Here is a 919,241-nt window from a genome sequence, read left to right on the forward strand (position 1 = left end):
TAATGAATACAAGATGTTAAAGTAAGAGTATTTTGTGGATTTCACGTGAAATTCAAAACTCAGCGTGCCCGGACTGTTGTTCTGGCTCATGATGTATGATGATAGCTGTTTTGTTTGGTTCCTGAGACTAAGTGTTATCTGCCCTCCAGGTCCACACCACAGTGATCCTAACTCAGCACACTGTGCTGAATGGAAGTCAGGAAACAAATGTTTTGCTTCTTGCTAGTTTTGACATTGGACAACAGATTTATCTTTCTCAGGGCAGTGAAAGGCTCCAGCTTAGTCTCCCAAGAGAATGGAAAGCTGCAAATCTGATTAAGAAACGGAATATTAAGTTCCTCGTTTCCAGTCTAATACATTTGTCCATTAGTTGTGGCTTGACTCAGAGGATTGACTTTGGTTTTTAACAGTAAAATGCCTCTGGGAGTGGATTAGCTCAGTCTGGGATGAAGTACTGCAGCCAATGAAGAGTGTCCTTGTTTTATCACTGATACAATTTTCTCTGAGTTGCAAAAAGTTAGTGTGGGCCTGATTCTGCTTTCCCAGAGCTTTGCTTGGAAACAACATTCAGGTGCAAGTCAACCCTCTGCTGCTTAGGCCAGGGCTCTAAACTTTTATTTACATTGTGTCAGTTAGCAACTGGCCCCAAACGCTCCCGGAATTGCTTTTTAAGTATTTCAGAACCCCTTTTGAAGTAGCGTAACATAAGAACAGCCACAGTTAGACCAATGGTCCATCTTGTCCAGTTTCCAGTCTTCCCAGAGGGGCCGATGCCAGCTGCTTCCCAGAGAGTGATCCAGTCAGCTCGTCCCAGCTTCTAGCAGTCGGAGGTTTCAGGACACCTAGAGCAGGGGCTTGTGTATGTGACGAAGTAGCCACTGATAGACCCACCCTTGATATGCTTTGCTATGCGGTATGTAGTTTAATATTTAATATCTAATATACCATGAAACATTTTTACCATCTACATGAAAATCATTGGCTACCCAGTGATCTTGATGAACCTGCACTGTTACCAGTAATAATATAATAAAGCAGGTCCTACTTACTAGGTCACTGATTGTTCTTTAAACACATCTAGCTTGTTTTCAGTGTCTGCATTGCCTTTTGTGCACCAGACACCGTGACAAATTTCCAGCACAGCAATTAAACATGCAGATCACCAATTGCTTTCAAATATCTGCCCAATATTCAGAATTCAGACCCTGGTCCCAAACTGCCTGTTCAAAGACTTAGCCTCCTCTTTCACAAAAACAAAAGGCAGAATAATTCCACCAGGTTAAATGGTCATTCTCAACCCTTTGTATTCAAGCCTGTAGCAGCCTCTCACTCCCTCAGACAGGCCCACTGTCATCTGAGCACCACACTAGTTTTGTCACAATGGATCATTGGCAGAAGGGATCTTATCAATTTTCTCTGCAAGAGCCTGGCCCCAGCAGCCTTACGTTGACTTGTGCCTGGTCTCAAGGATGCGCACATGCAAAGGGTTAGGGTAAGCTCACAAGCTTCGCTCACCAACAGAGGTTGGTCCAAAGAAAGATAGATATTATCTCACCTACTGTGTCTCTAAGATCTGGCATTAACAGCGCTGCAATCAATAGTCTTTTCATGTGAGGACTAGGACATTTGTCCTAGCAGCAGTGTATTTTAAGGTGAAATATCACCACTTTGTGAAGTCAGTCAGTGGCCACGATATTTTCACATTCCTGGTTGAGTTTCACAATCAGGGTGGATTCCTTAGGAAAACTAAGATGCCCCTGGCCTCCTTATTGGTTTGGGGCAGTTCTAAAGACTTACATATATTTGGGCATAAACTTTTCTGGGTAAAAAACCCACTTCTTCAGATGCATGGAGTGAAACTGCCCACACTTCCACTACGTGTGTAGGCAGTGCCTGCATCCAACTAGATTTGGGTTTTTGACTTACCCTGTAGGTGGTGTTTAAACGATCAGGGCCCGAGTCTGGCACCAAGAGCTTTGCCATTGACTTCAGTAGGCACCTGGGGGCAAAACATGGAACTGCCCGTGTGCTGCTGCCCCTAGTTAGGGTAGACACACTGATGTCCACCAGGGGAGGTTCGCAGGGTAAACGGAGCCCTAGCCGTGATGATATTGCTGTAGTCAGCACAGCTGGTGTAAACTCTTCCGATAACTAATGAAACTACCATTCAAGTTGCATCAGTCCCTTGTGCTCAACTCTAGGCTATGGAATGCACAAACTCCTGCAGTTCTGTCAATTAATCACAGCTGTTCAATCAAAGACTCCATTAACTTTTCCTGCAGAAGTCCTGTCCTAGCACAGCTTGTGAAGAACATTTGGGGCCAGGGTTTCAAAAGCACAAAACATCAATGGGAGCAGAGTTAAGCTAGTTGTTGGAAAATGCCAGTTCCTCAAAACTTTTTTTTTTCCCTGAACGGAAAACTTCACTGAAACTGATCTGTTCCTGCAAGGCCTTTTTCAAAATGACACGAGTTTTTGGTTCAGAAAAGCAAGTTAAGAAAGAGAAGGAAAAAAATCTAAACAATTTTTGAAATGATCAAAATGAAGCATTTTGTTATTAATTTCAACGTTTTTGGCCTGATTTGGGATTGGAAAATGATTTCCCACCCATCTCTAATGCTTAGTACTGTTGAAAGTCCTGCCCTTATTATCAAAACCACCATTTATGGAAACATTTCACTACCTTTTGGGAGCTGTCGCAAGCCCACAACACACTTGGGTCATTTGGTGTCTGGCCCAGCTGCTCACATGATTCCTACAACACTGGCAATTAGGGTTTGTCAGACTATCACGTTCTATATTAAGACAACGTTTGTTTATATTGCCTCTAAAACTAGAGAGATGTGATTCCTAGTTACATGAAAGTGCTCAGTGCTGTTTAGTAGTAGCTTGTAAACCTGTCAAATAATTAAAACAAAACAAAAAAGGTGATTAATAAATGTAAACTATCTGTGATTGGTAAATACAAACATCAGAGCTATACTTAAGCCTGCTGCCTATGTGATGTGCTTTCTTAGTACTGACCTATTTTAAACCCCTTTTGCCAGTAATGCACAACCAGATTTGTTAGTCGGACGAAGGGTTCTTAGCTCAGTTGTATAAGTGTGTCTCCGTCACAGAATGTAGTGGCAGACAAGAAAGGTGGAACCCTCATCCTCGAGGATCTTGTTGTAGTTGGACAGTGTCATTTTTGAAGTTAATTTTCCTGCACTTACAGTGTTTCTGGCTAAGATTCCCAGGAAGAAAGTGAAGTTGGGACTGTGTGCTGACATCACCAAGAACAAACTGAACTGCAGATGGGTAGATGTGGTATGAATTGCACTACAGAGCACAGTGTTTCGTATTGCTTTTTCCTATGCATTCAATTAGGGACACAGCTTGGGCCTAAGTGTATTTTGGAGATATTGAGCAGTGAAATCATATTCCCTTTAGCTTTTATTATAATTCAAACCAGATACCACTTTATGTTGTTTTTGACATAATACTGTGTTCTAGCACTCATCAGTTCAAAAGGAGTACAGAATAGAACATATATAAATAAATAACTTTTCACCAAATGAGCAGCTAAGTTAATATTTCTTTTAAAGCAACAAAGTTTCTTGTACCCAGCTGTGGAGAGGGAGGGTGTACTCTATTAAGTTGGTGCAGTGGAACAGAGTGCAAAACACCTTAAACTTGCCTTTAAACATCTCAAGGATAAACAGGTTAGTAGCTCAGCTCCTTGGAAAGACGAGGTTACGAACACTGAGTCTGATCTACGATGCTACTCCAGCCCATTATTTTATATACAGACTACTACCAACCAGACGGTGTTTCCTGTGCTGCTGGAAGAAGCAGTCACATGTAAGTCAAGTCTCATTAGTTTAACAAAGTTTGCACAATCCCCGGAGTCCTTGTCACCCACGAGTATCAAATGCTCCTCTATGGAACCAGGACTTACAGTACATTTTGGAACTTAAATGTGAGTGCTCTTATGACCAACTTATTGAATGTTTATTTTATTACAGCACCGTGGCCAGTGGTAAACTACAAGGAAAGACTGTTCACAAGTTCAAAAATCAAGTGATGCAGCACCTCCACACCCTGGGGCTCGGGGTCTTTGGCTACCAAGCATGAAAACACATTTGTACATCTTCCCATAAATATCTTTACATAAATACGTATTTTGATTAAAATTCCACACAGACAATAAAAAAAAATTAGAGGATGAGGCGCAGAAGTCCACTAATTGCCCATTGGAGAAAAAACTGCTGCATCTCTCTGATAGAGTAAAAATAAAATGCTTCCCAAAGTTTGTTGAGCATGAAATTCCAACAGCATTTCTCCCAGGTGTGTGACTTTTTACACACTTGTTCACAGGCTCCTTGCTGAGTTGTGTGCAATAGCCTCAAACCTCTTAGGCTGAATTCCTGTGTGGTTAGTGTTAGCTAAGACAGGTTCAGCAGAAAGACCAGGGGCTTGTTTACAGGCTGACTCTTGTTTTCCTTGAACATGGTGGCTGCATGACCTAATGTTTCACAGGCTGGAAAACTTCCCTGGGAGAGAACAGGTAGGATATTCTAGCTGCCACAGCTACAAGAGAAGAGAGAACAATGTGAGATCTTATAGAAGGCTCAGGTGTGTAGGGCAGAATGCCCTCTCCACCACTGCCCTCTGTTGGACTGATTCATACCTACTCAAATGCCATTGGTTTTCTCTATGCTAGGCAGGGTAGAGACACCCAACCTAGCTTTAATGTATCTACTTGCCTGAGGAAGGCATGCCCCAGCTAGCCCCACACAGCTGCCGTGTCGCTGCTGTTGGTACCCACCCTAGTGTAGGGTATGGCTGCAGTCACACCCTCCGTGTCTGAAAGCTCAACCACTCTACCTGCCTAAGGGAAACCCCTTGGGTGAGAGCTTGTCAGGTCCAGGCCATAGGGCTGCTTTAGCTGAGGATTGTGTCTACACTAGGCTGTGTTAGTCCTGCAAAACCCCGAGGGCATAACAGTACTGGGGGGTGCCCTCATATTAAAAGCACTAAACCACAACCCTTTGCATCTTGCCCCAATCAGTTACTGGTGTGGGGTGACAGTGGGAACGATGGAAATACCAGAACTGCTGCCTGAGGTTACCTTCTTGACATGTAGGGCCTATGTACCCATTAACGCACGTGCACTGGCCATTCTGAGCATTGCAGAAAGAATTGACAGGGCCACAGTCACAGGTCAGGGCGCAATCTGGGCCAAATTTATCCGTGCGGCAGTCTGGAGAGGAAAAGGCAGAGACTGTTTGGAGGAGCTGGAATTATTTCAGCAGGTTAGCTTGCAGAACTAAGCACAGGGCTGGTGAAAGGTAAGGGAGCAGTTTGCCCCACGAGAGAGATGGGATGCTGTACCTTACCCTGGATTTGTTAGACCACCCCAAGGGTCCAGAGAGGAGTTCAAGTTCCATTCAGTTGTTGGCTTCTTGACTCCAGCTAACTATCGGGGCAGAGGAGTGTGCGGTCAGGGGGCCACCCATCTACTAAGCGTGAGATGGACCATGGCATTCAGTCACTGCTGGGAGACCTAGAGGTGAATAGTCTCGCATCCCATAGGAACACCTGGAGCCATCCAGTCCTCCATGTCAGTACTTGTGTTTTATGAATGTGACCTACAGAGCCAACGGGCACAATTCTCCTCTCGCATTAGTGTACGGCTGGTGCGAGAAGAACCAGGTCCCATGCCGTCTGGCTAGGCCACAAAAATGCCCCTCCCTTTAGTAGTCCCAGCCCCAGACAGGAAGTGATGAAAGCTCATCCGTCCTTAGATCACCCTCCCTCTTACGCGCTTGGACACCTGTTATGTTTGTTGCAAATAATCCACGCTCACCCAGCTCACACTTGGCACCAGTTTTTCCAGGCGGACACAGGCAGCGCCCAGTGACTGGATCACATGGTGCGTTTCCTTCACAGTCACACAACTGCTGGCAACCCTCTCCATACCGCTCCTCCTCGCAGCCTGTGAGCACAAGAGAAAGGGGGATGGGCAGCACAAGGATCTTCAGCCCTTCGACCAGTGCTTTTCCCCACACAGCCAGTCTTCCCATTTCTGAGCCAATCCTGTGGGACTCACCCCCCCAAGACAAGAGACAATCTTCTTTACGTGGAAATTATCTCAAGGTACCGGGAAACCCTGCATGCTTCTTCCCTCTGAGGGCAGGGCCAGGACTGCACCCCATTAGTAGGAGGCCTGTGTGACAGAAGCTGATTCGGCAATTGGCCCTGTGGGCTCAGTTTAGTAATTACCCCCACAGAGTGTTGTGCAAAACAGCAAATTTTGGAGGAGGGAGAAACAATTGTTTGATTATTGATGTATTTTTGTGCCTCTGCTTGCCTAAATTTGAGTCATTCCAACTGGCTCAAGATAGCAGAAAACTGGTGTCTAAGAAATCACTGGGAAGAAATGTTGTCGGGGATCAGAGCAGAACTCCAGGGTTCCATTGCTGTCTCCACCTTCCCTGGTGTCAGAACACCACAATGGGTCTGGCACTACTGAACGAACTCACTCAGTGGGTTTGATGTTTGAATACTACCTCATACTTACTGAGCCAGAGCCCTTTTAAGCTTATCTTAACACATGTCCTGTTTGCCAGCAGTACCTTCCCCCCCAATGCTGAGTGCCTTTGGTGCCAGCTGGAAGTAGATTTACACACTAGTATAAGAGATCAGCACTGGGCCCTGTGTATGCAGTGACAACACTTCACCTTTTGATGGGAAATACGCTGAAGTCATCTATACCTTTCTGACAGCGGTCTTTGTGGAAGCCAGCAGGACACAGACACTGACCGGTCACTGGGTCACAAGTTGCTCCATTTTGACAATCACACAACTCCTGACAATGAAGTCCATGGAAACCTGGAGGGCAGGCTGCGAAGGAAGCCAGTTGGAAAGTTCATTAGTAAGCACAGAGCACTTCAGTGGGGCCTTATTCGCTGGGGGTCCCAGCAGCTCACCCTCCTGCTAACTCATGGGAGGAAGCATGAGCCCTTTGCACTGGGAAGTTTTGAGATGCAGAGGGACAATCCTGCTCTGTGTTATGAAGGGGCAGGGAGGGATTAACCAGTGGTCTTTCTGACACTTATCCTTCTAGAGAGCAGGCTACTGCTCTCCGTCTGCCTTTTAGCTCCATGCTGTACACTAGATCCACAAATAATCATCATTTATTACAGTAGTGCCTGGGAGCCCCATTCATGGAGCAGGCCCCCATTGTACCAGGCGCTGTACAAACACAGAACAAAGGACCTGAAAACTATCCAGTCAGCTCCTGAAATTCAGGAAGATTGTTGAGTGTAAAGTTTTACTCTTTCCATGAATCTCAATAGCAAAAAAATGTAAGCTCAAAAAACTCTTCACCCATCTTCCATTTTAGTGAACAACAGGGGAAGATTTAAGGTGAAAAATGCAAAATGTCATGTGAGAGATGAGGTGGTATCTTTTATCGAACCAACTTCTGTTGGTGAGAGAGACAAGCTATTGAGCCACACAGAGGTTAGGGAATGGTACTCTGGGCTAAATGCAAGAGGGAACAGATTGTTTAGCATAAGTAGTAAGCACATGTTCTAAGGGACCATTCAAGGTAGCGTGGCCCATTAACACCTCTGCAGTTATAGGACAAAACAGGTGTGTTGGTGGGTTACAGATTGTTGTAATAAGCCATAAATTCAGGGTGTCTGTTCAGTCCATGAGTGTGTGAAACTAGCCAGTCTTTCCGTTTGATGCAGGTGTGTCGTAGCACTGCCTTTCCCACAAAACTGCTAAGGAATCTGAGGTCCTAAAAACAGATCTATTTGTCTGACCTGAGCACACTAAAGAAACACAGACATTCCAGTAGGGACCATGTTGCTGCTTTTTTGTACTCTGGATTGTTTTTAAGCAGTTGCTAATGTGGGTCAGCTTATGTGTGCACAATCCCAGCTCACACAAAGGACAGGACATTCAAACCAACAGCTTCTTTAACTTGACTGATAACCTGCCTAGTGACGTACAGGGCTGCCAGACAAACACTGCAAATGCAATTTCAACCGGGCTGTGCAATGTTATGACCAACACTAGGCTGACAAAGGCCACATGTCAGGGCTCAAGTGGATCACCCAGCTGCTTTGTCCACATGCCTCCTTTTTACCCCTCCCCAGGACAGCGCAGTAGTGAGCTGGCCCTGTGCATTACCAAGAATTCTTCCAGTGTGCTGATGCCTGTGGTTTTGGCCTCTGCCAGAGGCAGGATACTAGACTTGATGGACCTCCTGGGGGAGGGGGGAGGAGAGAGAGCGAGTGTGTGTGTGTGTGTGTGTGTGTGGGGCCGGCCACTGGGCCTCTCACTTGCTCTGATGTTCAAACTGCCCCTACGCGAGTCAGCTCGGCTCCTCTGCCTTATGTCTCCTGGTGCTCACATTAAACATCTTTACAACACAGCCTCGGAGGGCAGAAGGAGCAGCAGTTCTGCTGCCTGAACTTACTTTGCTCACATAAGTGCCCATAGTGCCCGCTGTGGCAGTGGCAGGCGCCCGTCACTTGGTCACAAATCCCATTATTCCGGCACGCACAGTTCAGCTGGCAGTTGGCGCCATACTTCCCCGGTGGGCAGTCTGCGGGGAACACATCCAGAGAGTAATTGGCACACGGCTCATAGGCGAGCATGTCCTGTGCTGCAGTGACCTGTGGCCAGGCCATGCCTCACAGGGCGCCCTGCGAGGGAGGGCGCAGCTACGCCTGTGGCTACGGCAAAGAGGGCATCAATTCTAAACACAAACTCTGTTAGTTTAACGATTGTCAGCCTGCTGCCAGGCCGGAGCACTCCGGGGGGTTTACCCAGTTCGCAGAATTTCCCGGTCCGCCCAAGCCCACACAAACAGGAGCCGTCGGCCGCATGGCAGATTCCTCCATTCTGACAGGCGCAGGTCTGCGTACAGCCTGCCCCATACTGGTTTTTCTGGCAGACTGAAAAAGACAAAGGAGGAGAGAGTGGGAACCCAAATCCGGGTGTGATCAGACACTACAGCAATGGGGGTGGGGTACCTTGCCTGTACCCAACCCTACAGCCCTCTCCAACCACGGTGGTGAAATACCCAGTCTTGGTTAAATGGCACCATGGTTAATGTTTACCGTGTTCACAGCTGGGACCAGTTCTTCCTGCTGGACAAATGCAGATGCCTGTCACATGGTGACAGGTGGCTCCTTCTCCACAGGAACACAGGTGCATGCAGTCCTTGCCATAGCGACCAACAGGGCAGCCTAAGAGAGGATTCACTTCCATAAGAGATGGTGACATTAGCATTCTTAGAAGCAGGCTGTGGGGCACAGGGCACTTGCTGGAGGATTCGCTGCACCTTGAAGTCTTTAAATCATGATTTGAGAACTTCAGTAGCTCATAGGTGAGAGGTTTATTGCAGGAGTGGGTGGGTGAGATTCTGTGGCCTGCGCTGTGTAGGAGGTCAGACTAGATGATCATAATGGTCCCTTCTGACCTTGAAGTCTATGAGTCTGAAAAGGAAGGGCTTCGGTTTGGCTTAGAGGGGAATGTGTCTGGTGGTTAGAGCTCTGAGACAAGGAGTCAGGACTCTTGGATTCTTTTCAAGGCTCTGCCACTAACTGTGTGATCTTAGGTCTGATTTGGTAGAGAAAAAACAAGAGCCATCTAGATCACTTCTGGTGGAGGAGGAAAGCATTTTAATGGAGGCTCCAGAGCCAATCAATGGGATGGTGCAAGGGTGAACTGCCAGATTAATACAGCACTTCCAGACCTGGGAGCAATTATGGTGCAGAAAAAACCCCAGCAAGAAAGTGATTCTATTTCAATAAAAGCAAGAAATTAAATCAGTTACTTGGGAGCTGTAATAGTGGACAGGCTCTTTCCTCTCCTGTGTGATTCAGAGGAAGAAAAAGTAGTGCACACAGCCAATGGTGTAGTGTTGTACCTGGGAGAAAGACTTCCTTCCTGACACTGCAGCTGAGCGATTCATGTCCTGAATTGGAGGACTGGAAAGGACCTTGAGAGGTCAGTCCTGCCATGAGTGCAGGGGACTGGACTAGATAAGTATTATCTAGACCATCTCTGACAGGTGTTTGTCCAACTGGCTCTTAAAAATCTCCCATGATGGAGATTCCACAACCTCCCTAGGCAATTTATTCCAGTGCTTAACCACCCTGACAGTTAGGAAGCATGAAATTATCTCTCTGGCTGCACATCATGATCATCTTAAACTTCTACCTGGTGCTGTAGCTCCCTCTGGTAAAATCCATTTTGGCAAGAGCTTGAATTTTTGCAGCAATTCACTTTCCCTTTGTTTAGCTGATGTATCATTAGAACCATAACAATGCTGGGAGAAAAAACACCCATCCCCCAATGAGTAATAAGAAAATTCCCTTCCACAAAGGTCTTTTTGGCAGGGTCACCATTGCTCCTGCAGGGGTTTTGACAGAAAACATTTTGCTGGAACCCAAGAGGAAAAAGCTTCATGAATCTGTTCTTAGAAGATGAACCAAAGCTGTCAAGATTGTGCCACGCTCAGGATATTATTAGTATTGTGTAGAGGGGGTATTATTCTGTTTTGTGGCACATTTACTGTGTGACTCCCTTCCGCTTTAATGTCTAAAACCTTTCAAGTGTAAGAAACACCCCGAACTTATGGATTTTTGCTTTTATTGTAGTTCTGGACAGTGAATCATCTAAAACAGGAGTCACTGGGAGTCAGAGGAAGAAAGAATGGTCCATGCATTTCAGTAGTAATTGAGAATTCACTCCCCGCACTTCCTCTGCTAACAGACATCTCTAAACTAGGCAGTGAAAGATACTCAGTGTAATGTTTTGCAAAGCTTGACTTGGAAGACAAATGTGCTGCTTCAAATCTACCTGCAATGTTCTTAGACTGTGGCCTGCATCACAACTGCTGCTCTCTCTTGAAGGGCAGCATCTCATTCATGTGCATGGCGGCAAAGGAAGCTGCACACTCACCAATACTGCAGTCAGCTCCGACGTACCCAGGGGGACACTGACATGTCCCTGTGGTGGTCTCACAGTGTCCTTGATTCTTGCACTTACACTGCTGCTCACAATTGGGGCCATACCAACCAGCTGAACATCCTGGGGGGAAATTTAAAAAAAACCCAACGCTTAGAAAAATGACAAAGCCCAGACACTGATCATGTGGCATATGCACGGACATTCACAATGCAAGTGTCTCCTCCCCAATCTTTATATTTAAACACTAGGTCGTGGATGACAAGGTAAGATGATTCGAAATAGTGTGTAGCATGATGGCAATCTAAGGGGTCCGCCGATTTACTCATCAACATAAACGTTTGTAGAGACGTTGTTAACCATGGTTTACTTGCTCATAAAACAACAATTGACATTGATGAGTAAATGGTGTTGGTATGAATATATGCCAGACAGTGACACCACCCAATTCACTTCACTCAGTGAGAGGAGGTGGGAGAAGGTCATTTCCTGTCTATTTTGAGTGAGATGCTGCTGATTTCCTGACTAATCTGAACAAAGATCTCATGGTGAGCCAGAGAAACCGGTCCAGCTGACATGACATGCACACCAGCAGGATGAAGATTCAGGAAGCCAGGTCTGTTCTTGCCTAATGGACTGCATGATGGAGTGGACTGTTTTGATTAGATACAACCCACATATTGTGACAGAAATAATCAAAGCGCAAGGCTATCCTTCATCCTCCCAGCACCTGCTGACACAAAGCACAGCATAAAACACAGGGAAGTGCTCACAGCTCCAAGGTACTGGCTTCTCAAAAGCAGGCCGAATTCCACATTTTATCTTGCATTAGCCAAATCTTATAGAACTATAAAAAATAATCAGCTAAGTCACTGGTTTTCAAGGAGGCTCCTAATGGAAAAGCTATTAGTGCAGTGAAAATACATTTTTAAAAAACACTGCATAGAAAACTTTGAGCAAAAATGAAATTGGGGGAAGATTATTTTAAGAGGGCTGCAATAAGGTGCCCATCAATCCCCGCCCTTCCTCCAGTTGCGCAGTCAAAAGGACGAGGGTGAAAGCATCTCTAAATAGCCCTCCTTGCTCTTGGCAGAGGGAAACTGATCCAAGGAGTTTTACACTTAGAGAAAAACAACAGTACAAAATTCTCTGTTGATCATACTATGTAGCCAACTTGCCCATGGGTTAGATGGGAAATGGCAGAATGTGGCACTTGTGTATATTAAATTGTTTTTCATGGCACAAACTCACTAATTAGTAAGAGGAAGTGTGTGTATGGGGGTGAGAAAGTGCATGTATGGGTGTGGGTTGATGGATGGATGTATGAGTATGCAGGGACAGATGGAGGAACAAAGGGAACAGAAAATGCCTGTGTGGGCAGAATCATTTTCCCCATTACCGGCAAGGTTCACAAAGACATAACCTGGGAAATGTTTTTTAAAATCTCAAGCTGCATGAGTGAGGGGAAAGGAAAGCACAGTGGGAACCTGGGATGACAGCCAATCCGAATGCAGGAGGTCCCATATTGGAGCTGTCCCAAGGCTCCTGGAGTTCAGTTCCTGGCCTTAACTAGTATCCAGTGCTGCAGAGGAAGGTGGAGTCCCCTCTTCTCTGATTAGGGAATTGTGAATGCTACCAGAAACTTCCTTCCTGACCCCACAAGATGATCAGTTTATGCCCTGATACATGACCATGGACTCTCCTTGGAACACTCAGCATGAAGAACACAGTCCCTGATTCGCTACCATGCAACAGAGAGGCTGTAGGTGAAGTCACATGAACCCTGACAATGCTGAAGACAAAGGTTAGAGCAAACTCACTTAGTTGGCAATTTCTTCCATGATAACCAGGCGCACAGATACACTCCCCAGTGACAGGATGACAGTCTTGGTTCACTTCTGGGCACTGGCAAGCCTGAGCGCAGTTCAGCCCAAAGGTGCCTGCCAGACAGGCTGTAGGAAGAGAGAAGATGAAGATACCACAGCATTATTGTGGGGGCTCATGGTCTCCCTCAAAACCCTACTCCCTAATTTATTGTCATTTTTAGAACTTCACTATAGAGCAGGACTTATTGGTATCAAAACCCAGAGCCATGATTTAGAATGGCCTTTAATGCGCATGGTCTTCATCCGCCACTCAAAGCAAGGGGAAATGGGAACCAGTCTCCCTGGTGTATCCTGTTGTGAGGAGCATGGGGGTAGCCGCTAGGATGCACAAAGGAGTGGGATTGAAGAGGACTGGAAGTATTTTCAGATACTAGATGCCCTCTGCAATCATGCATCCACACATGCACAGAGAGATCTGAAATACACACACTTACAGACTGAATAATGTGCTCACATGCCTCTGTCTCTCCCAGACTTGCTCATATCCACAGGAGCTCTGTCTTACTCTGATTTATTGCTAATCCTTTGGATGGAATATACTGCTCTGGTTTCCTACTTGGCTCCTTTTGCTCTGTTATGATTATGTGGGCATGCACTGCCTGCCAAAGTGTGAGCTGCTATTTGGCAACGCATTGATTTTTTTTTAGTAGTAATGGATTGAGCCGTCTAGTTCCCTGGACTCTGCTAGTAACCGTAGAAGGGCTGTTCCCTCCTCCGTACATTGTTCACATCCATGGCCCATAAATCCTGGAGGGCAGCCACACTGGCCAGTGACATGGTTGCAAGGCGTTCCTGGGGAACAGTCGCAGCGGCTGGCACACTCCTTCCCAAATGAACCAGGCAGGCAGGCTGTAGGAAGGAAACAAGGTGGGGAAAAGAAATCAAAACAAAAGGTTTGCGAATTCTTCCTAGTGCCCAGCACTAGCAGGAATTTTATGCCCCCAAAATAAAGTGTAATTAAAGGTTTAATGCAATATTGTTGTAGCCTTCCTGGAAACGTGAAAGAAATGCCCCATTGAACACTGATGTGAGCTGAAGACACGTCATGTCCCAACTGGGCACCTTCTGTCCAAGGAGTTGCTAAGAAGCCGATGTCTCCGTAAGTGAGCAAATCTCAAAGTCTGGCTGCTTCCCCCAATCATCCCAAGGCCCCCTTTCCTTGGCACACTTCTCTGTCTAGTGCATTGAGAGATGCCAGACTGACAAGCCAAGAAAACAGTCCTCTTAACTGAATAGGTACAGTGGGGCACCAGCCACACAAACTTCCCCAAAGCTGCCTTGGCCTGGAGAGACTGTGAGAGAGGTGAGTGGGAGTTCAGTTTCTGTGACCCACTTAGTCCTGGGCCTCTGCTGAGATGTCTTGGTGCCTAGCAGTGCCAATAATGCTGTGGCTATCTGTCTACTGGGGAGCGAGCTGGGCTCGAACTCTGACATCAGCCAGCCGGCAGCATTTGTTACAGCAACTGAGGTACAAGCCTCTTTCTATAGCCCACTGCCCATCCCCTGAGCCATCTAGTCCTACTTCGTCTGTTACTGTAGAGAAATCAGGCTCATTCCCAAAACGTCCAGGGCTCCGTGACTTCATCTGAGGCTGAAATGTAACGAGAACAGCCTGGATACCTGAGCAGCAGAGACGATGCAGAGGCGACGTGATTCTCTCACCTTTCTCACAGCGCTGGCCCCTCCAGCCTGTGGGGCAGTCACAGGTGCCAGTGATGTGGTGGCATGAGACTCCAGCCCCACAGGCACACTGCTCTGCACAGTCCTCTCCGAACGTACCCTCCGGGCAAGCTGCAGAGATTCAAACGTACAGAGAGGTGGGGGATAAAGGGGTGCTACAGAATGAATACAGGCATGGTCTGGTTTCATTACACAGGGCAATTCAAACTATGCTCTCCAGGCACAAAGAACTGCAAACGTTTATTTTATGTCCCTCTCGTGTTCTCATGTCAGGGGGTGAAGTTTTATGTTTCACTTCATGTTTGACAAGTCAGGGGGGATCTGTCAGCTGCAGAGCTGGGTCTAACGAGACTAGGAACAGGATCAAATAGATCAGACTAGTTTCCTTTCTTTGGTGGTGGCGATAGGTACCAGCCTGACAGCTCTGGAGAATGGAGCCCTTCGTTCATCCCCAGAGGAGGTACAGCATGGGCAGCAGCTGGGCAAGCTTCCCAACACTGCTTGGCTGGAGCACTTCAGCCCTGACCTGAAAGGATCCCTGTACCACGGCTGCTGAGGAGTGAGAGGAGAATTTAATCTCTGTAGCCCAGTCAGTCCTTGGCCTCTCGGCTGAGCCCACCAACAAGGGATCCAACTGTGCTGCTGCTTTACCTTTCAAAGGGGAAACTTGTTGACTGGGAATAAACTCATGTGACCCTGGCCACTGTACAGTCCCCAGACAATAACGTGTTCATCACCACTGCTCTGGGCAAGAGTGAACCAGTGAGCACCAGGGGAAAGGCTCCATCTCCCAAAATCGCCAGTCCGCTGGGCAATCCATTGACTCAGCATCTCCTTGCCACTCTCCCTAACAATCTTTGCTTGTTTCTAAGAGAGGGATTTTCTGATTCTTCTGTTCATAAAGCGAGGTCATAAGGTCAGTTGGGCCAAATTCAGCCTTGGCCTAAACAGTTCCAACTCCCATGGAAGTCCGCAGAGTAGCACACACCTACGTCAGGGCTGAACTTGGCACATGCGGTTGGATTTGTGACATCACCATTACCTTTGAGACAACAGACCATGAGGTCAGAAACTTTGGCAGAATCCGGGACAGGGAGAAAGTGCGTGCTGAGGCGGGGAGAATAGCTGAGCCAGGCAGGAAGAGGGGAAGAAAGAAAGTTGTGAGCCGACAAACTGCTCTTTGCACAAACATTCTCTTCTTCCTAATCTGGTGTGAAAGTCTCTCTCTCTCTCTAACAGCACCAAATGTTTTTGGAAGCATTATTCCTGGCACCATTTAGTGGGAGCTGGGGGGCCAGGATAGTATCACCATCAGGGCCATTTTCCTCCTGTCATCTATGAGGAAGTGAGAGGCTGGTTCTTAAGGCAGATGAAAACCAGATAAGAGAGTCATTGTCTGAATTATAGAGAAGTTAGTTGCATAAACGCACAAGCTACACACCTAACTGACAGCTAGTCAACTTGACTGAGTGCACAAATTCAGTAACTGCATGTGCAAATGACAAAATAGGTGCATTTGCCCACGCATTCACCCAATTTGCACATGCAATTGGGGTAACTGCAAGCATAGATTAGGGACATAGTTGTGCATATATTGTATGTGCACGTTTGCACACCTAACTTTTCTAACCAATTTATTTGAGCATAAGCTTTCGTGAGCTACAGCTCACTTCATCGGATGCATACTGTGGAAAGTGCATCCGATGAAGTGAGCTGTAGCTCATGAAAGCTTATGCTCAAATAAATTGGTTAGTCTCTAAGGTGCCACAAGTACTCCTTTTCTTTTTGCGAAAACAGACTAACACGGCTGTTACTCTGAAACCTAACTTTTCTAAAAAACAACCCCTAAAAAGAAGTCAAATAAAGGATTCTGACTTTTGGTGGCGATGGGGTAAGTTAGCAAGGCAAGTTAGCAAGTTAGATAGGCATTGCTGGGCTTTTTAAATCTTAATGTCAATATAGACAATGGTCTCAATGTAGTGAAATTCTGCCTACAGTGAGACAGAAAAAGTCCTGAATAGTTTCACTGCAAATCATCATTCTGGTTATGATGACCATTTGCTTCAAGCTGCCCTGTGAAAAGCAACAACTTGACTAGAGGAGGGTCATGCGCAAAGAGTTCTATATAACACAGTGACATGGACCTGTGATCTGGTAAAGTGCCTTGAGGCTGACTTGAATACCCAGCCAAAAGGATGGTGCCTGCCAGTCCCCAAAGATGGTGGACGGTTAAGTGAGATGTGTGTTTCACGTTACAGTACTCAAGGCTGTACTGAGGGTGCGCCAAGTCCAGTCAAACCTCTTCATGGCACGGATCTCATTCTCTGCTTTTCTCCTCAGACACAAGAACCAGATGGCTAAGGTCCAGTGCAAATAAGTGAGGGTAACAAGCAGGGAGGCTATGGAACTGAGCAGACATTTGGAATCTTCCACTGAGCATTTGCTTTTGTGGGTAATTCTCCCCTGCACTTTCTAATTGGAAGGCGAAGCAGAATCATATACCAGTGTTGCTGGTTGCAATTTGCATCATGACACCATATCCAGGTCTGGAAAACACTAAAATAAATTTCACTGGCACCATCAGAATTCTGCCCTGGCCCCTCACGCACACTGGCCCAAGAGGAGCTCAATGCCACATAGCAGAACACTCGATATTCTGCTTGGAGAAGGCTCAGAAGCTTCTGAAGGTTCCGTTCAGAGCAGAATCCAAAAATTCAGATACTTTTCTTCTAACCATGAGGTTGGATACCTCACAAGAGCACATCTTGCTTTCATCGGAGTCTGAAATCCCCCAGAGCTGCCTTATTCAGATCAATGGAATGCCCACAATGGGAGGTGAAAAATCAAGCAGATATAGAAGGGGTTCAGAGACAGATGACAAAAGCTACTAGAGCCCTGGAATGACCTGCTGTGTGAAGAGAGGCTGACAGGGAGCGGGACAATGCTACACATAATGTAACATACATTACTCAGCCAGAGAGTGCATCAGTGAAAGGGATACTCATGAAAGGGATACTCGGGAAGGAGAAGATTAGGATTTCTCAGCTTTGCAAAGCCTCAAACGGCTCTTGAAACTTGCCTGACCTTCGTCCCACATTAAGAAATGTTCCAGCAACATCATATTACAGGCCACAGTCTGCTTCCTGCTAATGATCCAGGGAACAAAGCAGCCACACCCCCACATTACCTACAAGAGCCTAGAACCAAAACAGTGACACAGTCAACACCTTGTAAATGTCAGGGCCTTTCCTAGCCATGCTGCTGAGGGTGGGAATGACTGCAGCAGACAAGTCACTCACGCCCACGGCTTCAGCTGATTACCAGCCTCAGTCTAATAACCCCCTTCACAGTGGGCTACATTTGCTGTGGCTGCTGGGACTTCTGGGAGGGGAGGGGCTCCCCTTTGCTGATCTTCTGGGACTTGATCCAGTCCCTGAGGCTCCCCTTTCAACACTAGCTAATAGCAAAGGGATTGCCAGGGTACTTAGTAAAGTCTGTAGATAAGCTGAATATGAGGCCTGCGGAAGGCAGACCTACGAGCTTGCTGGGGCTTAGGACAGAAGCCAGGCATTCTGGGTCTGCACAGCGGTTCCAGTAGCGAGTAAGCTCAGAAGCTGGAAAGGGGGAGGAGGGAAGGTGATCTGGAGCAGCATAAAGCTATTAAAGTCTTGGGTCAGGTGGAGGTTTTCTTATGACATTTCAGCTTCACCTTGCCTTCCATTGCCATCTGCTTCCATTGCCATCAGGGGCAGGCTGTGTATCAGTCTAATTCAGGGTCTGCTCCTGCAGGTTTGCTATTCACTTCACGGGGAGCAGGGTGACACTTTGGGATCTCTGGGAAGGGACGTGGCCTTTTCGTGATCGTACCGCACTAGGTACACGTAGGAAACGGCACCAACAACGTTTCTTTTGTTCAGACCTTGAGGGGAGCACAGCGCCCGGCAGAATGAGTTCGCAAAGCTAAAACCATGGCCTGTTTTCTCTTGAGCTGTGCAAGCCAAATGTTGGGCCCTGTCACCTACAACAGATGCACCAAGCAAACTATCAGCTACCTCCAGCAGAGAGGACTTGTGCTTTTCTCGTTGTATCAAAAGCAGCCTTTTAAAAAAAAAACCAAGGTAACTAGACTTCCCTGAACCTGAGAAAGGTTCCATCTGAGGGAGGGCTCAGGCCAGCCAAATCTGTTCCCTTGCCCTGGCAGGTAAGTAGAAGCTACAACCATTGGTAGGCTCCTGTGGCTTTCACTTACAGCTTTGGCACTGCGGCCCAGTCCAGCCAGCCCGGCAGATGCAGAGGCCTGTCTGACGGTCACACAGCCCCCTGTTGTGGCAGTCGCAGGCTTGCTGGCAATCCACACCATACAGTCCTTGCGCACATTCTAGGGGAAGCCAGAGAGTTGACTGAAGTGGTTTTAGAAATAGCACAATAGAATCTTAGTCCAGAAATACAAACCCACAACTCCCCCTTGGGGACAGAAAGTAAGGATATGTCTACACGAGAGCTGGGAGCAGCCCCCAGCCTGAGTAGACAGACTTGTGCTAGCTTTGCTCGAGCTAGCATGCTAAAAATAGCAGTGTGGACATTGGCGCTCCGGTGGAGACGTGGGCTAGCTGCCTGAGTTCGAGCCTGCCCAAATCCCTGTGTCTGAGCTTGGGCAGCTAGCCCTCACCTTCCTGGGAGCTCCAGTGTTCACACTGCTCTTTTTTAGCGCTCTATCTCAAGCAAAGCTAGTGCATGTCTGTCTGCCCATGCTGGGAGGCACATTCCCAGCTGCAGTGTAGACATACTCTAGAGGGAGAACGCTAATGACCCTGCTGTTATCACCAGATTGTTCTAAGACTGGGGACTGGAGTTATGGCTCCATTGACCACTGGTGTTCCTCCCCCGGGTGCAGTCTTGACTGAGCGTAGATTAGATTAGAGAGCACGGACACGTGCTGCGCCAGGCATCAAAACCATTAGGAACCAAACTCAAAATGTTCCGAAGCTGCATTGCTGCTTTTTGTTGGCAATGTGGTAGCCCCGTTTTCATTATATTTTAATACAAAAAATGGCTCGAACTGTGTTCCTTGAGCCCCAACAATGCTCCCCGCTATCCTTCTGCGGCCAAATTACCGTTTTCTTGCCATCCTGGGGCATGAAATGACTGAAGTGAAATCAGGGAAAACTTGTTGGGAGAGGGTTAAACGTGCAACAAACGTTCTGCAGGTTTCAACAGCCCGGGGTTAACAAGGCTGCTCCCACTCCTGTTGCTTACCCAGCTCACAAGCCAATCCAGTCCATCCTTCTAGGCATGTGCAGTGCCCCGTGACGGGGTCACACCTTCCGCCGTTCCGACAGAGGCAGTGCTGGTGGCAGTTCGTGCCATAGAAACCATATGGACACGCTTGGGGAAAAATCAGGACAAAGACCGAAGTCAGAAAGCAGCTCGACACTAGGTTTACAATGCAGAGATCAGGCCTGTCGTATCGTGGGAGGCAGTGGGGGTTAGGAGTAGACAGAAATGAAATGGAGCTGCTACCGCTAGAAATAAGTAACAAGAACACAATCCAATAATGCCTGAGGGCTGCCTAGCTGGGTCCACAGGAAGGTTCTGCATTTTTACTTGCATATAAGAGGTGTCAGGTCACAGGGGACTGGCCTGGGGTGGGGAAAGGGAGGGAGAGAAACAGCAGAGAGGTGAGGGAGTCACGTGCATGGAAAATCTTCTCAGTACCGTAAACTCTCTCTTCTCTCCCACGCTTTCCCCACCCTCTGCGAGCTTCTCCACAGCTCCCACTTTAGCCATTTGGTGGTGCCTTGACCTCCTGAGCCCTGCCTGAGGCTTCCTCCCATTCCGTGTGTGCGAAGTAGGGATCAGCTCCAGCTCCCACCAACTACAGACATGTAGACGCAAGCCTGGCTCCCTCTCTCTGTCCCAGTGCAGTGGTTCCAATGACACCAAGTGACCCCTCCGAAGCTCGCCAGGCAGGTGGGAACCTACCAACAGACACGGCAGGATCTGTGGGCAGGGGCGGTGATGGTGGCATGAGGTCTGCCAGAGGGCGTGAGGTGGTGGGGCCACCAGACCACTCAGCCCCGCCCCACCCTGCCTCAGCAGCAGCCTGCTGCTCTCCTCCCCTCTCTCACTGCTGGGGGCTCCCCTGCTGCCCTGGACACCTGGCCAGCTGCAATCCCGTGTATTTTAAACCCGCCAGAGCCTGCAGGAGCGAGAGGCTCCAGGAGGGCAAGGAACACTGGCCCACTCCATGCCACGCTGCCATGGACACCTCCAGGGATGGAGCCAACCGAATCCTGCCGCCAACCCAGGTATGAGCTGCACACTCCCCTGGTTGAGTGACTTTTTGCCCTGGAAGGCCCTGTAATGTGACTCTTATGGGGGGCAGCAAAAAAAGGTGTTGGGAACCTCAGCTCTAGTCTGGGAAATGGCACATGGAGCCCAAAACAGTGAGTTTGAGGGAATGTATTAGAATCCTGTGTCCCACTAGAGAAGGTCTCAATAAAACGTGGCACTGCAAGTGAGTTGGAAGACTGGAGGTTTATAGGAACAAGGAAGGTGGTTTTGGCTCACCATCTAAACACAGCTTGGCACAAGGCTGCTATAAACTTGGCTTTTCCAAAGGCCAGATGGGGGATGGGGGGTGTCTTTCATAACACAGTAAACTTGGAAGAAAAGAGCCTTGATGCTGAACTATGCTTGGCCTGTATTTTCATGCAAAAGCTTTGTTGCTAGTGAAGATATTTCTCTTCTCCTTCCTGCTCCTGCAGTGAGGTCCATAACCCCGTGCTTGCCACTTCACACGCTGCTGCCATAGAAACAAGCTGGGGTGTCACAAATAGAGCCTCCCAACATCACTGCAGGATCCAGTGGAACGTGCTCCTGTTTCTTGGGATGTCTGCGCCTTGCATAAGGAGGCTGTGGGATCAGTAACTTGATGACTTGAAATTTAAGCAACTCAATGGTCCACCAGATGCCTTTGGAGAGTGTTTAGTCCAGAACACACTGCATTACTTTTAAAGGGAGTTGTATGAATTTAGTGCCACAGGTTGGCAGCCAGTGACTTCAATCTTGACTTGCAGAACACCCTGCTCTTCCACATCTGGACAATGCTACCAAATTTCACTACCAAAGAACCATAGGATGAACGCAGTTGCCTTGGCAGAAGAACAACTTCTCTGTCGTTTACCGTAGTAGTCAAGTAAAACTGGTTATATCTGCATTATCTAAATTTCCTTTAGGGCTTGATTCTGCATGCTAAACCTCCAGCTGCCAGAAGCTGGGACTGGATGACAGAGGATGGATTATTCAAAATTGCCCTGTTCTGTTCCTTGCCTCTGAAGCATCTGGCACCGGCCACTGTCGGAAGACAGGATACTGGGCTAGATGGACCATTGGATTGACCCCGTATGGCTGTACTTATGTTCTTATATTATGTTAAGCTGCTGTAGGAACCCAGAAAAAGCACGTAATCACATGCTTAACTGTAAGCACATCTATAGTCCCACTGATTTGGGACTAAGTGCTTTGCTGGATCAAGGCCAGAATGCCCTTACTGAGAGTTAACATGTGCAGCACAAGTGGAGATGATTTGAACCATGTTCCAGGCTCATCACCATGCCACCAGAGCACTCCACACAGCCAGCTGCTAGGCTGATTCAAACTACAACTCACACAGACACTTGGAATTTTTTTTCCAATGGCTGATTTTTTCCCCACAACAAGGAAGAAGACAGTCTGGAATAGGACATGACCACATGTTGTATTACCCTGCTGGCAGGTAGCTCCTGTCCATCCAGCCGCACAGAGACACTGTCCACTAACATGGTCACAGGTGGCATCATTAAAGCAGCTGCATGCCTGACTGCAATTCTCTCCATACCAGTGATCCTTACAAGCTGCAGGGAAACAGAAGTAGGCACAACAACTAAGTAACAGGTATTAGTTACATAGACTTTTACTGCTGATTCAGAAATGCAGCTGTTTGGGAGAAGACAAAGGGGACGAACCCACAACCTCACCAACCAAAATGTTACAAGAAGGTCAGGTTAACTGCCAGCTATGCCTGCTCATGAAAAGTGTGTGTGTTGTGTGTGTGTGTGTGTTTAAAAAAAATTTTTTTTACACTATCATGAGAAAATAACAGTCAGATTGTATATATGGTTGTAGTTCACAAATATGGACGTTATTTTTCCATGATATTTTGAAGGTAATCCATTGGGAAGCTGTTTTCACAGATGCCCCAAACCTCATTACTATCTGCAGTTAGGGGCACAGAGACTGAGCCATTCAAAACTTTTGGAGGTAAACTGCAAAATAGACAAAATTTGCCCCCAAAATTTCCCTGAGATTGGGAGTCTGTTTCAGATAAATGCTGCACAATTCAGATCCAGGTCAAAAGTGTCTCTGAACTTCTTGCAAGATTTCTAGCCCACTTTTATAGACTGAAGAACAGGATTTCTCTGGGACTTTTGGGATTTCCTGATTACAGTCAGGCTAGATGCAGCACAAGAACTGCCCATTCTGGCACTTCCACATCTGGCCCTAGCTGAAATCTGGCAGTAATAGGCAGATGTAAAAATAAGAAAAGCTAACTCAGCATTTCCAAACCTTCCCATGGGCATGGGTTATAGAAAAGGGTTACGCTCTGGGGGGGCCATGGAGAGGGGGGCTTATTTTTTCTGAGTCAATTTACCCTCCCTGGCTGGCACAGCTGTTCTCAGCATCCAATAAAGAGCACAACTGAAATGAGAGAGAAGATGAAAAGTGGAAAAGATCTGTGGAAACAGCAGGCATCCCTTGAAGGTGAAAACCATCAATGTCGCAGGAGACCCTGGTGCTGAGACCGGCCTTCCAACTACGTCTGAAACCCCACCTTCCTACTACTGCAGCAGTGCTCTGAGAATGAAGGATTTCATCACTGCAAGACTGAAGCAGGGTCTTTGATTATTTTGGCACAAGCACTTGCGTTGACTCTTCATACCAATGTGAAGGCAACAGCAAAGCTGTGTGTGTCACGCAGGAAAGAAGCCTTTTTTCCCCCCTCCCTAATGTTTGTTTCACTCGCACAAGCTCCTAAAGAGCTGCTGGCACCTCATGAAAAGCTTTGATAAATATTCACTAGAGTGACAATTTCATCCTGGACAAAATCCAGGTGGAGTAATTACCTTTAGCCAATCTAAGCTTCCACAGCAGTTTCAACTGAATATGGGATTCCTATACATAGAGCCAGATCCTCAGCTGGTGCAAATCAGAGCAGGTTCACTGACTTCAGTAAAGCTATGCTGATATACACCACCTGAGATCTGGCCCATCGTCTGTAAATTACTTGGTGTTCTTCTGGATGGAAGGGCAAAACCCACCTTCAAAGCTGATCCATGTACCTGGTACGTCCCTTTTCAAGGGCTACTGTTCTCATGTAGTATCATCCAACAGGAGTGCCACCCAGGGTTTAACTCCTCAATCAGCATCCATCAACTCCTGCTGCTTACTCCCTCCCTGACATCACACTCCTTTCTGTGGCATGAAAGCAACAGAGGTGGGAATAAGCAGCAAAAGAAATGCAGACACCAATCTCTTTGGATCACGTGCCAGGACAAAGAAACAAGGATACTGTATGATTGACTGCAAGCTGTCTCTGACCAAGTTCATCTTCAAAGGCACTAGTGGTCTGCAAATGGGAATCCTCTATTGGGATAGATTTAATGGTATAACCTCGGCACCTACTCTGGTTACAGTTAAGGCCAATCCAGCCGGTGGGACACGTGCAGCGCCCTGTCACATGATCACAGCGGGCTCCGTTCAGACATGTGCAGGTTTTCTGACACTCCAGTCCATAAAATCCATCGGGACAGGCTGGGAAAACAGAAAAAGTCCAGAAATGTTTGTATAATCGTCGGGGTGTGCAGAAGGCTGGAAATCTCCCAAGGAGAGAGGGACATTACACAATAGCTCATTCTGCTAATAAAGTGCTTTGCAAATGGATTTGTAGCAACTTCATAAAAAATGTACACCCTCACACCATGACACGATTCAAACTTGGAACTGAAGGGTACTGCCATAAGAGAGCCATGTCCCACAGAAAGCAAGGGCTGGTTATTCGAGACACTTGTGTTAGTGCCCCAGATTATCCTATCAAACAAGTTTATTTTTCTATATTAATATAACTATATTAATCAACACAGTATCTGAGAATTAAGCTGTGTTGACTGGTTAAAGCAGAGGACTAGGAGTCCAGATTTCTGGGTTTTGTTCCCCACTCTAGCTCACTATCTGTGGGTGAGCCATGCAAAGACTATTTACCACTTAAGTCTTGTTGCAAGGACCTTGTGCTAGCTCTTTGTGCATGGGTGAATTTCACCCTCAGATCTTGAGAAGTCATTTATCCTCTCTGTGCCTCCATTTCCCTATTGATATAAGAACGATACTGTGGGCTTGTCTACACAAACACTTAATTCACAGCAAGCTGGGGTGTGAATCTACCATGCACTTGCCTGCGTGTGGACTCTGCTGATGGGCAAGAACAGTTCCCTAGTGTACTTTATCTACCCCTCTTTGCAATGGTGTAGATCAAAGCACAGGAAGGAACTATTAGTATGAGTCAGCATGGTCCACATGGGAATAATGTATGGCAGATTCACACTGCATGTATTGCAAACTAGAGTGTTTGTGTAGACAAGCCCTAAGTTGCAGGGGGTGAGGTTTCATTCATTCCTGTTTATAACCTGTTTGGAGATCCTTGGTTGGCAGCTGTTAACAATACTGTAAAACTCTTGTATTGACATATTACAAACTGGGCAGGAAGACTGGAGGAATGTTTGTTCCTGCATATTCAGTGCTATGGTTTATCCCACCTGTGTAGCGAGAACTCACTTCATGGTTCATTGGTGGGATACATTTCCTGTCCCATAAAAACTACAAATCCCCCTTCGACCTTTCTCTTGTGTATTTAGGGCTCCAATCGGAGTGAGAACATAGCCAAGCGCTCGTCTCAGGGCCTAATGGTCTCTTCCCTTTGGCTGTGAAATGGGCTCCCCTTCTGCCTTCCAGGGCTGCGTGGTTGCTGGCAGACTAAAACTCACCTCCTTCCCGTCTCGCACCCCCGACACAAAACTGTCGTCAAAGCAGCTGCCAGCTCTTGGTGTTCCCTTCGTAATGTGAGTGGGCTGTCCTCTAGCCATCACTAAGGGGGGGGGGGGGGTTGCAGTATCCACCGTAAAACCATGGGGCTCAAAGCTCTACAGCAAAATCCTGGTCTGAACTGAAATGGCCTCTTCAAGGTCTCACTCAACTCGGGAGGGAGTTTTTCAATTATTTGGTTTTCACTGTATAAAACCCACGTTACTGTGCTTATTGCAGGTGGCTGTTTGCAAGGCGTGGAACTAGGGACATGCTGGAAAAGCAAAACTGGCCCAGGTTTGTGACTAAGAGAAAAAGTGGTGCGTGGGGATTATCTGCTTCTTCAGTGATCTCCCTTGGGAGCAGACAAACATGTTAGTGTCAGTCTGAATCTTTGGCAAATCTCAGAGGATTGTTCAAAACTGCAGATGCTTTTGGTTAGTGAATTGTTTTACAAATACATTGATGGATGTTAAGGCTGTGGGGTTTAGCCACCATAATTAGAAGCTTTGGACCAGTAATGGGCTATTAGTATTGAGGTAGCCTAAAGACCCTAATCAAGGATGGGGAACTCATTGGACAAGCACATAATGACAAAGATGGTCCCTGCCCCAAGGCACTTACAGCTGAAGATGGGACTCTCCAAACGTTCATCAGCTTGATTTGGATAAATACCCCAAAAATGGGACCTTTGACAAAGTACCCAACCCGCGTGGAGTGGGATACCTTGCTGTGAGATTGGTGTTCCTTGCATCTGACCAGGTTGGAGATAAGGTGAGAGAAGACTTTTGTTGGCTCTTTCAATCTTAGTGGGAAACAGGAAGTGCAGAGCTACCCTTTTCAAATGCATGCACCATGCAAAAATCAGATAGCCTTCATGCTGCCAGAACATACCCACATGCATGTGCAAACAGGGAGGCTCCTTGTTTACATGCACCATCATTCACTTGTTTGTATGAACCTGTTATTTCCAGAATTAAACTTTGGGACCAGCCTGGGACAGTGCAATAGTCCCCACAGCTCTGCTGGGTGCTTCTTGCCAACACTTCCAGTAGGAGGTCCTGCACAATTCCCAGTGACATGGAGACTTCATTAGACATGACAGGTTCCTTAGCTCTCCTTAAGGAGCAAAACCAGCGTACTCACCACGCTCACAGAATGTCCCGCTCCAGCCAGGGCTGCAAGTGCACGCCCCACTGACGTGGTCACAGACAGCTCCGTTGTGACACTGACACCGGTGTCGGCAGCTTAGCCCAAACCATCCTTCAGGACACTCTAGCAAATACAAGGCAACCAACGTTGACAAGAGTGTCCTTCCAATCAGGGTCATTTACGAGGCTACATGAGGCCGCTGGTTCAGACCCTGCCGAGTGAGGGCAGCAGTGAATGAAAGCAGCGCTATCTGATGGCTGGTTGTTTGCAGTGGACTGGTGGTCTCTGCTCCAGGACTTAGGGAACAGATCCATGTCACCAAAACACCAATCACAGCTGGCACTCATTGGTAATACAGTAGAACCTCATACGAACGCCTCGGGAATGGAGGCTGTTCATAACTCTGAACAAAACGTTAGGGTTGTTCTTTCAAAAGTTCACAATTGAACATTGATTTAATACAGCTCTGAAACTTTACTATGCAGAAGAAAAATGCTGCTTTTAACCATCTTCATTTAAATGAAACAAGCCCAGAATCAGTTTCGTACCTTAGAGTCCTGACTGGCTTCGTATGGAGTAGCTCCAGAGCATCAGCCGGTGACTCCGTGACACCTTGTCAAATCTTTTTTTTTTAAACTTTCTCCCCCCGTTTTTTTGTAGCCGTTTACATTTAACAGAGCACTGTACAGTATTTGCTTTTTTCTTTTGGTCTCGGCTGCTGCCTGATCGCATACTTCTGGTTCCAAATGAGGGGAGTGGTTAACCGGTCAGTTCGTAACTCTCGTGTTCTACCGCATCAGCAAAGAGACCAGGCCTGGGAAAAGAACGAGCCCCACCCCAACAGATGTGCCATCATGGGGGAAGCTGGCCCTGCTTCTACCTGTGCTTTAACCGTTGTGGATAAGCAGAGGGCTTCACTCAGCAGGGCTGCCAGGCTAGCATCTTTTCCTACCATAAAAGCTAATAGAGTTCAGCTTGGCTGAGCGCTCCAGCCTGGAACCCAAGGGCTAGACCAGCCTGCCGACAACACTCACTCTGATCACAACGGAGTCCCGTAGAGCCGGCTTCACAAACGCACTGTCCTGTCCTCATATTGCAACTTCCGTCACTGTTGCTGCAGTTGCAAGTGTTAGCACAATCTGGGCCCCAGTGGCCAGCGTCACAGGCTGAAACAGAGGAGAGACCACGCCGTGAATGGCAGTGCCCTTTGCTCAGCTGGGCAAGGACATGGGGGAGAAGGGGCTTTTCTTCTCTCCTCTGGATGCATGTGGCTTCCATCAATGGGCACGGCTTATTTGGGCCTAAGCTTTCGTGGGTAAAAAACCCCCACTTCTTCAGATGCAACTCCTCGTTGTTTTTGTGGATACAGACGAACAAGGTTATCCCTCTGATACTAGGGGATAAGGTAACACAGGGTACCACTGCATTTTGTACAGGGTCCTTTGTGCAGCTTGAATCCCCACAAAGGACACGGAAGGAGAGAGGGAGGGCAGGTAGGCAGAGGGGCTGTGACAGACAGTTGCACAGACAGAACAGAGACACATGAAAGCGAACATACACTGAGAGGTGCCCTCCACACAGTGTCCATGGCACACGAAGAGTGCTGTACCTCTCCTGCAGTTATCCCCAGTCCAGCCAGGGGCACAGCTACATTTCCCTGTCACCGGGTGACAATATCCATCATTCCCACAGCTACATCTCATCTGGCAGCCTGGCCCAAACCAGCCAGCTGGACACACTGCAAGGGAAGAGAGATATTAAGAGCAAACTGCTGCAAACGGTGCAGTAGTTACATTTTTGACAGGCAGCGTGTGGTGTTACACACCCTGATTTCCAGCATGGCTCTAGTGCAGGGCCATCAAGATTGGCCCAGCCACATGCTTTAAAAACCCTGCTTGCCTGATGCTCCCGCCTGGGCTGACCAGGTCCAGGAACCTGCCCTGAGGAGCTGCATTCCTTCTGGCATTACTGCTTCCTTCCATACATCAGACAAGGAGGAGGATTAAGCCACTTACCTGCAAGCAGCTAGACTTTAGCTCCATACCACTGCCAGACCACAGAGGGATTGTCTGAGCAGAGCACCGGGCCCCAGGAACTGACTCACTGTGTGACTCTGGGCCAGCTGCACAACTTCTTGGTACCTTGGTTTCCCAGGCATAGGCTACGTTTAAAATTTAGGTCAACATAGTGACATCAGTCAGGCACAGGTGTTGGAACTAAGGGTGCGGTGGGGGAGGGTGCTGCTGCACCCCCAGCTTGAAATGGTTTCCATCGTATACGGGGTTTGCACTTTGGGTCAATGGCTCTCCGCTCCCCCACTGTAAAAATGGTTCCAGCACCCCTACAGTTAGGGGTGTGAGAAATGCACAGCCCTGGCTGACGTAGCTATGCCAACCTCACCCCCAACTCTGTCGACAGAAGCTACCATCACTTGGGGAGGCGGTGTTCCTACACCAACAGAAAAATCCCTTCTGTTGCTGTAGGCTGCACCTCCACTATGGGGTTACGGCACTGCAGCGACGCTGGTATAGTCCTCCTAGCGTAGACATAGTCCCTACAAAAGGGACCCGTGGTAGCTCGTAGGAGCTGCAAGGACACCAGCTAACGCCCGGCACTCCAGGATGTAAAATGCTAAGCGCTGTTTCTTCTTTAGCTCAGTGGTGACAGATAACCACAGGCTCAGATCAATAAGTAGGATAGTCCAGGCCACACCTGTAGGAATCCTAGTGATCACCACCCACGCGCATTCACTGAGATGGAACAAATCCAGCCTTAAATGTCCCCACTTACCCTCCTGGCAGCGACTGCCAATGTACCCAGGTGGACACAGGCAGGCACCCGTGGCCGGGTCACAGCTGGCGTCGTTCTCACACTCCAGGCAGATCTCCTGGCAGCCCACTCCCCAGCGGCCATCGGGGCAAGCTGAAGCACAGACAGAGATGGATGCCAGAGGAATCTCCACTCATTATTCCAAAAGGCAGCTAGTGCTGGGGAAAGACGCCAGCTCCAGAGCCCTGGAGGATAACACGCTCCCTTTCTCCACAGAGCTGGTGTAGTAAGGGCAGGGAGAGGGCAAGCTTCTGTGCAGCCAGTGCATGCAATCCCGCCTTGGAGAGGCCACCCCTGGGGATGGAACCCATTCTGCTGAGAATACTAATACGGTGGCAATTAGTACCAACCGCAATGCGGACACCCGTCCACTAGGAAATGGCTGAAGACCACCATGCTGCCCACTCTACACCTTTCTCACCCTTGCTGTTACTGCTGCTCCTCACATCAGGGCCTGGGGACAGGAAAAGCAAATGCCACGAACAAAAGATGCCCCAAAAACCACTAACGAGTTTTCAAATCTGTTTCCCCCCCACCCCCCGACCCCCATCTCTCATCCACCAGCCCACATTCCTGGACAGAACCCCACCCTCATTCAAATGCTTTCAGAGAGAGTATTCACCCGGTTTACATTCTCCAGGGAGTTTTATTGTTATTTACTTTAAATTAAGCTTTTTTCCTTACTACCTGGATCCCTGGGTCCTACTCCAGAAAAGGGAGGGAAGTTAATGACATTAGAAAGGCAGCACTGAAGTCACACAGTTAAACTTAACAAGCCTTTTCTTCGCCCACCAGGCAATCTTTCCAGGAGTTTGAACAACGTCAATGTAAATGGGAACGAGCTGGGAAATCTGTTTCTTTGATTCCAGAGCATTCTTTCAAATATTACAGCCCTGGGGTGCCTGCAAGCCCTGGGAACCATGCCACAAAGCTATTTAAAAAGAACTAAAGAGACAGGTTTATTTTATTGTTTCTTTATGACTTAAGTGAGGCTTGTGCTCTCGTGATCTGAATTTCCTTTCTTTCAGTGTGGAGCTGGGGGACAGACTACACGCATCCCAGCTCTTGGGGCCAGTTATCTTTATGACAACGGAGTCTCTACGAATGCCATCATCCTGCACTACTCCTGTCTGTCTGGAATCTTCTTCCCTTACCAGCCAAAACGTTCTCTCTGCTGCACCGTTCCATACCGGGAGTGGAATCAGGTACATTGTCTCTACAAACTCAGCAATGCTGCCTCCCCCACAGCAAATGCTATTAATTCCTGAGCTGGTTTTCTGAATCCACTTTGCTTGTTCCATGCATTAGCAGGCTCTGTTTGTTTTCTTCACCTGTTTTGCTTGTTTTTCTTCTGATATTCTAGATGAAAAATGACAGTTTGTGTGCACAAGCCCTAACCCACCAGTTCTTCATCAAAGCCACATTGCTGGGAATCTCAAATGCCACTGCTTCAGAAAGAACAATTCATCCAGTGCCAGGGGATTTACAGTGACACAGAATTCCAGCCAGAGTTACTGAGGTCGAATAGGCTGAACCAAGTTTTCCCTAGCACTTGGAGTCTCTAGGCATCCCAAAGCAGCTGCTGAGTAAGGAACTGAACATTCACAACGCACTGACTGCGTGCAGGCAGCTGGTGCACCTGAAGCCCAGCATCAACTATGTGAGGGACACACGGTAAAGCAGGCCAGCCGCTTACGGGCACTAAAAAAGGGCCTGATCCTGCATGCCTTCTGCATGATGCTGCTTTCCATCCATTCCCACTGGGTTCAATGGGAACTGATGGTGCTCAGCACTCCCCACAATGGCATCCTAAAATTGTAAGAGCTAACCACTTGCTTTTGCTGTGCATTGAGATAGGTTTGCTTTCTTGCCTGCTTTATGCAAGCACATAATTCTGCAACCTAGGCTAGCCCAAGCACTTTCCAATGTGTTTCTTGCTGCTTGATCTTACAATTAGTGAGTTCTGACCTGCTCCTCAGTAAGAAAATGTTTTAAGCAGGTGGTCAGCATTCAGGCAAGATGGTTTCTTCAGGTTGCTAGACAGAGATCTTGCTCAGCATTCCTAAGATTTGCATTTAGTTCCAAAAAGGAGCCAAGAAGCTGAGAAGTGCTAAAGCTGAGTCAAGCATCCTTCTTAAAGTGATAGCAAGACCCTCCAATGGCTGGGGGGAACTATTAAGTGCCGTACATGTGTGTCTTATATTGCTCAGTCAAGCTATTAGAACTAAGACATTTCAATATGACTAATATCTTCCAGCTGTTGTAGCTAACTTTTTTATTTAGGGATCTCTGGTCTTCCAGACATTAAAGGGACATGGTGAGGATGATAAAAAAAAGAAAATATCCATCTGTAAAGAAAAATTCCTTAGACTTCAACACTTGGAAACTCCAATTCACTTTTCATTCCTCACTTGCTTACACGTCATTCAGCTTGGACAATGAACCTCGACTAGCTTGTTTTATTGTCAGTGTCTTGGACACAAGAATAATGCTGCTTTTTTTTTTTTTTTTTTACACTTTCTCACAATCTATTTGCAGGAGGTTTGTAAAACCTCTTTAACAAAAGAAAAAGAACCCCCCAAATGGACAGTTTAACTCTCCCCCCACCACCCGCAGCCACACCTCTTGCCTTCTCACCTCGGCCACAGTCAAGTCCTGTTCTACCCGGCAAACAGATGCACTTCCCAGTGAGCCGGTCGCAGGGGGAGCTGCCACAGGAACAGGATTGTAAACAGTTAACCCCAAACTTCCCTTCTGGGCACTCTACAGTTAAAATAATGGAGGAGAAATCACACTTCACTATGACACATTTTCCAAGAGAAGACTTTCAGCCAATCACAGCTCAGATCCCTCACGTCATCACAAAAGAGATACCTCTTCCCTGACTCTGTGGGGTCACATTATGGCTGTTTCCCGGTGCATGTGTCAGAAGTGGAGAGGGGAAATGGCTCCCTCCACTGGAAAGGAGCATAACCACACTGCATATTGCTGAGGAGCTGGGGAGGGTGGCGTGAACACAGGACCAGACACAGCCGCTGATGCGCTCCATGCTGCAGAGGGAATATGTCTTAGTGGGGTGTGTGTGTGGCCACGCTGTCATTCACCCTAGCCATCATGCCCTCCTCCCCCCTCCAGACCTCACCCTACCCACCAGGCCCACAGTGAGAGGTCCCTGACAAGGAGGCAGCACAGAAATTTCACAGCACCACACAGTTTTTCTATTTGAAATGAGCTCCTCTATTGCTACCTGCCCTTTCACAGGAAAGCTCATGTGTTCAGTAACTACCATTTGAGGCCAAACCGCCCTCCCCTGCTGCCTATGGTTTGCTGCCTGCAAAGTGTCCTTATTAGAGGTACACCCAGAGCACAAACATTCATCCACAGGCAGGAGCTGCCAGATTTTAGCACCTTTAGTGTATTTCCACCAAGACTGGGCATTGTCTGTAAACCAGCCCACATTCCTTCCTGGCCTGGAACCACGGAGGACCTCATGTCAGTGGTTCCCTTGTACTGAAACACAACTGACCCATTTTCTGGCATCTTGTTTCTGTAATCCGACCAATGAAATGTCTGTCAAATTTACCTATGGCTAAATCTTAATGCTCAGGGAAGCTAAAGGAGAATTCCCCCCCAAAACCAAAAACACAGTAAACTAAGGGAGGACGGGAAGGATGTTCACATGGCTAGTTTTTCCTGTGTTCCCTTAGCAATTAAGGAGGATATTTCTGTTTGGGTCAGGGATTTCCTGCCTCAACTGTACAATATGTGGAGAAGTCGCAACCATTCATTTGTCAAATCAGTCTCTTGCCATCAAAATGATTGCGACGGCCTCAATTCAACATTATGATATCGCTGCAGGATACGATAGGAAGGCGAATGCCGTGCAAGAAGCCCCCAGGCTTATACTGAGTCACACGTAAAATGGACGCACACTGGCACACAAACAGACACCACTGACGTCAGTTAACCCCATGCAAGTGCCAAGAGGAATAGCCCTAAGACCCTCCATAACTGCATGCCTCACCCCTTGAGCTACAGAAGTGGCTTTCAACACCTCAGCACATCTGACCTCCCGTCCACTAGAGGGCAGATGTGCACACACTTGCACGCCAGAACACTATTTTCAAATGAGTCAAACCTCGACTCTCCCAAATCATTGCCTAACCCGAAGTCCAAAAAAAAAAACAAAACCACACCTCTAAGTCGAAGACCGAAGTTCTCAGACATTACAGAGTCCAATTTTTATGAGTCAGCACTGTCGACAATGGATAATGTAATGCAAAGCGAGCAAGAGAATTATCATGCACAAGAGGAACGCACATTTTCATTTCCTTTGCTCACTGTGCGAGGCTTGTTTGGGAAAGCCAGATTTTGGTTTTTTGCAGAATGATCTGCTTTAGTAATTAAGTCCCACATAGACCGAGTGCCTCAAAGTTAAAGATCCTTAAATCCTATTTGAATCTCTGAGGAGAGCTCCAGGCTTGGAATGTGTTTGTACACGTGCCCCAGCCTTTCATAAGACTAAGCATTGTAACACACTGACACTCACAAAAGATGGAGGGGGAAAAACCCCCGCACATGTTCAGAGATTTAAAGCAACACTGCAGAGTTTTCTAATGTTTCTCTTCTTTGCTAATGGGTGGCAGATGCTTGTCTTCGCTCTTTAATAGTTTCCAGATCCAAACAAGAGTCAAGAGCCTATTATTTCTATGAAAATATTTGTGTTATTTCCTAGGACTCTTCCCTGAGGACTTTAGCTCCATTCTTTATTCTTTCAAAAAGCATCTCCTGATTGACATTTCCAACCTCTGGACTAGCTCAGTGGCTCCAGAGGCAGCACAGTTCTCTGCCATATGGAAGATCTGAGACCACCAGTGACCTTAGGAAGGACCCCTGCTTCCCAGGTGATTGGAAGCTAGGAACCCTGTAGTGAAGCACAAACTTTGCAAAGGTTTTCTGCATCTCCTCTGGTAGATTCCTGAAACTCTCGTAGATTTGGCAAGGAGGGCAGAATATCAGAGAAAGAGGGCAAGAACTGCAGGAGAATAATGCCTGATTGGCATGGAAGAATCACTAAGAAAAATCAGTGGCATTAGCATTTGGTCAGTCCCATGGGCATAACATTGGCCATGATGGGAGACACAAGCATGAATCTAACTTTGAGACAGTGTTGGACAATCCTCACAGGGCTCAGCAGTCCAGCACAGATGCGCAACCCAAAGATCAGACTTTTACCACAAAAGGGTGCCAGCTACAAAGTTTGGATGCGACCATCCCAAAGTTTTGAGGTGTGCTCAGCTACAGGGTTTATCCCAAGTTTCTGGTCTAGAAAACTGACAAGAATGGGCTGACAAGATTTTGAGCACCTCCTGCCTACAGTCAGAGCTAAATTAACCTTACACAGACAACTTTTCTTGCTGTATTTTGGCAGAGCCACTTATACACCTGGATAGTACCAGGAAGCATATGACAATTAAAACATTTTTGGAGGGAAAAAAGGAGAAGCACTTTCACGAACCTCAAAGAAAAAAGAATCCGTTTGAGTTGGTTGAAGTGACAGGCAAAAGAGTGGTGGTGGGGGCCTCTGGGGTCTCTCTTATTTCCCCCCGTCGCTTTTTGCAGCACTATTATTCAAACACAAAATTAAGCCACAGAGCTTGTTGCTAAGAGGGTAGTCATGTCAGCAGAGAGCGTGGGTTGCAGGCACAGAGCCCAAGCTGATCGAGATAGATTATTTGCTGTCATTGGCTTTTCACAGGAATGTAGAATAGATATAAAAGCAATCCCTTTGACTTGCTCTACTGGAATATTTTGGTGAAAATCTACGGCTTTCACCTTCACTGATAAAATGAATGGGCTAAATTTTCTGTGCTGTTATTCAGCATAAGCACATGCTACTAAATTACACTAACATTTGGTAGTCACAGTCAGAATTTGGACAATGAGCAGCAGCGAGTGTTTTTATGCTGTGGGTTTTTTCCTTTCTATGTCTGAAGACGACAGCACTTGGATATTTCCTATCAGATCCAAGAAGTTGGCACTAAGGTTAGAGGAGACAAAAATGGGGCCCAGAGGGGGCCACTCCTCCCCCCGGCATCCCCATGGACCAAGAACTGATGAATGAACACGTGACATGCTGCAATCACACAGGTCACTCTGTTGGTGTGTTATAGCCCTTCCCCCACCTGTGTCTGTCTTGTCTACTCTGACCAAAGCTCTTCAGGGCAGGGTCTGTCTGCCACTCTGGGTTTGAACAGCGCCTAGTACAATGGGGCCCCTTCCTTGGCTGGCCCATAAGCAGCAATGTCAGAAACACGTAATAACAATAATTAAATGCGCCAAGAACAAAACAGCTACACAAAAGGGGATGATGCTTTTTGATCCGTGGGCCAAACTGGAGGCTGGACCAAAGTCCAATTTTCCAAGTTCTGTTGCAGTCATGTTTCCTGGTTAATCATCCCCTTACACCTCACAGCAACAGTTCTTCTACTGTCTTTTTACATTAATCTACGAGAATTCACTGCAAGAAAATCTAACATGCACCTCTGCCATGAACTAACAAAGCCAGGGAGCTCGTACAGTCTGAGCACTGCACCGCAGTTAGCCGGGAGGTTCAGTCATGTATTCCAGTTGCCAGGCTGCCTGGCAGGACATTGAGAAAAGGATCATATGGGGGCACCAGGTTAAATTTTAAGACCACTGAAATATAAGATTTTCTTCTCCTCTTTCAGATCAAAAAAAGCTTTAATATGGAATAAAACGCAGAAAGGAGACTCTGACTCCATTCTGCCAGGGATGGAATGCCTGAAAAAGAACAGATGTCAAAGGAAGAAGAAGAAAATGCTGCTAAATATCATCTTCATCTACAAAAGCCGAGGCACCCAAATGGCAGGATAAAGTGTTGCTTTTTCCTCCTGCTCTGATTAAGAATCATTATTAAAAAATGTTTCCCTCCACACTTTAAAAAACTGCAATGCTTTGATACAGCCCCTGGGTGTTCTTTTATCATCTAAAGCCATTTCAATTTCAGCTTATTTCTTCTGGCTTCACTCCTATAGGGAGAGGAAGCTTAAATTGACCCCTACAGATGTTCAGACTCTGCACAGGCAGCAGCTGGCACAGGACACTGCAGGCACCCTGGAAAGATGTTTGGCCTAACAAGGAGAAGTACACAAGAAGGTGGAATGTGTGAACTGGAAGTTGGGACATAGAAGAATTTTGTCCCAATTCATTTCTGAAATTCACAAGCCCTTCAGTGAACTTGAGAGGCAATAAATCAGGGCTCATCCTTGGAGAACTAACAGACAAACTCTAGCCACGTTACAGCGCCCAGTCACTGAACAGACATATAGAGGCAACATTTTCAAAGGGACTTGCGATTGTGGATGCCCAACTTGAAATATCTGAAAGAAGCCAAATCAGGTCCCTTTACAGTGTCCCACACTGGGGATCCAAAACTGGAAGTACCCAAAGACACCAGTAGTGGCTTTTGAGAATTTAGACCAGAAGCCACACAGGAACGGCTTTAATAATGCTTCATTTCAAAGAACTGCCTGCCTAGAAATAAACCATTCACACCAACCCTTGTACAGAGTCTGTGTCCTTTATTTGTCTAATAAGCATTTTACAATGAAATATGCCACCCTCAATGTAAAGTGCTGTAAATGCCTCTGTAAATATATCGATGTATTAAAAACTGGTGTTCTAAATAGTTTGGCACTGATTTGGAAGCCAGTTATATTGTACTTCCAATGAGACTTAGGTTTCCAAGTCACGTAGGCACTTGCGAAAAATCTACCCCGTATCTACAGCGTGCTTAAAAATTGTTACGTGTGTCATTAACGCCTTTGTAACCTTTGAGGCAAGTAACCTTTAGAACAGTAGAATAGAGAGGAACATATATTGACCCCAAGCACTGTAGTCATGCTATAGCGAGAGGAATCAGCCTTGCAAAGCATAAAGTATCTGGACTCCACCTGCCGAGTTATTCTCTCTCTCCGTTTTTAGAGCATGTTGGTTACTGCAGTACCTGGGAAATCTCCTCCCTAACCCCCTGTGGTTTTGATACACTATAACAAGCTGAACAGCGGCATTCAGAGGTAGCTGCCAGCGAAGCTCACTGAGCTTCTGAAAAGTAGAATATGATACATGCACAATCTGTGCTGGTGCAACACTTGTCCTTCCGCAACCCAGTTCCACATGCGGTTTTTACCTTGGTCGCAGTTCTCCCCATGGTAACCCTCGGGACACTCTTTCTGACACTCTCCGCTCACATGGTCACAGGAAACTCCCAAGGGGCAACTACATTTGTTCTTGCAGCCACCACCATAATAGCCAGAGTCACACTCTGTTAATGACAGACATTGAAAAGAAAAAGCATTCGGCATTAGCAGACAGACCTGGGAAGAACACGCTGCCCAAACTGAGTATCAGGGATTTGAGGTACCTGCAGCGGAACGCTAACAGACCCCTCACTGATCTAATATATCACACCTAGCTGGACTGTGGACACAAGTTCAGGGAGTTTCCACCGGCATCCAATGTGTGTGGAACTAGACACCCTAAGTTAGCTGACCAAGGCTGAAAATTGGGCTTGCTCCTGTTCTAATTCACAGGATGTCCTTGGGGAGGATCTTAGTGGTTCTTTGTTTTCCCAGTAAAATTAATGAGCGGGGGAAAAAAAGGAAAGCCCAGGGAAATACTCCCCTAAACAGCCCATGTCACCTGACCACTCACTTGTCTGACACCTTTTGCCATGATAACCAGGTTTGCATCTGCAGGAGCCATCCTTCTTGTCACACTCCTGGGTATTCTGCTGCACACACAGGCATTCTTCAGAGCACCCAGGCCCATAGGCCCACTTCGGGCAGGCTAGATGTGTTGGGAAAGCATCATTAAGTGCTTTGGGAAACCAAACAGCAGAGAACAACCAATAGCATCATTATCACCCTCCAAAGACCCTGCCCAAAGGGAACTCTTAGAAAGATCTGTCTGACAGTGTTAGAAGGTAACGGTGTTAGAAAGGGTTCATCCTGGTTTTGAAAAAGTTAATGTGGGCCTGAGAGGCTAACTAACTCACCTGGCTGCACCTAGAGGGTGGGAACCAGGCCTAACTACAGATGAAGCCAAGCTAGGTGATGACTATAAAGGAAGGAAGACCAGATTAGAAGGGGGCTGCAGGAAGAGAATGTTTCAGTCTGTCGTTGGCTGTAGAGAGTGGAGAGACTGGCAGGGTCAAGGAGGAGGCCCAGGGAGATAGCTGGCCTGGGGGATTCTCCCTGAAGTACAGAAGTCTGAAAGGATACCAAGAGAGACAAGGAGCAGCCATCAGGGTGGAGCAAGCTGCAGTGGTGAGCCCTGATAAAAGGGCAGGATCTGGACTTCCGAGGAGAGAGCCCTGGGAGGCATTCAACTGCGAAACAGAGAGGGATGAAAGGTCAAGCCCGAGAAGGGAAGAAGTTGGGTGTGTTTGTTGTACTTTTAGTTAGGGATTTTGTTGGGGGATTCCAGAGGAGAGCCCTGCTAGTCCCAGCCTTGAGAAAGGGTGAAGCTAGAGAGGTTGTGGGGAAATGGCCTGAAAAAGAAAGAGGAAGAAGTCCAGGCAGGCAGCAGCAAGGAGTCTGCATGAGGCCCCTGATAAGAGGATAAGAATAACTGAAAGCCCTGAGAGAAGGATATGAGGATCATGGGACCCAGAGATGGGGTAAGGACATTGTTACCCTGGAATGGTTGGGGACTAAAATGTGACCTGGCTGAAGGGCCAAGTCATGAGAAGAAGCAGACGATGGCATGGAAAAGGAAAGCTACCTACACCACACCCAGCCACCAGGGGGCACACCAGCAGTCAGCCAACCCTTCTATGGCTGGCCAGACTCACCTAAATGGCAGTATCGTCCGTAAAGTCCAGGGTCACACAAACAGGCCCCGTAAATTCGATGGCACCGACCTCTGTTGGCACAGTTGCATTTCTTCCTGCATTGTTTCCCAAAGAATCCTTTAGGGCAGCCTAGAAAGAGGAAAATGTACTCCGGTAAGAACACCCAGCACAGGAGTGTCACGTCACTTTCAAAGTGGGTGCTGATAATGGAACTTGGCAAGAACACCCCCATTGCAAAATCACTGCCTGTATAGGATAACAAATTATCACAGTCCTACAGGGCACCTGGATGTGAAAGACGGAATGGATCATTCTGTCATGAAGAATAATGTCTGCCTCTCTGTGAGATAAGATATCAATAAGGGGGTAATCAAATCATATGCTTCTGGGCATTATCCAATGGCTGCGGGGATCAGAAAGGATTTGCATCTCTCACCTCATGTACAGGGCTGTTTATTAGGTTAGATGCATTATGGAGTGTTGGGACTCTCTCTGAAGCATCAGGAATCAGCAAATACCACAGACGGGATACTGGACTTGATAGAGAGTGATTTGATCTAGTGTGACACATCCTATGCTACAGGATGATGACAAACCCATTCTACAGACAGACCTCTACAAACAACTAGAAAACACCAAATTACCATTGTCAGCTCCGGGACACCTTTCAGTGCAAAGGCTCCCAAAGTGCTTTACAACCAGAAATGCACAGAAGCACTGAAATGCAGCCGCATCCAGGGTACCAGATGGGAAGCACCAGGTTAGAAATAAAGGCCAGTGGGAAACAAATGCCCTGTGATTTCTGATGACCCCCTAGATTAAACAGAACCTCACCCAGCAAATCACATGGTACTTCCTCCCTTTATGCATCCAAGATACTCCCCAGTGCACCCAGCACCATTGTTTCCACATTGGAAGGACAAAGGGCTGAGTCAATCCTGCTGGCAGCCAAACATGGAGTTCCAGGAAGTCTAGCTTTTTCAGACCTGACACTTAGACCACTAAGCCACCCCCTGGGAAAACTGACAATCATATTTGAACTGTTAAAGGAATAGAACAGTTGCCAGGTTTTTATTAATGCTGAAGAATTTAATATTAGAAGCATATGCCAAATACACTGCATCCGCAGAACACTCCCACCATCAGAGGTACAGGTAGCACAAGCCTTCTCCCATCTGATAACAACATCATACAGTTTAGGAAGAAGGAAGGCTGTCTGGCCCAATTCGCCAGCTCTTTATTGTTTATCTTAACCCCACCTTCCTGCTTTTTCACTGTGCCCCTCAGCTGCCTCCTTCCTAAGGAAAAACGTCTGGGTGTGCCTCAAACTCAGATATACTCTGCTTCAATTGCCTTCTCCAGCAATGGATTCCGTCTGCTCCTAACCACTTGAATGAAGTCATTTTAATGGAATTTCTTACTGCCTCCTTGTTTTCACGTTTTTAGATTATATCTCCATGATTTTAACCCTTCAGGGTGAAAAATAAATCAATATCTACCCCAGTTCAACTGATCCCTTTTGTGCAAGAAGATGGGAAGCGACTATTCTCAAATGTCTCCAGTGTCTACCTCCACTTCAGCGACAACCATGACACCTTTCCACACCACTTCTACTTCTTATGACTTGGAACCTTTTTTCTTTTTTTTTTTTGGCTGCCTTCCACTGAACTTTCCCCAAGACAATCATCTGCTAAGAGGCAGTGCCCATTACTGCTCCCTGTGTCTCAAGGAGGACGTCACTGATCTGCTAAACTCGGGCTGCAAGGTGCGTGGGGCAGGAATTTGGGCGTGACCTAGAACACTGATTCCTGGCAAGTGGGTTTTTCAATCACCCTTTTCATATGGAAAAAAAAGTCTCTTTAAACACAAGACTACGTGACCCAGCAAGTGAGATGGAATCTAGGGATGTGTCAGAGTCTCACACACAGTGATGTTCCAAGCAAAGGGTTAAAAGATGCCAGGTGCCCTTAAAATACAGGTGTCAGGTAACAGATTAAAGAATATAAACTGAACAATAGAGCACATCCTATGTAAAGTGCTTCTAAGTTTTAACAGAACCACAAGTGGACAGTGAACCCCTGGGCATCACACTTGGCTATGATCTCCATTTATCACTAGAGCAAACACTCCACTATAAAGTATCAATTCAAATAGCAAATGAACTATCCTGTTAGCTCTGGGAATGGAGTTTGTAAGCAGTTAAGAAATATTGTTTTCCTCTTGCTCTGTCCCCAATTTCATTAAAACACATTCTACAGTAAAAAGAGGAGAGCAAGACAATTAGGAAGGTACAACCCCCAGCACCTTGTGCAAGAATTCAGGGCCCAGAATAGCAGAGAGACTGCACCTATCCTATGCACAGATCCCTCTGTCCTTCCTCCACATGTATTGCACTGATATCATTCTTTCCTTTTTCCAGTACTTTATTAGCATTAACTAATCATCACAACACATTGGTGAGGGCACAGAGATACTGATTGCCCATTTTACAAATGGGGAAGCTGAGGTGGAGAGGTTAAATGACTTGCCTGAGGTCACTGAAAGAGTCAGTGTCAGAGCTGATATTGATGCTCGGGAGTTCCTGGTCCGCTGTCCTGTGCTGATACTTTCTGCTCTGCCCACCCCAGCTCCCAAACTGCTTAATCTGTGCATGAAACATTACTCACAATGTGCGTGGCACAGTGAGTGCGGCCAGACTGTGCCTTCAGTTACAGAACCAGGAGCACAGGGTGGCCCAGTGTTTCTATCAGCCTGCTGTCTAACTGCTTAGAATGAAGCCTTCCCGCACAGAAGCACCTCCCTCACCATCATGTCACTGGGCTAAGGGGAGCGAAAAGGGGGAGTCTCATTACTGCATGAAGCAGGAGATTGGGAACTTGACCATACCATCCTCACACAGTTCTCCACTGACCCCAGGTGGGCAGCGGCACTTCCCAGTCACTGGATCACACGTGCCTCCATTCTTACAGTGGCAGGTGAAGCTGCAGTTCCTCCCAAAGGTGCCTTCGGGACAGGCTGTGAGGGGACAGAGAGACAGAGGTCAGAAAGGCGATTGTACTGTCACAGCTATTTGTTGATTTGTATTGCCCTAGATCAGAGGCTCTCAAACTTTTTTTTTCTGCGGACCACTTGAAAATTACGGAGGGTCTTGGCGGACCACCTCTTTCCAAATGTTGTTTGTACCATTAGCTATATAAAAAAAAAAACCCTTAATAATAAACTTTTTTTGTTCTATAAATAAAAGCACACGACTCATTTTAATAGTAGTAGTCTTAACCTTTCTAACGTGACGGATGTGCCCTCTCTCCCCCGCCACAGCAGCCCCCAAGTTGGGGCTGGGAAGGAGGGGGGTCTCCCCAGCAACCACAGCCCTGGAACTGGGGAAAGTCGTCTCTTTCTCTGGCCGTCGCAGCCCTGCAGGTCCCAAATTCCCCCCACCCCCTCTTCTCACCCCATTGCTCCCTCCCACCTACTCCCTATTCCCCCCAAGGCCACCACCTCACCTTACATGTGCATCTTCTCCAGAGTCCAGGCACCTAATTAGTGGAGCCACACCTGTGCGGCTCCACTAATTAGATGGGTGGCCCTTCATTTTGTCATGTGCAGCCGCCCAGGTGTGTACCTTAGAGGGAAATATCTGTGGACCACCTGAATGGAGCTGGCGAACCACTGCTGGTCCATCGACCACAGTTTGAGAACCACTGCCCTAGATTGACAGATTAATTACAATAAGGTCTGACACTCAGCCCAAAGGGTTTCCAGCAAACTCAGTGAGACCTTTCCCTGCTTGACTTGCAGCAAGCACGTCCTGACATCGTAGTAATTCAAATGGATGACAGTGAAGCAGAGAAAGGGACATGGGGATGTCTGAAACCAATACAGTGCAGTGGGACTATTCGCATGCCTGCTCTGCACCACTCTACTCCAATGCATCCTAGTGCTGGTGCAGGGCCATAGGAAAATCAGAGGATGAGCAGATAAGGTGTACTCTCAACTGGTGCTTCTGATCTCTGGTGCCAGCTAATACTCAACCTTCTGACTAAGACCTCACTGCCGACTATGTTCTTTTTTCCTTCTTGCATTTGGCCTGTTATCCTATGTATTGTATTTGTCTGAATTAGACTGTAAACTCTTCAGGATTGGAATCTTGCCTTCTATAGCTCTGTGTACATCATTAATGATGGTAGCAGTAAGAATGAGCCAAAAACCTCAATGGATAAAAACCTCACAGTGTACAGAAATTTAGAGAAAGCTGAACAAAATTTGGAGATACGGTTCAGTTTAGATACTTATTCAAGCCTCTGATGTTTTCTTCTCCTCTTTTCTACAACAACCCCACCTGTCATTATATCGTACACTATGGAAAACACCTGGAAAACAAACTTTTTCAGCTTTGCATTTATTTGCTGAAAGGTACATGCCAAAATATTTTTTTAGAAAATAAATCCTGAAACCCAGATGCCAATTTCATTACCATTTAGGCAATATATGTATTCATTTTTATGTACTCTCTTCTGAAATACACACCGTTAATTTTTCCTAAAGTTACTTACTTAAAAAATAGATTTGCCTCAGGCCATGGAGTTCCATTAATATTTACAAGCACGAACCCAGCCAGGGGGTAGGGAACCTTGCCTTTCCCTTTCAACTCATTGCAAATACAGTTCCAAATATTTAAAAAGCAAAATAAGGACTCCAGAAAGTACTGGTTGGACAAGCAAGATTTTGGGCATCAAATTCAAACTGAAATTGCAAATATCAGCTAACTGCAGCCCTTTCTCTGAAATGGGCATCAAATGCCAATAATGTTTAAATGGAAAGAGGCCCCAGGGGAAAATATTCCTTCATTTAAACTGCCAACAGCTTTGAAGCCAGAAGTTCAGTTGGAAGGAGGAATTAGGACGACTCCCATTAGTGCCTTAAACAGTTTCTTAGTCTTAAAGAATGTAATATGTCTAATTCACTGCCAATAGGTTTGTGTGCACAGTCTGAGAGCTAAGCTCAGATCCAACACTAAATACAAACATTTGCAGGTTTGAACTATAGATTCATACTCTCTGGGATCTATATGGTAACGAGAGGTAGAGAACTTTATTAGGGATTTTGTCTGGTGACTACAACCATGCTGTGCCAACACAAACATTGCAAATGCAGGCAATGGGGCAAAGAAAAGCCGGGGTTGTTAGTGCTATTTAGACCAGCTGGGGGGTTGTGCTTACCTCACTCTTCTTTTTGACTGGCTTTTGGAAGGAACACAAACACTATAAAACCAGCCTGCCCTTTGCTTACCCCTCTCGTCCTGCCCTTCTCCAACTTAACTCACTCTGATTGCATATGACTCCACTCCAGCCCTCCGGACAGTCACAACCAGTCTGGTTCTCATTGCACGTTCCACCATTTCTGCAATCATCGCATGTCAGGCTGCAGTCATGACCAAAGGTGTCCTCCAAGCAGACTGGAAGAAAAAGAAGCTGCAGATGAGTGGGCTTTCCAAAAGCTGCTTCATCGAGCTGAAGGGTTGAGCTGGGCAGCCAAACCCATACCACTCAGGAACACTGAATCTCCAGCAAACGCACCAGTAATGTGTAGAGCAGTGGTGTGTCTGGGACATGTGGGGAATGCATAAGAGTCTGGAAATGGTCTGCCCATTGTGACAGTTCATGTCATAAGCAGCAAGACCCTGGAATGTTTGGGGTGACGTCCTGGCTCGGTTGAAATCAATGACAAGACCCACGTTGACTTAAACAGAGCCAGGATTTCACACTTGGTGTTTAATGAGAGGTACAATATGAATCCGAACTCACAAGTGAAGAAAGGGTGTGTGTGTGGGGGAGTATTTTCTTCTGTTTTGGCAGCAAACTAGTTCTCCGAGACAAGATATTGCTTTTAAATAGGTTAAGACCTTAAGAGACAAGTTGTGAGCCCTGGTTTACAACTGTGAATGCTCAAGTTTGCATAATACAACTGAAGGTGTCTGTAAAACGAAGGGGCACCACTTTTCCATCCGCAAGCCACTACTTGCACGCGGAACCTGTAGCTGAGTGCTCAGCTACCCAACCTGAGTGTGCTCAATGGATGACAGCCCCCGCAACCTGTGCCGTAATGCAGGCTTCGTACATGACAAGCTCTGTGGGTGCACTGAGCTGCTTGTGCAAATTTGGACATGTACGTTTGCTCCAAATGTGTTGCTACTGCTAAAGACACCAGAGAATTTTCCACATGCCCTTGCTACAAAATGCCCACCAAATTTTTCCGAAAGCGTGTGCTCTCCTCTTGCTTCCACCTCTTCTTCCTCCTCCTCATACTCCTCATCGAAGAGCTGGGTGAACTCATCACGCAGGATGGCGACGTGAGGAATAGGGCGTATGATGGGGCGCTGGCCATCCAGGGCTTCCATGGGGTCATCCAGAGCTGGGAAAATCCATGGGGAAAGACCAAACGTTTCCATCCAAATCACCAATCCAAAGAGGAGAGATTCAAAGATGAGTGAAACGAGAGATGAACAAGAGATTAGCAAAGAGCAGAAAAATGTGCAATAAAAAGCAGGAAAAGAGAACAAGATCTGACAAAGTCAGTGGTTCTGTACTGATTTAGCGTTTTATAGAGTCTACTCCAGTGACCCATACATCTGTCCCTGGCCACTTTGGGGACTGTGATTCATTCCCTGTCTCTTTCCTTCTCCCACATTCCCATATTCTTTTATTTCTCTCAATCTAGAATTTTATACCATTCCCATCATGTGAGTATCTGACTGCCTCCAAAAAAAAAATCTACTTGAAAGGCTTATATTTTATATTTACAGAGAGATCTGATTTTCCAGGAAACTGTTCTGTCACACAAGCTAGGTCCTCAAGGCCTAGGTCCACAGCCGTCTCAAGCTGCCGCAAAGGGACTCTTATCTTGTTTGTTATTTTTGTTTTTATAACCTAAGTACGACAGAGCTACCTTGACATTTCCAATCCAAATATGCCTTTCAGAAGCTGAAGTGAAAACTGGTTACAATTTAAAACGAGAGCACATGCTAGGGGACACAGCACAGCTACGTTTGTTTGCCTGTTTCCCAGCCTTTCCTGGCTTCTCCACTGTGCTTCAGCTGCTCCCTTGAACTGCATCATCATAATTCATCAGAAAACCCGCTGCATCCTAGAACAAGCTTAATGGAAGATGTATGCCTAATGCCCCTAGACTGTTTGGAAAATCTCAACCCTGCCAGGAGCAAAGTCTCTGTGCAAGCAGGGAAATTGTTCTGTCTGTGTTGTTGTAAGCTGCAGAGGTTTTCCATACAGTTATGATAATACAGTTCATAGTAGCAGTTTGTGTCAATAATGGAGCTGTGAAGAAGCCAGCAAAGGTTCAGAAAGGGTTTAATAAATCATTGCTCTGCCACCCAGCATACTTTCAAAGCAGCCTGGAGGATTTAGACTCAAGCCTTCCATTCCTCAAAAGATGTACATCAAAACCCCCCATAGACTGCTCTGGAGATCTCAGATCTGGCCTCTCTACAGTGAAAATGATTGGATTATACACAAAGTTGCACAAGGAAATGACACCAAATGAAAACTGTGTAAGGGAAGGAAAAGGGTATATATAAATGAAACCCTTGTTTTCACTTGATATTGTTTCCTGTTGAAGATTTTATACATAAATATCTTCAACAGGAAATCATACACACACACAAAAAGATGTCTCTTACGAATACAGCTCCTCCGGTCTTCATCCAGTTTGTATCCAATCTGGCAGCTGCACTGGAAGGACCCCACCAGGTTCTGGCATGTGTGTTCACACTCACCGTTATTTGAGGAGCACTCATCCACATCTAAAAATATATACATGGGACTATATATACATATGCAGATAAGAGAAGTGTCCAGCATAGGTCAGGGACTCCAAGGCATACAGAGTATTCAGAGACTAACGAGTATTACTGTTTCTGCCTGACTTTCTAAAATTAAATCAATGTTGGGCCGAGGGACGCTGCAGGTCTGATAGAAGCCTTCAGGTTCCAGAACTCTTTTCACCACGTCGCAGAATGGATTAGAATCATTTCTCCTTCCCATTTGAAGTTTTTAATTTATCCTACCAATATCTCTGGATAAACAAACTTTGTCTCATTTTCTGTCCTGTTCAGCCATGCAAACCTACCAACATTTCTTTTACATAAAACAAAGATCACACATGCAAGTGAACCACAAATATTTGAAAATCAGTTTCCCCAGTTTTAAGAATCAGCCTATGTATGCTGGGCCAGTTGGACTAACTTAATCTTCCAGCTAATAACATCAAATGGGGCTGGATAGCTATGCTAGTGACAAAACAGATTATCATCGGGGAATGGAAACCCAAAATCCCACCCACTTATTATATTCTGACTGGCTAAATGAGCTACTCAGAACAGAACTGATGGAAAAACTGACATTCCCTGGGAGAAATAATTAGAAGAAATGGCCAGCTGTTTGGGGCCATATGGAAGTATTTCATGTCACCTCACTTCAGAGCTCGCATTAGTCATTATCTTCCTAGCTATATTTTTGTAAACAGATTGGCATTTGCGTGGGTCCCTCCAAAGCCAAAATTACATGCAATACAAAATGACATTTCCATGAATCGTTAGAAGAGATGGGACCAAACCAACTCTCTTCAACTTTGGGAAATTCTGGGTTGGATCCAAACTGTGCTCTTTAGCTGCTACTATCTTGAGCTAATCTCTGTCTTGCTTGCGTGTTTCTTTGCTTCTTTCGTCAAACTAAAAAACTTAAGAGAAATCACCAAAAATAAGCCTTTAAATCTGACTTAACATTTATAATAAGTTCAATGTAATTGTAAAACCAGGCATAACAGGACTAGTGGAAGGACCAACACAGCCATGCCTGTAGCTGTCACTAACACAATACTGTAATGCAAAGGGGCTGAGCCAATGTCTTTCGTCTTTCACCTACCACAGTCCAGCTAGGCATTGCTGCTTACCATCACACCCACAACCATCGGTGTTGAGCCTGTATCCAGCATAGCAAACACATTCATAGCCGCCAGGATAATTGTAACAGTCCTGCTGACAGCAATGAGAACGAGCGTCACAGTCATCGATATCTAAAGACGGAAAACAAAGAGCATCAGTTAGCACAAATCTGAGAGTTTCTGCTTTGCAGAAAGCGGACACATGCATCCATCCAGGCCTTTCCATTTCTTATTTGGCTGATGAGCTCCCTTCTCTGGCCTGTGATTTTGTTTAAAAGTAAAGTGCAAAGGTTACAGAAAAAGGTCTGCATCCCAAATCAGTAATAGAAACGATATGCCATTTTAGAAATCAGCAATAAATATGTTTTAACATATAATATCTGCACATCATTTTCCCTTCCTTTTGCAACAGCTGACAACTTCATACCAATCTAAAATAAAGCAGCACTGCTTTCTTAGGTGCAACAGCATGAGCTGCAGTGGGCCACACAGGGAAACCTGAACCCTGGATGCAACAGATAAGGATGAGAAAGACCGAGCCAACGTTTCTTCTAGAGATGTAGCTAGCCATCTGGATTATCTGTTGGAAATCTTCATGAACTTCATGTTACTCACATAGGTCCCTAAACAGTGTAGGATTTTTTTTTAAAAAAAGCATTGGTGTTTACCTTCAAAGACATGTGAATCTGACTGTACTTGGAAAGTGACGCAATATTCATAATTGTAAGTGAACTAGGGAAGGAGTGGGGTCTAGTGGGTCAAGTACAAGGGACAGGGAGTGAAAACTGCTCAGTTCTATTTCCAGCCCTGTCACTGACTCACTGTGACCTTGAGCAAGTTTATTAGATCATGATTTTCAGAAGCGATAAGCACTTGCAGCTCCGTCTAAAGGAAAATGTCTGGTTCTTAATCTCTATGGAACTCAGCTTACCCATCTGTGAAATGGGCTGAAAACCTCCGTATTTCCCGGGGGTTCCCTGGTAAAGGGCTTTGCTATCCCCAGATGAAACCTGGGAGTGCAGAAGATTATTATTTTGTGATTAAAACTTGCCAGGGAAGAACCAACACTACTCAGGCCTATGTCAAACAACTTGGGTGAGGCATTTATGAGCCTACTGTGCAAAGCCAAGTTTAACTGCCACATTACCTCTCTTTTATCTTGCACTGTAGTAAGAGAGGTGTTCCTTTCTCAAGAGGTTTCTGGAGACAATACTTTTACTTCTCCAGCTGCTCTTAGGAGAGCTTCCTCTTGCTCAGCTATGCGAGAGGCAGAGCTAGTACTCCTTTCAACTAAATCGGTGATGGCTTGTCCATTGTGCTTTATTTCAGAAAGAGAGTGAATCTGTTCATTACAGATGGTGTTGTGAAAGGGAAGGCGATCCCTGAGCCCAAATGAAAAGCAGCAGCACCAGAACCAGATTTGAACCAGATTTGTCTCCTGCGTCATGCGATAACTGGGACTTTCCAGTTCCACACAAATAAGTTTTATATGGAATCAGTCATAAATCATTTCCCTATCATCTGTCACCACCCTGTACTCTTCCATTTTTACAGACAGTAGATAACCTTCTTCCATTATCCCATACATTCTTGCACTATTCAGGACATACAGCACCATACGTATGATTGATTTGACAGAATACCTATAGGGTTTCTTAACCCTTCTCTGAAATTCATCTGAAAGATCTCTAGGCATTGACCCAGCCAAGTTCATACTCACCATACCTGAGAAACATCCAAGGTTATCTAAGTTTAAACACTGGACCCAGCCCCACAGGAAATACCTGTTTAAGTTTATTGACACAGGAAATGCCTGGCTACTGAGCATTACAATATGTTTCCATTAGGTTAATTGTCCAGTGGCACACGGAACTACATAGTCTAAAGTGAAATACACACATCAAGATTATGGCATTTATGTACAGAAAGCTCAAGTTGCATTTCCTTCTTACCCAGTGTGTTAATACATCCATCATACACCCAGATGCAGCTGAGTTATAGATTGCTGGCTGGTGGCCGATCTGTCTCACCCAGTGATACAGTCAGTCATTTCAGCAGTGTTGCCACTGAAGCAGGAGGAGAGAGGCTACATTTCCTAGTCCAGGGACAGGTTTAGGGGTATTCAAAATAAGCCACAAGGGGGCGCCAAGGAGGAAAGTGCATCCCCAGCCACAGGCTAACTTCTTCATTATTCACAAAGAAGGAACTAATCTTCTGTATCCTTCAGAAGGAAATGCTTTCCAAGGAGCACTAGTTTAGAATAAGTAGGGATTTAGCTACCCATAGGTGCTGCTCTCAGCCATATAGCCCAGTGGGTCTAACGCATTTTCATATGGCGGAGCACTCCTTAAAAATCAAGATCCTTTTGTGAGCACTTCCCCTCCTGCAATCCTGATCCTTCACCTTTCCTGCAACAACCGCTATAGTGCTAGGCTAGAGGGAATGGCAGCATTCAGAAAATGTAAAGGGATCAATATGAAAATAGATTCCCATTAATATGATGGGTGCAGCTGCTTGAGTACAGCCCTACATTGTATCTGTGCTGTTTATATCCCCTCCCTTGGTGCAGAACATATTAATATTAGATCTCCCTTTGCTGCCTGCAGCCCTCGCTGCTCAGATCTCTTCAGGTTACTCTGCTCTTTAGTTCTGCCCTCCATGGTGTTTGCCATTTCATCCACAAATTGGATTGCAACTGATTTTACATCAGAGATGCCCAGCAAAGACAGATACACAGGAACTATGCACAAGACAAAGTGCTTGGATTTGTTTGGCCAGAAAAGCCTCAGGAGATTATAACAACAACACATTAGGTTACTACTGCTTGAAGTTGGAGGTGCTTCACCATTGGAACAGAAGCAGATCCATGGACCACAATCTGAGATCAGTGCATCAGCAAGAGTCTCATCTGCTGAGAAAGCCATTATCATCCAGTTCCACTAGAGCAGGGGTTCTCAAACTGAGGGTCGGGATCCCTCAGGGGGTCACAAGGATCTTACTTGGGGGGTCGCGAGCTGTCAGCCTCCACCCTAAACCCCACTTTTCCTCCAGCATTTATAATGGTGTTATTAAGTTTTTAATTTACAAGGGGGGGGTCGCACTCAGAGGCTTGCTATGTGAAAGGGGTCCGTACAAAAGTTTGAGAACCGCTGCACTAGAGGCACTGTACTCTGTGTAGTACTTAAGGAGGACTGGCCATTCAGATCTGAACTGGCTGAAGAGTCTAGATTTTATAATCCCTCCTTGCAAATAAATAATAGAAGAATTTTTAAAAAACGATTAGATTATCAAGTCCGTTGTCCTGCAAGAGCAGGGCGCAGACCTCAGATTCAGGCAGTATCAGAGATTAACAGGAATGGATGGTTACACTGTGAAAGAGAAAGCATTCAGTATTTTACTAGAGTGCTCTTCACTGAACTGAGGGTTTTGGTTTTTTTTTTTACTATCAATATTTCAGTATTTTAATATAAATCCATATGGTGTCCAGAGGAAGGCACCATCCCTCTTTGCATAGATTGGAATCTTATTCATACTCAGCCAGCACAGACCCTCCCCAATTAAGAGTTGTCTAAAACACAGCAGGACCATATGGATATGCCAGCCCCTGTGGAGCACACGGAAGTTCTAATGTGAAGGACATAAATTTACACCATGTAGAGGTTAAGCACAGGAGTTTATTACGTACAGCGCTGACGGAGTGTCACCTTGCTTATTAGGCTCAGAGACACTGTTAATTAATTGATTACAATGGAATATATGGATTTTTCATGGGCGGGGGAAAGTGACAGGGTAGGCAGTCCCACACCCCCAGATAGGTTTAGCAGCAAGACATAATAGCACAGTAGCCAATGGTCAAAGGTTACATAATGTCTTTGCCCATGGTCTTATGTTGACAAATTAATATTTAACATTTAATTAGTGCTTTAATAAATGTATTAGTATAAAATATATATGTTGAATTTTGATTTGGGGTTCTTAGGAATGAAGTAGCTTCTTTGATTGTCCAACAGATACATATTTAGAGGTAAAAGCAAAGAAACAGTGAAAGTATATAGCAATAAAGATTGTCTTTTAAGTTGTTTATTTGTGTTTTAAGGCAGGCATTGGTTCCCGGGAAAGGGAGGTGGGAGGAGGCCATATCTTATACTGACGTGCTTGAACCTTTTATAAACTTCAGGTTGGATGTGTGGGAAGAACATCTCTCTACAGAAGAAACTAACACAACAGAAACAGGGCTTTTTTGTTCTATTTGCAACTTTGAATAAGCCACAATTATTGCCTCCAACATCTGGCGTTTTGCTGACCAGGCATATTTTAGCAAAAGCAATGTTATTTTTCGGTTATTTTGCTTTTACTTAGCTAATTACTATTTTCAAGGCCTCTGACTTCTTGACCAAACTTTGGACTTTGGGCCTGTACACAAATCCATATACTAGGGTATTACATCAGCAATGGATTTTAACCCTTCATAATGGAACAATGTATCACTCAGCACACAACGGGAGCCACCTCTGCAGGGCAGACTGCTTCCCTTACCAATGCAGGTTTTCTGGTCCTCATCAAGCTGGTAGCCAAAGTTACAGGAGCAGACAGGGCCGGAGCTAGTGTGACGGCATAGATGGGAACAGCCACCATTACTGGCCTCACAGCTATTCACAATCTCCATCTCTATCCCTGGAAAGCAAACAAGCATACCGTATGGATATCTATCGAGCATCTTGTAACATTTACACAGGATTTTTCCAGGGGATCATGGCCGACCCATCTCTGCCGTACCTGGATTTACAGAGCCACATTCTGGCAGGCACCCAGTATTTGGGATAACAGACTCCCAGAACAAGCAGGCTTCATTGTGTGCACATATTATGGCTGTCTATGCGCAGCCCTCGGAATAATAAGAGTAGGAACAATGTGCAGGAGAGAGGGGTTGGGGGTAGCTGTAGTGGGTAGAGGCCATTGATAGGAGAGGAAATGATGCACAAACAGATCACATGCAGTTCACAGCTACTGATCCCAGGCTATACCCCATAATATCCCTGCACAAATCCTGTTCTGGACAAACTGTGGGGCAGCCTCTCTACAACCTTTCAAATGGCCTTGAAAAGGGGCCACTCCTGCTGCTGACTGCTGATTTTGGACATGCTCCAGCACATGCTGCCAGCCCAAATCTGGCGCGTCACCTTTCCGCAGGTTCTGCACAGAGATTGAAGGACAGCTAGAAACTGGATCAGCAGCAGCACAGAGCTAATTACAGAAATATTCAGGTTCTGATAGCCGGGAGAGTTGGAGCCACTTCTTGTAATGCTGGAAGAAACGTGAGTAGCAAACAGACACATGAGTTTTTGCCAAATGATCTAAAAAAGGTTTTTAATTAAGCTGATTTATGGCCAATATGAAACTTATTAATTACATGTTTTAAAATCAGGCTAGCTAATTAAAAGCTTTGCAAACACAAAGGAACTTATCCCCAGAGAGGATTTTGGCTCAGTTCCATACATCGCTTTAAAAGAACAATTTCGATATTTTCATCACAAAATGACGTGATTTTTTTTTTCAGCTCTTGTAAAATCCTGGGATGGGCGCATGAAAGCCACGAATGCTGGCCCTGCCTCTCTCCTGACATCGGGCAGGGAGCCAGGCCCAGGTGTAGAGCAAGGGTTTGTCTTTCACTCAGATCTCAGAACAAAATGAAGAACATTTTATTCTTTCTCCTTTGTTGCCATTGTAAGAGCAGTTAGCAGGGTTATGAAAGGCAGAACTTCTGCTTAGAGATAAAAAAAATGTTAACCATGCACCCAGTGAGGACACTTGAAGGAAATTAACACCAGGAACAGCACTAAATTGAGCCCCTTGCTGGAAGCCTTAGCAGAGACGCCAAAGCCTCAAAGAGCTGCAGAGACTGAATTAATCTCTCACTTCTAGCAGTGGACATTTCAGAACCGGGCTGAAGCATGCCAGTAGGAGGCTACGTGCATGGGTGAAGCTTGCACTGCAATCGCCAACAGATGTACTGTTTCAGTCTCCAGGGCAGGCAGTCTGGCATCTTTTACCAGTAACATCTACTAACCAGAACCAATGTGAATAAGAAAGCAGCTAGGCATTGAGAGTGGTCCAGATCTTTACAAGTCACCTGTGTGCCAATTAGCAGCAGAAGCCATGGGAAGACTGGGTTCTTTGCTGGGACATTCACAACGCTAAGAGAAATTAACTGGGCAGATCCACTACTCCCAGACTCGCATTTACCTTTCTCATCTGACACTCCATAAACCTACCTGCTTTAATTTCTTAACCCCATCCAAGAAAGGGAAGGAACATTGCTAATTTAATATGAAACTCCTCTTTATATGATCTGCCTGTAGGCTGCAAGGAACTATACTAGTGGGGGAAAACCAGTGTTATTTTAATAGTTGAATAGAGTACAGCATCAGTCCAATTCTGCACGTCACTCTCAGACCCCATCAGTCAGATTCCTACTCTTGTAAGGACAATTTTAATGTCAACACCTAGATCACAGAGAAGTGCAGTAGCAGCAGGAATGAAGGGTTGAAAGGATGGATCTCATATCGTGTTGCTTCTTATAAGAAACAATAAGCCTGAGGGACCACTACTACCCCCCAGTCCAGTGTACTACATAACTGACTAGCAGAGTATAGCAGGGAACAGCTGGGGTAAGCAAGAACATAGGTAGTGACAAAACCCAACGTTAATTCATTTGCTAGGGGATTAATAACAACAAGGACAGCTATGGTGGTTCTTTACCACATCAGTAATGGACAGTAGAGCTTTACGTGCCAGTGACTTCACTTCGGGCAATTAGCTATCACTGCTGGTCTTCATTAGCCTGATAAAGAATTATGTGTTTTATCATTTCATAACCCTGAACGTCTCTTTTTCCCTGGGAGGGAATTGACGGGGACACATTAGATCAAGTTCTGCCTCAGTAACAATTCTGCAATTTCACAGACTTCAACTTGGGGAGGACAGAGAGCAGCAGAGTTAGGTCCATTGTTTTTAGACAGCTATTAATACATCACCAAAACCACTGCAGGCAGTTTCATGATCCCTTTAAAGACCCAGCACAGCTCTTGTCCTGGTGAGAGAATAAGCAGTCCCATAAACTTCCCTTGAAAGATGCCACTGAAAACGCCTAGGACTCTCATTGTATCAGCTCACTTAGAACAACAATGGACACAGGTTTTGTCAAGGATTACCTCACTGTTTACTTCCCTTCTTTTTCCCCCTGTCAAAACCATGTTCTCTCCTCTCGTTGTCTGTGGGTTAGTGAGCCCGGGCAAGGCGGTCAATACTTACTGTAGCACTGCTTGCCATCTTCCCCCAGCTCATACCCAGGGTTACAAGTGCATTTAAAGGAGCCGCGGGTGTTGAGACAGCTGTGTGCACACACGGCCAGCCCAGTTGCACATTCATCTACGTCTGCAAGAGAAAGACGGGCAATTACCAAAACCAAGCAGAGCGGCTCTGGCAGTGGAATGCCCTCCAGGAGCACAGCTCCCTGCTTTTCAGTGTGTTCAAGAGAGGGACGGTTTGGGGGGCTCCTTTCTGAACTGCACACACAGACTGGTCTCTGGTCCCTCCTAAGAGATAAAAGCTGGAAATAGCCATGTACAGCTGCATGATGGAACTAACTGGAACTTAACTAGAGTGGGGAGGTTGGGGAGAAATATGGCAAACATACATTGTTGAATCGGTTGCCACATGTCTTGTGCACAGCTAGGAAACACGTATGATTGTCTTTCCTTTGTATTGCACTACTGCATTTCTGGAAGCAGGGATCACTGGCTCAAAAGCCTACGTTGGTGGGAATAGTGGGTTGTACCCTCTTCTTTTCCAAAACCTCTGCCACAGACTCAAACCAGAGACCAAGCATTTCATTTTTGGTGTTTCTGACTTTTGGGGGGGGGGGGTGGCGATGAGGGGGGAGTGATTCCTTACATTCCACTGCACCTCCCCCCAGACTGGTGTCAGGACCATAAGCAGAGACACCAGCAAACAGAAGGACTGCAATCAGGAGCTATTCATCTGTTCACAGGAGACCTCCAGCCCCACTGCTAGATCAGTGAAGTATGGCTGCTGGACAGATTTAAACTAATCACAGGAAATCTTGGATGCTTTCCTGAGCTGAACCTCTGGAAAAGCATAAGGTTCATTTGTCACTATGTTAGCCACCAACATTAACAATACCAAGGGTTGTGTCTCTCTCCATGCACGCTGCATTGTGGGTACTGTACCTTCACAGGCCTGGCTGTCAGCTGCCAGCCGGTAGCCGGGGTGGCACTCGCAGCGCACTACTCCATGGCGATTTTGGCATTGGTGCATGCAGCCTCCATTCCTATTGGCACATGGGTTCCTCACTACAGAGACAGAGCAGGGAGCAAGTACACATCATTTCAAACAGATCCTCTCTCTTGCTGGCATTAGCCTAGTGGAAGAATAAAGCGCCGAGTGGTCATGGAGATCAAGGAGAGACTGTAGTTCATTTAATACAATCCATGAATACAAGACAGAAGCTCCATTCCTGGGAGAAAAGGTCCTCATTTGCATTAAGGACTGCCCTGGACATGGCCCAAAACTCAAAGTGAACCCTGAACTCTTTTGGGGACTCACCGGAAATGCATTTACCAAGCAGTCCCTGGCAGCGCATGCCTATCCCACAGGCTCTGTGCACAAACTGTCACAAAAAGAAAAGGAGTACTTGTGGCACCTTAGAGACTAACCAATTTATTTGAGCATGAGCTTTCGTGAGCTACAGCTCACTTCATTGGATGCATACCGTGGAAACTGCAGCAGACTTTATATACACACAGAGATCATAAAACAATACCTCCTCCCACCCCACTGTCCTGCTGGTAATAGCTTATCTAAAGTGATCAGCAAGTTGGGCCATTTCCAGCACAAATCCAGGTTTTCTCACCCTCCACCCCCCCACACACAAATTCACTCTCCTGCTGGTGATAGCCCATCCAAAGTGACTACTCTCTACACAATGTGCATGATAATCAAGGTGGGCCATTTCCTGCACAAATCCAGGTTCTCTCACCCCCTCACCCCCCTCCAAAAAACACACATACAAACTCACTATCCTGCTGGTAATAGCTCATCCAAAGTGACCACTCTCCCTACAATGTGCATGATGATCAAGGTGGGCCATTTCCAGCACAAATCCAGGTTTTCTCACCCCCCCACCCCCATACACACACAAACTCACTCTCCTGCTGGTAATAGCTCATCCAAAGTGACCACTCTCCCTACAATGTGCATGGTAATCAAGGTGGGCCATGTCCAGCACAAATCCAGGCTCTCTCACCCCACCCCCTTTTTTCTTTTTCCCCGGGGACACACACACACACACACAAACTCACTCTCCTGCTGGCAATAGCTCATCCAAACTGACCACTCTCCAAGTTTAAATCCAAGTTTAACCAGAACGTCGGGGGGGGGGGGGTTGGAAAAACAAGGGGAAATAGGCTACCTTGCATAATGACTTAGCCACTCCCAGTCTCTATTTAAGCCTAAATTAATAGTATCCAATTTGCAAATGAATTCCAATTCAAACTGGACAGTCTCTACGTAAAAGAATAAATGGACACAAATCAGATGTCAAGAATTATAACATTCATAAACCAGTCGGAGAACACTTCAATCTCTCTGGTCACGCAATCACAGACATGAAGGTCGCTATCTTAAAACAAAAAAACTTCAAATCCAGACTCCAGCGAGAAACTGCTGAATTGGAATTCATTTGCAAATTGGATACTATTAATTTAGGCTTAAATAGAGACTGGGAGTGGCTAAGTCATTATGCAAGGTAGCCTATTTCCCCTTGTTTTTTCCTACCCCCTCCCCCCGCCAGACGTTCTGGTTAAACTTAGATTTAAACTTGGAGAGTGGTCAGTTTGGATGAGCTATTGCCAGCAGGAGAGAGAGTGTGTGTGTGTGTGTGTGTGTGTGTGTGTCTCCCCGGGAGAAAAAAAGGGGGGGGGGGTGAGAAAGCCTGGATTTGTGCTGGACATAGCCCACCTTGATTACCATGCACATTGTAGGGAGAGTGGTCACTTTGGATGAGCTATTACCAGCAGGAGAGTGAGTTTGTGTGTGTGTTTTTTGGAGGGGGGTGAGGGGGTGAGAGAACCTGGATTTGTGCAGGAAATGGCCCACCTTGATTATCATGCACATTGTGAAGAGAGTTGTCACTTTGGATGGGCTATCACCAGCAGGAGAGTGAATTTGTGTGTGGGGGGGTGGAGGGTGAGAAAACCTGGATTTGTGCTGGAAATGGCCCAACTTGCTGATCACTTTAGATAAGCTATTACCAGCAGGACAGTGGGGTGGGAGGAGGTATTGTTTTATGATCTCTGTGTGTATATAAAGTCTGCTGCAGTTTCCACGGTATGCATCCAATGAAGTGAGCTGTAGCTCACGAAAGCTCATGCTCAAATAAATTGGTTAGTCTCTAAGGTGCCACAAGTACTCCTTTTCTTTTTGCGAATACAGACTAACACGGCTGTTACTCTGAAAACTGTCACAGCATCAGTTGCCCCCCAAGATCCCCAAGAACTTTACAAAGTTTGTAAACTCTAAGTACACCGAAGTCACTTCCCCGATAAAGCGCAGACTCTTCTGGGGTGAAGCATGGCAGCTATTCAACAGCTAACAAACACTACACAACATTTCAGGACAGGAAGTGAAAAACACCAACCTATCCACCTGAAATCACCAGGGGAGTTTTAGGTAGACGGAATGCAATTAAGTTGTGATTAAGCCAGGATAACCTGGAAGGTGATCTCTGGGGATCCTTACTTACTGTATATGAATATTCAGGACCTTGGTTTTATGCCTCACCTGAGAAGGAGGGTATACATAGAGTGAGGTCCTGGCAAAGCAATGGGCTGACCTTAATGAACCATTTCCTGCAGAACACTGTGCAGTCCCATCCCTGTGCAGCGATCAAGAAGGAAAAGCAGGGCCAATCTCTTCCAAGGACTTTTTACTAAGAGATATGCTAATTCCGACCTGTTCCAGGAGCCAGGCAGATATGCAATTGTGAAATCCCATCGGATGCTCCATTTATCAGATCCCAGATGGTCCTGTTCTCCCAGCAGCTCCACAACAAAGACCTCCCTTCTCAGCACTTATGCCAACTGCTATGCATGAGAAGCCTGAGCTTCTACTCCTTCCCTCTTCAAGCTTCCTCTCCTCCCCAGCAGGAGAGGCAGGACAGCCTTAAATCTGTCCTAGGGCAGGAGGAAAGTGCAGGGGTTTCTGTTCCACTGATATACTGCTGCTCCTTTACTTCCTCAGGAGAGCATGTCCCAATACGATTTCATTTGGGTTGCCCAGGCTCCTTTCTGCTCTTCCTCAGCTTCCAAAATAATTCCCAGAAGAAGTCCAAGGCAATATAATAAGCAGAATTGGCACCAGCTTCTACTACAGTGCAACATGCCAATCTGATCTGCTCCACATCGGAGCATGCAGTTGTGGCATCCCCCTGGTTTGTGTTCAGTTAGCACTACGAGCTGGTCTCTAAATTATTATTATTAACCGTTTCACATCTGGTTCCTCTCTAGGAATGTGAGTGGGAACATGGGAATAACCATCAACAATGTCGAACTCCTACAGCGCTGGACTTCCTTTTAAATAAATCTAGCTGTGGGTACAACCTGGGAACGCAAAGACAAAAGAGAAGGAGTGCCTCTGAATTCACAATTCATTCCATGTGCTCAGAGCAGACTCACGGACACAGTGCTTGCCGTCCTCCTTCAGGTGGTAATTGTACCAGCACTGGCATTGATGCTGTGTTAGGGTCAGCTGCACGCAATCGTGTTCGCATCCACCATTGCTGACGGCACAGGTGTTCACAGCTGGGAGGGCAAAGGGTAAAACCGATTAGAGCAGGCTGACAAACAGTATGCAAGAGTCTGCTTTGCGAGTAGCCAGGGCAAAATACAGGCACCAATATGCAGATTTACGAATACAGCAGGAATCAGACTGGCTAATAAGAATTCCGAACTCTGGAGCATATTCAGTCCTGGCATAAGTGGAGGCAGTTCCTGGTGAGTCTTTAAACTGTGCTATATAAACACAGATTATTGTTGTCATAAGCATCTATTCTGTAGTCAATACACAAGATATATGCGACAATATTGTGCTATGAAGATATTCTGGGCAGTACACCCAGACCCAGGGCACTGTTCTTCAATGATGAGAGCAGCTCTATTCCGCAGCGTGAGTCTGCATCTTTAAAACACTGTTTACTATAAATCTTTATTTCCCAGTACAGCTCCCAGCTGCTCCTCAGGGAAAGGAACGTAGGCCAGAACATTTCTGGCTTGGATTACATAATCTAAAGCTAAATTCAGAAAGCTACATGGGAGGGAAGTTAACAACAAGCATGTTTGCTTTATAAACGCTAATCCCTCCCTAGCAGGTGGCAGTGTCAGAGGGCAGGGACTGGGGACTGCTTGTTTATCACGGAAACTCTTGCAATTGTTCTCAAAGGCACTGACTGCAGGTTCAATAGCCCAGCTAGTTCAAGTCAATAATGATTGTTTAGTGAAGGGCCATCTCTGGCATATTCAAATGCGTCCTCATGACAAAATGATATAGAAAATTAACTTTCTGGACTGGACGCACACGAAAGACACTCTGATTACACAGGATGAGGCCATGAAGTTATGTCACAGACTCTGCTGGGAAGACCTAGGGAGATATGTTCTAAGCCACACCTACAGGCCAGTAGCGTAGCCGGGGGGGGGAGCCGGGGGAGCGCCTGCTCCCCCTCTGAGCACAAGTGGCGCCATTTTAAATGGTTACTCAGCGGCGGCGCTCCGGGCTTTCACGCGCTCCAGCTAGGCGGGGGCCTTCACTCGCTCCGGGTCCTCAGCGGCAGGGGCCTTCAGTGCCCCTGAGGACCCGGAGCGCTGCCCGGGGAGTACAAGTGGGTGGCACCTTTTTTTAGGTGCCCCTGTTCGTTCCACCTAGCTACGCCACTGCTGCAGGCTTGCACATAAATCCGGCATCTTAACCTCCAATTTGCTGCTTTGAAAAATGTGACCTCTACACAAAAGTTAGTGGGCTTGTTTCTCCATTCACCTTATAACTTGTGTTATAAATATCGAAGCCACTTAGTTGTCTTCTTGTTAACAAACAGATGTAGAGAGTTTAGAGAGAGAGGTGCTGACAGGGAGTACCATCTAGTGGTTAGCACAGGAGACTGGGAATCTGGATTCTTGAGTTCTGTTCTTGGCCATGGCATTAAGTTTCTATGTAGCCTTGAGCAGGTCACTTCAACTCTCTGTGCCAAGGAACTTTACATAAACAAAACAAACTGTTCTTATGACCTGGGATGGCAGGTTGCCTCCAGTGAGGTTCCTCAGTTAGCCTGCTCCCCACTATGGTAAATTACCCCTAAAGAGTAACATAAGAACATAAGCATGGCCATATTAGTCAGACCAATGATCCCAGTACAGATCCTTGGGCAACCCTGCTAGTTACCTCTCTCCACTGTGATCATTTATTCCTACCCTTTGTTTCCTATCTTTTAACCACTTACTGATCCATGAGAGGACCTTCCCTCTTATCCCATGACTGCCTGCTTTGCTTAAGAGCCTTTGGTGAGGGATCTTGTCAAAGGCTTTCTGAAAGTCCAACTACACTATATCCACTGGTTCCCCCTTGTCCACATATATGCTGACCCCCACAAAGAATTCTAATAGATTGGTGAGGCCTGATTTTTCTTCACAAAAGCTGAGCTGACTCTTTCCCAACATATTGTGTTCATCTACATATCTGATCATACTGTTCTTTACTATATTTTCAATCAATTTACCTGGTACTGAAATTGGACTTACTAGCCTGTAATTGCCAGGATCACTTCTGGAGCCTTTTCTAAAAATCGGCATTACCTTAGTTATCTTCCAGTCCTCTGGTACAGAGGCTAATTTAAGTGATAGGTTACACAGCAGATATGCAATTTCATATCTGAGTTCCTTCAAAATTCGTGGGTGAATACCATCTGGCCTGGTGACTTATTACTGTTTAATTTATTGATTTGTTCCAAACCCTCCTCTACTGACACCTCAATCAGGGATCAGTTCCTCAAATTTGTCACCTAAAAAGACTGACTCAGGTGTGGGAATCTTCCTCACATCCTGTGCAGTGAAGATTAATGCAAAGAATTCATTTAGTTTCTGCGCAACGGCCTTGACTTCCTGTGTGGCAGGCTTCCTGCTTCTGATGTACTTAAAAAAAATTGCTGTGAGTTTTTGTCTTTTGCTAGTTCTTCAGATTCTTTTTTGGCCTGCCTAATTATACTTTTGCACTTGACTTGTCAGACTTTCTATTTTACTCAGTAGGATTTGACATCCAATTTTTAAAGGACGTCTTTTTTGTGTCTGTCTCTTTTATTCTATTGTTTAGCCACGGTGGCAATTTTTTGGTCCTCTTATTGTTTATTTTTATTTGGGGGTACACATTTACTTTGAGCCTCTATTGTGTTGCTTTTAAAACGTTTCCATGCAGCTTCCAGGCATTTCACTCTTGTAACTGTTCTTTTTAAATTTCTGTTTAACTAGCTTCCTCATTTTTATATAGTTCCCCTTTTTGAAGCTAAATGCTACTATGGTGGGTTTCTTTGGGACTCCCCCCTCCCCCCACAAGGGCATTAAATTTAATTACATTATGGTCACTATTATTGAGCAGTTCAGCTATATTTACCTTTTGGACCAGACCCTGTGTGCCACTTAGGACTAAAGCAAGAATTGCCTCTACCCTTTTGGGTTCCAGGACTAGTTGCTGCAAGAAGCGGTCATTAATAGTGTCCAGAAATTTTATCTCTGTATCTCATCCTGAGGTGATTTACCCAGTCAATATGGGAAGAGTTGAAATCCCCCACTATTATTGGGTTTTCTGTTGTTGTTGTTGCCTCTCAAATCTCCCTGAGTATTTCACTATCATGGTCAACATCCTGGTCAGGTGGTCGGTAGTATATTCCTACTGCTATACTCTTATTATTCAAGCATGGAATTTCTATCTCTAGGCTTTCTTTCACATATAGTACCACTCCCCTACCACTCAATCCTTAGCCTCTCCACTAAGATGAACAAGTATACTAACAAAGGTTTGAATGGATATGTGAACATAGTATCTGTAATAACTGAACTGAGAAACCTGCTCATTTCATACAGGCCACCAAAAAACTATCCAACCGCACTGACTTTTGGTCACTACACACCCAGGAGAGATTAAAAACGTGTGTGTGTGGCATTACGCATCACATTTTAGAGTTGTGTGTGTGTGGCTGGTCTTGAAAATACAACCTATAATGGAAACACAGAAAGGGCTCCCATCACTCAGATTGCAGAAGAAATTGTTGTACCAATAGGGAAGAATCTTATGAGGGGACTACCACAGTCCCTAACTAAACGCAACTCTCCACAAACCAGCACTGCTCAGGTAATCACAATTCTTGAGCAGCCTCCAAAGTATCGCTAACCAGTCAACCCTGGAAAGCTAATGCTAATAAAACTCTGCCTATTTTCCACGGGATCCCTATGTTCCTATAAAGTTCTCTACTGTAAAATCATATGCTTCTCTGGCAAACACCGCAACGTTCCAGCTCACTCATTTTTAAATATTATTTTACAACATAATTGCAAGAGGACAACATGCAGTACCATTAGCACTTAGAATCCATAGCTCTTCTTATCCCGGGATCTCAGAGGGCTTTATAAACATGACTTACTGAAGCCTCTCTATCCCCAGGGTGGTGCACAGGAAAACAAACACATGACTAACCCCTGAATGGAGTGGGACTGAAATTCTGGCTAGAACTCCAAGTGAACTGAACCTTTGGGAGGTTCAGAAAGTTTGTCGTCTTGCCCTTATTAGGCTAGGGATACTGAACGCCTCATTTACTCGCCTTTGGGTGCTCTATACCAGTGGTTCTCAACCAGGGGTCTGGGGCTCCCTGAGGGGCGGTGAGCAGGCTTCAGGGGGTCCGCCGAACAGGGCCAGCATTAGACTCACTGCAGCCCAGGGCAGAAAGCCAAAGCCCCTCACGTGGAATTGAAACCCGGGGTCCCACCACTCGCGGCTGAAGCTGAACCCTAAGAAATGCAGCTTTGCAGGGGGCCCTGTAGCAAGGGGCCTCAGGCAATTGCCCTGCTTGCTACACCTAATGCCAGCCCTGGCTTTTATATGCAGAAAAACAGTTGTCGTGACACAGGTGGGCCATGGAGTTTTTACAGCATGTTGGGGGGGAAGGGGGGCTCCTTAGGGAAAAAAAGGTTAAGAACCCTAGCTCTATACCTCCTCCTTAGAAGGTATGCCGAGTGCCCCTCTTAGCCTGATTTGGGGTGTTGCAGGACACCTCCCTTATCAGACTGGGGTAGGAGTGCTAGAATGCCTCCCTTGGCCTCGTCAGTGGGGGAATTCAGCACATACTGCAGTTGTAAATTGATTTTTCATTTGTTTTTATAGCTCACTTTGAAACACAAAGACCTTCTCCTATAGAAAGGGTTATGAACAGCTGGAAAGAAGGTCCGAGGACTTTGCCCAGAAACAAAAGGCTAAGAAGTTATATCAAATGACAGCTCATGGTGTTTATAACTTGTAAGTCAAATACAGTACAGCTCCTTTGCTCATCTATGAAAAATGACCTGAGGCTGGATGTTTACAGTAAGGAAACCGACCTCTCAGGCTTGTTCAATGCCTTTAATTTTCCCTCCTAATTAAATCCATTTAACCTGCACCTTTTTAACAAACAGTTTCTACTGTAGCAAAGTAGACCAATGAAATACTGAAAGCTATTTGATTAAGCCAGTCTATTTTTACCAGAGCGTTAGCGAAACCCCAATATTCTTCACTATGGTTGTGCAGACATTTGATCCAGGGTACACATGGAAAAAACCACAAAAATGTTCTGATTTTTCTACAAACAATTCTCCAAACTGAATCTGTTCAAACCAGAGCTCAGGACCTCTATGATACAGAACAGTTTGAACTTCCATTTGCATCAAGGCAAACATGAGTCTCTGATTAACTAAACAACATTTTTGGGAATAAAACTAACTTAACTGGGTCAAAATGTTGAAGAATGCTGCTCGGCGCTGGAGCAAGAACTATCAGTCTGCGTTAATTTTCCTGATTTTTTAAAATTTGTTCTACTTTGACAGAGGCAATAGAAGTAGTTGGCATTACTGAAAAATTATAGGTACATTACTTGAGTTATAACGGAGCTGGCTGGTGGCAATTTTAAATGTTCTGGTATATTAAAATGTTTAATAAAAACATATTCAAAGCCTCTCTAAAGCAGTTATAGTTCTTGGGTTTTTTTTTAAAAAAAAAATCATTAAAATAATGCTAAACTCAGCCAGTAAATATCTCCATATGGGAGAAAAACAAGGCCAAAGTTTAAAATCCAACACATCTTAAATCCAGAATAAGCTCACAGTATGAAACTATTCATTAGAGTCTGGAGTCTAAGTTGCCTTCGTGACCCATCAATTCTATACATCAGATTTTTAAAGATTTAAAACCTGAAGTCAAAGTTCTTGTCTTTTTTCATTTGAAAGCCATCATCATGCTGTGCTGACAGCCCAGGAGAGGGAAGTCTTCGAAGACAGCCACACAGCAGTAATAGCGTGGGCAGCAGCAGTGCAGGCTCCCCAAAGCAGATTTGAAAGGACCACTTCTACAGCTAACAAAACCAGGTTTCATCTCCCACATCCATTTAGTCCCTAGCCTTTCCACTGAGACATGCCAACCAGATGCCACATGCTAACAATTGTGATCATGGATTTTTGAGATGGGGACAATCGTCCGTAATGAGGCAGAGTGACACTTCCAGGACATCACATGGACGCCATCCAAGCACTGTCAGACGGCAAATGACTATCAGTCACGATAAAGCTGGGTTGGACATAAGCAACTAGTGAAAGGATATACATCCCATTATCAAGCGACTGACCAGCAAGTCCTCCTTGACAAAGGTCTTTTAGAAGAAAGCCCTTGGAATGCTGTGACTGACTGCTACCATGTCTTCGCCATGACTTTTCAGCGGCACTGGAACCAAATATGGTGTGACGATGGGCTGTGAAGTGCCTTGACACCTTACTGCATAAGCCAACTCAAAATATTTGAGAACTAATAAACAGAAGCCAAGAGGTAAAGCAGCAGGAATGTTGGGCTCTTACAGGTATTTTATTTCCTCTCATTCTCCTCCCCACCTCCCAAAAGTGCCATACATTGTGTTAGCAAATTTATTGTTAAAGACTAATAATCCCATCTGGGCCTCATAAATTCTGACAGTGGACATGCTGACTAATGAACCCTAGTGTTCTATTTGTGTTAACCAGGCCGGGTACATTCCAGCCCGGTACAAGTAATAGGAGCCAGACGTCAGTCTCTGGCAAGAGGCATATGGACAAGAGAGTTCTGGTTGGCATCACTGGCTATTCAGCATGAAGTAGTTTATGGTGGAAAGGATCAAAGCAATAACATCATATTGCTTTTAATATACACCACCCACATTACACTGAATAGCAGCAATGCTCTTAGATGCAAGCACTAAGATGTGCTAGGAAAAGAAGCAGACTGGCTGAATTCAAACACAGGGAATGGCAAGACCTAAAGAGTAAACAGCTTCCTCTTTTTTTCTTCTTAAAGGAAGGGCCGCTTAGTCCTGGGCCTCCTTAGGATGCGGTCTCACAGAGCAGTGAGTGAAGGCTAATAAGACTCATTATTGGACTGATTTGAATTATTAATCCCTTTCTTTACAAAGCCACACTAAAACAAATGTCCATCCCCAGATGCTTTCCCTAGCTGACCCTTTCTGTGACAGTGCTGCCAAACCCAGTGTCATATTGTGTATCATGTGGATTTGTGAGAGAAAAATTAGACAGATTTTCCACAGACGATATTTCACAGCTTTAAAAGAGACCGAACTATTTCCATCCCCTCTGCTTCTAGAGTGAGTTTTGTGTTTGGGAAACGTTCTGGGCTGAGAGCCCTGGAGCCCGAGGTCCTCAGCTGACCCTGGCATAGACACACCATGGACAGTGCCAGGGTTTGCCACATACGGAAAGCCATGTCTAATCTGATAATAGAATAGACTGAACCAACTGACAAAGAAGCACACCTCAGGGTCACGTTTGGCAAATGCATGCATCTGGCTCATTCCTGCAGCTGAAAGTCAAACCGAACCCTTGTGGTTGCAGGCAGCAGTTCTCCTGCAGTCTCAGAAGAGCAGATGCCAGTAGTAGCTGTCAGAAGTACATTTCACTTGAAGGTCTCTCGTCCCTCTCTCCCAGGGACCAATTTCAGAATGTAGAGGGGTAAGTGCAACATCCACTCCCGTTCATTCACTCTCTAGATGACCTGCTTAGACTGCTCTGTATCCCATTTACCAATCCTGATTCAGCTTTGAATCAGCAAAGCACTTAAGCAAGTGCTTAATTTATATGCTTAAAGTTAAGCACATTGTAACAGGGTAGCTGGCCTCTTAAATGCAATCAGGCCCAGCGCTTCTGTTCCAATCCAGGTGCAACCTAGTTTGGTGCAATAAGCAGGGCAGGTCTACCTCCGGGCAGTAATAAATGAGGAACAGCCCAAAGGCATGTGACAATTCAGAGTCCAGAGAGGGAGACAGAAAAGCCAAGGGATCTAGAGAAGCAGAGAGCTCAGAAGAAAAGAGCAAAGCTGGGCTGATAGCTGCAGGGAGAGGATGCCACTGAAGGAGGGAGCGGTGAGAGTTCCCTAGTTGGGCTGTGGAGGCAGAGATCAAGCTGGTGAAAGCAGAAGGCAGAAAGAAAGTGTGCAGGGGTCACCTACAAACTTCCCCACGTCGGACAGCCATGGCCAGAGAGGGCTGAGAGCAGCAGAGGGAGATGCTTGCTGGCCCTCTGAGCCAGAGGGCTGAGACTGGAGGTTCAGACAGGGCTGTAGGCTGGGGAATGATAGAGGGGAGCCCAATGTCATCTCTGGGCAAGAGCGAGAACTAGATCCGAGACTGAAAACGGGAGGAGAAGCTCCCTTCCTAGAAGGGCTGGAGTGAGGCCTGGTGATATGACAGGCCCATACCTGACAGTATAAAGAGATGCCAGAGTCTAAAGCAAGACACGAGAGCTGCACCAGAGCAGCTGAGCGTGGTAAGAGACGCCATGGCAGTACCTGGTGTGCTGATGGTTTACTGAGACTTGAAAGAGTCCATGTACTATTGGGATTGAAGCAACACACAAAACATCAAAACACAGTCCTTCCATCCACTCCAATAAATCCCTGGTATACTTGAGATTTCTTCATCTAACATACTCTTAATGATATAAATAGGGATATATTGTGTAATCTGAGCTCCAACAATTTCCAGAAATACATTGTGTGCTAATAAGGACCATCTCTGTTTCCCAGGCCAAAGAAAGCAACTGGCTCACAGTAAATACCTCATTTTGCAATGGAGTCCAAAAAAAGAAGAAAAAAAGAAGAAAAAAATAAACACGCTCTGAAACCGTATAAAAAAACTGGAAGATGTTTGCCATCCCTCTCTTCCCATCCATTTCTGAGCACGGGACAGGAGGTAATTTCAGGATAGTGTGATGATGTTCTTTTCTTTAGTAGAAATCTCTTTTTGTTTTCCCTTCCTTCTGTACTGAAGCTGCGTCACACTGGGCTGTCATATTTCAGCAGCAGAAAATGTGGACAACGTACAAGAATTTCTTGCAGCCTTGGTACAGATCACACAATGAGTTGTTGGCAAGGGTGAGACTCTGTGCTTTCCTGTGCTGTTCTAAGCAGCACACACATATCACAGCCCCAGGAAAGTGTGTGTGTGTGTGTGTGTGTGTGGGGAGGCGGGGATTAACAACTTTTGCACCCTCCCAATTCTAGGGTGTTCCATGGCCTCAAGTGAGCCTGGCAGAATTTAGGCAGCCCTCCGGGGCTGTCTCTGGCTGCTTATGGGCAGCAATGCGGCACAGAATCGCCACAGCATTGTGCTGAGACTCGTTCTCTGCCACTCTCACCCGCACTTTAGCACAACACCTGAGCCAGGGCTTGCAAAGGTCCCTTCGGGGGACACGCTGCGGCTTTCTCTACCTCGGTTCCCGCACCAGGGGAATTGTCCCCAGGCTGTATCTGGAGCTTTTAGGGTCCCTTTGTCCAGTGTATATGGTGAGAGTGGGAGTTCGAAGCATTTTTCTAGGGGAGGGAGTCTGCCTAGTGCAGTGGTTCTCAAACATTTGTGCTGGTGACCCCTTTCACATAGCAAGCCTCTGAGTGCGACCCCCCCCCTTATAAATTAAAAAACACTTTTTTGTATACTTAACACCATTATAAATGCTGGAGGCAAAGTGGGGTTTGGGGTGGAGGCTGACAGCTCGTGACCCCCCATCTAATAACCCTGCAACCCCCTGAGGGGTCCTGACCCCCAGTTTGAAAACCCCTGGCCTAGTGGGTGGAGCAGGGGAGGGGGAGCCAGGAGTCCTGAGTGCCATTGACTCTGCTACTGTCTCACTGTGACACAAATTAATTAGAATCATAGAATATCAGGGTTGGAAGGGACCTCAGGAGGTCATCTAGTCCAACCTCCTGCTCAAAGCAGGACCAATCCCCAATATTTTCCCCAGATCCCTAAATGGCCCCCTCAAGGATTGAACTCACAACCCTGGGTTTAGCAGGCCAATGCTCAAACCACTGAGCTATCCCCCCGAATTCATTTACACTCCCGTGAGTCAATTTACCCATCCATAAAATAGGTTTAATAAGAGGTTGTGCTGAGAGGCACAAATTAAAGTGTTTAGAGAACCTTGAAGGAAAAGAGCTAAAAAGGCCAAAATATACATTTCAAAATGTGACAGGTGTAACTGTGTTACCTAGACCAGTGCTACTCAAAGTGGTGGTCCGGTCCGCGAGCCACCAGCTGCCGGTCTGCGCGCACACTGGAAAGAAAAATTACCGGTCCCCCCACATCAGACAGCTTGAGAAGCACTGGCCTAGACAGCTATAAATATTAAATTGCCGGGCATCTCATTATGTTATTTCCTTTCTTTCCCTTTGTAAAATCTTTTCAATACATTTTTACATGTACCAGGAACCTAAAAGACCCGATTCTCCTCTGCTTTGCAGCTTGCCTCATCATTTACACTTGTGCAAAGTACACAAGTGTAAACAGCCACAGGAGGCACAAGAGACAGGAAAGAAAGCAGCAAAACGTTTTACCTGGCTTCTAGTTCCTGAATATTTAAAAGAATGAGAGAGGATAGGAATATCCATCACAAACATGTAATAGTAACCCAAAGAAAGAGCTAGAAGAGTATTCATCCTCTCCCTGTGCAACTCTATTTGTGGTGTGAGTTCTTCAACAGGTTTTGAACCTTCAGGGTTAACAGCAAACCAGCCTCCTCTAGTGGGGTTTTGGAGACAGGATGTGCTTTAGTCAGTATCGTTGATGAATCAACAGCTTTGTGGGTTTTGTGGTGATAGGAAAACATTCAGAGAATTAGATTCATTGATTGACATATTTTAACTAGAAACTTCATAGCAAGATACTCTTTCTGTCTCTAAAATACTCTCTGGCACCGCATTTCTGCTCACTAGTATTGCCAACAGCTTCCTAAAGTTAATATCCATGCTTGATGGTGGCTCTGGACTGCAAGACTCCTGTGTACCTCGGCTCAGAGCTCCATTAGGAATTAATATATGTTCCGTGTTTCCTTCAGCAGAATGGAACATGAGGGAGTCCACTGCATTTATTATTCATTCTTTGTTTCATTACGATCCATTTTCTATAACTTCAGGAATTTTGTGCATTAGCTGCACTGAGACTTTTCTGTGCTGCAACTGAAAGATATCCCACACTGAAATGCAGCCCATGCACACAAAGAAGTGACCTGATCCTCCAGATTCTGCACAGATAAAAATCCCATGAACTCAAGGGGAGTTTTGCCCGGATTAGTACAACACTACTGGGCCCAGGTCATTCAGAATGTCACTGGGATGCAACCCAGATCCTCTTGCTCCAAAAGCACAAGCTCCTACATATCTGAAATAGGGGAGAACGTCCTTCAGCAACTAGGCAATACAAGATCTATGGCACACGATGAAAAGTTCTGATTCCATCCAGCAGAGTGCAGCGGTACAGAAAACATACCCACACATAGTAAGCAGTTCATTACAATAGGTTTTAACTGTGGTTATTATTATACAAGACACTGAATGTCTTGGCAGGCAGCAACTAATACAACAATTAGAAAACATTTTGTCACCGGTTAGATGCTCAATTTCCTAATTGCAATCTACAAATGTAGCTTGCTGTGCCCTTCTTTAAATGTGTGTCCACACGTAAGCATCCAATCTTGGGGTGCAGCTCTGAACCAAATTCCAAATCATGACGTTTGCCTGCCACTGGAAAGGATCAACCATATGTGACTAAAAGTGTATCTGCCGGTCTTTATCCTTGTCTCTTTCACTCAGTCACATATTTCCTCTACCTTCAGGTACCCCTGGCCTTGCAGACTTTCATTTATGCAAGAGAAATTTTCTCTTCCCATATGGTGCTAGAACTGGGGAAGGGTTTGTAAAAGAAGAAAACTGAAGAATAAATTAAGGTTATTGTTAAGTGAGGCCTCAGGTCTGTTCTGCTACAGGCTACACACTTTCCTACAGCCCTCAAAGAGCCAGCCCTGTAATACTTGTCAAGAATGTTGGTTTAATAAAAACCATGTGATTTCAAAGATCAAGTCATAGCAAAGCCTCTGACTTTGCAGGGTAAATATTTATCTAGACTAAGCACTGGCGGAGTGAACCACTTTCATGTACTTGCAAAAACACCACAAAAAGCAGGCACACGTTCAAGGAACAGGGATTATTGCAAAGTGACCCACTGAGTGAAGACTGGCTTGATTGCTTGCATTTTCCAGACTTCACTGTGTTATCAGTCTAAGTATCAGAGTGTGGTGAAGGAACAGGAAGCCTCTGCACAGTTCCCTGGAACATACTTTGCCTAATGAATAAATCTTAGGAGGAAGAGTGCCCCTTGGCTGCCTCATGTTCACAATGCGGGGTACTTTCTGTGGGTTGGTTTTTTTAATTGATGGCTTGGACTATCGTACGTTTAAGTAACTTCTACAAACTCAAAACACCTCTCAACACTGCAGCTCACTGGTTGTTCGTGACTATTAAAGTGCAGTCAGCAACTGGATAGGATATAGCTACTGGTACCAAAAAAAACCACAACACAAAGTTGATGGGGTAGAAACCATCCACCAAGAAACAAACATAGGAATAGAGACACTCATCTGGCATAAGCATTCATGGCAGGAGCCAAACGGAGGCCTAGGAGTGACGGGAAGGCAGAGTCACAAACACAACCCCATTTACTGCGCATGGAAATACACCCAACTTTTCTATTCCATTCTGAGCTTTGAAAAACTCCCCTCTTATCAACTTTGATCCTAGTGAACAAATGGTTTCAGATGTTATTATAGAGTTAGAATGAGAGTATTGTACTTTATTCTATCATGAAAGTGTGTAAGGACAAAAATCATCAATCCTAAAATGGGAATGCTGTACCTTTATAGTTGTTCCGGTGGTGGTATTTTTTAGAAACATTAATTTATGAATTATATAGTGTGGAGGTTCTACAAGCTGTCTATTCATATTATAGGTCATATTCTAGTTGTACTTTGTCACAGAGGTGCAGGCATGCTGGAATAATGCCAGGTCCTGCCAGCCCTGAGCTCCAGAGATTTTAGAAGCTGCCCCAATACCTCCCATAATGGGAGGTCAGGTTTAATGATTGGAGACACCTTAATTCTAGTAGATGAGCTCCAGTACCATGCATCTTACTGCTAATCCCTCCTGGGAAGTTTAATGCAGAACAGTTTTGCAGCCTGCATAGGCCTGATTGGATTCTCACTGGAATTTTTTTGCATAGATGTTCCATACAAGTAGTAAATATACAAAAAAAGCAAGAAGGTTCATGGAACTCCATGGAAAATCAGTTTTAGTTAACTGGATGTTCCAGTTAATGATGATCATCCCTCATGTTTTCTTTTGGTTTTGGGGGCCTTGGTGACTGACAGGTTAATACTTCCAAATGGGAGGGTTCACTTTTCACTCTGTAGTATGCTTCGTTCAATGAGTAAGAAGAAACAGCAACACTTTAGGCCACAGAATGGGAATTAAATCCTAACAAATTGCACATTTACACATGTAACAGCAGCATATACATACAAATGGATGGTTATTGGTTCAAGTGGTTACAGCAATGGACTGGGAGACACTGGCTTCTTGTCTCTGTCTGCCATTACTTTGCCACTGGATTTTTCCCATGCAACACGACACTCCATGAACTGCCAATTTAAATGGATGCGCCCCTGACAACATTAGAAATATCATGATGTGGTTGGTACATTTGCGGGTGGGGTTTTGGGGTGCACAGTTGTGGATACGGTGGTAGCATGGGAGGAAGAGTAAGTTAAAAAACGTTGTACATAGGATATATGTAATGGTGCAGTGTGGCATAAAAGATTTCTGGCCTGATTTGGGGTTGGCCACATCAATCATGACTGGCACACACACACACACACACGTTCTCTCTCTTAGACATTTTTTTAAGCAGTCTTTGGCCTGACAAGTCTCAGAATCCCCTACACCCAGGAATTTGTTCCACTTATGCAAATATTCACTCAAAGAATTTGCAAAAATGACAAATAAACAGCATCCCAAAGGAAAAGTGAATTCAAAACAGCAGCAGCAAGAGCAAGAAGGCTGACACCAACCTCGAGTATCAGGGGGTAGCCGTGTTAGTCTGTATCCACAAAAACAACAGGGAGTCCGGTGGCATCTTAAAGACTAACAGATTTATTTGGGCATAAGCTTTCCTGGGTAAAAAACCCACTTTTTCAGATGCAATCTTCAGATCCATGCAAGGCTGAGCTCACCAGCCAGCAGGGGGAGCCAAGGAGAGAACTGTTAGAAGAAACTGGCCTGGAAACCAACCATACGCCAGCTACCATGTCTGAAATACTACATATGCTCAGGTTTCAGAGTAGCAGCTGTGTTAGTCTGTATCTGCAAGAAGAAAAGGAGGACTTGTGGCACCTTAGAGACTAACCAATTTATTTGAGCTTAAGCTTTCGTGAGCTACAGCTCACTTCATCGGATGTGCTCAGAAGGTGATGCCTGGATCTGTAGCAGCCAAGTGGCTGCATGACTGGACTCAGAGGCAAAGGTGGATGGGGAACTTATTTCACAGCACAGTTCCACCGCTAGATTCCTAGTGCTGCAGATCCAGCATGGTGCCACTGTTTTAAACACTGTTCTTTGTAGCTGCTGGGACAAGAGTGACCCTTTTACTGTGTGCCTGAATATTACTGCAGTGGGTTTCTCAGAATCAAGTGCTGAATAAGGAGCCATTCTTAATGTGGTTTGAAGACTCTACTGGCCCTCCAGAGCAAAGCCGCTGCACACTTCCCTGCTTCAGGGAAAGGCTATTTTACCATAAGATTAATTATCTCTGAAAACTCCTCAGTACAAACCTTTACATCTTCTGTTTAAAACCAGTCTCCTCATTCCTAGTGCATTCCTGAGCTAGCAGCAGGCTGACCTTCAGTGCTGACCCTCCTTCCCCTATCCCATGAAATGAAAGTTGACCTCTGGCAGGGGGAAGTACTCAAAAAACCCAGGCATCAATAAAAACTGGGGTCCACCAGAAAAGCCCAACCCCTTTACTGCCCTTAAAAATGTGGCCTTTTGTGTTTCCAGGGTGTTGATTCTCTCCCCCACTGTCTCTTTAGTGGCGATATATGACACTGGGAGCACTTTATGTCGAGCAGGGAAAACCCTTGAGTGCTGTGCACATGCAGGGAAACTCAAGCTCTCCGCATTTAAATTACAGATACACATGTGTAAAGTCTCCTATAAAATAAAAGAATGACAGAATTACATGGGGTACAGTCTTGGGGCCTTTTTCATTTCTAAGAGATCATCCAAGATTTTTTAATTCACTGAGAATGTGGACTCAGCTCTTAGTCCCTGACTGGGCACCATGCTGCTCATGTTAACAGTCCACAGAAGAGAAGTCCCGCGTGTAGTTTATGCGCAGTTGGGAGCAATATATCCTGTTTACTGCAGAGTGTGCTCTGAAATGCAAAAAACAGGGATGAGAGAAAAGCCAGCACCAACAGCTAGGATCTAGGTTTGAAAACCATATTGAACTAGGAATTGGATTGGATTACTGAAGCCAAATATATGGCACCTTTTAAAGATTTCAGAGCATTAGGGAAGGAGAAACGTTTCTTTAACTTTTGAAGATCTCTTTAAAAATCTCTACAAATGTTTCACAAAACGTCTCAAACATTTTGGAAAAGATATAGCAAAAACTATGAAACTCCCTATTTCTCTGGCTCCTCTCATGCTACTGCAGATTTAATGCCATAACTCCAGTCTTCCAGCAAACCACACAATTAATTCCAGAATACGGATAGCAACTTTTGAGGTATTCCACGACTGTGGAACTCAGAGTGCATGCATGTTATATGAAACTAAAAATGCACCTTGTTCTCTGGGGTTCTTAACCAGAGGCTTGTCTTTCTTTGATTAAATCCTAGGACCATTAAACTAAGAAAAGGAAAAGACTGGAAAGACAGAAAGACAGAAAGAAAGAAAAGACCCAACTAGTTCTATCTGACCGAGAAATGGGTCCTCAATTTTTAAAAGTATAAACCAATTCAGAATAAACTAGGGATGCAATATAGAATGTTACAAAGCACTTCTTGTGCTAACTTCTTTTCCTATTTACCGTAGCAGGCGGATAAAGGCTGATCGCAGGATGCGATAAAGTCTTATTTTTCTTGAAGACCAACACAGAATTCCAACAGATGTTTCTGCTTTTAGATCAACTGTAGTTTTATGGAGAAGTTTTCTTTTCTCTCCCAAACAACAGACGGCACCAGAACCCAGGAGACCTGCTGCTGCTGCGAAATACGCTGGCTGGCTTAACTGCCACACGGACAGGAGCTAGCAGGGGAAAACGATCCAAAAGCAACTGATTTTCCCTTTTGCAAAGAGAATCAAAACAGAGTGAATGTTGTGCTTGTTTGTTTGACAGCCCTCCTGGATGCTGACGCGCCACACTTTCTGGGTCTGGGCTGCGTCTGGAAGCGGAAGAGCCAGATTACCGCAAAGCAGGTTGGTTTTGCAAAATTTCCAAACTGAAGGAAGTATCTGAAGTCTCACTAAAAAGCCTATTCTGTGGACATTGCCAACCCCGTTTTGTACTCCCGAGACATTCAGGAAAGAGTAGAACCTGCAAACTCTTTAAGGTTCTCCCCATCGCTTTTTTAGATCACATCAGATATGAAACCAATAAGACCCTCAGTAGCTGTATGTTAACTATATTCAGTTAAACTTTCACCGTTTTCACTATCTCTCATCTCTCTGATAAAAATTATGGTTTAATTGGTCCTATGTGTGTAGATAATTTGAGCCAAATCCCTCAAACCTGACTTCATCCTTAAGCAGGGAAAGCTCTCATTGACTTCAGTGGGAGCTTTGCCTGAGACAGTCAGAACTGCAGGATTTCATCCTATAATTTCCCCAAAAGATGGGATATGAATCAAATGCAGCCCAAAAGCCTCACCCGTGAATGGAGAAAGGCACCTCAGATTGTTTCCTTGGCACAACACTATCCCCTCATGTCCAGGAACTTACTCCTCCTTGCCAAGAACTCATTAATCCTTGGCTCAGGAAAACTTACCATAACAGGGAGCACAAAAGCTCCAATACTTCCCACATAGGCTAACTTGATAATATCAAGAGAGAAAATTAAGACCCTAAATCAAGGATGGATCTTCTTTGATGTGCTGCTGTATAATTAATTTGTTACTAGTTTAAAAAATCGATTCACCCACTCAAAGGAGATTTGCTTTTCTCAAAATATGACTAGTCCCTTTTTCACTTTTCAAAACTTTTTTGGTCCTAGGCTTCCTCCCATTAGCTACGAAGTACACTGATGCATGCTATGAACTCCATCTTCAAAATATTCATAACATATGCAAAATGCAGGAAGGTGGGCTTGTCTATACACAGTACAACGAGATAGTCACCTCCCTGCCATCAGTTCAAAGCCCATGTTGGACCAAAGTCGTTGCCATCTACAGTCTGATCTGCGGGTCTGATCCCTAGTGGTTTTGGATTAGACATCCTTCAGAACAGATTACTGTACATAATGACTGAGGTCAGCCTCAAACCCAAGAAGGGCACACATGGAGCTAATCTTGTTGGTTCTGAGGTTAATAGGGCCACAATGACAGCATTAATGAAAACCCTTGCTGTTTTTTGCCTTCCTCTGTACCATGGGGCATGGGTCACTTGCTGGAGGATTCGAAGTCTTTAAACCATGATTTAAGGATTCCAATAGCTCAGACATAGGTGAGAGGTTTATTGCAGGAGTGGGTGGGTGAGATTCTGTGGCCTGCATTGTGCAGGAGGTCAGACTAGATGATCAGAATGGTCCCTTTTGACCTTAGTATCTGTGAGTCTATGCTTATTAGCCTCATTCGACACATCTAGGCTACAACAGTGCATTCCATGAAGCAATAGGCAAATCAACTCAGATAAAATAAGGACTAACCTGAACCTTTTACCCAAATTAACTTAACAAGAAACCTTGATGTTTGGGGAGGGGGTGGTTTGAGATTCAAAACAGTAAATTTTTTGGTTGGTTGGTTTTGAAAATGTTATGCCTCATAGCCACTGGACCAGAAGCAGAAAAACCTATAAGAAACACTATAAGAAATCAACAATTGATTTCTGTCCTCTCAACATGTCACTGCCTTGCATAGACAATGGAAGCAAGAGGGGTGGGCAAAAGGAAACCATGTTTGTGTTCCATGCAATGCTGCACGGGGGGATAAAAGGGATAAGGAGAATTAGATGCTCTCAAAAGAACAAAAGCCTCAACTTACCAATGCAGGTCCTGCCATCAGTGTGCAGGCGAAAGCCTGGCTTGCACTCACAGTAATAGGATCCCAGGGTGTTCACACATCTGTGCTGGCAGCCCCCGTTGTGAATCTGGCACTCATCAACATCTGCAGATGGGAAGACGAACAGAAACATTCAGTAAAGTGGGCATGAAAGTAGCTAACCTTAGCATTTCTCCTGGTTGTTCACGGACTCCAGAGCTGAGGAATGGATGAAGGACAGGAGGGGAGAGCGCCATATCATCAGGTTTAACCATTCAGGACATTGTGAAAATCACAAGGACAGACATGCAAAGAGCATCAATGCAGATCACGAGTCATTCAAAGTAAACCACCCTTCAGACTTGACTCTGCAACAGTGCCGCCCCCACTTTGAGATCAGTTACTCTGTGCAACTTTCAGACATCTGAATGTACTCTCAGGATAAAGAGAGTAGAGATGGACTGAACTAAACTACTGGAATACTCCAGGGGGAAATCCCATTTCTGAGGCCTAAGATCTGTACATACTCTAAATCAGGGGTGGCTCTTCCGAGGTTAATATGCAGCTCCTTGCATAGGTACTGATTCTGAGGCTGGAACTACAGGTGCTAACTTTTCCGCGTGCTATGGGGTGCTCACTGCTCAACCCCTTGCTCTGCCCCAGGTCCTGCCACCACTCCAGCCCTTCCCCCAAGGACCCTGCCCCTTATCCCGAGCCTTCCATGACCTCGGTCCTCCCCCATCCCCACCAGAGCCTCCTGCGCACTGCAAAACAGCTGACTGCAGCGGGCGGGAGGCATGGGGAGGCACTGATTGGCGGGCTGCCGGTGGGTGGGAGGCGCTGGAGGCCGGTAGCAGATGCGGGGCCACTGACATATTACTGTGGCTCTTTGGCAATGTTCATTGGTAAATTCTGGCTCCTTCTCAGGTTCAGGTTGGCCACCCCTGCTCTAAATCATCCTTGTTCTCACTCTGAACAGGCTGGGCTGTCCCATTTGCTATATACATATTAAATTATTTATAATAATGACAAGAGTAAACATCTAACATTTAGAGACTATAGCCAAAAAGTATACCTTAAAGCAGCAAGTTTTAAATCCCTAGATTCCCTGCATTTATGGGTTGGGATCCTAGCAGGGTTCATAGAATATCAGGGTTGGAAGGGACCTCAAGAGGTCATCTAGTCCAACCCTCTGCTCAAAGCAGGACCAAGCCCCAATTTTTGCCCCAGATCCCTCAATGGCCCCCTCAAGGATTGAACTCACAACCCTGGGTTTAGCAGGCCAATGCTCAAACCACTGAGCTATCCCTCCCCCGAGGGCTGACTCAGCCCTTCATCTTTCTGTGCCAGAGAGACCAGATTCCATGCAATTTACTTTGTAATAAAGATAGGGTTCACTGAAGAACACCTTGAACAGAGGTCCTCCCTTCTCTGTATGAACACTAAAGCTCAACTTTGCCAAAGCCTGCATGCAACATCTGATGCACACACGCAAGTTGTAGATTTCCCAATACCAGCCTGACTTGCTTGTGTGCTTGGGTTGTCATGCAGATAAGTCAAGTGTGCACAAGCTAGGCATAAAAATTTTGAAAATTCAGGCCATCATAAAAGTAGGGATTTGTCCATATGATGTTGACCAACATTCCCTCTCCCTCCCTGCATTATCTACATGGCTGCAGCTCAGAGCTCAAGAGGTGTTGTATGTATATATTGTGGGAAATACTTTCACCCTGAAGCATACCAAAGAATGCATATGAATATTAAATGTTATTACTATTGAGCTCATTCATCCCAATTTTTTCCAAAGCACTTAAATTTCACAAACTACAGGTCTCACTTTACCTGTTGTTGCCATACAGCTAACCCTGGGGTGGAAGGTAACAGATATTTAACCTGTGCTCAGTAATTCTACATGATATTAAAGGCCAGAAAGTAAAGAAAACCATCCTATCCCACTGAAATTGTGAATAATGGACTTGTATGAGGATTTTTTCATAATACAATGACATCTGTTTAAGGTCAACTTCACCCCATATATGAAACTCTGAAATGTGTGTTGCAATTTTCTTGTCTGCCCTTTCTAGTTCCTTCTACTGCACAGGTATCCATGGTATCCTGGCTTTCACACCAAAACAAACTTGGACAAACTGAGGCAAAACTTTCTACAAAGAGAAACACATTTGGCCAGCATTCATCTGTGTTGCCATTTCCATAATTGAAGCTATCTGGGCTTGAATAAAAGCCATTCTCCTTGCCAGAACAATTTTATTTTTTTCCTCCAAACAATGAGCATTCTTTGAAGGGTTCAAATGTTAACCAATCCATTATTTCTTGGGCACACATCCTATCCCACCTCATATTTAAGGCTATGAAAAAGTAGACATTTTGTGTTTAAAAACAAGAAATTCACTCCTGTTCCACAATGACTAAGTCACACACAGTTGTCCTTAAATACTGTAGAAACAAGGAAGATAACCACCCCGGGAGCTTCATGCTATCCAATGCTATCTCAGCTAGACATACCCTGAAAGTAATTGCAGGATTCAGAGACACAGGATTCCTTAGGTGAAGAGCAGTTTGTGTTTGTGAAAGTTATATATTTGCTAATTAACTGATCTTCTCACACATACATATATACACATACTAAGCTATAGATCCATATAGAGAAATCACAAGTCTGGATTTCATTTTTCTTCTGTTTTTGATTCCCTCTTCCCTTCCTACTAAGAGGCTGAAAGTCATATTAGTCCAATGTAATTGGAATAGTATAGCAGGAACACCATTCTCTTCTGTAAAAGGAAAAGGAGGACTTGTGGCACCTTGGAGACTAACAAATTTATTTGAGCATAAGCTTTCGTGAGCTACAGCTCACGTCATCGGATGCATTCAGTGGAAAATACAGTGGGGAGATTTATATACACACAGAACATGAAAAAATGGGTGTTAAAATACACACTGTAACAAGAGTGATCAGGTAAGGTGAGCTATTACCAGCAGGAGGGAGGAGGAGACAGACCTTTTGTAGTGATAATCAAGGTGGGCCATTTCCAGCAGCTGAAAAGAACGTCTCAGGAACAGTGGGAGGGGGGGGAATAAACATGGGGAAATGGTTTTACTTTGTGTAATGACCCATCCACTCCCAGTCTTTATTTAAGCCTAAGTTAATTGTATCCAGTTTGCAAATTAATTCCAATTCAGCAGTCTCTTGTTGGAGTCTGTTTTTGAAGGGTTTTTTTTGTTGAAGAATTGCCACTTTTAGGTCTGTAATCAAGTGATCAAAGAGATTGAAGTGTTTTCTGACTGTTTTTTGAATGTTATAATTCTTGATGTCTGATTTGTGTCCATTTATTCCCCTCTTCCCTTCCTACTAAGAGGCTGAAAGTCATATTAGTCCAATGTAATTGGAATAGTATAGCAGGAACACCATTCTCTTCTGTGTTAGAAACAGTTGGCTTCTTGGCTGAGAGACTAAACCAGTATACATTGTTATCATTCAGTTTCTTTTCCATTGCTCCAACACTCCTTTTTCATGACTGTATCGAGGCCCTAAGAAATGAGCCCAAAAATGTTTCTATCAGATTGCAACTGAAATTTGAAAATGACAATGGAAAAGAAAGGCTAGTATAATTAAATGCTCTTCTCTCCTGTCTGTAACAGGAAACAACAATAATCCTAGGAGACTATTGAAAATGTGAGACCTTTTGTTAAATCACTTGTTATTCTAATCTGTAATAATAGATTCTCAAATCGAAACAAATTCTTCCTTTAGGTAGAGTGGCCTTTCTGTAGTGACACTATTGCATGGTATACGGGTGACCACAAAGAAGAGAATTACAACAGCCAAGAACTCAGGATGCAGGCAGGAGCAAGATTTTCAACAGAAGAGTGGTTAAGATAGTATCAGGTGACAGAACACAGGGAAAAGCCATTTGGAAATATACAGAAGAGCAGCAACTACAGTGTAGCTGGCAACACTGAACTGAACAACAAGGAAGAGGAGTTACTTTAGCATGGTGCATCACAAGACATGAGTTTCACAGCACAGAGTACAACTAAGGATAACTCTCCCCTGCAAGCACCTTCATTGCCCTCATGCCAGCAACACACACTGAACAACAGAGGTAACTTGATTCAGAGTAGCAGCCGTGTTAGTCTGTATCCGCAAAAAGAAAAGGAGGACTGGTGGCACCTTAGAGACTAACCAATTTATTGTTATACCAAATATGAGGCTGCACGTCCTCTTCTTCAGATCAGTTGAGTGGGAGGAGGAGGACAAACAACACTCCTACCATACAGAGTCTAAAATAAACAAACTTAAAAAAAAAGGTCAGATCTTGACAACTGACCAAAGCCAGGACCATGGCTCATAAACACTCGGTCCAAGGAGAGTCATGCTGGCTATTAGGAACACAGACATGTGTTGTTCTAGTTTACATAGGTGGCTTTGGGTTCATTTAGGGAGATAAACAGTAGTGGCGGCTTGCGTGTGTCGTTAAACCACAATTACAGTCCCTCTGTCGGGAAACATCATACTCAGAGCTTTGTAGTTCAATCTAATTTGAACATGGATTTGCTTCTAGCAGAGCCAACATGCTTTCCCTACTGCACAGACAGCTCACAGAGTACGGGCTCTTCAAAGCCTCTCTTCTTCCTGGCCTACGACACCCAGCCCTCCCTCTAGTAAGCCTGTCAAACCCACCCTCCTCCCCGTTCTTCGTCAGTCTCCCAGGAGCTTTTAAAACAATATGTGATGAAATAAACAAAACAGTTAAGGCAGGAATCGAATTTCTGTGCACCAGGCTTATGGACTTGGGAGGTTTCCAGGGTACAGGATTTACAGTACACAAGGGGGGGGAAGCATTCCTGAGTCCTGCTGTGCTGGCCAACGCACTGCCGTGGAGATCCCCTGCCGGATTTACTCAGCAACAGCTACCGTATCGTACCTCACGCTGCACAGCGAGCAGCAGCAGAGGGAGTGATTCATGGTGGATACATAAAAGTACAGTGGGGCAGACGTTACCAGTCCAGCACATAGGTCAAGCCGCCAGCAGAGCGATATGTCCTGGCTGCGTGATGAACAAATACATGTCAGCACTGATTGTTACTAACAACACTGAGAAACAACTCCTCCGTTAATCGTTCTAGGGTATTTCCCATAACTGCTTGTGCCTTTGCACATAAGCCATTTGCAGGAGCTTGTCCCAGCACACACTTGAATCGTATTTGGAATCCCCTCTACCTGCCTGCATTAGGAGCTGCCAGTCCTAACTGTTTTCATTCTTTTCTTGCCCTCTACTGATTGTTTCAACAGCTGTGACTGTGCAAGGGATCTCATAAGTCTTCATCCTTTCTTTGAAAAATGAGACAAAATAACCCTGGAAGGACAGCGTGCTTCCTAAAACCACAAAAAGAACCTGGTTTGTGCTCCTATGGCTCGGTTACAGAGTATAATAGAAACGCTGACATTTCCTTCCAGCACCTTTCACCCAGGGGCTTCAAAGCACCTGAAAAATGTTAATAAACTATGCAGCACCACACGTGGCCAAGGTCCCTGTCATTAGTCAGTGGTGGGACTAAGGCCCAGAGAGGTTGAGTGACTTGGCTAAAGTCACAGAGCCGTCAGTGACAATGCCATGGGTAAACATGAAGAGCCCTGACTGCCTAGCCCTGCTCCAACCTCTAAATCACACTCCCCTCCCAGAGTCAGGAAAAGAACCTGGGAGTCCTGACTTCTAGTCTCCAGCTCAAATGGCCAGATAACACTTTCCTCAAGGCTCCTACCACATACCGATTTTCTATTAATATCTTTATATGAACGAGACACACCATGCTGCAGGCTGTGGATAAAAAAAATCACTTTCTCTATTAAGAGCTAGTTATTCTCATTAACTCCCAGGAGAAACGTCCATTTCAACAGACACTGTTGACTGAGCGGTGCCGTCTTTCAGGGGGAAGGAGGCATTTTTAAAAAAATAAATAGAGTGGTACCTTTTAAAGTAAAAACAATTACAAAATTCTGATGTGAAATCTTAGCTCCAATTGGTACCCTGTGGTGAAAGCCTAACGTGCCTGCCAAGCCAACCTAGCTCCAGCTAAAACACCTTCCTTCCTAAGTCTTTGCGAGACTTAGCTTCTACAGGGTCCCAAAGCCTGTGATGTATTTACTCTATATGCAGGTTGGATAAATCAGTTTGTTATCTGGAAGGCCTAGCAACAAAACAAAACCATGCTTGCAGCATGGGATCCGAGAACGACACCTTACTCCCATAGTCCATAGTGGCCGAAGGCATTGCAGAGATAACACCAGGGAGGGATGGAGTACCTCGCCTTGATGTCAAAGTGACCTTTTGATGTAGAAGCTGTGCTGATGAGCTCCATAGAAGGCAGAGTCCAAACTCTTTGGCCAGAAGATCAAGTCCTTTGCATGGAGAATGAGGGGGAAAGGGAGAAACTCCCTGATCCCCAAAATGAATTAAATATAAATTACACAGAAAAACCTACAGAAAATCCAACAGCTGCCAACCTGTTATTTGTGCCTGTTTCCACTGGCTACAATGGCTGGAAGGAGAGGGATCTGGCAAACACATTCCTGCTCATGTGGTCCAGGGGCAATATGAGCACAGGCTGGAATTATTAATTAATTATTAATTAATTGATTATTAATTATTAATTATAAGAAAATTTTCTCCATCTGACCCATTATTTCAGTGCTTAGCTTGAAGGCCACTTTCCAACTAGCAGAGAGGAAACTAGCAAAGTAAAGAAACATTCTACAGTCACCAGCTTCAGTACAGACCCAGCTGGCACAGTTCAGAACTTGAAGCGTCTTATCCACCTCCAGTGAAAATCTAGAGGACACTTGAACACTTTCCCTGGTTCGAGGCAAAAGGGAAAAACTGTAGAGTCTCAGAAAACCATTAAGGTGGAATAAGCTCTCACTGATGAAGACAAGGCTGAGAAAAGAGAGGATCTGGTTGAAAGAAGTTTCGTTTACTTCTGGTTTTCTGTGTGCATCTTTATCATCACTGTTAATTATGAGTTATTTATGGGAGTTTCCCTTCCTTTTGAGCCCAGCTTCTGCCCGTGACACTGCATTTTGGGGACTGAGATGTCACAAAAGGAGTGAGATTACTTCACTGCAGTAACACATCGACATACAGGGGATAAGCTGAAGGAGGAAAAACAATTAACACACCAACAGTCAAATTTGGTGGCTCTTGGTCCAGCTGCTAATGGACAAGTGTTCTCAAAATAAAAACGACTGTCACAATGGGTACTAAACTCTCACCCTCACTAGCACTCTTAACAGCGGAACCAAAGACTAAGTGGTTTTGGATACTGATCTAATCTACGTACCCACAGGTGGTCCTGCCAGGTGTAGGGTGATGCCATGTTGGGGCATCTTGTCCTGAAGTTGGCCATGTCATTCCCGCTCTGTGGGCAAACGGCAGTTCTCAGCCCCCAGGCTGTCCATCCAGCGCCTGCCACCAGCACGGAATTGAACATCCTCTCGCTCTCTCACATACACAAGGAACTTCGATGATAAGCTCCAGTGGCAACAGGGATTGAAGGGAAAAACGCCATGGGGCCAGACTCTTTGTTCTGCGACAGGCTATTGGTGCTGCTCCACCAGAACCATGAACCCTGAAGAACCAGCCCCTGGGGAGTTAACAGGTGCACAGGAAATCCCTGGGTGGTACAGAGCTCACCTAGAGGCCCTACACCATGTCACTCCCACCCCCAAGCATAGGGGGTACGGTCAGAATGGCACTGTGACCCCTGGCTGCAAGGGGCCATAGACATCCGGGTGCAAGCTCCAATAATCTCAGGGCTAGTACCAAACCACCCCTCTTCCAACTCTTATCCTCACCAGCATAAAAGTGTCTTAAATCTACCTTGCTCTCCCTCCCTGTGCTGAGTTGGGCTGGAATGAAGGATCAGGCCCTTGGTGTTCTACTTCCCTTATTGCAACAATTTTACCCAATGAGCCCTGGTACCCCTATAGAGAGACAAGGTGGGTGAGGGAATATCTTTTATTGGACCAACTTCTGCTGTAAGAGAGACAAGCTAAAGAAGAGCTCTGTGTGGCTCGAAAGCTTCTCTCTCTCTCTCTCTCTCACCAACAGACGCTGGTCCAATAAAAGATATTCCCTCACCCAACCTGTCTCTCTAATACCCTGGGACCAGCACTGCTACAACAACACTACATACATTCCTATAACCTGTCCTTTAAGAAATGTTAGCAGGCTCTTTAAGCGCTGTCAAGGCAGCTCACTGTATTACTAAAGGGATCAGGTCAATATGGTTTGTGTCAAGCAACTGCCCATTTGTTTAGCATGCCCGAGAGCCTACATTTCTTTGTCAATATGTACACAGCCTTTGGGAGCTGCAGTTCTCCAGTGAGTCAATGTGTCTGAGATCTGCCTGTTCACGTTTGGCTCCCTTGAGTGGAGGTCTCAGTGTGGGAAGGAAGACCTACAAGTATTTGGGAATGTCGTGCCATCCACAGAATGGTCTAGGAATAAGCATCATGCTAGTGTCAGTTAAAAGGAACGATCCTTTAGTTCAAGCAGCGATGGTTTGCGTAGCTGGTTCACTGAGCACTCTCCCCGAACTATGTAAAATTCTCTGATTAACTGTTAATCCTTTACTGGTATAGACAGCTGTTTGTACATACCACACTTTCCAAAACGTATCTTCAAATACGGTTTGTAACCCAAAGAGGTTATAATCCAACACAGGCAAGACGAAACACAAGACAATAGCTGAAGTAATGGAGGACGTGAGAAGATGTTGGTGATTCATCGCATTACCCTGACGGAGAGCCATTTCCTGTTTGATTTAAACCAAAATGTTTCTCTAACAAGAATTCCCTATCAGAGAGTTTTACTGGAGAGAGGGCAGCAGCAGATTGCAAATTACTGAACAGTCTGCACAGAGGCAGCTTCTCTCCTATGAAAGGCTGAGGAGAAGGAGTGAGAGGAGAAGATGAATCCCAGCTGTAAGCACAGGCACTAGATATGCTTTTGCGGTTTGCTGTATTTGACTAAACATCCAGTGCCAGGTTTTAATCTCTGTGGCAATTAGCCTGGATTACAGAGCAGGGATGCAGGAGGAAAGGTTAATTAAAATCTCTAAAGAGGAGTGCATGTGGGATTGGGCTACTTTATCTTTTCAGTACCAGTTGGTTAAAGTTGATTACAGCAATTATAGGAAATCCTGAGGCTGAAAGGCGGTGGAATCAGCAAAGCAACAAGTTGCAGAATCAGACAGACTGCTAACAGTTCGGGGAGCAGTGAAAATATGCATACTGACCTGGATCGGTTGTCCCACTGTGCAGATTCCCCTTGGAAATCAGTGGCACAGAATGGGACCTGGAGACATTGGAAGAAAAAATAATTGGTCTGTGGTCACTTTTTTCTCCTTCTGTTCCCCTCCCACCCACTGGGCAATCTGGAGCTGTTAGGGCTCTGTCATGCCCCGCATCCATTGTGATAAAGTCCAGGAAAAACACAGCAACAGCAGGTTCCAACAGTGAGAGAATCACCCGGGGGCAGCAGGTTTTTCATCTCCTTTCTGTCTCCTCTCTGCAGGAGCTCCCCTCTGCTTACCCCCCTCCCCATTTGGCCCCCGTCACTCTCAGGTTTTCCATCTTCTTCCTGGTTAAGAATACCAAACCATACTTTGCTGCTCTCTCCGGTGCTTTGGTCACCAAGACGACACACAAGCAATGAGGGGAAAGGGGAAGGTGCTGATGGCATGTGCCTGGACAGTCTTAGGCTTTCAGTGTCAAGCTGCAGTGTCCACCCATTACAGCCTGAGGGCCTGAAGATGTTGATTAAGAAAGATCAAGGGATCCCAATTAATACGTTGGGGCAGATCATCCGTCCCACTTGCCTGAGGTGGGGCAAATGGAGGGGTAACCACTTGCAAGGCCCCTGCCCAGGATTCTCCCAGAGGGTGTGGAGTCCCCCCAGCCTTAGGGCACATAGCATAGAGAAGTGGCTGCACTTGGGCTGGGTCTGGGGGAGAGCATCAGGGAGCTGTAACCAGCTGTCAGCTTCTCCCTTCCATTTCTCCCGGCTGCACTGGGTGGCAGAGGGGCCTCGTCCTTCGCTAGCACTGCCCCAGGTTCAGGCAGGGCCAGCTAAGCTCCCGTCCTGGGAGGCTCCTGAAGTCCAGCAGGGAAGCAAGAAGTGGAGCAGCCGGAGTTACTCTCCCCTCCCTGCCCTGCAATGCAAGAAGCGACCGGTGGGGGAGCTGCTGAACAGCTGCTATTGGCAAGAGACAGCGGCTGCTCTAAAGGCCCCAGCTGCAGAGCAGTTCCTGGAGCCACAGGGGAGGCGAGGGGAAGCTGTGGGAGGCAGCAATGGGACTGATGCAGGCAGTTCCGTTTACCCTCTGCAGGGTGTTGCTCAGGGGCAACACTTCCAATTTGTAATCAAATACACATTTTCTTCTTAATACGGAGGCCCTTGAAGGCCACTGGTTGGACAACCCTGCTTTAGAGTCGCCCACCAGCCCAGATGATCTCTATCCTGCCTGTGCTGGGTGATCTCCTTCACCACACCTGTCCGATAGGTGGTGCTCTTGATGAGCATATTAAAATGAAACAATGCTTTCCACTTCTGGGGCACCTTTCACCCGAGGTTCTCGAAGCCCCTTACACAACTACAATACCCACCTGCTGAAGTGAAGAAACAAATTGACAGAGCCAGAAGAGTACCCAGAAGTCACCTACTACAGGACAGGCCCAACAAAGATAATAACAGAACGCCACTGGCCATCACCTTCAGCCCCCAACTAAAACCCCTCCAACGCATCATCAAGGATCTACCTAACCTATCCTGAAGGACAACCCATCGCTCTCACAAATCTTGGAAGACAGGCCAGTCCTATAGACAGCCCCCCAACCTGAAGCAAATACTCACCAGCAACCACACACCACACAACAGAACCACTAACCCAGGAACCTATCCTTGCAACAAAGCCCATTGCCAACTGTGCCCACATATCTATTCAGGGGACACCATCATAGGGCCTAATCACATCAGCCACACTATCAGAGGCTCGTTCACCTGCACATCTACCAATGTGATATATGCCATCATGTGCCAGCAATGCCCCTCTGCCATGTACATTGGGCAAACTGGACAGTCTCTATGTAAAAGAATAAATGGACACAAATCAGATGTCAAGAATTATAACATTCATAAACCAGTTGGAGAACACTTCAATCTCTCTGGTCACTCGATTACAGACCTAAAGGTCGCAATATTACAACAAGACGACTTAAAAAACAGACTCCAATGAGAGACTGCTGAATTGGAATTAATTTGCAAACTGGATACAATTAACTTAGGCTTGAATAGAGACTGGGAGTGGATGGGTCATTACACAAAGTAAAACTATTTCCCCATGTTTATTTCGGCCCCCCTTCCCACACCCTGCTCCTCCTCATGCTGGTAATGGCTCATCTTAAGTGATCACTCTCCTTACAATGTGTATGATAACACCCATTTTTTCATGTTCTGTGTGTATATAAATCTCCCCACTGTATTTTCCACTGAATGCATCCGATGAAGTGAGCTGTAGCTCACGAAAGCTTATGCTCAAATCAATTGGTTAGTCTCTAAGGTGCCACTAGTACTCCTTTTCTTTTTACACAGGTACTGCTATCCTCGGGTACAAAGGGATGCAATAACTTGAGAGGCGTTCAGAAGCATGCTGGTTACAGAGGAGAAATCAGTGGTATTACAACTGTGTTGTAAGAACCATTGCTCTCAAGCTCTTGCAGGAAGCTAATCCCATCCTGCATGGGCCTGGTCTTTACTCACGTGAGTAGATCTGTTGTAGCCAACGAGATTATGCACAGGAGTAAGGGCTGTAGAATGGGGCCCTACGTGCTTTCCAGAAATCTGTGCACTATACTGATCATTATCGTCTCACTGTTTCCTCATGCTCCTCTGTCTGACACTGCCTGGACTCTTGTCTTCAAATGTGACCGTAAGCTCTTAGGGGTAGAGACCGTCTTTTTGTTCTGTGTTTGTACAACACCTAGCACAATAGGCTCTTGGTCCATGACTAGAGCTTCTAGGCACTATTAAGGTACCAAAACCACAACAGTAGCCAACAGGAGATGCCCAGCCACCAGCATCCCACACAATACAGCCCCAGGCAGGCTCGCTTTTGGAACAGGATCTTATTTTTCCTCTTCATAACCCTCCTCCTTTAATTTGGCTCCAGGCCCAGGGAGAAACACCAACAAAACTGGCAGATCCATCAAGATGAGCGAGCGAGCAAGCAAGCAGTCTCAGCCCCCGGGGAAACGATGAGAGGGCATTTTACTTTTCAGCGGAAGCAATAAAACCACCACAGATGGGGTCACATTGAAGTCCAAACTATTCACGTGACTAAGAGGTCAAAACTGCTCTTCAATCTCCATCCCCAGCCTGCAAGAAAACAACCACACTCGCTATTGCTAATCGCTATTGCGATTTCACAATATTTAATCTGATTAAACAGAAGTGCAAAATGGAATTATTTAAACCAAAAGAGGCTCCCAAATTCAGAGTCAAGTCACTTGCTGTGTCCTTAACTCACCTTTGTTTTGCCTCAAAGCAGCGCAGTTGGGAGAGTCAACCCAGCTCTTCCCTTGCTCACATTTCAGTCTAATCAAGGGACTGATGATTATCATGCCTCACTGTGCTCTGTGCCATTTTGACTGTACAGCACGTTTATGCACGGAACTGGCCTGTAACGGGCCATGTACACTCCTGACACCGTATAAATGACAGTAATACACACAGCATTACAAACTGGTGGAAAAGCAGGACATTGCCCCAAGGAACTCACAGTCTCATTGAGATCAAATGGTATAAACAAAAACAATCAACGGTGTTATGTATTGTATTGCTTTTATGTCTGTGTTACATGCATTTATGTCAAGTCTATCCCTCCGCAAGATCACAGCATAGGTCCCCAAAAGAAAACACATTGGATATTAACATAAGAATAGATACTACAACTAATCTATTTTATCTAGTAATGAAAGGATCTCAGAGGGAGCCTTTGGCACTGGAAGGCATAACCCTTCACTAACACTTTACATAGAAGTAACTCAGTGTAGAGCCTGTGTCACGGAATACATTACAGAAGCATTACAGAATACGTTTGCCAGAAGCTGGGAATGGGCGACGGGATGGATCACTTGGTGATCACCTGTTCTGTTCATTCCCTTGGGGGCACCTGGCATTGGCCGCTGTCGGAAGACAGGACACTGGGCTAGATGGACCTTTGGTCTGACCTAGTATGGCCATTCTTCTGTTCACAACACACTGAGATTTGAAAAGATATGTATTACACTCACACAGCAAAACGCTTCCCCCTCACCTACTCTAATATATTAAGGTGCCAGCCATAGGCATGTACTATATTGAAATGCTGGCTTGCTGCCCTTCTCTAGCTGCATGACAACAGTTTGATATGTTTATGGAGATGTGCATTGCATGGAATCCTAGCACTGAAGCAGGCAAAAAGGTCAGTGTAGCCCAAGTTTAACCAATGCATGTGGCTGCAAAAAATATAGAGATCAAAGAGACAAAAGACAGACCCACGACCCATGCTCTGGTCTATGGATCAAAAGGAAGAAGTGCAGTCAGTGAAGCAGGATCACCAAAGAAAACTACCATGGTACTGTATCAAACATACCATTATCAATGGACTACTGACCACATGCTCTGCCCTACCATGTGGGAGGACTGGATTTGATTGTACTTCTAATTCTAGTGCTCTCCTGGAGCTGCAGTAACTCCCTAACAGGAACACTTGGCCCTGCTATAGTGCCTTTCATCCAACAATCTCAAGGTCCTTTGCACGTATTAAGCCAGCCTTGCATCTCCCAAAGGGGTCAATATCACACAGATTAGGACGTCCATTGGACAGGTCGGTACACGGAAGATGGGTGAGACATTTGGTGTTTGTACTTCGTGTGAACCTTCCTTTACATCATCTGGTTCAGTTCGCACCTTTTGAGATTTTATTTCCATTTTAGGTCCCCAAACTCAAAAACAAATTGAGCCGAAATGATCTGATTTCACAGGGTCTTCATAAATGAGTCCAAACACATTCAAAACTAGGCCCAAACATCACCTGTGCTGATGTAGGAAGAAAGCAGCAGCACTGGATGGTTTAACCAATGCATCTTGGAGGATTACAGTTCAGAAATCTAGCTCCTTTCCCAGATCCAGGGTCATCTCTTAGGCAGAAAAAGCCTCATCCCTGCCAACAAAAATCTGCAATATTCTTGAGTGATCTAGTCTTCACACCTTCACCAGTATTAAACTCACCACTTCGTCAGACATACCATTTGAATACTTCATGCTGGAGTAGACCAATAATTCACTTTTCTTTAGAAGGAGCTCAGGGAGAGAGATTTTTATTTTCTATTCACTACTTCTCTTCTTTCCCTCTTCTTGGAAATCTTTTCTCTTGGTTATTTCCCTACTACAAAAGGGTGCCAGACATAATTTCTTCAAAGAAAAAAATATTTGTCTTACCGGCTAAATTCTGTCCTAAAAGAGAATATGTCTGGCTCTCTGATCCTCCTTTTGCCTGGAAGACAAAAAAAAGAGCCGCACAAGAGGGATTTACGGTTACATAGATTACCATCTTTCAATTGGTTTGTTGTTACGTTGTTATATGAATGAGGCTTCTTCTGCAGCTGTGGAAGTCTTCATCTGGGGAACAGTAGCCAAAGGGACAGGGTTTGAGAGCTGCTTGGTATCTTGACTGCCAGCTTTGAACTACCTTCCTGAACCACAGGAGCAGCAGCTCTATTGTGGAGGACCATCAGAGATACTGGGCCAGATTCAGATCTTACACCAATGTAAATCAGAGTAGCTCCAAAGCCATAGGGTGACTTGTTTGTGAAACTGGTGTAAGTGGGATCAGAATCAGGTAAGTGATATAATAAAAAAGAAAGAAGCAGGTAAGCCAATTTTTATTGGGTTTTTAAGCTTCCTGTGAATCCCCGTTATGCTGGAGCCTTGGATTTGGGTGTGAAACTTGACCTCAGGTGCCGCAGACATAACCTTTATCTTTTGAAGGGAGAGTTTGAACTTGTGGAAGCTGATAAACTGATGGACACTCCAAATGATGTGAGTCTGAAAACAAACAGCTGGTCTATAAATAGAAAGAGTAACACACCCAATTTCCAAAGGTGTGTGGCATCTAGTAAACCCGCTAGTGTCACCTCCACAAACAGCAGCTTGTGGCCATAGGTTTTAGCTTGTGCAGAGATACTGCACTCTTTGCTATTTACATGACTCACAAATGTCAATGGTTACCAGCTTTTGGTGGACTGTGGGCTCCACATATTCGCCGTCATTTCCTGAATTTTCAGACAGTCTCAACCTTTATCGCCCAGGAAGTCAGCTGAACATACAGCCAGGGAGACACATGTGCAGGATTGTACACAACAAATCCCTGCACAAATCCAGTCACCCCGGCATGGGAAGCAAGAGTTCTCTAGCTGCTGCCCAATCATTTCACAATTAGAACCAGTACACAGAAACCAACAGGCATGAGGCCATTTCTGATTAGTGTCCAGTGGAGAATTTTTGAAGAACACAATCATTTCTTAATTATCTCAGCCAAGTGACTAGTCAAATTCAGCCCTGGTGTCAGAATGTGTACCTCTCACTGGCACCGATGTCAGGGCAGAATTTCTTGTTAGTCCAGGGGATGGAAACAGGCGGGGGCTATTAATTCGCTTTTGTGCACATCTGGATCTGTGCCCAACACCAGCTGTCACTCCTATTTTAGCACTTGCAGAATTCAGATCAGCAGAACAGATGACAAAATGTTACATTACAGCAGCAGAATGTTCTTAATGTTTATAATCACATAAGATGTGGTGTGACTCTTAATTGCAACTGCTTGGCTGTGCCAGAAAATATCCACACAGCAGCAGGCTCAAGACAAAGAGGTTAGGAATTTGTTTTTAACAAAGACACTAATAAGTCTGGACCCTTAAATTCAGAGATGTAGTCTGCTGTGCTTTCCAGTCTGTGGCTGTCCTCTCAGCACTCACGTGTGTGCAAATAGGAGCTATGCTCCTTACTTCTTGTCTCTAATTACTGCTAGAAAAATGAATACTAAGAGCGTTTCCCATTACACGTAATGACACTGAACAACACAGAGCCACACAACTGTATGTTCTCATCATGCACTGGTCAGACAACCCAGACATGCTTGATCAATCTATCAGTCAGAAAGCCATCATTTAACCATTTCATTTGCTGCCCTGAGTGATTTGCAAAACTCAAGATCAGCACAACCCATAACAAAATACTAATTTATTTTAACATGCTTGTTGCACAGCAGCTACATAACTTTATAGCAATTGAAGTAAATGAAATTCCATAAAGTAAGCCTCTCTGCCAAGAATGACTTTCAGAATAATAAATCCATTCAAGCAGGAATATGTCTATAACGCTTAAAATTTACACCAACACACAATCAGATGGGCAATCAGCTCCCTGATGTGTGATTTCAATAGTTGTCAGGATGGCAGTCACTCCTTATACTACAGTTACCTGTCTCCAAGCTATCAATAAAGAAAAAACATTTTCACCTCATATCGGTTCATTGTTCAAAAGTGAGCCTGTCAAGAGCATCCCTGTAGCTGTGAATATAGCAGGGATACATACCTGGCCTCATCTCAACTCCATACCCTGCACGCCCCATATAACAGGGGTGACAGCTTCTCCAGAGATAGCGGTAGTGAACACCAGCGGCACCTGGGATGCCACTAAAAAGGCTAATGCACCAGAGCACCGTCCAAAAAAGCCTCGGTTCCTCTCCCATGGTGAAAAGCCAACAAGAATAAAAAGCCAGAAAACAGGATTCCAGAGCAAATTAAAGAGAAAATAATGTTAAGCTACAAAATGGTAGAAAAACCCTTAAATTCAAATAAAACCACCCCAGAACATGTCTGTCACCTACAGGGCAAACTGCACACAGAGCCAAGCTGCCCTGCAAAGACTCACAGATGCACAATGTGCCATGGTAATAACAGCTACTGCTTCCTAACAACAGATGTAGTTTGGGACCAAGCTTTCTTAGGAGCCCTCCTACACCCCTTCCCTTTTATGTTCTCAACTTTCGACCCGCCCCCTGCAGGTAAAGGCCAAACCCAGCAGAAGTGTCTCCGCCCTTACATTCATTCACTTTCCTCCCTCCCCTGCTCTGCTTTTTCTTCTTCTGTGCTGAGCCAGAATTTGTGCGTGACATCACATTCCTCCAAAAACCACACAAACTGAAAGAAACCAAAAATTCCTGGCTAGCAGCTCCGGAGCTGGGTTTGGGCCAAGCCAGAGTTCTATAATTGGTCATGTTAGCAAAAAAAAGAAAATATGAGAGCTGGGGGGAAATGCGTAGGGGGGGGATGGGCTTTAAATCAACACCACATTTTGGAAAGTCCCGCCTAGACACTACTGGTGACGGTAGAGCAAAATATCCTGAGACACTCACCACACTGTGGAACAAGAAGAGCGGTGTCTCTTCTAGGAGCAAAAACCCTGACAAAACAGAACAACATGAGTTCGTTTGGATGCCTAAAAAGAGGCCATCAATTACTATATAATTATGTCCCTGTTGCTGTGGCTTTACAGCACAGCGTACGTTAAAATGAAACAGCAACGAGACTAGGTAACAGCTGCCTCTATCTACCAGCCCAACCCCATAGTCCTAGCCCAAATTCAAGCAAATGCTGGCCAAAAACAGGAGTCCTGCACATTGCACTGAACTCTGTTCTTGGCAGAAAGTGGGAGGGACTAAACTCCAGAGATGGGGACTCTTTACCCAGGTGTCTTTTCTCCAGTTCTCTAGTGTCCCGTTCTAGAGACTGGTGTTAACAGCACTTCAGCTGACATCATGCATCTGTACACCTAAAGCAGGAATTTGGGAACCATGTGCAAAATTCGGTGTCATAATTTAGATGTACCGATTACGATGATCATCTTCATATATTGTCCGGGCTTTTCTTAATAGACAGTAGGTTCATGACTAGAACTGTGTGAATAGTGCAAAATAATAGTCTGCCATCAGTGGTTCAAAAATGTTAATGAATTCACTTTAATTGTCTTTGCTTCTTTATGTTAGCTGTTTCCCAGCAGAAACATTCACTGAAAGAAAAGGAAAATTGCAGAATATTTGCAGGAAGTGAATTCTGAATTTGTATCCACAAATATTCCACCAGAAAACTGATGCTAAGAAATATAACACATCCAGTTAGGAAACAGAAACATATTAAGTGTCAAATCAAAACATTTTGGGTTAACTTGTTATTCAAACAGACTGCTTGCAAACAAGCTATAAACCTCATTATTCGAGGCAAGCATTCAGCAAATAATTTGGAATAATGAATATATTTGAAAAAATTACAATCTGCTTGCAGACAATTCCCAGCGAGGTAAAAATTAGTGAGTTAAATAAACAATTCCTTACAAGTTACTTGGCCAGCTCTATTCCTGACTGATGCCCAGGAATATATTTCCTGTTTTTCAAATGGAAAATAAAGAACCACACAATGCTGCCTGTGTGAGCAAGAAACACAATTATACACTGTTCAGTACTGGATAATGTTACAAATGAAACTTTGCATAAAATTAAGATTGAAAAGTATTTTAATGGCTAAGAGAATTAAGATTCTGGGACAGACAGAGTTTTTCAAAAGCAATTGCTTGTGTTTTGGTGCACATCACTTTTGCAGGCAACTATATAACTATGCATATAAATATGGTAAATGCTCATGCAATGGGTCAGTTAATTCAAATTATCATCTCTGTGTGTACAACTACTGTAATGGCATTTGTAATCCTGATACCATATTTGCACACATAGCTTGGGCACACAAATGGACAACTGTGTCTGCAATACTCAAAATTTGTCCATTAATATAGGTCACCAGCAATCAAAAATTACTATCTTACAACTGTTCCATCACCAGTATGAAATGAACTGGTGGTCTCAGACCAGCTCCTAAGCACCTCTAGATCATGACAGACACTATTTGGTTCTCTTGTCTGAGCAGAGAGGTCAGCAGTTAAATAGGTAATACAGACTTTACTCTTACCTCTAGAGGCCGTTCCTCCAGCTATGGGATGAAGCACATGGTTGGGGGAGTTGAGAAGTTGAAATTGCCACTATCTGTGCTGTACCCAAGGGTTACACAAACTGTCCCAAGTCGGTCACATGACTGGCAAACATGAGTTTTGGCTTTGCTAGCTTACGCTCCGTCACTCCTGTGAACAGTGCATTATATAGACCAGTCATATTAGGGGCTGGAGATCACGACATCATTCTGAATGCTTATTGAAAAAATGACTCTCACAAATGATTATTTATTTTACTCTCCACCTAGGAGCCTTAGTCATGGAACAGAATCTCATTGGGATAGGGTGCTGTACAAACGCAGCACAAACAGGTGCCCCTGCCCCTGCCCCAAGAGCTTACAATCTAAATATAAAACAAGAGATAACAGATGGATACAGACAGCCTGATGGGAGTACAAGTAACGAACGAGACAAGACTGGTCAACATGATTGGCAACCTAACCATTCTTAAGGTTTGTACAGGCCTCACTCAAAGGAGTGTTTTAAGGAGCGATTTGAAGGAGGATCATCAGGTAGCTTTGACGGTATTTACAGGTAGCTCCTCCCAGGCACGAGAGGCAGCATGGGAGAAAGCACAAAGATGCTTGTTTGAACAAACGCTAACATATTATGCACTACCCTTTATACAGAGTACCACACCATGAGCCATTTGTCATTCAAAGCTACTCCTGGTGCAAAAGGCATCCTTGGGCATTACTGGAAAGGGCTGTATGCAGACACTGATTAACTGAGTCTTGCCTTGGACTGGTACACGGGTATGTCTGTACACATGCTCACACGGGCATGTGTGTGGTAGGAGCCTGTGTGTATGTGCTTTGTGAGAGGCCATGTCTACCAATCTGTGTGCTATGATCAGCATGTGTTGTGCATGTGTGGCTGTGTGCATTATGAGTTGCGTGTACCTTGTGTGGATATGTAAATGTCTGCATGTGTGCATGTGGGAGAGAGAACACTACGTTCTCTTAAAAACAAATAAAGGTTAGTTCTGCACGAACCTATCTTTTGAATCTAGATGCCAGCTGAAGAATGAAAAAATTGCAAACTGTTCCCACATTATACAGTCTTGCTAATGAAATAATACAAATATAATCTCTCCTAGAATGCTTAAAAAGCATTAATAATACTTGCAATTCATTTCTGGAATCCTAGGAATCTGTGCTAATCTCTTCACAGATTTTTTTATTTTACAGCAAACAAAACCATTTTTTCCAAATGTTTGCATTGATTGCTTCTGAATAAAGATCACGAAGAAAAAAGATGATCAAAGCTAATACAAACAAACATTCTATTAATATTAAAAAGAAAATGAGCTTGCATTCGTTCATTATGTATTTCATTGGTCTGCTGTCCATGCACAATGCTAAAAGAAGCCCAGAAACTACACCCACAGGCATCTGAGCCAACAATTACAGCCCCAGCAAAACCCTTTTAACTGTATTCTTCTTTTTGTTCATGAAAAGGAATACAGCAAGACTTTGACATTAAGGTAATTCCTTAGAGCTTTGCACTGTCCTCTGGTATCCCACTGTTGCCAGTGGAAGCTGTATATCTGAATGTCCTTATGTGATCCTTAATTGCCGTAACGAACACAGCACATGTTGACAGGCAGGATTCTCTTTTCCAAGAGATGGCTGAATTGATCTGTTATTACTATTCTGTTATAGTTTTAAGTCAATCTCGTGCTGGTGAAAGGTACCACTATTTATTTAACTGCAGAATAGGTACAACACAGTCAGCCACAGAGCAAGCTTCCAATCCCTACCCGCACTCCCCCCTCCTGCCCCCCGCCCAAATGTGCCTCAGCACATACCTGGAGGGAACAGTTAGTGAGAGAAGAGTTCAGTCCCCGTGACCCATTAAATCTTTTCAGTTATTTGCAGGCTTTTCCATGGCACTCACTGCCATGGCACCTCAGCACCTGGCAAATGTGATTTACCCTCACACCGAGGTAGGGCATTATTACTATTCACGTTTTAGTAGTGGGGAACTCAGGGACTGAGGTAGTGAAGTGACCAACACAAGGTTACATGGGAAACCAGAAACGAAGACCCCCATCTCCTGAGTACCACGCCAGATAATTAACCACAAAACCATGCTTCTTTTCTTGGCCTCTCTGCTCACACTGACATGGAGGGTGCCCGTTAATGCCAATAGCGAGTGATTCATTTGTTTTGGGGTGTAGTTTGGACTTGCACGGCCAGCTCATTTCCTGCAGGCCAGCAGACAGTTCTCAAACCACATTTTATTTAAAGTGGATTAGAACAGGTGGCTGAGACTCCTAACCCCTGCCAAGATGTCTGCTGCACCCTAACTGGTACAGCCACAAATCCTCTCGGAGTGGCCTTAAAAGGCCAGCATGACATTGCAGGGTTTTAACTCTTGCTTTAAGACTACATAATCCCAAAGATTAAACAGCAAGAAAAGAACACAAGCCAAAGGATACCGACATACCACTCACCTATTACCCAGCTGAATTTACCACCACTACACATTACAATGTAACAGATCCCAGAAAACAGAGCTCCAAGGCAACGTGGACTGCAATCTTTAGTGATGAAGTACAAAGCCTCCCAGCCCATGACTGACATCAAATGAAGAACCCTCCCTTTCCCATCTGACTCCCAACCAGGATCCCTCCAACCCTGTCACCAATGAGTGGTGAAGCCTCCTACCATCTGACACCAGAATCATTGCCTTATCCCCCCGCAGGAATGACATCAAATCAACATCCTCTTCCTCCTCCCATGGGACTGATACTTAGCTAACCAACTGATGGCTCTCCCATTCTGCAAGTGACACCTGAGCAACAGCTCTCAAACCCTGCGACTGAAAACATGGTATGAAAAGGTTGGGGAGACATTCGCCATCCATTAAAAAAAAGAGAGTTCCATATTTTGGTTCTTTGCCCTACACAGACTGTCCTAGAGAGCAAAAGCTATGGGAGAACACCCTATATTTGGTGTCTCCAAAGCTTTCGGTCCTCCTGTGACCCGAACTGAGAACAAGAGAGCAGAGTGTGTGGCTAAGGCATGGTGTTTCTCTAGCAACCACTAAGGTAAAGAAACTTTACTGGGTCTTTCTTTTTATTAATCCGATGAAATATTTCTAAATTAAGGCACTGCGTTCAAGCCACACCAATTACCCTAAGAAAGTAATAATGTTATCAATTCCTGTGCTCTGGAAGATAGAATCTAAATTTAAAAAATAGAGGGGTAAGCATAGTTTATTGGATTTTCCAGAGACCAACTCATAAAACACAATTAGCTTTCTGGAATGTTTCGTAACATGGTGTTCATACGAGTGGTGGAGAATAGCAGCTCCTTTTAGTGGTATTATTTGGCCATAGCAAAATTCCAAATTAAAATTTGTGGTTTAGACTGTAATGAATATCACTCCGTGATGAATATGCAACACTGAAAGAGTCCAACCCAGGAGGAAAACAACAGCCTAATGTGATCACCGCATACTTTCCAAAGGAAGGTGGACTCTAGTCACTTGAGTAGACTGTTCCAAATGTCAGCAGCTACCTAACCTTCCATGAATCATTCAGCTCCTCATAATATTCATTCACTGTAACAAACTGCACACTTGTCATTAATATTCTGAGTTTAAAAGAAACATTCTAAACCAAGAACTTGGACAGTTACTCTATGGAAGAAGCATGATCTTTCCAGAAAAGACATTTTTTTATAACAGTCTGAACAAACAAAAGTCAGTTATAATTGCTGATGTGATGAAGCATGCTTTGTTACAGCACACCTTTCACTCACCCTCTGACCTCCATGAACACATCTGGAATGTCTATTAAAGTCCTAACTGTCCAACACAACTGGAAGAAGCTTACATGGATGCAATCAATGGAAGTTAGGAGCCCAAATACATTTGTGGATTTGGGCCTACATCTTTATCACCTTATGCAATGTACAGATAAACAAACACCTACCACCTTAATTGGAATACTTAGCATTTATATAATGCTTTTCACCTGCAAAGTGCTTTATAAACATTGATGAATTAATCCTCACAACACCCATCTGAGGGACTTTAATGGCCCATTTTATAGACAAGGAAAATGAGGCATATAGAGGTTAATAAACTTTCGTTAGAAGGGATCAGAATCAGAGCCAGGATTACAAGTTAGGAGGTCTTGACTCCCAGTCCTGTGCTCAGACTGTTCAGAGGGATAAACAAGACAGATGTGCACAGTACTTATAAGTGATGCAATAAATATTTTACTAGCTAAATGAATTAAAACCCCTGAAGAACCAACTACCTTGATAGTAAATCTCAACTAAGTAAATGTGAAAGGCAGGGAAGCTAGGACTGTTAACAGAAAATCTGTTCTTGGCACTGGGACGGTTAGTCGAATAGACATATCGCTGCAAAAATTTCTTTTTAATCTGCTTAATCACAGTTCCCAGTGGAAAGCGAAAACTTTCCTTTCCCTTCCTTGTTCAAATTCCATTGCACCTGGCCCTTTTCCCTGGACAAGTTAAAAATGAGGTAAAATAAAAGGCTCATTAATCAACCATACTGATGATAGCAAATTAAGGCAGCTTGTAAACACAGAGAAACTGTAGATCGAACTAGTGAGTTTCGAAGATTGGGCAGCATCCAATACCATGAAGTGAAAGGTGGATAAATGCGGGCAATAGATAAAACAATCTAACCAGCAATGCTAAATCAGAGCAGACTGGTTTGAGAGCAGCAGTCCAGAAAAAGACCTGGGGCGAGATTAGTTAGCGAATTTCATATGCAATCCCTGCAGAATGTTCTTGCAATATAAGCAAACATTATTCTAGGATGTAACATTGGAATACTGTGTATTTTGTAAATCCGGAGAGGTTTCTGAATTCCTCAGCCTCAGGAAGAGCACAGAGAGTTCTGAGTACAGTTTTGGGTGCCACAAAACAGAAAAAGACCTTGACAAACTGGAGTATCCAAAGAAAAGGTACAATAAAGACTAGAGGGCACGACATGTAAGGAGAGTCTGAGGGACTGTGCAAGGGAGAAGAGGCAGCCAAGCAGGGAGCATGCGAACAATCCAGAAATACCCAAGAGGTACTAACTAAAAGGAAGGGAAGCAAAGGGGCAGACAAGGGAAATTGATGCCTGATATATGGAGTAAGGTCTATCAAGCAATGAAGAAATCCACCGTGGAAGTCACAGATGCTCCTTGGCTATGTTCACTCAAAGAATACTGGGTGTGATGTTTAAAGGAGTGGAGAAGAGCTGCGCCTGCACTCATGAGTGTAGCAGGCATGCTGCATGCAGGCAGGACACAGAGCAACGGGGCCCTGTGGCTGAAAGTCTGCAGGGCTGAAGGCAGTGCTGTCCCCACCCAGTCTGAAGCCCCACCCCCGCTGGGCTCTGGAGTTTTTATACCATGTTGAGCAGGGCCTCAGCAAGGAAAAGGTTGAGAACCCCCAACACAGAGCTTACTAGCTTGGAGGCAACATGTTTGGGATCTTCCTTAAGCCTTTTAGCTGCTAGATGTCGGATAATCAGCCCCGGCTGTGTTATCGTCATGGCATTGTGTGTCATGATAAGCCTTCACAGGGTGATTACGAGAGCAAGAACATAGGATTTCCAATACGAGAGGTCAATCTAGACTAAGTGTCTTTTTTCCAACAGTGACCAATGCCTGATGCTTTAGAGGAAGGCGTAAAAGTCCCATAATAACCGAATTGTGCAATTCTCTAGTACAGGGGAACTTTTCTTTTTTGTTTCACCAGATGTTCAGTTTATTTCTTTTTGCAGATACAGACTAACACGGCTGTTACTTACTCCTTCAGTTTATTTTAAGCAAGTGGATTGAGAGTTCCGGGTCTGGGGAAGCAGGGGGTTGGCAACAGACTGGCCTTTAGCTACACACCGGCCTCCACTGAGACAGGAGGTCCCTTTCCAAGCCTTATCTGTAAAGCTAATAATCTCCATATGTCACAGGGAGCTTGGCTTGTAGTGCATACAGTAGGAAGTGACAGCAAAACCCTATACACATCTGATACTCTCCCCATAACCGCTGCTTCCTTCTCTTTCATGCTGCCTGTTCACATTTCAGCCTCCAGATTCTTCTGCAGCACAAACCCGTTATCGTCCCACCACTGGGTGCGCTCAGCCCCATGTGCTGCATTTCATCAGCACAGTAAGTTTGCACTCAGTACACTGGAGCTCAGGGACTCCTGTCTCCAGAGCTTCCCTTTTCACCTGCTGCTGTTCTTCCCCTTTCCAGGGGGCAGCCTTGCCTATTAATGCTTTTGGGCTAATGCTTTTGACCTTCAATTAACCAGCTGCCATTTTGTATATGATTTCCATTCTATTCCCTAGTTTTAAACAAAGACTATACCTGCCAGACTATCTTAGCTGAAGGAATAGGAATTGGCAAGCACTGGAAAGCCAACAATTTTTAACCCTTTCAGTCCAGCTCCGTTCAATGAAGGTTGTGTTTTCCTAGGTAGAACCATCACCTAAGGAGAGCAACTGAGCAGAGCGGGCCAGTGAAGTGAACAGGTCCTGTAGGAGGCTCAGAGGACTACATCGACCCATGACAGCATATAACAGCCCACGTCTTAGCTGGTGGAAACTGCCAACACAGCAAGAAGAGACCTTCGAGCACTATTTTCAAAGTAACTTCACACAGGAAAAAATGTGCGTGGACTCTGGTGTCAGAAATGCCAGCTGTGTAGCTGCACTTTGAACACAAGTTGGAAGCGTTTAGAAGTGCAGCGGTTTGAGTTTACAAGGAGAGAAGAGTGTACGCATGTGTGCACGCGAATGCACAGGAAGGTAATATTGCATCTCAATTTGCTGATACAAAGTAGGTGGATGATGGAGTCCTCTAGTTTGTCAGTGCTATTGACAGTGCATTCACAACACTTCCTCTTGACAAATCTCCCAGCGTGGTGTTGGCATTTGTGAACTATGGGAACACACCAGCTTTGGGCAGGTGCTTCTCCCGTTCAGTGGCGGTTTGGGTGGGACAGTTGGCATGTTTTCCCAAGTCCGTTTGGGTTCCCTGCATATCCAGCACGTCGTAGTTACATCTGCAACACTGCCTTGCATGCAGTGATGTAGCTTGAGGAACTGCTCCGGGTATTCCCGCCTGTGGGGAGGTATCTGACAAGCCAGGGAGAAGGACAAATGGTTTGCAGCTTTACTCCAGTCTCCTGGAAACAATGCCATGGCCCACGCTTCATTCTCCACAGCTAAGTGTTCACTTGAAACAAAACAATGGTACAAAAGGAACAAATTGTCACCCTTGAAGTCTCAGAGAGGGTAAAGCCCCCCCTGCCCTTTTGCCCCAGAGATGTTCCTTCCAGGTCAGATGGGGAGCACCTTGACTAGGTTGGGTGAGGGTAGCTTGCACTGATACCACCCCAACTGCATGCTTTCTGTGAATAAAACAGCAGACTCTGGTTCTCGGGGTTGTCAATCTTCAGCCTTTTACAAGTGTTACAGTCATTTCCAATGTGCATTCATGAGGGAACTGAGGCACATGTGTAAACAGGTAAACTGAGGCACAAGCTGACAGTAAGTTAGTTGCAGAGTCCGGACTAGAACCCCTAAATCCAGACTCGCAGCCTTCTGCCCACATTCCATTCCAGGTACTGAGCTAACTATGCTCAAACGAAACGTTCAAATTCTAGCCCCATCCCCAAACAGATAACACCTAGACCTAGAGCCACAGACAATTCATTTCAAACGGTATTAAAGAGAGGGGGAAATTCCTGTAGCTTAGCATCATCCGTGGATGAACTGAGGCATTTCACTGGTATGCATTAAATTCCTGAATTCAAAATCAAGATCAGGCTAGTCTAACATGGATTCCAGGATAATCTAGGGATTTAAAGGAGAAACAGAGGAAGCTTCTCCTGGATTTAAAGACTGCACAAAGCAGAAGACACAAACTACCAGGTGATTATGGTTTACAGCGTTCACTTGCCACTCTGGCCTTTGATTCCCTACTAACCTATGCTATGAAGAAGTTTGGTACCACTCAGATATGTCTGTCTACGCTGAGAGGAAGCGGACGTTCCAATCTGGTTAGCTACGGCATTCTGACAACGCAGATTAGCAGGTCAGCTGTTCTATCGTTGTGCCGTGCTGTAACATTGGCTTTGGAAGAGTCAGATAAATAAACAGAATGGGAAATTTAACATATCCCAGTCACAGGCTGAATGCCCAAAAGTATTCCAGACAGATATTTGAACCCCTCTAAATGTGCGTAAGAAAAATGTTAGTTGATAATTAAATAAATAGAGCCCCCTTTGTGCAGAATTACATTTGTTTCACAAAATACAGCGAAAACTTGAAATTTCATTTCAGTTGATGCCCTTGTCTTCAGAAGAGTTTCCAAAGTTCAAAGATGCTTCCTCCATGAATAAGAAGTGACATTTAGACAAATGACCTAAAAATAACAGTTTGTGAGGACCACACTTCAGAGTTTTGGGGACCACTTGCAAGTCATGCTCAGTTCACAATACCACATGCACTGCTGTTTGGAAGAGTTCTTAATTTTGTATTGAGTCACTGTCCTACAGCTGCCCACTCTCCTGACAGTAAAAAAGTCGCATCTCAGTCTGTTTAGGGTTGTGAAGCACAGGAAACCTTCCAAGATGGTGACAAACTTCCTGCACAAATTCTACAATGCAACAGCAGCTAACAACAAAACTAACGGCCAGAAACTGTGCAATGATTCTGAACCTGCTGACACTTTAGGACCTGCAGTTGAACAACAAATGGGTACCTTGTTTTATGACTCTTGGTCTAAATGTTGCAGGTTCTATTGTGATATGCTTTGACAATGCTAGCCCTAGTTGTGTTTGAGCCTTTACACTCTCCAGTTTTGCTGCTGAAATGGAGTTTCTCACTTGAGAATGTATCTAGAAAGCCAGTGCTACATTAGACCTTCGAGTCAGATTCTGCAGGCACACTTGCAAACCCTCTGCAGTCTCCTTATGGGGAACACTTCCGGTATCAACTGGGTCGGCACTTTGCAGATAGTACACTGCGAGACCGAGCAGCCTGGCAGGCGGATTTACTTCTTACTGAGGTGCAACAGCAGTTCCATAATTAGGGCTGAATCCAATTTTTGCCTTTGAGGAGACTTTAAAGCCTCTTATTCATAAGCGTATGTGCCCACTGCCTCTAGGCCTCTACGCAAAAGGTTCCATCAACTCCAAGCTCTAGTCCTCAATAGTCCCAGCCCTGAATCTTGAACTCCTGCCTGAATCTGTTTGAGATCCAAACACAACCCCCCTCAGCGCAGCTGTAGGGTTAAACAGATACTATGCTTGAAGTCAATAGGCAGCCTTTCAGTTCATAGGAGAATGGGGGGGAATAAAGAGCTAATAAGTTGCCCAAATAACTCAAAAAAAGAAAACGGAGTGAAAACATTTTTCTGTACCACCCACTCAGCCCTGGCTAAAGCGGTCTGTCTCTCTACCCTACCTCTGTCTGCACTTGTTGGGCAGTCATGGGAAAGATGCCAGGCAGATGGCTTAGATACCCCAATGTCATAAAACAGAAGAACAGGGTACATTAAAAGTATGACAATGAACCTATTGTTCTAGTTGCTCAGCCAATCCACAAGCCAGGAGCTGGTCTGCTGACTCTCAGGGCAGGTATGTAAGCTTCCAGGAGAGACAGCAGGTCAATCTGCCGGATGTCACTTCACAGCTTGAAACTCTCCCCTGCCTGACAGTGGTGGTGGATTCCATAGACCTTTGTCCAGCACAGCTCCCAAACCTACACCTGCCTTGTTCCAACCCCACTCTTCATGCCTGATTCTGGCTCCAGTTTCCAACCTGACTGCTGCCGCACAGACCACTAGGCCCAACTTCCACTGCTTCAACCACAAGGCATGATCAGGCACCTCTCGGTTTCTGCCACTACATGCAACATACTGACGACACTCCATACCACGTTTACAATACACACTTAAATAGGTTAGAAATTTTTGGTGGGGCGAGATCACTATGGGATTGCTATGAGATATAGTTACTCTCAGCATTAGGTCCCCAGTTCAAATTCAGTTCATGTCCATAGAGATGAAAGTTAGCACCATGAGTGGCTATTCAACACCAATAATGAAGTAAGTTTGGCAACCTCCGTCTAGTTCATAGTTGGGTACATCACAGCACTAAATGGCTCCATTGTTTCTAGTCTCAGCAGAGGCAGCCAGGACTGCCTAAGTTATGAACGCTCTTCTGTCTAGACATGCTCCCCCCAGCCCACAGGTGAAAACAGTCTGGGCAAATATGCACTGCTACCACTCGGGCTGTACCTGTTCCGCGGATAAGGGGACTTCAGTCCTAAGGGCTGTGAACCAGACCCAAACACCAGTGGTGAATTCATTTTAAACAGAGACTATTTCTTAACTGTGAAAAAGAAATGCTCTTTCTCATTCAGTCCTCTGATGGGAGTTACTAACATGCCAGATGGCAGGAGTTAATTGAAAGATCACCTATCCATGGAAGATGTTGCATGAGATCTTCTCAACTTGTCAATAAGTCAGTCAAACTCTGGGACAGCCAATCACTTCCCAGAAATTCTTACCACTCCCTTTGGGTCAAAGGAAAACCTGCACCCGTTTCCGAGATCCCACCCATTACCCAATCAATTTCCACCATGGGATGAGAGGAGTGACTTTTTTTTACGCTTTTTTTTTCTTTTAACTGCATTTCTCATTTTCTATATCTTTTACTGTGAGTGACTCAACATAACAAATCCCTCCAATGCTAGTTAGCATGAGGCACAGTGTTTCCCCAAGAATTAAATTACATCTGTCTCAGGGGCTGCCAAGCCCTCAGAGCAGGTTGTTGAGATTCAAGTGTTTTCCGTAAAGTTTCCTACCCTGAACACAAACATCAAGTCCTGGAGTTTTCACCTTTACCCCAAACCCCCGCTGATGTTATTGTGTGGCTGTTTGTCTAACAGATACATCAAAGGGGAAGACTCCAAAGGGGCTTGCAATTTGGTGTCACCAAAATATCACAAGACCCATCAATCAAGTCACATGATGAAGACAGTAAAACAGTGGCCTTTGCCCCCATGGCTCATGCTCTCAGGATATTCTCAACAAAGATGTGAATTCCATCTGAACTTTGGGAACCTCTGTGTCCAACGTGGAACCAAGGAGGAGGACAGGATGCTGAGCCCCTCACACTTTGGAGTCCAGATTGTTTTATTCAAAGTCCAACAGGATTTCCAGTAAGAAAAGCAAGTTTCAAACTTTAAATATCGATTTGTGTCTCTTGTGCCTTTACTTAAAAAAAAACCACTGTACAAAAATGGGTCTAGGCCTATTAACTCTTCTTTACATATCCCTTAACAAACAGGATATTTGAAGGTGATTTCCAGTTCTGATGTACACGTAAGAGTAAATTTAAACTGCTCCAGATGAAGCAGAGTACACCCTGCCACAGGAATAAGAATTTTTGCTGATGAGCTCAGCACAAGCACCATGATTTGTCACTATTTTGTCCCTCATATAATTATTTACTGTGACCCTCAGAGCCCCTCAATGCCAAGTGGCAAAGGGTTCACTGTTTTGTAATAGTGACTTCTATCAGGTCTGACAAACTCACTACACCTAACATACTGCTTTCATGGTATTTATCCATAAATAGTGTCTTGTAAGATGTCAAATGAAAGATAGTGATACACTGGTTATTAACATCATTGCAAAGGACATGTACAGACGTTGTATAAGGAGTTACGTATACACAATGAAAATTAAACAAAGCAGAGTTCAGAATTGGGTTTTCTGTCAGACAAAGCATGTCTGTTCACCTATCCCTTTCTGTGTCATAAATTAAGCACTGAAAGCCAAAGACGATGGGAGCTACATTTACATTTCAAGTCAACAGAAACCTGTGAAGTCAAAGAGCACACAGGAAAAAAAGCAAAGAGGGAGAAGAGTGTTATCTGGTGGTGCACTTCAAAAGGACACACTTCAAAGGTTTTCTGGACTATAGCTGTCGGGACAGGGACAGCATCCCGGTTATCTATCACTGAGGAAACAAGAAAGAGAACACTGTGCATCCAGGAATGGTGGATTACAACCATGCTGGTTGGTGATGCTGGGAAGTTGCTTGAGGTAAGAACTTACTTCAGACAAGGATTTTAGTGTGTTAAAGTTAAGTTTAGACTCCAAAAAGAGTGTTATCCTTTTGTTTCGTATGTAACCATGCTGTTTCCAATATTCTTACCCACTACTCATTTGAGTCTCTGATTCTCTGTTCTATGATATTAAACTTGTTTTTGTTTTTATTATAAATACATCTCAGTGCTGTGTTATTAAGCAACGTGTGACTCCACAGTTGAATCAAAGAAGCGAACTTGGTAATTATTGTGAGTGTCCAGCAACGGGAGCTGAACACTGCAGGGAATGCACTTAGATGGGCTCGGGGACCAGGGTGCACCTTTTGATACCTGCAAGGCAAAGTCAGGGCTAGCAGAATTCTGAGGCTAGTGCTTGAGTGGCAGAAAGGCTGGCAGTGTCCAGGAGCTGACATGCAGAAACTACAAGAAAGAGGCAATGAGGTGACTCTCCCTCCTGGGCACGCAGAGGAAGCATCACAATTACACCCAAGCAAAGTGAGTGCAAATTTTGTGTAAAACGCCATCCAAATCAGAACCCACTTTAAACAGATATAAGTGACCACACAAGGGTCAAAATCTTGGAGAGTCAGACCCAAAAGCTTTGGATGAGGTTATTCAAACCACGATAGAGTGGAAATTGGATTGGTAATATTAAAAGAGCCATATGAGATTTCCAGCACCTGTCAGTTTAGACAGGACTGGAAATGCCATAGGAATAGACTCACTCATGAAACGTCTGCCCTTTATGGTCCCAGCTATTTAAAAACAAAATAAAAAAAAGTTTAGTTGAGTCTATGTTTGGGGCAAAGGTTCATGTCAATTTTATTTTAGCCAAACCATTTTGCCCATATGTATTGTATAACAGCACCACATGATCTGTACTAGAGAGTATAATTGGGTGGTTCACTCCCACCAGTATCATGAACCTCTTAATCATCTGAGAAACTAATCCTTGTCCAGGGAATATTGGGGAAATTCAAAATGCCTTAACTTGGCTCAGATAAGGGCAAAGCTGTTTATTTCACACATCTTGCCAGTGTGTGTAACAAGCCAGGAAATACCTTTCAGCTATTTTAAACAAAACATGACAAATATACCAAACTGGCAAGGATGCAACATTTTTTCCTCAAAAATTCCTCGATGTCCAAATCAATGTTCATAAAAATGGCTCTCTCCCAGTATGTCAGTAATGTTTATTAATTACTTTGAATCGTTTCTGCTTTCTCCCACTAAGCAAATCAGTGTAGTAAACTGATAATTCTACTACAAAACATGTCACAATACTAATTACACTAATATCACATGCTGAGTTTGGTGCTTTAACTATTATTAAAGAAAATATGTTTTCTTTATATTTTTAATGCTGTAAGAACTTGGTAAAGGTGTCCTTTTCATACAGTTTCAGCTAGTGCTAGGATTGGCATATATTCAGAAAAAATACAACTAATTCTTGGCTCTGGTTAGCAAATAATTTCTTGCAACAGTCTGACACTGAGGTCCAGCCATCCCAAAACTGGTATAGCAGATAACAGCAGAACTCGTATAGCAGATAATTCCCAGGGAGTGGGGGGGAAAAGGGGGGAAGTTTAGCTCTAGTAGAAAACTACAGGCTGTATAACAATAATGAATTCAAGCTCTAGAGGGGGAAACGTCCATATGACTGAGGCTTACTTTGGGGCCTAGACTATTACATTTCACAGTCACCTTATTTTCACTTTACAAAACATACAAATGTGTACCTCTTTGCCTATTTTGTGGAAATAGCCATTTCAAAGTGGAAGATGGCGAACAATGTAAAGATAAAAGAAAAGGAGTACTTGTGGCACCTTAGAGACTAACCAATTTATTTGAGCATGAGCTTTCGTGAGCTACAGCTCACTTCATCCGATGCCACAAGTACTCCTTTTCTTTTTGCGAATACAGACTAACACGGCTGTTACTCTGAAATGTAAAGATAGACACTTTGGGTGAAATCCCGGCTCTGTTAAGACAATGGCAAAACTCCCGTTGACTTCAATAGGGCCAGGATTTACCCATAAAGCCTGGTTTTCATCCTAGCCTCAAACCAGACAGCCTTTTCCCACCTCTGTGGATACAACTGGTATCATTTTAGATATCCATGCTACTGACTGTGCCCAGAAACTGAGCACTTCTGCTGGATGACTGAATGACGTCAGGAGTGCATGAGTAGAGGAAAGAGAGCCTGTCCTTTAAAATCTAGTTGTTAGGACTCTAACTTCTAGGCTACTCTGTGGGTGAAGTCATGGACCTATAAAACCCTCCTTATAAACATAATGATTCATGCCTAAACCACAGCGTGGACTGGTACTAAGGTACGAACACGGCAGAAAATGAGAAGACTAATCCTCTTGGAAGTTGAGCGTTACCACCAGGCCTCTGTAGAATGATCTATTAATTCTTCCTAAGGACTAAGGAGCTATCCATTATATTCACATTCTGTAGTCTCTCAATCGCATGGTTAAACTACTATTGCAAAAGTAATTTAAACACAAAAATATAACGTTCCCCTCAGACATGATTTTAGAAGAGATGACAGTACTGATGCTAAACAGAAGGCTACGTGACTTTGGACAGACCCTGCCACTCTCTGAGGAGCATTAAAATGACATTCTGTGTCCAGCCAGTATGAAACGCTTATTAAGAAATGACATGAGACAAGAAATTCCCAGCAGGGGATGGCAAAAGGGGTGTCAGCTAGTAGTTTTTTTAATGGCTTGGACCCTTGCTGAAGGGCATTTGTTTATATCAACATAAAAACAAGAGCAAATATATATAGAAAACAGGGAGAAGGAGATGGGACAGCGACTTTGACTGAAGTAAGCAAGCAGCAAGTAAGATGAAACTGGATTTTCTATTCAAGCAAATGTCTGGGTCCATGCTCACATTTTCCTTCTAATTTTCTACTGCTGCACCAGTTCAAAGGAAGATACACTGGACACCTGGAAATTAAAAATGCCAATGTAGCTGGATATTTCCTTCTAGGAGCAGCTTTTACACATGAATCCACACCATCCCATATTGTGGATGCCCCTTCATTTGACATACTGCTCCAATTCCCATGACCATTGTAAAGGAGAGTTTCAGTTTTCAAAGAAGGCCAATGCAAGCTTGCCACCATTTAGATGGAGCCCAGTGACGTGTCAGTCCTGGGGGGGAAAGGAATAGGCGAGTACTTGTAAGAGGAACATTTTATGTGGAAGTGGGTAAAAGGAATGGATATTTCAATCCTGGCACAGAGAAGACTTTCTTTAGCATCACAAACTCTGTTCAGAGGCCTGTTAACTTACTCTAAAACCTCAAAAGTGCTGGCTCATTTAAAATTGTTTTATTCAAGTCTGGATTTGACGTCAGAAAACTCAAGGCAATTCTGCCTTTCCAGGATGTTTGTTTTAGGTTTCAGCCACCATGCTGTAAATTACTAGGAAATGGAAAGAAATGGAGAAATATTTCAACAGAGGCTTCTCTCTCACTGATCCCCATCCAACCACCCCAGAATGAGGTATCAAATTCTGCCAGATTTCCACTCAAAATCATAAATTTCTCCCCAAAATTAGAAACTCCACCAAAGTTCACTTGAAATCGTTCCAAATTCATATATTTTGCATTGCTCTATCTCTCACCTAGCTGAAGAGACTCAAGGAAATTGAACAAGCTAAAATAATTAGCAAGTCTGTCTGCCTTATTGCAATAAAAGAAAATGTTCTTTCAGCAATTGTCCCAACTGGTGGTGTTGTCAGTACTGAAATATAATTGATAAATTACATTACTAGTGCTAGCTTTCCTACTTGGAAGCATTAGTGCAGAATACTGCAGAGTATTGTTATTTAATAAGAGCAGGCTTCTTTAAACTACAAATATAAACAACCACCTGTTTTCCAAGCATACTTCCCCCTTTCCTTGAATAATCAGAACAAATCTGTCCACTTAAAACCAGCTCAGCCAAAAGTTTTCCAAGACATTGTCAAGAAGGCTAAAATGCTTTGAAACCACAAACCACCCTTCTCCTCTCACAGACAGGACACAGCTGGGAAAGGGCACAAACAGAACCGTTACATTCCTGAAGAGAGAGCATTCAGTGATTTCACGTCACAAAAGGAAGTTCTATTAGGAGTGAGATAATAACATGTTGTCCGACAGAGAGAGAAAGATACTAGATGGCCTCTCCCGACTAATGGCCTTTCATTGCCTTGGAAATCTGGCTGAAATTTAAGATACCATTGCTGCCTCCCGGTAGCCAGAAGAGGCTTTCAAATGGAAGGTACCCTGGGTGAAGGAATAAAAGACATACTGTAATTAAGTGCATACGTCAAACCAAGCAGCTAAGCTGCAATCAATCATCTATGGAGCATGTAGTTGGTGTATGTTTTGTATTTGCTCTCCTAGTTACAGTTGTTGTCATAAAGGAAAACAAAAGTCCCACACTTGGTCCCATCCAATATGCTAAAGCTAAACCTGATTTCCTCCTATTCCTTCTCATAAGGGGAGGGTGTTGGATGTCAATATAATTAAAATTTTATTTTGCATCCTGAAATTACAAAAAGAGGAAGAATTCTACCAGAGTGCGGCATGATCCCAGACTATACTGTTCCATGTGCAATCACATACACCACCCCCAAAATACGCCCAGTCTGTCCTATACACTCCACAGTACTACTCCAGACCATACAGACCTCCCTCACAAACCCCCATCCAACCTCCCCAAACCCTATTATTCCTACCCCCCCACCCCACCCCCACACACCCCATCTACACGATTATTTATCTTGCAAACCATCCTGAGATACAAGTTGTGTAGAAGACTGTATTTTAAATGCAGTTGGATTGTAAAGAAGAAGAGGGCTAAGGGTACTGAACAGCAGAAGGGCAAAGGGTCTCAACACTACAGACAGATACTGACAAGCACCCACTACAACAGCTGATTCTTACTCTTCAAATCACAGGGAGATCCAATCTGTTCTGTAGAAATCTCTACGCATCACTCTGCTATAAAATTTGGTAAGGCCTTGCTTTATAACTTCAGAATTTCTAAGGCTACAAAGCAATTCTTTGTAACATACATGCAGCTGTAGGAGCCAAGGGAATTCATCAAAGCCCCCAGTGGCTGGCCCATGCCAGTGGGCTGTCATCCCATTCCTACCTTCGCACGCCTTCCCGTCTCCCTTCAGCCTCAGCCCATCAGGGCACTTGCAATAGAAGCTCCCAATCGTATTGCAGCACTGGGACTCACAACCACTGTTCCCGGCTTCGCATTCATTGACATCTGAAAGAGATGAGAAATTGGGGCGGGGGGAAGAGAACGTGAGAGATTTCAGTGGAGAACCAAACCAGAAGGATGATTAATGTGATATAAAAGTGTGTCTATTTTCAGTACACTTCTCTCTTTTATTTTTTAATTAGATATCTAGTGCCAATAGTAAAAAAATAAAGGGTAAATTGTACAAAATAATTTGCATGCTAAGGGATATATTTTAAAGCTTAAAATGTAGCTACAAAATAGGTACTTACCCCACTGAACATGCAGTACATGTGCTTGCATGCACACAGATATTTACACTCAAATATATCCGGTTTCCCTCAATAATACCCATTTGTGCATGAAAAATTACAGACTGGGGTAACGGGTGCACCTTTGTATTATGCAGAAGCAATTTATGAGCCTAGGTTTGAAAATTTTACCCTAATAGCCTCGTACTTTGTTTTTAAAAAGGATCAGACATTTGCATGGGTAAGAAGAGATGCAGGATAAAAACCACAAGGATTCGCAATCCTCGTATTTCAGTTGGTCACCAGTTGAAAGAGCAAGAAACTTCCCACCATGTAATCAAATTTCACAGTTAGCTGCGAAGTAGTAGGAGGTTTAAGGCTTTCATTGCAACATTCAGAAATGGCCACAAACACCAGACCTGATGGACCATTAGTCTTATCCTCTGAAACAGTTTTCATGTTTATTGCAATATTAAGAAAATAAAGTGCTATTGTGATGTTGTAATTTATACTTGCACCTATGACATAACCTAAACAATCATGAATTCAAAGCAGAAAGCACTGTTAATAACAGAAAATATCAAAACTATAAGAATTGCAATCATTCCTTAACACCAAAATCCCCTAATCAAAGAAGTTTCAGTTTCCAGACCTGCCCAAAATGACTTATTTGCTGATACGCATAAAGAAAGGGAACATGTATGTAGAACAAAGGAAGGATGAGATGTAGCAAAGTAACTGGCTAGCAGGAGTTGGCTACTTCTCAGCCAAACTTGTTAAACACCCACTATCCTCTCATGGAGAAAACTGAATAATATTTTGTATTTTCTGTATTTCTATTTCAACTCCCTTCCCTCCCTCCCCCCCCCCTTGCTGCTCATTATTCATCTGAGGTTGCAATTTTCTACTTGTGACAGATGAATCACAGATAAATCCCTAAGTAACAATGATCTTTTTGCACACCCGTATCCAATGGGGCAACACTGACTCTTGGAAGGTCTCAATTTTTTTATGCACCACCCTTTGATGATCTGATGCAGAAATGGTGCTAGGCATAAGCAGACTAAGTCATTGCTTAGGGGCCTGAGCAGCTCAAAGGCACCCGCTATTCACTTTTTACTATGTGCTGGGGGAGGCAAAATATTCCTGCTTTGGGCCTCAATGGGCTAGCACCGCCTCTGATCTGATGACAACTTCTTCATGTGTATATTTCACCAGCACTTCACCATGATGCACTCTTTATGACCAGCAGCTCCCTAGGCCTTCAACAGGCACTCCCAGCTCTTAAAGTTCTAGTTCAAATAGGAATTAATTCCGGGACATCCTATGGCCTGTGTTATATGGGTGGGGTGGGGGAATGTCAGACCAGATGATCACAGTGGTCACTTCTGGCCTTATGAGCTATGCATCTATGAAAGGCCCAACAGAGCGAAAGACACAGGGTAGCATGTAAGCTGAGTCTTCCACATGGAAGAGGAGATCACAGCAGGTAGTCACATGGCTGACCCCACTGGAGTCTTTGAATAGTCTAATGAGCCCATTCAAAGGCTCATGCACAACACATCACAGATAATTATTAATGAGGGGACATGAAGGAAGCAGGAGAAATCCATCTTCAAATGACGCATAGCAGGAACTTTCAAAAAACACACATGACAAAGAGTAAAAAAGCAGAAATCTTTACTGACACGGGAAGCCCAAATGATAAAATGAATCCATCTCTCACCAACTACTATGAGTTCAGAGTTTAAAAAAGAGACTAATCATCCCAAATCAAAAGGCTGGTTTCCAAGATAATTTTGCACGTTTTGCCTGCATTATCAAAGAAAACTAGCAAAAAGCCCATCTCAGTCTCTCAGAATCTAAAACCCCCTTTCTACTTTTATACTCAAAACCAATTTTCAGACCTTTAATTCCAGATCAGTTCTGGATGCCATCAAGTTTCATGTGTAGCTTGTTTAATAAGACTCAGCAGTGTGTGGTAACTCTTACATTGCATTCTGCTCAATTATTTCTTGCTGGGGACCTATAGGGAATCCTTTTCACTCAATAGCTGGCAGCAGCTGGTCATTTCAGCAAATACTCCCACAGACAAGAGAGAGTGTCTTTCTGACACCAACTTTCATTACTTACCCAACATAGTTTAACTTGTGTCAGCTTTTAAAAGCAAAATCTTTAATCCTCTGTTGAAGAAAAGGCAGAACCATTATGATAAATTTGCACCCAGAATTCCTGAGAGATTACCAATTCAGAGTCGGGGAAAGCACCATTCTTCTTTTTGGTTCCTCTGTTATCTAATGACAATATGACACTATTCTTTAACTGAACTGTGTGGCATAGGCCAATGGCACAGAAGAAATTCTGTGGGCAGAAAGTAATGCCCAGCTGTCAGATTCAGAAAAAGATTTAAGAATCAGAGCCCCAAATCAGCTGAAGTTTATACATCCCTTTCCCCTAACCTTGAGGCGCCATCCTCCCCATAATCCCTCTGGAAGCCATTCTCTGGCTGCACGCCCCATCCTCTTAAGTACCGGTAGGTGCCGGAGTTGCTGTCTGTAGTGCAACATTTTCATGCCTCACTGAAATATGAGAAAGTTACTTTAAACTACTTCAAAACTAACAGACTATCTTCAGGAGCTGCCAATGTTGCAAATGTATAGCATATCAACTGCTATAGAACCTCATATTAAAAGCCATTTCATACTTCAATCTCTCTGCAACCTGCAGTCAACAACTAAGGGACCATCAAAAATCAACTGCCTAGCAGAGGTGAGAATTTAAGTGAAAAATCAAACAAACAATAGTGCAAACCTTGAAGATTATTGAATATGGTTGCTTAGATAGAGGGTTACCAAACAGCTGTGTGTTCCCTTGTACAGGTGTCACTGCATATAAACTGACCCTCCCATACTGTGGGTGTACCCAGGAATAATACTCCATACCAGTGCAGAGGCACCAAATTCTGCAGCAACCTCTAAAGTGGCTTGTGCAAATAGGCTGCAGGGGAGATTTTTAGGAGACTCCACATCATGGCTAAAAGAAAATGAATATTCTACCATGGCAAGACTGGGACATTTCATATTTTCAGCTACAGAATCCAAAACAAACCCAAATTTGGAGATGTTATGTTCTGATCAGACATCTGAAATGTGTGGGGAGGTTTTAAAGAGATTTATTGGTTCACTATGAAATTCTTGACATTTGGCACCTAACAAGACATTCAAAAAATGTATTTGGGTTCAAGCAGCTAGTTCTTTGCTTTGTAAAGAGCACGTGTTACTTAAACCGGACAGAAAAAAAGGAGACCAGTATGGTTTTTAAGGCATTTGGTCTGGAAGTCAGAATCATGAGCTGCAGACTGTACTGTACTCTGTACATTTCTTTCGGCTATGGTAGCTAATTCATTTTCCTTCACACACCCAGAGCTCACAGGGCATGCTCACCTGCCTGCAGAAGTGGGAATCCCATTTCTACACACACTGCAGTTAACTTTGATTAATCTGACTCCAAACTCATCATCTGTATCAAAAGCCAAAGTAAGGCATAGCTCTTTGACAAGTTACTGGATACAAGTTAAGGCCAGGACCGTTACTGCTGGTAGATCATACACAGCACCTTGGAAGGAAGTCACTCTGTTCTTGCTTTGTATTGTTAACTTAAAAGTAATGCACAGACAGCTGGATGTCCATTGTCAGAATATACCATTCAGACAATAAACGCTAATGAAATCTAGGCTGAGCTAATGATTATATATTATTTTAGACAAGTCACTAGCTCTAAAATAGACTCACCTGAAATCTTGCTAAAGTCAGCATGTGCCACAGGGAAAAGAAGATTAACTGAACTCAGAACCAAGACTTCTGGAAGACTCAGTGCAACCTTCCAATCTGAGGAATGGAGATGACAGGTGTATTTGCCAATTCAAGGACTTAATCAGTCAGCAGCTTCTCTCATCTAGTGGCAAGACCCAACTTGGCACCGCTCACATTTCTACAACTGAGTCTTAACTTGCAGACAGTTAAGTCCCGCAGACAGACCCTGCAGCAGCCAAAATCGAGCCTTCTTTTTGGCCAAGCTGGTAGGACTTTGCTGACACCGCCTCTTCTAAAAGATGTTCTTTGCCGATCTCAGAATAATCTTCATAAAAGGCCACAGTTTTGTTTTTCTAGACATACATCATGGTACCAGTATATAAGACACAAACTGAGATGCGTATAGTATCATCTTTACAGAGGTAACAGTGAATAATGAAAAACATTCTTGGTAAAACAGTTAGGTTTTCACTTCACCTCTGAACTTCGTTTCACTTTTAATTTTTTTAAGCAAGGGTCACTGTGACAGGCAGGTGCTTCAGGTCATTTGTCTTGATGGTCACAAGACGTGGGGTCCAGTGGGTTACCCAAGAAATAAGGAGTCCAGTAATTGGGGTCTTTGACTGAAGAAGCCTGGCTCCAGCCATAAAGTCTTCAAGATTAGAGCCTCCCAGCTGATCTTAACTTAAGGATTCAGAGCAAGGTGTAAGGTGTAATATAAAGAACAGTTGCAAATTATGGTAACTGGAATAAAATTCCTGCAGTAAGTGGCAGTGCATGAGATGTGATGATATTCATCATTCTGACATCCAGGATGATGCAGGTGTCCAAAAACTGATTCCTCATCAAGAGAGGTACCAGATGCAAAAGAGTTGCCAAGAAAGATTCCATGGCCAAAATACTGGGAAGCTGAGGGCTTGCACTTATCAGACAGATTACATTAGCCATCTACTGTACATCAGGAGCAAATCAGAATGTCACCAAATGAGAGCCACAACAAAATGCCAAAGAAAGAACAGTATAAATTTTGGGGTAATATTCAAACCAACTCCTCAGTAACCACATCAAGCACACAGATCATCCTGCAAAGTAAAGACACTTGCCTATAGCACCTTCAATTATTATTATATTTTTAACTTTACACCTCCGCTTAAGAAGATTCATGCTACTGTCATTATAGTTGGCTAACCTGTGAGGCATCGCAACCTACAATTCTTTGGGTTGTAGGCTGCAGTGCCTCTCCGGTTAGCAAACTATTGAGGACCAGCATTTTTAGGAAAATTAATAAACTGGCAAACCAAGAGCACTGAGCTCCTGTTGGTCACATTCAGAAAAAACCACAAATCACAGGGTCTCAGTGAAAAGCATTCAGAGAGACGCTTCCACACACAATCTTCAGCACCTCTGCAAACAGCCAGAGGCTCCAATCTCTCTCCCGTATCCCATCCCATGTTGCTTTTTGTTCTTGTAAAATGAATGCCTCCTGGTGGCAGCTTTAAAACAGTGCACAAGTTCTGTTCAGCGCTCATTTTAAACTGCTAGTTATTACTGCAATACGTGGACTCTCCAATGCTTTGGGGAAATTTCTTGGTGTTTGTTATGCACAAACTTCAGCATAAAGATGAAATTCTTAGGAACTAATTTAATTATTACTGTCTTTAATGTAGCCTGCAAATCTTCAAACACAGGCTTCTGTCGTATGCTTATATAGAGGGGACAAACCCACCACTTTCCACCTGAAACTCCCCTGTCCCCAAATTTGGATAGTTTGATGAACTGAAACCCATATTTCAACCACTGCTTCTTGGTTCTGCAAAAACAAAGCTTGAGTGATGAGGTTGTGCAGAACCAAAACCTGAACTAGGCCTTCTTGGCCCTTTTCCAGTTTAAGAACCAGAGGCTAGTCTGGACATTTTCAGCTGGTGGGTAAACTCCTTCCCTTTATCCATGAATTATACTGCAAGAGCTCTGTAAAAAGATACAATCCCAAAGAAAACCTCTGACTGCAGGAAGAAAGGAAGGCTCCGGGCAAAGCATGTCAGGAAGAATATGATCATTCTTCCAGCCAGAACACTTATCCCATCTTCTAGAATCAAACCAAATGCAATGTTCTTATAGCTCTGTCCTCCTCACATGTTTCATTCTTGCACTAGCTCTGCATTTCTAGATCTGTGACTAAAGCTGTACTTGCAGTATTTTTATAATGACAAGCAGTACCTTGCATCTTGGGAAGGATCCTATTCTTGTGAGATTTCCAACCCAAATATGCAGACCCAAGGAGACTGAATAATCTTCAACTGGAGCGTCTGCAGCTCTGAGAGCTTGCCCAAACTCACCACAATCCTCCTGAAGTTTAAGATCCCACATCACTAGAAGAAATTTCATGGCTCCTTCCACATGAATTCACTACATCAGAACAGTCCAACAGCTGTTAAAACAAAACAACTGCTCCTCCAAAGAATGCTGCTTATCCCTAGATGACAAAGTAAGAGCTAGACAAGATGCTCAGATACTGTGGTGATGTGAGCTGCACAGATAAAACAAATGAGACAGGTGACAGAGAGAAAGATGTAGAAACAATCACCAAGGAAATGAGACAATGAGCACTTTCAGGAAATGAAAGCATTGCATTCTCAAAATGACGACCACCAAGGAGCCAGGGTTATGCTGGAAAAGAACACCATTCTGCTGTGGAGCCAGACATTCCATGTCAACTGTATAAAATGTTTTGATGAAGGCCATCACGCAAGCTCTGGAAGGACTTTGCAGCAGGCAGGCCAAAGAACAGAAAAGAGCTAAAATAAATGGAAGGAAATGAATGTGAAAAGCTGAAAACGCATGCATAAATGTCAGCATGGAAACACATTCACTATTACAACATATACATTCCTGCAAAGAGAATTAACCTGGGGCCTGACATAGTATTTCTGGAAAGCTGCATCTGGACCATCCATGAAAAGCTATTCACAAAGATGTTCCTTTGGGTGGTGTTCTTTAGTCATTATAACATTGGCGGTGGATTGTTTTTATAACAGCAAGAGAAAACATTCAGATGTCTGTAGTGACCTGACCTGTCAAGTTTACCTCTTAAAACCAATGGAGAATTAAGTGTATTAAACATGAGGGCTGTGAAAGCCTATAATAAATTAGGTTTTGGGAGTGGGAAAATAGAAGAAAGAATAAACGAGAAAAGCTCCAAGTTGTACAGGAAGATTTTAGGGGGTGAACGGCTCTGAGTAATTTCTGTTTTTTATTATGATACTGTCCAATTATATTTAATAAATTATGTCTGCAGCTTATGTGGAATTGTTATTCTCATTTCAGACATTCACGATGCACTCTGAAACTTAGACAATTTACAAATTGTGAGACTTACAAATCACTTGGTGTGGGACAACTTGACATTTGTCTTTTGGCTGAAGCTGTGTTGAAATATGACAGTGTTGGAAAAGGAGACCAAATAAAGTAAAATAAGCATGCGATCAAAGAGGCCTTCATTTTACCTCCCTCAGACCCTTCTAATTCAGACCTCAGGAGATTACCAAATACCATTGGCTGAAAAAGAGAGAGAAAAAGTGCAGAACCTGCAGTTTTGTGATTCATTACCTCCCAACACTAGTGCATGCTACATTTCACTCTACACAGCTGCCAGATTCCAGAGTAGGTTTTCTGAATGTAATTCTATTTGCCCAAATCCTGCATCTACATGTTTGGGCAACATGAACCATTGTTCATGCAAAATGATTATAGCATTTATCAAAACAAGCCAGAAAAAGTGGAGACAATGGTTTCACCTTTGTTTACATATTGAAACTTTTCAAATATGCTATTGTGCACACCATAGCAAGTAAATAGTGCATTCCTTTCAGGAGGCGGCTAATACTTGGGATGCACAAAAGTTTGTAATGAAACCCCTAGACAAACAAATATTTTTTCCTGCTTTGGGAATTCAACCAAATTTCCAAACTCAGAGTATCACCATTAAAAGGTGCTGAGGATCCCAAACTTGGGCAGGTTGGATTGGCTATTGGAAGCAGGGAGGGCTGTTTTGTTCTGTTCCCCATCTGGTGGTTTGGGATGGTTGGTAGGAGAATGATTACTATTGTGCCTAATGTGTTCTGTAGAGGCATGTGTTTTATTCTGAATGCATGGAATGTGACCTGTGACCAGTTAGTGCAAAATAAATGTGGTAACACACATCATATTCCTTGTCACTTTGAGGGGTAGGGAGAAGGGAGGGTGTAACAGGGCGGGACTCACCCCTGCGGCGCCTCCTGCTGGTCGTCCAGGGAATTAGTGTTTCCAACCTCCGGAGCACCCTCTGCAGGCCGGTGTCCCGCTTGTCACTGGGTCCCGAGTCCCTCCCAGACCCTGGTGCCCCTTTCACGCCGGGGTGCTGCCCCCTGGCAGTACCCCCACAGATCTGGGTCTCTCCCCCACGGCCGGGGAAACCCCACCCTCTATCTCCACCTCACTTCAGTCTTTGGAACCAGTCCTCAGTTGTGGGGATGAATGGCCAAAGTATCAATACTGGCATAACTTCTTGTAGGCTCTGAGCCTCTAGAGCTTTGAAGTGCAGTTTGGACCTGCTTGTGTTGATCAGTTCTGTTGTGCCGCCGGCCACTGAAGCAGCAGCTGGGTATTTCCTTCCAGGTTACTTTCAAAAACATGAATATAAACTCTTTCAGAACTACCAGTGACATAAAGTTACTATCTGTATGCATTTAGCTAACGAGGAAGGGCATAAACAGTCTGTATTTTGGAGATGAGGAGGCAGTGAGAAGCCTCCTTCTCTTATTTTGGCCATTGTTTAGATCAAGCAGGGAGCTTAATCTCATTGGTCTCACAATGTTTAGTTTCCATTAATTCCATCACAAATAAATAATGACAGGAACAATATTTATGATGAATGTGTATTTAGGAAAACCAGACACCATCAGAACAGCACAACTAGTGTTCGTATAGTTAGAAAAATACCATGTGCACATTACATCCAAATTTCCAACAGAAACAAACAAGGCTGGCAAAGAACTTTGTTGGAATGGACTAAGAAGAAGATCCCACAGTTCCCAAGAAAAATTCAGTGAAGCAGGCAACAGCATCCTAAAATGGCAGTGATTTCTAGAGAGGAAATGCCATGCCAACCCTGGCGGGGCAATCAGGCCACCACCCTAGTTGGGAGAAGTCACATAATTCTGGAGGTCTCCAAGGAGCACTCTCCTTATTATTAGACATCTTTGGAGGTGTCTGAATGTGTACGTGTGAATGATGTGTAGGGGTATCTCTGAAGATGCATATGCAAGGGAAATCAGTTCACCTCTCTATTTTCTTAATGTACAAACCTAGAGTACCGACCAGATCAGGATTCAATTCACAGAGATGATATTCTGTTGGAAATTCTGAAGGAATTACCCTGGCTTGATTTTCTCCCGCATCCATGCTCAGTGGGAGCAATGGGAACAACTGGCACAGGACCAGGCTCTGCGGGCTTTACATGTATCCTTAGGCGTAGTTTGACTTCTATATTTAGGGGGGCAGCTCCCGCAGACCAATGGGTCCATATTGGGGGGGGGCAAATTCCATGCCTGCAAGAGGCTTGCCCAAACTATGCCCATAAGCTCCCAAGAGGAATTCTCAAATGGCTCGTTACAGCTAGAGGGGATTTAAGAATCTGGCCCACTGTATGTACGAAGAGCAGAGATGGTGAATGAGAAAGCTGTTGCATAAAGGTGACTTTGACCTGTGCTTCACACATGTTTCACACAAAGAGATGAGTGATTTTTCATCTCTCTTATTCCCTGAAGAACCAGATGATTAGCCTGTAATTAATAACTTTCATCCTCTTTATCCACTGGTCTGACAAATCTGTCTGGGCTCGAAGTGCCCTTTCTACTTCTGAAGCATGAGGCTGCACAAGTTTTGTTTTACTTTTTCAAAATCCTAAGGCCTCGTGAAGCTTAACAAAATCCTCCAGGGTTTACATTCCTTTAATCCTCTCATTCCAGCAACCTGCCAGGGTTAGGAGACCCCCAGAAGGACAGTTCATTCCAAACATATTGTGGAACAGAGAAAGGCTACTATGGGGTTATGAGGAGCGGTGCATAACTATCGCTCAGAGTTATCCCTACAAATGGATTTCCATTCCACTAGGTTAAAAAAGAGAAACAACCCACACGTTTTAATTAAACCTTCTACAGTTTAATCTCCTAATCACAGTATTGGTGGATGGAAAGACATGTTATTCTAGAAACTTTTCCAGGGATGTATTTAACCTGGCTCTGGGGAGTAAATATTCGTCAGTTAAAAATGTCTTCTTTGCATTTTTATCAAAGATCCAAGACACATATCACTGGGCCACTACAAATCTCTTTTGAGGCAAAGACCAACACTGGTGGATACAATAGTCAGACACATGGCAGATCGTGTTTTACATATGATCAGAAAATGGTTCTAAAATGCTGCGAACAGCACTTGCTCGCAAGCACAAGGAAGAATTATTTTCCCAACCTTGTCCACTATTAACATAGCCATAAAGATGCATTTGTTATTCAGTCCCAACAGCATTGACTGTGGATTGGTCAGATATATGCCACCTGGAGGATGAAGGTCTCTGTGAGGGATGTTGAGTTTCACTGTGCAACAAGAAGGGAGTTAAGAAATATAACCCTCTGGGATTTTGATACGCTTTGAAAACGCAACTGATGTTTTAGAAGTTAAAAGGGCATCTCAAGGCAATGAAGTATCTGTCAGGCTGAGTTAGATATGAAGAGTGTAGTAAAAATGAGTTCAGATTAAAGGAGGATTTTTCATGCTGGGGGTAGCCTGAATAAGTTTATTAAAATGTTTGATGGTTTAATAAGAAGTTTTCACCTCTTGCTTTCCCTCTTCTGCACAAAATCCTAATTCTATGCTTATTATATCAATCTGTTGTGGAAGAGACTGCAAGGCCACAAATCAGCATAGTGACATCCCTGCAGGATCAAATAGAAGCCCTAAAGGGAAAAAATCCTCATTTAACCCCCAAAATAACAAAAGTAATGGGCTCACACTGAACAAAGTCACACAGAATCTGGCAACTTCACTTTGCAGGAGATTGATTAAACTCTTTGTGTTTTAGTTATTTGTATGTTTTATCTCAGAGCTCCTGAGCATGGTCTTGGGTTTCAGAGTCAAATGAACCTAAAATCCCAAAGGGAGACTCAGTCAAAATTGCCATCTTTCACCATGGTTCACATCAGAAGTGAATTTCACATAATTGTGATGCAAAACCACAAATCAGTCCCAGGATTGCTAGAAAGGTTCATAATGAATCTTAGCAAATTCTGATGGATCTGGGTGGAGGTACAAATTTGTCAGTAAGCCTGAAACCACATGAATTTCATAAAGTTTGAGGGTTTGTTGTGCAGGTTTTGTACAGCTGAAGTCTAGTATATTTGAAACTAGCATAATTTTCTTCAATATGGAACTCTCTCTTTAAATCATGGATAGATAATCTAATTAACTTTCTGACAATTAATTACACAAACTCCCACAAGGATGGAGAGAAGCATTTTTTTTTTGCATGGATGTTTGATAAAATCCATAAAGCATTCAGATTCTACAGTGATGAGTGTGGTATAAATAGATTAACACAGATTCCTGGAGCTTGTAGATTTCAAAGAATATGACCAGAGGCTATAAAAGCTCATTACTCCATCACTGAAGCATACTATCCATCTAGAGAGTCAAGAGCGCTCAGTCACAAGATGTCACTGGATGATACATCACAATGCTTACAATATTCCTCAAAAGTATAACTGCCTTCTGTATATTTTTCTAATATTATGCTCCCTCCCTTCCCAGCAGTCATTGGTAGGGGAACTGGCTTTTGTTCTAGCTCCGTTTTGATTCTGTCCTAGTCTTTCCATTGTTTTACCCTGAATTTATTACTGAGGAACATTGTATTTAGCCTCCCAAATGAACTAATGGAATACCCAATGTCTGGTTCATTTAAAATTGAGCAACGCCCTAAGGAATACTGCACAGAACAATCCTGTAGTAGCAAGGGAACTGACTACATGACCCAACAGCCCTTTGGCATCTCTGTGAGCCTTTATTTTTTATCACAAATACATAGGAATTACCCCAATGTCAAAACCTGTAACTACCTTCCCAATGCTGTTCCAAAATTCACCCTATAAAAATACCATTTTTGTGACTGTGTAGTACCAATAAAAGAGTAGGAAATGACTCTCGAAAGGATACCAATGATCCATACTTAGTTAAAAAAAAAAAAGAAGGGACTGAAAGAGTTAAACATTTTACTATCACAAACTTGGGACCCTCTGGTCATCCTCATGGACCTACAGAGTTATAGGACTTCTAGGTAAAGAAGGTTACAGAATACTAATCAAGCCACAAAGTATGGCACTGAGATTTATTTTGCCTCTCCATGAATCAGCTGTCACCAGCAGCCAGGTGTCATGAACAAACAGTGCTAGAGGCTGGTCACTAAATCAAACCAGAATCTGCTGAAGTTGAACTAACTAGAAGCAGCTGGGCTGGAGTCAGTCCTAATAGACCCTTTGAGTGCTTGGTAAAGGAGATTGTGTATCATTCCCAGGAGGTTATCATGCACCTTTAAAACAATTCATTATGTTTTACAAAAGTGAGATTGTTGCTGGCATTCCCTCGTTAAATACGTTTGGTCTACATTAAAGATTTTACGTAAGCCATGTACCACCCAAAATTAAAAGCATACCCGACCCCCCCCCCAAAAAAAATCAGTGAATTAGGTGTCAAGAACTTAGTTATAGAAATCCTTTTGGATTTTGAGAAGTTTTCACTAAATACTTTGAGCTGACATTCCAAGTAGCTAATCAGTACACAGATCATGAGTCAGCCTCACTCTCAGTTATTCTACGCTGATGTAAATCCAGTGTAACTTCCCACTTCACATAAGTTAAACCATGTTTTCACGAACATAACTGAGAGCAGAATCTGGCCCTGCGACTGTACATTTGTGAAATATCAGAACTGCAGGAATTTTGGGGGGGCGGGGGAAGCTATAAAACCCAATTCTATTCAAAAGTCTCTTGTATTTGTATTTCCAAACAAATTCAAACTCAGTTCAGGTTCACTGAAAGCTCTGAAATCTTTTCAAGTAAACTAGGCCTACATTTGAGCAAACAAGGGCCAAGTTATCATTTCACAGAAAACGTGCAAATTCTTCATAGTTCTCATATGAAACCCAGTGAAAGAATGTGGTTTTAACTATGTTTCACACTGAATGTTTGGTCTTGTTCAAAATCCAGAACTTACCTCAAAACTCAGAGGGGGTGAATTCCATTTGAGTCTGAACAGTAGAAAATTTTTGCAAGAAATCCCTGAGAAAAAAACGACATCAAGTTTCATATGGCTCGACAGCTAAACATCAAATGCTTGTGAGCAAGATCAGTAATGTTTGTTTGGAACAGAAATACAACTAGTATCCAGTCATCCACGAATGAAAACAATAAAATATCTACTTTATGATTTTCACTGCAATTCAACAAGTAGCATGTAGCAAGTTAAAGAAAAGTTAAATATTTCAAAAGGCTAAAGTGATAGGGAAAAAAAGTTTGTTAACTGAGAGGCAATTAGTTATCTTGTGATGGCTTCTTAGCTAGCTAAATAATGAAGTCTGCTAAAAGGTTTGGGGGATTAGTAAATCTCCACTCAATAAATTGATTTATGATGTTGAATACTTGGCAGCTACAGTCATCTCCCGCAACAGAACTTAGTAAGTGAGACCATGGGCACTGGCAGGCATATGCCTTTCATACCACTGCACACAATTTTAATTTCCTGCAGGCAACATTTCTTGAGGTGCACTGGGGAGTTTTACAGGTTTTTCATCCGATCTCAGTAGCTAACTGCCATGGTAGTAATCATGTATGTGAGATCAAGAAGCTGGATACAGTCCATATATTCATTTCAGATTGCTGGGTACATGGTGGGCCTAGCCACTGACAGTGCTCTATGTTGCCAGGTGATTAGCTGTATTTAGGGCAGAGATTCAATTCCTCACAAAAAGTCGAAAAGCTCTGCACCGTGACTGTGGGGCAAACTGGCTGAAGCTATAAGCTGTGAGGTGCAACCCACTGCACCCACTTACTGCAGCAGTAGATCTATCCCAATACACATAAACCCAACAATTCAGAACATAGTGCAGGTCTAAGAAATCAAATTCTGAAAAATCTGTAGCCTGGAAACGAATTACAGAACCCTACATAATTTAAGAATTTGAGGGGGTGAGGGAAAAGAGTTTGAAAACAATGTTCAATTCCTATCTTTTTCTCCAATCCTAACAAACAGCATCTCCCCAGCATGAAGCACAGGGCTAAACTATCTCTAGAAGACCCACAGCTAGAAACTGAGATCCACACGCTAGGGGAAAGAGGACCGAGTACGCGTCCAATAGCAGAGCTATTTACAACGGTAAAGACTTCTGCATTCATATTTTGCCACAAACTTGAAACTTGGGTCAGCTGCATAAACAGATCTCTGAGGCTCACAGACTTTGTGGGGAACCTGGGCCAAGGTTTGCATGGCTCTGACCCATTTGTGGCTTTCGGTGGAAAACATTTGAAATTCAGAATTTTCCACTGTTTCCATCCAAAACGTGACCATTTCTGCTGAGATAGGCTTTGAGTGTTGGAGTTTCAATCCTCAGCCCCATCATTCCACATGACCAGTGACATTAACCTTGAAACAGTTTCTTTGCTTCTCCCACAACAGTGTCCCTGTCCTCGTCTGCACCATTCCCTATGCATGGAACATCCTTCACAAACCCGTCTGCATGGGGCACTATCCTCTCCACTTCCACAAGTCTTCTGACCTCTCATCCCTGCCCTAGTGCCTACGAGAAATTAGCTGACTGATAATGGCAAATCGGTGGGACAACAGAGAAAAGTCTATCTATCCTTCCAAAAATTTGTTTTAGCACAGCACCCTATTACTGTGGCAAGATCATGGACCCTACCAGAAATAAATAATAAATGTTAACAATAATAAAAACAACAAAGCCAGGCCTGGGAGTGGAGGTGGGGAGAACTGAATAAAAAATGAAAAGGGTTTATATTAACACCCTGCAAACCAAACCACTCAAGATCTGCTCAGGTCTACAGATCAGATAAGATTTGTTTGTTTGAGACTGTCTCTTCGCTATGAGCTAGGGTGATTCCCACTGAGCTAGTACGAGCATAAATAGTGTAGCCACAGAATAACGGATAGTGGCAAGTATGCATACCTGTTCAGGGGACTCATACCCCTAGCTTGCAGTGTAGATATAATCTTTACTATCTTTCTATCACCTAAACCCCTGCAAAATGATCTCCCCGCCCCCCCGACCACAGTAGGATTTCCTTTCACTGGATCTGCTCCAGCTAAAACCTTCTCAGTTTATAAATCAGGTTAAATTTCTGGATAACGGTATTTTCAAGGAACGATTCTGTCTCTAAGGAGCAAATGCCAGAGTCATTAAAAGCTGGTAATTTGATGCCTACGCTTAGTACAGTGTTTCTTAAACTTTTTAAAGGAATCTGGATTCCAAGAGGCAAAAGGGGGTTGTTCCAAATGGCCACAAATTCACTCTGCAAACAGTCATTTGCTGTGAAAATCATTCATATTGAACATGGTTATTTCCATTTTATGGTTGTCCATGATTTCATATATCAGAAGATATATCTGCACTACTCCACCATATCATTACATATATAAATTTATTGGAGTAATGTAGTGTTGATTAAAAGAGTTGGATTGACAGCTCTGGAATATGAAACCCTCTAGACACAAACAGAAACAGTACGGGAAGTGGCAGTGCAAGATACCCAATAATTTACTTCTAACATTCCCTGGAAGAATAATCTCTAAGCATGAGAGAAGAGTTCAGTCCCAGTGGCCCATCCATCTCCTGAGAAACCAAAGCCCAACTTGAAGTACTATTGTGGGTTATGAATTTAAGGGCACTATAGAAAATTTAACTGACCCAACTGCTAGTGAAATCAATGGGAGTCTGGATCGGGCCCAAGGGGAACAAGTAGAGATGGGAAAACTGGTTTGGTAAAATGAAACCCTTTTGAACCTGCACTGCAGAACTCCAACAATATTCTCTTTTGGGATTTAGAAACGTCCTTTTCTCATGCTCACTCACTCATGAATTTTCAGGTACTGGCTGGTACCATAAGCAGAAATGTCATGGAGAAAACACATATTTATGAGACTTCCAGAAGAATTTGGCAGACTCCAGCAAATCCAGTAAGATTCAGACCTCTATGTGGTTGTCTACCGTAGACCGCTTAAGGATCACTAAAGGCAGGCAACAGTTGACAGATTCATGCAAACCTGCACATGGGGCTCACAGCTCCTGAGTTTCATTTTAACTTTTGGGTTTGAATGAACCCAGCAACTCAAAAATTAACTCAGCCATAACTCAGGGTTGATTCAACTTTTGCTGAATCTAGTCTAACTTTGAGGTTTGTAAGGTGGGTGTTGCCTGGTTTGGGATTCAATTATCCAAATTGGTTTTGGTTGCTGTAGTGGGGCAGCTGCCCCCCTCCAGTAGGCAGGGGGTTAAAAACAGCTCTGGAGAGGGCCGCGGCTGGGAAAAGCTAGGTTGATTTGGGAAGCAGCCACAGCTGGGGCCAGCCCAATAAGGGCCCAGCTGACTCTCATAAAAGGGCTGTGGGCCAGAAGCTGAGGAGTCTCACTCTAGCCCTGGAGTGGGAAGGGCTAGCTGCCTGGGAGTAAGGTACCTGAGGTAGAGCAGTGCTGGGGAGCTCCAGCCTGGTAAACCTGCAAGCCTTGGCAAAGGCCCAGAAAGGTACTGGGGCTGCAGAGGGGCAGCCTGGGAATAGGCAGAGGAAGCTGGTCCTAACCCCTTGCCAATGATGAGTGGCCATTACACTGCAGTCTGCCCCAGTGAATGGGGGTTAGATGATGACTGGCAGTAGCCACTGAGGCAAGGTTAGTTTAGAGGGTTGGGGGTTCCCCAGGGAGGGGAGACCCAGAGTGGGGGGGTACTGCTGGAGCAGAACCCCAGGGTAAAGGGCACTGGGGTTCAAGAGGGATACGGATGCCAACAGCAGGCAAGACACCGGCCTGCGGAGGGTGCTCCGAAAGCTGGAAAGAGCTAATTCCCAAGACGACCAGCCGGAGGCACTGCAGCAGTGAGTCTCTACCTCGCTACAGTTGTAAATTACTCAATTTGTTCCGGGAATGAAGTTTTTCACTATGAATCAGAAAAATACACAAAGCCTTTTCAAAGGAAAAAGTGATTTATAAAAGAACTATAATGATTTTGGCTATAATGATTGTAAGAAAAAAACCCTGCATTTTTTAATTATTGTATATTAACAAAATTCACTCCTCCCCCTTTACATTTCAGTAATCAAGGGCAATTCTAACAGTACTTAATAGCAAATAAAATACTTCCTGTGTTTCTTCTGTAGATTCCCTGCTGACCCTTGAAACCAAGTATGGGTCGCCTAGAATTAATTCAACAGGCTCCACCCATTCTTGATTTCCAAGGTCATATACAGGAAGTATCCAGGAATTCCAGCAAACCTGTCCCTTAAAGAAGCTTCCCAGTGTTATTGGATAAATCAGCATACATCAAACCCACACAGAGTCAACCACATACACACACACAGTAATTAAAGTAATGTGAATGGTCTGATGTAAATCTAGACAAATCTAGTACAACAAGAATTACTGTACTTTCCTTAGTAAGACTTAAATGTACCTTGCATACTGTTCCTAATTATATTTAAAGGATCTCTTTAAAAAAATTCTTAAAGTTAGATTCTTATACCCATAATTGCCAATTAGTAGCACTTTACTCCATAAGTAATCCCACTGAGTCCAATAGGGCTACCTGTAGAGTAAGGTACTTTCAAAACAAGTAAAGGTAATAGAATCTGACTCTAAATTAGGTAATGCCAATTAACTTGGATCTCTCTTTTGGTGTTGGCGCTCACACAGAAAAGAAACTAGTCGTTTTTACACAACTTGAGCAGATGCTAGTCTAGGTTCCCTCACCCAGCTCTTTGAACATACTGAAACCTCAATCCTGGCCAGCAACACTCCTTCCATTCTAGTCAAACCCATCCACCTACACAACTCTGCCAATACACTTCAACCCTGATCTCAAGCACCTCCTGCTGTTCTAGGCCAGAGTCTACTCTGAGCCCAGGCCAACTGAGATTTTGAAGCATTTAACGGTTGTACTTTTTTATTTCATTTTCCAAGCAACTTTCTATATTCCTTTGACGTTTCCCAAGCGAGTTTAACATTATTGCAAGGTTCATACCACAAAACTACAATGAATCTGTTGGACGATAAAATGTAGCCCAGGTCTCTGAGGTTCAAACAAACCTGTGAAATGGCTGGAATGGGATTTGCAAAGAAATATATTACTACGGTTAAATTTCCAAAACAATGTGTACACTTTTAAGCAGCTTCAGGGACACGCACGGAGTAAGACTTTTTCTGAAGTTCAAACATATCCTGCTGAAAACCGTGTTTTATGTAAAACTGAATTCATCTGCTTTGGGAGATCTTCATAATTCTTTTCCACTTCCCTTTTATCCCTGCACCTGTGCAGGATTCCCTTGAAATTCATTCTCCATATGCAGTTGAATGCACATAAATTTCTCTGCCTCCTTCCAACCATTAGAACTGGCACCAGCTTACCCTCCCAGCCTCGGCTATAGGTCTCTCTTATAGGGCATGGTAACGAAATGCAGTCAGTGTGACATAAACACCACTTAGCTCAACTGCATATTTATTTCTTTTCTGGAGTTTTTGAGAAGTTTGAGACTTGCTCCTATGGTTACTCAAAAATGGCTATTTACATTTATCCACACTGCATATATCTTCTATAGAGTCACGTTATAGATAAAATATAGCTGAGGCCACAATGGATAAATGAAATGGCCCATTTAGTGTGATGCTTTCAGCAGTGTCCAACAGTCAGTGACAGGTTCAGAAGCCTAGTTCGAAGTAGCATCCAAAAGCTGTGCATCTTCTTCAAACATCTCCAAATTATTTCGGTCGCAGACATCAAGCTGTAATGCTGAACAAGTTCTCTCAACTCCTAATTATGTGCTCATCACAGCCTCACTTAAACTCTGTGAAGTTCTCATTACCCTCCATTTTTATAGGCTTGGAAGTAAGAACAGCTTTCCTCATATGGTAATATTTCCATTTCTTTACCTATTCAAAAGCAGGAAGTGGAAATGGATATGGAATTTAAAAACAAAATGTCAACTGAAGTTTTGTGAAACTCTAAACGCTTTCGAGAGAGAGATTTTGGTTTTGTCTACATTTGAGCTGGGAGGTGAGATTCCCAGCTCACATAGACATACCTGCGCTAGCTCTGCTCCACCTGTTGTTAAGCCCCCACCCATGCCGCCATGGACCTATTGCTATTTTTAGGTGCTAGCTTGGCACAGCTAGAGTGGGTACCTTTCCACAAGCTGGGAATCACGTCTCCTAGCTCAAATGTAAAAGTACCCTTTTAGCTGTGGGGTGAAATCTGGGGCTGGTTGTGTTTTATCTGAACAGGTCAACCCATCAATAATAAGAGGCCGATTGGTTCCCTATCTACTTGCTCTTGTAAGACTGAGACTCCCCCCACCCCCTGCACTGGGCCTAGTGATTTTTAATATATATCTGTTTGTTTAGAAAGTGATGAAATTTCACTTTGGTACAAATGACACACTGTCACCACCTCAACACATTTTATTTTCAGTGTTGAGGGAAGTGTTGCAAGATAATTTGGAGACAGTATTTGATTCAGTGCCATCATTTCATTACAGGTGCACAACCAGGATTCTGGCTCAGATGAATAATATGCTCTCTCAAAATCTTAATAGGAAAAACTTCTGAACAGCTATAACATTCTTCAGGACAAGTTTGATGGAGGCTTATTTTTAAATTTCTTTAAGATTTGCCTCCTTAATCTCTGTCAGAAAGTTGCTTGAGACAATGCCAGCTCCATTAATAAAAATTCCTATCACCCAAAAGAAAGAAAATTGGGGACAGAGAACACAAAGGGATCCAGATGGGTAGAGGATGAATATTGGGATATTGAGAACTTTCATCGCTCGGTCACTAGTCCGAACGAAGAAGTCACTAACGGCCAGATCAAATGTCATTAACAGTAGATAGCTGTTTGGATTCTCTGTGAAACCAATTGATTGTCTCAGTTTGGTTTCTAGCAGACAAGTGTCCAGATCCCAAAAAACACCTCCAGGATTAACACGAATAATTCCCTTTGTTAGCAGTCCCAGCAGAGAGGCCATAGAGGGAATGGACCATGAATACTGAACTGCCCAAGGATACTCTCTAGGATACCCTCTAGGTCGGGACACAGCAGTAGGGCGGTATGGCAAAGCTTTCCCTCTTGCTCATGCTGTACCCACATGGTGGACAGACTCCAGTCTCCAGCACTGTCAATCTGACACCTTTTCACCAGCAAACTCACTGAAAGGAAATAGCTAGCAACAAGAAAGATTGCTATTCTTTATGAAAATCTCCAAACTATTTTAAAAGAAAAACAATTCGAGCACATCTGGTACTTTATGTATGGAGAGTCAACATTCCCAGATGAAAGAAACCCACCAAGTTAAACTGATAACAAAAAATAGCCCAAAGGCAGATGGAAAGTAAGGGTAAGAGCCCATTAACATTTACCACCTATTGTCAAGTGACTTTATAGGATCTTGTGAAAAGGCCTGGAGGAAGCATTAAGAATGAAGGGTCCCAAGACCATGGCATCTGTCTGAGTCCTGAACAATGACTGCCCCTTATCAATGTACAGCCAGTTTCCCAATTCTAAAACACACACATCAAGCAAATTCTGGGTGACCCTAGGCACTGAGGTGGTAGAGATCAAGGAACTCGACCTTCAAGAAAGAGAGGAATGTCTTTGTACATTATTCTTACAGGGCAATAAAAAGCAAATGCAATGTGGACCACACATGTCAGGGCACCAACTGGGTTATTTGTGAGTATCCCAAAACATAACTCCTTAGAAAGGGGGAGTAGGGAGCAAACCTTGGGTTGCAATACTTGAACAATAACATTAGAAATGCTGCCTCTACTTTTCGCGAAAGTTTGTTAAAGGAAGCTGTATTCCCTTAGACCGCAAGTTAGTTGACGGGGTCCCCTCATGAAGGCAAAGGAAGGATGTTGCTGAATGAGATGGTTTATTCTTCAAATGCCTTACTAAACAAAGAACATGTATGGACTGAATTTAGTCACAGATAAGCAGGCTCGCGGTCACAGCCTGCAAATCTGCTGGACCGCTGCAGTGAGGTGTTTCAGGGTGCATGGCACTGTGCGCCAACTCCAAGCCCTTGTGTCGGTCATGACCATTTTTCTCCGCCACATGGCCTTCCTCGCATTAACTGAGTGAAACTCGTGTCTGTGCAGCCTAAACTGACATCAGCACTGATGGAGGCTGGATGGCTCAGTGGACGGGTTACAGAAATTTTCACACCTATGTTGCTGATTCCAAATTAGCTCAGGTTGGCAGTCCTTGAAAGTCCTTACTATCTGGGTAGCTGCTTGTGATATATATGAAATAGGCAACTGCTCACAGTCTAGCTGCCAGTGGACTGGTATTCACATCAAAAGTGCCACCCAATCGGTCCCTCAGCACAGAGACGAAGAATTGAAATGGCCCAGAGCTGCTGACCCCCTGGAGGTACTTTCTTTAGAAGAGAGTGAGGGACTGCCAGTGCTGGTTAGAGATAGGACTGCAGTATGTCCTGTTAATGGGATTCTGCTTCCCAACACCAAATTCTCCCCAAAAATTGGAAAAACCATCACATTTTAAACTGTGCATCAAAATCATGGATAGAAGAAGCTTTATATTTGTACCCAGATATTATGAGAACCTCATACACCTGCTAATCCCATTAGAATTAACAGCTGTCCAAAAAGATTTTCTGTCTAATGTGTTCGCATCATAATATGTGATATTCTTAAGATGAAGGACTACACTGAAAAATGTTTTTAAAAAACAGCAGAGCTTTTTCAATTGCATTTGGTCGATGTACCCAGTGAGCAAATAAAAATGTATGGCTTACATCACAGGGTAAAGGTTGTGGAAAACATTCCAGATACATGTGAAAGTCAAACTGGGTTTTGGGGACTCTCTCTTTTTCAATCACAAAAGGCCTGGTCTCTTCTTTCCCTCTGAAAAATGTTCATATGTCTGCCCGGGCTCATATTAACAATAGGGATGGGTGGGCTGTTTCAAATCAAATGAAAGGCAACCAGATTCCTGGAGCAAAACTCAAACAAAGCCCTTGTACGAGGCCTGAAAATGAGTAACTTTGCTGGTGGTGGTTTGCATTCTCATGCTCCTCAATGCTTCCTGGTCTAGCTGCAAAGGACAGAGGAAGCACCAAACTCCAAGAGAGAGAGCGTTCTTGCCTAGCCCAAACCAGCAAACATTGCCAAATGCCAGGAGCTAGTCCCGGTCACTAGTCCAGTTCCTACTCCACACTTTTAGATGCTTCTCTGAACCCACAGAGAATCTCACCCTTCGGTATTTAATATAGTTCAACATTTCCACTTGGCATTGGTTCAAATTAGCAACAAAATAGTAGCAAAAAAGAGAATTTACAACATCCTCCCACACACATCAGCTGCACTCCATGCCAAGAGTGAAGCGCTGACAAGAGGAGAGACTACATCTATCGTGAACCAGTTAAATCATGATGTTTGTTGTTCAACATACCCAGAATCTGTGGCAAAACGCACATGCAGGGCTGCCTCACATATCTGGGCCCTCCCCACAGAGATGCCCAAGTTCACGTTCCACTGATGTGCAAAGGTTGCTTGACTGCTGCTCCCTCTCCTATGCATGTACTAGCAATTGGAGTGACACATCTTTGCATTCCCAGAAACACAACCTTTAAAGGGAGAACCTCCCTGTCTCTTGATTTCAACAGAAGTGTGATGGGGTGACAGGACAAAGAAGAGAGGTGCCCCTGTACGGAACACATTCCCTGTCCATGTGGCACCAATGTACTAAAACCTCAAAGAGCAATGTCTCAAAACACATCATTCTCCAGTTGGCTTGGATATCACTGCATCTCTCCTGAACTAAGACAGGTTTTAGAGTAACAGCCGTGTTAGTCTGTATTCGCAAAAAGAAAAGGAGTACTTGTGGCACCTTAGAGACTAACCAATTTATTTGAGCATAAGCTTTCGTGAGCTACAGCTCACTTCATCGGATGCATACTGTGGAAACTGCAGAAGAATTATGTCTTCTGCAGTTTCCACAGTATGCATCCGATGAAGTGAGCTGTAGCTCACAAAAGCTTATGCTCAAATAAATTGGTTAGTCTCTAAGGTGCCACAAGTACTCCTTTTCTTTTTCCTGAACTAAGAGGCATTCTCACATGAACAATGTTTGCTATAGCCCAGCCAAAGCACTAACACGCATACTTCTGGCCACTGAACAGCTAACAACCACCTGCCACATGTCACTCTTCCAGCCGGGATCTCCAGCACCATGCGCTACGTTAGGGGACCTTGAAATCTGACTCCATTAAGTAGGCCAAAGTTTTTATATCTTTTCAATATAAAGTAACTTCACAAAGTGCTAACTGATCAGCAAACGAACTTCCATGGACACTTGCTATCCAGTCACTGGGCACTGCTCTCATTAGCAGCTATTCTGTTAGACAGCCTGGCTGACGAGATAGCTGGTAGCTGTATTTGGATGACTGCCTAATTCTTACACTCCTGACTGAGCAGGAACCGTTTTGAGGCAGCCCAGAGGTTGGAAAGTACTTACTGTCTCTTGCCACATCGTTGCCTTGTGTGGGCCATACTGTATCTTGAAAAGTCTAGAGGGGGGGCAACCTGTTCCAGCCCCTTTGAGTAGAGCCAAATATAAAAATAAAGGGCCTGGGGAGGGAGTGCAGCTCATCCTCTTTTGCGGAAAGCAGACTCCTGCATTCTCTGAACTCAATCCAATTTATCAACATCCTTCTCGAATTGTGGACATCAAACTGGACACAGTATTCCAATACCAGTCACACCAGTACCAAATACCAAGGTAATATAACCTACCTACTCCTACCCGAGATTCAAGAGGATATTTCCCCATCCCCACTACTGTATGGAATCTGCTATTAGCCCATGATAGCAGTCATTCATACTCCTTGCTTGGTATTGTACCAATCTTGTTCCAATTAAGCAGTAAGTCACTCCAGATTCATGTATGAGCCTAATCCAACCTGGAGCCTACCTGCAATAAGGAGACCAGAGGGATAAACAGCACAAGGAAAGAGGAGTCATTTAAGTTAAAGGCCAATGTTGGCACAAGAACTAATGGATATAAACTGCCCATCAACAAGTTTAGGCTTGAAATTAGATGAAGGTTTCTAACCATCAGAGGAGTGAAGTTCTCAAACAGCCTTCCAAGAGGAGCAGTGCAGGCAAACAAAACAAAAGTAACTTGTCTTAAGACTGAGCTTGATAAGTTTATGGAGGGGATTGTATGATGAGACTGCCTACAATGGCATATGGCACATCCATGACTGCTACTAGCAACTATCTCCAATGGCTGGAGATGGGACACTAGGCAGAGAGGGCTCTGAGTTACTACAGAGAATTCTTTCCCAGGTGTCTATCTGGTGGGTCTTTCCCACATGCTCAGAGTCTAACTGATCACCATATTTGGGGTCGGGAAGGAATTTCCCCCCAGGTCAGATTAGCAGAGATCCTGGGATTTGTCACCTTCCTCTGCAGCATGGGGCATGGATCACTTGTTGGTTTGAACTAGAGTAAATGGTGGATTCTCTGTGACTCAAAGTCTTTAAATAAAGACTTGAGCACTTCAGTAACTCCGCCAGAGGTTATGGGCCTACTACAGGAGTGGGTGGGTAAGGTCCTGTGGCCTGCAATGTGCAGGAGGTCAGACTAGATGATCATGATGGTCCCTTCAGGCTTTAAAGGCTATTAGTCCATGAGACACGAGGCAGCAGAGCTCCTATAGAAGGTGACCAGTGTTGGATTTACTGCCACAGTTTTAATTTCACTTATGGAGGGAAAGATGTAAGGTGAATTGGACACCAGATGCCTTCTTTAAATTGACAGAAAGCTGTTCCTAAAGTTTTCAATCCCCTACTGACTGCTCCCTTCTGCCTTGTCAAAGCCCTCTCCTGCTTCTTCTGAATCTCACAATCAGCTCTGGGTAAACTCCAAAGGCTGAGCAATTTGGTTGAGATACTAGGAGTCTGAATACCTATATGCAGCTACTCTGCATTATCTGAATCACTAATAGTGGGGGCGTCACTATTTCACTCCCTCACTCAGACTGAAACCAGCTGGATTCTTCCTTGAGTTAGAGTCCCATCACAGGCCTTTCCCTCAAGGTCTCCATTCACCAAACAAGAAGCAAAGTAAGAAGCTTGCTTGTCAAATTCTGTTAGGAGCAACATTTCCTTTGCACACTGGGAAAAAACCCAACCTAGACAGACATAGGTACAGTTCATTGTCATTCACACTGTCAGCAGTGAAGACAGACACATCAGTGATTTCATAACGAGAGCTTGTGAATATAATCTGGACATTTTTATGGGCTGCTTTTCCCCAGCCAGCTGAAGCAGAAGCGCTAAATAAATCACAGTACCAGCCAGCCCCAAAAGCTTCCTCCCAGTTCGTGGGACAGATCTGTAAAACAAGCATCAACACCACTGACCATGATTACCATAAAAAGATGTGCTGGCATTGAAGATTATTATTAAAGGGACCCTGCCACCAACATCACTTCTCTGGAATTCTGTTCCAATTCAGACAGCATTGGCTTGTTTTCAGGCCTGCTGCTTTATAGTCTGGCCAGTTACCCTGTAAGACAGAATATCCATCAGCCCCCCTCCATTCATCTCAGAGCACATCATGACTTGCAGCAAATATATTAATTCACCTTTGGCTAAAGGGCTGTGCTAAGACACATGTAAGCCAAGTACTGACATGAAACCCCAGCAACACGAAAGGCATAAGATGGAGAACTGTGAATTCCAACCTGAGCTGATAGTTTTGTTGTTTGTTTTACCAGTGCACAATCTGAATTCCCAGCTCCAGGGCGCTGGGCTTCTTCACTGCTGGCACATGCTGCACATCACTGCAGGCAAGACTCCAGCAGAGATTCTCACAGTCCAGAGACAGCAGCTGTACTGAGTAGAGAGCCTTTGGGCTCGGCTAGGCCTGTCTCTGGAGAAATTTAAACTCACCTGTCATACAGAAGCACCTATGCTGAAACGTTTTGGCCCTTCGCTGCAAGGAAAAGCAAGCTGAGCCTGCTTATGAAAGATCCTACTAAGAATTCCTGAAGGGTTGGGGCTGCACGTGTCCTTCCAATAAAACAAAAGAGTTTTACGCTTCTATGGGCAAAGAGTCCTACCAGACTACGGCCCACATGGGCATATATGGGTGACATCCAATTATTTCCTGGGTAACAAATTGCCAACACCTGGTTCAGCTGTACCTTGAAAGGAAGCTTTTGTTTTCTGGAATGTGAAACATTGCAATTTCCCTAGGCTGTCTTCAGTAAAAAGAATGACTCCTGGACTGCCTTTTGTCCACAAATAGAAAGCAAGAGACGATGATTCCACAAAGCCCAATGTTTTAAGCGTTCTCCCTCTCTCTTTCACTCTTTGTATCTGTCTCTTTCTTTTTTCCTTTTCTCGCACTGCTTCACTTGATGTGTACAAGCCAAGTATCCATTCACTATCAAAGGCATTAATTTGTGAAACATACTTTTAAAGTTACTGCAATTTTAAGGCGAACCACCAGGGGGAACCAACTGCTCCCATTCCCTCTGACAACAGCAAAAAAGTTGAATTCTTTTATCTGGCTGCACAATGAACATCAAGTGGCTCAGGACTAAACACTTAAACTGTTTTTTTTTTTAAATATACCACAGTATAAAGCTTCACATTAAATATTTACAAGAATAGAGTAAAAACAGTTAGCATAGTAGCTTGTATCAAAACTCCAAGGAGGTCAATATGAAGATACCAGACACAGTTAAATTTTGATGCTGGCGTTGAAATTTTTCCTAGTGCTGTTCAGCCACTAACAGCATTGACCAAGGCAAAGAGGATTGGTACATTTCCAGTTCATACTGAGTGTCTGTCTGTCTAGGTGTAGAATACCACGCTCATCACTAGAAAACCAGGAGAGAGTTTGGTTTCAGAACTGTTGCTGGCCCCCAAAGAATTGCATCTTTCAGCACAGTCAGAAACATCACAAATACAAGCTGTTCAAGTACAGGGCTGTCAAAACCCTGATGCAGAGTACATAAAAATCAGGAGAGAGGAAGACGAATGGCAGCATAATAGAATGGACCAACAAAGAAATGCTCTGTGCTAGGTAACAATTACTGAGAATAGCTTGGGTTCAGAGTATATACTCCTCCAAAAGTGCGACTTCTCCAAACTACACAAACCTCTCGAGCCTGCAAAACTGGGTAGGAAATTTCAAAAGAATAATTTTTTCTCTGGAGATTTCTTGCACTTCTGATCCAAACTGAGAAGATGTAACAGGTCCTTTAAAAGTGTGGTCCTAGAGAAGAGGTGAAAGTTCCAGTCAGTTCAGAATTTCCTGAACTGGTTCACTGCTCCCTAATACTTACTTATAATGTTTAAGTCTACTTTAATGTGTAGGATTTACATAATCCTGTTGGATGGAGTGCTGCTAAGTTAACCCTTTCAAATGCCCCAAAAGTCAGTGGGTTTTAGCCCACGAAAGCAGATGCCCAAATAAATTTGTTAGTCTCTAAGGTGCCACAGGGACTCCTTGTTGTTTTAGTAGAAAAGGAGAGCATTGTAATATGGGGGAGGGACGGACAAGTATGAAAGGCTGCGTTCTTAATATGAGGGAGGAATGGGAGGCCAGGGGAGGAAGGAGATAAATTGACACCTCCTGTCAGGTGGAGATGGCCACAGTCAGTGATTCAGCATCATTCTATTGTTCTTTTTTCAGGTCTAACACACAATACAGAAAACAACAGAATATGGAGGAGATCTGACTGCATCTTGGTAAGACACTGAACCAAGAACCCTGGGTCACTAGTGGCAGGTCGAGTCAAAATTTCTTACATAACTAAGTAAAACAGACATCACCGTAGCAGCAATAGGTATTTTCCGTTTACATTCATGGGACTCCCTGGGTTCTGTTACTCTTACTTGAGAGTTAGGACCTGGGTCTCCAAGTCATTAATTCCAGAGATGCACCAAATACCTACAATAGCTGGCACGTCATATACCACTGATTAAAATGTTAATTGTTTCTTCCTACTGGCTTTGGCTCTGATGTGCAACCTGACATAGGATTAATCAGTGAACTTCTGATGTGTGTGAATATTCATTGGGTTTAAAGACATCTGCAGACAGTGCCTGCAAACTGTTGTGCGAGGGAGCTTCCCTTGCCCTACCTAGCACAAATATGAAAAGAAGCTTCAGGTTTGCTCTGGATGGGGTGGGGGGAGAGACTGCAGTGCTGCTCCTAGCATTCCCAGACCAGGGTGGGACTGCACCGAGACTCTCCTGAGAGAGCCTCAGGACCTCAGATATCCAGTCCTGGAGGGCCAAGACGATCAGAGAAGAAATTGAACTTCTGCACTCTCATCAGAACTGAATCACTGAGGTTCTCCCTTGCCGTGCTTAAATATGGCACTTGATTGCCTCTTCTTGCAATCAAATTCTATCACACCCTTCCCAACTCTAATGCAAAAGGTCATTAATGCACGACGCTCAACAGATAAAGCTTTGCCCTTACAGAGCCTCATTTAGCCAAGAAAACCGAAGTGCTTAAAAACAGACAGTTCCCTCTCCTCCTCCACCACCACCAAGCATTATGCCCATTTTACAGAAGGTGAGAGTAAGGAAACAAAGATAAAGTGGCTGGCCCAACATCACACAGGGACTGTCTTTTGTTCTGTGTTTGTACAGTGCTTGGCACAATGGGGTCCAAGTCCATAACCAGGGCTCCTAGGCACTATGATTATACAAAGAAATAACAGCAAAAACATCAAAAGCAAGTCAATGGAAGAGCTGGAAATAGAACCCAGAAGTCCTGACTGCCAGTCTCCTGCTCTAACCATTAGACAACACTACCATTCTTACACAGACAACTTACTGTCTAACTCCTGTTTGACTGTGCTAATCAATTTGGATTCTTTTTAGCTGTAGTGAGAAAAAGCATGGTGACATCTGATCATTTGGACCCATTGTTTCCATTGATCTATGAGAAGGCAAACTGCATTTTTCAGCAATGTTGCCAAAATTTATGGAGATCCCTCTCGCTGCTGAGATTCCTTTTCCTCCATAACCCACAGAACGCTATTTCACTGACTCTCCTCTCCTGTCACTACCAACTGCACCATCCCTGCTGTACATCACAGCATCCAACCCACTAACCACAAAGCCACTGTGTATGCTGAATGCTAATTACTGTCAGCTCTGATCTATGTCTTTCTATGTGTCTAGCTATATAAATATAGATTTAAACACATCCTTTATCATAACACTAGAAAGTATATTTCTGAGATACGCTGCAGTTGCTGACGAAGTCAGCTGAATACCATTCAGAAAGAAGAATGAAAAACAATCTTTCCTGGGAAAACTGGACACTTAAACATAGCACGTAAAGTGCCCATCAACAGCTGACTCAGTCCCAGCAGCTTCCCGAAGACAATGTACCAATATTGGCAAAGCAAATCATCTGGCAAGACATTAGACAAAACTACCACAGCTGCTGGCCATCTCTGCCCTGTACACAAAACTTCCCTGTGGTTCAGGACTCATGTTTGTTGTAAGTGACTTTTGTTTTAGAAGAGATGGCACTTTCTGTCCTTGTCCCATAAACACAAAATCAAGATGGTCATTCTGATCAAAGTAATGGCTGGTAACATTTAGAATCAAAGGAAATATAAATATTACTTCACACGACAGAGTCAGCCTGAGGATTCTTGGTCACAAAGAATCTTGGTCTAGATTTTTATAAAGGGGGGATTAATTGTCATGGTTACAGGACGAGCTATGCCCCAGTCCCCTTTTCAGGCCCTCTTCAGTGCCCCCCTTCGGTGACAGTCTTGGCTTCCTTCGCCTGCCTCAACTTCAACCATTCTTAGACTGGATCTCTGGGTTGCAGCCCCCCGTTTCCCAACCATGTTAACATGAGAAGCCCAACTGGATTTGGCTCCTGCCAGAAACTTCCCTTTGGAAGCCTGTGACCATCTGCTGATCAAGGTGACTCAGAACAGCTTCTTCAAAACAAACATATGGTTTATTCACCCAGGGGTACACAGCAATCACAGAATAGGGTTAAAACATCAAAAGGCCTACATGCCTGGGCCTTACCTAAAGCTGATCATTTCCCTCAAAGCTTGGGCAAGCTTAGCTAATTCACACTCCTCCTGCATGGCCTCTGACATAGTCCGTCTGCTTGTCGCAAACAGCCTCTGATGACTGAACTCCCCCTCCTTCTCTACAAGAAGAATTTTCAGCTGTTTTGTGTCCCTTTGATCTCAAGCCCTTAGCCTTGGCAAACCAGGCTTTTGTCTGTGTAGCTTTGTTTCATGCCAGAAAGAAGCATCTTCTGAATTAAAGGCCCAGCGTTGTCCACACAGGCACTGCATCTGGTGGGACAGGCACAGGCCCCACAGATCATCCCTGAACATGTTCTGACTGGGGGAGATGAAGTGTTTGCCAAACATGAGGGAGGCTGAAGCTTGGAGCTTGGTTTCTGACCCTGAAGAGAAGCTGATAAGGAGAAGGAGCTTGGCAGATAAACAGCTAGAGTGCCTCAGTTGTGGTCTCTATCTCCTGTTTTGATTTAATAGCGAAGGTTTACAGTTGGTGGCAAAAACAGACAGCTCAGTCGCCGGATCCGGGAAGAACATCCACCTTCTTTAGTTTCCAGAGTAACAGCAGTGTTAGTCTGTATTCGCAAAAAGAAAAGGAGTACTTGTGGCATCTTAGAGACTAACCAATTTATTTGAGCATAAGCTTTCGTGAGCTACAGCTCACTCCATCGGATGTGACAAGGGGAAATCGGTTACTTTTTATAATGAATCAACCATTCCCAGTCTCTATTCAAGCCTAAGTTAATTGTATCCAATTTGCAAATTAATTCTTTCTGGATGAAGCTCCCCTCCCTTCCCAGTCTCCATGAGGCCTGCTACTCTCATTTCTAGTTAAATCCTTAGTCTTTCTTAAATAAACCTACTTTGGATTTATAAGTGCTCACAAGTGCTGTGTGGTTTACAGGAGTGGTGGCTTAATGTAAAACTGGTAAATTGGGATACACTGCACCTTTGGGGACAGAGAATCCGGAATTTCTGTGAGTGCCCTGTGTCAGGGGCTGGATATTACAGAGGAACAATTCTAAGGGACTCATGGGTTGGGGTGCATGTACTGCTAACCTGCAAGGTGAAGTTAGGGCCGCCATAGCCCAGAGGAGAGCGCCCAAGTGGCTGAAAGGCTGGCGGTGTTACGGAGCAAACCCCCAGGTACCACAAGAGAGGCTTCTTCTTGCTGGAGGCAGAGGGTAAAAAGGACCCACAGTCCTATGTGCCCGAGAACCATCACACAGGGTGAAAGATTTTACCTATGGATCTTAGACAAAATGGTGGACAAATGTCAAGATAAGGGCAACTACAGTCAAGTCAGTTCTCCTGCAGACCTCTTTAACACACCGTAACACCAAGAGTTACCTTCCCTTGAGAAGCATGCTGAGGTCTGTGGATGAAAAGTACCTATATAAAAGCTAGGTGCCCAGCTACCATCAAGATGGAAGTGGTATAAGCAGCTCAACACAACAGAGACTGGAACAAACAGTAATGTAATGTCTGTTTTTAATAATAAACGAGAGTGCAATAAGCTGCAAAATAGATCAGCTTCCTGCTCACCAAGGGTGAAATCTTGGCCCCATTAAGTTAATGGGAGTTTTCTGTAGACTTCAATGGAGCCAGGATTTCACCCCTAGCAATCATCCCACACACACACAAACACACGCTGCACCTCACACACACTCAGCTTGAATATGTGAAGATGTCTATAAATACGGGCTCATCTGCAAAGGTGATAAATCTTCAGCTGCAGCTATCTAGCTTCATAGGACAGACCTGGGTCTAGCACAAAACATTTTTCTGCTTTAGGAAACAAGAGTCCAGAGATAGGATCACCTCCATAACTAGGTATGAGATTTGGAATGAATTATTCCCCACATATTTCTGTGATCCATATCCCTGGAGAGGTTCAGCAAGTAACTCCAACCACTAACTTTCAAATCAATGCTTGTAACTCACGGGCAAAGTAGAGAGCAGAGTGAACCAAACAGAGCAGGGGCAGCTTGCTGGGAAAGAGCCAGGAAACCTGCCTAAAAAAGGCACAGCCTGCAAAAGAGATGACTGGTTAATTAACCTTTACACTGCATACACCAACATACATGTTATTTCTAAGTTTCCCAAAAAGGCTTTAAAATGGTATTTTTTTCACGTTAGTAATCTTTAGTAAAGAGTAGCTACTTTATTACATTAGAAAAAGATGTTGAAAAAGCAAACAGTTACAGGCCATTAAAAATGTATTTTAACACACACACGCTAAGTAATAGCTAGTACGGCTTTTGTTATGTTATTGTCAGCAAAGCTGAGCTGGAGATTGGAAACCGCATAAAACAAAACAGAAGGAAGTTTCACACAAACCTCTTGGAAGTCAGATAGGAAATAAGGCATACATTTTTGATAGTGAGGGTAATTAACTTTTCAAACAATTTACCAAGGGTCATGGTGGAATCTCTATCACTAATAACTTTTAAATGAAGGTTGGATGTTTTTCTAAAAGATCTGTTCCAGGAATTATTCTGGGAAGTTCTATGGCCTGTGTTACACAGGCGGTCAGACTAGATCATCACAATGGTCCCTTCTGACCTTAGAATCTATGAACGCAAATCACCAAGTTTTTTTATTACCCTAGTTACTCTACTTCATAGCGTTTCCATGATAGTCACACAAAATAACTATAAAATAAAAGGCCCCAGGGTCCAGTTTTGGTGTTTTTTCCAGGTCTCTCTGGAAACTTGCCAGAGCTGGCTCTCTCATAGGATACTAATTCTTCACTGCTAGTTGTAGCCAGAACCAGGAAGTGCAGAGATGTGTGAACACTTACATTAAAGAATTTTATGCTATTAACTCTTGTGGCCTCCTCTACGTGTTCATGTATAAAACTGATCTCTGGATGTTTCTGGGGCAGGAGTCAAAGTTTCAGACTGCGTTAATGGAGAAGCTATTTTCCCTCCATTTTTCTGGACTGCAGGCCTGGTCCAAATTATTAATTTCATTACAGTAGTGCCTAGAGACCCCAACTGAGATCAGGGCCTGATTGTGCTAGGGGTTCTACATATCAGAGTAAAAGGCAGTACCTGCCTCAAAGAGCTTACCATTTAAACAGACAAGAGAGTCAAAAAATGGGAGAAAGGAAGTATTAATATCCCCATTTCATAGATGAGGAACTGAGATCTTACCCTCATTCAAGTACAGTGCCTCTATCCTTCCACTTCTTCATCCCAACTCACTCATCCTCAGTGTTACATAGGAGTAACTTCACTAACTAATTACGTTGCTCTTGATTTATACTGTTATAAGTGAGGAAAACTGGACCCTACATGTGTACTCAGTACCAGAGATAACGCTCCTGCCAAATCCTACTGAATTATGCAGCATCCCATGGCATGCCCTAAACAGAGAATGCAATGATAATCAACGTACCAGTGCTTTGTATTCCTATAAAATAGTCCCTTTACTTATTTATAAGTGTTTGCATTACATGACAACATGATAAAGGGAGACAGAGAGAACACATTCATCTAAGACTGTCATTTCTAGATAGCCCAGACAGTTTCTGCGGAGAAAATAATCCTACAATATCTCTTTGCATTTAATGAGATGCTGGCCTGAGACCAGGTACGGTGAGGAAATGGCAGAGACCTGCCTGCAGCTTCCTGCTGAAGCTACTAAACCCAACTGAAAAGCATAGCACATCACTGAGACACGCTCAAGGTGCTACCAGGCACAGAGGTCCCAATTAACCTGTGTGACGCGGGTGCAGCCATGTGCCAGATTAACCCTACAGACAGGAGATTCTTAGGAGCATGAGCCTGGCCGCAATGGAAAAGGCCATCATTCAGTCACAGTTCCATCATCTCCAGTATCTTCTTCTGAGGGTGGCCATGGTCACAAGAAGTTAAACTCCTCCATAATGCATCTAGTAGTACAACACAATAATATGGGACTTTTATGGCCTAGAATATATGAATTGGTAGCCCTCATAATATCTAACTTATGCTACTTTATCTGTAGCTGCTATTGTTACTCATACTATGAATTTAAAAGGATGAGATGTTTGAAAGTGAACTGCCACCCTAAGATCTTTCATTACCACCTGCAGTAGGTTAATTATTTGCAGCATACAAACTACTTTCTATACCTACTGTAAAGATCTGACCTTATAATTTCTCAGTAGGAATCATTTGCTGCTAGTGGTAATATTCAGACCTGCTAGGCCTAGACACACGGCTCACAAAGTATAAGGAAAAAACAGTTATGCAAGTTTGGTAACACTTCTATTTACAGGCTAGAAATACAGAAAACTTACATTTAATAGAGCACTGTAACAGTTCCACTGCTAATTAAAAAAAACCCCATGATTATTTAACATACTCAAGTCAATTTAATCAATGTAGTAACTATAAACATGCAAGAATGTCTAAAACATAGTAGTCCAACCCCAATTAACTTTTTAGTGCTCAATCGCTGTGTAATTAATAACATTGCTGAATGACACCTCTGTGTTATGGCAACCTGTAGGAAGAGATCATATCTTGCTGAATGACAGTTTCAGGAAACAGAGTACTGGTTTTTGGAAATTTATGATGTAACAGGATTAATGTGACCAAATGCTGATTCGAAATCTATGTTCATGTGAATGGGGTAGAGAGTCCCACAACACAATCCCCCCCTTCCCCCTTCACAGGCTTTGCCTTTATTGTTAATTTAATTAACAAAAACCTCAGCCTAAGTTTTCTCTGAACACAGCTTGTTCCTTAGATTTCTCCTTACAGAACCCCTTGCCCCATGGGCATGGCAACTCAAGCCTTTTTATCGTCCTGAGTAAGACCTAATAGGACACACCTGCTCTGGTGAGTCAGCAGAAATAACTCTGCATTTTTGTGCATCATTTTAGCAGGGCAGTTACCCCACTCCTGAGATAAGAGGAGTGAGAACAGCTGAGGGAAACTGACTAAGTAGCTGACCACAGGTGTGGCCAGCTCAATCAGGGCCCAGCTGGCCCTGATAAGAGGGCTGTGAGGAAGGAGCTGGTTAGAGTCTCACTCCAGAGCTAGAGTGAGGTGGACTTAAATACCTAGGAGCAAGGTACCTGAAGTGAAGCAGAGCACTGTTGGAGAAGGGCAAGAGGAGCTCCAGCCTGGTAACTCCCCAGGCTGAAGGCCTATGGAGGTACTGGGCTACAGGGATAGGCAAAGGCAGCTGGTCCTATCCCCTTGCCAGTGATGAGTAGCCATTACAGACTGCAGTCTGCCCCAGAGAAAGAGGGCTAGATAATGACTAGCAGTAGCTGGTGAGGTGGGTATAGAGAATGGGGGGGGGGGGTCTCCTGGGAGGGGAGACCCAGAGTGTGGGGGTACTGCTGGGGCAGAACCCTGAGATAAAGGGCACCAGGGTCTGGGAGGGACCCAGGGACCGGAGGCAGGCAAGACACCAGCCACCAGAGGATGCTCTGAGGCTGGAAAAGAGCTAATTCCCAGATGACCAGCAGGAGGTGCCATGCCAGTGAATGCTCAACCTTGTTACAATCATACTATAACTTGACTCTTATTACAGTTTGGATAAATAATGCACTTTGCTTTAGTTCAATAGCTCTGATCCTGCAGCCTACTGCCAATGGGTATTTTGCCAGCCCAGGAACACTAGTGTTCTGTCGCATATGATTGCGTGCTATGATATTCTAGGGTCTGCTGAAGTATCCACCCCTTGTTATTTTCTCTTTAAAGAAATAATTTATAAATCAAACTTAGTTGTGGTATGTGCTTTAAAGTGGGAATCAACCCTCAAGGGCTAGGTTCTCAAGCGGAACAGAGAGTGATTGCCCTCAGCCTTTAAATAATAATGAATTAAATAGTGATTATCCTGTTTTAGTGCAACTGAACTGAATTAATTCTAAGATGAAACACTACATAAATTTTCTAAAATTCAAATTACTACAGCATCTCTCTATGGAAACAGATGCACTGGAGAGACTCTGCAGTGTCTTGAGAATTAGAGCTACTATCCTTCACTCTAGATCTAGTGTGTATATTTAAGCACTTTATCTTTTTATAATATGATTCCAATGAAAAGACAACTGGGAGGATTGGGTCAAAAGAAATCTGATGGGGTTCAAGAAGGACAAGTCCAGAGTCCTGCACTCAGGAAGGAGGAATCCCATGCACCACTACGGACCGAATGACTAGGCAGCAGTCCTGCAGAAAAGGACTTAGGGGTTACAGGGGACGAGAAGCTGGATATGAGTCAACAGTGTGCCCTTGTTGCCAAGATAGCTAACAGCATTTTGGGCTGTATAAGTAGGAGCACTGCCAGCAGATCGAGGGACGTGATTGTTCCCCTCTATTCGACATTGGTGAGTCCTCATCTGGCGTAGTGTCCAGTTTTGGCCCCACACTACAACAGGGATGTAGAAAAATTGGAAAGCGTCCAGTGGAGGGCAACAAAAATGATTAGGGGTCTGGAACACAACTTATGAGGAGAGGCTGAGGGAACTGAGATTTAGTCTGCAGAAGAGAAAAATAAGGGGGGATTTGATAGCTGCTTCCAAAGAGGATGGATCTAGACTGTTCTCGGTGGTAACAGATGACAGAATGAGGAGTAATGGTCTCAAGTTGCAATGGGGAAGGCTTAGGTTGGATATTGTGAAACATTATTTCACTAGGAGGGTGGTGAAGTACTAGAATGCGTTACCTAGGGAGGTGGTGGAATCTCCTTCCTTTGAGGTTTTTAAGGCCCGGCTTGACAAAGCCCTGTCTGGGATGATTTAGTTGGGGATTGGTTCTGCTTTGAGCAGGGGGTTGGACTAGATGACCTCCTGAGGTCCCTTCCAACCCTGATATTCTATGAAAAGCAGTTGTGGTGTGTCACGGTTCCTCCCCCACTCTGAACTCTAGGGTACAGATGTGGGGACCTGCATGAAAAACCTCCTAAGCTTATCTTTACCAGCTTAGGTCAAAACTTCCCCAAGGTACAAAATATTACCCCCGTTATCCTTGGAATGGCCGCTACCACCACCAAACTAATACTGGTTACTGGGGAAGAGCTGTTTGGACGCGTCCTTCCCCCCAAAATACTTCCCAAAACCTTGCACCCCACTTCCTGGACAATGTTTGGTAAAAAGCCTCACCAATTTGCCTAGGTGACTACAGACCCAGACCCTTGGATCTTAAGAACAATGAACAATCCTCCCAACACTTGCACCCCCCCTTTCCTGGGAAATGTTGGATAAAAAGCCTCACCAATTTGCATAGGTGACCACAGACCCAAACCCTTGGATCTGAGAACAATGAAAAAGCATTCAGTGGTTTACAAGAAGACTTTTAATAACAATAGAAGTAAATAGAAATAAAGAAATCCCCCCTGTAAAATCAGGATGGTAGATATCTTACAGGGTAATTAGATTCAAAAACATAGAGAACCCCTCTAGGCAAAACCTTAAGTTACAAAAAAGAGACACAGACAGAAATAGTTATTCTATTCAGCACAATTCTTTTCTCAGCCATTTAAAGAAATCATAATCTAACACATACCTAGCTAGATTACTTACTAAAAGTTCTAAGACTCCATTCCTGTTCTGTCCCTGGCCAAGACGACTACAGACAGACCCAGACCCTTTGTTTCTCTCCCTCCTCCCAGCTTTTGAAAGTATCTTGTCTCCTCATTGGTCATTTTGGTCAGGTGCCAGCGAGGTTACCTTTAGCTTCTTAACCCTTTACAGGTGAGAGGAGCTTTCCCCTGGCCAGGAGGGATTTCAAAGGGGTTTACCCTTCCCTTTATATTTATGACATGGTGATATTTAAAAAATAAGAGCTGATGCATTTTATACTAAAATGCCTGGGGTTAACTTTTGCCCTAATGCAATAGCATTGGTGCTGGAGGCATTTACACAGGGTTGGATTTGGTGCATGCACTCTGAGACAGGAAGAGGGAAGATATTTTACAGTCCCTGAAAACGTGACTAAACTGATCAGTCAAGGGTGTGCTGCTCCACAGTATTGAAGTTCTGCTGATTCTTCGCTTGACCTGAATGAAAAGTTTGCCACCCAACTAGAAACTACAGAAATGCCTCCATTAAGGGTTTATTTACCAATTTGACTCTTAGGCTGATTTGATAGGTATTCCTAATATTCAAAAACAGTTTATCCTGAGTGATCCCAGGGACAATTGACTGGCTGCCATAGACACCAGGCAATGATTGTGGTTTTACCTAGACTGACATTTAAACAAGATAAAACAGAGTGGGTTTGAAAACTTGGGTGTCAAGCCATAGGATTTTCTCCTCCACTATTACGGCCTTTTTACGCTATTGCAAAATAACATGTCCACTAGTGCCTTGGATCTAGCCATGACAGAATTCCCTGTGGCGCAACCTTTTTGTAAGGTAGCGTATGCTTCCCTCTGAGGCCCCTGGTACAAGCCCCATGACAGGGGGTGCCCTGCTGGGAGGAGTGGATCAAAGGTAAGAAGGGCAGGGACACAGTGCATGCAGAACACTGAAGCTACTGCCCACAGACAGCTGGGGCCAGGCTGTGGTAACTAGAGGGGTGTCTGGCCTCCTCCGGAGGCTGCAGCAGCCCAGAATCAAGAGGGTGCTTCGCTCCTGTCTTCCTGGGCTGAGAGTTTGGTGCTACCCCATTTAGAAGCAGAGCAAAAGAAATCTCTCTCTCTTTCTCTGAGGTGGGGGGAGTTTTGCACTCACATGGTTCCTTTTTTTGCTCTCATAAACAAGCTTTAAAAGGATGGCAGCAACCGGACTATTTTTTTGAAGTGCATAACTTCAAAATATTCCAGTTTGTAATCAAGAGCCCTTGAAATGGCATGTCTGGAAAGGGATTCATTTTTATAATTCTGTTCTTAAAAATGGTAAGGGTTTATTCTACATCCTCACAGATGTTTAAAATGGACTCTTCCTTGCTAAATGTCTATATACAAAGTTTCAGAGTAACAGCCGTGTTCGTCTGTATTCGCAAAAAGAAAAGGAGTACTTGTGGCACCTTAGAGACTAACCAATTTATTTGAGCATGAACTTTCGTGAGCTACAGCTCACTTCATCGGATGCATACCGTGGAAACTGCAGCAGACTTTATATATATACACAGAGACCATGAAACAATACCTCCTCCCACCCCACTGTCCTGCTGGTAATAGCTTATCTAAAGTGATCATGATGATGATCACTTTAGATAAGCTATTACCAGCAGGACAGTGGGGTGGGAGGAGGTATTGTTTCATATTCTCTGTGTATATATATATAAAGTCTGCTGCAGTTTCCACGGTATGCATCCGATGAAGTGAGCTGTAGCTCACGAAAGCTCATGCTCAAATAAATTGGTTAGTTTCTAAGGTGCCACAAGTACTCCTTTTCTTTTTGTATATACAAAGTGTAAACACTGGGGCGGGGGAAGTGTCTTACTATTCCCACCCTCTGTTTAGGGATTCTGGATAACAATTGTAAATATAACAGATCCTTGTTTATTTCCTATTCACAGTACTTGGTGGGTGGGGTTGTGTTTTTTTTTTTTTTTTTTTTTTTTATAAATGGAGATGGGATGAGACAACTGCTTTTAGGGTAAAGTGTATTCTAAAAAGAACTCATTGTAGTATGAATGCACCAGACAACTATTGTGCAGTTCAGCTCTCTCTGGGTAACTTCATCAGGATATGACCAGATCTGTTTACATGACAAATGTAGTATGATTTTTTTTTTGTCTTTTTACCCTTTCAAGCTTACCATCTCTCTGACTCCCTCTAACCTGCAAACAATATAGTCAACAAAACATCCATCATAGGCAGCACCTCCCGGAAGTCTCTAAGAAAAATTATGGGCCTTGATGAGAAGATACTTAGATGAGATCTATCATGGGCTGGGGGGGTACAGAATGCCATTTAAATGCTGCATCTTCCAGGTATGGTCCAACAGTGTATCCAATGAGTGCTGACATGGTAAAAGATTGCATCTAATGTTGACCTTATTTCATAAAATCCCTCTCTGTTCTGTTGTCCTGTTTCTATGCCATCCTATTTCTATGGCAGACAAAGACTGAAATAGCCCACAGCAAAGTCTTTTGAGAGCATCTTGCATCTTCAGGTTGTCTTTGCCAAAGGAAATCAAAATATGTTATAGATAAAATGGTCCCACAGCTGCTGCACTGAAAGACTAAACATTTTCAGGCCAAAACTACTTTTTACCTCTCTGTGGGCAGTGACCCTATATAACTGGTATACAGTAGTAACACCTAGAGGCCTGCATTGAGACTGGTGAGTCATTATGCTAGGAACTGTAGAGACACAGAATAAAGGTAGTCTGTGCCCTGAGAAGCCTACAGTCTAAACAGATGAGACAGAGAAAGGGCCAGACAAAAGTAACAGCCAAACATCATAGACAAACTCTGAAAATGCTTTCAACTCCCACCTCAGCCCCTGTTGTAAGTGACCTTAAGCAGCATAGTCACTGGCAGAGACTCAATACAAATGTATCTCTTAACCTCAACAGCAACCACAGTTAAAGAAAACTGCTTTAAAGGGGGCACCAGCTTGGCTTCTAGGCCAAGCAACACTTGTGTATACTACAGTGTCTTTCCACCAACCCCATCTGCTCTTGTGATATAGCAGGGTATTGGCATATTCAAGAGTTTTGAACAGCATGACCTAGATTTCCTTTCTTAAAAGTTATGGAAATAGTCAATTTTGTTGAGAATGAGCACAAAAGGAATACCCAGAATGGGGGAAGGATGGTCTTGTGGTTAAGGCAAAAGAATAGGAGCCAGCAGATGTGAATTCTAGTCTTGCCTCTGCTCTACATGTGATGGGACTTTACTGTGTCACTGATCTGTGCCTCAGTTCACCCCCCCAACACCCACTGCAAAATGGGGGTGATAGCACTTCACAGGCTGTTGGCAGGTTTTATTATTTTAAATTTTAAACACTTGAGCATTCTTGGGTAGAAAGCAAAGTATTAGTGGTGCTTGGACACTAGAGTGATGGTCACTTTAGAAATGTGACAGACCTAAATTAGGCTGAAAATATCTCCAAAGACCTCAACAGCAATAACTCCAGCTTCAAGAGTCAGTGTCACAAAAGGGAATGAAATTCACCCTGGGAAACACATTAGAAGTCCATGGCTTACAAAATACCATCCCCATGTTCTTAGAGATCCTGCAGATCCTCTCACCCTAATCCCCACATCTAATCCTTAATGGGGCGGGGGGGCGTTCTAGCAGACACATCATTGGGCTTGTGGTAGCCAGCTGCTATTTACCAAAAATGGATCAAAGGGATTATGATGGAGAAATGAGAAGGCCAAATATCTCGGAGGTGTTTGAAAAGCTATTCAAACGTGACCTGGAAAGGTAAAGTTTGATGTCAGACTGGAAGGAAACTGATGACAGAAATTAGAGATACACAAATAGTCTTGAAAGAAAAATTAACAGACCTGAACTTCTGCCCAAAACCTAACTTTTCCAGCATTGGGAAAGATTTAAACATCATTTAGGGTTAACTTTTCAGCCGTAAATGTTCCAAATGTCACAATTCAGACTAGGACCAAGGGTACAAATGCTATGAAGTTTATCCTCTTGGCATTTCCAATGTGTCTGAACATGGGAAGTACTAGCGCAATATTTCTAGGCCAAAGATCTTCAGATGAAGATCTGAAGTTTTTGGATAGAATCCAAACAGGGCCAAAACATTCAGCATTTTAGATCCCTTATCTTGGATGGAAAAGATGACTGTTTCCAGAGTGCATGGATTGAGTTTGCTGCCTTGTTCCTCAGGCTAGTGGGGACTTTGGAGCATCTGATATCAGCAGTAGTAAGTAAGTTTAGCAGACAATTTTTAAAAGAGGTTTCAAATTTTCAGAGGATGTGAAAAGACAGATTGAATTCCACCCTTTTGGGGCATAACAAGTGAATATGCTGTTATGCCGGTGCCAGAGACAGGAATGATAAATTACCATTTACTCCTGTAAAGCAGCAATCAGGGACGATGTGAAGGTTTTGGGAGGAGAGAGGCAGAAATCATGATTAAAAATAGTTATCAAAATAGACATGTTTTTCCCCCTCTCCTTTTTAGCCCAACATTCAGGAGTAACTAAAACACCCAACATCATTGGGTTTGTGCCTGATGTTATTCCCTAGTGATCAGTTCATCCAAGCTTAACTAATTAAGTATATAAACAACATTGCAGATTTAAGATATACTGGTGACGTCTGCAAAGAGAGGAAGAGAGACAGAATGAATACCCAGGCAGTATGCCAGGCTGTGCTGATTAAAAAGCAGCAGGATAAACTAGCTTCACAACCCGAATGCCAGCAGACATTCCCAGCGCCAAACTCTGTTCTCAAAACCTCCATGCAGAGCTTTCTCCCTGACTGTAGAAGCTGTGACTGTTACTAACTACACTAATTGTAACCCTTTCACTGTCACTTTGTGCTCCCCATCTGTTGTCTCTTATAACCTCTCTGAAAGCTGGGAGCATCAATTCATTGTGTGTACAGCACCTAGCACAAAGGGGCCTTGATCTCCAGGTGGATCCTCTGTGCTACTACAATACAAATATGAATACGCTGTAACTATAAATAGGACAAACCTTACAGTTGTTACTCAGGCAATCTTCCATTGAATCTACTGAGTCTGACTGAGATCTAAGGAATTTTGCCTCAGTCAGGATTACAGTATTTGGCCCGATAAAGACTGAATAAGCATTAGGTACACCAGTAGTTTAGCATCCAAACTACTGTGCAGTAAGGGTTTTTCCCCCATTTCCCTGCTTGCTGTTGGAATTTTGAATCAGATTCCAAGAGATTATTCATCTTTGATTCCTAGTCTGACAAACATCATCTTTTAAAGGTGGGGAAAAAATGGAGTGGGCATAAACAGAGGGGGGGAGGGCAGATGCAGTGTGACCTCATCAATTTACCTGGAATTTGACTGACAACATAGACTCATAGACATTACGGTCAGAAGAGACCATTATGATCATCTAGTCTGACCTCCTGCACAATACAGACCAGAGAATCTCACCCACCCACTCCTGCAATAAATCTCTCACCTATGTCTGAGCTAGTGAAGTCCTCAAATCATGGTTTAAAGACTTCAAGGTGCAGAGAATCCTCCAGCAAGTGACCCGAGCCCCATGCTACAGAGGATGGTGAAAAATCCCCAGGGCCTCTTCCAATCTGCCCTGGAGGAAAATTCCTTCCTGACCCCAAATATGGAGATCAGCTGAACCCTGAGCATGTGGGTAAGATTCACCAGCCAGATACCCAGGAAAGAATTCTCTGTAGTAACTCAGATCCCACCCCATCTAACATCCCATCACAGGCCATTGGGCCTATTTACCATGAATAGTTAAAGAACAATTAATTGACATCCTCTCAACTTCATTGTCCCTGTGCTTGAAGAAATAGCGGCCAGGGGATCAACTCTACTCAAATTGCAACTGCTATGGGCCCTATTGATTCATATAATCAATTTACACACACACTTTATATGCATTTCTAAATCTCATAGCAGTTAAGGTTAGTTCACTAATTATTCTAACCTCCCTCCCCCCCCAAAAAGTGAGGACGGAAAGTTAATGGCCTGAATCTCAGGGATGCTGTGCACCCACAGCTATAACTGGAGTCAATCAGAGCTTTTGGTGCTAAGCACCTCTGAATATCAAGCCTCTTCATTTTCAGAAGTGACCCCTGACCTTGAGTGTCCAACTTAAGGCAGCCTGAGACTGATTTTCAGAGATGCTGATTACCTAGAGCTCCCACTGTCGTCAGCTGACATCATGGGTGCTCAGTACTTCTGAAAAATCAAGCCCAAATTCAGCCCTTCCTCCCCCCGAAAATGAGACACGTAAAGTCAGTGGCCGCGTTTGAAAATTTTGGCTTCAGTGTATGGCAGAGATGGAACAGAATCCAGATCACCTGTGCCTTGTATAATCATCCTACTTCCTCTGTTATTCTGCTCAGAGAAAAAAAGTGTAACTGTGTGTATACACACATACACAGCTATTATAGTCACACACACTAACATACAATTGTACATACAGAAAAATGCTCAGAGAAAAAAATTATAACTAGATCATTGTAGAAATTTCTTATGCTAATTAAATAATGTTGGGATTTTATGGTCCAATATCTCAAACTTTCCTGATTAAGTAAGTATTGTATATCTCATTGGAAAGGAAGATTCCTGACTTTCTAATGGGTAAAAAAAATCCCATTTTTAGCCTGCAGGGGAAAAAATATTGGTTTTAAATATTTAACTGGTGCAGGACTGAATGCTGCTCATCCTAAGAGCCACACCAAAGTAGCGTTTCAGAGGGAGGGGAAATTCTATACTTAGGAGGGGGAAAGCAGCATTTTTCTGGCAGGCTGATTTAAAAAAAAAAAAGTACAGCATCTGTTTGAATCTGCTCAGAGTTTTGGAATGTTAGAAAAAGTCCCAGTGGAGCTGGATTAGTGTGCAGAGTTCAGGTATGGTGGCCAAAGTTGAGTAATAAATTCAATTTATCACATGGATATCATCTCCACACATACTGAATATATATCCTGGAGATTGATTAGACAGGCTTTAAACAGCTTTTCTGAAAAGAATAAATTACCATTTTTGGCTTCTGTTAAAATTTTCTACAAATGTAAATATTCAGTACAGCCAAATTATACTTAAGCAGTATCACAGAACAAGTTTATATGGATTACAGGGATTACGGTTTCTGAATTTACTAGACTGATTCAGGAAAATTGTAGGTTTTTAAGGAAAAGTATATACGGTGGTATCAGCTCTCAAATTAACCTTCAATTTGTATGATTCGAGTCTCACAAAGAAGTGACTTGCCTCATACTGGCCATAAGCCTCCCAGGTCTCCTTAACTCAGCTCCTGGAGGTTGCACACCATACTGTGAAGACAGAAATTTTAAAGAGGCCAAACATTCTCTTCTAAATGCTCTGGGGGAGAGTGTGAAGTCTGAGTCTTTTTTTAAGGTAGATAGTCAGGTGACCCAAATAAACTCCACTATCCTGTTACTGACGTGCGTTTCTCTTCCACTGCCCTCCCAAAGGAGACATTTATGGGTCTGAAATAATATAAAATCTAGAAATTCCATATTCTCTACTGAAGAGAATAATATCACCAGATCAGATCCCCTGTTTTGGAACCACAAATGGCTCCCTGAAAAGCTCAGAACACACATACAAAGAGTGGAAATGCAAATACAAATATGGGAATCTGAGCACATCCCAAAGGTAGGCCCTTCCCAGCACTATTCTCAAGAGCCTATTAATTGTTTACCCTCTGCCTGGGAAGCCTACTACTTGAATGTTTCAACAGACCTCTTTAGTGCTGCAACATTTCACATTAGATATTGTCTCTATTTTCACCATTCATGTGAGTGACTCAAGGATCATTTTGGTCCTCAAGTTCCCCAGCTGGACTGTTTCTTCCATGACAATACAATTATGGTTTCAAGGAGGCTGTGGCCAGGTGCTTCGCAGAGGCTTCCTGGCTTAGCAGAGATTCAAAATAATGTCTGTGACCTCTTCTTAAATCCTAAAATCAGGCTCATCTCATCTGGCTCTTTCCTTGAGCCTCAGAGCATGAAGAACCCTTCACTGCTTCCAGCAACATCTGCTCAAGGGAGGAAATAATTAACAGAGGAACAACAACAACAACAAAAAGTCCTCCTAATCAAGAAACTGAGAAACCCATCTCCCAGTGACAGGGAGCAGCAGTTTTACTAGTCCCTAAGAAAGAGAAAGGCAAAGGAAGAAGCTAAAGGCTGGTTTGGAATCCCTCCTTCACCACTGGGATGTATGTAAGTACCTGTCCGGACTAGCATGAGTTATTTGGTTTAGGTTGTGCAAAGGCTCTGGGAGAAGGCACATCTATCAGAGAGAAAGTAGTTACACAGAGCTTGAAAAATGCTTCCATACAAATAACTCTAGGCTGCTGCTGATCTTCTACTAAGGGATGAGAGAATGGGGTTGACAAAGATGCTCATGAAATAGTCTTGCTCTATGCAGGACAAATGTACTCATAACATCTGCAATTTATGGATGTTCTGTCACCCTCCAGTTGCTTAGCTTCCAATCAGTCACCAGCACCATCCATGGCTTCCTATTCGTCCCTTCTCTACCCTACATAATTCCTACTGACTTTCTATTTCTGTCACAGTTTTCCTACCCATATTCTGTCACTGACCTCCTATTCATGCCCCCATCACTATGACAGGTGCACTATCCATCTACAACTTAAATCTGAAAACTGGCTTCCTGATTTCCATGGACTTGCTCCAGTTTCTCATTCTCTCATATTTCTCCTTCTTGTCCCACAAACCTGCTTCCCTCCCCCCATTATGGCACCCTCCCACCTCCAAAGATTCTGAGCTGGCATCCACAAGGGGCATAGAATCATAGAATATCAGGGTTGGAAGGAACCTCAGGAGGTCAGAGTCCAAACCCCTGCTCAAAGCAGTGCCAATCTGCAACTAAATCATCCCAGCCAGGCCTTTGTCAAGCCTGACCTTAAAAACCTCTAAGGAAGGAGATTCCACCACCTGCTCTCCCAGAGTGGGATCCATACAGAAACATACTTGAAAAAGAACCTTGGTTACAAGTTCAAAATTTGTTCTTTATACAAGAGACATTTGAAGTATTTAATCCAGAAATCTATCTGCAAATGGTGCCCAAATTGTCTCACAAACCTCCAATTTGTTCAAGTCACCAAAAAGCAACTTTCCCATTCTTTGCTTGTCTGACATAAAGCCATGACCTGGAGGTTGGCCACTCACTTAACAATTCCAATTCATAATCTAATTGGCAATCGCAGCAAATGGAACATAGTCCTACATGAGCACTCTGATGCATTAACAAGCCTCTTGGATGAGTACAGTGCAGTACTCTGCCAAGAAAGGGGAAGGATTTTCAATGCACTAGACAGTGCTGCTTTGCTCAGAGTGGATTCATACATTGTACCACATGTTCAGAGGCAAGCACCATCAGCACTAGATCCCTCAGGCCCATATCTTCCCATTTATCCTTCTCCAGGTTTTGCTGAATACTTTCCAATTCTAAGGAAAATACTGGAAGGCAGAATCGGACTTCACACACAGGAATATAAGTAGCACCTCAGGACTCAGGCTCACCTGGTGAACCATGCTTCTTCCCTTTTTGACTAGCTGTAAACAAGCCACCCTTAAATAAAATTCCTCCTAGGGTCATCCTTAAATTTGGGACATGTAAAGTGTCTTTCTCCATCAGGCAATTCCTACCTAGATATTAACTGGCTGCTTCTCAGCTCCCCCTTCATGGCCTATCACACACAAAGCTGGCAAACGTTCCACAGTGAGATGCTGTAGAAATAGCACATTTCTTCAGTGCAGTGAAAACAGCCCATTATGCTATTTATAACTCCTTAAAAAAATACAGCTAATCTGCCCTGTAGATGAAACATAAATCTGAGACTCTGACTATTCATGGTCATTCTAGACTATGGGGCACATGAAAGCAGAGGGGTGATGATCACTGTGAACTGACCAATTTCCAACTTGGGTACTTACCTAAATTCCATCTCTGAGTACAGCCTGTTGCATCAATGGTTGCATTTCAATGGTGAATGAAGTGAAAACTTCAGATGTAAAATTTCCAATGTACTTTGGGATATGGGGCAATAAGAAGCACTTTGCAAGATGTAAGATATCATTAACAGTACATCCGATGAAGTGAGCTGTAGCTCACGAAAGCTTATTCTCAAATAAATTTGTTAGTCTAAGGTGCCACAAATCCTCTTCTTTTTGCAAATACAGACTAACACAGCTGCTACTCTGAACCTGTCATTGACAGTACTACAGACCATCAGAGTCAGTTAGATTTATTCATCATGAGCAGTTATGCTCTTACACCCTCATTCCTTACCATGCATCGAGCTGCACTATGGTTTTTACACCATATATGCTTTTCAAGATACAACTGTGGAAAGCTTGCCCCATTCAACTGTAAACAGGGTCTGAATGAATTCTTCCCTGACAGCTAGATGGGAGGCGGGGAGAGACTGGGTTTATGTAAATACATTTTGCTCCTGCTTTGCTTAGATATCAAGCAGATAAAGCAGTGTTTTGCTCAAAGTAATCAACTTTGGCTGGTGTTGAGTTACAAATCACTTTAATACTGAATGCAGGGGTAGTGAAATGCTGTTACCGACATTTAATTATTGTAGGAATACAAAGAAGCAGGACTGTGCTTTGCCTCGTTTGAGACAGGTTATCACCCTCAGCTGAAAGAACCTTGTTAAGCCAGGGGCTCGAATGCCAGAGCTCTGTGAAAGAAAGGGGGTGGGAACAGGTGTCCCAGCCAGAAGGTGTGGACCCGCCCCCCACAGGTCCTCCCTGGACCGGTTTAACCTGTCTTCCACACACACTCTCTCTCTGTGTTCAAAGAAAGACTGAAATAGGCTTCTTTAGGAACCACTTTGTTATTTTAAATGTTCAATCAGGGCAGAAACCAGTTGTGGTAGGACTGTTTCTGTCCTGCCTGTTAAGACCTAAAAAATCACTGAGAGCTGAAATCACTTGAGATGGGGTAGTATTTCTGCCCAGCCTGCAAAGTGCTGAAAATTAAGAGACTGATGTGGTGTGGTCACAGCAGAGAGGCAGGTGGCAACTGACAGTCAGCTGGTGAACAAGTGGCTGGTGAAGTGGAGATTCGTGGCAAGTGGCCAGCAGGGTAGCTGGTGGAGAGGCGTGGTGCAAGTGGCCAGCAGGGCAGCCAGCAGGAGTGGCTGGCAGAGAGCCGTGGCGATCAGCTGGCAGGGCGGCTGGCAGAGGGGGCAGCAAGCGAGTGCCTGAGCAGTGGAGAGACTAAGGTGCCTCTTTACCCTTCTCCCTCCATCTGGGGTGAGAAGTGAACTCTGCAGATGTACCTTTGAACCCTAGGTCTGCACTGACCAAGGACAGCAACCGTGAGTGGGGTGCAGGGAAGGGACGGGCATGTGAAAGGGACTTTTGGGTTGCTGGGCTTAAGAACCTGAGGGGAAAAGGACACTGCCCAAATTACAGGGGGGTGGGTCTTTTGCTCATGGTTTATGTTTTTGAACCCTGTTTGGGTTCAAATTAACACCAAGCTACTTCCCTCCTTTTATTAAAAGTTTATTTTCTACACTCAGACTCTGTGCTTGCACATGGGGAAGTATTGCCTCTCAGAGGCACCCAGAGGTGGAGTGTAATTTTCCCAGGTTACTGGGTGGGGGCTCAAGCCGGTTCTGTGTTGTATCAATGGAAAGGAACTTCTAGATATTGAACCTGGCCCTGGTTGCTGCCGGCTCCATTTGGCAGAAAGGTTACACAACCTTCAGGCCCAGAAGTTTGGTGTTCAACTTCCTCAAAAAAGCAAATCACTCTGGTTTTCACAAGGAATTGCAGGGAAGTTTCACAGGTAATTTCAACTACCACCAGGAAGGAATATAAAAAAAGCTACTTCTGCAAATCTATTCAAACTGGGCAGGAGAGCCTTTCTAAAACAGCAACAATGCCACAAACTTGGTGACACTAAACATTGCTGCAGAAGTCATATATAGTAGGCAACTCCCTCTCCACCTCCCTTTAAGCTTCATGAATCCAAACAGACAGAGGGACATTTCTTTTACACTTTGAAAAACTGGTTCACTCACCCAAAGCCCTTGTAAAGAAGTCTGCAGTGCACACATAGCATGTTCTGAACTATGTGATTACAGAAAGAATCACAATACCTGCCCTAAACAGCTAGTGGAATGGAAGTGACAGCCTCAACGTTACCTCGGGCCAGACTGTTTTTTCCACAGACTACAGAGGAGGGCCCTATTTGGTTTAATTGGCAGTGTCTGCCAGTAACAAAGACTTTATAGGCCCTCCTAGGCCTGCCTAAGTTTTGTTCATCCTTTTCCCTCTAATAAGATCTAACCATTCAATTAGCCCTCACTTCAAAAGGCTATTCTGCTGGCTTCAACAAAGATAAAGGCTCATCAGAGAAGGAAACAGAGGCAGCAAAACGGGCTGCTCAGGTCTAGGCGGTTGCTTCATGCCTGTATTGAAAATTTGCCCTGGATGTCCAGAGAACCTGGGGAGCGATAAAGATAATGAGGCACTGAATTAAACAGCAAAGAATTAGTACATTTTGGTCAGGTAAGGGGTGGGACTATTGTTTCAAATAAAACCATCCTTCAGACTTCTTTGCTTCACAGTTCAAAGTGCTCCTGTGGCATTTCTGGCACAACTAAAAGTAGTCAACGCTGGAAATCTAATGAGAGAACAAGTTCTTGTGAGATTTCCAGTGCAATTTTTCAATCCCAAGGCTTTGGGAGAAGCATCTAAACCTACAAGTTCTTATCCAAATTGAAGAGGACCTCTCAATTTTGAGATTCACTTGTCATAACAAAACCCCCAGAAGTTTCAGAAAGAACTAACTCATTGTAGATGTTTGTTCCCTATCTAGGGGCTTATCCAGTTTAATTTTAAAATTCTTGAAATATGGTGCTTCCTCTGCTTCTCTTCATGGATTATCCTGGGTCTTAACAGGGCACGGTCTCAGGAAGGTATTGCCAATATCCTGCCAAAATTTTCCTTCTTAACTACGTCTAATTTTGAGTTAAACATGCTCCTGCAGAAGAGGCTCCTGTTACATTAAATCCCCCACAATGTTTTCAGAATCATTGCTCCATCTTTCCTCTCCTTGTTCTGAAGCTAGATGTGCTACTGACTGACCAAACTATATGGTTAATAACAAAGAGAAAAGTAGTAAAAACAACTAAGAAGAAGATAAAAACAGCTGACACTCTCTGGTCCAAGCTGACTTACCCATTTTAACTCAAGTGATACTTTTAAAGCTGAATTAAAGTTGCAGCTCTACAAAGCAGCCAAACCAGGAAATTCTGGTGCCAGGCTCAGAGCTCTTTGCATTTATCTGCCCATTTTTTAAATGAAGATTCTTCAGCCACATTTCGCCATCAAAATGTAATACAATAAATAGAGCTGGTCAGAGGACAACAATTCTATTTTCTGACAACTTTCACAATTTGTTTTTGAGTTTGTTTTAAACTCTGAGCCCTTGGAATGTGTTCACAAAATAGATGTGTGTTGAAATGTCCATTTTTAAGTTCTCTCTCTGGACCTCAGAAACCTTCCCATTGTAATCTCCGCAAAGATGATATTTTGTTGAAAATGTTCTGACAGCTCAAAAAATAAACTACTTGTCAATGGGACCCTGTTGGGCCCCCTGTTTGGAAAGAAGACAAACCAGTTAAGTGAGGGTCAGCATTATCATTATTTATATAGTCTGCACCGACAAAAGCAAAGCAGAGAATTGTGCCAATTCCAGCAGCGCAGCCCTGATCCTGCACCAATGAAGGCAATGGGAGTTTTCCCATTGATGTCAGGGAGAGCAGGACGAGAACCCAAATGAATCTAGATAGCAGGTTCATGGAGAAATATTAAAAACAAACACTGTCATAGGATGCCAATCTTCAGGGTTCAAATAGTACTTTGCAAAAAGTTTTAGCTGAGTTATTTCATCTGAACCAATTCACTCATTCACAATATCACAGTAACAGCATCAAATGGCTAAAACCCAAGACTGTGATGCAGAAGATCTGGATTCCAGCTTCGCCAAAGATTTGTTGTGCTATTTGGGCAAATCATTTAACCTCTCTGCTTCAATTTCTCCATTTGCAAAATGATATCAAAAGACTTGCCTGCTTCACAGCTTAAGGGCCTTTAGGTTGTGAGGTTCAATTCATTAGCATTTGTAAACTGTTTTGAGATCTTCAGATTGTTGCTATACAAGTGCAAAGCATTATTATTACTGATCTGTGAAAAGCACTGTTACAGAATATTAGGCACCAATTCTTGCTTTGTCAAGATAATTTCAGTTAAACAAATTGAAGTCAACCCAAGATAAAAGAACCAAAGTGCCTGATTCTCCTCTCACTTACACCCAGGTAACTTAATTGACTCCACAGTAATTAGTGCTAAGTGTGAGAGTGGAACGAGTTGCAAAATATCCAGAAGAAAAAAAAAATACAGGTTTACCAATAAACAGACACACACACACCCCTCAGAGAGAAGGGGGCAGATTTTTTTTTAATTGCCGTTTTCCATGCAAGTTGCTGAAATACATCGATCAAACAATACTGAAGATTTTTTTTTAAAGTGACATACTTTTCATTCTACACATTTTGAAAAAGAATGTTTTTCCTAAAAGTTTAGTGACTGGGTTTTTTTCCCCACTCTCTTTTGTCACTCTGGAGGGAGGAGACAAAGTAGGGGACGGGGAGAAGGAAAAAATGAAAAGCCAGAAACCTTTTGCCTTCAGTTTTTAATTAAAGGAAAAAAAATTAAAAATCACCAAAAAAAAGAATTTAAAAATATCCCAGTATAAGGCAGGGAACTGTGCAGCCTTACTAGCCCTAGGCAGGAGGGAGTGGAACAAGGGTCCCTGCCCAGAGTGAGGTGACGGCTGGAGATTTGAGACCGGACTGGGCACTCTAGGAGTGGAGTGGGGTGGGGGACATGCAGGCAGACCTTGTCCGCCACCCCACCCCCATGATTTACTGCTTGGCTTGTACTGGCCATGCTCACACAGACAGAGCATGCTCAGTAATACTGCTGAAGCCCCTGCCCTCACTCCGACCCCCCCCTTCCAACCTCACTATCAGCAGGCACGGGTCACCTTTTAGTACAAGATGGTTGTCATCCTCCCACCCCCAGGCAGCATGAACTTACAACATGTCATTTGCAAAGACTCCAGTGAGTTCAATTTGCAAACATTCTGATAGGCGCCTGCTGAAACCTCAGACCAGGGTACGGCGACCTTACTCTGGAGCGCCATGGTCAAAAAGAGAAGGGACTGTCTGGTCAAATCATTATCAAGAAGGCTCCCTAGAAAGATCCTAGTGCACAGCACTCGCCTTTCATTAAAGAATGAGTCTATGGGTATGTCCACACAGTAGCTGGGAGGTGATATTCCCAGTGCGGGTAGACAGCCACGCGCTAGCTCTGCTCGAGCTCGTATGCGAAAAGTAGCAGTGTAGCCATGGTGGGAAGGGCGGTGGCTGGGGCTAGCCACCTGACCCCATCGGTACCTACTGACACAGGTAGCCAGAGCCACTGCCCACATTGCTGCAGCCACACTGTTATTTTTAGTGCACTAGCTCGAGTAGATGGCTACCCTCGCTGTTAATCATTCCTCCCAGCTTCTGTGTAGACATAGGCTACAACTGTATCTCAGTCATGGGGTTTGGATTTCCCCTCAAGAGAAGGCACTTACACATATTTTGTTTAAATATCCATGAATCTCCACTTACCTCTAAGAATGTGAACAGCAAAAACTTTTTGCTTTTTGTTAAAAAACAAAAGCAAACTCACAACCACAACCCTCCAGGGAATGTTTGTTACAGAAATATATCTTGTGGTTGGGGTTTTTAATGGATTATTTCTACATAAACATTGCAAATAAATTGTGAAGGGCAGTGGAGTTTTGGACAAGCAAGCTAACTGCTGGCCTCCCTTTTTAAAATGATGGATGTATTTTTCTGCATCCCTGCACAATATAAACTTGTGGTCTTGTACCTGTGGGAGCCAGCAAACCATTTTGCTTCTCGGAGTGACAGACAAGATCAACAGAAGAGTACACCAGAGCAGAACTGACTGGCCATAATAAAGCCCTTCACTTGTTTATTTTTTCTTTTGATCCTGTACATAAACACCCATTAAAAGCCCATTCCCCAAACCTTTTTTCCCTAGATAATTAACAGCTGCTTCTTGCCCAATCCCTCTCAACCCCAAATCAATGAGCTGCCAGATTTCCTGATAGCAGTTTACAGTGACTAAACAATGTATTCTCAAGAATTAGATACATTAAGCTTCTCCAGGTATACATGTTTGAGTTTCTAGATTGGGACTTTCAAAAGGGGTCTATGGAAGTTAAACACCCTACTCCCGTGCCAGTGAGAACATGATATTTTCTCAGCTATGAGCTTTAATGGAGGCTCTAGTGCGTGGCCCTGGGTAATGCACAGCCAGTGTGTTTAACTAGGAAGCAAAGACCTGACAACATATTCGCAAGTAATCACAACAAAAATGAGGCACAAATGGGACCTGACTTCTTTTAGTAGTAATCTTCCTGTGATACTTACCTAAAAAAATAAGAATATACTGTCTGAAAAAATAAGATTGATAGTGTGAAAGTTTATCTGGGATGGGTCAAAACTCATACATAAGAAACGACATGAACAACGCCCATTTTTTGAAGGGAACTTACCAAAGCCATTTTAAGGTTCTGAAATCTTTGGTTATAGGCTGTTTCCCCACCCCTACCCACAACAAACCTATACTTCTTTTTCCAACTGGGAATAGAACCAGAAGTGCTGAAATATCAAGAGAAAGACTAACTAAAACTTACAAGTGGCAAGGAAAGGGCCAGACAGCTCAAGGATGCCTGATTTCCAATCCAGGAAGTCTAGAAAGTCTAGAAGTCTGGAAAGTTTGGAGAAGTAGCGTAACTTTAGGGTGTTTATTCAAAGTAAATCCAAACACTGCATCTTTTGAAGTTTGCATGCCACTGCGAGGAGCACACCGTTCATTTGAATGATCGATATGTTCCTAGATAATCATGGTTTCCTTCCAGTCTCTTTGTCTACGATATAACTGAGCTCAACATTACCGAAACCCCAAAAGGGGGCATATCCGGTGAGACGCTGAGTAAAACAAAAAAAAAATCCCTGAAAATAAATTGGAACAGTTGCAAAAGCAAATGACTTGTCTGTACAATAACTTGTATTAGGCAATTAACAGTGGGATGAAACATTGCATTGCTACTTAAAAAAAAGCAATGTTGTTTAAAGAACATTTTATGAGTGCGTTTTATGTTGTCCTCAGCAAATTTATTGCCAAGCTACAAAAGGCATTTATACACCCTTCCTTTTCCCTCTGATGAAAGGGTCATTGCTACTTAAAAAAAAAAAAAGTGAAAAAACAAAGTTCAGTCCTGCTGAATGCACTTTAAACTTCAGATTCTCCAATTCAAATTGTGAAAGAAACTTAAACAGCTCAAATTCAGTGCAAATATATTAGTTACGTGGAGGGAGCTCACAGCACTTTACAAGTGACTGTAATACCACAAAAAGAAAAGGAGTACTTGTGGCACCTTAGAAACTAACAAATTTATTTGAGCATAAGCTTTCGTGAGCTACAGCTCACTTCATCGGATGCATTCAGTGGAAAAATACCACAGGGATGACTAAAACACATCCTTGCAAGGTAACTAATCACTTTCTGATAACAGTCAGTCACGGAGTGCCACTAGGATCTATTGCACAGGCTTCAATGTGCAGACTGCTGTGTATACTTGACATGTCAAGTCCCTGAATATTAAAACAAAGTTACATATCAAAGCAACTGGAAAAGATGAAGGAAACACTCGCTTTTCTTTCTAGAGCAGTTCCTATACTGTGCGGTGCAAGGGCAGCTCCCCAAAGCTGATGAGAGGGACAGAGGAGGAGGTGGACAGTGCCCACTTTGCTGTAAAATCAGATACATTATCATCTTCACCCACTGGCTCTGAGGAGCAGTTATAGGTCAGTTTTGCCACCCACTTTAAATGTCACCATCCGCAACTGGGGTTCTTTTACTAGTAAGGTCCTCTGTCATTTACTGCTCTACACAGCAGACATGAAACAGCTACCATTGCAGAGCTGCTTGCCACGTGCTATTCCTTTTATTTATGTGCCAATCGTTGGTGCCAGAGAGCAAGGAATGAACAAACTGTTCCCATATAGTGCAGCTGGAAGATAGAACAATCCATTCCCCCCTTAGATGCTATATATTTACCATGGTAACAGAGACCTCAGCTATCACACACTAGGACCAGCTTTACAAAGCCAGATGCCGAACTGAAAATCTGGTCCTGGTCCATCTCCCTTTTGTTCTCTGCCTTGCAGGAATTCTTAAAGGGAACACTGGCTGAGTGCACTCCTAAAACTAGGGATGGGCAAACTCCATCAGAGAAAATGGTAAGCTCTGCAAACTTTCTCCCAGCTCTCAAATGGATCCAAAACCAGATCTTCTTGGGAGTATTTAAAAAGGTACGTATCTTAACAATTATTTTTTGCATCACCCCACACAGAAACCAAAATTACAGAGCCAAAATACTGTGAGAAAAGGTGTTTGTACCCTGAAAGAATACAAGCAGTACCCACCCTCTCCCTTGAAAGCCCATCCTTCGGAATTACAGCATCCATTCTGGAGCCACAAGAGGTTTGGGTAATTTGGACAAGCATACATGGCTAGATTCTCCGATATTGTAAATCTGCATAGCTCCACTTAGTTAGTGAGGCCACTTTACACCAGCTGAGGATTTGTCCTACAAGCTGTCCCAAAGTAACTCAAACTCCACTTTTTTTTTGGGGGGGGGGAAGGTTTCACAACCCTAAAAAATACTGGGAAGAGAAAGAGGTCTCTTAGCTGACTACCTGGGGCAAATGGGTCTGGAGTTGGTGCCTATGTGATATTAGCTTGAACAGACATACATTTATGCATAGGAAGACTATAATGTAGTCTTGTGGAGCATGCCAGTAACGCGTTCAAATGTTAGAAACCTCGTTCCAGTGCAGCTGTTTCAGGACCTGCCAAAACTGCAATATCTGTGGAGTGACAGATGATATGCTTTATTGTGTATTTCTATCGTGCACTTTGCTATATATTTTTATGTTGTATATAAGCTGTAATAATCAAAAGCTGAAGCAACGAAGCTTGAGTGACTAAGTGATGTTGCAAGGTGTATTTCTGAGCAGACTGATCTCTGGGAAACTATTCCAGATTTGTTTCAGGGATGGTCCCTAAACCAGGATAAGGAAATTGCTGCAATGAGTTACAGGAAATCAGTTACACCACATCAGCACAGCAATCTGCAGCCTAAGAGGTCCCACCCTCAGTCTCTGGGGAAAAGGAAAAAACTGGCATCACAGACTAACTCCATGTTCAGAGGGACAGACTACAATACTGCTCTTGCTGCTATCAGGGCCACTCAGTGCTGGAAGGGAATTTTGTTTCTGCCCTCTGCCATGGACTCTGTCACTGTCCACTGCGTAAGTGAGGCTGGTGAAAGAACAAATGCTGTGGCTGTGCTGAAAAGACAGTGTCACAAGTGGCAAGGGATTAGCAAGCTTGATAGTGCCGTCACTTGCATACATGAGACATGACCCAGAGGCTGATCTGTGGTTGCTAAATTTTCTTATGAGCTCGTCATCTTTGTGGCATAAGCTAAACACACAAGTGACTTTTACCATTTTAGCCCTTCTAGTGTATTAACTGGAAGTCAGCTGGTCATGTGAATGTTGTTACATTTAGTCCACATGGAAGCTAAAGAAGGGGACAAACCTGATAAGCGAAGTGGCCATTTCCTGTCCAGCAATTCCATGTGTCCTTTTGGAAAAGCATTTCAACACACTTGAAACTCAAGCCTTTAAATTGAACGTTAAATAAAGATCGCTCTCAACAGACCTGCAGTACTTGAACCTTGGGTGCAAAAGAACAGTAAGAATGGGTGCAGCAAGATAACTGGCTCTGTGGATGAGGGGAAAGCAATGGATGTGTTATTCCTTGACTTGAGCAAAGCTTTTGACACAGTCTCCCACAGTATTCTTGCCAGCAAGTTAAAGAAATATGAGCTGGATGAATGGACTATAAGGTGGATAGAAAGCAGGCTAGATTGTCGAGCTCAAAGGGTAGTGATCAATGGCTCCATGTCTAGTTGGCAGCCGGTATCAAGTGGAGTGCCCCAAGGGTCAGTCCTGGGGCCGGTTTTGTTCAATATCTTCATTAATGATCTGGAGGATGGTGTGGATTGCACCCTCAGCAAGTTTGCAGATGACACTAAACTGGGAGGAGAGGTAGATACGCTGGAGGGTAGGGATAGGATACAGAGGGACCTAGACAAATTAGAGGATTGGGCCAAAAGAAATCTGATGAGGTTCAACAAGGACAAGTGCAGAGTCCTGCACTTAGGAAGGAAGAATCCCATGCACCGCTACAGACTACGGACCAAATGGCTAGGCAGCAGTTCTGCAGAAAAGGACCTAGGGGCTACAGGGGACGAGAAGCTGGATATGAGTCAACAGTAAGCCCTTGTTGCCAAGAAGGCCAATGGCATTTTGGGATGTATAAGTAGGAGCATTGCCAGCTGATCGAGGGATGTGATCGTTCCCCTCGATTCGACATTGGTGAGTCCTCATCTGGAGTACTGTGTCCAGTTTTGGGCCCCACACTACAAGAAGGATGTGGAAAAATTGGAAAATGTCCAGCGGAGGGCAATAAAAATGATTAGGGGACTGGGACACATGACTTATGAGGAGAGGCTGAGGGAACTGGGATTGTTTAGTCTGCGGAAGAGAAGAATGAGGGGGGATTTGATAGCTACTTTCAACTACCTGAAAGGGGGTTCCAAAGAGGATGGATCTAGACTGTTCTCAGTGGTAGCAGATGATAGAGCAAGGAGTAATGGTCTCAAGTTGAAGTGGGGGAGATTTAGGTTGGATATTAGGAAAAACTTTTTCCCTAGGAGGGTGGTGAAGAACTGGCATGCGTTACCTAGGGAGGTGGTAGAATCTCCTTCCTTTGGGGTTTTTAAGGTCAGGCTTGACAAAGCCCTGGCTGGGATGATTTAGTTGGGGTTGGTCCTGCTTTGAGCAGGGGGTTGGACTAGATGACCTCCTGAGGTCCCTTCCAACCCTGATATTCTATGAGTCTATGAGATAACTAGAGCAATGACATAAACAAGATAGATATAAAAACAATGAGGAGTCCTTGTGGCACCTTAGAGACTAATAAATTTATTTGCGCCTAAGCTTTCGTGGGCTAAAACCCGCCCACAAAAGCTTATGCCCAAATAAATGTATTAGTCTCTAAGATGCCACAAGGACTCCTTGTTTTTGCTGATACAGACTAACAGAGCTACCACTCTGAAGAAAGATATACTCTTCCACTTAACGTTAGCATGAATGGAATCCTAGGAATCCTTCCCGTTCTTAGGAGACCATCTGAGAGAGCAGAAGTGATGGTACCAGCACATACCTTATGTGCATGACAAGACTGACTTTTCTCACAATGCACCTTAAAAGATTTCCAATGTCGTTTTACAGTAAATGAGAACCAGTGGCATAACCATGGTCATGTTGCTGTAGGCATCCCAGCAAAGGAGTATTTCAAGGAGGGATTTGAAGGAGGATAAGGAGGTAGTTTTGCAGATGTTTATGGAGAGCTCCTCCTATGTGTGGGGGCAGCACAGGAGAATGCGCAAAGGGGCATGTTTGAACATTTAAGAAGTGGGAGGTGGAAGCTGGCATCATGGCCTGATCAGAAGTAGGCGCTGACCTCTCAAGAGAGAAAACAGGTAGGGCAGGGATAGTTCATGAAGGGCCTTGAAAGTGGAGACAAGCAGCGTGTGTGCGATGCGATAGAGAAGGGGGAACCAATAGAGGGATGAAAAGAGAGGGTTGCCATGGTAAAATGACAGGCTCAGGAAATGATTTTTGCAGTAGCATTCCGAATGGACCTGAGCAGGGCAAGATTGCATTTGTCAAGGCCAGAGAAAAGGATGTCGTTGTAATCATGAGACAAGATGAGAGCCTGGAAGAGAGTTTTAGCTGGGTGGATTGATAGGAAAAGCCACATCTTAGAAAGGTTATGCAGAAAGAATCTACAAGGACTTAGACAGAGCACAGATCTGAGGACCTAGAAGGAGTTGAAGATGACATCCAGGTTACAGGCCTGAGCAACAGGCAGCTACACAGGAGAACTGACAGGCAAAGCCAGCCACTATCGAAGCCTTGATTTGTTCCAAAATAAAAGGGATGTAAAGCAAAAATGTATTTTTAAGGCAATTACTGAAGGAGAGCAGCACAGGAATCTAATCCATAGGTCTGTTGAAGAGTCAGAAGAGGGACTTATTTTGATTTCTTGGCATTCATGTACAACACAGCTTGCTGTTCTGGTGCCGAGTTTCCAGATCCCAGTTGTATTTTTATTTGCCCCAGAGATAGAAAGAAAGTCAGTTTCTGAGCATTCCCATAAACGAGAAACACCTGTTGGCATTCAAAACAGTTTCTTGGCTGGCTTTTGCCAACTGAGAGCCTAGCAGGTGTCACTGCAGCCCATGGGAATAACTAAAGTGGGTTCAGAGGCCCCACAGACGTTAAGCTATGCAAAGAAAAAATGTCTGCATAATTGCATGCAGCTCATGTGCACGTCTGTGTACGTTAGACCACGAGAAACAGTGGTCCCATAAAGTTAAGCATGCAGTTGAGTGTCTGGGAGGAAATTAATGCAGCCGAGACTGGAAAACCTCACCCCATAAATAGCAAATGCTGATTGGATACTCCATTCAATCTAACTGTTTCTGCTGGCAAAAATGCTGTGTGCACCTCCTTCTGGCTTGCAAGCATTCTGACTCCACACCTCAGCCAGGTGAAAAAAAACCCCACTACTCCAGCCACCCTACCATATAGCCTATTGCAGAGATTTGACATAGTTTCCTAAGGATTCTATTATTCTTTGAGGCACAGGCACTCATGGCCAGCATTACAAAGACGAATTAACAAACCCACCTGAAATTAGCTCCACAAAGCACTAATTCTGCGAGGCGGTGCGGGATAGTGTTAACTCCACGGGATGGGGATCTAGATTCCTGATGTTCTGCCATTAACTCATTGTCCAATTTGGGGCCTGAGCTTTGTCTATTGTCATCATGTGCACTTCTAGGGCTAGACAGATAAATCATATGAAATTATATAGGCCCTTGTAATGGGGAGACTGACTGAACCGCAATTAATTTTCACAGTTCCACTGAGGTAAAATCTTGAAATGTGGTACACACTTTCTCTAAGGCTAGGTATGACCTTTGGCCAATCCATCCAGGGTCATCAAAAGGGCATCAGTCTTTCTCATCCAATGTCAAACATTCCAGTCCCATTTGCAACAGGAAACCTGACCTTTGGTAGACTTACTCATTACAGACCACTGGCTACCGCAAAAGAAATCCAAAATCCCACGTATCAATCAAATCACCAAAGCATTCTCAATCTAATAACATACAGAATGTCTTACTATTTTCTGCGACCTGGTTGGGTTGGGTTGGGTTGGAGGTCTCCAGTTTTGGGGAAATTAAGTTTGCCTGGGGTCAGCAGTTCTATTTAATTAATTTTAGCCAGGCTAATTGGCGAAGATGAGTGCATGCTCCACAGTTACTGATGCTTACAGGCAGGTCCTGCCTCAGAATGGACTGCTGTCAACTAATCAGCAACACTCACCGTGCATCACTTTAGCCATCTGTAATACTGATATAATGATGTCCCCCTTTAAGAGGTGCTGTTAATAGTGTTGGGTAAATCTCAAAAGATTCAGTTTCAGTAATTCCCATCTGAATCTCCTCTGACTCCAGAATTGGCCAGGCACCCCCCTAGAACTTCTGGTTGGGTCAGCTTTCAGACCCAAGCGGAGATCCTGCAAGAACAGTCTTGGGGGGGATATTTTAACACTTTCAGCTCCTGTCTCAGCATAAAACTGGAAGTGAAAATACAACTACTGGAACACTGCAGAACTTCAATCAAGTTTGATTTTGAGTTTGGTTCTAAAAAAAAAAAAAAAAAAGGCAAAGGCATGGATTAAAAGGGCGAGTCTATGGTGGTTGTTTTTTTTTTAACCCAAACTGATTCACCCATTTATTCCTGTGAGGCTTTAAATTAATTAACTAATGTTGTGAAACCAACAGGTGTTGGAAAGCCCCAAAAGAAAAGAGACATACAAGGGCAAATTCATAATACTAGCTTGAACCTCACATTTGAACTTGATATAATGATACCAGAATAAGCAGGATTCCTGTTTCCTGAGATATCATTTTTCATTAGCATTTGGTAACAGATGTTACGCAATAAAAAAATGATTGCAACAAATTGTTTTTCTCTCTGGCTGGTGCCAGCTGTTGATCTGGTTACGATGGTTGCCAGAGAAAGCTTCTGCTCCTTCTCTGAAGAACCCTGTTATCAAACAACTCAGTCTGGCTTGATATTGCACAGAATAGCAAGGCTCCTCTGCAGTGAAGGAATTCCAGAGAGCCTCTGGAATGCACAGAGCTGCCAAGCACTTGAATTCGATTCAAGGATATGGAGAAATTGTCCGATTTTCTCACATGCCCCTCATTAATTATACCACTGGAAGCTGGAATCTTCAATGTCCCTTCCCGGAACACACAGCATCTCAAAGATATTTTGACATTCCAAATTATTAGTTTCTTAAATTATTATATTAGTTGCTTTAAAATAAATGTTAAATTATTCTATTCATTCGATGCTTCTTTAATACTGGGAGTGTGGTGGGGAGAGAAGAAAATGTGTTTGGATTCAACACAATGAAAAATGAAGATTAAGGTGAAACCTTCAGCTGAGCTGATTGTTTGTTTCAGAAACAGAATTCAAAGGTGATATGAATTGGCACAAAATGACCTTCTAATTGGCTGCCTTAAAAACCGCAACACGTTCCTAAGAAAAAAAAACAGCGTAAGGCTATCCACCTCTGCAAAAACATTAGCTGTAAAAGCACTATCTTTTGTGACATTTGGACCTGTGCATAAATCATCCTTAAACATAACAATTCTAACCATTTTCACAAAGTGTGTGCTTACATTTACCCTTTTCTCCTTCAATCTTCATTCCTAATTTCACTAAGAAAAAGGGTCTATTTTCATGGGAATTGGTCACATTTTTCAATTTGAATCAAAAGGCCAAAAAAAAAAAAAGCCATTGAATTTTGAGTAGTTTTGCATTTTGCTATGTTTTGCTGACCTATGAATCCTAATGAAACATCATCACAACTTTGACCAAGCGCCGCTATAGGGTTAATACTAATTTGAGTTTGAGATGATCTGGGGCTTTTCATAAGTCTCCTGAAGATAACTCCTAATTAAAGGTCATGAGAAATAAACTCTCTCAAGACACTTTTTTTCTATAATGTAAAAAGGCTGAGAGACTTGAAAATTCTCAGCAGGGTACAGAACAGAAACAATTCAACAACAACAGGGATCAATCAGAAAGCAGGGGAACTGTTAGGGACGGACATCTGAAGGCGGAATTTGCTTGACATTCCCAAAGCAACTAGATAAGCTCTTCTAGGAAACTGAAGTGAAAAGTCTGCTCTGGTTTATTATTTCATCCCCAGCCTGCACAATGGTCCCAGAATACCTCAGAAGACACAAAAGACATCAGTTAAGCATTCTGAGTAACATTATCTATCTAGTTTGTGTATCTGCTGCCAAAACAAATATATGTTCACCTGTCCACTACGAACTGGAATCTGAGGCTAAAGCCTCATTTCAGAGCTCCCAGTGAAAATCTTTTTAGAACATATATCTTATATTTGTTTTGGCAGCAGATACATGAATTAGATAAATAACCGTCACCACCATAAATGACACTAATTGGTCTCCTTGTTGTGAAGATCTGCTAAAGACAAAGTGGGAATGGAGTCTAAGCTACACTGCAGGTCAGAGATGAAGGGATTCTCTGGAGAAAGGGCTAGTCTGGGATAACTGGTAGGGGATGCTCTGGAGAAAGGGCTGGTCTTTGGTCTGGAGAAAGCTTACATTGCCACTGCCCATGCTGTACCTGCTCTAGGGCCGGTGGGTTTCTGTCTCAAGGCTGTCAGTCCAATACCATTTCTGAGCATTAAATAGGTATTTTTTTAAAAAATGAAAGAATTGCATTTTATTTTATCTACGTAATCCACAGAGACCAGAAATGTTGAAGACCAAAACCATTCCAACTCTTGCATGCTAGAAACAAATACAATGCACTTATGGTTAGTATTATTTCAAGAGAGGATAAACAGACTCGTCCACAAAGCTAACATACTTTGCAGTCTTGTGAGGTTAAATCAAGGAATGTATTAAGTGTCCTGACTCCTGACAATAGAACCAAGTACTAGCAGTACCCCACTTGTATCTCTGGAGGGTGACAGAAACACTAAAGTTAGAAATTTTTAAATCAATAGGTCCTGATAACTTGCGTCCAAGAGTATTCAACGAGCTGGCTGATGAGCTCATTGGACTATTAATATTGATTTTCAATAAGTTTCAAAAGACTAAAAGAAAGCTAATGTTGCCCAACTTTTTAAAAGGAGAAACTGGATGACAGGTAATTATAGGCCTGTCAGCCTGACATCCATCCTGGCCAAGGTAACAGAGCAGCTGATACAGAACTCGATTAATAAAGAATTAAAGGAGGGTAGTGAAATTAATGCAAATCTATTTATGGAAAACAGATCCTGTCAAACTAACCTAATATCTTTTTTGAGGAGATTACAAGTTTGGTTGATAAAGGTAATAGTGTTGATGTGATATAATTAGACTTCTGTGAGGCATTTGACTCGGCACTGCATGACATTTTGATTAAAAAACTAGAATGGTATAAAATTAATACGGAACAAATTAAATGGATTAAAACTGGCTAACTGATAGGACTCAAACTGTAATTGTAAAACAAGGAAACATCATCAAGTGGATGCGCCTTTCCAGTAGGGTCCCACAGGTATTGATTCTTGTCCCATGCTACATAACATTTTTATCAATGACCTGGAAAAAAGATAAAAACCATCACTTATAAAGTTCGCAGATGATACCTAAATTAGGGGAGGGTTAAATAACTAAGACAAGTCATTGATTCAGAGTGATCTAGATCTTGTTGGTAAACCAGACACCAGTGAACAATATGTGCTTTAATATTTAAATTTAAATTTAAATCTGGGAACAAAGAATGTAGGCCACACTTATAGGGTGGGGGACTATATCCTCGGAAGCAGTGACTCTGAAAAAGATTTGGAGGTCGCGGTGGATAATCGGCTGAATGTGAGCTCCCAATAAGATGCTGTGGTCAAAAAAGCTAACGAAATCCTGGAATGTAATAACTGCTGGAGTGCTGTGTCCAGTTCTGGTGCCCACAATTCAAGAAGGATGCTGATAAATTGCAGAGAATTCAGAGAAGAACCATGACAATGATTAAAGGATTAGAAAACATGCCTTGTAGTGATAAACTCAAAGAGCTCAATCCATTTAGCTTAACAAAGAGAGATTAAGGGGTGACTTGATTATAGTCTGTAAGTATCTACATGGGGAACAAATATTTAACAATGGGCTTTTCAATCTAGCAGAGAAAGATCTAACACGATCTAGTGGCTGGAAGTTGAAGCTAAACAAATTCAAGACTGGAAATAAGGTGTAAATTTTTGACAGTGAGGGTAATTAGCCATTGGAAGTTTACCAAGGATCATGGTGGATTCTCCACCCAACAATAGATGTTTTTCTAAAAGATCTGCTCTAGGAATTATTTTGGGAAGTTTTATGATCACAATGGTCCCTTCTGGCCTTTGTATTTATGAATATATGAAACCACAAAGGGCTGCACAATGCTACAGCTGGCAGATTCACCTCTGGAGATTAGAGCCTTTAACTGGCCTGGTCTAAGCCCACTTACATTAGTGGAAAGGCTCCCACTGATCTCAGTGGGCTTTAGAGTATGCTTTTTGCCTATACTGCAACAACACCTGACGGACCTTTTGCTGTCCCCAATTTTAAATCTCAGATTTGTCACAGACAAATTCCTTCCTCTGTTTTGCAACAAACACTCTGTTCTCATGAAAAGATCTGCTCTCTAAAGAGAAGCGGAAGCAAGTCCCAAAATTCCTCTTAGCTTTAAAAAAAAAAAAAAAAAAAAAAAAAAACCAACCTCACAGACACAACCTAGCTGCTCAAGTCATCCTGGCCTGACTATTTTGTGCCCGTGCTGCTCATTTTGATCAAGAGTGGTGGAATCTCCTTCCTTAGAGATTTTTAAGGCCCAGCTTGACAAAGCCCTGGCTGGGATGACTTAGTTGGGGATTGGTCCTGCTTTGAGCAGGGGGTTGGACTAGATGACCTCCTGAGGTCCCTTCCAACCCTGATAGTCTATGATTCTAAGAGGAGATTATTACAGAATGTTTCAGGAAACATGAAGGTCAAACTCTCAGCTCCCAAAGCATCAGAATCCTTATGAGCCTGGGTACCGCACTCCCCCAACCCTAATTATCATCACTGTCCAGCCATTGGTGAATCTCAATAGATTCAGAGTTTGGGTTCAAATCTCATAAGCACCCAGAAGTTTGGATACTCACCCAACCTACCTGAACCGCTAGAAGCTGAAAGAAATTAAATAAATAATAAACAACATTAACCAAATATTTTAGACCTTCCTGGGGTTTGATTCGGATTCACTTCTAAACATAAACAAAGGTTTGATGTGTTTTATTTTTTCCTCTAATCAATTCATCTAAAGCTTGATCCCCACCAATAATCATGCGATTCCATTGATATAGACACTGTTTCACAGACATCCCCAGAGCTAATTATTCTGCCCAAACTGTACTGAATCTTTTTATTTTTTTAATGTATTTAATATTATTGTTAATTATCTGCTGTTCAGATAAACCAACTTGGTGGGTCAGTGTTTGTGATTTTCCAGTGGCCTTTGACTTCCTGACTTTGGGAGCCATCGCATTCTCCATGTAATGGTTCAAGGACTCAGGACTAATTCTCTCCATTTGGCATTCATGCATCAAGTTCTCCTTAGTACCAATTACACTAAGAGACCCCAGGAGGTCCATTTTCAGACTTTATTATATTTTCATTGCTTGGAAAATGACTTGCTCTCTCCATACAAATATAATTCAACTCACCTCCGTGCATACATTTGGGCTTTCAACAGATGGTTTATGGGAGCAAAATGTTTAGGTTGAACACACAGCTCACAAATCACAAACAAAAGAGAAAGAAAAGGAGTACTTGTGGCACCTTAGAGACTAACCAATTTATTTGAGCATAAGCTTTCGTGAGCTACAGCTCACTTCATCGGATGCATACTGTGGAAAGTTTAGAAGATCTTATTATATACACACAAAGCATGAAAAAAATCTCTCCTCCCACCCCACTCTCCTGCTGGTACCAGAAGGTATTTTTTTCATGCTTTGTGTGTATATAATAAGATCTTCTAAACTTTCCACAGTATGCATCCGATGAAGTGAGCTGTAGCTCACGAAAGCTTATGCTCAAATAAATTGGTTAGTCTCTAAGGTGCCACAAGTACTCCTTTTCTTTTTGCGAATACAGACTAACACGGCTGCTACTCTGAAACAAAAGAGAAAACATTATAGATGCTCTTTTGAAAATTTAGACTGGGATCCAAAGTCATTAAGGTTTTGCACACAAAAAACCCCACCCTTTCAATTGGTCACAGCTGAGTGTAATAGTCGGTTTTAAATCCTTGTGGGGAAGATTAGAGCTGGGACTGACAGTCAGCTATTGTACTGGTGCTGTAATGATTAAGGACCTGACCATGTGAGGCACTCAGCGTCCTCTGTTCCCACTGGAGTCAATGGGAGCTGAGGACATGCGACACCATGAAGGTGATGTTCAGCACCTCACATGATTGGGCCTAAAGTTAGAATGACTAGTAACAAAGCTTAGACACTGTGACATAACCAGGCAGTTTCTCCCACATCTCTTTTATTAGTGTCGATCTTAAGCTAACAGGCTACTGCGCCCAGCTCCCTGCAAAACTCAAACTCAGTTATTTTTCTCTGGACTAAGATGTAGGATTCCTCCCAGCTGTACCACTCAAATACAACTGCTGTCCGCAAGGGAAACTTGAGGGTTTATCACCCATTGACAGAAACTTGTTTGTGTTACTTTTCTAACATATTCCTGGAGAGTTGTCAAAGTACTTTGGAAATATTCAGAGCAACATTAAATACCTTCTGGGGAACGAAAGACACCTTTTTTATGCGCACCTGCTAGCTGGAATTTGCTGGGGATAGTAGGAGCGTAATGATATAAAACACCAACACTGAAGGATAGTTATTAGTGAGGATTATGCTGCAAAAGCTTGGATAATCCACACCCTGCTTGCTCTTAAAGACCGCAAAACCAATTAGAAAAAATAAGAACTTTCTCCTCTACATGCTGCCAGACCTTTGCCAGCTCTAGAAATGAATCTGAACAGAACTTTATGTTTCTAAAATATTTGGTTACATTTTTCCATTCTGTTACATTTTCACACACTTATGTGCTTTCTGTCTGGGATCAGAACCCCTAGAACTGCAATGCCAGGCTGTTTGCACAATATTTCTGGCCTGCCTATAAACATGATAAGAGAACCATCTCCCATGAGATTTCCAGGCTCGTTATGCAGGCTCTAGAAGTTTGCATGACTATTAAAATCCTGACTTTTCACATTATAGACATGTTTGACAACAGCTTTAAAAATCTGCTCAAGATTCAAAATCGTTAAGAGAACCCTATGTGAGGACATGAAAATTGCAAAAAATGCAACTCGATATATGCTGAGCAACTAACTTCTGTTTCCCTTTCTGTGAAATGCAGAGAATATTCACAACACCTCTATGATACAGGTGGTATTAAATAGTACAGTCTGTATGATGATTTTGAACCTATTAAGAACTAAATATTATTAACACGTATTATTTGAAAATCGGTTCCTCCTTTATTTATCTACCAAGGACTGAGTAAAGCACTGCAAGACATCCAAAAACATCAGCACTGCATTTTCTTTTAGCTGATGTAATCAACCTTTTCAAGGGGGAACACGAAATCTTGAACCTTGACTCTCGTCTGGTAAATAAGGGCTTAATTCAACCCAAGAGAAATCTGAAATGAATGGAAAGATTCCTGCTGAATTCTAGGGGAGATAGGCTAGGCCCTAAAAAGTCAACTGCTTTCAACTACTGCAAGTGTTTTCAAAACGAAAATGGTCTGGTAATAATTTTAAGCCTATGAATCCATTATGTTACTGATCTGGGACATTGTAAATAAATTAACACACAGAAGTTGTCCAAAGGCTTTTCAGTTAACCTTTAGAAACTCAAAAGCATGTAAATAATTACGTTATTTATAGACTAATGCCCCAATATTTACATCCAAATTATTTAAAAACACTTCACATCTCCAGACACATCCCATCAGAAACCTTAAGAGGCATGCTGAATGGTGTTTTTGACATGAAATGTGTTATTCACTGGTTCTTATCTCAAACACACATCAGGAAAGGGACTAGAGGGAAATGTGGCTCTCAGTCAGACCCCCAGCTATTTTCCCTACTTTTCCCCTTAAAACGTATTTACCAAAATCTCCTTTTGAACTAAATACACCCTCACGTGGCTTTGGCTTATTTTCCTCTTACTAACTTCTTCAAAGAGTTCAGAGCTACCTGTTTGCCAACTACTAAATATTTAATATTTGACTGATGGACAAGCAGATAGCGCAGCATGAAGCAGCGCTTTGCACAAGTTGCCCTTGTTCCTTTACCTGTCAGAGCCAAAAGGAACAAGAAAGGAAAAGCCTCGCCAAGCACAATCACACAGCAAACCCGGCAGGCGACCCACTATGGGTTTCTACACTCCTCTGCTCCCCCGCCTCCAGCAGAATGATAAAAAGCCACCCTCTGTGGGCTGTTTGTCAATACAAGCATTGTGACTTCTTGGCTGCTGGAGGAAAAAAGGTTCTGCTTTATTTAGCAGCGGTATTATTAACAGTGCAAACTATCCAGTACTCTGATGAGAGCTCAACAACAACTGCTGCTACTTAGTTCCACAAACATATTTTAAACCAGCCTTGTGAACTGTAAAACCATGAAACATTAAGCACAATATCCTGTTATTGTCAAACCAGTGAACCTTTGTGTGGGTTCAGTGGATTTGGACTAGAACAGCTACCTGAGTTGAATTCAATGTCTTATTATTATACACACACATCCGATATAGCCCTGAGTTTCGTTCTGATGCTGGAACGATGCTCCTGGCTACTCCACCCAAGAAGAGCTCTACAAGGGATTTTCCTTTGCTTCCAGTGGGGGAGCATGAAACCTTTTTAGGTTTGTCTGTAATGCTTTGAAAGTATTTTACAGTTCCGTGGTTTTTGCTGCTTTCTTCGCTAAGGATCACCTCTGCTAACAACTCTACAGTAAATCCATCTCTCCAGCCCCCACACTCCTCACCACTCAGCAGTCCATGCAGAAACACTCCAGAGCACTTCCAGCTGAACAATCTGAAGGGATTAGTGAGAGGAACAGAGTTATTAAGCAATCAAGCAACACTGAGGGCCAGTCAAACATTTGTGTAAATGACGACAGCAAAACAAAGGAAAGAAATAGTGATGTCCTAAAGCAGAGGGGAAAAAAAACACTTTCAGCTGGCTTTGAAAAAGGGGACACTAACAACGGGGCATCTTCACTTAGTTAGCCAACCTCTTATTTATGTGGCTAAAGGTGGTTTGGTTTGGTTTGGTCTGGTCTGGCTGACCACTCAAAACACAGCCAGCCTAATTAGAAGGGTCAATCTCTAAAGCACAGCAAAGCTAGAATATAAAAGCCCTCCGAAATTCAGTGTGGTTGAAACTGTCCATTGTACAGTGAAATATTTAGTAAGCAAACATGAAGCCAAGGCAATTAACTTGCTGTGAAATCCAGCCAAGTAGCTGATTTACAGCATAAAACAAAAATAATGGCCTGTGTTGCTTTCACCCCATATCACAAAAGTTCACAGAAAAAACACAATGTTCTCAAAATGCACAGGGACCGGCGCTATGCCGCAGAAATGTGTCAAGGTGTTGCAAGTGGTTTCTCACTGCCACTGCAGTCTACTGAAAATGGAATGTCAGTGATATGCAGAGAGAACCGATTACATTCAGCAGCACCTTCAGTATGTATGACCCAGGTGTACGGACACATTCAGCCACACAGCAGGGGCAGGCAAATGGCTAAACAGTGGTTTGAAATAGCTGTCCTTCCACTGGGTTATCTCTGAATCAATGCTACATGCAAAACTGACTGGTGAAAAGCCTGCTGAGTAGTCCCACTGCCAGAAGTATAACAGCACTGCTGTTGCTGCCAGCAGAGGAGAGAGCACGCAACAGGAAATGCCCTGGTGCCTCTCAGGACTGAAAAGACACACTGTTTCTCTCTCATTTGGAACCACTGCTATTTTCTGCGGTGGAAATCCCACAAATAATACAATGATATTAAAATAACGTTGCCTATCTCTAACACCTTCCATCCATGTGTCTCAAAGCTATTTACAAACAAACCAAAATTCAACCCGTTTTATCAATGGGGAAACAGAGGCACTGCAAGGTTAAGAGACATGCCCAAGCCAACAGGAAGTCTGTAGCAGAGTCAGGAACAGAACGCCTATACACAAGTGCCTATACACGAATGCACGAAGCCTGGGAAATAAGCAGGGAGAACTGGAAGTCTTGGCAAAGTCAAGGAATTATGATGTGATTGGAATAACAGAGACTTGGTGGGATAACTTACATGACTGGAGTACTGTCATGGATGGATATAAGCTGTTCAGGAAGGACAGGCAGGGCAGAAAAGGTGGGGGAGTTGCACTGTATGTAAGGGAGCAGTATGACTGCTCAGAGCTCAAGTATGAAACTGCAGAAAAACCTGAGAGTCTCTGGATTAAGTTAAGAAGTGTGAGCAACAAGGGTGATGTCATGGTGGGAGTCTACTATAGACCACCGGACCAGGGGGATGAGGTGGATGAGGCTTTCTTCCGGCAACTCGTAGAAGCTACTAGATCGCATGCCCTGGTTCTCATGGGAGACTTCAATCACCCTGATATCTGCTGGGAGAGCAATACAGCGGTGGACAGACAATCCAGGAAGTTTTTGGAAAATGTAGGGGACAGTTTCCTGGTGCAAGTGCTGGAGGAACCAACTAGGGGCAGAGCTCTTCTTGACCTGCTGCTCACAAACCGGGTAGAATTAGTGGGGGAAGCAAAAGTGGATGGGAACCTGGGAGGCAGTGACCATGAGATGGTCAAGTTCAGGATCCTGACACAAGGAAGAAAGGAAAGCAGCAGAATACAGACCCTGGACTTCAGAAAAGCAGACTTTGACTCTCTGGGAACTGATGGGCAAGATCCCCTGGGAGAATAACATGAGGGGGAAAGGAGTCCAGGAGAGCTAGCTGTATTTTAAAGAATCCTTATTGAGGTTACAGGGACAAACCATCCCGATGTGTAGAAAGAATAGTAAATATGGCAGGCGACCAGCTTGGCTTAACAATGAAATCCTTGCTGATCTTAAATACAAAAAAGCAGCTTACAAGAAGTGGAAGATTGGACAAATGACCAGGGATGAGTATAAAAATATTGCTCGGGCATGCAGGCATGAAATCAGGAAGGCCAAATCACGCCTGGAGTTGCAGCTAGCAAGAGATGTTAAGAGTAACAAGAAGGGTTTCTTCAGGTATGTTAGCAACAAGAAGAAAGTCAAGGAAAGTGTGGGCCCCTTACTGAATGAGGGAGGCAACCTAGTGACAGAGGATGTGGAAAAAGCTAATGTACTCAATGCTTTTTTTGCCTCTGTCTTCACGAACAAGGTCAGCTCCCAGACTACTGCACTGGGCAGCACAGCATGGGGAGGAGGTGACCAGCCTCTGTGGAGAAAGAAGTGGTTCGGGACTATTTAGAAAAGCTGGACGTGCACAAGTCCATGGGGCCGGATGCGTTGCATCCGAGAGTGCTAAAGAAGTTGGCGGATGTGATTGCAGAGCCACTGGCCATTATCTTAGAATACTCACAGCGATCGGGGGAGGTCCCGGACGACTGGAAAAAGGCTAATGTACAGCCCATCTTTAAAAAAGGGAAGAAGGAGGATCCTGGGAACTACAGGCCAGTCAGCCTCACCTCAGTCCCCGGAAAAATCATGGAATCAATTCTGAAGCACTTAGAGGAGAGGAAAGTGATCAGGAACAGTCAGCATGGATTCACCAAGGGCAAGTCATGCCTGACTAATCTAATTGCCTTCTATGATGAGATAACTGGCTCTGTGGATGAAGGGAAAGCAGTGGACATGTTGTTCCTTGACTTTAGCAAAGCTTTTGACACTGTCTCCCACAGTATTCTTGCCAGCAAGTTAAAAAAGTATGGGCTGGATGAATGCACTATAAGGTGGGTAGAAAGTTGGCTAGATTGTCGGGCTCAACGGGTAGTGATCAATGGCTCCATGTCTAGTTGGCAGCCGGTATCAAGTGGAGTGCCCCAAGGGTCGGTCCTGGGGCCGGTTTTGTTCAATATCTTTTAAGTGTAGACTAGGCCTAGTTAATTCCACAGAAACTCCTTTTAAGGCAGTTGGAGAGACTGAGATTACGCAGAGAACTCACACCAGTTTAACTAGAGATACGTTGAACAGGTTCATTTAAACCAGTGCAATGTTATGAGCAGAAACTCATACACTGGTTTAACCCTGGCAGACATTGCTTTAGCTTGCCCCTGAAATGTAGCATACTATTTAGCATCAGTTTAGTTAAAGTAGTTTAACATCACACCTTCAGTTAAACCAGTGCAACAGTGTGTGTAGACCACTAGAAAGAATGAAAATTCAATCTTGTGGAAATGAGACACAAGACAAGACTTCTTCACAAGTGACAAGGAAAGGCATTTACAGATGTCAATCCAATCCTTTTGACTTTAGGACACAGGGATTAGAAATAAAGCAGAATGGCAGGTTGACTTTGCAAATGGATCTTCCAGCATTTTTAATTAGCGCTGGTCTGCTTGTTTTCTCTGGCAGCCAATAGAACCAATTAAGGATTCTGGCTTTGGGAAAGCATTAGGAGTAATGAAAAGGCATCACAAATTGGAGACACCAATCTGAGAAGCATCTATTTGCTGAGAGCAAACCACTAAAGCAATATTTGCCATTGATGTTTATTTAAAAAAAAAATTGCGCCTTTCAGGAATCAAGAGCTGTACCTAGGGCAATAATATTTTTCAAAGCTGGGGCTGGCTGGAAACAGAATTTAAAAGGAGAGTTTGGGAACTGGGAAAAGTTGCATGAAAATGCTCTGGCAAAATAAATACAAAGTCTCAAATCTACTTTGTCTATATATCATTTTCTTCATCTGTAGCTAACACAAAATGCTTCACTTGTGTCATCTGTTTGCAGACTAGGAAACCTACATCAATATGTGACAAAGCCTGATTATTGTTGGGTTATGCGAGCACAAACTATCCCTGTTCATTCACTTAACAGACACAAAATTAGCCAATTGTCAGATAAGGAGAGAAAAAGCAACTCAGCAAGATGTATTTAGCACCCATTAAGTGGATGATATTTTATCACCACTAAAATATTACAGGAACATGAAACCTATGCTCACTGTTCCACTCCCACTCCCACCCCACAACACCTTTCCCAACAATCTTCCTAACTAGAGCTAGGTGAAATTTTGCTACATTAACTTTTCTAAGCAAAATATGCAGATACGGGTTGACTGAAACATTTCACCAGTTTGTGTCGAATTCAGTGATTACTTCAGTCAAAAAACTTTAAAAATTCCAAAGAAGTCTAAACATTTCTTTTGACATTTTCAAAACAAAACATTTTGACTTTGCAGTTTGAAACAACTTTTTGTTTTGAAATTACTTTTAGTTTTATTTTTTTACTAAATTTTAAAAGAAAAAAAAAGGCTTGTGAAATCAAAATGCACCCTTTCATTTTTGGTACAATGAAAATGTCATTCCACCCAAAGCAATTTCTGCCCCCCAATTTTCAATTAACCAAAAATTTTTAAAAAAAATTGTTTTTGGTCAACCTGAAATAATTTTACTTTCAATTTTTTGGAATTGCCAACACACTAAAACTCAGTGATTCATACAGTTCCACTCCTACCATACTCAGTGCTCTGAGGAAGCAAAGAAGTATCTAGTTTCACTCCTCCTTTTGTTCTCCAGCCTCACCACCATAGTTTTTAGGATAGTAAATCAGTTAGTTCACCTGCCCCTAATAAAACAGGAAGATTCAAAACTCGCCAGCCACTGTCTGCATTGAGAGATAAACAAAAGAAGCGGGCACTTGACTGGGGTTAGTAAACTGTTTCCTTTTGAAACACAGTGAGTACCGGTGTGATCTCACAGTAAGATCCTCTCTGTGTGCTCTGCCCTCCATTCAGAGCCTGAACCCAAATCAGTTGACTCAGAATAGGACACCCACAGTTCCCGTCTTTTTTTCTTTAAACAGGGATTACCTTCACTACAGATGAGCTCCATTTATCACATGACAATCCCAGAGCAGGTGCCATTCTAACTGCATGTAGCAAATGGAGTTAAACTTTTCATGCGGGCAGCTCTGCAGAAATCTATATGAACCAAAAAGCAGAAGAAGGAGAGAGATTAATAGATCCTACTTCTAAAGATGAGTGATCCAAATCGTACCATTTTCAGGAGTGGCAGTTGTCCAAATGGGCTCTGAGACCCCCGAAATATGGAAATGGGGAGCATCCTGCAGATCCCTAGAAGAGGGGGGAAAGGCAAAGTATCTTTAAGATATTCTAGGGCATCTTGAAGCAAGGGAAGGGAGAGGAAAATTCTGATGTGAAGCAGGAGGAATCCAGGAATGCTGGAGGAAGGTGCAAGAGAATATGATTCCAAACAGGTGATGCTCAGACTCTGGGATCTGAATATTATCCAAATATTAGGACTGCCAAATCCAAGGAATGACCTAAAATGACCAATCTCTAAAATTAAGATAATTAGAACAAGCCAGGACCAAAGCTTGGGATGCAGGGTATGTATGTCTATACTGGCCCAGTTACAGCACTGGCAGTTGCAGAGTGCACTGAAGGGAAACTGCTGTTGTGCGTGCATGCTGTCAGCTGCCTGCGCAATAGCGTGCTCACACTTACAGCAGTATTCGGAGTGGTGCAGCTGTACCACAGAGCACCTCTTCCTCTTCTGCTGCTACGAGTTGTGGGAAGGCGGAGGGGGTCACAAGGCATTCTGGGTCCTGTCCCAGTGCCCCGGGATGCAATGCTTCGCATCCCAGCAATCCCTGTGCGCCCATCTGCATTTGGCACCATCTTTCAATGGTTTGTGTACTGCACGCTCTGCCTCTTCGGTCTGCAGGAACGGATCCTGCACTGTTGACCAGTATGCTGCTCGCTCTGATTAACACGTCACGAGTGGCAGTGGAGTTATTCCTTAAACTACACAGGCAAAAGGAGCGTGACGTTGATCTCGCCACGCATCGTAGCTTTGACATGAGATTGCTTGTGGCTTTCACGGAGGTGCTGACCACAGCAAAGTGGTCAACATCCCATACTGGTCAATCATCCCAGACCTGCAAAACTATGCAGTCCCACCAGTCTGTGCTTGTCTCCCGGGCCCAGAATCGGCGATCCACGGCATGAGCCTGCCCCATTGCCACCAGGATGTCCAAATTGCCAGTACTTTGAGAGAAGTCTGTGTCCATGTCCTCATCACTCTCGTCACCGCGCTGCTGTCACCTCCTCGCCCGCTTTTGCAGGTTCTGGTTCTGTACATACTGCAGGATAATGCACGAGGTGTTTACAATGCTCATAACTGTCGCAGTGATCTGAGCGGGCTACAGGCTTGCCGTGGTACGGCGTCTGCAGGAGACCAGGGTTGCAGCGGAAGCAGTGGCTGATGATGGATGTCACGAGAATAGATATTTATAAAGAACAACGAGAGGACCTGCGAGGTGGATTCATGAGAGCAGAGCGGAAGCGGTGGTTCAATGACGACGGTGAGCAGTCCTACTGCACCGTCTGCTGAAAGCAGTATGGCATCCGCACGGAAAAAAGGCGCGAAACAATTGTCTGCTGTTGCTTTCATGGAGGGAGGGGCGACTGACGACATGTACCCAAAACCACCCGCGACAATGTTTTTGCCCCATCAGGCATTGGGAGCTTAATGCAGAATTCCAATGGCCGGCCGAGACTGCAGGAACTGTGGGATAACTACCCACAGTGCAACGCTCCGAAAGTTGACGCTAGCCACTGTACTGTGGATGCACTCCACCGACTTAATGCGCTTAGTGGGGACACACACAATCCACTGTATAAAATCGCTTCCTAAAAAAATCGACTTCTATAAATTTGACCTAATTTCGCAGTGTAGACATACCCTTAGAGTAGAACACTTGAGCACCATTTGAGACAGAAGAGCCAGTTGATAAAGTAAAATCAAGGGCGAAACTTTACTTAAAATGTGAATCAAGCTTTAACTCTTTTTAATAGTTGATAAAATTGAAGTAACTTTAAAACAGTCAGTCAATCAACCTGGCTTCATACAGTGCCTGCCTGTCTGGGGTTAATCTTACTTCATGCTTGTAGTGCTTTTTCCCTTCATGCAATAAACCTACGTAACCTAAAACAAGAACGTCTGTGTGCCTTTCTTTGTGCTTCCTGATTTTGGCTCCGAAATGGAAATATGCTGTGAAAAGCAGTTTATCTTCTTGTCTGTCCCCGTCACTGAAAAGTTCATGAGAGTCGGTTCTCAGGAGATTTCCAGCCCAAAATAGTTTCTTTTGGGTCCTTATCCCACTTGAACCGAAGAATCCTTTGATGTTAACATAACACTATGGGCCTGATTCGATGAGGTACTGAGGATCCTTAACTTCCCAACAAAACTGAGGGAGCTCAGTATCTGTCAGGAAACACTTGTCACCTTGCACTATTGAGACCTATGTTGTTACCATTTATTGGCAAACTCCTCCAGGGTCTTGGAATTTCACAGGTTCACCCTCTCGTCCTTTCCTTAGAATTCACTCATGATCCAAATTCAGCATTGGTTACCTTATATTTTCCGCTACTTTAACATAAGAACAGGGAAACAACAGAAGTCATAAACAATGCAGCATTTCCTGTTTAGGTCTGAGCTTTCAAAAGTCCTGCCACTTCCTTCTAACCCTTGAAGTGAGCAGACATTCATGTCTGGATGGATTCCCTGTAAGGAGCAGGATGATTGTGCCTTTGGAAAGTTTATGAACCATAGGACTAACAAACAGTGCACAGCTATCTCAGAAGAATGGGACGTTAGGAGGTTGCTCCTGCCATGCGCTTTGAGACACGCTTCACTTGGGTATTAAAATAATTTGAGGAAGCAAACAAAAAACAAACAATCCACTCAATTCAATTGGGTTCTGCAGTTTTAAAAAGGATATTAAAAATTAATGTTTTATAGACTGAGATTAAGAGCCATGAAGAATGATTTACCTACCATACTCCACATTCTCCTCTCCACTTTTCTTTAATTAGCTTATTCCATAGTAACAGGTTCTCTCGCTCTCTAATTTCAGTGAAGGATAGCTTTGGGGATGCTGCCCTTTGCCTTTTGCACATTCTGGGCCACTTCCTCTGCTGGTATAACTCAGCCTCCCTCTGTGGACATCAATGAAGCTATACACCAGCCAATGAGATGACTCACAGTATTTTGCATTTTGGAGAGTTTTTTAAAATTTAAGGAGTACTTGTTGCACCTTAGAGACACAAATACTCCTTTTCTTTTTGCGAATACAGACTAACACAGCTGCTACTCTGAAACCTTAAAATTTATCATCATAATTACAGACGAGTGAATTCTCCGAATCGCCATACAAAGCACAATCTGAAGCAAACCATTTGTAAGGTTCAACAGAAAAACTTGGGTAACATTTTTCCGTTTAATTTTTTGCTTTTCTGTGGTTGCCTCTTTGCTTTCTGATTCTGTCCAGAAACAAATCCTGAACCGCCACCAGAAAGACTCAACTGACAGAGAGCTGGACAGGAGATCTTGTCAAACTGGCCTGTTTCTGCAAGATTTCCTACCTAATTTTGCACTCCTTAGCAGCTCAGAGACTTGGGAGAAGCATTTTTATAAAGGGTGCTTTGTCCAAACTGGCCCTTTGGAGGTTGACCCAGCACTAGCTTTTAATGGGTGATCATAATTTCTATTCCCACTCACTAATGGTCGCTCATTATTTGGGTGGGAAGTGCCCCTTTCCAACAGATGCTTCTGCTTGCCTGCAAATCTGTTACAATCATGGGAAAACTAGAACTAAACTGGTCTAACTGGGATGGTAACAAGTGATTTATGGTTCGATTGTTCCATTCTGTTCCTCCTCCTTTATACAGGTCCTTGTTTCTTCCCTGACCAGCCCCACGGAAGTGTCTGAATAAGGCACACGGTGTTGAGTGTGCCACTAACCCAAGCTACTATTGTCCTTCCCTTTCTATCTCATGCTGTTTCTGCAAAAGCTTTACAGAGAAGAAAAATAAAGGCTAATCTCCAGCACTACAAAGTTTGACCTTTTAAAGCCTAAAGCACTGACTTCAGGCCCTTTCTTCAAGGGGGGTACATTAGTGGAATTTACAGATGTATTTTCTTTCTCTCCAAAATAAACCAATCATTTCCCCCTTTTTTGGGGTACCAGAAAATATGCCGTTTATTTTTAAAGCTGCAATCAATTATAATTTAGGGATTTGTTAAACGTTTACAAATGTGGCAATACTTGATAGTTCCCAGGTTCTATATGGGAAAGCTCCCTGTGTTTATTTTATTATTTTGTGTGAGGGAAGATATGAAAAAATTTGCAAATGACTCTTTAAGGAATGTTTACTTCCAAAGGAAACTAATCTCTCTTTCACACACACATACCCAAGCAGTCTGTCGTGAGTACATCACCTGTGAATTAGCTCTCTTCTGATCCCTCCTTGTGTAGAGAATGAGAGATAAACACAAATGTTAACAAGTGGATTGGGATGGTAGATGTTGAAGAAAAACTGCATGCACAGATTATTCCCTGGGGCTATATTATAAAAAAATTAACTGTCGGGTATTTTGGAAATATATGTTTGCTTCAAAAACAAAAACAGTAATGTAGATTGTAAATGATTAGTGCACCAAACCCTTTTCCTTCTTACACTAAAATTTGGATTTAACATTTAATCTTGACCTTGCCCTGGAATGTTAAGTGATCAACAGGTTAAAACTGGACTGCTGAGTTTCCTGCTGGCAGATACAGGAAGGGAGACGCTGTGATAATCAAGTTCGGTACCAGCTTTTTCAGCAGAATTTGGAGTGGCTATAAATTTTTTTCCACATCTGCCTCAATGCAACATGAAATAAAAAACATGGTGCAAGAAACTTCACACTGTCCTGTACTCTATCCAGGCTATGAAACATATGACAGCCCCCTGCAGGATTATGTTCAAAACAGCACATAAGACCAGATGTTAAATTACCAGCATCATGTTGCTAACGGCCCATGGAATGAAGTGTCTCTCGATGATAGGAGGACTTTAAGAAAAAGAAAGAAAAAAAATTACAACAGGATAGGCCACCCTGTGTGCTTTCATCTGTCACTACTGCCTGATGATGTCTTTGAAAATGTGTTCGATAGAAGGACGATGAATCTGGGGGTGATGTCATGCACCACTCTATAACATTTGCCTTCCTGTGGCTTTGCAGTGAAAGTGCACTGGTGACACATAAGAACTGGCGTGGGAAACAAATCCTCTCCCCTGCACAGAAAAACAAGATGCAAAGTATGGGACACTCTAGAGCAGTGATTTCATGCCTCAGTGTGGGTCAAAATCTGCCGCCCTTACTCTAGCTGAATACTACTCCTCTTCAGGGCGGTAGTCCAATTTAAGCTCATAGGTGGCAAAATGTGTTCTTGTGCGATCAGTGCAGCATAGTGCTAGTGGTTAATGCCCTGCTCTGCCATGCAGGAGACCAGAGGTCAATGTGTGATCTCTACAAGAGACATGTACAGTGCACTGATCTATAGTGACAGAGAAGACACACACAACAGAAATCCGGTACCTCACAAAATCCATATGCTCTGGAGTGTTACTTCACCCACAAAACTTAGCCTCGCTTTTGTTTTGAATGGTTCCTAGCCATACCATTAGGTGAGGTTAGAAAGCAATGCTAGGCTGTTGGATTCTGGATCTCAGCTCCCTTTTGCCTTGCTAGTCAACTGAAGCCAAGTTTGGCTTCAACAACAGTTCAAGCTTTTGCACTGAACTATGTGCAGAGTCATACTGTATGTTTAAATATACTTCATGACATTTCCAGTTGGCATGCAGCTCATTATTAAAATGAACTTTCAGCTGTGATGATTGACAAAACAGATGAAAAGATGTCATGTTCGGACTAGAAATTCTGGCATCTTTGGGCAAAACTTGATACCTTTGCCCCTTCAACTTACACTACCCGTGCTTATCTTCAAGTGAGAGATGTAATCTCAAAGCTTCATTCAGGGCATGCAATGTATGGTGCAGAGAGGCTTGCCATAGGCTCTCCGTCAGCCCTAGGTCATGTGAATGCAGAGTCAGGGCTAAAAGGGTCTGGGTAACCGAAACTCTTCAACTGCTTCAAGAAGATCAATAGGGGCGGGGGAGAGGGGGGAGATTTAAAACCAAGGACTGGCTGTCTAAGATGAATGGGTAATGGGAGACAGAACCTTTATTCTGTAGTGAACGTGAGCCTCTGCCATTTTAAAGGACTAAGTGAAATTAGCTAGTGGACGCAGTCTACCGCCTAACAGAGGAGTGTCTGCGTCACGAGGTACCAGTGTAATCGGTACTCTCCTGGCACAGCCTCAACAGGATCCTTACAGATTTCCCGAGGCACAGACTGAGTTTTTATCGTGCGGTAATACAGTCAGAATAGGGCGGAACAGCACGAGGGAGGTGTGCACCACTGCTGGCTGTGCTAAACCTAGGCTGCAGAGCAATGAAGAACCCAGGGGTGAAACTCTGCCTGCACAGAAGTCACTGGGAGTTTTGCTCTTGACTTCAGTGGGGCCAGAATTTCACCCCTGCTCAGCCGGCTGTCGATATGGCACCTTTCACGCCGTTGTTTTTAAAAGGCTTGATTCACACAGGTTTCCTAGTTGGTTCAACTTCTGTTGGTGCATTTCCACAGACAGTTTCCCCACTTTGTATTGTGCCAATGCCTTTGATTCTTCTGTACAGTACTGTTAAAAATCAGCTCCTCAGAAAAGTCACAAAGAAGTTGGAGTGGTTCTGTTCTCTTCCACCAGGGCATAGACAGCCAGCATCTTGCTGCTTTGCTTTCTCCGCCGAAGGGGTAAGCTGTGCAGTCAGCTTCCAGCATTGCCATGCACGTGATGAAACACAGGAGGATGTAGTTGTGCTGGGCGCAGTATTCCAGCAGCAGCACCACCCTAAGCTTGCTGCGGACTCCGCAGGCACTCCATCAGCAAACAGAACACGGGGCTCCGGGCTCAAGAGACTATGTGTTTCCAAATGAAGCCTCCAATTCGGAAAATAGTTCAAGCCGGAATGCCCTTCAGCAAAATAGCAGCGGCAAAAGGTTGCTGCTAGCACACCTGGGCCTTTGCAGAAATTCCTATTTCAATTACCGGGGAAATTGGCTCCCTCCGTACCCGGGTATTTTACACCAGGCAAATTGGGTGGCCACCAGATAAAGGATCACATGCCAACTCAGTGTGCACTGGCTGTTCCACAGTCCAGTCAAGCCCAAAGGAAGGCTCAGATTCTCTGGTGGAAAAACACTCCCACTCCTCCTGACCGTGCAGGATGGATACAGAGCCAACTGAAAACACAATCTAACATTGACAACAAACTCTTTTACAGCAGCAAAGAGTTTCTTGATTAACCTGCAATTGCATTTCTGAATGAGGGAACCAAGGTTTTTTTCTTTAACAGGATTATCTGAATGAGACTTAAAGCCTTTTAAGCACTTCTTAATTGATACCTGTAACAATAATTAAAGTTCCTTACAATAGATGTGGCATGAAAAATCAGCTCTAACATGCTGACTCAGCAGCTGAAACCTCGCTGGCCACCATACCAGGTAATTAGGTGCTTTCTGGTGCATCAGAATGGTGGGAACTTGTCACCTTTCCCTCTTCGAAGTGCAGCATTAAGATGCTCGTTTATTCTGCTGCCGCAGAACTAGTACAATAATTTAGGAATGTAGCAAACTGCCCCGTTTCCCCAGTCCTCTTCTATGCATTCTGGCCACAGAGGCTGAAGTGTAAGCTTTATGCTGTGCGGAAACTGCTGTTTCCTCTCAACCCCAGATCTTCCCCCATGTCCAGCCCTTCTTACTGGGATAGACCAACCCTTTACCATGGCTAATCAACAATCTGGGGTAGAGAGACCAAACTCTTCCCCCCACCCAATAGTTCTAAACCAGAAAGGAAATAATACTTACTTGAATTTTCCACCTTCCTTAAATTCACCAAAGAAAGAAAAATATAGCAGAACTCCTTCACTTAGAGTACGTCCACACTGGAACCCCAGGGCGTGACTGCAGCTCGTGTAGACATACCCAAACTAGCTTTAGGGAATGAACAGCAGCAAAGTCATTGTAGCACAGACTTCAGTGCAGGCTGTACAAGCCCGCCTAGAACTCTGGGTAATTACTCAAGCAGCTAACCTGCACTAACGCCTGTGCTATCATGACTTCACTGCTGGATTAAAGCTAGCTCGTGTATTTCTGTACAAGCTGCAATCGGAGATATGCCCTGAGTCCCAGCTTTCTACTACAGTACTCTCAGACAGTGATCTATGCCAAATACTTCAGAGGAAGATGCACAAAACCCATTGGTGGGCAATTATCAAATAACCTGCCCATAGAGGAAACTTCTTCCTATCAAATTATGATTGGCTTCTACACTGACACACAAAAGTTTCTATTCCTATGAATCAGGAAGGAGGAGGAGTTTGTGTGTGTGGTTTTTGGAGGGGGGTGGGGGGGCTGAGAAAACCTGGATTTGTGCTGGAAATGGCCCACCTTGATTATCATACACATTTTAAAGAGAGTGGTCACTTTGGATGGGCTATTACCAGCAGGAGAGTGAGTTTGTGGGGGGGGGGGGGGGCGGAGGGTGAGAAAACCTGGATTTGTGCTGGAAATGGCCCAACTTGATGATCACTTTAGATAAGCTATTACCAGCAGGAGAGTGGGGTGGGAGGAGGTATTGTTTCATGGTCTTTGTGTATATAATGTCTTCTGCAGTTTCCACAGTATGCAGCCGATGAAGTGAGCTGTAGCTCACGAAAGCTCATGCTCAAATAAATTGGTTAGTCTCTAAGGTGCCACAAGTACTCCTTTTCTTATTCCTATCTCATTATTCATATAAATGTCCAGTCCCATTTTGACTACTACTAAGATCTTGGCCACAGTGATATCTAATGGCCATGAACTGCACAATTAATTATGCATTGTGAAAAAAATGTACTTATTATTGGTTTTTAACTTGTTGTTAAAGGTTTGCAATGCACTATGATCAATCGTTATATCATGGCGCATTTTCCAGACTGCCAACCAAATAAATGTGTTGATTGATTGAACGTTATGGGTAGACATTCCCAAGATCCCCAAGGAATAATACAACGTACATTGTTCTTACGCATTTGTTTTGTATAAATTAGGTATAGAGTCGTGCTCGGAGTTTTTGGCCTGCTCTCCAGCAGCAGCTTGCTACCAAATAGCATATCAGCCAACAAGAAGATTCTGAATTGCATAACACAAGAAGTTCAATAACCTTCACAAAAGAGTGTGTGTGTATTGTGTTAGGTGCTAATTACACAAAGTTTAACAGTTCAAAACCAGTAAGACCTGACAGAAGACATAACAGCTCTAGCTAGTCCTTTCGGATGCAGACTCTGTCAATGTTTAAACAACATCTACTTGTGAAAACATGTCTTGAAACCCTTGCTAGAAACAGCTCAACCATTGCTGCCCCTTTCCAATGGCGACGGTCTACTGCTGGGCTCACTCTGGATTTGTCCAATGGCTAAAGGTTCAGTTCACAGGAAACGACCCCAGGGTTTGCTTTGTTCAACCCAACTTTAATCAGCTTCCTTCTTTGATTCCAACAAACCACTTCAGCTGGTGGTGGCCAGGAATAAAGGCCATTGTATATTATGGAGAGATAGGGCTGTATTCACAGCAAGTCATGACAAGCACTTCCTTCCCAAACATCCCATTCTTAAAACATAACAAACAGGAGCCAGTATATGTGTAGAGCAAATTAATGGAGATATGCGATAAAACTGCAGCTTGCAAAGATAAAGGATGCTGGGGTCAGGAAGCAAACATCAGGGAAAACAACCTTCGTCTCCTGCTCCTTCGGCTTTAAATTAAGAATTCGCAGGAGGAAGGTTTAAGGTAAGGGGCTGGAAAGGCTACTCACCATACTGACAGCGGGGTCCCTGGAAACCAGAAGGGCAGCGACAGAGCTGAGAAGATCCTTCCATGCAGTTTCCTCCATTGAAACAAACTCCATAATTGCAGACAGCTGAAGGGGAGGGAAGAAGGAACAACATGAGATCATAATTGTACATACATTAAAATAACTTCAATGTCCATTCATCATGAAGGCTCCCAAAGCCCATTAAAAACGCAAACAGATATACAACCAATACACAACCAGCCCCAAAATGCATCCCCCCCTTTGTGTTAAATCAGAGCAGCAGTTTAATAGCACACAGAAAGAGTCCCCAGAAATTCAGGACAGCAGATAGAGAATATCTGACCTTGTGACCATGTTTGTATTCAAAGCATTTACCCAAACTGAAAAGGGGGGGGGGGGGGACTGGTACTGAGGTTTTGAACTCCAGTCTTACAAAGCACCAGGGGGTCTTTAATGACTCCATTTTATGCCTCATCTGAAAGGTGATTTATCCAGCACCAGTGATTTCCTTATGCCCAATCTGAGGCATTAATTCCTAACTGAATCAGAAGAAACAATGCCACTTACTGAATCATCAACATCACTTTCTACAGTGCCTACAGATGGGTGTTCCTTGGAGGTACCCCATCTAAATACTGACCCAGAATACCCCTACTTAGCTTGTAGAATACAAGGGGATACAGAGGAAAGAATATGTGCTGTAGTTTTTTACAAGTGGGTTAAGTTAAAAGTGAGATCATTAGAATGAAGAAGGTGGCACTGCCCTGATTCTTCCTCTGCTCGGCAAGCTCCACTTTAGCAAAGGATTTCTAGAAAGCAGCAATAATTCCAGGGATGGAGGGAGGCTGGAATCTTATAAATGAGAAAAATCTCAAATGTCGTTTTTTTCTTTCAATGAATCAGTGTTTAACCTATCCACGATCCCCAATCACAGAACACAAATGAACATTTTAGAAGTATACATTCTTTTAACAATATTTCCCTGATTTATCTATCTGCCAAAAATGAGAGTCCAGGGTTCTGTTCTGTGTTGCTCCTGCAACAATGACTGACATCACTAACGCCAAAAGCAGAAGCCAGGAACTACATTCCTGGCATTCCTTACCCTGTGCTAAGGTGCTAGTGACTTCAACAACTGTGGTGGGGAAAACAGAAAACCTTATACTTGTCACTTTGCAATTTAAAAGCCTTTCAGTCCCCTTCAAATGATGGCTGCCCACAAAGAGAGAAACAAGCCCTTAAGTATCATCTCTCAAGTGCATTTGATTCCGAGAATTAAGCTCTAGTGTAGAAAGCATGAGGCTTGGAATCGGAGGAGCTCTACTTCTAGCTTGGTCACTGGACAAGTTACTTCACCTCTCAGAACTTTAGTTTCTCTGTCTGCAAAATGAAGACAATACTACTGACCCGTCTCACACAGGCTTCGGGAGGTATCGCTCATTGGGTCATTTGTAAAATGCTTTGAGATACTTAGATGAAAGATGCTAGGAAAGTGCAAAGTCCTAAGCACCTCTCCAGATCTGGCTATACATGAACTAAGTGTATTCTGTGGAACAAGCTCACAGAAAGAAACATATCCTATGGCAGAATCACATAACCAACATTTTGTTACTAAAAGGACCATTAAAATCAGCTTGATCTGAAACATCTTTTGCTCAAAGTTGTAGCTCGTCCAATGTAATTACAGTAAAATAGTGAGAATCCAAAAGGGCATTTTTATGAAGGCCCGGGGTTTATAAAAGCCAGTTGTTTCCCTGGACGAGGTCCATCTGCTCTGTAACAGAAACCACTGCATTGAACACAGAGTCGATGACAGCAAGTAGCTCTCTCTATCTTTTGTAAACTTCCTGAATTCTGTGTATAACAGCAGGGTGGCAGATTTCAGACATCTAAATAGCCTTAGGGCATTCTGCAGTGGAGCTTAAGGTCAAATGAAAGAGACACGTACAGCCCTCCAGAAGTACTGCTATTCTGCAACTCCTCCCAAGCAGAGGTGGCGGCATGACCCTTATTCAGTGCAGGCTGAATCTTCACTATTAAAAACTCAGCATCCTGGCCAAAACCCCAGTGCAGGCATAAATACACTCTGCCCCCGAAATGCCTCATGCAGTTTCAGGTGGATATGATTTTCTTCTTCACTTCCTCTTCTAAACACCTCCGTAGCGTTGCTGTGTGCGAACGGCTGCCTTCCAGCCTAGAGGTAGCTGTATTTCAGCAGCGAGTGAAGTGATCGTCATCTATTTCTGACCTACTTCACTGGAATGGTACGTGGCTTAATAAATGCTTTGAGACGGTCAAATGAAAGGAACAATAGCAATGCAGAGTTGTTGTTTTCCAGATAGCACCTTGGTGTGCGCGGCGCTAACAGAAATAAAACTAGGTTCCTGCCCCTAGGATCTTACACTTTAAAGTAGACGAGACATTGGATTTATGATGTTCATATTCATTTCTATACTATGCAAATTATGTGCATTAGCAAGTTGTTTACATGGCACTTGCCACTGTGAGGACTGGGCCAGGCTTTAGGGCCACCACAGAGTGGTAACCTGAGAGCCCTGAGGCTGCTGCTACAGTGTGTGAAGCAGATGCTACCACAGCTCTGCCAACAGAGCAGTCTTGGGTTAACAGTTTCAAAAACCCACACATGACTCAGGACCCTACGTCCCGTTATCAAAAATAACTGAGACACTCAGGATTTTCACTTTTCAATAAGACTTAGGTTTCCAAGTGCCTCATTCACTTCTGAAAATGGGATTTAGGTGCTTTTGAAAACTTTACCCTTGCAACTGTGCGCACGCCTGGACTTCTCTCCCAACCAGACAGTACGATACTGTGGGAAGAACCACCGCCTTTGCTAAGGCAAAAGTTAGAGTTGCTCTTTCTTCTCTTTCAAGCTAGAGAACCTGGGGACCACAATGGATGCAGCATGCTGGTTCTTATTCATGTGCCATTGGAAAAACACACTTTCCCATATGAAAACATCCACCAGTGGTAACTATAACATATTGCACTTCTTGGCTTGCAAAGAATATTCCAGCCCCAATATCTTCCAGCTGCTTCAGAAATTTTATAATACAGGTTCCATCTACACTTAAAATGCTACGCAGCAGCTGAGCTGCAATGGTGCGTCAGTGACTCTCCTGTCACTGTAGTGAACCCACCTCCCCAAGAGGTGGTAGCACGGTCTTGGGTTTGCCCTCTCCCCCCCGGTGCCCCGACTTTTCCTAGCTCCTCCCCAGCTGGCACTGCAGTGTTCACTGGAGGGCAGAACGGGACTCCTAATCACAGCATTGTCAGAGCCTCCCCGCTCCCCAACAGCTGACAGAAAGCAACAGCAGTGGCCTGGGACAAGCTTAGCATGGAGCGAACCAGACCCGGATCCCTGCCCTGGGACAGCCATCAGTGAGACACCCCCCAGCCCACCATCCCACTCCCTGGGATAGGGCTGGCCCGCTAACCCCAGTGAACAGCTGCAGCCTCAACAGGGAGACAGAAGCGAGGACGCTGCACAACTTTGCCCCCGCTGCCCCAGAATTTTTCTAACATATCATCCTTGGTCCCATTCCTTGTGCAGTCAGTCTTCCTCGATGGAAGTGCCGACATTTCTCCAAATACCCCCACATTCCTGCTCCCTCTGTACCTTCAATAGCAAATTCTTTGCTTTACGGTTCAATTATGAGCTCATTTTATACATCTCTAAAATGTACCATCTGATTGCTGGTCCAGTTCCAAATTTCAGAGCAAAGTGACCTCATGGCTCCATCACACTGCTCTGCTGCCACATGAGCAGCTCAGCAGAGAGAGGCAGCCTGTGTTCCTGTTTGAAATGTGTTCCGTCAAATCTTCAGGGAGACAGTTTCATTGATTAAACAGGTGTTGAACTGGAACCCAGGGGAAAACTAAACAATAAGTAACCTCACAGGTACTCTGGAAACTACTCTACAACGGATACTTAAACAGATGATGCTCTGAGATTTGGGACTTATAATAGGTAAAATGTTAATCTCTACAGTCTAGAATTTTCAAGGTCTGAAATTCTGTATTATATGTAAATTTTTTTTACATAAACTAAAAAAAGGTGAGATTTGAAAGTCAGCCCTCGTTTTAATAATGCCTCACTGCCACTAAAAAGCTGTAGGTAACACAAAGTCTTGGAATCTACTTGAGCTGGATGAACTCTTCATAACAATTTGTTCAACAACTTTAGCAATGTTTTCTCTCCGTGAATTATCTGCAAACAGCCAGATTTGTGTAATGGTTTGAAGTTTTCCAACAAAGTAGTATGATTCCTTACAGATTACTTACACCAAGACTATTGCTTTGGGTATTCATTATTCTAGCAAATGTACATATGCAGCATACATATATGTATACCACCACCAATAGGTATCCATACTACAGAACTGTTTGTGTAGCCATCCTGAAAGCTTTTCATAATCTGGGGAGTCGTTCAATTAGAGAGCAGAAACAATACCATATTAGGTGACCAATCACACAGCACAAATAGCGAATACTCTAAGCAGTAGTCACAGCAAATGGTTCATGAGCAATCCAAACGCAGAAATACATTCACTTAATCCTTTTTGCTGGAAATCTTAAACAAACATTTATATAAATCTGGCCATTTGCTGATAATTCATGAACAGAAAATATTACTGCATTTGGTGAACTGCTCGTTATGAGTAGCAATTTTATATTTTACTGCAATGATGCTACAGCTTTTTGGTAGCAGAGTCTGGTAAAAAGGAGGACCCATTTAAATAATGAAGATAAGGATGGTTTTCATGAGGATTTGACTAACTCCACAGTACTGATAAGGAATAATTATATACAAGTACATTAGCTCTTTAATGCACCTTAAAATGCAGTGCAATATGTTTCATTTATTACTTTTTGATTAGTTCTTTGTACAATTCTCCATCAACCCTTTTCTAAAGCAGAGGTAAATTTGTATCCACAGCTACTTTTCCTGGCAACTCTTTGCTGCTTTCCCTCCAAAAAAATGCCATTCGAATTGTTAGGTGTGATCTACCTTTTGAGAATCCATCATAATGAAATGCTAGCATTTCAGGTGCTCCGTTAGCCTGTGTCTGATCAGCGTATCCAGTATGGTTCCCAAGCAGACTCCCAGCACTTCCTCTACACACTTCTGACAAGGTATTGAGTGGTTACAATGAGTCTGGAAAGGAGGGAGTGTATCTCCCCTGTTTCCTGTCTGGCACTGGGGCTTTTTCTGGTTAGTCTTCATATGGTCTCATTTTCTGATTCCCATCTTCCAATAAAATCTTAATTTCCTTTTGCATTTCTTCTCATTATTATTGGGAACGTATGTCCACTTCTGGAAGCTGTCCCCCATATTTCTGGTTGAATGAATCCATATGCGATCATTATTTTTGTTCGTTTGTTTTAACATAAACAACAGCTATTTCCTCTACCAGTGAATTACCTCGGTTATTTACTCTCAGAACTAGCCCTGTCCTTGAGGGAACGTTTCAAGGTGTAACTGAATATATTCATCTCCATGGACCACTCATTCCCTGGCTCCTTCTGTTGAAAGTGCCAACAAACAAAAGGTAGGGGATCATCTAATTGTTAACTGCAATGTGAACAGCTACAGATTGGCAACTGGACTGACTTCACCAGTTCACATAGATCAGACATTAGATGGCAAAAACTTTAGGTCACTACCAACTAGGGAATCATTTGAACCAGAAACCGAGAGCTGAAAAGCTGCATTTCCCTTTCCCAGCCCCTGCAGCCAGCTAGTTTCTGGGTGAAAAGTGTTGCTGAAAAATAACTGGTTAACAAATCAAGAAAATCGTACTCCCCCAAACCATCAAACTGTCCCCGAGTGGGATGCGTGAAAGACCAATTACATCAGAGCGGATGGACTCCTGCATATTGCAGCAGGAAGACTGCTATATAACAACTATTAAACCTTCTCTTTCAAGGTTCAGGATATTCTGTCCCTGAGAACCAGAGATTAAATATGCAATTAATTGTCGTTTCTCCAACAACTTCTTTTGGATTCCAAAGGAACCCTGTTCTCAACTTGATGCTTTCCACTGACAAACCCAGTGTGTTTAACTCTCATTGCAAATTCTTTGCTCAAAATAATGCATAAACAGCAGAGCTAGTGTTAGTGTTTATTGAGCAAATACTGAGTGTCTAGAGAAATGCAGATACTCGTAGCTGCTTTGCTGGCTGGGTGATAGAAAACATGGCATCAGTGATATCACCTACTTGCTTATGGGTTAATATGACTGGACAGAGTCAGAAGTAAAAGAAGATTTGATACTGCCTCTATTAGTCCTCTGGGGATGAACTAAACTGCTGAGGTTATTCCCCACAGTTAGGCAAAACAGCCAGAACTATGACTTGTACAGGGCAATATAACACTAAGGGTCTTAACTATTCCATAAGTAGTCATGGTCAAGAATTTGGAGGGTTTTTTAAAAAACAATAATCTGCAGAAACTACTGGATAGTCACAGCATCACCATTCTAACAGATGAGAAAATAAAACTGAGCCTAAACAAAAAGTAAAACTGAGCAGTCAAGTTTCATTGTTCTAGCCAAGTGAAGTGCAAAAATGTACACAGACAGTGAGCGTTCAATCAAGTTTTTGAAATCCCTTCTTTTTCATAATCTAAATTATTGTTAACACCATAATTAGGGGAAAATTGTTTAAATATGGAAGATGCTTTCCCCGTTAAATGTAGGATTCCTAGGATTTACCTACGCACAAAATAATTAGTTAATACCTCCCACTAGGATAAAGTTAATGTGGACAGAATTGTGTAAAAATAAGAAAACAGAGACAGCATCTCTCTCTTTCTTTTAAATCCAAACAAAGATTTGGACTATAAAATCATGTACCTGGGGTCTTAAAATGTTGTCAATCACTGTAGTGGTTGACCGCCTCCTCCCAAGAGATCACCACCAGAATCACAACAGGTCAATGTCTAGTTTCCCCGAGCAGGACATAACAATGGTTTTGGGAGGGGGGTTTCCCTTCCGGCTCTCCTGTCTTACTACAACTTCGATCTCCTTCTCTCTGTCGCCCCATAACCACTTCTTGCATGACTAAACAAATTCTGTAACAGAGTCCAAAAATAAACTTTATAAGGGAAGTAGATACTAATACATTTCACAAGGGCAATCACAAGCCAGATAATTAACAACACAGGGCAGGTGGGGGGGAAGTGTACACGTATCTGTACACTGTACTGTATATCTATATGAGTGAGAGGGTTTGCAGCTTTGTGCATCTGAAACAGACCTCTACATAGTTCCTGATCCAACAGTTCTCACTCAGTCTTTAACCCCAGTAGGACTTTTGCTTGAGTAAGGAGTGCATCCTGGACAAGACTAGGACAAAAGCAAGAGAGTGTGTGAAATGATGTATTACAGCTTATGCATTCCAGAGAGGAATGTACTGCAACTGCCAATTCTGTCATGATCATCCATTTTAGGGGCCCTCCTGTCCCATTGATCCAATTTATGAGTCCAGAGACCATAATTATTCAAGTAGCTGAAATTACAAGGGACAGGGCTGATGATCCAAAAATTATTGGCTCAGAAACATTAATTTACTAGAACTAGCAGAGAAAGCAAGTGACCCTGACAAACATTAACAGTTCAATGAAAGCCAAATGCAGCTTAGATTGGGGTTTGGTTCAGATTGTACTGGACTCCTTTGACTAACATGGCCTGCCAGCCTGCATAATCACTGAGTGAAGCTGGACTGCCAGCAAAAAGTGTCACCTCGCAAACATATCGTGAATCCTTATCAGACCGAAACCTGTTCCCAGGGAAGCAAACAGGAATCTTGCCACTGACTTCAGTGGAAGCAGGGCTCGGCTGAGAGAGAGACAGAGACAGAGTAGCCTTGTCTATATTTCTCTTTAAGAAAGTTACCTGCTGCTGTCATCACACCATCCCTGGCTGTAGCTGAGCCAGTGCTCAATATACTTTAACTACAACTGTAGCTAAGGACAAAGCATACGAAGCACCTTTCCAGACACTATCCTTACAGCTTGCTCAGAGCAGGCATATATCGGGTTCTGTGTGTGCTAGAAAGTTAGAATTCTCCTTCATCTTTTGGATTGAAAATATAATTGTTCCTCTTTGTCATTCACCTTCTTCCCCTAATTCCTGACAATATCACAGTTTGTTTGCAGTGTAGCTGTAGCCATTTTGGTCCCAGGATATTAGAGAGACAAGGTGGGGGAGGTGACATCTTTTATTGGACCAACTTCAGTTAGGGAAAGAAACGTGTTTTTGAGCTACACAGAGCTCTTCTTCAGACCTACCCTGAGGAAGAGCTCTGGGTAGGTCACAAGCTGGTCTCTTTCACCAACAGAAGTTGGTCCAAGAGACCAGCTTGTGACCTACCCAGAGCTCTTCCTCAGGGTAGGTCTGAAGAAGAGCTCTGTGTAGCTCAAAAACACTTTTATTGGACCAACTTCAGTTAAGGAAAGAAAAGATATCACCTCCCCCACCTTGTCTCTCTAATATCATAGTTTGACATTCTAACTCAGTGATGATTTATATACCCAGTTTGATTTTATTCTATTTAATATCTTGATTGTTCCTCAAATCCAAAAATGAGTCCTGGTGACACAGGAGTGGTACTGAGGAAAGCAACATCTGATACTGATAGACTTTACTGTTGGCTTTGTGATCAAGCTGTTAAACTTTAAGTATATAACACCGATCCTTCCCTCTCATGGGAGCACTCCTTTTGCTTCACAGCTTGGGACTGATGCTTTCTTAGGGTGCACCTAAATACACTAGGAATTGTGGAGAGCACCACGGGGGCAGGAGGAGTGGTTTTCATTTTGTCTAGCACTAGTATGGCTCTCAGCTGGGCTACACAAAACAATGGAAAAAAATACCTGAACTTACCATTACCAGCACCAACAGTACAAAAAGTCCTACTGTAATAAGGCTTTAATTGCAGTTTCAAAATTTCATCTTTGAAGGTTCTGCTTCACTAGGAATTATTGATATTGCTGAACGCTGTTCTCTGTTAAACAAATCATCATTATTGGATTCCCTGTTTGAAACTTTTGTTATCACCAGCTTGTCCCTCTTCCAAACGTACTAACTTTAGTGTCCTCGACTCAGGTTAAAGGGGAAACTTCAAGTTTTTCATTTGCCAGCATGTAGCATCTTAATTCATGAAGAAATGGTTGAGGAACACACCAATTATGAACCTATTTATAATAAAGAGTGTCCTCCTCCATCTCTTTGCCCCAGGGAAATTTCATGCTGACCCGGAAATTTCTTGTATGTTTATGGCCATTCCTTGTAAAGTGTCTGTGATTCTCTACAATACATTAATACTAACTGAGACAATAGCAGCCGTACCTGCCAATGTCATCTGTGCTCCTCAGTGCAATATGAAAATTTGTGGAAAGGCAGTTCCTTCTCATCTAAGCTTGTGGTACTGCCAGCTTTGTATTTATGACTTACCATAAAGGAAAATGCTGGAGAACTAAATACATCTTCAGCATGGCCTTCATACACTTTGGTAACTGATTGTCTTCAGCTACTGTATTTAACTATTGGTTTCAGAGTAACAGCCGTGTTAGTCTGTATTCGCAAAACTATGTTTGTAAGGATCTGAAGGGATGATGGTGACACCTGCTGGCATGATGTACTGGGCTCAGCCATGGGCACCAGCACATGGAAGAACTCCACAGCAGACAAGCACTAAAGTTAGTCTCAGGGCTTGAACTGAGTTGGTGCACTGCCCCTCCTCACGGTCAGTGACCAGGCACATAAAAGTGGATGGCTAAAGCACAGGCAAAATATCCCAACACCTGGGGTCAACTGAAGAGCAATAATCCCCCAATAACTGTAGGTGGCACAGATCCTATCCCCATCCGTCCTACCCACTACTTCTCTAATTCAGCCTGCTGAATTAGGAGCCTCTCTAGTTTCTATCTGGTTTCAAGGATTCTGATGAGCAATTCCTGGGAGGTCCTATCCTTCACATATTCACTCCCAAGATTCAAATCACTAGGATTAATCAAAGCAGTACACTGTGCACTGAGTGTGCATTACTCCCTCCTGGCAACATAGCAATATCCAGTCTGTGCATTCCCTCCTTCCCCATCACCCAAACAAACAATATTCACTATTAAAATAGCAGGGCTAATGGCGATACAATTCACATCTATTTGTGCCACATTATTACAGTTAGCAGGGATGCTCCAAAAATGTTCCCGTAATTCTTGCAGATACTTTATTTTTTGTATGTGCAAATGATTGTATTTGCACGTGGAAAATGTGCAGTTAAGAGCATGAATACTTGTTTTGCACATGCCAGCAAGAGGCTTTGCACACACAAATGGATGAAAATACTGTATTGTCAATGCAATTTCAGAGACCCTTTGAAAATTTGCCTTTAAAGACACACTCATCTTAAGACAGCATTGTGCCCCACTAGGACACAGGAAACCAAAACCACACAGGTGTCAACATGCCAGGTGTGGCACAATACCCCCTCTCTAGCTCACAGCACTGCTAATACTCGCACAGATAGGAATGTGACCTGCACTGGTAGCAATAGGACATGTGATCAGAGAGGGGTGTTTGCTTGGGCACTACAGGTCATCTTCCTTTCCCTCCTCACCCCATTCCTCCTCCCAACTCCTGTGTCCATCCTATGGGATGAACACAGTGAATCTAACACAATGTGGCCTTTGTCTCATTAACTTGTGCCATCACTCCCCCATACACACACAAAATAAAAAATTCAGAACGTTGAAAAGTTTCTTAAATTGCAGAGCTCATGTCAGCTCACTTCAGAAGCAGCGTATTTCAGCGAATCTGAAGTGGGACTGGAGAGATATAAATCTAGACTGCAACAGGGCCTGATGCTGGGAAGAAATGTAATTATGTTACCTGGAGCAACACAAAAGGAACATCTCTCCTGGCAAAGCAGATCTAGGTCAACGGACAGGGATGTGCAATGGGACTCTGTAGATTCACCTGGCTCCAAGGAGCAGTTCACAGAGCCTTTTAACTTGTTGGCAAGATGGTAACTAGCAGATCTGACATAGGAGCTTTTGAGAATCAATCAATGGTGTAAAGGAGATCAAAGCATTTTTTTATGTGGGCCCGCAACCAAAGAGTAAAAGGATAGAACAAAAACTCCAGCCTGTGGTGAAGACATATTTCTGCAAAAGAGGAGTGGGAGGGGGAAGGAAGAGAGAGGCCAAGTGTTAGGGAAGCATCTGAATGGAGCACATGGAATCTACATGCTAAAACTGGGTCCAGGTTGCAATGTTAAACATAGGAAAGGGGCGGGGGGGAGGAAAGGGGGAGAACAGACTTTTTTTTTCTTCCAGCTTGACCCAAAAAAATCAAAGAATCTAAGGAACACAGCCAATACTTTAATTTACATCCTTAAGAAGCAATGTACTAGAACAGAAATAATGTTAATTAACAAGGTGATTGAGATACAGCAGCTGAGACATTGAAAATTCAGAGGCATTTCTGCCCTAGGTTTTCAGGATTTTTAATTTTATTATACAACTAGGAATATTAAATACATACATACAGTAAAGTTCAGTGGTTCCTGTTGCTTACTACTCAACCAAAATCATAATCCATTCTTTGACATCTTAATGGTCACCACAGCAATTGCCTGTGATGTTAAAAAGAAAGAAAAAAAATGAGGATTTCAGGTGGGGATTAAGCAGCAGGATTTGGTGAAGTCCCAAGGAACAAAGAGCCTGTTTTCATGCACATGTCCTTAGTGGGGGGGGGGGGGGGGGGAGGGAGAGACACTATACCAGAAAAGACAGAATTGTTCCGAACTAAACTGTGCTTCATGGAAACTTTGGGAGCAAACAGCTCTTGAAATCACAGTTACCTGATTGTTAACTCTTATTATCACTCTGACTTGTTGGCCTTGTCTCCCACAGAGACCCACAGGATTAGACTTTATAACTCACTCAGGTATGTAAAATGTAACCAACTGGAGATTTCTAAGGCCCAGGGGACACTGGCTGTGTCTACAATGAGCTTTTTTTTCTTCAAAGCCTCCCAGCATGGCTATAAGACCAGTACAGCTCCACCGGTGGAAGCAGCAGCAAGAGTGCTGGGATCAGCCAGCTGCTCGGCATCCACCCCTTCTCAAAAATATACTTTTCAAAACTAATCGACCAACAAAATACATCTGCTACCAGTCTAGGACGGACCCTTCGCTGGTCAACCAGCATATTAAGTGTCTGAATTATATTTGTCTGAGAAAACCCTAAGATAGATAGATCTATCTGTATTTTCTGTATAATTAAAGGCTGGATTCTGAGCATATATTCCACTCTCACTGAAGTAAATTGTAAGTTAAGACATTAAGGGCCAGATTTTTAAAGGTATTTAGGTGTTTAGTGAGGTTTTCAGAAGCACGTAGATGTCTAAAACTCCTTTATTTCAATAGGTGTTTGGTGCCTAGGCACTTCTGAAAATCCCACTAGGTGCCTAAATACCTTTAAAAATCTGACCTAAGGCCCCAACTTCTGAAAGTATTTAGGCTTTGCTCTGTTCAGCTTTGCAAGGCCTAAGTGACGTCATCTGTTAAGTCCCATTTTCAAAAGTGACTTAGGCACTTAGGAGCATAAGATTCACTGATTGTCAAGTTTGGATGTTTTTCTAAAAGATATGCTCTAGTTCAAACAGGAATTAATTCAGGAAGATCCCTGGCCTGTGTTATGCATTGGTCAGACCACATGATCACAGTGGCCCCTTCTGCCTTTATAAGCTATGAATCTATGAACGCTGAGCAGAGCAATGCCTAAATACCTTTACAAATTTGGGCCTAAGTATCTTGTATAATTGAGTCTTGAAACTGTAAGTCCCAGGAGGAGGCATCACATCTTCCTCTACCCAAATTGCAGTACCAAGCCCAACAATGATACTGCACAGACAGCCTCATCTCCATATTTTCCCAAAGGATCCTAAAGCATTACACAAACTATATAGCTGCAACATCACTGATATGCAACCACCTCAGAAGTGGAGCTGGCAACTTGGCCAACTACCCACACATTTGATCAGCTTACAACACTTCTTACTAAAAAGGCAGCATGCATCTAAAATGCATCACCACCACACGGAGGTGGCTTGTTCCCCGCTGTCTTAGACGTGCCAAATCTCCTGAAGCTCTGCTCTCCCTCTATAAAACATCCCTCTATTTTTCATATTGGAAAGCAGGCTGCATTTATATCATGGAGGAGGGGGTACATACCCCAGGGGCATCATCCCAGCCCATCCGCTACAACTATAATAAGCTGCATTGTCACTCACTGCCTCCAGGGCTGGAATAGTGCTCTTGGGTTCTTGTAATGCTCAGGGCTGGAATGTTAATAGGCAGAAACAGGAGAAAGTAGTGAACTATTGGCCACCCAGTGTAAATCTTATCCTAGCTCCAGATCAGCGGGAGAGCGAGAAATGGCATCCTGTTATGCACTGAACACTTGGGAAACAACCATAATACAGAAACTAAAGAGAAACTAGAAAGGGAGTTTATGGGGTTTGTTGCACCAGTCAGTTAGTTAAAAATAAAGCAGTAGAGAGAGAAAGAAATACATTAAGCCAGACACTTCGATGCGTGCGAGAGATCACTACCTCTTACTGGGAGTTATAAAATATACCATGCTTGCCCTCCCCCCATTCACCATGTCACAATGAATACCACACAGTCCTTGGCAGTCTCAGGGCAGCAATGCTTTAAGAAACAATGACAACTATGTAGTAAGCCACAATCCCTATTTCCCAATTATGTTTCTATTCTGTCACTTTGCACTTTTAGTGGAGGATCTCCAGGCACTTTAAAAATACTAATTAACTAAGCCTCAGAATGCTTCAGTGAAGTAAATATTCTCCTCCTCCTCCCGTTTATAGATGAGCAAACAAAGGGGCAAAGAGATTACACAACTTGCATGAGGTAAGTCAGTGGCAAAGTTGGGGGCAAGACATCAGGAGTCCTGACTCCAAGGCCCACTTTCTTTAACCATTCGATACAGTGCATCCCACTTAATTCCCTATAGTGCTCCTCATTATCCCTCGATATTCTGGTCAATATAGCGTGTTCCCACTGGAACTATACCTACTTTGTATAACTGCAGTGCTACTGACTATCAGTATATAATCAATAAGAGATTTGAGGGCGCCTCACAAGAAACCAGGTATCATGTGTCATAACAACATTACCCCAGGCAAGCATCCAAGAGATTTATATTTAACAGCACAGTAAGAGGCACCATAACTATTCTGTAATCTCGGACTGCAGTAGATCCAGTTGCCCAGGTACAGCAATGCTCCCTTAGCTCTTTGAGATGTTAGGATGCATTCCCCAAGACCGTGTAGGACAGGGTTAGCCATAGAGGCATTTTGCAACATCACGGATGGGAGTCAATTGATGAGCTTCTCGGAGTAGTGGCAGTGTAATGGATACAGCTGGGAAATGTCAGGGCTGCTTGAAATTAAGACAAAAATACAAGCATAAAATCAAAGGATGTAAGGAATGAGCCCTTAGCAGAAAGGTACAGGGAAGGGAGCTCTGAGCAGACAATTTCCATTGATATGGAAAAAAGTATCAACCATAAACTGGAGGAAATTATTCCAGTTCGGTGTAATGGCTTAGTGAGGCTACATTAGGGACACATCTTTAGTGGCCAATCCTTCAAATTACATTCTCTTTGTCATGTTTGATTATAATTCTCTTATCGTAGTGTTTTATCAAACTGCATTCAATTATGATCCACTATAATATGGAGAACTAATTTCCCCATTACTAAGTTTCCTGCTATTCTCTGTTTACCACTGATAGCTACATGCATTAAATATTGACTACAATTTTCCTACTGAAACACAATTGGCTTCCTAAATTCCCACTGTATGCTAGGTACTGACATTGTCCTTTATCATGCTTTTCCTCCACAGTGTAAATTCCTCCTGTTTCACCATCTACACACGCACATTCAGTCCACCTAACACAAAGAAATAACTTCATATGTTAGCTGCTTGCATTTTTCTCTTCTCCTACTACTTAGTTCCCTATGGGTTCAGTTCTCTACTCAAAGGGTTATTATATAAGTGAATAAAAGGAAATATATGTAAGAAAAAATTCCTGAGAGTAGATTATTAGATTGCTGGAGTAGTATCACAGGGAAATGGTGGATTCCAGTTCACCCATTCTTGTCACACAGGAAAGACATACACCTGGGTCCATCCTTAAATTGAGCTTGGTGTGCAATCTCAAAATAAGTGAAAGCACAAAAATCTCACAACAAAGATCAGGACAGCCTGACCTCTCCATCACAATGACTAAAGGCCGAATCTATGGAAGAGGGAGAGATGATCAACCAGGTAATTCAACCCAGCAAAGAAGATCAGGAGAGAAATAATTTAGTTTTGTTATGCTGGTTGGGTTTCTTGGAGATGTGCTCCGAGTGTCACATCTTTAACTCTATGTCGCAGGAGTCAGTAATAATAACTGCAGTTCCCCTTTCTTTCAAAGGCACTAACTCAGCTATATCTTGGTGTCTCTGGAGACTCTCTTTAAAATGACCATCAAATGGTCAACTGAGCCCAGCAGAATTCCAATTTTGCTTAAGGACACGGTGTCATTATTTAGTTACCCTTCACAGCACTATAAATGTCACAATTTGTCCCACCTCTGTACCTGCTTCAGGTTCAAAGGGCTCAGGCAGTTTACTCTGAGAAGCAAACACTCCCTTGTCATGGAGCTGAGTAGATCATGACTGGCAAGGCTGAGCTGTATCTTTACCTTGATTTAAATCCCATTCTGACCCACATCTGAACCTCCACCTTAGACCTTAGAGACATTATAGCTGAAATACTTAGTCTGGGTGCTAGTTCTTGTTTTAGAGTTTAAGTATTTGACCATTTTTTATTCTCTCCCCAAAAGACTGCTTAATAATACAAAGGTAGCATTGAAGTTAAAATACCCCTATACCCAGACTAATGAGACTGTGATGAAATGCTGCCTCAGAAATCCATCTATCTTCCTAGCTAATGTTTAAGTCACTTTTTATGACTATGTAGCCTTGGGTGTCATTGCAAACCCATATATTTTACCTGTGGAGAAGCTCAGAAACCCACTCCTAAAAATCAAGTTCTGGTGGTTCCCCTTACAAATGTCAGTTTATATATATTTCTTCCAAATGTACAGGTCTTCCCCCACCCCCAAGTATAAAGACAAACTGACAATGTATCTATAGATATTTTCCTTGGGACTTCCTATAACAGATATAATCCATGCTGCATCTTTAGTAAAGTCCCAGAACCTTAAAATATCACTAGTACTCTAGCCCTACAGAAAGAGGGCATCTTTTTTTAGAGCATGTCAATATTATTCAATGGAAGTCTCTCTGCAGGCAGGAAATAACCTTCAGGGCCGGTGGAATGTTAAGGCTCTTTGGGTTTCATTCTATGATCCTGTGGGATCTCATAAGCTAGATAGAGTCAGGTTTGATCAGTGTTTGGCTGTGCATCCGCAAGGAACCTCTAGATACTGCATGGAATGGTACTGACAGTTCAGTAAGTGATCTTCTTCCCTCCAAGTCAGTACAAGCAAGGGCCACCGCATGGTCCTAGGCGACACTGGAAATACTTGTGGAAATGTGAGACTAGAAATCAGGATATGCGTTCTACTCCTGACCAGGCCCCAGACTTCCTCTGAGGCTTGGACAAGTACCTTCACCTCTCTGTTCCTCCTTTTCCCCAACTGTAAAATGGAAATAACAACAACATCCTATTACATAAGGCGCAAAAAGGGCATGAAAGTCTTAATTCACTAACGTTTGTAAAGAGATCTTCAGACAGAAGATGCAAAATATGGTATTCCACTGTTACACAATACATCTCTTTACTGTTAAACAGTTCCAATATGAAACTTGGTATACCACTATGAAATGGACAATAGCTACCATATAGAAATAAAGGTTTCAGAGTAGCAGCCATGTTAGTCTGTATCTGCAAAAAGAAAAGGAGTACTTGTGGCACCTTAGAGACTAACAAATTTATTACAAATAAATTTATATAGAAATAAAGCCACTTGCTTTTATCAGGGTTATGTCTTACCCTGGGGTGGAGGGGGAAATCACTATTCTCTGGCTCATTCCTTGGCAATGTTATTTATATTTAGGCATGAACTTTAAAACCTAAGCGAATACTTAACCCTTCCCTATATGATAGGAGCCAGCCCAGCACTTCCTACTTCAGGAGATCAGAAGCTAGAAAGAAAGCACTGCAAGGAGGATGACAAGCCGCAGGCCCTGGGGGAGTCCACCCCATTTCTGAGCAGCTCCTGCCCAGAGACAGCCCTCACAATTCCAGCTGGTGAGTAGGGGCACAGGGCTGCAGAGAGCACCCTGGGAGGCTGCAGGGGTGAAATAACAGATCCCTGCAGGCGCACAGAGCAGCAAAGGCTGCGCTCGCCTGGTACTATCAATAGATTTTGTTGTTGTTGATTTGTGTGTGTCAGGTGACATCGAAGTTTACAGACAACTACTCATTTAAATGGAACCCTGCCAAGCCTATAACTGTTTCAAAAGACAAGGAGTAGAGGCTTGCAGGGACATAGTAGAATATAGCTTTTCAAAAGAGGATACATCAGAACATTAACCAAAATTATGCTTGATCCGAGGCAAAAGGCTCACCTCAGGGTATTCTTCCCAGAAAGTTAAAAAAGTATGGATTGGATGAATGGACTATAAGGTGGACAGAAAGTTGGTTAGATCGTCTGACTCAACGGGTAGTGATCAACGGCTCGATGTCTAGTTGGCAGCCGGTATCAAGCGGCGTGCCCCGGGGTCGGTCCTGGGGCTGGTTTTGTTCAACATCTTCATTAATGATCTGAATGATGGGATGGATTGCACCCTCAGCAAGTTCAAGGATGGCACTAAGCTGGGGGGAGAGGTAGATACGCTGGAGGGTAGGGATATGGTCCAGAGTGACCTACACAAATGGGAGGATTGGGCTAAAAGAAATCTGATGAGGTTCAACAAGGACAAGTGCAGAGTCCTGCACTTAGGACAGAAGAATCCCATCCACCGCTACAGGCTGGGGACTGACTGGCTAAGCAGCAGTTCTGCAGAAAAGGACCTGGGGATTACAGTTGACGAGAAGCTGGATATGAGTCAACAGCGTGCCCTTGTTGCCAAAAAGGTTAATGGCATATTGGGCTGCATTTGAAGGAGCATTGCCAGCAAATCAAGGGAAGTGATTATTTCCCTCTATTCGGCACTGGTGAGTCCACATCTGGAGTACTGCGTCCAGTTTTGGGCTCCCCACTACAGAAAGGATGTGGGCAAACTGGAGAGAGTCCAGCAGAGGGCAACGAAAATGATTATGGGGCAGGGGCACATGACTTACCAGGAAAGGCTGAGGGAACTGGACTTATTTAGTCTACAGAAGAGACAAGTGACGGGGGGATTTGAAAGCAGCCTTCAACTATATGAAGGGGGATTCCAAAGAGGGTGGAGCTTGGCTGTTCTCAGTGGCAGCAGATGACAACAAGGAGCAATGGTCTCAAGTTGCAGTGCGGGAGGTCCAGATTGGATATTAGGAAACACTGTTTCACTAGGAGGGTTGTCAAGGTTCCTCCCCCACTCTGAACTCTAGGGTACAGATGTGGGGACCTGCATGAAAAACCTCCTAAGCTTATCTTTACCAGCTTAGGTCAAAACTTCCCCAAGGTACAAAATATTCCACCCGTTGTCCTTGGATTGGCCGCTACCACCACCAAACTAGTACTGGTTACTGGGGAAGAGCTGTTTGGACGCATCTTTCCCCCCAAAATACTTCCCAAAACCTTGCACCCCACTTCCTGGACAAGGTTTGGTAAAAAGCCTCACCAATTTGCCTAGGTGACTACAGACCCAGACCCTTGGATCGTAAGAACAATGAACAATCTTCCCAACACTTGCACCCCCCCTTTCCTGGGAAATGTTGGATAAAAAGCCTCACCAATTTGCATAGGTGACCACAGACCCAAACCCTTGGATCTGAGAACAATGAAAAAGCATTCAGTTTTCTTACAAGAAGACTTTTAATAACAATAGAAGTAAATAGAAATAAAGAAATCCCCCCTGTAAAATCAGGATGGTAGATATCTTACAGGGTAATTAGATTCAAAAACATAGAGAACCCCTCTAGGCAAAACCTTAAGTTACAAAAAAGAGACACAGACAGAAATAGTTATTCTATTCAGCACAATTCTTTTCTCAGCCATTTAAAGAAATCATAATCTAACACATACCTAGCTAGATTACTTACTAAAAGTTCTAAGACTCCACTCCTGGTCTATCCCCGACAAAGACAGACTATAGACAGACACACAGACCCTTTGTTTCTCTCCCTCCTCCCAGCTTTTGAAAGTATCTTGTCTCCTCATTGGTCATTTTGGTCAGGTGCCAGCGAGGTTACCTTTAGCTTCTTAACCCTTTACAGGTGAGAGGAGCTTTCCCCTGGCCAGGAGGGATTTCAAAGGGGTTTACCCTTCCCTTTATATTTATGACAAGGGTGGTGAAGCACGGGAATGGGTTACCTAGGGAAGTGGTGGAATCTCCATCCTTAGAAGTTTTTAAGATCAGGCTTGACAAAGCCCTGGCTGGGATGACTTAGTTGGAGTTGGACTAGATGATCTCCTGAGGTCTCTTCCAACCCTAATCTTCTATGATTCTATGAACAGAAATACAATTTATCCCTCTGAACTGACAAAACAATAAGCTTCCAGGAGCCAAGGGGCAATGTACACAGGAAAGTCAACCTCTTAAGGAAATTAAGTTGTTATATGAAAATATTTGCTGTGGATCACACCAACACACCTCATAAAATAATCCCTCATGAAGACCTGGTACAAGATTTTTTCTGCGGGTTGTGCAGCCCATGGTTATGCACCAAGCAGAGTTTTGACATATTTGCAGAATAGAAACCAACAGCTGAGCGTGGCTGCCAGAGCAGGCCCTGCTGAGTGCTGTTTAACTGCTCACTAGATGATATGCTAAAGCTAAACAGAGCTGGCAGTGAGACATGTAGTCCAGCATAGGGTAACTCACTTTGGAGTCTTTAATAGGCCATTTGTGACTAATAAAAGCTCCCCTCTTAATAAGGCAATCAGAATTTGGCTGCTTTCTATGCACCCCTTGGAGATGCTCAAAGTGCTCTTTCAACCCACCTTTGTCTCTGATAACCACCCCCCACACCAGAGTTAACATTTTATTCTCCCTCTTCAGCCACAATCAAGCCTGTACCTCAGAACCTGGAAAACAAGCAAGAGTCAGTGCCAGCAAGTCTTGTGCTGTTTAACGAGACTGGCTTGTACCCATCAAAAAGTCAAAGTACTGAATCTCCCACTAAATCTTTCTTCCTGTTCCTCCACATTTCCCCTCCTTTTCACCATCCTCAACTCCTCTCCATCCTGCAGTTTCATTAGCTGAAATGGAAGGAGTTAGCAGGGGTGCCCAGACACAGTGTCTGTTACTGAACTCCAATCATTCCATTCAGGTTAAGAGCTACCAATTGTAAAGACTTGATGGGACTCAACTTTTCAGCAACCTGGAGCCAACAGTAGACATCATGAGGCTACCCAGACACACAGGCCTTGTATTGCACAGCAAGGAGCTTAACTACACTATTCAACCCATGTGGAATTTATGTGACATCTCAGATGTCATCTAATACTAATAGTTTTAGCTCAAAAGTCAATCTTATCAGTTATCATTAAGGATAGGAATCTGATACCAGACCATGAGTGAAAAAGGCTGTCACGACTTCTGACCTTTTCCCTCTTTAAACTGGGCTGTGCGGATGAATGGCCCAGGACAAAGGTGGATGAAAATGCAGTTAGGAATGACATGGTAACAGAGCTGCAGCGAAGAAGCATGGGTTGACTTAAGTCAAAGTGATTTAAATCACATTTTAATCATGATTTAAACCATCAAGCAGGAAAGCTCGATTTAAATAATCAATTTTCATCTTGTTTTGCAATTGTACTTTTTAGTTATTTTCCTAAAGATAGTTTCTAACCAATGAGACTCAATTAAAAAACTATATGTTCATTTGCAAATAAATATAGCCCTTTACCCAAAATTTGGTACTTAACTAACCATAAGAACACAATATATCTATACATATTTAAACAATTACATAGCTTGCACATTTATTCAGATTATTGTTTACATATTTCAGTATATTAGAAAATGATGAATAATGCACTTATTATACAATGGTCATTGTTTACTTGTGATTTGTATCAAGCTCTATTTGGGTAGAAATTGGCATTCAATTCACATGTATAAAAACAACATTGTAAAACTGGTATATTAATTAAATAAATTTTTTTAAAAATGTGCTAGACAAGAAAAAAGTAAGTTTATTGAGTCATTCTGCATTTAAAACTGATGTATTAAACAAAGGAAATATTATCTGTAGTTAGTAAACTGAGCTGATCGTTTCTGGTGACCATGTTCTTCAGACTTTAGAACTAGTAGATCTTATTCTCTCTCACCTAGTTGTTACTCATAGATTGGAAGAGGAAAATAAGCTTACCTTTCAACTCTTGGTGGTTTCTTAACTTGACTGAACTAGTCATTCAACTGAACTAGCAGAATAAACTGAAATGAAAAAAATATTCTCTCTGCACCTGCAGAAGAGGCTAGTGGTGTCAAAAACTGGTAAAAGGAATTCAACGCACACTCTGGTTCCAGGTGCTTAGCCAGTGACTTCCACCAGTTCAGAGGTTTGACTTTTAAAAAACTTCTGCAGCAAACGTGTACACCTTAATTTTTATTTATTTACTTTTTATTTTATCTAAATGTAGTTTAATTAAAAGTAGTTTAGACCTTATCATAATTTCAATTTTAAGTAGATTTATTTTAAAAAAGAAAAATGGATTTAAGTAAAATAAAGCAATTCAAAATTTTAAAAAATCTGATTTTTTAATCATCACTTATTTTCCACTGTGAGCACAAGGGAGGAGAAAAAGCAGGTAATCCACAAGGGAACTGAGCACTACACATTTATAAGGTGAGATCTGACAACTCCTGGGAATGTTATAAGCCCAGCAGACAACTACAAATGGCACAGGGAGAGGGACATAGCAGGGAAATCAAATATTCTTCAAGAAATTTTCAAATCTCTGCGGAGCATTAATTCTTTAGAGCTCTTCCTTAAGTGACATTTTACAGGGTGTTTCAATGAAACTTTCCATCCATTTCCCAATTATTCATTCCCAGCAGAGACGCTGAACTCTGTTGGTCATTAAGCAGTTCCCAGCCTGATGGCACTGCATAGGCCATTCTCACACCTCTAAATACTTGGACAAGCACCTTTTGGAGGCTGGAATAAGCCCTCAGTGTTTCAAGCCAGCTGTAAGCCTGCTAAACAAGGAAGAGGCAGAGTGTGGGTATCAGTTGCCTAGGCAAAGCACTCTCCTGCAAGGCAGGTAATACAGCCCTGGGAAAAGCACACTCTTCAGGGTTGGGTTAATAACCAGGCAGGTACCGGGTCCTTGGTCTCCCATAATATTATTTATCGAACATCAGATACTACCTCATGACTGTGAAAGAGAGAAGCTACAGGCATGGCTGAGCGACAGGCACAAGCATAAGAACACAGAGAGTGCAAAGTTACCCGCACAGAGCATCGTGTGCTTCTGCTTTTAGACAGATGGAAGGGTTAGCCTCGCAAAAGGAAGAAGAGCATAAGTAAGCGAAGAGATTTGTAAAGGAGCATTCCAACGCCTGGAGGAATGAGCACATGGCAGTGAAGAAATGTTAACTCAAACTGGAAGACAGAAAAAGATGTTCTTGCTAGCTTGAGTCTGCCTTACAGTCTCCTACAGTTCTAATTATATTTTCACCATTGATGGCCTTGCCCACGTGTCTGCATGGAGCAGGAACAATATCCATTACATCTCTGAGGACAGACACTCAACTAGAATAATTTGGCATAGCTCCATTACTTCAACAGAACTACACCAATTGACACCAGCTGAGGACCAGGCCCTGAGCCTTCAGTGTTACATGAGGTAGTTTCCACAGCAAATCTTGCAGAATTCACAGCTTACTGGGTACACTTCTCTGTCAAAGTAGTTCTTCATTAATACAGTTTATTCAACTCATTTCCTATCTCCATCCTTACCCCTCCCCTTTTGATTAAAGGATCCATAAAAGTCTAGACAAGAACCCAAAAAAACCACAAAGTTCCCACTAGAGAACTGGGGGACTGGGCAGAAAAGTAATTACATCCATGCAAGCTAAAAAGCTGGAGATGCTACAGGGCCCCCTCAGGACAGAATATTTTGATATGTGAAAGAACAACAAACAATGTATTGCTGATTGAAGCAGAAAGCCTGGATATAAGTCACTTGCCACCCCACGGAGCAGTGTTGAATGGTGGGTAGATAGAACATTTAGGATAAACAGCTCTCTGATCTGTTAAACAACAGCTTTCTCCTATAGTGGTTGACAGTGGTGTGCCAACTTTAGCCACCAGGCTTAAGCACTCTGTTGTTGCTGCACCAGGTTCTAACAAAGTTTGACCAGACAGCGCAGACTGGACCAAACCATGTTATAACTGGGGCCAAAAACCTAGTCTACAGTCCTGGTCTAATTCAGCCATGGTTACAACACAGCTGTCTCCCGACATGGTTAAAGAACAGCTCTCTTGAAGTACTATTCGGACCGCAGCACGTGCCAGATCATTAAATAGCACTATAAAGCCTCACAAGATAGAAATATGCCATGGCCATATTGGAGATGGAACATCTATATTTTCACTTTGTTAGGGGTATAAACACAGTTTTATGCTCAAAAGAAATTGAAGATAAAAAAAGAAAGAAGGTTTGAATGTAGGTTCCAGAAAGGCACTTGGAAACCCAGTGCACATTTCCATGTGAGCCCACGCCAGATGTGATCAGTGAAAAAACCTTTGACTTCGGAAACTGAAACCCTTCTGCCACAAATGAAACAACAGCTCCACATTATCAAGCCAGCCTTTTTGCATTCTAGATTCTCCAGTTCTGCCAGAATTTCTACTGAAGTGGGTTTGGGCCAGCAATGACCCTCCCGAAAGCCTTCCTTTTCTAATAGCATTATATAGGTCCTTGTTCTTGTCACCCACAAATCAAAGTTCATCCCTCACCTCAATTTCTGGTAACAATTTGCCATCTCCCTCTTTTTTTATTTTTCTGGAGTAGCAACAGCCTCATTTTCCTTTAGTCAGGGCTCAGCCTGAGTTCCTGCCAGTTTTGGCTCCACCTGCAGAGACACCCAGGACTAACTGAGCTAACCCTGGATCCTGTTAAAAAGGAGATAAAATACACAAGCTGCCTGTGACCAGGAATATTATCCTAAGATACTCTAAGTGCTCAGGGTTAGCCAAACACAGAGGCAGCCAGCAGTGGCATTGCTGGAGTTATAGGGAGCCAGGAACTTAAATAGCCAAAGCAGAGAGGCAGGAGTGGAATTGCAGAGTTAACCAAGACAGCAGGATGGTAAGGTAGAGCGTGTTGCAGCCACAAGGCTCCTATTTTTTCACATTTACCCCCTTCCCACCAAAAGTATTATTTTAACTGGTTACCTGAATCACCTTTGCCCCTACTTTGAAATCTCAAGGCTCGTGAACGGAAGCAAGAGAAAATCATTGGCTTTGAAGTCTGCTTTTCAACCTACATTGCAGGCACAAAGCAAAAACTTCCAGCTTTGTTCCTCCCGGGGCTCATATGCAAAAATACCCAAACAAACAAAACTTAAAAGGAAACAACAGGGTCTACTGACTTATGCATAATAAGAAAATAAATGGCATTTGTTCTCCTGTCACATCAGCAACAGGCACATGATGAATATTTAAATAGCCCAACACCTTTGTTCTCAGAAGGCCCAGACATACTTCATTCTTTATGAGAATCCGGCATCCTCTATGCACTCTGCTTATTATCCCCTGAATCAATTCTTCTACAAACAGTCCAATGCAGTTAGAGATTATTCCTACACCTTTGACTTTCAGTACGTACAGTTGGGATGACAAGTTAAGAGGTTTCTCTAGGCAGTTCTCTTTCCCTTCCTCTTGCTCCCTTCCTGTATAGAATTATTCACTTCCTCTATAGGAAATTCATTACAGTAGTCACTTTTCTGAGTTCAGCTGAGAGTATTATCTGCCTGCTGCAACTGGGTTATGAAGGACCCACAGAGTTTCCTTTGACACAAAGGACTTAGCCTCCTATATTATCATCCTTTAAATCAGAAAAATAAAAATTGGCTTGCTAGACACATCTTACTCTTTCATCCTCACTTCAAGAAGCAAAGTGCAAGAAAATGGGTCTGCAAGCCCTTCTGGAGAACAAAAGAGGACTAGCTGTAAGAGACATTTTCCAATGCCCCAGGTCAATTACAATCAAAATCATTTTAAAAATGGATATGAAACCTGTTGGCTTTTGTTCTTTTGATGTCAGGACAGCCAAGCATGCACACCCTTTGTTAGTTCTCCTGTCTATCGCCTCTAATGAAAGCTAAATTTTAATGACATTAGTAGAAAATGCATCTCCCAGTGCTAATTAAAAAAGGAGCTGATGATTTTATTCAGTTACTGAGCATGAAATTAATAATATAATCATGAAGAATATACATGATACTCCCTCACTAGTAACTTTTATTTCTATGTATGTGCTTGGCTATATCAGTGTGAGATCCAAGAGAATATTTTTCTTTTTTCAAGCTATCCAAATATACCATTTTAATCAACCGTGTTCCACAATAAAAGCAAATACTAATAATATTTTGCACCTCCATAGCCTAATCCATCAAGAGATTTTAATACACTTTAAAAACATTAAAGGAACCTTGCAACACACTTGTGAAGTAGGTACCTTTATATCCATTTTACATATGGTTAAGCTGGGGCAAAGAGAGATTTACCAAAAGTCTCAAAGCACGGCAGTGGAAGAACTGGGCCTAGAACCCAGCAGCCCTGACTCCAAGTCCCTCACTCTAAACCACCAGAGATATCACAACCCCAGCTCATTCATAGCGGACAGTTAACTTCCTGTTCTGGGAGTGTGACATTAACCCTTTCTACTGTGGTCCTGACAGTACTAAACGCCAGCAGTTTAAGAAGTCCCAAAATCCTTTATAAGGGGAGATCAGCCGAAAAGAAAGTGGGTAGGGAGAGCCCCAAGTTCAGCCAGCTGAATTCCAAGCTTGAAAAATCCTAAAATATAACCAAAAATCATTTGACCGTTTTCAAGATATAAGGGGAAGCATCTCTCAGATTATGTAAATTCATGAATGAACCTCTCTCTCTCATTCTTATTTAATAAGTGCAGGGAGGGGCAAACAAAACAGGAAGCACACACAGTTGAGTGTCCATAAATTTCCAGCCAAATCTCACAGGGCTCCTGCACCACAGTAGTGAAACACATTTTTGTATATGAACAGTTCAAAGGCTTCATTTGTCAAAAGCTTCATTTCCAAGGCCTCCTCCTATGATGAAGTGGTGAGAAGCACTCCAGGAAATGCTGAGCAAGAGGAATTTGTAGGCAAATTAGCTAACTATCACTGGCATGTTCACTTACATAACCAGCAATTAATGTTACATTTAATGATAACGCCACTCAGAGTTGGGATTACAGCTTTCTGCAGCTTCTGCCACTGGGGCACTTTAAATCACCAGCTTGTGATACGTTTTAAAATGTTAGTAGCTTTTGGCAACTGGGTAACTGAATAATGTGACCCTGAAAATCTCCGTGTGTTAGAATGTGGAAGTTCTATACAAAACAGAAAGTGGCTCACACCACTTCACAGGAGTCCAGAGAGAAACTTCCTCTCCCATTAAAAGAAAGTATTCTTCTAAGACAGGGGTTTACAGCATCTGCCGCAGTGTACCGACCATGAAATAAGCATGCAAAGACAACTGGAATGAGAAGAAAACCTCATCGGTGCACAGTGGTACTTACAGTAAAGGCAGCCAGCATCCCCTCCAAGCTGGGACCATCCTGGGCAGCACTTGTACACAGTCTGGTATTCCATGCTGTACACCTGCCTGTAGTCTGTGTAATATGCTGTTCTAAAACACAAAACACAACCACCATTAACCCCTGGAGGAGGAGGATTTAGTATTAAAATGGAGTGCACAGAAGATTCAAATCTGACTGTAGCACCTAAATAAAAAGAATTCAATTTCAAATACTTTGCATAGTTTCCCACATATTCTAATAACAATCATGGATCGTAACATAATGCTTTTCAATCCATTTTAAAGAGGTAGGAGACAGCCCGGGGGAGCGGGCTCCAGAACAAGCCTAGCACTTTTCTTCTTGTCCAAGTTGTGTATTTCATTAATTCCTTTGCAGTTTTGTGAAATCGCTTCCCCCCTAATTTAAACTGCTGTTTGTCAAAGGAAAGTCAATTTATAAAAACAACAGGTATTTAAATCTAGCACCGGTGAGCGAGTCACACCAAGGGGCTGGTGAGAGCTCAAAAACTATTTGGCTTATGATGAAGGAATTTAAATATATATACATATATATGCTAGCATCCTACCGGAAAACATCAAGCTATTCCATGCGCAGACGGCTCCTGATGCAGTTGTGGATTAACCAACAAGCTACTCACAGGCAGAGCTGTGGGGAAGTTTCCAGTCTCCTCAATTCTCTTGCTCCCCCCTTAGCAACCATGACGAACACTCAACCCTACATCACTGCACATAGGACTGGAAGGGACCTTCTGGCTCATCAAGTCTAGTCTCCTGCTACCGCAGTCAATACAGTTCTAGAATCCCATTCTTAAATGCATCAAGCTCTTCTCGGGGCTCCTGCCACTCCTTTACCCCTTCCAGAACTGTTCTATTTATATAAAATAAAACTAGCTTCATGACTGACAGCTATGGCCACTAAAGGGGTGCCAGGACATGGGGTGCCACATGCAACACTGCTTTTCACATGAACCCAGTACTGGGCTCTGTGTAAAGAACCCACTGTCCAGGCCAATTTCTTCAAAGGGTCCCAGAGGACTGAAAACCTTCACAGCAATCCTGTGCCAAGTTTCTAGTGAACCTGCTCCTCTCCCAGGGAGGGGTTATTAGTCTTACATTCAAATTAGACAGTGTGGTGCATTTCAGGGTCTGGCTGAATTGGAATCATAGAATCATAGGACTGGAAGGGACCTTGAGAGGCCATTTAGTCCAGTCCCTTGCACTTATGGCAGGACTAAGTATTATCTAGACCATCCCTGACAGGTGTTTGTCTAATCTGCTCTTAAAAATCTCCAATGATGGAGATTCCACAATCTCCCTAGGCAATTTGCTCCCAATTAACAGCCACCCCAATATCCCACCCGACCAAATCCTGAAAAACCCCCACCAGCTGCCATAACAAATCTATTGCACATGGTAAATATCTAACTCATAGAAATCAAAGCCCTTCACACAGGAGGTCAATATCATTATCCCCATTTCTCAGATGGGAAAACTGAGACACAAAGAGGGAGTAACTTGCCCAAGGTCACCCAGCAGGCTAGTAGCAGAGTCAGTAATAGAACCCAGGTCTGCTGAGTCCCAGTCCTGTGCTCTATCCACTAAGCCACACCACATCTCTTGCAGCAGCTGAAGCTCCAGAACATCTCAGGGCCCAGCAGGATCATTATGCTTATTTTTGGTAATGCCCACGGCCCTGAGCAGGAATGGGGCTCTGTTACCACAGACATTGTACTAAGGCAGAAGCTGAAGATCTTTTAATGACTCCTGCTCATGACTTCCAGGTGAGATGTCAGTCTGACGAACAGATGTTGAGTTAAAACATAAATAAATGTGACACTTTTCCCCCTGAAAATTTAGTGCTCTGTGTATCTGAAAATCAAAAGCGGAGATAAAACGTTTGAAGCTGATTTTAGAAATCCTACTTTGGCAGAAAATGAAACTGCTCACCCAAAGCACAATGGACAAACAGCAACAACAAATATTTGGCACAGCTGAAAGTGTTGTACGCATCCACTGAAAATATTTACCCTAACTAATCCTGGTTGTTTGACTTTGTCTACATGACTCTACAAAGAAACTAAATAGTGATGCACTAACCAAATTAATTCCCATGAAGGAAATCTTCAACTACACTTCATTGCCAATGAGTATATGAGGTCACAGCTGATAAAAATAAAAACAGTTACCCATTTTTGTACAAGCTTTTAGCAAATTGTGAAGGAAGTAACCTGGGTTCACACACAACTAAGAATGGAATTCACTAAAGACAGCTAGCAATCAGGCTGAAATCTATCGGGATCTCTTGGTGTCAAGAGCTTCTCACCACCCAATGCCTTGTGTTCAAAACAAATATTGCTTTTAATGTAATGTAATGTGCATTACAATGTGCAAAGTTAATGCCAGGGATGCGATATGTAACTAAACCCAAAAGCATTCAGTGTAGAAATGAATAATATTACTCACCAATGAGTGGGGAACACAAACATTTCTATGCATTGTTGTGACAGGAAAAGATTTTTTCCCCATGCAGATTCACTGAGACATTGCTGGACTGTACTACAACAGTCAGTGTGGGGGGTTTTTTTAGGCTGCATAGACTCATACATGGAGGGCAAGCTGCTCCAAGGAAAATCAAAGGACAGTAGGAAAAACTTTATAGACTGTATTCTGCCCTTGGACATTCATTTGCAGCTCCTACGTAGGTCAAAGGGGAGTAGAGGAAGCAGTGCTTAACCCTAAAACTCTCTAAGATATTATAACAGACTACCTACGGAAGCAGTGGAACTAAGATAGCAGAGGCTAAGAACTACGGGAGAGGAGTTGAGGATATTGAAAAGTCCTGCCATATGCAAAACTTTACAAAGAAAAATGGGATCCAATATAACATTCTACAACTGATCACAGAAAACTAGACTGGAGAAAACACAGCTCTTGGAACCACTCTCCACACCTGCTGGGATGACTCAATAACTTAGGTGTTTTTGCATCCCTAATTTGAATGATTCTCTGATCTTTTTGTTCAACTGAGCACTGGCACAACTTCCTTCAGGAGTTTCCCCCCCCCCACCCCCAGAAGTTGATAGGATGGAGAGCTACTCTTGCTACCTAACAGAGCATCCAGAGATGTTGCACAAAAAGAAATGGCAAAATATAGATAATGGGACCCAAAACAATCAACATTCCCCAAGATGGCATAAAATACCAGCTCAGCGGCAAACCGTTAATCTGTCGAGATAACAGTTATGAAAAGCATTCATTCTGATGGCAAAGCAAAGCCACCAGCTAGTGCGGCAACCCAGTGTCAAATTCCTCTTTTTTCTTGCCCTCCGTTAGAATCAATAAAACCTAATAATGCGGGATTTTATTACACGGAGCCTGGGTTCCCTAATAATGCGGGATTTTATTTATTTACTGCACGGAGCCTGGGTTCCATTCTGCCCTCAACAGATTTCTAAATGTCTAGTTGAGCTGTGTGAGTGAACAACCTTGGCCCATCTCCAACTAACTTTATGTCAGGCCCAAGATTAACACATTTACTGAATCTTGAACTCAAGGTTCAGTTCAAGTAGATTTAAAATGTGATGCAAATATTTTCCACAGTCCCAATTGCCAGTGCCTCTATGGATGTCACCAAGGATAAAGAAAGTGGAAGGCGGAATAAGGAGGTGTGGAAAGAACTGTTAAAGGAGATTGTTTATCTTAGCTTTTGTTTTCTCTTTCAGAGTTTCTGGCCCAGAGTTATTCAGAACAGCCAGAGCTAATGGAACTCTAGCTTAGAAAAATACTATAGTGTCCTGCTGATGAAAGATCCATTTACATACCCTTGAGTACACGGCATACATGCATCAGCGTGTGATTCCTGAAGGCTATGTCAAACTAAACTCTTTGTTGTTAAAACAGACACAAATAGTACCAAAAATATAACATTTCCAGGAGCAGCTAGCTACACAACCCCTTGGATGTTTAGTTTATCCAATGCAAAACAATTTTTCACACTCTAAACCAGCAACCACCATGTCTTGAGGTCCCACATATTAACACACCAGCAGGACCACAGAAGTGATAGTTGGACAAGACCTATTAGATAATCTAGTCCACCACTACTAATGCCCCAGTCAATGAAGGACTGTTCCCTACAGTCAATTTTCTAGCATAAAGTGTTATTTATTTTTATAAAATGTGGCAACCCCAATAATCTGGGCCCATATACAAATTTTATAAAAACAACCACTATCACTTCAAGCAATGTCCAAAAAGAAAACCCCCCAAAAAACAACCAACCAGCCCTCTCAAACCCAACTGACTCTTGGACAATCCGTGTCCAGACACCCCAAGGGAAGAACAGAAGGTTTAAACCCTCAAAAATAAGCAATTAAACCAACTGATTGCACACAGTGTTATTTTACTGTAAGAGTATATGGAGTAAGATCTTTTATGGAAGCTTGTAATGCACTGAACAGTCACTCTGAGATAGGCATCCAGGTTATGGTTATGAACGTGTTAGTTACAATTACAATTTTCTATACATATAGTGGTGCCTCTTCTGCTCTCCATTGCCCCAACCAGTATTCACCCGCCCTCCAGAAAAAGCCTGAAAAAAACGGAACAATGCATTTGTCAGTGGACTCTGACTCACACAAAATTCATCCATTTTAGCAGGCCTGCTATGGGTTTAGGCTCCAAATGATATCACTTTACCAGTATCTGCAGTGCCACAAGAACATACACAGGGACATCAGGGGCTATCGATAATTACCACTAACGTTTACTGAATTATTGTCCATGCAGCCCTGCAGACAGCTGCTCCACATTAAACAGGTGAAACTACACTAGGGAGAGGAATAGCAGATGCTGTATTTTCCTAGTCACGTCCATTAACTCAGATAAGTTGCAGCCAAGGTCAGACCAGCCTTCTGTGTGTCAGATCCTGAGTCTGTTAATATGTTTCCTGAACCCAGTGTTGTTGGAGCACAGTCCAACTGGAGCAGCTCCAGTGGGTGAAACGGAGGCTGCATAACATTCACATGGATGCCGTCACCGTGCACTCCAGTGACTTCAGCTGCACGGCACAAGAGAGTTTGGCATCAGATCGTCATTCTAGTGGGATGTATTGCTGCTGTAATGGAAACTTCCAGCAGGAAGATCAGAAGGAAGAGAACAGCAGAGACAGCCTGATGAAAGGATTTTTAAAGTTCCTTTTATATCACTTATTTTTCATATTCGATAGGTAAATTCTGCTCCCAGTTACATGGGAGCAGCCCCATGGTTTTTGGCAGAAACTAAATCCCAGCATTGGAACATACAAGCTGTCATCCACCCTGGAATTATGAAACACCATTTGCCCCAACCCACTATTTGGCCACCTCTGAGGGCTCTGATTTCCACCCTCAGACAAGGTGATGTCTCTTTCCAAGACTGCTCTCAGTGTTGGGTCTGTGCGACTCTGTAAATTAGCTAGCCAAACTATGAAAAGAAAAGGAGGACTTGTGGCACCTTAGAGACTAACAAATTTATTTGAGCATAAGCTTTCGTGAGCTATAGCTCACTTCATTGGATGCATTCAGTGAAGTGAGCTGTAGCTCACAAAAGCTTATGCTCAAATAAATTTCCACTGAATGCATCCGATGAAGTGAGCTCTAGCTCACGAAAGCTTATGCTCAAATAAATTTGTTAGTCTCTAAGGTGCTACAAGTACTCCTTTTCTTTTTGAGAATACAGACTAACACGGTTGCTACTCTGAAACCAAACTATGAAGTTATCTTGGTGGGCCTTTGCTCAGTTCCTAGCAGACAGGGGTCCACTCCAAAAACCCACCAGCCACCCAAATCTTGTTTGGAGTCTTAATCCAGAAGCTAAGGACTGAACGGGCTTGGATAATACACTCTTCTCTTTCTCTTAGGAACGGTCAGGCCACTTCAGGGCTGATGTACCTCGGCAGACAGAATGGGGAATCAGGCTACAGCTACCTGCACTGTGTCTGTTGTGGACAAACAGAGAGACCTTTGGTCTACGGGGCTGCCAAGTCAGCACATTTCACCAGCACCACAATTCACTAAAAAGTGCATAAACCAAACCAAGACCAAACTGAAACAAATACACAGAATCTTTTTTTTTTTACCAAAAAAGGCAATAATAATACATAGTTAGCTTAAACCTCTACCTTCATCCTGTGTACAAGGCAACTTCTGTTCACAAGTAGACAGATGTTCTCAATGGAAAATTATGTTGTTTTAGTTCCTTGATTTACAGTGTCAAAAAACATGCATTAGCAACCTGAAACAGACATTTGCGACTGGAGAACTGCCAGCCTTTGAAGTAGCAGCAGACAAGGCACCTATCATTTCAAAGTACTTCCTCAAACACAGTCAGAGAGACAGACTCTATGACTGAAAATCAGAGGGTTTGTTTGTTGCTTTATTACCATTACATAGATATTATCACCAAGATAATTACTGACAGTTATAGGTTAAGAGCAATTCCTTAAACCCAACACTTAAAAACTGTCTCTAGTCCAAGGTACCTCCTTGGAATTAGTTTCCTGATGCATCTTTAAAAAAAAAGACTTATAACTGTTCAAGGGGATGGGGAAATAGAAAAGGGGGCAGAAAGCAATATAATGCTTGGCCCTACCTACTTTAGCCAGGACAGCAACCAGAGAAGGAAAGATCCAGAATTCAGCATTTGCAGTGTCCTTCCTTCACAACCCACTTCTCCAGCTTTCAACAGCCTCTATGCTCCCAAATTAGGCTCACCTGCTACTTATCTGATATCCTAAGAAGCGAAACACCTGCAGTCACTTTCAGTTCAGACCACTGCACTTCAACTACTAAAGGCCAACTTCATCCCTGACACAGGCAAGTGTAATCCACCTGACTTGTGTATAGTTGTACCTGCTTACATCAAGGCTAAATTTGGTCCTGCTTATCTATATTACACCCATTTTTAAGGAAGCCCTATTCTGCATCAAAGTCATCTGCTTCATGATAGCAGTTATCATAGTAAATCTCCCCAACAGTCGCCATCACCTCTCAGAGCAGACATTACAGCTCTTCTGGCAGCGCCAGCCCACTGCTCCTCACTGATTTCATCCACAGACTACAACGCTGCCTCACTCAGTGGTGCTCGAAGGTTACAGAGATGATCACTGATGCGTATCTGCTGTTAACAAACTCCACATCACAGAACCAACAGCAGCTGTAGACCACAGCTGAGCTGCTGACAGCATCCTGCGCTAATTTAATCTTTTCCCAGAAAATCTGACATTCATATTGCCCAGTGCCGGCTGGAAGACAGCCCATAGATGGCAGCATGTTATTCCCTGATTCACAGATTCTAAAGCCAGAATGGACCATTATGATCATCTAGTCTGATGTTCTGCATCACGTGGCCCATAGATTTTACCTAGTGAGTCTTTAATCAAGCCTCAAAGAACTCCAGTGCTAACTGCAGCATAGGCAATTTCAGCCTGTAGACCTTTATCTGTTCAGATTTTTAGCTCCGTACAGCCAGAGAAGCCAATGAACCCGCATTAAACATTTCAGTGACTAAGGACCAGAATCCTACTTCCACATAAGTCAATGAGAAGTTTTTGCCACTGATTTCTGAAAGACTAATATTAGGCCAGGAAGCAGTGCACAGTGAATGTGCATACATCCGCTACGCCCACAAACAAACCTAAACGTGAGTCAGCATATTCACTGGCAATTTGACTGTCTCGGAATCAGTCTTCAGCCCAGAACACTGTACAGTCGTATTTCAGAGGTAGCGTTAGTACCACACTGTACCTTTTTTAAACAACAACCTTTCTGGAGAACCAACAAACAAATAATAATTTGAAGTAAAATCCCAATCTAACATGGTCAAAACCCAGGCATGGAATCTGATATAAAATGCAAAAGGGATGTGTGTCAGTGTCTTAGTTTCAACACCTTTTCTATCCTGGAACAGAGCCAGTCCTCGAATCTCTGCCTGAAACTTTTTTCCATTAGAATCAGGGGAAGAGTTTTGTTACTGTTAAAAATCAGAGCATGTCCCTCAATTGAATTTTCATGGCTTGGGTTGATTCTCTGTACTTTCGTATAGTAACTGCTCCAGGCAATCTTATTATTCTTCTGATTATTGAGCAGTCTTTGCTCTGATGAGATTAAAAGAAAATGGGAATATATTAATATTCTTAAACCCTGCAAAAGATGGGATTTCCAGCTCAAACTGATTCCTAGTACTGTCAGTTTAAAATGTGGCCACGGACCCCGAATGACTCTCCCACAACGTATCTGCTCCCAGTCCAGCACCAGACTGGACTACTGCATTGCAGATACAACCAAAGCTGTGCAGGTGATTGATTTTTTGTTCAGTGCCAAACCTGGAAAAAAACGTTCATTTTAGGTCAAGGAAAGGTTTCATTGGACCTGAAACAAAACAGTCTGGCAGGCCCAAATCTGCATTTTTCAGCAAAAATAGTTTCAGCTGAAAAATTTCACCCAGCCCTAGATACAACTACAGTAAGGATCAGGTGGAAAACTCAGCTAGTGAAGAATGTAGATTCCTACGTGATTTGTGGTGCTTCCCACATGGAACACATTACAACTGTGCTCCACAGAAAACTCTGATCTGCAGTTCTATGTGTGGGTTTTAATCTATAAAGCCCTTTAATGATTTGGGTTATGTGTTTCTTAGAGACCGGACTCTCTCCTGTTAAACCATGGCAGTTGAGATTAGCTGGGACACTCAGTCTCACAGTTCCTAGATTGGTTAGGATCTGGGGGTAGGACATTCAGTGTGAAGAGTCCTTGACTCTGGAACTCGCTTCCCCACATCGGTCTGGGGAATTTGTTGACCTCTCTATTTATGTCGACTTTTAGTGGGGGGGGGTGAATGGGAAGGTAGGGCAGAGCTTGTGTTTGTAGGGGGGTGAGAAGCATTTAATGTTTTGTTAGTGTTGTTTCATCAGATTTATTTTGTGATGTGCTCTTCATTGATTTTCCATGGGCCTAAAGTCTTGGGATAGGAATAGTACAAAAATCAAACAAGCCAATATCTGCTTATTTTAATTACAAAAAGACAGATTTTGTTCCTGTACCTTGTAGCAAGATAGGAACAAATACAGATCAGGGTAGTGAGACAGACTCCATTTTGCCATCATCCACAAAACTGTTAGCTACATTCTGACACATTCCTGGTGAGGCGAGAAGCAGAAAGAACTCAGCTAGCTTGTAAGGCCGCAGGATGAGTCTGTGGTGGCAGCACCTGAGATAGGTGAAGGGAGGAATCACTTCTGCGACCCTGTTAACATTCTGAAGCTGAAATTGTTGAGAATGAAACATTACTCTGAAATGACATGGCTGGTTCCAGGAACATAACCCCATATTGTCAGGTGGTTACAGAAAATAAAATGTCCCTTCAGTCTTTAAGACTCCCAATTTCTCTTCAGAACTCACCATCATATGGACATCCAGTTCTTCACAATCATCTTTATATGCCAGTGTTTCTGGTTCAATGCCTTTGAAAGAGGCTGCTGCCTTGGTCAGTGCAGTTTAGAAGAGGGCAGGTTTGGGACTTCTATTTTAATGAGAACAACGTGGGACAGCTGTCGGGGGATGGGACGTCATCCCTTTCTCTTTGCCTAGCTTTTGAAAGATCCATTTGAATTACTGCTTCGCCCTTCCCCTGGAATATAGGTCATTTGGAGCTTTTTAGCAGATGAACATTTCGCTTTCATTCTGGAATTCTTTCATGTGTGGAAGAGACACTAAAGGAGACTTATAAAGTGCTGGCATGGCAGAGCATGGTACCAGGTGACAGGGAATGGGATATGAATAATAAACATTGAATTTTTACCCAGCATTAAACCTTTTTCTTAATAGCTGCTACATAAATAAATAAATAAGAAAAATGATGTTTACAATATTCTATAAAATAAGGTAGTCTGGATTTATTCTGCACTATATTCATGTTCTATTGCCCAAGTAACACTTTGTGATATATTAACACACGTCAGTTCCTACTAACAATCACAAGGAGTTCTTACTCTTCACTGTTTACTTGGTATCATTTAAAATACTTACGGGAGGAACTGGTAGACTAACGTGCGACCCCCTAGATCGACAGAGGTTGGGAAGGCTGTGGACACAGCGCAAACAACTCCAATGAGGAAAGCACCCCTCATTACATATGAAATGCCGGTAACGGGCTCTGGAAGAAGCAACCTCCAACCCCCCTCAGTTGGGGGGAGGATGGCCACAATTGACGTGTCAGGGTAGGAGGTAAGTAAAGAGGGGAGAATATGAGAGGGTCTCGGAAGATCCTATCCACACAAAATGGCCTTGCTATTATTAAACGTTATAATCGTGGGGTGGCAACCAGCATGGGGCTCCACTGAGATGGATGCCATACAAACGTAGTAAATTGCAGTCCCTGCCCAAAAGAGCTTACAGTCTAAAGGACAAGCCTTAGCAGGTGGGTGAGACAAACAAGTGGACTGGGGTGGAGGTTCAGGAAGACAGGGTCCTAAAAGTTAACAGAATGCAGGCAGTTCTTAACCAATCAGAAACTGTAACCACAACTCATCACCTGCCTAGCTGTTAATCAGGTTGCAATTTCCTACATGTATCAAGTAACAGGCAAGTTCTGAGAAAGGAATTGAAGGACCGAAAGGACCAATTTTGACTGGGAGCTTTTTCCACTTGTAAGGGGCAGTGTGGGAAAATGTGTTTCTTGGGGAAGCAGATTATCAAGGTTGACATCACTGGCAAAGCTAGGGCAGGGATCAACTTTGCAATACAAAACAAGCCTTACACACAGGACCAAGTTTTCAGACACTGGCACTTACGTTACACCTGTAAAAACTGTGCATACAAAAGGAGAGCTTTCATGGGAGCAACTCTGCCACCACTATTTGAAAATGTGGCTAGTACACTCCAACCCCATGAACAGGAAAATGTGCAAAGCAGGTTGAATGTTAATTCGGGGCTACATTACACTGGCAAACAGAGAAGAACAATATGTGTTAATGAGAACAAGTGCTGCTCACTTAATTATCCATGAACCCCATGTAAGTTGCACCCTGGTAACTGAAAAGCTGCCTGGAAAATCTGCACCAGTGCCATTAGGTTCTTGTCTACATTACAAAATTTTACCAGATGAACCAGGATGTGAAGAATTGAGTTGCTGACACAGTGCTAACTGGTCAGAGCAGGCCAGGCAAATCACATCCAGTATCATCTTAACTAACTAATCTTGATTAAATCCTGTGGGGTTTTTTGACAGAGAATTTTTTTTGTCAGCAAAAATGTATTTCTGTTTTCCAACCAGTTTTATTATTAACACACAATAAACTTAATTCACAATAAGTGATCAGTTTGAGAAACCCTGCCCTTTAAACATTTATAGTGACTTTATCTGTACTTTCCTGCTATGAAGTCAACACAACTGAAGCTGTTGGGATAATACAGATGATGCACTTAATTAATGTAACTAACATGGTATGATCATGGCAAACAGAGGCAATGTGGGTTAAGACAACTGGAAACAAATACAATGGCTAACCTGCTCCAAAAACAAACAGAGACCCTATATTCTACAACCTAAATGCTTAAAGGATTTGAAATTCTCAACATTGAGCATTGTTACAGTAGTTATATTACACTGGCACCCACAGACACCAGCTGGAATCAGGGCCCATTGCACTAGATGCTGTGCAAACCCATAGGAACACATGGTCCCTGTCCCATGATTGTGTTTAAAGGTTCACAAAATCCTCTGGGATTCCCCTATTTCTAGCCAGACCATGGTGTAATTAAATAGCTGCACTATTGATGGCTAATCTGTGGCTTTAAGCCACATATTTCTCTGCACGTGCCTCCCTTTGTAGGTTTGAGTCAGCCACTACATGAATTCTTTATGTTACCCTAATAAAAACTGCAACATGAAATCAATACAAATCAGATAGCCAAGGCACATACACAATAGCAACTAGCATTCTCCAAACTGGTGACTGAATTTAATGCCAGATCCTTCTGCGAGTCCTAATACCGAGTCGACGGTGACTTCTGTTAGCTGTTATTGTTAGGTGTGTTACTTTATAATGCACCTTTTATGTTCTTTGCATTGCCCAGTGTTAGGGGGGCTTATTCCTTCACCCACTTCCTTCCCTGGTCCTTCTCGCATGAACAAAGAGCAACAATACCCGAAGTCCAAAGGTGCAAACAATTCAATGTTTATTGGGGTGAACTTCCAGCAAGCATGATTCCAGTTTCCTTCCTTAGTATCCTCCTTCCCAGCTCTGACACCACAGAGCCTTACACCTGTGTCCCTGTTCCCATTCCTGCCCTTAGCAAAACATTATTCCAATTTCCTTACCCCCATTCCCTGTTCCCATTTCCCCCTTTAGCAAAACATGATTGCAATTTCTCCACTCCCATTCCCTGTTCCCATCTCTCCCACCCACACACCCACCCCCTCACTTCCTGATTGACTGCAGACTATATAGTAAAACTTGAGTTCGGCTTAGCTATACCTTAACCAATCATTTTCCTGAAATTTAACTAACCAATCCTAACATATTGTAACATGATTTTGTAACATGATTATGTAACCAATTATATCCCACCACCTTAATAGTTTACACCCAGCAAAATTAATTATACAGCAGACAGGAACAATCACAGAACCAGACAGAGATTATACAGACAGACAAACAATAGCAAAGTGGGAACTATAATGACAAAACAATACAAAAGTGAGGATTTCACATCCCAGTATTGATAAGTGAGTTCTTGCCAGACAGGATGCTATCAAACTAAGTTTCCTTTTACATTTTCTAGGCACTTCCCTTTCTCTGGAGGTGATAGGCACTATCAGGACACGACTGTATTCCTAACAGCCCAATAGCACCTTATTTCAATGTGACTAGTTTGGGAAGTGAGGAGGTGACCGGTCGCTTCCTAGCTTATGGCTGCCTCTGCTGCTTAGCCAAAGGCCTTAGCCTAAGAACAGGGCCTCAGACTGTGACAGTAGGAGAAGGCCCTTACACCAGCAGATAGTGATTTTGATTCTTTCTTTTATACCTCTAGAACTAGCCAAGTGATAAGAATACACCTCAATTCTTAAAGTACAGGCCTTTGCAGACAGGCCTGAATATCTATATCCTAACACCCAGTCCTTCTCCCTCTGAGCTAAACGGGGGAGCACCTGTATTGTCCACTCCCCTTTGTAAACTAGCATATACCACTTATACCCCCTCACTTTCCTGCAGCACTCATTACAACTGCACCAAGCCTCTTCTCAGGCTGCTTTCAATGCTGTTCTGTGGCTCATCCATCGAGGAAGGTAGGAAGGTGAAGGGCAGCCTGGTCTGTCTGGCTTTTCACCTTTGCAACAATCCCCACCTCCTCCAGTCCAGAATCTGAATAAACTTGAAGTCAACATTTCAGTCTAATAGCATGCATCTTTGTGTGTCTTTCTCGCTGTCATACATGCACACGCTTACAGACACACACACACACCCACACCCACACACACAAGCTGAAAGAAAGTGAGTTAGGTTAGCATTTCCTTTCAGAAGAAAAAATCTATTTTCATTTGACAAGGGAGAAAAGAAGCACCAGAAAGCAGCACTTACCTCCGTTCATAGCCTATGCACCACGGCTGTCCTCTACAGCCCTGTTTCCACACTTTGACCATCCGAGTGAAAGCTTGGACACATGGCTGCCTGTGCCCCACTATCACCAGCTCTTGCTCCGCACAAACGTTTGGCCTGTTGAACGGAGAGAAGCAGACATATTTATATCTCCCTCAACATCATGGAGTGAACCAGCACTGTGCTTTGACAGCCTGAGAATGAACAGGGTGTGAGTAAGCGATGCTTTTTCTGAGAAAGCGTCTCAGACGATATTCTGTACAATATTTATCTACTCATTTAATTTCTACGGGAGGAAATGGAAGAGACATAGCCTCTCAGCTAAGCAGGTCCGAAGCCCTTGGGGGCCTTATACTTCACCCAACACTTAAACTCCTTCTGGGAGCCCCAGGGAGCCAGTTCAAATCACGGAGCACTGGTTTAATATGCTTATGGTGAGACAGTCTACTTACCGAGCAGCGCACCACATTTGGCACTAGCTTCAGTACAAATAATATAATAAAATAACAACAGCACCTCCACTTCAAGAAAAGAACAGGAGGACTTGTGGCACCTTACAGACTAACCAATTTATTTGAGCTAAGCTTTCGTGAGCTACAGCTCACTTCATCGGATGCATCAAGAGTGTCTCACTGGAGGACCAAAGGCCTTCATGGATCAGTTAAGTCTCACCGCACCCCATCAGGTAAATATCAGCCTCCAACATGTTAAAAGTGGACAGACTGAGGCAGAGAGAAGGTAAATATCTGAACAAAGTTCACACAGTGAGTCAGTGGCAGAGACAGCAATAGGACTCCTGAGTTTAGACTCCCTGTACCATGCTCTAACACCTAGCCCCACAACTCTTCCCCACTTGATTATATGTTTAGATACCATAGTGGTCATCCTGCAAAAAAGCATAAAAGTCACATCTTTTTATACCATTTAACCTGTATTGAAATAACTTTTATTTCCATTATAACTTTTATCCAAGGATCTCAAAGAACTCTATAAACAATTGATTAAGTAAGCAAGGCAACACTCCTTTGAGATGAGATGAGATGAGAAAGAAAAGAAAGAAAGAAAATCGCTTCAACAGTCACTGGTATGCTGCCACCTCTGGCATGAATGCAGCTGATGTCTCAGAATGCACAAAGAAAAGGAGTACTTGTGGCACCTCAGAGACTAACCAATTTATTTGAGCATGAGCTCTTGTGAGCTACAGCTCACTTCATCGGATGTATGTAGCTCACGAAAGCTCATGCTCAAATAAACTGGTTAGTCTCTAAGGTGCCACAAATACTCCTTTTCTTTTTGCGAATACAGACTAACACGACTGTTACTCTGAAACCTGTCAGAATGCACAGCATCACTATACAGCTTAGAACAGGAAGTAATTGCATTGGGAAGCTCCCTGTAACAGAAAGTAAAAAATGCTGTCTCCAAATGAAAATGTATGGGGAATTTTAAGTGATCAGAGTATAATTACTTGAGTGGGAGTTTGAGCAAGAAACCAATGTCAGACACTGTAAGACAGTTTCCATCCTGCCATAATATATACTCAAAATAAGAAGAGAAAAAAATAAATCTGTTTAAATATAGCACATTAAAGGTCTTCTGATTATTGTCCAACCAGCATTAAGGCAGGCCAAGAAACCGCTTATGGTGTTTTAAATTGCCAGATTCATAAAGGTCAAGATAGTCACCAACAGTAATGGGTTCAGAAATGGAAACTATAACTGACAAATCTACTTCCAAGTACATTTCACAGTTTACAACCGAGGGGGAAGGTGCTTCATACTCTCAGAATTTTCAAACCAGGGGAATGAGTAAACTGGGTGCCGTTTTCTTTTATAGCATTTGGAACACGTAAAATTAATCAACAGCTTCAAAAACCGATGAAATCCGAGCAGACATATCAAGAACTCATGTGTAGTACAAACTTCATTGGCTTAGTGCTTTGCAACCAAATTATTAAAAGATGAAAATATTTTGGTTTCCCAAATGCTAATAAATAATAAGCTGTGTAATCTTTTTTCAAGTATCAGAGGCCCAGAGTTCAAAATTTCTAATAAATTCTATTTCTATTTGCTTTTGCCTCTCCACACAAAATAAAATATTAGTTTATTGTTAAGTTCATTTTATATTTTCCAAAATGCCCTCCCACTGAACAGAAGTGATTGGGGTTGATTCCTGGAAAGAAACAGGCATACGGGATTTGCCCTAGTAGACCAAACCTTTGCTTCAACAAGCAAAGAGTTTATATTCTGCTGTTCATTATAGCTACAATAGCATTGACTATCAAGCATGACTAACTTGAGGTGGATATGCAACTATTACCAAGCAGTAAAAAAAAAAAAGCATTTTCCCCCAGTACATAATAAAGTGGAGAACCTTTTGGAAGTCAGCCTTTGTTGCCACTGCTAACTTGATTATGGATGGTATGAAATATTTTGAAATCACAAGTTTTGGACAGTGAAGAGCTGAGAATGTGTTTGGGGATCCATAAATAAGCTACAACTGCATTACTGTATTACAGCCACGATAGGGCTGGTACAGTGTGAGGTCTACATTTCAGAAAGAGGATTTTTGTTTTGTGTTGGTGATCTTAACATTCTCTTAGAAAATGTTAATTCTGTATTTGGCATTCCTGCTTCCCCGACTGATTAAACCTGAACGTATTTTAGGAATGAGTTACTTCATATCCTGTTTACAAAAATAGGTCTCTCTCCCCTCTTGTAGCACCTCCTCCTGGCCGGCTACAGGATTGTATTATAACCAATTTTCAAAGCAATGACTGTGAAGCCAGCAGAGTGGATTCCTAACCTAATTTTGACCATATATGGCACAATGAACATATATTTCAAAAGTCACAAATGACTGTGCACTGCAACATTTTTTAATGAACAATGAAAATACTTCAGGGATATCAGTACAAAAATTGTATGGTCTGGGGTCACAGGAGTAAACACTGAGTGACTTGTGGGTCTTAGGAGGAAAAAACACTGCCAAGTCCTGCTCTGGTTCACTCTCACCCTGCCTTGCCCTGCTTTCTACAATGGGAATTAAAGTAACGTATTATATCCTGTGCAGCTCCCACCTTTTAAAGTAAATACTAATGTCACCCAACTTCTGACTGATAGGAATTCTCTTAACGGGTCCCAACTGGTTCTTACCATTGAAAAGATTTGATTGTACACTAGTCTAGTTGTACACAAGCACTCTCTTTATTCTGACTATTTCTGGGTGGTGGTTTGGGCAGGTGTTGTTCTGTTTTGAAGTGGTTGTTTTGTTTTGTTCCTGTTTCAATCAGGTTTCCTCCACAATTAGGAATACAAGAACGGTGATATGGAATCAGAGCACTGGTACACCTAGTCCAGTCTCTTACAGGGCTCAGCACCAAATTCTTCAGAGGTAAAGGTCCAAAACTTCCATAATGGACAACAATGCAATGCCTACGGCGGAAATCGCTTTCTAACTCCAGCGGGAATGAATGGTTTATATCCGCTATTATTTTTATTCTCTCTGTAACTGTGTATATTCATATTATCCATATAAACGTCTATGTTGTTTTTAGCTCCTGCTAAGCTCTTCGCTTCAGAAACATCTTGTGGCAGTAGGTTCCACATGCCAACTATGCATTTTGTAGAACATCTGTTTTCACTTTCCTCCATTTTAAATGTTACTTTTGTGTGTTTTAAGCTGATGTCCCCTTGCTCTCTTATCGTAAGAACGAGTATAGACCTTTATCATGCCCCCTTTTTCATTAAAAGAATCTGAAGCAACAGTAGGTTTACCTATAGGCAAAGCTAGTCATTGCCCTGACCCTTTTCCTGAATTAGAGTAACAGTAAGTTACTCTACCATGAAAGATGCATTTTTCAGTGGTTCTCAACTCTATGACTAAGGGTCCGTGAAAGGTTGTTGTTACCATACAACAGTGGTTTACAACCTGTGGTCAGCAGTGGGGTCCGCAGACTATGACTAAGATTTCCAAAGGGGTTAGCACTTCCATTTGAAATTTTGTAGAGGTCTACAACTGAAAAAAAAACTGCATTAGATCACTAGGGCTATCTGCTTCGCAAGGGCAGGCTTCAGTTCCCCCAAAAGAGGATCCATTCATATTATAAACTGACTGGATATCTGATTTTGGCCAAAAAGCGTATCAGGGTTTGCAAGAGAAGAGACATACAGGTCAGTTTGCCTCTTCTCTGAGGCCCGCTAAAGTTACATATTAAAGCACTAATAGTAATTGTCTTTTTCACAGGAACTGCATTTAGGAAAAAAAAAGGAAGTTTGAATTTTTTCATCTATTTTTTCAGACAAGGCTCTACAAGCCTTTTCAGCAGGAGTGAGCTGGAGCCAGTTTGAGTCGGTTCGCGCAACCAGTTGTTAAATTTTGAAGCAGTTTTAGAGCCGGTTGTTAACCCACTTCCCTGCAGGGGGCGCTGAGGCTTTGATGGGCTCCGGCCGGGAAGTGATGTAATTCCTCCTCCGGCCGCTGGGGGCGCTGCGCTGCGGGAGCCACGTGGGCTGCTGCCTGGCCCTGGGCACGAGCCCTGGTGCTGCTGCTACTCCCCTGGTCCTGGGGCTCCCGCTGCTGCCGGGTGGGTCCCCGGCTGCTCAGCTGGGCCGGGGCTGCCTCCTGCCGCTCGGGCTGCTCCGAGCCGCTCTCCCCGTGAGCACCCCGCACCCCCTGCCTCCAGCTAGCCCTGCCCCACGTCCACTGGTGCCCTGCAGTTCCCAGGGCAGTAACCCTGCACACTTGCTTCAATGAGGGGGGCAGGGAGCAGCTGGGACCCACACATGTGCACACCCTAGGGTGACCAGACAGCAAGTGTGAAAAATCAGGACAGGGTGTGGGGGGTAATAGGAGCCTATATAAGAAAAAGACCCCAAAATCGGGACTGTCCCTATAAAATTGGGACATCTGGTCACCCTAGCACACCCCCAGGGAGTGGCAGGGACCCACACATGTGAAACGGAGCTCATTTCTAGTTCAGGCCCATCTTTTTTAAAAATAACTTTAGGCAGGGTTAACACACACCCGTATTTTCCCGGACAGGTCAGGCTTTTTAGTTCTTAAATCACCGTCTGGGAGGAATTTTTAAAATTTAAAAATTCCTCCCAGGAAAATACAGACGTATGGTAACCCTGTTGGTACAAAAAAATACACACTGGGGCACATCCCTTAAATCAGAACTTTTTACAGGGAACCAGTTGTTAAGATTTTAGCAGCTCATCACTGGAACAGCCCGAGCGGCAGGAGGCAGCCCCGGCCCAGCTGAGCAGCCGGGGACCCACCCGGCAGCAGCGGGAGCCCCAGGACCAGGGGAGTAGCAGCAGCACCAGGGCTCGTGCCCAGGGCCAGGCAGCAGCCCACGTGGCTCCCGCAGCGCAGCGCCCCCAGCGGCCGGAGGAGGAATTACATCACTTCCCGGCCGGAGCCCATCAAAGCCTCAGCGCCCCCTGCAGGGAAGTGGGTTAACAACCGGCTCTAAAACTGCTTCAAAATTTAACAACCGGTTCGCGCGAACCGGGGTGAACCGGCTGCAGCTCACCACTGGGCACAACCCTTAAATCAGAACTTTTTATAGGGAACCGGTTGTTAAGATTTTGGCAGCTCATCACTGCTTTTCAGTAAATATGTGGTCTGACAGTGGTCTCTGCTTGGAGTGTGAAAAATATTTCAAAATCATAAAGCAAATAAACATGTGTTCTGAATAGTAATTATTCACATCTGTCTCCCTAGGCAGAAGCTTACCTTATAGCTGTTAACACTCTTCACATGCACAGTACCTCTAGGCAAGGTGAACCTCTATGAAAGATCCAACAACTACTTGTCCACTGATCCCCGACAGGTATATTTTTCTTTTAGGGACTTTTAAGAAAGAGCACCTTAAGAAAGAGCAAGAGTCAAAGAGGAGGCAATTTTCTTGTGGGCCTGGATTTCAAAATATATGGTAGGATCCATGTTCATCCACTCTCAATTATTCCAGAATATATGAGCTTTATTTACAGGTTAACAGATTATTTTTCTAACGGCCATCCTCCCAAACCCCACCTGAGATCCTCCTGCCTCTGACACGATCACCAGAAGTAATGAGTCTGCCACTAGACTTAAACATGGATTGTGTTGATGCTGCAAAAGACAGAATAGAGAGCTCGCTATCTCCTAAATGCACTGATGCCGACAGGGCTGAGAGGAGTACACACTTCCTTTAGTGAGTAAGGTGATCAATTCTGATTAAGTTAGAAAGCGGGTCTATTGAGTGAGTAGGTGCCATTTTTGCCTAACCGCTTTTCTGACTAACTGGGCTTCAATAAATATTAATCTGTTGTTTTAATTTTAGGAGGGGTAGCAAACATTAGTCTGTGAATTAATGAGATTTGGGAGCAATCTGTTGGGTTTTTTTCCACTTCTGGTGGTTATGGTTCCCCAAAAGAGCCTATGCATTTAAAACAAACCAACGTTCTATAGCAACAGACTAACTCAATAATTCAGACATGGAGAAGTATAGCAATTCCAGCTGGCATCTTACTGCTCCAAGACATTCAATTACAATACTGTTACAGAAAGCCTGAAAATGCCTTTTGGATTAATGACGTGTTCCCCCAATAGCTTTGCCTTAAAATTCTGGCCTGTTGTTCTCACATGTGGCCACTGAAGAGCTATTCAGTTAGCCAAGCCTCATATACATCAGTTCACCAGACCCCCGTCACAGATGGACGGAGGCCAGGGAAGCAGTTGTTATTTTGCTAGTATCTCCTTTTCCAAAAGACAACAAATCCATCCATATAATAACTATCAAAACTTGCATTTGCAGCTGATCGAAGGGCAATCTACAGAATGGTATTGCCCTGCGTGTCCTTTGCTATTTACTTACAAATGCCTCACCCCTTAGCTGTACGCACATCCAAAAAGGAAGAACTAAAAAGAACCACAAGAATGCGGTTGGCAGCAGCAATGTTTCTGGAATAATTTATTGCAGTGAAGGAGCGTTTTTGTGTGCACCAAACAGTGGTTTTATGTCTAAAGAGTATTGTAAGCAGTGCTCTATTGGGAATTATGTTGCTAAATTAAATTCAGCACTTCCCATTCCCTGGCATTTTCTTTTCTTGAATACACTGGCACACATCTCATTTCCAGTATCTGATCCAACAATCCCTAACAGGCATTGCTGGGGAGATAATATGAAATTCTTTACATAAGAAGAAAGATATCTTTGCAATAATTTTCCAAAACACATCCACTGAACAGGAGTGCCTCCATCCCCAATAACAGAGTTACTGATACAGGGAAAAGATGGTTTGGGTTTATTTCACTGCACAATACTAGTTTCATTTACAAAGAAAAGCAGAGAGATCCCCCTCCAACTTGTAAGGAAGTTTTCCCAGAGGATCCACACAGTTAATGCCAAACTAAAGCTGTAACATTTCATTAAAAAATACGGGGCTCAGTGCCTCTAGATTAAGAGCAGAAGAAAAAAAGGTGACTACAAAGAGGAATGTGATAAGAAAAGAGAAATAAAGAAGAGGGTATTATAAAAGCAGCAGTCATAGGAAAACAGTCTTCAGACTATATAATTACATTTCATACTCACACACTACCTACATCTCAATAAGAAAAAAAAAATCCAAGCATCTCCTACAGGCAAAGGGAAGCATCCATACTTTTCAAATCCCTGTTTGCCTTTGTTCTATGCACACTTGTGACCAGGGAAAACTAAAAAAGAAAAAGAACCTTTTTTTTTAAATTGCATATAGCAGTTTCTCCCTTAAATATTTGCGGACCTGACCCAGCCGGTGAGTCTCTTCACTCAGTACTTACATAAGGGGCTGCAGTTTGTTCCCATAGGTGAGCGGACACACTGGCAGGGTGAGAATGAATGATAGCACCAACAACACGTGTGACTCCATTGCTGCTGCTCCCTTCCCTTCCCAGGGTGGCTCTGGTGGGTGCCTAGAAAGTTTTACAGCCTTCTCAAGTGAGAGGCTGGCAAGCGTCTCTTCCTCAAAGAAAAATGTTCATGATTATCTCCTGACTTTGCCAATTTCGCCTTTGCTGACAAAGAACAATGCTATGGGAACACACACCGATTCTTGCTGGGGTCCGCTGGAAGAGCAGATTTATCACTCTTGGTCTTTTCCTCCTACAGGCAGTTTCCCCTGTATCTTCAGTCCAAGTGAAGTGAGGACAATGAGAGTGGTCACAGAGCTTTTCCAAAACCCAAACCTGGCTCCTTAGCTTCTCTTGTTAGTATTAAATTATGCTGAGGTGGCTTTTCCTGCTGACATTTACTTTCTGAGGAGATCCAAAGTACCGGTGGCTTACAAAATCTGGGTTCAGTCCAGCAGCGAAGTCCCATGTAGGTTTGATTGGTTTGGTGTCCTGATCCACTTCACAAGGCAATATATAACCCAACTCTGAGGACGGGAGCTCCCACAGAGAAGTCCACCTTCCTGAAGACACACAATTCCCAGCCCCCTTTCAGCAATGGGCAGAAATTTCCATTAACCCTCACTGCACACCCTAAGTCATCCTCTCTCCATCAACCTCCACCTTTCTCCTGGCAGGAGACTCACTCTCTTACACACACTCGCTTTGAAAGCGGCAGCTCTTCTATCCCCTGCACTACAGACCAACAAAACTTTCTTCTTGCCTTTCCCAGGTCTGCCTTTCATTCACATGCTCTCTTGTTTCTTTCTTGCTGACAGTCAGAAATCCCTCCCACCAGCCATGCCCAACCGTGAGGAGAGGAAGGGGAGGGGGGGAACCCAGCAGAAGTGCAGCAAGAATAATTTCATTTTGCTGATCAAAAGGCAATTCTTTTGCCGGACCCACTGCCAACTCCCAAAGCTTTGCAATCCTTCCAGCCCCCAAAGACAGGTCTAAAAGAGTCACCGAGATCCAAGCTTTCCTGCACATCTAGAACAGATAAGGCAGCTCACAACTCTTCCAAGAGAAATTCTGATGGGGGTGTGTAAGGCTGACAGGGACAGGCAGGAAGAACACTTTGATGGCTGGAGGGTTAATAGGTATGCAAGTGCCTTGCTCACAAATCCTGTTATTTAGTGCATGGTTTGCTAAAGTGCATCTGGGGTGTGGGGCAAGATTAAAACTATAATTAAAATAATACATAAATCTGGATCCAAAGGGAAAAAATCATTCCAAAATAGCTGGGCAAAGTGGGGGAGAAAAGGGATTAGACTAATTCGTTATTTGCCCTCTCCTACTTAATTGTCCCTCCTGCAAAAGAAAACAAAATGAGCAGTGAGGTTTGATGGGGGTTAGATCTGCGTGGGAGAGGGAAGCTGTGTTTTATTGGGCGTTGACCTCTGCTGGCTCAGGGGTAAGGCTGTTATTTAATTTTTTGTCCTTGTGGCTGAGGTGCCTAGAGGCCCCGTTTTATTATTGTATAAATCCAAATAAACAAACACAGTGGCCTTCTGCTGTCCCTGTTCAGCATGCTTCTCACTACCTCACCTTCTCTTCTCCTCAAACATTGCTCTATGGCCAAGCGCTCTTTAGAACTTTTATTTTAGTTCATACTTGGCAAGCAGAAAACATACCCCACCTGCACTAGACATTTTGGTTTGGCCCAAATGTGAAGTTTCACTCAAAGTCATAAGCGCATTTTATCTATTTAGTCTGGAATGGTTCTGAGAGCAGGACTCACTCAGGGAATGGAGTATTGAGACTGACTTCTAGTTCATTGATTCCCACCAAACACAGCGCACTAGGGACTAAATTGTGTTGCCATCCAATGACTGTGAACTAGCCAGTGTGAAATTAGTTGGTAGGTCTCAATCCAATTCCCAGTTGAACTAGTGTTACTCCCCACCCCATCAAAAAAAAAAAAAAAAAGAAAAAAGCATCACAAGTGGCATTAATTGTCCTGTTATTGTCAGTCTCAGCAGACGGACGTGCTGAGGATTAAATGAGCTAAAAAGACTGCGCTCCCTGCTTGCCCCTAGGGATGGTTCCGTCAGATGGGGCAGAGACACACTGGCTGGTACAAGAGGAGTGGGAAGAGCAGACAAGAAGTGTGAAAGCACTGCAGTAACAAACACCCAAGCGAGGAGCTGTCTGACAGAAGCTGAATTTCAAAAAGGGGTGGGGAATCAACAAGGGAGAGGGAGGTGAACAGACCAGTCCACGGAGCTGGGGAGTCCTCAGCAAAGGACTGACCTTCTGTACAAGAGAGCAATGAGGAGTGCAGGAAGACAGAGGGAGAGTCTGCTGGAGTGAGACTTCCAGCCCCAGCTGGTTCAGCAGTGCACCCAGGAATGTGTGTGACTAGGTGAAAGAAACCAGACTTTGGAATTAATGCACCTAGAGCAAGATTGGAACCCCACAGGGCCAGGTGCTGAACACACTGTAAGAGACTGTCCCTGCCCCAAAGAGTTTATGGAAATGTGATGTGACATGAGTTTATATTTGCTGGATTGAACTCACACCAAAACCAGCTTCGCTAGACACTCCCCAGCACCCACCTATACTTCTCCAGAGGAACAATGGGTTACCCAGCTCTTTCCGTAAAGATAGAGAGAATCTTTTTGTGAGCAAGTGGGCAGAAGCTTCTGAATGTCCCTGAAACTGAAACTCTCTAGTGCGTGGTGTGTGAATGCCAGTGTACTGCTATGGTAAGAAAATGGGGGCCCATGGGGAATGCTCCTAGACCTAATTATGTCTTTGAGGAATGCAACTCGCATTTGCTGTATACATAGTCTTGTTATTACTGCTCTTCTAGGCATACAGCTTACTGTGGCACTTAGAAAATAAAAATATGCAGGGTTCCTGGCTCAGGAAGAGCAAGGTGATGACATGTGGGCACTGCACATGTTGCTGAATTTGGAGTAACATAGTAGTACTCTAGGGGCAAGTTAGAAAAATAACAATTGCTTTTGTTAACAGCTAAATGTATCCCGTTGAAGAAGATGGAAAAGAAACAACTTCTGCAAATAGCTGGCTTTACACATTAATCCCTTCATAAGTGCCCCATACACCACCTTTACAGCTGTGTGCGTAACATTCTCCCTTAGGAACTAAGTAGCTGTCTGGCCCAACAGCTGGGCCTTCGATATTTTCTGTTTTAAGAAAGGGACATGGCGATGTAAAAATTCTATTGTTAAAACTTCAGAGTGTAAGTCAGCACAATAAGGAAATTCAAGCACTCATTTTCTTCTCAGGATCCTGAAGCCTTGTGAGAAATTACACTGATTTCTCAAAGGGAAACTGTAAAACTATTTAGATCCTAAAATTGCTTCTTGAAAACAGCAGGAAAATTCTACTGAGTATCTTTTGTAAATTATCTTCACATTTAATTTCTGAAGTTTTGTTCAAATCTGAAAAATAACTTTGTTAAAATGGCACTGTCTTTCAAGGACTCCAGATCAAATTTGCTCAATTTACAAGAAGAAAGATGTTCCAAATCTCAAAGCCAATAACCTCAACCTGGGATCTGAAATTCATATCAGTTCCTTGTGGCTCATGCATCACCAGTAAAATAGATTCTTCATGAAAAATCTTCCTTCAGTTATACCTCTGCATCACCAGTAAGAACATAAGAATGGCCAAACTGGGTCAGGCCAATGATCCATCTGGCCCAGTATAGAATCATAGAACTAGAAGGGACCTCGAGAGGTCATCTAGTCCAGTCCCCTGCACTCACGGCAGGACTAAGTATTATCTAGACCATCCCTGACAGGTGTTTGTCTAACCTGCTCTTAAAAAGTATCCTGCCTTCTGACAGTGCCTGTGGCAAATGCTTGAAAGGGAATAAACAGAACACGCCAATTAACAAGCGATCCATCCCCTGTCATCCAGTCCCAGATTCTGGCAGTCAGAGGCTTAGGGATACACAGAGCATGGGGTTGCATCCCTGAGCATCTTGGCTTATAGATGCTAATTTATCTCCGCTAATTTATCTCATTCTTTTTTTAACCCAATTATACTTTTGGCCTTCACAACATCCCCTGGCAATGAGTTCCACAGGCTGACAGTGCGTTGTGTGAAGAAGTACTCCCTTATGTTTGTTTTAAACCTGCTGCCTATTAATTTCATTGGGTGACGCCTAATTCTTGTGTTATGTAAAAGGGTAAATAACACTTCCTCATTCATTCTCTCCACCCCACTCATGATTTTATAGTCGTTTATCATCTCCCCCCTCAGTCGTCTCTTTTCTAAGCTGAACAGTCCCAGTCTTTTTAATCTCTCCTCCTATGGAAGTCGTTCCAGACCCCTCGTCATTGTTGTTTTCCTTCTCTGTACTTTTTTCCAATTGGAATATATCTTTTCTGACATGGGGCGACCAGAACTGCACACAGTATTCAAGGTGTGAGCATAATATGGATTTATATACATATTTTCTGTCTTCTGATTTTCTACCGATGCTGACATAGTCTGTGCTCAGTTAAACCTTTGCTGCCAAACTGTCTTTACTCAGATCCCATTTACAGGTGTTTAATTTTATTACCGTGAGTTGTCCTGTTCATTTCAACGGGGCTATTCATGGTCATAAAGTTAACCATCCAACTGTTTGCAGAATCAGGACCTATGAGTGAATGAGTACAAATCAGACCATTATGAAACTGCACCTGATCAGGGCATCACACTCCTGCAACTGGTGCTTAGTAAACAATTCTGGTGATGATGCACAAAAACCAGACTTCAGCTCACTCTCACCTGTGCTGTTCTGCAGGTTTAAAGGAAGTTGAAAGCACTGAAGACTCATCTTAGTCACGGAAGAGAGCAGCTCTGATTCTGAATACAAACAGGGGGTAGATCTGCGGAGCAGAAGGTGCCTGCATGCTGCTGGGTTAACTCACTAGCTCAGGAAGGATCAATGCCACTTCAGAGCCTCTTTTCAGGCCCTTGCCTCAAGGCACAATTCATTGGTTAAAGAGAAAACAGAAACAGAAACACCAAAATAAAGTTGTTTCCCCTGTCCAACATGGGCTGTAGTTCCTAAAGGCTTTTCCCTCACCTCTCTCAGCCCTTCCAGGACCTTGCCCTGTCATGGGGACTCCTGCAGGAGCCCACTGGCTCCCTGCAGTTCTCACTCTCCAGGCCTTCTACCTGAGAGTCACTTAACAGCTGAGTTCTTTCACCTACAGTTCTCTAGCTCAACTGATCCCTTGCTGACCTTTATAGACTAGGGCCCCCGTTTTTAAAGGTATTTAGGCATTGCTGTGCTCAGCACTGCAATGCTTAACTGATTTACATGCCTAAATCTCATTTTCAAAAGGGATTTAGGTGCTTAGGAGCATAAATCACATTGACTTTAAAACTTGGGGCCTTGGTACTCTTCAAGCTATCACATGACTCCTACCCCACAACCTCAACTGGAAGGCAACTGATCAATTTACTCTGTGCAAGCACCATTTTTACAGTCACTTTTTTGGACTAGAATCACACTTTAATCATTAACAAAAAACATTGGCTGGATATTCCACAACCTAATGAAGTCTGACCTCTGCTTTGCCATGGGTCCCATTCCTTCATGAGCTTGGAAAGAATTGCATTGTCCTTTTGACTAAGGAAAGACATTCAAAGCTTTGGAGGACATGAGGTACAAGAAATGTTTTACTCCTAGGATTGTAAAAAATGAAGGAACAGCAATTGCAATGCTCTAAATCAATTTACCCTCTAACCCAATTTAAGAATATGGAGACAAAGTTCAGTTTGTGGACTGTATATTTTTTAGTGGGTAGCTCCCTCTTGTGTATTTGGAAGGTACACGCAGCTTATAAGAATGGATTCAGTTCTTTAGTTTAAGGAGTCCGTTATCTCCACCAAACATGAAAAAGGAACAGTGGCCCCCCAGTGGACAGACACCAGAGCAAAGGAGGAGAGAGTAAGAACCAAAAGAGGTATTATTCTAGGTGCAAGTTTATCTTCCCAATTCAGACCTCAAGTAACTGATACAGTCTGAACAGCCTCTAGACTGATTTTCATAGATGCCAGGTAGTGTACATAGGTTGATGGTTAAGGTTATCCGCCTGCTGCAGTTTCCACGATATGCATCTGAAGAAGTGAGCTGTAGCTCACGAAAGCTTATGCTCTAATAAATTGGTTAGTCTCTAAGGTGCCACAAGTCCTCCTTTTCTTTTGACCTACACAGTGTGGCTATTCCTTGTAGGGTTGTCTGGGAAGAGAAGGTGACATTACGATGGAGAAAGCCCTGCTTTAAACACCCAAGATTTGGGCAGTTAATGTTATTGAACATGAGGCCAATTCTACAACCCTTACGTTAGTAGCCTTAGCGAAGACTATGGGGGTACTTCCATAAATAAATGGTTGAATAGGGATTTCAAGAATGGACTTAACTTAGGAAACACGTGTGAAAGATGAATGTCTGAAATCCAATACATTGTATGTCAAGTCTCTTGAATATGTTTTCAGTTTTTACTGTCTTCTAGCACAACTGTCTGCTAAAAATATCATCTTCTGGCACAAAGTATAGTAACCCTGGAAAGTAGTAACAGAGTTACAATATCGGCTGATAAACAGTATATATGGAATCTGCAAACAGGTAACTGAAAAAAAAATCTACATGCTTTGATACCCAGCTGTTTAATCTTGAGTATCAAATAGAGGAAGCACGGTACAGTGTACAGCATGCTGGACTTAAAACTCTACCCCTGACTCTACCATTGACTCATTTTGTGACCTTGGGCAAATCACTTATCCTGTCTGTGTTTACCCATTGGTAAAATGAGAACAGTGATACTTACCCACTTTTGTAAAGCTCTTTAGGATGTATAGATGAAGCATGCTACATAAACGGTAAGCATTATTCCCATGTTCTTGTCTCCTGGAATATTTATACCTATGGTCATTTGATAATTGCTCGTTTGTTATGCTTTCCCCTCCAGTTTTGACTCAACATATATTGTATGACTTAACTTATATCTGCTTATTAATTGATACATATCTGATTGCTTGTTAACAAGATTGATAAAATAAATAATCACTGGAGCACAGTAGGTAGTGTAATCTCAGAATGTTACTTACAGAAAAGCAGGGTTTGGTTTGGCCAGGGAATCCAGCGTTTCCAGGATGGCTGTGATGAGTTATACTGCCATCTGCTGACAGAAACGTGATCAATTTTAACAAAGACAAGAAAAACTGGCCCCAATAGTTCAGTGTATTTTTAATACATTGTGGATGAGAGTTTTTTGTATATTTATAAATGTTTGATTATTAAAACAAATTTAAAGGAAAAGCCTATTCCTATTTAGTGCTTTTAGGGGGCCCCAGATAGCCATTATTAAAAACTAAAATACAGGCTGAGAAAAAAAAAAAAAGATTGGCAACTTCTCCCCCATAACATGGCGCTAGGGTCAGTGTGTCTCAATCCTGATGCCTCTAAATTCTGTCTCCATGACTGTCTCACCTGCAGCTCCTGCCATATGGAACCACCTTCATGGATCTGACTCATCAGCTTTCCAACACTTCAAATCTCATCTGAAAACATCATTTACTCCCCTCGTTTAGGCTTTTCATTGCTCCTTCTCCCTCTACTATATTTTATTCAATTCAATAATGCGTTTTGAGATGAAGTGTAAATTTTTCAAAAGCACCTACGTGATTTGGAAGCCTATGTATGTCCCATTTTCAAGAGACAGACGCTCAGGAGCCTAAATCAGAGTGCCTTAGACACTTAAGAAAATTTTACCCAAAAATCTATATAAATGATCCTATATAATATAAAGCTGCGTTGTACTGATTGTATGATTCATACATAGCTACGGGCTGTAAATTTTAGACCTGGGCTCAGATCCTCAAAGGTATTTAGAAGTTAGGAGCCAAAATACCTAGGATCTGGGCCCTGGTCTCTAGATGGCAGCAATATTCTGTAATCACACCCTGTAAATATGCCCCATGAATCTGATCACTTCAGCCTAAATTCTTCTTAGCTTTGTGTTTTAAACAACACTTCTCATTGTTACCAGGAACATAAGAATAGCCATACTGGGTCAGACCAAAGGTCCATCTAGCCCAGTACCTGTCTTCCGACTGTGGCCAATGCCCCAGAGGGAATGAACAGAACAGGTAATCATCAAGGGATCCATCCTGTCGCCCATTCCCAGCTTCTGGCAAACAGAGGCTAGGGATACCACCCCTGCCTATCCTGGGAATAGCCATTAATGGACCTATCCTCCACGAACTTATCTAGCTCTTTTTTGAACCCTGTTATAGCCTTGGCTTTCACAACATCCTCTGGCAAAGAGTTCCACAGGTTGACTGTGTGTTATGTGAAAATAGGTAAGAACACTGGGAAATACGCCAGTAAAAATTGCATACCCAGGTGTTGCTTTAAAAAAAACAACATATGCCTGGTACTGAGGCTGAAGCAGTTTTCCCAATATGCTTCTCCAGTCCCTATAGAGTTTGTTTATTGCTTTTATGTCTCTTAATGTTTTCTCAACAGTTGTTTGTTTTCCAAACAGGTTACAATGCCGTCTCTCCCAGCCTAACCCACTGCATTGACTGATAGACCCCATTATGATGAGAAAGGGGACAAATCCTAGATTTGAGACCCCAAACCCCTTTACATCCACTGAAATTTGAGATATCTGTTATTCCCATACTTCAGGTGCCCACATTCTGCCCAGATAAGAGACTCATTGGCAACTTGCTAAGAGCCCAAAGACCAAACTCAAGTACATTAAATGGAACAGGTCAAAATCACCCTGATCTTTAATATGGCAGGCAGTTCATGGATACATCCCACCATGTGATACCCCATCTTGAGCCAGCCCATTTAGTACTGCCAGTTTGGTTGGGCTACACATGTGTATTAAAGAAGGCGGGGCATATTATTGAGCTCCACAGACCACACTCTGGGACAGTCTCCATTGTAAATTACTGACATCAGAAACATAGGCCCATGACATGGAGGAGACAGAACACTGTTGCTGGCTAGACAGGGAAACATTCGTAGGAAAATTCTTTACCACTTTCAATTGAGATTTAATTCAGATGGACATTCTCCAACCAGCTCTATTGACTACACTATTGACACAGGTAGCACTAAGCCCCCAACCCCTCTTCACATCAGCTTCAGTCCTTGGCTCCCCCAACCCCCCATCCCTCCACCCCATAACACGGACCATGGCTGGCTGCAGGAGGAGCCCTCAGCTTCCACTCTGCAGAGGGCAGGTTGCTGTATGTTTTAATTACCCTTCCCCTTTCTCCCCCACACTCACATCCCCTGTATCTCTCCCTCTTCCCTTTACCTCCTCCCCACATCCCCTTCTTCTTCACCCCTGCCCCCAATCCCTTCCCCCCAAAGCTTGTTCCATCCTTCCCCCTCTACCCCATCCCTGCCCCCTCTTCCCTTCCCCCTTCACCCCATCCCTTCTCCCTTCATCCCATCCCTGCCCCCTCTTCCCTTCCCCCGTCACCCCAGCCCCATATCCCTTCCCCCTCGACCCCATCCCTGCCCCCTCTTCCCTTCCCCCGTCACCCCAGCCCCATATCCCTTCCCCCTCGACCCCATCCCTGCCCCCTCTTCCCTTCCCCCTTCACCCCATCCCCCATCCCTTCACCCCATCCCTGCCCTCTTCCCTTCCCCCGTCACCCCATCCCTTCTCCTCATCCCTGCCCCCTCTTCCCTTCCCCCTTCACCCCATCCCTTCCCCCTCGACCCCATCCCTGCCCCCTCTTCCCTTCCCCCGTCACCCCAGCCCCATATCCCTTCCCCCTCTACCCCATCCCTGCCCCCTCTTCCCTTCCCCCGTCACCCCAGCCCCATATCCCTTCCCCCTCTACCCCATCCCTGCCCCCTTTCCTTCCCCCTTCACCCCATCCCCCATCCCTTCACCTCATCCCTGCCCCCTCTTCCCTTCCCCCTTCACCCCATCCCTTCTCCTATAACCCCATCCCCCTGCCCCCTCTTCCCTTCCCCCTTCACCCCATCCCTTCCCCCTCGACCCCATCCCTGCCCCCTCTTCCCTTCCCCCGTCACCCCAGCCCCATATCCCTTCCCCCTCTACCCCATCCCTGCCCCCTCTTCCCTTCCCCCTTCACCCCATCCCCCTGCCCCCTCTTCCCTTCCCCCCGCCTCTTCTCCAACCTCTTCCCTCCCGCATCCTCCCCCTTTCCCAGCTCCCCCACTCGGCCCCGGGCCGGAAGCGGAAGCGGGCTGCCGCAGGCCGGAAGCGGAAGGGGCGGGGCGGGGCGGACCGGAGCGGAGCGGAGGGCGGCGCCGGGCCGGGGTACCCGCGGGCGATGCTGCAGCTGCGGGACGCGGTGGAGGGGGACCCGGACGGGGGCCCCGCCGGGGCGGCGGCGCTGCTGGTGCCGGCCGAAGCCGACGTGCCCTTCAGCCCGCCCGGGGACTCGCTGCCGCCCCGCCAGACCCTGCGGCCCCTCAGCGTCCGCAACCCGACCCGGGGCGGCCGCCTCAAGGAGTACTTCGTGTTCCGGGTGCGGGCCGGGGCCGCCGCCCCCCGGGGCCGGCCCAGGGCCTAGAGCCGCGCGCCCTGCCCCTGCCCCTGCGCGGCGTGGGGGGAGCGGGGGCAAAACGGGGAGCCCGCTCGCCTGTCGGCCCAGCAGCGCTTGGCTCCGTGCGCCTCCCCCCGGAGGGTGGGGGGCCGCCGCCGCCGGGCTCCGTGCGCCTCCCCCCGGAGGGTGGGGGGCCGCCGCCGCCGGGCTCCGTGCGCCTCCCCCCGGAGGGTGGGGGGCCGCCGCCGCCGGGCTCCGTGCGCCTCCCCCCGGAGGGTGGGGGGCCGCCGCCGCCGGGCTCCGTGCGCCTCCCCCCGGAGGGTGGGGGGCCGCCGCCGCCCACTCTGGGGACAGACGCAGCCGGGAGGGGTTTGCTGCACTAAATGGTGTTTGTTTAGAAAACCCAGTTCGGTTTCAATGAGAAAACCAGACCCCCAGCACCCTGCTGTTCACCTCTGCGGAGAGGCCCTCAGGGCCAGGAATGTTTCAGTACCTGGGCTCCTTTCCTCCTCCACTGTTCCTGGTGATATAAATTACGCTTGTCTGTTTCCTCTCCATCCCGCTCCCGCAATCCTGGCCTTTGTTCCCAAGAGTGAGAGTGCGGTGATCGGCTTTCATGCCATGGTTTTCTCCATGCAGGTGGCTCTTAAGGAATTAGAGAAAGTAGTTACTTTCTCATTTCCTAATTCCCAGAGCCCCCTGCCAGAGCTTAACCTAATCTCCGAGAACAGGGTTTGGGAACCTAGACCACAAAAAGAAACATAAATGTGGTTGTTCTGTTGACAGGGGCAAGAGGTGACAAACCCCAGACTGGTTTAGAAGTGAGAGGCCAGTTAGAATATCGAATAATCTTTTAAAGGAAGTAGTGGAGGTCCCATTGCTTGAGATAGAGAAAGGCCAGGAGGAGACAATAGGGAGCAACTACCTGATCCCTGCTAGATGATTACAATTTGTTAGGTCTTTGCCTCTCAGATCTCTATCCCTGGTCCTGGTAGATAGGTGCTATATAGTAAGTCAGTTTCAGAACCTGCTGAAATGTAAAACAGCATGACTGTCAAGAAGTTGCAAACATGAATACGTAACTAGAGAAATATAAAACCTGATTCTTTCTTTGATTTAGCCTGGAACTATAGAACAGGCAGTAAATGAGATTCGTGTTGTTGTGATGCCCACTGAAGATGGAGAGGTGCAAAGTGTGTGGTTGCTAACAGAGTAAGTAACAGTACTAATAGACAAATGGAACTTTTCTTAGCTTTTCAGGACAAATTTTTCTCCTGGATCTGCACACCTATTACAAATTCTCTTGCTATCTGTGTGAAACTCACAAGTAATTGGAGTAAAGCTTTCTTGTGCAAATCTGACACAAAATTCATGTCTTTAGTATACAGTTCATCCAGCAACATTTATCTTAAAACCAAGATCTTTTTACTGCATGTTTTATATATTATTGTATTGACAATATTTGTAAAATGCTTTTACAAATCACTTAAAATCCCATGTTTGCCAGTATATCCTGAACTCTGTTGGTCCACCATCTGATTTATTTATATATACAATTGCTTCATTTACCTGCTTTCTTTTGATCAGTTTAAACCTGGTAAATGTTTTAGTTCTGGAATGCAGTATAGGTGTGCCCAATAAGATATTACCTCACCCACCTGGCGTCTTAGTATTGGAATAGAATATATTATAGACTTGGCTTTATCAAAAGCCCAAGCAATTAATTGTTTGAATGAAGGACTCTCAAATCTTGGTCAGACTCCAAAATTAGTCCCATGTCCTATTAAACACAAATTATTGCAGTCTATATTTTAATATCCTGTATCGCTCCTAAACTGCGTTGGGAGGGACCAAAACATAGCTGTGTGCTCAACTCCAGGGTTTCTCAGCTCTAGGCACTTCACAGACCAAGGAAAGTTGTCAGTTTCAATCCTGTGCCTGCTAGTAAGAGCTGAACTGGCAGAAGGTCAGCAAGACATGTAAGCACCTGCAGTTCAGCTATGCTTTGGTTGGCTACCCAGCCTGTGAATTAGGATTGTTTTTTTTAAAGAGGGGAGCAGTTTTGGTGTAGTCAGCTTTACTTTAACAGTGACTCTTTTTAAACCATCATACAAAATTCTTAGTTTTATTTTCAGAGAAAAACACTAATTCTACCATCTAGTAAAGCTGCATTTTAATCCACTGTTTTGAATCCTCTAAGGAGTCAGTGCCCCCTCAGTGGTGATTGAGGGTGAAAGCCATAGTCTACTCTAGACTGCTACAATAGTTAAGTACTAAAGAGCCAGAAATGGAGAGGCACTGATGTGATAGAGGCAATTGTTTCCCCAATGCATATAGAAACATGGCCAATGGTCACTGGTACTTCCAGCAAAACAGTGAGCTATGTGAGAATTCATTGGCCTTTATTGTAAAAGTTGTAGATTTGTGCAAGCATTAAAACATTACAAACTGCTTATATATTCATCTGAAGCTTTTCCCTTAATCTTTAAAAGTCTTCATTAGTAGTTTTTCCTATATTCTGTGTATTTGAAACATGCTTTCAAACTCTTGTCAATCCTATATAAAAATAGCAATGAATGGGAAATACAGCATCACCGTTATTTGAATTTTCTACAGAATAATACTGCTGTTGCTTAAATAATTCTCAGTTGCTATTGTATTAGTCAAACTATTACATGCTTTAGTCAAACTACTAAAAGGATAGAAGATTATCAGAGTTTACTGTTTGTCTTACAAGAGTTGACCACTGGAACAATGAGAAGGAGCGTCTGATTCTTATCACTGACTGGTCCCTTCTGATCTGTAAATATGACTTCATCAGCTTGCAGTGCCAGCAGGTTACTAGAATATCACTCAGTGCAGTTGACACTATTTCTGTTGGAGAATTTGAGTTCCCACCTAAATCACTGAATAAGTAAGTTTTGATTTTTATTTTATTTTTTTAAGTTTCTAATGATACTGCTAATGTTAAGGCTGTTAGTCTATCATTAGCCATATATCAATTTTGATAGCCTTTCAGTTTATTTGTATTAATAAAAGTTTTGATTTTGCTGTAATTAAAAAAATTATTGAAATTGGTTGATCAGCAGGGAAGCAAAATTAACAGTTACTATTTAGACTGAAAACAGTTTACTCCTGAAATATTCTTTAACAACATGGACTATACTTTATTTTGGGGAAAGTCTTTGTAAGCAGTCCTGTAATTTTATTTTAATTGTTCAGTATTAGCATTATATTAGAAACTTGTAAGTTAATCAGATTATATTGAGTATTAGTCTTACTATAGACCAGGATGTGTTAGGCTGCATGAATATAAAGGTGGAAGACTTGCATGTTTAATTTTAATAAACTTAATCTTTCATACAACTTGTCATTTAAACAATCTTAATGTGGGAGCTGGTATAAATGACTGATTTTCAACTATGCTGATATTTGTTTAGAGACTATTACCATCTAAGAAAAAACTTTAAAATTCTAAAATGGACTTTAGTTTTCATTAAGGTATTCAAAAATGTTTAAAAAAAAAGCTAATTAACCTGCTCTAAAGGAGCTTCAAGGCCTACCCTATCAAATACGTGGTGTCTTCAAATTTGTTAGGCGAGAAGGCATTGGCATTCGAATTCAATGGGATAAGCAAAGCCGTGCATCCTTCATAAACCGATGGAATCCATGGTCCACAAATGTGCCCTATGCTACTTTTACGGAACATCCAATGGCAAATGCTGATGAGAAGATTGCATCCCTTTGCCAAGTAAGGAAGTTTTCTATACTGTATTAGATATAAATCACAATGATTTAAGCTGGATACAGTTCTTACGAATTTACCTTCTTTTGAAAATGACTTGATGATGGAAGCAGAGAATAAATGTAAAGAGACTAGCCAAGCTTTTTCTATGCTCTCCATCTATTTCAGCAGGGTAGTGCTGCTAGAAGTAATCAGGCAAGTCTTGTTGACTCTTCAAATCATGTTCATATAGCAAAAATGAGGTTGCAATGATTTCCAAATTTACAAAAAAAAACAACTGAAGCTGAAAGAGGAAAATATTTCCTTAAACTGCAGGTAGAGTTCTTTCAACCTTCTTTCCTGCGAAGAGGTCTAGGCTTTACCTGGAGCGTTTGTACTTTGTAATTCTAGAAGAATCCTAGTAAATTATATGTAGTTCCAAAATATATACCCCTCCTATGTGCGCACATGTTTCAGTGGCTTTTTTTAAAAGGAGAGCCCTTAGGGTAAACAAATTATCAGTTGTGGACAGTTGTAGAGCTAAGCATTTATTATAAAAAATTACTGTTATAGCTGATCTTTATGCAAACATCTCATATTTAGGAAAGCATGTTCTCATTTGAAACTACTTGCATCAGTATATGCTAGCATGTGGAATTTATTCTAGGATGTAGGTAGTCTTATGTATAACAATTACAACTTTATATGTGTTAGTAATCTTCTGTTTCAGCAGCAGTGGCTCTTTTCGGTATAATTCTGCCTTTGTAAGCAAACTAGCAACAGATTTTCAAATAATGGGAAAATATTAAGTTGTCAAAAGTAAGTAGGTATACTTAATGTTGTTTTTCCCCCTTAGTTGGAAAACTTTAAGACTCAATTAATCCAAGCTGTGAAGAAGGCCCATAAAGAGTGTCCATTGCCAGGGAGGGCCAATGGAGTACTCGTGCTGGAGCGTCCTCTTCTTATTGAAACATACGTGGGATTGATGTCTTTCATCAACAATGAGGCCAAGCTTGGCTACTCCATGACAAGAGGAAAAATTGGATTTTAAATTCATTATAATCAATCCACTAAAAGGGAAAGTGATTTGAGATTAGTATCCTGGGGAAAGAGTTGGGAGGACTCAGTACATGGCAGAAAAGAACAAAAATGAATAAAGTGTATGGATAAAAAGGATTGGTTAGTTGCAGAATGAATGACTGTTTCAAGAACAGTCACTACTGTTATGAAGTTCATGGATAAGTCAGTTATTGAGTTCAGGTGGTCAAAGGGTAGTTGCATTTTTAGAGTACCCTGGATTTAACTTACTCACTATTTGTATGCAAGTCTAGTGAGCAATGATATTTCCTCTTACATTTCAAGCTAAAGGTCTTTCCTTACTGAGTGTGACTTATCTGTGAAATATTCCATATCACTATCCAGTGTAGATACATTGCATGTTCATGCCACAGCTATATTTACATAAGGATTCAATTGCAATGAAATCATTTCATGTGCAGTTGAGACTGATTTTATATTGGCTAAGAAGGTACTAATGTCTAAATTACAGTAATCTCAGGAATTTAATTCAGTGTCAAATTTTTAAAGAACTCATTCTTTAGCAAAGACAGCTAATTTGGTCAAAACTAGAGTGTTATGTCTTCTCCTAACCAGTGGAATCGAACAGTTATTTTGTAAGTTGAAGTGGTGTTTGAGTAATGTCACTGGTCTCTTTTAAATAGCTGTCGAACCTGAATCTGTATAATTTGCAGGTTTATCTTATTTATGACTTCTCTTTGCAGCCATCTATTAAAGAAAGACCTTAAAATAGAATAGCCAATTTCAAAAAAACAGTTAAAGGGTATCTTTGCCTTCCTCTGAAGTTACTTTTAATGCAACATGGGAATGGTAGTTTTATAATTAAAAAGGGAATTCTACTTTGAGTAGCTTTATATTTCCTTAGCAAAAGTGTATTGTGTTGTTTTTGGTTTTGTTTTTTGGGGGTTTTTGTTAATACATGGACCAGATTACAATAGCACCAAAGTCAGGTTTTTGTAATTTATGTGGCCATGTAGTTGTTGGAGAGGGGAAGCTTTAGTCATAGTATTGTACTTCAGTCTTATGTGATCTTCCCTTTAAGTTTGTAGAAAGTAAATTCAGTAGTACAGTGAACTTTAAATGCAGTAGTATACAAAGATACTGAACAGAACTACAGCATGAGATTACTGAGACAAGTTTCACTGTGGATGAATCCTTTATACAGACCATCTTAATCTATAATTTTATCAGAAGCATTTCTTTGCCTCTCAACATGTTAGTGATATGCTGTGCAGCAGTGGAATTGGTATGTTAAAATTTTTTTACCTTTTAACTTGAAATAAACTGTACATGTTTTTTTGAATGTGGCTCTGGAATGCAACCAGCTGCATGTTCTTGTCAATATGGGCTCTTTTCTAAGACATCAGTGTCTAGCTTTTTGTTAATAAACTTAGCCATCTTTGTTCTCTGGTTTTTAGTTGGTAGAACACTAGATGTTGTAAAAGCAGGGATATAAACCCTCATGCTTTAGGTCATAAACCAAGCATAAACTGATAAAATCTGTAGTAAGCAATTTATCAGGGCCTCTGTTGTACCTTCCTTTGAAGCATCTGGTGCTGATCAAGATGGACCACCTCCTCTCCCTAATTGTTATGGAATTCTTACACACTACTTCCAGTCCATCCAATTTGATACTCCACATTTCTGTGATTAAGTCTCTTTAAAACATCTGATATGAAATCCTTTCCCCTATGCTGGTCTCTTCCCACAACTAAAGCAGGTGAGAGTGAGGTGAAGACTGTCATGGTAAGAATCTCACCTGTCCTTTTTTCAAATGCTATTCTACACAATCACCTATAATTTAGAGGAACACTGTTCAGGGTCTGATATGATGCCAGCTTAACATTTTAGTTGGTAAAGCAAACTGGTTCTCACACAGTTGCACTTGATGACTTCAACACTTATTCATGGCTAAAATGATAAAATAACTTCAGAACTGCAGTAACTGTTCTGTATTCAAAACTTACAAGTATTCAGGGTCTAACAACTATATGCATTTCATTCCATATTTAATTCTAACAGAAGAGAGCACTCACTGTATTGAGTGACCAAATGCAAAGACTAGTCTATGAACTTGTACACTACTCCATGAAAATAGCTGGAAAATTGTCTTTTATTCTTTCTTGAACCCTGTGTCCTTGGGGGACTAGGGATTGCTGTACAATGGTATGTAGTTAGTCACTGTCCACTTGAAATCAGGGTGACAGCAATAGTGATATGTACATGTGCATTTCAAACCTCAGTTCCAGCTCAGAATATTAGAGGATTCTACACTTTAGGATAGTGCTGGGTTGATAGTTTGTAGCCACACTAGCAGAAGCTATCAAAATGTTTATTGATATTTATACAAATTAAATAACCTCTATACACTATTTACAAACATACCATTTTAGAAAATATTTTGACAAAAGTTCAAAATAAGGTTTAAGTCTTTCAACTCTAAAACTTCATAAAATCAAGACTGCTAGTTTCCACAATTTTAGCTGCAAAATTAGAGAGCTCTTTCTAAATTCCTTTGTCGAACACACTTCATTTCAAGTAACTATCACAGTACTTCACCCAAGGGAGTCTTCTTACACTCCCCCAAACGTAAGCTTTCTATTAGTATAAAACCTCTTCCTGCTGAACAACGAGGGCCTGCCCATTCTCATCTGTTCCATATAGATATAGCAGCACTTTTTCAAAGATCCATTTGCAAGGCAGGCTTTTCTAGCCTTGGGGGGCAGAGCGAGGGGTTCCATTATCTGCTTTTATTTTACCTCTTCTCTTTCCAAGTAGCACATGCAAAAATTATCCTTACTCAACAGTGCCATGGAGTCCCCCCTAGAGTGCCAGCAAAGTGAGAGGACCTGGAAGTCACCTGCAGATACAAATTAAAGAAATAAATAGCAAGAACTCAAGAGTTACAATAATTCTGTTCTAGAAATCTTGTTACTTGGAATAGCTTAGTAATTTCATCAGTAAGAGATAAGAGGCTTGAGTGAACAGAATTTTGTACTGTATATACCATTGTAGTTGAGCTTGACCATATTTTAATGCAAGTAAATATCACAAAATTGATCACTGTTGCAAAGATCTGCAACCTGACACTGAAGGTAAAATTTTCTTCCATGGAAGAACTACTAAGCCGAGAAGCATGCTATAGGTTATATTTAATATAATATTTAACTTGCAAGTAGGAAAGATATTTATAAAGCAATTAGCCAGCTAATATGCTAGTCCACTGAAAGATCTTACTGTGTACCTGCAGATTAGAATGGAGGAAAGGATAGATAGGAACCTTAATTCTGCCTTTTTGGAGTAGATTTAAGATTCAGATTTCATGTTAAAATTCTAAAAACACCACAAAAAGTAATTAATTTTAATGTACTCAAAAGTATGGTAGGCACTACACAGTTCTTATTTTGGCATTTGGTATACCAGACAGCTACAGCTTCCATATAAAAATTAACTGATATGAAAGCAAAGCCTTGAAGTGTTTTGATTTACATGTCAATAAATTACCATGCTAGGGCAATAACTTAATTACCTTAGATGTAAGCTTTATGTTCCATTCTCCCCATAATCTCTTGAATGTAGGGAATATGTGACTAAACACCCAAAATGTTTGATCACTTCAGGCAGTCAAAACATCACTATCACTAACAGTACAATCGTTTATATACATTAAACAAACTAATGATTCTGACTTGCAGCAGTAGTTTTAGGTGGCCTTACCTTCCATTGGTACCTGCACTGAGACGCACCCTGCTGGGGACCACAGGTACACTTTGCTATTCCCAGTACATATGGCAAGTCGAGGTTGACGTGGATCCCACTGGAACAACTGAACAGCATACAACTGCTCCAAGACTACAAACAATTTCAACTTTTGAACATCCCAGATCCAGATGGAGTTAGGAATGTTATCTGTTAGAAATGGCCAGGGAAATGGTTAGAATACTGTAAGGAACATAACACTATGTGCAATGTCATTGCAATATCTCACATTAAATGGGTTTCACTACCAGTAACCTATCTACTCTACTGCTTGCAGCATTGGTGCAGAAAAGTCTGGGCAACTAGCATTGAAGATTCATAACCTTTAACTCATTATCCCTTTAAGAAATGGTGAAAGGTGACATCACTGTGAATGTTGAATGTGTGCAGAGAGCTTGCAGTCTGAAGTACAGTACAGCAGTACCCTAGCAGTGCGCCTGAGTCCTCACTTTGGGGAAAATTGCCACTAGGACAAAAAGAGTAATTCAATCTATAGAACTTTCCTTCACCGGCTTTTCTAAAACTACATAGAGATGCCACTATTGGTGGGTTTTGTCATGTGAACATTTCTCAGCTAGGAACTGGATTAAGCCTCCCCCCCAGCCCCCTACCACCAGTTTCCCAAGATGTTTTTTTTCCCCCTTTTATTGATAACACAGCACCAGGAATGCTCTATCCCAATAGAGAGATCCAGATCTACCAGGGAAAAGGTTAGATGAAAAGTCCAGAACTCCCACTGTTCCTGCTAATGCAAAAATTAATATTTTGAAAATTTCTGAAAATTACTTTTGTGCAGGGAGGGGAGATGGATTTTAGCTAAGATTATGTATACAGTATAATGAGCTAAGGCAAATATGAAGGGAGATAATTTAGCACATGGTACTTAAAGCCAAGGCTATGAGTTCATGCAGCAATTAATAGCTGGTCCCACAGCTTAGTGGTTTATGCTAAAGGTTGAATTCCCTCTGCGTACAGTGCTAGCCTCAATCCCAACTGGGGCCTCTAGCTGCAGCCAGAATACAAATAATTCACAATTAAGTAATTTACTTGTTTATTTATAGCAGAAGCAACAAGACCTAGAAAAAAACAAAAGGGTTTCTCCTTTAAAATATAGCCTACTAGGTACTAACCATTTTTGGTTGCCAGGAAACAGTTATCAGGACTAAATGCCAGCATTCCAATTCCTATTCTGGGATTTGCCCGATCAGCAACTGGTTTGACATACTGTAAAGAAACTGGTACCTGGGAAATGTCATCTGAAATTTGAAATACAAGCACTATAACAAGCAAGTCCATATGGACATGGCAATACTATTTCTAAAAACAGTTAACATTATCTCTGAAATGATAGGAAAATAGTAATATATTGCACTTCTGTAAGATGTTCCATCCAAAAGATCTTTACAAACTTTGTCTCAACATACCTGTCAGATAGTATTTCTCCTTTTTACAGAAGGAAAAACAGGTACACAGAAGAGTCTGAGACAAAGCTATGACTACAACCAAGATCTCCTAACTCCGACCCATGTTTTATAACATCTCACATATAGGCAAAGCAGTACTTGTGACACCTTAGAAACTAGTCTCTAAGGTGCCACAAGTACTCCTTTTCTTTTTGCGGATACAGAGTAACACGGCTGCTACTCTGAAATCTCATATATTAACACTCATGTAAGGCAAGGGAATAATGAAGTTGAACTAGTTAATGATTGCTCAGCACTATAATAGTATATGCTGAACTTTGACACTCAAATATCAGTAGTAGTAGTAAAGAGATCAGGGACTGTTGTCTGAAAAAGTAAAGGTGTTAAATTAGAAATATTAAAAAAATTCATGGTCAGAACTTGTTAGATAAAAATAATGTACCCTTGCTGATGTAGCCACCCATTTTTCCACCTGACCATACAAAAAGGCAGCATTTCTATCAGTACAGGCAGTTAGAGAGGCTTTAGGTTGTCACATCTTCTGAATTTTTTTAAGTGTGGAAATTCCCATTGATTGAAGCCTCCTACAATAAGAGGAGTATACTCTGCATCATCTGCAGCAGTTAATATAATTCTAGACAAGAAATATCACTGTTGCAGAGACTTAAACCAGCCAAAAATCACCCTGTTCCGAGGCACATTTTGCACAAATAAAACAACATTGGGAAGGGGCAGGTTGTCTGTCACTTCTACCCACACTGACCCCCAAAAGTTTGCCATGCCTCTCCTGGAGCCCTTCATTGCCCTTAAGATCTTCACCGTTAGCCCCATTCTGCAACCATCATCCTCTTTAGCCGAGGAAAACATGTCCTTTGAAGTCTTGCATTTAATTGAATGGGCTTCCCCTTAGCAACCCAAGGTTTGCCCCTGCCTTCAGAGGCAAAGTGAGCTATAATGTTGATTTACAAGGCTTAAATATTTTACATCACAGGTATTCTAAAGTGGTCCATTTTAGTTTGCTTACATTTACTCTGTGTGCTGAAGAGAGAGCTGGCTTGCGCTCTGGCTGGAGGGAAAGCAAGGCTCTCTGTTTCAACTCTTGGGGATTTCTCCATTTCCTTATATACAATCTACACAGAAGGAGAAGACAGTTTCACAAAAGGGCCTAGCAAGATTTGAGCCTAGTGTGTTGAGTCCTCCACATCCCATGCTCAAAATGAGCACTAAGGCACATTCATTTTAAATGTACAGTGTTTCTCAATGCTCTTTACTATTGTACACTGGGAGCAGGCAGATTTGGGCATGGAAATGCTAAATTTTGAGATTTTTGAAAATTGGGCCCACAATTAGAAAAAGCAATTATGTAATTCAGAAATGGACATTGTATGGAACTACAAATAATCCAATCGTTGTCATTTGAGAGCCCATGTAAAATGAGTCACACAGAATGCACCTTCCCATCCCTTACCAACTGAAGGTAAATTTGGTAATATAACTGCAATCTTTTATACAGCAGGACATGCAATATTTCATTCCATGCCTTTGAGAACCACTGCAAACAAGCAATGTTAATGGGATAATGCTAAAAGGAAACAGTGATGAAATGCTAACAATGTGACTAAATTGGAGCTCCCAATCTAATTTTATTAGCAGGAGCTCTCTTCTTTCCAATGGAAAGGGACTGAACTATTTCATTTGATTCTCATTCTACCTCTCAAGTTTAGATTTTTATTCTTAATTCTGAATTTGAAGGATAATGGATACATTTGGGTGTTGCAGCACTTAGTCTGGCAGCCAGGTTTAATATCTAAAATGCTTGAGTCACATTGATTGGAAGAGAAAATAAAGAGCAATAATGAAGACCGCTACCACAGAACTAAAACGGTTTTCTAGCAAGGAGACATTTTACTAAAGCATATTCTGCCTGCCAGATTCCTTGATAAGCAGCAACGATAGATTTATATGAATTTTTTTAAATTTAAATCTGCACACCACAAACACTGATCTTTACTATAGCATATTATGTGAGACCTGCTCCGTTCCTTCTATTGGCCGTGTAATATTATTACTACCAGTGGAGATTCTTCCTCACAAGGGCTGGGGACAGAGAGAGCCTGTGATTTTGAAGTAGAATATACAGTTATCTCCCTGCTGAGAACTGTAAAAAAAACTGTGGCCACATGTGCAAGGATAAAAAAAAGATTGTGACAAACATTTACAGAACATACTCATTAAGTGAGCTAGATTTGCCTATACATATGAAATTAGGTGTCATCATAAGACACTTCAAATCAAATCCAACACTATTCATACACTGCAAATTGTATAGCGCTGAGATATACAAAGTTCTCATTCATGTTCAGCTTCCGAGCACTTGGGTACACCACCACATGCAAATGAAGTCTGTAAACACAGCCACCACCTCTATCAGAAGATAGAGTACTTAACAATAATTATCCATGACTCCCTTACATAGAGAAAAGGAAGATGGAGGGGAAAAGAGAAGAGAATTCACTGAAAGAAGTCAACTAAAAATGATTAATCTATTTTCCTTACTTCATCATTTTCATTCAATTTCCTCAGCAGCATTTGCAAATCAGCAGGACTTCAGTCCAAGTAAAAAAGCTTTTACCAAAGATATCAAAACAAACTGCTGCTAAGGATCCAAGGGTCCCCATTCTATACTTACTATCTTTGGGTTAGCAATGGTCACAGGGTGTTCAAACTCTGTAATCTTCTTCCAAGTCACGTGGTTCAGGATACGCACCTATTTCAAGGTAAGTAGTAAGGTAGTAAGAGGGGATTGCTATGACAACATTTTGCAACTGACTTGAATGGGTTTAAATTCCTTTTTTACCTTTTCATCATAGCTGCCAATCGCCAAGAACTGACTGCTGGGACTCCAGGCAACTGACTTAATACCCAGTGACCATTCATATGCACTGTATGTGGACAGCAGACGGCCATCAAGGGAGTACAGCAAGATTTTATACTGTAACACAAATTGATTTGATTTAAAGACAATTGACACTGTTAAAAACTAACAGAGAGTATATAACTCCTTTTTAAAAAACCATCCCCATCTCAATGCACAGATGTTCAAAATGGAGTTTCCCTTTTCTATATCTTATAAACTAATTCTGCAGTTATTTGTTTGGATAGTTACTAGGCTAACATGGCTGTTACTCTGAAACCATAGAATCTTCTGCAATTTTTTTTAAAAAAAAAGATACTTAAATTATGAAAAAATATAAGTAGGATAATTTGGTAACAATGAGTTTATATGGCAATTTAAGCAACAGTGTTTTGACGCCCATCACCAATACCTAAGTACAAAACTACAAATTGTTTCTTAAAGCCCTTCATTTTATTTTATTTTTTTTTAAAAGGTACTGCATTCTATGTAGCAGCCAGAAAACTACTTAATATATGTTCAGGAGCCCTTAATTAAGTGTTCAAGATCTTCAGAAATAATCTGTATTTTCTCATACCTCCAGACAAGTATCCCACACTGCCAACACACAGCCATTAGGAGCCCATTCAATCCCAGATAGGTCTTGAGTTTCAGTGTCAAAATGCTTCCCAAATGCAAAGAAAATAAAACAATGAAACAGTTTTAAAAGCTGTACTTAAAATGTACGGTTGCACCTGACTTTAAAAGTAAAATCCTAAATTAGTATCACATTACCTTTACACATTTAAAAAAACATATATAAAAACATTATATATCTATCTTATTGAGCTAGCACATCCTTTTATATGTCTGAATGCATAGACTAGAAACATTTCCTTTCCTTTTGTTATAATACACGACATTCACTGCTTCCTTATTTTCTCCTACCAAACTATACAAAAATCAAGATCTTTTGAAACAAAGTGCACTTTGTAATAAAAAGAACACAAATTCTCGTATGTTGTAACTTGTTGTTCAGATCATCATTTTGGCAAAAGCAAGTTGTGATCATGGTGCTGCGGCAATGTATTTTACTGTCAGCAGGATTGCTTGGATTATGCCAGAACATCTGAATGCTTCTCACAGTAAAAAAAAGAATGCAGTGCTTTATCATCCCTGTATGTGGTTTCCTAAGCAGAATTCTTCTGCCTCCCCACACACCTGCAGGCCAAGGAAGAAGAAGAAGAAGGAAGCCATCAGAGGAAATGCCCCAAATCGCAGAGTCTAAAGTGGAGCATTAGAGTTGTTCAATGATTTAGTTAGACTCTACACTATGCAGAGTACACTTTAAATCTGTGCAATAGCAATGGAAGGCAAGGACATGTCTTACCCTCAGTAGTTGCCAGTCACTGCATACAAAGAGGCTAATGAAGTCTTTGCAGTCACGCCTCTCTGCTAATGCCATATAGCGACCATCCTTCGTGAAGGCTATTCCTGCCAGAGAGATTAGAAAATACAGTCCAGACCAGTAATATATATACTTGTGAAACTGGCCCTATTAAAGCACCAAAGCTGAAAACAATTATGAGCCAAATCAGCTGGAAGTAAGAATTTATTCAGAAAAATGTGAATGATGATTGGAAATCATTTTGGCATACCTATTAGATGCCCAAAAAGCATGTTAGGCACTTCACTGAGACTCAAGCACACAAAATACTTGTCCCAAAGAGCCTATAATCTAAAAAACTGTAAACAGATGGAGTTCCCACCCTTCTCTGAAGAGTACTTCACTGTACATAGGCCAATCTTATTTCCTTCCTAGGTTTTGACCTTCATGGTAATTCAAGAAGTTTCAATCTCAGATCTCCCTTACCAAGCTTGGCTGTACCTGGTATTTTCCCTACAGAATTTCCAGTTCCCACCCTAGTTCTCTTTGCTTCTGCAAGAGGGATATTTCAGCCTCTCTTCCATCCTGCCTTCAGGTAACAAAATATACCTGCTACTGACTCAGCAGTAAATACTCAATCTTCCTACATGATTCAAACACCTGACATTAAGAGGACTCTGAGGAGCCTTGAGTCTCTGTGCAGGATCCCAGAGTCTGTCACCATTATATACACATGTATATGAGGACTGAATACAGATGCGTAACAAAAAGATGAGCAATGAGAGGGGATACTTATACTCCACATTTTTTGTTCTGGGTTTGTGTCACAATCCAATCTCTAGCTATACAGCTACATGAAATACTATATCACTGATTTCTAGCAGACTTGGCAGTGGTTTTGTTCAGTATCTCTTCTTTTTCACTGGTGTTTGGAAGATGGACAGGTGCATATGCTAAATGTAATATTTACTTCTCGTTCCTAGTAAGACTGCGATGACTACAGATTAGCTCCCATGGTTCACACAAACAGTAATGGTAGTGCACTGGTATTGAGCTCAGTAAGACCTTGTCTACATTTGTGGGGACATGTAGGGTACACGTAGCTATACCCCCCAGTATAAGGCAGGCTGTGTCCACACTTGTCACCATGGTGTATAGCTAATGGCTCTGGCAGCGGGGAGCTGCTGGAGCCTTTCCCCTCTGCCTCCTCTCTACTAGAGCCTTTCAATGAGGTAGAGAAAGCTCTGGCAGCTGGACATTAATTGCTAAATTTAGCAGTGTAGATGTGGAAGACGCTGCTTGGGCATGTAGAGAGACATGGAGATATACACCCTAAGGTTCAGGTATGTAGGTCACTCTACTTGCCTAAGTTGTACCTCCCTGTCTACCCTGCTATTTATACCCATGCTAGCTGGGCGTGCAGTGTCTGTACTCTACATGTCGCTGTAAGTGCGGACGTACCTTAAATAAGATATGCATGTCCCTCCAAGGTGATCTACAAGCATCAGCAGAAAGGTACTTGAATACACCCTGACCATAAACGTATGCTTGATTATATGTAAATTCCATTTTCCTTTATTACCATATTAAAAATGCTTTTCCTATATTAGGTATGATACACTCACCGTGCTGACAAGCTTTGGGATACTTGATATAAGACACAGATTTTGTACACAAGGACCAGACAGTTATCCGCAGCTGTTGGAAAGAGAGAGACAGGGAAGTATTTGTTTATCTTTGCAGACAAAAAAAGTGTACAGAGAATCTCATTCAACACTAAACTTTTCACACTGGGAGGGTCTCACATTAAAACAAACAACCATGGAACCAAAACTTTTCCTAACAAAACTGTTCTACTTAAATCTTAGTGTCTCTATATTAGATTGCACTTATGTTTTATTAAAAAACCTCTTTTCCCAACAAATGTATAACCCTTCTATAATGCCCTTCACATATTAGGTATTGTAATAATTGATCAAGTTAAAAACAGCCTCAAATTTAAGAGATTTATAGCGGTCCTGTTTTATTTAGTTCAGTAAAATGTTTTCAGGTAGAGTTTATATAGAAGTCATAAAATAATCAAGTTGTGTTGTATTGTAGTGTACAGAATTATCCAGGACACATAGAGATTGGGCAAACAGGAGTGCCAAAGGCTGGAGATTCCAACAAAGCAATGCATCCAGTCCTCTTCCAGACTTCTATCTAATACGCCACTTTACCCTGAAGCTTTTTAGTTTTGTTTTAAAAAGGAGACGTAGTACCCAACCTGGTCCAGAACTCTGGCAACAGGACCCTGGGCTATATGTAGAGTGCTTAAGAAGAGATCAGGTTATTAAAAATGCAAGTGAACTTGGGAGCTATAACAAACTAGATCCCCAGTCCTACACTTGGGAAGTGTGGCCCAGATCCCCAGAGGTATTTTAAGCTCCTAGCTTCTGCTGAAATCAACCCTTTGAGGAGCCGGACCAATGTAACCAACCTTAACGTGCAAGACTCTATACAAAACTGAACCTACATGTGTGCACTGCAACATTTAGGCATAACGGGAGGATTTAGTCACCACAGTTCAGCGTTCTCCTTTCATTTCCTTATTTCTGTGGTTTTAACTAAGGAAGTTTGTGAGCTCTGATTGCTAGGAATGTTAGGTTCCCTCAAACAAAACCCCATCTCTACTTTTCAGTCAATGATATTTATTCCGATTTAGTAATGGAAGCACATAGCAATACAGTGTTGATGAGATGTATAAAAGAAGCAGGAAGTTAAATGGCCAACAATATTAAAATTTACATTCATATTATTAAATGCTGATAGTAGTGTAAGAGCTAGCATCATGACTGCCAATGTGTATTAGGAAATCATTTTTGCACAGATCTGTGAGATTTCTAAACCATCACAGGAATCTGGAAGAACATGAAATACATAGGCTGGCAAGAGGTGAGAAATTCTTCTTGTATTTAGGTTCTTAGTGAATGATATGAGAACAGCATGTCATTTTTAGAGTGAAATGCTGCATCTCTTGGGATGAGATTACTAATTACTGACTCGTCACTGTATTTTTCAGTTTCAAAAAATCAAGATCTGAGCTAACCAATTTTCATTTTAATTTCCCCTTTCTCAACCACACAAACAGAAAAAAGTGACATTATGCAATTATTGGAAGGCCTTGATTTTCAAAAGACTAATTATGAACCATTTACATAGTGTTTGGGGTATTTTTGGAGACTCATGCATCTGTAGAATTCGGGAACCACAGAGGAAGCAGTCAGCTGCAAAACAGGCCTCTCCAGAGCATGGCAAGGTCACAGCCTGTATTATAGAGGCTCTGCATTACCATCTGCAGATTATTCAATTAAAAACAAATACTTACTCTACCATAGCAACGGCAGCAACACCAGACACATGTCTTCATCAATGTGTCATGTGAACCTTTGCATTTATATTTGCAGAGAGGAATATTTTCCAATATAATTTTTTTCTAGCTTTTTCAATATTTTGTTATAACAAGGGGATACTACAACAAAGTGAAAGGTACAGTACAGTGGGACACCAATAAATCTTTTCTGAAACTATCACAGCACCACCAAATCTTACAAACAATAGCAAAGTAGGTCTAGTACAATGTTTAACCACATCACTCTTTGTATTGATTTTAACCCTTCCACCAAGCAAAGGGGAAAAAATAAAACCTAGAATATGTATGGTTATGTCTACAGTTACATTGGCTGGTGTATAACAATCCTGAAGCTAGAGAAGTATCTCCCTTCAAGGCATAAACCAACTGCTGCCAGAGTTGGGGAGAGCTTCCACCATGGTTAGTTTACTTTACAGTTGTCCATGATAAGTATTCTTGCAACTTCCTCTGAAGTAACTGGTACCATTGGAGATGGGATTCCAAGCTGAATGGACCACTAGTCTGATCAGCTGTGCCATTTTTTATGTTTTTACAGCAATTTTACTAGAATGCATTTTCTTGCTACCAAGTAAGATCCAGCACTTGATCACCTGGGCGTGGCCACTATCACACCTAGTGCATGGAGCAAACTGTAAATTCTAGTGCTGCCCCCGTGTCCTAACTGAAATGCTTAAATTCTACTTCAAAGAATCCTAACTGTCACCTCCACAGAGAAGCATCAGGAGAGGCCCAAAACAAAAAGGACTAACACTTCCTTTTTTTAAATACACCAACCTCTACACAGAGCATCACAAGAATAAATTTAAAGAGCAAGGAAGCTTGTAAAGAGATTTAAAGACATCACTCAGAAGTTGAATCAGGGTTTCTAGTTAGCCGGAAAGAGAAACAACCAGTTAGGCCCCCAAGCCTCTTTCATGTAAAGCAAAAAGAAAGAAAAAGTGCAAGAGGGAGCGGAGGACATGAGTTTAACTGCTCTTATCACTTTCCTATTTACCTCCTTATGAACTAAGGATCAAGGATCCAGGGTCGTGCCTGGGGCAGAAGTGACATCGCTTCTGGGACTAACCACGCCAGGGGTGGGTAGTGGAGGCAGCGTCTCCCCAAACAGCCAAGTGTGGCTCCGCCCACACTCCGCCCCCACAGGGCCTTGCCGCTGGGCTCCAGGGGGCTATGGCCATGCCACTCTCCCTCCCTCCCAGCACTCCAGGGCTGCTGGGGGAGGCTGCAGTGCTGCCATCGCGTGCTCTCTCTCCGGTGGAAGGGGCAGGGCTGGGGGTAGCCTCCCCCAGCCAGCAGTTCACCCGCCGCCCATGCAGCGCCGGCCAACACACCAGCCCGCAGGGCTTCCCCAGAGCACGGGGCCTGGAGTGGTTGCCCCTATTTGCCATCCCCTAGGGACGCTCTGCAAGGACCTATAGTGTTAACTTTAAGAGTACTTAATATAGTAATTCAACAAGAATCCACTAGACCAGCAGTTCTCAAACTGTGGGTTGGGACCCCAAAGTGGGTCCCAACCACATGTTAATGGGGGTCACCAGGGCTGGCTTAGACTTGCTGGGGCCCAGGACCAAAACTGAAGTCCAAGGGCTTCAGCCCCGGGCGTCAAGACTCAAATTACAGGCCCCTGCCTGGGACTGAAGTCCTTGGGCATCAGCTTTAGCCCCCACCTTCCCAGGACTTGGGCTGGCTCAGGCTTCGTGTCCCCCCGCCCGGGGTCATGTAGTAATTATTATTGTCCAAACGGGGTTACAGTACAATGAAGTTTGAGAACCCCTACACTAGACTGACTTTTGATAATCAAGTTTTATATTACCACAACTGCTGGCTTCTGGACACACAAAAATACACCATCAGGCTGTTCTGGATACAAGATTTACTTTAAAAATACCAACACCATGCCCACTCACATTCCTCTACAGCAATAGAGGCATCCTGCTTGCTCCTATTAATTGCACTTGCCTCTGTTCCTCCCTTAATCCAATCCAGCATCTCTCTCTCACACACACACCCCGGCCACTTAATACAAGCTTTGAATGTTAAGTTCTGGGTTATAGTCAAGCATGCAAGTTTATAGCTGTAATACTGACTTGGCCTCCTGACCAAGTACCTACTGGGTATGGAAGTGTCATTCAGTTTAAGGCCATAAGGGGCCACCTAGTCTGACCTCCTGTATGTCACAGGTGACCAACATCAACCCGCAGCTGCACACTAAACCCAACAATTGAAATTAGACCAAAGCATTAGAGCCCACAGGAGATGTATGCGCCACAGGAAGAGAATAGGTAGAACCAAGGGTGCCAGTGTCCAAGTCCCCTGCATGATGCTCTCCTGCCCTGCCCCCACATAAACAGTCTTGGCCCCCCAGTATAGGGCAAATCCCTGCTGCTTGAGTCAACCCAAGTACACAGGTCAGGTGAACTCCACGAAGGGGCGAGAAAGCAAGTCTCCCCACAGGCTATAGAGGCACTCTAACTTCTGCTCTGTTTCAGCCTCCACCCCATGAGAGAAATGAGACAGTAGAGGAGCCACCTGCCCTCTCGAGCAGCGCAGAATGAACCCCACATCGGTGCCCAGCAGCCTGCCTTCTCATGCAGGAGGACCACACTAGTTCCACTGCACAGGAAGGGATGGAATGCACCTCGAGCTAACTGCTTGGACACCAGATGATAATACTCAGTTTGGAATAAATAAGCAAATAACGTATATAATATATTATTCTAACCAAGAACTTTATTGGCTTTTGTGCTGTTTGGTAGCTTCTAAGCTTAAATAAATAAATGTATATGAAAATCCAAAACTCACAAAAAGGTATATCCAGATACAGTATGGTTACAGACAGGAAAAGTGATTAAAATAAAACTAGAACATGTTGGGATTACATTTTTAATCAGAGTGTTCTGAAAACACCTATGAAGCATATATAGCCAAAAAAAGGGTACCATTTTTGCAGTCAGTATTTTCTCAAAAGACATTTACTGTTCACTATTGCAGAGAAACTTATACAAGAGGTCATGATCTTTATTATGCAATTCCAATCTTAAAACAGCTCCAAAATATCTGCAACTGTACCAGGTACAATTCTTCCTTATCCCCCCTCATTCTGTCCGTCCCTGGAGAAGCCATTTATGACAAATTTCACTGTAAAGTTCTATTAAATATCTGTTTTACTACTATAGCATGTACTCACATGGACACTCAGAGCACATTTTAATATTACTGCACATATTTCTACACATATCTATATGTTATTTCATTTATAATGAATAAATAAAATGGTCATTATAATATTGAGAATTTGATAGGTTCAGACTGCACACCCAGTACGTTATACAAGTCACAAGTCTGTAACTAACTGTTACAAAGAGATATTTCTTTTATAAAAGAAATACCAGACTAAATGAAGGTCTTATAGTGGGCACACAGGCTTCTTGTGTAGGCAAAGCACATATTTTTAGCCTCTTAATGCACCTGTGGAGTACAAGTACACAAAAACCCATAGGCTCTCCTGTCCAGCTCAGATATGTCACTTGAGGACCAGCTGTGGTCTAGTGCAATAAGCATGTAACTGGGAGTCACGAAATCCAAGATTCATTGATACCTTAAACAAGTCACAGACCAACATTTTCAAACATTGGTGCCTAACATAGGCACCTGAAAAAACTGGGCCACTTAAAGTGCCTAAACTCTGGTACCTAAGTTTGAAAATATTGCTCTTACTGTCTGCGACTCAGTTATCCCATCTGTAGAATAGGAAGATTCTCAAAGTTTGGGTAACAAGCACTTTGAAATCTATGGATGAAATGCAGAGTATAGTTATACTGTGTATATTTCATTGTCAACATGTAACTAGTCCCATGGACAAGAAAGCCTTCATATTCCCAATGGTAACAGCCACATTTATCCACATACTTGCCCTAAACCTCTATGAAAACTACACAAGAAAGATGGTCTCTGCTATCAATGAAACAAAGAAGGGAAGGAACAGAGTACAGTGCTCACTGCATGTGAAAAAAGGTAAAAACAGCCATTTAAAGTTTAACAAATGGAGTTTTCTGTGAAAAAAAAGTTTTTCCCTGAAGCAAAAATTGATTTGATCAACTGCAAGCATTTCTTTACTAACCATTCCAAGATGTTCTCTCTTTAGTGCAGATGACTGGACTAAGTGAAATGTCAAACTCAAATCCTAATGGTCATGCTGTCCAGGAAGTTTTCAGCTGTTGTTTTGCAGTGGAAAAACAAACCAAAAGCAGCAGCATTTTTAAAATAGCTTAAAAACAGCTGAGAATAAAAAAGTATTTAGATAGTAACGTGATAAACAGTCCAGTGCTGGGTTAGAGATTTCATCCCAGTTTTGACAGCTTTAGGCAGGTGTGAGACTGGTGATTTTCACTAGACAAAAAAAAAAAAAAAGCCACACACTTTTAAACAAACTTGCATCTCAAGTGACCGTCAACTTTCGTCCCAGACTTGACTGGGTCACAAGGCCTCCTTCCATAGCTGTGTCTGTCAGCACAGGATTTCAGAGGATTATTCAGGGCACATTCCTTGACAGAAAGTATTTTTCAACCAATATAGCCATTTACAATTACTAAGGATTAGCGCCAATATGCACAAAAAGCACACTTTTTAACACTGTGGCTGTAATTTACAATAGGTTTACTGACATCTTAACCCCCTGACTGTGCTAGAAAACACAGAAATATGCAGTTAATAAAATAGGATTCCTAATGGAAATACTGGATGAACTAATGTTACTGATTGTTGTATTGTACTTTGGTAAACATGGGAGTCACAATGAAAAAAAGAATGGAAACCTAAAGCTTCCTTCTCCTATGAATCAGGGGAGTGAATTATCTACAATAATTTGAACAAAATGAACATACCAAATTTGCATAAGTTGCAGGATGGGTGGGATATGACAATATCCTAGTGTTACATGTACGATCTGTACTATATAGCTAATTACAAACATCCACTTTCCCCCTCCTTACATTCTAGCCGAGTTCTCTTCGAGATACATACACTCCCACATTGTGGAGCATGCAGACAGAAGGACGTCATCATAAGATGCAAGATATCTGGCATAGTATCCGCTTTCCCATTGGCAGATGCTACCAGGCTGTTCTAGTAATACAGCAATAGGCTTGAAAGTGCCATTCTGCTCCGACAATGGTCACTTCTCTCTGTGGATCTGCACCCACGCCCGGTTCAGAGTTAGAGCCATTTCCTATAGCAGGTAAAGTGAGCACACTACTTTTTATCCCTACTAAAAAATACAAATATAACTACAGGAGACTGACCAGATTTCTATTCCATTTCGTGAGAACTAACTAACTACGATTTCTAAGCGAGCCAGAAAGAATCCAGCTTGACTTTCAGATTCCTGGCTGAGTTTGTAGAGCTGGTAATTAGAAGTACATCTTTTAGATTTTAAATTAAGCTAGAGTGATCTGGAGTCACTGAAACAGAAACATGGAACCCCACAGCACCATTAGGAGAATCACTGTTCAGTTTCTATTCACCCTTGAAGGCTGCTGTAAGCATCAACAACTGGAAATCAGCTCAATGCACCCTGGATGATAAAAATCAAGCTGCAAACTTTGCATGTAATGAGCCCTTATTTTGGACTAGTGCCTTTGCTATGAGTGTGTGACACAAAGGGGAACTTTTAGCTAAACAAAAGTTATAAGTGACTGAAAGCACATGGGAGTATGCTCAGCTGACAGCTGGCAAAGATGGTGGCAGACCCTAATAAAGGGTTACGCCTTTTATATCATCAGAGTCTATAGTGTCCCAGCCTGGCCAGCTGCTTAGACAATTTACAGGAGGACTGTCTCACTGACACCCACCCACCCACTCCACAATCCTCCTAGCAATGCAAGCTAGAAGAGCAAGCCTGAAAGCTCCTCACATCTGAAGAAGGCTTGCAGGATGAAGCCCTGCATATCCATCTTGTTTTGTTACTTCTGCCCTCATCCACTGTTTTTTCAGATTCTGTTGCTGTCCTATTAAGTGTTACACAACACATGACCAGGTATGGGTGGTTGGGTGGGGGGTTTGTTGTTTTTTAAACTGAAGACATTACATACAAAACCAACTTTGTTAATGCAGCATTAAGATCACATTTAAATAAATCATTACAAAATACCAGGGAATGCAATAGAGTCCCTAGGAACTTTTAACTCTCATACATATACACTATTAAATGTAACTTAAATACACAAAGACAATGAAATACGTATAACTTAATGTTTCTATGAAGACCATAACCATTGCATTCCTTGACTTTCCTGTTTTAAGTGTAGCCACAACAGTTTTTGCACCTTTTGTATACATCATATTCTCACAAATATATACAGGACCACCACCAGAACAGCCATACTGGGTCAGACCAATGCTCCATCTAGCCCAGCTTCCTGTCTTCTAACAGTGGCCAATGCCAGGTGCTTCAGAGGGAATGAACAGAACAGGTAACCATCATGTGATCCATCCCGTCGCCGATTCCCAGTTTCCAGCAAACAGAGGCTAGGGACACTTCAGAGCATGGTTTTGCATCCCTGCCCATCCTGGCTAATAACCATTGATGGACCTATCCTCCATGAACTTAGCCATCCTTTTTTGAACCCTGTTATAGCTTGGCCTTCACAACATCCTCAGGCAAGGAGTTCCACAGGCTGATTGTCCACTGTGTGAAGAAATACTTCCTTTTGTTTAATAGGCAGCAGGCTTAAAACAATTTCATTTGGTGACCTCTAGTTCTTGTGTTATGAGAAGTAAACAACGCTTCCCTATTTACTTTCTCCACCCCAGCCATGATTTTATAGAACTATATCATATCCTCCCTTAGTCGTCTCTTTTCCAAGCTAACAAGTCCCAGTTTTATTAATCTCTCCTCATAGGGAAGCTGTTCCATACTCCTAAAATTTCTGTTGACCTTTTCCAATTCCAATATATCCTTTTTGAGATGAGGCGACCACATCTGCATACAGTATTCAAGATGTGGGCATACCATGGATTTAGAAAGAGGCAATATATTTTCTGTTTTATTATCTCTTTCCTAATGATTCCCAATACTGTTAGCTTTGACTGCCACTGCACATTGAATGAATGTTTTCAGAGAACTATCGCCAATGACTCCAAGATCTCTTTCTTGGGTGGTAACAGCTAATTTAGACCCAATCATTTTATATGTATAGTTGGGATTATGTTTTCTAACGTGCATTACTTGGCAGATGAAATTCAGTGTTGATAAATGCAATTTTCTTGCCCAGTCACCCAGTTTTGTGAGATCCTTTTGTAGGTCTTCACAGTCTGCTTTGGACTTAACTATCTTGAGTAGTTTTGTATCCTCTGCAAATTTTTCCACCTCACTGTTTACCCCTTTTTCCAGATCATTTATGAATATGTTCAACAGTACTGGTCCCAGTACAGACCCCTGGGAGACACCACTATTTACCACTCTCCATTCTGAAAACCTACCCTTTGTTTCCTATCTTTTAACCAGTTACTGATCCACGAGAGGATCTTCCCTCTTATCCCATGACAGCTTACTTAGCTTAAGAGCCTTTGGTGAGGGACCTTGTCAAAGGCATTCTGAAAATCTAAGTACACTGCTTGTTGACCCCCTCAAAGAATTCTAGTAGATTAGTGAGGCATGATTTCCCTTTACAAAAACCATGTTGACTCTTCCCCAATAAATCATGTTCATCTAGGTGTCTGATAATTCTGTTCTTTACTATAGTTTCAACCAATTTGCTTTGTACTGAAGTTAGACTTACCAGCCTACAATTGCTGGGATCGCCTCTGGAGCCTTTTAAAACAATTGGCATCACATTAGCTCCCCCAGTCATCTGGTACAGAAGTGGATTTAAATGATAGGTTACGTATCAAAGTTAGTAGTTCTGCAATTTCATATTTGAGTTCCTTCAGATCTCTTGGGTGAATACCATCCGGTCCACGTGACTTATTACTGTTTTAATTAATCAATTTGTTTCAAACCTTCCTCTAATGACACCTTAATCTGGGACAGTTCCTCAGATTTGTCATCTAAAAAGAATGGCTCAGGTTAGGGAATCTCCCTCAGATCCTCAGCTGTGAAGCCCGACACAAAGAATTCATTTAGTTTCTCCACTATGGCCTCATCTTCCTTGAGTGCTCCTTTAGCATCTCGAGTGCTAAATTGTTTGTTTTGCAGGCTTCCTGCTTCTGATGTACTTAATTTTTTTGCTGTTAGAATTTGAAGAACAGCTAGCCACAGACTCAAAGTTTCTTGACCTTCCTAATTATATTTTTACACTTCATTTGCCTGAATCTATGCTCCTTTCTATTTTCCTCAATAGGATTTAAACTTCTACTTTCAAAAGTTTTTTGCCTTTTTGTCTCACTGCTTCTTTACTTTGTTGTTTAGCCATGGTGGCACTTTTTTCGTTCTTTTACTAAGTTTTTTAATTTGGGGTATACATTTAAGTTGAGCCTCTATGATGATGTCTTTAAAAAGTTTCCATTAAACTTGCAGGAATTTCACTTTTGGCACTGTAACTTTTAATTTCTGTTTAACTAGCTTCCTCATTTTTGTGTAGTTCCCCTTTCTCAAATTAAATTCTACCATGGTGGGCTGCTTTGGTGTCCTTGCCCTCTCCCTCCCCACTGGGATGTTAAATTTTATTATGTTATGGTCACTATTACCAAGCGGTTCAGCTATATTCACCTCTTGGTCCAGATCCTGTGCTCCATTTAGAGCTAAATCATGAATTGCCTCCCCTCTTGTGGGTTCTAGAACTAGCTGCTCCAAGAAGCAGTCATTTAAGGTGTCAAGAAACGTTATCTTTGCATCTTGTCCTGAGGTGACATGTACCCAGTCAATATGGGGATAGTTGAAATTCTCCATTGTTACTGAGTTTATTTTTATTGCCTCTCTAATCTCCCTGAGCATTTCACTGTCACTATCAGCATCCTGGTCGGGTGGTCAGCAAGACTTTTACTTCATTTGACTCTACACCATAGTGCCATTCCCCCTCCAGTACAACTTAGTCTGTACTTTCGATATATTTTATACCCTGGTATTACTGTGTCCCATTGATTATCCTTATTCCACCAAGTTTCTGTGATGCTGGTTATGTCAATATCCTCATTTAAACACACGACACGGCACTTCATCTTCACATTTAGACTTCTAGTATTCGTATTTAAGCACTTAAAAAAATTGTCTGCTTGCCATTATGTGATGTAATTGTATGGGACTCTCATTAAATTAAACATTACTATTTGTCATCCCTAATATAGCTGGTTCTTTATCCAACAGTTACATAAAATGGTATCCCTTGTTAACACATTCCTTATGTAAAATAGTACTCAATGTTTTGTAATGCTAATTATCTTATTTTTTCACACCTATTTAAATATTTGCTATCAACTGCTGCTTTTAGAAGTTTGATGGAAATAGTATCTCTTCTGCTGTTATCTGTAATGAGATACAGTGGCTGATGCTGGATTCAGTGGACCAAATCCAATGATCAAAAAGTTGCTGACCACGGATTAATGTTTTCCAGGACCTTTAGTCAATAAAGTGTAGGCTAACTTCAATTAAAAAGACTAGGCAGCAAAACAAGACACAAAAAAGAAAATATGTAAGTTAGGGATTTGTGCTCAGCTTTGTTTAAACTCAATATACCATAAATACCCATACCAATGACAATGCTGGGCAGTACTCAGCAAAAAAAAAAAAAATTATAGGTACAGCACTTTTCTATACTCTATTTCCAGTAAGACCGTGTCACTGAGTTGACCTGTGTACCATTCTACATGTTTTGATTGCATCATTCGTGTGAAGCGTTAGATATTAGTGTTAGAATCTCAATCATTGGAGATTTTTAAGAGCAGGTTAGAGGAACACCTGTCAGGGATGGTCTAAATACTACTTAGTCCTGCCTTCAGTGCAGGGGACTGGACTAGAAGTCCCTTCCAGTCCTATGATTCCATTTACCTGTAGCATTTTGTATTATTGGATACTATGCCATAATGTTTGGTCTCAGATATATGGTGTATTATATGTATGAAGGATTCTCATTTGCAATGAAACAAGTATAAACTGAAACATTTTCAGATTTGCATTGATCTTAGATACATACCTTTTTGAGACATGTAGCATTATGCTGTATCCACTACCGAGTTTGCACACCATGAGCAGTAATGGACTTCAAAGTATTCAAGGAAAAGTCTCCCATTTATTTTAAGTTAGATGTTGGTTTCTTGTACGCCGATCAGATCAGAAAAATCAGTGTTATGAACTATACTTTGTTTATAATTCATATACCATACAGAACACCCACTATGAAAATAATGCAGTTTAGTTATAGAGAGTTATAAATCACACAAGTAGCTAGAAACAAAGTACCACAATCACTTTTTTTTTTTTTTAAACTACAATGTGTTTAAAATAACATGAAAAAATATTAGTGAACCCATTTTGGAGCATATATATTGACCTGAAGAATTACAAGTATGAGTCATAATTAGTTGGTTCTATATTAAAATGTCAGACTACCAAATCTGAGCAGTGTGGGTTAACACAGAACCTTTAAAGCCTTCAAATGATCCTTGAACTTGATAATGTACATAATATGATGATATTAAGTATCCTGCTATTTCCTGTCTCAAACACCGTCTGTCCCGGTAGAGACTATGGATATAGCATACTAGAGAGTAAACACAACACAGACACCAGCATAACCCAAGCAGCTGTCTGACACAAGTTAATTTAGCAACCTGTTTACAGCTGGAGAGAAAACCTATCCTAGCACAGATGCCAACTTGGCAAAGGCTTAAATGAAATCCTGTGGGGTCAAACTGAGTTCTGATAGGTGGTAAAAAAAAAAAAAAAATACTCACTAGTCCACCCCCGCATGTGCCATTATGAGCCTACTTGTAGCATGCAGCAGCAGGAGCCGCCCACAGTTTTGGTTACTCAAACTACAACAATCCTGCCTATTAGACATGTGTCTGTCTTTAGTTTGAACAACCGGACTCATTTTTATCCCCACCAAGGACAACCAAAACGGGGAAACTCTTTCCTGGATTCATCACTGTGTAGTCACCACAGTCCCCTGGAAAAAGAAAGGAAGTGCTGATTTATAGTCAGAAAACTGTTCTCCCTCTACACTGGACACCAAAAACTCCCTTGTGAAACTCATTTAAAAATCCCAGTGTGTGGGTCATGAAATATTTTCTGGCTGTATTCAATTTCACTCTCTCACTCACTTAGAAATGTTAGCATTCCAGGCTTGCATTAACTCTCTACCATCCACACACAAAATCATCTTCTCATATCCACAGCAAAGATACCAACTCCAATATTCTGCTCTCCCTGCCAGCACAGGGCTTCTCCCATGGATGATAATGGGAATTTCATACATGTAAAAAACAAACAAGATATAGGAATCAAGGTCCACTGTGTAGAATGAAGAAGTGAATTTTTCCTCTCAAGTCATTTCCTCACCTTTACCTCTAAAAAGATACTCATATCCAGACAGGTGAAATCTCCATAAGCATTAAAGAATTTTGCAGCACACAGATACTATGAATTTGTTGGATTAAAGAGTGAATTTAGTGCTGGTAAAAGCTGCTGGTGTGACAACCCTGGTATATGAAGTTTATGAATATTCAGAGAACAGGTACAGTGGCAAGGCAAATTTACTGTATTTAGTTCTTAGCTTCTTTTCACTATTACTGTTACTGCTCTGAGCTCTGATCAAATCATATAGTTCTGAAAACACCTATGAAACCCCTCCCACTGTTTTCAATGAGCTTTGAAGCAGGCTCATACTGACCAAACTCAGTGTCATATCTTGGCTAGGATTCCAGACTAAGGCTCTTATCCTACAAGCACTAATACATGTTTAATTTTAGTCCTGCAAGAAGTTCCATTGAAATCAATAAGACTAATCACATGAGTAAAGTTAAGCATATGTGGAACTTTCTGCAGGTCAGGTTCTAAGTCTTAGAAGTAATTTATCTAAACAGCATTGCCTTATTTTTATTTAAAAGGGCACTCTTACTTAAAAAGCATGCCGTAAACCTATATTACTCGGATCACACTAAATTACTTGAACTATATTTTAAAAAAATTCTGCTTATGTATTACTTTTCATGCTTACTTTTTGCATCCCTCAGCTTGGATGATTAAAATCAGATAGATTACTATCAATTTCATACTCTTAATGCCTTAGTGGAGGAAATCTGTTTAAAAATAACTGTTCCCCTTAGAGTTTTAGAAACATTTCTGTTCACAGATTTTGGAAAAAAGTTTGTGTATTGTTTTTTTGCCCAAATTTGAATTTCTGGTCACATTTGCCAGTTCTTTAACATCTTTTTTTAAATGCATAATTTCATTTTGAAAGGCATGAGTGTTCAGTATTCCACCTTTTCACCAAAAAAAATTAGAAAGCAAACTGTAAAAGAACTAAGCGGTGATTAAATCAGAATGATCTAAAACAAGGAAAAAAATGTGCATATACATTGATTAATAGAACACTACAGCTTTAAGAGCTCTAGGCTATTTTAGATGCGGTGTGCAGGCAGTAATAGGATACTCTACAGAACAATCATGACTTCACACTTACGTAAAACTCAGTTGTATTGAGAATATGACGACCATCCGGACTCCAGCACGAAGCCACCAATCCTGCTGACCCCTCATCAATCTTGCAGTGCCAGTCTGGCTGCTCCAAGGACCAGACCTAGGTCAGAGAGACTAGTCAGTGCAGCAAACTGACTAGCACACCAAAACCTCCCTCTCATCACAGAGCCACGCTACAGCTAAGAAAGAAAATTCCATCAACACATACCAAGGGGTCAGGAAACCTTTGAAAGCCTTTGGCCATGAAGGACTGGCGCTGGATCCCATTACAAAAGTAAGCTGCACATCTCTGTGCATTAACACAAGTCATAAAGCATATTTTCTTCTGTCATGTTTTCTGAATACCATCCTTTTTAAAGCTTTTGCTCCCTTTAATAAGAGTCTGCATGTATTTATTTCCTTCTGAAATAACAGATATATGAGATACTTGGTAGCAGCTTCTGTTTTTACACATTTGCTCCAAGTGTTTTTATTCTGATGTTATTTATCTTCAGACTAACAAATAACCTTTTAATCAAGGTTTTGACAAACAGTAGCAACCTCGACTTTCTTCAAACCATGTGTTATTAATCAGAGTATCAGTTACTTTGGCAAAAACACTCAATTAGTGCTTGACATTAGAAGTTCTCAATTTAGTAGTTAGTAAATTTTAGACAGAAACAATACGCCATGCTGTATCTGTACTTACCTGAACAATCCCTCGTTTATACATGGCACACAAGATAAAGAGAGAGTCTGACGACCATTCTATGTACTGGATCTGATCCAGGCAAGTATACAGCTGAAGGATCTGGAGGTTGTTCACATCTCGAACTATCAAACGGTACTGCACACACGAAGCCTGAATGCAAACAAAAATAAACTGCTTAACTGACGCACCCATATCAGAGTTATTAACTGAGACTTAAGAGTGCCAGGACTTGAGCTGCATCATTCACTCTCTACCACACTGATCTAGAGTTTAGATGTTTTGGATGCACCAGGATTTATACTTTTGGATTTGTAGGTTTGTTATGAGCTACACAACCAATTGCAAAAGAAGGTGAATAGAGATTAATCCAAAGCAAACGTTAGATGATTTTAATGTATTTGTTAAGAGTTTACAAAACTCACCTATGTGTTTAAGGCTGAAGGATAGAAATGTTTGGTTTCAGGCCAAACTTTTTATTTTAAAGAGGTACTAAATTTGTTTTACATTTAAAGTACAAAAACGTTTTCAAACATTTCTATCACAAAAACTGTTGTTTTCTAAGATGATACGATCAACTTGAATCTAGTCAATTTCAAAAATGAATTAAAGTAGCTTCAGATATTGCACATGTCCCTGACTTTCCCCCAGTAAATTTTTGTGACTTCAGAGTCAATTTTCTTATTTTAAAATGTTTATTTTCTCCCTCTCCCCCCCCATTTTGCTGTGCCCTTAAAACTCAGTAAACTGACTATACAGAAAGCATCATCAAATGCATAAAGTAAACAAAAAAAAGGGATGGGTTATTATAATGACACTAGTCATAAAAGTTAAGCAGCTGCTTAAGTATTTTCAGGACTAGGGCCTATATAAGTAAGGAAAAATATCTGTTTGCTCCATTACTACTATTTATACTAGTCATAGAATCATAGAATATCAGGGTTGGAAGGGACCTCAGGAGGTCATCTAGTCCAACCCCCTGCTCAAAGCAGGACCAATCCCCAATTTTTGACCCAAATGGCCCCCTCAAGGATTGAACCCACAACCCTGGGTTTAGCAGGCCAATGCTCAAACCACTGAGCTATCCCTCCCCCCTATTGCACCTACTTCTTAAAACTATTTTTCTTCCATTTCATGTTTTCCTTTTAATGAAAAATTGGCTACGGCCTTATTCTGGAGTAAGTGAATAACATGCAAGTGAAGTAACACACATGTAAGCAATTGCACAACTGAGAACTCATAGCAGGATCAGAGCCTCAAGATTTTAAAAAGTGTCTTCAAACAATACAGACAATGGGTCTAAACTTTGCAATTTTTTGTTTTGACTCATAACTAAACCAGTGCATTAGAAATATTTGTAATTTTTAATTTAAATAAAACACTGAGGGGCACATCTTGGTCCCAATGATGTCACTGGGAACAAGCCTGATCCTGAACATTCAATTTTTGGGCTGAGATCTTGTCTGACAGTCAGTCAGGTTCAAAGTGAAGTTTTATGCGATGAAGAAACTAATGTACAGTAACTGCAAGTAATGAAGAAACTGATCACCAGTAGGTGTCACTATAATACTTAATACTGTACGACATTATCTTTACGGTCAGAGCAAAATAGAAGTTAAAACTTAGAGAAGGTTATATATTGTAACTAGACTGTTCACTAAATTGTTTTGCTAAAACTAATTTTTTTTAAAAAAGTTAGTCATGCTTTTTTATCACCTGCAGTATAGAAACCAGCTCACAAAGTACAGGGATTTGATTGCAAAAGACTAAGTGATCTGCTATTTGTCTCTCCCTCAGGTTCACTATTATGGTAGCACCCAGAGGCCCCAACTGACATTGGGATCCTGTTATGCTAGGCACTGTAGAGCAGTCCCTACATACCAAAGAGCTTGCAATCCATCTAGACAAGGCAGAAAGGGAAGGAGCGGAAACACAGGCAGAGAGGTGAAGTGACTTGCCCATTGTCACCCAGCAAATTAGTGGCAGAGCTGGGAACAGAATGCAGGTCTCCTGGCTCAGTGCGGTGCCATAGCTGCAGGATCAGGATACCTTTCCCTGCAGCTTTCGAAAAAAAGCTCAGTAAAATGGTGGCTTTTAAGATTCATTTGAACAATACATTTATGGATTCCTACTGCTAAACTTACGGCTAATTCTTACACAAAGCAAAACAAGGGAGTGTGTCGTCCCGTTCCCCCCAATAATTACTGCCTCTCAAGACAAAAGTCAGTTGCTTCAAAAAGGCCAATACAGGGCCAATACAGACGTTTCTATATTTTTTTTTTATAACAGCTGCTATTACTCACAATGAAAAAATATTGTAAGGTACGTGAAGGATCGTTTTTCATTAACTAAAATCCACACAGTATTAATGGCTGTAAGCATACTCTCCCTTAAACCAACAACGGAGGGGGTTGTTTGTACGTAATGAAATATCTAGGGTTGAGGAACATTCAAACAGTTCAATCTTAGTGACCAATTTTCTATACAATACTTTGATTGTACATTAAAAGGTTATTAACAGCAGCAGCAAAGTTAGGTGCATGTCTGTTGTTTGGTTATATACACTGGGTATAGGAATGGATGATAAATGCAAATTTTACTAAAGATTTAAATAGTTTTATTAGGAAACTAAAAAAAGTTGGTAAAGCCCCTTAATAAGTGGTTAACAGAAATATACAATATCCCAGGAAGATTAAATTTAGTTTTTGCTAGTAAAATCTTAAATTTTGTGATCAATATTAACATTGCTTTTGAATGCATTTAATGAGTCTCAACAGTTCTACTAATGATGCATTATTTCCACATGTAATTTTCACACAAAAGTGTTTATATCAAATGTATCACTAGTTAGGAACATCACTACAAGATCACTACCTTCAGAATAAAAAAGTGTGTTCATCAAAATAAAATGTTACATTTTAAAAGACATTTACTATTTGATAGAACAATTACATTTTACATTGCAAGGCCCCTGTTGACTGTTTTCTGCCCCGATGACAGATTCCCTAGACATCAGTCACTCTCAGATTCACTTGTACTTTGTTTCGAATTCCTTTTTTTTAAAAAAAAAACCAAAACAAAGCTGAGTCTCCTATTCGCAGTGAATACCTTTCGGCTAGAGGTTCACTAACCCACATGCATCTACAAATCGTTTCTCACTTTAGTTACACATTGCCCGTCAGTTCAGCCGGTTCTACAGGAGGATCTCATGCAGTGGCTCTCAAGCTTTTGCCCGGGTGACCTCTTGCACACAGCAAGTCGGGGAGCGCGGCCCCCTCGTGAACTAAAACCACTTTCTGTCCATCTAACACCATCATGAATGCTGGAGGCAAAGGGGGCTTGGGGTGGAGGCTGGCAGCTCGCGACCCCCCCGCCCCCATGTAGCAGCCCCGCGACCCCCGGTTTGAGAGGAGGCCCATACCTACGGGCAGAGGCTCCTTGGTGGCTGGGGACAGGCCGGGGGCCGGTTTCCTGACCAGGCAGCCACCGCACACAAGGCAGGAGTCGGGGGGGCGCGGCCCGAAACCCACCCCCCGGAGGTGGGAGAACGAGAAGCGCCGGGGGCCAGCCCGACCCCGGGGTGTGTGTCAGGGGGAGCCGGGCCCGGCACACGCCAGCCGAGCCCCTGCAGAGCCCGGGCTGCGGGTCTCCGGCCAGCCGCGGCGCCGGGCCACTCACCAGGTACTTCCCGTCGGGCGAGAACTTGCACAGCAGGCTGGAGAGCTTGAACACCTCCGAGAAATTCATGGCGGGCCCCGGAGAGCAGCCGCGGGGAGCTCCCGGCCCGGTGCGCGGGCCCCGCGGCCCCAGTGCCCGGGGCAGCGGCCGGCGTCACCCAGGCCCCGAGGGAGCCGGGCCGAGGGGGGAGCTCGGGGCAGCCAGGCCCCAGCGCGGCCTGCCCCGTTCCCCTGACAACGCGGCCTCGCACAGAGCCGCGGCCGGGGCCCGAGCCAGGCCGCGACTCCCGGGGCCAGGGGGGGGGGGTGAACCCGCAGCCCGATTCAAACCCGCCCGCTCCCCGCCGCCTCCAACCGCCTTCCCGGACCGGAAGCGGGCAGGAGGGTACCGGCAACCCGGGCGGCTTATCGGGGCCAGGCCCGCCCCGGGGCAGCCTGGGAGTTGTAGTCCGGGGTGGGGGGAGCAGGTACGGCTCCGGGGTGCGACAGACAGACAGACAGACAGACAGGTGCATCTGTGGGACAGGCAGACAGGGGCGTGCGTGGGGCAGACGGAAAGACAGACCCAGGGGTACCAGACAGACAGTGGGGGCGAGGCATTGTGTAGACCAGACAGACAGACGGGGTATGTGTGGGACAGACAGACAGCAGACAGACGGGGCGTGTGTGGGACAGAGAGACAGACAGACGGGGCATGTGTGGGACAGACAGACAGACGGGGTATCTATGGGACAGACAGACAGACGGGGTATGTGTGGGACAGAGAGACAAAGGGGGGGTGTGGCACAGACAGACAGACAGACGGGGTATCTGTGGGACAGACAGAGGAGGTGTGTGTCGGACAGAAAGACAGAGGGCCTATGTGGGGGACAGACAGACAGACGGGGTATGTGTGGGGGGCAGACAGACAGACGGGGTATCTATGGGACAGACAGAGGGGGCATGTGTGGAACGGAGAGAGAAAGGGGGTGTGTGGGGGACAGACAGACAGACGGGGTATGTGGGGGGGCGGGCAGACAGACAGACGGGGCGTGTGTGGGACAGACAGACAGACAGACGGGGCCTGTGTGGGACAGACAGAGGGGGTATGTGTGGGACAGAGAGACAAAGGGTGTGGGGGGGGACAGACAGACAGACGGGGTATGTGGGGGGGGGGCAGACAGACAGACGGGGCATGTGTGGGACACACAGACGAGGCGTGTGTGGGACAGCCAGACAGACAATCGAGGACAGGCCGGGGCTGGAGGCAGCCAGATTGCTGCGGGCTGTGTTTCGGGACGCCCAGGGACTGTCAGTGCCCCTGTCTGTACGAGGCCGCACCGGAACGATTATCGAGCTCCTGGCGCTGGCGAGGGGTCAGGGGATTCGGTGTGTCGGGGGCGGAGGGGAGGTCCCGTACTGCCAGGGGGAGCTGGGGAGCTCTGCAGAGCCAGGTGTCTCCTGGGCACCCTCCCCGCATCACCGCGGGACGCCGCTGGTGCAGAATAACGCCGGGAAAATGCCTCGCAGACCGATGAAGCGAGCTGTAGCTCAGGAAAGCTTATGCTCAAATACATTGGTTAGTTTCTAAAGTGCCACAAGTCCTCCTTTTCTTTTAGCGTTAATCTAGACACGCAGCTGTTAATCCATTGACAGGGGCCTCCTGCAGTCTCAGAGCAGGCTCGGTTACTTTTCTCCTGTACATGCGGGATAACGTCTGTCTGCTGCCAGCCCAGCTGTCTGTACCTTCGCAGGTTGAAACCAACTCCTCCCTGTGAATTTAAGCCTGGGAATCCTTTGGCATTAGTTATTTACACATGTGCTTACAAAATACATACAAGCAAGGCACAGAAATCTCACATTTTGGTTCTGGTCCTAAAGCTTTTAATTTGTTTCCATTAATTTTCGGTTAATTTTGCCAGTGTTACCCTTCAATTTTCCCTCCCTCCGGCAATACAATAATCCCGAATCCTTGTCTCTTCGTGCCTTCCTGAAATATTTTAAATATCATATTTTAAATAATTTTCTTCTCACCCTTTTTATCTGAAAGAAATAAATTATGAAATAGTTAATGTTACAGTTCAGCCCTGATGTTTTTTTCTTGGCACCTCACTGCTTTGTTTTGTTTACAATCCGATTGGAAGCATCCACTAATAAATACATTGTTATATACAGTCACATCCGTTTTTCAACGAATGCATCACTAAACCTTTCCGAATTTTTTTTTAACCAAAATCTCTTTACAATTACTAAATAAGGTACTGGGACCAAACAATAAGTGCGGTCACAGTTTAAAAGAATGCAATGATTTTCTGCTTATGAATTTACAAAATACAAATAATAATGTTTCTTATGACAACATGTTATTTAAAAATACTTTCGGTGATGGGGAATCATTCAGTGAAATTTAATTAACAATTGTTAATTGTTTTTGTATTTACTTTATACCACTACCATCTGACCAAACCCTGCCGCAGGTGTTTAAATCGCACGTAAAAGGGATAGGACAAAGTATTTCTGCTGGCTTTATGCTATAAAAAGCCCTGTCAGTAAAACTTGTATACGCAAGTGGACGTTTCAAGGACTCCATCCAGGGGAGTTTTGCCGAAATAAAGACTGCAAGCTAGGCTCCTTATTAATTATTATTGTTGTTCATGATTATTGTCAAGGACCCGACTGTGCCACAATGATGGCTCTACAGAACCATCTCTGGCATTAAAATAAGGAATAGCATCGCCTACCTTTGCAGTAAGAATATTTTGAATCTGCAAATTGAATCTGCAGTTTAACCAATGTCGGATTAAAAGCAAACGGATTCCTCTCCTAGCAGATGGATGGGGCCATTGTTTCAGAGACAAAATACGTGTTAATAATTCTCTCCTGCTTTTAATTTGCTATTTGTTTTAATTTCTGTAGCAATGAGTTTTATTCTCTCCGTTTCTCTAGTTCTGTTTATTTGCAGTGTCTGCCCTGTACGCTCCTGGGTGGCGTTAATTTGATACCAGACTTGTGTGCCAGAACCTGACATATTTTCTCCATTTGATTTCCTGGAAATAGGTTTATAAAATAAAACATTAAAAAACATTAAAAAACGACTTAACGGTCACATACACATACCAGGAGAAAATATGAATGCGTATCTTGCAGGAAAACCGTGATGCTTCCTTGGAATGATCATTTATTTCCATGTTATTGCATTTCGGAAGGTGTAAATCCTAGTACGCGCCTGTTGTTTGGTCGGCGTGTGACTGATTTGCAGTATTTCTAATTGCTTGAATTATATATTCTCAATTGTTTGTGAACCTCAATTCCAGTGTTGCGTTTAAAAATCCCAGGGAGATGTTTAAAATAAAATCCTTCCTGGGAAAGGATCAGAAATATCTGAAAGCTCTCTTTAAAGATCATCCTCAAATTCCCTCTCTCGTCTTGTCCTTTTAAAAGTATATGAGTTGGGGTCGGAGGTGGAGGGTGGGGGGCGGGGGGTTGCGCCTGGATCCTCTTTAAAGGGACATTTTAGTGTCGGAGAGCTGGGGGTCAGAGTGGCGGTGAATATGTAAATCGTAGCCTTGAGGAAAAGTGACGAGCTCAGGGATGCGCAGACTGGCAGACAATGGTGCGGCTTCAGTTTCAGGGGACACGGGGAAGGGGCGATAGACTTGTGTGTGTGGATAGGCAGAGAGGGGCCCCGGCTGGACCCGGCTGGGAACCACCTCGCCGGGCCGCTGCCTTCCTTCCCTTGGCCTTGCCCAGGAGCTGCCCCAGCCCCTGTCTTGGCCCAGCTCATCCCTTCCCTCCTCCTCCCCCCTGCCCCCGGCCCTTCCCGCCTGCTCAGCGCGGAAAGGCGGCTACGCTGCAAAGCCAGCCGCCTCCCGTGCCCCGGCTGCCGCGCGGGCAGGGAGGGGTTAAGGAGCCCCGGGCCCGGGCCCCGGGGAGCCCGCAGGGTGGCTGGGCTCTGGCGGCGGCGGAGGAGGCGGTGACTCGAACCCCAGCCCGGGGAGAGGGCGGCGAGGGGTCCCGTGCAGCCTGGCTCCTGCCCTGCCAGTGGCACCGATGCCATCCGAGCGCACGGACCGCCGCCGCCGCAGCAGCCAGGTAGGGCGGCCCCCTGCACGTGGGCCCGGCTGCGGGGCCGAGCCAGGGCAGCCCGAGCGCCCTGCCAGGCCGGGGAGGGATGGCGGGGCGCTGCCCGAGGCGCCAGGGGTGGTCAGAGCTCCCCGCGGCAGCGCCCGGCGTGCCCGGCCCTCGGGCTGAGCGGGGCTTCGCAGCGCCCGGCGCTCAGCGGAGGGAAAGTCAGGGCTCTGCTCTCCCCCTTCGCGTCCCGTCCTCCCCGAGCTCCCTCCAGCACCCTCCCCTCAGAGCCAGTCCCTCTGCATTGCCCGGCTGCGCCAGAGCCCCCCAGCCCGGGATCCTGGGACCAGGGGAAACACTCCCGGGAGGGGGAATTCGGGGGCAAACACCCAGGATACGAGTGAAAAGCTCTTTTCCCTGCTGGGTTAACCAACTCTCCCTCCACTGCCCCCGGGCATTGCCTGGTTGGTTCTTCAAACTTCATCCTCAGTACAGCAATATTCAGGCTGATCTCCGCCCCAGCTTTTCATTTCGCCTGTCGTTTGCCGGGCCAGCTCAGAGAGGGTTGCTCAAGAAAAATGGAACATTAATCACAGAAAGTGTCCGGGTCTGCATCTATTTATACACAAAGGTTTCCAAACCAATGAGTAAGACAAATGCAGACAATCCAGACATATGTAGAGTGATTCCTTGTTCTCCCCAAAAGAAAAGGAGGACTTGTGGCACCTTAGAGACGAACAAATTTATTTGAGCATAAGCTACAGCGTAGCTCACGAAAGCTTATGCTCAAATAAATGGGTTAGTCTCTAAGGTGCCACAAGTCCTCCTTTTCTTTTTGCGAATTCAGACTAACACGGCTGCTACTCTGAACTTGTTCTCCCAGGCATTGAGAGCTGATGTCTGACATGTAGGAGCCTCTGGTCACTGATCTGAGCGTTGTTTGTTTCAGTCAAACTGTCTCTCAAACTGGAAAGGGTGAAATAAGAGATTGAACAGTCGGATGTTTGCACCAACTTCCCCAGGACTGTTGTTTGCAAGATGATGTTTTGGAAATTGTTGACTATGAAATCAGTAACTCTGAGGTTGATTCGCCCTCAGGCTGGAATAACTTCATTGAAGTCAGTGGAGCTATATGGCTGTGTAAAACTGGTGAAAGCAAGAGGAGAAGCAGGCCCTGTTTCTAGGTGTATATGCTGTGTGAGAACCCTGTCTGAGAGTGGCCTGGGATCCCTGGTTCTTTTGGCCTGGGGTCATTGTGAAGATATCAGGCTCATTGTAGGGGTACAGGGAGCAGTGGGGAGGGTGGAAGCATCCATCCCTCATGGCTTCCCCCAACAGCTGGTCTCAAAATGGCAGTCTCCAAGATCAGAGCCAAGGTGATGCTGGTGTCTTGAATCTGTTGTGGGATGAGGATTTACACATCAGAATCTCCTGGGGTGTAAACCTATAATTATGTTGCAAGCTTTCAAAGTGGCTGATTTCTAGCAGACACATTTTATATAAAGGATCTGTTTGAAGGGGGTGGGTGGGAAAGAACCTTTTGTGAAATAAGGAAAATAATGCTCCTTGCCCAAAAAGATGTTCTGGACAAAGCAGGACAGACTTGTAACACTACTAGCCCAAATTCTGCTCTCATTCACTCGGGTGTAAATTTGGAGTATCCTTATCTACCTAGGTATTTTGATGGCCATAATCACCACAGTATCTGAGCATAATACTTCACCCTACTGAAGTCAAATAAAATAAATCCAATAGACTGAAGAAAATCAAATTAAGCAGAATTTACACCAGTATAAAAGACAGCAAAATTTGGCCTGGCCAACTGACTACCATGGAGTTTCTTCTGATTTATACTGGTGTAACTCCAGGCAGAATTTAACCCACTGACTTAACTGGAGTTAGACGAGGTTTACCCCACTGTAACTGAGAGAAGAATGTAGTCCACAGTGTGTGTTCCAGATCCAATCACTTTAATCCTGAGAGAGCAGGTTAGTGACCCTGCAGGAGTGAACTGTATTCTGTTACTATGGTTGTTACCATGGATGCCAGTATAACCAACTAGGAAGATTACACAGGTGAGGAAGCCAAGCTACAAAATTTAACAGAACTTTTAAAACAAAGGTAGAGAAGGGTTCTCTGGAGAATTAGCAGAACATGAGAGCTGACAAAGTTTAGGCTAGTGCTGCCTAGGTTTTAATTTTATTTTGCAATGGAGAGATCCACCAGCGGTTGCATCACTTAGAAACACTGCCATACCTTTTCCTAACTCTGAGATGTTACTTGATTTTATTTGAGTATCCTTGGTCAGTCAAAGGTGGGAACTTCTGCTTCTCCTCTTCACGGGATAGGTGTATGTCTTTTCCTTCTCACAAATAATGTTTATATTTTGGCTCGGCAGAATTTTATTTTTAATATAATTTTGATGGGTAATATGTTTATTTTTAAGCTTTTTACATTTTTTATTTATTTAAATTTTCACAGCAGTGGAAAATTAAGGGTGTAAGCATTTTTTCAATGTTTATTGATTTATTTCATAGTTGCAGGAGATTCTGGAGCGGGGTTCACATAATAAGGGATTAAACAATTATCTAATTACAGTAGACACTGTGATTCAAAAAGTTAAATATTGATAAGCATTAAAACACAAATTGTTAACTTCACATGTCAAAATATAAAATAAATATCCTTAAATCAAACTCTAATAAGTTCTCAAGCAGAATTTTTCTTATTTTGCCTAGCTGTAAAATTTGATTATTATACATGGAAATATTTTGGTTTGTGTGTATGGTGAAATAAACATTTACTGACATTCACAGATAAAAATCTAATCCTAACAAACCTATTTATATTTTGGGGGTTTTTTACAAAAAAAAAAAATGAACTGAAATGGCATTATTCCAATTCAACAATTTGTTTGCAGAAATTATTTCAAATAGAGAGTTTGGGGGGGACAGGGAAGCATTTTAAGATGTATTTGATAGGAGTGTTTAGTTCTTTGTTTGTTTTTACTTTGTTGTTTTCTTAAAAGATCACAGAGCAGAACAGTAAATTCAGGGTTTCAGTAAGAGCTCTAGAGGAGACAGATTATCCATCTTCATAGATTTTCTCTCCCTGGAAGGATTGAATATACAATGTCCTCATTTCTCATTCAAATGAGGGAGGAAAAGAAGGGTATCTTACAGGCAGTCTAATGTTGCTAATCCATTCTACCGCAGACTTAGTCCCCAAAGCAGCTGGTGAATGGGATTGGTTCTAAACCAAGAACAAGGACAAACCAGAAGGAAAGACTAGGTGTAAACTCTACAAAGCCAATGGGGCAGGACTAATATAATATTCACTTGGCCTTATATTCCATAGCTGACACATAAACTTTTCCATCCAAGCAGAGGCTAATATTGTATAATACTTTCCTAATCCCTAGTGGTCAGAGCAGGATTTCTGGCTTCTGTTATCAATCTTGATCTTGATATGCTGATATTGGGCCAGTCACCAGACTTACCTGTGTGTTAATTTACCCATATGTAGAATGGGTATAATGAGTGCTTGAGAGTCTTAATTAATGTTTGTCAAATGCTTTGAGATCCTTAGGTGAAAGATGCTATAGAAAGGCAAATTGTTAATAACTGATGTCCCTAGGGAAAATATCTTTCTTAAATGAATATTCTGCCCCTAGGTTAGATGGAGCCAGAATAATAACCACTCCAATGTCATTCTTATTTGGACCTGGGCATAAATTAGAAGTTCATTGCTGCTAAGACGACAACTCCAGTCAATTCAGAGCATGATGCATGCCCAGTATCCACAGAATGGATAATGACTTAGAAGTTTCTCCGCCTTGTCTGGGGTGTTTTCCCCCTTTGCAATCTGAACATATTCTCAGCATCTGAGAACAACATGTTTTGTGCCAAGTGCCATCTGGAGATTCAATTCACTTTATTACCTTTGCCAGTTGTAGGGTGATTAATTTCCCGCCTGCTGTTTCTGGCTGCAGTGGGCTCTGCTGGGAGACCCTCTCTGGGGGAACCTCTCTATGTAATCAGGAAGCCGTTCTTACATTTAGAGTTACAGCTAGTGTTTCTGTCACCTGTGATGTTGGCCCAGCAGAGACTATCCCTACCTCAACTTCCTCAAAACCAAACTCTCCTTAGGCCAGGTTTACACACGGGTTAGCATGTGACTCTTTACCAAAATAATAAAAGTGGTACAATCCCTAGTGTGGATGCCATTATACCAATATAAAGGTGCCTTATGCCACTGTGAGAATAGCAATACCAAAATAAAGCATCTTTATAATGATATAATGACATCCACGCTAGAGGGTTATAGGTCTTTAATTATACCAGTATAGTTAGAGGTAAAACTTCCTAGTGTCAAATTTAAATGTCTCAAGGGCCTAAATTCCACTGATTTAGGACCCTAATGGCCAGATTTTTAAAGGTATTTAGGCACCAAAAGATGCAGATAGGCACCTATTGGGATTTTCAAAAGCTCATAGGGCCACATTTTGAAAGGTATCTTTAGGTATCTAAATGCCTTTAAAGATCCAGCCAGAAGAGACTTGATCCAGGTCAGCAGAAAGTCGGGGCAGAGCTTGGAACAGAACAGTGTTTTAACCGCAAAACTGTTCTTCCTTTCCACTTAACCTCAACATCCAAAAGAGAATATCATTATCTAAACAAACTTCCATCTGGTATATAAAACACAATTATCTGAATAATAAAGAAATGGTAGATAGACAGCTATTGAACGTATATTTTAGCAACAGTTTATGTGTGAAGTCTGATAATCAAATAATGATAAGGAACAGAGATTAAACTAATAATTATTATGCAAATAGGATAAGCAATCAGCACACTATTTAATAAGATGTGATATGCAACGCCATGATTAGACACCAATTTTCTCATTCCTCCTTTCACATTCCTCATTCCCTACCGTCCACAAATGTCAACAAAACTGTCTCATAATTAGAAGAGTCCCCTATATATATCAATATATTTTAAGAAAGCATGTTCCAACTTGCTTCCTGATTCTTAATTTCTGATCATGAGCAGCCTCTTCCTGACTAATTATTGGCAGTAATGAAAGAAGAGGCATCAACTTGTGAAAGTTTCCCTCTGCTTTTATAGTGAGACTGCAAATTAAAAATGAAATATATTGGTAAACAAAAATTGGATAAAAAGGAACATTCATAAGATTCTGAGAAAAATGAAAAGTGGATTTGAGTTTAAATAAAGGGAAGACTGGCTACTTTGTGTTAAGATCAGTGTTAAAGGTGTAAATCATGCTTAATTTCAGTTTAACAGGTAATTAAATTGGATCCTTGTTTTATAGCAGTTTAATTTGCACACTGTTTGCAGTTAATTTGCACACTGGGTCAGCACCAGGGATGAATTTGATCCACTGTCTTTCAAAGAAATATTTAATGGATAATTCAGGTTGAAACTGTAGCTGCCTTATTCACCTGATCCTATGCCCACTGACTTCAAATAGTGCAAGATGGTGTCCTGTGTATCTTTCTTTCTGGGTCACTCAAGATCTCAGATTGTTATTCTGAATTAGTGAGGTGATACATGAAGTCTTTTTGAGAGCCTGACTCTTGCATAAAAACAAATTCCCATTGGCTTCTTTCTTTCTATGCCCCAGTGTAGTTAAAAGTACCATTCATTCTGAGTCTCTTGGAAGGAAGTATTTATATTGCTCTGAAGTTACAACAGCTTCTAGACTGGCTGTCGATCACAATCTAGAGCCAATATCTAGAGGCCATTGCCCTACCTCCTGGGGAAGAGCCGCCAATCAGAGAGCGTTCCCCCCAGGCAGGGCTGATATGAGCTGGAGGTTCTCCTGCCAGCCCCTGCCCTGGCTGCACTGGTGTGACCTCCAGCTCCCTGCCCTGCCCTCTCTGCACCTCTGGCATCCAGGGTGGACCTCTCCTCCCCGGCCAGGCCCAGTCCAGATGCATTCCCCCCTGCATCTTTGCCAGCTCACCCCTCGTGCAGCCCAAGCATACTTCCTGGCCACCCCTTTGCATCCCCCTCCCCGTCACCTGGACACTGCCTTCCATGCCTCCCCACCAGCCTCTGCCTGAAACAGTCTCTCCCTCTTCCCATGTGTCATGTGACTTCCTGTGCCTCAATCACATCCCTCCCCAGAGCTCACTCCACCCAGCAGAGACCCCTGTGAGGCCTTTGCTCAGCCCCCGGTGTGCTTGTGGGTCTGAACTGCTCCCACTGGGTCTGAACTGCTCCCACGCGGGCTGGCCTGTGGAGTGTCAGCTCCTTGGGGCAGGGACATCAGCTTCCCCAGTGCAGTTTTGCATTGTTCACACAAACCTCTCAGACTCTGAAACTGAAATCACGTTATTGCTTCTGTAGGCCGAGCTGTACAGCCAGCCACTGAGAGAGAGCAGCGTATTAAGCTGCTTCCTGTCATATGTGTGGCCAGCACAGGGGGTATTAAAGAGATTCCTCTGCCTGCAGCACCAAATGGGCACTCTGAAAATAACACCTATCACAGTAGTGCCAAGGGCCACAATCTTAGACCAGGGCCCATTGTGCTAAGTGCTGTACAAACATCTATCCAAAGAGACAGTCCTTGCCCAGAGGAGCTTGCAGTCTACACAGAAAGCACAATATAAACAAATTTCACACAAGGTTAATATGTGCAAATATATTCCATCAAAAGGCATTACTCTCATAACCTATTTCAGCTGAGTGGGGCCTTTGAAAATGAAGCATGTTTTTCACCTGTGAAAATAAATGCAAGGATTTTATAGTCATCTCAGGCAATATGAACATGCCAATGCTAATGTGTTCAGACCCTTGTAAATGTCAACCTATAATGAATAAATCACATGAATGTATATATGGGAATAAAAGATGTGAATATTCTAACAACAGACAGAAGTCTGCCCCATTAAGTGTGCTTTGGGGATGCCTAGGTACAGACTTTTGGTTATTGTTAGACACTGAGTGGGGATAAACAAACAAGTTCAAATGATGTTTTTAAAATAGTGAATACACTTCAACTGCCTTTTTCAAGTGTTTGAATGGGGTTAAGCACATAAACATCAGCAAGACTGATTACGCAGGGACAAGAGACAGTAAGAAGTTATTCAACAATTTCGTAATGCGAAGATAATTAGCGTCTTAGTTGGAGGTTCTGCAGGGCTTTCCAGACAGACATTGCCTATTGTTTTCAATCAGAAACAGAGTGCTCTTTACTGGCGACGGCTCTAGGCACAGCTTGGCAGGTCAGTTTTTCCCACCCACATTCTGGTGTCACCGGAGTCCACGTGCCTGTGATAAATTATACTATTCAACAACTGTCTGAAGAGAGAGAGAAAAAACTCCTCGGCTTCTGAGCGTGAGCGTATCACATTGTGATAACAGCCTCATTCTCACAGTATTTGATTAAACGCTAATAAAACAGAAACTCTCCTTTCATGCGTATATTTACCATGAGGGCAGTGCACTCTGCTGTTCAGTGGTACTGAATGGCTGGGCATTTCTGGAACCCTAGATGAGCCAACCTTGCTTAGCTTCAATGACCATCTTAATTCCCAGGCACAGTTGGCTGAGCGTTCCCCACCCCCTTGTAACTCCCTTGTGTTCCAGGAAGGAGAGCTCAAGCCCTTGCCACACTTTTCACATAGCTTTCAACAGCTCCAATGTCATCGCCTAGGCGACCGGGACGCTACTTGCTTGTAGTGCAGCAAATAACGTAGATCCACAATACCAGGCCGCCCCTGTCTGCTGGAGACCTCCGGGGGGACTCAAAACTCTCAGGGCTACAGAGCAGGTAGGAGGCCTTGGGTGTGTGTGGGTGTGTGTGGGTGTGTGATTTATTTAGCACAGTCTCTCTCTGGATTTCGCAGTATGGCATCTGGAGGATGATTTGTGCTGCTTTGCTCCCTAGTTATATGACATTAAACATCTTGGATACGTTGACCCAATCAATGCGTCTTTGATCCAAAGTGATAGCGCTGGTGGAGAAAAATAGCAACAAAGCCTCAGGTAAAAAGCCTGTGCTATGCATAGATAGATGCCCGGTGCCATGTCACCTGCATGGTGACAGAGGGGAGTTGTGTCTTGCCTGAGCTACAATAGCAGACTTCAGTGGAGTCACATTTATACTCAGAGGTGGACTTGAGCTGTTCGATTTAAGGAAGGGGAGTTACTTTAATTTAGTCTGCCCTCCCATCACAAAACACCCGGAGATTCCTTCTCTTTCTGCTTCTCTATGTACCAGTCCATTTTCCTATTTCACCTATCTAATCTTGTTTGTGGATTCATCACCATGGTGGCTGTTTTCTGAATAATTGGGGCTACTTTAATTTCTTCTGTTCTTCCATCACAAGAGGAATAATTTCTCCTCTGTAGGAGGCACCATGGGTTAGCCAGTGCTCAGTGCCTGAAAGAGGGAACATCATCTACTCCCTTATGATACTGTATTGTCTGACCTGTTTGACAATTGTTATAAACTGGACACAGCACAGGATCCGTAAGGTACAGTACATATCGTGCCTGTCCTAGGAGGTGGCCATGCATGTGTAAAACCTGAGAACAGCAAGCCAAGGAACAGCATTACCTTGGGTTGAGGAGACATCTAGAAAAAACATGAAAAAGGCCCTGCAGTTCATGGTAGCGAGGCACACTGACAGGCAAATTGCTTCTGTCCTCGTGGGCACTAAAAGAGAATTTGAAACTCAAGTGTGCTTTGGCGAAGCTTAGTATCTCTTGTAAATTCATACAAGCTCCATGTTCCAGATAGGAATTGAATAGCATGTGATTAATTATAAAAGTCATGAATTATCACCTGAGGATCTCAAAGCACTTTGCCAATGTTAATTCATTCTCTCAACCACCCCTGGTTCGGGTGAGCATCATTGCTCCCATTTACAGATGGGAAGACGGACATACAAAGAGATTCACATGACATCAAGGCCACACAGCAGGTCAGTGGGAGAGCTGGAAATAGAACCCAGGAGTCCTGACCCCAATCCTCTGTTCTAGCCACTAGACAGACAGCACTCCCTTTTTGGAAACGTGGCTGCCCAGTTATCTCTTACTAGTTGCCTCTGTGGTGTTGACATACCTAGGGCGTACGGCCTGTTTGTGCATGGGCCTTCTCCTCTCAGGGCATGCCTGAAGGCTGTTGGGTAATGGGGATTGAATGTACCTGCTCTGTGGCCTTGCACTTTGCAAAGTTGTTTACACCAGTGCACAGCGGGTGTAGAACGTCAGCGGATCAGAATGGTAGCATTTCATATTCATTGTGCACTTACCTGGCACTGTTACAAACAACGGAGCAGGGCAGTGGAGAGCCAAGGCTCTGTGAGGTCTCAGTGGCATGCCGTTTTAGAATGCTGGTAGCAATGGAGTTTTCTCTTCACACATAAAAAGCAAGTCTGTGTGGAACAAGGATATATGTGGTGGTAAAAGGGAAGGTTCCCTTTGCACAGAAGGATAATGGAGGAGTTAGAACACTACCTCAAATATCTCTGAGAGACACCTACTGTGGCCTGGCCCTTGGGTCCCATTGTAATGTAAATAGATGCCAAAATAACTCCATTGCTATGGTATTAGATCTGAACCAGACATAGAGCCAAAATCATACCAACAGGAGAGAACATTATCCTTTGTGTTCTGTACATTGTTAAACAAAGGAATTGAAAATTTTTGACAATAGCAACTACAAAAAGATGCTCAGCGATTATGCTGTGGGGTACAACGCAAAGGTTCTGCTAACAATAAGGTGCTGAAAATTAAGACTGCCACTCCATCATGCAGGCAGAGGGAAGTGAGCACCGAGTATCAGCCCTAGCTCAGAATTGCCTGGTTTCCATTGGTTGAAGTCATCCTCTAAGTAAAAACCTGTTTTAAAATTTGAATTAATCATGGTTGTGGCTTTGCAGGTTCAGCTGTTGTATTTTCCTGAGGTACCACTTCTTTCTCCTCCAAAGACATCAGTGACTCCTGGGGAATGTTGTTGATTCACATTCTTCGGGCTACGCTAGCATATGAGAGGTCATTTCGGCGGAAAATATTAATCAGATTTACTTGGAATGTACAATACAACCAAAGTTACACCAGAGGGGGTTCTTCAAGGAGACTGAGTGTTTCTAAAGGACTTCTTTAGAAACCATTTGTGCAGGCAATTCACATGGATGATAAATCCACAGAACAAATCAAGCCAGTTGGAACAAACCAAAGTCTTTCCACAAACTTTAAAGTCCAAAAGTCCAGTACCTCCGTGTGAGAAGGGCAGCCCTGGATATTTACCAGTCAGGGGACCATGTTGAATTGAGACACCCTAAAGCAAGATTTGCTTTTGCCCCAGCTATTTCTAATCTTCTCGACTCTGGGAATTTCTTAGAAGGCATTGACTAGCGTTAGAGGAAAGCAGCAGCAGCTGCAGGGGTGGGGTTAGTCTGAGAAGGGGGTTCTGATGTGGAAGCCTCCATTTTGAATGAAAACACAAGCACAAATGCACCAGTAACCTTGGGTTAAAGCAGCCAAAGAACCCAAATATGCATGTTCAATTCTGTGCCCTTTTAAATATCTGAAACAAATTTGCCATGTGCCCTGCTCTGCAGAATATCTCCCATCCCCCACAGTGCACAGAGGGGACTCAGCAGCCAGCAATGTCCGTTCATCAGCCACAGTTAGCTGGTAGACAGTTAAGGGCGTTCAAATCAGTTGCATGTCTAGTAAAACTCTTCACTTTCCCTGCAATTTGCATGGTGCACAGACACGCAGAAGGCAGAGGATCCCCTGCTGCAGCATTCCCCAGGCAAAGACAGGTTCATTATTGGGCTTTCAGAGGCACAGTTTGGCTCTGGGTCCAAATTCCCCCTAAATTCAGGGGTCTTCAGTTTGGGGTTTTTTGCCAGAGTGCTCTCCCTTGCAGGAAGCTTCCTAGTACTGGCCATCCAAACACCAGCCCTACCAAGAGACTTTATCCTTCACTGACAAAGTGACTTCAGTGCTGCTAACAGGTGCTGGGATGATTGCTTTGGTGATTAAAGTCCTCTGTTTGGTTATAACCACACACAGCAGTGGCTGCGGCAATGTGAGTTTCCTCTGCTGAGAAACCTCAGTCCTAATCAAGAGGGACCATGTTAAAGAACGAGAGAGGAGTTTAATCTCCATGGCTTATTTGGTGTCTTTTGAGATTGTCAGCAAAGGGCCAGTTGCACAGTAGTTTCCTGATGTGGACGTTAAGTGGACAAGGTAGGTCACCAGCCAGCCGCCGTAACAATGTTTGACCATTACTGCTCATCTGGGTGGACTCAACCCAGTGAGTTAGGCATGACAATCTCTACAGCCCATAATCAGTCCTCTGGGACTCCATCTGACACTGAAAACTCCAGAGAGGCTCAATTAGTAAATCTAGAGACCTGGTTTCAGTGAAATCCTAAATAAAACATGTGGCTAGCGAGACGCCTATTGTCAATGAACACTAACCCTCCCCCACCACCACTATATTATTACCCTGCCTCAGACTGTGTTAACAGAGCCACTGATATCTGCTCCCTTCCCTATCACTGAGTATCAACTGCATTATAATACTGCAGCAGGGTTTATACAGTGTCAGGAGAAAAAACACATCAACTTCATTATGTAATCCCAGGTATTAGTATTAGTGTGAACTAATGACTGGGGCATGGGACTGGGAGTCAGGATGATTGTGTTCTGTTCCTTGCTCTCACACTGGACTGTGTGTGTAGCCTTGGCTTAGTCACTTCTTGCCTCAGAGCTTCCTCTGTGAAATGGGGATACTACTCCTTACTTCCCCACCTCACAGTGCTGTAACCATAGCACTCTAGAAACAAGGGAGGAAAATGGCCTGTTAGATTATCTAGCCCACTCCTCTCTAGCAATACAGGATTATTCTCTAGGGCTCTTCCCAGTTCACTTTTAATTAACTTAAGTGATAGAACATCCACCATTTGCATTGGGACACTTTCCCCTTCCAATGGATCTCACTGCAAGGACATGTTTAAATCTTGCTGTTACAGACATTGCCCCAAGCCTAAATAGTTTTGTCATTAATTAGAAATAACGGTGTAAAATTATATCTCATTTTAGGGCAGCGTTTCTCATACTGGGGGGTCTCAAGCCTATTGTAGGGGGGTCACGGTATTGCCACCCATAGTTCTGCGCTGCCTTCAGAGCTGGGTGGCCGGAGAGCAGCGGATGGGCACCCAGCTCTGAAGGCAGTGCTGCCGCCAGCAGCAGTGCAGAAGTAAGGGTGGCCTGGTATGGGGAGTGGGCTCATCACTTTTTTTGGGGGGGGAGGGGATCATCCCATATTTTCAAAGGGGTCCCAGCAAAAGAAGTTTGAGACCCCCTGTTTTAGAGGATGCTGTGCTGCCATTAATATTGCTGACACTTTCTGGAGTTACTAATAGTTGTACAGCACTTTGCAGTTCTCTGCCTTTCCTTCCAGGCTGTCACAGTATTCTTATTACTACTCAGCCACACTCTCTCCTGGTTCCTACCACTTCCTTTATAGCAAATGAATTGGCAAACGCACGGACTAGTGTAGTGACAATATTAATAGCCCAAGCCTCCATTTATATCATAGAATTTACACCATAGAGTTTTAGTGGGAGCTCTGAGCTGTAAAGAGACACTAGCCTGGGTTTGCAAACACAGATCAGGCTTCTGAACTCCAAAAACGCCCTTAAAATATTCAGATTTTTTTTTTTCATCTGAAAATGACTCGAACCACGTGGTTAGAAACCGTGTCACCCATCATGACCACATTGTAGTGGGTGCTGCTGCTGTGCTTTCTCTGCTGAAAGAGAACGTGCAGCTCATTCCTGAGATTGCTCATTCCTGGGACGGAGAAAGGCAGCATGGAGCCAGGGTAAGGTTGCTAACAAAAGCCCCACAGCACCTCAGAATGGTTCTAAGCTTTCTCTTAAAGCTGCAGCCCATGTTCTTTTCTTGCACAAAGTTTCTTTCTCTTATAAAAATGGAGTTGGAGGATATGGGACTTCTACAGACAGAATCCTACTGTGGCTAAATTCGTAGCAAGAGAGTCCACTGTTGCTTTGGAAAAGCCCTCCAGATAATAATTTGTGGACATTGTATCCCACAGACAAGACACAAAGGTAATAGAACACCAGGGGCTAGGATCAGCTGAAAGAGAATACTCAGGCTGCTTTCATTTTTAACTTACAGTGTGATATTTTCAGTCATTTTTTTAATCCTTTAAATTTGAAGTTGACTCAGGGCAAGCACAGAGAGAAAGGGGATGACCAGAGGAATCCCTGAGCCAGAAGGGGTACCTCTGTACCAAGAACAATAGCTCACTTGGTTAGAAAGCTGCTGCTTCCAGATTCTGCAGTTTAAGATCGAAAAGCAGGAAGTTTTTAGGTTCTTAGTATCAGATGACAATACGAAGGTGCTATATAAGATGGTAATACTGGCCTTCTGCCTGAAAGAGGTTGCCCAAAGCTCCTGAGATGGGGATATGTCACCAACTGGATACAAATGGGGTCCAGTGTCCGTGGAGGGGATAGGCAAGGAAGTGAAACCGAGTGATTCTGCAGCATGGCTCCATGCAGTGTAAGGCAGCAGAGAGTCCAAGATGGCTGCAGCCTGGTGGCTCCAGGAAATGATGGTGTTTTTCTGATGGATTTAAGGGAGACGAATCCGTGGGGCACAGTGATCAAGCCCGTGCTCCCTGAACATTTATGTCTGGATTTGGAAATGACCTTGAAAATATAGATTTACAGGGTATGACGCTGGATCACTACACTACCTCCTGCTCACAGCATGAGAGAGACTTATCTGAGCCCACCACGGGAAATCCTTCCAACTCCGCCAGCCACTGACAGCACAAGTGCTCTGCTCCAGGCTCTGCGAGCCCCGCTCATTCCCACTGCAGGGTAGCAATTCACACACACCACCTTGTTACACTCGAGTGCCCAGTCCTTTGTCTTCTGAACACCTGCAAGGCACACAGATTCATCGCCCCCCTGGAAGCAGTGCACCCCCGTCCACCAGCCTCCCCTCAGCTCAGTGCTCTCTTCAGCGCAAGGCACTGGGTCATGTCCCCAATAAAACCAGATAGAAGTTTATTTCGCATAGCTTAAGATAAAGATCCAAAATCGATGCAAGTAAAAGGACTGGAACCACCAGGTTACGGTGTTACACAAAATTTAAAATGTAGTTGAGAGCCTGTACTTATTAACCAGTTCCCATCCAATCCAATAAGGTATTTCTCACCCAATGGACAATCCTTACAGCACTGGTCCAGTCCATAGAGGTGAGATCCACTTTTCATGGGACACTCAGGTTGGCAGAGCATCACCTCCGTAGTGGATAATGTGTTGTGCTCTTTCTCCTTCTCCTTCTTCTTCTATACAGCCTCAGACTTATTGTCTCTTTTCATAATCAGGGCCTTTCATTAACTTCAGCTCAGCCCTGAGGGCCCCTAGTCAGTGACTTTTCTTGAGTTTTCTTTGTCTTTGTCAATGCTCAGGCCTGCATCTGGTCCAGACTGTAAACTCAGGGCTGGGCTGAGCTGAACGATATTGATTGTTCTCACTCATTGAGTTAGCTGAGGCCCACCCTGCCTTAGGTGACATGTGTCATCTCCAACAATTTTGGAACATAATATTCTACACAGCTCTTAATATATGACCCATACAAACCTCTCACAATAACCATGACAATTAGCTATTCTTACCTTTTGCCAGAGAGCACACACACCACCCCCACTTTGGTGAAGTATCGAGAACCTGGTCAGACATAGTTGTAATATGCCTGCCTGGACATGTCTGGGCACGTCTAGGCATGCCTATGTTACATAGCGGCTTGTAGTGACTTGCAGCAAATCCAAGCATGCTGTCAAAGGCTACCATTGGAATCATGCCAGGCCCCACCAAAGCTGAGTTTCTCTACTCACCCTGGCTGACAGTCGGGACTGCCAGAGTTCTGGCAGCTGATCCCCAACATGTTGTCGAAAGTGATCCAATGTTGAAACTAATAAGGAAAATCTCTTTGGTGCATTGCCTACTTTCTAATAGCATCCCATTGTCTGAAACAGTTGAGATTTGCCCATATGCTCACAGATCTATAGTTTGCAAAGCAGGGCCTAATTTTTCACTGTAAGGTCTGTGAGAGCACATGGGAAAATATAACTGTATGTGCACAATGAGTACTGCACACTCTGATACTTTTGTGGGAGTGTATTAATTTTGCATTCACAAATGTGCATTTTATGCGCACATTTACCAGTCACCGCATGTGTGCACAGAATCTCCAGGTGAAGTCTGAGCCCTCTGTTTGAAAATTTGGTATAAACAATCTAAGTGTTTAATCAAGATCAGTTTAGATTTTTTTAATGTGCAGGCATTTTGGTGGGTGGTGGGTATTATGGACATGGGGATTGAGGGAATTACTTCAGACTGATCACCATATTTTGTTAATCTACAAAGAAAACCACAGTGTAAAATAAATCCTGACACTTCATTTCATTGTCTTGGCCGTACAATGAGACTGTTAGTGGTCTTAGGACAGTTTTCTCCCCACCCAGTAAACCCTGCTGTGTTTTGTCTGTTGTACCTCTGGGCATGTCTACACAGTGCTTTAATCCACACCAGAGGGGTGTAAATTTTTGTCCGCACTAGCATGTCGCACACTGACTGGTCGAGGTGGACCCTACGTTATTAGGTTAAAAGCACTAGGGACTTTTAGTGCGTACCAGTAGAATACACATGAGCCAGTTAGTGTGTGACATGCTAGTACAGACTAAAGTTTACTCTGGTGAGGATTAAAACACCGTATTGACACGTCCTCTTTCTCTTCCTGAGCCGTTACCTTATGCTTCCTTTCAGCCCTATAAATGCTTTGTCTTTCCCATGCAGAGGGCTTTCGAATCCTTTGCTTTGGAGGGGAGCTCTGGGGGAGTACTGAGTCCATTACTTCCCTGAGGGCAATTGAAGGACAATACCAGTGCGCCTCCTGGTTTCATGATGTTCCCTTTTAAGATTGCTGACCTTGCAATGTCGCCTAGGAGTCTCCTACTCGACGCTAGTTTACATGTAAGCCCCTAGGCTTTACACAAACTGACTCTGGGTCATGGTGCTTTCCTACGCGGACGCTAGTCACATGGTAAGAACGTGACTTTGACGATCATCACAAAGGATAGCATGAGGCCACTGATAGTCACCTTCTGCTTGCTGGAAGCACCAGAAAACACAGGGCTGATAAATGCACCTGCCGAACACATCCCACAAATGGGCTGCTGAGAATATGAGGTCTGTCAACAACTACCTGTGAGAAAATGTTCTCTGGAGGAGTGAGCAAGGTGCTCAGCCTGGGACTGAGGATGGTTTTTGTCGTCATGGCACTGGGCTGGGATTCAAATGACAAGTACTGATTCTGCCACAGACTTTCTGCGTGTGGCCCTGGGCAGGTCATGTGATCTCTCTGTGCATCAGCTCCCCATCTGTGAAGCAGAGATAAGAATACTCACATGCAGCTTATAACGTGATACATTTATTCATATTTGTGAGGTGCCGAGGTGTTGGGTGGGAGAGGCCTAGGGAGGTGGTAGAGTCTCCTTCCTTAGAAGTTTTTAAGGTCAGGCTTGACAAAGCCCTGGCTGGGATGATTTAATTGGGGATTGGTCCTGCTTTGAGCAGGGGGTTGGACTAGATGACCTCCTGAGGTCCCTTCCAACCCTGATAGTCTATGATTCTATGATTCTATGATTCTAAATACCTTGACAAATAAAACTCCAGACAGCTGGGTTCTGGCTTCACCGCTCACTTGTACTGTGAGTGGAGGAGACTCATTTTTCTTCTCTGTACCTCAGTTTACCCATCTGTATATTGGGCATATTAAACTTTACCTTCTTGACAGGAGAGTTATGAGGCTAAATTAATACTGGCAGAACACTTTGTAATCCCTGAGTGAGTAGTGCTATAGAAGGATTAATATTAATGGAGAAAAGCTTTACAAAAGTGATTCCTAAGAATGTTTTTATTATAGCTTATTGCTGTTGAACAGTGTCTAATAAAGAACAGTACATTCTGCTCCTGCTAGTTAAGGTTAAAAACAATCTGATACAAGTTTGGAGATGTTCCTTTGAATGAGCTCATTAGCATTAGAATTGCAGGAGCATTTGGAGATCAAATTGCTTTTGATAATATTTTTGGCTTAACACATGTAAACTTTTTTAGAGGGCTGCATGAGGACAGGGTTGGCTTTCAAAAGGATATTAATGTTTTCATGTTACATTTGCTATGACTCACATGTAGTAACTCCCATAGTCATATATACAAAATATTATCTAGTCTAAGGAGAGCTTTGTAAACTCTGGACTCCTGTGGTTACCCCCAAACCCAGACATGTGATGGTGGGAGCAGAGCCTGTGCTCAAAACAGGGAGCCCAGATTCAAAGAGCTGTGATGTGAGATTGTGTCTGATTCCATTGTGTTTTTACTGCACTTGCTGATCAGTGCAAAAATTATTAATTAATATTTGTTTGAATTTGAAAGGAAAATTTTGAAGGCAATGACATTTGTAACTCAGGTTGGGTGAATAATAATTATGAGAAAAATGCAACAAATATTTAGTGAATATGTTTGCAAATGATATTCCCAACTGTAAGTGGTCTTTAATGGAAATGAGTAGTCAGACGGTTTGGGCTGAGATGAGTACAAGGAATAATTGTCTACAGAGCACACCACTGGCTAAGAGGGCTGCCTGAAGCAACAGTTGACCCTTTAACAAAGTTTATTGTAACCTTCTCAAATGGGAGTCATGGAGCCAGTGTTTATTAGAGATGGGTTGGAATCCAAGCACCCACTGTACCTCAGTCCCTTCCGAGTTTTCGGTATATTTAGAAGCAAACTGAACGGTGTTGACATCTCCGGAAATACAGCCCCATTGGGAAAGCCCCAGCAGCCAGAGGGCTGCCGAAGGAACATTTCCACTGCTTCACTGCTTGCTTTCTCTCTTTAAAACCGGAAGTTGATTTTGTGCTGATGAAAGGAGACAGGCTGACAACCCGGGAGACTGGCGATCTCTTTCTCTAGAGATCAGGTGTGGCATGGGCAGAGGTAAAGCAACCTCCCCATCATATCCTCACCACGGAGCCTCAACCCTGCTCTGGACCACCCAGGGGTAAGGCAGTCAGGGTCTGACCCAGAGCCCATTGAAATCAGTGGGAGTTTTTCCATTGATTTCCGTTGACTTTGGATCTGGCCCTTAGTCTCCCTGGCTCATCCAGGCCTTGGCTTCTCTGTTGAGACTGTCAGTGAGGGAGCCAATTAATGTCAATGATGATGAGTTCATTGGGAACTCTACTATGGCCTCAGTTTATTTCCTACTGTAGGCCGCTGAAGGGCTAGCAGATGGTAACTAATTATATTAATTTCTAGTCGCGGCATAGGGCCCCCATGCATGGAATCTCTACTATAAATGCTTTGGAGAGTCCCTGTCTGTAAATTATTGGCTGTGTTTTATCATTTTCAACCCAGCAAAACACGTTTGATTAATCAGTTGGTGCTGAGCTTTTCAGAGTTGTTTGTTTCTTAAAGTGACAGTAAAATTGGTTTATATGGAAACATTGGCACAGCTCATCCTTTCCTTTCTATTGCTGGTAATGGTCTATTCTGTTCTACTCTGGTTCTTATGCTGTGCCCACCACTGGTATCTGTGGGCTTTGGTATTCTACTGAGAGAAAGCAAGGCATTGCTGATTGCAACTCATTGTCCTAGTAGAGTGGAGCATGCCTAAAAATATACAATTTTGGTACAATTCTCTGGGATCTGGCACTTCCATATGACTGACCATGTGCAGCATTAATTTAAATATAATGTGCAGCATTAATTTAAAAACACAAGGATAGTTTCAAGCAGAAGTTTGAGAATAGCATCTCATCAGCCTGGTTTTACATTTCATGCCCTAACACTATTTATTTTAGCTTTATCAGAAAGCCCCACTGCACTTTAAGGGCATAGCTCCATAAATCAGCTTAGCTCCATTGGCTTCGGTGAAGCTATGTCGATTTACACTAGTGGAGGATCTAGCTCCAAGAAGAGAAAGCATTCCCTGTCCTTTCGAATTTCCAGCCCCTCACTCCGGGTGGGTTGAATGTCTTGGCTCTTTGAAATGACATCTAGATGAATGAAAGGTTCACAGACACAGAGCCAGATTTTGCTCTCAGACTTTACTAGCAGGCATTTAGGAGAGGGGATGCCATCTTTCTCAGGTTGAGATGGAACACTGCATGCTGGGGCCTGTAGTCTTTGCTCTCCATACTTCACTATTCAGCATGAAGGTGGATGCAATCTCCTCTTTCCTGTGCAAACTGCCACTGGATTATAGCAAGGCAGCCCTCAGATGGGTAAAGTTTGGGTGCCCCCATTGCAAGCAATTTATTGTCTCTGGCCAGTGCTGTAGCCAAGTCCTGCTGCCTTGTACTCAAGTGCTAAATCATAACAAAGCAGCGTCCCTGGGACAGAGCAGCCTCAGGTGGGTCCTTCGGCGGAATACATAGTGAAACCCTCCATTCGGAAACCTTCTGGGAGTCTCACATGATCTTGCTGAATAAGGACCCAAAGGCTGGATGAAGTGACAGATTGCTTCTCCCTCCTCCCCCCTTCTCTTGGTGACCCATACTGAACAGGCCTGGGCTTGTAGGGCTTGGCGGTGCCAAACAAACGGGAAAAGCAGCTCCTAATTCTTTCTTTCACACGCTGACGACCTCTAGAGGCCTGAGCTCTGCCAGATTTGGGACTAGATTACAGTGCTGGCAGGAGAGGAAGTGGCAACATTTCAATGTAATGAGTCCTACGGAGATCTGGTTCCAAGTGCCACATCACTGGGGAGCTACATGTGAGCTCCCCGGGCGCGTCTGAGAGTGCTGTACTCCACCAGGGGCTGTCACATAGCAAAACTGGGAGCGAGCGAGAAACCAGAGGGTGGGGGATTTTCAGCAATCGGTTATATACAGTGGGATCCTCTATTTCCCCTCCTAAAATTAGAGGCCACTGTTATCCACATGCAATGTGATACAATGGCTCAATATGGGACTTTCAATCTACTTTATCTTAAACTGAGTTTACTGTATCTTGATTTAATTATACATGAGATTCACTGTCGAGGCCCAGGAAATAAAGAACTGGGAAAGAACAATTTGATCGTCTATTCCACCCCTCTGCATGCACAGAGCACACCCCTGTATATACACTTTGGAAAGCACTTAGAGAACCTGCGGCTGAAAGGTGCTATGTAAGTACAGGCTATTATGATTATATGCATTGTGGCAACACTAATGATGCTGTTTTTCTTTGGGCCCAGAGTGATTTATCCTCTGTCAGACTCCCCCTCTGTGAAGATGTCCCAGTCTTCTCCAGCTGATGAAGGAACGACATTTGAACATCTCTGGAGCACACTGTAAGTGCTACTTGACCATTTGTGCTAAAACTCACTCTGGGAAATAATTGGTCCATCACTGTTTAATGCTTAGTGACTCATATTGTTGAGGAACACTTAAAAGGGAAACATTTTTATGGGTACCTCTACCCAGTCTCTTAAGCTGCAAGCCCCGTTTTGCATGCCCATGTTTTCATGCATGTATTTTTCATGTTCAGATTTTTGCTTGCAAAAAAGCTCAGATTTGTCAGCTCAGTCTACATTTTACCAGCCCAATCTCCTTGCATCAGTGGAGGTCCTGATGTAAGACAACTCAGTGAGAGCAAAGATCGTGGAACATCTTGAACAAGAAACCACCCATCACCTCACAGCATCTGGTCCATAGCTTGCACATGCAAAAATCTGGACACCCAAAATTTGGCCTCCTGTTTTAGTGGCTGCTTTTGAACCTTCCCCCCGCTGCCTCCCCCCCAGCGCTAATGCTCTAGATCTGCACCATGAATGCAAGGGTGTGTTTCAGAATGCTGCAAAAAATAACTACAGCACAGCTCGAATTTGTTCTCCCCCTTACTGATTGAAGGTCAACGCCCAGGCACTTCCTCTTGCTGTAGCAAACTTTACTGTTTGGAGGGGACTATTTGGAAGTGCTCATTTAAAGTCAAAAGAAATTAGGAAGATGTGACACCCAAAGGGACTTAAGTTCTGCTGAGATGGAAGCAGCCAAGCTTGTGCCAGCTTTGTTCTCCTGCCTGCATCTATTCATAGAGACTTACCCGCCTGTTTCAACCCTTTGTAGGGTTCCCACACACACACTCCACTGACCCATGTACTGGACTGAAGAGAATTAAAGCAGGGCTGGTTCACACAGTGCTGCTGCAGGAAGCTAGCATGGGCTAGTTTGGGTTGTTCTAGCTGACATGGCGGCCGGGAGAGTTTGCCAGTCTTCACAAGGGATTGTGCTCTCTACACATGGCTCTCCCCGCTCCTGTGGGGCAGGGTAGCTCAGGTCTCTCTGTGACATTGTCTTTCCACTCAAGACCCTGGAGTCCTCCCTGTGTGGTCCAGATTCCACACCGGGGCAAGTGGGTGGAGATTGGCAGGGCAAGAGGGATACACGTTGTCCGCCTCTAGCCCCACACAGGTTAGTCAGACAAGAGTGTTCAGTCCTGGGCTGCATTATCTTTCCTTCATAGCCCCACTTGGGATCCCTGGGTGCAGCTGCTGCCATGAGACATCCCTGTTCATGTGGCTCCAAAGGAGTCGTGCTGCCAGAGAGCCCTGGACAGTACTGCACAGGGATCCAGTGCCAATGGGAAGGTTTTCCATTGGTGTTAATGGGCATTGGGTAGGGCCCCTGCTTAGCAGGAGAGGTGGATGTGAGGGACAGGCCCATGGCTGGATGGATCAGGTAAGACCCACTCCTAATGTATTGGTTCTCTCTCAGGCCTGACTTCCTTACACCACTCAGGGTCTGCCTGATTAAGAAATGAGCATTCCAAAGTTAAATACTCTGCATTTTCTAATGGCACCAAGGCTTTGGCAACCTCTCTGGCCTCTATACTTAGCATCCTGATCAAATAGGGAAGGAGGAGTGTGTTCCATTTCATATTCTCCTCCAAGCTGTTCTATAACTTAAAGCCATTCCCAGAAGGAAGAAATGCTCTGCCTGGCTAATCGATCGCTATTGAGTGACAAGCAGCTTCTAAGTCCTCTGAGTCTTATGCTGTGTTTGTCCAGCAATTTGTCTAAGTAAAATGTGCTCAAAGGGGGCAGCCCTGTCCTGGGAAAAAAAAAGGTTGGAGGGGTCAAAGTTCAAGGGAAAGCCAAGCTATTGGGTGGGATTGATGAAAGCTGCATGGGGGAGCTGAAGACATGTCATCTCCTTTTCTCAGGGAACCGGACAGCACCTATTTTGATCTCCCTCCATCCAGTCATTCAGGAAGCAGTGAGGTGTCTAACCAAACTGAAGTCACAATGGATGTCTTCCAGATGAGGAGTATGAATGAATCAGTCATGGTGAGTACATTCAGGTTACAAGAAAGATAGTAATTTTAAATAAAAGGTTGTTTCCCTCCTGGGGTACTGGATGGCTCAAGGGTCTGCTAGCGGGATATGGAGGCGATTATTTCTGTGTTACTGGCTCATAAGCCAAACAAATTCAGTGCTGGCCAAAAGCCATTGTATGGGTGAATGGAATAAGCAGGGCTCCTCCATATTAATTGTACTGCATTTTGCAGCCACCTCATACAATATCCAGGAAAATAGCAGTCCCTTATTAATAAGTTTCACTGGATTGTCCAGAACAGCACGTGGGTTAGTGTCCTGGTAAGACATGGAGTAGCGATCATCTCAGTACAGCTTCTGTCGGCTTGACCCCGGGGTGGCTCTCTCTTGTGTCACCTGGCAGAGGTGCTTTCCATAGACCATGGTGGTCCCTGTTTGAGTCTTGTCTGTAGAAATGTCCGGCTAAAACACAGAGCAACTCTGGCCACTTGATGAAGGACTCCCCACATCCATATAGTCAGCAGGAGCAGCTATTGTTATTGCCCCATGCCCTAAAGTATCCCACGTGGGAGCAACATGCTAAAATGAAACCCCAGAGACAAGAAGGCGGTGGAGCTCAGAGGGAGGTGCTGTTGCAGTTGGAATAGTTTAAAGCGCTCTAGTCATAGTAGCTGCATTGAGATCTTTGCTTCATGCCTCTGCTCGCTTGAACACGCCAGACACAGGCTCCTGGATAAAATGAAGGTGGAGAGCTGGGCAAGTACCATTTAACAACATACATACCCTATAATTGTTCAAGTACAAACATGCTGAGTGGTAAAAGTCATTTGTAAGCTATGCTACAGGCATAACTCGGCAAGGGCCCACTCCAGCTCCCACTGCAGTCAGGAGGAGCTTTGCCCTGGCTCTTAGGGAAGCAAGATTGAGTTCTTAGTACTTTGTGGGGCTCCCTGCATAGTCTCTCAGTTAGAGCTTGGAAAAGAGATGCTACGTCTATCAGGGAGAAAGGGTTTTAAATATTTATTGGACGTGATTGATTCTAAATGGGGAGAAAGCAAAATAAAACAGAAGCTTCCTAGCCTGAGGTGGGCTTTGCTCTCTGATTTTCTGGCTGTTTCTGACAATGGCAGTTTACAGGGAATTTTTCCATGGCTCACCAAAATTAAGGCCCAAGATGGCATATCTTTACTCATATGAGCTCAGCCTAACTCATGCGAGTAGCTGGTGAAGTTACTCAGGTGAGTAAGGTTTTTGTAAGATCAGACCCTTCATTTTGTTATTAGGAACCTTCACAACAATGGCTAGAATAAAGTAAATTCATTTGTTGAGTCGAGGTTTAAAAAGCACCAACTCTGTATTCTCAGCAAGTTCCTCTCATAAAGTTGCCGGCATCACTGGTCCATAATATGCAATTTTTTTTTAATGTTACTCTTTTACAAAAGGCACCAGAGCCAGCTGTCCTAGTGTATGCAGGGAATGCCTGCCCTGGGCCTCAGACGGTCTCCAGATCATACTTCCTGGGCTAATGCAGGCACAAGGGCTTGTGCAGTCCAGTTTATCTCGTGATTGAAAACCTGTGTAGTTGGGGCAGCGTGTTCTTTCTAGCATTCGGATCCACTGCCTGGATATTGATCGCTCAATAGGTCTGTTTTCCCCCACGCTGTCCACTCACCCACGTACTGCTCTGCAGAGCCTGAAAGCAGGGCTGGTTCAGGCAAACCTTCGCTCACACGGCCCCCACTAGTGTTAATGGGATGGTTACGTGTGCCGCTGCTGCGGGAAGTGAGCATGAGCTGCTTCCCGCTGGCTGAGAGCTCCGGAGGGATCAGAATGTTTCCCTCTTTATTGTCGTGGCCCTCGCTGGGACACAGCACAGGCTCTCCTTCCCTCCTCTGGAACAAGAACCTCCAACCACTCTTTGCACAGACCGTGAGACACTCACATGGTTTCGGATACTTTACTTATGCTCTTCACACCTCAGCCCTGCTTTAGGAGGAGAGGAGATCTGGGTCCTATACATGTTCTTGACCAAGTCACTTCCCCTCTCTGTGCCTGAGTCCCTGCATCTGTCAGCCCGAATGGCAGCCCCCTCATGTCCTCACAGAGGTGTTGAGAAGCGCAAAGCATTATTATTCATAAGAAAACACACACAGAATAGCTCTGACCTGTCTAGATTAGAACTGTTCGCTCCATATGTCTGGGCCGCTCTGATGCGCGGTTTGCAGCGATTAGTATGTCAAAACTTCCCTGTCAAACAGGTTTGGTCTCCTGGGAACGTCCCCTCTTTAACGTTAAGCACACAGGCAAGTGCTCAGAACTCCTGTCCATTTATTAAATCTCCCTCCTCAAACCTCCAGCTTCCCTCCTAAAAGTCCTGAGAGTCTCCTTCCATCTGCACTTTTCCCTCCTCTGTGGGCCTCTTTCCCTCTTCTCTGCAGCCTTTGTCTGCCTGGCAGACGGATCAGGTGGACAGCGAAATGCTAATTGTGGCTCTGCCCCAGCCTTTTGGCCGCGGCCTCCCTTCTCGTTATTCCTGCTGTAACATAAGCCGGGCCAAGTGTGAATTCCATGCAACCTATTATTGCTGCTGAGGGGGGGCATCCTACTGCCCACACCATACTGCAGGACACATGCCAGGGGCTGATGAGCATGTAGGATTCCTAGCGTTCTGGCTTAGAACTGGGGAGCATGTGTAGAGGGTGTAGCTACCTGCCAGTGCATGTTAGCACTAGTTTGATCGAATGAGCCGTTAGTAAACATTTATACTGGCCCAGCTTTGGGACTGTACATTATATTTCTTTGCTCAGGATGCGATGAGTCCAGCTGGTACTATCTGTCACCACTAAAATGTGTAGCAGGCTCACACGTATAAAAATAAATGCACAGGCATATGATCCTTTCGGCCTGAAATAAAGGTGGCATATGTGTTGAGTAAAGGAGGTGGCTGTTAGTTCTTTTTTTTTTTGAGGCAAAGTGCTCATGAGGTTTAGAGACATTTCTCAGGGAAGCAGTATAGTTTTGTGGTTACAGTAGCCAGGGCTCCAGGGTTTTACAGCTAGCTCTGCCACTGATTTGCTTTGTGACCCGTGGCAGGTCACTTAAAAACTGTGCCTTGGCCTAGGCATCTGCAGAAGAGGGGTAATGGTGCTTCTTTACTTCATGACCTGGGGGGTTGTGCCATCTTTTGAAAATATGACCCACCGTGTATTAAAAATTCCCATCCATTCAGAAAACCATCTGTCTCAAACCAAGGGGCAACTGCAAGGGGCTGTGGCTTTCTTTCTACCCCGTGTTCCTGATGGGATTGAGAAGCCTCCAAGGATACTGAGATATAGCTCTATTATGATGTCTAGCCAGGCGTAAAGTGTGTCTCATGAAGGCGTCTCGTGGGCAGCTGGCTCAGAGTGCCAGGCACTCCCATCTCTCAGGAGTAGAGCAGGCTAATTCTGGAGCTACCGCACATCTAAAAAAGATTGTGTAAGCGGGTGTTTGTGACAGACCTGTCAGTGACTAGCTTTCCAGGGTTTAGTTGTATGCACAGCAAAGATTCCTTGCAATTTATGACATTGTTAGACTTTTGGTTTGTGCACAGGTTTGATAGACAGAGCTACTTAATGCACCAAAGATTTTTGAATATGAAACTAAGAAATGCTAAACAAATTAGGAAATGTTCTGTATTTTCCCGATATGTACAACTACTGCAATTCATGGCTCATATACAGTAAAACTCTAAAGGCTTGAAAGTTGAGTCTGCATAAGCCTCGAAGCATTTGGATATTTCTCTGCTTTTCTGTGGTCTAGAAATGTCCTGGGAACAGGCATGTCAGGAGATTTCTCACATCCTGAGTGCAGCCAGATCAGAAGTGCCACCAGGGCGGCCTTTCCTACATGGGTGTGCTGTTTCTGATTCCAGTCCTGACAGAAGTGAGGACCTGCGGCAGGGTTGTGTTGTTGAGGGAAGGGAATTATCCACCGTTCTTCAAATCTGCACACAGATTTGGTTCAGGTTTGTTTCTAGGATGGGAAGAAGTTTCTGGTAAAGTTCTCTTTTTATCCAGACCAATTTGTCCCACCCTTGGCTGTCTCTGACACTCCTGGAACCTGCATAGTTCCCCTGACTTTGATCATGTTCCAGCCAGAAGCAGCTTTTAGAATCCAGGATTCCTACCGCACCTCTCTCGAATCCTGCCATTGTGTGGTGTTGTACTGCATCGCGCTGGGCATTGGGATCTCTAGCGTAGGCGTCAGTCAGGTGGGAAAAAGCAGGTTTTCTTCGTGATCACAGCAATATTATTGCGGGTTTAAAATCACTCAAAGCTGATGTCACAGTAATCGTTAGCTATCAGTAAAAGAAAATGAATTACTGGATGAAAACAGAAAAGACATGGGGCCTCTTTGGCCACAGCATTGATTTCCTGCAATTATTCAGAGCTGTTGGGCTATTAATTGATACCTCCCTGGGTGAATCTTGCTCTGCCGCAATTCCTGGGGGGGCGGGTGAGGCTGATAGTACTCTTGGGATTGCCGGTTAATAACAGCACTTATTTTAAAGGCGGAGTTTCACGTTTAAAAAGTCCAGGAGCTACCAGGCAAGGAGACACAAATCTTCTTAGTGTGAAGAGATGCCTAATTAGGCCATGTGAGTGGTGTGGCATAGAGTTAAATGCTACAGCTGGATTAAGGGTTGGATAATATTATGACCTAGGCACATCTGCGGCTATACATGCTAAAACAGAGGTCGACGGATCTCACGCTTCAGGCTGTAAGCTGATCACCTGGGCCTAGGGTGACCAGATGTCCTGATTTTATAGGGACAGTCCCGATATTTGGGGCTTTTTCTTATATAAGCTCCTATTACCCCCCACCCCATCCCGATTTTTCACACTTGCTGTCTGGTCACCCAACCTGGGCCCCACGGGCAGAATTGCCAAATATATTGTGAATTTTTCACCTCCTTTTGAAGCACCAGGTAGAGGCCACTGCTGCAAATGTCTCCCAAACGTAATGTTTGCAGAGATAGTGGAGCAGACACAATCTATTCAAGGAACCAGCACCACTCTTCTCCACTCTGCTAGGATCACTAATCAGGGACTCTGACATCCTTGCTATGGACAGTTACACTATCCATCTGCCTGTGTCTACTTCCACTCTCCTCCTCTCCAGCTAAAAATACCCCCCACTCCCACCATTTGCTTCTATGTTATTGGCCTCTGGCTCTCATGAGCTGTTCCTGGACCATCCTGTCAACTAACTTCTCTTGAAGTCAGACCTAACAGCACCTCTGAAGCCCCTCACTACCAGCCGGGATTTTCATCAGTCCTCAAAAATTGGAAATTCCAAAGTCACAACCCCAAGGTAGGGCAGAAATCTGTCAATCCAAAACATGGTTCAGAGGGTGAATGTCACTGCATTTGCCTCCAGCCAAAGAGTTGTTTGTGCCTAAGATTATTTTTTAAATGTATTTTCTGGGAGGTTGGTAGGTGAGACTGTTGTCATCATGATAATTCACAAGCTGCATTTGATGTGAAGGAATCTTATAGTCCGATTTCATGTTGGAAGAGAATTGATTAACAGTGTTGCAATGTAGCTTACTAGAGGGAAGTCTTGGTGTTTTTCAGGCTTGTTAAGAATAGGTAGATCATCTCTCCTTGAAAAGAGGCAATCCAATGACATAAGAACAGATATGGGGGAGGAAACGTTGAGTTATTGGTGGAGAGAAAACCCAGGAAATCAGCCGCCCATCAACTGGCTGCTCTGTGGCTCTGAACTGACAAGAACTTCCAAACTAGTGAATCATGTGTTCGCTTTTCCTCTCAATATTATCTTGTAGTTTTGGTTAGTGGATCATGAGTTACTATTTAGCATGGATTGCAACGTGGGGACATTTGTGTGACTACATTCTGGGAACTTCCCTACTGATCCACTAAAGGCAATCTGCTCTTTTATCTGTAAGAGATAATGATGTCATCCCACTTTATTCCTTCGGAGATGTTTTCCTAGACATAGTGAACAGTAAACCTGTGAGCTAAGTATGCCTCTTTCTGCATTGTACTTCTTATCAACTCCAGTTCTTCAAGAGTAAAAGAAGGAAACCCTGTTGATGTCATATGGATAACAGACCTTAGGAGGAAACTAAAAACAACCCCGCCATATATCAGAATCATGGGATCGATAGATTGATAGATAGATGGGGTTTATGGGGATGGATAGATAGATAGATAGATAGATAGATAGATAGATAGATAGATAGATAGATAGATAGGGTTTATGGGGATAGATAGATAGATAGATAGATAGATAGATAGATAGATAGATAGATAGATAGATAGATAGATGGGGTTTATGGGGATGGATACATAGATAGATGGGGTTTATGGGAATAGATGGACAGATAGATAGATAGCAAAAAGAAAAGGAGTACTTGTGGCACCTTAGAGACTAACCAATTTATTTGAGCATAAGCTTTCGTGAGCTACAGCTCACTTCATCGGAAGCTTTAGCTCACGAAAGCTTATGCTCAAATAAATTGGTTAGTCTCTAAGGTGCCACAAGTACTCCTTTTCTTTTTGCGAATACAGACTAACACGGCTGTTACTCTGAAACCTGTCATAGATAGATAGGTAGATAGATGGATGGATGGATGGGGTTTATGCGGAGAGATAGCTAGCTAGATGGATGGATGGGGTTTATGGGGATAGATAGATGGATAGATGGATGGATAGATGGATAGATGGGGTTTATGGGGATAGATAGATGGATGGATGGATGGATGGGATATATGGGGATGGATGGATGGATGGATGGATGGGGTTTATGGGGATGGATGGATGGATGGATGGATGGATGGGGTTTATGGGGATGGATGGAAGGATGGATGGATGGGGTTTATGGGGATGGATGGGGTTTATGGGGATAGATGGATGGATGGATGGATGGGGTTTATGGGGATGGATGGATGGGGTTTATGGGGATAGATGGATGGATGGATGGATGGGGTTTATGGGGATAGATAGATAGAAAGATAGAGAGATGGATGGATGGAGTTTATGGGGATAGATAGAGAGATGGATGGATGGGGTTTATGGGGATAGATGGATGGATGGATGGATGGATGGGGTTTATGGGGATGGATGGATGGATGGGGTTTATGGGGATAGATGGATGGAAGGATGGATGGGGTTTATGGGGATAGAAGAATGGATGGATGGGGTTTATCGGGATAGATGGATGGATGGGGTTTATGGGGATAGATAGATGGATGGATGTATGGATGGATGGGGTTTATGGGGATAGATAGATGGATGGATGGATGGGGTTTATGGGGATAGATGGATGGATGGATGGGGTTTATGGGGATAGATGGATGGGGTTTATGGGGATAGATAGATGGATGGATGGATGGATGGATGGATGGATGGATGGATGGGGTTTATGGGGATGGATGGATGGATGGATGCGGTTTATGGGGATAGATGGATGGGGTTTATGGGGATAGATAGATGGATGAATGGATGGATGGATGGGGTTTATGGGGATAGATAGATAGATAGAAAGATAGAGAGATGGATGGATGGAGTTTATGGGGATAGATAGAGAGATGGATGGATGGGGTTTATGGGGATAGATGGATGGATGGATGGATGGGGTTTATGGGGATAGATGGATGGAAGGATGGATGGGGTTTATGGGGATAGAAGAATGGATGGATGGGGTTTATCGGGATAGATGGATGGATGGGGTTTATGGGGATAGATAGATGTATGGATGTATGGATGTATGGGGTTTATGGGGATAGATGGATGGATGGATGGGGTTTATGGGGATAGATGGATGGGGTTTATGGGGATAGATAGATGGATGGATGGATGGATGGATGGGGTTTATGGGGATGGATGGATGGATGGATGCGGTTTATGGGGATAGATGGATGGGGTTTATGGGGATAGATAGATGGATGAATGGATGGATGGATGGGGTTTATGTGGATAGATAGATAGATGGATGGATGGATGGATGGGGTTTACGGGGATGGATGGATGGATGGATGGGTGGGGTTTACGGGGATGGATGGATGGATGGATGGGTGGATGGATGGATGGATGGGGTTTATGGGGATAGATGGATGGATGGATGGATGGGGTTTATGGGGATAGATGGATGGATGGATGGATGGGGTTTATGGGGATGGATGGATAGATAGATAGATGGATGGATGGGGTTTATGGGGATAGATAGATAGATAGATTGATTAGATAGAATAAAGGTCAATGTCTACATTTGCCCAGCTCCACAAACACAGTATTTGAGTTATCCCAAAGTCACTTCATGCACTCATCAGTGCAAATCTAGTTGCCTTATTCTACTGATAAAAGGTGCAGTTCAAATGGCTTTTAGCTCCATTGATCCTCTACAAGCAGCTTTTTGGAATTAAATCCAGCTGAATTTAATTATGGAGAAGGACCCTCAAACTCCCCCTTGGTAGGGACATTTGGTACAGTCCAATACATCATTGGGCAAGCCTCAGCCTGCCTGTGTTTTAATGAATAGTCATGAGGGAGAGAAAGGGGTGGGCCTGAGTTTTGTTGTTAGATGCAGATGACAGAACTAAGGGAGATGGAAAAAGCGAGAAAGCCAACAAACTGCAGACAGGTAGCCAGCCCAGCATCCCCGGCGCTGCCTCTCCCTAGTCACTTGCCCTTGTCTTTACGTTCCATTATCGTATGTCGATTAATACCCTCTTTATTTTTTCCATCCTCCCGTGACCTCATGACTCCTGTGGCGGGAAAGTTCCTAGTTGTTTTTAAATTCCAAGAAGACTAAAATGCTGTATATTAGCGACCCAATGCAGCATTACACCACGGTAGGTGCTACCTTTTCTGAACAGCATTTGATTTATTATTTTTCCTCCAAAGGGAATGTCCTCCCCCCCCCCCCCCCGCCCAAGACAAAAGGCTTTGCAGAATATTGCACTCGCATTCTTGTTTTCTTGAGTTTTGCGCCTGTTGCTATGTGAGAAATGCCACGCGTGAGATTCAGTCTTCATTCAGGCAGGGTGACCCAGTGCAAGAAGGTGCTGATGTAGAACGGAAGTTGGATGGATGCTTGCTTATGTGCTCTTCTGCACATGCACAGATCATGTTGTTTTTAGCACCAGGAGGCACTCATCTGTTCTGATCATCAGGCAGGTTGCGACTTCATGTGCAACTCCAGAATGTTGCAAAAGGAAATTTCGCCAGATTCTACTTCAGGATGGGGTGGTTAAAATGTTGTCTACTTAGTTGGCAGGTCTCTGCTGCACTCTCTTTATATCTAAGATATGTGTTGTGCTTTGCAAAATCTTCAATGTGATTTAAATCTCCGGCTGAGGTAGCTGTTTGAAGCTCCTGAGTCCCCCATGAATACATCTGTACAAGCCTCTATACCCTGCATTGTGGTTTCTCCCGTATCTTTAACTAACTACAGCTCTGAGCTACAATTTAAAGAAACAGTCTGTCTTCAAACTTCTTAGCTGCGGCAGCACCAAGGCATTGGTGTATCCTTCATTTGGGACTTGCTCATTTGCAGAAACCACGGGAACACTTGCATCTCTGTAATGCTGTGTGTGTTTGTGTCCCCAAACAGGTTTCCTTCTGCAGATTAAAGGGGCTGGGAGATTATGACAATTAGCACTGGACATGGATTCTCATATATACATTTTCAGCATGGTCTATAAACTATATGATGCTGTTTTAGTCTACAGATTTTGTTTTTGCTGTTCTGGTATTCAGGATATATGAGGCAAGAGCGTCCTTAATGAATATACAAGGTGAAGGAAAGAGATCTCTCCCCAAATGCATTTCCTTTTTAAATAACAAAGAATTTTTTTCTGAGGGTAGTTTTCTTTTTGTATTTATTGATGAATAATCATACATATAGAGTGAAACAGTGTTGCAGTTCTTGGTTGAAATTATTGAATTGCTTGTTTCTGTTTCCACATATGGTGGCTTGGTTTTGTATTGTAATTCCGTTACTCTGTGTGCCATTATTACAATGATATTTCTTTTTAATGTTTACATGTGGATTTTTCTTTTAAAGGGACACCACCAACTTGCAATCTAATCATTCTCAAAAAAGGAGTTAAAATCATTTTGGGTATGACAGCTGCCCCTGAAGCCCACTGCTGACATTTGGGGATTTACAACCACAATTTCCTATTTTTAAAAATAATCTTGTTTCTTTCTCCTGTTGCTTTGTAACAAGTTCACACAATTGCCAGGGGAAATCAGCTATACAGGGAAACAGGGAAACTGTCTGTACCCAAAGTGCTTTTAAACGCACAGAGAAAACATAGTGGGGGAAAAAAGGGGTGAGGGAAATACTTTTGACTAATCTCTATGGACTATGTTTTGGCACCTTTACTCACACTGCATGTAATTTGACTTTGTATTGATTTAATTTATTTAATTTAATTATGTCAGTTTATAGGAGTGCTAAAAAGAGAACCCATCTCTATGCTTTATTCGCCCTGGACAGAAATTAAAAATGTAGCCTAAGTGCATCAATTTAAAATAGCTTGCCACAATCCCCATCTCTCAAACAATTCCCCACCCCAACAATTACAATTGTAAATAGTTTCAGTGGGACTGCTCACAGATTAGAGTACTCCTCAATATGAATAATAGTGGCAGAATCCAGCCCTTCGTTCTATAATCTGCAATGTTTCTGTAACAATTATAGGGAACAAATTTTTGGGTAGGAATGTGAATTTTAAATGGATGGTGTGTCTGGTTCAATGTACCGATGATCACTTAGGTTGCTGGGCACGAAGCTTTCGTTTTCACAAATAGAGGGGTTTACTTTTATCAGAGGCTGTTGTCTTTTGAAAAGAAGAATGTCTCTCACACTCTAAGCATCGGTGCTCATGGCAGTGGCTCACTTCTGATTTATCTACACGTTGTACATTCTTCTTGCACTCAGGCACTGCACATGCTGGGACAGCTGGCTGGAGTGGATGTTGTATTGTAAATAGTTGCACATTATTGTTGCGTGTAATGAATCTAAAGGGGCAGCAAACATCCTTCTGAAAGCACTTATAGAGCATACACAGCGGGTGCTTTTCAAGTTCAGTATCTTACCCCTCGTTGTGGGGTATTTTGAAACACCAACAGTAATTTTGTTGCGTGTCCATCTCCTGCAAAATATCCTGGCCCGAGAAAAGCTCGTCCTAGATCAGAAAGCCGCTGTTTCATTGTGCTCTTATTTAGAACCGATCACACCTACTACACTAAAATTGTGTGGGAACATTCACACTGGTAGATGCTGGGTCCTTTCTCCTGGCAACGATTCATGCAAGGGACTTGTGCTACAGGTTCAATGCTTTGCACATTGATGGGAGAGTAGCTTACTTGCAGGTAGTGGCTGACTCAGAGAGTACTATATGTAGGGACTGTCCTTTTGCCATGTGTTTGTCCAGCACCTAGTACAATGAGGCATTGGTCTATGACTGGTCTTAGACACTATGGAAAGGCAAAGAATAAATAATAATAATAATAATAATAATAACACAAATAAAATATTGCCCAAAGGAAAAATGATTCCCGAGACCATGATGTATGGCCCAAAGCTGAAAGGCTTTATTCAGATACTACTGTGATGGGGATGGATGGGTAGAAAGGATTCCCTCTCCTATGCATTTCATTCCAATTGCTCATAAGTCCTCTGGGGAGCAGGGAACCTGGTGCTGGGGTGGCAGCCTTCGTAGGAGCAAGACGGGCAGTATCTTTGTGAGAAAGGGAGCAGATTGTGAGCCCCCACCCTAAAGGAGCAGCCTTGAGGGTAGAGGGGGAGGCATAGGGTTGTCTTCTCTTCCTCCACCCTCACTTCTTCACCTGCAGGAAGTGTTTCAGGAGGGATGCTCAGGAAGTTGGTCCAAAGTCACCCCCTGCACAGGAGAGGTCAGGTCAGCTGGCTGTGGCCATGGTGGGTAAAAGGTGGGCTTGGCTTTCCCAGTGGGGGACGTAGGGGTTGGGGGAGCTATAGGCTGTGGTAGCTTGCTGCTGCTCCCCCATTCCCATGACTGGACATGTTACTTATGGGTAAAGTGAGGCCCAGAAGGCTATGTCACATAGTCACATGGAGAATCTGTGATAGGGCTGGATATCCTGAGCCCAGGGGTCCTGAATCTAACCATGGTAAACTCGCTACACTGTTTAAGAACTCTTCCTATTTTTGTCGACTTTTGCAGCAAACATTTCCACTGGATTCTGGCTTTCTGCAGTCTGCAGAGCTCTTGACTCCGTGGAAACAGAAATTGTCAAGACGGGAAATGATGCATGTTTATTTCCCACTTTTCAGGAGATAACTAGTGGACCAACACACACTTTATTCTTTGTCCCTGACGATCAGAACACACATTGCTATTATTTTTGAAGGATGAATTTTTATGTACAGAATGAGAATCCGAAAAAGTAGTATGATGGTTCATCAGTGTAAACCAGTTACTTTCTGTTTGTTCCTGCGAAAATAGATTTGATTTTCTTATTTGGCGATGAATGTTTCTGGCAGGATCTTATCTTGCAGTTCATTTTATTACTCCTAGAGTAGTAAGAAATCAGCAGCTCTGTGCTTATCTGGCTGAACATGCCATCATGGGCTTTGTGGACTGTTTTCCAGGTATATTTTGATAACAGTTTAAATGAAGTTTCTTGTGATTATTTCTGGAATTATGGATAGTTCATGAGGTTCTTGTTTATCTGAGGCAAACTATACAGCAGGAGAAACAGACAGAGGGTTTCATACACATATTTAAGGGGAGAAGAGGGATGTATTTGCAAACGCAAGTTAGATCTTGTTTGACATTCCATCAGTTAGTCACAGAATCCTGACGATCTTGTGGGAGACGTAGAGAACTGGAGGTCTTACTTGGAAAAGTTTGATAGCTTTTTTTTTTTAAACGATTATACTGTAAACCCGTAACTTTCCTTTGGGTGAGGTTAGGTTCCCAAGTTAAAACATGTCTCTTGAGTCTGAAATCTGGTTAGTTGCGAGCATTTCAGACTGACTTCATTTGGGGGGAGGAGGAGTGTGAAGAGCTGTGCCCGTTTGTCATGTGAAATCATGCTTTAAAAAACAATACATTTAACAACTTGTTGTTTAACACATGTACATTTCCAAGTGCCATTATACACTGTGAGCCATGATGTGTGACGGCAGGGACAGTTCTTTCTCCCAGAGCAAAGGGGTTGGTTTGAGAACAGCTTGCAATGGCCTCAGCAATGGAAGACTGGATGGTTCAGGGTAAAGACAGATGGTGATTTTCACATCTGGGTTGCTGGGTCAGTGAGGCTGGGGGTGAGTGACAATAATTACCAGTCTGAGGGCAGTTTGGTGGCCTCTGTGCTCTGAGTTCAGATAGCAGCAGACTGCCTGAGCAGAAATACCGAGGGATGGATGGCCAAGGAGACAGACTTGGCCGGAACTGGGTGAAAGGCGTGAATGTAGGGAGACTGGAATAGTAGTCTGTTCCCTGGACATGGTTCCTTCAGAGGTGTCTTGGAACACGTGTGCAGGACGCTCTCTGGATGAGGCTTGCGCAGCCTATGCTATTCCTGTTGTATGGATGAGCTCAGGTTTTGCAGTCCCACCGGTGAAAAAAATGGAGCCACTTTTTGGATCATTATATTCACCTAAAAGAGACCCTGTGAAATAGGGAGGAGGCTGGTAGGAGTTATTACAAATACTCTCTTGGCTGTTCATGGTCTTAGTACAGTTGACAAGAATATGTGAGAAGTTGCCATAAGAGAACACGTGAAAAAAACCCTATAGAATTATGGGTAAAAAATGTATAACTCTTTCCATTAAACATCACAGTGGGGAAACGGTGGGAAAATTCTGTAAAGATTCTTCATGAGCAAATCTCAGACAAATTCAGTGCTTTAATTCAATAGATGTGTCTCATGGTCACTTTGCTAGAGTGTTCAGCCATAGAGTGCGAAAGTCCTCAGTTTATCCAAAGACTAGGTTCTACATGTAATAGATCAAGCTTCTCTCAGATTAAAATGATAATCTCATGAGAACAGGCTTTTTCATTTGTGAGATTTCCAGAGTGTTCTGACGGCATCTGAATAGGAAACACCACAGGAGCAATGTTTGAGTGGAGAATTGATGTATTTCTGCTCTGATCCCAGGTGACACCAAAAAATATGCTAAATGTTTTTTAAAAAAAACAGTTCACATCTTTGGAGCTTTTTTTTTCAACTTCAGAAAAAGGCTGGATTTTGGTCTGAGTTTTGGATGTAGGATTAGGTCAGTTATTGTTTTGCCCTGCGTGGTTCTGCTACATTTACATGATATTTAAGGCCATAGGATTTACCAAATAGAGGAGAACAAATTCCATCTTGTGCCATTGTGACACAGGCATGCCCAAACATGCCCTATCATGCCCAGGCAGGCAAATTACACCTATGTCTCACCAGCTTCACGATATCTCACCAAAGTGGGGAAAAGCTAAGAACTATCTGATTGCCATGGTTGTTGTGAGAGGTTTGTACAGCAAATATTTTAAGAGCTATATAAAATGTAGAATACTATGGTCCCAAACTGTTGGAGATGAAACGTCACCTGAGGTGGGGAGGACCTCAGCTAACTCAGTCAAGAGTGAGAATAATCAGCATCTTTTGACCCAGCTCAGCCCTGTGTTTACAGTCTGGACCAGATGCAGGCATGAGCATCTACAAAGGCAAATAAAAAAAACCAAAAACCCAACAAAAGATTCTGAACAGGGGACCCTCAAGGGCTGAGCTGAAGTAAATGAACTGATTATGAAAAGAGACAAAAAGTCTGGGGCTGCATAGAAGAAGAAGAAGAAGAAGAAGCAAGGGCACAAGATGTTACTTGTTACGGAGGTGACATTCCGCCAGCGGAAGCATCCCATGAAAAGTGGATCCCACCTCTCTGGACTGGACCAGTGCTGTTAGGACTGACCACTGGGTGAAAAATACTTTATTAGACTGGAAGGGAACTGGTTAATAAGTACAGGCTCTGGACTGCATTTTATATTTTATGTAACACTGTAATCTGGTGGTTCCAGTCCTTTTACTTGCATCGATTTTGGATCTTTATCTTAAGCTGTGCTAAACAAACTTCTATCTGATTTTACTGTGGACACGACCCAGTGCCTTGCGCTGAAGAGAGCCCTGAACTGAGGGGAGGCTGGTGGATGGGGGTGCACTGCTTCCGAAGAGGCAGCAGATCAGTGTACATTGAGGGTGTCCAGAAGATGAGGGACTGGGCACTTGAGTGTAACAAGGTGGCATGTGCAAATTGCTAGCCTGCAGTGGGAACGAGTGTGGCTTGCAGAGCCCGGAGCAGAGCACTGGAGGATTTTCCCCGGTGGGCACAGATAAGGCTCTCTCATGCTGTGATCAGATGATAGTGATTCACACTGAACACCTTGGTAACCCCAGAAGTGTCACAGACATCAGCTGTTAATGGAAATATTTGACAATGGAAATTCAGAACAGATGCTGAAAACCAGCTTTATAAGAAGGCAGGAACTGGCCCAGTACACACAAAATAAGGGTAAATTCGGCCAATTATCTTATTTTCACTCTGCATCAAAACTGTGCATTTGAATGTCTCCCAAACCGTGGACTGTATTACTGCAAACTGCAAAAAGATTATATCACTTGTGTAAAATGAATTGTACAGCCTGCCTCTGAAAGGTGATTGCAATGTTCATCCACCCTCACAAACCTAAAGAGGGAAACTGGGTGGGATGTGCATGAGTGTGTGTGAAGGGGTGAATGGATGGATATGGTTGTGCATGGGTGAAGTGAGAAATAGGCCCACCCCATTGCAACAATGCTATCATCTTATCGGCGGGTATGTTAGTGATTGCGGGGGGTGGGGTGGGTGGTTGCTCTGTGGGCTGTATGGACCAAGTTCAACAAGTAATTCAGGTGCTGATTGTGGTATTCAAGATATCTCATACAGGGGAACGTTTGCTTGCTCCAGAGTGGAGACCTCGTCAAGGATTCATTTACAGAGTGTGGCAGTACCACTTTATAAAGATAGAGGGCACTCTAATGACTCTTATGAGCGTCTCGAACAAACATTGCGGCTGTGTCCCACAGTAAATTGCAACTTTTATCAGATAAAATTCCAACCCTTCCCAGGGCGTCAGTCTCGTAACTTTCTACGACATTTGCCTTGGTGGAAATGCCATTATTTCTCCAAAGCAAATAGCACTTTGTAACTGAAAAACAGCCTTAATTCCATGAAAAATCTGAGAGATGAACAAAAAGTCACTGTGAGACAGGGGTTGCTCCCTGGTTTAACCAGCAGGCTGGTGGGGCAGGCGTGGGGTGTTTTCTCCAGCCCTACCCTTGATATTTTTATATTTAGGCGTCTTACTTTCTTTTTCAGTGTGACCCCACAAACAGAGCCGGTGCATCCAACTTCTCCCTGATTCTGAGAGTTTCCTGTCCCGTGGATGCATGCATGCATCTCCTAACAGAGACATATTCATATTCTTTGGACAGTCAGACCTAGATTTCTCCAGTTTGCAGCTCTAATCCGTTCGGAATCATTTAGGTTTTAGTGTATGGTTCTGGGAGATAGCAGAGGGGGCTGCTTTTCAGACAATCAGTGGGAGATGATCTCTCCTGCTAAACTCGACTACATGACCGGAAAGCTTTGTATGAGCGCGGGGTAGATAAAGAATTTCAGTTTGTCATTAAGTCCAAGATTTTCAACAGGGACCAGTGATTTTGAGTCCTCAAGTTGAGATGTCTTAAAAAGTCTGATTTCCAGACAGTGCCAAGCAAGCATCCCCCTCTGAAAATCAGGTCCCTTTAACGCAAGCATCCACAATCAGTAGTTACTTTGAACATCTTCTGTGGGGTGAAAGTTAAATCAGGAGGCAAACTGGTGTCTGTGGTGTCCCTTCAATGGGAGTTAGGCCCTGCTTTCCAAAAACCAAGAAGTGAAATGTCACTCTGGGGCCTGGGAATGGGCAACACTGACGTAATAGGGTTATGACAGGTCAAGAGCGAAGTTAATTACTGAAGCGGGAGAACGGGTGTGTGTGTCCATCTCTGTGTGTCTGTCTGGGTTAAGAACCAGCATCAGACCCATATTTTCACAAGCTCAAAAATGCCCCTAAGCGAGACACACAGTAATTTCTGTTAGCAAATGATTATTAAATGTCATGTTTAACGCTAGGCCTCGTCTAGCGGCTGATCCATTGAGGGAATGACCGAACTACAGCTATCAGCTAGAGGAGTCCTTTAGAACAATGGTAGACACTCATGGTGCTGGAGGTCCTCAATTCAATCCCCAAAGATGATTCACGACGGTGCCCGCTGTGAACGAGCCTCCAGCAAACCCCACCTTTGTCTCACTGCTATGATGAGGCCTTGCCATTGGCCAGCAATTGCATCTTTGTGCAGAAAGTCCCACCTACCAATCTGGGTCGTTTTGTCCAATATATTTGATTCGGTCGGCCTTATGGAACTGAATGCAGCAGCCAATTGCATCCTCCTCCTCCGCCCCCCACCCCGGGCATCATGGAGGGCAGACAGGACATGGTGCAGGACGCTTAGGAAAGGTGCACCAGTGGGCTATGCTTGGAAGGTGAGGAGTAGGACTTTGCAAAATCGGGCAACAGGTGCCCAAAGGCCAAGTGGCTGGGAAACTGGTGCTTAGAATTCCGCCTCCCCCTGGTGCTTAGAAGTCCCAGAGCTGTCAGTGCAATATACCATTACTCGGTGCATTCCTGCTCTCCCACCCCAAGGGAAATGCATTCTGTCCCACTTTGGAACAGGGGTGACCTTTGCTCAAGTCTACCCTTGACTTTTTTATTGGGCTGGCTGCCAGGGTTTCCCTGGGCTGAGCCAAGAAGCTGTGTTTTGCAGCATGTATGTACATGTGCACATGTCGCTGTCTGGCTCTGGGCACGCTGCAATTACCAAGAGATAGAGACTTTTCAAAGTTGTTTTCTCCTAAATTTCTTACAGCTCCCGAGTGGTCTTTGTTGCTTTGGGGGCAGCGGAATCATGGTTGTGGGTTTCACCCACAGGTTGTTCCAAAGGGACTAGAGTCAGAGTTTGATGATTCTTTATGGGCTGCTGCCATCCCTCAGTATCGTCTGCATGGGCTACGGCTGGGCTTTTGGCATTAAATGCTGTCGGTGGTGTTGGGCTAACTGGGGGGAGCACATTCAGCCTGTGATGTGAAGGCAAGGGGAGGAAAGAGACATGTGAGGAAGAGTTTGTCTAATCGGTGTCACTTTCCTGATGGGAAGAATTGGGAACAACTAGAAAAAAATGAGAAAGTTAAATAAATCTGGGAGGGGAAATGAAGAAGGAAAAGTGAACGAAGGAGGAGTAAAGCTGGAAGAGAAAGGAGAAAATGAAAGAAGAAATAAGGTTTATTCCAGTAGTTTGGATAATGATATGAACTAAACACGATCCACAATTGCTAACCAAGCAGATGTGACAGGTGAGATACGTGTAAATAACAGGCTGGCCCCAGAGCAGCTTATTTGTTGATGTGTCTATGTTCAGCATAACCCAGCACAGCTAATATATGGACAGGAGTCAAGCCCAGGAGTCCTGACTCCAGCCCTGTACCCTGGTCACCAGACCATCCTACTTCCCTTTGTTATCACTTGGATATGTCTCCACAGTGCATCTGCATAGATAGCAGATTGCCGCAGCTCGGCCTTGCTTCCCAGAGCTGATAACAATGAATCCACTTGGTGGGTCATAGCTTGAAGGCAGCTCTTTGCAGCGGAGTGGATCCTTTTAAAACCCTGTGCTGGCTACGTGTGATACCACTGGTAATGGAATGCAGCGTGTGCATGGAGACTCACCACCCAGCCACCAGTGTAATTCATTCAAGGTGACTCTTCGGGAGCGAAGTGGGGAGCAGGGAACGTTTTGCTCCACACACGTGGGCGTTTTGTTCTTGAGTCCTGGGCATGCATGTGTTTTAAGGACTCTCCTCTCTCTTCCAACTTGGCTCCTTCTCCTGATGGAATCTGCAGGGAAGGCACAATCCTGCACTTGTGGCATCCCACTGCTTTGCTACGGGAATAAAGTCACATACGCACAGGCTTCAGGGTGGGATCCAATGGGAGGGGAGATGGGTAGTGACTTGGGGTGGAAGCCCTGTTTTTACACACAGCCATCTCAGGCAATGAACAAACCGTGGGAAGAAAGATTATCAGAAAGGCTGGAAGGTAAATTCAAGGCTTCAGCATCAGTCTCTCTTCAGAACTGATTATTTTGTTTCCAGTTCACTAATAGAACTTTCTTTCTTTCTATGAAATAGTGTAAAGTCTGGCTACTACTGAGCTTCTGAGATGGGGCTTCTCTACTACTAAGGTGGGCCCAACCTACAAAAGAGATCCAGAGTTCAAACCCCACAAAACTTAAGGTGGCTGGAATCTGGGGGGTTGGTTCAGCCCTTTAGAAAGATAGGAGCCATTTGCAAAGTTTGGTTCCTGGTCTGGGTTGCTGTGTGAAGTTTGGGAGTGTTTGGCTCAGGGTTGGGGGTTGGGTTAGTCCCATATGAACTGAAAGTACTGAGATTTGAAATGGAAGTGAATGAGCCCTTACAGAAAGGTCCCTGATGGAACCAACGGGGATCTATAGAAATCCCTCTGAACATCTCCAGAACTTATCAGAGGATGAGAGCCTTTCCATCACACTTGTTCGGGCATCCTCTGGAGTTCTGTACTATTGGTGTATTCTGTAGGGTGAGCTCTAAGATCATTATCATTTTCTAGTCAATAGGCCTTTCCCATAAGGGGGTAGCAGAAAACAGCAAATATATGTCTCTTCCTAGCTAAGTGATGATTTCCCTGCAAAAGAGGTGGTTTTACACTGTTAAGTGCACTGGCAATTCAGGAATCTTGGCCCCTGGCTGCCTCCGTTATGGATGAAGCTGACAAAAGGGGGTGATGTCAATGTGTCAGGTTTTATCCCTTTCACAAGCGGTGACCTGTTTTAAAAACAAACCAACCCAGCGGAGGTATTTCAGCTAACTTTCCAGTGTGCTGGCCCTTTAAGGAGGCTGTAACAGGACACCTGAAGTCCTGGAGAAGTGTAGTCTCTAAACTGGCTGGTGTTTTCTTTTTTTTCCCCCTCCTCCCCTTTTCCCTTCCTCCAGTCCCAGTTTAATTTGCTGAACAGCAGCATGGATCAGAGCATCGGCACCAGAGCAGCTTCCACCAGCCCTTACAGCTCTGAGCACCCTTCCAATGTTCCAACGCATTCTCCCTACTCGCAGCCCAGCTCGACCTTTGACGCCATGTCCCCAGCTCCTGTCATCCCCTCCAACGCTGACTACCCCGGGCCCCACCACTTTGAGGTGACCTTCCAGCAATCCAGCACAGCCAAGTCTGCCACTTGGACAGTAAGTTGCATGAGTTCTTCTTGACTTCAGTAGAGAGATGCATGTGTGTCTGTAGAACTGTTTGCAATGAATCTGCATCAAACCCTTTACTGTCTCTGCAAAAAGAAAAGGAGGACTTGTGGCACTGTAGAGACTAACACATTTATTTGAGCATAAGCTTTCGTGCCCTCCTTTTCTTTTTGCAGATACAGATTAACACGGCTGCTACTCTTTACTGTCTCTGTATCATTTTGCAGAAGGATACACAGTGCATGTTTATATACTGCAGACGTTGCAATGTCAGCTGCAAAATATCTGGTTGTTCAGTAGTAAACAGAGGGTATTTTGGTGGCCACCTTTAGAGGCAGCAAATATAACTCAAGCCTGACAAGCAAAGCTTTGGTGGGAAATAGGGGGTTTATTTTCAGGATTTGTTTCCAGACACAGTAGAACCCTGGATTTTTCATATTTTTTTTATTTCTTTTGATTTGTAATAGCAAATGAATCACTCAAGCTGTAAGAGCCCTGATGATAATTAAACTTGCAGCCACAAAAATATCATTTAGCAACGTCACACAATAAGAAAAATGAACAGAGGAGCCAGTAGATAGTAGATAACACAGTTGCATAGACCTTTTCCCTGAGTACCCAAAAAGCCAGCCGCTCAGCTGTGTCAAAGAGATGGCTTTCACAGCATCTCTTCAGGTCAATGAAAAGCATCATCTCAGCACAGCAAGGGACAGGGAAATTACTGAGAGAAGAAGGGTGCTGCTTTTCTCATCAGAGGTTAGATCCTAAATTCATGTCATAGGGGCTTTTGCATAAGCATGGCCCATAAAGAAAAAAAATATTTACACTGATCTATTTTTAAAACATTTCTGTCCTAGACGTTTCTCTGAAAACAAAGTATTCACAAAAAAACTCCCAGTGCAACTTAAGCACCCGCTCAGATCCTACCCGCCAAGAAATGCCTGGGAAAATAGAGGCATCTTACAGACAGAGTTCATCTCCCTGAGGAGAGATAGCTGGCATTGAAAGGGAGCAAAGGGGTCTCCTGTAGGATTGTGGTTTGACCGTGCTACCAAACCAGCACAGCAGAACATGAGCAAGGTGTATCAGCCCTACGTGCGATAATGACTTGTTTTGGAAGCTGATGTGTTCAGTTACTGTGAAAGGTCTTTTAATGATGGACAAAAAGTTGTCTTCCGGCTGTTTAATGTATGGGCTATGAGCGTTGAAACCCCAAATGGCTGCAGCTCCTATTCTGTTCCTGTCAGTCCAATATGTGCCACCCCTCTAGCTGCTGCGTGTGGGAATGGAAAGTGCACACGGAATATAGCCTAGCAGGAGTGTGGCAGGGAAGAGGTTAAAAGGGCGATTTGTAACAGCTGTCTCCCAGCAGTTTGTTTTGTAATTCTAGACAGCCAAGCTTCCCCATGAAAATGAATAGGGAGAGCAGTGAGGGGTCAGCTCTGCGGGGCTCCCAGGTGAGGGAGACCAACGGGACTGCTGAATTCTAAGCATGCCCAGCACAGTGCTGAAGGAGGGAACTCCTATCCCAGTGCCCATAGCACTGGCAGCCCTCAGCACACAACAAGCTCTTGTCAGAATGATCCCCCAGCAATTATAAGCCAAAATATGTGGATCCTGGTATCAGCAAAGAATAAGGAGCCATTGTGGTGTAAAATAAAGCAAATGCAAGGTAAATCCGTACAGCATTGCACTGACCACTCAGTCTTCAGAGAGCAACAGAGCTTCTAAAGCAAACCAGAAATAAATCTGGTTTTAAAGGGATCATTGCTTTCTTCGTGGCTTGGCGTAAAGGGCCAGATTCTCTGGTGTAAATAGCATAGCTCCACTGAGCTGAGGAGCTGGCCCAAACATTTTATGGGGAATCTTTACTTGACCAGCATTCTAGTTAAAAGGACAGGCTGTCTGGATGGCAGTGTATCCCCTGCCCCCCTCTGGGTCTGGTGAAGTGTAGATTAACAATGGGGTACCTCTCTGGATTAGGTCTGGGATTAACGTTAGGCCTTGAGGATAAGAAACAACCCTAGCCTGTTTGTCTTCCCTTGGGGGGAAAGCTTCCTCAGTGAAATGTGAAGGTCAGTAGGAATTGCCCAGCTAGCAGAGGGACTCAGGACTGTGACCAGAGCCAGATAAGAACCTAGGTAAATTGGTAGGGCCAGATTTGGATGAAAGATGGAATTTTCTGCCCAAACCCTGGTTCTCTGGTGGTGACGTTCAAAAGGAAGGGACACCAAATGGAAAACAAACGTAGGCTACTCTGATGGGTCTCATCTCTGAGATTCCTCCCTCCTTGGGCACTCAAGCGAGCTAGGAGCCACCACATGGATCTGGGGTAGCATGGTGGTCATCGAACGTGGTTTGGTCAGATACAAAAGGCAGGGTTGCTTTAATCGTGAAGCCTGCAGTTTGACATCCCATCCCCTGACAGTGCAGGTGAAATTAGGGTGACCAGATAGCAAGTGTAAAACATCGGGACAAGGGGTGGGGGGTAATAGGTGCCTATATAAGAAAAAGCCCCCAAAATCGGGACTGTCCCTGTAAAATCGGGACATCTGGTCAGCCTAGGTGAGACACTAATAATCAGCCTGGTGGCAAACAGCAAAGAAAATAAACTCAGCATTTCCCAGGGGGAGTCAGTAGCTTACTTGATCTGGTATTGCCCCCCAGTGATGCAAGCGGAGTGTATCAGCTACAAACGCTTGAGAGACAATGAAAAGCCAAAGACAGTTCAGCCTGTGCTGCGAGCCAGCTGGATTCACGGGGACAGGGACAGATCCCGGATATCAGACAATGCCCTCCTGGATTCTTACCATACTCCTGACATTAATACACACCGACACAGAGCTGTGGTCAAGGGCTGTTCAGTGCCTGTAAATCAAGGGGAAACACCTGCTGAAGGAGCACCCACTGATCACAGTTGAATGACCATTAGGAAAATGCCTTTTTCCTGCTCTCAAATGTTCACTGATCCTAGGATTTGTGCCTGGAATACATACAGGGTGTATATACCCGATGCCATGTCATTCCCACAATAGCAGCAGCAACCGTCAAGGATAGAGCAGCACAGAAACAAGTGCTTTGGGCTCGTCCCATACAGCGCGCAGCCACTGACTGCTTCACATCCCTCGTTCTGTTTCAGTGCCATTTTTCTATCGATATCAGCTTTGTTGCTGACTGTTGTGTCCCAGGTTAGTGGGAGCTCTGTTTCTGGGACTGGGGATCATGTTCTCTGTCACTAGAGATCCGGGCACGCTCAGCTTCATTGATGATGTCTGCACTGCATGGGCATCCACACAGCACTGATTATACTACCAAAGTCCTCTGCCATCATGCACTGGGCTCCACATAAAAGTTAGGGTGGATTCTTTTGCGGGATATTCAGTTCTTCAGTTATTACAGAGCCCTGCTCAAGAAGCTAGGATCTTCCCAGGACCTTGCACTAACGCAGGACAAATGATCAAAATCAGGATATTCTTATCTCACGGGAAGCACAGTGGAAACTGCTTGCATTTCATCCAGATTCAGTAGAACTCCGCTTAGAATGAAGTGGAATGAAAGTCCCAGACTGTTTCGGCATATCACACTGTGTTGGCTGCAACCCTGGTTTCTTGTATCCTTACACTTGGAATGAAGTTGATCTGTGCGGGGGGGAAATGACTAACATGAGAGACTAGTTTTCATGTTTGGAAACCCAAATTATCATCCCTAGCCATGCATTCAAGTGCCCAAATCAGCTTTGACACCTGAAAGAGGCATGTGAGTCCACATGGCTCAAATACACATTTGAAAATTAGCCTCCAGGAAGTTGTAGGCACTTCCGTACCACAGTGAAAGAATGAATATGTGGAATGAATGTGTGAGATAGACACGGTCTGATTCTGCTCTCAGATACTCCATTGTAAGTCAATTTGGAGTAACTCCACTAAAGTCTGTATAGTTACAACATGTAAAACCTGTGTGAGATCAGAATCAGGCCTATCATTTCCCTGTATTTTGGACAGTGAAACTTGTGTCAGATGCTTGGTTCCAAACATCAGCTGCGTTGCTGGAAGGAGCACAATTTCCCATGTGACTTTGTAGTGACAATTGTAACATCTTCTCTTTTAACAAATACTGGTCATGCTGGATTGGCAGCGAAACTCATCCCAGATTGTATCGTCTGATTGACAAAGTGTCTGAATTTTGTAATTTTGTATTTTCTGTTAAAAGAAAGAGATTATTTTCCAGGTCTGTTTTCTCTCCACTAGACTGCATGCTTTATTTCCCCACTAGATACAAGACTGGAGAATGAGTATTTATGCAAAGAAAATGATTACAATTGAATCAAGTGATCACACTCTAATTTCACTTGCTATATGCAAACAGCAGATAGTCTCAACCAAAGTAGTACTAATCAGCAGTTAGGAATGCAGACAATTGGTAAGGGAAGCTAAAGGTATCAATGAAAAATCTATGGCCAGTGGGGTTGAGGATAGCAAGAAAAATTTCTTTAACTATATCAGGAATACATGAAATCCTAATAATGCTATAAGTCTGATATTCAACAACAATGGCAAAATTATTAATCATGATGCAGAAAGTAGTAGTCAACAAATATTTCTGTTCTGTATTCAGAAAGAAGCAAGATATTTTCATATCTTATAGTGATAAAGAAATGTTTTCTATTCCATCAGTACTAGGAAGGATTGTAAACAACAGCTATTAAAGTTAAACATTTTAAAATCAACAGGAGCATATAAATTGCTCCCATGAGTATTAAAAGAATTGGCCAAAGAGCTCTCTGAACCACTAGTGTTAATTTTTAATAAATCTTGGAGCACTGGACTGGAGAGAAAAAAGAGAAAGCCAGTGGATGATCAAAGACCCTCTTGGCCAGTTAGCCTGACAATGATCCAAGGCATAATCATGGGTAGGCTGATATGGGGATACAATCACTAAGAATTAAAAGGGGCTAGCATAGTGAATACCAGTCAGTATGGATTTATGGAAAATAGGTCTTGTCAATAGGTCTTTGATGTCGTGTTTTGATGAGAACACTAGTTTGGTTGATAAAGGTAACTGTGTTGACATAATATACTTAAACTTCTGTAAGGCATTTGACTGAGAGCGTCTCTACACAGAGGATTAGTGCACGGCAAGTCAGGGTTTAAATCTGCAGTGACCAGCTTGCCACGCACTAAGTAGCCATGTGGATCCTGGTACCACACACTACAAGTTGCACAGTGTGCTTTGACATTCTGCTATTTCAAGTACTTGCGTGGGAGGAGGTTTCTGGTAGTACAGGGCTCCTTAGTCTAAAATTAAAAAACATAATGAGATCCAATGCTTGGAAGCTGAAGCTAGACAAATTCAGACTAGAAATAAGGTGCAGATCTTTAACAGTGAGAATAACTAACCATAAGAACAACTTACCAAGGGTTGTGTTTCTCCAACACTTGAAGCATCTAAATTAAGGCTGGATATCTTTCAAAAGATAAGCTCTAGCTCAAGCATAAATTAGGGGCTCAGGGCAGGAATTACTGGCAAGGTTCCCTGGCCTATGCTATGAAGGAGGTTAGACAAATCGTAATTCATCCCTTAAAATCTGTGAATTTATTAATCTATGAAAGGGAGTAATGGAGAAAGGGACCAAGGCTTCAGTTGCAAATTGAGGGCTTATGTGGGTCAGAAAATGTTTCTTTAGGGCTGCTCCATGGGAATCTCCTGCAGAAGACGCGTGTGAATCAGGAGTGCCTGTCCTGTGCACTGACCGTCAGACCAAATCTGGCTTTCTGCAAAGCGTTAGTGGTTTCTGTCTCTTAGTACAATCCTTTTAAAATAAAGCCGTCGTATTTTATGCAAAACTTTAGAGCCAGGTTGTTTTTTCAAACAATCTCTTTGTCAGTGGAGGGCCATGAGGTGGGACAGAACCTGAAAATGAGATTTTTTTCTCTGCCTTGGAAGGCCCCTTTGGTGGCTTGTTTCCTGAGGTGGGAGGAAAGGAGTGGATCTGTAGCAGTACAAGACAGGGCATGCAAGGCGCCTACCTGCTTGTTGGAAGCTGTCAGGACTCCCCGTTTCCTGGAGCTGCCTGTACATGCTAGAGCTGGGAGCCGATCTTGGCTGTTTTCTCACATTCAGCCCCCTTGCCATGCCAGCCAGCTGGTAACTGATAGATAATTAGTATTTTTCTCAAGTACAATTTCAGACTGACTGGTGCTTTCCTCCCCTCTAAAAACATTATCATCCTCACCAAAGCCAGCAGAACCATTAATAGGGTCTTTGGCCTCCCGCAGCCTCACTGAAAAAGAGCCCTAGGAATCAAGCTACCCTCCTCCTTCAGATCAGGACTTGTCCCTGCATTCCCTGATGACCCAGAACAGACGAAGCGTCCATCCAGTCCAGCATTGTGGGCCTGATTCTCCATTGCTTGGCCTTGCTAATGGTTTATGCTAGCACTTTGCAATCTCTTCGCTCAGGTGTATATGACTGCACATGGTGCAGGGCAACAGAGAATCAGACCCATCTCTGGCACGGAAGGCGTAACTCTCCATCATGGTGCTGGTGAGGATGTTGTTATTGGAGGAAGGAGATGATGTTCACCCCAGACCTCAGCTGCTGACCCAGCTGGCACTCTGAAGCTAGAAACTGGATAGCCCTCAAAATGAAGTGGAGCAGTTCACTGGACTGAAATTTTGACATGGGTCTGGTGTGGATCTAGTGCCCAGTTCACTTACATGGTTTCAACCACAATCCAGGGAATGGAGCCAAGCTGCTAAGGGAGACTGTGACCATCTCCATGACTGGAGAGATTCAAGGCTGGCACTAGACACCAGTCTGTCAGGGATAGGAATAATTATGGACCAGGGGACACAATCCAAACCAGGTCCAACCCCAGAGCTAAGTCAGTTAGCTACTACAGCGACGGGCATGTTATAGGACCCTAATTAGATCAATTCTCCAACTTCACAGCTTGATTAGTTTCAGAGTAGGTGAGCTGTAGCTCACAAAAGCTTACGCTCAAATAAATTGGTTAGTCTCTAAGGTGCCACAAGTACTCCTTTTCTTTTTACAGCTCGATTACTTACTGCATAATGTTAGGGCTGGGATGGGGAAAGCAGGGAAGGGAGAGGGAGAAGGGAGAGGATGACTGAAAAATTTTGGTGTCCCCAAAATTGGTTGCTTCTGCTATAGTCATCATCTAAAATACCCTGTAAATAAACAATGGCAAAAATCTGTCTCCCTCTAGCAGCAACAGTAGGAAATAACTAACTCCTGGCACCGCTCCTAAGAATGTGGAACTCTCAACAGTCTGCTAAATGTCCCTTAATAAGGGCCATGGCTGTGAGTCAGATCTCACTCTGCCTCTGAGCTCTGAACACTTTAGCTTGTCTCCAAGCAGCTGAAAAGAACGGGTGAAAGATCTGGAATGGCAGAAATAGGAAAGCATCCGCAGTGGGGGTCTGATCCGGAGTCCACTGAAATCAATGGGAGTCTTTCCATTGGCTCCAGCTGGGCATGGCTCATGCTCCGTAAATCCCAGATACAGTGGGATTGCGGAGAAAGGCCCATGGCAGTGTTTATGAGAGTTATTTTCGGCAGGCCCTGGGAGGACGCTGGAACAGTAGGCTGTTCCAACAGGACTGTGGTATCAGTTGCATTATCTCAGAAGTTTATGGAATGCACTGATTGATGTGAGTGAGGCCTTTTGCTCTTTAGCATGAAGAGAGAATTCTCCCTCCTCAGTGCTGCCAGCAAAGCCCAGACAGACAGTTAGGACCGCTGTAAATTAGCAGCACTGCATCTAATATTCCTGGGCCTCAGCAAGCTCCATTCACCCCTGGGTTACACCTCTGAGGTCCTCTAAAGTCAGTGAGGCCTGGCTGATTTACATCAGCGGAGGGACTGGACCTTGTTACATATGTGGTAACAACAGAAAGTCCCACGTGGTGAAAATCTGTCTCATTCAGGAGCCATGAGCAGTGGTCACGGAAAGCATTCTTCCAGGCCTGATTTCCATGGCTGTGAGTATGCACTTACATGCACCGAAATGCAGGGGCAATTTGCATGCTTAGCGAGGTGCACGTTTTCCCTGCACATTTTGGTGCTTATGAAAATCTCTCCCTATGTTTCTGTCTCTGAACCAACGGAAAATAGACCTGAGCTTGGGGATTGGGACTGGGTGAAGGGGGAGCTTGACTCCAGACCTGGTAGCTACCGGCATCCTGTCTGAGTTCAGTGAGCTGTGTGAGGAGTCGGTGACTCTGATGCCTAGGTGTGCCCAGGCCTGAACCTCACACATTATTTTGAGGGAGGGTTTTCTTGCTGTTTTAAACCCATTTGTAATTAGTCTTCACTAAGGACAGACGCACACTCCCCTCCATCCCAGCTGTATAGTCTGAGACTGCTCAAGGCAACCTGCTGCCCCAGGCAACATTTGAGTGTGTTGCCCCCCACCTCTCAGATTTGGCCCAACCACCTGTCTTGTCATGACAGAGGGGCGGCTGGGCCAAGTTTAAGTGAGTGAAACTGACAAAATTCCAGCCCAGATTGACTGGCCTTGGTACCCAGATCACAACAGCTGCAGCACAGTTGGCCCCTGGCTGGCTGTCTTTCCAAAGAGCCCTTGGACAGCACGGGCCTTGAAGGGTGAATTTCCTTCTCCTCCCATCCTCTGGGCTGCCCTGGATGAAGTGCCCTTGCACCAATGCAACCGACACTGTACCTACTCTGTGCATAAGGAAAGGCTATGACTCTCCCAGGCTGTCAGTCAGGCACCCTCACAACTAGCCGAGTCACTTGAAAAGAGGAACACGGAATGCCGGGACCTTGACAGGATCGCTACCAGGCACTGCTGGGGTTGGGGGAGGAAAGTCAGATAGCCCACCTGATTGTAACAGTCCTTGTTCAGCAGTGTTTGTTCTCTAAAGAGGGGCATGTTGATCTCATCTGGAAGGCTGTTTTTCTCCTGCTACATGGGGAGGATCAGGGTTTTTCCTCTTCTGTATTAGAGCAGATTAGTAACATTCTCATACCCTCCCGTGGATTCTAGTGCCAGATTCAGGGGCGGGAGCAATGTAGCTGTGTGTTGCCATCCTCAGTGGCTTGGAGGGAGGATGGTCTTGTGGTTAAGGGACTGGAGATCTGAGCCAGTTTCCAGCTCTGCCACAGACTCCCTGTGTGCCCTTGGGCATGTCACTTGTCTTTCTGAGTCTCAGTTCCCCATGTGTAGAATGGGGATAACAATCACTTCTTTCTCCTGACATTTGTCTGTCTTGTCTATTTAGATTGTAAGCTCTTTTGGGCAGGGACTGTATCTTACTGTGTGTGGACCCACATACCTAGGGGCTTGTGGCAGGAAGCTGACATCTGCTATGCAAATGGTTGATTCCCTGCTCCCAATGTTTTACTTGCCAAAGCAAAATCATTTAAAATCTTGTTTATTAACTAGGCTCCTTAGATTTACACCTTGTTCCAGTGACTGAAATGCAGGAATTTTCTGGGCCATTTGCTCACCTCTGTCTCTCTCCTGTATCAGCCAATTCATTTAGGGCCTGACCTTGACTTCAATAGCAAACCTCAGATAGATTCCAGTGCTGTCAGACTGAGCCCTCTCTGTTTACATGGCAGCCTGCAGCTGATCAGCCTCTCTCCCACACTCCAAATTCTGCAGCCTTATCAAGCAGCAGAGAAATTCAGGGACACCTGTTTCCTGCTGAGGTTTGAAATCACCTGGAGAGTCAGGCAGGAAGATACAAAAGGAAGTCGTCGGATGTCAGAAGCTGCAGAGGGGATGTCTGTGGCTCCAACTATGGTGAGCAGGGACACAGAGGAGGCCAACGTCATATATGCAGAGGGAGAAGGAGGCTGGTATATTTATGCTCCAGTTATCATCATCTCAGTGTTAGGGATTTGGAGTTCTTGTTGCTGATAGGAAGACTGTATCTATAAACTGGGTATTTGGTGCAATTACAAAAAGAACAAAAGGCACATTGGACATAGTATCCAATTTACAAAATACAGCTCTCAGGAAAAGCCACTTAATTTCTCAAAATCAGCAGCACAACTCTGGTACACGTGAGCCTTTCCCTAATCCCAACTGTGCTACAGAGCAGAGCAAAACAGCGCTTGCAAGAGGCACCTCCCCCACTAGGAACTTTACTCTCTCAAAAGGTGTAGAAAAAGGGTATTGGCCAACGGTTGCTCCATGCACAAAGTCTGCTGTGCCCTGTAAAGCTTGAGATGTATCATGCCTCCTTTATGGTTCCTGAGTAGCCGACCCAGTAAAGATAAATACACAGCCTGGAATTCAGTAATAACACATACGTGTCCAGTATGTGATAATGCAAGAGCACTTGAGCTCATGTTGAGCTCCGTCCTCGATCAAAGCGTCAATCCATTAGCTCCAGTGGGGACCCATATCTGAGGCTATACTGGGGGGAAACAAAATGAACCATATTGCACCTGCCCCTTTGTGCAATGCCGGTAGGGGAATACTCCTTCCTGACCCCTGGAGTGATCAGCGGATGTCCTGAAGCGTGAGCTTGGATGCCTTTTTTTTAGCTGCATATGTGCAAATCCAGCTCTGTATAAAATCAACCTAGAGCATCTCCAGCAGCAAGTTCCACAGTTTGAATACATGCTGTGTGAAGAAGTGTTTCCTTTCATTGGCCCTAAATGTACCTGCCATTAATATCACTTTGTGTGTCGCCATCAGGCAGATCTTGGGGGAGAGGTGTACTGGAGGGCTGGAATACTGATCTTGCTCAGCAAATAGTGCTGATCTCAGTGCTTTGCAAGCCAAAATTTCATTTCAGAACGGCTGCTTTGTACGCAGCCGGTAGACCTCTCTTGTGCATGAGGAATAAGGAAAGTCCTTGTGAATGATTCTAAAAGGGGGACCACTACTTGAACCCTGAAGTTTCATTCTTAGTTAAAAGGATGTTTCACAGTCATTCTCTCTATGGCTTTCAAATGCCTTTCTGAATCCAAACTGGAAAGTACTAAGCGTTGATGGAAACCACTATGCAATGGAGAGGGGACACTTCCCAGTGATGCAGGGAATGTGCTGACGCCCTCATTGCCCACTTGGGCTCTTTCACCCCCTGGGACCCTCAGCTTGTGAGCAACAGGAAGGTGGTGTCACCGTTGAGCTGATCGTGTCAGAATGCACCAAGGAGAGCAGGTCTGAGACTCCCTGGGGACCTTTGAAAATCTCTCCGCACCTCAGTTTCCCCATCAGTAAAATGGGGTAATAATAAATTAAATAATAATACTACTTCCTCCTCTCTCTATTTAGATTGTAAGGTCTTCAGGGCAAAGGCTATCTGTGACGATGCACTGTGCGACCCCAGCCTCTGTTCAGGGAGCGCTAGCTACTAAAGATTAATTAGGATCCGACGCCAGGTCAGATTCTGTTGCCCTGTGTTTTTGCATCGGCGTGTTCAGCTAGATTCCCCCGATCATATTTCTTCACTCTTTATCCCCATGAGTTCCTCAGCGCATCCCAAAGCAACTGCATTGCTGGGTTTTCTGCTTGCTTGTTAGTGGCACTTGGCCTCTGTGCAGTCTTGGTCACATGGTCAAAGTAGCCAGACAGAGAGCGAGTCAGACTTACTGGAAAGATTTGAAAAGAACAAAGTATGTGTGGCTCGGCCAAGCAATGAGTAAGAGAGGATGTGAGCCCAGTCGACAGGTATTTAAAAGGTGTAAATGTCAGGGAGGGAGGGAAATCAATTAGGGTGAACCATGGGACTGTAATTAGGGGTAATGGAAGGATAGTAAGCACACAAAAATGCAGACTGAAGAACCAGAAATCTATTCATTTGTGGTCCTGCTAATAGAACTGGGGTACAGCCTTGGGGAGTCTCTGGTAACACAGCCCCAATGAGAGCTGGGTTTGGCAGTCACAGGTCTTCCTGCAGATCCCCGAGGTGTGGGGTGAGCTCTTGGGCAGAGCAAAGGCCACCCTCTGAGGGGATGAGGTGAGCTGATCTCAGCATGGGGATCCTTGTAACGTCTACCTGCTCACCTTGTGTTTGGTCGGAGCAGAGCCATCTTCTGTGTGAGGAGATTTTGGCTAGGCACAGCAACTGCAGTATGCATAGAGGAGACCAAGGGTCCTGCTGCTTTGGGAAGAGCCCAAAGAGGGCCTTTCAAAGCTAAGTTGCTATGCACACCTTTGTGTCTCTGTGTCCATGAAGCCTTCCTGGTGAAGAGGCGATTTTACGATGATCTGTTTATTGAGAGAGCTACGTTACATTAGAGTTAAAGGTGGGGCTAGCAATGCTTACAGCTGGGTGGAACCTGTACCCACTGTATAGGTGCAGCCAGGGGAGATTTTTGGAAGACGTATGATCCTCAGGAGTCCTGGGTTCTACTCCTGGCTCTGCTGGGTGACCTTGGGGCAAGTCACTGTCCTTCTTTGTGCCTCAGTTTCCCCATTCCATAAAATGGGGATAACACTACTGACCTCCTTTTGTACAGAGCTCTAAGTGTATGGAGGAAAACACTATCCAGGAGGTAGGTATTGTTCCGTCCCCTTTATATTCCCAACCTTTTACTGTCCTGCTCGTTTAAACAGTCACTTGCAGCCATCCTGTGATCACCACTGTCCAGAACCAAGCAGCTCCGTGGGAAAGATCTGAAATTGTTCTCTTCAACTTGATCATTACCAGCCACTAACTCCACTTCTTTTCTTCTGGAGGGATGGACGAAGTGGATGGGGCATGGGGTCAGACGGAACTGGGACTTTCTGGTTTTATAGACAGTCCATGTAAGGCTTGTGTACATCTCCCGATGCAGTGCACACGATGCCCTGGTCACAGCCACATCCTTGCTCACACTAAAAGGGAAACAAAGTAACTTGTGATGGAATTTCCAAATCAGTGAGAAACTATAAAGACCAATGATTAAAAAAATGGTTATTAAAAAAATTAGAAAGGAAAAAGCCCTGCAGTCGGCATGTCTTCCAGGATCTGTTGTAACAGATTCGTCCGAGCCAGTTAACGGTCTTTGCGGTTTGCAAGCTCCTACACGTCTGAGTAAAATGACAGACACATTATTATCACCTCTCCGCCGTGATCTGTCCAAACCTGTCCTGGGGTGCAGCTCCACAGCTGCTCGCTAGAGAGTACAAGGAAATGAGCAGCCCAAGGCACCACTTTTCTTCTCTCTCTCCCCCTTGCCAGTCTAGGGGCTTTATTGGGATCCACTGACTGCAGTCCTGGACACGTCTTGAGCGGGACTAATGGGGAGACTGGAATGTAAGGAGGAGGAGGCGGTTGCAGGGGGAGATAGTGGGGGAAAAAGTAATTGTTGGGCAAATCATTTCCTTCAAGAAAGAAAGCAGCAGCTCTCGGATCCAGTCCTCCCGAAGCAGGCAAGTCTAGACGCTTCTGTGTCAACAGCTGAAGATAAATAAGATTTTTATCAGTTCAGAATCTGTTGGGACACATCCGCCTAGCGGTTCTGCAGAATGGGCAGAACTGGGGGGAAGGGATGTTTCGGTTAGGCCTTTTCACACAGAATATTTAAGTTAGATTTTGGTTTTAGGCTCTCAAAGCACTATGGGAAAATGCTTCTCTTTTCTCCTGTCCCCATCACAGGAAGCGGCGCCAGTAGCTATAAGCAGTGAAGTAGTTTCTTTCTTCACGGAGTTTGGGATTCTGTTCCCCTGCTCAGGGTGCAGGGCAATAAATGGTAACACTCAGTGCCGTTCGACACTGCAGACAAGCTCAGACTTCAGTGGGTTTGCATGGAGTATTGGAATGGGATTTTGACCACTGTCTCTGTAAAACCCTTCCTTGGACCTAAGCTATAGATGATAAACATCGGCCTCGAGATGGGTGTTATTAAAGAGTCTTATCAAAAGAGCAGATTACATCCCCAGGAGAGTTTTTATTTTCTGTCACAGGTGCGGAATGGCTGCTCTGTCCCACCCCAGAAATGGCTGTATTTCAGAAGATAGGGGAAGTGACCTCTATCCCATTACACTCCGGGATTCTTGGGTGTGAAAGGCACTGGAAAAATGCATGGAATTTGCTCAGAGATGTGCTTGAATAGTGAAAGGCTGTCAGTGTTTCACTATTTTGGCTCCTCCAATAAGTCCTACAACTCTGGAATTTACTTGGACTTAAAGAAAGGAGGTTGCAGTAGCAGAGAAGAACCATCTAAGCAGGTTGAGGTCTGATTTTCATTGCAACAAATGAAAAAACTCTGGCATTAGAAATTGCATCAATAGGGCAAAAATTGGATAAAAAGATATTTCAGATAGAACAGCCTCAGTTTATGTCAGATTGGTGCTACTACCATTGTTTGCTATTAATTATCACAGCAGCTCCTAGAAGCCCCAGCTAGCTGAGGCCCTGTTGTGCTCATTCCTATACAAACACAGCGTAAGACAGTCTCTGCCTTTGTTCAGTGAGGGGAATGACATTAGTTATAAAGCTAGTGGGCAGGAAGATGCTAAAGGTCTATAAATACCCAGACGGTACAGTAGGAACCAAGAATAAAGGGAAGGAATGATACAGAGGTGACAGAACAGGGAATACATTCAAGCTCGTCTGTATTAGAAACGGAATCCTAAGAGGGAGGTCTCTCTGGTGATAGACTAATCCACCGTGGGGAAGTGAGAAAAGGAGTAGAACCCAGGTGTCCTAGGAGCTAGTCCCCTGATGAAGCCACTAGGTATACATGCTGAATAAAGACAAACATCTACATGTAGTTTGACTATGTTCCACCTAGACCAGGGACAGCTCCTTTGGAAGAGGTCCAAGACTTTTTTCAAAATGCTTGTTCAACAGCTCCTTTCAGGAAGCCATTGTTGTCTTTCTCTCTTTCCAGTTCTCATCCAAATGGGAACAGCAAATTTTTACAAGAAAAAGCAGAGTCAGAATTTCTCCAAATGGAGACAAGAACCTTGAAAATAGGATGTCAGACTAGATGATCACAATGTTCCCTTATGGCTTTGGAATCAACGAATCTCTGAAAACATAGTACAATCACTTGGACTGAAGATGTATCTGAGGGTTATTGATATATATGGAGTTCAAGCAATGCAACCAGGAGCAAATGTCACTTTGCACTATGGGACGTTAGGCATTAGATGAAGGTTGGGTTTTGTCCTCTTACCTGTGAGTGAGCTACACAATAATTCATATCACAATACAATGCAAAAAAAATCTATATTAAAAGGCCACGTATTTCAAAATATGTAGAATATGAGGGAATACAAATGAATAACCAGAGTCTTTAATGGCTGTTGTCAAAAGTGTGCTCTTGGAAAAAGGCAAGGTGGTGGCTCTGGGCTAGTGACTAGTGTAAAGCATTGGGACTTGGGAGTCCTGGGTTCTAGCTCCAACTTTGGAACTGACTTGCTCTGAGTGAGAGCAAGTAATTTCGCTAGTGTATGCCTTTGTAAACTAGGGCACACATATCTTAACGAATGCTTGTAAAGTGCTTTGATATCTTAAAGGTGCGAATTACCATGGGTCCATTTTTTTTCAAAAGGCCAGAAGCCCAGGACTATGGACAGAAATGCAAGTGCAATAGATTATTAGCTCATGCAGATCCCCACTTAGATGTCTAACTTTGGCATCTGAACTAGGTACGAAATTTCACATGCATTATGGTGAGTGCAAAATATTTTGGGCTTCTTCCTTTTGAGAATCAGGCGGTGTGTGTGCACAGTCGTATTTATTTTTTAAAATAGAGGGTTCTGGTGCATAGCGGCAGTGAACAGGCTCATTCAGAAAGAAACATCTACTCTTTTCAAAGGAATAACTCTAAGAGGCAAGGAACCAGTCACTCCCAGCAGAATCCCACTGAAGGCAAAGGGCATGCAAATGGGAGATGCATGACCTGAGTGGACATTGACTGGTAGGTGACAGGACATCTGAGCTAAAGAAAAGAGCAGTGTATTGTATGCAGTATTGAAATGGGATATAAAACAGGCTACTGCTCTCTCTGAGTTATCAGCACACAGTTCCTTAAAAGAATAGCTTGTTATTGTTGAAGGATCTTTGAAGACAATCCTGGAGCTGTTAAGACACGATAAGGTTATCAGTGGAGGCATGTCTGTGTTCGGCTGTAGCTCTTTTGCCTGCAGGGCAATCGGTTTTGCTATTTAACAGAGATTTATCCATGTCATAACATGGTATAATGAGAGCGTGTGTTACCGAAGAACTTACCATAATGCACCTCTACTCTTCCAGAAAAATGTTATTTCCCAGGCATGTTGGGGACTGCCTGGGGAATGTCGACATGAAAGGATCCTTTGACAGGAGTTGCCAGTATGTTAACACCTGGCCAGGAAGAACCCCCCAAATAACCCTTGTTCTGCCATGCTGCCTTCTGAAAATGAGTGTATCAGATCACAATCACACAGAGTATGTAGGTTACATGGGCGAAAGCAAAGGGGTCAAGCTTCTCTGTTCTGTGCTCACAAATTGCAGCTATGTACACGTTTCAGGAGAGACTATTTAAATCTAATCAAAAGTAAGTGCAAAGCTTGGTTTATATGCTAAATGGTATCACATCTGAGAAACTGACTTTAGTATGTGATCAAAATGTAGTCTGATCCTGCACCCTTCATTCGCCTAAGATCTGGGTATGTCACAAAGAGGCGTGTTCATAGTGTCACCCAGCGTTCTACTGCTTTTATAACAGGACGCTGACCTGTAATCAGACAGGAGCACATCTGTGTGACTCAGACAGGCCAGGAGAATCCTTACTGCCAAATTCACCCTCATGTCATATATACAAATTGTTACCACCCACCCCACCCCTTCTTCAAACACCTCTTCTGTTTCAGGAACTAGATCAAAACTGCCCCTCTTTGTGTTTAAAACAGTCCATAGACCTGATTCCAGCCAACTCCTTGGTTCTGGCTCTCTTCCCTGATACCTTCACTTACTCGCTAGCCCTTTGCACAATCTCACCCCTGCGGGTCAGAGAGCCGTCTCCTCTGCAACTCCTGCCATCTGGGACAGTGTTAAGTGCTCTCTGCATCGCTTCATGGCTCTCCGCTGAAAAGGTATCTTTCATTCCTTGTTTCTCTCTCCTAACCTCTCTCCCCTTTTGCTAGTATTTCACTTGATAGCTGCTTTATCTAACTCTGTAACATTTCTGAGATACAGTTGGCAGGAGAGAAACCAAAGTGAAGTTGCACTGGTCTGTCAGTGGAGAATAGATGTTCATGGAATTTCCTTGGGCCTGGGTTCCACAGCAGAATTTCCTATCAGAATGTATCTGTACACACATGCCCCCACCACACAAAGACCCACCCAAAAGGGAGCTTTTGAATGTAGCTGCTAATATTTACTGGAAGTCATATGTCATACAAATCCATCTGTCCACCCCTCATCCGGGCTGATCAGCAATCTTGATAGGAACTGATAAGTGGAGAGCTGTAGGGCAACAGAGACCTTGAGACAGCTGCATTCTGTGTGCAGGCATGATAAAGATAGCATGCCTTGAGACAGGAACAAAAATCACGTCCAATTCACACTGCCTTTTTATTGTACAAAACTCAAACCAAAGGGGGGTGGGTTTGAGCCAGGTGTGTTTGCCAGAAAGGTCAGCTGCCAGGAACTCAGCTTTAGATTCCAGGGGTTAGACCGATTTTTGTTGGATGTGTCTGTGTGATGGTGGATTGTGTTCAATCATAGTTTACACTAACACAGCATGACAGAGCACCAAAATACTTGGAAAACTGCCATAGAGTGCTGCAACCCCAGTGATATCCAGCCTGGCAGAGCAGCCCACGGCACATCACACAACAATCAGAGAAAGGGCAATTTACACTATAAACATTGAACAAATCCTTACTCTGGGACTGTAAATGTCCATACAGGGCAGACAGGATCTCAGAATGTCAGCTGTCCTCCAAAAGCCCTACCCCATGCACAGTGAAATGCATGGAACTCAGCTAGCTGCACTGGAAGGATGAAGGGCTGAGTCAGCCCTGTCACAATTCACAGCTGTGGTTCCAGGGAGGCTAGTGATTGCAAACCTGGTGCTCAGGCCACTCAGCTATCCTCTGTCTCCATACGTTTTGATGTGTGCGACTGCAAATGCTTCACTGCACTTTATATCACCACATACATATAGAGAGCAGCTGTGTCAGTTAGCATGCATGTACACATGATTAACTCAGATCACGGAAGAAGGAAAGCCAGTGAGCTCTGATCCGCATTCATCCAGATTGCTAAATTATCTACAATAGTAGCATTTCCTGGGTGGTTAGCACCAGTTGCCCTTTGGCCCTCTGCCTTGGAAAGACAGGGCTATAACCACCTAGAAATGCACTGGCCACGGGGTCCTGTTGTTCAACTGACTGGAACCACAAAAGCAGAATCACCATCTTAAAAACCCAAAGGTGTTCGCAGCAATCCTCTGTGGATGTAGCCGCACCTGCCTGTGCGCCCTGCAGCCACGTCTATTATAGGCATGAAACTTGCCTGGGAGTAAAATCCTGGGTGCACCAAGTGACTAAGGATAAAACTGACCCCAGCTGTAAGGAAAATGTGAAGGCTGGCTGGAGGCATGCCGGAGTTACGTGGCCAGTGCAATGGAACAAGAGCACCAGTGCTGCTAAAGCATTTCATTGCAGCCAAGGCGGCTTGTCTCCAGTCAGAACCGTCTGCTCTCATGTCCACTCGTTGCCCAGGAAGCTGCAGGACTCCTGCGGTCTCACAGTTTGGCTTTTCTCTATGTGTTTTGATGGCTCAGGACAAGCTTTACCAACCCTGCAGATGGCCTGTGCAGTGGTATATTTTGGCACAAAGTGTGTGTTGTTGGGGATAAGATACAGTGCTCTGAACAGGAGCATGCCCTGCCATGCAGTAACTAGCACTCCGCCTGCCCTTGGCCTGCTCTTAGGTGTGTGCAGGAGAGGAGAGGAGCTCTCAACAAAACAACAAAACAAACACACAAACACACACTCTTTCTTGGCTGCAAAGCAGCTTGGAGGGAGGTGGCATGGAAAGGGGACTCGTAGATTTGCTTATCAGCACAAAAGGCATTGATTTCTGGACAGAGCGAGGGGAGCCACATGCTTATTTGAAATGGAAGAAAGATGTTGCACCAGGGAAGCTCCCGCCTCCTCACTTCTCTCTCTTCCCTGGCTTTAAATGTTCCATAACATCCCATAGACTCACGCTTCTGCTGTGTATTTTGCTGTAGCTGTATGAAAACTTGTGACATGCCACCAGCTATGGGACCTCAGTGTGGCTTTTTCCTACCAAGTGGCAAAGCAGTGGGCTCTTTCACAAGCATGCTTCCATGCCCCACCAAGGCAGGACACGTGACACTGAGACCCCATACTTTGTGCTTCACCCCGAGTGGGAAAATCCCCTTATGCCAAGCCATGCAGGGGGCTAACGTACGCCCGCATACACTATCAGGCCCAGGGGTGACCTCAGAGGCATGTCACGCAGTCACACTGTTTAGCAGTCTACAGAAAGCTGGGACGTGACTGCAACAGTATGAGGAGCCCAAATTACTTGACAGATCTTAATGAACCAAGGCTTGTAACTACAACCCCTGTGAGCTGGGTAACAATATTATCCCCACGGTTGAGAGGTGGAAACTGAGTTACAGAGAGGAGAGATGACTTGCCCAAGGTCATAGAATCATAGAATATCAAAGTTAGAAGGGACCTCAGGAGGTCATCTAGTCCAACCCCCTGCTTTGACCAATCCCCAATTTTTGCCCCAGATCCCTAAATGGCCCCCTCAAGGATTGAACTCACAACCCTGGGTTTAGCAGGCCAATGCTCAAACCACTGAGCTATCCCTCCCCCCCAAAAACTTTCTTGGCAGCGGTGGGATTCGAACCCACGCCATCAAAACGACTGGAGCCTAAATCCACTACCTTAGACCACTCGGCCATGCTACCACACAGCAAGTCAGTGGCAGAGGTGATAATGTTGCCCAGCTTTCTCAAAACCCAGCCTCGTTCTGTAGAAACTAGACCTCTCTGCAGCTTTCCTTAGTGCAAATCAGTCATTGGCACCCCCTAGTCACTGGAGCATTCCCCTGCCTCATTTACAGCTCTTTGCACTGTGCCCTACGCTGTCCCCACCCATACCCTGCCAGTCACTGTCCCTATCTGGCTGCACCCCCAGAACCAACACACATTCCCAGGGCAGGAAAGAAAACAGCCACCCACTGATCTGGGCTGCAACTATGCAAAGAGCGTCTCTCCCCACAGCAAGGCCTAACTACTGCACCAGCTCAGCCCCTGACCATAGAAGGAAAGCACCAGCCCTCAGATCACTCCTCTTATAAGCTCTGCTCCTGCAGCAATTCAGCCCAGCTGAGCCCACCCTGGGAATTACTGTACTGAGAGCAAGCACCTGTGGATGGTGTTAACCCCATCCCTGCCAGAGTCCATGCTCAGGTTTTCACCCATTGGGGGATGTGGTACTTTATTCGGCAGTGATTACCCTGTAAGTGCTTTTGTACTTGCACAGTAACTGCACAGGTCTGACTTGGCAGCATACAATCTGTGGTAATTACATGCTTGGGCAGATTAGTTGGTAGGTCCTACGCTAATTGCTGTGTAATTTGCATTCTGATTTAAGCCTGGTATATACCTGACCATGAAACTGGATTTACATGAGAACGTGTGGTTAGTCCAAGGGAACTAGATATATTGTTGTGAGGTCTAGGGCAAGTCTCTGTGCCTTGATTTCCCCGCTAGAAAACATGGCTAATAGTACTTGCTCAAGCTGGTCAATGGCTTTGCAATCCTCCTATGAAAAGCACCATCTAAATGCAAAGTAGTATTACAATACTAATTAGTGATTCTCTAATGGAAGCCAATAGCACGCCCACGAAACCAGCACATGGGAAACACCAGGGTTTGCCTTTCTTAATGGCAGCCCTTTGCTCGGAAGAGTTTGCTTCTCTTTCACATGATCAGGCACATCCTATAAGAGCCTTGTGGAGAATATTTCAATGGTAAAAATAAAATTGTTTTCTAGATATAAACCAACCACTCTGGGCACGTCTCAGACTGCCTGCGGGGCTATATCACCACTCTTTGTCTGACTGTCTCTCTCGCAATTGACATTTTTTAGGACAGTGTCTTCAGTCTCTGCTACAGTAATATTAAGGTTAGACTGGCTGATCAGACTGGACCCTTCTGGCTATTCTCTGCTCTGGAGTCTGGTAGGAAGCCATACAAAACTGAACATCAGCAGCATAACAAGGCACTACACAGTTCTAAGAGAGGCTCTAGTTACATGAGACACTACAGGGGAACTGGGGCACTAAGCTGTTTGGAAAATCACTCCCACAGTGCCCCAAAGTGGGCCCAAGCATTCAGGTGTGTGTGACTTACATGGGTACTGATACTCTGGTAGTGTTGTGCAATGCACATGTATTAGGTTCTATACAGATACTTCCAACTCCGGCCAGATATTGTGGCAGGACAATGTGGAATTCAAAGAACAATATGTGGAAATGCATTCACCACTGGTGATGTACTACAGAGATCCCTAGGGAGGTGGTAGAATCTCCTTCCTTAGAAGTCTTTAATGCCCAGCTTGACAAAGCCCTGGCTGGGATGATTTAGTTGGGGATCGGTCCTGCTTTGAGCAGGGGGTTGGACTAGATGACCTCCTGAGGTCCCTTCCAACCCTGATATTCTATGATTCTATGTGCACACAACAGCAGCTTGTCATGTAGCCTGACATGTGAGAAAGGCAATGTAGGGAAGAAGTGATATATTAAATAACTTCAAAGGAATACCTGCGTTTCTCAAGTGATGCCCTTTGCCAGCAGACAAAGAATCTTTACATTGGCACAATATCCTCAAAGTGGTTAGGACACAAAAGGCAATAATTGGCTCTTCAACAAGTAATTATTTCAATTTTCTGCTTTCCTGCTGTGTTGGCACTTGGGTTGAAATACACAGACAGCAGAGAGTGGGAGGATCATAAAAGCCAGAGGAAAATAAACGTCCATTTTCTTCACACACTGCAGGGTGCAGGAGTGCTAAGCTTGAGCACTTTTAAACTTCTACTTGACAGCAAGAGCGTTTAGCGCTCAAAGTGTCCAGAAAAGTAATTACCTTTTGGGTCCCGAACTGATGGAGAATGCCAGGCCGCGGCAACTCCTCCTGAGAATATGCCAGCAAAAAAAATACGTTTCTTATTTCCATGTGTACGTTCAATGGGCAGTGGACGTGCGGCAAGAGTTGGCTAATAGTCAGAGTTACAAATGGAAAAGGCCAGGCCTATTAGAACAGAAGCCACAACACACATCAGCACAAGGCTGGTCCCCATTGAATTGCTTTGTGCAGTGCAGCTCTAAGTACCAATGGGGCTTCCACAACAGCCCCTGGGACTCTCTTCCTACATGGCTCTCGGCTACAAAGTGTTTAGTGAAACTTACTCTTAAACTTCCCTTTCTTCACTTTCGGAGAAAGGACAGCCTTGTGCGCTGGGTTCAGTTCCTGCCTCATGGTGCCTCTCCTTCCGTGTGCAAGAGAGAGAAGGTGATCTTCCTTGGTTATTTAGATTATAACCTCTTCCAGGTTCTGTGTGTGTGTGTGTGTCCACCACAGTGTACTTTTGTAGCCAAGATATACAAATATGGCTCTGTTAATCAGTCCTCACATGTCAGTCCCTGATTATCTTTGTTGCTTTCCTCTGCACTCTCTCCAAAGTGGCAATATCATTCTGGTGCTGCGCTGCCCGGCGCTAAACGCTCTGCGTTAGGTGCAGTTACAGTTGGGCACTCGCCACCCTGATCCATTCTGCCATGAGCTAGGTCAGTTTAGTTCCAGCTCCCTTTTGTTACAGGGAGGTCGGCTGCTCCTTGATGCCATTTAAGTGCTGAATAGTAATCTGGTTTTTCAGAAATGCCCCTCATATACTCCAGTCTTGGTCATTTTCACACTGGAATAGCAAAAGGACGTGGGTGCAGGTATTTCCTGGGGAATGGATGCCCTGCTGGGGGCGGTCACTCGGCTTCCCTCACACCCTTCATCCAAAGGATGTTAACGTGCTGCATAGACACTCCTTACCACTGTGACTTGCCCAGGCTCATGCAGTGAGAATCCAGGAGACCCTGCTCCAAAGCCAACCCTAACCATGTTGTGGGGTTGTGCCTGTGATCCCTGGACCTCTCCCTTCCTTGCTGGTACGGCTGCAGGCTATAGACAAGGTACCAGAAATACACTGCAGAGTAAGCACTTATGTGTGAAGGCGCCTTCCTCTCTGGAGTTGGATTCAGAGTACACCCCAAGGGCAGCACCCCCATACCTGTGTTAGTTTGGGCAATGCTCTATCTCAGGGCGGGCGAGGGACTATGTGAAGTGCTCAGTGTGGCCTACACTAACGGTTCACCTCATCCGAGGCCATCAGGGGTTCAGAAGCAGATTTTAGCTCCCACCCTCCAGTAAGAACGCTTGGGCTCTGAGGCAAGGGCTGTGTGCAGAATTAGCCCCATTTCAGCCAGCTGGGTGGCAGCACTGATGTAGCAAAGGAAAGCTAGGACCGGTACTAGTAATTCTCAGCCTGGCTGCAAAAAGGGCAACCACTGGCTTCACCATCTACACCAAGGGGCTGTAGTGGGGCAGATACACCCAGGAGTGAAATCAGGCTGATTCCAAGAGTAGAGACAGTCCCTCCTCATTTTAAGGGGAGTTGATCAGACACTATAAAGGGGGCTCTTTCCTCCATTCCTGTCCTCTGCATCCAGTTCATCCCGACCTGTTGCAGCACATCCGTGCAGGGAGCCAACTGGTGCAGAACAGCTCCTCGAGCTCCTGGTGAATATTTGGGATCCCTGAGCAAACCTGCCTGTTCCAGCATGTTGCAATAAGCCTCCCTCCCCTCCCCCACCAAAAAAAAAAATCCCCAAATCTTTGCTGAGAGGAGAGTCTCAGCCCAGGCTGATGGGGGTACGGCTCAGCTAGCTGATCAGGTATCCCTGCTGAGCTGTGTGCGTAGGGGAGGGTCATACGGGCGTCTAGCAGATGCCAGGGATGGGAGGCAGGTGAGTTTTTGTCTCCCAACTCCCTAACCCACTGTGAATGCAAGCCATGGGTTTATCGTCTAGGAATGGCACATAAAGCTCCCGTCCCATACGCAGACACAGACCCCTGTGCAGCCAGGCTGCATTTAGTCAGGTTGGAGGGGAACAGAGGATTATTGGAAAAGGACATTTTGTTGCTTTTCCCTCCGTGGAGGGGGCAGGGAGACATCAGCCAGCAGGCAGCTGTCTCTGCAGTCTCAGAAGAAAGTTCTGTCCTGTGCTTTATACCTGTGCAGCCCCAGTGACTTGCTGGACCCAGCCCTGATGGCTGTCAGGTTGCAGGCATATAAGTTATGAAGGCAGAATATGGCTTTTGGCAGTTGCCCTCCCCAGGGTGAGTGTAGGGGGGGCCGTTACCCTTGCTCCTTTACATGCTTATCGTTTTAATTGAGTTGCCCCAAACATTTTCCCCTAGCAAACCCTGCCACGTGTTCTGCGTGAAAACCAGGTGCGCCGGCCAGAGGCACATGCCTGGCTCTCTGGCCCAGCCAAGGTGCAAAAAGGCAAATGAAGATGGGGCAGTGGAGGAAGAGGGCTGCAGACCAGGTGATCTCAGCCAAGAGACATTTCTAAAAAGTGGGACATACAGGTTACAATCTACCCTGGCATGGGGCAGGGAGGCACTTAGCCTGAGGGCCCCAATGCACCCCCATCCCCCTGGCCTGGATAAATTACATTGCTAGCTCTTTGGGGCAGGGAGCGTGTCTCACTGTATGCGTACAGCACCTCATGCTGATTGGGGCCTTTTGGTGCAACTGTAATATAAATAAATAAAGGAGCCAATCCTAGGTGTGGGTTTTCTGGAGCTCTAAGAGTGCGCTGGCCTGAGCAGCGGTGTGGACCCCACAGTGCGGGGCACACTGGCATGGAGACACAATGCCTGCACTGCAAAGCCCCATGGGCTCAGTCTCTCCAGCTGCTGTGACACGTCTGATACCGCGATCCATTCCGTCCCCGACCACCCTTTGCCCGGGCCACGGGATGTGCCCTAACACCCAGCTCTCCCTCCTCTTTTCCAGTACTCACCGCTGCTGAAGAAGCTCTATTGTCAGATCGCCAAGACATGCCCCATCCAGATCAAAGTGTCCACGCCGCCCCCGCCAGGCACCGTCATCCGGGCCATGCCCGTCTACAAGAAGGCAGAGCACGTGACAGAGGTGGTGAAGCGCTGCCCCAACCATGAGCTGGGACGTGACTTTAATGATGGTGAGAGCTGGTCTCCTGCCCCTCAAATAGCGGGTCAGTGTCTCCGTCATCTGCCCAGCTGGTGGGGACAATGATTCTGTTTGAACCTGTCTCATGCTGGTAACCTGTATCCTGGAGCTTCCCCATAACCAAGACTAGCACTAGAAAATGAGCAGGGCCATGCGACACCTGACAGGTGGGGTTCAAGACCCTCCATTTTCACTCCTGTATACAGAAGTCTTCCCTTCCCCACCCCACCCCAGCCTGTTTCACTCTGAGAACCAAAAAGCTGCCTGTGAAGCTCAGATGAAACCAGCACGTTTTGCCTGGCGTGTGCTGGGAACCATCGCTCCTGGCAGCCCCAGGACTGGACTGATGGCGAGTGAGACAGATGAGGTCTGAGCAGAGGCAGAGCTAACAAGCCCTGGAAGCACTCATTGAGCCAAGTGCTCCATCCACTCTGTGCTAGGACAGCATCACCCTTTACCTTACCTCTCCCTGTGCTGTCTGTCCTCTTGGTGGTGGTAACAGGACAAGTGCCCGCCACAAATTATTTCAAGGTCAGATCTGCTTGCCTGTTAGGTATTTTTCACCTACTAGCTAAGCTACAAATTCCTCAAGTTGCTGCTTGTGACACTCGGATAGAATTTTCAAAAGTGCCCAAGTTCCAAATCCACAAAGGTATTTAGGCACCTAATGTCCATTGATTTCACTGGAAGTAAGGAGCCTAAATACTTCTGAGCATCTGTACCTAAGTGACTTGGGAGCCTAAGTCCCCTGGACATCAATGGAGCAAAGCTACTTAAGTGATTTTGAAAATGTTACCCACTGACCTCCTCTCCCTTAAAAGGCAGGGAGCTTGGACTCAGTTTGGCTCCAGCTGGCACCCTGAGCTCCTCACTAAAGTCCATCTAAAGAAGACAAAAGGATCAGAGCCCCAAGTGTTGCTTGTGAGATTCATGCTGTTATACATAACGTTCTGCTCCCAGCAGAACCCTTTGCCTGCTGAAAATGCAGCCCAGCCGCATCAAATACAGAAGGAAAGAATTGGGGTAGGTGTTTTGAAAGGGGTTAGGTAGTTAGGGGGCCCCCGCCTCTCATTGCAGGACTTGCCTGACGTGCCTCTGTTCAAGTGGGGCCCTGCTCTCTGGTCAGCAGGAATGAGCAGGTGTGAAGCAGACAAAGGATTCTTCAGGCAGGGCAATTGTCCGCACCTTCACTGGCACTGTCAGAACCAGACATTCAAGTCTCCCTGGCTGGGGCCTGCCTCGTACCCCGTTTCCACAGAGCCACGTCCAGGCAGCCCAGCCCAGGAAAGGGAAGGGAGTGATGCATGCAGCCACAAAATCATCCTTGAAAATGCTTCGATTAAGAAAGCATCGAAACGCCCAAACGAACAGTGGCTGTGACAGCAAACCTCCCTGTGCCCCGGGGAAGCCTGAGGCGACCTTTGCACAGGTCATTGGTGGCAATGCACCACTGAAGTGGAGCAGCCTCAGCGCCTCTGGAAATAGGCTGGCAAGAGGTTGCCATTTGGAATGTTTGGAGCCCACCAGGCTGCTTCAGGATTCTCCTGTCTTGCAGTTGCCCAGGGTTTCTCAGTCTCAGAGGATGAGGGACAGCGGCCTGGTGTCTTGCTAGGTGTTTGTACTTGCCTACTGTGATGGGGCCCAGTCCTGATTTGGTTCAGGCCCACCTGGAACACCCAGTAAATTCAAAGGCAGATGAAAGTAAAAGTCAGTTAAACGAATTCTTTGGCTCCTCAGAAGAGTTTCAGGTTTAGGTTGAATGCTACGTTGGGTGGAATTTTCAGGTCAGGTTTTATGTGGCCTGACCCAAAACAGCCCCCTTTGGCCTCTTGAGAGAAGGTGGGGCTGAGGGGAAGCTGGAGAGAACAATGTCTACACGTGGAAGTTGAACCGGTTTAACTTCCATAGTTTTTTTTTAAACCATTTTACCAGAACCATCCCGTACAACACTCTTTCTAGTTTAACTCACTTATTTTGGTTGCGTTTAACCCAATTCCTAATCAACTTAAGCTAAACTAAAATGCATGTGATGTAAACCAAAATGTGAGCGTCCACACTGCCTTTTGCCCTGGTTTAAGTAAACGGATTTTATAATCACCCCGTGCAACGTTCTTGGGTCGGCAAGCCCACCGAGAAGGGTCTTTCCTCTAACTCTCCCCTCTGCAGGCCAGTCCGCTCCAGCCAGCCACTTGATCCGGGTGGAAGGCAACAATCTCTCTCAGTACGTGGACGACGCTGTCACCGGAAGGCAGAGTGTAATGGTGCCATATGAGCCACCACAGGTATTCTCTTTGCTTGAAGAGGAATAGGGGTGCTGGGGCAGGGGAGAGGAAGGGGCCAGGAGGGAGGGTGAAAATACTGTTTGTAGTTTTCTTAAATAAAGTTATAGCTACCTCACTAGCTTTGACCCTGCAGTGACTCCACTGGCACCAAGGTGGCTAAAAGCAGCATCCGCCCTGTGGAATTTAGGAGATGAATTTCAATCCCTGACAAAGCTCCTGATGGCACTGCAGTGTCTGGAGAGTAATATCCCTCGTGCTACAGCCCTGATAGCAAATACATTTTGCCTGTACTCCTTCCCTTTCAGGATTTGCCAAAGCATCTCACTTTAAAGGGGAATCTTGCTTCAAACCCACTGGGATCACAGAGCATTGTGCAGGTTAACAGAAACTTCAGTCCAGCTAGTAACTGCTCAGGGGCACATTTAGCCAATAACGAAATTAAATAAAATGGTGAGTGGAAAGCTTAGCGCGCCCCCTAGGGCCCTGTTAAATTAGTGTCTTTGTGATGTTGATTTCCAGCTGCAATGTCACATGCCCAGGGCAATGAATGAAGTATCTAGCAGTAAGGTCCCACAAAACTGGCATGATATGAAAGTAACACAGGCACTCTGCAGTTACAGTGGCTACATAATCCCCATTCAAGGGGATATTTCTCCAGAGCACTGGTTCCCAAACTTGTTCCACCGCTTGTGCAGGGAAAGCCCCTCGTGGGCTGGGCCGGTTTGTTTACCTGCCACATCCACAGGTTCAGCCGGTTGCGGCTCCCACTGGTCACGGGTCGCGGCTCCAGGCCAATGGGAACTGCTGGAAGTGGCGCGGGCCGAGGGACGTACTGGCCACCGCTTCCAGCAGCTCCCATTGGCCTGGAGCCGCGACCTGCGGCCACTGGGAGCCGCGATCAGGCGAATCGGCGAACGCGGCAGGTAGACAAACCGGCCCGTCCTGGCCCGGCCCGTCAGGGGCTTTCCCTGCACAAGTGGCGGAACAAGTATGGGAACCGCTGCTTTAGAGCAAGGGTCAGAAATTCATCTTCCCCGCCTTCCTCCATGAATATTCCCCCAAACACACACACAAACCCCCCACTGATTTGTGAGCTGAGACACGCTTTTTGCACCTGTCTGGCTGCAGCCCATTGCTGCAGTGACTGAGGTCTGCCACCATCTCCCCTGGGCTTTTAACACCCTGCCCCCTACTAACCCCACCCCCCACATGATGTCATTTCCTCTCTTTTGGGCAGGTTGGGACTGAGTTCACCACCATTCTGTACAATTTCATGTGCAACAGCAGCTGTGTGGGAGGGATGAACAGACGGCCCATCCTCATCATTATAACCCTGGAGACAAGAGAGTGAGTCATTCTTATGGTACCTGTGCTGCAAAGGACAGACATCTGCTCCCCTCCGCACTCCTGCGCCTGGCTCTCCTGGGCCCTCCTGGACAGATTACGAGCTGAACGGCAGCTGCGTAAATAGCTAGAGAGAGGCTCACCCAGTTCACATCTGGGGATGAACCACGCATGGCCTGGGGAGAACCTCAGCAGTGAAACAGAGGAGTTAGCAAAACTCCAGAGCCTGATTTGCAAGACCTCTGGAGGAGAAGGCAGCCCATAAAGTTCTGGAAGCTGCAGTCCAAAGCAAACTCCTGGCCAAGCATCTTTGGCATGGAGAGTCCAAAGCACAGTGAAGAGGTGGGAAAGTGGCATTCCCTGACTGGGAAGTTAGTGACTACGAAGAGCCTTAGAGGGTGGGTGTGGGGGAAGGTAGGAATACACAGGGGCATGGGCTTCTCCTCTGCACACCTTTCACAGCCTGGAAAAAACTCTTGCTCCCTCCTGTCTCCCAAGGTGTAACTGTATTAGTCCTTTGCTAATCAAAGATGAAAGGCCACCGGGGGAAATTCACCCCTAGTCAAAGAGACCTGCACAAGAGCCCGTGCATCACTGTGAGACTGTACATGGAACACAGCACCTTGTGTGCTGCATCAGGCCTGGTGTATATGTACAGCAGCCTTGGGCTTCTAAGATCAGCAAATTCCTGCAGAGCCCTTGTTAGGTGCTCACAGGAGGGGAATTCCTTTTCCTGAACTTTTCTTTTTAGTATTTTCTGGATTGTTTAAAAGCTTTTTGAAGAATTGATCAACACAAAGTCAACGGACAGAAACCCAACCCCATAGAGAATGAGGTTTAGTCTGATTAGTTCCCTAAAAAAATAAATCCTTTTTGGTTTTTACTCTGCTCCCCAGTGGCCAAGTATTGGGGAGGAGATCGTTCGAAGGGCGGATCTGCGCCTGTCCCGGCCGAGATCGGAAAGCCGACGAAGATCATTACCGAGAGCAACAAGCCCTGAACGAAAATGCAGCAAAAAATGGCAACGTCAACAAGCGCAGTGAGTCCTCCTTTCAGGAAAGGGTGAATCTCAACTCCGAGTGAGACCCCCAGCTTTGTGCTGCCTAGCACTGCTGAGCTGGTGTCGTCCAGGGCATGGCCCATGCTTCCGGGGCAGCAGCAATGAACACTCTGAACTACGGAACTTGGGTGGTGACGTTTAGCTGAAGAGCAGTACTCCGATCCAAACGTCATCGCTCAGATCCAGCTGCAGTCAGAAAAACAGAGTGGCATTGTTAGTGGAGGTGGTTCATTGTCCAGATCTATTTGTTCATCATTATTATTATTAAAGGCAAGTGTTTGTTAGTGCTGAGATAGTTAAAAAACTAACATGCTCCATAAGCTTTAAGCTTATTTCCTGCAGGCATCAGAAAGGAATTTTTTGCCCCCTCTCTTCCCATCCAGCCATGGCCAATTACGTACTGTGGGTTTTTTGCTGTACTCTGAAGCATTGCCCCTCCCAGAGATAGGTTAGCAGCAGGCAAAGCCTCTGTTGAGTGTAGGGCTGGGGGCTGAAGTGGGAGGCAGAGGGAAAGAATTTTCTGTGTAAGTTTATTATATTTCATCACTAATTCCACACCCCCAAATAAATTGGGCACATACTGAGCTAAATCTTCTCAGGGCAGGTATTTAACTGTTCGCAGTAAAACCTTACAGAAGGCTCCTGGCAATTTATCAGCTCGTACACAAGAGTTTCTCACTAGCCCTCTATCACAATGGTGATAACTCATCTTTTAGGCACCTGTCAAATATTTACGCTCCTAGCAAGTGTGTGAATTTAATGATCTGTACTGATCTTCCTCAACTTTAACAAAGCAAATCACTACGAAGGGCCTAGGGACATGCAGCAATGCCCTCTTTCTTCCCTTGTGAGCTGGAGTCATAGTTAGGTTTGTGCAGTAAGGTTTGCATTGTCCAGCAATGGGCTTGGAGTTCCTCTTGTTGGTAGTCAGGGAAGCTCTGGGTTCTGGCTTTCGTTCAGTGGGGCCCTTCAGCAGCTGCCTGCCCTACTAGGAGCTATTGCATTTACTCTAACACAGTTCCCAGTCTAACGTTATAAAGAACTAGGGAGTGGCCGCTTAGATGATCACATTTAACTTGATTTTTCCGTAATACTGTTTCCCATCTCCTTCCTCAGCTTTCAAGCAGAGCCCCCAGGGGATTCCAGCACTAGGGGCTGGCATTAAGAAAAGGCGGCACGGGGAAGAGGAAATGTATTATGTCCCAGTAAGTATCAAATCTTCTGCTGCACGCAGTGTCTGAGCCCTGCTCTGGGAGAGCAGTGGCGCTGGCCCCTGGATAGGATATGGGGGAGCGGCTCCCAGAATTCAAAGGGCAATGAAGTGATATTTTACCTAGCTGAAAGGATGAGGCCTCCCCAGACTGGCATTCCCAGCAGTACACAGCACTGAAGCGCTTTACTTTGGGTGGCTGGCGCTTACCGTCCTGATGAGTCCTTACAGAGGGCAGACAGGGTGCAAGGAGCAAGACTGATGAGGCTAAGAATGGGTACAGTGAAGAACAGGCTGGGAACAAGTCTGCAATGAACGCTGAGCAATGAGCAGCAGGAGCGGAGATCCAGAATCATGCACTGGAATTGCTTTGCATTCCCAGGGCAAAATAGCCTGCTCCAAAACAAGGCTGCAAGTCACCTTCCTCCCTGATCCCACCGTGGCCAGAGGGAATTTGGCTTTGTGTGCCTTCAACCAGGGACTTGGCTACCCCGTCTTCCTGCTGTTAGGGGAGGAGACACGTTATCGGACCCCCACTCTGCTCCTGCAGGAAGGGGACTAGAGGAGACCATGCGTTGTAACTGGATTTCTTGAGGATGGCTCCCCTAGAAGCATGGAATCCCAGGTAGCTGCTTGCCTTGCTTGTGCTTAAGGCTATCCTCACATTGTCCCTTGAGTGGGCTGGGTAAAGGAGGGGGAAGGTGGGACTGGCTATGAGAGAGGGTCCTCAGCAAACCGGACAAGGCAAGTCAGACTGAAGTACAGGCTCGCCTTGGTCCCTGATTCAGGTTCGCGGCCGGGAGAACTTTGAGATCCTCATGAAGATAAAGGAAAGTCTGGAGCTAGTGGAGTTAGTTCCACAGCAGCTGGTCGACTCCTATCGGCAACAGCAGCAGCAGCTCCTGCAGAGGCAGTAAGTACCATGACCTTATTGTCTACTGTCGCCAAAAGAGGTCTCCAGAGATACGTCGAATTAAACACAAGACATAACAGGGATCCAGGAAGCTGGCCTGACCCACCCTCAGGGTTCTTATGCTTTGTATAACTATGGGGTGTGGAGAGGCCTCTACCACCTTCCAGAGAGCCCCTCACTTTGATTCCTCCTTGGTAGTCACCAATATTGGGTGGGGGTGGGGCCAGACCTTCATTCTTCTCTCTGGAATAAACTATTCTTCCTCTTTGTTTATTGTTTCCCTGACTAGACATTGATGAGCACCTTGGGAACGTATATTATGATAAAAAAAGCCAGAAACCAGATACACCTTACACTGCTACTTAACTCTTACCCAGAGCTCTTCAGCCATAGCTCCCACAATAGTTTAATGGTGGGTAGACTGCAGAATAGATTCACTGATTCCAAGGCCAGAAGGGATCACTATGATCATCTAGTCTGACCTCCTGCATACCACGGGCCATAGCACTTCCTAACAATAATTCCTAGAGCAGATCTTTTAGAAAAGTATCCAACCTTGATTTAAAATGGTCAGTGATGGAGACTCCACTATGACCATTGGTAAGTTGTTCCAATGTAATTACTCCCACCGTTAAAAATTTACGCCTTATCTCCAGTCTGAATTTGTCTAGCTTTAAATTCCAGCTATTGGATTGTTATATCTTTCTCTGCTAGACTGAAGAGCCCATTATTAAATATCTGTTTCCCCATGTAGATAGACTAATCAAGTTACTCCCTAGACTTCTCTTTTTTAAGCTATGAAATCTGATTAAGCAACAGCAGTGAAAAATGGAATGCAAAGAAAGGAAGTGACTTGTCCAAGGATGCAGAGACAGTGACTGGAAGAGTTGGGAATAGAACCCAGCTCTCCTGACTCCCAGTTGGGGACCTCTCCATGGGACCACACTGCAGTGTGCACCTTACTTCTTCAGTGACAGGTGATAGTTGCCCATCAGAAGCTTTAGTTCTGCACTGCTGGTTTAATGGGTAGGAGGTGGAGAGCAGCATCCAAGCAAAGAGTGTTGGAGAAAGACCGACACAGAAGTGAAATCAGCAAGCAGGGCTGTAGGATATATTGCAAGTGAAGCCTCTGACAGTATATCTCCATAAAGCAATGTGATCTATGGGTTAGAATGGATGAGCAAGGACCAGGAGCTCCTGAGTTCTTATTCCATCTCTCCAACTGACCCACTGTGAGAATCTGGGGATGTCATTTCACCTTTCTGCCTCCACTTCTCCATCTGTAAAATGGGGATAATTCTGCTCCCTTACCTTATAAGGAGGTTGGGAGGGACTCAACTAACGTTTACACAGGGCAGTGCAGATGGAAGCTGTGTAAATGCTATGTATTAGGATGCCTGTAAGGCCCCTGCTACGGTCCCCGTACTGAGGTGAAGCCAGCTGTTCCGCATCCCATGCACATTCCAGACAAACCAGTGCAGAAGTTGATTTCCCCAGTAGGGGTACAGCACGATTTGCACCAGTGCAATGTACCCAGCCTTAAACCAGTGTCAGTCGCGTCTAGAGCAGGGTTTTGCACTGGTGCAGCTATGCTGCTGGCTAAAATCTCAGTATGGACAAGGCCGAGGTCGGAGTCCCTAGAGAGGTTTGATTTGCTCAGTCTCCACTAGGGTCTCACTGACCGTGCCACTCTTCCCGAGCAGGAGTCACCTGCAGTCCCCTTCCTCCTATGGGCCCGTCCTTTCGCCAATGAACAAAGTACACGGAGGAGGGATCAACAAACTGCCGTCTGTCAACCAGTTGGTGGGGCAGCCATCACAACACAACTCCAGCTCTGGGCCCAACCTGGGCCCAATGGGTAAGGCACCCGCACTGCCATGTGACACGGGCTCTGCAATCACAAAGGGCCAAGAGGCCAGACAGATAGACAGCCGCCTCAGCGAAACAATACATAAAGCAGTGCAAAGCTCCCTACGCCGAGCTCCAAATTCTTCCTCCTCCCGCTCTCCCAGGCCAAGCAGAGTAGGTTACCATGGGCGTGGTCATTAGTCGCTTATGCAGCTACATTTCTCAGAACAACTCACCATGCCAAGAGCTGGGAAAGCCCTGCCCAAGCCAGGCTGCCTGGATCCACGGCGTAGCCGCTGTCTGCAAAGGTTGCCCCTGAATCTGTGGATTGTGGGGGTGGAACCTCCAGCTTCTTCACTCCTCCTCCACGCAATGGGTGAATTCCCAGGGAATCCTGCCAGTTAACACTCAGGATCTTGGGTCCCTGAGGTGGGTTATTCCTGCAGATTGGAGAATGGGGCTCTGTGCTTGGGAAAGGACAGTTGTAGCTTCTTTAAGTTAAATCAAAAACTTTTCAATGGTTCTCCCCTGTACGCTCTGGGCACAGTCCAGGAGATGGAAACCCTTTTGCTTTTTCTTGTGCTCAGGACCCGGAATGCTGAACAGCCACCCCATGCAATCCAATGGAGACATGAATGGAGGCCACTCCTCCCAGTCCATGGTCTCAGGTTCACACTGCACTCCTCCTCCACCCTACAACCCTGACCCCAGCCTTGTCAGGTAGGGACGTCACCGGTCCTGTGGTGTGTTGTCTGTTGTTGTTTCATGCTCTTTTCCTTTACTCTAACCTTCAAAGATATGTTTAGCAACTGGTCAACTGGTCACTAGTTCCAACTGAGAAATCACTGCTCATGAAACCAGAGAGCGTTTTCCTCACCCCTCTTCACTTCAGAAATTGTCCTCGCCAGCCAATTGCTGGTTAGAAACACATATCACCTGGAAAGATCTTTGGCTTATTCATTCTCACTAAGTTCATTCAAAACTTGATCCCTTTAGCAGACTGATATGAAAAGGCACCTTGCCCTGCATGTCAAACACTGGCATATAACTTTGCAGATCTTCCTTCTTCCCCCTTTCGGACCAATGGTGACTGGAAATGGCAGTAGAGGATTTATATCCAGACATTAACAGGTCTGTAGTCTGTGATTTGATGTCCTTCTTAAAGAACCGATACCTCAGATGTTTTCCCAGATGGTCTACCAGAATCCCGGAGTAGCACAATCCGTGCTAGCATTGTGTAGCTACAGCCAAGCCCTGTACATAAAATATTTCAGCACCAAATGTTATAGTGCAAAGATTAATTGTTGTTGACCAAATCGCTTAAGGCCAAATTCCACAACCCTTCCTCAGTCAAGTTGCTCCAAGGGGAAAATTAATCCCTAGAGTAATTCCATATAGGTCATTTAACTGAGACATTGAAGACTGCTGAAGCCAGTGGAATTATGTTAGGATGAATTTGGTCCCATGGGCTTTACCTCTCCAACATTAATGCCAAATTAGTTCGCACTTTTCAGCCCCAAGAAAACTCTGACCAGGAGTTTTGAGGATCCCTGAAATGGGTTCTTGCTACGCTTCCAATTTCTTGCATCCCACAATACCATAGTAGCATGAGAAGAGTTGCCAAGCCTTCAGATGAAATAAATGAGTCCAGTAAAATGTCCCCATACCCTCACATGAATTCAAAAGTGCTTTGCCACAATGGTGACACTTGAGAACACAGCATATATACCTGACAAGTTAATGCCACTTTATTTTCAAATTCTTTCTGCAGTTTTTTAACAGGCTTGGGGTGTCCAAACTGCATCGACTATTTCACCTCACAAGGGTTACAGAATATTTACCACCTGCAGAATCTAACCATAGAGGTAAATGCTTTGGGAAGATCTCTTCTTATCACTTGTTTCTACCAGCTGTTGATCTTAAAACAAGGACAACCAAATAAAGGAAATAAATGTGCACCTACCTATCATACAGGCTTTATAGGCATGTTTTATGTTTCCCAATTATGCATTCTTTGTAGTCCTATAGATTTAGAATAGTGCTATCCTTAAAAGAAACTGTAATATTCTCTACTGTTGATTTTTCCAGGCTGTAGGATGCAAGGCCTAGCAGAGATCTGAATTAAGAAAGAAATGCAAACAAAAACAAAAATGAAAAAGAATTCAGGTGCAATCATTCTCCTCATGTGCACATCTAAAATAAAGCCAAAGATACAGAAATCAGACTTTGAATTGATTTTCACTAAATATGTCTACTGAAACAAATCACAGTACTCAGGGACTGACCCTAAGCCCACTGAGCAATGGAAAGATCGCCCTTTGACTTTGATGAGCTTTAGCTCAGAGCTGCAGGGCCCAGCTGCTTCCCTTGCAAATCAGGAGTAACTGCACTGGCCAAATGGAGTCACATTAGCAATAAACCAGAACAAACAAGGTCAGAATCAAGCTTTTTGTATTTAGCAATTTTTTGTTTCAACCCCAGGACCTGATATTGTGGGCTGGCTGGTCAAGAGCTGTAATTTTTTTTTTTAATTGATACATTACACGGGAAATGCTCTAATTTGTGTTTAAACACCTTGCCTCTGGGTGTGGTGAGTTTTATTGTAGCTATTTCTTGGTTGAAGAACAATCTCTTGGGAGAGGAGGAGCCAACTTTGCATGAAATTCACCTGCCTTTGGTGCCGATGAAAATTGTAAGGTCATCCAGCCAGTCTTGACATCAGTGAGGCAAGGGGCTCCCTCAGTACAGTAATGTAACCAGCATACACATAATGCATTAACACTTTTCATCTATGACAGACCCCAAATAAATCCCAGACTCAGTATTTTGACCAGGACAAAGCTCTTATCTTGATCCCATCTCATTCTTAAAATATTTGCTGTATGCCTTCCTAGTCTAGCAGCTAGGAACCAATCAAGAACGCAGATGGTATAATTATTGAAGACACAATGATTTTTCATTGGTAGCTGGGGCCAGTTGCATAGTCTTAGATTAGTTTTGAAACATTTTAATAACTAACCCTGTAAGTGATTTTTTCTTTAATCTGCCAAAAAGCACATGTATGGCACAGTCAAAATAGATTGCTGGGTTGTGTGTCTGAGTTGACATTTTTAACCCCTAATTACATACTTACTTCTTATGGAATTAATGCTCACGAGTGAGTCTGTGTGTTTGGAGTTAATGTGGACCTCTAGCAGCAATTCAGTACGTCTGAAATACAAACCACTTGTATTTGTTCTGATGCAGCCTCTGGCATGTATGATACAATCCTGAAGTTTTCATGCTTCTGTTTAACATTATGACCACAGCACTTAATGTCTGTGATGAATAACATCAGTCAGTGCACATGCTGGCATAGGTTAATGCACCAGAATCCTGTGACACTTCATATGGCTAGAGCAGAGAAACAGCAGCCATTCAGAGCCGATCATGCTTCCCAAGGCAACCTTTGCCCATCCTGCCAGCATTTGTGACCTGAGATTTTAGTTCAAGGCTTAATCCAGGTTATGATTATCCAGGGGAGAGAGAAATGATTGCAGGCAAAATGGGATGATGGTTTCCTCCTTATTTCAGTAAATTGAATGACCTGACTCCTCACGTGGTGCTCTGCAACCTGCACAGTGAAGGCATTCAGCCTCACACCGTCCATTTTGTTAATTAGATTCATTTAAAGCAAAGGAATTCTCTTTTCTTTACAAAATGATATGGTATATGACCCAAAGCCCTGATCATCTCATGTGTTGACTATGTGGCTAGACCCACACACTGATCTAGACATGTAATGGTCCATGGGTTTGCCCCTCTCTTGACGATGCTGTTTAGCAAAATCATTTTTGAAGAGGCCCACCTTAGTGACGTTGTTGTTCTAGGATCTCGGAGCGCTGAAGGTCCCGGAGCAGTACAGGATGGTTATCTGGAGAGGCCTTCAGGAACTCAAACAGGGCCAGGACTATGGTGCCCAGCAGCTTCTCCGTTCCAGCAGTAATGCCGCCACCATTTCCATTGGCAGTTCTGGGGAGCTGCAACGGCAGCGCGTCATGGAGGCAGTGCATTTCCGCGTGCGCCACACCATCACTATCCCGAACCGCAGCGGGGCTGATGAGTGGGCGGACTTCGGCTTTGACCTCCCAGACTGCAAATCCCGCAAACAGTCCATAAAAGAAGAGTTCACCGAGGGCGAGATCAACTGAAGGTCTCCAGCAGTGCGGCAGCAGGAGACCAGACACAGAGATTTAAAGGAATGGGGGAAAATATAGAATCCCAGCCTGAAAAATGGAAAAACATTTCCAGCTTTGAGTGTCTGAAGAAATATTTTTTAACATGGCTTTACTCAAGAGATGGGAACTCATCAGCTGTGTGAGGACATGGGTCTGGGACCATCCCCTGGAGGAAAATTCCAATGGTTTTATGACAGGGGATCAAGGGAAGGAAAAAGGGCAGCTGCCACAGATCTCTCAATGGGCTGTAGAGTTTTTTTAGCCTTGTGTGGCAGGGGAATATTCACTTGCCAATGTACAGTGCAACTTTACAATTTGCTGGACCATTTTTGCATCAAACTCTATTGCAATGTAAAGGCAAAACACACACATTTTCTTTAACTCTAGCCTGCCCCACATTCCACCCTATCCTCACTGTCTGCTAAGGGACGGCTGAATAATAACAGACCTTTGTCTTGTGAAAGTGGTTTAACCCTCAACTGTTCCACTTTCTTTAGGGACATCTGCCATTGACTGATACCCAAGAACAAAAGGACTTGCTTTCCTGATGGACTGCCAAAAAGTATTTGTTTCTTTTGTTTTTTTGTAGAGCAGAAAAGCAACTTATTTGCTGATTCCAGACTGTGTGCATGTATCTAACTGATATTTGTGTATATAGACACATGCTATATATACAGTATATTCACCATGCTGTAAGGATAGAGAGATTTATTTTCATGAACTTGTACGCTACAAAAATATTGATAATTTCCCCTAAATAAGACACTACTGTGTCATAATTAAATTAACTTCATGCTCTAGCATGTAAACATGCAAAAACCTGATATATTTCAAGCCTCACTTGTAAAAAAATCATTTTTCCCATGTGGATTTTTAATACAATTCTGGAGAGACAAATCCATGGACCCCACTGCTAGGAATTAGAGGATTCTGTATAATTAATTACAATTATTCACCCAAATCTTGCTCAAAGTTCCTGATATTGCCAGAACTCAGATTTTTTGTAGCACACCATTAATTTTACCTTAACCATTAACCTGTATGTGTTAAAAAAAAAATGGATTTCCCAGACTGTTGATAATCATCCCCATCTGGTAAAATGATTATATTTTCCACATCAATGAGTGGAAATGGTTTCTTCCTTCCCTATAGTCCCTGTGGATAGGTGTTTTGTTGATTTTCCTCAAGCCTTTTGTTTGTCTGCCGGTTGAACTTAAAAACTCAGCAGGAAACAGTCAAGCATGCAGATGTATTCATCTCCAGTTCTTGTGCAAGTCAGCTGGAAACTCTCTGCGTGAGATTCTGTGAGACACCTCTAAGAGGCACAGCACAGAATTCACTGCACAGGCAGAGGAGGGGCTATGGTGGCTTTAAGCCAACTTTATACCCCTCCTCGTCCTGGACTACTATACAGCCCCATAGTTTAGACAGCCCTGAAGACCTAAATTATGGCAGCTTGGGGCTTCCACGCTGTCTGGAATCTCCACAACACTGCAGTCCTGCCTTTGGCATACTCCCTACGCGGAGGCTAGCAAGGGGGTCCTTGAAAGAGCCTTGTGGCTATTTTCCACTGTGCTTGCACGGGGGGATTCCTCCCTGGTCTGATATGTTTTTAAGAGTTCCTTTATGCTGCTCAGGGCCTTTTACCGGGCATAAAGGGGCCAGAGGTAGGATTTCACCTATGAGCAAGTACAGCGTTCACCTCATAAGTTCTGCTTCTCCTCTCAAGCAGGATGGTCACTGTCCTCAGTCTTAGCAGAGGGAAGGCCACAGAGAAACTGAGCTGTACCTCTGCAAGTGCCAGCACAGTAGCACAAGTGTACTTGTCTCTTCCCCATTTCTACGCAGATTCCCCCTTCGCTGCTGGCAGCTCAGGAGCTTGGGAAGGCAGGAGACCACTGCTCTGCTCCTTGTAAATGACCAGCTCAGTTTCCACTGGCTTTTACCCCAGTCCACCAACCTAAGCCAACCCAGCATATTTGAAAGCTGTACACTTGTGCACACTGTACTCTTTAGGGATTAGCACTTCAGGGCGTTGCTGAGCTGTGAACATGCGCTTTCTAAGTAGTAGTGAATTAAAGCACTTTAATGCTTTAAGATTTTTAAAATAATCATTCATGTTTTCAATGTTAACTAATGCTTTTTCCAGCAGTATTACTGGATATATTCCAACTCTATTAATTGTATTTTTTGTAATGTTATCTTTTGGAAAATGTGTTATTTTTATAGCTGTGGTTTGTTTGTTTTTTGTAACACAATAAAACACACGTCTGAAATACAGTGGCTCTGATAGAAAAACAGCTCCTGACTAGATGGCCCAGGAGGTGATCTGATAGTACTAATGATCTACAACTTGGAGAGTTACCTTCTGCCTTTCAGAATTGGCCTGAAGTTTGAGCAGAAAATGGGAAGCTCGCTGTTGCAACTCAGTGAGTAGTGTGAAGATACAAACGAGCAAAGCACAGAAGTACTTACCCAAGCCAAAGTAAAATTAAGATAGGCTTTGAGTGCATTGAGAAAATTGCTTGCAGGATCCCATCATTCAAAACAAGACATGGCATTCATCTGTGACTGGGGAGCAGCTGTGCATGAATCTTGGTCAGTGCATACAAAAAGTCTACCTCATTTCTACAAGCTTTCAGCACACTGGTGCTACTTTCTGCAACATATGAGCAGAGACAATCTGAGGTCATACTTAAGGAAGTTACATTTAGGAAAATGTAAGTTTTAGAAGAACTATGGCTGGATCAAACATTCATGTCAAAAAGAAAAAAACCCAACAAAAGAAAAACATTCGCTTTCATTTAATAAGTGGCTATCTTGATTTAATGGAATTTAGGGGAAGAGGGTTATATATAAACTATCTTTCAATAAATGGCCAGAAAATATATCACAAATCTGACAGTATATCATTAAGACACAGCTTTCTTTGGGTTTAAAAAAAAATGACACTTAAACTATTTCCACGAGAGAACTGGGTTTAGTTATAAATATCACAGCTATTCCTAGTTTTAGTAATATATACCGTGTATATATATATATAAAAAAGAATTGGAAATTGACAGAGTTAAGAAATTTTTTCAGGAAGAGAAAATGTGACGTATAGTTGCTCACACATTCAATGCAAGAATGTTATTTTAATACAATTAAAAAAACCCTTTTTTTAAATCTTGAAAACCAGGGTATGAGAAATACAAACAAGAATACAAAAGTCAAATATATAAATTTCAATATGCTCAACATAAGAATAAAAAGTTACAAATAACCTGGTTTAAAGCAGACTTGCCTGTTATGGAAGGCACTATCTTTTCCTGTGATGTGTAATCCAAATCTGGTGGACTGTAACAAGCATGTATATCATATTCCCTTCCCCCACTCACGGAAAACATGTATTATTTAATTTCCCTATTGAAGAAACACTGAAACATGAATTTGGATTCAAGCAAGGAAAACAAAACTGCTGACAGATTGTACTCTCTTTGTTGCATCCAGGTGACATTTCTTGTAACAGACGTTGTACAGTGCTACTGTGTAGAGATTCACAATTTTATTCTAAAATAAACCTTTATTTTTTAACAGTGATGCAGTGTTCATAGAGAAATGCCCAAGTGCATGGTTTGCTCTGTGAAACAGTCCAATTCATAGCATGCCTTCCAAGTTTCTTTCATTACACTCTAGAGCCAGAAGTCTCCCTGCCTGTTCATTTTCAAAAAGTTAGATGCTCACAACTTCCCAGCGATGTTATTTCAAAACCACAGCAATGAATTAAGAACAACGTGGACAGTTGGATAGATGGGGGATTCAGAACAGGGGTATTTAGTACACAAATCACATTCCTGCATATACTAATGAGATGTACCGTATGGACCAAAAGGATGCTCTCATTTTGAACACCATGGTTGCACCTCATTTTCAAGCTGCCATTATAAATGTTCATTGCACAGTCTTCACTACAACAGCAGGTTGTCAGTACGTCGTTGTCAATATCATGATTAGTGTCTGGGAAATCCACTTTCAGGAAACCAGTATTCCAGAACCTGAAACTAACTCCTTGAAAAAAGGAAATACCACTGCAGACAAAGCCTCCCATAATCTCCTCTCAGAGTCCTGAGCCATCGGTAACACCAGTACTGAACACTTTTGTAGCTCTAAAAGGTATCCGAGTTACAGGCGTTGTCAGTGAAAATGTAAAAAATAATAAAAAAGGTTGTTTAGTTTTGTATTAAGACAACAGTGGAAACCTCCCTAGATGAAGAGACCTCACTCCCGTTAGCAGAGCTCAGGGAATACCCTTCACTTCAAACAGCAGTGTGTGTCACATTATTTCAGTCTTGATTAGAGACACATCTATTGCTTCATTGCGTAAGTCAACAGCAGATCCGTTCCTCCAAGACTGCTCGGCAGCTGCAGCTACCTGAATCGTCCAGAGAAACTGCTCTTTGGTGATAACAGGGGGTTCTTTGCCTGTAAAAGAAAGACTATGTTACTACAGGCAATGAAGCATAGAGGATAAGGCTTTGGACTCTCAATCAGGAGTCCTGGGTTCTATTCCTAGCTCTGCCACTGAAGTACCATGTGATCATGAGCAAGTCACTTCACCTATGTTTCCCTTTCCACCCTTTGTCTGTTTAAACTATAAATTCTCCAGGGCAGGGACTACCTCTTCCTATTTGCAAGTATGGTGCCTATGCACAATGGGGTCCCAATCTCACTTGTATCCTGCAAGAGCTACTGTAATACAAATAATAATGATCTTTATAAAAATAGGGTTCATCAGTGTATCTCATTATCTGGTAATAACCAAATGTTTGTAGGGCTAACTTAGCTCACACGAGCAGGCCCAAGTTAAGAGAAGACAAACCTGAACAAGTAATTGCTCAAACAACTAACTATTTTGAAACCTATTTTGAATATGTTTATGGTAAATAAGGGAGAAAGAAGCTAACTAAACTAATTACTGTGGGTACTTTCATAGTAAACAAAGTAGGCAAGAACACCCTGAAGCTTGCCTTATACAATCTGCAAAGTGATTGGTCCTTTACATGCTAGAAGTAGGCTTGTCAAGTGATTAAAAAAAAAATAATCGTGATTAATTGCACTGTTAAATAATAATAGAACACCATTATTTAAATATTTTGGGTGTTTTCTACATTTTCAAATATATTGATTTCAAGTACAATACAGAATACAAAGTATACAGTGCTCACTTTATATTTATTTCTGATTACAAATATTTGCACTGTAAAAAACAAAAGAAATAGTATTTTTCAATTCACTTAATACATGTACTGTAGTGCAATCTCTGTCATGAAAGTTGAACTTACACATGTAGAATTATGTACAAATAACTGCATTCAAAAATAAAACAATGTAAAATTTTAGAGCCTGCAAGTCCACTCAGTCCTATATCTTGTTCAGTCAATTGCTCAGACAAACAAGTTTGTTTACGTTTGCAGTAGATAATGTTGCCTGCTTTTTGTTCACATCACCTGAAAGTGAGAACAGGCATTCGCATGGCACTATTGTAGCCGGCATCACAAGATATTTACATGCCAGATGCGCTAACGATTCATATGTCCCTTCAGGCTTCAACCACCATTCCAGAGGACACGCGTCCATGCTGATGACAGTTTCTGCTTGATAACAATCCAAAGCAGTGTGGTTTGATGCATGTTAATTTTCATCCTCCGAATCAGAGGCCACCAGCAGAAGGCTGATTTTCTCTTTTGGTGGTTTGGGTTCTGTAGTTTCCGCATAGGAGTGTTGCTCTTTTAAGATTTCTGAAAGCGTGCACCACACCTCATCCCTCTCAAATTCTGGAAGGCACTTCAGATTCTTAAACCTTGGGTCAAGTGCTCTAGCTATCTTTAGAAATCTCACATTGGTACCTTCTTTGCCTTTTGTCAAATCTGCAGCAAAAGTGTTCTTAAAACAAACAACATCTGCTGAGTCATCATCCGAGACTGCTATAACATGAAATATATGGCAGAATGCAGGTAACAGAGAGATGGAGACATACATTTCTCTCCCAAGGAGTTCAGTCACAAATTTAATTAACGCATTATTTTTTTAACGAGCATCATCAGCATGGATGCATGTCCCCTGGAGTGGTGGCTGAAGCATAAAGAGACATTCGAATGTTTAGCATATCTGGCACGTAAATACCTTGCAATGCCAGCTACAAAAGTCCCATGCAAATGGCTGTTCTCACTTTCTGGTGACACTGTAAATAAGAAGTGGGCAGCATTATCTCCCATAAATGTAAACAAACCTATTTGTCTTAGCGATTGGCTGAACAAGGAGGAGGAGGACTGAGTAGACTTGTAGGCTCTAAAGTTTTGCATTGTAGGAGGACCTTGCACCCATTTTGCTCAACACAGTAAGAACATTTTGAAAGGAAAGAAGCACTTCTCTCTGGGGGGGAAGATATTAGATGTATTTTAAAGATTTCTTCAATTTAGCTATTGTTTTGGATCTTGGTATTAATAGCAGCTTGTTTAAAATGTAGCATTTTATACTGTACTTATTATGTGAACTTGAGAGCCATGAACAGAGGCAGCTAACAGGAGAATTTCAGAGTAAGTTTAGAGAAGGGAGTGTGGGAATCTTCCAGGTTCAGTTCTGCAAGTGATTTCAAGCATAGTGGTGACATGCAACAGATGTGCCATGTTTTCTTTCCTGCCTAAAACTAGAAGCGACTTCCTATGCATGAAGTACAGGCCGGTGACTGCGCTGAAGGAGAAGATTCTTGGTCAGGAGGGGGAAATAGACACATTAGTGAGAATAAGAAAAGCTGAGGCATTTCTAGACAGCCAGGTTCAGGAAACATCAGTACTCCAGCTTCAAGGAAGAAAGGAGATGGCCACCAAGGAGTCGGAGAGAGAGGAAGTCAGAGTGGAGGCCTGACAGTTCGTAACCACAAGAGGTAAGATGTTATGTTGGCATTCTGTGTGGCTACTGATAGCCAGGAGTAGGCAGGCTGTGGCTACCACAGAGAAAAGGACCTGGAGGAATTCCACACTAGACATTTCTAATCGATACCAATTCATCAGAGTGGAAACTGTGGAAGAAACCTCTTCCAGCTGGTCCAAGGGAACAGAGAAATGTATGGGATACACCTGTAGATGGCAGGTTGGCCCAACCTGTCAGAAAATCAAGCTTGCCCACAAAGTCCTACAACCATCCAAGGAAGACAGACGATCCAGAACTTAGAAGAATCGAAAGAACATTCTACAAGGGACAGCAGACAAACACCCTGGAGTGCTGCCTTCCCTGAGCCAAGACTTGAGATATGACTCTGAGGTTGGATAGGCTTCTGAAGTTGATGTGAAAGAATCCTAGAGTCACTAATGTCAGTGTCGCAGGACATACTGCAAACAGTAGATTACTTCAGGAAACTTGAAGCATTCTGTAAAAAATAGAATGTCCAAGCTATCTTCTCTGAGTTACTTCTTGCCCCACAAGCAAAGGAAAATAGAAGATTCTAGACGTGAACTGCTGGCTAAATAAGTGGTATAGGGTGGTGGGTTTTGCTTCTGTGGGGTGAAGGGGCTGTATAGTTTGGATGGCCTTCACCTCAGTAGACGGGAGACTAATCTTCTCAGGGCTGGCTAGAGTAGTCAAGGGTGTTAAATAAACAAACAGGGAGGATAAAAAGAGGGAAGACAGGCATACTCAACTCAAAATGGAGATTTCGAGAACAAAATTAATCAAGGAACTGAAGGACAGGAAGAGAAGAAATTCTTTAGTTGCCTCTACTACAATGCAGGTAACAAACTTTAATCCAAGAGTTTTCAAAGAGCTGTCTGAGGAGCTCACTGGACTGTTAAACATAGAATCATAGGACTGAAGGGACCTTGAGAGGTCATCTAGTCCAGTCCCCTGCACTCATGGCAGGGCTAAGTATTATCTAGACCAGGCGTTCTCAAACTGGGGGTCATGAGGTTATTACACAGGGGATCGCAAGCTGTCAGCCACCACCCCAAACCTCTCTTTTCCTCCAGCATTTATAATGGTGTTAAGTATATAAAAATGTGTTTTTAATTCATAAGGGGGGGCCGCACTCAGAGGCTTGCTATGTGAAAGGGGTCACCAGTGCAAAAGTTTGAGAAGCACTGATCTAGACCATAATGTTGATCTTCAGTAAATCTTGGAGAACTGGGGAAGTTCCAGAAGACTGGACAAAAGCTAATGTTGTGCCAAATTTTCAAAAGGGTAAACAGGATGACCCGGGTAATTATAGGCCTGTCAGCCTGAGAATGATCCCAGGCAAGATAATGGAGCAGCTGATACAGGACTCAATTGATAAAGAATTACAGGAAGGCAATGTAATTAATGCTATTCAACATGGGTTTACAGAAAATAGAGCCTGTCAAACTATCTTGATATCTTATTTTGATGCGACTACAAGTTTGGCTGATAAAGGTAAGACTACTGAAGTAATATACTTAGATTTGTGTAAGGTGTTCAACTTGGTACCACATGACATTTTGATTTAAAAAACTAGAATGATAGAGAGTTAATATGGCACACATTACATGGATAAAAGCTATCTAACTAATAGGTTTCATAAATATAATGTACACTGGGAATTATCACTGATAATTTTAGTGGAGTCCTGCAAGGATCAGTTCTTGGCCCTATGCTATTTAACATTTTTATTAATGACCTGAAAGAAAATCACGGATAAAGCTTTCTGATGACACAAAAACTGGGGAAGTGGCAAATAATGAAGATGACAGGTCACTGATATAGAGTGACCCAAACCCCATGGTAAGCAGGATGCAAGCAAATAATATGCATTTTAACATGACAAAATGTGATTGTACCCATCTAGGAACAAAGAATGTAGGTCGTACTTGCACAATGGGGAACTCTATCCTGGGAAGCAGTGAATTTGAAAAAAGATTTGCGGGTTGTGGTAGATAATCAGCTGAACATGAGTTCCCAGTGAAAAGACTAACGTGATCTCTGGATGCATAAACAAGTGAATCACAAGTAGAATTAGAGTAGTTATTTTTCTTCTACACTTGGCACTGGTGTGACCACTGCTGGAATATTGTGTCCAATTCTGGTGCCCACAATTCAAGAAGGAGGTTGATAAATTAGAGAGTTCAGAAAAGAACCACGAGAATGAGTAAAGGGTTAAAAAACATGCATTGTAGTCACAGACTCAAAGAGGTCAATCTATTTAGCATAACAAAGAGACAGTTAAGGGGTGACTTGAATACGGTGTATGAGTACCTATCACGGGGAACTAATATTTAATAATGGGCTCTTCAATCTAGCAGAGAAAGGTATGTCATGATCCAATGGCTGGAAGCTGAAGCTACACAAATTCATACTGAAAATAAAGTGTACATTTTTAACAGTGAAAGTAATTAACCATTGGAACCGCTTACCCAGGGTTGTGGTGCATTCTCCATCACTGACAATTTTTAAATCAAGACTGGATTCTCACCCCCAACAAAATAAATAAATACATAAGTAAATAAATAAATATAAAAGCTCTGCTCTAGGAATTATTTTGGAAAGTTCTCTGGCCCGTGTTATACAGGAGGTCAGACCAGATGATCACAATGATCTCTTCTGGCCTCTGAATCTATGAAAACTGTACTGTCAGCAAATTTCCAGCTCATGGATGCTCCTTTAAACCACCAGCAAACCTTAAACGAGTTAAACACTAAGCATTAAACATTGAAAATCTACACTCTTTTTCTACATCTGACAGCTTTAGGGCCAACTTCTGTCTTCAGATATACATGTGACACAGTGAGACAACCAAGGGCAGAACTAGACCCATTCACTGCCAGTGTCATCAATTAGCATTTTATTTGGCTGCCACCAGAAATGCCAATTCTAATTTTAAAAACAACCATCTAGATTTCAGAGTTATTTAATGGTAACAAGGTTTTACTTTTCAAACTGTTCAGACTGGCTGGTGTTTAGAGTTCATATAAACACCCGTTTCTTCATTTTCTCTCGTTGCGGAGTCTGAGATTCCAAGAATAAATGAACCCCAAATTGACATCGCTTTTGGAACAATCTTCAAGACTAACGTTTGTTAAAAGCAAATCCAAAAGTGAAATTAAGATTACTCTTACAAATAAATGGACATTGCATATGTTGGCAATTTTTTCCTAACCTTTGAGAGTTCTGAGAAAGTGTCTAAAGAGTTCTCTGTATGCTTCTTTGTACCGATCAGCCTGGGTTTGTGAATATATAGACACAGATGTTCCATGTTCTGTAATTCCCAAGGGATTCTGATTATCTACCCGTAATGTTCCTTGAGAACCATGAACCTAGGAGAAAGAGGGGAAAAAAACAAAAATACACATAAACATGTGTTAAAGACCCCTAAATTAACATGCTTTTGGCCTTAAAACAATCTATAAACCATGTATAAACCACTATAAACCAATCTATAAATACTCCTACCACCTGAGGAGTAACTCCTCCAGCAGGTAGAATTACTTGCTCGGTCACTACAGAGGATGCAAGCACATGCTGTACTAGCCTGGGTTGCAGTTGCACAGTATATCCACTCTCCCTTGGTTATGAAACAAGCTGCTTTTATTTTAAGGCTTAAACATTTCCCCTCGCCAAATCCAGCTTAGAGAACTTTATATTTTTGCCACTCTAATATAAACCAACATGAACTTAGGCAGAAAAGATTTCCTCCAATAATGATAGATCTGTACCTTTTTTCCCCCCTTGGTACCATTTATATCTGTGATTCTGATTTACCTCTTGGCTTGCTGTGTCCACAATAAAAACATTACATTAAAAAAAAAATGGGGGTGGGGAGGGAGATAGGTTGTCTACAAAGTTTAAGACTCAAGGCACCTGAAACAGCTGAGAAACTATCAGGGCCAAATTCTGCTCTTGGGTGACCATATGAAGCTCACAGTAACTCCAAAAAATGACCATGTGCATATCCAGTGGCAGAATTTGGCTAACAAAACTGGAGGTTTATTTTAAATGGAGAGCATGACAGTCAATTAATTGTTACTTCTACTGCAGTAGTAGTGTTCTGTGTAGTGTGCGTATACCCATAGTACCATGACAGACTCATCTGAAAAAACCCACCTCTAGTCTCTGATCACAGCTTTTAGTACAGTGCTGACTGACGTCCAAAGTAACAATTGCTCCACTAGGAAATTTCATGCTGACTGCTACAGTGTCTGCATCCTTCAAGTAGGCCATATCTGAGTGACAAGAGAGGCACTAACTCAGACTAGGAAATTAAACCAGCAAGTCTCTTGTACACAAAATTGCTCTTATTTTGTAAGAGGCGTTATAGTGAAAAGAACATCTTTAAACAGTAAAACAGGAAGCACAGTAAACATTGAACATGTGTGTGGCCGCCTACACTAATCAGACTACAGTCATCCACACCACTCTTCGGCACCGCTAAACTCTGGAGAACCTTCTACTGTAGTTACTGGGGGCTGAACTCTCCAGGACAAGCAGCCTGGCCTACCTTAGGGAGAACCTTTCGCCTTTGAAACATAATTGCCTTTGTGGTTACAATACAGACAACATCAGGCAGCCTTCAGTATGCGGCCTACATATTCCATTATAAGGTCACTTATTGGTTTTGTTCCTGGCAATTCAATGCCCTACCATACATTAAGATGGTCTATACTGCCGCTTGTAGCAATGGCAGCTGATTGCTGGCAGCAACCAATATTACATGAAAAACAGTTAGACTCTGATTAATAGTTTAACAGTCTGAAGTATTAAAAGGGAAATAATCAACTTTATCTATGTCAGGTTTAACCAAAGAACTGAAAAAATGATATTGTTAAGCACAAAGCTTTGTTTGAAACCCCCTGGAAATGGTAATATTAGCAACCCTTTACAAATCACCAATGTTCACAGTAATTGGCATTACTGATATTCCTATAATAGTTTTGCAGCACTGAGAAATCCACAGAATTCAGTGAAGTTTTTTAAGTGTTTGCAAATCTATTCCAACATTCTAGAAATTGTTCTGTATTTCCATTTTCAAACAGATCCATGAGAGAACATCTACATTAGTTGCCCCTTCACATATTTTCAAACTTCTAGCACTGAAATCTGCAATTACTAGGAAACTAACAACACATCCAATACAAAGTCACCAATCCATGAAGTTTTACCTGCACAGAATGCATGTCCCAGTGAAAATATTGTATCTGGTGCACTTTCTCCCAGTAACAAACTGATAATATCAATATCATGTACAGCAGCATTATAGAAAATTCCACCTGGAAGTAAGAGGGGAAAAAATGGGCACTAGAAGATTTAGCATTATAAAACCTATGAGCAAACCTAGATATCTATACTGCATGAAAACCAACGTAAGAGCACCAGAAATATGATTTCAAAGAACATACAGATATACTCACTCGTCCACAATCAACATTAGGGTCAAAGGGAATATTCCCTGCCATAAGGGACAGAATAATGCATTGCAGGACACACACACGGACACACACATATACATATGTGGCAAGATAAATTGCTATCCCTTCACAGAACCAACCTCTTCTTCTATAAGAAAGCTACTCAGTACCTGACTTTTTTAGGAAGCTAAGAGATGCTGCTGGATATATGCTGCTAACTGTCGAAATCCGATGAATCCTCCCCAGTGCCTGGCTGTCATGGACTTTTTTATACAAGAACTGCAGGGCTGGATCAAAACGCCTACAGAGAGACAGCCAATGTGGAACAGTGAGTGTTCAGTACAGAACAGGTCATCTACACCACTGACATGCAGTCAGATGTTTGGGGGCAGAAAAGAGTCTGGACTTCAGACAACTTCCAACTTAGACAAGGGTCAAAGTCCAATTTTTCTGATGAGATCAATTGCTCAGCAATTTATGAGACTTTCAAAAAAACCCTCACAATAAGTTCTTACAGGCAATAAGCAGAATGAGTATTTGCCCTTAAAGCTCTTTACCAACAATATAAACTAAGATATTAAGCCACTATAAATAAAGTGATGAGCAATGTCCAGGAAGTTATATATAGCTAAAAAAATACACCTTTATGGTTTTATATTCAATTAGGTCTTAACAAAAAAAACCTCCACTCTAGAGAAGTTCAGATCCAACCTTGTGGCTTGGGCTCAACTTTCTCTGAAGCACTCAAACCAAAATGCAGTATCACAGTATATATTGTGTTTGAATATATTTCCATCTATATATAATTTGCACACAGATAATTTTTGCTTAAAATGAAATGAACAGTTTTCAACAAAAAAAACAGTAAGTGGTCAAGGCTGGGGGGAAGGCAGGGAGGGAAATAATCCACACTGTTACTAAACACATTGGGTCAAATGCTGAGCGTAAACTCAGAGCCACTTTCCTTGACTTCAGTGGAGTTACCGAGTTTACAGAACTGTAACAAAGCGGAAGTACATTAGAATTAACCTACTTTCCCCATATTTACAGTGATTTATGATTTAGGGTTAGTCTACACTAGAAACGCTACAGCAGCGCTTTAACGCAGCATGTCTGGTGAAGACACTCTATGCCAATGAGAGACAGCTTTACCGTTGGCATAATAAAATCACCTCTGCGAGAGGCAATAGCTATGTCGGCAGGAGAAGCTCTCCCGCCAACAGCGCTGTCTACACCAGCGCTTAGGTCGGTGTAACTTATGTCACCAAGGGGAGTGGCTTATTGACACTCCTGAGAGACATAAGTTATGCCGACAAAGCCTGTAGTGTAGACAAGCCCTAAGATCTATATATACAACCACAAGGAGAAAACACACTTTTTAATATTTACTACATGTACTCCTATTTAAATGGGCCAACCATTCTGAAAACAAGCAGGACTTTCATTTTGATGTCCATTATGCGACCCTAGAATGTACAAATACGACTTCTTCCAAAAGGTGTTATAAGGAATAATGAGCTAAATTCACCTGTATACAGAAGGTCAGCCTAAAGTATTCAAAATAGGGCTTACGTTACATTTAAATAACACGTACGTACTATACTGGCTACATGCATAGAGGTGAATTTCACCAAATTACAGTGGCCTAATTACATCAGTAGTAGCTCAGAAAGAGTTTGTGTTAAATACATTCTTTACAAAGAACATTATTATTTCAAAACCTACTCTATTATTTACACCCTACAATTATGTCTGGTCCACTGAAGAAGGGCTGGCATATTTCAGTCAGTACAAGATTTAGGATACAGCTAGCAAGTCAGTAACAAATATTCAAAATAAAGGTAAGTTTTAAAAATATATAAAATCTCTTCCGCATGCTTTTTATAGAAAATTATGCTGTGATATTTTAAAAAACAGAACCTATTTACTTCTATTTTTATTTTTCGATTGCTGCAACAGAATTGTCAGTGTAGTTATTAAAAAAAATAACAGCCAAACAAATAAGCTCTTCACATTCCTAGGATTTGAAAGAAAACAAGTGCAAGACACAAGCAGAAATTGTCTGTGAGGAGGATTTGTACTGTGTGACAAGGCTTAATGTTGTAATGTTTTTCACTGGACTCAACATTTTTGCAAAGTATTTAGTTTTGCAACTGAGAACAGCCAAATGCAGATCTCAAGTAGCCTAACTTTTACCAAAACCCATGTCTGCTGAATTAGATGACTGTATACACATACAAAAAAATTCCCACTTTGTTTTTTTTCTGAAACCACAGACCAGCAAAGTTGATCCATAGTATGGCTCAGTAATTCTAGTTACCAGTACATTTTCCTCACCTCTAAAAAAGATCTGGCATAACATTTTCAAGAACACCTAAGTGACTTAGGAGCCTAAGTCACTTCTGAACATGCTTAGATGCTTTTGAAAATCTTATCCTAGGTACCTGTAATACAAATTCTGTTAGCACCCAATCCAGTGTAGATGAATAAATTAATTTTAATCCTATGCCAATTAAGAAAAGATTCAATTGTCATCTCTATGAAGCGTGAACAATGAATTTTGAAGCAGCAAGTCCACCGAGCTCTCTGTTTAGCTACCTTCTAAGCAAAATTTCTCTAAAACAAGTATTAAGTAGCTATAAAAATTTAGGAAGGTTTCATCAGATAGAAACATTACTTTACATTTATGCTTCTTGTTGAAAACAAAAAAATGCTGGTCTTACTTGTAGAATCCACAGACCAATGGTCTTCCACATCTGTCAGCTTCATCAAAACAAGCCTCTGCTGTCTGCCTATCTAAACTGGGTAGCTTCTCGCAAAACACGCCTTTCCCTATGTAAATGTCATAGAATACAAAATTGAAGGCAGGACATAATCCACACTGAACATTATATATTCTGCAGTGTTCTATACATGTCAACACATTCCAGAGACAAGGTTTCAGAAAATTGAAAAAATTGTTTTTGCTGAATGATTTTCAATACCTACAGCAGCTACCATTTACTATTTACAAACCTCAAGAAGTGATTGTTTTTAGAGATAATGAAACTCTGATCTTCTTGGGTTTTCTTTTATACCTAGCTGTGTTTCTCTGAACAGACATTTCAGTTACCTGTAGTCAGAACAACAACACAGTACAAGCTCCGCTGACATTACAAGTCATTAGGGTCATTGTCTTCAGTGGACTAAGTTCTCCCTAATTATGCAATTAGACACTCAGTGTATCCCTCAAGGGAAACTACAAGGTACAAAGAGGCAGACTGCAAGTGATTTTAATCACTGGAGAGGAAGAATAAATCCCTGATATAAATGCTGATGGGAGGGCCTTATTGAATTAAGACAAGGAATTTACAAATAAAACTGAAGTCAGTCCTGTTCAGAGGGCATTAACACAGATGCATCATCACTAACCAGGAAGCTCAATTGGTGTCTAGAGAAGTACAGTTTATAGGCCACTAGAGAAAAATTATTTCCACATATAAAAATGTTGAGACATTTTAGCAGAAAGATAAAAGAGGCAACTTGTTTTGAGCACCACTGCACTAAACCATGGTCTATGGAACACCACTGACCAACTGAGCAATTGGTGGTAGTCCACGGAGAGCTGGTCTGTTAGAGGGTGCTGGCTCTCTTCTCCATTTACAGTTGATTAAATGCATTAATACTTTCCTAATGTTACTTTTCCATGTATGCCCCCTGATGTACTTGCCACAACTATGCCATGAGACAGCAAATGGGAACAGAGGTGTCCACAAGACAATCACCCCACTAAGATGGATTGATACTACAAAGAATTGTGGATCCCTGCTCTAGTGGACTGAGTGTAGGGCTGAGACTGAGAATGGGATCCAGAAACTCCTCAATTCCAGCTCTGACATGGACTTCCCAGACATAAGTGCTAAGTTTTGTTGGGGCAGATGTTCTTTAATCGTCATATGTAAAAGACACAAAAGGATTTCATTCTTGGAACAATTTTCATTTAAACAAGCATTCAGAACAAATATATGACTGATCTTTAGCTGGAGAAATATATGAAAACCAGAAAATTAGCAGTTTGGGGTGTTTTTAATGTTACAATTATTTTTAAAATAGCCAATTTAGTACTTAAACTGGGCCTGATCCTGCTTTCATGAAGTCAATAGCAGTTTTGCCACTGACTTCAGGAGCACAAAATTGGGCCCTAATAGCATGTCTTAGATCAATTATCCAATAAGTAGATCCAGGAGATTTCAAAAGCCAAATCATTTTTTAGTAGACTATCAGTTTTTGAGTTCACTGTCTCTCTACCCAAATGGTGTTTCCTCTGGTGCAAACAACTAAGGATGTAGCTTTATAAACATAGTGGGCCCAATTCAGTGGGGCAACATGTTATATATGAAAGCAGAATTTGCTGCAGATCTACTTCAGTTCTCCTTACCTGCTCGTAAAGCATCTATCACAATTTCAGAGGCCGCTTCAGGTGGTGAACAGACAATGGCTCCAGAGACACTGCAGAAATTAAGAGAAAAATACTTAGATGGAGACAAAATTTCTGCTGAAACAAACAGTGGCCAAAATTAAGGAGAGAAAAAGATTCTTGAACATTACAAAAGTTCCTCACATCAGGAAGAGGGTGGGGAAAGAAACCAGCAACTCCCAGGAGACAGTAATATTACGAGCAGGGAAAAGTTATTTTTTTAAGAACAGCAAGGACATAAGCTCTGGGGCAACAGTACCAGGAACAGATTGGGTTCCTACATTTAGTAGAGTTTTTTAAATGGAACGCTGACTTAATTCATGGTCCGCAGCCTCCCTAAATACTTTTTTTAATGGTATAGTTATAAAGAGCATGTGTTCACAGCTTAATAGAAAAACCTTTAGAATGGTTTCTTTCAAAACCTGTTTGAACCCTCTATGTTATCAAAACATATGGGGAAAGGCTTAACACAAATCTACACAGCAAATTGCAAAAAAATGTACAGTGAGTAAAATTTAACCGATTTTTACCTTTGAATTTCTACTGTGAAGTAACATCTTTCAGAGTCACTGTTCCCTTTTAAGATTTGTGTGAAATCTGAAATATTGCTTTCACAGATTCATAGATATTTAGGTCAGAAGGGACCATTATGATCATCCAGTCTGACCTCCTGCACAACGCAGGCCACAGAATTTCACCCACCACTCCTGCAAAAAAACTCACACCTATATCTGTGCTATTGAAGTCCTCAAATTGTAGTTTAAAGACTTCAAGGAGCAGAGAATCCTCCAGCAAGTGACCCGTGCCCCATGCTACAGAGGAAGGCGAAAAACCTCCAGGGCCTCTTCCAATCTGCCCTGGAGGAAAATTCCTTCCCGACCCCAAATATGGCGATCAGCTAAACCCTGAGCATATGGGAAAGACTCATCAGCCAGATACTACAGAAAATTCTTTCCTGGGTAACTCGGATCCCACCCCATCTAATATCCCATCACAGGCCATTGGGCCTATTTACCATGAATATTTAATTACCAAAATCATGTTATCCCATCATACCATCTCCTCCATAAACTTATTGAGTTTAATTTTAAAGCCAGATAGATCTTTTGCCCCCACTGCTTCCCTTGGAAGGCTATTCCAAAACTTCACTCCTCTGATGGTTAGAAACCTTTGTCTAATTTCTAGTCTAAATTTCCTGGTGGCCAGTTTATATCCATTTGTTCTTGTGTCCACATTGGTACTGAGCTTAAATAATTCCTCTCCCTCTCCAGTATTTATCCCTCTGATATATTTATAGAGAGCAATCATATCTCCCCTCAACATTCTTTTAGTTAGGCTAAACAAGCCAAGCTCCTTGAGTCTCCTTTCATAAGGCAAGTTTTCCATTCCTCGGATCATCCTAGTAGCCCTTCTCTGTACCTGTTCCAGTTTGAAAGTTGACAGGAACTCTATTTAGCCAACGTGTTTTTAGCAATCTAGATCAGCATTCCAGAACGTTTAGTGAAACAATATAAACACAACATAATATTGCACGTTTACACTGTACCCTTCATCTTGAAGGATCCCAGAGTGCTTTATGAGCTTTTCACATGTACCTCCACTGAAACAAGCCAGGCACTGTGCGGTGGAAGGGTGGCAGCCAGCAGGGAAACTGACAGACGACATGCTACATGACAGCATGAGGAAGGGAATTTGGCCAAAGGCATCATCCCTGAGAAAACTATCCGCGGAGACGAGACAGATGGTTTGTTTGTACAGCTACATCCACAAGCCCTATATACCTAAGTTAAACTACGCTTCCCAGCAAGATCCAAGAATGCGTGCGATCCTCAGGATGTCTAGTAAACAGTAAAGTAATTCAACTAGACCTACAGCTGCCACCTGCTGGTGAAAGGAATACAGCGTTCCAATCTCACAATGTAATATTGAGGCTACTGAGGTCAGACGAGCAGGATTCACCAAGTGTGTCCTAACTCTAGGAAAATTTTCCAAAGACAGAGTAAGAACACTGATTGATAGTGCTACTTATCTCTTAAAGCCTTAATTACTTAATAAGGAAACATGCATGGAAGTTATTGGCGGACTGTACCGTTGATCATTGAGCACTATGTCAGCATCCTGCTGCCGTAGCACCCTGGTGTTGGCCAGGAATTCTGTATTGAAGGCACGTTCCACATCTGGCAGCTGATCCTCCACAATGTAAAGCAAACAGCAGCCATTTTCTTCCATTAAACTTTGAAACAATGCTTTGTTACCAAGCCCCACGCCGAAGAGGGCAAGACCAATATTGCTTCCTGAAGTCCCACTACTGCTGTACCGTCCCACTGACCCTCCAGAAGCCACACTGTTGGATGCCTCAGAAATAACAAGTCTTTGGATGCTCTGTTTTGAGGGAACAGGCGCATTTCTCATATGGAGGGCAGCGAATGCCGACGGGTGACTGGTGGAGGTAGAGGGTGTTTGGTCTTCTCTGGCAGACATGACACTGGTTGTGGAGCTGATGGCGCTGGGGTGAACAGGGATCAAGGACTTGTGGTAGGAAGGTGGAGATGGTACCATGCTATAGCTGGTGCCGGTGCTGGTGATGCAGGGATTGGTTGAGAGAATAAATGAAGGCTGAGAAAGCAGGGAAGGAGTGTCAAGTTGCATGGAAAGGCTGGTACCAAGGTCTGAACCTGCAGATCTAGATAAAAGGGGACAAAAATCTTAAGGAAGCTGCTGTAATTCAGGATTATTCAAATACAAAGATTTTATTCCAACAAGAGAAAACTGAGGAAGTTTTACTGAGCTTCAGATGTCTCTAGCTCTGTGATCATAAATGTATTAAAGTTTTATTCCATCATTTGACTGATATGCTATCTGGCAATTAAATTTAGTTAGCTATACAGAACGAAAATAGTATCTCCCATCTTAACAAGATTTAATAGCAGGTTCTTCATGGTGAGCTATTAGCTACACTTTCACAAAATATACAAAGTGCACTTACTAGTATTCTGTGAAGTAACCTAAATCATTCTATTCAAACAAGTTACCAGAATACATGGATGACGTTCATTCTGATGGTTACACTTGCTTTTGTTTTACTTTCTTTTTAATCCATAAAATTCAAGAAATTTGCAATGTTTCCCAGTCAGTGTACTTTAAGTAAAACAGGCAACATACACATCTTAAAATACACATTACCAACTCTGAAAAATTCCTCACCTGTTACCACACTACTCTGAATTAACAACAGTGTGGCTGGTTTTTTTAAACAGTTTAAACTTCTGAGGGTATTTTTGTACTATTCCGCTTTGATCATGAAAATCAATTAAGTCATTTCCACTTCCAAGTTCTTAGTACTCTGCAATACTTGGGTTTCAAAGGCTGCAAGGGGATGTTTAAAAACCAAATGACCTTCTTAGCAGTAAAAATATTTCGAGAGATCTTAGGTTTTATAAAACCCCGGGGGGGTTTTTTTTTGGTTTGTTTGTTTGGAGTTTGTTTTTTTTTTGTTCTAAGAACCAACTGTGCCGAATTGAAATGGACAAACGCAAAGCTACCACACTACTGCCCTCGCACTTCCTGGAAACCAGGGAGTTTGCCGCCCGGTGTAATTCGCAGGAAGGACTCGGAGGAAGTTTTAGCACCACTCGGGGGTGGGGTGGGGGAAGCAGGTCAGCTTTTTCCAGGATGAAAGAACAGCCCCTCCCTGAACGACAGCACGAGGCTGAAATCCGGGGAGCAGGACAAGACCCCCCGTGTAACCGCCTGGGGGGGGGCGAACGACTCAACCCCGAGGCCGGGCAGGGCCGGGGGCCCCCGCGGGGAGGCGCCCCGGGGGCGGCAGCGGCGGGCGCTCCCCGCAGGCCCCGCTTTGACCGGCACAGGCCCCGCTCTGGGCGGCTTCCCCTGGGCGAGGCCCCGGGCTGGCGGGGGGGAGACTCACAGCAGCAGCGGGGCGCGGAGGCCGTGCTGCTTGACCAGCCGGCGGTTGCGGTAGTGGCGGCCCGAGGAGAGGTGCTCCAGGATGCGGTCCCGCCGCACCCGCATGGGCAGCTCGCAGGACTTGCAGTAGAGGGTCTCCACCACCGAGCTCTCCCCGGGCCCGCCGGGCTCCAGCAGGTGCCGCTTGACGCCCAGGTCGGTGAACTCGGCCGCGTAGTCGTGCAGCGTCTTCTTCTTGCGCCCCATGGCCGGGCCGGGGCCGCTCGGGCCTCGGGCGGCTGCGGCAGCCGGGCGCTCTCCCTTCCGCGGCCGGCGCAGGGGGCCGCCTCTCATCCCAGGCGGGCGGGGCCCTGGGCGCCCCCCAGCAGCGACGGGGCTCGCGGGCACCGCGCGCGCGGGGGGGGGAGGGGCGGGCACCGCGCGCGCGCGGGGGGGGAGGGGCGTCCGCCCCCCTAACGGGCGCGGGGCTGGCGGGGGGTGGGGGGGCCGCCCGGCCGAGGCGCCTCCGGGCCGCTCCCCTTCCCGTTCCCCGGGGCCGCGGCCCCGCTCTGCCTCCGCCGCAGCGCCCGGCCCCCCCGGAACCGGAAGCCCCGACCTGCCCCTCGGAGGCGGGAGAGGCCTCGCCGGCAGCCAGGGTCGCCGGAGACCGGCCGCGGTGGGGGCGGGGCAGAGAGCCGCCCCGCCCCGCCCCAAATAGCCCCGACTGGGGGACGAGGCACCTCATGGAGATTCCCGGGACCCCCCCCCGGCTACTGGTGCCCCCCCGACACCCCCTCAGTGCTGCTTCCCCCTAGTCACCCCCCCTCCCATGTGCTGCTGCCCCCCCGACACTGCTCCTCTGGACACCCCCCCGCCGGTACAGCTGCCCCGACCCCCCCCCCAGCTACTGCTGCCCCCCCGACACCCCCTCAGTGCTGCTTCCCCCTAAGTCACCCCCCGCCGGCACAGCTGCCCCGATCCCCCCCCAGCTACTGCTGCCCCCCCGACACCCCCTCAGTGCTGCTTCCCCCTAAGTCACCCCCCGCCGGCACAGCTGCCCCGATCCCCCCCCCAGCTACTGCTGCCCCCCCGACACCCCCTCAGTACTGCTTCCCCCTAGTCACCCCCCCGCTCCCCCGGACCCCCCCCCCCGGCCGGCACAGATCTCCCAATCCGCCCCGGCTACTGCTGCCCCCCCCGACACTCCCTCAGTGCTGCTTCCCCCTAGTCACCCCCCCTCCCATGTACTACTGCCCCCCCGACACTGCTCCTCTGGACACCCCCCCAGCACAGCTCCCCCCCCCCGACACCGCCTCAGTGCTGCTTCCCCCTAGTCATCCCCCGCTGGCACAGCTGCCCCGGACACCCCCCCCCCGCTGGCACAGCTCCCCCAATCCGCCCCGGCTACTGCTTCCCCTCCCCCCGACACCCCCTCAGTGCTGCTTCCCCCTAGTCACCCCCCTCCCATGTGCTGCTGCCCCCCGACACTGCTTCTCTGGACACCCCCCCGCCGGCACAGCTGCCCCGATCCCCCCCAGCTACTGCTGCCCCCCGACACCCCCTCAGTGCTACTTCCCCCTAGTCACCCCCCCTCCCATGTACTACTGCCCCCCCCGACACTGCTCCTCTGGACACCCCCCCAGCACAGCTCCCCGGGATCCCCCCAGCTACTGCTGTCCCCCTGACACTGCTCCCCCAATCCCCCCCAATTACTGCGTCTCTCCCCCACTACCCCCTCAGTACTGTTTCCCCCCAGTCATCCCACTGATGTGCTGCTCCCCTCCCCCCCCATACTGCTCCTCTGACCTCCCTGAGGTATTGCCCCTCTTCCCAGCCACGCACACCCCTTGGCACTGCTCCCCTTTACACCCTCCTCCCCAGGCACAACTGGCCTGGGGGCCCCCCTGACACTGCTCCCCTGACCTTTCTCAGGTATTGCCCCACCCCTCAGGGGCTGCTGTCCCTGGACATACACACACCTCCTCCCTGTGATTTATAACCAGGGCTGGCCTACAGCCAGATTTTGTACTCATGGCTCTGTGAGAGAGGGTGGGTGGCAGAGGGTGTTACACTGATCCTTGTGCAGCCCCCTAGCCTGGCCACACTCATGCTGGTATGAAGATGCCTGCCAGTGAGCACATTACAGTGCATTTGCCCAAATGAACTAATATAAACACCTTTGGTACCAGTATCAGAGGGGTAGCCGTGTTAGTCTGGATCTGTAAAAGTGGCAAAGAGTCCTGTGGCACCTTCACTACATACACCCTAGGGGATGGTATCAGTTTAACTGTACCTGTTTCATTAAATCCATACAGAAGTTGTACAAACCCAAAAACCTGACCTAAGAACATGAAAGGATCGAAGCTGCAGCTCTTGACACGTGCCCCAAGAGGGACTGAGGGGATCCAGGGTAGAAGGGTACTGTCTTCAGTGTGTCACTGCTACCTGGTGTCCTGGCTGATGCGAGGGAGGGATAGTGCCAAATGAATCACCCACCAAAAGTAAATGAACATAAGAACGGCCATACCAGAATCATAGAATATCAGGGTTGGAAGGGACCTCAGGAGGTCATCTAGTCCAACCCCCTGCTCAAAGCAGGACCAATCCCCAATTTTTAACCCAGATCCCTAAATAGCCCCCTCAAGGATTGAACTCACAACCCTGGGTTTAGCACTCAAACCACTGAGTTAGACCAAAAGTCCATCTAGCCCAGTATCCTGTCTTTTGACAGTGGCCCATGCCAGGTTCTTCAGAGGGAATGAACAGAACAGGTAATCAAATGATCCATCCCCTGTCGCCATTCCCAGCTTCTGGCAAACAGAGGCTAGGGACACCATCCTTGCCCATGAAGCAGTGCCATAAATACAGTGTTAGTGACAGGGGTGTTTTATCATATCTGTAAATTCTGCAGACAGTACAGTGCTTTATGTCCCACTTCTCAAAAGGATGCTTCTGGTTTCTCTGTCTGTCTTGGACCCTGGCATCCTTCCCCCATCCTTGGCTTCACTGTTTTTGCTTACTGGGGTTTAGCTTCTTATTCAAAGGCATAGTACAAGTTTCCCTCTGCCTCGCAGCAAAAAAAGTAATTATGTAAGTCTTCATTTTGTGCCCAGCTTTTATTCTCTATTAAAGTCATGAACACAATAGGCCTTAGCATTCAGTACACTACACTGGTTCCAACACCAATACTGTGTGTATTCCAGTAAGTACTATGACTATAAGTTTTCTATTGAGGCAGGTTTCTTCTGGAACTTTTCAGTACAGCTGGACTTTTCAAAGGCATGTAAGTGAATTAGAGGCCACCGAATTTCAATAGTTTTTCAGCACACTAACTTCCTTAGACTGATTACTGGATCAGTTTCCCTGGTATAATGGATTCAGATGGTCGCTTCAGGTATTTGCAAAAATCCTCCTAGAAATAAAACAGATAAGAGACAGACTATGTGGCAAGGATTGAATTTCTAATGCAGTATTCTTAGCATGCTGCAAAAGAAACATTTAGAAGAAAAACTTTATCAGGTCAAAAAGAAGAGGAGTACTTGTGGCACCTTAGAGACTAAACAAATTTATTTGAGGATAAGCTTTTGTGAGCTACAGCTCACTTCATCGGATGTATTCCACGAGTTTTTTTCATGAAGATGATAGATTTCCACTCCATACGGCTAAATTCAGTGCCTTGCATAATGACAGGTTTCAGAGATGAAGTGAGCTGTAGCTCACAAAAGCTTATGCTCAAATAAGTTTGTTAGTCTCTAAGGTGCCACAAGTACTCCTTTTTGCGAATACAGACTAACATGGCTGCTACTCTGAAATTTATCAGGTCAGATTCTTCTTTAATATGTGCAGTTGGTCATCTTGAAATTTCTACATCTGAAACTTTAATTGACATCAACGGAATTTCCACTATCAAAACAAGCATAGTATAGGCAACCAAGATCCGCACTGTGAGTAATTCTGCCCTTTATGGGTGACTGAAGTAAAATTTAATAGAAATTAGATGTTAGTCATTATTTAAAAACGTGAGGTTGAATAAACAGAAAAATATAACATGCATAGAGTTCTACTGAAATGCATTATAAAGCAGACATTCTAGAAATGTCATTATCTTGTTTGCTTACATTAAGACCTGACAGTTCCAAAAAACCTTATAAAAGGCCTATTTCTGAGCGATCCTAAACAGCAGCAATTCCCTTTGGCTTCAACAGAAGAGTATCTCAGGATCAGGTTGATAGTGAGCTGCTAAGCTACAGTCAGAACAACCTTTTGGGGAGGACTTCTCCCTTCATTCCTATTGATTGTTTGAGGAACACTCCCATTCTTCTAATTCAAACCCATTTTGTCCATTTCAATAAGCATCTGAACTCTGGATGCTCCTCTGAACCTTCTTAAAGTTCTACCAACAGTGATAATAGATCTCTGTTTTCTTTCTGACAGGAATATTCTAAAATCCATTATCCTACAGATCTATGTCTTACTGGAAATCCACAAGAACCTTCCTCATATCCGTGTCCAGTGCAGTTCTTTCCCCCGTGCTCTGGGGCAGGATTATTGCATCGTCGAGATCGGCTCACCACGCCGAGGCCACAAGAGATGGGGCAGGGAGTCCAGGATGCCCACGGAGACCACATCCCATCAACTGAGACAAAGAAAAGACAAGCATCATGACCAGTGCTTCTCTACTTCATTTCTTTTTAATTTCTACATGTTTCAGGCATTTATGTTCAGGAAAGATAACTTCAGATGGGCTGTTGCAAATTGGTCTTTTCATGCAAGCCACTAGCCACTTTTTCATCTGGCAGCATCATTATTATTCATAAAGTACTGTGCGGGTACATCACAGTTTACAAAACATGAAAAATGTAGTAGCCATGCCCTGAAGAACTTACAGTGCAATCTGAATAAAAACCATGGACCAGCAGTTAGCATGCAAGAAGCCACAGAGACTTTAACAGTGAGGGGAAAATGAACTAAAGTCTTCACAGAAAAGGGGTTTTAATGAGGGACTTGAAGAAGGAAATGGAGATTTGGTATGCAGGAAAAGGTGGTTGTTCTAAGCATCAAGGCATAAGGAAGATGTACACCTACTGATGGGAGGAGGAGACAAAGGGAGTAGTTAGGAGTGGGAGGCAGTGTAGGGTGAAATGGGAGCAGAGATGTGGTGGGAAGCAGAGCTCTGGGGACACTCCAATCTGGTACTGAAGTCCCTTTGACAATTACTTATGCAACAGAATCTCTTTCTCAGTCTCATCTGCGTCTGATATTTTGGTGAAATATTACAGTATTCAAAATAACTACTGTACCTGGGCATTTGTTGTTGTTGCACACAGTGACTTCCTCCTTTAACCCAGCACAGGGCAAACCTCCTCTGGAAGGAGCAGGACTATTGCAAATCCGGATTCTTTTCTTGATTCCCAAACAGGTGTCAGAACACACTGACCAGGGTGACCATTCTGACCACTGGCCATTCACTAGAGAAATGAAACAGAAGCATTCTCATCTCTCTGAGCAAGGTGGCAGATCCATATTGATTCAGACTATTAGCAGCTATTTGTGTTGAATCTTGTCACATTCCATGAGGATACACTTCACTGAAAGGGATTCACATCATTGAGGATAATGGAAAATAATCATTAGGACGAGGATGTTGTCACAGAATAAATAGCACACTCTCTCTCTCAGCAGAAATGTCTCTGCTTTACCTTATGGATATATTTTTAGTGAAGCCTTGAACTCAGCTTTTACATTTACATTGTTCTAGAAGCAATGGGGCCACTGGGTATGCTCTGAGATAGACTCGCAGGATGTTAAAACATACCAAAAATATCACCGTCATCACATGTTGATACATGTCGTGGCTCAGGACAGCTTATTTTTCTGGCAAGCTCCTCCAAGTGACAGTCCTAATTGTGACAATCCATGCTGTCCTGTGACCACCTTCTACTCCACTGACATGATCTCTTCCTTCAAATGCAGGAGATGACATGTTATTTGATAGGTGCTGTCACAGGCTGGCTGGTCCTTTAAGGTTCAGCCAGTGACCTAACAACTAGCCCCCACTTGATGGTGATGTGAAAATAATTAATGATAATTAGTGACCCCCTGCTGTGAAAAGGTTAGGGCGGGAAGGCCTGGGAGAGAGAAGCAAAGAAGTCAGGCTGGAAGGCCCACACAAAGCAGGGTAGGCTCCTGTGGGGGGCCCTGAGCTAGGGCCCACAAGGGGCAGAGAGATCCCTAAGGGAAGCTACCAGAGTCCCCAGGGAGAGGAGGCAGCAGTGGGGGGATCCTGTGACAAAGCAGCAGCAGAAGAGGAACTGTGCAGGAGTAGAGTTGAGTTACTGGTTTATAGATTTAATTGGACTTTCATTTGGACCCCAGGCACCAGGGGGCGCTATCAATGATAAGTGTACCCCATTACAGGTGCCAACTAAGGGCCCAATTCACAGTTTTCCTGAACCTTGGGTAGCTGTTTTCCCCAATGCAAACTGCTACTACCATTCTCGCTTGGTAATATTTTATGCCCACTTTGCATTAATGGAAATGACTAGACCAAAGCAGGTCATCAGCAGATCAAGCCCTAAGAATTCCTCTAACTTGTGGTCAACTAAAGAAGCATATAATACAAGGGATTGTCAGTGAGAAAGCTTCTGTTACAGCCTGTCTTTTTATGGCTCCACTGCTGGAGAGAATGGCAAACCAGCTTTGAACAGGTTGAGTCCCTACTCCCATCCTCAACACAGCAAGCAGTTCCTGAGTTAGTATCCAAGCACCCTCTTCCTGGGCTTGGCTTTAGTGGAAATTCAAAAGCAATAACATAACCTCAATCTAAACTTTCCAAGCTTAGATGTTCTTTGGGCTTTCTTCCTCTGTACTAGTCCCCTGTGGCCAGAGACACCCTGTGAACCCCTTTATACACTGGTTGGAGTTTACTGCACCCACCTGCCAGTATGACTTAAGATTCAAGGTAATTACTATTAAGACAGGGTTTTTATGAGCTACACCTAGGGGAACTCAAGGAGTCCTACATTCCTGTACAAGGTCCTGGGGTCAGCCATCCTGTTATACCAACACAACTGATCATCATTTTGTGAGGACTCATGCTCTAGGGGATAGAGAACTGAAAAGCAGAGCTGCTGAGAGCAAATGAGATTCTCATTTAGTCTGTTTTGAAGCAGGACATCCCAATTTCTGGTTCCCATGCCAAACTGGCACAGTTTAGCTGACAAATGTTGCATAGGGAATCGAAATCATACAGCAATCTGTATGAGTTTGGAGAAATGAATGAGTTTGGACTCACTTGGGCATGGTTCTAGATTGGGACAAAGCTTGAGATCAGCAGAAGGTCCCTCACAACGCATCCCACTTTCTGGATGGGTGCACAAGCGGATCCGCATCTGGTTCTGGTATCCACATGTGACAGTACAGACCGACCAGGGAGACCATGGGGACCATATGCTTTTTGCTGCCATAGGGAGGACAAAGATGAAAACATCAGGATGAGAAACACATCCACGCCTCACCTCTTCCCAGTCACATGTAAGTAACCAACAGGTAATCTCGTCTCCTTACCTTTACAGTGAATGCCATCGCCAATGAACCCACTCTGACACACACAGAAATAGGAGCCAAGAGTATTCAGACAAGTAGCATCCTGATTACAGTTATGGATACCTCTTGCACACTCATCTATATCTAGAATGGAAATAAAAACACTAATTTTTTCATTTAAAATGCAGTTATACAGGATTCATGTAAATTACAGGTTTCTACAGCACAACAGTATCTTTATTCAGGACCTTCGACATGAGGAAACAACCACAGATGTTGTTTTGCGTCTGTCTTGACCAAGGCTCCTTGGTAGGAATGGGACTTAATTTCCCTAGGCCTCCATCATTCCAAGCCATCTTAATAGGGCTCATTGCCTGGCCCTTTTTTGGCCTATCAAAAAGCAATTTCTGCACATTTCTTTGGTACCTGTAAATCACAACCACAGTCTTCTCTTTACCTGTTTAATTATACAGGCTTTGAAAAATGGACTTGCTTCTAAACTTACTGTTCAGAATGTATTAGCTGACAAGCTAACTCAGTTTAAAAAAAAAAAACCCTCAAGTCTCAGAGCTCACATTTCCTTTACCTACACAGCTGTACAGTCCATCACCTTCGAATCCGTGTGGGCAACGACAAAAGTATGATCCATATCTATTGATACATTCAGCCTCGGGCAGGCACTTCATGGGCATTCCTTCCACACACTCATCTATATCTTCAAGCAGAAAGAAGTGTCAGAAGATAGTCAGAAGATGCCCAGAAGCATGGACTTGATTAATTCTCTATCTTAGGCTGTATAATTGAAAATAGTATTATTGGACCAAAATGTGTCTTGTCCTTTTAAAAACTTCAGCCACTACCATTAACAGCATGGCAGAGAGGTGCTTTCTCATAGTGCATCTCACTATTGCACTGTAATCCTTTTTTGCATCTGCAATGTTTGCATATCAGACACTTAAAAATCACAGTAAAACAGAATTCAAGCCAGCCATGGAAGGGAATGTTGACTAAACCCATCCTTTCTGGAATTAACCTTGAATTTCCTTCACAAGCTGCATGGCACAGCGTGAAGATGTTTTTAACAAAACTCATTGTTATATCTAATGAGTGATTAATCTTATTCTGATCCTCACCTTGAGGCAACCCTTCAGAAAGGCTACACTATTTTTGCAATAGCAGCTTAAAACACTAGCAAAAATCATTAAAATGTGCAATTTTAGGGTCATTACTGAAGAATTCTATGATATTTTTATAACACATTCTGAAATGGATGCCTGGGACTTGACACCCTCCTCCCCTGTCTTTTATTCTTTTCAATGAGGCAAGCCTCATTTTGATGTCACATGTGAATCCTTTACATGGATATATAAGGCATTGAATGGCTGCAGCATATCACAAACGCTTCAGTCTCTTCTATGTTAAGTTATGCTTACATTATGAGAAAATGCTCCAGGAAGCAAAGTGTATGAATATTTACCAATACAGTGTACGCCATTTCCCTCAAATCCCGGGTTACAGTGGCAATTCTTTTCATTCCGAGTTCCATTGCACATTTTGCTAATATCTGGGAGGGAAAAATGCACATGTGACACAAACAAACAGGAGACTGGCCAAAGTAAAGTAATTGATCCATTTAATCATTTCATGTTATTCAAGTCAAAAAGACATAGTTGCCCTTTATAGTAAACACAATAGGTGTTGGTTCATTCACAGACTCAGATTTTAAGGCCAGAAGGGACGATTAGCTCATCTAGACTGACTTCTTGTCTAGCACAGACCACAGAATTTTACCCAGTTACACTTGCATTGAGCCCAATAACTTGTGCTTGACTAAAGTCTAAAGCAAATCTCCCAGAAAGGCATCTGGTCTTGAGGTAAAATCATTAAGAAATAGAGAATTCGCCACTTTTGTTGGTAGTTTGTGCCAATAATTAATCACCCTCACTGTTAAAAATGTGTGCCTTGTTTCTAATTTCAATTTATCATGCCTTTAATTTCCAGTCATTGGCTTTTCTTGTGGTTTTCTCTGCTAGGTTAAAGAGCTGGTATATTTTCCTTGTAAAGGTATGTGTATTCTGCAGCGAAGTCACCTCTCAGTCTTCTTGATGAAAAACTAAACAGATCATATTCTTAACTTAATTGTAAGGAATCTACTCCAGCCCTCAAATTATTTTTGCGACTCTTTTTCTGCACCCTCTCCAATTTTTTAGCATCCTTTTAAAAATGTGGAAAACCTCGTTCATTAAAAGCTTTGGTGAACAGTTAATTGAACTCATGTTAAAAGGGTACTGTCAAGCAGAAGTGACCTATATATGTATTTGCATATAAAGTAATAATTTAAATAAAAAGTGGTCTTACCAAAGCTAATATTAATAGAATATTTTAATGATTTTTAAAAAAAATATTGCATTGGCTGATTTGGTTGTACTGAATATCTAAGTAAAAAGGTAGAGATGACATGGAAGTCAAATCCTGATGAAAGCATACTAAGGATAATGCACCACAAATTTAAAAACATTCAGTACCCTTCTTTATGAAGAAGAGCCTCTGGGCTACCATAACCCTTCCAGGAACATCAGGGGTGAAATCATAGACAAGAGCTCGGATGTAACCAAATTCACTATTCCTGAGAGAAGGTAAAACAGAAAGGAAATGAGAATCCTCGATTTCCCACTCAGGTTTTCTACTGAAGGTTGCTTTACAGTACTCAGACTTCACTCTGGGGATAGGTTTCCTACTGGATGAGCAGGGAAGGAGATTAGAACTCAGACATTTTGTTGATTTTGTCTCCCCCTCAGACCACAGGCAACTGGAGGCTAGTTTAGGAAGAGAAGGGGGAGAGTACTCAAGAGGGAAGAAATAGAAGGAACGGGGAAGTAGAGGTGATAGGAGATGAGGGGATTAAAATGCAGAGATCCACTCTGTTTTATGACAGCTGCAGAACCCCTGGATGGCTATTTTTCTTATGGACTCAGTTCACAGTTGCTTTGTATTTCTACTCCTTCTCTAAATCTATTTCTATTCCTAATCATTTAAGAAATAATATTTTTACAGCAAAGTATGAGGAGCACCACTAAGTGATGATAATCCCAACAGTCCATGTGCCTTATTCTCTGCTCCTTGTGGATGCTTATCCCATATTGGTGTGCATATGGGGGGGGCGGGGGAATATGATAGAGGTTATAAAATCAGGAATGGTGTGGAGAAAGTGAATAAGGTAGTGTTATTTATCCTTTCATATAACACACAAACCAGGGATCATGCAATGAAATTAATAGGCATAAGGTTTAAAACAAACATAAGGAAGTACTTCTTCACACAATGCACAATCATCCTGTGGAACTCCTTGCCAGGGGATGTTACGAAGGCCAAAATATAGGTGATTCAAAAGAAAATTAGATAAGTTCAGCGAGGATAGGTTCATCAATGGCTATTTGCCAAGATGATCAGGTATGCAATCCCATGCTCTGGATGTGCCTGAACCTCTGACTGCCAGAAGCTGGGAATGGAATGGATCACTCAGATTGCCCTGTTCTGTTCATTCCCTCTGAAGCATCTGGCATGGGCCACTGTCAAAAAACAGGATACTGAGCTAGATGGACCATTGGTCTGACCCAGGATGGTCATTCTTATGAAGATGCATTACTCCTGAGCACTGAGAAGGAAACAGGAGTTTACAGGCTGAAAGTACAGCAGATTACAAGCATACTTTACTCCTTTGATCTCAATCCCCTCAGTCCCGTTGGCCAGCACAACAGCATTGGTATCAAACAGTGTCATAAGCGAAGGCTCTTTGGTCCACTTTACAAAGCTGGAGGGAGACACCTGAAGATACTGAGGCAGCTGTATGGTAACGGTGTCTCCTTCTAAAAACTGTCCAAGCTCTAAAAGACAAATGCAAAACCAGAGAACAAGATCGATAAACATTTACGATGGCTCCTAAAAAACCCCCAAACTTTCATTGGTTCTAAAAGCATTCTACCAATAAATCATGCCAAGTATGCCTCAAGGAAAGTAACAGTCAACTGAATGAAATGTCTTAGATTTATGCTCTAGTCAAAGTGCGATAAATATCTCCATGAAGTTGGAGATAAATATATGCAAAGATCCTGGAGACAGTATTTTGTCAATGTTCATTGGCAGATTCTGTGTGTGCCAGCTCTACTTTGATCTTTAATGATCAGTACCATACAAGCATCTAAGCAGAGTGTTATGGAGGAAGCCAATTTTTTTATAATGTGTCCTTGCACAAGCACTCAGGGCGCTGTAGAGAGAATTAGAAAATAATCATATTAATAAGCAGCATACAATTAACATCATATAATGCAATATAAAAGCAAAACCACATGCTGTAAATGTAAATCTGATTTAAACTCCTCCCTCAAATATCAGGTCTCTCTGGATATGAAAGTCTAAAATCAACATTGAATGAAGAATACAACAGAATAAATGGGCATAGCTATAAATAGGGTGCTACCTTCACAGAAAGAGGTACAGTTTACTATTTCTTTATAGGTGAGAAACAGTCCTACAGACAGCCTCTGAAGGTGATTACAGAAGAAAAAAGGGTTTGTTCGTTTACTAGGAAAAGGAAGTCTCATGAAATGCAGGATGGCTGGTGATCCCAAACATAAAAGGCTTAGCTCAAGAGCATGCCACCCTTTATGTTTTATCGGCTGGGTGTTAGTACAGGTCAGCCGTTTCTGATAAAATGGGCCCTGATATGGATGAACACCCATGGGCTAGTCCATTCTCATTTAAGGGGATGTTTACAGATGTAATGGTCACTGCAAAGCACCAGGCATGTTTCTGGTTTTACAAAAATGATAACCAGCTTTGTCTTATTTGACAAAGATTTCCACACTGACCCTTACAGCATGGCAAAGTTTTCTAATGTTAACAGTGGTAGCAGTTTCCATTTCTTACCTATTGGCATTCTTTCTAGGACGAAAAAGTACCTCAAGTGGGAAGGGTTTAACATCTGAAAGTCTGTGAAATCATACGCTTCAATGTTTGCCTGTTTATCAGGCAAGGCTTTTGCTTGGATTTCAGCCCAGAACATGTTTGGGTAAAAATCATCCTCATCAATAGAAAACAGCTTCAGAGACAGACTGCTGTTGGCCAGAGCCATCTTTGGGGACAGGTTAGCAGCTGGTGTCAATCTCCTTCGATAACTGCAAAGAAACAGTCCTTGTAACCAAATGGGATTTTTTTGGCTAAAATCAATTGTAGGATCAGTGTAATACTGGATACACTCTATATTTGAGAGTGACTATCCCAGGCTGAGGGGAATAGAAATGGTGACTGGTCTTTTCCAGATCTTTGCCAAGCCATATGCTACCCTCAGTGTTTGGCAATTCTCATTGACACCAATGGAAGCCCCTCACATAGAATGCAAGGAATGCATGTGGGTTAGATCCTCTGTACGATATGATAGAGGGCAGATCAGGTGTAACTGGAGGTAGGCCAGGGACACATCAGGAACATGGGAGAATGAAGAAGAATAACATGCTCTGGTGAACCTGGCCAGCAGAGTGGCTTCTTAGGGACATTCTTCACTGATGTAACTTAACTATCTAACTTGTGCTGGAGGCCAGTTGCCCCTCTCCCCAATATCACTGGAGGGTAAAGGTGGTATGAAGCTATCTCTGTGTTTCTCCCTCAGCCCACCATGCAAAAAAAGTCCTATTCCACCAAGCCTGGGGACCTGGCCATGTATATATAAAGGTGTACTAGTAATAAGTCCTCCCACAAACACATTTCTACAGTGATCAGTAATGGTGCTCTGAACAAATGGCTGGCCACCCTAAATGATAACAGACTCTGTTTGTCTCTAAGGTGCCACAAGTCCTCCTTTTCTTTTTGTGAATACAGACTAACACGGCTGCTACTCTGACAGCTGCAGATAAACACTCTTTAAAAAATCTCTAAACTTATACTTAGGAACTTCAAATACAGGATTGTTACGTACTAGCTGTTCTCAGCCTCACTCACCACATAAACTACTCACACCAATGACTGATAGCAATTTAAGTGAGACAAGGTGGGTGAGGTACTATCTTTTATTATTACCTCACCCAGCCTGTCTCTCTAATAGCCTGGGACCCACAGGGCTACAATACTTCATGCACCAATTTAAGTAACACCCAAGTGCCCTCTAGTGTTGAAAGTGGTATTGCAATGAGATTAAAAATCCATCAGAATTCAAGGTGAAATTCTCTCCTATGCAAAGGGCCAACCCAAGGCCTAGGCACTATCTAAATCCCACATAAACCCAGTTTGGAGGATTTACAGGGGACTTAAGGGGCTGATAGATTTTGTGGCTGTCTTCTATGCAGGCGTTAATTTCCCCCTGTGTTATCAAGAAGCAGTTCAGTTCAAGCTTTGCCAAGGTTCAGGCAAGTGGTTATAAAAATTGCTAAACTCAGTGTCCTGAATCTGCTTGTTAAGCAATCCACAGTGGAATACTGCAGCCTTCAGCTAATGGGGACTGAGGAAGAAACAAAATGTTATAAGGCCCTTCCCCCAAAAAATATATGTTCCAGAGGGTTCCCCTAATTATTATGCCATTTGCCAGATACATGCAATGCTTCCAGGCTTCTGTGCAGAAACCTTCCTCTTAGGGAAGCTGCTAGTTCTATGAGGAGAAGAACTCAAGGTGTTGGAGAGCAGAAGCTCACTAATTCTGAAATGAACGAGGTGCAAGCGGACTCACCAATTCAGTTTTCCTTCCTACTTCTAAAAAAAAAAAAAAAAAAAAAAGTTTGTAAGTCCTGCTCAGCTACTTCAGCCATGGTCTGGAGCATGGAATTAACTATAAACTAAGATAAGATCTGAAATAGGTTTCCAAGGGAGGTTGTGGAATCCCTATCATTGAAGGTTTTAATAACAAGTTACACAAACCCTTGCCAGGGATCACAGCTGCCGACTTTCCCAAGCACCGGGGTGTGTGTGTGCGCTCAACCCCTGGCTCTGTCCCAGGCTCTGCCCCCACTTCACCCCTTTCCCCAAGGCCCTACCCTTGCCCCACCTCTTCCTGCCCACTTCCCCGAGAGCGTGCGTCCTCCCTTCTCCCTCCCAGCCTCCAGCACGCTGCAAAACAGCTGTTCATGGCGGGCGGGAGGCACTGATCTGTGGGGCCTGCCAGCAGGCAGGAGGTACTGAGGCCTTGGAGGGGAGCTGATGGGGGGCTGCTGGTGGATGCTCAGCACCCACCATTCCCCACCCCCATGGGTAATCCAGCCCCAGAGCACCCACAGAGTCAGCACCTATGCCAGGGATGGTCTAGGTTTACTTGGCTTTGCCGTGGCACAGGGGGCTGAATTAAATAATCTCTCAAAGTCCCTTCCAGCTATACATTGCTGTGATTGTTTCTTATTTTATCCAGGCTGGTCCCCAGCATACCTAACAATGACATCACCACCTGTAAAAATAGATAATTTCCTGTAAGAATGCATCAGATCATGCTTATATTACACATATTATAGGCTTGTAATATCCATAATGGTGTGGAATCTGCACTATTCTAAATATACCTGTGGAACTGGGGTCCTTGGGCAGAGTAGAATTTGTACCATTTTATCATAGATGGCTGGTGGTTCCCAGCAAGAGAGACTCTGAAAGTGACTTTTCTTCCAGTCATCACTTTGATAAGACAAACCTGCTCTCCAAAGCCGTCACAAGCAGATTTATTGAAAACAGTTATGCTGTCAGCAGGCTCTAGAAAAGGATAAACAAAGATCTTTGTCTGTCTTTAGAATCATGGCAAGCAGCATTAACCTGCTCTTGTTTATTACTGTTATCTTAGTGAATCAGTACTGGTAGAAGATGTCAAAAATCGATCTCCATTTCAGCCATATTGCCTGGGTAATTCTGCTGCTGCTGCTCTCTGGACACAGAAAATTACACACACAGGAAGCTCCACAAAGGTCTGACCAATTTCCCTCTTACAATAGCAGCATAAGCAGTTACCTCTAGGCACAGGTAGCCCATAGGGGGCGGTTGTTCATATTTGGATGGACATGGACTGGTCTGTCCTTGTTAAGGCTTGTCCTAGTCTTCATTTTACAGTACAGCACTTTGCTTACCGACAATAATACTATAATACTTTGTGCATCTTTAGTCCTTTCCATGGAAGGATCTCAATGCATTTAATAAGCTCCAATTAATTGCTATAGGACCCTTGTAAGATAAATAGGCATTATTATACTGGTATATAGATAAGTCAACTGAGGCACATGGAGGTAATGTAACTCGCTCAAGGTGAGTCACTGGCAAAGCAGAGAAAAGAATCCAAGAGACCTGATTCCTGATCCACACTTCCTCCTGCTGAAAGGAAGTCCCCTAAACATGCTGTCAGAATTAGCCTAAGATGTCACTTGCCTTGACAGTAATTAGTGCCGTCACCCTCATATCCTGGCAGACACTGACAATAGAAATAGGTTGTCACTTCATCCAGCTGACAAATTGCCTTTGGATGACACTGAATTCCCCTTGTACTGCATTCCTGCTTGTATGGATCTGGAAAGAAAGACTGTTTACAACACATAGAATCATAAAAATGTAGGGCTGGATGGGACCTCAAGAGGTCATCTGGTCCACCTTTCCCCTCCCCCAACCCATCCCTGTTCATCAATAGTATGCAAAGCTGATAGAATGATATAATCAAGAAGTCCCAGAAGGCCTGATCCATTGACATTAATGGAGAAACTCCAACTGCCTTCAGTGGGCTTTAGATGAGGTCAATAATGCTTGGGAGAGCCACAGATCCAAGTCTGGAAACAGAATCTCCAGCACAAATTGATAATTTAATTATCTTTTAAATAGAGTTAATCCAGAAATATATCTTTGTTTCTTTGCAAAAATTAATGTAATTTGAAACTGAACAAAATCTAGATTCCTGATGAACAACAAATTGCATTTGAATTAATATGATCAGCATTTTCCATTTGTGTGTGAAATCTTCATATAAGGCTGTGTTATCAGGGGACACATTTTAACAGCCTTTGGACAAAGGTTTTTGCCCTCTGGAAATCTAGCAGTTCAGCAAGAGCTTTCACACAGCTTCCTAGTAAAATGCCACCACCCGATTCTAATTTAGCATTCATGGCATATCAATAATCGCTGACATAGGACAGATTTTTAAGCAATGTTTCAAATATACTTTTGACTCTAGGCTTCTAGATTCACCCAGGATTATGCTTTAAGCCGGAGTAGGAAAGACCCTGAACTTTATCCAGGGTGGGAGCTGAGAATTTATGTTTTACTTCCACGGCTAATTAATAACGCACCCCGGGTTCTGCTCTGAAGCTGGGTCGCTAATAACGGCAGGAGGAGGATCCACTTGCCCAGCATTTCCAGTTCACTCTCTGCTTGGTGTGAATCTCACATCCCGCTGCTGCTGGTGGCATTAGTCGATCCCCAGGGGCAAGCCCCCGAGCCCGTGGCGGGGAGCCGCCCAGCCAGCCATCGGGGCCCGGAAAGCGCCGCGCCCAGGGCCCGCGGCTGCCCGGTAGCTGTGGCGGAGTGGGGGGGGGGGGGTCGGTTTCCGTTCAAAGCGTCCCGAGGGTTCGGATTCCAGGGGCCGGAGCCGGCGCGGAGCCGGGCCGGGCGAGCCCCGCGAGGAGCTGTCCTGGCGCTCGGGTGCTGAAGCGGCCCCCGGCGCACCCCAAAGGCACCGGGCCGCGTCCCTCGGCGTGGCCCCCGGGCGAGCTCCCTCCCGCTGCCCCGGCGCCGCGGGGGCCGGCTCCTGCCGGGCTCTGGCTTTTTACAAGCAACGCGTCCCGCCGGCTCGCGGCTCGCGGGCCCCCCCCCTGGGCGCTGCTCCCGGGGCGGGGGTGGGCGGCTGCAGCGCCCGGCCGGGAGGACGGAAGGGGCGGGCCGGGGCGGCTGCTGACCCTCTGCACCGAGCGGGGGGGGGTCACAGGTGGCCTCAGGAAGCCACTGGCGGGGGGGGGGGAGACGCAGGGTCAGTTCCCGCCCCCTCGGCCCCGGGGGCGGGAAAGGGGGCTACGGGCTCCCCCCTCTCTCAGCAGAGGGCGGTAACCACGGGGCGACGGATCCTGGGGGAGCGCCCGCTCCGGATGCAGCCGGGCTGCCTGGGGTGCTCCGCAGCAGGGAGCCTGCGTGGCCCGCGCCGGCCGCCAGGGGCGCGCTCAGCGGCCCCGTTTCGCCCCCCCCAGCGCCCTCGGCCGGTGGCTTAGCAACAGCCGTCCACGAGCCGGGCGCCTGCCCCGCCCCGCGCTCGCCGTTCCCTCCGCTCATTGGTCACCTCCCCTGTCCGTCCCGCCTCGGGGCTGGTCAGGCTCCCCCAGGCCAAGCGGCTGGTTGAGAGGCCACCGCCGGGGGCAGGGGCCGCAGCGGGTGAGGAGCCCCGCCCCCAGCGCCCCCCCAACCCCCTCTTCCCCCCAGCTCCCTCCACTCCCTCCCCCTAAACCAGCCCCCTCTTCCCCCCAGCCAGGCTCCAACCCCCCCTCCCCCTAAGCCAGCCCCCCCAGGCCCTGGCCCCCCAACCCCTAAACCAGCCCCCCCTGCCGCCCCGCCCCCAGCCAGCCCCCAATCCCCTCTTCCCCCCAGCTCCCTCCACTCCCTCCCCCTAAGCCAGCCCCCCCAGTCCCTGGCCCCCCAACCCCTAAACCAGCCCCCCCTGCCGCCCCGCCCCCAGCCAGCCCCCAATCCCCTCTTCCCCCCAGCTCCCTCCACTCCCTCCCCCTAAGCCAGCCCCCCCAGTCCCTGGCCCCCCAACCCCTAAACCAGCCCCCCCTGCCGCCCCGCCCCCAGCCAGCCCCCAATCCCCTCTTCCCCCCAGCTCCCTCCACTCCCTCCCCCTAAGCCAGCCCCCCCAGTCCCTGGCCCCCCAACCCCTAAACCAGCCCCCTGCTCCCCCAATCCCTGAGTCAGCCCTCCTCCCTCCTGCTCCCAGCCCCCTCCACTCCCTGCCCCCAGCCCCCAAGCCAGCCCCCCCAGTCCCTGTCCCCCCAACCCCTAAACCAGCCTCCTGCTCCCCAATCTCTGAGTCACCCCTCCTCCCTCCTGCCCCCAGCCCCTAAACCAGCCCTCCTCCCTCCTGCTCCCAGCCCCTAAGCCAGCTCCCTGCTCCCCCCAGCCCCCGTCCAGTCCCTGGCCCCACTCTCCTGCTTCCCCTGGCTCCCCCAACCCCTAAGCCAGCTCTCCTTCCTCCTGTTCCCCACAGCCCAGACCCTCAACCACATAGGGCTGGTGTTGCCCTGAAAGTCCCTCTCTGCCTCTGCCACTGCCCCCCCGAGGGGGGCAGGCCCCCCAGTTTGAAAACCTTGGATTGAAACTTATCAGGAACACAAATGAGGAAATGTGATCTGTAAAATTATAGGCCTTTTAACCCAGCAGGCTCCTGTTAATTCTCCCCCTCTCCATGTTGTGAAAGGCTGAGATTGATGAAACACCATTAGAGAGATGAACTTGATGACGAAGGGTTTCAGTGAGCTCCAGGAATTAAGCAGCCGAAGGCAACAGACACCAGTATGGAAGCTTCCCAGCGGTAGATCCACGCTGAGTAAATCAGCTCAAGCAGTCAGACGCTACTATGAGAACCAAGTATTTAATATGCTGCTATTTTAATCACATTTTAGACATGATAAAATGGGATTTGATTTGAGAAGCAAAGGGTTATGAGGGGCTGCCTTGCTAGCACTATACACCTTCTGGGAAGTACTCAGCACCTTGCAGGTTGGCATTTTGGGCAGCAGCTTCTTTCAGGCTTAAGCTCCAAAGAAAGGAAAATCCCATTAAGTAGAATGGATTCTGCACACCGCAGGAGCCAGTCATATGCCATTTGCTTATCCACAAAATATTGGGGCCTCTCAAGGCAAGTGCAGCCAAGGCCAGCTGTCATATGCAGGTAATGGCAAGAAGTGGATTTTCATCCCTCCTGTGCAATTTCAATGCTTTGTTTATCAGTAAAATCATAATCCCACCCCCAGGATTAATGCTGACAGTTCCGAAAGGGGTTAGGCACACAGTTTCAAGGGGATTTGGGCATTTAATTCCCTTGAAAATCTTAGCTGAAAGGAAGTGGGAGAAAGGAATTTTAGCATTTGATGAAGGATTTCTTTGTGAGGGTCTGATCCTGCAGTGAACTCAGTGCCTCCTATGACATGCTGAGCCCCCTCTATTCCCACCAACTTCAAAATGGAGTTGAGGATACTTTGCAGATCAGGCTCTGACCTTGAGCTGCCTATCATTGCTGGTTGTCACATCACAGAATGGATTTACACCTACATTCCTGCCAACCTACAATTAAAAAGCACTTTTTGAATAAGACACATCCAGTTAATGGTCTAATTTCCTCCTATTTGCCAGGCTAATATCAAACCTGCTGGCTTCTTTGAGTCAGAGTATGAGCCCCAGGTGGAGGAATTACAGAGATCTTTTCTAATGCGCCCTGGATGTCCTAGATTTAGTAACAGAGCAACTTCAACATCCCAGCTCGGTAAGGCTCACAAGGAAGATCAGCAAACCCCTCAATACCCTTTCCTGTAATATATTAAGCTATTTCTCCCACACAATAGCCCTTATTTCCCCAGTACTCCTGTTTAAGTCCTACAAATTGTTTCCCCATTCATTCGTCAAATTGCAGGTAGCCAGAGTACTGATGATTCCCTCAGCACGACTTTAACATGTAATATGGATCTTGCACTTGACGAGTATGTATTTGCTAGTAGGGGCTTTCGACAGTATCATTTATTTAGCATTTCCTCAATGCTACGACAAAGTTAGAAAAGCCTAGCTGGTAGTAAGTGAAAAACCCAAAGGCAAGTGTACATGATCCAAGAAGGAGGAGGCCAAGACCATGCAAACAAAAAACCATCCTGCCATTCAGAGGGTCTCCAGACCACCACCAGCCATCTAGAGTTCCAGCTTCTTTTATTGTTCTAGGAGGCAGGCAAGCTGGCTCTTTTTCCCTTAGACAGCAGGTCAGGGAAGAAACAATTTAACCAAGTTCATAAGGCCCTTACCTCAGAGGGTTGAGTCAGAGCATATAATCAGAACACAAAGTCTCTGAGGCTGAGGTCAGGCTGGTGACCAATGGGACGGTTGAACCACTATCACCAGCACCACTTCTGGTTCCTTTCTCTCTTACTTGGCTGCCTTTCCCTGTTTATAAATAGCCCCAGGGCGGGCAGGGTGCTTCTTGATTGCACCCGGGCTGTTTAGGCTGTAAACTCCACACTGTCTCTTGAAGGGGTAGTCGCAGAGTAGGGTAGTCCTACTGAGAGGAGTTTTTCCCTATGTCCCGAACACCAGCCCCATTTTTCAGGCTAAGGAACCTTTGGGTTTATGCTGGGCTGTGACAGTTTTATGCTGAACAGAGTTTCAGAACTAGTTTCTGGATGCTCTGGTGGTCCCTTTTAGCCTTAACCTCTGTGACTGAAGACAGATTTTTCCTTATTCAGAAGGACGAGGTGACTCAGATCTCAGCCCCTTTCATTCTATCATAAGTTTGTGTTACCATGACCATGTAAATCTACCTGGATATTAAAAGTGATAGGTTCCTCACATACCTGAACTAGGAATTCAGTATAAATGTTTAATATTTAAATCAGTCCATCTCATTTTGCATAAAACCCACATTCTCTTCACTTCTCTGAAACTGGTAAAAGTTTCAACACTTTGGCTTATACCTTCTGTCACGTTAAAGTTCCGACAATCTGGAATACCTCAAATGGATATTTTTCCTTGCCAAAAACAAAAAAGAAAAACCACTTAGCAGTAACCAGAATTTTTTTTTTTTAAACACAGAAAGTACTTTAGCAGACATTCCTGATTTGCGCTATAATTTCAGTACCATCAGTCTGTCCTCCCAACTCAGCTTTGAAGAGTGGAGTGCTGCCCTTCAGAACACACATTCATTAGAATCAGTCACCAAAGGTAAGGGTAAGGGGATGACTGTGAAGAGTGTGCATGTGTGTTTTCCCAGGAGGGTAAAAATCAGCTGCGAAATTGTTGTGTTTGCAAGTTAGCGCATTACACTGCTCCAGGAAACACCACTGGGCTTGCCTTGGTTGCTCTTTTTAACCAGTTGGTGGCATGACATGATCTCCAAGCTGTATACTCCATAGAGCAACCTGCACCATGTAGTAGAAGTGCTGTCTATGGTCCTTCAGGGTCCCTGTTCCAGTCTAGGTGTGGTTATATGCAGAACACAGGGCACATACAAGTCCAGCCATAAGTTGGAGGATTTTGCTGATCAAGGTTGTAGCCAGAAGTTGGAACAAGACACAACTCCCTTTTGAAGCCTATCCATTGCAGGCTGGGTCACTGCTTTTAATTCAGTATGGTAAATAATAATTTCTGAGGAGTTTTTTAAATGGTACAGTCAGTGGAACCCAAAGCGCTGAGGTTAGTAATCAAGATTTGTTGCCAGAAGAAATAAGTTTGACAGAACAAATATGTTTTTCCAAGACTCTGGTTGTTATTTAGATAAATGCTCTTTCCACTATTCCCCTCTCCCCCACCCCCCAGAAGCTGGCCAGCTCCCACACAGTAGAAGTCTCACTGGACTCTCTAAGTGGAAGAGTTTCACAGAAGGAATAGTTTCACCCGAACAACAAAGAGGACCTAGAGAGAGTAAAATCCCATGGTACATTGATGTAATCCGTGAGAAGGTAAGAAAATGTTGCTATAATACTTCAAAAAGAAGAAGAGACCACACACATAGTTAATTGCAAAGTGATCCAGCTAGAAAATTAACTTTCTAAGGGTGTGATGTAAATTACGTTAATAATATAATTGTATTTGGATAAATGGATTCAAAGGATCTCAGAGTTCTTTTTCAAAACAACGTGAAGTGCAGGAAAGAAGGGAAAGCAAATAGAGGAGAATGGCAGTAAGTCCATGTAAAATAAGAAAGAACCTAGGAGTTCTGGGTCCTAGTCCCTTAGACTAGATGCCATTAAATTCCCTACAGATGGGCAGATATTGAAATACAGTACATCATCCCCTCGCATGCCATTCATCCATCTTTTTCTTGCCCACCAATATCCCATCAAACCTAAGATGCATTGTTTGAGTGAACAGTATGCCTGTTTCTATCCCCAGGAACGATGCTTGTTGATGATGGGAGAAGAGATTATTCGTCTTTCAAGATGTGAGGAGGAATGTGCAAGGAAGGATGATGCAATCTCTATCCTTAGAGATGAGATGGAGAATCTGAAGAAGCATCTGGAGCTGCTCAGGAGGGAAAGTGTCATCACAAACGAGGTAACTTACACTCATTTTCTCTGTATGAAATGAAGCACACATTTAAGACAGACCTCATAGTGAGAGACAAAATGGTTATCAGCAGTGGCCATCACTAGAGGAAAAGCTGATGGTGATGATGCTTGTGATCCCTTCTGATCCTATGATGTAAGCAGATAGGGGACTTCCTCAAACAGGTGCGTGAGCGCGCACACACTCACACACACCAGACTGAGGAAGGAGGTTCAAAATAAAAGCTATTTAAGGCCCTCCTTGTGCTCTGAATTCACTAGTAGCACAGTGAGAGGGAAGAGCATTCTGGGTAATTATATGCAAATGAGACACACACACCCCAGCAGTCCCATTTTGATTATGAGCCTCATAAGGGATGTAATAAAGCTACTGACTATCACTGTGCCAGTCGGTGGCAATCTGAAGCAGAATGGAATGCTGGGAGTGCTCATTTGTGCATCATTTTCTAAACATGTTATCAGCTTCCCCAGAACCATTGTGGAGGCCTTGCACTAAAAATTCACTGACAAGGTGAGGTATATTTGTGGTTACTGCACCAAGCTCTTTCCTTTATGTGCTGCAAGCTAGGAGTGTGGAAAGCAGCTTCCTACTTTTAGCTTCCTAGGTAGTTTTCCTCATACTAAAAATTTTCCCTTGCAGAAAGATGCAGCCTCAGAACCTGTAGCTGACGACAGCAAGACAAAGATGGCTAGGCTAAGCAGCTCAGTGCAGGATGGCTTAGGACAAAGCAGCACTAGAGAAGATTTGAGAGAGGAGGTGGCATGCTTAAAATTAAAACTAAGCTACTCTGATAAAATGCTGGACTCCAAGATTGCTAGCCTGTCTGAGTCCTTGATGAAAGACCAGGAGGAACTATGGCAACTGGAAAAGGAGGTGAAAGAGGATCTGCACTAGTCCAGATATGGCAAAAGAAACTGGCAGTAGAATGAGAGGAGTCTCTGCCATTATGTACTTTTCACACTGTTGCTAAATGTGTCCTTTAGTGACTGCATCCCCTAGATCAGTGCTACTCAAAGTGGTGGTCCGGAGCCATCAGCTGCAGGTCTGGGCGCACATTGGAAAAAAAATTGCTGGTCCCCCACATCAGATAGCTTGAGAAGCACTGCTCTAGATCAGCATTTCTCAAATGCAACCACCATGGTTGCATGCGACCACCAGGGGCTTTTCCTGTGGCCACAGCCTCTTGGGCAGTGATTCGGGGAGAAGGGGCAGCAAGGAGGGGTTGGGTCCTGCCCCCCTCTTGAGCCACAAATGTCAGAGAAGCAGACAGCCGGTGTGAGTTCCCCACCTTCCCCCGGGGTGGTGGGGCTCAGGCTTCCGGCTTCAGCCCTGGTTTGGTGGGCGGCAGGCTCTGGCCTCATGGTGGTGGGCTCTGGCCACAGGCTCTGACCATGGGGCTTTGGGCTCTGGCTGCACAGCTGCGGGCTCCATTCTCTGGCTGCTGGGCTTCAGGTTCCAGTGGCTGGGCTTTAGACTCACCCCCCTCCTATCGCCCCTGGCCCCTCACCCATCCACCCCCATCACCCTGGCTCCCACTGCCTCCATACCCACCTCCCCATCCAAGGCTTAATTTGTTCCCCCAGCTTGCCAGGGCTGAGTAAGTCTGCTCTGAAAAGTGATATTTGCATGTTTGTTAATATCACTTTTCACTGCCTCCCAGCTAGATAACAAGTGTCTGCTGTGAAAAAGTGATCTTAAGAAACATACAAATATTACTTTTCACAGAAGGCTTTAGACTAGTTAGCAAGTCTAAAACCAAACAAACCTGCAACCAAAAAAGCCAAAGAAACAACAACAAAGACAAGAACATGCAAAGCATCTTATTTGTGTTTTTATTCTGTTTAGGTCCAGTAAAGAATAGAGACAACTGTGTGTTGTTATTATTGAGTCTGCAAAAATACCCCTACATAAATAAATTACACTGATTGGACCTGTATATGTGCATATGTATTTGTTTTTCCTAAAGTTAATTAAGTATTTTAGGAAAAATTGTCAAAGCGGCCATCAGCAAGAGACTTGGTGGCCACACTCTGAGGCCACCCAAAAATTTGTTGCGAGAACCCCTGCTCTAGATTGCCCTCTCTCCCCCAACTCCTTTGGGTCTCTGATTTGCAGACATGGGAAAGTGTATACTGAAAACCAAAGCATTTAGAACCATCATTATAAAGAAAAACTTAGGTTAACATCTCTGGGCCAAATTCTTCTTTCAGTTACATCAGTGTAAATTAAGGTACATCTACAACAAGATAAATTCTTATAATTTAATCCTCCTTCCCGGGTCCACTGCTGTGAAGATTCCAGGGAAATTGTCTAACCACAGGAGCCAAAGAGATCAGTGTGGACAGATCCTAAAATAAATTAATCCTCCTAATTGTGCAGAGGGGGTCTATAAACAAACAAACAAACAAACATACATCTAACCACACAGATCCAAAAAGGTGCTCCAATGTAGCACATTTCAAATGCTCATGTATAAAAGTGACAAATATTCAGAATCTTCTTCTCTTGTAGTATCTTGGAGATATTGCCTGGTTTTGGGTCAAGTTCACGGTCAGTGGATTTGGTGTCTGTTTGCATTTGGACCAAATTAGGCAGGAGGGCAGCCCAATAATGAACTTCCGGAAATCTTGCTCCAGGTCTGCTTGGGTTTTTGGGTTGTGCCTCCAGGAGTATGTTTTTTTAATATCTAGACATTGTGAGGTCCCCAGATGCTCCAGTGCTGGACCCAACAGACACTTTCAGATAAAGAAGAAGAACAGGAAGCAGAGCTGTCCAAAAGTTGAAAAGGGAACTAGTAATTAAGCTGCAGCAGTTACTGAGTCATTTTCTTAAGCCAGTGTCAATGTTTCACCATACATTATATTATTCCATTTGTAAGGTGTCTGGCTCAGGGTTAGAGGTGCCCTAAATGCAACTCCAGAACTAGACTCTTGTCCCTCCAATGTTCAGCTCCAGAAATGGAGCCTGATAGGACTAAAGCCAGTCTCTACCGAAGGCTGCATTTTGCTTCAACTTTCAAAATTCTTCCTGTCCTTTTGTCCTTACAGTATTCAGAAATGCAGCAAAAGGGCTTGAGACAAGAGGACATGGAAAAAGAGCTTCTCAGTGGTACAGAGATTGAAGTGGCTTCTGAAGAGGAGGAGGAGAATGAGGCAGAAGCAGAAGAGAAAGCATCCCTGATCAAGCTCAAAGAATTCCAGCAAATGAACCAAGAACTCTGTAAAGAACTGGAGAAAGCAAAGATGGACTATGACATGGCCACAGGTACCAGGACTGGCACAGGGGGAACACAAAAGGGCTAAAGACCAGAGAGTATCTCGAGTGGCTCGATCCCAAACTCTTCCCCTGTTCTGTGAACAATTTGTATGCCGGTTATGGGGAGCAAGAGGAAGTCATAATTGTGGCTCAGTTCCTTCTGTCTAGGAAGGATCTACATTAGATCTTCACTGAGAGTCTGCAGCTTCTATTCCCTCTGCAGTTTTAAAGGTAGCTTCCCCACAACAGCAGCTACTTTTCCCTTACAGCTTGCCTGGTAAAGATGCCTATTACCAACCAAGGGCAGATTCTACTTAAAAGTGCCTAGTAAAGTTTGAACTGCTAAACAATGCGGGTGCTAATCAAGAGCAGCTTTTGAACAAAGAGGTGCAGCCCTGTCTAGCTAGCAGCTCTTTGGGAACTCTGTGACGTGTCCAGCTTCTGATGATTTAATTGGGGATTGGTCCTGCTTTGAGCAGGGGGTTGGACTAGATGACCTCCTGAGGTCCCTTCCAACCCTAATATTCTATGATTCTATGATTGTATGATTCTGTCGCTAGCCTGGAGGGAGCTTCTGCATGTCAGACCATTTCTAAGTCTTTGGACTCTTGCACAAGATGAATTTGGCTGGCATTAAGAAATGGACACTTCAATTCAGTCATGCGATAAAGTATCATTCAGCTGAAGTGTTAACCCTCACTGTACTTCTGTAGTGACTGTAGTTCTAAGAACTTATGTTCACAACTAGATGACTTTTGGATTATGGAATAAAATGACTGGCCCCTTTTTCATCACTTGAGGGAGGTTTCCTGAGGGCTTTAACAGGGATTCAGTTGGTTCAGAACTCTACTCTGATTATACAGGTACCATCACTTCCTTGCAAAGGCAGTTGGCTTTCCAAGAGTCACAGCTGCGGAGAACTGAGTCTGAAAAGGAAATGCTACAGAAGGAGCTTAGAGAGCGGGGAAATCAACTACAAGCTATGTCTGCCAAGGTACAATCACTAAGAGCATAACACAGGCCATTGGCCACCATTGGGTAGTGTGGGAAACTGGGAATTTATTCTTTGTGAGACTTTTTTTTTTGTTCTTTTTTAACAAATCAGGAAATCATGATTCTGTGACCTGTAGTAAGGGGGATGATGTGTTAACTGGAGCTTTTTCCTCTCAGTTTTCCAGCCTTCGAGAAGAACGGAAGTGTGAAGAAATGATGGGAATAATAGAGAGAGAAAATTACAAACTCCGACAGGTGACTCATTGGTGCAAAATCCTGTGCTCAGTTACAGCAGCCAACACCCTAATTCTCCCTGCTGTGCACCTCTTAGGCCTGGGCCTGTATAAATTAAACAGAACAATACCATTGTGTGAGCACCTTGTGCTCCTTTAGGTCCTTTCCTGCTCTCTCTCCAAATCCTGCACTGATGTCCTGTGTCTTTCAGTCTAGTTATTCGCAACCCTAAACCCATCCATGTCCTCCCTAGTTTTTCAGGGGAGTTTGTCCCATGAAAATCAGAGATGGGATAGCCCTGGCATATGTTGTTTCTCAATACACTTTATTGCTCAGTTTAATTTTTCTAACGAGCCTGAATTGATGAAAAAGGGAACAAACCTGTTTTAATGGCTCTTAATTAGAATAATTATTAAATACTATAGGTAAAACTGGCGGGGGGGACAAAGTCCCAAACCAGTAACGTTACTGGGCATTGACATATGCCGATGTTTGAGTAAGGCAGCTTTCTCCTTCATTCCTCCTGAACTGCGTTTCTCCTCAGGACATTGTAGAACAAGAATCCAAACTGGATGAGAAAAACAAACTGATTGATGATTTGCAGAGCAAGATCAACCAGCTCCAGGCAGAGGTTATGGTAGCCCAGCACCATGTGCAGAAGCAGCTGTGTGACCAAAGTGAGATGCAGAGCCAAGTCGAGGCCTTGAAGCACACTGAGCAGCAGGCCAAAGTTGCACTGGAGTGCATCAATGCCAGGGTAAAGACAGCCTCCTTCACTGCGGGCCTCTCTCCTGGGGGAGGGACTCCAGCTAACGAGAACAAAGGCCCCAGTTTAGTCAGGGCCGTCCTTAGACACAATCACTGGGTGGACTGCATGGGACTCCCTTTGGCACCTCAGCTCCAGCAGCTGGAATGGAGGGCCTGGCAGTTAACAGTCTACTTGCTCCCCAAACTTTCCCGGGCGGCTTGGGCTCCTGTGCTTGCCAGGGGCTTTTGTTTCAATTATGGGTCTTATGGGATACCAAGAAAAAGAGACCCCGAGGTTTCAGAGCAGAATAGTTACAATGCCAAACTTCTTTCTGAATTTTATCCCACAGCCTCCCAACCCGTCTGGGGATTCCCCCCTCTCTCAAATACAGCAATAGGCTAAACAGCCATCATGGGAAGACATTTCTCCAGATTTATTCCTAAAGGGCCATATTCAGACCTGCTGCAAGCAGGTGCAACTCCATCCAACGTCAGGTCAGATTTGCTTACATTACTAATTCAGAGACACACGTTGCCACTAGGTGTCTGTGTGGGGCTTCTGGTGAAGCCATCTGGAATTGCACATACTCAGCCCAGGGCAGAATTTCAGTCCTGCCCTTTACTGGTCTCCTGGGGACATTCAGAGACATGAGAACCTGTCAGAAATGCCAGCTGTCATACCAACCCTCTTGTTGGCATATCTTAAAAGCAAGGGTTGCTTCAAATTCTCCCTCTAGTGAGAGTAGGTCTTTGCTTGTGTCAAACAGTATCCCTCTTTAATTGGAGAAACCTGGTTAACTCTTCAGCCTAAACTAAGGTAGTTTTTTTTTTCCTTTTTAAAATCAAAGTTTGAAAGATTTCGAAGCAAAATAATTCAGGCCACATACAGCACTGCAGGCTCCAAATCCCCCCAAGCTGAAATTAGCGATGAGGAGGCACTAGAGGCTATGCAGGTATGTGATTCAGTGTGGAATGATGCTTCTGCTTGGACCCCTGAGCTGGGGACCTGCAGAGAGGTGAGGGGAGAAGGAAAAGTTTAACGATCCTATCACCTCCACGGCTAATGCTGGATTCTCCTGTGAATATGTCTGATTTCCAGAGAATAATTAGTGAGCGGCTGGATTTTCATCAGATGCTGAAACAGAAGGGTGTGAAGGTCCCGTCTCTCTTCAGCACTGAGCCAGCAAATCTGTCCTCTCCTAATTCTAAGACCAACAAAAAGAGTCCTGTGAAATAGGGCCTTGTACGCTGAGAGCTGATTCCTGCAGCTGAGTCACAGAGTCAGAAAGGCCCTTTCCCCTGAGGTTCTTTCCTGGTTGCATTTTGGTTTTTCTCTGGTGTTTTGTTTTTTATTGACAAATTAAACAATTAAATCGGACTTCAACTGCATTCTGTTAAGCCAGCTGATCTCTAATTAGTCTACACTGTTGTCTCATAATTGGAGTTGGGGACTGGAATCAGCGCTCAATTTGCCATAAATCACTTATTCTCTCGGATTTTCCATCTGTAGAACAATCTCCGCCTCACATGGGAGGTGTGAGAGTTAATGTGAGTTTGCAAAGTGCTTTGGGGGTCCTTGGATAAGAGGAGCTAGAAAATGAAAATGATTCCCTTTGTGGGCACACCACCTGCTTTGGCCAGGTTATTCTATTGCTGCTCATTGTGCTCCTTTTAAACACAGGGTGCAGGCATAATCACTGGCTCACCAAGCTTCTCTGGCCTGAAACAAGCAGGCCTTCCAAACTTTCCAGATTCTAGCAATCACATCCAGGTCATCTCTGAGCATATTGTACAACAGGATGGTTCCCACCCACTGCTAGATATCACTAGCGCTGGCAATCTAAGCTTTAGTAATCAGTCTCCCCTTTCCCAACCTTAATGCTAAGCCACTGTGCCAGGCTCTCATACAGTGTCACTGCCAACCTCCCATTCAGCTGTGCACCCTCTAACCCACCATGGAGTTTGGACTGCTGCAAAGCCAGCTTTTATTTCAGGTTAGCTGAAATCTGTTCCTTATCAACTTAAACTGAACCAGAATAAGCCACTCTTTTTTTTAAAATAAGTGTCCACACAGGAGTTTGCATTGACTCAACTAAACTGGTTTAAATTCACATCTTTAGTTAAACCAGTGCAACCCACCATGTAGACAAGCCTGAAATGTCTTTACAAACCTAAACATCCTAGTGAGGTTTTAGGTGCAGATTCTGAGACTGGTCTCCGTTTTAGTGGACACAAGTTGCGGATAATAGATTTATGGGTATAACTGGGAACTTAGACATCTACAAGGGCCTAAAATGCCAGCACAAATAATTGCCGATGAAGAATTGTCCTTGCAGTTTGGTTCCTGCAAGACTGAGACTCAGGGCTGGGCTGAAAATCTGGCCCTTAAAATGTTAGTGTTCAGTTTTCCTCTGCAATAAACACAGTAGGTGGTGTGTGTTCCTGGATCCCCATTTCAAATGTCATGGCCAAATTACTTTAACCCTCTAGCGGTGAAGTAATCACCTTAGTAAGGCCTGGTCTAGAGTCTCTTATCTCTGGTATGAAATTAAAGTTCAAAATTAAATTAAAATTATCAGTTCAAGATAAGGAACATGGACCAAGCTGTGCATTTTAAAGTGTGGTTCTTAAGGGTAAAAATGATGCCTCCTTACTCGGCTAATCTGCCTGTGCTTATTCAATCATGTCTGCTGACTTCACGGGCTAAAATTAGGTTGCACTTTTTAGCTCTGTAGCACTCATACAGCTTTGAGAGCGGGACCTGGATTCTATTCTGGCTCATGTTCCCTTAGCAGAATTATTAATTGAGTTCCCATTGCAAAATCTTTTTTGTCAGCGATGTGTGAGCCATAGAAAACCAGCTTGATTTTCAGATACCAAGACAAGTTTGCAGGGCTGGCGATTAGAAAAATAAAATCTTTTGGATTGCAAAGTGAGCGACAAACACGGAACCCCACTCTGTCATTTCTACAGAGTCACTTTTCAACTGTACCTTATTGCCATTAATAACAGCAAACTAGAAACCTGCCTTTGTGACCAAAATTTTAAACCAGTTCCATAATCAATGTGATGATCACCTCCTTGACATGCACATGATTATTCTGTTCTAACTAACAGAACAGGTCAAATACCCTAATATCTACTTCCCGGAAGACTTCCCCGTGTGCATCATGCCAATTCCGTGCTGTCAGCAGGTAGCTCCAAAGCCAGTTACAAATCGAAATTGCATGTTTGTGTTTTACCCCAACCAAGATCCACACTTATGAATTTCCCATTGGACAAAGTTATTCCAAATGCATAAAACAGCCTCCTCATCTGTACGAGATTTCTGGCTGAATTATGTCACAGTAAATAAAAGGTCTGGTTCTTCAGGGCCTGGACCTTGTGACCTCATCTACACCAGTGTAAAGTGGTGATGAAACGCTGCCAAATTAGGATTCTCCACTCACTTGTACCATTTCACTCCTACTTTGCAAAAGGGCACAGGGTGACAAGAGATTCAAACCCAAAGCCCTTAGGAAGGCTAAGGATACAAACCTCTCTGCTACAGAACAGAAGAATAAATTCACAACTCAGATGGTTGCCTCATAGTTATTTGGAAATGAAATGCATCCCCGTGTGGCAGTCCCAGCCCTTTGCCTGGTGTTCTACAATGCTTGCATCCAGAGGTCTGTTGCAAAGGTCAACCAGGCTAAAGTACATTTTCCTCGTGAGCTTAGCACCAGGCTGAATCTCCATGACTAATGTCTGCCACTGCCCTCTTCAGTCTGATCTTTGCATTGTTCTAGGTGCTGTCTTCACACAGCTGATAGTCTCTTGGAAAACACCATTGCCGATGGTAGTGGGGGATGTGCCATTGCTTTTCTCTTCAGTTTTAATATTTCTAATACAACCAAACACAAAATCAACTTCCTTTTTGCATTTCTCTGTGAACTGACTACTGATGAGAGATGCTGGACTAAGGGTCCTACATGGGCAAGCGCCGTAGAACCCTGACATTGGGCCTCCACTCCAGGCTGGAGTGGACTATCTCTGGGGACAAGACAGGAGTTAATTTCTGAGGCCCCTTCAAGTGTGCCCTCTCTGCTGAGATGGATGATCTAGCTGCCAGTTGTAAAGGTGATTTTGGGATGCTGACACCTGCCCACTCAGTACTGAACTGGGGCTTATGCCTGATTTCAGACAGGGCACCAGACAGCCTTCAGTTGGAAACAACAGACCAGAGCTGCATTGCAGCAAGCAATCTGGCTGTGTGAAAGGCTCTGTATCCCATCAGCAACCTTCCCCCGAGCTGCCCAGTTCCCTAATCTGCACCATTAAAGAGAGAAGTACAAGTGTAGGATTTTGCTTCAGACTGATAGTGCTGACTAGATCTCTGATGCACTGTACCTATTCTGATCTCACAACTCTGATGTAAATCTGGAATAACTACATTATGTCAGTGGAGGACAGAATGAGAAGCTCTGGATCTAGCCCAGGAGGAGTAAGGGCTGCGGGCAGGATTTCAGGGATTACAGAATATTCAAGAGTTTCCCCTGCTTGTTGTCCAGCTTCTCCCAGGGCCATGCACACCTTTCACTGGAATCCCAATGCTGTGATGGCACTGAGGTCAGAATGCTGAAATAAAGGAAGGGCCAGATCCAATGGTCAATGTTTCTGGTGGTAACCCTTATACTCCTTCCTCAAATCAAGCCTTTGGCATGCATTCTCCATTGCATGCACCTCATTTGCCTTCAGATGGAGTGGGGTTAAAGAATTTGCATGTGGGAACTGTGGAAATTTTGCCCCAGCAATTTGGTGCTTAGGTCAGAATGTACGGAGTCAGCCAGCTGTAGCTGGCACCTGTGTTTTTGTGCTGAAAGGCTCTGAACTGATGGGCCCCGCCTCCTTCCCTGCTCCTCCTCTAATCTTGGTTTAATACAACAGCACACGCAGGAAACACCGAGGCTCAAAAGCTCACAATCAACCCAGCAAGGAAAGAGCTCAAGGCAAAGGGTTATTTTTCTCCAAGAAACAGTGTGGAGCAGAGTCAGAGAAGGACTTTGATCCTCAGGTGAGAGCACGCTGCAGCTTTAAACACAGTCTCTGGCAAACTCGCTTTTCTTTTCTTACTTTTTTTCACTTTTCCACCCAATTTTCAGGGGTAGACTTGCTGAAGCCCAGCTCTGTGCAGACGTTAAGAGGAGAGGAGGAGTATAAAATCCAAGCCCATTCCAGTGGTAAACTACTTTTTACTGGTTGGTTTGGGGGAAATGGAGAGAGGCAATATGGCTTCATTTTAAAAATCTCTCAGCCAGAAGTAATGTGTCTGCTCTAGCCAACTGGTCAATATGTTATTTGAATATACTGATCCCTGGAGAGGATGTGAGACCTTTGGATCTGGAAATCATACAGAAGGCAGCTAGGGAGACACCTGAAAGGAGCAGCTCCTCAACATCCCAAAGTGCAAGGACTGACGTTGTGCTGGGTCCTTCCCTGGGACTTTAAAGGAGAGTAGGCTCCTTGTGTCACCCCTGTACAGGGACAATGGCTTTTATAAGTGAAAAAAACACCATCAGATTGAAAACCAGGGGCCAGATTCCCAGCGGGGCTGCAGCTGCAGAGTGTTGATATAACCCAGCAAAGTCAGGCAGTGGAGAGTCCCCTGACAGGGAGGAATTCTCTTGTGGCACAGGGTGCCTCCTGCCCTGCACAGCTTCCCCTTCTCCAGCACAGGAGGTGCAGCCTAGCAAAGAGGAGGCTTGGCCAGGACACTGTTGTGTCTGGCTGTTAGTCTGGGATAGTCCTGTGTGGCCTCTGGAGATGGGTGTGAATTAGAACAGCCTTCAGGCTGCTCTAACCCACTTTCCAGCAGCGCCAAGATTGGACAAATGCTAAAGTGGATTAAAGCCACCTTTGACCCAATCTGATCCGGCACCATGCTGGTCAAAAAGGGGCATCTTTAAAAATGTAAAAATATTTTGAAAAATTCCTCACAATATGCCAGGCTCATGCCAAGTTGCAGATGATAGTAAATGTTTCTAAAAACCTGCAAGATGCTACAGGGATATGCACAAAGAGGCATTTAGATCGCAGAGCCAGAACTCTGAACGGAGCTGCTGGGTCTCATCGCTAACATGGTACGTTAGCAAACACCAGTGCGACTGCTGGCACTAGCAGGTTTAGAATTTGGACCTTAATCAGGGACATTGTTATGTCAGCAATGCCAAGAACGTAAAGTCCTCTATTTACAAAACATAGGCTAGGGTCCAAGTGAAAATAATCACAGTTAAAAGGGCAAATTGAAAATACCCCCCAGGCAGCATAATTCCTCTCGGTCCTGCCCCATCTTCTCCTTCCCAGTTCTGCCCCATCTGCGTTCCAGGTCCCCTTTCTTTCCCAGACACACGTCAATTAGTTGCATTTCTAGTTTTCTTTTGTGCTGCTTCCCATAGGGCCACCCTTTCTTCTAGCTCCCTTCTGCCAGGCATGGCTGTCTCACAGCACTGGGTGCTGCGCGCCGTGTCTCAGGAGCGGGAGGGCTGGGTCATAAAGGAGGTGGCAACAACAGGAGAATTTAAAAATTACTGCAAATTAGCTGTTGTAAAGCATTATCTGTTAAGTGTCGATGGCGTGTTCTCTACAAGGCACAAATATCTGGTACTCTCAGTCTGGAAGAGCTTATGACATGAGAAACAGACAACCTGCATTGCAAGACAGAGAGTAAGGAGTAACTTTAGATAACTCAGTCTTGGTGAGAATTTTAGGTAGGCTTCATAAAATAAAATTTTACGTTTCTGTAGGGGGACCTTTCACCATGAGAATCCCAATATGCTTCAAAAACCATGGGACATACATACATCTCCTTACTGAAGTGCAGACACCTCTGGGGTGTGGAGGGCAGCAGCTAGGCAGTCCTTACTCTGCAGGGAGAGGGGGCTCTTAAGCCTTCCAAAGATTTGTGGGTGTTTGGAATCTGGACCCGAATCAAATGCATATATAAGATTGAATGACTTGCTGGAGCCTTTCACCCCAGATTGTAGGTTTATTTGCTTGGGTGAATTGGTTTGATAGTCTCAGTCTAATTCCCAATGAACAGGTGTTTACACATAAAATTATCACGAGCCCAGTTGATTGATGTACTTAGATCAATAAATGGAATCTCAGGAGTGGTTTCACAGTCACCCATCCACTTTTTTTTAGGCTTGATCAAAGTTCCCGTTCAAAGTCCTGTCAGACTTTTCAGAGGGATTCCGTTTTAACCCTGATAGTAATTGGTACGTATAGCTGTCTCAATACTTTATGCCTGTATTTCTCATTAGTCTTGACAGCTATTGATCTGGAGTCAGTAAGAGAGTGTAACCCCACATGGTCATGCCCGGTGTCACATCATTGACTGTCATTGTCAGTTTCATAAGGAATAAAGGAGAATAAACAAAAGTTAGGAAACTGCATTAAGTTTTTCCTCTTGTCAAGGCATCAGCTTAACTTGTATCTGCCTTTGCCTCCTTCCTAGAGTCTTTTTCCTTCAACCTTTTCCTTGGAAGGATGCAGCCTCAAGACACAGGTGTTCAGTACAGCAGGTGGAATGACAGTAGTCGTGATGAAGTCAGCGTGAACACATCCACTGCTGAGGTGTCGGGATGTAAAAGGTGAGACCCCTGTGGCTCGGCTGCCTAAGAGGTGTAGACTCAACAATAGCTGTCCAGAACCTATTCCTCTTGCCAAGGTGTTCCTCCTGAGCTATGGAGGCTCCCTGCAAGCCCTCTTGTCCTTCTCCTTAGCCTTAGAGAGTCTGTCAACCTTTTATTCCTCTGTGCTGGAATTACAGAAACCCACACGGTTTGACTGCCCATGGTCAATCAGCAGAGTAGCCCTACATCCACCATACATGGTCCTAGAACCAGACACACTGTTCCCCAGGATCTACCAACTGCATTTCTGCAAGGCCAACACAGATCACCTCCTGGAAGATAATGGAGTCAAATCTTCCAGGATTGTCTTTGTCTCTCAGTTTATAGCAGCGCAGAAACACACAAAGGTTCCAATCACACAGTGCCACTGTTGTCAGTGAGATTAATGCCTGAGTATTGATTTCCGAATGGGAACCAAACTTGGAATTTTTAAAGCAGAGAAATTGGGCTCTACTCACAATCTAGCTGAAGTTACAGATATAGCTGGCTGCCACGTTACGATTTTAAAAGCTAAGATGTCTGTACACAATTCTAAATAATTCCTTTGTTCTAGAAAATTGCAAACAGTGACTCAGTGGCTTACAGCATCGTGATTCTTTCCTCCACTCACCCTAACGCATGGAAAGGAAGAGATATACGACCTTTCTCTCCCCCCATGTAGACTCTGTAAGAATAATAGTAACATTTATTTCTCTAACACCTTTCCCCCTAACGTGTTTTACAATAAACTAGAATCACTTCACTTGCCACTAAAACCAGCCACCTCTTGCCAGAACACAGCCACGCTACACAACAGTTCAGGAAGTGCTGTGAAGAATGTTGTGTTGAACAGAAGCTTCAGGGAAGATTGAGGGAGACAAAGTTTAATTACTCCAGGTGGACTGTACCCTGAATTAGGGCTAAGATTTCTACTCTGAGGAGAGATGCTGTAAAATCTTCAGTGATCACAAGCAGTCAGGCCCTGGGTTTTATATTTCATCCAGGAGATGGCATAGCCCTCGCAGCCCCTTTCACAGGGCAGCTGATCACTAGTGACTGGGTGCCACCTCCTGAATCACCAGCACCACTTCCAATACCAACCTGGAGTTTGACAGCAGGTCTCCCAGCCAAATAACAGGCTAAGTAGAGCTGACTGGGTTTGCTAATGCAGCCAGGATGACTACAGCTGTTCCTTATCCCTGTTTATCTCCCCAGAATCTACACTAAGCTGTGCACTGGGAAAATCGGCATTGCAGTTAAAGTGGTTGGAGGAAACATCCTCTTTTGGACGGTTTTTGTCATTGGCTACGTGACAGGTTACTATGTGCACAAGTGCAAGTAGAAGGAACAGTGAAATTCACCGGCAGGACCCCAGGCCTGGATTTCTCTGGTGCGGTAATCCCAAACCTCCTTGTCCAGTTCCCACCCGCAATCAGGCAAGTCACCAAGCATGCATGCAAGATGCAGGAATCTTCACTATGTGTCAGATGAGCACGCAAAAAGAACCATCAGCATCAGGGAGGTGCACAAAGCCAGTGCTGGATGCAGCACGTCTTGCTGCCTACGAGAGAACTGATCGTACAGTCGCAGCTGAAGGCTCAACAAAGGCAAAGGGGGAACTAGAAAGGGACGTGCTCTCCCTCATGAATCAGCAAAATGTGCTGTTTCCAAAACCTGTCACTGCTGCCAAAATGCCCTGTATTGCAATGAGAACTCCTCCCTGGTCCTGCGGTTTCCATCCTTACCCCTTATGACACCCCCATCAGCAGGGGATCTGGGTACCGGTTTTGCATGGGCATGTTTTCTATGAGCTTCTTAATGGCACCTGCATACCTCCTGGAACATCCATATGCATGTGAAAACACCTCCATTTTGTGAGCACGTAATGGGTAGCTGTGTGAGCAAACCTGTCACTGGGCACCCAACCCGTTTGTGCACCTGATTGCACGTGCAGGAGACTTTAATCCAAATTCCTTAGCAGTCACTGGAGCCCTTTGTTGATCGCTGGGCCGACACACATACACTTCTATTTGACTATGAATTTTCCAGGAGCAAGGTGCTGCTCCCTTACGTTTGGGATCTTTCTCTTTTCAAGCCCTTATTTCTAGCCTACACTTTACTAGAGGCTGCGAGTGCAGTGCCTGGATTCACAGGATTTGCTGAACCAACCTTTGAAACTTCTTTATGCTCTATCAGTCACGTCAGCCAGGAAGATTAAAGGCTTTTGCACACAACCCCTCTACTAACTCTTCAGGAAGGCTGCATGCCAGCTTCCAGCGTAGCTGGGTTCATTATAAACCAGTGTGATGGGAACCTTTATTTTAATCATAACCTCACTGGCTTCCCCCTGCAAAGGAACCGGTTGCTCTTTATAATCATGTTAATGTTTCCTTTAGAAAACTCTCTTCCAGACCAGGGCTCTCCCACAGATTTTCAAACTGTGCAGCAGGCATGTAAAGCTCTGCATATTTCTGCAACAAAGTCAAATTGTTTTAAGCAATAAAAAGGAGATTTAAAGCCAACAGGCTGCCCATGTCTCTGATCAGTGCTGGAATATGTGTCTCAATGGAAAGGCATATACAGGGGAGACTACTGAAGTGTATCTTGCTGTCTTAGACTAATTTCCTGTGAACTGCAGCTTGAATAGGAAAGGTCAGGGAACTCTACTCTTGGAGCTCCCTGGGACTGTACATTATGTATTTGGGGTTCAACTAATTGAAGGTCCAGGGCTCCCCGTAAAGAGTCTGGGTGGGATCCAAATTCCAACCCCACCCCACTCAAGGCAGAAAGATTTGAGCTCATGCCTCTTCTAAACAATCCTGACAAGAATAATTCACCCCATCTGAGCACAACCCCAATTCCGATCCTCCAGGCAGGCCCTGCTGGTAGATCTTATCTAAGATGTGCATTAATGCTTTCCCAGGCACGAGGTGCATGCATGCAGCCTGGCCTGACACAACTAAGCAAAGGGGAGAGACTGATGCAGTTATTTCAGGGATTTAGTACAAGCCTGGTGCATTAGCCAAAGTTATGCAGATTCTGTTCTCTTTCCCCCACTCAAGGCTGTTTGCAAACAAAATGGTGGTAGGCCGTTGTTCTCTTCATGTCATTTTCATCAGCATATCCCTCTCTTCTTCCCCCAGGAGGCAGGGTTCCCTCAGGCACATGCTGCCTTTCCTAACTTCTGCTTCCTTCCCTCATTCCCCACTGGACCACAGCCCATGCAATGGAGCCTTTCGACAGGATGCTTGTAAGAGCAAAGATGCTGAGTCAACCCAGATCTGTGCTGTGGAAGGTCACACAAGGGAGAGGAAAAGCATTTGAGCAATGCTGTCAGCAGTATCTATTGCTCTGGATGGACTGGCCCAAGATGCATCTGTGGAAGAGACAGGCCAGCCCCCACATCGAACAGTCAGAGAAGCCACATTAGATAGCACAAACTGTAAACTAAAGCAGCACTGAGTATTTTATTTACCAAGGGGTCTGTTTGGTTTTTTTAAGTCACTGGTAAAGAATGAAACCTGATCTGCAGCCTTGGGGGAGCAGGGCAACACAGAATGGGGCACTGGGTCAGGGCAGGTGCTCTGGAGACTTCAGGGTAACGACAGGATGAGACAAGGGAGCACTTTGGGTTTGATATTCATTGTACTCATTTCTCAACTTCCCCTGCTGCTGCTACCCACAATTCCATGTACTGCCCTGAAATAGCTTCTGCATCTGCTCACTAGTGTCACTGATCCCTAGGCCACTCTTACGTAGGGCTCAGAATCCTGATTATTGTGGGGCTATCTGGGAGTTTTGGAGGGTAAAAGCTGTTTAATAGGCTGGAAGCTCTCAGACTGCTTTTCAGCCATGGATCTCCAAGCAACTCATTCACAGGACTGCTTATCAGAGGAGAGTGATTCATCCCAGCTGGGCTGTCTGGCAATCCCTACAGTGACGGTAAACACCTGTGGGGTAGGTCTAATTTGGCAGCCGTTGCCTCCTCTCCTGTTTACAATGGCATTGCTTAACTTTTCATGAGAGGAGAGATCTTGGCTTTCAAAATAACTTTTCACCAGCTATCTCATGAGCAAAATACATTCCTGACCTGATCATCTGACCAGAATGAAAGAAGCAAGCACAATTAAACCTGTCAGCCAGAAGAAAGCAACAGAGCAGAAAGACTGTACAAACCCTGAGATTTCTCCTCTGGCAATAGCCTTCACTAACCTGAGTTAATGCTGGCTTCATTTGCCTTAAAATGTGGTGCTGCTAGATGGGAGCTGCCTCTTTCCAAACACACCGTCTGACGCAGTTACTGTGGCCCTGAGTCGATGGTTGTCCAAAGTGCTAACCCAGAGGGGCAGGAGCCTAGCGTCCTCTGAGCCCAGGAAGCAACAGTGCCAACTTCCCCACACTGCACAGCTGACACCCATCAGTCAGGGGTACTTTTAGGTCTAAGCAGAGAGTTCAGCCTCGATGGCAATCCTGTGCTCCCTCCAACAGACCACAAAGAAGGAAGCTAATGGGTGCTGGATGCAATGATAGTTTTGTGATGTGATCACCTGTCCCTCCAGCAACTGGGCTCAGACCCACCCAATTAATTTCACACAGGCTACCACGGAGTGGTAACTTTGGTTGCTGTTGACCTGGCTGAGATTTGAACCAAGCAATCTCGAGAAAAAAGTTATCAGAAGAGGAGTGATTGCATTTTAAAACACTGTATGAGAGCACACAATCTTTGGCGTTGGAGATCATTGTTAGAATTGATGTGTGGCAAATTGAGCCAGTTTCTGATCTTACACCTACATAAACCCAGAGTAATTCCACTCCAGTATCTAGCTAAGGTATTTTATGTGCTGACCCCTGTTGTATCTCATGCCTGACAGTAATAATGTGTGGAAGCAATTGTGAAATACAGTTATTACATAGCACACACAGGACATAACTTGTGACATAACTTGTGCCAGTTTCTGGCATATTGCTAGGGGCTGAAGCAGTTTTGCAGAGGAGGGAATATCACAGGCCAAGGTTCTGATGCAACCGTAACACCTACCTGCTGGTACAGCACTTGCAGCTGTATCTTGATAACTGGTCCATTACATATTTAGTCCTTTCCCCAAATATAAAAGTGGCATGTTCCCAAGGAACAAGATGTACTGCTCAGGAGCTTTATTGCTTAAAAGTATGAGTCAGCAGTTTGGCCAAACTGGACTCTACCCTCATCCCACTTCCACCACAGCTTCTGAATGCTACAGGCTTGTAGTTCTTGTTTGTTTTAAAAGGACACTTGTCAACCTGTTTTCTTGGTCCAGAAACTAGCTGTAACCTTTTAGGAAGCACGTTTCCTACGTGTCAAACATCGATTTAAACAAAGAAAAAAAAAATCCCATCTGTGCACCATTAAGTAAATGTTGCTAATAACGATGGCTTCTATTGCGTGACAGGCTCATTCTTGGTAATGTCCCACTGTCCTGCTGAAAGATCGTCTTCCACCTTGATTTCCACTTACAGCAAGACATCTCCATCTAGATGGATCTTTCTAGTGCACCAATAACTATCGCATGTTGGTCCCAGTTCTGAAGCCCACTACGATCCTAGGTTACGTATTTCACTGTGTATACATTGGGCCCGCTCCTCAGCTGGTACAGATCAGAATAACTTTACTGATGTGAACAAAGCAATGCTGATTTACGCCACACGAAGATAATTTTTTATTGCTCCCAAACCCTCCAGGTCATGCTGAGGGGAATTATTTGTAATAAAATAACTGATAATTGAGTCTGCCTCAGCTTCTCCGGGTGACCGGTCTGCAAGGAAACGGTGAACTGTGGTACGTTTCGTATTTGAAATTACTTATAAACTTTTGGGACTGAACATTAGTGAACAGGTGCAGGTAGCTGTTTGCCAACTGGCACTGGGCTGGGGTAGTCACAGGGTGTTGATTCTGTTCCCTGATTGGATAATTTATTTAACCAACATCACTATGTTGCTAGCACCTTGGAGTGGGAAATTCACCAGTGGAAAATCTGCAGGCTGGTCCCTCTCCCTGTCCAGAGCATGAGCCTAGGGCCTAAGGTTCCAGGGCACTGGGCTGGAGTATTTTTGCACTGGGTATGTAGCGGATTCCCAGCAAAGCTGCCGCACCGCTGCACGATCAGGATGGTGGTGTTCGGCTCCAGTGTAGGGCTCCCCAGGGCAAAGCAACTCTGGTTGATCTGCAGGAGCCACTCCCAGATGTGCTATCAGGGTCCAGCTGGGGGCTGGGCAGATCCGGCTGCCCTGGGACAGCCCTGCTTGGCTCCTTCCCTGGCCAGCAGTGCCCCTGCTCTTCCTTCGGGCAAGGCTCCACTGGCTCAACCCCCGCATGCCCAGGGCCCCTCCCCTGGCTGGCTGCCCCCACTCCCTGCCGAGTTCTTCAGGGGAGCCTCTGCCTTGGAGCACCAGCCCCAGCCGGCTCTGGGAGTCCCCGTTGCTTAGCAGGGACCTTCCTCCTCTGCTCCTGGGCCAGCCTGGCAGAACAATCATGCTTTCACTTACCGGCTGCTCCCATGGCGGAGCCGCTCCCAGCTGGATGGGGAATGGGGGGGGGGGGGGGGGGAAGGCCAGAGTTTATGGTAGGGGTGCTGAAAGCGAGCTAATGAAACTGTAAACCACGTGTGTTCAAAAGCAAAATTCCTGCTCACAGCACAGCTCTGGAATTCTCAACAATTGCGAAATAATGCTCGGCTCATTCTGACGGCACCAGCCAACTTTTCACAGCGTAACCCAGGGTGCTGCAGCACCTGCCCAGCCCTAGTTCCCGCACCCACGTGCTCTGCTCCTTCACTCAGCTCCCAGACATGAGGGAACATCTGCCAGGAAACTATGCACCCAGCTGCAGTTAGCCTAGGCTGTGAGGGGCCACAAGGGTCAGCCCTCAGGGCACAGAAAGCAAACAGCAGGAATCCTGGCTCACTTTACAAGTGACCTGCACAAGCTTGTTTTCCAAGCAGTAACATAGCCCTGCAGCAGTGCTTAATTTGTGCCCTGACACCTCTGGGCATGGCCGTTCATATTGCCATCAGTTATGAAAGTAAAAAGATTGTTTGAGCCCTAGCACCTCCTTTGTTACCTATTAAGTAGTGCCCTCCAGGGTCTGCAAGCTCCCCTGGAGCAGGCCCTGAGTGGCTGCCAGGCTCAGCCTGACTCAGCTTACAAGCGAGGGAGAGAGGAATGAGGGGTGGTCAGACTGCACTGGCTTGGTCATTGCTACTTCAGTTTAGGCATGAAAAGGGCTTTGAGCAGTAGGAAAGTGCATGATCCATTTACTGTTTTAGAAGATAGTATTTTGTGAGAAGGGCAGGGTGGAACACCAAACTATCTTCCCTAGAAGGACACAACATCCCACATTCCCTATTAAACTAGGCACTTGCCCAGTCCCGGGAACAGCTTCTGGAGGGCGGAGGTTAGAGCCCCGCATGGATACAAAATTTGTATCTGCATCCAATCCACAAGCTGCAGAAATGACCCACGGATATCCACATCAATGGATTTAAAGTGGGTAGGCACAGATTTGCAGGGCTTTAGATATAAAATTTGGATCCCCATCCACCTGTGATCTACGGGTAGCTGTAGACTTGCAGGGCTCCCGTGGAGGTGCTTCTCCAGTAAGGAAAAGGCACCAGAACTTGCCTACATGCACCTCTCTTCTCCCTTCCCTCCCACCCCAGCAATACTTGCAGCTGTGGAAGTGGACATTTCTGAACTGCAGAAAGTGTTTCCGTAAGAACAGGACAGGTTAAAGTAGGGCTCGAGTAGGACACAATAGCTCCTCAAATACAAGCACAATACAGATAACAGTGTAGCACTAGCCTTAATGGAGAGAAAGCGGGTTTAGTAGTATGGCTGCTCTCTTAAGTTGGACTGTGATTGGAGAGAGTACTGAGGTCCCTGAACTCCATGTTCAAGAACTAGTAATGGAGAAAACTCTACTGTAAATATGCAGAGTTTTGTAAAGGACTGCCCTAGCCTAGCACGTATTTAATAGCACACTGCAGGAGTTCCTTCATGCTCTCGCAGGAACACTCGAAGCTATGTCATATAACGTAGACCACTTCTTTGCAAAGCTTCTAGTGTAGTTTCATGGGGTGTATACATGTAAAGAAAAAAACCTCATAAGTAAACTGAAGGCAAGTTCGAACTGCTCTCAAAACACAGAAACCCTTATTTAACTAAAGGCTGGCTTACTGGAAGTATCTCCGCGATCCAGCTGTTTAGTACACAGGTGTACCTCTGGCAGGTTACAGGACTTGAAACACAGAAACACTAAGGACAACACTGACCGTGATTACAGACACCATCACTTCAGTTTTCCCATCCATTATGAAGATCTCAGCAAAATTCAGTGTGTTTTATAGAACAGTGAGTAGTTCAACTACGTAGACAGAGCTTGACTCCACGAGAAAATACAGTTTACATGTCATCCAACAGTATGGAACTATTAGCATGTCTGCCGTTACCGAGTTAGTAGCTGGGATGCAAAACCATCCCACACACAAAGAGTGCAAGGAAGTTGTTCGTTTCTCCATTAAAGTTACCTGGCTACTTCAAAAAAGCTTTTCGTTATTTCACCCAGTGCATTCCATCGATACTGAGTGTGCTCATGAGACATTCCACCCCCTGAGTCACCCTTGGGAAGCAGCTCTCTCTGTGCTGCAGGGTTAAGGGAGAGTTTGCACAGCACAAGGGGGAACATCAATGCTTTTGCAAACAACAGACCTCAAATGCAGGCGTGTAGTATAAACTCTGAGCAAACTCAATAGGCAGCTAATGTAATGGTTTGGGACGGTTCAATGGTGGCTAATACTTCAGTGTGAATGGATTATAGCTTCAAAATGCAGCATGACCGATAAACACCTCCTGAAGTGGCTTGCTGGTGCTTTGGTGAGCAAGAGAAGCAGTATCACACCTATAGCAATATGGTGGTGTAACTATCACATGAAAGGTTCACAACTGAAATTTTAAAAAATGTTTGGCTGTACTTAGACTGACGAGTTTAAAAAACCACAAGAGGTTACGGGGTTTGCAGTGATTCAGGTTTAGTTCCATATGAACACATTACAAAGCAGAGTTGCATCAAGAAAAATAAGACCCAAATCATGATAATCAGCAATAGCTTTAACTCTCCACATCATCTTTTTATGGTATATTAGACAGCCAATGTCTTTAGTACCAGTAGATGGGATATATCCTTGTTGGTCAGTTTTTGTGTTATCTATTAATTTACTCATTAAGTCACAAAATAGGTTTCCACATTAATTCACATGAACAAAACAAAAAACAGGCTTATAAAAAGATTGATTTTTGGGGAGCGGGCAATTTCATAAACTGGTATTTTGTTTCAAAGCATCTTAGAACAGCTCAATGTTATTTCAACTTCCAAGGTCACCATATCTATAAATTACAACTAGATGGGATAAGAATAATCCTGAGCACAAAATATGTGAAATACTTAGATCCCAAGTTTAGCATTTAAAGACTGATTCACATCTCTAACCAGTTATAACATTGGGACTTTATTACTAAGACAGGAAAGAATGTAGTATTCCTTGCCATAGTAGGATCAAATTATCAGAGTTATGCACCCAAAAGGAGGGCACTTTACATGTTTCTTAAAGACAGAGGAGTCTAAATAATTTAATTTTACCATATACAAACTCTGTATTTGTAAAATACGCAAAAAAATTCAAAATCAAAGCATTTTACAAGAACCTTGATGGCTGTTAACGAATTACAGTTAAAAGAGATGAGACCAGAATTAGGTCAGTTTTAGATGGATACAGTACTTTTAAGTTCCCATCCATGTCCACAACGCGAACCTGCTCCACTGTTAATGGAGAATTCTCTTGCTCTGCATTTTGGCTGGGATTTGAATTCACTGGTTCAGAAATCATGTCCGATTCAGCATCAGACACAGATTCTTCCTCCTTATTCTCTAAAGTGAATTTGTTGAGTTCTGCCATTTTCTGATTAGGAAACAAAAAGGAATCAAAGATATCAATGTACATGGTGAATGCAGTGGATGGCCTATGAATTGCTTAAAGAATTTCCAGTAAGAAGGCCTGAGCTTTACATACTACTGAGGGACTGATATAAATGGAAGCTTTCAGTAATCATTTAAGCATTTTTTTAAAAAGAAACTTACAGCTCAATATACAGGTTAGTGAATTCTATCTGAAAACCTTATTTTCTTCTGCTATTCTTGTCCTCCAATTCTAGAGGAGCAGGTTTACAAATCAGGCTTTGCAGCCCAGCACTTCGATTCTAAATGAAAAGAACCTGCTCCAGTGTCACTACTGAGGACTCTGCTTTCAACATATTTTAAATTGTCCTCATTCCTGCCCTGTATCAACTATCCAAGTGTCACTGAACTTGGACTTCAGAACATGCTAATGACAGTTCATTAATGAAGTGTAAGAGAGGAACTAGGGGGTAAAGCATCCATCAGACACCCTGGACTGTGGGACCTGCACATGAACAAAACTGCAACCTGTCACAACAAAGTGTCAAAGAGGTCGAAGTGGGGAATCTCCCAGTCTTGAAAAATTAGGATGACTATATCTGGCCAGAGAGACCATTTGTGATGACTGGTGAAAGATCTGTTCAATCTGCCAGCCTATTCTGGAGACCTGGATGGTGGGAGGCTTGGAAGTGAATTGTATTGGCAATACAAAACTCCCAAAGCAGTATTGCTTCTTGGCACAGAAGAGTCAACCCAGCTCATCCTTGTCTGTTCACGTAGATCATCACGGCTGTGTCGTCCGTGAGAACTAATAAACGTAGTTTTTTCCCCATACATATGGGTTTATGGAAGATAGAGCTTGTCAGCCTAACTTCACTTTTTTTTGGATGAGGTTACAAGTTTGGTTGATCAAGGTAATGCGTTGATGTGATATAATTAGACCTTTGTGAGGCGTCTGACTTGGTACCGCATGTTTTGATTAAAAAATTAGAAGGATATAAAATGACCATAGCACACATTAAATGGATTAAAAACAAGGCTAACTGATAAATCTCAAAATGTAACTGTAAACAGGAATAATCATCGAGTGGGTCTGTTTCCAGGAGGGTATCGCAGCGATCAGTTCTTGGCCTTAAGCTATTCAACATTTTTATCAATGCCCTGGAAGAAACTGTAAAATCCGCACTGATAACCTTTGCAGAGGACACAAAATTTGGGGAGTGGTAAACAAAGAAGAAGACAGGTCACTGATTCAGAGTGATCTGGATTGCTTGGTAAACTGGGCACAAGCAAGCACGATGCATTTTGACAGAGCTAACTGTAAATGTATTCATCTACAAAATCAATGTAGACCAAACTTGTAGAATGTAAAACTATATTCTGGGAAGCAGCGACTCCGAAAAAGATTTGGGGGTCATGGTGGATAATCAGCTGAATATGAGCTTCCAGTCTAATTCTGTGGCCAAAAGAGCAAATGCAATCCTGGGATGCATAAAGAAGGGAATCTCGAGTAGGAATAGAGAGTTATTTTACCTCTCTACTTGGCAGTGGTGCGACCACTGCAGGAATACTGTGTTCAGTTCTAGTGAGGGTTCAGAGAAGGGCCACAAGAACAATTAAAGGATCAGAAAACATGTGTTATAGTGACAACTCAAAGAGCTCAATCTGTTTCTCTTAACAAAGAGATTGGGGGGGGGGAAGCTAATTACAGTTTAAGTACCTAAATGGGAACAAATATTTAACAATGGGCTCTTCAACCTAGCAGAAAAAGGTGTAATACGATCCAATAGCTGGAAGTTGAAGCTAGACCCATTCAGACTGGAAATAAAGTGTACATTTTTAACAGTGAGAGTAATTAACCACTGGGACAGCTTACCAAGGGTTGTGGTAAATTCTCCATCACTGACAATTTTAAAATCCAGATTGGATGTTTTTCTGAAAAGCTCTACTCTATGGATTATTTTGGGGGAAGTTCTCTGGCCCTTGTTATACAGGAGGTCAGATTAGATGACAACAATGGCTCCTTCTAGCCTTGGAGCCTATGAATCTATACAGAGATAGGCATGTCCAGTAGGCAGTAATGCATCTGAAATCCATTGACACTTCCTGATTAAGTGGCATAGTCACAGGCAATAAAGTTACCAATAAATGTTCATAGTAACATGCAATAAAGACAAAATTATAAACAATAAAGGGAGAAATTAAGCTCCATGTACCTCTCTATTCCAACTTGGTTCTCTTATTCAGGGAACACACAAAGAACAAGCTATAGATTTAGCTTATTGGAATACTTACTAGAATGAGGGTGTCCATGACATCTTTGCATATCTGGAGGCTGGTGCCGCTCGTCACTTCCAGAAATAGATCACAAGTGTTTTTTCTAATCTAAAAAGTATTCCAGAGGGACTCAGAAAAGGGAAGGCTGAATTGTATTACAATGAAATAGAAACTAGTGTGCACAGCTCCATAATCACACTGGTGCATTTGTTTCTCAAAGAATATTTCAGCTATTATTTGAAAAGCATCCAAGTGCTTAAGTAACGACATGTGAATCCTGCTAACTTCATGAAGGAAGAACTGTAGGTTTGCACGTCTCCGGCCAAAACATCGTACCTTTGGAACGGCTTGCTACTGAGTACGGTTTCTCAGCCTGTGGGTCGCCATCCAAATATCAGGTGGCCAGGATTTCTCAAAGGCTATGTCTGCACTATGAGCCAAGGGCATGATGCCCTTGTTTGTGAACACATACTCGCGCTAGCTGTATACATAGCAGACCACCCACGACAGCACGGGGAGTGACAGCGGCCGCACGGCTCAGCCATGCGGACTATGTACCTACTGGGCTCAGCATGGCTTAGCTGGGGCTCTGCTGCCACTGCCTGTGCGATGATGGCTACACTCTTATTTCTACTCAGCTAGTTTGATGACACCTAGTGCAAGTCTATGTACACGACCCGGGGAAAACACACCCCTAGCTCATGGTGTAGATGTAGCCAAATAGTCGAGTGGGAGGCCTGGGAGGGGAGGGGAAGGGTGGCCAAATCCTGCCCTTGGGGAGATGGGAGGCCCTGGGTGGGACAGGAAAGGGAGGCTGCAGAGCCTCCCCCACACTCATCCCACAGCAGTGACGCCTACAACTCCAGTCCTGCAGGGCTGGCTGGGCTCATGTTACTACCTGCTGCGTGGGGGATGTTACTACCTGCTGCGTGGGGGAGTCACAGCACCACTCAGGTTTGGCTCAGCCACTCCTCCATCATGACGACAGGCTGCCAGCCAGGGCAAATGTGAGTGAGTAACCCTACGACCCCAGAGGTTACCACACCCAGAGTGAGGAGCCAAGCCCAGCCAGCCCCACAGGACAGGCACCACTGCTATGGTATGCAGAGTGTTCTTTTTCAGTACTTAGTACAGTAACGTGCATTATATAATCTAGGTAAAAAAAATATTTAGTAAGGCAGATTTTTCTTCTCTGCAGGAAAGCTATGCACTGGGTTGCTACAGGCCATCAAGGTTAACAAATGGCTCCTGAGCCCAGAAAGGTTAAGCAGCACTGCTAAATAGCTTAATGTAATTTTGACATTCAGCATTAAAAATGCATAGTTTGACTTCAAATTCATTTTAAAAAATCTAGTGCTTTTAATGTATAAACTTTAGATCTTAAAAGTTCAGATTCTAAACTCACTCATGAATTTCAATGGAGACTTGAACATATGGTAAGATCAGGAGCATTTATTCCACAACACCTGAGTATCTCCTGACAAGGAGAGGATTGAAGTGATTTAGTTTTGAAGCCTGGCCCACTTCCACTATCATTGAGACTTGGATATAAGTGGATTGAAACTTTTGTACCTTTGTTCTCTCACTGTTAGTGATTGGTGGGAAAGAAATCACAACACCCTCAGCATCTACTAGACAAGGATAGTTCTCTTTCCCATCCAGTAATTGAAGGTACCTGTCAAGGGAAAAAAAAAAAAGGTGAAGATAACGGAAAGAGATCAGGCAACAATAAATAAGACAGTTAGAAGAGTGGGAAAATGGAGGTTATGTGTTTCTGATCCAACACACAGAAAAATGTAACTACGGCATCATGACAACAACTGCACGGCCTGCACTAAATGTGAGTAATGAAGCAATAATCATGAAGCACTTTGAAGTTAAAGTAATATTCCGATTGCCAAAGTGAGCGAACACGTTCTTAATGCTTTTACTGCACCCGGTGCTCAAAATATAGCAACATTTTAGAGCTTGTTTTACTGATGCTACAAGCTCATATGCTTAAATTTAAGTCTCATTACCCGTCTCCACCACTTACAAAAATATGCAATCCCCACTTTGTTTACCTGGTCGGTTTCCCCAAAACATGCATGATGATGGACATGTGAGATGATCCCAAAACAAACGGGATGGGAAGGGTGATGTGTCGTTTTCCTTCAAATTAGATGTAGTCACTTAAAGGTTTCAGCTCCTTACAAGCTGTTCCATTGACAGAATTTTGGACATTTCACATAAGCAAACTTATTGTGCTTACATTTATATTCAGCTCCCCTCCAATTTCCCTCCTCTCAAACATCTGCTGTCTTTCGGCACAATTTATATTGTAGTAATGGTGACAACTTCCAAATTAACTCTTGGTATAATTGGAGGCCCAACAACATGTCACTCAACCACACTGTACTCAGTACTGTTCTTTGAAAATTTCCCCCCAACCCTTCTTCCGCCCCCTCCCCTCCTCTAGATTTTCAGGAGCTCATGTTAAATGCATATGCACCCTGTTACCATTAGATGTTGCCTTTCATAACTAAGCACAAAGGGCAAATCTGCAGTTACGATACTGTTGCTTTTCATGTGATCTTAAATTGGCCAAAATGTGTCTGATCAATTTGAAAAAAGCTGTGCATTAATACACTGACTTGTGCAGTCCAGAAACATTTTGACGCTTCTTCTGTTTTCTTTGTTCCTCAGCCTCTAACTGCAACTGACGGACAAGATCCTTTGCCTTGATCTCTTTCCGACCCAGTGGCATTACCTGTATCAGAGAGAAAGCAAATACTTAAAGCTAAGAGTCATTCAATTGACGTCAGGACTATCTGAGCTAGTTCATAAGAGCTAAAGCAATAAAAAATGGGGAGATAACACTTAACTGAAAGTTCTGCATAACTTTAATTCTTTTGCTTGGAACATAGACAATGGGGGATTTTATGAAACATTTGTGACACTTCATTCTTTAAAAACATCCTACATATTCAGGCATGTTTAAACTCCCTGCCCGGACTCTTGTTTGTGTTATCACACCAAAGGGACATTCCTATTAATTATGGTATGTTCTTGAGTTTTGAACACCATGTTTATTTTAGAATTGAGTGAACAGGAGACATTCAAGAATAAAAAGCTTAACCCAAGATACACATCTTAGAACCATGGCTCACCCAAAGACTTTCCAGTGCTCTGGACTATTTTAGAAGAAAAAACTGAATAGTTTTAGTATTAACTCTTATGCCCTAGAGGCCTAATTTGTGATGTGTATATCTCAGATTTTACATTACTATAGATTAAGCTCTACAGCTCTTTATTCTGCAGAGTTTAGAAAACTCCCCTGCCCCAATTAGTGCTGCTGAAATCTCTTCTAGTTGTTCTAAGTTTTATCAAGGGTGGCTGGTGCTACATGCTCAAGCAGTGATTATGGTTCCTCACTATTTGATCAACTCTGCAATCCGCGTTCTCATTGGTGCTAAAAACAGACTGGAGCAAAGCAAGACTCGGAGGGAACAGCAGGATGGAAAACAGGGGTAGAAAAATAATCATTTAAAAAAACAAAAACCTTTTTATTTAACTTTACACGTTGCTAGTTCTTTGCCTTCTTTAGTCTTTGTTTTGTACTTCTCTTTAGTTTATTAATTGCTTGCAGAACTTCAGATTTTACATAGAGATTTCTTTCCAAGAACCATCACACTTAAAATGCTCATCTGTGCAGAAAAAACAAGTCCAGAACCTCCTAACATCCACAAACTCAAACAGAAAATGGCTACGCAAATAGCCATTGCTCTATTTACAACCAACACCTTCTGATAGATTGTACTTCCACAAGTCAAGAAAGCTGAAATGCTTCAAACAGGCTATACTCCTACATCAGGGTTCAGTTTGAAGTCAATGGGACTTGCATTCCCAAGTCACTTTGGTGATTCTGAAAATTCCACCCAGAGGTACTCACACAGGGGCTTTGGAGCCTAACTTTAGGCTCCTATATTTTAGCTTGTACATATAAAATTCACAATCATTTTGGTATTGTATTGAAAATCTAAACTTCTTGTGGTTAGCACTGAAGCAAGCCGTTTAAAATGACAAAGATGATTATTCTACTCAGAGAAAAATATTTAACAATACAATTTTAGCCCCAGATTCTGCAAACACTTGATTTTAAGCACACTGAAATCAATGGGACTATTAGTGAGTGAAGTTACGTACCCACTTGAGTGTTTGCAGGATCAAGACCTTAGTTCTCAATGTTTTATTTTGCCTATAGCAGTTACATAAAACTGAAAGAAGATACTGAACCATCCTCATTTATAATCCAGCACAACTGTTTTTCAATCTAAAATTGCAATGGACAAAATCTAAAATTCATTTTACAAAGCCTCAACGTGATTTAAAATAGTTATTTGTATTTGTTTTAGATCAAGTAATTTAAATTATGACAATGATTTAGATGCCTTTATTTTAATCACTCCATCCTGGAAATACTCCTGAACAGCTGGGAGGAGAGGGTATGGAGCACAGCTGTGTCAAACTGGAGCACACGCACTATGGTTTATTTCTAATGAGCAAATAACCCCCACTTCACCACTCTGCCTCCCCCCCCACCTTTAAAAAAAATTTTAAAAAAAGCCAGTCAACTGCTCTCCTATTGTATTAATGGAATTAGGAGGACACTTTTTTAGGTGCATCTCAAAGGCTATTCCCATAGCTTGGTCAGCAATTCGTGGTAACTGCAGAAAAAATATAGCATTGTCTCATACTGTGAAGAACTACCCCACAATTTGGATTCTGGTCCCTTTAGAATCATGATGCTGTGGGCAACTGAATTTGAAGATCCAACAAAATCTTTCACCTGTGATCCAAGGAAATAATTGGACCAAAGTCTCCAGAAGTGAAAGAAGTGTGCATTAGCCTACTGTATTTTGTGACTATTCACGCACAATAACTTGTAGTAAACATGTCTGTCTAACTAGCAAGCAAGCAGAGTCAGGTAGTCAGATGTCCACATTCTAGTATTTGCACCTGCAATTAAGGCCACAAGACAGGCAATTTTTCAACATCAGGTGGTGAACATGAAGTTCAGGATTTATTTGTGATCCCTTGGCCAAAGTCCACACCTGCAACATTTTTTCTAATTTCAATTATATATGAAAGACTTGGCTCCTGGATTCTACTGCTGGCTGGTAGTGTTTGCTAGGAGTTAAATATATCCTGTGGAGTGGGTTCTCAGAAAGCCTTGTTTGATCAGGGATTACTTTGTGGGCTGCATGGTTTAAATCAGAGATGCTTTGCCATCTGGAATATTAAAAGTAAACAAAACCAAAGATTAGTAACATTTCATCAGGAAGTACAGTTAAAAGTGTTTTTGCCTTGGGCAACAGGTAGGTAAGTTTACTACAGCCTGTCAGTTCCTTTGTAGCAAGAGACAAGTACTGGGCTTGTTCCAAGTAATTTCTAGCTTCGTATGGCCTCAGTCCATAAGAGGGCAACTGTTGGAGGACTGAACCTCATCAGTATATGATTAAATGCTTTAGACAAAATGCATTAACTACTAACATTTGCCTGCACTCCTATAGAGCTTGAGAAATGAACAGAAATGCCTTGATTGCATTATTAGTGATGAAAACGAAGGCAGTCTGCATCTAAGGCCTGGTCTACACTACGAGTTTATGTCAGATTTAGCAGCATTAAATCCGAATTAACCCTGCACCCATCTACACAACGAAGCCATTTTTTCGACATAAAGGGCTCTTAAAACCGATTTTTGTACTCCTCCCCAAGGAGGGGATTAGCGCTGAAATCGACATCGCCGTTTCGAATTAGGGTTAGTGTGGACGCAATTTGAAGGTATTGGCCTCTGGGAGCTATCCCACAGTGCGCCATTGTGACCGCTCTGGACAGCACTCTCAACTCAGATGTACTGGCCAGGTGTACAGGAAAAGCCCCAGGAACTTTTGAATCTCATTTCCTGTTTGGCCAGGTGAGCTCATCAGCACAGGTGACCATGCAGTCCCAGAATCGAGAAAGAGCTCCAGCATGGACTGAACAGGAGGTACTGGATCTGATCGCTGTATGGGGAGAGGAATCCGTGCTAACAGAACTACGTTCCAAAAGACGAAATGCCAAAACATCTCAGAGGCCAGGAGGGACAGAGGCTACATCAGGGACGCAACACAGTGCCGCGTGAATCTTAAAGAGCTCAGATAAGCGTACCAGAAAACCAAAGAATCAAACAGACGCTCCGGAACAGAGCCCCAGACATGCCACTTCTATGCTGAGCTGCATGCAATTCTAGGGGGGGCCGCCACCACTACCCCTCCCCTGTCCATGGACTCCGAGGATGGGATACTCTCCGCCATGGCTGAGGATTTTGCAGATGGGGAAGATGAGAAGGATGACGAGCTTGAGGAGAGCACACAGCACACCATTTTCCCTGACAGCCAGGATCTTTTTATCACCCTGACTGAAATACCCTCCCAACCCAATGAAGCTGGAGAAGGGACCTCTGGTGAGTGTACCTTTTAAAATACAATACAGGTTATAAAAGCAAGCTTTTTTTAATGATTAAGTAGCCATGAGGACTTGGGATGCATTCGTGGCCAGTACTGCTACTGGAAAAGTCTGTTAACGTGTCTGGGGATGGAGTGGAAATCTTCCGGGGACATCTCCATGAAGCTCTCCTGGAGGTACTCTAAAAGCCTTTGCAGAAGGTTTCTGGGGACAGCAGCCTTATTCCATCCTCCATGGTAGGACACTTTACCATGCCATGCTAGTAGCAAGTAATCTGGTATCATTGCATGACAAAGCCTGGCAGCGTATGGTCCAGGTGTTTGCTGGCATTCACGCAACATCCGTTCTTTATCTCTGTGTTATCCTCAGGAGAGAGTGATATCGTTCATGCTAACCTGGTTGAAATGGGGGAGTTTGATTAAGGGGACATTCAGAGGTGCCTGTTCCTACTGGGCTGTTTGTCTGTGGCTAAAAAGAAATCCTCCCTGCAGTTAGCCACGCAGTGGGAGAGGGGGGCCTTTGGCGCTGAGCTGTTTGCTTTTGGCTAGCAGGGATCTTCCTTTCCCGGCCATCCCATGTTGACGTTGATGAAATGTCCCTTGTGATCCATCAGTGCTTGGAGAACCATTGAAAAGTACCCCTTGCGGTTTATGTACTCGGCGGCTTGGTGCTCCGGTGCCAAGATAGGGATATGGGTTCCGTCTATAGCCCCACCACAGTTAGGGAATCCCATTGCAGCAAAGCCATCCACTAGGACCTGCACATTTCCCAGGGTCACTACCCTTGACATCAGCAGATCACTGATTGCGTTGGCTACTTGCATCACAGCAACCCCCACAGTAGATTTGCCCACTCCAAATTGATTCCTGACCGACTGGTAGCTGTCTGGTGTTGCAAGCTTCCACAGGGCTATTGCCACTCGCTTGTGAACTGTGAGGGCTGCTCTCATCTTGGTATTCTTGCGCTTCAGGGCAGGGGAAAGCAAGTCACAAAGTTCCATGAAAGTGCCGTTACGCACGCAAAAGTTTCGGAGCCACTGGGAATCATCTCAGACCTGCAACACTCTGTAGTCCCACCACTCTGTGCTTGTTTCCCGGGCCCAGAATTGGCATTCCATGGCATGAGCCTGCCCCATTAAACACCATGATCTCCAAATTGTGGGGGAATGTGGTTTTAGAGAAAAGTGTGTTCAGGGCCTCATCACCGCATTGCCATCGCCTCCTCGCCTGGTTTTTCAGGTGCTGGTTCTGCATACACTGCACGATAATGTGCAAGGTGTTTGCAATGGTCATAACTGCTGGGGTGAGCTGAACGGGCTCCATGTTTGCTATGCTATGGCTTCTGCTCCTGCTCAGGCAATCCAGGGAAAAGGGCGCGAAACGATTGTTTGCCGTTGCTCTGGCGGAGGGAGGGGAGACGGACAACATGGCTTACAGAATTGGCTTACAGGGAATTAAAATCAACAAAGGGGGTGGCTTTGCAAGAAACAAAGTGGCCCCCTCAAGGACAGAACTCAAAACTGGGTTTAGCAGGCGGTTGATTTCACGGTGGGAGGGAGGAGAAAAGGAGTACAAAACAAATCTGGTCTATTTCTTGTTTTGATCCACTTCATCTGTCTTTATACATCTTGCTGGCAGCAGACTGTGCAGTATGACCACTGGCCATCGTCATCTCCTGGGTGCTCGGCAGAAGACGGTGCAGTATGACGGCTGGCCATCGTCTTCTGCTGGCTGCATGTTAAAAAAAGACAGTGCACTGCCAGTAGGACTGAATCGCCATGAGATGAAACTTAAAAGGGAAATGACCTGGCTGAGTCACTCCCATGTTTGCCCAAGTGCCCCGACCTCATCGAGGTCGGTTAAAAGAGCACCCTGGACTACGTCAACGACGGCTACCAGTCATACTGCACTGTCTGCTGCCAAAAGGCAATGAACTGCTGCTGTGTAGCAATGCAGTACCGCGTCTGCCAGCACCCAGGAGACGTACGGTGACAGTGAGCTGAGCGGGGCTCCATGCTTGCTGTGGAACGGCGTCTGCACAGGTAACTCAAGAAAAAAGGTGCAAAAAGACTGTCTGCCCTTGCTTTCACGGAGGGGAGGGAGGGAACGGGGGCCTGACGATATGCACCCAGAACCACCCACGACAATGTTTTAGCCCCATCAGGCACTGGGATTTCTACCCAGAATTCAAACGGGTGGTGGAGACTGCAGGAACTGTGGGATAGCCACCCACAGTGCAACGCTCCGGAAGTCGACGGTTGCCTCGGTACTGTGGACACACTCCGCCGACTACATGCACTTAGAGCATTGTGTGGGAACACACACAATCGACTGTATAAAAATGCTTTCTACAAAACCGACTTCTATAAATTCGACCTAATTTCGTACTGTAGACAAGGCCAAAGAGATCTAGCCAACCAAAGTGAGGTCATGGACCATGCTTCAGGACTCTATAGCTCCTGAACCTTAAGCACTCCTGCCTGGTTTGCAATCACAGCATCTAGAATTGAAAAAGCTTTAGTGCCACTGAAAATTTCTTCTGGCTCCCACTGTGCGGATGTGATGAGTTAAGAGACCTACTCTTCTCTTCATGACAACACATTGTCTACTAGCAACAACAAGAGATGCACAAACACTGACAGAACTGTGTGTTCAAAGAGTGCAGCTATTTCTGATAGAATATCCAAGTTTAATATTGAGTTATGTTTTACATAACCTTCTTTCCAATGTTCACCTGAATTTCCTGTCAGGAGGCTAGCTTGCCCATGATTAATAAGAAGAAACCAAGAACTGGAGAGACAGACAGACAATCTAGTTTTTAGCACTGCAAATGAACCGGAACACTCGAGTACACATCTCTGTTGGAACACAAATTGATGTGGACCAGACTGACTTCTACTCTAAGCATGCAGTGTTACTGTTTGAAATGGCTCATTACCAATGAATTACTGCAGGAGCACCCAGAGCTTAGTTTTACATCCAAACTCTGGAGACAGCCTGCAGATTCACTAACTGGACACCATACCATCTTGGAGAAGAAACATTACTTTTAGCCCATGTAACAAAATACACGATATTCTGAGTGTTTTTCAAGTGTAGGACCTCGAACATAAAATGGTTTTCTACTATTTGTTACTGTAGAAAAATTTATTTTGCCAGATTTATTCAGCCCTGAAACCTAATTTCTTTTGAACATGAATTACCCTCAGTGGTAAAAGCTGCCTTTGAAAAGACTGGCACAGATGACATCTAATTAATCTGAAAGCAACAAGCCCATCAACCATCACAAAGACTGGCATAATCATCTTGCTATTATCATACACTGAATGAGGATAACTACAGTACACAGCAGAAGCCATTCTTGGGCAATCCCTGGATAAACTGCAGACCTGGAAATGAAGTACATAGCCTTGCTGATTAGACTGTGTGCAGAATGAAGAAATGAACAATACAGAGTCGCTCTCAAAATCCACACTATTCAGACTTCCCTGTTTAATTAGAACAATTAAGTTAGTGAGTTCACTGACTTCCTCTTACAATGGCAATTCAGGGTTTCCTGATCAGCATGTTAAAGTAACATTTTGTAACGTGGATTTAAGTTTCATATCAAGTTTAGCTTAAGAGGTTGGTATACTAATGGGTTGTAAATGATTACATTATCTGGGAGTGTGGCAATAAAACTGCCAGAGAGAAAGAATTGGTGAACAGAGCCTGAATTTGGTTCAGCTGATCAGCTTATAGATTGCTGCCCATCACTCCCGGTACATTCACGTGAATGAACACCTGCTATGCTGCACAACACTCCAAGTATATCCTAACATTTTATGGACTTCCACTGAACATTAACTTAGCAACAGCTCAACACAAATGAGAGGACCAGCAGTGAAACTGTTAACAGGGAAACACCAAGACCTCTGTCACCCTAAGCAAAATGCGTAACATGCAAGATCAAAATGCTCTTTATGGAGAAAAAACATTTTGGACTGCTTTACCTGTTTGAATTTTTAAGGTATTCAACTAGTACTAGGGGTTCTGTAACTATTAGTAAATCAGATACTTTGATAAACGTTCACATTCTGAAGGATATTTGAACAGCGAGGAGTTTTCTGAGCCTGATTTAGATAGGGGTTGGCACACTTTCTGAACTTAACCTCCTGGTTCCAGTTAAATTTTCTTATTTCTTTAGCGTGCAAAATAGCATCTTCCCATTTCTGTACCACTCCAAAATTTGATAAAGCAACAGAAAAAAGGTTATTTATCCTACCTTTAATTCATTAGGTGGCTGAGCATCATACAGCAGGGGCCCTTTGATCAGCTGCAGGTCATGTGTGGCAATGGTTGCTGCTGTTCGTTTCTCACAGATGTCGTCATGAAGTTTGATCTAACAAAATGTGCAGGACACAGAAATATGAAGTTACCAGCCAATGTCCTTCAGCATTCCTATACCATTACCAACTTCAACCTTACTCTAAGTTGTCTTATTAAACTAGTCCCTTAGCCTCAAAACATTTTTGCCCCCCCCCCCATCAATTTTGTCTTTTTCCATTTGACAAGCCTTTGCTTCCCCCTCTGTTGGATCAGGCTGAAAGCAATAGTTCTCTTTACTTGTTCACCAAAGAGTAATTCACCACTGTCCACATGGCACTGGAAGGAATGCTTGTTAATTTGCTGATTATAATTACGCTCTGTAGCATTGGATTGAAATGGATAGATGTTGGTAAACTATTTCAACTGACATACTGAAATTGACGGGAAAAAAAACCACTAACAGTCAACGGGAGCGCAGCCTCCCTGCCTTGCACCTACAAGGACTTGGTGTCACCATCCATGTGGCAGTGCAGGGAGCCCTCTGCAGCCCTCTGCCAGGCCCTGCTCTCACCAACTGGGAGTGCTGGGGATCCCTATTCTGCCATACCAGGACAAGAGCATTCCTTACCCCTTTTGCCTGCAGGGATTCAATGTCACCAGCCCAGAGAGCCCTCTGCAGCTCTGCCGTCACAGCCCCACCCACTCACCAGCCAGGCATGTAGAAGCCATCCCTGTGCAGGAACTGTTCAGCAGCAACCTGGGGTCAGGGACTCTGCTCTACCAGGCCAGGCCCACAGCCTTCCCAGCACCTTGTACCCTTGGTCCCTTTGACCATACAGGGAGTCCCCTGTATTCCCCTACTGTCAGTGCTGCCCTAACCCCAAATCTAACCCCTGCTTAATTTCCAGCAACTGTAAAAATTAAGGATACATTTATACTGCAAAAAAGCCTCGCAGCAGCAAGCCTCAAAGCCCATGTCAATGACTTGGGCTCATTCTATAGGACTATAAATAGCAGTGTAGACATTGGGTTTGGGTTGGAGCCTGGGCTTTGACACCTGGTGAGTGGGGTGGATCTCAAAGACAGGGCTCCAGCCTGAGGAAGAACATTTACACTGCTATTTTTATCCCCATATGTGAGCCTGGGTGAACTCAGACATGCTGTTATGGGTGGGGTTTTTTGTATTTTTTTTTTAACCCTTAAAAAAAACACCAAACACACTGTTGAAATTAGAGAAAAAACATCAATTTCTGCCAAGCCTAATTATAATGCAGAAACAGAAGAGAGGAGTTCAGACTGTTTTGCTGGTTCCATAAAAATGGAGACTTAAAAACAAAACACAATTAGGGAGCAGATAAAATGCTTCTATTTAGACATTTAGCATATCAATTACACACAGAAGCAAGAGGAACTTCCCTCCAGCTTACAATGCTAAGGTAGGTCAAATTTTGCACCGCACCACTTGTTTTTCTTCCAGAATAATCTTCCCCATCCTCCACTCTCTCCTCCCCACCCCTAAATCCCATACTTATTTACTATACAAGTAAAGAAACTGAGTATTCAAAGGTGCTTATTACCACATATATGGCAAAGCTAGCAAACCCGTGAAAAGAAACTGATCCAATCTCAACAAGGTGTTTTGGGGAAAACACTCCACTGCAGCCTGCAACTTCAAATGCAATTGTTATGCATAATATTTTGAAAGATTGTGCATTTGTAAGCATCAATTACCGTATGGGACCAAAGTTGTGCTTTTTGGGTGATCTATCCCACTAATTCTCCGTTTTCCATTAGGAAATGTGTAGCACAGCCCAAGTCAACTAAGGTAGAAAAAACTACAGATGCACAAGGACCTGCACATTTGAGAAAAGCAATCATTTGCCCTCTAGTGGACAAGGTGACTAATGTACCAGTTAGGAAATTTTTTCAAACATACCACCTTCAAGTCTGAAAACTAGAGTACAAACATGTGCCGTTAGTATGGCTTAATACAGTTTTAAAGCCACATATGGCATTTAAAACTAGACTGGACAAAGCACTGAAGAACAGTTGTAGGAAACTACCAGTCCAGCACCAGAGAAAAAAAACATTATAATCTAACTCAGTGATACTCAGACTGAAGCTCATAAGCTGCAAGTGGCTCTTTAGTGTGTATTCTGTGGTTATTTGCAGCACATATTAAAACACTGAGGGATTTAATTATTAATCAGTCTAAGTTCTTAACCAATAAGGACGCTTGCATTATGTTAACAACCAATTGTAGTTGATAAAATAATATAATCTATATATTAGATATTCTCACACCAATATATAAACTAAATATTTCCTGTCATACTATTGAAATATGACTATATAGTACTATAGTGAATGAAACAATGAATTCACACTACTGTGACTCTTTTGGGCAATGTTGATCATTGATTTGGCTCCTGAGCCACTGAGGTCTGACTATCACAGATGGAAACAATCTTTGCCGACTCTAATTTTAACATGGATTCACAGTTATCCTTCATTCCCAGAACATAATGTATATGGCAAAGCTACAAGGATCTTTTAAACTGGTAGAGGAAATCTGTGCGCTTATGTGGCACCCTCCACAATAGTATTTCAGCTTCCAACACCTTTTTAATAAAGAAAGCTTTGAAATTTGCAGTAGATCACGCGATTTAGTGCAAACTGGGGCAGAAATCTGATAGGAAAGCAAACTGTACATAAAGGAATAGATGCAAGTTGTTTTGTACTGTTATATTGCAATCTAAAGTCACCCAGAATTTAAAAACATCAATGTTCATCATAACAACTGATCAGTTACTTCCTTGGTTGGGAAAAGCTCTCTCTCTCTCCCCCCCTCAAAAAACTAAACTTATGTTCTTACAGAGAAGCTGTCCTCGAGGTTTATGCCTATGTGCAATAGCTTCTTTAGTCACTCTGTTTTCTCTTTAATGGAGTCTATACCCAGGAACAGACTGTTCCTAACTCTGTTCATTTGGAATGGGAGTAAAATGATATCACTGAAAACGCATTCACAAAAGTTCTAGCCTAATCCTTCAATAATTACCTGTGCAGAAAGAAATCTCTTCAAGGCATTTCCTTGCTTCAAATTCATTCCCTTCACCACACAGCCAACAATGTATGGCCGAACTTCTTTTATATTTGGACTAACTTTAACTACCACTGGAGCTGGATTTTCTGCAATGTGCAGAATCTTGATCATCAGTTTATTCACCTCTTCCAGCTTGTCTTGTTCCCCATCTCCACTATCCTTTTTCTGGCGTTTATCCCTCTTTTTTTTTTTACTTTCCTCTTTATCAAAGTTGTCTGGCTTCCCTTTTCCTTTGCCACCTCCTCGGCCTCCAACCCGCAAGTACTCCAGGATGGATTTTGTCTGGCAGCTATTGACCATTTTCTCCAGCCGCTTGTCTTTCAGTTTGTTCCCTCTGAAGTTGACCTCCTTTAATTTAGGGCAGTCAGCAACCTCAACAGGGATTTCTGATAACTCATTATTGGAAACATCCAGGATCTGAGGGAGGAAAAGCATTTACAAAGTTAGACTGGCTGCTTCTAAAAAGCTTGAGCTTCACTCACCCTTGGCATGCTGTTTGCTCAGAAGGCAGCTAGATGCACAAGGTAAGGCATGGCATAAAATATCTACATGAAGAGATTCCATAACACCAGGTTGAAAATGCTTGAAATTTAAATCAGTTATTTTTTTCCCCCCAAAAAAGAAAAGGTAATTTGTTTTAGCTAACACTAGAACCAGGATATGCCATTCTATCAATGCACCATTACATAGTTCATGAACTCTGCCAGTTCCTCTATACAACACCCACTACTTTTAGAACTGGTAATGTAGCCGAATCCAACATATCAACCTTTTCCCATGAAGGTCTAATCACCACCCATGCTGACAACTCTCAAGTCATGCCATATTTGTGACTTTCTTAAAGCCCCAGTATCCAGGATCAATTTAGTGAGAATCTCATCTTCCATTAAAAAAGTTTCTAGACCTCTTGGTTGTGGAAAAAAAGCTCGATAACCTGAACCAAATGAAACCTAAAGGCTCAGAAACTAGAAAGCAAATAAAATGAAGCCCAAATGGGTTGTCTGTTAAAATCACTTTTTTTAAAGTGCCTAACTTATGCTATTTGTACACTGGGGTTGGCAAAACAGCATCCCTCCCTTCCCACAGGGCTCCAGCATCACCCCCATTCCAACCCACAGGAAACTACCTGCAATGTCCTGTGGGGTCCCAGCCCCTCAACCCCTTCTCCGCCCACCGTATGGGGGGCCCAACCTCACACCCCCAAGGGGTAGCCAGTCTCTTTGCCCAGCCCCTTCTCCTCACCCTCCCCCCCTGACCTTGAGGGCCGGCAGGTTGGCGATGGTAGAGCCCAGCTCCTGCAGCCCGTTGTCGGCTGCCTCCAGCTGGCTGAGCAGCGGGAGGAGGCTGGAGGCGCCCGGGGGCAGGAGGCCGCCGGGCAGGGCGCTCAGGCGGTTCCCGGAGAGCAGCAGGGTCTGGAGCTGGGGGGCGGCCCGGGCCAAACCCGGCCCCAGCTCCCGGAGCCGGTTCCCGGTGAGGTTCAAGCTCCGCAGCTGGGGGAAGGCGGGGGGCCCCCCCGGAGCGCAGGGCCCGGCCGGGCCCAGGGCTCCCCCCAGCGCCGCGGGCAGCGTCTCCAGCCCGTTGCCGGACAGGTCCAGCAGCCGCAGGGCCGGCAGGGGGCCTCCCAGCCCCGGGCCCTCCGGAGCGCCCAGCCCCGCCGGGCCCAGCCCGTTGCCGCGCAGCACCAGGGTGTGCAGGGCCGGCAGCGCCGCCGCCAGCCCCGGGCCCAGCTCCCGCAGCGCCCCGCAGCCGCTCAGCTCCAGCGCCTGCAGCAGCGGCAGGGCCAGGAGCCGCGGGGGCAGGCGGCCGCCCCCCGCCCGGATGCGGGCCTCCACCGCCGCGCCGGGGAGAACCAGCTCCCGGCGCCGCTCCCGCTCCGCGGCCTCCAGCTCCGGCCAAGCGGCCGGGTCCGCCATGCTGCCCGCCGACCCCGCCCTTCCGGGTCACGGCACTGCTTCCGGGGGCGGCGCTGGCCCGGGCTTGGGCGTCTCACCATAGAGACATAGAGACCATAGAGAGCGGCCCGGCGGGCGGGCGAGAGCGTGCCGCGCCACACCCGGCACTGCCATAGAGCGAGGGGCCGCCGGAGAGGCTAGAGGGTCCCGTTGCCATTTCAAAGGCAGGGCGGTGGGCCTGGCTGCCATAGAGAGCAGCCCAAAGGGAGGCTAGAGTGTCCCACCAGCCTTCCCCTCAGCGCCGACCTGCCCGGAGGCCGCTTGCAGCGCTGGGCGTCTCCGGCCCCGGCTGAGGGTGTATCTGCGGGGCCGCCGCGGCAGCGGCGCCATGGTAGCACAGAGGGCCGCCAGTTCCGGTGGGGTGACTCCCTGGGGGCTCCGTCCCATGCCACCAGCTTTAAAATGAAGGTATTAATCTTTCACTCCTGGCGGCCCCCGGGCAGTCCTGGAGGGTTGGCAACCCCGTGTAACAGCGGCCCCGGGCCCTGCGGCCGCGGGTGTCCGTCGGTGGTGCCCTCGCAGCCGCTCCCAGAGGCCGCCCGGGCGGCTGCTGGGCCCCCTGGGGCCGGCGGGGGTGGCACTGATCTACCCGCGAGGCGCAGGCCTGAGCGCGGGGGCGAGGTCGATCTGGTTTTTAAGCGTAGACCTGGCCTAGCCCTGCGTGCAAAGCTGAGGGCAGATTGCGGGCTGCGGGCGGTGCCTGGCTGCGCCATTCCGTACAAGGTGGCCGTGCTCAGAAGGGCCCGGTTTCTTCGCCTCAAAGGATGGGAAGTACCTTCTTTCACTGACGTAAAGGGGGCTAAATTTCCATGAAATGAGTGTGTGGTTGAAGGACATTGGAAGAAGAGAGAGCGCTCGCTACCCCAGTCTAGGCAGGGAGACGTGGGGGGCGGGAATCCTTCTCCTTTTCCCACCTCTGTTCTCTCAAAGGGGTAGCAAAGAAAAATTAAAAAAAAAAAAAATTATGGTGAACGACCCTTAAGGTGCAAAGTCGATCACTCAAAAGTTAGGAAATGCCCGTAATGCCTATTCAGCCTTAATTCATCTCCTTTCTGCATATGAATTATGATACAGTCTTTAATTACATAAGCACATACTATTTTTTCCAAAGGAATTTGTCCCTTTAAATCCACGCACATATTTGACCTTAATTATACAACATGTAACCTTTAGATGTGAAATAAAATGTGTTAAAAATAAAATAGGAACCGTTTAATTTCCCAAATAATTTAGAAAATGGTTTTTGGTACTTTGTGGACTTCGTGAATTAGAGCAAGAAAATATTATAAAGGGGTGTTATATGGCAAGGGATTTTAATACTCTCCGCACAGAGGGTCCCAGGCTTGGGGCTCCCTGCAGGGCCATGAGGGTATCTGCGGCTTGGGCATCAAGCCAAGCATATCTGGATGCCCGATGATATATTTAAAAGATGAACATTTAATTCCATTATTATTAAGAGATAATCATTAATCAACCTCATTTACAAGACTCCCCTATGAAGGGAATTGGGGTTCTTCAAACAGTGAAAATGTAATAATTATAAACTAGAGCTATGAAAACTTCTTAAGAGACACACTATAAAAGCCAAACACTTCAAAAAGCCAAACAAACCAAGTAGGATAATTAAGTATACTCTATCTTGATATCATAAAGAACTAGTTCACATTCTCCTGTCATACTGAAAGAAACTTCAAAAAAATATACACTATGTTATAGAAACACGGATACCAGCAACATCAAATGCTATCTGTGTCTTCAGAGTATGTCTCTAACTTCTAGTAAAAACACTAGGAGTGAATCTATTGCTCTGCCAATAGAGGGGGTATTATGCCCATGTATGTATCAGTATACTACCAGAAAGCAAGATGACTAGGGCCATATGTTGCTCAATTAGAGTAAGAAAATATTATAAAGGGGTGTTATAGCGAGGAATATTAATACTCTCCACACAGAGGGTCCCAGGCTTGGAGCTCCCTGCAGGGCCATGCAGATATTTGCGGCTCGGGCATCAAGCCAAGCAGTTTTGGCTTCAGGTGGTGGCCTGGGGAGCCAGACCTATCCTGGCAGGCCCGCCCTGGGGAGTGGCCCTGCCGTTGGCCCAAGGCCAGGACACCAGAAGCACTCTGCACATCTCTCCATCTCCTGGGATGGGCTAGCTCCAGGCTAGAGAAGTGGTAAGCTGGAGCCAGACCTGCTGACGGTGTTCCTGGCAGGTGTCAAGTGCAGGGTCCCAGGCGGGGCACACGGATGCCTAACTGCTGGCAGGGGTCCGCTGCCCAGCATGGAGGGCAGCTGCTGGCTGCACACGGTGCTGAGGGCAAGCGTGAGCATCTCCTGTCTCCTGCCATGCTGCTCAACCTGCACCAGCTGTGGCAACTAGAGCCAGGGTCCCGGGGGCACTGGGCCCCCTGGGGCTGGCTCCAGCCGGCCCATAGTAGCCTGAGCCTGGGCTCCTCTTGGGAGGCGCTGCACCCTTCCCCAAGGGCAGGACGCTGGACTGCGTGGTGCCGGGTGCCCCGGGCAGGCGGATAGGTGATTCCACCCCTTGCTAACGCTCCGCCACCGCCGTTACTTCCTGCTGTGGCTCAGACACCCGAGAAGTGCCTGGGCGACCGCACTGCCCTGCTCTTTGCCGTCCAGTCAGGGCTGGAGCACTTTGAGTGGCAGGGGGCCGTGCAGAGCCACGAGCTGGAGTTCATAGAATATCAGGGTTGGAAGGGACCCCTGAAGGTCATCTAGTCCAACCCCCTGCTCGAAGCAGGACCAATTCCCAGTTAAATCATCCCAGCCAGGGCTTTGTCAAGCCTGACCTTAAAAACCTCTAAGGAAGGAGATTCTACCACCTCCCTAGGTAACGCATTCCAGTGTTTCACCACCCTCTTAGTGAAAAAGTTTTTCCTAATATCCAATCTAAACCTCCCCCACTGCAACTTGAGACCATTACTCCTCGTTCTGTCATCTGCTACCATTGAGAACAGTCTAGAGCCATCCTCTTTGGAACCCCCTTTCAGGTAGTTGAAAGCAGCTATCAAATCCCCCCTCATTCTTCTCTTCTGCAGGCTAAACAATCCCAGCTCCCTCAGCCTCTCCTCATAAGTCTTGTGTTCTAGACCCCTAATCATTTTTGTTGCCCTTCGCTGGACTCTCTCCAATTTATCCACATCCTTCTTGTAGTGTGGGGCTCAAAACTGGACACAGTACTCCAGATGAGGCCTCACCAATGTCGAATAGAGGGGAACGATCACATCCCTTGATCTGCTCGCTAAAAGGTCATCAGAAAAAGTTTGTTCCTATGTTACTAAAACTTTAGGTATTACCCTACTATATTTACTATGACAAACAGAATTTTAAACCTGCATTTATTTTTCACCATTTATGCTGTGTTTACTTTTTCCACATCAGTCACTGGAGACAATGAAAACAGAACTGGCCTGCCTTGTCACGTTCACAAAGTTGTGTTTGGATCACAACCCTGAAGGGGAAAGTTTACATGTAAACAAAGTTTCCACTGAAAATTAAAAAACACACAAATACACAAAAACATTTAAAAGCTTTAAAAAGTGTTAACACAACATCCCTTTGGGTATGATCGACACCAGCAAACTATGTAGCCATAACTCAACAGCGGTGGAACCGCTGGAAGACAGCGGATGTTGAAGCTGTAGTGTAGGGCTCAGCTATTTTTGCTACTGTCTCATCTAACTTTGCTCAAAAGCTGAAGGACATCAGCAAGGTGCGGCTCCTCTAGTGCTAGCAATGGTACGAATGGAACAGTGATAACCTGCCCGTGCTTTAAGCCCTGAGGTGCATAGACCTGCACAGAACAGAATTAGTGCAGCACCAGGAGTGAGTTACAGCCATGATGTTTACTAGGGCATATACAGCCAACAGAAATTTGGATCCATTCTGCTCATCCCAGAAGCCTGGAATGTTAGAAGAGAAATAACGTTATTTACAATATGTAATCCTGAGTTTATTCATGGAGAGAGGAGATGCTTGCATTTTAGAATTTCATGGTGCTAGCCTGCAGAAAAATGAGTACCATTCTCCTTTACATAACATGTGCAACATTTAAAAAAAAGCTATCAAAATAATGTAAGAATGGCGTTACTAGGTCAGACCAGTGGTCCATCTAGCCATGTATCCTGTCTTTGACAGTGGCCGGTACCGGAGCTTCAGGGGAAGCGATCCACTGGTCTTCCCCTCCTGGCTTCTGGCAGTCAGAGATTTCGAGTTGCCCAACCATGTGGTTGCATTCCTGATTATCTTGGCTAATAGCCATTGGTCCATCTATTCTCCATGAACTTATTTAGTTCTTTTTTTAACGGAGTTTATTTTTGGCCATCACAACATTCCATGGCAATCAGTTTCACAGGCTAGTTGTGCTTTGTGTGAAGAAATACTCCCTCTTATTTGTATTAAACCTGCTGCCTGTTAATTTCATCAGGTGACCCCTGATTTTTGTATTGTGTGAAAGAGTAAATAACACTTCTCTATTCACTTTTTCCACACCACTCATGATTTTGTAGACCTCTATTCTATCCCACCTCCCTTAGTGACCTCTTTTCTAAGCTGAGCAGCACTTACGTCACTCTGTGTAGGGAAGCCGTTCCATACCCTGTATCATATTTGTTGCGTCTCTCTGAACCTTTCTGTATTTTATTTATGGAATTCAAATCCAGTAAGCAATGTCCCCAGTCCCAATAATGTTCAAAAGTGCTGAAGTTTGCCTTGGGTCTTTGTATTAGCAAGTATAAATCCAAAAGCATTTAGCACTGACTAGTAGAACTTAAGGAACCTGTGCAGTTATTGCACAGACGAGAAGCCTAGTTAAACATAGAAAGTAGCTTAAGATAGTAGGAAAGCAGTTCATACACCTGCTGTGAGGTGCTGACACATGAAATGGGAAGATGCACATTTTAGACAAGTGACCTAAGCATCACAACTTTCAAACACCTTTGAGATGAGCGAGTCCGAGCCAAGGAAAGGATTGGAGATGTCAGAAAGAAGCAATACTGAATTCCTGAAAACAATGCCAGGTTCAGCCCCAAATTTATCAGCTATTCAAAATGGTGAGTAACAGTAGAATATGAATAGAATATGGCCTTTATTCCAATTCCTGGGGCTTAACCTATAGACGATGTAGTTATAAAAGTCTACCCCTGGCCTTGTTTTCTGGGCGGCCCCCTACACAAATTAAGAGACAGCGAGCATATTTGCTGCTTCAGTTATGTGAAGGATTTAACTAAATGCCTTCGTTTTAACTGTTAATCATCTGATTCATAAGACACCACACTCTGAGAAGGGTCACATTTACCAATGCAGTGCACCCCAGGAGGGCCCAATCCAGCAAACATTTACACGCATGAAAACCTTTCCAGACAGGAGTAGATCCATTGAATTCCAGGTATAAAAGATTACAGGTTTGGACCATTCAAAGGTAAGCTGTACTCTGGGATCTTATCAACTGACCCTGCAGTCACTACACAGGCTAAACTCTGAGCAAAGTCAACAGGACTTTTGCCTGCATAATGGACTACAGGATCAGGTTCTAAAATGGAGAGACCGTTTAATTTCTAACAAATATGTGAAGGAGTGTTTAAAGGTTACATACAACAGCATTTCAAATGCAAGTGCTGCAATGTGCTTATAAAATTCATAGACATGCACGGAGCACACAAACAAGCTCTGTTAAAAACTGTACACTACAAATATAGTATATACAAAATACAATAAATACAGCAAATTCGTATCAATGTGGCAAAAGAAAAAATATTGCTTTCAGATTACTATAATCCCATATTTCTGGATCCTGCTGTGGACAGTGGTGCAGAACAATTAATTTTATCTTGGAAGGAAATATCCTGAAATTTACAATGAATAAAAGGTGTTTTAAATGCTGTTCCAGGGTGTACATGAATTTTAACACACTACACCTCAGAACTAAGTGTTCTGTTTAAAGCAGAACTACACAGTGGAATGTCGATTTATGAATGTTTATTTTACTAAAAAGCTAATGAGAGAAACTGTTATTATGAAATTAGGGCACTGAAAATAACCAAGGGAGAAGGTCACTAGAGCTAAAGCTTTAAAATATATATTTTTTTAATGGATTTTTACTTTTTAGTAATTACAGTTCCTAAAACCCTTCCCCATTTTTAAGGCAATATTCAGCCAACCTCTGGGATTCTATTTGGAGCTGAGTCTTGGCATTAACTAGGATTTGGGCAGCACTCCTCCTTGAAAAGTCTAGACTTATGATTAAACAGAAGGGAAGGCCAAATTTCACTAAAGGTACCGGGTCTTTTCTCTCAGTATACACGGCTTTTGTTCGCGTCTCCAAGGATCATTTTGGTGGGCTGAGCTACAGAGGGGAAATCAGTCTCAAGACTATACGCCTCCCCTATTGCTCCCAGCAGTGGAGCTACACGGGTGGCAAATTATGGATCACAAATTTCCTAGAGAGAGACAGAACCTACGAGGTATACCACATTTTCCTTCTCATACGGTCAGTGCTCCTACTAATACCTAAGGAAGGTGCTTGTCCACACACATAAGGGAGGGCATACAGTTCAACATTTTACTATGCATTTACACTAGTATTGTTATTAACAATTTAATAAGCTGCAAATTCCTGTGGTTATGCAAACTGTTCCCTTCTAATCAAGAAGTATTTTCTCCTGTAACAGACATTTCCCCCTCCCACTCTATAGCCTTTATTGGTAGCAGGTTTCTATTAGCCCACTCTTATGAAATCAAACAATTCTATCTAAAGGAAACTTTTGCCATCCCCACAGACTACTAGGCAATGGAGCAACAATCTTATTCAGCTCTGGGGGTGGAAAGTGATGTAGAAGTGCAGCATGTTATATTAAAAGTTAAATAATAAATAGACGGGTAACACTTCAAACAGCTGCTCACAAACACATAGCTGTAGAGTAAGTTAGACTGCGGGTGAAAGTCCAGCCCCACTGAAGTCAATAGCAAGACTTCTATCGAATTCAACAGGGCCAGGATTTCACCATGCATTTTGATGAATAGGCTAGTCTCTTGTTTGCAGTTCAGAAAGCATTACGGTGTCTGAGCAAATAGGGTGGGGAAATCATCGATGGAGACTATGTGGTTGTCAAAGAGGCCATTTAAACAGCAACTTTTCTAGCACTTTGGTGACTGTAAAAAAAAAAAAATTAAAATTTATTGGGAACTTGTATTGTCTATTGGAGAAACATTTTGGAATATGTACTGCACTAACTGTGCACAGCAAATGCATGTCGTAAAACCCACTGAAAAGTGTAGTAAAAGCCTTTGAACAGTAACTTCTCTCCTTCGAGAGAAACCATTTTTCAAAGCTACACTTCCTGGTAGCTTTTACTCACAGACATGTATTGTTATAAGGGCTGATCCAAAACTCACTGAAGTCAATCGGAATCTTTCCACTAAACTTCACTGGGAGTTGAATTTGGTCCTAAATGAAGAATAAATCATTGTTATAGAAAAAATACTATGCACAATTTCAGTTTAGAAACATGGCAGTTTTGAGCTAAAGCATACAGAAGAAATGACTAGCTTTTTGCAGTTCTGTAAGTTAAATGACCAAAATTATTTCATCCACTTTTGCTAAAACAAAATTTTTCCCCTCAGCCAACGATCTGTCTCCCAGAATGATTAGAAACCCCTGAACAGATGGGATTGCTGTAGACATATAGATGGTACCCACAGTCAATGGTTGTTGCTGAATTACTATCAAATCATGTTAGTATGTGGCGTAATGGAGAATTACAGTCTCCAGAGAACGGGATGATATTTTGCTTTACAAGATGTTAGGGTGGATAATAGAGAACAAGGCAGTTGACAAAAACTTTTCAGTTTCTTGTCCTGCTTATAAACTGGGCACCTTATGGGTAGAGAGAAACTACAGGTTGGGTCTTGCAGGATTCAAAATATGTTCCTGGCCTGCGCTGGTGACTCTGCAATGTTATTTCTGAATTAAACAGCTCTAGTAGAGTTTTATTTTAGGGAAACTGATATTTCACAAGTTCACTGCTCCAGGTGTGTATCTGTTCACAAGAGTCCATCTAATCATATTTATGAAATAATTGTTTTGGAAGTACAATCTGCTTTTTTAAATGTGACTTTAACTGACAGAATAATTTATGCTTAAGCCCTTGCTATAAATGTCTAACAGGTACTCTGTATAGACAGGCATATTTTTATAAGTATACATAGTTATTATATAATATACAAGCTGCTACCTGAAATATTCATTATACTGATCATATCAAACTTGGATCTGGAGGTAAGACAGCCAACCCAAAGGAATGTAAGAACAGTTAAAGTTTTTCTAGAAAGAGCATATTGTTTACCCACATCCTTCTGTGACTACGGAACATTGGCCAGCTAGAGAATTTCAAAGTGTCTCATAAAGGAATATTTTTAGCTGCTCAAGACTTACTTTCTACTTTAATTTTTGTTAGCTGTATGTTAGAACAGTTGGGTTGTGGGACTCCTATGACACAAACTTAATGACAGCAAAGCTACTGTGATCGCAATATAGCTATTGTGTTTCTAATATTCAGTGATGTGTTTCAAAGCCTAAATATGGTAATTTCTCTGTAGATTGGTTTTGATTTGCTGGACTGGTGCAGAAATACACCTAGTCGACCCATACTGTAGGTAAATGATACTATAGTCTTATTGTAGTTCTATTTCGGTACAACTAGCACTTCCCCCCCTCAATCAGATATGTAGTGACACTATTCATTTTACTGTGTCACACACCCAAGCAAGTTTTGACAGAGAACAGTTACCAACAAATTTTATAGTGACTTCATTAAAGTGATAAAGTCACATGATACAATGATTGCATTCTCTAAACAGTTTGGGAATATTTGTCAGTGAACATTAGCTTTGGTTCAAAGGAACAGATACCTCAAAGCTTTGTTCTGAAAACCTGATTTAGTTGGACTCAGAGTCTCAGCTATGCCCCGAGGAAGGGCCAAAAGAGAGACAGTTGTGGCTTCCTGACCCTGGGGCCAGTTCCTTACTTGTCCTAGCATCAAGGATGCTCTTGTTTACACTGGCTACCGCCCTCGTCCCATGGGATCATACACTGACCAGGGACAGCTGAAGCATGCTATATTTTGGCCAGGATCTCTACATTGGTTGCTGCTGCAGTGGGTAGCTCAGGATCTGGCTATGCCATGGGATACTCCCCCATGCTGAGACAATCCTCACCAAGGAAGGTTCAGCTGCTTTCTGCTCCCTCTGTGCTACTGGGGAAGTGCAAAAGGAGTGTAGCAGGCCAGAGGCTTTGTCCCTAAAAGACTGCAGATCACTAACAGTGAGATGCAGATTCTTGGGATAATTATACACAACACTACACAGAGAGAACCAATATATAAGCTTTAACTATTGGGTAAATGAAGCAGTCAAACACTATTTGTGGTTGATAAACAGCAGCATGTAGTTCAGGTGAAATGGATGACGTGGGGCTCCTATCACTTGCAAACAAATCTTGGAAATGTTGTGCATTATATAAAACTTGCTCAGTTATGGAGACAAAGGAAACGAGTACTTCTCATGTCATCGCTTTGCATATGTTCTGCCAGTGCTTTTATTCAGGCCCCCTTTTGGGGCAGGGATCTTGCTTCCTACAGAGGGGGATCGAACCTTTGTTGCTGTAGGACCTGATTTGGTTATGGTTAATCCTGCTGCTTTTCCTGGGAAAAGAACAAAGATTATCAATCACAAACAAATACTGCATATCTCTTGCATTTCAAGTACATGCCTTAGCTACAACATTGACAGAAGTAATAAGATTGACTTTGAAGTGACAGGATTACTCACAGGAGTGGTAACAGGAGATGGATCATACATTTGAATCCAGGCCAGGGAGTAAACATGAACATCTGACATGAACATACCATCAGTCTGTTCAGAGACCCACCATATGTGACATGAGTTCATGGTCAGAGTTCAGTTCCCAGCTACCTACCTGCCACAGGCATTTGTCTGATGCTTATCAACCCAGTGTCCTAATTTCTAGTTCTCTACAGGACAGATAAAGACTACCTATTCATTTCACTCCATCCCATAGTTAGGATTAGATTAGCATCTCTAATTGGCCCTTCTCAGGCCTGAGGCATATTGACAATATAGCATTTAAGCAGCTGCCTGTGCACTACTGTATCTGTTGGGTTTATAGCATACCGTGTGATATAAGAGGGCAACTACAGCAAGAAGAGTCTTTGTGGTATGCTGCTCCATAAAATGAGTGAACAATAAGACAAAATTAAAAATGAGGCAACTTCTCCACTCCATTACAACAGCGCATCTGTGATGAAGTCATTGAGATTGACTGGCGTATCAGAGGGTAATCTGCCCTCTGCGTGTGCTATTCTATACCAACATATTTAGAAATACAGAGTCAGCATATTCAAATACTTGAATAATGCATTGAACTGTTCTTGACTAAGGATCAACTTGCTTTCTAGAATAGAGCCTTCTGCTTAAATAAGTAAACCAAGTGAAAAGCATAGTAATCACAAGGAAATCCATACCAGACTGCATCAGCAGAGTTTTATTTAGCGTAGGCACCCTCCGCAGATTCATTTGACAGCCATCTTTGCCCATTAGGTGAGATTTCCAGGCCTATGATCAATTAAGAAACAAGTGATGTTACAAAAGCAGAGAAATAGCAGGTCTTTCATACGAACGCTATTTCTGTATCTACACGTGTGCACAGCCATGTGAATGCGCACACACTTTTTACAGCATCAAAGGAAAAATGAAATGCTAGGTGTCATTTTACTGAGAAAAGCAAGCAGATTTCAATAGTTTTGGCCCGCACTGAGGACAAAATCTGGAACATCTCACAGTCACCTTGGGTTTAAGATGACACATTGTCTCATTCTTTTGCCTATTAACTACGGTCTTGATCAGACTGAGAAGAGACCTCTGAATGAAAGCCAAACATAGATAATCAATTCCTGCTGTAACCTGAACAAGCCTAAATGTAACTCCATCAAATCACTTAGCAAAGCAAATTAAGGCGGGGGGAGAATTGGAGGCACCATTTCCTGCTTCAAGGCTGATCTCAGAAGAAGTAAGGTGGCCATTAAATTCCTGTTTTGCACAGCCTTTGAAAGTAGTTTGCTACCAGTTTGCATTTATTAACCTTGTTCTGAAGCCACAGGCAGAGAATCCCGGCACTTTTTGATATGGTTATGTTCAGGCAGTGTAGGTAATTTCCGTGTTAAAGAACAAACTATTTGAAGTCTTAGTGACAAGACTACCAAGACCAATTTGACATTACACTCATTTTCTCTTACCTCCTCTCCTGGGGCGAAGTTTTCATGGCACAATGGACAGCGGTTTGCCACCTTTTCTGGTTTTGCAGCTGAAATTATTAGAAAGAGGGAAAAAAGTTATGCTACTGCCACGTGTTTTGCCCAATGCAAGAGGAGCAGCTTGATCTCTGCCAGTTTCTGTGAGCATGGGATGGAACTGGCTACTATTCTACCTTCCCCTGCCTAGTCAAGAAACCGATGATCAAGAGAAAAAATGAAAAGGAAAGGGAGAAAAGCAAACACAGAAGTGCCTTCAGCTTGTTCTACAGTAATGAGGGTGCTCTAAACTGTGGAGCAATCTTCAGGGGTTTTCTGTTCTTGCTCACAAGACACTTGCACATGCATTAATTGGAGGTAAGTGCAGGGAGCACTGAAAGGCAAAAACGTTTAGGCCAAAAATATTCAATCCTTAGCCTCAAGTTAGGATTCTAACACCAGCACCTAAATTGAAGAGGCTTGATTTTCCAAAGGTATTGAGCTTTTGAGGTATTGAGCAGCTCCCCCCGGCTTCACTTATTCCATTTGAAACTACTCACGATTGCAAGTCTTGCCCTTCACATGTTTGGGCAGTTCCTCTTTTAGAATGGCCTCACTACAGCGCTGACATTTCCCAAAGCCATCTTTTTTATCACACTCAGTCAGCAAGTGCTCTGTCAGGCTTGCTATCTCCACCACCTGCAACAGGAACACAGACAGGTGGCTGAGAATACAAGAAATACAGGAATAGACTTGTATTGGGCTATGAAATTAAGAATAATATTTTCAAAAGATCTTAAGTGACTTTAGAGCTCAAGTCTCATTTTTAAAAGTGACTTAGGCACCTACAAGCTTAAATGTCATTGAAAATTAATGAGACTTGGGCTCCTAATTCACCTTTGAAATTAGGACTCAGGGTAAAATTTCAAAATGCCTAAGTCTGGTAACATTCTGCTTGTGTTTCATACACCTGTAACCTGCAAATTTAAAGCAAAAATGTATCGTTATAGGCTTAAAAATAAAACAAGGAAAGGTAACTTAAAACTTGTTCCTGTGTTTAACTCTATTCTTACCTTGAAATACAGTTAGAAATGATTCCATGTATTGTACTGTGTATGAACACAGAAGTTGCTAACACTGCATGTACGTACAGGCAGGCATGGGACAAAACAGGAACACATGCTTCTTCCTGGGATAATCTTTGTACAACATATCAAGCAGCATCTAGATAGATGCTTCAAAGCCACCTTGACTGCCAGTGGTTGAGTAAATCAATGAAAGTTTCACATTAAACACCTCAGTAAGGGCTCCTAGGCCAAGTTCATCATGAAATAAATGGATGCAACTCCCATGGAAGTCTTGGGGCCCACAAGTGGTGTTGTAAGCTGAACTTCAGGTAGAAGTTGGTCACAAAGCAGATGTAAATACTGAAGTACATTTGGACTAATCTAAAAGTCAGTGGGTGTACAAAATAATGGTGCTTACACACTAAAGAACAGAAAGGCAGAGGTGGGAGAAGGAACAGGAAAAGGAATTGAAATAAGCTGTCCCAGGCCTCTCGCTTTTTAGTCCTTGTTTTAATTGCTTCTCCGGCTACATCCCTCTTCTGCCCACCTGAGGTGTAAGTTACATTTGTTTTGCACTTTCAGTTTATGACAAATTGGAGCAAGCTACTCGACAGGTAACACTGGAATGTTAAAGTGTCCCCACAAATAAATACATATCTGAAACAGGGCCCACACTGAGCTGGTTAGTAGTCATATGGCATGCTGCCTTGTTCTCCAGAATCTCAGCACTTTTTAAAAGACAAAATCTAGTCTCTAGATGTGATAATTATCAACACAGCTCAAAAACATGTATGGAGTGTAACTGATAAAGTGATGCCTGCCCACGTTTGCAGAACCTGAACCAACGGCACTGAGTGTTATTAGCTGCCCGATTCATCTCAATGGGAGCTTACTGAGATGCCTAAAATGTTAACAATACAACTGATTGTAAAAAAGGAGAGGGAGGGTTACATTATGAAAATCTGCACATGCACCATCTACCGTGAATGACAGCTCCCCTTGGCAACTGCAGCAAATGGGTTTGGGAGACACTGCTACATTCCTCCCTCAATCAAGAAAGAGTTGAGCCCAGCAGAATCCCATTAAGGAGAAGCCAAGCTCAAGGAGCCCAGCAGAGTCAGCAGTGTATTAGGACCCAAGTGGTGGAAAAGCCGAACCCAGAGAGCCTGCGTGATCATATTTGAACATCTGCGCAATCAACTATGACTACATGTCTCCTGTGGGCAGAGCTGATTTTGTGGGTGGAGTCTGAAAGAGTATCACTAACTTCTCCTCCCCCAATATGACATCTGGTCTGAAATGATTTAGAATTTCACACACAGCAAGAGCTCTGATTTTCACACATGCATCCGCAGCTTATACTGCATAGCAGTGATTCCCCTATAGATGTGACACAGCCTTTCCTTCCAAACAACACTATTTAAAAGGTATTTGTCCTAACCCAGAAGAGAGATCCCCTTCCTTTCCCGTTTCCTCATTCTAATGGTTCTGTGACATTTTAAATAGACAAGTATGTTGAGCAGATTTACTTTGGTTGTTAATTTGGTTCCTTATACTGCTCTTTTCCTCGTGTTATTTTCCATGACAATGATTCTGCTACAAACTGAACTTCTTGTTAAACAGCAATTTTCACCTTTTGCAGCTTATCAATTGACAACAGAATAATTCACTACTTGTGTTAGTTCTGGAACGTGTAAGTTAGGTTGAATATTGATACAGGCTTTTGAGTCCAATCCCTGACCTGTTTGCAGTGCTCACATCTTGTCAACATAGGGCAATGTTTCCAGTAATGGAGATCCAAACCTTCCTCTGTGAACGATTCATCCCTTTCACCACAAAAAATGCATAGGCTGGAGAAGACAGAGGAAGAATAACAAACACTATAGATTACTGAAAGAAACAAGGGAAGGGAACCTCCTTCCAGTATAAAATCATTCTGTGACATAGACAGTTTTTTTTTTTTGTATAAAACATCTTCCCTACATAATACCTGCCTCTGATTGGGCTCAGGCAGAGACTTTTGTAAAGTTGTAGTGTAGCTATAACTAAAAACGTTCACTCAAAGAGAGAGACATTATTACAAATACATACTGGGGAGGGCTCACTTAGACAGTTTACCTGATCTCAGAAAGCATTCTAGATCTTCATCAAGCTCTTCAGCGTGACAATCTTAGTCTTAGTTTTGCCTCTGTTTCTGTAGCAGTGATATGCTGTTATATTGTGACAGTTTTCTAATCCATGGACACAACTTCTCAAACACATGTACAAACCTCACACTGTACAAGTGGTGAAGGATATGTAATCCTGATTTGTCCAATATTAAGTATATTTATTTTGGAAGATAAAGAATAAGGAGGAAGAAATTAAAATATTCAAAATGCCACCTATTAACACTTAACAATTTAAATCTTATTTAATGAACTGTCCACAAATGTCAGTATAGATATTTGCATTTGGATGATCACTAACTGCTCTTTAGCAATTACTCTTTTAAAGTGGTTAGACGCTGCTGATTTTACTTACTTATCCAAATAATTTGCAACCGAGGAATGATCATCTGGAATCTCTGTTGCCGCAGGTAGGGTGACTTTCTTTCCCTGCTCATCTGTAACAAGGAATCTATTAAACTCAATAGATGGTTCTTAGTTCTTTTTGGATAAATATTGTTTCTCAAGGTCTTAATGGCAACTGACTATTTGGAACAGTACATTCCTAAACGTCAAAAAGCACAAGAGGAAATGCTTCCTGGATACAGCAGGACAATTGCTTGCCTTTTGAGTGCGCTGCCATATACAAAACAACAGCAATGGATTGTTTGCACACACAGTCATCACTTAAAATGCTGGTGAACATTTTGAAAATAAAGCAGCAGATGATTTCACCTCAATGTGAGGAGAAATGCAAACTGGCTTCAATCCAAGCCAATCTGAGTTGGTGTAAGAAACCACCCACCCAGCTGATGGCAACCAATGTTGGCACACTAAATGGTCAGTTATCCCCTGAAGACTGAATGATTCTCTCTGTCAGATTGAGTCAGCCAATCCAAAGCTCTAGGATCTGTGTGTTTCTGAACTCAGATGAGTCAGCGTGCATTATATCATAGTCAGTCACCTATTGGTTATGTATCCTAACTACTTCCCCATCCAAAACATTTCAAGGCTAATTTGGTTTTTGTGTTTCGTTGAATAGTTTTAAGCTTTACCTTGAGTCTTTAGTTTTTGATAATCATTTTCTTTCTCCTGCCAAACAAAGAAATAGATGTCAGTAATTCCCTTGGTGACTAAGGCACCACCCAGGAAAGAACAATTTCTTGGTATTTCAAGAAAGAAGAACAGATAAATCCAGAGAAAGTCCAGTCAGTGAACAAACAAGAAGCACGGTCAAGGCAACACAGGTTGTGGTGCAGACAGACAGCCTTCCCAAAGAGGATATCTCCTGAGTGCTGGGACACAACAGTGTTCCTCCAGTAGATATATCCCTTTCCCTGCCTTGGTACAGGCACATATATTGCAGCAGGGTGGGCAACAGTCCCTCTACCATATCAGGGTGCAGTTACTAACCTTTTAAAGTCACGTATGTTCAAATCCAATTGATGACAATTATATAGTATAGCATCATTCTAAAGTGACCTACATGAGTTATTATGTATAGTACCCTTGCACTGCTCTAACAAGTACTTGGACATTTTAAAGCTTGTAGAAGCAGACTCCAAACACCACACGATGGATTCAACAATTCTACATGGATGCAATTTTTGTACCACTGTACCAAAAACAAAGCACAGAATTTTAATTTTGACTTCTCTTTATGCCATGAGTAAAGACTAGTCCCTTCATGTATTTCAGTTAAACTTCTTGTGGTTTAATATAGTACCAGAGTTATCACAAAGCAGCCTTCATCTCACAGAACACAGCAGCTTAATCTGTTTCCAGTATCCATCAGGAAAAAATAATAGGACCAGTACCTGTAATTATACCACCATTACAAGATAATTTCAACCCAGAACATCTGCTAAAAAATTATATTGACCTTTCCAGCCTGAACTGCCTGGATCTCCTTCAGTGCTGCTAGCTGCCCTTGCAGGACCTTAATCTCCTCTTTCTTCTGTTTTTCTGCTTCTTCTGTGGCTGCTTTTTTCTGTGCCTGTTAAGAAATACTCTTTCAGTTACAGTGGTTTTGTAATACTCTTTCACTCAGGGAAGGATGCAAAAACACCATTTAATCTAGAACATAATGTTGTTTTCTTACTGTGTGCAAAACTAACAACTGGTCCATTACAATATAAACAAAAAAGGATCTTCTATGCTAATTTTAAAGAAATGCATTATGATTTAGACCTGTCTCTCATGTAAATACCCCACTGACAGATAATGAATAAATTAACACATCTTCCATTCGTCCCACAGTCAAAGAATGACCATACTGCCACTGACCCTAGATTTTTACCTTACTGATGTGAAAATATTGTTAGTGTTTCAGAAATATAACCTGTGCTTTTTTCTATGCTTGATCCCTATCATAACAGTGATTATAAATGGGTTTATATAGTAAAGTGAGTGCAAGTCTGTTTTTTTACTATACGACCGTGATATTTACAATTATGAAATTCTGCCGTAAGTGTTATAACCATTTTTTTTTTACGATCAGTGCAGCTACAAATTCAATACATGGTTCCACCAAGACACTGCTGAAAATACAATATCTTAACATAGCTGCACACTTTCCACAGTCTTATTACTTACCCTAAGCTCAGCCTCAGTAAGTCTACCATCTATTTTAGTAAATCCATCAAAGAGTGTTTTATAGAGAACATTCTTGCGTGTGTTGGCATCATCTGGAGGAAGATAATCCAGTATAATGGCCTGGTGCTGCCTGTACATGTCGAAGATAATCCGTAATGCTGTATCGCGTACCTCATATACTCTGTGCTCCAACGCCCCTGTCGCAAACTGAAAATATTGGTGAAAAAGGTTATTCTTACTTTCTTCTGGAGTTAAACTGGGCCGGACTATTCTCACCACATTTGGGGGAAAAACAAAGATAGCTTTAAACCACCTTCGCCAGCCCCGATTTCCACTGTGTGCTGAGCATACCTCAGTCAGACCAAAGGATCTGTCCCTTAATCAGGAGCGACTGCCCACTGCAGTAGGAGCATTGATATTGCCTAGTTAGACAGACAGGCATGTTTCTCCAACCACGTATCCTTTATAGATTTTCTTTTGCATTATGGATCTTCACAAGGTTGACTAATGCCACCTAGAGAAGCTCACTGGGCCTCACTGACTGGTGTATGCACCAGGCACTCTAACACAAATAAATTAACATTCATTCAAGAAAAAGAGACTTAAAATACTGTAGTTTCAGACGCTTACCCTCATGACGTTGTCAATGGTAAACCCAGAGTTTTCTGTTCCCAGGTCTTTCAACAGGCGTTCCACCAAGTCCACCTGACTCATTGCCAGATGAGTAGGGGAATTTGGTTTCAATGGCTGGACCAGATGAACCGGAATGATTTGAAGAGGTTTAACTTCATTACACAGTGCCATTTCCTGTAGGGAAATACAGAGTTAACCCGCACAGGAAAATGCTGAAACACAGGATGAAATGGTTTGCAAAGCCACTGTTATTCAGGACCTCATGACCAAGAATGTCCTGTGTTAGTTACAATGAGATAAACCTTTCAGGAGAGGAAGATGGTTATTCACTATTTCAACACAGTCGGCTGTACACAGCATAAAGAGAAGAAAAAAGTGTCAGTCTTGCTATTGGCAACAACTTTATTGACCGAGAACATGCACACATTGCATCTGCTGGGAAATATGTTTTCACTGGGATCTCTCATCTGAACAAGACCTGCAGAATTGGACACTAAGTTTTTTTTTTTGTTTTTAGATAACTGAAGGAGAGAGAAAATTTCCTAGAGGAAGTCTAATGATAATGCCTCAAGACTGATCTCAGGAAAGTGCTTTAGCAGAGGAAATCTACCACCTCACATTTTATTGATCTACTAAGGAAACAGCCTCACAGCTGAATTCTGTTGTCATAAGATGCTTGCTGTTTGGTCCTTTCAATGCTAGACAGTACCTATTCTAGCTGTGTGTGCAAAACTGATAATTTTAACATGTTCGTAGAAAAAAATACAGTAACTTTCACTTAACATTTTAGTTTTATTAGGCTAGATTCTGTTTTCAATAAGAAAACTGGATTAAATCCACCAGCGCCTGATCTAGTATATAGCATAACAGATCAGAATCTGACACACAGAGTACATTTAACAAATAAATCCAGTTATTTTTCCCTGTGAATAAATATTAATATGCATGAATCAATTATTGTTCCTTCCACTAATGAACAGTGAAGACTAGCATTTTCATATCTTCTGTGCTTTTATGAAGGGTAAAGAAATGCACATTTCTAGGACAGTTCTCCATTCCTACATAAGTTCTAAATCCTAAAACATGGTCAATGCAGTTGGAGTCTCACTTGTGTTCAAATTACACTAACTTTTGTGCCCATTTCATTTCTTCAATGCCACATCGCAAAGATAAGATTTTGGTTTGAATTTTTTAACATTTCAAGTAATGTTTGTAATTTGGTTCACTGGTTTATTTTTACTTTCCATGTGGTGCCAAGTATCATTATTGTCTTCAACATCAAAAAAAGTCATAACATTTAGTTTAATAGTTGTGCTTTAAATTTGATAAGGTCACAGGAAAAAGGAGAAAAGTATATTTAAGCTAAGGTTTCCTGACTTGTCTAAGGAGCTACCAACAACAAGGAGATTAAAAGAAACACCCAGGTCAGTTGTGACAATAGAAGTATGGAAGTAACAGGCACCAGATCATGAGGCTATGAAGCCTGGTAGTATTCCTTTGAAATCACTGCACTCTGTCCTCTTGTAAGCAAACCTGACAAAAAGGGGAAAAATTGAGAAGGAGCCAGACATTAGTTCAGGTAGGTTGTACAGAAAGAAGAGTCTGTTGTAACAGGTTTACTGCAACATAGCTCAGACCATAAGCCACTATTGGTCTTGCCATCACAACTGACTGAATATTGGTTGCCAGTGGCTAGGAAAGAGAGAGTAACAGCTTATAGGAGAAAAGTGAGACATGTGAAGCAGCTTGCACCAGGATCAAAAGAATATGTAGTGGATGCACATGGAGGAACAACACTGATCTGCATTGCACAGGATAATTTATGAAGCTTTCATTTGCATGGTCTGTGTGGGAGCCCTGTGCCAAAGGAGTAAGTGGTGGTAGCAGTGGCAGTAGAGAAACAGCTTCTTTCATAAATTGGTTTGATTTTAAGTGATTATGGAGCAATGTTTCATTTAATCTTAGTTCATATTTCTTAAAGGACACATGAATGATCTGCATTCACTTTTCAAGTAAGAGGCAAACCTACTGGAAAAGGTACTGAGTGTATATAGGAAAAGGGCTGCTTGACCATCTTTTATACCTCCTGTTTGGAAATGTCATACAAAAACCCTACAGGAATATTACACTGTCACTCTAAATATTTCTTAAGTTTTACTGTTTAGGTTCTATTAAGTTTTATTTTCTGCTAGCAATAATATACTAAGTATATCTTCCTCCTTTTCCAAGCCAAGTACTCTATGTCCTGGCTACAAAACTACAACAGTAATGGCTTCCTCATTTCCTTTCAAGTATACAATTACAAATCTAGTGTACACGAGCCAAGAGGTATTAAAAAAAAAAAGCCACCTTTGGCTTTAGAGTGACAAACCAGAGCAGTTCTCACACTATCCCTGTTAAAATCTGAGTCAAGTCTGTAGTGAAAGAAAAAACTTTTCTCCCAATCTTGATGAATGCAATGATAAAATAACCCAGAGCCAGTGACTCACCTAGTATCCTCCTGGGATTATATTAACATATATACACACACACAGAGAATTACTGTTCCTGCTTTGAAGTTTTACTGGAAAACAGAGTCTGTACTTCTTCAACAGCTGTTCACAAATGCTCACTGCCACCACACAAGGAATGGATTGTCAATTTTTAAATTGGCATCCTTTTTTACTTTTGCTAAATCTGATATTTACGTCATTTGTTTACTTCTAATTGAAAATTTCCCTTAATTTTTATTGCAATTAGGTTAAAATGACTCTATAAAATGACCTAAAATTCAGTCACAGAACAGGTAAGTTTATTTATAATTTTACAATTAGTTTGAGTGTAAATATATTTTCTTTTAATCAAAAATTATACCATATTACAAATAGGAGACAAGGACTATCTAGGTACTTTCATAGCTCTTATCACTGCAGTACCCTTCAAATTAATAATAATAAAAAAAAATGGCAAACTAAACTTTATGTCCATTCTGCTCTTGCAGGAGTAGACTGAAAACTAGCAGATTACTTCACAACCAGTAGATTTGAGCAAGCTGCTGAAAAAGTAATTGTGAGGAAGCTAAGTCAAAGAAATGGAGTTAGTTCCAACTACTGTGAGGTTCATGGTCATTATCTCTTCTGTGAGTGAAGTCCACAGTTTAGGTCCAAATCCTGTGAGAGTTCTGTCTCCTGCATTCACAAGCAATACAAGATGAATCTCAGGAGTTCCAGTTTACGAGATATTTCAACATTTTGAAATATGGTTTAATTCCAGTTCAGCACAATATTTTGAAATTTCTTATGAACTGGAAATCCTGAAAAATATTTTGCTTCTCATACACCAACACATTACATTTCCAAAAAAGAAACTCGCTTTCCAGAGGGCAAAACTAAAATTGACTTTCTTGGCAGTTTAGCCACTGCTACAGCAGTGAAATGGACAAGAATGTCCATTTCAGTCAGCAGTTGTTGGAGCTTCCAAGTTTTGCAACTTTTGGGGTGGACCTTCTTAGGGCTGGGGATGGAGGGCTTCCAGACCCGAGGGCAAGCTGGCTTCCATGGCTGCCTGCTTGGGAGCTCAGCAGCCCAGGAGGCAGCCAGCCGAGGAGTCTGGAAGTCCTTGGTGGCTCTTAACAATCCGCATGTAAATATGATAGTGGAATGTGTAATGAAGTATTTACCAGAAATAGCACATTCAAACCAAAAAGGGTAATTAACACTTAGCGTCAAAACGTACAACCATGATATGGAGCTTATTTAGGTTAATCCAGCAGCAGTAAACTGATTACTGTAGCACCAATATATCTTTTTACATTTGATTTTGGACAGATGTCATGCAGTCCGTGTCTTGGTGGCATTCTCAGTCTGTCATATGTGTGGGTAAAACAGCTAAATGTTGTATTAAAAAAGTCAATCTAATATGCATTTCCAGATGACATTCCTACCTGAATAAAGTTGGCAGCCACAATACGAAGACGGGTTGAGGAGTCTCCTGTTCTAGAAAGCAGATTTGGAAGCGTTCTTTCCACACAATGAGCTGTTTCCAGTTTACCTAGTTTATGCTTTGGTATATACTGAGTGATGATCATTTTCAAAAGTTTCAGGGAAGCTTGGAAAACCTGAGTTAGAAAGATTATTAAAACAAAAAATATTTTAAAATGTCCTATTTCCATGTAATATAACTCAGTCTGTTTTCTAGAATTAACAGAAACAGCAAAAGTCTAGAATTACCAATATGGAAAACACGGTAATGGAAGCGACCTCAGGTTTTTTCCCCTAGAAAATATGAGTTAAATCCTTAAGTGAAGGGCCAAACAATATATTCTACTGATTTTCTATAAAGTCCAGCAAGCTCTTGAAAAAACTGAACTTTCCCCATCTCCTAAGGCCTAGCTGGAGACTAAAAGTTACCCCTCTGCAATCTCTTCTGTTCCCTGTATCAACTTTATAAAGTAGTATAGCCCAATTTTAATACATACTGTATCCATAGTTACTTCTTCAAGCCCATTACTCAACTTTGACTTACACAAATGTGGAAAATATTGCCTTGATTTTGTCCAACCCTAGATTAAATGACTTAAGTTAAGGCAGATATTCAAGTAAAGGCAGATAGTCTAGCTTTCTTTATTCATTCTGAAAAAGTCTGCACAAACTATTTGTTGCAAGAACCAAGTTGATTTAACTACATACTTCTGCTATGCAAATTTAACTGTTACTTGTTCTTTGGGTATTTTACAGAATTAAATTGTTAAATTTAAGATGAATTTTAGGATTCTCAGCTTTCATTCATGTTTTGTGGAGCACAGTGGATAATTACAGGGTACATTATCCATAAATAAGGCTACATTTTAGTCACAGGTATACTAAGTAAAAGACATGGATAGGTCACAGGCAGTAAACAAAAATTCACGGCCTGTGACCTGTCCATGACTTCTATTATATACCCCTGACTAAAATTTAGGAAGGGGTCAGCTTGGGAGGGTGGCTCTGGGGGCGCTGCGGAGGCTCGGGGAGGGGGGGTTGGTGGGACTGGGGCAGGCTTCCTACCTGGCTCCTAGGAAGCGGTGATCCCAGCTCCTAGTTCCACTTGCTGCCTCCGCTCTGTCCCAAGCCCTGGTTCTGCAGCTCCCATTGGCTGGGAACCATGGCCAATGGGAGCTGCAGGGGCGGTACCTGCGGGCAGAAGCAGCACGTGGAGCTAGGAGCTGAGGGAGGGGAGTTTTTGTCGCCCTTCCGGGGAGCCTCCCCCCGACCAGGTAAGCACTGTCCCACACCTCAACCCCCAGCCCTGAGCCCCCCCACGCCCAAACTCCTGCTGCTAGGGGTGGGAGGGCCTGAGACTGCCCCAGCAGAGGCTGGTGTACCCTGAGCTGCTCAGGCAGCCCCTGGGCCAAGTGCACTGGCTGCTGCAGAAGTCACAGAGGTCACGGAAAGTCACAGAACACGGAGCCTTACCCATAAAATATATTATTTGCTAAATAACCTACGTTTCTCTTTCTACTATAGCATTTAAGTGCTGTATAAAAGTTTCACAAAAAACTTATTTATTGAGCACAGTCACTATTCTTCATGGCATGCAATACACAGACAACCCAAGATGCTCACATTTTATAAACTATTTACCTCTGTATATTATGCAGTTCCCTAAATTTGGCAGCAATTAAAAACCTGCATGAACTCACATTTTTGTAAAATTGCAACTATAATTCAAAGCCAAAGTTAATATAACAGCATTCCCTTTTAGAGTGTAGGCTATTCAGATATTTAATATTATTAAATTACAATTATTTTCTCAACTAAAAGCCTTCACTTACTAGGCCCTGATCCTGCAACTTGTTCCATGTGAGTATAGCCTTGCACAAGGCTGTGCAGGACTGGAGCTTCAATGAGGATATTTTTATTATGAAACAGTATTACTCACTGAAGACACTATGTCTTTTATGGCTCTTCTTATAAGAAAGACAGCAGCTCTAAGCATATTCTTTAAATCATCCTTAGATGTGCTGGCAGAGATTTCCATCAGCTTTTTATATATAGCAAGCAATGCATCTTCTCGATACGACCAAGTCTTGGAATATGCTCCTGCAACCTGATACAGAGTAAGATTACTGTTAAAATGGCTAATACTGGCAACTCAATGCATAATTTAGTGCGACACAGGAAGAGATTTGCAAAGGCAAAATGGGAATTAGGCACTCAAATCCCATTTACTTTCAATGGGACTGAGGCATCTTACTTCTTTTGCATTCTTGAAAATCTCTCCCATAAAATTGCTTAAAGGAAAAATGAGACTTTATACCAAAGGAAATGGGATTAATACCTTAACCTCAACAAACTAACCCAGATTTTGGCAACTACCTATCTACCAACAAAGCACCATTCGCTGTGACACTAACAGTGAAACTTTCATCAGAGGACAAATTCTAGAGCAGATAATCTGTAAACCTCTTCTTATCTCACTCCTGAAAATGGATGAGCTAAATCTACACAAACTTATCTAGATATAATAGATTCCTCTGATAATATGTAATCAGCTCATTAACAACCGAAAGTTAGGTAGCCATGTAAATGCTGAAAATAGGCACCTGATTTTAATACTAGTGACAGTAATACCAAACTTTAGATTTGCAGTTCTATTTAATCATTACATATATGAAGCTATTATCTCATCATGCTTTTGTTCACAAAGTGAATTCTAAAATGACTCAAGATCTGGATTATAAATGTGAAATGGTTTATTTTTCTGGTCTTTACCAAGGCCTCTCCGAAAACTTCAGTGGCAGGGCTGGCCTCCCTCAGCGCTTTCTCAGTTAATGGTTCTGGCTCCCCAGTGATGCCACTTCTTGGAGTATCACTGATATCTTCTTCATTCATCTCTGGCTCAAGGTAGGCAAATCCATCCTCATGCTGCTTACGAATAGCTGGAAGAGGTCTCTCATCGTAAGGCAAAAATTCAACCTAATGGAGAAGACAAGGAAAGTAATTCGAATTGTGATTCAGATCTGATGTTGTTCCATCACTACTTTGATTCATTTCAACACAGTCCATCCAGACTTTTCTCCAGAGTTGTATCTCCTGCATTTTAAATGCAGGTTTGGAAGTTTTCATTTTTTAATCATCCTGTTACCATGGCAACAGTGCTTTCAGAATGGAAGTCAGTACTAAGGATATATTTTATATGACATTAAGCAGATAAGATAAAAACATTATGGAATTCCATTTATAGCCACTCTCCAGATATGAAGACAATGTAAACAGTTACATTATTTTACTCCAGTGTGCTGTAAAGAGATTATTGCTGCTCTTAGAGTCCAATCCAACTCCTACTGAAGTCAATGGGAGTCTCCATTCGCTTCAGAGGAAATTGGGCTGGCCTTACTGGTTATGTCTGCACTGCAATTAGACATCTAGAGCTGGAGGGTGCATCTGACTTGGGCTCAGGCTAAGAGGTTGTTTAACTGCAGTGCAGATGTTCCAGCTCCGGCTGTAGTCTGAGCACCAGGCCATCCCACCTCACAGGATCCTAGAGCCTGGGCTCCAGCCTGAGCCTGGATATCTATACTGCAATGAAACAGCCCCGCAGCTCCAGCCCTGTGAGCCCGAGTCAGCTGGCATGGGCCAGACTAGGGTTTTTAACTGCAGTGTAGACATAGTCTTAGTGTTTCTGGTTCCAAGAATTTTATTACAATTACTGCCTGGATTACTTTCCCTCATGATGCACATGACATCAAGCCATTACTGTGTTCTTCAGTCTCATTCTAACATACTCTTTGCTGCTGTTTTGGCCCTGAGCCTAGAATCACACATGATCATTTCTAAAAGAGGAGTGTTATCAGATCATTAGAGGAACAGGCTGAGTTGTAGCCCAGCCCTAAAGTGAGTCAGCAGTGTGACCTTGGACAAGTCACTTAACCTCTCTTTAGGTCAGTTTCCCTATTCGTAAATTGGGTCTAATCTTACTTAACTCATCTTCATGAATGTTTGTAAAGGCTTTCAAGGGTCTCACACAAGCATCATTATTACTAGATGAACACAGATTACCAGCAGAGAAAGCCAACCTCTGATGCCATATGAGACATCAGCATAACCAAAAGATGATCAGATTCCTAGAGGAAGCTCAATGTAATAAGAAAATCATTTTCTTTGGTAGATTCCTATAGAAATGGCCAAGAAAGGTGACTTTTGGCTGGATATGATTATATGATGATCTCTTGCAAATGTGGGAGGCCTCAAATCAGAGAAGACTCAGATAAACAAGATCACTTACATTTATCTTTGGAAAACTCTCTACAGAGGCTGGTGGCTGGGCTACATGAGAAACGGAGTGGTCAGGGACAATGGGCTCAGGAGAAGTTGTCTCGGGTGGCTTTTCTTGTGGCAAAGGCTCAGTCTTCTGTGCTTCTGTTTTTTCATGCTGGAGTGACTGCATGGGTTTCTTTTGCCGAGGGCTAACTGAATAAACCATAGGCTCAAGGGGAAATTCAGGAGGTCTTCGGATCTGAGACAAGAAAGGGCAATTTTGTACAATCAGATTTCCGGACATGGCTTCAAACTAAAATGCTGAAAGTGAAGCTCAGTCACCACTACTACATCAGCTGCTTTCGAACCAACACAACGTCACTTATAAAAATCAGTGGAAATTGTGGCTCTAAATGCAGGTGTCTGGCATAACAGCAAAGCAACACAAGGGAGAAGACTACAGATTATAAGGAGCCTCACCTAATTGGCAAATAATGGTTTCCCAATAGCTTTTCAAGCTATAAATACCCCTTGGGATTGTGGTATGCCCTCATTTTGAACTCCTGTGGTTTGCAGTCAAGCCACCAGAAGCCCTTTATGCATGTACGTTAGCAACAACAAGAGGTGCTTAGTAATATGAGAAAGCCACGTGTCTTGATTACATTTAGGTCAGACTAAGTGATCTAATGGTCTCTTTTATCCTTGAAAATCTGTGACTCTATGCTGGATGGCCTTTAAATTAGACAAAACATGTGAGTATTTCTAGTGTAACTGTGATTGTTAGTGCCTTTTCATTATTATTTATAGACCACTAAGTGTATATGGCTGGAAAAACTAGATGAGTACAGATCAACAGCAGAGAAAGCCAACGTCTGATGCTATGTGAGCAACAAACAATCCAAGTAAAAAAAATAAAGTTAACAAAAATACTCTGACAATTACCTAATGAGTCCTATCCCTTGAGTTTATTTTAGCTTCTCAGATACATATAATACCACTTGATAAAGCCCTATGAGTCAAGCCACCATGTGTTTATTTTTATATTATGACTAGTGATCCCTACCATCAGCTCTGGATCCAGAAGGTTGTGCAGCTCCAGTTGCTGATACACCTTCAGGCGGTACTCTTCCATCTGCTGTTTCTTCTGTTTAGCAAGATCATAATCTTCCTTCTCTACAGCACAGCGCTTTTCTACCTCATACCGCCCGAGTCGTTCCCCAACCTGAAAAATGGTGCTTTCATGTCATTAAGGTTGCTGGAAATCACATTCTTTTAAATGTATATAGAATTCCAGCCTGTAAAACTCAATTGTCTGACTCTTCATTTGTTATTTTTAAACACATCAGAGGGGTGACCTGCAGCCACCAAAAATGCATTTTACTGCAAAGATTGAGGACCATCTTATGGACAAATGAAAAACTCATGGATTTGTGACATGACGGTTATTAAACAGTACCTTTTGCAAATCAGCAATAGCTTGTTTGAGTTTCTTGGCATAGTCATAACGTTCATGACGGACAGCTTCATGCTTTTTCTCATCCAGTTTACGAATTATCTGAGCAACTTCCGGATCCTGGTACATATCAAAAGCCAAATCATCCAGTGGTGAAATAGAGTCAGGTTTTCTGGAGAAATATATATATATTTTTTTGAGGTTAATCTGAAGCACCAGCTACATATATTCCTTCTCTTTTTGCTGTGAGAAGATTAATATATATTAAGATGACAATTATTTTTTTCTCATTCTTCAATATACTGTGGATCTCACTTATTTTAAATGGCTCATCAAAGTCACATTTTTCCTGTTTTACTTTGAAATACAAGTTTAGCTCTTGTAAGAGTTATTTCTTCTGTTGGGTTCAATAACATTTAAGCAAATGTATATTTTCCATTTTACTCTACATTGAAGTTTACTGGATATGTTATCCCCTAACTCAATGTTCTAGACCTACCACTAACGAGACTTTGATGTGATCTGTTGTTTTCAGTGACATCTATATGATTAAATTATCACACTTCTATGTAAATGAAAGAGCTCCTCAAGACTCTGGTCATTGAGATTTTCTAAGGAAGAAGAGCAGATGTCTGTTGTAATGTTTATAACGGCTCTGAAGGTTTAAAGTACTAGGTAATAGCTAATTATTATACTCCTGTTATTTCCATCATTCACCAAAACCTTGTCCTCCCAGCCCAGATCCAATTTGAGGTGCTTCTTCCTTCAAATCAGATAAACTGGAAAATGCCGCCTCTAGCACTAGTCGATGTTGGTATGGACTGCAGTGATGTTAGTAAGTAAACAGTTTGTCAGTGTCCACAGAAAATTGTCTTTTATTCAAAAGAAAATGCCTTCTACTTACAAGGGAAATTAACCACTAGAACATCTTATCAAGGAACATGGTAGATTCTCCATCATTTAAGTCTTTAAATGACAACTGGATGTCTTTCTAAACATATATTCTCTAACCCAACCACAAAATAGGGGTTTGATAGTATTTCACCCAGTAATTTCTGTAAGGTCTGTGTTATACAGTTCAGACTAGAATCCTAGACGATCACAATGGTTCCTTCTGACCTTAAAAATATATGAATTTATGACTGAGAGTAACAGTCTCTTCTTTTAAGTGAGATGCTAACATTTTTAAAATGAACAAAGAAAAAAGATCCAGAAATATAAGATTCCTGAAAACTAAAATATTGTGTTATTCTGATAGAGTGTTTTTGTGTACTAGGCATGCAATGATATGACCTCTAGTTGTCATACAGGTAATTCATAATCTGCTGATTATTCTGAACAAATAATGCTAAGATTGGATCAATTTGATCAGAACAAGCAGGAAGTATTGTAGGCCAAAGTATCAAAATCCTATGCAATGGACACAGATTGTTCATACACCGCCAACACATGCAAAAACCAACATGTGTGTAAATCAAGTAACTGCACATTTACTAGCATACAAACTGAGTCAGTTACTTGATCTGCGTGCCCAAAAGAGGGCTTCTGTAGGCACAATTTGTATGGCTTTTGTAGAGGTTTGAAATATGTGGGCCATGTAATTATGCAGCCTAAAAAGCCTAACTGAGAAACAGTTAGTGCTCTCTGACATGGCTGTTTGCTATGACAATATTATCGATAGGAGAGTAACTCAGTAAGACTCAGAGATCTAGCTAGCTTCTGGAGAGTATAGGCTAGTCTGTTAGCCAAACTACTCTCCTCATCTGTCACCTGATAGAAGAACTACCACTGGCCAAATTTGCAGTGCCGCCACATTGGTTGAATCCCTGACAGCCAGCATACATGTTGTGATGGCAACCACACTGTAAATGTTAAACAGGAAAATAGGATGAATAGTAGTTAAAGTTGGGCTGGTTAACAAGACGCCAAGAAGAATAGCTAGTGCTATCAATTCTGTAACAACCGCTTGGGTTCAAATTTTGCATTTAAGGAACAACGTTTCTGAGATATAAGACACAAGGGTAGCTGATGAAGAAAAGACCCAACAGAATGTGACTGCACTCTGTTCATTCACTAAGCATGTAAGACATAATTAAGTGCTGAAGTTCAACAATAATCAGCACAATTCACAGCTTGGAAATGACAAAGTTTTGGCACCTAAAATTGTTTATAATTATAGCTCATCGGGTCACTAGTTTTATTAACTCCTCTGATCCAAATCTCAGCAGAGAAATCTTACCGAAGGTATGTTCCATCTAAGGTTAGGTCATCTAGATTGTTCCCAAGATAATGGTCAATCAGCTTCTCTCTTGAAGGCTTTGAAAGAAAAAGGTTAATGAAATGTCACCAATTTTTTTGTGAACAGGATAGAAACTATAGAGTCAAACAATTAAAATTAAATGTGAGACATCATGTCATGCCTTTTTCTATGCCTCTATTTTTAGACTTAAATAACTAAGTTGAATTAACAGTATCTTCAAACAAACTCACATATATAACAAGGTCTCACAATGTTAGAGTTTTTACTACATCTCTGACAAAATACTAGTTTTGTTTAGCACAACAGTAAAAAGCAAACATGGCAAAACTATTATATGCAAATTACACAGTAAGTTTTAAAATAAAAAACGCTATCATTTATATTTACTGTACTATAAGAGAACAGCAGCATTTGTTCCAAACATACTCAGTTCCGTTATGCTATTTTGGTTTACTTCTTCCAAATGGAATTTCTTTTCAAAATTACATTAAAAAGAACAACCAACCAAAAAACAGAAAATAAGTGCATGACAGCTCTGTTTAAACAACACTAATGTAACAACAACAAAAATCAAAAGGCACCCTACATTAGGTGAAGCACATCATTATTAAGTATGTGTAGCAACATCCAATGGACAGTCTATGTTTGAGATGGAAACTTTCTTCCGTAATTTACTTTATATACTTACGTTATTGCTGTCATTGCTGTAGTCTGCAGGTTCCCCAATTATATTTATTGCTACCAGAGCAACCTAAGGTAGAATTAAAAAGAAATACAAGACCACTATTACTTTACTTGTATTTTATGAAGACTTGAACAACATCATTATATAACATGCACTGAGCCATTACACAGCTTGTGCTGGCACCTCTAAAATATTTTTGATCACTTACTGAAAATTATCTAGTAGTGAATTACTTAAATTCATAGAGAGTCTATGGGCCCTATGCACCCAAATATATATAGGCAAGAGCTCATTGTAAGAGTAAGATGCATATGTTCAACAATTTGTTATTAAATTAGCTAAAGGTAACTTGGCTAGAAACATGGTGTAGTGGTCTGCTACTCCCCTTTTAGGGCCATAAGCCCTGGTCGACACTAGGAGTTGAGGTTGAATTTAGCAGCGTTATATCGATTTAACCTGGCACCCGTCCACATGACAAAGCCCTTTTTTCGACTTAAAGGGCTCTTAAAATCGATTTCCTTACTCCACCCGACAAGGGGATTAGCACTGAAATTGGCCTTGCTGGGTCAAATTTGGGGTACTGTGGATGCAAGTAGACGGTATTGGCCTCCCGGACCTATCCCAGAGTGCTCCATTGTGACTGCTCTGAACAGCACTCTCAACTCAGATGCACTGGCCAGGTAGACAGGAAAAGGCCCGCGAACTTTTGAATTTCAATTTCCTGTTTGGCCAGCGTGGCAAGCTGCAGGTGAGTGCAGAGCTCATCAGCAGAGGTGACCATGATGGAGTCCCAGAATCACAAAAGAGCTCCAGCATGGACTGAACGGGAGGTAAGGGATCTGATCGCTGTATGGGGAGAGGAATCTGTGCTATCAGAACTCCGTTCCAGTTTTCGAAATGCCAAAACATTTGTCAAAATCTCCCAGGGCATGAAGGACAGAGGCCATAACAGGGACCTGAAGCAGTGCCACATGAAACTTAGGGAGCTGAGGCAAGCCTACCAGAAAACCAGAGAGGCAAATGGCCGCTCCAGGTCAGAGCCCCAAACATGCTGCTTCTATGATGAGCTGCATGCCATTTTAGGGGGTTCAGCCACCACTATCCCAGACGTGTTGTTTGACTCCTTCAATGGAGATGGAGGCAACACAGAATCAGGTTTTGAGGATGAGGAAGATGATGATGATGAAGCTGTAGATAGCTCATAGCAAGCAAGTGGAGAAACTGGTTTTCCCGACAGCCAGGAACTATTTCTCACCCTGGACCTGGAGCCAGTACCCCACGAACCCACCCAAAGCTGCCTCTCAGACCCACCAGGCGGAGAAGAGACCTCTGGTGAGTGTACCTTTTAAAATAGTATACATGGTTTAAAGCAAGCATGTTTAATGATTAATTTGCCCTGGCGTTTGCGGCTCTCCTGGATGTACTCCCAAAGCCTTTGCAAAAGGTTTCTGGAGAGGACAGCCTTATTCCGTCCACCATGGTAGGACACTTTGCCACACCAGGCCAGTAGCACGTACTCGGGAATCATTGTAGAACAAAGCATTGCAGTGTATGTTTGCTGACATTTAACCAACATCCGTTCTTTCTCTCTCTGTGTTATCCTCAGGAGAGTGATATCATTCATGGTCACCTGGTTGAAATAGGGTGCTTTTCTTAAGGGGACATTCAGAGGTGCCGTTCCTGCTGGGCTGTTTGCCTGTGGCTGAACAGAAACGTTCCCCACTGTTAGCCATGGGGAGGGGGAAGGGGTGAGGGGCTAGCCACGTGGTGGGGGGAGGCAAAATGCGACCTTGTAACGAAAGCACATGTGCTATGTATGTAATGTTAACAGCAAGGTTTACAGTGAAAGAGTGTACCCATTGTTCTATAAAATGTGTCTTTTTAAATACCACTGTCCCTTTTTTTTTTCCTCCACTAGCTGCATGTGTTTCAAGGATCACAGGATCTTCTCCTTCCCAGAGGCTAGTGAAGATTAGAAGGCAAAAAAAACGCACTCGTGATGAAATGTTCTCTGAGCTCATGCTCTGAGCTCACACACTGACAGAGCACGGACGAATGCATGGAGGCAGACAATGTCAGAGTGCAGGAAAGCACAAAATGATCGGGAGGAGAGGTGGTGGGCTGAGGAGAGTAAGTGGTGGGCTGAAGAGAGGGCTGAAGCTGAAAGGTGGTGGCAGCGTGATGAGAGGAGGCAGGATTCAATGCTGAGTCTGCTGGTGGATCAAACTAATATGCTCCAGCATATGGTTGAGCTGCAGGAAAGGCAGCTGGAGCACAGACCGCCACTACAGCCCCTGTGTAACCAACCGCCCTCCTCCCCAAGTTCCATAGCCTCCTCACCCAGACGCCCAAGAACGTGGGGGGGGGCCCTCTGGCCACCCAGCCACTCCACCCCAGAGGACTGCCCAAGCAACAGAAGGCTGGCATTCAATAAGTTTTAAAGTTTTAAACTTTCAAAGTGCTGTGTGGCCTTGTCCTTCCATCCTCACCCCTCCCAGTGCTTCTCTCCTCCACCACCCCTCCCGGGCTACCTTGGCAGTTATCCCCCTATTTGTGTGATGAATTAATAAACGGTGCATGAATGTGAAGCAACAATGACTTTATTGCCTCTGCAAGCGGTGATCAAAGGGAGGGGAGGGTGGTTAGCTTACAGGGAAGTAGAGTGAACCAAGGGGCGGGGGGTTCATCAAGGAGAAACAAACAGAACTTTCACTCCGTAGCCTGGCCAGTCATGAAACTGGTTTTCAAAGCTTCTCTGATGCGCACCACGCCCTCCTGTGCTCTTCTAACCGCCCTGGTGTCCGGCTGCGCGTAACCAGTGGCCAGGCGATTTGCCTCAACTTCCCACCCCGCCATAAACGTCTCCCCCTTACTCTCACAGATATTGTGGAGCGCACAGCAAGCAGTAATAACAGTGGGAATATTGGTTTCGCTGAGCTCTAACTGAGTCAGTAACTGCGCCAGCGCGCTTTTAAACGTCCAAATGCACATTCTACCACCATTCTGCACTTGCTCAGCCTGTAGTTGAACAGCTCCTGACTACTGTCCAGGCTGCCTGTGTACAGCTTCATGAGCCATGGCATTAAGGGGTAGGCTGGGTCCCCAAGGATAACTATAGGCATTTCAACATCCCCAACAGTTATTTTCTGGTCTGGGAATAAAGTCCCTTCCTGCAGCTTTTGAAACAGACCAGAGTTCCTGAAGATGCAAGCGTCATGTACCTTTCCTGGCCATCCCACGTTGATGTTGGTGAAACGTCCCTTGTGATCCATCAGTGCTTGCAGCACTATTGAAAAGTATCCCTTGCGATTTATGTACTTGCCGGCTTGGTGCTCTGGTGCCAAGATAGGGATATGGGTTCCGTCTATCGCCCCACCACAATTAGAGAATCCCATTGCAGCAAAGCCATCCGCTATGACCGGCCCCTTTTCCCAGGGTCATTATCGTTGATATCAGCAGATCTTTGATTGCGTTGGCTACTTGCATCACAGCAGCCCCCACAGTAGATTTGCCCACTCCAAATTGATTCCCAACTGACCAGTAGCTGTCTGGCGTTGCAAGCTTCCACAGGGCTATTGCCACTCGCTTCTCAACTGTGAGGGCTGCTCTCATCTTGGTATTCATGCGCTTCAGGAGAGGGGAAACCAAGTCACAAAGTTCCATGAAAGCGCCCTTACGCATGCGAAAGTTTCGCAGCCACTGGGAATCGTCCCAGACCTGCAACACTATGCGGTCCCACCAGTCTGCGCTTGTTTCCCGGCGCCCAGAATCGGTGTTCCGCGGCATGAACCTGCCCCATTAGCACCATAATGCCTGCATTGCCAGGGCCCCGTGCTTTGAGAGAAGTCTGTGTCCATGTCCTCATCATTCTCGTCACCATGCTGACGTCGCCTACTCACCCGGTTTCACTTTGCCAGGTTCTGGTGCTGCATATACTGCTGGATAATGCACGTGGTGTTTAATGTGCTCCTAATTGCCAAAATGATCTGAGCGGCCTCCATGCTTGCTGTGGTATGGCGTCTGCACAGAAAAAAGGCGCGGAACGATTGTCTGCCATTGCTCTGACGGAGGGGGGGCGACTGACGACATGGCTTACAGGGTTGGCTTATAGGGAATTAAAATCAACAAAGGGGGTGGCTTTACATCAAGGAGAAACAAAAACAACAGTCACACAGAATGACCCCCTCAAGGATTGAACTCAAAAGCCTGGGTTTAGCAGGCCAATGCTCAACCCACTAAGCTATCCCTCCCTCTGATATTTCAGGCAGGACTTCATGGAGGGAGTGGGGAGCAAATGAATACAAAACAAATCTGGTCTATTTTTTGTTTTGATCCACTCCATCTATCTTTTACATCTTTGGCTGGCAGCAGACGGTGGAGAAGGACTGCAAGCCATCCACACCTCCTGCCTGCTCACCATAAGATGGTACAATAGGACTGCCTGCAGGACTAAAGAGAATTACCTGATCGAGTCACTCCTAATTTAGTCCCTGAGCCCATATCTGCCCAGGCGCTCCTGACCGACCTTACCGAGGCGGCCAGGAGCATCTCGGACATGAGGAGGATGGTTTTCAGGCCTATTGTACCATCTGCTGCCACAAGGCAATGGGTTGCTGCTGCTGTGTAGCAATGCAGTACCGCGTCTGCCAGCACCCAGGAGACATACGGTGACAGTGAGCTGAGCGGGCTCCATGCTTGCCATGGTACGGAGTCTGCACAGGTAACTCAGGAAAAAAGGCGTGAAACAATTGTCTGCCGTTGCTTTCACAGAGGGAGGGAGGGCCTGATGACATACCCAGAACCACCAGTGACAATGTTTTTTGCCCCATCAGGCATTGGGATCTCAACCCAGAATTCCAATGGGCAGCGGGAACTGTGGGATAGCTACCCACAGTGCAACACTCTGGAAGTCGACGCTAGCGTCGGTACTGTGGAAGCACTCCGCCAAGTTAATGCACTGAATGCACTTAGAGCATTTTGTGTGGGGACACACACAATTGACTATATAAAAACGATTTCTAAAAATACTACTTCTATAAATTCGACCTAATTTCGTAGTGTAGACATAAGTCTGATTCATACACAGCATAAGTATGCAAAGTTAGAGAGGGTGATTCTCAGCTTCTTTCATTTTGGATAGATGTGCAGTGTAACTACTTAATTGTCTTGCCTGTATTATACAATAAGCACTCAGAGCGCAAAATGAAAAACAGCATAGAACTGCACATTTGATTAATCTGTTCTGGATACACTGAATACCACTTCTGGCCAATCTGACAGAAGAGCAGCCAGCAAGAGAACTTTTACCTTCAGATATTATCTATACTCTTAATATACAATGCAATGCTTGGATGAAAATGTGCCAAACGAAAGCTCTCGATTATATCCAAATGTCTTAAGTGTAGTATAGAAATCTTTAGAATCCTATATATTGAAGCTAATTGAAGCTAATAATTTGCACATTAAAGAAAAGAGACACCAGACTTTTAATTGACATTTTTCTGAGAATTACTCATTCACAACAACTTCCCACTGGCAATTTTAGTTTTATAAATCAAGGCAGCATTTTGCTATGGCCGTCTTGGACAACTGCAATATTGTCTAGACCATCAAGTCACCATTTTAATTAATCTTACCTGACTGTATAAGTTGTATCTATTGATGTAATTTTTATGGAAAGTGAGTTTTAGATACTGTCCTACTGCATCCACGTAGACTGACTTCAGCTCCCGTGCTTTGTACCCAGTCTTCTCATTGTCTGAGAGAGAGACATAACTGTAGAAAGAAAATTGATAAGGCAGATGGAATGTGTAAAAACGTGCAAATAAGTAAAATATATTTTGTTAATATAGAACATCCATTCAAATTAGTATTTTGATAAGATTTAAAATGGTATTGAGAACTGAAATAAAGAATGCCATTTCTCTTTTTAAAAAAGCACTCTACAGACTTAATTCAAAGTGCACTGAAATCAAAAGACGTTTTGACACTGAGTTCCAGGGGCTTTGGATCACTTCCTATATCAATTCAGTAGAATAAGCCCCACAGCGCTGAGCCTGCATTGAGAAAACATGTGAGTGAACCTTTGGGGTTCTACTCCGGCAGCCACACATATGGACACAATTGCAGCACTGGGGCCTATGTATTAAAAGAGCTGATGTGTTAAATATGCTCAACTATTAATAGAATACCAGAGAACAGGGATGCATAAAACCACCTGAAGTTATGGCAACCACCATCCCTTTAAAACTGCAATAAAAAGGACTTTTCTATCTGAAGATATTAAAATTGAAATCATGTACTTAGAGTATAAGGTCTTTGGGACATGGATCATATTTTTGTCATGTTTTTGTATGGCACCTAGCACAGTGAGGCTTACAACTGGGGCTTCTAAGTACTACCACAATACAAATAAATAACAACAACACAGGACTTAATACATACTGTTTTTTTATAGATTTTTCTTCTTTCAACAACTGTGCCTGCTCCACATGCATATTTAAAAAGATGACATGTCAGCTTGTATACTGAGAGATATTGGTCAATAAGTCTAGTTGGATGTCTATATCCATGTTTAATAAAAACCACAGAAAAGAATGCAGCTGTCATGTGTGTTCTGAAAGTCCAGGGAAAAATGTTGTCCTCAGTTGCACCCATACAATTCGAGTGACTTCAACTTTATTACCGTAGCATTCCACAGATGCAACTGGGGGACAGAATTTCCCTTCCCTATTTCCTTAACATCACATCAACATTTTACCAGTGACTAACATACCACTCCCTTCCCAAATCTTACCTTTCTGATTAAAGTGACACTATCATTTAGCACCTTTTGACTTACCCCAGTCTGCGAAACCTCTCTGACTGATATGGTGCAAAGTACTCAGGCAGATTTTCACTAATGTAGAACTCAATTTTGCTTGAAATCATATACTGGTGAGCGAGTAATTGCAGCTTTCGAACTCGACATCTCTCCACCATCTGAAGGACGATTTCTTGCGGATACTGGCAGAGTCTGAAAGTAAAGAAAATTTTCAATAGTCATCTTCTTAAAGAGTTATTGCCAACTTGAATCACACTTTGTCTAAAAATTGTTTCTCTCTTATTGCTACAAGTAGTCCCTAATATTCAGAGCCATGCTGGGAAGGATGGGGGGAGGAGGGACAGCTTGCCCAGGTCCCTTGTTCGAGAGGGCTCCTAAAACCAAGTGACATTGCTGCCTGGCATGCAGGGTCATAGTGCCACTCACAATAGAGGGTCAGCCAGACCAAACCTCAATGGCTTTGCAACTCCATGTAATAGGTTGGAAAGCCCAGACCAGAGAGCCAGGCCCAGCCCTGTGACACAGGAGCCAAGCTCCTGCTGTGGGCTGAGTGTAGTGTGGGCTCTCTCTCCAATTCCCCACCTTCCCTCAGTGGTAACTTTTTTAGCAGGGTGGGGGCCCTCAGTTTCAGATCTTGCCCAGGCACACCAAAATGTGCAGCCCTGCTAACATCACTACAGCAAGTTTTGGTGTGTGTGTGTTGTGGGGGCTCTTTTTTCAATTTACTTTGTTTATTTAACAGCAGTATGTATAGACAGGTCACCCTGCTGGATGTGTGGGCCTGTCACACAATAGAAGTGGAGAGAAAAGCATTAAAAAAATAAGAGAAGGCAAGTGATTGTAAAACCACAAAAATTGGCAGGAGGACTTGGAGGCAGATGTAGTGCCCAAAATCACTTTTTTTTTTTCAAATTGACTTGTTTCTAGTTAATGGTATCCCTTTTAAGAACACTCTGGAGTTTTGGGGGATAAGAGCTGTGTGGGATGAAAGGTAACTAAAGAACTTGGTCCATAGTTCTTACAACCAGTGAGGTCCCTCACCCTGCAATCTGCTTTGGGCAGACAGAACCAGGGCGCTGACTTTGATGGGGTCTCACGTGGACACAGGAGTCTGCCTGGAGCAGTTCACAGGACTGGGGCTGGATTTTGTCAAACTCTTTGTGATCTTGAATGAGAGGCAATTATGCAAAATCATGATTTTCTATCTTAGATTTCTTATTTTTTGATGTAATCAGATACCCAGGGTAGAATTATTTCCCTGTGAATTACTTATATCTCATATTTTAGAGACACTTCAACGCATCCTTAATATAAATAACTCTTTCACTTACAGTACCTTGGTGATCTCCATCCATTGACCGTTGGTGCATGAACCATCAGTTCTTTTGCACTGAAGCCATCTTCATGTCCTGATGAACTGATAACTACAAATCCAATTTTGTGTGGCATTCTGCACAGTTGAGCTGATAAAACAATGACTTTTTAAAATTAAGTTAATTCATTTTATAAAAGCTACAACTAAATAAGTACAACCCACTCCAGCAGTCTCTACTCAGACAAAATGACTGTTGACTTTCATGGGAACTTTCTTGAATAAAAATACTAGCACATCAGATTCTTAATCTAAATCCTATCAAACCTCATTAATATTAAAGGTATTAGTTTTAGCATTGTTTAATAAAGCCAATAAAAACTTCCAAACTCAGAGGGAACTTTGTACTATTAGCCAAGATGGTTAGGAATGCAACCCTATGCTTTGGATGTCCCTAAACTCTGACTGCTAGAAGTTGGGACTGGACAACAAGGAATGGATCACTCAATAAATTGCCCTGTTCTGATCATTCCCTCCAAAGCATCTGGCAACGGTCACTGTCAGAAGACAGGACACTGGACTTGATGGACCATTCGTCTGACTCAGTGTGGCTGTTCTTATGTAATGAATGGAACTGGTAAGTGAGAAAAGTAGATTTACCAAAATACCTCTGATATCACAACACTCCACATAACTCAGTTGCTCATGGGGCAAAAGCACAAAAAAGTGCATGGATCTCTCTGATCAAAGAACAGCCTCCTGGTTAGTGATCTTATAAAACTGAACTCATTTCACAGTGAAAAGGATACAGAGCTAGCATGTAACACCTGCTTTCCTAGAATGTCTGTAAAACATATCCATCATTCCCGCACTTAGAGTGGTCTGCAAACAGGTTAATTGGCAACAAAATAACTAAGAAGTAATGTATTAAGTTATCTTTGAAAACTGAGCACATTGTAGTTTCACACAAAAAGTAGGCGGCAGGAAGGGATGATGAGCTCCCTTCTCCTGTAAAGTTCGTGAACTCTGTAAAAGAAATGCTCCCTCCTAGTAGAACACTTTCAGTTTTCATCAGCATCTGCCTCAAAATTCATCACCTTGTTTTAAACTCTCACAAACTGGTTTGTCACGAGTTGCACTCTGTTCTGAAAACTAACATAAATGGTCTATACCATCTGACAAAGTAAATAAAATGTATCATGATTAGATTAAAATGAGATACATGCAAAATCCTGGGAGTCCGTGAGCCTACCACAAAAAATTTTAAATAGAGTTCAACCTGACCACTGGCACTGGTGACTGGAGCAGGCTTTAACACCACAGAACACATTCTCTTGTGGGCTGCCCTGTATACCCATTACTGTGGTCCACTTTCACGTGTTAAAATGGTTCTCTTGGGAGGAAATTCAGTTTTGCTAAGCTTCTAGCCCACCTCATCATGCTTTGTGCACAGCAAACAGTGGCAAGTATTAACACAGCACATGCACTTTCCCATCTCTCACATTCTCTGAGCCTGCACTCCTCCAGCCCCCTCAACTCTCAGTGACCCTGGGACAGGGCACAGGGGTGCCATTTCAGATTTTGGTAAGTGGGGGGCAACTTTAACTGTGATTCCAAGGGCTACTTAGGCACCTGAAAACTTTAGGTTTTTTTTTGTTTTCTGCAGATAACTTCAAAATTAGGAGCACTGTATCTAATTCCTATATATATATATATATATATAAAAAACAGAGGATTTAATAAATATTACTCACTCAGCTCTAATACTGACATGTTCTCACATCTTGCGTCAAAATCACTTAAGGAACACTGGTTAGGTTTAAAATTTTAATGTATATCCTTTGTTACTAACTCTTGAATACAACAATTGAAACAACTGTAGAAATATCTAGATTACTTTCTATCACTTTTTTGCAGTTCATCAAGATTCGAGTAGATCATTTAATTTTGGAAACATCCTACTAGGGCAGGGCCCCCTGAGTTTATAATGCACCTGCCTGGGGCTCTAGAGGTATTATCTCATGATAAATAATAGACTAGAAACTAATCTTAAACAGGAGTGAAGCTGACACTTTCACAGTATTGCCAATCCCAAATGTTCAAAAATGATGAATCTGGCTCCCCAAAAATCATGAGATTGGCTTTAAAATCATGAGATTATGTCAAAATAACAGATTTGGGGTTCTTTTTATTTGCCTTCTGCTTTTTGAGATGTTAGGGTGCTTTGGGGTCACATTTTGACGCTTTCTCCACAGCCATGAGGACTAAAAACTTCTTTTTTCTTTAAGAACGAAGGCTAAAATAATCACATAGCCACTTGACTCCAGGAGCTGGAGCTTTAAGGAAAACAATCATCATAAGACGCATGACAAAAATAATAAGAGTTGGCAACACTGCTTACTTCTGTTTAAAAGCTAGTTACTTTTCAGAAGGCTCTTAAACACAACACTACAGCAATTGTGTTGCAGTTCTCACAGGAGAATATTTAAAACCAAACACCAAGAAAATTCTATAGTTTAAAGTTGAGAAAAAAACAGACTTCTGAGGTATATCAGAGCAACTGCAGGCAGGAAAGGAAAACAAACAGGCACAGGAGTTCTGGGCAGCTCTTCCTTTAGAAAGAAAGTTGGAGGGTCAAATCTTCTAGTCCTTAATCAAGTAAAACTTCTACTGCCAGAAGTGCCTCCACTCAGAGCTATAAACATCACAGTGAACATGTGAAAACGTGTGGTCAATAACTGTACAACCTCATATTTAAATATCTGAGCCATCTTATCCAGATTTACACATTTTATACGCATTGGCTCAGGGACTGGATTTTCTGGCATATTCTGAAGAGTGCCGAGCACACAGATGGTGCCCAGTGAATAATGCAAATCATGACAATCATTGACTTTATGGACTCTGTGGATGCAGTTTCTGTTCTTTGTTCTGGAATTGGCCTCAATACAGCTGAAACCCTAAGAATTTGAGGCATAAACACATCTGATACTTATATGACACTTTCTCGTTCCTTCTTTTTCTCAAATTCAGAACAAAAAATGACTGAACAAAATGGTTTTCAGTTAAAATGTAAAACTGCACAGCAGCCATTGCTCTACAACCCAGCATGGGGCAGAACCTGCCACCCCTTGGGAGTTAAGTCATCTCCTCTCATCTGACTCTCATTCTCCATCCTTCCTAACCTCTGCGCTGCTTTTCATGCTGTCAACCATGACATCCATCCTGGGACCATTTGCTGGAGTCTCAGAGAACTGGCCGCCATGGTTTTGCTCCCATCTATCAGAGTCCTCTTTTTTGCAGCATGCAGCAGAGAGAGAGGCTGGTCTGCTGGATAGGGAGCTAGCCCTGAGAGACCTGGGTTCTACTCCCCCCATGGACTTCCTGTCTGACCCCACCCCAGGCCAATGCTTTAAGGACAGAATTTCAAAGGTGTTTAGGCACCCAAAGATGCAGTTAGATACCTAGTGGGGTTTACAAAGCACCAAATCTTCTAAGTGCATTTGAAAAACCTCATTAGGTGCCTAAATACCTTTGAAAATCTGGCCTTTAGTCTCTGTGTGCCTCAGTGCTCCACCTGTACAATGGGGATAACAGCATTGCTCTACCTCACCGAGAGGCTGGGAGGAGAAATAGGTTAGACGTTGTGAGGCACAGCCTCAGATACTGTGGTGATGGGGCCACGTAAGACCATGGGTAGAGTGGGAACCTCTCTATACATGGCTAGCCCTGCCCTGGGTCTGACCCCTTCTTTCCACCTACACCCCCAAATCTCCCCCTTTTCTGCATGTAACCTAGGCTCAGTGCTTCGCTATATTTTTTCTAAATCCCCTGTTCTTTCTAACACAACCCCTCCCCCCTCTCCAGAGACGTATTCCTCTTTTACAGGCTAAACTTCCATGTCTTTAATTTAATCACCAGCCAACTCCCTGAAAAAGCACAAGAGCAAATCCTCACAGACACACCCCTAGAACCCCGAGAAGGGGTATTCTATCTGCTACCCAAGATCCATAAACCTAGAAATCCTGGACACCCCATCATCTCAGGCATTGGCACCCTGACAGCAGGATTGTCTGGCTATGTAGACTCCCTCCTCAGGCCCTACGCTACCAGCACTCTTAGCTATCTTTGAGACACCACTGACTTCCTGAGGAAACTACAATCCATTGGTGATCTTCTTGAAAACACCATCCTAGCCACTATGGATGTAGAAGCCCTCTACACCAACACTCCACACAAAGATGGACTATAAGCCGTCAGGAACAGTATCCCTGATGATGTCATGACAAACCCAGTGGCTGAACTTTGTGACTTTTTCACATAACTATTTCACATTTGGGGACAATGTATACCTTCAAATCAGTGGCACTGCTATGGGTATCCGCATGGCCCCACAGCATGCCAACGTTTTTATGGCTGACTTAGAACCACGCTTCCTTAGCTCTCGTCCCCTAATGCCCCTATTCTGCGCTACATTCATCATCTGGACCCATGGGAAAGAAGTCCTTGAGGAATTCCACCATGATTTCAACAATTTCCATCCCACCATCAACCTCAGCCTGGACCAGTCCACACAAGAGAGCCACTTCCTGGACACTACAGTGCTAATAAGCAATGGTCACATAAACACCACCCTATACCGGAAACCTACTCACCGCTATACTTACCTACATGCCTCCACCTTTCATCCAGACCACACCACACGATCCATTGTCTACAGCCAAGCTCTACGATACAACCGCATTTGCTCCAACCCCTCAGCCAGAGACAAACACCTACAAGACCTCTATCAAGCAGTCTTACAAGTACAATACCCATCTGCTGAAGTGAAGACACAGATTGACAGAGCCAGAAGAGTATCCAGAAGTCACCTACTAAAGGACAGACCCAACAAAGAAAGTAACAGAACGCCACTAGCCGTCACCTTCAGCCCCCAACTAGAACCTCTCCAGTGCATCATCAAGGATCTACAACCTATCCTGAAGGATGACCCATCATTCTCACAGATCTTGGGAGACAGGCCAGTCCTTGCTTACAGACAGCCCCGCAACCTGAAGCAAATACTCACCAGCAACCATACAGCACACAACAAAACCACTAACCCAGGAACCTATCCTTGCAACAAAGCCTGCTGCCAACTGTGTCCACATAGCTATTCAGGGGACATCATCATAGGGCCTAATCACATCAGCCACACTATCAGAAGCTCGTTCACCTGCACATCTACCAATGTGATCTATGCCATCATGTGCCAGCAATGCCCCTCTGCCATGTACATTGGCCAAACCGGACAGTCCCTATGTAAAAGAATAAATGGACACAAATCAGACCTCAAGAATTATAACATTCAAAAACCAGTTGGAGAACACTTCAATCTCTTTGGTCACTCGATTACAGACCTAAAAAAAGTCACAATATTACAACAAAAAAACTTCAAAAACAGACTCCAACAAGAGACTGCTGACTTGGAATTAATTTGCAAACTGGACACCATTTACTTAGCCTTGAATAAAGACTGGGAGTGGATGGGTCATTACACAAAGTAAAACTATTTCCCCATGTTTATTTTCCCCCCTACTGTTCCTCACACTTTCTTGTCAACCGCTGGAAATGGCCCATCTTGATCATCACTACAAAAGGTCCCCCCCCCGTAATAGCTCACCTTACCTGATCACTCTCCTTATAGTGTGTATGGTAACACCCCTTGTTTCATGTCCCTGTACGTATACATATCTTCTTACTATATGTTCCATTCTATGCATCCGATGAAGTGGGCTGTAGCCCACGGAAGCTTATGCTCTAATAAACTGGTTAGTCTCTAAGGTGCCACAAGTCCTCCTGTTCTTTTTCGGATACAGACTAACAGGGCTGCTACTCTGAAACCGGCCTCTGTTTGTAAACAAAATCCTGACTCCCTGCCCGAGGGGCACCTCTCCTTTGCACAGCCTCACACGAGCCCTGTGCTGTGGTGAAGAGCTCCACCTGGGAGCTTGCACTGAGACTCGGGGGGCCGCTCTCCCCTGCCCAACTGGCGCCCTTGACTGGGGGGCGGGGGGAGCTTGCTGAGACGCCTGCACAGAGGGCTGAACACAGAAACGGGAGCGGGGGGGGTGCGGCTCATCCCCGGTGAAAGCCAGGCTCTGTCTCCAGGGCGGTCAAAGGGGAAGGGTCGCGGGGCCAGGCCCTAAGCGCTGGGGGGGGAGGGGGGGTTGTAAAACTCGACAAAGACTCCGGCGGGGGCGGACAAATGCAGCGTGCGGCGGCGACTCCCGCCCAGCAACGCGAGGCCGGCAGGGAAGCGCCAGGGGCTCGCCCGGGGGTGCTGTGGGGAGGAGGGAGGAGACGGCCCTGCCCAGGCCGGCCGGGTCTGGGATCCTCCTAGTCGCAGGCCTATGGGGTCGGGGCCGGGCAAGGACACCCGTTACCGCTCACCCCGGGCATGACAGGACCCCGAGCGGGACAACGACCCCCCCTCCCCGGCAGCCCTCGCCCTCAACCTACTTCACTCCGGCGCCATCGCCAGGGCCACTGCTCCCATGGCAACCGGCCTAGTCCACGCCCCCTGCGCATGCGCAACATCCTGCCGCGCGGCCGGGCCACATCTGCGCATGCGCCAGGCGAGCTGGCGATGGGGCGGGGACAGACTGCTTCCCCGCCTCGGTAACTCTCACGGCGTCCGGAGCTGTGAGCATGCGCAAAGTGATCTGAGCGGCGCTGGGGCCCGGGAGCTGCTGATGCCAGAGGCTCGGGCCCCGCTCTCGGCTGGGCCATGGCCCCGCGGCCCAAGGCCTTCAAGATCCGCAGGCTGCGCGGCCCCCAGAAGTACGGGGTGGCGGGGCGCAGCCTGCCGGAGCTGCTGCGCAAGGCGGGCAAGCGGCTGCAGGTGCGAGCCCCGGCGAGCCCGGCTGCGGGCAGCCCCAGGGCTCGGCCTGGCTCCGCGCCGTCGCTCCCCTGGGGCGGGCCCAAGGCGCTGTCAGGACGGCCCCCCCCGCCCCGCCCCGCCCCGCGCGTCGCGGGGTGTTGGTGGGTGCCCCAGAGCTAGGGCACCTGAGCGCCCCCGACAGGCAGGCGCGTCCGAGCGTGGGGGGTGAGGGGCGCGTCGCCCTCAGAGCAGGGGGGCCTGTCTTCCCGGATACCCCCCCCCACCCCCACCCCGCTTTTCGGGAGCGGACGATCATGGGGCCCCGGCACCTTCACCCCGCCCCAGAGTCCAGGGAGGGCAGCTCTGGAGCCGCAGAGGCACCTCTCGGCGCTGGAGGAATCTGTATTTTTGCGCCGTCGCTGATGTTACACTGTTTATTTTAACGCATTTCACTTGTAAAGGTTTCTGTGGGTCCATTTGCAGAGAACCTTCATTAAAGTGCAACTGTGTGCGCGCGTGTGTTCTTTTTGTGAACAGCTTCCTTTTCCCGACTGCCGGCTCTGTTTGTATGAGGATGGGACAGAACTGACTGAAGGTTACTTCCACGGCGTTCCAGATAATACAGACCTTGTACTGCTAGCCCCAGGGGAGACCTGGCAGGGTTGTAAGTGGGAAAAAATTTAATCCGTTTATCTTGCAGCTTAAACAGTTTCACATTTCGAAACCCCAAAAGGGAAGGAGTCGGAACTTGGGATTTTATCTCCATCTTCGCAACTGTTGCTCAAGGTGACCTTGTAAAGGCCTCCTTGTGCCTCAGTTTACCAATCTGCAAAAGGGAGTATGATACCATACTAAAATTTCATTACAACATTCTACTGTGCATTTACTAGTCTGAACTACTAAAGCCAATCTACAGTGGTCATCTTAAGAATACATGTGGATGCATTATCATTGGGTTTTTGTTCACGCCCTTATTTTAAAAATGTGTGCAATGGGCTGCCCACTTTTTCGTGATGTGTTACTATATTACTAAGAAAAGGAGTACTACTGGTACCTTCGAGACTAACACATTTATTTGAGCATAAGCTTTCGTGAGCTACAGCTCAAGCAAGCTTATGCTCAGATAAATGTTAGTCTCGAAGGTGCCAGTAGTACTCCTTTTCTTTTTGCGAAGACAGACTAACACGGCGGCTACTCTGAAACCTTTATTACTAAGGTAAAAGTAAAAAGTAAACGGGAAGAAATTTCCCTCATTTTTCAGAGTTGGTTACTTGGGTGGAGAAAAGCCTGGTAGGTTTTTGAACAGGCACAGAATAAAAGTAAAGATGCCTTTACTCGCTCTGAGTGGAATCTTACTCCCCAAGTAGTCATGTTGAAGTCAATGGGGCTACTCTGAGCAAGGTGCTGTTCATCATGAATAAGGTGAGGGGAAGTTGGCCTGAAGGGAAACCCTTTGCTCCCACATTTCTGATGAAACACTAGAAAGTCAATACCGCGGGTTTGGATTTACTTTTAATTAAGATATAAATGTTGGCAAGTAGCATATTACTCTTTTAAAATGTTTTTTATTCCGTCCCAGAGAAACTTTTTATGGAACACACCAAACCCCAGCTGAAAGCACAGTTCAGACTACATAAGTTTTCCTAGCACTAGTTTGCTTTTTTCTTCATTTAAAACTACAGTTGTCAGTGACATAGATCACTTCCTAAATACATTTTACGCACAAAAAGATGACATTGTTGAGGCTGCACAAAAGCTGCTATCAGATGAGCAGGCTCCCAAGAGACAGAAGCTTCTAGTGGATCTCATATCAAACCTAAGTGAAAACATTTTGGCGGAAAGCAGAGAGGAAGACAGAAAGTGGTTTGAAGGTAAGTTCTGTATCAGTATAGCAGTTAAATCTCTCAGCAGAATGATAGATGAGATAGTTTAAAACAATTTCCATCTTTAATTTCTTAGATTTGATCACAACACATGGTCTAGGCCTTCAACTCCTCTATGCTTTATCAAATCTAATTCTAAAATGACCCAAGTGAAGAGGATCCTGCCATTTGCCTAGGAACATTGTACAGTTCAGTAGATCTGTCAGATATTCCTCTTACTTGCCTCCCATTTCTTTTACATATACAGTCTCTGGGCAACTCTTTAGTATTTAGATGTTTTTGATGTATATTCCTCTTTGTTTAGATATCTATTCCCTTTAGATGTCACTCAGTTAAGCTATATCTATTTGGCTCTTTTAATATCTCCTTTTAAACCCATCCATCTTGTACCCTAATCATTGTGATGTTCCTTTCTAAATACCCTTCAGTTTGTCATCTTTCTGATACAGAAGCGCCTGGAACTAAACATCGTATGCCAGGTATGGGCCATCAAGGAGTATCGTTAAGAGCAATGATTGGTATATGATTTATTAAGGGCAAACAATGTACTGAGCCCTATGTAAAGCCAAAATAGTAAGGCATTCTTGGTGTCCAGAGTGCTTACACTATGAACAGGGAAGCAAAGCAAATAAACAATCATACTCACTTCATTTCATAAAGAAAAGGAGCTAGAGATCCAGCCAAGTAAAACAACAGCTTGAGATTTTTTATACAAGTCATAAAATATTTATTTCTTTTAGGTATGGAGTCTCGCTTTAAGAATAAATCAAGTTATATGAGATACAGTTGTGAAAGCAGAATACGAAGTTATATGAAAGAGGTAAAAATTGCTGTTTTGAATGTAGCTTGGTTTCAAGCTGTTATTAAAAATAAATCTTTACATTAGACCTGAACAGCTGAATTTTTTCCATAAACAGCCATGGAACTATAAGTTTTACATTTAAATCTATTGGATTTATTAAGTAGATTCAGGGTGCAGTAGGCACTGTCTGAGCTAGGAATGACATAGTGCTTTTTATTTTCTTAAAGGTTAGCAGTTATACTTCAGCTGTTCATCCAGCAGCACAAGCAGAATATAAAAGAATAACTGACTTTATGTTGGATAAACTGAAGTCTGTTAAATATAATGGCTGTTACTTTGACAGAAGAGAGGAGGCGGCGGTCCGCCTCTGCACTACTGAGGGATGGTTCTCCTGTCAAGTAAGAAACTATTTCAAAGACAAATAAGTGTGTGTAATGTATATTTTATGTGCTGTGCTTATGAAAATAAATTGTAATGGGAGTTATGCATTTAAAGGCAGAATAAGCCTTTGGGCACTGCAAACTATTAAACTGAAGAGAAATAATTTACCTACCTACAGTGACTGAAGGACGCTGCCAGCATAATTTGTTCTCAGATAAAATTCTTTGGTGTTTTTACTAAATTTAAACAAGACTTAAGACCAACAAGTGTTTTGTTTTTGTTTTTTGGAGTGATATTTTAAACATTGCAGCACTGAGAGTGAAACTGACTAATTACTTTGAGCATCCAACTTTTGAGAAGCAAAGTGTGGCATATTACCTCTTATTAATCAAGGGTGTGGGTAACATAACTAACTGATTTACAACATTTTTAAGTTGACAGTGTCCCTTTGCTGATTGTCATACTGCTGAACAAATTCAAGCCTTACTAGGGGAGGCAGGGCTTTCCAGGATTCTGTATTTTATTTAAGTAAAATGTCTGATTTAGGCTGATATTTCTGTTAGGCTTTCAGCAGGACATGGTGCCAACGGTTGTGTAAACAATCACCTAGCTTTAAAAGAGGACTTGTTTCTTGCCCTTTATAAGCTAAAAATTGGATTTCACATCTGCTCTCCTGAACCACTGATCCCCAAATTGTTGTAAAACAGCAGCGGTATCAGGGGCTTCAGTACAAGCTTTCCAATCATTGTTAAAAGTTCCACCATGCTAAGAGCTGCCCTCCATTCACCTCTTACATAGGCACACATTTCACAGTCATTTCTTAGCCAGAGTTCTCTGCTGCAGCAAGTGCTGGCATGCTGTACAGCAGTGGTGGGCAACCTGCAACCCATCAGGGTAATCCGCTGGTGGGCTGCAAGACAGTGTTTACATTAACCGTCCTTAGGCACGGCCACCCATGGCTCCCAGTGGCACGGTCACGGTTCCACAGTGGCGTGGGCTGCAGGGACATGCTGCCTGCCGCTTCCCACAGCTCCTATTGGCCGGGAACGGCAAACTGTGGTCACTGGGAGCTGCGGGCAGCTGTGCCTAAGGACAGTCAATGTAAACACGGTCTTGCAGCCCACCAGCAGATTACCCTGATGGGCTGCAGGTTGCCCACCACTGCTCTACAGTGATGGAATTTGAGGAAAGAGATAACTACTTAGATACCTAATTAAATACAAGCATACGTTAGCTTACTGATATTGATTGCTTATTTGTGCAGGGAAGAACTATTAAAATTTTATCCTGTGTTTCCAAAGGCAGGCTTTGTCAGTGGATGGCCTTGATTCTTCCCATATCTTTTCCTATGCAACAAGTCGAATACATTTTGCTGGGTGGATACTATCCCTCTGCCTTTATCTTTTTACAGGGTCCTTTTGACAGGGATTACTGCCTGTGTAAACATTCCATCAATCCCTACAGTAACAGGGAGAGCAGAATCCTCTTCAGTACGTGGAATCTCGATCATATGTACGTATAAAACATTAAACCAAACATACCTGTTACACACCTTCCACCTTCAGCATTAAACAAGATACCAACCCAGCTTGTTTTCATCTTATGGGGAAGTCTGATGGTTGGTCTGCTCATTTTATCCTAAATCCACTGAGATGGAAGGTTTGCAGAAATGGGTGGCAAGATAGAAATCTACAATACATACTACATTCTAGTACATTCATTGTTAGCTGCTCTTCCCTTACCCCTAACTTCTCTGTGTATTAAAAACATCCCCCACTAGGCTCCTCAGGTGACTAGTCTTTCATTTCTGCCCCTGCCCAAAGCTGTTTCAGGTGTTATGTAATTAGAAATTACATAGGATTCTAGGGTCCACATTACTCATGCTAAGCTCCTTTCTTTAGAATTTAAAAAAAACTACCATCACCACCACACACATCCTAATATCAATGCAGAAAAATCTTACACATGACTGAAAGGTTAGCTCCCATCCTTCCTTTAGGGAATACATACATGGTTTGTTAAAAGGAAGTTTGTTACGGTCAATAATGGAAAATGCTTCCCTCATTTTATATTGCAGAATAGAGAAGAAACGTACTATTGTACCAACACTGGCAGAAGCTGTCAAAGAACAAGATGGAAGGGAAGTAGCCTGGGAATACTTCTATCAGTTGCTATTTACTCTGGAAAATTTAAAACTAGTGCATATTGCTTGCCATAAGAAAGCCAGCCATAATCTCACCTGTGACAAAACTAAAATATACAGAAAAAGAAAGCGAATGCAGAAGGTCTCAAAGTGACTTCCCTGAAGATGGCTTTTTGCTGTGGTTTTCTAAACTATATGAAAGGACACCATTTATAATATTTCTGAAATTCTTAGTGAAAGAACATCATAGATTGATCTCTTCTTGCTAAATTTCCTAATATGTGTGGCTGCAATCAAACCTCATTCAAACATTTGTCATTCCACCTTTCATACAGTTGGTTTCTGAGGCCCCAGCTCATTTTCTGTGAGGTAGTTAAGTTGTTCTACAGAGCTTACAGCTGGGCAAACAATCTGTGTGCCTTAGATTTACCAAAGGCTACCACACAGTTAGTGGCAGAGCTACTCCCAGTTCTGTGTCCCTGTGATCTCTGCTCTAATCTACTAATGACTCCCATTTTTAACCTATTATTTTACATACATATTTTCTAAAGAAACTTATCAGTGGTGCTAGATTCTTTTTTTTTCTTGGTTCATATTCCTCTTTTGTTTTTTTTAAAAAAACATCTTCTAACTTCCTTGGCTGCTTGACATTTCTTACAGTGTTGTGCAGTACTGCATATGAAGGATATTATAGGAAAAGGCATTGTATGTTCAATATCTTCGATAATTGTCTGTTCATCAGCTGTGCTCCCCTATACCTCTTAATTATGTAGTAAAACGTGAATGATTTTTTTTAAAAAAGGCCCTCTGGAATCAACTGAATTCTCAGGAACTATGTTAATGTAAAACTTCAATGTATTTTTATATATTTGTTTAATAAAGATCTTTCAGGCATCTTACCTCATACATAAGTATAAAGGAGAGATAAGGTGTGTACAAGCAACTAGTGCAAAATCAAATGAACTAAGACCCACTTCTGATAGAGTGAAGTATAAATTGGTCAGGCTAGAATAATGTCTTTTGGCACAGAGTTGTGTTTTTACATTTGGTGAAACACTAGTCACAACATGCCTGTCTGTTTTTTCCATGTACTTGCGTCTCTCTCTTTTCCACCACAAACACTACTCCAAGTAGCATTAGGTTATTAGTAAAAAAGTACCATCTTATTGTTCAAAGTGGGGAAGTTTTACTATATAAAGTGAGTAACAAACTCAGAAAATAAGCATTCAGCATTGCTGCTATACAATGAGCGGGTGCATTTTTAAAACAGGGCTATGGCAGACCCAATAGTTACCTGTCCCTGTTAATTTTTAAACATATACTTCTTTATACAATCAAAACAATTGAATAGTAATCTGCAACTGTTTTAATACCAGTAAATAAGAAATCTACACATTCACTCCAGGATATTTTTGGAGATGTAACAACAAAATGAAGATCCTGTTCTTGCCCTGCTGACAAATCTAATGTCGTCTATACAGTATGTTCCCTAAATAATTTAATATCACCCTTTAAGATGCTATTCAAAATAAATGTTATTCCGCCTGAATAGACACTTACGAGGTACAGGGGTTTACAAATAAATCCCCAAAAGCCTGAAAGACAAAAGCTATAGGGATTACAGCAAGATTTAGTTAAAAATCGTAACTACACTATTTTAAAAAAGTTGAATGCCTCTGTATTAGAAAAGAGGAAAAGCACTAAGACATTGCTGACAGTAATATATCAGAAGTGAAAATAAGTGAATGAACATATCATATACAATTCATTCAGCTTTTATGTGGATGCTTAATAGGCAATAGCTGTAGAAATGAATATATATGTAAGCCATCTGCTGAGATGTTTCCTACTTTTCTAGAAGTATAGAGAGCAAGTACTTAAATGTTTCAAAAATAAAGATCTAGAAGCTTATTGCCTAATAACCACTGCCAGTGAAGTGTTACCAATGTTAGATAAACTAACAATTTTCATGAAGTCATTTGAAGCTGCTCATTTTCCAAAACCACTACAACCTGGGAAAATCAGGCAGACCAACCTTATTCTGTACTTCCAACACCCATTCATCTAGTAATAAATGGTTGAAGAAAGCTCAGAGATTAGTTTTTATTCCTTCTTGAGCATCAACAGATTTACTGAGCTCCCATAAATAAGAGCTGTGTAAACCAACTGAAGAAAAACAGTAAGGTTACATAGGTATAAATGAGGGCAATATTTATCCTGCAGTATCTTTACTGCTGGTAATATATGTGAAAGAAAGAAAACCCAGCTTATACCTCAGATGGTAGGTGGAGTTCATTGAACAGAGAGTAAAGCTCTCATACTTGTTTGTAAAATAAGCACATCTGGTCATCTAGAGACAAAACAGAACCCACACTGACATTTGTACAGGGCCATTTTTTCCAACAGAACCACAATTTAAAGGTTTGTAAGTTGAATTGATTAGTTTCAGAAGTAAACAAATGGTATAACACTAAACATAAGAAATACAGGATGGACTCCCTCTTAGGTATTGGGTACCAGCAGCTTACTTACTAGGCACCTATGAAGGACACAAACGTGTTAGTCACATTTTGCTTTTAAGGTTTTTCTTCTTTTTAAGAAGATCACTGTTAGCCCCACGGCGACCTGTGTTGTACGTGCTCAAATTTACATAATGCTCGTTAGCTGTTCCTCTTCGCACCAAAGAGATAAAGTAAAATTGCTTAGTTTATTAAAGCAACAAGTCCTTTAATGCTGTTAAATTGGTAAATCAGTAGCTGTGGCTTCTAAATCCTACAGACTTCATACTTCCACATTCACTAGTAAAGGCACTCACTCTCTTCCACACCCAGCTTCGGGGTTTTGTCTAGGATTCCTAGAGAAACTGTCTGTTTCTCTAGGAAAGGCACTTGTACAAAGATGTCATGCCAGTGAAATGTGATGGGTAGGGCAGCTAATTATAATAGGATCACTAATTATTTTAACAGACTTATAGAAAGAGACAATTTAACAACTATAAAAGTTATGTTTTTTGCATTCTGTGCTTAAAGTGCATCGTTGTCGTCGTCATCGTCTTCCTTTGCAATGAAGTGTAGCTTTCTAAATTCCCGCCTGCTCATTGTGGTGCATGTGACTGCAGCTGCTGGGAGGTCCTTTAAGAAAGAGAATTTATTAACAAAAGCCAGCTGCTGTAGCAACTAAACAGCCCTCCCATACAGACATTTCACATTACTTTATACAGGTTCCTCAACTGGTATATGCTAGACATTAACATATACTCTACTGCAGCTGACTGTGTTCACATACATCTTAAGCAAAAGCAGTCTGAGGTGAGCCTGCTCAAACTGCTCATTTTTTGCTCTTAACATCTGCCTTAATGTGTGGTTCTTGCTTTCTTTTTTTAATACTTGGGGGGAAAAAATTGGGCTAAGTGCTCTACAAACAAATCCGCACATTACCCCTGTATGATGGTTAAGTATTATTCCTCATTAAACAGCTGGGGAAAAAGATTATGTCTTGTCCAAAATTACAATGTGTCAGTGGTGGATCTGGGAATAGAACTCAAAATCCTGTCCCATACTCAATCCATTAGTTCAGCTGGTGGAAAATTTCTGTTCTGTGGGAAAATTCTCAAAAATCCTGATTCAGAAACATTCTTTTGCTTAGGTAAAAATGTTTAGTTTTGGTTGTCATATTAGAATATGAAAGATGGTCTTATATTTAATATTATTAAAATATAGTAAGTCAAAAATTTGACACTATTGAAATGAAACATTTTACCTTACCAAAACAAAATGATAAAAGCTGAAAAAAACATTTAGACATTTTCCTTTCAAAATCAAAAGTTCCTGCAAAATGTTTCAATTTAGATTAAACCCCCCCCTTAAAAAACAAAACAAAACATCAAAATGTTCAGTTGAAAGATTATCAGCCGGCTGTACCCAATAGCTCAGGATGCTTTGAGCAGGGGTTGGACTAGATGACTTCCTGAGGTCCCTTCCAACGCTGATATTCTATGATTCTATGTTTGTCTAACAGATTGTCAATATTGGTCAAATTTGCTTGAAGTTTTGGCACCACTCTAACATTCTTTGGACATATAGACTAGAAGCTAAAAAGGAGTTCATAGGAGCAAAATTAAAACAAACAAAAAAAAAACACTTCAGAGTTTTATTCTTCTTACCTGCATGAACTCAATGTTTCCAAAGAATCGATCCACTGGCATTGGCTGGTTACTGTCCTCATCTAAGAAAGCACTATTATCCAATTGAATTGGTTTCTTCTGGAGATCCACGGTCTCCAGCCCAGACTCATCTGAAAACGCAGTTCCACAGCTGCTCTCCTCTTCCACATTTGGGATATGGTTTTGCAGAAAAGTTTCACCTTCCTCTTTCTTTGGTGGGCAGCTCTTTCCCTTCAGTGCAGATGGTTTTATGGAAATATCATCATCATTCCCCTCTCTCTCTTCATTAATCTTTGGTGCACTTTTGATTTTACTCTGTAAAGGTTTCATATTGGGGTCAACTGAGTCTCCCAAGAGTTGAGTCTCATCAGATGTTTCCGTTGGTTCTTTCAGACAGCGAACACTTCCATTTCCAGATACAAGTTCTTGTAACTGCAGTTTCACTAGGCTGTTTTTTTCACATTTTAGCCTCTTTGAAGGGCGTCTGTCAGTTGCTTTGTGTGAAGAAGCCTATCACAAAGAAAGAAGATCTAAGGTCTAGTTCAAATAAACTTCACTAGACAACATTAGTGGCAGGCTGGATATGGAGCTTAACAGCTTAATGAAGTGAACACTGGGTGTTCTTTAAGGGGCTGCCGTTTGATCTAAAGCTATATGCTTAAGTAAAGTTGATTTTATGATAAACAGTGGGTTTAAAATTTGACGCAATTACATTTCACAAAATTACAAACAATCAATCACCATTTGGAATCCTCTTCCCATAGAAAGCACAGAACTAACGTAGCATGTGGATGATCACCCATCATATTTTTCACAATATTCTTCTTGATAATTACCATAACAGAACAAACAACTTTATACACCTTATTTTATGAGATAGCTATATAGGAATTCACAAGACAGTACATACACACATGGTTTACCACAGTGCACTTTATGCTGTGAACAACAAATCCAGAAAACTGACTCCACAATGTATAAACTTGTTCCCTTGATTGTGTTTTTTTGCATAGCCATATAATCAAAATAACGTAAATATAGTGAATCTGAAACGTTTTCTTTAACCAATTCTCAAGCTAAATCGATCACACTGGTGGCTCATTTTGTAGCTGTTTATAATTAGATGCAAAAAACCCTTCGTTGCTGTGTTTAAACAGATTTTAAACCTCAGAAGAACTGTGGTTCCCACAGCAGCCATAAGTAGGCCACATTGCACATATATTAAAGGTAAAACCCTAGACAGAAAGTAAGGGATAATGATTGCTGGGGAGGACACATTATTTCTTAGTAATTAGTGACGTGCTGAAGAAATGGAGTCATTAACCTCACCAGCCATTGACTGACCAGAAAATGCCTTAACTATTCATTATTGCCATTATCAACCATGAAACTGTAAGTTTAAGGAAAAATAAATTACCACTTTATAAACTCAAGATAAAACTACATATTACTATAGAGTACTTTTTTTTTTTTTAAACAGAACAGGTTAACTGCTAGTACAGTAGTCAACAGGAAGACAGGATTTCACTTCCAGTGTGTTCCTCTATAGTATGCTGTTGTTCCTTAGAACCATTTAATGAACCTTAGAACCAAGGTTTTATGATACAAAACTGGACAATTCAACCTCCGTATAGACATAATATGCAAAAAAACCTTGTTTTTAGAGTGAAAAGGAAAAGGTGCCAGTGCATTTATTTGCATGTACGCACCACTGGTTGCATGTTTAGAAAACATGCCACTGCCACCCTGATATTCTGAAGTAACAACCTGAGGAATCAGAATTAGTTATATATGATCTGGCGTACCTCAAATTACTGACACATCCATATTAACATGCAAAATGAATGTTCCATATGTTAATATATTAAATGTTCATCGCTATGTTTCTTTATATAGCTAATACAAGGCATGTATGTTATGCATGTTTATTTCCATCTCCCTTGCTCTCTGGATAATCATGTGTAAATTAACTAAAGTTTAGCTGTAGCCGTGTCAGTCCCAGGATGCTGGGGAGACAAGGTGGTTGAGGTAATATCTTTTATAGGACCAATTTCTATTGAATGGTCCCTTAGCATTTAGCTGTGACACTCTAGGGTACCTTTCCCAGACCTGAAGAAGAGCTCTGTGTGGCTCAAAAGCTAGTCCCTCTCACTAACAGAAGTTGGTCCAATAAAAGATATTACAGAGACAAAGTGGGTGAAGTAACTGAAAACATTTTGTACAACATATAATTTTCATGGCCTTACTAAAAGTCAAAACATCCCCTATATCATACTCCAAAATGAACAGCTCAGTGCAAAATGAAGTTACTTAACGTTCTTAAAACATTTCAGAAAGTGAAAGTCACAGGTTTTTCCTACCAGACACACTGTTTTTGTGGATTTGCAAAGATCAACCTCTTGATGAGATGAAGACTGGGTTGCTGCGTTGTTTCCAGCCTTCTGGCGTTCTGAAGATGGCACTCCATCTGCAAGCTAAACCAGATGCAATTTTACAGTGCAGAAGGGATGTGGGGGTTTTGTTAAATCTTTAGCAGTAGAAGCACCCATTTGAGCAACAAGGACTCTCCGAAAGTATCACGGTGTGCACCCAAACGATCTGACACAGATCCCACAGGAACGCAGGGCAGACCGCTGAGGCAGAATCCTCTCTCCATTTAGGTAAGGCGGGAGGTTCGCCTCCTTATCACGTGGGAGAAGTCCGCACCCGAACTTGGAAGTGGTTAGGGTTAGCAAGAGAGATCGGGACAGGAACAAGATGGCTTTTAACCTCTGTCCAGCACCCCCCCACAGCTGCTCCCACCAGGGCAGGGTGTGGGGCCGCCGGTTGGGGGGGGGGGGGGGCGCCGGCTGGGGGGGTGGGCAAAGGGCGCACGGGGGGGGCGCCGGCTGGGGGGGGGGGCAAAGGGCGCACAGGGGGGGCGCCGGCTGGGGGGGGGGGGCAAAGGGCGCACAGGGGGGGCGCCGGCTGGGGGCAGTCGGGGGGGGCAAAGGGCGCACAGGGGGGGCGCTGGTTGGGGGCAGTCGGGGGGGGTAAAGGGCGCACGGGGGGCGCTGGTTGGGGGCAGTCGGGGGGGGTAAAGGGCGCACGGGGGGCGGTGGTTGGGGGCAGTCTGGGGGGGTAAAGGGCGCACGGGGGGGGCGCCGGTTGGGGGGGGTAAAGGGCGCACGGGGGGGCGCTGGTTGGGGGCAGTCTGGGGGGGTAAAGGGCGCACGGGGGGCGCTGGTTGGGGGCAGTCTGGGGGGGTAAAGGGCGCACGGGGGGCGCTGGTTGGGGGCAGTCTGGGGGGGTAAAGGGCGCACGGGGGGCGCTGGTTGGGGGCAGTCTGGGGGGGGTAAAGGGCGCACGGGGGGCGCTGGTTGTGGCAGTCGGGGGGTAAAGGGCGCACGGGGGGCGGTGGTTGGGGGCAGTCTGGGGGGGGTAAAGGGCGCACGGGGGCGGTGGTTGGGGGCAGTCTGGGGGGGTAAAGGGCGCACGGGGGGCGGTGGTTGGGGGCAGTCTGGGGGGGTAAAGGGCGCACGGGGGGCGCTGGTTGGGGGCAGTCTGGGGGGGTAAAGGGCGCACGGGGGGCGCTGGTTGTGGCAGTCGGGGGGTAAAGGGCGCACGGGGGGCGGTGGTTGGGGGCAGTCTGGGGGGGGTAAAGGGCGCACGGGGGCGGTGGTTGGGGGCAGTCTGGGGGGGTAAAGGGCGCACGGGGGGCGGTGGTTGGGGGCAGTCTGGGGGGGTAAAGGGCGCACGGGGGGCGGTGGTTGGGGGCAGTCTGGGGGGGTAAAGGGCGCACGGGGGGCGGTGGTTGGGGGCAGTCTGGGGGGGTAAAGGGCGCACGGGGGGGCGCTGGTTGGGGGGGTAAAGGGCGCACGGGGGGGCGCTGGTTGGGGGGGTAAAGGGCGCACGGGGGGGCGCTGGTTGGGGGGGTAAAGGGCGCACGGGGGGGCGCTGGTTGGGGGGGTAAAGGGCGCACGGGGGGGCGCTGGTTGGGGCAGTCGGGGGGTAAAGGGCGCACGGGGGGCGCTGGTTGGGGCAGTCGGGGGGGTAAAGGGCGCACGGGGGGCGCTGGTTGGGGGCAGTCGGGGGGGGGTAAAGGGGGCACGGGGGGGCGCTGGTTGTGGCAGTCTGGGGGGGTAAAGGGGGCACGGGGGGCGCTGGTTGGGGGCAGTCTGGGGGGGTAAAGGGCGCACAGGGGGGCGCCGGTTGGGGGGGGTAAAGGGCGCACGGGGGGGCGCCGGTTGGGGGGGGTAAAGGGCGCACGGGGGGCGCTGGTTGGGGGCAGTCTGGGGGGGTAAAGGGCGCACGGGGGGCGCTGGTTGGGGGCAGTCTGGGGGGGTAAAGGGCGCACGGGGGGGCGCTGGTTGGGGCAGTCGGGGGGGTAAAGGGCGCACGGGGGGCGCTGGTTGGGGCAGTCGGGGGGGTAAAGGGCGCACGGGGGGGCGCTGGTTGGGGCAGTCGGGGGGGTAAAGGGCGCACGGGGGGGCGCTGGTTGGGGCAGTCGGGGGGGTAAAGGGCGCACGGGGGGGCGCTGGTTGGGGCAGTCGGGGGGGTAAAGGGCGCACGGGGGGGCGCTGGTTGGGGCAGTCGGGGGGGTAAAGGGCGCACGGGGGGGCGCTGGTTGGGGCAGTCGGGGGGGTAAAGGGCGCACGGGGGGCGCTGGTTGGGGGCAGTCTGGGGGGGTAAAGGGCGCACGGGGGGCGCTGGTTGGGGGCAGTCTGGGGGGGTAAAGGGCGCACGGGGGGCGCTGGTTGGGGCAGTCTGGGGGGGTAAAGGGCGCACGGGGGGCGCTGGTTGGGGGCAGTCTGGGGGGGTAAAGGGCGCACGGGGGGCGCTGGTTGGGGCAGTCGGGGGGGTAAAGGGCGCACGGGGGGGCGCTGGTTGGGGCAGTCGGGGGGGTAAAGGGCGCACGGGGGGCGCTGGTTGGGGCAGTCGGGGGGGTAAAGGGCGCACGGGGGGGCGCTGGTTGGGGCAGTCGGGGGGGTAAAGGGCGCACGGGGGGGCGCTGGTTGGGGGGGTAAAGGGCGCACGGGGGGGCGCTGGTTGGGGCAGTCGGGGGGGTAAAGGGCGCACGGGGGGGCGCTGGTTGGGGCAGTCGGGGGGGTAAAGGGCGCACGGGGGGGGCTGTTGGAGGGTAAAGGGGGGTGGAGAGAGGAGGGGCGCTCGGGGGGGGCGCTTTGACCGTGTAGCCCCCCCCACCCCAGGGGAGCGTGACTGGCCCGGCCAGAGCCGCTCCGGGCTCGGGCTCTCCTCACCTTTCGGGTCCTCATAAGACGCCCAGGAGGGGGCGGCTCTGGCCGGGCGCCGCCAGCTCCCCCAGCTGCCTCCCCCGCCCCAGCCGGCGCCGCGCCGCTTCCGGGACGAGCTCGGACGTCGCCCGCCGCCGTGCCGACGACACTACGCCACGCACGCGGCGGCCGCCATCTTTGTGATGGGGGGGAAAGGCGGGGGAAGACAGACAGAGAACAGGCGCCATCTTTGTGAAGGGCGCAGCCGCCTTCCCCCCCCCCCCCCGCGTGGTTGTGAAGAAAAGCTTGAAAATGTGACCCTTAAAAAAGCTCAAAGTCCAGAAAGCAAAAAGAAACCCCACATTTATTGTTTTAGAAAAAGTCATGATTTTAAACTAATCTCATGATTTCCGGGGCCGCACTCATGATGTTTGAATGGCTGATATTGTAATATTATAGCTAATGTTTCCGATCTCTGGGATGAGGGCAATAGGGGTGTATGTGAGGGAAAGTCACTTCATTTACAATGAGATCCTTTCAGCTTCGTCTTGCTCTGACTTTTGCTTTCTCAGAAAAATGGCACACCTGCAGAGCCATGGCTCTCAAATGTCCCTCATCACAAGGGAACATCACTCATTTTAGTGTTAAAGTTACTTATACCCCTCTCCGCCATTGTGACAGACTTTTATTATGGACAATTATTTTACATCAGAAATAAAGAGTCTGGAAACTGTTGCTATCAAAAGACTGATTACACAACACGATGGAATCCTGCCGGGTTTGAAATTGCCTGAATTAATAATTTTGGTGTGTTCCCGATTTTGGGTCTGTGTCATGTTTGTTCCACATTTGGGCCTTGGCAGGGAGAGTTTGGAGGAGATGGAGGAAGGAACATGTGCATCTTGAATTCATTCCTTCACTGTTCTCTCCTTTAACTTCCCGTACATTTATGATCTTTTCTGTAATGGTTGTTTTTGTCAAAAAACATTGTGGGAATCACACATAATCCCCTTTCTGAAAGGAGGGAGAACAAAGGAGACCCATTCCCCTCACCAAAAGTTTGCAAACAAACAAAAAAGTTGTATTTTGGGAGATAATTCAGGGCATAAAAAGAGTTTTAAAGTGGATATAATAGTAAAGGGGCAAAATTCTCCTCTGCATGCTGGGTCTCTAGTGCACATTTTGAATGTGGAATAGCAATTGATGCTAATTATGGGTAGAACATTCACTGGAGGCTGGCTGTGCAGCTGGGAGTAGAGAATTTTGCCCACAGACAGGACTATGTTAAAATCACCTTTTTATAAAAATGAAGAATTTTGCTTCAAGTTGCTCCCCAATGGGCTGACGTTTGGAAAAACACAATTTTTGCCTTATCGTTCTATCAATTATAAACATTGCAGATCCTTTTCCTTCCCACTGCGTCTCCTTTCTGTAACTGTAGTTTGATTTATAATATGTGCAGTTAGGGACTTATTCAGATTTGCCTCTCAGTTCATTTGTGCAACCCACAGGGAACAAAGTATGTTAGTAACTCAAATCTCTGTTTAACTTCAAGGACTCCAGTGACACCAGTGATAATAGATGCATTTATGTGAAGCAAGGAATGAGACACCTGCACTTAAATATGTAGTTATTTTTTTAATAAGGATTATTTAGTATTTTATCATTTCAAGTAATGATTGGTATCTGTGGTCTGTAACTGATCGTGTTACAATACCCAGAGCACATGTGCTGGGAAAGAGTTGGAGCCCTATCCAAAGTCCATTTAAGTCAATGGAAGCTATTGACTTCAGTGGGTTCTGGATTTGGGCCTTGGTGCATGCATATCTGTGAGTGTCACACTAAATTGCACATCTGCTTTTTGTTGGTTTAATGGATCAAGAATAATATGGAAACTTTTATTGCTATGTCATCAGTTGAATAACAGTGCAGTACAATACCATAACTGTGACTCTGAACTGACAAGTGACCAGATTAAAGGTCTGAATGCTGAATTCTTCATTGGGAACTTTTCAAACATTTGCAGATTTCAAAACCATACAAACACTCATCAGTGGTTTGATGTTGTTACCCACCTTCCTTCTCCAAGTCCCTATTGCTCAGGGAACAACTCTTGTCCACACCTCTCGGCTTTAAAAGAGTGAACAACAGCTTATGTCTTAGAAACAAATGGCAACAGCTTAATGTTTTACCTGTGAGAAAATTCAGATAAGACATTTTTCTCAGCAGCATAAAGCTCTCACAGTTAAACTGAGGTTGAGAGACATGCCTGCTATGTTGTTCTGCAATTTCATGCACGGCTCAAGGGTCCTTCCGTGCTTTATTCTGTAGCTGAAGTGTAATTCATATCCTCCTCCAAAAGCATCCTAATGTTCTCTGTTCCCTTACAGAATTGTCACTTGCAGTCAAGCAATACAGATAATTGTTTTTATTATATAGTGAAAATGTCAACCCTGCTTTGTAAACACATCAGGACCAACATTCAACTTTGCTTTAGCTTGGCCAGTCTTGGCCAATACTTGAAATTAGCAACTCTTCCTTTTCAGAATAATCTAATCTAACATGTTGCACTACCTGAGCTTCTCTCCTCTGAAGATCTTAAAGCATGTTCTGAACAGGGGTGAAAGTAACTTAAGGGACTTACCCATATGCAGGGCTGGGGTCCTGAGCAGGGGGTTGGGGCCTCAACTGGAAGGGGTCGGGCCTTTAAATCCCCAGGTCCTTTAAATCACGATTTAAAGGGCCCGGGGCTCCAGCCCTTTTAAATTGCCTCCTGGGGAAGCTGCCCCCTGCTGGTACGGTCGGCTGTGTACCGACTCTTGCTGGTATGTGGTACCGGACCATACCGGCTTACTTTCACCTCTGGTTCTGAACAATTATGCCTCACATAATTCATTAAAGTTGGGAGGTAGGTATTGTCATTATGGGGAAAATGAGGTGCTCAGTGGCCAAGGTGTTTGCTTATGGTCATACAGTGAGTCTGAGGCAGGTGTGGGAAGATAACCTAGATGTCCTGCTTCCAGCTCCTAATACTGTTCCTTTCAAATACTCCACCCTGTAACTTCTGACAAGATAAAGTACACTAGAAACCAACTGGCTTGATATCCTCTCTAAATGAGGTTCTTCCCTTCCTCCTAAACATGTTATACTCAGTGGCCATGAATGTTATATAAGAATGTATGACTTGCCATTCTGACTCAGATCAACATTCCATGGCAATACGATATGATAATTCTGTTCTTTACTGTAGTTTCTACCAGTTTGCCTGATACCGGCCTGAAATTGCTAGGATCAACTCTGGAGCCCTTTTAAAAAATTGACTTTACATTAGCGACTTTCCAGTCATCTGGTACAGAGGCGGGTTTAAGTGATAGGTTATATACTACAGTTAGTTCTGTAGTTTAATATTTGAGTTTCTTCAGAACTCTTGGTGAATACTTTCTGGTCCTGGGGACTTATTACTTTTTAGTTTATCAATTTGTTCTCAAACCTCTTCTACTGACACATCAGTTTGGGACAGTACTTTGGATTTATTGCCCAAAAAGAATAGCTCTGATGTGGGTATCTCCCCCACATCGTCTGCAGTGAAGACCAATGCAAAGAATTCATGGAAGTTCTGAATTCTTGCAGCTGAAGATCTGGGAGCTTTTCTGAAGCTTCTGCTACTATGCAGAGTAGTGTGACATGGAAAATGCACCATGAAAAGGGAGCTGGAATGGAGATCCCCTTTGAGGCCAGTCCAGACTTCTTCAGGGGACAAGTGACTTGAGAAATTGCAATGTGACCAGTAACCACCAAGGAGCCCTACAAGGGGATCAGATTGCATAAAAGAGGATGTATTTTCAATTAGATTAAAAAGTGTCTTTTTTAACCTTTGGGCTGACAGGCAGGAGAAAAAAAAAGAGATGAAAAATGCTGTATTGAGAGCTCGCTTGCCTTTAAGCAAGGGAGGTCTGGGGTGGGGAAACCAGACTATAATCTTATTAAACATGCAGCAAGGTACAAGCTGTGAAATGGAATGTGTAAATTAGTCTGTTGCAGCACATTTCTCTTTGCCTGCCACACTCATCAGTGTCTCCATTTTTTTTTTATAACCTTCTGGGCTCATTTGGCTGAACATTAGGGACAGGATAGGGACAGCAGTCAAAGGAATAGAATTTTGCCTGTAAGTGTAATGGCTATTAACTGTTGGATGGTTCCCCCCACCCTCCAAGCCAAGTAATTATCGAACAGAGACACTTGGTGATGCTTTTCTGAATCAGAAAGTAACGATCTTGAGCTAAGGTGTCCAAATTCCTCTTTGTTAAGAAAACGTAGGGGTATTGAGAGTGAGAGCATGAAGACTAGGGAATGGTCTACTAATCAGCGGGATACTTCCGCCCAGAGTGGGTTCCACATCCCTTTCTGTGTCTAATTGAGAAAAGATGTCAATTGGGAATAGTCCCAGCTGTATGAGTTAATCTTTAGCTCAAGCTGTCGAGACTTTTAGCTCTGGAGTTCTCTGGTTCAATCCATAGTCTCAACCAAGATGGCGGTTGTCATGCAAGCTCAGTTAATACATTAGACCTTCTACTCCCAAGTGTGGTGTGTCCTTCTATCATTTCATCTCAGTTCAAATAAAATAGATCTTATTTGGGCTCCTGAAACATTCTAAGGTGCCCAGCCCAGCATGAACAACAGAGAGTGTCACTCCATAACCTAACTCTCAAATGTTCTGAAGTCGCACCGTACAAATCTAATGTGCCTTTATTAATATCACTGAAAATTATTCACATCAGAAATAAAGAGTCCCGAAGCAGAGGTTACAGACAAAGTTATTTACATTAAAGGAAGAGATTTTTTTGTGTCCTGCTCTTTAGATCTTTCTCATATACTGCATTCTACATTAGAGTCTTAGCAGGGTGAGAGGTGTGGTCAGAAGGGATGGAATTAAGCAAGTTCCGCAGTAAGGTACAGCTAAGACAGGATTTATGATATGCCTGACCTTAGCCAAAAAGCTTAAGGGAAGGAGACAGGGAATCAGAAATTTCATGGTCAGATGGGAATGTTATTTACAAGAATATACAGTTATCTCTTGCAGGCCTCTGAATGTTTCTGGTATTACAAAAGATACTGGACCCTGGCCTGTGTTCCCTGTTGTTGGCAATAGAATCCATTTAATAGGTCCCAGTATTCAGCACATTTACTCAGTGATAGTCACAGTCCTTAGCCCCAATGTGCTACTCATTGTCAAAGCACTTTACAAACCTTAACTCATGAGTGAATGGCTTTGAAATGAGTCCACCTCGGTTCTATACCCCTTGCAATGCTTAATTGCTTTGTATAATGCTTATTTTCAAAGAATTTAATCAAAAATAAGTAAATCTCTCCTAGCAGAAATATCCCACTGAGCATCTAAGAGTATGTCTCCACTGCAATTAGACAACCGTGGCTGGCCCATGCCAGCTGACTTGGGCTTGCAAGACTTGGGCGAAGGGGCTGTTTAATTGCAGGGTAGAGTTCGGGCTCAGGCTGCAACCCAAACTCTGGGACCCTGCCCCTCACAGGGTCCTAGAGCTGGGGCCCTAGCCCAAGCTTGAACATTTACATTGCAATGAAACAGCCCCTTAGCCCGAACCCTGGAGCCTCAGTCAGCTGGCACAGGCCAGTCACAGATGTCTAATTGCAGTATAGACATACCCTTAGAATCGCTACCATTGCTTCAGGAGCCCGTCTGATCCTTTAGAGTGGGGCTGAAGGAATGAGAATTGCCCTGAGGAAGCAACAGAAATCAGGGACTCACAGAACTTTTGTTCTGAGTTAATTTAACTATGGTTAAGTTAACCACACCAATGTAATACCGACAGACCCCGGTCATCGTTGGGCGGGATCGAACCTCGGACCTCTGGAGCTAAATGCATGAGCCTCTACTGTATGAGCTAAAAGCCATACAGAAGAGATTAACAAGTCTGCTCTACAGCCTTAGCTAAGTGGTCTCGGTGCCACTAGATGGGACAGAACACCACACCCAGAGGGTATGTGCGTTACACCAACACCCACTTTTTAACCACTTTCCATTTCCTTCCCAAACCTTAGTTCTACAGGTTTATGGGTGAAATTGCATCAAGCTCTGAATGCTTCTACCCACCTAGTTACTTATATGGTCCCCTCACTGGAGTATCTGAGTCCCTCCCAATCATTAGTGAATATCTCTCACAAGCCCCACATTCTCCTTTTGTGTATAGAGAAAGGGGAGCTGAGGCATAGACGGATTAAATGACCTGGTCTAGTTTACACAGAAAACAGTGGAAGAGGTAGGAAATGAAGCCAAATCTCTTGACTCTGCATCCAGTGCAAACCTCAGCAAGCTTCACCGGGTGGGGGTGAACCAGGATTAATTTGCAGCAGCAGCAGCTACTTATTTTGAGTCCTTCGATGCAAATTACTTGTCAGCTATTTGTCTGTCTGTCTTTCTTAGTGCCTCTTTCCTTGGTGTTGTAAAGGCTAAACAGGTCATCATATAATGAACACTGGGTTGGAAGCTCTCTGATTTTGTTTAAACCTCCCAGCTCCCAAACACTTGGGGTCAGTATTAGATAGGAAATTAACTACATAGACAAGGAAGCAGTCAGCAAGGGCAGCTCACTGCCATGTGGTCATAATGGTTCTAGACCCTGGCTATCCCTATGTGGGGGAGGGGAGGAACGTTCCAGGTGTGGGGCAGGGTGGGGCTTGACAAAATAGAGGGAGCAAGTAGCACATCTCTTGACTCCCAGGGTTGTCAGAGTGCAGCCTGAAGCCACAGCAGGGCTGGGGGAAATGTTAATTTTCCATTTCTCCATTTGCAGACTCCCTCTCAGCACCCTTGAGACAATTGGGGAATGAACATGTAATATTAAAAATGTATTAATGGGTGAGGAGCAGCTGTTCTCTGGCGCGAGCTGATTATCATGAAAGGAACTTACCTACTGTGCCAAGCCATTTAGCTCTCTTGCGGGTAGCTAGATTCCCTTGCTGCAGAGCCCGTGGGGAGTCACAGAGCCGGAGCTGTTATTTTATTTAATAGCCCTGACAATCTGCTATTCCCAGCCAGCATGGCACTTGGCATCAAACAGTTTCACTCTTGTTTCCGTCAGTCTACTGTCACTGTTTCCATTTGCTGACTGGTTGCAGGTAAGCAGTCTGAGCCTGGGGTCCCCACCACTCCCGAATTTCAGCTGAGCAATCCAGATTTTGATAGCTTTACTTTCCGTCTTCTGCAGGACTAAACTTGGGGAATGCTTAAAAGTCCAAAGTTTAAGGCGGAAATTCTTTTCCTGTTATTCATTTGTTTTTATTTACTCTTCAATAATTTAGAAAAGGGTATAAAATGCACCTGGTGAAACACCTCTGGGCACATGAGCAAGATTTCACACAACACAGCAGGTGACTTATTCCTACATAGAGTGACTTCTTTCCACCCACCCGCAGATCCTTTCAGGCAACTCACACACATCCACTCCCTCACACACGCATGCTTGGCACATCAAGCTGGGTTCCATCCTCCATGAAATCTCTTAGCCAGGAGTCCAGAAAGCAGGTTGGGAATTGATTAAAATAAAAAAACAACAACTGATACTTGAGGTTGCAAAAATGAAGTCCAGATAGAAGAAGGGCAGGGGTGGCTTTAGGCCACCTCTGCACCCTTTAAATTCTGGCTTTGCCTGGCATCTGTCTCACTTTAGAGCAATTACAGGGCAGGGCCTTACATGTGAGGCTAAGAATCATTCCCCTCTTGCTCTGAACCACTCCCTATTCTGGGGACTGTGCAGGAGCTTGACACTAGTGAGGGAACCCTTGTATATAAAATGATATTTCTTTACAATGCTTTTGTGCTCACATCTCTCCTCTACATCTGAGAGACCTGGACACCATACAAATGGGATATCTAACAGCTAGAGGCCTTCCATATGTAGTCTCTGCACACCATTTTGGGGATCCGCTGGCAAGACAAAATTACCAACCTGGAGGTTTTCCAAAAGTCAAATCCCACAAGCATCAAGGTCATGCTGATAAAAGCCCAACTATGTTGGGTTGGACACGTCATTAGGATGGCTGAACATTGACTCCCCAGAAAAATTCTCTTTGGAGAATTGGCACAAGAACACCAGAATCCAGGCTGCCTCAGAAAGCGCTACAAGGACAGCATCAAGAGCAGCACACTCCTAGGTGCAATAAAACCAGATGATCTCCAAGGCTGCATCAAGTAGATCAGCCTGGTGACACACAGCACCCAGAGGTTTCCAAGCCTTTCAAGAAGACAGAAATAATCAACTGTTAGCTGCAAGGGGAAAGCATCAGACCACGGCTATAGCTACCAAGATGCTCACTCATGACTTTGTCTGCCCGATCTGCTCATGAGCATGCACATCATGCTTTGGACTTCAAAGTCATTCCAGGATCCACAAAAAGAGAGAGCATGAAAATGTCATTGTTGAACCAATGGACTATGCAAGAGAGATTTCTCAGAAGGGTCATTTTGCCTGCTTTATGCCTCCAGAGCAGTGCAAAGGGGCGGAAGTGGGAGATAGAAACAAGCATCATTCGTGTCTAAGGCCCTCCCAGTTTTGGACTTTCCTGTCCCTCTCTGCTACTCCCCTCCCTTGGGAGAGGCCTGCTGTCTCTTTCTCTTTCATGTCTGTACTGGGCCATTTCCCCTCTGACTCTGCTGGCTCCTAGATTTGGTCTGTGTTTGATTTGTCATTGCTGGACTTCCTGCAACCCACTGGTCCTCAGAGTAATCTGATTGCCAAGCAGCTGTGGTTCCACATGGAGAGAAGGCTCCTTACTCCCTCCCTTCTTAGATTTCCTCTTAATTACTAGGCTTTCTGTACTGACCAGATTCATGCAGAACATTCTTACAGCTCTGTCATCCTGTATGATACACCTAACAGTTTGGAATCTCCCTTTGTTCCACGTTAACACTTGCTCCCAATATCTGCCTCTTTCAAATAGCCTATCAGTGCTTTGCCAGCTCATCAGGACTTTGACAATATTGGCCTAAGGCCTGAGAAAACACGCTGCCGGATGGCTTTTTGTTTGAGAGATTTCAGGCATTATCCTCCTCACAGCCACTGGAACTAGCTGGTGTTGGTGCTAGCTAATGAGCTGCGCTCAGTCACGCCTCCATTCGTCCTTCGCTTTTTCAGAGAGGTTTTCTTCCAGGGAAGGTCTTCCCTTCTCCTTCCTGTCTTGTGGCTTCCTCGTTCCCTGCTGATTCCTCTCTGCCCATCACACTCTCTCACCCTTGGGTGTCTGTCCTTATTAGAAAATAACATAAAGCACTTCCTCTCCAGAGACAGTGCATGTCCCTTTGGAGGAGCACGCACTAGCAATTCTCCCACTAGCTCAGGGGCCAGACCCCTATAGTTATTCTCTGTTTCTATTAATATAGGCTAATAATTCTCTGTGATTTGGGTGCTGCCCTCTGACCCAAGCGCTGAGCACCAAACACCTCGTTCAGGAGGAACTCTGGCTGAAGGCTCAAGGTTCTGTTGCTCAGAAGATTGCCTGTTATGTGGGGAGGGGTTTTAGTGGAGTGGGTCCCCAGCTAGATTGCTGGATGTGAGTTACTCCCTTGCTCCCTAGGCTTTGGGGAAATCCCATTCAGGTTTGATTCCAGGTCTATATTTGGTGGCTAAAGCCCATCTCTAGTTCTTAGACATCCTTGAAAGTCAGGGACACACGACACATAAAAGCAGACCTTTGTGTTATGAACTGGGGGACAGAAAGGTGGTACTGTCTTCCCTCACTCAGTTCTAAAGCTTTTTGTTGAGATTGGATGTAGGAGGTCTGAAGCAAAGTTGGACAACCTGGTGTGCTCATTTGTCCCACCTCCCTCCCATCTCCAGGTATTTCGTAGCAGGCTTAATGTCAGATCTCTGACAACAAATTGAATAGTGTGTTGCACTGAGATCCTGTCTCTGCAGTTTGCAAGCATGTATTATAGGAGGCTACACCCCATACGCCTCTGGACATCTCTTCCAAGGGAAGTGCTGGACATCTCATTGCCTGAAGCTTTGAACACTAGCCTGGATAAAGCAAAGGAGAATTTTCTATAGACTAGATGCTGTCTCTAACTTCTGTAAATCTCAGTCTGGGATATAAATTCAAACATTAGGTGCAATAAACATGGTTCTAGGCTTAAACTGCTCAGGTCAGCCTGTGTCAAAGCTTTCCGTGGAGCATATTTCAGAGGAAATAGCAAGAGAATGCAAGATGCATCCATCCTACACTCTAATGAATATCAGGCTTAACTGCATCCAGATTTTCCTTCAGTACCAGGAAACATTTTAGTAAATGTTCTGCATTATTTAGTATTGTTTCTTTGGGGAGATTAAAATTGCTTTGTGTAAATGTAGCTCTCCGCCACACATACCTGACAATGACAGAGGAGCCCGCTTTACAGAAGGCTCATTAAAAATATAAACATTATGTTGATTTCAGCAGCTTAAATTACTTAAGCCAGTGTAATGGGATAAATATTTGATGCTGAAGTTTTATTAAATTTCTATCAATAATATGTTGTTGCTAAATATGTGGAGCGCTCTTTAAAAGCGGCTTGGTGGTCTAGGCAGGGAGATTATTTAAAACCCATCTCAAAGCTCTGTGCTCATTGCTTGTGGGCTGGAAATGAATTACATTCTTCCTGTTATCACCTGCAGGTAATAGCAAATAATTTCTGGTGCCATCAGGCCACAAAATATCCTGGATCAGATCCTCAGCTGGGGTAAATTGGCTTAACCCCATTGAAATCATTGATGATTTACATCAGCTGAGGGTCTAGCCCACTCTAGCCCAGTTTGTAAGCAGTGGGGGTAATTTCTAGGCATCCCATTGAAAAGTGAAGGCACATTCTGTCATGCTGCAGTGGAAAGTTGAGTTGTGGGAGTGCGTGTTTAGGGGATGTTCTACTTTTTAAATGGTCTGTTTGCATAGTATCTTTTATTGTCACCTTCTTGGACTTTCCCACCCCACTGCTGTGCACTTGGCCACAGGAAATGGATTGAAGTGAGAAGCTGATGGAGAGGAGAGGCAGAGCTGAGGGCAGGACATGCTGCATTAAAGAGAGAAAACTCAAGGAAGCTTGAAAAAGAACCGTCTGACATAAATGATGCATGTTCCTGAAGTCCAGCTCCTAATCAGGCAAAAAGTGGCATTCACAGAAGATTACTGTAAAGATGAAGTCAGACAATGAGCCTGAGAAACTGCTGAGCCAGCAACCTCCTCTCCTGGGGAGGTGGGACTGGGAAGGAAGTATCTCTCAAGAGGCTTCTTGGGAGTTGACAGATGCAGGAAGTGGTGCTGACAGGCCCTGGAGGGAGTCTTACTCTACCTTATCAATCACAAAAAGGATCCTTTGCGAGGAGCAGAGTGTTAGGTCAAATGGGAAATCCCAGATGAGCTCCCCGCGCTCACAGATCCAGGTGTTTTTTATTGCTAAGCTATAATCAAGAGGTTGTTTTCAGTGTGTTAGTTCCCCGAGTGATTTGGGCTCCATTCCGCACTCCTTGCTCGGGCAAAGCTCCCTCAGAAGCTAATGGGACTTTTGCTTGAGTCAATAGTGCTCTAAAGTCCAGTGCAGTCCAAAGGGCTGAGGCAGCCACCTTGGGGCAGTGTGTAATAAAGGCCTGTGTTTTCCAGGCCACTGCCCCAGTTATTTAAGCTGAGAATTGCTGCTTCCCAAAGCTGCTGGGCTCTGCAGAATGGGGGATGGGGGTGGGTTCTCCACTCCTTTTAGCTCTGGAAAAGCAGTAAAGGGTGGTTGCGATGCAGGTGACATCCTCTCCTAATCCTCAAAGTGCAGAAAGGGAGTTAGGAAAAAGGGTCCAGCTTTGATTCATCTCTAACTTCTAATCTTCAGTCTCCACTGCCTTGAAGTTGACTGACATAATGGTCCCAACCTCCCCAAAATTGCCACAAACCACATCTTTCCCCTTTATTATGAGTTTCCTTAAAATGCAATTGGGTGTCCCATTGCTCCTGCTGTGCCTAGGGACTCAGGTGTTTGTGTTTTGCTTATTCAGGTAAGAACAGTGCTTAAAAGGTCAACATGCTTTCAAATTAATCGGAGTTTGTCCAGCCATCTGACAGAGTACACCGTGCATTAGCTCTCTGAGTGGAACTGTGGTTCAGAGCAGGTGAACAGGGCCAGCCTGAAGGATGGGAGGCAAAATGGAGGGGGCCTTCCTGGAGTCTGAGGTGAATATTTAGCTCCAACTTCATATATTAAAAAATAAAAATCCAAACAGTCCCTTAAAGAGACCTTTTCCCAGGGGTCCACCGAATTCTGACCCATCAATGACGCTATTTGGCTGTGAATAAAGATAAGACTTATCCTGCCTTTGTGAGAATAGACTGAGTAACACCATGAACCTCTTCAGCAAAAACCACTGTATAACACCGATGAGGGAACTGGGGCAGACACTGAAAGGTCTAGCTCTACGGCCCTTACTAAGAGGCGTAGTCTCGTAGACTCCAGCAGTATTACCGACCCCAAGTGTCCAAAAATCACGAGTTTGGCTTAAAAATCATGAGACTCTAAAATAATGCATGTGGTGTTCTTTTTATTTATCTGCTGGTGTTCATGTTCTCCACCTTTTCTTCATAACCGTGAGGGACACAAACATATGGATTTATAATAACATGAATCCAGGAACTGGGACTTTAAACCCCCCCCCCCAAGAAAAACAAAAAAAACCCCACCACTGAAATGTTGCGAGACTCTAGAATTGTGAGAGTTGGCAATACCACTTTAATAGTACCTGGATTCCATCTAAAACACCTTATGTAGACTGGCTAGTCTGAGCAAGAGCTGCAGGGTTCGACCCTTAATTTGTATTTGTATTGATAGCAAGTATATCGTAGCAATGTTATTGGCAGTCACTGGCAGTGAGCGGTAGCCATGTGGAAACTTATCAAGATGGACAGAAACTAGAAGGTTGCATGGCTAGATTCTGTGCTGATCTGAGTTGAGGGGGTCTTTCAATTAATTGTCTTTGGGGCCAACTAAGGAGGAACCACAAGATTTTCCCTGGTCAGATAGTTTGGCCACACCATTTTGTTTCATTTGGGAAAAAAAAAATCTTTAACAAAATCTACCATGAGGATAAAGTGTTTCCACTTTGATTTAATTTCATTGAAATTAGTTATTGAAATCTAGACCTTCCTCTGCAGTGTCTGCAACCCAAATACAACATCCTTTGCTGGTGCAGGAGAATCAGAAAATGAAACTGACCAGTCTGGCTTCTCTATTTCAAATGGAGTGAAATGCAAAGAAGTTAGCAGAATGTAAAAATGTGGAAAACGTCAATGAGATTGTGTTGGATTTGGAGCTGCCTGTAATAATTTATGAATATCATATGTTGACCTGGTTAAGTGATGTTTACTATATACGTATACTGAGTTAGTTCAGGTTTCATAGTAGCAGCCGTGTTAGTCTGTATTCACAAAAAGAAAAGGAGTACTTGTGGCACCTTAGAGACTAGCCAATTTATCTGAGCATAAGCTTTCGTGAGCTACAGCTCACGAAAGCTACAGCTCACTTCATCGGATGCATCCGATAAAGTGAGCTGTAGCTCACAAAAGATTATGCTCAGATAAATTGGTTAGTCTCTAAGGTGCCACAAGTCCTCGTTTTCTTTTTGAGTTAATTCAGTATCAGCATTTTCAGTTAGGGGTGTGGTGAGGTGGATCCTGGTATTCACTTCTCACAAACACTTGAAGCACTATGCAAGAGCCATTGGCTTAGATGCTCTGCTGGGCTTGCCAGATCCATTTCCTGACTGAATCAGTCCCTGTGTGGGGAAGGAAGATCAAATGGTCCAAGAGGTTTTAAAGAGAGACACAGTCCATCAAGCAGGAGGAGAGACAGTTAACACCCAGCACAGACTTTAGGGGTGGTTTAGCCTTAGTCTGCTAGGTCGCCATTTTGGCATGGAAGGACTCTAGGAAAATCCATTTTCTTCCAGTGCTTTGTTCCTACAAAATAAACCATACTTTGGTTTCAGAGGGCTGTATGGGGTCTCTGAATACCATTGGTCACAGGCTCCTGAAGAGGAACAAGGATCCTAAACCTCATTGGAATTGCAGGGTACGAGCGGTTGATGCATAGTACTGCAGCCAAAGGCCCGGTAGGATAATCGTGCGACTTCACCTGAGAGGAGTGAAGGCAGCCCCTGACACCAGAGGGTGTGCACTCAGAGAGACCACAGAGAAACAGAAGTGCAGTGAGCTCAGCAACTGTGACAGAGATTTTAAAATTTTACTCAGGTTCACCAGCTTCTAGTATTATTAGTAGCACAGGGAAGGACAACAATTATTAAAATATTAATTTTTATTTTAAGTAATATTAATTTTATCCTGACAGTGTTTCTTCAAGGACAGTCAGAATGTTTTAAACCCTGATCCTACAAAGACTTACACGCATGCTTAACTTTAAGCTTCTGAGTAGTCCCATTGCGATCAAATTAAAGTTAAGCACGTGTGTAAATTGTTGCAAGATCAAGGCTTGAATGGCTCCAAAACTACAGCCCAGTCTTGATTTACTGCTGTGACTTAATGGGACTTGTGTTAGTGAGCAATGGGCTTAGTAGCAATTGTTTGGCGCACGGGATCTATCAATATTTGGATTGCCTTGTGAAGTGATTACCATGTGGCCTCTCTCCCTCCTTGTCACTCTAAATTCACGGTTGTTGTTTTTCTATTTCTTATCCTGTGAAAATTCAATAAAAATAAAGTTTAGAAAACACCAGCAGTTCAATTCCTGCCTCCTAAGAAATGCAGTTCTTAAGAAGATGAGTCATATCCCTGTGGACTCAAGTCAGCCAAAACAGAGAAGCATAAGAAATAAAACTCTCTGCCGGTCACTGATCTGAGATGAAGTTAGCTAGGCCAAGTAGCATCTCACCATTGCAAGGAAAAAACCCCACAAATATTTTCCTTGGCAGGTGTATCTTTCTCCAGTGTCTTACAGGGTGGGAGTTTCAGCCACTGCAGAAATATCATTCTGGGTCACTGCTTTCATGCTTCCCCCACGATAAAAGGCTAATTACCAATGAACACATGCTAGAGAAAAAGAACATGGCCAGGCGTTTCTCTTAAAGAGCTGCGCCCATCTCTTTATCCGAGAGTGTGAGGAGATGTGGAAGTAGTGGCGGTTGCACCAGTTTGCCCTGGGGGCACTGTTCCCTCTAAGCTGTGCCCGTGTGCGCGTGCACGGTGAAACCCCGCGTGCACAAAAATTTGCACAGAAGAAATTTTTTTGCACACACGGCCTGTCAAAAATTAGAGGGAACGTTGCCTGGGGGTAGGGTTTATATTGGTAAAGTGGGAAAAGAGAATCAGGAAAATATTCTTACTTTCCTCCCAGTTCTCTTTAAGAGTTGCTAAATTAACAGAGGAGCTCTTCCGCTGGAAAGGTCCATGCTAGGGCAACTTCTCCAAGGTCCCAGACTGTAGCGGACTTATGGACTCAGTCCATTCCGGGTCTCCAATGCAGCAGTAGCTCTTCAATGACCAGCCTTGCATCCACTCAGAGTCAGGGAGCCAAGGCTCTGTCACGTACTCCTCCCTCCCTGATATTCCGTCGATATGATCACATCCCAGGCATGTCACTCTGTCTGCGTTCACGCTGAAGCCTGCCACGCGATGGGAGCAGCTACAAGCCTGGCTAAGGGCTCTTTTGGTTCAGAATCTCACCAGGCTGAATCATTATGGATTTTGTGCTGCGTTACTATCCCGTTTTTAAGTTCTCAGCCGTTTTGAATGGTGTGCAGCGACAGTAGGCAGGTAGCTATGCCATACCAAGAGGCCCCAGTGATATCAGAGCTGACTCAACCAAGTACCACCCTGCCTCTACAGCTAACTTGCACTCAACAGTTTCATTGGTGGTCTAAGGGAGACTGGTTGTTTACTTGGGCAAATAGCCACACCCGTGCGCCCAACTGCCATGAGCACAAATCAACACAAATCACTCAGCACAACCCAGACAACAACACAACCAGCCTACCCAACCCCAAACACAACACAACACAACCAGCCTACCCAACCCCAAACACACACAGTCCCTCACCACTGCACCCCCCCATTTGCCACTCACACAAAACTACACAACTTTGCCAGCACAAATACACAACCAGCACACACAGTAACCCCAAACACATATAGCCCCTCACTGCAGCATACAACCCTCATTCACCACCTGCACAAATCAACATAAGTCTCCCAGCACAACACCCCTACACAAATCAACACAACCACCTACATCTCAGCACAACCAGCATGTACAACCTCCTACGCGTAGTCCCTCCCCACAGGACTCCACCTCCCCTCAGTCACCACCAGCACAAATCCACACAACACTCCCAGCACAACACAACCCACCCACAAACCTTCACAACCACTCACATGAACAACACATCCAGAACACACAATAACTCCAAACATCACTCAGAAAACTAGAATGTCTGTTGAGTCAGCATGAAGTGATGGAAACAGCTGCAAGCATCGCTGAGAGCTTTTTGTTTAGAATATCACCAGGTGGAATCATCACGGGGATTCACGGACTGTTACCGTCCAATTTTAAGTTCTCAGGCATTTTTGGCTTTTTTACACATGTGGTTTTATGAATTACACCCTTGTGACAGCATGGGTTTTCACCTACTAGTGTGCAAATATCCCCCCACGTCCGCCTACCAACCACCAAAGGGAACATTACATCACTGATTCATTAAAAGCACTTTTTGCAAGAGCAGGAATGGTTGCCTGCATGTCCTGGCCAGATTCGGACCTTCTGCAGTTTCAGCTGGGTATGATGTAATTCACACCACAGCTTCCCTTGTTCCCATATAGAGTCTCGGCAATCAGTTGTTCCATGACAGGTGGGTAAGCTCTTCCAGGCTTCTTCTGTGCACACTGACAATGCTCAGTGCATGACGCAGAATCACTCAAACAGAATTAAATAGAACCTTTGGGATGAAAAGTGCTACCAAAACACACGATCCTGGCTGAAAATCTACCTGGTGTCTTCTGCCTGCCTTTAGCGTACTATATCTCTTTAAAACCAACCCTCTGGGACCGCTGGGAATGAAAACAATTTTTTATACTTGGAGAGTTTTTGATTTGAGTGACACGTCTGGGCTTGAGACTGTCATGCCAGGTCATTTGTGCTGAGTCATGAACTGTCACTGGAAGGAGTGCACTGTAAGCATGTGTTTGCAGAGTCTGGGGTGGCTTTGCTTTGAGGACATAAACACAGATTGTCACTTCCCATCTTTGTCTGCCCGGATGGTTGAGGTACAGGAAGGTGAATAACAGGCTTTACAGTTCTAAGGCATCTGTGTTTTCAGTCCATTTGCACACGGATTCTGTTTGAGGGTTGTGTCATAAACCCTGTGTCTGTTGAAAAGGGGCAAGTTTTGACTTATTCTGTGGGCACACTGATTTCTGCTCTTCGGAAATACTAACATGCTGCTCTTTTGCCATGGCTTTCATGGCTGTAAAAGATGTCAAGAGCTTACTGCTGTCTTAAAGCAGCTAAAGTACTAAAGCCTAATTGGTTATAAAGTCAGGGCACTTACAACACCAAACAGGAATCATCCACCCTGGCCAAATTCACTTTTGGGAGAACTCCACTGGCTCCATTAATCAGATATCGAGATTTTTGTGAATTTTTTTGAAAGGACACCTTCCCTCTCTCTTTTCTGAGTGCAATTTGCGCCTGTAAAATTTGCACCTTCATTTTCTGCCCACAAATCAGGGATGCAAATCAGGTCATTAGAGGTGCAAGCACTCAGAGCTGTGCACACGGTTCATTTGCAGGTGCCAAAATGGCAGATGGGACTTGTGCCCCCCAAAAAGGGAAACTGGGCCTTAACCAGGCTTGATACCTGACCCAGAGTTTGTAAAGAGCTTGGGATCCTTCAGGACAAAAGGTGCTATACGTACATGTGAGATAACAACAACAGTCATACTTGTTAGCATACATACAGGATCTTCCTTACCAGATTTTCATAGTCAGTCCCCATTGGTGATCTCTTTTCAACCAAAGAATCAGTCCTTCAAATGCCATCTTAAAGGGACAGGGGTTGTGTGCTGTGGCATTTTGACATTTTGTGACATGACGTCAGCCAACATGAGAGACTTCTTAAAAGAATAAACTATTTCCTGCTTCCCTCTCTCATGTTGTGATTTTAAATAGAAAACAAAGCATGCAGCTCTTGGCACTGTTGGGGAATTGGAGCTCGGGCATGAAGGACAATTTCCCCAAAGGAGCAAGCATAAGATAACAAAGTAATGGACTGCAAGGAGCATACTGGCCTCCTGTGGCCAGTGAGATCAGAAGGAAGCACTTGAATGGATCTTTTAATCCTGTGCCTGGGTGGAGGATGGAAAATGGTTTTAGCCAGGTTAACATAGGAAGGATCTAACCTTGATCAGTCTGCATGATAAATAAGCGCAAGTATTAGTAGGGGTTAAAGTAAAATTAAGTCAGTCTATTATGCTACAAATGAATAATATGGATGGCCCAAATAATGGTATTTGCCATACAGAGCTAAGAATATAAAGGTACAAATAGGTCAAATACAGAATGCCTCGACAGCAGTCATTCTAGGTGTGGGGTCTATCATTCTGGGGCTCTGCTGAATGACAGAGGAAACAAGTAATTCACTATCTAAGTTGTTCAGAGATGCAGCTAATAAGCTGTTAGTACATTGCAGCTACACATCTCCATGATTTTTCACACAGTTAGCAGGGCTGCCTTCCCCTTTGTGAGTCATGGATTGTATATGGAGATGAAAGGAGCATTCTTGATAAAAGATGCTGTTTTGTCAAAGCCAAAACATTTAGGTTTTGACAACGTTTTATCGGGAAGTCTATTTGGGTCAAAAGTAATGGGGGAGACAGACAGCAAATGCTACTGAGACTGACTTTCATAGATAGATTCATAGATTCATAGATATTTAGGTCAGAAGGGACCATTATGATCATCTAGTCCGACCTCCTGCACAATGCAGGCCACAGAATTTCACCCACCACTCCTAAAAAAGACCTCACACCTATATCTGTGCTATTGAAGTCCTCAAATTGTAGTTTGAAGACCTCAAGGAGCAGAGAATCCTCCAGCAAGTGACCCGTGCCCCATGCTACAGAGGAAGGCGAAAAACCTCCAGGGCCTTCCAATCTGCCCTGGAGGAAAATTCCTTCCCGACCCCAAATATGGCGATCAGCTAAACCCTGAGCATATGGGCAAGATTCATCAGCCAGATACTACAGAAAATTCTTTCCCGGGTAACTTGGATCTTACCCCATCTAAAAACCCATCACAGGCCATTGGGCCTATTTACCATGAATATTTAATTACCAAAACCATGTTATCCCATCATACCATCTCCTCCATAAACTTATCGAGTTTAATCTTAAAGCAAGATAGATCTTTTGCCCCCACTACTTCCCTCGGAAGGCTATTCCAAAACTTCACTCCTCTGATGGTTAGAAACCTTCGTCTAATTTCTAATCTAAATTTCCTAGTGGCCAGTTTATATCCATTTGTTCTTGTGTCCACATTGGTATTGAGTTTAAATAATTCCTCTCCCTCTCTGGTATTTATCCCTCTGATATATTTATAGAGAGCAATCATATCTCCCCTCAACCTTCTTTTAGTTAGGCTAAACAAGCCAAGCTCCCTGAGTCTCCTTTCATAAGACAAGTTTTCCATTCCTCGGATCATCCTAGTAGCCCTTCTCTGTACCTGTTCCAGTTTGAATTCATCCTTCTTAAACATGGGAGACCAGAACTGCACACAGTATTCCAGGTGAGGTCTCACCAGTGCCTTATATAACGGTACTAAAACCTCCTTATCCCTACTGGAAATACCTCTCCTGATGCATCCCAAGACGACATTAGCTTTTTTCACAGCCATATCACATTGGCAGCTCATAGTCAACCTATGATCAACCAATACTCCAAGGTCCTTTTCCTCCTCCGTTACTTCTAGTTGATGCGTCCCTAGCTTATAACTAAAATTCTTGTTATTAATCCCTAAATGCATGACCTTACACTTCTCACTGTTAAATTTCATCCTATTCCTATTACTCCAGTTTACAAGGTCATCCAGATCCTCCTGTAGGGTATCCCTGTCCTTCTCTAAATTAGCAATACCTCCCAGCTTTGTATCATCTGCAAACTTTATTAGCACACTCCCACTTTTTGTGCCCAGGTCAGTAATAAAAAGATTAAATAAGATTGGTCCCAAAACTGATCCTTGAGGAACTCCACTGGTAACCTCCCTCCAACTTGACAGTTCACCTTTCAGTAGGACCCGTTGTAGTCTCCCCTTTAACCAATTCCCTATCCACCTTTCAATTTTCCTATTGATGCCCATCTTATCCAATTTAACTAATAATTCCCCATGTGGCACAGTATCAAACGCCTTACTAAAATCTAAATAAATTAGATCCACTGCGTTTCCTTTATCTAAAAGATCTGTTACTCTCTCAAAGAAGGAAATCAGGTTGGTTTGGCACGATCTACCTTTTGTAAAACCATGTTGTATTTTGTCCCATTTACCATTGACTTCAATGTCCTTAACTACCTTCTCCTTCAAAATTTTTTCCAAGACCTTGCATACTACAGATGTCAAACTAACAGGCCTATAATTACTTGGATCACTTTTTTTCCCTTTCTTAAAAATAGGAACTATGTTAGCAATTCTCCAATCATATGGTACAACCCCTGAATTTACAGATTCATTAAAAATTCTTGCTAATGGGCTTGCAATTTCTTGTGCCAATTCTTTTAATATTCTTGGATGAAGATTATCTGGGCCCCCCGATTTAGCCCCATTAAGCTGTTTGAGTTTCGCTTCTACCTCAGATATGGTGATGTCTACCTCCATATCCTCATTCCCATTTATCATGCTACCATTATCCCTAAGATCCTCTTTAGTCTTATTAAAGACTGAGGCAAAGTATTTGTTTAGATATTGGGCCATGCCTAGATTATCCTTGACCTCCACTCCATCCTCAGTTTTTAGCGGTCCCACTTCTTCTTTCTTTGTTTTCTTCCTATTTATATGACTATAGAACCTTTTACTATTGGTTTTAATTCCCTTTGCAAGGTCCAACTCTACTTGACTTTTAGCCTGTCTCACTTTATCCCTACATATTCTGACCTCAATAAGGTAGCTTTCCTTACTGATCCCTCCCTTCTTCCACTCCCTATATGCTTTCTGCTTTTTCTTAATTACCTCTCTAAGATGCTTGCTCATCCAGCTTGGTCTACAACTCCTGCCTATGAATTTTTTCCCCTTTCTTGGGATGCAGGCTTCCGATAGCTTCTGCAGCTTTAATTTAAAATAATCCCAGGCCTCCTCTACCTTTAAACCCATAAATTCTTCAGTCCAATCCACTTCCCTAACTAATTTCCTTAATTTTTGAAAGTCAGCCCTTTTGAAATCAAAAACCCTAGTTGCAGATTTATTTTTGTTAATCCTTCCATTCAGTTTGAACTGAATTAGCTCATGATCACTTGAGCCAAGATTATCCCCTACAACCATTTCCTCTATGAGATCCTCATTACTCGCCAAGACCAAATCTAAAATGGCATCCCCTCTAGTCGGTTCAGCAACTACTTGTTGAAGGAATCCATCAGCTATCGCATCTAGGAAAATCTGAGCCCTATTATTATTACTAGCACTCATCCTCCAGTCTATATCTGGGAAGTTAAAGTCTCCCATGATCACACAGTTTCCATTAGTATTTACTTTATTAAAAACATTAAAAAGGGCTCTATCCATATCCAAATTAGATCCCGGCGGTCTATAGCACACCCCAAGCACTATCCCAGGGGAGGCTCTAATAGTTTTCTTCCCCAATTTAATTATTGCCCAGACAGACTCAGTCATATCCATTTCATCGCTTCTTATTTCTTTACATTCTATCTCATCATTGATATACAGTGCTACTCCACCACCTTTACCTTTATTTCGGTCTTTCCTAAACAGCACAGACCCTTCAATACCTGTAGCCCAGTCATGACGACTATTCCACCAGGTCTCTGTTATACCTATAATATCTGGTTTCACTTCCTGCACCAGTAACTCTAGTTCCTCCATTTTGTTACCTAGGCTCCTTGCATTAGTGTACAAACATCTTCATTTTTGCTGTTTGGCCTCACTCACATTCTGTACCCTATTAGGCACGGTTATTTTACTACCAGTATAACCTATTAGACTTGTATCTACACTGCCCTTCCTCCTACCTACAGCTGTATCCACTCTTACTTCATTTTCTTTCCACTCTATGCTAAATTCTGGCGTGGAGATTACCTGGACATCTCCCAACCATCTCCCCCAAATTCCTAGTTTAAAGCTCTCTTAATCAGTTGTGCCAGCCTCCATCCTAGAAGTCTATTTCCTTCCCTACTCAGATGAAGTCCATCCCGAGAGAACTGTCCTCTATCCATGAATGCCTCCCAATGGCCATACATCCCAAAGCCCTCCTTATAGCACCACTGCCTAAGCCATCTATTGATAGTCATAATCTTGTCACACCTTTGTTGCCCTTCTCTAGGAACAGGCAGAATCCCACTAAAGATCACCTGAGCCTCAATTTCCTTAAGCGTCCTCCCCAGCCTAACATAGTCTCCCTTAATACTTTCCAGTGAGAATCTAGCCGTATCATTTGTTCCCACATGAAGGATAATTAGGGGATTCTTTCCCGCTCCCTTTAGAATCCTTTTTAACCTCAGGTCTACATCCCGTATCTTAGCACCTGGAAGACAGCACACCCTCCTATTTTCTGGATCAGCTCTGGTTACAGGCCTATCTATTCTTCTCAATAAAGAGTCCCCAATCACATAGACCTGCCTTTTCCTAGTGACGGTGCTATTCTCCAGTCTATCCCCTGTTCCCTCTGGCTGCAAGTTTTTTCCATTCCCATTCTCCCTTGTAATCCTTTTTAACCCATCCTGTATCCTCCTGGGGCTCATATTTGGTGTAATCTCCATTAACTCTTCCCCTTTTCCTATAGGACTAACCGCTCTTCTCTTCTTCCTTGCCCTGTCACCTTCAGTGACTACCTGCTGAGCCCCTTCTTCATTTTCCAACTCTGCAAACCTATTCTGAAGCTCTATTTCTCCTTCACTAGCCCGTCTTTTCCTCTGCCTAGTTCTTTTAGTCACATGCTTCCACTGACCACTTTCCTCACCCAGTCTCCCCTCAGAATTCCCTAGTCCTGCTTCCATCTGCAAGTCTGAGCTTTTCCCTTCAGATACCTCATGTCTTTGCTCCATAATCTGCTCAAACCCCTTCCTAAACTCTACCAGACTTTCCACCTGCATCTCCAAACCTCTGATCTTTTCCTCCATCAGCTCTATCAGACGGCATTTCATGCAGACAAAACTCTTACCAGGTGCCCCCTCCAGGATCATGTACATACCACAGCTTCCACATCCAGTCATCTTCATTGTGTCATCTGCTACATGGGTCACTCCCACTGCCACCTCTGAATCTGTCATAGCCTTCCCACCTAAATCCTGTTAATCTGGGAAACACAAACCACACCAAAACACCACCACCCACAGCAAAACCAAACCCCACACAAGCACCACAAGACAAACTCCCCTTTCAAACTCCCACTCAAACTCCCCTGTTTACAGCTCTGTTTGCTAGCTCCTGTGCTGCTGCAGCTTGATAACTTGATAACTTGGTAGCTAGGACATTGGCCTGGATCGTAGTAGACCCAGGTTTAAGTCCCTACTTTGCTGGATTCAGAGCCAAGTGTGTTATCCCCAATCCTGCTGAATCAACAACAGAATGAAAACAAATGTATAAACTTTGAAAGTTACCATGAAACACAATTGCTGTCCTCTGAAGGGCTCTAGTCCTGTATGTTTCCCATAGGTCCTGATTTTTTTAGGGCCACATATGTCTCATCTGGTGTTTAAGCCAAGGTTGCTACATAGATTTACATTGGGGTGTTGATGGTTCTTTGCTATCTCACATCTATGTCAGCAGGGACCTATGTTCTTCCTCAGGGGGTGCATTGTGTTGTTTCTTGTCATATGATTTGTCCACAGGATTGTGCTGTGGTCAAGCTTACAGAGTATAGGTCCCCCAGCTGCTTACCTATAGCAGTTTAAAGGCAATGCATTCTAATGTAGGGTATATGTTCCACTTTGCTTTGTGCTTTGGGTCACAAGTTCTTGCTGCAGCAGTGAGCTTTCCCCTGTTTTGTTTCAACAGTATAGAATCAGGGAAGGGAAGAAAAACCCCACGTCTCATTCGTGTTGCATCTTCGGTGAAATGTAAAGAAATGGATCTCCATAAATATTTCATGATGGAGTTTATTAAACTACTAAAATGATGATTACTGCATTAAATATGTCTGAGGCTCCAGTGGGGTATTTTTTAAAAACAATCCCAGAAGTTCCTGCTGTGCTCACTATCTTCAGAGCAAAGATACCTGGCCTGAAAGGGTGAATGGGACCTGCACAGCCAGGGGGCACTTTATGTCTAGTGGTTGTTTTTTCCTCTCCTCTGCAATTAAAATAAGGTACAAAGATGTGTTTTGTTGTTTGGTGGACCCTTGGGAAGACGTTTGGAATACATGGGCTTCATTAATTCAGCTGCAATTAAACTGTGAGCCTGATTATCGTAATAACAACAATACCTAGATCTTCATCAGTAGATCTAAATGTGTTTTACCAAGAAGGTTAGTACCATTATCCCCATTTCACAGATGGGGAAACAGAGGTACAAAATGACTTGCCCAAGGTCACCCAGCAGGCCTGTGTCAGAGCCAGGAATAAACCCCAGGTCTCCTAAGACCCCATGCAGTGCTCTGTCCAGTAGGTCACCCTACCTCCCAGGGTGCTGCACAGGACCTACCCTTTATAGAAAATCAAAATCTATAGTTTTGAGAAGAAAGTGAAACATGGTGGTGAACTATTAGATACTGTGCCTAGTGGCTGGAGCAGAGGACAGAGACTGAGGATTCCTGGATTCTCTTGCTGGCAGAAAGAGAAGTGTTTAGGGCAAGTAACTGAGAACTGGTTCTCTTGAGTTCTGTTTCCAGCTCTGTGTGGAATTGGGAAATGTGGTCTAGTGGTTGGAGTGGGAATCAGGAGTCCTCATTTCTATTCTTGGGTCTGGTTTTCACTCACTACAGAGATATTCTGTTGAAAAGGACTATAGAATCACAAAGCATTATTACTGGTATAAGATGCTGCACTCACCATATACTGTGTGTGTATTAGGGATAAAAGCCAGGTCTGGAATAGGTTTTATCCTTAGCAATCAAATGTCCAGATTGGCAGGTCTGAAAGATGATATTGTCCAGCCCAGGGATGTCTATTCCAGGTCATTAGTTTGTGATTTCAAAGTGAAAAATTCAAACTGCGCATATTCATAAGAGAGACACCAAGGACTGTAATATCTGGTCAGTGCATGAGATCGTATCCGATGTGTTTGCAAATCCCACTGTTAATACCAAGGGAAGTTTCCTGGACAAATCTCCTTTCTCCCCAAACAGAGAGGAAAATATGCCTCATACATTTAGGATGGATTTTGAGTCTCTCTAACTGTGAAAGGGAGTGGCTGGGTCATCACACATATTGCATCTCTTTCCCCATGTTAAGTATCCTCACACTTTCTTGTCAACTGTCTAAATGGGCCATCTTGATTATCACTACAAAAGTTTTTTTCTCCTGCTTATAATAGCTCATCTTAATTAATTAGCCTCTTACAGTTTGTATGGCAACTTCCACCTTCTCTGTTTGAATATATGTATCTTCTTACTATATGTTCCATTCTGTGCATCCGATGAAGTGGGTTGTAGCCCACGTAAGCTCATGCTCTAATAAAGTTGTTAGTCTCTAAGGTGCCACAAGTACTCCTGTTCTTTTTGTGAAAGGGATGTTGCTCCTTAAATATTTAAGACTGTCAGTGTGAAACACAGGAGACAGCTGTAATGTTCATATTGCTGTTTGTGCTGCTATCTTCACCAGATCCCAAAAGGATTGGTGAGATAACTCCAACTCCATTTTCTTTGTGATGGTCACAGCGCTGACAAGGGTTATTGCAATTACAGGAGGGCTTGAATTTATGGTTTGTCTGGAATCACAAGCACTCATTAGTCACAAGTTCTTTGCCCAGGCAGAAGAATGACAGGGCTGTGCAGCTGGGCCCAAGATACCATGGGGAAAGAGTAATGCTGCTGAGTTTGCTGTTGGATCAGATGAACTCCCTTTTCCCATCGTTTTAGCTCTTCTCCCATCAGTTTCAAGTGGGAAACTTGATAAAGGATCAGAGCTAATGTGGGCAGCCTCAAAATGGCACCCGACTTAAAGGAAGGTTTTGTTTTCAACGTGTGGTTTTATTTGCAAAAGTGACTATGTAAAAATAGTGTCACTTCATAGATCTACCGAGTCTTTAGTCCAGCTAGCTCACGTTATCGTCTAGAACAAGTTGTACTGCTCTTTACCGACCTTAGATTTTTCTGCAGCACCCATCATTCCCATATCTATGAGCTCTAAACCCATTAGCCCTGCAGGGCTAACACAGCTAAGAGAGCGAGTGAGCTGGATTCTACCCCTACTCGTGTGTCATCAATAGAACGGCTTGTTACATTTCTATCACTTGCACCTGGCAAACTTGTTGGCAACAATGGGGCTGCACGGGTGTCACCAAGGGCTTCATTTGACCCGTGGAAACTTTACTGCTGGCAGTGAGCAAGGGAAGAGCCCAGCTTGGCTCTCCGATCCCAGGCTGAGTTTGCAGGGATGAAAGTTAGAGAAAAAAGCCATTATTTTATTTATAAACTGAGTGGATTTGACTAGGAGTCCCTGAGAGACAATGAAACCCCTGCAAAGCCATTTTGCAGTCATGTTTCAGAGCAGAAATGCACATGAACTGACATGCGGATTCTGGAAAGACTGAAACCTCCCCTCTTCCTAAGCTCCGCTTCCTGAGACCCAAGGACTGCACTGTTCTGCAGCTCTTCTCTGAATGACATGAGGACAGCATTTGACAAATGCTGTTGGGAGATGCATCCAGCCACAAGGAAGGTCAGCTTGACGCAACAGGGAGCAGAGAAAGACAACGTGGGGCAATTTTTTTCCTAGAATGGCTGGTGAAATTGTCCTTCTACTCTCCCTGCTGTCTCTGGTGCTGCTCTGAATGCTGGACAGTGACACACACATGATAGGTGGCTGGTCTCAGTCAGGTTCCCTGAGATCAGGTGTCCACATCACCCCAAACACCCTGGTGCTGCTAGCTCCCCTCTCAGCAGGGAGGCTAAGGAATAAATGTACCAACCTCCACTCTCATTGTTGGGAACCTCAGGGCACATGGTGAGGAGCATTAAGCAGGGGTCCACTTGGGGTATTTTCACTGCTGTCCCTGGTCTGTGGATAAATGTCGGATCTCATTCTCCAGGGGGATAGTCTGGCCCCTTTCAGCAATGTTACGTCCAAGTGCAGGACAGATTTTTTTAAAAAGCAGCAGGCTCTCGAGCGATTTCTTCTCTTCTTAATTAGGTAAAATGCATCCGTCTAATGCGATCTTGTTGCTTAAATCCCAATTCCAGCCTCCTGAGATTAATTACCTTCCCCCTGTATTGGCATCCTGCCTTTTGCCTTTACATTCAAATCAGTGTAAGAGATGATGTGGTCTTGGAAGTAGAACTCCCCGTCACTAACCGGCAAACCAACTTCTCGAGAAGTGGCTCAGAAGGGAGCCAAGGGAGGGTGCCTGGGGTGAGTGCTGCCTGGCCTGAGCTGCAGTCACTGGGAAGAGATAAATCGCACTCGCCCCTTTGGCGAGCTGGCACTTCGCAGCGTTGGTTACACAGGCCTCCAGATCGAGCTCTGCATGAAGCAGAGGAGAATCGGGCCTTTTGCACTTCCACAAAACATTCGGTGCCTCCAAAACCACCAGCGACAGCGAGGGATGTGCCATGGTGCAACAGCACCTGGCGGCGAGGGAAGTCCTCAGTGACACTGAGGAAAAGGGTCGGCATCAGCTGATGCTTCAAATGCTGCACAGACCTAGCCACCGGCCCCTCTTCTCATTTGAGCCTGGGAGCTGCTAGCTCTTGTAAGGGCCTGAAGTGAATATGTCCATGACACTGATGTGCCAGACGTATTTCTCTCCTCTGGAAGTACAGCCTTGTGGCATGCTCTGCCGAACATTACAACCTGCAAGGGGCATGTGCACATGAGCCAGCAGCTCCCAGGTTTACATGGGAGGAGGCGCTGGTGCTGGCATCTGTTCAGTGAGGGGCCATCGATACTGCAACTTACTGCCCTGCCTCAGTCTATCAGAGCTTGGATGCATCAATTTTCAAGGCATGCGGCAAGGCCTATCCACTCTCCCTGGTGGTTCCTGACAGGACTGGTTAAATGGGGTGTGGATGGGGGATGAATGCACAGTGGATGGGATTTGTGGTGGAAGGACAGCATTTGAATCTTTGCAGGCAATTTTGAAATGGCCGATATTGATTTAGATTTATCACGTGTCCTTTTGTCACTAACAGACCATTTCCTTCCCTCTTTCCTTAGGTTTTTATGGTGCTGCTCACAGAGTAAGGACGACAGGATCAGGCCCTAACTAAAGAGGAACAAAGCACACACACGCAATCAAATGCAGTGCCATGTGCTCACACCCAATCACCCATAGGTGCACTCCCCCCAACACAAATGCTTAACTCCCATTCCATTGACATTTACCCAAGCACTGCTTTGTGTTTCAAGGGCAATTCATTGCCAATAGCCATTCCTCCTCCTGACTGCCCATTGCTTTGAAATCCTGAACTCATTTCCCACCCCAAATCAACAGCCATAGCTGCATTCTGCTAACTGGGCATGTATGTTCCAAATCCATCACTCTAACAACCCCATGGAAATGCAAATAAAAGTGAGATTATGATATTTTACGTAAATAAGCAATGTAGCAACTCCAATCTGGTTCAGGCTGTCAGTGGAATTCACTGGAGAGATATTAACACTGAAAGATTTGAGCATGTTCTCATGGAACATTTATTGTGTAACTCTGGGCTCCAATAAAGCTTTTCTATAAATTATTCATTATGGAATTCAGATGAAATGCCAAAAATCCCTCCCATCAAGAGACTGTTTTGTTTATTACTAAGAAAATCTAGTCTTAGTTAGCAACTAAGCTATTAAATTGGCATGCAAGATAATTAGGAGGGGGAAATGAACAGTTATATCATTGCATCACTGATCATACACTATTACCCTTCAAATATGCTGGACCTCCACAGTTAAGGGTTTTCTCAGCTAAAACACAAAAAGTTGCTGTTTATCAAAGAATATGAGTATCTACCTACTCTGCTTCTCCTTCTGGGCTCTGGAAAGGGACAAATAAATATTTTGCACAGAGGGAACTACAGGGGTCTGTAGGCAGTGCAAAATTACCTAGCACACTGTTAGCACTATGAGGAATAATAAGCAGCCACTCCACCATAACTGTAACCTAACTGGATCTCACTAGGCAAGGCTGGGCTTGGTCAGTGCTTGGATGGGAGAGCAAAAGAAAATATGTGCTACAAACAGCAATGTCGGTGGTATTGTCCGGTGGGTGAACAACCCAGAGGTGCATGATGAGTATCAAGGTCTGGGTGAGGGGTGGAACTGCTGGTGGATTTGGGAGAGGGGACAGATTTTTAAGAAGAAGAGAGAGCATGGCTCTAATAGGTGTTTTATGGTAGGGAGGGTATTTCATCCATTTATGGCCATCGAGGTAAAACATTTTCAAAGGGAGCCCTTTCACTGATGCGCAGCCTCAGCATAGAGGGTGAGGCTGAATGTGACATGGGCTGGCATTTTCCAATGTGCCTAAGGGAATTAGGCACCCCAACACCATTGACATTCAATTGGAGTTGAGCACCTAACTCCCTTGGGCTCCTTCGACACTCCCAGTCCTGGAGCATAAACTGCTGTCTCATCCCTGGATGGGGCTGCTGATACCATGGGGGCAAATGCAGTATGAAGCCCTAGGGAGAGATGGCCATAACTGAGACACGTTGGCTGACGTAGCTTAGGTCGACTTGCTGCGGTGTTTACACTGTGCTGTGTCAATGGGAGACGCCCTCACAACGACCTATCTTGGGGAGCTGGAGTACTAGAGCTGATGGGAGAGTGCCTTAAATCACATCACCTCCCTAAACCAGGTGATGCAAGTCCTAGATGATACAAAGGCTTGGGAGGTAGCAGAGGAGGTTTGGCTGCATCTCTGGAGAGTAAACTCCTGTGGCTCCCATCCCAAAAACTGAGACTCCACCAAGAAGGATGTTAGAACTGGCCAAGGGCTGTGTCTATAGCAAAGGTACGGGGAGCCGGGCACAGCTGTACCGAAAGCTGCCTTAGATGCCAGCACATTAGTGAACAGCTTTGAAGCCAGAGCAGCCAGTCCTACATCAACTAGGCAAGACTTCAGAGTGTAATACAACACACACAAACGCTGCTGATAAATAATGGATCAAGCCTGCTGCCTTCCAAAATCTGCTCAGGGTGAGAGTCCACAGGCTGGGCTTCGCTAGAAGAGGGTGCCAGCTGGCAAACAGTTCCGTTTAGTAATTTCACTGGCCTAGTGGGCACTTCTCATCTTCTCTCAATTTCTTCCGCTGCAATTAATGTGGATCGGATGCAAGAAGCCAGCACAGTCCTGGGCGAGGTAGGCAGACCTACGGGCAGCATTGCGGTTTTCCTGTGACTCTGTCACACACAAAGTCCATTGTTCTACACACTGAATAGAAGAAAGTTAATGCCCTGTGCAGACCTGGTGAGAGTGGCTACAGAGCTGCTAATCTCGGGCTGGCTTTCCATCTCCCTTAGTTTAAAAAAGCCAGGGAGCCCTCCTAGAGGGTTGGTATCCACCCAGGGAACAGCACAATGTCCTCTAGCTTGAAAGTTCCTTGGGGGCAGATGCAGCATTGCAGAAATAATCAATTATGTTCTGAATCTCAGCATGTCCTTTTAAAAACTCCTTGGCAAGCTCCTAAGCCTCCATTTTCAAGGTCCCCCCCTTTCAATTGTAATGGAGACTATGTCTTCATCAGGCTTTCTGCCACCATTTCTAGCACTGGTCAGGCCCTCCTGCTGGCAGCAGCAGAGGAAGCCCTAGTGTAGACCAGCTCCTGCCGTAATCTCTGTGCCACTGAGACCTGCTCTGACAGTCACCACATTGCTTAAAACACTGCTGACCAGCTGGCCTCTGCTGTCCTGGCTGCTGTTTCCACTTCTCCAGTGCCTCACGAGGGTGATTGTCACAAGAGCGCAATGCATCCTGGGAGATTTAGGGACTCTGGAGAGTAACACGGTTATATAAGGAACTGATGACTAGGAGCAAAAGAGCTCCTGAAGGAGACAACTGCCAGTTTGCTTGGAAATAAGATTCTGCCTTTCAAGGAGGAGCGTAACCATCTGCATTATGGCTACACGCACAGAGCATAAGTGTTTCCCTTTATGGCTGTGTGAAGGACCACAGTGTGGCAGTTGCCATGGCAACTCCCTTTTTGAACACTCCATTGTTAAATAGTTACGTAAACTCCCCAGTAAGTGTTGCTGCAGCGCCCTGGGCTCTGACATTCTCTGGCTTTTCTCTTTTCACTCCAGGAGCCCCTGTCTTGCTTCAGATCACTGGTATCCTGCAAAAGCCTGGGCTCGTCTGCTGATCTGTACTGCCTAGAGGGTGCTGCTGGATGCTGCTCATGTGCTGACCATGAGGCGGCCCTGACCCTTGGGGCTGCCGGCAGGGGGTGGGAAAAGGAAGGCCAAATGGAGCCCAGATCACCCAAAATCTTACATTTCTGTGAGAGGGCTCAGTCCCCTGACCTGTCCTCTTGAGAGTCTACCGGCCCTTTGAGAGCTTGCTCTCTTAGCCTTTTGCACAGCTCCTGCTATCTTCAAATCCTTATGCGGTATCCCTCTTCGGCTTGGTCACAAGGCCTAGGGGGCCCAGAGAACAGGAGAAGGGGGACCCAGTTAGGCTGGCGGGATTTCCCCAGCTGTCTCACCCCAGTCCCCAGGGAACTTCAGGTTCTGCTCCCAAGGCAGCTTCCTGCTACTTGTCTGTTCAGGGTGGGTATTCCTCAGCCTCTCTAGCAGCCCCCCTCTCCTCTTGCACCCCCTTATCCCAAGCATGGCTGGGTAGCCAATTAGCACCACCATTACAACAGGGAGCTTTTGTTTAGAGAAACATTACACAGCTATCTAATCATTCGATCTCTCTAATATAATCACTTTCTAATCTTCCTCTTCTTGAAGGCTGCCTGCCCTTCCCTAGGTGAAGGGCACAGTGAGTGTCACACAAAAATAAACATTTGCCATGCTGGGCAGCCACGGGTACCTCCACCTGGGACCCTTCCTACAGGAGTCAGCCCCGAGGCATGGTAGCTAATCCTCACTGCACCCAGTATACAGTGCCTCGGAGACATGGGAAATGCCATGGTACTACCAACACCACGGGACAGTTGCTGTTTACTTGTTGTTGGTGCCCAGGGTTAATCAGACTTTGATTAGAAGTGTTGATGTAGAAGTATCATTATCATGCCCAGGGGGTGCAGAACCAAAGGCAGGGTTGGCGGTAAGCCCAGAAGGCTGTGAGGAGGCTGAGTTCCACAAGGATGTGGTGTGAATAGCATCTCCCCAGGGGAATCATTAGGGCTCTAAAATATTAACGACATGGCAAAACCAAAGAAGAAAACAGCACTTAAAATCCATAGAGACTGGAGCTTCCAGGGAATGGCTTGCCCAATGCCCATTGACTTTCAGTGGGATATGGGTGCTTTAGCTTCCTTTGAAAGTCCCAGCCCGTATATTGGTGATAATCCCATGGTGGATGTGATTGGGTGAAATGTAAGATGGGCCCCTGGTAACCAGGGTGGGTTCTGTCCTTGCAGGAGCTCATCTTATTCTCACCACCTTGCTATCTACTCCCCTCTCTGGTCAATGTTGTTTGGTGATGATGTGTTATAACATGTTGCCGTAGTTCTGGGGTAACAAATGGAATGATTGCAACAGAAGATTACTTTTTTCACTTCGAATGCAACAACACTAACACTCCCGCGGTGTAGCTGCACTTGCAATTAGTTATTTTGTGGGTTTTTTCCACAAAGACTATTTTTTTTCCATTTATGACTCTTCCTCTTTAGCTTCAGTATATGTTTCTTGAGGATGATTTGGGCTGCCCCCATGGAGGCAGGGGATCAGACCCCAAACAGGTAGGCTTTTGTTTCTTTACTGGTTTATAATGACTGTGCCACAGATACCCCTAAATTTAAACACTTTATGCATCCGATGAAGTGAGCTGTAGCTCACGAAAGCTTATGCTCAAATAAATTGGTTAGTCTCTAAGGTGCCACAAGTACTCCTTTTCTTTAAACAAAACAAGTTGAAGTTAACAGCTCTTGAGATTGCACACACAAATGGACAGTTAGGCATGCAAAAGAGGCATTTTAAAATGCTGATTTGAGCATCCAGATGTGAGATTTGTATGTGTTATTTCGCTTCCACGTTTATAAAGTAAGCTCCCTTTCTTTAGGGAACCCTTAAGGACACTGTATGCTGTGAGGCTTGCCTGTTTGCAGCCTGACCTACTTCCCAACAGACATTTATATTTGTAGCATTACACTGGGGCCTCCAGCTGGAGTGTTAACATGCTAAAATTCAGTTAAACTGGCATAGCAGCAAAGTCCCCATTGCTCTGGATGGTATGGTGATAACATCTAATAATGACTGTTTCTTTCCTAAAGCTCTTTAACAAATTAATCTTGTAAAACTGCACCTACATCTGCAATGCAGCCACTTCTACAGCTGTTAACAACTATACAGTGATACTGCATATGGGAGTGAAAAAAAATCATGGCTGGATTCTCCACTGTTTTGCATTTGGTGCCATAATTTATTTCTGTGCAAACCCAGAGTAAAACGCTACCAGATCAGAGTAGTAACATTTTACATGAGTCTTGCACTGGGATAAATGACCAAACTAGCTGCAAGGGACTGGACACTCCTTCTTTGGCCAGATTCTGATGGTATTTATCATGGTGTAAATCCAGAGTATCTCTACGGAAGTCAGTTGCATTGCCTTGGATTTACACAGGTGTAAATGAGCTCAAAGTCTGTCCCTGTCTCTCTTACTGGGAGTGTCATGGGCCTGTTCTGGTACAGAAATGGCCAGGGTCCTTGGCTTTACATCTCATCTTGAAGACAGCATCTCCAGTGGCTCAGCCCCCGCGAGCAACCTCTCAGGGCCATTGGTTCAGTACCGATTCAGAGGGTAGGGGACTGACACCATTTCCTGCGGTGCTTGTGGGGCCAGGAGATTCCTTAGAGGGTTCTGATCCTGTTAAATGATGACAGGAGGGAGTCACACACCCAGGGAGAACAGAGCCTTACCGACGGCCCCCTAAACTGACACCTGGCACCTGCATAAATAAAGGTGGGAAAGTAACAAATTGCAATAGTTACTGCACTTTATTAGCTTGTTCACAGTGTAGCACTTGCAGTCCTACATAGCCCATAGAACCGTAACTGTAACTTTTTTATATGGCAGCTGTCTGCCTCTGGCAGCCTTTTATGGATCATCAGAAAAGCTAAATGGAACTTTCCCCTTTTCTTTTGGAAGCACATCAAACGCCACTATGGCATATCGTTCTCTGGAGCAGAGGGCTGTGTGCAGGCCACCTGGGAAAGAGAGAGCAATGGTGAGTTGAAAGCAGTTCAGCGGCTTCTCCGGTACCTCTCTGCTTCTTCCTTACCCCACCGCCATCCCCCTGCTTTGTGGGAGACAGGGCCAGCCTCATGGTGCTGGGGCCCCAAGCAAGACCTCAGAGGATTTGGAATCTGTAACCATGGGCATGTACCAGGAGCTAAATACTCTGGCTTTTTGACAGTATGAAAGTGTGGCCTGAAGTGAGTGTGTTCTGTGCATCGTGAGTGTATGTGAACAGGTGTGTTCATGAGCAGGCTTAGTGATCTGGAAAGCTGCCAGACAGGTGGTCCTATAGATTGCAGCCCTCTGTTTACCCCAAACAGGTAGAGGGTAGGACAAGCATCCCATGTGCTGCTCTGGCTGGGGGCTTTGGCCTTTCTCTGGAGGGACCACCTCAAAAACTGAGAGGAGAGTTCTGGTTCCTCCAGCTGTCTGCTGGCACTGCTTACAGTGATGCCGTGAGTGCCGGCTGGGGCGGTGGTTTTTGTGATGTGGGCACCTGTCTTCATGCATATTGAGAATTAAACAGCTCGCAATGGCAGAAATGGAATTGCAGCAACTTATCCTGCGGGAGGGTTGGGTGAGAAGCTGTTGCAGCTTGTCCTGCTTTTGCAGGAAGTGAGCTGGGACTGGAGATGCTGTTGGCATGAGGCAGAACTCTGTGGCTTTGCCCATTTGAAATATTATTGAAAAAGTAAAACAATGAAGCAACCCCGCTTGTTATGTCCACCAGGCTGTGTTCAACGGGGAGCGTTCACGTCCCTGCTTTTGGTTTCTCCTGGGCAAACGAGGATGTCCGTGTCCCACCAAAAGGTACAGCAAGCTTTCTCTGTAAACAAGAGTGGCCCTCCCATAAACTAGCCTGAAAGAGCTCCCCCATCTCCCCCACTGAACCGGAAAAGCAAACAGAGGGTAAACACAAGAGGAAAGGCCCAGGGACTTTGCCACGTCTTGCACTGGTGGCACTCATGCTGTAACCTACACCCAGCGAGTGAGAGCCCAGCAGGACATGTCACTCTCACTCCAGGTGCAGAGGGCGGGCAGGGCTCAGTGTGTGTGCCACAGGCAGCGAGGGTGCTGCTCTCCAGAGCGTGGCAGAGGTAAAAAGGGCCCGGGGATATTGACTGCTGAAAGGGCTGAGATTCTGGAAAGGGGCAGGGAGGCCAGGGGGCAGGAATCAGAGAGACTCCTGCCGAAGGGTGTTGGTAAGAAGCCGATCAGGGCAGCGAGGTGAAAGGAGGTGCCACTCCACTCTGGCAGAGTCAGGCGGGATTGGGAAAGGTGCCAAAGGAGCCCTGGCAGCGGAGAGGAGAGGTAAGGACAGTGCCCTTTGGCGGGGAGGGAGGGCATTCAGCACAATGGAAGAAAGCACAGATCAGCAGTTCAATAGCAAACAACCACACTCTGACGGCAGAGAAGCGTGGGGAGCTGCTTGTGCTGGGAGCAGGGAGCGTGAGGCTGGCCAGGCTGGGAGCTGTGTGAGAGACACAGGCCTGACACAGCCCATTCAGGAATGGAACAACCGATGTGGCAAAGGGAGAGGGTGGGTCCTAGGGGGGCTGACATCGCAGGGGAGAAGAGGCCAGGAGGAGGAGGAGGAATAAGAAACAAACCTTCTGCGTATGGCTGCACAGTGGGGGCTGGGGGTGGAGGTGGAAGGGCCTGGGTTTGCTAGGCTGTTGGGATGTCCTTGGATTCCCTGGGAGTAGAATAGAGCCCTGGCTGGTTGTTACAGGTCAGGCCTCTAGCTTAGCTTACCTTGGCTGGCACAAAGGACATCCCAACGTTTGCTGCCTCCTGGCAGGTGCAGCTAAGGCTTGGTGGCACAATGGGCTCAGGCATCCACTATTCACTTGTCTACCTTTGCTAAAGTGATCCAGCTACACCTAGACTCCAGTTCTTCTGGGGTCTATGTTGTTTCCCTAAGGCCACTGTCACTTTAAATAAAAAGAAGTGGGATACAGCAGAGGCAGAGTGGCGCAGTCGGGTTCAGTGTGAGGCTCACATACTGTGTGTGGAACCAGCTGAGCACGCGTTGTGGTAGCTTTCCTGTGCGCCCTCTGATGGGGAATAGGGATCGCGACTGCTCACTCCAGGGACGGAGGCTCAGCTGCCCTCTACAGTGTATATGATGGTCACAAGTGGAAATGCATTTACTGGGTCTCAGCCAAAGCTCTGGCGGGCTCTTATCCACATCACACACCCACTATGTGCCATCTGTACCTGACAAGTGCAAAAGTCAAGCAGGTGGAATAGAGAATATTAAGAATGAGGCTCAACATTAAGCAAATTTCCCTCCCACTCACATGTTTCCATATTGCATTAAAGGAGCTAGCTAAGGAACACATGAAATATTTTCTGTCCTTCTCCATTAGGGTGCGGGGGTTATCAGGAGGAGGAATGGCCAGAAGTTATATTTCAATGAAGCATTAGGAAATGCTGACCTGTAGCACTGGCAAAAGGTTTAGCCACACCTTTGTGGAAGTGCAGAATTGATGGATAGGTTGGCTGACCCCAAGGACACAATGGGAACTTGCTGGAAGCCACAGGTCGTCTCCTCTGGCAATAAATCAAGCAGATCGTGGTTGCCTTGGTAGTACTCACAAGGGATCCGTGGTCTGGGAGCGTAACACCTCTCCTTTGTCTTTCCTAATGAGGTGTGGCTCACACGGAGAACTCAGCTTGCAACACTTGATCCTGGGTGGCACTTCTGTGTTAAAGGACAAGAAAGCCACAGGCCATCCCCTCCATGGGGTACATTTGTCTGTGGAAAGTGCTTTGACAAGCCTTGATTTGTTTCTTGTAGCTCTGCATTCTTGTGGCAGGCAGCAGTCTCAGCACAGTGTGTGCGTGTCTCTTTGTGGGCGTGATTATGTTGCTAGGTCTTTTTTGGGAGTCTATTTTTTGCTCACCTTGCTTACAATAGTTTATATCTGTGTGGTAACTTCAACACTGAGAATGTGTCCTGAGCAGCACACAGATCATACTGGAGGTCACTCGGTAGCCTGTTGAAATGCTGATGCTCATTGAGATTGTCCTTATTATGCACAAAGACTTCCGAAAGTTCGCTGTCACATGGATTCTGCTGATGCTAGACAATAGCAGCAAAAGGTATTTTTCCTCAGGGATGGGGAATGCCCCAAGTTAGCCCCTTTTTCAGAGCAGCTGGGCCTTGTCTACATGAGAAAGTTGCCTTGGTTTAACTTAAATTGGTTTATAAACCAATGTCGCTAACCTGGGGCAATCCCCTGTGCAGACCCCATTATTTCTGTTTAAAGGTGGTTTATTTAGCTTAAACTGATTCTTCCCTCTTGAAAGCTAAACTGAACTAAAGGCCTCCCCACAGGCTTTTGCACTGGTTTAACATCCCACCTTAAGTTAAAGTGGTTCATAGACAAGCCCTTAGACAGACAGATGTTGCAAACAGGAGTGACAGCCCTACCACGTCCTCTGGATCCTTCACCTATGATAGATGCCTGAGAAAAAGGTGGCAGACAACGATTTCGATAAGCTCTGCTTAGTGCAGTGAGAATCTCTGGGGAATCCATGTTTAACAGAAATATAACTGTATCCAGTTCTGAGCAATATGATCTATCATCTCTAATATACATAACAATTAGGGATTTAAAACAACAGTAGTTTTCTATGACAGCATTTACTCTTAGGACAAAAGCCTGCCCTCCAGTGTGCACATAGCGCCCCCAGAGGGCAATGTAAGCACCTCGGAGAGTAGAACCTGGCTCTAATCATCTGCTTCTATTCATCTACAATCACACTCCTCTCCCTCCAACTCCTGGAAGCAAAGTGTGAATTTTTTGCCATTCACTGAAAAGCTGCACAGTGCACTGCCCCTGGTGACACTGCTCTTTGTTAACATAATGTGTGAAAGATAACAGCAGGAGAACTGTAATTATAACATTACAATCTTAGGCTTCAACCTGTGTTCGGCTTGTTTCACTGGTAGGATGGGAAATAATTTCGCTATAGAGAATGTTAATAAGAGCTTTTATAAGAGATGAACACACAATATCTACCTATCTATCGCAATACCGAATAATGAAATTCAGGGAGTAATAATTATCAGTGCATGCGGATTCCAGGCAGAGCAATGATCACAAGTGCCGTATGATTAACTACTTTTTATTTGTACAGCTGTCTCCCATCCCTTAGTTTGTTTTCACAAAACACTGTTTCAGGTGGCTCCATCTCACACTGATAAGGCTTCTAGTGTTTCTTGTTTAGCTCTCTCGTCTTAAGATGCCTGTCAGGGACTGACAATTAAACGCATTCCCAGCAAATTTCAGCAAGCAAATGTGCAAGATCTTAAGAAATCAATTGCATTAAAAATTAAAGCTGGAATCACTGTTACAGTGAGAAAAGATTTGCTAACATTTTGTTTACAAATCACAGATACTGAAGATGGCAAAGTGGATGTAGAGTGACATGGAAAACTCCCTGTCCTCCCCCACCAATTATGGTGCAGCCTGAGATGCCTCCTATCCTCAGGGTTAGTAGAGCTGGCATGATTGAAGGAGCATTTCTTGGTCCTACTGCGACTGAATGGGGAAGCAAGTAGGTGACTAATCCTCTTTTGGCCCCATGTTTGGACTGTGAAGGCAAATGAGTTTGGTTGCTGCTGCCAGATCACATAGGCACAGCAGATACCTTTTGCAGCACATCCCCCCTCTTGAGACAGGGTTGTTCCCCACTCTAGGGGAACTGCTAACATTTAGCTGCTTGGTTCTGCAGAGAAAGGCAGAGCTGCCAACATGATTCCTACGCCTCCTAAAGTCTGCATGTGAAGTTGGAAAATCAGCTCCACAATCCTTGATGCTAAAAGGACAGGAGGACTTGTGGCACCTTAGCGACTAACCAATTTATTTGAGCATAAGCTTTCGTGAGCTACAGCTCACTTTATCGGATGCTGTAACACTCAAGAAATAGAGACATCGAAAGCACCAAGGTTGCATGTATGATGCTTCCAGGCCAGATGCCAGCTCTTGCCCAGGCTGCAGGCATTAGCTGGAACGGACAAACTTGTAGCTGCAGACCAGACCAGTTGTATCTTAGTTTGGCTCAAAATAGGTATTAATCTAATAAGAACGTATTTAATGTTTAGACTCTATGAAATACTTTTAAGTTGTTGCCTGCGTTAATCTCACTTGCAATATGGGTGTTCCATGCTGTAAGAAAATATGTAAGTTTTGCTTTATAACTTTGAAAGTGTTTGCTCTGAATTTGTGAACCCAGGCATGAGAATCATCTCCCCCGCTTATCCAGAAGGACAATCAACTCAGATAGGCCATCAAGGAAAATTGCAATACAAAGGATTGGTTAATGGCCCTATGGCACCTTGAAAATGCTACGTGCAAGGAAGTGCACCCTGTGGACTCGGAAAATTTTCCTGTGACTTTGTTTATTTCCTTCATTCAGCTTCCATCTCTTCCTTGTTTGAACTCTCACAGGGCTAGAGACACCAAACGGAAGCCAGAGATCCCTTCTGAGTCTGCCCTGAAAGATATTTGAATTGACAGGTCACTACAACGCTGTCACTCTTAGGATTTAGATGATAATCCATTTGTGTGTATGTTTGCTGCTTTAAACTTTAAATAACTCTCTTATTTCTTTTTCCTAGTTAATACACCTTTAGATAGTTTATTATGGACTGGCTACAGGCATCGTCTTTGGTGTAAGATCTAGGTACCAATTGGTCTGGGGGTACGTGACTGGTGTCTGGGCACTGGAAGCAACCTGAATATGGTGTGAGTTTTGGTGTAATTGACCATTTATCACGAAGTCCAGTTTGTCTGGGTGGCAGGATAGACTGGAGAGTCCAAAGGGACTGTCTGTGACTCCATGGTAAGACTGTGACAGCAATCCAGGAAGTCACATTTGTTACTGGCTTGGTGAAAGCTCTTATAGAACACACCACAAGTTGGGGTGTCTGCCCTGGTTTTGACAGTCTGCCCTGAGATAGGCACTCTCACTTGTGAGCCGCTCCAGACAGTGTGACAGCATGGGCTCATTAAAACCTGCTCTGTTATTGCGGGCTACTTTCTGAAGCTGCTAACTCCGCCACCCTGGAAATGAAGCCTGGCATCTCAGCAAGGATTTTTTCTGCAATATAATTATTTATCATAAAATAGACTTTAAAACAATGGCAGGAAAAGCATGTTGGGCATCAAGAGCCAAAGTCCGCCATCCTCTTTTGTGATGAGAGATGATGTAATTACAGATTGCGGCTTTTTTTGCATGAATTTATTTACTAGCCTGCAGCACAGTATGTCTTCAGAATGTCTTTGTTTGGCTGAGAGATGATCGAGTGACTGGGGACCTTGAGAAAGACAGTGATGTCAGTTTCTCTTCACAAAGTTTCTATTTAAGATCTGTGGTGTGTGCTGGCAAATATGTCGAAGGTTTCCTCTGCTGCCTGTCTCTCCCCAGCGTTAGACAGCACTCTTGTGCACTGCTTGGGCCATACGCAGCAGCTGTTGCAAAACTCAGGTAAGTAGTTCTTTGAATAGGCCAAACTTTAAGAGGACATCCTGCGGCATTAGTCAGCTGCTGCTTATCCCAGAATAAGTCTGGAGCGGTTCCGGTGGAATCAGTGAACAAAATACAGAGATCCAGCTGGTGAAAGCAAACTGATTTTGGTTAACACAAGAGGGGAGAGGGAATAACAGAAGTAACTTAATCCCTGTTCCCTGCCCAGACAAGTGGATCTGGGGGCCAGGACCAGCCCGAGCAAACATGTTGTTCTCCGGGCTGATGGTGAGGGGAGCGAGGCACAGAGAAGTGAGTCAGTATCTGTGCTGGGGTTAGAAATGTGCAGCTCCTAATTATGTGTTTACCACCAGCATCCACACTCCTGTCTCAACAGTCAGCCCTGGGCCCTGCTGCTGCAATGGGATCTTCAGGTGCCTTCCGGTCTTCAGCAGGACTTTGCTTGGGGCCCAGGGACCAACCAAGTGGATCCTGCTGCAGCATCTGGGCTTTGCATCAGTTTGGTGGGTTTTGTTCTGTCTGGGTCGGGTCTCCCTCCTGCCTTCTCGGCAGAAAATGACACAGTCTCTGGGGTGGTGTGTGTGGGGACATAATGGGAGAGCCCCCGACATCCTGGTCTGCAGGAGTTTGTGGGGTAGGACCGACTGAGGGACGGAAGGAGCTGGGGGATCCACAGCTGCACTGAACCACTGTTTTGCCACCCCCCACTCAGCACCCATGTAGGGAGCGAAAACAGCCACGGTGATGCCGTCTTGGCCATGGAGTGTGGTTTGCGGGGGGGGGGGGGGGGGGTTCTCCCTCTGCCCCAGGCAGCTCCAGTAAATCTCTGGCGAGCCTGGCCAGTGCATTCAGGTTGTGCACTTAGAAGGAAGAGGAGGAGGAGCTGGCAGCCCCATGTCCAGCTCTGCACTTAGCTAGGCATGCATGGCCTGCCTTGGGGCTGCAGGTGTTTGAGGGTCTGTGCACATTCCAAATACATATGTTGCTTTAAAGCCACATTTTAAGAACTGGCTTCTGGTTTTGCATCGAGCATGAATTGTGCCTACAGAGAAGGCAGACGGGACATCACCATAGGTGCAAAGATAGAGGCTGGGATGAGGGTCATTTAAACATATGGAGCTCAGCACATCTGTGATGTGACATAAGCAGGTGTTAAGGATGAGCCCTTGGGTAAAACTCAGACAGCGCACACATTCTCTGCTGAGTGAGCCTTGCCCTTTGCTGCACTGGACCCTGGCTTGCAGAGACTGACTAGATTTTATGTGTCATTATTTAGAATTTAGCAAGTCTTCCTCTGTGTTCACCCCCTCCGGTCATGACTTCAAATCCCAGCTTCCCTCTCTCCCAGTCACGAGTCAGGACGGGAAGGGAACAGTGGGAAGGGATCATAGACAGGGGCTTTCCCGCAGCCCTGCAGCATCTATGTCTAGCAAGCCAGGAGGATTCACTTTCCCAGTCAGACATACTCCTATGGAAGTTGGGATGTCAGGCAGGCCAATAGGCACCTGGAGAAACAGGCCCCAGCTAGGACATTTCTATGGGTTATTTCTATTGCAGGGATTCATTTAGCTGCTCAGGTACAAAGCAGATTACAAACCTACCACCTGAACAGGGACTTGACCCCTCGGATTAGGACTCTAATGCTCTGTTGACTGAGCTATCCAGCGTCATAGGGGCAGATGGCTGGTTAGGCTGGAAAAGCAACTGGGTAGGCACACTATAGGCAAAAACCTGCAGGAACATTGCATTTTTTTGGTCCAGGGCTCTAGCCCATGGGTGAGAATCGCCCTCTTGGCTCTGCCTTCCTCCCTCCAGCACCCAGAGGCTTTTCTGCCTCCTACAACAGATGTGATGTTCCGCCTTCCCATAGTCTAGGACCCGTGACACTAGCAAACCAGGTGCCAGCTCATGCCAAAGTTCCCATGTCTCAATGGAACACTGACAGATACATGGCTGGAGCCAGTTTGGCTCACCTATCTAGCAGTATTGTTAAAATAGGTATTAGAATTATAAACTGTGTCTAGTGTTTAGGCTTTATTGAATAGTTATGAGTTTCTAGATGCATTAATTTCACTTTTAACGTCTGTATCCCACACTGTAAGGTAATATTTGAGCGGTTGTATTGTGAGTCTGTGTGATGCACGGGGGTAAAAACGGCTAACAAGAAGGAACTGCATCTCTGTGCTGCTTGGAGTCTGCAGGGCAAGGTTTCTAGTCATAAGCAGTAGATCCCCAGCTGCTCAGCCTGGGTTAGCCCTAAAGGACATATAGAACTTGCTTATTATAGAAGCTTCTATCGCCTTTTGCAACCTATGATTGTAACTCATTTGTGTATCTGTTTACCTGCTTTAACCTTGTAAATAACTCTCATTTCCCTTTTTAATAACTCAATGTAGTTTATGATAGAATTGGATACAAGGGTTGTCTTTGGTGTGAGATCTAAGGTGCAATTTACCTGGAGTAAGTGACAGGTCCTTTGGGACTGGGATTACACCAAGAATCACAGCAGTATTCAGGTAAGGGACTATCTCTCACAAAGATAAGCTCACCTGGGTGGCAAGGTAGATCAAAGTACCCAAGGGGACTGTCTGTGACTCATGGTTAGGCTGTTATAGAGCCTGAGGAGTTTATACTTGATAATTGGTTGGTGAAATCTAAGTATAGAATTCACATTCAATTTGGGGTTTGTGCCCTGCTTCTTAGCAGCCTTCCCTGAGGTTGGTACTCATGCTCTTGAGCCACTGCCGGCAGCATTACAGACCCAACTAATAAGTGCACGTTTAAATTTTAAAAAGCAGTTACCTCCCTCTAACCAGCTCTTCGGCTGCAATTGTACCAGGCCATTTAATTCCTCTACAAGCAAAACATTTCATTTGGCTAATATGGTGTAATAGGAATATTAATGGATTTCCCCCTCCATAGCAGACAGTTTTCAAGAGATTTTTTAATGTCCCAATCTGGAAAAAAAAAGTTAATCCCCTAGTTCTAGTTTATTTGCAGATAATGCAATTACATTGCTAAAATCCTCCCTGAAATGAATACAGATGGTTATAAAACCAAAACATTTTAATTAATCTCTACAATGAACACATGAATATAAGTAGATCATTATCTCTCTCCATGAGCTCTTGCACAGCAGAGAAGGGTTTATGATTTCTTGACAAGGGTCATTAGAGGACTTGAATAATTTATAGCCTGGTGGACAGATCAGGTCACAGCTGATTTGGCCTCAGAGCAGAGGACAAATCTGCTACTACAAGACTAGTAACCTAGTCTGTGATCATTGGTCTTCCTATTCACTGACCTTCTAGATTCTAATTTGAAAAAAAAATTCCACTGCATTAATGCTTCAGTCTATTAAACGCTAATGGCCAAGTTACAGAATGAAATAAATAAATGAAGTAATAAACATACACAACCTAGTGATACCACCCTCCATGCTCATTACTGTAACCCTATTCTCACATCCCCCAGCCCCATTGTCTTGCCCCACCTGTTATCTCGTTAAGGTCTCCATAGCAGGGACTGTTGTTTGTTCGTTCTGCAAAGTGATTTTGTAAAGGGACCACTCAGTGCTTGAGAAACATTTCACTTACAGTACTTCAAGGTGGGAACTTATTGTTATGTAGTTGAATAAAGCAGCAACAAATGGAGAGAGGGGAAAAACACACACACTTAAGCTGTGTCTGCACTCCAACGTTGGTTGAGGTAAGTTACATCATTGGACAGCTGCTGAAGTTTGTATACCACTCAGGTGCATGCATACTTGGCTGCTTGCGTTGATGCTGCACGCCCACACCAGGAGTGCTTGTATCAATGCAACATGCAATGTATGATGGGTAGGTGTCCCAGCGTGCTACACTCTGCCGTTCGGCACAAAGCCATTTGGGAAATTTTCACAAAGTGTTGTGGGGATGGAATTGGGTCAACAGCTTGGGAAAAACCTGACCATGCTCAGTGCCAGTCTGCTGAAGCAGAGATGCTAGTACATGTTTGTCAGTGTTCCTATACTGCTCAGATACCTATGGACAAAACCAAGTAGTCCCTTGTGCAGGAGAGGGCCACGTTAAACCCGGCTGCTGTAACGTGCTATTGTTACTGCAGGGAGACACCTGACTCTGCACTTCGTAGCAGCTTTCAGTTTTCCCTTTTGAATCCTTGTGCTAAAAAGCATTACCTCCGGCAGCACTTGAGGCTAGCTCTCGGTCAGAACAGGAAAGCCTGCGATACCCTGATGGAAGCTCCCCTTGAGAAGTTAACTGTGGGTAATTATACCCCTTTACTACCAGCTGAGTGTCCACAGCTCACTATGCATCCGTCAGAATCGAAGTGATGTGGCTATTGCCTTTCTCTCCTCTCTCCGTGTGGATCTGCTTCCTCCATTCAAAGTTAAAGCTGGGTTGTAGCTAAGCCATTGGTTTCAACACATGTACACACACACACACACTGCAATGCCAGTTTGGTGGTGTTGGTTTGGATTTTTTTTTTTTATTATTACTTATACACTCCAGTAAGAGGCAGGAAGGTAAATGATGAATAATCATGATAAATAGAGCTGATCGAAAAATTGGTTGACTAAATTTTAAATATTTTTTTTAATCAGAAAATGCCAGTTCACTGAAACCAACACCTTTAATGGGAAGTTTGACAGGAAACATCTTTGGGGAAAAAAAGTTTTGAACTTGTTGACACTTATTTGGACATTTTCAAAACAAAATTCCACTTCAAAATTACTTTTTATTTGGAAATTTAAAATAATTATAAATACAAATACATAAATAAATAATTACAAAATGCTTTATATTGATAAAATAAAAAGGTCAATCAAAATGAAACTCTGGTAGTCTCAGACTGAATGCTTTCCACTCAGACTTTCAGTTCACAAACATTTTCGAGATTTTGTGGGATGGGAAAATATTTCCATTCCTTAAACAAAACCAATGCGGAAAACAATTGCCTGTCTGCTGTAATAATGAATAAGCATTTTTCACCCATAGATCTCAAACTGCTTTCGAAAGGCAGGTATCATGATACCCATTGATCCCCCCCCCCCCAGATGGGGAAATGAAGCCATAGAGAGGGGAAGTAACTTGCATAAGCTCATAGAGCTCTCACACTCCTAGCCAAGCCCATAAGATCATGTTGACAAAAGTCCTCTTACAAAGAGACTAATACCTCTTCACACTTCCTGTTCTCAAGTGTCCCTTACACTAGGGGATGGGACCCTGTTCTACTTGCCTGTTATTTAACACCACAATGTATAGAGTCTACTCACCTACATACTTTAGCGTTTGAAGGCGAACTGGAGACTCCAGTTTATTCTGGATCTCTGGTTCACAGAACTGAGCCAAATTTCAGGTAACAGCCTGGGACTACAGTTAGCAATTTGTGCTCCGGATGAGCATTCACGATTTCAGTTATTGCATTCACGAGTGTCAGAACTTGTGCTGATAAAAATCTTGTTACAGGGTCCGCTTCTCCTCTTAAGAGTGATATGAATCAGGAGTCACGCCACTGAGTCAATGAAGTTGCACGGAGTTGTAAAACTGAAGTGAGAGGAGAATGGAGCTCACTGGCCCCTGTTATGCTGCTCAGGTTTGTGGGAATGGGCCCATTTTCTCACTATCTAAGGATGTCCTTGCTGGCAACCTGAATTTAAATGGAACACTTTACCCATTTAAAAAATCCCTGCATCAGAAAAAGCCCTGATTTGCTGCACCACCAATAGGTTGTTAACAAGCTGCTCACAGTGGTGACTGGGTAAATGTCTCTCTGCAATCTTTCTAAGGGACGGAGAATTGATATTAGCCTCCACTGGCTCCCTCAAACTTCACGTGTGATGTTACAGTTAAAAAGTTCCAATGACTAAAATCTGAATCCCTGTGCGATGACTGAAGCATCTCACCTATGAAGGGTGATTACCATTTCTTTCACTTGTGGGGGAAAAAAAAAGACTATAAAAGAGCTTTCTCTCATGCCTTCAGCACCCTTGAGTTATAGGTCTCTCCTCGCCATAAAAGAAACATAATGTTCACCCTTCACGAGTGAGGTACCCAAGATCAGCTGCCAAAGTGTGAGGCTGTTTTATGGATGTTCTGCATCCTTAACCTTCCTATCCGCAGAGCAGACATTACTTTGGTTTGAAGACACTGAACTTCTCATGGAAATAACGGAGGGTCTAGCTGCACTACAGTTACAGTTGCACAGCACCAGAACCTATGTAGATGCTTCCAACATCACAGAAGGGGTTTCCCATTGACGTAATAATAGCGGTTGCCAACTTGCTATTATAACAGAAGATAGTGGAGACTTCACTGAATTTGTTGCTGAGAATTGTACCAACGGGCATTTCTGGCTTTCCTGCTTGGCTCCATAGGTGCCGGAACATAGGTCCTGCCACGCCCCCTGGCTTGAAGTGGTTTCCATCACACACAAGGTTCACTGTTTGGGTCAATGGCTCTCAGCTCCCCCACCGTACACACGGTTCAGCACCCTTGCCTGGCTCCCAAGTGCCATGGCAACATGCTTCCGCTAAGGGTCACTTCACCATGATTCCCCCCCATACAACACTATGGGTAACTTTGGTCCCTACTCTGAAGTTCCCACTATCATTACAATTAATCCACCTCTCCGAGAGGCAGCAGCTAGGTCAATGGAAGAATTCTTCCATCAACCTACCTGGGGCTAGGTCAACCTAACTATGGCCCTCAGGGTGTGAAATGCTCAGGGCTATGAAAAAATGTAGACCAGGTTTCAGTCCACCTAGAGCAAGGTTATGTAGAAACAATGACATTAAGTAGCCATGAAAGGGAAAAAGAGGAGAGACCCCCCAAAGACTTTGAGGTGGAGAGCAAACTTTAAATACAAGATTCATCTGAAAGCCCTTCCCTAAAAGCCAGTGGAGCTATATCTGGCTCCTGTAGCACAGAGAACTTGCATGGAAGTCAAGAGTCGCAGTCTTGCTGCTGGCCTCTTTGAGCACAGTGATTTTTCATATATATTTGTAGCTCAACGGAGAAAGCTGTGCTTCATATTCAGAGCCTTAATATTGCAAATTCTCCTGCTGCTCTTGGAAACCTCAGCAGTTTCTGGAAGGATGAAAAAGCTGTGAATTCATGCTGATCCACTGGCTTTCCGAAAGGAGATTACAGACAGGCACTCCGGTGTCACCAAATCAGGCATGGACTCTTTGATCACTGCTGTCGTCTGACTTTTTCCTTCCAGCATTGTGACTTTAGGCTTTTCTATTCTGAATTGGTTCCTAATCTCCCTTTAAATAAAGATCAAACAGGGCCCTGTCTCTTTGTAGGTTGCTTCCTTTATTTACTTTTAGGTCATTACCCTGCACTGGCTCCAGGAGTTTTGAAGTATGATTAAAAGGGAAATGAGAGTTCTGAGTGCTGGGTTCAAAAGAGGGCGAGACTGTTCCGGGTTGTAAGAGAACCAGGTTACTTTGCTGAATGGCGCATACAAAAATCCCACAGTAACTGCCCCAAGCCACAGCACAAAAGCAAATGGGGATATGGGGATTTTTAATAGACGCTGCAATAGTCTGTTCAATCCCTCTATTTCGCCATGGGGGGAGCCATTAGTGTCGGCCTGTTTCTACTTCACATTACGCTAGAGCTGCATTTGGACTCTATAGCCAACGTGTCCATCCCCAAAGAGAAAAAACGGCGAGAAAGTTAAAGAACTCCTGCAAGCTGATTCTACAGCCCGTTGAAGAAATGACTGCGGCCATGCATTGCCGTCCTTGTCTCTGATATTCCAGAGCATTAATGTACCATAGGCAGCCATTATCCTCCTATTTGATGCATTTAGCAAAGTCATTCCCCTCTCCCCAGGACAAATCACACCACGAATGATCTGTCTGAGGACAGGCCAGTTCTCCCGGTTCCTCTGATGACCAGCCACCTGGCCCTTGTGCCTCCAGTTCACCACTAACTTCACTAATGGAATCTTACACCTCTCAGTCCCCGAAGGGCACTAGCAGCGACACAGCTGTGACAAGCCTGCGTTTCAGTGGAGCCAGAGGTCTTGATTTTAGGACTTGGATGTTTTGGGTTTTGTGCTATTTAGGAGTGTTGGGAATGTAATTGCCAGACCATTTGGTCCAGTAGTCCACTTCCTGACATTCCAGACCTAAGCACTTGCTCAGTTAGCATTGTGAAAGACATCAACACCAGATTCTTCAGAGGAACTCATATATCTGTACAATACCATGGAGAAAATCTTCCAGCTGCTGACCAGTTTATACATCTTTGCAATTTTATCCCAGATATCTACCTATTCTCTTGCCCCAGCCACTACTAGAGTATGTTTCTTGCTACATTTGAAAGCACCATATTAAACTGAGCTGTGCTGATAAAAATCCCAAGCAGGAGGGCCATGACTTTGATAAAGAACTTGAACTGTTTCCCCCCAAAGATTCTTGTAGACACTACACCTTGGAACAAAAAGTGGGAGTGTGCTAACAAAATTTGTGGATGATACAGAGTTGGAAGGTATTACCAATATGAAGATCTGGATGACTTTGAAAAGTAGAGTTTTGCACCTAGAAATATGTAAAGTGCAAGGTCATGGATTTAGGGATTAACAACAAGAATTTTTGCTATAAACTGGGGACTTATCAGTTGGGAGTGACAGAGGAAGAGAAATATCGTGATGTATTGGTTGATCACAGGCTGACTATGAGCCACCAATGTGATATGGATGTGAAAAAGGCTAATGCAATCCTAGGATGCATCAGGCAAGGTATTTCCCGTAGAGATAGGGAAGTGTTAGTTCTGTTTTACAAGGCACTAGTGAGACCTCATCTGGACTACTGCGTGTAATTCTGGTCTCCCATGTTTAAGAAAGATGAATTCAAACTGGAGCAGGTGCAGAGAAGGGCGACTAGAATGATCAGAGGAGTGGAAAACCTACCTTCTGAGAGGAGATTCAAAGAGCTTGGCTTGTTTATCTTAGCCAAACAAAGGCTGAGGGGTGAGATGATTGCTCTCTATAAATACATCTGTGGGATAAATACCAGGGCGGGAGAGGAGTTATTTAAGTTAAGTGCCAATGACAAATGGATATAAACTGGCCATCAACAAGTTTAGGTTTGAAATTAGATGAAGATTTCTAACCATCAGAGGAGTGAAGTTCTGGACCACTCTTCCTAGGGGAACGATGGTGGCAAAAAAACCTAACGGGCTTCAAGACTGAACTTGATAAGTTTATGGAGGGGATGGTGTGATGAGACTCCCTACAATGGTATAAGGCCCATCCATGATTGCTACTAGCAAATATCCCGAACAGCTGGAGATGGACCGCTAGATGGGGAGGGTTCTGAGTGACTACAAAGAATTCTCTCTCAGGTGACTAACTGGTGGATCTAGCTGACATTCTCAGGGTTCATCTGACTGCCATATTTGGGGTTGGGAAGGACTTCCCCCCCAGGTCAGATTGACCAAGACCCTGGGGCTTTTTTGTGTGTGTGTGTATGCCTTCCTCTGCAGCATGGGGCATGGGTCACTTGCAGGTTTAAACTAGAGTAAATGGTGGAGTCTCTGTAACTTGAAGTCTTGAAATCATGATTTGAGGACTTCAGTAACTCAGCCAGAGGTGAGGGGTCTATTACAGGAGTGGGCGGGTGAGGTTCTGTGGCCTGCGATGTGCAGGAGGTCAGACTAGATGATCACGATGGTCCATTCTGGCCTTAAAGTCTATGAGGCTAGGTGTTAGTGGGATCTTTAAGATTCTTAGAACACTGCCAGCATCTCTTTCTATAATGACTGGCGGGAACTCAGAGAATATATGAGATGCAGGCTATAATTTAGAATGTCCTGGGTAGTCAGCAGACGCGGTTGCCTAAACTCTTATTGAGCCTACATTGGAGTAAATTATGAAAAGTGGGCTGCTAATTTAACATCGGGGTTAGCAGCAGGGTCATGTACAATGATGTGAAACAGTGTTTCCGTGACCTTATGAGATAGGTAATAAACCTGAATGAGATATGCTTTGTTCCCTGGAATAATAGTCTCCCTCCTTCAAGAAAGGACAAGATATGCTCTGCTTAATGGTACACAGAAGAACAAGGGGAACTATGTTGGTTTGTGACTGCAATGTCGGCTTAGAAGAACTCTAGGAGAAATGGTTTAGCTTATAGGAGATTAATGCTAAGACACAGGCAACCTATAGAGCAAGCTAAAGGATCTGCAGCAAATGGGACCACTTATAGCTTCCTTATTCTAAGCCAGGAGGACATTTTCATAGAATCATAGAATATCAGGGTTGGAAGGGACCTCAGGAGGTCATCTAGTCCAACCCCCTGCTCAAAGCAGGACCAATCTCCCACTAAATCATCCCAACCAGGGCTTTGTCAAGCCGGACCTTTTCCATTTTCATGGTTTTCTATATGTGCTTGTAATGCAGCATACTCACCACAAGTGTGTCCCCTTGTGTCAGGGTGTGATGTTGCGGGGTTTTTCATCTCTGGCACCCCCTGCAAGCCACCGTCTTTGCCACGTGCCTCGAGGGTCTTCTGGGGCCTGACCCTCCAGCAAAGTCATGTAAGAGTTCAAAACCCCTCTCGGTTCTCTTACTGCCCCTTCCTGGGGGCTTCCTCCACAGGATGCTAACATGCTCCTGCAGAGTTCCTCCTCTGGTGCTTCTGATGGAGCAGGTTTCCTCCCCTCCCTAGGGACTCTGACAGCTTCCCTAAGGGATCTCCGTGCTCCTTGCAGGCCCTGGCTCAGAGCTTCCCCTGCCACAGGCCCCTCTGCTGCTCCAGCAGAGCTCTTCCTCCAGGAGAGGACTGCCTTCTCTGTAGCCTTTACCCTTTCCCTCCCACTATGGCAAAGCAGACTTGACCGGATTGTTTCTAGCCACCACCAATTCTAATTCCTAAATACCTGGTGGTCGATAGTCTGTCATCTGCCCTCTATCTTTGAGGTACCGTAACAGCGGTGTTCTAATACTGCTCCATTTCCCCAACATTTTTACTAAACAACAGAATATAACTTTTGTTACCTTAAGCTGTGTAAAAAGCTTTTCTCTTTCTTTATCTGAGCCCTAACATACCCATAGAAGGTGATAAATTCTTTCATTCCCTTACTGTGCTCTCTCAGTCTGCTTATATGGCCCAAGTGACCCACAGTTCATCTCCTAGATCTTCCCCCCTGTGGCCAAGGGGCACTCAATCGCCACACAGGTGTAGGTTTTTTCCCCCTTCTCAGGCAGGTGATGGAATTCAGCTGCATCGCAGTGCTTTCCAGTGCTCGCTGGTGGTTCGAACAGGGACTATGAGTTCAGCCCCACCCACCCTTTTCTCCCCAGTTGGAATTAAATATCCCCAACAACTGATCTCTGTCCCTGGCCCTAGTTATTGTTAACTGGCTATCTGCTTGTGTGCAGCTAGAAGCAGGTACCAGGGAGGGTTAGCGCTCACACTTAGGAAGTGAATTGCACAATATTACCTTACGTGGGGTAGGCAGTCCAGCAAATCTAGGAAGATATTTGGAAAAACTGTCGGGGTTATGGGAGAAAGGGAAAAACACCTGAGACATAGGTGAGAGGTAATGGAGACGTTAAGAGGCTACCACCAGAGGGTGGTTTCTTTTAGAAGGAGCTGTAACAAGAAGAGACAAAGAAGCCAGTCTGGGATCTCCCATGCCGTTGGTGGTGCCACCATCCAACCGTCTGGAAGGAGAATGCAGAAAAAGAGTCATCAGGAGGTGGAGTGAGAGATGCCAGGAGAATCGTAGCCTGGACTGAAGCTCTAGGTCTGTAGCACTAGGCCATTATTACTATAATCAGCCCCAATGGACATAGGCAGTGGTCTCTCTGCTGCCTTCTGAGGAATGGCTCTGGTGCAGCTGTTTGGAATAGTTCATTTAGTTCTTAGCCTTACCCCACAGGCAGGTTGACAGTGAGTTTAAACTTCCTGTCAGCCTTGAAAGGCAGATCAGAGCGGAGTTGCTGAACTTGTCTGGGTTTACCTATTATTGCTGCATTTGTTTCTTTCATTTATTGAGCCTTCTCCGGAGAATGACGATAACCTGAGCTTGTGCCTGCATCTCTGTGCGCCGGTTGGGATGCTTGCATGTGTGTTTGCATGCATGTGGCAACAGCGTTTGCACACCTGGGACTTGCGTGTGTGTCTGTGCATGGCTGGGCTGTGTTTGGGGCCAACACCAGAACAGAGAAATACAGCAAAACAACAGCATACACAGACATGGTAATGTTGCTAGGCAACAGGAAGTTAGTTGTTGAGCAGGACGAGGAGCCAAACCCGCTGCTGGTTCAGCTGCAGCCAACTGGATTTACCCGGAATATGCTTCCCCTTGGCTCCCACCCTACTTCCATTGAAATCAATGGCACAGCTAGCTCTCCAGAACATCTGTGGGAGGAGGGTCAGGCCCTGGGGTAACGGCAGGAGTACTCGGCTCCAGTACTGTTATCAACACAGGCCTCAGAGAGAAAAGGGACAGACACCTGAAACATCAAGGTCCCCTGCGGAAGTGGAGTGTTGGTGTCCTGCTGGCCAAAATTCAGTGGGAGCTTTGCCTGCAGAAGGACTGGGTCTTTAAGGTGGTAATAAGAGGAACAGGATCAGGGACCAAGCCCAGAACCGATTTGCTCTTATGTCATCGGGAAAGGGGAGGCCTAGCAACAGTGCTGGGTTACAGCCCTTACACTCCAGGGTAGCCAAAGAGCCCCCACTAGAGAATGAGTGACCAAAGTAGATGAATGGTGCATATCCCCAGAGCATGGGTTAGCGCTAAGCCCCTGTCCAAGGTGCCTCCTGGAGGGATTGCAGGATGTGATAGGACAGCTGGTGTTTCTCTTACCCATCCACTGCTCTCAATGCTGAGTGGAGATAACTGTGTGTTACTGCTGGCATCATCACAGACCTTGGAATGACAAACTCCCAGTTAGAGCTGCATGTAAAACAGCCTATTACCAGATTTCCAGAGCTTGAATGATACTGTATTTAATTTAATATAATGAGTTATTGTTTCCCCCCCAGAGTGTTATCAATAAGACAATTTAACTGCAGTTGATGAAGGCATCTCCAGTAATTTATGCCTGGGCAGGTCAGGCAGCCTATTAAAATGCACAGCATAAATTCATTGCCCTGAATGAATTTTTTTAATTATATATATTTCTATACCCAGATTCGCTGGTATCCAGGAACAACTGTGCTGACTAGGAGAGAATGATTTGGGGCCGTCAACGCTGCCACAGACGCTTCCCTGTGAAGCAAGTGAATTTAATGCTTATCAGAGAGGAAGCCAGTCCAGCAAATCTCTACGCTGAGGCGACTAGCTCCCACTGAATTCAATGGGAGCGGAAGGGCTGAGCACCTCGCAGGATCAGCCCTTAGGCCCTGATCCAGTGAAGCACTTGAGCATATGCTTACCTTTAAGCACGAGTGGTAACTGGAGTCCCAAGGCTAAGCAGGTGCTAAAGAGCTTTGCAGGATCAGGACTTTAGTGCTGTCACTTAGGGCTTGCCTGCACTGGGAAAATGCACCCTACTGTGACACATGTTGGCTAACACCATGTCCAAAACTCCAGGTACGTCTACACTGCGATGAAAGACCTGTGGCACGGCGGCCTGGGCCAGCTGACTTAGGATCACGGGGCTGAAAATTGTAGTGTAGGCAGTCAGGCTCAGGCTGGAGCCCTGGCTCTCAGACCCTGTGAAGTGGGAGGGTCTCACAGCCCAGGCCTGAACCCGAACATCTACACAAATTAGCCCTGCAGCCCAAGCCAGCTGACCTGGACTCTGAGACTTGGTGTCGTAGGTTTTTTCATTGCAGTGGAGACATACCCTCCTTGTGGACAAAGGCTCTCATGTTAGCTGCTCACAGCTGATGTTATTACCATGGGGTTAGTCCCAAGCAGCTAACGCAATTGTCAATGTGGCAGTCCTCATTTACAGTGAGTGCTAAACCATGTCTTACATTGTGTGAGTTCACACATTTGCTATCACAATGTATTATCCCAGTGTAAACACACTCTGAGTGCAAGCCTCACTCAGCTCTGGGTCATACCACTCAGGTCTGACCTGCAGCACTTCATGCTACTCAGATCCTGGACCTTCTTGAACACAGACCCCTGGCTTGTCCATATGGGTGGCATGGGTAAAATAAGACCTTACGAATGTATTTTTGCTTGTGACCTAAATTGGCCTTAAACCCCAGGTCCTTACAGATACAGGCCTAGAGCACTATGCACTGCCTAATCAAGATGTCTTTCTTCTGTCTTTCAGTGGCTGGGGATTGTGGAACTAGCTGTTTCATCAGTTTACTCCAGCATTCTTCATGTTAATATAAAATATTTAGGGGTTGGTTTTTTCTGCAACAGACTAACTGCCATCATCTCCTAGGTCATATATAAATCATGGCTCAGAGTTAGGGAACATTAAAGAACTTTCAAACTAGGCAGGAAGAGTTTTCTTTTTCCCTGAAGTTTTATCCTTGGCTGTTGTGTTTTAAAGGTTATTATTATGGAACAATAAGAAGACCCAATCTCCCCCCCACCCCAAACGATTCACCACTTTGCTTCATTTCACTGGACTTTTAAAGAAAGCTGCAGGCTAAGCTAACCAAAGAACTCCTAATAACATTGTTCTAACCAGACACGCAGCTACTTTTCTTTATTCTAGTCCACCTCAGGCAATTTTCTTCACAGATTTAACCTCCAATTTAGATTTCCCCCCCTTTGTTGCCTGTCAGAGGTAAAAAACAAATGGAAGCTGTAGCATTCCTACATGGATTGGCTGGCCCTATAAGGAAGAGAGACACACAAAGCCACAGGCTCCCTGAACCCCCATCTTCACTTGTTATTTCACTCTCATTGCTGTGATATAGGCTTTCATTTCAGCACCAGCCACGGGACTTACAGGAGTTTAAAGGAACAGGGAGCCCCCACGGAAGGGACTATTGAACCTCTTGGGGTTTTGGGGTAGGAGCCAGGTGTCAGGTGCACGTTATACCAGCTGTGCTGCATGGGAAAATCTGCCTCTGTTTTATTAGTATTTTTGCTAGTATAGCAAGTTCGGTAACTCATGGGATCATAACTTTCCAACCCTGGTAAACACAAAGCAAATCTAAACCAGAGATGGATCTGGATGTTTATCCAAACCCTTTGCATTCAAGCATTAACTGGGATCCCAGTAAAACCAGGCCAGGTCTTGGTGAAACCTCTCAGATTTCCTGGTTCTGCCTGCATGGGAAATGCTAGGAGAATAGCTGGGTCAGACTCTTTCAGTTTCCTTTATCAGCTGAACCCACACAGCACAGATGCACAGGGAAAAACGAAGCCCATCTTTGTCAAACCTCAGACAATGTTGGGTTCTGTTTATGGCATGGCCCAAAGTTTGGATCAGTTCCGATTCTGAGCCAAACTAGTTCCCGCAGCCCCGGTACTACTGCAAGATTATCGAGAACTTGGTTTACCCAGAAGAAGTGCCTGGAGCAGGAGTAGCAGCCATTTCATTGAGGTATGCCGTGTCTAAGATAAACTGACTATTGAATGAACTGGGAATTTATTGAAAACCTGCTTTTATTCTTAGAACCTTTTTGTCTTTTTGCGGTAAGCAGTATTTTTAACTGCAAAGGGACAGAGTTCTTCCATGAATGGTTTGGTCTCTTTTGCACATGAAACCTAAGGCAGGGAATTATTGTGTGGTGTTCAGAGATGGAGTTCTCTGAATTCTTTTGTTGGCATATCAGGTCCTGGTCGGGGAAGATAAGGGCAACTGACAGCTCTTACTCTAACAGCTAGCCCCTGTGGCATGAAGGAAGTTGTCCATCTGAGCTTGTAGCTAGTGGAGATGTGCCCTCACGACAGAGCCAAGGAAACAAGAAGACCTAAAACAGAGACAGATGAGCACTTTCCAGCAGCAGCGTTGAGATGAAGCTCAATTGCTCTCAGCTTAGTCCAGACTCTGAAATCCTGTGTCCCAGCCCTGGAATCCGCTTTTCTCTTTAAATGATAGAGATTCCCTCAGAGGAAAACAAACACAAACAAATGATCAAAACAGCAGATGTCTCCACAGTCAAACATTTAATTCAAACCCCAAACAAACCCGGAATCCAGCACTGTATTGACACAACACAGATGGAGCCAGCTTCAACGGGGCCGGGGCATTGTGTCACTTAATATGCAAACATGAATGAGAACATATTGCCTATTAACTGTGCTTTCAGTCTCATTATAGAAACTCCAGGGTTTACTTCTGGATGTTGTCACCCTTCCATTTCCCCATATATTGTGCAGCAATAATTATACAGTTCATAAATAGGTGCTGGTTCTCCTTCAAACTACGCAGTCAGAGCGGTGGCAAGGGCTTAGAAAGTGCAAAGAGGCCTATTTGTCTGTGCTATGAAAAGTTAAAAAGGAACAGCCAGACTTAGTGTCACCAACATTATTTATTATGACTGCTTGGACTGCGGTAGCACCTAGGAACCCCGGTCCTGGACCCCATTGTGCGAGGTGCTGTGAAAACCCAGAACAAAAAGCCAGCCCCTGTCCTGAAGGCCAGTAGCATGCACTCTGGAATGATCTCTAGGCTTTGAGCTCTAGCTCTCTGTACCATATCATCTGCACCCTTCACTGAATTATTCTTACTTATTTTTGATGTAGCACTGTAGACGTGCAGGATGCTTGTTTTAAAAATACCAGGTGAAACATAGATTCCCTACAACAAGGAATTCAGAGTTTAAGGCTCCGATTCTGCAAATGTGCATGCCATGAACAAAATTTTAAACATATCAGTGTTTGCAGGATCAGGACCTAAGTTACGACAAAGACAGACCCAAGAAAATAACACCACAGGGGATAAAGGGCGGGACAGTGTAACCATGTGGATGCTTGAAAGGGTAAGATTTGGAGGGGAGGGTGGCTAACACATGGCTAAAGGGAAATGGAGTGTTTTTAATGGAATATTATTGTGTTAGAGAGAAACGTGCTTTCTTGGTGCTGTACCTATGTTTGCTGACCTGTGTTTGACATAGCCAAGCAATGGGCACTATGATTTCTTCAGTCAGTGTAGACATCACAGAGTACCATATGGGAATATGTCCCTGGCCCTCATTATTATTTATTTGTAATCTGGATTTGCATTAGTCTTCATCATTGTACCTGTCAAATCTGGCATTTTTTGCTTTGAACATTTCAGTGAATGTTATTCAACCTGCCACTTGCTAAATTACACGCACATTGCTGGTTTTGAGGGTGGGTCACTTTGTCTCATGGCAGTCAAAGTTTCTGCCCAGTGGAGATTGCTGCAATGGGTGTGGAGGAAGTAGTTGTGGTTACTCCATGTGTTTCCTCTGCAGATTGTGCATTTGTCTGTGAATGAGCCTGGATGTGTGTGTGTCTCCCATATTGTGTGTGTGTGTGTCTGTATGCGCCTGTGAGAACATACATGGGTCTGGGTGAGCGATGCAAGTATACATGCATGTTAATGTGTATAGGGATGAACTCTGTGACTGTGTGTGTGTGTCTGTGAGTGTGTGTGAGAATATACATGGTTCTGGGTGAGCAATGCATGTGTGTAGGGATGAATTGTGTGTGTGTGCGTGTGTGTTTCTGGACGAGTGAAGGCACACATGCATTTCTATATCTTTGAATGAAGGATGTTTAAACTTAATCAACCAAGTTATATGACAGCAATTTTTTTGCCTTATTGACTGGTGTACTCATTTAGACATTGTAATGGGATCTTTCTCTAACTTTATTTTCAGAAAATTTTGCATTGTGATGAGACAGAAATTACCATTTTCATTGCTTAATGCCAGGGTATTGTAAGAAAATACCAGTAATGCGCTCTTCAAATGAGGATGATATCATTATGCAAGCAGCTTTGGAAGGAGAAACATATTTACTAACTCTGGGCTTAATAATGCATCCCTTCCCCAACTGCTCCTTTGCTGTTACTTTATTTGTCTCCATCCTCCTGTTTTCTTCTTGTCATGAGCCTACAAAGAAGAGAATTCTGCTAGGGTGGCTTGTCTCTCCTATCAGGTCTTTCTCTAATGCCCCTATGGAGGCTAATTTACTAGCTCTAGTCTTGTTGCAGGGACTCCTGGAAGGGGGGATTCATTCCCTCTCTGGAAGCAGAGGGGGGAAAAAGATTGACCAGCATCTTGCATTTTCAGCATAATGAGTCTGTTAAGCTGAAAGAAATGTACAAAGTGCTTTGCAAATACGAATTGCTTCATCCACACTTGAAGTGCAACCATCTCTGGGGTTGAACTCGGCAGCTGTTTAATAGCTGATCAGCAAAACTCCACAGTGTCTTAACAAGGAAGAATTCTATAGCCCAGCAGTTCCCAAGCCATGTTCCTTAGAGAGCTTATTGGTGGTCCATAGAGAGCGTGTTGGTTATTTGGTGTTGGCTCCTCCTTGTTTTCAGTTGCTATGTCACCTGAAATGACAGCTACATACCCCTCTAATGTCACTTTTCCATGTAAGCCAGTCACGGCTATAGTTTCTACACAAACTTGAATGTGTGGGGAGGAGGCCTATGCAATTGGGAATGGGCAGGGAGATGCTCTGTGATACAATCTTTCTATGAAGAGGTGGTCCAGACTGTGAAAAAGTTTGGGAACCTGAGTTCCAGCCTGCGCAACCTGTAACAAGCTGGAGAGGGGTCAAGCTCTGCATTGCTGCAAAACAATGTTCTTTGCACACCTTGCTTTGCAGGAAGAAACTAATTGTCCCTCTTTCTGAGCATGTCAGTATCAAGAAGTCCATACAGCTCAATGGAATTCACGTCTGAGATGCATTCTTATGTTAGCTCAGCTGAACGTGATTCATGCTTTATGTATTTTAAATAGTTTTAGGGTGAAAACTGCCTGCAGTTAATGGATGCAGGCCGAGTCTCTAACATCTTCTGGGATCTTCCTGATTTAGATGGATGGGTCCCAGTCTGCCAGACAATCAAAGCCAGTCTCCTGGAGAGGTTTTAATAGAGATAGATACTAGCAGGCTTCAAACAGTTTGAACTTTTGGTGTATAATATAGCTCACTTGCAAATAAAACAAAATAAAAACCCAGCACACGTCTAAGTGATGGAAAATGTGCATTGATTTTGAAAAGCTGAGAAGTTCAGTTTGCAAGGCCTTCATAAAAAAATCCTCTGGTGCCAAGGGGAAATTTTTGTTATTATAACTTTTAAAATAAAGGTTAAATAGATAATATGAAGCATAGGGAATGAATATCATGTGGGCCCTCAAACTCTTCTTTCCCAGATATGCCTCTCATATCACATAACTTATTGAGACAGTCACGACTTACAGGACTCCGAAATGCTAGATATTTTGGCTCCCTACCTCCACCCCTCCACTCCAGTTTTCCTGCTGTGAAAATGAATGGCATAACAGTGACAAGAGAGGGAAGGAAACATTAAAAGGAGAATGGAGATAAGGGAAAAAAAAGAAGGGAAGATGGTTAAAAGAAGCAGGAAGCCAGAGAGAGAAGATATAGGACAGCAAAGTGGTTCAAAATGGAAGGGTTGTAATTTATTTTGACACTAATCATGTATTATTCAATTGGAGTAAAAATAAACCTTATTAACTAAGAAAATAGACCTCCCTTTTCAAGCCCACACTGAAACATAATCACAATAATCTTGAAAATCATAAAGTTTGCTCAAAAATCTCACCCTGCATGCTAAGATTCAGATCCTCTCAGGGCAGAATTGTACGAACAGGCACTTGCAGCTAATGTTCTGATTCCTCACATATTACCATTCTGTCTGAGCTACAAACATTTCTAGCCACTGCACATGCAGGATAAAGTGCCAAAATGAAATGAATTGTCAAAGAAGCCAGATATTGAGCATTTTTTGTTTTTAACCTCTGTTAAAAATACCTTTCAGCGCCCCTCCCCCTGAAGGATCTCAGTACATTTTGCAAACTATATACAAATGGGTCAGTTCATCCACTACTGAAATGCAGTCACCTCTGGGTTGTAATGTGGCAGCTGTTCAATCAGTGCACAGAACCTCTATATAGTAGTTAAGAGAGGAAATAATGAAAAAGAATATTTATCTGAAACTGCAGTGAGAATTTTAGAGAAGCAGAATGTAATTAGATAACCTGGAATTTGCCCAGGACATCTGGGTTAAACATTTCTATTGTGAAAAGTGCCATGGGATTCCAAGATAATATAAGGCCAACACTTTGGTTTTATGTCTCATTTGAAACAGCACAGTTTCTCCAACATTATGCTGCTGCATTGGGTGAATACTAAGAAGGAAGAATGCCACCTACTGCACCCTCCAAATCACTTCCTGAAATACCTGGGCATTCTTTGGAGGTAGCTCATCTGAGTACTGATCTATCCTAACCTCATCTTGTTTAGTTTATGAGGTTGGACAAGATTATGGTCCAAAGATCTATGGTTTCACTTCATAGACGACAAACTGCTGTAGATCTGTTAGTGACTACCAGAGTAGTTGGTAATTTGGGAGATTCACAGCATTGCTCAGGAAACATGTAGCCATTTATGGACACCTGAGAAAAAGCAGAGAGAATTTTCTCTTCCTTTTTGCCTATTTAGACCATGTCTGCAAATTCAGAGAAGAGTTTATCTGCTACCTAAATTATGTGACATTGCAAGTCACACCTCTGAGGGGTACTGATTATTTATTTCCTTAGGCAAGGGGCTGTTTTGCCAGTCCAATAACCCTTTTTGCAAGTGCTGGTGCGTGTTCTGCAGGTTCATGCTAGGCTCTGCTGTTTGAAAATTTGGCCTTTAGTCTGGAACTAATGACAGCTGTGAAAATGGCTAAAAATGCTTATCTGGGCTTGTGTGCCATTAGAAACTTGAAGCCCTATGCAGATTGAGAGGGAGCTCAGTTTCCAGTAAACCTGAGGTTGATTTATGGTTCAGTGATGCAACCCTGTGAAATTCACATTTGTAACTAGGATTTGCTTTGAAGTGTTGAAATTCAAAGTAACTCCTGGGTTCAAAACACATGAATTTAAACAGATTAATATGGCAGCGGTGAACCCCCTGAAACTGCTAATGACACAATTACAGGTGTTACCATACAATTTTTAATGCCTGAGTTTAATTCTTTTCTCTCTGTACCAACAGGAGACCACTATACAAATTGCATTTCTGCGGGAAGGTCAGGACTTCACTCAGTCTGTTCTGGGCACTGGTTAGAAAGTTGGTTTAGAATAAGTGGTTTTATTAAGATCAAACTGGGATGAATCCTGGTTCTGCCTACATGAGAGTGGAGAATGCATCAAAAAGAGAATGAGGGAACCAGGATTGTCAGCTCCAGGCATTCACAAACCATACGTCAGCCATCACCCTTCTCCCAAATAATGAGTTTTTAAAAGGTAATAAATGTTGGGTTCTTTTGATTTCCCTTCTGGTTTCTGGGCCCTCAGGGTTTACTCAGGACAAATTTTCAAGCTTTTCTCTGCAATCATTAGGCATGTTGTTTATGCAGGAATCTCAGCTTTAATTTTTTTAATCATCTGACTCCAGGAGCTGGGGTTTTAATAAAAAAAGAATCAAGTGTCATGAGACTTTTGCAAATCTGCAGAAGCCTTCTCTTGAAAGTGATTCCATTGCTTTCAGTTTTGCCAACTCTCAAGATTTTATCACAACATATGTTTTTGTTACATAATTGGTATCAGACTATAAAATCTGCGGACTAACACATTTTCCACTGAACCCTTAAAAACAAATCTCAAACAAATAAATCCAAAATGAAATGATCTGCATCTTGTTTCTTTTAACACTGGGCACAGTTACAGCTGTCACTTGTATTGCATTCCATGTGTATAGGGAAATATGATTTGAGCCAGCTCTATATATGTACATGAAATATGTTTTAATTGAATGGTTATTTTCTTGATGATTCTTCAGACCCTTCAGACCCCAGAGGAGGAACATACTCCAAGCCGCATTGCTCAAAGTGTGATTAGCAAGCGTTTTATTAAGTGTGGAGACAGTCCTGAAAACAGTTGCGAGGGGCACCAATAAAAACATAACACTCATCATCTCAGGTGAATGTGGGTGGATATATAGTTGGCTTTTTCTGTGGCAATATTTGTTTAAGAACATAAGAACTCAGAGTGCAGTCTAATGGTTAGATCCATGGGATCAAATTCAGCTGACATTTACACTGGTGGAAAAGAGTAACTTCCAATGACTTTGCCTAAGGGTAAAGTCTTGACATTCCTCTGGTGTCACTAAGAGGACCATTTTGCCCATGGACTGGGAGATGGGATTTCTGGGTTTGGTTTTTGCCTGCTTTTCGACCTTGGGCAAGCCATTCTCGGTGACTCAATTTCCCCAGCTGTAATGCCCAAGAAAGATTATGGAGGTGTAAAAATATTGCCCTCATCACATGGCGGACGGGGCTCTTCTGTTGTAGATTAAAAGCAGCAGAAAGTCCATGTAGTGAGCATGTGAGTAAAAAATACCAGATCTCTCAGAGGCAGCAAATGGAGCTGAAACGTGTCAATGGAAGCATATTAATATATTGTTTCCCTGTTTTGTTTGCCGTGATGTTAATAACGGGAACCCTACATTTATTCTAATGGGCAAAGCTCAGGGGACAAGCACTAAATAGCTCTGTTTCCCCACTTCAGAAAAACTAAATCACAAACCCAGAATCACTAGGGATTTGCTGTTTCTGCTACTCACGAGCCATCCATGCAATTACAGCACTAAACCTTTTTACTGGCAGACAAAACCATTTCCTTTAAGCCAAAAAACAAAAATACACCTCCCTCCCCACCACACACAACCCCCCACCACTCACATCTGCTCTGCTGACTGGGGGAACTGACTCTGATGTCAATTCCAGATCAAATTCTTCAGGCTCTGAAGGGACTGCTTGGGAAAGGGGAGATATGCTGACCTGAAAGAAGGCATTTCCCTGTGCCTTTTCTCATTGTTAGTGGCTCCCTTCAACATACACTGCAAATACGTGAGATCGGGTGAAGTAAATCCCATTGATTTATTTACATGTGTAAAACCATTGTGCTGGATGCTTTCACACTAATAAAAGCCTCACAATATCCAGTCACATTATCCATCCAATCCAATGCAATAGACTGCCCATCGTACCCGCAGTAATGAACACCCTCCAATTACTCTCCGTGGAAATCAGTGTCACCTCCTCAAACCTCGACAAAAATATCCCCTGCCTATTAGCACACACAGAGTATGAGGACAAAGTAATCGCTAAGCAGGGAAGCCGATTCCTGTCCAATCAGCCTGGTTGCATGTTCATTTGCTGCATTATTCAGAGCCTGTAAAAAGTTTTATGAGAAGAGGAAGCCAGTTTACAAGTGCTGCTGGGTTCAGAGCTTTTCTCCTGCAGGGTCAGCAGTCCTCATTGTGGCGCTCATCTCTTGCTCTGTCTGGTCTGGGCTGAGGCTGCCCACATGGTGTTATTTGAGGGGGCTGAGGTTGTTTTTTCTATGCACAAAGCTGAACTAAGGAACTGGGCGAGGGCTGTGCCTGGAAAGAGGCAGCTGGCAGCCCTGGGGCGTAAACTCCCTTTCTCATGCTTGGAGGTGTTTTTTCCAGGTCAGGGGTGGTGAGGCAGACACGCTGGTAGGGTGTGGGCTGAATGGGGGCAGGAGGGGAATTTGCTCAGCTGCTGCCATCACTGGCCCTGTTCTGTGGATAAATAAATGACTTCCATCTCCTCCAGGGCTGCTGTGAGTTCTTTGGAAAATCCTATTACAGCTGAAAGAAATGGCCCTGGTAAAAGGGATGTGTTTTTAGAGCAGTTTAAGGACTCTGGGGGTTTTCCTGGGTCCCTGAAACATGTGAGTTTCAAATGAGACCAAGGCCTTGTTAAAAAGTTTCTTGGATTGTCAGGGCAAACAATACCATTATCATGCGCCAAACTCAGCCCCTTCTCCTGTTTAGCCCATGCTCACTTGGACGGGTTTTCTGTAATCAAAAGGTGTCTCGTCTGTGGGGGGAGTGAGTTTTAACAGCAAATACTTGCCCTTTAATTACCAATCACTCCTCTTTGCTCGATGTGATCATCTGACATCACACCATGTTGCCATGGAGATGGATGTGACAGCATAAGCCTGCAAGCATGACTATTCTGTGTTTTGCAAGAAAGGGCACAGGGGCTACTGATGATCAGTCGCTGCACACAGACAGAGAGGGGTGTGTAGCCCAGTTGCCTTGCTGTGGAAGAGCATTTAGCTGAAATCAGGAGAAGGGGCATATCTCAGGCTCCCTGAGCTCTGCACAAACAAGTTATTTGTTAGCAAGGCAAGCAGCAGTGGGGAGAGGAAATTAAAACCACCGCTAATTTACTTTTAATGAACCCTGTGAGCATCAGCTGTGGATAGGCCCAAAATGAATATGGAAAATAGCACAGTAAGCGGGAAAGCACTGATTGGGTTTGCATTGGGGGAGGCAAGCAGCGGGCTCGATGTCTGAGACCATTTATTTCTCTAGATCCTAAGTAATAATTAATGCTGAGCCTAAAGAGTATGGTAGTGCTGCTAATTTGGTTCATATTATGATCGCTCGCTGGTTTCCAGCCCTGTTGTTTTAATGGGAAGCACAGGAGTGCAGACAATTTCTCCCAGATACAAACCGGGAAGGTTCACAGTACGTGATCAGTTTATTGCTGAAGATGACCCTGAAATAGATTGGGTCTGCCCTGAGGTGGGCTGAGCCAGCACAGAGTGCAAATCTGTCTGTGAACGGCACCGAGAGATAGAAAACATGATAATAGATGGGCCAATCAGGCCTTCTGATATTTTTATCGGCAACATAACATCTCTCCCCAGGTCTTCAGTTTGGAACCCTTCCTGGCATCTGTAGCACAAATAATGAAATAGTCTTGTAAGTAACAACAAATGGGCAGAAATTAATGCAGTGGCAAGACCTGGGTATTTTTCTGATGTTTTGGCCTTTGGCTCACCCCAGAATCATATTGTCTGAAGCAGTTTAGCTAGAAGCAAAGCGTTAAAACAACAACGAACGGCAGGATATATAATCCTGGTGTTTCATCTCCCCATTGGACAGAAGAATGGTTTGCGTATCTGTAAGTTTGGAGGTGTTTTAGGAACAGGGGGTGACTTAGCTTTTCCCTAAATCCTTAGCTCCGTTGGAGTCACTGATTTATACCAGCGGAGGCGTTGGCCCTTTGACTTGGCACAACTAGGCCTCATTGACCAAGGAATCCAATTCCTATGTTGAGGATTAGATTCTGATTAGCAGCTAGAGGCACCCGGGGGGCAAGTAGCCGTAGAGAGCGCGTGCCCCGGCAGAGTCTCCCTCACTAATTCTACCTGGGCTGCATGCTTCAGGGAGCACTGGAGGTGATGCCTGGCTCCACCACTGGGGTCGTTGGGGCATCCCCATACCCAGCACTTCAGTCCAGGGTATGCTAGTGCCTGGAATCATTGGACTCCTGCCTGGGAGGGTTGGAGGCAATGGCATTCCAGAATCTTGGCCTTACTTTAATGGGCAGGCTCAGAAGTAGCAACGGGTGAACCAGCTTGGAAATGATAGGAAATGGGGCCATTCCCAGCCCTGATCCAGGAGTTGCTGAAGTGCTCTGTTTTTGTCACCATTGTTTTTCATTTTCACTATGCCTTCAAGCACCTGGTTCTCCTGCCAGGACCAGGAGTGGAAACACCACATGCTCCCATTCTTCATCCACGCTTGTGCTGTTTCCAGGAGGCGCCAGCAGTCTTCATAAAAAGCCCATGCTCGTGGACTCTCCAGCCTGAGTTTGTAGACTTGAGAGATCTGAGCAGTCCAGAGAAGGCACTGAAATTGCCTGCGCTGCCCAGGAGCTCTGATCTTTTGAGGGCCCAGGTCTATCTCTGCAACATTAAGGAGGGGAGACTGGAGTTCCTACAGCACTGGAGTTTCCCTTGTGCATTTGCCATCCCAGTCCAAGCCCGTGTAAGATTGTGACATCTGATGTATTCACTGCGCAAGCTGGTGGGGCTGCAAACAACATCACCAAATCCAGAGCAGGCAACAATGCAATAAACCAGGGCTGAGTTCCCTATTAAAAACACACTCTCGTTCAATAAAATATTTCAGCTCTCAGCCTTTCTTTCTGACCCACGCTCATTTTTCAGAGAAGAATCATACCTTTGGGCCCAGTCTAATGATCTCAGCAGCACCATTCCACAGGTGAGAGAGATTTTATGCATTTCAGGGGCACAGAGGAGATTGTAGTTCCTACAGATAGCAGATGGTTTTAGATCTGACATACTTTCCAACACTATTGTTCTAATCTGGCTTTAGCAGACTGACCTCCCAACATGGATCTCAAATCACTGCTATGTTGAATTGAGGTCGCGCCAGAATGACCCTGGTGCTTTTCATATGTAGGATTGGGGGCCTGTTTGTGTTTATTCAAAACCCTACCCTCCTTCCACCAAAGTTTGGGGAAAAAAAGATTTTGTTCTTTTTCTGTTTTTAAGTATTTCACTCACAACATCTAAGACGCAGCTCATCAGATCATATTATCCCAGTATAAAACAAACCTTCCCTGACTTGTGGTGAGATTTAGGATTGATTTTAAAGTGTTATTACTGACTTATGAGGCTTTAAATAATATTGGAACCCTCGTATCTTTCAAATCTACTTTCCTTTAATATCCCTGATCAGTTTTTAGATCTAAGTCTGGAGATTTATAGGGCTGCCCTGAATATAATTTAGAGTCATTGTGGCTTTTGTTTTTAGCATTTATGCTCCTAGATTTTGGAAGTGTTTCTTACTTCACACTGTAGGGAATTGGAGTTGGGTTTAGTTTTAAAACTAAGTTAAAGGAATAACTATTCAGCAATGTTTTCCACTGGGCTGAAGCATACTGGATCTTAGGGAAATGCCGTGCAAAGAAGTGATATTATTACTAAGTAATGCAATTTTAGCTAAATAAGAAATAAAGTAAAAACAATCGAAATTTCCAATTATTTATTGAAAAGGCAGGATTTGAATTGCTCTAGTGTGAGGCTATAGAGTTTTAGATCAGTATTATATACAAACCGGCCCTCACAAAGAGATGTCCCTTTTCATCTTCCAAGTGGCTTACACACATTAGTCGTCATGGCCCCCCTCTTCTATATGTCAGTATGATTCATATTTTCCAGCAAGGTGGAGAGGTTTGGTGCTTTAACGCCCCTGCACATTCCTTCAGCACTTTGTGCCACTCCCCAGGTGTGAGGCAGGCTGCTCTAACTTGGGTTGTTTCCTCTGCTCCTCCCACAGTTTCCAGGAGCTTGATTGCTGTGGCATCAGGGAGCCCCATTGCCACGCCCCCTGCACGAGCCTCAGGTGTTGGTGGGAATTCTCCGGTGGCCAGTAAAGCAGCCCCTAGCGCAGCTTTGCACCTGTTGAATGACACTCGGCTGACCTGGCCTCTGATATTTCCCCTTTCCTGTAGCAGCAGGTCTGAGTGTTCCATTATAGAGACACGGCTCCAGCATCATCTTGCTGTTAAACAGTTTAATCGGCGTTCGGTAAATTTTATTAGACAGCAGCATAACTGCTAATAATTCACTCCTGAAGATGTATTGAGAGCTGCTGGCTGTAAAACAATCCATATCCATAGACACCCTGTTACTAAAAATTCCTTTTGTGTCTTTCATGGTTGCTAGGTTAAGAAATGAGAAGGCACTAAAAGCTGCCTTGCTCCATAAAGAAAGCCATCAAGGGTTTATAATAAAGCACAAAGGATTCCATATTGCATTTAACCTTCAATTAGCAGCCAATAAATACATTGCAAAGAGTGGCCGGGTGCAAGAGGGCCAAGGGTAGGTGTTGTGGGCCTGCCCTGTGCTCAGGCTTCATGGATACAGGTCACAACCTGGCTCCAACTCCCAAGAGGCAGGATTGTCCATGCTGATGATCTCTTTCTACCCTTCTCTAACAACCATTTCTCCATGTCTTTCTGACAATGTTTACCAGGAAAATTAGTCGTAAGTCCCTGTCCTGCAACTTGTGCACACGGACAGCTTCAATGGCTGGCGAACTGCTGTCTCCATGTCCTGCTGGTGCTACCCACACCGTAACGAGGGGGCACGAAGGAGACGTGGTTCCGGAAGGCGAATGTGAAGCATGAAATGATAAAATAAACATTGCGTCTAACCATCCAAACAATATTGAGAAGATGTTGGCTTCTGCTGAGGTTAACATCAAGGTGTATTGACCTTTAGGTCGGTATTTATAAGAAGTAATTCTTCCAATCTACTCCCCGCTGATTAGGCTTCAGCTGGAGTATTGTGTCCAGTTCTAGGCGCCACATTTCAGGAAAGATGTGGCCAAATTGGAGAAAGTCCAGAGAAGAGCAACAAAAATGATTAAAGGTCTAGAAAACATGACCCATGAGCGAAGATTGAAAAACTTGGGTTTGTTTAGTTTGGAGAAGAGAAGACTGAGGGGGTACATGATAACAGTTTTCGAGTACATAAAATGTTGTTACAAGAAGGTGGGAGAAAAATTGTTCTCTTTAATCTCTGAGGACGGGACAAGAAGCAATGGGCTTAAATTGGAGCAAGGCCGGTTTAGGTTGGATATTAGGAAAAACTTCCAAACTTCCAAACTGTCAGGGTGGTTAAACACTGCAATAAATTGCCTAGAGAGGTTGTGGAATCTCCATCATTGTGGATTTTTAAGAGCAGGTTAGACAAACATCTGTCAGGGATGGCCTAGATAATACTTAGTTTCCTCGAGAGGTCATCTAATCCAGTTCCCCGCATTCATGGCAAGACTAAGCCTTGAAGTTCATTGAAAGATAACGTCAAGATGTATTGTGAATGTTTTCATTAGAAACACAGAGAAAATTTCCATTATGGTTATGGATCTCTGCTTTGTTAAATGCTCGAAAGTGGGAGAACTTTAGAAAGTTGATACATACCTGAGAAGCCAGTCCAGATAGGGACATAGCTTGGGAAGGAACCTCCTCCAGCATAGAGTCCTGTCCCTTGCCAATGCAGGCAATCCCATCCTATAATCCAATTTGTAAATTTATCAGGCTCCATCTTAAAACTAGTTTGGTTGTTTGTCCCACAATCAGATGAAGCATTTGAATAAGCCATCTCATTATTTAATATTATTCCAGTTCTCAGTATTAATGACTTTTGAGAAGGTCAGCACAAGAATAGAAATTTGCTGACACATCACATGACTGTTGCCAGCCAACTATGAATCTGCAGGTACGAACTATGTTAATAAAACAATAATTACATGCACTATGCCCTGAGGAGATGGCAATGCAATGCAATCTTTTCAGGGAAAGAATCATAGCAGTACTTATTATTTCTCAATGATATTATGAAACAGCGATGAGAGATTAAAGCCATGGCCCCATCACAGAGTTAGTTTTCTGGTCTTGTTTCCACTACAGCTCAAAACTCTGTTCGCAGGACCCAATACCTTAGATGGGTCTGGAATCTGATTTACAAGTTGTCATCCAGGAAGCAATTATTTTTTAAAGGGTTGAATGTTTTAAGGCCAAATACTGTGTTAGTTCAAGGATGGCACCTCCTTTCTTGCCCTGTTATTACATAGTGTTAGAGGCATTTTTTTTTGTGTGGCTTAAAACATTTTGTGTGTTAAAGAGAGAAGTTTGTGTACATTCAGTTCATATTGGGAAGGAATAGTCTGAAATCACTAACATATGCATTAATATGTATTATTATTATTCATCTTGGGAAGCCGGTAAATAACTCTCCCATTGTACAGCAGAGCAAATGGAGGTGCTCGAGGCCTGCTCCTGCTCCATTGTAAACTATGGAATTTTTGCTATTGACAGCAATAGCAATAGGAACAGGCTCAGATCGTGGTCGCCTTCCCTGTGGGGAGTATGAAGTCAATGAGGCTTGTGGGAAGTGGGATACCGGGAGGAAGCACGACCAGGAGCGCATGAGAGAGGAGGGCTCCTGCCTCATACTGAGAAAGAGGGGCGATCAGCGGGTTATCTCAAGTGCCTATACACAAACGCACAAAGCCTGGGAAACAAGCAGGGAGAACTGGAAGTCCTGGCAAAGTCAAGGAATTATGATGTGATTGGAATAACAGAGACTTGGTGGGATAACTCACATGACTGGAGTACTGTCATGGACCGATATAAGCTGTTCAGGAAGGACAGGCAGGGCAGAAAAGGTGGGGGAGTTGCATTGTATGTAAGGGAGCAGTATGACTGCTCAGAGCTCCGGTATGAAACTGCAGAAAAACCTGAGAGTCTCTGGATTAAGTTTAGAAGTGTGAGCACCAAGGGTGATGTCGTGGTGGGAGTCTGCTATAGACCACCGGACCAGGGGGATGAGGTGGATGAGGCTTTCTTCCGGCAACTCGCAGAAGCTACTAGATCGCATGACCTGTTTCTCATGGGAGACTTCAATCACCCTAATATCTGCTGGGAGAGCAATACAGCGGTGGACAGACAATCCAGGAAGTTTTTGGAAAATGTAGGGGACAATTTCCTGGTGCAAGTGCTGGAGGAACCAACTAGGGGCAGAGATCTTCTTGACCTGCTGCTCACGAATTAGTAGGGGAAGCAAAAGTGGATGGGAACCTGGGAGGCAGTGACCATGAGATCGTCGAGTTCAGGATCCTGACACAAGGAGGAAAGGAAAGCAGCAGAATACGGACCCTGGACTTCAGACAAGCAGACTTTGACTCCCTCAGGGAACTGATGGGCAAGATCCCCTGAGAGAATAATGTGAGGGGGAAAGGAGTCCAGGAGAGCTGGCTTTATTTTAAAGAATCCTTATTGAGGTTACAGGGACAAACCATCCCGATGTGTAGAAAGAATAGTAAATATGGCAGGCGACCAGCTTGGCTTAACAGTGAAATCCTTGCTGATCTTAAACACAAAAAAGAAGCTTACAAGAAGTGGAAGATTGAACAAATGACCAGGGATGAGTATAAAAATATTGCTCGGGCATGCAGGAGTGAAATCAGGAAGGCCAAATCACACCTGGAGTTGCAGCTAGCAAGAGATGTTAAGAGTAACAAGAAGGGTTTCTTCAGGTATGTTGGCAACAAGAAGAAAGTCAAGGAAAGTGTGGGCCCCTTACTGAATGAGGGAGGCAACCTAGTGACAGAGGATGTGGAAAAAGCTAATGTACTCAATGCTTTTTTTGCCTCTGTCTTCACGAACAAGGTCAGCTCCCAGACTACTGCACTGGGCAGCACAGCATGGGGAGGAGGTGACCAGCCCTCTGTGGAGAAAGAAGTGGTTCGGGACTATTTAGAAAAGCTGGACGTGCACAAGTCCATGGGGCCGGATGCGCTGCATCCGAGAATGCTAAAGAAGTTGGTGGATGTGATTGCAGAGCCATTGGCCATTATCTTTGAAAACTCCTGGTGATCGGGGGAAGTCCCAGACGACTGGAAAAAGGCTAATGTAGTGCCAATCTTTAAAAAAGGGAAGGAGGAGGATCCTGGAAACTACAGGCCAGTCAGCCTCACCTCAGTCCCCGGAAAACTCATGGAGCAGGTCCTCAAGGAATTAATTCTGAAGCACTTAGAGGAGAGGACAGTGATCAAGAACAGTCAGCATGGATTCACTAAGGGCAAGTGAGGGCAAGGGCCTGACTAATCTAATTGCCTTCTATGATGAGATAACTGGTTCTGTGGATGAAGGGAAAGCAGTGGACGTGTTGTTCCTTGACTTCAGCAAAGCTTTTGACACTGTCTCCCACAGTATTCTTGCCAGCAAGTTATGGGCTGGATGAATGCACTGTAAGGTGGGTAGAAAGTTGACTAGATTGTTGGGCTCAACGGGTAGTGATCAATGGCTCCATGTCTAGCTGGCAGGCAGTATCAAGTGGAGTGCCCCAAGGGTCAGTCCTGGGGCCTGTTTTGTTCAATCATAAATGATCTGGAGGATGGTGTGGATTGCACCCTCAGCAAGTTTGCAGATGACACTAAACTGGGAGGAGTGGTAGATACGCTGGAGGGTAGGGATAGGATACAGAGGTACCTAGACAAATTGGAGGATTGGGCCAAAAGAAATCTGATGAGGTTCAACAAGGACAAGTGCAGAGTCCTGCACTTAGGATGGAAGAATCCAATGCACCGCTACAGACTAGGGACCAAATGGCTAGGCAGCAGTTCTGCAGAAAAGAACCTAGGAGTTACAGTGGGCGAGAAGCTGGATATGAGTCAACAGTGTGCCCTTGATGCCAAGAAAGCCAATGGCATTTTGGGATGTATAAGTAGGGGCATTGCCAGCAGATCGAGGGACGTGATCGTTCCCCTCTATTCGACATTGGTGAGGCCGCATCTGGAGTACTGTGTCCAGTTTTGGGCCCCACACTGCAAGAAGGATGTGGAAAAATTGGAGAGAGTCCAGCGGAGGGCAACAAAAATGATTAGGAGACTGGAACACATGACTTATGAGGAGCGGCTGAGGGAACTGGGATTGTTTAGTCTACAGAAGAGAAGAATGAGAGGGGATTTGATAGCTGCTTTCAACTACCTGAAAGGTGGTTCCAAAGAGGATGGATCTAGACTGTTCTCAGTGGTAGCGGATGACAGGACAAGGAGTAATGGTCTCAAGTTGCAGTGGGGGAGATTTAGGTTGGATATCAGGAAAAACTTTTTCACTAGGAGGGTGGTGAAACACTGGAATGCGTTACCTAGGGAGGTGGTAGAATCTCCTTCCTTAGAAGTTTTTAAGGTCAGGCTTGACAAAGCCCTGGCTGGGATGATTTAATTGGGGATCGGTCCTGCTTTGAGCAGGGGGTTGGACTAGATGACCTCTTGAGGTCCCTTCCAACCCTGATATTCTATGATTCTATGATTCTATGATTCTCCTGGAGTAAGGTGCTAGTCACTGCGAGTAAAGAAATCACAATCTGGCCCTGTGTGACTTGGCTAAGTGAGTTAGACAATCAAATCAAAAAGGATCTTTCACTTGATAATGGGAACAGGTCACATGTAGGATGCTTATTTTAAAGGAACTGGACTACCAGAACTTTGACCCATAACCTGTGTAACACTTTGTTTCACCTATTTTGTCTGTGTCTGATTGAAGGCCCAATTTTGCAAAATCCTTTATCATGTGACCTATCCGTATTCACATGGATAAGGGTTACTAGAGCGAGTAGGTGCCTGCAGGGCAGGGCTGTAATTTTGCATGGTTCAAAGCATATTGTAGGTTGCCTTTCCTAAATACAATCACATAGCACCATTGTAATGTGCAGATGGATTTTGTATTCATGCATTTGTCTCCATATACTTCAGATTAACTGCTGAAGGGTTTGTTTGCTTTTGGATCACTGTTATAACAGAGAACTAATTACAAAGGGCTAATTAATACCCCTGAAGTAGAAACAAAAAAGGCTTGTATCTATGTATATTATTAAGTTCCTAATACTGATGGCATTGTGAATAGAGCTGTGAGTAAGCAATGGTACAACATACTTTAGGATGCAACAAATTATAAATTAAGGTATTCAATCTTTAGAAAGCCTACATGTTTAATTATCTAGCAAGACCTTCAGGGAAAAGAATTTAGAACAGTAATTGTCAATTTGTCCTCTGTATCCAAGGGCAAATTTAGCATTTAGAGGACAGGTTTGTTTTGTTTTTTTTGCTTTATGTAATGCTGATTAGCAAAATGTACTGAAGTCTTCAAAATTAATGACTCTCTTCCCCTCCAGTCTGAGGTGCTGTTGTCTTGGAGAATGTCCTGGATTTCAGAATGATTTTGACTCTAATAATGCTAGGGACTCAACAGATTAAAGAAATCCTCACTTGTAGTAAAGGAAAAAAGCCACTGGAGATATAAATTCAATTTTGACAAAATGGACCTCTTGTTGCTATGTTAAGTTTTCCCACATAGCTGGAATTGAGCCCAGCAGGTCCTAGCAGACAACGGAAATATACCAATCAGGGAACTGCTTCTGCCACTGGGATCTCAGAACCCTCCTGCTTTCTCCTGGGTGAAACTGAACTATGACAAAGTGGGAATTTTCTGTAATATTTTTATGACGCCTATGTGTGCCTCAGTTTCCCTCTATACTTTGCATTGCTACCCAGTGGTTGCAGAAGGATTAAAAAGCTGCTCTTGGGACAGAGCAGGAGACATGAGCTGTTGTATCAGGTAACTGTTGTGGGGTGGAATAAGCTGGGTCATTAAAGGACTGGCTGAAACGGACACACAGTTTCCTACAAATATAATGGGACCCCTGAGGACTGAACAATTAACATATCTACGGGGATCCCTGGCGGGCAGACTACAAGAACTCAGCACGGGTCTGTGAGGGTTGGACAAGAAAAAAAAAGTGTGAAAGTCTCGGGCCAGGAATCTATCCCAGTGAGACTTGCTGGGCCAGGCTCATGGTGTGAAACAGGAGTGCTGGAGCCCAGAGACTCAGTCTTGGAGGCCTGAGGCTGTGTGCCCTACCCGTAAGGAAGTGTGGGGTGGCATTGGGGGTTTGACACACTGCCGGGGTTCCTCCAAAGGATTGTTTAAAAGCTGGGGTGTAGCACAGGTCCTGTGGATCCATGGCGCCAGCCAATGGCCATCTATTGTGAAATCCTGATTCCACTGAAAGTCAATGGCAAAATTCCCATTGACTTTGGTAGGGGAAGTATCTCAGCCCTGAATTGTGTGGGGACTTCCCTCATGTGGATGGTGCCTCCCACTGCCTTCCTAGGTCCCTCACTCAATCAGACTGACTGGCCTTAGAACATCAAGGGCTGGAACATGTGCAATATACAAGACGGAAAGCATTCCACGAGCCATGTGGTTAATGAGTGCTGGCTGATCTGTAAGGGGGGGCACTTGTCCCCGGGCGGAGCCCTATTGACTTTTGCGGCCATCCTTGTGGGTACAAAGGTCTGACCATGCAGAGCAGCTTGCAGGACTGAGGCCAGAGCAACCCCGAAGAGTGCAGACATTCTGATCTGGACCCATGTGTGAACTGTGTGTTTCAGGCCCATGCCTGGTACAGAATAGACAGTAGTTTACAGCTGTCCTAAGGGAAAGGTGGTAGCAGTTTTTCCAGACACTCACCCACATTCCACCCCCTGAAGCTTGAAATCAGTTATTATGTCCCTAGATTCTTGGGAAGGACTGATGCATCGTGGATGTAACTTAGCGTGGGTCTGGAGGGGGAAACAGAACTATGTGCAGTCTGGGTTTCTTTGTTCTTGCAGGTGCACAAGTGAGGTTATCCTTTTTCATGTCTCACAAGGAAATATAAAAAAATTGGAAAGGCAGTGCTGTCTAGTGGCTAGAGCAGTGTACTGGAACTCAGGACTCCTGGGTTCAGTTCCCATGTCTGTCCTGTGCGACATTAGGAAAGTCACTTATATTTTGTACCTCAGCCTCCCTACCTGTTAAATGTGCATAATGGTAATGCTTGCCTGGTGTCTCCTGTGAGCTAATTAACTAACGCTTGTACAGCTCAGTAAATAATATTAAGTATTAGTCTTTTAAATTACTAAAAAAGCCATGATGCAGAGGGATGGACTAGATGACCCATTAAATGATACTTTAAATGCCCTGAGGTGCAAACTCCTCATCCGAATCCATGTGCACAACGCTGCACCGGTGTAGGAACTGGTTGTATCAACAAAAAATTTTTTTTGGTGTACATCTTACAATATATTCACTGCAAGTTGTCTTACTATTGATGGGATTTTATGTTTCTAGCTGCATGACCGTGTACCACAACAACTGTAATAAGCCAAAAAGAAAAGGAGGACTTGTGGCACCTTAGAGACTATTGTTTCATATTCTCTGTGTATATATAAAGCCTGCTGCAGTTTCCACGATATGCATCTGAGGAAGTGAGCTGTAGCTCACGAAAGCTTATTTAGTCTCTAAGGTGCCACAAGTCCTCCTTTTCTTTTTGCGAATACAGACTAACACGGCTGTTACTCTGAAACCTGTAATAAGCCATTTCATGTAGATTGTTGATCAATGGGAATTTACAGAAACTATATATTTAATTTACATCACTGTAATATTGAGTTACTGATACTCTGCAGAATAAATGAGGTTATTTTTTCTGTGATTGCTTCTGCGACTGAATTAAATGAACACATGATTTTGAACAGCAGAAATAACTGTTCCTGCACTAGAAAATGAGAATAGTTCTGGTCAAACGGGCTGTCTCTCAAATTCTTCTCCTTCTGTATATCACTCTCCTCATGGCTTGTAGGTCTGACTTCAGATGGCCGAGGATGTCCCAGTGTGCAGTTCTCAAGAGTCACGTAGGTGAGATGGGGGAAAGAGAGGAATGCAGCGGTTTCATGCAATCTTCTAGACAGAGGGACTTGTAACTTTGTACTATGGAACTTTTCTCCTTTTTCCCTTTGTCAACTTCTACGGCACCATCACCAAATTAAATATTTAATATTTATTTGGAAAGAAGGTAATAAAACAAACTTGTAGAACTAAACATTGCTGGGAGGATTTTTAAAAAAAAACATGGTGATGGGCAACATTAATAGAAAGAGAGTTTGGAGTTTAGCCCACCCTGGGAACTCATCACTCTGCAGTGAGAAACCACTAATAGAGTAGAAGTATGCAAAAGCTTTTGCAACAGAACCTGAAGCCAGTCAAAAATAGCCAGACACCTCAAACTCACGGTCCCTGAGTTGTACCTGGTGAGAATCTCCTTCTTTTGTGTTTCAGTTGGTGTCTTCACGATGCATTTATGGTTCCATTTAGGCCATGGGGAAACCTGAAGATTTCCTGTGGCTGAATCCAAACCAAACAAAGCTCAGTGGCTTTGGTTGAGTTTCACCAAGAATCTCTGGCCTTGTTTTAGCCTGGGACTCAAACCAGCAATCGGGAGGTGTGAATCCCTGAGGACAGAAATCAGCCAAGTCCTTTGCAAAGCAAAATGGGTGAGTCCCCCAGTGCTCTGTGTAGAAAGGAAGGCAGAGATGGGACAAACCCGAAGAGGCAGATTGCTGACAACAACCACTAGTGGACTTGAACTAGAATTCCTCTTCCTCTTTGCCCACACCTTGTGGATAGCCACCCAGCAGCCAGGGCTCTTCTGGACTAGCTATGGTGCAAAAGCACCTCGGGAAGTGACCAGCTAAGCGGTGGCCACCCCATGTCACTATGCAGTGGCTGGGTTCAGCAGATGTGAATGCAGGTAGCTTTCCATCCTGGACCATACACACACACGCGACATCACAGAGAGGCCCTGAACTAAAGTGGCCCCAGCAGCCTTGTTGCAACTTCCTCATCCAGTGAAATCTCTCATCCCTGGGAGAAATGCGGAATGGGGGAGGGGAAGAAATAGCAATTGTTTAAACAAATTGGTACCTAATGTCTTTCATCTTGTTAGTGCACAGCCAAGAAGATTTGTCCTAAGGTAAAGTTTGTCCCCATTAAGCTGCAGTGTATTTACGGGCTACCTGCCGTGCTCTGTAATTGTCAACAGTGCGAGTTACAGCTGGTTAGGGACATCTCACACACGATTCAGACACTTCTAAGTTATGAATTTCCAGAGCCTGCAGATTTCTGCCTGCCTTGCCTACTCCTGAAGTGTCCAGCATGTAATGAACGGGTTTCCCAAGGATCTGGTTAGTTGGATATCAGTTCCCCCTAAAGGAGATGGGAACAATTATGTTCGCTCACTTTCCACCTTTAGAAAAGTTCAGGAGTCAGACTTTTGTAGGGTCTGACTGCTGGTCAGGGAGGCTTGCACTGGAGCAAGTGGTCCCAGACTCAAAAATCACTGATGGATCCCAGAGACTTGGTGATATTTTAAAGGCCACCATCATTTAACGGAGTTACCACAAACGACCCTCATGGGGAAAGGATACAACACAATTTCCCCTTCTTTAGGAATAGGAAACTCTTTTTTAGGCCATTTACTCTGAAGTGACCCCGAGGCTGGTGAACCATCCCCCTCTGCTATCGTGACCTGAGTCCCCAGAAAGGGGAATAAATGTTTCTTAGGAAAGCACTGCCGTTCTAATCAGAATGAGCTTAGAGTTTTGCTCTGTGCATTCTTCGAGAGGCACCATTAGCAAATGAATCCACCTCTCAGCACCCTTCAGGTGGAAGAGTTTCAGGGGGTACATACAAATTAAGGACCTCAAACTGCTGTCATTAAAGGCAAGGGCTTAATGTGCTGCAGTCATCTGCTCCTGACAGGCTTTTATTTATAGATAATGGACTTTTTTTACACTCATTACTTGAATGCATCAGTTTCCACTTGACCTGTCTGAGCAAATTCTTGATGGATATTCAACCTCTTATATAAATGTGGCTTATCCTAAGGCTGAGGAGAAAATTAAACATTAACAAGAAATATAAAATGCAATTTGGGATTTTCATGAGCGGAATAATTCCTACTTAGAGCAGAGACAGTCAAAAAGTATAGAACTCCCCGCAGGGAGTGCGATGGGGAGACACCTTGCCCAGAGTTCATGAAACAGCACAAGGAATTGTGGGAAATCCTTCTGCCACCACCATGCAGTGAGTGGTTCCTGCACCCAGCTGCTTGCTGCTCTCGGCCGCTTTCCCTGCCCTCTGTGTTAGATTGACTCTCCAACCGTACTTGGGGTTATTGGAAAATAAAGTCCTGAATGTTATTCTGAGTATAAGGGGCTCTAGGAGTTATGAACTGAGCAGTTTGAAAAATGGAATTTCTGTCCCATGGGAAATTGTGAGATTTTGAAATTTGGTTTCTTACCAAATTGTGATGAAAAGTGGAAATCTTGATGTTTTTCATGAAACAAAATATTCTGAAAATATTTAGTTTTGACTTTATCAAAGTGTCCCACTTTGATATTATATTATTTAATAAATTTACATTGTTTTAGGTAGTCCTTTTATAGTGTATAATTTACAATATAATATAAAAGTCAAACTGTTCCTATTATATATTAGTCACAATGATCACAAAAACTAAATGTTTCCCTGAGGCCCGTGTCACTTCCCGTAGCTCCCATTGGCCAGGAATGGCAAACTGTGGCCACTGGGAGCTGTGGGCAGCCGTGCCTGCGGATGGTCAGTCTAAACAAACTGTCTCGCGGCCTGCCAGCAGATTACCCTGACGGGCTGTGTGAGGCCCGCAGGCTGCAGGTTGCCCACCACTGGCATAGAGAGTGCACTTATAAAGTTTGCGGATGATACCAAGCTGGGAGGGGTTGCAAGTGCTTTGGAGGATAGGATTAAAATTCAAAATGATCTGGACAAGTGGAGAAATGGTCTGAAGTAAATAGGATGAAATTCAGTAAGAACAAATGCAAAGTACTCCACTTGGGAAGGAACAATCAGCTGCACACATGCAAAATGGGAAATGACTGCCTAGGAAGGAGTACTGCGGAAAGGGATCTGGGGGTCATAGTGGACCACAAGCTAAATATGAGTCAACAGTGTAACGCTATTGCAAAAAAATCGAACATCCTTCTGGGCTGTATTAGCAGGAGTGTTGAAAGCAAGACACGAGACGTAATTCTTCCGCTCTATTCCGCGCTGACTAGGCCTCAACTGGAGCATTGTGCCCTAGGCACCACATTTCAGGAAAGATGTGGACAAATCGGAGAAAGTCCAGAGAAGAGCAACAGAAATGATTAAAGGTCTAGAAAACATGACCCATGAGGGAAGATTAAACAAACCCAATTTTTTCAGTTTGGAAAAGAGAAGACAGAGGGGACATGATAACAGTTTTCAAGTACATAGAAGGTTGTTACAAGGAGGAGGGAGAAGAATTGTTCTCTTTAATCTTTGAGGACAGGACAAGAAGCAATGGGCTTAAATTGCGGCAAGGGAGGTTTAGGTTGGACATTAGCAAAAACTTCCAAACTGTCAGGGTGGTTAAGCACTAGAATAAATTGCCTAGGGAGGTTGTGGAAGCTCCATGACTGGAGATTTTTAAGAGCAGGTTGGACCAAACACCTGTCAGGTAATGGTCTAGATAATACTCAGTCCTGCCATGAGCAGTCCCTTCCAGTCCTAGGATTCTATAATTCTATGATCCTGCCATATTAGAAAATGAAAGTACCTGAGCTTTGATTACTATTTTTTCCCTCGGCTTTTTTTTAAAGTAGTGAGATGATAAAGATGATGAAGCTGGCATGGAAAGCTTCCTAGAATGAGTCACATTATTAAAAATGCTCAGGTTAATTCAGATTGATACTTGCTTTTAAGTAGTGGGTTTCCCTTTTATAATTGAGTTACACCTTCATCACTGAAGTCAAAACAGCTTTAGTCACCACCAGTGTTATGAAATGTATGCTGAATTTTTGGGGTCACTGTTAGTGCCTAGAAGAGAAATAGAGGAAGCTGCTCTCTGCTACCACATTGCCCTTCCCAGCTCTGGGTGCTCTCACACAACACCCTGTGGACGTTAATGATCCCTGCCTGTCCTCACTACTTGGGAGATGCATTCTAATTACCACGACTTCTGACAGCCCCCTCCTGTGTATTTTGAGCTCTTCATTCAGGATCAAAAATCACAGCTTTCTCTGAATTGTCCTTTTCTCTCTCTTTTCTTTCAGCTGTTTTGACCTGTAGGGAATTATAGGTATTACTTTGCATGCTGAGCTGTGGTCCTACCACTGGGTGCAATGAACCTTTTGCATTTGATCGCTCCAGCTAAACAGCTTTTGATCAGGCCAGTGCAGGCAGTGGTCTACATCAGAGGCTCTCAACCTTTCCAGATGACTGTACCCCTTTCAGGAGTCTGATTTGTCTTGCGTACCCCCAAGTTTCACCTCACGTAAAAACTAGATGCTTACAAAATCAGACATAGAACTACAAAAGTGTCACAGCACACTATTACCGAAAAATTGCTTATATTCTCATTGTTACCATATTACAAAATAAATCAGTTGGAATATAAATATTGTACATACATGTATAATATACAGAGCAGTATAAACATGTATGAAATTTTAGTTTGTACTGTCTTCACTAGTGCTTCTTCTGTAGCCAGTTGTAAAACTAGGCAAATATCTAGATGAGTTGATGTACATCCTGGAAGACCTCTGCATCCCCCTCAGGGGTACACATACCCCTGGTTGAGAACCACTGATCTATGTAGGACTCTTCCCTCTGAGCCATGTTGATGCAATTTCCCAAAGTGGCATGAGGAGGTGTGACCCATCCTGCTGCTCCTTTGGAGTAACTTCTCTACAAACTGAAGCTTTGAACAAAGGACCAAGAGACCCATCCAAGCTTTGGATTTGTTCCAGAGGGACTTTACAAGCCAGCAAACTCACCAATAGACTCTGAAGGCATATGTATGTATCTGATTGCTTTGACCTTTTAACAACTCTCTTCTTGTTCTTTTCTTTTCTTTACTTTTCTAATAAAACCTTTAGTTTTAGCTATTAAAGGATTGGCTGGCAGCGTGGTGTTTTGGGTAAGATCCAGGCTAGCATTGATCTGGTAATGCGGCTGGCCCTTTGGGGATCAGAAGAATATTTTGTATAGTGAACAGAGTTTTAAATAACTCCTCACCTTACTGGACCTATTTGCTGACTGGGAGCCAGAGAACTGGAATGCAATAAAGGGGGCTCTGTGATTTCTTTTTCTTTTCTTTTTTTTTTTTTTTTTTTTAAGCTTCTCGATAACCAGTGTGGGGGATAAGGAGCACAGTTTGCAACTGGTTGGTCAATCTAACTGCAGTGTTAACCACCACTTTTGGGAGAATCTGCTCATCTTTTTGCAGCCTGCCCTGACCTTGACATTTTCAGTGTGGGCTCCCCTAGGTACTTCAGGTCACAGGAGGCACTGTGCCTTTTAGCGGAGATCTAAAAGCAAAGCTCTGATGGTCAATAAAGGCCCCATGGCAGTTTTTGGAAAGGTATCATCCTCGGCCAAATTCCAGTTCACTCTGTCTTTTTATTTCTGATTGATCTGCAGTTTCAATTGAGTATAGTATGCCTCTTCACTTCCTGTCCCAAATGGTTGCTGCTATGCTCCATTAAACAGGCACTACATTTCATGGGTGGAGGCAGTCATCTCCTTGTATTGTACGGATCATTTGTAAGGCACTTGGGAATCCTCCAGGTCATTATTGTTGTGCCTGAGAGCAGGGCCCAGGCAGGGAGGTGTAAATGGGCGAGCCCGCTACTTTCCTGCCTATAGAAGCTGATTGAATGGAATTTATGGCCTACATAATCATCATCAGTTCCTGGGGCTGATGCTTCATTCGTGAGTGTATCTGAAAAGGGAAAGTGGCACTGGGAGATTGCCATCAAATTAAAAATGGCCCTAGCCCTAGTACTGGCTGAATTCTAAAATAGCAGGAGACTGATAAGGCAACTGAGGGGAAGTGACTTGTCCAAGTTCACCCAAGAAGTTTGAGGCAAAGCTGGAAATAGAAGCCAGGTTCCTAATTTACAAGCTCCAGTCTCATTCAGCTAGAGCGCTGCTCTATGTTCTCCTGCATCGCTTGGCTAAGGGACACACATACACGGTACGGCCACATGCATACAGAATTCCCTAGCCAGATTTGTACAAACCAAACCAATCAGACTCAGGCAGCCGCCTCTTCATCCTGATATCTGATAACCTTCATAAATTCCTGTATTAAATTTAATATCTCTGATCAATCACAGTAAAACTTGAGGAGATGAATTAATAAAATGAAGAATTGCTTTGCAAGGTTTACAGTTATTGTGCTACCTAAATTAAAAAGGTAAGCGTTGCTATTTAAAAGAAAAAAAAATTACTCCCACTGCCCTTAAAGCCATGTATATCATTTTAGTTCCAGTTAAAGAATTCTGATAAACAGCAATTACATTGATCTCTTTACACACACTAATTAAACAACCACCCCATTTGCCTGAACTGTGAATTACAGGCTGGCTTATTGGTCCTCGCCTACAGGGTGCAGCATAGTTTGTCTTTGTGATGTTCTGTAATCACAGAACCAAGGTCCTGGGCAGAGACCTGCTTCATGCAGTGTCTCAGTTCCAGCTGCCTCTGCCTTCCATTGCGTGAGCCTCTTAAAGGTACATTTCCTCAAAGCCCTCGGAACAATGGAGCACCTCCTCATGAAGTTCCCTCTTGGTCTTCAACTCCATGGCCTGGAAATGGGGCTGGGAATTCTTCCTGCATTCAGAGGGAAGAGGAAAGTCCCATACCACTTTTTGAAGCACAGTGCTTCCCAGCCCTGACTGCACCTTCTGAACCATGGCCTGAAAGCAAAAGACAAAGGCATCCAGATGCTGCATTTCCAACCGGTGTCAGATCAGCAGGCAGTGGGTCCTGTTGGGGATTCGATGAGGACAGTGGCTGAACTTCAAGCGGGTTAACAGTTTGTGGGCAGCAGCTGTCTCTGGAAAATGGCCTGTCTATCCTTGCGGGGAGGTGAGATGCATTAAGATGCCTGCCCCTTCTCCATGAGGGGCTCATGCTGAGCTAGATTGGATCAAAGCAGCCCGCCCTGCCAGGGGGTTCAGGAGAGCAATCTCGTTAGTCAGTCATTCCCCTTCGCACCTGTCCCCTGGCAACTCCTGAGGAATGTGAGTGGTTCTAAAGGACACTCATTAAGAGGAAAAGTGGCCCAAGCCCCCTAGGCTGCTTCCCACACCAAGGAGGAAAGGCTGTCCCTCAGCTTTGCTCAGCAGGAGCCAGAAAGTACCAGCTTTTATCCCACAGGGCAGAGCCATTTGGGAAGTGGATGGGGTGGAGGAGGCGGAAAAACTCTCCCCACAAAACCTAGCTACCTGGTTTGGTGATTTCTCTGCAGACCTTTGGAGAGGAGCTCGGTGGCCAGGTTTCCCCTCCCATTTGCTCTCCTATGACTCAGGCTCCCTGAACTCATCCCAAAGGCCCATACTCCATCCACGTTTAAATCTGTCTTCAAGGCTCATTCGCCCATGAGCCCTGCAGTGAACCGAGGTGACTTGTATCTAAGAATCCATGCATCTTGCTTCCTTTCTCCTACCCTCTGTCTACTTATCTGTCCTTGGACTGTGAGCTTCTTGGGGCTTCTGCGAACTTCAGGAAGGTGCCCTGTACACTGTGGCTGCTACTACAAGTAATACATAATAAAGGAGAGTAAGAACCTGGATCTGAACTTCTGGAGGAACCTGGAGTGGTTCTGTATAAAGTTGCATGTGAAAACCATGAGATACTTGCTGAAGGTGGGATGTTTTCTAATTTATACGAAACCAGGCAGCCCTCAGCAATTTCAGCTGAAGTTTGTAGGCTGATTTGAATTCAAAGTTCAAATCAGAGGACGTGAATACAAGTGAGATGAAACTGAAGGAAAAAGTCACACAAACGGTTGCAAGCCAAATCCACAGCATGATGTTAGTGCTCCTTGCACCTGAGCATGGTTTAAAGGGTCTAGACAAACCATAAGCCCATTAATGCACTGCTAAGCCCGCGGCTTTTATTTATTTGCTGTAGAAACAGAGATTGGCCAGAGAAGGCTGAAATTGGGCTGGAAAATCTGTGGCGCGCATGTTGCTTCTTAGGCTTCCAGATGCTGTAGTATTGATTCTTTGAACTTTTCACAGTACTCAAAAGCCACATGAGTCATGGCTACCGTTGATATAAATCAATCATTTGTATGTAGAGTGCTCTTCTTTGGGTGAAGGGAATGACTGAATTTGCTGCATACATGCAGGCTGGGGGAATTTGTGCAACGAGTAAGATAGGGATGAAGGGCTCTAAGCTTGTGAAGGAATATTCAGACGCTAGGCTAGATCTGTAAATCAGCTTTCTGCCTCAACCAGCCCTGTGGTTTGCTGGGGGCTGGACCAGTCCCAAAGCATGACAGAGCAGCCTAAGGATGTTCCAGTTCTGCTGGACTTGTAATGGCATCCTAATGGCCTTTATGACAATGAGGATTATGGCAGATCCCTGACGGGACCCCTCTGCTCGGAAGGTAGAGGTGATACTGCGACCCTGGCACTGCATGGTTCAATGGGTCCCCAGCTAAGCTTTTAGGGCAATTTTCCAGCTGCTTTGCACGGACTGAGTCCTGCAGAGAGCAGGGATCGGGTGCAGAGTTTTTATTAACTTTGCATTAGTGAAATCAAAGAAAAACTCGACATCCATCCTAATGACACACAAAGCGTTTTGTACATTTCTCAATGACCTCCACATTCAGAAGCATACAATCAGGCACGTGACTAATTTAAAGAAACGCTGTGACAGTTCACAACGTGTATTGACTTTCTGTGCAGCTAGCGGGCCCATCACAAGGCACACAGCCTCTCTTTTTCCTTGCCATAGAAACAGGTGCCATGCAAATTTGTGAAACCAGAACCAACATCCTCACTCTCCTAACTCTCTCCATACACCAGGGGAATAGATGGGCTGGTTAACGGAATCACAAATTAGTTACTACGTCTTGGTTTACCAAAACACAGCTCATTGGCTGCTTTTGTGAAGTTCTCTCTTAAAAATAAATGGTCGGAAATGCCAAGTCTTGACCTTTTGGGGTCTGTGTTTTTCCTGTCATAGTCACTACCACTAACCCTTAGGCAGAGCTGAGCAAATGATCTGTTTTGAATAATTTATCTGACAAAATTAACTTCTCTTTTCTGCTTGTAGAATATCCTCAGATTATGATTTTCCTCAGATTTGTTTATTATCTCAGCGGGATGGATATTATTAATTAATGTGTGTATTGCACCATAGGTGTGCCTGCTGCTCTTCATGGTAGCAAATAAAACATGGTCCCTTGCCTCACAGCTCTTGCAAACATATACCTTTTGGCAGTTTTTTACTCCATGGACTGAGCATGAATATTTGCATTTGAGCCGTGCTGCTTAATTGTGGGCAAACAGGCACATTAAATGATTTTGAAAATTTCACATTAAAATTTTTCTTTTTGACAAACATTCATTTGCATAGGAAACACTCATCAAGACGAGAATCTGTCACCTACGCTCATGTCTCAGAGCTCTGGCTCCTTTTATCAGGGTCACTTCTGGAGGACGGCCATTGCTACAGGATAGCTCTAGTCTTTCTATGCGGGGGCAACAGAGCAACCCCGGTGCTGCTGTAGCGGTTGCTGCTCAGTCTCTGTTTCCCTACCTGCACTGTCGAAGTGCCCTGCCTTCGGAAGGAGATTGTGGAGTGACACTCTGAGGGGGTCCATGATCAATCTGAAATTGCAGCCTGCCTGGCCTTCCCTTCAAATCAATGATCAGCCAGTAAAAGTATCCTGATCGTATAATGTGTCTCTCTTGCGTTTCACTGGCTAAGTGTCACTCGTTATTCTGCTGCATACGTCAAATTCTATGAAAACTCATCTGAATCGTTCTGGTTTAGAGACTATGCCACCACTCCAGTTTGCCTGTGCCATTTCAATTTAGCTTTGTGAAATTTAGCTTTTAATAAAAAGCTTTCTAATTTGCTGTCATACTCAGTGAGCCTGAAAATAAAGGAGGTCTATTATGCACCCCCAGAACTCTGGTTCTGAACAGTGTTTGGGCTCATGATACAGCTTGGATTTACCCTGCTGACCAGAAGAATGCTTGTGAGTTCTGTGGAGAACTCGAAGGGTGAAAACAGAGACACAATTGGCTGGGAAGTTTCTGAGAAGTCAGAGGAGTTGGAGAGGCCCCTGATCTGCCTGACAGTCTTATGATGCTGAGAGGAAAAATAAACCAAAGATTTTTTTTTCAAATGTGTATGAGAGATCTTTTGCTATTGAGATAGTCTTCATGCATAATAACCTTCACTGTAGTCTATGAAACCCCACTTACAGATCTCAGCACTGCGTTAAAGCAGAGAAAGATAAACAGATTTGTTTTAGGCGTAACATTAACCTGACTTTAGTCATTTTGAAGCTTGAAGGTTTTAACTACCTGGAGAAAAATATAACAACAATAGTCAGAAGTAGGATTATTTTCTAGTTTTGCTGCAGCAGCTGCTCCAAGACAAAAGAGTGAGCAAAAGAGAGAGATATACACAGAGTAACTTAAAACTATAGCACCCTGGCAGCTTCTGCTACTGCAGCTATGGTCTTTATTTCGCCTCGGGATCCATGGAGCTAGGGCTCCTCAGCATGATAGAATACCTATATAGTGCATGACTCCTGGGTGCTACGGCTACTAGCTAACAGAGTGACTCGTTTAGCTGAGCAGTGGTAGAGAGCTATGCTTTTAGTCCCAGGTTCTATCCCTGGAGATGGTTGATGGTGGCTGGGCTACTGTCTGTGTTATTAGGAGGATTAAATGAAAGAAAAACAAACAATAAAGAGGAAAGAGAAATATTTCAAAAGATTTCTTCAAAGTTCTTTTTAAACCCACTGCATGGAAATAGAAATGACAGGCAAGAGCTTTTAAACTTTTCTTTTTAAACTCACACCAACCTTATAAAAAACCCTGTCATGCTTTGTGTTTTTCATTTTTAAAAATGTTTTTCCAGCCCCTGCAGTTGTGTGCTGCTCCTGTCCAAATTCTGGCAGGATTTCATCTGTACAAAGCCAAGAGCAGAAACCGACCCATGGGAGTACTGAAGCAAGTCTAATGTTCTCTGAGAGAACACAGTTGAGCTCGGGTAGTGGGGAAATATCTCAGCTTGAAACCAGAACCCTAACCAGTTTAGCTCCTTCCAGGTCCCACACTGGAGCATCCAAGAGGGCAGGGACTGGCTTTCTAACATTTGTTTCATTATGATTTCTCAAGGTCAATCTACACATATGTCCTACCAGCTGAGTTGGGAGGGGCCTTGGGCTCCACAGCTAAGCTCTGGCAGCATCATGGACAAACAATGATAGGCCAGTCCTGACCCCCTCTTCTCCCTCAGCAAGATTCCTGCCCACCTGCTGTCCCCTCATCCGTGCACACAACTGAACAGGAGCAGAGAGCCCTTGGGCCAGATCCTTTATCTGCAGAGTTATGAAATCAATGGAGATGCCGATTTATAGCAGCCAAGCATCTGGTCTCCTATTGCAGAAGGAGAACTCATAGGTGGTGGACCACCTGAGCTGAGGAGTTGGGTGGGAGGAGAATAGAAGGCAAGATACCAAGAGGAAGAGTGCCATACTTAAGGGGCTAGTACACCTGAGTTTAATTCCTTCTGTCTGTCTGTCCACCTACCAATCCTTAAACTGCTCCCCTGGCCACGACACATGAATGCCTTCATAGCCTAGTGCTGATCTGGGATTGTGGCTATTTCTCAGTTAAAGAAAAGCTTTAAAAGGGGAGCCCACCTGACCTTCAGTTCTGCCCAGAAGGAACAAATGGCATTGGCAACAGTCTGTGCATGTTCGGGGGCAAGCGGACGGGAGTGGGAAGGTCCCTAACTTTCAGGGAGCCTGGGTTCCAATATCCACCTTGCATATTACATCCTGCACATTAGCCGTCAGTCTGCCTGTAATGGAATTCAGGCTTTCAAAGCTGGTCTCTGCTGAATACTCAACTCCTTCGTCTTGTTCTTTCATTGCATGATTGGACAAGGTGTCATTACGCTGATTGAAACTAAATTCAATTTCCTGGAGGGCTCGTCTTTGCTCCTCATTCCTCTAATATACATGGCTCCATTCTCCCTGTTAAGGACATATGCCTTTGCTTGGCTATTATTCTAATTTGATAACATTACATTTTACAAAATTAAGCTTGAAGAAATATAATAAAACCATCAAAGACTCAGGCCTTAGCATTGCAGAAGGGCCAGTGAGCTCACAGAGACTCAAAAAAACATGGATGTGGGTGTAGGAGGACAGGGATCTTTCTGATCCTCTCCATTACACTGACTCTCCTGGAATCTGATTTAACTGTCTCCTTACTTTCTCAGTGACACCTGGAACCAGTGCTAGCAACTGGCAGTTCATAGATTATTGCATCGAGCAATTTTCTCCCATCCCGTTAAGGCCAGATGCTACTGCTGGGTGCAGTGATGGTAACCATGAGGGTTTCTTTGGACAGTGTGCACTCCTGGCTGCTGTGAGAGGATTACTTTTCAAATTTCTCGCGGCTGTAGCAGCCCAGTTCTGCCAGGCATTCAAAGGCAATTTTTCAAGGCAACTGGCACTTGGACTAGAGGGAGCCAGAAATATCTGATGTTGAATTTGGCCTTTAGTTTTTATGGTATTAAAAATAATTGGAAATTGGGTATGCCCAACGTAAAGGGCAAGTCATCCTAACATACCCAGGCTGCTGTCTTTCTCAGTTACTTCTGTATGTATTTAATTCTTATTGCTATTGCCTTGAAGACATAACAAGTGGCTCCCTTTTTCTTGCTGGGACATGTGGTTGCATTTATTTTCCGGGGCGAGCTTACATTTTGAAGAATCACTGTTCACTTCAGGTGTTGGCTTGCTGGTCTGACAACCCCTTGATTTTCTTCTTCTACTCTGAACTGCAAACAAAAAGAGTTCACTTAGTCCAACATGAGATCGTCAGTAAATTGGGAGAGTACAGAATTATATTTTAATTATGATTTGACACAGGAATTTTCATACCATCACATGATCCTAGGTGTTTGTAGGCTAGTCATGCGCATAGCTTTATCTTACAATTAGGGGATAACTATGTGCAAGGTTAGAAATATTTTCTCCACTAACTATAGTAAATGAGCAGAACAGGCAGGCATAGTGCATTGACAAATGAGAGGTTCCATTTTGGGTTAGCCAGTCAGTGCACAGTATGTGTTCAAAAGGGCAGAAATAAGGGAGAAGATGGATCAAGACCATGTACAGAAAACGACTGAGAATAAACCCTGGTCTACACTTGACATGTAAATTGACCTAACCGTGTTGCTCAGGCATGTGAAAAATTCACCCCCCCGAGTGCCGCAGTTAAGCTGACCTAAGCCTGGGTGTAGATGCACCTGGGTCAATAGAAGAATTCTTCGGTCAACCTAGCTACTGCTGCTCAGGGAGGTGGATTACCTACGTCGATGGACAAACCCCTTCTGTTGATGTAGGAAGCATGTTCACTCCAGCGCCGCAGGTAAGCTGCTGCAGTGCTCATAGCATAGGCGTATCTGTGAATTTCAGGTGCAAGGGCTGGCACGAGGTTTAACTATTCTGAAGCGCAGTCAATAAGGCAGGGGTCACTGCAGGAGACTAGAGGCACCGTTGTTCAATTTTAGCAGGGCTACTGCTATGTTCCTCTGAGAATGAGCTAGCTTTAAAATTGGAATTTCCTGACATCTGTGGGGGTAAACAAGTCTTCAGAAATTCTGTTAACATATGTGAGCTGAATGCTCCTTTAAAGTGTGGCTGCCAGACATCCTCTTGCCTGATTTAATGCTGTATGTTTGCAGCAGAAGTCTCTTCAGGGTACTGAAGCTAAGCTGGAAGGACTAGCTAGTATATTGGCATCTCTGGGGGACCAAGCGAGGCTTTCTGTTGATGTGACTGTGTGGTAGTGAGTTATGTTCTCCTTGAGGATAACAGCTTCCAGGATGCTGATGGTACAGTGGCCATTGGGTCATTTGAACTTTGCTGGTAGTGTTACAGCACCCAGAGGAGCTTTACGGCTAGCATGATCGTGACTAATAAGATCAGCTACCGACTGCACAAAGAAAACTTCAGGGCATGAATCCTTCCGCAGGTAACTCTGTGCGAGACCCGGGGACAACAGTTCTTTCTGAAAGTGCATGAAGTAAGCTGGATTCCAGGGACTGCAGACAGAGAAAGGCAAAAGCTAAAGTGAAGTGGAGGAAAGTGGCTCATCTCTCATATTTAAGAAAGATGAATTCAAACTGGAACCAGTGCAGAGAAGGGCTACTAGGATGATCTGAGGAATGGAAAACCTCCCTTATGAGAGGAGACTCAAAGAGCTTGGCTTGTTTAGTCAAACCAAAAGAAGGCTCAGGGAGATATGATTGCTCCCTATAGATACATCAGAGGGATAAATACCATGGAGGGAGAGGAGTTATTTAAGTTAGGCGTCAACATGGACACAAGAACAAATGAATATAAACTGGCCATCAACAAGTTTAGGCTTGAAATTAGACAAAAATTTCTAACCATGAGAGGAGTAAAGTTCTAGAATAGCCTTCAAAGGGAGCAGTGGGGGCAAAGAACCTAACTGGCTTCAAGACTGAGACTGATAAGTTTATGGAGGGGATGGCATGATGAGACTGCTTACAATGAGATGTAGCTGATTTGCAGCTGCTAGCAGCAAAAATCTCCAACTGCAGGAGATGGGACATTAGATGAGGAGGGCTCTGAGTGACTACAGAGAATTCTTTCCCAGGGGTCTATCTGGTGGGTCTTGCCCACATGCTCAAGGTCTAACTGACCACCATATTTGGGGTTGGGAAGGAATTTTCCCTCAGGTCAGGTTGGCAGAGACCCTGGGAGGTTTTCACCTTCTGCAGCATGGAGAACAGGTCACTTGCAGGTTTAAACTAGTGTAAATGGGGAATTCTCTGTAACTTGAAGTCTTGAATTTATGCTTTGAGGACTTCAGTAACTCAGCCAGAGGTTAGGGGTCTATTACAGGAGCGGGTAAGTGAGTTCTGTAGCCTGCAATGTGCAGGAGGTCAGATATGATGGTCCCTTCTGGTCTTAAAGTCTATGAGTCTATAACTCCTGACCAGGATATTTGAGAAGAAATTATGTGAATTGAGCAAAGTCCTTTATTGCCAATAGAGCTGACTGCTGCCGAGCTACATGTTTGCCACCAAGGGTAGGATGTGGCTCTGTCACAGACCCTTAAGCTGCCTGTTCTCCTCTGAAAGCGGAAGTGATGGAAGTCAGATGCAAGCTGAACTAACCGTGACCACACCCTCTGTTTGGAACTCAAAGCCAGCGTGTTCTGGTGCTCGTGAGGTACCGGTGCTCTGTCATGCATGTTTTCTTATGTTCTTGTGGGAAGCTTACAACTCATTGAACAGATGTCCAGAAAGAACCAGTGGGAGCAGCATTGCAGGGGACAAGGAAAGGACAAATGCATCATAGAACCAGTGATAACTAGCAAGAGCTCATCATGTTCCACCCTGGCAAATGTATTTGGGTTTGTGTGGGAGGCAAAGAGCTGCGCTGTGTGTGTGAAACCTGCAAAAGGAGTCTGATGAAATGCTGCTTGAATTCAGTGAGCTTCAAAAGGAGAATGGTGCTTCCTGGGCTTAGAAGCCGAAGGGGTGTCACTTTGTTTTCTCTTTTGAAAGACAAGACATTTAAAAATGATAAAAGGAACTGTACCAAACAATGCCTAAGTAACTTGTGGAACTCACCATCACAAGACCTTAGCAGGAGTCATAAGAGAATTAGACATTTACATGGTTAAGGAGAGAATCCAAAGTAATAGGGTTTTTTTAAAGAAGGGATCTCAGTCCTCCTGCTTCAGGGTATAGGGCAGGGAACAGGAAGAAACGTCTCTTGTGTGGAAACAGCTCCATAATTGTCCACTTTGCTGTTACTGGCACCTGTCCCTGAAACATCTGGTTCTGGTTACTGTCCTCTATGAGACGCTCCACAAGCTGATTTGAAGGGGGTGGGGGGAAGATGTTACCCTATTCCTTTCCAGTCCAGGAAGTGCTGGCAGTCTCATGAGAAATCCTAATCTTGCATAGTGTTCAGCCAGACCACACAGGTGTAATAAGCACCTGCATTTTAGGGCACTCAATAAAAACGAACCGCCACAATGTTTGCATTTCTCACCCATCTCTAATTTTCTCTGTACCCTTAAAAAGAACTTTGAACTGCAGTGCTGCGGATGTTTTCCTCTCATCACATCTCCCGTGTTGACTCTTTCCATCACAGCTTGTCGCTTTCTCTGTTTGCAGATACCTCGGCAGTGATATATGAGTCTGCTTCCAAAGGACCTCTGGCTGGACACAGAATTTATGTGATTTATTGCCTGGGTCCAAGTTGCTTTGTAGCAGTGGGGTGTCTGTGACTTGGAATGAAACTGTTTAGCGTTACACTGTTCACGCCCCGGGGGCTGAGCCTTCAAGAAAACATGTCTCTTTGGGTCAGCCTAACATCATGATGTATAACACACATGCTGCAGGTTCGAGCCTGCACCACTTGGGTCAAGGTGATGGAACTAGATCTTCAGCTGTTAGCTCCACCTCTAGTTACGTTTTCCTGGCACTTTCCATTACAAGACCCTGTTTTCAGTTGCTTATAACTTTGCAGGATTTTAACCATTTGGGCTGAAATGTCCTGTTTGCCCATCCATTGCTGGTCTCCATACTTTTACTTTAATAAAAGTTTTTCATTAATTTTTAGCGTTCGCATTTTCTTGCGAAGAAACGTAGGATTTAACTGTGCTCTTCACATGCACGTGGCACTTCCAGGAACACCAATGAAGAGAAGAATCGTGGCTTCATGGTGAAGGCACGGAACTAGGATTCAGCAGCTTGGGGTTCATTTCTGAGCTCTGCCCCACACCAGTCGCCAGTAAAATGGGGCGAGTAATGTTTCTCAATCTCCCACAGTGTCACGAAGTTCAATTAATTGATGTTGTGAGATGGGCAGATACCCTGGTGATAAGTGCCACAGAAAAGTCCATGGATACACTGAATAATAAAAGCAAATGAGTGCATATGAAGAGGAAAAGAGACTCCTTACAGTAGGGAGGAAAGGCCTATGTGGAAGTGGGGCAAACATGAGAGGAACCTAAAAGGCTCCATCAGACACACAGGGGCAAGTAATGCCCTTTGGACAGCGAATGATGGTAGCATATTTGCAGATTGTGTCGGAGTCTAACATTGCTTAGAGCCCACCCAGTCTGTTTAATGGCCTTAGGAATCAGCCAGAACATTGTTACCAATATGTAGGCTGCCCCCAGCTCAGCTCCCTCTGAAGTTCATGTTCTAACCAGACCTGTTCCTAAGCAAACTTCCTGTGCCGGCTGCTGCTTCCCAAGTGGGTTGTGAAATACACAGCACAAGGCAAATAGTATTGATGAATTCTGCATTTATTCTCCCCCAAGCCATTCCTTCTATGCAAATATTAAATGCACCAGGCTCACTGTTAGTTGCACATCACCAACCTGTTTGAAATATTAATGCTATATTGACTCTCGAGTTTCTTTTGGCATCTGAAATTAATTTCATTTTTGTTTGGACCATGATGGATTTTAACATAAGATAACAGCAAACCTTTGCCAACCTTAGGCAGTTTAATAACCAAAATCTTTGATTAAAAATTTTAATAGCCTGGAATGATGGAATGGCTCCCATCCATGATAAATTAAGCGCCTGTCATTCAAATTTATGTACAGTGTAAATTCTCTTTTTATGCAAAATCTATCCCCTTACCACCCTCCAAAACATAAGTATGTAGAGCAGAATGTTTTCCTACATCAGGCCCAGCACTTTTGCATAATTGTGCTTTTTTTCTGTAACAGTCACATCTGGGCAGGCAGCGGTCCAGCCCTTCAGCTGTCTCAGTTGCTGTTCCTTTAAGGGGTGGAAGGAAATGCACGGAGGCCTGAGGACCGTAGCTTTCCAACGCTGTGGGCTGTGAAGCACGGAAGAACCTCAGGATGTCAGCAAGCTGCCTCTGCTTCTGCAAATCTACACAAAAAAATAACATGCTGCCTAAACGGAGACTGGAAAATATCATTCAGAGCTTCCAGGGGGCAACACAACTAAATACTACAAAGATTTTAAAAATGTGATTTAAACCCCGAGAACATCCCTCATGTATTATTGCAGCTGCTTGTTAGAGCCAGATCCTACAGCCCTACCGGGCAAAGTACCCACCAAAGCTGACTAACTGATTAAAAAGTCCAGCACAAAGCTGGCTGGGTGTGGCTTTTAGATATTCCATGGAATCCTTTTCACTGAAGGATCCCAACGCATTTTAAAAGCCATACATTCAGGAATCACTTTGCCCACCACTGAAATGCAGCCGTTGCTGCGGTTGTGCTCAGCAACGTTTGAACAGCCGACAGTAGCACTGAACAGCATCTTCTTTTAGGACTGGAACTGAAGTCAAGTATTATATCCACTTCAAACTGCAGCGGGAAACCTAGGGTGGCAGAATGTGATTACCCAGAGAGGAATTTGGCAAGGACACTGGGATTAACATTCCTTTTTTGCAGCTAGACCCATAGGACTGCCAAGTGTACCGGGGTATTGGCTTTATCTCACAGATGACACTTTTAGCAGCAGAGAGACCCACTTGCACTTCTTGCAGCACCCTGAGTTCTCCTTGGAGTCTCCTATCCGAGGACACAACTATTATGCCTGGCTGCTCAGCCAGTGGGAACAAACGGACACTGTGTGAAGGGCAAAACTGTTGCTTATGAGAATTTCCCTGTGGCAGTGGTGGATTTTTATCTCCAGACTCTTCAAGGCACTCTTCATCAGTTGTTAACCACGATTAGACGCAATAGTTGATATTGCGGGTTTAAAGTACTTGGCTTGTCCCTTTTAAAGTCCAACTGGAAGTCCAACACGCCCACCTGGTTCAAATTTCCCTCATTTTGAAGATTCCTGAAGGTATTTTTTTTGCAATTTGACATGGATGTTCCACCTCAGCAATAGAAGCATCTTAGATATTTACAGGATTTGATACCATTTATAAACATGACAGTTCTGGCTTCTATTCACGCACAGTGAGTAACAGACATACTTCTGTCTAAAAAAAAGTGTATTTATATTGAGGTCAAAAGTTAAGTTGCCTGGAGAGAGTACAGTGTGTGTGTCTCCTCCGTAACAGTTTGCCGCTACTCTGAGAATGAGCTGACTGCCATCTATGCACACCAGCAGAGTTCTCTGGAAATTTGAAGGTGCAACACGTAGACTGAATGGCGTTGCAGGTTCTTCGCCCCCTTTTTCATTTTCTTTCCTGTTAATGTGGTTGTTCATTTTCTTAAGCACTGCAGAGGAGAAAATGTCAAGGATTTTCTTTTGAATCAGCTTGCTACCTGTCCGTCTCCCTCTTTATATTATTATAACATGGGAATTTTAAAACGACATCCATTTTAGGTCTTGGAAGTAATGGGAGATAGTCCAACCGTTCCAAGTCCCATAAATAGATTTAGACCCCTGATGAAACCGAGTGCCTTGCCCGACCCCCGTGCCCAATCTTGGCAACTCATGTCAAGAGAATGAAGGAGTTACAGCTTTTTAGTATGAATCCTCCAATGTCCTAAATCCTAAATGTCAGGAGGAAAGCAATTACAAAACATAATCCAATTTCATGTGGCCACCTCCTTAGCTGAGGGAGAACTAGGAGACAATGAAACATAGCTGTGTTTTGGGCCTGCTAAACACAATGATCTCAGACCACAGCCCTGGAGGGACACAGAGGGAGAAAAAAGAAAAGGAGTACTTGTGGCACCTTAGAGACTAACCAATCTCTAAGGTGCCACAAGTCCTCCTTTTCTTTTTGCGAATACAGACTAACACGGCTGTTACTCTGAAACCTGTCATTACAGAGGGAGAAAAGGGGAGGTGTATGCAGCATTCGAAGCAGTGATGTCTGTCTCGCAGGTCCCTGCCCTCCTGCTTCTTCCTTCTCTCTGAGGGGGCAGGGAGAGGGCAGAAGCCAGCAGGGGCAGAGGAAGAAGTCTCAAAACCAAGTCTGACAAACAAATTCCCGGGCTCAAGGGCCAGAAATCACCGAACCATGTGAGCTCTTGGGAAGCACTTTCTAAAAGCAGAACGGTGGGTTAGATAACAGAGTAAATTCTCAAGGGAGGCCCTGCAATGCACAACAGTGGAAATACTTAGGGCAGGCAAGGCTAGTGGAAAAGGAAATCTATCAGTAGCATCATCCTGCAGTCACGCAGGCCCCTGCTGGACTGTATGGCACAAGATGTCCTTTCCAAGCCGTGGAGTTATGAAATCACGCCTACTGACCAAGGCTAACAGACCGTGCAAGGCCAGAGGGGGCATTTGGATAATGAAAAGAAAGGTTGGCAATGGGAGAAGAAGGAGGTGGGATGGCTCCAGGTTTGCTAATGGAATATGGGCCCTTCTGCTTGCAGGTTACTAGTTCAATTCCTTCCCGGGTCAGTAGTGGCTGACAGCTTTACCCTCTGTGTGAAATGAGTGGGTGGGTGTCACTTCAGTTCTTAGTTCCACATGTCCACACAAGAAAAATCACCCACATAACTGGCCGTAAGCCCAGACTGTGAACTGCTCCTTCATCTCCAGTGGATCCAGGTCAGGACGCAGGCACGCTAGTGGCTGGCCTGTGCAGAGGGACAGGACCTCAGTTTCTGGGGCTGTGCGCTGGGCATGGAAGGCACTTTGCCCTAATTTATTATAATTCTTTAAGAGAAATCAGGGAGGAACATGCTATGGCTGGTTGTATAGGCCAACCCAATAGGCCTTACTAACATGAGAGGACCTCCTGAAGCCATGGGACTACTCACGTGGGTAAGGCCCCTGGGGTTTGGCCCTCAGTGGCCGGGCCTGAGCCAGCCTTGCAGTATTCTTGATGATTATTGGTACTATTTATCATTTGCGTTATGATTCCCCATTGTGCCAGGTGCTGTAGAGAGACAGAGTAAAAGGCAGCTCCTGTTCTGAAGAGCTCACAGTCCAGCTGAGACCAGGGACAACAAGTGTGTGTCACCAACAACTGGGAGAAATGAGGTGGAAGGGGGGAAAGGAAGGAAACAATAAGATGACTACTCCTGTTGCCTATGTAAATGCTTTTTAACATCGCAAAGGAAACTGGCCGTAGAGGGGACCAGCCGTGCTGCCATTAGGATGTGCTGCAAGAATAAGCTCCCCAGTGCCTGTCTCTGCAGGAAAACAAAAAATGGCGTAGCACAAGCAGAATAAACGACTGTATCAGAGGCAGCTCGAAGTAGAACCGCGCTCACCCGTTTAAGCCTCATTAGCCGTTAGGATCTGGGAGCAAAACCTTCAGAAAAATGCTGGTGCTGGGATTTCTCCTGGTTTGAGATTCCAGGCAGGGTTAACACACAGGCAAAGGTCCTGGTGTGTTTGGTGTGTTTTATGCTTTGGGATCCTTCTGGATGAAGGTGCGACATAAATGCACAGTATTTTTCAGGTAATGTTTTGCTATCTGGTTACCCTTTATTAATTTCTCAGAATCCGGTAAGGGTTATTTTAAATCAGACAGTCTCATGTCATTTACATCATGATTGTTAAGAATCCTAATGCCTGTCTGACCTTCAGTATGATCGTTCTCTAAGAACTTATTGTAGTGAATATTTCTATTTTTAAATTGGTGACTAGATAAATGCATTGCTGCGGTAGAGGATTTGAGAGCAAGAGTGGAAAGCAGCATGGCATTTTAAATGGATTGAACGGGATTATCTGAGCTGGAAGTTCACCCAGATACCAGGTCAACAGCTGTTTAATGGGACTCACTGGGGCGCCGTGTGGATGCTGCCCACACAAAGCAGTTTGCAGGACCTGGGCCCTGCTCTCCAAACTGCAGGACCAGGTTGCATCATTTAGCACAATGAAATGCAAGGGAATGATGCTTGTTGACTTGTATTTCCCCCTATGGTCTCTCTCACCTTCACTCTATTATTATTATTTTGCAATAATGGTTTTCAACAACATGGTTTATTTGCAAATTAAATGAACAGAAAGTTTCTCCCAGAACCAGCTCCCTTTTTTCCAATGCAAGTCAGGGCGGGCTGAATGCACAGAGCAGCTATTGGCAAAATTTCCCTTGCCACGGTCATGCAGACGGACAAGACTGGGGAGAGAAAGTCTGACTCTGGGCAGAGCCTGAACTAATCTGTTCACCCAATTTAGCCCACTGCAAAATGGGGAGGCTCCTATGCTCCCTTGTAAAGTGCTTTGAGATGTGCAAGTACAAAGTGTTACAATGATTTTTATTGGACTTTCCGTGTTCAGGGTTCGGACGTCAGGCTGCCATTTTTTGAACTGTTCAGGTCATCACTTTGCTCAGGCTTTCACGTTTCCAGAGGGAAATGTGCCATCCCTCTTGTGCTGCCATGCCACCTACCAGCATTTTGATAGCTGTGTCTCTCTGCCTCAGGAGCTGTTCATAGGATCCTAAATAAACTCATGTCACCGGTGATCCTCCATAAATCTTCATTACCGTTTGCCTCAGCTGCAGCTCCAAACATTTCTTCTCTCCCTAATGGTTCCCAAAGCAGCCATAATTTTCTTCTTCAGGGCCAAGAAGTTAACAATATTTTCTAACCATTGGGTACATTCAGTTTATATCTTATTTCTCAGCCTTATGTTTTTAAGCAAACATCATCATTTTATAGGAGAAGAAACTTTGGATTGGCAGTAAAAGAAAAGCAGGACAGAGAGCATTTCTCATACTCTGGAGCAAGCAGACGGGTGACTGATTTTGTCTCAACCTGCAGGAAATAGAAAACAAAGTTAGGAGAACGAAATTATAGGCTTTTAATCTGACCAAAGACATTTATTGGGACTTAGCATCTTTCACACACTGCAAAGTGCTCTCCCGACCTTTTCAAATGTATTCTTTTAAACACTGCCCAAGAGTCCAGACTGTGTGACTCTCCTAGATCTTAGGAATATACAAATGATCCCATTCCAGCTACAGAGGGAGACATTTTAAAAATGCCTTGGCTTGTGATATGAGGATTGTGGGACACAGCAGAAGCGTGATGAAGATGGCAGGGCTCAGGAAGTATTACTGTGCAGCATATTATTGTTATTTACTCGTACATCAAGTATTGCTTAAGACTGAGGATGGAACAGTGGATGTAATGGGCCACTGGTTCAATCTGGTATGGCAGAATCTTAGGCTCATGGTCAGTGGAGCACCGCGGCGTTGATTAAATGGATCCCAAACTGTGTGTCTCAGAGAGGCTCCAAGTCTCTGGTCTTTGCTGTATTGCGTGGCATCTGGCCTCATGTCAGTGCGCTGGTCAGGCTCCTCTGCTGAGTCTAGATTGCTCCGTGAGCCTGGCTGCGGCCATGCCCCGGCCTGCTCTCTGCGCGGATCACCTCGTTCTGGGGGTGGGGCCTGCTCCCCCCAACCACCTCCACAACATGTGCACCAGCCTCAACATGTGTGTTCTCCTTTTAGCCCTGCCCTGGTGCCAGCTGACTGGCCTGGAGCCAATACTCTGTCCCTGCTCTGGAGTGACATTCCTCTCCTCCAATGGGAAGTCTGGTTGGCAGCAGGAAGTCAGGGGAAGTCACGTCCCCTTTCTGTCCAGCCCCTTGTCAATCAGGCCAGATGGCTCCTTCCTCATTACAACCACACCACACCTGGTTTTTTAAAGACCACTGCATTCTACCTTGGCAAGACAAGTGGCTATTCCCTGGCCAGTGTAGGTGGCCCCTGGCTCTCACTGGCCCTGGAATAGGAGGAAGATTACACAGTGATAGCAGTTCCCATTTGCCTTGCAATCCTTGTACCACAAATTCCAGTGCTTGGCTTTTCTGTCCATGTTACAGTGTTAGTCGCATGAACAAGCTGGTTGAATTGTAATACGGGGAGCAGTCCACGAGCCATATCAGTATGCACAGACACTGCCATCTTTTTATGCAGTCTGTACTTTTCTTGCTGGCCATTCGGTCTCTTTCTCTCTAGCGCCCAGAGACTGTACAAAAGAGAAGAGAAATGGGCAGAGTCAAATTAGAGAACAAAGGAAAGGTCAAACTCATATTTCAGGATTACATCTCAGGACATTTACAGGTGGTCTCCATTGCGGAGCATGAGCATTGTTCTTGCCATAATCACCACAAGGAACAATTTCCTGAAATTACCACGTTTGCCTCATTTTTCCAAAATGCCGGTTACTCAGTTTGGGACTGATTATCCGAGCAGGTGAGCACCCTAAGCTTCTACTGACTTCAGCTGGAATTGTGGGTGTTCAGCACCTCTGAAAAATCCTAAATGTCCAGCGTTGCAAAATGCTTTTGAAAATTTAGGCTGCTTGATTCTATACAGTTATTAATCACATTTGGTTAAAGTAAGAGTCAATGGAAAACTTCTCCCAAACCTGAACCCAGATTGGAACATCCCTTTGGCTTTTTAAAAAAAGCGTTATATTTCTTTTAACGTTCAATTGCTCAGAAAAGGAGGGACTGGAATATCATGGTGTTTCTAGTGCTGATTGACCTGGGGTCAGGGAGTACTGGAAATTTTATGGAAAAGCTAAGATTTCCAGCTCATCTTCTAGATCAAAACAGTTAAGAGGAACATCTAGGAGGTCGGATGCTTAGCTAAATTGATCCTCTGATCCTTTTGAGCTTTGCCCATCCTTAGTTAGCTTATGTAATTATTTGAGATGTGTTCAGTTATAGGTTTAACAAAAACGCTGTTGTACAAATTTGGCTTCAACTTTAGGTACTGAAAAAATGAATTTTTTACAAAAAACTGAAAACCTATAGAAATGTTTTTATGATTAACAAAATTCCAATACAGTTTTGACAACTTCCCTGCCAAATACAAAACAACCTCCCCGCCCTATTCTTTTGCAGTCTAAACATTGCAGCATTGAGAAAGCAGACCCTGAGATTAGAACATACAACTGACTAACAACTGACTCCACCAAAGAGGGTGAAATTGACTGGCTAATTTTTAAATTATTTCAATTATTGGGAGTGGACTACATATACCCTGACTAAATTGGCCTTCAATGTTGGTTCTCCACTTGTAAGGTAACTCCCTTCTCTTTCAATATATATTTGTCTGTATCTGTACTTCTCACTCCATGCATTTGAAGAAGTGGGTGTTTTACCCATGAAAGCTTATGCCCAAATAAATCTGTTAGTCTTTAAGGTGCCACCGGACTCCTCATTGTTTTTGTGGATACAGACTAACATGGCTACCCTCTGATGCTTGGCTAATTTTTATTTTTCCTCTTGATAGAAATGCAAAAAAGATAAACACATAAAAAGTAACAGATTTTAAATATCAATTCCATTGCAGTAACCCAAAGAAGATGTAATTAGGAAGGCAGAGTTAGGAATTTAAAATTAATAAATACATAAAAATAAGAGCGTTATGGAAATTGTGGCCTTTTCTGAAACTAATAGAATGGCATACTATTTAAGGCACTCATTACCATGGACACAAAAATGTTCTCCAGCCCAGCATTGTGAAATATAGTTATATGTAGTAAAGGTTTTATTTCAAAATAAGTTGCTGTATAAAGTCTAAGGGAAATCTTTATTTAAGACTTTTAATTTAACTCCTGCTCCCAGACAACAGCCTCATATCTGCACTGCTATCTTCTACCACAGATCCCTGACATCAGTGGGCCTTGACATAGATCATGGGGGCTGTGCTAGCAACTTCCAGTGGAGGATCAGGACTGTTGGTTGTTAAAATGCACCTGGAATTCCCCAAGGGAGAATGCCCTGGGCATTCCTCCTTATTGCACCTGCCTAGCCACTGAACTGAGGTGTTTTTTCTTGTTAGAGTCAATTGTGCAACCCCCCCAGGACTTATAAATGCCTTGATAATATAGATAACACCAGGCACTAAAGCTGAACTAGTTAGGTACCTGATCTCTTTTGTGATAATGCCTAGAAACCCTCATCAGGGATCAGTACTCCACTGCGCTAGATGCTGTCCACACATATAACAAAAAGCCAGGCCTGGCCACAAAGGGCTGTCAATCTAACAGGGTAATTCATCCTCCCTCTTTACCCTCTCTGTTGACCCGAAGAAGTGAAGCAGCCTCAGTGGAATGGAAGCTCCCTGAGAAAACAGCTATGCACAGTGGGCCCCTGACCAGGGAAATATCCGGGAAACGGGATGTCAGGAGAACGCCATGCAAAGCACGGGGCGCTTGAGGGAGGTGATTAGGACTGAGGCCACAAGCTCATTTTACACAGGCCACTGAATGTATATACATATATCGGATTGACTTCACGTTCAGGCAGGGTGAATTTCAGGAACATACTCTCAGTCTCTTCTTGTGGGTGACATTCACCCCTGCACAAGAAGCCAGCACAGGGCACCACTCAAGCCCCATTCTGAGACCTAGAGTGGTTCATAGGCTTTGGGGCCTTCAGCTCCGGGGTTGAATTCACCCTGAGAGAGGACAGATGGTCCAGTGGGATGGGTGCTAGCCTGAATTCAGCTCCCTGCTCAGCCACAGACACCTTCTGTGACCTAGGGCAAGTCACGTAGTCTCTCTGTGCCTCAGTTTCCCATTTGCCGCATGGGGATAATACTTCCCTACCTCACAGGGGTATTATGAGGATGTACCCATGACAGACTGTGAGGCATTCTGCCAGAATGGTAATGGGGACTGTACAGATGTCTTGGGCAGGTATGTACTATCACCATTTTGCAGCTAACCCTGTTTTTAGAAGAGCATTGAGAAAAGTCTGAATAATTTTGCTAATTTTTGTAGAAATATTTTCTCTTTTCTTTTTTTTCTGTGTGCTCCATCCATCTTTAGAGATAAAGAAAGCAAGATCTCTGGGGATTTGGAACAAATCCTAAATTAACAAGCTACTTCTGTGTTGACACAGAGTTAAATGGTTTTAAGATTAATACTATCTTAAGTAATTGTTTAGATTAAACTCCATTATGCTTAATAAATAATTAACCTTTCAGATGGAATGCACTTACAAAAAACAGAGCAGTCTGCTTAGCAGGAACATGGGTAGAACAGACAGGAGGTATTTGTAGGCACATACAGAAAAGCTGACTTCCCAAACCACAAATTAAATTCAGATAAGTTTTGCGTTGCTTTGTGCATAACATGTAAGTGACATTTTCTGGGCAAGAAGATCTGCAGTGCTCAAGGGGAGAACTTGCAAGTGTAAGAAGGAAAACAGAAAAGCCATATGGATTCTTTTGTCCCCAGTATAATTCCTCAGCTTGTATAAACCACCTTTTTAATTTGTTCAACACTCTCTAGGTTAAGGTAACCATTTTGTAATGTCAGGGACACACAAAGTAGCAATTATCTCTGTTCCTATTGGTCAGGAGACTCAACTAGCTTCCTTTACATTTCATATTTATTACTTTACAACCTCAGGCTTTCAGCCAAAAAAACAAACAAACCACACACATGATTTTTATTAGCAAAACCAATATTAGCATTTAATTCTTTGCCCCTATATAGTGCCTCCCATCCAAAGCCTTTCACAAATATCAGTTCAGTCTCTCCCCACCCTTTCTGAGGTATCATATTGTCCATTTTACTGATGGGTAAACTGAGGTTCCGAGGGGGCACTTGTCCAGTGTTGTACTGAAAAGAAGAGCTGCCCATCTCTGCTCAGTGGGCTGAAATAAGCCTGGTTAGGCTGTCTGGTCTCTACACTCCCTTGACTTTTGGGATGAGGTGAAACTATTAGACATTATTTTGAGATATTGAACCAAAGTCTGGTCTCAGTTATTCTGGCATAAATCCAGAGTAGCTCCATGGGATCTGATTTTACCTCACTGTGACAGAGAGAGGTATCTGGCTCATTGAGTTGGACTTCTTCCCCGGTCTGAGTTTGCTGATTTCAGCCCAGAAAGCCCCGTTCAGCATCCTTCAGTGGAGCCGTGCCATGAGCAGGACTGGCTCTAGGCACCAGCAAAGCAAGCACGTGTTTGGGGTGGCACAATTCCAGGGGCGGCATTCTGGCCACCCTTTTATTTTATTTTATTTTATTTTTTTTGCTTGGGCAGTTGCAAAAAACCTAGAGCTGGCCCTGGCTGTGAATTGTGCAGGGGATGCAAGTCTCACTGAAGCACAAGGAAATGGTCTGATTATACAGTGAAAATAAAGCATGAGACCGTTTGATGCTCTGTCTAACAGCTGTATGGCACATTGCCCCATGTGGGGAATAAGGGGCTGGTTCTTGCGCGTTCTGTGACACTGGCCCTGAGAATGCTCCAGAGGCAGCATGCTTATCTTGTGCGGTGCAGGGAGCATCTCTCAGCCCAGCACCACTCTCTGGCTTAAGGACTGGCATTCACAGGCCCCAGATGGGCATGTGTCCTTCCTCTTCAGATGGAGAGGAGTGTCTTATTTGCAGTGCTCGCTCCATTGAGAACTGCAAGAGAGAAAGGGGCTATCAGTGACTCTCTTTGCCGCATATTATCGATTCTGTTGAGCCCCGTCCTCTGCCATGCCTATAATCTGGATCGCGACCTCCCTCCCTGCATGCCACTGGTTGGCCTGAGGGCAATTTACCTCAGACAGAAGGGGATAGCAGCGTGACTGTGGCCGGTTTGACGAGCAGGCTTCTCCACTAATAAAGCTGTAATGGGTTGGAATTAGGATTTATTGTGCTGCGCAGACATTTCTTCAATACTTCGAGTTGATGACCCCAGTGTTGGTTTTGAACTATTGTTTAATTTGCACGTGTTTCAATTTAAAACTCGCAGCAATGATTAATCAACGGCCTGGAACATCACAGCGCTGCAGAAACAGGGATATGGAGATTAATTAGGAAAGGAGATTTGAATGTACAGTTCAGAATTTCAAGTACTTAGAGATGTTGCATCTTGAGTTCAGTTAACATGTCTCTGCCCTCCCAGGGAATTGTTTGGTTTCTCACATTGTTCTGCTAAAAGGATGGCTGGGGAGGAGATGGTGGGGAAGTATATGCAACATACACTGCTACCTGGGTCAGTAGCAAGGGGCTATGATACGCTGCTATGTAGAGCTGGGTGGGAAATGGTTTTCCGAGCCCACAACATTTTTGGAGATTTTGGAATTTTTTTCCTGCTTTGAGATGAACCTGAGACCTGGGGGAGGGGAGGACAGAGGGGGGGGGGAGAGAAATGACATGAAAAACACCTTTATTCACATAAAATCACATCAAAAAACTTAAAAATGTTATAAAATTTCAACACACACACAAAGAGATATGAATAAAATAAAGCAAATCAGGTCTCCAATGAACTTTAAACATGGATCACTAAAGCATCATCATCATGGAGTTGACTCAAAATATTGTTAACCCATCAAGTCAACTGAAAAGTGTCCCAGTTACGAGTCAATTGATAAAAGTGTAATCAATCGGCAGCCGGGCCACCATCTGTGTGGAACAGCCCTAGCACGTGACTCCACTCTACCTGGCCATTCTATTCCGGTGAGACTTCAAAACAGTTTTGTTTGACCCAGCAAAAAGTTAGCAAGGCGGGAAACCAGCCGAATGCGAGTGCTGTATCTTGCTCCAGGGACAAACAGGGGTTTGGAGAAAAACAGTCCTAAACTGCTGAAAAGCTGCTGCAAAAGAAGAAGAAGAGGAATCAGTCAGGAGCAGCGTAGGAAAAAATGGAGCACTGGGCCTCATGCCAAACAGGAGGAGTGCTGCGCGGACCCCACAGTGCTAACATGGTGCACAGAACGATTGGTTGCTACGATGCAGTGGAGGACCCTCCACTGCAAGTCACCGGAGCGCTTAGCATGAGAAGGTTTGCACAGCATCCTCCAAGCCAGGGACACAGAGTCACCCAGGGACAGAGGCTGTATCAGGGAGACCAGAAGGGTGGCATAATGCCGCAGCTTGACACACATACCACAGAGCTGCTTCTTGGTCCTGGCTGCAAAAGGAACATTCACCAAACCCTCCCAGGAGAGCAATCTGCCTGGAATCTGCACAAGGATCTCATCTTCAGTCCAAAAGGCCTAGAGGGGTGTGGGGTGGGAGGGGTCCAGACACAGTAGCTGATGCCATGACATTGATGCCAGGAAGGGAGCAGCCTCATTTCTGCAGGGGGCCTTACGCTTTCTCTTCAGCCCCCTCCCAGTTCCTTACCATGTATTGTTCGGATCCGAAAGAGACCCCCAACACCTTAACCCCCAGAGATGCCCCACTGCAATTGTTGGGGGCAACAAGGGGGTCCATACACTGCCAAGAGCCCAGTAAGATTGAATTGCTCCTAGCCCAGGAAATGTAGACAGAAGATGCCTGTTCACGCTCTTGTAAACAAGTGCAAAGTGCCTGCATGTCACTGTCAGATGTGATAAAACCCTAGATACCTTCAGCATAGGCTGACAGACAAGCTGGGAAAGCACCCGGCACAGAAAGGCCAGTCAGACGGCTTCTGAAGAGATGCAGAAATGGCTCCAAACTATGAGCATACAGCATCCCAGACAGAGCACACCCAGACAAATGCCTCTGCGAACTGGGAAGCAGCAGCTAAGACCCCCCATTAATCTTTAGAGCACTGAAAACATGGTGGTACAATAAAGAAATATATGAGGAGAACACTGGCCCAATCCCCAAAGCTTCTAACGCTTTTAAAACATAACTCTGCTTATCTCTATCAAAGGCCTTCTCCTGATCCATTGCAACAAAACGAATGATGAAAAATAGAGCTGCAAGGAATACAGTAGGTTTGATCAGAGTGCGTCAAGGAGTCCAGACAGTCCTTCAGTTGACTAGCTAAGGGCCTGAATAAAAGTTTATAATCAGAGCAGAGAAGGGAACTAGGTCTCCGGTTCTGTAAGTCACAGAGATCCCCTTTCGAGTGCAGCAGGGTGGTCTCTTCCCAGCTGCAACTGAGGGCAGCTCTTTCTCTAGGGGAAACTCCAGCCCACGAGAAAAAAGTCAGGACTGATAAGATGCCACAAATGCTTATAGAATTCAGATGGCAGCCCATCGATGCCTGAGGCCTTGCCTCTGGATAGCTGCTGGGGTGCAGCAGAGAGCTCCTGCAGTGACAGCGGGAGATCCAGGCCCCACTGTTCTGCACCAGTCAACCAGGGTAACCCCTGGGGCAGCTTCTCTATTGCTAGCACATGCCAGGCTTCAGGCAAGTACGGAGTACTGTAAAAAGAACCAGCTGTTTTCTGGATCCCAGCAGGGTCAGCCGTCAGATGACCATGCAGCAGCTGTAGGCAAACAGTCTGCCACGGTGCTTAAGCTTTTTCTCCAGGCAGAAAAAGAACCTTGTGGGAGGGTCAATTTGATGCAAATGAGTAAAACTCAGGGCTCCCTGCATCGTCTCTTCCAGCAAGCACCACAGGAGCTGGTATTTCTCAGTTAAGGTTTGGTAAATCTGCACTGGGTTTCCCATATCAGGATTGCCATGAAAGCCCAAGATGTCATATTCCAGGAGACTCATGACCTGATGCAAGGACTGTGTGGCAGCTGGCATACTGCTGGCAGGGACGGTTGGCTCTGGACCTCTCCGATATCCCACCACTGTCTCAGGGACTCATACAGGGGCTTGTGCTGCCGTCAACGCTCCCGAAGCACAGACAGAGCCTGCATCCGCACTGTCAGATTCTGTCTCCTGCTGGTCTCTTGCTGTCCCAGTCCCCTTCCCATTATCCTGGGGTCCCACATTTCTACCAGGGACCCCAGAGCCAGCAGTGTGTGGGCAGGAACCCCTCAAATGACCACACAGGAAACACTGCACGTTTTCAGAGGTAACAAGCACTGTATAATCGGCCCCATCTTCGTGGTGTATAACACCAGGTTCTGGGACTGTTCAGGGTTATTTAGAACCACCTGAACCTGGCGCTGAAATCACGTAACATGTCTCCCCTTCGGCTTCTTGTAGCTCAACGGACTCACGCGAACAGCGGACACCGCCTTCCCATAATGCGAGGGCTCAGACACTCGCCTCTCACTTTGAAGCCGGGGGGAGGGCAGCTGGGACACTGGAAAAAAACACGAAGTTGGTAGCAGGGGTAAACATGGGGAAAACTTGAACAAACGACTCCTTGACACAGAGCCCTTCCTCTACCAAACGATTCACAAACTGCTCCTGGGCCAGGAAAAGCACAATAGATTTATTAATTCAGGAGACTGATTTTACATTAGCACAGCCAAGAATTTTATCTTCACTCAGCAACACACCCTCCCCAATGCTGGAGACAGCAGGTGTGCACCGAACCCCATGCTTACAGTCAAACCGCTAAACCCATGGAAGTGGACCCCCTGGAGAACAACCTCCCCCAAAGGAAAGGCGGGGCAGGGACCAACAACACCCCTAAAACAATGAAACCGCAAGTAACAAAACAAAAGCCACAGACTAACAGACACCCAGCTAGTGCACACGTCAAACACAGCCTCCCCTCACCCTCAACAGCGCCCCCAATCCCGAGAGCGAGCGAGCAAGTGAGCCATCAGAATAGCTAATAGCCTGGTGATTAGGACATTCACCTGGCCTGTGGGTAGATCTGGGTTCAAGTCTCAGCCCCACCTCAGGCAGAGCTCCTGCTGAATCTGATTCACTTAGTATAAATGATGATAGAAAGCACAGAGGCTGCTCAAAAGATGTAGATGCTCATGTAGCAACAGTTGCCACCATGTTCCAGGCCACTCAGTGACCTCTGGTGAGACATGATGACATCAAGCTTGCTGTGGATCTATAGAATCAGTTGCATTGTACGGCTGTGAATTGTAGGTGCCAGGGAAGCTATGTGTTGACATTTTTGATGCTCATTCTTTTAATCAGCTGTTCCACATCAAGTGGAGGGCAAGATCAGCAATATGAGGATATTCATAGATGAACCGACCAACTACCTTCATCATCACTGGTTTGGTTTCAGTGTCTTTCCTGGTACAAGACGGAAGATCAGCTAATGCTGGAGTGCATTTACCCAAGGAATGCCCTTATATGGTCGGTGATCATGGGGGCGACAAAAGCTTTGGGGGCATGATCAGACTGCCAATGACAGACAGTGAATGAACATCCAGCCAGATGTCTTAAGGACCTAGCTAAAGACTGGCCTGGATGTTGCTCAGTCTGCACAGAAGCGACGTCCTTTTGGGATTTGATAATGATGATTGGAAAGGTGTGTCTTAACACCACAAGAGAAACTATTGTGATTTCTAGCCTACTCATAAGAGGAATTTTGCAAGAGACATTTCTGTTCTTGAGAAAGCTCCAGCTGAATTTTGAAGGTTCAAGAGGCAAAAGAGAAAGTAGGAGGACGACAGTTTTTTGGATGCTTTATCTGAGGTGCACCTTTCTGAGGTTTGCCCAGAATTAGGTAACTACCTGGTTCATTTGTCCCGGTTGCAGTGTGAAAAGCAGACATGGATCTTTAAGTACCCGTTTTATTCTTGATGAATAATTGTCCATCCCAGGACACTTTGGTTGTTTGGTAGCCGCATCATTCAGAACAGTTTAGTTTCGATTTCAACTCAGCATTGTCCCTGGCTGGTGGGGATCTGAGTTAGGATTAGGAGTTCAGCCCCCCCAGACCTGCAAAGGCTTGAGAATATCTCTCATGTGAGAAGACAGCTGCCCTCTCTGATCAGTTCTTGGAGCTGTTTTGATGGGGTCTACTGGCAAATAAGTTTGGTTCTCTTCAACTGGAAGAAGCGCACAATATCAGTAACATGGGGACAAGTCTTTTGTCCTCCTCCTAGGTTACAGCAGAGGGGGTGACCCTGAGATTCCAGATGGCTTCCCCCAATAAATAATAACAATCCATCCCATTTCTGCCATCTCTCTAACTGAAGGAAGGGGATGATGTGATTTCCTGCAGTGTAAATAGGATGTTAGTCCATTAATTTTTCAGAAAGCTTTCAAGATATCACAGGACCCTGTAACTTACAACCCAGAGATTCCACTGTGGCAAAAGCTCCTTCCTCTTTGTTAATGGATGTTACAGTAACATACAAAACCTATTGCATGTAAATATTTGAAAACATTTACGGGTAAAACCCTTTGTTGTGTTTTCCCAAGTTTTGCATGTGGCCTTCAGCGCAGAGAGCCTTGCTGTAACAATGCTAGCTAACGACCATAAAGTGTGTAACTTTAGGTGTTAATTGCAATTCCCTTGTGTGTTTGGTTCCAAATCTAAATGAGCCATTCTTTGTTGGAAAAACAAAAGATCTGTTGAATTATTTGTGTTGCACTCTTAGTAAATCGGTGCCATAATGTAGTTGTTGGAGCTTTCATGGAGTGGTGTTCTCAAAGCAATGAATTCAAACATTGAATTGCAGGGGCCCTGATTTTTTTTAAAAAAGCTATTTTAATATGTTAGACCCAACCCTGAAGTCTCTATTTTGTTTCAGATTTGTCCTTGTTGCCATAAATTTATCTTCATTGTTTGAACTGCAACTTTGTATATTATCATTTTATATTATAACCTAAATATCACTCCTCTGGTTAGTTAATTTCTTCTAAGAGAAGGTCCAACATGAACTACTGGATTTACCTACTTCTTGCTCTTAAACAGAAAAGTAGTTGGGGATTTTGGATGGATGGAAAAAAGTCATTCACTTGTTAACTAAGAAAAAACAAAGAGCAGGTTATCTGGGCCTATGATGAGTCTTGGGTGACACTATTTTGCAGCGTACACAAAAGTCAGGTATCTTTTACTTCTGTGATAATCACATGGGTTAAATTAGGCAAAACATATGTCTGTAAATATATGTCAATAGCAAAGGGTGCTTTTGGCCAGATTAGCCCCTCTCCTGGGGAAAACAGGGTTGGAGAAAGTAGGCAGAAAAATTCCATGAGATAAGCCATCTTCTTTATACTGATGGCTCCTAGATCCATCACTCTATCCTGACGATCTTCATGTAATTTAGTAAGAATGGTCTGATCTTGGGGTAAGGCATGGGACTGGCACTCAGGAGATCTGGCTTTTAATTCTTATCTCTGTCACTGACTGCGTGTGTAACCTCGGGCAGCTCACTTAATCTCTTTGTGCCTCAGTTTCCCATCTGTAAGATGTGGATAGTCCTTCCTTTCTTCCACTCTGTGAGCTCTCCAGGGCAGGGATTTCCTTTGACTGTGGGTATGTACAGCCCTTAGAATAATGGGGATCATGGCTGGGACCTCATACTCCCTGTAACTGAATGATGGGTCCATTCTTTTTGCTCATTCACTGTGCCACGTGTTGACTGGCGTGTGCTAATGACAATGTTTACAGTCAAAAGTGACTGTGCTCAGATGTCAGATTCTCCAATGGACTGTGCCATAGGAGAACCTAGAGTGAAAGGCATGTGGTGCCCTGGGCAGCTTGACTATGTTAGTGAATTTTAATGGTTTGGTTTTTTTACGTGGACAGGCAGGACTAAAACAGGAGGTTAACAACAAGTCTAAAGCAATGTGTTCATGAGTGGCAGCATGTGCCCACAGCTGCCTTATTTAGGAGGAGGATGTGCGCACGGGAATATCAAACCTAGTGACAGTGGCATTTCCATTTCAGGCTGAGTGTACCAAGCAGAAGAATCCTGTTTGTGTTCCAACAGCCCCTCCTGGCTTTTGATTTAGGATGAGTGTGTCTGGTTATTTCAAACCATTTCCCTGTCCCTGAAGTGGTCTTTTCCCTTCTTGCTGGGGGATGCTGAGAATACTGGATTTGCCCCCCCAGGCTGATCACTGACCCTTCCAGTCTGGTTCTCTGCCTCTGACATTGCCCACTATCAGAAGATGAGCCTCTACACTTACATTCAACTAGCTGGTTCTGAAATGCTGCAGGTGGGTGGAGGGCAATTTCTCTTTGACCCCCAAGGTCATCAAAATATTGCTCTGAAGCATGAAGTGGTTATAATTTTATTTTTATACTTTGCTGCTTTAAATAGATACTTGAATAAATACTCTGTGTGTGTGTGTGTGGCAGGGGGGAATGGTACATAACTTGTTAAATGAAACTCCTAACCTAGCTAAGTGCTGCTGGTACTGGGAAGATAGCTGCAAACTGCTGCAAGTGGGCAAGTGTTAAGTCAACCGTTTTCTTTACACGTGCTCAGAAGAGCCTGCGATCTGGCCTTTGAAATCTCTCTGTGACCTTGAAAATATTGATGGGTGAAGACGATGTTGTGAGTTAACAACAGCACTGCCCCCGATAATGAATGCTAACTCTCCTTTAGCTTTTATTAACCACATATATCATGTGACACAGCAACTGGGAAGATGGCAAAAAAATCAATAATGAGGACTCTGCGGTTATGGGGAACAATCAGGAAATTTAAGTTGTCTCTATCACTAACTTTTTAAAAAGCCCAAATATTTAAGGAGCCCTGGCTAGACAGAATGGGGATCCTTTCAGCAGGGTCCTCTTCTCAGGGTTTTTTTTCCATTTCTTTGTTTTTGTTTTTTCCCTTTGGTGATTAGTACAATGGGTTGATTTTAGAGATAATCCAGTTGACAGGGTTTTGTGGACAAGTTCTGGATCTGAGTTCAGAATTTTTTCCTTTATGACTTCTTGCCTCCCACTAAGGGCACCTTCCAGTGAGACATTTTTGGTGGCAGAAGCAACCCTAAAAAGAACAAAAGCTCCATCTAATTGCATCATAGGGCTCAAGAGAGAACTTTGGTCTAATTCTGGTTGTTGGGCTTGGTGTGTGGGTGATGTTATGTGGCTTGTGAAACACAGAAGGTCAGACTCTATGATTTGGTGATCCCTTCTGGGCTTAAACTCTGAGACTTTCTAGGTTGAAAAAAGATCCTTTGCAGAGAGATCCCACTCTGTGTGAGAGAGTAACCATGTCCAAGCTACAAAGAGCTGATATTATGGTTGGCTGCAAGAGGTCTGGAAATCCATGAAGGGGTTTGTTGGGATCATATGGATTATGGAGATGGAAGAGATCTATTAGGGCACCTTCTCCAGTGTAGGACTGTTCTCTGGATAGGCGATCTCTGAATGCTTTCTCCTGCCTAGTTTTAAAAGACTGCAGTAATGAATGGGCTCTTCCCCTCCTTCTTTTGGATTGAGGAACTATAGAAAAGGAAGAGACCAGGGAGGGGTTCTTCCCATTGGTCCAGCCCTGTATGATAGCATCTTAAAGGGAGCAGGAACAGTCCTTAGCTGGCTGGGGAAGAATTCTCCCGGTGCAGACACTGCAGGAGGCTGCTGTCAGTGATAGATCCCTGGCATAAGGACATGCTGAGGGTAGGTTTGGGAGCAGAAAGGGTATTCAGTGGTGGGAGGGGGCAAGACTCCAGCACACAGCCCCATGGGGATTTGGGCAGTGCAGCCACCCACAGGCAGCTGCGAACAAACAGATGTAATTTGCCTAACTTGTGCTGGGGGCTCTTAAGCTCCCAAAACTGCCCTGAACTGAGAGGACATAAAAGTGCCATTAACCCACCCTACCCAGTCTCCCCTGAGCTGTACGTTTTCTGTTGTGCCTCTTACAGATGCAGCATAAAATTGCACCCCTGGAACTTTATTTCTTTAAAACTATTTTTCAAAGTGTCCACTTGACTTCTGCCTTTGCCATCTAAATGGAAATTTCCCTTTGATTGGTGTTTTGTTCTCTCACAGAACGGCGTCCCTGTTCTGGAGCTGCTGATGCTGATATCACACCTGGATTTTATAGCTCCTGGTGCTCTGCAGATCTAGAAGTTTTTGATCAAACTATAAAATGATCAAACGTAATGTAAGGAAGAGATTAGAGCCCAGACATGGCTTGTGTAAGATTTTGACGGCTTTATTAAAGTTTTAATATTCTCCCCACCTCTAACTAATCTTCCAGTCATTATGACTAGGATGTGGGGGAAATTAAATTGACAAGATCATCAGCACTAGGCCTGAAACTTCTTCAAATGAAAATGTTCATATCTGTAGTCATTTCAGAGCCACCATCTTGTCCTATTCAGGTGATGTCATCTCTACCAACATTAGAGAAACAGAAGGGGGAAACTGAGATGGAATGGTAACGACTGTCCATGTGAAAATTTATAGGCTGTAAAATACTAGGCTGAACCCTCATAAAGATTCTGCCCTCCAAATGCAAACATTTAGAATGTTTGGTGGGGTGGGAGGAACAGAATGAGATGGAGAGTAAAGTTTGAGAATAAATTTATTCCATGACTCATGGAGATAACGTTTACTCCTGTCCAATAATGACACGGAAGCATTGGCTCTCAAGTTAAGTTTTCAGAAAGAAAACAGGAATATTTAGAGAATCAGACAAGCCAAATTCATCCCATTTCAGGAGGACTGGATGGGCTAGGAGGATGCACTTATTTGATTCATGGGGAAGTTTGTTCCTTTGCTCCATTAATCTGGATTCCAAAGACGACTCTATAAAAGCAAACTCTTGGAACACTTCTTGCAGTCAAAATGAATTCTATCTTCAATTCTAATCCCCTTTTCAGTTGCTCATGATGTTCTCAAACACATTAATGTTGTGTTGAAATTTTCCACATTTTTTCTCAGCTGAAAAAGGTAAATAGTGGTAGAAAGTTTCAGCAGACTTAGCTCAGCCATCTTTGTGTTCGTAAAGTGAGGGGAAGAACATACTTCTCATATGTTCCAAGCAGAAGTGCAGTGCTCTGACCATTTAAAGTAGAAACATCAAACGGGTTTCACTTTGCTGATCCCAGAGAGACTTAACATCAATCCAAGAAGAGTCATTCAGGAATTCTGAAGTTGGGCAGCATTCGCTCTCTCCGCATGGACATGACATAATTTATATCTGTTTTGTATCACTCATTTTAAGGAAGTCTGACCTTAAGAATACTGAGGGGTGCACCTGCTAACATCAGTCTGTCATACCTTTACAGCTACTGCAACAATTTTCTGCAAACCTTTGCAGCATTCACGGAGATTTAATCGTAGAGACTTGCTCCTGAACATCTGGGCTCAAGGACAGCTGGTTCAATGGGACTGTGGACCAAAGAATGCTGGCCAGATTTACTGGATGGGAGACTATCTTGGGAAGCAGTGACTCTAAAAACAATTTGGAGGTCATGGTGGATAATGAGCTGAACTTGAGCTCCCAATGTGATGCTGTGGTCAAAAGAGCTAATGTGATCCTGTGATGTATAAAAAAGGGAATCTCGAGTAGGAGTAGAGAGATTGTTTTACTTCTATATTTGGCACAGGTGCAACCGCTGCTGGAATATTATGTCCATTTCTGATATGTACAATTCAAGAAGGATATTGATCAATTGGAGAGGGTTCAGAGAAGAGCCACAAGAATGATTAAAGGATTAGAAAACATGTCTTATCGTGAAAGAGTCAAAGAGCTCAATCTATTTAGCTTAACAAACAGAAGGCTAACGGGTGACTTGATTACAATCTATAGGTACCTACCATGGGGAACAAATATTTAATAATGGGTTCTTCAATTTAGGAGAGAAAGGTATAACACAACTCACTGGCTGGCAGTTGAAACTATACAAATTCAGACTGGAAATAAGATATACATTTTTATTGGTGAGAGTAAATAACCATTGGAATAATTTCCCAAGGGTCATGGTGGATTCGCCATCACTGGCAATTTTAAAATCAAGATTGGATATTTTTCTAGAAGATTTGCTCTAGGAAATGTTTTGGGGAAGTTCTCTGCTCGTGTTTTACAGGAGGCTAGACTAGATGATCACAACAGTCCCTTCTGGCCTTGGAATCTATGGGTCAGTGGTTGAGGATGGCTTAGTTAATGAGGCCTCAGTCAAGGATAGCTGTTTTCAAGAGGCATCACACTGAACAGCTGCAGCTCAAGGAACTTACGGACTCTGCTGTTGAAGGGAGGGAATGGAATTTCCAGTGAAGTCTTGTGACCTTGATTAGATCCCAAGTTGCTTAGGAGCTATTTGACCATCAGTTTCTCAGGAATACTATTCACTGTCATGTACAAGTAATGATGACATCCCAGGAAACCGCTCCTGACAGCCTTCACTGAGGAATATAGCCAATTAATCATAAAAATGACATTTCCTTGCTGGAACTGGGAACAGATAGGCAGGCAGAAACATGAGATGGAAAATACTGCAATGCTGGGCAAACCTGTATAAAATAGAGCCTGTCTATTCTTATCTTGCCCTCACTCTGGGATTGTTTATTGAAGATTGAGCAGCTCACTTAATTCAGGGTCTCATTTCACACAATTACAAGCCTTTTCTTAAAAGACATTCTAGGCGAATGAACATGTAGACTGCATAACTCTTCTGCCCAGGAGACACAGATTCTCTGCTTCTATAACAAGCGGCTACCGGAGGGACAAACTGGGGTTTAAACTACACCCACTTGTGTACGCTTCCTGACAGGGCATTTCTTACTGGCACTGAACAAAAGAAAAGGAGAACGCTTTACAACTGCCCAATAATTGCTGCTGCACCAGAGGGGGTTTCTGTGGAGGCCCAAAGGAACAGATCATTACTGGTGACAAAGAGAGAGCTAACTCTGGTACCACCTCACAGGCCCAGACTGAAGCAGTTCAGTGAGACTGTTGCGCTGGTTTCAGAAGAGGGAAACACTGAATACTGAGCAGCGTGATTATTTCACCCAGTAGGGGCAGATGTGCACATATGCAACTGACAATTTATTGCAAACTATGCTGTGGAAGCTTGTCCACCCACCCTTGCTAACCTGCCCAGAGACTCTGGCTGATGCTACCCATTTCTCTCTGTTGTGGACACTTTAAAAATCACTGCAAAAAAAGAGAAGAAGAAAAAAAGAAAACACAGTTTTTGTTCAGTGAACTGCTCAGCTACTTCATCTCAGAGCTTGACTGGGAAGGGCTGTAAAAAAGCGAGCTTTGTGCATGCAATGCACTGTGTAACGCAAGCAGTGACATCCCTAGCAGTGACACTCAGTGTCGCTGAATGATGAAGGGGCTGTAAATACACGATGCACCTTGGGCCGTATGTTCAGTATGAACTGGGGAGGTAACAATAAATAGTAATATTTGGCTTTTTATTGCCTCTTTCCTAAGACAACCTTATGACATTGTTGAAATTCCCTAACTACAGATAACTTGCAAGAATTGTTACTTTCTTTTGTAATGTCAGTCCATATTTATTTTCAGTTTTTTATGCTAAGTGACCGTAGATCCAAAACCTTTTGGCATTCAGATTTGCATGATTTGAGGTCGTAATATTTTTTTGCAGCAGAACCTCCACATCATACCTCCTTCCTTTCTCTTGACAGCAGCGTGCTCCTCCACCATAAAAAAGTTATGTACATGTACAGTCAGTCTCTGATCACAGGGCCACAACTTCTCCCCCCTCAGGGATTTTAGAAATTTCCTTTCGTACATTTGAGAAAGGAAATTTGCTAATGGCAAAAACACTCTTTCCACACAGCAGCTAGCTGGAAATCACAGTTCCTACGGCACCGATTTATTTTACACTGAGAATTGAGAATGTTCTGTGTTTCGATGAACAATCTGTTCAGTAGAAATATATGGGAATTAAGTAGAGCTGGTCAAAAATGCCATTTCACCAGAGTGAAAGAGAGCCCAGAATAATGTGGGAGACCCAGGTCAAGTGTTTGATCCGGAGCAATGACTAGAAACAGGGTCTCCCATATCGCAGCTGAATGCTCTAGCCACTGGGCTATTGTGGGATGGGTCAGTCTTTTGTCTCTCTCTCTCTCTCTCGTTTTCATCAAAAGGTTTCATTTATGTTCTGCATCATTACAAAAACAAATCTGAAACCCTTCAGGGTTTTTTTTACGTGATTTGCAATTGTTGTTTTCCAGCCAGCCCTCATATTAAGGGATGGGGTTTCTTTAGCCAAGTGAAACTCTTAGGCTTACAGTGACTGAACTGGGACTAAATCCTTAAATACAGTAATTCTTTCATGGTCCCAGCATCACCATCCATTTAGCGTAGGGAACTGTTTCTGGCATTGTTGTGCATTTTGTATGTTGCATTTCAGCCAAGAATTCTGATTTCTCCAGAAGTGTGTTTCTCATTGCCAATGGGGTCATGCCCTTTCCATTACTAAGAGAGGCTACCTGCTCTGCATCCCATGTATGCCTCTCTCTTATGTATATGGGAAGGGAGCTCTCCAACAATAGGCAGGCTGCCAGATTTTGAGTGACCATGAGCTCATTGCCTCCAACAATTCAACAAACACATCCCGCCCATCTCATGGGTTAGCCAACTCGTATTTTGAAGATCAGAGTAGCTTGAAATAGGAGAACAAAGACTATGTGATAGGACTTTGGCAGCCTCTTGCTACACCATGATGCAGTCAAGTGTCCTATGGGGGGATTACTGCAGCATCCCATCCGTGCATTCTTCAAGGCATTGGTGCATCATTAACACACAACAGTTTATTGGCTTTTCATTCATCTCATGCCGTTCTGTTCCGGTGTGAATGACAAGAACCGTTACCTGGCTGATACCACCCCCATTTTCAGCTCCTCAGAGGAAGGTAAGCAAAGCTGTTTGCTTAGCATGGTCTTTAACATGATCAAAAGGAAAATTGTGCAATGACCTTAACTGACATGGAAAAAAATCAAATCCATTTCAAATTCATTGAGCATGAAGGGTACTTTTTGACATTTGAGAGACAAAAGTTGTGCATAAATATAGTTTTTCATCATCATGTTATATTACCCAAACACTATATATTGTTATAAATGTCACAGCAGTTATGAATGTTAATAATGCCATTAAAATAGTTCAACTAGCATACACTGATTTTACTGAAAATTCCCATATCTACAGCAGCTTCTGCAAGGACATATTTTAAAATGGAAATTAAGCTTTGAGCAGAAACCTAATTTGCTTAAAGTAGCTGTGACGTTTCTATTGGTTTAATTTGAAAAAAAAAACCAAATAAACAAATGGAAGATGTGATTTTGACAAATGAGGGCAAACTTCATATGATTTTAAAATATACAGTTATAGATGAACTAATTACATGAGTGCATCCTATTTACATTGTAAAGCGTATCTGCATGTTTACACAATTGCATTTCAGTTCTGAAATCCAGCAGTCTAGTCAGGATTATAAATGAATACTTTGATACCACTTTATTTTGCAGGACGCTAATAACCATTTAATAAATATGTGAATACAGATTCATCCATTATATTACTGTATGGCAGCTACCCTGCTGCTCAGTCTACTAGATTGCAAGGAGAAACATATTGGTTATTTGGATACAATTCAATACCTTTGCCATGGACCATTCTAACGTCAACCTGTTACACTTTCAGTATTGGCAATGATCTGACAACCCCACCCCCCACAGGTGATCTACAGTTGAGTGATTGTGGTTACTATTGAATGATCCATGCAGCATTGCCTATGGCAGAACAATGGGCTGATGCCTTTTGATTGTGATACCAGGGTGTTCTGTGGAAGGAGAGTGAGGATAAGATACAGAGAATCATTAAGGGGTGCAATCCTCCTTTCCAACACACACCGAACTCTCAGTGACGTGCCGAATGCATGAGATACGTTTTGCTCTTGCTTCATCAGTGAATGTCTTTATTTCTGTTGGCTATCAGGGTATAGGCATCGCCAAAACACTTTTGTTTAAGATTTAAGAGTTCATTCTTCCCAACACCACTCAGTCTTCACAGGCTTCACCACCCCTGTCGTCATTCTGGGTCACCATTGGCATGAAAGATGTGATGCAAAATAAAGCTTTATTGCTTGTAATGCAGCAGCTCACTCCCCCTCTAGTGGCATAGTACTTTTCATGCTTTACTAGGCCTAGTTAGCTTCATAGACATCCAGAGATTATAGATGGAAAATACCCACAAGGCTGTCTAATTCCTCCCTTGCTAAGGTATACCATACTGGTGCATTGTCCAGGCTAGTTTAAAATGCAATGGGGACTCTGTCACTTCCTCCTGAGAGACTATTTCACACTGTATCAGATCCCATAGAAAGTAAATTTCTCCTAGTATCCAGCCCAGTTTCCCCCTATTTTAAATTCCTCCAAATGGCTCTTAGTTACATCCTTTTGTGCCACCCTAAAGAATTTTTCTCCCTTCTTGGTGGTTGCACCCTTCAAAAATTTATCATATAGTCTTGTAGATTCGTAAGAGCCTGGTCTTCAAAGGTGCTGAGCACTCACAGTGCCAGCTGAATTCGACAGAGCTGCAAGAGCTCTGCACTTCTTGAAAATCAGGCCTTTCGCCACTGTTTGGCCCAGCTGTGTCATCACGATGAGAATTAAACAAGCTCCTTGACCCTCTCTCCAGAACTCTAATCCTTTCCGGGGTTCTTCTCTGAGCTAGTTTCAGAATGCCATTGTCTTTCTGGTAACAATGCACCTTACAGACAATACAGCGTTCTAGGGATGGTCACACCAGAGCCATAGGCAGAGACAATTGCCTCCCTTTCTTATGGGATGAAACTTCTGATGCGGAGCCTGACAGTGCATTGGCCTTTCGTGTTACCATGTCTTGCTATGCACTCTTGATTATTTGCCTGTCCACTTTCAGCCTTAGTGAAGGATGGGCAAGGGCCTAGACTAGGACATCTAGGTTTAATTTTTGGCTCTGACACAGACTTTCTGTATAACCTTGTAAGAGTCACTTTGTCTCTCTGTGTCTCAGTTTTGCACCTGTAAAATGGGCATAATGGCACATTCCTATCTCACATGGGTGCTGTGAGGATAAAAATCCATCAGTGCCAATGTGGTGCCCAGATACTTCTGTGAGAAGTACCGGATAGGGGGCTCTTCCAGCATTATAGCTTTTGGGCTTTTGCCTCCTCTTTAATATCTGTCTTTCACATTATTATTATATCTTCATTTAATATTTTTCAAAGCCTCCACCATCAGCTCCCTGACGGAGACACAGGAAATACGCATTCTGCCATCCGCACATTGGCAAGCAGACAGAACATGTGCCTTTCAGTTCTTTCACTTCCAGTGCTTTTATGTCAGGTGCTTTCCCTCATTAAGTAGGCAGTGTCATCTCACTAGGGGCGTGCCTCCCCCAGAGAGCTGCAGAACCGCTCTGCGGTCAGAGTAATATTATTTACTTTTCTTGGAGTCAAACTCCAGCTGCTCACCATACAGCAAATCAAACTAGGAAACAAAGGAAAGGATTTGGAAAAGTTTAAGTTACTCAGAGGGTCAATTTTACATCCCAAGCCTCTGAGTGCTTAAATCCCTCTGATAGACTACTGCCACACCCAGACTCTAGATCATGCCCCTTTCCTCAGGCCTCAGTTTCTTATTCAAAGACAAAGCAAGCTGCAAAGCCTAGAGAGCTTTTCCCTTGCGCCACTTCCCTCTGCTCTGCAGCTTGCACTAGACTACCCCCACTTCCCACAGCTCCCTCTTCCAGCTGAGCCACAAGCTGGCTTTTATAATCACTTGGTCTGTGTCAGCTGGGAAATGGCTGATCAGGCACAGGTGAGACTGAGCCCAACTCCACTTTTGACCACTCTGTCACCAAGTTGCTGAGTAATCTCCATCCTGCCCACCTAAGCACCCTGCAGGGTTTCCAGGTGTACGACTGTCTATAATAATGGCCAACTGCAGACCCACACAGCCTAAATTGCCACACGAAAGTTCTGGGGCTAAACAGAGTGATCTCAAGTCACTAGTGTCCTTCAGCAAGGGGGTACCCAGCCACACTGGCTGTGGGATCATTGCTTCTCCTTCTCCTGGGATCATATCGCCCCTTTCACTCTTCCCTCTCCAGGACTCACCTCCTCATATCCCGCCTCAAGCTGGCAGCTCCCCAGTAATGCCATGTCTGTAACACTCATTGTCTCTACTACACAGCATCAGGCCTATTGTCCGCCAGGAAACCCTGATCAAGGCACAGTGCTGTGAACGCTGATGGTTGGTCTACCCCCAGCTCCTACAACAGAGCAAACACTCTTTGATGCTAATGGCTGAGATGAGAGTACCAAGGACAGACTAATACCCCTTGGGAAGTGCCATACTCTCCGCTGCCCTGTGCAGATGAAAATCTCCATGATTTCTCCAAATACCTATTTATCCACAGGGAACCTCACATTCCAAATGTCAGCTCCTGCTCATTCAAGGCTGTCCCCATGCTGCACTGTGGTATGCGTGGCCCTCACAGCCCTCCACCCTGACTGCTTGGCGAGTTCTACTCCTGGGTGGTGCTTGGACAGGTTTTAAATGAGGCATCAGAGATGAGAAGTCACGGATCTAATTAGGAAGCGGACCCGTGGCCCTGCTCTGAAAGAGCTCGGATGACACACATTCTTGGAAGAGAAAAACGCTGAGTTTTCTTCCCCGCTGCACTTATGGCTTCCAATTCAAAAGTCTCCATTTACCAAAAAACAGTCCATTCGCCACCCCCGCCAGCAGGATGATTTTGGATGCGAACGGAGGGGATGGGGGAGAAGCCATGGTGCCAGCCTCATCCTGCTGCAATGGGGATTTTGCTTCTGACTTTGTCAGCATGGAACGCCTGCGGCAAACTGGTTCCTTCATTTTCATGAACTGCTGCTGCAGCGCCCCCAGCCATCCCCGGGATTGTGGGAGCGGAAAGGGGCTTAGAGGAAACTTGCTCTCCTCCTCCCCACATCCTATGCTACACACAGCTCAGTGAGTCTCTAGGAGCTGGCTCCCAGCCTTTAAATTACAGTAAATACACCTGGCTGCCTTAGTCTGCAGCCTTGAGCAACTCCGCATGTTCTTCTCTAAATGGGGTGAGAGCCTTGACTTGTGTTTTGGGTTGTGAAGCTGAATTGCGTATGAAAAAACAAACAGAGGGACATCTGGTCCAGCTGTAGTAGAGGGAAAAAATAGCAGTGCCCCACTTGATGCCAGGCTCTGGCAATAGCAATTAAATTACCAACACTTCATTCACAATAAGATCTAACACCTGCAGCCGTACCCACAATTGGGGCATCCTCAGGTTCAGTCAATAGGTGACAGGATTCGTTTTCGTTGAACTAGCTTTTCCATGGTCACAGCTCTAGGCAATAAGAAGCTGACAATAAAAATAATTTGTTGATGGAATGTTGATAAACCCCTGGTTATTGCAAGCAGTAAATTAAATGTGGATACCTCCACCTTTATTTCCCATCTCGGGAACAATATCCACTCACACTGAACTCAGAGGAGAAAGGAGAATACAGCACAATCACTCGGTCCCCCCGGTCTTACCAAGAAACTCATAAAAATGGAGGAATACTTTTTCAGAGAGATAAGGGTGTTATGGATGCTAAAACTCAAGTACAAAATTATTCTTCCCCTGAGGAGGTGAGTGCAGGATGGAAAGGGATTTCTTTTCACATTTTTAATTTACCAAATTCTTGTGAACTACAAATTAAAGTAGCAATAGCAATTTCAAACGGCTGGATTCATTTAACCTTTATTTAGCCCTTAATGTTCCAAAAGAAGAATAATTTGCTTAGTGAACATGAGCTATGTGCTAACAGCATGCCGTTCCCACACAGATCTTCAGCAATGAATTTTGGCTGCTGCATGTTTTCCAGTTGCTCTGTTCTCATTTAAGTGTAAGGATATGATTTCATGTAACAGGAAATGCCGCTTTCATAGTGAAATCCGCTGTGTTGTCTAATGCAGCATTGAAATGCATTGTATGCCATGATGTTGTGGGCATAGATAATCATAAAATTCCCTGAGCGAAAGAGATGTCTATAAAAATACAATTCTCTCTAGAATGCTGCAGTTATTCACTTTTATGCAGTCCTTACACATACGGAGCTATATTTTCAGGCGCTGTCCAAAGCACCTTGTGTGTTTTGGCTGCTGTATAAATAAAATAATAACTATCAAGGCTAGTAGAGGCACAACTGAGGTCACCAAAGACCTGATCTTGGGAGATTCTAGGCCCCCGTAGCTTCAGATACATGACAAACCCTTGCAGATTAGACCTTTAGATGTTTAAGCCTTTCATCGGAAGGTGCATTCAAGGACCTAATAGTCCAGGTGACCTAAACTACAGCTGCAAAATTGTGCACGTGTTGTGGCTGCAAAAATGGAGTGCCAGTTAAGGCTGGTTGAAAATTTGACCCATAACATTTTAAAATAGCCCAGCCTGTTTGCTGCTTAAAAACTTCAAAGCATTTTCCTTGCAAAAGGATGGACAGAGGGGCTGGGTGCCGCAGGTAGTTGGCAATGTGACACAAAACCGTTCACGGCGTGGTTTCTAGTTAACAGTTGGACTAGCCTAGCAGTGATCAGAGAGGGAGGATGGCCTTGTCAGTGCACAGAGCCAAGACTCAGGAGAGCTGGGCTCATTTCCTGACTTTGCTACAGACTCCCTGGGGCAAGTCACTTAATCTCTCTGTGCCTCAGTTTCCTGTCTGAATATTGGGGATAATAACACTTCCTGTCTCCCACCTTCTGTCTTGCCCATTTAGATTGTAAGCTCTAGGGGGCAAGGACTGTCTCGTGCTATTTGTAGGCAAAGCACGCAGCAGAGTGGGGCTTTGGTTTCATATGGAGCCTCAAGGCTCTACTGTAATGCGAATGGTGATAACACCGACTGAAGGGGGTTGACATCTGGCAGCCATTGAATTGTGCCTGACCAGGTCTTAAGCCAGGGGTTGTCACAGTACAGTAGACTGCCTCAGAGCTAGCACTGACTGGCATCTTTGTGCACAGTCCAGACAGGAAGGCTCAAGAATGATATGGCCTGGAGGAGTCAACCCTTCAGCTCTAGGGCTGACCCTTCCCGGGTAGAATGAGGGTTCGTTGGCAGGACTCTGGGACAGCGTGTGGAGGAGGCTTGCGTGTCACTGCCCATGGTCTGCCTGTGCAGTGAATAAACGGAGGCCTCGGTCTCCAAGGCTCTCCGTCTCACTGTCCCTTTGTTTAGACTCTGTGACCTGAGTTCCTGTCCCGGCTTGTTCATTTTTTTGCCCCTGCACTCTGCCTGTGGCCCCTCCCAGGCCTGAGGGCTGGGCCTTTTGTGGCTCCGTCCACCAATCCCAGTCATACTCAGCTGGCACTTCTCGCAAGGAGTGAAGTACTCTTATAAATTGAGGCCAAACCATTTCTTCCTGAGCTTCCTCAGTTTTCCTACTCCTGGGAAGCCTTGATGATTGAATGAATGGGACACAATCTATGTATTGGTTATGTATGTTGTCTGCCCACAAACCACCCAAGTGTGAAAGCTTCCATTTCCAAAAATGGAAGGACTGGAAAGTACCTATTGATGTAGGGCGATATGGGCATTCTGTGCTGCTCCCAGCTTCCCTGCAAGGGAGAGGCACCTCTAAGAAAGGCTCTTTGCTCATTTAGCCTTAGGCCTGTGTGTGGAGTGGCAGCTTGGCTGAAATGAGCTGAATTATTTGTGGTGTTTTTGGTGAGGCAAATGTTACACCTGGGGTACCACGTCCAGAGAAACACACTCGTTTCCCTTCAGATGCCAAGATGAACTTGAGCTCCTACACACAGCAGCGTTGCTAACTGAACCAAAAGGGGAAACACGAATAAGGTCAGCGGGCACAACAGAAGCATGGCTAGAAATTACCAGGAAGGAAAAATGCAATATTCATTGCGGATTGGATGGATAAAACCACAATTCCAGCTTCCAGCATGCAACTTAGAGTGCAGCATTGCACTGGCCCCAAAGTGCATTTAAAGAAAATGATTTAATTTTTAATAGTTGTATTTTACCAGTGGACCTGACTGAGTTGTGCCCTGTCTTCTTGTGAATTAAACACGCTCCCTATAATCCTGATGAGATCCACATGCTTGCTGGATTCTGTAGTGCTCTGTGTAAGGATTCCTTCTGCTCTGCCCTTACCAGCTCTAAACCTGGAGCCTGTAATCATTTGAGTTGTCCCACTGATTTCTGGGACTCCTCATTACTGATGTCAATGGTATTTCAGAGTGCCCAGTTTCTCTTGGGCATTTTAAGGAGGGTGAGTCCCTAAACATGGATATTTTGCCCTTTACAAATTGATTGTTTTGTAGCTCAAATCTTTGATTCAAATTGTCTTCATTTAAAGAAAATTGCATTAGCTATCACAGATGTATAAAGAGTAATGTACATGTGTATGGAGAGGAGAGGGCATGCAGAGTTAAGAGGCCCTTACGGAGTTGAAGTGGATGGTTAAATGTATCAGTCAGAATGGATTTGCCCCTGAAATAGTTGAAACAAAATTACTCTGAATGTGCACTTACAAAAGCACCTTGTATGGGCTCAGGTGAATTCATACGGGAGAAATATCCAGGACTAGGAAGAGCGTCATGTAGTCAGGTTTGCACATTTCACAGTGCCATAGTAAATTGGGGAGCTACCTTGAAAAAGATGAGAATATCACTTTCGGGACTCAAACAAAATGTAAAAGTGCTGCTAAAGGGGAAGATGCTGCTTTGTGTATGTTCAGGCAAAGCGGGCCCTAGCCATCCCTCTCACATATTCTGATTTCCTGACGCTCTTTGAAAAATCTAGCAGAAGAGCCATTGACTCAGTGTGTGACTCTGAGAAAGTGATAAGACCCACTCATGCCTTAGTCTCCCCAAGTGGAAAATTGGGTGAAAAGCAGGAACGTCACTAAGAAAATGGATGCTGCACGAGAAGCCGAGCTTCCCTAAGTAAATAAATTACAACAGCAGCAAAACCTGCAGGAAGTCACTGGAGCTGAAAAACTCTGACCCTAGTGTACTTGTTCCACTTGTTAGCCTCTCGCACGGCCATCAGCTTGTGGAGAATTCAATCTCTTTTCAGTTTCCAGTTCCTGACTGACTGCACCTGATGATGTAGAACGTTTGCTATCCAGCGAAGGTCGGAGTGTACTGCCTCTGAAAATGTGAACTTGGAGAATCCTTGAGATTCACTATCAGATTAGGTGCAGAGAGTCAGGTCAGCACTGACTGAGATAGGTTGCATTGTCCACTTAGTTTTAACCAGCTCATGGTTGTACGTGCTTTGAACATGTACACTGCCAGATAATTATGTATATAATCATCATCATCATCGAAATTCTTATTATTCTTTCTGTCAACCATATGACTTGCCTCACCGGATGGCAGAGGATCCTGTTAGTAGGGAAAACTTGTCTAAGAGGTAGCTTTTCAAGCTAGTACACTTGAATTAACTAACGCAAGGTAAAATCTTACTGAAAAATCAGGGAGTTTGTAGTTTTCACATGAGTCAACAGATCAAAGTAGACCCTAGGCCCCTCCATAGTCTTTAATACGATGTGCTGCTGTGAAAACGACACACTGCCTTGTAGTCTTCTCTAGGCTTTTTCCTCGTGTTGGCGAACACGAGTTAAGAACACACCTGTTTCCTTAGTGACGATGCCAATGACAGTTAGGTGTAGTAAGTGACATATGTGCTTTTGAAAATTTACCACCGCATGACTGAGTAGAGGGCATGGCACCATTTTTACCTAGGAATGGGTGAATCTCAGAAGAGGCATGGAGGTTCAGGAATGCAGCCAGGAAACGGGCTATGTTCTGGTTGTCGCCATTCATTTCACTGGGAGCCGTGTGGTTGAATACTTCCATCAGCTTTAAAAATCACAAGCCCAATGCTTCTCCAGGTGTTAGTCACACTCAGGAAAATGCAGAACGGGGCTGTGCAGCTCATGAGAAGATGTTCTCGCAGAGTTAGAGCCAAGCCAAATTTTGGCCAACAAATTCAGGTTTGGAAAAAACTGGCAATTCTAGAGTTGGATTAGCACACATCAAATGCATTTTTTCGCTGGCTCATCCGGCTGCATAACGCAGATTTAACATTTGTGAATTTCTTCACAGCCTCACCCCCTACTAGAATAGCTAGCAAACAAGGTCAATGCAAATATCTGATCTTACCATGTGTTGACTGACACAAGGGACTAGGCAGTTACTCTTGAATATCAATTGAAATATGTTTTTTTGTGATCATTCAGGTTTAAAATTTGCTTTTCACAAGTGCTCATATTAGCAAAATTTAAGTGCTTTGAATTTGTGTAGCAAGTGTAACATGAAAGCATTCTGGAGATGGCCAAAGACATCCCCAGTGGAGATTATGTGTTACCGCCCATCACTCAGAATTGCATTCTGAATCCTTGTTTTCAACCCATCAATGTGTATTTAGTTCCTTCGGGGCCTGAGTCAAAGCCCATGATGGCAATGGAAAAATTCCAATTAGTTTCTGGATCAGACCCTAAGTGATGGAAGAGAGTGCACTGTGCTATGTGAGTGAGAGAGAGATTGCCTTCCAAAGAAATGCTGTTGAAAGGATATAAATATGTCCCTTAATTCCCTGAGAAAACAGAAATAAACCAGGTACAAATAAAAGATTAAATTGACAAGATAAATACAGCTGCTGAAGCCATGGTATTCATTCCCACCTTGACGTGAACCCTGGTGGAAAAAATAGCTTCCTCAGTGTGCGAGGTTCTGGAGAACCTTGCTGCAAGAGGACCAGATGATTTCAATTACTTGTGCTTCCATTCCTTTTATCGTGCATGGGATTAAACTCTGGCCCCATTTATTTTAAAGACCTGCCTCGTCTGACCTGTGTACAGGACTCGTGGCTTTCTCATTGTTGCCTTTGAAAGGATGCAAGAGAAAATGCCTCCAACCTCATGTTCCTGTGTGTGGCTTTATGGGCACAACTTGAACCAGGTACAGCAGGAGGAATAAAGAAGAGCAGCGCTGTGTAAAAGATTGAAGGCATGTGCGTGTTCCTGTCCACACACTCTGGGGATTGGTGAAGGACACAGAGAAGAGTCCCCTCTGCTCTTCTTTTCAATATCTCTTGGGAAGTGGAGGGCACACAGCCACCGACATAGAATCATAGAATCATAGAATATCAGGCTTGGAAGGGACCCCCGAAGGTCATCTAGTCCAACCCCCTGCTCAAAGCAGGACCAATTCCCAGTTAAATCATCCCAGCCAGGGCTTTGTCAAGCCTGACCTTAAAAACCTCTAAGGAAGGAGATTCTACCACCTCCCTAGGTAACGCATTCCAGTGTTTCACCACCCTCTTAGTGAAAAAGTTTTTCCTAATATCCAATCTAAACCTCCCCCACTGCAACTTGAGACCATTACTCCTCGTTCTGTCATCTGCTACCATTGAGAACAGTCTAGAGCCATCCTCTTTGGAACCCCCTTTCAGGTAGTTGAAAGCAGCTATCAAATCCCCCCTCATTCTTCTCTTCTGCAGGCTAAACAATCCCAGCTCCCTCAGCCTCTCCTCATAACTCATGTGTTCCAGTCCCCTAATCATTTTTGTTGCCCTTCGCTGGACTCTCTCCAATTTATCCACATCCTTCTTGAAGTGTGGGGCCCAAAACTGGACACAGTACTCCAGATGAGGCCTCACCAATGTCGAATAGAGGGGAACGATCACGTCCCTCGATCTGCTCGCTATGCCCCTACTTATACATCCCAAAATGCCATTGGCCTTCTTGGCAACAAGGGCACACTGCTGACTCATATCCAGCTTCTCGTCCACTGTCACCCCTAGGTCCTTTTCCGCAGAACTGCTGCCTAGCCATTCGGTCCCTAGTCTGTAGCTGTGCATTGGGTTCTTCCGTCCTAAGTGCAGGACCCTGCACTTATCCTTATTGAACCTCATCAGATTCCTTTTGGCCCAATCTTCCAATTGGTCTAGATCCTTCTGTATCCTATCCCTCCCCTCCAGCGTATCTACCACTCCTCCCAGTTTAGTATCATCCGCAAATTTGCTGAGAGTGCAATCCACACCATCCTCCAGATCTTTTATGAAGATATTGAATAAAACCGGCCCCAGGACCGACCCTTGGGGCACTCCACTTGATACCGGCTGCCAACTAGACATGGAGCCATTGATCACTACCCGTTGAGCCCGACAATCTAGCCAGCTTTCTACCCACCTTATAGTGCATTCATCCAGCCCATACTTCCTTAACTTGCTGACAAGAATACTATGGGAGACCATGTCAAAAGCTTTGCTAAAGTCAAGAAACAATACATCCACTGCTTTCCCTTCATCCACAGAACCAGTAATCTCATCATAAAAGGCGATTAGATTAGTCAGGCATGACCTTCCCTTGGTGAATCCATGCTGGCTGTTCCTGATCACTTTCCTCTCATGCAAGTGCTTCAGGATTGATTCTCTGAGGACCTGCTCCATGATTTTTCCTGGGACTGAGGTGAGGCTGACTGGCCTGTAGTTCCCAGGATCCTCCTTCTTCCCTTTTTTAAAGATTGGCACTACATTAGCCTTTTTCCAGTCATCCGGGACTTCCCCGGTTCGCCACGAGTTTTCAAAGATAATGGCCAGTGACATCAAGGTCCCCATTTGATACTGGGCAATAACCTCAGAGATTGGTTCAGATTACATGGGACTGAAAATACTCCATGTTCGTGACACGAGACTCTTCTTCTCAGGGAAGTGCTGAGCCTTTTATTTTCCATTTAGAGTCAGGATCAAATTCCCAAGTAGCCGAGCCCTTGAAGGGTGTGGCTCCACTTTGTCTCCCAGGGGTATTCACCGTGAGAGACTGCTAAAACGAGTGGAAGGCACTGAAGGGTTTCTATCTTTAGAAGGAAGATATGAGCCCTTGAGCAAGGCATGCAGACCAAAGGCTGTTTCCTCTTTATTGCACGGTTAACATTCAGTGACGGGAAGGGCAACGGGGGAAAGTGTCCTGAACAGCAATAGAACAATGGCTCCGGCAGTTCCAAGCAGTGAGGAAGACCCAGAAGTTCTAGACTGCAGGAATTTATGAGGTGCTTGCCAATGCTACTTCTCCTGTTATGTTTAAGGATCTTAAATACTTAGCCAAAAAACTGGAATAAATACGAAGAGCTTGTAGAGCAAGAGGGACTGCAGATACCCCAGCCCAGCAAGGCTCTCCAGCCCATGTTTTGCTTTAAGTTATGAGTGGTTCCATGGATTTCAGGTTTGACTGGAGGCATGTATTAGTATTATTTATATTATACTATAACAAGACTTAATAGGGTTCACCAAGACTATAAATGGGTTCAATAAAGCACCAGATAAGTTCGTGGAGGATCGGTCCATCAATGGCTATTAGCCAGGATGGGCAGGGATGGTGTCTCTAGCTTCTGTTTGCCAGACTCTGGCAATGGGTGACAGGGGATGGATCACTTGATGGTTACCTGTTCTGTTCATTCTCTCTGGGGTACCTGGCACTGGCCACTGTCGGAACACAGGATACTGGGCCAGATGGACTTTTGGTCTGACCCAGTATGACCGTTCTTATTATGGCAGTTTTTCCAGGCCCCAGCCAAGTTCAGGGTCCCATTGTGCCAGGTGCTGTACGTAAATATAGCAAAAGTCAGTCCCTGCCCCTACAAGCTTGCAATCTAAACAGACAAGGCAAAGAAAATATTAATATTAGAGCTGGTCAGAAAAAAATCTAATGAGATATTTTTATGTTGGAATTTGCTGGCTCATTTAAATCAAACTGGTCACTTTGGAACTTTTTGATTTCAACAAAGTCCCTCTACAAACCAGGAAGGTTTTGAAGCCTGGTTTCTTGTCATATTGCACACCCAGTTCCTCAGCAGCCCATCTGGCAGGCTGCTGCTTGAGAGTCCAGATTCCCAGGTCTGCAGCTCCAGGACAGTCTGCCAGACAGATTGCCCTGGAGACAGGACCCTCAGGCTTCCAGGTCCATGGCTCCAGGACACCTACCAGGCAGACTGTCCCTGTCACAGAAAATTTCAAAAATGTTGGTCTTCATTCTGAATGGGAACAAAATCAAACGTTGAAATACTGAAAATCCTCTGTGGCAGTTCTCCCAAATGCCAATTCAATGCATTAACCATAAACTGACCTTTCTCTCTAAATCCATCTCTCTGTTTTGGCTGGGCCCTTTCCTTCAGCGAGGAATGGTTGAGAATTGCTGCTTTCCTGAGTTTTAAAGAGCAGATTCCTGCAGGAGGGATTTCTTTGCCCACACCCAGGGAAAGTCTGGAGTGTGAATCACAGCATGCTGCCTTCGCTCTGTTGAATTACCATGGCACATTTCTCCTTTGCCACAGCTGAATTTTGTCTTTATTCTTCTTTATTCTATTTATCCACTGACACAGCTTGAGTGGTCTCTCTCATACATTCTGTAGTTCTTCCAAATGACTAATCAATTATTCTTTATTAGGTTTATTTGCTTCATTAGTCATTTCTTCAATGCTTTCAATGTTTCATTAGTCCTTTCTCAAGTTACTGTGGATTTCAAGCATGCTGGAGTATGGGATAATTTATTTTATGAGGTAATTTATTTTTGGGTACATTTTTAAAGGTCAATTAATCAATCTAAATAGAGGGGTGAGGTATGGATTGCCACACAATTTCTCCTTCAACTTCTGCCACTCAGACTAAGATATACCACTATTGAGCATTTATTTATCCAGTAAGGGAAACATACACTAATAAGCAGGATTACCTTCCTGTGATGTCTTAACCTGGAATTGCACTTTCATAATTAGTGTTGATTATGTGCATAATTAAAGAGATTGCTGCTGTGGATGGATGACCCAATTTGGATTAAATGAGCAGAGCCATGGACTTTCACTGAATACCAAAGTCAGAATAGAACCTTATTTTCCGAGGTTTCCAAAAGTTCAGTTCAGTTTTTAATTTTCACATTCAGGCACATGCTGGTTTCAGCCCAAATCCTGGCAGGTCACCAAGATTTCAACCAATACCAGACGGTCCAGGAAAAATACCCTACTTTTTATTTTTTTACATTTCCAGCCCAGTTTCCAGCTCACAGGGGTTAAAAATATAGATATAGCTGAACCTAATAGCACCTGCCTGGCTGCGGGATGGGAAAGGCAAAAGTGGCTCTAAGCCACCTTCATACCTCCTCAGACCTGCGTTGGCCAAGGAGCAAATTAGTCACTGGTGCAAGACAGAAGAGCCACATGGCTGCTCTAATTTGTGCAGGTTACTATGGTTCCTTATCCCAGCGATTATTCACCAGTTGGGCTCAGCAGAGCTATGGCCCTTTGGCTCCTCCCACTCTATCCCTTCCTGCTCCCATGGCACCAAATGACTTCAGATGGGGCTAAGGATCTTCATACCTCTCCAGGTGTGCCGATTACTGGTGCTTCTAAAAACTAAACACTGAAGCTGCATGTACAAAGCAGTTGCACGTGCAATTGTACACACACATGTTTTGGAAATCAGAGCTGAAGTATGCTGAGTTTTTCATCCTGTACTCTTTCCTTAAGGCCACAGAATTTTTCTTCTTAAAATTAAATTGGTAAAAGGGTTTTGAGAGCTTTTCCCCCTCTCTCCACTGGATTTTTAGAAGGAAGAATTAGCTATAAGTAAAGCTGGCAATTTTGGCTTCAAATTCTCATTTCTCGCTTTGCATATTTCTTGGGGAGAACAACTGACAGCTGCTTTGGTGCTGTGTGTTCGGCATCAGGTAGTTTATTTTTGCATCCATCAGTCCACATATTCTGTGCATGGGAATGAAACATCCTGATTATTATTATTGTTATCATTATTATTAACAGCAGCATCTACAGGTCCCAACCAAGATCAAGGCCTGATTATGGTAAGCACTGTACACATGTAGTAAGAGAGAAGCATTGTCTCAAAGTGCTTGCAGTCTAACTAGACAAAGCAGACAAAGGATGGGGAAAGGAAGGATTATTATCCCCATTGTACAGATGGGGAACTGAGCCCCAGAGAGATTAAGTGACTTGCCCAAGGGCACACACTGAGTCTTTGTCAGAGCTGGCAACAGAACCCAGAACTCTGAGTGCCAGTCCAATGCATTCATTTCACTGTGGGCCCCAAGTCAGGTTGCATCTGGAATGCAGACACAGTACCAGTTCTTTACTTTCCTAATGTTTTTTTTCAATTTTTATTTTCCGGGCATATATAGCGAGAGCCCTCTAACAGGCAAGGGATCGTAAATTTCGTTAGTTATGTTTAGCCTTAGGAAAGGACAAACTTCAAAGTGACTTTCTAATTAATCACAAGAGCCAAAAAACCCAAACAAAATATCACATCCCAGTGCTAAATGTGGCACCATTCTGCAAGACTGGTTTGGTAGCTCATAACCAGAGATGGAAAAAAAAAGTGGGGGGGGGAATATTTTCACCAATAAAAGCACCAAGTTCACTTTGCTGTGATTCATGAGGTCATCGTCTGTGAGTATTAGGACAACCGCCAGGTAGTCACGAAAAGTTTGCAGATCTGGAAAATTTCATTAGTTATAGCAGCTGAGGTTATACAGTCAGAAATTCAGAATAGAAGTGTGCTCACCAGTCATCTTGGGTCACCTTCTCCCTTGTGCACATGGCCAAGGCATCACTTAAGCCCTCAGACTAGGATCAAATGGGTCAGAAGTGTATCTAGACTCTGTGCTGTCCCTGTGAACAGGGATGAATTTCACCCTATGTTATTCACTCCTGGTGCATCATTCAGTCAGGAAGCAGGAACAATACCTCTTGACCTAGGTGACAAACAGTGAGCAGCCAACCCGAACAGCTGATTGACAACCCCTAATCTGAGAATTATCCAGCGATTGCTTTGGAATGCTGAGCGCTTTCTGTGGAAATCAGGTTTGGTTCATCCACGGGTCGATAAGCAAGGAATGGGGTACATTATTCATTGCAAATGGTTCAACCAGCTCTCAGCATATACACCCTGCTCTCAGTGGCTGTATTAACTCCTGTCATTGGAGATCATTCTGATTTATACTAATCTAAATGACATTACGGCCTAGGGTGGTTGTGCCGTGAATTTTGGAATGGATTATAATCCACCTAAGACTTCATTTTCCCAACCCAAACACTGTCATTGATGGGGATTTTTATCTGAGTGAGAAAGATTCAGCATGATCATTTTTTATGGGATTTTTTCCCACCAAAGTGAAGCGATTATATCAATTCTATGGACCTGAGTATTGTGGAAATTTAAAGACAAACTCTATTCTCCTTGCCCACGGGAATCATTCCATGTTGGCAGGATTGTACAGGATTATTGTTATTATTGTATATTACACTGGATATGATGAGTAATGCCGATTCTGAAACCCTGCCCATGGCTATAGGTGTAAGAGGAAGTGATGATGTAATGAAATAATAAGTCAAGTACCTAACTTTCAGCTTCAGAATAACAATGAGGGTAAACCACAGCTCAGTGAGGAGAGGCCTGGATTCTGAAATGTCTTTTATGAAACAATAGCAATAAGACTTAATCAAGAAACTGGGCAGCTTCATTTAGATGATTGATTATTATTCCATTCAAGATATAATAAGAGATATGCAAGTTCAATCCACTGAGCAAGAGCTAAACAATCCATTGGTTCTGCTGCCTTTCCAGCAGTTTCTATTTATGTTTTCATTGATACTGCCCAGAGCGAAACACCTATCATTTTAATCGGAAAGTTCATTGAAAGAGCCATAAAGCTTCTCCGGAAGAAGCTATTTAAGTGTAGTGCAGAGAACATGAACAGCTTGATGCTTCATTCTTATCCAGCATGTGAATGTGACTCAATCTAAGAACTGTGAAAAACCAGGCTTTTCTAAAGTCGGGAAACACTTGGAAATGTAAAAAGTGCATGTTCCGTACATTTCATAGAATCATAGAATCATAGAATATCAGGGTTGGAAGGGACCCCAGAAGGTCATCTAGTCCAACCCCCTGCTCAAAGCAGGACCAATTCCCAGTTAAATCATCCCAGCCAGGGCTTTGTCAAGCCTGACCTTAAAAACCTCTAAGGAAGGAGATTCTACCACCTCCCTAGGTAACGCATTCCAGTGTTTCACCACCCTCTTAGTGAAAAAGTTTTTCCTAATATCCAATCTAAACCTCCCCCACTGCAACTTGAGACCCTTACTCCTTGTCCTGTCATCTGCTACCATTGAGAACAGTCTAGAGCCATCCTCTTTGGAACCCCCTTTCAGGTAGTTGAAAGCAGCTATCAAATCCCCCCTCATTCTTCTCTTCTGCAGGCTAAACAATCCCAGCTCCCTCAGCCTCTCCTCATAACTCATGTGTTCCAGTCCCCTAATCATTTTTGTTGTCCTTCGCTGGACTCTCTCCAATTTATCCACATCCTTCTTGAAGTGTGGGGCCCAAAACTGGACACAGTACTCCAGATGAGGCCTCACCAATGTCGAATAGAGGGGAACGATCACGTCCCTCGATCTGCTCGCTATGCCCCTACTTATACATCCCAAAATGCCATTGGCCTTCTTGGCAACAAGGGCACACTGCTGACTCATATCCAGCTTCTCGTCCACTGTCACCCCTAGGTCCTTTTCCGCAGAACTGCTGCCTAGCCATTCGGTCCCTAGTCTGTAGCTGTGCATTGGGTTCTTCCGTCCTAAGTGCAGGATTTATGGCAAAGGTTGTTGGAGCACAAGAGAGGTGCTTTCTGGCAGATTATGAATCCCAGTAAATTAAATACCTAAATGTTCCTGGCTAAGGAGCATCGTATAACACTTTTAATTTGGGGCTGGGAGTCAGAGCTTGTTTTTCCCCCACTGCTCTTTGAAGGAATGAGATCCCAGCCCTGGGAGCAGGGGATTGCGGTTCATGACTAGAGCTGCTGGAACGTTTACAAATGGTGACCAATTTTAGAATTAAAATAAAAAAAGGAAACTTTTTTGAAAAAATGTTTGCAATTCCCCCGCCCCGCCCTGCCCCAATAAGCTCCAGTCAAGACTCTTGGGTTCTATTCCCAACTCTAGCCTGTGACTAACCCTTATGTAGCTGTGCAGAGATGTAGGAGGGTTAAGAATTTCCCTGTGGCTATCTAAGAACTACTCATGGCTGCAGCCCCAGCACTCCACATGCTTTTTCCTGGGAACAACAGGGGGAGCAGGGGCAGGGAGTAGGTCTGTTGGCTCACCCCAACAAATGGGGCAGGAGTGTTGTATTTTTCAGGCAGGGGGATATGCTGTAGCCCTGTAAAGAGGTGCTGCTGCAGATGATTCTTCCGCTACAACCAAGAGGAATTGTGCTTCTTGGAGATCAGATGCTCAAGGCCTCTGTGCGGGGAGCATGATCCAGGACTTAGAGCTGGGGAATCAGTCAGAGCTCCTCACTCATCCATCCTAGGAATGACAAGCCCGGCAGCTCCCTCATATGCAATCTAGCTATCTGAGATGCATATGCAGCTCCCGTCACCCCAACAGCTGAGCATCTCACAATCTTTAATGTATTTATCTTCACAACAGCTGTGGGACTGGGAGGGTGGGAGGAAAGTATTAGACCCTGTTTATGGCTAGGGTCCTGGTCCCAGAGAGACTGAAGGACTTGCTCAGGGTCTGTGACGGAGCAAGAAATTAAAACCTGGTCTCCTGAGTTCCAGGCTGGCATCATAACCACTGAACTTCTCTCTCTTGATCCTGCCTGGTACAATTTCCCCTGCCTTCCGGCCTTCTTCCCATGCCTAGGTGAACCACAAAGCTCCCCTCCTACACTGGGATGAGTACTGCTTGTTTAAGTGGATACATTTAGCTTGAAAAGCGCAATTAAAATAGGTTCCCTATTTGTTTCTTTTGTTTTGTTCTTTAAAACTCTTTGCAGCATCCAGGGTGTTTGAACAAGAAGAGTTTAATAGTGGCCCTTTTATTTTGGTTATAGCATATTCTCTCTGATCTAGCCTGTTATATCTGAGGGAAAGATTCTAACTATATTGGGTCAGGTACAAAGGTGGCGTAAATCAGCATTACTCCCACTGATTTCAATAGAATAACACCGATTTACATCAGCCGACAATCTGGCCATATTTTAACAGGGAGTTTTTAGATACCTACATTTTCTTAAGGAAGTGACCTAGACATTGAGCAGTTTGTTCTGTTCTTGCACAATTGGGCTCTGGTCTATGGCTAGGGCCCCTAGGTGCTATGATCATACTAATAATAACACAGGACAGATCAGCAAAGTCACTTGTGGGGTTTTATTAGGAACTGGAGATCTGGGTAAGTGAAAGTAAAAGAGAAACAGAAGAGAACATTTTCCTTTAGAGCAGCCCTGTCACGTCCACCACAACAAGACACCATGGAGCATGACAAAGAAGAGCTGACAATCTTTTAAAAAAGAACCATAAGACATAGAAGAAAAAACATTTTAAAATGATTTAAAAACCCTGATGTGTTATTATGAAATTGTTTCATAGTATTTTTTTGGTTACATTATCATGGCATGGTAGAAGGATATTAATGAGGTTGTATAATTAGTCCCAATTTACATTAATAGTTTTTTACATTAGTCACAGCACAGCATTACCTCCTGTGTATTAAATAGGCAGGATGGTATGAAATGTAAAAGAAAACAGAGAACAGCACAATACAGTGGGATGTATTTCAAATCAAGCAATGACAATGCCCCTTCTGTATCTAAAGGAACCCTATTTCTAGAGTGAAAAACACCGTCATGTGTTTGACTGGCAACAATCTGCTAACACTTATACAGCACTAATGAGCAGTTAAAGCCAAAAGGTGGAGTGGAGTCACTGAGTCCCCTCCTCCTGTTGGAGATGAAAAGACATGGCTCAGCAATTACACGTTCCCCACGGCTAAATTCAAAAGCTATCATGTTATCCCGGACTAGAGTCCATAGCAAGCAGAGGCAAGCACAGCATGGAGACGAGGCACAACCCAGAGCATGTGTTCGAATGAGTGTGTTGGGCAGGCGGAGAGAGACCTGCATTGTTTCCTCTTAGCTGGCTGCAGGAAGAGGAGTGGAGGGGACAAGGGTGCGTTGTCAGCAGGCTGGGTTACAGAACGGGATGTGAATAGTCCATCCCAAAACAAGAATATCTGGAGGTTCAGAGAGTGTCTAGAGGAGCAGAACTATTCTTTACAAGTTCATGTAAATAGAGATATTTCTCCATAACCAAAGCACCGATCCAAAACCCAGATGCTCGGACAATACTAAAGCCACATGGACAGGTTACAAAGGGCCAGATTCCAATGTCTTTTTTACTGCCCTCACTGCACCAGTGGTCTCAGTGACATCAGTGGGAATCCTCATGGAGGAAGATGCTGCTCAGTGAGAGTTAGGAGATCCTAATTTGGTCCTAAACTGGGGATCAGAAGCAAACTCTTCTTCACCCCTCCCAGTACATCAGGACTAATAATTTCCTCCCCAGAGCCCACTTAAATCCTCCTCAGGTAACTCCTCCTTCTCAAAGACTGGTGAGAATAGATTGTCTTGAAAATCTAAAGTCTTGGACTGTAAGCCCATGCACCCGGGTGGCTGTTACACTGCGAGTGAACATTAACCCAGGTTTTCTGGTGCATTGGCATCGACATTGTCCACAGTTTATTAAGGTAGACGAGGAAACTCATGTCTCAACAGCCATTTCTGTTTACAAACTGAATGTTAACTGCGCCAGGCTAGATCTTAATGTAAAATTCTTGGGATTATAGTGTCCAGGGTCCGGTTATTGTATTTACACTGATTAATCAAAGCAAAGCAGTGAGAGTGGTTCTTTCCCTGGGGAGAGAGTCACCCATGTGCAGAGAGTGCTGGCTAAAGGCCCGGGGACCCATGAAGAAGTTCCTTTGACTCAATGGGAACCACTCCCTCCCCCCCCTTCAAGTCCAGTACAAATGTGTAATTTAGTGTGGTTTTTTATTTTTATTTTAAACATCAGTGCAGGTTAGTTTTTGCTTTCCCCGTCTTCGTTCAATCACATTAAATGTGGTAAAAAATCTTGCCGCAGGCTTTTTTAGCCCTTCGGTCCCAAATATCTTAATTTTGTATAAATGACAGCTGAGAACACCTTGTACTGTTTCTTCAAGAAGCCTCCCCTCTGAAATCTAAAGCATCGAGAAATGCCAGTTCAATACAGTTCAGATAGTTCCCTTGGAAAAATCCGCATTAGAAGCTTCATTTATTTTTTTACATTTGTAAACAACATCATTCTTGTACTGTGGCTTGAATACCTTAATTATGTTCTCGCATCCCACTGTACTAACTAGTACATCCTTTTATTTAGTCTTTAGAAAAAGAATGTCAAAGGCCCCAGGACTGTCACTGCCTCACCGGAATCATTTCAGCTCTTCCTGTTACTTGGCAGCCTTGCATCACAGACATTACTTCATAGGCAAGTTGGAGTGCGCTAGTTTTTATGGCAGTGGGTCATAAGCATTCAGCCAAGAGCCTTCTAAACATGCCCCAGGGGACAGTCGTATGCAGGAGTGTCCCGCCAAAATCAGCACCACAGATATTATGCTATCCAGATCTGAGAAAGCAGACACATTAAAGAGAGACTCCATGGAATCTGCTGTATCTGAACTATTCCTTGAACCCTGAACACCCCTTCTGTGTGTTTCCTTGCCTCCTGGTCCACACATTCCTCTTCCAGGCTGCTTCCCAGACTCATGGCTAAGGCACTTGAGTGGGATTCAGGAGATCAGGTTCTGCTCCTGACTTCCTGTGTGACCGTGAGCAAGTCACTTTGCCTCTCTCTGCCTCAGCTTCCTGCTTTGTTAAAAGGGGGTATTAATACTTGCTGACTTCACAGGGGCATGGTGAGGATAAACCCAGGCCTGTCAAGCCCTTGAGATCATGAATAGAATCTTCATTCAATTAATTATCGATTAAAGAACTTTAAAGATTTATATTGCATTAAAGGCCTCAAAACCAGGCTGGGCCCTGTTGTACTGGCTATACAGACATAAGAATGGCCATACTGGGTCAGCCCAAAGGTCCATCAAACCCAGTATCCTGTCCTCTGACAGTGTCCAATGGCAGGTGCCCCAAAGGGAATGAACAGACAGGTTATCATCAAGTGATCCATACCCTGTCACCCAATCCCAGCTTCAGCAAACAGAGGCTAGGGACACCATTTCTGCCTATAAGACACATAATACGTAACCCTCCCTGCCCCAATAAGCTTGCAATCTAGCTGATTTTCAGGAGTAAGGAGAATATGTATCTCAGTCTCCGCCATTATGGGATGATTTCAACACCATAGTAGAGCTTTCATCATAGGCCCCCTCGTTCCTGAAGCCACCTGGGATAAATTGTCCTGGCTCATTGTGAACTGTTTCGACATTGAGCTCTAGGGGCTGTTGTAAAAACCAGTGCTGATTCTCCTGCCACAGTGCAGGGAGCCCGGACCCAAGAAGATCTTGTCAGCCTTCATATCTTTGAATAGGAAATCAATCTAGGTTCTGCTAGTAGGAAGTGTAGAGAAGCTTAGACGACCTGAAGTTGGCCATCACTGTGCCTTATGGCTGGGTCAGTGCAAGACATTTTCCTTCTGTTTGGGAAGGGCTGGAGCCAGGACTAGTTTTCTTAGGAGAAATCTACTAGTTGAGTTATATCTTGCAGTCCCTCTGTCTGAGAGGTGTCCCTAGTTAGCTGTCACTCGCAGGGTTCAGCATGCTGCTACAGAAAGGCTCATGTGGGGTAGATTTCCTTGTAGAAGAGTTTATTTTCAAGGTGATCTTGTCTAGATGTTGTTTGGCCGGCAGTTTTGCGTTACATTTGCTGCCTTTCTCACGTAATGATTTTACTCCGATAAAGAGAATTAGGGGCATCTGCTCTGTTACATATACACACAGACACACAGAGCCATGCATTGGGGATAGAATGTGTGTGATACTGTTCTCCATTCACTCTATTCTGTGATCACGAGTGTCTCTCTGTGTGAGATATATAGACACACACACACAGACGAATGATACAATTCTTCATTCATTGCTGAAGCACAGAGTTCTAAACCAATGCACCCAGAAATGAAAGCCGGAGGTGCTTTTCTGTTCATGGGGCTCAAACTCACGTGCTGTGGATTGTGTAGGGTGGCACTGAGAATGAACAGCGCAGTAAGGCAAAAAATGTAGACCCCATAATTCCCCCCCAGGAGTCTCAGCCTGGAGCTGGAGTAGCGCAAAAAGGAGGAGGAGGGAGAGAACAACATGGCTCACGTGTTCGAACAGCGCACAGAAGGCGCAGGCATAGATGCTACTGCTACTCTCTGGTTGCTTTGTGAGGCTCACAATCTCTTAATGAGATGCTTACCTGTGCACAATAGCTATCCAGACACACAGCTGTGCTGTGCTTGGCTGCCACTGTCTAAGGGAGAGAAATAAAGGTACATGGGGAATAGGAGAGAATACGGCTCGCCCACGCCTGCTCGCTCAGTACTAGCTGTCTGGCTAGCAGACTAAGAGCTGCTTCTAAGAAACAAGCAAGCATCACATCGAATCCAACTCTGTTCCTTCTTTCACTCCCTCTCTCTGCCTCCAGTATTCTTTTCTGATTATTAGGACTGCATGGCTATGCAGAAGGTTGTGAAGAAGTCCTAAGAGCCAGACTGGAAGAAGTAGGCTAGCCTTGAGAGGAAAATTAAACCTCTGGAGGTATCCTACTCCTGACATTAGCCTGCTCTTCTCACACAGGTCTTAGTGCTGAGATACCCAGGGAGGGACTCACTCAGAGAGTCAACTTGTTCAGATGCTCAGAGTCCAGGCATTTGCAAACTGGGCTCTTCCTTCTCTGCATCTGGAGAGCAGAGACAAAAGAAAAGATAAAGTATTGCCAGATTACATGGGAAAGCAGGTTATTTTTCCATCTGCCATCAGTACAATTTTGGGATCCCAAATCGGGCAAGGGGCGTTGGTCTGTTTTCAGCTCTGTAGCATGAGCCCGGCACACCAGGGTCACTGGACCCAGGCTCCGAGACTTGCTGCCCTGTGTTTTTTTTTTTTGCTGTGTCAACATCAGGCTTCTCTACCTTATTTAGGCATGTAAATTAAAAAGTGGTCTGATTTTCAGAGGTGCAGGGCACCTGCAGCTCCATTGTCCTCAGAGCTCAGCACCTTGGGAAGTCAGGCTGCTTTCTATTTACATGCTTAAATATGGACTTAGGCGCCTAATTTTAGGCAATCAGGTCTGCAAATGTAGCCTGTGTAATCACATTATTCACAACCAGCAGCTGGAGTATGACTGATGAGTAGTTTTGGCTACGGCTGATGAAAAACTGATGGTTTAGTGCTTTTGTGCTTCCGCATTTTCTCCTTGAATTTGGGCTAGTCTATTTTTAGGATGAATTGTAACTGAACTTTCCCCCAGTGGCACTCACCAGGGCTGGCTTGGAACTTGGAGAACAATATTAATTATGCACAAGGGGTGAGGCTGAGCTGAGCACAGAATATGCTGCTTGCTGAAGTTTACAGTTCAGAAAATAGGTCAAAATATTGTTATCCACTACATGACGGAGGAAACTGATGCTCTCTTCCCATGGCCTTGTCTCTGGACAAGTCAGAGGTACCTTGTCCTACATGGCTGAGATAATTCAGTCCATTGATTGAAAGGAGCATCACTTGAATCCTGATTTAGAGAAAGCCAGAAAAAGACTAGGGGTTTCTTTTATTGTATAATTGTATCCTGCTGCTGTTACTAGGTTGCCTGGCTAATGTTGCTTGTGGCATTTAGGCAGGGAAGATGGGCTGTGTGTACTAGGAGGCCTTGAAGTTTAAATAGTAATAGTTTTCAGAACATTTTTGGCCATTCAGTCAAGAATAACTATCAGCCCCTTGAATGTGCTCTCATTTTACAGCAGGTGTGGGGCTATTTGATTTAAAGCATAAAGGAGAGTCACAGCAGCATAAAAGAAGGTGTTAGGAAGAAAAATCATTTCCTTTGGCATTTTGAGCTGCCTGCAATTGGCTCTTAATCAAGAAGTGGCAATGTTAGTAATTCCCCAGAAGACCCATCTTCTTGAAGCCCCCACGAGTTCAGAAAGGTTTATAGACTATCCGTGAGATGGGGCACGACAGAATATATGACACACCTGCTAGATTCTTCTGAGGCAGGTGGCAATGGCCCTGCTGGGTTAGTGAAGTATGGGGGAGATCCCTCCCTGGTGGAGTGCCCAACCCATGTCCTGTAGTCTGTGGAGCTGAGCTCTGCAGCAACTAGACTGGAGCAGAGGAGGAATATTTTAAACTTGCTAACACTCTACAGGTTGTTAGTCCTTCACAGGAAGCCCATGGAGGGCAGAGGGCCTGTAATACAACAGTAGAAGGAAGCAGAAATATTTCCCTTTGTAAAGACGAGTGACCGGGAAATGCTTCATTCAAGCTGCCATTGTCTACAGCTATTATAGATTTCTTTATTGTTATCAAAGCCCTGCCACCCAGGGATATGAGGCTGAGCAATATTTCTTTTGTCCACCCCAATGGGTTTTTCCCCATTCCAGCACCTTCCCACACGATCTTCATGGGGGTGGAACAAATGACGTCCTGTTAGCTCTGTAAAACCCATACTATATCTCGCCCATGGCAAAGTGCTGTAGTCAGAGCTGTAATCATGGAGTCGGCTGCTGTAAGGCAGTTTTGCTTGCACCTGGCCTTAGGAACAGTAGACACCTAAGCAATAGCATCCTCTGTTATCCAGTACAAAGCTGTAACTCCAGGGAACCCTCATTTCCAGCAGTCCAGTGATCAGAAATATTGGACTAGACTAAACTGTGCTCTCTGGGTTTCATGATGGGCTTTCTGTCCTTTGCTATACTCGTGGCTTATTCCCTTCCCCGATTATAGCCCTGGACACAGAAGGTGCAATCCAGCAGCCAGTGATCCCACCAAGGAGAAGGATTTACCTCTAAAGACTAGAGGTGGATATGCACTTGAACCCTGGATTCAAAAAGAACTGAACTTGAGTGGGCGAAGATGTCTGGATCTAGAACAAAATGTTATAATTAGGGGTCCTGTCTCTAATGATTGTGAACAAGAAACCTCACCGGGAACAGCCTTGACCTTGGGGGATCCATATCATCAGTCAGACTAACTACATGGCCTGAGCTTCTTTCCCATTTGTCTTCCATTATGCTCTTGATCCTGGCAAACCAAGGTCCCCAGCTTGTCTGCTGAGCCATCAGGGTTGACCAGTCACCAGGAGACTTTTTGATTTGTGTGTATGTTTTTCTCACCTTCAGATACCTGGTACCTGGCACATCCCCTGACAAGATTACAAGATATTCACCCTTTCAGAATTAAGGGGGGGGGAAGAATAGGGAACAAAATGATATTTCACTCTGATTAGGACCAAGGGAAACTGGGCTCTGGCTCTAACCTTTGCCTCTTCTTCTTTTAAGAAGCACACAGCCAAGATCTATTTCAGTAATACAGCAGGATGGGACAGCAGACTCCTGGTCGCTGATGTCATACGGCTGCAGCTTCTTCACAGTGCAATGGAGATGTTTGGATAAGAATATATAGTTGTTTTTTTTTAAACCATGGGGCGGGGCGGGGAGGGGGGAGGGAAGCCTTAGGCAGAAAGTTTTTCAAGCCTTTTGAGTGGCCAATTTGAGAGTGGACCTGGGCTTATCACAGCCCTGTCTCTGTGCAGTTTAGCAAGAACTGTAGGCTTTACATATTGATCTTATCAAAGTCCTCACACTCAGCTGATGATAAATAAAATAGAAAAATAACTCATTTGTAGTTACAGCCTGGAGGCATTACACAGCTCGCCGGAGGCACTCACAAGCTGAACACCAAGGACAAGCATTATTTCATCAGGAAATGGAGGTACAGACCTCAGTGTTATCATCACACATGAGCCGGTAGGAATGAGGTCAGTTCTTTCACTTCAGCGTTCTAATGGGAGTGCACACGTCATGCCCAGTAATGAACCACACAGGGCTGGATTCTACCCCCTCTTACTCATGCTGAGAAATAGACCCCTCCAATGGGGAGGCTGTTTTCCACCGATGGGACTCCTCGCAGAGTGAGGTGCTACTCAGTGTGAACAAGGATGACAGAATCTGTCCCTTTATACATTTCCAGATACAAATATCAGCTTCCATGTATCTACCATGCAATTGAAAATTTGATTCTGGAACATTTGACCGTGTAGGAAAGGGCTGAGGAAGTAGCAAGGGTCAGAGGTGGGAATGAAAGAGAACGAGGCCAGCCAACATTTCAGCTTTCCGGAACAAGGGACATAAATGTAAGGAATTAGTAATCCACCCTGTTCTGGAGGCGAGAACCGTTTGAACTGCTCTGTGTTCACTGTGGGAGTGTTAAGACTTTAACCTTCCCACCCTCACTGAAATAAAAATTCATGGGACATAGAGGAAGAAATACAGAGTGCACATGGGGGAGGTTTAGATTGGATATTAGGAAAAACTTTTTCACTAAGAGGGTGGTGAAACACTGGAATGCGTTACCTAGGGAGGTGGTAGAATCTCCTTCCTTAGAGGTTTTTAAGGTCAGGCTTGACAAAGCCCTGGCTGGGATGATTTAACTGGGAATTGGTCCTGCTTTGAGCAGGGGGTTGGACTAGATGACCTTCTGGGGTCCCTTCCAACCCTGATATTCTATGATTCTATGATTCTATGATTACTTCTTCTCAGCTGAAAAACACAAGGCGGGTTGGTACATTCTGAGCCCAGCTAGCCATGTACAGTAGCAGATTTTCCATCTTTAAAAGCTGGGGGAAGGACTAAAGCCTCTTGAAGCAATGAAACACACAACAGTGACTATATACTTAACCTGATAATGCTTGGGAAGGGTTCAGAACTGAGTCAATTACAAGATCTCATACGTGTTTGCAGGTAAAATATGTAAAAAAATAGTTTTGGTGGAAGTGCCAGTCTTTATACAGAGACTGGAGGGAATGTCTCTCTGTGTTTGTTAGCTGATAGCTCCAAAGAGAATCTTTCCATCGACTTCCGTGGGTGTCGAATTGGGCCCTTTCCCTTCACTTGTGTCATGAATGCTGTAAATAGTCATGGCAGTCTTAGCCTGGCACAGAGTTCATGGCAGTCTGTCTGGTTGTGGGTGTCTGAATGGAAGATGGAGAGCGATTCTGCTGGCTCACCTTGACAGCCATATCAGGTGGGTCTTATTAGCTGCAACATAGGAAGATAAACCCTGGATAATTTTCAAGGAAAAATATGATTTTGCAGGGAGAGAACTCTAGAAACAGCCAGCTCAGAAGGAAGCTGGTGCTACAGTTTGTGTTATGAAGAAAGGAGGTGCTTCATCATAACACAAATGTGTGAACATGTGCATGTGGTGATGAGAGGGGTGTGTGGGGTTTCATTGTACATACAGAGACCGGTGGCAAATTTGGCTTCAGATCTGGGTCCGATTCAAAGTTCAGAGGTGGCCAGGTGCTGGCTTTGGGTTAAGGTCCCCTGGTAGTTTAGATGGACTTCTCCTCATCCCAATCCTGTACTGAACAGTGAATGCAGAGGACAGTCCCATGAATGATGCAGTAGGATAGCAGCAATATCTGCTGTAGAGGCTTCCCTGGGAATATACAACAATGAGAACTGGGAAAGCCCTACTGGGCCATCTAGCCTGTTCCCCCTCTGTTACTAAGGGAGCTGCCATTTTCTAGCTCTGAGGCCTAGTGTTAAATGACTCAAAAGAGCTTGCCTAAGACTGGTTTGTGTAAAAATCTGTCCAGTGGGCAACTTCCAGCTGAGATCATCTCAACCAATCTCCCCAACACAGCCTGGGTGAGGGTTTCTTATCATTGCTGCCACAGAAGCACTTGCCTTCTCCTGGCTTTAAGAGGGTGCAAAGACAGGTATCATAGACTGAGCTGAATTGTAGGGAGAAGATTGTGTGTTGAGATTTAAATCCAGAACAGTTTGGTTTGCTGTGGACATAATCCAATAAAAAACAAACAAACAAATCTTGCCTTTCAACACAGCTGTGGAAGCAGCAAAAAGTCTATCTTTCTCTCCCATTTTTCGGCAGTGCAGAAAAGGAACATATTTTTTCTTTACTGATGAATGCCCTAAGCTGTAGGTTTTGGAAAATGCTCATTTTTGCAGTGGCAAATTAACAAAACTTCACCATTGCCAGTATACAAACCAGCCTTACCCCATTCATTGGGCAGTGTTGCACAATCAACTGTACACCCTCTTAATAAAACATAATATTATAATTAATACATTGCAACAGCTTCTATACAGGGGAGATTCCCTAAAATTGAAGAGAATGGGTTGTGAAAAAGCAAATTTCTATTGAGATTATATTGAATTATATCTTGGTGATTTTTTCCCCCAGCATCATCACAGCAAAATGACTGTACATACAGTGCTAAATGAATCTTCATGAATCCGCTCCAGAATTATTAGGCAATTAGGCTGTGTTTTATGCAGCTGTCTCTCTGAGCTCAGCATTGATGTCTTCGACATTTGGGTTTATAGCCATATAGACTTGAAATAGCTACACACCTGAAGTTGGACAATAAGGGATTCATAGGAGAGAGTTTAACAGACAACAGAAGCAGTCATCACTTGATGTCTTGGAACAGACGGTAGAATTCCGGTAAAATAATGTTCAAAGCCTGAATGTGCCATAGGCAAGAACTTACTTTGTCTCCCTCTAAATGTTTTTTTTAAATTAGTTGCAAAACATAGAAATCTTTTTCAAGGAAACATAGTAAATTAAAATCAAGATGCTGAAGCACATTGTCAGCCAGGCAACTACTGGACTGTAGCTCAAGAAAGTGTGTGGGCGCAATCCTGTTCGATACAGAGAACCCCTTGGGACGCGCTGATTGCTCTCAAGTTCCATTAAGGTCAGTGCAAATGAAGGCACTGAGCTCCTCTCAAAATCAAGCCATGAGAAAAGTGGAGCTTGAAACAGACTTTGAGTACAGTTGAGAGGCTCTTTGTCTGATATGACTGGTGATTTCAGTTTCACTCGCGATGCTTGGCTAACTTTGATTGCATTAACTGTTGTACAGGCTCAGTGTTTTGTGTGCTAATACATTCCTTTTGGTGCCCATTAATGCAATCAACCCTCTGATTTTTCTTATGTTCTGCAGATTCAAGTTCCAGCTAAAACCATTCAAATTTGTAGGGAGGTTGCCACGGTTGAGCTGGTGTGGAATCAAATAAACACTGAACTTGTTTCACACAGTGTGCTGGGGAGGACAGCGGCACCCACCAAAACACAAAGGGTTGCTGTTCATAACTGAGCTTAGCAATGGCCTGAAAAGCCTCTTCTAGTAAATCAGCCTCCCATCAACACAAGAAAAGCAAAATATACTCTGCCCAGGCCACACTCACAGTTCAGATGGAGGCACTGAGCAGAGCGAGTGCCCTGAGACTGAAATTAGACTGAATATGATTTAAAGGATCCCAAGGGACCGTGTAAACTTTGGACCAATTTTGCTGGGAATAACAAAAGACACAATTGTGATTATATTATTTGTCTTCTTAAAAAAAAAAGATGAAATAATAGTTTATACCAGTCTCTCAGCTGCTGAATTCTTCCAGCCAGATTTTCAGAAGTGCCAGTCGGTCCAGACTCATTGGGAGCTGCTGATACGCAGCACCTTCGAAAATGAGGAGACTCATTTGTAACTGGAGATGGAGCACAGTCAGATTCGATGAGAAGAAGACTGGATTACTTACAAGGTCTGTTTAAGTGCCCCCAGCTTTCCATCCCCCGAAAATGGCAGGAAGCTACCCAAGCAGTTCAGTGAGAGCTGCTGAGTACTATGAAAGACTGAAATAATCTGCAGCCAGCCACACATTTATGCTGAGCACTTATATAGCACTTTTCACTTGCAAAGAGCTTTACATCTGTCATTTACAATTCACATTTGTACACCGCAGATGACTGTCTTGGCATAGCTCTCGGGGCTAAGCATTAAGACTGGTCAATTCTTAGATGGGAAACCCAGAGCTCAGCAGAAAGTGGTGCTGGTAATTCAGTAGGTGGCACCAGTCCCGATGAGCTAGTAAAGAACTGATGCCTACGGAAAGTGTGAAGAGCTGAGTTCCTCACTGAGGTGCCACCTATTAGAGGACATATCAAATCAAGATCCTAAGCTGAATCTCGCTTTAGCTAGTTCACACCTACTGGGTTTTCACTTTCCATGCACAATTGTTCAAGAAAAAACATTTTTTCAGGCACTTCTCCCAAGATGCATCAAGCCAAAAACATTAACGGGATTTTATGATTAAATGATTTTTTTTTACATGTGTATCTGTTGCATTACGATTTCCAGAGAGGAAATGAAATCATGTGACTTAGGCCCTTTCCCTAGATATTTAAGATGAGGAGGGATACACACTTGGTCATCGAAAGCTGCTATGCAAACATAGAGGGCCAAAACCTTTAAAACTAACTAGTGATTTTGGGTGCTTGAGACCCATTAAAAGGTCTGATTTTCAGAGGCTGGGTGTCCAGGTCTTTCTGGACTCTTTAGTTTGTTTACACTAACAGAATATGGGAAAGCACAAAGTTGCAAACGGCGTGGGCACAGAAGAAAGCGAATGTAAAGGTAAAACCAGCAAATTTATGCAAGCTGGTAGCCAAACCAGAGATTTCTCATCTAAGTATAATTGAAACAATCAAAGTGTGCACGAAAATGTCCAAACTGTCAAACCAGCTGTGGAAATAGAGTCTTCAGTATAAGTAGTCTTTTATGTATTATTCATGCCTCACAGTTCAACGTATCTACCATCTACCAGCTGCAGGAGAAAAGCCTTTTAAAAGATCCCATTTGACTCACTAAGAATTACTGGGTGCAGTGTGGGGCTGTACAGGGAATTAAACTCCTCATAGATATATTGCAAGTCTCTTATAACATGATTGCGCTTTAAACAGGCTAAATAAATATTAATAAACCATAAAGAGCATGGACTCTGTTAGAAAAGTGGAGGGTAACAGATGGTCTGTAGTTAACAATTAAATGATGTTTGGTTGAAGAGACGGGGTGATGTGACAGACGGTGAGAGCAAAGCTTGAGCTCTTTAAGAGCTATCCAGACCAGGAGATGTAAAATACTGTTACAAACTCAGGCCCATCTGCTGTTCTTTATGATATAGTATATCCTTGTATGCTTTATGTGGAAGAAAGCTTGGTTAGAACAGCCTACTGAAAGAGCTGCTGGTTTACTTTATGTTCATGACAGCGCTCTGGTTTCCTGAAACAGCCAACACACCTAGGGCCTTCAAACTGCAGCGCTGGCTGCATTAGAAATATCTGAGGGACAGACATGTCACCTGATGACATCAAAGGCCCTCTCTGGATTATTTGCACTGAAGTGAGGGATTTGGCCAGTTCATTTCCATTTGGATAAATACCTCCATTCACAGCCATTTCCAAACTTCTGGAGTCTGCAAAACTGGGCAGCAAATCTCTCACAGAAAGGCAGCTTTTGTGAATGTCAGGCAAGTCGGTTCTGGCCCAGCTGGAGGCTCCAAGGGTTCCCTCCTTCCAAGGGAGAATAAAAAAAACAAACCCCGGCACATTCTATCATTCGACTCCAAGCCTGCAAAGAGGGTTCAGGTGTCTTGTTCAGCTAGACCAGAGGTTTTCAACCTGTGGTCCAATCAGAACACAGCTGCGCCCCTGAGGGCCATCCTATATATATTATATATATATATTGCGTGGCCGCGGCCCACAATAGTAAATGGATTGAGAATCCCTGAGCTAGAGGTTTGTTCAGAGACATGTGGTTCTGCAGGGTGCAGACTGCTTCCCTTCTTATAGCAAAGTTCCCCAGAGTTCAACAGAAAACAATGACTTTGCTATAGGTCTTTTGAGCCATCCTACAGTAGGAACAGAGACTTACATAACTGCTGTAGAATTATGCAGGATGCTTTTTAAAAAGCCTTAGAAGAATCACCTCTTCTATTAAGTTCTACAGGATTTTAAAGAAATGTAGAACCCTATTACATTTCTATGGAACCCTTTTGATTTCAGCCCTATTAAATTCCATAGATCTTTTCCTTAAGTGCTGCATGGCACGAGTACCCTTTGCACTTATGGACAAGGACACCTCGTGGATCCACAGCATTACTTGGGATCAGGCCCAACATTGCTTCTTATTTTATCCAAGCTAGTTATTTCTGTTTAGATTTGCCCCCGAAGCCCTCCCAGCATGCTGGACATTCCTGCTGCAGGGATGGTTAAATAAAGCAGTTAAAAATACCTCATTGCTAGGGAGGAGCCAGAGTGATCTCTCCCATTAGACTAGGAGACGTCTACTGTTGTAGAATGAGAGATGGTGAAGGAATAAGTGCACAGGAAATTTACTACGCTGATTGGTGTTATTTTGGAGCACTCCAGCTGAAGAGCAGCTTGATAAATGGCTCAGGTGTCCAGCTGAAAAACGTAAGCCTTGAACGCCAGCTGGGAAGCTGAAATTGTAAGTGAAAACATGGGGATTTGCTGACTAAATACTGATGTAGAAATAAGTGATGCAAAAAGTTTCCCTTCCTCCACAACTGGCTTTTCTGTTGTCCTTGGGTTTAGAACAGCGAAAAGAAGTTTTTACAGGAAGTGCTGAATAGTGGATGGTGAAAAACCAATTAAGATAGAGACAAAAGTTCCCTTCAAACAGACTGGCAAGGAAATCAGCAATAAGCAGAGCAATCCTCAAAGAAGCTTCTGAAATAAATTAAAGAGAAAAAAATCCATTTACTTTGGATATTCATTTTTGTGCTTTATTCCAAAGAAATTGTTTTCATGTAAAGAGCCTAATGTAACATCAACTAAAGTATTCTGGGAAATTTGGTTTGGGGCTAATCAGATTTTCATTTTAGGTCTCTTTGGATTTGGACTCTGAGAAGGAGAAGGGGAAAAAAATCCCATCTCTTCATTTGTATTCATCAGCCTTAAGGAGCCTAATTGTCTGAGCCTGCCCCAGCATGCTCCAAAATAACCACACAGTGTCACTTTAAGTCCTACATTCTCAAACTGTTGCATCCTGGCACTGGAGTAGTCTGTGCTGGCAGGCCCAAGGCATTCCATGCCAAAGGTGTGTCTATGACCGTGATATTCACTCCAGATCATGCGACAAAACTAAAAGGCACTTGCACGTTCATAGAGCCATATGTGTTAACGGTCAGGGTGAATCCAATCAAACTGATGGATTGTCCTTGCTTTCTCAAAAGCCATGTTAACACTGAAGAAAGTAGGTGTCCCTGACATGATTGCAATACCTAATTCAATTTCCTCCTCTTCAGACACTCAAGAACCTCACTGCCAGTGGTATGATGCCTAGTGCTATGCTGACAGCTCCTTTGTTGGATGGATAGATATAGGGAATGGCACGTATATACAAAGTTTAAAGGTGCTTGTAGCGGGTTGGTCACCCGCTCCGGGCCTGAAAGGGTTGCAGCCAGCCCTGGGAGAGGGCTGGGGCAGTGAGCCAAAGGCTAGGCTGATGGGGAAGGCAGCCTACAGCTGGCCCTATAAAAGGCTGTAGGCCAGGAGGTCAGGCAGTTTCTCTCTAACTGTGAAGAGAGACAGGCCTGGCTGCTTGGGAGCTGAGTAAGGTACCTAGAGTGGAGCAGGGCTGGGGGAGCTCCAGCCTGGGAACCCCCCAGGCTGCAGGCCTTGTTAAAGGCTGGGAAGGGTACTGGGGTTGCAGAGGTGCAGCCCAGGGTAGGCAAAGGCAGCAGGTCCAACCACCCCCCTCCTTTGCCAATGATGAATGGCTTGTACACTGCAGTCTGCCCCAGTAAGCGGGGGCTAGAGGGTGACGGCAGTAGCCATAGACTGAGGCGAGGTGGGGATAGAGGGTTGGGAGTTCCTCTGGGTGGGGAGACCCAGAGCGTGGGTGTACTGCCAGGGGGAAGCACCCAAGATAAAGGGGCACCAGGGTCTGGGAGGGACACAGGGGCCTGAGGCAAGTGGGACACCGGCCTGCAGAGGGCACTCTGGAGGCTGGAGAGCTAATTCCCAGGACGACCAGCGGGAGGTGCTGCGCTGGCGTGTCCTGCCTCGCTACAGTGCTTTGTAAAAACTAGAGCTGGTAAAATAACGTGAGATGAATTTCTCGTGACATTTTTGTGGAAAATGTATGTGATTTGGGGGGGGGGGGGAATTGAACATTTTGGTGAAAAATTTCACTGAAATATTGAAATTAAGAAAATTCTGACCAGCTGAAATAAATGTCATAGCTAGATTAGAAAGATCATGGAAATATGTTACAACTAAGAAACAAGAAAAGAGGGTGGTATTTAAAATTCATGTCAGTTAAACATAAACGAGACAAAAGACAACACTGTCAAGCAGATATTACAAGGAAGAAAAAAAAACCAATATAAGCAGTCACCAGGAAAAGTTCGTAGAAAACAGAAACACCAGGTGTTAAGGTGGAGAATTTAAAGATCTATAGAAAATATTTCAGTGGCCAATAAAAGGATTCTTTAAATATATTCAGAGCTGATAGAAGTTAAGGGAAAGAAAATAGGTCTCCTAAAACTAATGATAGTAGGGTAGATGAGACAGAGAATAAAGGACTGACAGTTTGGGTAACCAGTTGATTCGCATCTTTCCAACGCAGGAGGATGGGAAACTGAAAAGCAGCTACTTGGTGCCCTTTGTTGTAATAGCCAACACTATTATAAGAAGGTAGATTAGACAGACTAAAATGCACCCACAAATTACAGATTCAAAAAATATCAAGGTTTTAAAAATTGGGCCCATAAAGTGTAAACTTTTTATAAAATACTTTAGACTCTGAGACTTGTGTGTGTCGAATTGAAAATGCATGCTATTAGGTGGGATTTTTGAGGCATTTCAGTGAAGTTCTGTAACAGTGATTCACACCTTTCAGCATCCTCTACTGAGGGGTGTCCATCCGTGCCTCTTCAGAAAAGCTTCTTGTTAGTTGTGGTTATGTAGGAAGTGAAATGTGTTCACACTGCACCTGAAATGCAGCTCTCTAAACTGGAAGGGTCATTTTGGTAAGCAAATCCCCAAAAGCGAGTATGCCTGCTCTTCCGGTCTCCTTGATAAACGCCTGTAGTCAGGCTTTAGACACTGCAGCATATAGCTAAGTGGGCCCACTAGCTTTTTGACTGGTTGCTTCTGCGCTGCCATTGTCAGTGCAGGGGCGCTGGTACAATTTGTATCGTGGGGCTGCTCAGAGCCATTGAACCAAACTATAAACCCTGTATATGATGGAAACCACTTCAAGCCAGGGGAGCAGCAGCACCCCCCGCACCCTTAGTTCTAGCATTTTTGTGTCCATGCTAGAAGCAGAATGATTTTCATCAGAAGGTAAAGTGGTGGGCTTGGGGTGAGCAGACAGCAAATGTGAAAGCCCCCACCCCCATCCCAGGTTAATAGGCACCTATATAAGACAATGCCCCAAATATTGGGACTGTCCCTATAAAATCGGGACATCTGGTCACCCTAAATGGGCTGGCTACTGGTATCCTGGCGTGTGTACTGATGATCTGCCTAGCTCTGGGCTGCCATCACATTACAGGTATTCTTGTAGTAGCTCGGGAGAAAAAATTAACATCTCAAAAGAAATGTCACAATGATTCATTCACTGAAATGCTATGAGGTGATAGAGACATTTGGTGCAAGCGATCCAGACACTGCCATGCGTGCATGTAATGAGAAAAACCCTCAGAGGAGCTATGATTGCATAAAACATAAAGAATTGCACAGCTTCATTTAGAGCTGCAACGAGCTGCTCCCTGTTGTTCAGGAGATTAGAAACTCTGAAGTGCAAAATGGTCGGAGCAATGCAAACTCAAATGTATGCGTTGCCTCTCATTGTGGACTCCGATTGTAAGCTCTCTACTTCTCTAGCTAGACTGGATGCAGGCCCATAACTTTTTGCCTTGATGTCCCTTTGGCTAACTGTGTGCTGGGAGGATGCAGAGTAGAGAGGAGACCAATATTTCTTTTAGGGGTGAAATGAGAATATCCTGTGGGTGCTTCTCCCACATCTGACAGAAGCCAGGCAGACTGATTTACTGGCTTTATTACTTTTATTATGGGGAGTAAACAGGAAGAATTGTAATTTATTAGTACATCAGCTAAATTATGACTTAACTGGCATCACTGAGCCTTGGTGGGATAAATCTCATGACTGGAATATCCGTATAGAGGGGCCTGGCTTGTTCAGGAAGGACAGGCAGGGGAAAAAGAGGGCATGGTTGCGTTATATGCCAAGAATACGTACACTTGTTCTGAGTCCAGAAGGATGAGAAGCAGACAAGTTGGAAGTCTCTGGGTGAAGATAAAAAGGGGAAAAATGGGGGTGATGTCAAGGTAGGAGTCTACTCTAGACCACCAAGTCAGGAGGAAGAGGCAGAGGAGACATTTCAAGAACAAATGACATAAATATCCCAAACACACAACCTGACAGTAATGGGGGACTTTAACTACTCAGACATCTGTTGGAAAAGTAATACGGCAAGATGCAAAATTTCCAGTAAGTTCTTGCAATGTGTTGAGGACAACTTTTTGTTTCAGAAGGTGGAGGAAGTAACTGGGGAGGGACAGGGGAGGGAGCCACTTCCGACTTGATTTGGCTAACTAGGAAGAATTGGTAGTGAACCTGAAGGTGGAAGGCGATTTGGATGAAAGTGATCATGGAATGATAGATTTCATGATTCTAAGGGAAGGAAGGAGTGAGGGCTGAATAAGGCCAATCGACTTCAAAAAAGCAGTCTTTATCAACCTCAGAGAACTGGTAGGTAAGGTCCTGTCGTGAGGCAGCGTGGCCTCCCTCCTAGCCAGAGGGGGAGGAACCATCCTCTGTGTCCCAGTGGGCGGAGCCAGGCCTGTCTCGCCCCTCCCACCGGAAGTACATAACTGGGACAGGAAGTAGAAAGGGCGGGGCCTCCCGTTCAGTTGGGGCTGAGACATCGAGGGAGGCAGATGGATTCTGCTGACACGGACCTGCCTGGACTGCCACTGGCCATCTATCCTGAAAAGATGCAGGACTCCCCGCTGATCCAGGTACACCCCAAGGGGAGGGGAGGAAATGGCCTAGGGACAGCCGACCTCAGCTGGGCTGTAGCTCCGCCTGGTCAGTGTCTTGCAGTTGGGATCCCCGCTGATCCAGTGGCGGACCATTCTGCCACTGTGAGGGCCCTGGGTTGGGGTCCGGTGGAGTAGGGTGGGCTCAGACCCCACCTGCCACCCCACTCCTGGGGTGGCAACTTCCCCTCGCCATGTCCAGTGGCCTGCGTTCATCTGTTGTCCTCCAGAGCTAGGATGTCCGACCCCTTGGGTTTGCTCTCTCTCTGCAATGAGAGACCAGAGCTCATTGACTACGGGGTTTACTCTGTGGCAGCATCAAGGACCCAGAACTAAGTGACCTCTGGGACTGCTCTGGCTCCTGCTGAAGGGACCCCAGGCCATAGCCTATGGTGTTTGCCCAGCCCCTGCTTAAGGAGCCCAAGGGCAATAGACTGTTGGCCATTCAGCCCACTCCTCAGGGCAAGGGCATACAGACTCCTGGGAGAACCTGTTTCTGCCTACGGCCTGGAGCTAATTGTCCATCTGGGAGTTCATCCCCATTAGGCCAGTCGGGATACTAATGCCTAACTGTTAATTCCCCCAACAGTAGGCTGAGATCCTGACGATGTAGTGAGGTGGTGTGGCCTCCCTCCGACCCCGAGTGGGAGGGATGACCGCCACCCAAATACAGGTCCCCAGGAAGAAAATCTAAGGGAAAAAGGAGTTCAGGAGAGCTGACAGTTTCTCAAAGAGACAATATTAAAGGCAAAACAGCAAACTATCCCCATACAAAGGAAAGATACTAAGAGGCCAATATGGCTCTATCAGGAGCTCTTTAATGACCTGAAAATCAAAAAGGAACCCTACAGAAAGTGGAAATGTGGATGAACTGCTAAGGATGAATACAGGAGAATAGCACAGACATGTAAATCAGAAAGGCTAAGGCACAAAATAAGTTACACCTAGCAAGGAACATTAAAAGCAATGAGAAGAGGTTCTATAAGTGCATTACGAGCAAGAGAAAAATGAAAAGTGTAGGTGCTCGACTTAGCAGGCAAGGAGAGCTAATAACAGAAGACATCAAGAAAGCTGAGGTGTTTAATGTCTGGAACTATTTAATATTTCCATGAATGACTTAGGTAATGGAGTGGAGAGTACGCTTATAAAATTTCCAGCTGAGTGGGGTTGCTAGCACTTTGGAGGATAAAATTAGAATTCAAAATGACCGTGACAAATTGGAGACTTGTTCTGAAATCAGCAAGATGACATTAAATGAAGACAAGTGCAAAGTACTACACTTAGGAAGAAAAAAATCTAATGCACAATTACAAAATGGGGAATAACTGGCTAGGCTATAGTACTACTGAAAAGGTTCTGGGGGTTATAGTGGCTCATAACATGAGTCAACAACGGGATGCAATTGCAAAAAAGGCTAATATCATTCTGAGGTGCATTAAGAGGAGTGTCATATGTACAACACGGGAGGTAACTGTCCTGCTCTGTTTGGCAATGGGCCTTAGCAGGAATATTGTTTCCAGTTCTGGGCACCACAGTTTAAGAAAGATGTGGAGATTTAGGTTAGATATTAGGAAATTCTTTCTATCTATAAGGATAGGAAAGTTCTGAAATAGGGAGGTTGTAGAATCCCTACCATGGGAGGTTTTTAAGAACAGGTTGTAGAAACCCCTGTCAGGGATGGTCTAGGTTTACCTGGCCCTGCCTCAGTGCAAGGGCTTTAAACAGAAGATGAGTTACACTGAGGCCAGGACACTTGTATACTTGTCCTTGGGGCATGGGTGCCCTTCCTGGTGAATACAAACATGCTGGGATAGGGGATGCCCTCAATACTCCCATGATGGAAAGGATGGCTAAAGGGATTGTATGGTCATGTTGTTAAAAGGTCCTGGGACAGCTTCCTGAGCTGCTGCGGTAACAGGTTGGATCCATGATCTTTCTCCTCACTGGGCTGAAATATTTGTTCCCCCGGTGCCTTGTAAGAAGGGGCAAGAAGGGAGGAGATTTATTTTGGGGTGGGGGGAAGGATTCCCCCCAATGTTTCCTTGTTGCTATCTCTGTTTAACAAGTTTCTCCCATGGGATGTTCCTGGCACAAAAATAAACCTTGTAATTGCTCCTCAGACGTGATGAACCCTGTAAAGAGAAAACTCTAGCAAACTCTTGCTTCCTCTTCATAAGAGGATGAGAAAACAAAAATGGCTGGAAAACACTGAGAAATAAACTTAATTGCCATCCTGCTCTTGGGTACTGCCCTTTGGTTCTTCTTGGCTTTGTATCCAAGTCATTTTGTTACATTAAATATCTTGATCACATCTCTGCTAATTACCCTCAAACTGCTGGGCCTGGTGTCTATCGCTCACTCTCTACTACTTCTCCAGTGGTCAAGTGAAAGAAACAAAGGCTGCTCTATCTCATTCTCCTTTTCACATGGCTTCTGCAAACTAGGGCTTATAAATTGTCATCATGCATGGTGTTTCACGTTTTCCGAAACACCAGGAAACAATGAATGTGCTTGAGGGGCACTGTGGTTGGGAAGAATAAAGACTCAATGTGTTTTTAGGGCATGGTAGTTATGAGATCCAATCAGGCACACACGCGAGTGGACTTTTATCAAATGTTCTCTAACCTGAGGTGGTGCAGCGTCAGTTTGAAATCCATGCAGGGGTCACTGTTGTTCTTCATGGTAGAATCCAGAGCTAGTTATTAAAGGGAAGTTACTTATCCTGCTGGCTCAGACCGCTGCGTACTCCGTTGAGCCAACTCTCAACACACATCTAATGGATTTGCTAGAAGCATTTTATATGGCCTCCCACTCAGCGTGTAGTCAACAGAATCTGTTTGCAAGTAATTGCTTGTATAACTAAGTTCCTAAAAGTGACTGCGCAGCGGAACCAATGTGACCTTAGGAACAAGCAGCCACCGTTTCAAATGAGTTTAGGGCTAGATTTGCATGAGATCAGTGGGCATAGTTGGGGAAAGAATTTCAAAAAGTAGCCAGCCCCTCCCATCATTCCACTTCTGGCCAGATTTCCAAGAGCACAGTACCCAATTTGCACCCAACATGCTGAACTTCTGGAACCCTGGTCCCCGTCGTGGGTGCTAGGCACTTTTGAAAACCTGGCTCCAAATGGGAGACAAAAGAAGGAGTCCTGCTAGGCACAGTCAGTCCGTGCTCTGATATCTCTGTCCTGCAGCCACCTTCCCCTTAGCAGGGGACACAGGCTGAGTAAAGCAGCTCGGATGAAACATAAGTGCCCTCAGAGTCATTTGAAGCACTGATGGAATTACCAGGGCCTTTTCTGTTGAGTGGAATAAACACTAGAGAAGTTGGAAATCTCTAGCCAAGGCATTGGGGTTGATTGTTTGTTAAAAAGCACAGAGGAGAGCTGCAAAGTGTATTTGCCCTCATGAATTGAACTGGACAGGACTCTTTAACACCTGGTTGTGATGTTATGTCTAAAATTAAATTAATTGGACCATGAAGAGACAAGAGTTTAAAAAAAACATACTAACCCAACAGAAAGGTAGTGTTGTTACCTCACATTCAGCAAAAAAGCCTCTGACTTTGGGAACTGTAGCGTTAGTTTATTAAGGGAATCGGGGTGATTTATTTCAAAGTCTGACTTGAGTTTAAATGTGTACTAATGTCCAGATGGCCTTGAAAATGCTGATCAAAAGTTTACAATTATATATGTGCTTATATCAATGTGGATAATTACAATGAGCAAGTTTTAGGCCTTCTGGTTGAGCCTGGGCACCGGGCTTGCTCAAGGCCTATACACCACTGAAACCCCATTTACACACAGTTTTGTCAGTGGTTCATAAGCTTTCTACTGCCCCTCTCCCCACGGTACATTTCACCCTCAGTACTAATCTTACTCTAGAGGGAGGTGTCTAGAGTGAAACTGTATGCCCTTAGAGAGGAATGGATGGGCAGAGACATGAGCATTTGGTCTGAACTAAGGAACGGGAGCTAAGAACTCCTGAGTTCCTGGCTTTGAGATTGTCTCCTCTTTCTGCTCTTCAGCTAACCACCTGAAGAGCTTTGCCCTGATGGGAACATAATTAAATTATAGAATGTTAACAGAGGGTGAAATTCACCTCTACGTAGAGGGTTTGTTAGAGCTTAAGTGAGACTTTTCTAGTGCATTAGCCTTGAGTTGACCTTCTGGCTTTGGTTTATGTTTATGTCCTTCCTGTTCATCAAGAACGCTGAACATTTCATCCGCTTTGCTAGGATCCCTCCTTTAGAACGACCTTGTACGTTTTCATTCTGATATTTTAGCGTTATTATAAACACTTCCCTGAGCTATTTGATGCAGAAAGCATCTTATAATTAAACTACCAGACTGCCTTTCCTTCCTAGTATGTAGGTGAATCCTTGAGCACAGAAAGGGACTCTTGAGAGCTAATACCGCTCAAGGTCTGCCAGGTGGGCAGCAATAGATCCAGACAGCCCAACTGGGATTTATTACCCTACTTTAGTGTCTCCTACAGACGTAAGTGACTGAATTAAGAGTGCTGAACCAAAAAAAAAAAAAAAATTGTCCAGCACAGAAGCTGTTTCTGTAGGTGTTAGCCACTAAACAAGGTTATATTTGCTTTGTAGGTCAAACCATGACAAGGAGCAACACAGTTAAGTCAGGAGAGATGACAGGGTGTATAATAGATCTGCAATAGATTGGCTAAGTAACCTCGCGCTGAAGTCTGTTAGGTGACCCTGCCATAGGCTAGTGTACTTCAAGGTCTTATATATTGATTATGGAACAACAGAAAGGAGAGTATGTGCAGGGGGAGCGGTCATGGCTGGCCTGACAGATGTATTGTTTAACTAACTCTTGTCCACTTGACGTGACTGACAGCATAGGACAGTGTCATCATCATCAACAGCCAGCCTCATGCCTGTATTGTCACGGCTCGGTTGTCTGCCCAGCGACAGTGTTCAGGATGAGGGTTTCACTGCCCGGACCTTTGTCTACACTAGGAAAAGTACTGGTTGCTGACAGTGGATGTCCCCAGCAGGTGCAGCTGAGCAGGATTTAAGTGAAAGTGTAGGCAAGCACAGAGGGCGCTTTGCTCCCTTGCAGAAATCATGGTCAATAGCTTGTCAGCAGGGGCTAAGCTGCTCAGAGTAGGGAAGGCTTTGAAACCTACAGGAATACCAGTGTCGACTCCATGTGTATGGCAGGGAGACCTCCCCTTTCACGTCTGTCTTGCAGCAATATTTTAGCTAACCACTTTGCCTGTCAGAGCGTTTGGGCGAATTTTTAAAAATTTGTCTTCTAGCATTGATATTGGATAATTGCAGATACTGGGCTAAATTAATCCCTGAGGTAACTCAAGTGAAGCCAATGGAATATCACCAGGGATTAATTTGGCCCCTGTTTTTACAGAAGAGAAGAGAGCTTGATAATACAGAAAGCATTGCTGTAGGACTGTCATTGGATACCCTTGCTAGGGTCTGAACTATTCTAAATGAGGGGGAAAGGCAAAAAGCTAACCCTTTTTTAAGTTGACATTGCTTATGTCTGGGAACGTAATTGCTAGAAGGGATACTGCTTGCTGTACTGGACATGTAGACTTTTGGGTAACAATATAATACATAGGATACTGGGCTAGATGGACCATTGGTCTGACCCAGTATGGGCGTTCTTATATTTCTGTCTTCTGACAGTAGCCAATGCCAGCTGCTTCAGAGGGAATGAATAGAACAGAGCCATTATCAAGTGAACCAGCCCAACGTCCAGTCCTAGCTTCTGGCAGTTAGAGCATGGGGTTGCATGCCTGATCATCTTGGCTAATAGCCATTGACCTATCCTCCATGAACTTATCTCATTCTTTTTTGAACCCCGTTATACTTTTGGCCTTCCCAACATCCCCTGGCAACAAGTTCCACAGGTTGGCTGTGCATTGTAGAAGTACTTTCTATTGTTGGTTTTAACCTGCTGCCTATTAATTTCATTGGGTGACCCCTGGTTCTTGTGTTATGTAAAGGAGTAAATAACACTTCCTTATTCACTTTCTTCACACCATTCACTATTTTATAGATCTCTATCATAGACCCACTTATTCACCTCTTTTCCAAACTAAAAACTCTGCCTTTTTAATCTCTCCTCATATGGAAGCTGTTTCATATCTGTAATAAATGTTGGTGCCCTTCTCTACCTTTTCCAATTCTACATCTTTTTTGAGATGTGTCAACCAGAACTGCACACAGCATTCAAGGTGTGGGCATACCATGGATTTACATGCTGGCATTATGATATTCTCTGTCTTATTGTCTATCCCTTTCCTAATGCTAATGGTTCCTAGCATTCCGTTAGCTTTTCTGTGTGCGCTGCCTTCTGGGGGCAGTCCAAGCAGGGTGACAGTTCACAGGAGATGGGTGCACTCGAATTACTGATGGATTTCTAGGAAGAGCCAGGTAACAGGTGATTATATCTATTCTCACGGTCGCTGTCCCAAGTGGACTGGGCTGTGGAGGAAGATATTACATCCAGCAATAAGCATTTGGACTAACAGGTTCAGCCTCTTGAGCTGTAGGCAAGCAAAGCCTCCAGGAGCAGAATTCTCATGTTGCTCTGATAAGTTGATTCCCTCTTTCCCTTCCAGGCAGAGCTGCGTTTTCCAGGCATGCTAGCAGTGTGTGTGTGGCACACACCAGGAGCAGCTGACCTGAAAGAATACTGCTCTCACTTAGCTTCAGCTTAGTTGCTCACTGGATGGAAATAATTTTGGGTCATTCAATTTAAAGTTTCATTTTGAAATCTCTTGGGGAGAGGTCAATCACTGGTTCTCAGGTGTGAGTGGGCTTCTACCTCTCCCTTCCCCCACTCCCAACTTCATATTTCATGGCTTGGCGCTTCAAGCTGTTATAATCAAGATTAGTTGAAGTGCAGATTACAGATCAATAAATTTTGGAGAAACAACAGCACTAACGGGCACCCTCTGTAGAGATGCACCTTTCATGCTAGGGTTACGAATTTTGAACAATGGAGAAGATAGCTATCAATTAGAGAGAGTGCCATAGAAATCAGACAAGTATCTGACTGGAGAGAAACTAAAGAGAAATCCCTTGAACGTAATTGCGTGATGGGTCAGACAGACCCCCAGACATAATACCTGGGCTGATGTCAGGTTTCCATTTTGCCAGCAGTTCTCAAACTGCAAGATGTGGTGAGAGCTGTGTGGAAATTGTTACAAACCTGCTACATGGGACAGATTCAATCAAGGTTTGTGAAACTCCTGGGGATCTGAGTGATCTAGTTTCAAGTGAAGCTGGAACACCTGGTAATTCTGGGTTTAAATCACGCAAAAGACTTTGGGTTTGCATATTTATTTTGAAGAAACCTTGACAATGTTGGATGAGTTTCCCTTTGAGGTTTCCCTTTGAGAAACTTGAGAAAAGCTCGGCAGGAACCAGGGGTTTTGTACAGTTCTAGTCATATGTGCCAATGGCTTCAGTGGGATTGCAGAGGGGCGAACAGGGCTCTCACCCCTACTTTTTAGCTTTCCATTAAAGTGCTCCATCACTTGCCACAGGCTGCTCCCTCACCACCAGCTACATGATGAATTTGTGGAGTGCATCTGAAGAGGACCAGTATAAGTGGCTCAATACAAGGTGATGGTCTCAGAAGCCCCCTTCGGGGAGGGAGGTATTGACAACAGCCTAAGAGTGAATGCCAAACAGACCTGGTTTTGGCAGAACCCCTGCATTCAATAGAAATGCAACATCTTTTCCTGTTACACTTCAGACCACTCTAACAACGCAAGGAGACATCATTTACCTTGTTCAGCAGAGGTCAAATGAGAACTGGGGCCACTTAGGAAAGCCCACCTAGGGACCTGGTTCACTTCTATGGAAACAGCCTGAAAATCTCACCAAGCCTGGGAGGGGTAGAGAGGAAATAAATCCTAGAAATCCAACAGAGAATGTAAAAGCAGGGGGGAAAACTGTAAGGCAGCAAGAAATATTAATTAACAAGCGCTGGTGCTGGAAACCAATTCCGAAAGCAAATCTGCTGCCAGCTAGCATACTGTTGAAGGGAAGTGATAGAAATCCTCTGAGTCTGTGCCTCTAGGAGGTGTAAATCCCACTTTACCAGCTCTCAGGCTTTACTCTGCACTTAGTCATAGCACTGACTCCCCGGGCTCCCTCTCTACAGTGCAATCAACCACGTGTCTCCTGCTATTGGAGCACAAAGACAGCAGAAGTCTGGCTAGCAGAATGTCACCATTTGCTTTACTAGAGGCAAAGTTTGTCCAGGATATTGCAGGAAATCGCCATCCCTGTCACCAGTAGGGTTTGCAATAATGGGTCAGGCCATAACATCCATCTAGGGCAGTATCCTGTCTCTCACAGTGGCCAGTGCCAGATGCTACAGAGGAAGGTGCCCTGAAGAGGGCAATTCTGGAAATACCTGCCAATAGGGGAAGTCTCTTCCTAACAAAGTGAGAAGGCAATTTATACCCTGAAGAAGGAGGGTTTGGATTCCTTTGAAGCCATGGCTGTCTTCAGTATCCATATAAATGTTTAATCCTTTTAAAAATGCTGCTGAGATCTCAGCCTCAGGGATATCTTGTGGCAGTGAGTTTCATGGGCTAGCAGTGGACTGTGTTAAACAGAATTAACTTTGACCAGTCGTCAATTTGCTGCCTTCGAGTTTTGCTGTTGTCCCTTTGTTTCTGCATTAGGAGAAAGGGCAAAGCAAGCGGACATGTTCATGGCCAGCAAAGATGCATGAAATCTGTCATTTGTCATTTCTGATAACTGGCCATAGCCTTTCCCAGTATGTTGTTTATTGTTCTGTGCTACACTTATTCCCAATTATGATTCATTGTAGTCCAATTAAATGCCACTTATGCTTCATTGTAGTTATCCAGTCCACTACTCTTAATTAGTTTGTAAAGTATTAAAAGTCAATTTTAAGTATTGCCAAAGGGTTTCAGTGAAATCTCAATTAGATATCTTGTGCTACCAGTATAAGCAGTAGCTCTTCGTTGCTTTCCCTAAATGCCATTTACTTCTGGAAGTTTTCACTGACTCATTTTGGCTAATATACACTTGGAGTCAGTGGGCAGCACAATGCGCTAGCAAGAAATATTTGGATCCAGTCAGTTAACTGCAATGAAAACAGTGGGATGCCACTAAAGTCAATGAAATTCACTTGAAAGAGACAGGGCAATTTTTTGGCAGGGTAATAAAATTTCATGCTTCATGACCTAAACTCATCATCACAGGGGTCAGGAGGAATGTTTCCCTCCCATGTATAACATTACACATTTGGTCAGGTACTTTATGGTTTTCTGTCACTTTCCAGGCACCAAGAACTGACCACTGTGGAAACAAGGACTCTGGGCTAGATATCTAAGTGCTTTGTCCTACTATAGCAAATTCTATTGTTGTTCTCAGTGTGTTCTATTAGTGGGGACCACATGCTCCGGAGATGGCTGCAGTTTGCTGGTGGATGTAGCGATACTGGTATGCACAGACTCTGCTGTGGGGGCGCAGTGGGGGTCTGTGCCGGAATAGCACCTGATAGGAAATCACCTGAGAGAGGCAGAATGGCTCTGGGGGGCTAGAGGAGACAGGTTCTGCACTGAAGCAGGAGAGTATTATCCCTTCCAAAAGTTTGTTTGTTTATTTTCCAGGAAATACTATGATACCTCTGGACATTTATGTCACCTATAGTATTGTCTTGTGTCCAGTCTGAATCATGTGATTTTGTCGCACCAGCTCTGCCCATGTTCCTCACTTTTGACCGACATGACTTCTGCATTTGGAGTACTGCATATCACCTACGCAGAGAATTCCCAACATGCCAAATTGGGAGGCTTTTGCAATTGGTGGGAGATTCCCAGGCTCCATGGCCTTGGCAGATTTGAACCTGATGTCTGGAAGTGAAAGGCAGATTTGCTAATGGAGCGTCTTTTGAGTCTTTTCAGAAACAGAAAAACTTTTGCAACAATAGGAAAATGGAGTGGGGCTCAGTTCCTGGCTTTCCTGTGCACTTTCCTAACACAGTCATAGCTATCTGGGATTTTTTTTTTTTTTACTTCAGCTCTTGCTGGATTTAAATAAAAACCCCCCAATCCATGCAGAAAAGGCAGAAGACTGAAGACCTGGGAAAGCTGTGAGATTTGAATAGTCCCAGGTGACATCATTGTGCTGCGCACATTGGTCTTTGATTACTGGCTCCTGCTTTTTAACTGAGACCACAACTATGATTTATGTGTGTGATTACTAAAGTCACCTGGGCATCTTTTCCATTATTAATGCCATTGTCATTCTCTTAGGGCTTTTATATTGAATGATGGATTGATTTGTAGCATGTTTGGTGGGACTTGGGATTTCTTCTGGAGTGATTTCTTACGCATTGAGCTTAGAAAACAGTTGAAGAAATTTGGTAAATAATTTTTGTGAAGATGATATTGAACATTCTGGAGGCTTTAGAGAAATCTCTTAGAGAAACAGGAAATGGCATCTTCTGTGGCTGACCCTCTCTGTATCAGATTGTACCTCCCCATTAGTATTAATAAATTAACAGACGTTTCTGTATACTGACACACTACACAATAGGGAGGGGATGTCCATACCATATGCTGAAAGTATTCATTAGTGCAACCTGTCTATCGAACATACATTTTCAAAAGCGTCTAGCAAAGTCATGTTGGATACTCAGTCTTTGGGTGTCCAACATAAAACATCTATTCCCTGAAAACCAGCTCCCTCTCAGCTGACTCAAGTTTGGCACCTAAAATCACTAGTCAGTTCTGAAAATTGAGGCCATCTGAATAAACACAAAAACACCTATTATGGGCCAGATTCACTGATACACTCAGGCGGTTTTGCACTGTTCTGGTGATGCAAAGTAACCATCAAACCACTTTAACTAGCAGGCTGAAGCTCGGTTTATGGCTGCTTTGCACTGATAGATTGTTGTAAAGCAGTCGGGCTGTATTACTGAATATTGCCCTACATATACAGGGCAACATTTTATAATTAGTTTAAAACATAGCAGACTCTATTCTTTGTGTGCACCACATAAGAGACCAGGCTTTCAGTATCTTGCATTTGCCATGGATTGCTTCTGCACATGAAAGTGAATGAGGGAGAAGCCATGTACAGTTGCTAAGATAGCCATCAAATGACCTTTTTCTTAAAAAGAAGTCCTCATCAAAATATACTGGTAGTGAGCTTTATTGCCATCAGTGTACAAATCTTAATAATCCAGATGTCCTCCTGTTATGTTCCCAAGTGACTGCTGGTACATCCAAAAAACTTCTGGACAGCCCCTGGTTTTCCTTTTGCATTTTCCGTTAGCTGGGATAGATTAAAAAATAGGTTTGCATTTGTTTTGTTTTCTATTACTACCTTGAGAAAATAATTTGGTGACTAAAATTGTTGCTGATACCAGTTATCAGCAACAATTTTAGTCACCAAATTATTTTCTCAAGGTAGTAATAGAAAACAAAACAAATGCAAACCTATTTTTTAATCTATCCCAGCTAACGGAAAATGCAAAAGGAAAACCAGGGGCTGTCCAGAAGTTTTTTGGATGTAGCTTCTTTCCCCCTCTGTTCTAATGCTGAGACAACCTCTAACAAGGTGGGGGAGGTGATGTCTTTTATTGGACCAACTTCTGTTGGTGAGAGGGACACAAGCATTGGAGCTTCTTCAGCTCTGTGTAAGCTCGAACACTTGTCTCTCTCATGAACAGTAGCTGGCCCAATAGAAGACATGACCTCCCCCACCTTGTCTCTCTAATCTCCTGGTACCAACATGACTACAACAACACTGCATACAACTACCTATAACAGAGAGAGTACTCAGTGCAGTTTAGTTTCATTTACTCTGCTGGGCACAATTTCCTTTCAACAACCATCTCAATGATATCCATAGCTTACACTCAGCTTACCTGGGAAGTTTACTATCTATTTGTTTACTAGCAAAGCCCAAACTCCTGCAATGTTTTTTGTTTGTTTGAGAGCTTTAAGCAAGCTCCATCAGTTACCCAAGACAGTTAGATTTCCTGCCCAGTGTGGCATGTTGCATCCACTGGGATGCCTTCACATCATCACCATTTCCAATGAGACAGCATTTACCAGAATTGCAGTTAAAGTAACAGGAGCGGCATACCCAGGAATTCTACCTTTTGCATGACATCATTTAAAAGCTTAGAAATGCAGGGCACCACATACTTTTTCCTTTGCCAGTTTCACCTTTTAGACAAAAGTTTTCTAGTTCTGGGCCAAAGGTCTTCTGTTGTCAGAAAGTAAACACCTCATTGGACCAGCTCTTTAGCTAGAGTAAACTAGAATGGCTCCATGGAAGTCACTCCCAATAAATTTGGGTCCCAGGTTACTGGGAACCCTTCATTAACAGACCACTGAAAAGTTGAATACTAAAGGAAAGGACAATCAGCTTACTGGATATGCTCAGCATGTCCATAGACAGAGAAAGTGACAGTCCTACCCCAAGGAGCAATCTACCAGCCTGCCACGTCTTGGCTGCAGTCTCTACATTGGTTGTTCCGCTGTCCTGCTCTGGAGCGTGGAATGGATCTTTCCAGGCTATGACACCTTTTAGTACCACGTGTGAGGAATGGGGCAGAGAAGACTCTGAATATGGATATGTCTAGATGAACATGGGGGAATGTTGCTATATTTTTTTGTTTTACCAATGTGAATGTTGCTATATTTTTATTGTCTGCAAACAGCACCTGCTGGCATTAGACAGAGAGCACCACAGCTATCCGGGTGCTGTTCCTGGCTCTGCCTCTGATCTATCGCAAGTCCTTTCGTCTCTTTGGGCCTTGATTTCCCTCCCACCTTTTGTCTGTCTCATCTATTTAGACTGCAAACTCTTTGGGGCAGGGGCTGCCTCTTATGGAGTGTTTTTACAACACCCAGCACAGTAAGGCCTGGATCTTAGCTGGGGTATCTAGCCGCTAATGTGACTTAAATAAGCAGGCCACACATAGCACCATGAATACGGTGCTCCTATGAATGACAGCATAGCAGAGCCTGTGCAGTGGGATGGGTTTGGCCAGCCAGATATTCTCCAGCCCTGAACTGCCCCGTTTATAATGTTCCCCAGGCATTTCACTGGGAGCTGTGTTGAAGAGCTGACCTTGCTGACCCTATCCCTAAGATGCAGTGTACAAGGAAGTCCAGCAATGCAGATGCGTGGGCAAAGCCTCAGGGCTAGCCTGGTCAGAACACAGGAAGCTGGCCTCTCATGACAGATGCCTAAAACGCAGTATCAAAAGGCAGCAGAAGCAGCAGCTGGGAATGGAGATAGAGCATGGGTGGTTAAATGTTAACAGCTGCCCTGGGAGCAACCCTCAGTTGTCCTGGGAGTCTGTTTGGAAACTGGAAGCCCATGAAGGAGGCTATTTATTTAGCTTTAAACACCAGAACAGTCTTGCCTTGGCGACCTTTTCAAGGCACTCAGACCCTCTATGGTATCTCTGAATTACTGACTGCAAACAGCAACATTCTCACTTCATTTATCTGCAGTGGCTGATTTGCTATAATTTCTTCTTGCTGTGTCGAGAGGAGGGGGGCGAGGTGGGAGTGAAAGCGTGCATTTCATTCAGGACTTCAGAATCGGAGAATCAAATCTAGATTCATTACTGCTAAAGTGGATGGAGTTTCACCTCTCAGAGCTAAAGGGTAAATCTATTTCTTCTGAGAAATTACATTTATTACCACCATGCTTGAAAAGTATATCAGCTATCAGGAGTCTCAAAGAGGAAAAAAACCACCCTGATGCTGTGAAATGTATGTAGCCAAACTAAAAAAATAAACCAGTACAGAACATTATACAGACAGCCCCACAAAGCCTAGAGAGAAGGCTCACACACGCCCAGGGCCAGTTACCTACACTTCTGGGGATAACCAGTCTGCCAACATCTGTCACTTTCTAAATGTTACTATTTAATTATTTACAGGTTTCACATTTTACCTGTCCCCTCCCAGAATCTCTGCTGCACCAACGATCACTTTGTAGAGCTTTCAGCCCTGGGAAGAACACACAGAATCGAAAAGGTAAAACTGATGTCCAGCTTGAGGTTCTGGACCTTCAGCCTATCCCGCCAAAGCTAGCGGTTTCTCCAGAGACATAAACCGGGGCAACCTGACTCCACTTCTGCTTAGCTTGGAGTGAAATCATTTTAGGAAAACTGCCTCCCTGAGGAATAAAGCTGCAGCAATAGCTGGGACTGATTGGTGCCCACTAATTGGACTATGAACTTGCTCAGAAGGTAGAAGCTGCTAGTAGGGCATGAACCCTATTGTGTTTAGAGGGAACTGTAGGGAAAACAATAAATCTCATGCTGCATTTTTCTCCATTAATGTAACAAAATGTCTTTCTGCACCTCCTGCGTTGCTTCTCAATTGGAAACAACAGGGGTCTCACCATGCAGCGGAGGAAATTTATTATGAAACCTGATTCATAACCATCCATCCATGTTCCTCCTAAAATCATTTGTGGTTTCACACCACAAGGGTGTTAATTTGGGTAGCTGCTTTTGATTTAAAGCTTGACATTTCTATCTGGTGCCAGCCCTGCATGGGGTAGAGGGGACCCCACTGGAGACTAACAGATATTAATGGTATTTGCAATGCAAACCAGCCTGGGGTTTGTTTCTGCATGGCTTGTTTTTGTTTTACTTTACAGCAGGAGATACTCAAACACGGGTCTATCCAAAGTCACCTTATCAACAGAGGTTGAGTTATTCTTTAGAAAAGAGCAGGGGAGCAGCAGTCTGCTCCATTTTATAAGGCACAGTGGCCTACAGATACTACAGCTCACAGCCTTCATTGCTGCTTGTTACACCCTTCTCCAAGCAGTGACTGTTGGGCTCAGGATGGCACAATGCCTGCTGGGATTTGTAGTCTCCAAAGGACACATTGGTCTTGTCAAGGTTCCTCCCCCACTCTGAACTCTAGGGTACAGATGTGGGGACCTGCATGAAAAACCTCCTAAGCTTATCTTTACCAGCTTAGGTCAAAACTTCCCCAAGGTACAAAATATTACACCCATTGTCCTTGGACTGGCCGCTACCACCACCAAACTAATACTGGTTACTGGGGAAGAGCTGTTTGGTCGCATCCTTCCCCCCCAAAATACTTCCCAAAACCTTGCACCCCACTTCCTGGACAAGGTTTGGTAAAAAGCCTCACCAATTTGCATAGGTGACCACAGACCCAAACCCTTGGATCTGAGAACAATGAAAAAGCATTCAGTGTTTTACAAGAAGACTTTTAATAAAAAATAGAAGTAAATAGAAATAAAGAAATCCCCCCTGTAAAATCAGGATGGTAGATATCTTACAGGGTAATTAGATTCAAAAACATAGAGAACCCCTCTAGGCAAAACCTTAAGTTACAAAAAAGAAACACAGACAGAAATAGTTATTCTATTCAGCACAATTCTTTTCTCAGCCATTTAAAGAAATCATAATCTAACACATACCTAGCTAGATTACTTACTAAAAGTTCTAAGACTCCATTCCTGGTCTATCCCTGGCAGAAACCAGCATACAGACAGACACAGACCCTTTGTTTCTCTCTCTCCTCCCAGCTTTTGAAAGTATCTTGTCTCCTCATTGGTCATTTTGGTCAGGTGCCAGCGAGGTTACCTTTAGCTTCTTAACCCTTTACAGGTGAGAGGAGCTTTCCCCTGGCCAGGAGGGATTTCAAACGGGTTTACCCTTCCCTTTATATTTATGACAGGCCTGCAAGAGGAGAGATTGATTCTAAGCTATCTAGTTGAGCCACAATTTGGCCCACTTTGTTTATGCAAAAAGCAGCTTTTAATAATGGGAAAGCTTGTAAAATGTTGACAATGCATCTTTATTCCTCATCACCTCTTATCTTCTACTTTGTTTGGTTAGGAAAGGTAAAAAAACCCTCTTTTCTTTTTCAGCATCCAGGTTATTAGAGAAATAAAATATTCTGCAGATCAGTTGATTCATGAACTATTAAATGCCCCTTGAGCCAGTCTGCAGAAGAACTGGCTGATACATAAATGGGATGGGTATTCTACAGGGCTCCCTGCCTTCAGCAGCTTCCAGGATCAGATGAATATTACACATATTTTTGAGGCGTTTGCCTTTCATGTAAGCAGAACTTTCCCTTTCTTAATTTAATTTCATCCCCTCTTGATACACTGCTTTGTGCCTCCCTAAATCACCCTTACTTTGTTGTGATGCACATTTACCAGCCCAGGCACAAAATCTACCCCCTGCCCTTTACCCTGATGATTGGTAAGGAAAACATTAGCAATATTTTATTCAGATTTGTGGATCTTTTATGCCTTTGGAGTGAACCACCAAATAGAATCATTCGAGGTTGCCCTGAAGAACGCTTTCCATTCATGGGGTTTGCACCCTTCAAATATTTGCAGACTCACAACTTCCCCTGGCCAACATGAGCATATTCCCCTCTTTTAGTCTTTCCTCATAATTCAGGTCTTCCACCTCATCTCCTCTTAATGTTGTGGCTTTTCTCTGAATTGCCTTTGATCTGTCACTATCTTTCTGGTGCCAGGATGTGCAGAACTGAACACACTATTACCTGTGTGGGTGCACCAGAGCTCCATAGAGGGCTCCTGATGTATGATCTGATCATAGAATCATAGAATCATAGAATATCAGGGTTGGAAGGGACCTCAAGAGATCATCTAGTCCAACCCCCTGCTCAAAGCAGGACCAATCCCCAATTAAATCATCCCAGCCAGGGCTTTGTCAAGCCTGACCTTAAAAATTTCTAAGGAAGGAGATTTCACCACCTCCCTAGGTAACGCATTCCAGTGTTTCACCACCCTCCTAGTGAAAAAGTTTTTCCTAATATCCAACCTAAACCTCCCCCACTGCAACTTGAGACCATTACTCCTTGTCCTGTCCTCTTCTACCACTAGGAATAGTCTAGAACCATCCTCTCTGGAATCACCTCTCAGGTAGTTGAAAGCAGCTATCAAATCCCCCCTCATTCTTCTCTTCTGCAGACTAAACAATCCCAGTTCCCTCAGCCTCTCCACATAAGTCATGTGTTCCAGACCCCTAATCATTTTTGTTGCCCTCCGCTGGACTCTTTCCAATTTATCCACATCCTTCTTGTAGTGTGGGGCCCAAAACTGGACACAGTACTCCAGATGAGGCCTCACCAATGTCGAATAGAGGGGGACGATCACGTCCCTCAATCTGCTCGCTATGCCCCTACTTATACATCCCAAAATGCCATTGGCCTTTGGAAAGAGTTCCTTGAGCTGCATGAAATGTTCTTCAACTGACTGGATTGCATAATGTAGCACCTGGTTAAAGAATTCAACTTTGAATTGTTATCTCCTATAGCTGTGAATAGCATTGACCATTTCTGCTGCCATCACACTGCATACCCATGTCAAGTTTACTGTCTCTTTTAGCATTATTGATTCCCAGGCTTCTCCCTCCTACCACTTGTTTTGTGTTTATTGACTCAAGTTTACTGGATTTGTCAGTCTCTGTAGGAATTACTATTATTATTTATTTGTATTATCATAACGCCTAGGAGCTGCCAGCATGGACCAGGACCCCATTGTGCTAGGAGCTGTACAGACACAGAAGAGTAACGGATATTTTTACATGCTATCTGTGAGCCAGATTTCCAAACACCTGGCCATGAACACCCTATGCCTAAATGGGAAACGAGCTGCTTGGCCTCACCTTTCTGGATTCTGATGCCACATCCATCAGCATGGCTTTGGGGTGAAACCTAAGAGATAATCACTGTTCCAGGAGTTGGTATGTATGGCTTATGTTCAGCTGAATCATTTCCACATATCCACTGAGACCAGGATATGTCTACATGGTAATAAGAGACCCGCAGCATCACTGTGCGGGTCCACGTCTGCTGGCTCAGGCTCTGGGGCTAACAATGGCACTGTAGACATTTGGGCTAGGGCGGGAGCCCGGACTCTGAAACCCTGTGAGGGGGGTGGGTCTCAGAGCCCAGACTCCAGTTAATCGCTCATGGGGATTGTCAGGACTTAGCTGCATACCTGAGACAGAGTCCTGACAATATGTTACTTACGCACAGCGGGAGCTGAAGAGGCAGAATGGAGAAGGGAAGAGAGACCAAAACTGGCACGAACTGGCCCCAATTTTTGGTAGCCTTAGTAGGCTACACAGGCTAAACTCCTGCTCTGCCTTAGGAATGCTTCCCCCAGGCTCAAGGCATGGGGCGTTGCCTGGGGCGTGGTGTTTTAGGGGGCATCGGCACCACGGCTGCACAGGGCTGCCATCCTGGCATTTGGGAGTTTAGCTGGGCTTTCGCTGGCCAGAGCAATAAAGGTGACAGTGGCGATCCTCACGGTGCAGTCTAGGTACTTTGATTTAAGGAGCTCCTGGTAATGAAGGTCACAAGAGGAAGCAGTAGACCAAATGCTGCGTATTAGCGAGAAGATTACAAATCTCAGCATCGCAGCATGGAGCCTGGGTCTGTATTAGTATCTCAGGACTCAGATACATTAGATATATGATTTTGTGGGGACTGGGGGTAAAATGTGGTCACACATTTTGTGGCAACTTGGCTCAGGGATTTGAAAGGGGAACGTGCTGGAAAGGGGAACGTTCCATGCAAGTGGGGGGGGGGGGCTGCATAGCAGAGAGCGAGCCGGTGGAAAGAGAATGCCCTGCCAGCTTCACTGACATGCCTGTACGGGTCACCACACCAGACAGATGAAAAGCCCAACAAGAATTAACAATGGCTTTTTCCTTTACTGCAAAACCTCATCGCATTTCAGAGAGACTCAGGATGTGTGAGGAGCTGAATTGGTGCTAAAACCTTCAGTGCGTCTAGAAGGGCTGGGTGCTTCATGTGTAATTTCAGAAGTAGAAGACAAGCCTCTGAGTGCCAAGTGCCCAGCAAACCTTATGCTAAAGGTCTTCATTTCCCAGATTTTCAAGGCCTGCTTATTCACACCTCAGGGCAGCACCCTCTTGGTGGAGTTCCTTCTCCTCCTATTTCACACAACTCCCCCCTAGCCCCTTTAACAAGTCTGTTTTAGTGGGAGGGGGTAATTTTCAGGGGGTCAGTTTGTTCTTATGGCTGGGGCTAAAACCGCTGCTCATTTGGCTAACTGACATGGAAGGCCTGGTTAGGGGCAAGGCAAGGATATCCTCAGCTAAGTCTATATGGTATTGTCGTGGCTACCCTTCATAAACCAGCCAGTGTGGGCAGGTCCCCACTGCTTGTGTACAACCGTGGGACAAGAAGCCAGCCTGGGAAGAACCCACACCACACCTGTGCAGTCGCAGAGCAAGAGGCCAACAGCTGCACACCCCTGCTGCTTGTATGCAACCATGCAACAACAAACCCGCATGTTTGAGCCCTCACCACTGATGTGCAACCTTACAAAAACAAGTCAGCATCTTCAGCAGCCCCCACAACACACGAGCATCACTACAAAAAGAAGCCAGCTTGGACACTCACCTCCGAAGGGAGAAAATTAACTAGGGTTGAATTTCAGTGTCATGCTTCGAAGGAGTGATTATAAATGATGATGCAGGGAAAAAAGATGATTTTTTAAAATGATGAAAAATAATCTCTGAAGTTCCCTTTTTAACATAATTTAAATACAGCCTCACTGTGAACATCTCTATGCATGTCCAAAATCATTTGTTAGAACAGCTTATAAAGGCTATCACTTCAAATGCTGATGAGTAGCTGTCTCACAGTCATGTCTCTTAATGTTTGTATAAATGCTCCTCACTTGATCTTACTTTTATTAGGGAGCTGAGAAATTTCAGCAGCAGAAAAACCCCCTTTAGGGGAACAAAACAACAACTAAAAAGATAAAGCAATTTCCAGCTCTGATGGAAGATATATCCTTTTTCTGCTCATTATAAAATACTTATTATCTCCCTTTATCTCCAAGCCAACAGTGTTATTTCAATTTAACAGTGTTTGAGAAATGCAAGGAAATATAATAATAGGGCCATAGATGCACTATTTAATGTCAGAATGACAGATGCTTCAATTAGGCAGACAGGGCTATTTTTCCCCAAAATAGATAAAGATGAAATTTTTATAAGATTGTGCTGTTTGTGTTTATGGTACTGCACTGTTATAAGCTTCCATTACAACATAAATTAAAATAAAACCTCCTATTTCAATGGAAGCCTAAATAGGTTTTCCAATAATTTTGCAGCTCATAAAAGCATTTTATCCAAAAGCTACCCTCCTCTTCCCTCTATTGCACTGACTTATTGCCATCTGTATCATTGGAACTGGAAGGTGTATGGTGCTTGTGACTGTGAAATGTAAACCTGTTTTTTTACAGGGGATTCAAATCCCTCTCCTCAGTTTACAGGGTGCGAGCTAATTAGCTTCACCCTTCACCAGCATGGTTCAGTGCACTGCTCCCTCCTGTGAGCTAGGGGCATATCAAAGAGAGCCAAGATGGTAGAGCAAGGATCACATGGAATCTTGTCTGTTACTTTGGCATCTCTGAGATAAATTACCAGGACCGCTGTTGCATTTTTCCTTCTGCAGAGTCAGGCTTTTGGACTTGGACTTAGAGCGGGTCAAAAAGCCCAAGGGACTGCTAGCAAACATTTCACACACACTTTTAGTTTGTTTCTTTCTTGATTTTTCGTTTCAGCCTGCTCTACTCAGAACTGTCCTAGAGTTAAGGCTAGATGGGACAAGATCATCTCGTCTGACCTCCTGTATGTCACAGGCCACCAACATCCCCCAGTGCCCACACACTAAACCTGACAACGGAAAGGAGACCAAAGAATTAGAGCCAACAGGGGAGTAGACTGTCTGTGTCACCACCAGGAGGGACCAGGTGCACCAGTGCTTGAGCCCTCTGCAATAGCAGGGAAAGTATTAAGTGAGTTATAGTCAGATAATCCTGGCAAGTGATGTGCACCCCCATGGTGCAGAGGGAGGCAAATCCCCCACTCCCAAGGTCACTGCCAATCTGACCTGGGGAGAATTCCTTCCCAACACCACATAGGGTGATCAGTTGGACCCTGAGCCAGCCCAGCACCTGAGAGAGAGCCCTGGCCCTTCCCATCCAATATCCCATCTCTAGCTGTGGCCATCCCCAATGCTTCAGAGGAAGGAGATAAAAAAATACATTGGGGGCAAAAATCCCTTCCTGACCCCTGTCATAAATATAAAGGGAAGGGTAAACCCCTTTGAAATCCCTCCTGGCCAGGGGAAAGCTCCTCTCACCTGTAAAGGGTTAAGAAGCTAAAGGTAACCTCGCTGGCACCTGACCAAAATGACCAATGAGGAGACAAGATACTTTCAAAAGCTGGGAGGAGGGAGAGAAACAAAGGGTCTGGGTCTGTCTGTAGTCGTCTTGGCCAGGGACAGAACAGGAATGGAGTCTTAGAACTTTTAATAAGTAATCTAGCTAGGTATGTGTTAGATTATGATTTCTTTAAATGGCTGAGAAAAGAATTGTGCTGAATAGAATAACTATTTCTGTCTGTGTATCTTTTTTGTAACTTAAGGTTTTGCCTAGAGGGGTTCTCTATGTTTTTGAATCTAATTACCCTGTAAGATATCTACCATCCTGATTTTACAGGGGGGATTTCTTTATTTCTATTTACTTCTATTTTTTATTAAAAGTCTTCTTGTAAAACACTGAATGCTTTTTCATTGTTCTCAGATCCAAGGGTTTGGGTCTGTGGTCACCTATGCAAATTGGTGAGGCTTTTTATCCAACATTTCCCAGGAAAGGGGGGGTGCAAGTGTTGGGAGGATTGTTCATTGTTCTTAAGATCCAAGGGTCTGGGTCTGTAGTCACCTAGGCAAATTGGTGAGGCTTTTTACCAAACCTTGTCCAGGAAGTGGGGTGCAAGGTTTTGGGAAGTATTTTGGGGGGAAGGACGCGTCCAAACAGCTCTTCCCCAGTAACCAGTATTAGTTTGGTGGTGGTAGCGGCCAGTCCAAGGATAACGGATGTAATATTTTGTACCTTGGGGAAGTTTTGACCTAAGCTGGTAAAGATAAGCTTAGGAGGTTTTTCATGCAGGTCCCCACATCTGTACCCTAGAGTTCAGAGTGGGGGAGGAACCGTGACAACCCCCAACCAGTGGCCAGCTGAAACCCTGAAGCATGAGCTTTGGTAACATAACACATCAACCAGAAGTGAGCCCCCAGGCTGTTGAGCCCTGCCCCCCCACCATCACAAGCAACCCCATCACACAGTCGCACTCATAAATTTGTCCAGCTCGTTCTTAAAACTAAGTTGTTTGTCCCCACAACTCCTTTTGGGAGACTGTTCCAAAACCTCATGCCTCTTAGAAACTTTCTTCTAATTTCCAGCCTGGATTCATTTTTGGCCAGTTTATTTCCATTTGTTCTTGTGCCAGCTTTGTCTTTTATCTTAAATAGCTTTTCACCCTCCCTAGTGTTTATCTGCTTGGTGTATTTATACAGAGCAATCAGAGCCTGTCTCAGCGTTCTTTTTTTTTTTCTAGATTAAACAAGACAAGCTCTTGTGGGCTCTTCTCCATCCCCCTGATCATCCTTGTCACTCTTCTCTGCACCTGTTCCACTTTAAATTAATCTTATTTGAACACAGGGGACCAGAATGATCCCTTCTCAACCCTTTTGTGTGACCTCTTCTTGGGTGTCCTGTGGCAGGCTCCCAGGAACAACGCTTGCCTTGCAGATTTTTCTCTTGATAAATAAAACTCACTGCTGTACAGGGCCGCTCAGCACAAGGCCTAGCCACCACCTCAGCTCACTTAGGACCCCGGTGATACACAGGACTCCTACATGCTCTCCTCTCAGGGTAAATTCACCTTATGTTAGTACAGTGAAACCTGCAGCAAGGACCCTGGGGCTTTGTTTTTCTCTCGCTGGCACCAGTGTTTAAACCAGCAGCAGCCCAACTGAGACACACGGAAGGACACAGATGTAAAATATATAAGTGAAAGGGGATTCAGAATTCCTACCTCCACCAGGCAACCCCCTGTTTTCAAGGACCCCGGGTTTTCAGTACAATTTGGTTTAACCTGGGGTTAAAGAACCTCCTCTACTCGGCACTGGACTGTTGCTGATTGTATTTGGTCTCCTCCGCCTTTTCTGGGGGTGGGGTCTGGGTGTGTGTCAGCTCATTCCACCGCTCATTTTTCTCCCTGGAGCTGTTGAGAAGGCATAGTCATTTTTGTTCAGCATTGCTCCCCTTGGTTGGGGGGTGGAAGAGCTGATTTGGGGGCCCAATCCTGCAAGGTGCGGGGCACACCTCAGTTGCCATTGAATTCAGTGGATACTTGGATGCTTTGTAGCCTCCGGGCCTCAAGCTCCTGATGGGCAGTGAGACCGCTCTGCAGGGTCACAAATGTGTGGCAGGCAAAGTTGTAGTCACTCCCTGTCTGTTCAATACTTTCTGTTAACGAGGTACCTAGACCTGAGCAGAGAGATCCAGAAAAATACGGGCAGCAATCTGGAAGCTGAATCACTGGTGATTTGTTGCAGTCCTCATTACCAGAGAGCCAGTTCAAACAACTCCTCACCACGCAAGCTGCAATTTCTCAGAATGTGTTTCAGAGCATTGCTGAATGCCTGCTAATGTTTGTGTTTAACCACGTCTGTCTACCAACACATCTAGTGGGATTCTATTTAATTTCCTTCTTCAAACAGTGCATCTGCTTAATGTAAACCAATTAGACAGTTTCTCCTTCTAGGAAACCATGAGGCATAATCAAGAAAATGCAATTTGTTTGCCTTTCACAAATACATATTTTAACACAACCGCAGGAAAATGGATTTCTGTGGAGCCACAAAAACAAAATAAAGCACATTAAAGCAAGCATGTGCTGTGTATATATGGTCTCATTTAAGCCCAGGAAGGTCAGGAAATGCCAGCTTGGACCTGGGAATCCAAGTTCGCATTGACACTATACTACTAAAGTAAACAGGGTCTGATCAACATGCGGGGACCTTCACTGACACATCTGTGACTGCTGGCCAGAGGGGGCCATTAGAAACTTACACTACATGCTCCCTCTTTCCAAGATAAAGCATTATGTTCTCCTGAGGCCTTGTTTACACACCATCTGGCACCCGTTTAGTTAAACTGGTGCAGCCCCTATGGGAACACATTTATTTTGGTCTAAGAGGGGCGTCTTCCAGTTTATCTTATTTTGATTCCGTTTAAGTCGAATGGGAATCAGTTTAAGCCCCTCTTAAACTGAAATAAGAGCGTCCACACAGTTCAGTTAAACCAGTGCGACTCTGCATATAGTCTAGCCCTGAGCGTCCACCCCCTGCTGGGTCAATGAATGAACGTCCCAGCTCAGATTCCTCATTTTGGAAAATCAGTGTGTTGAGGCAGAGGCAGCTGCACGTGGGATACAGGGTGGTTAACGGACTGGAAGGCAGTGCCAAGAAGTCTGATAGAACATGCCAGCCAGCAGCCAGTCCTGCATCAATTTAAACTAAAAAATGTCCAGGTAGGTGACTATTTACCCCTGCATGAAAACCAAACGGAACTGGATTGTTATCTCCCAATTCAGAAGCCTTGCCAGAGTTTGGAGTTGTTTTTATGATCAGAATGGAATAACAATGCTATTCCCCAGACAGACTCCCATGCCCATTGTCTCTGACGCTTGTCATCAGTCTTAGCTCACTGGTGCTGTGCACGTTCCTGGGAGGTTGTTGAAATAAAAGCGTGATACCTTGGAGAGTTGGTAAAAGATTGGGATTTGTTTTCTGGCTGCATGCACTTGACATGGCTCAGAGTTGCCAGAGGCTAATATCTCTTTGTCATATGCCCCGGTCAGTGTGCTGTTACTGTTATCATGTCAGGCAGCCTCTTCCTTGCTAGTTGCATTTGAGGAATTCTTGGAGTGCTCAGTATGTCTATGAGTAAACTCCAGTTGCAGGCAGTGACCCAAGTTGTCAGTTGATCATGAGCTTCGGGCCGAGAGGCTACAGAACACACAAGTACCCGCAGAATTCAATGGCAACTGAGCTGTGTTTGGTGCCTGTAGGATTGGGCCCCAGGTTCTCAAGGATGCTGGTGTAGCTTTATTCTGAGTCGCTGGATGAGACGGATTCTGTTTGTTCTCGAACGACAGTAAAGACCCCTGGTGTTCCTGCACTCCACCCTGCCAGCGTTGTATGGGGTGTGCCATTTGCTGCTTAGCTGCTCCTCTCCATTGCTCAGGGGCTGTTTTTCAGTGGTGCTCATCATGCGTAATGACATCTTCACAATGTGCCCACTGCTGGTTCTGTATCCTGTTTAGGACTTTCCTGTTGTACAGAAGCCAGCTGTCTATATAATCACTTGAGAAGTAGTCACAAAGCTCTCTCATCTGATATTTTGCGCAGTGTGAGGGCAAAGGTGAGGGAAGCTAAGACTTGGATTAGACACCAGGGCCATCTCTGAATCACCCTGAGGCCATACACATGAGTTATTGAAAATAACTGTCACTCAGCCAGTATTTCCTCCTAGCTTCCCTCAGTGGATTATTCCTGTAACACAAAAAGAAAAGGAGTACTTGTGGCACCTTAGAGACTAACCAATTTATAAGGTGCCACAAGTCCTCCTTTTCTTTTTGCGAATACAGACTAACACGGCTGTTACTCTGAATCCTGTAACACAGCTGCTTTACAGCTGTATAACATTTGAGGGCTGATTTGTTTCCCCAGCTATTTTTCTTACTTTGCCGTTGGTTAACATTGGTCAGGACCTTGTAGTGGCCCATAGCTTTGAGTTTCTTTTCTTTTTAGTTATACGAGTGACCTCTTTAAGGCTTTGCAGAATTTATACTAATCTTATCTGCTAATGACTTCTCTTTTTCCCCTTTTATTTTATCCAAGATTATCTGTCTTGGCCGATTGTGAAGTGTTCTCAAAGGATGTTATTAAGAATTTGTTATTCCTCCTTTTGCAAATGCAAGACAAAAAGCATTACTGAAGGCATGGTACTGTAGCTGACACTTATCAACCAGCAGCCAAGTCTCTTTGACTGAATATTTTGTGTTCTTCGTTTCGGCTTTTGGGCTATTATATGTGAAATAAACACAGCTCAAAAAATCATTTAGTACAAAGGGTTGCCGATAGTCAGAGAGAAAGTGAGCAGGATCATATTAAGCTGTCATCCTGAAACATCAAAGAGCATAGCAAGTGCTGAACATAAATGGCTGCCTCTAGTCTTCAGGCACAGAGACATATCTGCACTAAGAACTTATTACGAAGGATTTGTTTTAAGTATAATTAATATGATCTCGTCATTGGAGAGCGTAGTCTAGTGGTTAGAGTAGGGGGGATGTTAGACTGGTTGTCAAACTTGGATTCCTTTTTTCCCTTTGCTGCATCACTCTAGGCAAGTCACTTCACTTCTGTATGGCGCAGTTTACTCCCCTATTAAATGGGGATAGTGCTACTTACCTACATATATACAGCGATGAGCTGCCAAAATCTTAACAACGGGTTCCCTCCTCACCCCACAAGGGGCTCGTTGCCCACCCCCGCCCCCCGGGACTCCTGCCCTATCCAACCCCGCCCCGTTTCTTGACGCCCCTCCCCCCCCCCGCCAGGACCTCCTCCCCATCCACCCCTGTCCCCTGACTGCCCCCCAGAACTGGGCAGGAGGGTCTCGTGGGCCACCGTAGTGGGTGCCCACCCCACCCCTAAGAGCCAGAGGGACCTGCCAGGGGGTGAGGTGGGGAGTCCCGGCAGGGCTTACCTGGGGCAGCTCCCAGGAAGCATCTGGCAGGTCCCTCTGGCTCCTAGGGGTGGGGGAGCGTAGCTAGGGGGGGAGCAGGGGGAGCGGCTGCTCCCCCACTGATCACATCAAAAGTGGCGCCTTAGGCGCTGACTCCGTGGGTGCACTGGGGCTGAAGCACCCGCGGGGAAAATTGGTGGGTGCAGAGCACCCACTGGCAGCTCCCCGCCCTAGGCCCGGCCCCAGCTCACCTCACCTCCGCTCCGCCTCCTCCCCTGAACCTGCCGCCCCGCTCTGCTTCTCCGCGCCCCCCGGGCGTCCTGCGAATCAGCGGTTCAGCGGGAAGCCTGGGAGGGCTGAGAAGCAGGCAGCGGCTTCCCCCTCGGGCCGAGGGTGGCGGAGGTGAGCTGGGGTGGGAGCGGTTCCCCTGCGCCCCCCCCAACCCCGGCTTACCTGCTGCGGCGTGGGCAGCCCTCCTCGCGCCCCCCGGCCCCAGCTCACCTCCGCCTCCCTGGGTCTGAGTGCGAAGCTGCCACCTGCTTCTCAGCCCGCCCCGGCTTCCCGCGCGAACAGCTGGTTCGCGGGAAGCCGGGGGGCGGGGCGGAGAAGCAGAGCGGGGCGGCGCGTTCAGGGGAGGAGGCGGAGGCAGAGTGGAGGGAGGTGAGCTAGGGCCGGGGGTGGGGCGGGGAGCTGCCGGTGGGTGCTCTTCACCCACCAAATTTTCCCCTTGGGTGCTCCAGGGCTGGAGCACCCGTGGAGTTGGCGCCTAAAGCGACACTTTTGGCCAGTTAAATTTAGAAGCCCTTTTAGAACCGGTTCTCCCTCGCGGAACAACCAGTTCTAAAATGGCTTCTAAATTTAACAACCGGTTCCAGCGAACCGATGCGAACTGGCTCCAGCTCACCACTGCATATATGGGTTTAAGACCTACTCACTTACTCACAAACATTTTCCCAAATTAGACAGGCTTTAACTTGGCTTGTTCAATGCTATATTATTTTCTGTTCATCGACATTCAAAATTTTGTTTCTATGATACTTGTGAAAAGAGAATTTCAGGTCTGATGCTGAGGGTCATTTATTCAAGCAACAAAATGTGTTTTGTGGTATAGTAAACTTAATTCTGAGCAGAAATGGCAGTACTGTATAAAGGTTAGCCCAGAGGTAATTCCATGCAACTCAGCGGACCAGTCACAAAGCCTGAATGGTGAATTTCCAATATGGATTAATTAGCTGAATAAGCCTCATGAATGATCCACAGGCTCCAGTATATTCATAAAAAATGTTTGACAAATAATTTTTAATGCAAAATTAGTGAAGAAATTATCAGAAAACAATCAAAACAAATTTTCTATATGCTTTTCAGTTTTTCATTGAAATTTCATTCTGACTGTAATTTCCCATCCACCTCTACAAGTCCCTGATCCAGCAAAGCATTTAAGCATGTGCTTAACATCAAAGGGCCTTCCATGAGTCGACCCATCTGCCTCAATTCAATGTGTGTTTAAACACATTATTAGTTTGGGGGTCCAAATTAGTAAAAAACATGGTCTTCTTTTTGGTAAATAATTTGCAAAAAATCATAACACATTTTCCTGTGTGCTAACTATTAGTTTCAATTAATTTGTGACCCTCTTTAATTAAGATCCTCAACTAATCTAATCTTTCCCCAGATTTACTGGTGGTCTGGAGTGGAGTTTTGGATCTAATCTAATCTAACCTAATCCATAAGGGCAGAGACAACGTTTAGGTCCATGTCCAAATCCAGATATAAACTTCTCCAAAGTTTGGGGCTGAGACTTTGGGCTGTGCCTAGCTCTAATTTAAAATATCACCATTTCGTTATAAAACACCCATCTAACTTCAGTCTTTTCTCTTCTTGATTCAGATCTTTGAAGAAAAATAAAAAGTCAGAAGTTTCCAATCTTTTGTGGTGTATGTCCCTGGCAAAATGACTTGGATGTTTTCCTTTGTAGTGAAATGCAATTTTATGTCATTTCAATCACCATATGATACCACAGGCAATAACTTTGTAAGATACATGAAAGATGCTGATGACACTTACTATAGAGTTTACTTTAGATGCCTCCTGGTAAATTTCTTCTTCAAGATGTGCATAACCTATCTGGGAGCCCTTGAAATTCCTGGAGGTCTCATCTTTTTATCTCTGCTAAATTCTATGGCATATGTGTAGAGTAACTAGGTCAAGAAATAGTCAACAGAAAAAATATGTCTGTATTTACTCAGGAATTATATATGTAGCTTGAATTGTGCATGAATTTTAAAAAGTCAACAATAGATACATAATAAACATTTCATGTTTGCCAGTTATTTTAATGGTGGCAATCTAGCCAGCTGGATTGTTCCACAGGAGTTTAAGTACAGGACAAGCTTCCTGACTTTCAGCATAATTGCTGCAGAAGAAAATACTTGCAAATGGAAATCAGAGCTGACACCAGATTACAATCTGGCCTTGAGAATTGCCTGGTGAACTTTGTAGTCAGGTGGTGTGCAGGAGAAAGTTAATGCTTTTTAGCAGAGCAACACAAACAATATGAAATAATGTATAGTCAGAGCCAGACTGGAGCAGTGAACTGCACTGAAGCACATAAAAGAATCAGATTTTCCATAAATGAAAATGCTATCTCAGGCTATGTCACAGCCGCTCCATTCCTTCCAGGTTGCAGCCTTTTGCACCTACAGGGTGGATGGCTCCAAGATAACCAGGCACAGGGTTGACGCTTGAAAAGGAGCTTGCCTATCTCACTAGCTCAGTGATGTGCTGGACCCGGCTCCTGGGAGTCTGTCATTAACATTCCACCAGCCTGCTGGGATGGTTTTTCTGTACATGATGTGATTTCCCTATGCCGTCTCTGGATACTGCACAATCAAGCTTGTAACTGGGCTGGCCACCTCCTGTGTGCCCCCTGGTGGCCTAGGGGCATGCTACAGGTAGTCTGCCTCAGTTTCCCCTCAGACTGTTCAAATAAAACTTCCCTTCAGATGTTTCGTTGGTCAAAAATACCCCTTCTTGGGGACTAGGTTTATTAATAGAAAATAAACAGCAAATAAAACTCAAAGTCGCCAAACAAAGTCAATTCTTAAGGCCACACAAAGCAAGCTTTCTCTTCCTCCTCCCAAGCCTTTCTGCGTGGGGTCTTTGCAGTCTCTCTCAGGCCTCCCTGCTCTCAGGTCCCTGCAGGAGCTGGTCCTCACTCTCCTCAGACTCGACCACAACTTCCTGAGCTTTCCCCCTTCACTGCAGCCACCTGCTGCCCTGTCTAGGGAATTACCTGACTCAACCCAGGTGTGCCTTATTCTGTACTGGGGTTGGCTAGCCCCAGCCCCCCAGCCTTTAAGGGGTGAGCCACCCTTTTACAACCCCCTTTGGCCAGCACCCACACAGCTGACATAGCTTACGTTGGGTTGGGCGGGGGCGCCATCGGACCGAACTGAAGAGGAGCAGAGGGGCTGGCACTGCAGGGAGGGCGGTGGTGGCGTGGTGAGAGATGGCACAGAGGTGACTGAGCCAGGATGGCTAGAGGTGTTGTGAGTACAGGGTATGGGCAGGCATTTCTTCATGGAAGCACTTTCCCGCCAGGGGCTGGAGATGGACTGGTCCAAGTGCGTTTCTGGGATCTTGGTACTTCACTAACCCCTGACAACAAACCGTGAATGGGATGCACCAAAAGGGAAAAGGGGGATGGAGAACAAGATGTCAAAGAGACATTTGTCCATCGGACCCTCACATTGTCAGGTGGGGAAACTGAGGCAAAGGTCTATTGCCCAAGGTACTCTGGGGTGGTTATTTTACTTACTATTCATGCTGATTTATTGTGTTGTGTTTTCCTAGTTCATACTGTGTTTCTTGTTTTATACATAGACTCATGCTCACGAGAGGTTTTATTACATAGACTCACCCTGTGAAGGGTGCCGATGGGAGGGGTTTAGTTTTCCCAGGTTTCTGAGTGGGGAGGTATGTATCCTGCATACCAGGAAAGCAGCTCGTTAAATATTTGTTACCATTCCTGCACCTGCCTGGAATGGTACTCAGCCAAAAGGATGTGGCTCCTTTCACACAGCACTGTTGAGTTCAGACAAGCACTGTGACCTGAACATAGGTTGTAGGCAATGCTGCTGCTCCGAGACAGAGGGCCATATTCTGATCTCAGTTGCATAAGTCTTGTGTAACTCCAGTGATGTCAAAACAGTTAGAGTGGGGTAAATTAGAGGATTCAGCTGAGCACTTATTTCACTACAAGCTTTTATTCTCATTATTAATAATATTAAAATAGCATTTATAGTACTGACTCCCCAAACAGGCAAATACATCATCTTTGCTCCATGGCTTAGGCAATGCTAAAGGTCAGTTGGTGCACAAAATAAATCAGTTTCTCCAGCCCATAGTCTCAGTTAGTGGGCCATATTTGAACTGATATATTGCATTGTGCAATACTGTGTGTTTGCTTTCTGAATAGTTTGGCATATTGATATTATTTATGGTTTCGTTCTGACTTTAATTGTTTCAACCTTGTATATTTTAGTCATTTAATCTGTATTTGATTTGTCATAAAGTGCCCAGATACTGTGGTGACTATGCATTATAAAAATATTTATTATTTTACTTCAAGCAAAACAAGCATTACTTTAATTTATTTGTTAATCACTTTTCAAATTCTAAGGAAACATCTGTGCAGATTTGCAATTAAAGTGGCATATAGCTGCAGAAAGATATCCCCAGACTTTCTGTAAATAGACCCTGAGTTTATTCTGTAATTTTTTCAATATTCCTGAACAATTATAATCCTTTCCCTTTGTTGTAGACCATTAGCTGTCATATCCCATATGACTGACTTATTTAACCAACAGGATTTAATTACTCAAAAGCGAGACCTTTTATTTTTCAAACTTGTCAGCCAGCGAATAATTCAGTTAGGGGCGAGTCTTTCTCCCAGTGAAGTTCCAGAGCAAAGGTTCTATTGACTTCTGTAGGTCATAAATCAGGCCATTAGGCACACTGGGAGCCTGACAAGTCTGTGCCTCCATAGAATCATAGACTATCAGGGTTGGAAGGGACCTCAGGAGGTCATCTAGTCCAACCCCCTGCTCAAAGCAGGACCAATCCCCAACTAAATCATTCCAGCCAGGGCTTTGTCAAGCCTGACCTTAAAAACTTCTAAGGAAGGAGTTTCCACCACCTCCCTAGGTAACGCATTCCAGTGTTTCACCACCCTTCTAGTAAAGAAGTTTTTCCTAATATCCAACCTAAACCTCCCCCACTGCAACTTGAGACCATTACTCCTCATTCTGTCATCAGCTACCATGGAGAACCATCCTCTTTGGAACCCCCTTTCAGGTAGTTGAAAGCAGCTATCAACTCCCCCCGCATTCTTCTCTTCCGCAGACTAAACAAACCCAGTTCCCTGAGCCTCTCCTCATAAGTCATGTGTTCCAGTCCCCTAATCATTTTTGTTGCCCTCCGCTGGATGTTTTCCAATTTTTCCACATCCTTCTTGTAGTGTGGGGCCCCAAACTGGACACAGTACTCCAGATGAGGCCTCACCAATGTCGAATAGAGGGGAACGATCACATCCGTCGATCTGCTGGCAATGCCCCTACTTATACATCCCAAAATGCCCTTGGCCTTCTTGGCATCAAGGGCACACTGTTGACTCATATCCAGCTTCTCGTCCACTGTAACCCCTAGGTCCTTTTCTGCAGAACTGCTGCCTAGCTATTCGATCCCTAGTCTGTAGCAGTTCATGGGATTCTTCCGTCCTAAGTGCAGGACTCTGCACTTGTCCTTGTTGAACCTCATCAGATTTCTTTTGGCCCAATCCTCTAATTTGTCTAGGGCCCTCTGTATCCTATTCCTACCCTCAAGCGTATCTACCTCTCCTCCCAGTTTAGTGTCATCTGCAAACTTGCTGAGGGTGCAATCCACACCATCTTCCAGATCGTTAATGAAGATATTGAACAAAACTGGCCCGAGGGCCGACCCTTGGGGCACTCCACTTGATACCGGCTGCCAGCTAGACATAGAGCCATTGATCACTACCCATTGAGCCCTACAATCTAGCCAGCTTTCTATCCACCTTATCGTTCATTCATCCAGCCCATACTTCTTTAACTTACTGGCAAGAATACGGTGGGAGACCGTGTCAAACGCTTTGCTAAAGTCAAGGAACATGTCCACTGCTTTCCCTTCATCCACAGAGCCAGTTATCTCATCATAGAAAGCAATTAGATTAGTCAGGCATGACTTGCCCTTGGTGAATCCATGCTGACTGTTCCTGATCACCTTCCTCTCCTCTAAGTGCTTCAGAATTGATTCCTTGAGGATCTGCTCCATGATTTTTCCAGCGACTGAGGTGAGGCTGACTGGCCTGTAGTTCCCAGGATCCTCCTTCTTCCCTTTTTTTAAAGATGGGCACTACATTAGCCTTTTTCCAGTCGTCCGGGACCTTCCCCGATTGCCATGAGTTTTCAAAGATAATGGCCAATGGCTCCATCATTTGAATAAACTGCTTGGAAAAGAAGAAAAATTTGTTTCTGAGTTGGAAACATTGTTTCATGATAGCTGCAATCCTGTAAAATGCTCAGCACTCCATAGCTCCCACTGATTTCGGGGCACTTTGCAGGATCTGGATGATTATGTCAAATAGGAGTTAATTAGATTTTCTACTGGTAATTCTGCTCATTTTCCCTCCTGGCTGTTTTGTAAGGAGGCAGCAGTTGGAGTTCTAACACTGGCCAGAACTATGGAGAATGTGTTTGCTGGAAGACCTCACAAGGTGAGTGGCAGAGTGCCAGAGATGCAGCATAGCATTAGCTGCCAAATGGGACTTTTCTTTTGAACCTTACCCAAGAAACCCAAAGTGCTACAGAATGTAATCTAGATCATTTTGTAGCCTTTCATTTTAATCATACAAAGGTCAACTGCCATTACATTTACAAAAAACACAGCAGGGTTGACTTAGTTTTTACTTTAGGTACATATCAAACTGCTAATAATTGGATCCCATTGCTAGTGAATAAAATTCTGGGGGAGGCTTGTTTTCTTTAGTTTAAAAGACCAGGGCAGATTTAACCACATCTGAGACTAGGATGGTCATAGTTTGGAGTATGCAGAATCAAATGCAGACTTCCTTGGCACCTGGCTTGCTAGGAGCTCTGCTCAGCTGGGATCTCTCTTTCTAGACCATGCAGAGGTTAGGAAGAAAGTTGCTAGTTTTTTTTTTAGAAGAAAAAAGTTTGATCAGTAGCTGCAGTGTGTGGGCCAAACTCACCTGTCGGTCACTGGTTTCAACAGAATTGGACCCGGGGTGCTGAGACAAATCTGGCCAAGCAAATTTTCCAAATGACTCACCCGCAATGCGCACTGTGAAAGCTTAGTCTGGTGCCTCCTGTGCTGTATTGTTTATACTGGACGACAGGTCGGGTCAGGGGATTGCTAACGTTACACAGAGCTTTTCACTTCCAGGCCGTTGGTCCAGATCCTGCCTGCCAGGTCTCTAGAATTATCTGACTAAGCTGTTAGTGCCACTGGGTACGATTTTCAGGGCTCTCGGGATCTCTGGGGCCACCTTAACGTCTCTGGAATAGAAACAAGGCCTGGGCGTTCGACAGCCGCTTTGCACTGCTTCAGCCAGGTGGCAGCTCCGTCAGATGGCTGAACGGCTGTTTGGAAAGCCAGTGGGGGTCTAAGCATGGGATAAATGTGATACTTTGAAATCACTGGTACATGACACAGTTAGCCAGCTTTAGGTGAAATAACATCGCGCAGGGAATACAGTTCAATGCCAAGCAAATCACTTCATCTGAAAAAGAGCCCTCTAAACTTTTCAGTGCATCATACTAGGGACTGCTCCCTGAGTAATGTAAATGCCCATTATTAATATAGATATACGTTAGCATCACTAAGGACGCTGCTTGATTTTAGGAGAGTGACCTAAAAAGCCATTTTGCTAGTCATGCTGCTCAGCAAATGCTGGCTTTCAAACCCCAATTCTTGCCTTTTTCAGTAAAAAGACTCCCTCGTCTCTCCCACCAGGGTGACTTACCATAGTAACCAGACAAATGTAGAGGCTCTTTTTGCCAAGCCTTGTTCCTAACCCGAGGGGTGGCATTACTGTATTTCTTCATAATCACACACTGCTCCCATTGCCTTGATCTATAAATAATATTTATCACTCTGAGTCCACTTTAAGTTCATCATCTTTAGTCCCCATCACTGTGTGACAGGACACAGATATTCAATAGATGTTTTAATTCTCAGGAGGAGGAGCAAGATTAACAAGTAATGCTTTAAATACATCACCTACTGAGGGACTGCAGTGCTATTGACAACTATAAGAAAGGCATTTTTCCCCTTTCAGTCCAGTGAGATCTTGCCTTATAACAGAGCAATAGAGATTTAGGGGCCCTTGGAATGTTGTTAACTCCGTGGATGAGATATTAGCTTAAGTTGTCCTATCTTAGAAGAGAAGAGCAGAAGGAAGGGAGATCAATAAAAGATGCCTCTATGAAATTGAGTGTGGTCTTGCTAGAGGGAGCAAACCATCCCCATCCAAGAATTTATCTTGCTGACAAACTGAAAGTACAAACAATTCTACACCACTCAGAAGTGAGTCAACTTACTGCTATAATTCTTCTACCATAAACCCTCTGCGATACTCACTTGCAGAATATAAATTAACTAAAAACATGGAGAGTAGGCAGATGCTGCTGATAAAAGTCTTTTTGACGTGAGCTTGGATGATAGAAAAATTGCTTTGATTTCCCCCCCCATTCACAGCAATTGAAATGTTAGAGGAAAATGTGAATCCATCTTGTTGGTTAGCTGAGAAATCAGCCCTCCTCCCCTCTCCATCTCAGACTTCTGATGTGCTAGATCCTACTTCCTTACTTCACTCTGTTTAGGGTTAGCTAGTAAAATTCACAGGTGATTAGGGAGGGGCCAACCTCACAGAGTTCTGGGAAGCACCAAGAAACTTCTCTAACTTTTCAGACCCTTTGGAGTTTTCAGTACTAGTTGGGGAGCCTGTTGTGGCTAGTGTTCATCACTGTGGTGTCTGAGCTCCTATGAACGGGGCAGGAAGGATAGTCCCGTGGCTAAAACTCAGCTGGGAATACAGCCCAGATATTATGATTCCCAGTCCTGAGCCCCAGACTGCTTTTGTGTGCTTGGCAGGCCATTTAAACACTCAGTGCCTCAGTTTCCTCACTTGCAAAAAGGGAATAATGGTCCCTGACCTACCTTGCTGGGGTGTTCATTCATGTCTGGGAAGAGCTTTGAGATCCCTGTCTGCAAGGTGCTATTGCAGTGCAAAGAAAGCACTGCTTTTATTTCTTGCTTGCATTCAGGCATATCCTTGTATGGTCATAGAGGCGGTGACCTCAGGACAGGCTTTTCTTACTGTATTTTTGCACCTCTTTTTCCAGTGTCTGAACCGGAGGGGGAGAGAATTTTGTTTGAATGTTTCAGAACCTTAGAAGAAGGTTTGGTTTGGACGTGGTTCCAGAAGTGCAAGGGAGAGGTGAGGACAGAAGGCTCACCCAGCGCACCAACACGGCTCACCTGTTAATGAGAACTTTGAGTCCTCTGCACAGTGGCAGCTGAACTCAACACGCAAAATACTCACAGAGCGATTGGCAGGGAGTTTGGACTGCTGGTCAGTGGCAGTATTTCCTTCAGGCCCGAACACACTGGAACATCACTTTGCTCTGGCACTGACATCTGCCACAGCAACTCCTGGATTTCAGCCCAGAAGCCAGCCCTTAATTGACTGAAGCATCTCTTTAAAGTTGGGATGAGCCACCGCTGGTGGGCTGCAGTAATGGCTTGAGTCACAGCTGAGAGGAAGCGTGTGTACTCTCTTGTGAATGCCCAGTGCCAGCTGGCTGTCTCGGGAGAGAGCATGATGACTTTCTTGGCATAGATCTCACACAGATACTGCCTGAGTATATGGAAAGGGACAGCTTTTTGCAGTGCCAAGTCTCCCTCGGACTACTGCCACCTGTAATTGATTCTCCTCGTGTATTCTTGGGGCAATTCACTGTTTAGCTTGAGGCCAGGACACTCTCCAGTCAGCATGCCAGTTAGTTAAAAAACAAAGCCTGGGTTTCCATCAAGGCCTGTGTTTGCCAGATCTCCGCTCTGTGACAAACATGCCAGCTAGAATGCATTCTAACCACGCAGGGTTTGATTTGTGTTGCACAGCACCATAATGGTTGAGAAAGCATGTGACAAACTGAATGCCACTCCTGGGTTGTGTGATCATCACGTGATGATCCGCCATACACACTGTACCTCTGATGATTGGAGATGGACATTTCACTCTGGACTATAGGAAAGGAGTTTAACTCTGAACTTCTGATTGTAGTTGAGAACTATATGAGTTTTCAAATGAAACTCAGGAGCCTCTGTTGTTTCTGAGCCTCATCCAGACAAAACGTGACCCCACAACAGAACAGGCTTTGGAAATAAGTATTGTCACACGCTGTATGAAAAATATCTGTATTATTTCCCTGCCAGCAGACTGAATTCAAATGACACTCATTAGGCAGAATACTATGAATTGAAAAAACCTAGAAGTGCTGGGGGCAAAAACCGACAGATGAGCTTGTTCTTTGAAAAAGTTGAAGGCCAGATGCAAACTAAGTTAGATGGGACTAATTAATGGCTGACAGCTCAGTAGTCAGCTTTCAATTTGTCTGGATATCAAAAATATATATTTTATTATAATTTTTTTAAGTAGAAAAACTATGAAAGGAGAGTGTTTCTCTTGCATTTGGTTAAATCTTGTTTATCTCCAACATGCTCAGCAACATCTCTCGCATCACTGTCTCCTCTGTAACTACCAGCTGTTTTGAGAAGAGGGCTCTGCAAATTATGAATAAGTAATTAAAACTCAGCACCTACCAGCCCATCAGCATATTAAAGGGACTATCAAGATAAATGACTCCGACTCTTACCTTCCTCCTAATTAAGCTTTAAAATGTCACAAATTCATCATATCTGGTAAAAAAACCCAACAACTTTTTTGAGAGCATCAAGCTTTGATCATCTACTGAACTGTTTTTTCTGAGTCTTCAGACTGCATGGAGTTCTAAGATGCTGTTCAAAAAACTGTTTTATTCATGATAGACCCTGTGCTAAGCTTCCCAAAATGCCATGTGTCATTTGCCATTTGAAACGGAATGTATATTTATAATCCGCCAGCATCCTCAGGACCAAAATTATAAATTCTGTGTTACATTTTAGCAGTTTTATCCCAGTTCTCAAACGTAATACATTTGCTAATAATAAATATATAATGCCATTGGTGTTTCCAAGAGCGACCTCTGGGTATATGAAAGATGGCTTAATTACAAGGAAATCACTGTTGATAGATTGTAACATGCTGTCTGCGCTTTAAATCGAACTAAGCACCTTGACCTGGTGGATGGAGTTTACAGTATATATTTTCTTGCACAGGATAATATCAAATTGGCTCTACCATGTATGGAATCTATTAGCTTTCTCTCTACCCCTTTCCTTCACGTCCCGTGAAACATGCCTGCTAATTAGCAGCTTCATAGGAAGGTGAAAAATGCTTCCAACCTAACATTCCTCCTGTATATAACAAACAGAGTTAAATTTTGCCCCTGTGCAAGCAGCCATCATGAAGCCCATGCCCCGCTTAAATCTTATGTTGAGGGATTAAGTGGGATTTGTTGCTGGGGTTTCCAATGGAGTCAAAGAGTGTTAGGTGCCTGAATCTCATTGAAATCAATGGGATTTGGGGCCTAACTCCTTTAGGTGCCTGGGAAGAACCCAGCCGTTGCGCGGCGTGGGATTTGTGCCAGCTCTGTGCATGGAAGTGAATTTGTTGTTGCCCTTAAACGCTACCCGTTCCTTTGAGACGCTTCGGAGGCTACCAAGATGTCAGCAGTACGCCCAGGTGAGTTTACGACCCTGTCCCCTCTGGAACTGCTAACCCCACTGAAGACACTGACACTCTCCTCATCCTTGCATGCAGGGACCCCAAACCCCAGGGTTGTGGCAGGTCTTGCACAGGTGCACAACGGCACCTTCACCCCCTCTCTCATAGCTCCTGCATCTACACAAGGTGGACTGAGTTTACCGCTAGCATGCATGCGCCTAGCACAGTCAAACCTGGGAGATTTGTCCTTCTCTCTTTGTTTCTCTTTCATTTCGGTTGCATGTTCCCTTTTCCACCTCTTCCTCAGGGCTATAACTGAGTAGACACCAAAACACAGTGGATTTGTTTGGACCAGGCAGATAGGGCTACAAGCATTTTTTGCTTTAGTCTGTTCTAGTCAGGTTCTCATACTGGAATCATCAGGGTAAGTCCTGATTCAGCATGTGTTTAAACATTTTATTGAATCTGGGCCTTCGCTCCTTCCAAAATGCAGTAAGCACTGTGAATAACATCTGTCATGTGTGATTTCTTTGCAAATTACGGAGGGAAAATTGTACATGGATTTATAATTTTATACTACAAGATGAGTTTTCATTTGTGAAGGCAGGTCAAGAAGTGTGCCTTGCACTTGACTGGAAGCTGACTTTTGTTAGCTGTTACTTTAGGGCTTTTTCTGCCCATCGATGTTACCTTTATCTAAAAGCAAAGGAAAGAAATTGTCCCAAAATACATGTTCTATTTTGTAACATAAAACTCACTGAGGAGTATTGCAAGTACTGACAGGGGAAAGATGATACTTTCCAAAACTTAGGCACAAAATATTTCACATCTTAACAAACTTTTTATTATTGCTTTCTTATTGAAACGTTTTATGACTTACACTCAGTTCAACTCCCTCCTTTTTATTAACACAATCAAATGTATTTCTTACTTTCCTCCACCAACCAACATAAAATAAACGCCTACAAACACCTAAGATAAGAGAGTTGCATTTACCTTCATTCATTGATTTCCATGCCCCACGCTGCATGTCTGGAGTTATCTATAATCTTTCATATCTGGGATCTAAACTGTTTTCTAATATTATTTAGAAACAGTCTCCATATATCATCAATTGCCTCTATTTTGCTTTCAAGCCCATAAATCACCTTTTCTTAAACTGGAATATTTCTATCACCCTCCAGCTCTGATGTGCCAGATATCTTTTCGGTGCTTGGCTATAATCTGTTTTGCTACCATCAGACTAAAGTAACCTGTTTAGCCTTTTCATAGGAGACGCTTATTGGTTTCAACGGATATCATTCCAAAATCACTTTAGACTCCCCAAAATATATTGCCATAGTCTCCTATAGGTTTCCAGCATCTCCAGTGTAGATTATTAAGGTCAGCATATTTTGTAACAAGACAGCCTTCCCCCATTTTCTGAACCAGACTGGGTTTAATTCAGGCCTCCTTCCCCATATGTGCTTTAAATATGAAGGGCTGGATCTCATCTGGTGTAGAGCGGCATAGCTGTAGTGACTTGAATGGTACAATGCTGATGTACACAGGCTGATGATCTGAACCACTGAGGGCTTAGCAACCAGTCTGAGAGGAGGTTAGGATCGAGAAGAACATAAATGTACTTCATGCGTTTCCCCCCACAGCAGAGTGGATAAAATCTGTAGTAAATGAACCTATTATACCAGCTTCTGGTTATTTTGTCTCAATATTTACTTCAAGAGCCCTGTGCAAAATATTGTGTGCATAGCAGAGATAAACCTGATGGTGAACTAATTAGAAATCATTTTTGTTGGCAGAAAAATTGTATAAGGGAGAATTTACTAAAACTACTGCTGTGGTTAACTGCGTGTAATAGGCAAATTCAACAATGAAAATATAACTGCTCTGCAGAATCCCTGGGATGAGATAGCGTAATTCTGGAAATGGAGCCGGTGACAAATACTGTTTAAAGTTCACTTAAGGCTCCTGTCATTCTGCAGGGCTCTAAAATTGCAAATAGACTGCACTTGATTTCTAAGGGATGAACAAGGCAGAAATTCATAGTCACCAGGGATGGTTTTGTGTTACAGTCAACACCGCTTACAATAGCTGGAAAACGTCCGTTTTCAGAATATACTTTGGCTCAGATCCCTCATTTGTTGTAAAGCGGTGTGGCTTCACTGAAGTCAGTGGAAATATGCTGATTTACACCTGCTGAGAATCTGGCCCTGCATTTCCGCTTACCTCCTCATGACCTCATATGCACCCACTAGAGTATTAGGGTCTGTGTCTTTAAAGGCTGAGCTTCATAGAGCTCTGCCCAGACTCTCTGGGAAGCTCAGCCCTTAAAGGCACAGCCCACCACACCCACCAATCCACAATCACCAGTGGGTCCACTCAGAGCTGCCTTCAGTGCAAAACATCTTCTGCTCCCTCTGTAGGGGAATAAGAATTTGTCCCTTTAGGGAAGCTGTAGTTCAGCGTAAGTCTTCCAGGAGGTTATATCTTCTCACTCTTACAGTGACGGGGTATTTTTCTGTTAGTCGCACACATTAAGAGTGTTATCCTTTCCAAAGGGCTTGATGAATGGTGTGTATCTATTCACTTAGAACGTTGCCTACTGGGACAGAGTTCGGAGGGGCATGTCATGGTCTCAGGAGATGCCCACCATACCATCTTACTCCAGTAGACTTCAGCGCAGTACAGTCGGGCTGGACTGGTGGTCACTTGAGACTAATGCTCACAGTACTAAAATATGCCTGATTAACAGTCCCCACCTCCTGTTTGTTGATGTGTGTGATCTGTTATGTCACATAGGACAGAGACAGTCTTGGTTTGCCTGTTTGCACTGCACTTAGCAGAATGGGACTGTTGTAATATAAATGAAAAAGAAGAATGGATGATACACAACGTAAGAAAGCAACGTCGAACAGTTGCAGTTCCAGTCTTTCTTTACATTTTCACGGTTTCCTTAAAGGATGGATTAAAATTCTCTTAAAGCCAGTTATTATTGGAACCTCGTTGGGCAGCAATGCAGACAAAGCCATTGGGCGAAAAACATTCCACCACTGGATGCACATATATAAACCCCTTTGGCCTGGCTGCATCTGAGAGCAGTTTGTCTTATTGAATGATACTTTACATAAAGCTTTTTGCATCTTTATTTCCAAAATCAGACAGCAATTAGGAAATCTCCAAATATATGGAGAATATAGGTTCTCTGTCCCCGAAAAAATGGCAGCTGTTTCCACAGATTGCTTTTGCCTCTTCCAGCATGTTTCCTTTGCTCTCCCTCCTGGTGGGTGCAGTGAAAAGAAACATGTGCACAGAGCAGTATGATCATACGCTGGATCAGACTGGCTTTCTGAGATCTGCGGTTGGGAGGCCTAGGAGAGAGGGTTTTCAGAATAAACATGCTGCAGCTGTTTATACATTGTTTCCTATTACAAGCTTGTTTGGAACTCACTTTTGAAAGAACCAATGCCAGTGTTGCTACAGCAAAAGAGCTGGCAAGAAAAGGCACAATTGTCTCAGAAAACCAGGTGGTCAAGCCATCCATAGCCTGACTTCCTGCCACTCAGCTGAAAAGGAGTTGAAATTTCCCTTTGGCCTTCATAGTAAGTCAGTGCGCAACTTGTGTACAACTGTGGCAAGATCAGAGTTCCCATGTATGTGTGGAGTTCCCCTGGCACTTGGCAACATGTTAGGTATCTCAAATCATTATTGTCATATAGAGCTGCAGTGGAAATAGCTAAAGGATATAGTGAGCGAGACCAACTAAAGAACTAGAAAAAAAGAACAGGAGGATTTGTGGCACCTTAGAGACTAACCAATTGATTTGAGCATAAGCTTTCGTGAGCTACAGCTCACTTCATTGGATGCATTCAGTGGAAAATACAGTGAGGAGATTTAATTACACACAGAACATGAAAAAATGGGTGTTATCATACACACTGTAAGGAGAGTGATCACTTAAGATGAGCTATTACCAGCAGGAGAGCAGCCGGGGAGGGGATGGGGGGAGAACTAGAGTAAATTCTGCGGCCTCCCAGGTCTTGCTGTTGTTACATTACATAGCATGACTATTCCAAACTTGTGGGGCTGAACCTCAGATCTTTTCCAAAAGCATAGGCCCCAGCCCCTTGAGTTTAAGGGGGAATCTTTCCCATAGCAGTTTAAGGGTTATAGACTAGTGCTGCTTGAATTGTTTGTTGCAAATCATTTATCCAAGGGATTTTGGAGTTTTTCTTCAAATAAATGATATGCAAGTACATTTTTCTGTTTTCCCGCCAGCTCTATAGATTGAATATTAGTCTGCAAATAATATGAACTTCTACCAAGCTCTGAATAATTCAGTCACAAATAATTGTTTTTTCCATTATTTGACCCAACAACAGGGTCGAGCAGAGTCCTGATTCCCCCCAGTAGAGGGCAATAGTACACATACAGACTAGCCATTCCATCATAGTAGCTTGTGTTTCTTTGCTAATAAACTCCACAGATATCTGCATTCACCAGAAGCACCACTTATCTTTTAAAACTAGGAAGGGCAGTGCCTTTTCCACCAAGGAATGGCAGCATTAACAGCTCACACGGTACCAGTAGGAATCTCCAAGTCAGCAATTTAAGGTTAGAGACTGAAAGGTGTCCCAAGTTAAAAAGATGCAATTTAAATGCAATTTTCAGAGCTTTCCTGCTAGTGAACTAACCTCAGCAAACATCCATTCTTTTTGAACAAATGTTTACTTGCTTTATTTCAGGAGTAATAATTATGGATGAGCAAACATTTTGGTAGATTCCTTAGTACATTGCTGGTTATGTATGTGCCCAGGCTGGGGTGACTGCTACTATACTTGAAAGACTACAGCTTGGAGTAAGCTCTTCAGAACAGACATGATCAAGTGCTACATTAGGTCTAGGTTTCACGGAGCCAAAGGTTGAATTGAAATTAGAGGTAATTTGAATTAATTACACCATTAACAACTACTCTTGAAAGGTCTCAAAGACCAGAACCCTCAGCTTCAGCAAATTAGCTCTGCAATTGCTGGGAAGCAAAATCCTTCAGTGAATACTTTCTGAAATTCTGATGTCCATTTCTGGACAGTGTGTAAAATGTTCACGGTGGTAATTCTAACCGGCCGCCGACCCCCACAAAAGGTAACACAATCAGAATACGAGACCAAAAACAACCCATGCTGATAGGTGATGAGGTCAGACATTAATAATTGGCTCTGGGGGCTCACACAGAGTAAACTGAACAGCAACAACAAAAGTAGCTGCCCAGCAAGGATGTCAAAAAGCAGAGCTGTGGCCAGGTGTGTCTGGCAGTGTTCTGGCCATTGCTGTCAGACGTGTCCCAGTCACTCCCCCGCTCACGAGCTTCACTTTTCCTTGTGAAACTGAATACTGGCTCCCTTCACTAGCACCTTCCGCCTTTGGACCTCAAAGTGCTTCGCATCTATTCACAGCCATGTTCTCAGCGGGTAACAGGCCTGGCAATCCGTGGAGCTTTGCTGATTGATACCCGCTGAGCTTCTAGGCCCAAGGCAGTGGCGTAGCCAGGTGGAGAAAACAGGGGAGTGGAAATAAAAAAGGCCCCCCGCCACTGCAATGCCGCCGAAGACCGGAGCGAGTGAAGGACCCGACGCCCAAGACCCGTATGATATGAATATAGGAATTTCAAAATGGGAAGTGCCTACATGGCATTCCGTACCTCTGGACCATTCCCTGAGTCAATGCTGATTGTCATTAAAAATTTTGGGGGCTTCCCAGGGACTCTATTATTATCATTATGTTATTTCTTGTGGTGCTAGTTACGCAATTCTCCATTGATTTTGCTCAAAGGCTTTGGAGATGCACTAGCATGTTACTGATTAGTTTTCCAAACCAGATTACTTTGTCTGGTATTTTTTCCCTGATTCTCTAAGCTCTCATTGAAACCAAACACAGATTTAAAAATAAACCTGGGGTGTTGTAAAAGTATGAGAGAGTTTTTGAAATTGTCTTTTGTGCGTGACAGCACGTTTCCCTGTAGAAATTGAAGCAATTGTGTCTTGGCTGTAATTGCAGAACTTTCCTATGAGCCTCTGAAGTATTAAGATTCAAGTGTATTATTGCAGAAATTTACCATGGAAGTAGTATATTACTTTGCACTCCTTGAGTATTACCAAGAGTTGGCAGAATTGTAATATTATTCTTGAAAGTCCATGGGAATAAAAACAGATGATTTTTCTCATCAAAATTTAGCTCATTGCAAAGCTGAGTGGTTCATGAATAAACCTCTGATCTCTATCTCAGTCTAGTTCAAACTAGTCTTTCCACACCTTGCTTCGGAACAGGATGTACGACTGATGATTCATAGAATGGTCAGGCTAGGTTTTTTGGCTTGGGTTTAAGAAATATTTTAAAGAAATCTGGGCCATACTGTTTAGAAACTTGAAAACAGAGGTCAGGGGAGAAAGAATGTGTTTCTTTAAAAGCAAATCTACCCTTCCCAACCTGTCTTTCGCCATCCAAAGCCTTATCTCAGCCAATTTCTCTGACACCACTTGACATCACCAAAGCTGAACTTCTGATCTTTCCTCCCCAACCTTCTCCTCTCTCACTTGCCCTGTTACTTGGGAACACACTTTCATTCCCACTGTCACCAAGCCCATAGCCTGCAAATCATTTTTGACTCCATTTGACTGTGTTTCTGTATGTGTTTGTACAGAGCTTGGCATATCTCTTTGTTCTGTGTTTGAACAGCACCTAGCATGATGGGGTCCTGTCCATATCTAGGACTCCTAGGTGCTACATTAATTATAATTATGATTAATTAATAATAATAATTTTGGGCCTTATTGCAATAGAAGTAAATACCAATAAAGGGAATGGTTTGTTCTTTCGGTGCTTCTTTTATAACAGGTGCTCCCAGCCAGTCTTCAAAATCTCTACAGGGCATGAACTTAGTTTTCCTTCTGCTTCATAACTTTGGGGCACAATGGGTATCCAGTGTTTTAACAATTACATACAGGAAGCAGAGGAGACTAGGTGCGGAGATTCTTAGTATTTCTTAATTAGAATCCAATGAGAGTTTTGCCATTGACTTAGATGAGGCCAAGATTTCACCCCCAGATTAGTCGTTTGAACGTATGGGCTGAGAAATATCATCACCACTGCCTTATAAAATATTGACACTGAGACACCGAGAAGGAAAGTGATTTGCTCACAGCAGATGCAGGAATCTAGCCCTCCTGACTCCCCGTCGTGTGCTTCAAACTCTGGGCTGCTCTTCCTCCCATTATCTGTTAGTATATAGGTCTGTTTGTTAGCCTGGGATAGAATTTTGCGTTTGATTTTTTGATACTCTTATATACAAAGACACTGTGATGTTGCTTCTGCTTAGTCAGATGTATTTGTTAGTAAAATGGGAACAGATAAGAGCAGTTAAAGTGTTACTCAAGAGCACACTTTAAGATTGCCTCAACCCATATCTCAAGGCAAAGTCAAGCAACCAGTCAGGAGAGGCAAAGGGGCTTGGGTGAGGAGGGAGATAGAAAACACTACAAGACCAAAGAAATGCCACTCCCTGATTGTAGCACAACCTCACTCCTTACCCCTCCCATGGGATACAAAAGAGGTGGGACGAAGACCCCAGACCCAAAATGGAATATGACCCTAAGTTGTAAGGAGTGGGACTGTGGGCGTGCATTGCAGGTATATTTGCGCCTGCTAAGAAGGAGGAGGGGAAATGGGGGAATGGTGGATGGGAAATGGGAATAGGGAAGGGGGACATGGGGTAAAGGCTCTGTGGCATCAGAGCTGGGAAGGGGGACACGGGGTAAATGCTGGGAACGGGACACTGGGAAACAGACTCTGCCGGTGTGTAGAGCTATGGATATGTTAGTTCCAAACAAACCCCAATAACCACTGCATTGCTTGCACTTCGGACTTCTGGTCTTCTGCTCTCTGTCTGCATGACAAGAACCAGGGGAAGAGGGTGAAGGGAAAGCCCTCTAACATGATCCATCCATATGAATTGCAGGACTGGACCAGATCATCCGTCATCTGCCATTGGCACAAAAAATATTGCAGAGCCTACGGCGCTTTTGTGATGTTCTTTGGAAAAGATGAAAGATTGTGCATGCTGTCGATGTAGAATGAAGGGTGCATGAAGCTATAAACGAGAGTGGAAATCTGTCCAGCACAGGAACCAATCTGATCCACCACCAAAGTCTGAAATGTGTTGCATATGTCTGAGCTGGAATGCAGCCATTAACTTTCACTGGCCAAATTAGCAGAATTTGGATGGGATTCTTCCCAGGCATTAGCCTTGTTAGTCTCACCCACTCAACACTAGGTTCTGCTGGCCTTGCTGAATTACAGGAGTAACCTTTGCCTGGAGACTGGGTTGGTAAGTCTTAAACACTGGAGTGAAGGGGAGAGAGACAATGAGAGCAGGCCCAAGAGTGAATCCCTGGCCTTTATTTCAGGCATAAAACTCAGCTGATACTTCCCTTCATTATGAAATCATGCTGTATGAACTGCCAATTACACAAATCATTGTCTGATGGGAAAAGCAAACAAGGTAATCCTGGTTTAATACAAATCAAAATAGTTTATTCTTATCAAATCATTTACTCACCATACAGTCGAAAATGAGTATTTCTGGCATCCACTCAGCCCTCTTTTAACAGCTGAGCCCTGAATCTGTGGCAGTGATATTTTAATATGAATTATGTGTATACTGCTGGAAGATTTCATCTAGGACAAACTGTCAAACCACAAAGGTTTAAAATGGAATTCTTTAACGTAATTAATCAAAGAAGAGTATGGACTTGGAAATGAGAAATGTATGGTGTTTAAAACAAAGAGATGAAAACAGAAACAAATCAGACAGATGGAAATGAACATGGGAACATTCTTGGACAGTTTCCCCTGCTTATAAGAGATGTGGACAATTAAATGATTTCTTGTTCCTTTTTGCTAGCATTAACTCCCACGCACCAGGTATTTTAGTTTCCATGTGAGATGACATGCCAATAGCCAAGATGAAACAACCTGTGGGCAAGCGGCTTCTGAGAGTGTCTATCCAGCTCTCTATGCCAAAGAAATCCCCATTTGTGCACGCTACAGTAAAACTGTCGCATGGGGTAGGTGCCTTTCAGACAGAATAGGTCTTCCCATGGTGCTTCAGAAGTTTGCAATGCACATAAAGCCCGCGTGTGCAGGGAGGAAGTGTGTCAGGTGGTTAAAGCAGGGGTTGGGAGCCAGGACCCTTGGGTTTCATAGAATCATAGAATATCAGGGTTGGAAGGGACCTCAGGAGGTCATCTAGTCCAACCCCCTGCTCAAATCAGGACTGATCCCCAACTAAATCATCCCAGCCAGGGCTTTGTCAAGCCTGACCTTAAAAATATCTAAGGAAAGAGATTCCACCACCTCCCTAGGTAACGCATTCCAGTGTTTCACCACCCTCCTGGTGAAAAAGTTTTTCCTAATATTCAACCTAAACCTCCCCCACTGCAACTTGAGACCATTACTCCTTGTTCTGTCATCAGCTCCCACTGAGAACAGTCTAGATCCATCCTCTTTGGAACCCCCTTTCAGGTAGTTGAAAGCAGCTATCAAATCCCCCCTCATTCTTCTCTTCTGCAGACTAAACAATCCCAGTTCCCTCAGCCTCTCCTCATAAGTCATATGTTCCAGTCCCCTAATCATTTTTGTTGCCTTTCATTCCCAGTTCTGCCACTTACACATCTCTTCTTCTCTTTCTGTGTCTTATGTTGGTGAACAAGACTGTAAAATACACTTAAAATGCTATGTTTTGATTTATTCAGAAAGATGTGGTTAAATATACACGTTATTCAGGAGCCTCACACTGTATCCAAGCAAGTGTGTGTTGAAGAGAAGCCAAAGGTAAAAGAAACACCATCAACAATGTTGGTAGCTTCATTCCCTTTTGACTTAAGATCAATAAATCCCAACTCCAGGCTGAGAATAGCAAGAAAACCAGCAAGCCCAGACTCATTATTACCATTTTTTAATATCTCATTGAAAGCATCCTCACCAGGGAATATGTCCGTGGTGACAGAATATCTGCCTCTGTTTTCCTGGTGCACAATTGACAGCAGTGCACTACTTTGGTCACTCTGATGAGTGCTGGAAGAACTAGCTTGTGACTACCAGGCTGGCTCTCTGTTTCCTCTGGATTCTTAGAGAGAAGGGAGGGTAGCAAAAATCATGACGGGAAGTCAGTTACACCAGGGATGAAACTGGCCCAACATCGACCTTCTCTCTCTCTGTGGTCCCTGGGACACAGGCAGCCCTTCCTACTGACACAGGAACTTTCACTTGGAGACAAGTTGCAGTCAGACCCCATGATGATGCCTGAACAGAGGTGAAGGCACCCTGAATCAAGCTGTCAAGTGGCTGGTATTGAGAGCGGCTGGCAGCAGTGGAGTGTGGAAAGCAGCATGGCTGTGAAGAGGGACTGAACGCTGGAAGGAGTTCGAAGGAGAAGAGGGGAGGAGCAGCTCAGGAAAGAAGCGCTATATGTTATATCTCCTGGCTGACTTTGAGCAGCCAGGGGAAAGCATGGGCTTTCTGGGGCTGCCTCTGCACGGCTCTCTCCAGCCGCAGTGCCCCCGACACACTCTTTTCACTCCTGCTTCCATGTCTAAAGCTGAAAAAAAAGGGCGGGGATGCTTCTGTCCCTCGCCCCCTCCAACAGCGTCTGCATGCAATGAGATTACCATACCAGTGCCCATAATTGTTGAATCACAGGGTAAATTACTCTAACCATTCAACAGCCACGCACAGCTGCAGAGAGCAGAAGTAAGGGCTATGCTTGCCCCTGGAAAAATCACACAACCTGCAGTCTAGTTTCTTGTTTAATCCCAGAATCCCAGATGATAGCTTTGGAAGGTGCTTCCTAGATCATCTATTCTAAACCCCTGCTTCACTGTACTTTCCATCTGCTTATTGAATCTTGCCTTGAATGCCTCTGACAGATAAACCAAAAGTAGAAGGGAAAAATGAGCTTGGCTGAGAATTTCTATCTGAACGCAGCTCCAGGTCTTCCCTTGGGGGGATGGTCCGTCTCTGAGTGATAAAAGGAGGCAGGTATTGATTTGAGAAAGAATGGGATGTAACAGCAAAAATGGAGCTCACTTGAACTCAGTGCTTATCAACCTTTTCAATAGCAGGACCCCTTTTGCTCACCAGTACACCCCCAAATTTAGCAACATGGAAAGGGCAGAGTGGGTCACAGCCTCCCCCACACTGAGAGCCCATGCTGTAAGTCATGCCAGCTGCAAGCCCAACAAATGTGATGGGGGACCAGATCAGAGGTATTCGGGGAATAGTTCCCACAGTTCCAGGCCATGTGTGCAGTCTCAAAGTCACAGATTCCAGAAGAGACAAAAGAAGGAGATCAGTATTAATTGGATAGTAGTTTACGCAAATGACTCCAACCTAAAATAATGCATTTATCAGAAGTGCTCTCAGATGAGGGGCAGATCTAAACGCAAAAGCCACGAGACCAGCTCTGACACATGAACAATTCAGTTATGTGTAGGATTTAGGAGTTGTAGGCACAACCTAGAGGAGTGAAACCTTGTTGCATTTGGTGTATAACAGACAACTCAGAAAAGTCCCATTTTAACATGGTACTAGAAGTGGAGAATCTTGTGCAGAGCAGGCCCCTTTCTATCACTTGCATGTCTAAATACACGAGGGGGGGGGGCGGAGGGAAATCTGGGCAAGAGACAGTCCCCAGACTTAGGAACATCCATCTTTCCGTGTGTACTTATGTTGTCACAGGCTGGTCCACGAGGGGGTCTCAGAGCTCCGCTAAATTATTATGCTAGATACATCCAGTTGTTACAGAAATAGTTCTCCACTTGTTTCCGAGGGTGTTCCATGGGAGCTCTGCTCTCACAAGGGGCACACCTGAATGCTCTTTTATATGTCCTGTGTTTTCAGGATGTGAAATGATTCATTTTGTTTCTTTCAAGCTGTCCAATCCTAAATCTCTAAATAGAGAGTTCTGCCCACGTCAGCTGGAGTCTGGTAGTTTTGCACAGCAGAAATAGTATGAAAAAGACTGATGACCTAGGAGACATGTACAAGGGAGGTAATGTAGCCTATCAGAAAGATTTGCTCAAGCACAAAGGAGAGAACCATCACTCCTAGGGGAATCTGGGAGATGATATGGGAAGAAGAGCCAGGAAAGGAAACTCAAAGGGAATCTGTGGGGGAAGAGAGGAGAGCACAAAGCTTATTTCTAGCACAAATCACAACTACCATTACGTTAATTCTTAGCCAGGGCTTTGCTTCCAATGCACGTGTGCTGTACAGCGGCGAATTGTGCGGGTGCTCCATTGACGCACTGATGCAGCAGACATTAATGGAACAGTAAGCTAACTGTATTACTGCAGGGCAACTTCAGAGGAAAACAGGCAACACAAAGGGAAGTTGCAAAGTTTTAGAGTCAGAAATCTTGATAGCACAAAGGGCTTGGTGGCTCCCCACCATTTCCACCTGTATGATTGTGGGGCTGCTTGAGAGACCAGCAACATTTTAACCCTGCAGCTCCATATGGGCCCTGGCATCACGCTGCATTGCGAACAAAATGGAGTTTTAATTGTTCCTGGTGACAACATTCCTGCCTGCTCAATCTGCACAGCAAAGGGAAGTGAGTCTGTGATGCTGATAGAACCTGGCTCAGTTTACCCAGGCTCAGGGTTAGTGCTATTGCTAGTTAATGGCTGCTAACAATTTCCAACCCATTTCCTTGATTTGTATGGGGGAAATAAGTCCCTCAAGTGGATAACTAAAGGCATTGTCTTATTAGGAGGATGAAGAGTTCAAGGTTTATTACCTCACATATAGCAAGTGCCAGGCATTAAAAGGACTAGGCTGCAGTGCAAGGATTATTTGTAAAGTTGCATGGAGAGAAAATCCTGCAATATGTTGCCCTTTCTTAGTGCCTTCTAGTTCAAAAGCATCACGCCCAAGATTTCCCCCCCTCCAGCTCCCACTGTTCCTCAGACATTCTTGTCAACTGCTGGAAATGGCCCACCTTGATTATCACTACAAAAGGTTCCCCCCCCTCCCCCTCCCGCTCTCCTGCTGGTAATAGCTCACCTTAAGTGATCACTCTGGTTACAGTGTGTATGGTAACACCCATTGTTTCATGTTCTCTATGTATATAAATCTCCCCACTGTATTTTCCACTGAATGCATCCGATGAAGTGAGCTGTAGCTCACGAAAGCTTATGCTCAAATAAATTTGTTAGTCTCTAAGAGGTGCCACAAGTCCTCCTTTTCTTTTTTGCGAATACAGACTAACACAGCTGCTACTCTGAAACAGGCCCAAGATGTGTGTCTCCAGCGGCTACTTGCCTTTGCCTGAGGCCTCTGGGGTACTGAGAAAAATGAAGTGCTCCGCAGGTTACTGTCGAACCATGGGGCCACCGGGTCACCACATAGCATCTGGACAGCAAACACTCCTGCGCTGGGCATTGTCTGGTGCAAGCTCTTTTAGTTCAGACCTAGAGACTGAACTCAGGGGTGCTGCTAGCTGTGTGATATTTTCCTTTGTTGTTGGGAAATCTCTGCTCTACTTCCAGCACCCCATTCGTCAGCCTCTCTCCTTCAGAGCTTGCTGCTTTTTGGGGTGCCACCAACAAAGATGCTGCGTGGGCTAGCCTTTAGTGGGCATTTCAGAACAGTTCAGCTGCAAATTATTTGCTTCCTCTAGAGCTGCTGTATTTTCCTTAAGCATTCAGCTGTGAACTTACAAGATCCCTAGCGAAGGTGACGTGCTGGTGTGTTTTGCACTTTGGGGATACATATGTACACAGTGTCTGTGGCTTGTTCATAAATGGATTAGTGGTTCCTGTTTCTGAATGAAATCATTTGTACGGCAGTTAGTGTAGATAGACTGGGGAATAATGGACATGGAAACAGTTTTGTAGGCAAGACTGCCCGAGTTTTGTATACCAGCCTAATGAGTTTAATAGGCAGTTTAGGGTAATGAAGAACAGCAGTGAATTGAGGTAGGAAAAAGGGGGATTTGCTGTGGTCTCAGTTCACTTTAACTGACAAAAGAAAAACTTACAGGAAACCTCCAGAGGGCACAGTTGGAGGGAAGTTAGTGTTTAAGAACAGAAATTGCAACGGGAAGTCTAGAAATGAATCAGAAGTACTAAGCTTTATACACAACATGTCCCAGGGCAAGGAGTTCTGAGGAAGTGGCTGTGAAATCAGAATTCTACTCCCTCCCCTTCTAATGCAGCCTGTCATGAGATAGGTACACACCCCCTTCCCCAAGCCCCCACTCCGCCTCTTCCTGCCTCCTCCCCCTGCTTCCACCCTCTCCCCCGAGCGATGCCAGGAGCTGACGCGGTGGGCTGGGGTTGGGTCGCTCACCAAAGCACAGGGCCCTACAAAGTGTGGGGCCCAGGGTGGTTGCCCCAGTCCGTCCTATGGATGGGACGGCTCTGGGTACACCCCGTCACGGGGTGTCGGGTCATGTAGGATTAAATGGAAGGGTGGAGGCAGCCTGTAGGTCCTACACCGATGACCCTTACTGTAACATGGGGTAGTATTACTTAGTAACTAGAGACAGTGAACAGCCCTTCCCGTCAGGGCAGCATGGCCCAATGGCCAGAGACAGTGAAGTAGCCCACCTCTGTGAGATTGCGCGGCTGGTTGGCCCGTTGGAGGAGTGGATAAGGGGGCTTGGGCCCACCCTGCTCCTCCGAGCCCCAGCCCAGGGCCCTGGTGGTGGCGGGGGTGCTCATCACCAAGTCAGCAGGGATCCTCCCAAAACACACTGACCGGTCCCCCGGTTCACTCACCGGTGAAGAATTCGAGTCATCTGGGCTGCTTCTTACCCTTTCCCCCTCGTTGAAACTCCCCGGGGCTCTCAAATGGCTGGGATCCCACCAGTGTCGTCCTTTCTCTGGGCTTGTCGGGCAGCCTGGAGTCTCCAGTCAGGAACTCTGTGAGACATAGTCCTGTAGTGGGGGTTTGTAGCAACTCCCTGCAGGACATTTGCAACCTGCATCCTTCCCTGTCAGCAGCCTCTCCAGACGGAGGTGGGCTGCTACCTTTTATATACTGCCTCCAGGCTGAGCATGCCCAGCAAGGTCGGAGGGGTGGGCCTTCCTCAGCCTGCAAAGCAGAGTTAACCCTTTCAGGGCTGGAGCGGGGTAGATACACCCCGTCACAGTCCTGTAGGCTGAATATTAATTCTGTCCTTTCCTCCAGGTGTATGTGTTACCAAAGGTGCAGTGTTTTTGGGGTTCCAAGAAGCTCTAGGGGACTAAGTGAAATGAAGATGGAGTCCTTGGCTTTTGTTATTTCTACTCATGTGATCAACTGTCTTCAGTAGCTTTTCTGCCTATTACACTTATCTCTGACTATAGTTTATCTATAGATCTAGTTTAAAGAGACCCAAGACTCCCCCACTTTCTCACTCACTTGCTGAAAGACCGGTGAGCATTGGTTAATGCCTTCATGAGTAGATGATGTCAGAGAAAATCTCAGAGCACAAACAGAAGTTTGCAGATTCCTCGCACCAGTGAGACCCAGTCTCCTCAAAGTACCTTCCCAACTGATTGCTGCCAAAGAGAGCTTGTACCACTGTGTAAGAAGAAAAGACATCCCTTCACAGTAGGTGCTCAATATCCAAATTATCTAGTCTACCTGAAAAGCCTTGCAACAAAATAACTCTGTTTATCTCATACCAAGCCTATCTCTAGTCCACCCACAGGAGCCAAGCCGCAGCACACCTCCACTTCTATTCCTGGATCATCAACAGAAGCTGTTTCTATGTTTTTTCTTAGTGTAGTTCTTCAAGCTGAGAAACCATGCAGAATGCAATATGGTGAAAGTCTTTGCTAGGGTCCCGGCAGAGAGCACAGCTAATTTTCACCATCTCAAACATGTGCTGAAAAGATCATACATTTTCAATAATAACACAGAGGATTATGTGTCATCATCTTGCATCCCAAAGCAACCTTGTGGCAGCTGCCAAACAGCAATGTAGCAGTTGAGGGCAGGAAGTGAAAAAAAAATGCTAAATCCGGTGGAAACTGTACAAGAGATCTGGGCAGGAAGAATATAACTGGAATTTGGCTAAAACACAAAACCAAAGTGTGGGAGGAAATGGTCATCATTCACCATGTCTAAAGATTAACACTGGGGCGTGCCAGGGTTCTCTACAAGAAATGATGCAGTTTAATGTATTTATTAATGATCTGGGAAATGTGGTGAGTAACGAAGAGGCAAAATTATATGACTCAGAGTTTTTAGGATAGTCAAGTCCAGAGAAGTGTGAAGGACTTCCGAGCAACCTAGCAAAGCTAAATGAATGGGCAGCACAAAGGCAGGTGAAAGTTTGTGTTGCCAAGTTCAAGGTAATGCACATTGGATGGAATAAACTGAACTATATATACTGGTGAGTTCTAAATGAACAGTAACCACTGAGGAGAAATACTTGGGCTTCATTGTGGATAGTTCAGTGGAAGTCTCTGCCCAACGTTCAGCAGCAACCAAGAAAGCAGACAAAGTGTTAGGCTGTATAAAGCATGGAATAGGAATACTGAGATATCATGTTTCAGAGTAACAGCCGTGTTAGTCTGTATTCGCAAAAAGAAAAGGAGTACTTGTGGCACCTTAGAGACTAACCAATTTATTAGAGCATGAGCTTTCGTGAGCTACAGCTCACTTCATCAGATGCATATCGTGGAAACTGCAGCAGACTTTATATATACACAGAGAATATGAAACAATACCTCCTCCCACCCCACTGTCCTGCTGGTAATAGCTTATCTAAAGTGATCATCAGGTGGGCCATTTCCAGCACAAATCCAGGTTTTCTCACCCTCCATAAATGCATGGCTCACCCCAGCTGAATTTGGCCCAGAGTAATCAAAGATGCAATAGCCAACTCAAACAACTTAGTAGCTACACAAGCAAGAGATTAATGTAGCAGGAATTCAATTGGCTTACAAAATGGGAATATGAATCAAACCAAGATAAAAGGATTTTATAAGGTAGAATACTAAGTATTAGAAAGGCTGTCAGATGACTCCATTTAAACTTGTATTGAGAATCTGCTGGCAGGTAACTGGGACTGATATTTCTCTACCTGTAGGTAGTTGATACTTCAATATAAACCCAAGTGCACCATGTTCAATCAGCCATTGAAAGAGAAAATGTTCCTCCACGGTTATTAGTGGGTTATGTGCTGCTTGGAAGGGAAGGAGAGTTTTATTATGTGCAACCAGCAGGTTGCATAGACATAGCTATTTTTTCTTGGTTTCTAAAAAGTCTCCTAGAAATGGAGCAAATCAGTATGGAAATCTCTAAACATGGGAGACAGTGCTGACTCAAGACATGCATGTACCGTGTGATCTCTGCACTGCTTTCTTAACTCTGACCCTGCACACTTATTATTCCGTTTCATGCGAGCAATGTGGAAGAAGAATAATTTGACTGCAAGTTCCTTTGAAAAGGGTCTGTCATTCATTATATGTTTGTTATGCCACCTAGCATGTTGGGGCCCAACCATGATAGATGCTACCCTGGTACAAATGTTAATAATAATATTAACATTGATGAGTCTCCTGGTCATTTCATGTAGCAGATTAATGCTCCCCAGGGACTACAGGGAGGATCATCTTCTTTATATTCTTCATGGTGTACTACACTTACGTATGCACTGAAAGATGCTTAATGAATGGCCAAGTACCAGTTTTCGTAGAGAGATTTGAACCTTTATATTGACGTCAGCAGTGTCATTCAAATACCCCTTCTCTTTGGCTATAGAAGTCTTTAACACATAAGATTTGCCACTCTAGATCATCTAGTGACCATTACCTGATATTTCAAAGATGCTCACGCCCACAAAATGCAGCTGGCCAACCCTGCGGTTCTGTCTGAAGGAGAAAAATGGATCCCTGGCCCCTAGAGCCTGGATTGCCACTATTTTAGCATTTACAAATATTAATGGTAACAATGTAACCCTTTGTAAAATCCTGGGCCAGTGACTTCCATCGGCTAACTGCCTCCACGTGTTGAAGGAATGGATAATAGAAATCACGCCTCAGCTAGCTACCTCCATTCCTATCCCTCCTTATGTCTGTTAATCTTTATGGGGGGAGAGGGGAGGGGGAGAGATTCAGCACTGATGCAGCATTGACAATAATGTAGTTACTCCTGCTCTGGGCCAGTTTGTCATAGCAAAAGTTGTGACATTAAGCTTAAACTCACATTTTATTCTTCTTGTTCTGATTTCTTAGTGTGGCCTTGGATGATGCAGAGAACATGTACTGTGCTGCCAGCTGTTTCAAGTAAACTCTTAAATCATTTAGCAAATTAGAGCCAATTAGCTCCATTTGCATTGTTTGGGTATGACAGCTATGTAGAAGGCTAGGCAAGCCTTCCGATATTTATCGGGCCTATCTAAATGCAAATTCTTTTTACTGCATCCCTCTTTCTTCCATCCCCCACACTTACACCCACTTGTTGTGTCTTGTCTTAATTAGATGAAAAGCATTTTGGACAGGAATGGCCTTTTACGTTGTGTTTGTTGCAACCAGGATTGTTGTTCCCAGCCTCTCTGGTTACATAGCCACATACTGCACATTATTATCAGTTCTTTGTAGCACGTAGAGCCGTCCGTGGAGTTACATTGTGATAGGTGATTATAAACACAAATATTTGTGGTCATCTTCCTTGGAAATTTTTGACAAATACCTCCTTGGTATTATAACCTTGTAATGCATAGACTGTTTATGAAGGTTGTGCCATCCTTTACTCAGGAAATGTAATTCTCATTATATTTTGGAGACTTAAAAAAATGTGAAAAGGAACAGCCCTTAAAACTAACTTAACTGGTGGACTTTTCCATTCTGAAGGAGCTCATGCCTGCCTTGATAAAAGGCACAATACAGAACGTTCTTCCCATTTCCTCCAAGCTTTTGATAGATTTCCACTTGGCAGCTTTTGCATCAGTCAGGGGGCATGGGAGTGGGCAAAGTACAGTGAAAAAATAAAGAACAAGAAACAATGTCAGATCTAAGCAGCTTTCCAGGCTGGATCCTCAGAGACAAAATTGAGCTGCTTTCTAATCTCCGTCAATTATTTAGAGGGACAAATAATTGTGAGTGCTCTAAATGTTGTGGCCACAATACAAATGTGGGAAGAGGAAAGAGATGCAGGATAAGCAGCCAAGGTGTTCCAAATGCATTGTCCCCACAGTGCTGCTTACTGGGGTGATGCCGAGGAAGTGACAAATGTGAATGAACTGGGACTGCTGGATGCTGGTGTACAGGGGGCTGACGCTGGCTTAGCTTGCTCTGAAGAATCAGGGAGTCTCAGGTTATCCTCAGTTGGCACGGGGCTGGTTTCCCCTTCTGCTGCCTGCCCCATCCATGGAGTGTCTGTGCCCGGGTGACCTCTCACTGTTCCAATGGCTTCTTGGGGGCATTGGCAGGTGGTATAAATCAGACAGACATATCTCGGCCCTTTTGGATACATTGGAGCTTTCCCCCTCATTTTTCACTTTACTTGTCTCGGTGATGAGCAGAAAAGAGACAGGGTGAAATATTGAGATCTTAGCACCTGGGGCTCCAATACTTCCTCTCCCAGCAAAGATCATCTCCAGTCTGACCATTTTTCAGAGATGATGGCTCTACATACACAGAGCTGACCAGCTGACAGCTCGTGTTAATACCGCAGCTATCACGGTCGTGGGGAGCTCAGGTGTGCGTTGCACCATGACAAGTTGTCAGCTCTCCTTATTGCTGCACCAGATATCTGCTACGGTGTCTATCACTTCCTTTTGTGCAGTGGCATGGAGTGGAAGTGCATGCCAACTGAGTTGCTCCATGTCAAATGATCTGTGTGTCTAGCTATCCATAAGAACTCAGTGGCAATCAGCACAGTTACATGTACTGTTTGTACTATGGTGCTCATTAGCTTTTTAATCCCGCCTCACCTGATTCTTATTAATGAGATCTGACTGTCATAGAAGTGTTGGATATTGCTATAAAGTCAGCTAGAGTGTTTCCAGAGAGAGCCAGCTTCTCACAGTCCCATGGAGAGCGTCAGCTTCTCAGGATCAAGGAGCATTGCAGCTACGGGGCCATTGTTACCACATGACAACGTTACAGAGATAAGTTGTGACAGCTGAAAAACTGCAGGAATAAAAAGCATGGCAGCTCAGCACCATGATATATCCCTCCATAGGGGAAAAAGGGTGAGACATGTGGATGTTAGATTACACCAAGATCTGCAGGTGCCAAGAGACACAATCTGTGAAGCCATTCATGGCTGACGTGTTACCTCGGCAAGGCGGGGGTGGTGGTGGTGCTGTCAGGGCATCTTCAGGGCCGAACTGATGTGCCGTAAAGACACAGAGGTCTTTTGGCAGCTGCTGAGTAGTGTGTGGTGTGGGGTTGGAAAGGAGTGCTGCTTCTGCATTGACTGCTTCTCTCACTAAAAGGCAGTTCACGTCACTGCTTCATGCCTCGGTTTCTCCATCTGTAAAATGGGGATCCTGATCCTGACTTTCTTTGTAAAACATTTTCAAATCTACCAAGCAAAAGAGCTATATAAGAGCTAGATATTGTTTTTAGCTTTAACATGTGTCTCATGCCAAGAGCATGCTATGCACTAGATGAGCCTTCTCTGATTTTAAAATCAGAATAAATAAATAACTGTATCGGAATTCGGTATGTAAATAGCAAACTGACATGGATAAATGCTAAGGCAAAGGTACATGAAAGGAAACTAAAGAAGATTAAACTGGGGGCAGGATTCATAAGGTATTTTTTTTGTTCCTTCCAAAGAAGATAATAAATGTACATAAAGGGTAGCTACATAAACAAGATAGTTGGCGTACGCAGTGGGGTCATTCAGGAAACGATTAGATGCCATCCGAGGGGAAATGAATTACTGAAGAGGGACAGGCTCTCGGATACTGAGTGTCCTTTAGCTGTTCATAAGAAACTGTTCTGTTCTGTTACTGTACATCCTGAGACAGAGGGCAATTGTGCACACCAGAAAGACACTTAGGGGGGATTGAATGATCAAAGCACAAGTCCTCAGCAAATCAAAGTAATGTTAATGTATAAGGTGACGTATTGCTATAGAAGCTATTGTAAACTGGAGCACAATAATATAACCGTGGTACAAACTGATGGGGTTTGTACATTGTGCTCATATTATTGTACTTTTCTCCTAGTACAGTTCAGTTTAAGATGGAAAACGTGAGATCAGGTTATTACCTTGGTTGATGTTAAGCCGGTACACATAGTAAAAAAGAAACAGAGCCACGTTAATGTCCCTTCCCCCACAGCACTAAGAAACAGCAGCAGCTTGTAATGATTTTGCAAAGACTCAACAGGGGTCCCAAGTTGGGCACCTCTAACCATTAGGCTTTGTGCTGCAATCCTGCCAGTGGTTGATGGAGCAATCTCTCCATACCACCTATCTACCACAGATTTATAAAGTGCTGTGGATTTCCTATATGAACAGTGCTGTGACAATGCACCTTATTATCAAGCCCACACAGTCCGTCTATCAGCATCATAACCTATCCCAGGGAAAAATGGCTCCTGTTTGTCAGCCAGATGTCTTTGGTGATTCCTATTGTATAAACTGAATTATATGTGTATTGTGCCTTGATACAAATTAAGTGCAGCTCATGGGCACTTTTTGCTGTCATGTCCATGTAAGATATGACAATTTGTGGTTTAAAAAAAAACAATACTAAAGCAATCAAGACTCTTTCTTCCCTTCTGTTATGATGCCATGCTCCTCCTGAAACTCTGCAGGCATCAGAAGCTGTATCTGTGTCACAGGGGTACACATCCTTTACTGGAGACTGGCATCTGTATTGTGTAACCCAGAGTTTAATCAATGAGGGTACCTAAGATGTTCTAGTCAGGGACTAGCAGGTGAGGTGGAATGGGGCTTTCCAATTGAACCAACATGCTTGTTTTTTTAAAATACAGAAAGTTCCAGAAGAAAAAATAAATGAAAAGAGATGTAAAATAAGGAAAATAAAAGGCGCAGAAGAAAAAACATGAAAAGAATCAAAGGTTGCCATCTGAGCAGGGATGGACAGCTCCCCTGCCCTTGAGAAGAAACAGTTGTAGAACATGTTCAAAATCCCTGGATTATATGGCCCTAGTTTTGTTGAGGGGCATGTGTTTCTACTTTCATTTCTCTTGTGAGTGTCTTCAGCATCAATGGTGGTTCCTCCTTGTACTGAAGAGGAAAAAACTGATTCAATCTGAAAGGTCACAGCTGACCAAAGCAACATCCCCTTGTGTTTCATTTTATTCTTTCCCACAAACCCACCTTCAAAGGGCCCACGTCAAGGGGAGCGACCCTCCAGGCTGTGATGGAGGCACCTTCCTCTGTAGCGGGTTAGTACTCTTCATGTCACCCTCGGGGGTGACCGGCACAATTGAGGCAATAGTGACTCAATGTCCAGAGGAATTAACCCGACTAATCATCTCACTGGGAAAAGACGGGCTCTGGGATCATTCAGTGTCTGTTCAGGATGGAGCTTTTCTGCTCAGAACCCGGAAGCTGCTCTGGATACATCTTTCATGTAAGAAACACTGGACAACAGCCTTGCAGGCTATCTGGGTATGACTGTCAGTGGGAGTTCAGTAGGTACGGCTTGATCCTATGCCCATTGAAGTCAGTAACAAAGCTCTCATTAACTTTAATGGTACAGGATCAGGGCCCACCAGTTGGCCTTTTCCATTGCTAACTACTAAGATCCTAGCTAAGCTTCCCAAGGAGCCTGTGACATTGACAAATATTAGCTAGGTAAGAATCCCTTTCCATTAGACCTGAAGAAAGACAGTGACAAGATACCATTTACAAAAGTAAACATACTAAAAAGCACAGGAGAACTGTGATCTTTGCAAAGGCAATACTAAGAAACCATTAGCAACACTGATAGATTTTGGAAGGTAAATAGACTTTCATTAGTTAGCAGCTGGAAGGTGACTTCCCAGCAGAAAACCAAGACTTTTCTCAGCAACAGAAATCATCCATCACAGAGGATGCAGCCAGACTTTCCAGGGCCCTGAATTTGCATAGACAATACTTAACTATCCTTACGCTGAGAAAATTTTTCCTAATGTCTAACCTGCAATTTAAGCCCATTATTTTTTGTCCTGTCCTCAGTGGTTAAGGAGAACAATGTATCACCCTCCTCTTTATAATAACCCTTTACATACTTGAATACTTGAAGACTGCTATCATGTCCCTACTCAGTCTTCTCTTCTCCAGACTAAACAAACACAGTTTTTCCAATCTTTCCTCATAGGTCATAGTTTCTAGACTTTTAATCATTTTGTTGCTCTCCTCTGGACTTTTTCCAGTTTGTTCACATCATTTCCAAAGAGGGGTGTGCAGAACTTGACACAGTACTCAAGCTGAGGCCTTATCAGTGCTGAATAGAAAGGAAGAATTATGTCTTGTGCCTTGGGCCATGTCTATACTTATAGCTAGATGGGGAATGCTGTGATGGATGCAGCGCTGTTGATTTAGCCAGGGAGGTCTCTTACCATACTTCCTTTCTTTCCTATGCATTGGGACTATTTGCTCTTGTGCCTTTAACAAAAAATAGAGAATAAAAAAGTTATGAAAAATAAAGTCATGGTCTCCAGCCATGGTCTCTGGTTAACTTACTCTCATGGCGAATCAATAGGACTGTTCAGACACGAGGGTGCTCACCAGGGTCAAAGGCTTATATGAGGATCTGCAGGTTGTGTGGCGCTGGTAGAAAGTAGGGCTGCTCTGTGTTTTCTGAACATAGCAAGGAGCTAATCAGTGTATGAATAATAAAAGAATAATTCAAAACTCTATTTTGAGTCGAAAGTTCCCAGTCAATACCTACCAATTTATAAGAAATTGGCCACCATAAACTAATCAAAATATGAGTAACAAAATGAAACAGAATAAAAAAATCGCATTCCCCTGGAGAGGGAAAAAAGGTGGCATATTTAATGAAAATGTTATATGTCCTTGTAGCGGTGCTCCGACCCTGACAGGGCTGAGGCCAGCCCTGGGAGAGGGTTGGGGCTGTGGGAAAAGCCCAGGCTGATTAAGGGAGCAGCCATGGCTGTGGCCAGCTCAATCAGCTGCAAGGTGCCAAACAGGATACCTAGATTGGAGCAGGGCTGGGGAAGGGCGAGAGGAGCTGGGAGCTCCAGCTTGGAAAGCCTCAGGCTGCAGGCCTGACTACAGGCCAAATAGGTGCAGGGTTGCAGAAGGGCAGCCCACGGGTAGGCGGAGGCAGCAGGTCCAAAATGCCCTTGCCTGTGATGAGTGGTGTATAGACTGCAGTTTGCCCCTAATATAAGGGGCTAAGTGGGGACTGGCAGTAGCCCAGACTGAGGTGAGGTGGGGTTAGAGGGTGGGGGTTCCCCTGGGTGGGGAGACCCAGAACCTGAGAGTGTGGGGTTACTGCCAGGGGGGCAGCACTCCAGAGAAAGGGATACTAGGTCCTGGAAGGGACACGGGTGGGGGCCGGCAGTAAGGCGGATCACTGGCCTGCAGAGGGTGCTCCGGTAGCTGGATGAGCTAATTCCTGATGGCTACCAGCAGGAGGCGCCACAGGGGTGAGTCCAAACCTTTACAGTCCTACTTGGAAGCTTTGTTTAGTTGGGCTTTGAAATTAATTTCCTATTCCTTTCTAGAGCACTGTTATTGCCTTAATTCCCTGCTCTGAATAAGGCCATTTGTATTGCCAAATGGGTGCAGGTTTTTGTAGTGTAGACTTGCTGAGCAAAGTAGTGATGGCTTCCTTTGAGAAGGCTGGCTTTTGTCAAGCACTGTTTTGCCTTTATATATATTTTTTAATTTTAGATGTGTTTACCCCTGTTTCCTTTCAGTATAGTGTTACAATTATATTATTCATTAAAGGGTGAGGTATATATTTTACTTTTCTCTTCTTTGTAAGATATTATTGCACTCTTGCTGCTTCTGGACCAGTGCACTGCTTCTGCATTTATATCTAGAACATTTAAAAGTAGGGGAAAGAAAGTGGGGAGGGGGAATGAATTCATCAGGGCAGAGTACACAGTCAAAGGGGAATCTGCCTTGCTTTGCTTTGACTGCACTCTAAAACCACAGAAATTTTATTTTCAAATCTGAGTGTGAATATATTGAACTATCATGTCAAGCTTGAACAAAATAGAAGTATTGCAAACGTTAGGCCTCAAACTTCCGTATTCTGCAAAATGCAAGCCTTGCAAAAATAAAGCTTGTGACTTGTGGTCAGGAAACGAGGCGACCAGATAGCGATTTATGCTGATTCCTATGTACTTATCAATCCAAAATTACCCACATTCAAAATCTGATTGGCTACAGAAAATAAACAGGCATAAAAATTAATTATGCATCAGTTATACATTGAGGGCAACCACATACGATGTGATCCACCCTGATTGGCTGGTCTGTTCTAAAACAGGGCTGTCAGACCAGATAAAAAGGCGAAGGCACGAGAGTGTGTGCATGTCGTTGGTCGTACCTGACCCACGACCCCTGAACCGAAGGGATGTGCACTTCTCGACTGTCTGTACCTGGCCAGTGTGGAAAATGGCCAACTGAAGGGTAACATATTTTTTTGGACGAATGCAGGGTAAGTCTATGGAGTAAAAAAGTCTGGTCTCTTGAGCCAAATTGATCATAGTCGTATGGATACCATAGTATAAAATCAATAGTAGATGGCTGATGCATAATAGCTTTCCATGTGTTATTGCTTGTCTTTTACATAGTCCTAGCAAATGCATGTAGTGCGGTCATTCATCAGCTTTATGTTGCCTCTAAAAACACCAGGAATATAGGGCTGGTGAACAATAGTTTGACCTATGCTTGTCTTCGAGGCTTTTATTATAACCTGCCAGGACCAGTATATGTAGAGTCCCTGTTCAGGAACTCACAAATGGTCCACGATATTACTTGTACTTGTGGTTGTCTTCAGTATAATCTGCCTTTTGTATTCATTCTTATTCAGTGCTGGTCTTTGGTTTTTCTTTTCTTGTTTTGTTTACGCTGCTGTTATAGTCTAAAATCATTAAAAGCTTTTCTTGAGGAATAATTAATAGTTCTTACTTAACCTCATTACATCTGTGTTGGGTCGTGGGAAGTAGCGAACACCCTGGGGTGAAATAGGGCCCCGAGGCGTGCCTCCTTCTTCCTTGATCTCCACACTGAGTTACTTAAAAAAAAAAATTTATAATGAGCAAATTTAGTACTGGTGAAAGATTTCATGAGAAGTGCCTTAAATGTACCTGATTTCAGTTAGACAGCTAATAATGGCAAAATACTTGAAGTTACTGATGCTCTCATGGCTTGGTATGCTCACTGGAGTTACTGGATAATTCGCCTGGAATACACAGGCCAAGGTCTTGTTCCGTCAGATGAGATAAGATATCCTGATGTCAACTTGTCCAGTCAAGACCATTTATGATGCTTCAAACAGACTTTCCTTCCCATTTCAAGGATTTTTTTAGTCTAACGTTACATCAACTTGTGACTTAATGAGTGTCTTCAGAGGTCATTGCACTGTCATTTTCCAGACTAAAACTAACTCAGTTTTCAATGCATTTCACTCTGTTTTCTGCTCGTTTCTGTCAACCATCCTGCTGAAAACATATATAGGTCACAAAGGCTCTTTTCACTCCCTTTGGCTCAGCAAGGCTTTTAACATCTAGCTCAACTTTGTAAAACAATCTTAAATTATACATTTCAGCTCAATCAATTTTCAGCATCCCTGAAATCTACCTACTTATACAGGTGCCTATACAGTATACATATAGCTTTAGTAACTCCAGCTTGAATAACTTTAATGACTCCAGCTTGAAATGTGTAACCCAAATCCACTGAATTTTAAATGCTACTCATTTTGCTAATCTCACCTGAATTTTTGTGATTTTAATTTATCTAAAGGTGACAGTAAATCTCCGAGGCCTGAGGTTGTTGTTGTTCAGGTGAGGGTGTGGTGTGTGGTTTTTATTTATTTTTTTTATTTTTATTTTTTTACAGGAGAGAAAATAAAACCTGTTTGGACAAGTTTCCAGCCAGGCAAAATTGCTGCAATTGTTTGAAATAGTCTGAAAAATCTGATCCCCTTATGGTCTCTGCTGTACCAGCAAAGCATGAAAATCAAGATCTAATTGCTCAAGTGATGAGAGAGAAGTACACTTGGGAATGTTTTGTTCTTGGAAAAATAAGAGATGTGCAAGTTTGAAACTACCCACCACTTGCACATAGGAGACAACTGGAAAGTTCCATGGCCTCTGTAACTGGTAACAAATGGCTGGGCTCTCCAGTTCTTAAGGATACCAGGTGAAAGGATCTTTCAGTTTTCCATCACCCACATCCCTCAAATTACTTTCAGCTTAATAAATCATGATCTTTTAAAATGTAAAGTGATTGAAATGCATGGTGCCTACATTTGCGCACGCCCGCCGGAATCTGCTAGCCTGGACCCTTTGCTGATGTAGAATCAATGAGACTTTGCACATGTGCAGGGGTTGTATGCTTGCCAAGCTTGATGCGGGATCGGGGCCATATTGAGTTGAACTATGAAGCTGTTCACAAGACAGTCCTGTGGAATTGCATTACCTTACACTGCAACCCTCATCCTCTCCCGCATTCAATCTCCACCCTGTTGTTTGTTCCCAATACTTGTTGCATCACGTTTAAATCTTAAACTGTAAACTCTTTATGGCAGGGGCTTTTTTTGTGCAATCCCGAAGAGATCCCATCTGTCTTTCAAGGATTATGTAAATAATAAAAAAATACTATAATTAGGACAGTATTGCCACTCCCAACCTTTCAAAATTCACAAGTCAGCTCCCCTCTCCCCTAGATCATGATTGGGTTCCACATTAGCAGATTTTAAAAATTAATGCATTTTGGCTTCTCTTTATTTGTTTGGAGCCTTTAGGGTTCACGTTTTCAAAGTTTCCTCCATGACCATGAGGAGTAGAAACATGGTGGCTTTTTTTTTTAAAACCTGAGATTTTTCACATAATCCCACATAACTCCAGGAACTGAGGTGCTAAACACACCAAGCACTGTGAGATGCATAATAAAATTGTGAGCATTGGCAACCCTGCAAGATACGAAAGGCACCCTCCTCCTTTAAACATATGTGACTCCCTTTTTAGCACCTTTATGCCTAGCATCTCCCCCACATGACAGACTTCAAAAAAGTGGCACAAAGCAAAATGACATGCCTTCTGTTTTTCCTCCTTTACTGTCTATAACTTTGTAAGAGCTATGGGAGAGTCATATTATTGCTATTATTTCAGCTAGATATTATGAAAAGCTTTCCAAATCTAATGATAGTTCAGGACTGGAATAGGTTACCAAGACAGGTTGTGGAATCCCCTTTACTGAGGGCTTTTAAGAACAGGTTCGACAAACACCTGTCAGGGATGGTATAGATTTACTTGGTCCTGCCTCAGTGCAGGAGGATGGACTAGATGACCTCTTGAAGTCCCTTCCAGCCTGACATTTATATGATATGATTATTCATTTATGACTTTTTTTTTTGACAAATAGAATCTGATCTCATTCACACCAATGTAAATTTGTGGTAACTCTGAATTAAGTACTAGTTTTGCTTTTCATGTATTCTCCCAGTTTGTCACTCTGTCAGTGGACTGGTATTTGTACATTTCTACGTGCTTTAAAAAAAAAAAGATAAACTGTCATGGGATAAGAGGGAAGATCCTCTCATGGACTGGTAACTAATTATAAGATAGGAAACAAAGGGTAGGAATAAATGGCCAGTTTTCAGAATGTAGAGAGGCAAATAGTGGTGGCCCTCAGGGGTCTGTACTGGGACCAGTCCTATTCAACATATTCATAAATGATCTGGAAAAAAGGGGTAAACAGTGAGGTGGCAAAATTTGCAGAGGATACAAAACCACTCAAGATAAGTCCCAAGCAGACTGCGAAGAGCTACAAAAGGATCTCTCAAAACTGGGTGACTGGGCAACAAAATCACAGATGAAATTCAATATTGATAAATGCAGAGTAATGCACATTAGAAAACATAATCCCAACTATACATATAAAACGATGGGGTCTAAATTCGCTGTTACCACTCAAGAAAGATCTTGGAGTCACTGTGGATAGTTCTCTGAAAACAGCCACTCAATGTGCAGGGGCAGTCAAAAAAGTGAACAGAATGTTGGGAATCATTAAGAAAGGGATAGATAATAAGACAGAAAATATAATGTTGCTTCTATAGACATCCATGAATCAACCACATCTTGAATACTGTAGGCAGATGTGGTTGCCCCATCTCAAAAAAGATATATTGGACAATGTTCAGAAAAGGGCAACAAAAATGATTAGGAGTATGGAACAGCTTCCATATGAGGAGAGATTAATAAGACGGACTTTTCAGCTTGGAAAAGACAACTAAGGGGGGGTTATGATAGAGGTCTATAAAATCATGACTGGTGTGGAGAAAGTAAATAAGGAAGTGTTGTTTACTCCTTCTCATAACACACAAACTAGAGGTCACCAAATTAAATTAATAGGCAGCAGGTTTAAAACAAATAAAAGGAAGTATTTCTTCCCACAACACACAGTCAACTGATGGAACTCTTTGCCAGAGGATGTTGTGAAGTCCAAGACTATAACAGGGTTCAAAAAAGGACTAGATAAATTCATGGAGGATAGGTCCATCAATGGCTATTAGCCAGGATGGGCCAGGGATGATGTCCCTAGCCTCTGTTTGTTAGAAGCTGGGAATGGGTGACGGTATGGATCACTTGATGATTCCCTGTTCTGTTCATCCCCTCTGGGGCACCTGGCATTGGCCACTGTTGGAAGACAGGATAGTGGGGGCGATGGAGCATTGGTCTGACCCAGTATAGCCATTTCTTATGTTCTAACTCCTTTCCCCAGAGGGCTAAAATGAGTCTACTTCACTTTTTTTGAATCAATTCCTACAACTGGTAGCAAATCACTACTCCATGAAGGGAGGCGGGGGAAAATGATCATGTATCCAATTTTCCTTATTATTAAGAAGTGAGATTTCTCAGCCACACCTAAATTCTGTGCCTGCAAAACTTGTGCTGATATTCATGTGCTCCCTCAATAAGCTGCCAGTTTTGGGTCTGAATTGCAAAATGTGATTCATCAAAATAATTGTAACGGCTCATTTTACAAATATTATTATTTAAACCACTGTAATGTAATTTATAATAAAAGTATTGCATAAGAATTTCAAAGTGCAGCCAATAAGATCAGTCAAACAATCTGGAAAAACCAAGTACTTTATCTCTAATTAGCTAGCTTTTATCTTTTTTAAGAATAAACAAGATTGAGGCAGGTTAAGGTAGCCACAACATATCATAAAGATGCCTGAAGCCATGCCTTTCTGCTGTACGTTAATAATTGATTTTAGAAAAATTCAGCTTCTGCATAGGCATTTCAATTACCTGGAAAATGACAAAACACAGAGAGGTTAATGGTTGTAAAATATTTAAAGAAAAGGTGTTTGTCTCATACCCCAATCATTTAGCTTCACTGATGATTTCTCTCTTGGAAAAATGAGAAAATATAACAAGCACAGTGTTTAAGCCCTTCAGAGATGCATGCTACTAAAAGAGTGATTTATACAAATGATTCTTTCATTAGGAAGACCGCATGTGGCATCCGCTCGATGAATGGAAATGGAAAGGTTCTTCCTTGGGCGCCCTCAGGGCGAACTAGTCTGGTAGTACTGACAAACACATGCCTATGCTGAAGATCAACCCTTGCTCGAGTAGCAGAGGGCCAGCATAAGGCACGTGCCCAATTTAAGTCCCTCTTAAGTCTTGAGGTCTTAAGAGGTTCATGGGCGTGTGCTTGCCCTTTGCAGGGCAGGTGGACTTTACACTCAGGGAGTACCCAGAGACCAGGTCACCCCAGCTCCAGCCCCATCATGCCAGGGAAAAGGGCCAGAGCAGAATATAGGGGCACAAACAAGCCATATCCAGCCAGGGGAGGAGGAGCCCCTCAGGCAGTCACCGTGGAGGACCGCCAGTAATCCTACCCTCTGACGATGCCTTTACAAGCCCTGGCATCGGGGGCGCGCCACGAGAAGGACGGCAGCAGCATGGTGATTTTGGACAGTTCTGTGGTTCATGAGGCAGCTGCTGTTACTTAGACAGGCAGAGCTGGGAACTGGACCCAAATTTCTGAGCCCCTCTCTGGCCCCTTCACCAGAGCACTGGCCTTCCTACCTTTTCATAAGACTGGCAGCACATCAGTGGCTCTCGTGAATGTATGTTTCGACATTCCACATCATTGTTTCTACCCCTTGTTGCCTTTCCTCTGGGCTGTGACTGACCTCTGTGAACAGAATGTTTGTTGGACGATGTCCATTCAAGTCACTGTGTGCAGTGGATTTTCTTCCCACTATGTGGGAATAGGAAGCTTTATTCTCCTTACGTGCGTATGTTTGTTTTTTCTCTGAGCCATTTGGCTGCCTCTGTATTTAATCTGAGGACTATGACTCAGACGTATTCTTTTTCAAGCACAGGGGCAGCTAAGCCTTTGGTGCTTGGTTAATTCATAGCTAATTTTTTTTGTTTTGGTTTTTTTGTTGGTTTTCTATGAACTAATTTAACATCAAAATTCACCATGTTGTGCACAGTTCTGCTGCCTCTTTGGAGTTTATCCCTTGTCTTGAGACAAATATCACAGCTGTACACATTGACATGATGGGTGTTGGCACAGTGTTTCTATGCTGGGCGTTTTTTTTCTAGCTCTGTACCGTAGCCCTTTCTTCTTCTTCTAACAAACCAAACTGAGAAATCTCCTCCTGTGTCATCTGATAGGGTTGCAGTGTATTTCTGGGTTGCCACCAGAACTGTGTGGCTTTATTTGTTTTATTTAGCAGGAATAGAGAGGTGAAAGATGCAGACTGGAGTCCTCTAGTCATTCAACTAACAGACACAACACAAGTTGTGGCATTGTACATTTTTCCCAGGGATTCCTTAGTTGATTTTGCTCTAATGGGGACATTCTGAGGTGCTCAGTTGACACAGCCCATTTAGTCCTTCACCTTTCTCCACGGGCCATTTGTAGTGGTGACTTTGAGATGCAGGAATGGGACTAAAACTCCAACTCCAACAATTCCCCTCTCAAATGCCAGTGGCTTGTGGTTATTTATCTAATGATAAATACATCCCAACCAATGAAAAGGCCTATAACTCATTCATACTCACCTATGCCAGCTCTTTCCCATAACAGTTATTTTATGAAGAAAGTGCCATTAAAAAACTGTTTCAAAAGGGACCCACTGCAGTCATTTACCAAAAATCAAACTTAAAAATATATTTATGATGATCAGCACAATTACTGCTGACTGTCTCCGCTGGTGGCAGGAGCCTTGACCAGGAATTTTCCTGGGTTCTCAGAGTGCATAAGGTCTTTGATCGTTTCTTCTGAATTTATCTCTAATGTAGCAGAAATGAGACACTTCTTGGAACTGATTAGATAAAAGACATAAAGAGATGTTACTGTAAGTGAGGAGCTGCTGTGGATTTGCCCATGGGCATTGAAATCCTGGTCATTTATTTTACTGTTATCCCTTAGCAAAAGAAGCCTCCACAGCAATTGAGCCTCATCCTATCCAGGAACTGCGAAATCAGTGGAAATGGGGGTCTCCCTATTGAAACTGGGGTTAGGGCACCTATTTCTGCCTTCGGGTGCTCACACAACACATCGGCAGTCAAGACCAGCATCTGAGCATTAAGTTGCTTACCTGGGCACTCAAGTGGAGGACACGTGTCCCCATTTCAATGCTGAGCCCATAGACCTTTTTTTTGGTAAAAGGAGGTGGCGGGGTTCCTTTGTCATATAAAAGCATTCGGTGCTGGAGCCCCCAAGGGAGTGCTGTGTGTGGTGCAGGATGAAGAATTTACCGGGGCTTGTATTTATGACAAGGTAGGGCTCAGGTTAAGTTCAGCTTTACCAGCCCCAGCAATGGCTACTGCTGTCACAGCTGCAATTAAATTCCAAGTAATGCCAGAAAGGGACCTCTGAGACTCTGCTGGGCTGAGACGGTGATGCTCACACTTAATCTGATGCTGAATATGAAATTATAGTTGTCTGATCCCAATATGGCTACGGGACTGAGAACTTGACAGTTGGAGGCTCGTTTTTCATTCAAGGGGCTGTAGTTCTGCTTTTGGATTGATAGTCCCCAGCTTCAAGCCCCGCCAGGGACAGACTCCACCTACTATGCAGAAAACAGCAATGGTGGTGTACTCTTTACAGAATTCCGTGAGCTCTGCATGATGCTCTGGTTTGTGTGCTCTTTGATCATTATACCTCAGCTCTGGGAAATGCTTGGGTTCCCTTTTTGTTTCAAGAGAAGGAGTACTTGTGGCACCTTAGAGATTAACCAATTTATTTGAGCATAAGCTTTCGTGAGCTACAGCTCACTTCATCGGATGCATTCAGTCTAAAGCTTATGCTCAAATAAATTGGTTAGTCTCTAAGGTGCCACAAGTCCTCTTCTTTTTGTGAATACAGACTAACACGGCTGCTACTCTGAAACCTTTTTGTTTCAGTTAACTTTCCTTTTTCACTTTCATCCTTTAAAATTTATACTAGTTTGTTCTATTCACTTTCATATTTCGGTTTTACTTTCTTTTAAAATTCTGCTTCAGTGGCTTACGGTGAGACTTTGAAGATGTCTCTCCCTGTCCTCAACCTTTTCACAGGAACAAAAACCTATCCTTTGCAACCAAAGGGAGGGATCCATTTAACTCTTTCACTGCTATGTGTTATCTATTTACCTCCCTGTTAACTGCAATACCAAACAAAGCAGCATGTAATCAAGGTAGACTGTCCATTGTTTCCATATCCCTTTCAATGGGAATTAGGTGGCAATGGGTTGTCTGGCAGGAATTGAGTGAAAACAGCCTGCATTCATTAACATACAATAGGTTTTCTCAGTTTTTTTTTAAATAAACCAGTATATAAAATGATACAAAAACAACTAAGGATGGAAACCACCTAGTACGTCATCTAGTCCGGTGGTTCTCAAACTAGGGCTGACATTTGCTCAGGGAAAGTCCCTGGCGGGCCGGGCCAGTTTGTTTACCTGCCACATCCGCAGGTTCGGCCGATCGCAGTTCCCACTGGCCGCGGTTCGCTGCTCCAGGCCAATGGGGCTGCGGGAAGGGTGGCCAGCACGTTCCTTGGCCCGTGCCGCTTCCCACAGCCCCCATTGGCCTGGAGTGGCAAACCGAGGCCAGTGGGAGCCGCAATTGGCTGAACCTGCGGATGCGGCAGGTAAACAAACTGTCCTGGCCCACCAGGGGCTTTCCCTGAACAAGCCGTGGTCCTAGTTTTGAGAACCACTGATCTAGTCCACCCAGCACAGACAAACAGTACTGGTTTGGCTCATACTTTCACAGAAAAATGACCCCAGAGCACTTATTCATAAGAGCAGGTGACAACTCCAGTATTCTACCCAATATCTGCACTCTTTATAAAAACAAGGTTGACTGGACTTAAGCTATCAGGGCTGCTCCATTTGCCTACACCGCCAATAGCCAATGTTCACTGCCATACTTTCACATTGTTCTGATTACTTTCCAAAGAGCTTTACATTAATTTCTGTACTGCATAAAACCACGTTGCAGTGTAATCTAATCTGCAGATTTACTTCCGTTCTAAATTCACATGAGTTAATCTATTGAAGGTGAAAGTGACTATGCTATTTCTTTGAGACCTAGTTGTTCACCCACTGAGTAATGCAAAGAGAATGAACACAAATCAGTATGAGCTTCTGGAATAAATGTACTGCTTGAATGGAGAACATGCCTCTGTACATGCATGGAAAACCTATACATAATGAAACAATATATCCAGTGCTAAACAGAAGGAAGACTCCGTGGAGAAGCTGACCAGGACATTAAAACCGTTTCTGGAACTGGCACTAAAACATGCTCCTTGCATGGGCTGTGTTAATAAAAGCCTTCTCCAAGAAGGGCCTTTTTTCTCTGAGTTACAAAGATTTTAAATTTTTCCAAAGTGGAGCAAAGGTTCAGTGGAGAAAAATACTCTTATGCACAGCCACTGAAAAGGGCTTTCAAGACAGCTGTTCTTGTCCCCTGCCTAAACAATGGAGTTCTTTAGCTGGCATTTCCTTTCCTTTTCAGATGTGGAAGCTTCTTTACTTCACTTCTTTGTAGAGATGGATTTTTTCCCCCACCTTTTGTTCTCAAGTTTTTGGGTTGTTTTTTTAAGAGAGATTTCAGCCTGGAAGATTTATTTGATTTCAACTTTAAAATGAATCTTCCAGATAGAAACTGTGGGGAGTAAGTGCCATTTGTCTATCAAGTTTATGGTATTTACACAATTGCTTTTTGTTTTATTAGACCCTGACTGCTGTTAATATTTCACTGGGCTTTCACTGGTATGTTAGCGGTACATAGTGGGAGGGCAGATTTTCCTACCGTACCAATTCAGACCCCATTCTTCCAGCTATTCTACCCACAGAACTCCCAGTGACATCAATAGGAGCTCTGGGTAGGGAGATTCAGGAGCATTCCCTGCATGTCCTGGCTTTGATTCTCAGAACCTGAAGACTGACTTGAGCTTTGTCATGATGTCAGGGGTAATAGTGGCTGACATCAGTGCACCAGGGAAAGAGGGGTATTATCTTATTAGAAACAGAATTCCTTTCCAAAGGGTCTGTGTTTGACAGCAGTAGCTGTCAAACTAATGACATCTAAATAACCTGCAATCTAAATAACCTGCTGTCGTTCGTTGACATACTGAATGAACACTGTAGCAACCTGTGCGTGAAAGGAGAGGAGGGACTCATTGCCATCTCAGATAAGCAGGTCATCTGCTGCCAATTACAAGAATCAGATAGGTAATTAATTGGACACAAAGCAGGGTCCAGTTCAGAGGGAGAAAAATTGTTGTTATTATTACAGTGACACCCACAGACTCATCCTGTCAGGCACTGCCCAACACACAGGAAGACACTGCTCCTACACTGAAGAGCTGAGTCTTCCCCAGCTCATCTAGTTATCAGGAGAGATACACAGCCTGTAAGTCCCCATTTTTCCACTTTAGTTTACGGAGGAGATTCTGCTTGTTGCCACGTCAAGCTGCACAGAACAATATGTTAGCAATCAACAATTATCTATTTATACAATGTCATTTACCCTGGAGGTTCTCAGAGCGGTTTATAACTGATGGTATTCGGATGCCTCACTCCTATTGATTGGCTGCATGGTCAAGCAAAGCTCCCATTAAAGTCAATTGACAGCAGGATTTGACCCTATGTACAGAGAGGAATCACTTGGCCACTTAAACATAGCCACCCCTGGCACTCCAGTCCTGGCGACCCTTCTCAGGCTCATGTGTCAGGTCAGTGATTAACCAATTGGCCTCTGTTAACCCTGGCCTTCCCACTGTGAAACGAATGGGTCAGGCCTGGCAGAGAGCTGGAATGTCTGTTTGGTGCCCCCAAAGGTAAAAACAATCAGTGCCCGGTGTCAGCTCTTTCAGGAGCCCATTAGGAGCTGACCATGCAGAGTTTGGCAAAATCTCTCTTTGGCATTATGTCATGCAGTCAAACTTGCTATGTAAGAACCTGCAACTCGCTCCCTGGACTCCGTGTAGGAAGCATGGCCTAGTGGTTAGAGTGCTAGCTGGGATCATCGGAAACCCAGGATTGATTCTTGCTCTGCCACAGGCATCGTGTGTGAACGTGGGCCAGTCACTTAGTCGCTCTGTGCCACAGAGTCCCCATCTGTTAAACAGGAATAACAGTACGGCCCTGCCCCATGGGGGTTGCGAGGAAAAATACATTAAAGGGTGTGAGCTGCTCAGATACTCTGGCAACAGGGCCCTGTAAGTACCTGTGACAGACAGACATGTACTTGACAATTAGTTGTGATGGGACTGTCAAAAGCCTCAATTATTGGCAGACAGCGTGAGGCCAGAGTCCCATCCTAGTGCATAGTGTTGCATTACTGTACTTCTGGGCCTGACCCTGTGCACCCTCAGCCATGACTGCAGCTGGGGGCACTTAGTACCTTGCAGGGCTGGGCCGTTGAAGAGCACACCAGGAAAGGGAGCATCGGAAGGAAGGAGTCACTGGACTCTCTATTGTCACTGGATCCTATTGACTTGCTCTCATTGTATGATGTTCTTATGTCTCAGGACAATAAAAACAGAAGTGTCGAAGAATGTTACCATCCCACATGGCCATTTCTAACTGACCTTTGACTTGAGAGAGCCGGCGGCTTGGCTCAGGAGGATAAACACAGCCCATCGCAGCGGGCCAGGAACAACACTTATAGCACTTGTTCAATATCAAGCCAACAAGAGGAGGGAAGGGGAGGGAAAGAGTCAAGAGAACTCCCTGGGCTTGGAGCTCAGCCCAGGCCTCTGAGCCTGGGGGAGGATCCTAACTGGCCCCTGCTGTGTGAACCAGCCAGTCTTATAGGGCCTCTCCCAGAGTGCCCCCATTGAGAGGAACTGGAGTGCTTCAGTAGGTTTCAATCAGGCCCACCCTGCCTCCCCTGAGCAACTGGGAGAGCGGAGGGATAAGCTGAGCTGGAGGTAAGCTCTGGTTAACTTGGGACCAAGTAGTGCTGAATCCTTTTCATTATTACTTCTATGATGGTAGCAGCTAGAGGGCCTGCTGAGATCAGGGCCCCGTTGGACTGGGCTCTGCAGACCGGTAATAAGACACAGTTCCTGCCCTGAAGAGGGAAACAAAGGTGCACTGACTGACTTGCCCTAGGTCACCAGCAAAGCCAGGCATAAAACGCCGGTCTCCTGGCTCCTAGTTGAGTGACCTAGGACCTTTCCTCCTATTGGGTTTCTTTCATTTGCTTTGCATTCAGATGGGATTACACAGGTTGTGACTGAGTGAGAATTTGCCCTTTGTATTTAAATGCATGTCTTCTCCCTTGTTCAACTAGGCTTGCACTGGCATCGTACAACCTGCAGATTGCATCTTGATTGGATCCCTTTTCTGTCTCTCCCACCGTTCCTCAAACACTTTTACTCAAAGCATTAAAATTCAGGCAGCTTCTGGAGACCAGCAGAAAATAACAGCACATTAACACAGCCAGTAAAATGCTATATGGGTCCCTACATCGCCAACATTTTAATATCCTGCATTTGTATTGGTGGGCCCTGCCCTCTCTTTCCAGCAGGGTAATGAGGCAAGGTACCACCCAGTAATGAATGGGGGAAGGCCAAGTGGACCAATGGGCCCATCATCTAAATGCACGATCCAGGAAAGGTCAAGTCAGCCAGAGCCTCCTTCTATGACTCACAGCCTGGAGGAGACATTTGAATTCTGAGTTCTATTGAGTTCAGATTTATTCTTCTGAGAAATGTGGGAATGAGATAAAAAAAGGTCACGGAGCCAGGCCATGTGAATGACAAAGATTTTAACAAGGCTGGCAAATGGTGCAATTAATCTCACTCCTTCCAGCCCCTGCTACACTGTGATCTCACAGTTCCTTCTCAGGTCAGGGTGACACTCAATCCCAGCTGAAGTCTTTGATTCAGCACTGGTCAGGGCTCTTGGTCTTGTTCATTTTTCGCCCCTTAGCATTTCTCTTTGGCCTTGTAACAGTGTTCAGTTCAGAACTGGAGCTAGAGAACAGATTTTACTCCGTGAAAACAATGGGCGAAGCTGGGAAATGATCAGCGCCAACTTCCTTTCCCAGAACAGGGCCTCTGTTCAGCAAGCTACTTCAGCATGTGCCTAACTTGAAGCATGTGTGTAATGTCATAGGGACGACTCACATGCATAAAATCCCGGCTGAATCAAGTCTCAAAGTTCTGACCATTTCCATGGCGCAGAAGAAGCATCGGCCCTTCACTCATCTCCCAAGTATCTTACCTGGCAATATTTTCCTCATTCCGATTGCAAGCATTGTTTCAGAACTCAAGACTATTCGAAAGATGTGCTAACCCCAATACACTGCCCTCTGAGAGAATCTGAGAATCTCTTTGGCCTGGGAATCTCAAAGTGCTCACCACTCCCTGTGGAAGGAGCTGAGTGTTAGCCATTTTGTACCGATGGAGAACCGGGCACAGATACACAACTGCCCTCAGGGACTCAATGCAGAGGGAGGTCTGGGAATACAGCTCACAAGTTCTGATTTGCCAGTCTCCTGCATTAATCCACAGCACACCTTCCATAGCAGGCACTTTCCCCTCTGTACACCGGGAGCCCAGCAGCTCGGAAGGTAAATCCCTAGCCAAATTATATTTTCATACCCCTGGAAATGAGACCTGTGACAAATTCCTGTTCCTTTCCCAGAAAGGGATATGGCGGCATGACATCAATCACACTTAAGCCTATATTAAGGTTTTAAGTGGAATGTGAGCAGTGCATTGGACCTAGTTCTCGCCCTCTGAATTTCACCCACCCGTGGCAGTATAACAAGCCCCTTATATGAACATATATGGCAGAGCTGGCTCTATAGGTTAGGAATAGCTCAGGAATCTGAAAGCTGATATGTCTGCTAATATTGCAGACCAGATTGTTATGCTCCAGAGAAGCTGTATTTGGGTAACTGGAGCAGATTGGAGGTGGAGCTCTCCCTTCTAGTCCACTGGAGATCTAGCATGTGTGGGGTGAAGGGAGAGCAGTTATCTTCTAACGGATGTTAAATCAAATGCCAAATGTAATGCAGCTTCTTCCCAGGAGGTGCTTTGCTGTAGACACTCTGCTTCAGTGATAAAGCTTTAACCAGGATAAACATCTGTGCGCTCGGACTGGAGCTGAGGAGAAAAATCCTTGTCAAGGACATTGGGTGGTGTTTGCACACGTCTGAAATGTTAATTTGGAGAGGAAATTTGAATGGTGTAATAACTGGAGCAGAGGAGCTCGACTTCAGGCAGGTTGTTCACTTGCACTCCACCTTACGAGGTTTGGATAAACGCAGAAGTCATTTTTGGGACCAAATGAATACCCCGCTCCCACTGCTGCAGACTCTCCATTTCTGCAGTGATCGAGTGCAAATAGTACATGTCACGCGTACAGGGAGGCTTAAAGGAGAATCTCAAAGCTTGTTAAGTGCCTTATTTAAGAGACCCTCAGAATCCTCTTGAGGCGACTATTGTTACTCCTGCTTCATAGATGGGGAAACTAAGATACGGACAGGTCAAATGACTGGTCCAGATTCACCTAGGGCCTCATGCTGTCACCCTTCCAAAGAGTGCGAGGCACCACGTGGGCCTTTTCCTGGAGTAAGGAGCTACTCAGCTTGGGAAAAGTGAGGAGATTTAGGCCCACAGGTGAATTTCACCCTCTGAATTTAGGAAGAGCACAAGGCCTGAAGCTGTGCTGGCTGCTTGCAGAGGGGTGAAACTCATCCACTTCTTGTTCGTTCCACTTGGCCTTCCTGTCTCCTCCACACAGTGAGCAGGGGCAAGGATCCCAGCCTGGAAATATGGTATATCTCCCACAGTTATGTAGCGGGTCACATGAGGCTGTTTTAGGCTAGAGGAGCAAACTAGAAAAGGGCAATAAAACGAATGTGTTGCATTAGCAGATTGTGATGTTGGGTGAAATGAAATCGTTCCCCAGCCTTGTCCCGTTCCCTGACTGAGACCACACAGGGCTGCAGAGAGATGTGTGCTTGATGGTATGCACAGCTACATGAGGGCTAGAGAAGGTTTGATCATTTCATTTTTGTGCAAAGGCCTGCTCCTATTGAAGTAATAGCAAAATTCATACGGTCTTCACGGGGGAGTAAGAGCTGAGCCATGATTTGTGTTATTACAGCCTTCAGAATTGCTGTTTTGAGCTGGGATCTCCTCAGGCCTCCCTAGAAGAGTGGTGGTGAACTTGGACAGATCTGTAGAAAGAACCCCTGAGGGCTGCAGGAAATGGCACTGGTGGGCTGGGATGCTGTGCCCTGGAAGCAATTAGGTGCCCAACTCCCCAGTGTGCTACCAGTACGATGGCTTATAAAATGGTTTACTTTTCTTGTAAGTTCTTTGGGGCAGGGAGTGTGAGGCGAGGCCTCTGTATCCGTAGCTGTGTAAAAAGTTAACAGATAACGTGCCAGTAGGTGGCACTGAAGAGTACGTGCCATAGTTCCTAAGTTTGACAGACCCAATAAAAGTTGTGTTTTGTTGTTGTTGTCCTGCAAATGGCTTCCTCTGTGTAGCTTTTCACACCAGCTAGTCACAGGTGTACAGTGTGTATTTAGCACAACTGAGCCCAGATCATCTACTGAGGCCTCTAGATACTACAACAAACAACCACAACAGTAGCTTGGGATCCCTAGAAGGGGAGTGCTGGTGTATACACATGAGGAGGAGTTATTATTATTGATGTTGTTGTGTAGGGGGACTTGGTGTGTGATCCTCAGTAAAACCCTTGTGTTTTGTCTCATCCTCATGCCATATAGAGGATACAAGCCCTGCTTTAAAGAGGCCTGTTCGTTTATGGGGAAGTTCCATGTTTATGGCTCTCAAGGCAAATGTACCTTCAAGCTCAAGGGTTTATGGCAACAATCCTTGGATTTTTATTTTTTCTTAACAGCTTTGGGATTTGTAACACCCAGAAAACAGTCACACCCACGGGATAGCACCTAAACCAATGTGCATTATGTCACTTCACACCATGTTAACCTCCCTGCATATTTTCCAAAGTAATCGGATTTGACTGTTTCCGTGCAAATTGAAAGCGTAGCAGAGGCAGCCGAGCTCACAGATGGGCACATAGACAGAGCTGAATTAAAAATAGTTCTGCATGTAAGGACTTGTCCATGGTAATCAAAACCACGCAGGAACCATTGATCTCATTCAAATACACAATTTAGCAACTTTCCACCCACACACCCTACACTTTCATGATCTATATTTATAGATGTATATACATGCCCACTTACACACACCAAGCACAAACAGTACATCTAGGCCCATGATGTGGTTTTTGTGTGTGTACTTTGTATGTATAGATAGATGATCTATCACTTGGGTGGTTACTAAACACTTGGGAATGTACAGTATGTTGATAATCCTGCACACTTCAGGGCTAGAGACTTAGGCTGAAATTTCCAAAGTCACCAAGACTTTGAACTTCCAAATCCCATTAAAATTAATGGGGACAGGTGTCCAAATGCCAAGAGGCAGCTTTGAAAACCTCAGGCATATGTCTTTGCTGCCCCTTCAGTGTCTAGGATTCTGTTTGCTGGTATCACATGGGAAGAAGTGTCTCAGCGCTGACAAACTTTTAGAAAAATGCATTGATCAAAATGGGCTCAAGTGGTCTGAAAAACTCCCCTCTTCTTTTCCCCCTAATGTGCTTGCTAAGTTTAAAGACATGTCTCACAGCTTGTTGACAGAGAAATCTCCAGGGTGGTGACTGGGTGAACAGGGCTCAGGAATAGATAAGGAGGCTTGGAGCCTTTCATCGCCAGCTCCCGGGTTCGAAGCAAGCTGGCAGGGAGTCAATGTTGTTGCTATTTGGCAGCTGTTCCCTGGCGTGTGTGAAGTGAGTGAGCAGACTTCAGCCACACTGGGCTCTCAGGGGAGCGGTTCCCACACCACAAAAAAACCCTCCCCCATTGGCACAAATTGGTACCCAGGCTGGCAGTCCCAGAGCAAGGCCAGGAAGCGAACGGAGAGGCACTGAGTCCACTGCTGTCTTTGCAGGGGTGTGGCAGACTGAGCTGAGCCAGTATCTGGTGCTGCTGGTTACATGGAGGGTGTCCCCCCATCCCCCCCACCTCCACTGTTCTATGGAAAGTTGCCAGGGTTGTAAACTCAGCACTAAACTCACTTTAAAAATACTTTAAAAATACAAGCGAGAGAAGGTGGGTGAGGTAATACTTTTTATTGAACCCCCTTCTGTTGGTGAGACAGACAAGCTTACCAGCTGCATGGAGCTCTTTTTCCGTTCTGGGAAAGGTTCTCAGAATGTCACCTACACAGCCCTGAAGAGGAGCTATGTAGCTCAAAAGCTTGTCTCTCTCATTAGAAGAAGTGGGTCCAAAAAAAGATGTGATCTCACCACTTTGTCTCTAACATTCTGGGACTAACATGGCTACAACGACACAGCATTTAGAAATACAAGGTGGTTGTGGTGACCCCGCTCTTAACCAAGCTAAAGATCTGCCAGCTTGATTCCCTTTCCCTGAAAGCCAGAATTTGGCTAGCTCCGGACACATTCATTTTCTCTGACAGGCTGTGGTCAGTGTAGATTGTCCTGGGCTTTATTTAACTCTTCAGATTAATACTGCCTTTTGCAAGGACCAGCCCCCCTCTTGGAGCTGTCCTCTGCCATCTAATTAAATATTTCTCCTTAGCTGCCTCATCGGAAACAGCTCATCTCCTGAGTGCCTTAAATGACTCTCAATGAGAGAAGCTGGTGCATCTTTAGATCCTGCAAAGCACCTCAAACTCCTTCCCATATCAGCTGCTCTGCTACCTCCAGTACCCTTGAAATGGGTCTCTTACATTGCGGCTGGCTAGTGAAATGAGAAGTGTGGAATGACTGGAAATCATTATCATGGTTACCCTGTTTTCTACCAAAAACCCTATTCATCGCTTTTTAGATTAATAGGACAAAGCAGTCAGTTCTGCGGATTTTTCTGGGGAAACACAGTAAGGCCCCAATTCTGCAATGAACACCATGTAGGAAACCCACTACCCCCATGTGCAACTTTAATCTCTCTCCACCTAGACCCTCTCTCACACACAGTCTGTTGCAGGACTAAGACTGTGAAGTGATGTTTCCCTTCATCAATCGATAGCTGATGGTGATAAAGACCACCTAGATAAACAAACAGGCAGGAAGATGTCAGCTAGATTTAAATGATGTTAAACAAATGAATAGTTGTGGCTCAGGGCTCAGGGAGAATTTATTCCTCTAGGGTGAGGAATTAAGGCCAGCATCCTGGCCTTAAAACACTATACACCATTTCAGGTGTATGAATTAGCCAGGGTGTGCAAAGTTCTGCTACATGAGGTTAACTCGAACACTGCAGCATTCTGGACACTGCCCCAGCTCTGCCATTCCTCTTTGAGAGCATTAATTGCTTGGAAGGAATGAGAAGGACTTTTTGAAAGCAATGTATTTCCTTCTTCTCCTTTGAGTAAGGTTGACGTTTCATAGGTTTCATGGGGTAGCAGACATCTTTCATTTTCCAAGTGATCATCTGCAATGGGCAACTGAGGAAAAAAATAACAGGAAAATATTTGTTGAAGATATAGTTTTTTGAAAGTAGTGTCTGGCTAATGGGCTGGAATATCTCATCAAAGCAAGTGAGAGTAAAGAAAACAAACATTTCACTTTCAGAGTGAACATGAGTTGACTAAAAATCAGTCACTTACAAAGTAGCCAAGCGCAGATGGCACACTCCATGTGATTTTGTTATAAATCACAGAGGAATAAATGTCACAAATTGACAAGCCATTGTAACACTACTTAAGGTGAACATTAGGCATTAGTATCTTCTTCAAGCGCCTCTGAACAATTATACATTTCACGAGGTATTCCTGTGCATAAAGACTCATCTTCAGACCTTCCTGTGTGACTGCCTTCTTTCATTTCCCATCACAGTCACATCCATCCCCAAGCACCTTTCCTTTCTCTTCTTCTTCCACTTCAGAGTTATTAGGCCTTTACTTGAAGACATTTTGCCCCATAGTCAACTGATACAGAGTTAGACTGGAGTCTCTTGGAATGGCCACTCCACAGAGATGATTCAACCCTCACATGGGCCATGTGCTACTTACTGCCATGGCAATTCCCATGTGCCTGGGTTTCTCTGCTACTCTGCCTATGAATAATACTGGTCTATCTGGGTACACAGCACAAGGCTTGTTTTGTGGCTACCATGATGGACTGGGACCTAGGAGTGCGGGGTTCAATACCTGGTTCTGCTACAAACTCTGACCTTAGAGAAAACAATCTTTCTGGGCCTCAGTTTGCCATATGTAAAACAGAACTATTACAACTTTCTGTCTCCCACTCCATTGATTGTAGGTCATTCATGGCAGGAACTGTCTCTTGCTATGTCTTTGTACAGTGCCTAGCATCTCGGGCATAGGACTATCACAGTGATAATGTTTACACTGGACTCCACCATACGGCATGTGAGCACCTTAGAAGTTGGAAAAGAAACACACTGGTTTCTCAGATTCTTTCTCTACATTCCTTGATGGAGGAAATCTTTCATCCTGTCTGATTGGGTGAAAGTTGTAAGGAATGATGCGACTCACAAGTATTTTGAGGGGGTCTCTAAGAGTTCGGCTTCCATTCCATTGCCGCGTGAGCTCATCGAGCTCTGCAGTAAGTGGTAAGCAGCAGATTTGTAAATTACTAAGGAATTGTCATAAGAGCGGGAAATCAGTTATTGCTTGGTGCGAAGAAAAGTTAGCAAGGAGATGCCAGCACCCCACAAAAGAAAGGGTCCCTCTGAGCAGTGTGCCCTGGACTGAGGCTCACAGTGTCCCTTATCTCCATGGGGCAGGGGGGAAGGGACTTGTACCCTCTTCAGGAAAGTCTCTTTGGTAGGGGAGCCCAGTCCCCGCCTCTCCCCGGTCTCTGACCCAGGGCCCTATGAACGGCAGTGATCGCTAGGGTGCTCAGATAGCATATGTGAAAAATCGGGACAGGAATGGTGGGGTAATAAGCACCTGTATGGGGAAAAGCCCCAAATATCGGGACGGTCCTATAAAATAGGGACATCTGGTCACCCTAGTGATAGCAAATATTGTGGAGTACTGTCTTCCTGGGCCACTTCCAACTACTTCCTTTCCCATGCCACAGTGTTACCAAAAGCTCACAAATGATCCACTGGAAGTTAGAGTGAAGGATTCCCAAGTCCTGGGGAAAGACTGGTCCCTTCTCTATGGCCAGGGGTAGCTGCCACTTACAGCCCTCTCCCCATGCAGCTGGCTGCTGTACCCTTCTTCACCTCCTAAGACAGGCGTCTGCCCCCATCTCAGCTCTCTGGATGTCTTTTAAGCCCTTCCTCCAGCTAGAGCAGGCTCTGACAGTGCAATGGGGCAGAGCCACCTGGGCCCAGAAATGATCCTTAACCACTTCTGCCCCTAACCCCAGTGTAGGGTTTATACACCCCATCACCATGCTTAAGCTCAGACTTGGAGGGTTGATGCTGACCATAAAGGAGGAAATCTATCTAGCCCAGTTGCTCCTTGACTTGCCGGCTGAGAATTCCAACCAGAGTCTCAGCTCTGCTGGTGGCTCTTGAAATGTGACTGTATTCCCGCTAGAAACTTCACTGAGACAATCAACCTGTCACAAAGGCTACCCGAGGGCTAGGCGGTCATCAGATGGAAATGCTGTCTTTTGACCACCACTGGCCCATGTTGGATTAAGGTATTGAACCCTGAGCATTGGATTCTGCTTTGGTGCAGGGGTCTGCCAAGCTGAGGGTCCCTGTGAATCTCTAGGCTGGCTAGTATACCAGTGGCAGTGTCTTCCGGCAGAGCAAACGGGGTGTGCAAAAAGCTGTTCTGAAACTGTGCAAAAGAGTATGCTCAAAGGAGAACAAATGCAAAGCAGGGGAGAGAAAGCTAAGTAAATAGGAATGCCAGCCTCTGCCGCCAGCCTTCCACATGGCAATCACTACAGTACGGAGAAGACACAAAAGGCCAAGGGGCGACAAGAAAGAAAATTAGGTGGAGGGGCAATTGGAGAAAAGATGATAAAAAGTTAAAAAGAAAATGAAATAAATACAAGGAAAAAGCCAGGCTGCATCCCAATAGACTGCAGGGTCCAGTGAGCAGATGTGACACACACACAAAGGTAAAACACCCTGCTTCCTGAATAATACAAAGATCAGAGCACAGGTGATAAGAAATGGAAGGAAGGAAGGGTAAAATTTGAATGCAGAAATTACTGAAGGGAGTAAACTGCAGGCAATATGCTATTTTGCTATGCTAATAAAGAGATGAAAGCAAATTCAACGGGAGCAGAGACTGGCAAAAGTCTTATTTTTTGTTGGAAAGAATAAGAGGATAAATGTTTTTAACATTTATGAAGTCACAAAATAAAGCAAAGAGACTCAGAACATCAAGCTTATAGATGAGAAAATTAAAGTACATAAAATATTTATTCATTTGTGCTTAGTGGCTGTCAGCCATGCACGCATTTGTAGAAATGGGATGTTTCTAGGCATAGTTATAGACTCTTTCCTCCACTCCTCTATGCCACAGATGAACAGGAACAATTTGGTAAATAGCAGCTGAATATGCAGTTCATTTTCCACATTCCATTAATGTTTCATTTCTTAATACCCTCAAAATAAAATGGGAAGTTTGGTGTAGAACATTCTTCCCTCTTAATATAATAATAAAAAAGTATATGGCTCCAGGCCAATAATCAAGATTATGAACTGGCGTCTGTATTAAAATGTGGTGGTAATGCTGGTAAAAGGCGCCAGATTGACAGCAGCCCTGTAGTAATCAGCAGAAACCGGTTCAACAGTGGCAGCACAAAGTTACCTCTCAGGACCAGCTCTGCAGGATGCTTTTTGTGCTTCTTGCTGACATTGCAAATGAAGATGGTAATTGTAGTGGCAAATGTGGGCCAGCTGCCTGCTGGGAAATGCACTGAGACCCCTGCAGTTCGTTTCACAGTGTGGAGACAACAGAGCAGACAACAGCTGGTAATTGCCATGGCTGAACTCATTACTGTGATTGGAATGGTGGCTTTTAATGAAAATGTGATTAAGTATATCTGATCAGTGATCCCATTAAAATCAGTGTACCTTTTAAATACTTTCACACCTTTTGTCCGTTCTTCCCCCTACTTCCCAGTTCTGGACCTGGGGCTCAGTCATTTGAAGTGAGACTTTAACATGATGTCTTAATGTTACCTCTTATAAAAGGGACATTCGATGTACGTTTTAAGAATACTACAAATGCCTGGAACAGATCAGTTCCAAAAACAAGACCGTTCAACTGCTGGCTTCACCCCAGGCTGTGCCCCATTAGCCTAAGGCAATGGTCTGAAAGGCGGCTATTGGCTTCTCTGTTTCACATCACTCTCCTTTTCTCTTGCCAGTTGTGTGTGGGTTTTTTTTTCTTTTTTTAAAGAAATCTGTCCACAAGGAGAGAACAAGGGCGACCCCATTAATGGAGAGAGAGAGCATGTTGTAAGATGGAGTAACCATTCCAAAGTCAAAGTAATACCCTTTTATGACTGAGCATGGAAGGGCAGATCTGTGGTTTTTAATTCTGAAAGGCCCAGTTTTAAATTGTAATAGTAAACATGCCCAGTTATACAGCAGCTGGAGAACAAATCTGCAGCATATTCAGCCTGATTCCAGCTACAGCCAGCAGCCAGCCAGGAGAGCCTTTGAAAGGGTCCGGGGCCCAGTACAAGATGAAAGGTCAACAAGAGCATGGATTGGTAGGTGGAGGTCTGGAGTCGCTGGCTGGGGAAGTTGGAATAACGCCCCCCTTTCCTCCTGCCACATGTGGCAGCGGTGTTTGCAGGAGGCCATGGGATCTGTAACGTATTGTGCTACATACACCAAAGCAACAGGGCCTTATTCAGCATCCCCTTGAAGGGTCGTGATGCTGTGAGTTTGGCACCAAGGGGAGCAGAGGAGATTTTGAGGGCTAGCAGCTACAGAAACATTTTGCTGCTCAGCCGATCTCCCATCTACTAAATGGAACGTGAGCATGAGGTTTCAGTTGTCATCAGCTCATCCTCGTCAGGAGTTGGGCTGTATTTGGCCCGAGGCAATGGGCAGGTTATTAGCCTCTAGCCTATTACTAATTTTAATTTGTTTGATAGGGAATTCCATTAACTCCAGTGCTCTGGTTCACATCACTTGGTATCTGTTGAATGTGTTTATTCTCCTGACAACAGAATTTTGAGTTTACCAGTTGCATTTTCCTGTATTGGGTAGCTGTAGCTCTTGTGTAGTTTGTCATTTCCCTCCACTCTCTTAGAAGCAAGCATTTCTTTCCGGTCATTGAACCAGCTATATTTATTTTTCCCTTTTCTGTAGCTTATGTTGAACATGCAACACCTGGCGGACAGGAGGAATGGAGAGGCTAATGAATCCCCTTTGGAACAAAACACCACCTCTCACCTTACCGCATTCCTTACATGATTGCCAGGCTAGGGAGATGATCAACTCTGAAAAAAACTCACAAGTTCAAAGCCAAGAGTTTTATAGTGATCTCATCATGGGCCCACAAAGAACTGTGCTCTTTGGTACAATGTTGCACCTGACATCAGGTTGAGGAGAGATTGGCAGAACTGCTGAGGGTGCCCTGAACCTTCAGCCTTTGTGGTTTGTCAACCCACTAATTTTGTTGTTTGTCTCTTGTTTGAAGAACATGAGGAATAGTGCCACATAATTGATGGAAAATATAAACGTTTCACCTACTGTTTAGGACAGATGAGTGTGTAGCCACACCTTGCTCTGAACCTGTCAGGGTGGGTGAGTTCAGTGTGCAAAGGGAACAGAGTGGATTGGATCAAGGGGCTGAATTTCAGTGTGGGGCATTTTGGGGTGGTCTCAGGAACCCAGTTTCCCTAATCCTACTTGTATGTAGTGATGGGCAAACCTCAAAGGTTTGGAAACTTAGTTCAGTTCCAATGATCAGCCAACATGTGTGTGCCTCTCTAAACTATAACCAGCATCTCCAAAGCTGGGCTGGAGTTTTCAAGAGGATGCAGCCTCTCATCAGATTCTGGCCATTTCCTGCTTCTGATCAAGCTGCAGTCTGGAAATGCAACGACAACATCACAAAGGAAAAATGTTGGGGCTAAAATGCTTCTAATGCCATAAAGGATCCATGTGTAACCTGCACTTAGAGAATGGGTCTTTGTCCCGCTTTAGAAGCTGGGCTACGTAAGAGGTTAATGCTGATAAATCTGCTAAATGTGCTACCAGAGGACTTAGTCCTTTAGATTGAATGATCATGATTTCTGGTTTTAATGGTAAAGGTCTATAGTTCAAGCCCCACTCTTGATCAATGGGGATCATTTATTGGTTATTTGGGTTTGAGGTTGGAATGAAGTTCAGGTTAGTTGTTAATTTAACCAAATATCAAGTGTGTGTTTTTATTACACCACTGATTTTCCATGGGCCCCTGAGTTTGAGGAGAAACCGTATAGAAGGGCCCCAGGCATTTCCAAACCCTGCTTTTCCATGGAAAGCATCATCTATGATGTGTGACTGGACTTTGGTGGGAGACATGGTGGGAGAAAGAGGTTTTTATATTTTTTCCACTCATTAATTGCACATTTCTATATAATATGGTGGTTGGAACATTAATCTCATTAAAATATACAAATATTGTTACTTATAAGCAGAATTATTTGAAATCATACATTCTGGGAAGTTCCCTCTACCCCTTTGATTTTTACAGATTTGAATCTTATCCTCAGATGTGTAAAGTGGGGTAACATCATTGACCTGAATTGAGCTTTGGAGATTTGCACCAGCTGAGAAGCTGCCTCTTAATTTTTAGTCTGGTGGTTTCTTTATTTAAGAAAAATGGACACGTGACTAAGTATGGAAGAAACAAGGAGCAACTGATAGAATCATAGAAGAATAGGGCTGGAAGAGACCTCAGGAGGTCATCTCATCCAATCCCCTGTTCAAAGCAGGACCAAATCATCCCAGCCAGGGCTCTGTCAAGCTGGGCCTTATAAGCCTCTAAGGATGGAGATTCCACCACCTCCCTAGATCAGTGGTCTCCAGACTTTTTGGCTCACACATCCCCAGCATGAAGACCGGAAGACCTGCCACAGGTGGGCCGCCGGAGGGGAACACCAGCCATGGACGTGCAGAGCTGCCGCCAAAGAAAAAAAAGGCGGAGTGCCATCCGGTGGTGCTCCTGCTGCCGCGCACCCCAGTTTGCAGACCACTGCCCTAGGTGACCCATTCCAGTGCTTCACCACCCTCCTAGTGAAATGGTGTTTGCTAATATCCCACCTAAACGTCCCCCACTGCAACTTGAGACCATTGCTCCTTGTTCTGTCATCTGCCTCCACTGAGAACAGCCGAGCTCCATCCTCTTTGGAACCCCCCTTCAGATAGTTGAAGGCTGCTATCAAATCCCCCCTCACTCTTCTCTTCTGCAGACTAAGTAATCCCAGTTCCCTGAGCCTCTTCTCATAAATCATGTGCCCCAGCCCCCTAATCAGTTTTGTTGCCCTCCGCTTGACTCTCTCCAATTTGTCCACATCCTTTCTGTAACAGGGGACCCAAAACTCGATGCAATACCCCAGATATGGCCTCACCAGTGCCGAATAGAGGGGAATAATCACTTCCCTCAATCTGCTGGCAATGCTCCTACTAATGCCGCTCAATATGCCGTTAGGCTTCTTGGCAACATGGGCACACTGTTGATTCAAATCCAGCTTCTCATCCATTGTAATCCCCAGGTCCTTTTCCACAGAACTGAAACTGAGCCAGTTGGTCCCCAGCCTGTAGCAGTGCATGGGATTCTTCCTTCCTAAGTGCAGGACTCTGCACTTGTCCTTGTTGAACCTCATCAGATTTCTTTTGGCCCAATCCTCCAGTTTGTCTAGGTCACTCTGGACCCCATCCCTACCCTCCAGCGTATCTACCTCTCCCCCTCAGCTTAGTGTCATCCGCAAACTTGCTGAGGGTGCAATCCATCCCATCATCCAGATCATTAATGAAGATATTGAACAAAACCAGCCCCAGGACCGACCCCTGGGGCACTCCGCTTGATACCGGCTGCCAACTAGACATGGAACCATTGATCACTACCCGTTGAACCAGACAATCTAGCCAGCTTTCTATCCACTTTATAGTCCATTCATCCAGCCCATACTTTAACATGCTGGCAAGAATACTGTGGGAGACCGTGTCAAACGCTAGCTGGAACAAGGAGTTTACGTATAGCCAAATGGCGCCACTTTTCTCTAAAATGAGGGATCAGAATTCTCTCTAGGTGGGAGGAAAACACAAGTGACAAGTGTATTTCAAAGCTTCAGGCACTGCTTGTGTGGTATGCATTCTAATGGTAAAGCAGTTTAAAGCCTTCAGTCCAGGGAGTACACTTGCTCAGTCAGTCCACAGGAAGGAGTGTTTGTTTGATACCTGGCTAATAGTAGACCCCTAAGGAAAACCTACTTAGGGGATGGGATTTAGGCCTGTAAAGAGTAAATATAAAAGGAAGAAAGGTCAATATGGAAGAAACACATTTTAAAACTTTTTGAAAATATTTCTAGGTTCTTTGATTCTTTTTAAAAGGGGTTTATTGGTGAAAGTGCACAGTGAGAGATTACATACGGACATCGGAAGGAAATGTGTTAGCGGCTCTTCCAGAAGCCATCCCATTACACGAGAGAGAATGGCTACAGCTGCTAATTAGCATGGCTTAGTATCCGCTCCTGACATTCCATAAGGAACCAGTTCTGTTCTTGGCTGCATGTTCTCCCTTTGATTTCAGTGCGGATTAGAATATACACGTGAGCAGAATCTGCCCCAATAAATTAAATAAAAATGGTCAAAACTGATATGATCTACAAAAAAGAGCAGGGAAGGTAAAAAGGTAAGGGGAGTCTTTCCACTGACTTGGATGGGCTTTGAGTCAGGCCATTCTGACAAGTGGAATCCCAACTTGTAGACGGACTTTGAGTCTCCCTGTATAGTGGTGTAAAAAAAAAAAAAAAGCCCGTATAGAAAAGAGATTACATAAAGGCAGCATCCTACTTTGCAAACTTAAGTACCTAAGTTGCATGCCTGGGATGGACCATTTTGGTGTCTAAATGCTCCTCTGCATGTGCAAGTGATGGATCAGCACATGCTGTGTAAGTCCTCTGTTTTGCAAATGTATGTTGCCTTCTGCAATTCAGTGAGCTTCAAGGCTTCGACACTAGCAGTAGAAGATCTAAGGCATGGCCAGACACAACTGAACCAGTGGTAGATGGCGGCAGAGGGAAAATCCAAGCTTCAGCATGTTTTTGAAGGTCAACAAACTGTCTTCTAAATCTGACAAACTCCAATGAGCAGTGTAGTTGGATGGAATGAGGTGCTGTGAGGATCTAGTCCAGATGAAGATTCTGGCTGCAGTTTATGATGAAACCTACCTGGCAAGGCTCATCAGGGAGCCCACACTGGGCTTCTTCAGTGCCTGAGCCACACCATCTGCAGGAGGCAGACTCCACCCATGACACAGAGCTGCAACGTGCCGACAGTGTACATCGTGAGCATCACAGGCCTGAAATGTAAAGAAGGTCTCAAACATTCAGCTTACCGTGGGAGCCCGTCTCAGGGAGAATAATTGGGCTTGCGAGTTGAGGTTTATGAGCTTGCATGGGCTGGCTCACTATGGAGGGTCTGAACCTCAGCAGGTGTAAATCCATGTAGTTCCAATTAGTGTACACCCATTGACGCAAGATCTTGCCTGGAATCTCCAGGGACAAATAATTTAGGCTATATATGCAGATGATGAATTCAGTTTTGCCGGTTGCCTACCCTCTGTGCTTACCATTGCATTTCCACCAAGTACATACACAGTGTCTGCATTTACCTTGAAACACTTTCTTCCCAAGAACTCATGAAATACCTCTGTCGCCCATTCCCTGGGGATGCTGCAGTTTCTAAGTGAGCAGAGAGGAGCAAATTGCTTTACTTTCACAAATATCATTTGCAGGTTTTCATACTTAGGAAGCTGACACCTTTTCTGAGTATCATCATGTGGTAGAAATCAGGGATACCTAGTCTTAGGAGATGTCACATAGAAGCATTTCTCCTGTCATTATCAATAACCCATGCTCAGTCAATGCAGATGAAAATCAACAGTCAGAGGGATGGGAAATATTTTTCTCCCCTGTGTGTGTGTGTGTATAAGGGCAAAACGGATTAAAAGAGCTATTGAAAATATATACAAATATTGGAAGACCTGTGCAATGTAAAAGTCTACAGCTCCTTGCATGAACTCTTCTGTCTTGCCATGTGGAATAAAAGGAAACACTTAGGAACTCCACAGGTTGTGAGCATGGATCGCACCAATGCTTTTATCTAATCCAGTGTTCGGTCTCTGACCGTCACCAGCACCAGATTCTTCAGAGGAAGGTGTAAGAAACATCCAAAGAGGACAATTATGTGATAACTTGCTCAGGCAGCGGCACTGGAACAGTCTTAGAGTGGGGGGGGGTGCTAGATGAGCCCCCCCTTACCCCTGTTCATGCCCCTCACCACCCCCTAGAGCTCGGGCCGGGAGCAGAGCAGTGTCTCCGGGAGGGGGAGACGCATACAGGGGTAAGGTGGCCAAGGCTGGTGCCACGGCTGGGGGCGGATGCGGAGCCCCCAGGTGCAGGGCCAACAGCCGGGACCCCAGGCCAGCAGCCAGGACCGCGCCTGGCACCGGAACTCCTGAGCATGAGGCCAGCGGCTGGGACCCTGGGCACGAGCCAGCGACCAGGGCCAGGACTGGGGCTTGCGGCGGAGCCCCTGGGCATGGGGCTAGAGGCCAGGACCCCATGCAAAACCTGGGGGTGCTGCAGCACGCCTCACACCTCTAGTTCCCATGCCTATGCTCATTTTCTTCCTATTCCCCTAAATTAGAGGCAGGTTTGTGCCCTGAAGCTTGTTTCTAAGGAGGAATATATAATAGACACGGCATTACATTTACAGAGAATAGAAGAAGAGTGGCTTCCTCTGAACAGGGATTAAAGAGAAAGAAGCCCAATTCCCAGGCAAAGTCGTCTGGGCCGTTTTCTCTGCCTGTCCTTCAGCAGATTGTTTGGAAAGGAAAACAGTCCCAGTAATTCTTGCACACCTCTGGTTATGTTAGTGGCCCGTTTTACTCTCCTACAGTCTTAAAGGGCATCCAGAATAGCTAGCATGGCTGCATAGCTTCTCTTCCCCATGTGGCTTAGGAGTTAGGGTCCATTTTCTGTTTCTACTGGGGGTTTGGCAGTTTACATGCTGCCTATCAATGTGAGGCTCCTGTTAGAAGGCGGTAGGGTGTAAAAGGGGTGCTTTGGCCTGTTGGCTACATTAACTTCCCCCTTTCCCTTCTCTGCCTCTGTATAACTCTCCACGCAGGTGAGCCCAGCCCTGGAGCCTGTGTTAACCCAGCCAATGTACAGCAGGTAACTCATTTCACAGCCCTGCCATTTCATTCAGTCACTGGTTAATTTACTCATCTAATTTAATCAATACCGCATGAACCAGATCTTTGTTAAAAATAATACAACTTCCACCCGTCCAGCTGCTTGATTCCAGCTGGTGCTATTGGATTAATTTAATGAGTCTGGAGGCCAAGTCTGCATGTGGCAGGAAACCACGCGCAACTCGCAGCTGAGGTATTCATACAGTGTGACAGGCCGTGAGGGTTATTTGTATTATAGAAGCGCTTAGCGGCACCAACTGGGATCAGGACTCCACTGCCTGAGGCACTGCACATACCCCTCCTAGGAGAACCTCCCTGCCCTGCTGAGTGTACGATCTAGACAAGACCGAAGGAGGATGGGGAAAAGGAACGGTTATTTCACATGATGAGATTATTTCACAGTGGAAAACCGAGGCAGAGCTAAAGCCATTTGCCGAGGGTCATACAGGGAGTCTGTGGAAGAGTCAAGTCCTGGACCCAGATCTCTTGAGTCCCAACGCCTTAACCACAAGCCCATCCTTCATCTTTAGAACCAAAGTTTCGTTACGGTACCAACATGGGGTGTACATTCCTGGAGCAGTGGTGCATTTTTCTTGCCTTTGGCTTCATTCCTCAGCGCGCCAAAGGCCAGTAACTACGACCAAGGAATGCACGCACAGATGTAGCTTACTGTTAATTAGATGGCTCTCTTTTGATAAGCATGAATCCTTCCATCTCTTGTTCCACCTTTAATCAAATTTGTAGCGCCTCAGGCTTTTCATGGGGGGTGAAAGGGGAAGCTTTCAATCTGTAATAAGGATGTGTCTGTCAAGTGGAATAAAATTGATAATTAAGTCATCCACTCTGGCTGCAATTTTTATGAATTTCTGAAGAATTGTCTTAAAGCAATGATGCACATAGAAACATTTCTAAGCCACACGAGGAGGCTGATAAACAACAGCAGGGACTTCTGCTTTCAAGGGATAGCAATGAATAAACATGTTTCCAAATCAGAGTGTACAGAAGAGAGGGCAAAGAAGCAGCATTTTTGTCTAGGACCTTGGACTAGGCACTATTTTAATAGAAAAGGGAAATGAGTTTATTGGAAATAATACAAATATTAGTAGGATGGTTCAGATTTATGTTAAGGGGGTGACTTGATTACAATCTATAAGTACTACCTGGGGAACAAATATTTAACAGTGGGCTCTTCAATCTACCAGAGAAAGGTATAACATAATCCAATGGCTGGAAGAAGAACCTAGACAAAGTCAGACTGGAAACAAGATGTCAATTTTTAACAGTGAGAATACTTAACTATTGGAACAATTTACCAAGGGTTGTGGTGGATTTTCCATCACTGAACATTTTTTAAATCAAGATGGTCTGTCTGTTTTTCTAAAAGCTCTACTCTAGGAATTGTTTTGGGGCTGTTCTGTGGCCTGTGTTATGCAGGAAGTCAGACTAGATAATCACAATGGTCTCTCTTAGGAATGGGCGACAGGGGGTGGATTACTTAATGGTGACCTGTTCTGTTCCTTTCTTTTGGGGCACCTGGCACTGGCCACTGTCAGAAGACAGGATACTGGGCTAGATGGACCCAGTATGGCCGTTCTTATGTTCTCCTGGACTTGGATTCTATGAATCACCAAAACTTGTGAGACTTCCCTTTGCGGTTCAAGCCAGGCCCATGCCTGCTTTGCTTGTGAGGTGTGACATGATTGTCTAACTGCATGGCATTCAGTCTGCTCTTTGAGCTCGGGGGTTTAGTTCCTAGCTCAAGGAGACTTACACCGGCTCTGATGAAGTAAGTACACTAAAAACAGAGTGCAGCCCACGGCAGGTGTGACAGGCTAGCCACCTGGAGTATTTGCCTAGGGTCTCAGGAGGGCAAGTACTCAAAGTGCTCGCTCCTCCCACCAACCATGCTGCTATGCGTTCACTATTTGTGTTGTACTAACTTGATTGGAGATAGTGCAGGTATGTCTAGTTGAGCTGGGAATCACACCCCCAGCTCAAAGTGGAGACACTCCCTAAGTCTATCAGAAGACTTCCTATTAGAGGTTAATACAGCTTTGAAATCTAGTGTAATGTGAGATGAGGAGACTCCAGGCTATGGAATCGTTCGTTCGTGGATTCATTTGTCTCATGCCTTGTTGACCTATTTAGAGTCCTTTTTGCAGTGCTTTCCCCACTTGGCAGGATTTTCTCTTCCCATACATTTCCCGTTAATATCAGTGCTTTTTACTGTATCAATCATGTTGATGTCTTCCACGTAAACTTTCAATATTTTCTCTTCTTTAAAGGTCTGTATCTGTCCCTGCATGAGCTATGTATTGCCTCCCACTAAACATCTGTTTTCCATGACTTATTCATGGAAAAGAAATTATTCTTAGTCAATGTTCTGCACCTTTGAAATCGTGCTGAAATGAAAACAATGTCCTCTCCAGTTTAATATGCCTTTCGGAAGTCTAGCCTCCTGAAGGAAGAATGGCTGGGAATGATATTTCTGTGCCAGTGCATCTTGTTAGTTTCTGCTTATTGTACATTGGGCATGTGCTTATTTCTTAGAGACAGGAGAGATTGGCATGATGCTGGGATGAGAGGAGTGTGAACAGAAGAAAATTTTCAATTGTTTATATACCAGTCCTAGGAGTCTGGGTAACAAGCAAGAGGAATTGGATATTCTCAATGATGAGAAGAAATTTGATCTAACTGGCATTATAGAAACCTAGTGGGATGATTCACATGACTGGAATGTTAAAATTTCTGGTTATATCCTGTTTAGAAAGGACAGAATGACTAAAAAAGGTGTGTGGGGGGGTGGCAATATATATGAAAGACATCATTACTTGTTTTACAGTTGTTGATAACTCAGAACTGCAGGATCTTGAATGCATATGGATCAACGTGCTAACTAACAAAGCCCAGGAGGAGGTAACGGTGAGCGTCTTTTACAGACCCTCAAATCAAACAAGAGACCAGTAGGAGTTACTGCTTAAGCACCTGCTTGTCATGGGTGTAAAGAAAAACTACGTTTTTAGGGGAGACTTCAGTTTGGGAGACAAAGGCTTGAGGTCGCATGTAGCCAGTAGTAAAACACCACTTGAGTTTCTAAAAAATTATAGATGATCATTTTCCTACACAAAAGACAGTGCGCGCAGCGCGAGGTAATGCTATTTTGGACCTCACTATCATATGGATAAAGTTGAGTTAATCAAATTGGTGGTTCCTTACAGACCAGTAATCATAACCTGATTACATTCAGTGTGGGCAAAGAGAGGACTGGCCCAACGAGTTTATATATACATCCACGCAGAAAAACGTTAATGAAAATAGGGAATTTTTAAAGAAACTTTATTAGACGTCCAAAAAGCCATGATTTGGAAAGGGAACAGCTTTGGATAAAAGCCCATCCTAGATGAGTGGGCAAAGTGAAGGCAGCAATTAGAAATAAAAAAGTAAAATGTAATAAATGGAAAAAAGGACAAATAGATAGCAATCAGTATAGAAATTATGAAGTACAAAAAACTGATAAGAGAAGCTAGAGACATCAGGGAAAAATCCATAGCTAGCAGGGCTAAGGATAATAAGTCTTGTCAAACCAACCTGATTTCATTCTTTGAGATTACAAGTTCGGCTGATAAAAGTAATTGCGTAGATACAAGATGCTCAGACTTTTGTAAAAAGAAAAGGAGGACTTGTAGCACCTTAGAGACTAACCAATTTATTTGAGCATAAGCTTTCGTGGGCTACAGCTCACATCCGATGAAGTGAGCTGTAGCCCACGAAAGCTTATGCTCAAATAAATTGGTTAGTCTCTAAGGTGCCACAAGTCCTCCTTTTCTTTTTGCGAATACAGACTAACAGGGCTGCTACTCTAAAACCAGACTTTTGTAAGGCATTTGACTTAAAATCCTAGTGCTATACAATATCAATAGAAGACACACTAAATGCATTAAGAACTGACTGACAGCCTGATCTCCAAAAGCAGCCCTCAGTGGGGAAAAATCATGGAATGGAAGTGTTTCTAGTGTGATTCTGCAGGTACTGGGCCTGATGGTATTCAACATTTTTGTCAATGATCTGGAAGTAAATATAAAATCACTGCTGATAAAATGTGTGGGTGACACAAAGATTGGAAAGGTAAATAATGATAAGAGGGAAGGCAGATAGAGTGCTCTGGATTGCTTGCTAAGCTGAGACCACTCCACTAAAATGTGCTATAATACAGCCAATTGGACAGTTCTCCATCTCGGAACAAGGAATGCAGGTGAGCCCTACAGAATGGGGGATTGTATCCAGGAAACCAGTGACACTGAAAAGGATTTCCGGGTCATAGCAGACAAGTGACTCAACATGAGCTCCCATTGCAATTCTGTGGCAACGTGCTCCTGAGGATGGATAAAGAAGGGAGTAGATGTGGGGAGGTGATCTTACCTTTGTGTAAAGAACTGGTGAGACTGATTGTAGAATACAGTTCTGAGCACGAGCTGTTACCACTTGAGCTAATTTCCCGTAGCTGAAGCTATTGCAGACGTCTGTCCTACGTGGATCAGGCTCTTAGGGGGACTTATAACACACTCTCCACAGCGGGTTACACTGACCCTTCACAACTGGCAGTGTTCCACCCCCTCTTTGCCTAGACATAAGTGATAGCACAAGGTGCAGAGCAAGGAAGAATCAAGCCCTGCATCTATGCCATGGACAGTATTAAATATCTGCAACATCCCTTTTTCTTCACAAAAATATTTCATCACAGAATCTCAGGAAGAAAATTCACCAGTGGGCCAACTGCCTAACTCTGAAAAATCAGACCAATCAAAACCAAGGGCCAGCATCTTAAAAGGGCCTCATCTCAGCCTATGGTTTTCTGGGTGTCATTGAGTGCTGCAAATAGACCTCTGACTGCCCAGGAAATAAGGCAGAGATTATGGCTCCTCTGAGTTTCTGGGACCAAAGCAGATCATTACACTGAGTGATGACTGCAGTGCAATGGGACACTGACCCTGGTTAAATAACAGATGCAGGGTCACTTTTAACAGAGGGAAATGGTTTCTTTCCCACAGCTGTTACACTCACATAACTGCAGTCCCTTATGCTGTGTGTTTTTACCAGCAGAGAATGGACTAGTTCCTGCAACAGCTTGTATAATCTTTATCAGAACTTTTCCCTGCTGTATTTTCCAGAGGGAAAGCTGCTGCTGGGAGAGGGGACTCTTGTGCTTTCCCCTCCACCCAGAATGAGGTTCAGCTTAGACATGACTGACCTGGGCACGTGGATCGTCTTCTTCTTTTTCAAGTGACAGGGACGAATGAGTAACTGACTCCCCCCCCTCAAATTGCTAGCTCTCAAGGCACAATTTTCCCTTTCCACTGGAATTGCTGTTATTTTACAGCAGATGCTGCTTTTAGATGTCCAGTCATTCTGATAACTGCTTCTAATGTAGACACTTTCTTCTGCTCCATTCTTTTCTTCACTCTGCTTGTGTTTTCTACTAGGCCTATTTTTGGTGGGTGTGTGGGCATCTAATTGAGGTTCTAATTACTACCAGCTGCCTTAATCCACATTTGAAAAGGAGAAAGTGCAGCCTCCTTCTCTCATGTAGATGAACTCTCCAGGAAGTTAAATTCATTTTCAAGCGTACAGTTACTTTTTTCAGAGCTTTCTCCTTTTCCCCTTTTTGCAGGGTGAACTTAGCCCCAAAGATTGAAGGCTGCTTCAGTATTACCAACCCCAAGCATTCAAAAATCATGAGCTAGGCCCCAAAAGCAGAAGATTGGCTTTAAAACCATGAGATTTAGAAATCATGAAGGGTGGGTTCTTTCATCATCGCTTAGAAAATGTCAGTGACTACAGAATGCTGCAGCGTGTCTCCTCGTCAACCAGGCTATCGCAGGCGACTCCAACCTGTCCTTTGCTCCCTACTGGCTCCCCCAGAATATTGAATCAAGTTCAAAGTCTCCGTCCTTATCTTCAAAGCGTTCCATGTTCTGGACCTAGAATATCTTAAAGATCAACTATAGCTCCAGGAAGATGATCGTGGTTGACAATCTGCTCTTCTGGCACAGTGGGACTCTCTCCAGTGAGTGCAAAGCCTGTCTGTTTGGGAGACAGAACTTTCCTAGGGATTGGTCCAAGGCTGCAGAATGAACTTCCCCAGGAATTAGGACAAGCACAAACCTCCCCCGTTCTATTCCAAGTGCAAGGCGTGTTTCTTTGGCCTTGCCTTCTCCAACATAAACACAGAGCAACGTGTTTTAAAAAAAAAATTAAAAGAAGACTCATCACTGCACCTGCTTCTGCCTCTAGGGAGGGGATGAAACAACAAACAGTATGTGGCAGATGTGTAATCCGTTGGTTCATGAATGACTGGAAGGCATCAGATACTCTGGTGATGAGTACAATATAAGAACCAATGTGGAACAGAATAGATCATGGGTTGGATGCAGAGTCCATTGAAGTCAATGAGTGTGTCTTCCCATTAAAACTTTATACTAAGTACACTTCCTTTTCCAGCAGGGAAGCCATAGCCTCAATGAGAACAGAGATTTATATCTTCTCACTCCCTGTAGGTGGGACTACCAAGTGATGAGGGGAATGTATTAGGTAGGGTAGTCAAGGCAGAGCAGCATGGGGCAAACTTGCATTGTCATTGCCTGTGAGTTTTAGCCTGTAAAATGCTTTTCACCAGCAATAACAAATAAACCACTTTAAAGGTAACCGTGAAATAAACCCAAAAAGAATTTGGATTAAGCACTAGAGAGAGTCAGCCAAAACAAGTGCCTCTCTCCTTTTTTTTTTATTTTCTTTCAGCAGAGGTCAATTGATTCTCTGTCACCTTGGGACTCATAACAAAATCAATGTTACTTCATCCATAATTTGACCTTTTCATTTACTAAGGGTAGCAAATGTTAGTGCCACTGTAATTTTACAGCGTCTTGTTAGATAACAGGGGAAGATATAATGTGAAGATTATGCACGGTATCAGTGGCAAAATATTATAGCTGGGAATGAGTTAGAAGAACATTAATGTTTGAGGCATGCTATAAGACATGACATGTATCCGATTATAAAATGTCTCATGCTTCAAGTAATTACTCAAAACCTGACTCACTGATGTACTACCGATAGAATATCACCCAACAAACTGAATATCCTATTAGCAGAGAATGACCTACAAATATTTCTCCTAAGCCAGGCACCTTTATTCTTCAGAGCATAATCTTGTATGTCAAAGAGCCAGGCAGGCTGCAAAGAGAGAGAAGTGACTGATGTTGTAAATTTTAGACAGATCGATAATAGAATCTATATGGACCTTGGATATTTTTATGTTTAATTCACTGGATAAAATGAAAGAGGGTAAATCACTCCAAGAAGATATGAACTGATGTTCATAGGCACATTTATAGAACTATCTAAAAATATGAATCCTACAATTACTGACTTAAAAGATCATTGGTACTGTAGTCAGTACTGTACATTGGTACAGTAGAAAAAATGCTATGAAAAAATCCCTTCTCTGAGCACACTGTGTGTGTTTCAGGAGTGAGAGTTACTGCAGTATTAGCTAGAGCAGAAGCAGAGATGGGCTGAAATTGAAGTAGAGATCCTGTCTGTTGTCAGGGTCTAGCAAACGTGAGACTGTAATGTCCAGACTAAATCTCTCTGTGCCCACCATCGAGTTGGGGGTGCGGCGCAAGTGGGTGCCATGTTTTTGTCATATCCTCCAAACTACTGGGTGTGGTTCTGGTCTTATTTACCCTGGTGTAAATCAGTAGTAATCCCAATTAAATTAATGAGACTCAACTAGTGTAGCCCCACTGTCTCAAACAGGCAGGAATCCTTATCACCATTTAATAATAGATTGTAGGTTGTCAATATGTAATGACAATACATAATGCAATCACTCAGCTGCTGACATTGCATTTATCTGGTGCCAACAAATAACCCCAAAGAACAACGACAGCTGAGACCAAAACGACACCAGAGTAGCAGTGAAATTAGACCAGCGCTTGTTGATCTAGGGCTTGATCCTGCAAGGAACTGCACAACCCCTGGAGGTGCTGAGCACCCTCTGCTCCCGTTGAGTTGGCTGAGTTGGTACAGGGCATAGATTCTAAATTTCCTAGGGTCACGTTTACTTTGCACGGCAGCAAGGGTGTGAGGTTAGAACTGAGACATGGAAAAGATTTATTATACTGCCTAGTCCATCTCCCTGCTGGGGCAGGATCAGCCCCCAAACCCTGTGTGCACATGCTTTTCCAAGTCTAGATTTCAGTGTCTCAAGTGATGGTGTCTCCCGCATATGCCTTGGCAGCTGTTCCATGCTTCTCACCGTCTGAAAGGTTTCCTGACGTTCAGCCTAAATTTTCCCTGTCTTAATTTGTTTTTTTCACTCTTGTTTTTTAACTTCATGGACCACCTTAAACAATTCCTCTCCCTCCTTGGTGTTCACACCCTTCAGATGCTCAGTGGAAGTGCCATTGCCTGGTAGCTGGATTTCCCAAGCCAATGAGGTGATGTTCCAACATCGACAAAAGCACGAATTCCCGAAGGAATCGTGTACAGAACCTTGCTTCGTTAGCTGGAAACCAAAATGCAGCAGTGGGAGGAGAAAATAAGGAATGAGGGAGAGAGAAAGAGATTATCAAATTATTATGGCTGTGTTTCATCACTGTTATTATTATCTCCTGCTGCAAGGAATTCTGTCTCTTAGTGTTAAAGGTTTCTTCTGTGCTTGGCATGTTTCTGTTTCATTTATCAGCTGAACACACGTTGTGGAGGATGCGGCGAAGTTGCTGAGCTGAATAGCGTGCTGGCAAAGTGCCGGGGGGGGGGGAAGTTCTGTTTTACTTCTGCTAACAAAAAATATTTTGCAGCAAATCAAGAAGAGCTTATGCAAATGATGACAGTTACCGGACTCCTCCAGGCACCCACAGACCTTCTCTCCACAGAGCAGTGAGCTGGTGTCACTGTGCGTGGGTGGTGCTGCTTAAAGTGGGCCTGTGTTTTCCCGATGCTCTTTTGAGCAATATCTGTTTTAGATCTGGAAATATACAATGAAATGGGACACAGTCTGTGCACATGCACCCACACTGACATATGCATGTCCCAGCATGTACGCACATACACGCAAACATACATGTGTGTGTATATATGCCCACACTTATGCATTTGCTTACACACACATGCACACACGACACTGGTACATTTTAGCTCAACAAACCACCAAGCAAACCCATCCACTCCACCCACACTGTTTTCTGCGGCAGTTTTTGCTAATTTGAACCACGGATGAATGCTATTGATCACACATCTTTAACGACATAGTGAAAACTGGAACATTTCTCTCGAGGAAAGATGCAAAAATCAAACTGGGATCAAAATAGCATTTAAAAAAAAAATCCCACTCCTCTTCCCAGCAGCAAGCTCAGTCATCTGGGCTGGGCACTGGGTTGTAGGTTTACCCCTGTTATGTTAATTTCTGTAGGTGGTCTCAGAAACAGGGAGACGGATGACAGAATCTGAAAAAAAAATAAATAAAATAAAGCACCCTTTGCATCCAATCTCTCTTGCAGGCTCCTGAAGCTTCCGTGAACTGTAGGAGACCATCGCTCCTGCTTGCTGAGTCTATAGTTTTGCTCCATGCATTCCTGGCATACATTTCTCCATGCTGTCTTTTTGACCTGCTTTCATTAAATAACAGGTGCTGCTGAAAGTCTCAAGAGGGGCACGTGCACTTGCAAAGCAACCACAGTGCAGTGGGTAGAATGGATAGCCAGTGGGACCAACAGGCTAATTCAACCAAATTGGCTGCAAGCATTCTGAGAATAGCATCTCATTAAAACCCCTGAATTAGTCTCAGCAGAGGCCTTGCTCTTTCACTGAACACTGGAGCAGTCTCAGTTTGAATGCTGGATGGGAAGGACAATCCCACGCCAACGCCTGCAGATTCCTTTGAAAAACCAGACACAATCATGTCATCACTGCTGTACAGAGTGGGGCCCCAAACTGCATCACCCGAGAAGGTGGGCACCAGCCTGGGAAAAGAAATAGAGGAGCTGGGTTGTAAAGGTAACAATCCTGCCCCCAGGCAATGGCAAGAGTTAACAATTAGAGTCCATGGAGTCGCTGTGGTTTCCCAATACAAAACAAAATAATTATTATTCTAAACTTGACTGGCGCCTGTGCATAATCTCATTACACACAGAGCCGCACAGCACCAAGGAAAGCTCAGGATGACAATAAAATGTTCCGTAGATGCACAAAGCAATTAGAATGAAATTTCTGTAAGGCTCAGGTACGAGTCCTTTGTCAGTTGAGTCACTGGGGTGGTTCAGTGGCTGTCTCACAACTGGGTCAGATATGCAGCGCCTGCACTGGAAAGTCTGGTGTAAAGCATGCCTTTAGAAAAATACATCGGGCTCAAACAACCTCTTCTCCAGGGTTTCTGCCTTTCATGTAGCTGCGGCTCTTGCTGTCTCCCGGAGCATGTTCAGACAGCAGAGAATCGGCTGCTGTCATTTATGCTGCATTTACGGACCCTCATCCTGGAGTTGGATCTGGGTGGATGGGGCCCTACTCCAAGCAGAGCACCCTTGACATAAGCATCTGCCTGCCTGGACTCAAGTACAGAACAGGCAACTATAAATAGATACTTTTTTTGGAGGGGGGGGGGGAGAAGGGGTTGGATATATTTGACTCCCTATCTTGAGTCAAACTTGAGCTTTAAACTAGGAATTTGGGGGAGATGGTTGGGAGATGTCCAGGTAATCTCCACGCCAGAATTTAGCATAGAGTGGAAAGAAAATGAAGTAAGAGTGGATACAGCTGTAGGTAGGAGGAAGGGCAGTGTAGATACAAGTCTAATAGGTTATACTGGTAGTAAAATAACCGTGCCTAATAGGGTACAGAATGTGGGTGAGGCCAAACAGCAAAAATGAAGATGTTTGTACACTAATGCAAGGAGCCTAGGTAACAAAATGGAGGAACTAGAGTTACTGGTGCAGGAAGTGAAACCAGATATTCTAGGTATAACAGAGACCTGGTGGAAGAGTCGTCATGACTGGGCTACAGGTATGGAAGGGTCTGTGCTGTTTAGGAAAGACCGAAATAAAGGTAAAGGTGGTGGAGTAGCACTGTATATCAATGATGAGATAGAATGTAAAGAAATAAGAAGCGATGAAATGGATATGACTGAGTCTGTCTGGGTAACAAATTGGGGAAGAAAACTATTAGAGCCTCCCCTGGGATAGTGCTTGGGGTGTGCTATAGACCGCCGGGATCTAATTTGGATATGGATAAAGCCCTTTTTAATGTTTTTAATAAAGTAAATACTAATGGAAACTGTGTGATCATGGGAGACTTTAACTTCCCAGATATAGACTGGAGGACAAGTGCTAGTAATAATAATAGGGCTCAGATTTTCCTAGATGCGATAGCTGATGGATTCCTTCAACAAGTAGTTGCTGAACCGACTAGAGGGGATGCCATTTTAGATTTGGTCTTGGTGAGTAATGAGGACCTCATAGAGGAAATGGTTGTAGGGGATAATCTTGGCTCAAGTGATCATGAACTAATTCAGTTCAAACTGAATGGAAGGATTAACAAAAATAAATCTGCAACTAGGGTTTTTGATTTCAAAAGGGCTGACTTTCAAAAATTAAGGAAATTAGTTAGGGAAGTGGATTGGACTGAAGAATTTATGGGTTTAAAGGTAGAGGAGGCCTGGGATTATTTTAAATTAAAGCTGCAGAAGCTATCGGAAGCCTGCATCCCAAGAAAGGGGAAAAAATTCATAGGCAGGAGTTGTAGACCAAGCTGGATGAGCAAGCATCTTAGAGAGGTAATTAAGAAAAAGCAGAAAGCATATAGGGAGTGGAAGAAGGGAGGGATCAGTAAGGAAAGCTACCTTATTGAGGTCAGAATATGTAGGGATAAAGTGAGACGGCTAAAAGTCAAGTAGAGTTGGACCTTGCAAAGGGAATTAAAACCAATAGTAAAAGGTTCTATAGTCATATAAATAGGAAGAAAACAAAGAAAGAAGAAGTGGGACCGCTAAAAACTGAGGATGGAGTGGAGGTCAAGGATAATCTAGGCATGGCCCAATATCTAAACAAATACTTTGCCTCAGTCTTTAATAAGACTAAAGAGGATCTTAGGGATAATGGTAGCATGATAAATGGGAATGAGGATATGGAGGTAGACATCACCATATCTGAGGTAGAAGAGAAACTCAAACAGCTTAATGGGACTAAATCGGGGGGCCCAGATAATCTTCATCCAAGAATATTAAAAGAATTGGCACAAGAAATTGCAAGCCCATTAGCAAGAATTTTTAATGAATCTGTAAACTCAGGGGTTGTACCGTATGATTGGAGAATTGCTAACATAGTTCCTATTTTTAAGAAAGGGAAAAAAAGTGATCCAAGTAATTATAGGCCTGTTAGTTTGACATCTGTAGTATGCAAGGTCTTGGAAAAAATTTTGAAGGAGAAGGTAGTTAAGGACATTGAAGTCAATGGTAAATGGGACAAAATACAACATGGTTTTACAAAAGGTAGATCGTGCCAGACCAACCTGATCTCCTTCTTTGAGAGAGTAACAGATTTTTTAGATAAAGGAAACGCAGTGGATCTAATTTACTTAGATTTTAGTAAGGCGTTTGATACTGTGCCACATGGGGAATTATTAGTTAAATTGGATAAGATGGGCATCAATAGGAAAATTGAAAGGTGGATAGGGAATTGGTTAAAGGGGAGACTATAACGGGTCCTACTGAAAGGTGAACTGTCAAGTTGGAGGGAGGTTACCAGTGGAGTTCCTCAAGGATCAGTTTTGGGACCAATCTTATTTAATCTTTTTATTACTGACCTGGGCACAAAAAGTGGGAGTGTGCTAATAAAGTTTGCAGATGATACAAAGCTGGGAGGTATTGCTAATTTAGAGAAGGACAGGGATACCCTACAGGAGGATCTGGATGACCTTGTAAACTGGAGTAATAGGAATAGGATGAAATTTAATAGTGAGAAGTGTAAGGTCATGCATTTAGGGATTAATAACAAGAATTTTAGTTATAAGCTAGGGACGCATCAACTAGAAGTAACGGAGGAGGAAAAGGACCTTGGAGTATTGGTTGATCATAGGATGACTATGAGCTGCCAATGTGATATGGCTGTGAAAAAAGCTAATGTCGTCTTGGGATGCATCAGGAGAGGTATTTCCAGTAGGGATAAGGAGGTTTTAGTACCGTTATATAAGGCACTGGTGAGACCTCACCTGGAATACTGTGTGCAGTTCTGGTCTCCCATGTTTAAGAAGGATGAATTCAAACTGGAACAGGTACAGAGAAGGGCTACTAGGATGATCCGAGGAATGGAAAACTTGTCTTATGAAAGGAGACTCAGGGAGCTTGGCTTGTTTAGCCTAACTAAAAGAAGGTTGAGGGGAGATATGATTGCTCTCTATAAATATATCAGAGGGATAAATACCAGAGAGGGAGAGGAATTATTTAAACTCAGTACCAATGTGGACACAAGAACAAATGGATATAAACTGGCCACTAGGAAATTTAGATTAGAAATTAGACGAAGGTTTCTAACCATCAGAGGAGTGAAGTTTTGGAATAGCCTTCCGAGGGAAGTAGTGGGGGCAAAAGATCTATCTTGCTTTAAGATTAAACTCGATAAGTTTATGGAGGAGATGGTATGATGGGATAACATGGTTTTGGTAATTAAATATTCATGGTAAATAGGCCCAATGGCCTGTGATGGGTTTTTAGATGGGGTAAGATCCAAGTTACCTGGGAAAGAATTTTCTGTAGTGTCTGGCTGATGAATCTTGCCCATATGCTCAGGGTTTAGCTGATCGCCATATTTGGGGTCGGGAAGGAATTTTCCTCCAGGGCAGATTGGAAGGCCCTGGAGGTTTTTCGCCTTCCTCTGTAGCATGGGGCACGGGTCACTTGCTGGAGGATTCTCTGCTCCTTGAGGTCTTCAAACTACAATTTGAGGACTTCAATAGCACAGATATAGGTGTGAGGTCTTTTTTAGGAGTGGTGGGTGAAATTCTGTGGCCTGCGTTGTGCAGGAGGTCAGACTAGATGATCATAATGGTCCCTTCTGGCCTAGATATCTATGAATCTATGAGTCTCATTCAGATGGGTATTTCTGCCCTGAAATCACCTGGCCTTTTAGGGGTCCCCAAATGGTACTTTAGGTCAGCACAACCAGACCTTTACAGGGCTGAACCCTTCCTAGAGTGTTGAACTTACTTCTCTACTCCATCTTAATTTTTCTCTCCCCACACTAAGAAAATATAAATACCTCAGATTTGAGGTTAGTCATTTTTCCCTCACTGGAAAACAAGATAGGACACTTTGGTTTTTTAAAAGATATGCTTTAGTTCAAACAGGAGTTATATTGAGGACATTCTCTGGCCTGTGCTATCCAGGAGGTCAGACTAGGTGATCTCAGCCCCTTGGAATCTATGGAAACGAGCTTCCTGTTAAGAGGAAGGATGGTGTAATGGTTAGAGAACGAACTGTGGTCCTAGGGTCACTTCCAGCTCTGCCACAGACTTCTTCTTCTGTGTGACTGCAGTCAAGTCCCTGAATTACTCTGTGCCTCAATTCCCCATCTGTACAATGGGGAGATTAGCACTTCCATACCTCACAAGCGTATTCACACCTGTAACAACACTAGTGGGTCTAACACAAAAAAAAAGGAAAGGGGAAAAAGGTAGGGCCTGAATTTTCAAAAGTGACTAGCCTCAATTCTGGGGGTGTCCTACTTAAGAAACCTGCTTTTCAGAGGTGGCTTCGAAAGTATGTCAAGTTGGGCCCCCCCAATCACTAGTCACTTTTGAAAATTTGGGACCTACCCTCTCTCTCTCTCTCTCTCTCTCAGACCCACTCATTAGTGTCATTACTGGTTTGACTTTTAAGTTTCATTCTGTTCTGAAACATTTTAATTTGGTTTTATTGTGTTGTACCAAGCATAAGCACCTCAGTGAAGGGTGCAAAATAACAGCTATTTTTTATTATTTTATTTTTTATTTTGTTACATGGACTTCTAAAATTCTTCTGACGTAAGCAAACTAGTTTCACATGTATTGAACAATCTCTGGAGTTCATTAAACAGGATAAATTAGCTGTTTATGGAAGACAAAGTAATTAAGATGATGCCAGTACAGTTTGATTCTAGCAAAAGCAATTATTTAAAAGAGAGGAATTACATGGGGATTAGAGATGGGTATGAAGATATTATCTGGCATCTCAAACAGCCCTCGGGTAGCTTTGAATTACCTGATTTGTGTTGGTATCCATTCCACTTTGAGCCAAGAGGGAAGGGACCTCTGTTTCTTTAATTCTTTAACATGACAGGTGTGTTTGCTTCTGGCTTCTCTACATTATGTTGCTTTGTTCTTTGTCTTGAAAATTTAAAGAAACATTCCCCGTTTCTTTCCATTGCAGAGCTCCATGAGTGAGCAGAGAAACGACCTGGGAAGCAGGCTTCCTTTCTCCCTCCCTTTAAACCTTAGATAATTTGAGTAAGATGGGGAAATGTTGTTAACATCACAAAAAGACAGGCCAGTAGAAGGCAGGGGAGCCTGAAGGGATTGGGGATGTCATGAATATGCATGGAGAATCCTCCTGGATACTATGATAACTCCCAAGCTTTCTGGATCTTTCTCCAAGGTTTCAAGAAAAACTATGGTTCATTCTCCCCCAGGTACCCCACTGCCTCTCTGGGTACCAGCCAGGAAGGAAGCTGAAGGGCTGAGCCTGCCCTTGTGGTATTTCTCACCCAAGTCGAAGCATGAGACCACACTTTCTTCTGCGGTTTGCAGTCAGAGGTTTCAGCCCCAAGAGGCCTGGAGAGCTAGGAAGTGAGGGTGCTTTCCATACTGATACCAAGCCTTTCCAGGGGCACCCATCATTCCCCATGTGGGGAACAGGATGTAGGAGCCAGCACCTACACTGCTGCCCACAAAGCACATACAAGCTTCCATATCACCCAAGGCATAGTAGCTGTGTTTGCTGTACAATAGATGAAAGAGAGAGAGAGAGTGAGTGGGTGGTGGGATCCTAAGGGGGTGGGAGGAGCTAGAAAGCAGGTCTCATGGCTCTGTCACACCATGATGCGACATTGGACAAGTGCCACAACACCTCTCTGTGTCAGTTTCCACAGCTGTAAAACAGGGATAATAATCCATACCACGGTCAGCCCTTCGGTAACTCCAACAACTTCAGTGATGTGGCCCAATATCCATTGAATCCTTCTAACAGCCTTGCAAATTGGAACCGGTATTTGTAATAAATAATAATATAATTAATAACTAAATAACTAGACCTAGCTCTCATAATGTGCTTTAAAATATTTCACGTGCTATATACTCTGGGCCATATTTTGCAGTATCTTACACCCTGGGCAACTGCAGCAGCAAGGCAAAGCAGTGAGGTTCCCTGGATATAAGGCAGTGCAGAATATGGCCCTAGAAATATCATTGTGGACTTGCAGAGAAAATATTATGGGCCAAACTCAGCAGCCCAAATACTGCCAGCCTGATTCTTTTAGCTGTTGCATGTCTCACATAGAGGGCGCTAAGTTCCTTGAACATACATTGACTTTACTGGGAGTTTTGCCTGAGGAAGGACTGAGCAATGGCTACAGGATTTGTCCTTTTGAGATTACATTACAAACAATAATACTTTATCCTTACAGTGTCATGTTAATGCTAATTACCTGAAATGCACCAGAAGTCTAACCCTTTTAACATTCAGTTTAACAAAAATGATTTGTCCCAGAGTGTGATAAAATATATTTACGGACTGTCTTGCAAGCCATAATTGAAATGGCATTGGAGTGGTGCTGTTTTTTTTTTTTTAATTTTAAGCAGTTCCAAACCTCTTAATAGTGTTTTAAACTGTAACTTAGATTTTTAAAAGTTTATCACGCACTAATTCATTCAGCTTTCATTTGCATTCTGTTGACAGGCTACAAAATTGCTTCCCTTCCATTCCAGAAAGCTCCAACTCCTGCAATTTACAGTGTCTTTCAGGATATTTCCTAAACTCCACGTTAATATCAACAAGGCAGTTTTCAATAACACCTAAAAGATGAATGGCTATTATTTATACTTTTAGCACACACTATTTTAAACCACCTTCAATTGTGCATTAGAATAAAGATTGGATTAGGCAGAAGGCCCCTATAAAACACGCCTGGGCAACAGCTAGGAAAGCTCCTACTTCTCAGGTCAGAAAAGTGGCACATTTGGTAGTACCTTTAAATTGCAAACCACAAATCCTGCCATCACCTAAGTGCTGTTTATTTAGGGCCTGAGCCAAAGCTCACTGAAATCAGTGGGATTCTTTGTGCTCGTTAGAGTGGGCTTTGGATCAGCCTTTTAGAACAACAGTAATATCTAGCTCTTATGTCGAGCTTTTCATCAGCAAATCTCAAAGGGCTTTATGAAGTGCCTTGAGACATGCCAAGCACCCTCACTCCCTGGTGGGAGCCAGTTTAGGATACCCATTACCTTGCAGGAGTCACACAGCACCTCACAACATCAGACCCTTCATCACTGCCCTAAAGAGTCAGTATCATATTGTTACTGGGTCAAACACTTGTTATTTCAGTCTTCTAAATTCTGCCAGTGCAAGTCAGAGCAGAGATTATTTTTGGCTCTGCCATGTACAGGTACCTAAGCAACTTGCAGGAGGCTGGTGTTACTGTGTAGTCACTAGAGCTGCGTGAAATGTTTTGTGTGAATTTATCCCCTTTTCCTGTTCACAAATGATCAATGAACAGATACTGAGTTTTACAAATTTGTTCATTATTTGATAAATTTCAGACTCTGGGTTGCTTCTGAACTATTCACCACGGTTATCGCTTTGAGTGTTCACTGGTTGTCATTCTCAATTCACACTGGGTGCGTGGTCACCTAAATTACATGGCTGTTTCTTCTCCTTGATTGGTCAACCAGCCACTTGTGACATAGACATTTAGGCAAAGCCATACTGCAGTAAGTATTCATGATGGTTTGGAAGGTGGGTTTAAATGTCAAGAAAACAATGGCAAACATGTATTTTAGCCAATCCTACAAACCCAGTAATAGTTTGAGAAGTCCCAAAACTCTGAATCCAAACTACTTCACCTGCCCCTAGCACTAGTGCTGGATCCGATCTTTGGGGAGAATTTCTGGGTTACTGAATAAAAGTATTTAAGAGCTTTAGGAAAATAAAGTTGAAAATTCAGTGGAAACTATAGTATTCATTCCCTGGGATACCTTCCCTCAAGAGTATTTTCCCACGGTATTCTTGTCAGCAAGTTAAAGAAGTATGGGCTGGATGAATGCACTATAAGGTGGGTAGAAAGTTGGCTAGATTGTCGGGCTCAACGGGTAGTGATCAATGGCTCCAAGTCTAGTTGGCAGCCGGTGTCAAGTGGAGTGCCCCAGGGGTCAGTCCTGGGGCCGGTTTTGTTCAATATCTTCATTAATGATCTGGAGGATGGTGTGGATTGCACTCTCAGCAAATTTGCGGATGATACTAAACTGGGAGGAGTGGTAGATACGCTGGAGGGCAGGGATAGGATACAGAGGGACCTAGACAAATTGGAGGATTGGGCCAAAAGAAATCTGATGAGGTTCAATAAGGATAAGTGCAGGGTCCTGCACTTAGGACGGAAGAACCCAATGCACAGCTACAGACTAGGGACTGAATGGCTAGGCAGCAGTTCTGCGGAAAAGGACCTAGGGGTGACAGTGGACGAGAAGCTGGATATGAGTCAGCAGTGTGCCCTTGTTGCCAAGAAGGCCAATGGCATTTTGGGATGTATAAGTAGGGGCATAGCGAGCAGATCGAGGGACGTGATCGCTCCCCTCTATTCGACATTGGTGAGGCCTCATCTGGAGTACTGTGTCCAGTTTTGGGCCCCACGCTACAAGAAGGATGTGGATAAATTGGAGAGAGTCCAGCGAAGGGCAACAAAAATGATTAGGGGTCTGGAACACATGACTTAGGAGGAGAGGCTGAGGGAACTGGGATTGTTTAGTCTGCAGAAGAGACGAATGGGGGGGGATTTGATAGCTGCTTTCAACTACCTGAGAGGTGGTTCCAGAGAGGATGGTTCTAGACTATTCTCAGTGGTAGAAGAGGACAGGACAAGGAGTAATGGTCTCAAGTTGCAGTGGGGGAGGTTTAGATTGGATATTAGGAAAAACTTTTTCACTAGGAGGGTGGTGAAACACTGGAATGTGTTACCTAGGGAGGTGGTAGAATCTCCTTCCTTAGAAGTTTTTAAGGTCAGGCTTGACAAAGCCCTGGCTAGGATGATTTAATTGGGGATTGGTCCTGCTTTGAGCAGGGGTTTGGACTAGAGGTCCCTTCCAACCCTGATATTCTATGATTCTATGATTCTAAGAGCATGTGTTCTTGGGCTTCCATGATACTTTTGAATATTATTGTTACTTGTGCAACATTTAAACTTAATAGAGTATTTCACTATTATGAAATCAATTCATGAATTCCACACAGAACCTTTCCCTTTGGACTACAAATGGAAAAGTACAATGTCTTGTTGTGTGACTATTCTTTAGGATGTCACTTAGAAATGTCTAGTTCTTCACGATCTTATTTTAATATACCTTAGGTTAAAGCAAAAGAATTTGTAGATTTTTTTCCATCTTTCAGATTCTCAGTGTATAGAAGCACATGACTTACAGGTCATACATATTATTTTACATTGACCTCATTAGCCCTAAGGGGGTTTGTCTTTTCATTCCCCCAGAAAACTACATGCAAGACTTCATACTGGGATGAAGAGTCACCATTATTCGACTAATAACTAATATTGATTGCTAGAAAGCAAATAAGTCAGTGCATTCCAATCTTTTGGTGTCTATTTGTCAAACAGGAGGAAAAAGTCACTAGGAAGAGATGAGGTCATGTGGAATACGGAAAGTAAAATCCAAGTGGCTGTAAAACCACACTCTGCTACTGTAAATATACAGGAACCTTAATTAGGAACAAATTAAAGATACTTTATTTCCATGTGTACGGTTACACACTATATTAAATTACAGACAAAACAGGGAGAGAGAACACATTCTAAATGCCTTCCTATTAATGACAGGTTTCAGAGTAGCAGCCGTGTTAGTCTGTATCGGCAAAAAGAAAAGGAGGACTTGTGGCGCCTTAGAGACTAACAAATTTATTTGAGCATAAGCTTTTGTGAGCTTCATGAAGTGAGCTGTAGCTCACGAAAGCTTATGCTCAAATAAATTTGTTAGTCTCTAAGGTGCCACAAGTCCTCTTTTTCTTCTTCTTATTAATGGTGTCCTTAATATCAATCTCCTAGAGTTATAAAATCTCCCCTAATTCTGAAGTTTGCAAAAAAACTTGTCATAGCCACTATTCTTTTCCAAGATGAATTGTCAGTGGATTACACTAGGTAATGGCCTGTCAATAGTCTCCATGGATCTTTTGTACACTGTGGATTTGAGTAAAGCCTAGCCAGCTCAGATTGCTGCAGATCTGAAGCAGGCCTGATTGCTTGCTGGGAGGTAATCTGGCTATTTTGTAAACCTGACCCACTCTTTAAACGCTGGGTGATGCTATGTCAAATGTTATTAGTCCTGGAAACATTATAACTGGTTGCCAATTACCTGTTGCTTCTTCAGTTAGTGTAAGGTAAACAAGTATTAATGTACCAATTTAACAGATGGCTAAACTGAGGTATGGAAAGAGAAAGGGTCCAACTTTCAAAGCAGCCTTCATCAAGCCTCCAGTTATGGCTGAAAACACATGAACAAACAGGTTTTGGAGCCCTACCACTGAATAGAATTTGCATGGATCGAATACAGTGAAACATCAGCCGGAGTCGTTGAGTTTTGCCTTGTACCAGCCAACAGCCAATGGGCCAATCTTGTTCATGACTTGGCCCAGGTTCTCCATAAAGTTGCATGATTCTCCACAGACCTTCCAGCTAGCCTCACTTGCATTTTAGATTTGAACCAAACCCCAAAGCTAGACTAGTTTGGAATGGCTCCTGTTGGAAGTTCAGCAGCACACACAGAATAATGAAGCACTGAACATAGCTGAAGGACATTCATTTTTCTGGTCAGCAGTGCAGTTGTGTTTGCTCTCCGATGGTACCACTGACAGGTGGAACAATGCAGGTATATCAGATGCCTTTTTGGAGGGGATATGTTCATAAACCTCTGCTCCCAAAGCATATATATGTTTGTTAGATCTATGGCCCTGATTGGTTTCTTCTCCGAAGTTGTCACATAGTGTAAGAAAGGAAGGAGATGGTTGTTGCTGAGCCTCAGTACTTTGGATGTTTGCTTTAAATAGAATTAACCATGGAAATCAAAACATGTAAATGTAAATTAGGGTTTATTTTGCAGTTGTTCTTGGTGCAAATTTACCCTAACATTACCTATAAAGCATCTGCTGAAGTGCCATTCTTTTAAGCCTTTAAACAGTATCTATTGGTCCAAAAAGGAAAAAAAAAAACCAAAAAACAAAGCTGTTGCTTCTCATATGAAAGCCTGCAATTATCATTAAAAGACTATTGTGTTTTAGCAATGATTACCCAAGATCTGTGAGCTTTTCTAAAGTGTGATATTCATATCTGTTAATCAAAGTCTAAGTATCTGTTGCTCATTTTCATTATTGGCACAGCGTTCAAACTGTTACAAAGTTGTAATGTATTTGAAGGCAAACTATGAAGGTCTCTTCAAAGAAATAAATTAACCTATTTCAAATCCCGAATCATGATCTGAATAATTGTGTTGACCTTACATGAACCACTACTTTCATCTGGAGAAGGCTGTGTTCTTCTTTCCCTCACACCATTGACTTCTATAAAGCTACTCCAATTTAAGATGCTGTAAGCGTGTGGAGGATCACACTCTTGAAATTAGGGCGGGGTAGAAAATAACAAATCCATTTTGTGAAAATTTTGGTTTGGACAAAATTACATTTTTTAATGGAAAATCATTTAGTCTAAAAGTGGATGGGCAGAATGGCTGGAAACGCAGTTCCTCATTTACTTAAACCCAGTGTGCAAAAGCACCTGCATCTCCTTTAAGACCTGAACAACATCACCAAGACATCTAGCACCATATGGAATGTGCTCCCTGCCTGTAGCTGGCATGTGGCATCACCTATTCTTTGCAGGGGAAACATAGAACAGTGAATTACATTCTTGGCAGGTAAAAATGCTTTTCACTTTTCCTGGCAATGGATATGTTCCCACTTATACCAAGTCCCGAACGAGCCAAGGCATTGCAAGGCACTCTGAGGTCAAACAAGGTGACAGGCATTTATGGAAATGGAAAGTATGGGAATATTATCGTGTGTTGGAAACTGACCCTCCCTGCTCAGCATGGGGCTTGTAATAAGAAACCAAGACTTCAAAGTGCAGTCTAGTGAGACAACATAAGCAGCAAGGAGATGACTCACCTGAGAGGTTTCAGAGTAACAGCCGTGTTAGTCTGTATTCGCAAAAAGAAAAGGAGGACTTGTGGCACCTTAGAGACTAACCAATTTATTAGAGCATAAGCTTTCGTGAGCTACAGCTCACTTCTTCAGATGCATATCGTGGAAACTGCAGCAGGCTTTATATATACACAGAGAATATGAAACAATGTCCTGCTGGTAATAGCTTATCTAAAGTGATTTCCAGCACAAATCCAGGGTCCATGTTGTATTAGCTGTTGTGTACAAACCAAGCCCCTGTGCATGTTTAATGTGGCACAGTTCTCGTTCTGAAGCAATGAGCAGGATCTTCTCTCAAGCATTATGTCCCATCTCCTGCCCTCTGTGAAACTCCAAAGCAATCAAGCAGATTCAAGCAGTTTCTTTAACAGATCTCAATTGGGGAACAAGACAAAAACAGCGTCTGCCTTTAAGTGAGCTATCAATTTTGCTGGGGGTGGGGAGGGGGGTTGGTACAGTGAATTGGAAACATGACACCAGATGAATGTTGGGTCGTATCTAGTCAGGATTTTCATTCAGCACCATTCCATGGGAGGAGAATTCACCATCTATTGTGAGACTGAAATGTCCATTATCTCCAGGTGACAGCTATTTTCCAGTGACCAATAAAGAGGAGAGGGGGGGCACTAGGCTGCAGGAAACATAACTTCCTTTCTCCAAGCTTTCTGCAGCCTGATGTATTATTTACATGGTTATTTAAACTTTTGTTGTCATAACCTGGAGAGTTATTTTCCAAACAAGATGAAGTGCCTGGATTCTGGAACCACTGTGCACCATGTTCTTCATGGTAAATTTGGTTTTGCCAATCACATTGTGGATCAGTCCAAGGTGTGGTAGGATTAGGAGTAGAGCTTGTTGGGAATTTTCTGATGAAACCCTTTTTGTTCGAAAATGCTGATTTGTTTAAACGGAAACGGTTCACTGGAGAGGGCCAGCTTCAACAAAACTCCTGATAATTTTTTTTTAAATTGAACAAAATTTTAAATTGTTGTAACGCCCCTGTTTTCGAAACAAAAAGTTTTGTTTTTTGGTTAGAAAGGACTTTTTTTACTGTAACTTAATTACAATTTCATGATGAAAAGATTTAAAAACATAAAAAGGTTGAAATCAAAATGACACATTTCACAATTGATCCAATTCAAATAGTTGTTCAGATTATTGATTCATGAAGATTTTCTAGGTTTTGAATTTTTGTCCCAATTCAAGATGGGAAAATGCTTGAAATCCTTGTGGGTCAGGAAAACCATTTTGCACACAGCTCTAAATAGGAGTGGGGCAAAGGCGAATGGCTTTGCCTTGCAGGTGACTCATGTCTCTTTAATGTCCTTTTGCAGTCTGAAGGAAAATCAGAAGGAAACCAAGATGACACATCCCAAAAAATTATACCCTAGCAACCATATCTGCCCCTACATTATTATATTGGTAGTATTACACTAGCAACTAGCAGTTTCAACCCTAGGTACCACTGTTCTAGGTGGTAAGAGGCCATCTCTGCCCCAAAGAGTTTATAGTTAAATAGACTAGACAGACAAAGGGCAGGAAGAGAAACAGCAGCAAGGGGAGAGGAAGTGACTTGCTCAGAGTCACACAGAGGCAGCGCCGGGAAGACAATCCAGGTCGTCTCTGTCCTGTCACACCAAGGCTAAGAAATGGGAGTGCCATGTGTGGGCTGTATGCGTTACAGCCAATGGCAATCACCACCTTGAAAAGTTTGTTCTAATTCCCATTATTTCCAGCACGTTTCAGACTCTGCCCCCACACCGCAAAGTGAGAAAATTCGTTTCAGCCTCATTCACCTGAATAACACTGGATAGAATTCTCTCAAAGCATTTCTTCAAATTTCACACTATAGCGACATAGCGTCACGTGTGATCCTGTTAACACGTGGCCCAAAGACGGGCTTACAGTCTGAATTAGTCTTAGCTACTTACAATATAGCTGGGAGCTTATGATACTAACAGAGTCATGTATTTAGCTTCTATATCAAAATAAGCTATCTCAGGTTAATTAAAAAAATACCGTGGGGTTATTCACTGGTTCTCAGGAGATGAACTGGTCCCCTTAGATTTAGCAATTACTTCCTGCACAGATGAAATTTTGTTATAGATAATCCATAGAAATCAGCTATTACACAATGGAAATACACAGATTGTTAAACCAGGTGGCTATTACTGGATTTATATTGCGGATGCTCAAATTTTATACTAATGTGGAAAAATGGACTAGACTAACAGCAGATAGTTAAACTGATTAGTGAACTCCCATCTCTTGGATTCTCTAAAGCACATTTATAGAGCACCAAGCCTGCGCAGAATCCCAGGGGGATTTATAGATACCTCATTAATACACGTCTGGGCTGAATCACAAGGTGTGTTGGTGGAAGCCTATGCAATCAGTATACAGGGTATCTAACAGTGAATCAGCCAGTTATTCAGAAATAATGTTTCAGAGAATCATAGGTCTGTTTGGTTGTTTATATGTAGTGAGCTGAGATGCTCAGAAGACAGTGGTGAACACACTATTCATGCAAGGCATAACTGTCTAATCAGCACTCAGGTTGCCAATTAGCACTAACTACCACCCGAAGTGGCAAACCTCAGCAAACGGGCCAAATATTGGTTTGGCCCTGGAGGCTGAACTGTGCTGTCTGTCTCCCAGAGAAGGCACCTCCTGATTAGGGATGAGGCGCCATGTTTGTATAGAGCAAAGTGCAGTGGACGCCTCTCCTGCTGCTGCTCATCTCATACTGATTTGCACCAGCCTAAGCATGATCAGAATCAGGCCCTAAGAACTCCTGAACAAGCCTCACCACCATGGATAAATATCTGAGTGATCTTATTGATGCTGCAGCTTCACAACTGGATCAGAAAACATGGGCAATGGTTTATAATTCCATCTGGCATTTGATTTGACTGTGAGGGTTTTAGGAAGGGATTTGATAGATATCTTTCCTTCTCCTGTTTGTCATGTTCTTGCTGCAGGCGTTAACCATTGCTGGTTTCTAATGTCAGATACTGAACAGGGGTTACCCTTTCGCTGCTGGCAAAATTGGGTGGCAAGTTCCCATTCCCATTATTTTGTAAAAATGCGAACGATAATGTGGGTTCTTCTCCTTTTTTCATTGTAAGATAAAAAACTGTTTCTGAAGGCAGCTAACACACATTGCAAGTGGCTTCTGCAAAGAGGGATCATGTAGAAAAGTCACGTGTGAAGAAATGCCAATCAAATGCTGACTTTCGCCATGCTAGAGCTAATTAAACACTATGGGGCAGATCCTCAGCTGGTGCAAACTGGCATATCCCCACTGAATTCACTGGAGCTGTGCTGATTAGCTTCAGCTGGGAATCTGGCCACCCAAATTCACCCCTTTTTGTGCCAATTTAAACCAGCTGGGGATCTTGATTAGTGTGTTTAGCCAGCCCAATTCATTGGGTTCACCAAATGTTCCCCAGATACTCTTTTCTTTGAATAGGTTAACTATGGGGAGCGCTTCTTAGGATGACACAGTCAGCCAAATACATCCCTGCTATAATACTGAGTTACTCCCAGGGAGAATTTGGCTCAGTTGGTCTTTGCAGGCTTGACCCAAAGAGAGAGAACTGCACTGACTTCAATGGGATTCAGATCAGAGTTTATGTATTTTCTTTTCCTCACTCACTAGTTTTCTCACACCAGCTTCTCCTATTGTCGCAATCAAAAAAATTAACTTTCAGGAACTTTCTTTTACAGTAATTTCTCTGGCCTACCAGACAAGTGAATTTATAGTGGATAAAATGTCCTCCACACATCACTGTTCTGAAGTCTATATTCCAGGAGAGTTTAGCTGGATTAGCATAGCAGCTGCAAAGCTCAGGTGAAGCAGAGACGGGTGAACCTCATAGAGCTTTATAACATTTATAGGTTGAACCTTCTTCATTAAAATTATGGAGGGGGGCCCACAGAGACTATTTTGGAAAGGTCATAACTATAAAAACATTATGAACATAATTTTAGCCTTTTTGCTATTTCTTTAATGTTTTATGAAAAGGCAGCCTCTGCCAAAACAGTAACGCCTGCCCACCTCCAAGCTGCCCCCCACCAGAAATGGGATGTATGTGTGGCCTTTTGTCATTCTGTCCAAAGGGCACCAATTGTGTCTGTCCAAGTTCAGTGGACTCAGCCTAGCTGGAAGAGTTGTTGGCTGGATTTATGTTGGGCCAGATTCTTAAAAGGTCAAAGCTTCCTTGTCTGTTCTGGGGGGAGCGAGTGCTAGGTTAGACGATAATGCTACAAACGCCAGAACCCTGGATATCACCACCACTCCAGAGAAACCTCCTGAAACAAGTTTAGCTAAACTAGTTATAAAAACAGTTCAAGTCACCATAGTCTTATCTACACTGTGGTTTCCAGCAGTTTAAAAACTTATTTTATTTTATTGGGGGTAGTATTCTCATATGGAAATTGGCATATAATACGTATAGAACATGACATTGGGCAGGGTATATAAGCATAAATATATTGCCTAGTATGGATGAAACCCCTGTTTAGGGTGACCAGGCAACAAGTGTGAAAAATTGGGATGGGGGTGGGAGGTAATAGGTGCCTATGTAAAGAAAAAGCCCCAAATATCAGGACTGTCTCGATAAAATTGGGACATCTGGTCACCCTACCCCTGTTGCAGGAGCAAAGTGTGCCTGAAAAATTGGGCTCTCAAATAGGAACAAAGAGGTTTTGCATACAGAATCTTTTTTGCAATGTTCTTCTAGGGAAATGCAACCTAGATGGAGCTACTATGAGGTGGGTACAAAACTGGTTAGAAAACCATTCCCAGAGATTACTTATCATTGGTAGGTCATAACGAGTGGGGTCTCGCAGGGATCAGTTCTGGGTCCGGTTCTGTTCAATATCTTCATCAATGATTGAGATAATGGCATACAGAGTACACTTATAAAGTTTGCGGACGATACCAAGCTGGGAGGGGTTGCAAGTGCTTTGGAGGATAGGATTAAAATTCAAAATGATCTGCACAAACTGGAGAAATGGTCTGAAGTAAACAGGATGAAATTCAATAAGGACAAATGCAAAGTACTCCACTTAGGAAGGAACAATCAGTTGCACACATACGAAATGGGAAATGACTGCCTAGGAAGGAGTACTGTGGAAAGGGATCTGGGGGTCATAGTGGACCACAAGCTAAATATGAGTCAACAGCGCAATGCTGTTGAAAAAAAAGCAAACATCGTTCTGGGATGTATTAGCAGGAGTGTTGTAAGAAAGACATGAGACGTAATTCTTCCGCTCTGATTAGGCTTCAACTGGAGTATTGTGTCCAGTTCTGGACGCCACATTTCAGGAAAGATGTGGACAAATTGGAGAAAGTTAAGAGAAGAACAACAAAAATTATTAAAGGTTTAGAAAACATGACCTATGAGGGAAGACTGAAAAAAATGGGGTAGTTTAGTCTGGAAAAGAGAATACAGAGGGGACATGATAACAGTTTTCCAGTACATAAAAGGCTGTTACAAGGAGGAGGGGGAAATTTTTTTCTTCTTAACCTCTGAGGACAGGACAAGAAGTAATGGGCTTACATTGCAGCAAGGGCGGTTTAGGTTCTACATTAGGAACTGTCGGGGTGGTGAAGCCCTGGAATAAATTGCCTAGGGAAGTTGTGGAATCTCCACCATTGGGGATTTTTAAGAGCAGGTTGAACAAAGACCTGTCAGGGATGGTCTAGATAATATGTGGTCCTGCCATGAGTGCAGGGGGCTGGACTAGGTGACCTCTCGAAGTCCTGCCATGAGTGCAGGGGGCTGGACTAGGTGACCTCTCGAAGTCCTGCCATGAGTGCAGGGGGCTGGACTAGGTGACCTCTCGAAGTCCTGCCATGAGTGCAGGGGACTGGACTAGGTGACCTCTCGAAGTCCTGCCATGAGTGCAGGGGACTGGACTAGGTGACCTCTCGAAGTCCTGCCATGAGTGCAGGGGACTGGACTAGGTGACCTCTCGAAGTCCTGCCATGAGTGCAGGGGGCTGGACTAGGTGACCTCTCGAAGTCCTGCCATGAGTGCAGGGGACTGGACTAGGTGACCTCTCGAAGTCCTGCCATGAGTGCAGGGGGCTGGACTAGGTGACCTCTCGAGGTACCTTCCAGGCCTATGATTCTATGTGGAAAAAATTCCAGTAAAAAAGGTAAACATTGCCAGAAAAGCACCATTACAAAAGGCTATCTAATGCAAACTGTCTCAGTAAATCCGATGGGACTTCATCAACAGCCACAGTGCAGCGCTACTTATGGCCTTGATGCAGCAAGGCGCATAAATATGTGCCTCACTATACGCACATGACTTGTGGTATTACTCATGTGCTTACAGTTAGACATGTGCTTAAGTGTCCTGTTGAACTGAGGCATACAGGCACTGAAGTGTAATCTCCATTGTGCTGTTTGACTTCAGACTTATAGTAAAAGCTTTGCCACTGATTCACCCATTAACCTGGGGCAAATCGCTGAGGAGCGGATTTTGCCACCCTTACTTGCGCTCTGTATACCTTACTGTATGTAAGAATGGCAGAATCAAGCCCATAACCTTTCATGCCTCACTTTACCAAGCTGTAACATGGTGAAGTCGTACATTCCTACCTCAGAGAGAGCATGTGTGGGTTAGTGTTTGTAAGAATTCTCATTATACTTGGATGAGGTACAGAGAAATTAGCTGCTTTGCTCCACCTCCAGCAATCCGTGGCAGCATTAGGGATAGAACCCAGGAATCCAGACTTCTAATCCTCTGCTGAGTGGAACATATTCCACAGTTTCATGATGTACCTAAAAAGGAAATTCTAGCCACCTGAAAACAAACCAATGCAGCTCCGTCAGCTGGGAGACCTCATGAGAGCTTTTCAGCGGTATCACAGCATGGGAGCGCAAACACACAATGCAGATTCAAACGAAAAATGAAATGAACCAATGTCTGGTGGTTCCATCAATACTAAATGCAGCCAAATATTTATAATGCTTTCTACCTAGCTTATAATCAAATACAGAGTTTGCCACTTTTCCTCAGTCATTTGTTCGAAGGTTCTTGTAAGAAGTACAAAACATTGTAGGAAACATAATTGAGCTTTTTTCTTGTAATTACAAAGAGGATTGGTCAAATTGATCAAAATAATCTCCCCAAAGTGATGAAAAACATGAAAACAAAAGTCAACAGAATCCAAAAATTGAGATACTAAAAGCAAATGGGGAGTTTAAGCAAGATGGTTCCATAAACAAGTACAAAATATATTTAATAGGGCAGTGCCAGGAGCCAGTAAAACCTGGAGCAACATGGTTTCAAAAGAAAACTAAATGAGTTTGTACACCAGGGAACACAAAAAGGATGTAATGGGAAAATGCAGATAGAAAAACTTGTTTAAATGAATCTAAGCACTGGAGCAAAAAGTTTTTTTTTAAAAAGTGGGTTTTTTATGTGTAATAATGAGGGATCAAATTCTCTTCTGAGTTACACTGGTGTACAGCCACAGTTTGGATGTTCATTGTAAATTATTTTTTGTTAATGTGTTCAGAGATCACCAGGTGTTTTCAATGCATTTTGTGCTATTAGAAGGTGCAGGATTTTTTCACTGCTGGAGAGGGAGGTGTGAAAGCACAGAGAGTGAAGGAGAGGTAGAAGAGCAGAGTAAACTTCCATAAACTGCCCTACCAATGAGCTTCCAATCTGATCTGGAGTGTCCTCATCTAGGACTGAGAGCATGGCATGTTTTCTATTTCCATTCAAACCATTACCCCACTACCAACTCTTCAGTCAAGTTGTTAGGTGTCTATGTCACAAAAAAACCTAACATCATAACAGTCTTCTAAAAACCAAGGCCGCTAATTAGTTTTACAAAGACCAACAAACATCTTTCAGATGGCAACACTTTACACCAGGGTTGAATTTGCATCAATGACACACAGCTACAAGTGAATTGCTTCACATTCCATTAACCATCCTCTGAGCTACACAGTTCCTCACCACCCCCATCCCAACATCTCCCCAAAGTTTCTAATTTACAGTGGCTGCTGAGGAGCTGCAGCATGTCAGACTGTAGTTAAATGTCATGCTGAATGCCGGGACACCCAACATCTGAAGTTTGTTGGAAGAGTAGTTCCCTTGGGCTCTGAAGGTGAAATTGGACCCAGGCCAGAGGGTCAATGCAAGGCCTATAAATATCTCTGGAGTTTCATTTATATTGTATTTTGAGCACCAAAGATGCTTGCCATTCTGGATAGATGTTAGCAAAAGTTGTAGTCACTGTCTTTCTGAAAGAAGATAGTTCCCAAGATGGAAAAGGGAAGTGGGAGAAAGTTCTCTAGGAGCTATTATGGATTGTCCTTCACTTGATGCCAGATTCATCATGGGATAAAGCCCATGCTGGGATGCCTGGGCTGAGGATGGAGAGAGCAGAGCAATGCCATAAAAAAATCTTTTCCACAAAAAAACAACCAAACTTTCCCGGTCTGTGCTATGTATACTGTGCAATTTCCAAACTTCAGCACTGGGGTCTAGAATTCTCCTGGCCTTATCTCTAATGGGGATATCCTGGCTGGTGAATGTCTGTAGATGCCAGGGGAACACAATCTCTGGTTATAAATTTCTTGTGTGTTGGGGAGTGGATATTTGTACAATCAGTTCCATTACAGCCATTGCCAGCAGAAAATATCTTTGCTAGACATTCTTCTGGCAGTCCAGGTCACCAGAATTCCATTGCTTTCTTAAAGCTGAAAATGATGATTAAACTTCCTGGGCCAGATTCCCAGCTTGAAATCAATGGAGGCTTATACCACCTGAAGAGCTAGCTCTATAGTCCTATAATATTTTCCACACTTGGCAATTTGATTATGTCTATTTCATATCTCAACATTTTATAACTACAGCAACCAGTGGGAGGCGATGGAAAGACTGTGTAACAAAAGTGCTGTCTATTAAGAAAGGTTATATTAGTACACCTTATTACTCTCTTTATATACTGTAGTAGGCAGTAAAATGTTAATTTCTCATTCTCACGAGAAACACTGTACCCAAATGCCGAGAAAGTTGAATTCAGAATTAGCTCTTAGTTCTTGTAAAGTCATTTAATGGGTGCTTCTTCCTATAGACTCTTCTCCAACTGAGATGGCAAAACTGGTAACTCAGTGACTAAAGAAAATGCCTGGTGTGTCTTCTGCCTTATTAGCTCGTCTCCTGCTGACACTTGGCAGAGACTATTGATCTCTTCCTTCCTCAAATTCAACTAGTCATTTCCAAGGTCTCTCTTTCTTATGGCTGTAAATGATGCTGCCTCTGAACACAATTTAAGTTCATGCTACATCTTCCATTGAAACTTGTTCAAGCCACACAAAAAGGGAAGATAAAGGGTGATGTTCTGGCATCTGTCTACCTTTCTTAAGTCAGGAGAAGAAAACTCACTCAGCTTGATTTAGACATATCACTATTTATTTATTTATTTAGCTTAAATTTGTTTGAATGGAGGACTCAGGGGTCCATTTTCCTCTCAGTGTGGCAGTAGAATTGCATGTGTAATTCCCATTAACCCCACTGGGAACTGCACACAGAAAGGAATAGATGCTCCCACATGGTGTTCACTATTAGGTTTGCAAAGCTTAATGCATTTATGGTTTCTATAGTGATTATCCTTTTCTGTATCTACAGACCTATATCTACAGGCACAGGGTAGCAATGCAAGTGTCTCAATACCCTGCTGCTGTGCCTCCATCCTGATTTGGAGGTGCTTACAATAGAGCTGGGAGGGTGCATATGGGAACAGGAGGACAATTCTGGGGCAATTTAGCCTCCATGGTGCGCACTCAATCCTAGTTTCTACAGGGGGACTGCTGATTGTAAAGAGAATGAATTTCACTCTAGAGAGAGAGAGCAACACATCTCACCTGTATTAGGAGAGAAAGCGACCTCTGTCTATCATCAGAATTTCAAACATCTCTGCTAGTCACCTCAACCCCTCCTCATATTCCAGGGGAACCAGCCCAGCTCCTTTAGCCATTCTCCTAATTTAGATTCTTCAGAGCTGGTGTCATCTCTGCTACCATCCACTGCTCCCTCACTTTGTAAGCAATGTCCTCCTCGCAGGACAGCACGGAGTACCGAAGAGGTCTCATGGAGAGCTCTAATCAAATCAAGGGTGAAATTCACCCCTATGCAGAGGGCTCAAGAGAGAGATAAGTGTTGCTCAGCTCTTGTGCTGGCTCATGGCACAGAGGTGAATTTCATCCTTATTTCCACATCTTGCTTGAGAATCTTTCCCTCGAACATGCTACTCAGTCCCCTGGTTAATACAAAATCCAAGTCTGACTTAGTTCAGTTATAATCAGTATATATAGTACAGTATGTTTGCTGAGCCATGACCATTATCCCTAATAAAACATGGTGATTAACAAACCAAATACCTGTGCAGCCTGGGAAAAGTCGGTATTTGGGTCAATCTTATTAATCCCAGTGACAGATGATCCACGTCTTTTAATAACATCAGGTAACTTCTGATAACCCCAGGTGCATGGAACCCCACCAAGCCAGCACAATATTATGTCACCACAGGAAATACCCCCTCCAGAAAGTGGTGACATCAGCCAGTTACCAATGACTGTTGCTATGACATCACACTTGGGGACAGTGCTTGATCTGCATATTGCAATGCTGTATCAGAGGCTGGGAAGGACAGGTTTGGTTGTGTTTTTTTCAAAACCATCCGATTTATGAATTTCCTTCTGCTTGAAAGCATGTGTACATCATGACTGGAGTTTGCTTCACATATAGTAGGTAGCTTCCTTTACTGTGAGTGACATATTATGATTTTGCCTTCACCCTTAATCAAACAAACTTTAGCTTAAATGTTTTAAATTTACAATGTTTTACAATAATTCTGATTATTCATGGCGCCTTCTGTAATCCATTGCATAAGCATCATGCTGCAATACCCCATCAATCCCTCCTATAATGCCAAATCCATATTTTTCTTTATAAATTGCAGGCAGAATGAGCAGGGGATGGAAAATATACCTATAAAATAAAAACCTGGTTTTATGGAAGTCTCTATTGCCTTAAAATCATTCATTCTGACACTTGGGAAAGAGAAAAGAAGGCGGTTTCCATGAATAAAAAAATGGCACTACGGGCTAAGTGACTCCCCTCTCATAGTCAATATAATGATGCAGTGATTTGAATTGTTAGTGTTTGGCACCAAAGCGGGAGGGAAGGGAATACACCTATTCTTCATCTGTAGGAGCTGTGCAGGTAGATGGTTGACTGTGGCCTGATGTCTTCATTTACATGTAATGAGTGTCCTGGAACCTATGCAATTTCTTTACCCAGCTGTGACATTAGTATGTTCATTGTCTACAATAGGGTTGGGTGAACCAGTTTGGATAAAATAAGAAAACAACCTGAAGTTTATCCCCAGGTTTCAAACCAATCCTAGGAACTTGACTTGAGGCTTAAAAAGAATTAATTGGACTTTTTTCTCCAAAAAGAGTTGTAACCATCTGGTGGCAGCTGCTGTTTTTGATTCTGGCCAGGACCAGAAGAAGATATTCTATGGGATGGGCTATTAAAATGACCATAAACAATGGACATTGGAAATCTTGTGAGGTGGTCTGTTCAGCACACCCCTTCCATCCCAATTTCTAGGCAAAATTCCCATCTTCAATGTCTAGAGCTGTGGAGAAATATCTGAATTTCTAGATGCTTAGCTAATGGAACTTCCAAACACATCCCTAGTTCTTCCATCCAACAAGCTGGCTGATTATTCTAAGCACTTAGCAAAGCTTTTGAAACTTAATGGAGAATGAAGGCACAACAGCTTCTATCAACAATTTGTTTCCACATCCCAAAGAAAAGAGATTGTGTTAGTTAATTTTAAAATTATTGTGACCTCATCCTGATTTCATTGAAATTATGTGCCAAAATCGAGGTTCTTCTTCATATGCAGGCAAAAATGTCACTGGTACAAGCTGGAGGTTTGCATAGAATTAAGCATTGAGTCAGTCCTGAATAAAGGATTCAGGATTCTGCTCAGTAATAATATTTTACACATATATCATGCCTTTCACTTGACAATCACAGTGATCTTTACAATCATGAAACTCCGAAAGCCTTCATGTAGAAGATGGATATAATTATTCCCACTTCATAGATTGAGGATCTGGATCTTTATGCCCAAAGGTATTTAGGCACCTAACTCCCACTGAAATCAATGGGAATTAGGCACTTCAGTACCTTTGAGGATCTGGGTCAATGATGTTAAGTGACCTAGCAAATGTCATGTAGAAAGTCAACAGCAAAATCATTATCAGAAACCCAAATGTCCTGAAACTGAGTCCTCTGTTTTAGCCAGACACAGTGGTGATGGGTGCAGTATGAGAACCCAAATAGAACAGAGTAGCCACAAGCCCATTCCTCCATTCCCAATGGGAACTCAAAGATATTTGTTTCAGGGCAGTGAAAACATTGCAACAGATCCCCATTAAACTTGACTAGTTGTCAATTTAGACAATACTGATTTGCTGAGATCTGATGACAGACAATTGTGAATAAAACTGAAGGTCTGTTGCTTTAACATGACAGCTAAACTGAGAGCAATGATCAGCTGTGTATATTTTTGGAGATGAGTACAAAATTTGTCCTCTTCCCCCAAAATTGAGAAAAATGAATGGAGAGCTATAGCAAACAGTGTCGCAGGAGGTGACATCTCAGTCAGCTACCCACGCTCACAAATCTTGGACCAGAACATCAATAAGTTCCCACTGGGCAGCAGACAACACTTCAAGATTCACCTGGAGGACCTTAAGTGCCAGATCTGTGACTAGAAAATCATTGTCTGGAACTTGTTTGACCGGTTGACCGAGATTCCTGGTAGTCCTTGAATGTGAACTGCTAGTTGGATCATCCGTTTTTTTTCAGACCGCAGACAAGCTGCAGCTGGGTGCTTATGGGGGATGCATTGTGAATGAGACAATCCACTATCCACAGGCTGGGCAGCCACAAACCATGAGACACATTGTTGAGGACTGCAAAATGACTCAACTTCCTGGAGGTCTTCATGCCTTGAACATTGCTGATCAAAACACTGCGGCCTGGCTTGACCAGAGTGCATACGCCAAAGAAGTCTTGGGCCTCAAGCTCCTTGCTGTTCACAAAAGGGAACTGGTATGTGTGATGCTCATTCTGTCCCTAACAACTGGGACCATGCCACCAAACTTCTGGCTACTTCCAGCACATCCCTATATGTGACCAATGTGTATCACTATACACATACCATTTCTGATCAAGCTTGACAGGTAGGGCAGGGGAAGAATCATTATAGTACATGTCAGAAAGAAGTATGCCTTTCTCGGCCCCATGCTCACCTTTGTTTGACTTTCCTTCTGATTTCATTTGAACGCATTATCATTCCTCTGTTGGCTGTAATGAAAATCCAGTCCCTTCTCCTTCTCTGCTCTCCATCCGCTCCTGAGCTTGGTCACTACAGACTTTGTTAAAAGAATATAAATCTGTGAGGATGGCTGCTCTACATGTGACTGCAGAATGAGAATTGGACTTGGGAAATCTTAAAAAAACAAACAACTCACCAACCCTCTTTTATAATTTGCAAAACTAGGTTGTTACTGGCAACTATTGAGAATAGAACTAAATAGCTACATGGTGCTCGTATGCTGATGAGGAATTTTAAATAGAAATCTTTGTCTCTCCACTTATGTAAAACAGTTGTTCCCTTCTTCCGCATTGTGTCTGAACAGCACCCTCCCGAATGGATTCTTTTTTTAAAAACTAAGAATGGCTATTTCCACAGTCACATTCATCTCCGCTGACAGAGTGACAAAAAGGTCTGCAGAATGCCCACATCCTAGGGCTGTTTTGCAGCCCCATGAAAGCAAAACCCTTCTCTTATGTGCTTGTGAACAGCAATGCTACCCAGCATTTGCATTTCTATTTCTCGTTAGCTTTATGCCTGTAATATGGGAATTGCTTATTTTAATGAGCTAATGCAAATACTTTAATAAGAATCATAGCTACCTACTACGCATAGGTGTTGTGAAGAACAGATAATGTTTAATGAGTTAATGAGATCACAGGGTAAAATATGCTATGGAAGTACAAAACCGTATCCCTCTTAACCCTATGTTCTGTACTGTAGCTCCCTCCTACAATTAAGTCTGCAGTATATTATCATGAGCAGCTGCTGAGGCTATTGGATGTTATTGATTGTGCTGGGTAAGATCTTCTTTGTTCAAAGAAGTTCGAGAGCTTTCCTGAGGAGGGAAATGACTGCTTGGGGAATGCTTCTCTTTCTCAGATAGATGGAAAATATTTCTGTGGCCACTTCAACTACCACTGAGCCGGCTAGCTTTAAAATCATATTCAGCTTCACATTAAAAATTAAATAGAATAGCTACTAAGAATAAAGTTACTTACATGATTCTGATTAAATGTTTTCTGTGAGCAAGGATTCGTCAGATTAAATTGGGAGTTGCTTCTAAACCCCATTGTAACTGTGAGGTTTTAAATGGAAATTGAAGAGAAATGACTGATGGGATATCAGTAATGGAAAGCTTATAGGCAGCTTAAAAGGGGGAAAATATAATTTAGAAAGATAATGTTTAATCTCACTGGGTTTCTTGATCGCTCAAATCTTGGTGGACATAGGGAAGTAGCTGATTTATCAGTGAATTCATTGTTCATTGCTTTGTCATTTACTAAGAAGGATCAAGCCTTAACAAAGTCCTCTCCAAAAATGTATCTGGCACAAGAAAATATCTAAGAGAATGTAATGTATTCTGTGACATCCATTCAAAGGGATATGACAATATCAGTGAGGGTGAAATGCACCTTATGGAAAGAGCTAGCACAAGGTATATGAACCACTTAAATATTTTCACTGTATGGGTAAGTATGGGCAGGGATGGTGTCCCTAGCCCCTGTTTGCCAGAAGAAGGGAATGGTCAACAGGGGATGGATCACTTGATGATTACCTGTTCTGTTCATTCCCTCTGAAGCACCTGGCATTGGCCTTTGTCAGAAGACAGGGTACTAGGCTAGATGAACCTTTGGTCTGACCCAGTATAGCCATTCCTTATGTTCTTCTTAAGTATTATGTTCACAGCATACAAATAGACAAAGTGGATAAAAACATAAAATACCCTAGTCGGGAAGGATGCAGTGTAACCCTTCATTACTTTTTAGAATGACAAATCCTAGTACACAAAATCCTAAAAACAGAGGGGGACAAAGCAGGCTGCTCCCTAAGAAAGAGAGGCACAACTCACCCTACCTTACTGTAGGTTGGTTCTTTGCAGACTGACTGTTGCTAAGCCCACTTCCCTACAAAACCACCTTCCTGCAAGCAGGAACAGACCTCTTCTCCCCTAAAGAGTTTAAAGTGATAGATCACAATTTTAACACATCACACTAAAGATTCTGCCATCCTGGCCCATATCGAATAATACTTTATTCTTTGCACAGTCCCATGGATTTCAATGTAACTAAGCAAGCAGTAAGATAATACTCAGTGTGAGGAAGGGGGTCAGAATCTAGCCCTGGAGGAGTAACTAGAGCATAGGTTATGAGAAGCAAGAGATCATGCAGCTATTACAGGACAAAGAACAACTGTTATCAATCTCAAATGCTGTGATAAGGTCACCAGGATGCATCTGACTCTGTACAGTGGTGATGTGTTTTGGGTTCCTTACTGTCACCATGATGATAGTGAGAAATTGGAGGGAATTCAGTGAAGGGAATCTAAAAAGAAAACATACTTAAGGGGCTGGAAAGACTGATTTATGAAGACAGATAAAAAGAACTGAAATGGTATCGCTTGGCCACATGCAAAAAATGTGAGGGCACTTGATAAATGTCTACCAATATTTCAGGGGATTCAGCTCCAAGGAGAAAGAGCAATTGCTGAGGGGGGTCAAGGCCAGGTAAATAAGAGTAATAGGATGAAATTTAAAAATATGTATTGGGGGGGACTTCCTAACTGTGAAATGCATTACACTGTGGAATAGTCTGGCAAAGGAAACGGTGGAAGCCCCACTGATTGAGTCAATAAAACTGGACACGATGCTAGAAAATCTACAAAAAGGAACAATCCTTCATCCCTGATGCAAGGGCTTTTCCATCTTTCATTTCTGTGATTGTTTGATTTGTATCTCAGCCCTCTCTACTAGACACCACGCACCCAAACCAGGTATCTCCACTGTATAACTCCTGCACTTACTGCCTCTCCACTGGGCTGGTTTCAGGCAGCACCTTGGTAATCGGTCCCTGAATCTCACAAGGTAGAAATTATGAAGTAACTGTCCATCTGCCTGAGGGTGACATACTGGAGGAGAAGTCACTAACTTATATCTCTAATAAACATTTATGCTACTTGTATGAGTGTTTTGCTAATGCAGATGGAATGGTTGGATTAATTGAGAGTGCCAAGTGGCACTTTGTTGGCATTCTAACCCCGATTGATGGGTTTTATTTTCTCCTCATCATCTTCCTCTGTTTTTCTCCCATTTTAAAAAGAATTACCTATTTCCAGCAAGACTTCACTCCCTTGCCACCTTCCCCTTCTAGCTATAACTAGTCACAATTATCTTGGTAGACTTCCTGTGCACATGATAAATATATCTCATTCCCTTTTTAACAATCCTGCAGCCAATAAAAGACAATAGCAGGTGAAATGACACGCAAATTGTGTCCCCAAAGAGTGGTAAAGTGCTAAACTACTGCTCCATGCGATAATCAGATGAGATTTTTGTCTTTAAACAAATAACTCTAGTTAACAAAGAAGAATATTCAAATTGTGTAGCAACGTATTTGAGCAGCACAGGGAGCTTGTTTATAGCTAATGGGCTATATTCTATGCTCAAAAAGAAAAGGAGGACTTGTGGCACCTTAGAGACTAACCAATTTATTTGAGCATGAGCTTTCGTGAGCTACAGCTCACTTCATCAGATGTTTACCGTGGAAACTGCAGCAGACTTTATATACACACAGAAATCATGAAACAATACCTCCTCCCACCCCACTGTCCTGCTGGTAATAGCTTATCTAAAGTGATCAACAGGTGCTCAGTAACACCAATACAAATGCAGAGTAACTCCGTCTACAGAGAGCAGAGTTTGAAAGTGTCTCCACTCTAGATCTGCTGGGGAGGGAGAAAATAGCTTTAATTTCTGTTCAATCTTTGTGTGAAAACAAGCAAGTTCCCTTTATTTCAGCTAATAGACACTGTAAATAACTTACAGTTGGCTACTTTGCCTCACAGTGGATGCTAACAACCTGCACTTAAAGTTGTATTGTTTTAGGCTATATTATACCACATGAGAAAGGTGAGTGTCAGGGTTTCAGAACTGTCTGTTCAATGGGCAGAGCTCTAGCTTGGGTCACAAGGAAGATTTTAAATCCTTCCTTCTCTGAAGCATGCACATGCGTGCAAATACCATGGGCCAGGCCCCCAGCTGACACAAATCAGCGTGTCAGAGGTCAAGGCTGAGAATCTGGCCCACAGATAGCGAGACATTTGTCTCTATTGGGGCACTAATTTCAGATATTCGTTTGGAGAGAAAAGTGCAGAAATGCTTTCCCTATTGTTAAGCGATAGGATTCCCATTTTATCATTGGCCTCAATTTTCCTTCCTTTTTACTAGAATAGTTGTTCTCTAAGCCCGGATTTCAAATATTAGAGAGTTTACACGCCACCTCCTACGCTTGGCATGCAAACTGGGTCCATAAATTCTTCAAAATTCAGCTGATGGGAGCAGGACTGAATTTGTGATACATGGAAACCACTTGGGAATTTTTTAAAAATTAAACTACAAGGGGCTGATGCTATATTATAAAGGAACTATGAGAACCTGGTGCAAACTGGCACAGTTCCACTGACTCCCAGTCCAATTCAGATCAATGGAACCATGCCAATTTACACCAGCAGGTTCTAGCCATAATGTAGGCATAAATCATTGGAGAATATTCATAAGAGCTCGTTGAGAAAGAGCAAAAAAATTCCTTCAAAAATTATTTTTGGATCATCTCTAATATTTATGATCCTGGAATTGGAAAGACATTTTCTGTGCCTGTTTTCAATATACTTTTGGATGTTAGAGGAACCCGGCGTTGCAGCTTACTAAGCATTCTCCTATCCAAGGTAGCGGAAAGCAAAGGTGGCCACTGCTATCTGAAATTATGGCACCAGTACACTACTTCAAGGTGAATAATTGCTGCATCGTATTATCGAGGAGGGCTCTGTAGCTTTAAGCACAGATATAAACTAACACAATCCCCTGGTTCTGTGACATGTCTTCAAACTCAATGGCTGCACAGCCTGCACAGAGGCTGTTATTTTCATCTTGGTCATATTGGTCAGTCTCTTAAATACAAACAGAGAGATCAGTCACTCAGAGACTGTGCATTCATGGGCTGGGCTGGGCGCTAGCCATAACACCAGGCAAATGCTAAGCCGCCACCTTGAAAAATACATATCTTGTTGCATTAGGGGAGTCATCACATACTGTCACAAAGCAGGCAGCAGCCCAAAGGGACAGTGCTGAAGCCCAGAGGATACAAACACCCAGCACTAAAGTGACAGCGGCTGCTCCTGATGCTAAAGCTCTTTCAAACCATCATTCTCCAAGGGGAGCTGGAAATGGTACCTGGGGCCTTTCACCATTAGGTCACTGCCTCTAACCCAGCCCAAATAGATTCTGAATGTAGAAGCCAAAAGGGGCTAATCCCAGTCCCCAGCCCCACTGCAGAACGGGTGTGGCTCTGTGGTGTATCCGCAAGGCTTTGTGTCCCGCACCAGTGACCTTCAGTTGAAAAAAGTCAATCATTAAAGACATCCCTGGTCAGTGGCGCCGAAAGTCAGGTGCTCAGATGGCCCCTTTGACAGGACTGTATCTCTGGCCTCCAAGTTCTGCTTCAGAAGCCAACGTGCTTCCTCTCAGGCTGTACTGCTGAGTGGGGTCCAGAAAACCCTGCCCACCACCTCTCCAAAGGTCTGGGTGTTGCAGAGCATTTCCACCTCCGCCCTAACACGGCTTATCACCAAGAATGGGTCTAATCCAGCAGTTCCTATGTAGGCCAAACTCCCCTTAACTACAGCAGGAGTTCACCTGTTTTAAGGGCTGGGCCTGCTAACAGCACATCATTTTTAGTTTGCTTGGTTCTTCCAGCCTGGACTTCATTTCCGTGCAGTTCCATCCCAGCGCCCGGCGCTGTTAACTCTCCCCGGTAATTGAAGTAGCACTGATGATAGTCTTTAAGGAGAATTGAAAAGATTTTTGCCCTCTCTGTTCCAAAGCAAAGCTGGCTCCCATGTAGCATGGTGACTCCTTCAAATCAGGCACTGACAGTAACGACAAGCCTACACCAGTCAACGAGTCATCAGGAGCTCGGGGAAGGGCTCCCTGCTGGCTTTGTGAATGCAAGGTGTGCATGGTGGGACTGTCAATAGGGGCCGGGCCTGGGGATCAGATGGGGTATTGATTGATCTGGTAGCTTTAATAAAAATCAAAGGGAAGCAGGGAACCTGTCAAAGGTACCGAATGAAGCTGAACATCAATAGCAGTAAAGGTGGGAGATCACAATCGCATGTGGAGGGTCGCTCCTGCCAGGATACATGCCGTTAGCTGGCCTTTCCAGTGGCCTCTGCTCTGCATGGGGGCAGCTCTCTTCCATGGGGAGGATGAGCAATAATTCAGACTCCCCGTGGATCAGCAGAGCTGCCCCCTGTATCGAGCGGGGCTGAGTCAACTGCTCCACTTGTGCTGTAAACTAAACACTCTGTCGCAGGGCTGAGTTTGCTCAGGGGCCTCTGGGTGGACATTAACCATGGCCAGAGGCATAACCAAAAGCCCAATGTGGAGAAACCTCTCCTGTCTTTCTGGCTTTATCTGCTGGGATACACAGAGATCGGCACAGGCACATGCAGACTGTGTAGGCATGCACCCAACAGCTCCCCAGGGTGCATGCACTAATGTGTGGGGGGAGGGCTCTGCACAGTCCTTCCCACACGCATTAGCCCCCTGCAGTTACCAGCTGCATGTGAAAACTTTTCTTGGTGTGCACAACACATCAGACATACCAAAAAAACCCAACCCCTAGCTCAAAGCTAGAACCCCCTTTGGAAATGCCCTTTTCCCTACAAAGTGTGGTCTCATTCAGAGCTGGGAGACACCATAAATCACCCCACTTTCCACAACCATCTGTTACATCGTAGTAAACATCATTCAGTTCAAGGGTAATCGGTGAGGAAGTACCATGCCCAGGGCTTTCTGGACAGGTCATTGCAGAGTGCTTTGAAATACTTCTGCCCTAATGGCCCTGCAAAGCTCAATGCCTCAGGAAGTACTTATAAATCCCCACAATCTTCTTCCTTATGTTCAGACATCCTCCTGGGAGAAGAGTAGCCTGGACACTCCAAGCAGGTGTGGGACACTAAGTATTACTGAGGGAGGCCAAAAGAAAAAAAAAGGGAAAAAAAGTTATTAATAAAATTCTGTTCTCACTACTCAGGAATGGTGTTTTATTGAGGGGGAGGGGGATGGGGCGTGGAGAGGGATCAATCTTGACAGTATATTCCCCACTCCCTCCAGGGCCCAGCACAAGCAGCTCATGGTAAGGCAGAAAGGCTCCACTCTGAGCTTGACCCATCCAGCTGCTCAAAGGAGGAGAGAGAGCACCCAAAGGTGCAGAGTCCTCCTAGCGCAAGGCACTGCTAATGCCAGACTGCTGGTGCAGTTAACTGGCTGCATAAGTGACTGCAGTACATGATACTAAAACAAACTGTGAGACTGTGAAGCTTTTTTTGGGTTCAGCTGGGTCCTTTTGAATCAAGCATATGGGGCAGATAGCGTGGCTCGTGTGATCACAAATGACCTCCAGAGCCAGCTGGGAGAACTAGCCCATCCCTGTAACCCCAGCATGAGCACCTCCTTACTTCCCCTCTTGTCAGCCATTCCCCAGTGGAATCAAACACCCCCCTCATTCCCTTTTGAAACCCTGCTCCTTAGCTTAACCCTCCTTTATCACCCCCTATTAGCAGATAATAACATTTGGGGACAATGTATACCTTCAGATCAGCGGCACTGCTATGGGTACCCGCATGGCCCCACAGTATGCCAACATTTTTATGGCTGATTTAGAACAACGCTTCCTCAGCTCTCGTCCCCTAAAGCCCCTACTCTACTTGAGCTATATTGATGACATCTTCATCATCTGGACCCATGGAAAAGAAGCCCTTGAGGAATTCCACCATGATTTCAACAATTTCCATCCCACCACCAACCTCAGCCTGGTCCAGTCCACACAAGAGATCCACTTCCTGGACACTACAGTGCTAATAAACAATGGCCACATAAACACCACCCTATACCGTAAACCTACTGACCGCTATTCCTACCTGCATGCCTCCAGCTTTCACCCTGACCACACCACACGATCCATCGTCTACAGCCAAGCTCTGCGATACAACCGCATTTGCTCCAACCCCTCAGACAGAGACAAACACCTACAAGATCTCTATCAAGCTTTCTTACAACTACAATACCCACCTGCAGAAGTAAAGAAACAGATTGATAGAGCCAGAAGAGCTCCCAGAAGTTACCTACTACAGGACAGGCCTAACAAAGAAAATAACAGAACGCCACTAGCCGTCACCTTCAGCCCCCAACTAAAACCCCTCCAACGCATTATTAAGGATCTACAACCTATCCTAAAGGATGACCCAACACTCTCACAAGTCTTGGGAGACAGGCCAGTCCTTGCCTACAGACAGCCCCGCAACCTGAAGCAAATACTCACCAACAACCACATACCACACAACAGAACCACTAACCCAGGAACTTATCCTTGCAACAAAGCCCGTTGCCAATTGTGCCCACATATCTATTCAGGGGACACCATCACAGGGCCTAATAACATCAGCCACACTATCAGAGGCTCGTTCACCTGCACATCCACCAATGTGATCTATGCCATCATGTGCCAGCAATGCCCCTCTGCCATGTACATTGGTCAAACTGGACAGTCTCTACGTAAAAGAATAAATGGACACAAATCAGATGTCAAGAATTATAACATTCATAAACCAGTCGGAGAACACTTCAATCTCTCTGGTCACGCAATCACAGACATGAAGGTCGCTATCTTAAAACAAAAAAACTTCAAATCCAGACTCCAGCGAGAAACTGCTGAATTGGAATTCATTTGCAAATTGGATACTATTAATTTAGGCTTAAATAGAGACTGGGAGTGGCTAAGTCATTATGCAAGGTAGCCTGTTTCCTCTTGTTTTTTCCTACCCCCCCCCCCCCAGATGTTCTGGTTTAACTTGGATTTAAACCTGGAGAATGGTCAGTTTAGATGAGCTATTACCAGCAGGAGAGTGAGTTTGTGTGTGTATGGGGGTGGGGGGGATGTGAGAAAACCTTGATCTATGCAGGAAATAGCCCGACTTGATTATGTAAAGAGTTGTCACTTTGGATGGGCTAGCACCAGCAGGAGAGTGAATTTGTGTGGGGGGGTGGAGGGTGAGAAAACCTGGATTTGTGCTGGAAATGGCCCACCTGTTGATCACTTTAGATAAGCTATTACCAGCAGGACAGTGGGGTGGGAGGAGGTATTGTTTCATGATTTCTGTGTGTATATAAAGTCTGCTGCAGTTTCCACGGTAAACATCTGATGAAGTGAGCTGTAGCTCACGAAAGCTCATGCTCAAATAAATTGGTTAGTCTCTAAGGTGCCACAAGTACTCCTTTTCTTTTTGCGAATACAGACTAACACGGCTGTTCCTCTGAATACTGATACTGTCTCTGATGTTAAAATGGGTCAGCGTTGGCTCTGTTCTGAGTGTCAGCTTCTCCACCTCTTGGAAGAAGAAAAGTTACTGTCCAGAATTCCACTTTGCATCACAGCCTGTGGGTAGACCCCCCAGCATTAGGGGGCTGTTCAGCATTACGAAAAAGCTGGGAGAAAAACTTCCTTCTTTGAGAGCCCCTCTCTTACCTGACTCACTTATCTGCCTTGTTCAGCATTTCCCTACTTGAATTCACTCTAAGTAAGGCATTTCAAATGGATACATTTCTCCATTCAGAACACCTCGCTGTTGTATGTTGAGAGGCTGCCTGTATTCCTTATCTATTGCTGGGGCGTTGTGTTGATGGAAAGAGAGGAGCGAGGGAGGAGGAGCGAGGTAATATAATGAAGCCCTTAGCCCAAAGTATTAGCTATGTGTCATGGAAAGTGTAAATAGGAAGGAGGTTTTGTTGCAATAACACATTGAGTCTTACAGCTGTTTGGTTCTATTGCATTTTGCAAGGCACTCCCTACTGCGCTATCCTGCCTCTCTAACATGCATGCATACACTTGCACAGCTCACAAAATATTAATCCAAGTTTTCTACATTATAGTGCAGACCAACAATAAGCAAAGAAGTGTGGCATTGCAACAATTGAACAGGCTCTGAGACCACGATCAAGAAGCAGTACTCCCAGGAAGGGCTAGCAATAAAACATTTTCCTTTTGTACTTAAACAAAGGATCTCAAACTGCTTTTAAATATTCATCAATAAGACACCTCTATGAGATAGCTAAATATTATTAACCCATTTTACAGGTGGGTAGAGTGAGGGCACAGAGTTTAAATGACTTGGCCATTCTGCTCCAGGAGTCAGTAGCAGTGCTGGGACCAGACTACCTTGTTTTCTCTAAGAGTCTCAACTTCCTAAAAATCTGCTATTAGTAACCAAAGGACAAGATAGTCCTCAACCAGGCCAACAATAGGAACAAGAACAGATAACATTAGTGTATTGTAGCTATAAAAATTTCCTTACTAAAGGGTGGGTCTGCTCTGAAAATAGGATCCTATTTATTGTCCCTCAATGATTCCTTATCGCAGATAAAGCAGCTTTAGCTGCTTCCCTCATTGCAGAGTAACCTAGGATCTGAGCCAGCCAAGGCCTTCCCTTCTGGTGCATGCTCACCTGCAATAAAGCTTTTGGAGGCTAGATTAGGCCCTCAGTGACATCTGTGCAGCTCTTTGTTGTCCGTGGGTTTGCACAGGTGTAGCCAACAGGAACTGAGTGAATAATTGTGCTGTTGATGCAAGGAAAGGGATAAAATGCAGCTGTGTCCTGCTTAGCTGTGTGAACTGCAGGGCTAACAGGAGCGACAAACAATGAACACTTATTGTCCTCACCAAATTATGCAGCTAAAACAATCACAGGAGATTTCCTGAGTGAGAAGGTGCCAGCTGTACATGGACAGAGCCAAACTGCACTTTGAGCCATAGTTTATCAGCGCTACGGTTCCCACTTTCCCCAGCTGCCCCTCCCAACTGCTCTGTTAGGCAAGTGGGCTGGAAGTGAGATAAAGTGTGAGTCCAGCTCTTTTTTTCCTTCCTCCCTAAACATGCCTATTTACAGCTTTTACAAGTGTTGGCAGGCCCCGTAGAAGTGCACTGATGCTCCAATCTGGCCACAGGACTTACCTCAGGGCTGCTGCCGAGAATGGAGTCATCAACACCAATTACGGCTCCCTGCTTCAGCCGGGACTCCTCTAACACCAGACAGCCCTCGGGGGCAGCCACCTGCGACGGGCGCTGCTGCTGAGACTGACAGCGGGGCATTTACAGCCAGACGGATTTTACAGCCATGTGAAAACACGCCCCAGTCCTCACAGCTGAGCTAGTCAGAGTGACCCCTCTGCTTCTGACAGTTGGACTGGGGAGAAGTTAGAGGAGGAGAAAGACACCTCCAAAATCTCAAAACCATTAAGGACAGGCAAGCAGTGGGCAAAGGAGGGTCCCATGCCGCAGAGAGAAAAGCCTCTACCAGCAGAGCAGCGTAGTCAGTTGCTTCTGGTACTTGCACAGCTGAGGGGCAGGAAGACAGAGGAGATGACTGGGGATACGCAATGGACATCGAAGGCCGTAGCCCAGGATATATATAATTGTTTATAATGATGGGAGTGATAAGGTGGCCTCCACTTATGGGGCTGGGGGAGATACACCAAGGGGGATGCTGATGCACTCTGGTTACATAGAAAAAGCCAGATGACTCTAAGCTACATTTACACCAGCTAAGGGTGTGGCCCAGGATCTCTGCCTGAAAAGAGGAACAGAAATGGGAAAGGGTTCAGAGCTAGGCTGGGGCTGGTCTTTGTGGAGTTGTACAGGGGCAAGGAAGAGATCATCTTAGGAGGGGCCAACCCTTTGTATGGCCTACATAAGGTCTGAGGAAAAACTGCAGCCCCTGCCCTAGATGAAAGCATAGGGACAGCTACCAAGATGCTCTCTTGGGAATAACTCACTTGAAAGGGAGAGGAGAGTTCGCCCGTGCCCCTCCTCATGTGTTAGACAGTGGAACTGGCTGCAGGAGGAGTAAGCTGAACCTCTTAAAGGGCTGTCTCCGGCTGTACAACACCCAGCACAACCAGAGAGCTCCCGGAGGCATGAGAATTAGATATCCTGACCTTCAATTCCCTTCTGCAGTTACCTCACTGCTCATGTAGGGCCTTATCCAAGGAGATCCCCACAGGACCATCCAAAAAAGGGCAGGAAATACATTGAAGGCTCATAATGGTGACGGAGCACGTGTCCCACCCGGAGATGTTGTCATTGTGTCTATTGTTCATTGTGTTTATGGGATGAGAATTTATTTAAAAAAAATAACCTGCTCCAGGAGCCGGCTAGATGCCGACATTGCTGAGGGTTCCAACAGCAGGCATCCTGCCCTTGCTCCCTAGGCAGCGTGCTGCCATCTCTCCCAGAAATGAGATGTTTCAGCTCCGTCAGCTCTTCTTGTAACATTATATAAATAAAGAAAAGAAAATCCATGCACATCGATGTTGTTGTCCTAGAGTGACATACGGCACTGAGCTACCACTAACTACACATATCTTGAAGTTGCTCTACATAATACAACATGCAGCAGGCAAGGCTGAATGTTCAGACAATATTTGACAGCTACAATTTTGTTTCCCCAGCAGAATTTCATGTCTGATTTACCCAAAGCCCCTTCAAAACATCATCTGCTGATACTGAGAGTTTGTTCAAATGATGTGATAGCGAAGCAGGTGGGATTGCACTATCAGCGAGTAGGCTTTGAGGTTTCGGGAGACAGGCACTGTGATCTAACCAGTCATGGCTGAGTTCTGCAATGGTTTACACCTTGTGCAATCCCATTGGTTGTATGTCTTAAATTAAAGTCTTTGCAGAAATCCAGATAACAGGGAAGTGCTCCCAGTGCACCAGAAAGGTCTGTGTGGCTCTGGCCCAGAGGTCCAGGAGTGTCAAAGCCAGAGCAGGCAGGTTGGGTAGTGCCTGCCCTGTTTTTTCAGTGGCCTCCACACAGAGCTCAGAGTTCAACAGAACAAAAGAAACAGGACCCAACCCAGAGGATACAGTTACTGTGCTGGGTTTGCTTCCTACCAGCTTTGCCCATAGATGCCTGTTCATATGAAGATGATCCAACATGCTGGAGGTCTTGCACGTACAGCCCGTTAGCCATTCTGCATTATTCATGCATCCCACACTCCAGCATCTCCCTATTCATTAACAGAAACCTTTTCATTTATACATTAAAGGGCCAGATCCTTAGCTGTTTTTAATAGGGAAAGCGCTACGGAAGCCAGTACAACTATGCCAATTTAGACCATCTGAGATCCAGCCATAAACCCTTTACCTGCTGGAACTCCAGTTCCAGTATACTTTTGAACCTGCTTCTGATGACTTCCACAGAGAGACTTTACAAGCCTATGGTTGATTAAATTGATTTTCAGTAACGACTCATCATGGAGTCCAGTGTCTGGATGGTGAGACAATGCTGGAATGCCTAAGGAGCTTGTGTCTCTGATTCCTTGTTAACCAGTGTCATGAGACAGAGGTTTAATTTTCTTACTGGCTTGGTATAATCTAATGACAGAATGGCCACCAGTTTGGAGTGAGTGTGCCCTATTTCTCAGCAGTTTGTCCTGAATCTGGCATTCTCAGCTGTGACCCACTGAGGCACGGTGACAGAAGTCATGTATCTTTTAGGGCTGACTCTGCACTAACTTACACTAGTTTTACCCTGCCATAACTATGTTGATTCCTGATGTACATTACCATAAGCTCAAGGAGAATCAGACCGAATATGTACTACCGGTTCCAGCACAATTCACCATTGAAGCTTGTAAATCTTCAAAAAACAAATGTGAACTATTCGTTTCCTTTGGAACTGCGACTGTAACATTTTCTATGTGGTTTGATATTTGCAGACAGGCTAATGTCTGTAGCCTTCTCTGGCAGTTGTTTAACACGATCCTCTTCTAAAAGAAAGTTGAACATGAATGCCAGTTTGATAACTAGAGGCAGAGCATAACTCCCATCTGCTTTGCTTGCCAGACCTACTTTAACTCTTTTCAGACAGGTTTCAGAGTAACAGCCGTGTTAGTCTGTATTCGCAAAAAGAAAAGGAGGACTTGTGGCACCTTAGAGACTAACCAATTTATTAGAGCATAAGCTTTCGTGAGCTACAGCTCACTTCTTCAGATGCATATCGTGGAAACTGCAGCAGGCTTTATATATACACAGAGAATATGAAACAATACCTATTCCCACCCCACTGTCCTGCTGGTAATAGCTTATCTAAAGTGATTTCCAGCACAAATCCAGGTTTTCTCACCCTCCATCCCCCCACACAAATTCACTCTCCTGCTGGTGATAGCCCATCCAAAGTGATAACTCTTTACACAATGTGCATGACAATTAAGCTGGGCTATTTCCTGCATAAATCCAGGTTCTCACATCCCCCCCACCCCCATACACACACAAACTCACTCTCCTGCTGGTAACAGCTCATCCAAACTGACCACTCTTCAAGTTAAAATCCAAGTTAAACCAGAACATCTGGGGGGGGGGTAGGAAAAAACAAGAGGAAACAGGCTACCTTGCATAATGACTTAGCCACTCCAAGTCTCTATTTAAGCCTAAATTAATAGTATCCAATTTGCAAATGAATTCCAATTCAGCAGTTTCTCGCTGGAGTCTGGATTTGAAGTTTTTTTGTTTTAAGATAGCGACCTTCATGTCTGTGATCGCGTGACCAGAGAGATTGAAGTGTTCTCCGACTGGTTTATGAATGTTATAATTCTTGACATCTGATTTGTGTTCATTTATTCTTTTACGTAGAGACTGTCCAGTTTGACCAATGTACATGGCAGAGGGGCATTGCTGGCACATGATGGCATATATCACATTGGTGGATGTGCAGGTGAACGAGCCTCTGATAGTGTGGCTGATGTTATTAGGCCCTGTGATGGTGTCCCCTGAATAGATATGTGGGCACAGTTGGCAACGGGCTTTGTTGCAAGGATAAGTTCCTGGGTTAGTGGTTCTGTTGTGTGGTATGTGGTTGTTGGTGAGTATTTGCTTCAGGTTGCGGGGCTGTCTGTAGGCAAGGACTGGCCTGTCTCCCAAGATTTGTGAGAGTGTTGGGTCATCCTTTAGGATAGGTTGTAGATCCTTAATAATGCGTTGGAGGGGTTTTAGTTGGGGGCTGAAGGTGACGGCTAGTGGCGTTCTGTTATTTTCTTTGTTAGGCCTGTCCTGTAGTAGGTAACTTCTGGGAACTCTTCTGGCTCTATCAATCTGTTTCTTTACTTCTGCAGGTGGGTATTGTAGTTGTAAGAAAGCTTGACAGAGATCTTGTAGGTGTTTGTCTCTGTCTGAGGGGTTGGAGCAAATGCGGTTGTATCGCAGAGCTTGGCTGTAGACGATGGATCGTGTGGTGTGGTCAGGGTGAAAGCTGGAGGCATGCAGGTAGGAATAGCGGTCAGTAGGTTTCCGGTATAGGGTGGTGTTTATGTGACCATTGTTTATTAGCACTGTAGTGTCCAGGAAGTGGATCTCTTGTGTGGACTGGACCAGGCTGAGGTTGGTGGTGGGATGGAAATTGTTGAAATCATGGTGGAATTCCTCAAGGGCTTCTTTTCCATGGGTCCAGATGATGAAGATGTCATCAATATAGTGCAAGTAGAGTAGGGGCTTTAGGGGACGAGAGCTGAGGAAGCGTTGTTCTAAATCAGCCATAAAAATGTTGGCATACTGTGGGGCCATGCGGGTACCCATAGCAGTGCCGCTGATCTGAAGGTATACATTGTCCCCAAATGTGAAGTAGTTATGGGTAAGGACAAAGTCACAAAGTTCAGCCACCAGGTTAGCCGTGACATTATCGGGGATAGTGTTCTTGACGGCTTGTAGTCCATCTTTGTGTGGAATGTTGGTGTAGAGGGCTTCTACATCCATAGTGGCCAGGATGGTGTTATCAGGAAGATCACCGATGGATTGTAGTTTCCTCAGGAAGTCAGTGGTGTCTCGAAGGTAGCTGGGAGTGCTGGTAGCGTAGGGCCTGAGGAGGGAGTCTACATAGCCAGACAATCCTGCTGTCAGGGTGCCAATGCCTGAGATGATGGGGCGCCCAGGATTTCCAGGTTTATGGATCTTGGGTAGTAGATAGAATATCCCAGGTCGGGGTTCCAGGGGTGTGTCTGTGCGGATTTGATCTTGTGCTTTTTCAGGAAGTTTCTTGAGCAAACTTCGAGACACCACTGACTTCCTGAGGAAACTACAATCCATCGGTGATCTTCCTGATAACACCATCCTGGCCACTATGGATGTAGAAGCCCTCTACACCAACATTCCACACAAAGATGGACTACAAGCCGTCAAGAACACTATCCCCGATAATGTCACGGCTAACCTGGTGGCTGAACTTTGTGACTTTGTCCTTACCCATAACTACTTCACATTTGGGGACAATGTATACCTTCAGATCAGCGGCACTGCTATGGGTACCCGCATGGCCCCACAGTATGCCAACATTTTTATGGCTGATTTAGAACAACGCTTCCTCAGCTCTCGTCCCCTAAAGCCCCTACTCTACTTGCGCTATATTGATGACATCTTCATCATCTGGACCCATGGAAAAGAAGCCCTTGAGGAATTCCACCATGATTTCAACAATTTCCATCCCACCACCAACCTCAGCCTGGTCCAGTCCACACAAGAGATCCACTTCCTGGACACTACAGTGCTAATAAACAATGGTCACATAAACACCACCCTATACCGGAAACCTACTGACCGCTATTCCTACCTGCATGCCTCCAGCTTTCACCCTGACCACACCACACGATCCATCGTCTACAGCCAAGCTCTGCGATACAACCGCATTTGCTCCAACCCCTCAGACAGAGACAAACACCTACAAGATCTCTGTCAAGCTTTCTTACAACTACAATACCCACCTGCAGAAGTAAAGAAACAGATTGATAGAGCCAGAAGAGTTCCCAGAAGTTACCTACTACAGGACAGGCCTAACAAAGAAAATAACAGAACGCCACTAGCCGTCACCTTCAGCCCCCAACTAAAACCCCTCCAACGCATTATTAAGGATCTACAACCTATCCTAAAGGATGACCCAACACTCTCACAAATCTTGGGAGACAGGCCAGTCCTTGCCTACAGACAGCCCCGCAACCTGAAGCAAATACTCACCAACAACCACATACCACACAACAGAACCACTAACCCAGGAACTTATCCTTGCAACAAAGCCCGTTGCCAACTGTGCCCACATATCTATTCAGGGGACACCATCACAGGGCCTAATAACATCAGCCACACTATCAGAGGCTCGTTCACCTGCACATCCACCAATGTGATATATGCCATCATGTGCCAGCAATGCCCCTCTGCCATGTACATTGGTCAAACTGGACAGTCTCTACGTAAAAGAATAAATGGACACAAATCAGATGTCAAGAATTATAACATTCATAAACCAGTCGGAGAACACTTCAATCTCTCTGGTCACGCGATCACAGACATGAAGGTCGCTATCTTAAAACAAAAAAACTTCAAATCCAGACTCCAGCGAGAAACTGCTGAATTGGAATTCATTTGCAAATTGGATACTATTAATTTAGGCTTAAATAGAGACTTGGAGTGGCTAAGTCATTATGCAAGGTAGCCTGTTTCCTCTTGTTTTTTCCTACCCCCCCCCCCAGATGTTCTGGTTTAACTTGGATTTTAACTTGAAGAGTGGTCAGTTTGGATGAGCTGTTACCAGCAGGAGAGTGAGTTTGTGTGTGTATGGGGGTGGGGGGGATGTGAGAACCTGGATTTATGCAGGAAATAGCCCAGCTTAATTGTCATGCACATTGTGTAAAGAGTTATCACTTTGGATGGGCTATCACCAGCAGGAGAGTGAATTTGTGTGGGGGGGTGGAGGGTGAGAAAACCTGGATTTGTGCTGGAAATCACTTTAGATAAGCTATTACCAGCAGGACAGTGGGGTGGGAATAGGTATTGTTTCATATTCTCTGTGTATATATAAAGCCTGCTGCAGTTTCCACGATATGCATCTGAAGAAGTGAGCTGTAGCTCACGAAAGCTTATGCTCTAATAAATTGGTTAGTCTCTAAGGTGCCACAAGTCCTCCTTTTCTTTTCAGACAGACAGCATTATCAAATTAATGTAACACTTGTGTCTTTGTGAGGTCTAGAAATGAATGCCTCAGCTTGTGAATTCCCTCAGACTCATTTCCTTTATTGTTCTCCCTCAAAGACTCCTTTTAGCTGATGGAACTAAAACAAAGGGACTGTTAAGTAACAAAGCCAGTCTGATGTGCTTCCTATTGATTGTTTAATTGATTACCCAGCCTGTGTGGATGTGTCCATGTGCTCAGTTTAGTGAATCAGGCAAACTTTTTGGACTTGAATATCAGAACAGTGAGATTACTTGAGTTTGTTGTTGTGGAGGAAGAACAGGTGCTTGGATCTAACTGTTCACATGTTGCTAGCAGTGTCTGGTTCATTTATGTCTTCTGTGTGCTTGGGTTCTGGAGGAAATGTGATGAGAATAGTTCCTGTTTATCCCAGACTGCATTTGCTTTTGCAAAATGTACTGACGTTATTATGCAAACAGTAACATATTTGCAGCAGGTGTAATAGATGCCAAATGTTCCAGCGTGTTGTACAATTCTTCCACCCTGCCCGCATTAACCATGGACTGAAGAGGCTCAATTTAGCACAATACCAGCAAACTCTACATCACCACAAATGGGATCCTACATCCTGAGCTTGATTGCTTCCCCGCAGATGGATGACATAAAAATGGACCAGTCTCCTAGTTCAAAGACTTGCATGTTGATGGATGGCAGTAGTTCTTGATGCCACCTGCAGCTGAGATCTTTGGATTGTATCCCTTGCATTCATGACCACTGAAGGGACACTATCAGCTGTCTGATGCTGTTGAGATGAGGACAAAATAAGCACGTGCACTTCTCAGTACAATTTGAGTTTGTCACTAGAAATCTCAGAAAGAGCCCTTTACACAATATTGGGGGGGGCAGAGTGAAAAAGGCAGGCAGGCATAAATAATTTAGAACAAACATGGCTTAAATGAACTTGTCTTGTTGTGATACCCACAGTAAAACCAATAGGCTGCAGTGGAGAATTTAGTTCCCTTTCCAGTGAGTCTCATACAGTAGGCTTTGTGGTAGTATGCTTTCCTGACATCATTCAAATAGGTGTTTTTCTCAACAGAATTTATTTGTTTCAACATTCCCAGGGAGATACATGAAATGACAAGTCCTACAATATAATGACTAAAGGATGACTAATACTGGCTTCTGCATATTACCATGCTAAGCTCATCTTCAGCTGGGGAAGTGTGCATCAATTCGTGCTGTGGTTTCTTCCATAGAAGAAAGGTAGAGACCCTGGTAGGGGCAGAATCTTTGTGGTCTGCAGCCATCTTACTTCTGCAAACCTTCCCATTGTCTTTTTTTAAATAAAATCTCAACATGTGCTTAGCAGGCTGGATTCAGATATTTAACTGTTTGTGCTAAGGATGAAATTCACTCCCATGCAGACAGTCCATGGACCACTGAAGTTCCATTTAATCCCAAAGGTGCATTTCATCCTCCAAGATTAGAATGGAGAATAATAAATAGAGATTACAGCAGGGTGAACAATTCACAATTAGCAATTTATTCATTGACTGTCACCCATTTTTCTGTACATAAATGTACTTGAACAGCCTGTTTTTTTCTATTGCATAATTATTCACTATTCATAAGTGCTGAATTAATTTTTTTTGTAAACCCACTTAAGGCTGTGAGCTGCTTGCTAGCTGTTTTCTGGGACTATTCAATATCAGTGATTTGATAATCAAGCTGTGTTATGCCTCACTGAAGTCACATGATCTTGTTTCTCTTCCTTGATTGGATAATGTAGCATTTGTAAACCATCCTCTACAAACAAATACAGTTGTATCACAAAATTATTTTAGTTTTTTTTTCAATAAATCCTAGCTCTGAGTTGCAAGTTTGCTTCTTGTGTTACATGCACATACAAAATCTTTCCTCATGTTAATGTTTGCCAAAAGTGAATAAAGCTGGGAAGGATGAACAGCCACAAAGCTACATGTCAAAGTTATCAAGGACTTTTCTCTTTTGACAGTTAATAAATATTTTTTTAAAAAAATTCATAACAATATGTGCAACTTTGCAGTTCATTTAAACAACTAGAGGACAGGACATGATCAAGTCAAATTTGCATGCAGTCTCCAAAAAGTAAATTTTCTTAATAGTCACTCAGCAATAAAGGGTCCTGATTTGGCAAAGCACCTAAGTATATGCTTAAGTCCCATTGTATCCAACAGGAATTTAAAGCTAAGTGTGTGATTGTCTACTCTGCTGAACAGGGATGGTTTGCTGAGTGAGAGACTGTAGAGAGATGGACCTGTCCATGGTGCTGAAATTCAGAGTGCATTCCACTGGAGGCAAATGGAGCATTTGGTAACAATATCGTGCTCTGAAGTAGCAGCAAATACGCTCCCTGCTGTCTGGTCACATGATAATAGTTTAATATTATTACATCTCATAAGCAATCAGAAGATTCCAATTTTATATAATATAGCTCTAGCATCTCTTCTATATATCCATAGTCTTGTAAAATTAAGAAATGTCTGCACTTTGAAGAGAAGCTGCTTCCATTTTTTGTCCTTCCCAGTTCTCAGAAACATTTATATATTTGTCCCAATAAAAATGACTTCTTGTATAATAAATTACTTGAAGCTGCATTTTTTATCCACTTTTCCACATGAACAATAATGTTGAACTGAATGTCAGTCATCAGACAGACATAATTGGATTTGGAAAGTGTTATATTGTGAATTAAGTTGACTGATGGGGAAATGTCAGTTTTATTAACAATCTTCCTTCAGATGATAATTTTATACCTATAAGGATGAATTACAAAAGAGTACTTGAAGGCATCAATTCAAAATGATGGAGTCATTTTAATAAAGGCTGACTTTCTCTTTTATATTCTTGTTTTTAAATATTTTATCTCCTTGTGGGAAATTGCATCCAATTAGGAGCCAACACCATTGTAAAAAAATGCAACATAACCAAACAGAATTAGTTTGTATCACAAGCTTGGATGCATAGGGCCAAATTAGCAATAGAAGAGACAAATACTTATCTCTGTAGTATTTGCCCACAAACAATACATGGGTTGGAGTGAGGAAAGGGTTAGAGATGCTTGTTGTAGTTTTTGTTATTAAGAAATGCAAAATATTTTCCTATTGCAGCACTGAAGTTGAACAAATTACAGAAACTGGATGCCTTTATTAATTTAATCTAATAGAGTATACAGTGCATGTCTCATTAAATGTCTCTAGGTCCACAAATAATAAAGTGATTATTTAAAAACAACCATAATAATAACTAATAATCAAATAAAATTATCAAATTATCAAATTATCAAATCAATCAGAGGACCCTTTAACCCTCAATAACTTCCCTACGCAATCTACCCCGCATTTGCATTCAGGTCCTGAATTTGTCCTGCACCTGAGCTCTGCCTTGCAGCACATGGGAATGTGTGCAGTACAATCCTCTTCCATGGTTTCTCCACAGCTTAGCTCTCCTGCAACAGTATTGTACTCTGTGTCCAATACACTAAAACCTGTAGGATCTAGCCCTTGACGGATTTCCATAAGCACTCCACATTCTGAGTAACACACAATTGCTTTACAAAGGCTTCCAGAAACTCAAAAGTGCAAATACTATATGCATAATTACTTTACATTCCAATAATGGTCAAACCACCAGTGTCCAACCCAGCCCCTAAGAGCAGTCCAGTGTAAGGGCAAAAGTTAATATTCAAAAGAATGTATGCAAAGGGCACATGAACTTTTACATGTCTGACTTAGGTGTGCCCACACCCTGATCCCCACATGCATGCATAGGTCTGAAATTTTGGACAAGAAATTATTGGTGAGCATCCGGAGACATGCAATCTTTGTTAATGCATTCTGGTACCTGTGACACCCTTTGTTACTTCATTACTGGGGCCTTTGTATTCATCTGCCAAAGCTCCTCACTATCTTAGTATCCCAGAGTTGAGCTTTCTCACACTGCAAATGAGAGTTGCATTGAGTTATGCCAAACTAGTTTTGGGAGGCAGAAAAAGTCCCGCAGGAACTAGAATGAGAGCAACAAACTTATTTCTAGTCCAGATCTACTAAGGCAGCATCTCATCTTATCTCCCCAGAGGGGAAATCTTGGTGGAGAACTCACACTCCAACTCAGCTTTCAAAATAATATTTGAAATGTTTTTCTCCTAAAGTTTGACACCACTTTAATTACTTTGAACACACCTAGGCCCTTTGGAGCAGATACACACACACCACTAAAATTCTACTTTAAATTTTACCCTTTGATATATTTTCTCATTGGTTTTTCATATGGTTCCACTCATTCCTGGAACTGATGAATATATTAAAGTTTTAAGGGAAACAGTAGCTCGATAACATGTTCTTCAAAAGGAAACACTCCATTTTTTAAAACATTCACTTCTAATATAGTAGTAAAATAACCCCTAGTATTATAGTGGCATTAAAAAAGCAGGATTTCTCAATAAAGAATGGGTTTTTCTGAATATTATGAATGTATATAAATAGCAATACCACAGGAGATATCAGTAAACAGTGCTCCACGATACAGGATTTAGAATGCACTTAATTCTAAACTAACCTCTGTAAAGCCAAAGTCATGTGAAATGCATAGACATTTCCTTATATCCATCCCAAGTATATTTAACTGAATCAGTCTTTCATTCATATATTCATATATAAATACTTTATGCTGCTTTACCCCTTTAAGCAGCCTGCTACAAGCAGAACTGAGGAGGATACAGATATTAACCACATCACCTGATTACATTTGCAGACAGGTGCCTGATTATGTTAACTTGCTTTCTTCATCATCTCATCTTTATTCACATATGCTGGTCCTGCTGTTCAGCATAGGTGTATTGAAATGCATCATACCAAATACCAATTGGTTCAGGAGGAAAAGAAGTTCAAAGCTAAAGAGATTGGGATGTTTAGCTTTCCCACTGCTCTAGTCATAGAATCATAGAATAACAGAGTTGGAAGGGAACTCTGGAGGCCATTTAGTCCAACCCCCTGCCCAGAGCAGGACCAATCCCAACTAAATCATCCCAGCCAGGGCTTTGTCAAGCCTGACCTTAAAAACTTCTAAGGAAGGGGATTCCACCACCTCCCTAGGTAATGCATTCCAGTGTATCACCACCCTCCTAGTGAAAAAGTTTTTCCTAATATCCAACCTAAACCTCCCCCACTGCAACTTGAGACCATTACTCCTTGTCCTGTCATCTGCTATCACTGAGAATAGTCTAGATCCATCCTCTTTGGATCCACCTTTCAGGTAGTTAAAAGCAGCTTTCAAATTCCCCCTCATTCTTCTCTTCCGTAAACTAAACAATCCCAGTTCCTTCAACCTCTCCTCATAAGTCATGTGTTCCAGACCCCTAATCATTTTTGTTGCCCTTCGCTGGACTCTCTCCAATTTTTCCACAGTCTGTGTCAACTCCAAAACAAGACTAGTTGGCTGAGCAATAATTTTATACAGAGCCCTGGTCTACAATACAAATGATTGTAGGTATAACTACGTCGCTCGGGGTGTGGAATGCAGCAACGCATTTATACCAACAGCACTTCCGATTTAGACAGTGTTATGTTGATGACAGGACTTCTTTTGTCGACCTGGCTGCCACCTCTTGGGGAGGTGGAGTACCTAAACCAAGGGGAGACGCTCTCCTGTTGGCACAGGCAGCGTCTGCACTACGCGCTACAGTGGGGCAGCTGCAAAGCTGTGCGTGTAGACAAGCCCTCAGTCTGATCACTAAGCAGTTGATCTGAGACCAGATTCCGCCCCCAGTACATAGGTACATCTTCCACTGAGCACTGCATGAGTGTTTCTGAAAGCAGGATTTGGTCATTATATTTATTTCAGTGCAACACCTTATGCAAAATATTAAGCCAATATAGTCAACGTTCCTCAATAAAATATTCCTCTGTTTGTTTCTTCAGGATGTGCTCACTTAAAACATTTAAAAATATATTTCAAAGTGAAAAATGTACAAATATACTTTTTCATCAATGGAGTTTCTTGCAGGAAGTTCAATAGGGGCCGGACTGAGTCTTTTTTGAAGCCCTAGGTCAGTGATCGGTCTGATTTTCTTCTCAAGTTTAACCTAACAGATTTTCCCTTAGACTATGGTTACCTTACATTTCAGATGTTTAGTCTCTGTTTAACTTGACTGTAAAGGAAAGTCATGCATTTATTGAGGAAAAACCCTTCAGGAGCATGACTAAGCTGTAGTGCATGGCCCCGACACACAGAATCCTGAACATTTATCAGAGATTTACACCTGTTTGCAGGCAAACACTCTCTTTTGGCTCACTCGCTGAATCACGCACAACTGAGACTCTGAGTCAGAGGCAACTATCCTTGTTTTACAGACCCTGTGGTTGCTCCATTTAAGTCTGAGGTTCCAGAGTCACATTAAGTTGCTGGAGTCACGTTCTTATCACTGGAGAATGGTAGGTTCATTAGATCACTATTGCCTTGTTAACAACCTTTGCTTTTATTGAAAAAGCCAGCAAAGGAAGGATGTGGGGGAAAGTATTGTGCAGAAAGGAACATTCACATTCAGCTTTCAATCCATTCTTCCTGTGAGTTCGAAATGAGACCAAGAGAATGTACTAAACTTGGACCCCATGACCAGTTGTGTCAAAGGGATAATGGTAAAGAGATAGAGAGATGGATTCTCTCCTGTTCTGCACCGTGTGTGGCTATTTACACTAGTGCAAACTGGGTGTGAAAGGCGACATCAGCTCAGAATGGCAGAGTTTTACACCCAACTGCACTGGTATAAATGAAGGAGCAAGGTCGAGGATGATGGAGAATCAGGTCTGAACTTTGCAAACATCCACAGAAGAGGTGTCAAGCCTTGCAGCATCACTTCCGTGGTTCAGCACTTTTTCAGTTAATCTGCTACTATTTATTGACTGATGGAAGATCAGCACTTGGCACATATTAACCATCGATGGGCCAGCCTCAAATGGCCCAGAGTTTGAATCAGTTTGAAGCAGCTTCCAAAGGTTCTGATAGGCCCCCAGACTTAGCAGGACTATTTAAGCCTGGGGCTCAAACTGGGAATCTCATGGGAACCCTATGGTGATAGTGGAATGTAAAGCTTAAATCAAATGTCAGTTCCACTGAGACATGTGGAGCCCATGTCTGAGCCCAAAGTGATCCACCCCGCACCCGTGGCATCTCAGGTACAGAACAGTAGCAGCTCGTTTCCAAAGGCATCTTCCTCTTCTACTGAAGGTTGGAAGAAGGGAATAAAATACAACCTTCTAAATGACTGTTTAAAAATGGGTAATTGGAAAATAACACGCACTGAGCAAAAACCTTCCTGACAGCAATGTTTACAGCCATTTGTTCCCATTCCCCTGGTGCGTGTGTGTTTGTCCACGACAAGCCAGCGTGCTGGTCTCATCCAATATTTACAATACATATAAACTGAAAAAGAAAACCAGCCTATTTCCAATACTGAATGGGGTGGGCTATTAGGCAGGGGGCTGCCCATCAACATGGGTGCTAACTACCTGGCTCAACGGGTAGTGATCAATGGCTCCATATCTAGTTGGCAGCCGGTATCAAGTGGAGTACCCCAAGGGTCGGTCCTGGGGCTGGTTTTGTTCAATATCTTCATAAATGATCTGGAGGATGGTGTGGATTGCACTCTCAGCAAATTTGCAGATGATACTAAACTGGGAGGAGTGGTAGATATGCTGGAGGGGAGGGATAGGATACAGAAAGACCTAGACAAATTGGAGGATTGGGCCAAAAGAAATCTGATGAGGTTCAATAAGGATAAGTGCAGGGTCCTGCACTTAGGACGGAAGAACCCAATGCACAGCTACAGACTAGGGACCGAATGGCTAGGCAGCAGTTCTGCGGAAAAGGACCTAGGGGTGACAGTGGACGAGAAGCTGGATATGAGTCAGCAGTGTGCCCTTGTTGCCAAGAAGGCCAATGGCATTTTGGGATGTATAAGTAGGGGCATAACGAGCAGATCGAGGGACGTGATCGTTCCCCTCTATTCGACATTGGTGAGGCCTCATCTGGAGTACTGTGTCCAGTTTTGGGCCCCACACTTCAAGAACGATGTGGATAAATTGGAGAGAGTCCAGCGAAGGGCAACAAAAATGATTAGGGGTCTGGAACACATGACTTATGAGGAGAGGCTGAGGGAGCTGGGATTGTTTAGCCTGCAGAAGAGAAGAATGAGGGGGGATTTGATAGCTGCTTTCAACTACCTGAAAGGGGGTTCCAAAGAGGATGGCTCTAGACTGTTCTCAATGGTAGCAGATGACAGAACGAGGAGTAATGGTCTCAAGTTGCAGTGGGGGAGGTTTAGATTGGATATTAGGAAAAACTTTTTCACTAAGAGGGTGGTGAAACACTGGAATGCGTTACCTAGGGAGGTGGTAGAATCTCCTTCCTTAGAGTTTTTTAAGGTCAGGCTTGACAAAGCCCTGGCTGGGATGATTTAACTGGGAATTGGTCCTGCTTTGAGCAGGGGGTTGGACTAGATGACCTTCTGGGGTCCCTTCCAACCCTGATATTCTATGATTCTATACCTCCTTGTACACACAAACCCAAGAGTATTCTAATATACCTTTAAAAAAGGGCAAAATACCAAAGCCTCCCATAGCTGAATGTCCTGAGCGATCATTATATCACTGATGTGTCGTCAATGAGACACATTACTTTTCCAGCGTGATGCGATGGCCCTCTGAGGCATTCAGGCCACATCTTCATCCTGCAGGGAGTCCTGCCTTCGTTTGCTCTCATGTTATTAGCTCACTGTGTGGGCCTTCTGGCCAAGCTACTGCCTTCATGTGTCATTGTTCACAGCTGCCTTCCACAGTCACTCCTCGGGGTCTGACCTTGCCGTCCGCTATCTGGCGGTGATGTGTGGAGCAGAATGATGTGAGCGTGATTATCTTACCTCCTAAAAATTGAAAATATAAACAAAGACTCCATGAACTCTGCACACTTGAAATAAGAGTGGAAAAGGTGTGTCAGGCCTGAATGAGAGTTAGCATTCCTGTACAAAAGGGGCATCTGCTGCCCATCGTGGTGAAGTGCAAAAACACCAGAGGAACGTGTAGGGAAGTGGAGAAAGGGCAGGGATAAAGTTTTACATAAGTTCTGCTGGTACCAATACAGGCAAACATTATGACTATTAGCATTACGGTACAGCATACAAGCCCCAACTGAGGTCAGCGAGGCACTATTTATACAGGCTGCAATACAAAGGCAGGTTCCCACCCCAGAGAGATTACAGCCTAACTTCTGATCCTGCAAACACCCTCCCACACATTTATCTTTACACAGATAAGAAGAGTCATTGAGATAGATGGGCCTACTTATAGGAGTCACATTAAGCACAGGCAAAAACATTTGCAGGATTGGGGCCCACATCAGCCACTATTATGACTGACCCATTTGTTCTTATTTTGCTTGAGAGATGAATGGAAGCAGCTTGCTGTGTGAGTTTGCCAACAGCTGAGATTAGCTAATGTCTGCCTACCACTTTGGAACATAAAGAACTATATGGAAGTGCTAAGGATGACCGTGATTATTACTGCTATGACAATAAAAGCCTGTACTTGACCAGACTTGTCCTGATCCTACAGTCATGGAAAGAGAGGAGCCACAAGCTAAGTTTTAGGGCTCTGTCAAATATGCCTAATTTCCCCCCTCCCCAAAAGGGATCCCAATTTCAAAGCAAATATTAAAATTCAAGGTTATCGTTGCTTGAGATCTGAATTTCTGTCTTCTGCTGCAGTGGTTTTGTCTTGCAATGGTTTTGAAGTTGTACATATTAGCACCATTGAGAGAATGAGGCAGGATTTGCCTGTGAAATGAATCACACTTGGTGTGATTATAAATGGCCATAAAGGTTGGATTTAAGACTTCTTTGTTACATACTATTATAGTTTTCAGTAATTTTCCACCCCCTGGGATGTGCATCATTCAGATGAGGTTGGAGAGAAAGTTTCTCTGCAATTCGTTGCTTACAGACTGATCCAAAGGGAATTCTTGATTTTTAAGTAAAAAGCAAGAGTAAAAATAAAAGTTAGCTCTGCTTTTACCAGAGAAGGATTTTTGTAGAAATGCAAATGCTTTGAAGCATCAGAGAAACATTTTAAAATTTAAAATGCAGAACATTAGCAAATCGATAAATTACTGAGCCCTAGGCTAAAATCCAGGCCCCACTGAAGTCAATGGGGAGTTCGCTATTGACTTCAATGGATATAGGATTTCACCCTGATCTCTGTTAAATTAGGATCCTGGAACATTTCAGTAATGTATGGCTCTCTTAACAGCTCTCTGCCACATCAGACAGGACAGCACTGACAGTGATGAAACACCAGGCTCAGTGGTGGACTCAGCTCTTGCTGCTTAGAACCAGAGTTTCCATAACCTGTGGGAGCTGAAGTTTCTCCAAAACAAAGTAGGTTCTGGAGACATGGGGTGTGGAGAGGGGCGCTCCAGGGGCAGGAAGAAGCAGAGGTGCCTAGTGTTGTGCTAGATCCCAGCTGGTGCAGCAACTGGCCACGAGTGGGGTAATTTGGAGACACCTAAGTGTTGATATAAGTTACACAGAGACCAGTTTGGCCTCTGGCCAGCCCAGGATCAAGGAAAGAGAAAAGTGGCTCAGGAGAGCTAAGCCCCACCCTGGACTTCAGAGCCAAGCCCAAATGTCTACACAGGTCTTTTTGAAACCATGGTGCAAGCCCTATGAGGCCAAGTCTGTAGGGCTGAGCTCTGAGATTCGCTGCCGTGGGCTTTAAAATGCAGTATAGAGGTGCCCTTAGATTCCCTTACCCCCAGCCTCTTCTCAGCTGTGCCAAGTGTATATTCAGCACAGCAGAGGACTAAGCCCAGCTTGTCTGAGGCTTGGAGCGCATGCCTAGCGGCCAAGATTCCCTGGTTCTGCTCCCCCCGGCTCTACCACTGACTAGCTTTGTGACCGTGGGCATATCACTTAACCTCCCTGGGCAGAACTCACCCCTGCAGAGAGGGTCAGCACAAAGCCTATACATCAATTACATCCGAGGCAAACCCTACATGTAATGCGAATGACGCACTGGTCATTCTGCACAGGGATGAATGTTCCCCACAATGCATTAGTATTTCCACAAAATGGGGTTAGTAAGTACATCCCAGGGACATTGTGCAGATTAAACCATTAATGCTGGTAAATCACTTTAAGATTCTTGGGTGAAAGGGGCACTACAGAGTCAACGTATTGTTAGCATTAGCATTAATGACAATATAATATAATTTGACGTGGAAAACACAGCACCAACCCGCTGGGAAAGGATAATTTCTCCCTGTAGCTGTATCATTCCTTGCACAGCTCTGACATTGACTGACAGGGCTCTCGGTTTCTTGCCAGTATGCAGACCAGAACTGCCAACAGACGATTTCAAATTCTTTATGAACTGAGCTGGGCCATCCTTAAAATCTTTAGCACTCAAATAACTAGAGCAGAGGGAAGCTGTTTCCTGTCAGTCTTTTCTTGATTGTTTCAATCTCAGCCCACCACCAGCAGAGACTTATAAACAGGGAAACACTTCCCAGTTTGATGGATAGGTCCAGGATATATAACCCTTGCATCTTGGTCCAGCCTCAGAATGCTATGTAGAGCCAACTATAGAGATATTCCTCCATGCTAGTTTAGTTAGTTAGGAAGGAAGGAAAGCAAACAAGCAAGAAGTTAGGGGACAGCCCAGCATCTCATGAGATGTCAAAACCTAGTGAGATATCAGCTTTAACTCGGGAAAATTAAAGTGTGTGTGTGATAGCGGCTTAATTTTAATAGAAAGCTTAAAGAAAGATGAGACTGGGGAGAGAGACAGTTAACAATTTTAAAGACAACCGAGTAGATGGAATTATCTTTAGCTGAAACAGTATGTGACAATTCATCTGTGCAAAATCAATATTAGTGAACCAGAGCGCCGAGGAATACGATGCAAAGGACAGGAAATCCAGGGGTAAGGTTAATAGCAAAAATCAATGCGGGCTTAACTCAGCAGAAGTGCCATTTCCATGGGCGGTGGCCAGAGAGTTTTCATGGAATTCCACAGTTCGGCACCTGCATAGAGTGTCTTAATCTTGAGACAGGGCACAAAACTCTCCTTTGGTCTCTCAGATACTATGGAATAGGCCCCGTGCTCCTGGCTTTGGCTGCATGCCTTAGATCGCCATGGAACATGCTGTACATTTGGGAAGGATAAATGTGTCCAGCTCAGTAGACAAGCATTATGGTTGCTAAAGCAGATAGTGTCTTGGATGCCTCCTGTTATATTTTATTCCCTAGTGAACACTGAACAATTTGTTAGTTGTCTAAGGTGCCACAAGTCCTCCTTTTCTTTTTGCGGATACAGACTAACACAGCTGCTACTCTGAAACCTAGGATAGATTTAACACCTTCCTCCCCATTCCCTGTTTCCTCAAGTCCATACCTTCATACAGGGGTAGCCTCCTGCAAATATTTTCAGGGACTCTGCTGAGGTCTTCTGGGGTATTTCTGAGCAGATTATCCTGCCCTCCAGGGAACCCTACCTGCCACAGAGCTCCTCCTGATAAATGCATGCAAGTTGTTCTAAGCAATTGGTTCAGGCGTGTGGTGGGACAGGGAGACTGGACCTGACTTCACAAAGGCTCGTAAGTGTCACTATTTAACAAGGAGCCTTCTCCTCTCCTCACCAGAGTGGGACAATCCCACAGTAACAGGGTGCTGTCCCTCTGCCCCCTAGCTAGGGTGCACTCCTGCAGCAGGCTGCTGCATGAAAGGTGTGCCTACCTCAGTTTTCCCTCCTTCCAATCCCCAGTAACTCCGTGCAAGCTTTCTTGATTCAGCAATACACTCCTGGATCTGGTTTATTACCAATGAACAGTTCAAGTAAACTGCCACAAAAGTCCCAAACATAATTCTCACACACATGCCTTAAAACCCCACATTCTCTAATCCATCAGCATAGCACATACCAGCATCTTCCACCACACCTGGACTCTTCTTTGGACCTCTCATCTCCTTTTACTGGGACGGCCACTCCACTTTCAGCTGAGGAGCAACTCCTCTCTTTCCAGCAGGAATCCCCACAGCCCCCTTCCGCTCTTTGGCTTAGAAGTCAGCAGGCAAGTCCATCTGCTACTGTCTGATCTTCAGTCTTCTCCAGCCCTCTGGCCCTGGCTCTCTGGCTTCAGGACCCCAGCCAGCAAACCCCTCTGCTGCTCTCCTGCCTTTAGCCTTCCGCAGGAACCACCTACAGCTTCCTTCAAGGACCTTCTGCAGCCTCTGGACCTCTAGCAGCTCTCACCTGCCAATCTGTACCCTCTAGGGCACAGGTGCCTTCTTTGAAGCTCAGCTGAACCAGCCTCTTCCATCTTGAAGGGCCAGTGTTGTCCTGTGATACCCACTTACACCGAGAGAGATGACAAAGAAACAACAGTGCAGAGTAAATGCCATGGGACATGATGCTGCCACACTAGAGGGGAGTATGTGGTGAAAAGCAAACTCCATGAACATTCACTGATATTGGGAAGTGATTATGGATTTGCGTTCGCTTTCTGTGCACATTTCAGAGCTTTGCCAGCATGATTCCTTGCAAAAAAGGTCATTTTCTCTCAGCCTTAGAGATGAAGTGCTGCTGTGCACATCAGATAGGAGCGTCTGATTTCTCAAGGAAGATAGCTGTTTAACTGCAGATTGTCAAATTTAAAGATGGATGGGACATGGCATTCTTGTCCCCTGAGTATATTTTTAGAGTTCAATTTTTTCCCCAACTCAGATCAGGATGAAACATCAAACTCTCAAAACTATTCATGCACCAAAAACTGGTTTGTGTTTATTTCAGGCAATCAAAAAGTGCCATCATCATTTGATTCGACTTCAGTGGGTTTTTTTTCAACATGTTTTTCAATCTAATTAGCTTAAATTTGGAAACAAAATGTAATTTCAAACTGGAAACCTGGAACTTTTTATTTGGAAAGTGCTGAAACATTTTAAACCTTTTCCCTCGACATGGTTTGAGTCAGAAAGTTTGTCAGAAATAACCTTGTTTCATGCCCAGTTTTGGTTTGGATAAATCAGCACTTTTCAACAACAAAGATTCATCTAAAAATTTCCAGTCAGCTCTAGTCATATTAGGAAGCCTATGGCCAAACTCTGCAGGGAGGTTACCCCCAAGTACACACTGCTGTGTGGGGGCCCTCTGCTTTTCACCTCAGCTGAGATTCATCTGGGAACCTGGGAGTCCACTGGCAGCAATTTTACAAGGTAAAGCAAAAGGCAACTTTCCGCTGGCTGAGCCAGTAGGAATTTCATTGAGCTGGTCTAGGCCTGAAGTTGCTCATTGCATATTTCACACAGACCAAGCACTGCGCACAGACACACAGTTGCTGAGGTAACTGCGCTTCTTCCCGTGAATAGTTCCTGTGAACTAATGATGAGCAGTAATTGATTAGCATATAGAGCCTGCATAATTTCCCACTGCATATGTTATTCCTTCTGTGGCAAGACAGTTCTGAGACCCTGCTTCTCCAAAACTTCACCCAAAGTCTCCTTGGCAGAACTACTTGCTCTTCCTTTTCCTCTGCTGATTCAACATCTTCTTTCCTTTATCTTTTGTCCCGTTTCGAGTGATGGGAGCTATGTGAGTGAAGAACCAAAACAATGGTATCAAATAATAGAGCAGTAGCATTCAACCTGTCGTCCGTGGGCCCCTGGGGGTCTGCAGTCTCTGACTAAGATTTCCAAAGGGGCCTGGACCTTCTTTTGAAAGAAGGGGTGCACAAAATAAAAAGGTTGAAAACCACTGTAGTAGAATGATTCCAGGTTATTTACATGTGGTCTTATAAGTGATGTATTGACACGTGTTTTTATCCCCTGGTCCATATCGATACTGGCAAGATTCAACTGGTGATCGAGAAAGAAAATACATATTGAAAGTTGAAATGATACTTATATGCAAATGTGTTGTTTCTAATGCATGTTAACTAATCAGTTGCTACAGAAGACACTGAGTATTCATAGCAGGGAAGCTTTTTAATATGGCAAGAGCTATAGAAAGTATTTTACATGATTTTTTCCCTGACTGTCAAAGTTTTACCACAATGTAAATTAAAAAATAATTGAAACAGATCATATGCAACTCAGAGCAGGCATTATTCTCCAGTGAGTGGTAAGGGAAGAGTAAAGCGGCAATGCATGGCTTTTGTAGTCTTGTCACTTTGATGAATTCTTGAGTAACGTCAGCCTTTAAAGCAAGGATACTCTTGCTTTATTCTACATTTCTGTCAATTAAATACCAGATGGAACAATAACTCAGGTTGGCATCAGAAGGCCTAATTTCTGTGTTTTCTGCTAATCAGAAATATATTTTTTGTCTTGTAAAAAAAATTGCAAATGGGAAATTTGTTAAAAGGAGCCACTGATTCATTCCTTTACAGTGCAGTGTGTTTCCCTGTGATCTGTGCTTTCTGGCCTATTGCAAAAGGAAACTAGCTGGCAAAGATGACTCTGAGTTCACTCTAGTCTCACTCAAGAAGGAAAGCAACATGAACTATTTTTGTTTAAAAACCCAAAGGTTGTGAAGTGTGGCGTGAGTGAGTGAGTGAATCAATACGGAGTAGGGTTTATTTTCTAATTAACCATGCATGTTATTCACAAAAGCAATCTCTTATTACAGTCGAACATGCATCACTCCGAGGGGGCTCCTCAGTAGCTTACAGAACATCAGGAAATAGGGTTTAAAACAATATTCCCTGAATGTCAAAAACAGATTTTCTTTATCAATGGCTGCATTCAGAAAGGAGACTCTTTGAACATGTGCCTTACATTCTATTCTCTGAAGAAAAGATTATCTGAAAGCCTAGTAATATTCTTGTGCTCCCTGGAATTTCTCTTATTATTATCCCCCCAAGGCATGTGAGGTGTCGTTTGCACTGAAGGTTTGGAAGATATTTCAGCTTCAATTATTGCATTTTCCCTCGGAGACAGCTGATGAGAGCAATGCATATTGATTTTGTGATCACATTCTATTCCTCCACCAATAGCAAGGTTTTGTGGATACCTGGGTAGCTCATGGAATTGTCGAAGCAATAGGCAAGCTCTACGGCCTGCTGTTGTGATCTCATTCATGGTTTAGGAAGCAAATGGGAAGGTGACATAAATAAGCAACCTTTTTGTGAGTCTCTATATGTTTTTGTGTTTGAAGACAGGTGAAACGTAGAGCTGAGTGAAAAACTGTGCAATGACTAATTTATGAGCCGAAAGTAGCCTCTTGTTCCTCTCCTGGAATATCCACAAACAGGTTAAGCTCTTTTAACACAGTCATTTGTGTGTGAATAGGTCTGTGTCAGCAATCCAAACTTCAAAATTAGTTTTTTGCAAGCATATATATATATTGCTAAAAGAAAAATACAATCACTTGCATGTGCAGAGAAACATAAAGGAGGCATGAACTCAGCACAGCAAATATTTGCAAACATTTTTTTTCTAAAGTATTCCCCGAACTCTAACAAATGTTTCCCAGCCTTTTGCTAGAGTGATTGGAATGCCCTCATATATTCAGTGAATTATGATAGTAATTGCACTGTCTTGATCTTGTCAAAGACAGTTAATTTGATTTGACTAGCTCTTCCTCTTCTCCGGTGTATACAGTGTCACTAATCCATGTGGAAAGGCTGAAATGATCAACATACAGAACATGCAAATGACAAAAATTACCCAGCAAGCCAATCACAAAGCAACGTAAGTCAGAGATGCTCATAAAAGGGCTTGCATGCATACTGCGCAGTACGGGGCTGTAATTTATTTTTCATTAACAACAGTACGCAGTCTGCAAAACCTTCCATCTCCTGGGGTTGGGGTCTCACTTCCTATAAAGTCCAGATAATTTCCAGATGTAACAGAATGGGACGTTTCTTGGACGTTTACAAGACATAAAACTAAACAGTTGCGTGTGACACCGTTCAGATTGGAACCAGTTTGCCTCCTTATCAAAATACATGCATCACACACAATTTCAGCTCGAATCAAATGAAAAGCCCCATGCAGGACAGCAACATGACCTTTCCAATCCAATTTCCAAGGATGGAAATATTTGCATAGCATCATTGTAAGCACAGGCTTAGTTTAGTTGCCATAACAGCTCAGACTGTAGGTCCATCTAATCCTGCATCCCATCTCCGGCAGTGATCTGTACACGGGGGCGTCAGAAATTCAACCTTCCATTGTCCCTAGCGCCTTGTGACATTCATACCACCTGACATAGGGGGCTGTGCAGATCTGCACCACCAAGAGGAGGGAGTGAAGGAGTGAGCAGACCCTGTGCTCCCTTAAAGGCACGGTCTCCAGTACCACATGCCCCATTGCACAAGACTTGATATTTTGGGAGACCTTCACATAGGTTGAGCAAGGGGAGGGGAGATTACCTGCATTCTCCTCCAGCCCAGCCTCATAAGAGCCATCACAATGAACCCCGCCGATCTGTGCAGGGCTGATCAGGAGAGGGGCAATCTCTTTTCAGTCACCTGGGGGGACAGACAGAAGTGCTGAAGCCTGAGGTTTGGTTACCCCCCTAGCGATGGGTCAAAATGCATCCCTGGGATAACTGTCACAAAGCCCGTGGAGATCTGGCAGGGGTGATTATGGCCCCACCTTGTTAATGTCCACAGCTGCATGTTCTGGTTTAACTTGGATTTAAACTTGGAGAGTGGTCAGTTTGGATGAGCTATTACCAGCAGGAGAGTGAGTTTGTGTGTGTATAGGGGTGGGGGGAATGTGAGAAAACCTGGATTTGTGCTGGAAATGGCCCACCTTAATTATGCACATTGTAGGGAGAATGGTCACTTTGGATGAGCTATTACCAGCAGGATAGTGAGTTTGTGTGTGTGGTTTTTGGGAGGGGGGTGAGGGGGTGAGAGAACCTGGATTTGTGCAGGAAATGGCCCAACTTAATTATCATGCACATTGTGTAAAGAGTTGTCACTTTGGATGGGCTATCACCAGCAGGAGAGTGAATTTGTGTGGGGGGGTGGAGGGTAAGAAAACCTGGATTTGTGCTGGAAATGGCCCACCTGATGATCACTTTAGATAAGCTATTACCAGCAGGACAGTGGGGTGGGAGGAGGTATTTTTTCATATTCTCTGTGTATAAATAAAGTCTGCTGCAGTTTCCACGGCATGCATCCGATGAAGTGAGCTGTAGCTCACGAAAGCTCATGCTCAAATAAATTGGTTAGTCTCTAAGGTGCCACAAGTCCTCCTTTTCTTTTCACAGTCATCGAGACCTTCCTAGCAGTCAGACACAATGTCTGTCATTTTGATTACTTCCCCTAGGTTCCTTTTATAAAACCCTCAGCTCACCCTGATGCTTTGGTTAAATACCCATCTCATCCCACATGGGACATGGTCCAGGGAATAGAGGAGAGATGGTGAGCAAAATCTAAAGTTTTTAATGACCTCCTCCAAAATTGCACCAACAATGCCTTCAAATTGCACCAACAATGCCACTTTCACACAAACGTTTAGGGGTTCATGTTAATCAAACTGCTGACATAAAATTGGAGCCTGAGCTGAGAAGCCCCTTAAAACATGGTCTCCTGCCTCCCACGCCATCTTTTTGGTGATTATTTTCATCTTGTTTTGCCTCCTCGCAAATAGACCTTTCCCATAAAAATAAAAACAAGGCATGGTTTAGAATTGTATCTGTGCATGAACATTTTCATTTTGCATCTGCTGCTTTGAATTAAGACTTGAATATTCATTTACAAAATGTATAATTTATTGGTGAGGCTGACAATTAATAATTTAAAAGTTATTGCCCTAAATTAAGTATAACGTTTAAGCTGGCAGAGGATGGGAGCACTGAAGCTTGGAATCACAGACAAAATTGGAGGAAATCCTTTTAGGTCATCACTGGCCCAGACCCTGGAAGGAAAAGATTATAATTTACAGCACAAGGAATTTGGGTCCAAGGGCCTGATACTAAACCTAATGAAGTCAAGGGAAAGACTCCCATTGACTTCAGTAGGCTCTGGAACAGACCCTAAAACACATTGCAGCCAGCACAGGTCTGCATCATTCAGCTAGTTCTCCTCCTCCTCTGATAGCATTTATTAGACAAAAAGAGACAGCAGAAATGAAAGTAGAGAATTAAACCTGAAAATTTAATTAAACCATCCTTTGATCACTCTCTGCGCAATGGACTTTGGTTCGAAAGATTATTTGTAGGAGTGCAATAATAGCATCTAATTAGGATAGGAATCAACCTGAAATGAAAGTTAAAAAAACCCACAAATCAACTCACCCCATAAACATTAAAGGGAACCAAATCTTATTAAAGTTATATTTTATAGCTCAATTATTTGCCTCCTTTCTATTGTGTATCAGCTTGCTCTTTTTGATTTAAAATAAGCACATACATGTAATCAAAGAAATATGTGGCCAAGTTGGAGTTTTGCCTAAGTGAGGATTGCATGACAGTGACCGGATTTGATCCTGTAGAAATTGAAAAGACCTTTATATACTCTAAAGTCACATGCATTTCATCTTCTCCACATGCCCGTGTGGGATTGTTGCCCTCAGTATGGTAGGGAGTGCTTTTTCCCTATGCGTTTTGGTCTAATGCTTCTGAAGTGGCTTTGGATTTGTGACATGAACTAATTACTTCCCTAAGGGCTTGCTCAGCCTTGCTCGGTCACCAGGGAAGAGTGCCGACTGGAAAGGTTCATCCAAAAAGGATCCCCATCTCCATCACTAACTACGTGGATACAGAGATACAAAAGCAGAAAAGCTAATCACTTCAGACACTAAAGAGAATATATGCATCCAATTATTACAGGGACTCACACTCTCCGGGAAACATTTTAATAGAGGCTGAGATGATAGAGAAGAACTTGTGCAATAATTAAAACCCCTTTTCTTGGCACCCTTTTGTAATATTTGGGGATATAAGGCTAGAATATGTTTCTTCTTTTTGGAATATATGCACGCAGGATATTCTTCAAATAGCATTCGCAGTGGAAGCAGATCTGTATCTCTAGGACCTCAGGGCAGACACACTGATAACTAATGTGACATGTTTGTCACCCTCTGGTATCACTGTCTTTTATTATTTGTGTTACAGTAGCAGTCAGAGATCCCTTGAAATCAGGGTCCCATTGTAGGGGAGAGGTATTTCCTGCCCTAAAGAGCTTACAGTCTAAATAGACAAGACAGACAAAGGATGGGAGAAAGGAAAGATTGTTATGCCCATTGTATAGATGGGGAACTGAGGCTCAGAGATGAAATGAGTCCCCCAGTGTTACACAAGGTGTCTATGGCAGAGCTGAGAACAGAAAGCCAGCATGTTAACCAGAAGACCATCCTCCCTTTCTAGCTTTATGGACATTTCTGGAAACCATACACTATCAGTCTCTGCTGGGAATATGGTTTTTGTTCCGTGCTAGGGAATAGGTCTTCCACTATATGTGAGCCTAATGGTATAATGATTCAAAGGGTGGTGGAAAGCAGAAACTTTGGATGGCAGTAATTATCTTTTAGGCTTTTCCTCACACAGAGTAAATTCCACAAAAGAATATGCATGTACCTGGCTTGGTTTTGTGAATGAGGCCCTTAAAGATTTGCATATATCATAATAAATGTGAGTCATAGCCAGTCTGCATTTAAAATGCTCACTGAAAGAAGGAACCAAATATCACCATTAGTGTTTTTATCCTCTGCTATTTCATATCACAATAAAATGTCACAAGAAAAAGAGAAGCAGATTTCTGATATTATTACTTTGAACTTTTCTTGGCTATAGTCCCCCGAAGCATGACATTTAGCGAGGGATAAAAAAAAACGGACTATCTCCTTAATCATTTTTACCTGACTGCAGTGGTGCCAGGCTGCTGGGTTTCATCGTCTTATTTGTACTTCAGCAGCGAGTTGGCAGCGGTGCTGAAGCCCTGGGACCTGACGCGTTCCTCACTGCGCTGCCAATCTTTCCAACACACAGGCACAAAATACATGTCATTGAAGGAACGATGCTCTAGGTAAAGCCCATGGAAGGCATTTGGCAAATTCAATAATAGTAATATTTAGCATTTTTAGGGCCTGATCCACAGCTATGGACTAGATGTAGCCAGTTACTAAGGAATTCTTAAACTACATAACATTAAACAAGCCTGTTAATAAAAAGTAGAGGCATGTGGGAACGGAGGATTGGACAGCTTAGATGGCTTCACAGGGCACAAGTTACCAATGTAAATTCAGTCCAGGTTAGCACTATGGGAAACTGTTCCTATTTGCTGGTCTTCTGGTGTGCTATGGTGCACGAAATGAGTTGGAGGGTCTCAGTCCAATTCCTAATGGATGAATGTTCACATCGCAAAAACCACCATGATAACGGGCATGGACTATCTGGTAGCGTGGGCGAGGGTGAAAGAAAGGGATGGCCAAAATCTTGGCTCACACCCTCAGGACTGAACCAGCTACCTCCAGATCTAAAAGAAAGTTGTAATAGATGCACTTCACCTGGGGATTGGGCACAGATTGGGCATCAGCGCTCCTTGTGGTCTTGGGGGATTACAGCTTGATGTGCTTGCTGCTCTCCTTCATCTTCTGGCCTGCAAAAAGGAACCTCTTGTTTATCAACGGTCTCTGGAAGACATTTTATTGACCTAGTGCATCAGAGCACTCTTGTGTGCTGAGGTATGTCTTGGTAGACCATCTTTCTTAATGGTGCCATCAATAGTTGGCTTTGAAAAGGGAGTTTCCTTGGCATGTGAATTTGTCTTGTGGAGGATTAAAAATGAACTAGTAAAAAAAAATTACAAGTCATTAAAAATTCACGGTGAAAGGAAAAATGTGAATAGATGTGATAAAAAAGTTATAAGAATAAAGTGTTTTTCCATCAAAGACTTTTATGAGTTCACTTAAAAAACCCTCCATTTTAACTGTATTTTAATTTAATTTATGGACCTATCATCAGGCTTAGGAAAGACCAGATTCTTTCTTTCTTTCTTTCTTTCTTTCTTTCTTTCTTTCTTTCTTTCTTTCTTTCTTTCTTTCTTTCTTTCTTTCTTTCTTTCTTTCTGAAACTTCTGTCAGAAGTTGTGTATGTCTCATAGGGATGGGAAGCTAGTAACATAATAAATTATTTTAATTTTTGAACAAATACTTTCTTTCATGAGGAGATGGTGGCTTGAATTCAAGGGTGCCTTAATAATTGAGGAGTACAGGTCCCTTTGACTTTCCAGAGGACTTATGCTCCTAAATCACTTGGAAGATCTTGAAAATCCTTGTGAGCCTATTTTTCAAATTTGGTCCCTAGAGCCTGGTCCAACTGTTCTTTGAGTCAACATTCCAATTGGCTTCAACTGGAGTTGGCTGAAGCCCTAGATAAAAATTCCCAATTTGGGTGCTCAAATCAGCATGAAGGACCTCAGTCTTGCAAGATTTTCCGCATGGAATCACTCGAGAGACTGGGGCTTAGGTGCCTAAAATAGGCATTTGGGTACCCAAATGAAGAATGGACTACCCTAATTTAGATACCTAAAGTTTGAAAATGGGGCCCCAATAGATTGTGAGCAATTTATACACAGAATTCCACACCTTTTTCCGTTTGGGAATTGTCTGTGAACATGTCGCTAAATTCCTGAATTCACTCATTCTTCAAAATTATTCATGAATATTTTCAGAGAATAGTTCTTGGTGTCCAGATCATTTGCAAGCAGCTCGCTGAAAATATTAAAAATCTATGTGGTGCTGCCTAACTGCACAAGTCACATAACATTGTCTCCATTCCTTGAATGGATGACTTATGAATACATCAACAAAAGTTCCAGTTTCAAATTGTATTTTCAAGCATAAAATTTTCTATTTGGCATTCAAAATTTGCACAGTTGTTGGTTAATTCTGCAATTCCAAATTTGCTTCATGTAAATATTCAAGCTTTGAGCTATTTATGTATTTTCACACTAGCAAAGATGGATTTCTAGGATATTTGCAGAAAGCAAACACAAAAGGAGTGTGAACACAGCTGAAGCAAATTTATTTAATAATTTGAATGAATATGGATGGAAGCTGTTTGGCAGTATTTCCCCACTTCTGCATATTATATGCAGGCTCTTTGACTGCTGAAAGTGAAAAGCTGATAATTGATTGCAGCAAATCAATATAATCTGATAATATAAAAGGAGATGTTGAAAACACCTAATTCTATTTTCTTATTTCTTATGGTTCTTTGTATCAGGCTTTAGGAAGACTTCCTTCTTTCTTTCTTTCTACTCAGTTTGCCTGCCTTCTGTATTTTCAGAAATGTTTTTTCTTTTACATGAGAGATTCTTAAGCATCTGATATTCTGTATCAGTTTTTCTGCCCACGTAAATTCCATGTCAGGTCCTTTGACATTTTGAATATTTCCTCCTGTCAATCCCTTTTATGTCCTTTTGGATCAGTCACACACTGATGCCCATACTCTGCAATACTCTTTGATTTCATTTGGGTAAATGGTATCATAGAGGGAGGCTCTGACCAGGACATCCTACATTTTTTGGCTATGAGAGTTGTATACTGCCCTTAATCCACACGTGTAGCTGATACAGACTAGCATTGAGATTGTCAGAACTGACGAGGGGATTTAGACACATGACCCCCATAATGCGAGCTGTGTGTCTAGATCCCTAGACCACTTGGACAGTCTCAAACTAGAACTGCATTTAACCCAGAGGTTTCACTTTGCAGGAGTTCACATAAACCCTCCCTTAGGTTTTGATTCTGTGGGTCTCAACCCCTTTGTCCAATTCTCCCATAATTGCATATGTGTAAATCTCATTGTCTGGTAAGCTTCCCATTGGCTGGGAGTGTGGACAGGGCTCCAGCATTTTTACCACAGTGTCTTCTAAGCCTGGTCCTAAAGTCTACACCTTGTCCACACTACAGCTTCCAACACAGTGACCACTGGTTAGGAATTACAGATCCCATTCCTGGCCAGTGTAGCAAGGTCCCAGAAGTTCTGTGCAGTCTGTCATGCACTGACAAGTTCATATATCAACAAATCATTGAAAACATTACGAGTTTGATTTAAATCCACCAAAGCTAAGATGATTCGGAGATAAAATAACTAGGGCATTGGCCTTTTTTCTGGCCTTGTGAAGAGGGAAAAATGTCACCCTAAATGATGAGCTATTCACAGGCCGCAGGACTTTGTAACATTTTATACCAAATAAATTGCCCTATAAAGCAATATAATACTATACTATAGTTTACATGGCTGTTAATGCATGGCCCATCATGAAATAAAATTAATTTCATATAGTGGAGGTGAAAAGTGACAGCCTGGATGAAGGAAGCCCCCCCTCCCTCTTCATAAACAGTGTGGTCAATAACAGCACAAGTTCACCACCCATTCGTTCACTGAGACTATTGTAGTGCCAAGAAGCCGCACTTTCATTGGGCCCCATCATGGTCGGTTTGGTAGAGCCACATAATAAGTGACAGCCCATATGCCAAAGAGATTGCAGTCGGAAAGACGTGGGTGTAACAGGTGGATGAGACAAGCACACAGGCAGGAGATTGGAGAGGGGAGAGCAGACTAACAAGATACGTCTGCACACACTAGCTGTACACAACCGCTGCACACACAGCCTTATCCCTGAGCTGGAGTGACTTGGCAGAGGGTGGCTTACCTTCCATGTCAGCTGGTCCTCAGCCTCAGGCTACCAGGAAGAGAATCAGCAGGAATGATTTGTGATCTGCCAGGACACCAGTCCTCCAAGAGCTGCACTGAGGCTGCCAGCCGAAGAACTATCTGACAGCTAACAATTGTCAGTCACTACTGTCCTAGGCTGGATTTGAACTGGGAAAATAGAGCTGAAAGGGTCCCGTGGCCATTTCCAACCCTCCGAGCTACTATCTAGTCTCTCTTGAAATCAGCCATCTCATGAAAATTCTTCAGTGGCTCTCAATATTTAAAATGATATCTATATCTATTTTTTTTTCAGATTCTGATTGCTAGAGACTGAACTGAATTCCGTCACTGTGCTGTTTTGGCCTTGGTCCCACTGGCCGTGCTATGATGGTTTTGAGCTCTGTAAGTGAATCTAGCTTAGTTGATTCATCCTGTGCATTTAATTTTGATGTTTACATAACAAGGTTATATAATTGCACAGCAAGAGCCCAGAGGCAGGATCTAGAATTATAACAGACAGCAGGATTAAAAATTCTTACGTGAAGTACATTAAAAACAAAGTTCTTAAGCTATATTTTATCTCAGCGGTCTGGGGAGCTTTCAACTTGATTTGAAAAAAAATCAAAGCTACTGGCATTTAAGAACCACCGTTTTGTCAGGATTAAATTATAAATAAGAAACTGGCACCTCACTAGATAAATATGTTGACTAGGTAATTTGGAAGGAGTGGAGACAAGATGATTGCATGACACAGAGAAAAATAGAGGCTGCCTACCAAGGAAGTCAATTTCTCAGTGGAATTATATGTTCTCAAGTAAGTTACTGAAATGAGGGCCCTTTGACCAAACTATTGTTAAATTCCTTTATTATAACTAACCTTGGGTTTGTGAAACCCCTGGCAGGGTGCTGGCCCTATACAAACCCTACTAATAATAATAACAACTGAACGAGGATAACCATACGTAATAATTTGGGGGCTATTTGAACCAGGTCCATCCCTTGTTCAGGTAGTGTAAAAACCTAGTGCAAACCTGCCCCCTAACTCAGACTAAATGCCAAACTCCTCTGAAGTTTGAAAATGTCTGGTAAATCTCTTCCCTTTTTAAAACATCTGTGTTCTTCTGCACTAGGCTTTCAGATGGGATCAGGAATGTCATAGGAAGTTGTTCTCATAGCATTTCTGACTAAACAGAATTCAGGAACTAGTTGAAATCGTCTAAGAAAAATGGTTTTCCATCCGGATTCCCATCCTGAAGAGGTTCCGGAAAGCATAGATGTGAGCTTCCAGTCTGTGACAGGCCTTCACAGTAATGTGAACGAGCTAAATGGAAAAGTGCAGACTAATTAATACCCTTGTCACTAAAGCTGGTCAAATAGCAGAAGAAAGCATTCAGCATGTAAACCATACAATGGAGACTGGTGGTGATAGTGGCCAAGTAACACATTGGCAGAACACCATTCGACGGCTCTGTTCCCTGATGCGCAAATTATCGAAGTGGCTGGGCAGCTAAGGAGAGCTAAGAGCCAGTTTGTGAAACTGAGAAAACATGGAAAATAATTGCATGTACAGATGGATCCAGCCTGAGATTTGTCACTTTGAATTAACACTGGCAGGCACCTGCACCAGCAGCATTTGGAGGGGAATTCTTTGCTTATCACCACAGCGACCGTACTTCTGCAAGTGAGATGGTGGCAGTTAGTCTCCAGAGGGGGAAAAATACAGTCAAAGGGAAGCTGGTATTTAAACTTTGCAGAGTGGGAGAGAAAAGGTGTTGTTATGGTAACAAATTGCTTGTATTCTCCAAAGGAAGCTCTAGTTTTGTTTAAGAGGGAGGAAATGCAGAGAAGGCAACAGGATAATATTTCAAAAAAAATTTAATGAGACGTGAATTGCACATTCTCATTCTGCTGGAGTGTGTAAAGGTTCAAGAGGAAGGGAGCATGGCATTTCTAACCAGGTCTTAAATACAGTGCGTGCACTGTCTTCCTGCTGACAGCTCTGCACCGCGGACTGCACAGAGCCAAACGTCAGTGACTTTGTTCCTTCTCATGTTGCAGTCTCCAAATCAGGCTCATGTTTGTAAAATGCAGAGAGCAGAAAGCACCTCGGGGGGAACCAGGGATAGCCCCTTATTATTTTCTGGAGAGAAAGAGAGAGAGAGAGAGAGAGAGAGGCTGGCTCCTGCCAAAGAGCGCAAGGGGAAGCCATGGTGAATTGGACAGGCCAGCATGGTGTCGCTTCTCACTACCCTCTCTGTGATGCTTCCAAACAATTCCTCTCCGAAGTAAACCCTTAGAGGGGAATGCAAAATGACATGCTGTGTGATAATGGGGGAGGCACTGGAGGCCAGGCAAGAGAGTGCTGAGAGGTGGCCCCGAGGAAAGCCTGGTTTGCTCTGCGTGTGAGCTCAGCTCAGCACTGCTGCTGCAAAAACGCTTTTCTAGTTCTGTGGAGACAAAAATTCCCGTGCGGTCGCCCCCGACGCACCCTGCAGCGAAGGCTGTGGCACAGGAACACAGCGTGGTTCGCATTGCTCAACAACCACGCAGGCCTTCAAGCAGCCTCGCTGCAAGTTTACTGAACAGATTTCAGTTTCACAGTTTTGCCTGCCCTCTTCTCCTCGGCACAGGCACTTACTCGTCAGAGGAAGGTGGCAGTTTGACAAGGAACATGATAATTAGGCACGTGCCAGAAATCAGGTATTAATAGAAGCACGATTAGAGAGTTTATGGATAATTTAAGATGCAGCACATTCTTTTAGTGAGTGCCTTGTCTGTTCAAGAGCAGTAATTGCCTGTTACTTTGCAGCTTCTGATGTGCTTGGCTGCATGACACATGAAGATACAGCATATATTTAAAGAACTAACACTCATTCAAAGTACCTGCTTGCAATTTTAAACACAAGAATCCAATAAACTTCTAATGGCAGCACGGAGATTGACAAAAAAAAAAAGAAAGAAAGAAAGAAAGAAAGAGAAGAAAAAAAGCACATACAAAACAGCAAATCAACAGTCAGGTAAGTACCCTATAGCAAAACACTGGATGTAGCTCTTATTAATGGCTTAAACTACAGAAGGCAGTTTTGCTTATCTTTAACTGTGATAAATATTGCCTCGCCTTTACTATATGCCACTTGTTTTGTGCCCCAGAGCAAAGATGCTTTCTTGTGCATTGATCAAACAGAATGTGGTTACTGGTTAAGGGGAAATAAAAGAGCTTTTGCATACTGAGTAAGCCCTACAGCACATTACTTGTTTACCTTCTGCTATGTCTCTAGAACTGCTCTAATTTGATTCTTCACAATGTGATGGAACTTTGATCCCGGCTGTGTATTAACATAAAGGAAGATCTTTTATTTCTGAACCAAAAGGCGCGTGCTGTCTCATCTCCCCCTAGCCACTGTAGTATGAGCAGCTCATGGCTGGTGGTGGCATTGTGACATTACCTGTCAATCCCCCCAGCCAATCCCATGTAAATAGGCAAACTAATCGGATGTGATACTGGAAGAGGCCTCAATTCTTTGTGTTTCATTAATTTGCATGTAGTAATCCTATTGGGTCGAATGCACTGAGTCAGCGGGGCACGTGAGTGGGAACTGGACACACATTTTGAAGGGCAATAGAACCCCGATTTACATAGACAACCCCCCAAGCCCTGTTAGCACAGGTGGAAGTCTCTAGCTTTTGGGTGACACCCTCCCTATCAAAACTGGTGGAGACACAGTAGACCCTGGGAATTCACTCAGGGCAGTTTGAGAAATAACAACAGAGGGTGCCTCATGCACGTAGGCTAAGATTTTCAAAAGCGTCTATTGATTTTGCAGTGCCCAGCTGCTTGAAACACCATGAAGGAGTCTGATGAAGGGGTCTGATTTTCAGAAAGTGCTGAGCACTTGCCCTCTGACAATCAGCTCCCTGTCAGACATCTTAAATTGGGCCTCTAAAAATGGTGGCATCTGAAATCACGAGTTCCATGTGCACGAGTTCCACTTCAGTTTCGTGACAACAGCTCATTTCCAGTGTGCCAAAGCTCAATGTCTCTGGTGCACTGTTCCTGGCTCTTGACAGCACAATGAGCCCCTTGCATTTTTACAAGCACCAACAAATTTAAATAAAAATAAAAATCAGATTTGACAATTGTTTGCCTGTGGAATAGTGGGGAGGTGTCCCTTGACCCCAGAATTTCTACCCTATGTGACAGTGCTCAGTGACATGAACCCTCCTCACATGTTGCTGTTCACTTGGCTGAATCATTGTTTTTGTTGCAATTAAAGGTGGGACAGGGTTTTGAATAAGGGTCTGTGGCTGAGAGTTGGAATTCAAACCAACTCTTTAAATGCAGTGGGGCAGAGAAGGGGTTTTGTTAGGTATCACAGAAGCCAAGGCAAAAGGTAAGAAGAATTCACTTAATGGACGCCTGGACACCACTAATTTCCACTTTCTTTCCTTTTATGTTTTTAAAATAAAAATACTGTAAAAACATTTTTAAAAAATCCAAAAAGTAAGTGAGTTCCGGTGAGTCCCTGGGGATAATGGCGAGAAACTTGAATGCAGCTACCAAATGAAGCGCAAAGCTGACAGACATGAAGAGCGTCAGCTCAGCACGAGTATATGAAGTTTCTCCCCCATTTGACTTTTGTGTTCATATTCATCACCTTCGGAGTCACTTTTCCTTTCATGGAATTGCAATGTTGTGCCATCTTGATGGAGCAGCCGATCATTTTCCACCCCTGGATATGCATCTAGATATAGTCCCCTTCACGCAGCAGGCTGCTTCTTCGTTAGGAAAGATGACAGGCAGCCCAAAGTATTGCACTTCTCAACAAGCTTCCTAGTAAGGGGGTAGAAGTAGGCTGGAGCAGGGTTCTATCTGCCAGCTGCCAAAATGATGGGACGGCAGTCTCAGCAGAATGCTTGTCGATTCATCTCATGTATGCTGAAAGGAATTTTAGGTTGCGAAAAGCTTTCCTACAGGTAAAATGAAAGTTCACATTTTTTCAGAGTTCCCAGAGCTCTGCCAAACTCTGCAATCAATCCATCAATCATTCACTTTTTTCATCTCCAGTCACACTCGTAGGGAACCTTGTTCAATTGTTATCTCCCAGGCTTTTAATGTACTACAGGTGCCCTTTGGTATGTTGATCTTTGTGATTACATGATGAATTGAATTTGATTTAGATATAATTGTTCTAATTTGTGCACCCAGTTACTTATCATTTCTACATCATGGATTTTGGATCACATCCAACCATTACAATTAAGGTTTGTACAGTGAGTAAATGATACAGGAGTGCTTGAACACAGGATCAGCAAAAAATGCAACTGAGATTGCAAAACCCAAATTATTTTTGTGATAATTTCATTCTTGAGAATTTCAGTTAATTGTTGCGTATCTCTCTCTTTCTTTTAATGAGTTCATTTGTTTTCAACGGTTTGCCTTCCCACTACTGTGAGTCCAGAGAACTGAAATAGCAGCCAAATTCCAGTCAGAATGGAAAATCACTTCGTATTATCCAAGTCCTCAGATGAGCAACATTCTTTGCTTTCATCTTCAGTGTGAAACATTTTTCATACTGTCTCAGTGGTGATGAAAAATCCTCCTTAAATTCAGGCAGAGCAGAGGTGAGAATTCAGGCTTTCGGAATTGCACAAACCCCCAAACGTATATACCAAGCTGGATTGAATCAGTCCTTGGAGGAGAGACCTTCAGGAGGAGACCTCCAGTGACAGCACTGGATCCTTGCTGTTGGCCCAGTGTCTCAGTTGGGATGCAATGTGGTGCTGTCTTTCTGGGTGGGATAAAGATGCCAATGCACAAAGCCTGATGGTTTACAGCCATCTCCAGCATTTCTCATGAGCTGTGGTGCTGACTCCATTGCCCTGGAAAAGTCCCAGTGCAGGTTATTTTATTCTGCCTCTCTAAAATCCCCCTGCAGTCTCAGCTGGAATCGTCAGTGCTCAGCCCTTTACACAATCGGGCCCAAAATAACTAGCTTTAGTTTGCCCTCTGTAAAATGGGGATAATGAGCGTGACCTCCTTTGTAAAGGGCTTGGAGAGCCGCTCGGTGTTAGGTAAGAGCTAAGCCTGCTGCTGATGATTAATAGTGACTGCAGGTGCATATCAGCTCTGAAAGTCGGACCCTTGGGGTTTGTCTGCACAGCTAGGTTCAAAGCACCAGCTGCACTGGTAGCACAAGCCTTGCTATCCGAGTCTGTCGACATGGCTGGGCGGTTCACTGTGTAGACGTTCCCTTATTGGCTACAGCACATTTCTTCACTCCTTGCCCGAAGCTGACGTATGCCATAGCTGCACTGTGTGAACACTCAGCTGTACCCCAGTGGGAGCTGCATTTCAGTGCTGTGTGAATTGACCCCTCTAGACCCATGACCTGCCTCCTTGCAGGCACACTTTCCATCCTTAGCAGACTTCCAGCAGTAGCAGCTGGTCCCAAAGGAGTGGGTTGTCCTGCTTTTGCATTGTCCCTCTCCCTGGGGGACCTGCCAGGGTGGGGCAGCTTGGAGTTACATCCAGAGCCCCTGCTGGCAGAGACTGCCCAGTGGATGTACTTTTCTGCCCACTTTTGGGACGAGGGCAGTGCAAGGTTTATGGGTATCTTCGGCTGCTGAGGCCCCCTTTCTCTCAGGGTGGACGTCCCTTGCCAGGGTCCTTGTATGACGGTCTGTGCTGGTAGAATCCAGTGCAGATGTTGTGGGAATCAAGCTCTTTATTTTAAGATAGAAATAGGTTCATAGAGTCACAGATGCTAAGGCCAGAAGGACCCATTAGAACATCTAGTCTAGCCTCCTGTATAACACAGGCCAGAAAATTTCACCCAGTTACCCCTGTATTGAGCCAAGTAATTTGTGTGTGACTAAATCCTATCTTCTAGACAGGTAACCAGTCTGGATCTGACCACATGATGAGGTCGTGAATCCACCACTTCCTTTGGGAATTGGTTCCAATGGTCAATCACCCTTATGGTTAAAATTTTGGGTCTCATTTCTAATTTGAACATGGCTACGACTTGCAGACACTGGTTCTTGCTTTGCCTTTTTTTTACCAGATTAAGGAACCCTTTTGTATGCCGTGTTTTCACCCCCTAATGGTACTTGTATATCGCAACATAGCCACATCTCTTATCTTCTTTTTGATAAGAAAAACAAATTGAGCTCTTTATCTTTCCTTGTGAGGCACTTTCTCCAGCCCTCAAATCATTGTATGGCTCTTTTCTGCACCCTCTCCAATCAGAACCCCTTTTTCTTCACGGAGCCTCTGTTTTGTTTTAGTTTCCTTAACTAACTTAGTTTTTGTAGCAAGGCCTTGCTTGTGGGTGGTGCTATAAAAAGCCATACATAATAAATAACAATAGTGATAAAGGCTTTCACTGTCTCTCAAATGAGCACAGAGACGTATACTCTGAGGGAGCACTTCATTACTCTGCTGCTTTTCCAAATTCAAGAGCTTTAAATACCTAGCTTCTTTAAAAAAAAACAACAGTTGGGTGCTGAATATCTTTTCCCCCAGGAACCTATGGCACACCTGGCCCTCTCTTTTGAAAACCCCACGGTGACTCCCCATTGTTTGACATTTATTTCTGATCATTCAGTCTCTGTCACTCTGGTTTCCGAGTGGGCCCAGAAGTGACAGTGACATGGCAATCACTGGCCGTGATCTCCCAAGCAGCCTAGCTGATGAACACGCACTCAAAGCTGCTGCTGGCATGTCTGAGTGGTTGTTGTCATATAAATTGGTTTTGAATGATACAACTAGATATATAGAGATACTTTTAAATTTAGTCCTTCAATTCAAGTTAATTGCTAACCTCTGCTGCTTCCAGGGCAGGTAGGGTCCTTTATTCACTTCATAAAGTTTTGCCTTGGCATGTGTCTTGCCGCTTTCTCTAAACCGTGGTGAGTGAAACAGCTCTGAGAAGCTGCTAGTTGAAAATAGATGCATCTGAAACCCTCTAGGGGACTTTGCAGTGAAAGAGCCCTTCAGCGCATGTGCAAACATTAAACAAAAAATCAGGAAGGAAGAATTTAAAGCAATGAGAGCAGGAACCCAGCTGCTGACTGCTCATGGAGGCCTATTGTTAATTAACAAATGGCTGAAACTTGCAAGATTATATGTATCACCAGTACTGATGAATTTATACCCCTGCTATTTGTGATAAGGGATTAAGGCATACAAACCCCTTGATGAGATCAGGATATGTCTTCTGTTTATAAGTTGCATGTATCTTCACTGCTTTTTTGATCAAGATCTCTACAAAATAACCTGGCAACAGCTATACTGTCTATTTCAAGGTTAATTGAATAAGCAGTTGAAGGTCATGCGAAATGCACTTGCTTTTAGTAAAAGGTCTAATAGAAAATAGACTTTTGTTATTTCCCATAACATCGAAATCCAAAGTGTTAGTGCTGGAAATATTCAGCTTTCCTCTGTTGGCAAATCTTACTTGCCAGATATCCAGATGGATAACCTCTGAACCAGTTTGATTTGAAACCCACGATAGGCTGGGGTTTTGATGAGTCAGGTAGCTTGCACTGCTTTCCCCTAAAGTGATAATTAGGGTTGTGCATCTTATTTACAGAGAAATCTTGTTGGCCTCACTTGGCTGGGTTTTTAAAAATGTTTTGTTTGCTAAACACTTATGAAAAATGAGTATAGCATGCCAGATTATATTTGGTCGTGAATATGAATCCACAGCACATAACAGCTGAATCTGAAGGAAAGGTGGGTTTTGCTCAGAAAACTACATTTTAGTCGAGCCAAGGAGCTGCACAAGGTCCAGGCCTGAAAGACTCTGTAGGCCTTACAGGTCTGAGCTTGAAATAATAATAATAAAAAATGTATTTGGGGTTGGCGGGGCTTACAGCTTCTATACTGGCTCTGAAGGCACTCCCAGTTCTCTGCGGCTTAGGTTGCCCACTTGTTTGGGAAATGTACAGGAAAGAATTAACCAAAATTCACATAAGTCACTGGGGTGGTCTTCAGCCTAAGATTACTGTCTTTAACATAGTGCCTGCAATGAAATCAAGTGAAGTACAGGAGGCAAGCTGGTGCTGAAGCTGTGGAAGGGAATGGATAGAAAGGAGAAGTATAAAGATTCAGGAATCCTATTGACATGGGATATGTTTGTCATTCACTGCTTGTTACATCTCTTAATTGTGTGTCTCCATCACTTGAGCTTCCCCCTCCTGATCTTGACAGTACGTCATTTCTATGTATTCTCATAATATCACTTTTTCTGGAATCTTTGCAATCTGTTTCCTCTTTTAACTCTCCTGGGCGTGCATGCACAAACAAAGCCACACATACTGCTAAGCAACAGAGCCCACGCACCTAGAGTCCTTATAGTTGGTATTTCAGCCCTTTAAAAGAGCTCTTGAGCCAGCATCTTTCCATATTTTTAAACTACAGGTGTTATACGTCCTCAGCGGGGGCAGATGACATCTGAAAGTGAGGAGGCAAAACTGACTCACAAAGGTCTATGCTGAGCCAGTTCAGAGTAGTGGGTGAGGATTAAACTGTATGTCTATCCTCAGGATAGTCCACTGGTCCTCCTTCCCCCTAACATGGGTAATATTTAGAGGGATGTTTCACACTGTGAATATTCACAGGTGGTCACCAGAGAGGGAGGGTGTATTGGATCCCTATGGGCCTCAGAGCAGGACTAGGAATATTTACCCTGAAACATTTCATCAGGAGGAAAGGACCAGAGGATAGAAAGTGTCACATTTGGGGGGAAGGGACCACAAGACAGCCTCGGGCATCTACATGCTCCCCACTACCACAGCATCTGAGCACCTCACCATCTTTACCCTCACAACCCCTGAAGAGGCAGGGAAGCACTAGCCCCATTGTACATATGGGGAACTGAGGTCCAGAGAAAATAAGAGACTTGCCCAAGGGAAGCTTGTACCAAAGCAGGGACTTGAGCCTGGGGCCAGCCTTCTACTTAGGGATAACAAGCTCCAAGTAGGGTGGGGGCGTGTAACAGGCATGCAGGGGGTCCTTGTGTGTATTAGTCTCCAGTGCCTGAGGGATGAGCAGAATCTGAGCCTGGACGAATGTCTGGCATGCGCTGTGCTGCGTGTGGAAAGTGGGATGCCTGCCAAATGAAGCATTCCTGCTGGAAAGTGCAGTGCCGGCTTGTGATGCTGCCTGGGGGACAATGCTGGGAGTCCGTATTGGAGCCTGTTCGTGCACCTGGCTAGGAAGTGTGAAAATGGGAGCGGGGGAAAAACACTCCAGAGGTTACATGGAGAGAGCCTCAATGAGTTCAGCACAAAAGCTGGTAACAAATGAGCCATCCCTAAACCTCCAACTGCCAGAAGCTGGGGCTGGACGACAGGGGATGGATCACTGGAAATTGCCCTGTTCTATTCATTCCCCCTGAAGCACCTGGCAGCAGCCTCTGGCAGAGACAGGACACTGGGCTAGATGGAGCATTGGTGTGATCCCTTATGGCCACTCGTCTGTTCTTATGTTCATCTTGGTCACATCCCCCATGCTGTCCACACAGAGGGTGGGACCTTCTCTGTGCAAAAACGGAACCAGGCATTTCCATACCCCTGAGGTTCCCCAGGGAAGGGGGTAAAGCAGGCCCATCGCACCCCCTGCCAGAGATGCCATATCTGCCTTGCAGTCTGCAGCCAGAATGTCTCATTAATCTAGAGCCCCTGCATAGAGGAATGCTCCCTGTGGGGCTCTGCTTCCGCTGTCAGGCCCTGGGTAATTGCATGAAGGGCTGGGGAGGTTGTTATAGTCCACTGATGAGGCTTTAAGACAATGAGGAAGGAGGCACTGTCATTGGGCCAGGCTTCTGCCCCAGCTGCAAAGCATGTGCTGCCTCACTAACTCAATCCTTAGCCTCAGGCTTCAGGGCCACCCCTCCCAGGGGCCTTTGCACTTTGTCTGCTCCCTGCAGCTTCCCACTTTCAGTCAGCTCTGCTCCCCCCCTGGGGCTGAGTCGTCCCTTGCTCCTGGAACCCAGCACAGGAGCTAGCTCTGCTCTGGGGTGGCTTTCCCTCCCTAGGGCACAGCCTGTCTCCTTCCCCCATCTGCCCACGAGCAGCCCTTTATAGGCCAGGTGTAGCCCAGCTCTCTTTAATCGGCTGGATTGGGCCCACCTGCTCTGGTCCAGGGGTGCTGGGCTTCCTCTGTCCACAGGGACCGGCTGCCCTGGGACAGGCACATACAAGGGCATGTGGCTGCTGTGCTGTGTCATTCGAGGGTTTCCTCTCCCCATGGTTAATTCCTTCTGGCAGGAAGAGCAGAAGGGGCTGGTTGCCCTTAGCAGCAGCTGATAGGAAAGGCACTCAGAAGTGAGCTCCCCTGCTCTTGCTCCCAGACCCTTCATCCTTCTCTCTTCGCCCCCCCTGTCCCTGCCCCCTTTATTGCTCTAGCAACGGCAAGCAAAGTTACAAGGAAAGTGTGCTTTGCCCAGCACACCCCCCGACACACCCACCCTACATAACACATGGCACATCCACAGGCCACATCATACAACCCATTGCACCCACCCTACGTGCACATCGCATGCCCTCCCCATACCATACACCCCACTGCAAAACACCCTAATAACACACACGCTCTGCACCCACTACGTACCCCCCCCCACACAGAACTCCCTGCTCCACACACAGAACACCCCCACAAGACACAGATCCACTAGCACAAAGCAAAGCACTTAGGGCTAAATTTTCATTCACTTCTACCTACCCACACAGACTCTGCCACAGCACATGTGCCTTTGCTCCAAACAACCAACACATTCAACTCCATAACACATACCTCTTCCTCTTCCTAGTATCCCAAATAATCCTTCCACATTCACACACCGGACCCCTACTCCTCTCCACGTACACCGGATGCTTGAGTAATATGAAAAGACTTACAGAGAATGACCAATAAAATAAATGGGTGAGAATGCTCCCAGGAGCAGAGGGGTTACTTAAAACATTAGATTTACCCCCCCTCTCTCCCGCCCAAAGATCTATATTCTGTTTTGTTTGGCTGTGTTCTTTGAATTTTCTATTCATAGCTGATTACTGGAACCAGGTTGAGCTCATTTACATGCAATTTACATAAAGAGTTATGAAGTGACACTGCCAGGGTTTCTATTATCCAGCCCATAAACTTCCTTTTTTACTTGAGAAAGTAACACACAGATCCAGAACGAGCACTAAAACTTCACCTGGGCCTTTAATTTCAGTCCATCACATGGTCCAAATTCACTCTCAGGAGAGCGCAGCCCCAGATTACAGAATCATTTTTATGCTAGTGTCATAATACCCACAATAATTAATTAATAATCTCTGGTGGTGGTAATAATAGCCTTATAAACCACCTTCAGATAAGGACTTATCTACACTAGCCATGTAGAACTGCCTTAACTAATCCAGTATAGTTCTAGTATCTTAGTATGGATATAATTATAATGGCATAAAGTTACTTTATACAGATATAGCTGTTCCCATCTGGGAAGGGGAATAATTACATCACTCTAGGTCACCTTTACACTGGTAATAACTGCATCTACACTGGGGCTTTTACAGGTATAACTACCTTGGTAAAAAATCACACCCCCAAGTGAAATGTTATATTGACGCATCTGATAAGTGCAGAGCAACCTAAGTATCATTTAATAAATGGAGACACAGAAATATTAAGTGACAGGTTTCAGAGTAGCAGCCGTGTTAGTCTGTATCTGCAAAAAGAACAGGAGGACTTGTGGCATCTTAGAGACTAACCAATTTATTTGAGCATGAGCTTTCGTGGGCTGCAGCCCACCTCATTGGATGCATAGAATGGAACATTTAGTGCTATATGGAACATACAGTACACGAAAGCTTATACTTAAATAAATGTGTTAGTCTCTAAGGTGCCACAAGTCCTCCTGTTCTTTTTACAGAAATATTAAGTGGCTTGTCCAAGAGAGGAAAAAAAGTGAGCGACAGAGGTGAATAAAAAACAGATTTCCTGACTTCCAGCTTCCCACTCTTAACCACTAGACCACACTACTGCCTTAAGTAGTGACATGATAGCTACATGTAAAAAGGTAGATGATTGTATATAATTGTATTGTATAGAGAAAGGAATAAAAATGTCATTTGAGATCTGAAACGGTTAATAGAAAAGGCAGGGCACAGGCACCCAGGAAAGGTAAGTGTAAATATTTAAATGCTTTAATCAATAAGGTATTAGTTATTCAGTCTGAGAAAAACACAGTAATTCACTAGATAGAGAAAACAAGTATGCGAGAAATGAATTAATGAATCGACACTGCTGCCTGCAGCTTATCCCCTCTGCCAAGGGCAAGCAGAGTTCTCTGAAGCAGCCCTGTTGCGGATACAAGTCAATATATTTACATTAATCCCAAAATGCAAAACAAAAGTGCCATCATAAATTCAGCCAAGTGCATAGCCCTCATTTAGGAAGAGCGTAGAGCACACTTGCTATTTCCCTCAATTAGAAAGTCACAGACTCTCCATACTTAGGGAGCCAGGGGCTGTGTAAGATGAGGTGCTCAAACTTCTCCCAGTTTAAGGACTCAAAAATGATTTCCCAAGAGCCCAAAAGGCCATTCTTCATTTGTATTATGTGGAACATATTGCTGCTACCTTCAGCTTTAATCCAGAGGTTTCAGTTACTGGAACTCAAAGAAGTAGCTAAAAAACAGGGGAATAGGTTTTTTGCAATTTGATTTCTTTGTCCATTTGACACCAATTCACACAGAGTTGGTCTCACTATTTCCCCTACATAATTAGGCTCCATCTATACAACAATTTACCATGCCACTAACTAGTCAGCTCAAAACACTTGGGGCCTGATTTTCATTTACACTTAGTCTCTGGCAGTGTAAAAGAGCTGTCCAGTTACATCCACTTTAAGGTCCCTTTAAACTGGCGTAAAAGGTCCTTAGTGCAAATGAGAATCAGGCCTTTTGCCTCCACATGGCACTTGGGAATGTCCTTGCTATTATTATGATTAATATATTTGTACTATGGCAGTGCCTAGGGTTCTCACTCAAAGACCAAGAGCCCATTGTGCTGGCACCATACAATCACAGAACAAAACCACAGAGGAGTTTAGCTTGTGAGCAGAAGACAAAAGAAAACAGATGGGTACAGCAAAAAGCCAGGGGGAGCACGAGGAAAAATTGAAATAATAACGGTCATCTTGAAAAGCAGTAGGCACAGCATTTCCGCCTGCTTTGCACTACCAAAGCAGCGCGGAGCAATTGTTACTGACTACAGACTCTGATCCAGCACACTTACAATCAGTAAATTTACATTTACTACAACCAATTTGACTCGTGTTAAAATACTGGCCGTCCAAGAGCAGGAACATTTAGTAGGCCCTTTGTCAGCTCCTGTCTCACATGTATACAGACCAGCATGTTTGGGAAAGGATGAGCTCAAGCAAGACATCAATCAAGATCCCTTATTCAACTGACTTCTACCCTCATGTAGAGGGATTGTTGCATTCCTTCCATAGGGTCAAAACAGCTCTTTAAATCGGAGGTTTAACTTGAGTTTACAAAGAATCAAATGCCAAGTTAGGAAAAATTAAATTCTGCATGGTATTTTGTTTTGCTGAAAACATCTATTAGCCTTTTGATCTCTGAAATGGGCTATTGAGAAAGAACGTGGCCCTTTGTTTTTAGGATTTTAGCACAGAAGTGTGTAATAATGTTCTTGGTACGAATAATGGTGTTTCTGTAGCTAGCAGTCCTTTCTGGGTCTCCATGCACTTCAGTTGCCATTTAGTGCAATTATTTCCCATTGTGAGCTATCAACGTGGATTCAAATGCTATGACCTGTTAGGCCAACATTACTCTCAGAAGCAGAATTCTCTCATATTAGAATTTTCGCTCTGAAGCTTCTCAGCCCATGACAAGTGGAACCAGTGTAAATCAAAAGTAATTCTACTGAAATCAATGGAGTCACGGGGCATAAATGAAATGAGAATCAGGCCCATAGATGGATATCACTATCACTGCTGATGAGAGATCCCGTGTGTGCCTGTGTCCAGTAGCTACCCCTTTGTTTTGAAGCTGTGCTGTTCTCCTGAGTACGTGGATATATAGCAGGGTGATGCCGTTAGTGGTTAATGTCTTTGAGGACCATTGTTACTGTTGCTTGAATTGCTGACCATGCTCTAATGTTCCCTTCACTGGAACACTTTAGATTCTGTTTCTCTGGGAGTCTCAGGGTAAGACCACAAGGTCACATAGATACATTAGATATGTTCCACAGACATGGATGGCAGCTCAGCTTTCACCAGGTATGAAATAGACAGAGTACAATCATTTACCACAATACCACATCTTGTCCAGTTCAAATGTTGCACTCTTCTTTCAAACACAGCTACTCACTTGCATAAATAATTAATGCCATGGTCTCCTACGACTTCTTCCTCTTAGACGTGCTGCCAGATCCGAGTATTCTGCTGCAAACCTATTTCCTATTAATTGCCTCTGTTGTATACCAGTTCTTGGCCTTAGGTATCATTTATTAGTGTTCCTATTAATGTTCAGATGTTCCGTTCAGGGTGACCTTGTTCCTAAACCTCAACCTAGCGCTATATCCTATTAAATCACCACATTGTAACACAGTTGGAGTAGAAACAATTTACTGCTTAAATAATTTATCTAGATTCAGTACAGAAAGTCTTTTGAAGAGATTCATCAGCTAATAAAGAAAATTGATTCTGGAAGCCAAAGTCAATAAGAGGTTAGAGAAACACCACAGCATTTACAAAGGCTCTGCGTCAGGAGGTTCTCTGTCATCATGTTTGCTCTGATATTGTGATACCATACCATGCCTCCCAAGCAGGGCAGACTCCCTATAATTATTAGCTCCCTGCTGGGTAAGGTTCAAGGTGTTCCCCCTAGCTAGTTAGACCCCCACTGTGTTCATACTTATTCCAATTTACTGTTTTTGTGTCTTTTTGTAACTTAAGGTTTTTCCTAGAGGGATTCTCTATGTTTTGAATCTGATTACCTTGTAAGGTATTTACCATCCTGATTTTACAGAGGTGATTCTTTTACTTTTTCTTCAGTTAAAATTCTTCTTTTAAGAAACTGATTGCTTTTTCATTGTTCTTAAGATCCAAGAGTTTGGGTCTGTGTTCACCTATGCAAATTGGTGAGGATTTTTATCAAACCTTCCCCAGGAAAGGGGGTGTAGGGTTTGGGAGGATTTTTGGGGGAAAGACGTTTCCAACCGGGCTCTTTCCCTGTTATATTTGTTAGACGCTTGGTGGTGGCAGCAATAAAGTCCAGGGGCAAAAGGTAAAATAGTTTGTACCTTGGGGAAGTTTTAACCTAAGCTGGTAAAAATAAGCTTAGGGGGTTTTTCATGAAGGTCCCCACACCTGTACCCTAGAGTTCAGAGTGGGGAAGGAACTTTGACCCAGGGCTATGGGGAACTCACTCCTGAGTCTGAGTGCACAGTGCATTCGATCCCAGGAACTCATGATGTTCTTGGGTTCAGTCCCTAGCAAACTGAAGGGTAAAGTGAGGACCAAGAAAAATGAGGCTATACAGTTACTGCTGATAAGAAACAAGGCACAGGTGAAATGTTTAAAGTAACTTTGGTAGAAAAGTTTTTATCTAGGCCTATGTTTGTAGGTCATATTATGCATATGTGTCTACATGTCATGCGCATATACACTGGTCTCTACACAGCTTGCGTACAGTATATGTTGGACAGGAATTGTCTCAGAGGTTGAGATTTTTTAAGTAATCTAGGGGATTTAGAGATATGTCTTCCATTAATTCCAGTAATTCTAATGGGTCATGTGTCCAAATCAGAAAGACTGCTTTGAAAGCCTCAACCAAAGTCTTCACTCTTGCCTTTCAGACATGGCTTTTACATGCTCTGAAGTTTCTAAGTAGTTCTGAAGCATTATGGCTTGTCAGGGTATATTAAAAATTCATCTCCTGATTGTTTGCATTACAAAGGGACAGCAGGAGATAAAATAAGGAGCCAGCTTAGACACAGCAGTGGCATATTTGCTTAGAAAGGAAGCATTGTCCCCCCTTCCCCTGACCCTGCTGGTGTCTGATGTCTATCAATAGAGGAGTCTTTTTAAAACTACCACCAAAAAGATCATTAGCTATTTTATAAAATATGGCACGTACAATACTCCATATTTTGACCTATCCATGTAGTAGTCCAAATGGAAAAAATATGACTCTAGACTGTATCTAATGCAATGTAAAGTATCTTCACAGCATCCTCAATACCTTTCTTCTAACAAACAAACACACACACATTACTAAAAAGAAAAGGAGGACCTGTGGCACCTTAGAGACTAACCAATTTATCTGAGCATAAGCTGTAGCTCACGAAAGCTCATGCTCAAATAAATTGGTTAGTCTCTAAGGTGCCACAAGTCCTCTTTTTCTTTTTGCGAATACAGACTAACACGGCTGCTACTCTGAAACCTGACACACATTACTGTTCTTCAGGCTGACGGTGCTTAGAAAACCCATTGTAAATTGTGAGGTGGTGGTGAAACCAGTACAAGCATTTGTGTCTCTGTTTAGAATCAGTGGGCTATCACACTGTCCATCAATCTTCCGCAGCATGAATCACTCCAAGTAAGCACATGAGCACAGAAAGTGCAATAAAAAGGTAGGTGGAAAGGTCATAGATATAAATCACAGGAAGGAGACTGAAGCTAGTTGTTTTGATATTATAAACTTTACTTTAAAACTGGGCATCTAACACATATCTAGGAGAAGGGCTCTGGGATAATTGCAGACCATGAGTCAGTATCCCGCATGGAGTTCCCCTGTTATACATGGTACATCTTTGCCTTTGCTTTTAAATAACCTGATATTTCTCAGTTTGACTGGCTAACTTGAGGCCTCTCTCAAGCTAAATGCTAGAGACTCAAATGTGTCTTAAGGAAGTTTCTCCAAAGGGCTGACAAAAATTGGTTGCCTAATAGAAGTGTATCTCAAACTAAAGGTCAAACAAAATTGTACGGAAAACCATGGGGATGCTGTAAAGTGATGGCTTATGACAGGGGATTTCTTCTAAGACTGTGTCTCTGCCTCTCTGACCTGCCAGGCCAACTGCATTTGTCTGCAATGCTCAAGATAACTATCCCCCAAAATGAAGCTTGAGGGAGCAGGGCATTCTCTGCAGGAGGTCCCCACCTCCAGTATTCACTTCAGTGAGAAACGTATCTGAGCGTGAGCCTGGGCAGGTTCAGGAAATGTCGTCAGAGCACTTTGTCCAGGCTTCTTGGTAAAGGCCAGATCTGGAATGCTCAGTACTCTGCTGACAGGCCTGGTCTCTTTAGTGAGATAATTCTAAGGGTCCATCACCTTAGTAGCTGAACACCTCACCTGCATTAGTGAACATTGTGAGTCAGATAGAGCAGGGTTATTACCTGCATTCTAGAGACTGGGAAACAGAGTCCCAGAGAGATTAAAGGCTTTTCCCAAGGTCAGATAAAGAGTGTGTGGCAGAGCTGGGAATTGAAGCCTGATTTCCCGAGTGCCAGCCCGGTGCATTAACCGTAAGTATGTCAGTCTTTTAGCATTGCAGTGCTGTGATGGAACATGATATATTTCCTCCTTATACTTGGTAAATGGATTTTGGTTTTATTGGAGTGTCCCCAGATGCTACAGTGATGGGCACTTTCTCCACATTTGTAACAATACTGAGCCTCTGTGCACTTTTCACTGGAATGAAATGCACACTGAAGTGTGTGCATTGGGTAGGAGAAGTTACTATCTTGTTTGTGATTGGCCTAATTGCTTAGTTAATTGGTCAGTTAATTCAACAGTTGCTAGGAGGGTGATACTTGCTCCTTGAGCTAAAATAAAGAGAGATTCTGTGCGGTGATCAGACCCCTCTATTTGTCTTGATTTCACAGGGAATTGCATGGGCTTTGTACAACAACACACCCTTTCTCCTTCTCCTTCTCCTGCCCCCAAATATGAAACTGTTTGTCCTTTGGAATCTTTAACAGCTGCCTAAGAACAGAATATAATTCAGTAAACATTGGCCCAGACCTACCAAGGCCTGCAGCAAAGCTCACTTATGCACCTCACTTCACTCAGACAAGTCCTGGAGAATTTCTGACTCTTCTTTTCTGAACTCAACATCTGGAGGCCATGAACATTTGAATTGGCAAAAATAAATATTAAAGATGCATTACATCATTCTCCCACTCCTCTGCCTGCTTGTCATTTATTTGAACAGCACAGAACCTGTATAGAACCTACATTGCGAGCAGGTATCCTTAGGGTGAAAACAAATCTATTTTAGGCCCATATTCTTCTCTCAGCTCTACAGGTGCCATCAGTGGGAGTTGCACCTTTACAGATTTGACTGGAATTTGTCCCTTAGTGGTTAGTGCACAAGAGAAAATCGGCAAATGATGTAACTAATTCATAATCATTAGATGCTATGACTTAAAGGGAAGTGTCTGCTTTTTCTAAGCATAATTTAATTTAGACTTTAATGCTTGTGAACTCCTATATTCAGAACAGCAAATAAAAAAATGGTAAACGTGCTGGCTGTACTGAATCCTGGAATTCTGAAGCAAAGAGCAATGGCTTGATGTGCTAGTCTACATATCAATCTTCACAATGATTCTCCAGATCACAGCTATTTCATAGTGGAGCTAGAGTCGGAGCTGAGCTCAACAGCTTTGGATGTGCCAGGAGGGGTGCTGGGATCTCTTCCTCTGTGTGCTTTTGCAAGATATGAAATAAGAAAACCTCTAATCAATATTCACCATTTTCCTGGCTTCCTCTACTCTGAAAGGGGAAACCAACCATTGAAAATGCATGTGGCTGAGCAAAGTTAATTTCAAATGCCACCTCCTCCTGTTTTTTGCTATGAATCTTATTCGGAAGCTAAAGAAAGCCAAAGAGAGCCAACTTGGAAGTGAAAATTAATGTAGAAATGAGAACTTGGAGAAAAACGTGAAGTTGCTATAACCTTTAAACCTGTAATCATATTTTCATGTGCTGAGTCTATTGTATGAGTTTGATTTAAAATGAAAATTCAGAGCCGTTTCCTGGTGCAAATCATATGTAGGGGATGAAACAATCAATGGAAGGTATTGTTTCCAGCCAGCTAGAACATCTCATCTGTGAACACAGACTCATTAGCGGCGTCACTAAAAGGGTTTGAAATGTGGATGTCAGATGGTGTTAAAACTAGCTTTAAATTCTTGTCTCCACTGAACACATACAATATGTATGGTACCAAACCTTAGCCTTGTTTCAGCTTCAGACTCCAAAGGAGCCAGGACATTCAAGAGTGCCATCAAAAGTGTATTGTGAAGGTGCTTTTCAGTCCTAATGTGATGCCCATTTGAAGTGGGAATATTAGAAGCTTTTCTGAAATTTGCTGTTTTGCATAAAAAGAAACTAAAGGAGTAAAGAATCTATTTTATTCTTGTCTAATTTCTATTTCTCTCATTTCTACAAAACAGATATTTTTACCCACTCCAGTACTCCCTCAAAGGAGCTCCTTGGGTGTTGTAGAATCCTTTGCCCTACAACTTAACCTCCTCGCCCCCACTGAGTTGCATCTGAATCAAGTAACCTGGAGGTGAAAGACTATCTCTCCCTGGAGCAATTTAGTGCCCCATTTTCCCCCAGTCTTTTCTTTTGGGGATCTGATTCTGCACTCATTTACGTCAACGGGTGCTAATCGGTCCTTTTACTGGAGGGAGAAGTTGATGTTAATTAGCGACACTAACAGTAACTAAAAATAATTGCTCTAAAATAGAATGCAAAGAGTTGTGCAGAATTCACAGGATCATGTGAATTAGGTCACCAACTGCATGTGAATTACATATGGTGAATAGCCTTAGAGAATGGATAACAAACGACACACAGCCTGAAAACTGTGTGGGCCAAATTTTACATCAAATGCTTTCAAAGATGAATATGCCGACATCAAGATCAGTTTAAGACAAGATACAAAAAAGGTGTTTGCAGTCAATAATTAAATAATGAGAACATCACTGGTTACAAAAGGTAAGAAAAAGAAAGAAAGAAAGAAAGAAAGAAAGAAAGAAAGAAAGAAAGAAAGAAAGAAAGAAAGAAAGAAAGAAAGAAAGAAAGGTATCTTCTGGAGTGCTCCAGCCAACCACTATCTGAAGGCATTAGGATCACACTTTCTTTATGAGATGCTTATTCTATAAATGTTCATTCAGGGGTTTCTTGCACCTGCCTCAAGAATAAGTGTCACTGGCCTGTCAGAGGTAGGATATAGGGCTACATGAACTTCTGGTCTCACCAGTTGTGGCAGTTGCTATTTTCCTATAGAACAACTGACCAGTTCTAGTTCATATGGCCAAATCTGGCCCCAGGTTCCACAGCACATGAGGCTTGACCCAGTGGAGCTGGTGTGGGTGTAGGGAGGTGAGGAAACAGGACAGGGTTTGGAGACCCACACAAGGGGTCACTGACTTTGATCCTCAACCGTAGCTAGGGAGGAGAATTCTTTTCCTTCCACAGCCCTTGCAACAATCCTTGGGGCAGAGGCAGTGAACTGGGGCCTAGAATTCTGTCTGGGACCTGAGGGCTGCATGGTATGAGGCCGGGCTCCTGCACTGGAATAAATTTGACCATCAGAGAGCAACACCTACCCGATGAAATCGTTACTATTATTATTATATTTTAAATAATGAATGCCGACCAGAAAGAAGTTGATAGAATATTTGTATTCATGAAGGATCTCATGCGTTTTCTCCTCTAAATGGCCTCCTTGATTAGATATATCAAAAGTATACCTTGAAGAACCAAGCTCCTTTTATGGATATGACCTATCATTAGTGTAAAAAATGCCTGACAGGACCTTTCAATTTCCTTGTTAAACACTGATCATTGTATAGCCACCTGCCTGTGAATCTCTCCAGTTCATTTGTAAGAAACCTCATTTGCCATTGGAGGCTGGGCTGCATCCCATCACTCACCGCCTGTGTGTCATTTGCAAACAATGGAAGAATTATGTGCCCATGATGAGAATGCATGTCGCGCTACTTAGCCACATTGCCGTATATTTTCACTGCTGTTATATAATAGAGGCTTCCACAGCTGGCAATATCTGGACACCTTTTTCCGTTCCTGTCAGCAAGCTGCTTCTTTTCCATTTTCATCTGTCATCTGAAATTAAATGGTGAAAATCCTCCTGCGAAAATGGAAAGTGCTATCACTCTATTAAAGCAGAGGGAGCTATTGCTAATTCATCTTGTACCCTTTTCTTTCTAGTTTGGAGTCAAGAGAATGGGATTCAAAAGTAAGGGAAGTGCTTAACAACCTGAGACATAAATTTGGATTCCTCTAAACTCAGGTGCAGCTGTCAAGCCCCAGGCAAGGCTTAAGGCTTCACTTCCTAGTTTCTTTGCCATTCAGGTAGAGCCATCTTTTTCTAAATTGGCAAGAAAATAATGACTAGGCAAGCTGGAGCTCTGAATAATGTCACAATGCCCCAAAATAATCTGGAGGTGTTTAAAGTTTCAAAGACCCTACCAGGCTCCCCCTTTCTGTGCATACATAACACTAGCTAGTTGCCTCATGGTTACATACAACCACATACTTAATTAAGCCCCCATGCGTATAGTACTGAACAGATGCATTTTAATAGTGAGTGCTCGGTAGCATGGGCCGGTGGTCAGCCACCAGTTTTTCTGGTCCAAGAGAGAGGCCTGTTGGCAAGAGCCCGCACTCTGCGTGTCTAACTTCAGCAGAGACTTCGGAGCATGCTCCAGGGCTGTGGGGGTTAGTTCCTATGGAATGTTTCTGAGCTCCACATTCCATAGGGAAATGAATACTTCCGGCCTGGTGCCTTACCCAGGGGGATTTCAAGTGGGCTGAATGCGATTTGCCTGGAGCAGAATTTTGCCAGGACATTTGTGAAAAGAGCAATAGGTTCAGTTCCTTAATAGTAGCAAGTGGTCAGGACCAGAACTTTATGTCTCATCCCAGAAAGGCCCCGCCAGCAGCTTAGAGCCACTAGCACAGTGCAGGGGCTTTGGGTTAGGACTGACTCTGAGGAAATGACCAATACCACTACCCAGGTCGTCCATCTAATCGCAGGTCAGGTCCAAACCTGCTTAGCTTCCAAGACTATCGTAGCATGAGATTGCAGGGTTGCAGGGCTCCTGGTTGCCACTGGCAACCGGAACAAACATGCCAAGGACTGAATGGGCTAGTGCACTGGACTTCTCCATAATTGGCCCCTCCCAGGCAGGTTTGAGGCATCCTGCCACAGCAGGGTGTGTGCTGTCCATGACTGACGTGTTATGTCAGTTAACAGAAAGAGTAAAATAAATAAATCTACACAGAGCTAATGAGTAGCCCTCACATCTGCAGCCAGCTCTGCATTTATTCTACCTCTGACCCTGGAAAGGGCACAGATTGCTATGAAAATGATGAATTGCCAAGGTTTTTCATCAGGGGAATGGTCATTTCAAGATCCTATTTACTTCCTTCAGGCACATGAGGATGAGACAGGACAGAGGGGAAAGGTTTCAGAAATGTACTTTAAGGCTGAACTTCACCACACAGAAGAAATTAATTCTGCAGATGCAGTGGAAATGGTAGCCTATAAAGTTAATGAGATAGCACTGAAGGAAGGATAAACAATTAGGAGTATTAGCTGCAAAGATAAACCAAGACCTGTTGCCATCAAAAATACTGAAACTAATTAAATTGGAAAATACAGCGAGAGAGTGCAAAAACAAAAACAAGTAAAGTGAGGGTGAGAATTAACGGGCTTAATATTGCAATGACATTATTATTATTAACAGTGGGAGGTGGGGATGGTTTTGATTAAACCCGTTTGTTCTCCCATACCTTTGCTAAAACACAAAACTAATGTGTGTTTGGGAACACGCAGGGGACATGGAGTTCTGGACTAGAGGATTATTGATGCTCTTGCTTTGGATTCGGGGGGGGGGCGGGCGGGAGGGAGTGGGAAGCAGAATTCCCTTCTTTATTGGATATTTGGCATCTGCATCAAACTCCTTTTAACATTTGATATCTGGAACACTGAACTGGGGTTACTGACACAGACGATTGCTGATCAGCTCGGGCCAGCTGTTAGGGCCAGATCCTGCTAGTCCAGGGGTTCAGAGAGCCTTACACACAATGCAACTGCCGTGCAGAGGATGGGGTTAGAGGTCAGGCTGTGAAAATTCCTCTGCCCCACTGCTTGCTGCAGAACAGGGCCACTGGCTGCCCCTCCCTGGCAGTGCAGAGGAGCGTTATGGGGGCAGGGGAAGGACAGGTTCATGTTCATTACAGCTGCAACTCTGCAGATCCACAGGCTAAACTTTGCATCGGGGGGGATGAGAGGGGCCCCAGTCGCTGTGAAGTGTGAAGGTTATAGACGTAGCTGTGCTGGTGCTCTTCTCTTTGGGGAGGGTGGGTTCTGCCCCCCCCCCCACACTTCGGCAGGCATAGCCTGCACATGGTGCTTTTACCCAGGCTTTGACAGGACTCCAGAATTTGGTCCTCAGAGCTCAAGGCAGATGTTATCCCATTATTATTACTGAGCATGTGTCTGGCCATGTGTGGATCTCAGAGTTTCTGACCAGAAACTGAAGGAGAACCACAGACACAGAGCCAGATTCAACCTGGCTGGCACAGAGCCATGCAGACTCACCCCAGGAGGCCAGCCTGGGGTTGGGGAGGTTTTCACCCAGAGGAGAGCAGGTTTAATCCCAAACAGGCTCCATAGGAGACTTGCTGCCAGAGTCTGCTAAGGTCGCTAAATCAAATACATCCACTGGCTACCCTGGCTCCTCCCCTCCTCTGCCCGCACCTCTCACTTCTCAGGGCTGTGCTATCCCCAGGGCTCACTGGTACAATGGAAGCTGGGGGCACACTCTGCCGCGGGCACAAGCGGGGGGCGCACTTGCTGTTGCTAGGGGCCCTATGCCTGGGACTATCCCTCGAGCGGCTGATGTGGAGCAGGGCTGAGTTTGCTCCATGCTCTCAGGAAGCACGTTTTCATGAGCTTTGCAGCCCGAGCTTGCAGGAATCAGGACAGCTGGATGGTTGCGCTGGATAAAGAGCTGGGCTTGTGGGCGCTTTTCTGACCCGAACCTCTGACCCATCTGCCATTCATTCATCATCAGCAAGGAAAGTGGCTTGTGCCACAAGGGCAGGAACAAGCAGTCTGATACAGAACAGCAATGACACAAGAACACGTGTTGAGGAAGCCAATAGGTTCCTGTCAGAGGAAAGGGCTTATTGATTTGAAACAACACAATTGACCCATGAATAGAAAGCGGGGCTAGCAAGGGCCCCTGTGCCTGCCTGAGCGGGAACGACCCATGGCAGCATAACCACGTGCTCTTGGGTCGTATACGGAGAGCCCTCCCGCCCTGTGCTGGAGCTGAGCACTGGTGCGATCTCCCACAACAGCCAGAGCTATAATCTCTGTGGCACTGGCTGACAGCAGAAATCTTTGGTTTAGTTCTCCTATGTCACGTCCCATGACAAGTGTCTGAGGCTCTACGGGTCCTTGTGCTGGGTAAATGTGCAGAGGGGCACAGTCAGTAAGTGCAGAGCGAGACCCTTGTGGATATTGGCAGATGGGTTTTTCTGTGAGCTGTTGATTAATTGAAAACACCTGAGTGCCTTGCAAAGCAGCTAAAAATTGGCACCACTACCAGGCTGCCTGTAGTTGTATCGGAGGGTTCAAAGGAGTCTGGCTACTGTCTTTGATGCAATGAATGCCTTTGATGAATTATGGCATGAAGGACTCTGCTATGAGCTTTCAGGAAACAAGAAACCAATGAAAGCTACAACGTTCCTGACAACTTAGTTCAGGAATATTTGGAGTAGGTTCTTCCTCTCAAAAGCACTGCACCTGCAGGCCTGAGCAGCCAAAGGGGGCTACTTTGCTTCACCCCCTCCTCTTTCTGGGATGAATTGTCTGGTTCCTGCTGATTCCATTCCATTGTCTGACTGGTCACCTTTCTGGGTTAATCGGAACTCCCCTGGGCCAAGGGAGTCATTCAGAATGTGTGAAAGCTACTCAGTGAGACAGTCAGGTCCAGCGTTTGCACAGAACGACCCTCAGTTACAGGTCTGGGAGTCTGCAAAGACCTTTTTGCTGCTTATTAGCAAAATGAGTGCAAAAGCTGAGCAAAATGAAGGAACAACACTGTTAGAGCAAGCAAAGGAATGACAAATCTATAAAACATAGGAGCTTTCTCAAGGGCTTCTCTGTGAATTTAGGAAACCTACAGAGACCTTGTAAGAATTTAACTACTAGTCTGGGTACTGGGGAGAGATGGGCAAAATAAACAACAAAAACAACAATAATAAAATAGTTTTCACTCTTGCACAGAACCTTTCATCCAGGGATCTCAAAGCACTTTACAAAGGAGACCAGGTATCCTTATTCCTGTTCTATGGATGGGGAAACCTGGGCAGGAGAAGGGCATATTTTCAAAGGCGCAAAGGGGAATTGGACGCCCAGCTGCCATTGACTTTGGGGAGTGAGGTTTGAGAACAGACTTCCAGCAGGAGTGGTTGGGGGCAACAAACCTCACTGGTTTTAATATAGATCTAGATACGTTTCAGAACAGGATTACATGAGTGCCTGCAATAGCAGGGCCCTGGACTTGATGACCCAGGAGGACTCTTCCGGCCCTACGATTGTAAGTAGGCATCACACTGCCCTTTGTATCTTCAAAAGACTCCCCTGAAGTAACTTGCTCGAGATCACACAGTAAGTCAGTGACAGAGCTGTGAAAAGAACCCAGGTCTCCTGACTCCCAGCCCAGTGTGCTCCCCACATGCTTTCAGTTAATTCAATAAATACGCTACCTGTGCTCTTCATTGATTTATTTCAGTTTAAAGAGTGTTTACTGTTTTGTGAAACAGAGAGAAAAAGAGAAAGAAAAAATATAATGAGTGTTTTAACATGGCTAGGTCGGGGTTTAAAACGATCCAGGAACGTGAAACAGAACTAGCCTTAGCAAAACAAAACAAAACAAACACTGTAACAAGGACACTTAAAGCTATCTTTTAAAATTTAATTTATGGGAACATAATAATTTTTCCATTAATTAAATAATATAAGACTCTGCTAGCAAAAAATGTTAACCTGAAGGAAAGTATTTAGCTGCAAACATTTCAGAGGGTCATTTGTAAAGCTTAAGCATAACTGTGCTTTATTAATTTAGCATTTGCAGTAGCTTTAGAGGTTTTGCAGCATTCCAATGACTTTACCAGCAGACACTACTTTGATCTACTTTTCAACACTTAGATTTGTAACTCTTGGGGCCCTGGCCAAGGTGACTAGTGATTCCGGGTGCCCTGAGGTAAGCATAGCGGGCCCGGTTTTAAAAGGGCAGGTGCTCAGCACTATCTGAAAATCAGGACACCCCAAAAGTGGAGACCTTCAAAACTATTAGTTGCTTTTGAAAATCTTGAGCTGTTGTAAGCAGCTGGTTCTCCATTTCCTGCCATTGGAGGACTGATATTTTTGCTCTAAAATATTTCTGAGAAGGCAAAGGTAGCTCTTCGTTCTACTTCTTCCAGAGGTGCTGGGGGCACTGCCGCAGCCCTTTCTTGAAGTGGTTTCCATGATTTACAGGGTTTGCAGTTCAGTTAAATGGCTCTCAGCACCCCCACTGTCCAAATTGTTCCAGCCCCCCAGGCTTCCTCCCCTGTGTATTGAAACCTAAACTGTATAATAACAATTTAAAAAATAAAAAACTGCAGTTGGGAGCGTGACTGAATGCTGAGGCGCCTGGGCTTGCCCAAACACTTGATTTCTTTACTGTTCCATTGTGTTATGAATTTTGTTTTAAGAAATTAATGAGGAGAGTTGTGGTGCCAATGATGGACCGCACGTAGAGACGCCCCCACCACATGGGAAGGCTAGGGAATACCATAAGGAAGAGCAAAAGCAAAAGGCAACTGAACGCTGACAGCATGGGCAGTGCATCTGCTTAAATATCCTCATTGGTTATGTCTGAGTTATGGCTATTTGGTGGGTTATTGCTGCTGATTTGATGCCTGCTTGCAGCTCCGAATGGGCGCTTCTGCTGGCTCCTCAAGTGCAAGCGCATTGTGCATTTGGTTGTGCCCTGCTTTGGAAATGTCTGTTTCCATTTCAGAGCATCACCAGTCAAGGAGCGGCTCTCCGATGTGAGGAATCCAGGGGACAAGCTCCGAATAGGCAATGTTTTCTAACACCTGGAATACTAGGGACCTAATATAGCCTCTGCTTCAACAATAGCACTTCAGTCTCCTCCCATGGCCACTGTACAATAGGCTTTTTCTGGCTTCAGACCCTGAACTGCTCTAGTCAGCCACTGTCTGGCAGAGACCTCCAGAAGAGTCATTAGCACTTAAATAATTGGTTCCATTTAAAGGGTTTAGCGCCAAATTAACTTTATGGTTTGCCACCCAGAAATAATTCCACTTTAAGTGGTCAGACTCATCTGTGGCACCCAGGGAGACAATGAGTGGGCTAAGTGCTGCTTGTGGGAGTTCTCAGCAGTCTACAGGGCTGGTAGTCTCTCCTCTGGGGAGCTCCCAGCATGCCTGATGAGGTGAGCTACATGGAGGGCCGATGCCTTAGCCACGGTTTCATGCAGCATTGCAGTGGGCGTGACGCGCCCTCGAACAAACCTGAGACCGACAACCTTCAGAGGATGTAAAATCAGATGCCAAGATGAGGAGGCTTCAGGCAAGAATCTGTGTATTCCAAAGGGGAAGGAGGCAAAATTCCCAACTATATGCGGAGACCTCATTCCCAAAGCCATCTGGTCCCTGTCCTTCTCGTCGAAAAGAATATAAAAGCATTAGTGATTTCTCTCTGAGCAGGGATACAGATGTGCCGATAGCACAGACTGTCTTGCTCCTTAATTATTGTGGTGGGATTAACTCACTCAAAAGAAGATTGCATAATAGATTTACATTTGCAAAATTTCCTAAAAAGCTCGTTTCTACTTTCTCCCTTGCTGATCCTTAGGCAAAGGAGGAGCTCCACAGAAACATCTACAAAGCCACCTCATTGTCTCCCTACAAATCCCACCTTAAAACTAACCCTGCCTTGGTCCCTACACAGCACTTGACAACAGTGCCCTGACTGCTGCTTATCATGCTTTGTCATTGTCTTCTTGTTGTGTTGTGCTCTTCCGTGCAGGGACTGCCACTGAGTTATGTGTGTATATCTTTCCTTAGCAGTATGGTGCTGAAGTCTGTAGATGCTTCTCTAATTCTAACAACAATAATAATAACAATGATTTGCTAACTAATGGCAATGTTAAGAGTCTCATATTTCAAATCAGTTTATATGATGCCTCCTACTGGCTCCCCTAGGAAAAACATGAGAAGTGGTTAGCCTCACACTTGCCCAGTGAGATGAACAAACTCAGGTAATCCACAAGAGCAAAACTGTACCATCATCACAGCGGATCAGCTGTAAGGGAAGGCAGCATGGCCTAGTGGATTGGCAAGTGGACTGGGAGTCAGGAGACCTAGGTGTCACTCCTGGCTCTGCCACTGACCTGCGTGTGATCCTGAGCAAGTGATTTCACCACCCTGTGCCTCAGTTTCCCCATCTTTAAATGGGGATAATGACATTGATCACCTTGGCAAAGCGCTTTGACATCTAGGGATGAAGAACCAGGTATGTAGGTATTATTCACTATGATACTTACTTATCTTAGCAAGGATGTTTGAATTCTAGAGATGGAAGAGCTAATTATTAATAATTATTTTTATTATTAGTCTGAAAACACTTTGGGATAGAGAGCTGTCTTTGACAGAACACTTATGCTGCTATAAGAATAATAAATAATAATAATGTTAAAGCTATGAACTGAGGCTTTACCTATCTGCAATGTGATAGATACGAGACTGATGTTAATGCCATATACCTGCCAAATATTCATCCAAAAGGCAAGGTATGTATAATGTCTCAAAGGAAGCATTACAACTTCTGATCAGAAATCTAGTGGCATCTGGGAAACTAGCAAGAGCCAGAAGAAAATTTATAAGAATGTACGAATTAAAGAGACAAAATTAAGATGAACAAATTCAAAAGATTTACCTTATCCATTCTCTTAGTAGAATCTCTGATAATTAATGAGATAATCCGACAAATGTAATCTACTGAATTATGCCTTAATTCTTACATTTCACTCATCTGAGATGAGGAAACCAAACTGGTCTGTTTCATTTCTTGGTTCTTGTGGGCTACCCAATACCTATTGCCTTCTTTATTCAAACTGGAACTATACTAAACAAAAATGTGTTGTGAGAGAAGGCCAGATTCCCAAAGGAATTTTGACGTCTAAGAGATGCAAATAGGCACCTGGTGAGATTGACAAAAACACCGAAACAGATTAGGCCGCTGCCACCCCTTAAAAGGCACTGCACGGCATTGGTTAAATTACATCAAGCTACTTTCACAGACGTTAAAAGCAGTTGTGGAAATATTACGTTTCAAATTAACTTTCGTTAAACCCTTGGCTTTATTTTTTACAAACCTCAATCTGGGGCCTTGACAGTGTCACTTTAACCTCATACTCCAGGGAAAGTCATCTACTGCACTCAGACACAGAGCAACAATACATCCTGCTCAGGAACGTTGGTGCATGTGCTTAATTGCTACAATACTTGAATGGGCCCCAATCCAGGAAAGCTCTTAAGTATGTGCTTAAATCCATTCCTAATTCAGGACAGCACTTAATTACTGTCCTAAAAAGGGATGCTTTATCAAGTCGTGGCCATGGTGTGTGACATCTTAGCACAGTGGGAGGGAAACCCAGAAAACGCTGAACACTCCAGGGGATAAATCCATCAGGGTTTGAGTTTGGTTTTGATTTTCAAATCTTGAAGAGTGCTGCAAAGAAATTAACTGAAGAGATTTAAGGATATGACTCAATGATCAGCCTGTCACCTCAAGATGTTATATTGTTAAAGTGACCTTCCCCATTTAATCAGTCAGCCGCAGAATACCAGGCTGCATCATCTGCAGGCCAGAGTTTCAGTTCAATTCAGGAATTTCGGTGTGTTTATGGTTTTCCAGTGAAACAATAAAGGCCCTAGAAGCAGCTGGGCAGGTTGAAGAGCTGGTGCTTCAAAGCAGCTCGTTAGAGTGTAATGACATTTCTGAGACTAAATGTTCATATGAGCAGCAGGCAAAATCCTTGAGTGTGTATGGCTTGATAGATGGCACTCATCAAGAAGCAGCTAGTGCTGAGGTGCATGCCAGGACTCAACTTTACATCCAACTGTCTACTCTTAATGGATACAAATTGTTGCCTTTAGCCCTGAAAAAGCTGAATAGATACAAATATTACCAATATCTTAAAGGTTTACTGGGCCTTGTTATCCTTGGGTAATTGAGGTTATGTGCAATTGTTCTCTCTTATCTGTCAGTGTCTCTCCTGGCAACATGCTGAAGCAGAAAACTCAAGGATGAATTCCTATAAACTTGGTAGATGTACGGAACCCAGAAATACCGATATGCCTACTGAGGCACTCTGACTGCAAGATCTGGCCCTCCAAAGCAAATGATCAGGTATGCAGAATAAGAAGCCTGTGCACGGCCTTGCATACTTCCCATTGATATCAGTGGGAGATTTGAGAATGTAAGAACGGCCATACTGGGTCAGACCAAAGGTCCATCCAGCCCAGTGTCCTGTCTGCCGACAGTGGCCAATGCCAGCTGCCAGAGGGAGTGAACCTAACAGGTAATGATCAAATGATCTCTCTCCTGCCATCCATCTCCACCCTCTGACAGACAGAGGCTAAGAACACCATTCCTTACCCATCCTGGCTAATAGCCTTTAATGGACTTAACCTCCATGAATTTTTCCAGTTCTCTTTTAGAGAGAACAGATTCTGACTTTCCTGCTGCTCACACCAAACTAACATTGTATCTTGTATTCCTACACCCTGGAACTTGAAAGTTCAGCAAGGAAAAAAATATTCCTTGAGCTACGAGATGCTGGTATAGAACATACGATGTTATTGTGCCTACGACACAGTACTTGGATGGTTTCAGTTAGACCTGAGCAGATCATTAGGGGGAAACATTTAAACAGTTCATTTTGTATTTGTTTGTGAAAAGCCTGTGAACAGACAGTGAAATTCTCAAATGGATTCATAACTGTTTCCTAATTTCTCCAGGGAACATTACAATGTGTACTGTCTGGTAATTCCATGCTTCTGTTCTCTTACTGGATCATCTTCTACTTACTCACCAACATCATTGTATATAAAGGCTGCTCTGGTTAGTTAAATGTGTCAAACAATCAATGAAGAGAAACAGTCCATGTGACTAACCAACAGCAAGTGAATTCCAAAGGTGTGTTGCTTTGTAATATTCATACTTCACACTGTGTTGGTTGGTTCCATAAGTCACAAACTGTTCTTTATGTTTCCTGATGGGATGGCTTATGTAACAGCACAAATCATGTATTTTACAGCTGAATGTACAAAGCAACATTTGCTGTCAAGAAATATTCAGGCATTCAAGCTTAAAATTTGTTTTTTGCAAGCATTCTGGCTAATAAAGCTCCGGCACTTAAATATTCTTGGAAAGTGCTCACAAAAGGGTTGCAAATATGTCCAGTCTCTAATTCACTTTTCAGTTCTAAAGAACAGTCAGATTTTTTTTTCCATGATTTGCTCAGCTCTAGTTGCAATGACAATTTTTACCACAATGGGGACACAGAAGTATTCCATACAAGTCATAACGAGTCGGTGTGTTCACATACAGTGCTACTAAAAACTCTTCGCAGATATTAGCCAAAATTAACATGCTGAAATATTAAACATCATTTAAAAAAGATTCAGAAAATTCCAACTCCGTGAACTCCTGTGTCATTTTCAACTGCACTTAACAGACATCCCTCCCTCCTCCTTTGGCTACCTCAGCAAAGATGCTGAAGACTAGATGGGCCACGGAGACTGAGCTGCAATATTCATTCCTACAGGTGGCTGCTCCCAGCTAAGATGGGAGCAGACTGGTGGAGGGAATCCTGCACCATTTCTGCTCCTGCTGTGCATGACTAGAGGACTTTTGTTGCCAGGGATGAAGATGCTACTTAACCAATTGTTTTAAGTTCGCTGTAAGGGTTAATCAAAACCTTTTGCTTTCCAGAAGATTAATATAACTTCAGAGGTCAGTCAAGGCCATGCTCCTCTCCTCACTCTTTTCCTACATACACAAAAAGTTATGTTGATGTTATGAAAATGGCCCTTAGATTTCCACCGCAGATTTTTTTTAATATGGCACCATTCCTTTCAACCCGCAGCTACGATAAAGAAGACAGATCACCTTTCTTGGGTTTAAAGGCTTTTAAATAGAGAGCAGAATTGATTTTGTCATCTGAATAACATTCATTTAGCTTGTCAGCAAGAGGTTGCTTTTGATGACAAAGCATCTCACTGTGTTGATTCTCTTCAGTAATACTATACGTCTATTTGTTTCTGTACAGATGTAAGGACATAATAGATATACTGTTTTGCTATCATTCCAAAAGTTTTAAGTTGAAATTTTCTTGTCCTAGTCATTTCACAAAGATCTCCTTCCTCTCACAGTGAAAAATAATTTTGAAGTCACTTCAGTTAGATTCATCAGCAGTTTAAAAACTCATTTGCTTTAGATAGTTTTCTTTTCTTCTTACAAATTCTACAGAGATACTTGATGGGACTGAATGTGTGAACATGATCCTAAAAGTAAGTTAGTGCTTTAGTTCAGTGCAACATACCTCACAGACGTATGCTAACACTGAGAGCTAACACACAGGGCTTCTCTTCTACTGGGTGCTTTGCCATCCTAGGGACGCTGACACATACGACTTGCCATATTGAATCAGACCAGGAGTCCGCCTCCTGTAGCATCCTGTTTCCGACAACACTCTGAACCATAGCTGTAGTGGCTCTGCTATGGGGCCCTCTGAAGGGAGGGGTGTGGGGGGGGGGAGAGGTGATACAAGGACCCAAGGAGTTCTCCTCTCTAAAAGAAAGAGCATCACTTTGCAATGTCATTCATATTGCTCGCCCTCAGCCTCCGCGAGACCCAGGTGGGATAGGACAGCAGCGAGCTGGTTGGTTTTCATGCAGCTGTGGCTGATTCCACCAACAATGTGATTCATGTGACAAAATAATCCTTCAGCAAAGGCAGCCCCTGGCAGCCCCGATCCTTTCCTTCTGTGCGGGGAGGTCTGCAAATTGCACCCACACGGTCCTGGTGACAGCAGATGTGCTGGGTGACGTGTGTGCTATCTATCACTTTCCCCACAGCTTCCTGCAGGCTCATTTCACAGGTGTAGCAGGAAGGTTAATGGCTTTCATTGGCTGAGGAGCCAAAGCAGACGACTACAAACGGAGGGCAGTTACCTCCCAGCTCAAGTTTACACTCCAGATAAAACAAATTCCTCATTCTAATCCCGTTTCCCAAACTCCCAAGAAGAGATTGTAATGGGTAAGCCATGAAGGGAAAAGTAATTACCTTTCTGTGGCACATTTGCACATCACTTTTATTACTATTCATTCTCTGCATGCACGTCGCCCCTTTTCTGATTTATTCTTGTGCTTTTCAGGTGGAACAATGTTAATGTTTGCAGATCCTGTTTCTCAAGAGGAAGTTTTAACTCTTTCTTCACACAGCCACATGTCAACCACCTTGGTAAATGAGAGAGCAGGGGGAACCTCTAATACGTATGGGGCTGTGGGGGCTACCACTGGCTCAGTAGATTCACCGTAGATCTCCCCACTGTGCCTAGAGGCAAAGAGCACTGGGCTTTCTTCTTAGGAATCACTCTGGCAACCTCCACTGGGAGAGCAAAGGGGCTGTCCTGGCATATGTTTACATCGTGGGGTGGGAAGAAACAGAGAGAAGATCTTATATTCCTTTATTTATGCTGAGGGGGTAGGGGAAGGGTGTTGATAGAACCGTATGAGTCACGGAAGGGCAGGAAGAGAGTTAGGGGGAAGAACCTAAAGATGCAAGGACATTTTAGTACTCCACAGAGAGTGCTTGCTGCAATCTTAGCATTTGGCCACCGGGCTCAAGGTCCAAAGTTAGATTCCCCCATCCTTTCCCTGACAGCCAAGTCCAATGTGAACCTGAATCTTTTCCACCCAATACAAGTCTAATTACCATTTTGTTTGTCCTTTGTCATTTTTCCCAGCTGTCCCTGTACTTCCTTGTCATGGCTGGAACTGGAAGCAGGAGGTACTAAGGCAACACAGGAAAGCCCATACTCAGGGTAAGTTCCTCCCACCTGACAGGAAGCTGGGCATTCCAGATGTCTCACAAGAAAGAATATGGACATCAGGCTTCCAATCTGAATTTGTAAGCCCAGGAAGTTGGGAAAAGGCTTGGAGAAACATCCAAACTTTCACATGCTTGTGCAAACTAAACATCTAACTGTCTGAGATCTCCCCTGTGGCATATTTAGTCATGCAACTGTGATGCCTTTGCTGTCTGTATTTTGTACCTTTAAACCTCCAAGGACTCAGCTGTCTGCAGAGAAGGGCAGCCATTTTGTGTTCAAATGACTGCAAGTTGTCAGAGGAGCCATAAACACTGTCTGCTGTCTCATGTAGTCTTTGCTTTCATTCTTTCTGGTTCTTGGGACCTGCTTTTCAAAGATATTTAGGCACCCAAAAATGAGGGTAGGCACTTTGTGGGGTTTTCAAAAGTGCCTAAGCAGGTTAAGCATCTGCCATTGAAACCAAAGTGACATCAAGCGGCACAGGGGCCTCGCCACATCTTTAGGCACCTAGGTACCTTAAAAATTCCTAATTTGAAATCAGGCAGGGAGCGTCTCTTTGCTCTGTGTGTCTGGAGAGGGACAACACTCCACAGCACGAGCAATCATTCCATTTTGCTCGGAGGAGGATCTGTAGGTGAGAAATACCCACTGGAGCGTCTCCTTTCGGAAGGTAAGGTCCTGAAATCTCCAATGGTCGTGATTTTCCTCTCATGCCAGTTGGACACGGGTGTTAAATGAAGGACTGTCGGGCTCAATAAGAGGCCATCACTCTGGCTAACCCCAGAGCTCCCAGTGTGACATTCTCTTGCATTGCCATATGGTTATCAAAGAATTTTTCTGCCCTCCCACAAACAGCTCCCGCTGCCCCCCGCCCCTCCCATGCCTCCAACCCATTACCGAGGCAGGGCTCTACATTTGCACCTCCTACCACAGGTTTATCAGGCTTTGCAGGCCTGTCAGAAGTGGGGGTCAGGTTTAAGCAGCAGTGGCTTACACCGGGAAACATCCGGAGTTAATTCTGAATTCCTGCCATCCGGGGCTTTGCGGAGGTAAAGCTTTTAATGGAAAGAGGAAGTGTAAAATGAAAAGATGGGAGGATTAGAGATACAGTAGGCCAACCACTGTAAGATAAAAGTGAACAGAACAGAGGAGGCAGGAGCCAGTTCATCATGGCTGGGCCCACTGCGTCTAATTTAGATCAGATAATGGTTATCAGAATGGAAAGCACATATCTTAATCTGCTGTGTATTTTCAATTTTCTTATCAGCGCTACGCAAAGGGCATGGGGAACCATGAGAGAAGAGCTGCCTTGATGCTCTTTTACACTTACAAACGTGCATCGAAATAAGCTTCTTTGTATCGTTCCCAGAGACCCTGCCACACGCAGGCACACCTTACAGAGGACACGGAATTGGTGAACTGGTTAATATAACAGGAGAACTGACCTGAACCTTCACTCAAATTCAGATCAGATCCCGAATGGAATCTTGTTGGGATTTCAAAAAAAGTTTCAATGACTTTCCCACCTATTATTTATCATTATTGTTAATTTCTTCACTTCTGGCTTCCAGCCGTTATTGGAAGCCAAAATGCTGTCAAGCTGCTGTATTTCTGGAACTGAAATTCATGGGGGACCGGGGGGCGGGGGGAACTGGTTTCCAGGAGCTTTCCAGACCAATTTTGCAGACTCAATATGTTTGGATAAATATCTGGGCCCAGATTTTCAGAAATGCACATCTGCATCTGCACATGCAAAAGTGTGTGGGCATTTTCAGACCTGAATGCACTAATATGCATGCCTAGTTATCACAGGTACCTGTGCAGAGGGTTGGTTAACTTTTTTATTCATCAGTTATGTGCACACTTATCATGACTGCACAGACTGTCACAGTAATGCACACACAAACAAAATCAGGTGTAGAGATTTGCACCTATGACTATATGCTACATTATGTGTCCAATTCCGTTAGTCTGGGACCTGAACTTTTATCTCAACTGAAAATCAAACCTTTGGAGATTTGCCCTGCACTAACTAAACCACCATCTGATTGCCATGCTCTTTCCCCAATATATCCTTTACAACCATTGACTCTTCATAGAATCATAGTAGAATCATGGAAGATTGGGGTTGGAGAGACCTCAGGAGGTCATCTAGTCCAACCCCCTCCTCAAAGCAGGACCAACCCAACTAAATCATCCCAGCCAGGGCTTTGTCAAGCCAGGCCTTAAAAACCTCTAAGGATGGAGATTCCACCACCTCCCTAGGTAACCCAGTGCTTCACCACCCTCCTAGTGAAATAGTGTTTCCTAATATCCAACCTAGACCTTCCCCACTGCAATTTGAGACCATTGCTCCTTGTTCTGTCATCTGCCACCACTGAGAACAGCCGAGTTCCATCCTCTTTGGAACCCCCTTTCAGGTAGTTGAAGGCTGCTATCAGATCACCCCTCACTCTTTTTTTCTGCAGACTAAACAAGCCCAGTTCCCTCATCCTCTCCTGGTGAGTCATGCGCCCCAGCCCCTGATCATTTTTATTGCCATCCACTGGACTCTCTCCAATTTGTCCACATCCTTTTTGTAGTGGGGGGCCCAAAACTGGACGCAATACTCCAGATGTGGCCTCACGAATGCTGAATAGAGGGGAATAATCACTTCCCTCAATCTGCTGGCAATGCTCCTACTGATGCAGCTCAATATGCCGTTAGCCTTCTTGGCAACAAGGGCACACTGCTAACTCATAACACTAACACTAACACTGCTAACACTGCTTCTCCTCTGTAATCCCCAGGTCCTTTTCTGCAGCTGCTTAGCCAGTCGGTCCCCAGCCTGTAGCGGTGCATGGGATTCTTCTGTCCTAAGTGCAGGATTCTGCACTTGTCCTTGTTGAACCTCATCAGATTTCTTTTGGCCCAATCCTCCAATTTGTCTAGGTCACTCTGGACCCTATCCCTACCCTCCAGTGTATCTACCTCTACCCACAGCTTAATGTCATCTGCGAACTTGCTAAGGGTGCAATCCATCCCATCAAACAGATCATTAATAAAGATGTTAAACAAAACCGGCCCCAGGATCGACCCCTGGGGCACTCCGCCTGATACCGGCTGCCAACTAGACATCGAGTCGTTGATCAGTACCTGCTGAGCCCAACAATCTAGCCAGCTTTCTATCCACCATATAGTCCATTCATCCAATCCATACTTTTTTAACTTGCTGGCAAGAATACTGTGGGTGCCCATATCAAAAACTTTGCTCAAGTCAAGATATATCATGTCCACTGCTTTCCCCATATCCACAGAGCCAGTTATCTCATCATAGAAGACAATCAGGTTGGTCAGGCATGACTTACCAAGACATTTTTCTTCAAGGAAAAATTCTAGTGTCGTCAGCCAATTCCTGTTGTCTGATTCATTAATCACAATCCATATCACAATCCACTGCAGTGAATTGTGGGGATCACACAATATAACATTCAAGAAACATTATGTTATTGTCCTCAAATTAACCTCAGTCTGTCAATGCAAATGGACTTGTCCAGGTTCGGTCACCCTCACAAATACCTTACTCCATGACTAATCCCACTGAGGTTAACAGGACTCTGATGAATAAGGTACTACTTTAACAGTAGCAGAATTGGGACCATCGCTCATCTCACAGCCAGAGGCCCATCATGAACATCACTCCAATTGACTCAAACTAGAACCAGCAGGTCATGAAGGCAGCAGCTCTACCAAGTGGACAAGCAACCACCTGCTGGCAAAACTGAAATGGGCAGAGTTTCTCTAAAATGGAAACTGTTCTATGTATGTTGTGAGACCACAAGGGGCAACAGACTTGGCAACAAAACACAATGAAGCATCTTGACTTCCTTTCTGGGCTCCCACTTGGCTGTTACCATTACAGCATTCAGACTGGACAAAGATGGAACTTTCTTTTTAATTTAGTAAATTTCCTGGAAGATGATTAAAGATTTTCTGTTGCACACTGATTAGAAATCACCTTACAGTGTGTGCATTGGACAGTTCACTCTCTGTGAGTCGAAAATGTCTGATTTGGGTCCAGCAACTGCTCTTGCCGTGGAAACTCCATATCCAGTTGGGTGCATATTTGCTACTACATTCCGTCTCACAGCTACACAGAAGAGAGGAACCAGGGGTGGTCTCACAAACATCGTCTTGATTCTTCTTCCCACACGTGCGTGCACACCCACAAATATCTGTTCATTACAATGGTCGTGATGCTATTACTAAAGGAACAGAAAGTATCTCTATCATGAGCAATTCATTTAAACAGTACAATTCTGAAAGTAGTGTCATCCTTAGGCCAGTTATCCACAGGTCCTGTTATTATCTGTCTTGTTAATGGGGGAATACCAGGTCTGCATGTATTTAGGCTTGAATATGGATCAGGGATTTACTGTTTTCCTATCAGTCCTTTTTGCTAGGTATTTAATTCAGCACATGTTGTTTATTTAGTTCGGATGGAGAAGCAGCTGCTGCATTCAATATAATTTATCTTTCTGTCAAGCTCTCTGTCCAGACAGGTAGAAAGGAGAAAGAGCCCCCACCTCTGACTGCAGGAGTTCTGGGGTTGCTTTGCATGTGGGGATATGAAAGCACACGCTGCAGTCGGCTGGATCACAGCACTAGAACTGGTGGGAACATTTGGATGACAATGAAAATTTTGACTCAATACAAAATGTTGCAAAACAGAGTCTCAGGTTTTTCCTATTCCCCACCCGGACATCCAGGCAGGGAGTGTCTCTGAACGTGTGTGAGGCCAAAAATGCTGGGCCACATCCTCAGGTGGCGTAAATCAGCTTCCGTCTGTGGACGTCAATGGAGCTATTTCTGTTTACACCAGTTGAGGATCTGGCTTATTATATGATGGAGAAAACTACCCTGAAACTACCCCCTGACAACGGCTGTACTGTGATGCCAGGTAAAGTGGAAGGAAACTTATTGGTATCTTTTTTTTATACCAGCCTCCTGTATTTCATCCAAAATGCACCACCAGAATCCCCTCTCTCTCTCACTTGCCAGTCAGCCTTGGATCCCCCCCCACATCACACCTCATTCAGACTCCTTGTCCTTGCTGTCACAGCCCACAGCCCATGCCATTTCGTTCCACCGCAACCCCCTCCCAATCCCTGTGCCGCCCCCTGCCTGGGGCACCCTCCACACACCTGTTCACCAGGCCACCTGCCCTGTCTCTTGTGCAGCCTTCCTGGAAACCCGCTCCGATCGGAAATCTCCAAGAAGTGGGGAAGCGAAACTCTACCCTGCCCTCCAAACCCAGGGGTTAGGCTGGAAATGTTGTTCCGTTGGGTGTGCTAGCCAGCAGGCTTAATCTGCAGCTTAAATAACATGCTGCCAGCCTAGGACCCTTCTCTGGGATGCAGGAGACACCTGCCCCTGGCTGCCAGAACTCAGTGGGCCATGAGACAGAGCAGTGACTGTGATTCTTTCTTAAAGCTTCTGGGATTTGGGAGCACCCCGGGTTCTGAAAGGCTTGTGCCCCCCCCTCGCAAACACATGCCTCTCCCTCTCTTGCTGAAGTTCTACGGGGCCCTGGGGCTCAGAGGAAAGAACCAGGTGCAGATCGGTGAGGACAGCACTGCACTTGGACTGACAGGCACTTGGGCTTTGCGTAAGGGGAGGGGAGGGAGACAGAGCGCTCTTGTTTCTCTGCGACGCTCTGGTTTGCCAGAGCCCCCAGGGACTGGACAAGGCTCAGTGGTTGTTTTATGAGATGTGTAAAGGCCTCATAGCAGTGTTTAAGATTGCTCCTGCTGGGAGAGAAAGGAGAGCGACTCTTCCCCAGAAATCTCAGCGTAGCTCTGGCTTGTTCTTTTTAATTGAATAGGCCGCAGCTGTGAAGCGCTAGACAGATAGCCCTGGAACCGGCCTCTCGCTCCAGCCCCACCCCAGGTGAGGCACAGGCCAGTGCAGCCTCTCCCCTGGGCTGCCTGCTCTGCTACAGGGCTCACTTCTAGGGATCCCATTGCAACGTAGCCCCTGACACAGCCCCTGAGGGTGCCAATCAGCCCCATGATGGGGGTGTGTGCAGTGATGGGCTTGCGCTGGGACATTGCACACTTAGGCCCCTGATCCATCCTCAGCCATGACCCTTGGTTACTGCTGGCTTGAGCCACGTTCGCACGGACAAAAGGCTGCACATCCTGTTACCAGCCCCAGGAGTGTCCCAGGCCTTAAGATCAGCAGGGACGGCAGGACTTTTAGGGATCTGGGGCAAAAATTGGGGATTGGTCCTGCTTTGAACAGGGGGTTGGACTAGATGACCTCCTGAGGTCCCTTCCAACCCTGATATTCTACGATTCGGGCCAGATCCTCAGCTGGTATAAATCAGCAGAGGTCTACTGAAATCAATGGAGCCATGAGGAACTGGCCCCTGGACTGTAACTGGTGAGCAGCAAAGCCATCGGTGGCGTGGGTGAGAGACAGAGCTGCAGCCTAGAACCCAGCCAGAGACAGTTTTCCAACCCCCGCTTCTGAATCTCAGATTGTTAAAGTAGCACTGTTAAAAAAAGAGAGGCTGAAATGTACTGGAAATAATTCCAGCGTTAAATGTATTCATCTCTGTTTGTTTGTTTTTAAATTAACCTAGGCTATACAATTATTCGCTGAACTACAAAGAGATCCCTCTGCTTGACAAGAATTACAGGCGGAATTTCCTCCGCTTTCGGTTATCACAGGAAATGGCATTTCAACATCTTGTTCGCTCAGCGCAGGGGAAGGAGTTTTGTACTGTGTGCCTAGACAACAAGAGCCTGATCAAAACGTCTCGGGCATCAGCAGGGATCGGGTGGCATGGGGAATGGGGAGAGGCATTCGCTCTGGGAATTCGCATTCAGTTCCTGCCTTGTTGTGAGCTAAACGGCATGCTGCCCCCAGTAGAATGCCGTGGGTCAGGCACAGGAGTGGGGGGCAGAGACCTGGGCTCTGTTCCCAGCTCTACCATGGCCCACGGCGGTCACTTCCCCTTTCTGCGCTTCTGTTTCTCACCCCACTCTGTGTCATGTCCACGGGGGCAGGGGCGGTCTCTTACTATGTGCCTGTGGGCAGCTCCGTTGCAGCCACAGATAGCGACCATGGGACCAGAAAGTGCATTGAATCAGAGAAATGTCGGGCTGGCAGGGACTCGAGGGGTCACCAAGCCCAACTCCCATGATGGAAAGGGCTGAGGGTCCCAATGTGCAGCCCCCGGGGTGGGGGAGTGGGAGGGGCAGAAAACTTCCCTAAAGCCTGCTTGGCTTGCATAAAGGTTCCCCAGCTGGTCTAGAGCTGCTGCAGTGTCTCTCAGCCACAGGCACAGGGAGGGGATGTGGCCGGCTGTCCCGAATTGCTGGCCTTCCCTGGCTGCTGAAACAGACCAGTGGGCTCAGAGGAGCATACCGGCAGCTGGCCACCACACCTGCACCCTGGCCCCTGAGCTGGCTCGCTGTTCACCCCACTGGTGGTGGTGGAGAGACAGTGTGTGGACACAAGCGGATTCCCTGGATCATGTAGCCGATCAGAGGCACTCGCCCGTTAAAAGCTGGAGTGAGGCTGGGGCAGCAGGAGTAACTCCAGGGCCAGTTTTCTTCCAGCTGTCTGTCTCTCAGGGACAACTACTCCACACTTCAGATAATGACCCTGGGGCAGGGTGCAAGTGACCCAGATGGAGGGCACTGAAAGGCCTCAGGAGTGAGGAGAATTCAGGAGACTCCTGACCCCTGTCCCTTTTCCGTGGACGCCAGAACCACCCACTTGCCAGTTCACTGAAGTCCCTTCGGTGCTCCTTTGCTTTCACACGCTGGTGACTAGCACCTTTCATTCCATGCCAGCTGTTGCCCTTTAGCTACGTGATCCAATGATGTGGTTAGAGTTCACACTTCCCAGGATAACTGATGCTGGCCGGCCGTATGCTCGGGAAAGATATACGTGCACAGAAATGTGCAATGAGAGAAGGGAAATCAAGCTGAAATGCAGCAAGGTGCACTTGAGAGCTGGAAAAGTCAGATACCTGATGGCTTTGACTAAAGGGAAACAAGCCATCGTTAGCCTGCGCATTGCTGTCACTCACACCCAATGACCCATCACACCTGGTACCACATCTCTGTCCAACGGGCCAGGCTCACCTTTGGCTTGCCCATAGTATGGGCAAAGCGAGTGTGAAACACAGTCAGATCAGAGCAGTGAGCTTTTACAGCCACTTTGCAAGCCCATTGCACTGGTGTGAGTGAGTGGTGCAGGGCAATGGTGAAGCGGATCTGTAGTATGAAGTCTGCCTATGCTTCCTTTTCAGCCAGTCCCTTTGCTTCCTGTGCCCCCATCCTAGACTTTCTGCTTTCTGTCCTGTTGCCTTGTATGCCTGCCACAGCCTTTTGTGTGCTACAACCCACCCCTTGCCACCTCTTTGACCCCCACCTGTTCCGTGAGAGCTTCAGGCTGTAATGTGTGTGCTTGTTTTGATCAGCTCTGTGTTCTAATTTACCGGTCTGTGGCTTGACAGTCCCTCCCATGGCGTGGAATCATGGTGTCACTGCACCATTGCGGAAAGAATCGGGGCGGGAGAGTGGGGGCTGGTTCTGAAGGGGAATGTTACCCACAAAGACCTTGAGAATCTACAACCCTGGAGATGGGAATGGGGAGAATTGCCTGAGAGTAAATGGAGCTTTAATTAAACAGGCATCTGGGGGCAGCAGGACTCCTTAAGCAAACACCATGACCTTCATGGTTAAGCTCATTTTCAGCACCTAATAATCTGCAACATTCTGACCTGTCCATTTCCCTGGTAGCGCTGAACTTTGTCTGCATGAACTTGAGCCCTCTAGTGGAGCATTGCACAACGGAGACCTTCACAGAGCCAGGAGAAGAAATGAAGTACAGTTTTCTGTCTCCTATACAGTAAACTGCAATTGCTGTTCCTTGCATCACTCAGCTTTCGGACAGTCAGATGCTTGGGAGTAAAAGGAACCGTACAATCATTCAGAGGAACTGGAGTCTGACAGCCCAATTTTCCTGACAAGACAGAACTGATGGCATGACAGCAATTTTTCCAGATGAAGTAGACTCGTAGTAATTTAAATAGACCTTTGCCTCGGATTGGAATGGGCATGGATGGAACCCTGCTTTCCCAAGAGACAGTAAATTCTCGACTCTTTCTGACTTGCCCAGATCTGGTGTTTTCTCTGAGATTCCTCCAGACAACACAGTTCCTGATTCTGACCATCACTGAACCTGAGTCCCCGAAAGGCATGACTGGGAGAGAGAAAGAGATCCTTGCATGAGAGCTCAGTGCAGTAGAACACACAGATCCCTTTAGGAATACTTGTAGTCATCTCCAAAAGCTGCAGTTTTCCAGGAAACACTGGATTTGTATCTATATATCACAAAGACCTCTGTACACAGCCTTCACTGGACATGTCTAGGAGAAGAGGAAAGCCAGTGAGAGGGCAGGAGGTCTCCCATACTCTTAGGAAGCATTGCCATGTTCCACTTTAGGACAGAGCTTTTATGTGCTAGCAATATTGACTAACAAGGCCAAGAGGAAGCACAGGCAAGAATAAGCATGTGCTCAGAGGGAGAAGGGACAGAACTCCGGCAATTTGCACCCAATGTCAAACAAATAAAAGTTGCTCACTGATTCTCTTGAAGAAGAAACCAAGATTTAAAGTGTGAACTCAAAAGACACAGGGGGAGAGAGGGAAGGAGAGAGGAATATCCACACTGCAAGCGCCATCTCATGACTCTCTGCTCCTTGCATCCCTTGTGCTGCAGAGCCTGGCTCTCTAGAGTAACCAGACTGCTCCTGCTTTACCTCTGCCCCGTGCCCTGCTCAGACCCACCCCGCAGGACTACAGGAGCTGCCCTGCTTTCCCATCTTTCCCTGCATGCCTATCCTAGCCCTGCCCACACCGCAGCCAGCTGATAGCCTCCTCGCCACTCTGAAAACTACGTCATTGCTGTCACGGGGTGTCAGCAATGGGTGCACAAGCAAAACCAGTGGTCAGCAATCACGTCAGAAACCTGCTCTTCTCACCCTGGGGTCTCCACACCCTGAACTTTCTGTCTCACGCAGGCTCACGCTCCCCACCACACAAACACACACAGACACAGAATACAGCATCCTATTACCATGAATACAACGTCCTGTTATTATGAACTCCCCCCTCCCCTTTCCCCTTGGTTAAATTCCTGCCAGTGACCCACAGTCATGCGTATTGCAAGGGACTCTAGTTATTCATTATCCATAGATATTTTGTGCACATTGAGGTGATGACAGTAATGATGATCGAGATTAGAAGATGAGGCAGGGAAAGCTGGGCTAGCCAAAGAATACGGAAAGCCCAGGGCCATAATTAGACTTTTGGGAGAGAATGACCTTGTGAAGTATCAAGGAATAGAACTTATAATTAGGAGGCAAAAGGGTCAGATCCCGTAGAAGATGTCTAAAAGACACGAAATTGGTCTGGATGACTTTATTGCCAAGAAAATTAGGGAGAGAAGCTGACAAGCACTAGCAAAAGTGACCAAGCAAGAAATGACTGCACATTCTTTTAATGGATGGTATAGGACCTAAGGGCAAGACGGTAACATGGAAATGCCAGTACTGATGGGGTGGGGCAGGTAGAGGAGGGCATTTGCTGGGCAATGGAGCTGAGAGTTTTAACAAAGAACAACAAAGGGAGATGAAGATCTGCTGGTAACACGGGTAGGAGTGTGGCAGGTCCAATCGGTTCTCCCTGCTGGTGTCTGCAGGGTAGGTTAAGATTCCTGAGCTGTAGGTGGATTAGGGCTGGGAGAAAACATTGGCCTCATTGATTAAATTGATGAGATTTTGATTTGTGGCAAAACCGATGAAGGGGTGTGTTGGAGGGAAGGGCAGAGAACATGAGGTTACAATTTCTCATATTTCCCATTTCTCATATTTCCCATGATCTTAGTGGGGGACTCTTTCTCTGACTGTAATGCCTTGGGATCTAAGCACAGGACAAACTTACACAGTATCAGAAGAATCCAGAACAATTGGCATTTTCTTGCCTTTCCCCTGGCATTTGGCGAGGCAGAATACAACTGCCCACTTTTTAAACTCGGAGGAACATCCAGTTCTTGTGAAATGTGCCCTGAGATCTTTAGTGACTACAGGTTGCTTTTAAAAGCACTTGTAGAACACTGACATTTCTACCGTTAGTTCTCTATGGAACCCAGAAGTTCAGAGGCTGATGAATGTGGAAAAAGAAGTGAAGAGACCTTAAACAAAGTTTGCAGATTAGTTGGTTTCTATTTTTATTTGAGCTAGGTTGCCAATTCATGCTTTAAAGCTTCCGATATTTCCAGATTCAACACTGTGCTAATAAGCTTGATGATCAAGCTCTCTTTTTCTCTGTTAGGTCTCTTTCCAGCTAGTTAATGAAAAAATATAGCATCTGAAGATCGGGATCATCCTTCTTATTTGTCTTCGCTGGTCCTTTGGAATTAGCTCACTTTAGACTGTTTTTTATATCATTTTAACAAATGGACCAAATTACATCCTGGCTGCTCCCTGATATACCCAATTCTCCCAATTTAATGGAGCTGTTTCTATTCTCTGGCCATTAATCCTATTAGTGTCAGATTTTGTGTTTGGTGTTAGGCATGTGAGAGATAATAAATTGCATTAATATGGCACAAAATAAAATAACAGCTCTTTGGAGCACATCCCTGCATTAGGCCACAGAGATCAAGAGCTGTGTTTATTAGCAGATTAACAACAGCTAATTTCCTTTCACCTGCCCTGTCCCTATTTCCAAATATGTCTCTGAATTAAATCTCAGAATCTATAGAGAAAGCTGCTGAAGAGTCCAAGAAAAGCTGTGGGATTTGCATTCCTGTGTCACTTCCCTACAGGCGATTATCTTAATCCTCTGTGTGTACAGTCTGGCAACAGGCAGTAATCTCCCAGCTGATTGATCTAAAGCAATGCGGATTGAGATGGCTGCTCTGCCACATGATTGTTCATTACATCTCCAGCCTCGCTGGCCTCCTCTTCGCCTTCTGCCCCAGCTTTCAGTAAATGGGACAGCGATGAGGCGGGTGAATGCCGAACTATTTTAACCCTACTTGAAAAGGACACTGAGATATCACAGTTAGTACTGGGTGGCCAATTTGTTCCAAGCATGGCTCTAGTTTAGACTGGATGCTTGTCCCAGGAATTCAGCATTAGATAGTGGGTCTATCTATGCTGCACCAAGTACCTTTGTTCTTATCTGTACATAACATACCATAGCTACAAAGGGAATGCCTGCTTGCATATTTAACATGTATGTTTAATGGAGTACTTACCTGTCAATGGAAAATACTTTTTAATTGAACAAAGTTTAACCCCAAAAGACATTTGTAAATAACAATGTTGACCAGAGCTCTAATTATTTCGTATGTCGCATGTCCTATGGCCCGAATTCTCGGGTCTGGAGGAGTTTCTGTGCCAGCCGAGGAACAGCTGTAATGCTCCAGCACATCCTATCCCACCAGCAAACCCCGGACATGCCCCCTGTGTTGGAGAAAGACAAGTGTCAGGAGGTTTAAGGCCTGGGTTCCCATCACACAAACCCGGAAATGGGCTCGAACCTGTCTAGCTGGGAGGGCGATCCCAGTATGGAAAAGGGGATCTTGGTGGGGAAAAGACTGAGAACTATTCGTGTGAGGGACAGCTGCATCTGGCAGGTTATGCTGGCTTTCCAACCCCTTCACCATGCCAGCAGAGCAGCACCAGCAGGAGGAAGATCTGGCTCTCTAATCTCACATTGCACCATATCATGGCACCAGTTTTCCTTTTTCTTTGCCTCCCATCCCTTCTTTATGTATTCCTTCCGGAAGAGCTGTGTGAAAGGGAGCAAGTCCCTTCACGAGGCCTCACCCTCTTTCTGACTTAGCTTCTGGGGACGTACAGCCCTGGGGTTTCAGTACACTGGGACTGTGGAAACCACAAGGTTTGGAAACTGACCCACAGTTCACAGGAAAAGATGTGTTCATCTCTCAGAGAACCTGCGTGGAGATGTGATACACGAATGAAGCTCCGCAACAGGGGAGCTGTGTATGCTTTCCGTCTTCAGACAGTTCTACTGTAAGTCAGCTTAGCTCTGGTAAAAGGTCCTTTATGTACCCACAGAACAGGAGCATCAGGGCAAGTTTCCTTCTTCTCCTGCTCCAGGCTAGCCCAGAAAGAAGTGGAAATGTTATTGCAAAGCCAATTTGTGTGCAATTTTCCTCCTCATATCCAGACCAAAGCAGTACGTATGTGTCTGGGACACAGCCAGCTTGCACTTCCTGCTTGCCCATCTTCACAGCTAAAACATGTGCAGAATTCAATATGGGACGCTCCTAGTCTGTTCAGTCGCCATCTGGGTCTCTAGCCAATACTATATGCATCTCATCCCATTGTCTCCTGGCTTTATTTTGTTTTTGCACTTGTCGGCTTGGTAGCATTCCAAGTTGTTGTTGTTTTTTAAAGAAATCCTTTTGAGAGAAAAGGGACTGGACCAAGAAGTATAATAAAATCTGGTATTTCAGCTGGTATAAATCCAATACCTTTTTAAAGCCAGAGAATTAATGCTTCCTAGGATGGCTCATGACAGAACCTTAACAGACAAAAACATGTAGAAATTAGACAGCGGGAGGGGATATTTGTGCAATAAACCAATAGAACACGCAGGCAGGAAAATAAGAGTTGATGAGAATGAGCTTGCCCGCAGCAGATTCTGAATGGCTGCAGCTCATATTCCAACAGCAACCAAACCTCATTCTCTCTTAAAGGCCCCGCAGCTTTAAGGTCACTTTCCCTTCAAGAGCCCTACAATATGAAAGTAATGTGTTGATCCTGTAGCATTATTTTTCAAATTATTTTTATTCTGAAAAAGAGACAGAGATTAACGGGATAGAGAGGAGAAGCGCCTTAAATCAAAATCCCCAGCTCCAACTGAAACTGATAGATAGAGACTTTTACAGGACAAATTTGCAGAGTAATGTCTTAGTTGCACTTGAGAAATGTGTGTGCTCCACTGTTGCACACAGAAACCGCACAACTGTGTATTTCCACTCTTGTCGTGTGCATGGTTTTCATGCACACTAATTTTGGGAGAACAGTTTACATACCTCTACGAGAAAACTTGACTTCCATGGTGAAATGTGCAACTAGACTTCAACTAATAAGGCACAGCAAGGGTGCTGTTGCAAGAATTTCTTAAAGCTACTTACTGTGTCTGTGTAATGAGAGATGTCTGCTACCAGTTATCTATTAGATTTTCCTTCCTCCTATCTGGTTGTTTTTGTCACACAGTCCACATGTGGTCTGTGTGCAGTTTCAATTGTAGATGTAGTCTGGTGACATTTTAAAGGCATGGGTGTAAACGGTATATGTATTATGATTTGTATTACCATGCTGTCTAGGAGTCCTAGTCATGGGCCAGGACCCCATTGTGCCAGGTGCTGTACAAACAAAGAGAAAAGACACTCCCTGCCCAAAGAGCTGACAGTCCATATATGAACTATAAAATATATGTATTTGTACTTTAGATGCCAGATCTCAGTGTACTGCACTGTTTTCAAGCAAGCCCCAACACCTTGACCAGCCTCCCCATCCAGCATCCAATACTTCCCCATTTCCATCTCCTACCCATCTCCTTAAAACACACTCCCTCTTTCACCCAGCTCCCATCACGGATTGACTAGGACCCGCATGCCTCATCCTTTTAACTGTCTTTATCGTAGTCATTCAAATTAAATTCTCAGCTCCTTCAGACCAGCCCCAGTGCAAACTGGTGGTGGAGTTCTGTAGAGAAGTGTGTACAGCGAGGGTGCTATCTGAGGGGTAAGTCTAGTAAACACTAGCACCATAAAAACCAGACGGGATACTTTTTATTGACTATTATGTGAAGTCTGTATTCTGTACTCTGCTGCTACCCTTGTTTTCATAGAATCATAGAATATCAGGGTTGGAAGGGACCCCAGAAGGTCATCTAGTCCAACCCCCTGCTCAAAGCAGGACCAATTCCCAGTTAAATCATCCCAGCCAGGGCTTTGTCAAGCCTGTGAGATTTTCCCCAATCTCACAACACATGGCTTCTTGTAGAAGCTACACTGAGTCTTTGAGTATCACGTCGAACATTCCATCTCAGTAAGATCTGAGCTCAGGCCAGGGCAGGAACATGACACTGGTCCAGAGACAGCATCTTTCAAAGCCTGGGGATGGCTTTGGGCCAGTAATCCCTAACAAATATTTATAATGCAAGTGCCATCTCTGCTGGAAGAATGAATACCTTCATGATACCAAAAGGAAAAGCTCGGTGTCTGGTCTTTGGCTGGATACATTGCATTGGTTGGTTGGATCTACCCGTGACAGATAATTAATTGAACTGCACTTCACTGGCAGAAAAAAAACGTGATGAAGTGGATTGTGGACAAGCCTTCCCTCCAGGGGACCATGAGTGCACATGTCAAGCTCAGTGAATAGGAAATGCCAAATGGAAGTCATTCTGCTGCTGAGGGGGTTGAAGTTTGCAGCGTCTATGCAAAGATCTGAAAGTCTGATTGTCTTCATGTTCACACTGTGCCAAGAACTATGTCCCACCCAGTACTGTGAAAAGAAGATTACAACTAGAAATAGGAGAAGACAAAAGAATAATTTTCTTTCCATTACTCACTCTCTCCTCTATCCTGTTGCATTTTTATTTTTTGGGAATAAAGCTTTACGGTTATTAGCCCTGGGTGAAATTGAAAATGTTCAGTGCTTCAGTTAGGACAAGCATCCAAATGTTTACATATTACTCTGCATGTCTCTGGTCACGAATTGCCGTGAGGGACTCCATGAAATTTTCAATAATTCCACTACCTATCCTGGCTGAAATCAAGACCTCACAAGCAGTACAAAATAAATAACCAAACAAAATATTAAAAGAACCCAAACAGAAAAGTTCTACATACTTTTTCCCACCTCAAAAATATTTGGGGTTCATTTTGGACATTGGTGCCAAAATCTGGTTCTGCTCTTATCCTATCAGAAAGAATTCCACCCTTCTCATTCAAAACAGAATCAGAGCAAAGGGGTTGTCACTAATATTTGCATATAGTGAGTGTCTATTAAAATACAGGTTTCAGAGGGGTAGCCGTGTTAGTCTGTATCAGCAGAAACAACGCGGAGTCCTTGTGATGCCTTAGAGACCAACACATTTATTTGGGCATAAACTTTCGTGGGCTAGAACCCACTTCATCAGATGCATGGAGTGGAAAATACAGTAGCAGGTATATACATACATAGTACATGAAAAGATGGGAGTTGCCTTACCCCCCGCCCCAACTTGGTAAGGCAACTCCCATCTTTTCATGTACTATGTATGTATATACCTGCTACTGTATTTTCCACTCCATGCATCTGATGAAGTGGGTTCTAGCCCACGATAGCTTATGCCCAAATAAATTTGTTGGTCTCTAAGGTGCCACAAGGATTCCTCATTGTTTTTATTAAAATACAGTAGTGTATCATGTCATGCTCTTCCATATACATAGAATGAGATAGTCTTCATATGACGTGGGAACATTCACTTCAGAGGGTGTTTAAAAAGAAGTGTTTAAAGGTCCCTGCTGTTGAGGTTTTTTTTTCTTCCTGGACAGAGTTTCACAACAACAGCTGAAAAGTGTTTTAAGTTTCAGTTATAGAAATCTCATATACACATGCATCTCTGGCTGGGTATTCTGTACAGAGTCCTGCCACTTACAGAAGCCCTTTAAAGTTCCTGCAGGAGTAGAGTGCCCTTTTTAGAAGAACTTAGTGTTATTAATGGAATTTATCCACAGGACAGGTATTCGTTTATTAATATGATTGTTTATTTGTATTGGGGTAGCACATAGGAGCCCCAGTCCTGGACCAGGAGCCCAGTGTGCTTGGAGCTGCACCAACACAGAACAGAAGGACGGTCCCTGCCTCAGGGAGCTGCCAAGCTACAAAATTACTAGTCTTTTCTCTGACCCCTATCACAATAGTACCTTTGAGCACACACGTTAGTGAATCGATCCTCACAAGAGCTCTGCGGGAGGGGAAATACCATTACCACTGTTTTACAGGCACAGAATCAGAGCACAAGGAGCTTAAGTGTCTTGCCCAAGGTCACACAAGAAGCTGCAGAGGCTGGAATTAAACTCCGATGGCCAGTCCATTGCCTGGGCTTTCAAAAGACCAGGACTGTATTTGTGCAGCCAGTCTGCACTTGTGTGCCTGTGTACATGCAACTCCGTGTGATCCAGGCAGTTGGAAGAATAATACCTATTATCACTAAGACATCCTTTGTCTGATGTATCACAGTTCTTGAAATAAAACAGCCGATCTCTGGTGTTTGATGAGAAAATAATGACTGCATCCTTCACTGAAGGACAGCGGCCATGAGCTTTGTGACTGATGGATGCAGTCTAGTACCATTTGTACAGGACTTTTGAGCAGCACTCAGAAGGCCACTCCAGGGGAGTGCTGTTTCAAGATTGTGAGATGAGAACTTGCAGAAACTAAGAAGAAGCTGACAGAGCTCCCGGCTGCAGGCACACTCCAGGGGCTTTTCTGAGACACCGTGCTATGGCTTCTCCTGGACTAAGGCCCTGCCCACCAACCTTAAAGACACAGGGGTTCTCTTCCTGCCTGTGCAGGAAGGCGAGTCAGATGCACGGAAGCCGTGATGCTTGATGTTTATTGGTTGAGTAAAATGGGAGGGAAAAAGAGAAGAACACGGAGACGGGACAGGCAAGGAAATGCTGGCTATTTAATCCAGCTATTTAATCCAGCTGACCTGACTGTTACTGATGCCCAGCGCTCATTGCTCTTTCAGGCTTGGGCCTCCCTAGCTCTGCTGCAATCCAGACCTACAGTGCCCCGGCTGGCCCCGGCTCAGGCTCTTTCTTAGCCTTACTGTAGACATGCAGCACCCCCAGCTCTTCCAATCTCTTCCCCCTGGACAAAATGGTGGGGTGGGTTTCAGATATGGACAAAGAGAGGTAAGGCCAAGACCTCCCCAAACTCATTTCACTTGAGCTCTGAGCCTCGGTCTCCAGGAATGAAAGGCCCGAGTGCAAACACAGAATGTGCATGGCCCTATGGATCATGCCATTGTCCTGTCTGTAGCTAACCAGGACACCCCACACTGACTGTAGCCAGTGTTGCCAACTAACTCTCATGATTTCAGCATGAGTCATTGGATGATATTCTTGAAGCCCTGGCTCTTAGAGCCCTGTGATTACTTGGGAATCTCAGCTTTCATTCTGAAAACAAGATCAGTTTCTAGCACTCATGGTTGCAGAATAAAGCCGGAACAGGCTCAGAAAGCAAATAAAAAGAACCCACAGATTATTAATTTTAAAATCTCCTGATTTGGGGGGCCTGACTCATAACGTTTGAATGCCAGGGTCAGCAGTATGGGACCACAGCAGCTATGCTAAGGGCTGAGCCCGTTCTCCCTCATTTATTTTATAAGCTATGTAATGATTCCAACTGGAGGCTCTTTCATGTCTGACCTTGGGCCTAAATCTTGCTCCTGCCTTCCAGGGATACAGCAGGCTCCTGGCCCGACAGAACTGCTGTGGTTCCTCTGTGCAGAGGGTAAGCAAGTCAGCAGGAGCTTGTGTAGGGGAAGTGCACCCTTTGTGTGTTACTCAATGCAGCTCTGCGGGCGGGACAGGACCTCTCCAGTTTTCCTTCTGTGACCGCAGGTGCAAGGGCCACAAAGCATGCTCCTGCCCCGGCTGGCATGGAGTCTGTGGAGTGATTCTGCTCCACAGCCCTGGGGAAGAATTCCTCCTATATTCCACAAAGGGTACTGGTGGATTTGCCCAGCTGGGGAACATAATCCATGCCTTGAGGACCCACCCCTTCCTAGCAGGCTGGTTTAGTGGGTGCTAATGAAGGGAGGATTTATCTTTGAGCATTTGTTCTGCTTTTGTTCCCTTGAACAAGACATCTGCCTTTCAAACAAACAAAGCAATGAATTGTCATGCTAGCAGGTTTCAAGGAAAAGAAAAAGTGGAGCTCTGATGACAGCACAAAAGAAGTTTTGTAAGGACATGAATTACTTGAAATATGGCTGGGAACTTCCAATCCATAAATATATTTCTGATCACTGCTAATAAATCATCATAATTATCCTATAAATAAAGGAAAGGAGAATTGGTTGATGCTCAAATTTCTCTGTGGGTCCCTAGAGCAAATTTGTTAGTGTCTTAAAATAAACTATTTGCTCTAGATAGTTTGTTTGCATTCTGCAGCTTGTATTTGTCATTGTCTTCGGTTTGGTCTTTGGAAATCCATGCTGGGCTTTTTCTCCTGCTTGATTCTTACAGAGAGATTCTTTTCTTACAACAACGTTTCCTTCTTTTTTTTTTGGCTCTGTGCAATAAGAGGCCTTGAGAGCGAAGATCAAAGTTCCCTTCCACATCCCTGAGGTTGGCTGATGTCATGCTGCTCTGTCTTAGGAAGGAGCACGTCTTCCTCCTGCCAAGTGTACTTTTGCTTAATGTCCTCAGGGAGAAGAGAAGAGCATGGCAGAGCAGTACCGTCCATCCCGGTATGGCCCAGCTCCATTTACACTTCAGCTCACTTCATCTGGAGTTCACAGAGGCGCCAAGTCATTATTGAACTGACCCATTACACTGGTATTTGACTCCCTGGGGGTAAGCAGCAGGATAGTGGATCCCTAGTGATGTACTGGCAGTAGAATGTGCACAATCGGAATTTGGATCTCCACTGGGCCATCAGGATAGGGAGGTACCATACTTGGTCAAGGGCAGGGAGCGAGCGACTCATCTTTAGGAGCTTCATTAGTTCAACTGTTTGAGGCCCATGTTCGTGGAGCTGACGGGCTGCCAGGATTCTCAGCCCAGATGTGTGCGGGATTTACCTTGTAACTGTGTCTGTTGTCCGCAGAACAGTGGTTTCTTACAGTATGCTGAAGGGTCATGATGCCAGAGATCAATTGCCTTACACCACCTGAGCCGCACAGCATTCTGGTGCGTTAAACACGTTAACGTGCAGGGTATTATTGATTTGCTATCATGATGTTGTAAATTAATCACCTATAAAATAAACCCTTCAAGGCTTTTAACACAGTTTGTCCCCTTGGCTGGGCATGACGGTTTGATTGTGAGCGAGCACGGATGCTGTGTTGTTATGCTTAGCTGGAACTTGGCCAGCTAATCAGACTGTCCCTTTCCTGGCGCCCATTGCACAGAGTTGTTCTAGCATGGTATGCTGTGCTCAGCTCAGGCCCTGCTGCTTTATACCAAAGTTGTTTGTTTCCAGATGCAGGTGGGGAGAGGAAGGGAGGTTTCTGGAGAGTGGGAGGTTCTTGAATAACACTAAAATGGGCAGGAGTAGTTCCTGCTTCATGGCGGGAGATTGCTAACAGGTGGAGGCCTTCATATCAGAAGAGGTGATCGCAAGTAAGCTGGAGAAGGAAAAGCTTTCACAAGCAGTTTAACCTATTGTGACATGCTTTATAGATCTGCACTCTTATCTGATACAGCTCTTCCGTTGGACTCCATCAAGGCAGGAGTGGATTTGAAACACAGGCTTGCTGTTCTTGTTTAAATACCAAAGATTTAAAGTCCAAATATGGAAGAGAAGATGAAAAATAAAGTCTGGTTTTGATTACGCTTCAGCACTCACAGGAAATTGTCTCACACTCTTAGGGAAAAGGGAAATTACATGAAAATTAAACCATGCAGCTAGACCCACACCAAGCCTTTCTCCTGTGACATGTACATTGTAGCTGTCATGTCCAGTTTTCTACAATATCTTTTACTTATCAACTGTTGGTTTTGCCATACTGCATTTCATAATGAACTACAGTGTAAAAACACTCCATAAACCCAATGTCAAGTAATGACACATTGTACACCATATGTCAAGTGACTGTGCAAATGAGGACACACTGCACTGTGCAGCAGAGACAGGATTTTCATTCCTGATTTGCCAAATCTACTCCTGGGAAAGCTGGATCTGTTACCGGCAACAACTGCACCAAAAGGTGCTGGAGCATCATGGAAAACAGCAAGCAAAGAATTGTTTTCAAAATGTCAAATGCTGTTTGTTTTATTTCCTTTTACATCAGTAGGAAAATTACAGTCCTACACAGTTTTATACGTAAAGCTACATTTTCAATATGCAGGGCAAGAGGGAACCCAGTATCAGGAGTGAAGCTTAAGCACATTCACAAAATCTGTACATTCAAAACTTCTCTTATGGTGCAAAATGGTCAATTGTAGGCATAAGCATCTATTTGTTTATTTAATGCATGTACTTAGATTCATTTATTTAAAAAAACCCCAAAAACTATCCCCAGCCTGACAATGATTTAAAGTAACAGTCCATACTAGCATAACCTGCATCAACATAAGAGACTCGCCCCACCTCAACAAATCCAGCCAGTAATTCAAAGGCAACAAAATATACCTTATTCAAAACCCCATCGCACCCATGCCTTCAAGGTCCAGGCTGCCAGCAAAGCATTGCACACATGAAATTGTGGATGTTGCTTTGTGCAGCGCGTGGGACAATGTGGGCCCTAGAGGTTTGAAAATTTGTCCCCAAATGTTCATCTTTGGTTGCTCACAGAGAGGTTCTTGACCTGATTACCATGGTGCTGAGCCCTCTCCGCTCCCGTTGATTTAATTAGCTTTTCGCCCTCTCAGAGGCCAAGCAATACAAGTCCTGGTTCTTTATGGATGCACTGCTGGCCGACCTGCCTATGCTACGAATGTCCCCAAACCAATCTGTGTTACTGATATGATAAATGAGCCCTACTTTCTGGTTTTGCAGGGAGATAAATTCACCAGGAGCATCCCTATTATTCTTTTATGATTGTAGGTAACTGCTGAAATTGGCTAAGTCAGTGCGTTTGGCCATCTACCCCAGCTATTACTACTGTGACTATAGAACAGAATAGCTCCAGGCCTATGTAAGCACCTTGCATACTGAACACGCCTCTCCTCAAGTGCTTCTCGAAGGAATGAGGCAGATACCAGGGATAGAAGGACAGATCCTCCGAGGGGCTGAACACCCTCGACTCCTACGGAAGCCCCGCTCATCTTGGAGCGCTGGGCAAGCCAAGTTGCTTGCAGGTGGAAATGGACACAGCTCTACCGACCTCAGTGAGGCCAGCAGAGGAGCTGACCCAGCATCACACAGAATCAGGCCCACAGTGACTCAGCAGGTAAAAGTCGCGGCCCCCTCAGCCTGCCTTGGTGTCCCCGTGAGAGACCAGGGGCAGGGAAGCCGGGACTCTGGGGTGGAGACTCTGGGATCTTGGTGTCCGTGGCACGTCATCGCAGCAGTCAGAGGCGTGAGTGCAGCTCAGGTGGACATGCCCCTGCTCACTTGAATCTCGCTAGCCCAGCTGGGAGCAATGATGTGGTGACAGAGGCATCAGCACAGGCTCTATAAGCCTGCCTGGAATTCTGGATACGTATCGGCATTGTTAGCTCACCCTGGGGTTCTCCCCCAGAGCTGTCTGTGCTAAAGGGGCCTGGGGTTAATGTCTCACCCACAATAGTAGAAACTTGCACCATTCCCCTTTTCTTTCCGAAGCAACGTTACTAGTTATTGGAAGTTTACCGTTCGGAAACCGTAAGAGGAAAGTAACCTGAGACTCAGCCCTGGGGGAGGAGAATGCTAACCACAAGCACAGTCACTGCACTGAGGCAAAGGGAAGGCGTTCAACCACTCCTCCTCTACTTTTCTGGAGCTCTTTTCAGGCATCCAGACATCTCAGAGCACTTCACCGAGCATTTAATTACAAGCTGGTGGAAGAAATACTATGTTCAGACAACTTCAATAGCTGTTTTGAGCAAGTAGCATCCTGCAGCCCATAGCATATGGGCTCAGATATATGCATTAATGTCAATTAAACTGCACAATAAATCAGCATATTCTGTCTGGTAAATGAGCAATGTATTGAGAAGATGAGATAAGGAGCTTCAGCACTCATATAAAACATAAATAGAAAGGGTTTTTTTAATGTGCCATTATTAGAGAACATTTGTTCATTGCATGCACTGCAGTGACAAAAATGAAGTTATCTGAGTGAACAAGTAAAATCTCTCAGCGCTCTTGTGCTGGAGATGGCTTTACTGGTAGAATCGTGCTTTGAGATTTGGCCCAGCCTCCTCTCTCCCAAATTCAGCATGCAGCCTATCCATTGTCAAGTACCACTGGCTGGAAGTTAAAACCAGACACATTCAAAGGAGAAATAAGGCACGTGTTTTAACAGCGAGGGCGATTAACCATTGGAACAGATTGCCAGGAGAAGTGGCAGATTCTCCACTTCTGGATGGACTGGATGCCTTTCTCGAAGATGTGCTTGACCCAGACACAAGTTACTGGTCTCAATACTGGGGTAACTGGGTGAAATTTTATGGCCTGTGTTACACAGGAGCTCAAACTGGATCATCTAATGGTCCCTTCTGGCCTTAAAACCTATGAATCAATTAATTATGCTTCCCCCTTCCACTCACCCTTTTTGGGATTGGTGGTGGTGGAAGAGTTTAGGCAGAAGGATCCTTTCTTCAAGCCTCCCCTGACTCGCTGACTGTACAGTGTTGTATTCTCATCATGCTCTTTTCTAATGCCCATTGATCTAAATTCTCACATCTGCACAGAAAAAAGAGATCTGTGAATTTTCAGTTGATATGCTCAGGTATGAGGATTCCTAGGACTTTAACTATCTTTGGAGGTATGTTTAATAATGATTAGTATGTTAATTACATGCATTTCTATAGCACTTATCCCTTTAGTATCTAAAGTATCATTCATGTTGCTTATGACTGTGCCTCTGTGTAGCTCAAAGCCAGGGGATGAGGATGTGGCCAGAGCACCCTGAGGACGTCAGCACATAAAACACAGACAACTGATCTGAGGTCATTGGGACTGAGATAAGAAAACAGTTTGTGGGCTCCTTATAATTTCAGATCTGCGGAAGGGATAATTATCAGGGTTCCATTCACATTTAGCAGTTACTGTCTTAAAGAATGTAAATTCTTGTTCATTTCCATTCACGTCCTTTCATTTTACAAACCTGTTCTCATGTATGGAGAAAGCCTGTGTTGAGTTAAATCGCTTATCCTGTCGTGATGTAAAAAGACTCCAGCTCAAGAATATTGACATGGATGAAAGTCAAACTCACTTCTCTTCTTGAACACATGAATTATGACAATGATTAGTTATCAATGCAATACACCTGCTATGCACTGAAAAATAGTACTACCAGATAATAAGGACTCTAGGCAAAGAGAAAATAGAAAGCTTTTCAATAAGTGAACAAAAATGGTTTTAAATATGGAGCATTACTCTGATTTGCAAGATTAAACCGATGCACAAGTGACAACAGCACTGAGATTTATGAGACACAAATATGGCTAAAGGAAAATGAATCTACAAAAGGCTTTGTAAAGATTCCCCAGGGATTTATGGAGGCCCTTGTCCTTTATGAAAGCAAATGTGCTAATTCCATTATTCCACAGAATCAGAGATAATATAGCAGGCTACTTCACAGCAAGAGAGAGTCTAAAATGCCCATCAACTAGGTAAGAAAAGAGCAGAAGGAAAATCTGTTAACACACTAGACAGGAAAGGTGCTACTGCTAAAAATACATCATTTCCATCTCTCGGCCCTGTGAATGTCACCATATACATAGCATTGTAGAGCAGAGCCTGTGTATAAGATATGCCACCATCATAGCAAACCATCTCAGTTTGTTCCGGATAAAATATTTCTAATGGCGTGTGTGAGAAATAAGCCGACTGCTGCAGATGTGCAAGAAAGGGATAAAAACAAACAAACCCCACAAAGGAAAATCACAGATGTCCATAGATCAACTCATTCAAGCTCTGCCTAATGTAACCTTGTGTTCTCTAATGATCTCACTCTCTATTAGGGATAATGGGTTTATTCCAGGAGCCTATGGTACCTGTGTAAATTGCACTGAAATTAGTGGGAGCTGCCCATGAGTGAATGAAAATAGAATTTGGCCTCTTATATGAACTTCCTCTGGGCCTAAGTCTGTGATTGCTTCAAACCCCAGAGTGCCTTGAATTAAAAGTAGCCTAGAGAGAAGCTAACAAGACAAAGTCTTGATTATAGAAGTTCCCTTTTTGATTGACCTTTAATTAAATCAGGAAGAACAGAGGCTTCCTATATTTGGGAAAACAAGGGGCCCATTAACCCTCCCCTTCATTTGGGTTCTATTGCAAAGCATTACACATTGCACTTTAGTACTATGGTACCTTTAACTATCCCAGCACCCTTGCCAAGTAAAGGGGAATCTTTCATATGCCCTCAGGTGTTTAACCTTTCTCAGTCAATAATTCAACACCATGAGTGAAATCTTGGGCCTGCTGTGGCTAATGGGAATTTTACCATTGACTTCAAGGGGGCAAGCATTTCACCCCATGTGTATGTAGTCTAGGCAGACTGAGAGAGGACAGGGAGCTATCAGTTCGCTACCCAAGAGAAGGGGAGTTGGGGAGAAGCCCCGTTTTCCCAAGCCAGCGAGTTAATGGGAGCGTCCCCTTTAGTTTGCAGTACAGGAAGGGGAACTGTACACCCCCCTACTTGCTCTAATTTTAAGCTCCGTGATGCAATCCTGGCTCCAGTGAAGTCACTGTGAATTTTGATATTGATCACAAGGGGGACAGGATTTTCCCTCTGGGTTAGTGGAGGTGAGTTACTTCCTTGAGATACAACTGAGCTCTTTCAAAGGTTTTTCTATTTTTTAGTTATACAGAAGTTTTGTTCTGTGACCTTTATCCAACTGTAATTGTAACATCCAGTGTATCCGGTGGTAATTAGCATCCAGACTGCTTGCACTAGAAGAGTTCAGACACCTGGGGTTATTTTCACATTCATATTTTAAAACCAGGACCCTGCCCCAGAGCCAGGGGACAAGCTGCCAACTCGGGGAGGGCCAGTAGCTTGAGGAGAGGATGGGATTCTGAGCCAATTCATATCAGCCATGTTGGTGTTTGCAGAGCCTACAAAGAACATTGTGAGCCTGGCTCAGCAGGCCTGGTGTTGCCCCCACCTTTGAGAGGTTTGCGTCTGTGGGTGCCTGCCTGCCCAGCATGGTGAGCTGACCCCTTCCCTCCCCACTTGGGGCACTTTGCACACCAGGAGAGACTTGTGCTATCCAGATTCTGGAGCCCTGTCCCCCAGTCTGTGCCCAGTGAGCTTGCTGGTCTAGGGGCTAAGTTGAATTTCTCAGGGTTCGCTCAAGCCAATTACCCAGCACTGAGGGAAAAGCTCCATAGCTTTATAGAACGGTCAACGTTGAACATCCAACTCAGCTCAAGCAACAAACTGTCCCAGTGGTTCATATCATCCACTGTCTGTTCTTCAGCCAATTACCTGGTGACTCTAGCTTCTAGATGGCCTGTTAGAGTTGCAGACAACAACAAACACCAGAGTCTGTGCAAAATTCAATAGCTGTCGGGGGTGTGATACTGTTGGAGCTCTGGGATATTCCATGGCTTAGTTAGTTGCACAAGGGACAAATCTTCACTTTGGAGCCTAGTTGTTATTTTGCTGAGTTGAAGGCAGATTTGCAAAGAAAAGATTTAGTGCTTTCCTTTTTTCGAGTATGTACAGTTCAGGCAGGATTTGTTTCAGAGAGAGATGTTTACAGGACACATTTTAGAATTGAAGGAATTGATTAGCAACGTTTGGATTAAAAAAGCAAAGGGAATAATGTACAAGTGGCCTAGATAAGCTAATGCAATGCAGGGTGCTGGCTCGCCTGAACAAATTACTCTCTTCATGTGCTGAGACAGTCTCAATAAAGGGCAAATGCAGCTGTGGGGAACTCTGGGGTGCACAGACAGGTTTGAGGCAGGATGGTTACAGAGTAATGCTAATCAGGGGAGGCAGGATGCTAAAGTTTCTCTCCATGGGAAAGAAGCATGGGGGCATACGTGCCTGGCTAAGCAGTCAATTTCCTTGTGAAAACAGGCAGAAGAAAAAGACAAGCTGAGCGCACTTGGGAGGCAGCTGTGCCCAAGGTGAGTGGCCATGTAGGTGCCCTCTGCAGGGGATGTGGCCTTGGCTACAGGAAGTGAGGCTCAGCAAGGCAGGAAGGGTGTCATGCTCCTTTTCTTTTAAACTTTGAGAATGTGCAGAAGATAGAGGAGCTCCTCCATATGCTACTTTGTTCTTGGCTCTGCCAAAGCTTCCCAGTCCTGAGATCTAGTGTCCCTGCTTCTCCATCCATGCAACTGTTGCTATGTATTTCTTTTACAGTGCTCAAGAGTGTGTCGGGCATTCTGAGTGTTTGGCTTCTCTCTCTCTCTCACACACACACACACACATGCATTAGTGATCCTGAGTCTAATTTTCAAAAGCACATTTAGGAATACGTCTCCTTGATTTTCACCAGGACTTGTACTCCTACGTCACTTAGGCAGTTTGGTAAATCACACCCACTGTCAACAGAATTCTGTGAGATGGCCAGAAAAATCAAATTACAGAATAACAAAGAGGTAAAAATCACATCACATTCCTGCATCCCTCACAGACTTTATATCAAATTTAATGACATCCATAGGAAGAGGAAATGGTTAAACATTACCTATTTTTATTGCAAAGACCATGCTGCCATCCTCCTTGGTAACTGTATCCAAGACAGCATCTTTCCTTCCACCTACAGGCAAGTTAACAGATGCCTTCTTAAGATCATGATCCAACAAATCACAAAGCATGTGGAGGTTTTCCTAATGACTTATTAGCAAGTTTCTTAGGATCCCCACACTTACTTACAGAAAGAAAGGTTACAATGGGGAAAAGATGCTAGTGAAATTATCAGTAATAAAATCAATGCAGATCAGAGACACTCTGGATAAAACCCCTGCTTTCCTTCAAAACACTGCTCTCCCTGCTGATCTATATAATGAAGGAATTGGTCATTTATAATCACATTTTTATACTCCTTTGCCAGCCATTAGGGGTTTTAAATGAGTTGGTGAGATGAGGAACAAGTTGCACAAACCAATTCACTAATGGCTTCCTCCCCTCCTACTTAAACTGTGGATTAATTCACATTTCCTGTCACCAAAGTGGGCCGTTCTCTCTCTCATTCTCTTTAGCTCATGCCTCCCATTCACTGCTAGGCAACCCCAGCAGTAAATGAGCTAGACATTGCTAGGGCCAAGATTTTCAATAGGCATCAGCCTGCCCTTCAAAACTGCACCCCACATTTTGTGCCCGCAATTTTGAAAGGGCAAACAATAGAATTTTAACATCTCTCCAGTATTGTCCTAGGTGGTAGGCGGTTACACAATAGTGTAACTGCCCGTAGTCCTATTGTCTGAGAGAAGAGAAGAATGTGGAAGAGACATCCAAAGTGGCTCAGCGAAGAGGATTTTGTCCTCTTAAGCTTTATTTTTCAGACACAATAAGAACAAGCCCACTGTTTGTCCCCAATTCAGAATTTAACCTGGAATCATTTCCAAAGTATAAAAATACTCAGTGCAAAAGAAAACACACACAGAAAGTTAACTGTCACAATCTTCTGCTCTCCCTTGATATTTCTGGGTCAATAATCCTTTGAGAATTGCCTTCCCGGTGGTATTTTCGACCGAAGGCATTAAGGTCTGTAAGCCTGCTTCCTAGATGCTGAAGAGGAGGAAAGAAGTTTTGTAGGGGAGTGGCTGGCTGAACTCTGGTTGAATTAATGATTTTATGGCTGTTGGGATGTAAATTGTGTTGTTAATGAGCCCAGGGGCACTCAGCGCCTTAGAAAGGAGTCTTTTCAGTTATTTTAAAATCAGAATGAATAAACAAATAGAAGGATGATTTCCTCTTGATTTCCAGCCCAATTTCTAGGCAAAAGAATTCTGAATAAGCATCAAATCCCATGAAGGCTCCCAGGTGTGATGTTACTCCCTTCGCCTGCCGGAATCCTAGCTCTCAGTCTGGCATGGCAGGACTCCCACATATGAAACCAACCTGCAGGCTGATTACATTTTTGCGCAAACAGAACTCATAAAACATTTTTGAAAGGTGGGGAGGAGGAAAGATGATTTGAGCTCAGAAATGGCTGCAGTTAACAGGCTTCTTGTGTTTAAGCCGTAAGTCATTTTCTTCTGCTTAGCAACCAATGTGTTTCAGTATATCACTAGCCCCTCGCACTGGCTTTTTAGATATGGGAAATTGCACTGTTTCTCTCCTGAGTGACCTGTGTTCTCCACACACCGTTTATGTGCAGAGTTATTATTTTCAATAATGCGCACAAGGTGCTTGGTGCTGTCAAAACGTATAGGGAGACAGTTGCTAGATTTGCAATACTGAAGTTGGACCCTCATGTCAATGTTCCCCAGGTATCCAGAAAGGAAATGTTCAGGAAAAGAAATGCAGGATTTACCTCTGTCATTTTGCTAAAATTGTGTTAATTTACAAAGATTAGCTCCATCATTGCTAAAATTTAACTTTTTTACAATGAATATGATTATTCATTATTAATTATTTGCATTACCGATAGGCCTGTGTCTTGGCAATATCAAAATTTAGCACAACTCACTGTGCCCATATGGAGAAGGGATTAGTATTTTAAATGGATA

The 919,241-nt window shown here is 44.0% G+C and overlaps 12 protein-coding genes and 4 long non-coding RNA genes across 40 annotated transcripts; 7 read left to right on the forward strand and 9 right to left on the reverse strand.

Annotated features, from left to right (window-relative positions):
- Positions 1-3,431: 3,431 nt before the first annotated feature.
- Positions 3,432-258,385, reverse strand: MEGF6 (multiple EGF like domains 6). Of its 8 annotated transcripts, XM_078849309.1 has the most exons (40): positions 258,130-258,188; positions 256,184-256,254; positions 246,929-247,062; positions 241,169-241,303; positions 227,531-227,640; positions 200,534-200,638; positions 114,891-115,013; positions 78,453-78,575; positions 60,225-60,350; positions 56,721-56,843; positions 55,783-55,905; positions 53,008-53,145; positions 48,481-48,603; positions 47,210-47,332; positions 45,760-45,927; positions 44,840-44,971; positions 42,403-42,531; positions 39,517-39,645; positions 38,376-38,510; positions 37,852-37,986; positions 32,277-32,402; positions 29,601-29,732; positions 28,420-28,548; positions 27,845-27,976; positions 26,805-26,933; positions 24,267-24,395; positions 22,310-22,438; positions 19,800-19,928; positions 18,793-18,921; positions 14,484-14,654; positions 13,584-13,712; positions 12,798-12,929; positions 10,972-11,100; positions 9,123-9,251; positions 8,829-8,957; positions 8,477-8,605; positions 6,760-6,888; positions 5,852-5,980; positions 5,114-5,245; positions 3,432-4,572 (listed from the first exon to the last, which is right to left on the reverse strand). In XM_078849309.1, the coding sequence occupies exons 4-40, from the start codon at positions 241,228-241,230 to the stop codon at positions 4,508-4,510; spliced, it is 4,674 nt and encodes a 1,557-aa protein (XP_078705435.1). In that variant the 5' UTR covers positions 241,231-241,303; positions 246,929-247,062; positions 256,184-256,254; positions 258,130-258,188; the 3' UTR covers positions 3,432-4,507. The 8 variants fall into 8 exon arrangements, with proteins under 8 accessions (XP_078705435.1, XP_073172466.2, XP_073172464.2 ...); XM_073316365.2 differs by lacking the exons at positions 246,929-247,062; positions 258,130-258,188 and adding an exon at positions 258,286-258,385; XM_073316363.2 differs by lacking the exon at positions 246,929-247,062.
- A 961-nt stretch (positions 258,386-259,346) lies between these two features.
- TPRG1L (tumor protein p63 regulated 1 like) lies at positions 259,347-265,939 on the forward strand. Its single transcript, XM_073316386.2, has 5 exons — positions 259,347-259,603; positions 260,742-260,833; positions 262,359-262,535; positions 263,219-263,372; positions 264,202-265,939. The coding sequence occupies exons 1-5, from the start codon at positions 259,406-259,408 to the stop codon at positions 264,394-264,396; spliced, it is 816 nt and encodes a 271-aa protein (XP_073172487.1). The 5' UTR covers positions 259,347-259,405; the 3' UTR covers positions 264,397-265,939.
- Positions 262,007-294,665, reverse strand: WRAP73 (WD repeat containing, antisense to TP73). 2 transcript variants are annotated; one of them, XM_073316385.2, is made up of 12 exons: positions 294,298-294,665; positions 290,620-290,772; positions 289,915-290,031; positions 275,511-275,583; positions 273,889-273,992; positions 273,097-273,183; positions 272,463-272,597; positions 272,295-272,372; positions 270,630-270,735; positions 269,312-269,437; positions 268,140-268,331; positions 262,007-262,177 (listed from the first exon to the last, which is right to left on the reverse strand). In XM_073316385.2, the coding sequence occupies exons 1-12, from the start codon at positions 294,364-294,366 to the stop codon at positions 262,161-262,163; spliced, it is 1,257 nt and encodes a 418-aa protein (XP_073172486.1). In that variant the 5' UTR covers positions 294,367-294,665; the 3' UTR covers positions 262,007-262,160. The 2 variants fall into 2 exon arrangements, with proteins under 2 accessions (XP_073172486.1, XP_073172485.1); XM_073316384.2 differs by lacking the exon at positions 262,007-262,177 and adding an exon at positions 266,740-267,282 and having other exon boundaries at positions 294,298-294,663.
- TP73 (tumor protein p73) lies at positions 294,073-381,623 on the forward strand. 4 transcript variants are annotated; one of them, XM_073316373.2, is made up of 14 exons: positions 294,073-294,300; positions 318,677-318,772; positions 320,644-320,767; positions 340,910-341,155; positions 366,213-366,399; positions 368,574-368,689; positions 369,927-370,036; positions 370,930-371,072; positions 372,210-372,298; positions 373,092-373,216; positions 374,920-375,074; positions 375,652-375,784; positions 376,836-376,929; positions 378,934-381,623. In XM_073316373.2, exons 2-14 carry the CDS (start codon positions 318,714-318,716, stop codon positions 379,252-379,254), a joined length of 1,902 nt encoding a protein of 633 aa, XP_073172474.1. In that variant the 5' UTR covers positions 294,073-294,300; positions 318,677-318,713; the 3' UTR covers positions 379,255-381,623. The 4 variants fall into 4 exon arrangements, with proteins under 4 accessions (XP_073172474.1, XP_073172476.1, XP_073172473.1 ...); XM_073316375.2 differs by lacking the exon at positions 294,073-294,300 and adding an exon at positions 306,078-306,143; XM_073316372.2 differs by lacking the exon at positions 294,073-294,300 and adding an exon at positions 311,121-311,219.
- LOC140899986 (uncharacterized) lies at positions 353,939-370,122 on the reverse strand. Its single transcript, XR_012155528.1, has 3 exons — positions 370,057-370,122; positions 366,220-366,322; positions 353,939-353,987 (listed from the first exon to the last, which is right to left on the reverse strand). It is a non-coding gene; the product is annotated as an uncharacterized LOC140899986 (long non-coding RNA).
- On the reverse strand, positions 375,135-379,333 carry LOC140899985 (uncharacterized). The gene is made up of 3 exons (XR_012155527.2): positions 378,912-379,333; positions 377,028-377,180; positions 375,135-376,318 (listed from the first exon to the last, which is right to left on the reverse strand). It is a non-coding gene; the product is annotated as an uncharacterized LOC140899985 (long non-coding RNA).
- A 1,044-nt stretch (positions 381,624-382,667) lies between the features above and the next one.
- LOC140899980 (uncharacterized) lies at positions 382,668-400,647 on the reverse strand. 3 transcript variants are annotated; one of them, XM_073316379.2, is made up of 9 exons: positions 400,055-400,647; positions 398,216-398,809; positions 396,088-396,158; positions 394,394-394,502; positions 391,841-391,971; positions 391,425-391,532; positions 390,370-390,488; positions 389,426-389,582; positions 382,668-383,745 (listed from the first exon to the last, which is right to left on the reverse strand). In XM_073316379.2, exons 1-9 carry the CDS (start codon positions 400,384-400,386, stop codon positions 383,597-383,599), a joined length of 1,770 nt encoding a protein of 589 aa, XP_073172480.1. In that variant the 5' UTR covers positions 400,387-400,647; the 3' UTR covers positions 382,668-383,596. The 3 variants fall into 3 exon arrangements, with proteins under 3 accessions (XP_073172480.1, XP_073172481.1, XP_073172482.1); XM_073316380.2 differs by lacking the exons at positions 391,841-391,971; positions 394,394-394,502 and having other exon boundaries at positions 400,055-400,646; XM_073316381.2 differs by lacking the exons at positions 391,425-391,532; positions 391,841-391,971; positions 394,394-394,502 and having other exon boundaries at positions 400,055-400,646.
- CCDC27 (coiled-coil domain containing 27) lies at positions 400,176-428,458 on the forward strand. Its single transcript, XM_073316382.2, is given in 11 exon segments — positions 400,176-400,248; positions 418,979-419,148; positions 419,914-420,043; positions 421,354-421,482; positions 422,077-422,219; positions 422,653-422,814; positions 425,874-426,090; positions 426,945-427,075; positions 427,252-427,329; positions 427,853-428,428; positions 428,430-428,458. Coding segments are annotated over 10 exon segments (1,731 nt in total). The 5' UTR covers positions 400,176-400,248; positions 418,979-419,007; the 3' UTR covers positions 428,454-428,458.
- On the reverse strand, positions 403,135-417,417 carry LOC140899979 (uncharacterized). Of its 2 annotated transcripts, none has more exons than XM_073316377.2 (13): positions 416,868-417,417; positions 415,960-416,097; positions 415,113-415,296; positions 412,504-412,751; positions 411,287-411,461; positions 410,103-410,203; positions 409,055-409,141; positions 408,164-408,292; positions 407,599-407,721; positions 407,327-407,491; positions 405,333-405,500; positions 404,508-404,668; positions 403,135-403,444 (listed from the first exon to the last, which is right to left on the reverse strand). In XM_073316377.2, exons 1-13 carry the CDS (start codon positions 416,929-416,931, stop codon positions 403,379-403,381), a joined length of 1,809 nt encoding a protein of 602 aa, XP_073172478.1. In that variant the 5' UTR covers positions 416,932-417,417; the 3' UTR covers positions 403,135-403,378. The 2 variants fall into 2 exon arrangements, with proteins under 2 accessions (XP_073172478.1, XP_073172479.1); XM_073316378.2 differs by having other exon boundaries at positions 415,960-416,110; positions 416,868-417,416.
- Positions 428,459-428,477: 19 nt separating the features above from the next.
- SMIM1 (small integral membrane protein 1 (Vel blood group)) lies at positions 428,478-441,470 on the forward strand. Of its 4 annotated transcripts, none has more exons than XM_073316387.2 (4): positions 428,478-428,550; positions 432,982-433,108; positions 435,551-435,686; positions 436,923-441,470. In XM_073316387.2, exons 3-4 carry the CDS (start codon positions 435,583-435,585, stop codon positions 437,047-437,049), a joined length of 231 nt encoding a protein of 76 aa, XP_073172488.1. In that variant the 5' UTR covers positions 428,478-428,550; positions 432,982-433,108; positions 435,551-435,582; the 3' UTR covers positions 437,050-441,470. The 4 variants fall into 4 exon arrangements, with proteins under 4 accessions (XP_073172488.1, XP_073172491.1, XP_073172490.1 ...); XM_073316389.2 differs by lacking the exons at positions 428,478-428,550; positions 432,982-433,108 and adding exons at positions 433,193-433,274; positions 435,238-435,311; XM_073316390.2 differs by lacking the exons at positions 428,478-428,550; positions 432,982-433,108 and adding an exon at positions 428,926-429,008.
- A 3,282-nt stretch (positions 441,471-444,752) lies between these two features.
- On the reverse strand, positions 444,753-463,818 carry LRRC47 (leucine rich repeat containing 47). Its single transcript, XM_073316543.1, has 7 exons — positions 463,122-463,818; positions 461,821-462,282; positions 458,719-458,835; positions 450,603-450,718; positions 449,542-449,644; positions 447,988-448,077; positions 444,753-445,696 (listed from the first exon to the last, which is right to left on the reverse strand). The coding sequence occupies exons 1-7, from the start codon at positions 463,776-463,778 to the stop codon at positions 445,454-445,456; spliced, it is 1,788 nt and encodes a 595-aa protein (XP_073172644.1). The 5' UTR covers positions 463,779-463,818; the 3' UTR covers positions 444,753-445,453.
- An 82-nt stretch (positions 463,819-463,900) lies between these two features.
- LOC140900037 (uncharacterized) lies at positions 463,901-496,777 on the forward strand. The gene is made up of 4 exons (XR_012155535.1): positions 463,901-464,225; positions 491,989-492,087; positions 495,435-495,529; positions 496,116-496,777. It is a non-coding gene; the product is annotated as an uncharacterized LOC140900037 (long non-coding RNA).
- On the reverse strand, positions 469,371-508,936 carry CEP104 (centrosomal protein 104). 5 transcript variants are annotated; one of them, XR_012155534.1, is made up of 23 exons: positions 508,834-508,936; positions 502,357-502,483; positions 501,039-501,212; positions 499,834-499,972; positions 494,201-494,263; positions 493,492-493,568; positions 491,256-491,424; positions 490,863-491,021; positions 489,828-490,058; positions 488,315-488,518; positions 487,482-487,649; positions 485,506-485,679; positions 481,581-481,757; positions 480,951-481,157; positions 480,238-480,351; positions 479,411-479,447; positions 478,732-478,813; positions 477,950-478,058; positions 475,702-475,840; positions 475,148-475,215; positions 474,377-474,467; positions 471,231-473,536; positions 469,371-470,987 (listed from the first exon to the last, which is right to left on the reverse strand). XR_012155534.1 is itself a non-coding variant. In XM_073316538.1 (22 exons), exons 2-22 carry the CDS (start codon positions 502,467-502,469, stop codon positions 473,400-473,402), a joined length of 2,832 nt encoding a protein of 943 aa, XP_073172639.1. In that variant the 5' UTR covers positions 502,470-502,483; positions 508,834-508,936; the 3' UTR covers positions 469,371-473,399. The 5 variants fall into 5 exon arrangements, 4 of the variants coding, with proteins under 4 accessions (XP_073172639.1, XP_073172640.1, XP_073172642.1 ...); XM_073316538.1 differs by having other exon boundaries at positions 469,371-473,536; XM_073316539.2 differs by lacking the exon at positions 508,834-508,936 and adding an exon at positions 508,000-508,818 and having other exon boundaries at positions 469,371-473,536.
- Positions 508,937-509,005: 69 nt separating this feature from the next.
- Positions 509,006-516,462, forward strand: DFFB (DNA fragmentation factor subunit beta). 2 transcript variants are annotated; one of them, XM_073316544.2, is made up of 8 exons: positions 509,006-509,215; positions 509,732-509,858; positions 510,877-511,065; positions 511,506-511,556; positions 511,818-511,897; positions 512,107-512,277; positions 513,672-513,772; positions 514,338-516,462. In XM_073316544.2, the coding sequence occupies exons 1-8, from the start codon at positions 509,102-509,104 to the stop codon at positions 514,555-514,557; spliced, it is 1,053 nt and encodes a 350-aa protein (XP_073172645.1). In that variant the 5' UTR covers positions 509,006-509,101; the 3' UTR covers positions 514,558-516,462. The 2 variants fall into 2 exon arrangements, with proteins under 2 accessions (XP_073172645.1, XP_073172646.1); XM_073316545.2 differs by lacking the exon at positions 511,506-511,556 and having other exon boundaries at positions 509,008-509,215.
- Positions 514,909-523,934, reverse strand: C18H1orf174 (chromosome 18 C1orf174 homolog). The gene is made up of 4 exons (XM_073316546.2): positions 523,806-523,934; positions 520,926-521,039; positions 518,566-519,075; positions 514,909-517,534 (listed from the first exon to the last, which is right to left on the reverse strand). Exons 1-4 carry the CDS (start codon positions 523,818-523,820, stop codon positions 517,427-517,429), a joined length of 747 nt encoding a protein of 248 aa, XP_073172647.1. The 5' UTR covers positions 523,821-523,934; the 3' UTR covers positions 514,909-517,426.
- A 332,947-nt stretch (positions 523,935-856,881) lies between these two features.
- On the forward strand, positions 856,882-889,943 carry LOC140900108 (uncharacterized). Of its 3 annotated transcripts, none has more exons than XR_012155559.2 (4): positions 856,882-857,061; positions 857,171-857,378; positions 888,950-889,035; positions 889,541-889,943. It is a non-coding gene; the product is annotated as an uncharacterized LOC140900108 (long non-coding RNA). The 3 variants fall into 3 exon arrangements; XR_012155560.2 differs by lacking the exon at positions 856,882-857,061 and adding an exon at positions 885,777-885,918 and having other exon boundaries at positions 857,070-857,378; XR_012155558.2 differs by lacking the exon at positions 856,882-857,061 and having other exon boundaries at positions 857,075-857,378.
- The last annotated feature ends 29,298 nt before the right edge of the window (positions 889,944-919,241 follow it).

Source organism: Lepidochelys kempii, chromosome 18 (assembly GCF_965140285.1).
Source record: "Lepidochelys kempii isolate rLepKem1 chromosome 18, rLepKem1.hap1, whole genome shotgun sequence".
NCBI classification, from domain to species: domain Eukaryota; kingdom Metazoa; phylum Chordata; order Testudines; family Cheloniidae; genus Lepidochelys; species Lepidochelys kempii.

Bases quoted from the DNA above. Each gene is read 5' to 3' on its own strand.
- MEGF6 (XM_073316360.2), bottom strand. From the start codon at position 249,084: ATGGAGTCACACGTGTTGTTGGTGCTATCATTCATTCTCACCCTGCCA. The intron at 29,733-32,276 runs GTGAGAAGGCAA...TCTGTGCTTCAG, and splicing joins AGGACTTGACTGTGGCCGAG to CTTGCCCCGATGGCCGCTGG. The intron at 28,549-29,600 runs GTAAGTGGGGAC...CTTCCCTTGCAG, and splicing joins TGGCAGTCGCTGCCAGGAGG to TGTGTCCAGCTGGCTGGTTT.
- TPRG1L (XM_073316386.2), top strand. From the start codon at position 259,406: ATGCTGCAGCTGCGGGACGCGGTGGAGGGGGACCCGGACGGGGGCCCC. The intron at 262,536-263,218 runs GTAAGTTTTGAT...CAAATTTGTTAG, and splicing joins CCACCTAAATCACTGAATAA to GCGAGAAGGCATTGGCATTC. The intron at 263,373-264,201 runs GTAAGGAAGTTT...TTTCCCCCTTAG, and splicing joins AGATTGCATCCCTTTGCCAA to TTGGAAAACTTTAAGACTCA.
- WRAP73 (XM_073316384.2), bottom strand. From the start codon at position 294,366: ATGAATTTCTCGGAGGTGTTCAAGCTCTCCAGCCTGCTGTGCAAGTTC. The intron at 290,032-290,619 runs GTAAGTACAGAT...TCTCTGACCTAG, and splicing joins ATAAACGAGGGATTGTTCAG to GTCTGGTCCTTGGAGCAGCC. The intron at 275,584-289,914 runs GTAAGTGTGAAG...TCTTTCCAACAG, and splicing joins TCAATACAACTGAGTTTTAC to CTGCGGATAACTGTCTGGTC.
- TP73 (XM_073316372.2), top strand. The intron at 341,156-366,212 runs GTAAGTTGCATG...CCTCTTTTCCAG, and splicing joins CCAAGTCTGCCACTTGGACA to TACTCACCGCTGCTGAAGAA. The intron at 375,785-376,835 runs GTAGGGACGTCA...TTCTTTCTGCAG, and splicing joins CCTGACCCCAGCCTTGTCAG to TTTTTTAACAGGCTTGGGGT.
- LOC140899980 (XM_073316379.2), bottom strand. From the start codon at position 400,386: ATGAGAGGCGGCCCCCTGCGCCGGCCGCGGAAGGGAGAGCGCCCGGCT. The intron at 389,583-390,369 runs GTGGGTTTTTTC...TCTTTCTCCTAG, and splicing joins GCTGTGATCAGAGACTAGAG to GTTCATGGTTCTCAAGGAAC. The intron at 383,746-389,425 runs GTTAGGAAAAAA...TTTCTTTTACAG, and splicing joins CTTTCTCAGAACTCTCAAAG to GCAAAGAACCCCCTGTTATC.
- LOC140899979 (XM_073316377.2), bottom strand. From the start codon at position 416,931: ATGCTGGGCAAGTGGATCCTCCTCCTGCCGTTATTAGCGACCCAGCTT. The intron at 410,204-411,286 runs GTATGCTTGTAA...ACCTTCTCTCAG, and splicing joins ATTGAGATCAAAGGAGTAAA to GAATAGTGAATTTGGTTACA. The intron at 407,492-407,598 runs GTAAGGAGACGA...TCCCTATGGCAG, and splicing joins CGATGGCATTCACTGTAAAG to CAAAAAGCATATGGTCCCCA.
- SMIM1 (XM_073316387.2), top strand. From the start codon at position 435,583: ATGCAGCCTCAAGACACAGGTGTTCAGTACAGCAGGTGGAATGACAGT. The intron at 435,687-436,922 runs GTGAGACCCCTG...TTATCTCCCCAG, and splicing joins GAGGTGTCGGGATGTAAAAG to AATCTACACTAAGCTGTGCA.
- LRRC47 (XM_073316543.1), bottom strand. From the start codon at position 463,778: ATGGCGGACCCGGCCGCTTGGCCGGAGCTGGAGGCCGCGGAGCGGGAG. The intron at 450,719-458,718 runs GTAGGATAAATA...TCTCTGATACAG, and splicing joins AGCCACCTAATGAATTAAAG to GTAATGCCACTGGGTCGGAA. The intron at 449,645-450,602 runs GTCAGTGTATTA...TTCCCTTGACAG, and splicing joins AATGTTTCTGGACTGCACAA to GTACCTTCAATTACTGGATG.
- CEP104 (XM_073316538.1), bottom strand. From the start codon at position 502,469: ATGCCACACAAAATTGGATTTGTAGTTATCAGTTCATCAGGACATGAA. The intron at 481,158-481,580 runs GTAAGCGTCTGA...CAATATTTTCAG, and splicing joins CCATTGACAACGTCATGAGG to TTTGCGACAGGGGCGTTGGA. The intron at 480,352-480,950 runs GTAAGTAATAAG...ATTTCTTAACAG, and splicing joins TTACTGAGGCTGAGCTTAGG to GCACAGAAAAAAGCAGCCAC.
- DFFB (XM_073316544.2), top strand. From the start codon at position 509,102: ATGGCCCCGCGGCCCAAGGCCTTCAAGATCCGCAGGCTGCGCGGCCCC. The intron at 511,557-511,817 runs GTATGGGCCATC...TATTTCTTTTAG, and splicing joins AACTAAACATCGTATGCCAG to GTATGGAGTCTCGCTTTAAG. The intron at 512,278-513,671 runs GTAAGAAACTAT...ATCTTTTTACAG, and splicing joins AGGGATGGTTCTCCTGTCAA to GGTCCTTTTGACAGGGATTA.
- C18H1orf174 (XM_073316546.2), bottom strand. The intron at 519,076-520,925 runs GTAGGAAAAACC...TCTTTGTGATAG, and splicing joins CCACAAAAACAGTGTGTCTG to GCTTCTTCACACAAAGCAAC. The intron at 517,535-518,565 runs GTAAGAAGAATA...TCTTTCTTAAAG, and splicing joins GAAACATTGAGTTCATGCAG to GACCTCCCAGCAGCTGCAGT.